This window comes from Emys orbicularis, chromosome 15 (assembly GCF_028017835.1).
Source record: "Emys orbicularis isolate rEmyOrb1 chromosome 15, rEmyOrb1.hap1, whole genome shotgun sequence".
Classification (NCBI taxonomy): Eukaryota; Metazoa; Chordata; order Testudines; family Emydidae; genus Emys; species Emys orbicularis.
The window spans coordinates 3658628-4812060 of record NC_088697.1 but is presented as its reverse complement, the minus strand read 5'-3'; the positions used below and the strand labels follow the sequence as shown (position 1 = coordinate 4812060).

The window sequence follows — 1153433 nt, the reverse complement described above, 5'->3', positions numbered from 1 at the left end:
CAGGGCAACAAGTTCCCTCCAAGGAAGGAGAAGTTGCTGGGATTAGAAACATGGGGAAGAGCCCCAGACCCAAGAGGATTTTTAATTGACATTTGATAATGACATAGAAGGAGGGAAAACCTGAGATTTGAGATCAATGTCCAGAAATGAAAGAAAAAGGGTGGAAATCTGAGGGATTTTGGATCAATTTTTGCAAATTATAGAGAGGAAAGTGGAAATCAGAAGGATTTTGTACCAGTTGTTGATATGAGGTAAAATCTGAGCATATTTCACATCAATATTTGATATATGAATAAAGTGGAAATGGGCAAAATTTGGAAACATTTTATATCCATGTTCAAGAATCTGAGAAAAGGTGTAAATTGAGATTTTCTTTGTATTTTAAAATTAGAAAGACAGGAAAACTCTCAGGACATATTCAACTAGAATTAGACAACTAGAGACAAAGTGGAGCAAATGTTTAGGGTATTTTATATAAGTCTTTGAGATTGGCAGAGAATACGTGTCACAAACTGTGCAATTGATAACATGAGAGAAAAACACCAAGATCTGAGGAGATTTTATATTGCTATTAACTAAATAGTGGAAAAGGGGGACTGTTTATGTATTGGACAGTCATATAAAATCCAGTCAAACACAAAGTGATGGGCTCCCCCCCCACCACCACCATTCACATGGGCAGCAGGGAGCCCTTTGAGGAGTTCCTTTTAGAGGGCAAGGGAGGGGGAGCCAGAAGGCTCCCTGGATGAAGGAAGGGGGCAGCAGAGGGGGATGGGCAGGTGACTGGCAACTGATGGCTGGGGGCAACTGTGTTGGTAGTTAGGGGGCAGTAACTGGGATTGGGAAACCGGTGTCTGGGCAGTCCCCATGGGGAACACGTGCTCCTCCCTTCCCTACCCTGGCAGAGAACAGGTATCCCATCCCATCCTCACTCCAGGGGCAGCCATGTTTTGGGGAATGACTCAGGGCAACAATTTCCCACTGGGACAAGGACAAATCGCTGCAGATAAAATAGGTGGGGAAAACTGCCACATCGGACAGATTTTAAACTGACATTTCAGAATTAAGGAGAGACCAGGGGGAAATCAGGGGAGACCAGAGAGCTGATCATTTGAGGGGAAAGGGGGGGGGGAATCTCCCCAGATTTTATAGCCACGTGTGAGATACTGAGAAAGAAAAGGGGAAGAACTAGAGGGAATTTGTATCAGTGGGTGAGAGGCAAGTGGCACAAACAGGGAAAGGATCCAATTAACTCCCCTCCCCCCCGCCACTTCTCCCCCTGGGATTTCCTGGCTGCACAGAGACACTTCACCCCCCCACACACACCCGGGGCCGCAACTCCGGCTTCTCCCCTCCCTGCCCGACACCCCCACCTCCCCCCATACCACAGTGTTATATCCTTCAGGGCAACAGTTTTAGGAAGAAATCACTGGAGACACAGAGAGCTGTAAACCTTGAAGCAGCCATTTATTGCCACACACAGAACTAACCAAAAACCAGCTAAAACTGTCGGGACTATCCCCTAATAATCTGACTCAGTTGCCATAGCAACACAAGATTCTATTACTATGACAACCAAATACACAACACACAGGGGACCTCCCCGCCGGGCCCCAGTCTCTGCCCCCCCCCCCCCCGTCCCAGCGGTGCCGGGGGCAGATCCTGCTGCAGCTCCACTGGGGCTGAGGCAGCTCCGAGACTTCTTCCAGGTTCCCCAGGGCAGAGAGTCACTTTCCTGCCCAGCCCCAGTGCTCCTCCCGCCTCCGGGGGCTGGTCCCAACCGGAGAAAGCCCCCCCAGCCGGACACGGAGGGGTTAATGCCAGGCTCCCCCAGCACAGACCCCGGAGAACAGCTGCTGCTCAGCCCGGGTCACACGAAGACAACAGCAGCAGCTTTACTCTCCCGGCCCCACGGGGGCTTGCAACCGCTGAAACCCTCCCTTACCTGAGCTGAAAAGGGCGGAAGTACTTCCCGGAGCAGTCTGGGAGATGTAGTTCCTGACTCTGCAGGTAGCAGAAGTGACGTTGGACAGGGAGGAGGAGGAGAACAGCTACTGAAACCCTCCCTTACTTGACCTGAAGAGGGCGGAAGCGACGTCTGGGGCACGCTGGGAGATGTTCCTGCCCCTCCTGGGAACGGAAGTGACGTTAGACCGGGGAGGAAGAGCCGGGCTGTAAACGCGCGCGGGGTGCTGCGGCTCTGCGTGGCTCGTGCAGGGCCGTTGGAGCCTCTCCCGGAGCCGGAGAAGAGTTTGTGTCTCCCGGCTCTGGGCATGCGCAGATCTGGGGTGGGGGCAGTCACGCATGCGCAGAGGCAGCGCTCATCCGCTGCGGAGCTCCAGCCTCCAGGTACCGGAGCGAGCCCCGGGGGCGGGGCCGGGGCCGGGCGGTGACTCTGCCCCAGTGTCCGTGGTGGGGACCCGGCATCTCGCAGCGCCGGGATCTGCTCCCTGGGGGCAGCGCCCGCGGGGGGCTCGGAGCTGCTGTCCCAGCAGGAGCCCAACGCCCCCGGGCCCGGCCAGGCTCTGCCCTGGGGCCCCACGGAGGGTCCTGGGGGGAGGGGACCAGCCCCCACTGGGGTCCCTGCGTGGGGCTGGGCGGGGGCTGCCGGGCGCGGGGGGGGGGGGGAGACCTGGGAAAGGGGCGGATGGAAAATGTCTGTGCAGCCCGGACATGGCCGGGGGAGGAGAAGAGTAGGTGACCCCCGAGGAGCGGGGAGAGAAAGGGGGGGGCTGAGATCCCCTCGGATTTACCGCTGCCCCCTCCCGTGGGGACCCCCCATCCTCTCCAGCCCTGCCCCCCTTCTCTCTAGAGAGCAACGAGCAACATCCAGGGTGACCCTCCCCTTTTCCCTCAAATCCCTGAGAAGGTCTCTGTTCCCCGCCCCCGATTGTGCCCCATTTTCTCTCCACTTCGCCAATGTCCAGTTCAAATCTCAGGTTTCGGGTGTTCCCCCCCATTTTTACCTGCAGTGATTTGTCCTTGTTTAGGTGGGAAATGGTTCCCCTGAGGGATTTCTGAACTGGGAAGAGGGTTAATGGGCAGAGGCTGGGAGAGCCCTGAGACAGGGACACCTCTGGGCTGGGCTGGGGGGCCTCTCTCTGCTGGCAACAGGGCGTGGAAAGGCCCAGGAAGGGAAGGAAGGAGCAAGCGCCCCCCCTGGATACGGCCCAGCCCCAGGTTTTCCAGTCGTCGCCCCCCCCCCCCCCCCCCGCCATCACCTGCTAGTCACATTCCCAGACCCCACTGCTACCAGTGAGAGACACATTCCTAGCCGGGGGGTCCTTTCTCCAGCTGGGACCCCAAGACACTGCCTGCTAGTCACATTTCCAGACCCTACAGCCAGTGACTTTCTGACTCCAGCCCCACTCCTTTCCCCTGTGAAAGCGACATCAACCACGGCTTCCTGCTGGCCATGTGAATGTGAGGGAAGAAGAATTCATCCCATTCTGTTGTTGATTGAATATCACTGTATAATCCCCTCAAATTCCCCCTCTTTTCTCTTGAACTGTTGAATGGTGACATAAAATCTCCTCAGATATTGGTGTTTCTCTCTTATATTGGCAAATATTTAGTTTGTGCCCCATTTTCTCCTCAGTTCTGATCTCATATCAAATTCTTGAAAAGCTTCCCGCTTTTCTCTCCAGGTGTCTGAGTGAGATCAGGGCTCTTATGGTACTGTGCGTGGCTCAGGCCTTGCCTGAGATCATGTCCCCCAGTGTGCCGGGCACTGCACAAACCCTGACCAAGTTTGGGGCACTCGTTGTGCCAGGAACTGCACAGACGCCTACAGAGAGCAGGGACCTTGTTGTGCAGGGCTCTGCACAGACACTGACCAAGATCAGGGTCCCCATTGTGACAGGTGCTGAACAGACACCAAGGGTATCTCTACCCTGCCATTAAAACCCCCCAGCTGGCCCATGCCACCTGACTCAGGCTCACAGGGCTCAGGCAAAGGGGCTGTTTAAGTGCAGTGTAGATGTCTGGGCTCAAGCTGGAGCCAGGCTGTAGGACCCTGCGAGGTGGGAGGGTGACAGACCTTGGGCTGCAGCCCAAGCCGGAACATCTACACCACAATTAAACAGCCCTGCAGTCTGAGCCGTGTGAGCCCAAGTCAGCGGGCACGGGCCAGCCGCCGGTGTCTAACTGCAGTGTTGACATGCCCACAGTGACAGCGTCCTTGCCACAAAAAGCTCAAAGGCTAAATAGGCAAATGGTGGGAGGCTACTCTCCATTTTAGAGATGGGGAAACTGAAGCTCAGAGAGCTGAAGTAATTTGCTCAAGTTTGCATGGAGAATTTGGGGCAAAACTGGAAGCTGAACCCAGATTGTTTGAATTCTTGCCTCTCCCCTTAGCCCCAAGCCCAGCTTGTGGATGTACAGCGTTCTTTTGGTCTGTGTTTGCATTGCATTGGCTTCCACGGGAGGTTCCACCTACATCTTGTAGGTGTTGTGCTGTGTCGTGTTCTATGCTGAGCTGTTTTGCATGATTCCATTTGGAACTGTGATTGCACCATGTTGTGTTGCATAGTTTTATGGTGCATTGTTTTGCCTCAGCATGTTTGGTGCCTCTGTTGTGTTGGTTTGAGTTGAGCTCTTTTTCATTGTGTAATTTTGTCCTAGGGTGTGTTAGTTAGTATTGTGTTGTTTTCTTTTCCTTTCTATTGTCATTTTATGCTGTGGGTTTCCTTTTTTTTTTTATGAATTGCCTGACATTATGTTGTGGTGGGTTTTATTCTGTATGTTGTGGTTTATACGTATATATTTCATAGCATCATAGAAATGTAGTGCTGGACAGGACCGCAAGATGTTATCAAGTCCAGCTCTCTCTAATGAGGCAGGACCAAGTATATGTAGATTATCTCCGACAGAGGTTTGTCCTACCTGTTCTTAAAAACTTCCAGGGAAAGATACTCCACAGCCACTCTTGTAAGACTATTCCAGAGATTAACTACCTTAGCTCTGGTGACACCCACACAGATTTTAGTGGTGAGCAGTTCTGGAGAGAGAGGAGACCCCAATGAGTGGGCAGCTGGGTAAAGAGACTAAAGTTGGGAGGAGAAATATTGAAGTGTCCAAGGTCACCCAGGCTATCCGTGACAGAGCTAGAAATAGATCCCAGTTCTAGTGCCACCGTACTGCTGTTTTGGGCACTGAAGGTCTCTGCCACACTGGTGTTTTAGGGACTGGTGCAAACCCTTAGTATAGACAGAATTTACAGTAGTGCACTCTGGCACCGGTGCACCATGTCCCTGTTTGAAGGCTTGCAAGGGAAGGGGGGGGGGGAGCACAACAGTGACCTCGCTGAGGCGTGGGGCTGGCTGAACAGTGCCGCTGGTAACAGAGGGGCAGCGGTGAGTGCTGGAGGTATGAGCCAGGAGCACAACCCCACAGGACTGGACACTGACTTCTCCTGACCCATGACACACACCCCCAGCTGTGTGCAGGGACGGCAGCTGAGCTGCCCTGCCAAGACAGCCTGTGCATCAATGGACAAAGCACCTCTTTCTGCAGCCTAATACAATGGGGTCTGGGGACCTTTCCAAGCTGCGGGTGACGGGGCTCTGGAGTTACCAGGGTCTGTTCCTGGCTCTGTCACTGACCTGCTTGGTGACCTTGGGGAAGTCCCAGCCCCTCTCTGTTTTCCTCGTACCCATTGTCTACTTGGATTGTGATCTCTTTGGGGCAAGGACTGTCCCTCTCTGTCTGTGCAGTGCCCAGCACAATGGGGGTACTGATCTCAGTCAGGTTCTCTGCCATGTGCAGCACGATGGGGCTCTGATCCCCATTAGTGTCTGTGCAGCATAAAGCAGCATAAAGAAGTACTAATCCTTTCCTGTGTCTACTGGAAATACCTCATCTGATGCATCCTAGGACTGCATTAACCTTATTAATGCATCCTAGGACTGCATTAATCCTAGGTCTTTCTTTTCTGTCACTTCCAACTGATAAGTCCCCAGTTTATTGCAAAAATTCTTGTTGTTAGTGCAAAATTATGCACTTAGGGACTATTAATTTTCATCCCCTTTTTATTACTCCAGCTTTCAAGGTCATGCAGATCTTCTTGTATGATTTTCCTGTCCTCCTCCATATTGGCAATCCCTCCCAGCTTTGTGTCACACTCCCACTTTTTGTGCCAAGGTCACTAATAAAATTGTTGAATAAGATTGGTTCCAAGACTGATCTCTGAGGAACTCCACTAGTAACCTCCCTCCAGCCTGACAACTCACCGTTCAGTATGACCCCTTGTAGACTCCCCTTTAACCAATTCTTTATTGAACTTTTAGTTCTCATATTAATCCCCATCTTCTCCAATTTAACGAATAGTTTCCCATGTGGAACTGTATCAGAGGGGTAGCCGTGTTAGTCTGAATCTGTAAAAAGCAACAGAGGGTCCTGTGGCACCTTTAAGACTAACAGAAGTATTGGGAGCATAAGCTTTCGTGGGTAAGAACCTCACTTCTTCAGATGCAAGTGATGGAAATCTCCAGAGGCAGGTATAAATCAGTATGGAGATAACGAGGTTAGTTCAATCAGGGAGGGTGAGGTGCTCTGCTAGCAGTTGAGGTGTGAACACCAAGGGAGGAGAAACTGCTTCTGTAGTTGGATAGCCATTCACAGTCTTTGTTTAATCCTGATCTGATGGTGTCAAATTTGCAAATGAACTGGAGCTCAGCAGTTTCTCTTTGGAGTCTGGTCCTGAAGTTTTTTTGCTGTAAGTTGGCTACCTTTACATCTGCTATTGTGTGTCCAGGGAGGTTGAAGTGTTCTCCTACAGGTTTTTGTATATTGCCATTCCTGATATCTGACTTGTGTCCATTTATCCTCTTGCGTAGTGACTGTCCAGTTTGGCCAATGTACATAGCAGAGGGGCATTGCTGGCATATGATGGCATATATAACATTGGTGGACATGCAGGTGAATGAGCCGGTGATGTTGTAGCTGATCTGGTTAGGTCCTGTGATGGTGTTGCTGGTGTAGATATGTGGGCAGAGTTGGCATCGAGGTTTGTTGCATGGGTTGGTTCCTGAGTTAGAGTTGTTATGGTGCGGTGCGTGGTTCCTGGTGAGAACATGCTTAAGGTTGGCGGGTTGTCTGTGGGCGAGGACTGGCCTGCCTCCCAAGGTCTGTGAAAGTGAGGGATCGTTGTCCAGGATGGGCTGTAGATCACTGATGATGCGTTGGAGAGGTTTAAGCTGAGGACTGTAGGTGATGGAAAGTGGAGTTCTGTTGGTTTCTTTTTTGGGCCTGTCTTGTAGCAGGAGGCTTCTGGGTACACGTCTGGCTCTGTTGATTTGTTTCTTTATTTCCTTGTGTGGGTATCGTAGTTTTGAGAATGCTTGGTGAAGATCTTGTAGGTGTTGGTCTCTGTCTGAGGGGTTGGAGCAGATGCGATTGTACCTCAGTGCTTGGCTGTAGACGATGGATCGTGTGGTGTGTCTGGGGTGGAAGCTGGAGGCATGAAGGTAGGCGTAGCGGTCGGTGGGTTTTCGGTATAGGGTGGTGGTAACGTGGCCATCGCTTATTTGTACGGTGGTGTCTAGGAAGTGGACCTCCCGTGTAGATTGGTCCAGGCTGAGGTTGATGGTGGGGTGGAAGCTGTTGAAATCATGGTGGAATTCTTCCAGGGTCTCCTTCCCATGGGTCCAGATGATGAAGATGTCATCAATGTAGCGTAGGTAGAGAAGGGGCGTGAGTGGACGAGAGCTGAGGAAGCGTTGTTCCAGGTCAGCCATAAAAATGTTGGCATATTGTGGGGCCATGCGGGTGCCCATAGCGGTGCCACTGGTCTGGAGGTATATATTGTCACCAAATTTGAAATAATTGTGCGTGAGGATAAAGTCACAGAGCTCAGCAATAAGTTGTGCTGTGTCATCATCAGGGATACTGTTCCTGACAGCTTGTATTCCATCTGTGTGTGGGATGTTTGTGTAGAGAGCCTCTACATCCATGGTGGCTAGGATGGTGTTTTCTGGGAGGTCACCAATGCTTTGTAGTTTTCTCAGGAAATCTGTGGTGTCACGGAGATAGCTGGGAGTGCTGGTGGCGTAGGGTCTGAGTAGGGAGTCCACATATCCAGACAGTCCTTCAGTGAGAGTGACAATGCCCGAGATGATGGGGCGTCCAGGATTTCCAGGTTTGTGGATCTTGGGTAGTAGATAGAATAACCCCGGTCGGGGCTCTAAGGGTATGTTGATTTGTTCCTGTGTTAGTGTAGGGAGTGTCCTGAATAGATGGTGCAGTTTCTTAGTGTATTCCTCAGTGGGATCTGAGGAAAGTGGCCTGTAGAATTTGGTATTGGAGAGTTGTCTGGCAGCCTCCTTCTGGTAGTCAGACCTGTTCATGATGACAACAGCACCTCCTTTATCAGCCTCTTTGATGATAATGTCAGGGTGGTTTCTGAGGCTGTGGATGGCATTGCGTTCTGCACGACTTAGGTTATGTGGAACTGTATCAAATGCCTTACTGACATCCAGATCAGGTTTCTCTGGCATGATCTACCTTTAGTAACACCATGTTTTATTTATTTATAGTGCTGAAGGCTGGAAGGGACTATTAGCACAATAGGCTGAGAATGGCCATGTGGAGGTGGGGGAGGGGATGGCACACGGGAGGCGGGGGAGGGGATGAGGCATTGGAGGTGTATCTGGGATTTGGTTTTGTAGGAGTTCATGTCTCTGCTCCCTTTGGCCGTGGTGCATTCTGTACCAAAGCAGCATGTCAGCAGAGCAAACGCACACACCATAGCTCCGTCTGGAACACACAGCATTCACTGCCAGACAGGCTGGGCGATTTTTCAGGGACCCAGCTTAATATGCCTGGCTTGGGTGGATTCAGTTGGACGGGGGTCTGGGGCTCTGATAGTTTGAGATGTTCCTTTTTGAATAGTCAGTTCTTTCCCTTTATTGTTTTACCCCCACCTATGCCACTCTCTTCTTAACTTGACTTTGGTTATTTCACTTCCAGCTTTTAAATAGGATCTAATAATTGCAAAGCTGAATGAAAGATAAAACAAACCATTTGAATTTTGGCACATAGCTGGTAGAACTATACATAGATGGTCTCCTGTAATTACTTCGTTACCTATAGCATTTTCTGGCGGGGCGGATAAAGCAATGTCAAAGAGACAAATGCACGAAAGGGCTCGTCAGGTGTTTGCTCTCTAAGGAACATGTCACCGGCCAGGGCTTGCAGTCTTTCAGGAGGGGTGCGCTGGATTGTATTTAGGAATCTCAAAATAAAAGGTTAAGACTGCTGGTTCACAATATCCAATGAAATCTTGCAAACAATTATACAAATAGACGCTAATGCTATTAAAACAACATGGTATTAATACTGATTCAAAACTGAAATTAAAATTATGAGATAAATGCACTGCAGCCCCGAAGACACCTGCGTTAATCACTGTCTCTCATACTGGGGCTACTTACATTTCAGGGAATGATTTATCAGTTTTACTGACTCTGGGAGGTGGGAGAGAGGAGAGGCTGAGAGGGAGTTTGCTCCCCACATTCTGTAGGGCCATGTTCAACTCTGGTAACCTCCATGTTACCTCATCCTCCACCCTCCCCCGTGTGTCTGTGATCGTGTGTCAGAGTGTCGTCTTCTGATCATAATGGCACTGGCCTCAGCAGAGCTCCCAGACAGGAGCTACATCATGAGGGGGTTACGGTACTGAGAGTCAAATACATCACAGAGAGGGTATAATTATCCTGAAATGAAGCATTACTGTACAGGAAGTGAAAGAATTCAAATACTTCATTACTTAAATTACGCTTGAAAGGATTGGATTTTTATGAATAAATTGCAGTAAATGTTGATTTCACTGTAAACACACACAGATGAAAAAATATTTATATAGGTAATATACAGAAATGCTTCTGGAGAAAGTCGAGTTTGATTTAAGGATATTTACACTATATTTTGCGTGTGACATTGACAATTTCTCTTTGAACAGTTATATGATTTGGCTTTTGGAATCTCAACATTTACTATTGTTAAATAATTGTTGTCTGATGACCCCCATAACGTCCCACAGCTCTGAACATTGAAATTATAAACATTGAAAAAAGGGCTTAAAAAGAAATATTGATACCATCTATTTAAATTAAAAGAAAGAAATAGACAAAATGAATTTTGTCAAACCCACTTAACAGCAATCACAATATGCTAGGGGATGGAAAGTCACAGCTAAGGCACCCAACCTTAATTCGGCCCTGTAGTGACACCAGGCAATTGCCATAGGGCTACGAATTAGGCATTTTAGTGTATCAAGTTCCAGATTAGATCATACCGATCTGTAAAGACACATGAGATCTTTTCCTCAGGATATCACCTTTACTAGATTAGGGTTTTTTTATTGGTAATTCCCAGAAGTCAATAGATAAATAACATTCTATCAGTTATGAAGTTGCTGTTTCATATTTCTGGGGAGTGTCTATTATTTTGCACAAGGGGCCAGGTCCTTGGAGAGACGGAACCTTGGTTTCATTTTAGCTTGTGCATGCTCAGCAGCTTCTGGAATTTGGTTCAAAGTATTTACATGTTTCCCTGTCCTGTTCTTAAAAGTGCTGCTATAGAAAATGGGGAAGGGCAGGAACTGACTGCAGGATCAGTAGCTGAGTCCCTTAGATATTTATAGCTCATCGGAAGAAGGATGGGGATTGGTGGGAGTCTGGGGATTTAATAATAAACACACAAATATCATTGTTCTTAGGAAATTTTCATCTTCTAATTCCCATAACCCACTAATTATCCCTGGCTGCCCCGGGGAGTCTGGGGAGGGAGTACTAGTAAACTCCTGTGGCCAGTGTGGAACCTAAGGCACAAGGACCTTTCAGTTGCCGGCTCAAAGTCACTCAGAGTGAAATTCACTTCACAGGATAAACCCCTAGTTGCTGGGCTCTGCAGAGGGTGGGGAGGTGAATTCCATTCCCCATTCTTGAGCATGGACCCCCCCTCCAATTCTCACGCCGATCTCAGACACTACCCCAACCTTCCCCTGCAGTGCTGGACCCACTTGATGCTTCCAGAGCCATCTGCCATGGGACCTGGAGGGGACAGAGGCCCAGCTCCAGAAATACTACCGGTGCCCACAGGCCCCATGCTGTGCTGGAGTTGCCCTGACTCTCCAGTCTGCAGATCGGCCTAGCTGTACCCAGCCCGTGCACCCACCACACACAAACTTTGTCACAACGCACATCCCAGGATCGGGAAAGACCATCTGGGGCTGGCTGCAGTCTCCCTTTGCTGCTGTGAGAGGAATGGGGTGGTCCCTTATATAGCATACAAACATACCCGGAGCGGAAGGGAAAAGTAGTTTCTTCCAGGGGATTGAAAATGTTTGATTTAGAGTCCTGAGCTCTGTCTTCTTGTTTGTCTCCTTCTGCCACTTTCAGATCTCTTGGAGAGACAAGGTAGGTGAGTTAATTTTTTAGAACCAATTAAAAATACCTCTTTGATATCTTGGGACCAACATGGCTACAACAACTCTTTTCCCTTTGTACCCCCTCCCACTCTCACCCACCCTCAGCTGAGACTGTCCCATGTGATGGGAGAATAAGGGTTCAGTCCTGTAACTGGATTGGGTCTTGCCAGCACTGATGGGAGTGAAAGCCGGGTGTGAGTTACTCATGTGGGAATTCTGTGCCACTGCGTATGCACAGAATTCATGTCCAGCGCCGACTTTTTTTTTTTTTTTTTGCATGAAGAAAATAAATTCTGCCCGAGAAGTGCTGCAGTTCTGCCTTTCATCCACCCTGTCGCACCAGAACAGCCAACAGACAGCTGGGTTGATCTTGGTGGGAAATTGTTGCCCCGAGCTATACCCCAAATAGGAAGAGAGTTACTGGGTGCAACTTGGAAGAGTCCTGAGACATGGCTGCCTCTCGGGGTGGGGAGAGGGTGGTCATTGTCTACTCGCAAGAGGGTGTGGAAAGGGCACAGGAGGAGCAAGTGTCCCCTATGGAGACTGCCCAGCCCCAGGTTATCCAGTCTCAGATACTTCTTCCCCCACACCATACCCCAAACCTCTTCACCTCTCCAACCATCAGTTGCCAGTCTTCCCTCACTGCTCCCCCTTCCTGACTGGCAGAGAACCTCTAAGCCAGTAGTGTGTCAGGGCTCAACCCTTTGGCTGAGTCCTTGGGGCATTTTCTTCCTCTCTCAGGGTAGTACCATGCCAGAGGGGCCCCACAAATCTACATTGCTTAGGCTTTGGCTTCAGCCCCCTGCGCTGGGACTTCAGCTTTCTGCCCTGGGCCTCAGCGAGTCTAATGCTGGCCTTGCTTGGTGGCCCCCCTGAAACCTGCTAGTGGCCTCCCAGCGGGCCCCAGACACCTGGTTGAGAACCACTGCCTTACACCACAAATCACAGCAATGTTCAGGTTACTGCCCGTCATAGAATCATAGAATATCAGGGTTGGAAGGGACCTCAGGAGGTCATCTAGTCCAACCCCCTGCTCAAAGCAGGACCAATCCTCAACTAAATCATCCCAGCCAGGGCTTTGTCAAGCCTGACCTTGTCCCAAAGGACCAGTAACTTACTTGGGTCAATTGAATCTTAGATCTCACATCAAAGACAATGTTTGTAGCCAGTCCTTTAATAACCTGTATTAAGACTTATTTAAGAGGAAAGGAGAGTTGTTTACAAAGTTAAAGCAGGTAATCATATAGCTGCAGAAAAGTTACAGTCTTAAATTTCAAAAGGTAAAAGAAGCTTCTATAATAAGTAAGCTCTGTCTTCCTTAGGACTAACCCAGGCTAATCAGCTGGGGAACTCTTGCTTATGCCTAGAAACTTTGCCCCCTAGAGTCCAAGCAGCATACAGATAATCAGTTCCTTCTGAATGGGGTTTTTTATCGCCTTCCTGCCATGTGCTCTGAGCTGCAAACTCAGCTAATGGGAAGTCAAGAGCACAACAACAGTCTTTTGTCTTCTTTAACATCCCATAATAGTCTATTTGGTGTTGATGGACCTTTCCTGCCAGGTAGCATGCAGTGCATTCTGTTGCCAATCAGCACTTCACATAGGTAAAGCCTCTCTCCTGTCTGGTGATTTACATAGCCAGAGAAGCTCACAATGCAACTAGTCAGATATTAATCCAGGCAGGAATTCACAAGCATTCAATAAAGTCTAAACACTAAACACATTCTTATAATTCTAATACCTGTTTTAACAATAGTAACACAGGTGAGCCAGACTTGATTCCAGCTATGCATTTGTGCATGTTCAATTAAGACATGGGGGCTTTTGCAAGAGCTAACACTTCATCTGCCGGTGTCACAGGCAGGATGGGCAGGGATGGTGTCTCTAGCCTCTGTTTGCCAGAAGCTGGGAATGGGTGACAGGGGATGGATCACTTGATGATTTCCTGTTCTGTTCATTCCCTCTGAAGCACCTGGCATTGGCCACTGAGCTAGATGGACCATTCTTATGCTCTTATGTTCACAGTCTCTCTCAGGAGTATCTACTCATTTGGACTCACTGGGGAGCCACAGAAAGAAACAAGGTGTGCTGAGGCAAGAAGGCCCAGTCTCAGAGCCCCCGGGGTCATGCTTGCCAAAAGCTAAAACTAGGCCCAACCCATGAAAGGAGGCGCTCCCAGGAGAGACTGTATAAAGGCTGGAGCATCAAACAACTTTGTAAACCTGAGACAGCTGCCTTGGGGACAATGAGAGGGAGAATTCCCCAAACTGACTCCTTTGATTCTGCTTTTCTCTGGCCTTTGCTTCATAGAATCATAGAACTGGAAGGGACCTCGAGAGGTCATCTAGTCCAGTCCCCTGCACTCAAGGCAGGACTAAGTATTATCTTCTAAACCATCCCTGACAGGTGTTTGTCCATCTTGCTCTTAAAACTCCCAAATGATGGAGATTCCACAACCTCCCTAGGCAATTTATTCCAATGTTTAACCACTCTGACAGGAAGTTTTTTCTAATATCCAACCTAAACAGTCCTTGCTGCAATTTTAGCCCATTGCTTCTTGTCCTATCCTCAGAGGTTAGGAAGAACAATTTTTCTTCCTCCTCCTTGTTAGAACCTTTTATGTACTTGAAAACTACTATCATGTCTCCTTTCAGTCTTCTCTTCTCCAGACTAAACAAACCCAATATTTTTGATCATCCCTCACAGGTCATGTTTTCTAGACCTTTAATCATTTTTGTTGCTCTTCTCTGGACTTTCTCCAATTTGTCCACATATTTCCTGAAATGTGGCGCCCAGAACTGGACACAGTTCTCCAGTAGAGGCCTAATCAGCTCGGAGTAGAGCAGAAGAATTACTTCTCGTGTCTTGCTTATAATACCCATGTTAATACATCCCAGAATGATTTTTGCTTTTTTTGCAACAGTGTTACACTGTTGACTCATATTTAGCTTGTGATCCACTTTGACCCCCAGATCCCTTTCTGCAGTACTCCTCCCTAAGAAATCATTTCTTATTTTGTATGTGTGCAACTGATTGTTCCTTCCTAAGTGGAGTACTTTGCATTTGTCCTTATTGAATTTCATCCTATTTACTTCAGATCATTTCTTCAGTTTGTCCAGATCATTTTGAATTTTAATCCTACCCTCCAAAGCACTTGCAACTCCTCCCAGCTTGGTATCATCCGCAAACTTTATAAGTGTAACGGAGAGATTCTGTTACTGGGAGGGTTTCACCATGTCTCAGAGGATTACACTCTGGTAGGAGGGGGCTAGGCCTGTACTGGAATAAGGTCACTCTTTGCTTCACAGTGTGGCAGAACCTAGAATGTCCATTAGCAGGGGAAAATCCTGGGGGGAATTGGCATGTAGAATGGACAAAAGCCCCATCTGAATTCTCTCACATTGCCCTTCTCGCCCTGTCAGGCTACAGAATAACGTCCACATTTCGCTCCAGAACATCCCGTCCTCCCAAGAGGAAGGAAATGGCTGCAATGGAGCTGGCTCAGGTAAGGGATTATCAGGGAGCTGGTGGTGGATTCTGCTTGGAGGGAGAGGAGCAGTAAATGCATAGGATGGTGGGAGCTGCTTGAGGTGGTGGGAGGCAGGAAATATCTAGGGTGGAGAAAGGGAGGGGACAGGATGTGACAAACCTGTTGAGACTTGTGTAAAGCTAGAAATCCCTTTACCCTGGGTCCAGCACTTCCCCCAGTTCAGTCTTTGTTCTTCAGGTGCTTTCAGGAGTTCTCTTGTGTGGGGAATGAGGCCAAGAGATGATGTCACACCCCACCTTATGTAGCTTTTCCATATGGCGGAACCCCTTTTTTTCCAAACTGAGTTTGCAGTCCAGTTTGTGCAAAAATACAGGTACCAAAATGAAGTTCAGTGTCACGTGGTCTGGTCACATGTCCTAGCATGCCCTGCTGAGTCATAGTAGCCATGACTCATAGGCTGGCTGAAACATTCACAGGAAGGCTAAGCTCTTCCACGGTCCATTGTCTTTGTTGATGAGCCATCAGCACTGTCTGGCTTCTTCATTGTTGTACCCGAAAGGCTAGTTGTGGGTGTTACCCAGAGTAAGCACATTTGAAATACAGATACATAGTCAATATCCATAACTTCAGATACAAACATGTTCCACGCACACAAATAGGATAATCCTATTCAGCAAATCATAACTTTTCCAATGACACCGAACATGATGCATCTTGCACATAATGCATCATAATTCTGTCCTAATCCTATTATAATCAAACCACTATGCTGAATATGGGGTGTAGTGTCAGATAGGGCCTAATTTCAAGGCACAGGAGTTGGGAATGGAACGTCCCCTCTTTGTGGAACAGGAAATAGCCCTCCAGCCAGGGCTGGGGAAACTTCCTAGACTCCTACTGCTGGAGCCTGAATCTATTGACACTTCATTAGTTACCCCCACCCCCAATCTTTGTGGGAACTGCAAACTTTATCAGTGATGATTTTATATTCTCTCCTAGGTCATTGATAAGAATGTTAATACCACAGGGCCAAGATCCAATCCTTGCGGGAACCCGCTAGAAATAAATCCACTCGACCATGGTTCCCCATTTACAATCCCAGTTTTTAATCTATTTAATGTATGCTGTGTTTATTTTGTATCATTCTAGTGTTTTAGTCAAAATATTGTGCTGTACCAAGTCATATGCCTTACAGAAGTCTAGGTATATTACATCAGTACTATTAGCTGCAACCAAACTTTTGATCTCATCCAATAAGGATATCCAGTTAGTTTGATAGGATCTATTTTTTTTTAACCCTTGGTAATGGGTACTAATTATATTACCCTCTTTTAATTCTTTATTAATGAAATCCAGTATTGACTGCTCCATTATCTTGTGCAGTATCGATGTCAGACTGACACTCCTGTAATTAGCTGGGTCATCTCTTTTACACCTTTTAAATATTGGTACAGCATTAGCTTTATTCCAGTCTTCTGAAATTTCCCCAGTGATCCAAGTCCTAATTAAAATCAACGTTAAGAGTCCACCACGCTCCTCCACCAGGCCTTTTAAATCTCTTGGATATAAGTTATCTGGACCCGCTGATTTAAACATGTCTAACTTTAATTGCTGCTGTTTTACGTCCTCATGAGTTCTTGTTGGAATGGAAAGAGTGTCGTCGTCAACATCTTATGATATGAGTACAACATCTGTTTTTCTCCAAATCAAGGAGAGAAATATTTATTGAACACTTTTACATCTTCTGCATTTTTTTTTTTTTTTATTATTCTGCCATTTCCATCTAGTAATTTCCCACTACCGTTGTTAGGATTAATTTTGTACTTAATATACTTTTAAAAACTTCCTTCTTATTTTCATTGATTGGTCGTTGATTTCTGATAGCTTCCCTTACCAATTTTCTACAATTCTGACCTTCTAACTTCTATTCTTTACTTTTGACTTCCCCTTTCTTCCATATATTTTATTTGGAGAGTGTTGGGATTCCTACCAGGGAGCCACCAGCAGGGTACAGAGACAGCCCCATCTCTTTTATATCAAGCTCTGTGTGACTCTGCACTCTATATGATTTTATGAAAATATGCTAATGTAACTGGAATATGATTCATGCAAAAGGTCCCTTTTAAGGTATCATTACAAAGCTTATAATCTATTGAGTAGAATTCTACTAATCATCCTATTTGTATAAATGTACCACTCTTGTATCTGAAACTAGAAATATGAAATATAACTGAGGGCGTATTGTAATTATGCAAAGTGTGGGCCATTAATGGTGGTTTGGAATCTTGATGACTCCCATTAACCCAGACAATTGACTGCAGATGGCTCTGTTTTACCTGAAATTCCTGTATACATGTGTGCTGGCAAGTGTGTAATGAAGTCTTACAGTGACGTGATCATGTCACCTGAACTGGAATTCATCTTTAACCTGGTGCTTTTCCATTGAGAAGGTGGGGTGGGGGTAACCCAGAGGGACAAAGGATTCCTGCCTTATTCAAAAGATATATTAGTGGGTGGAACAGAGAAAAGTGAGAGCCATCATGAGGAATTCCCTAGCTACCACCTGAGCTGGAGCAAGGGCTGTACCAGGGGAAAGGATTGTGCCCAGACTGTGAAAGAAACGTATTGAAATATCTCTGAGGGTGAGATCTTATCTGTATTCAGTTTCTTACTGTATTAGACATAGACTTGCGTATTTTATTTTACTTGGTAATTCACTTTGTTCTGTCTGTTACTACTTGGAACCACTTACATCCTACTTTCTGTATTTAATAAAATCACTTTTTACTTATTAATTATCCCAGAGTATGTATTAATACTTGGGGGTGGGAGTAGGGGGCAAACAGCTGTGCATATCTCTCTATCAGTGTTATAGAGGGCAAACGATTCATGAGTTTACCCTGTATAAGCTTTATACACGGTAAAACGGATTTATTTGGGTTTAGCCCCCATTGGGAGTTGAGCATCTGAGTGTTAAAGACAAGAACACTTCTGTAAGCTGCTTCCAGTTAAGTCTGCAGCTTTGGGGCAAGTAATTCAGACCCTGGGTCTGTGTTGGAGCAGACGGGCATGTCTGGCTCAGCAAGACAGGGTGCTGGGTTCCCGAGCTGGAAGGGAAAGCAGGGACAGAAGTAGTCTTGGCACATCACTTGGCAGTTGCCAAGGGGGTTTCTGTGATTCAACCCGTCACACTCTGGCTAGTAGGTATGTGATAAATGTGAAGACCCTGCCTCCGTCTGTCAGCTGGGAGACACATACGTTCTCTCTTTCTACCCTCTGATGCCTCCTGGCTGCTTTAAGCAAGATGGGGTGGGACTCTGTTAACATGTGCCTTCCAGAGCTTCCATTTACCTGTTGCTGCTGTTCCGTGAATAGTGGGGTGTGATTGGGGCAGCAGGTACTGAGTGTTGGACTCTTGCTCTTTCAGGGGCCAGTGACTTTTGAGGAGGTGGCTGTGTATTTCACCAGTGGAGAGGGGGCTCTGCTGGACCCCACTCAGAGAGACCTCTACAGGGAAGTCATGCAGGAGAACTATGAGACGGTGGTCTTTCTGGGTAAGGAGTCCTGTCCCCTCAGTTATTAGAAGCTGTGGGGTCTCTAAAGAACCTGAGTAGTAATAACTTTATTCGTCATACAAGTTTTGACAAGTTTCCTCGCCCCCTCCCCCTTTTTTCCCCCTTATCTCCCACTCTCTAGAATAATTTTTGGACATGTGCCTTTTTGGTGCCGTCAGTCATATTAGAATTGCATTTAATATATCCTTATTGGATACATTAATAACTACATTAATAACAAGAGCTTTCATGCCTTTTCCTCATTTTAAGAGGAAAATATGCTGCCTGTAGAATTCTAAATTGAGTAAATAGCTGTATGACATATGCATGACTTGTGTGACAGTAAGATGAACTCTTCTTTTGATAGGAGAGCACATAATGTTGCCATTCAGGACCCCACGGGAGAAGGGAGAACAGAGCTGTGGGAGGGGAGGAGAAGGGATGGAGTAGATAATTCTGGGGTGCCAGGACATGGGGAGGGTGTGTTCAGGATTAGAGCTAAGAAGCAGCAGGGAGGGATGAGGTAGTGAGAGACAAGGAGGAAATAGAATAAGCTCCCAAGGTGCCAGGAGGTGGTGCTGGCTGAGAGTATCGGGAAGAAGGGAAGAGGAGTGTGGAGGAAGGGCACCCAGGAAGTGGACTGGGTGGGTCAGTAGGAGGGAGAAGAGGTTTGGGGATCTAGCGCTGTGGGGGATCCCAGACCTTTAACCCCAAATCCCTACCCAAGCCTTGTTGCTTTAGAGCAGGGGTCTCAAACTCAAATGACCACGAGGGCCACATGAGGACTAGTGCATTGGCCCGAGGGCCGCATCACTGACACCCCCGCTTGCTGGGCCCGGCCCCGCCCCCATTCCACCCCTTCCATGAGGCCCTGACCCTACCCCGTTTCTTCTCCACCTCCTCCCTTGAGCGTGCTCCTCCCCTCTCCCTCCTGGAAAGTGCTAAGCGTTATACAGAGCATACAGATCAGTGCTGCTCCTACAACAAGTCATTTCCAAGTGGTTTTAATAAAATATATACACTCAGTAATGCACCTCACTCAAAGGACAAAACACACACTTAGTTAGATTTACTTCTGTTAAAGCCCCCCCACTGCACTGGGCTGCACCACCACTCCACCCCTGCTCTGCCTCTTCCAGGGGTGGCAGGTTTGTAGAAATTTTGGTGGTGCCCAGAACCTGCCCTCCACCCCTACCTGCCTAAGGCTCTGGGAGGGAGTTTGGGTGGGGGAGGGGGCCTGCGGTGCAGGCTCTGGGATGGAGTTTGGGTGCTGGGTGCAGGCTCCGGGCTGGGGCAGGGGGTGGGGTGTAGACTCTGGGATGGAGTTTAGGGATAGGAGAGGGTGCAGGGGTGAGGGCTGTGGGACTGGGGATGAGGGGCTCGGGGCATTGGAGAGGCTCAGGACTAAGGCAGAAGGGCAGGGGAAGGGCAGCCTGCCCTGGCCCTAGTGGAGGGGGACACTAGGACCCTGCGGCAGCAGGTGATGCTGGAAGCCGGCAGAGTGGAGCGGAGTCAGCATGAGCTGCAGGCTCGGGGGCAGTAAGTGAGCCCGGGGGACACTTGGGGGAGGCGTGTGGGGGCGGCAGGCAGGGCCGGGGCAGAGACACGGCCCCAAACATTGGGGAGCAGCAAGCAGGAAGCTTAGCTGCCACATAAAATAACTCGGGAAGTAACTGGGGGGGGAGGGGCAGGGAGCTTGGCGGGCCACAGGGAAGAGCCGCGTGTTTGAGACCCCTGCTTTAGAGCCTACACTCCAGTTTTATTTCTGTTCAGTTTCACTTCATTATACATTTTTTCCTCAAATATTATTTTATTTATTTTATTATTACCTCTTGACCTCCCTCTCCCACTCATTACCCCCCTCCCCATATAACCTCCCCATCCCTATGCACAGCGACCCGGCCACTGATCCTGAGTCCTTGCTGCATTCCTCCCTCCCATAGCAGGGCCACTACCCAGGCACAAATGGGCACTTTGTTGATGATGTCACAGGGTGGTAGTGTAGCCTGTACAATTTTTACACCTATAAGATTATGTATTGGGGTAAAACTTGCCCTTGCACATGGCTGCTCAAAGTTAATTGAGAAGATGGAATTTGGTGAAACACACAGAAACTTGATTTAATACGGACAGTTAAAATTGAAATCATAGGCAAGGATCAATACACGTAATGATTAGACTAAGGGTATGTCTACACTACAAAATTAGGTCAATTTTATAGAAGTTGATCTTTAGAAAGCGATTTTATACAGTTGATTGTGTATGTCCCCACTAAGCGTGGTAGGTCGGCAGAGTGCATCCTCAATACTGTGGCTAGCATCAACTCACAGAGTGGCGCACTGCGGGTAGCTATCCCACAGTCCCCGCTGCCCATTGGAATTCTGGGTTAAGCTTCCAATGCCTGATGGGGCAAAAACATCATCGTGGATGGTTTTGGGTACATGTCATCAGTCTCCCCTTCCTCCCTCCCTCCCTCCTTGAAAGCAATGGCAAACAATCGTTTTGCACCTTTTTTCCTGGGTTACCCATGCAGACGCCATAGGAAGGCAAGCATGTAGCTCGCTCAGCTTAGCGGTGCTGCTGTTAGCATTGTAAACACCTCACACATTATCCTGCAGTATGTGCAGAACCTGGCTAGGAGACGCCAGCATGAGGATGATTGTGAGGAGGATATGGACACAGACGTTCCTGAAAGCACGGGATGTGGTAATTGGGACATCATGGTGGCAGTGGGCAGGTTGATACAGTGGAACACCGATTCTGGGCCCAGCAAACAATCGCAGACTGGTGGGACCGCATTGTGTTGCAGGTATGGGATGATTCCCAGTGGCTGCAAAACTTTCACATGTGTACGGTCACTTTCATGGAACTTTGTGAGTTGCTTTCCCAAGCCCTAAAGCGCAGGAATATCAAGATGAGACCTGCCCTGACAGTTGAGAAGCGAGTGGCGATAGCTCTGTGGAAGCTTGCAATGCCTGACTGCTACCGGTCAGTCGGGGAATCAATTCGGAGTGGTGAAATCTACCGGGGGGGGCTGCTGTGATCCAAGTAGCCAAAGCAATCAGTGACCTTCTGCTAGCAAGGATAGTGACTCTGGGAAATGTGCAGGTCATAGTGGATGGCTTTGCTGCAATGGGGTTCCCTAACTGTAGTGGGGCGATAGACGGAACGCATATCCCTATCTTGACAACGGACCACCTTGCCAACCAGTACATAAACCACAAGGGGTACTTCTCAATGGTGCTGCAAGCACTGGTGGATCACAAGGGACATTTCACCGACATCAACGTGGGATGGCCGGGAAAGGTGCATGATGCTTGCATCTTTAGGAACTCCAGGCTGCTCGAAGAGCTGCAAGACGGGACTTACTTCCCAGACCAGAAAATTACCGTTGGGGATGTTGAAATACCAATAGTTAGCCTTGGGGACCCAGCCTACCCCTTGCTCCCATGGCTCTTGAAGCCATACACAGGCAGCCTGGACAGTAGTCAGGAGCAGTTCAACTATAGGCTGAGCAAGTGCAGAATGGAGGTAGAATGTGCCTTTGGACTTCTAAAAGCACGCTGGTGCTGTTTACTGACTCGGTTAGACCTCAGCGCAACCAATATTCCCATTGTTATTGCTGCTTGCTGTGTGCTTCATAATATCTGTGAGAGTAAGGGGGAGATGTTTATGGCAGGGTGGGAGGTTGACGTAAATCGTCTGGTGGCCAATTTTGAACAGCCAGACACCAGGGCGATTAGAAGAGCACAGCTAGGCACACTGCGCATCAGAGAAGCTTTGAAAACCAGTTTCATGACTGGCCAGGCTACGGTGTCACAGTTGTGTGCATTTCTCCTTGATGCTAAATCGCCCCCTTTGTTGAATTTACTTCCCTGTAAGCCAATCCCCCTCCCCCCTTCGACCACAGCTGACAAAGGAAATAAAGTCCCTATTGTTTTGAATCCATGCATTCTTTATTTATTTAAAAAAAAAAAAAAGAGAGAGATCATTGACAAAGTAGCCTGGGTGGGGTGGGGGAGGAGGGAAGGACAAGGCCACATTGCTTATTGTAGCCACACTACAAATCAAAACTGTTTGAATGACAGCCTTCTGTTGCTTGGGCCATCCTCTGGAGTGGAGTGGCTGGGTGCCCGGAGCCTCACCCCGCATTCTTGGGTGTCTGGGTGAGGAGGATATGGAACTTGGCGAGGAGGGCAGGCGGTTATACAATGGATGCAGCAGCAGTCTGTGCTTTTGTTGCCTTTCCTGCAGCTCCACCGGACGCCTGATCATGTCCGCTTGCTCCCCCATTAGCCTCAGCATCTCCTCCTGCGTGTTCTGATCACGTTCACTGAATGCTTTCCTGGCCTTTGCCACCGAATGCCTCCCTGCATTCAGCTGGGCCCTATCAGTGCAGGAGGACTGCATGAGCTTGGAAAACATGTCCTTGCGAGTGTGGGTTTTTTCACCTTCTAATCTGCGATAACCTCAGGGATGGAATTGATACAGGGAGCATAGAAACATTTGCACCTGCAGGGGGGATAAAAAGAGAGAGTAAAATTTAAGAAGATACATTTCTGAGAACAAAAGGGGAGACTCTTTCACAGTGAATCAAGCAATTCACAGCAGATAGCACATGTGCTTTAGGTACAAGGTCGCATTTTGTCTTTTATATTGAGCGCCTACCGGTATGGTGACACATCACACATGGTTGGGCAACAGAATTCGGTTTCCAGGCAGCCATGGTAAGCCAAAGGGTACGTGAGGTTGGCTTCTTCCGCCTTCATAACATGTAGGAATGGTTTCAAACTGCAACACCCTCTTTTCCCATAGCAAGCAATGCCGGTTGGATTTGTTGTTTAAAAGGAGGGGCTGCGGTTTTGGGATGGATGTGCAGCACACCCCTCCCCCCACCACTTGGCTATTCTCCGGGATGACCCCTTTTAGCCAAGCGCAAACAGCCCATTATGAACTGGGTCCTTTTACTGTTCCCTTACAAAAATTCGCCTATTTCACCCAAGTGATCATGAATGATATCACTCTCCTGAGGCTGACACAGAAAGATAAAGACTGAACATTGCATGAATATGACCAAAACCCAGGACCATTCACTGCCATGCTTTGTGCTGACTACTTCCAGACTACTTGCTACCGGCTTGGCGTGGTAAAGTGTCCTACCATGGAGGACTAAATAAGGCAGCCCTCCCCAGAAACCTTCTGCAAAGGCTTTCAAAGTACCTCCAGGAGAGCTTCATGGAGATGTCCCTGGAGGATTCCCGCTCCATCCCCAGACACATTAACAGACTTTTCCAGTAGCTGTACTGGCCGCAAATGCATCCCAATTTTTCAGGCCAAATCAAACATTAAACACAATTACTTTTAACCCCTGTAGTGTAGTTACAAATATGCACTCACCAGAGCTGCCTTCTCCATCTTCAGGGTCCGGGAACCTGCCTTGGGAGGGTATTGGCTGCAGGGTGATTAAAAGGTCCTGGCTGCCGGGGAGAACGGATTCACCACTTGCCTGCTGCGCATTCTCCTCCTTCTCCTCTTCCTCATCCACAAAATCCTCCTCCCTGTTGCGTGAGACTCCCCCTTTGCAGGTGTCCACAGACAGTGGTGGGGTACTGGTAGGGTCCCACCCCTAGAATGGCATGCAGCTGATCATAGAAGCTTCATGTATGGGGCTCTGACCCAGAGCGACAGTTTGCCTCCTTTGTCTTGTAGTAGGCTTACCTGAGCTCCTTAATTTTCACACAGCACTGCTGTGTGTCCCTGGTGTAGCCTCTCTCCATCATGCCCTGTGCAATTTTGGCATATAAGCAATTCTTCTTTTTGATCGGAGTTCTGCCTGCACAGATTCTTCTCCGCATACAGCAATCAGATCCAGTGTCTCCCGTTCGCTCCATGCTGGAGCTCGTTTGTGATTCTGGGACTGCATGGTCACCTGTGCTCCTGAGCTTGCCACGCTGACCAAACAGGAAATTAAATTCAAAAGTTCCTGGGGCTTTTTCTGTGTACCTGGCTAGCGCATCGGAGTTGAAAGTGCTGTCCAGAGCAGTCACATTGGAGCACCCTGGGATAGCTCCCGGAGGACAATACCGTCGAATTGCGCAACGCTGCATCTGCACTAACCCAAATTCAACTCAAGAAGGTTGATTTTAGCGCTACTCTCCTTGTCAGGGAGGAGTATAGCAGTCGATTTTAAGAGCCCTTTAGGTTGACGGAATGGGGTTGGTTGTGCATTGCTTATAAAATTGACCTAACACCGCTAAATTCGACCTAACCTAGTAGTGTAGACCAGGGCTAAGATAAGTATAGTAAAGAGAGTCTTGCACTGTGCATACTTACAAGTTATGGACACCATTGGAAATAAAGATCAAGGGGCAAGGGAGACCATCAGAAGGGAGCCCTCCTTCAGTTTACACGGTCTCAGGGAAGCCAACAAAATGAAAAAATGGTAACCAGAAGAGGTATTTCATCCACTTCCTTATGGTAATAGGATGGCTATATACCATATCTGCTCCTTTACTCTGATTACAATAATGTCAATAGCTGCCCCAACCCATATGTGGCCTTTGGGAAGTCCATAATTAAGCATCAAGCATTAATACTCATGATTTACATGACTTATTTATAAATAATTCCAATATATGACTGCGTCCAACTGCTGAGATACTGCATAGCAACCTAATTGTTAAAGCCCCCCCAAACTTCCTTCTTTTAGAATCCTGTGGGTAATGCACCTGTTTATGGTTCCTCGTTAGTCTATCAAAATGAGGGTGCAAAATATCTGACCTGGGATTCTCTCCTTAGGCCTATTCAGGTAAATCCCAGACTTCAGTATAACTACTCCCACAAAGCCTCCACCTAATATAAGGCCCTTAACTGTAGCAAGCTTTAGCTATGTTTACACTACCGTGGTCAGTCGACCTACACTGCGCAACTCCAGCTATGTGAATAACGTAACTGGAGTCAAGGTAGCTTAGGTCGAGTTACTGCAGGGTGTACACTGTGGGAGGGTCAACGGGAGAAAATCTCCCATCAACACTTGATGGGGTAGAGTAAAGGGGTCAACTGGAAAGTGATCTGCAGTTGATTTGGTGGGTCTTTACTAGACCCACTAAATGGACCATGGGTGGATCGATCTCAGAGAGTCGATCTCGGCTGTAGTGTAGACCTGCAATAAATAACCCATTTATTTATGTTCACCTCCTTACCTCTCCATGCATGTTCCAAGCTAATAAGCAATACTCTGATAATGATATTTTACCTCTAGCGAGTATAAAATTACCCACAACACATGAGACTAGGTCATAGATCATAAAATCAGGTTGGGGTCAGCAGGAGTAAGAGTTTGGAGAGTCTTGTCCCCCCTCTCCCCATCTGCAGCAGCCACAAGCTGTCTTCCCTCCAGGCTCCTTGGATTTTGAGCCTGTCCCTCCTGAGGTTGCGTGGCCCAGATCTTGTTTCTTATCTTCTCCTTTTCTGGAAAAATTAGAGGCTGTTGCTCCTGAATTTTAGTGTTTAATTCCCCAGCCTTCTCCACACACTGTGGGAGTTTAATTCTCCCTCTCATTACACCTGAGTCACTAGATTTCCTAATTCCCCAAAATGTCCTTTTATGATTTCACAGTTCTGGGGTAGCTAAGCCTTTGACCTGCCTCCATGGTCTGCTCAAGGTATCAGGCCTCTATCCAGTCCCTCTCTATGGGTAGGGACCCACATACCTCTCCTTTTTGACCAGGGTTTGAGGATTGCAGCTTGTCCTCCACTGTGTTCACTGGACTAACATCCAGTTCCTGTGCTTTGCTTTCTCTCTAAGGTCTGTGACCAGTGTGTGTGTGATGGAGGTGGGAATTTTGGTGATACTTCTATGATGCCAATACACACCTCAGTTTTCCTCTGTGATTGGTATTGCTATGATTAGAAAGAGCAGGAGACATGAGATGTTTTGTGACATAGCTGTCATGGGGTGATATGAATGGGTCATTAAGGACAGGCTGGGACCAACCTACATCAATGGAATACCCGAGAGAGACAAGGGAATAATTGTCACCTGTCCATGGGAGGATCTCAGCTTGGCTGAGTGATGCATACATGGACTCGTTATGTTTTTGGTAGCAGGAAGAACTGGGCTTGCAGACGCAGGGAGCTCTACCGGAGCATAGACAAATGGACAGGCACAGTGAAAGGAAAATAAAATGTTTTCTACAGTATCATGGCTCAAGGGCATTGGCCAGTATGGACTATAGTGTCTTCTTTGCTTCTCCGAGCTAATCTAAGGACTTTCCAATGCTGTGTTTCGGTTCACTAATAAACCCTGCTATGTTTTAAAAGTCTGCCCAGTGTTACAGTAAAAACTTGCTCTGTGCATAGAATGAGGAACAGTCTCTGAACAGGAGTGTCGTTCAGCTGGACCTGCTGGGCAGAGCTCACAGGTTGAAATAGGAGTGTTGAAGCCAGAGGCTCAGTCTCAGGTCTATCCTTGTGGAAGAGTGGGACCCATTGGGGGTCTAATGTACTCAAGTGGCACTTCCCAAGAACTGTTTATAAGCCAGGGCATTGCACAGATCCTGTGGATCCATGACAGTGTCAGTGTGCCTTATGGGGAAAAGATATAAAACAAGAAAAGCATCTAAATGTGTATTTACCATTGCACCCTCATCAGTCCTCTTGGGAATCCCTAATCAGTTCCAAAGTGTATTAAAGCCTTCCTTAAAAGCTTACCTCTTGGTTATCAGGTCATGTCAGTTTGTAGCCCAAAAGACCCCCCTCAGTCAGCTGAAACTCAGCTATTTCTCCCCAAAAAGTCTGTCTGTCTTCTTCAGTCCCCTGAAACAGGTGAAAATCAGTCACTGCCCCTTTGTGCATGGGGCAAAGCTTCAAAAGAGGGAGATCTGCATAACCAGCCTTGAGCTCTGGCATTCATCACCCCTTAGTGACACCAGATTGCACAGGAAACCCATCCCTCAGACCTCCCTGGTATCAGCTGGCCCATCTCAGCATCATAGTCTATGAAGTATTCATGCTTTCAAGGGCTGGCTCAAATATACAGATAACAGTCATAAGTAGGGCCAGGGTTTGCTGGCAATGAAAACAGAGTAATTGACAAATATGAGCAATATATAATCCTTTACCGCATGAAAGTGCATTGGGGGGAGGGGACAGGAGCCAGCTGTGTGGGGGAGGTGGGGCCCAGACACTGGGCATTGAGAGCCTAGAGCCAGCTGTGTGCTGGGGAGACGGGGCATGAACCAGCTGTGTGCAGGGGAGATGAGCAAGGGAGAGGTGCTGTGGACGCAGCCGAGAGCAGGTGCGAGCGCCGTCCGCTCTACAGCATGATGAGGGAGCAATTCCGGATATGAAGGGTGATTCCAGAAATGAAGAGTAATTTCAGGGGGGGGGGGGGGGGGAAATGCAGTAGTAGCAGCAATTTCCGGAAAACACTGGCCCTAGTCATAACATTAAATACAATAGTCTCAAGATGTATGCCTGTGTTCATCAGATCTGTCCCTCTGCCTTCACATAGTTCACTCTGCTGCTGGGTTCTACCCCTTCCCCCATTCTGTGTCTGTTTTGTCTATTTAGATTGTAAATTCTTCAGGGCATGGGCCATCTACTGTTCTGGGTTTGTACTGTGCCTAGCACAATGGGGACCCACTGTTAGTTGGCTCTTAGGCACTAAGGTTATGAATATGATTTATAATAATAATATCTCTCCTGCCACTTTGAGCCAAGGAAGCTGGCCTTGGGATGTTACTACTTAAAAATGAGCTGGGGTTAAAACCATGGAATATTCCTTCTGACAAGTATCCCACAAATTCCAGAGACCTTCCTTATTTTCTTTGCTTTGAGCAGGGTTTCCAGTTTCCAAACCTGATGTGATCTCGCAGCTGGAACGAGGGGAAGAGCCGTGGGTTCCAGACCTCCATGACTCTGAGAAAAAAGTGCTCCCGAGAGCTGCCTGCGCAGGTGAGGAATTGGTTAAACTAAGTAAAAAAACTGTCCGTGAATACAGGAAACATTTGAGGTGCCCTACAAAGACCTTGTGAGCTCTCTAAGTTCAGGATTGTTCCCTACAGATGTGGAATCATTAGGCAGATGTCACTCATGGCTTCCCACCTACCCTGACTGACAACTGGCAGCAGGTCTCTCCCCAATCTTGCTTACCCCGAGAGTTCTGGTGAGATACGGACCCGGAACTGATCCCTTCCTCTCTCCGCTCGGGAAAGGTTTGGGGATAATCAGCTCCTGATAGGTTTGATCTCTCCTGCACATAGTTTGGTTTGTTCATCCCTTTTTCCATTCCTCTCTCTGAGATTTCCTTTCTCTCTGGAGCACGGAGTGACCTGTGTCTGGATTTTCTCTGTCTCCCATCAGGTGTTGGGATGGTGAGTGAGAATGAGGAGAATCCCCAGCAGGAAGATGCTGAGCAAGTAGAACCACATGGGACGTTATCAGAAAGATCCAAAGAGAATGATTCCAGGAGTTGTGCACTCCCAGAAAAAGCAAAAGCCTGTAAGACTCAGCAGAGGCCAGAGGAAAACTTCAGTAGCCACTCAGACCTTATTACACGTGAGAGAATCAACTTGAAAAAGACACGCTACACATGCCATGAGTGTGGGAAAAGCTTCATTGGTAGTTCAGCCCTCATCTTACATCAGCGAATCCACACAGGAGAGATGCCCTACACATGCTCTGAGTGCGGGAAAAGCTTCAATCAGAGCTCTGCCCTGATCACACATCAGATTATCCACACGGATGAGAAACCTTATGGATGTCCTGAGTGTGGGAAACGCTTCAATTGGAGCTCACACCTTATCAGTCATAGGAGAATCCACACGGGTGAGAAACCTTATGGATGCTTTGAGTGCGGGAAACGCTTCAATGCTAGTTCAGCCCTCATCTCACATCAGCGAATCCACACGGGAGAGACGCCCTACACATGCTGTGAGTGCGGGAAAAGCTTCAATCAGAGCTCTGCCCTGATCACACATCAGAGAATCCACACAGGAGAGACGCCCTACACATGCTGTGAGTGCGGGAAAAGCTTCAAACAGAGCTCTACCCTTAGCAGACATCACAGAATCCACACAGGAGAGAGACCCTACACATGCTCTGAGTGCGGGAAAAGCTTCAGTTATAGCTCAGTCCTTACTCGACATCAGAAAATCCACATGGGAGAGAACGTGCCTTGATTAGGGCTGGCCAAAGATTTGTGGTTTTTTTTTAAAATCACATTTGCTAATTCCCACATAGTGATCTTTGCACCATCTTCACCGTGGTCTCTCAGCTCCCCCAGATGAGTTGCCTGCTTCTGCCTTTTGCAGCTCACCCTTCTTTGGGGTCAGTCCTGTGATCTTTTCTATCAGCTCCTTTCCTTTTCAGTCATAGGAGTGTGTGTCCCTCCAGCCAGGAATGTTCATCAGCTCCAGGTGGGGGAGAGAGGTTTAATACCAACAAGCTACACTGAGGCAAAAACTACCTGTGCCTTACATCCACTAGGACTGTACATGGTGTTGGCTGCTCATTTAAATGATCTTGGTGTAAAAAGACAATTATAGTTGTAGAGCAGATGCAGCCCAGGTGCAGTGGTTGCATTAGATTTCCCCTTGACCTGACCTAAACTCCATGACTTTTCCTAGTCTAAACAAACCCTGAGCCTCACGGTTATACTGTCCCCCCATTTCAAAGCAATTGTTAGTCATCAAGTTTCCCCTTCGGGAACAAATTGTTTTATTCCCGGTTGTTCTCATGTTGCTTCAGGTTGTGCTGGAGAGCAGATATTTTTACTACCGTTTTCCTCACTTAAAATATATTGGACTATAACAAAGAGCAGGAAGAGGGCAGAGGGATTCAATTGGTTAGGTCAATATTTTTTCTAAAGGGCTGGGAAGAGTATTCCCTAGTAAATGACTTGTAACTAAGCAAAATACCCATGCATTTGGCCCCCAAAGCAGTTGTGGCCAAGGCCCTGCAGGAGGTCGCTCCTGAAGATATCTCCTTTCTAATCAGGTGCATTTTGCCTGTTATTTGGGAAATGCAATCCCTATCTAGGTAGAGATGGGGAAAATGGAAGTGATGTTTCTGTTCAGCTCACCCCTTGGGAGATGCTGCAAATGTGTAGAAAATGAAATCTGTGTTGAATGTGATAATAGGTATCTTTCTGCACCTATTTCAATAGATACCTGACATTTGGTGTCTTACAGGGATTCTAAGCAGTACCTGAATTTAGTCCCTAATTTAAATCTGTGCCACCAGATTCACGAAATAAAAGGGCATATTTGGGGGAGTTATACCTCACTATTGCTACTGATACGTTGTATGGTTGGTGAAGAATTCTACGCCAGAGAAGTGTAAAATTACTCGAAGTAAGGTCAAAGATTTTACAAGAACTCAGGTAGAAATTGCAGGTACGAATGGTTGAGTTTCACCCAAAAAATGAATGCTATGCTGACCTGTAGCCCAGGTAAACTATTTTTAGAACATTGCTCCCTAGTTAAGTGGCATTTATCCCACTGCTAAAGGATGCCATAGTTAAATTGGGAACAACTGTCTTTTACCATTTGGATCCAAAGTTTCATGAATCACAGAGAGAAACAGCTGATTCCTTCAGAGCCATTCCGCCTATGGGTCCCAATCTGGCTGCCTTGTTGGACAAGAAGCACTTCCATGCTGGGCAAATGATGGTAGCCAATGGGGGAATGTATCAGATTCCAAGTTCAGAATGCAGGAGACATGAATGCTGAGTCTAGAGTCTGTGGTTTGGACTCTTAGGTTTGCTCTTGAGTCTAATACATTTGTATCACTTCTCTGCCTTCTACTACGTTGAAAGATTAGAAAGTGTGAAAATAGAGCACAGGTGGTTTTTCTCATGATGCAATCTTCCCACATAGTGTGAGACCCCTTCCACCCACAGTTATAGGAGAAGACGCAGGGAGAAATGAACTCAAAGAAATGGAAGGGACCTAGGTTATTGTAGAATGTGACTTCACACAAAGCTCACTGGGTGGAAATGGGAATTAAGAGAAAACTGCCCTATCGGTTTATATTTTGTAATCTTTGAATAGGTTGTTACCAGTGACAATGAAATTAAATATGAAGTTAATTAGGCCTGGTCTACACTACGAGTTTAGGTCGACTTTAGCAGCGTTAAATCGAATTAAGCCTGGACACGTTCACAAGACGAAGCCCTTTCTTTCGACTTAAAGGGCCCTTTAAACCGGTTTCTTTACTCCACCTCCGACAAGGGGATTAGCGATAAAATCGGCCTTAGCGGGTCGGAATTGGGGTAGTGTGGACGGAATTCGACGTTATTGGCCTCCGGGAGCTATCCCACAGTGCTTCATTGTGACCGCTCTGGACAGCACTCTCAACTCAGATGCACTGACCAGGTAGACAGGAAAAGCCCCGCGAACGTTTGGATTTCATTTCCTGTTTGCCCAGCGTGGAGAGCACAGGTGACCACGCAGAGCTCATCAGCACAGGTAACCGTGATGGAGTCCCAGGATCGCAAAAGAGCTCCAGCATGGACCGAACAGGAGGTACGGGATCTGCTCGCCATATGGGGAGATGAATAAGTGCTAGCTGAACTCCGTAGCAGTAAACGAAATGGCAAAATATTAGAAAAGGTCTCCAAGGCCATGAAGGACAGAGGCCATGAAGGACAGAGGCCATATCAGGGACGCACAGCAGTGCCGCGTGAAAATTAAGGAGCTAAGGCAAGCCTACCACAAAGCCAGAGAGGCAAACGGAAGGTCCGGGGCAGAGCCGCAAACATGCCGCTTCTACGCGGAGCTGCGTGCCATGCTAGGGGGTGCAGCCACCACTACCCCAACCGTGTGCTATGACTCCTTCACTGGAGAAACACACAGGGAAGCGGGTTCGGGGTACGAGGAAGATGAGGATGAAGATAATGTAGATAGCTCACAGCAGAAAGGAAGCGGAGAAACCAGTTTCCCCAACAGCCAGGATATGTTTATCACCCTGGACCTGGAACCAGTAACCCCCAAACTCACCCAAAGTGTGCTCCCAGACCCTGAGGGCACACAGGGGACCTCTGGTGAGTGTACCTTTGTAAATATTACACATGGTTCATCAAGGAGAAACAAACAGAAGTTTCACATTGTAGCCTGGCCAGTCACAAAACTCGTTTTCAAAGTTTCTCTGATGCGCAACGCGCCCTGCTGTGCTCTTCTAACCGCCCTGGTGTCTGGCTGTGCGTAATCAGCGGCCAGGCGATTTGCCTCAACCTCCCACCCCGTCATAAATGTCTCCCCCTTACTCTCACAGATATGGTGGAGTGCACAGCAAGCAGCAATAACAATGGGGATATTCTTTTCGCTGAGGTCTGAGCGAGTCAGTAAGCTGCGCCAGCACGCTTTTAAACGTCCAAATGCACATTCCACCACCATTCGGCACTTGCTCAGCCTGTAGTTGAACAGGTCCTCACTACTGTCCAGGCTGCCTGTGTACGGCTTCATGAGCCATGGCATTAAGGGGTAGGCTGGGTCCCCAAGGATCACGATAGGCATTTCAACATCCCCAACAGTTATTTTCTGGTCCAGGAAGAAAGTCCCTTCCTCTAGCTTTGAACAGCTAAACGGGACTAAATCGGGCGGACCGGATGATCTTCAGCCGAGAATATTGAATATTGAAGGAACTCGCGCCAGAAATTGCAAGCCCCTTAGCGATAATTTTTAATGAATCTGTAAACTCGGGGGTGGTACCATTGGACTGGAGGATAGCTATTTTCAAGAAAGGGGAAAAAAGTGACCCGGGTAACTACAGGCCTGTTAGTTTAACATCTGTAGTATGCAAGGTCTTGGAAAAAAATTTGAAGGAGAAAGTAGTTAAGGACCTTGAGGTGAATGGCAATTGGGACAAATTACAACATGGGTTTACGAAAGGGAGATCGTGCCAAACCAACCTGATCTCCTTCTTTGAGAAAGTAACAGACTTTCTAGATAAAGGATATGCGGTGGATCTAATATACCTCGATTTTAGTAAAGCGTTTGATACGGTACCGCATGAGGAATTATTGGTTAAATTGGAAAAGATGGGGATCGATATGAAAATCCAGAGGTGGATAAAGAACTGGTTAAAGGGTAGACTGCAGCGGGTAGTACTGAAAGGTGAACTGTCAGGTTGGAGGGAGGTCACTAGTGGGGTTCCGCAAGGTTCGGTTTGGGGTCCGATTTTATTTAATCTATTTATTACTGACCTCGGAACCAAATGTAGGAGTGGGCTGATAAAGTTTGCGGATGACACAAAGTTGGGAGGTATTGCCAATTCGGAGAAGGATCGGGATATCCTGCAGGGAGACTTGGATGACCTTGTAAATTGGAGTAATAGTAATAGGATGAAATTTAATAGTGAGAAGTGTAAGGTGATGCATTTAGGGATGACTAACAAGAATATTATAAGCTGGGGACGCATCGGTTGGAAGTAACGGAGGAGGAGAAGGACCTCGGAGTCCTGGTTGACCGCAGGATGACTATGAGTCGGCAATGCGACGTGGCTGTGAAAAAAGCTAATGCGATCTTGGGATGCATTAGGCGAGGTATTTCTAGTAGGGACAAGGAGGTGCTGCTTCCGTTATACAAGGCGCTGGTGAGAACTCATTTGGAGTACTGTGTGCAGTTCTGGTCTCCTATGTTTAAAAAGGATGAACTCAAACGGGAACAGGTACAGAGAAGGGCCACTAGGATGATCCGAGGAATGGAAAACCTTTCCTATGAAAGGAGACTCGAGGAGCTCGGTTTGTTTAGCCTAACCAAAAGAAGGCTGAGGGGAGATATGATTGCTCTCTTTAAATATATCAGAGGGACAAATACCAGGGAGGGAGAGGAATTATTTCAGCTCAGTACCAATGTGGACACGAGAACAAATGGATATAAACTGGCCGCGGGGAAGTTTAGGCTTGAAATCAGACGAAGGTTTCTAACCGTCAGAGGGGTGAAATTTTGGAACAGCCTTCCGAGGGAAACGGTGGGGGCAAAAGACCTCTCTGGCTTCAAGATTAGGCTAGATAAGTTTATGGAGGGAATGGTTTGATGGGATAACATGATTTTAGTCAATTAGGCAATAACGTGCCATCGCTGGTAAAATGAGGGTCCGGCTGGAGAATCTTGCCTGTATGCTCGGGGTTCTACTGATCGCCATATTTGGGGTCGGGAAGGAATTTTCCTCCAGGGTAGATTGGCAGAGGCCCTGGAGGTTTTTCGCCTTCCTCCGCAGCATGGGGCAGGGGTCGCAAGCTGGAGGATTCTCTGCGACTTGAAGTCTTTAAATCACGATCTGGAGACTTCAACAGCTGAGTTAAGGGAAAGTGGGTGGGTCAGCTTTTGTGGCCTGCATCATGCGGGAGGTCAGACTAGATGACCATAATGGTCCCTTCTGACTTTAAAGTCTATGAGTCTATGAGCTTTCGAAACAGACCAGAGTACCTGAAGACGCGAGCATCATGTACCTTTCCCGGCCATCCCATGTTGATGTTGGTGAAACGTCCCTTGTGATCCACCAGGGCTTGCAGCAGCATTGAAAAGTACCCCTTGCGGTTTATGTACTCGGTGGTTTGGTGCTCCGGTGACAAGATAGGGATATGGGTTCCGTCTATCGCCCCACCACAGTTTGGGAATCCCATTGCAGCAAAGCCATCCACTATGGCCTGCACGTTTCCCAGATTCACTACCCTTGATTGCCCTGGCAACTTGGATCACAGCAGCCCCCACAGTAGATTTGCCCACTCCAAATTGATTCCCGACTGACTGGTAGCTGTCTGGCGTTGCAAGCTTCCACAGGGCTATCGCCACTTGCTTCTCAACTGTGAGGGCTGCTCTCATCCTGGTATTCTGGCGCTTCAGGGCAGGGGAAAGCAAGTCACAAAGTTCCATGAAAGTGCCCTTACGCATGCGAAAGTTTCGCAGCCACTGGGACTCGTCCCACACCTGCAACACGATGCAGTCCCACCAGTCTGTGCTTGTTTCCCGGGCCCAGAATCGGCGTTCCACGGCATGAACCTGCCCCAGTAACACCATGATTTGCACATTGCTGGGGCCTGTGCCTTGTGAGAGGTCTATGTCTATGTCAATTTCCTCATCACTCTCGTCGCCGCGCTGCAATCGCCTCCTCAGCTGGTCTTGGTTTTGCTTTGGCATGTCCTGGTTCTGCATATACTCCAGGACAATGCGCGTGGTGTTCATAGTGCTCATAATTGCCGCGGTGATCTGAGCGGGCTCCATGATCCCAGTGCTATGGCGTCTGGTCTGAAAAAAGGCGCGAAACTAGTATCTGACGGAGGGAGGGAGGGGCGAGTGATGACATGGCTTACAGGTACAGGGAATTAAAATCAACAAAGGTGGCTGTGCATCAGGGAGAAACACAAACAACTGTCACACAGAATGGCCCCCCCCAAAGATTGAACTCAAAACCCTGGGTTTAGCAGGCCGTTGATTTCACGGAGGGAGGGGGAAGCAAATGAATACAGAACAAATCTATTTTTTACATCTTAAGCTGGCAGACGACGGTGCAGCATGACTGATAGCCCTCGGCATCTTCTGGGTGCTTGGCAGAAATAACTGGGCGCTTGGCAGAAAATAGCATACTACGACTGATAGCCATCATCGTCATTGGGAAGGCAGCGACTGGGCGACAGCCACTGCAGTACGATGACGATGGATACCAGTCATAATATACCATCTTCTACCAAAAGGCAAGGGGCTGCTGCTGTGTAGCAATGCAGCCCCACGTCTGCCAGCCCCACGTCTGCCAGCACCCAGATCGCCGATGAAGGCTACCAGTCATACTGCACCGTCTACTGCCAAAAGGCAATTAGCTGCTGCTGTGTAGCAATGCAGTACCACGTCTGCCGGCACCCAGATGACATATGGTGACGGTGAGCTGAGCTGAGTGGGCTCCATGCTTGGCGTGGTATGTTGTCTGCACAGGTAACCCAGGTAAAAAGGCGCGAATCGATTGTCTGCCGTTACTCTGACAGAGGGGGAGGTGCCTGACGACATGTACCCAGAACCCCCCGCAACACTGTTTTGCATCATTCAGGCATTGGGATCTTAACCCAGAATTCCAATGGATGGCGGAGACTGCGGGAACTGTGGGATAGCTACCCATAGTGCAACGCTCCGGAAGTCTACCCTAGCCTCGGTACTGTGGACGCGGTCCGCCGACTAGAGCACTTAGAGCATTTTATGTGGGGACACACACAATCGGCTGTATACAACCGATTTCTATAAATCCGGCTTCTATAAATTCGACCTAATTTCGTAGTGTAGACATACCCTGAGTCTACGTAAAGTCCATCAACGAAAGACTGCTTTGGCTCCACACTTGAAAGACCCTTTCCAAGTCCTGTTAACCACCAACACCACTGTGAAGTGCCAAGGACTACCTGCCTGGACCCATGCTTCTCACTGTAAAAAGACCCCTCCACCTCGGGAGGACTCTCCGACTGATGATAAGCCTATTTCTCCTCCTAGCTCTGCTGTGCCTTCTGGACAGCAGGAAAAAGGAAAAAAAAGACAAGGTGAAGTGCTAGTAACCTCTCCCTTGTCCACTGACAGACCTACTGTGCCTTTGGATTTTTCTAGAAGAAGCAAAACCATTACAGGGTGATGTGCTAGTAACCTCTCCCCTGTATGATGCTGAACCACACTGTTTCAGGAAAAGAGAAGAAGGAACACTTGCTTCATTGAAACCACAAAGTCCAGGGATTCCTGACTACAAAAGACATTAAGAACTGACTCTGGTGAAGAAACAAAGAATTATACACTGGCAGGAAGAAACTTGTGGGACCCATGCTTGGGAATGTGGTATTGATTGGAGTTTGGGGTTTATTCTACAGGCTGCGCCCTGTGTGTTTTGGATAAGTCCTTCAGCATGTATTGCCCTCCCTAATTACAACCGACTTCTATAAAACCGGCTTCTATAAATTCGACCTAATTTCGTAGTGTAGACATACCCTCAGTGTAATGTAAGAGGCTGATTGTGATAACCTGAATTATAGTGTAACACTGAAAGTTTTCTTCTAGTTCTCTCCCTGCCCCCTCCTACTATATAGGAAATGGTGGCTAATCCTGAAGTTTAAACCTCACTCCACAGGAATTAGAGTGGGGGAATATGTAAGAGAAATAGTATGTACGAGAATAGAGACCCAGTATAGACTGTAATTATTTCTATTTCTAATGGAATTTATTTTGATAAATTTTAAAATAAATCTTCCGTTCAGAGGAAAATTACTTGAGACAAGATGTGTAACCTTTTACCCAGGTGGAGGGTAACAGCCACAGATTTCCCCAGGTCTCTTGTTTGCAAAGCAAAGACGTTGCATCAGACAGCGGATGTCAAAATCTAAAATGGTGATGGATGTGTGATGGTAGCTTTTCTGGGTTTTTTTTTGTTTTTTGTTTTGGTTTTTTAATTTAATTTTTCTTTTCTTTTGTTTTTGCAATCAGTTATTTTTACAGGTGCTGAGGCCCCTTTTCCTTTTGAGCACAGCTGTTTAACCCTCAGGCCTGGCTCTGGAAACCTTCTCAGAACTGGCCTTGTGTTTCGTTCATTTTTGATATCTTTGAGGTTCACACATCCACACTACATGCAGTTCACAGCAACAGATACTTTGAGAAACCTGCTGGGTTAAGGGGGCCTTTTACAAACTGAGATTGGCCCAAAGTCTGCCTCAATTCAGCTGGATTGGGACACGTCTGTATCAAAGGAGTGGTTCATACTTGATTTGCCCAGAGACCTCAGGGGAGGTGTGGTAAGATAGCAGAAGTAGGAATTGACAACAATAAAGTTAAAGGTAAGGGTGAAACACCTTCACCTTGCAGGTCATCAAGCCTGTTCTTGTACATTCCCTCTGAAGCATCTGGCACTGGTCACTCTCAGGACTAGATGGACTATCGGTCTGACCCAGTATGACCAGTCTTGCATTCTTATGTTATGTAAGCCATCTATGGCCTTGTCTACACTGGCAAGTTTCTGCACAGTAAAGCAGCTTTCTGCGGTGTAACTTCTGAGGTGTACACACTGCCAAGCCACTTAGTATGCAGAAACTGCGCAGTTGCAGCGTTGTAAAAAAACCACCCCAACGACAGATGTACAGCTTTCTGCACCAGGGCTACAGCGGCGCGGTGCCATGTAGACACCCTGGTCGATTACAGCGCTGCGATTGGCCTCCGGGAGGTGTCCCACAATGCCTGTTCTCACCTCTCTGGTCATTGGTTTGAACTATACTGTAGTGCCCTCAGGTGACCAACCTTGAACCTTGGGAATTTTGAAAGTCCCTTTCCTGTTTGCTCGGCAACGCATGCTGTGGTCTCAGTCCATATTTCTAGGTGACCATGCCTGCTGCATGCACCAGGCAATCCCCTGCTTGGAGCAATGCTGAGCTGCTGAACCTCATCAGCATTTGGGGAGAGGAGGTTATCCAGTCCCAGCTGTGCTCCAGCCGTAGGAATTATGATGCCTAAGGACAGATTTCACGATGCATGAGAAAAAAGGGGCCATGACCTGGACACACTGCATTTCAGGGTCAAAGTGAAGGAGCTGTGGAACGCCTACCACGAGGAGCAGGAGGCAAACAGCCACTCCAGTGCTGCGCTTACGAGCTCCCAGTTCTACAAAGAGCTGGACGCGATACTCGGTGGTGACCCCACCTCCACTGCGAAGGCCACTGTGGATACTTTGGTGGCTCACGTGCCAGTCGAGAGTGGACTGAGCCAGGAGGAGGTCATCTTGGACAAGGATGTGGAGGCAGAGGGGGACCAAGAGGCAGAGGATGTGTCGGAGGTCAGAAATGCATGCAGCCAGGATTTCTTCTCTACCCCGGAGGAGGCTAGCCAGTCACAGCTGTCGGAGCTTGGCGAAGTGCAAACAGGAGAGGAGGCCCCTGGGAAGTGGCTTTGATTTTTGGAATCACTGAAGCAAGTTGTTGGGGGCAGGAGGGTTTCAGAAAGCAGGCTTGTGGCTGTATGATACACGTACCACCATGTGCCTCTTCTGATCAGCAGACCAAGGTGTTTATTGACTCCCTCACTTCATGGGAATCTGCCCCAGAGATCTCCATGAAACTCTCATGGAGATACTGGGCAATCCGCTGCCACAGGTTCTTTGGCAGAGCTGGTTTGTTTCTTGCCCCATTAAGGGTAACTTTCCCATGCCACTCTTCTGTCATGGGGAGGGGGGGGGCGGGGAGACCATTCCTGCACACAGGCGAGCCACGAAAGGGCCAGGGCAGAAGCCGTAGTCTTGGAAAAGTCCCTCCCTTGATTCCCTGCTCACCCTCAGCAGTGAGAGACCTTCTATAATGAACACAGCCTGTGGGAAAGTGTACTGTACGGTGCTGGAACAGTGATTTCCCCTGCCCTGCTGTTACCATTTTGGGGGTCTTGTGGCTCATGTGTGCTTGCCTGGGGTCAGCCAGTTAGTGATAGGTATGTTCTTAGTGGCTGGGTTTTGAATCAATGGTCTGTGTGTTGCAAACAGTAATGCTTTTGTAAAATGTTGCATTTTGGCTTCAACAGATATGACCTTGGGAGCCTAGCCTCCCTCTTTGCTATCGCTGGCTGAATGGCTACGCAGAATTAGAAAGCGGCCATGAAGAACCAAAGAAAACTTTCTGCATAATGTAATGATGCACTCTATGACTGAAAAACAAGAATTGAAGGAGTGGCCGGACAGGAAGAAGAGGGACCGAAAGGAGAACGCGGCACGCCAGAACGAAGCCATGGAGCGGCTCTTAAATGTTATGGAGTGCCAAGCTGACATGCTCCGGGCACTACTAGCACTGCAAACCGAGCAGCTCTGCGCCCGCACTCCCCTGCACCCGCTGTCACAAAACTCCTTCCCATGCACCCCCCAGACACTGCCAACACACTCTTATCAACCTCCTGGCTCCAGTCTGTACCCGCTACATTCCACTCCTGCCCCATCACAGTTCAACCCTGCAGACTCCCACTACCCAGTGCACTCAACACCCATCCCTCTGCAGTTTATTCCTGCTGAAGTACAGTACTCACTGCACTGTACTCTAAAGGATAAGGTTGGGTATGATACCTGGACATAAACAAATCTCTAACCGTCCCAGGACCCCACCTCCTCATGGGACCCTCCCTTCCCCCATCATCCACAGTGCTGATGTGTTTTTTTGTTTGTTTGTCTCTCTCCTCTGGTTGTTCTTTTTTAATAAAAGAATAGTTTTGGTTTGAAAGCAATCTTTATTCCATTAATTGAAAGCAAATAGAGCCCTCCAAAGTAACAGGCAATTTTCTTAAACCTTCATAGTGCATCGTCGGCACCAATCACAGTCACCTCCTAGCATTACAAGCACTGCACTCCCGTGCATAGCAACAAATATTAGTGGCTTTCAGCTTCAAATTGCTGCCCCAAGGCATCCCTGATCCTTATGGCCCTGCACTGTGCCCTGTTCTCTGGCTGTTCAAATTCAGCCTCCAGGCACTGAGCCTCAGCGGTCCAGCCCTGAGCAAAGCTTTCACCCTTCCTGTCACAAATATTATGGAGTGTACAGCACGTGGCTATAAGCATAGGAATATTGTCATTGGCCAGGTCCAGCCTCCCATATAGGCAGCGCCAGCGGGCCTTTAAACGGCCAAAAGCACACTCAAGAGTCATTCTGCACTTGCTCAGCCTATTGTTGAACTGCTCGTTGCTGCTGTCAAAGTGCCCCGTGTATGGCTTCATAAGCCATGGCATTAAGGGGTAGGTAGGGTCTCCTAGGATCACAATGGGCATTTCGACTTCCCCTACGGTGATCTTCTGATCCGAGAAGAGAGTCCCTGCTTCCAGCTTCCTGAACAGGCCAGTGTTCTGAAAGATGCATGCGTCATGCACCTTTTTGGACCAGCTTGCATTAATATCTGTGAAATGTCCACGGTGATTCACAAGCGCCTGGAGAACCATAGAGAAATACCACTTCCGATTAATATACTCGGTGGCTAGGTGGTCTGGTGCCAGAATTGGAATATGCGGGCCATCCATCACTCCTCCACAGTTAGGGAAGCCCATTTTTGCACCTCCACCTTCGCACAACTCTTAGTGGCAGAAGAGGATGAGATGCTCAGTGTTATAGCTGCCCAGAGTGCACGACTCTGAATACTGCTGCAAGTGTGAACACGCTATTACACAGGCAGTTGACAATGTGAACACACAATGGTTTCCCTTCAGCGCTCTCTGAGTGTAACTGTAACTCCTGGCACTGTAACTCTGCCAGTGTAGACATAGCCTAAGAGAGACTGACTGCCAGGGTCCCAGGACTGATCCCTTCTGCGGAATAAAGCACAATGGCGACAGGCTATGCAGCCTTCACTAGTCTCCCTGTACCTAAAAAGCCTGCTAGCCCGAAGTGCTGGACCATCTATGCCATTACCGGGTTCCTAAACTGCAGCTACAGCTCCTACCCCAGGTGAATCCAAAGACTGAGAGGTGCAGAGATCCAACCCCTTATAATCTTAGAAACGTTTTGTTCCTTTTTCTATTTTTCTCTGTTTTTATGAACTTGGAGACCTCCCAGAGTTTCTATTAGATTGAGGTGTAATAGTGTGGCTCAGTGGGTGTCAGTGTGTGAACACTTCTGAAATCTACAAAGGGACGATGCTAAGAAGAATAGTTCCCCAAATCTTAATAGCCTTAAAACTCTGCCCTATGAAATGACTGAATGCATGCTCCTCACCTATGGAAGCATTGCAAAGAGTTAAGCTGACAGATATGTATTGTTCAGCAAGAGCTGTTTGAACTTCTTTTACTAATTTCTCTATTAGGGCTGTATGTGTTTTGGGGCAAGAGGGCGAGGAGAAGTATTAGCTACACAACAGTGAAATCTAAGGAGAAAACTGTAATTAGCTTTCAGGTTGTGGGCTAAATGTAAGTCATAATTTGGTTTTGGTATTTAAATATTCAGCTGGGTAAATCTGGGTTGCACTGCCTGGGTAAAAATCTCTGACTGGGGTTTCGGCCTCACTAAATATGCACCTGTCTTCTTGGGTTGCTCTTTTAGGATTTATAAGGGTTGATTTTCTGAATATTGGGTTTTTTCTTTCAATAAGCAACAGGATCTGGAACTTTTATTTGTATATTTCCCTTTAATTCAATCTCCATTTTCTTCATTTCATCCAATTCTAAGTTAAGGAATGTGCAGCAACAAAAACTGCCACAAACCTTTTGCTGCCGCATTCTGTGCCCATCCAGCAGGAGTAGAGAACGAACACCTCCTGGAGCAGAGATTGTAACACTGGACTTTAAATACAGACACATGTTCCCAAGGTTTGCTGTCTTTCTCAAATCATGGCATAAGGGTGACACCTACAGCTCCTTGTAATCATGCCTGGCAGGAAGAAGATGCCTATATGCATTCCCTTGGGAGGCAGGGGGATCTGGGAGACCCTGGACACTTGGAGATATTTACCTAGCGCTCAGGAGCAATCTACTCAGGGGTGATGCAGTAGAAAACGGATGAGCGCTGCTTTCCCCACTTATTTCTCCTTATCCCCTTTCAGTTGCTCCTCTTTCCCTTTCTTCCGCCTCCCCCCACCCTCTGGCAGGGAGATGTGGTCACTTCCCTGCTCCCAGGGGTGCTCACTCTCCCATAGCTGGATTGGCTCCTGCAAGTGCTAATAGGAGCAAGAGCCTGGGTCTGGGTCAGTCCCTGCAGGGGCTCTGGGACACACAGAGGCAAGAGGAGCAGCAAAGCTGGGGCTAGTTCCCACCAGGGCCGGATTAACTTGTGGGCCCAGCCCCAAACATATTTGTGGGCCCCCCTGGGGAATGAAGAGGATGGGGGCAAGAGCACAGCTGGCAGTGGATTTGATTTAAATCATGATTTAAATCACTAGTTAGGAAGACTCGATTTAATCATGGGTTTCTACATAAAAGTCCATTCTTGTTGGTTGTTATAACCTTAAAACATATTCTTCACAACTCAGAGATAGATTTAGGTTTCATTTTTAGAAGGTACGCACTATACATTTTTAAACCGTGATTTATTTTGAAAACTTTTCAGATGAGTTTTACAGGTATATCAGAAAATGAATGATTGTTTGGTTATTTCATTTACCAAAGATAATTGAAGCAGATATTTAGATATTTATGAAGTCATTGGGAGGTGAACTATCTCCAATTCAAGAGGTTAATCATTAATATTTGGAGGATTTTCTTGCCATGCTGTATTAGGACAGACATTTAAATCGTTTTATTTAACTAAAACAACAACGTTAAATATTCTGGATTTTTTTCCTTCAACAGCAAACATAATATTTTAACAAAAAAAATATATATGTCCCTCACTTCTCACATTTATCTCCAGACTTCTCCTTGTCCAGATCTATTCTGCCCCCAACAATCTTTTATTCATTGAACTTTTTGAAACTTCACTTTTAAAGAGAGGTAAGGGGTTGACCCTGTGTACACAAATTTGCAGAGGGACAATAGAGTTGAGGTCTGTTACTTCTCACCTCTATACATTATTTATTTATTAAAAACCATTTTGCTGTTAACAAGCATGTTACCTCTGGAGACACAAATCCACAGTTTGAGAACTGCAAAACTAAGCATCTCTGATGGCATTTTCTAGACAGAGCACTGAGTCCCATTGGGTAGATAGAAAAATTAACCTAAATAATGTATACAGAAGTCTGTGGAACCCCATAAGATTGGGTCCCTAAGCCTGTAGAACTGATGAATGAAATTGTTTTTAATTGTTCGCTTTATTAATGTAACTTCATAAGTAAAGTTTTATGAATGAAACAACATTCATTCATAAAACCGGTTATCCCAATAACTGGCTAATTGACAATTAAGATGCTTGTTAAGAGCCATAGCTGTTCAGCCAGTTGCCCTTGTAAGTTTCACTGTCAATCCAATTCCTGCTTAAATCACTGAGGCCTGGTCTACACTACGAGTTTAGGTCAAATTTAGCAGCGTTAAATCGAATTAAGCTTGGTCACGTCCACATGATGAAGCCCTTTTTTCCGACTTAAAGGGCCCTTTAAACCGGTTTCTTTACTCCACCTCCAACGAGGGGATTAACGCTAAAATCGGCCTTTGCGGGTCGGATTTGGGGTAGTGTGGACGGAATTCGACGTTATTGGCCTCCGGGAGCTATCCCACAGTGCTTCATTGTGACCGCTCTGGACAGCACTCTCAACTCAGATGCACTGACCAGGTAGACAGGAAAAGCCCCGCGAACTTTTGAATTTCATTTCCTGTTTGCCGAGCATGGAGAGCACAGGTGACCACGCAGAGCTCTTCAGCACAGGTAACCATGATGGAGTCCCAGGATCGCAAAAGAGCTCCAGCATGGACAGAATGGGAGGTACGGGATCTGCTCACCATATGGGGAGACGAATCAGTGCTAGCTGAACTCCGTAGCAGTAAACGAAATGGCAAAATATTAGAAAAAGTCTCAAAGGCCATGAAGGACAGAGGCCATAACAGGGACGCACAGCAGTGCCACGTGAAAATTAAGGAGCTACGGCAAGCCTACCACAAAGCCAGAGAGGCAAACGGAAGGTCCGGGGCAGAGCCGCAAACATGCCGCTTCTACGCGGAGCTGCATGCCATGCTGGGGGTGCAGCCACCACTACCCCAACCGTGTGCTTTGACTCCATCAATGGAGAATCACGCAACAGGGAAGCGGGTTCGGGGTACGAGGAAGATGAGGATGAAGACAATGAAGATAGCTCAGAGCAAGGAAGCAGAGAAACCGGTTTCCCCAACAGCCAGGATATGTTTATCACCCTGGACCTGGAACCAGTAACCCCCGAACTCACACAAGGCGTGCTCCCAGACCCTGAGGGCACACAAGGGACTTCTGGTGAGTGTACCTTTGTAAATATTACACATGGTTTAAAAGCAAGCATGTTTAATAATTAATGATTAATTTGCCCTGGCAATCGCGGCCAGTACAGCTACTGGAAAAGTCTGTTAACGTGTATGGGGATGGAGCGAAAATCCTCCAGGGACATCTCCAGAAAGCTCTCCTTCATGTACTCCCAAAGCCTTTGCAAAAGGTTTCTGGGGAGGGCTGCCTTATCCCGTCCGCCATGGTAGGACACTTTACCGTGCCAGGCTAATAGCACGGAGTCTGGAATCATTGCATAACAAAGCATGGCAGCGTATGGTCCCGGTGTTTGCTGGCATGCAGACAACATCCATTCCTTATCTCTCTTTGTTATCCTCAGGAGAGTGATATCATTCACTGTCACCTGGTTGAAATGGGGTGATTTTATGAAGGGGACATTCAGAGGTGCCCGTTCCTGCTCGGCTGAACAGAAATGTTCCCCGCTGTTAGCCACGCGGTGGGGGGGAGGGGTGAAGTGATCATCCCAGAGAATTGGGTGTGTGGGGGGGTAGTTGGGTTTGTGCTGCATGTTAACCCAGAAACCGCAGCCCCTCCTTTTACATTGCAAACCCATTTTAAATGGCCAACCCAACGGGTGCTTGGTATGGGAAATGAGGGCGCTACTGTTTGAAACCATTTCCACATGTTAAGAAGGTTAAAAAGGCCAAAAGACTGTGGCTTACCATGGCTGCCTGCAAGCCAAAATCTGTTGCCTGGCACTGCGTGAGTGATCTCTCACACCAAACCAGCATGCCCTCAATATAAGAGGAAAAATGCGACCTTGTAACGAAAGCACATGTGCTGTGTAATGTGAACAGCAAAATTTAACGTGAAAGAGTGTACCCATTGTTCTCTAAAATGTGTCTTTTTTAACCACCTCTCCCTTCTCCTCCACCAGCTGCATATGTTTCTCCTTCACAGAGGCTCGTGAAGATTAGAAGGAGAAAACGGCGGACTCGGGATGATATGTTCTCGGCGCTCCAGATGTCCTCCCACGCTGACAGAGCACAGAAGAATGCGTGGAGGCAGTCAATGTCAGAGTGCAAAAAAGCACAATATGAATAAGAGGAGAGGTGGCGGGCTGAATCGCGGGCTGAAGAGGATAGGTGGCGTCAGCTTGCTGACAGAAGGCAAGAGTCAATTTTCCGGCTGCTGGAGCATCAAACTGATATGCTCCAGCGTATGGTTGAGCTGCAGGAAAGGCAGCAGGAGCAGAGACTGCCACTACAGCCCCTGTGTAACCAACAGCCCTCCTCCTCAAGTTCCATAGCCTCCTCACCCAGACGCCCAAGAACGCAGTGGGGGGGCCTCCGGCCACCCAGTCACTCCACCCCAGATGATTGCCCGAGCATCAGAAGGCTGGCCTTCAATAAGTGTTAAAGTTTTAAAGTTTTAAACTGCAGTGTGTCCGTTACCTTCCCTCCTCCCCCACCCCTCCCGGGCTACCTTGGCAGTTATCCCCCTAGTTGTGTGATGAATTAATAAAGAATGCATGAATGTGAAGTAACAATGACTTTATTGCCTCTGCAAGTGGTGCTTGAAGCGGGGAGGGGAGGGTGGTTAGTTTACAGGGAAGTAGAGTGAAGTGGGGGCGGAGGGTTCATCAAGGAGAAACAAACAAATTTCACATCGTAGCCTGGCCAGTCACAAGACTGGTTTTCAAAGCTTCTCTGATGCACACTGCGCCCTGCTGTACTCTTCTAACCGCCCTGGTGTCTGGCTGCGCGTAATCAGTGGCCAGGCGATTTGCCTCAAACTCCCACCCCGCCATAAATGTCTCCCCCTTACTCTCACAGATATTGTGGAGCGCACAGCAAGCAGCAATAACAATTGGAATATTGGCTTCGCTGAGGTCTATCCGAGTCAGTAAACTGCGCCAGCGCACTTTTAAACGTCCAAATGCACATTCCAGCACCATTTGGCACTTGCTCAGCCTATAGTTGAACAGGTCCTGACTACTGTCCAGGCTGCCTGTGTATGGCTTCATGAGCCATGACATTAAGGGGTAGGCTGGGTCCCCAAGGATAACTATAGGCATTTCAACATCCCCAACGGTTATTTTCTGGTCCGGGAAGAAAGTCCCTTCCTCCAGCTTTTGAAACAGACCAGAGTTCCTGAAGACGCGAGCATCATGTACCTTTCCCGGCCATCCCATGTTGATAGTGAAACGTCCCTTGTGATCCACTAGGGCTTGCAGCAGCATTGAAAAGTACCCCTTGCAGTTTATGTACTCGGTGGCTTGGTGCTCTGGTGACAAGATAGGGATATGGGTTCCGTCTATCGCCCCACCACAGTTTGGGAATCCTATTGCAGTAAAGCCATCCACTATGACCTGCACATTTCCCAGAGTCACTACCCTTGATATCAGCAGGTCTTTGATTGCATTGGCTACTTGGATCACAGCAGCCCCCACAGTAGATTTGCCCACTCCAAATTGATTCCCGGCTGACCAGTTGTCTGGCATTGCAAGCTTCCACAGGGCTATTGCCACTCGCTTCTCAACTGTGAGGGCTGCTCTCATCCTGGTATTCTGACGCTTCAGGGCAGGGGAAAGCAAGTCACAAAGTTCCATGAAAGTGCCCTTACGCATGGAGTCTGTGGTTTGGACTCTTAGGTTTGCTCTTGAGTCTAATACATTTGTATCACTTCTCTGCCTTCTACTACGTTGGCCCACTGAGGAATATGACGATGATGGATATCAATCGTAATACACCATCCACTGCCAAAAGGCAAGGAGCTGCTGCTGTATAGCAATGCAGCCCCACGTATACCAGCACCCAGATAGCCGATGATGGCTACCAGTCATACTGCACCGTTTACTGCCAAAAGGCAATTAGCTGCTGCTGTGTAGCAATGCAGTACCACGTCTGCCGGCACCCAGATGACATATGGTGACGGTGAGCTGAGCTGAGCGGGCTCCATGCTTGCCGTGGTATGTTGTCTGCACAGGTAACCCAGGTAAAAAGGCGTGAATCGATTGTCTGCCATTGCTCTGATGGAGGGCAAGGGGCCTGACGAGATGTACCCAGAACCCCCCGTGACACTGTTTTTGCATCATCAGGCATTGGGATCTCAACCCAGAATTCCAATGGGCGGCGGAGACTGCGGGAACTGTGGGATAGCTACCCACAGTTCAACGCTCCGGAAGTCGACGCTAGCCTCGGTACTGTGGACGTGGTCCGCTGACTTAATGCACTTAGAGCATTTTATGTGGGGACACACACAATCGGCTGTATACAACCAATTTCTATAAAACCGGCTTCTATAAATTCGACCTAATTTCGTAGTGTAGACATACCCTGAGACTTGCACTGTTTCAGTATTGTAACTTCTGTTCATTGTTTGCCATTCATTACACTTGCTTACATTGTAACTTCTGTTCACTCTTTGCCATTCACTACACTTGTCTACTTCTGTTCACTCTTTGCCATATTGTAATTCAAACTCCATTTTACAACGCTTACTCCATTTTGTAAAAGCTTGCTGCAACCTTCATTTTTGCAAAACCCTGCTGTAATCTTATTAGTTTAGTTTAGATGTGTGAATGAGGTATGGATGGATGATGGAATCAACCTCCAGCACCAGCCTGTCCTAATGAAACAGAGTTCAAACACCAACAGCTGAAGATACAGACAAGAGCCCTAACAAAGTAAGAAGAGTCCACCCTAAGAAGAAAAGAACAAAGGTACAATAGAAGGAAGATCAAAGCCAGGTCTGAGGCTGAAAGTCACGTCTGCAATTGACAGGTGATCAATCACCAAACCCAGAGGCAGCGTGACACAGCAAGACCTATAGACTCTGGATTCAAACTAAAGCCTACAAAAAGGATGGGTGAGATGGAAGACTTGGAAGGGTAACGTTCTGCTGCCAACATGGGAGGGCAGACCCAGCCCTTTCTTGTGCCCGGTTTTCCTGGCCAGTTAGTCACCACAATCTTCGATCCCAAGCTGCGAACTCAAGCTATGTTCAGGACTGGTAACTATACAGAAGCTGCAGAACATGTGATGTGTGTGTGTATGTATATATATAAGTATTAAGGTATTAGCTAGTGGTTATAGATCAAATTGTTATCATAATAAATGTGGCATCTTTGCCTTGCCCCCTGAAACGATCCTGTGTAGTTTTGTCTGCATAACAAGCCATGAACTATTAGAACTCATTTACAAAACTTTTCTTAAACATTACATGAATATATTGCCTCATACTATAGAATCAGAATTTATAATCCCTATTCCATGATATAATGTATCTTAATTAAAACTATCTTTAGATTGGATTTTTGAGGGGGGAAAACTATTTAAATTTAAAAAAATCTGATTTTTTTTAAGTCATTGATTTTTATCCACCCTGACAGCTGGGCATGGTGTGTGTGGGGGAAGGATTGGTCCCCAGCTGGAGGGAGGGAGGGGGCAGGGGTGAGATGAGCACAGTGGGGCATGGGGGGAGGATTAGTCCCTGCTGACTGGAGCAAGGCAGGGGCTGGGGGCAAAAACACAGTGGGGTGGGAGCTAGGGTTGGTCCTTGGAGCAAGGGAGAGGCCAGGAGCAAACTGCAAGCACAGCAGGGCTGGGGAGGGGGTAAACAGGATCCCCCCCTCACCCCTGCCCACATAGAGTGGGTACCTACCTTCTCCCTGGTTCTAGCCCATTCTCTTCACCTCTCTCTGCACCGAGCTGAGGGTGGGGGTGCAGGGTCTGGGAGGGAGTTAGGGTGCAGGAGCAGGCTGGGGGTTGGGGTCTGGCCAGAAGCTAGAATGAGGGAGGGGGCTCAGGGTTGGGGCAGGAGGTTGGGGTGTGGAGCGCTTACCTGGGGCAGCTCCCATTCGTTGGGAGGGGTGCAGGTGGGTATGTGAGGGGGGAGGGTGCAGGAGCTCCCATTTGGTGCTCAGGGTGGGGGTGGGGATGTGGGGGGGTGCAGGAGTCAGGGCATGGGGTGTGGGGGATGCAGGAGTCAGGACTGGGGGTTGGAAGTGTGCGTGTGGGTTGCAGGAGTCAGGACATGGGGTGGGGGCCTAGGTATGTGTGGAGGCGCAGGAGTCAGGACTGGGGTTGTGGGGGGGTGCAGGAGTCAGGGCGGGGGGCTGGGAGTTTGTGAGGGGGTGCAGGGGTCAGGGCTGGGGAGGTGGACTGGGGTTTTGGGGGTGCTCCCAACCCCCTGCCCTGAGCAGTTCACAGCAGGGGACTGGAGGGGGTATGCCCCGATTCCACCCCCTTTCCCAAGGCCCTGCCCCCACCTCTTCTCCACTTCCTCTTCTCTCTCCTGAAAGTTATTAAATGTTCAACACCAAGGAACAGATGGGGTAGAGGACTGAATTTTCCACGGCCTCCCTCACAAAATATATCACCACTTTGCCTTTAGTAATTATCCTTTTGAGGGGAAAACCGGGCACTTCTCTCTTTTTGCAAAGTCCTCTGACCTCTTTCAGCTAAAGAAAACTTGTGAGTGCTGGTGATGCAATAGCTCTTCACCGCTCTCCCCTTATAGCCGTGGGGGATGAGTAAAGGTGGGGGTGCAGTGTTAAGGCCCCCCCTGACCCTCAATGCCTGCACACTTCAGGGGACAGCAGCTGCTGGAAGGGGCATTTCCCTCACTAGTGTTAAGCCGCCTGATGCTCCCAGGACTTGGAGGGACAGTGTGGCTGCTACTCTAGCCCAGGCTGGAGCTGGGAGCCGTTAGGAGTTGGAGCAAGGATGGGGCACCAGGGGCAAGGAGTGGGAGGGGGAGCTGAGGGGAGGAGGGGGCCCCTGGCCGGGCAAGGGCGCAGCAGGAGGAGGACGGGGAGGAAGATCTGGGAAAAGGGGACAGCCTGTAAAAAAATTGCTTCCTTCCGGAGCAGCAGACTCACCCTGCCCAGGGTCCAGGCTGCGTGGCTGCTGCTCCCTCCCCCCACAAACAGCTGATCAGGAGCAGGGAGAGAGAGTGAGAGGAGGAGGGGCGAGTACACAACACGTCAGGGAAGAGGCGGGGGGAGGGGGAACTTTGCTGCCGGCTGCCGTGCAACAGCAGGACAGAGCCCCGGGCACAGCAGCACCAAGCTTCCTGGAGAAGAGAGGCTGGGCCGGGGCCCCTTTGGAGCGTGGGCCCGGCGCAGTGGCGCCACTGGCGCCATTGTAAATCTGGTATTGGTTCCCACCTCAGAAAGTCCCTGGCCCGGTGAGTGCAGCAGCCCGGGTTGGGCTTGAAGGGGCTGGAGCAGTGAGGAGCTGGTAGGAAGGAAGGCAGGAAAAATAAGGAAAAGAGCTTTCAGAAACTCCTGGAGGCCTCAGGTGTAGTGTGAGAAACTACTATCTGTAGGAATTTCCTACTTAGGGAACTCACATGAACTGAGCATGCTCCGTAACATCTGCTGAAGCTACTTCTCTTCACCCTGCCCTTACTTGGAATCAGAGTCTGTGGACTTCCTTTTACAGGGGTTAAAAAGGGGCAAAGGGGGCAAATAAGAGGAAGGGGTTGGCCAAGGTCTGAGCAGGGAGTGGAAATTGACTGGTCAGGGGGGTCAAGCAGCTGGAGGCAGGGTTAGGATGGGAGCAGAGGGGCAAAATCAGGGATGGGGGGAAAGGAGCTGGAGTTAAGCCCAAGGGAAAGGCGCTGCCAGAGGGTGACACAGGGCAAAACCGTTGCACAGGCAGGGACAGACGGGGTAACAGTTGCCTCGGTGGACGGATACACCAGTATTTGCAAAAATAGGAAAGGGGGCAGAGGGGCTTTTTTATTTCCCCTCCCACAGACAAGTACCTCTCAGCATGGGCTTCCCAGGGCTAGGTTCTTAAAGGCACAGGCCTCTCTGTCTAGACCCAGGCTGAAAGGAGATTAGTCTGTAAAAGAGAGCATTCTGGAACTAGTGAGGATCTTATCTGTATTCAATTTGATTAGACATAGATTTGCGCATTTTATTTTATTTTGCTTTTTGACTTACTTTGTTCTGTCTGTTACTACTTGGAACCACTTAAATCCTATTTTCTCTATTTAATAAATTCACTTTTTACTTATTAACTATCCCAGAGTATGTATTAATACCTGGGGAGGGGGGGACAAACAGCTGTGCATATCTATCAGTGTTATAGAGGGCAAACAATTAATGAGTTTACATTGTATAACCTTTATACACGGTAAAACGGATTTATTTGAGTTTAGCCCCCATTGGGAGTTGGGCATCTGAGTGTTAAAGACAGGAACACTTCTGTCCAGGGCCGGCTTTAGCAAGTGTGGGGCTCGATTCGTGGGGCTTGTACTCACTGGGCGGCGCTCCTAGTCTTCAGCGGCACTTCGGATTGCCGCACTCCGGCCAGGGTTGCGGGGCCACGGGGTTGTTGGGCTCCGGCCAGCGCTCTGACCGGGGAGCGGTGCCGCGGGACTTGCTAGGCTCGGGCCAGTGCTCCGGCCGGGAGAGCGGGGCCGCGGGGCTTGCTGGGCTTGGGCTGGCACTCTGGCTGGGAGAGCGGGGCCGCGGGGCTTGGGCCGGCACTCCGGCCAGGGGAGCGGGGCTGCGGGGCTTGCCGGGCTCGGGACGGTGCTCTGGCCGGGGAGTGGGGTCGCGGGGCTTGGGACGGCGCTACGGCCGGGAGAGCGGGGCCACGGGGCTTGCCGGGCTGGGGCCGGCACTCCGACCGGGGGAGTGGGTCCGCGGGGCTTGCAGGGCTCAGACCGGCACTCCGGCTGGGGGAGCGGGGCTTGCCGGGCTCTGGCTGGCGCTCTGGCTGGGGGAGCGGGGCCATGGGGATTGCCGGGCTTGGGCCAGTGCTCTAGCCAAGGGAGCAGGGTCGCAGGGCTTGCAGGGTTCGGGCCGGCGCTCCGGCCGGGGGAGCAGGGCCGCAGGGCTTGCAGGGCTCAGGCCAGCGCTCCAGCTGGGAGAGCAGGGCCGTGGGGCTTGCCGGGCTTGGCTGGTGCTCTAGCCAAGGGAGAGGGGCTGCGGGACTTGCCGGGCTTGGGCTGGCGCTCCGGCTGGGGGACTGGGGCCACGGGGCTTGACGGGCTTCGGCCGGTGCTCCGGCTGGGGGAGCGGGTCCGCGGGGCTTGCTGGGCTCGGGCCGGTGCTCCTGCCGGGGGGGGGCGGGACCTCGGAGTTTGCCGCGCTCCTGCCGGGGGAGCGGGGCCACAGAGCTTGCAGGGCTCAGGCCGGCACTCCGGCCAGGGAAGGGGGGGCCGCGGGGCTCCCGCCGGGGGAGTGGTACCGCGGGGTTTGCCACGCTCTGGCCGGGGGAGAGAGGCCATGGGGTTCGGGCCAGTGCTCCGTCCGGGACAGCGGGTCCGCAGGGCTTGCAGGACTCGGGCCAGCGCTCCGGCTGTGGGAGTGGGGACACGGGGCTCGGGCCAGCGCTCCGGCTGGGGGAGTGGATCTGCGGGTCTTGCAGGGCTCTAGCTGGCACTCCAGCCGGGGGAACGGGGCCGCGGGGCTTGGGCCGGCGCTCCGGTTGGGAGAGCGGGGCCGCGGGGCTTGCCGGGCTTCGGCCGGTGCTCCGGCTGGGGGAGCGGGACCGCGGGGTTTGCCACGCTCCGGCCGGGGGAGCGTGGCTGCGGGGCTTGCCGGGTTCCGGCTGGGGGAGTGGATCTGTGGGGCTCGAGCCAGCACTCCAGCCGGGGGAGCGGGGCCGCGGGGCTTGCCGGGCTCGGGCCGGCGCTCCTGCAAGGGGAGCGGGACCACGGGGTTTGCCGCACTCCGGCCGGGCCAGCGGGGCCGCGGAGCTTGCAGGGCTCAGGCCGGCGCACCGCCTGGGGGAGCGGGGCCACAGGACTTGCCGGGCTTGGGCCGGTGCTCCGGCCAGGGGAGCGGGGCTTGGGCCGGTGCTCCGGCCAGGGGAGCGGGGCCACGGGGCTTGCAGGGCTTGGGCCAGTGCTCCGGACAGGGGAGTGGGGCTTGGGCCGGCGCTCCGGCTGGGGGACTGGGGCCACGGGACTTGCTGGCCTCGGGCAGGCGCTCCAGCCGGGGGAACGGGGCCGCAGGGCTTGCAGGCCTCGGGCCGGCGCTCCAACTGGGGGAGCGGATCCGCAGGGCTTGAGCCAGCACTCCGTCCTGGGGTGCGGGCCACGGGGCTTGCCGGTCTCGGGCCAGCGCTCCGGCTGGAAGAGCAGGGCCGTGGGTCTTGCTGGGCTCAGGCCGGCACTCCAGCCGGGGGAGTGGGTCCGCGGGGCTTGCCAGGCTCGGGCCGGCACGATAGCCAAGGGAGCAGGGCCGTGGGACTTGCCGGGCTCGGGCCGGCACGCCGGCTGGGGGAGCGTGGCCGCGGGGCTTGCCGAGCTCGGGCCATCACTCGAGCCGAGGGAGCGGGGCTGCGGGGCTTGCCGGGCTCGGGCCAGTGCTCCGGCCGGGGGAGTGGGGCCGATGGGCTTGGGCCGGTGCTCCATCCGGGTGAGCGGGGCTGCGGGATCTTGACACATTGGGTGGCAGCTCCCAAGGGGTTTCTGTGATCTAACCCGTCACAGAGGTCGGAAGTGAGAGGTAAGCGGATTGGTGACCGGATCGACAGGTCCATGAGGGCGGGGTACCAGCGCTGGTGAGGCCAAGCTGGGGCCACCAGAATGACATCTGCCTTGTCCCTGCAGACCTTGAGAAATTACTTGTGGATGAGTGGAAATGGTGGGAATAGTTGATTGGACCATGGAATCAGGAAGGCATCTGCAATGAAGCCAGGGCTGTGACCCCGGAAGGAACAAAAGGTTGGGCACTTCCTGTTGGCCTGTGTGGCAAACAGATTGATTCAGGGAAGACGGAGTGGATAACATCTGGCCGAATCGACCATTCATGTGTAAGGAATCGTCTGCTCAAGCTGTCTGCCAGTACGTTTTGAATGCCCGGCAGGTATGAAGCTTGGAGAAGGATGGAGGGGGCTAGATAGAATTCCCATAGTAGGAGGGCTTCCTGACAGAGAGGAGACGACCAGGCACTGCCTTGCTTGTTTGTATAAAACATGGCCGTGGCATTGTGCGTCAGCACCGCTATATAGTGGCCCTGCAAGTGGGACAGGGACTCTTGGCACGCAAGGTGGATTGCCCTGAGCTCTTTGATGTTGATATGCAGAGCCAGTTCCTCTACTTGCCATAGGCCCTGAGTTGTCAGGCTCCTGAGATGTGCTCCCTAGCCGAGCGCAGACGCATCTGTTACTAGGGTCAGAGTGGGCTGGGGAGGGTGGAACAGGACCCTGGCGCTCACCATTTGGGGATCCAGCCACCAACGTAGGGAATCGAGGGGATGCCACTGGACGGTCAGCACCATGTCCAGACTGTCGCGGCCCAGGCAGTACATGGAAGCAAGCCACGCCTGCAGGGGCCTGAGCCGTAGCCTGGCATGCTGCATGTAAGTGCAGGACACCATGTGGCCCAGCAGCTTGAGACACTACTTCACCGTGGTAGTGGAAAAGCTGCAAAGGCCAGTGATTATGTGTGCAAGGGCTAGATGTCTGGGAGGAATGCTCTCACTTGGTTTGCATCCAGAACTGCCCCAATGAACTCTATTGTTTGAGTTGGGGTGAGAACAGATTTGTTGACATTCAGAATGTTGCCCAAGCCGTCAAACGTGTCTCTGACCATTCATACCTGTGATTTTACCTGCTGGTGAGAACAGCCTCGTATGAGCTAGTTGTCTAGGTACAGGTAGACATGCATGTGATGGTGGTGAAGAAAGACTGCCATGACTGCTGTGCATTTGGTGAAGACGCAGGGAGCCGTGCACAGGCCGAATGGGAGAGCCGTTAACTGATAATGTGTCTTCTTCACCACAAAACAGAGAAAACGTCTGTGAGACGGGGTGATTGAAACATGAAAATAAGTGTCCTTCATATCGAGGGTGGCATACCAGTCTCCCGGATCCAGGGAGGGGATGATCGTGCTCAAGGAGACCATGTGGAACTTTAAGTTGACAATGTACTTGTTGAGTTCCCTGAGGTCCAGAATGGGCTGTAGGCCCCCTTTTGCTTTGGGGACAAGGAAGTAGCGTGAATAGAAACCTTTGCCTCTGAGCTCCTGAGGTACCTCCTCCATGGCTCCTAGGGCGAGGAGGGACTGGACCTCCTGGATAAGGAGTTGCTTGTGAGAAGGGTCCCTGAAGAGGGACGGGCAAGGGGGGTGGGAGGGTGGAAAAGAGCAGAAGTGGATAGAATAGCCCGCCTCTACCGTGTGGAGGACCCACTGGTCCAATGTAATAAGGGACCATGCACGGTAGAAGCGGGATAGATGGTTCAGAAAGGGAGGATACCTGGCTGGGATTTGGACTGGTAATCTGTCCTCACGCGCATCTTCAAAATGGGTGCTTAGGGCCCAGAGGGGGCTTGAACTGTCCCTGGCCCTGCCCTGGAGGAGGATGCGATGGCCTATGCCTAGTTTATCTGCTCCTCCTGCAGGAGAAGTCCTGCCTTGGTCTAGTGGGGAAAGACCACTGCTGAGTGGGCTGGGGCTTAAACGGCTTTCTTTGAGTCACCGGGGTATGCATGCCGAGAGACTTAATGGTGTTTTGTGAATCTTTTAGGCTATGCAACCTAGAGTTGGTTTGTTCAGCGAAGAGCCCCTGACCATCGAGCCCCTGGATCATTTGCTGGACTTTGGGTGGGAGCCCCGTGGACTGAAGCCAGGCGTTACGACATATGGTGATGCCAGATGTAGGAGTACACGCTGCTGCGTCCGTGGCATCCAGGGAACCTTGAAGAGAAGTCCGGGCCACTAGCCTGCCCTCAGCAATGGCTCCTAGCTCCTGCCAAGAATCAGATGGGAGGAGCTCCTTGAACTTTTGAATAGCAGACCATGAATTAAAGCAGTATCTGCTAAGGATCATGAGCTGATTAGTGATCCATAGGGAGAGGCCACCCATAGAATAAACCTTTCTGCCAAAGAGGTCCAGGCATTTCGCATCTCTTGATTTAGGTGCAGGCCCCTGCTGACCCTTTCTTTTTCATTTACCGCCTCCACCACCAGGGAGGATGCAGGGGATGGGTAAAGAGATATTCATAGCCATTAATGGGGACAAAGTACTTTCTTTCGGCCCCTCTGGCCATGGGGGGAATGGAGGCCAGAGTTTGCCAGATTGTTTTGGCACTTGACTGGATGGTCTTAATAATGGGCAGGGCCACCCTAGACACCACATCTGGTGTCAAAATGTCCACCATGGGGTCCTCTTCTTCTACCACCTCCTCCACCTGCAGGTTCATGTTTAGGGTCACCCATCGTAGGAGCTTCTGCGGGGTCCTGTAGTCCATGGGTAGTGGGCTGGATGTGGACGTACTCACCACCGCCTCATCAGCAGAAGACAAGGAGTACGCGACCAGCAGGACCGGATTAATAATATATGGAGATATACCTATCTGATAGAGCTGGAAGGGACCCCGAAAGGTCATCGAGTCCAGCCCCCTGCCTTCACTAGCAGGACCAAGTACTGATTTTGCCCCAGATCCCTAAGTGGCCCCCTCAAGGATTGAACTCACAACCCTGGGTTTAGCAGGCCAATGCTCAAACCACTGAGATCCCTCCCCCATAACAAGCTGCCCTCACCTCCTGTCCCCGCAAAGAGGCACTGTCCCCTGTCGCGTGTAAATCACTGACCTCTCTTCTCTCTCAGCACAGACTGCTCCTCTGTGTCCTTGCCCCTCAGTCTGTGCTGATGGGACTCTTCCTTCCAGTCCTGGAGGATTCTCCCTTCTCCTTCCTCATCAAGCATCCCAGTGGATGGGAATCTAGACAGCCTCTTGTTCTACTGGTTCCTCCTGAGCACCGGTTGTAGCCTCCACCGGGGGTGGGGCTGGGAATGGGGCGGTGCATGGTTCCAGAGAGGGTTCCGTGTCCCCCAACGGGTGGAATGGGTACTGTGAGGAATGGCGAGATCCAGACAGGGATTGGCGGTGCCGTTGTGGAGAGCGGTACTGGGAGATCAACTGGCACCGAGAAGTTGGGCTTCGCTTCGGTGGGGAATGGCAACAGGAGTGTGACCATGACCGGTGCCATGCCGTGGAACGGTGCTGCGACAGGGAATGGTACCACGATCGGTGTCGCAGAGTGGTGCGGTGTCGTGATGAGGAGCAGTGTCACTGGGCAGAATGGTATTGGTCTAAGAGATGCCGGGAGGTCTCAGGTCGTGGTCCTGATCCAGGTCTCACAATCTATCAGCCAATGACCACCTCTAGTGGGAGCGGCTCCGAGACCAGTGCCACGAGTCAGACCGGCGCGGAGCATATGTGTGGTGCCGGGACTCAGAGCAGTGCCGGGACTCAGAGCGGCGCGGTGATGCTGGTCTGGGGGCAGACGGCCCAAAGATTGCCGGTTTGCCTCTTGACAGTACCAGGGCTCGAGATGGTGGAGGCCTCGAGACCGGGGATTTGGGCACCGTCATTTCAATGAGTCCTCTAGCAGCCTCAAAAGTATCAGGCATGGAGGGTAGCGTGAATTCCTCCACCTCCAGCTGCAGGGAGTCCGGCAGTGTGGGGCTTCCCAGGGAGGCGGGGGTCCATGTAGGTTGAAACCTACTGGATGGTTTGTCGGCCTTATGTCCCTGGCCCGCACCGTGCCCAGCCAGGGGTGTGGTGTCCACCTCAAGCATTTGAGGAGGCTTTTCCGTGGCCTGCTTTTTACGGGCGGCCGGGGAGTGGGAGCGGTGCCGGGGAGAGCGCCGGGCCCTAGAAGGTTGTGCCGAGTCCTTTTTTGGTGCTGTAGACGGCACCGCTGGAGAAGCGCTCCGCACTGAGGTGCTTGGGGCCGAGTCTTGTGGCAGACGGAGAGCAGACTCCCATGAGGAGTTGTTTTAGTTTAATGTCCCTCTACTTTCTAGTTCGAGGTTTGAATGCCTTGCAAATCCTGCACTTATCCACCTGATGGGCCTCTCCCAGACACCGAAGACAGGAGTCGTGGCGGTCGCCTGTGGGCATAGGCTTGCAGCAGGAGCTACAAGGCTTGAAGCCCTGGGACGGCATGCCCCGGAGCCCTGTGAGGCACTTGTTGAAGGGAAAACCCCTTCAAGTGCTAAAGACTATACTTAACAACTAAAGATAACAATGAACTAACAATGGGTAACTATATACAGAGATAAGTAGAATAGCTAGGGAGTAGTGGAGCACTTGAGAACAAGAGACCACTGTTCCAACAACCGTCACGGACGGTAAGAAGGAACTGAAGGGGGGTCGGGCTGGCAGGATCATATATAGAGCACCATATCGGTGCCACTCCAGGGGGCTCCACAGCCGGCCCGACGGGTAGCTGCTAGGGAAAAAGTTTCCGACATCCATGCACGCAGTGTGCATGCACACAACTGGAATTGATATGAGCAAGCACTTGAAGAAGAACTGGATGCAGTACTCCAGATGTGGCCTTACCAGTGCCAAATAGAGGGGAATAATCACCTCCCTCGATCTGCTGGCAACACTCCTACTAATGCAGCCCAATATGCCATTAACCTTCTTGGCAACACGGGCACATTGTTGACTCATATCCAGCTTCTCATCCACTGTAATATCCAGGTCCTTTTCTGCAGAACTGCCGCTTAGCCAGTCAGTCCTCAGCCTGTAGCGGTGCATGGGATTCTTATGTCCTAAATTCAGGACTCTGCACTTGTCCTTGTTCAACCTCATCATATTTCTTTTGGCCCAATCCTCAAATTTGTCTAGGGCACTCTGGACCCAATCCCAACCCTCCAGTGCTTGGATTCTTTTCATGCTTTCACAGAGGGAAGAGCACATGTTCCATGATTTCATAGAGCAGAGTTTTAGGATTATTTTGATTCAGGGAACTATGCTATAGGGTGCCTTCCCTGTGTGGATTTGACAGGTGGATCAACATAGATGCACATTGTGACCCTTCTCAGGATGCTGAGGGCTGTGTTGCAACCTGCCACTACTAAGAGGGACTTTTGCATTTAGCAGCTGGATGTTAGTGACCAAACTCACCAGCCTGTCTGGCACTCAAGCACCCTCCTCTGAGCCACAGCAGCCCTGCCAGTTGACAACAGAGGCCCCCTAACCCCTGAGTTCCTTCAATGTGTCCCCCTCTGGCGTCCAGCCCCGATCCCCAGAAACTCAGAGAAATCCCAGATCCTCTCTTCCCGAAGCAATGGTATATCCCAGGTTACCAGCTTTACTATAGACCACTGCTCCTGTATCACACACAGCACTTGAGTACAGTTATTGAACAAACGGAAATGTATTTAACAAGGGATATAGATTTAAACAGAAACAAATGTAAGTGATGGAAACCAACCATTACCAACAAAACAAAATCACAAAAGGCAACCTACACTTTTTAATAGTTACCTTTCCCTATCTAAGTAGGTTCTCACCTCACATTTCAGTCTATTGCAGTGATTGCTAGTCCCTAGGAGCCAGGGCCCTGCCTTTTGTGAGGGATCTCCTTAGTAAATGGACCCAGAGTGTTTTTCTCTATCCTGTTATAAACTGAATCAGTCTTTTGTATTTATTCACAGAAAGGAAGATCTCATTGTCATTTTGTCCTTTTCACTTCCACAGGGTTTCGATGTATACAGTTTGTCTTTAATAGTTTTCCATTAGCTTTTCTGGGTTGGTGCAAAGTTTGACAATTGAGCAATACATTGTGGAATTAGCTAGCAAGGGAGAGGTGACAATTCCCTCCCACTTGAATGGGGCGTCCCCATTAAGACCAATGATTGGAGCGACTCATTTTCATGACAATACTATATGGGCATAATTTTCCATGTACTTTGTGATGGTGCTGCCCATGGGAGCCCGCTGAGGTCACTCAATCAGAGTGAACTACAAACAAAACGGGGCAGACAAACCCCCAAAGCTGGTGGATATTCCAATACTTAGATTTACCAAGCCAGCACAAAACAGCTTCTGTAGTACCTCACTGGTTACTCAGAAGTCCAAACAACGCAGTTCCCTTAAAGTACCCAGCCTGAGGCTTCCATCCAGACACACCTGTCAGATATGATGATGATTACTGAAAATCTTATCTCATCATATAAAAGAATGGGTTCTTCCAATCCCAAAGGATCAGCCACATACCCAGGTTCAATTATAACTCAGATCTTACCCAAAATACACACTATTAGTCAATTCTTATTAACTAAGCTAAAATTTATTTAAAAAGAAAAGAGAGAGAGTATTGGTTAAAAGATCAATAAACATACAGACTTGAATTCAATTCTTGAAGTTCAGATACATAGCAGAGGTGATCCTGTAGTTGCCAAAAGTCCTTTTAGATATAGTCCATAGGTTATAGTCCAATGTCCATATTCGGGGTGGCTCCAGTCAGTGACTGGGGATCTCAATCCTTGTGGCTTAAGGTTTCCCCCTCTTGAAACCCAAAGCAGATCTGAGATGAAATAGGATCATGTCCCAGGGTTCTTATACATTTCCAGCAGCCTTTTGGCCTGAAAAAACAATAGGCTTAACTCTCCTTCTCTCAAACATCCTGGCAATTAGCACAGGGTAATCTATCCATTAAACCAAGCCTGCACAACTCGTAAAGCGGCGAGGGCCATATTACTCCAAAGAAAACAGCTGAGGGCCGAAACCCCCCCAGCGACACCTGCCCCGTGGAAACAAACCCTCCTTCCCCAGCGCCGCCCCACCGAAACAGCAGTATTGAACCTCGGTAATTTGTTATAGCGGGCCCCTAAGATAGTATAACTAAGGTAAAAGAAAAATGTCTTTTTGCTAGAAGTAGAATAAGATCTTCCCCCCACTTTCTAATCAATTGCCCTGTTGAATGAATGAGGTGTGAATGAGGAAGGCGTGGAAGGCAGGGACCTCCAGACAGCTGCAACCCTTGGAGAGGGCAAGGCCGGCTCTAGGATTTTTGCTGCCCCAAGCAAAAAAATTTTTGGCCACCCCCCCTTTTTTTTTCGTGCCCCCGCCCCAACTCCACCTCTTCCAAACCCCTTCCCCAAATCCCCAGCCCCGCCTCCTCCCCCGGCGTGCCGCATTCCCCCCCCCCATTGCTTCCTGTGGGCCCCCCGTGACCTCCCACCCTAGCTCACCTCCGCTCCGCCTGCTCCCCCAGGCGTGCCGCCGCTCCGCTTCTCCCCCTTCCCTCTCAGGCGAGGGAAGAGGGAGAAGCAGAGCAGCGACGCGTTCAGGGGAGCAGGCGGAGCAGAGGTGAGCTAGGGTGGGGGGGTGCAAGAAGTAACGGGGGGCGTAGAGGAACTGCTCCCCGCTCCAGCTCATCTCCGCTCCACCACCACCGCCTCCCCTGAGCGCCCGCCGCTCGGCTTCTCCTCCCTCCCTCCCTCCCTCCCTCCCAGCCAGCCTTGCTGCGCGAAATAGCGGTTTCACGCGCGGCAAGCCTGGGAGGGAGGGAGAAGCGGAGCGGCGGCGGCGCGCTCAAGGGAGCAGGCGGAGGTGGAGCGGAGGCGAGCTGGGGCAGCGGGGGCACTTTTTCCCCATGCCCCGGCATCGCCACCTATGATGGCCGGCGTCAGAATGCCGCCCCTAGAAATGTGCCACCCCAAGCACCTGCTTGTTTTGCTGGTGCCTGGAGCTGGCCCTGGGAGAGGGGATGGGAGCCAGAGCAGATCAGTAGAACAGATCAGCCACCGATTTGCCGCTTGCCTCCTCAGCCCCCCTCCCCCGGCTCACCTACTCACCCCCCCGCCACTGCCCGCCCGCTCGCCTCCTCAGCCCCCCTTCCCCCACCACCGGCTCACCTGCCCCCCCTGCCACTGCCCACCCGCTTGCCTCCTCAGCCCCCCATCCCCCCCGGCTCGCCTACTCACTCCCCGCCACTGCCCGCCCGCTCATTCAGCCCCCCTCCCTCACCCGCCGCTTGCCTACTCACCCCCCCGCGGGCCGCACAGTCAGCCCACGTGGGCCGCATGTTGTGCAGGCCTGCATTAAACAGTTCAGATACATGTTACCACAACCTTCAAAGAGACATATAGACAATAATACTATTTCACTCAAGTATCATCATAAATGTTAATATTCCTTTTTTGAGCTTTGAATTAAAGTTATAGCAATAGACAAGACTTGTTTGCTTACATCACAAGACCTGAGCAAACATCTACCCTTGAGATCTCTAACAATGCAGACTTGCATTTCAAAGCTCTATTCATTTACATATCTTCCTAACCAGTCCTTAAGCTTCACCCATGAGTCAGGTCAGTCTGTGAGTTAATTAACTCTTTCTGGCCCTGTCAACTTTCAATGAGATATTATATTACACTCATAACATCATATACTTAAATTACTCCTTCAGTATGACTCATACACATCTCTTTCAGTGATTAGGAGTATCAATAATTTACACGCTTTCAGTAGAGATCTCACTGCTATGCTTCCTCAATACATATAATAAAACCAGTGTATTAGGTGTGGTGAGTTTCTCAGGTCTGATACAGGAGTTGCTTGTGAACAACAGTGATCACTTTGCCAATTGGCACCAATGAGTTTTTGTCATACATGCCCTGAGCTATACTGTCACACCCTGATATAATAGAAAGGCCAGCACAAAAAACTAGAGAAAGGAACAATAAGATACTAAAATGACAATGGTTGGAACTCTCCATTTCTCTCAGTGTTTGGATTGATGGGTACTAAGAGCGGTAGCTACATCTGAGGAACCAGGCGATCAGATAGCTGGCTCAGCCCTCCATACTAGTAGCTTTCTCACATGCAGGGAGATGAGTCAAAATTGGAATTGATGTCATGACTTGCTTCCAATAGGGGATCAATCTGTCTAAGGCTATGTCTACACTTCAAACACTAAAAGTATTCTTCTGACAACCTAACACTGTCTACACTGCGGCTCAGGTCACATTAACTACTTCTCTCAGTGGAGTGGATTTTTCACACCTCTGAGAAATGTAGCTATGTCAACATAGCTTTTCAGTGTATACCAGCCTTTAGATGGCTTTTTGATATGAAAAGCAATGGACTTCAGCCTTTTCCTTGATACTGATGGTTGATGACTACAGCTTTCCTACCTGCTGGACACATCCTATGACAGATGTAATGCCTTTCCTTTGTAAATTAGAGAAGTGGGGAAGTCAGTGACCCTTACAGGCTAAGTGGGTAAAAAGTTATACAACTTGTCTCCTTGAGTAGTTTTCACTGGGCCAATATTCTCTTATACACTCTTTCTCACACACATTCTCCCACCTCAACCTTTGGAGTGAGGGTTTCTACAAGAACTCCTTACACTACAGGGGGTAAATTAAATCAAACTAACTTTTCAAGATTAGCTGTCATTTCCTGTACGACAAACAAAACAAAAAAACAAGACAACTTTCAGTTTTCCAAAATAATTCAGATTATCACACGAGTGTCTCATGCTTAACCAATAACTTCACCTATAATTTCATTTTCACTGGTAAAACTAACATATTCAAAGATCACAAATTCTTGTCATATTTGTTAGTTTTCTTTTAATCCCCATTGTCAACAACTGAACCTTGGCTCAAGTTGTGGTTTGTCCCAACGTAGGTCCCACCCACATCTGTGAGTTCACATATCTTTGGTTCTTCTGCCATGTGTGTTCGTGGAAGGGGTCTCCTATGTGGGAATGTTTGCATCATGAGGAAAAATACCTCTCTTTTCACACTTTTTAATCTTTCAAGGTCGGAGGAGGTAGAGAAGTGATGGAAATGGATAAAACACAAGAGAAAACTCATCTACATTAAAGACATTTATCGGTATAACTATATTGCTCAGGGGTGTGAAAAATCCACAGAGCTGAGCAATGTAGTTACACAGCCCTAACCCCCTGCATAGATGGTGTTACATCAGCAGGACAGCTTCTCCTGCCAACATAGCCACCGCCGCTTGCAGGGGCTGGACTAATAAAGTCAGACGGGAGAGATCTCTCCCATTGGCTTAGAGCATCAGTGCTACAGCAGCGCAGCTACATTGGTGCAGCTGCGCCAACATCAGCTTTATTGTGTAGCCATAGTGTCAGGCAAAAAAACATAGGATCAGGCGTGTATCCGGAAGTCTGAAATTGGAGCCTGACTCATTAGTTGCCTCATTGGTTACCATCATTTCTACAGCCTGAAAGTTGTTGTTACCCAATCAGGCAGCCAGTTTGGGATCCACGGGGAAGGAATGTCCTATGAAGCACTCTCTCCTTGGATCCAAACGGTGAAGGATGATTGTTCTCATTCTAACCCTGGCATCCTTTGGAAGTGTAATCAGTGACACTGAACTAGTAAGTGCAGTGGTACAAACAATCTTCCTTGGGTCATTGGTCACCATAACTTCCTTTACTGGGGTGGAAAGCAAGAATTGGGTGTGTACTCTTTCAACCCCAGTTCTTTCCAAATCCTTGGCCTTGGTTAGGGTAAATTTACACTTCTCTGAAGTAGAATCCTTTACAAAACCACTCCAAATCTCAGCAGTGGTAGTAAGGAATGGCTTCCAAAAACATGCCCGGTTTTTCTTTAATTTGGTGGCACAGTTCCAGGCAAGGGATTGGATACAGAGCTGGATCAGAATCTCTGTTAGTTACCAGAGCTGGAGTTTCTATTCAAAAATAGCTATTTTTCTGCAGCTATTAGATTTCAAACATTGATTTAATTTTATACACATTTATACCTAAAAAGGATAAATTCAACAAAACCCTCTTCAATTTCCTCAACATCTGCGTTGTGAAGGGCAGCATCTCCCATACCATAGCATTAGCTAGGAGAGCTCTTCTGTAGGGCCTGGGTTACAAATGATTTGGGAATCAAATACATGGGCATTTTGCCTACTTCAAAATCACTTAATGTGGAATTCTCTCCCCAGATCATCTGAGACAATACTGACTTAAACAATTGAACTACATTGTGATCATATGCACTTCTCTCAGTTAGTTGGGGTTCTGCTGTTGTTCACCATTTCTGAGTGGAGATTTTAAATCACTGCTGTTTCTTTGTTAGCATGTCCAGTAAATTGGAGAGTTCTCTCCTGTTGACAGAACTGCACTTGAACTGTCTCCATGTCATCATGGAGGGGTGGGGGAAAATAAAAGTTGAAGTGAGAAATGGTGACTTTAGCAAATGGTCATTTGTCTTAAATTCTCCAATAAATCTGAGCTACATCCTATCAAACTGAACTAATATCCAACTGGGTGAGCAAACAGACTTCAGGAAAGATAGAAACCCACATCACAGAGAGATAGAATACATGACAGTGAAAGTGTCAAGTGAAATTCCAGAGCAGGTTACATCTGAGTTTTCAGAATCAGGATAAGAGATTCTCCCATCACATTCTCCTCTGATCCATTCAAACCAGATTCACTCAGCACTGTCTCAATAGTCAGTTATGTTATTTACAACATTTTTAGTATCCTAACATCCCCATAATGGGGGACAGAACAGCCACATTGCCAGAAGTGGCTTTACCAGTAGATAGAACCTGGGATTTAAACTCCAAATGATCACACTGTGTTTGGGATCCATTTGAATTCCCCTTCCAGGCCTGTGATACTTTCATCTCCAGTCATAGCAACTCTGGTATAGGATTAAAGAAGTCAAAGTATCATCTCCAAGCACAGACAATGGAGAACTCTTCATCACATGACACTTTGAGAAGTGGATGGATAGAATGTGATGAAGATAAACTCTGCATAGCTCAGAGAAAAGGTAACAGTTCTGCAGTGATGGGGAAGGAGGGAATCTCTGAGTCACTCCATCTCCTTCCAGTGTCACAGAGGCTGAAATGACACTTTTCCCCTGCCCCTGCTCCTCTTAATTTAAATATAATTTGAAAAGTTCCCAGCATAACTGCTCTTCAGCACAATCCAGAGCAATGTGAGAACAACTGACAATGATACAATCTGTATCATTGGTTCTTCTTCGAGTGATTGCTCATGTGTATTCCACTATAGGTGTGTGTGCTCGCCACGAGCACCGGTGCCGGAAGTTTTTCCCTTAGCAGTATCCGTAGTGGAGGAGCACCGCTGCGAACTCTGGAGTGGTGCCGGTATATCGCGCCATAAAGGGGGCTGCGTGCTCCCCCACCCTCAGTTCCTTCTTGCTGCCAGTGAAGGTAGTCGGAACTTGCTCCAGCTTAGTGTAGCTGCAGTGTATCTAGCTTAGTGGTATCCGGTTCACTGATCTCTCTCCGTTATTGAACTTTCTTTCGTGAGTGCCTGGCTTGGGGCACACCCCGTGGCCCAGGCTTCAAGTCGTGCGACTCCTGTCGCAATTCTATGCCCAGAAGCGATCCCCACAATCAGTGTCTTCGCTGTCTGGGCGAGTCAAGTGCAAGATCTGCCGCTCCTTCAAGCCACGGACGAAGAAGGAGCATGAGATCTGACTCCTGGCTCTTTTAATGGAGTTGGCACGTGGTGAGGCGCCTCCGGTGCGCTGTTCTGAATCGGCACCCAGCACCGCGTCCTCGGTGCGCAGCGAAGCACCGTCGACGTCACGGCACCGCTGCCCAGCTAAGAAGCCAGGGAAGTCTCAGTAGCACCGGGAGAAGAACAGGGGTGAGGCCAGACCCGAGTTGGGCAGCCCGCGATCCCCACTGGGACAGAGAGCTCCGACTCGCGCTGAGCGGAGTAGTCCAGTCCTGTCCGTGCGAGCCTCACCAGCGGTACACCTGCCTTCGACGCTGGAGGCAGCTCAGGCCACGCGCGATATACTAACGGTTCCGGGAGCGCCGCCACAGTCGGGCTCCCAGTCCAGTGGAAAGCCGCCTTTGGGCGCCCATCAGCACTCCCCGGAGGTGTCGGAGGCCGAGGCACCTTCCCGGGTCGCGGTGCCTATTAGAGCCCCACGTCGACTCCACGTGTGGACTCTTCCAAGAGCAGATCCCACTCCTCCGGCCTTGAGCACCATCGAGGAGAAGGCAAGAGACAGCGCCGTTCCTCTTCCAGCGAGTCCGAGAGGGACAGGTCGCGATGCCGTCGGCACCGACGCTCCTACTCGGGCGCCCGCCGTCACAGACGCCATGCTCGTGGCGCATCCCGAGAGTCCCCGGCACCGAGGCACCATGGCCACAGGTGCCGCAATGAATCCAGGGACAGCTCCTCAGACATATATGTCTCGACCTCCTCTAGGTCAAAGTCTCGGGGAAGGAGTCGTCATGATCGGGACTGCTCCAGCCGCTCTTACGGCACTGTGCGCTCCTCCCGCACCTCGGCGTTGGCGCACAGCCATCTCTCCCAGGGCCGCACCGCACCACAGGACCAGCCTGCCCTACCGGCGCCCGATGCGCCTCTGCTCCAGGCCGTGCCCTGGCAGGGACAGTGGTGCCAGTGGGCACTGTGGCCCCAGGCACCTGCGCAGCCAGGCCCTCGCTCCATGGCTGGAGCTTCTCAGTGCCAACCCGCGTCACCTTCACGGCACTGAGATCAATTCATGGGTGCCGAACCCCCGGCACCGACTCCGGCACTGAACCCAGACGGGGAGCCCATAGTGCCGTTAGCCACTGAAGGCGCTGCGCCGCCCACCCCTTCGGCGCAAGGCGATTCGGTTGTGGTACCGCCTCCTTCTTCCCAGGAGGACTTTAAAGCCCACCAAGAGCTGCTTCAGAGGGTGGCAGCCAACCTCGAGCTCTGGGCCGAGGAGATGGAGGAGGCCTCCAACACCCTCTTCAATGTCCTCGCCTCCTCGGTACCGGGGCGTGTGGCACCCCCTTTCCATCAGGGAGTTGCCAACATCACCACTGGCCTTTGGCAGACCCCGCCCTCTCTTGGGCCTATTTCCAAGAAGGCCGAGAGGAAGTACTTCATCCCCGCGAGGGGTCTCGAGTACCTTTATATCCACCCAGCTCCAAACTCCCTAGTGGTTGAATCGGTCCACCACCGTGAACGGAATGGCCAGCCCGCGCCCACGCCAAAGGACAAGGATGCTTGTAGACTTGATGCCTTTGGTAAAAAGGTTTATTTGTCAATGAGTTTCCAGCTTAGAGTGGCCAACCATCAGGCGCTTCTGAGCCGCTACGAGTTTAACCTGTGGGGATCCCTCCCCAAATTTGAGCCCCTCATTCCTGACAAGGAGGTGAAGGAGTTCAGGGTGTTGGTTGAGGAGGGTGCGACCGCCGCCAAAGCGGCTCTCCAGGCGGCTTCGGACGCTGCAGACACAGCCGCTCATTCGATGGCGACCGCTGTCTCCATGCGATGGGCAGCATGGCTCTCGCTTTCGGGGTTGTCATCAGAATCCCAGTCCATAATGCAGGACCTGCCATTTAATGGCAAGGCCCTTTTCGCGGACCAGACAGACACCCGTCTGCACGGGATGAAGGACTCCCGTACCACCCTGCAGACGCTAGGCCTCTACGTCCCGCCTGCTAAGGACAAACCCAGGCCTCAACCCTCTGCTCCGCAAGCTAGGGGCAGATATGAACCCCCGCCTAAGTGGCAGAGGGATCAAAGACGTCGGTCCCAACGCCAATCCCGCTCGGCCCCATATCCGGGGGCCTCGAAGGCCAAACAGCAGGGAAAATGGCATTTTTGACTTGTTGAGGGGGGTCACCGGGCCAGTTGCCAGTGTACCCCCCACCCAGTTAATAAAGTTACCTTTTCTAAACCGTTTATTGGACTTCCGACTGCAGTGGTCCCATATCACGTCGGACCAATGGGTCCTCAGTACCATCTCCCAAGGGTACAAGCTGCAGTTTGTTTCAGCCCCTCCCACTTGTTCCCTGTCCGGGCGGCCAGATGGGTCCCCGGAGCATGCCTTACTCCTTTACCAGGAAGTAGAGCGCCTCCTCTCTCTGGGAGCGGTGGAACGAGTACCTCGGGAATACCAGGGCAAGGGTTTTTACTCCAGGTATTTCCTTATCCCCAAGGCAAAGGGTGGGCTTCGGCCCATCCTCGACCTGCGGAACCTCAACCAGTTTCTCGTGCGCTGCAAATTCTGCATGGTGTCCCTGGCCTCTATTATTCCATCCCTAGACCAGGGGGATTGGTTTACTGCACTGGACCTCCAGGATGCGTACTTTCACATCCACATTTTCGAGGGTCACAGGTGCTACCTCCGTTTCCTGGTGGGTCAGGACCACTTCCAATTTACGGTCCTCCCCTTTGGCCTTTCTACTGCCCCCAGGGTATTTACAAAGTGTATGGCGGTGGTGGCGGCCCACCTCAGGAGGCAAGGGCTGCAGATCTTCCCCTACCTCAATGACTGGCTGCTCAAGGGTCGGTCTCGCACTCTGGTGCAGCAGCAGATGAAGTTCCTGCTAGACACCTGCGGGGCTCTAGGCCTACTGGTAAACGAGGAGAAATCCACGTTACTTCCAGTCCAGCGCATACAATTCATAGGGGCGCTGCTAGATTCCCGAGTAGCCACAGCCTCCCTCCCACGGGACAGGTTCGAGACGCTCAAGGCTCTCGTCGCCTCCATCACAGCTTTTCCGATAACCACGGCTCGCGTGTGCCTTCAAATACTAGGCCACATGGCAGCATGCACCTACGTGGTGCGACATGCCAGGCTTCGGATGAGGCCCCTCCAGCTTTGGCTGGCCTCCCAGTACTCCCAGGCCAGGGATGGCCTGGACAAGGTTGTCACAGTGCCGACCAGGGTGGTGGCAGACCTCCATTGGTGGTTCCTCCTGAGCAACATGCTCCGCGGTATCCCCTTCTGAGAGTCTCATCCCTCACTAGATCTAGTGTCAGACGCCTTGGACCTGGGCTGGGGAGCCCACGTGGGGGATTTCAGGACCCAGGGTATGTGGTCACCAGAGGAGCTAACCCTGCACATAAATGTCAGGGAGCTCAGGGCCGTACGCCTGGCATGCGTGGCATTTCGCCAGCACATACAAGGGAAGGTGGTCAGAGTCCTCACGGACAACACAACCGCCATGTACTACATCAACGAACAGGGGGGCACGCGTTCCTGGGCCTTATGCCAGGAAGCCCAGCTCCTGTGGGAGTTTTGTATAGCCCACAGTATACTCCTTCGGGCCTTTTACCTGCCTGGCAAGAGCAACACGCTCGCAGACCACCTGAGCAGGGTATTCTCCCAGCAACACGAATGGTCCCTGCACAAGGAGGTGACCAGGTGGATCTTCCTACAGTGGGGTGCTCCCCAGGTAGACCTGTTCACCACCGCCCAGAATTGACAGTGTCCTCGATTCTGCTCCAGTGGGAGAGGGCGAAGGGGCCATATCGGATGTGTTCCTGCTCCCATGGTCGGGGCCCCTCTTGTACGCCTTCCCGCCCTTCCCCTTAATAGACAGGGTCCTACAGAAGGTGAAGTCAGACGGGGCGAGTATGACCCTCATAGCCCCAGATTGGGCCCGTGAGCATTGGTACGGGTCCCTGCTGCAACTCTTAGCGGCCCCTCCTTGCAGGCTCCCGCTACGCCCAGACCTTCTCTCCCAGGAGGAAGGTCACCTCCTCCATCCCAACCTAGCCGCGCTCCATCTGACAGCTTGGCTGCTTCGTGGTTGAATGAGGAGGAGGGGAGGTGTTCTGAGGATGAGAAGGGTCCTGCTGGAAAGTAGGAAACCCTCCACACGGCGAACCTACCTGGCTACGTGGTATAGGTTCTCTATGTGGGCGAGGGATAGAGGTTCCTTTCCCTCTTCCGCCCCTATCCAGCTTGTCCTCGATTACCTCCTGTCCCTTTGGACCCAAGGCCTGGCACCCTCCTCCATCAGTGTGCACCTGGCAGCCATTTCGGCCTTCCATCCCCCGGTGCAGGGCCTGTCTGTGTTCTCCCATCACATGATGTCCCGGTTTCTGAAAGGGTTAGATCGGGCATTCCCTTACGCCAGAACCCCGGTCCCGCTCTGGGATCTAAACCTGGTACTCTCCCACCTCACAGGGCCTCCCTTTGAGCCATTAGCCACGTGTTCGTGGTCCCACCTGTCATGGAAGGTGGCGTTCTTAGTGGCTATCACCTCAGCCTGCCTGGTCTCCGAGCTCAGGGCGCTGACCTCTGAACCGCCCTATACGGTCTTTCATAAAGACAAGGTTCAGCTCCGCCCTCACCCTGCCTTTTTGCCGAAGGTGGTCTCGGCTTTCCATATGGATCAGGATATTTTCCTCCCGATCCTCTGTCCTAAGCCCCATTCCTCCAACGAGGAACGCCACCTGCACATGTTAGACGTGCACAGAGCGCTGGCCTTTTACCTGGACAGAACCAGGCCATTTAGAAGGTCCCCCCAGCTTTTCATTGCTTCTTCTGACCGCATAAGGGGGCAACCGGTCTCCACCCAGCGGCTCTCCCACTGGATCACTTAGTGCATTCGCACCTGTTATGACCTGGCAGGGGTTCCCCCACCTCCTATAGTGAAGGCTCATTCAACGAGAGCCCAGGCCTCGTCCGCGGCCTATGTCGCTCATGTCCCTATTCAGGACATTTGTAGGGCTGCTACGTGGTCCTCTGTCCACACTTTCTCATCGCACTATGTGATTGTCTCCCAGACAAGGGATGACGCCGGGTTTGGTAGGGCGGTGCTCCGCCCAGGTAACCCCTAAAAATTTTTTTACACTTGAAACTCCTACCTGCCTCCATCAGGGATAGCATGGAGTCACCTACAGTGGAATACACATGAGCAATCACTCGAAGAAGAAAGGACAGTTACCTGTTCCATAACTGGCGTTCTTCGAGATGTGTTGCTCAGCTGTATTCCACGTCCCACCCTCCTTCCCCTCTGTCGGAGTTGTCTGGCAAGAAGGAGCTGAGGGTGGGGGGAACACGCAGCCCCCTTTATGGCGCGATATACCGGCGCCACTCCAGGGGTCGCAGCGGTGCTCCCCCACTACCGATACTGCTAAGGGAAAAACTTCCGGCACCGGTGCTCGTGGCGAGCACACACACCTATAGTGGAATACACCTGAGCAACACATCTCGAAGAACGCCAGTTATGGAACAGGTAATTGTCCTTTACTCTAACAATAACTTTGCAATAGGAGGAATGGTATAAATGTGATGCTCCCTGCCTCCTGATAGGAAGGGTACACTGGAATTATTCATGGGACAAGGGAGTTGATAGGACAAATGGGCCCACTTCAAAACTGGGGGAACTGCAAAAGGAAAAATGGGCCACTCATCTGGACAAGCTGAGGGATAAGGGTGCTGCAAATAGTTCAAACAGCTTTGAAAGTTACTATGTGGGAATCAGGAAAAGTATTAAAGAAAAAAAGTATGGCTAGCCCTAGAGGTTTTTATGCTGTTGATCTCCCTTGCAGATTCTCTGATGGCTAACATGGGCTGAGTGCCAAGAGAAGGTTTTCCCACGCTCATGGCATTCATAGGGCCTCTCTCCTGTGTGGATTCTCCGATGTTCAGAAAGGGCTGATCTGCTAGTGAAGCTTTTTCCACTCACTGCCAGGGGCGGCTCTATGTTTTTTGCCACCCCAAGCACAGCAGTCAGGCAGCCTTCGGCGGCACGCCTGCAGACGCTCTGCTGGTCATGCGGATTCGGCAGCGTTTCTGCGGGTGATCTCCCAATCCTGCGCCTTCCGCGTGCCCACTGCCGAAACCACAGGACCGGTGGACCTCCTGCAGGCATGCCGCCGAAGGCCGACTGCTGCCCTCACAGCAACCGGCAGGCTGCCCCCCGTAGCTTGCCGCCCCAGGCACACGCTTGCTGCGCTGGTGCCTGGAGCCACCCCTGCTCACTGCATTCATAGGGCCTCTCTCCTGTGTGAATTCTCTGATGCCTAATAAGGTGCGAGCTGCGAATGAAGGTTTTCCCACACTCACTGCATTCATAGGGCCTCTCCCCTGTGTGAATTCTCTGATGTTTAGAAAGGACTGATCTGCTAGTGAAGCATTTTCCACAGTCACGGCATTCAAAGGGCCTCTCTCCTGTGTGCATTCTCTGATGCTCAGAAAGGCCTGATCTGTGAGTGAAGTTTTTCCCACACTCACTGCATTCATAGGGCCTCTCCCCTGTGTGGATTCTCTGATGTTCAGAAAGGGCTGATCTGCTAGTGAAACTTTTCCCACACTCATTGCATTCATAGGGCCTCTCCCCTGTGTGGATTCTCTGATGTTGAAAAAGGCCTGATCTGCGAGTGAACTTTTTCCCACACTCACTGCATTCATAAGGCCTTTCCCCTCTGTGGATTCTCTGATGTTCAGAAAGGGCTGAGCTGTTAGTGAAGCTTTCCCCACACTCACTGCATTCATAGGGCCTCTCCCCTGTATGGATTCTCTGGTGCCTAATAAGGTGCGAGCTGCGATTGAAGGTTTTCCCACACTCACTACATTCATAGGGCCTCTCCCCTCTGTGACTTATCTGATGGAGAAAAAGGCCTGCTCTCTGAGTGAAGGTTTTCCCACACTCACGGCATTCATAGGGCCTCTCCCCTTTGTGAATTCTCTGATGTTCAGAAAGGGCTGAGCTGCTAGTGAAGCATTTCCCACACTCACAGCATTCATAGGGCCTCTCCCCTGTGTGGATTCTCTGATGGAGAAAAAGGCCTGATCTGTAAGTGAAGTTTTTCCCACACTCACTGCATTCATAGGGCCTCTCCCCTGTGTGGATTCTCTGATGTTCAGAAAGGGCTGAGCTCTTAGTGAAGCATTTTCCACACTCACTGCATTCATAGGGCCTTGCCCCTGTGCGGATTCTCTGATGCTTTATAAGGGCTGAGTAGTCACATAAGTTTTTCCCACACTCAGTGAATGTATTTTTTCTCTTTCCCCTGAGGATTTCCTGCTGTGTTGTGGTTTCTTTGATGTACTTCTGAGTTCTCCAACAGGAAATAAATTTATCCACTTTCTCCCCTGGCTGGTTTCCATGCTCTCTTTCTGGTTTGTGCTGAATCTCACAGGATTGTCCCTGCTCATGACTCCTGGATACATTGCTTTTTGATCTTTGCGATAATTCTCTGTGTTTATCCACTTGATCAACATTTTCCTGCTGAGAATTCTGCTCCTCTTTGTCACATACCATTCCATCACCTGCTGTGATAGAGACAGAAACCTCAAATAGGGATGGAAAGGGGAAGGCCAAACCAAAACAAGTGCTAAAGAGACGTCAAATAAAAATCAGGAACTGAACTCCCGCAAACTCTTCCCCCATATGTAGTAGTAGGATCTTATGTTTGTATTTTATATAATTTAGAATGAAGGATAAAGAACAAGAATGTAGCATGTATTAAAGGTATTGGTGTAGGATTTGATCATATCCTGCCAGCCACCCTTTTTGAACAACAGAAAGGAATGGCCTTATGGGCCAATGGGTAGAGATACAACAGCCAATATCTGTGTCTGGACTGATTTCAAGACAGTAACAGACCTTCGAGGGTCACCAATTTGTTGTAGGTTTAACATTTTTAAATAAGTAAAAGAATGCTGTGATTGTTTTCTTCTGCATTGCAACTTGATGTTCCTGTTCAAAATGTTGTGTGTACATTAATTCTGTTTTGTGTGTGAATGAGGAATGTATGTGTTAAGAGGTAAGTGTGAAGGCCATCGCTGAACCAGATGTATGACGGAGGAACCGAAGACAGACGCAAGGGCACCAGGAGGCTGCAACACACCCCTACTGAAATGTCAAAGGACGACAGATTGATGACTCTAAAGATGAGACACCTATCAATGGGGACAAGATAGCTGTGACCAAAACCAGCATGGGATAACTCCTTGAGGAACTTGATGAAAGAAAAAGATAAAGGATGAGAAGGACAATTTAAGAAAACAAGCACTCATCAAACAACAATTGATTACAGCATGGCGGTGCAAAACTCATTGGTCGCAATGAAGGAAAATCACTATATAAACAAAAATAACAGGAGTACTTGTGGCACCTTAGAGACTAACAAATTTATTAGAGCATAAGCTTTCGTGGGCTACAACCCACTTCTTCGGAAGTGGGTTGTAGCCCACGAAAGCTTATGCTCTAATAAATTTGTTAGTCTCTAAGGTGCCACAAGTACTCCTGTTATTTTTGCGGATACAGACTAACACGGCTGCTACTCTGAAACTATATAAACAGGGGGCCTTGCCATGAAACTTTGGGTTCATCCTGCCAAGACTTCCCCAGAGAATCATGTTGCAACCAACAGAACCCGGCTCCTCCTACATGTGATCAACCTAGCTGGCCACAAGATTGATCTGGATTCTGGACTGGTAACTGTAACATCGACTGGCAGGACAGTGTATGTGTGTGGTGTGATTGAATGCATATACTAATTGTTGTATCTTCAATAAATGCAGCATATTGCCTTTTCCCCTGAAAAAGATCCCGTGTGCTTATTATAAGCATAACACAAATAGGAGAGAGGAGGGGAACAATTTGGCCTTCACATCCCATCCAAATTCACAGGGGGAAGGGCGCAAGCTACTGCTTGGTGTCTGCTAGGAGCTACAGGAAGCCATAAGCGATATTTACCCTGGGGATATTTCCCCTGCTAGGGACAATAATGAACTAAGAGACCTCCCAAGGGCTTTGTAGGGGATCCCAGATGTTTCCTTCAGGCACTTACAGATTCTGAGTTGGTTTAATGTTTCCTCACCTGTGCAGCGAGCTCTCAGGATCTCTCTTTCCACTGAACCCTGGAGGTCTGGGACCCATGACTCTTCCCCTTGTTCCAGCTGGGAGATCACATCAGGTTTGGAAACTGGAAACCCTGCTCAGATGAAAGGAAATAAAGGAGTTCAGTTGATTTCATAAGACTTTGTCATAAAAAAACATTCTATTAATTTAACTTCAGTGCTTAGTGTGAGCTGGTGTGCCTGGGGCAGGCCTCACTGAAAATGACAAGGTCAGGGCAGGCTGAAAAAGGGAGAGCAGATGCTCCTAAATCTGGTGGTTAACAGTCACAAACTGTGCTTCTGATCACCCACACTGGTTATCAAGAAGCTGAAAAAAAGAAATCACACGGCCCCCTTTATTGCATCCCAGTTCTCTGACTCTCAATCAGCACCTAGGTCCAATACAGCGAGAGGTTACTTAAAAACTCTGCTCACAAACAAAATGTTCTTCTGACCCCAAAGGGTCAGCCACATCACCATGTCAGTATTGGTTTGGATCTTACACAAAATACTATGTTGCCCACCAGTCCTTTAGCATCTAAACTAAAGGTTTATTATGAAAGAAAGACAGAAAGACAGAAGTTGGTAAATGGGAAAGCAGTCAGATACATTCCAAAATCTATATCAGGTTCTTAGCAGTATTGGTGAGTTGCTGGCTTGAAAGTCCATCTGGAACACATCCACAGTTTGGATGGGTCATTCAGTCCTTTGTTCAAGGCTTCAGTTTGTAGAAAAGTTGCTCCAGAGGGATTGAAGACAAAATGGATATAATGCAGCTGCCCTTTATATTCCTTTTGCCTTGTAGCTTCTACTTCCTGTGTCCCAAACACAAGGTTCACAGCACATGGCATGGAAAAGCCTTGGAGTTCTCAGTACACAGGCTGTGACGCAGTAGGGAGCGGGGCGGATTGACCTGAGAATGTTGCAGGGGAGTTTTACTGGGACTATCTGCATTACGGATGGGATAGTCTAAGCTCCCTGCCCCCCCCCCCCCCAAGGGACCTGATTGAGGGGTCCTGGTTGTACCTACAAGCTCTGTTTGGGACTGTGTTCCTGTTGGCTAATAGACCTTCCATTTTACTGGCTGGCTGAGAGTCACGGTGAATCAAAGGAAGTGAGGGTGCAGGGCCCTGACTCCCCCACACTCCGTGACAACTGGTGGCAGTGGTGGGATGTACTGCACCCCGTGGATGGCGCTTCCTGCAGTAAGTGACTGGTGAGCAGTAAAATGAAGGGGGATTGACAGGGACCAGGTGTGCTGAAGATTCAGAAAGGAGCGGTTTCGGGGGGGTGGAGGAACTACACTTAGCCCCTGGGAGTGTGTGACCAGCAAGAAGGACTGTTGCAGTAACTGGGTCCCCCTGGGGACTGTGGTGAGCAGGATCAGGGGCGGAGGAGTCTGCAGCTTGACCCTGGGAGAGAGGTGGTGATCTGGAAAAGGGCTGGCACACTATGGGTTCCTCCTGGAAACTGTGGGGAGCTGAGAGCACACAGGCCTGCGAGTGGCCAGCGGGAAGATGTATAAGAAACACCTTAAGAGTGACCTGGTCGAGCTGTGCAAGCAGAGGGGGCTGTGCATTGGGAGGCTCACCAAAGAACAGCTGATTGCCCAGCTGGAGGAGGAGGATTGGTCGGAGGAGCCGGTCCCTGTCAGTCTCCGAGGAAAGCAGCCCAGCAGATGCAGGGTGGACACCAGTGTCTGTCCCAGCTGGGAGGGGTCAGATGGCTGCCGAGGGCATCCCGGGACCCCTCCTACCCATTCCTAGGGAAAGGGCTAGGAGGAACCCAGCAAATACCAAGGGCACTGTGACAGGGGATCCTCCCTGTGGAGCTCCCCATCCCTGGAGCTGTAGTGGCTGGAATGGGAAAGGGAGATAAAACTGAAAGAGATGGAGTTGAAGCAGCAGGAACTGGCAGAGAAAGAGAAGCAGAGACAGCATGAGCTGGAGGAGAAAGAGAAACAGAGACAGCATGAAGAGAGACAGAGACAGCATGAGCTGGAGTCAGCAAGGCTGAGGAGCAGCAAGCCCCCAGCTGCGGTGAGTGATGAGGGACCCAGGACTGCATGGAGATTTGATAAGCGTGTCCTGGCCCGGCGTAAGGAGGATGTAGATGACATGTGTAAGGAGGACATAGATGACTTCCTCAATGCCTTTGAGAACGCCTGTGAGCTGCACAGGGTTGACCCTGCAGACAGGCTCCAGTTTCTCACCCCCTTACTGGACCACAAAGCCATAGGGATGTATAGTCGAATGAGAGGGGCGGAGACAGGGGACTATGAACTGTTCAAAAAAGCCCTGCTACACGAGTTTGGGCTGACTCCCGAGATGTACTGGAAAAGGTTCCGGAGTGAGTGTAAAACTCCTGAAGTCACATATCTAGAACTGGCCCTCCGGATGCGGGGATACACCCACAAGTAGGCAGATGGGACCCAAACTAAGGAGTACCTACTTAACCTGATTGTACTGGAGTAACTGTATGAACAGTGCCCATCCAACCCGATGCTATGGTTGGTGGACGAAAAGCCAGAGGACCCGCGACGTGCAGGGCAGCTGGCTGATGAGTTTGTGAACAGCCGGTCAGGGGGTGGCAGGGAGAAGTCCCAAAAGAACAGGGCCGCCACAATGCCAAGAGAGAGTCACTCTGGGACCTCCCAATGGGGGAATATGGAAAACACCCTCCCAAGGGGAACATCCAGTGTCAGGACCAACCGACCAGCTCGAGGGGACCGAGACATCAGCTGCTATTACTGTGGCCAGAGAGGCCACATACAGACCCAGTGCCCCAGGCTCAAGGACAGACTGAGCAGATTGAACCCGCACAGGGTTAACTGGGTAGGGACCCAGCCCGATGAGGGGCAGGCTTCCCAGGCAAGGGGGGATGGCAGCATACCAACTGCTCAGAAGGGAGGAGTTTCCCAGACCAGCTTCTCTGGGGGGCTGGATGCTCCAGACTCAAGACTCTCAGTTTACAGGGTGGGCTCAGGGCTGTCCCTGTGGAGCGAGTACCTTGTTCCCCTGGAGGTGGATGGGAGGAGAGTCAATGGATACTGGGATACAGGCACTGAGGTGACGCTGGCCCAGCCCGAGGTGGTGGCCCCAGACTGTGTGGTGCCCAACACCTACCTGACCCTGACGGGTGTGGGAAGGACCCCATTCAAGGTGCCCATGGCGAGGGTACATCTGAAATGGGGGGCCAAGGAGGGCCCCAAGGACGTGGAGGTGCACCACCATTTGCCCACTGAGGTGTTGATGGGGGGGGCCTAGAATAGCCAAGCAACTCCCAGAATGCCCTAGTCATGACCCGTAGCCAGAGCCGGTGAAGGGCACTATGACCTTGGGGAGGGTACCTCACCAGAGGCACAGGACCCTACCCCGGTGGGGAGGGAGTGCCCAGGGACAAGGCTCAGACCCAGCTCCCCCAGGGGAAATGAAGTCATGGGGGATCCAGAAGCAGCTGGTGGTCTCACAGAAATATCGCCGCAAGCTACTGTACCTGGCCCATGACATCCCTTGCTCAGGGCACCAGGGAATCCGGCGCACCAGGCAGAGGCTGCTACAGAACTTTTACTGGCCTGGAGTCTTTACCACTGTCCATCAGTATTGCCGATCCTGTGACCTCTGTCAGAGGGTGGGGAACGCCCGGGACAAGGGGAAAGCGGCTTTGAGACCTTTGCCCATCATAGAGGAGCCTTTCCAAAAGGTGGCTATGGACATAGTGGGGCCTCTCAGCAAGACGACCCAGTCAGGAAAGAAATACATTCTGGTGGTGGTAGATTTCACTACTTGCTACCCAAAGGCAGTGCCCTTATCTTCTATTGAAGCAGACACTGTGGCAGATGCACTGCTGACCATTTTCAGCTGAGTGGGGTTCCCCAAGGAAGTCTTGACAGACCAAGGATCCAACTTCATGTCGGCCCTGCTCTGGTGCCTGTGGGAAAAATGTGGGGTCCAGCACAGCTGGGCCTCAGCATATTACCCCCAATGCAACGGGCTGATGGAGAGGTTCAATGGAACGCTAAAGATGATGCTGAAAACCTTTATGAACCAGCACCTGCAGGATTGGGACAAGTACTTACCACACCTGCTGTTCGCTACAGGGAAGTGCCCCAGGAGTCTACTGGGTTTGTGCCTTTCGAACGGTTATATGGAAGGAGGGTAAGGGGGCCCCTGGACCTGATGAGAGATGAATGGGAGGGGAAGGCCACTACCGATGGAGAAACAGTGGTGAAGTATGTCCTGACCTTCCAAGAAAGACTTGCTGAACTCATGGGCCTGGCCAAGGAGAATCTGGCCAGCGCCCAGAGGAAGGAGGAGGTATGACCGCACGGCGAGGGCCCGCTCCTGCGCCACCGGGGATCAGGTGATGGTTCTCATCCCCATGAGAAAAAACAAACTATAGGTCCTTCAAGGTTGTCAAGCAACTAAATGAGGTAAACTATGTGGTGGAACTGTCTAACCGGGAACACCATCGCCAAGTGTACCATGTCAATATGATGAAGCCATATTATGACAGGGGGAATGTGGTGTTGGCCATGTGTGGACATTGGGAGGAGCAGGGAGATGACCCTTAAGTAGATCTATTCCCTGGGACAAGAGCTGGCTCCCCCCTGGAAACAATTCCCCTCTCTGATCGGCTAACCCCTGCCCAGCAAGCTGAGATCCGTAGGTGCTGCATCTGTACCAACAGCTGTTTTCCAACCAGCCTGGATGCACTAATCTGACTTGTTCACTGGGTGGAGACAGGATCGCATCCCCCTACAACAGGGGTAGGCAACCTATGGCATGCGTGCCAAAGGCGGCATGCAAACTGATTTTCAGTGGCTCTCACACTGCCCAGGTCCTGGCCACTGGTCGGGGGGGGGGGGGGGTCTCTGCATTTTAATTTACTTTTAAATGAAGCTTCTTAAACATTTTAAAAACCTTATTTACTTTACATACAACAATGGTTTAGTTATATATTATAGACTCATAGAAAGATACCTTCTAAAAATGTTAAAATGTATTACTGGCACACGAAAACTTAAATCAGAGTGAATAAATGAAGACTCGTTACACCACTTCTGAAAGGTTGCCGACCCCTTCCCTATAAGATGCTTCCCCTTCCAAGTCACGGAAAACTGCTCAGGACCTGGAAAGAGAGGTCAGGGACATGCTGGCTTTGGGGGTGATCCAGCCATCTTCCAGCCTTTGGGCCTCGCTGGTGGTGCTGGTCCCCAAAAAGGACGGGTCGATCCGGTTCTGTGTGGACTATGGGAAGCTCAGTGCCATCACTGTAGCCGATGCCTACCCCATGCCCAAACCTGACAAGCTCCTAGACAAGCTGGGGGGAGCTCACTACCTTACCACTATGGAGCTTACAAAGGGCTACTGGCAAGTGCTGCTGGATGCAGATGCCAGGCTGAAATCCGCCTTTATCACCCTCTGGGGCTCTATGAGTTCCTGACCCTGCCTTTCGGCCTCAAGGGAGCGCCGGCCACCTTCCAGCGCCTGGTGGATCAACTACTGAGAGGGATGGAGAGTTTTGCCGTGGCGTATATTGGTGACATCTGTGTCTTTAGCCAGACATGGGAGGACCATGTGTCCCAGGTTAGACAAATGCTGGACCGACTCCAGGAGGCTGGGCTGATCATAAAAGCTGAGAAGTGCAAGGTGAGGATGGTTGAAGTATCTTACCTGGACCATCGTGTGGGGAGCGGCTGCCTAAAGCTGGAACCAGCCAAAGTGGAGGTGATCAGAGACTGGCCTGCTCCCCAAATCAAAAAGCAGGTCCAAGCCTTTATTGGGATGGCAGGGTACTATCAAAGATTTGTGCCCCACTTTAACGCCATAGCCGCCCCCATCACTGAGCTATGCAAGAAGGGGAAGCCAGATAAAGTGGTCTGGACCAAGGAGTGCCAGACAGTTCTCTGTGAGCTGAAAGAGGCTCTGGTCAGTGGCCCAGTTCTGGCAAACCCAGACTTTGACAAGCCCTTTTTGGTGTTCACCGACGCCTCAGACACGGGACTGAGGGTGGTGTTAATGCAGGATGATGAAAAGGGGGAGAGACACCCCATTGTGTACCTGAGCAAGAAGTTGCTACCCCGGGAGCAAAACTACGCGGCCATCGAGAAGGAATGCCTGGCCATGGTGTGGGCCCTTAAGAATCTAGAGCCATATCTATTTGGGTGACACTTCACCATGTACACCGACCACTCTTCCCTGACCTGGCTCCATCAGATGAAAGGAGCCAACGCCAAGCTCCTGAGGTGGAGCCTGCTCCTGCAAGATTATGATATGGATGTGGTCCATGTGAAGCGGAGTGCCAACATGATAGCGGATGCGTTGTCCCGGAGAGGGGGCAGTGAACTTCCCCAGGTCACTGGTCAGAGTGACCCCACTCAGTTCAGTCTCGAAGGGGGGAGAGATGTGACGCAGTAGGGAGCAGGGCAGATTGACCTGGGAATATCGCAGGGGAGTTTTACTGGGACTGTCTGCATTGGGGATGGGATAGCAGGGGGTGACTTCACTTGAGGGATGATACCTGAGCCTGTAACCTGAGCCAGGAGGGGGGTTGGGGCCAGGTGACACCTTTGCCCGGGAAACTGGACAAAGGCTGGAGGAGGAGCCGGGGGAAGGCTGGGTGAGACTGCTGGACCGAGTTTTCAGTTTGGAGCAGTCTGGGGAAGCAGAGGGAACCTCAAGGCTGGGGTCTAAGCTCCTTGCCCCCCCCCAGAGGGACCTGACTGAGGGGTGCTGGTTGTACCTACAAGCTCTGTTTGGGACTGTGTTCCTGTTGTCTAATAAACCTTCCATTTTACTGGCTGGCTGAGAGTCACGGTGAATCGCAGTAAGTGGGGGTGCAGGGCCCTGACTCCCCCACACTCCGTGACACAAGCATACCCCTGCATGTCTTACTGACTCAATAGGTGTATCCCCTTAGTCCTTTCCATGGGTTCATTGTACAGCTGATGAACCTGGATGGGCCATCAAACAGGCTAGGCAGCGCTGATGCCAATATGTCTGGGGATGTCACCCGGAAACGCTGCACAAGTCTGGAATACAGACATACCCTACATATATATAACTCACAATACAAAGGTGCTAAAAACATAGAAACAAAATTATCATAGTTGGAAAATCATAACATTTTCACTGACACCTTACATGGCATATCTAGCACGATTCATTGCAATTTTATCATATTGGTATTAATAATAAAATAATAGTAACATAAAGTATCTCACAATTCCATACAGTGTCACACTTAGTAAACCAGTGAATTCCCAGGCCCAGGTCCTTGAAGATGCTGAACACTCTGCTTATGAGGGATTGAAATACCCACATATCTGCTGGGAACACACACAGACACACACTGTGTCAGTCTGTACCCCTATGTTCACTCTTCTAGAAAATTATGACCAATTTTGTACATAGTATGGCTTGTGAGGTATCATTTGAAAACACAATTACTGATTATTATCCTCCTGTTAAAAATGTGTAGCAACACTGTGTGTAAAATCATACAGTAAAATCTCATGACATTACTGAAAAAGTTACAATTCTGGGGAACACCCACAGACCAGTTCCTCAGAGACAGCAAGGCAAATAGCTGGTCAAATAGCCATTCTCCGGCAGGGGGTGGGTGTGAAGAAGACATTTCCATTCCATCACAGGGAACACTTGTGACAAAGTGGGGGATTTTTTTTATTTTTTTCGTGGTTTTCCAGTGGTTTGCATGCAGAGGGAGTGGGACTCACTGTCCCTGGGTGTTACTGGTTTAACGAGGTGAAGGGAGAGGGAGTTTGTTGGTACAGAGGACCAGAGAGGGAACTTGGGACCCCAGCTGATGGCCTGGAGGCTAGAGACCCCAGCAACTGGTGACCTGACGGAGACCCAGCTCAGGAGTCGCAGCCGGTTCTGGCTAGTGGGAGGACAATGGCCTGCGAAGAGAGGACCCCATGACCTAACCAGCCAGTTCCAGCCAGAGGGGGCCAGAGGACAGGAGGCCGAGGCGACCCTGTTTACCTGGAGAGAAGACAATGGACAGAGGCGGGGCCTGGGGCCGGTGAGATCAGATGCCCAGCTGGGAAGCAGGGGGGCTCGGGGCTGGAGAGGGGGAGCAGGCAGAGCCCACCTGGATGCAGGGAGAGACTTGGATGTGCTGTGCTGAGAGAGGCCAGGCCTGAGGGTCAGAGAGCTTCCTGTGCTGTGTTCAATGCTCAATAAACCCTCCTGTTTTACGCTGGCTGAGAGTCACTCCGGTCTAGAGAACAGGGTTGCATCAACCCCTTCGGGGGGGTGGAGGCCCCGGGGGGTCCAGAGCGAATGGACTCCCTGAGGGGGCCCACGGCAGAGACAGACGTGCTAAGGCTCAGAGAGGTGCGGCTCCAGGAGGTGGAGGGGCCTGATCCCGAGAGAGTGGACCCCGGAGAAGGGCTGTCTCACTGAAAGGGGCACCCCCCATGGACTGCACGGGGTCAAGAGTGGGTACGATCTGTGAGTCCGTGACAGCACTTGAAGCTCATGTCTACAACAGACAGCCTGTCACCATGACTCAGCTGAGAACTGAAGTTGTTTCTAGCACAAAGGACTGAATTATAAAAAGGTGAGGAAAATACTTGAGACTCTCTCTTTCCCCTTTCCCTCTGCTCATGACAACTCCTGAAGAGCTGAACTAAGGCAACAGGGGTGGGTTAGGGGAGTCCTGGCTGAAAGGAAAGCCAGCCTGTCTCAGCATATGGTGAGAGAAACATTAGCTTTGAATCCATTTTAGCTTGTTAACTTAGACGTTAGTTTTTGTTTTATCTAGCATTTCTTTTGTAACCAATTCTGACTTTTATGCCTCATTCCCCTTAGTCACTTGAAATCTTTTTTTCCCGGTAGTTAACAATCTTGGTTTATTGTTTATCTAACCAGTGTGTTTGGATTAAAGTGGGTTGGAAACTCCATTTGGAATAACAAGGCTGGCGCATGTCATTTTCCACCGACGAAATTACAGACTTCCTATGAGCTTGCGTTGTTCAGTAGTGTGCTGGACAATGCAAGATGCACATTTCTGGGGGAAGTCTGGGACCAGAGAATTTTCTGGAGTTCTCCTGTGGTGTACTGTAATTCGTGAGTCGTTAATTAGAAGGACTCTATACTGTGTAGCTGGGAGCAAGTTACATGCTGGAGACTGTGTGTTAACTGCCCAGGAGTGGCTATTCTCACAGTAAAGCAGTGTAAAAGGCACCCCAGCTTGGGGAACTGAGGGGACACAGCTGTTCAACTGTCCAGATTGTACTGTGGTTAATGTCACAGACACTCAATTTCAAAGAGGCTCATAAAACACAGAGAAAGTAAATCCATGTCCCAGAAATCGAAGACTCCAGACAGAGGGCAAGACGCCCTGGCACTGCTTCTTGCTGACAGAGAAGTCCAGAGACAATGAGGCAGTCCTGCTGAAGCTGGGAACTGCAAGCATGGGCTGGTGGGGTTCAGTGGAGAAAGGGAACAGGAAGGGCAGGGACATCACTGAATGCAGAATCTCAGCAGTGCTAGATGTCAGGATAGCACATATTGCAGCCCATTGGAAAACATAATCCCAGCTATACATATAAAATGATGGAGTCTAAATTAGCTGTTTCCACTCAAGAGCAGGATCTTGGAGTCACTGTGGATAGTTCTCTGAAAACATCCACTCAAGTTGCAGAGGCAGTCAAAAAAAAAAACCCAGAATGTTGGGAATCATTAAGAAAGGGATAGATAATAAGACAGAAAATATCATATTGCATTTATATAAATCCGTGGTACGCCCACTTCTTGAATACTGCGTGCAGATGTGGTCAGCCCATCTCAAAAAAGATATATTGGAATTGGAAGAGGTTCAGAAAAGGGCAAAAAAATGATTAGGAGTATGGAACAGCTTCTGTATGTGGAAAGATTAAAAAGTCTGGGACTTTTCAGCTTGGAAAAGAGATGAAGGGGGCTATGAGAGAGGTCTATAAAATCATGACTGGTTTGGAGAAAGGAAATAAGGAAGTGTTATTTACTCCTTCTCATAACACAAGGACTAGGAATCACCAAATGAAATTAATAGGCAGCAGGTTTAACACAAACAAAAGGAATTATTTCTTCACACAATGCACAGTCAACCTGTGTAACTCTTTAACAAAGGATGTTGTGAAGGCCAAGACAGGGTTCAAAAAAATAACATGATAAATTCATGGAGGACAGGTGCATCAATGTCTATTAGCTAGGATGGGCAGGGATGCTGTCCCTAACCTCTTTTTGCCATAAGCTGGGAATGGGTGACAGGAAATTAATCACTTGATGATTACCTGTTCTGTTCATTCCCTCTGGGACACGTGACATTGGCCACTGTCAGAAGACAGGATATTGGGTTAGATAGACCTTTGGTCTGACCCAGTGTGGCCGTTCTTATGTACTAGAGCAGGGGTAGGCAACCTTTCAGAAGCGGTGTGCCGAGACTTCATTTATTTACTTTAATTTCAGGTTTCGCGTGCCGGTAATACATTTTAACGTTTTTTAGAAGGTCTCTCTCTGTAAGTCTATATATAACTAAACTATTGTTGTATGTAAAGTAAACAAGGTTTTCAAATATCAGAGGGGTAGCCGTGTTAGTCTGAATCTGTAAAAAGGAACAGAGGGTCCTGTGGCACCTTTAAGACTAACAGAAGTATTGGGAGCATAAGCTTTCGTGGGTAAGAACCTCACTTAGGAAGTGAGGCAGTCCTGCTGAAGCTGGGAACTGTAAGCATGGGCTGGTGGGGTTCAGTGGAGAAAGGGAACAGGAAGGGCAGGGACTTAGGAAGTGAGGTTCTTACCCACGAAAGCTTATGCTCCCAATACTTCTGTTAGTCTTAAAGGTGCCACAGGACCCTCTGAAGGTTTTCAAAATATTTAAGAAGCTTCATTTAAAATTAAATTAAAATGCTGATCTTACGCCACCAGCCTGCTCAGCTCGCTGCCAGCCTGGCGTTCTGTTCACCTAGGCAGGCAGCGGGCTGAGTGGGGCCTGACCTCTGAAGCCCCCCACACTCCCAGAAGGGTGGGTGTGGGGGGCTTCAGAGGTCAGGGCAGAGGGCTGGGTGTGTGTGGAGGTGCAGGGCAGAAGGCTGGGGGTGTGGGGGGCTTCAGAGGTCAGGGCAGAGGGCTGGGGGTGTGTGGAGGTGCAGGGCAGAGGGCTGGGGGTGTGGGGGGCTTCAGAGGTCAGGGCAGAGGGATGGGGGTGTGGGGGGTGCAGGGCAGAGGGCTGGAGGGGTGTGGGGGGCTTCAGAGGTCAGGGCAGAGGGATGGAGGGGTGTGGGGGGTGCAGGGCAGAAGGCTGGGAGTGTGGGGGGCTTCAGAGGTCAGGGCAGAGGGTGTGGGGGGGTGCAGGGCAGAAGGCTGGGGGTGTGGGGGGGTTTCAGAGGTCAGAGCAGTGGGCTGGGGGTGTGGGGGGCTTCAGAGGTCAGGGCAGAGGGATGGAGGGGTGTGGGGGGGTGCAGGGCAGAAGGCTGGGGGTGTGGGGGGCTTCAGAGGTCAGGGCAGAGGGCTGGGGGTGTGGGGGGTGCAGGGCAGAGGGCTGGAGGGGTGTGGGGGGCTTCAGAGGTCAGGGCAGAGGGATGGAGGGGTGTGGGGGGTGCAGGGCAGAAGGCTGGGAGTGTGGGGGGCTTCAGAGGTCAGGGCAGAGGGTGTGGGGGGGTGCAGGGCAGAGGGTGTGGGGGGGTGCAGGGCAGAAGGCTGGGGGTGTGGGGGGTTTCAGAGGTCAGAGCAGTGGGCTGGGGGTGTGGGGGGCTTCAGAGGTCAGGGCAGAGGGATGGAGGGGTGTGGGGGGGTGCAGGGCAGAAGGCTGGGGGTGTGGGGGGCTTCAGAGGTCAGGGCAGAGGGCTGGGGGTGTGGGGGGGTGCAGGGCAGAAGGCTGGGGGTGTGGGGGGCTTCAGAGGTCAGGGCAGAGGGCTGGGGGTGTGGGGGGGTGCAGCGCAGAAGGCTGGGGGTGGGGTGGGTCAGGGCAGAGGGGTGGGGTGTGTGTGGAGGTCCAGGGCAGAAGGCTGGGTGTGGGGGGGGGTTTAGGGCAGAGGGCTGGGATGCTCAGCTCGTGGGGGTGCTCCCAGCTCCCTGCCCTCTGCCCTGAGCGGCTCATGGCAGGGGGCTGGAAGGGATATGTCCTGTTCCACCCCCTTCCCCAAGGCCCATCCCTACCTCTTCTCTGCCTCCTTTACCCAGGGCTGGCTTTAGCAAGGGGCCGCGGGGCTGCCGCGCGCCGGCTGGAGCTCCAGCCGGGAGAGCGGAGCCGCAGGGCTTTTGCGGAGCAGCGAGCAAGCTGCCACTCCTCCCCTCTCCCTTTGCAAGGGCCGGTGCAGGGAAGGAGAGGAGGAGGGGCAGGAAAGCAGGCTGCACCACGGCTGTGGGAAGAAGCAGGGGAGGGGGGAGCTTGGCTGCTGCAGGATGAAGCTTCTGCCTCCTGCCCCCGCAGGGGAGAGCAGTGGGCGGGGGGGCTGAGTGTGGCTGGGGGTCGGAACCGCGGCAGGCAGCCGCGTGCCATTCAAAATCGGCTCGTGTGCCGTGTTTGGCACGCATGCCGTAGGTTGCCGACCCCTGTACTAGAGAATCTAGTGAGTCCAGTGTAATGGGAGGGAGTAGGAAAATCCCTGACTGTGGAGAACACTGGGAAATTAGAAGCTATAATTCAGGAGTAACAGACTCTAATTAGTCTGGAAAAGCAGACTGTGAAAAATAAAAATCCGGTCATGTGACTTCAGGAATGAGGGACTCAAAAATCCAAGGAGCCTGCAGAGAAGAGAGATTGTGGCTATTACACATGGTGATAGGGGAGCAAGACTCTCCATGTCTCAGGAAGTTTCACTACCAACGTAAGCCATTTTCACATGCTGGTGTGAAATGCAGAGCAGTGAGGAGTTGTGTCATCTGTAATCCTGGGTGAGATTCAACGTTCTGCTGCTGGAGCTCTCCTGTCTGGATACCCCCAGCCAGCATTCAAGGACACCCTGAGTGTCTGTGTGATAAGTAACCCTGGACCAGCAGCTCTGACTCCTGCAGCCTGTTTCTGCTTTGGGTGAAGACGGCTGAGGGTTTGACAGAAGGTCTGGGGTGGGAAGCTTCTGTTGGTTATGCCAGACCTAACCCCCAGTTTTACTTGTGCAAACAGGAGATATTTGACACTGTGTGATACTGCTCCTGTGCTCTGTCCCCAAAGTGTTCTGAAGCAGGGGAGGGTCAGTGGTAGTGTGTGTATCACTGGCATACTGGGGTTATGCAGAAACAGGACAGAGTAGAGTTGGCATTGTGGGGCTGGCGTGAACCTTATCTCTTCATTTCCCCTTCCAAGAACCGAGGGGACAGGAATCCTTACCCAGCGAGGTCACATTCTCATAGTTCTCCTGCATGACGTCTCTGTAGAGAGTTCTCTGAGTTGGGTCCAGCAGAGCCCACTCTTCCCTGGTGAAATACACAGCCACCTCCTCGAAGGCCCCTGAAAGAGCAAGAGTCCAACACTCAGTACCTGCTGCCCCACTCACAGCCCCACTATTCATGAGGAAGAGAGGAGCCAATCAAAGGGAAGCTCTGGGAGGCTCACAGTCAACAGAGTCCCACCCCCACTCAGAGTATCCAGGACACACCAGGGTGAGGGGATGAAGAGAGAGCCCCTTGTCTCTCCCAGCAGATCCATCATACACCTTTTTTAAAAAAAAAAAAAAATTAATTTAAATTTAAATTTAAAATTTACCTACTAGCCACAGACTGATGCAGGAGATGGAGCCCCTAGCCGGGTCCATGGAGAGCTCCCTGGTAGGAAACCCAACACCCTCCTCATTGTGAGGAGCTGGATATGAAGGGAGGGGAATCTCCCCTAAACCTGACTGGTGGGTGCCCCCTTCATATCTCACAGCAGCCGCTGGTTACTCAGGTCAGGCTCCAGCACTACGAGTCTGGTCAGTTTTCCTAGCTCCATGTAGGTGTGTTATTTTCTGTTAAAAAATTAGGGCATGTCCACCTCCGAACCTCATGGGTCTGTTCCTAGAATCTAGGCCGCTTATTAAACAACTCCCAGCAGGTTTGCCACACCCTGTCCTCCCTTTCTCCACCCTGTGCATTTCCTGCCCTGCTCCAACCTCCAAACCAGACTGTGCAAACCTTCCTATCTCCGGTGTATTTGCTGTCCTTCTCCCTCCTGCAGGAACCCACCAGCAACCCCCCCGATAATCCCTACTTGAACAGGCTCCTCTGCAGCCATTTCTCTCCCCTGTCCCATAGGAGGACGGGGTGAACTGGAGCAAAACAGGGACGTCATTCTGCAACCCGTCTGGGTGAGAAGGACAGTTGTGGAGGTTTCAGAACAGGCTTTAGTTAATTTCACAGCACGATTCCCCCAGGCCCTTTCCCTGCAGACAGACATCCTAGATTCTGCCATGCTGGGAAAATACTTGATCTCTTTATTACAGTGTAGACCTGGCCCCTCCTGCCAGGCTAAGCCCACAGACACATTTTTAACTTCTCTTCTCCCTCCCCCCATCCCGTAACAAAGTCTCTGAACACAAGGTTAGAAAAAAGCAGAACCAAAGCAGTGACTTTCAACGATTCCCTCTGACACTGACCCCATGGCAGCCATACCCCAGCAGGAGTCAGGAACTGGGTTTTCCTCTGTCTGATCCTCATCTTGTGCACAGGAAAGTGACTCTACCCAGGATGCAGTAATGCATCTGTCTGAGCAGGTTAGAGATCTGGAAATCTCTCTCAAAACTCCTCTCCCCCACGGCCACTTTCAGTCTCTCTCCTTCTAGCTCCTTTTCCCTGTCCCCTCTCCCTGCCCATCTGGTAGGAAAGTCCCATTCCTGAGTTGTTTGCTCCCCATGGCTGGATTTGCTGCTGCAATTGCTAATGGGAGAGAAATGACTGGAGGGACCGGGGTTGGGGGCTGTTTGTGTAGAGTCATTTTAATGCCAGACCCCAGCATTTTCCCTTCGTTTCTTTTAGTTACCTGGAGTCTCTGGCTCAGAATTTAGTATTAACAGGGCCCACGGCTGCCCCAGGGGGCTAGTACCAGCTGGAGAAAGTCATCACATGGGCCGGGCAGAGAAGAAGCTTTAGTTAAAAGGTCACTTCCCAGCACAGAACCCCTGTTGGGGGAGCAGCAGCTGCTAAGCCTGGTCTCCCAGATCACAATGGGGGCTGCAGCGTCTGACCCAGGAAGCTGAACCCCAATATCCTGAGCAGAGAGGGACAGAGCGATTGAGTTGCCTTCCCTCCTTTAGCTCTCTGGGGAGAGCAGCTAATGAGAGCCCCTCCTCACAGGGAGAATTGCTGATCTCATTTGCCCCACTGTCCATCTGGAGTCACTCCTTGTCTTTCCATGCAGTGACTCTGGATTAACAGTAGTCTCAGTGAAACCAGATTTCAGAAAGAATGAGTCCAGAATGCTGTGGAAGAGACCATTGTGTGGCAGTGCTAACCCCCTTCCCACCTCCCTCGCCCCTCAGATCTAGGACAAGGACTGGGGGGCAAGAATTTTCCCGATGGAACCGGAAGTTCCTGCCATTTTCAAGAGAGGAGAAAAGCAAAATCTGTGCTTTCACCTCACAGTGTTTGATAAGTGGATAGAAAGTTATCACGGTGACTGGGTGTGGCCGGGGAATGTCGGGCAGTGCTTGGAGCCAGGATTCTGGCACAAGCTGATCAGGGAGAAGGAGTGAAGTCAGGAGCAGCCCGCAAAGCCCCCAGCCAGGGCCCCCCCCAGCACCCAGAGCACAGACCCCCCCAGCTAGGGTCCCACCAGATATGCCCTGGGACCCAGCCCCCAGAGTCCCTGGCCAGGGACCCCAGATACCCCTCAGAGCCCCACCGGCCAGAGAACCCCCACCAGACCGTCACTGCCAGGCTGGGAATCCCAAAGGGTTTTCCCCCACCAAGAGCCCCCAGCAGCCAGGTGTTAGGATATAGATATTCAGGCCTGTCTATAAAGGCCTATACTTTAAGAATTTAGGTGTATTCTTATCACTTAGCTAGTTATCGAGGTATAAAAGAAAGAATCAAAATCACTTTCTGTATGTGTAAGAGCCTTCTCTCACTGTAACAGTCTGAGGCCTGGTTCTTAGGCTAAGGCCTTCGGCTAAGCAACAGAGGCAGCCATAAACTGGGAAATGTATGGTCAAATCCTCACATTCCAAACTAGTCACATGGAAATATGGTGCTATTGGGCTGTTAGGAATACAATCCTGTTCTGATATTCCTATCACCTCCAGAGAAAGGAAAGAGCCTAGAAGATATAAAAGGAAACTTAGGTTGATAGTTTTCTGTCTGGTAAGAACTCACTTATCAATAGACACAGCTGGAAAACGCTTATGTCTGTATAGATGTAGTTGTGAAATCCTCACTTCTGTATTGTTTTGTATGTTTATTTGCATGGTCTCTGTCTGGTTCTGTAATTGTTTCTGTCTGCTGTATAATTAATTTTGCTGGGTGTAAACTAATTAAGGTAGTGGGATATAATTGGTTAGCTAATCATGTTACAATATGTTAGGATTGGTTAGGTAAATTTTAGTAGAATGATTGGTTAAGGTATAGCTAAAAATATTACTATATAAATTAGGGGCAAACAGGAAGTAAGTTGGGATTCGAAAATAAGGAAAAAGGAACTTGGATTTAAACTTGCTGGAAGTTCACTCCAATAAACATCGAATTGTTTGCACCTTCGGACTTCGGGTATTGTTGCTCTCTGTTCATGCGAGAAGGACCAGGGAAGTGTGAGAGTGAAGGAATAAGCTCTCTGAGAGTGAAGGAATAAGCTCACTAACACCAGGGACCCCCCACTGGGAACTCAGTCCCTCACTGCCTGCCTGGGATTCCCCCCACTGCATACCTAGGACCCCGACCTGCGCTCCAGCAGGATCTGCCATGCCATGCCATTTGCCTGGGATCCCCTCCTCCCCCCAGAGGGACCCCCTGATGGTTCACAGCGGGACCCCTCAGTCTGCTTGCCTGGCATCCCCTGACCTAGTGCCAGGAATCCCCCTCCCCAGCTCTGTGCACCGGGCACGGCAACGATCCAAGCAGCCAGTGCGGGAAGCCTAGACAGAGAGCCCCTGGCACAGCACCAGGCACCCTCTAACCCCCTGTCCCGCCTCTCCAAGAGACACCTACCCCAGCTGTTCTGCAGCCCCCAGCAATACCCACCTCCAGGACCCACAGCCTCAGGGCTGGGCACATCACAACCACCCCCTAAGCCCCAAACCTCCAGAACCCACCAACCTGACTAGGGTATCCCCTGCCCAGTCACCCAGAGGCCTCCCCCTACCACAATGCCCCTTCAGCTCCAGCTGCGATCTCCCCACACAAACACCCATCCCCGCTCCAGGGACAGTGTTACCTCACAGTGTCTGAGAAGTGGATAGAAAGTTATCACCGACCCCTGCTGGCCAGTCACACAGGCAGAGGGAGCCCTGGGGGATGCTTCGTTAGCAGGAGAATGGAAGGCAGGGAGGGCCAAAATAGGTAAGAAATTTCCATGCCCTGTCACTAGCAAATAATGGCCATCATGGATCAACAGCAGAGGTGGCTGCATCTTAGCACTGTGGGAAGCAACCCCGCACAGAGACCATTTGTCATGGGGTTTGGGATACTACTTGACCCACGCTGCACTCAGAGTGACCTCCTGATCCTGTGCCAGCTAGAGAAAAGAAAAGGGTCCAGCCAACTCTCCTGTTACCAGCTGGGAACCACTGATCCCCCAAACATGGGGAGGCCTCTGGCTTTGATGGGTATTAAATATGTGGCTGGTCTCTTTGAAATAGCCATTCTCCGGCAGGGGGTGGGTGTGAAGAAGACATTTCCATTCCATCACAGGGAACACTTGTGACAAAGTGGGGGATTTTTTTTATTTTTTTCGTGGTTTTCCAGTGGTTTGCATGCAGAGGGAGTGGGACTCACTGTCCCTGGGTGTTACTGGTTTAACGAGGTGAAGGGAGAGGGAGTTTGTTGGTACAGAGGACCAGAGAGGGAACTTGGGACCCCAGCTGATGGCCTGGAGGCTAGAGACCCCAGCAACTGGTGACCTGACGGAGACCCAGCTCAGGAGTCGCAGCCGGTTCTGGCTAGTGGGAGGACAATGGCCTGCGAAGAGAGGACCCCATGACCTAACCAGCCAGTTCCAGCCAGAGGGGGCCAGAGGACAGGAGGCCGAGGCGACCCTGTTTACCTGGAGAGAAGACAATGGACAGAGGCGGGGCCTGGGGCCGGTGAGATCAGATGCCCAGCTGGGAAGCAGGGGGGCTCGGGGCTGGAGAGGGGGAGCAGGCAGAGCCCACCTGGATGCAGGGAGAGACTTGGATGTGCTGTGCTGAGAGAGGCCAGGCCTGAGGGTCAGAGAGCTTCCTGTGCTGTGTTCAATGCTCAATAAACCCTCCTGTTTTACGCTGGCTGAGAGTCACTCCGGTCTAGAGAACAGGGTTGCATCAACCCCTTCGGGGGGGTGGAGGCCCCGGGGGGTCCAGAGCGAATGGACTCCCTGAGGGGGCCCACGGCAGAGACAGACGTGCTAAGGCTCAGAGAGGTGCGGCTCCAGGAGGTGGAGGGGCCTGATCCCGAGAGAGTGGACCCCGGAGAAGGGCTGTCTCACTGAAAGGGGCACCCCCCATGGACTGCACGGGGTCAAGAGTGGGTACGATCTGTGAGTCCGTGACAGCACTTGAAGCTCATGTCTACAACAGACAGCCTGTCACCATGACTCAGCTGAGAACTGAAGTTGTTTCTAGCACAAAGGACTGAATTATAAAAAGGTGAGGAAAATACTTGAGACTCTCTCTTTCCCCTTTCCCTCTGCTCATGACAACTCCTGAAGAGCTGAACTAAGGCAACAGGGGTGGGTTAGGGGAGTCCTGGCTGAAAGGAAAGCCAGCCTGTCTCAGCATATGGTGAGAGAAACATTAGCTTTGAATCCATTTTAGCTTGTTAACTTAGACGTTAGTTTTTGTTTTATCTAGCATTTCTTTTGTAACCAATTCTGACTTTTATGCCTCATTCCCCTTAGTCACTTGAAATCTTTTTTTCCCGGTAGTTAACAATCTTGGTTTATTGTTTATCTAACCAGTGTGTTTGGATTAAAGTGGGTTGGAAACTCCATTTGGAATAACAAGGCTGGCGCATGTCATTTTCCACCGACGAAATTACAGACTTCCTATGAGCTTGCGTTGTTCAGTAGTGTGCTGGACAATGCAAGATGCACATTTCTGGGGGAAGTCTGGGACCAGAGAATTTTCTGGAGTTCTCCTGTGGTGTACTGTAATTCGTGAGTCGTTAATTAGAAGGACTCTATACTGTGTAGCTGGGAGCAAGTTACATGCTGGAGACTGTGTGTTAACTGCCCAGGAGTGGCTATTCTCACAGTAAAGCAGTGTAAAAGGCACCCCAGCTTGGGGAACTGAGGGGACACAGCTGTTCAACTGTCCAGATTGTACTGTGGTTAATGTCACAGACACTCAATTTCAAAGAGGCTCATAAAACACAGAGAAAGTAAATCCATGTCCCAGAAATCGAAGACTCCAGACAGAGGGCAAGACGCCCTGGCACTGCTTCTTGCTGACAGAGAAGTCCAGAGACAATGAGGCAGTCCTGCTGAAGCTGGGAACTGCAAGCATGGGCTGGTGGGGTTCAGTGGAGAAAGGGAACAGGAAGGGCAGGGACATCACTGAATGCAGAATCTCAGCAGTGCTAGATGTCAGGATAGCACATATTGCAGCCCATTGGAAAACATAATCCCAGCTATACATATAAAATGATGGAGTCTAAATTAGCTGTTTCCACTCAAGAGCAGGATCTTGGAGTCACTGTGGATAGTTCTCTGAAAACATCCACTCAAGTTGCAGAGGCAGTCAAAAAAAAAAACCCAGAATGTTGGGAATCATTAAGAAAGGGATAGATAATAAGACAGAAAATATCATATTGCATTTATATAAATCCGTGGTACGCCCACTTCTTGAATACTGCGTGCAGATGTGGTCAGCCCATCTCAAAAAAGATATATTGGAATTGGAAGAGGTTCAGAAAAGGGCAAAAAAATGATTAGGAGTATGGAACAGCTTCTGTATGTGGAAAGATTAAAAAGTCTGGGACTTTTCAGCTTGGAAAAGAGATGAAGGGGGCTATGAGAGAGGTCTATAAAATCATGACTGGTTTGGAGAAAGGAAATAAGGAAGTGTTATTTACTCCTTCTCATAACACAAGGACTAGGAATCACCAAATGAAATTAATAGGCAGCAGGTTTAACACAAACAAAAGGAATTATTTCTTCACACAATGCACAGTCAACCTGTGTAACTCTTTAACAAAGGATGTTGTGAAGGCCAAGACAGGGTTCAAAAAAATAACATGATAAATTCATGGAGGACAGGTGCATCAATGTCTATTAGCTAGGATGGGCAGGGATGCTGTCCCTAACCTCTTTTTGCCATAAGCTGGGAATGGGTGACAGGAAATTAATCACTTGATGATTACCTGTTCTGTTCATTCCCTCTGGGACACGTGACATTGGCCACTGTCAGAAGACAGGATATTGGGTTAGATAGACCTTTGGTCTGACCCAGTGTGGCCGTTCTTATGTACTAGAGCAGGGGTAGGCAACCTTTCAGAAGCGGTGTGCCGAGACTTCATTTATTTACTTTAATTTCAGGTTTCGCGTGCCGGTAATACATTTTAACGTTTTTTAGAAGGTCTCTCTCTGTAAGTCTATATATAACTAAACTATTGTTGTATGTAAAGTAAACAAGGTTTTCAAATATCAGAGGGGTAGCCGTGTTAGTCTGAATCTGTAAAAAGGAACAGAGGGTCCTGTGGCACCTTTAAGACTAACAGAAGTATTGGGAGCATAAGCTTTCGTGGGTAAGAACCTCACTTAGGAAGTGAGGCAGTCCTGCTGAAGCTGGGAACTGTAAGCATGGGCTGGTGGGGTTCAGTGGAGAAAGGGAACAGGAAGGGCAGGGACTTAGGAAGTGAGGTTCTTACCCACGAAAGCTTATGCTCCCAATACTTCTGTTAGTCTTAAAGGTGCCACAGGACCCTCTGAAGGTTTTCAAAATATTTAAGAAGCTTCATTTAAAATTAAATTAAAATGCTGATCTTACGCCACCAGCCTGCTCAGCTCGCTGCCAGCCTGGCGTTCTGTTCACCTAGGCAGGCAGCGGGCTGAGTGGGGCCTGACCTCTGAAGCCCCCCACACTCCCAGAAGGGTGGGTGTGGGGGGCTTCAGAGGTCAGGGCAGAGGGCTGGGTGTGTGTGGAGGTGCAGGGCAGAAGGCTGGGGGTGTGGGGGGCTTCAGAGGTCAGGGCAGAGGGCTGGGGGTGTGTGGAGGTGCAGGGCAGAGGGCTGGGGGTGTGGGGGGCTTCAGAGGTCAGGGCAGAGGGATGGGGGTGTGGGGGGTGCAGGGCAGAGGGCTGGAGGGGTGTGGGGGGCTTCAGAGGTCAGGGCAGAGGGATGGAGGGGTGTGGGGGGTGCAGGGCAGAAGGCTGGGAGTGTGGGGGGCTTCAGAGGTCAGGGCAGAGGGTGTGGGGGGGTGCAGGGCAGAAGGCTGGGGGTGTGGGGGGGTTTCAGAGGTCAGAGCAGTGGGCTGGGGGTGTGGGGGGCTTCAGAGGTCAGGGCAGAGGGATGGAGGGGTGTGGGGGGGTGCAGGGCAGAAGGCTGGGGGTGTGGGGGGCTTCAGAGGTCAGGGCAGAGGGCTGGGGGTGTGGGGGGTGCAGGGCAGAGGGCTGGAGGGGTGTGGGGGGCTTCAGAGGTCAGGGCAGAGGGATGGAGGGGTGTGGGGGGTGCAGGGCAGAAGGCTGGGAGTGTGGGGGGCTTCAGAGGTCAGGGCAGAGGGTGTGGGGGGGTGCAGGGCAGAGGGTGTGGGGGGGTGCAGGGCAGAAGGCTGGGGGTGTGGGGGGTTTCAGAGGTCAGAGCAGTGGGCTGGGGGTGTGGGGGGCTTCAGAGGTCAGGGCAGAGGGATGGAGGGGTGTGGGGGGGTGCAGGGCAGAAGGCTGGGGGTGTGGGGGGCTTCAGAGGTCAGGGCAGAGGGCTGGGGGTGTGGGGGGGTGCAGGGCAGAAGGCTGGGGGTGTGGGGGGCTTCAGAGGTCAGGGCAGAGGGCTGGGGGTGTGGGGGGGTGCAGCGCAGAAGGCTGGGGGTGGGGTGGGTCAGGGCAGAGGGGTGGGGTGTGTGTGGAGGTCCAGGGCAGAAGGCTGGGTGTGGGGGGGGGTTTAGGGCAGAGGGCTGGGATGCTCAGCTCGTGGGGGTGCTCCCAGCTCCCTGCCCTCTGCCCTGAGCGGCTCATGGCAGGGGGCTGGAAGGGATATGTCCTGTTCCACCCCCTTCCCCAAGGCCCATCCCTACCTCTTCTCTGCCTCCTTTACCCAGGGCTGGCTTTAGCAAGGGGCCGCGGGGCTGCCGCGCGCCGGCTGGAGCTCCAGCCGGGAGAGCGGAGCCGCAGGGCTTTTGCGGAGCAGCGAGCAAGCTGCCACTCCTCCCCTCTCCCTTTGCAAGGGCCGGTGCAGGGAAGGAGAGGAGGAGGGGCAGGAAAGCAGGCTGCACCACGGCTGTGGGAAGAAGCAGGGGAGGGGGGAGCTTGGCTGCTGCAGGATGAAGCTTCTGCCTCCTGCCCCCGCAGGGGAGAGCAGTGGGCGGGGGGGCTGAGTGTGGCTGGGGGTCGGAACCGCGGCAGGCAGCCGCGTGCCATTCAAAATCGGCTCGTGTGCCGTGTTTGGCACGCATGCCGTAGGTTGCCGACCCCTGTACTAGAGAATCTAGTGAGTCCAGTGTAATGGGAGGGAGTAGGAAAATCCCTGACTGTGGAGAACACTGGGAAATTAGAAGCTATAATTCAGGAGTAACAGACTCTAATTAGTCTGGAAAAGCAGACTGTGAAAAATAAAAATCCGGTCATGTGACTTCAGGAATGAGGGACTCAAAAATCCAAGGAGCCTGCAGAGAAGAGAGATTGTGGCTATTACACATGGTGATAGGGGAGCAAGACTCTCCATGTCTCAGGAAGTTTCACTACCAACGTAAGCCATTTTCACATGCTGGTGTGAAATGCAGAGCAGTGAGGAGTTGTGTCATCTGTAATCCTGGGTGAGATTCAACGTTCTGCTGCTGGAGCTCTCCTGTCTGGATACCCCCAGCCAGCATTCAAGGACACCCTGAGTGTCTGTGTGATAAGTAACCCTGGACCAGCAGCTCTGACTCCTGCAGCCTGTTTCTGCTTTGGGTGAAGACGGCTGAGGGTTTGACAGAAGGTCTGGGGTGGGAAGCTTCTGTTGGTTATGCCAGACCTAACCCCCAGTTTTACTTGTGCAAACAGGAGATATTTGACACTGTGTGATACTGCTCCTGTGCTCTGTCCCCAAAGTGTTCTGAAGCAGGGGAGGGTCAGTGGTAGTGTGTGTATCACTGGCATACTGGGGTTATGCAGAAACAGGACAGAGTAGAGTTGGCATTGTGGGGCTGGCGTGAACCTTATCTCTTCATTTCCCCTTCCAAGAACCGAGGGGACAGGAATCCTTACCCAGCGAGGTCACATTCTCATAGTTCTCCTGCATGACGTCTCTGTAGAGAGTTCTCTGAGTTGGGTCCAGCAGAGCCCACTCTTCCCTGGTGAAATACACAGCCACCTCCTCGAAGGCCCCTGAAAGAGCAAGAGTCCAACACTCAGTACCTGCTGCCCCACTCACAGCCCCACTATTCATGAGGAAGAGAGGAGCCAATCAAAGGGAAGCTCTGGGAGGCTCACAGTCAACAGAGTCCCACCCCCACTCAGAGTATCCAGGACACACCAGGGTGAGGGGATGAAGAGAGAGCCCCTTGTCTCTCCCAGCAGATCCATCATACACCTTTTTTAAAAAAAAAAAAAAATTAATTTAAATTTAAATTTAAAATTTACCTACTAGCCACAGACTGATGCAGGAGATGGAGCCCCTAGCCGGGTCCATGGAGAGCTCCCTGGTAGGAAACCCAACACCCTCCTCATTGTGAGGAGCTGGATATGAAGGGAGGGGAATCTCCCCTAAACCTGACTGGTGGGTGCCCCCTTCATATCTCACAGCAGCCGCTGGTTACTCAGGTCAGGCTCCAGCACTACGAGTCTGGTCAGTTTTCCTAGCTCCATGTAGGTGTGTTATTTTCTGTTAAAAAATTAGGGCATGTCCACCTCCGAACCTCATGGGTCTGTTCCTAGAATCTAGGCCGCTTATTAAACAACTCCCAGCAGGTTTGCCACACCCTGTCCTCCCTTTCTCCACCCTGTGCATTTCCTGCCCTGCTCCAACCTCCAAACCAGACTGTGCAAACCTTCCTATCTCCGGTGTATTTGCTGTCCTTCTCCCTCCTGCAGGAACCCACCAGCAACCCCCCCGATAATCCCTACTTGAACAGGCTCCTCTGCAGCCATTTCTCTCCCCTGTCCCATAGGAGGACGGGGTGAACTGGAGCAAAACAGGGACGTCATTCTGCAACCCGTCTGGGTGAGAAGGACAGTTGTGGAGGTTTCAGAACAGGCTTTAGTTAATTTCACAGCACGATTCCCCCAGGCCCTTTCCCTGCAGACAGACATCCTAGATTCTGCCATGCTGGGAAAATACTTGATCTCTTTATTACAGTGTAGACCTGGCCCCTCCTGCCAGGCTAAGCCCACAGACACATTTTTAACTTCTCTTCTCCCTCCCCCCATCCCGTAACAAAGTCTCTGAACACAAGGTTAGAAAAAAGCAGAACCAAAGCAGTGACTTTCAACGATTCCCTCTGACACTGACCCCATGGCAGCCATACCCCAGCAGGAGTCAGGAACTGGGTTTTCCTCTGTCTGATCCTCATCTTGTGCACAGGAAAGTGACTCTACCCAGGATGCAGTAATGCATCTGTCTGAGCAGGTTAGAGATCTGGAAATCTCTCTCAAAACTCCTCTCCCCCACGGCCACTTTCAGTCTCTCTCCTTCTAGCTCCTTTTCCCTGTCCCCTCTCCCTGCCCATCTGGTAGGAAAGTCCCATTCCTGAGTTGTTTGCTCCCCATGGCTGGATTTGCTGCTGCAATTGCTAATGGGAGAGAAATGACTGGAGGGACCGGGGTTGGGGGCTGTTTGTGTAGAGTCATTTTAATGCCAGACCCCAGCATTTTCCCTTCGTTTCTTTTAGTTACCTGGAGTCTCTGGCTCAGAATTTAGTATTAACAGGGCCCACGGCTGCCCCAGGGGGCTAGTACCAGCTGGAGAAAGTCATCACATGGGCCGGGCAGAGAAGAAGCTTTAGTTAAAAGGTCACTTCCCAGCACAGAACCCCTGTTGGGGGAGCAGCAGCTGCTAAGCCTGGTCTCCCAGATCACAATGGGGGCTGCAGCGTCTGACCCAGGAAGCTGAACCCCAATATCCTGAGCAGAGAGGGACAGAGCGATTGAGTTGCCTTCCCTCCTTTAGCTCTCTGGGGAGAGCAGCTAATGAGAGCCCCTCCTCACAGGGAGAATTGCTGATCTCATTTGCCCCACTGTCCATCTGGAGTCACTCCTTGTCTTTCCATGCAGTGACTCTGGATTAACAGTAGTCTCAGTGAAACCAGATTTCAGAAAGAATGAGTCCAGAATGCTGTGGAAGAGACCATTGTGTGGCAGTGCTAACCCCCTTCCCACCTCCCTCGCCCCTCAGATCTAGGACAAGGACTGGGGGGCAAGAATTTTCCCGATGGAACCGGAAGTTCCTGCCATTTTCAAGAGAGGAGAAAAGCAAAATCTGTGCTTTCACCTCACAGTGTTTGATAAGTGGATAGAAAGTTATCACGGTGACTGGGTGTGGCCGGGGAATGTCGGGCAGTGCTTGGAGCCAGGATTCTGGCACAAGCTGATCAGGGAGAAGGAGTGAAGTCAGGAGCAGCCCGCAAAGCCCCCAGCCAGGGCCCCCCCAGCACCCAGAGCACAGACCCCCCCAGCTAGGGTCCCACCAGATATGCCCTGGGACCCAGCCCCCAGAGTCCCTGGCCAGGGACCCCAGATACCCCTCAGAGCCCCACCGGCCAGAGAACCCCCACCAGACCGTCACTGCCAGGCTGGGAATCCCAAAGGGTTTTCCCCCACCAAGAGCCCCCAGCAGCCAGGTGTTAGGATATAGATATTCAGGCCTGTCTATAAAGGCCTATACTTTAAGAATTTAGGTGTATTCTTATCACTTAGCTAGTTATCGAGGTATAAAAGAAAGAATCAAAATCACTTTCTGTATGTGTAAGAGCCTTCTCTCACTGTAACAGTCTGAGGCCTGGTTCTTAGGCTAAGGCCTTCGGCTAAGCAACAGAGGCAGCCATAAACTGGGAAATGTATGGTCAAATCCTCACATTCCAAACTAGTCACATGGAAATATGGTGCTATTGGGCTGTTAGGAATACAATCCTGTTCTGATATTCCTATCACCTCCAGAGAAAGGAAAGAGCCTAGAAGATATAAAAGGAAACTTAGGTTGATAGTTTTCTGTCTGGTAAGAACTCACTTATCAATAGACACAGCTGGAAAACGCTTATGTCTGTATAGATGTAGTTGTGAAATCCTCACTTCTGTATTGTTTTGTATGTTTATTTGCATGGTCTCTGTCTGGTTCTGTAATTGTTTCTGTCTGCTGTATAATTAATTTTGCTGGGTGTAAACTAATTAAGGTAGTGGGATATAATTGGTTAGCTAATCATGTTACAATATGTTAGGATTGGTTAGGTAAATTTTAGTAGAATGATTGGTTAAGGTATAGCTAAAAATATTACTATATAAATTAGGGGCAAACAGGAAGTAAGTTGGGATTCGAAAATAAGGAAAAAGGAACTTGGATTTAAACTTGCTGGAAGTTCACTCCAATAAACATCGAATTGTTTGCACCTTCGGACTTCGGGTATTGTTGCTCTCTGTTCATGCGAGAAGGACCAGGGAAGTGTGAGAGTGAAGGAATAAGCTCTCTGAGAGTGAAGGAATAAGCTCACTAACACCAGGGACCCCCCACTGGGAACTCAGTCCCTCACTGCCTGCCTGGGATTCCCCCCACTGCATACCTAGGACCCCGACCTGCGCTCCAGCAGGATCTGCCATGCCATGCCATTTGCCTGGGATCCCCTCCTCCCCCCAGAGGGACCCCCTGATGGTTCACAGCGGGACCCCTCAGTCTGCTTGCCTGGCATCCCCTGACCTAGTGCCAGGAATCCCCCTCCCCAGCTCTGTGCACCGGGCACGGCAACGATCCAAGCAGCCAGTGCGGGAAGCCTAGACAGAGAGCCCCTGGCACAGCACCAGGCACCCTCTAACCCCCTGTCCCGCCTCTCCAAGAGACACCTACCCCAGCTGTTCTGCAGCCCCCAGCAATACCCACCTCCAGGACCCACAGCCTCAGGGCTGGGCACATCACAACCACCCCCTAAGCCCCAAACCTCCAGAACCCACCAACCTGACTAGGGTATCCCCTGCCCAGTCACCCAGAGGCCTCCCCCTACCACAATGCCCCTTCAGCTCCAGCTGCGATCTCCCCACACAAACACCCATCCCCGCTCCAGGGACAGTGTTACCTCACAGTGTCTGAGAAGTGGATAGAAAGTTATCACCGACCCCTGCTGGCCAGTCACACAGGCAGAGGGAGCCCTGGGGGATGCTTCGTTAGCAGGAGAATGGAAGGCAGGGAGGGCCAAAATAGGTAAGAAATTTCCATGCCCTGTCACTAGCAAATAATGGCCATCATGGATCAACAGCAGAGGTGGCTGCATCTTAGCACTGTGGGAAGCAACCCCGCACAGAGACCATTTGTCATGGGGTTTGGGATACTACTTGACCCACGCTGCACTCAGAGTGACCTCCTGATCCTGTGCCAGCTAGAGAAAAGAAAAGGGTCCAGCCAACTCTCCTGTTACCAGCTGGGAACCACTGATCCCCCAAACATGGGGAGGCCTCTGGCTTTGATGGGTATTAAATATGTGGCTGGTCTCTTTCATCGGCAAACATTTTAACAGAGATTGAAGGAGGGAAGAAATGATTCTCAAAGGAGAGGGGAAAGATGATCACTGGGCAATTTAACCCCCTGCAACATCCAGGATGGAGAATGATTCAGGGCAACAGGTTCCCCCCAAGAAAGGAGAAGTTGCTGGGATTCAGAAACATGGGGAACAGCCCCAAACCCAAGAGGATTTTTAATTGACATTTGATGATGACATAGAAAGAGGGAAAACCTGAGCTTTGAGATCAATGTTCAGAAATGAAAGAGAAAGGGTGGAAATCTGAGAGATTTTGGATCCATTTTGCAAATTACAGAGAGGAAAGTGGAAAATCAGAGGAATTTTATATCAGTTGTTGATATGAGGTAAAATCTGAGTGTTTCACATGAATATTTGATAAATGAATAAAGAGGAAATGGGCAACATTTGCAAACATTTTATATCCATGTTCAAGAATCTGAGAAAAGGTGTAAGTCTGAGATTTTATAATTAGAGAGATGGGAAAATCTCAGGGCATATTCAGTTAGAAATAGATAACTAGAGAGAAGTGAGGCAAATGTTTAGGGTATTTTATATGAATCTTTAAGATTTGCAGAGAAAACGTGTCACAAGCTACGTATTTGATAACATGAGAGAAAAACACCAAGATCTGAGGGGATTTTATATTGCCATTAACCAACTAGTGGAAAAGGAGGACTGTTGGACTGGATTTTATAGGACTGTCCAATACATAAACACAAAGTGATGGTTCCTCCCCACCCCCACCATTCACATGGGCAGCAAGGAGCCCTTTGAAGAGCTGATTTAAGAGGGCAAGGGAGGGGGAACTGGAAGGGTCCCTGGATGAGGGAAGAGGGCATCAGTGGGGGATGGGCAGGTGACTGGCAACTGATTGCTGGGGTAACTGTGTTGGTACGTGCTCCTCCCTTCCCTGGCAGAGAACAGGCATCTCATCCCATCCCCACTCCAGGGGCAGCCATGTTTTGGGGAACGACTCAGGGGAACAATTTCCCACCTAAACAAGGACAAATCGCTGCAGATAAAATGGCTGAGAAAATCCCCCTACAGAAAATTTTAAATTGACATTTGAGACTCATGGAGAGAACAGGGCGAAATCAGGGGAGACGAGAGAGCTGATAATTTGAGGGGAAATAGGGGAATCTCCCTGGATTTTATAGTCACGTGTGAGATACTGAGAGAGAAAAGGGGCAGAACTAGAGAGAATTTGTATCGGGGTGTGAGAGGCAAGTGGCACAAACAGGGAAAGGATCCAATTAACTCCCCACCCCCCTTCCCCCACCCGCCACTTCTCCCCTGGCAATTTCCTGGCTGCACAGAGACAGTTCAAACCCCCTCTTCCACGTCCCACTGACCTTCCCCTTCCTGCAACTCCCGCTTCTCCCCTCCTACCCGACACCCCCATCTCCACCCACACCACAGGAGACCCCCCGCCAGGCCCCAGTCTCCCTCCCCCGCAAATCCCGGTGGAGACTCTTGCTCCTCCCTTCCTGGGCCTTTCCATGCCCTGTTGCCCGCAGAGAGTGGCCCCCGCCCAGCCCAGCGGTATCCGTGTCTCAGGGCTCTCCCAGCCTCTGCCCATTAACCCTCTTCCCATTTCAGAAATCACTCAGGGGAACGACTTCCCACCTAAACAAGGACAATTCAATGCAGGTAAAAATGGGGGGGAACACCCCAAACCTGAGATTTGAACTGGACACTGGCGAAGTGGAGAGAAAATGGGGCACAATCGGGGGAGGGGAACAGAGACCTTCTCAGGGATTTGAGGGAAAAGGGGGGGGGGTCACCCTGGATGTTGCTCGTTGCTCTCTAGAGAGAAGGGGGGGCAGGGCTGGAGAGGATGGGGGGTCCTCACGGGAGGGGGCAACAGTAAATCCGAGGGGATCTCAGCCCCCCCCCTTTCTCTCCCCGCTCCTCGGGGGTCACCTGCTCTTCTCCCCCTCCCCCCATGTCCGGGCTGCACAGACATTTTCCATCCGCCCCTTTCCCAGGTCTCCCCACCCCGCCCGGCCCCACGCAGGGACCCCAGTGGGGGCTGGTCCCCTCCGCCCGGGACCCCCCAGGGCAGAGCCGGGCCGGGCCCGTTGGGCTCCTGTTGGGACAGCAGCTCCGAGCCCCCCGCGGGCGCTGCCCCCAGGGAGCAGATCCCGGCGCTGCGATATGCCGGTGTAACGTGTTTTTGACCAAAAACCCCCGTCCCTCCTGATTCGCAACCCCATGGACCAGGCGGTAGCAAGTCCTGAGCAGTAGCCCGGATGGTCACGTTGCGTGGCGGAAAACGGGAGGGTTGCTATACGTGTCGTCACACCGGGTCCCCCCCACGGACACTGGGGCAGTCACCGCCCGGCCCCGCTCCCGGGGCTCGCTCCGTTACCTGGAGGCTGCAGCTCCGCAGCGGGGCGGGCAGAGCCCGGGCGGCCCCAGCGGGAGCAGGGCCCGGGCCGGGCACGGCACGAGGAGGATTAATGAAGGTCTCCCCGGCTCAGTCGGATCCTCCCTTGTTCTCCGGCCCCGCAGCACGGGGGGGCACGTGCCCGGTGCGCTGGGAAATGCAGCCTCTGCGCATGCGGGGCTCTGCTCCCCCCCCGATCTGCGCATGCCCAGAGCCGGGAGACACGGCGGGGTCCCATCTGTCCCTGAACCAGGCTCTGTGGGCGGGGCAGACAATCGCTCCAACGGCGCAAAACTCTTCTCCGGCTCCGGTAGAGGCTCCAACGGCCCCGCACGAGCCAGGCAGAGCCGCAGCGCCCCACGCGCGTCCGCAGCCCAGCCCGTCCTCCCACCCCCCAGCCTAACGTCATTTCCGCTCCCGGAAGAGTCAGGAACTACATCTCCCAGCCTGCCCCGGGGGGGCGCTTCCGCCCTCTGCAGCCCAGGTAAGGGAGGGCCCCGGGACCAATCTGACCCTTTCCCCATCTTCCCTCCCCTCGTAGAGACCCCGCCCCCAGCCGGCGCCTCTGAGACCCGCCCCGCCTCGGAACAGCGGCCCCGCCCGGAGCCCCGGGCCCCTCCCCGCTTCTCAGGCGAACACTCGTGTCCTCGCGGGGCGGGGGGAGCCTCAGCCCCGGGGTCTCTGGCCCAGCTGCCGGCAATGGGGGGGGGGTCTCTGCCCGAGGGGCGAGTCCCGGGGCCGGTGTCGGGCAGCGGGTCACTTGCTCCCCCCGAGTGTCCGATCCAGAGACACCCGCGTGTCCCCGCGCCCGGGGCCTGAGCCCGGCTGGGGAGTGTCCCCCTCGCACCCAAGCCTGAGACACTCACCCCCGGGGTGTGAGCGCCGCGCGCCCCTGTCCTCCTGGACAATTCAGCTTGTGCCACTATCCTGGGGGCGGGGCTCTGGCACGGACCGGGGGCGGGGCAGCTCCTGGGGGCGGGGCTCTGGCACGGACCGGGGGCGGGGCAGCTCCTGGGGGCGGGGCTCTGGTACAGACCAGATGCTGCTGCTGCTGCCTCTGTGTGATCTGGGGGCCCGGGATCTGTGCTGGGGGAGCCCGGTATTAACCCCTCCGTGCCCGGCCGGGGGGGGCTTTCTCCAGCTGGAACCCGCCCCCTGGGCAGCCCGCACCAGCCCCCGGACCGGAGCCCTCCGGTGAGAGAGAGACCCCCGGGGAGCGCTGGGGCCGGGCAGGAAAGTGACTCTGTGCCCCAGGGATCCTGGGAGAAGCCTCGGAACTGCCTCAGCCCCAGCGGAGCTGCAGCAGGATCTGCCCCCGGCACCGGTGGGATTGGGAGGGGGGAGTAGAGACTGGGCCCGGCGCGGGGGGGTGTCGGGCAGGGAGGGGAGAAGCCGGAGTTGGGGGGGGGGGGGGTTGAACTGTCTCTGTGCAGCCAGGAAATTCCCAGGGGAGAAGTGGGGGGAAGGGGGGAGGGGAGTTCATTGGATCCTGTCCCTGTTTGTGACACTTGCCTCTCACCCCCGATACAAATTCTCTCTAGTTCTTCCCCTTTTCTCTCTCAGTATCTCACACGTGGCTATAAAATCTGGGACAGATCGCCCCCCCCCCCCCCCTTCGACTCAAATAATTAACTCTCTAGTACAGGGGTCGGCAACCTTTCAGAAGTGGTGTGCCGAGTTTTTATTTATTCACTCTAATTTAAGGTTTCGTGTGCCAGTAATACATTTTAATGTTTTTAGAAGGTCTCTTTCTATAAGTCTATAATATATAACTAAACTATTGTTGTATGTAAAGTAAATAAGGTTTTTTAAATGTTTAAGAAGCTTCATTTAAAATTAAATTAAAATGCAGAGCCCCCCCCCGGACCAGTGGCCAGGACCCGGGCAGTGTGAGTGCCACTGAAAATCAGCTCGCATGCCACCTTTGGCACGCGTGCCATAGGTTGCCTACTCCTGCTCTAGTCTCTCCTGATTTTCCCCTGTTCTCTCCATATTTCTCAAATGTCAATTTAAAATCTCCTCCAATGTGGGGGGTTTCCCCACCCATTTTATCTGCAGCGATTTGTCCTTGTTTATGTGGGAAATTGTTGCCCTGAGTCATTCCCCAAAACATGGCTGCCCCTGGAGTGAGGATGGGATGAGATGCCCGTTTTCTGCCAGGATAGGGAAGGGGGGAGCAACTGTCCCCCATGGAGACTGCCCAGACCCCGGTTTCCCAATCCCACTTGCTGCCCCCTAACTACCAACACAGTTGCCCCCAGCCATCAGTTGCCAGTCACCTGCCCATCCCCCACTGCTGCCCCCTTCCTTCATCCAGGGAGCCTTCCAGATCCCCCTCCCCCTCCTTTGCCCTCTTAAATCAGCTCCTCAAAGGGCTCCCTGCTGTCCATGTGAACCAGCACTTTCTGTTTATGTATTGGACAGTCATATACAATCCAGTCAAACTGTCCCCCTTTTCCACTACTTAGTTAATAGCAATATAAAATCCCCTCCGATCTTGGTGTTTGTCTCTCATGTTATCAGTTGCGTAGTTTGTGACACGTATTCTCTGCAAATCTCGAAGATTAATATAAAATACCCTAAACATTTGCCCCACTTTTCTCCAGTTGTCTATTTCTAATTGAATATGCCCTGAGATTTTTCCTGTCTTTCTTATTTTAAAATACTAAGAAAATCTCAGATTTACACCTTTTCTCAGATTCTTGAACATGGATATAAAATGTTTGCAAATGTTGCCCATTTCCTCTTTATTCATTTATCAAATATTCATGTGAAACACTCAGATTTTACCTCATATCAACAACTGATATAAAATTCCTCTGATTTTCCACTTTCCTCTCTGTAATTTGCAAAATGGATCCAAAATCTCTCAGATTTCCACCCTTTCTCTTTCATTTCTGAACATTGGTCTCAAAGCTCAGGTTTTCCCTCTTTCTATGTCATCATCAAATGTCAATTAAAAATCCTCTTGGGTTTGGGGCTGTTCCCCATGTTTCTGAATCCCAGCAACTTCTCCTTTCTTGGAGGGAACCTGTTGCCCTGAATCATTCTCCATCCTGGATGTTGCAGGGGGTTAAATTGCCCAGTGATCATCTTTCCCCTCTCCTTTGAGAATCATTTCTTCCCTCCTTCAATCTCTGTTAAAATGTTTGCCGATGAAAGAGACCAGCCACATATTTAATACCCATCAAAGCCAGAGGCCTCCCCCTGTTTGGGGGATCAGTGGTTCCCAGCTGGTAACAGGAGAGTTGGCTGGACCCTTTTCTTTTCTCTAGCTGGCACAGGATCAGGAGGTCACTCTGAGTGCAGCGTGGGTCAAGTAGTATCCCAAACCCCATGACAAATGGTCTCTGTGCGGGGTTGCTTCCCACAGTGCTAAGATGCAGCCACCTCTGCTGTTGATCCATGATGACCATTATTTGCTAGTGACAGGGCATGGAAATTTCTTACCTATTTTGGCCCTCCCTGCCTTCCATTCTCCTGCTAACGAAGCATCCCCCAGGGCTCCCTCTGCCTGTGTGACTGGCCAGCAGGGGTCGGTGATAACTTTCTATCCACTTCTCAGACACTGTGAGGTAACACTGTCCCTGGAGCGGGGATGGGTGTCTGTGTGGGGAGATCGCAGCTGGAGCTGAAGGGGCATTGTGGTAGGGGGAGGCCTCTGGGTGACTGGGCAGGGGGTACCCTAGTCAGGTTGGTGGGTTCTGGAGGTTTGGGGCTTAGGGGGTGGTTGTGATGTGCCCAGCCCTGAGGCTATGGGTCCTGGAGGTGGGTATCGTCGGGGGCCTGTTGGCTACAGAACAGTGAGGGTGAGCATCTCTTGGGGAGGTGGGGCCGGGGTTTAGAGGGTGCCTGGTGCTGTGCCAGGGGCTCTCTGAGCTTCCTACACTGGCTCCTGGGATCGTTGCTGTGCCCTGTGCACAGAGCTGGGGGCGGGGGGGGGGATCCCTGGCAGTAGGTCAGAGGATGCCAGGCAAGCAGAGTGAAGGGTCCCGCAGTAAAGCATCAGGGGGTCCCAGTCAAATGGCATGGCAGATCCTGCTGGAGGGCAGGCAGGGGTCTTAGGCAGGCAGTGTGGGAATCCCAGGCAGGCAGTGAGGGACCGAGTTCCCAGTAGGGGGTCCCTGGCTGCTGGGGTTCTTGGTGGGGGGAACCCTTTGGGATTCCCAGTCTGGCTGTGATGGTCTGGTGGGGGTTCCCTGGCCGGTGAGGCTCTGAGGGGTATCTGAGGTCCCTGGCCTGGGACGCTGGGGGCTGGGTCCCAGGGAATATCTGGTGGGACCCTGGCTGGGGGGTCTGGGCTCTGGGTACTGGGGGGTGCCTGGGGGCTGCTCCTGACTTCACTCCTTCTCCCTGATCAGCTTGTGCCAGAATCCTGGCTCCAAGCACTGCCCGACATTCCCCGGCCACACCCAGTCACCGTGATAACTTTCTATCCACTTATCAAACACTGTGAGGTGAAAGCACAGATTTTGCTTTTCTCCTCTCTTCAAAATGGCAGGAACTTCCGGTTCCATCGGGAAAATTCTTGCCCCCCAGTCCTTGTCCTAGATCTGAGGGGCGAGGGAGGTGGGAAGGGGGTTAGCACTGCCACACAATGGTCTCTTCCACAGCATTCTGGACTCATTCTTTCTGAAATCTGGTTTCACTGAGACTACTGTTAATCCAGAGTCACTGCATGGAAAGACAAGGAGTGACTCCAGATGGACAGTGGGGCAAATGAGATCAGCAATTCTCCCTGTGAGGAGGGGCTCTCATTAGCTGCTCTCCCCAGAGAGCTAAAGGAGGGAAGGCAACTCAATCGCTCTGTCCCTCTCTGCTCAGGATATTGGGGTTCAGCTTCCTGGGTCAGACGCTGCAGCCCCCATTGTGATCTGGGAGACCAGGCTTAGCAGCTGCTGCTCCCCCAACAGGGGTTCTGTGCTGGGAAGTGACCTTTTAACTAAAGCTTCTTCTCTGCCCGGCCCATGTGATGACTTTCTCCAGCTGGTACTAGCCCCCTGGACCCTGTTAATACTAAATTCTGAGCCAGAGACTCCAGGTAACTAAAAGAAACGAAGGGAAAATGCTGGGGTCTGGCATTAAAATGACTCTACGCAAACATCCTCTCCTCCCCCCCCCCCCATGGTAATTTCTCCTCCCATTAGCAATTGCAGGAGCAAATCCAGCCATGGGGAGCAAACAATCCAGGAATGGGACTTTCCTACCAGATGGGCAGGGAGAGGGGACAGGGAAAAGGAGATAGAAGGAGAAAGAGCGACTGAAAGTGGCCGTGGGAGAGAAGAGTTTTGAGAGAGATTTCCAGTTCTCTGATCTGCCCAGACAGATGTATTACTGCACCCTGGGTAGAGTCACTTTCCTGTGGACAAGATGAGGATCAGACAGAAGAAAACCCAGTTCCTGACCCCATATCCCTCCTGCTGGGGTGTGGCTCCCGTAAGGTCAGCGTCAGAGGGAATTGTCGAAAGTGACTCCTTTGGTTCTGCTTTTTTCTAGCCTTGTGTTCAGAGACTTTGTTACGGGATGGGGGGAGGGAGAAGAAGAAGGGAGGTTAAAAATCTCTCTGTGGGCTTAGCCTGGCAGTAGGGGCTAGTAACACTGTAATAAAGAGATTGAACATTTTCCCAGCATGGTAGAATCTAGGATATCTGTTTGCAGAGAAAGAGCCTGGGGGAATAGTGATGTGAAATTAACTAAAGCCTGTTCTGAAACCTCCACAACTGCCCTTCTCAACCAGACAGGCTGGAGAATGATGTCCATGTTTCGCTCCAGCTCATCCCATCTTCCCATGGGATAGGGAAGAGAAATTGCTGCAGTGGAGCCAGTTCAGGTAGGGATCATTGGGGGGTTCCTGGTGGGTTCCTGTAGGAGGGAGAGGGACAGGGACAGCAAATACACCGGAGATGGGAAGATTTGCACAGTCTGGTCTGGAGGTTGGAGCGGGACAGGAAATGCACAGGGTGGAGAAAGGGAGGAGGACAGGGTATGGCAAACCTGCTGGGAGTTGTTTAATAAGTGGCCTAGATTCTAGGAACAGACCCATGAGGTTCGGAGGTGGAGATGCCCTAATTTGTGAAACAGAAAATAACCCACCTACACAGGGCTAGGAAAACTGACCAGACTCATAGTTCTGGAGCCCGACCCAACTAATCAGCTGCTGTGAGATATGAAGGAGGCACCCACCAGTCAGGCTTAGGGGAGATACCCCTCCCTTCATATCCAGCGCCTCACAAGGAGGAGGGTGTTGGGCTTCCTACCAGGGAGCTCTTCCTGGACCCTGCTAGGGGCTCCATCTCCTGTATCAATCTGTGGCTAGTAAGTGTGTGATGGATCTGCTGGGAGAGACAAGGGGCTCTCTCTTCGTCCCCTCACTCTGGTGTTTCCTGGATGCTCTGAGCTGGGTGGGGGTGGGACTCTGTTGACTGCGATCCACCCAGAGCTTCCATTTGATTGGCTCTTCTCCCCCATGAATAGTGGGGCAGCAGGTACTGAATGTGGGACTCTTGCTCTTTCAGAGGCCGGTGACCTTCGAGGAGGTGGCTGTGTATTTCACCAGGGAAGAGTGGGCTCTGCTGGACCCCACTCAGAGAGCCCTCTACAGAAAAGTCATGCAGAAGAACTATGAGAATGTGACCTCGCTGGGTAAGGATTTCTGTGCCTATGGTTATTAGAAGGGGAAAAGAAGAGATAAGGTTCACGCCAGCCCCACAATGCCATCTCTACTCTGCCCTGTTTCTGCATCACCCCAACATGCCACTGACACATACAATACCACTCTACCCTCTCCTCCTACAGAACACTTTGGGAACAGAGCATAGGAGCAGTATCGCACAGTGTCAAATATCTCCTGTTTGCTCAAGTAAAACTGGGGGTTAGGTTCAGCATAACCAACAGAAGGTTCCTACTCCTGGCTTTCTCTCAAACCCTGAGCCTTCTCCACCCAAACCAGAATGTGCCTGGGGTGTAACAAGCAGGCTGCTGGAGTCAGAGCTGCTGGTCCAGGGTTACTTATCACACAGACACTCAGGGTGTCCTTGAATGCTGGCTGTGGGTATCCAGACAAGGGAGTTCTAGCAGCAGAACACTGAATCTCACCCAGGATTACAGATGACACAACTCCTCACTGATCTGGATTGCACCCCAGCATGTGAAAATGGCCTAGGTTGGTAGTGAGACTTCTTTAGACCTGGAGAGCCTTGCTCCTCCATTAACATGTGTAATAGCTACAATCTTTCTTCTCTGCAGGCTCTTTGGATCTTGGAGTGCAGCATTCCTGAAGTCACATGACATGATTCTTATTTTTCACATTCTGACTTTCCAGACTAATTAGAGCAGGGGTCTCAAACACGCGGCCCGCGGGCCACATGCGGCCTGCGGGGTGATTTTCTGCAGCCCGCGAGCCCCTCGCAGCCCCCCCGTCCTCACCCAGTGTTTACCAGAGCGGCTCCGGCCGGACGTGCACCGGGAGCAGGGCATGCTCCCTGCCTCCCTGCCCTGCGCAGCTCCGGGAAGAGGCTGGAACATGGGGAAGGGGGGGCGGAGGGGCTGTGTGTGGCTGTTGATTCAGGCAGCGCCCCCAGCAGCTCCCATTGGCCGGGAACGGGGAACCACGTCCAATGGGAGCTGCTGGCAGCGGTGCCTCAAGCAACAGAAACACACAGCCCCTCCGCCCCCCCTTCCCCACGTTCCAGCCTCTTGCGGGGGCAGGGCAGACAGGCAGGGAGCCTGCCCTGCCCCCGGTACGCGCCGGGCCAGATCCTGCCCCCCAAATCCCTCCTGCAGCCGAACCCCCTGCCCTGAGCCCCCTGCCGCACCCTGCACCCTGACTCCCTGCCATACCCTGCACCCCGACCCCCTGCCTCACCCCGCACCCCTCCTGCATCCCAACCCACTGCCCTGAGCCCCATGCCGCACCCCTCCTGCACCCCGACCCCCTGCCATACCCTGCACCCCGACCCCCTGCCATACCCTGCACCCCTCCTGCACCCTGAACCCCTGCCCTGAACCCCCTGCTGCACCCCACACTCCTCTTGCACCCTGTCCCCCTGCCCTGAGCCTCCTGCTGCACCCTGCACTCCTCTTGCACCCCAACCCCCTGCCCTGAGCCCCCTGCCGCCCCCTGCACCCTGACCCCTTGCTGTACCCCTTACCCCTCCTGCACCCCACACCCCAACTCCCTGCCCTGAGCCCCCACCACACCGCTCCTGCACCCCCTGGGGGCAGAGTTGGGGTGGGGATTTTGGGGAAGGGGTTGGAATGGGGGCGGGGAAGGGGTGGGAAGAGGCGGGGCAGGGGCGGGGCCTCATGGAAGGGGTGGAGTGGGGGCGGGGCCGAGGGCGGCGGGGGGGGAGGTGTCAGTAATGCGGCCCTCGGGCCAATGTACTAGTCCTCATGTGGCCCTCATGGTCATTTGAGTTTGAGACCCCTGAATTAGAGTCTGTTACTCCTGAATAATAGCTTCTAATTTCCCAGTGGTCTCCACAGCCAGGGATTTTCATACTCCCTCCCATTACACTGGACTCACTAGATTCCCTAGTACGTAAATCCAGCCACACTGGGTCAGATCAAAGGTCCATCTAGCCCAGTATCCTGTCTTCTGACAGTGGCCAATGCCAGGTGTCCCAGAGGTAATGAACAGAACAGGCAATCAACAAGCGATCCATCATCTGTTGTCCATTCCCAGGTTCTGGCAATCAGTGGCTAGGTACATCATCCCTGCCCATCCTGGCTAATGGCCATTCATTGTCCTATCCTCCATGAATTTATCTTGTTCTTTTTTTGAACCCTCTTATAGTCTTGGCCTTCACAACTTCCTCTGGCAAAGAGTTCAACAGGTTGACTGTCTGTTGTGTGAAGAAATACTTCCTTTGGTTTGTTAAAAATCTGCTGCCTAGTACTTTCATTGGGTGACTCCCAGTTCTTCTGTTAGGAGGAGAAGTAAATAACACTTCGTTATTTACTTTCTCCACAGAACTCTTGATTTTATAGACTTCTATCATATCTCCTCTTCGTCGTCTCTTTTCCAAGCTGAAAAGTCCTAGTCTTTTTAATCTCTCCACATATGGAATCTGTTCCATACCCCTAATCGTTTCTGTTGCCCTTTTCTGAACCTTTTCCAATTCCAATATATACTTTTTTTATGGGGTGACAACATCTGCACGCAGTATTCAAGATGTGGGTGTACCATGGATTTATATAGAGGCATATGATATTTTCTCTGTATTATCTATCCCTCTCTTAATGATTCCCAACATTCTGTTTGCTTTTTTGACTGCCGCCACACATTGAGTGGATGTTTTCGGAGAACTATCCACAATGACTCCAAGATCCGTCTCTTGAGTGGAAACAACTAATTTAGACCCCATCATTTTATATGTATAGTTGGGATTATGTTTTCCAATGGGCTGCAATATGTGCTATCCTGACATCTAGTACTGCTGAGATCCTGCATTAAGTGATATGCAGTGATATCCCTTCCTGTTCCCTTTCTCTGCTGAACCCCATCAGCCCATGCTTACTGTTCCCAGCTTCCCCAGGACTCTCCCTTTGTCTCAGGACCTCTCTGTTAGCAAGAAGCAGTGCCAGGGAGACTTGCCCTCTGTCTGGAGTCTTAAATTTCTGGGACATGGATTTATCTTCTCTGTGTTGTAAGAGGCTCTGTCATAATGAGTGTCTGTGACATTAACCCCTCAGTTCTCCAACCTGGGGTGCCTTTTCCACTGTTTTACTGCGAGAACAGCCCCTCTTGGCCAGTAAACACACAGTTTCCAGCATGTAACTCGCTCCCAGCTACACAGTATTGAGTGGTGCTAGTCAGCCCCTCATGAATTACACCTCAGGAGAACACCAGCAAATTGTCAAGTGCCAGACTTTTCCCCCAGAAATGTGCAGCTTGCACTATCCAGCACGCTACTGAACAACGCAAGCTCATATTAAATCTTTCATTTCCTCAGTGGAAAATGACATGCACCAGCCTTGTTATCCCAGATGGAATTTCCCACAGACTTTAATCCAAACATACTGGTGTGATGTTCTCCTCCGGTGTTATCTGGACTGGTGATCTACTAGGCCTCTCCAATCCTTGACTCTGGGAGCCAGCTTTACCCTGCTCTACTGTGAGAACCCCCACTCCTGGGCTGTTCATGCACAGCCTCTGGCATGTAAGCTACTCCCAGCTATTGGCAAGCTAATGACACTAGCCTATATCTCTGGTCCCAGACACAACCCTAGGAACCTCCGTCTTGCAATGTCCAGTAATGCTCGCTGGATGATGCAAGATTATGTAAATTCATCAATTTAACAAAGAAATTCATATGTACCAGGATTGTTATCCCAAGGGGAGCGTCTGACACACTTCAAACCAAACACTGCTTCAGGTAGAATAAACAAAGATTTATTAGCTATAAAGATAGATTTTAAGTGATTATAAGTCAAAGCTTAACAAGTCAGATTTGGTCAAATTAAATAAAAGCAAAATGCATTCTAAGCTGATCTTAACACTTTCAATGTCCGTATAAACTTAGATGCTTCTCACCACAGGCTGGCTGGTTACTTTTCAATCAGGCTCTCCCCTTTGATCAGCACTTCAGTCGCTTGGTGATGTCTGTAGATGTAGGTGGGAGAGAGAGAGTCAGCATGGCAAATGTCTCTCCCTTTTATCATGTCCTTTCTTCCCCCATGGCTTTGCTGCCCCGCCCGCCCCCCTCCCCCCGCCCTGCTTCAGAGTCAGGTGAACATTTCTGAGTCTCTCCAAGCAAGGTTGAGCAATTCCCCTGGTGTGGCCTCATGCAGATAAATCATGGCATTGTAGCTCCCTTGCTGAACAATGACTGTTGATGGGTTGAAACCCCACCTGGGCGTTGGTTACTTTCCTTGCTGTTGCCTCTGGGGAGCCAATATCTGGCTGATTCCCCCAACTTACAGCATGTTTTAGTGACAACCATACTACACAATTCTCATAACTTCATATGCATTAATGATATACATGTATGGATAGAGAAATGACTTTCAGCAGATCATAACCTTTCTCCTGATACCTTACGAGGCATGCTTTATACGTAAGATCACGAATATATGAAAATGAGGAATACAGGGGTTACAGCATGTTCCCACAAGGTATAGAATGTCACACCTCCCCCCTTAGTTTACTGCAAGAGGGTTAGTCACTGACCAGCTCGAAGGCAGTTTCCCCATTCACACACAGCAAACCAGGTTTTTTAGGGTTTCTCTGCTGTGATAAGATTTAAACCTGTTTACAGGTATTAATTGAAAAGTAGCATTATCATAAGGTTTATCATCCATGTCAAAATTCTTATCCCCAAAACTTAACATTAATACCAAAGTTTTTGGGTTTACAAGTATCTTTATGATACGATGCCCTCTGTTCAGATATTCTAGTTTGAGGTTAGTTTATTCATTGCCCATGGTTTCCTTTGACTCTCTCCCATGTAATGAGTCACTGGCTTTTCCTTCCCTCCAGTGTTCCCTTCTGTGTCAGCTCTTAATTTAATCATGTTTCTGGAATTTTGGTGCCTCAGGGTCTGGCAAGACAGGTGTTCAGGGGGATCCTGCACATTGGCTGGCCCTTTGGGGAGCGGTCTCTCAACCCCAGGACTGTACATATGTAGAAAATCCAGCTCTCCTTTTGGGGTTACCCTGTGTTTCCCCCTCCGAGCACTGAGTCCTTCCCTGCCCCTTAGAGGGCTGTGATCTGTGCTCTGTGGGCTAGGTGTGTTTCCCCTTTGATCAGATTCACCTTTTCCCAGCAGCTTTCCCATAACTGCTCTCTGTGTCTCACCAGCCTGGGGGAAAACACCCCCCTCTCTGTCAGTTGGGTCATTTGTGTTCTCACAAACTACCACCTGGCAATTTCCTAGTCTCAACTCCTCTGCTGTGACAGGCGTTGGAGTTCCATCTTGATGTAAAGAAACACAGTTACTTTTCAAAAACTTATCAGAAATAGCATCCTGAAAAATTGGGACCTGCATTGGGGCACCCTCCGCCATCCCTTTCTCAGTCCCTGAGAAGTCAGCTGTGTGACTGCTCCCCTCCAGGAAGTCAGTTACACAGTTCCTTCTCAACAGGCTGAGTGCCTGGGTGCACAGACGCTGACCCAGCCATCCTCCTACTGTCCAGGGCATCCTGCCCCAAGCGACTAGTGAGGAGACATTCCTGTACCCCCACTGTTCCTCCTAAGACCGATTTCTCTGTGCTCTGTAAGAAGAGATCTGTCTCTTCTTCATCTGCAATACTCTGCCAGCTAACAACTGGAACAGTTTCCTTAATTACAGAAAACACCTTTCCTGCCCCTGCGCCTGAGGGCCTGTTGCCTTCTGCTGGAAAGGAGCTAGTCTCAGCCCCTCCCATATGTGGAAGCACCGTGCTTCCCTGTGTTAGAGTCACAGGAATCCTCACCACCTCAGTTGTTTCTGAGATCCCCTGCCCCTTCTCTGGGCTCTCCTCTGGGACACATTGCTCTCTGCTCCCTAGAGCTGGGTTCGTCTCTGGTTCAGCTGTGACCTGCTGGCAGCTGACAACCTGGACAGTTCTCTCCCTGGCCGGCATCACACCCCCGTCCCTTCCTGGTGTGGTGTTGCCTCCAGCTGCAGTGCAGGACTTGGTCTCAACCACCCTCCCCCCTGGAAGCATGTGGCTTCCCCCAGCTGCAGAAGAATCAAGGAGACTCTCCCATTCCCTCAGCAGTTCCTGAGACCTGACCCTTTCCCTTGGGGGTCCCAGCATAACACTCCCTCCTGCTGCAGGCAAATACTTTAACCCGAGCTACATGGAAAAAATCATTACCCAGGAGCAGGTCGACTAGGAGGTGTTCCATTACCCCCACAGTCAAAACACTTCCAAACCTTCCCACACCACATGGATTTTAGCTAGTAGTATGAGAAATTTGCTTTCACCCACCCCCACAATCTCTGCCATTTGGCCAGGCAACATACTGGTCTTTGGGACCACACTCTGCTTAACCAGAGAGATCTGAGCCCCTGTATCCCTCTGCCCCAAGTATTCCCTGCCATCAATTTGGACAGCCTTTACCTGCTCCATATCTGGTTCTGCAGAGGCTAACCTCACAGAGTCAATATGATAGGTTTCAATTGATTGGGGGGTTTCTGTGCTGAGGACAACAGAGCTAACATGAGCTATTGGTTGCCTGCTTCCTCCTAGCATAGGGCATGTATTCCTCAGGTGATCAGTGGAAATGCACTGATAGCACTTTTTGGGCTCTTCTGCTTTTACCGGAGATTTGGGATGAGGGTTATAGGAATGTTTTTGGGTAAGAGAGTGTTTAGGCTCCCAACCCTCTTCTCCCTTCCCACCAGTTTTAAGCCCCTCTTTCTGTGGCCTGCCCTCAATAGACGCCTGATTCTGTTTGAATGCATGAGATAAAAAAGCCATCTCATCCACAGACTTGACATCTTTGTCCCACAGACACTGCTTTACATCAGCTTTACATATGCTTAGGAAATGCTCTTGAGCAACAAGATCCAACATTCCCTCAAAACTTGCCACCTCTCTACCCCTCACTCATTTTCCCAACAAATCTTTCATTTGGTTTACATATTCCCCATTACTCATACCAATATCCCTCTTAAGAGTCCTAAATTTAACTCTATATGTTTCAGGGATAATCTGAAAACTTCGCAAAACAGTATCTTAAAATTTACAATAGCCTAAAGCATCTTCAATAGGCATTCCATTTAATACATTTTGAGCTTTACCAGTTAATTTTGCAATCAGGGTAGGAACTCTCTTATCAGGGATTTCATGTATTACACACAGCCTTTCAAAGGTAGTCAGATATTCTGCGATATCATTGGTCTCACTGTATGCAGGACATGAGTGTTTCCATTTGTGGATTTTTGGAGTGATGGGACTTGTTGGGGTCGGGGGGTTCTGGTTCTGCTTCTGCTTCTCTAGCAGGTCCAGCTGGTGTTTTCGCTCTCTCTCTCTTTTTCTTTTATCTCCAGTTCTTTCAGTTACAATAATGTCTGGTGCTCCCTCTCCTTTTCTGCAGACCGAAGCCTAAAAAGCTCCAACTTCACAATCGTTTCTCTGCTTTCATTCATTTTCCTGCTTTCCTGTTCTTACTTCCCTTTCCCGAAATAAGCAAACAGAAAATAACAAAACTGTGACCTCCTCTTGACTGTCCTTAGCCACTGCACTTAAGACTCACTTAAAATCACAAATATCAGTGCTTAAAGTGTGAACTTCACTTGGAGTAATAAGCCGTACATACACTCTGCTCACTGTGCCACTGTGATGTTCCCCTCTGGTGTTATCTGGACCGGTGATCTGCTAGGCCTCTCCAAACCTTGACTCTGGGAGCCAGCCTTACCCTGCTTTGCTGTGAGAACCCCCTGTGATGGGTTGGATCACAGAAACCCCCTTGGGAGCTGCCACACGATGTGCCAAGACTACCTCTGCTCCTGTTTTCCCTGCCAGCTCAGGATTCCAGCACCCTGTCTTGCTGAGCCAGACACTCCCGTCTGCTCCAACAAAGACCCAGGGTCTGAATTACTTGCCCCAAAGCTGCAGGTTTACCTGAAAACAGCTCAAAGAAGTGTGCTTGTCTTTAGCACTCAGCTGCCCAACTCCCAATGGCGTCTAAACACAAATAAATCCGTTTTACCCTGTATAAAGCTTATGCAGGGTAAACTCATAAATTGTTCACCCTCTATAACACTGATAGAGAGAGATGCACAGTTGTTTGCTCCCCCAGGTATTAATACATACTCTGAGTTAATTAATAAGTAAAAAGTGATTTTATTAAATACAGAAAGTAGGATGTAAGTGTTTCCTAGTAGTAACAGACAGAACAAAGTAAGTCCCCAAGCAAAATAAAATAAAATGCACACATCTATGTCTAATCAAACTGAATACAGATAATCTCACCTCAGAGATGCTTCAGTAAGGTTTTTTTTTTTCCCCCCCTCAGACTGGACACCTTCCAGGCCTGGGCACAATTCTTTCCCCTGGTACAGCTCTTGTTCCAGCTCAGGTGGTAGCTAGGGGATTCTTCATGATGGCTCCTCTCTCCCCTTTGTTCTGTTCCACCCCTTTATATATCTTTTGCATAAGGTGGGAACGCTTTGTCCCTCTGGATTTCCACCCCTCCTCACTGGAAAAGCACCAGGTTAAAGATGGATTCCAGTTCAGGTGACATCATCACATGTCACTGCAAGACTTCATTACCCACTTGCCAGCACACAGGTATACAGGAAGACTCACAGGTAAAACACAGCCATCTACAGACAATGGTCCTGGTTAATGGGAGTCATCAAGATTCCAAACCACCATTAATGGCCCACACTTTGCATAATTATAATAGGCCCTCAGAGTTCTATTTTATATGTCTAGTTTTAGATACAAGAATGGTACATTTATACAAATAGGATGATCACATTCAGTAGATTATAAGCTTTGTAATGATACCTTACAAGAGACCTTTTGCATGAAGCATATTCCAGTTACATTATATTCACTTATCATATTTTAATAAAACCATATAGACTGCACAACATCACACCCCGATTCCTGGGCTGTTCACGCACAGCCTCTGGTATGTAAGCTGCTCCCAGCTACTTGCAAGCGAATGACAATAGCCAGTATCTCCAGTCCCAGACACAACCCTAGCAACCTCTGTCTTGCAGTGTCCAGTAATGCACACTGAACGCTGCAAGTTTATATGTTTGTCAATTTAACAAAATAATTGATATGTACCAGTCTTGATATTCCAAGGGGAGCCTCTGACACACTTCAAACCAAACATACTGCTTCAGGTAGAATAAACGAACAGATTTATTAGCTATAAAGATTATAAATCAAAGCATAACAAGTCTAATTTGGTCAAATGAAATAAAAGCAAAACACATTCTAAGCTGATCTTAACACTTTCATTGCCATTACAAACTTAGATGCTTCTCACCACAGGCTGGCTGGTTACTTTTCAGTCAGGCTCTCCCCTTTGATCAGCGCTTCAGTCGCTTGGTGGTTGGTGGTGTCTGTAGATAAAGGTGGGAGAGAGAGAGCCAACATGGCAAATGTCTCTCCCTTTTATCATGTCCTTTCTTCCCTCATGGCTTTGCTCCCCCCCCCCCCCCCCGCCCTGTTTCAGAGTAAGGTGAGCATTTCTGAGTCTCTCCAAGCAAGGTTGAGCAATTCCCCTGGTGTGGCCTCATGCAGGTGAGGCATTGCATTGTAGCCCCCTTGCTGGACAATGGCTGTTGATGGGTTGACACCCCACCCGGGTGTTGGTTACTTTCCTTGCTGTTGCCTCTGGGGAGCTAATCTCTGGCTGATTTTTACAGCATTTTTTAGTGACAACCATACTACAGAATTCTCATAACTTCATATTGTTATACTTATAAGAAGCACACGGGATCTTTTTCAGGGGAAACGGCAATACGCTGCGTTTATTGAAGATACAACAATTAGCATATGCATTCAATCACACCACACACGCATACACTGTCCTGCCAGTGGATGTTATAGTTACCAGTCCAGAGTCCGGATCAATCTAGTGGCCAGCTAGGTTGATCACGGGTAGGGAGGAGCCGTATTCCGTTGGTTGCGACACGATGCTATGGGGAATCTTGGCGGGATGAACCCAAAGTTTCATGGCAAGGCACCCTATTTATACTGTGATTTTTTTTTTCATTGGGTCCAGTGAGTTTTTTCAAATGCATATTTTTTGCTCCACGTTTTCGTGCATGTGTCCAGGATCCATAGGTTTAATTTACTACCGGGTATTGGACAGAATTCCACAATAACTGCTAGTATTGTTTGTTTTAACAGGCTTATTTTACTGATATGGTAATTGTGGGTAGCTGGAACTCCAGGTGGTATTTTCATAGGGACCCCCTATTTTAACCCCTATTTTTCAGGCATACATATTGGTATTTCCTAAGGGTTTTAAGAGTTGGCTAGTATTTTTATTATACCATTCCATTAGGATTACTGGATCACAGGTAGGAATCCATGATTGGTTGCTGGGGAGTGAATTATTCCTTAAATATTGGCTTATAAGGAGGGCTGCATTTTTTTTTATAATTGCTTTAATTATCTGGGCACTAAAAGTTCCCAGAAGCAGGTAAAGCCAGACCTTACACTGGAGTCTCATTTTTTGTGGATTAAAATTGTGGTGGTGAAGCAGCGCCTTGTGCTCAGGTTCCGGGATGTCCTTTTCTGCAAAGAATTCAAACATTATTTATGTAAACAGTTTAATTTGTGAAACATGTACCCATTTCCGTTTTTTATTTTTTTAATGTGGTATACCAATGGGCTAAGGCGATCCACTATGGAGTAAGGGCCTATCCATTTTGATTCCAGTGAGTGACCCCTTCTTCTCATTTTGAGGGTCCCTTTTTTAATATTTTGTAATAGTGTGGCAGCCAAGGCCATGTTATTGGCTGCCAAACATTCATTTGTTTTTTAACAAAAGGCTGTGATTCATCAGGGAAACACAGGGCTGGGGCTGTGAGAGCCTTCTGTTTTAGCAGGGTTAAAGCGGAGTCCTGTTCTTTTCCCCATTCCCATTTTGGCTTTTTTTAAAATCAGTTTCCACAATGGGGGAGTTATTTCAGCATATTTATAGATGTGTGGTCTAAGAAAATTGAATCCTCCTAGCAGTACTCTTAAAGAGTGGGCATTGGTAGGGGCGGGCATTTCTACTAGTGCCCTTACCCTCCTCTGATCTACCTGTCTCCCGTCTTGTGCTTTGGTTTGACTTCTTTGTGCTGCAATTTATGGGCAGTTCTTTTCTTCCTTTATCAGTTAGGTAATTTGCATTAACACAGATGCTTTGGGGCTTGCTTTTGGATTTAAAGCCATTAGCAGCTTAGAGACTGTGTCTTAAAAGGGACACAATCAACTTCCACCAGAGTTTTGATTATTTTTCACTTTTGACTCCTGCTTCTAAAACACACAGCTATCTGAAAGAGAAAACACAACCTATTGTGGCTCCCTTTGGAGCCCTCATAGGATTTTAATTAAGTAGTATGGTATGTTTTTGCATTTCCTTTACCCCTTCTACAAAATACACTGCCCATATTCTGGGGAAAATGCACATTCCTTCCATAGTTTAACTTGTATAATATTAGCCATATTAATTTTTACATAAAGTGTAACTATTTCTTTTGTGCTCAGAGTTTTTATGTACTCTTATCAAAGCGACAGTTTGATTACACAGGCCACCTTAAGGCTCAGTGTGGGGCACTGTCTATTTTATTTTTAATTTCTTATTTTTTTACTACAGCTCTTATTTGCTATTTTGTTACCAAAAAACAAATCCAGAATTTTTTCCCATTCTCCTGGTTTTGACTGCTCTGCTGCGGCCATGACTTTGGTCTTCTAAAAAGATATTGAACTTATAAAGCATTTAAGGTACCTTAAGGGTTAAACGCTAAATACCAAAACAAACAACATTAATTACCTGTGTCTGGCAAAAAGTGTTTCTCGGTTTTGCAACTTTGAATAAAAGATTCAAATGGATTTTAGTGGTATTAGTTAAAAACAAAACCAATTCATCTTAAACCTACAAACCAGGAGTGTTGCTTTAGGTTCTAAACACTCCAAATATTTACACAATATATTTATGCACACATTTTTTTTCTTAACATTCCTTACTCTGCTTTAATTTTTACACAGCTGTACATAATTACATTTGTATACATTTGGGGGCGGTTAAGTTCCAATAGAAACCCCTTATGTTCTTTTAGCGAATTTGACTAAATTGTTCATAGTCAAATGATTTAAATCAGATTGTCTCTTTGCCTGGCTTATTTACAGACATTCCTTTGGAAAAGGGCCCATTTTCCCTTTGGAATGGCTGCAAAGAATCCAAGAGTTCTCTTTCTATAGTACAGGTGTGTCTCATCTTACGCTGGGGTTTCGTTCCGTGGTCAGCACATAAAGCGAAAACCATGTATAGTCAAAATTACATTGAGTGTAATGGCAGGCGGAATCGCCCGCAATACAGGAACAGTATTTAAATTGTTATTTTTCTCTTTTTCTTTTTTTGTTTGTTTGTTTTTGCCGACCGCGTAAAGCTGAATTCGCGCATGTTAAATGCGCATAAGATGCGACAGACCTGTATTGTTCTATAGTATTGTTCCAGGGATCTGAATTCGCCATGCCTATACTTACTCTTTTTTTTTTCTTTTGCCACTATGCCCTCAGGGCTTCCAACCTGTTTTCCAATTTTTTTATTTGTTGCCTACCTGCTTGTCTGGGCCTGACCCTGCTTTCCTCGCTGGACCATCCCTTTTCATGGATACAGGCTTTGTTCCTCTACCAATTTAGCATAGAGGGTGGGCTCCTCAACTAGCCCCCACCCTTCCTGGTCCCTTCCTTAAACATTTCTTTGAAAATTGTGAAATCACCACAATATCATTCACAAAAAATACTACACTGTCCAAACTCCTATATCTGTTTAAAAGGAGTAATTTCTTGATCAAAGTATCGTCTTTAGATTGCTTCCTTTTAAACATTTCTTACACAGGTGCTACCACTATTTGCCCACACTCCTATATCCTTCCGAGTTGGGTCTTACATAGAAAATACTGCCTGAACATATTTTTTTATTAATTTATTTTACCTTTTCCGTGCCCATGCTCATGCTGGGACTTACAAAACACAAAAGTCTCTACCCACTAAAAAGAACTCTGCCTGACAGAGCAGGAGGGGGAAACGCTAAGCCCCCTACCCTTTGGGCTCTATCCTGCTATGACTGAGGGTATATTCACCTATGCAATTTCCCCCCGACAGACGGGTAGGAGAGAGGACTCTAACCCTCCCCCTTATGGCCCGGCACTTCTACGACCGGGGGTCAGGGATGGCAGGTTTGTAGAAATTTTGGTGGTGCTCAGAACCTGCCCCCCAACTGTGCCCCCCCCAAACTCCACCCCCACCTGTCTATGGCTCTGGGAGGGAGTTTGGGTTGGGGGAGGAGGTCTGGGGTGCAGGAGGGGCTGAGAGGTGCAAGCTCTGGGACAGAGTTTGGGTGCTGGCTCTGGGCTGGGGGTGGGGGTACAGGCTCTGGGAGGGAGTTTGGGTGCAGGAGAGGGTGTGTGGGAAGGAGGTTGGTGTGTAGGCTCTGGGTTGGAGTTTGGATGCTGGGTGCAGGCTCCAGGCTAGGGCAGGGGGTGGGTGTACAGGAGGGGGTGAGGGGTGCAGGCTCCGATAGAGAGCTTGGGGATGGGATGGGAGGGGGTGGAGGGAGGGGTGCAGGCTCTGGGAAGGAGTTTGGGGGCCAGAGGGGGGCGAGAGGGGTTGCAGACTCTGGGAGGGAGTTTGGGGGCAGGAGGAGATGTGTGGGAAGGGGGTAGGGGTGCGGGCTCTGGAACGGAGTTTGGGTGCTGTGTGCAGGCTCTGGGATGGGACAGAGGCTGGGGGTGCAGGAGGGGATGAGGGGTGCAGGCGCTGGGACTGAGTTTGGGTGCAGGCTGGGGGTGGGGATTCAAGCTCTGGGAGGGAGCGTGGGGTGGGAAGGGATGCAGGCTCTGGGAGGGAGTTTGAGGGGAAAGGGGGGGTGCAAGCTCTTGGGGGGGTTGCAGCGCATACCTGGGGCTCCTAGGCAGGGCAGGCCAGGAGTCTCCAAGTGCTGCTACCCCCAGGCACTGCCCCCGCAGCTTCCCATTGGCTGCAGGGGCACTTGGGTCACGACACAGACCCACCCTGCCCAGGGGCTGCAGGGAGGGGCTGGCAGCCATGTGGAGCGAGCATGGAGGAAGCCACTCAGCTCCTCTGTGCTGCCAGTGGCGGGTGGTGGCCCTGGGGCTGTTTTAAATGGCCTGAGGGATGCGCGGGAGGGACCCGGGGGCAGAAGGGGGGGCCGAGGGAGAAAATCAGCCCCAAACATTGCTGGAGCCAGGCCCTGGGCCAGGAATATTCCTGGTGCCCAGGCACCATGGGCCCATAGAACTCACCGCCCATGCTGGGGGTGAATATACCTAGACAGTTTGTATATATCTTATCTGTATAGTTTTCCCTGACAGACGGGTCGGAGCTAGGACTCTAATCCTCCCCCTATTGTCTGGATCTTCTACGACTGGGGGAGTGCACACCTGAGTGATTGATCACTTTATATGTATGGTATACCTTTTTGCAATATTTAGCAGTATATTCAACAATCACAGTCCATGTCTTCACCCTTTCGCAATTCTCCACCAAAAATGTTATGCTTATAAGAAGCATACAGGATCTTTTTCAGGGAAAATGGCAATATGCTGCCTTTATTGAAGATACAACAATTAGTATATGCATTCAGTCCCACCACACACAAACACACTGTCCCGCCAATCGATGTTATAGTTACCAGTCCAGAGTCCGGATCAATCTACCGGCCAGCAAGGTTGATTGCGGGTAGGGAGGAGCCGGGTTCCGTTGGTCGTGACACGATGCTCCGGGGAAGTCTTGGCAGGACAAACCTAAAGTTTCATGACAAGGCACCCTGTTTATATACTGATTTTCCTTCATTGAGACCAATGAGTTTTGCACCGTCTTGCTGTAATCAATTGTTGTTTGATGAGTGCTTATTTTCTTAAATTGTCCTTCTCATCCTTTATCTTGTTCTTTCATCAAGTACCTCAGGGAGTTATCCCATGCTGGTTTTGATCACAGCTATCTTGTCCTCATAGATAGGTGCCTGTCTCATCTTCAGAGTCATCAATCTGCCCTTGTCTGACATTTCACTAGGGGCGTGTTGCAGCCTTCTGGCACCCTTGCGTCTGTCTCCGGTTCCTCCCTCGCACATCTGGTTCAGCTATGGCCTTCACACTTATCTCTTAAAACACACATGCCTCATTCATACACAAAACAGAATTAATTTACACAGAACATTTTGAACAGGAACATCAAATTGAAATGCAAAAGAAAACAATCACGCCATTCTTTTACTTCTTTTAAAATGCTAAGCCTACAACAAATTGATGACCCTCAAAGGTCTGTTACTGCCTTGAAATCAGTCCAGACACAGATCCTGGCTGATGTATCTCTACCCACAAGGCCATTCCTTTCTGTTATTCAGAAAGGGTGGCTGACAGGATATGATCAGATCATACACCAATACATTTAATACATGCTACATTCTTATTCTTTATCCTTCATTCTAAATTATATAAAATACAAACATAAAATCTACTATTACATTTGGGGGAAGAGTTTGGGGGAGTTCAGTTCCTGATTTTTATTTGACGTCTCTTTAGCACTTGTTTAGGTTTGGCCTTCCCCTTTCCATCCCTGTTTGAGGGTTCTGTTTCTGTCACAGCAGGTGATGCAATGGTATGTGAGAAAGAAGAGCAGAATTCTCATCAGGAAAATGTTGAGCAAGTGGATAAAGACAGAGCACTATCGCGAAGATTGAAAAGGAATGTGTCCAGGAGTCATGAGCAGGAAAAATCCTGTGAGATTCAGCACAGACCAGAAACAGAGCAGGGAAACCAGCCAGGGGAGAAAGTGGGTAAATTAATTTCGTGTCCGGGAACTCAGAAGGACCTCAAGGAAATCACAACACAGAAAGAAATCCTCAGGGGAAAGAGAAACAACACATGCACTGAGTATGGGAAAAATTTAAATCACGACTCAGCCCTTATAAAGCATCAGAGAATCCATACAGGTAAGAAACCCTGTGAATGCAGTGAATGTGGGAAAATCTTCAATCACAGTTCACACCTTATTAGGCATCAGAGAATCCACACAGGGGAGAGGCCCTATGAATGCAGTGAATGTGGGAATACCTTCAATCACAGTTCACACCTTATTAGGCATCAGAGAATCCACACAGGTGAGAGGCCCTATAAATGCAGTGAGTGTGGGAAAAGCTTCACTACCAGCTCAGCCCTTTCTGAACATCAGAGAATCCACACAGGAGAGAGGCCCTATGAATGCAGTGAGTGTGGGAAAAGCTTCATTACCAGCTCAGCCCTTTCTGAACATCAAAGAATCCACACAGGGGAGAGGCCCTATGAATGCCTTGAGTGTGGGAAAAGCTTCACTACCAACTCAGCCCTTTTTCAACATCAGAGAATCCACACAGGCGAGAGGCCCTATAAATGCAGTGAGTGTGGGAAAAGCTTCATTACCAGCTCAGCCCTTTCTGAACATCAGAAAATCCATACTGGTGTGAGACCCTATGAATGCACTGAGTGTGGGAAAACCTTCAATCGCAGCTCGACCCTCATTAGGCATTGGAGAATCCACACAGGGGAGAGGCCCTATGAATGCAGTGAGTGTGGGAAAGCCTTCAAACACAGTTCACACCTTATTAGGCATCAGAGAATCCACACTGGAGCGAGGCCCTATGAATGCAGTGAGTGTGGGAAAAGCTTCACTAGCAGTTCAGCCCTTTCTGAACGTTAGAGAAACCACACAGGCGAGAAGCCCTATGAATGCTGCTAGTATGGGAATACCTTCTCTTGGCACACAGCCCATGTTAGGCATCAGAGAATCTGCAAGTGAGATCAACACCATAAAAACCTCTAGGGCTATCAATACTTTTTTTTCTTTAATACTTTTCAGATTCCCACATAGTAACTTTTAAAGCTGTTTGAACTGTTTGCAGCACCGTTATCCCTCAGCTTGTCCAGATGAGGGGCCCATTTTTGCCTTTTGCCATTCACCCTGTTTTGAAGTTGACCTATTTGTCCTTTTTATCAACTCTATTGTCCCATGAGAAATTCAAGTGTACCCTTCCTATCCGGAACCAGAGAGCACCACATTTATACCATTCCTCCTATTGCAAAGTTATTGTTAGAGTCACCAATGATACAGTTTGCATCATTGCCAGTTGTTCTCATGTTGCTCTGGGTTTTGCTAATGAGCAGTTATATTGGGAACTTTTCAAATTATATTTAAATGAAGAGGAGCAGGGGCAGGGAAAATAGTGTCAGTTCAGCCTCTGTGACACTGGAAGGAGATGGGGAGACTCAGAGATTCCCTCCTTCCCCATCACTGCAGCACTGTTACCTTTTGGCTGAGCCATGCACAGTTTATCTTCGTCACATTCTATCCATCCACTTCTCAAAGTGTCTTGTGAGGAAGAGTTCTCAGCTGTCTGTGCTTGGAGATGATGCTTTGACTTCTTTAATCCTATACCAGAGTTGCTATGACTGGAGATGAAAGTATCAAAGACCTGGAAGGGGAATTCAAATGGATCCCAAACACAGTGTGATCATTTGGAGTTTAAATCCCAGGTTCCATCTATTGTTAAAGCCACTTCTGGCAAGGTGGCTGTTTTTCCCTGCATTATTTGGATGCTAGGATAGTAAAAATGTTGTAAATAACATAACTGACTATTGAGACAGCGCTGAGTGAAGCAGGTTTGAATGAATCAGAGGAGAATGTGATGGGAGAATCTCTTGTCCTGATTCTGAATAATCAGATGTAACCTGCTCCGGAATTTCACTTGACACTTTCATTGTCATGTATTCTATCTCTCTGTGATGTGGATTTCTATCTTTCCTGAAGGCTGTTTGGTCACCCAATCGGATATTAGTTCAGTTTGATAGGATATAGCTCAGTTTTATTGGAGACTGTTTTGGGAAGCCATTCCTTACTAACACTGTTGAGATTTTGAGTGGTTTTGTAAAGGATTCTACTTCAGAGAACTGTAAATTTACCCTAACCAAGGCCAAGGATTTGGAAAGAGTAAACACTCAGTTCTTGGTTTCCACCCCAGTAAAGGAAGCTATGGGGGAGGGATAGCTCAGTGGTTTGAGCATTGGCCTGCTAAACCCAGGGTTGTGAGTTCAATCCTTGAGGGGGCCACTTTGGGAACTGGGGTAAAAATCTGTCTGGGGATTGGTCCTGCTTTGAGCAGGGGGTTGGACTAGATGACCTCCTGAGGTCCCTTCCAACCCTGATATTCTATGATTCTATGGTGACCAATGACCCAAGGGAAATTGTTTGTATCACTCCACTTCCTAGTGCAATGTCACTGATTACAGTTCCAGAGGATACCAGGGTTAGACTGAGAACAATCATCCTTCACTGTTGGGATTCAAAGAGAGAGTGCTTCATAGGACATTCCTTCCTGGTGGATCCCAAACTACCTGCCTGATTGGGTAACAAGGACTTTCAGGCTGTAGAAATGATGGTAACCAATGAGGTAACGAATGCATCAGGCTCCTTTCAGACTTCCGGATACACACATGTTGAGTCCTGATTCCATGGTTTTGTGTCTGACGCTATGGCTACATAATAAAGCTGATGTTGGCGCAGTTGCACCAATGTAGCTGTGCTGCTATAGCACTGATGTGTCTTTCGAAGTGGATATACACCCACGAAAGCTTATGCTCCAATACGTCTGTTAGTCTATAAGGTGCCACAGGACTCTTTGTTGCTTTTTACTGCTATTACAGACACTCTAAGCCAATGGAAGAGATCTCTCATGCTGGACTTTATTAGTCCAGCTCCCGCAAGCGGAAGCAGCTATGTTGGCAGGAGCAGCTGTCCTGGTGATGAAGCATTATCTACACAGGTGGTTAGGGCTGTATAACTACGTTGCTCACCTGTGTGGATTTTTCACATCCCTGAGCAATATACGTTTACCGATAAATGTCTTTAGTGTAGACCAGACAGTTTTATCTTGTGTTTTATGCATTTACATCACTTCTCCTCTAGCTTCTCCTACTTTGAAAGATTATAAAGTGTGAAAAGAGAGGTATTTTTCCTCATGATGCAAACACTCCCACATAGGAGACCCCTTCCACCAACACACATGGCAGAAGAACCAGAGATATATGAACTCACAGAAGTGGTTGGGACCTATCTTGGGACAAACCACAACTTGAGCCAAGGTTCAGTTGTTGGCAATGGGGATTAAAAGAAAACTAATATATATGACGACAATTTGTGATCTTTGAATATGGTGTTGTTTCCAATGAAAATGTAATTATAGGTGAAGTTATTGGTTAAAGAGTAAGAGACTAATTGTGTGATAATCTGAATTATTTTGGAAAACTGAAAGTTGTCTTGTTTTTTGTTTTGTTAGTCTTGCAGCAAATGATGGCTAATCTTGAAAAGTTAATTTGGTTTAATTTACCCGTTGTGTAGTGTAAGGAGTTCTGGTAGAAAACCTCACTCCAAAGGTTGGGGTGAGAGAATGTGTGTGAGAAAGAGTGTATAAGAATATTGGCCCAGTATAGATTTTAATTGTTTGTATTTCAAATTGAACTTATTTTGCTTAGCTTCAAAGTCAATTTCTATTAAAAAGAAAACTTTTCGAAGAGACAAGGTTTCTAACTTTTTAGCCACTTAGACTGTAAGGGTCACTGACTTCCCCATTTCTCTAATTTGCAAAGGAAAGGCAGGACATGTCCAGCAGATAGGAAAGCTGCAACTGTCAACCATCAATATCAAGGAAAAGGAAAGTTCCAACCATTGTCATTTTAGTTTCTTATTGTTCCTTTCTCTATTTTTTGTGCTGGCCTTTCTGTTATATCAGGGTGTGACTGTATAGCTCAGTGCATGTGTGACAAAAGCTTATTGGTGCCAATTAGCAAAGGGGTCACTGTTACTCACAAGCAACTCCTGTCTCAGTCCTGACAAACTTGCCACAGCTAATACACTGATTTTATTATATTTATCCAGGAAGCGTAGCAGTGAGATCTCTAATGAAAGCTTGTAAATTATTGTTCCTCCTAATCACTGCGAGGTGTGTATGAGACATATTGAAGGAGTAATGTAAGTACGTGAAAAATTATGCCCATATGGTATTGTCATGAAAGTGAGTCACCCCAGTCATAGGTCTTGGTGGGGACGGCCCATTCCAATGGGAGGGAATTGTCACTTGTCCCTTGCTAATCAGTTATGTATTGCTCCATTATCAACCTTTGCACCAACCCAGAAAAGCTGATAGAAAACCATCAACAACAAACTATAGACATCAAAATCCTGTGGAAGTGAAAAGGACAATATGACAATGAGGAGATCGTCCTTTCTGTGAATAAAGACAAAAGACCGATTCAGTTTATAACGGCGTGGAGAAAAACACTCTGGGTCCATTCACCAAGAAGATCCCTAACGACCAGTGGTGCTTCATGAAAGGCAGGGTCCTGGCTTCTAGAGACTAGCAATCACTGCAATAGACTGAAGTGTGAAGTGAGAATCTACTTAGATAGGAAAGGTAACTATTAAGTGTAGGTTGCATTTTGTGATTTTGTTTAGTTGGTAACGGTTGGTTTCCATCAGTCACATTTGTTTCTGTTTAAATCTCTATCCCTTGTTAAATAAATTTCTGTTTGTTCAATAACTGTACTCAAGTGCTGTGTGTGATACAGGAGCAGTGGTCTACAGTAAAACTGGTAACCTGGGATATACCATTGCTTCAGGAAGAGAGGACCTGGGATTTCTCTGAGTATCTGGTGATCGAGCCTGGATGCCAGAGGGGGACACATTGGAGGAACTCAGGGGTTAGGGTGCCTCTATTGGCAACTGGCAGGGCTGCTGTAGCTCAGAGGAGGGTGCTTGAGTCCCTGATAGGCTGGGTGAGTTTGGTCACTAACATCCAGCTGCCAAATGCAAAAATCCCTCTTACTAGTGGCAGGTGGCAACAAGGAGACTCACAGCCCTCAGCACCCTGAGAAGTGTCACAGTGTGCATCTATGTTGATCCACCTGTCAAATTCACACAGGGAAAGCACCCTATAGCATAGTTCCCTGAATTAAAATAGACCTAAAACTCTGCCCATGAAATCATGGAACATGTGCTCTTCCCTCTGTGAAAGCATGTCAGGAATCCAAGTGCTGGAGGGTAGGGATTGGGTCCAGAGTGACCTAGACAAATTGGAGGATTGGGCCAAAAAAAATATGAGGAAGTTAAAGAAGAAGAGCAGAGCCACGCACTTAGGACGGAAGAATCCCATGCACTGCTACAGGTTGTGGACCGACTGGCTAAGCAGCAGTTCTGCAGAAAAGGACCTGGGGATGAGTGAATGAGCAGCTGGATATGAGTCAGCAGTGTGCCCTTGTTGCCAAAAAGGCTAATGGCATATGGGACTGCATTAGTAGGATGGTTGCTGGCAGCTTGAGAGAAGTGATTTGGCACTGGTGAGGCCACATCTGGAGTACTGCGTCCAGGTTTGGGACCCCCGCTACAGAATAACATTTCTGTGCAAAGTACCCAAAACTTTTAATAGTAAGAAGTGAAATGAAATGGCTGCATGATGGTGCCAGAACTTAAGGAATGAGGAGCCATATGTTTCTTCAAAGTGCATTGTGCTGAAAAGGAACGTGTTTTCGCTTTGAAGGCCTGGCCCCCCTACTCTAACCCACTAGGTTCCATTCATCAAGGAATAGAACCCAGGAGTCCTGGTTCCCAGACCCCCTACTCTAGCCCACTAGACCCCACTCCCTGTGACAAAGAAGGAGCTCAGAGACCCTTGTGCTGTGTCCTCGCCTCCCTGCCTGTGCTGCATTTGAAACCCAATGGGGTTTCCCTGGGCAGTTTTGAATCTTGCTCCCAGGAAGGGTGTAATTTTAGGTGCAGGTTCCAAATAGTGCAATGAATCAGCCAGAAGGGGCAGCAGGTATCAGTGTAGGAGCCATTGAAATTATCATAGCAATGTACTTCAGGGAAACAGTTATTAATGAAGTGTGAATGAAAGGTCAGAATCTGATAGTGTCAGTGTCACACTAGCGGGCGCTGTGATTGTTTTAAATTTGTCATCCAAACTTAGTTAACACCTAGCACATATTTCAAGCTGTTTTCTTACCATTGCTCATTATCAGAGAAGGGGAGAGAGTGTGAGTAATAAAGAAAAACAGAGACCTAGTGACTGAAGCAAACATTTCTTTGTTCCTTGCTTGGTTCTGTCAGTTATTTCGGTATAAACTCACCCACCACCCACTGTCTCTCCTGGGCTCAATGGGGAGGAAGAACTCAGCTATCAGTGGGACTTGGGGAGCTCAGGACCATTACTGTGAGCTGCTCGAAGATTTAGGTGAGAACCACCTAAACATGGAAATGAGGTCAAGGCTGCTGTAACCTATCTTGCATCTGTGGCTGTTGTAGCAATGGGGCAGAGTACTACGCACAACATGACCACGACTGGTCACAGTAGGATCTGTGTGTGACAGGATCCGCGAGTTACAACCTGGAACTGTGGGACCGTTGTGCTCCCTTAACTCTCCAGCCTGGGCTGTCTCTTACAATGCTGTGCTAGTGGCAAGCAGCAAAACCCCTCCTAGTTCTGTGATCACTCAGCCAACAACATGCAGCGACACACCCTACTAAGTTCCATGAATGCTGCATAAGCCTCTCATGAATTCTACAGAGAGCGTCACCAGCAAATCTCCCCAGGCCTTAGCCTTGCACCACAGAAATGTACCATCTTTCACCGCACACGACCTTTTCTTGAACAGTACAAGATCTTTCATTAGTTCACCACTCCATTAAAAGAAAATGGACATGCACCAGCTTTTGTAAAGTGAGCAGCTTTCCCAAGCACTTTGGATAAACTCACTAGTAAGTATAAAACATTAAAATAAGCTTATTAACTACAGAAAGATAATTTTAAGTGATTATAAGTGTTAGGCACAGAGGTCAAAGTTCGTTACAGAACACATAAAAATAGAATCTCAGTCTAAATTCTAACTTGGACAGACTAAGCAAGAATTGGATCGATCAAAGCTTTTCTCACCCTACTTGATGTTCCAGGCAATTTACAGTTTTTAATACACAGGCTGTATTCCGTCTCAGCAGCGATCATGGGGGAGGCTCCAGGGAGCCCCTGAAAAATAGTCCCGGGGGAGCCCTGGGGACTTTCTGAGCAGCAGTGGTCCACGGGGTGGCTGGATCAGTGACCCCAGGGGCTGTCAGGAGAGTGGTGCCCAGGTCCTCAGAGCAGCAGCCCCCGGAGTCAGCACCATGGCAGGAGCAGGGCCTCCTGAGCACTGGGGCCCAGGAGCAGAGATTTAGTAATGGGGATTTATAGGAAAAGTCATGGACAATACACGGGCTGTGAATTTTTGTTTTTTGCCCGTGACCTCTCTCTGACTTTTTACTAAAAATGCCCATGACTAAAGTTTAGCCTTAGCCATGGCACTCAGAGACTCCCAGGCAGCTTTTTAACTTTTCTAATTTTTCCTTGGCCTCATGCAAACATTTTTCCCATCAAAATGATCAAGGTAATTTAAAATGGGAAAAACAAAACAAAACAAAGCCAAAGTAACCCTGACCAGTCTCCCCACCGCACACAGTTTGCGGCTGAATTTATCTCCTGAAATTTTGAGGTAATAAATGAAGTCCTTTATTAGTCAGAAAAGAGACCTAGACCTCCCATGCTGTATGTAAGACTTCTGCTACTAAACCACCAATGCTCTAGCTCAGGGGGTCTCAAACTCAAATGACCATGAGGGCCACATGAGGACTAGTACATTGGCCCGAGGGCCGCATCACTGACACCTCCCCCCCGCCCCCACTCCATCCCTTCCATGAGGCCCCACCCCTGCCCCGCCTCTTCCCACTCCTTCCTGCCCCCATTCCAACCCCTTCCCCAAAATCTCCACCCCAACTCTGCCCCCTCCCTGCCCCCAGGGGGGTGGCAGGAGGGGTGTGGTGGGGGCTCAGGGCAGGGAGTTGGGGTGCAAGAGGGGTGCAGGGTACAGCAGGGGATCAGGGCAGTGGGTTGGGGTGCAAGAGGGGTGCAGGGTACAGCAGGGGATCAGGGCAGGGGGTTGGGGTGCAAGGGGGTGCAGGGTGCAGCAGGGGGCTCAGGGCAGGGGGTCGGGGTGCAGGGTGCGGCAGGGGGCTCAGGGCAGGGGTCAGGTTGCAGGAGGGGTGCAGGGTATGGCAGGGGGTCGGGGTGCAGGGTGCGGCAGGGGGCTCAGGGCAGGGGTCAGAGTGCAGGAGGGGTGCAGGGTACGGCAGGGGGGTCGGGGTGCAGGAGGGGTGCGGCATGGGGGCTCAGGGCAGTGGGTTGGGATGCAGGAGGGGTGCGGGGTGAGGCAGGGGGTCAGGATGCAGGAGGGGTGCAGGGTATGGCAGGGGGTCAGGGTGCGGCAGGGGGCTCAGGGCAGGGAGTTCGGCTGCAGGAGGAGTTCGGGGGGCAGGATCTGGCCCGGCGTGTACCGGGGGCAAGGCAGGCTCCCTGCCTGCCTGCCTGTCTGCCCTGCCCCCGCAAAGAGGCTGAAATGTGGGGAAGGGGGGGCGGAGGGGCTGTGTGTTTCTGTTGCTTGAGGCAGTGCCTCTAGCAGCTCCCATTGGCCCCGGATCCCCGTTCCCGGCCAATAGGAGCTGTTGGGGGTGCTGCCTGAAGCAACAGCCACACACAGCCCCTCCGCCCCCCCTTCCCCCCCTTCCAGCCTCTTCCCGGAGCTGCGCAGGGCAGGGCAGGGCAGGCAGGCAGGAAGCCTGCCCTGCTCCCGGTGCACGTCAGGCCGCCGCTCTGGTAAACACTGGGGGAGGGTGGGGGGGCTGCGAGGGGTTCGCGGGCTGCGTGTTTGAGACCCCTGCTCTAGCTCCTCTTGTGAGACATTTCCAGCTTCAATACTGCTGCTATTCCAGGGGATCAATTATTGACTCTAGCAAACATTTTTCTTACTCTGGGTCCTTGTGTCACTGGTTTCTCTAGCAAAGGCCAGTCCATGGCCCAATGGTCCAGACATCCTCCTTCAAATCAAGCTAGAACCTAAGAATTCTTTCTCTTTCCCGGGTTGTGGGAGGGGAGCCCTTTAAAAGCCCTCTCTGTGCTACTGCACATGGCTAAGCAAAAAGAACAGACCCCAAATTCCCTCTGTGCTTTGGGAGGTAGGTTTGCTGTTTGAATTCTGTATTGCAGATGACTTCAAGCCTGGGCATTATGATTATTTACCAGTTTATCTGGCACTGCACCTTTAATGGGGGTCACAGCTGTGATGGCCAAGTGTTTAAGGTGTTAGACTGGAAGTCCCATGGGATTCTCCTGCTCAGGTTTCAATCCTGCTCCCCACATGGACTGCCTGTTAGCCACAGTTTCTAACCAGAGCATTACATCTGTACACACCCCTGAGCAGGGCCGGCTCCAGGCACCAGCGGAGGAAGCACGTGCCTGGGGCGGCACATGCTAAGGGGCGCCTTTTTTTTTTTTTTTTTTTGCTGCTTCGGCAGTTCGGGCCACAGTCCGAGCGGCTTTTTTTTTTCTTTTCTTTTTTTTGTTGTTGTTGTTGCTTGGGGCGGCAAAAATGGTAGAGCCGGCCCTGCCCCTGAGACACTCTCAATTCCCTTCCCATCGCAAGTAAACCCTGTTCTGCTACTTTCATAGAGATGCCTGGGATCCTACCTCATACTGTGTCCCTGAGGTCTCAGGCAAATTCTCAGCTTCCAAAGCCTCTGCCACTCACCTAGAGCCCCACAACTTAACCTAACCCTGGCTGCTGCTCCTCTCTCGAGAGTGTGAAAGGAGCGGAGGGAGTGCAGGAGCCTTCCCTGGGGCCTGAGGCTTTGGGAGAGACAGATTGTCAGACATCCGAGTGTTGGAAACCATGTGGCTACTGCCTAACTCAGGGCCCTATTCCAGCCCTGAGTCTAAACTGCCGGGATCCCCCCCCACAGAGCAGGGTGCCCCAGATTACACCTTAAAAAAGGCATGTGAAACTAACTCCTGTTCTCTCTGCATCACAGCTGGGGGTGGAATGAACCCTCCATTGCCATAGGTTTGTGGGCAACATGCCATAGCACTATGCAGTCATTCATGGCATCAGCAATTGTACCAGCACCACTGTGCCAGGCACAAAACCCCAAAGGGCCAGGCTGGGCTACTTACACCATCACTGCAGATGCACGGCATGTCCAATTGCAGCTGGGAAACCAGGGTTTGCTACCAGGCAGCTCAGGGTCTCTCTCCATTCTCTGTCCAGCCCGTGGTGCTATTTCTACCACTAAACGCTGCACTGGTGGACAAGTGAAATCAATCCAAAGTCCCCTTTCATCAGCCCTGGAAATTCATTTAAACTTATGTTTGGCCTCAGAGAATTAAACAAACGTGTCTGTGAAAAGAGGGGAGTTGAGTTCAATCCCTTGTCACCATCAATGTGCAAACCAGGAACCTGTTGCTTTGCATTCCTGATGTTGTGTCGCCATCATGTGGCCATTCTGTCTCAGTCCCTTTAACTAAAAAATTGTGTTTTTTTCCCCATAGAAACAATATTTTCCTCAGAGAGACACAGGAGCAGATTAATATACGAAGGGAAGGTGATTCCAAGACAGTTCTGGAGGGAGAAAGGAACATTTTCAGCATCACTAAATTAATGTGTTGTCACACACACACACACACACACACACACACTCTAAACCTATTAATTTGAGCTACCAACACATTTCACAGCATGAAATAAACAATTTTTATGTTCAATGAGTTGTGTTCATTTAAACAATATTAAAAATATGTTTTGGGAAATGCATGAAAACCTCATTGCATTGAACAACCCATTTGATATAATTAATGTACTACATAATATTTAAAGAAGTTCAGAAAAATGTGCTTATAAATTAATGTGTTGTGCCTTTTACACATGCACAAGACACAGAAGAAACTGAATTATTTGAGATACTAAAACTTCCACTTTCTCACAGCATTTTAGTTCTCGAGGTTGTTTTAATTTGCTTATTTTTTTGGAACTAGAAATGGGGAAAGAGTACATTGACGTCAGTGGAATTACCACAATGAGGGATTAGTCTCATTATTTGTCACTAACAAAACCTTTGTTAACACAGAGTTAACTTTGACTGTGAATATCTCTTACCCTTCCAGAACATCGAGTTCAGTAAAACTCAAACTCTGGAAAAACAGGGAATATAGAGCCAATGGTACATGCCCAGATAACCTTAAGTCTGCCCTCTAGAAAAGATTCCCTGATAGCATATGTGAACAAAGAAAGGTTGGGGACAAATTACAACTACTTCCCAAGAGTTTGTTTCTTCTGTAGTTAATTGATCCTGGCCCCATAAATAATAGCTGATTTGATGCACAGTAACTTAAAGTTTCTATTGTGCTCGTGTCTGGTAGTGGAATTTACTATTTACTATTTTTATCCAGCACATTTAAAAGAGAAATTGCTTTACAAAAGCTCCTTTATTTTAGATTATACAAACAGGCCACTTCCCCACCTATTTCAAGGAGATGGTATTATCCTGACCCACAGGGATCTTAAAATAACATGCTCAAGATCACACATTCCTTAGGAGAAAATGAAGGGAGAAAAAAACAAAAAACAAAACCACCAAACCCTTGCTGTTTCTACCCAAGTGATCAATGAGACCAGAAAGTGAGACTAGAGAAGTAAGATTGTGCAATTAACTATCTGGAACTACATCAACTCTGCAATTACTTTGCCCTGGTCTACACTATGAGTTTAGGTCGAATTTAGCAGCGTTAGATCGATTTAACCCTGCATCCGTCCACACGACTAAGCCATTTTTGTTGACTTAAAGGGGTCTTAAAATCGATTTCTGTACTCCTCCCTGACGAGGGGATTAGCGCTGAAATCGACCCTGCTGGGTCAAATTTTGGGTAGTGTGGACGCAATTCAATGGTATTGGCCTCCAGGAGCTATCCCAGAGTGCTCCATTGTGACCGCTCTGGACAGCACTCTCAACTCAGATGCACTGGCCAGGTAGACAGGAAAAGCCCCACGAACTTTTGAATTTCATTTCCTGTTTGGCCACCGTGGTGAGCTGATCAGCAGAGGTGACCATGGAGTCCCAGAATCGCAAAAGAGCTCCAGCATGGACCGGACGGGAGGTACTGGATCTGATCGCTGTATGGGGAGACGAATCCATGGTATCAGAACTCCGTTCCAAAAGACGAAATGATTAAGTGCAGGCAGACACCAGGGAGGTTAGAAGAGCACAGCAGGGCACGCTGTGCATCAGAGAAGCTTTGAAAACCAGTTTCATGACTGGCCAGGCTATGGTGTGAAAGTTCTGTTTGTTTCTCGTTGAAGAAAACCCGCCCCCTTTGTTCACTCTACTTCCCTGTAAGCCAACCACCCTCCCCTCCCCCCTTTGATCTCCGCTTGCAGAGGCAATAAAGTCATTGTTTCAAATTCATGCATTCTTTATTAATTCATCACACAAATGGGGGTATAACTGCCAAGGTAGCGCGGAAGGGGTGGGGGAGGAGGGAAGCAGAGGGGTGGGGTAGTTGTAGGGGCACCCCCTAGAATGGCATGCAGCTCATCATAGAAGCGGGATGTCTGGGGCTCTGCCCTGGAGCGGCCATTTGCCTCTCTGGTTCTTTGGTAGGCTTGCCTGATATTCCAGGCAGGACTGAATCTCCATTAGACGAAACTTAAAGAAGGGAATGACCTGGCGTCACTCCCATTTATGTCCAGGCGCCCCCAACTGACCTCACCGAGGCCGGCCAGGAGTACCCATGTCTGCCCAGGAGGCCCCAACCGACCTCACCGAGGCTGGCCAGGAGGAATCAGGAATCAGGAGACAGCAGCAGATGGTACAATACGGCTGCTAACCGTCTTTGCTAACTTACAAAGGCAAGGAGCTGCTGCTGTATAGTACTGCAGTACTGCGTCTGCCAGCAGCACCCAGGAGACATACGGTGACAGTGAGCTGAGCGGGCTCCGTGCTTGCCGTGGTATGTCAACTGCATAGGTAACCCAGGAAAAAAGGCGAGAAATGATTTTTTGCCGTTGCTTTCACGGAGGGGGGGGCCTGACGACATGTACCCAGAACCACCCGCGACAATGTTTTTGCCCTATCAGGCATTGGGAGCTCAATCCAGAATTCCAATGGGCGGCGGAGACTGCAGGAACTGTGGGATAGCTACCCACAGTGCAAAGCTCCAAAAGTCGACACTAGCCTCGGTACTGTGGACGCACTCCACCGACTTAATGGTCTTAAGTGGGGACACACACAATCGACTGTATCAAATCAATTTCTAAAAAAATAGACATATTAAATCGACCTAATTTCGTAGTGTAGACATACCCTTAGATGCAGGCACAACCAGCTCTATGGATGGTAAACTTACAGAGACTCTGGTGCTGATCATGAACTAGAAGCACATTATCTCTAAACATCTGCCATTTGAATGCATCTGAAAGTTACAAGGAACAACGCTCTGTGTTAAAGGAAGGTTGCCATTTATTAGCGCCCCAATTTATATTGTGTGCACAAAGAGAGGTTTGAATGTGTTACAGGTAGTTTGGTAAATCTTGGCTATTTTATTTTTGTAAGAGGTTCCTGTCCACCTCCAGTAGAGTTTTCAGTCCCAATGACAACTTACTTTCCAAATGTAACACAAACTAGTCCATTCCTCCCAAGTGGATGTGGTTCTTGTTCTTCTGCACATTGTAGCCCATGGAGACCAAAGACCTGCAAATGTGCCTTGATATTATACCTTTGTTTAATTGATGAAAACATAAACAAGACACTTAGCAGATTGAAACTGATTTCAGCTGAGGGACATTTGCTAGGTTTTTATGCATGTGCATAGGAAAACATTGAGTGTTTCCATTTATTTCAAGCATCCCCATTCAGTGGAACTCCTGAACATAATGGAAATGGATATGCAAAAATGTTTGTTAAAGGACCAGCGAAACGGACAGGGGGCTGCAGACAGGGGAGTTTGAGAGGGAGGCCTACGATGGTTAGGAAGACCCGCAACACCTGTGCCAGCACTGCTTCTGTCTCCTTCACCTGCGCCTGTAGCCAGACAGAGCGCCTGAGCATGGATGCTTCTACCCAGATCCTGGTATGGTTTTGCAGAGACTGTGATTTGCAATTCCCACTTACTGACATCCAGGCTGGGGGGACCATCCAATGTGAAAGGTGCCTGCTGGTGGAATCTCTCAGGCAGCAGGTGGGAGAGCTACAGGAGGAGGTGGCTAGGTTGAGGAGCATCCGGATCCATGAGCAATTCCTGGACAGTGTCCATGTGGAGACAGCTGAGGTAGCTGTCCCAGTACACAGGACTGCTGACACACCACTGGTGGAGGAGGAGATGGCTCAGGGTGGACACTGGCAGCTGGTTACTTCTGGCAGCGGGCAGTGCACCACCCCTGCCCTGAACCCTCCCACCGTGGTAATAGGTAACCGTTATGCTCTTCTTGATACAGGAGAAAAGGAATCACCCCCTACAGTAGAGGAGGAGAAGCCTCATACCCTTCGGGCTCGGAGGTCTGCTGCCACCACTGCGAATAGGAAAAGTAGGGTAGGGAGACTCTCTTCTGAGGGGGACAGAGGCACCCATCTTTCACCCTGACATTTCATCTCGGGAGGTATGCTGCCTGCCGGGGGCCCGTATCCGAGATGTTACAGCGGCATTGTCGAGGATTATCCAGCCCTCTGACTACTACCCCATGCTACTCATCCATGTGGGCACAAATGATACTGCGAGGTGTGACACTGAGTGGATCAAGAGTGACTACAGGGCTCTGGGAGTATGGGTGAAGGAGTTTGGAGCGCAGGTGGTATTCTCTTTGATTCTTCCTGTCAAAGGTAGGGGCCCAGGCAGAGACAGGTGCATCGTGGAGGTGAATGCCTGGCTGCGAAGATGGTGTCGCCAGGAGGGCATTGGCTTCCTCGACCACAGGATGCTATTCCAGGAAGGATTGCTAAGCAGAGATGGCGTTCACCTTTCGAGGAGGGGAAAGACCTATTTGGACAGAGACTGGCTAACCTAGTGAGGAGGGCTTTAAACTAGGTTCAACGGGGACAGGTGAGCAAAGCCCACAGGTAAGGGGGGAACATGGAGACCTGGAAGATGGGTCGGAAATAGGAGGGAGCGCAGGCCATAATGGCAGAGAGAAAGGAGGGTTAGGGCAAAACTGGGAGGCAAGATCAAATCAGTATCTTAGATGCCTATATACAGATGCGAGAAGTATGGGTAATAAGCAGGAAGAACTGGAAGTGCTAATAAATAAATACAACTATGACATTGTTGGCATCACCAAAACTTGGTGGGATAATACACATGATTGGAATGTTGGTGTGGATGGGTACAGCTTGCTCAGGAAGGATAGACAGGGGGAAAAGGGAGGAGGTGTTGCCTTATATATTAAAAATGTACACACTTGGACTGAGGTGGAGATGGACATAGGAGACGGAAGTGTTGAGAGTCTCTGGGTTAGGCTAAAAGGGGTAAAAAACAAGGGTGATGTCATGCTAGGAGTCTACTACAGGCCACCTAACCAGGTGGAAGAGGTGGATGAGGCTTTTTTTAAACAATTAACAAAATCATCCAAAGCCCAAGATTTGGTGATGATGGGGGACTTCAACTATCCAGATATATGTTGGGTAAAATAACACAGCGGGGCACAGATCATCCAATAAGTTCTTGGACTGCATTGCAGACAACTTTTTATTTCAGAAGGTTGAAAAAGCTACTAGGGGGAAGCTGTTCTAGACTTGATTTTAACAAATAGGGAGGAACTTGTTGAGAATTTGAAAGTAGAAGGCAGCTTGGGTGAAAGTGATTATGAAATCATAGAGTTCACAATTCTAAGGAAGGGTAGAAGGGAGTACAGCAAAATAGAGACAATGGATTTCAGGAAGGTGGATTTTGGTAAGCTCAGAGAGCTGATAGGTAAGGTCCCATGGGAATCAAAATTGAGGGGAAAAACAACTGAGGAGAGTTGGCAGTTTTTCAAAGGGACACTATTAAGGGCCCAAAAGCAAGCTATTCTGCTGAGTAGGAAAGATAGGAAATGTGGCAAAAGACCTCCTTGGCTTAACCATGAGATCTTGCATTATCTAAAAAATAAAAAGGAGTCATATGAAAAATGGAAACTAGGACAGATTACAAAGCATGAATATAGGCAAACAACACAGGAATGCAGGGGCAAGATTAGAAAGGCAAAGGCACAAAATGAGCTCAAACTGGCTACGGGAATTAAGGGAAACAAGAAGACTTTTTATCAATACATTAGAAGCAAGAGGAAGACCAAGGACAGGGTAGGCCCACTGCTCAGTGAGGAGGGAGATACAGTAACAGGAAACTTGGAAATGGCAGAGATGCTTAATGACTTCTTTGTTTCGGTCTTCACCAAGAAGTCTGAAGGAATGACTAACATAGTGAATGCTAATGGGAAGGGTGTAGGTTTAGAAGATAAAATAAAAAAAAGAACAAGTTAAAAATCACTTAGAAACATTAGATGCCTGCAAGTCACCAGGGCCTGATGAAATGCATCCTAGAATACTCAAGGAGCTAATAGAGGAGGTATCTGAGCTAGTTATTATCTTTGGAAAATCATGGGAGACGGGAGAGATTCCAGAAGACTGGAAAAGGGCAAATATAGTGCCCATCTATAAAAAGGGAAATAAAAACACCCCAAAAAGCAACAGAGGGTCCTGTGGCACCTTTAAGACTAACAGAAGTATTGGAGCATAAGGTTTCGTGGGTGAATGCCCACTTCATCAGACGCAAGTAATAGAAATTTCCAGAGGCAGGTATAAATCAGTATGGAGATAACGAGGTTAGTTCAATCAGGGAGGGTGAGGTGCTCTGCTAGCAGTTGAGGTGTGAACACCAAGGGAGGAGAAACTGCTTCTGTAGTTGGATAGCCATTCACAGTCTTTGTTTAATCCTGATCTGATGGTGTCAAATTTGCAAATGAACTGGAGCTCAGCAGTTTCTCTTTGGAGTCTGGTCCTGAAGTTTTTTTGCTGTAAGATGGCTACCTTTACATCTGCTATTGTGTGGCCAGGGAGGTTGAAGTGTTCTCCTACAGGTTTTTGTATATTGCCATTCCTGATATCTGACTTGTGTCCATTTATCCTCTTGCGTAGTGACTGTCCAGTTTGGCCAATGTACATAGCAGAGGGGCATTGCTGGCACATGATGGCATATATAACATTGGTGGATGTGCAGGTGAATGAGCCGGTGATGTTGTAGCTGATCTGGTTAGGTCCTGGGATGGTGTTGCTGGTGTAGATATGTGGGCAGAGTTGGCATCAAGGTTTGTTGCATGGGTTGGTTCCTGGGTTAGAGTTGTTATGGTGCGGTGCGTGGTTGCTGGTGAGAATATGCTTAAGGTTGGCGGGTTGTCTGTGGGCGAGGACTGGCCTGCCTCCCAAGGTCTGTGAAAGTGAGGGATCATTGTCCAGGATGGGTTGTAGATCACTGATGATGCGTTGGAGAGGTTTAAGCTGAGGACTGTAGGTGATGGCCAGTGGAGTTCTGTTGGTTTCTTTTTTGGGCCTGTCTTGTAGCAGGAGGCTTCTGGGTACACGTCTGGCTCTGTTGATTTGTTTCTTTATTTCCTTGTGTGGGTATCGTAGTTTTGAGAATGCTTGGTGAAGATCTTGTAGGTGTTGGTCTCTGTCTGAGGGGTTGGAGCAGATGCGGTTGTACCTCAGCGCTTGGCTGTAGACGATGGATCGTGTAGTGTGTCCGGGGTGGAAGCTGGAGGCATGAAGGTAGGCGTAGCAGTCGGTGGGTTTTTGGTATAGGGTGGTGTTAATGTGGCCATCACTTATTTGTACTGTGGTGTCTAGGAAGTGGACCTCCCATGTAGATGGTCCAGGCTGAGGTTGATGGTGGGGTGGAAGCTGTTGAAATCATGGTGGAATTCTTCCAGGGTCTCCTTCCCATGTAGCGTAGGTAGAGAAGGGGCGTGAGTGGACGAGAGCTGAGGAAGCGTTGTTCCAGGTCAGCCATAAAAATGTTGGCATATTGTGGGGCCATGCGGACAGATATCATCTTCCTTTCCAAATGCAAACGGATGGACATCATACCAAGTGGACTGAAGGTGAAAAATCCATTGCTATCTACATACTGCACAGACCACAGTGAGAGATTATGCCATACACTATCAAAGAAACTGAGGAACCACCTGATCAGCATCCTATACAGCAAACAGAAAAACATCAAGAAAGAGCTCTCCAACCTGGAGACTTTCATAAATAACTAACCCTCCACATAAATGGACTTTACTAAAATAAGACAGGAGATCTACATTACACACTTCACCTCTCTACAAAGGAAAAAGGACCGTAAGCTGTCTAAAATACTACCTGCCATATGGGGCCACAACAGGGGAACCCCTAACTCACCCAGCAATATCGTCAATTTATCCAGCTACACACTCAACCCAGCAGAAGAGTCTGTCCTATCTCGGGGACTCTCTTTTTGCCCCAGCACCCCCACGAACATGATACAGCTCTGCGGTGATCTGGAAGCCTACTTTCGCCGCCTCCGACTCAAAGAATACTTTCAAGTTAACACTGAACAGCGCACTGATACACAGATACCCTCCCACCAACAACACAGGAAGAAGAACTCCACATGGACTCCTCCTGAGGGTCGAAATGACAGTCTGGACCTATACATAGAATGCTTCCGCCGACGTGCACAGGCAGAAATTGTGGAAAAACAACATCGCTTGCCTCATAACCTAAGGGCACGTCTTCACTACCCGCCGGATCGGCGGGTAGCAATCGGTCTATCCGGGATCGACTTATCGCGTCTAGTGAAGACGCGATAAAATCGATCCCTGATCGCTCTGCCGTCGACTCCGGAAATCCACCGCGGCAAGAGGCGGCAGCGGAGTCGACGGCAGCGCGGCAGCGGTCGACTTGCCGCCGTCCTCCCAGCCAGGTAAGTCGACCTAAAAAACGCCACTTCAGCTACGCTATTCACGTAGCTGAAGTAGCGTATCTTAGGTCGACCCCCCGCTGTAGTGTAGACCTAGCCTAAGTCGTGCAGAACGCAATGCCATCCACAGCCTCAGAAACCACCCTGACATTATCATCAAAAAGGCCGATAAAGGAGGTGCTGTTGTCATCATTAACAGGTCTGACTACCAGAAGGAGGCTGCCAGACAACTCTCCAATACCAAATTCTACAGGCCACTTTCCTCAGATCCCACTGAGGAATATACTAAGAATCTGCACCATCTACTCGGGACACTCCCTACACTAACACAGGAACAAATCAACATTCCCTTAGAGCCCCGACCGGGGTTATTCTATCTACTACCCAAGATCCACAAACCTGGAAATCCTGGACGCCCCATCATCTCGGGCATTGGCACTCTCACTGAAGGACTGTCTGGATATGTGGACTCCCTACTCAGACCCTACGCCACCAGCACTCAGCTATCTCCGTGACACCACTGATTTCCTGAGAAAACTACAATGCATTGGTGACCTCCCAGAAAACACCATCCTAGCCACCATGGATGTAGAGGCTCTCTACACAAACATCCCACACACAGACGGAATACAAGCTGTCAGGAACAGTATCCCTGATGATGACACAGCACAACTTGTTGCTGAGCTCTGTGACTTTATCCTCACGCACAATTATTTCAAATTTGGTGACAATATATACCTCCAGACCAGTGGCACTGCCATGGGCACCCGCATGGCCCCACAATATGTCAACATTTTTATGGCTGACCTGGAACAACGCTTCCTCAGCTCTCGTCCACTCATGCCCCTTCTCTACCTACGCTACATTGATGACATCTTCATCATCTGGACCCATGGGAAGGAGACCCTGGAAGAATTCCACCATGATTTCAACAGCTTCCACCCCACCATCAACCTCAGCCTGGACCATCTACATACACGGGAGGTCCACTTCCTAGACACCACAGTACAAATAAGCGATGGCCACGTTAACACCAGCCTATACCGAAAACCCACCGACCGCTACGCCTACCTTCATGCCTCCAGCTTCCACCCCGGACACACCACACGATCCATCGTCTACAGCCAAGCGCTGAGGTACAACCGCATCTGCTCCAACCCCTCAGACAGAGACCAACACCTACAAGATCTTCACCAAGCATTCTCAAAACTACGATACCCACACAAGGAAATAAAAAAACAAATCAACAGAGCCAGACGTGTACCCAGAAGCCTCCTGCTACAAGACAGGCCCCAAAAAGAAACCAACAGAACTCCACTGGCCATCACCTACAGTCCTCAGCTTAAACCTTTCCAACGCATCATCAGTGATCTACAACCCATCCTGGACAATGATCCCTCACTTTCACAGACCTTGGGAGGCAGGCCATTTCTCGCCCACAGACAACCCGCCAACCTTAAGCATATTCTCACCAGCAACCACGCACCGCACCATAACAACTCTAACTCAGGAACCAACCCATGCAACAAACCTCGATGCCAACTCTGCCCACATATCTACACCAGCAACACCATCCCAGGACCTAACCAGATCAGCTACAACATCACCGGCTCATTCACCTGCACATCCACCAATGTTATATATGCCATCATGTGCCAGCAATGCCCCTCTGCTATGTACATTGGCCAAACTGGACAGTCACTACGCAAGAGGATAAATGGACACAAGTCAGATATCAGGAATGGCAATATACAAAAACCTGTAGGAGAACACTTCAACCTCCCTGGCCACACAATAGCAGATGTAAAGGTAGCCATCTTACAGCAAAAAAACTTCAGGACCAGACTCCAAAGAGAAACTGCTGAGCTCCAGTTCATTTGCAAATTTGACACCATCAGATCAGGATTAAACAAAGACTGTGAATGGCTATTCAACTACAGAAGCAGTTTCTCCTCCCTTGGTGTTCACACCTCAACTGCTAGCAGAGCACCTCACCCTCCCTGATTAAACTAACCTCGTTATCTCCATACTGATTTATACCTGCCTCTGGAAATTTCCATTACTTGCGTCTGATGAAGTGGGCATTCACCCACGAAACCTTATGCTCCAATACTTCTGTTAGTCTTAAAGGTGCCACAGGACCCTCTGTTGCTTTTTACAGATTCAGACTAACACGGCTACCCCTCTGATACTTAAAAACAACCCAGGAAACTACAGACCAGTTAGTTTAACTTCTGTGCCAGGGAAGATAATAGAGCAAGTAATTAAGGAAATCATCTGCAAACACTTGGAAGGTAGTAAGGTGATAGGGAATAGCCAGCATGGATTTGTAAAGAACAAATCATGTCAAACCAATCTGATAGCTTTCTTTGATAGGATAATGAGTCTTGTGGATAAGGGAGAAGCGGTGGATGTGGTATACCTAGACTTTAGTAAGGCATTTGATACGGTCTTGCATGATATTCTTATCGATAAACTAGGCAAATACAATTTAGATGGGGCTACTATAAGGTGGGTGCATAACTGGCTGGATAACCGTACTCAGAGAGTAGTTATTAATGGTTCCCAATCCTGCTGGAAACGTATAACAAGTGGGGTTCCGCAGGGGTCTGTTTTGGGACCGGCTCTGTTCAATATCTTCATCAACGACTTAGATATTGGCATAGAAAGTACGCTTATTAAGTTTGCAGATGATACCAAACTGGGAGGGATTGCAACTGCTTTGGAGGACAGGGTCATAATTCAAAATGATCTGGACAAATTGGAGAAATGGTCTGAGGTAAACAGGATGAAGTTTAACAAAGACAAATGCAAAGTGCTCCACTTAGGAAGGAACAATCAGTTTCACACATACAGAATGGGAAGAGACTGTCTAGGAAGGAGTACGGCAGAAAGGGATCTAGGGGTTATAGTGGACCACAAGCTAAATATGAGTCAACAGTGTGATGCTGTTGCAAAAAAAGCAAACACGATTCTGGAATGCATTAACAGGTGTGTTGTGAGCAAGACACGAGAAGTCATTCTTCCACTCTACTCTGTGCTGGTTAGGCCTCAACTGGAGTATTGTGTCCAGTTCTGGGCACCGCATTTCAAGAAAGATGTGGAGAAATTGGAGAGGATCCAGAGAAGAGCAATAAGAATGATTAAAGGTCTTGAGAACATGACCTGTGAAGGAAGGCTGAAAGAATTGGGTTTGTTTAGTTTGGAAAAGAGAAGACTGAGAGGGGACATGATAGAAGTTTTCAGGTATCTAAAAGGGTGTCATAAGGAGGAGGGAGAAAACTTGTTCACCTTAGCCTCTAAGGATAGAACAAGCAGCAATGGGCTTAAACTGCAGCAAGGGAGGTTTAGGTTGGACATTAGGAAAAAGTTCCTGTCAGGGTGGTTAAACACTGGAATAAACTGCCTAGAGAGGTTGTGGAATTTCTGTCTCTGGAGAAATTTAAGAGTAGGTTAGATAAATGTCTATCTGGGATGGTCTAGACAGTATTTGGTCCTGCCATGAGGGCAGAGGGACTGGATTTGGTGACCTCTTGAGGTCCCTTCCAGTCCTAGAATCTATGAATAAGGTTTCTAAGGGGGTGCTTGGATTTGAACTAAGGACCAATGGAGCTGCAGTCAAACACTCTACCACTGAGTTATATCCCTGTGACAATCATGTTTGATTAAACTTTATATATATACATGTAAACACAACAGCTTACACACCCACAGACATAGCTTCTCCCACTGACATAGCTATCACCTCTCGGGGAGGTGGATTAATTACACGGATGGGAGAGCTGTCTCCCATCAGCTTAAAGCATTTTCAGTAATTATAAATAAGTAGGAAATAACCTGCTGAATGAACAGTAACCTAATTTATCAAATATTGCTGTGTCTGCATTCAATATGGGTAACTGGACAGTGAACAAGACTGTTTTGAATAACATGTACCTCCATTAGGATGCAGTGTCAGTGACCCCAGACTGTGACTGGTCCTAACAGGGAATTTGTTTTAACCGTTTGACACATTGCCAATTCACTATTGTTATATTATACTCTAAGGGAAATGCCAATTAGATGTTTATTACTAATAAGGTTAGGCAATTTTCTCTCTCTTTGTTTTTTAATGTTCTCTAGTGAATTGTTATGGTAGCTTCTATATAACTCTGCGAAGCAGTACAAATAATTTATTTAAGAAATTGTTTTTTCCTTGCCTTCATATCGTCTCCTGAAATTAGTTTACTAATTTTTACGTGTGTTTGGTTAAAAAGCTTAGCAATGCCATGCCCATTTTAAATGGTGTACTGTTTCTTCAGTATCCAGGCCCTTAATACCATGAATAATAGTTCAGAGACAGTTTCTGCTGCCCAGTGGTCAAAATAGTTAATTCCCCTCCCCCAACCGGATGTGCCAGCAGCGCTAATGTGGCTCCCTGCCCACTCTGCCTCCCTCCCTCCATGCCACGCTGCTCCCAGAAGTGGCCAGCATGTCCCTGCATCCCCTGGGGGGGTGCATCTCCACACACTGCCACCATCCCTAGCGCCAACTCTGCAGCTTTCATTGGCCGGGAACTACGGCCAATGGGAGCTGTATGGGCAGAGCCTGCAGGCAGTGGTGCATGGAGACCCCCTGTCCCTAGGGTGACCAGATGAGAGGAAGAAAATATCGGGATGGGGGGGCGCAAAAAAAAAAAAAAAAAAAGCTGAGTGCTGCCGGCAAAGGGGGTGGAGGAAAGCCGAGGAATAAAATATCGGGACTGGGGTGGGGGGGGGTCGCAAAAAAGAAAAGAAAAGCTGAGTGCTGCCGAAGGAGCAGGAGAGAAAAAAATCTCAAACGTCTTTTCTGAGTACCCTCAAGCGGAGCCTGCTGCCTCCCCTGCCAAACGTCCCACCCCAGGAGTAGCAAACCCCCCCCCCCGGGCTGCACAGCTGGGGGTTCTTCAGGGCCACAGGCACTGGCTGGATGCCCAGTTTCCTTCAGCCTCCCCCGCACGTGTCCTAGCAGATTGGCCGGAGGTCTCTCTCTGTTCTGCCTTCGCCGGCTCAGCCCAGCACCTGGCCCTCAGGCAGCCCGTCCGGAGCCGTCCCTGCCGCAAAGCAGACACGTGGTTCCCACAGGGCTTCTCCGGGGTCCACCCCGCAGAGCTCCCCGCGATTCACCGCCCCAGGGCTCTGCCGCAGCCTCATGCCCTGGGGAGCCGGTGACATTACCCCAGGGCTCTGCTATGGTCCCGCGCCAGGCCCGGGAGCCGCTGGAGCCCAGCCAGCCCTGCCCCGCGGCCCCCCCATGGCACGCAAGGCTCTTGGCAAAGTCCTATGAGCGGGGTGGGGGAACCGGCGGCTCCCCACCGGCCACAGCGTCACTTCCAGCCGAGTGGCCAGTAGTAACCCCTTCCGGATCCGGCAGGGGAGGCCGGCTCGTGCCGGCTGAGCAGGAGAGAGGGGAGAAAAAAAAAGCCGAGTGCTGCCGGTGAAGCAAATATCGGGACAAAGTGCGTCCCGACCAAAGATCGGCCGGGACGTGGGACAAACACTTAAATATTGGGACGGTCCCGATTTTATCAGGACGTCTGGTCACCCTACCTGTCCCCCCTCACCTAGGAGTCACTGCCGGAGGGCGGGGTGTGCCAGTCACTTTGGGAGCTGAGCCGCCTGAGATAAGTGCCACCCCCTGACCCCTTCCTGCACCCCAACCCCCTGCCCCAGTGCAGAGCCTGCACACAGCACCCAAACTTCCTCCCAGACCCCACACTCCTCCCCCCCCCATGCCCCAATCCCCATCCCAGCGCAGACCCTGCACCCCGGATGCAAATTTCCTCCCATAGCCCACACCCCAATCCTCTGCCCCAGCCCAGATCCTATACCCCGCACCCAAACTTCCTCCCAGAGCCCACAATCCTCACCCCCTACCACACCCCAACCCCCGGCCCAGTGCAGAGCCTGCACCCCAGACCCAAATTTCCTCCCATAGCCCACAGCCCTCAGCCTTTCCCACACCCCAATCCTCTGCCCCAGCCCAGACCCCGCACCCAAACTTCCACCCAGAGCCCATACTCCTCACCCCCTCCCACACCTCAACCCCCTGTCCCAGCCCAGAGCCCGCACCCACCACCCAAACTCCTTCCCAGAGCCTGACCCCTGCCACCCCTCTTACACCCCAACCCACTGCCCCAATCAAGGTACCCCACTTTATATTCCTTTACTTCCCATTACTTATAATATGGGAGAAGGATGAAGAAAAAAATGAAAAATGGGGGGAGATAGGAGAGAATGTTCTTTTTCTTGGATGGGTCCCAAGGGGGGACCCCCTAAAATGAAGCCACACACAGGGCTCCACTAACTCTATATCTTCCACTGTAGCGGGAACTTAGAAAATCACACCTTGGTCAACGGTAGGACTGGGGTTTGAAAAAGAGATTATTTTTTCCTCCCCTTCATGAGAAAGAAAGTAAGGGCTGGCCACTCAGGTGCAGAATACCACTTTTTCCTCTGGCTGAGGAGCTGGAAACCAGGCACAGACGACTGGTATCTGCTGAAAGAGTGGGGGGGGGCACAATTTCAAGGTTCAGCCCCACCCCCTTATGATCAACAGCCCCTCCCAGGGGTGAAAAATGCAGGGAGAGGAAGCAGCAAAGGCAGCCCCTCTCCACTTACCACTCCAGCACCTACTGTGCAGGGAGAGAGCCTGGCAGCACCACATGATGTAGCAGGGACAGCTAACCCAGGTGGGGCACATGACCCCACATACAAGTGTTGCTTCTGAAATTAGGAAAAGTCATGAGTTCAAGGAACACCCAGAAAAAAGCCCAGCACGACGTGCCCAGGGTGGTAAAGCCTGGCATCAAGCCAGAAACTTTCAGATCATCAGTCTAATGCAGAGGTGGGCAAACTATGGCCCGCGGACCACATCCGGCCCGCGGGACCATCCTGCCTGGCCCCTGAGCTCCTGACTAGGGAGGCTACTCCCGGCCCCTTCCCCGCAGCCACGCCACCGTGCGGGCAGCATTCTGGGCAGCAGGGCTGCACGCTCCTGCAGGGCAGCACAGCAGCGTGTCTTGCTCCGGCTGGGCAGCCCAGCTGCCAGACATGCTGCTCTGAGCATCATGTTAAGGGGGCCAGGGGCAGGGAGTCCCGGGGGACAGTCAGGGGACAGGGAGCAGGGGACAATTGGATGGGGTGGAGGTTCTGGAGGTGGTGGTCGGGGAATGGAGAACAGGGGGGTTGGATAAGCATGGGAGTCCCGGGGGGCCTTTCATGGGGTGGGGGTGTGGATAGGGGTCAGGGAGCAGGGGGGGTTGGATAGGGGGTGGAGTCCTGGGGGAGCGGTTAGGGTCGGGGGTCTCAGGAGGGGGAAGTCAGGGGACAAGGAGCGGGAAGTGGGAGTGGGCAGATAGGGGGCAGGGCCAGGCTGTTTGGGGAGGCACAGCCTTCCCCACCCGGCCCTCCATACAGTTTTGCAACCCCGATGTGGCCCTCGGGCCAAAAAGTTTGTCCACCCCGATCTAATGCAATCCCATCTGAGCTACTTTGACAATGACTGGACCAACCAGGAAGGCTTAATACATGAGCCACAGCTCATGCTAGGAAGATTTAAATCTGGATGTCACAACACAGGAGACAAGCAGTGGATTTGGTCTGGAGGGGCAGGCTGGGGTTTCCTATATCCCATTCACTCAAGGCAGCACCTGCCCCCTGGGAAGCTGCCATTGGCGTCCCCAGGTCAGCCAGAAACAAGCAGTGGTTCTCACTGGAACAACTCCACCCACGGCTCGCAGGCAACTCCCAAGCCCGCCACAGCACACAGTCATGGCCCGAAAGGAACACACTCGGACTCAGCTTTGCTAGTCTTCCTTTCACCCAGAACTATCCTTCTTCTCCTGGACTGCAAATAGCCATCCCTGGGAAGCCAAGAGGCAGGCACAGGATTCTACTTCCCAGCAGCCAACCCAGGCTTTGGCAGAATGAATGGTGGTGCTCTATTAACCCCACTTAGCCACACTGTGGCGCTTAGCTCCTGTCGTGCCTTCCTCAGCATGACTTTCCTCTTTTGCCCCATTCCTGCCTCACTTCCTCCTTTGGCAAGTCATGCAAAGGAGGCCAGCAGGAAGAGCCGGCCTCCGTAGGTCAACCTCCAAGGGCATAGGAGGCTAAGCCACAAGCCTCCAAATGGTGACTGGCCTAGATCATCTAGCTTTCCCCAGCTGATGCTAAGGCACTTTCTCAGCTCATTTCACGTCCTCCAGGGGTTGGAGTTATCCCAGGGACAGGCTAGTGGCAGACAGAGGAGCGCCTTGCTGGACAACTAGGGGAGCTGGGAAAAGTAAGCCATCATGTTTCTGCCCGGTTTTGCACCGTGGGCCTTTTGCGTGTTAAGCAAACATGATCATCACTACACTACAGAAACTCTGTCACAGGGCTCCACCCCTCCCTTCAAATTCCATCCACTTGGCTGGCGCTCGCCCTGGCACAGTGGTGAGCTGGAGCCGGTTCCCACCGGTTCACAAGAACCGGTTGTTAAATTTAGAAGCCGGTGTAGAACCGGCTGTTAAATGGGGGAAGGGGGGGGCAAACAACTCTGGTCCACGGCAGGGCCGCCCGGGGGGGGCAAGTGGGGCAATTTGCCCCAGGCCCCGGGCCCCACAGGGGCCCCCACGAGAATGTCAGGGGCTCCCCCCCACCTCTGCCTTCCCCCATCCCCCGGCACCTCCGCGCACCGTGTCCAGGAGCGGCCCTGGACAGAGCTAAAGCGGCATGAGCTTCTCCTGCTCAGAGCCACGTGGTAAGGGGGCGGGTCTGCGAGTTGCGGCCGAGCGGTGGGAGCTCAGGTCCCGCTGGAGCCATGCTGCTGAAGCGCTGTCCAGGGCTGCTCCTGGACGCGGCACACTGGGGCTGTGGGAGAGGGGGCAATGGGGGTAAGCAGCATGGTAAGGGGCAGGGGCCGGGGGGGTTGGATAAGGGGCAGGGAGTCCCAAGGACAGTCAGGGGACAGGGAGGGGGCAGAGGTTCTGGGGGGGGGCGGTCAGGGGACGGGGAATGGGGGTTGGATCATGGGCATTCCGGGGGTCTGTCAGGACTCGGCAGGGGGGGTGGATAGGGGTCAGGGCAGTCAGGGGACAGGGAGCAGGGGGTGTTCGTGTGAGGTGGGGTCCTGGGGTGATGGTTGGGGTGGGTCTCGGGAGGGCAGTCAGGGGACAAGGAGCAGGATGGGTCAGGGATTCTGAGGGGGGCAGTCGGGGGGCAGGAAGTGGGTGGGTGTCGGATAGGGGGCAGGGCCAGGCTGTTTGGGGAGGCACAGCCTTCCCTACCCTAAAGCTCATTCAGCAATTTGAGGCTTGCAGACAGCTATTTAACACAAAGAGCCAAGCTGTTATCTTTTCCCTTAGGGCTACCACCATCCCTTTCACTTCTCAAATGCCAAATTATAGTCTACATCTAATTTCAGTGCCATAGGGAGATTCATGTCAGGGCAGGACATGGGTGGGGGTCGGATGGGGGGGAACAGGCTGTTTTGGGAGGCACAGCCTTCCCTACCCGGCCCCCGATACAATTTTGCAACCCCGATGTGCAGGGCCAGCTTTAGGAAGTGCGGGGCCCAATTTGAACAGTTTCGACGGAGCCCCGTCAGGGATTACTAAAAAAAAAACCATGTAATAAAACACGTGGGCCTGTACTTACCGGGCGGCGCTCCGAGTCTTCGGCAGCACTTCGGCGGAGGGTCCTTCACTTGCTCCGGGTCTTCGGCGGCACTGAAGGACCCGCCGCCGAAGTGCCGCCGAAGACCCAGAGCGAGTGAAGGACCCGCCATCGAAGTGTCACTAAAGACCCGGTAGGGAACCGGTTGTTAAGATTTTGACAGCTCATCACTGCCCTGGCACACCCCGATGGGTGAACCTTGAGAAAGTGGTGGCGGCCCTTCGATAGGTCAGCTGGTAGAGCAAAGGACTGGAGCCAGTGCTCAGGAAGTCATCCTTACGTTGCCCTTCTGACTCCAGCTTGAAGGAGAGCTTCTTTTTCTTCCCCTTGCTGAGAAAGAGCAAGAGAAGAAAGAAAGCTCAGGGGGCCAACTGGGTGCACAAGCCCACGCTGTCTTTTCCTGCTGGGGAGCCTGAAATGAGGGACTCGCATCGGGTAAAGAAAACGCTTTCAGAAAACAGCGCACCCCGGCACAAAGAGGGATGAAAAAGCACGCCAAATCCTGGGATTGAGCCAGGGAACCTCTAGAGCTTCAGTCTAACACTCTCCCAACTAAGCTATTTCAGCACCTGCAGGGCTCCTTTTTGGCCTGCTGCTTCTCTGTCTGAGATGTTTTTGTCAGCCATGGCACACAAAAAGGACATCATTGCGAGCGGCCCAGGAAGGCAAGATGAATTTTTGCCTGCCTTGCTCACCTTGACTTGCTTCCTTACCCCATTCCTGCCTTAGTTCCTGGGTTACCTGGTGGCTGAAGGTGACTGGGGCCCAGCAGCACAGGGAGGAAGTTAGGCAACTAGATCCCAGCAGCAAGAGTCCTGCCGCCACTTGCCACCCCACCCTGTTGTCCCAGCTTCACCTACTACAGCTCAAATTCTCCAAGACTTCCCACCCAGCTCCCTCTCCTACATTCCCCATCTGGATCCTCAATGCCCCTCACACACTTTTTAAGAACAGAAAAATGGCCATACTGGGTCATACAAAGGGGCTGGGGGGGGGTCAGCCTGCAGCCCAGGACTCCAGGCAGTAGGGGCCAGTACTCATGACGCAGAGTGCTCTGAACTCTGGGGGCCATGCCTCTGGTGGCTGGTGCTCTGGACGCTGGGTTGCCTGCCCGGTGCTCAAGGTGCAGGGGCCCATGCTCTGGGCACTGGAGCAGCTGGGGGCCATGCCACCCACCTGGCAGTCCAGGTGCTGGGACCACTGGAGGCCATGCCACCTGCCTACCTGGCATTTCCTCTAATTTGTGAGAGTGAATCTCAAATTGCTTATATTTGCATCCTTTTCTTTTTAATCATTAAACGCAGCTATCAAATTTTAGATGTTGCAGTTTCCTGTATAATTATCTAAGGCTTGGTCTACACTTGCCCCCCAAGTCGAAGTAAGGTACGCAAATTCAGCTACGTGAATAACATAGCTGAATTCGACATACCTTACTTCGAACTTACCGCGGTTCAGACGCGGTCCACACGCGGCAGGCAGGCTCCCCCGTCGACTCCGCGGTACTCCTCTCGTCTAGCTGGAGTACCGCAGTCGACGGTGAGCACTTCCTGGTTCGATTTATCGCGTCTGGTCTGGACTGATAGGGGCCATGATCACAGTTTTCAAGTACATAAAAGGTTGTTACAAGGAGGAAGGAGACACATTATTCTTAATCTGAGGATAGGACAAGACGCAATGGGCTTAAATTGCAGCAAGGGTGGTTTAGGTTGGACATTAGGAAAAACTTCCTAATTGTCAGGGTGGTTAGGCACTGGAGTAAATTTCCCAAGGAGGTTGTGGAATCTCTGTCAGTGGAGGTTTTTAAGAGCAGGTTAGACAAACACCTGTCAGGGATGGTCTCTAGATTATACTTATGAGTGCAGGGGGCTGGACTAGATGACCTCTCAAGGTCCCTTACAGTCCTATGATTCTATGATTTTGCATATTGGAGGTTGCAGGTGGGGGCGGGGTTAAATCCCCACCCCCCAGCCTCATCTGATCAGATCCATGGTCCCATTAAGCCTTGTATTTCCCCTCCCCCAGCAGATATCCTGTCTGTGGGAGTGGCCAATGCCAGAAATAGTAAAGGAAACTCTAACCCCTTCCCCACTGGCTGCACAATGACCCATTCCATATGTTATTACATGGGAACAGTCCCTCCTGAACCCCCAGCCACAGAGCAGTTTGAGAAATGAAGTGTGATGGTTAGCCCATCCCTTTAATCCCACTGCAGATACCCCATCCAAGAGTGGGTGCCCCAGTTGTGCCAGGCACTGCAGAGACCCCAACCGAAGGTGGGGACCCTGATTCTGCCAGGTGTTGTACAACTCATAGTGAGAGAGAGAGTCCTTGCTGCCAACAGCTCACAAGCGAAATAGACAAAGTGTGGGAGGGTGGTTCCCATTTTACAGATGGGGAAACTGAGGCCCAAAGATGTGATGTAATTTGTCCATGTTTGCACAGAGAATAATGGGGCCAAACTGGGAACTGAATCCAAATTTTCTGAGTCACAGCTTGGCCCTTAATCATAAGCCAAGCATTGTCGATTGCATGGCAGAGGCCTCAATGGGCAGTTGCAGAATCTCCTTCATTGGAGGATTTGAAGAAGGGATTATGCAAGCACCTGTCAGGTATGGTCTAGGGATACTTGGTCCTGAATCTTGGGGTCCCTCCCTGCCCTACCTTTCTATATGATTCTATTGTGTGGTTTTGTGCTGTGTTGTTCCACACTGAGCTGTTTTGCATAGTGTCACTTTGCACTCTGATGCATTGTTTCACGTTCTATCATTTTTGCACTGCCTTGTGTTGCGTTGGTTTGAGCTGAGCTCTTTTGCAGTGCGTCATTTTGCCCTATGGCACGTTCATTTGACCTGTGCTGAACTGTAGGGCTTTGCACTCCTACATATTGTCACTTTGTGCTGGGGAATGTCATTTCATGCTGAATTGTTAGATGTTATATTGCGGTGCTTTCACTTTTGTTGTTTTTATATTCTAGTGCTATGGCATAGAATTATAGAGATGTATGGTTGCAAGGGACCTGGAGAGGTCATCAAGTCCAGCCCTCTCTGCTGAGGCAGGGCCAAGCAGAGGCAGTGCGTCAGGGGGGCATGTGGGGTCAAGTGCCCCAGCAGTCAGCTCAGGCACGGAGCAGTAGGAGAGAGCCAGAGCCAGAGCAGATTGTCTATGGGACCAAGTATATGTAGATTATCCTTGACAGAGATTTGTTCAACCTAGTCTTAAAAACCTCCGAGGACAGAGACTCCTAAGACACCCTTGGGAGCCCATTCCAGAGCTTAACTACCCTTATGGTTATAAAGCTTTTCCCAATATCTAACGTGAATCTCCCTGGCTGCAAATTAAGCCCATTACTTCTTGTCCTACCTTCAGTGGACATGGAGAACAATTGATCATCATCATATTTATAATGATCAAACTTTTCTCTCTGCAATCATCTGTTAAATGGTCATTATCCCCTCTCTTGCCTGGGGTAGAATGGAAGAGGAGAAAATCCTCTCTCAACTCTCATTGGAGGATGCAAATGTCAGTTTGTTCTCTCTTCATGTTTTACTGAAACTCAGGGTGTCATCCAGCGGGTAGCAATCGATCCAGTGGGGATCGATTTATCGCATCTAGTCTAGACATGATAAATCAACCCCCGAGCGCTCTCCCGTACTCCAGTACTCCAGCGCTGCAAGAGGCGCTGGCAGAGTCAACGGGGAAGCGGCAGCAGTTGACTCACTGCGGTGAAGATACCACGGTAAGTCAATCTAAGTTACGCAACTTCAGCTACGTGAATAACGTAGCTGAAGTTGACATACTTAGATTGACCCCCTTCCCCCAGAGTAGACCAGGGCTCAGAGAGAAGAAACATTACCTGCCTAAGATGGTAGAGAGGACAGAGAGTTTAGTTTATTTTGGGCTATGACTATAAGCAGAAGAGTGACACATAAGGGCTGTCGCTACTGCCCAACCTGGGGCTTGAAGTCATGACCATGGGATTAAAAGCATCATGCTCTACTGACTGAACTAAATCCATTCAGCTGTCTAGTCTCACTATACAATCAGCCCTGAGAGCATTTATTTGCAAGCTGAGGTTCCCTTTCTGACATTTGCCTTCTTTCCTGGTTTGTTATGTGTCCAGTGAGCAAACCGGAGCTGTTACAAGGCTGGTTAGATGCTGCTTTCTAGACCAGAGAGCTGGGGTTGATTTAGAATGCTGTTGCCATCAGCTGGTCAGAGAAATCAGGAAGGGAGGATGGAATTTAGGATTCTCCCACCATGGGGAGGTGCTGTTGGACTCATCTAGTGGGGGAGAGTCAGAAAAACGTCTCAGCTCCCAGAGAGGGGGCAGACAAGCCAGTTCCCTGCACACCACACACACATTTTCACAGGGAATCAGGTCCCCCTTGGGAAAAACTCAAAAGAAGCCTGGCCCCAGGAGTGTCAGAGAAGGGAATCACTGTTTGCCTTAAGAGGTGGGTGAGGGAAACCTGCAGGTCCTTAGATCCCTCCAGCATCTGATGAAACCATTTGTGAGGAAGGTCTGAGGAAGCTGAGGAGAGGGGAAAAGGGCTTGCAGCTTTTGTGCAATCACCATGCTCCCAGCAGAAGGATCCGGGGGGTTCAGCACTTGGGCTGCTTGCTGAGGACACAGAACTCACAAGATAGCAAAGCTCAGAGCCCCATTACACGGAGTCAGAATGCTATCAGCTCACACCAAGGGGGAGCAACACCCCTCCCTTGGTCTCTATGCCAGAGCTCCTATCAACTCAGTGTCCTTCCTGGAAAAGCGTCCAGGTCGGCTGCTGAGAGGGTTACAATGGGGTAAATGAGGGCAGAGGAGGATTTTTCATCATGGGTTTTCTTTGTGTTGCTCTGTGATCCTGCTAGAGGAAGCATCATTTGAGTTTATTTCAGTACCTTGGGTTGGACTCTGGTTGTGACCCTGAGCACAGGGGTTCCTGCACTCTCTGCTCTTAGCCCCTGAGGGAATGGACAAAGGAACAGCTTTAGAAATTGGACAGACAGAAAGTAGCCTAAGCAAGTGTAGCATAAGTGAGAAGAAAAGCAATACCATCATCTCCCTGGTGGTTTAGTGGTTAGGATTTGGCACTTTCACTACCATGGCCTGGGTTCAATTCCCAGTCAGGGAAAAGGGGCTTTCCTTCAATTATTCTTCACTTGTAATTTAAACAAATTCATGTTTTTTTCCTGATTCCCCCATCTTCTACATGATGTTGGGAAGGGCTTTGGAGACCATTAAAAAATCAAAGCTTTCCACTGACTAGTAGCAGAATGTGGGCATGTTTCCACTGTGCACCTCGAAGTCCAGGCTGCATGCCCTTTTACACAAATAGATATGTGCAAATTATTTCCCCCCCTTGCTAGCTAGTCTAACCAACATTATAATAACAATAATAGACTTTCAGCTTGACCCAAGATTAATATTTTTTTCCAATTTTCTTGCTGAAACAAAACCAAAAAATAATTTCGGGTCAACCAAAATATTTCAGCAAATAAAATATTAATCCAAAAACGTTCATCCCATTCTATATACCAGTTTTTGGAAGTAACCATCCCAGAGAAACTGAACATTAACCTTTTCCATTCCTGAGGTCTAGCTGCTGAAGTGTTCTAAGCATGGATGACGGGCCTTTCACCTATTGCCCACTGGTTACTACCTTGCTCAGGTATCTTCTGATGAAAGGCAATGTAGTATAGTGGCAGACCTACTTCTATCCCTCTGCCCACATAGGGGTGTTTGTTTCACATTGCATGTAAAAATACAATAAATGCATTTTGTTGGTACCTAAACCTGGGATCAAGATGAAACATTGTGACTGTAAGTCAATGAGAAAATCTCTGCTGAGTTCTACAGAAGGAAGGTTTTCTCATCAGGTTCTAGCACATGATAAAAGTTCTGAAGGTTCTTAGAGCTTCCAGATACATAGGCCAGAATTTTCAGAAGGTCTCACACTCATCTCTAGATCCAGATGTTCAGACGAACTCAGCTCCCATTTAGGCACCAAAAATTTGGCCAGGTTTTCAGAAAGGCTGAACACACTGAGGGCTGAGCTATTTTGAAAACAAAAGGTGGTAGCAGTTGTGGGTGCTGGTTGCTTGGCCATATGGCCCACTATGCAGGAGTTTGAGGTTCAATATTACTTTCTCAGAATGCTAGTAACCATCTTTTATTCACTTAAAAAGTGAGCAGGGAGACTACATATAAAAATCAGCTGTGCTTTAGAAGGTCTCTAGAAGTTGAAAGAGATGTGCCCTCTCCACCTCCCTGAAGAGTTCATAAGAAGTTAAAGAAAACTAAGATTGATAAATAGCTTGCCTAATAGTGTCAGGCTGGCCAAGTGGTTTAATGCCTCAAACTCATAGCTCTGTGTTTCTGTATTCTGGGCTCCATATAGAGATGGGTGTTCAAATTGTGCTCCTGACACAATCCTTGCTTTCTACCTGAAGAAATAGTCTCATTTCAATTTCTCCTGTAACATTATAACACCAACTGCTTAGCATTTCTATGATAGAAGTTGGAGAGAATTCAAACATCTTCAAAAGCAGTGCATTCAGGGCATCTAGTTGGGTAAATTCCAAGCTCCTTATCCAGAAGAGACTTGGCATAAATTGAGGGGAGGCAGGCTTGGCTATTCAATATACAAGGGGAGGGGGAAGGGTGCAATACATTAACAGTGTAGAATATGAGACTCATAATCCATGGTTTTGAGTCATAAATGGGTGCCCTACCTACTCCAATTGTGTGCTCTGAGAGTTATCTCCTTGCTTTTCTTTTAAGGCCAGGGAGGGATATTATAACCAAGTATTCTGGCAAAACTTTCTCCCCATCCTGGTCAGTGAACCCTATGGTGAGAAACTTTCTGTGTATTTGACTGCATTTCGGTTTCTTGCATTGTTGGAGGGGCCCGAGGCGCTGGAAGGGAAATGTCCACGGAAAACTCAGACATTGCTGTTCTCCAAAAAAAGGCAGGTATTAGTTAGACACTATTGCTTCTAGTATTCCTGTGGAATCTGAGTCTAGCTGAAGAAATCCTGTCTATTGTAGAGACAACCATTCCATTGTAAATGCAAACGAAATGAGAGCTGCAGCTCGAGTCAGCGCCTTTTTAAAATATTTGCTGAGAAAAAGGCCATTCTTTGCCTTTGTGATAAGGAAAAGGAGCCCTCTTTTCCTTTCAATTTCAAATGCGGAATTGAACCCAGTCCATGACTGTTAAAACACCAGAGCCCACCATTTAAAGCACCCAGTAGGGCTGTTTCTTTTTGACAGCTAGCTTTGGCTTTCTCAGACTCCTACTTTGCCAATGTCAGATCCTGGTCCAGTCTCTATTGCCCTGAGCCCAAAAAATGGACGGCATGGTGTCACAAACTCAAATTATGCTTCAGGTTCCTCCATCAGCATCACAGGAACAAAACAAAGAAATCACCAGAGGAGCAATTCTCCTCTGCTTTCATTTACCCCAGTGCAATCCTCTCTCCTTCTTCTTCTGTTTATAATCTGGAGGCTCCATCAGGGGAAAAAAATCATTGAGCTGACAGTATTTCTGGGATAGAAACCCAGAGAAGGGGGTTGATGTCAGATGGGATGCTGATTCATTATAACAGGTCTCTTGGCTTTAGTTGCGCCCTAGCGCAGATCTCATTTTGTCAGCTCTGTGCTCTCAGGAAGCTAACAAAGGGCTGAACCCTGCTTCTCTCGGGCCACTGGGAGCATGGTGATTGCACACCAGCTGCAAGCCCTTCTGTCCTCTCTTTGTCCTCCTCAGCTATCCCGGACCTTTTTCCAGAAATGGTTTCATCAGACGCTGGAGGGACCTAAGGACCTGCAGGTTTCCCTCACCCACCTCTTAAGGCAAACAGTGATTCCCTTCTCTGACACTCCTGGGGCCACATTTTCTTTGAGGAGCTTCTCCCCAGGGGGTCTGATGTCTTGCAAAAATGTGTGGTGGCTTGGGGGGGACCGACTTTTCTACCCCCTCTCTGGGAGCTGAGAAGCTTTTTCTGACTGTCCCCCACTATCTGAGTCAAACAGCATCTCCCCCTGGTGGGAGAATACTAAATTTTACCCTCCCGTGCTCGTTTCTCTGACCAGCTGGTAAATCAACCCCAGCTCTCGGGTCTAGAAACCAGCATCTAACCAGCCTTGTAATAGCCCCTGTTTGCTAGCTGGAGAGCGAAAGAACGAAGACAGAAGGCAAATGTCAGAAAAGGAATCTTAGTGTGCAAAGAAGCATCCTTAGGGCTCCTTTTACACTGTGACTGTGCCTTTGAAGAGTTGCTGTAGACAGCCTGGCTAACTCAATTGGTAGAGCATGAGACTCTTACTTTCAGGGCTGTGGGTTCAAGCCCCAGGTGGGGTCCTTGATCTTACTGCCTTAAGTGTCCTTTTTTGTTTATATGGTGAGCCCAAAATGAAATGCACATGTGACAATATAGTGGTTAGACATCTGCATTTCGGTTGCAGCAACCTTGGTTCAACTCTGAGTCACGGCAACCTTTCCATCAGCTCCAGACTTCTCATTTGCCACTTTCCAGGACTTCGCTGCCAGGAGGGCTCTCTCTGTCTTAAACAAGCGCTTACAAGGATTGGCCAGGAACTTCTTTTCTGTTTACAAGAAAGGGATACAAAATAGGGAGCCCACAGACAAGTTTCGTTCAGCAAGGAAAAACTGGCAGGCCAAGAGAGGATCTCTCCATTACTAGGAAGGCTCTTCAGCCAGCTCTTCCAAAAGGCCAGTCTCTAGAGGCTTTTGTAACATGATGTACCTCAAAATAGCCCCTGTAGCCCACATATTCATCATTCATATATGGTTGTGATATTTCATACACAGCATTCCTGTAAGTTATCATATGAAAAGTCATGATCTGCTGAAATCCATCATTCTGTCCAAATATGTACAGCATTAGGGTGTATGAAGTTATGCATTTTGCTGTATGGTTGTTACTGCAATATGCTATAAGTTTGCTAGTGACACACAAAGGACCCCTGCTCAGGAGGGTGTTCAACCTTCAGAACTAACATGCTGTGAGAAAGTGGAAATGTTGATAGCTCAAATAATTCAGTTTCTTCTGTGTCTTGTGTCTATCTGCTTTGTGTGTGTGACCGGTGGGGCTTTTTTTTTTTTTTTTTGCTTGTGGAAGGTTATAAAAAAAAATGGAGATATACCTATCTCATAGAAGTGGAAGGGACCCTGGTAGGTCATTGAGTCCAGCCTCCTGTCTTCACTAGCAGGACCAAGTACTGATTTTGCCCCAGATCCCTAAGTGGCCCCCTCAAGGATTGAACTCATAACCCTAAGGTTTAGCAGGCCAATGCTCAAATCACTAAGCTATCCCTCCCCCCAACCATGTTCAAGTGGTCTGTGGGGAGGGGCCAGACAAAACAGACACCCTGGCCTTCCAAGTTGGTGTTAGGCAAAGGAATAACAACCATGGTCCATAAAAAACAAAATATGTTACAGAAACAGTGGTGGAAACAGTGCTAGAGAAACTGGTAAATAATCACAATGCCTGGGCTTGGTGTCATCTGAAATACAAAATTCAAAAAGCAAAGCTCAGGGGAAATTTGGGGTTTATTCTCTGAGCTTAGCCATGCGCAATAGCAGAGAGCGCACTTTTAAAAGTCTCCCATCCCACAACTGGGGAAAGGAAAAGGATTCTTAGGTTTTAGCTTGAATTGAAGGAGGATGTCTGGACCATAGGGCCATGGACTGGCCTTTGCTAGAGAAACCAGTGATACACAGAACCAGGCTAAGAAAAATGTTTCCTGGAGTCAATAATTTCTCCCCTGGAATAGCAGCCATATCAGGTAGCTGGAAATAGCTCACAAGAAGAAGTAGAGCATTGGTGGTTCAGTAGCAGAAGTCTTAGGCCTGGTCTACACTACGAGGTTAGGTCGACTTTAGCCGCGTTAAATCGATTTAAGCCTGGACACGTTTACACGACGAAGCCCTTTCTTTCGACTTAAAGGGCCCTTTAAACCGGTTTCTTTACACCACCTCCGACGAGGGGATTAGCGATAAAATCGGCCTTAGGGGGTCGGAATTGGGTTAGTGTGGACGGAATTCGACGTTATTGGCCTCCGGGAGCTATCCCACAGTGCTTCATTGTGACCGCTCTGGACAGCACTCTCAACTCAGATGCACTGGCCACGTAGACAGGAAAAGCCCCGCGAACGTTTGAATTTCATTTCCTGTTTGCTCAGCGTGGAGAGCACAGGTGACCATGCAGAGCTCATCAGCACAGGTAACCGTGAAGGAGTCCCAGTCCCAGTCCCAGGATCGCAAAAGAGCTCCAGCATGGACAGAACGGGAGGTACGGGATCTGCTCGCCATCTGGGGAGATGAATCAGTGCTGGCCGAACTCCGAAGCAGTAAAAGAAATGGCAAAATATTAGAAAAGGTCTCCAAGGCCATGAAGGACAGAGGCCATAACAGGGACGCACAGCAGTGCCGCGTGAAAATTAAGGAGCTAAGGCAAGCCTACCACAAAGCCAAAGAAGCAAACGGAAGGTCCGGGGCTGAGCCGCAAACATGCCGCTTCTACGCGGAGCTGCATGCCATTCTAGGGGGTGCAGCCACCACTACCCCAACCGTGTGCTATGAGTCCCTCACTGGAGAAAGACACAGGGAAGCGGGTTCGGCGGACGAGGAAGATGAGGATGGAGAGAACATAGATAGCTCACAGCTGCAAGGAAGCGGAGAAACCGGTTTCCCCAACAGCCAGGATATGTTTATCACCCTGGACCTGGAACCAGTAACCCCCGAACTCACCCAAGACCCTGTGGGCACACAGGGGACCTCTGGTGAGTGTACCTTTGTAAATATTACACATGGTTTAAAAACAAGCGTGTTTAATGATTAATGATTAATTTGCCCTGGCAATCACGGCCAGTACAGCTACTGGAAAAGTCTGTTAACGTGTATGGGGATGGAGCGGAAATCCTCCAGGGACATCTCCAGAAAGCTCTCCTTCATGTACTCCCAAAGCCTTTGCAAAAGGTTTCTGGGGAGGGCTGCCTTATCCCGTCCGCCATGGTAGGACACTTTACCACGCCAGGCCAGTAGCACGTAGTCTGGAATCATTGCATAACAAAGCATGGCAGCGTATGGTCCCGGTGTTTGCTGGCATGCAGACAACATCCATTCCTTATCGCTCTTTGTTATCCTCAGGAGAGTGATATCATTCACGGTCACCTGGTTGAAATGGGGCGATTTTATTAAGGGGACATTCAGAGGTGCCCCTTCCTGCTCTGCTGAACAGAAATATTCCCCGCTGTTAACCACGCGGTGGGGGGGAGGGGTGAAGTGACCATCCCAGAGAATTGGGTGTGTGGGGGAGGGGAGTTAGTTGGGTTTGTGCTGCATGTTAAACCTGAAACCGCAGCCCCTCCTTTTACATTGCAAACCCATTTTAAATGGCCAACCCAACGGGTGCTTGGTATGGTTAATGAGAGCAGTACTGTTTTAAACCATCCCCACTTGTTAACAAGGTTAAAAAAGCCAAAAGACTGTGTCTTACCATGGCTGCCTGCAAGCTGAAATCTGTGGCCTGGCACTGCGTGAGTGATCTCTCACACAAAAGCGGCAGGCCCTCAATATAAGAGGAAAAATGCGACCTTGTAACGAAAGCACATGTGCTGTGTGATGTGAACAGCAAAATCTAACGTGAAAGACTGTACCCATTGTTCTCTAAAATGTATCTTTTTTAACCACCTCTCCCTTCTCCTCCACCAGCTGCAAATGTTTCACCTTCACAGAGGCTAGTGAATATTCGAAAACGGAAGCGAAGGACGCGTGACGAAATGTTCACTGAACTACAGACTGCCTCCCACGCTGACAGAGCACAGCAGAATGCGTGGAGGCAGTCAATGACTGATTTTAAAAAAGCCCAATATGAGCGAGAGGAGAGGTGGCGGGCTGAAGAGCAGAGGTTGCGTGCTGAAACGCGTGCTGAAGAGGAGAAGTGGCGTCAGCTTGTAATCAGAAAGCAAGAGTCGATGCTCCGGCTGCTGGAGCATCAAACTGATATGCTCCTGCGTATGGTTGAGCTGCAGGAAAGGCAGCAGGAGCAGAGACCGCCGCTACAGCCCCTCTGTAACCAACAGCCCTCCTCCCCAAGTCCCATTGCCTCCTCACCAGACGCCCAAGAACACGGTGGGGGGGCCTCCGGCCACCCAATCACTCCACCCTAGATGATTTCCACAGCAATAAGTTTTAAAGTTTTAAAGTTTTAAAGTGCAGTGTGTCCTTTTCCTTCCCTCCTCCCCCACCCATCCCGGGCTACCTTTGCAATTATCCCCCTAGTTGTGTGCTGAATTAATAAAGAATGCATGAATGTGAAGTAACAATGACTTTATTGCCTCTGCAAGTGGTGCTTGAAGAGGGGAGGGTAGGGGAGGGTGGGGTGCTTGGTTTACAGGGAAGTAGAGTTAACCGGGTGGGTGGGGGGTTGGCGATTTCATCAAGGAGAAACAAACAGAAGTTTCACACCGTAGCCTGGCCAGTCACAAAACTAGTTTTCAAAGCTTCTCTGATGCGCACCGCGCCCTGCTGTGCTGCTCTAACCGACCTGGTGTCTGGCTGCGCGTAATCAGCGGCCAGGCGATTTGCCTCTACCTCCCACCCCGCCATAAATGTCTCCCCCTTACTCTCACAGATATTGTGGAGCGCACAGCAAGCAGCAATAACAATGGGGATATTCTTTTCGCTAAGGTCTGAGCGAGTCAGTAAGCTGCGCCAGCGCGCTTTTAAACGCCCAAATGCACATTCCACCACCATTCGGCACTTGCTCAGCCTGTAGTTGAACAGGTCCTGACTCCTGTCCAGGCTGCCTGTGTACGGCTTCATGAGCCATGGCATTAAGTGGTAGGCTGGGTCCCCAAGGATCACGATAGGCATTTCAACATCCCCAACGGTTATTTTCTGGTCCGGGAAGAAAGTCCCTTCCTCCAGCTTTCGAAACAGAACAGAGTGCCTGAAGACGCGAGCATCATGTACCCTTCGCGGCCAGCCCACGTTGATGTTGGTGAAACGTCCCTTGTGATCCACCAGGGCTTGCAGCAGCATTGAAAAGTACCCCTTGCGGTTTATGTACTCGGTGGCTTGGTGCGCCGGTGCCAAGATAGGGATATGGGTTCCGTCTATCGCCCCACCACAGTTTAGGAATCCCATTGCAGCAAAGCCATCCACTATGTCCTGCACGTTTCCCAGAGTCACTACCCTTGATATCACCAGGTCTCTCATTGCCCTGGCAACTTGGATCACAGCAGCCCCCACAGTAGATTTGCCCACTCCAAATTGATTCCCGACTGACCGGTAGCTGTCTGGCGTTGCAAGCTTCCACAGGGCTATCGCCACTCGCTTCTCAACTGTTAGGGCTGCTCTCATCCTGGTATTCTGGCGCTTCAGGGCAGGGGAAAGCAAGTCACAAAGTTCCATGAAAGTGCCCTTACGCATGCGAAAGTTTCGCAGCCACTGGGCATCGTCCCAGACCTGCAACACGATGCGGTCCCACCAGTCGGTGCTTGTTTCCCGGGCCCAGAATCGGCGTTCCACGGCATGAACCTGCCCCAGTAACACCATGATTTCCACATTGCTGGGGCCTGTGAGAGGTCCATGTCAATTTCCTCATCACTATCGTCGCCGCGCTGCAATCGCCTCCTCCCCCTCAGCTGGTCCTGGTTTTGCTTTGGCATGTCCAGGCTCTGCATATACTCCAGGACAATGCGCGTGGTGTTCATAGTGCTCATAATTGCCGCGGTGATCTGAGCGGGATCCATGATCCCAGTGATAGCTATGGCGTCTGGTCTGAAAAAAGGCGCGAAACTAGTATCTAAAGACCAGGGGAAGAATGGAGGGAGGGAGGGAGGGAGGGGCGAGTGACGACATGGCGTACAGGTACAGGGAATTAAAATCAAGAAAGGTGGCTGTGCATCAGGGAGAAATACAAACAACTGTCACACAGAATGCACCCCCCCGAGATTGAACTCCTAAGCCTGGGTTTAGCGGGCCGTTGATTTGACGGAGGAAAGGAAATGAATACAGAACAAATCTATTTTTTACATCTTAAGACGACAGTGCAGCATGACTGATAGCCCTCGGCATTTTCTGGGCGCTTGGCAGCAAATACTGGGCGCGTACGAGTATGATGATGATGGATACCAATCATAATATACTATTTATTGCCAAAAGGCAAGGGGTTGCTGCTGTGTAGCAATGTAACCCTACATGTGCCAGCCACATCTCTGCCAGCACCCAGATCGCCCTCGGCCTTTTCTGGGTGCTTAGCAGACAATACTTGGCAGAAAATAGTATACTATGACTGGTAGCCATCATTATCCAACGAGGACGGTTAAAGGCAAGGGGTTGCTGCTGTGTAGCAATGTAGCCCCACGTGTGCCAGCCATATGTCTGCCAGCACCCAGATCGCCCTCGGCCTCTTCTGGGTGCTCAGCAGACAATACTTGGCAGAAAATAATATACTATGACTGATATCCATGATTGTCCGACGAGGACGGTTACCAGTCGTAATAAACCATCTACTGCCAAAAGGCAAGGGGCTGGTGCAATGCAGCCCTACGGCTGCCAGCCCCACAGCTACCAGCATCCCGATCGCCGATGAAGGCTATCACTCATGCTGCACCGTCTACCGCCAAAAGGCAGTTATCTGCTGCTGCTGTGTAGCAATGCAGTCCCACGTCTGCCGGCACCCGGAAGACATATGGTGACGGTGAGCTGAGCTGAGCGGGCTCCATGCTTGGCGTGGTATGTTGTCTGCACAGGTAACCCAGGTAAAAAGGCGCGAATCTATTGTCTGCCGTTGCTGTGATGGCGGGGGAGGGGCCTGACGCAATGTACCCAGAACCCCCCGCGGCACTGTTTTGCATCATTCGGGCATTGCGATCTCAACCCATAATTCCAATGGGCGCCGGAGACTGCCGGAGACTGCGGGAACTGTGGGATAGGTACCCATAGTGCAATGCGCCGGAAGTCGACGCTAGCCTCGGTACTGTGGACGCGGTCCGCCGACTTCATGCACTTAGAGCATTTTATGTGGGGACACACACAATCGGCTGCATACAACCGGTTTCTATAAAACCGGCTTCTATAAATCTGACCTAATTTTGTAGTGTAGACATAGCCTTAGATACAGCATGGGAGGTCTAGGTTTGTTTTCTGGCTAATAGAGGGCTCAGTTTTATCGCCTCAAAATTTCAATAGAAAAATTCAGACCCAAACTGTGTGGTGGGGAGATTCGTGGGGGTTTCTTTGGTTTTGATTCGGTTTCATTTGTTTTTCTCATTTTAAAAGACCTTGATCACTTTGATGGGAAAAATGTTTGTACGATGCCAAGGAAAAATTAGAAAAGCTAAAAATCTGCCAGGGAGTTTCTTAGGCTATTTTTAGAAAAAGTCATGTTCAGGTCACGGACAATAAACAAAAATTCATGGCCCGTGACCTGTCCCTTTTTTTACTATAAATACCCATTACTAAATCTCTGCTCCTGGGCCCCAGTGGTCTGGGGGCCACTTCTCCAGTGGTGGGAGCTGACTGCCCTCTGTGGCTGCTGCTCTGAGGCTCTGGGGACCACTCTTTCAATGGCCCCAGGGGCCGCTGCTCAGGCCGCCACCTGTACCACTGTTGCTCGGGTGGTTCCCGGGGCCACTTATCTAGCTGCCCCCATGATTGCTACTTGGGTGCTCCCTGGAGCCACCCCCATTATCGCTGCTCGGCCGGTCCCCAGGACCAGCCGCACTGACCGCTGTTCAGGCGCTTCCCAGAGCCAGCCTAATCAGCCAATGTTTGAGTGTTCAGAACAACCCCCATGTAGATGGATCTTCCGGCAGCTACAGATGGCTGAGGATGTGCACTGCCAACACAAGGAGCCAGGTGTGCGCGCACACAAGCGATTTAATGACTGCATTAGGTTGACATAATTCTATAATGTAGACATTGCCTTAGTATTTCACTTTTTGCACTGAGATGAGTGTAAAACATCCACCCACAACACAGTGATTAAATTCCCCAAAATTCAATGTCTCTGCACTTTCTAGAAAGCTGCACAATTCAGTTCATTCTGGCTAGCAGAGTGAAAATTCAGGTGATAGTAATGTTTATGATATATTTAAAAAACCCTAAACATTGTTTAATCTAAGAGTAAAGGTGCAGGCTCTGGGAGGGAGTTTGGGGATTGGAGGGGTGTGGCGGGAGGGGGTGGAGGCTCCGGGCTGAAGCAGGGGGTGGAGGTGCAGGAGGGGGTGAGGGCTGCTGGCTCTGGACTGGGGGTGGAGTCTCTGGGAGAGTTTGGGGATGGGAGCGGGTGTGGAGGGAGGGAGTTTGGGTGCAGGCTCTAGACTGGGGCAGGGGTGCAGGAGGGGGTGAGGGGTGCAGGCTCTGGGAGCGAGTTCAGGGGCAGGAGGGGGTGTGTTGGAAGGGGGTGAGGGTGCAGGCTCTGGGAGGGAGTTTGGGTGCTGGGTGCAGGCTCCTGGCTGGGACAGGGGCTGGGGGTGAGGAGCATGCATTCAGTCATTTCATAGGGCAGAGTTTCAAGGCTATTAAGATTTGGTGAACTATTCTTCCTAGCATCTTCCCTTTGTAGATTTCAGAGGTGTTCACACACTCACCCCCACTGAGCCACACTGTTACACCCCAATCTAATAGAAGGCTGGGAGGTCTCCAAGTTCATAAAAACAGACAAAAACTAGAAAAAGGAACAAAATGTTTCTAAGATTATAAGGGGTTGGATCTCTGCACCTCTCTGTCTTTGGATTCACCTGGAGTGGGAACTGTAGCTGCAGTTTAGGAACCAGGTACTGGCATAGATGGTCCAGCACTTTGGGCTAGCAGGCTTTTCAGGTACAGGGAGACTAGTGAAGGCTGCATAGCCTGTAGACTTTGTGCTTCATTCCCCAGAGGGGATCAGTCCTGGGATCCTGGCAGTCAGTCTCTCTGATGCTATGTCTACATTGGCAGAGTTACAGTGCCACTCAGAGAGCACTGAGTGCTATTGTGTGTTCACACTGTCAGCTGCCTGCACAATAGCATGTTCACACTTGTGGCACTTGCAGCGGTATTCAGAGCAGTGCACTCAGTATCCCATTGAGCATCTCTTCCTCTTATGCTGCTAAGAGTTGTGGGAAGGCAGAGGGGCTCGCGGGGCATCCCGGGTCCTGTCCCAATGCCCCATGATGAATTGCTTCGCACCCCAGAAATCCCCGTGCTTCCGTTAACATTTGGCACCATCTTTCAATGCTTGGTGTACTGCGCACTCTGCCTCTTCGGGCTGCAGGAATGGATCCTGCACTGTTGACCAATATGCTGCTCGCTCTTAATAACACATCACGAGTGGCAGTGGAATTATTCCTTAAACTACAAAGGCAAGAGGAGTTTGACATTGATCTCGCCATGCATAGTAGCTATGACACGAGATTGCTTGTGTCATTCATGGAGGAGCTGACCACAGTAGAACGCCGCTTTTGGGCTCAGGAAACAAACACTGAGTGGTGGGATCACATCATCATGCACATCTGTGATGACGAGCAGTGGCTGCAGAGCTTTTGGATGAGGAAAGCCACATTCAAGGGACTGTGTGATGAGCTCGCCTCAGCCCTGCAGCACAAGGACACGAGAATGAGAGCTGCCCTGTCGTTGGAGAAGCGCATGGCAATTGCACTGTGGAGCTGGCTACTCCAGACTGCTACGAATCAGTCGCTAACCAGTTTGGAGTGGGAAAGTCAACTGTTGTATGCATGTTGACAAAAGTGTGCAGGGCATTAATTGCATCCTGCGCTGAAAGACCCTGATTCTGGGCACCGTCGTTGCCATTGTGGATGGCTTTGCACAAATGGGCTTCCCTAACTGCGGAGTGGGTAGATGGCACGCATATTCCAATTCTGGCACCAGACTACCTAGCCAGCAAGTACATTAATCGCAAGGGGTATTTTTCTATGGTTCTCCAGGCATTTGTGGATCACCGTGAGAATTTCATGGACATTAATGCAGGCTGGTCCAAAAAGGGGCATGACACAAGCACCTTTCAGAACACTAGCCTGTTCAGGAAGCTGCAAGCAGGGACTTTCTTCCCAGACCAGAAGATCACCATAGGGGAAGTTGAAATGCCCATTGTGATCCTGAGAGACCCACAGCAGCAAGGAGCAGTTCAACAGGCTGAACAAGTGCAGAATGACAGTTGAGTGTGCTTTTGGCCATTTAAAGGCCTGCTAGCGCTGCCTAGATGGAAAGCTGGACCTGGCCGATGACAATATTCCTAGGCTTATAGCCTCATGCTGTACGCTCCATAACATTTGTGAAGGGAAGGGTGAAAGCTTCACTCAGGGCTGGACCACTGAGGCTCAGCACCTGGAGGCTGAATTTGAACAGCCAGAGACCAGGGCTCTTAGAGGGGCGCAGAGCAAGGCTATAAGGATCAGGGATGCCTTCAGGCAGCAATTTGAAGCTGAAAGCTACTAATATTTGTTGCTATGCATGGGAGTGCAGTGCTTGTAACACTAGGAGGTGATTGTGATTGGTGCAGACGATGCACTATGAAGCCTTAAGAAAATTGCCTACTGCTTGGCAGGGTTCTGTTTGCTTTCAATTAATGGAATGAAGATTGCTTTCAAACCAAAATTATTCTTTTATTAAAAAGCAACCACCAGAGGAGAGAGAAACAAACAAAAAGGAAAAACACATCAGCACTGTGGGGGATGGGAGGGTCCCATGAGAAGGTGAGGTCCCAGGACGGTTAAAGATTTGTGTATGTCCAGGTATCATATCCAACCTTATCCTTTGGAGTACAGTGCAGCAGGAATAAACTGCAGAGGGACGGGTGTGGAGTGCAGTGGGTACTGGGAGACCACAGTGCTGGACTGTGATGGGGCAGGAGTGCAATGCAGTGGGTACAGACTGGAGCCAGGAGGTTGATAAGAGTGTGTTGGCAGTATCAGGGGGGCGTATGGAAAAGAGTTTTGCGACAGCGGCTGCAGGGGAGGGCGGGTACGGAGCTGCTTGGTTTGCAGTGCTAGTAGCGCCTGGACCGTGTCTGCTTGGCACTCCATAAATGTTTAAGAGCCGCTACGTGGCTTCGTTCTGATGCACTGCATTCTCCTTTCAGTCCCTCTTCTCGCTGTCCCACGACTCCTTCAATTCTTGTCTTTCGGCCATGGAGTGCCTCACGACATCATGCAGAAAGTTCTCTTTAGTTCTTCATGGCCACTTTCTAATTCTGAACAGCCGTTCAGCCACCAATAACAGAGAGGGAGGCTGGGCTCTCAAGGTCATATCTGTGAAGCCAAAATGCAACATTTTACAGAAGCAGTATTGTTTGCAACACATAGACCATTGATGCAGTGGTTTAAAATACAGCCTCTATTCACATACCTATCACTAACCAGATGTCCTCAGCCAAGAACACATGAGCCACCAGACCCCCAAAATGGTAACAGCAGGGGAAGGGGAAATCACTGTCCAGGACTGTACTGTACAGTGGGCACGTGACTCTTGGGGAGACACAGCACTGTAGGGAGGGGCCTTATAATCATTTGTGTGCCCATATTTTCCACAGGCTGTTTTATTATGGAAGATATCTCGCTCCTGAGGGTGAGCAGGGAATCAAGGGAGGGTCTTCTCCAAGACTGCGGTGCCCGCCCTGGCCCTTATGCGGCTCGCCTGTGTGCAGCAATGGTCTCCGCCCCCCATCCCCACTGTGACTCCAGAGTGGCATGGGAAAATTACCCTTAACGAGGCAAGAAAAAAAGCAACTCTGCCAAAGATCCTGCAGCAGCGGATTGCCCAGTATCTCCATGAGAGTTTCATGGAGATCTCTGGGGCAGATTCCCGTGAAGTGAGGGAGTCAATCAACACCCTGTTCTACTGCTCAGACTAGGCATGTGGTGGTACGCACATCATACAGACACAAGCCTGCTTTCTGCAACCCTTCTGCCCCCAACAACTTACTTCAGTGATTCCCCAGATCAAAGCCACTCACCAAGGGCCTCCTCTCCTGTTTGCACTTTGCCAAGCTCCGCCAGCTGTGACTGGCTAACCTCCTCCGGAGTAGATAAGAACTCTGGGCTGCATGCATCTCTGACCTCCGAGTCGTCCTCTGCCTCTCGGTCCTCCTCCACCTCCACATCATCATCCAAGATTTAGTCCTCCTGGCTTGGTCCACTCTTGACTGGCACGTGAGCCACTGAAGTACCCACAGTGGCCTTCGCAGTGGAGGTGGGGTCACCACGGAGTATCGTGTACAGCTCTTTGTAGAAACGGGAGCTTGTGGGTGCAGCACCGGAGTGGCGTTTTACCTCCCGCGCCTTGTGGTAGGCGTTCTGCAGCTCCTTCACTTTGATCCTACACTGCAGCGTGTCCTGGTCATGGCCCCTTTCTCTCATGCATCATGAAATCTGTCTGTAGGTATCATAATTCCTACGGCTGGAGCACAGCTGAGACTGGACAGGCTCCTCTCCCCAAATGCTGATGAGGTTCAGCAGCTTGGCATTGCTCCAAGCGGGGTATCGCCTGGTGAGTGGAGCAGGCATGGTCACCTCGAAAGATGCGCTGAGATCACTGCATGTGTCACCGAGCAAACAGGAAGGGGATTTTCAAAATTCCCAAGTAATTTAAGGGGTGGGGTTCATGGTTGGTCACTTGAGGGTAGTGCAGTAGAGTTCAAACTGATGACCAGAGAAACGAGAACAGGTATTGTGGGACACCTCCCAGAGGCCAATCGCAGCACTGTAATCCACCAGGGTGTCTACACTGGCACCGCGGCGCTGTAGCCCCGGCACAGAAAGATGTACAACTCTTATCGGGGTGGTTTTTTTACAGCCCTACAACTGCGCTGTTTCTGTGCACTAAGTGGCTTGGCAGTGTGTACACCTCAGAAGTTACATGACAGAAAGCTGCTTTCCTGAGCAGAAACGTGTCAGTGTAGACAAGGCTGTAGATGGCTTACGTAACAATTCAAGACTGGTCATACTGGGTCAGAACAATGGTCCATCTAGCCCAGTGTGCTGCCTGAGAGTGACCAGTGCCAGATGCGTCAGAGAGAATGAACAGAATAGGCTTGTTGACCTGCAAGGTGAGGGTCTTTCAACCTTACCTTTAACTTCATTGTTGTCGATTCCTACTTATCCTATCTTACCACACCTCCCCCGAGGTCTCTGGGCAAATCAGGAGTGAACCACTCCTTTGATACAGACGTGTCCCAATCCAGCTGAATTGAAGCAGACTTTGGGCCAATGTCAGTTTGGAAAAGGCCTGCTTAACCCAGAAGGTTTCTCAAAGTATCTGTTGCTGTGAACCGCATTTAGTCTGGATGTGTAAACCCCAAAGATATCAAACATGAAAGAAACACAAGGCTAGTTCTGAGGAGGTTTCCTCACAGATCTTGGGAGACAGACCAGACCTCGCTTACAAACAGCCCCCAACCTGAAGCAAATACTCACCAGCAACCACACACCACACAACAAAAACACTAACCCAGGAACCTTTCCTTGCAACAAAGCCCGATGCCAACTCTGCCCACATATCTATTCAAGTGACACCATCATAGGACCTAATCACATCAGCCACGCCATCAGGGGCTCGTGCACCTGCACATCTACCAATGTGATATATGCCATCATGTGCCAGCAATGTCCCTCTGCCATGTACATTGGCCAAACAGCAATGTCCCTCTGCCATGTACATTGGCCAAACCAGACAGTCTCTACGCAAAAGAATAAATGCAAATCTGACATCAGGAATCATAACATTCAAAAAACATTAGGAGAACACTTCAACCTCTCTAGTCACTCAGTAACAAGAAGTGGGCTGTAGCCCATGAAAGCTTATGCTCAAATAAATTTGTTAGTCTCCAAGGTGCCACAAGTACTCCTGTTCTTAGAGCCAGGCCTGAGGGTTAAACAGGTGTGCTCAAAAGGAAAAGGGGCCTCAGCACCTATAAAAATAACTGGTTGAAAAAACAAAATAAAAATTACATTAAAAAACAAACCAAAACAAAAAACCAACCCAGAAAAGCTACCATCACACATCCATCACCATTTTAGATTTTGACATCTCCTGCCTGATGTGACATCTTTGCTTTGCAAACAAGAGACCTGGCTGTTACCCTCTAACTGGATAAAAGGTTACACCTCTTGTCTCGAATAATTTTCCTCTTAACAGAAGATTTGAAAATTGATCAAAATAAATTCCATTTGAAATAGAAATGATTAATCTATACTGGGTCTCTATTCTCATTCATGCAATTCTCTCACATATTCCCCACTCTAATTCCTTTGGAGTGAGGTTTTAATTTCAGGATTAGCCACCATTTCCAATATAGTAGGAGAGAACTAGAAGAAAACCTGATTATGTTATAACTTTCAGTGTTACAATATAAATCAGTCTCTTAAGTTACACTAATTCATGTTTAGTTTCATTGTTGCTGGTAACAACTTATTCAAAGATTACAAAATATAAACCTATAGGGCAGTTTTGTCTTAATTCCCATTTCCATCCAGTGAGCTTTGTGTAAAGTCACCTTCTACAATAACCTAGGAGCCTTCCATTTCTGTGAGTTCATTTCTCCCTGGGTCTTCTCCCGTAAGTATGGGTGGAAGGGGGTCTCACACTATGTGGGAAGGTTGCATTATGAGAAAAACCCACCTGTGCTCTATTTTCACACTTTCTAATCTTTCAGACTAGCAGGAGGTGGAGAAGTGATACAAATGCATAAGACTAAATAGCAAAACTAAGGGTATGTCTACACTATGAGAGTAGTTCGATTTTACTTAAATCGAATATGTGGAATCGATATTACAAAGTCAAACGTGTGTGTCCACACTAAGGACAGTAATTCGACTTTGTGAGTCCACACTAACGGTGCAAGCGTCGACATTGGAAGCGGTGCACTGTGGGCAGCTATCCCACAGTTCCCGCAGTCCCCGCTGCCCATTGGAATTCTGGGTCGAGCCCCCAATGCCTTCTGGGGGAAAAAAATGTGTCGAGGGTGGTTTTGGGTAACTGTCGTCATCCAACCATCACTCCCGCCCTCCCTCCCTGAAAGCGCCGGCGGGAAATCAGTTCGCGCACTTTTCAGGTCAGTGACAGCGCGGACGCCACAGCACTGCGAGCATGGAGCCCGCTGCGACCATCGCTGCAGTTATGGCCGTTGTCAACACCTCGCACCTTATCATCCACCTTTCCCAGAGGCAGATGCTGAGAAATCGGGCGAGGAGGCTACGGCAGCGCGGTGAGGACCTGAAGTCTGAGAGTGGCACAGACCTGTCACAAAGCACGGGACCCCGCGCCGAGGACATCATGGTGGCAATGGGTCATGTTGATGTTGTGGAACGGCGATTCTGTGCCCGGGAAACAAGCACAGACTGGTGGGACCGCATAATGCTGCAGGTCTGGGATGAATCACAGTGGCTGCGAAACTTTCGCATGCGGAAGGGGACTTTCCTGGAACTTTGTGAGTTGCTGTCCCCTGCCCTGAAGCGCAAGGACACCCGGATGCGAGCAGCCCTGAGTGTCCAGAAGCGAGTGGCCATAGCCCTCTGGAAGCTTGCAACGCCAGACAGCTACCAGTCAGTCGCGAACCACTTTGGCGTGGGCAAATCTACCGTGGGGGTTGTTGTGATGCAAGTAGCCAACGCAATCGTTGAGCTACTGCTCTCAAAGGTAGTGACCCTGGGAAACGTGGAGGTCATCATAGATGGCTTTGCCGCGATGGGATTCCCAAACTGCGGTGGGGCTATAGATGGAACTCACATCCCTATCCTGGGACCGGACCACCAGGCCAGCCAGTACATTAACCGAAAGGGCTACTTTTCAATGGTGCTGCAAGCACTGGTGGACCATAGGGGACGTTTTACAAACATCAACGTCGGATGGCCGGGCAAGGTTCATGACGTTCGTGTTTTCAGGAACTCTCGTCTGTTTAGACGGCTGCAGGAAGGTATTTACTTCCCGGACCACAAAATAACTCTTGGGGATGTGGAGATGCCTATAGTCATCCTCGGGGACCCAGCCTACCCGCTAATGCCCTGGCTCATGAAGCCCTATACAGGCGCCCTGGACAGTGAAAAAGAACTCAACTACCAGCTGAGCAAGTGCAGAATGGTGGTGGAGTGTGCTTTTGGACGTCTCAAGGGGAGATGGAGAAGCTTACTGACTCGCTCTGATCTCAGCGAAACCAATATCCCCATTGTTATTGCAGCTTGCTGTGTGCTCCACAATCTGTGTGAGAGCAAGGGGGAGACCTTTATGGCGGGATGGGAGGTTGAGGCAAATAGCCTGGCTGCTGATTACGCCCAGCCAGACAGCCGTGCGATTAGAAGAGCCCAGCGGGACACGCTGTGCATCCGGAGGCTTTGAAAGCTAGGTTCCTGAGTGAGCAGGGTAACCTGTGACTATTAAGTTTGTTTACAGAGAAGCTGAACCTGCCCCCGTTTCTTTACCCAGTAAATGTTCACTATCCTCTCCAGTTACATACCCCGTTCACCCCATTCCCCCCCTTCCAACACACGTTTAAAAATAAAATCACTTGAAATTTGTTAATGAACACCGTTTTCTTTATTACTGTTTTCGCGGTAAAGTGTTGAACCTGGGACGCAGACTGTGGTGGGGAGCGGGTGTAGTGTAGTGATGCAAAGGACGCTTCTAAACTCCAGGAATGACAGGCTCCGCTCTGGTGGACTGGTTGTTTCAACGGAGCCTGCCACCCCTCCTGTTCGGGACTCTGTGTGCGGGGGCTATGTGACTTTGTGGCAGGGGGAGGACGGTTACAGATCCCCTGCTGCGTGGCTCTGTGATCCAGGATAAGGACCGCTGCATAAGATCTCTAACCGTCCTCCCCCGCCACAAAGTCACATAGCCCCCCCCCCACACAGAACATGAAAACCACCTCCCAGACTGACCAGGGTAACTAGTGACTGCAATGTGTGTGTGCCCTGCTGCTGAACCTGCCCCCGCCTCTGTACCCTGGTAAAGGTGACTGTCCTGTCCAATTACCAACCCCCTTCCCCCCCTTCAAATAGACTCTCCTCTAAAAGAACATGATGGAAACAGTAATTAACAGAAACGTATTTTTTATTAGCAACTACACATGAAACTGGGGGATGAAACTGGGACGGGGGCTTGGGTGAGGGGGGAAGGAAAGGACTTATCAAATTTTGGGGAATGAGAGCCTTCTGGTACTTGAGCAGTCTGCAGGGGTGGAGTGAGAGTTTTCACGGACTCTGCCGCCCCTCCTTCTTGGGACTTTGGGTGAGGGGGGTATGGGACTTTGTGGCGGGGGAGGGCGGTTAGAGATAGACTGCAGCGGGGCTCTGTCCTCCTGCCTCCGGTCCTGCAGAACATCCACAAGGCGCCGGAGCGTGTCCGTTTGCTCCCTCATTAGTCCAAGCAGCGTTTGAGTCGCCTGCTGGTCTTCCTGCCGCCACCTCTCCTCCCGTTCCATGTGTGATCGGTGGATTTGGGACAAGTTCTCCCTCCACTGGGTCTGCTGGGCTGCCTGGGCTCGGGAGCAGCCCATAAGTTCCGAGAACATGTCCTCCCGTGTCCTCTTCTTCCTACGCCTAATCTGCGCTAGCCTCTGGGAGTGTGATGCCAGGGTAGGTCGGGAGACAGTCGCAGCTGTGGGATGGGAAAAAGGGAGTGAATTCCTCAGAAAGATAATTTTTTTTGTGAACAAAGAACATAGTCTTTCTCTGTGAACAAGACCATGCACAGCACCTATCACATGCGCACTCAGGACAAGGTCGAATTTTCGGCCTTCGCATTCAGTGCCTGGGGTCTTGCAGTGCAGATCAGACAAGCGGGACAGGACAGCGGAATTTGGGTAACAAGCTGACATGGTAAGCCGTAGACTTGTGGCTGCTTAAAACTTTAATAGCAGCACTGGCCTCCTTTCACGTTCAAAGCAATGCCAGTCCCTGCTGCCAGCAATCCGGCAAGCATCAACTCTGCCCCTGTCCCACCCCCTCGCGGCTGTCCCAGGGAAAGATCCCTGTATGCTGCTCCTCTCCCGCCTCCACCACGTGGCTGTAAACCGCCGGTTACAGTTCTGTAAAGGAACAGGCAAGCAGTCCCAATACTAACATTCCCCTACCTAATTCAAAGCAGGTCACCATGAACGACATCACTCTGATGAGGATTTCAGAGACGGAGAAAGAAAGGATGCTTCGGGAAAGCCTGCAAAGACCAGGGCCGTATGCCGCCATGCTCTGCAAGGCAATGATACCAGAGTACTTGATTGTCTCCTGGCGCGGAAACGTTTCCTACCACGGAGGACCCAATAAGGCCGCTCTCCCCAGGAACCTGATGCAAAGGCTTTCCAATTACCTCCAAGAGAGCTTCGTGGAGATGTCCCAGGAGGATTTCTGCTCTATCCCTGGACATATAGACCAGATTTTACTGTAGCTGCACTGGCAGGGACTAAACAGTAGAGCGCCTAGGGCAAAACAATCATGCTAAACCGGATATAGTTAGATTTTTTTTCAGTAGTTGCACTGCCAAGGACTGAAACGTTAAGCACCTAGGGCAAACTAATCATGAAAAACCCATTGTTAATATTGTTAATATTCCTGTTCTGTTAAAAATAAATGTTTACATGTTTAACACACTTACTGACTGATCCTTCCCCTGATTCTGGGTCAGGGTTAACGCCTGGGGACGGTTGGTAGGGGATCTCTGTAAGGGTGATGAAGAGATCCTGGCTGTCGGGGAAATCAGCGTTGTAAGCGCTGTCGACTGCCTCGTCCTCCTCATCTCCTTCCTCATCTTCCCCATCCGCTAACATCTCTGAGGAACCGGCCATCGACCATATCCCATCCTCAGAGTCCACGGTCAGTGGTGGGGTAGTGGTGGCGGCCGCACCTAGGATGGAATGCAGTGCCTCGTAGAAACGGGATGTCTGGGGCTGGGATCCGGAGCGTCCATTTGACTCTTTGGTCTTCTGGTAGCCTTGTCTCAGCTCCTTGATTTTCACGCGGCACTGCGTTGCATCCCGGCTGTATCCTCTCTCTGCCATGGCTTTTGAGATCTTCTCGTAGATCTTTGCATTCCGTCTTTTCGATCGCAGCTCGGAAAGCACGGACTCATCGCCCCACACAGCGATCAGATCCAAGACTTCCCGATCAGTCCATGCTGGGGCCCTCTTTCTATTCTGAGATTGCATGGCCATCTCTGCTGGAGAGCTCTGCATCGTTGCCAGTGCTGCTGAGCTCGCCACGATGTCCAAACAGGAAATGAGATTCAAACTGCCCAGACAGGAAAAGGAATTCAAATTTTCCCGGGGCTTTTCCTGTGTGGCTGGTCAGAGCATCCGAGCTCGGACTGCTGTCCAGAGCGTCAACAGAGTGGTGCACTGTGGGATAGCTCCCGGAGCTATTACCGTCGATTTCCATCCACACCTAGCCTAATTTGACATGGCCATGTCGAATTTAGCGCTACTCCCCTCGTTGGGGAGGAGTACAGAAGTCGAATTTAAGAGACCTCTATGTCGAACTAAATAGCTTCGTTGTGTGGACGGGTGCAGAGTTAATTCGATGTAATGGTGCTAAATTCGACATAAACTCCTAGTGTAGACCAGGCCTAAGACACGAAACCACAGAGTCAGGACTCAGCATTCATGTATCCTGCAGTCTGAACTTGGAATCTGATACATTCCCTTGTTGGGATATTTTAGGGTTAAGTAGAACAATAAGCTGCTAATGTGCTGACATGGTATTAGTGGACAAAGGCATATGTAGGCAATAGTTTCGTTTCTAATATATAAGTTGCAAATTTTTCAGTATTTCTTTGTTTAAAATGTAAGTTGCCAGATTCTTCCCTTCTCTGTTGCTCATAAAGATTAATAAAGATGTGGCTGCAGAAAAATGCCCTTTGTGTAGAAGAAAGTATGTGTAATGCTATGAGTAATAGACAGAGGTGGGTTTATTAACAGCGGGTGTTTCTATTACTTAATAAGGGTTTTTGGGGTGTTGTAATGAATGTAGGCATGTACATACTAACCTAAAAAAAAAAAAAAAAGCGTGCTGTAACTAATTCAGTGCTTACTGGACAATTGGGTCCAGGGGAACAAGTACCGCAATAAAGAAGCCCATCTACTCAAATCCGCCTCTGGGTCAGCCTGCTCCTGCTTCTAACATCCCTCATTGGCTACCATCATTTGTCCAGCATGGAAGTGCTTCTTGTCCAACAAGGCAGCCAGATTGGGACCCATAGGCATGGGATGGCTCTGAAGGAATCAGCTGTTTCTCTCTGTGCTTCATCTAACTTTGGATCCAAATGGTAAAAGACAGTTGTTCCCAATTTAATCATGGCATCTTTTAGGACTGTGATCAATGCCACTTAACTAGGGAGCAGTGTTCTAAAAATAGTTTACCTGGGCCACAGGTCACCATAGCTTCCATATCTGGGGTGAAAATCAACCATAGAATCATAGAATATCAGGGTTGGAAGGGACCTCAGGAGGTCATCTAGTCCAACCCCCTGCTCAAAGCAGGACCAATTCCCAACTAAATCATCCCAGCCAGGGCTTTTGTACCTGCAACTTCTACCTGAGTCCTTATCAAATCTTTGACCTTAAGTATAAAATTACTCCAAGTCTCTGGAGTAGAATTCTTCACCAACCACACAACGTATCAGTAGCGATAGTGAAGTATAACTCCCCCAAACATGTCTTTTTATTTCTTTAATCTGGTGGCACAGATTTAAATTAGGGACTAAAATCAGGTGCGGTTTAGAATCCCGGTAAGACAACAAATGTCAGGTATCTATTAAAAATGGTTATCTTGCTGCAGCTATACCACATTCACCACAGATTCCATTTTTTACACATTTGCAGCATCTCCCAGGGGTGAGCTGAACAGAAACGTCACTTCCATTTTTCCCATCTCTATACAGAAAGGGATTGCATTTCCCAAATAATAGGCAACATGCACCTGATTAGGAGGGAGATATCTTCAGGAGCGACCTCCTGCAGGGCCTGAGGCACAACTGCTTTGGGAGCCCAATGCATGGGTATTTTACATGTCATTTACTAAGGAATCCTCTTCCCAGCCCTTTAGAAAAAATATTGACCTAACCAATTGAACAACAGGGGGGTTGGGATGGTGATGGGGAATAAGGGAATCCCTCTGACTTACCCTATCTTCTTCTGTTGTTACAGCCGGTGAAATGACACTTTTCCCTATCCCTGCCCTGTTCCTGCTCTTTGTTATAGTTCAATATATTTTAAGTGAGGAAAACGGTAATAAAAATATCTGCTCTCCAGCACAACCTGAAACAACATCAGAGCAACTGGGAATGAAACAATTTGTTCCCCAAGGGGGAACTTGATGACTAACAATTGCTTTGAACTGGGGGAAACAGTATAACCGTGATGCTCAGGGTTTGTTTAGACTAGGAAAAGTGATGGAGTTTAGGTCAGGTCAAGGGGAAAGCTAATGCCAACCACTGCACCTGGACTGCATCTGCTCTACAACTATAATTGTCTTTTTACACCAAGATCACTAACTTGAGCAGCCAACGCCATGTACAGTCCTGGTGGACGTAAGGCACAGGTAGTTTTTGCTTCAGTGTAGCTTGTTGGGATCAACCCTCTCTCTCCCACCTGGAGCTGATGAACATTCCTGGCTGTAGGGACACACACTCCTATGACTCAAAAGAAAAGGAGTTGATAGAAAAGATCACAGGACTGACCCCAAAGAAGGGTGAGCTGCAAAAGGCAGAAGCAGGCAACTCATCTGGGGGAGCTGAGAGAACTCGGTGAAGATGGTGCAAAGATCACTATATTGGAATTAGCAAATGTGATTTTTAAAAAACAAAAACAAATCTTTGGCCAGCCCTAATCAAGGCATTTCTTACAGTTTGCTCCCATTTGGATTTTCTGATGTCTAATAGGGAATGACCTCTGATTGAAGCTTTTCCCACACGCAGAGTCTCTCTCCACTGTGGATTCTACGATGTCTGACAAGGTCTGAGCGCTCAATGAAGTTTTTTCCGCACTCAGAGCACGTGTAGGGTCTCTCTCCTGTGTGGATTCTCTGATGTCTGCTCAGGCTAGAGCTCTGTTTGAAGCTTTTCCCGCACTCAGAGCATGTGTAGGGCATCTCTCCGGTGTGGATTCTCCGATGTGTGATAAGGTTTGAGCTCTGATTGAAGCTTTTCCCACATTCAGAGCATGTGTAGGGCATCTCTCCTGTGTGGATTCTCCGATGTGTGATAAGGGCTGACGTCCGACTGAAGCATTTCCCGCACTCAGAGCACGTGTAGGGTTTCTCTCCTGTGTGGATTCTACGATGTGTGATAAGCTGTGAGTTCCGATTAAAGCTTTTCCCACACTCAGAGCATGTGTAGGGCGTCTCTCCTGTGTGGATTCTCCGATGTGCGATAAGGGCATAGCTCCAACTGAAGCCTTTCCCACACTCACAGCATCCATAAGGTTTCTCACCCGTGTGGATTCTCCTGTGTGTGTTAAGGTATGAGCTCCGATTGAAGCGTTTCCCACACTCAGAGCATTCATAAGGTTTCTCACCTGTGTGGACTGTCTGATGTGAGATAAGGTGTGAGCTCCGATTGAAGCATTTCCCACACTCAGTGCACATGTAGGGTCTCTCTCCTTTGTGGATTCCCTGATATGTGAAAAGGTCTGAGCTCCCATTGAAGCTTTTCCCATACTCGTGGCATGTGTAGCGTGTCTCTTCCAAGTTGATTCTCTCGCGTGTAATAAGGTCAGAGTGGCTATTTAAGTTTTCCTCTGGCCTCTGCTGAGTCTCACAGGCTTTTGCTTTTTCTGAGAGTTCACAACTCCCGGAAACATTCCCTTTGGATCTTCCTGATAACGTCCCATGTGGTTCTACTTGCTCAGCATCTTCCTGCTGGGGATTCTCCTCATTCTCACTCACTATCCCAACACCTGATGGGAGACGGAGAGAATCCAGACATAGGTCACTCTCTGTGCCTGGGAGAAAGGAAATCTCAGAGACAGGAATGGAAAAAGGGATGAACAAACCAAAATGTGTGTGGGAGAGATCAAACCTATCAGGAGCTGACTTTCCCCAAACCCTTCCCCAGAGGAGAGAGGAAGGGATCAGTTTTAGTCCGCATCTCACCAGAACACTCAAGGGAAAGCGAGATCAGGGAGGGATCTGCTGCCAGTTTTCAGTCAGGATAGGTGGGAAACCATGAGTGACATCTGCCTAATGATTCCACATCTGCAGGGAACAATCCTGAACTTGGAGAGCTCACAAGGTCTTTGTAGGGCATCCCAAATGTTTCCTGTATTCAGGGACAGTTTTTGAGTTGCTTTAACCAATTCCTCACCTGTGCAGGCAGCTCTCAGGTGCACTTTTTTCTCAGAGCCGTAGAGGTCTTGGACCCACGGCTCTTCCCCTTGTTCCAGCTGCAAGATCACATCAGGTTTGGAAACTGGTAACCCTGCTCAAGGCAAAGAAAACAAGGGAGGTCAGTGGAATTTGTGGGATACTTGTCACAAAGAATATTCCATGATTTTAAGCCCAGCTCATTTTTAAGCAGTAACATCCCAAAGCCAACTTCCTTTGCTCAAAGTGCCAGGAGAGTTATTATTATTATGAATCATATTCATTACCTTAGTGCCTAAGGACCAACTAACAGTGGGTCCCCATTGTGCTAGGAGAAGTACAAACACAGAATAGTAGATGGCCCATGCCCTAAACAATTTACAATCTGAATAGACAAGACAGACACTTATCAATGGTTGTGGTACCCTCATTTCTGTATTGTTTTATCTTTATGGCCACCACTTTTCTATTGTTAATCTGTCTGGTTCTCTAATTGTTTCCACCTGCTGTATAATTAATTTTGCTAGGTGTAAGTTAATTAGGGTAGTAGGATATAATTGGTTAGAGAATTATGGTACAATATGTTAGGAATGGTTAGTTAAATTTCAGTAAAATGATTGGTTAAGGTATAGCTGAGAATATGACTATATAAACTGGGGTCAAACAAGAGGGGGAAAGGAAATTGGAATCAGGTTTATTAATGGGGGGAATGGGAACAGGGACACAGGCAACGCTCTGCGGCATCAGAGCTGTGAAGGGGGACGCAGGGTATACGCTCCGCGGCCTCAGAGCTGGGAACGGATCACTGGGGAACAGACTCTCTGGGCGTATAGCGATAAGCCCGACCGGTGTAACGGACTTTGGAATATGCTTGCTTGGAAATGACCCCAATAAACATCACATTATCTTCCCTTCGGACTTCTGGTCTTTTGCTGCTTGCGGTCTGCGTGACAAGAACCAGGGAAGTGGGAGGGTGAAGGGAAAGCCCTTTAACAAAACTGACATGACCTGATAACCAAGAGGTAAGCCTTAGAGGAAGGTTTTAATGCACTTTGTAACTGATGAGGGATTCCCACGAGGACTGTTGAGGGGGCGATGGTAAATACACATTTAGATCCTTTTCTTGTTTTATATCTTTTTCCCATAAGGCTTAACCTCTGGCACACTGTCATCGATACATAGCATCTGTACAATGCCCTGGCTTTTAAACAGTCCTTGGGAGGTGCCCCTTGAGTGCGCTAGATCCCCAAGGGGTCCCACTCTTCCACAAGGATAGGCCATGTAGCTTCAGCACCTGAGACTGAGCCTCTGGCTTCAACACTCCTATTTCAACCTGTGAGCTCTGCCAGCAGGTCCAGCTGAACTACACTCCTGTTCAGAGACTGTTCCTCATTCATGCTTCAGTGCACCTCAGCAAGTTTTTGCTGTGACACTGGGCAGACTGTTAAAACATAGCAGGGTTTATTAGTCAACTGAAACACAGCATTAGAAAGTCTTTAGATTAGGACAGAGAAGCAAAGAAGACACTATAGTCCATATTGGCCAATGCTCTTGAGCCATGCTGCTGTTAAAAACAGTTTGGTTTCCTTTCACTTTGCCTGTCCATTTGTCTTCACTCCGGTAGAGCTCCCTGCGTCTGCGAACCCAATTCTTCCTGCTCCCAAAAACATAACGAGTCCATGTATGCTTCACTCAGCAAAGCTGAGATCCTCCCATGGATAGGTGAGAATTATTCCCTTGTCTCTGTCGGGTATTCCATTGATGTAGGTTGGTCCCAGCCAGTCCTTAATGACCCAGTCATATCACCCAATGACAGCTCCGTGACAAAACACCTCATGTCTCCTGCTCTTTATAATCATAGCAATACCAATCACAGAGGGAAACTGAGGTGTGTATTGGCATCATACAAGTATCTCCAAAATTCCCACCTCTATCACACACACACTGGTCACAGCCCTTGGAGAGAAAGCAAAGCACAGGAACTGGACGTTAGTCCAATGAACACAGTGCAGGACTAGCTGCAATCCTCAAACTCTAGTAAAAAACGAGAGGCATGTGGGTCCCTACCCATAGAGAGGGGCTGGCTAGAGGCCTGATACCTGACAGGGCATTCCTTGAGCAGACCGTGGAGGCAGGTCAAAGGCTTAGCTACCCCAGAACTGTGACACCGCAAAAGCACATTTTGGGGAATTAGGAAATCTAGTGACTCAGGTGTAATGGGAGGGAGAATTAAACTCTGACCTGATTTCATGATCTATGACCTAGTCACATGTCTTGTGGGTAAAATGTGGGTAAAATGTCATTATCAGAGTATTGCTTATTAGTTTGGAACATGCATGGAGGGGAAGGAGGTGAACGTAAGTAAATGGGTTATTAAGCTTGCTACAGTTAAGGGCTTTATATTAGGTGGAGGCTTTGTGGGAGTAGTTATACTGAAGTCTGGGATTTACCTGAATCGGACTAAGGAGAGAATCCCAGATCAGATATTTTGCACCCTGACTTTGAGACACTAATGAGGAACCACAATAGGTGCAATACGCCACAGGATTCTGAAAGGAAGTAAATTTGGGGCGGGCTTTAGCAATTAGGTTGCTATGCAGTATCTCAGCAGCTGGACCACATTCATATATTGGAATTAATAAATAAGTGATGTAAATCATGAGTATTAATGCTTGGTACTTAATTATGGACTTCCCAAAGGCCACATATGGGTTGGAGCAGCTATTGACATTATTTTAATCAGAGTAAAAGAGCAGATATGGTATATAGCCATCCTATTACCATAAGGAAATGGATAAAATACCTCTCCTAGTTACCATTTTTTCATTTTGTCAGGTCCCCAAGTAAAGTGAAGCAGGGCCTCCATTCTGATGGTCTCCCTTGCCCCTTGACCTTTGTTTCCAAAGGTGTCCATAACTTATAAGTATGCATAAGGCAAGACCCTCTTTACTATACTTATCTTAGTCTAATCATTATGTGTATTGATCCTTGCCTATGATTTCAATTATAACTGTCTGTATTAAATCAAGTTTGTGTGTTTCACCAATTCCATCTTCTCAATTAACTTTGAGTAGCCATGTACAAGGGCAAGTTGTACCCCAATATGTAATCTTAGAGCTGTAAAAAGTGCCCATTTGTGCCTAGGTAGTGGCCCTGCTATGGGAGGGAAGAATGCAGCAAGGACTCAGGAACGGTGGCCAGGGTCCCTGTGCATAGAGATGGGGAGGTTATATGGGGAGGGGCGTAATGAGCGAGAGAGGGAGGTTAAGAGTTAAAATAATAATATTGGGGGGAGGGGAATGTAAAAAGAAGTGAAACAAAAGAAATAAAACTGCAGTGTAGGCTCTAAAGCAACAAGACTTGGGTAGGGATTCAGGGTTAAATGTCTGGGATCCCCCACAACTGTAGATCCCCAAACTTCTCGTCCTTCCCACTGACCTACCCAGCCCACTTCCTGGGTGCCCTTCCTCCACACTCCCCTCCCCTTCTTCCCATTACTCTCAGCTGTCACCACCTCCTGGCACCTTGGGGCTTCTTGTGTTCCCTCCTCGTCTCTCACTACCTCCTCCATCCCTGCTGCTTCTTAGCTCTCACCCTGCCCACACCCTCACCATTTCCTGGCACCCCAGAATTATCTACTCCCCCCCCTTCTACGGCTCTGTTCTCCTTTCACCAGTGGGGTCCTGAATGGCAACATTATGCGCTCTCCTCTCAAAAGATGAGCTCATCTGACAGTCACACAAGCCATGCGTCAGTCATCGACCTATTTACTCAATTTAGAATTCTACAGGTGGCATATTTTCCTCTTAAAATGAGGAAAAAGCATGAAAGCTCTAGTTATTAATGTATCCAATAAGGATACATTAAATGCAATTTTAAAATGACTGACGGCACCAAAAAGGCACATGTCCAAAAATTATTCTAGCGGGTGGGAGATAAGGAAAAAAAATGGGGGCGAGGAAACTTGTCAAAACTTCTATGATGAATAAAGATATAAAGTTATTACTACTCAGGTTCTTTAGAGACCCCACAGCTTCTAATAACTGAGGGGACAGGACTCCTTACCCAGAAAGACCACCGTCTCATAGTTCTCCTTCATGACATCCCTGTAGAGGGCTCTCTGAGCGGGGTCCAGCAGAGCCCCCTCTTCCCTGGTGAAATACACAGCCACTTCCTCAAAAGTCACCGGCCCCTGAAAGAGCAAGAGTCCAACACTCAGTACCTGCTGCCCCACTCACAACCCCACTATTCACGGAACAGTAGCACTAGGTAAATGGAAGCTCCTGGAGGCACATGTTAGCAGAGCCCCACCCCACCTTGCTTAGAGCAGCCAGGAGGCATCAGAGGGTAGAAAGAGAGAACGTTTGTGTCTCCCAGCTGACAGACGGAGGCAGGGTCTTCACATTTATCACATACCTATTAGCCAGAGCTTGATATAGGAGATAAGGCTGTCTCTGGACCCTGCTGGTGGCTCCCTGGTAGGAATCCCAACACACTCCAAATAAAATATATGGAAGAAAGGGGAAGTCAATAGTAAAGAATATAAGTGAGAAGGTCAGAATTGTAGAAAATTGGCTATCAGAAATCAATGACCAATCAATGACAATAAGAAGGAAGTTTTTAAAAGTATATTAAGTACAAAATTAATCCTAACAATGGTAGTGGTAAATTACTAGACGGAAATGGCAGAATTATCAAAAATAATGCAGAAGAGGTAAAGTGTTCAATAAATATTTCTCTCCTGTATTTGGAGAAAAACAGATGATGTAACTCATATCATAAGATGCTGACGACGACACTCTTTCCATTCCAACAAGAACTCACAAGGACGTTAAACAGCAGCTATTAAAGTTAGACATGCTTAATCAGTGGGTCCAGATAACTTGTATCCAAGAGTTTTAAAAGACCTGGTGGAGGAGCGTGGTGGACTGTTAATGTTTATTTTAATTAGAACTTGGAACACTGGGGAAATTCCAGAAGACTGGAATAAAGCTAATGCAGTCCCAATATTTTAAAAGTGTAAAAGAGATGACCCAGCTAATTACAAGAGTGTCAGTCTGACATCGATACTGGACAAGATAATGGAGCAGCCAATACTGGATTTTATTAATAAAGAATTAAAGGAGGATAATATAATTAGTACCCATGAACAAAGGTTTAGAGAAAATAGATCCTATCAAACTAACTGGATATCCTTATTGGAGGAGATGAAAAGTTTGGTTGCAGCTAATAGTATTGATGTAATATACCTAGACTTCTGTAAGGCATATGACTTGGTTCAGCACAATATTTTGACTAAAAAACTAGAACGATACAAAATAGACACAGCATACATTAAATAGATTAAAAACTGGGATTGTAAATGGGGAACCATGGTCGAGTGGATTTCTTTCTAGCGGGTTCCCGCAGGGATTGCTTCTTGGCCCTGTGCTATTTCACATTCTTATCAATGACCTAGAAGAGAATATAAAATCATCACTGATAAAGTTTGCAGTTGCCACAAAGATTGGGGGTGGTGGGAACTAATGAAGTGTCAGTAGATTCAGGCTCCAGCACTGGGAGTCTGGGAAGTTTTCCCAGCCCTGGCTGGGGGGTTATTTCCTGTTCCACAAAGAGGGGAAGTTCCATTCCCAACTCCTGTGCCTTGAAATTAGGCTCTATATGGTACTACACCCCATATTCAGTATAGTGGTATGATTATAATAGGATTAGGTCATAATTATGATGCATTATGTGCAAGGTGCCTCATGTGCGGTGTCATTGGAAAAGTTATGATTTGCTGAATAGGATTATCCTATTTGTGTGCATAGATCATGTTGGTATCTAAAGTTATGAATATTGACTATGTATCTGTATTTCAAATGTGCTTACTCTGGGTAACACCCACAACTAGCCTTTCAGGTACAACAATGAAGAAGCCAGACAGTGCTGATGGCTCATCAACAAAGACAATGGACCGTGGAAGAGCTTAGCCTTCCTGTGAAGGTTTCAGCCAGCCTATGAGTCATGGCTACTATGACTCAGCAGTGCATGCTAGGGCATGTGACCAGACCACATGACACTGAACTCCATTTTGTTACCTCTATTTTTCCACAAATTGAACTGGGAACTGAGTTTGGAAGAAAGGGTTCCCGCCATGTGGAAAAGCTACATAAGGTGGGGTGTGACATCATCTCTTGGCCTCATTCCCCACACAAGAGAACTCCTGGAAACACCTAAGGAACAAAAACTGAACTGGGGGAACTGCTGGTCCCAGGGTAAAGGGATTTCTAGCTTGTGTATGGAAACTTGGTGGACTGCTTTTACCATCAGTCAGGGTGAGAAATTGCTAATTCAAATTCTATCCATCTAGTATGTTAGGTTTAGTTTGAGTTTTTGGTTATTTGCTAAGTAATCTGCTTTGATCTGTTTGCTATCACTTATAATTGTTGGCATATGTTAGGGTTAAGTAAAAGAGCTGAGAAGCTGCTAATGTGCTGACATCGCATTAGGGGACAAAGGCAGAGGCAAGGAAAGTGATCAGGAACAGTCAGCATGGATTCACCAAGGGCAAGTCATGCCTGACTAACCTAATTGCCTTCTATGAGGAGATAACTGGGTCTGTGGATGAGGGGAAAGCAGTGGATGTGTTATTCCTTGACTTTAGCAAAGCTTTTGATACGGTCTCCCACAGTATTCTTGCCAGCAAGTTGAAGTATGGGCTGGATGAATGGACTATAAGGTGGATAGAAAGCTGGGTAGATCGTCAGGCTCAACGGGTAGTGATCAATGGCTCCATGTCTAGTTGGCAGCCAGTATCAAGCAGAGTGCCCCAAGGGTCGGTCCTGGGGCCGGTTTTGTTCAATATCTTCATTAATGATCTGGAGGATGGCATGGACTGCACTCTCAGCAAGTTTGCAGATGACACTAAACTGGGAGGAGTGGTAGATACGCTGGAGGGTAGGGATAGGATACAGAGGGACCTAGACAAATTAGAGGATTGGGCCAAAAGAAACCTGATGAGGTTCAACAAGGACAAGTGCAGAGTCCTGCACTTTGGACGGAAGAATCCCATTCACTGTTACAGACTAGGGACCGAATGGCTAGGAAGCAGTTCTGCAGAAAAGGACCTAGGGGTTACAGTGGACGAGAAGCTGGATATGAGTCAACAGTGTGCTCTTGTTGCCAAGAAGGCTAACGGCATTTTGGGCTGTATAAGTAGGGGCATTGCCAGCAGATCGAGGGACGTGATCATTCCCCTCTATTCGACATTGGTGAGGCCTCATCTGGAGTACTGTGTCCAGTTTTGGGCCCCACACTACAAGAAGGATGTGGAAAAATTGGAAAGAGTCCAGCGGAGGGAAACAAAAATGATTAGGGGACTGGAGCACATGACTTATGAGGAGAGGTTGAGGGAACTGGGATTGTTTAGTCTGCAGAAGAGAAGAATGAGGGGGGATTTGATAGCTGCTTTCAACGACCTGAAAGGGGGTTCCAAAGAAGATGGATCTAGACTGTTCTCAGTGGTACCAGATGACAGAACAAGGAGTAATGGTCTCAAGTTGCAGTGGGGGAGATTTAGGTTGGATATTAGGAAAAACTTTTTCACTAGGAGGGTGGTGAAGCACTGGAATGGGTTACCTAGGGAGGTGGTGGAATCTCCTTCCTTAGAGGTTTTTAAGGTCAGGCTTGACAAAGCCCTGGCTGGGATGATTTAGTTGGGAAGTGGTCCTGCTTCGAGCAGGGGGTTGGACTAGATGACCTCCTGAGGTCCCTTCCAACCCTGATATTCTATGATTCTATGAAGTAATTCTTTGCTTAATAAATAAGTTGCCATATTTTTCCATTCTCTGTTGCTTGTAAGAATTGATAAGGATCAATGCATGAGAAATCTAGTTGTTGGAATGAATGTCCTTTGTGTGAAAGAAAGTAAAAGAAATGTTATCTCCCCCTCCCTTCCTTTCGCAGCTACATAAACGAGCCCTGGCTTATGGCCCCTTCCTCCGTCCCCTGAGAACTGCTGATTAGGGAAATTTGTAGCAACACATTAATGCAAAGAACTGTATTTTCAAGGTAAAAATGTCTGTATGACATGCGTAATCCTGTGAATAATAGATGAGGTGGGTATACTAACAGTATGGGTGTTTCTATTACTTAATAAGGGTTTTGGGGGTGTTGTAATGGATGTAGGCGTGTACATACTAACTTAGATAAAAGGAGCGTGATGTAACTAATCCAGTGCTTACTCAACAATTGGGTCGAGGGGAACAGTATCGCAATAAAGAAGCCTGTACTCATATTCGCCTCCGGGTCAACCTGCTCCTTTTTTCTTCTAACAATAATCACTTAAAATCTATCTTTCTGCAGTTAATAAACTTGTTTTATGCTTTATCTTAACCAGTGTAAAGTAATTTGAGTGAAGTGTCCGGGGAAAATCTCAGCTTGGTTAGCACAAGCTTGTTGTGCATATCTTTCCCATATCGAGGGGAAGGCAAATTATATTAATGAGATTACATTATGGAGATCTCTGTAAACTATAAGATGGTATAATTCTGAATTTATACTACAGTAGGTGTGCAAGGTTGGGGCGCTGGGAAATTGGCTGTTGTCTTCTATCTGTCCTTGAGTGGCTCAGGTAAAGCACCCAGGTAGCTTAGTTGGGTGTATGGCGCCACCTGCTGTCGTGTTGGGTGATAACAGGGCCTGGAGAGGCTGACTGAATCTCCAGCAAAGCAGTGTGAGACGGGCCAGCCCAGCTTGAGGGTTAGAGGGCACAGCGGTTCCCAGAAGCCCCCCAGACTGCCCCCTGGGAGTGACAACCCATCACACACTCGATTACACAAGTCTCAGCGGGTTTGTCACATCATGTTATTTCCTGCCTCCCACCACCTGTAGCAGCTACCACCTTCCTATGCCTTTACTGCTCCTCTCCATCCAAGCAGAGCCCACCACCAGTTCCATGATTATCTCTTACCTGAGCCAGCTCCATTGCAGCCATTTCCTTCCCCCTGGGAGGATGGGATGATCTGGAGCAAAATGTGGACATTATTCTGTAGCCTGACAGGACGAGAAGGGCAATGTGAGAAAATTCAGATGGGACTTTTGTCCATTCCACATGCCGATTCCCCCCAGGATTTTTCCCTGCTAATGGACATTCTAGGTTCTGTCACACTGTGAAGCACAGAGTGACCTTCTTCCAGTAGAGGCCTAGCCCCCTCCCACCAGGGTGTAACCCTCTGAGAAATGGTGAAACCCTCCCAGTAACAGTCTCTGTTACACTTATCAAGTTTGCGGACGATAACAAGCTGGGAGGGGTTGCAAGTGCTTTGGAGGATAGGATTAAAATTCAAAATGATCTGGACAAACTGGAGAAAAGGTCTGAAGTAAATAGGATTAGTCCTCAACTGAAGTACTGTGTCCAGTTGTGGGTGCCACATTTCAGGAAAGATGTGGACAAATTGGAGAACATCCAGAGAACAGCAACAAAAATGATTAAAGGTCTAGAAAACATGACCTATGAGGGAAGATTGAAAAAATTGGGTTTGTTTAGTCTGGAGAAGAGAAGACTGAGAGGGGACATGATCACAGTTTTCAAGTATATAAAAGGTTGTTACAAAGATGTGGGAGAAAAATTGTTCTTCTTAACCTCTGAGGATAGGATAAGAAGCAATGAGCTTAAATTGCAGCAAGGGCAGTTTAGGATGGAGATTAGGGAAAAAACTTCCTGTCAGAGTGGTTAAGCACTGGAATAAATTGCCTAGGGAGGTTGTGGAATCTCCATCATTGGGGATTTTTAAGAGCAGGCTAGACAAACACCTGTCAGCGATTGTCTAAGATAATACTTAGTCCTGCCTTGAGTGCAGGGGACTGGACTAGATGACCTCTCAAGGTCCCTTCCAGTTCTAGGATTCTATGAACCAAAGGCCAGAGAAGAGCAGAATCAAAGGAGTCACTTTGGGGATTCTCCCTGTCATTGTCCCCAAGGCAGCTGTCTCAGGTTTACAAAGTTGTTTGATGCTCCAGCCTTTATACAGTCTGTCCTGGGAGTGCCCCTTTTCAAGGGCTGGGCCTAGTTTTAGCTTTTGACAAGCGTGAACGTGGGGGCTCTGAGACTGGACCTTCTTGCCTCAGCACACCTTGTTTGTTTCTGTGGCTCCCCAATGAGTCCAAATTAGTAGATATGCCTCATAGACACTGTGCACATAAGAAGGGCCCACTGTGTGAGACCAATGGTCCATCTAGCTCAGTGGCCAATGCCAGGTGCTTCAGAGGGAAAGAACAGAACAGGTAATCATCAAGTGATCCATCCCCTGTCACCCATTCCCAGTTTCTGGCAAACAGAGGCTAGAGACACCATCCCTGCCCATCCTGCCTGTGACACTGGCAGATGAGGTGTTAGCTCTTGCAAAAGCCCCCATGTCTTAATTGAATATGGACAAACACATAGCTAGAATCAGTCTGACTCACCTGTGTTAGTATTGTTAAAACAGGTATTAGGATTATAAGAATGTGTTTAGACTTCATTGAATGCTCGTGAGTTGCTGCCTGGGTTAATATCTGACTAGTTGCATTGTGAGCCTCTGTGGCCATGTAAATCACCAGACAGGAGAGAGACTTTACCTATGTGAAGTGCTGATTGGCAACAGAATGCATTACATCCTGCCTGGCAGGAAAGGTCCATCAACACCAGATAGACTATTATGGGATGTTAAAGAAGACAAAAGATAGTTGTTGTGCTCTTGACTTCCCATTAGCTGAGTTTGCAGTTCAGATCACATGGCAGGAAGGGGACAAAAACCCCATACAGAACAAACTGATTATCTGTATGCTGCTTGGCCTCTGGGGGGCAAAGTTTCTAGGCATAAGCAAGAGATCCCCCGCTGATTAGCCTGGGTTAGTCCTAAGGAAGATATAGAGCTTGCTATTATAGAAACTTCTATTACCTTCTGAAATTTAAGACTAACTTGACTGCAACTATATGATTACCTGCTTTAACTCTGTAAACAACTCGCATTTCCTTTTAAATAAGTCTAAATACAGGTTATTACAGGACTGGCTACAAGCATTGTCTTTGTTGTGAGATCTAAGATTCAATTGACCTAAGTAAGTGACTGGTCCTTTGGGACAAGGTCAGGCTTGACAAATCATAGAATATCAGGGTTGGAAGGGACCTCAGGTGGTCATCTTGTCCAACCCACTGCTCAAAGCAGGACCAATCCCCAGACAGATTTTTGCCCCAGATCCCTAAATGATCCCCTCAAGGATTGAACTCACAACCCTGGGTTTAGCAGGCCAATGCTCAAATTACTGAGCTATCCCTCCCCCCTGGCTGGGATGATTTAGTTGAGGATTGGTCCTGCTTTGAGCAGGGGGTTGGACTAGATGACCTCCTGAGGTCCTTTCCAATCCTGATATTCTATGACCGGCAGTAACTTGAACATTGCTGTGATTCGTGGTGTAAGGCAGTGGTTCTCAACCAGGGGTCTGGGGCCCGCTGGGGGGCCACTAGCAGGTTTCAGGGGGGCCGCCAAGCAAGGCCAGCATTAGACTCGTTGAGGCCCAGAGCAGAAAGCTGAAGTCCCAGCGCATGGGGCTGAAGTCCAGGGGCCTGAGCCCCACCACCCGAGGCTGAAGCCAAAGCCTAAGCAATGTAGATTTGTGGGGCCCCTGTGGCATGGTACCCCAAGAGAGGAAGAAAGTGTCCCACGGACTCAGCCAGAGGGTTGAGCCCTGACACACTACTGGCTTAGAGGCTCTCTGCCAGTCAGGAAGGGGGAGCAGCGAGGGAAGACTGGCAACTGATGGTTGGAGGGGTGAAGAGGTTTGTGGGAAGAAGCGTCTGGGACTGGATAACCTGGGGCTGGGCAGTCTCCATAGGGGACACTTGCTCCTCCTGTGCCCTTTTCCACACTCTCTTGTGAGTAGACAATGACCACCCTCTCCCCACCCACAGAGGCAGCCATGTCTCAGGACTCTTCCAAGTTGCACCCACTAACTGTCTTCCTATTTGGGGTATAGCTCGGGGTAACAATTTCCCACCAAGATCAACCCAGCTGGCTGTTGGCTGTTCTGGTGCGACAGGGTGGGTGAAAGGCAGAACTGCAGCACTTCTCGGGCAAGAATTTATTTTCTTCATGCAAAAAAAAAAAAAAAAAAAAAAAAAAAAATTCTGCACTGGACATGAATTCTGTGCGTACACAGCGGCACAGAATTCCCACATGAGTAACTCACACCAGGCACAAATATAACCTGCTCACTCCCATCTCTTCTCCCTATGTGTCGAGTCCCAGAGTTGCTGCTGTCATTAATGCACACAGGCTTTCACTCCCGTCAGTGCTGGGAACACCCAGTCCAGTTACAGGACTGAACTCCCATCACAGAGGACAGTCTCAGCTGAGGGAGGGTGAGAGTGGGTGCAAAGGGAAAAGAGTTGTTGTAGCTATGTTGGTCCCAAGATATTAAAGAGAGGTATTTTTAATTGGTTCTAAAAGAAATTAACTCACCTACCTTGTCTCTCCAAGAGATCTGAAAGTGGCAGAAGGAGAAACAGGAAGACAGAGCTCAGGACTCTAAATCAAACATTTTCAATCCCCTGGAAGAAACTACATTTCCCTTCTGCCCCTGGGTATGTTTGTGTCCTATATGAGGGACCACCCCATTCCTCTGACAGCAGCAAAGGGAGACTGCAGCCAGCCCCAGATGGTCTTTCCCGATCCTGGGATGTGTGTTGTGACAAAGTTTGTGTGTGGTGGGTGCACGGGCTAGGTACAGCTAGACCGATCTGCAGAGTGGAAAGTCAGGGCAACTCTAGCACAGCATGGGGGCTGTGGGCACGGGTAGTATTTCTGGAGCTGGGCCTCTGTCCCCTCCAGGTCCTATGGCAGATGGCTTTGGAAGCATCAAGTGGGTCCATCACTGCAGGGGAAGGTTGGGGTAGTGTATGAGATCGGGGTGAGAATTAGAGGGGGATCCATGCTCAAGAATGGGGAATGGAAGTCACCTCCCCACCCCTCTGCAGATCCCAGCAACTAGGGGTTTATCCTGTGAAGTGAATTTCATTCTGGGTGACTTTGAGCCAGCCACTGAAAGATCCTTGTGCCTTAGGTTCCACACTGGCCACAGGAGTTTACTAGTACTCCCTCCCCAGACTCCCCGGGGCAGCCAGGGATAATTAGTGGGTTATGGGAATTAGAAGATGAAAATTCACTAAGAACAATGATATTTGTGTGTTTATTATTAAATCCCCGGACACCCACCAATCCCCGTCCTTCTTCTGATGAGCTATAAATATCTAAGGGACTCAGCTATTGATCCTGCAGTCAGTTCCTGCCCTTCCCCACTTTCTAAAGCAGCACTTAAGAACAGGCCAGGGAAACATGTAAATACTTTGAACCAAATTCCAGAAGCTGCTGAGCATGGAGAAGTTAAAATGAAACCAAGGTTCCGTCTCTCCAAGGACCTGGCCCCTAGTGCAAAATTATACACACTTCATAACCGATAGAATGTTATTTATCTATTGACTTCTGGGAATAACCAATAGAAAAATAAAAAATAAAAAAAACTAGTGAAGGTGATATCCTGAGGGAAAGATCTCATGTGTCTTTACAAATTGGTATGATCTAATCTGGAACTTTATACACTAAAATGCCTAATTCGTAGCCCTATGGCAATTGCCTGGTGTCACTACAGGGCAGAATTAAGGTTGGGTGCCTTAGCTGTGAATTTCCATCCCCTAGCATATTGTGATTGCTGTTAAGGGGGTTTGACAAAATTCATTTTGTCTATTTCTTTCTTTTAATTTCAATAGATGATATTGATATTTATTTTTAAGCCCTTTTTTCAATGTTTATAATTTCAACGATCAGAGCTGTGGGAAGTTATGGGGGTCGTTGGACAACATTTAATTACAGTAAATGTTGAGATTCCAAAAGCCAAATCATATAACTGTTCAAAGAGAAATTGTCAATGTCACACGCAAAATATACAGTGTAAATATCCTTAAATCAAACTCGAATTTCTCCAGAAGCATTTCTGTATATTACCTATATAAATATTTTTTCATCTGTGTGTGTGTGTGTGTGTACAGTGAAATCAACATTTACTGCAATTTATTCATAAAAATCCAATCCTTTCAAGCGTAATTTTAAGTAATGACGTACTTGAATTCTTTCACTTCCTGGACTGTAATGCTTCATTTCAGGACAATTACACCCTCCCTGTGATGTATTTTACTCTCAGTACCGTAACCCCATCGTGATGTAGCTGCTGTCTGGGAGCTCTGCTGAGGCCAGTGGCGTTATGATCAGAAGACGACACTCTGACACGTGAGCAGAGACACATGGGGGAGGGTGGAGGATGAGGTAACATGGAGGCTACCAGAGTTGAACATGGCCCTACAGAATGTGGGGAGCAAACTCCCTCCCAGCCTCTCCTCTGTCCCACCTCCCAGAGTCAGTAACTCTGATAAATCGTTCCCTGAAATGTAAATAGCCCCAGTATGAGAGACAGTGATTAACGCAGGTACCTTAGGGGCTGCAGCGCCAGCCACGTGCCTTGATGAGGGGGGTGAAGAATTGCAGTAGAAATGGGTTAGGCTGGGAGAGGGCACAGCTGATGTGGGACTGGGAGCTGACCAACAGGCGAGAACTCATTGGGGGGTTGGGAGAAGAAGTCAACAGGACTGGGTAGAGGCACTTCAGTATATTTTCCCCATTAACCATTCTGCCATGTATTTAATTTAGAAACTTTTCATTCACATCTAAACAACTTGGAGCTAAACTGGGTTGATGCATTTCCACTTACAATGGTACAGTTTTAATTAGGTTCTTAATCAGATGCTTATGCAACACAAAGCAGTCAATAATCGGTGTGCTTTCATTAATTAACTTGACTGTGTGCTGTGCATCACTTTTAAAAAAAAGATGGTGAGCGAGTGTCAAAATTTTAGGCATTAAGAAATGGTAATTAGGTGTCAGTTCATTTCTCATGCATTTATCTCGTAATTTTAATTTCAGTTTTGAATCAGTATTAACACCGTGTTGTTTTAATAGCATTAGGGTATATTTGTATAATTGTTTGCAAGATTTCATTGGATATTGTGAACCAGCAGTCTTAACCTTTTATTTTAAGATTCCTAAATACAATCCAGCGCACCACTCCTGAAAGGCTGCAAGCCCTGGCTGGTGACATGTTCCTTAGAGACCCAACACCTGACGAGCCCTTTCACCCTAAAAAGCACTTTTGGCTTTTTGACATTGCTTTATCCACCCCCACCAGAAAATGCTATAGGTAACCAGGTAATTACAGCAGACCTTCACTACCAGCTATGTGCCAAAATTCAAATGGTTCTGTTTGTGTCATCTTTCATTCACCTTTACAATTATTAGATGCCATTTAAAAACTGGAACTGAAATAACCAAAGCAAGTTAAGAAGAGAGTGACATCAGGCATAGGTGGGGGCAAAACAATAAAGGGAAAGAACTGACTATGCAAAAAGGAACATCGCAAACTATCAGAGCCCCAGACCCCCGTCCAACTGAATCCACCCCAGCCAGGCATATCAAGCTGGGCCGCTGAAAAATCGCCTATCCCATCTAGCAGTGAAAGCTGCGTGTTCCAGATGGAGCTATGGTTTGTGTGTCTGCTCTGCTGACATGCTGCTTTGTTACAGAATGCACCACGGCCAAAGGGAGCAGAGACATGAACTCCTACAAAACAAAATCCCAGACACACCTCCAACCTCCCATCCCCTCCCCACCTCCACATAGCAATAGGCTGAGAATGGCTAACAGTTCCTTCCAGCCTTCAGCACTATAAATAAAAAAAACATGGTGTTAAAAAGGGTAGATTGTGCCAGAGAAACCTGGCATTTGATACAGGCATTTGATAGTTTCACATGGGAAACTATTCGTTAAATTGGAGAAGATGGGGATTAATATGAGAACTGAAAGGTCAATAAAGAATTGGTTAAAGGGGAGTCTACAAGGGGGTCATACTGAAGGGTGAGTTGTCAGGCTGGAGGGAGGTTACTAGTGGAGTTCCTCAGAGATGGGTCTTGGGACCAATCTTATTCAACATTTTAATTAGTGACCTTGGCACAAAAAGTGGGAGTGGGACACAACGCGGGGAGGGATTGCCACTATGGAGGAGGACAGGAAAATCATACAAGAAGATCTGCATGACCTTGAAAGCTAGAGTAATAGAAATGGGATGAAAATTAATACTGCAAAATTATGCACTTAGGGACTAATGACAAGAATTTTTGCAATGAGCTGGGGACTTATCAGTTGGAAGTGACAGAGGAGGAGAAAGACCTAGGTGTATTGGTTGATCACAGGATAATTATGAGCTGCCAATGTGATGTGGCCGTGAAATAGGTTAATGCAGTCGTAGGATGCATCAGGCGAGGTATTTCCAGTAGACACAGGAAAGGGTTAGTACTTCTGTGAGTCTATAAACTGTGCTTTGTGTTGCACAGACACTAATGGGGATCAGAGCCCCATCGTGCGGCGCATGGCAGAGAACCTGACTGAAATCAGCACCCCCATTGTGCTGGGCACTGCACTGACAGAGAGGGACAGTCCTTGCCCCAAAGAGATCACAATCCAAGATAGAAAGGCTGTGACTTCCCCAATGTCACCAAGCAGGTCAGTGACAGAGCCAGGAACAGACCCCGGTAACGCCAGAGCCCCGTCACCCGCAGCTTGGAAAGGTCCCCAGACCCCATTGTCTTAGACTGCAGGAAGAGGTGGTTTGTCCATGGATGTACAGGCTGTCTTGGCAGGGCAGCTCAGCTGCAGTCCCTGCACACAGCTGGGTCAGGAGAAGTCAGTGTCCAGTCCTTTGGGGCTGTGCTCCTGGCTCATACCTCCAGCACTCACTGCTGCCCCTCCATTACCAGCTGCACTGTTCAGCCAGCCCCAGGCCTCAGAGAGGTCACTGTCGTACTCCCCCATCGCCCTGCAAACCTTCAAACTGGGATATAGTGCACCAGTGCCAATCAGAGTACACTAGTGTAAATTCTGTCTATACTAAGGGTTTGCACCAGTGCCTAAAACACCAGTGCGGCTGAGACCTTGAGTACCCAAAACAGCAGTACGGTGGCACTAGAACTGGGATCTATTTCTAGCTCTGTCATGGATCGCCTGGGTGACCTTGGACACATCAATATTTCTCCTCCCAAATTTAGTCTCTTTACCCAGCTGCGCATTCACTGGGGTCTCCTCTCTCTCCAGAGCTGCTCACCTCTAAAATCTGTGTGGGTGTCACTAGAGCTAAGGTGGTTCAGCTCTGGAATAGTCTTACAAGGGTGGCTGTGGAGTCTCTTTCCCTGGAAGTTTTCAAGAACAGGTAGGACAAACCTCTGTCGGAGACAATCTACGTATACTTGGTCCTGCATCAGTAGAGAGAGCTGGACTTGATAACATCTTGAGGTCCTGTCCAACACTACATTTCTATGATGCTATGAAATATATAAGTATAAAACACAACATACAGAATAAAACCCACCACAACATGTCAGGCAATTCAGGAAGAAAAAAAAAAAAAAACCACCACAGCATAAAATGACAATACAAAGGAAAAGAAAACAACACAATGCTAACTAATACACCCTAGGACAATATTACACAATGAAAAAGAGCTCACCTCAAACCAACACAACACAGGCACCAAACATGCTGAGGCAAAACAATGCACCATAAAACTATGCAACACAACATGGTGCAATCACAGTTCCAAATGGCACCATGCAAAAAAGCTCAGCATAGAACAGGACACAGCACAAAAGAGAATTATTTCAATGTAGACGTGGAAGGGATCTTGAGAGGTCGTCTACTCAAGCCTCCTGTGATGAGTCAGGACCAAGTATCCCTAGACATTCCCAGACTGGTGTACCTCTAACCTGATCTTAAAGACCTCCAGTGAAGGAAATTCCACAACCTCCCTTGGAAGCCAATGCAATGCAAACACTCAGACCAAAACAATGCTGTACACTCACAAGCTTGGCTTGGGATTAAGGGGAGAGGCAAGAACTCAAACAATCTGGGTTCAGTTTCCAGTTTTGCCCCAAATTCTTCATGCAAACTTGAGCAAATTACTTCAGCTCTTTGAGCTTCAGTTTCCCCATCTGTAAAATGGAGAGCAGCCTCCCACCATTTGCCTATTTAGCCTCTGAGCTTTTTGGAGCAAGGACTCTCTGTCACAGTGGGCATGTCTACACTGCAGTTAGACACCGGCGGCTGGCCCGTGCCCGCTGACTTGGGCTCACACGGTTCAGGCTGCAGGGCTGTTTAATTGTGGTGTTGATGTTCCGGCATTGGCTGCAGCCCAAGGTCTGGCACCCTCCCACCTTGCAGGGTCCTAGAGCCTGGCCCCAGCACGAGCCCAGACATCTACACTGCAATTAAACAGCCCCTTCGCCTGAGCCCTGTGAGCCTGAGTCAGCTGGCATCGGCCAGCTGTGGGTTCTTCATGGCAGGGTAGAGATACCCTTGGTGTCTGTTCACCACATGTCACAATGGGGACCCTGATCTTGGTCAGTGTCTGTGCAGAGCCCTGCACAACAAAGTCCCTGTTCTCTGTAGGCATCTGTGCAGTTCCTGGCACAACCAGTGCCCCAAACTCGGTCAGGGTTTGTGCAGTGCCTGGCACACTGGGGGATCTGATCTCAGGCAAGGCCTGAGTCATGCACAGTAAGATAAGAGCCCTGATCTTAGTCAGACACCTGTGGAGAAAAGCAGGAAGATTTTCAAGAATTTGATATCAGTATTTCAGAACTGAGGAGAAAATAGGGCACAAACTAAATATTTGCCAATATAAGGGATAAGCACCAACATGTGGGGAGATTTTTTGTCACCATTCAACCGTTCAAGAGAAAAGATGGGAAATTTGAAGGGATTATACAGAGATATTGAATCAACAATAGAATGGGATGGATTCTTCCTGCCTCACATTCACATGGCCAGGAGGCAGCCCTGGGTGATGTCGCTTTCACAGGGGAAAGGAGTGGGGCTGGAGTCAGAAGGTCACTGGCTGTGGGGAGGGGCTGGCAGTGGGGTCTGGGAATGTGACTAGCAGTTGGTGGGGGGGGGGGGGGGCTGCTGGGTTGGGCAGGGTGGGGGAGGGGAAGTAGCTGGGACTGGGAAACCTGGGGCTGGGCAGTCTCCATGGGGGGCGCTTGCTCCTTCCTTCCCTTCCCTTTCCATGCCCTGTTGCCAGCAGAGAGTGGCCCCCTCCCCCCAGCCCAGAGGTATCCCTGTCTCAGGGCTCTCCCAGCCTCTGCCCATTAACCCTCTTCCCAGTTCAGAAATCACTCAGGGGAACGATTTCCCACCTAAACAAGGACAAATCACTGCAGGTAAAAATGGGGGGAAACAACCGAAACCTGAGATTTGAACTGGACATTGGCAAAGAGGAGAGAAAATAAGGCACAATCGGGGGCGGGGAACAGAGACCTTCTCAGGGATTTGAGGGAAAAGGGGGGGGAATCACCCTGGATGTTGCTCGTTGCTCTCTAGGGAGAAAGGGGGCAGGGCTGGAGAGGATGGGGGGTCCCCACGGGAGGGGGCAGCGGTAAATCCGAGGGGATCTCAGCCCCTTTCTCTCCCCGCTCCTCGGGGGTCACCTGCTCTTCTCCTCCCCCGGCCATGTCCGGGCTGCACAGACATTTTCCATCCGCCCCTTTCCCAGGTCTCCCCCCCCCCCCCCCGCCCGGCAGCCCCCGCCCAGCCCCATGCAGGGACCCCAGTGGGGGCTGGTCCCCTCCCGTGGGGCCCCAGGGCAGAGCCTGGCCGGGGGCGTTCGGCTCCTGCTGCGACAGCAGCTCCGAGCCCCCCGCGGGCACTGCCCCCAGGGAGCAGATGCCGGGTCCCCCCCACGGACACTGGGGTAGAATCACCGCCCGGTCCCGGGCTCGCTCCGGTACCTGGAGGCTGCAGCTCCGCAGCGGGGCGGACAGAGCCCGGGCGGCCACAGCGGGAGCAGGGCCCAGGCCGGGCAGTTAATGAAGGTCTCTCTCCCGCCGCGATCTGCGCATGCCCAGAGCTCCAACGGCACAAAACCCTTCTCCGGCTCCGGGAGAGGCTCCAACGGCCCCGCGCGAGACAGGCAGAGCCGCAGCGCCCCGCGCGCGTTCGCAGCCCGGCTCCGCCTCCCCCGCCTGACGTCACTTCTGTTCTCGAGAGAGTCAGGAACTACATCTCCCAGCCTGCCCCGGGGGCGCTTCCGCCCTCTTCATGTCAGGTAAAAGGGCGGGCCCTGAGGTCAGCCTGATCCTACCCCCGCCTCTCATTCCCTTCCTCGTAGACTCCCCGGTCCCGCGCCCCTCCCCCCGGAGAGACTCCCCGGTCCCGACCCCCGGCGCCTTCCCGCTTCTCAGGCGAACTCTCCTGTCCCCGCCTTCACCCCCCCGGGTCCGACCTGCCACCCCCGAACCCGCGCCCCTCCCCGCCGCCGGCGCCTCTCAGACCCGGTGTCAATTCCCGCTTCTAATTGAGGGGAACTCTCGTGTCCCGGGGCGGGGTCCCCCCGCTCCGACCGCCCCCCCCCCGACTTGTGTCCGCCTCCCCCCTGGGTCCGAGTGGTCTCCCCCCGCCCTGCGTCCCGCCTCCCCCTCCGGACAGAATGGGGATAAAGCCATGGAGCACGAGACATCTATAATATCTATTGATGACACATGATCCATTTCAATGGGTATTCTATTGCTTAACAGTGTGATTAAACCTGTGATTATTCGCAGTTCATTTCTTTCAGGTAACTACCTAAGTTAACGCCGATGAACTGGCAGCCCTAGTTTTAAATGTTTCTGTCCCATGCAGGACAGTCTAGAACAGAGATGGGCAAACCACATCTGGCCCGCGGGACCGTCCTGCCTGGCCCCTGAGCTCCAGGCCGGGGAGGATAGCCCCCAGACCCTCCCCTGCTGTCTCCCCTCCCCTGCCGTGAGGGGGCTGCACGGCGGGGGCAGGGGAGAGCAGGGAGGGAGGCTCACCTGCAGCCTCAGGGGAGCAGGCGGGTGGTGGGAATGCGGCCGGAAGACAGGAGCACCGGGCCGCCACGCAGCCAGCCGGAGAGAAGTGGCGCTTTGAAGGGGAAACCGCCACTTCTCTCCGGCTGCACCTGCTCCTCCTGAGTCCTCCGCCCATGTTAGCAGGGCCGCAATCTGAAAGGGACTTTAGGGGTGGGTCCCAGGGGGTGGGAGGGGTTGGATAGAGGTGGGGTCCGGGGGGGGAGGTTAGGGGCAGGGGGTCCCAGGAGGGGGTGATCAGGAGACAAGGAGTGGGGAGGTTGGATGGGTCGGAGGTTCTGAGGGGGGCAGTCAGGGGGGCAGAAAGTGGGAGGTGGCGGTTAGGGTTTGGGGAGGCACACCCTTCCCTACTCGGCCCTCCATACACTTTCAGAACCCCGATGTGGCCCTCAGGCCAAAAGTTTGCCCATCCCTGGTCTAGAACATCCCTGTGCAGGGAACAAGCCAGGGGGAATCGTGCTGTAAAATTATTTCCTGTTCTAACATGTCCCCAATTGTCCCTTTTGCCCGAACAGGCTGCAGCATTAGATCCATGTTTTCCTCCAGCTCATTCCATCCTTCCAGTGACCCAGGAAGGGAAATGGCTGCAGTGGAGCCGGTTGAGGTAGGGATTATCCGGGAGTTGCTGGTGGGTTCCTCTTGGAGAGAGAAGGGCAGTAAATATACAGGAGGTGGGGATTGGTGGTGGGCGGGGTTAGGAAATACTCACGGTGGAGAAATGGAAGGGGGCAGGGTGATGACAAACCTGTTGGGATTTGTTTACTGTGAGGCCTAGATCCTAGCAACACACCCATGGAGTTTATGGGTGGGAATATCCTAATTTGACAAACAGGAAGCAACCACCCTGGACTGAGCTGAGAAAACTGACCAGACTCCAATACTGGAGCCTGAACCTATTAGCTGGAGGCTGATGTGAGATATAAAGGGGACCCCACCAGTGAGGCCCAGGGAAGATCCCCCATCCCCTCCCATCCGCCTGCTGGCAATGGGGAGGGTGTTCTGATTCCCACCAGGGAGTTGTCCCTGGGCCCTGCTGGAGGCTCCATCTCCTGTATCAGCCTCTGACTAGTAGGTGAGTGATGAATGTGAGGACCCCTGCCCCCTCTGTCTGCTGGGAGGGGTGAGGGTCTCTCTCTTTCTCCCCTCACCCTGATGCCTCCTGGCTGCTCTGATGGGATGGGGTGGGACTATGCTGACAACTGCCTCCCAGAGCTTCCATGTGATTGGCCCTCCTCCCTTGTGAACGATGGGGTTGTCAGCAGGCTCTTGCTTTTTCAGGGGCTGGTGACCTTCGAGGAGGTGGCTGTGTATTTCACCAAGGAAGACTTGGCTCTGCTGGACCCAGGTCAGAGAACCCTCTACAGAGCCATCATGCAGGAGAACGATGAGACTGTGACCTCGCTGGGTAAGGATTCCTGTCCCCTCAGTTATTAGAAGGGCAAATGAAGAGTTAAGGTTCACATCACCCCCACAATGTAACCTTAACTCTGCCCTGTTTCAGCATCACCCTAACAGGCCAATGACAAACACACCCTGCCCGCGACAGAACACTTTGGGAACAGAGCACAAGTGGGGTATAGCACAATGTCGAACACCTTCTCTTTGCTAAGGCAAAACTTGGAGTTAGGTCCAGTGCAGGGAACAGAAGCTACCTACCTCTGGCCTGCACTCAAACACTGAGCCTACTGCACACAATCCAGCTCAGACTTTTACAAGGTTACCACCCTATTAGTCTTGCACTGAGGATTCCTTCTGAGTCATTGCCTTCACTTACCCCACACTGAGTCCTGGAGACCACTAGCATGTATGCCTGTCAGCCTGCTGACAGTTCTCATGGCAAGAACACACCCTTGTGCACCTTTATTGACAAACCTACAACATGCAGCACTGAAATGAGGAATACCGGTTCCTTCAAGTTTCACATGCACCTCTCTTCGTGTCACAATCCCCGCTCCGCCCAGCTGCTCCAACAATTCCCTTCACCGTTCATTTAAAGCTACAGCTGACATGGTGCACATAGCTGGAGTGTGTGCAGATAAATGCTGGTATTCAAATCCGTACAACACAAACAATGGCATGTTCTCTTACTCATTCCTCCTATTGACTATTTACCAATACATTTTAAGGCCAGGAGATACTATTAGGTCATCTAGTCAGATCTCTTCTGTGATACAGGTCATACAGTTTCATCTAGTTACCATTGTAGTGAGCTGAATACTTCCTGTTTTGATGAAAACATCTTCCAGAAAGGCATCCAGTCCTGCTTTGAAGACTTCAGGAGATGGAAAATGTGTAATTCCCTGGGTAGTTGGTTAACCCTTGCACCACCTTTACTGACCTATTCCGAGTGACGTTTGCCAGCTCCAGGGTTAGGGGGTAGGGGCAGAATTAAGGTTGCATTGCAGGTGTGGCGTGTTAGTTTAGTTCTTCATTTCCTGGTTTTCAGAAGTTTTTACTTTCACCACTATACACATGCTGGAAGGGCATGAGGCAGCACTGGGCAACCTTAACTCTGCTTTAATGTAGTTTATGGGCATTTAATTTCCTTGATTTCTTTTTAATGGACTTTTTTTTGCCACTGTAACTGAGCTATTCTTTCCCCAGTTTTCTTCTCTGCCCCCCCCCCCTCTAGGACACACACCTCTGTGCTCTCTACAGCAGTATATGACCCCTGGTCAGCTGCAAAGGGCTCACAGCTAACAGCCTGGACAGTTTTCTCACTGACAGGCACTTTATCCCTCTCCCTTCCTGAGGTAGTGGTCCCTTCAGCTGCAGTGCAGGAACTGGTCTCCACCTCCCACCACACCTGGAAGAATGCTGCTTCCTCCTCCTGCAGAGGAGGAAAAGAGACTCTCTCCCATTCGTTCAGCAGTTCATGGGACTGTACTGCTTCCCTATGGGGTCCCAGCATCATATTTCCTTTTGCTGCGGGTATACACCATAACAGCCTGAGCTACACTGAAAAAATCATTTCCAATAAGCATGTCAATTGCAATAGATTTTAAAACCATCTGTTTCTATGTGCCTTTGGGTCAAAGGCACAAGAATCCTGTAACCTCCTACTAATAAAAGTACTGGCAGTGTTATCTTCTTGAATTACACTCTGCTTAACCACAGAAATTTCTGCACCTGTAGCCTCCCATCGTAAGTATCCCTTGCCATGAATCTTGAAATGTGCTCCATGTCTGGTTCTGCAGAGGGTAATCCCACAAAACCAAGATGATAAGATCCATAAGTGTCCGGCACCTGTGAGATTTCTGCATTGAGGACAGCAGAATTAACATGGGCCATTTGTTGTCTGCTTCCTCTCAGAACAGGGCATTTATTCCTCAGGTGAATTACAGAGATAGCACCTTTTTGGCTCTTCTGTTTTCACAGGAGATTTGGGATGGGGATTAGAGGAATGGTTTGGGGGATGTGATGCTCTGTACCTCAGGGGTACACCCTACACCCCCATCTTCATCTTTATAAAATGATTATGTGGTATCCAATGCAAAGTTTGTCATGTTGGGTATGTTCGGAAGGCTCATAATGCACTGAGCATACTGTAATGTTATATTTCAGAGTAGCAGCCGTGTTAGTCTGTATCCGCAAAAAGAACAGGAGTACTTGTGGCACCTTAGAGGCTAACAAATTTATTAGAGCATAAGCTTTCGTGGGCTACAACCCACTTCTTCGGATGCATCCGAAGAAGTGGGTTGTAGCCCACGAAAGCTTATGCTCTAATAAATTTGTTAGCCTCTAAGGTGCCACAAGTACTCCTGTTCTTTTTGTAATGTTATAGTAAGGTGTAGGTTACAATTTCATGTATATAGTTATGAGGCTGAAAATGTATTCTCGTGGCTTAAAGCAAGCCCATGCAAAAACTCTCCAAGAACAGAGAGGCAGTTCACACCTCGTCAAGGCATGGATGGGACAAACCCAGCCCAGCCTCACAGGAACAATGGACACTGGTTTAGGTAGCAACAAAAGAATCTGTTAGACCAGGGGTCTCAAACCTGCAGCCCGCAGAGTTATTTCCTGCTGCCGCCAAGCTCCCCTCACCTGCCGCCCCCCTTCCCTCCCAGCGTGCTGCATCCCTGCTCCTCTGCCTACCTCCAGGTGCTTCCTGCCACCAAACAGTTTAGCACTTTCCAGGAGGGAGGGGGGAGGAGCAGGGAGCCGTGCACTCAGGGGAGGAGGCAGAGAAGAGGCCGGGTAGGGGCGGGGATTTGGGGAAGGGGTTGGAATGGGGGCGGGGAAGGGGTGGGAAGAGGCAGGGCAGGGCCAGGGCCTCATGGAAGGGGTGGAGTGCAGGTGGGGCCAGGGGCAGGGGGAGCTTTTGTATCTTTTATATGTAAAAGGTGTCAATGATGCGGCCCTCGGGCCAATGTACTAGTCCTCATGTGGCCCTCCTGGTGATTTAAGTTTGAGATCCCTGTGTTAGACCCTGGAGGGAGTCACCGCCTTCCTTTGGGCAGTTTAGGACTGCGATGAGGTAATGCTCACCTGACTCCGAAGGGGGGGGGGGCAAAGCCAAGAGGAAAGAAAGGACATGATAAAAGGAAGAGACATTTTGTCATGCTCTCTCTCTTTCGCCTACATCTTGTGACAGGGTCGGGCTAGAGGAGAGTGATAGAAGGTAGATATATTAGCCCCAGATTAAGCAGGTCCCTTTTCCCTGAGTAAGATAATGCGCTGTTCCAGAACAATCAGGACGTTGCTGGAACAAATTATGGCAGGTAGGCTAATTAGGACACCTGGAGCCAATTAAGAAGCTACTAGAATCAATTAGCACAGGCAGGCTAATCAGAGCACCTGGTTTATAAAGTACCTCATGTCAGTTAGTGAGGTGCGCATGAGAAGCTGGGAGCAAGAGGCGCGCAAGAAGCTGAGAGTGAGTAGGAGGACTGAGGAATACAAGCGTTATCAGACATCAGGAGGAAGGTCCTGCAGTGAGGATAAAGAAGGTGTTGGGAGGAGTCCATGGGGAAGGAGCCCAGGGAGTTGTAGCTGTAACAGGGGACACTAAAGACAGCTGCAATCCACAGGGCCCTGGGCTGGAACCCGGAGTAGAGGGTGGGCCCCCCATCCCTCTAACTCCCTATTGGATACAAGAGGAGTTGACCTGGATTGTGGGTCCCACCAGAGTTAAGGTCCCTGACCTGTCCCCTGACCCACTAGGTGGATCAGCAGAGACTGCGGGGATTGTTCTCTTTCCTTTCCCCATGCTGCCCAGTGATGAGGTTAGCTGAATGAACGGCAGGTTTGAGCCACTAGCAAAAGTGGCCAAACTGAGGGCTGCCGTGAATCTCTGAGGTGAGCAAGTCCACCAATAAGCGCAGGACCCACCAAGGCAGAGGAGGAACTTTGTCACAACTTGTGTCAGGGGTGAGATTTGGTGTGCACAGTGTGGCGGAAGAAGGAGGGTATTATTTAAAAAAAAAAAACCTCTCTCCTCTTTCCCTGCTCCCTCACCACAATGGATGACATAGTGTGGGCGCTGATACAAGCTACAGCTGCCCAGCAGGAGGCTACCTGTGTCCAGGCAGCTGCCCAACAGGAGGCAGTGTGGCTGCAGTAAGAGACCAATCACCTGTTGATGGACCAGGCCACTCAACTGTGCTGTGTTGCAGGAACTGGTAAACCAGGTGAAGGCCCTTACAGAGCTGAACCACAGCCATGATGGGACGCGGATCATACGGGCCAGCAATTGCCTGCAGAAAATGATGCGGGAGGATGATGTAGAGGCATACCTCCTGGCCTTTGAGAGGACAGCCCTACGGGAGGCTTGGCCTCGAGATCAGTGGTCTGGCATCCTCGCCCCATTCCTGTGTGGGGAGGCCCAGAAGGCCTGCTATGATCTGCCTGAAGAGGCTGCAGCAGACTACCCCCAGCTGAAAACAGAGATCATGGCCAGATAGGGGGTAATGACCACAGTGCGTGCCCAGCGATATCATGAGTGGAGGTACCAGGAAAACAAAACCCCGCAGTCCCAATTATATGGCCTCATCCATCTCACACGAAAGTGGTTATGAACTGAATCCCGGAGTCCGGAAGAGATACTAGAGGTTCTTGTCATCGACTGATACATGAGGGGACTACTGCCAGACCTTCGTGCCTGGGTAAGCCAGAATGAACCCTCCACCTATGATGAGGTTGTTGCACTGGTAGAGAGGCGAAGGACAGTGAGGAAACTGACCTGACCACTTAAGGAAGAGGCATCCTGGGTTAAACTAGCAGCACCAATCCCCAGAGCTCAGGTAACTGGACCCCCAGGAGGGCCCAGGTGGAAAAAGATAGAGTCTGAAGGCCCATTGGAGGTCACAAAGAGTCGGAGCACTGAGGGGGAAGAGGATAGTGTCATTAGACTGCCTAAACGGAGAGACCGGGGAATGCCTAGGGCCCCATACAGATGTTACACCTGCGGGGAGTGGGGACACATAGCTGCACAGTGTCCCAATGCCGAGGAGCCTATGCAGTGTAACCTGGGGAACTGGGCAGACCCATGCTCCCTAATCTACCTTGTGGGGGGTCACACTAACCCCGCATATGTACACTAGACCAGTAAAACGAAATGGGGCAGAGACCACAGCACTGGTTGATTCGGGGAGTACAATCACGCTTATTTCAGGGAAGCTTGTGAAGCGTAGTCAGCTGCTGCAGGCAAAGCGCACAGGGGTGACATGCGTCCATGGGACAGTTAGTTTACCCCACCATCCTGGTAAAAACTGAATTCCAGGGAAAGACTACTGAGGTAGCAGCAGGTATAGTCCCTAAACTTCCATACCTGGTGCTCATAGGGAGGGACTTCCCAGGATTTGGAGACTTACTCCCAGTAGGGGAATTGGAGAAAGGGGGAAACCTTGAACTTAGTGAGGCATCCACAGTAGACTTGGGGGCAGCAGGTTTAGGAAGAAATCACTTGAGAGCAGAGAGCTGTAAGCCTTAAAAAGCAACCATTTATTTTCACACACTGAACTAACCAAAACCAGCCAAAGCTGGCTGGGCTATCCCCTAATAATCTAACTCAGTTGCCATAGCAACAACAAGGTGCTATTACCACGACAACCACATACACAACATATTCCTCCCCCCTTAATAAGAACATCCCCTAAATAAACACTAAACTAGAGAATGAGGGTAGACTGCCTCCATTCCCGGCTAAACCCCGGGGATTATTTTGCCCCATAACCGTGGGTTCGCCCTAGCTAAAGATCCAGCCATTGAGGAGATCTTCTGTCTCTAGGTGGATTACGGCGAACTTCTGGTGTTGTTGCACCCTAAAGTACCTTGGGCGCAGGCCCTGACAATGGGCTCAGGGTTCGTAGCATGAACGGATGAGGAGGTGGTATCAGCTTGACAAGGGGGTATCTCAGCTGCTGGCAGTAATGGAGGAGAACAGTCAGGAACAGGTGATTCTTGATTCGGTGTCTCGCCAGAAGAGGTGAAGTCAGACAACTCAACTGAAGATGTGTCCTGAGGACTGGCATGACCTGGCAACAGCTGATCTACATGTCGCCGCCAGGTGAGATTCTCTGCAGTCTGGACTGTGTAGGAAACAGGTCCTGTTTGAGCGATGATCATGGCGGGGACCCATTTAGCTCCAGAAGTATAATTCTGAGCCAAAACCGGCTGTCCTGAGCTAAAGGTTCGATCTTTTGCTCTGGGTGCCCATCTGATTACTTGATATTGCTGCTGACGTCGCACAATTTGTCGGGGTTCAGACAGTTTCAGCAGATCAAAGCAAGTGTGCAGCTGTCGTCCCATCATTAGAAAGGCCGGGGATGCCTTGGTCGTAGCATGAGGTGTGTTTCTGTAGTAAAGTAAGAAGGTGTCCAGACGCTTTTGAATGGAGTGTTGTCCCCTTGCCGATTTCAAAGCTTTTTTCATTGTCCGCACAAATCTTTCAGCTAATCCATTGGCGGATGGATGATATGGTGCCAGTGATTTCCCTACACCCCCCCCTGAATTTCCCCAACCCCCCCCCCCAATTTTGTGAACTAGTTACATGCCAATTTAGTGACTGTTTGGAAATTTGAATTGAAATTGAAACATTAATACACACTTTAAAAGCATATACAGTGTATGATAAAATACGTGTATCTGAAAAAGTATCATAGATTTGATAAGTATGAACATAGACTAGCTTCCTTATATAGCTGTTGTTTTTTATGACAATGTCAGTGCATTCATTTAGGTGATGTTGGCCAACCTAATACACCTCTACCCCGATATAACGCGACCCGATATAACACGAATTCGGATATAACGCGGTAAAGCAGTGCTCCGGGGGGGCGGGGCTGCGCACTCCGGCGGATCAAAGCAATTTCAATATAACACGGTTTCACCTATAACACAGTAAGATTTTTTGGCTCCCGAGGACAGCGTTATATCAGCATAGAGGTGTAATTTCAAATGATGATTTGTAAGCAAAGTCTAAATGAGCTCTCCCTGACAGCTAGTGATGAGCTGGGGCTGGGGGGAAAGGCTTCAGGACCAGATTGTGTTTACATTCACCCCTAATTTACCTAGGTATCCAGCAAACAGAGCTGTGTTGCCCAAGTGATTGATTTAGCTGGGGTTGGGTTACAAATCACTTGAATGCGGGGGGGGGGGGGAATGGATGAAATGTTGTTCTTAGGCTACGTCTTCACTACGGGGGGGGGTCGATTTAAGATACGCAAATTCAGCTACGCGAATAGCGTAGCTGAATTCGACGTATCCGAGCCGACTTACCCCGCTGTGAGGACGGCGGCAAATCGACCTCCGCGGCTCCCCCGTCGACGGCGCTTACTCCTACCTGTGCTGGTGGAGTACAAGCATCGATTCGGGGATCGATTGTTGCGTCCCGACGAGACGCGATAATTTGATCCCCGAGAGATCGATTTCTACCTGCCGATTCAGGTGGGTAGTGAAGACGTAGCCTTAGTGTATGAGTAAAGGCCAGTAGAACTGTACTTAGCCTGTGCTGATTGAGGGCATCAAGAGAGAGGGTGGGGACCTGTCCCTCTCCACTGTTTAAAGACAGAGCTGATTAGGCTCCATAGATAGTCTTTTGTTCTGTTAAGTGACCACTGCAGCTGAAATCACTGATAATCAGGTCTAAGTGCTTAGGCCTGCTGTGGGACAGTGTTTTTGTGTAAGAGACAGCCCAGCCTGCACTAGCAGCGAGATTCCCCCACTGAGAGCTCAGCTGAAATCACTGAGAGCTGGGTGGAACCTCAAGAGACCAACTCGCAGAGGTCACAGTGGCAGCAGAAGGTGACTGCGCAGGGCCATTGGCAACAGAGTGGTGGAGTGAATGGTGGCACAACAAACAGCAAACAGTGAGCAGCTGGAGGAACGAGCAAGGTGCCTTCTTGCCCCCCACCTGGGAGGTGTACTCACGGGAAAGCACCTCTGAACTCTGAGTCTCCACTGACCAAGGACAACACCGGTGAGTGGGGTGCAGTGGGGGGAAAGCGACGGGCACGTTAAATAAATATTTGTTTGTTGGACTATATTTTAGTGACTTTGCTCCAGAATGCTAGATTTGTGACTGGAAATGGAAACTTATATAAATATGTTTCCTAGTAGGCCAAGATTTTTAAAATGCATTATTTGCCAAGTTGTTATCTCACATCGTTGCTATCTTGAGAGGTCATTATGTTGGGGAGTTTCTGTACTAAACATTTTTATTATTATAATTAATTTTTACATAAGAATGGTCATACTGGGTCAGACCAATGGTCCATATAGCCCAGTATCCTGTCTTCCAACAGTGGTCAAGGCCAGGTGCTTCAGAGGGAATGAACAGAACAGGAAATCATCAAATGATCCATCCCCTGTTGCCCATTCCCAGCCAGGTAAGCAGGCTGGCTAACCTAGTGAGGAGGGCTTTAAACTAGGTTCACTGGGGGAAGGAGACCAAAGCCCTGAGGTATATGGGGAAATGGGATACCGGAAGGAAGCACGAGCAGGAGAGTGCAAGAGGGGAGGACTCCTGTCTCAGACTGAGAAAGCGGGACAATCAGCGAGTTATCTTAAGTGCCTATACACAAATGCAAGAAGCCTGGGAAACAAGCAGGGAGAACTGGAAGTCCTGGCACAGTCAAGGAACTATGATGTGATTGGAATAACAGAGACTTGGTGGGATAACTCACACGACTGGAGTACTGTCATGGATGGATATAAACTGTTCAGGAAGGACAGGCAGGGCAGAAAAGGTGGGGGAATTGCATTGTATGTAAGAGAGGAGTATGACTGCTCAGAGCTCCGGTATGAAACTGCAGAAAAACCTGAGAGTCTCTGGATTAAGTTTAGAAGTGTCAGCAACAAGAGTGATGTCATGGTAGGAGTCTGCTATAGACCACCAGACCAGGAGGATGAGGTGGACGAGGCTTTCTTCTGGAAACTAGCAGAAGTTACTAGATCGCAGGCCCTGGTTCTCATGGGAGACTTTAATCACCCTGATATCTGCTGGGAGAGCAATACAGCGGTGCACAGACAATCCAGGAAGTTTTTGGAAAGTGTAGGGAACAATTTCCTGGTGCAAGTGCTGGAGGAACCAACTAGGGGCAGAGCTCTTGTAGACCTGCTGCTCACAAACCGGGAAAAATTAGTAGGGGAAGCAAAAGTGGATGGGAACCTGGGAGGCAGTGACCATGAGATGGTCGAGTTCAGGATCCTGACACAAGGAAGAAAGGAGAGCAGCAGAATACGGACCCTGGACTTCAGAAAAGCAGACTTTGACTCCCTCAGGGAACTGATGGGCAGGATCCCCTGGGAGAATAACATGAGGTGGAAAGGAGTCCAGGAGAGCTGGCTGTATTTTAAAGAATCCTTATTGAGGTTGCAGGAAAAAAACATCCCGATGTGTAGAAAGAATAATAAATATGGCAGGCGACCAGCTTGGCTTAACAGTGAAATCCTTGCTGATCTTAAACGCAAAAAAGAAGCTTACAAGAAGTGGAAGATTGGACAAATGACCAGGGAGGAGTATAAAAATATTGCTCAGGCATGCAGGAGTGCAATCAGAAAGGCCAAATCACACTTGGAGTTGCAGCTAGCAAGAGATGTTAAGAGTAACAAGAAGGGTTTCTTCAGGTATGTTAGCAACAAGAAGAAAGTCAAGGAAAGTGTGGGCCCCTTACTGAATAAGAGAGGCAACTTAGTGACACAGGATGTGGAAAAAGCTAATGTACCCATTGTTTTTTTGCCTCTGTCTTCATGAACAAGGTCAGCTCCCAGACTGCTGGACTGGGCAGCACAGTATGGGGAGGAGGTGACCAGCCCTCTGTGGAGAAAGAAGTGGTTCGGGACTATTTAGAAAAACTGGACAAGCACAAGTCCATGGGGCCGGATGCGCTGCATCCGAGGGTGCTAAAGGAGTTGGCAGATGTGATTGCAGAGCCATTGGCCATTATCTTTGAAAACTCATGGCGATCGGGGGAGGTCCCGGATGACTGGAAAAAGGCTAATGTAGTCCCCATCTTTAAAAAAGGGAAGAAGGAGGATCCAGGGAACTACAGGCCAGTCAGCCTTACCTCAGTCCCTGGAAAAATCATGGAGCAGGTCCTCAAGGAATCAATTCTGAAGCACTTAGAGGAGAGGAGAGGAAAGTGATCAGGAACAGTCAGCATGGATTCACCAAGGGCAAGTCCTACCTGACTGACCTAACTGCCTTCTATGATGAGATAACTGGCTCTGTGGATGAGGGGAAAGCAGTGGATGTGTTATTCCTTGACTTTAGCAAAGCTTTTGATACGGTCTCCCACAGTATTCTTGCCAGCAAGTTAAAGAAGTATAGGCTGGATGAATGGACTATAAGGTGGATAGAAATCTGGCTAGATTGTCAGGTTCAATGGGTAGTGATCAATGGCTCCATGTCTAGTTGGCAGCCAGTATCAAGCGGAGTGCCCCAAGGGTCGGTCCTGGGGCCGGTTTTGTTCAATATCTTCATTAATGATCTGGAGGATGGCATGGACTGCACTCTCAGCAAGTCTGCAAATGACACTAAACTGGGAGGAGTGGTAGATATGCTGGAGGGTAGGGATAGGATACAGAGGGACCTAGACAAATTAGAGGATTGGGCCAAAAGAAACCTGATGAGGTTCAACAAGGACAAGTGCAGAGTCCTGCACTTAGGACGGAAGAATCCCATTCACTGTTACAGACTAGGGACCGAATGGCTAGGAAGCAGTTCTGCAGAAAAGGATCTAGGGGTTACAGTGGACGAGAAGCTGGATATGAGTCAACAGTGTGCCCTTGTTGCCAAGAAGGCTAATGGCATTTTGAGCTGTATAAGTAGGGGCATTGCCATCAGATCGAGGGACGTGATCGTTCCCCTCTATTCAGCATTGGTGAGGCCTCATCTGGAGTACTGTGTCCAGTTTTGAGCCCCACACTACAAGAAGGATGTGGAAAAATTGGAAAGAGTCCAGCGGAGGGCAACAAAAATGATTAGGGGGCTGGAGCACATGACACATGAGGAGAGGCTGAGGGAACTGGGATTATTTAGTCTGCAGAAGAGAAGAATGAGGGGAGATTTGATAGCTGCTTTCAACTACCTGAAAGGGGGTTCCAGAGAGGATGGATCTAGACTGTTCTCAGTGGTAGCAGATGACAGAACAAGGAGTAATGGTCTCAAGTTGCAGTGCGGGAGGTTTAGGTTGGATATTAGGAAAAACTTTTTCACTAGGAGGGTGGTGAAGCACTGGAATGGGTTCCCTAGGGAGGTGGTGGAATCTCCTTCCTTAGAGGTTTTTAAGGTCAGGTTTGACAAAGCCCTGGCTGGGATGAGTTAGTTGGGAAGTGGTCCTGCTTCGAGCAGGGGGTTGGACTGGATGACCTCCTGAGGTCCCTTCCAACCCTGATATTCTATGATTCTATTCTATGATTCTTCTGGCAAACAGGCTAGGGACACTCAGATCATGGTGTTGCATCCCTTCCCATCCTGGCTAATAGCCACTGATGGACCTATTCTCCAGGAATTTATCTAGTTCTTTTTTAATCCTGTTCTAGTTTTGGTCTTCACAGCATCCCCTGGCAAAGAGTTCCACAGGTTGACTTTATGTTGTGTGAAGAAGTACTTCCTTTTGTTTTTTTTAAACTTGCTGCCTATTAATTTCATTGGGTGACTGCTAGTTCTTGTGTTATGTGACAGATTAAATAACATTTCCTTATTCACTTTCTTCACACCAGTCAAGATTTTATAGACCTCTATCATATCCCCCCCTTAGTCATCCCTTTTCTAAGCTGAAAATTCCCAGTCATTTTAATTTCTCCTCCTGTTTCATACCCCTAATCATTTTAGTTGCCCATCTCCGTACCTTTTCCAATTCCAATATATCTTTTTTGGAATGGGGTGACCAGATCTGCACGCAGTATTCAAGGTGTGCACGTACCATGGATTTATATAGAGGCAATATGATATTTCTGTCTTATTATCTATCCCTTTCTTAATGATTCCCAACATTCTGTTCGCTTTTTTGACTGCCGCTGCACATTGAGTGGATGTTTTCAGAGAACTATCCACAATGATTCCAAGATCTTTCTTGAGTGTTAACAGCTAATTCAGACTCCTTCATTTTGTATGTATAGTTGAGATTGTTTTCCAATGTGCATTACTTTACATTTATCAACATTGAATTTCATCTGCCATTTTGTTGCCCAGCCACCCAGTTTTGTGAGATCCCTTTGTAACTCTTCGCAGTCTGCCTGGGACTTAACTATCTTGAATAGTGGTTTCAGCTTTGGCCTGCTAAACCCATAGTTGTGAGTTCAATCCTTGAGGGGGCTATTTGGGGATTTAGTTGGGGATTGGTCCTGCTTTGAGCAGGGGGTTGGACTAGATGACCTCCTGAGGTCCCTTCCAACTCTGATATTCTGTGAAACAGTTCTATCTGCAAATTTTGCCACCTCACTGTTTACCCATTTTTCCAGATCATTTATGAATATGTTGAACAGTAATGGTCCCAGTCAACCCCTCAGGGATACCACTATTTATCTCTCTCCATTCTGAAAACTGATAATTTATTCCTACCCTTTGTTTCCCATCTTTTAACCAGTTACTGATCCATGAGAGGACTTCCCTCTTATCCTATGATGGCTTACTTTTCAAAAGTCAATTTAAATTAAATATTTTTTTTTAATTATATATTTTTTAGAAATCTAGACCTGTTATGTGTTTTGGTGTAACTTGCATTATCCTTATGTTAAATTTGCATTATCCTAACAAAACATTTACTTTATTCATATCTCTTTTATATATCTCATCGGCCCTGACACCCCCCTCCCCCCTGTAAATTTGAACACCCCCTCTAATTTCAATTCCTGGGGAAACCTCTGTATGGTGCTGAAGTGATGTGGTGTATCCCATTTGCCTTCATAAAATTTTGAAACTCCTGAGAGACGAACTGCAGTCCGTTGTCGCTCACAAGTTGTTCTGGCAGACCGAAACGACTAAAGAGTCCCTGTAGTTTTTGGATAGTACTCTCTGCAGTAGTGGACTGCATTATAGAGATTTCTGGCCATTTAGAATGGGCATCTACCACCACCAAGAACATGCTTCCTTCAAGGGGGCCAGCGAAGTCAACGTGAATACATTGCCATGGGTTTTCAGGTCAGTCTCATGGGTGTAGGGGCGCCCACTGGGGTGCATTCCTGACATCCTGACATGACATACAAGCTCTTGCCTTCTCTTCAATAGCACTGTCCAATCCAGGCCACCAAAAATAGCTTTGTGCAATTTCCTTCATGTGCACTATTCCACAGTGACCGGAATGTAGCTGTTCTAACATCTGTGATCTCAGTGGTGGGATAATGACACATCTCCCCCACAACAAACAACCAGATTGGATCGATAACTCCATCCTCCTGGACATGTAGGTAATAAGGTCGGGTGAGACCGGCGAGGTTCATCGAGATTTTCCATGCATCACCAGGTCCATAACTTGGGACAATACTGGGTCAATACGAGTTGCCGCCTTTATCTGAGTAGCAGTGATGGGTGTATTCTCTACCTGTTCAAAGTAGAAGATTTCCTTTTGGGCGGTATCTTGATGTTTGACTGGCAAAGGCAACCTTGAGAGACCAGCTGCATTGCCGTGCAGAGTGGATTTCTAATATTTGATTTCATATGTGTGCGCTGAAAGTATCAATGCCCAACATTGCATACGACTAGCAGCTAGTGGGGGAATGCCTGTGTAGGGTCCAAAAATTGACGTCAGAGGTCAATGGTCTGTGAGAAGAGTAAACTTCCGCCCAAACAGGTACTGATGAAACTTCCGAATTCCAAAAACGATTCCCAATGCCTCACGTTCGATTTGTGCATTGTTAGTTTCTGCTTTGCTTAGAGTGCGTGAAGCAAAAGCAATAGGTCTCTCTTCTCCCGAAGGCATAATGTGTGACACGACTGCTCCCACTCCATAAGGGGAGGCATGGCAGGCCAATTGTAGGGGTAAGGATGGATCAAAGTGCGTTAGAACTTCAGAATTTAGCAATGCATCCTTAGCTTTGTTAAATGCAACATTACAGGCTTCAGTCCACTTCCAGGTCTTGTTCTGCCCAAGGAGTTCGTGAAGTGGTTTTAGCAGTGTGGCTAACTGTGAGATGAACTTTCCATAATAGTTCAATAGTCCTAGAAACGAGCACAGCTGGCTAACATTTCGAGGTGGAGGAGCCTCCACAATAGCCTTAACTTTTGCAGGGGCCTTTTGAAGACCTGCAGCATCAATGATGTGTCCCAAATATACAACAGAGGGCTGGAAGAATTCACACTTGTCTTTGTGGACTCGTAGGCCATACTCTTCCAGTCTTTGTAGGGTAGCCTCTAAATTCTTTAAGTGATCCTCTTCATTCCTTCCAGTGACCAGGATGTCGTCCAGATAGCACTGAACTCCTAGCAAGCCACACAAGATCTGGTCCATAGCCCTCTGGAACAGGGCGGGAGCAGACGTTATTCCGAAGGGTAGGCGACAGTATCGATAAAGCCCCTTATCAGTCACAATAGTCAACAGCTCTTGGGACTTTTCATCGACGTGCATCTATAAATACGCTTGACTCAGATCAATCTTACTGAACTTTTGTCCCCAGCCAGGCCCACAAAGAGGTCATTGATGCAGGGAAGCGGATATTGCTCTGCACACAACACCAGGTTGACAGTGACTTTAAAAACACTGCAAATCCGGAGGGAGCCATCTTTCTTCACTATTGGAACGATAGGAGTGGCCCATGGGCTATGGGTAACTGGTATTAGAACTCCATTGGTGACCAGGTGCTCCAGGTCCGCTTCAACTTTTGGCCTGATGGCATATGGCACAGTTTGGGCTTTCAGATATTTTGGTTGACTGTCAGGTTTAATGTTCAATGTCACAGTGATTCCCTTCATACTTCCCAGATCCTCTCCAAAAACAGCAGCATGTTTCCTTAGTATAGTGGTCAGACTGGTTTCTTCTTTAGTCATTCGGTGCACTTCTGCCCAATTCAGCTGGATCTTCCTAAGCCAAGATCTACCGATTAAGGCTGGGTAATTACCTCTCACCACAAACAGTGGCAATTTAGCAGCCTGTCCATTGAGCTCCACCTTAACATCAATAGTGCCCAACATGGGCACAGCTTCTCCCATATAAGTCTTCAGAACAGTTTTTGTTGCCTTAAGCGGAAGATGCTGTAGCTTTTCTTTATACACAGTCTTGGAGACCAGCGAGATGGCTGCACCAGTGCCCAGTTCCATGCGTATAGGTTTGCCATACAACAACGGGATTACCCAGTATTCATGTGAGCCCACTGCCAAAGACAAAACATGCAGTGGCACTTCTTCTTGCGATGAGGTGTCACCTTGGTCATCCTGGGTCTGCTCAAGGGTATGCAGGGTTCCCCTTTTGGTCGGCCACACCACAGGCCTCTTTTTCTTTTGTTTATGGACACACTTAATGTGTTCCTTTTTGCCACAGTGTCGACACACCAGGTCCTTAAACCAGCATTCTGATGTCTGGTGACCCGGCTTACCACAGCGGTAACATTCCTGACTCTGCACAGTTTTGTGGGTAGGTTCTTGTGACACTTTATGCAAATATGTAAATACGCTTGACTCAGATCAATCTTACTGAACTTTTGTCCCCAGCCAGGCCCACGAAGAGATCATCGATGTGGGGAAGTGGATATTGCTCAGCACACAACACCGGGTTGACAGTGACTTTAAAATCACTGCAAATCCAGAGGGAGCCATCTTTCTTCGCTATTGGAACGATAGGAGTGGCCCATGGGCTATGGGTAACTGGTATTAGGACTCCATTGGTGATCAGGCACTCCAGGTCCGCGCCTGATCACAAATGGGATGCACCGATGTATTGACTGGCAAAGGCAACCTTGAGAGACCATCTGCATTGCCGTGCAGAGTGGATTTCCGATATTTGATTTCATATGTGTGCGCTGAAAGTATCAATGCCCAACGTTGCATACGACTAGCAGCTAGTGGGGGAATGCCTGTGTAGGGTCCAAAAATTGACATCAGAGGTCGATGGTCTGTGAGAAGAGTAAACTTCTGCCCAAATAGTTTACGGAATGCACCGATGTATTGCACCTCCTTTGTAGCTAGTTCCATGGAAACTGCAATATTAACAGCCTTCTGTAAGGTAAGCTGAGCCTCTGTCAATAGGCGCTTCCATGTAGCTTCACTGTAGAGGCCACACACTAACCTGTCACGCAGGGCATCATTTAATATCTTCTTAAATTCACAGTGTTCTGCTAGCTTTTTTAAAGTTGCTACAAATTGTACAACTGTTTCATTTTCTTTTTGGTCTCTTTTGTGGAACCTATGTCTTTCAGCAATTACCAGTGGTTTTGGGGGGAAATGGGACTCCAGGATTTCCACAATGTCACTGTAAGATTTGGTCTCAGGCTTAACAGGGTGTAGTAAGCTGCGTAGCAGGCAGTAGGTTTTAGCCCCTACAACACTTAAGAATATTGGCACCTTCTTCGCTTCTGTAATGTTATTTGCAATAACAAAAAGCTCAAAACGCTCAGTATACACATGCCATTGCACTATATTCTTCTCAAAAGGTTCCAGTGGCCCTGTAAGTGTAGCCATGGTTTTAGTTTCAGGTTTCACAGTCAGTGCCAACAAGTAACAGCTAAAAGCGTTTGGTAGGTTTTTTTTTCTTTTTCCTTGACTTCTACTTCCTTCTGTTGCTGGGGCAGCACAGGTATCCCGTCCTTGTCGCCATTTTGTTGTATCCTTGGTGGCAGCAGGTTTAGGAAGAAATCACTTGAGACCAGAGAACTGCAAGCCTTAAAAAAACACCATTTATTTTCACACACTGAACTAACTAAAACCAGCCAAAGCTGACTGGGCTATCCCCTAATCTAACTCAGTTGCCATAGCAACAACAAGGTGCTATTACCACGACAACCAAATACACAACAGTCAACCCCCAATCTTCTCTGAAATATCCCCAGATTTGTTCTCCATTCCCAGGCAGGGTAGAAAGATGAAAAGGGAAAGAAGGGCAGCTAAGGCCTTGGGGACCCGGATCCTGACCCAGGGACAGAGGGTCGCACTTGTGGGCAGGAGGACCAGGGTAGCTGGAAAGGTTGCTGCCCCGGAAGAGGAAACGCCCGAGCCTGACCTCTACCCTAATGTCTCTGAGCTAGGAGAGGCAACAGAGACTGGCCCCCTAGAGCTTGGGCAGATTAGCCCCGGGAGAGAAAATTTTGGATGGGACCAAGCTGAAGACCCAAGGTATGACAACATTAGGAAGGAGGTGACCAAAATAGATGGGATCCCCGTGGAAGGGAAAACCCAGGGACCAGGACCCTACTTCATATTGAAGAAGGATCTCTTGTACCGGGTTGCACCAGTACAGGGTCAGAAGGCACAGCAGCTTCTAGTACCTCAAAAACACCAAAACGCTGTATTAAGTCTTGCCCATAGTCATCTTTTGGGGGGGGGCATTTGGGGGTAGAAAAAACCCTGGCACGGGTCCTATGATGGTTCTTCTTTGCCCAAGTGCGGCTACCATAGGAGATATTAACAGACCAAGGAACCCCATTTATGTCAAAGCTAATGAAGGACCTCTGTATCCTGCTCCATATAAATACCCTGAGAATTTCAGTCTATCATCCGCAGACCGATGGGCTGGTAGAAAGGTTTAACCAAACCCTCAAGGCTATGATAAGGAATGTTTTAAATCAGGACAGGAAGGATTGGGACACCCTACTACCTTACCTTATGTTTGCCATCGGGGAGGTACCTCAGGCCTCAACTGGGTTTTCCCCCTTTGAATTATTATATGGGCGCCACCCCGTGGCATACTAGATATCACCAAAGAGATCTGGGAAGAGGAGCCCAATGAGGGGAGAAGTATAATTGAACATGTATTGCAGATGCGAGACTGGATCGGCCGGGTCACCCCTATTGTACGGGAACATTTGGAAAAGGCGCAGGAAGCCAGCGAACCCGTTACAATAGCCAGGCAAAAGTCCAAAAATTCCAACCAGGGGATTGGGTGATGGTGTTGGTACCCATGGCAGAAAGCAAGCTTTTGGCCCAATGGCAGGGGCCCTATGAGGTGGTTGAACCCGTGGGGGAAGTAACCTACAAGGAGTGGCAGCCCAGACACCGGAAACAAGAACAGCTGTATCACATTAACCTCTTAAAGCCTTGGCACCCGCGAGAGGCATGTGTAGTGGCCCAAGACACCCCGATCCAGGGAAATAACCTGCATGAACAGATCAGGATATCCACTGATCTGACACCGAACCAGAAGAAGGAGGTAACTGAGATGATCAACCAGTACTAGGATGTGTTTTCAACCAAACCAGGCCGGACCACAGAAGCATATCACCACATTATCACAGACCCTGGGGCAAAGGTAACTTTAAGGCCCTACTGGGTCCCAGCGGCAAAAAGGGAGAAGATCAAGGCAGAGATAAAAAGGATGATGGAGCTGGGAGTCATCGAAGAGTCCCACAGTCAATGATGGAGCTCGATTGTGTTGGTGCCCAAACCCAATGGCACCACTAGGTTTTGTACTGACTTTCGCCGGCTGAACGAGATATCCAAATTCGATGCATACCCCATACCCCGTATTGATGAGTTATTTGACCGCCTGGGCAATGCCCGATTTTTTGACCACCCTTGATTTAACAAAGGGGATACTGGCAGATTCCCCTTGCCAAAGATGCGAAAGAAAAAATGGCATTCTCTACACCAGAAGGTCTGTTTCAATATATGTTCTTCCTTTTGGACTGCATGGGGCACCTGCCACCTTCCAGCATCTTATGGACAAACTCCTGCGGCCCCATACCAGTTATGCAGCTGCATACCTCGACGACGTGATTATTCATACCCCCGACTGGGAGACCCACTTGGAAAAGGTGGAAGCAGTTCTGGACACGCTAAGACGGGCTGGCCTCACAGCCAACCCAGCCAAGTGTGCTATAGGGCCAGCTGAGGCTAAATACCTTGGCTACATTGTAGGAAGGGGCATGGTCAAGCCCTAACTGAACAAACTGGAGGCTATCCAAATTGGCCCCGGACGAATCGGAAAAAGCAAGTCCGGGCATTCCTGGGTGTGGTGGGGTACTACCGGTGATTTATTCCCCATTTTGCCACCAGAGCAAGTCCCCTGATGGACCTGATAAAAGCCTGGGGTCCGGATATGGTGAAGTGGACAGATGCTGCAGAGAAAGCATTCGCGGATCTCTGGACAGCCCTCTGCAGTAACCCCATGCTTATAGCCCCAGTCTTCAACAAAGAGTTCATTTTACAGACAGATGCATCTGAAGTAGGATTGGTGTCACACCCCAATGGCCCCCTCCCTCAGGGGTCTCCTGGGGAGGCAGATCAGCATTGTATGTTGCTAACGCTGTTGCAGGCATTGCAAAGTATTCTGGGAAGGGTTAAATGTATGAATGCGGAACGAAAGGTTTCTTTACAGGCGGCAAAAGGCCGGAGGGGGAGGAAAAAGAAAAAGAATGGGTTAACTTGTTGTTCCAGCTAAACCCGAAGATAAGAAGCTGACTCCAGCCCAAGGCCAGCTGCTACCTGCCAAGACAGAAGGGGGGAAGTCCAACCCGCCTGACCAGCTGTGAGAAAGGAGAGTTGTTGAACAAAATGCAGGGGCCGGGGAAAGGAGTGAGACAGCAAAGGCCAGCCAGGGACAAACAGAACTGTCTCACGGCCCTGAAACTGGTGTGTTTTGGGAAAGCTGAAGAAGCCATGGAAGGCCGGTTTGGACTGGTACACAGAGTATGGGGAACAAAGGTTTCTGAAGGAGACGCCCCCAAAAGACCCTAAGGTTTAAAACCCTCCTGAGAGCTGAAGCAATTCAGAGATCACAGCAGACCCTGGACGACCTGGGCCCAGGACAGAACTCCCGTCCACCCTCCCCCCCCCCCCCTTCTTCTTACATTACACCCAGGCTTGGCCAGCCTCGGGTAGAGCATGTGTGAATATGAAAGTGGGTTAGGGCTTAGGGCACTAACGCTTCCTTCCTTCCTCTGAGTGACGTGGAAAGCACCCATCATTCTCCACTGTTACTTTATTAATAAAGCTTTAAAATTTAGACACTTGGTGTGTTTCATCATCTCCTCCCCAAACGATCCTGCGGCTTCAGCCTGATCACCTGATGCCTCAGGCAGATTCGTAACAAAAATCTGTCACATTGGGAGCTGTCCTATCACAGATGGTCAGAGACGAAGAACACCGAATCCTCTACCTCAGCAGGAAACTCCTCCCGAGAGAGCAGAAGTATGTAGTGGTTGAGATAGTGCCTTGCTGTGAAATGGGCCATGGAAACACTTTATTACCTACTGTGACACTTTACCCTTGTGACCAATCATGCACCCCTCCAGCGGATGCAGTGAAATAAAGAGAACAACGCAAGAGTTCCTGTCCCCACAACCTTTCCAATTCACCATACAACACTGGGCCGGAAGCCACCATGGCAACGCAGATGGCTTGTCGCGGGTACACTGCCTGATATCCCGAGTTGCCCAACCCCGTGGTGTTGGGCGGGGGAAATATGTGACCGGTTTGGGCCAGAGGGCTAGAGGAGAGTGATAGAAGGTAGATATATTAGCCCCAAGTTAAGCAGGCCCCTTTTCCCTGAGTAAGATAATGGGCTGTTCCAGAACAATCAGGAAGTTGCTGGAACCAATTATGGCAGGCTGGCTAATTAGGAAACCTGGAGCCAATTAAGAAGCTACTAGAATCAATTTGGACAGGCAGGCTAATCAGGGCATCTGGTTTATAAAGGACCTCACTTCAGTTAGTGAGATGCGTGCGAGGAGCTGGGAGCAAGAGGTGTGTAAGAAGCTGAGAGGGAGTAGGCATACTGCTGGAGGACTGAGGAGTACAAGCGTCATCAGGAGGAAGGTCCTCCGGTGAAGATACAGAAGGTGTTGGGAGGAGTCCATGGGGAAGTACCCCAGGGAGTTGTAGCTGTCACACAGCTGTTACAGGAAACACTGTAGACAGCTGCGATCCATAGGGCCCTGGGCTGGTAGAGGGCGGGCCCGGGTTCCCCCCATCCTCCTCAACTCCCTATTGGATACAAGAGGAGTTGACCTGGACTGTGGGTCCCACCAGAGGGGAAGGTCCCTGGCCTGTCCCCCGATCCACTAGGTGCGTCAGCAGAGACTGCGGGGATTGTTCTCCTCCCTTTCCCCATGCTGGCCTGTGATGAGGTTAGCTGAGTGAACGGCAGGTTTGAGCCACTAGCAAAAGTGGCCAAACTGAGAGCTGTCGTGAATCTCTGAGGTCAACAAGTCCGCCAATAAGCACAGGACCCACCAAGGCAGAGGAGGAACTTTGTCACAATCTACAGACACCACCACCACCAAGCGACTGAACCACTGATCAAAGGGGAGAGCCTGGCTGAAGAGCCAGCCTGTGGTGAGACGCCTCTAAGTTTGTAAGGACATTGAAAGTCTTAAGGTCATCTTAGAATGTTTTGCTTTTATTTCATTTGACCAAATCTGACTTGTTATGCTTTGACTTATAATCACTTAAATCTACCTTTATCGTTAATAAATCTGTTTGTTTATTCTACCTGAAGCAGTGTGTTTGGTTTGCAGTGTATCAGAGACTCCCCTTGGGAGAACAAGCCTGGTAGATATCAATTTCTTTGTTAAATTGACGAACTTATATAAGCTTGCAGCGTCCAGTGGGTATAACTGGACACTGCAAGACAGAGGTTCCTAGGGTTGTTTCTGGGACCGGAGATATTGGCTAGTGTCATTCGCTTGCAAGTAGCTGGGAGCAGCTTACATGGCAGAGGCTGTGTGTGAACATATTGAATATATTCAGAACTTTACCAGTTAACTTTGCAACCAAAGTGGAGATTTTCTTGTCCTCAGGAATCTCATGAATCACACACAGTCTCTCAAACATAGTGAAATATTCTGTAACATCATCTGTCACTTTGGATGCAAGACACAATTGTTTCCATTTGTGGATTTTTGAAAGGTGGGAATCAGTGACAGGGGAAGGTTCTGGTTCTGCTTTTCTAGCAGTCCAGTTAATGTTTTTGCTCTCTTTCTTTCTCCTTCATGGTGAGTCTTTGGCATTGAGCTTCCTTGGCTTTCAGCTCTAGGGGCAATGCGGAGATGCCAAAGCTCCAGGTCACCCTGACTGACAGGGCGGGCAGTCTGATGAGGGATTTAGCAGGCCAGGGGGTCCCTTCCTCCATGTGAGCTGGAACTACCTGGGCCAGAGTGGGGCCGAGCTAAGGAGAGAGCAGGAGCCCAAGAAGAGCCGGGGAACCGAGCTTCGACAGCCGGAGCCAGAGAAGCAGCCCAGGGAGATGGAGGCAGAGTAGCGGCAGCCTGTGGCTGGAGGAGGGTGCAGTGAGCAGCTTGGGAGAGCGAGGGGGATCCGGGGCAGACGGCCCAGCGCAGGGAGATGCCACCAGTCAAGAGGCCTTGCAGGCCAGACTTGAGGGATCGTAACCCCGACATGGGGGCTGATGCTGGGAAGAAGCATCCTGCCATCTAGAGCCTGAGGGCATGTGGCCACCGCCAGAGCAAGTATCTGACCCATGGCATCTCTGCACCACAGCCAGGACCTGGGAAGGAGGCCTGGGACATGTGAGAGAGAGACTGTGAACTTCCCTGATGTTCCAGAGACTGCTGTTTGTGATATCCCTGTGCCACAGAATAAGGTTACATGTTCTCCTTTAACCTTTCCCATCTTTCCTTATTTTTTAAATTGATTGGTCTTTAATAAATGTTCTCCTTTAACCTTTCCCATCTTTCCTTATTTTTTAAATTGATTGGTCTTTAATAAATTGTATTTGCTTGAAGCATATGCAATGATCAGTGGGTCTGGGAAAAGTCCAGTGTGGAGAGAGTACCCCAGAGTGGGGACACCTAGGCCCTGTTCTAAGTGATGGTCCAGCACTTTGGGCTAGCAGGCTTTTCAGGTACAGGAAGACTAATGAAGGCTGCATAGCCTGTCGACGTTGTGCTTCATTCCCCAGAGGGGATCAGTCATAGAATCATAGAATATCAGGGTTGGAAGGGACCTCAGGAGATCATCTAGTCCAGCCCCCTGCCCAAAGCAGGACCAATTCCCAACTAAATCATCCCAGCCAGGGCTTTGTCAAGCCTGACCTTAAAAATCTCTAAGGAAGGAAATTCCACCACCTCCCTAGGGAACCCATCCCAGTGCTTCACCACCCTCCTAGTGAAAAAGTTTTTCCTAATATCCAACCTAAACCTCCCCCACTGCAACTTGAGACCATTACTCCTTGTTCTGTCATCTGGTACCACTGAGAACAGTCTAGATCCATCCTCTTTGGAACCCCCTTTCAGGTAGTTGAAAGCAGCTATCAAATCCCCCCTCGTTCTTCTCTTCTGCAGACTAAACAATCCCAGTTCCCTCAGCCTCTCCTCATAAGTCATGTGCTCCAGCCCCCTAATCATTTTTGTTGCCCTCTGCTGGACTCTTTCCAATTTTTCCACATCCTTTTTGTAGTGTGGGGCCCAAAACTGGACACAGTACTCCAGATGAGGCCTCACCAATGTCGAATAGAGGGGAACGATCACACCCCTCAATCTGCTGGCAATGCCCCTACTTATACAGCCCAAAATGCCATTAGCCTTCTTGGCAACAAGGGCACACTGTTGACTCATATCCAGCTTCTCGTCCACTGTAACACCTAGGTCCTTTTCTGCAGAACTGCTTCCTAGCCATTCGGTCCCTAGTCTGTAACAGTGAATGGGATTCTTCCGTCCTAAGTGCAGGACTCTGCACTTGTCCTTGTTGAACCTCATCAGGTTTCTTTTGGCCCAATCCTCTAATTTGTCTAGGTCCCATCTGTATCCCTATCCCTTGTTTGTGAAGACAGAGGCAAAAAAAGCATTGAGTACATTAGCTTTTTCCACATCCTCTGTCACTAGGTTGCCTCCCTCGTTCAGTAAGGGGCCCACACTTTCCTTGACTTTCTTCTTGTTCCTAACATACCTGAAGAAACCCTTAACATCTCTTAACATTTCTTGCTAGCTGCAACTTCAAGTGTGATTTGGCCTTCCTGATTTCACTCCTGCATGCCTGAGCAATATTTTTATACTCCTCCTGGGAGGAGTCCTGGGATCCTGGTAGTCAGTCTCTCTGAGGCTATGTCTACACTGACAGAGCTATAGCGCTGGGAGTTAACAATGCTGCTCAGAGAGCAGTTAAGGGAAACTGCTGTTGTGTGTTCACATTGTCAGCTGCCTGCGTAATAGCGTGTTCACACTTGTGGAACTTGCAAAGGTACTCGGAGCAGTGCACTCTGGGCAACTATCCCACTGAGCATCTCTTCCTCGTCTGCCGCTAAGAGTTGTGAGAAGGCAGAGGGGGTTGCGGGGCATCCTGGGTCCTGTCCCAATGCCCCGTGATGCATTGCTTCGCATCCCAGCAATCCCTATGCTTCCATCCACATTTGGCGCCATCTTTCAATGGTTGGTGTACTGCGCATTCTGCCTCTTCATGCTGCAGGAATGGATCCCGCAATGTTGACCAATGTGCTACACGTTACGAGTGGCAGTGAAGTTATTCCTTAAACTACAAAGGCAGACGAGTTCGACATTGATCTCACCACACATAGTAGCTACGACACGAGATTGCTTGTGGCATTCACGGAGGTGCTGACCACAGTGGAACGCTGTTTTGGGGCTCGGGAAACAAGCACTGAGTGGTGGAATCACATTGTCATGCACATCTGGGATGACGAGCAGTGGCTGCACAGTTTTCGGATGAAGAAAGCCACATTCATCCATCTAGCCCAGTATGTTGCCTGAGAGTGACCAGTGCCAGATGCTTCAGAGGCAATGAACAGAACATGCTTGTTGACCTGCAAGGTGAGGGTCTTTCACCCTTATCTTTAACTTTATTGTTGTCAATTCCTACTTCTCCTATCTTACTACCCCTCCCCCGAGGTCTCTGGGCAAATCAGGTGTGAACCACTCCTTTGATACAGACGTGTCCCAATCCAGCTGAATTGAGGCAGACTTTGGGCCAATGTCAGTTTGGAAAAGGCCTGCTTAACCCAGCAGGTTTCTCAAAGTATCGGTTGCTGTGAACCGCATGTAGTGTGGATGTGTTAACGCCAAAGATATCAAACATGAAAGAAACACAAGGCCAGTTCTGAGGAGGTTTCCAGAGCCAGGCCTGAGGGTTAAACAGCTGTGCTCAAAAGGAAAAGGGGCCTCAGCACCTATAAAAATAACTGGTTGCAAAAACAAATAAAAAATTACATTAAAAACCACCCCCCCCCAAAAAAAAAACAACTCAGAAAAGCTACCATCATACATCCATCAGCATTTTAGATATTGACATCTCCTGCCTGATGCGACATCTCTGCTTTGCAAGCAAGAGACCTGGAGAACTCTGTGGCTGTTATCCTCTAACTGGGTAAAAGGTTCCAAATCTTGTCTCAAGTAATTTTCCTCCTAACAGAAGATTTTAAATTGATCAAAATAAATTCCATTTGAAATAGAAATAATTACAGTCTCTACTGGGTCTCTATTCTCACACCTGCTATTTCTCTCACATATTTCCCCACTCTAATTCCTTTGGAGTGAGGTTGTAATTTCAGAATTAGCCACTATTTCCTATATAGTAGGAGGGGGCAGGGAGAGAACTAGAAGAAAACCTGAATTATATTATAACACTGAAAGTTATCACATAATCCGGCTCTTACGTTACACTAATTAACTTCATGATTAATTTCATTGTCGCTGGTAACAACTTATTCAACTATTACAAAATATAAACCTATAGGGCAGTTTTGTTTTAATTCCCATTTCCACCCAGTGAGCTTTGTGTGAAGTCATCTTCTACAATAACCTAGGAGCCTTCCATTTCTGTGAGTTCATTTCTCCCTGGGTCTTCTCCCATAACAGTGGATGGAAGGGGTCTCACACAACGTGGGAAGATTGCATCATGAGAAAAACCACCTGTGCTCTATTTTCACCCTTTCTAATCTTTCAAAGTAGCAGGAGGTGGAGAAGTGATACAAATGCATTAGACTCTAGAGCAAAACTAAGAGACCAAACCACAGACTCTGGACTCAGCAGTCACGTTTCCTGCAGTCTGAACATGGAATCTGATACATTCCCTCACTGGCTACCATAATTTGCCCAGCATGGAAGTGCTTCTTGTCCAACAAGGCAGCCAGATTGGGACCCAGAGGCATGGAATGGCTCTGAAGGAATCAGCTGTTGCCTGGGAGTTTGCCTGGGGGGCATTCCCCCAGAGTGTTTTTGCCTTTCAGGCTTCTGTGAAAAGTAAATACATCATCTGAGGACACTTTTAGAAGGAAGACATGGATACTTCGCGATCAGCTGTTGTGACTTGCACAGGATGTGCCATGTTTGTCTTTCTCCCAGAGGATATAAGTGACTTTGTTTGTAAAAAGTGCAAACTGGTCTCCATATTAGAAGGTTAAAAGACTAGAGACACAAGTATCAACCTTGCATTGCATCAGAGAAAATGAAGACTTTCTGGACAGAAGTCAGCGTTTGGTTCTGGAGGCACAACATGCCGAAGAATCAGAGAGGGCAGGGCAGAACAGGGAAGAAAACTGGCACCATGTGACCTCCAGAAAAAGAATGAGGAGAACCTATGTACCCCCAATGCAGATAGAGGTACGAAACCGTTTTCAGGCTCTCTGCACAGGTTCTACTGCGGAGAATGGTTTGGAAGAGCAATCTAGGGATCAGAAGGAGACCCCATCGACCAGAAGGCATGAGATGCATTGTCCTAGGGATGGGGGTTCCATGACCACCACGCCCAAGAGGAGGAGACAGGTGGTGGTGGTTGGGGACTCCCTCCTAAAGGGGACGGAGTCATCCATCTGCTGACCAGACTGAGAGACTCGAGAAGTGTGCTGCTTGCCTGGAGCTACAATTCAGGATGTGATGGAGTGTCTGCCGAGACTGATCAAGCCCTGGGACCGCTACCCCTTCCTGCTTCTCCGTGTGGGCACCAATGATACTGCGAAGAATGACCTTGAGCGGGTCACTGCAGACTACATGGCTCTGGGAAGAAGAATAAAGGAGTTTGAGGTGCAAGTCATGTTCTCGTCCATCCTCCCTGTTGAAGGAAAAGGCCCAGGTAGGAACCATCGAATTGTGGAGGTAAATGTGTGGTTATGCAGGTGATGTTGGAGACAGGGCTTTGGATTCTTCGACCATGGCATGTTCCGGGAAGGACTGCTAGAAAAAGATGGGATCTACCTAACGAAGAGAGGGAAGAGTATCTTCACAGGCAGGCGTGCTAACCTAGTGAGAAGGGCTTTAAACTAGGTTTGCCGGGGGATGGTGACCTAAGTCCTGAGGTAAGTGGGGAAGTGGGAGACCGGGAGGAAACACAAAGAGGAGGATGCAACAGGGGGGGCCTCCTGATTCATACTGAGAAAGTAGGGCAATTGGCTAGTTATCTTAGGTGCAGGTAAATGAACACAAGAAGCCTGGGAAACAAGCAGGAAGAATTGGAAGTCCTGGCACAGTCAAAGAACTATGATGTGACTGGAATAACAGACTTTATGGGGCAGTTCACATGACTGGAGTACTGTCATGGATGGGTATAAACTGTTTAGGAAGGACAGGCAGGGGAGGAAAGGTGGAGGAGTTGCACTGTATGTAATAGAGTGGTTGTGACATTGCAGTCTATATAATTTTATAAAAATATGCTAATGAGTGAATATAATGTAACTGGAATATGCTTCATGCAAAAGGTCTCTTGTAAGGTATCATTACAAAGCTTATAATTTACTGAGTGTGATCATCCTATTTGTATAAATGTACCACTCTTGTATCTGAAACTAGAAATATTAAATACAACTCTGAGGGCCTATTGTAATTATGCAAAGTGTGGGCCATTAATGGTGGTTTGGAATCTTGATAACTCCCATTAACCAGAACAATTGTCTGCAGATGGGTGTGTTTTACCTGTAAGTCTTCCTGTATACGTGTGTGCCAGCAAGTGGGCAATGTAGTCTTGCAGTGACATGTGATCATGTCACCTGAACTGGAATCCATCTTTAACCTGGTGTCCTTCCATTGAGAAGGATGGGGGGGGGGGGGGAGAACCCACAGAGGAACAAAGGATTCCCACCTTATGCAAAAGATATATAAAGGGGTGGAACAGAACAAAGGGAGGAGACGAGCCATCATGAAGAATCCCCTAGCTACCATCTGAGCTGGAACAAGAGCTGTACCAGGGGAAAGAATTGTGCTCAGGCCTGGAAGGTGTCCAGTCTGAGGAAAAAACTTACTGAAGCATCTCTGAGGGTGAGATTATCTGTATTCAGTTTGATTAGACATAGATTTGCACATTTTATTTTATTTTGCTTGGTGACTTACTTTGTTCTGTCACTACTTGGAACCACTTAAATTCTACTTTCTGTATTTAATAAAATCACTTTTTACTTATTAATTATCCCAGAGTATGTATTAATACCTGAGAGAGCAAACAACTGTGCATATCTATCAGTGTTATAGAGGGCGAACAATTTATGAGTTTACCCTGTATAAGCTTTATACAGGGTAAAACGGATTTATTTGGGTTTAGACCCCATTGGGAGTTGGGCATCTGAGTGTTAAAGAGAGGAACACTTCTGTTAGCTGCTTTCAGGTAAACCTGCAGCTTTGGGGCAAGTAATTCAGACCCTGGGTCTGTGTTGGAGCAGATGGGAGTGTCTGGCTCAGCAAGACAGGGTGCTGGGGCCCCGAGCTGGCAGGGAAAGCAGGGGTAGAGGTAGTCTTGGCACATCGGGTGGCATCTCCCAAGGGGGTTTCTGTGATCTAACCTGTCACAGTGGTATGATTGCTCAGAGCTCCAGTATGAAACTGGAGAAAAGCCTGTTGAGTTAAGTTTAGAAGTGAGAGCAACAAGGGTCATGTCGTGGTGGGTGTGTGCGATGGACCAGGAGCATGAGGTAGACGAGGCTTTCTTCGGACAACTAACAGAAGTTTCTAGATCACAGGCCCTGGTTCTCATGGAGCAATTCAATCACCCTGACATCTGCTGGGAGAGCAATACAGCAGTGCACAGACAATCTAGGCAGTTTTTGGAGAGTGTTGGGGATAACTTCCTGGTGCAAATGCTGGAGAACCCAACCAGGAGCCGTTCTCCTCTTGACCTGCTGCTTACAAACAGGGAAGAATTGGTAGGGGAAGTAGAAGTGGGTGGCAACCTGGGCAGCAGTGACCATGAGATGGTTGAGTTCAGGATCCTCACAAAAGGAAGAAAGGAGAGTAGCAAAATACAGACCCTGGACTTCAGAAAAGCAGACTTTGACTCCATTACGGAACTGATGGGCAGGATCCCCTGGGAGGCTAAGATGAGGGGGAAAGGTGTCCAGGAAAGCTGGCTGTATTTTAAAGAAGATTTATTAAGGGCATAGGAACAAACCATCCCGATGTGCAGAAAGAATAGCAAATATGGCAGGTGACCAGCTTGGCTTAACTATGAAATCTTCGGTGAGCTTAAACACAAAAAGGAAGCTTACAAGAAGTGAAAACTTGGTCAGATGACTAGGGAGGAGTATAAAAATATTGCTCGAGCATGCAGGGGTGTAATGAGGAAGGCCAAAACACAACTGGAGTTGCAGCTAGCAATGGATGTGAAGGGTAACATGAAGGGTTTATATAGGTATGTTAGCAACAAGAAAAAGGTCAGGGAAAAAGTGTGGGACCCTTAATGAATGGGGGAGGCAACCTAGTGACAGATGATGTGGAAAAAGCTGAAGTACTCAATGTTTTTTTTTTGTCTCGGTCTTCACAGACAAAGTCAGCTCCCGCACTGCTGCACTGGGCAGCACAGTATGGGGAGGAGGTGAGCAGCCCTCAGTGGTGAAAGAACAGGTTAAGGACTATTTAGAAAAGCTGGACATACACAGGTCTATGGGTCCAGAACTAATGAATCTGAGGATGCTGAGGGAATTGGCTGATGTGATTGCAGAGCCATTGGCCATTATCTTTGAAAACTTGTGGCAATCAGGGGAGCGCCAGGATGATTGGAAAAAAAGCAAATATAATGCCCATCTTTTAAAAAGGGAAGAACCACCACCCAGGGAACTACAGACCGGTCAGCCTTACCTCAGTCCCTGGAAAAATCATGGAGCAGGTCCTCAAGGAAACCATTTTGAAGCACTTGGAGGAGAGGAAGGTGATCACCAACAGTCAAAACGGATTCACCAAGGGCAAGTCATGCCTGACCAACCTGATTGCCTTCTATGATGAGATAACTGGCTCTGTGGATATGGGGAAAGCGGTGGATGTGATATATCTTGAGCTTAGCGAAGCTTCTGATATGGTCTCCCACAGTATTCTTGTCAGCAAGTTAAAAAAGTATGGATTGGATAAATGGACTATAAGGTTGATAGAAACGTGGCTAGATTGTCAGGCTCAACGGGTACTGATTAACAGCTCAATGTCTAGTTGGCAGCCAGTATTAAGCGGAGTGCCCAAGGGGCCAGTTTTGTTCAACCTATTTCTTAATGATCTGGATGATGGGATAGATTGCACCCTCAGCAAGTTCGCGGATGACACTAAGCTGGGGCAAGAGGCAAATATGCTGGAGGGTAGGGATAGGGTCCAGAGTGACCTAGACAAATTAGTGGATTGGGCCAAAAGAAATCTGATGAGATCCAACAAGGACAAGTGCAGAGTCCTGCACTTAGGACGGAAGAATCCCATGCACTGCTACAGACTAGGGACTGAATGGCTGGGTAGCAGTTCTGCAGAAAAGGACCTAAGGGTCACAGTGGACGAGAAGCTGGATATGAGTCAACAGTGTGCCCTTGTTGCCAAGAAGGCTAATGGCATTTTGGGCTGTATAAGTAGGGGCATTGCCAGCAGATCGAGGAAAGTGATTATTCCCGTCTATTCGGCACTGGTGAAGCCACATCTGGAGTATTGCATCCAGTTTCGGCCCCCCACTACAGAAAGGATGTGGAGAAATTGGAGAGAGTCCAGTAGAGGGCAACAAAAATGATAAGTAAAAAGCAACAGAGAGTCCTGTGGCACCTTTAAGACTAACAGATGTGTTGGAGCATAAGCTTTCGTCTGACGAAGGGGGTATTCACCCACGAAGGCTTATGCTCCAACACATCTGTTAGTCTTAAAGGTGCCATAGGACTCTGTTGCTTTTTACAGATCCTGACTAACACGGCTACCCCTCTGATACTTGACAAAAATGATTAGGGGGCTAGGGCACATGACTGATGAGGAGAGGCTGCAGGAACTGGGCTTCTTTAGTCTGCAGAAGAGAAGAGTGAGGGGGGATTTGATAGCAGCCCTCAACTGCCTGAAAGGGGGTTCCAGAGAGGATGGAGCTCGGCTGTTCTCAGTGGTGGCAGATGACAGAACAAGCAATGGTCTCAAGTTGCAGTGGGGGAGGTCTAGGTTGGATATTAGAAAACACTGTTTCAATAGGAGGATGGTGAAGCACTAGAATGGGTTCCCTAGGAAGGTGGTGGAATCTCCATCCATAGAGGTTTTTAAGGCCCTGCTTGACAAAGCCCTGGCTGGGATGATTTAGTTGGTGTTGGTCCTGCTTTGAGCAGGGGGCTGGACTAGATGACCTCCTGGGGTCTCTTCCAACCCTAATCTTCTATGATTCTCTCTGTGCTTCATGAAACTTTGGATCCAAATGGTAAAAGACTGTTGTGCCCAATTTAATCATAGCATCCTTTAGTAGTGTGATCAATGCCACTTAACAAGGGAGCAGTGTTCTAAAAATAGTTTACCTGGGCCACATCCATCTCTGGGGTGAAAATCAACCACTAGTACTTGCAATTTCTACCTGAGTTCTTGTCAAATCTTTGACCTTACTTGGAGTAATTTTACACTTCTCTGGTGCAGAATTCTTCAACAACCACACAACATATCAGTAGCGATAGTGAGGTATAACTCCCCCAAATATGCCCTTTTATTTCTTTAATCTGGTGGCACAGATTTAAATTAGGAACTAAATTCAGGTGCGGCTTAGAATCCCTGTAAGACACCAAATGTCACGTATCTATTAAAAATAGGCATCTTTCTGCAGCTATATCACATTCAACACGGATTTCATTTTCTACACATTTGCAGCATCTCCCAGGGGTGAGTTGAACAGAAATGTCACTTCCATTTTTTCCATCTCTACCTAGATAGGGATTGCATTTCCCAAATAATAGGCAACATGCACCTGATTAGGAAGGAGTTATCTTCAGGAGCAACCTCCTTTAGAGCCCGTTCCACAACTGCTTTGGGAGCCCAATGCATGGGTATTTTGCTTAGTTACAAGTCATTTACTAGGGAATACTCTTCCCAGCCCTTTAGAAAAAATATTGACCTAACCAATTAAACAACGGAGGATTGGGATGGAGATGGAGAATAAGGGAATCCCTCTGAATTACCCTATCTTCTTTGTTGTTACAGAGGGTGAAATTACATTTTTCCCTATCCCTACCCTGTTCCTACTCTTTCTTATAGTTCAATATATTTTAAGTGAGGAAAATGGTAGTAAAAATATCTGCTCTCCAGCACAACCTGAAGCAATTTGTTCCCCAAGGGGGAACTTGATGACTAACAATTGCTTTGAACTGGGGAAACAGTATAACCGTGATGCTCAGGGTTTGTTTAGACTAGGAAAAGTCATGGAGTTTAGGTCAGGTCAAGGGGAAAGCTAATGCCAACCACTGCACCTGGGCTGCATCTGCACTACAACTATAATTATCTTTTTACACTAAGATCACTAACTTGAGCAGCCAACGCCATGTACAGTCCTAGTGGATGTAAGGCACAGGTAGTTTTTGCCTCAGTGTAGCTTGTTGGGATCAAACCTCTCTCTCCCACCTGGAGCTGATGAACATTCCTGGCAGGAGGGACACACGCTCCTATGACGCAAAAGGAAAGGAGTTGACTGACCCACCCCAAAGAAGGGTGAGCTGCAAAAGGCAGAAGCAGGCAACTCATCTGGTGGAGCTGAGAGACCACGGTGAAGATGGTGCAAAAATCACTATGTGGGAATTTGCAAATGTGATTTAAAAAAAAAAAAATCTTTGGTCAGCCCTAGTCAAGGGATTTATAACAGTGTTCTCTCATGGATTTTGTGATGTGTAATAAGGCTTGAGCTATCACTGAAGCTTTTCCCGCACTCAGAGCATCCATACAGTTTTTCACCTGTGTGGATTTTCCTGTGTGTGTTCAGGGCAGAGCTGTGATTGAAGCTTTTCCCGCACTCAGAGCATCCATACGGTTTCTCACCTGTGTGGATTCTCCTATGTGTGCTCAGGGCAGAGCTCTGATTGAAGCTTTTCCCGCACTCAGAGCATCTATACGGTTTCTCACCTGTGTGGATTCTCCTATGTGTGCTCAGGGCAGAGCTCTGATTGAAGCTTTTCCCGCACTCAGAGCACGTGTAGGGCAGCTCCCCTGTGTGGATTCTCTGATGTCTGATAAGGTGTGAGCTCCAACTGAAGCTTTTCCCACACTCAGAACATGTGTAGGGGTTCTTTCCTTTGTGGATTCTCTGATGTGTGATAAGGGCAGAGCTGTGATTGAAGCTTTTCCCGCACTCAGAGCATCCATACAGTTTCTCATCTGTGTGGATTCTCCTGTGTGCGCTCAGGGCAGAGCTCTGATTGAAGCTTTTCCCGCACTCAGAGCATCCATACGGTTTCTCACCTGTGTGGATTCTCCTATGTGTGCTCAGGGCAGAGCTCTGATTGAAGCTTTTCCCGCACTCAGAGCACGTGTAGGGCGTCTCCCCTGTGTGGATTCTCTGATGTCTGATAAGGTGTGCGCTCCAACTGAAGCTTTTCTCACACTCAGAGCATGTGTAGGGCGGTTCTCCTGTGTGTATTCTACAATGTGTGATAAGGGCAGAGCTGTGATTGAAGCTTTTCCCACATTCAGAGCATGTGTAGGCCGTCTCCCCTGTGTGGATTCTCTGATGTCTGATAAGGTCTGAGCTCTGATTGAAGCTTTTCCCACACTCAGCACATCCATACCGTTTCTCACAGGTGTGGATTCTCTTATGTGCAATAAGGTTTGAGCTCTGATTGAAGCTTTTCCCACACTCAGCACATCCATATGGTTTCTCACCTGTGTGGATTCTCCTATGTGTGCTCAGGGCAGAGCTCTGATTGAAACTTTTCCCACATTCAGAGCATGTGAAGGGTGTCTCCCCTGTGTGGATTCTCTGATGTCTGATAAGGTGTGAGCTCCGATTGAAGCTTTTCCCACACTCATGGCATGTGTAGCGTGTCTCTTCCAAGTTGATTCTGTCGCGGGTTATAAGGTCTGAGAGGCTACTAAAGTTTCCCTCTGGCCTCTGCTGAGTCTCACAGGCGTTTGCTTTTTCTGGGAGTGCACAACTCCCGGAAACATTCCCTTTGGATCTTCCTGATAATGTTCCATGTGGTTCTAGTTGCTCAGCATCTTCCTGCTTGGGTCTCTCCTCCTCATTCTCACTCACCATCCCATCACCTGACGGGAGACAGAGAGAATCCAGACATAGGTCACTCCCTGTGCCAGAAAGAAAGGAAATCTCAGAGAGAGGAATAGAAAAAGGGATGAACAAACCAAAATATGTGTGGGAGAGATCAAATGTATCAGGAGCTGACTTTCCCCAAACTCGTCCACAGAGGAGAGAGGAAGGGATCAGTTTTGGTCCGCATCTCACCAGAACACTCAGGGCAAAGTGAGATCGGGGAGGGATCTGCTGCCAGTTGTCAGTCAGAATAGGAGGGAAACCATGAGTGACATCTGCCATAATGATTCCACATTTGCAGGGAACAATCCTGAACTTGGAGAGCTCACAGGGTCTTTGTAGGGCATCCCAATTGTTTCCTGCATTCCTAAACAGTTGTTGAGTTGGTTTAACCAATTCCTCACCTGTGAAGGCAGCTCTCGGGAACACTTCTTTCTCAGAGCCCTGGAGGTCTGGGACCCACGGCTCTTCCCCTCGTTCCAGCTGCGAGATCACATCAGGTTTGGAAATTGGAAACCCTACTCCAGGCAAAGTAAACAAGGGAGGTCAGTGGAGTTTGTGGGATACTTGTCACAAAAAATATTCCATGGTTTTACCCCCAGCTCATTTTTAAGCAGTAACATCTGTAGCCCTCAGGATTAATCTGCTTGCCTGCATAAATATATCTTTTCTTATAAGTACTGTATTGTAATACGTTTATTAATTCATATTAAAAATAAGTTTGGCTGTAATGCAAGAAACCTACAGGCCAAAAACCTGCATGTTAAGCTAAAGCAAAGTTAGCATAGCTATATCCTGTGCCCTTTTACCCAGAAAAGCAAAGATGACCTTTTTAACTTGTTTTTCCTATACTCAAATAAAGTGCCTACGCTTAGGTCTAAGACCCTTTACCTAGACCAATAGACAATGAAGATGGCATAGGGGATTTTTCAAAGTTGTACCCACAGACTTAGCAAGTACAACACAAGTGCGCACATACCTGTCATCCATACGCACATACATATTAGCCTATGGGGTAAGCGTACCCTAACATTTCTATGGGGGAAAACTGAAATTTGGGCATAAGAGGAAGGATTTCCGGCATTTATTTCTATAAAAAGAGGTAACCTACCTCACTATGATACCCCCACCCCCACTCCCATCTCCTCAGTCTTCACTACACTTCACCATCTTCAACGATTTATTAATTATTATTATTATTAATTAAAATAAAAATTAAATTAAGTTGATAAAACAAATCAACATTACTAACACACCCCAAATCAGGCTACACATCCCAAGGCTATCTTCCTTGGCTCAAAGTGGCAGGAGAGTTATTATTATAATAAATCATACTCATTACCTTAGTGCCTAAGGACCAACTAACAGTGGGTCCCCATTGTGCTAGGCAAAGTGCAAACAGAGAATAGTAGATGGCCCATGCCCTGAAGAATTTACAATCTAAATAGACAAGACAGACACAGAATGGGGGAAGGGGTAGAACCCACTGTTAGAATAGAGATATTCAGGCCTGCCTGTACAGCCTATACTTTAAGAACTTAGGTGTATTTTTATCACTTTGTCTTATACCCCTGTAGCTAGCTAAGAATCAAAATCACAGTCCACTTGTGTATGGGCTGTCTCTCGCTAGGATAGTCTGAGGCCTTGTTCTTAGGCTAAGGCCTTTGGCTAAGCAGCAGGGGGCCCCCATAAGCTGGGAAACGTACGGTAACATCCTCAACTCCGAAACCAGTCACACTGAAATAAGGTGGTATTGGGGTGTTAGGAAGACGATCCTGTCCGGATAGCGCCCATCACCACCAGATACAGAAACAGATCTTAAGATGGTTAAAGAAAACTAAGGGTATGTCTACACTATGGGATTAATCCGAATTTATATAATTCGAATTTGGGAAACAGATTGTATAAAGCCGAATGTATGCAGCCACACTAAGCACATTAATTCGGCGGTGTCCGTCCATGTACCGGGGCTAGCGTCGATTTCTGGAGCATTGCACTGTGGGTAGCTATCCCATAGTTCCCGCAGTCTCCCCCACCCATTGGAATTCTGGGTTGAGATCCCAGTGCCTGATGGGGCAAAAAACATTGTCGCAGGTGGTTCTGGGTACAGCCTCACCCCTCCGTCCATGAAAGCAACGGACGGCAGACAACCATTTCACGCCTTTTTTCCTGGGTGAACACTGCAGACTCCATACCACGGCAAGCATGGAGCCCGCTCAGCTCAAGACAGCAGTCATGAACATTGTATCTGAAGAAGTGAGGTTCTTACCCACGAAAGCTTATGCTCCCAATACTTCTGTTAGTCTTAAAGGTGCCACAGGACCCTCTGTTGCTATGAACATTGTAAACACCTCGCGCGTTCTCATGCAGTTTATGCTGAGCCAGGACCAGAAAAACGAGGCGAGGCGGCGGTGACAGCAGTGCAGCGACAAGCGTGATGAGGACATGGACATGGACACAGAATTCTCTCAAACCGCGGGCCCCGGTGCTTTGGAGATCATGTTGTTAATGGGGCAGGTTCTATCCATGGAACGCCGATTCTGGGCCCGGGAAACAAGCACAGACTGGTGGGACCGCATAGTGTTGCAAGTGTGGGACAATTCCCAGTGGCTGAGAAACTTTCGCATGCGTAAGGGCACTTTCATGGAACTTTGTGACTTGCTGTCCCCTGCCCTGAAACGCCAGAATACCAAGATGAGAGCAGCCCTCACAGTTGAGAAGCGAGTGGCAATAGCCCTGTGGAAGCTTGCAACACCAGACAGCTACCGGTCAGTCGGGAATCAATTTGGAGTGGGCAAATCTACTGTGGGGGCTGCTGTGATGCAAGTAGCCAAAGCAATCACTGAGGTGCTGCTACGAAAGGTAGTGACTCTGGGAAATGTGCAGGTCATAGTGGATGGCTTTGCTGCAATGGGATTCCCTAACTGTGGTGGGGCGATAGATGGAACCCATATCCCTATCTTGGCACCGGAGCACCAGGGTACCCAGTACATAAACCGCAAGGGGTACTTTTCAATGGTACTGCAAGCACTTGTGGATCACAAGGGACGTTTCACCAACATCAACATGGGCTGGCCGGGAAGGGTTCATGATGCTCGCGTCTTCAGGAACACTACTCTGTTTAAACAGCTGCAGCAAGGGACTTACTTCCCGGACCAGAAAATAACCGTTGGGGATGTTGAAATGCCAATAGTTATTCTTGGGGACCCAGCCTACCCCTTAATGCCATGGCTCATGAAGCCATACACAGGCAGCCTGGACAGGAGTCAGGAGCTGTTGAACTACAGGCTGAGCAAGTGCAGAATGGTGGTAGAATGTGCATTTGGCCGTTTAAAAGGTCGCTGGCGATCGTTACTGACTCGCTCAGACCTCAGCCAAACCAATATCCCCATTGTTATTTCTGCTTGCTGTGTGCTCCACAATCTCTGTGAGAGTAAGGGGGAGACATTTATGGCGTGGTGGGAGGCTGAGGCAAATCGCCTGGCTGCTGATTACGCGCAGCCAGACACCAGGGCGATTAGAAGAGCACACCAGGAAGCGCTGTGCATCAGAGAAGCTTTGAAAACCAGTTTCATGACTGGCCAGGCTACAGTGTGAAATTTCTGTTTGTTTCTCCTTCATGAAAACCTGCCCCCTTTATTGACTCATTCTCTGTAAGGAACCCACCCTCCCCCTTCCCCCAGCTTGCTTTCAAAGGAAATAAAGTCACTATCATTTAAAAATCATTTATTCTTTATTAATTGATTATAAAAAGAGGGAGGGAACCCAGGTGGGGTTTGGGAGGAGGATCGGCGGGAAGGAAAAGGCCACTAAAAAAAGGTTAAAAAAATGACAGCCTTTTGCTTGGGCTGTCCACTGGGTGGAATGGGAGGGTGTACGGAGCCTCCCCCCCCCCCCCCCCCCCCGCGTTCTTACACATCTGGGTGAGGAGGCTATGGAACATGGGGAGGGGGGGATTATACAAGGGCTGTAGCGGCACTCTGTTATCCTGCTGCCATTCCTGAAGCTCCACCAGACGCCGGAGCATGTCTGTTTGCTCACACAGCAGCCCCAGCGTTGCATCCTGCCTCCTCTGATCTTCCTGCCGCCACCTCTCATCTCGAGCATCTCTCCTCTCCTCACGTTGGTCCCTCCTGTCCTCACGTTCACTGGCTTCTTTCCTATACTTTGAAACCGTGTCCTTCCACTCATTCAGATGAGCTCTTTCACTGCGGGTGGATTCCATGATTTCTGCGAACATATCGTCTCGCGTCTTCTTTTTCCGACACCTTATCTGAGATAGCCTTCGGGACGGAGGAGGGAGGCTTGAAGAATTTGCAGCTGCTGGAGGGAGGGAAAAAAGGAGAGAATTTTTTTAAAAGATACATTTTGCAGAACAATGCTTATACTCTTTCACGGTGACCAACACTAGTCACATTACATAGCACATGTGATTTCTGTGCAAGGTCGCATTTTGCCTCTCATTATTGAGTGCCTGTGGCTTTGCTGCTAGAGATCACAGACGCAGGTCCGGGCAACAGAATTCGGCTTGCATGCGGCCATGGTAAGCCATTGTCTTTCGGCTTCTGCGCCCTCCTTTCCCACATACCAAGCAAAGCCCGTTGAGTGCTGCGGTTTTCCTGTTAACCTTCAGCAGCAGAAAACAAACTAACCCCCCCCCATCCAATTCTCTGGATGATCGCTTTATCCCTCCCCCCACCACGTGGCTGGTATCAGGGAAGATCCCTGCAGGAACCAAACTAACACCCCCCACCCCACCATGAATTCTCTGGGATGATCACTTTACCCCTCCCCCCACCGCGTGGCTGGTATCAGGGAAGATCCCTGCTAGCCAAACGCGAAAAGCTCTGGGCCAATTCCCCCCCCCCCCCCGCCCGCGCTTGGCTAACTGCAGGGAAGGATTTCTTTTCAGCCACAGGCAAACAGCCCAGTAGGAACGGCCACCTCTGTCCCCTTAATTAAATTCCCATATTTCAACCAGGTTACCATGAGCGATATCACTCTCCTGAGGATTACACAGTGAGATAAAGAACGGATGTTGCTTGAATGCCAGCAAACACCGGGACCATACGCTGCCAGGCTTTGTCATGCAATGATACCAGATTACTTGCTGCAAGCATGGCGCGGTCAAGTGTCCTACCATGGAGGACGGAATAAGGCTGCACTGCCCAGAAACCTTGTGGCAAGGCTTTTGGAGTACCTCCAGGAGAGCTTCATGGAGATGTCCCTGGAGGATTTCCGCTCCATCCCCAGACACGTTAACAGACTTTTCCAGTAGCTGTACTGGCTGCGAATGCATCCCAAGTCCTCAGGGCAAAGTAATCATTAAAAAACACTTGCTTTTAAAACAAGTTTTATATTTTAAAAGGTAAACTCACCTGAGGTCCCTTCCATGGGGTCGTGGTCTTGGATACTGGCTTGGGAGGGTACTTCAGTCAGGCTGAGAAAAAGATCCTGGCTGTTGGGGAGAATGGAGTGCTGGGTGCTCTCCGCAAGCTCGTCCTCCTCCTCCTCCTCTTCCCCGTCCGCAGAATCCTCAGGTGTAGCTGATGAGATTATCCCCGCCTCGGAATCCACGGTCAGAGATGGGATAGTGGTGGCAGCCCCCCCTAGAACTGCATGCAGCTCGGCGTAGAAGCGGCATGTCTGCGGCTCTGACCCGGAGCGACCGTTTGCCTTCTTTTTTTTGATAGACTTGTCTGAGCTCCTTGACTTTCATGCGGCACTGATCTGAGTCCCTATTGTGGCCTCTCTCCATCATGCCCTTGGAGATTTTTTCAAAAGTTTTGGCATTTCGTCTTTTCGAACGAAGTTCTGCTAGCACTGAATCCTCTCCCCATATAGCGATCAGATCCAGTACCTCCCATACGGTCCATGCTGGTGCTCTTTTTCGATTATCAGCCTGCATGGTTACCTGTGCTGATGAGCTATCTGTGGTCACCTGTGCTCTCCACGCTGGGCAAACAGGAAATGAAATTCAAATGTTCGCGGGGCTTTTCCTGTCTACCTGGCCAGTGCATCCGAGTTCAGATTGCTGTCCAGAGCGGTCACAAAGGTACACTGTGGGATAGCTCCCGGAGGCCAATACCATCGAATTGCGGCCACACTAACCCTAATTTGAAATGACAATATCGATTTTGGCGCTACTCCGCTCATTGGGGTGGAGTACAGAAATCGATTTTAAGAGCCCTTTATTTTGAAATAAATGGCTTCGTTGTGTGGACGGGTGCAGGGTTAATTCGATTTAACGCTGCTAAATCCGAATTAAAGTCATAGTGTAGACCAGGCCTTAGTTTGATAGCATCCTGTCTGGCAAGAAATCACTTATCAATGGTTGTGGTTGTGAAACGTTCATTTCTGTATTGTTTTATCTTTGTGGCCACCACTTTTACACTGTTAATCAGTCTGGTTCTCTAATTGTTTCTGTCTGCTATATAATTAATTTTGCTAGGTGTAAGTTAATTAGGGTAGTGGGATATTAGAGAATTATGTTACAATATGTTAGAATTGGTTAGTTAAATTTCAGTACAATGAGTAGTTAAGGTATAGCTGAGAATATTACAATATAAACAGGGTCAAACAGGAGGGGGAAGGGAAATTGGAATCATGTTTGTTAAGGGGGGAATAGGAACAGGGAACGGGGACACAGGCATCAGAGCTGGGAAGGGGGACATGGGGTAAACACTCTGCGGCGTCAGAGCTGGGAAGGGAACACTGGGGAACAGACTCTATCGGCATATAGAGATAAGCCCAACTGGTGTGAAGGGCTTCAGAATATGCTTGCTTGGAAACTAACCCCAATAAACATCACATTATCTGTGCTTTGGACTTCTGGTCTTTTGCTGCTTGCTGTCTGCGTGACAAGAACCAGGGAAGTGGGAGGGTGAAGGGAAAGCCCTCTAACAAAACTGACATGACCTGATAACCAAGAGGTAAGCCTTTAAGGAAGGTTTTAATACACTTTGGAACTGATCAGAGATTCCCATGAGGACCGATGAGGGGATGATGGTAAATACACATTTAGATCCTTTTCTTGTTTTATATCTTTTCCCCAGAAGGCACACTGGCACACTGTCATGGATCCATAGGATCTGTGCAATGTCCTGGCTTTTAAACAGTGCTTCGGAGGTGCCCCTTGAGTGCACTAGACTCCCAAGGGGTCCCACTCTTCCACAAGGATAGACCATGTAGCTTCAGCACCTGAGACTGAGCCTCTGGTTTCAACACTCCTATTTCAACCTGTGAGCTCTGCCAGCAGGTCCAGCTGAACTACACTCCTGTTCAGTGACTGTTCCTCATTCAATGCACGGAGCAAGTTTTTGCTGTGACACTGGGCAGACTGTTAAAACATAGCAGGATTTATTAGTCAACTGAAACACAGCATTGGAAAGTCTTTAGATTAGGACAGAGAAGCAAAGAAGACACTATACTCCATATTGGCCAATGCTCTTGAGCCATGCTGCTGTTAAAAACGCTTTGGTTTCCTTTAACTGCACCTGTCCATTTGTCTTCGCTCTGTCAGAACTCCCTGTGTCTGCGAGCCCAGTTCTTCCTGCTCCCAAAAACATAACGAGTCCATATATGCTTCGCTCAGCCAAGCTGAGATCCTCCCATGGACAGGTGACAATTATTCCCTTGTCTCTCTCATGTATTCCATTGATGTAGGTTGGCCCCAGCCAGTCCTTAATGACCCATTCATATCACCCCATGACAGCTACGTGAGAAAACACCTCATGTCTCTTGCTCTTTATAATCATAGCAATACCAATCACAGAGGGAAACTGAGGTGTGTATTGGTATCATACAAGTATCACCAAAATTCCCACCTCTATCACACACACACTGGTTACAGCCCTTGGAGAGAAAGCAAAGCACAGGAACTGGATGTTAGTCCAGTGAAAACAGTGGAGGACAAGCTGCAATCCTCAAACTCTAGTAAAAAACGAGAGGCATGTGGGTCCCTACCCATACAGAGGGGCTGGCTAGAGGCCTGATACCTGACAGGGCATTCCTTGAGCAGACCGTGGAGGCAGGTCAAAGGCTTAGCTACCCCAGAACTGTGACATCGCAAAAGCACATTTTGGGAAATTAGGAAATCTAGTGACTCAGGTGTAATGGGAGGGAGAATTAAACTCCCCCAGTTTGTGGACAAGGCTGGGGAATTAAACACTAAAATTCAGGAGCAACAGCATCTAATTCTTCCAGAAAAGGAGAATGTAAGAAACAAGAACTGGGTAACGCAACCTCAGGAGGGACAGGCTCAAAGATCCAAGGAGCCTGGAGGGAAGACAGCTTCTGTTGGGGCAGCTATTGACACTATTGTAATCAGAGTAAAGGAGCAGATATGGTATATAGCCATCCTATTACCATAAGAAAGTGGATAAAATACCTCTTCTAATTACCATTTTTTCATTTTGTCAGGTCCCCAAGACAGTGTAAACTGAAGCAGGGCCTCCCTTCTGATGGTTTCCCTTGCCCCTTGATCTTTGTTTTCAATGGTGCCCATAACTTGTAAGTATGCACAGTGCAAGACCCTCTTTACTATACTTATCTTTAGTCTAATTGTTATGTGTATTGATTTTTTACTATAATTTCAATTATAACTGTCTGTATTAAATCAAGTTTGTGTATTTCACCAAATTTCATCTCCTCAATTAACTGAGTAGCCATGTACAAGGGCTAGTTGTACCCCAATACGTAATCTTATAGGTGTAAATATTGTACAGGCTACACTACCACCCTGTGACATCATCAACAAAGTGCCCATTTGTGCCTGGGTGGGGGCCCTGCTATGGGAGGGAGGAATGCAGCAAGGACTCAGGATCGTTGGCCAGGGTCCTTGTGCAGAGAGATGGGGAGGTTATATGGGGAGGAGGGGGTAATGAGTGGGAGAGGGAGGCAGAGAGTTAAAATAATATTTGGGAGAAAAGATGTATAATGAAGTGGAACTAAACAGAAATAAAACTGGAGTGTAGGCTCTAAAGCAACAAGGCTTGGGTAGGGATTCGGGGTTAAAGGTCTGGGATCCCCCACAGCTCTAGATCCCCAAACCTCTCCTCCCGCCCACTGACCCACCCAGCCCACTTTCTGGGTGCCCTTCCTCCACACTCCCCTCCACTTCTTCCCATTACTCTCAGACGGCACCACCTCCCGGTACCTTGGGAGCTTCTTGTGTTGCCTCCTCATCTCTCACTACTTCATCCCTCCCTGCTGCTTCTTAGCTCTAACCCTGTACACACCCTCCCAATGTGCTGGCACCCCAGAATTATCTACTCCCCCCCTTCTCCTCCCCTCCCACAGCTCTGTTCTCCCTTCACCCGTGGGGTCCTGAATGAATCATAGAATCATAGAATATCAGGGTTGGAAGGGACCTCAGGAGGTCATCTAGTCCAACCCCCTGCTCAAAGCAGGACCAATTCCCAACTAAATCATCCCAGCCAGGGCTTTGTCAAGCCGGGCCTTAAAAACCTCCAAGGAAGGAGACTCCACCACCTCCCTAGGTAACGCATTCCAGTGCTTCACCACCCTCCTAGTGAAATAGTGTTTCCTAATATCCAACCTAGACCTCCCCCACTGCAACTTGAAACCATTGCTCCTTGTTCTGTCATTTGCCACCACTGCAAACAACCGAGCTCCATCCTCTTTGGAACCCCCCTTCAGGTAGTTGAAAGCAGCTATCAAATCCCCCCTCATTCTTCTCTTCTGGAGACTAAACAATCCCAGTTCCCTCAGCCTCTCCTCATAAGTCATGCGCTCCAGACCCCTAATCATTTTTGTTGCCCTCCGCTGGACTCTTTCCAATTTTTCCACATCCTTCTTGTAGTGTGGGGCCCAAAACTGGACACAGTACTCCAGATGAGGCCTCACCAATGTCGAATAAGGACATTGGATAGGAGCTCATCTGACTGTCACACAAGCCATGCATGAGTCATACACCTATTTAATTAATTTAGAATTCTACAGGCAATATATTTTCCTCTTAAAATGAGGAAAAGGCATGAAAGCTACAGTTATTAATGTAGTTATTAATGTAGCCAATAAGGATACATTAAATGCAATTTTTAAATGACTGACAGCACCAAAAAGGCACATGTCCAAAAATTACACTGCTCTACAGCCAAAATGCTTCTGAAATAAATGTAGTCAAACTTTACTAATTCTGGGTCACTGAGAACGAAAATGATGCTTAAAATTGTTGATTGGCTCTAGTTTTCAAGATATGCTATTGGGTCAGTATATACGACCCTTGACTTGGGAATGGCGGAGGATAAGTGAGTTATAAAGGGAAGGGATCTCAATTTAAACCAGAAATGACTAAAATACATCTTTGACTGGATCTATGAATAAATCTATGACTGGGTTTGGACAGTACTTGCTTTTTAGGCAAAACAATGAATGATGCAATCTGAAGCTGGTATTGCGTCATACATGATATGAATTGCATCATGTTATTCCTAGAAGTCATGGATGATGCAATCATAACGAAGCTTACATCACTCTGCTGAACAAATTGCCCTATATCAGCTCTAGAAATCATACAGTGTCGTGCTCTCTTATTTGTCAGTGTTTGATTTTGCAAAGGGACACATTTCTGTTTAGCCAAAGTGAGCAGAGATGCCTCGTACTGGTGTGAACAGTGCAGATAACTTCTGCTATGTTTGTGGTGAAGTGACTTTTGCATCACAAAAGCGCAGTATAAGCACTATGGTTAAGAAAGCCTATCACCTTTATTTTGGCTGCAAAATTGGAGATCAGGACAAGAGGTGGGCCCCACACATATGCTGCAACACTTGTGCAACAAATCTTCGCCAGTGGTTGAACAGGAAAAGGAAATCTATGCCTTTTGCAGTGCCAATGATTTGGAGAGAGCCAACAGATCATACCAGCAATTGTTACTTCTGCATGGTGCCTCCAATTGGGAAAGGTGTGTCAAAGAAGAAAAAGTGGACTGTGCATTATCCAAACATTCCATCAGCTATACGCCCAGTACCCCACGGAGTAGGACTGCTGGTTCCTGATGCACCAGAATCATTCTCACTTGAGTCAGACGAGGAAGAGGATGAAACTTCTGGTCCTGAACCATCAATATCACAGGAGCCACATTTTCTCCCATCCTCCTCCTCTGAACCACACCTCATAACACAAGGTGAACTGAATGACCTTGTCAGGGATTTGGAACTACCCAAGAGTAAGGCAGAGCTGTTGGGCTCCAGACTACAGCAGTGGAATCTCCTGGCAGGTGATGTTAGGGTTTCCATGTTCCGTGACCGTCAAAAGGATCTTGTCCCATTCTTCTTCATGGAAGGTGATCTTGTAGCCTGCAACATCATCGATGGTGTGATGGCAGCCCTCAACATCGTTCACGATCCAGATGAGTGGAGACTGTTCATTGATTCATCGAAGACGAGTCTTAAAGCTGTTTTACTGCATAATGGCAATGTTTTGCCATCAATTCCAGTTGGTCATGCAGTCCATATGAAGGAAACCTATGACAACATGAAACAACTTTTGAGGTGCATAAACTATGACCAACATCAGTGGCAGCTTTGTGGCGATTTGAAGGTTGTTGCTCTCTTGCTTGGTCTGCAGACTGGATACACAAAGTACTGCTGTTTTCTCTGCGAATGGGATAGTCGTGCAAGAGATTCCCACTACATCAAGAAAGATTGGCCACTCCGACAGTCATTGGAGCCTGGGAGGAAAAGTGTTCAGCATCCACCACTTGTTGAATCAAGGAAGATTTTGTTACCACCCTTACACATCAAGCTGGGTCTGATGAAGAACTTTGTCAAGGCCATTGACAAAACACAAGCAGCTTTCAAGTACCTCCGTGGAAAATTTCCAAGGTTAAGTGAAGCTAAGATAAAGGAACGTGTCTTTGTTGGTCCTCAGATTCGTGAACTTCTTCGAGATGATGCATTTGACCATGCACTTCGTGGCAAGGAAAAGATGGCATGGAAAGCCTTCCAGTTAGTGGCAATAAATTCTCTCGGAAACAACTAGTCAGACAACTACAGGTTGTTGGTGGAAAACCTCCTCAAGGCATACAAAAGCCTTGGTTGCAACATGTCACTAAAGATACATTTTTTGCACTCTCATCTAGATTTTTTTCCACCGAACTGCGGAGCAGTGAGCAACGAGCACGGCGAGCGATTTCACCAGGACATTGCAACAATGGAGAATGGGCAAATGGAGCCCATCAATGCTTGCAGACTATTGCTTGACAGTGACAAGAGATGCTCAATTGAATGAATACAAGAGACAAGCCAAGAAGCGCCGAGTAGACACTGAATAGGACTAAACTATGTACATAATAGTTTTTTGCCTTTTGTTTCATAATAAATTTTATTTCTATAACCCTCTTGCTGATTTTTAAAGTGTTACATAAACAGGACAGGTGAAATATTATCATGTAAAGCAACCATAAACACATGAAAAGACCTAGGTTTACAATTTATGATTAAAACTCTACTATCTACACAATATACATAGACATAAAATGTAAAAACTTAAATATCTTAGAAACAGTAGCCAATCAGTTGTTTTGTCATATTTGAATTCAGCACATCAAAATACATAATAAATATCACATTTTATCTCTGAAGCAGACGACTTCTCAAAAATTGTAGACCAGTGTTATATTAGTGGGTGGGAGATAAGGAAAAAAAAGGGGGGCAAGGAAACTTGTCAAAACTTGTATGATTAATAAACGTATACAGTTATTACTACTCAGGTTCTTTAGAGACCCCACAGCTTCTAATAACTGGGGGGACAGGACTCCTTACCCAGCAAGACCACCGTCTCATAGTTCTCCTTCATGACATCCCTGTAGAGGGCTCTCTGAGTGGGGTCCAGCAGAGCCCCCTCTTCCCTGGTGAAATACACAGCCACCTCCTCAAAAGTCACCGGCCCCTGAAAGAGCAAGAGTCCAACACTCAGTACCTGCTGCCCCACTCACAACCCCACTATTCACGGAACAGTAGCACTAGGTAAATGGAAGCTCCTGGAGGCACATGTTAGCAGAGTCCCACCCCACCTTGCTTAGAGCAGCCAGGAGGCATCAGAGGGTAGAAAGAGAGAAACTTTGTGTCTCCCAGCTGACAGACGGAGGTAGGGTCTTCACATTTATCACATACCTACTAGCGAGAGCTTGATATAGGAGATGGGGTTGTCTCTGGACCCTGCTGGTGGCTCCCTGATAGGAATCCCAACACTCTCCAAATAAAATATACGGAAGAAAGGGGAAGTCAATAGTAAAGAATATAAGTTAGGTCAGAATTGTAGAAAATTGGTAAGGGAAGCTATCAGAAATCAATGATCAATCAATGAAAATAAGAAGGAAGTTTTTAAAAGTATATTAAGTACAAAATTAATCCTAACAATGGTAGTGGTAAATTACTAACTGGAAATGGCAGAATTATCAAAAATAATGCAGAAGAGGTAAAGTGTTCAATAAATATTCTCTCCTGGATTTGAAGAAAAACAGATGATGTTCTTATATCATAAGATGTTGATGCTGACAGTATTGCCATTCCAACAATAACTCATGAGGACGTTAAACAGCAGCTATTAATGTTAGACGTGTTTAAATCAGCAGATCCAGATAAGAGTTTTGAAAGACCTGGTGGAGGAGCATGGTGGACTGTTAATGTTGATTTTAATTAGGACTTGGAACACTGGGGAAATACCGTAAGACAGGAATAAAGCTAATGCTGTGCCAACATTTAAAAAGTGTAAAAGATGACCCAGCTAATTACAAGAGCGTTAGTCTGAAATCGATTCTGGGCAAGATAATGGAGCAGCCGATACTGGATTTCATTAATAAAAAATTAAAGGAGGGTAATATAATTAGTACCTATTAACAAAGGTTTAAACACAATAGAGCCTATCAAACTAACTGGATATCCTTATTGGATGAGAACAAAAGTTTGGTTGCAGCTAATAGTATTGATGTAATATACCTAGACTTCTGTAAGGCATATGACTTGGTTCAGCACAATATTTTGACTAGAAAACTAGAAAGATACAAAATACACACAGCATACATTAAATAGATTAAAAAACTGGGATTGTAAATGGGGAACCATGGTCGAGTGGATTTCTTTCTAGTGGGTTCCCACAAGGATTGGTTCTTGGCCCTGTGCTATTTCACAGTCTTATCAATGACCTAGAAGAGAATATAAAATCATCACTGATAAAGATTGGGGGTGGGGGTAACTAATGAAGTGTCAGTAGATTCAGGTTCCAGCACTGGGCATCTGGGAAGTTTTCCCAGCCCTGGCTGGAGGGCAATTTCCTGTTCCACAAAGAGGGGAAGTTCCATTCCCAACTCCTGTGCCTTGAAATTAGGCCCTATATGACACTACACCCCACATTCAGCATAGTGGTATGATTATAATATGATTAGGACATAATTATGAGGCATTTTGCGCAAGGTGCATCATGTGCTGTGTCATTGGAAAAGTTATGATTTGCTGAATAAGATTATCCTATTTGTGTGCATGGATCATATTTGTATTTGAAGTTATGGATATTGACTATGTATCTGTATTTCAAATGTGCTTACTCTGGGTAACACCCACAACTAGCCTTTCAGGTACAACAATGAAGAATACAGCACTGATGGCTCATCAGCAAAGTCAATGGACCATGGAAGAGCTTAGCCTTCCTGTGAATGTTTCAGCCAGCCTATGAGTCACAGCTACTATGACTCAGCAGGGCATTGTGACCAGGCCACATGACACTGAACTTCATTTTGGTACCTGTATTTTTCCACAAACTGGACTAGGAACTGAGTTTCAAACAAAGGGTTCCCACCATATGAAAAAGCTACATAAGGTGGGGTGTGACATCATCTCTTGGCCTCATTCCCCACACAAGAGAACTCCTGGAAGCACCTGAGGAACAAAGACTGAACTGGAGGAAAGTGTTGGTCCCAGGGTAAAGGGATTTCTAGCTTGTATATGGAAACTTGGTGGACTGCTTCTATCATCAGTCAGGGTGAGAAATTGCTAATTCAAATTCTGTCCAGCTAGTATGTTAGGCTTAGTTTGAGTTTTTGGTTATTTGCTAAGTAATCTCCTTTGATCTCTTTGCTATCACTTATCGCTGGGAAATTGGCTGTTGTCTTCTCTCTCTCCTTGAGTGGCTTAGGTAAAGAACTCAGGTAGCTTAGCTGGATGCATGGCGCCACCTGCTGTCATTTTTGGTGATAACGGCCTGGAGACATTGGCTGAATCTCCAGGAAAGCAGTGTGATAAGGGCCAGCCCAGCTTGAGGGTTAGAGGGCACAGCAGTTCCCAGAAGCCCCCCAGACTACACCCCAGGGTAACAACCTATCACACCCTAAAGTACACAAGCCTCAGCAGGTTTGTCACATCCTGTCCCCTCCCTTTCTCCACCCTAGATATTTCCTGCCTCCCACCACCTCTAGCAGCTCCCACCCTCCTATGCATTTACTGCTCCTCTCCCTCCAAGCAGAACCCACCACCAGCTCCCTAATAATCCTTTACCTGAGTCAGCTCCATTGCGGCCATTTCCTTCCCCCTGGGAGGATGGGATGATCTGGAGCAAAACGTGGACGTTATTCTGTAGCCTGTCAGGGGAGAAGGGCAATGTGAGAGAATTTAGACGGGGTTTTTGGCCATTCCACATGCCGATTCCCCCCAGGATTTTTCCCTGCTAATGGACATTCTAGGTTCTGCCACACTGTGAAGCAAAGAGTGACTTTATTCCAGTACAGGCCTAGCCCCCTCCCACCAGGGTGTAATCATCTGAGACATGGTAAACCCCTCCCAGTAGCAGAGTCTCTCTGTTACACTTATCAAGTTTGCGGAGGATACCAAGCTGGGAGGAGTTGCAAGTGCTTTGGAGGATAGGATTAAAATTCAAAATGATCTAGACAAACTGGAGAAATAGTCTGAAGTAAATAGGATGAAATTCAATAAGGAGAAATTAAAAGTACTGTACTTAGGAAGGAATAATCAGTTGCACACATACAAAATTGGAAATGACTGCCTAGGAAGGAATACTGCGGAAAGTGATCTGGCGGTTGTAGTGGATCACAAGCTAAATATGAGTCAACAGCAGGGGTTCTCAAACTGGGGGTCAGGACCCCACAGGGGGTCACGAGGTTATTACATGGGGGAGTCACAAGCTGTCAGCCTCCACCCCAAACCCTGCTTCGCCTCCAGCATTTATAACGGTATTAACTATATAAAAAAGGATTTTTAATTTATAAATGGGATAATCCTTAGAGGCTTGTTATGTGAAAGGGGTCACCAGCACAAAAGTTTGAGAATCACTGGTCAACAGTGTAACGCTATTGCAAAAAAGGAAACATCATTCTGGGATGTATTAGCAGGAGTATTGTAAGCAAGACACGAGAAGTAATTCTTCCTCTCTACTCCAGTTGAGGACTAATCAGCGCGGAGTACTGTGTCCAGTTCTCGGTGCCACATTTCAGGAAAGATGTGGACAAATTGGAGAAAGTCCAGAGAAGAGCAACAAAAATGATGAAAGGTCTAGTAAACATGACCTATGAGGGAAAATTGAAAAAATTGCGTTTGTTTAGTCTGGAGAAGAGAAGACTGAGAGGGGACATGATCACAGGTTTAAAGTACATAAAAGGTTGTTACAAGGAGAATTGTTGCTTCTTGTCCGATCCTCAGGTTAAGAAGAACAGGCTTAAATTTCAGTAAGGGCGGTTTCGGTTGGACATTAGGAAAAACTTCCTAACTGTCAGAGTGGTTATGCACTGGAATAAATTACTTAGGGAGGATGTGAAATCTCCATCATCGGGGATTTTTAAGAGCAGGCTGGACAAACACCTGTCAGGGAGAGTCTAAATAATACTTAGACCTGCCTTGAGTGCAGGGGACTGGACTAGATGACCTCTCAAGGTCCCTTTCAGTTCTCATTGTCCGCAAGGCAGCTGTCTCAGATTTACGAAGTTGTTTGATGCTCCAGCCTTTATATAGTCTCTCCTGGGAGTGCCCCTTTCATCGTCTGGGCCCAGTTTTAGCTTTTGGCAAGCGTGACCCCGGGGGGTTCTGAGACTGGTCCTTCTTGCCTCAGCACACCTTGTTTCTTTCTGTGGCTCCCCAGTGAGTCCAAATGAGTAGATATGCCTCATAGAGACTGAACAAAAGAGTGACCCACTGCGCCAGACCAATGGTCCATCTACCTCAGTGGCCAATGCCAGGTGCTTCAGAGGGAATGAACAGAATAGGTAATCATCAAGATATCCATCTCCTGTCACCCATTCCCAGCTTCTGGCAAACAGAGGTTAGAGACACCATCCCTGCCAATCCTGCCTGTGACACTGGCAGACGAGGTGTTAGCTCTTGCAAAAGCGCCCATGTCTTAATTGAACATGGACAAATGCATAGCTGGAATCAGTCTGACTCACCTGTGTTAGTATTGTTAAAACAGGTATTAGAATGACAAGAATGTGTTTAGACTTTATTGAATGCTTTATTGAGTTGCTGCCTGGGTTAATATCTGACTAGTTGCATTGTGAGCCTCTGTGGTTATGTAAATCACCAGACAGGAGAGAGACTTTACCTAGGGGAAGTGCTGATTGGCAACAAAATGCATTACACCCTGCCTGGCAGGAGAGTTCCATCAAAAGCAGATAGATTATTATGGGATGTTAAAGAAGACAAACAACTGCTGTTCTACTCTGGACTTCCCATTAGATGAGTTCCCAGCAGCTCAGAGCACATGGCAGGAAGGGGATAAAAAACCCCACACAGAATGAATTGATTATCTGTATGCTGCTTGGACTCTGGGGGGCAAAGTTTCTAGGCATAATCAAGAGATCCCCAGCTGCTTAGCCTGCATTAGTCCTAAAGGACATGTAGAGCTTGCTTATTAAAGAAGCTTCTATTACCTTTTGAAATTTAAGACTAACTCGTCTGCATCTGATTTAACCTGCTTTAACTTTCTAAACAACTCTCGTTTCCTTTTAAATAAATCTCAGTACAGGTTATTACAGGACTGGCTACAAGTGTTCTTTGTTGTGAGATCTAAGATTCAATTGACCTAAGGAAGTGACTGGTCCTTTGGGACTGGCAGTAACCTGAACATTGCTGTGATTCGTGGTGTAAGGCAGTGGTTCTCAACCAGGGGTCTGAGGCCCCCTGAGGGGGCATGAGCAGGTTTTGGGCGGCTGCCAAGCAAGGCCAATACTAGACTCACCGAGGCCCAGGGCAGAAAGCTCAAGTCCCAGCGTCTGGAGCTAAAGTCCAGGCCCCTGAACCCCACCACCCAGGGCTGAAGCCAAAGCCTAAGCAATGTAGCTTTGTGGGGGCCCCTGTGGCATGGGGCCCCAGGCCATTGCCCTGCTTGATACCTCCTAACACCGGCTTTGGCTTGTATATACAGAAAACCAGTTATCGTGGCCCATGTGAGCTGTGGAGTTTTTATAGCATTTTGGGGGGGGCCTCAGAAAGAAAAAGGTTGAGAACCCCTGGTGTAAGGCAGTGGTCCCCAACCTTTCGAGCCACGGAGGACCGGGCCAGCGGAAGAGCATCCGCCGAAATGCCGCCGACAAGCGGCAACGTCAATACGCATCGCCGCCACAATGCTGCCAATAAGCATCATCATCCAGAGGCGGCGACACCTCTGGATGACGCTGCTTGTCAGCAGCATTTCGGCAGATGCTCATCCGCCGGCCAGTACGTGGGCGCACTTAGATGCCCCGGCGGGCGCCATGGGGCCTGCAGGCACCGGGCTGGGGACCCCTGGTGTAAGGGACCATCTGTCACAAAGGCTGGCTCACCTGCATGGTGAGATATATGGGATGACCCAAAGGGACTGTCTGTGATTCCATGTTAATGCTGTTACAGTCCCTGAAGCATTTACACTGGGTACTTGGTTGGTGAAATCTACATATAGACCTCACAACCAATTTGGGGTTTGTTCCCTGCTTCTTACCAGTCTGCCTCAGGCTGGTGCTCATGCTCTCGAGTCACTGAAGACAGCAAAAACAACGAGGAGTCTTTGTGGCACATTAGAGACTAACAAATTTATTTGGGCATAAACTTCTGTGGGCTAGAACCCACTTTATCAGATGCATGGAGTGAAAAATACAGGAGCAGGTATAAATACATGAAAGGATGGGGGTGCTTTACCAAGTGTGAGGTCAGTCTAACAAGATAAATCAATTAACAGCAGGATACCAAGGGAGGAAAAACTACTATTGAAGTGGTAAGAGTAGTGGTAAAAAAAATGATAATTCAGGATTTAAGGTTGCCCAGAGCTGTCTGGTGCCCCTCCAGAAGAGAGATCAGCAAAACTCAAACTTTTAATAATCAGGAAATGCAGAGATAAGGTATACACCAATGTAATCCTAATACTAACCCACATGAGCAATGACCCTTTATTTACTCCTACAACACACCTGTGTACACCGGCCATTTGAGATAGTGCCTATCACTAAAGTACTAGAGAAAATGACAACTATGGCACACAATAACGCACTTTATCTTTGCTGAGACGGAATTTGGTTTTAGGTGAGCTGCGCTGTACAGGAGCTACTGACACCTGTTCTACACTCAGATGCTGAGCCTGCTCCCCAGGAACAGCCACACATTTGGTTAATTGAACACCTCTTCACCCCTTTTTACAACTCTTTCATCCTTACAGAAGTTCCATCTAACATTCTAAATTCACTTACCCATCATTAAGCACACAGACTGCTCTCGATCCCATCTCAGATGCTGACCATTCCCATGGCAAAGAGTCCCCTGTTTCCTCCTGACAACATGCACAGCTCAGTGCAGAAATGATACAGACTGGAAGCTCAAGATACACATACACTTCTTTCCTTTCATTGCACACATGGGGGGACTCAGACCTTCTCATATCACAATCACACCTTGTCATAAACATAAAGCTAAGGGTAGCATAAAATCCCTCCTTTACCTGTAAGGGATTAAGAAGCTCAAATAACCTGGTTGGCACCTGACCAAAAGGACCAATAAGAAAAGAAGATACTTTCAAACCTTGGGGGGGGGCGGGGGGGAGGCGGAAGAAGGTTTTGTTTGTGCTCTCTGTTTGTTCTCTGTCTGGAAGAGAGAGGGACCAGGCAGAAAAAAAATCTCCTAAAAACCTACCTGAAATGAGCATCTAAGATAACAAAAATTGTAAGTAAAGGCAAGGAAATGTGTTAAATTATCCTTTGTTTTAGCTTGTGAATTTTCCCTATGCTAAGAGGTAATTTCATTCCTGTTTTGTAACTGGAAAGCAGAGTCAGAGGGGAATCCTCTGTGTTTTAAATTTTTTTTATTTACCCTGTAAAGTTACCTTCCATCCTGATTTTGCAGGTGTGATTCTCTTACTTTTTTTCTTTTTTTTTAAATAAAATTCTTCTTTTAAGAACCTGATTGATTTTCAGTGTCCTAAAAACCCAGGGGTTTGGTCTGTGCTCACTTTGTAACCAATTGGTTGGTATATTATTCTCAAGCCTCCCCAGGAAAGGGGGTGAAGTGGCTTGGGGAAATATTTTGGGGAAACAGGAACTCCAAGTGGCCTTTTCCTGGATTCTTATCTAAAATCACTTGGTGGTGGCAGCAATACCGTCCAAGGACAAGAAAAGTATTTGTGCCTTGGGGAAGTTTTAACCTAAGCTGGTAGAAATAAGCTTAGGGAGTCTTTCATGCGGGTCCCCACAACTATACCCCAGAGTTCAGCATGGGGAGGGAACCTTGACATGGTGGCAGCACGGTGGGATCATTATGAACCCGAAGCACAGACCTCAGGATTTTAAAAGGACACATTTTTTCTTTTGGCTGCTTGAAAACCAGGGAGGTTATTATTATTTTTTTTTTTTTTAAAGGACACTTTTTTTAGCTGAGAGCAGCTGGATTTTTTCCCTTTGCCTGAGGGAAGAGTAGTTAAGTTCCTGCAAGGGAATTCACAAGCTTTTTTTTTTTTTTTTTTTTTTCCCCCCCCTTTCTAGCTCTCAGGTTAGGCTAGTCTAAGTGCAGGAAGGCTAGGATGATGGAAAGTGAGGTCCAAAAGAAACTAGAATTAGCCAGATTGGAAGCTGAAGAGAGACAGAAAGAACATGAAAGACATATGGCCTTAAAGCGCTTGAAGTTGGAAGTGGAGGAGAAGAAAAAAGCGAAACGCTTTGAGATGGAAATGGAGGCAAACCGCTTGAAGGCAAAGGCGAAACGCTTAGATACAGAGTTAGAGCTGAAGCACTTAGATCTGGAAAGGGCTAAGCTGGGTCTACCAGATAACCCTAACAGTCCTTCTCCAGGTCCGCTCCACATTCCAAAAAATTCCCCACCTACAACTAGGTGATGATACAGAGGCCTTCTTAGAAAATTTTGAAAGTGCCTACCTTGGGTACAGCATCTCTACAGACCAGTATATGGTGGAGCTGAGGCCACAGCTCAGTGGACCCTTAGCAGAGGTGGCAGCTGAAATGCCTAAAGAACACATGAACAGCTATGAACTTTTTTTTAAAAAGGCCAGCATTAGAATGGGGCTAACACCCGAGTATGCCCATCAGCGGTTCAGATCCCTAAGGTGGAAAACAGATGTGGCATTTTCCCGACACGCCTACCACATTGTAAAAAATTGGGACGGCTGGGTAACAGGAGAAAGCGTTAAATCTCTGAAAGATCTGTCTTTCCTAATGTAAATGGAGCAGTTCTTAGAGGGTGTTCCTGAGGAAATAGAAAGGTACATCCTAGATGGGAAGCCCAAAACTGTAATCGAGGCGGGGGAGATCAGAACCAAATGGGTGGAGTTGGCGGAAAAGAAAAAAGCTAGTAGCAGTTGGAGCGGATATCAGAAGGGGCAACCCGAAACAACACCCTACCACCGGGGGCAGACCCAAGGCCCCACCTACATCCCAAGGAAAACCCCAAACACCTTATTGTCCCACCACACGAATCTCCAGCAACCCACCTCGCCCCAGTGAGCAGTCAGCTGGGCAATGTTTTAAATGTAATGAGCTGGAGCATGTGAAGGCCAACTGCCCCAAGAACAACAACAGATTGCAGCTCATTACACCGGAATCACACTAACGGTCCCCAGGCCCAGATGCCTCCGAGATACCCTCAGAGCGAAGGGAAACTGTGAGTGTGGGCGGGAAGAAGGTTATTGCGTGGAGGGACACTAGAGCACAGGTCTCAGCTATCCACCAATCCTTAGTGCACCCCAAATTCATCAACCCAGAAGCCCAAGTGACGATTCAACCCATCATGTCAAACTCTTTAAACTTGCCTACAGCCAAGTTGCCTGTCGAGTACAAGGGCTGGTCAGAAACGTGGACTGTTGCAGTCTATGATGATTATCCCATCCCCATGCTGCTGGGGAAGACTTGGCCAACCATGTGAAGCTAGCCAGGAGGGTGGGAATGGTCACCCGCAGCCAGGCTAAGCAAGCTTTCACACCTATACCTGTTCTTGAGCCTTCTACCAGGGCCCTGTCTGTGTTACCAGAGCCCCAAACTGAGGTGGTAGAACCGGATCCCCTGCCAACGACTGCAACAACAGTAGTGGGTCCAGTCCCAGAGACGCAACCAGAACCAGTCCCAGAACCGGAATGGGCAGGGCAACCAGTACCAGAACCATTTCCAGCACTGAATCCAGCGCTTGCAATCCCGTCTACAACTCCAACGCCAGGGGGCACCCCCAAGCCTGCCTGGGCAGCAGCAAAACCTATGCAAGAGGCTCAGCAGGAGCCTGAAATACAACATAGTGCACCAGTGGAGAGCGGTTCACAGTCAACGGGAACAGCCCCATCACCTACATTGCTTCCAGAGGGACCAAGCCCAAGTCCCCATTCCAATGAGGAACTGATGTCTCCAGCATCAAGGGAACAGCTCCAGGCTGAGCAGGAAGCAGATAAAAGCCTCCAGGGAGCTTGGACGGAGGCACGGAGCAACCCACCACCTCTCAGCTCTTCTAATCAATCCTGGTTTGTTGTAGAAAGAGGACTTTTATACAAGGAAACTCTTTCTGGTGGGCACCAGGAAGACTGGCATCCTCAAAGACAGTTGGTAGTTCCAACTAAGTACCGGGTAAAGCTCTTGAGCTTAGCCCATGATCTTCCTAGTGGCCATGCTGGGGTGAACAGGACCAAAGACTGTTTGGGGAGATCATTCTACTGGGAGGAAATGGGCAAGGATGTTTCTACCTATGTCCGGTCTTGTGAGGTGTGCCAAGGAATGTGTGCCAGGTCAAAGCCCCTCTCCAGACACTCCCCATAATTGAGGTTCCATTTCAGTGAGTAGCTGTGGATATTCTGGGTCCTTTTCTAAAAAAGACACACAGAGGAAAGCAGTACATATTGACTTTCATGGATTTTGCCACCCGATGGCTGGAAGCAGTAGCTCTAAGCAACACCAGGGCTAGAAGTGTATGCCAGGCATTAACAGACATGGGGAAATACACTTTTGCGCGGACTACCATAAGCTAAATGCTGTGACTCGCCCAGACAACTATCCAATGCCACGCACAGATGAGCTATTGGAGAAACTGGGATGTGCCCAGTTCATCTCTATCTTAGACTTAACCAAGGGGTTCTGGCAAGTACCGCTAGATGAATTCACCAAGGAAAGGTCAGCCTTCATCATCCATGTAGGGCTGTATGAATTTAATGTGCTCCCTTTCAGGCTGCGAAATGCAACCACCACTTTCCAGAAACTTGTAGATAGTCTCCTAGTGGGATTGGGAGAATCTGCAGTCATCTACCTTGATGATGTGACCATCTTTTCTGATTCATGGGCAGAACACCTGGAGCACCTACAGAAAGTCTTCAAGCGCATAAGGGAGGCAAGACTAACCATTAAGGCTAAAAAGTGTCAAATAGGCCTAAACAGAGTGACTTACCTTGGACACCAGGTGGGTCAAGGAACTATCATCCCCCTACAGGCCAAAGTGAATGCTACCCAAAAGTGGCCTGTCCCAAAGTCAAACAGGTCCAATCCTTTTTTAGGCTTGGCTGGATATTACCAAGGCTCCGTCTCTCCAAGGACCTGGACCCCAGTGCAAAATTATAGACACTCCCCAGAAATCTGAAACAGCCACTTCATAACTGATAGGATCTTATTTATCTACTGACTTCTGGGAATTACCTATAAAAGGAAAAAGACACATCTCATGTGTCTTTACAAATCAGTGTAATCTAATCTGGGACTTTATACATTAAAATGCCTTATTTGTAGCCCTATGGCGATTGCCTGGTGTAACTACAGGGCAGAATTGAGGTTGGGTGCCTTAGCTGTGAATTTCCATCCCCTAGCGTATTTCAATTGCTATTTGGTAGGCTTGGCTGAATCCATTTTCTCTATTTTTCATTAATAATTTCAACAGATGATATCAATGTCTATTTTTAAGCCCTTTCTCCAATTTCAGTGTTCAGAGCTGTGGGAGTTATGGGAGTGGTCAGACAATAATTATGTAATTAAATGTTGAGATTCAAAAAAAAGCTAGATCTTTAGAACTGTTCAAACAGAAATTGTCAGTGTCACATGCAAAATATAGTGTAAATACCCGTAAATCAAACTCAACTTACTCCAGCAGCATTTTTGCCATTTTGCCTGTATAAATATTTTTTCGTGTGTGTGTGTGTTTGCATTACTATAACGGGGTTCAAAAGGGAGCTAGATAGATTCTTGGAAGATAGGTCTACCAATGGCTATTAGCCAGGATGGGCAGGAATGGTGTCCCTAGCCTCTGTTTGCCAGAAGCTGGGAATGGATGACAGGGGATGGATCACTTGATAACCTGTCTGTTCATTCCCTTTGGGGCACCTGCCATTGGCCACTGTCAGAAGACAGGATCCTGGGCTTGATGGAGCTTTGGCCTGACCCAGTATGGCTGTTCTTATGCATGTGCAGTGAAATTGACATTTACTGATAAAAATCCAATCCTTTCAAGCATACTTTAAAGTAATGAAGTACTTTAATTTTTCACTTCCTAGATTGTAAGGCTTGCTCTGAGGATAATTACACCCTCCCTGTGATGTATTTCACCCTCAGTCCCTGACACGTGCTTTCCACATTAACCCCATCGTGATGTAGCTCCTATTGTAGATAAATCTCTGATAATTTTCATATGACTTTACATTGTGCCTTTTCATATAACCTTGTAGTGGGTCTACCCACGTGTGACCTCTGTTTTCATGAAACTTTGTATCAAAGCCTCATATAGAAACCTTGTATTGATGAGCCTTGGTATATGGAAACTTTGTATCAAAGCCTCATGTAGAAACTTTGCATTGCCCTTGGTATAATGTTATAGCCCCTAAGGATAGAATAAGATATTTTTCTTCTATCTTTTTGCTAGCAGTAGAACAAGATCTCCCCCCCCCCTCCCCACTCTTAATCAATTGCCCTGTTGAATGAATGAGGTGTGGATGAGCAAGGCATGGAAGGCAGCACCTCCAAACAGCCTCAACCCTTGGAGAGGGGCTGGGAGCCAGACCCAAGGACAATAAAACGTGTCAAGTGGGCTCATTAAAGACAAGCAGACATACTGACGGCCTCAGGGGTTAGAAGCAAGCACCTTTTTTTGGAAACACCCTCTTTGCAGCATTGGAACAACACCCAGAAGAAAGCAGCACAAAGGACCAATGGACACAGACACAGATTTTGAATCTGGTATAGATTTGCATGAGAAGAAAGCTGCTATAGAAGTGAGGTGTCTTGCAGAGGACCCCGGGTCTTGTCTTGTCAACATGGGAGCATCGATCCGGATTGGCAGAAGCCCGGCTCCACCCCCTCCCCCATCTAACTCACCTGGCCAGTGCAGTTAAGGGGAGCAACTATTTGGTAACAACAACAAGATGGAGTGTGCTTGTGTGTGTGTGTGTGTAATATATATATATCATATGCATATGATACAGCGTTAGTGAATACATGTATTACTAATAAATGTGGCGTTTTGCCTTATTCCCCCTGAAAAGATCCTGTGCAGTACTTTAAGTACAACACTGTCTGGGAGCTCTGCTGAGGCCAGTGGCATTATGATCAGAAGGTGACACTCTGACACATGAGCAGAGACACATGGGGGAGGGTGAGGATGAGGTAACATGGAGCCTACCAGGGTTGAACATGGCCCTACAGAATGTGGGGAGCAAACGCCCTCTCAGCCTCTCCTCTCTCCCACCTCCCAGAGTCAGTAACTCTGATAAATCATTCCCTGAAATCTAAATACCCCAATATGTGAGACAGTATCAGCCAGACCAGAGTAACACAGATGCTTTAGGGGCTACAGTGCCAACCCCCTCGCCTAGTTGAGGGGAGTGAAGATCTTCAGTAAAAGCAGGGGTGAGGCTAGGGGAGGGGGGACACAGCTAATGGGGGACTGGGAGCCAAGTGGGCCAAGAGGCCAGAACTCATGAAGGACTGGGAGCAGAAGTCCTCAGGACTGCTTAGAGGAACTTCAGTTTATTTTCCCCATTTACCATCATGCCATGTATTTAACTTAGAAACTTTCCATTCACATTTAAACACACTGGAGCTAAGCTGTGTTGATACATTTCAATTTGAAATGGTAGTTTTAATTAGGGGCTTAATCATATGCTTTTGCGACAGAAAGCAATCAGTAATTGACATGCATTAATTAACTTGACTGGTTGCTGTGCATCAATTTTCAAAAAAACAACAACAACTACTACAGATGGTGTGAGCGAGTGTAAAAATATCAGAAGAAATGGAAGTTAGACATCAGTTCTTATCTCATGTGCTTATCTCGTAATTTTAATTACATAGTTTTAAGGGACTGAATAGTAACATGTTGTTTTAATAGCATTAGAGTCTGTTTGTATAATTATTTGCAAGATTTCATTGGATATTGTGAACCAGCAGTCTTAACCTTTTACTTTGAGATTACTAAATACAATCCAGCGCACCACTCCTGAAAGACTGCAAGCCCTGGCCGGTGGCATGCTTCCTAGAGAGCAAACACCTGATGAGCCCTTTCACCCTAAAAAGCACTTTTGGCTCTCTGACATTGCTTTATCCACCCCACCAGAAAATGCTATAGGTAACCAGGCAATTACAGCATACCTTCACTAGGCATAGTTCTACCAGCTATGTGCCAAAATTCAAATGGTTCTGTTTGTTTTATCTTTCATTCACCTTTGCAATTATTAGATCCCATGTAAAAACTGGAACTGAAATAACCAAAGCAAGTTAAGAAGAGAGTGGCCTCGGGCATAGATGGGGGGAAAACAATAAAGGGAAAGAACTGACTATGCAAAAAGGAACATCCCAAACTATCAGAGCCTCAGACCCCCGTCCAACTGAATCCACCCCAGCCAGGCATATCAAGCTGGGCCCTTGAAAAATCGCCCATCCCGTCTGGCAGTGAATGCTGCGTATTCCAGATGGAGCTTTGGTGTGTGCGTCTGCTCTGCTGACATGCTGCTTTGGTACGGTGAGGTCACTGTCCCCCCGACCACCACAAACCTTCAAACTGGGACATGGTGCACCAGTGCCAATCAGAGAGCACTAGTGTAAATTCTGTCTATACAGGCACTGCAGTGCCAGTGCCTAAAACACCAGTGTGGCAGAGACCTTGAGTACCCAAAACAGCCCTTGAACTGGGATCTATTCTAGCTCTGTCATGGACAGCCTAGGTGACCTTGGACACGTCAATGTTTCTCCTCACAACTTTAATCTATTTACCCAGCTGCCCACTCACTGGGGTCTCCTCTCTCTCTCTCTCTCTGCAGAGCTGCTCACCACTAAAATCTGTGTGGGTCTCACCAGAGCTAAGGTAATTCAGCTCTGAAATAGTCTTACAAGGGTGGTGTGGAGTCTCCTTCCCTGGAAGTTTTTAAGAACAGGTAGGACAAACCTCTGTCAGAAATAATCTACATATACTTGGCCTTGCCTCCACAGAGACAGCTGGACTTGATGACACCTTGAGGTCCTCTCCAGCCCTACATTTCTATGATGCTATGCAATATATATGTATAAAAACACAACATACAGAATAAAACCCACCACAACATAATGTCAGGCAATTCAGAGAAAAAAAAACAACAAAAAACTACTCCACAGCATAAAATGACAATACAAAGGAAAAGAAAGGAACACAATGCAAATTAACACAGCCTAGGGCAAAGTACACAATGGAAAAGAGCTCAACTCAAACCAACACAACACAAGCACCAAACAAGCTGAGGCAAAACAATGCACCATAAAACTATGCAACACAACATGATGCATCACAGTTCCAAATGGCACCATGCAAAACAACTCAGCGTAAAACACAACACAGCACAAAACAGAATTATTTCAATGTAGGCATGGAAGGGATCTTGAGAGGTTGTCTACTGAAGTCTCATGTGATGAGGCAGGACCAAGTATCCCTAGACATTCCCAGACTGGTGTACCTCTAATCTGGTCTTAAAAACCGCCAATGAAGGAATTTCAAAAACCTCCCTTGGAAGCCAGTGCAACACACAAACAGACCAAAACAACACTGTGTACACATATGCCGGGCTTGCGGTTAAGAGGAGAGGCAAGAATTCAAACAATCTGGGTTCAGTTCCCAGTTTTGCCCCAAATTCTCCACGCAAACTTGAGCAAATTACTTCAGCTCTCTGAGCTTCAGTTTCCCCATCTGTAAAATGGAGAGCAGCCTCACATCATTTGCCTATTTAGCCTTTGAGCTTTTCATGGCAAGGACGCTGTCACTATGGGCACGTCTACACTGCAGTTAGACACCAGCAGCTGGCCCGTGCCCACTGACTTGGGCTCACACGGCTCAGGCTGCAGGGCTGTTTAATTGTGGTATCGATGTTCTGGCTTGGGCTGCAGCCCAAGGTCTGGCACCCTCCCACCTCGCAGGGTCCTACAGCCTGGCTCCAGCCCCAGCCCAGACATCAACACTGCAATTAAACAGCCCCTTCGCCTGAGCCAGCTGGCATGGGCCAGTTGTGGGTTTTTAATGGCAGAATAGGCATACGCTTGGTGTCTCTTCAGCACCTGTCACAATGGGGACCTTGGTCAGTGTCTGTGCAGAGCTGTGCATAACAGGGGCCTGACCTCAGTCAGGGGCTCTGCAACTCCCAGCATTACAGGATCCCTGATTTTGTTTGGGATCCCTGCAGCATCTGGCAAAATGTGGGGGCAGGATCTCCGTCAGGGTCTCTGCGGTGCCCAGTACAGTGGTGGAGCATGATCTCGGTCGGGGTCAGTGCAGGGCCAGGCCCGACGGGGACACAGATCTCAGTCGGGGTCTCTGAAGTGCCCAGCACAATGGAGGCAGAAATCTGGGCCAGTCGTGCGCTGCCCGGCACAAGGGGGGCAGTGATCTCGGTCCAGCTCTCAGTTTTACCTGGCACAACAGTGGGGTCTGATCTCACTTGGGGTCTCTGCAGTGCCTGGCAGAACAGGGCTCAGATCTCATTTGGGGTTTTTGCAGCTCCAGGAACAACAAGGTCCCTGATTTTGTTTGCTGTCTCTGCAGCGCCTGGCACAATGGGAGCCTGATTTCACTTTGTGTTGATGCAGGGCCTGGCACAACAGGGGCCCGGAGCTCAGTCAGGGTCACTGTAGCCCCCGGCACAACAAGGTCCCTGCTCTCTGTAGGCGTCTGTGCAGTTCCTGGCAAAACTAGTGCCCCAAACTTGGTCAGGGTTTGTGCAGTGCCCAGCACACTGGGGGACCTGATCTCAGGCAAGGCCTGAGCCACGCTCAGTCCGATAAGAACCCTGATCTCAGTCAGACACCTGGGGAGAAAAGCAGGAAGATTTTTGAGAATTTGATATCAGTATTTCAGAAGTGAGGAGAAAATGGGGCAAAAACTAAATATTTGCTAATATAAGAGAGAAGCACCAGCATCTGGAGAGATTTTCTGTCACCATTCAACAGTTCAAGAGAAAAGAGGGGAAATTTGAGCGGATTATACAACGATATTCAATCAACAACAGAATGGGATGGATTCTTCTTGGCTCACATTCACATGGCCATCAGGGAGCCCTGGTTGATGTCCCTTTCACAGGGGAAAGGAGTGGGTCTGGAGTCCGAATGTCACTGGCTGCGGGGAGGGGCTGGCAGTGGGGTCTGGGAATGTGACTAGCAGGTGATGGCGGGTGTGGGGGGGAGAAGCTGCTGGGTTGGGCGCGGGGGGGGAGGGGGAAGTAGCTGGACTGGGAAACCTGGGGCTGGGCTGTCTCCATGGGGGACGCTTTCTCCTCCCTTCCCTTCCTGGGCATTTCCACGCCCTGTTGCCAGCAGAGAGTGCCCCCGCCCAGCCGTATCCCTGTCTCAGGGCTCTCCCGGTCTCTGCCCATTAACCCTCTTCCCATTTCAGAAATCACTCAGGGGAACCATTTCCCACCTAAACAAGGACAAATCACTGCAGGTAAAAATGGGGGGGACACCCCAAACCTGGGATTTGAACTGGCCATTGGTGAAGTGGAGAGAAAATGGGGCACAATCAGGGGAGGAGAACAGAGACCTTCTCAGGGATTTCAGGGAAAACGGGGGGTCACTCTGGATGTTGCTCGTTGCTCTCTAGAGAGAAGGGGGGCAGGGCTGGAGAGGATGGGGGGTCCCCACGGGAGGGGGCAGCGGTAAATCCAAGGGGATCACAGCCCCCCCCTTCCTCTCCCTGCTCCTCAGGGGTCACCTGCTCTTCTCCTCCCCCGGCCATGTCCGGGCTGCACAGACATTTTCCATCCGCCCCTTTCCCAGGTCTCCCCCCCCCGCGCCCGGCAGCCCCCGCCCAGCCCCACGCAGGGACCCCAGTGGGGGCTGGTCCCCTCCCCCCGGGACCCCCCCGTGGGGCCCCAGGGCAGAGCCTGGACGGGCCGGGGGCGTTGGGCTCCTGCTGGGACAGCAGCTCCGAGCCCCCCGCGGGCGCTGCCCCCAGGGAGCAGATCCCGGCGCTGCGAGATGCCGGGTCCCCCCCACGGACACTGGGGCAGAGTCACCGCCCGGCCCCGCCCCCGGGGCTCGCTCCGGTACCTGGAGACTTCAGCTCCACAGCGGGGCGGGCAGAGCCCGGGGCGGCCCCAGGGCGGCTCCAGCGGGAGCAGGGCCCGGGCCGGGCCCGGGGGGGTTAATGAAGGTCTCCCCGGCACAGACCCTCCTGCTCAGCCCCGCCCCGCAGCGCCAGGGAGCAGCAGCATGCGGCACTCTTCCTCCTCCTCCTCCATCTGTGCATTGGCAGAGCCGAGAGACACAAAACTTTTCTCCGACTGCAGGAGAGCTGCAGCGCCCCGCGCGCGTTCGCAGTCCGTTTTCCCCGCCCGCTGCCCAACGTCACTTCCGCTCCCGGGAGTGTCAGGAACTACATTTCCCAGCCTGCTTGGGGCGGCACTTCCGTCTTCTTCAGCGCAGGTAAAGGAAGGTTTCAGCAACGTTTACTGCGCATGCTCAGTGCGAGCCGCGCTCGTTTCTCTCCCCCCCCCCCCGTTACTTCTGCTGCCTCCGTATGATCCGGGGCCCGGGCTGAGTAGCTGCTGCTCCTGGGGGTCTGTGCGGGGGGAGCCCGGCATTAACCCCTCCGTGCCCGGCCAGGGGGGGCTTTCTCCAGCTGGGACCCGCCCCCTGGGCAGCCCCGGGCCGGAGCCCCCCGGTGAGTGACAGACCCCCGGGGGGGGGGGGCGCTGGGGCCGGGCAGGAAAGTGACTCTCCGCCCCGGGAAACCTGGGAGAAGCCTCGGAGCTGCCTCAGCCCCAGCGGAGCTGCAGCAGGATCTGCCCCCGGCACCGGTGGGACGGGGGGGGGGGGGCAGAGACTGGGGCCCGGCGGGGGGTCCCCTGTGGGGTGTCGGGCAGGGAGGGGAGAAGCCGGAGGGGGGGGGAGGTCAGTGGGACGCGGCGGGGGTTGAGCTGTCTCTGTGCAGCCAGCAAATCGCCGGGGGAGAAGTGGCAGGCGGGGCGTTAATTGATTGGATCCTGTCCCTGTTTGTGCCACTTGCCTCTCACCCACTGATACAAATTCTCTCTAGTTTTCTTTTTTCTCTCAGTATCTCACACGTGGCTATAAAATCCGGGGAGATTCCCCCCTTTCCCATCCAATGATCAGCTCTCTCGTTTCTCCTGATTTCCCCCCTATTCTCTCCATATTTCTCAATTTAAAATCTCCTCCAATGAGGGGGGTTTCCCACCCATTTTATCTGCAGCGATTTGTCCTTGTTTAGGTTGGAAATTGTTGCCCTGAGTCATTCCCAGAAACATGGCTGCCCCTGGAGTGGGGATGGGATGAGATGCCTGTTCTCTGCCAGGGTCGGGAAGGGGGGAGCACGTGTTCCCCATGGGGACTGCCCAGACCCCGGTTTCCCAATCCCAGTTGCTGCCCCCTAACTACCAACACAGTTGCCCCCAGCCATCAGTTGCCAGTCACCTGCCCATCCCCCACTGATACCCTCTTCCCTCATCCAGGGACCTTCCAGCTCCCCCTCCCTTGCCCTCTTAAATCAGCTCCTCAAAGGACTCCCTGCTGCCCATGTAAACACAAACATCACTTTGTGTTTATGTATTGGACGGTCATATAAAATCCAGTCAAACAGTCCCCTTTTCCCTTTAGTTATTTAATAGCAATATAAAATCCTCTCAGATCTTGGTGTTTTTCTCTCATGTTATCAATTGCTTAGCTTGTGACACGTATTCTCTGCAAATCTCAAAGATTTTTATGAAATACCCTAAACATTTTCCCCACTTTCTCTCTACTTGTCTATTTCTAAGTGAATATGCCCTGAGTTTTTCCTTGTCTCTCTAACTATAAAATACTTTAAAAAAAAAAAATCTGATTTACACCTTTTCTCAGATTCTTTAATATGGATATAAAATGTTTGCAAATGTTCCCCATTTCTGCTCTGTTCATTTATCAAATATTGATGTGAAATACACTCAGATTTTACCTCATATCAACAACTGATAAAAAATCACACTGATTTTCCACTTTCCTCTCTATTATTTGCAAAAATGGATCCAAAATCTCTCAGATTTCCACCCTTTCTCTTTCATTTCTGAATATTGATCTCAAATCTCAGGTTTTTCCTCTTTCTATGTCATTATCAAATGTCAATTAAAAATCCTCTGAGTTTTGGGCTGTTCCCCATGTCTCTAAATCCCAGCAACTTCTCCTTCCTTGGAGGGAACGTGTTGCTCTGAGTCATTCTCCATCCTGGTTGTTGCAGAGGCTTAAATTGCCCAGTGATCATCTTTCCCCTCTCCTTTGAGAATCATTTCTTCCCTTCTTTATCTCTGTTGAAATATTTGCCGATGAAAGAGACCAGCCACATATTTAATACACATCAAAGCCAGAGGCCTCCCCCTGTGTCAAGGCTGCTTCCCCACTCCGAACTTTAGGGTACAAATGTGGGGGCCTGCATGAAAACTTTTAAGCTTAACTACCAGCTTAGATCTGGTCCGCTGCCACCATTCCCAAAGCTAATTCCCTTCCCTGGGAAGCCTTGAGAAACTTTTCACCAATTCCTTGGTGAATACAGATCCAAACCCCTTGGATCTTAAAACAAGGAGAAATTAACCATCCCCCCTCCTTCCTCCCACCAACTCCTGGTGGATCAAGATCCAACCCCCTTGGATCTAAAAACAAGGAAAAATCAATCAGGTTCTTAAAAAGAAGGCTTTTAATTAAAGAAAAAGGTAAAAATCATCTCTGTAAAATCAGGATGGAAAATAACTTTACAGGGTAATCAAACTTAAAGAGCTCAGAGGACCCCCCTCTAGCCTTAGGTTCAAAGTACAGCAAACAGAGATAAACACTCTAGTAAAAGGTACATTTACAAGTTGAGAAAACAAAGGTAAACTAACACGCCTTGCCTGGCTGTTTACTTACAAGTTTGAAATATGAGAGACTTGTTCAGAAAGATGTGGAGAACCTGGATTGATGTCTGGTCCCTCTCAGTCCTAAGAGCGAACAACCCCCAAAACAAAGAGCACAAACAAAAGCCTCCCCCCCCCCAGATTTGAAAGTATCTTGTCCCCTTATTGGTCCTTTGGGTCAGGTGTCAGCCAGGTTACCTGAGCTTCTTAACCCTTTACAGGTAAAAGGATTTTGGAGTCTCTGGCCAGGAGGGATTTTATAGTACTGTACACAGGAGAGCTGTTACCCTTCCCTTTATAGTTATGACACGCCCCCCAAATCACAGATAGTGTTGGACAGCCGGTTCCACACTGGCTGTGATTTCTTCCTGGAGCTCTAGGAGAAAACAGAGTTAATAAGACACATGCACCTTTAGACATACTACTGATTATATAAAAACTAACAATATGTTCCACATTCCAAGAACAATTTTTAACCAGTTGATTCTGGAAAACTTTCCCAGGAGAGTGCATCAGCCACTTTGTTAGAAGCCCCTGAAATGTGTTGTATTTCAAAATCAAAATCTTGGAGAGCTAAACTCCACCGAAGAAGTTTTTTGTTATTCCCCTTGGCGGTATGAAGCCACTGTAGCGCAGCATGGTCTGTTTGTAGTTGCAAACGCCGTCCCCAAACATATGGGCGTAGCTTTTCCAGCGCGTACACAATGGCGTAGCATTCCTTTTCGCTGATTGACCAGTGGCTTTCCCTCTCAGACAGCTTCTTGCTGAGAAACACGACAGGATGGAATTCTTGATCCGGTCCTTCCTGCTTTAAAACTGCTCCCACGCCCCGCTCGGATGCATCTGTGGTTACTAGGAACGGTTTGTCAAAGTCTGGGGCCCTTAGCACAGGGTCAGACATGAGTGTCGCCTTAAGCTGGTTAAAGGCCTTTTGACACTCATCTGTCCACTGAACTGCATTTGGCTGTTTCTTTCTGGTTAGGTCTGTCAGCGGGGCGGCAATTTGGCTGTAGTGTGGTACAAATCGCCTATAATATCCGGCCAAGCCTAAGAAGGATTGGACCTGTTTCTTTGACTTTGGAACCAGGCACCTTTGGATAGTATCCACTTTGGCCTGTAGGGGATTTATAGTTCCTTGACCCACCTGGTGCCCCAGGTAAGTCACTCTGTTTTGGCCTATTTGACACTTTTTAGCCTTAACAGTTAGTCCTGCCTGCCGGATGCGCTCAAAGACTTTTTTCAGGTGCTCCAGGTGTTCTGTCCATGAATCAGAAAAAATGGCCACATCATCGAGGTAGGCAACTGCAGATTCTCCCAGTCCCGCTAGGAGACCATCTACAAGTCTTTGGAAGGTGGCGGGTGCATTTCGCAACCCGAAAGGGAGTACATTGAATTCATACACCCCTGCCTGGGTGACGAAGGCTGACCTTTCCTTAGCGGGTTCATCTAGTGGTACTTGCCAGTACCCTTTGGTTAAGTCTAAAGTAGAGATGAATTGGGCATGTCCCAATTTCTCCAATAGCTCATCTGTGCGTGGCATTGGATAGTTGTCAGGACGAGTTACAGCATTTAGCTTACGGTAGTCCACGCAAAAGCGTATTTCCCCATCTGGTTTGGGAACTAGAACCACTGGAGATGCCCATGCACTGTTAGAGGGGCGGATTATACCCATCTGTAGCATGTCCTGGATCTCCCTTTGTATAGCAGTTTGGGCATGAGGTGACTCCCGGTAGGGTGGGGTTCTAATTGGGTGAGCATTACCTGTGTCAATGGAGTGGTATGCCCGTTCGGTCCGTCCTGGAGTGGCTGAGAAAATTGGTGCAAAGCTTGTGCACAGCTCCTTGATCTGCTGTCGCTGCAGATGTCCAAGGGTCGCGGAGAGGTTCACCTCTTCCACGCCACCATCCCTTTTTCCTTCGTAGTAGACACCTTCAGGCCACTCCGCGTCATCTGTTTCCTGGGCTGTAAACTGGCAAACGTTTAATTCTCTGGAATAAAAGGGCTTAAGAGAATTAACATGGTATACCTTAGGCTTTGTGTTGGAGGTGGGGGAGGCTATGAGATAGTTAACAGCTCCTAGGCGCTCCTGGACCGTGAATGGTCCTTCCCACGACGCTTCCATTTTATGGGCCTGGAGCGCCTTTAAGACCATGACTTGGTCTCCTACTTTGAAGGACCGTTCTCTGGAATGTTTATCATACCAGGCCTTTTGCTCTTCCTGAGCATCCTTTAGGTTTTCTTTAGCAAGGGCTAAAGAGTGTCGGAGGGTGCTTTGTAGGTTGCTTACAAAGTCTAGAATAACAGGAGTACTTGTGGCACCTTAGAGACTAACAAATTTATTAGAGCATAAGCTTTCGTGGGCTACAACCCACTTCTTCGGATGCATATAGTCTAGAATGTTAGTTCCTGGAGAAGGCGTAAACCCCTCCCATTGCTGCTTCACCAACTGTAATGGCCCCTTAACCTCGCGGCCATACACAAGTTCAAATGGTGAAAACCCTAAACTGGGATGTGGTACAGCCCTGTAGGCAAAAAGCAACTGCTGCAACACTAGGTCCCAATCATTGGAGTGTTCATTTACGAATTTACGTATCATGGCCCCCAAAGTTCCATTAAACCTCTCCACCAGGCCATTGGTTTGATGGTGATAAGGGGTGGCAACCAAGTGATTCACCCCATGAGCTTCCCACAGGTTTTTCATGGTCCCTGCCAGGAAATTAGTTCCCAAATCTGTAAGGATGTCGGAGGGCCACCCTACCCTGGCAAAAATGTCTGCTAATGCCTGGCACACACTTTTAGCCCTGGTGTTGCTTAAGGGTACTGCTTCCGGCCATCGGGTAGCAAAATCCATGAAAGTCAGTATGTACTGCTTTCCTCTGGGTGTCTTCTTTGGGAAAGGACCCAGAATATCCACAGCTACTCGCTGAAATGGGACCTCAATTATGGGTAGTGGCTGGAGAGGGGCTTTAACCTGGTCTTGGGGCTTTCCCACTCGTTGGCACACCTCACAAGACCGGACATAATTAGCAACGTCCTTGCCCATTCCCTCCCAGTGGAAGGACTTCCCCAACCGGTCTTTGGTTCTGTTCACCCCAGAATGGCCACTGGGATGATCATGGGCTAAGCTCAAGAGCTTTACCCGATAGTTAGTGGGAACTACCAACTGTCTTTGAGGATGCCAGTCTTCCTGGTGCCCACCAGAAAGAGTCTCCTTGTATAAAAGTCCTTGTTCTACAACAAACCAGGATCGGTTAGAAGAGCTGAGAGGCGGTGGGGTGCTCTGTGCCGCCGCCCAAGCTTTCTGAAGGCTGTCACCTGCTTCCTGCTTGGCCTGGAACTGTTCCCTTGATGCTGGAGACATCAGTTCCTCCTTGGACTCTGGACTGGGGCTTGGTCCCTCTGGAAGCGATGCAGGTGCTGGGGCTGTTTCCATTGACTGTGAACCGCTGTCCGCTGGTGCACTATGTGGTATCTCAGGCTCTGGCTGAACCTCTTGGGTAGGGTTATCTGCTGCTTCCGCCAGTTCAGGCTCGCTGGTGCCCTCTGGCGTTGGAGTTGTAGACGGGTTTGCAAGCGCTGGACTCAGTGCTGGCAATGGTTCTGGTGCTGGTTGCGTTGCCAGTTCCGGTTCTGGCTTTGGCTGGGTCTCTGGGATTGGATCCACTACGGCTGTTGCAGTCGTTGGCAGGGGATCCGGTTCCACCACCTTTGTTTGGGTCTCTGGTAACACAGACGGGGCCCTGGGGGACGGCTCAGGAACAGGGATGGGGGTGAAAGCTTGCTTAGCCTGGCTGCGGGTGACTATTCCCACCCTCTTGGCTAGCTTCACATGGTTGGCCAAGTCTTCCCCCAGCAGCATGGGGATGGGATAATTGTCATAGACTGCAAAAGTCCACATTCCTGACCAGCCCTTGTACTGGACATGCAACTTGGCTGTAGGCAAGGTTACAGACTGTGACACGAAGGGTTGAATTGTCACTGGAGCCTCCGGGTTGATGAGTTTGGGGTCCACTAGGGATTGGTGGATAGTTGACACTGGGGCACAAGTGTCCCTCCAAGCGATAACCTTCTTTCCGCCCACTCTCAAGGTTTCCCTTCGCTCCGAGGGTATATGAGAGGTATCTGGGTCTGGGGATCTTTGGTGTGATTGTGGTGTAATGAACTGTAATCAGTTGGGGTTCTTGGGGCAGTGAGCCTTTATATGTCCCAGTTCATTACATTTAAAACATCGCCCTGCTAAGATATCACCGGGGCGATGTTGGTTGGTGGAGACTGTGTGGTGGGGTGAGAAGGCGTCTGGGGTTTCCCTTGGGATGTGGGTGGGGCCTTGGGTTGTCCCCGGTGGTAAGGTTTTGTTTCGGCTTGCCCCTTCTGATATTCGCTCCAACTGCTACTAGTTTTTTTCTTTTCTGCCACCTCCACCCATTTGGCTCCAATCTCCCCCGCCTCGGTTACAGTTTTGGGCTTCCCATCTAGGATGTACCTTTCTATTTCCTCAGGAACACCCTCTAAAAACTGCTCCATTTTTACTAGGGAAAGCAGATCTTCCAGAGATTTAACATTTGCTCCTGATACCCAGGCATCACAATTTTTGTCAATGTGGTAGGCATGGCGGGTAAATGACACGTCTGGTTTCCACCTTAGGGCTCTGAACCGCCGACGGGCATGCTCGGGTGTTAGCCCCATTCTGAGTCTGGCCTTGTTTTTAAAAAGTTCATAACTGTTCATGTGTTCCTTAGGCATTTCAGCCGCCACCTCTGCTAAGGGTCCACTGAGCTGCGGCCTCAGCTCTACCATGTACTGGTCTGTAGTGAGGCTGTATCCTAGGCAGGCCCTTTCAAAATTTTCTAAGAAGGCCTCAGTATCATCGCCTGCCTTGTAGGTGGGGAATTTTCTGGGATGGGAAGTGGTACCTGGAGACGGGTTGCTAGGATTGGCTGGTGTACCCAGCCTAGCCCGTGCTAATTCCAGTTCATGCTCCATTTCTTTTTCTCTCAGCTCCATAGCTCTCTTGTGGGCCTCCTCTTTGGCTTTCTCTTCTCTTTCTCTCTGCTCCATAGCTCTCTCATCAGCTTCTTTCTCGAGTTTTTTAATTGAACCAGTCTCTGATGTTTCCTTTCATTTTCTTCTGCTTCTAGTCTGGCCAGTTCTAGTTTGTTAGCTACATCACTGGTACTCATTTTCCTGTTTTCTTGTGCTGGGTCACACCCCTCTGCAGTTGACTGAAACTGGGATGCACTCAGCTCAGGCTGCTGCTGAGGTAACAGAGACTTTCTAACTGGCTATCCCGGAGTAGAAAGAAAAAAAACAATTCAGCTTGTAAATTCCTTTTACCAGCTGTTTGCTCATTGATTGAACCCTTCTCTTAACAAAGACCCTTGTTAAAAAAAACTTAACACCTCTGCCTTCAGGCAAGGAGAGATAAGATATGCATCTACCTTCAGCTCTGCTTTCCAAGCAGCTAGAAAGGAGGGGAAAAAAAAATCTTACTGGCTTTTGGTTTAAAACGATCCCACCGCTCTGCCACCATGTCAAGGCTGCTTCCCCACTCTGAACTTTAGGGTACAAATGTGGGGGTCTGCATGAAAACTTCTAAGCTTCACTACCAGCTTAGATCTGGTCCGCTGCCACCATTCCCAAAGCTAATTCCCTTCCCTGGGAAGCCTTGAGAAACTTTTCACCAATTCCCTGGTGAATACAGATCCAAACCCCTTGGATCTTAAAACAAGGAGAAATTAACCATCCCCCTCCTTCCTCCCACCAACTCCTGGTGGATCAAGATCCAACCCCCTTGGATCTAAAAACAAGGAAAAATCAATCAGGTTCTTAAAAAGAAGGCTTTTAATTAAAGAAAAAGGTAAAAATCATCTCTGTAAAATCAGGATGGAAAATAACTTTATAGGGTAATCAAACTTAAAGAGCTCAGAGGACCCCCCTCTAGCCTTAGGTTCAAAGTACAGCAAACAGAGATAAACACTCTAGTAAACGGTACATTTACAAGTTGAGAAAACAAAGGTAAACTAACACGCCTTGCCTGGCTGTTTACTTACAAGTTTGAAATATGAGAGACTTGTTCAGAAAGATGTGGAGAACCTGGATTGATGTCTGGTCCCTCTCAGTCCTAAGAGTGAACAACCCCCAAAACAAAGAGCACAAACAAAAGCCTCCCCCCCCCCAAGATTTGAAAGTATCTTGTCCCCTTATTGGTCCTTTGGGTCAGCCAGGTTACCTGAGCTTCTTAACCCTTTACAGTTAAAAGGATTTTGGAGTCTCTGGCCAGGAGGGATTTTATAGTACTGTACACAGGAGAGCTGTTACTCTTCCCTTTATAGTTATGACACCCTGTTTGGGGATCAGTGGGTCCCAGCTGGTTACAGGAGAGTTGGCTGGACCCTTTTCTTTTCTCCAGCTGGCACAGGATGAGGAGGTCACTCTGAGTGCAGTGTGGGTCCAAAAGTATCCCAAACCCCATGACAAATGGTCTCTGTGAGAGGTTGATTCCTTCAGTGCTAAGATGTAGCCACCTCGGGGGTGGATCCATGGTGGCCATTATTTCCTAGTGACCGGTCTTGGACATTTCTTACCTTTTTTGGCCCTCCATGCCTTCCATTCTCCTGTTCAAGAGGCACCCCTCAGGACTCCCTCTGTCTTTGTGACTGGCCAGCAGGGGGCAGTGATAACTTTCTATCCACTTATCAGACACTGTGAGGTAAAATTGTTGCTGGGGGCAAGGGGTGTCTGTGTGGGAAGATTGCAGCTGGAGATGAAGGGGCATTGTGGTAGGGGGAGGTGTTTGGGTGACTGGGCAGGGGGTACCCTAATCAGGTTGGTGGGTTCTGGAGGTTTGGGGCTTCAGGGGGTGGTTCTAATGTGCCCAGCCCTGAGGCTATGGGTCCTGGAGGTGGGTATTACTGGGGGCCTGGTGGCTGCAGAACAATGGGGGTGGGTGTCTCTTGGGGAGGCGGGGCAGGGGGCTAGAGGGTGCCTGGTGCTGTGCCAGGGGATCTGTCTGGGCTTCCCCTGCTGGCTCCTGTTGGGATTCCCAGAACTAGGTCAGGGGATGCCAAGCAAGCAGAGTGAGGGGTCCCGCTGTAAAGCATAAGGGGGTCCCGCTGGGGGGAGGAGGGGGCTCCAGCCGAATGGCATGGCAGATCCTGCTGGAGGGCAGGCGGGGGTCCAAGCAGGCAGTCGGAGAATCCCAGGCGGGCAGTAAGGTCCCTGTCTGCTGGAGGCTCTTGGTGGGGGGGAACACTTTGGGATTCCCAACCTGGCAGTCATGGTCTGGTGGGGATTCTCTGTCCGGTGGGGCTCTGAGGGGTATCTGGGGTCCCTGGGCAGGGACTCTGTGAGCTGTGTCCCCAGGGAATATCTGGTGGGCCCCTGGCTGGGGGGTGTCTGGGGCCCCTGGCTCGGGGGTGTCTGGGGACTGCTACTAACCATGCTCCTTCTTTCTGATCAGCTTGTGCCAGTATCCTGGCTCCAATCACTGCCCGACGTTCCTCGGCTGCGCCCAGTCACCGTGATAACTTTCTATCCACTTATCAAACACTGTGAGGTGAAATCACACATTTTGCTTTTCTTCTCTCTTGAAAACTGCAGGAACTTCCAGTTCCGTTGGGGAAAATTCGTGCCCTTAGTCCTTGTCCTAGATCGGGGGGGCGTGAGGAAGGTGGGAAGAGGGTTAGCACTGCCACACAATGGTCTCTTCCACAGCATTCTGGACTCATTCTTTATGAAATCTGGTTTCATTGAGACCACTGTTAATCCAGAGTCACTGCATGGAAAGACAAGGAGTGACTCCAGATGGACAGTGGGGCAAATGAGATCAGCAATACTCCCTGTGAGGAGGGGCTCTCATTAGCTGCTCTCCCCAGAGAGCTAAAGGAGGGAAGCTGCTCAAACGCTCTGTCCCTCTCTGCTCAGGATATTGGGGTTCAGCTTCCTGGGTCAGATGCTGCAGCCCCATTGCGATCTGGGAGACCAGGCTTGGCAGCTGCTGCTCCCCCACTGGGGGTTCTGTGCTAGGAAGTGACCTTAATTAAAGCTCCTTCTCTGCCCGGCCCAGGTGATGACTTTCTCCAGCTGGAACTAGCCCCCTAGGGCAGCCCTGAGCCCTGTTAATACTAAATTCTGAGCCAGAGATTCCAGGTAACTGAAAGAAACAAAGGTAAAATGCTGTGGTCTGCCCTTAAAATGACTCTACACAAACAGACCCCCCCTCATTTTTCATCCCATTAGCAATTGCAGGAGCAAATCCAGCCATGGGGGAGCAAACAACCCAGGAATGGGTCTTTCCTACCAGACGGACAGGAGAAAGGAAATAGAAGGAGAAAGAGAGACTGAAAGGGGCTGTGGGAGAGAAGAGTTTCAAGAGAGATTTCCCAATCTCTAATCTGCCCAGACAGATGTATTACTGCACCCTTGGTAGAATCACTTTCCTGTGTACAAGAAAGGATCAGACAGAGGAAAACCCAGTTCCTAACTCCATATCCCTCCTGCTGGGGTGTGGCTGCTGTGGGGTCAGTGTCCGAGGGAATCCCCCACAGTGAATCCTTTGGTTCTGCTTTTTCCTAGCATTGTGTTCAGAGACTTTGTTACGGGATGGGAGAAGGGAGGTTAAAAATGCGTCTGTGGGCTTAGCCTTGCAGGAGGGGCCAGGTCTACACTGTAATAAAGAGATCAAGCCTTTTCTCAGCATGGCAGACTCTAGGGTGTCTGTCTGCAGGGAAAGAGCCTGGGGAATCATGCTGTGAAATTAACTAAAGCCTGTTCTGATACCTCCACAACTGCCCTTCTCACCCTCCCAGGCTGCAGAATGACGTCCATGTTTCGCTCTAGTTCATCCCGTCCTCCCATGGGATATGGGAGAGAAATGGCTGCAGAGGAACCAGTTCAGGTAGGTATTATCGGGGGGTTGCTGGTGGGTTCCTGCAGGAGGAGAGGGACAGCAAATGCACCGGAGATGAGAAGGTTTGCACAGTCTTTGTTGGAGATTGGAGTGGGGCAGGAAATGCACAGGGTGTGACAAACCTGCTGGGAGTTGTTTAATAAGCGGCCTAGATTCTAGGAACAGACCCATGAAGTTCAGCGGTGGAAATGCCCTAATTTGTGGAACGGAAAATAACCCAGCTACATGTGGCTAGGAAAACTGACCAGACTCATAGTGCTGGAGCCTGATCTGACTAACCAGTGGCTGCTCTGAGATATGAAGGGGGCACCCACCAGTCAGGCTTAGGGGAGATTCCCCTCCTTTCATATCCAGCTCCTCACAATGAGGAGGGTGTTGGGCTCCCTACCAGAGATCTCTCCCTGGACCCTGCTAGGGGCCCCATCTCCTGTATCAGTCTGTGGCTAGTAGGTGTGTGATGGATCTGCTGGGAGAGAGGAGGAGCTCTCTCTTCATCCCCTCACCCTGGTGTTTCCTGGATGCTCTGAGCAGGGTGGGGGTGGGACTGTGTTGACTGCAATCCACCCAGAGCTTCCCTTTGATTGGCTCCTCTCCCCCACGAATAGTGGGGCTGTGAGTAGTGCAGCAGGTACGGAGTGTTGGACTCTTCCTATTTCAGGGGCTGGTGACCTTCGAGGAGGTGGCTGTGTATTTCACCAGGGAAGAATGGGCTCTGCTGGACCCCGCTCAGAGAGCTCTCTACAGGGACGTCATGCAGACGAACTATAAGAATGTGACTTCACTGGGTAAGGGTTTCTGTCCCCTCGGTTGTTGGAAGGGGAGAAGAAGAGATAGGGTTTATGCCAGCCCCTCAATGCCACCTCTACTCTGTCCTGTTTCAACATCACCCCAATATGCCAGTGACACACACGCTGCCAGAGACCCTCCCCTGCTGCAGAACACTTTGGGAACAGAGCACAGGAGCAGTATCGCACAGTGTCAAATATCTCCTGTTTGGTCAAGTAAAATTGGGGGTTAGGTGCAGCATAACCAACAGAAGCTTCCTACCCCTGGCCTTATCTCAAACCCTGAGCCTTCTCCACCCAAACCAGAATGTGCTTGGGGTGTAACAAGCAGGCTGCTGAAGTCAGAGCTGCTGATCCAGGGTTACTTATCACACAGACACTCCGTGCGTCCTTGAATGCTGGCTGGGGGTATCCAGAGAAGGAAGCTCAGTGGCAGATTTAGCCTTAGTGGGGCCCTGTGCTCAGCTTCATTTTTTGGGCTCCTCCGTAGGTCCCAGCCAAGAAGAAGAACATTCTCTCTTATCCCCCCACCCCCATTTTTCATTCTTTTTTTCTTCATCCTCCTCTGATAAGCAATAGGAAGTACATGAAAATAAAGTGAGGTGCCTTGGTTGTTTTTGTAGTCTAACAGATTTTTCCACAGACCATGTGAAAATCGCTGAGGGTCTCGGTGCACCACTTAAGGATCTTTCCAAATATTGTTTGTACCATTAGCTAACTACTGTAAAGCGCTTTGGATAAGAGCCCTTTATAAAAAAAATTTAAAAAACGTGGTGGTGCGGGGTCTGGCCAGGATTTAGGGTGTGGGAGGGGGTACAGGGTCTGGGAGGAAGTTAGGGTGCAGGAGCAGGCAGGGGGTTGGAGTGTTGGGTCTGGCCAGGAGTTAGGGTGTGGGAGGGGGCTCAGGGCTGGGGTGTGACGATGCGGTTCTGGCGGGACCCAACTGAGAGTGCCAACTCAGGACAAATTGCTCAAACAGGGCAGTTACAGCCCAAGGCTGGGGTTTTTCCACCTCTAAGGCAAACCAAACCAGCCAGACTAAGAGGACTTCGGTCTCACCCCACTGGCTAACCACAAGTCTTACAAGCAATTTCCTTAGACACTCCAGTTTCCCAGTATCACCACCAGTGCCACTCGTTATGGGGACAAATGGTTATGAAAACCAATACCCCAATAAAAGAAAAAAGGTTCTCCCGATCCCAAAGGACCAAGCCTCAGACCCAGGTCAATATACAAATCAGATCTTACCCACAAATCACGCTGTTGCCAATCCTTTAGAATCTAAAATCTAAAGGTTTATTGATAAAAGAAAAAAGATAGAGATGAGAGTTAGAATTGGTTAAATGGAATCAATTACATACAGTAATGGCAAAGTTCTTGGTTCAGGCTTGCAGCAGCGATAGAATAAACTGCAGGTTCAAATCAAGTCTCTGGAATACATCCCCCGCTGGGATGGGTCCTCAGTCCTTTGTTCAAAGCTTCAGCTTGTAGCAAAGTTCCTCCAGAGGTATGAAGCAGGATTGAAGACAAAATGGAGATGAGGCATCAGCCTTATATAGTCTTTTCCAGGTGTAAGAACACCTCTTTGTTCTTACTGTGGAAAATTACAGCAAAATGGAGTCTGGAGTCACATGGGCCAGTCCCTGCATACTTTGCTGAGTCTGAAGGCATATTGGCCTTCTCTCAATGGGTCCATTGTATAGCTGATGGTCCTTAATGGGCCATCAAGCAGGCTAGGCAGAGCTAATCCCAGCTTATCTGGGATGTCACCCAGAAGCATAGCATAAGTTTGCCATACAGACAGTATAGAGCCAATATTCATAACTTCAACTAAAAAACTGATACACACATATAGACAGCATAATCATAACCAGTAAACCATAACCTTGTCTTAGACACCCCATTTGACCCCCTTTATACAAGATTTGGGTGCCACTACAGGACCTTGGTTGCAACAATGATCTATATGGTCCCAGTTTATGTCAATAACGTCACACCCCCAACGCAAAATGGATGCAGGATGGGATGACACAAACATCACTGACTGCATCCCAAGAGCTCCCCATCCTGGGTTCTGTCTCACTACAGCTAGTATTGGGTTAGAAGCCGTACCAGTATATAACAGAAATGGTTTATCAAAGTCATGTTCAACAACATGATTGAACCTCTTTACAAACTCAAGGTAAAACTTAGTTAGAACAATAGTGGATTGGATCTGCTTTTGCAGCATGGTTCCTGTATGTCTCATGTGATCTTGCCAAGAGCTAAAGCAAACAGCTACTTTATCCATACAAGCTCGGGCAAATGTTTGGAACCCAATTAACATCAAATAAATGCAGATATTAATGTTCTTCATAGTACAGGAATCTTGGCATTTAGCCATGAAAGCAATATGGTAGTGTGCCTCAGTCTTCCTTTTCATACACCACATTAGGTCTGGAATGTCTTTTCCCCTGTGAAAAGTTCCAATATTGTTTACAGGCATTAACTGTGAAACATCAGTGTAACAAGGCCTTTTAACATAACATGTGTTCTCATGTATTCCTTTTAACATGTTCAAGGGATTCTCCAAAAGATTAGGCACATTGTACATTTTTACAGTTTGTGGCAATAGCAACACATTTGTTACAAAATTTACCATTAGCAATAACAACAAATTCATTGCAAGTGTCCATTTACAATTATATTTGTCATGCCACACCTTTGGCTCAATACCATTGGAGTTTGGGCATTTTAGGGTTAACCTGTGGCTTCCCTTTGCAAAATTCAGTTTTCTCTTTCCTCCTTGTCCTGCAGGATCAAACCCTGATTTCTCTTGCTTAACAGAATTCACTGGCTGATGAGGTGGGCTCTCTGTGCTAACAGCTATTAGCAAGTCCTTCCTCTCCCAGCCAACCAAGTAATTTGCACTACCCCAGACCAGAGCCAGTCCACCAGTTTTCATATTTGTAACTGCTATCATTTCCAAGGCTGGACTTTGTCTTAAAGAGATACCACACAAATCTAAAGAGTCTGAGGGTGAGAGTTTGCTGGCTCTCCCCTGCATCCTCAAGCATTTAGCCATAAAACTGTTCTGCTCTGACACATCAGTAACCAAATCTGTCCTCAGACCCTGAAGCACAAACTGCTCATTTAAAGAATCAGAATGGAGACATTCCTGTTCCAACACCATTGTCTCCCCAACACGTTGGCCCCACACAGCCACTTGGTCATAGGGCTGCCTCAATTCCTTAACAACTTTTACTTCCTCTGAGACCTTTTCAAAGCTACCCACACTGGATCTTTTAAAAGGAAAGTCAGTGGATCCATTCACAACGGACAATTTTTGGCTGCTAGGAACTGAAACTTCCTTGATTAAATCACTCTCACACCCTTCAGTTGCAGGGAACTGCTTGCACAGATTACCATGAGGATTCCTTTCCCCAGGAGCTTTTCTAAGAAGCAATTCACCCCTCACAGAAATTCTGCCCTTACCCTATTCACCTAGGGCTTGCTCTAAAGGAACACTTTCCTGAGCAACAACAGACTCTGTTTGGGTCTTACTTACATTTAGGATCACCTTTGGCCCATCAGGCAGATTTCTACACAATCCCCTTTCAGGCAAACCCATAGACTCACTTGATGAAAGGTCAGAAGCATTCTCCTTTCCTTTGCCACACACAAGCTTATGAATTTTTTCCTTTTTGCTACAAGTTGTTAAACTGTCAGAAGGTACCACCACCAAATTACCTTTTTGCTCTTCTTGTGCCCTGGCTAGGATATCGCCCTGATTAGACAGAGTTGTTACACCCTTCTCCAACCACACATGAGCAACGGCAAAATACAAGCACCAGAATTGTCTGGTCTCTGGGATTTTGCTAAGACACTAACTGGATGCAACCTAGTTCCAGTGCCATTCTCCCCAGCAGACACAAACTTAGGACCATTCCCTTCCTGGGCTTTGGTTGAATCCAGAACCAACTCTGAGACAACTGAACTACTCTCAACCATCACAGGCTGAAAGGCACCTTCTGTCTGCTCCACAGACAAAGAAGAGTTGGAGACACATTTTCCTTTACTAGACATACAGTTTGGGATTTCATTTCCCTTGTCCCAGCACACAGGGCTGTTCACAGACAACTGCTTGGAGACTGGGGTAGCTTCCTCCATAGGCAAGTCAATACCCCTGACAGACACAGGCACATTTCCTTCACTGTCACTATTCTTCACACAGGAAACAGGTAAGGTATAGGGACACTCATCTTCCACTCTCCTTGCCTTCCCAAACTGCTGACTAGATAAAGCCATCAGCTCACAAGACTGCCTAGGCTTATCCAAAATCTCCTTGTTCTCTCCCTTCACTTGATCTAATTCCAGATTTACTTCTGAGACATTAGATAGACATTCAGAAACTTCATTCACAGCCAAACAGCTACTTCCCAAAGACAAACTTTTGGAGAAACCCTTCATAGACACAACCTTAGGATCAATCCTCTCCTGTGCCTGGTTTGCGTTAACTTGACTGACCATAGCTTTAATATCATTTCCAATCATAATATCCTTAGGGATTGTGTCTTTTACTCCCACAACCATGGTGCCCTCAAATCCCTTCCATTTCAGGTGGATTTTAGCCAAAGGCACCCTGACAAAATACTCAGATAAGGCTACAACAGTTACATCTTCACCTGGCAAATAATCTTCCTTCCTGACAAGACTTGCTTTAACCAGAGTAATATCTGCTGCGATGTCCCTCCATGCCATACACCTTACTCCACTAACTTCTGCACTGCTAATAAACTCTGCGTTATTTTTTCCATATTTAGCTGTAATATGAGTTTTAAAGTCAAATTCTTCAGAGACCACAGAAACAGCATTTGCATACAGGGCAATAGAGCTGGGCTGTGTGTAGCTTGCCTGTGAGTTTACAACAACAGGGTTAGCATTTGCCATGGCGTTTGAGGTTGCTAGTTTTGGGCTGCCCTTCAGTGTCGGGCAGTCTGGTCTCATGTGGCCCAGCATACCACAGTGATAGCATGTAATTTGTTCCGTCCTGGGATGAGAGTTCCTACCCTCCGGGCCCCCTTGAACTCCTTTAGAAGAGTCAGGTTTACTTTTAAATCCTTCCCTCCTCTTGAACTGGGGAGAATGGTGATTAGTTTTCCCCGGGGTTTTACACCCTTCTCAAGCCCTGTTTTGGGTATGGGCATCCGCAATCTCTGCTGCCCGTAGGACTGACTCAGGGTCCCTGTCACACACAGCTGCTCTCACATTGTCAGGCACAATGTCTAAGAACTGTTCCAAAGTTATTAAATCCAGCAGTTTTTCAAAACTCCCATGCGCCTTGGCTCCCATAACCCACTTTTTAACAAAACCCATCAGCTTATGAGCACATTCTACAAAAGTACAATCATTAGACATCTTAAACTTTCTAAACTTAACTCTGTAAGATTCAGGAGTAACCTTGAACTGCCTTAACACAGAATCTTTAAACCACCCATAATCCAAGGCTTCTTGTTCCCCCAATTCATTAAATACCTCCTTGGCTTTTCCAGTCAGTCTGGTCAGCAGGACAGGCATTCGCTGACCCTCGGGAATCTGGTACAGATTGCAGAGGCGTTCAAAGGTAGATAAAAACTCCTCTATATCCTCAGTATCATTGTAAACGGGACACATCCTTTCCCAGTTTTTCTCATGGCAGTGGGGAAGTGGAATACCAGGTGGGGATGACTTTCTCTGCTCTTCCATTACTTGGAGCTGAAGTCTGGCCATCTCCTGTTCCATCTTGCGAGTCTCCTGTTCAGCAGCGAGCAGCTCTAGACGCCCATTATGAGCTCTCTTCTAATTCTGCTATTTCTTGCTTCTCCAGCAATCGAAGATCTGCTAGCTTCTGTTCATGCTCAAGTTGCAGTTTACTTGTTGCCTTTTGCACTCTAATTTTTTCTGCATCTTCTGTAGCCTCAGATAAGGGCTGTGCTCTTGCTCCCTGATCACTGGCTATTAATAGATTTCTCAGTTCTTCCTTTGTAGCTTTCTTTCTAAAGCTTATCCTCTTTTCTGAACACAAATTTTCCAGGGCTTTTTTGCCAAGTCCCTCATATGCTCTTTGCTCAGCCATTGCAGCAGCTCTTTAACCAACAAAACTCTCAATCCCAAAATTCAAATTTGGATAGCGTGGGGTTCTGACCCAAAGCTTAATTGACCTGGTTCTGTGGATCCTGCCGACTACGCCACTGTGATGATGCGGTTCTGACGGGACCTAACTGAGAGTGCCAACTCAGGACAAATTGCTTAAACAGGGCAGTTACAGCCCAAGCCTGGCGTTTCTCCACCTCTAAGGCAAACCAAACCAGCCAGACTAAGAGGACTTCGGTCTCACCCCACTGGCTAACCACAAGTCTCACAAGCAATTTCCTTAGACACTCTAGTTTCCCAGTATCACTACCAGTGCCACTCGTTATGGGGACAAATGGTTATGAAAACCAATACCCCAATAAAAGAAAAAAGGTTCTCCTGATCCCAAAGGACCAAGCCCCAGACCCAGGTCAATATACAAATCAGATCTTACCCACAAATCACGCTGTTGCCAATCCTTTAGAATCTAAAATCTAAAGGTTTATTGATAAAAGAAAAAAGATAGAGATGAGAGTTAGAATTGGTTAAATGGAATCAATTACATCCAGCAATGGCAAAGTTCTTGGTTCAGGCTTGCAGCAGCGATAGAATAAACTGCAGGTTCAAATTAAGTCTCTGGAATACATCCCCCGCTGGGATGGGTCCTCAGTCCTTTGTTCAAAGCTTCAGCTTGTAGCAAAGTCCTTCCAGAGGTATGAAGCAGGATTGAAGACAAAATGGAGATGAGGCATCAGCCTTATATAGTCTTTTCCAGGTGTAAGAACACCTCTTTGTTCTTACTGTGGAAAATTACAGCAAAATGGAGTCTGGAGTCACATGGGCCAGTTCCTGCATACTTTGCTGAGTCTGAAGGCATATTTGCTTTCTCTCAATGGGTCCATTGTATAGCTGATGGTCCTTAATGGGCCATCAAGCAGGCTAGGCAGAGCTAATCCCAGCTTGTCTGGGATGTCACCCAGAAGCATAGCATAAGTTTGCCATACAGACAGTATAGAGTCAATATTCATAACTTCAACTAAAAAACTGATACACACATATAGACAGCATAATCATAACCAGTAAACCATAACCTTGTCTTAGACACCCCATTTGACCCCCTTTATACAAGATTTGGTGCCACTACATGACCTTGGTTGCAACAATGATCTATATGGTCCCAGTTTATGTCAATAACGTCACATGGGGGTTGGGGTGTGGAGCGCTTTACCTGGGGCAGCTCCCGTTTGATGCGAGGGATGCAGGTGAGGATGTGGGGGGGGGCAGGAGTCAGGGTGGGCAGAGGGCTGGGGGTGTGAGGGGGGCAGGAGTCAGAGGGGGCTAGGGGTGCATGGGGGCAGGGGGTATGGAGGGTTTCAGGAATCAGGGAGGGCAGGGGACTGGGGTGTGTGTGAGAGGGGTGAAGGAGTGAGGGCTGGGGTGTGTGAGGGCATGCAGGAGTCAGGGAGGGCAGGGTGTTCAAGGTGCAGGAGTCAGGGCTGGGGGTGCAGGGTCTGGGAGGGAGTTAGGGTGCAGGAGCAGGCTGGAGGTTGGGGTGCAGGGTCTAGCCAGGTGTTAGGATGCAGGAGGGGGCTCAGGGTTTGGGCAGGTGGTTGGGGTGTGGAGTGCTTACCTGGGGCAGCTCCCACTTGATGCAAGGGGTACAGGTGGGAATGTGGGTGGGGGGTGCAGGAGCTCCCATTTGGTGCTCAGGGTGGGGGTGAGGATGTGGGGGGTGCAGGAGTCAGGGCATGGCGTGTGGGAGGGCTGGGTATGTGTGGGGGTGCAGGAGTAAGGGAGGGCCGGGGGCTGGTGGTGTGTGAGGGGGTGCAGGAGTCAGGGCAGGGGGCTGGGGGTCGTGGAGTGGTGTCGTGGGGGTACTCCCTGCCCTCAGTGGCTCACAGCAGGGGATGGGGGATATGTGATAGGGGAATGGAGGGGCTCTGCTCTGATTCCACCCCCTTCCACAAGGCCCTGCCCCCACCTCTTATCCACCTTCTTCCCCCCGAGCGTGCTGCAGTCCTGCTTCTCCCTCTCCCTCCCAGAGTGACCTGAGCGCCGGCAAACAGCTGTTTGGCAGAGGGGGAAGCACTGGGTGGGAAGGGGAGGGGTGGGAACACAGTACGCTCTGGGGATGAAGCGGGGAGAGTGGAGCTTGGCTGCCAGTGGATACGGCGCCTGCAGCAGGAGCCCCAGCAGCCGGCAGGACCAAGCTTCTGACCCCGCAGCTGCCTGGCCCTGGGGCCTCCTGTCGTTGGGGGCCCTGGCACAGATTTACTGTAAATCTGCCTCTGAGGGAGCTCCAGCAACAGAATGTTGAATCTCACCCAGGATTACAGATGACACAACTCCTCACTGGTCTGGATTGCACCGCAGTGTGTGAAAATGGCCTAGGTTGGTAGTGAAACTTCCTGAGACATGGAGAGTCTTGCTCCCCCATCACCATGTGAAATAGCCACAATCTCTATTCTCTGCAGGCTCCTTGGATTTTTGAGTCCCTCGTTGCCAAAGTCACATGACCTCGATTCTTATTTTTCACTTTCTACTTTACCAGACGAATTAGAGTCTGTTGCTCCTGAATTATAGCTTCTAATTTCCCAGTGTTCTCCAAAACGAGGGATTTTCCTACTCCCTCCCATTACACTGAACTCATTAGAGCAGTGGTCCCCAATGTGGTGCCCGTGGGTGCCATGGCGTTTGTGTGCCCGCCTAGTGCCCAGCACGGGAGAGAAGCCACAGCCCCGCACCTGCCGGGGACAGAGAACTCCGGGGCTGCGGGTGCCGGTGTTCTTGGTCCCTGGCAGGTGCGGGGCCGTGGCTTAAGCTGCAGAGAAGCCACGGCCCCGCGCCTGCCAGGGACAGAGAACTCCGGGGCTGCTTGGGGCGGCAAAAAGCTGGGAGCCGGCCCTGGCCAGAGCCCTGCCGCTGGAGAGCCAGAGCATTGTCCCCTGGAGCCGAGCCCGGGCTGCGGCGGTGAGAGGGGCTCCTGGAGTGTGTGAGGAGCCGGGGAGGGAGGGAACCAGGGCCCGGGATGCAGGGAGGGAGGAGGGGTCCTGCTGCCACCTCCGCTACCACCCCTGCTGCTGCTCTGAGTCTCCCCAGGGTGGCGCGGCGTTTCCCCGCCTGAGTGGGCTGTGCAGGGCGCTGCCGGGCTGGGCAGGGGGCGCGGATCCCGGCTCATGCGCTGATGGGGTGAGTGGCTGGGCAGCCCGAGCTGCCCCCTCCTGCCCCCGGACCCAGCCCGCCGCGCACCTCCCCCGCCTCAGCCTCACACTGCTTGCCCCGGGCCCCCACAGTGCCAAGGGCGGGGAGAGGCAGAGCCCAGCTCCGAGCAGGGCAGCGGGGGATACTGCCCCACCGGGGGACCCCCGCGGCTCTGGGACCTGGGGGTCAGTGTCTGTCCTCTCGGCTCTGCCTGCACGGGGCTGGGGAAGCAGCTGTCAGCACCTGCCCCTCTCAGCCCTTGCACCCCCCCCCATCCCACTCGCAGCCTCTTCACTTGTACCTCCCCCCATCACTCCTTCGCCGAACCCCTCCCCCTTGTACTCTCCCTTCACCCGCACCTCTCCCCTTGTACCCTCCCCCAGCCCTCTCCTCCCACACCTCCCCCTGCACCTCTTCTCCCGCAACCCTCCACGAGTACATCACACCCCGCTTCTCTGCCAGTGTAGAGCCCCCAAGCACCCCCACACCCACTCCTCTGCCTGAACCCTCTTTACTAGATCCCCATCCCTTTCCGGGTACAAGGTTTGAGGGTTAGTCCCTATGCCTTCTATGTGCATTTGGGTACAGGTGGGGGAGGGCACTGGTGGGGGGGGGAGAGCCCAGGGCTGGGGTGGGGGGCAGCCAAAAATGTTTTTGCTTGGGGCAGCAAAAAACCTAGAGCTGGCCCTGCCCCAGCAGGCACCGCCTAGTGCCCAGCAGGGGAGAGAAGCTGGGGCCCCGCGCCTGCTGGGGACAGAGTACTCTGGGGCTGCGGGCGCCGGTGTTCTCTGTCCTCGCGGCTTCTCTCCAGCTTCTCTCTTCTCTCTGGATTCATATATTATGTAATATTAAATATGATGTTTTTCGTATTATTTAATGTACAAATACAAAATAAGCCTTGAAAAATTGTTGGCGCCTGCCACACTCTTCTGAAAACATGTATGAGCTACTGGCCTCAAAAAGGTTGGGGACCACTGCCCTAGTACATAAGAACGGCCATACTGGGTCAGACCAAAGGTCCATCTAGCCCAGTATCCTGTCTTCTGACCGTGGCCAATGCCAGATGCTCCAGAGGGAGTGAACAGAACAGGTAATGATCAAGTGATCCATCCCCTGTCGCCCATTCCACAGGTTGAGTGTGCGTTGTGTGAAGAAATATTTCGTTTTGTTTGTTTTAAACCTGCTGTCTATTAATTTCATTGGGTGATTCCTAGTCCTTGTGTTATGAGAAGGAGTAAATAACACTTTCTTATTTACTTTCTCCACACCGGTCATGATTTTATAGACCTCTCTCGTATCCCCTTTCATCTCTTTTCCAAGCTGAAAAGTCCCAGTCTTTTTAATCTCCTCATATGAAAGTTGTTCCATACCCTTAATAATTTTTATTGCCCTTTTCTGAACCGTTTCCCATTGCAATATATCTTTTTTTTGAGATGGGGCGACCACATCTGCATGCAGTATTCAAGATGTGGGCATACCATGGATTTATATAGAGGCAATATAATATTTTCTGTCTTATTATCTATCTCTTTCTTAATGATTCCCAACATTCTGTTTGCTTTTTGATTGCCTCTGCTCCTTGATTGGATGATTTCAGAGAACTATCCACAATGACTCCAAGATCCCTCTCTCTTGATTGGAAACAACTAATTTAGACCCCATCATTTTATATGTATAGTTGGGATTATGTTTTCCAATGGGCTGCAATATGTGCTATCCTGACATCTAGTACTGCTGAGATCCTGCATTTAGTAATATCCCTGCCCTTCCTGTTCTCTTTCTCCACTGAACCCCACCAGCCCATGCTTACTGTTCCAAGCTTCCCTAGGACTCTCTCTTCGTCTCTGGACTTCTCTGTCAGTAAGAAGCAGTGCCAGGGAGACTTGCCCTCTGTCTGGAGTCTTTGATTTCTGGGACATGGATTTACTTTCTCTGTGTTTTAGGAGCCTCTTTGAAATGGAGTGTCTGTGACATTAACCACAGTGCAGTCTGGACTGTTGAAAAGCTGTGTCCCCTCAGTTCCCCAAGCTGGGGTGCCTTTTCCACTGCTTTACTGTGAGAACAGCCACTCCTGGGCAGTTAATACACAGTCTCCAGCATGTAACTCGCTCCGAGCCACACAGTATTGCGTGCTGCTAGTCCGTGACTCATGAATTACAGTACACCACTGGAGAACCCCAGAAAATTCTCTGGTCCCAGACTTCCCCCAGAAATGTGCATCTTGCACTGTCCAGCACACTACTGAACAACGCAAGCTCATAGGAAGTCTGTCATTTCATCAGTGGAAAATCATAGAATATCAGGGTTGGAAGGGACCTCAGGAGGTCATCTAGTCCAACCCCCTGCTCAAAGCAGGGACCAATCCCCAGACAGCTTTTCGCCCCAAATGGCCCCCTCAAGGATTGAACTCATAACCCTGGGTTTAGCAGGCTAAGGCTCAAACCACTGAGCTATCCCTCCCTCCTAAAGTACACTGAAGGAAGCAAGATCAAGTGCCTAACAGGGGGCTTGAACCCACAACCCAGAGATTAAGAGCCTCATACACTACTAACTGAGCTAGCCAGGCTGTCTCAAATGACATGCACCTGCCTTGTTCTCCCAAATGGAGTTTCCAACACACTTTAATCCAAACACACTGGTTTGATAAAAAGAATAAACAAGATTGTTAACTACCGGGGGAAAAAAGATTTTTAGTGACTGCATAAAAGTCAGAATTGTTTACAAAAGAAATGCAAGATAAAACACAAATTAACATCTAACTTAACAAGCTGAAACAGTTTCAAAGCAAATGTTTCTCTCACCACAGGCTGGCTTTCCTTTCAGCCAGGACTCCCCCTAACCCGCCCCTGCCGCCCAAGTTCAGTTCTTCAGGAGTTGTCATGAGCAGAGGGAAAGGGGAGAGAGAGAGTCTCAAGCATTTTCCTCACCTCTTTTTATAATTCAGTCCTTTGTACTACAAACAACTTCAGTTCTCAGCTGAGTCATGGTGACAGGCTGTTTGTTGTAGATCTGAGCTTCAAGTGGTCCCTGTGATGGAATGTAAATGTCTCCTTCACACTTCCCCCTGCCAGAGAATGGCTATTTTAGCAGCTGTTTGCCTTGCTGTCTCTGAGGAACTGCTCTGTGGGTGTTCCCCACAATTGTAACTTTTTCAGTAATATCATACAGTAAAATCTCATAACTTTACATACAGTGTTGCTACACCTTTTAACAGGAGGATAATATTCAGTAGATTATGTTGTGACGTTGTGCAGTCTACATGGTTTTATAAAAACATGATAATAAGTGAATATAATGTAACTGGGATAGTTTTATAAAAATTTTGATAATAAGTGACTATAATGCAAATGGGATATGCTTTGTGCAAAAGGTCTCTTGTAAGGTATCATTACAAAGCTCATAAGCTACTGAGTGTGATCATCCTATTTGTAGAAATGTACCACTCTTGTATCTAAAACTAGAAATATAAAATGTAACTCTGAGGGCCTATTGTAATTATGTAAAGTGTGGGCCATTAATGATGGTTTGGAATCTTGATGACTCCCATTGTCTGCAGATGGCTGTTTACCTGTGAGTCTCCCTGTATATGTGTGTGCTGGCAAGTGAGTAATGAAGTCTTGCAGTGACATGTGATCATGTCACCTGAACTGGAATCCATCTTTAACCTGGTGCTTTTCCAGTGAGGGGAGGGGGTGGAAACCCAGAGGAACAAAGGGTTCCCGCCTTATGCAAAAGATATATAAAGGGGTGGAAGAGAACAGAGAGAGAGAGGAGCCATCATGGAGAATCCCCTAGATAACACCTAAGCTGGAACAAAAGCTGTACCAGGGGAAAGAATTGTGCCCAGGCCTGGAAGGTGTCCAGTCTGAGAAAAACTTACTGAAGCATCTCTGAGGGTGAGATTATCTGTATTTAGTTTGATTAGGCATAGATTTGCGCATTTTATTTTATTTTGCTTGTGACTTACTTTGTTCTGTCTGTTACTACTTTGAACCACTTAAATCCTACTGTCTGTATTTAATAAAATCACTTTTTATTTAGTAATTTACTCAGAGTATGTATTAATACCTGGGGGAGCAAACAACTGTGCATATCTCTCTATCAGTGTTATAGAGGGCGAACAATTTATGAGTTTGCCCTGCATAAACTTTATGCAGGGTAAAACGGATTTATCTGGGTTTAGACCCCATTGGGAGTTGGGCATCTGAGTGCTAAAGACAAGCACACTACTGTATGCTGTTTTTGGGTAAACTTGCAGCTTTGGGACAAGTGATTCAGACCCTGAGTCTTTGTTAGAGCAGACTGGAGTGTCTGGCTCAGCAAAACAGGGTGCTGGAGTCCTGAGCTGGCAGGGAAAACAGAAGCAGGGGTAGTCTTTGCACATTAGGTGGCAGCTCCCAAGGGGGTTTCTGTGATCCAACCCGTCACATATGTGATTTCAAATGGTACCTCACAAGCAATACTATGTACAAAATTTATCATAATTTTGTAGAAGAGTGAACATAAGGGTACAGACTGACACAGTGTCTGTGTCTGGTCCCAGCACATATGTGGGTATTTCAATCCCTCATAAGCAGAGTGTTTTGCATCTTCAAGGACCTGGGGAGCTGGTCCTGGGAATTCACTGGTTTACTAAGTGTGACACTGTATGGAATTGTGGGACACTTGATATTATTATTATTTTATTATTAATACCAATATGATAAAATTGCAATCACTCATGCTAGATATTCCATGTAAGGTGTCAGGGAAAATGTTATTATTTTCCAAGTATGATCGTTTTGTTTCTGTTTGTATCACCTTTGTATTGTGAGATATAGATATGTAGGGTATATCTCTATTTCCAGTCTTGTGTAGTGTTTCTGGGTGACACACCCAGACATATTGGCATCAGCACTGCCTAGCCTGTTTGATGGCCCATCCAGGGTCATCAGCTGTACAATGAGCCCATTGAAAGGAAGAAGGGGATACACCTATTGAGTCAGCAAGACATGCAGGGGTATGCCTGTCTACTGAGAACTCCAAGGCTTTTCCATGCCATGTGCTGTGAACTTTGTGTTTGGGACACAGGAAGTACAAGCCACATGGCAAAAGGAATATAAAGGGCAGCTGCATCATCTCAATTTTCTCTTCAATCCCTCTTCCTACCTCTGGAGCAACTTCTCTACAAACTGAAGCCTTGAACAAAGGACTGAATGACCCATCCAACCTGTGGATGTGTTCCAGATGGACTTTCACACCAGCAACTCACCAATACATCTAAGAACCCTATATGTAGATTATGGAATGTATCTGACTGCTTTCCCATTTAACTTTGTTCTTTCGTTCTTTCTTTCTTCTAAACATTTAGTTTAGATGCTAAAGGATTGGCTGGCAGCATGGTATTTTGGGTAAGATCCAAACCTATAGTGACCCAGTAATCTGTCTGACCCTTTGGCGGTCAGAAGAACATTTTGTTTGTGAGCAGAGTTTTTAAATAACCTCTCACTGTACTGGACCTAGGTGCTGATTGGGAGTCAGAGAACTGGAATGCAATAAAGGGGGCTGTGTGATTTCTTTTTTCAGCTTCTTGATAACCAGTGTGGGTGATCAGAAGCACAGTTTGTGACTGGTCAGTGAGTTTAACTTCAGTGTTAACCACCAGTTTTGGGAGCATCTGCTCTCCCTTTTTCAGCCTGCCCTGACCTTGGCATTTTCAGTGAGGACTGTCCCAGGCACACCAGGTCACACTAAGCACTGAAGTTAAATTAATAGAATATTTTTTATGACAAAGTCTTATGAAATCAATGGCACTCCTTTGTTTTCTTTCATCTGAGCAGGGTTTCCAGTTTCCCAATGTGATGTGATCTCCCAGCTGGAACGAAGGGAAGAGTCATGGGTCTCAGACCTCCAGGATTCAGAGGAAAGAGAGATCCTGAGAGCTCCCTGCACAGGTGAGGAAACATTAAACAACTCAAAATCTGTAAGTGCCTGAAGGAAACATCTGGGATGCCCTACAAAGCCCTTGGGAGCTCTCTTGATTAATTATTGTCCCTAGCAGGGGTCGTATCCTCAGGATAACCATAGCTCATGGCTTCCTATAGATCCTAGCAGACACCAGGCAGTAGGTTCCTCCCTTCCCCCTGTGAAGTTGGATGGGATGTGAAGGCTGAATTCATCCCCTCCTCTCTCCTATTTGGGGGAGTTCAGTTCCTGATTTTTATTTGACGTCTCTCCAGCACTTGTTTTGGTTTGGTCTTCCCCTTTCCATCCCTGTTTGAGGTTTCTGTCTCTATCACAGCAGGTGATGCAATGGTATGTGAGAAAGAGGAGCAGAATTCTCAGCAGGGAAATGTTGAGCAAGTGGATAAACACAGAGCATTATCGCAAACATCGAAAAGGAATATGTCCAGCAGTCATGATCAGGGAAAATCCTGTGAGATTCAGCACAGACGAGAAAGAGAGCTGGGAAACCAGCCAGGGGAGAAAGTGGGTAAATTTATTTCCTGTCGGGGAACTCAGAAGGGCCTCAAGAAAACCAGAACACAGCAGGAAATCCTCAGGGAAAAGTGTAAAAATACATGCACTGAGTGTGGGAAAAACTTCACTCGAAGATCAGAGCTTTCTGAACATCAGAGAATCCACACAGGGGAGAGGCCCTATGAATGCAGTGAGTGTTGGAAAAGCTTCACTCATCGATCAGGCCTTTCTCAACATCAGAGAATCCACACAGGGGAGAGGCCCTATGAATGCAGTGCGTGTGGGAAAACCTTCCGTCACAGCTCACACCTTACTAGGCATCAGAGAATCCACACAGGGGAGAGGCCCTATGAATGCCATGAGTGTGGAAAATGCTTCACTTACAGATCAGCCCTTTCTCAACATGAGAGAATTCACAGAGGGGAGAGGCCCTATGAATGCCCTAAGTGTGGAAAATGCTTCACTAACAGCTCAGACCTTTCTAAACATGAGAGAATCCACACAGGGGAGAAGCCCTATGAATGCAGTGAGTGTGGGAAAACCTTCCGTCACAGCTCACACCTTATTAGGCATCAGAGAATCCACACAGGGGAGAGGCCCTATGAATGCCATGAGTGTGGGAAAAACTTCACTACCACCTCAGGCCTTTTTCACCATCAGAGAATCCACACAGGGGAGAGGCCCTATGAATGTCGTGAGTGTGGGAAAAACTTCACTACCAGCTCAGGCCTTTTTCACCATCAGAGAATCCACACCGGGGAGAGGCCATATAAATGCTGTGAGTGTGGGAAAACCTTCTGTCACAGCTCACACCTTATTAGCCATCAGAGAATCCACACTGGGGAGAGGCCCTACGAATGCAGTGAGTGTGGGAAAACCTTCATTCGCAGCTCGCACCTTATTAGGCATCAGAGAATTCACACAGGAGAGAGGCCCTATGAAAGCAGTGAGTGTGGGAATACCTTCTCTTAGCACTCAGCCCATGTAGCCATCAGAGAATCTGCAAGGGAGATCAACACCATAAAAACCTCTAGGGCTATCAGTACTTTTTTTTCTTTAATACTTTTTCTGATTCCCATGTAGTAACTTTTAAAGCTGTTTGAACTATTTGTAGCACTGTTATCCCTCAGCTTGTCCAGATGAGTGGCCCATATTTCCTTTTGCAGTTCGCCCAGATTTGAAGTGGGCCCATTTGTCCTATCAACTCCCTTGTCCCGTGAGTAATTCGAGTGTACCCTTCCTATCAAGAGCCAGGGAGCATCAAATGTATATCATTCCTCCTATTACAAAGTTATTGTTAGAGTAACCAATTATACAGATTGTATCATTGCCAGTTGTTCTCACGTTGCTCTAGGTTGGGCTGAAGAGCAGTTATATTGGGACCTTTTCAAATTATATTTAAAGGAAGAGGAGCAGGGCAGGAAAAAAAAGTGTCATTTCAGCCTCTGTGACACTGGAAGGAGATGGAGTGACTCAGAGATTCCCTCCTTCCCCATCACTGCAGAACTGTTACCTTTTCTCTGAGCTATGCAGAGTTTATCTTCATCACATTCTATCAATCCACTTCTCAAAGTGTCGTGTAATGAAGCGTTCTCCATTGTCTATGCATGGAGATGATGCTTTGAGTTCTTTAATCCTATACCAGAATTGCTGTGACTGGAGATGAAAGTATCAAAGACCTGGAAGGGGAATTCAAATGGATCCCAAACACAGTGTGATCATTTGGAGTTTAAATCCCAGGTTCCATCTATTGGTAAAGCCACTTCTGGCAAGGTGGCTGTTCTGTCCCCCATTATGGGGATGCTAGGATACTAAACATTTTGTAAATAGCATAACTGACTATTGAGACAGGTGTCAGTGAAGCTGGTTGGAATGGATCACAGGAGAAAGTGATAAGGAGAAATCTGTTGTCCTGATTATAATCAGATGTAAACTGCTCTGGAGTTTCACTCCACACTTTCATTGTCATGTATTCTAGCTCTCTTTGATGTGGGTTTCTATCTTTCCTGAAGGCTCTTTGGTCGCCCAATTGGATATTAATACAGTTTGATAGTATGTAGCTCAGATTTATTGGAGACTTTAGGAGAAATGACCATTTGCTAAGGTCATCATTTTTCACGTCAGCTTTGATTTTTCCCCACCCCTCCATGATGACATGGAGAAAGTTCAAGTGCAGTTCTGTCAACAGGAGAGAAATCTCTAATTTACTGGACATGCTAACAAGAAACAGCAGTGATTTAAAATCTCCACTCAGAAATGGTGAACAACAGCAGAACCCCAACTAACTGAAGGAAGTGCGTATGATCACAGTGTAGTTCAATTGTTTAAGTCAATATTGTCTCTGATGATCTGGGGAGAGAATTCCACTGTAAGTGGTTTTGAACTAGGCAAAATGTCCATGTATTTGGTTCCCAAAGCATTTGTAACCCAGGCCTCACAGAAGATCTCGCTTAGCTAATCCTATGGTATGGGAGATGCTGCCCTTCATGACGCAGATGTTGAGGAAATAGAAGTGGGTTTTTTTGTTGAATTTATCCTTTGTAGTTGCTAAAAATGCATATAAAATTAAATCAGTTTTGGAAATCTAATACCTGCAGATAAATAGCTATTTTTGAATAGAAACTCCAGCTCTGGTAACTAACAGAGATTCTGTTCCAGGCCTCTATCCAGTCCCTTGACTGGAACTGTGCCACCAAATTTAAAAAAGTTGGGCATGTTTTGGGAAGCCATTCCTCACTAACATTGCTGAGATTTTGAGTGGTTTTGTAAAGGATTCTACTTCAGAGAAGTGTAAATTTACCCTAACCAAGGCCAAGGATTTGGAAAGAACTGGGGTTGAAAAAGTACACACTCCGTTCTTGGTTTCCACCCCAATAAAGGAAACTATGTTGACCAATGACCCAAGGAAAATTGTTTGTACAACTCCACTTCCTAGTGCAGTGTCACTGATTACAGTTCCAGAGGATACCAGGGTTAGTCTGAAAACAGTCATCCTTCACTGTTTGGATCCAAAGAGAGAGTGCTTCATAGGATGTTCCTTCCCCGTGGATCCCAAACTGGCTGCCTGATTGGGTAACAAGGACTTTCAGGCTGTAGAAATGATGCTAACCAATGAGGCAACGAATGTGTCAGGCTCCAGTTTCAGACTTCCGGATACTCACATGTTGAGTCCTGATTCCATGGTTATGTGTCTGATGCTATGGCTGCACAATTAAGCTGATGTTGGTAACTGCACTGCTGTAGCACCGCTATTACAGACGCTCCAAGCCAATGGTAGAGATCTCTCCCGTCGGACTTTATTAGTCCAGGTCCCGCAAGCAGTGGCTATGTTGGCAGGAGAAGCTCTCCTGCTGATGTAGCGCTATCTACACGGGGTTAGGGCTGTGTAACTACGTTGCTCAGTGGTGTGGATTTTTCACACCCCTGTGCAATAAACTTTTACCAATAAATGTCTTTAGTGTAGACCAGACAGTTTTATCTTGTGTTTTATGCATTTACATCACTTTTCCTCTACTTTCTCCAACTTTTAAAGATTGAAAAGTGTGAGAAGAGAGGTATTTTCCCTCATGATGCGAACATTCCCACATAGGAGACCCCTTCCACCAACACACATGGCAGAAAAAACAGAGATATATGAACTCACAGAAGTGGATGGGACCTACCTTGGGACAAACCACAACTTGAGCCGAGGTTCAGTTGTTGGCAGTGGGGATTAAAAGAAAACTAACACATGAATAAAACTTCAGGACCAGACTCCAAAGAGAAACTGCTGAGCTCCAGTTCATTTGCAAATTTGACACCATCAGATCAGGATTAAACAAAGACTGTGAATGGCTATCCAACTACAGAAGCAGTTTCTCCTCCCTTGGTGTTCACACCTCAACTGCTAGCAGAGCACCTCACCCTCCCTGATTGAACTAACCTTGTTATCTCCATACTGATTTATACCTGCCTCTGGAGATTTCCATTACTTGCATCTGAAGAAGTGAGGTTCTTACCCACGAAAGCTTATGCTCCCAATACTTCTGTTAGTCTTAAAGGTGCCACAGGACCCTCTGTTGCTTTTTACAGAGTCGGACTAACACGGCTACCCCTCTGATACTTAACACATGACAAGAATTTATGATCTTTGAATATGGTGTTGTTTCCAATGAAAATGAAATTATAGGTGAAGTTATTGGTTAAGGAGTAAGAGACTAATTGTATGATGATCAGAATTATTTTGGGAAACTGAAAGTTGTCTTGTTTTTTGTTTTGTTAGTCATACAGGAAATGATGGCTAATCTTGAAAAGTTAATTTGATTTAATTTACCCCCTGTAGTGTAAGGAGTTCTGGTAGAAAACCTCACTCCAAAGGTTGGGGTGGGAGTATGTGTGTGAGAAAGAGTGAATAAGAGAATATTGGCAAGTGTAGATTTAAATTTTTTGTATTTATTAGCTTCAAAGTCAATTTCTATTAAAAGGAAAACTACTCGAGGTGACAAGTTGTATAATTTTTTACCCACTTAAACTGTAAGGGTCACTGACTTCCCCACTTCTCTAATTTGCAAAGGCAAAACATGACATCTGTCATACGATGTGTCCAGCAGGTAGGAAAGCTGTAATTGTCAACCATCAATATCCAGGAAAAGGAGAGTTCCACCCATTGTCATTTAAGTATCTTATTGTTCCGTTCTCTATTTTTTGTGCTTTCCTTTCTGTTATATCAGGGTGTGTCTGTATAGCTCAGTGCATGTGTGACAAAAGCTCATTGGTGCCAATTAGCAAAGGGGTCACTGTTATTCACAAGCAACTCCCTGTCTCAGTCCTGACAAACTTGCCACAGCTAATACACTGATTTTATGATATTTATCCAGGAAGCATAGCACTGAGATCTCTACTGAAAGCTTGTAAATTATTCAACAAAGAGTACTGTGGCACCTTAAAGACTAACAGATGTATTGGAGCATAAGCTTTCGTGGGTGAATACCCACTGCGTCTGACGAAGTGGGTATTCACCCAGGAAAGCTTATGCTCCAATACATCTGTTAGTCTCTAAGGTGCCACCGGACTCTTTGTTGCTTTTTACAGATCCAGACTAACATGGCTACCCCTCTGATACTTGTAAATTATTGTTACTCCTAATCATTGCGAGGTGTGTATGATTCATATTGTAGGAGTAATGTAAGTACATGGAAAATTATGCCCATATTGTATTGTCATGAAACTGAGTCACTTCAGTCATAAGTCTTGGTGCGGCTGGCCCATTCAAGTGGGAGGGAATTGTCACCCCTCCCTTGCTAGCCAGTTATGTGATGTATTGCTCCATTATCAACCTTTGCACCAACCCAGAAAAGCCAATAGAAAACCATCAAAGACAAACTATAGACATGGAAATCCTGTGGAAGTGAAAAGGACAATATGACAATGAGGAGATTGTCCTTTCTGTGAATAAAGACAAAAGACTGATTCAGTTTAAAACAGGGTGGAGAAAAACACTCTGGGTCCATTTACCAATGACATCCCTAACGACCTGTGGTGCTTCACAAAAGGCAGGGCCCTGGCTCCTAGGGACTAGCAATCACTGCAATAGACTGAAGTGTGAGGTGAGAACCTACATAGATAGGAAAGGTAACTATTAAAAAGTGTAGGTTGCCTTTTGTTATTTTGTTTTATTGGTAACGGTTGGTTTCCATCACTCACATTTGTTTCTGTTTAAATCTCTATCCCTTGTTAAATAAATTTCTGTTTGCTCAATAACTGTACTCAAGTGCTGTGTGTGATACAGGAGCAGTGGTCTACAGTAAAACTGGTAACCTGGGATATACCATTGCTTCGGGAAGAAAGGATCTGGGATTTCTCTGAGTATCTGGTGATTGGGGCTGGACACATTGGAGGAACTCAGGGGTTAGGGTGCCTCTATTGGCAACTGGCAGGGCTGCTGTAGCTCAGAGGAGGGTGCTTGAGTGCCTGACAAACTGAGTGAGTTTGGTCATTAACATCCAGCTGCCAAATGGAAAAAATCCCTCTTACTAGTGGCAGGTGGCAACAAGGAGACTCACAGCCCTCAGCAGCCTGAGAAGAGTCATACTGTGCATCTATGTTGATCCACCTGTCAAATTCACACAGGGAAAGCACCCTATAGCAGTGGTCCCCAATCTTTTTTGTCTGGCGGGGGCCAGACGAAGAGCCATGGAGGACCGTGGCGGCAGATGAGCATCCGCCGAAATGCCGCCGACAAGCGGCGGCATTTAGGCAGCGACGCCTCTGGATGACGCTGCTTGTCAGTGGCAAGTGCCGTCATCCAGAGGCATCACCACCAAAATTCGGCAGCATTTCGGCGGATGCTCGTCCTCCGGCCAGTACGTGGGTGCACTTAGACGCCCTGGCGGGCACCATGGCACCCGCAGGCACCGCGTTGGGGTCCCCTGCCCTATAGCATAGTTCCCTGAATCAAAACAGCCCTTAAAGTCTGCCGTATGAAATCATGAAACGTGCTCTTCCCTCTGTGAAAGCATGTCAAGAATCCAAGCGCTGGAGGGTAGGGATTGGGTCCAGAGTGATCTAGACAAATTGGAGGATTGGGCCAAAAGATATCTGAGGAAGTTCAAGAAGGAGAAGATGGATGGAAGAATCCCATGCACTGCTACAGGCTGGGGACCGACTGGCTAAGCAGCAGTTCTACAGAAAAGGACCTCAGGTTTACAGTGGACGAGAAGCAGGATATCAGTCAACAATGTGCCCTTGTTGCCAAGAAGGCTAATGGCCTATTGGGCTGCATTAATAGGAGAGTTGCCAGCAGATCAAGAGAAGTGATTATTCCTCTCTATTTTGAACTGGTGAGGCCACATCTGGAGTATTGCATCCAGGTTTGGGCCCCCCGCTACAGAAAGGATGTGGACAAATTAGAGAGAGTCCTGCAGACAGCAATGAAAATGATTAGGGGACTGGGGCACATGACTTACAAGGAGAAGCTGAGGGAACTGGACTTTAGTCTGCAGAAGAGAAGAGTAAGGGGGGATTTGATAGCAGCCCTCAACTACCTGAAGGGGGGTTCCAAAGAGGATGGACCTAGGCTGTTCTCAGTGATGGCAAATGACAGAACAAAGAGCAATGGTCTCAAGTTTCATTGGGAGAGGTCTAGGTTGGATAGTAGGAAAAATTATTTCACTAGGAGGCAGCACTGGAATGGGTTACCTAGGGTGGTGGTGGAATCTCCATCCTTAGCGGTTTTTAAGGCCTGGCTTGACAAAGCCCTGGCTGGGACAATTTAGTTGGCTTTGAGCAGGGGGTTGGACTAGATGACTTCCTGAAGTTTCTTCTGACCCTAATCTTCCATGATTCTAAGTAGCTGCAAGTGGTCACAAAATGTTTCTTTATGTTCACATTTGTACAGACGCTGGGAATGGGCGACAGGATGGATCACTTGATGATTACCTGTTCTGTTAATTCCCTCTGATGCATCTGGCATTGACCACTGTTTGAAGACAGGACACTGGGCTAAATGGACCATTGGTCTGAACCAGTCTGGCTGTTCTTATGTTTTATGTACAGGAATAAGGCACATGCAAAGCAGAAATGGGGGGAGGGGCTCTAAATTTAAATCAGTTTTAGAGAGAAATATGTTCAAACACAGTGAGACTCGATGTATGGAAGAAATAACAAGTGATCCCCAGCTCCTTCCCCCACACCTTAGGTGGGGATGAGCTGCCAACAGCTGCTGCTGCCCTGAGGGGAGCAGTATAAGCTATCTGTCTCTGGATGCAGCCCACCAGCTGGTTCACCTGGGGCAGATGGTGAGTTGCTGGGCAGGGATGCTGCACCAGCTGGGGTCTGAACTATGAACAGAGATCTAATGGCTCTTCACTGGCCTTCAGTGGGGGTTGAGGATACTGAGGCAGGGAATCGAAGCATCACAGTCATCAAGATTCAAAGCTGCTTTGGGGTGGAGCGGGGTGTGTGTGATTCTGTTAGATTTTTAGTGAATCCCCTTAACTACTTGCCCACGACAACCTGGCAGCCCCCAACTTTGTCATTGCACTGCAGTTGTGTTCTCTGTGGAAAGGGTCTCCAGGAACTGGTATTTCCAGCTGCAGGAAAGAGTCATAAAAGAGAAGGAAGAGTTAATGTCTTAGAAAAGTGTGTGTGTGTGTGTGTGTGTGTGTGTTAGATGGGTGGGAGGTCGTCCAGAAATCAGTTTGCTCCAGTCTCTTTTCTCTGGGATTTCCTTTAGGAAAAGCTGAAGCAGGGAGCCAACTATCTGCCCTCTCTGAAGCTCAAACTCAGGATGTTTAGATTATGAGACAGTGCAATTGGCAGCATGTCAGAGAAGGCTGTAAAAGGCTTGTGGCTAAGTGCATGTAGGACCAGCAGTTACTGGGACAGGGAAGGAGCCAGGGGTGTGCTAGAAGAAGCAGGGAGACCTGGTGCCCAGATATCTTTCCTGGCAGATTTCTGAGCAGCAAACAAACCAACTCCCCCTGCCACTGAACAATCCACCTGCAATTAAGAGCGGCACTGAGGGGCTTTCTCCTTGCCACTTCTGCTGGGGTGGGCAGGCATCCTGGAGCCCTTGATAGAAGAGAATTGAGAACTTAGTTGGGAAAACCAGTTTGAAAAAGGAAGCTCGGATTTAGACTCATTTATTTATAATATTAAATATTCTTCTTCGAGTGATTGCTCATGTGCATTCCACAATAGGTTTGTGTGTGCTCGCCACGTGCACCGGTGCCAGAAGTTTTTCTCTTAGCAGTACCCATAGGGGAGTGACCCTATCGACTCCTGGAGTGGCACCACCATAGCACGGTATAAGGGGTGCTGCATGCTCCCCCCATCCTCAGTTCCTTCTCGCCGCTAGTGAAGATGCTTCAGAACAGCTTGCTGCAGCTTTCCCTCTTTGGACTTCGTTTAGTTCATAGTTAGTACCTGTAGTTACAAAAAAAAAAAAAAAAAAAAAAAGTAGTAGTAGTACAGGGCATGCCCTGTGCCCCAGGCTCTAAGTCATGCGACACTTGTAAAAGGGCCTAAGCCCATGAGTGATCCGCATGCGGACTGTTTACTCTGTCTGGGGGAAACCCACCTCAGCGACCGCTGCAAAATTTCCAGATCCTTTAAACTTTGGACCAAGAAGGAGCAGGACATACGGCTCCGAGCCATTTTGATGGAGTCGGCCCTGACCCTGATACCGCTGCACCACTCCAAGTCGGCACTGAGCACTGCGGCATCAGTGCGCGGTGACCCAGCGGTGCAAGAAGAGGTCTTCCCTCCCTAGGCACTGGGGCAAGGCTGGGGGAGGGACTAGAACTGCGTTGGGCAGCTCTCAATCCCCATCAGCTTCACAGCCTCCGACTCAAGTTGAGCAGAGTGGCCTGGCCCACTCTGAGCTGACCTCCCCGGACACCAGTGGCTACATTTTGGTGCCATCCATGCCGGAGGCCCTGCAGGCGGCTCGAGATGTTATGTCTCTACTGGTACTGGTTGTACCTACGCCAGCGGCTCCCCGGTCCAGAGGCAAGCCAGCGCTTGGACCTCCACAGTCACCGCCTGGACAGTACCGCTCATAGTCGAGGGAAGGTTCCCGACGTTGTTCGCTGCACAGTGACCGTCCCACTTGCAGCCCGCACCAGTCCCCGTAGACCCCCACCAGATTGTCTGGCTCAGTGCCAACCAGCAGGTGTTCCAGGTACCACTCCGCCTCGAGGGAAGGCAGACCTCGCGATCAGAGCGTACCCCACCAGGGCAGGGACAGGTGGCTCTGGAGGTCACTAACTCCGAGAAGCTATCGTAGCCCCTTGCGGTACGGATGTCGACGCTGCTCCCAGACTTCGTCCCGCCCCACCACAGCACTGCTCCCACAGGCCCAGGCATAGGTCGCCAGCACCCTGCCGTTGTGATCTGCCGTCGGAGCCGTTCGCGGAGCAGCTGCTACAGACAGTACTCCCGCTCCTCCACACCGCGATCTTGATCTCCCTCTTTGATGTCCTTTTGGCTACAGGACCGGCCAGGGTGGCTCTCCCACTCCATGAAGGGTGGCAAAGATCTCAAAAGCCCTGTGGCAGACCCCAGCTTCCTTGCCCCCCATCTCTAAGAGGGCAGAATGGAAGTATTTTGTGCCTGTCAAGGGGCATAAGTATCTATATACCCACCCCACTCCCAACTCGCTAGTGGTTGAGGTTGTCAGCCAGCAGCATCAGGGCCAACCCACTCATGCCCCTAAGAATAAGGACTCGAGGAGACTAGATTTATTTGGTAGAAAGATTTATTCATCCTTGAGCTTCCAACCAAGGGTGGCGAACCACCAAGCCCTGCTGGGCAGATATGACTTCAACTTGTGGGGCTTAATGCCCAAATTGGCAGACTTCCTCCAGGAGCGTGATAAGAAGGAGTTTAAGGCTCTGGTCGAGGAGGTCTCAGCTGCCGCCAGGGCAGCCATTCAGACAGCCTCGGACACTGTGGATACGGCTGCAAGAGTTATGGTCTCCGCGGTGTCCCTGAAGAGAGTGTCGTGGCTCCTGCTATGGGGGTTGTCCAGCAAGGCACAGAACTCCTTGCAGGACCTCCCATTCGACGGCAAGGAATGGCCTGTTCATGGAAAAAACACACATGAAGTTACACAGTCTTAAGGACTCCTGCACGACATTAAAGACTCTTGGTCTCTATGTCCCGGCCCCGGCCAGGACCAAATTCAACGCACAGCAGGACCCCAGTCAGGCCATCCACTCCAGATACAAGCCCCCTTATAAAAATTCAAGGGACTATAAAAAACACCAACAACGTCAATCCCGGCCTCTGCACTAGGGCTCTAAGGGCAAGCGGGCGGGTAAGTGCCAGATTGATAGGACACCTGGGGACGACTTACCAATTTGTACCAGAGATCCACCCAACCTTCCCTTCTCCAACTGCCTATGTACTTTCCTCCTGGAGTGGTCGCTGCTGACCTCGGACCAATGGGTCCTCAACACCGTCTCCCAGGGATATACCCTCCAGTTACTTTCTACTCCACCCACACACCCTCCCTCCCCATCCCTCTTCAGAAAAGCCTCTCATGAGAGCTTACTCGAGCAGGAGGTGAGGCAGCTCCTTTGTTTAGGAGTGGTGGAGGTGGTGACAGCGGAGTTCAGATACAAGGGGTACTACTCCCGCTATTTCCTTATCCCAAAGGCGAAAGGCGGACTCAGGTCCATCCTGGATCTGCAAGACCTGAACTAGTACATGGTAAAGCTCAAGTTTGCATGGTCTCTCTGGTCTCCATCATCCCCTCCCTGGATCCCGGAGACTGGTATGCTGCCCTTGATCTACAGGATGCATACTTCCACATTCATATCTTCGAGGGCCACAGGTGTTTCTTCCACTTTACAGTAGGACAGGAGCACTACCAGTTCACTGTCCTCCCATTTGGCCTATCGACGGCACCCAGAGTCTTCACAAAGTGTATGTCTGTGGTAGCGGCCTACCTCAGGCATCGGGGGGTCCAGATCTTTCCCTACCTTAACGACTGGCTGGGCAAAGGCAGCTCAGGTCACAGGTACAGGGTCACATATCACTCCTCCTGTCCAGGTGTACCACACTGGGGCTGCTGGTAAACAGCACCAAATCCACATTGGTACTGGTGCAACGCATACAGTTCATTGGCGCGATTCTGGACACAACATCGGCCAGAACCTCCCTCCCACCGGACAGGTTCAAAAGCCTGAGGGAGCTAATCAGGGTGGCCATGAGGTTTTCTGTGATGACTGCCAGAGCGTGCCTCCAACTCCTGGGTCATATGTCAGCATGCATATATGTTGTTCATCACGCCAGACGCTGGATGTGGCCCCTTCAGCTCTGGTTGGCCTCAGCTTTTTCCCAGTCCAGAGACAGGATGGACAAAGTCCTCACTGTTCCCGAGCCTGTGTTAGCCTCCCTGCACTGGTGGTCCACCCCAGGGAACATGCTCTAAGGGTTTCGTTCAGGGGCCAGTTCCCGACTGTAGAGTTGGTGTCCGATGCGTCAAACTTGGGGTGGGGAGCCCATGTGGGAAACCTCCAGACCCAAGGTCTGTGGTCCATGCAGGAACTAGCCCTGCACATAAATGTCAAGGAGCTCAAAACAGTCCATCTAGCCCGTGTAGCCTTTTGCTTGTGCCTAGCAGGCAGAGTGGTCAGAGTTCTCACGGACAACACAGCCTTGATGTTCTACACTGACAGGCAAGGCAGGGCCTGCTCCTCAGCCCTCTGCCAGGAAGCCCTTAGGCTGTGGGACTTCTGTATAGCCCACAATAGCAACTTGGAAGCCCACCACTCACCGGGTGTCTGAAACTCTCGGGCAGATCAGCTGAGCCGGGACTTCTCCTCTCAGCACAAATGGTCACTGCACCCAGAGGTGGTGCACAGGATTTTCTGAACATGGGGCACTCCCCAAGGGGACCTCTTCACGACCAGGCAGAACCACCGCTGTCCCTGTTTCTGTTCCAGGGGAGGGCTGGGTGTGGGTGCGATCTTCCTTCTGTCCTGGGCCGGTCAGCTTTTCTATGCCTTTCCCCCAATTCCGCTGATTGGCAAGGTCTTGGAAAAGATAAAGAGGGACAGGGCTCGCGTCCTTCTGATCGCCCCGGCGTAGCCCAGACAGCACTGGTATGGGACTCTCACGAGCTTGGTAGTCACCCCGCTGTGGCTGTTGCCAACCCGCCCAGACCTTCTCGCCCAGAACCAAGGTCACCTCCCCCACCCCAACCTAGCAGCCCTCCACCTCCTGGCATGGCTGCTCAGTGGTTAGGCCAGGAGGAGAGGACTTGCTCGGAGGGAGTCCAGCGCATCCTCCTGGAGAGCAGGACACCCTCCACGCATCAGACCTACCTGGAAAAATGGTCTCTGTTTTCCCAGTGGGCCGCCTATCAGGCATCTCTCCAGTAGCTGCCCCGATCCAGCTTATACTGGATTACCACCTTCATAGACTCATAGACTTTAAGGTCAGAAGGGACCATTATGATCATCTAGTCTGACCTCCTGCACAATGCAGGCCACAGAATCTCACTCACCCACTCCTGTAACAAACCCCTAACCTATGTCTGAGTTATTGAAGTCCTCAAATTGTGGTTTAAAGACCTCAAGGTGCAGAGAATCCTCCAGCAAGTAACCCTTGCCCCACGCTGCAGAGGAAGGTGAAAAACCTCCAGGGCCTCTGCCAATCTGCCCTGGAGGAAAATTCCTTCCCGACCCCAAATATGGTGATCAGTTAAACCCTGAGCATGTGGGCAAGACTCACCAACCAGCACCCAGGAAAGAATTCTCTGTAGTAACTCAAATCCCACCCCATCTAACATCCCATCACAGACCATTGGGGCATATTTACCTGCTAATAATCAAAGATCAATTAATTGCCAAAATTAGGCTATTCCATCATGCCATCCCCTCCATAAACTTATCAAGCTTAGTCTTGAAGCCAGATATGTCTTTTGCCCCCACTACTCCCCTTCAAAGGCTGTTCCAGAACTTCACTCCTCTATTGTTTAGAAATCTTTGTCTAATTTCAAGTCTAAACTTCCTAATGTCCAGTTCATCCTTCTTAAACATGGGAGACCAGAACTGCACACAATATTCCAGATGAGGTCTCACCAGTGCCTTGTATAACGGTACTAACACCTCCTTATCTTTACTGGAAATACCTCGCCTGATGCATCCCAAAACCGCATTAGCTTTTTTAACGACCATATCACATTGGCAGCTCATAGTCATCCTGTGATCAACCAATACTCCGAGGTCCTTCTCCTCCTCTGTTACTTCCAACTGATGTGTCCCCAATTTATAACCAAAATTCTTTTTATTAATCCCTAAATGCATGACCTTGCACTTTTCACTATTAAATTTCATCCTATTACTATTACTCCAGCTTACAAGGTCATCCAGATCTTCCTGTATGATATCCCAGTCCTTCTCTGTATTAGCAATACCTCCCAACTTTGTGTCATCCGCAAACTTTATTAGCACATTCCCACTTTTTGTGCCAAGGTCAGTAATAAAAAGATTAAATAGATTGGTCTCAAAACCGATCCCTGAGGAACTCCACTAGTAACCTCCTTCCAGCCTGACAGTTCGCTTTTCAGTACAACCTGTGGTAGTCTACCCTTTAACCAGTTCCTTATCCACCTTTCAACTTTCATATTGATCCCCATCTTTTCCAATTTAGCTAATAATTCCCCATGTGGAACCGTATCAAATGCCTTACTGAAATTGAGGTAAATTAGATCCACTGCGTTTCCTTTGTCTAAAAAGTCTGTTACCTTCTCAAAGAAGGAGATCAGGTTAGTTTGGCACAATGTACCTTTTGTAAAACCATGTTGTATTTTGTCCCATTTACCATTGACCTCAATGTCCTTAACTACTTTCTCCTTCAAAAATGTTTTCCAAGACCTTGCATACTACAGATGTCAAACTAACAGGCCTATAGTTACTCGGATCACTTTTTTTCCCTTTCTTAAAAATAGGAACTATGTTAGCAATTCTCCAGTCGTACGGTACAATCCCTGAGTTTACTGATTCATTAAAAATTCTTGCTAATGGGCTTGCAATTTCATGTGCCAGTTCCTTTAATATTCTTGAATGAAGATTATCTGGGCCCACCGATTTAGGCCTGGTCCACACTAACCCCCCACTTCGAACTAAGATACGCAACTTCAGCTACGTGAATAATGTAGCTGAAGTCGAAGTACCTTAGTTCGAACTTACCGCGGGTCCAGACGTGGCAGGCAGGCTCCCCCGTCGACTCCGCGTACTCCTCTCACGGAGCAGGAGTACCGGCGTCGACGGCGAGCACTTCCGGGATCGATCCGGGATCGATTTATTGCGTCTAGACAAGACTCAATAAATCGATCCCAGAAGATCGATTGCTTATCGCCGGACCCGGAGGTAAGTATAGACGTACCCACAGTCCCATTAAGCTGTTTGAGTTTGTCTTCTACCTTGGATGTGGTATCTACCTCCATATCCTCATTCCCATTTGTCATCCTACCATTATCCCTAAGCTCCTCATTAGCCTCATTAAAGACTGAGGAAAAGTATTTGTTTAGATATTGGGCCATGCCTAGATTATCCTTAACCTCCACTCCATCCTCAGTGTTCATCTCCGTCAAGGTGCATTTGGCAGCTATATCGGTCTTTCACCCGCCGGTACACAGCCACACCATATTCTCTCATGCCATGACCGGTTGATTCCTTAAGGGCTTGGATCACCTTTTTCCTTACGTTAGACCCCTGGTCCCTCAGTGGGACCTGAACTTGGTTCTAGACAGGCTAACAGGACCTCCATTTGAGCCGCTTGCTACATGCTCCTGGTCCTACCTCTCATGGATGTATCCTTTCTTGTGGCAATCACATCTGCTAGGAGGATCTTGGAGCTGCGGGCCCTGACCTCCAAACCCCTGTACACGGTATTCCATAAGGATAAGGTCCAGCTCCGCCTGCACCCTTCGTTCATCCCTAAGGTGGTCTCTGCCTATCATATGGACCAGGACATTTTCCTGCCGGTGCTCTGTCCCAAGCCCCATGTGTCCAGTGAGGAGTGCTGCCTTCACATGTTAGATGTAAGACGGGCTCTGGCTTTTTACCTATAACATACAAAGCAGTTCAGGAAGTCTTCATCGCCACAGCCGTGTGCATGAAAGGTTGGCCGATATCCACTCAGCGGCTCTCCAATTGGATCACTTCATGTATCCATACTTGTTATGATCTGGTGGGAGTTCCCCCACCGCCGATTGTGAGGGCACACTTGACTAGGGTGCAAGCCTCATCGGCTGCCTTTCTGGCTCACATCCCTATTCAGGACATTTGCAGGGCTGCCACATGGTCTTCAGTCCACACGTTCATCTCGCATTATGCAATCATCTCCCAGACTAGGGAGGACACTCGGTTCGGCAGAGCAGTGCTCCATCCTGAGTGTCTGTGAACTCCTGCCCACCTCCCACAGATATAGCTTGGCATCACCTATTGTGGAATGCACATGAGCAATCACTTGAAGAATAAAAGAAAGTTACCTTTTCTGTAACTCGTGTTCTTCGCGATGTGTTGCTCATGTCCATTCCACATCGCTCCCTCCTTCCCCTCTGTTGGAGTTGTCTGGCAAGAGGGAACTTAGGGTGGAGTGAGTGCTCAGCGCCCTTATACTGTGCCATGGCGGTGCCACTCCATGGGGCGCTGGGGTGCTCCCCTACAGGTACTGCTAAGGGGAAAACTTCTGGCACTGGTGCATGTGGCTAACACGCACATCTATTGTGGAATGAACATGAGCAACACATCTCAAAGAACACCAGTTACAGAAAAGGTAACTGTCTTATCCTTCAATTCTTGTGTCAGAATCAATACAATTGCTTCAGCCTGATAGTTTCCCAAAGGGAAAACTTAACTTCTCTCCAAAGGGAGTTGAGAGACAAGGTGGGTGAGGGTAAGAGCGAGTAGTGGACCAACCTCTGTTGGTGAAAGAGATGAGTGTTAGAGCTAACGGAGAACACTTCTTCAGTTCTGTGTAGCCCGACAGGTTGTCTCTTCAATAAACAGCAGTTAGAACATAAGAACAGCCATACTGAGTCAGACCAGTTCATCTAGCCCACTATCTTGTCTTCCAACAGTGGCCAATGGCAGGTGCCACAGAGGGAATGAAGAGAACAGGTAATCATCAAGTGATCCATCCCCTGTTGCCCATTCCCAGCTTCTGGCAAACAGATGCTAGGGACACCATCCCGGTAAATAGCCATGGATGGACCTATCCTCCATGCACTGATCTAGTTCTTTTTTTAACCTTGTTCTAATCTTGGCCTTCACAACATCCTCTGGCAAAGAGTTCCCCAGGTTAACTGTGCGTTGTGTGAGCACCCATGGCCCCTGTGGAGCTGCCCTTCTCCTTCCCCTTCTATGATCTCATCTTTCATTGACTAGTGTTTTTTCTATTTAGCATCAGAATCATCCCAAACTAGCTGCCCTTCCCTCCTGTCCCCTTAAAGAGACACTGTTCCCTGTCTTGTGTAAATCACTGACTTCTCTCGGCACTGACTGCCCCTCCATGTCCTTGCCCCTCAGTCTGTGCTGATTGGACCCTTCCCTCCACTCCTGGAGGATTCTCCCTTCTCCATCATCAAGCAGCCCAGTGAATGGGAATCTTAAAAGTACACAGGTGATTTAGGAGCAGAAACCCACCCTCAGACCTTCCATGCGGTTGCCAATTCTCCCTCACTGAGCAGGATTGAAACTCGTGCAGGGAGTCTGCTGGGCCACATCCCATCTGAGCATGAGCAAAGCAGCAGGAGAACCTGGAGATTGAATCTAGAACTTCATACATTCAAACCATGTGGTTTTCCACTGAGCTACACAAGCAGCCAAGTTAGGCTTCCTTGGTGCTACACTCAGAGCCCTCCTGTTCCCAGAGCATCCAGTGGCCTATAAGCTTAATGGGAAGCCCATTCCCCTCTCTCAGGGCCAATTGTGCTCTCCTGGAGGTTGCTGGTTCATAGGGGTCACTTTGCAGCAGGGTCAGCTTCTATGTGTGGGGAAGAGAGAGTGTGTGCCCTGGACTCAGGGTGCAGAGATACAATCAGCCCTCTTCCCTGCAGCCTTTTTCTCCAACCGAGACATTACATGAAATAACAGGAGCATACAGGAAGAGAGGAGGGAACATCTCAGTGGCAGGGCTGAATGTTCCCAGGCCCCTCTCTTTGTCCATTGTTTCCATTGCAGAAGAGAAAGTTTCCATGGAATTTGACACCCTGCTTTGCACAAGGGACAGAGAAAGAGCTTGCTGTTCATGCATCTGTGCAAAGAAAATTGTGCTTCTATATGAAAGAGGTGGGAAATTGCCTTATGGTGGGACAATATCCTCAGGATTCAGAGCAAAGGACTCCACCTGAGAACTGATTTAACGCCACTCATCTGGGATTTAAAAAATTCTCTTCCATGGACACACTGTGAATTTGTGACATTGAGCCAGACTCTGGGGGTTCAGGCTGCTTTAACTCTTGGTAAAAACATGAACTTGATTCCAAGCAGAGAGATAGGAGAAGGCTGAAGCTGATTTGAGTCCCAGGCTGGGGTCTCCTGGATGGGTGGAAAACATCCTTTGCTGCTGCCAGGGGACAGCAGACTACTGGTGACATACCAGGTCTGGGATGAAAGGTAATCTTGCATGGACTTTACCATATAGGCTCCACAGGACACAGTCAAGAGAAGAGTGAGTCATTTCTCAGCTGCATTCTCAGGAGAAGCCAGTAGCTGCCCTTGAACAGACACCCAGAAGAGCAACCACGGCAGTTCTGTGGAGAGCTCTGGTTGCCAGGGGATCCAGCTAGGAGAGGGAGTGCTGGGGGATCTGCAGTTTTTGCAGTGGAGAGGAGGGCCAGACCAGTGGGGCTGTCTCAGGAGACACAGGTGGCTTTGCCAGAGGGGAGGCTCTAGGTCAGTGGTCTCCAAACTTTTTTGATCACGCACCCCTATCAGTAAAAAATTTTTGAGCACGCACCCCCTGCCATGCTGAAGCAAAGAAAAAAGTGCCGCTCGGACTCCCGCCCAAAATGCCGAAGCAAAAAAAAAAAAAAGTCGCTCGGACTCCCGCCTGACAAAGCAAAAAAAAAAGCGCTCCTCCTGCCGTACACCCCCAAGGATCCTCTTGCGCACCCCCTGGGGTGCGTGCACCCCACTTTGGAGACCACTGCTCTAGGTGACACCTTGGGGGTGGGGCAGTAGGGACTTCAGAATGTGGGACTAGTTAAAATGAAAGTGCACAAGAAACCTCCCCCTTTTCCTCCAGCTAAAGGCCCTACTTTGGCCTCTCCCCGTTTCATGAAAATCTCCATCTCTACCCCGGCTCTCAGAAACCCCCTCTCTCCCATGGGTATTTTCACGGTTTCTTCTTTTTTTCATGATCTCGTACAAATATTTTTGCCATGGAAATGATCAAGTACATTTAAAATAAAAAAAAATCAAACAACACATCTATACCTCCTTCACCAGACATAATGTTGTGTCTGAATTTTTCTACTGAAAAGTCTAGGCAGGCAGAGTCACCCCTACATTTACTTCTCATCAGACCCAGGACTTGTCTCTAGCAGTTCTTGGGGCTGTGGGAAAGAACTGAGCTTCAGTGGCAGCAGCGAGGGAGGATGGTTGGGAGTGAATGATCTGCAGAATATTTTAATCCTTTTTGTATATTTATTTGTTGAGATTTAAATCAATGCAACTTCCACTCCTCAGACTCTCCCCAGGAAATAACTTTTCTGCAACAAGTACCCAAAACTTTGAAAAATAAGAAGGGAAATGAAATAGCCACACGATGGCGCCAGAACCTAAGGAATGAGAAGCCATATGTTTCTTCAAAGTGCATTGTGCTGAAAAGGGAGGTGTTTTCTCTTTAACCCCCAGCCTCCCCTACTCTAGCCCACTAGACCCCACTTCCTATGACAAAGAAGAAACTCTGAGACCCCTGTGCTGTCCCCTCGCCTCCCTGTCTGTGCTGCACTTGAAACCCAATGGGGTTTCCTTGGGAAGCTTTGAATCTTGCTCCCAGGAAGGGTGTAATTTTAGGTACAGGTTCCAAATAGCACAATGAATGAGCCAGAAGGGGCAGCAGGTATCGGTGTAGGAGCCATTGAAATAATCATAGCAACGTACTTCAGGGAAATATTTATTAATGAAGTGTCACTGAAAGGTCAGAATCTGATAGTGTCAGTGTCACACTAAAGGGCACTCTGATGGTTTTAAATTTGTCATCCAAATGTAGCTAATCATAAACATTAGTGTCACCTGAATTTTCCCTCTACTAGCAAGACCTAACTGAATTTTGCAGCTTTCTGGAAAGTGAGGAGACAGTGAATTTGGGGAATTAAATCACTCTGTTTGTGGGTGGATGTTTTATGCTCACATCTCAGTGCACAAACTAACATACTTAGGCAATGTCTACACTACAGAATTATGTCAACCTAATAGTTATTAAATCACTTGTGTGTGTGCACAAATGCGTGTCCGCAGCCACCTGTGGCTGCTGGAAGATCCAGATACGTGGGGATTGTTCTGCACTCTGTGGGGTGAGGATTCAGCTGGGAGAAGGGGCAGACTAGGTGAGTTTCTTTTTGATTTGCAGGGACATTGTCAGCAGGAGGCTATATGTCTCATGACAGTGGGCCCTGAGCTGGGGTAGCACCAGCAGGGTGTGGGTGTGGTTGCCACTTGGTAAAAATGAAATTGCAAAACCTCTCCCTGTGCTGGAGGAAAAGCCTCTAATTTATCCCCTAAACTCCCCAGCATGAAAATCTCCACCCCTGCCATGGCTAAGGCTGCAATTCTGTCACAGAGGTTGCGCAAGTCACAGATTCTGTGATTTTCCTCAACCTACAAGGGTTCTGCAGCTGCAGCAGCCAGTGTGCCTGACCCCCAGGGTGTCTGAATAGTTGGCCCCAGGCCCAGCAGCAAGGGCACGGTGCGGCCAGCCGCACCAACTGCCAGCCAGCCACAACGGCCGCTGCTCGTGCAGCCCCGGCAGCTGGCCCTAGGCAGTGCCGGAGCAGCAGCCAGTGCAGATGGCCCTGGGGAGTGCCTGAGTAGCGGCCCCAGGAGTGGCCCTGGAAAGCACCCGAGTAGCAGCCGGTGCAGCTGGTTGCAGGGAGCACCCGAGCAGTAATGCGAGGGGCAGTCCCAGGGATCACTGGAGCAGTGATCTCGGGGGCTGCCCCAGGGCCAACCGCACCAGCCACTGCTCGGGGAGCCCCAGGCACCTGGCCCCAGGGAGCACCCAAGCAGTGGCTATTGTGGCTGGCTCCAGGGAGCACCTGAGCAGCAATCATGGGGGTGGCACCAGGGAGCCCCAAAACAATAGTCCTGGGGGTGCCCCAGGGACCTCTTGAGCAGCAGTGGTCCAGGGGGTAGTTGGATCAGTGACCCCAGGGGCCGTTGGGAGAGTGGTGCCCGGGTCATCAGAGCAGCAGTCGCAGGAGTCAGCCCCATGGCAGGAGCAGGCCCCCCCCCAGAGCACTGGGGCCCAGGAGCAGAGATTAGGTAATGGGGATTTATAGTAAAAGCCATTGACATTTCACAGGCTGTGAATTTTTGGTTATTGCCTGTGACCAGTCTATGGCTTTTACTAAAAATACCCAGGACTAAATCTTCGCCTTAGCCATGGCACTCAGAGACTCCCAGGCAGATTTTTATTTTTTCTAATTTTTCCTTGGCCTCATACAAACATTTTCCCCATCAAAATGATCAAGATCATTCAAAAGGAGAAAAACAAAACAAATCAAAGCCAAAGTAACCCCAACCAATCAGCCCCTACACACTTTGGGGCTGAATTTATCTACTGAAATTTTGAGGTGATAAAATGAAGCCCTTTTTAGTCAGAAAACAGACCTAGACCTCCCATGCTGTATGTAAGACTTCTGCTACTGAACCACCAATGCTGTAGCTCCTCTTGTGAGACATTTCCAGCTACTGAATACTGCTGCTATTCCAGGGGATCAATTCACTGGTCTACAATTTTTGAGAAGTCGTCTGCTTCAGAGATAAAATGTGCTATTTATTATGTATTTTGATGTGCTGAATTCAAATATGACAATTAAAACAACTGATTGGCTACTGTTTCTAAGATATTTAAGTTTTTACATTTTATGTCTATGTATATTGTGTAGATAGTAGAGTTTTAATCATAAATTGTAAACCTAGGTCTTTTCATGTGTTTATGGTTGCTTTACATGATAATATTTCACCTGTCCTGTTTATGTAACACTTTAAAAATCAGCAAAAGGGTTATAGAAATAAAATTTATTATGAAACAAAAGGCAAAAAACTATTATGTACATAGTTTAGTCCTATTCAGTGTCTACTCGGCGCTTCTTGGCTTGTCTCTTGTATTCATTCAATGGAGTATCTCTTGTCACTGTCAAGCAATAGTCTGCAAGCATTGATGGGCTCCATTTGCCCTGATAGCGTTTCTCCATTGTTGCAATGTCCTGGTGAAATCGCACGCCGTGCTCGTCGCTCACTGCTCCGCAGTTCGGTGGAAAAAAATCTAGATGAGAGTGCAAAAAATGTATCTTTAGTGACATGTTGCAACCAAGGCTTTTGTATGCCTTGAGGAGGTTTTCCACCAACAACCTGTAGTTGTCTGCCTTGTTGTTTCCGAGAAAATATATTGCCACTAACTGGAAGGCTTTCCATGCCGTCTTTTCCTTGCCACGCAGTGCATGGTCAAATGCATCATCTCGAAGAAGTTCACGAATCTGAGGACCAACAAAAACACCTTCCTTTATCTTAGCTTCACTTAACCTTGGAAATTTTCCACAGAGGTACTTGAAAGCTGCTTGTGTTTTGTCAATGGCCTTGACAAAGTTCTTCATCAGACCCAGCTTGATGTGTAAGGGTGGTAACAAAATCTTCCTTGATTCAACAAGTGGTGGATGCTGAACACTTTTCCTCCCAGGCTCCAATGACTGTCGGAGTGGCCAATCTTTCTTGATGTAGTGGGAATCTCTTGCACGACTATCCCATTCGCAGAGAAAACAGCAGTACTTTGTGTATCCAGTCTGCAGACCAAGCAAGAGAGCAACAACCTTCAAATCGCCACAAAGCTGCCACTGATGTTGGTCATAGTTTATGCACCTCAAAAGTTGTTTCATGTTGTCATAGGTTTCCTTCATATGGACTGCATGACCAACTGGAATTGATGGCAAAACATTGCCATTATGCAGTAAAACAGCTTTAAGACTCGTCTTCGATGAATCAATGAACAGTCTCCACTCATCTGGATCGTGAACGATGTTGAGGGCTGCCATCACACCATCGATGTTGTTGCAGGCTACAAGATCACCTTCCATGAAGAAGAATGGGACAAGATCCTTTTGACGGTCACGGAACATGGAAACCCTAACATCACCTGCCAGGAGATTCCACTGCTGTAGTCTGGAGCCCAACAGCTCTGCCTTACGCTTGGGTAGTTCCAAATCCCTGACAAGGTCATTCAGTTCACCTTGTGTTATGAGGTGTGGTTCAGAGGAGGAGGATGGGAGAAAATGTGGGTCCTGTGACATTGATGGTTCAGGACCAGAAGTTTCATCCTCTTCCTCGTCTGACTCAAGTGAGAATGATTCTGGTGCATCAGGAACCAGCAGTCCTACTCCGTGGGGTACTGGGCGTATAGCTGATGGAATGTTTGGATAATGCACAGTCCACTTTTTCTTCTTTGACACACCTTTCCCAATTGGAGGCACCATGCAGAAGTAACAATTGCTGGTATGATCTGTTGGCTCTCTCCAAATCATTGGCACTGCAAAAGGCATAGATTTCCTTTTCCTGTTCAACCACTGGCAAAGATTTGTTGCACAAGTGTTGCAGCATATGTGTGGGGCCCACCTCTTGTCCTGATCTCCAATTTTGCAGCCAAAATAAAGGTGATAGGCTTTCTTAACCATAGTGGTTATACTGCGCTTTTGTGATGCAAAAGTCACTTCACCACAAACATAGCAGAAGTTATCTGCACTGTTCACACAAGTACGAGGCATCTCTGCTCACTTTGGCTAAACAGAAATGTGTCCCTTTGCAAAATCAAACACTGACAAATAAGAGAGCACGACACTGTATGATTTCTAGAGCTGATATAGGGCAATTTGTTCAGCAGAGTGATGTAAGCTTCGTTATGATTGCATCATCCATGACTTCTAGGAATAACATGATGCAATTCATATCATGTATGACGCAATACCAGCTTCAGATTGCATCATTCATTGTTTTGCCTAAAAAGCAAGTACTGTCCAAACCCAGTCATAGATTTATTCATAGATCCAGTCAAAGATGTATTTTAGTCATTTCTGGTTTAAATTGAGATCCCTTCCCTTTATAACTCACTTATCCTCCGCCATTCCCAAGTCAACGGTCGTATATACTGAGCCAATAGCATATCTTGAAAACTAGAGCCAATCAACAATTTTAAGCATCATTTTCGTTCTCAGTGACCCAGAATTAGTAAAGTTTGACTACATTTATTTCAGAAGCATTTTGGCTGTAGAGCAGTGTTATTGGCTCCAGGAAACATTTTTCTTACTCTGGGTCCATGTGTCACTGGTTTCTCTAGCAAAGGCCAGTCCATGGCCATATGGTCCAGACATCCTCCTTCAAATCAAGCTAGAACCTAAGAATTCTTTTCCTTTCCCCAGTTGTGGGAGGGGGGAGACCTTTAAAAGCCCTCTCTGTACTACTGCACATGGCTAAGCAAAGAGAAGACACTCCAAATTCCCTCTGTGCTTTGGGAGGCAGGTTTGCTGTTTGAATTCTGTATTTCAGATGACTTCAAGCCCTGGCATTGTGATTATTTACAAGTTTCTCTGGAACTGCAGATTCTATGGGGTCACAGCTGTGATGGCCGAGTGATTAAGCTGTTGGACTAGAAATCCCATGGCGTTCTCCTGCTCAGGTTTGAATCCTACTCCCCGTGTGAACTGCCTTTTAGCCACAGTTTCTAACTAGAGCAATACATCTATACCCACCCCGGAGACACTTTCAATTATCTTCCCATCACAAGTAAACCCTGTTCTGCCAGTTTCATAGAGATGCCTGGGATCCTTCCTCACACTGTGTCCCTGAGGTCTCAGGCAAATTCTCAGCTCCTCAGGCAAATTCTCATAGGCTCTGCCACTCACCTAGTGCCCCACAACTTAACCCGAACCCTGGCTGCTGCTCCTCTCTAGAGTGTGAAAGGAGCTGAGGCAGCGCAGGAGCCTTCCCTGGGTCCTGAGGCTTTGGGAGAGACAGATTGTTTAAGACATCCGAGTGTTGGAAACCATGCAGCCACCACCTAAATCAGGGGACTGTTCCAGCCCTAAGTCTAAGCTGCTGGGATCCCCTGCACAGAGCAGGGTGCCCCAGATTACAGCCTGAAAATAGGCATGTGAAACTAAGCCCTGGTCTACACTACAAGTTTAGGTTGAATTTTGCAGCGTTAGATTGATTTAACCCTGCACCCGTCCACACGACGAAGCCATTTTTGTCGACTTAAAGGGCTCTTAAAATTGATTACTGAACTCCTCCCCGACGAGGGGATTAGTGCTGAAATCGACATCACCGGGTCGAATTTGGGGTAGGGTGGATGCAATTTGACGGTATTGGCCTCCGGGAGCTATCCCAGAGTGCTCCATTGTGACCACTCTGGACAGCACTTTCAACTCAGATGCACTAGTCAGGTACACAGGAAAAGCCCTGGGAACTTTTGAATTTCATTTCCTGTTTGGCCAGCATGGCAAACTGATCAGCACAGGTGACCATGCAGAGCTCATCAGCACAGGTGACCATGCAGTCCCAGAATCGCAAAAGAGCTCCAGCATGGACTGAACGGGAGGTACTGGATCTGATCACTGTATGGGGAGATGAATCTGTGCTATCAGAACTCCGTTCCAAAAGACGAAATGCCAAAATATTTGAAAAAATCTCCAAGGGCATGATGGACAGAGCCTACTCCAGGGACCCGCAGCAGTGCCGCGTGAAAATTCAGGAGCTCAGGCAAACCTACTAAAAAACCAAAGAGGCAAACTGCCGCTCCGGGTCACAGCCCCAGACATGCCGCTTCTATGATGAGCTGCATGCCATTCTGGGGGGCCCCCTACCACCAACTGTGGACACCTGCAAGGGGGGAGTCTCATGCAACAGGGATGAGGATTTTGGGGACAAGGAGGAGGATAGCGCACAGCAGGCAAGTGGAGAAACCGTTCTCCCCGACAGCCATGAACTGTTTATCACCCTGGAGCCAATACCCTCCCAACCCTCCCAAGGCGGGCTCCCGGACCATGAAGCCAGAGAAGGCACCTCTGGTGAGTGTAGCTTTGCAAATATAATACATGGTTTAAAAGCAAGCATGTTTAATGATTAATTTGCCCTGAAGATGCATTTGCGGCCAGTACAGGTAATGGAAAAGTCTATTAACGTGTCTGGGGATGGAGCGGAAATCCTCCAGGGACATCTCCATGAAGCTCTCCTGGAGATACTCCCAAAGCCTTTGCAAAAGGTTTCTGGGGAGGGCAGCCTTATTCCATCCTCCATGGTAGGACACTTTACTACGCCAGGCCAATAACACATAGTCTGGAATCATTGCATATCAAAGCATGGCAGCGTATGGTCCCGGTGTTTGCTGGCAATATAAGAGGCAAAATGCAACCTTGTACCGAAAGCACATGTGCTAGGTAATGTTAACAGTTTGGTTCGCCGTGAAAGAGTCTACCCATTGTTCTCTAAAAGGTGTCTCTCCCTTTTTTCCCTCCCGTAGCTGCAAATGTTTCAATGCTCCCCCTATCATCTCCATCCCAGAGCTAGTGCAGATAAGAAGGTGAAAAAAACGCACTCGTGATGAAATGTTCTCTGAGCTCATGCAGTCCTTCCACATTGAAAGAGCTCAGCAGAATGTGTGGAGGCAAACAATGTCAGAGTCCAGGAAAGCAGAATATGAACGCGAGGACAGGAAGGACGAGTGAGATGAAATTGTCACACAGTAGCCTGGCCAGTCATGAAACTGGTTTTCAAAGCTTCTCTGATGCACAGCGTGCCCTGCTGTGCTCTTCTAATCACCCTGGTGTCTGGCTGTGCGTAATCAGCTGCCAGACAATTTGCCTCAACCTCCCACCCCGCCATAAATGTCTCCCCCTTACTCTCACAGATATTGTGGAGCACACAGCAAGCAGCAATAACAATGGGAATATTGGTTTCACTGAGGTCTAACCAGGTCAGTAAACTGCACCAGCGTGCTTTTAAACATCCAAATGCACATTTCTACCACCATTTTGCACTTGCTCAGCCTATAGTTGAACAGCTCCTTACTACTGTCCAGGGTGCCTGTGTATGGCTTCATGAGCCATGGCACTAAGGGGTAGGCTGGGTCCCCAAGGATAACTATAGGCATTTCAACATCCCCAACAGTTATTTTCTGGTCTGGGAAGTAAGTCCCTTTCTTCAGCTGTTCAAACAGACCAGAGTTCCTGAAGATGCGAGCGTCATGTACCTTTTCCGGCCATCCCACATTGATGTCGGTGAAACGTCCCTTGTGATCCACCAGTGCTTGCAGCACCATTTAAAAGTACCCCTTGCAGTTTATGTACTGGCTGCCATGGTGCTCCGGGCCCAAGATAGGGATATGGATTCCGTCTGTCCCCCCAACCACAGATAGGGAATCCCATCAAAGCAAAGCCATCCACTATGACCTGCATAGGAAGGGCTGTGGGTTGGGACTAAGGGGCACTGGGAATAGGGGGGACATGGGTTCTCAGAGGCTGGGCTCAAGCCCAAGCATCTACACTAATTTTATAACCCTGCACCACAAGCCACACAAACCTGAATCAGCTGACCCAGAGCTTGAGAATAGTGACTTGGTGCATTAATGGCAGTGTAGACATAATATTAGGCTATGTCCACACTGCAATGAAACACCAACATCTGTCCCGGTCCAGCTCAGGCTCCCGGGGCTTGGGCCGTAGGGTGGTAAGTTTGCAGTGTAGACATCTCGGCTCAGGCTCAGTACCGGGCTCTGGGACCCCATAAGGTTGGGAGGGAGTTTAGCAAGCGAAAAAGGTAAAATGGCAGTGGAGTATTACCCTGGACTCAATGGCAGTTCTCCATTGGTCTGTCTGCTTTGGGGCAGGGACAATAACACGTCCTGCTGCATTTGTTATTTCAAAAGGTGATTTGTGATTTTCATTCTCAGACACGGTGCACAAAGCAGGACTCAACCCTCGGTGTAAACTAAATGAGTTGCTCACAGATTCTGGAAGCCACAATGAACCATTTGGTATGAGAGCTCAGACCCACCCCTGCCCCTGTCCCAGCTCTTAACTTCCAAACTTTCAGTAACTCTATTATCAGTGCCTGTGAGTTTAATTTAAACCATAAAAACAGGCATACTGGGGTAGACCAAAGGCCCATCTAGCTCTGTATTTTGTTTTCTTACAGTAGCCAATACCAGGTGCCCCAAAAGCCACTCAATAAGGTACCCCTGGGAGTTGAACCCAGGATCTCCTGTTTACTAATCAGGTGCTTTAGCCAGCTAAGCCATGGTGCCTGGCTGTGACTAGTGCATCGTGTCTTCCCACAGCTGACTCCCCGCCAACCCCACCAGGGCCTGACAAGCATTGCTTGTTGCTTGCAAAGCAGAGGAGCAGGTGAAGTTTTCCTTGCAAGCTGTGTGTGTGTGAATCTTTGGCCAGGTCTGCACTACAAAGTGATTTCAGCAGAATAATATTGCTCAGGTGTGTGAAAAACACACTACGCTCCCTCGGTCACCAGCTTTTGGCTGGTGTACACACTGCAAAGCCACGTCTGGTGACAAAACTGCCCTGTTTTGGTGACAAAATAAAACCACCTTGACGAGAGGCCTAGAGCTTAAAGTGATAAAATGTCAGTGTAAATGCTGCTGGTCATTATATCACCATAACTGGCCTCCGCCAGTATCCCACAATGCCCGCCGTAAACTCGCCTGCCCTGCATTCCTGCTACAGAGGCATGGGCCCCTCCCCTTTCATAGCTCCGGGAAGTTCTGACAGCTGAGCCTGCTGCTCTGGCAGCAAGGAGCAAATCACTACCATGGAATGCTGCTCTCTCCCGCACTACGAACACAGAGCAGGGGCGGCGGAAGCTTCTTTACAGTAGAGGGGCCACCGGCGTCTGAACTGTGGAACCTCTATGACGCCTCTTTCTCCAAGGCCCCTCACTCACTCCTCCCCTTCTCCCTGAGGTCCCAACCCCACACCACCCCTTCTCCCTGAAGCCCTGCCCCACCCCTCCCCCCAAGGCCACACCCACAGAACACCTCTTCTCCCCAAGACTCCACCTTGTCCCCACCACCGTCGTTCATCCTTACGGCTGGTAAAAAGTTCTGGGGCCATGGCCCTCTAAACCTCTCTGGTGCCCCTGACACAGAGCTAGGCAGGCAGCATGTGTTTGTGTGTGTGTGTGTGTGCAGTGATGAGCTGCCAAAATATTAACAACAGGTTCCCTCCTCTTCACCCCACGAGGGGGTCATGGCCCCCCCCCCAGGACTCCTGTCCCATCCAAGCCCCCACGTTCCTTGACGCCCCCCCGGGATGCCTGCCCCATCCACCCCCCTTCCCTGTCCCCTGACTCCCCCACCACCCCATCCAACCCCTCCTCTCATTCCTGATGGCCCCCCGGGACCCCTGCCCCATCCAACCACCCCTTCTCTCTGTCCCCGACTGCCCCGGAACCCCTGCCCCTGACTGCCTCCCACTACCCCATCCAACCCCTGCTCCTTCCTGACTGCCCCCCCAGGACCCTTGCCCCCATTCAACCCCCCTGTTCCCTGCCCTCTGACCGCCCCGACCCCTATCCAACCCCCCACAACCTCCCGAACTCCCCTGCCCTCTTCCAACACCCCCTCCCTGCTTCCTGCCCCCTTACTTAGAGCCGCTTGGGCAGGTCCGCTTGGCCAGGTCCGGGTCCGGGCCGGAGCCGCTCGGCCAGGACCGGGGCCAGCGCCGCAGGGCCCAAGCCAAGCTGAGCCGGGCTGGAGCTGCTCAGGCGGGACCGGGACCGCGGGGCCCAAGCCGAGCTGAGCTGGGCCAGAGCCGCTTGGCCGGGACTGGCGCCGCGGGGCCCGAGCGGGGCTGGGACTGGAACCGGCACCATGGGGCCCGAGCCGAGCTGGGCCGGGCCCGGGACTGGCACCGCGGGGCCCGAGCCGAGCTGAGCCAGGACCGGGACTGGTGCCGCAGGGCCCAAGCCGAGCCGGGCCAGGACCGGGACTGGTGCCGCGGGGCCCAAGCCGACCCGGGCCGGGACCGGGACCGGTGCCACGGGGCCAGAGCCGAGCCGGGCCAGGCCCGGGACCGGCGCCGCAGGGCCCGAGCCGGGGGCGCTCGGCCGGGGCTGGGACCGGGCTGGGGCGCTCAATGGGGCCAGGCCGGGGCCGGGGGGCCAGGCCGGAGGGAGCCGCTCGGCCGGAGCCGGACTGCGCTGTGCCTCCCTGGAGCCCTCCTTGCGTGTCCCTGCCCCAGTTTACCTGCCTGCTGCTTGTTTCAGGCTTCCCGCAAACATCTGATTCTCGGGAAGCAGGAGATGGGGAGGAGAAGGGGGCGGAGCATTCAGGGGAGGAGGGGGAAGTGAGCTGGGGCCGGGGGCGGGGTGGACAGCTGCCGAAGCTTTTGTTAAATTTAAAAGCCCTTTTAGAACCAGTTGTCCCGGAACAGCCGGTTCTAAAAGGGCTTCTAAATTTAACAGCTGGTTCCTGCGAACCAGTGGGAACCGGCTCCAGCTCACCACTGTGTGTGTGTGTGTGTGTGTGACAGACAGAGACTACTGTGCTGAGCCAGTGAGGGAAGCAGGGCCTGATGTCTGTGCTGTCCCCCTCACCCTACTGGGGTGTCCCCCTCCCCCAGGACTGGTTGCTTCCAGCAGCTGTCTGAATTTAGAGACAGTGTGCCGACACACTCACTCTTCTCTAACACACACACTCCCCGAACACACACACAGTCTCTACCCCACCATGCACACTGCAGTTGAAAAGCAGCTGACAATCTAGTAGGATGCCCAAGGAACAATGGGATAGAGAAACCTGCATCATGTGATGCTGTACTGGCCCATGAGGCATTACAAACCCTTCCCAAACAACCCTGAGCCCAGTTGCACAGTGGGATAGCTACCCACAGTGCACTGCTCTCTGTGGCAATACAAGAGCTGCTAGCGTGGATGCGCTCTGGTGACAGAAGGAGCATAGTGTTTAATTAAAACGCTTTAACTAAAGCAGCAAAGCTCAGTAGTGTAGACATAGCCTGAGAGGAAGATAAGACCTAGCTCCTATTGACACCAAGGATGTTCAGGCACTGAAACTAAAGAACCGTATGTGACAATGTCATTGACAGGATTCAAACCTGTGCAAGGAGACCCACCCCTCTCTGGAGTTTTAGTCCATTGCCTTAACCACTCAGCCACAACTATTTGGTCTAGCTACTTTTCTCACTACACTGTTCTGTTCTCACTGAGTGATTATTTTCAATTGTTTCCTCAGACCAGCTTCCACCACACAGTCACTGCTGTGCCGTTGTGTAAGTGTGTCCATGGCTGAGCAGCAAGAATTCCTGCTCATTTCCCTTCTGGCTGGAGCATGATGAGAGTGTGTTTGTGGTTAATGACATTGCTGTAGATTGTTGTCCATTTCCTGCCTTTATAATTTGGACAGTCCCTTTCCCATCATAGAATCATAGAATATTAGGGGTGGAAGAGACCTCAGGAAGTCATCTAGTCCAATCCCCTGCTCAAAGCAGGACCAATCCCCAACTTAATCATCCCAGCCAGGGCTTCCTCAAGCCTGACCTTAAAAACCTCTAAGAAAGGAGATTCCGCCACCTCCCTAGGTAACGCATTCCAGTGCTTCACCACCCTTCTAGTGAAAAACTTTTTCCTAATATCCAACCTAAACCTCCCCCACTGCAACTTGAGACCATTACTCCTTGTTCTGCCATCTGTTCTCACTGAGTGATTATTTCCAATAAGAGGAAAAGGGGGGCACTAAATGAGAGGGTCCCAAGATCTGAGGGGATACTTATAGAGAAATGGGAGGAAATGAAAGGAGATTACTACAGCGGACTGCCTAGCTGATTCTAGATAAGGTTCAGACCAACTTTCTGTTTAAAGCTCGACTATTTTAAGTGCTTTAGAACAGACACGTTTGCTTCAATTCCCTTGAAATTTGGTGTGCTTCATGAGGATTCAGGTTAGGGTTGGTGATTCAGATTTTGGGTCAGTTGATCAAGATAGAGCCCCCTTGCAAACCACAGTATTTCACAAATTCTAGCACCATTGACATTTGAAAACCCACCTTGGTGAGACATCTGAGGGTGAACTGAGCTGGGAAAACTCTGCCTCCACCAAGGGCGTTTTCAGAAATATAATCTTAGTATAGCAGAGCAATCAGAAGGGTCTCAAACAAATTTAGAAGTAAATTGTTTCTCACTGGGAGGGGGACAATTAGGGGTGCAAGAGTGGGTGGGAATAGCGAGAGAGGAGTTTGTGTCTGCAGGTAGGGATGGGGGGGGTTATGGGGAAGGCAGAGGACCCGAGGGGTTATGTGTGGGGTAGCAGAGGAATTTGGGGTGAGGGGCAGGAGAGACCTGTCATACCTGCATTCTCCCCTTCTGTATATGTGCTGGGATTTAGAGGGGCAATACGACTCTCCCTGCCCCCTATATATCCTGGGATTTGGAGGCCCCTGGCCTTCCCCCAGTGTGAGCAGAGATCTGGGAGCAGCAGGGGTCCAAGGTAACACAAATGTAATAATCTGAAATCCAGGAAAGGAATAGTTCAGATACATGGGTGTATGTGGCAGGGTGGTCTGGCCAGAGTGTGGGGGGGAGCGGGCTGGTGTGGCGGGGGTGGACTGGGTGGGGATAGGGCACGGCTGAAGCAGGGGCAGGAGACCCAGCTAGAAATGGCAGGGAGAGGTACAGCTCAGTGTGCACTTTGGGCTACATAGTCAAGGTAGAATATGTCCTTCCAATAAGCTGCTAAAATTGTGACGTGTGTACAGCAGCACAGGGCTGGGGCCAGCAAGGGGTAACTTCTGACAGGCTTCTGCAGTAAACACCTTGTGCTGGATCCCACACACAAAGTTCCTGGGTTCGACCTTCCATCTTGGTCAGCTCTGAACCAAATCTGAACCAATCGTGGCACATGCAGACATCTGATGCACAAATGGAAAACCTGGGACTCCCTGGCCTGAGGATGATATATCTGAGTGTCCAGGGTTTAAGTCCCTGGTTAGGTGGGAGTCTTTCCCTATAGTGCATGCCCCAGGGACTTCAAAAGGCTTCTCTTCAGAGTTGTCCTTGATGTTACTTGTGGCACCTTAGAGACTAACAAATTTATTAGAGCATAAGCTTTCGTGGGCTACAGCCCACTTCTTCGGATGCATAGAATGGAACATATATTGAGGAGATATATATACACACACATACAGAGAGCATGAAAAGGTGGGAGTTATCTTACCAACTCTGAGAGGCCAATTAAGTAAGAGAAAAAACCTTTTGAAGTGATAATCAAGATAGCTCAGTACAGACAGTTTGATAAGAAGTGTGAGAATACTTACAAGGGGAGATAGATTCAATGTTTGTAATGGCCATTACATCATGCTCTCTGTATGTGTGTATATATATCTCCTCAATATATGTTCTATTCTATGCATCCGAAGAAGTGGGCTGTAGCCCACGAAAGCTTATGCTCTAATAAATTTGTTAGTCTCTAAGGTGAGAATACTTACAAGGGGAGATAGATTCAATGTTTGTAATGGCTGAGCCATCTATCTCGCCATGTAAGTATTCTCACACTTCTTATTAAACTGTCTGTACTGGGCTATCTTGATTATCACTTCAAAAGTTTTTTTTTCTCTTACTTAATTGGCCTCTTAGAGTTGGTAAGACAACTCCCACCTTTTCATGCTCTCTGTATGTGTGTGTATATATATCTCCTCAATATATGTTCCATTCTATGCATCTAAAGAAGTGGGCTGTAGCCCACGAAAGCTTATGCTCAAATAAATTTGTTAGGCCTGGTCTACACTACGAGTTTAGGTCGACTTTAGCAGCATTAAATCGAATTAAGCCTGGACACGTTCACACGACGAAGCCCTTTCTTTCGACTTAAAGGGCCCTTTAAACCGGTTTCTTTACTACACCTCCGACGAGGGGATTAGCAATAAAATCGGCCTTAGGGGGTCGGAATTGGGGTAGTGTGGATGGAATTCGACGTTATTGGCCTCCAGGAGCTATCCCACAGTGCTTCATTGTGACCGCTCTGGACAGCACTCTCAACTCAGATGCACTGGCCAGGTAGACAGGAAAAGCCCGTGAACGTTTGAATTTCATTTCCTGTTTGCTCAGCGTGGAGAGCACAAGTGACCATGCAGAGCTCATCAGCACAGGTAACCGTGATGGAGTCCCAGGATCGCAAAAGAGCTCCAGCATGGACAGAATGGGAGGTACGGGATCTGCTCGCCATATGGGGAGAAGAATCAGTGCTTGCTGAACTCTGAAGCAGTAAACGAAATGGCAAAATATTAGAAAAGGTCTACAAGGCCATGAAGGACAGAGGCCATAACAGGGACGCACAGCAGTGCCGCGTGAAAATTAAGGAGCTAAGGCAAGCCTACCACAAAGCCAGAGAGGCAAATGGAAGGTCCGGGGCAGAGCCACAAATATGCCGCTTCTACGCGGAGCTGCATGCCATTCTAGGGGGTGCAGCCACCACTACCCCAACCGTGTGCTATGACTCCCTCACTGGAGAAACACACAGGGAAGTGGGTTCGGGGTACGAGGAAGATGAGGATGGAGATAATGTAGATAGCTCACAGCAGCAAGGAAGCGGAGAAACCGGTTTCCCCAACAGCCAGGATATGTTTATCACCCTGGACCTGGAACCAGTAACCCCCGAACTCACCCAAGGCGTGCTCCCAGACCCTGAGGGCACACAGGGGACCTCTGGTGAGTGTACCTTTGTAAATATTACACATGGTTTAAAAGCAAGCGTGTTTAATGATTAATGATTAATTTGCCCTGGCAATCGCGGTCAGTACAGCTACTGGAAAAGTCTGTTAACGTGTATGGGGATGGAACAGAAATCCTCCAGGGACATCTCCAGAAAACTCTCCTGGATGTACTCCCAAAGCCTTTGCAAAAGGTTTCTGGGGAGGGCTGCCTTATCCCGTCCGCCATGGTAGGACACTTTACCACACCAGGCCAGTAGCACGTAGTCTGGAATCATTGCATAACAAAGCATGGCAGCGTATGGTCCCGGTGTTTGCTGGCATGCAGACAACATCCATTCCTTATCGCTCTTTGTTATCCTCAGGAGAGTGATATCATTCATGGTCACCTGGTTGAAATGGGGTGATTTTATTAAGGGGATATTCAGAGGTGCCCGTTCCTGCTCTGCTGAACAGAAATATTCCCTGCTGTTAGCCACGCGGTGGGGGGGAGGGGTGAAGTGATCATCCCAGAGAATTGGGTGTGGGGGGGAGGGGAGTTAGTTGGGTTTGTGCTGCATGTTAACCCTGAAACCGCAGCCCCTCCTTTTACATTGCAAACCCATTTTAAATGGCCAACCCAATGGGTGCTTGGTATGGGAAATGAGAGCACTACTGTTTTAAACCATTCCCACATGTTAAGAAGGTTAAAAAAGCCAAAAGACTGTGTCTTACCATGGCTGCCTGGAAGCCGAAATCTGTGGCCTGGCACTGCGTGAGTGATCTCTCACACCAAACCGGCAGGCCCTCAATATAAGAGGAAAAATGCGACCTTGTAACGAAAGCACATGTGCTGTGTAATGTGAACAGCAAAATTTAACGTGAAAGAGTGTACCCATTGTTCTCTAAAATGTGTCTTTTTTAACCACCTCTCCCTTCTCCTCCACCAGCTGGAAATGTTTCTCCTTCACAGAGGCTAGTGAAGATTAGAAAGAGAAAACGGAGGACGCGGGATGACATGTTCACAGAGCTCCAGATGTCCTCCCACACTGACAGAGCACAGCAGAATGTGTGGAGGCAGTCAATGACTGATTACAGAAAAGCACAATATGAACGAGAGGAGAGGTGGTGTGCTGAATCGCGGGATGAACAGAGCTAGTTGCGGGCTGAAGATGATAGGTGGCGTCAGCTTGCAGGCAGAAGGCAAGAGTCGATGCTCCGGCTGCTGGAGCATCAAACTGATATGCTCCAGCATATGGTTGAGCTGCAGGAAAGGCAGCAGGAGCAGAGACCACCGCTACAGCCCCTGTGTAACCAACAGCCCTCCTCCCCAAGTTCCATAGCCTCCTCACCCAGACGCCCAAGAACATGGTGGTGGGGCCTCCAGCCACCCAGTCACTCCACCCCAGATGATTGCCCTAGCATCAGAAGGCTGGCCTTCAATAAGAGTTAAAGTTTTAAACTGCAGTGTGTCCTTTTCCTTCCCTCCTCCCCCACCCATCCCGGGCTACCTTTGCAATTATCCCCCTAGTTGTGTGATGAATTAATAAAGAATGCATGAATGTGAAGTAACAATGACTTTATTGCCTCTGCAAGCGGTGCTCGAAGGGGGGAGGGGAGGGTGGGGTGGTTGGCTTACAGGGAAGTAGAGTGAACCGGGGGGGGGGGGGCGGAGGGTTCATCAAGGAGAAACAAACAGAAGTTTCACACCGTAGCCTGGCCAGTCACAAAACTCATTTTCAAAGCTTCTCTGATGCGCACCGCGCCCTGCTGTGCTCCTCTAACCGCCCTGGTGTCTGGCTGCGCGTAATCAGCGGCCAGGCCATTTGCCTCAACCTCCCACCCCGCCATAAATGTCTCCCCCTTACTCTCTCAGATATTGTGGAGCGCACAGCAAGCAGCAATAACAATGGGGATATTCTTTTCGCTAAGGTCTGAGCGAGTCAGTAAGCTGCGCCAGCGCACTTTTAAACGTCCAAATGCACATTCCACCACCATTCGGCACTTGCTCAGCCTGTAGTTGAACAGGTCCTGACTCCTGTCCAGGCTGCCTGTGTACGGCTTCATGAGCCATGGCATTAAGGGGTAGGCTGGGTCCCCAAGGATCACGATAGGCATTTCAACATCCCCAATGGTTATTTTCTGGTCCGGGAAGAAAGTCCCTTCCTCCAGCTTTCGAAACAGAGCAGAGTTCCTGAAGACGCGAGCATCATGTAACTTTCCCGGCCATCCCACGTTGATGTTGGTGAAACGTCCCTTGTGATCCACCAGGGCTTGCAGCAGCAATGAAAAGTACCCCTTGTGGTTTATGTACTCGGTGGCTTGGTGCTCTGGTGCCAAGATAGGGATATGGGTTCCGTCTATGGCCCCACCACAGTTTGGGAATCCCATTGCAGCAAAGCCATCCACTATGGCCTGCACGTTTCCCAGAGTCACTACCCTTGATATCATCAGGTCTTTCATTGCCCTGGCAACTTGGATCACAGCAGCCCCCACAGTAGATTTGCCCACTCCAAATTGATTCCCGACTGACCGGTAGCTGTCTGGCGTTGCAAGCTTCCACAGGGCTATTGCCACTCGCTTCTCAACTGTGAGGGCTGCTCTCATCTTGGTATTCTGGCGCTTCAGGGCAGGGGAAAGCAAGTCACAAAGTTCCATGAAAGTGCCCTTACGCATGTGAAAGTTTCGCAGCCACTGGGAATCGTCCCACACCTGCAGCACAATGCGGTCCCACCAGTCTGTGCTTGTTTCCCGGGCCCAGAATCGGCATTCCACGGCATGAACCTGCCCCAGTAACACCATGATTTCCACATTGCTGGGGCCTGTGCCTTGTGAGAGGTCTATGTCCATGTCAATTTCCTCATCACTCTCGTCGCCGCGCTGCAATCGCCTCCTCCTCGGCTGGTCCTGGTTTTGCTTTGGCATGTCCTGGCTCTGTATATACTCCAGGACAACGCGCGTGGTGTTCATAGTGCTCATAATTGCCGCGGTGATCTGAGCGGGCTCCATGATCCCAGTGCTAGCTATGGTGCCTGGTCTGAAAAAAGGCGCGAAACTAGTATCTGACGGACCAGGGGAGGGAGGGAGGGGCGAGTGACGACATGGCGTACAGGTACAGGGAATTAAAATCAACAAAGGTGGCTGTGCATCAGGGAGAAATAAAATAAATAAATTAATGGAGATATCCCATCTCCTAGAACCGGAAGGGACCTTGAAAGGTCATCGAGTCCAGCCCCCTGCCTTCACTAGCAGGACCAAGTACTGATTTTGCCCCAGATCCCCAAGTGGCCCCCTCAAGGATTGAACTCACAACCCTGGGTTTAGTAGGCCAATGCTCAAACCACTGAGCTATCCCTCCCCCCAGACACAAACAACTGTCACACAGAATGCCCCCCCCCCCCAAAGATTGAACTCAAAACCCTCGGTTTAGCAGGCCGTTGATTTGACGGAGGGAGGGGGAAGCAAATGAATACAGAACAAATCTATTTTTTACATCTTAAGCTGGCAGACGACGGTGCAGCATGACTGATAGCCCTCGGCATCTTCTCGGCGCTTGGCAGAAAATAGCATACTACGATTGATAGCCATCATCATCAAGACAGTTCGCTAGGACTGAGCATGTCTGCCCAGGTGCCCATGATTGACAGCCACTGCAATATGACAATGATGGATACCAATCGTAATATACCATCTTCTACCAAAAGGCAAGGGGCTGCTGCTGTGTAGCAATGCAGCCCCACGTCTGCCAGCCCCACGTCTGCCAGCACACAGATCGCCCTCGGCCTCTTCTGGGTGCTTAGCAGAAAATACTGGGCGCTTGGCAGAAAATAGCATACTACAACTGGTAGCCATCATCATCAACACAGTTCAATAGGACTGAGCATGTCTGCCTAGGTGTCTCTGATCGAACCGCAATATGATGACGATGGATACCAGTCATAATATACCTTCTAGTGCCAAAAGGCAAAAGGCTGGTGCAATGCAGCCCTATGGCTGCCAGCCCCACAGCTATCAGTCATGCTGCACTGTCTACCGCCAAAAGGCAGTTAGCTGCTGCTGCTGTGTAGCAATGCAGTCCCACGTCTGCCGGCACCCAGATGACATATGGTGACGGTGAGCAGAGCTGAGCGGGCTCCATGCTTGCCGTGGTATGTTGTCTGCACAGGTAACCCAGGTAAAAAGGCGCGAATCGATTGTCTGCCGTTGCTCTGACGGAGGGGGAGGGGCCTGACGACAGGTACCCAGAACCCCCCGCGACACTGTTTTGCATCATTCAGGCATTGGGATCTCAACCCAGAATTCCAATGGGCGGCGGAGACTGCGGGAACTGTGGGATAGGTACCCATAGTGCAATGCTCCGGAAGTAGACGCTAGCCTCGGTACTGTGGACGCGGTCCGCCGACTAGAGCACTTAGAGCATTTTATGTGGGGACACACACAATCAGCTGTATACAACCAATTTCTATAAAACCGGCTTCTATAAATTCGACCTAATTTCGTAGTGTAGACATACCCTTAGTCTCTAAGGTGCCACAAGTATTCCTGTTCTTTTTGTGGATACAGACTAACACGGCTGCTACTCTGAAACCTTAATTATGCTGGTTCGGGGTTTTTTCACACCCTGAAAGACGTACTTGTTAGAGGGTTTATCCCATCACCCTCCCATTCCCTGGTCCTTCTCGCATGAACAGAGAGCAATACCCGAAGTTCAAAGGTGCAAACAATTTGATGTTTATTGGGGTAAACTTCCAGCAAGCAATGATTCCTATTTCCTTCCTCAGTATCCCCCTTCCCAGCTCTGACACCACAGAGCCTTGCCTGTGTCCCTGTTCCCATTCCCCCCCTTACTTCCTGATTGACTGCAGACTATATAGTAAAACTTGAGTTCTGCTTAGCTATACCTTAACCAATCATTTTAGTGAAATTTAACTAGCCAATCCTAACATATTGTAACATGATTATCTAAGCAATTATATCCCACCACCTTAATTGGTTTACACCCAACAAATTAGTTATACAGCAAACTGAAACAATCACAGAACCCGACAGAGATTATATAGACTCGCAATAGGAAAGTGGGGACTACAGTGATAGAACAACAAAGAAATGAGGATTTCACACCCCAGCTATTGATAAGTGAGTTGTTGCCAGACAGGATGCTATCATGGTAGAGGTTGTGGGTGCTGATTGCTTAACTGTATGGCCCATAGGGCAGGATTTTGAGGTTCACCATTACTTTCTCAGAATGCTAGCAACCATCTTTTGTTCACTTAAAACGTGAGCAGGGAGATTACAACACCGCAGAACTCATGGAGCTCCAGGAAAAGTGTAACTTTAGCTCTGGGTGAGTGTGTCTAAAAATCAGCTGTGCTATAGAAGGTTTCTAGGAGTTGAAAGAGATGTGCCATCTCGACCACCCTAAAGAGTTCATTAAATATTAATGAAAACTAGGGTTGATAAGTTACATTCTTTATAGCAGCAGAATGGTGGACTGGTCTAAAGTGTTAGTTTTAAGACTCTTTTTTCCTATCTCTTGGGTGTTCTGGTCTCTGCATAGAGACGTGGTTTCAAATCCCACTCCTAGCATGACCATTTTCTTCTATCTGGAGAAAATGGCCTTACTTCAATCTCCTTTGCAACAATAGAACACCATTTGCTTAGCATTTCTATTACAGTAGTTGTGAGAGAAGTTCCAAACCAGGGGGAAACACTGCCTTTTCTCTCTACTGATCAATTTTTGTCTTCCTTCATTCCAAGCCATTTTCTCAAATACATCCATATTTCCCACCCTTTTTTGTTTAGTGTTCTTTGCTTTTATGAAACTTTAGGGTCAGCATTTAATTGCCACACAACTGTACTTATGAAGTAAAGTGAAACACAACATTTTTTTGCTATTTTTGCAGAAGAGTTTTGCTTTCTGACCTGGAATTGAACAGGGGCTACCCGAGGGGGACAATGCTACTCCCTTTCCAGAATCATCCAAAAAACATAAGTTCTTGATGCCCTTTGTTTCCCTGTTCTTCAAAGGGAAAGCAGCTGGTGTAGCGGCTACTGAGAAAGCCTTAGAAAAGGGCCCCAAAAGTGACAGTAGCTGGTTTTTGTAGTGTAGTGGTTATCACGTTTACCTAACATGCAAAAGGTCCCTAGTTCAAAACCAGATAGAAACAGTGCTGCTTTTCCTCCTTTGGTCCTTTATCACTCCAAGTCCTTTCTCAACTACATCCATAGCTTCTATGCTTTCGTCCTCGTTATTTTTTTCCTTTCATGGAACTTTAAGTTCAAAAGGAGAGGGTTAGCCTGCATTTTGAGGGAAGGAATAGACCATCATTTGGGAGACTGCCAGCTACATAACAAATCTGAGTGTAGAAGAATCCCAACCCTTTGTCCTGAGTATTTAGCTCCCAGCCAGCAGTTTCCCCCTCACTTTTCTTTATGTTGAGCTAACTACAAACAGCCTCGTGTATCCTTTTCATGTCAGAGAAATCTATTGACTGATGATCACATTTCCGCTACTTTCCTGGCTAGGCAGGGTTGGGGTGTGAGGAATCAGAACATAATAATTGGAACTCTCTAACCCATCCTTTTAACATACAACATCACATTCCCCTTTTTAAATAAAGTTTTTCCCATAATATTTTTGAACACTCAATATCTTGCTTGTCTTCAAATGATGTTAACACAAGCTCTGAGCTACAAATTTCTTTACTGTTCCATTGGTATTTTTAGCACAGTAAATTGATATAAAAGAGAAACAGAAAACAAAACAATTTTCAATATTATAAATTGAGGACACATCTTTTTTTAAAAAAGTTTTATTACCATTTTCTTTTACTCTCAGGCTGGTTTTTATAAATCATCACAAATGCAGTAACGAGGAGTTAGAGAAATATACAAGAAATGAATACAGTGTGATCCAGTCGATAGGCAGAGAGCTGACTCCGTCCACAGCCTGAAACAATCTCCATGACAATAAAGAGGGCTGGGAAGGATATGACACGGAAGTACTTATATGCCCAATGCAGAGCTGGAGCCAATGTAGGAAGAAGTAGAGAAGCTAAAGATTACTGAAGGGGGACAGTCAGCTCCTGAAGGGTTATTTTTCCCTCTCTTAGCTAGGCTAGAATAGAAGAGGAGAAAATTCTCTCTCACTCTGAGAGGATGATGACCTTTCTTCCTGTTCTTCTAAAGCTCAGAGACAGGAAGAGACATTTCCTGCCTAAGAGCCTCAAGAGAGCAAGGCTAGGGAGCAGGCAAAGCTAAGGGCCCCATTACACAGAATTTAACTTCTGTCGGCTCATGTGAGGTGGTATCAAAACCCCTCCCTGGGTTTCTAGGAAAGAGTTAGTATTGGCTCCATGTGTTTTCCTGGAAGAGCCTCTAGTAGGAGGAAGAAGAAGTAGAGAGGGTTGCAATGGGCCTAAATGAAAGCAGAAGAGGATTGTTCTTCTTGGGGTTTGTTTGTGTTACTCTTGTGATCCTTGTGGAGGAAGCTAAAGGGTCATTTGAGTTTGTGTCAAAGCCTTTGGTTGGGCTCAGTTTGTGACCCTGAGCACAGGGGATACTTCACCCTTCGTTCTTGTCCCCTCAGGGCAATGGAGAATGGACCAGGTTCTAAAATTAGACAGAGGAGACAGAGAAAGCCTAGTACAGGTGATAAAAAACACCCTCTCTGGTAGTCTAGTCTATTCATTAGGCTTCGGCGCTTTCACCACTGTGACCCGGGAAAGAAGCTTTTCAACACATGTCTTCACTTGTTGTCTCCTCAACTGATATTTCATCACGCTCAGATGGGTTTTGGAGACCAAGTGAAAATCAAACAGCCTCAGAACAGAGCATAGGTATGTTCCCATTGTGGACCTTTCATACAAGTAGAGCTGGGCAAATCATTTATTTCCTTGCTTGATAGCTAGCCTAACCTAATAATAGTTCAGATTGCCCCAGGATGAATTTTTTTCAGTTTTCTTGTTGAAACAAAACTGAAAAAAATCATTTTTGGCCCACCAAAATATTTCAGTAAATAAAGTATTCATCCAAAAAACATTCACCCAGCTGTATAGACTAGTCTTCAGAATTAACCACCTGGAGAGAAGGATCATTAGCCTCTTCCATTCCTGAAGTCTAGCTGCTGAAGTGTTCTGAGGATGAACCGGATTTCATAGCCTTCCACCTGAATGCCTCTAGTTGCCGCCTTGCTCAAGGTGAAAGAGAATGTGGTTTAGTGACAGATCTACATATAGCCCTCTATTCAAATCTCTACAGAGGAGTATTTGTTTTGCATTGCATATAAAATTAAAATAAATTGTGTTGAAACCTAAACCTGGGATCAAGGTGAAACATGGTGATTTTAATTCAAGGACAAAATCTCTACTGAGTTGAACAGAAGGAAGGCTTTTTCATCAGGTCCTTTCAAATGCTAAAAGTTGAGATGGCTCTTAGAGGTTCCAGGCACATCATCAGCCAGAATTTTCAAAATATCTCACGCCCACCACTAGAGCCAGATTTTCAGAAGAACTCAGCTCCCAGTTAGGTACCTAAATTTTTGCCCAGTTTTTCATCTTGGGTCAACCTGAATGTCTATTATTGTTATTATAATGTTGGTTAGGCTAGCTAGCAAGGGGGGAAATAATTTGCACGTCTATTTGTGTAAAAGAGCATGCAGCCTGGACTTTGAGATGCACAGTGGAAACATGCCCACATTCTGCTATTAAGCAGTGGGAAGCTTTGATCTTCATATGGTTTCCCAAGCCCTTCCCAACATCATGTAGAAGATGAGGGAATCAGGAAAAAAACATGGATTTGTTTACATTGCAAGTGAAGAATAATTGAAAGCTTTTTAATGCAAAGTCACTTTTCCCTCATTGGGAATAGAACCCATACTATGGTAATGAGACTACCAAATCCTAACCACTAGACCACAAGGGAGATAATGATGTTGTTTTTCTTCTCACTTATACTACAATTTTTTAGGCTACTTTCTATCCAATTTCTGAAGCTGCTCCTTTGTTCATTCCCTGAGGGGCTAAGAGCAGAGAGTGCAGGAACCCCTGTGCTCAGGGTCACAACTTGAGCCCAATGCAAGCCACCGAAACAAACTCAAATGGTGCTTCCTCCAGCAGGATCACAGAGCAACACAAAGAAAACCCATGAGGAACAATCCTCCTCTGCCTTCATTTACCCCATCGCAACCCTCTTGGCAGCCTACCTGGACACTCTTCCGGGAAGGACACTGAGTTGATAGGAGCTCTGGCATACAGACCAAGGGAAGGGTGTTGCTCCCCCTTGGTGTGAGCTGATAGCATTCTGACTCCGTGTAATGGGGCTCTGAGCTTTGCCATCTTGTGAGTTCTGTGTTCTCAACAAGCAGCCAAAGTGCTGAACCCCCCGGACCCTTCTGCTGGGAGCATGGTGATTGCACAACAGCTGCAAGCCCTTTTTCCCTCTCCTCAGCTTCCCCAGACCTTCCTCACAAATGGTTTCATCAGATGCTGGAGGGATGTAAGGACCTGCAGGTTTCCCTCACCCACCTCTTAAGGCAAACAGTGATTCCCTTCTCTGACACTCCTGGGGCCAGGCTTCTTTTGAGTTTTTCCCAAGGGGGACCTGATTCCCTGGGGAAATGTGTGTGTGGCGTGTGGGGAACTGGCTTGTCTGCCCCCTGGCTGGGAGCTGAGAAGCTTTTTCTGACTCTCCCCCACTAGATGAGTCCAACAGCACCTCCCCATGGTAGGAGAATCCTAAATTCCATCCTCCCTCCAGGGTTTCTCTGACCAGATGATGGCAACAGCATTCTAAATCAACCCCAGCTCTCTGGTCTAGAATGCTGCATCTAACCAGCCTTGTAACAGCTCCAGTTTGCTTGCTGGAGACAGAATGAACCAGGAAAGAAGGCAAGTGTCTGAAAGGGAACCTCATCTTGCAAATAAATGTTCTCAAGGCTCCTTTTATACAGAGACTGGGCAGTTAAGTGTATTCAAAGCTGGCTAGGTCCATCGGTAGAGCATGGTGCTTTTAATCCAGGGTCGGCTCCAGGCACCAGCTAAGGAAGCAGGTGCTTGGGGTGGCCAATACAAAGGGGCAGCACGTCTGGGACTTCGGCGGAAATTCGGTGGCGGGTCCATCAGTCCCTCTCTTCCTCTTTGAGCTGCCACTGAAGTGCCGCCGAAGAGGAAGAGAGGGAGTAAAGGAACTGCCGTCGAAGAGTGGAGCAGCGCAATTGCGCTGCCGCGGTTTTTTGTTTGTTTTTTTTCGCCGCTTGGGGCGACAGAAAACCTGGAGCTGGCCCTGTTTTAATCCCATGGTCATGAGTTCAAGCCCCACGCTGGATGGTAGTGACAGCCCTTAGGTGTCACTCTTCTGCTTATATTCACAGCCCAAAATAAAATAAACTCTCTGTCCTCTCTACCATCTTAGGCAGGTAATGTTTCTTTCTCTCTCTGAGCTTCAGTAAACAATAAAGAGAGAACAAACTGACATTTCCATCCTCCAATGACAGTTGAGAGAGGATTTTCTCCTCCTCCATCCTACCCTAGGAAAGAGAAGGGATAATAATCAATTAAAGGATGATTGCAGAGAGAAAAGTTTGATCATTATAAATAGGATGATGATCAATTGTTCTCCATGTCTACTGAAGGTAGGACAAGAAGTAATGGGCTTAATCTGCAGCCAGGGAGATTCATGTTAGATATTAAGAAAAGCTTTCCAACTCTAGGGGTAGTTAAGCTCTGGAATAGGCTCCCAAGGGTGTCTGTGGAGTCTCTGTCATCGGAGGCTTTTAAGAACAGGTTAAACAAACTTCTGTCAAGGATAGTCTACATATACTTGGTCCCATAGACAATCTGCTCTGGCTCCCTCCTTCTGCTCCGTGCCTGGGCCGACTGCTGCGGGCACTCGACCCCACATGGCCCCCTGATGCATCATCTCTACTTCGCCCTGCCTCAGCTGAGAGGGCTAGACTTGATGACCTCTCCAGGTCCCTTGCAGCCATACATCTCTATAATTCGATGCCATAGCACTAGAACAGGAGTCTCAAACACGTGGCCTGCGGGGTTCTTTCGTGCGACCCGCCATGCTCCCCGTGCCCCCCAACCCTTTGCCTACCCCGTGGCGCCGCGAGCCCTGCGCTGCTCCCTGGAGCAGTTGGAATTATGTCCCTACAACCCCGGGCGGGGGGAGTAGAGGGCTCTCGCTTCCTGCCCTGGCCACGGTGAACAGTGCTGCCACCCTGGAGCCACTCCAGGCAGGGCCAGCTCCAGGCACCAGCTGAGCAAGCTGGTGCTTGGGGCGGCAGATTGTTGGAGGTGGCATTTTGCCCAAACCTAGGGCGGCACGGTCGCTTTTTGTTTGTTTGTTTGTTTGTTCTTGTTCCGCTCCAGTCGCCCTGTAGGGGGCGGCGGCGTGGAGAACCAGAGCACCCTGCAGGGCAGTCCTCTTCCTTCCCTCCCCGCCGACCGGAGCGGAGCCCTCGCGGCAGGCGGCAGGAGGCGGTGCAGTGGGAGGGGCCGCATGGCAGCGCCCCTGCTGTAGCCCTGGCCGCCCCCTTCTCTCTCTCTCCCGCCCTCCCCCTCCCCCCCCACCCCCCCTCAGCTGGTCTCCCTGTACCCGCGCTCCGGCCGTGCTGCAGGTTTTTTTTTTTTTTTTTGCTTTGCCGTTCTGGCCGCCCCGTTTTTTGTTTTTTGTTTTGCTTGGGGCGGCCAAAAAGCCAGAGCCGTCCCTGACTCCAGGTAAGCGGCGCCAGGCCAAAGCCCGCACCCCTCCTGCACCCCAACCCCCTGCTGAACCCCTCACTCCTGCTGCACCCCAACCCCCTGCCCAGAGTCCCCTGTCACACCCTGTACCCCAACCCCCTGCTGCACCCCTCACCCCTCCTGCACCCCACACCCCAACTCCCTGCCCTGAGCCCCCTGCCATACCCTGCACACCTCCTGCACCTCAACTCCCTGCCCTGAACCCCATCACACCCCGCACCCCTCCTGCACCCCCTGGGGGCAGGGAGGGGGCAGAGTTGGGGTGAGGACTTCGGGGAAGACGTTGGAAGAGGCAGGGCCTCATGGAAGGGGTGGGGTGGAGTCGGGGCGGGTCCGAGGGCAGCAAGGGGTGGGTGTCAGGGATGCAGCCCTCAGGCCAATGCACTAGTCCTCATGCGGCCCTCATGGTCATTTGAGTTTGAGACCCCCTGCACTAGAACATAAAAAACAACAAAAGTGAAAACACCCAAATATAACATCTAACAATTCAGTGTGAAATGACATTCCACAGCACAAAGTGACAATAGGTAGGAGTGCAAAGCCCTACAATTCAGCACAATGCAAATGAATGCACCATAGGGCAAAATGACGAACTGCAAAAGAGCTCAGCTCAAACCAACACAACACAAGGCAGTGCAAAAATGATACAACATGAAACAATGCATCAGAATGCAAAGTGACATTATGCAAAACAGCTCAGCGTGGAACAACGACACAGACCAAAACCACAAAATAGAATCATATAGAAAGGTGGGGCAGGGAGGGACCCCGAGATTCAGGACCAAGTATCCCTAGGCCATCCCTGACAGGTGTTTGTATAACCCCTTCTTAAAATCCTCCAATGAAAGAGATTCTGCAACTTCCCATTGAGGCCTATGCCATGCAACCTACAACACTTGACTTGTGGTTAGGGGCCAGGCTGTGACTCAGAAAATTTGGATTCAGTTCCCAGTTTGGCCCCATTATACTCTGTGAAAACATGGACAAATTACATCACATCTTCAGGCCTCAGTTTCCACATCTGTAAAATGGGAACTGCCCTCCCACACTTCATATATTTTGCCTCTGAGCTCTTGGCAGCAAGGACTCTTTCTCCAGCACCGGCTCCCGACTCTAGGCACCAGCAAAGCAAGCACATACTTGGGGTGGCACAATTCTAGGTGTGGCATTCCAGCCACCCTTTTGCTTGGGCAGTTGCGCTCTCGGAGCTTGGGGCGGCAAATTGTTTGCTTGGGGCAGCAAAAAACCTAGAGCCGGCCCTATCTCTCTCTCACTATGAGTTGTACAACACCTGGCAGAATCAGGGCCCCCACCCTCAGTCAGGGCTGGCTCCAGGGTTTTGGCCGCCCCAAGCAGCCAAAAAAAAAGCCGCGATCGCGATCTGCGGCGGCAATTCGGCGGGAGGTCCTTCGCTCCGAGCAGGAGTGAGGGACCGTCTGCCGAATTGCCGCTGAACAGCTGGACCTGCCGCCCCTCTCCGAAGTGGCCGCCCCAAGCACCTGCTTGGTAAGCTGGTGCCTGGAGCCGGCCCTGCCCTCGGTCAAGGTCTCTGCAGTGCCTGGCACAACTGGGGCACCCACTCTTGGATGGGGTATCTGCAGAGGGATTAAAGGGAAGGGCTAACCATCACACTTCATGTCTCAAACTGCTCTGTGGCTGGGGGTTCAGGAGCGACTGTTCCCATGTAATAATGTATGGAAAGGTCATTGTGCAGTCGGTGGGGAAGGGGTTAGAGTTCCCTTTACTCTTTCTGAAATTGGCCACTCTCACAGACAGGATATCTGCTGGGGGAGGGGAAATACAAGGCTTAATGGGACCACAGATCTGATCAGATGTGGCGGGGGGGGGGGGTATTTAACCACCCCCTGCCCGCAACCTCCAATATGCAAAATCATAGAATCATAGGACTGTAAGGGACCTTGAGAGGTCATCTAGTCCAGCCCCCTGCATTCCATCCAGAAAAGAAGGGCTGCAATTAAAAAACCCAGGGAACACCTCAAACCTGAAAGGAGTTTAAACAAAATCAATATATGATAATTATACAGGAAACAGCAAAATCTGAAATGTTATAGCTGTGTTTAATGATTAAAAAGAAAAGGATGCAAATATGAGCAATTTGAGATCCAGTCTTACAAATTAGAGGAAACACCAGGCAAGCAGGTGGCATGGTCCCCCCACCTAGAGCACTGGGTGGGGAGGTGGCACAGCTGCCAGCGGCCCCAGCATCAGGCAGGTGGGTGGTTCAGCCCCTAGTAGCTCCAGCACCTAGAGTACTACAAAAGTAATCAACTGTTGAGAATAGGCCACTTCCACTTTAATTGAATTGGCCTCATTAGCACTGACTCCCTACTTGGTAAGGCAACTCCAGTCTTTTCATGTGCTGTAATATATATTCTGCTTACTGTATTTTTCACTCCATGCATCTGATGAAGTGGGTTTTAGCCCACAAAAGCTTATGCCCAATTAAATGTTAGTCCCTAAGGTGCCACAAGGACTCCTCATTATTTTTGCAGTCAGCAAAGCTGTACTGTCTGGGGATGTAGCTCAATGGTAGCACACATGCTTTGTATGTATGAGGCCCTGGGTTCAATCCCCAGCATCTACATGCTTGCCTGTTGTTTTCCTGATGCCCAGCAGTCTCCCTGCAGGAGTTTTAACCCTGAGCAGTGAAGGACAAGTGCCAACCTCCTGGAAGCTCTGTGGGGGTTTCTGCCCTTGCTTTTAAGATTCCCATCCACTGGGCTGCTTGATGAGGAAGGAGAAGGGAGAATCCTCCAGGATTGGAGGGAAGGGTCCCTTCAGCACAGACTGAGGGGCAAGGAAACGGAGGGGCAGTCAGTGCCGAGAGGGGAGAGAAGTCAGTGATTTACACGCAACGGGGGACACTGTCTCTTTGCAGGGACAGGAGTCGTGGGCAGCGTGTTTGGGATGATGCTGATGATGAATAGAAAAAAGGCCGGAGTAAATGAAACATGAGAGCATAGAAGGGGAAGGAGAAGGGCAGCTCCACAGAGGGCCATGGGTGATCATACACCCCATTTCATACAAACACAACATAGGAATGACCACACTGGGTCAGACCAAAGGTCCATCTAGCCCAGTGTCCTGTTTTGTGACAGTGGCGAAAGCCAGGTGCCCCAGAGGGAATGGACAGAATAGGTGATCATCAAGTCATCATCTCTTGTTCCCCATTCCCAGCTTTTGGCAAATTCCCAACCATTCATGGACCTAGGGTGACCAGACAGCGAGTGTGAAAAATTGGGATGGGGGTGGGGGTAATAGGAGCCTATATAAGAAAAAGCCCCAAATATCAGGACTGTCCCTATAAAATCAGGACATCTGGTCACCCTACATGGACCTATCCTCCATGAACGTATCTAGTTCTTTTTTGAACCCTGTTATAGTCATGGCCTTCACAACATACTCTGGCAAAGAGTTCCACAAGTTGACTGTGCATTGTGTGAAGAAATACTTCCTTCTGTATGTTTTAAACCTGCTGCCTGTTGATTTCATTTGGTGACCCCCTAATTCTTGTGTCATGAGGAGTAAATAACACTTCCTTTTTTACTTTCTCCACACGAGTCATGATTTTATAGACCTCTATCATATCCCCCTTTAGTTGTCTCTTTTCCAAACTGAAAAGTCCCAGTCTTATTAATCTTTCCTCATATGGAAGCTGTTCCATACCCCTCATCATTTTTGTTGCCCTTTTCTGTACCTTTTCCAATTCCAATCTATCTTTTTTGAGATGGGGTGACCATAGCTGCATGCAGTGTTCAAGATCTGGGTATACCATGGATTTATATCATAGAATCATAGATGATTAAGGTTGGAAGAGACCTCAGAGGGTCATCTAGTCCTACCCCCTGCTCAAAGCACTCTGGCTTGTCCTAGATAGAGAGAAAAGATAAACAGGGACCCAGCCCCCCTACAGTGATCCCATAGAAAAGAACCTGGTTGGGAGTGGGGTGAACATTTCCTCTGGACAAAGGGGAGCTGAAATCCCTTGGTGTCATTGAATTTAAGAAATGCAAGCATCAAACCCTGCATGGCTGGGATTCGGGTGCATCAGCAGGAGGTTGAGATGAAGGAACCTGGAGAGTACATTGGTCCTAATCTATGTTTCTGCTTGTTTATTTTTTGGTAGGAGAAATGAATGCAGCCTCTGTTCCAGTCATGAGGAAGACACTAGAAAGAGAAGTTCCCCAAATCTAAATGTCCCTAAATCGCTGGTCTTTTAGGTCATTAATTGCATGTTCCTCATCTGTGAAAGGGTTCAAAGAAACTAAACTGTTGGATATAATTTGTTCATTGAGACCTTTTAAGCTTCTGCTTATAACAGGCTCAATAAGGTATATATTGGTGTTGTGGTGAGGTGGCGGCTTTAATTGGCTCTGAAGTTGTGGCATAAAAAATAAGCAATAATTTGGTTACAGTCCTGAAATATTCAATTAGCTCAATCTGGATTGCACTGGTTGGTTTCAATTCCCTATTTCAGGCTATATAAGGGTTGATTTTCTGCTGTATTAATCTGATGATTTGCCTAAGATGGTGACCTGGTTCCAGTGTAATATCATTGTTAACTCATGGGTCACCTAGGGAGGTGGTGGAATCTCCTTCCTCAGAGGTTTTTAGGGTCAGGTTTGACAAAGCCCTGGCTGGGATGATTTAGTTGGGGATTGGTCCTGCTTTGTGCAGGGGGTTGGACTAGATGACCTCCTGAGGTACCTTCCAACCTTGATATTCTACGATTCTATTCTATGAGTCTATGATTTGACCTAAACGTGATAACAGTATTGTTTCACCCTTCGTTAGCTGAGTGGTGTTTATAATAGTTTTGCCTTAGTGAGCTGTATTTGTGATTGAATTGGTTCATTTTAATAAATTGTACAAAAGGGATATAGAGTCAAAATTCTTTCAGTGAGCACCATGGGCTGGAACTATAGCAAATCTGGGTGGAGATGAGCCTCTCCATTGCAGAGCCCCATCAGCTCCCTCTCAATTTAACCTTTGATTCTCGCAGGGGAGCAGTTGAGGTGGGAAGCATTTTAAGGGCCAGCTGAATCCTGTAGCACTCAAGACAGTACAAGGGAAAATAAACTCCCCCAGGCAGGCTTTTTGGGAGGTGTGTGTGTGAGGGCCGTGTGGCTGTGGGAGGGATGACTGAAGGTGGGGAGAGGATATTTATGAGTGGGCGGAGCTTGGTAGGTATTTACAGTCCTATCCAGGCATAGCCAGGGCCCTCATCTGGCTCACCCTGATAAGGGCCAGCTGAGGTTGTGGATCTGGTTTGAAGGGATCTAAAGGGAAGGTAAAAGCTCCTTCCCTTGATGGTCTGAGAATTCAGGTCTCAACATTGAGTTTCCCAGGAAATGGCAACACAGAAATACCTTCTGTCTGGGAAAGGCATGGAGTACACCCAGGCACTGCAGAGACATGCTCCTTCAACTCTACTCCAGTAGTGAAACACTAATAGACCCTGGTTATCAGCTGGTGGGATCGAACCTTGGGCCTCTGAAGCTAAATGCATGAGCCTCTGCATGAGCCAAAAGCCACATGACTCAAAGCTAAGACTGTAGAGAAGACTCATTAATCTCTCGCTACGTTTTCTCGGTGCCACTACACAGGACAGAACACCACACCCAGGAGGCACGTGGGTTACAGTAGAACACCTCTCACATGCCTCCAGCCATAGGAACTAGCCCCAACAGTTGCAGCAGTAACCAGAATGGGGGCAGTCTGAGCCTAAGCCTAAAAGCTGCTCCCCCCCAGAAAAGTCAGGCCCTGGGTGAGCACCAAACACTGAAGGTGGATTTCTTTCAGGCTCTGGGTAGAGCGCGCCTTGCACTGCTGCAGCAGAGAGCACTCAAAGAGCAAAAATGCCAAACACTCTACACATCGTGCCTCAGAAAGGAAACCCAAGTCAGCAAATTTACTTAAAGATGGAGGCAGAGACACAGCTCACACTACAATCAACAGTGAATGCACTTATCGGAGAGAGACAGCAAGCCCCCCACCCCGTGCTGTTCATAAGAGCACAAGGTCCTTTTCCCTCCAGATTTGCAAGGCCAGTGGGGATGTCAGTAAACTGCCTACAGAGAGGGCCAGCTTTAGGGCGATTCAGCCAATTCCCCAGAATCGGGCCCCGCAACATCCCAAAGGAGCTGCCGCCGAAGTCCCGCTGCTGTCTTCAGTGGCAGCTCAATCGCTGCCGTGGAGGAAGGACCTCCGCCGAAGTGCCGCCGAAGGCACTGACAGCCAATTGAGCTGCCGCCGAAGTCCCGGCACTGTCATCGTTGGCAGCTCAATCGTTGTCGCTGTCTTCGGCGGCATTTCGGCGGAGGGTCCTTCCTCCGCACCAGCGATTGAGCTGCCATCGAAGACAGCAGCGGGACTTCAGCGGCAGCTCCTTCTAATTGGGCCCCACGGTGCCTAAAGCCGGCCCTGCCTACAGTGACAAGCACTTAAGGGCCCTTCCTCAGGAAGGCCACCTACTGAAGAGAAAGAGTAACATCAAGGACAACTCTGAAGAGTTGCACTATAGGGAAAGACTCCCACCTAACCAGGGACTTAAACCCTGGACACTCAGATATACCATCCTCAGACCAGGGAGTCCCGGGTTTTCCATTTGTGCATCAGATGTCTGCATGTGCCACTATTGGTTCGGATTCGGTTCAGAGCTGACCAAGATGGAAGGTCGAACCCAGGAACTTTGTGTGTGGGATCCAGCACAAGGTGTTTACTGCAGAAGCCTGTCAGAAGTTACCCCTTGCTGGCCCCAGCCCTGTGCTGCTGTACACACGTCTCAATTTTAGCAGCTTATTGGAAGGACATATTCTACCTTGACTATGTAGCCCAAACTGCACACTGAGCTGTACCTCTCCCTCCCATTTCTAGCTGGGTCTCCTGCCCCTGCTTCAGCCGTGCCCTATCCCCACCCAGTCCACCCCCGCCACACCAGCCCGCTCCCCCCCACACTCTGGCCAGACCACCCCACCACATACACCCATGTATCTGAACTATTCCTTTCCTGGATTTCAGATTATTACATTTGTGTTACCTTGGACCCCTGCTGCTCCCAGATCTCTGCTCACACTGGGGGAAGGCCAGGGGCCTCCAAATCCAAGGATATAGGGGGCAGGGAGAGTCGTATTGCCCCTCCAAATCCCAGCACATATACAGAAGGGGAGAGTGCAGGTATGAGAGGTCTCTCCTGCACCTCACCCCAAATTCCTCTGCTACCCCACACATAACCCCTCGGGTCCTCTGCCTTCCCCATAACCCCCCCCCCCATCCCTACCTGCAGACACAAACTCCTCTCTCACTATTCCCACCCACTCTTGCACCCCTAATTGTCCCCCTCCCAGTGAGATACAATTTACTTCTAAATTTGTTTGAGACCCTTCCGATTGCTCTGCTGTACTAAGATTATATTTCTGAAAACGCCCTTGGTGGAGGCAGAGTTTTCCCAGCTCAATTAGCCCTCAGATGTCTCATCAAGATGGGTTTTCAAATGTCAATGGTGGTAGAATTTGTGAACTTTATGAAATACTGTGGTTTGCAAGGGAGCTCTATCTTGGGAAGCCCTTGACTGGAAATCTGAGTCGCCAACCCTAACCTGAATCCTCATGAGGCACACCAAATGTCAAGGGAATCGAAGTGAACATGTCTGTTCTAAAGCACTTAAAATAGTCGAGCTTTAAACAGAAAGCTGGTAAGGTTCACAACCTTACCTAGAATCAGCTAGGCAGTCTGCTGTACTAATCTCCTTTCATTTCCTCCCATTTCTCTATAATTATCCCCTCAGATCTTGGGGCCCTCTCATTTAGTGCCCCCCTTTTCCTCCCCAATTCTCAAATATTGCTATCAAATGCCCTAAAATGCTGCTCGTTTTCTGTCTAGTTATGCATCTGAGTGACAGTCAGCACCCGGAGTGCCGTGCGTGTGTGTGTGCATCACGGGCCTCAGCACCCAGAGTGCTGGGCAAGAAGGTGGCGTGGCTGTGACAAAGTGGGGATTTTCCCTTCTTATGTTGTATGTGAGCCTATGTGAGTTTGACTGTTTTGCATGAATACTGTGTGTGCCTCAGTTTCCCTGTGTGCTGCACCAATGCCTCGGTGGTGGGAATAATGGTGTGTGACTTTGACTGAGACTCTCAGATGCAGGTGAGGCTGTTCCAGCTGCCTGCATGGATGCTATGGCCTGTGCCCTTCATAACCTGAGACCCAGGAGGGGGATGCAACCAGGTGACACTTTGCCTGGGAAGCGAGACAAAGACCAGGAGGAGGAGCTTTGGGCATGTTGGAGGTCAGGTCCTGGGAAGCTGTGCAGTCTGCTTGGGGAACTGGAGGGGTAGCCCCTCTACTGTAAGGAAGCTTCCGCCGCCCTGCTCTGTGTTTGCAGTGTGGGAGATAGCAGCATTCCATGGTAGTGATTTGCTCCTTGATGCCAGAGCAGCAGGCTCAGCTGTCAGAACTTCCTGGAGCTATTAAAGGGGAGGGGCCCATGTCTCTGTAGCAGGAATGCAGGGCAGCTGGGTTCACGGCAGGCATTGTGGGATACTGGTGGAGGCCAGTTATGGTGATATAAAGAACAGCAGCGTCTACACTGACATTCTGTCGCTTTAAGTTTGCTGCAAAAAGCTCTAGGCCTCTCGTCAAGGTGGTTTTATTTTGTCACCAAAACACGGCAGTTTTGTCACCAGACGTGGCATTGCAGTGTGTACACCAGCCAAAAGCTGGTGACTGAGGGAGCGTAGTGTGTTTTTCACATGCCTGAGCAATATAATTCTCCTGAAATAACTTTGTAGTGCAGATCTGGCCAAAGATTCACACACACACAGCTTGCAAGGAAAACTTCACCTGCTCCTCTGCTTTGCAGAATCCAAACACAAGCAACGCTTGTCAGGCCCCGGTGGGGTTGGCGGGGAGTCAGCTGTGGGAAGACATGATGCACTAACCACAGGCAGGCACCATAGCTTAGCTGGCTAAAGCGCCTGTTTAGTAAACAGGAGATCCTGGGTTCAACTCCCAGTGGTGCCTTGTTGAGTGGCTTTTGGGGCACCTAGTATGGCCTACTGTAAGAAAACAAGATACAGAGCTGGATGGGCCTTTGGTCTACCCCAGTATGCCTGTTTTTATGGTTTAAATTAAACTCACAGGCACTGATAATAGAGTTACTGAAAAGTTCGGGAGTTAACAGCTGGGACAGGGGCAGGTCTGAGCTCTCACACCAAATGGTTCTTTGTGGCTTCCAGAATCTGTGGGCATCTCATTTAGTTTACACCGAGGGTTGAGTCCTAGTTTGTGCACCGTGTCTGAGAATGAAAATCATAAATCACCCTTTGAAATAACAAATGCAGCAGGATGTGTTATTGTCCCTGCCCCAAAGCAGACAGACCAATGGAGAACTGCCATTGAGTCCAGGGTAATACTCCACTGCCATTTTACCTTTTTCGCTTGCTAAACTCCCTCCCAACCTTATGGGGTCCCAGAGCCCGGTACTGAGCTTGAGCCGAGATGTCTACACTGCAAACTTGCCACCCTATGGCCCAAGCCCCGGGAGCCTGAGCTGGACCGGGACAGCCCTTGGTGTTTCATTACCGTGTGGACATAGCCTAACATTATGTCTACACTGCCATTAACGCACCCAAGTCACTATTCTCAAACTCTGGGTCAGTTGATTCAGGCTTCTGGAGCTTGTGGTGCAAGGTTATAAAATTACAGTGTAGTTGCTTGGGCTTGAGCCCAGCCTCTGAGAACCCATGTCCCCTCTATTCCCAGTGCCCCTTAGTCCCAACCCACGGCGCTTCCTATACAGGTCATAGTAGATGGCTTTGCTGCGATGGGATTCCCTATCTGTGGTGGGGCGATAGACGGAATGCATATCCCTATCTTGGGACCGGAGCACCTTGGCGGCCAATACATAAACTGCAAGGGGTACTTTTCAATGGTGCTGCAAGCACTCGTGGATCACAAGGGACGTTTCACCGACATCAGTGTGGGATGGCCGGGAAAGGTACATGACGCTCGCATCTTCAGGAACTCTGGTCTGTTTGAACAGCTGCAGAAAGGGACTTACTTCCCAGACCAGAAAATAACTGTTGGGGATGTTGAAATGCCTATAGTTATCCTTGGGGACCCAGCCTACCCCTTAATGCCATGGCTCATGAAGCCATACATAGGCACCCTGGACAGTAGTAAGGAGCTGTTCAACTATAGGCTGAGCAAGTGCAGAATGGTGGTAGAATGTGCATTTGGACGTTTAAAAGCGCACTGGTGCAGTTTACTGACTCGGTTAGACCTCAGCGCAACCAATATTCCCATTGTTATTGCTGATTGCTGTGTGCTCCACAATATCTGTGAAAGTAAGGGGGAGACGTTTATGGCGGGGTGGGAGGTTAAGGCAAATTGCCTGGCAGTCTATTACACGCAGCCAGACACTAGGGTGATTAGAAGAGCACAGCAGGGTACGCTGTGCATCAGAGAAGCTTTGAAAACCAGTTTCTTGACTGGCCAGGCTATGGTGTGACAGTTCTGTTTGTTTCTCCTTGATGAAAACCCGCGCCCTTGGTTCACTGTAAGTCAACCGCCCTCCCCCCTTCGATCACCGCTTGCAGAAGCAATAAAGTCATTGTTGTTTCAAAATCACGCATTCTTTATTAATTCATCACACAAATAGGCAGATAACTGCCAAGGTAGCCCGGGAGGGGTGGGGGAGGAGGGAAGCACCGGGTGGGGTGGTGGATGAGGGGAGGAGGGAAGAACAAGGCCACACTGCACTTCAAAACTTACTGAATGCCAGCCTTCTGTTGCTTGGGCAGTCCTCTGGGACAGAGTGGTTGGGTGTCTGGAGCCACACGTTCTTGGGAGTCTGGGTGAGGAGGCTATGGAACTTCGGGGAGGAGGGCGGGCAGTTATACAGGGACTGCAGCAGCAGTCTGTGCTCCTGCTGCCTTTCTGCAGCTCCACCAGATGCCGGAGCATATCAGTTTGATCCCCCAGTAGCCTCAGCATTGCATCCTGCCTCTTCTCATCGCGCTGCCGTCACCTCTCATCTCACTCGTCCCTCCTGTCCTTGTGTTCATTTTCTGCTTTCCTGGACTCTGACATTGTTTGCCTCCACACATTCCGCTGAGCTCTTTCAATGCGGGAGGACTGCATGAGCTCAGAGAACATTTCATCGTGAGTGCGGTTTTTTTGCCTTATCTGCGCTAGCCTCTGGGATGGAGATGATAGGGGGAGCGTTGAAACATTTGCAGCTGCGGGAGGAAAAAAAGGGAGAGACACCTTTTAGAGAACAATGGGTAGACGCTTTCATGGCAAACCAAGCTGTTAACATTACCTAGCACATGTGCTTTCGGTACAAGGTCGCCATTTTGCCTCTTATATTGCCAGCAAACACTGGGACCATACGCTGCCATGCTTTCATAGAATCATAGAATATCAGGGTTGGAAGGGACCTCAGGAGGTCATCTAGTCCAACCCCCTGCTCAAAGCAGGACCAATTCCCCACTAAATCATCCCAGCCAGGGCTTTGTCAAGCCGGGCCTTAAAAACCTCCAAGGAAGGAGATTCCACCACCTCCCTAGGTAACGCATTCCAGTGCTTCACCACCCTCCTAGTGAAATAGTGTTTCCTAATATCCAACCTAGACCTCCCCCACTGCAACTTGAGACCATTGCTCCCTGTTCTGTCATCTGCCACCACTGAGAACAGCCGAGCTCAATCCTCTTTGGAACCTTCCTTCAGGTAGTTGAAAGCAGCTATCAAATCCCCCCTCATTCTTCTCTTCTGCAGACTAAACAATCCCAGTTCCCTCAGCCTCTCCTCATAAGTCATGTGCTCCAGACCCCTAATCATTTTTGTTGCCCTCCGCTGGACTCTTTCCAATATTTCCACATCCTTCTTGTAGTGTGGGGCCCCAAACTGGACACAGTACTCCAGATGAGGCCTCACCAATGTCGAATAAAGGGGAATGATCACGTTCCTCGATCTGCTGGCAATGCCCCTACTTATACAGCCCAAAATGCCGTTAGCCTTCTTGGCAACAAGAGCAAACTGTTGACTCATATCCAGCTTCTCGTCCACTGTGACCCCTAGGTCCTTTTCTGCAGAACTGCTACCTAGCCATTCGGTCCCTAGTCTGTAGCAGTGCATAGGATTCTTCCATCCTAAGTGCAGGACTCTGCACTTGTCCTTGTTGAACCTCATCAGCTTTTTTTTGGCACAATCCTCTAATTTGTCTAGGTCCCTCTGTATCTGATCCCTACCCTCCAGCGTATCTACCACGCCTCCCAGTTTAGTGTCATCTGCAAACTTGCTGAGAGTGCAGTCCACACCATCCTCCAGATCATTAATAAAGGTATTAAACAAAACTGGCCCCAGGACCGACCCTTGGGGCACTCCGCTTGAAACCGGCTGCCAACTAGACATGGAGCCATTGATCACTACCCGTTGAGCCCGACGATCTAGCCAGCTTTCTATCCACCTTACAGTCCATTCATCCAGCCCATACTTCTTTAACTTGGTGACAAGAATACTGTGGGAGACTGTATCAAAAGCTTTGCTAAAGTCAAGGAATAACACATCCACTACTTTCCCCTCATCCACAGAGCCAGTTATCTCATCGTAGAAGGCAATTAGGTTAGTCAGGCACGACTTCCCCTTGGTGAATCCATGCTGACTGTTCCTGACCACTTTCCTCTCCTCTAAGTGTTTCATAATTGATTCCTTGAGGATCTGCTCCATGATTTTTCCAGGGACTGAGGTGAGGCTGACTGGCCTGTAGTTTCCCGGATCCTCCTTCTTCCATTTTTAAAGATGGGCACTACATAAGCCTTTTTCCAGTCATCCGGGACCTCCCCCGATCGCCATGAGTTTTCAAAGATGATGGCCAATGGCTCCTCAATCACATCCGCCAACTCCTTTAGCACCCTCGGATGCAGCGCATCCAGCCCCATGGATTTGTGCTCATCCAGTTTTTCTAAATAGTCCCAAACCACTTCTTTCTCCACGGAGGGCTGGTCACCTCTTCCCCATACTGTGCTGCCCAGTGCAGCAGTCTGGGAGCTGACCTTGTTTGTGAAGACAGAGGCAAAAAAAGCATTGAGTACATTAGCTTTTTCCACATCCTCTGTCACTAGGTTGCCTCCCTCATTCAGTAAGGGGCCCACACTTTCCTTGACTTTCTTCTTGTTGCTAACATACCTGAAGAAACCCTTCTTGTTACTCTTAACATCTCTTACTAGCTGCAACTCCCAGTGCGATTTGGCCTTCCTGATTTCACTCCTGCATGCCTGAGCGATATTTTTATACTCCTCCCTGGTCATTTGTCCAATCTTCCACTTCTTGTAAGCTTCTTTTTTGCGTTTAAGGTCAGCAAGGATTTCACTGTTAAGCCAAGCTGGTCGCCTGCCATATTTTCTATTCTTTCTACACATCGGGATGGTTTGTTCCTGCAACCACAATAAGGATTCTTTAAAATACAGCCAGCTCTCCTGGACCCCTTTGCCCTTCATGTTATTCTCCCAGGGGATCCTGCCCATCAGTTCCCTGAGGGAGTCAAAGTCTGCTTTTCTGAAGTCCAGGGTCCGTATTCTACTGCTCTCCTTTCTTCCTTGTGTCAGGATCCTGAACTCGACCATCTCATGGTCACTGCCTCCCAGGTTCCCATCCACTTTCGCTTCCCCTACTAATTCTTCCCTGTTTGTGAGCAGCGGGTCAAGAAAAGCTCTGCCCCTAGTTGGTTCCTCCAGCACTTGCACCAGGAAATTGTCCCCTACACTTTCCAAAAACTTCCTTGATTGTTTGTGCACCGCTGTATTGCTCTCCCAGCAGATATCAGGGTGATTAAAGTCTCCCACGAGAACCAGGGCCTGCGATCTAGCAACTTCTGTTAGTTGCCGGAAGAAAGCCTCGTCCACCTCACCCCTCTGGTCTGGTGGTCTATAGCAGACTCCGACCACGACATCACCCTTGTTGCTCACACTTCTCAACTTTATCCAGAGACTCTCAGGTTTTTCTGCAGTTTCATACTTGAGCTCTGAGCAGTCATACTCCTCTCTTACATACAATGCAACTCCCCCACCTTTTCTGCCCTGCCTGTCCTTCCTGAACAGTTTATATCCATCCATGACAGTACTCCAGTCATGTGAGTTATCCCACCAAGTCTCTGTTATTCCAATCGCATCATAGTTCCCTGACTGTGCCAGGACTTCCAGTTCTCCCTGCTTGTTTCCCAGGCTTCTTGCATTTGTGTATAGGCACTTAAGATAACTCATCGATCGTCCCGCTTTCTCAGTATGAGATAGGAGTCCTCCCCTCTTGCGCTCTGCTGCTCGTGCTTCCTCCCAGGATCCCATTTCCCCACTTACCTCAGGGCTTTGGTCTCCTTCCCCCGGTGAACCTAGTTTAAAGCCCTCCTCACTAGGTTAGCCAGCCTGCTTGCGAAGATGCTCTTCCCTCTCTTCGTTAGGTGGAGCCCATCTCTGCCTAGCACTCCTCCTTCTTGGAACACCATCCCATGGTCGAAGAATCCAAAGCCTTCTCTCCGACACCACCTGCGTAGCCATTCGTTGACTTCCACAATTCGACGGTCTCTACCCAGGCCTTTTCCTTGCACAGGGAGGATGGACGAGAACACCACTTGCGCCTCAAACTCCTTTATCCTTCTTCCCAGAGCCACGTAGTCTGCAGTGATCCGCTCAAGGTCATTCTTGGCAGTATCATTGGTTCCCACATGGAGAAGCAGGAAGGGGTAGCGATCCAAGGGCTTGATGAGTCTCAGCAGTCTCTCCGTCACATCGTGTATCCTAGCTCCTGGCAAGCAGCAGACCTCTCGGTTTTCCCGGTCGGGGCGGCAGATGATGACTCAGTCCTCCTGAGGAGGGAGTCCCCGACCACCACCACCCTCCTCCTCCTCTTGGGAGTGGTGGTTGTGGAACCCCCATCCCTAGGACAGTGCATCTTTTGCCTTCCAATCGGTGGAGTCTCCTTCTGCTCCCTTCCCTCAGGTGTGTCATCTAGTCCACTCTCCGCATTAGTACCTGTAGAGAGAACATGGAAACGATTGCTCACCTGTATCTCCATGGCTGGTAAATGGACGCTCATCTTTCTCCTTCTGGAGGTCACATGCTGCCAAACTTCTTCACTATCCTTCTCTCCCTGCTGTGCCTGCTCTGAATCTTCAGAACGTTGTGGCCGTAGAAGCATCTCCTGACGTCTGTCCAGGAAATCTTCATTTTCCCTTATGCAACGCAGAGTCGATACTTGTTTCTCCAGACCTCGAACCTTCTCTTCCAATATGGAGACCAGCTTGCACTTTGTACAGACAAAGTCGCTTCTGTCCTGTGGAAGAAAGACAAACATGGCACAACCTGTGCAGGTTACAACAGCTGATCGCTCACCTCCCATATTACCTTCCTCTTAAGAGCTTCCTCAGCTGTTGCAGTAACTACTCAGAGAAACCCGCAGATGAAAGCCTCAGTGAGCTCTCCGCAGGCGAACTCCCAGGCAAACTCCCTCTGTTAGCCTCTGCTGTTCGCCGCTCAGCTGGTTCGCTGTTGACTGCCCTTATATACCAGTCAGGCCCACTCAAGGCCCACCTGGAACAAAGCACTCCCAATTCACACTTTTCAAACAAACAAGCAAGCAAGCAATCAAGCACACGGTCAAACTGACAAACTGTCCCCGCAACAGACACTCAGATACTCACCAACACAGCCCCCCTAATGCAGCACTTAGCATACCTCCTCTCTTTGTTATGCAATGATTCCAGACTATGTGCTACTTGCCTGGCGTGGTAAAGTGTCCTACCATGGAGGATGGAATAAGGCTGCCCTCCCCAGAAACCTTTTGCAAAGGCTTTGGGAGTATCTCCAGGAGAGCTTCTTGGAGATGTCCCTGGAGGATTTCTGCTCCATCCCCAGACACGTTAACAGACTTTTCCAGTAGCTGTACTGGTCGCGAATGCATCCTAAATCTTCAGGGTAAATTAATTATTAAACATGCTTGCTTTTAAACTATGTATTATATTTACAAAGGTACACTCACCAGAGGTGCCTTCTCTGGCTTCATGGTCCGGGAGCCCACCTTGGGAGGGTTGGGAGGTTATTGGCTCCAGGGTGATAAACAGTTCCTGGCTGTTGGGGAGAACGGTTTCTCCACTTGCCTGCTGTGCGCTATCCTCCTCCTCGTCCCCAAAATCCTCATCCCTGTTGCATGAGACTCCCCCCTTGCAGGTGTCGAAAGATAGGGGTGGGGTAGTGGTAGGGCCCCCCTCAGAATTCCATGCAGCTCATCATAGAAGCGGCATGTCTGGGGCTCTGACCCGGAGCGGCAGTTTGCCTCTTTGGTTTTTTAGTAGGTTTGCCTGAGCTCCTTAATTTTCACGCAGCACTGCTGCGGGTCCCTGGAGTAGGCTCTGTCCATCATGCCCTTGGAGATTTTTTCAAATATTTTGGCATTGTCTTTTGGAACAGAGTTCTGATAGCACAGATTCGTCTCCCCATACAGCGATCAGATCCAGTACCTTCCGTTTGGTCCATGCTGGAGCTCTTTTGCGATTCTGGGACCATGCAGGTCACCTGTGCAGAATCAGTTTGCCATGCTGGCCAAACAGGAAATGAAATTCAAAAGTTCCTGGGGCTTTTCCTGTGTACCTGACTAGTGCATCTGAGTTGAAAGTGCTGTCCAGAGTGGTCACAATGGAGCACTCTGGGATAGCTCCCAGAGGCCAATACCGTCAAATTGTGTTCACACTACCCCAAATTCGACCCAGTGATGTCGATTTCAACACTAATCCCCTCGTCGGGGAGGAGTACAGTAATGGATTTTAAGAGCCCTTTAAGTCGACAAAAATGGCTTTGTTGTGTGGATGGGTGCAGGGTTAAATCTATCTAACGTTGCTAAATTCGACCTAAACTCGTAGTGTAGACCAGGGCTTAGTTTCACATGCCTATTTTCAGGCTGTAATCTGGGGCACCCTGCTCTGTGGGTCCCCTGATTTAGGTGGTGGCTGCATGGTTTCCAACACTCGGATGTCTTAAACAATCTGTCTCTCCCAAAGCCTCAGGCCCCAGGGAAGGCTCCTGCACTGCCTCAGCTCCTTTCACACTCTCTAGAGAGGAGCAGCAGCCAGGGTTAGGGTTAAGTTGTGGGGTACTAGGTGAGTGGCAGAGCCTATGGGAGCTGAGAATTTGCCTGAGACCTCAGGGACACAGTGTGAGGTAGGATCCCAGGCATCTCTATGAAACTGGCAGAACAGGGTTTACTTGCGATGGGAAGTGAATTGAAAGTGTCTCCGGGGTGGGTATAGATGTATTGCTCTAGTTAGAAACTGTGGCTAAAAGGCAGTTCACACGGGGAGTAGGAGTCAAACCTGAGCAGGAGAACCCCATGGGATTTCTAGTCCAACAGCTTAATCACTCGGCCATCACAGCTGTGACCCCATTGAATCTGCAGTGCCAGAGAAACTTGTAAATAATCACAATGCCAGGGCTTGAAGTCATCTGAAATACAGAATTCAAACAGCAAACCTGCCTCCCAAAGCACAGAGGGAATTTGGAGTTTCTTCTCTTTGCTTAGCCATGTGCAGTAGCACAGAGAGGGATTTTAAAGGTCTCCCCTCCCACAACTGGGGAAAGGGAAAGAATTCTTAGGTTCTAGCTTGATTTGAAGGAGGATGTCTGGACCATATGGCCATGGACTGGCCTTTGCTAGAGAAACCAGTGACACATGGACCCAGAGTAAGAAAAATGTTTCCTGGAGCCAATAATTGATCCCCTGGAATAGCAGCAGTATTGAGTAGCTGGAAATGTCTCACAAGAGGAGCTACAGCATTGGTGGTTCAGTAGCAGAAGTCTTACATACAGCATGGGAGGTCTAGGTCTGTTTTCTGACTAAAAAGGGCTTCATTTTATCACCTCAAAATTTCAGTAGATAAATTCAGCCCCAAAGTGTGTAGGGGCTGATTGGTTGGGGTTACTTTGGCTTTGATTTGTTTTGTTTTTCTCCTTTTAAATGATCTTGATCATTTTGATGGGAAAAATGTTTGTATGAGGCCAAGGAAAAATTAGAAAAAATAAAAATCTGCCCGGGAATCTCTGAGTGCCATGGCTAAGGCGAAGATTTAGTCCTGGGTATTTTTAGTAAAAGCCATAGACTGGTCACAGGCAATAACCAAAAATTCACAGCCTGTGAAATGTCAATGGCTTTTACTATAAATCCCCATTACCTAATCTCTGCTCCTGGGCCCCAGTGCTCAAGGGGGGGGGGGCTGCTCCTGCCATAGGGCTGACTCCTGCGACTGCTGCTCTGATGACCCGGGCACCACTCTCCCAACGGCCCCTGGGGTCACTGATCCAACTACCCCCTGGGGCACCCCCAGGACTATTGTTTTGGGGCTCCCTGGGGCTGCCCGCATGACTGCTGCTCAGGCACTCCCTGGGGCCAGCCACAATAGCCACTGCTTGGGCGCTCCCTGGGGCCAGGTGCCTGGTGCGGTTGGCCCTGGGGCAGCCCCCGAGATCACTGCTCCAGTGATCCCTGGGACTGCCCCTGGCATTACTGCTCGGGTGCTCCCTGCAACCAGCTGCACCGGCTGCTACTCGGGTGCTTTCCAGGGCCACTCCTGGGGCCGCTACTCAGGCACTCCCCAGGGCCATCTGCACTGGCTGCTGCTCCGGCACTGCCTAGGGCCAGCTGCCGGGGCTGCACGAGCAGCGGCCGTTGTGGCTGGCTGGCAGTTGGTGCGGCTGGCTGCAGGGTGCCCTAGCTGCTGGCCCTGGGGCCAGCTATTTGGGCACCCTGGGGGTCAGACACACCAGCTGCTGCAGCTGCAGAACCCTTGTAGGTCGAGGAAAATCACAGAATCTGTGACTTGCCCAACCTGTGACAGAATTGCAGCCTTAGCCATGGCAGGGGTGGAGATTTTCATGGTGGGGAGTTTAGGGGATAAATTAGAGGCTTTTCCTCCAGCACAGGGAGAGGTTTTGCAATTTCATTTTTACCAAGTGGCAACCTCCCCCACACCCACACCCTGCTAGTGCTACCCCAGCTCAGATCCCACTGTCATGAGACATACAGCCTCCTGCTGACAACATCCCTGCAAATCAAAAAAAAAAAAAACCTCACCTAGTCTGCCCCTTCTCCCAGCTGAATCCTCACCCCACAGAGTGCAGAACAACCCCCACGTAATCTGGATCTTCCAGCAGCCACAGGTGGCTGAGGATACGCATTTGTGCACACACACAAGTGATTTAATAACTATTATGTTGACATAATTCTTTAGTGTAGACATTGCCTTAGTATGTTAGTTTGTGCACTGAGATGTGAGCATAAAACATCCACCCACAAACAGAATGATTTAAATTCCCCAAATTCACTGTCTCCTCCCATTCCAGAAAGCTGCAAAATTCAGTTAGGTCTTGCTAGTAGAGGGAAAATTCAGGTGACACTAATGTTTATGATTGATTAAATAATATTTAGGGTTTAATTAATATATTCAAAAAATAAATAGTTATTGCTCTAAATAATAGAAAATGGTGAAAAAAGAACTGAGACAAACCTTATCAGTAAAGTCTCTTTTCCCAAAAGATCCTCAAAATATTATTAATTCCCACCCCACCTCCATAGGACTTCTGTGCACATTATGTGCCATTCATACATCTCCCTATCAGAAATGCTTTTTTGGACATTCCCAGATCTGGAAATCTGTGAAATACAGAATTTGAACATCAAACCTGGCTTCCCGCAACAAGAGACACTTCTGTGACCAGCTGTAATCATATTGGGGGCTAACTAACCCCAGCATCACAGCAAGGATCTTTCTAGCACCTGGAGAAAAAATATAAATGAGGGTCGATGACACCATCACTTGGCTTCTCTCTTCCCCCATCTCAACACCTGGAAGATTGTCTGGAAGACAAGACTTTGAACTGGGGAGATTGGTCCCAGGCTGAGAGGGAATTCAGCCTGTGTATTAAGAACTGTAAACTCCCTGGAATGTCCAGTGGGGTGAGAAAAGCTGTTTGATCCAATTCTTGCTTATTGTGTCCAAGTTAGAATTTAGACTGAGATTCTATTCTTATTTGCTCTGTAACAAACTCTGATTTCTGTGCCTAACACTTATAATCACTTAAAATCTATCTTTCTGTAGTTATTAAACTTATTTTAATGTTTTCTACTTACTAGTGAGTTGGTCCAAAGTGCTTGGGAAAGCCTCTGAAATTACAAAAGCTGCTGCATGTCCATTTTCTTTTGATGAAGTGGTGAACTAATTAATGAACTTGTACTGTTCAAGAGGTCTTGTGCAGTGAAAGACGGTACATTTCTGAGGTGCAAGGCTAAGGCCTGGGGAGATTTGCTGGTGACTCTCTCTGTAGAATTCATGAGTAGCTTATAGAGCATTCATGCAACTTAGTTGGGTGTGTCACTGCATGTTGCTGGCCAAGTGATCACCGCACCAAGAGGGCTTTTGCTGCTTGTCACTAACACAGCATTGTAAGGGAGAGCCCAGGCTAGAGAGTTAAGGGGGCACAGTGGTCCCACAGTTCCTGTCACACAAAGATCCTACTGTGACCAGCCGTGGTCATGCTGTGCTTAGTACTCTGCCTTGTAGCTTCAACAACCACAGATGCAAGATGAGTTAGAGCAGCCTTCACCTAGAGCAGTGGTTCTCACCTAAATGCTCGAGCAGCTCACAATAATGTTCTGAGCTCCCCAAGTCCCACTGACAGCTGAGCACTTCCTCCCCATTGAGCTCAGGAGAGACAGTGAGTGGTGGATGAGTTTGTATCCCAAATAACTGACGATGACAAGCAAGGAGCAAAGAAAGGTTTGCTTCAGTCACTAGGTCTCTGTTTCTATTCCTCACTCTCTCTCTCCCCCCTTCTCTGATAATGAGCAAGGGTAAGAAAACAGGTTAAAACATGTCCTAGGTGTTAGCTACATTTGGATGACAAATTAAAACCATCAGAGTGCCCTTTAGTGTGACACTGACCTCTCATTGACACTTCACTAATAAATATTTCCCTGAAGTACGTTGCTATGATTATTTCAATGGGAGGCGAGGGGACAGCACAGGGGTCTCAGAGCTTTTTCTTTGTCACAGGAAGTGGGGTCTAGTGGGCTAGAGTAGGGGAGTCTGGGAACCAGGACTCCTGGGTTCTATTCCTGGCTGAGTGAGCCTAGTGGGTTAGAGTAGGGGAGGCTGGGGGTTAAAGAGAAAACACCTCCCTTTTCAGCACAATGCACTTTGAAGAAACATATGGCTTCTCATTCCTTAGGTTCTGGCGCCATCGTGTGGCTATTTCATTTCCCTTCTTATTTTTCAAAGTTTTGGGTACTTGTTGCAGAAAAGTTATTTCCTGGGGAGAGTCTGAGGAGTGGAAGTTGCATTGATTTAAATCTCAAAAAATAAAAATACAAAAAGGATTAAAATATTCTGCAGATCGATCACTCCCAACCATCCTCCCTCGCTGCTGCCATGAAGCTCAGTTCATAACAATAATAGGGCTCAGATGTTCCTAGACGTGCTAGCAGATGAATTCCTTCATCAAGTAGTAGCTGAACCGACGAGGGGGGATGCCATTTTAGATTTGGTGCTGGTGAGTAGTGAGGACCTCGTTGAGGAAATGGTTGTAGGGGACAACCTTGGCTCGAGTCACCATGAGCTAATTCAGTTTAATCTAAATGGAAGGATTCACAGAATTAAAACTGTGACTAAGGTTTACGATTTCAAAAAGGCCAACTTTAATAAATTAAGGCAACTACTTAGGGAAGTGGATTGGGCTAACATATTTAGGGATCTAAAGGCAGATGGCGCCTGGGATTATTTCAAGTTGAAGTTGCACGAGCTGTCCGAGGCCTGTATCCCAAGAAAGGGAAAACGGTTAGTAGGCAGGAGATTTAGACCTAGCTGGATGAGCGAGCATCTCAAAGGGGCAATTAAGAAAAAACAGAAAGCGTACAAAGAATGGAAGAGGGGAGGGATCAGCAAGGAAACCTACCTTATTGAGGTCAGAGCATGTAGAGATGCAGTGAGAAAGGCCAAAAGCCGTGTAGAGTTGGACCTTGCAAGGGGAATTAAAACCAATAGTAAGAGGTTTTATAGCCATATAAATAGGAAGAAAACAAAGAAAGAGGAAGTGGGACCGCTGAAGAATGTAGATGGAGTGGAGATTAAGGATAATCTAGGCATGGCACAATATCTAAATGAATATTTTGCATCGGTCTTTAATAAGGCTAATGAAGGGTTTAGGAATAGAGGCAGCAGGACAGAGGGGAATAAAGGAGGGGGGATTGACATTACAGTATCAGAGGTGGAAGCCAAACTTGAACAGCTAAACGGGACTAAATCGGGCAGACCGGATGATCTTCATCCTAGAATATTGAAGGAACTGGCGCAAAAAATTGCAAGCCCCTTAGCAATAATTTTTAATAAATCTGTAAACTCGGGGGTGGTACCGTTGGACTGGAAAATAGCTAATGTGGTTCCTATTTTCAAGAAAGGGAAAAAAAGTGACCCGGGTAACTACAGGCCTGTTAGTTTAACATCTATAGTATGCAAGGTCTTGGAAAAAATTTTGAAGGAAAAAGTAGTTAAGGACCTTGAGGTGAATGGCAATTGGGACAAATTACAACATGGGTTTACGAAAGGCAGATCGTGCCAAACCAACCTGATCGCCTTCTTTGAGAAAGTAACAGACTTTCTAGATAAAGGAAATGTGGTGGATCTAATATACCTCGATTTTAGTAAAGCGTTTGATACAGTACCGCATGAGGAATTATTGGTTAAATTGGAAAAGATGGGGATCGATATGAAAATCCAGAGGTGGATAAAGAACTGGTTAAAGGGGAGACTGCAGCGGGTAGTACTGAAAGGTGAACTGTCAGGTTGGAGGGAGGTCACCAGTGGGGTTCCTCAAGGTTCGGTTTTGGGTCCGATTTTATTTAATCTATTTATTACTGACCTCGGAACCGAATGTAGGAGTGGGCTGATAAAGTTTGCGGATGACACAAAGTTGGGAGGTATTGCCAATTCGGAGAAGGATCGGGATATCCTGCAGGGAGACTTGGATGACCTTGTAAATTGGAGTAATAGTAATAGGATGAAATTTAATAGTGAGAAGTGTAAGGTGATGCATTTAGGGATGACTAACAAGAATTTTAGTTATAAGCTGGGGACGCATCAGCTGGAAGTAACGGAGGAGGAGAAGGACCTCGGAGTCCTGGTTGACCGCAGGATGACTATGAGTCGGCAATGTGACGTGGCCGTGAAAAAAGCTAATGCGATCTTGGGATGCATTAGGTGAGGTATTTCTAGTAGGGACAAGGAGGTGCTGCTTCCGTTATACAAGGCACTGGTGAGACCTCATTTGGAGTACTCTGTGCAGTTCTGGTCTCCTATGTTTAAAAAGGATGAACTCAAACTGGAACGGGTACAGAGAAGGGCCACTAGGATGATCCGAGGAATGGAAAACCTTTCGTATGAAAGGAGACTCGAGGAGCTCGGTTTGTTTAGCCTAACCAAAAGAAGGCTGAGGGGGGATATGATTGCTCTCTTTAAATATATCAGAGGGATAAATACCAGGGAGGGAGAGGAATTATTTCAGCTCAGTACTAATGTGGACACGAGAACAAATGGATATAAACTGGCCGTGGGGAAGTTTAGGCTTGAAATTAGACGAAGGTTTCTAACCATCAGAGGGGTGAAATTTTGGAACAGCCTTCCGAGGGAAACAGTGGGGGCAAAAGACCTCTCTGGCTTCAAGATTAGGCTAGATAAGTTTATGGAGGGAATGGTTTGATGGGATAACGTGATTTTAGTCAATTAGGCAATAACGTGCCATCGCTGATAAAATGAGGGTCCGGCTGGAGAATCTTGCCTGTATGCTCGGGGTTCTACTGATCGCCATATTTGGGGTCGGGAAGGAATTTTCCTCCAGGGTAGATTGGCAGAGGCCCTGGAGGTTTTTCGCCTTCCTCCGCAGCATGGGGCAGGGGTCGCAAGCTGGAGGATTCTCTGCGACTTGAAGTCTTTAAATCACGATCTGGAGACTTCAACAGCTGAGTTAAGGGAAAGTGGGTGGGTCAGCTTTTGTGGCCTGCATCATGCGGGAGGTCAGACTAGATGACCATAATGGTCCCTTCTGACCTTAAAGTCTATGAGTCTATGAGTTCTGTCCCACAGCCCCAAGAACTGTCCTGGGCCTGATGTGAAGTAAATGTAGGGGTGACTCTGCCTGCCTAGACTTTTCAGTAGAAAAATTCAGACACAACACTATGTCTGGTGAAGGAGGTATAGATGTGTTGTTCTATTGTTCTCATTTTAAATGTACTTGATCATTTCCATGGCAAAAATATTTGTACGAGACCATGAAAAAAGGAAGAAACTGTGAAAATACCCACGGGAGAGAGGGTGATTTCTGAGAGCCGGGGTAGAGACGGAGATTTTCATGAAACGGGGAGAGGCCAAAGTAGGGCCTTTAGCTGGAGCAAAAGGGAAGGTTACTTGTGCACTTTCATTTTAACCAGTCCCACATTCTGTAGTCCCTACTGCCCCACCCCCAAGGTGTCACCTAGAGCTTCCCCACTGGCAAAGACACCTGTAACTCCTGAGACATCCCACTGGTCTGGCTCTCCTCCCCACTGCTAAAACTGCACATCCCCCAGCACTTCCTCTCCTAGCTGGATCCCCTGGCAGCCAGAGCTCTCCACAGAACTGCCGTGGTTGCTCTCCTGGGTGTCTGTTCAAGGATGGCTACGGGCTTCTCCTGAGAATGCAGCTGAGAAATGACTCACCCTTCTCTAGATTCTCTCCTGTAGAGCCTGTATGGTAAAGTCCATGCAACATTACCTTTCATACCAGACCTGGTATGTCGCCAGTAGCCCGCTGTCCCCTGGCCGCAGCAAAGGATGTTTCCCACCGTCCAGGAGACCCCAGCCTGGGACTCGAGTCAGCTTCAGCCTTCTCTTATCTCTCTGCTTGGAATCAAGTTCATGTTTTCACCAAGAGTTAAAGCAGCCTGAACCCCCAGAGTCTGGCTCAATGTCACAAGTTCACAATGTGTCCATGGAAGAAAATTTTTAAATCCCAGGTGAGTGGAGTTAAATCAGTTCTCAGGCGGAGTCCTTTGCTCTGAATCCTGAGGATATTGTTCCACCATAAGGCAATTTCCCGCATCTTTCTCATACACAAGCACAATTTTCTTTGCACAAATGCATGAACAGCAAGATCTTTCTCTGTCCCTTGTGCAAAGCAGGGTGTCAAATTCCATGGAAACTTTCTCTTCTGCAATGGAAACAATGGACAAAGAGAGGGGCCTGGGAACATTCAGCCCTGCCACTGAGATGTTCCCTCCTCTCTTTCTTTATGTTCCTGTTTTTTCATGTAATGTCTGGGTTGGGGGGAAAAGCTTAGTTCACTTGAGGCTAAGGGAAAAAAAGACCCTGAAAATCTCAGGGCCTCAGGGAAATCCCAACCTCTGCTACCGGGATCACTGAGGTGCTGGGGATTTCAGTAGGAAACGGACCTTCTGAATTGTCAAGGTGGGGAATGAATAACAATCTACAACTACATCCACCTCATTAATCACTGACACGGGCTAATCATGCTGTAGATAGAAGGGAAACGGAGTAATTCTTTGCTGTACAGCCGTGGAAACAGTGATCCAGCTGCGCCGCAGTGAATGTGCTGGGGGAAAGCTGGACTTTACAGGCAGGTGGAAATAGTAGATCCTAGAAACACCTGGAGCTTCCCACACCATTTCTGGCACCAGGGTGAGGTGTTGAGATGCTCACAGCACACCCCACCACCATGACCTTCCAGCAGGGGATTGCAGCACACACACCCCCAAATGCAGGGGAGAGGGCTGATTGTATCTCTACACCCTGAATCCAGGGCACACACTTTCTCTTCCCCACACATAGAAGCTGGCCCTGCTGCAAAGTGACCCCTATGAACCAGCAACCTCCAAGAGAGCACAATTGGCCCTGAGAGAGGGGAATGGGCTTCCCATGAAGCGTATAGGCCACTGGATGCTCTGGGAACAGGAGGGCTCTGAGTGTAGCACTTAGGAAGCCTAATTTGACTGCTGGTGTAGCTCAGTGGAAAACCGCATGGTTTGAATGTATGAAACTCTAGGTTCAATCTCCAGGTTCTCCTGCTGCTTTGCTCATACCCAGATGGGATGTGGCCCAGCAGTCTCCCTGCACAAGTTTCAATTCTGATCAGTGAGGGAGAAGTGCCAACTGCATGGAAGGTCTGAGGGTGGGTTTCTGCTCCTAAATCACCTGCATACTTTTAAGATTCCCATTCACTGGGTTGCTTGATGATGGAGAAGGGAGAATCCTTCAGGAGTGGAGGGAAGGGTCCAATCAGCACAGACTGAGGGGCAAGGACATGGAGGGGCAGTCAGTGCCGAGAGAAGTCAGTGATTTACACAAGACAGGGGACAGTGTCTCTTTAAGGGGACAGGAGGGAAGGGCAGCTAGTTTGGAATGATTCTGATGCTAAATAGAAAAAACGCTAGTCAATGAAAGAGGAGATCATAGCAGGGGAAGAAGGGCAGCTCCACAGGGGCCATGGGTGCTCACACAACACACAGTTAACCTGGGGAACTCTTTGCCAGAGGATGTTGTGAAGGCCAAGATTAGAACAAGGTTAAAAAAAGAACTAGAGCAGTGCATGGAGGATAGGTCCATCCATGGCTATTTACCGGGATGGTGTCCCTAGCATCTGTTTGCCAGGAGCTGGGAATGGGCAACAGGGGATGGATCACTTGATTACCTGTTCTCTTCATTCCCTCTGTGGCGCCTGTTGGAAGACAAGATAGTGGGCTAGATGAACTGGTCTGACTCAGTATGGCTGTTCTTATGTTCTAACTGCTGTTTATTGAAGAGACGACCTGTCGGGCTACACAGAACTGAAGAAGTGTTCTGAGTTAGCTCCAAAGCTCATCTCTTTCACCAACAGAAGTTGGTCCACTACTCGCTCTTACCCTCACCCACCTTGTCTCTCAACTCCCTTTGGAGAGAAGTTAAGTTTTCCCTTTGGGAAACTATCAGGCTGAAGCAATTGTATTGATTCTGACACAAGAATTGAAGGATAAGACAGTTACCTTTTCCGGTAACTGGTGTTCTTCGAGATGTGTTGCTCATGTTCATTCCACAATAGATGTGCACGTTAGCCACGTGCACCAGTGCCGGAAGTTTTTCCCTTAGCAGTACCTGTAGGGGAGCACCCCTAGCGCCCCATGGAGTGGCGCCACCATGGCGCAGTATAAGGGGTGCTGCGCACTCACCCCACCCTCAGTTCCCTCTTGCTAGACAACTCCGACAGAGGGGAAGGAGGGAGCGATGTGGAATGGACATGAGCAACTCATCGTGAAGAACGCCAGTTACGGAAAAGGTAACTTTCTTTTATTCTTCGAGTGATTGCTCATGTGCATTCCACAATAGGTGATGCCAAGCTATATCTGTGGGAGGTGGGCAGGAGTTCAGACACTCAGGATGGAGCACTGCTCTGCCGAACCGAGCGTCCTCCCTAGTCTGGGAGATGATTACATAATGCGAGATGAACGTGTGGACTGAAGACCATGTGGCAGCCCTACAAATGTCCTGAATACGGATGTGAGCCAGAAAGGCAGCCGATGAGGCTTGCGCCCTAGTCAAGTGTGCCCTCACAATCGGCGGTGGGGGAACTCCCACCAGATCCTAACAAGTATCGATACATGAAGTAATCCAATTGGAGAGCTGCTGAGTGGAGATCATGCACGCGGCTGTGGTGGTGAAGACTTCCTGAACTGCTTTGTATGTTATAGGTAAAAAGCCAGAGCCCGTCTTACATCTAACATGTGAAGGCGGCACTCCTCACTGGACACGTGGGCTTGGGACAGAGCACCGTCAGGAAAATGTCCTGGTCCATATGATATGCAGAGACCACCTTAGGGAGGAAAGACGGGTGCAGGCGGAGCTGGACCTTATCCTTATGGAATACCATGTACAGGAGTTCGGGGGTCAGGGCCTGCAGCTTCAAGACCCTCCTAGCAGATGTGATTGCCACAAGGATACTATCCATGACAGGTAGGACCAGGAGCATGTAGCAAATGGCTCATATGGAGGTCCCATTAGCCTGGCTAGAACCAAGTTCAAGTCCCACTGAGGGACTGGGGGTCTAGTGAAAGGAAAAAGGTGATCCAAGCCCTTAAGGAATCAACTGCTCATGGCATGAGAGAATATGGTGTGGCCCTGTACCGGCGGGTGAAAGGCCGATATAGCTGCCAAATGAACCTTGACAGAGATGAAGGAGGTAATCCAGTATAAGCTGGATCGGGGCAGCTACTGGAGAGATGTCCGATAGGCGGCCCACTGGGAAAACCGAGACCATTTTTCCAGGTAGGGCTGATGCGTGGAGGGCATCCTGCTCTCCAGGAGGATGCACTGGACTCCCTCCGAGCAAGTCCTCTACTCCTGGCCTAACCACTGAGCAGCCATGCCAGGAGGTGGAGGGCTGCTAGGTTGGGGTGGGGTGGAGGAGGTGACCTTGGTCCTGGGTGAGAAGGTCCAGGCGGGTTGGCAATGGCCACAGCAGGGCGACTGCCAAGCTCGTGAGAGTCCCGTACCAGTGCTGTCTGGGCCATGCCGGGGTGATCAGAAGGACGCAGGCCCTGTCCATCTTTATCTTTTCCAAGACGTTGCCAATCAGCGGAATTGGGGGAAAGGCATAGAAAAGCTGACCGACCCAGGACAGAAGGAAGATCGCGCCCATGCCCAGCCCTCCCCTGGAACAGAAACGGGGAAAGCGGTGGTTCTGCCCGGTTGCGAAGAGGTCCACTTGGGGAGTGCCCCACATTCAGAAAATCCTGTGCATCACCTCCAGGTGCAGTGACCATTTGTGCTGAGAGAAGTAGTCCTGGCTCAGCCAATCCGCCCGAGAGTTTCGGACACCCGGTAAGTGGTGGGCTTCCAAGTTGCTATTGTGGGCTATATAGAAGTCCCACAGCCTGAGGGCTTCCTGGCAGAGGGCTGAGGAGCAGGCCCTGCCTTGCCTGTCAGTGTAGAACATCAAGGCTGTGTTGTCCGTGAGAACTCTGACCACTCTGCCTGCTAGGCACGAGCGAAAGGCTACACGAGCTAGATGGACCGCTCTGAGCTCCTTGATATTTATGTGCAGGGCTAGTTCCTGCGTGGGCCAAAGACCTTGGGTCTGGAGGTTTCCCACATGGGCTCCCCACCCCAAGTCCGACGCATCGGACACCAACTCTACAGTCAGGAACTGGCCCCTGAACGAAACCCTTAGAGCATGTTCCCTGGGGTGGACCACCAGTGCAGGGAGGCTAACACAGGCTCGGGAACAGTGAGGACTTTGTCCATCCTGTCTCTGGACTGGGAAAATGCTGAGGCCAACCAGAGCTGAAGGGGCCACATCCAGCGTCTGGCGTGATGAACAACATATATGCATGCCGACATATGACCCAGGAGTTGGAGGCACGCTCTGGCAGTCATCACAGAAAACCTCATGGCCACCCTGATTAGCTCCCTCAGGCTTTTGAACCTGTCCGGTGGGAGGGAGGTTCTGGCCCATGTTGTGTCCAGAATCGCGCCAATGAACTGTATGCGTTGCACCAGTACCAATGTGGATTTGGTGCTGTTTACCAGCAGCCCCAGCATGGTACACCTGGACAGGAGGAGTGATATGTGACCCTGTACCTGTGACCTGAGCTGCCTTTGACCAGCCAGTCGTTGAGGTAGGGAAAGATCTGGACCCCCCGACGCCTGAGGTAGGCCGCTACCACAGACATGCACTTTGTGAAGACTGGGTGCTGTCAATAGGCCAAACGGGAGGACAGTGAATTGGTAGTGTTCCTGTCCTACTGTGAAGCAAAGGAAATGCCTGTGGCCCTCGAAGATATGAATGTGGAAGTATGCATCCTATAGATCAAGGGCAGCGTACCAGTCTCCGGCATCCAGGGAGGGGATGATGGAGGCCAGAGAGACCATGCGAAACTTGAGCTTTACCATGTACTTGTTCAGGCCTCACAGATCCAGGATGGACCTGAATCCCCCTTTCACCTTCGGGATAAGGAAATAGCGGGAATACCCCTTGTATCTGTACTCCGCGTCACCACCTCCACAACTCCTAAACAAAGGAGCTGCCTCACCTCCTGCTCAAGTAAGCGCTCATGAGAGGCATTTCTGAAGCCTGAATGGCTGGCCTGGTGGCAGCTGTGACCTCCTCAACCAGAGCCTTAAACTCCTTCTTATCACGCTCCTGGAGGAAGTCTGCCAGGGCACTGAGCCCACAAGTTGAAGTCATATCTGCCCAGAAGGGCTTGGTGGTTCGCTACCCTTGGTTGGAAGCTTGAGGATGAATAAATCTTTCTACCAAATAAATCTAGTCTCCTCAAGTCATTATTTAGTGATCCTGTTGACAGAACTGCACTTGAACTTTCTCCATGTCATCATGGAGGTGTGGGGAAAATCAAAGCTGAAGTGAAAAATGGTGACTTTAGCAAATGGTCATTTCTCTTAATGTCTCCAATAAATCTGAGCTACATCCTATCAAACTGAACTAATATCCAATTGGGTGACCAAACAGCCTTCAGGAAATATAGAAACCCACATCACATGGATAGAATACATGACAATGAAAGTGTCGAGTGAAATTCCAGAGCAGTTTACATCTGATTATTCAGAATCAGGACAACAGATTCTCCCATCACTTTCTCCTCTAATTCATTGAAACCAGCTTCACTCAGCACTGTCTCAATAGTCAGTTATACTATTAGTATCCTTGTATCCCTATAATGGGGGACAGAACAGCTACCTTGCCAGAAGTGGCTTTACCAATAGATGGAACCTGGGATTTAAATTCCAAATGATCACACTGTGTTTGGGATCCATTTGAATTCCCCTTCCAGGTCTTTGATACTTTCATCTCCAGTCATAGCAACTCTGGTATAGGATTAAAGAATTCAAAGCATCATCTCCATGCATAGACAACGGAGAACGCTTCTTTACATGACACTTTGAGAAGTGGATGGATAGAATGTGATGAAGATAAACTCTGCATAGCTCATAGAAAAGGTAACAGTTGTATAGTTACGTGAAGGAAGGAATCTCTGAGTCACCCCGTCTCCTTCCAGTGTCACAGAGGCTGAAATGACACCTTTTTTTCCCTGCCCCTGCTCCTCTTCATTTAAATATAATTTGAAAAGGTCCCAATATAACTGCTCTTCAGCACAACCAAGAGCAACGTGAGAACAACTGGCAATTATACAATCTGTATCATTGGTTACTCTAACAATAACTTTGTAATAGGAGGAATGGTATAAATGTGATGCTCCCTGGCTCCTGATAGGAAGGGCACACTCGAATTACTCATGGGACAATGGAGTTGATAGAAAGAACAAATGGGCCACTTCAAAACAGGGTGAACTGCAAAAGAAAATATGTGCCACTTATCTGGACAAGCTGAGGGATAACGGTGCTGCAAATAGTTCAAACAGCTTTAAAAGTTACTATGTGGGAATCAGAATAAGTATTAAAGAAAAAAAAGTATTGATAGTCCTAGAGATTTTTATGGTCTTGATCTCCCTTTCAGATTCTCTGATGGCTAACATGGGCTGAGTGCTAAGAGAAGGTATTCCCACACTTACTGCTTTCATAGGTTCTCTCACCTGTGTGGATTCTTTGATGGCGAAAAAGGCTTGATCTTTGAGTGAAGCTTTTCCCACACTCACTGCATTCGTAGGGCCTCTCACCTGTGTGGATTCTCTGATGATCAGAAAGGGCTGATCTGTGAGTGAAGTTTTTCCCACACTCACTGCATTCATAGGGCTTCTCTCCTGTGTGGATTCTCTGATGGTGAAAAAGGCCTGATCTTTGAGTGAAGGTTTTCCCGCACTCACTGCATTCATAGGGCCTCTCCCCTGTGTGGATTCTCTGATGCCTAATAAGGTGCGAGCTGCACTTGAAGGTTTTCCCACACTCATGGCATTCATAGGGCCTCTCCCCTATGTGGATTTTCTGATGGTTAAAAAGGCCTGATCTGTAAATGAAGGTTTTCCCACACTCACTGCATTCATAGGGCCTCTCCCCTGTGTGGATTCTCTGATGTTCAGAAAGGGCTGAGCTAGTAGAGAAGCATTTTTCACACTCACGGCATTCATAGGGCCTCTCCCCCGTGTGGATTCTCTGATGGTGAAAAAGGCCTGATATGTGAGTGAAGTTTTTCCCACACTCACGGCATTCATAGGGCCTCTCCCCTGTGTGGATTCTCTGATGGTGAAAAAGGACTGATCTGTAAGTGAAGTTTTTCCCACACTCACTGCATTCATAGGGCCTCTCCCCTGTGTGGGTTCTCTGATGTTTAGAAAGGTCTGAGCTGTTTGTGAAGCATTTTCCACACTCACTGCACTCATAGGGCCTCTCCCCTGTGTGGATTCTCTCATGTTGAGAAAGGGCTGATCTGTGAGTGAAGCATTTTCCACACTCACTGCATTCATAGGGCCTCTCCCCTGTGTGGATTCTCTGATGTTCAGAAAGGGCTGAGCTGTTAGTGAAGCATTTCCCACACTCACGGCATTCATAGGGCCTCTCCCCTGTGTGGATTCTCTGATGTTGAAAAAGGCCTGATCTGTTAGTGAAGCTTTTCCCGCACTCACTGCATTTGTAGGGCCTCTCCCCTGTGTGGATTCTCTGATGATCAGAAAGGTCTGATCTTCGAATGAAGTTTTTCCCACACTCAGTGCATGTATTTTTCCTCTTTCCCCTGAGGATTTCCTGCTGTGTTGTGGTTTCCTTGAGGCCCTTCTGAGTTCCCCGACAGGAAATAAATTTACCCACTTTCTCTCCTGGCTGGTTTCCCTGCTCTCTTTCTTGTCTGTGCTGAATCTCACAGGATTTTCCCTGCTCATGACTGCTGGACACATTCCTTTTCCATGTTTGCGATAATGCTCTATGTTTATCCACTCGCTCAACATTTTCCTGCTGAGAATTCTGCTCCTCTTTCTCACATACCACTGCATCACCTGCTGTGATAGAGACAGAAACCTCAAACAGGGATGGAAAGGGGAAGACCAAACCAAAACAAGTGCTGGAGAGAGGTCAAATAAAAATCAGGAACTGAACTCCCCCAAACTCTTCCCCCAAATAGGAGAGAGGAGGGGATCAATTCACCCTTCACATTCCATCCAACTTCACAGGGGGAAGGGAGGAAGCTACAGCCTGGTGTCTGCTAGGATCTATAGGAAGCCATGAGCTATGGTTATCCTGAGGATATTACCCCTGCTAGGGACAATAATGAACTGAGACACCTCCCAAGGGCTTTGTAGGGCATCCCAGATGTATCCTTCAGGCACTTACAGATTCTGAGTTGGTTTAATGTTTCCTCATCTGTGCAGGGAGCTCTCAGTATCTCTCTTTCCTCTGAACCCTGGAGGTCTGGGACCCATGGCTCTTCTCCTTGTTCCAGCCGGGAGATCACATCAGGTTGGGAAACTGGAAACCCTGCTCAGATGAAAGAAAACAAAAGGAGTTCAGTTGATTTCATAAGACTTCCTCATAAAAGACATTCTATTAATTTATCTTCAGGGCTTAGTGTGACCTGGTGTGCCTGGGGCAGTCCTCACTGAAAATGCCAAAGTCAAGGCAGGCTGAAAAAGGGAGAGCAGATGCTCTCAAAACTGGTGGTTAACACTGATGTTAAACTCACTGACCAGTAACAAACTGTGCTTCTGATCACCCACACTGGTTATCGAGAAGCTGAAAAAAGAAATCACACAGCCCCCTTTATTGCATTCCAGTTCTCTGACTCCCAACCAGCACCTAGGTCCAGTACAGTGATAGGATATTTAAAAACTCTACTCACAAACAAAATATTGGAAGGAAGGAAGGAAGGAAGGAAGGAAGGAAGGAAGGACAGACGGAAGGAAAGAAAGAAGTCAGATACATTCCATAATCTATATATAGGGTTCTTAGATGTACTGGTGAGTTGCTGGCATGAAAGTCCATCTGGAACACATCCACAGCTTGGATGGGTCATTCAGTCCTTTGTTCAAGGCTTCAGTTTGTAGAGAAGTTGCTCCAGAGGTAGGAAGAGGGACTGAAGACAAAATGGAGATGATGCAGCTGCCCTTTATATTCCTTTTGCCACGTGGCTTGTACTTCCTGTGTCCCAAACACAAGCTTCACAGCATATGGCATGGAAAAGCCTTGGAGTTCTCAGTACACAGGCATAGCCCTGCATGTCTTGCTGACTCAATAGGTGTATCCCCTTGGTCCTTTCCATGGGCTCATTGTACAGCTGATGACCCTGGATAGGCCATCAAATGGGCTAGGCAGTGCTGACACCAATATGTCTGGGGGTGTCAACCAGAAACACTGCACAAATCTGGAAATACAGATATACCGTACATATCTGTAACTCAGAATACAAACAGAAACAAAATGATCACACTTGGAAAATCATAACATTTTCCATGACACCTTACATGGCATATCTAGCATGATTCATTGCAATTTTATATTATTATTAATACCAATATGATAAAGTGTCTCACAATTTCATACAATGTCACACTTAGTAAATCAGTGAATTTGCAGGATCAGCTCCCCAGGTCCTTGAAGATGCCGAACACTCGTTATGAGGGATTGAAATACTCACATATCTGCTGGGAACACACACAGACAGCCACTGTGTCAGTCTGTACCCCTATGTTCACTCGTTTAGAAAATTATGATCAATTTTGTACCTAGTATGTTTTGTGAGGTATCACTTGAAATCGCATAATCTACTGAATATTATCCTCCTGTTAAAATGTGTAGCAACACTAGATGTAAAGTTATGAGATTTTACTATTTGATATTACTGAAAAAGTTACAATTCTGGGGAACACCCACAGAACAGTTCCTCAGAGACAGCAAGGCAAACAGTTGGTTAAATCGCCATTCTCTGGAGGGGGAAGGTGTGAAGAAGACATTTACATTCCATCACAGGGACCACTTGAGGCTCCTATCTACAACAGACAGCCTGTCACCATGACTCAGCTGAGAACTGAAGTTGTTTCTAGTACCAAGGACTGAATTATAAAAAGAGGTGAGGAAAATGCTTGAGACTCTCTCTCTCCCCTTTCCCTCTGCTCATGACAATTCCTGAAGAACTGAACTTGGGCGGCAGGGGTGGGTTAGGGGGAGTCCTGGCTTAAAGGAAAGCCAGCATATGGTGAGAGAAACACTTGCTTTGAATCCATTTTAGCTTGTAAACTTAGATGTTAAGATTGTTTTATCTTGCATTTCTTTTGTAAATAATTCTGACTTTTATGCCTCATTACCCGTAGTCACTGAAAATATTTTTTTTCACTAGTTAAAAATCTTGTTTTATTGTTTTATCTAACCAGTGTGTTTGGAAACTCCGTTTGGGAGAACAAGGCTGGTGCATGTTATTTTCCACTGATGAAATAACAGACTTCCTATGACCTTGCGTTGTTCAGTAGTGTGCTGGACAGTGCAAGATGCACATTTCGGGGGGAAGTCTGGGACCAGAGAATTTTCTGGGTTTCTCTGGTGGTGTACTGTAATTCATGAGTCGCTGACTAGCAGTACTCAATACTGTGTAGCTGGGAGCGAGTTACATTCTGGAGACTGTGTGTTAACTGTCCAGGAGTGGCTGTTCTCACAGTAAAGCAGTGTAAAAGGCACCGCAGCCTGGGGAACTGAGGGGACACAGCTGTTCAACAGTCCAGATTGCACTGTGGTTAATGTCACAGACACTCAATTTCAAAGAGTCTCCTAAAACACCGAGAAACTAAATCCATGTCCCAGAAATCGAAGTCTCCAGAGAGAGGGCAAGTTCTCCCTGGAACTGCTTCTTGCTGACAGAGGTCCAGAGACAAAGAGAGAATCCTGGGGAAGCTGGGAACAGTAAGCATGGGCTGGTGGAGTTCAGTGGAGAAAGGGAACAGAAAGGGCAGGGATATTACTGAATGCAGGATCTCAGCAGTTCTAGATGTGAGGATAGCGCATATTGCAGCCCATTGGAAAACATAATCCCACCTATACATATACAGTAACTCCTCACTTAAAGATGTTCTGGTTAACGTTGTTTCATTGTTACGTTGCTGATCAATTAGGGAACATGCTTGTTTAAAGTTGTGTAATACTCCCTTCTAACATCATTTGGCAGCCACCTGCTTTGTCTACTGCTTGCAGGAAGAGCAGCCCGTTGCAGCTAGCTGGTGGGGGCTTGGAACCAGGGTGGACCAGCAGCCCCCTATCAGATCCCCCAAGGTCCCTGTGCAGCAGCTGCCTGCAGTTCAGCTGTGTCCCTCCCCCACTGCCATGTGCTGCTCCTGCCCTCTGCCTTGGAGCTGCTCCCCGAGACTCCTGCTTGCTGTGCAGGGGGGAGGGAAGGAAGAGGGGGGGCTAATGTCAGGGTGTCCCCCTCCTTCCTGCACCCCACTTAGCCCATCTTCCATAGAGCAGGGGGGGACACACCAGGGCTCAAGATGGAGGGAACTTGCAGCAGCTGCGGTCTCAGCAAGCTGATCTAATTAACAAGGCAGTGTACTTAAGAGAAATGTGCATAGCTCCCTCCATTCCTGCTGCCTTGTGTAGAGAGACAGAGTTAACCCTTGAGGGCTCAGCCAGTTGCTAGTTCATCATTTAGCAGTAAGGGAAATATCCCACCCTCTGACTCCTCCACCTCAACCAAGCTCCACAATCATCATCACTGTGTACCAGTATTAAATTGTTTGTTTTAAACTTATACTGTGTGTGTATATATTTATATATAATATAGTGTTTTGTCTGGTGAAAAAAATTTCCCTGGAACCTAACCCCCCTCATTTACATTAATTCTTATGGGGAAATTGGATTCATTTAATATCGTTTTGCTTAAAGTCGCATTTTTCAGGAACATAACTACAACGTTAAGTGAGGAGTTACTATAAAATGATGGGGTCTAAATTAGCTGTTTCCACTGAAGAGAGAGATCTTGGAGTCATTGTGGATAGTTCTCTGAAAACATCCACTCAATGTGCAGCAGCAGTCAAAAAGCGAACAGAAAGTTGGGAATCATTAAGAAAGGGATAGATAATAAGACAGAAAATATCATATTGCCTCTATATAAATCCATGGTACACCCACATCTTGAATACTGCATGCAGAGGTGGTCGCACCACCTCCAAAAAGATATACTGGAAATCAAAAAGGTTCAGAAAAGGGCAAAAAAATGATTAAGGGTATGGAACAATTTCTGTATGAGAAGAGATTAAAAAGACTGGGACTTTTCAGCTTGGAAAAGAGACGACAAGGGGAATATGATAGAAGTCTATAAAATCATGACTGGTGTGGAGAAAGTAAATAAGGAAGTGTTATTTACTCCTTCTCATAACACAAGGACTAGGAATCACCAAATGAAATTAATAGGCAGCAGGTTTAAAACAAACAAAAGGAAGTATTTCTTCACACAACACACTGTCAACCCGTGGAACTCTTTACCAATGGATGTTCTGAAGGCCAAGACTATAATAGGGTTCAAAAAAAGAACATGATAAATTCATGCCCATCAATGGCTATTAGCCAGGATGGGTAGGGATGGTGTCCCTAAACTCTATTTGCCATAAACTGTGAATGGGCGACAGGAGATGACTCACTTGATGATTACCTATTCTGTTCATTCTCTCTGGGACACCTGGCATTGGTCACTCTTGAAAGACAGGATACTGGTCTAGATGGACCTATGCTCTGACCCAGTGTGGCCATTCTTATGTACTAGGGAATCTAGTGAGTCCAGTGTAATGGGAGGGAGTAGGAAAATCCCTGGCTGTGGAGAACACTGGGAAATTAGAAGCTATAATTCAGGAGTAACAGACTCTAATTAGTCTGGTAAAGCAGATTGTGAAAAAGAAGCATCGGAGTCATGTGAGTTTGGGAATGAGGGACTCAAAAATCCAAGGAGCCTGAAGAGAAGAGGGATTGTGGCTATTACACATGGTGATAGGGGAGCAAGACTCTCCATGTCTCAAGAATTTTCACTACCAACCTAAACCATTTTCACATGCTGGGGTGCAATCCAGATGAGTGAGGAATTGTGTCATCTGTAATGCTGTGTGAGATTCAATGTTCTGCTTATCATAGAATATCAGGGTTGGAAGGGACCTCAGGAGGTCATCTAGTCCAACCCCCTACTCAATGCAGGACCAATCCTCAGACAGATTTTTGCCCCAGATCCCTAAATGGCCCCCTCAAGGATTGAACTCACAACCCTGGGTTTAGCAGGCCAATGCTCAAACCACTGAGCTATCCCTCCCTTATGGAGCTCCCTTGTCTGGATACTCCCAGCCAGCATTCAAGGACGCATGGAGTGTCTGTGTGATAAGTAACCCTGAACCAGCAGCTCTGACTCCAGCAGCCTGCTTGTTACACCCAAAGCACATTCTGGTCTGGGTGGAGAAGGGCAGGGGTAGGAAGCTTCTATTCGTTATGCTGGACCTAAGCCCCAGTTTTACTTGAGCAAACCGGAGATATTTGACACTGTGCGATACTGCTCCTGTGCTCTGTTCCAGAGACCCTCCCCTGCTGCAGAACACTTTTGGTAGTGTGTGTGTCACTGGCACATTGGGGTGAAGCTGAAACAGGACAGAGTAGAGGTGGCATTGTGGGGCTGGTGTGAACCTTAGCTCTTCATTTCCCCTTCCAAGAACCGAGGGGACAGTAACCCTTACCCAATGAGGTCACATTCTCATAGTTCTCCTGCAAGACGTCTCTGTAGAGAGCTCTCTGAGTGGGGTCCAGCAGAGCCCACTCTTCCCTGGTGAAATACACAGCAACCTCCTCGAAAGTCACCGGCCCCTGAAAGAGCAAGAGTCCAACACTCAGTACCTGCTGCCCCACTCACAGCCCCCCTATACGTGGGGGACAGGAGCCAAACAAAAGCTCTGGGTGGCTCGCAATCAACATATTCCCACCCCCACCCCACTCAGAGCATCCAGAAAACACCAGGGTGAGGGGATGAAGAGACAGCCCCTTGTCTCTCCCAGCAGATGCATCACACACCTACTAGCCACAGACTGATACAGGAGATGGAACCACTAGCAGGGTCCAGGAAGAGCTCCTTGGTAGGAAGCCCAACACCCTCCTCATTGTGAGGAGCTGGATATGAAGGGAGGGGCAACACCCCTAAGCCTGACTAGTGGGTGCCCCCTTCATATCTCACAGCAGCCGCTGGTTGGGTCAGGCTCCAGCACTAGGAGTCTGGTCAGTTTTCCTAGCTCCATGTTGGTGGGTTATTTTCTGTTCAACAAATTAGAGCATTTCCACCTCTGAACCTCATGGATCTGTTCCTAGTTTCTAGGCTGCTTGTTAAACAACTCCCAGCAGGTTTGCACACCCTGTCCTCCTCCCTTTCTCCACCCTGTGCATTTCCTGCCCTGCTCCAACCTCCAAACCAGACTGTGCAAACCTTCCCATCTCCGGTGTATTCGCTGTCCCTCTCCCTCCTGCAGGAACCCACCAGCAACCCCCCAATAATCCCTACCTGAGCTGGCTCCTCTGCAGCCATTTCTCTCCCCTGTCCCATGGGAGGACAGGATGAACTGGAGCAAAACATGGACGTCATTCTGCAGCCTGTCTGGGTGAGAAGGGCAGTTGTGGAGGTTTCAGAAAAGGCTTTAGTTAATTTCACATTATGCTTCCCCCAGGCCCTTTCCCTGCAGAGAGACATCCTACATTCTGCCATGCTGAGAAAATGCTTGATCTCTTTATTACACTGCAGACCTGGCCCCTCCTGCCAGGCTAAGCCCACAGACACATTTTTAACTTCCCTTCTGCCTCCCCGCATCCTGTAACTAAGTCTCTGAACACAAGGCTAGAAAAAAAGCAGAACCAAAGGAGTCACTTTCGATGATTCCCTCTAACACTGACCCCATGGGAGCCACACCCCAGCAGGAGGGATATGGAGTCAGGAACTGGGTTTTCCTCTGTCTGATCCTCATCTTGTCCACAGGAAAGTGACTCTACCCAGGGTGCAGTAATCCATCTGTCTGGGCAGGTTAGAGATCTGGAAATCTCTCTTGAAACTCTTCTCTCCCATGGCCCCTTTCAGTCTCTCTTTCTCCTTCTATCTCCTTTTCCCTGTCCCTTCTCCCTGCCCACCTGATAGCGGAGTCCCATTCCTGGGTTGTTTGCTCCCCCATGGCTGGATTTGCTCCTGAAATTGCTAATGGGAGGAGAAATGGGGTGTGGGGGAGGGGCTGTTTGTGTAGAGTCATTTTAATGCCAGACCCCAGCATTTTCCCTTGGCTTCTTTTAGTTACCTGGAGTCTCTGGCTCAGAATTTAGTATTAACAGGGCTCAGGGCTGCCCTAGGGGGCTAGTACCAGCTGGAGAAAGTCATCACCTGGGCCAGGCAGAGAAGAAGCTTTAATTAAGGTCACTTCCCAGCACAGAACCTCCACTGGGGGAGCAGCAGCTGCTAAGCCAGATCACAATGGAGGCTGCAGCGTCTGACCCAGGAAGCTGAACCCCAATATCATGAGCAGAGAGGGACAGAGCATTTGAGCAGCTTCCCTCCTTCAGCTCTCTGGGGAGAGCAGCTAATGAGAGCCCCTCCTCACAGGGAGAATTGCGCATCTCATTTGCCCCACTGTCCATCTGGAGTCACTCCTTGTCTTTCCATGCAGTGACTCTGGATTAACAATGGTCTCAATGAAACCAGATTTCAGAAAGAACGAGTCCAGAATGCTGTGGAAGAGACCATTGTGTGGCAGTGCTAACCCCCTTCCCACCTCCCTCACCCCCAAGATCTAGGACAAGGACTGGGGGGCAGGAAATTTCCCAATGGAACCACAAGTTCTTGCAGTTTTCAAGAGGGGAGAAAAGCAAAATGTGTGATTTCACCTCACAGTGTTTGATAAGCGGATAGAAAGTTATCACAGTGACTGGGTGTGGCCGGGGAATGTCGGGCAGTGCTTGGAGCCAGGATTCTGGCACAAGCCAATCAGGGAGAAGAAGCATGGTTAGTAGCAGCCCCCAGAGCCCCCAGCCAGGGTCCCCCAGAACCCAGACCGCCAAGCCAAGGTCCCACCAGATATTCCCTGGGACCCAGCCCCCAGAGTCCCTGGCCAGGGACCCCAAATACCCCTCAGAGCCCCACCAGCCAGACCTTCACTGCCAGCCTGGGAATCCCAAAGAGTTCCCCCCACCAAGAGCCCCCAGCAGCCATGGACCCCCCAAAAGGACCCCCCACTGGGAACTCTCACTGCCTGCCTGGATTCCCCCACTGCCTGCCTAGGACCCCTGCTTGCCCTCCACCAGGATCTGCCCTGCGGTTTGCCTGGGACTCCCTCCTCCCCCTAGTGGGACCCCCTGATACTTTTCCGTGGGACCCTTCACTCTGCTTGCCCAGCATCCCCTGACCTAGTGTCAGGGATGCCCCTCCACAGCTCTGTGCACTGGGCATGGCAACGATCCCAGGAGTCTGCGGGGGAATCCCATACAGAGAGCCCGTGGCACAGCACCAGGCACCCTCTAACCCCACGCCACGCCTCCCCAAGAGACACCCACCCCCACTGTTCCCCAGCCAACAGACCCTCAGCTGGGCACATCAGACCCACCTCCAGGACCCATAGCCTCAGGGCTTGGCACATCAGAACCACCCCTCAAAACCCCAAACCTCCAGAATCCACCAACCTGACTAGGGTACCCCCTGCCCAGCCACCCAGAGGCCTCCGCCTACCACAATGCCCCTTCAGCTCCAATCTCCACACACAGACCCTCCTCCACCCACCCAGCAACAGTGTTACCTCACAGTGTCTGATAAGTGGATCGAAAGTTATCACCGCCCCTTGCTGGCCAGTCGCACAGGCAGAGGGAGCCCTGGGGGATGCTTCGTTAGCAGGAGAACGGAAGGCACGGAGAGCCAAAATAGGTAAGAAATTTCCATGCCCTGTCACTAGCAAATCACTGCTCTACAGCCAAAATGCTTCTGAAATAAATGTAGTCAAACTTTACTAATTCTGGGTCACTGAGAACGAAAATGATGCTTAAAATTGTTGATTGGCTCTAGTTTTCAAGATATGCTATTGGCTCAGTATAGACGACCGTTGACTTGGGAATGGCGGAGGATAAGTGAGTTATAAAGGGAAGGGATCTCAATTTAAACCAGAAATGACTAAAATACATCTTTGACTGGATCTATGAATAAATCTATGACTGGGTTTGGACAGTACTTGCTTTTTAGGCAAAACAATGAATGATGCAATCTGAAGCTGGTATTGCGTCATACATTATATGAATTGCATCATGTTCTTCCTAGAAGTCATGGATGATGCAATCATAACGAAGCTTACATCACTCTGCTGAACAAATTGCCCTATATCAGCTCTAGAAATCATACAGTGTCGTGCTCTCTTATTTGTCAGTGTTTGATTTTGCAAAGGGACACATTTCTGTTTAGCCAAAGTGAGCAGAGATGCCTCGTACTTGTGTGAACAGTGCAGATAACTTCTGCTATGTTTGTGGTGAAGTGACTTTTGCATCACAAAAGCACAGTATAAGCACTATGGTTAAGAAAGCCTATCACCTTTATTTTGGCTGCAAAATTGGAGATCAGGACAAGAGGTGGGCCCCACACATATGCTGCAACACTTGTGCAACAAATCTTCGCCAGTGGTTGAACAGGAAAAGGAAATCTATGCCTTTTGCAGTGCCATTGATTTGGAGAGAGCCAACAGATCATACCAGCAATTGTTACTTCTGCATGGTGCCTCCAATTGGGAAAGGTGTGTCAAAGAAGAAAAAGTGGACTGTGCATTATCCAAACATTCCATCAGCTATACGCCCAGTACCCCACGGAGTAGGACTGCTGGTTCCTGATGCACCAGAATCATTCTCACTTGAGTCAGACGAGGAAGAGGATGAAACTTCTGGTCCTGAACCATCAATGTCACAGGACCCACATTTTCTCCCATCCTCCTCCTCTGAACCACACCTCATAACACAAGGTGAACTGAATGACCTTGTCAGGGATTTGGAACTACCCAAGAGTAAGGCAGAGCTGTTGGGCTCCAGACTACAGCAGTGGAATCTCCTGGCAGGTGATGTTAGGGTTTCCATGTTCCGTGACCGTCAAAAGGATCTTGTCCCATTCTTCTTCATGGAAGGTGATCTTGTAGCCTGCAACAACATCGATAGTGTGATGGCAGCCCTCAACATCGTTCACGATCCAGATGAGTGGAGACTGTTCATTGATTCATCGAAGACGAGTCTTAAAGCTGTTTTACTGCATAATGGCAATGTTTTGCCATCAATTCCAGTTGGTCATGCAGTCCATATGAAGGAAACCTATGACAACATGAAACAACTTTTGAGGTGCATAAACTATGACCAACATCAGTGGCAGCTTTGTGGCGATTTGAAGGTTGTTGCTCTCTTGCTTGGTCTGCAGACTGGATACACAAAGTACTGCTGTTTTCTCTGCGAATGGGATAGTCGTGCAAGAGATTCCCACTACATCAAGAAAGATTGGCCACTCCGGCAGTCATTGGAGTCTGGGAGGAAAAGTGTTCAGCATCCACCACTTGTTGAATCAAGGAAGATTTTGTTACCACCCTTACACATCAAGCTGGGTCTGATGAAGAACTTTGTCAAGGCCATTGACAAAACACAAGCAGCTTTCAAGTACCTCCGTGGAAAATTTCCAAGGTTAAGTGAAGCTAAGATAAAGGAAGGTGTCTTTGTTGGTCCTCAGATTCGTGAACTTCTTCAAGATGATGCATTTGACCATGCACTGCGTGGCAAGGAAAAGACGGCATGGAAAGCCTTCCAGTTAGTGGCAATAAATTTTCTCGGAAACAACAAGGCAGACAACTACAGGTTGTTGGTGGAAAACCTCCTCAAGGCATACAAAAGCCTTGGTTGCAACATGTCACTAAAGATACATTTTTTGCACTCTCATCTAGATTTTTTTCCACCGAACTGCGGAGCAGTGAGCGACGAGCACGGCGAGCGATTTCACCAGGACATTGCAACAATGGAGAAACGCTATCAGGGAAAATGGAGCCCATCAATGCTTGCAGACTATTGCTGGACAGTGACAAGAGATGCTCCATTTAATGAATACAAGAGACAAGCGAAGAAGCGCCGAGTAGACACTGAAATGGACTAAACTATGTACATAATAGTTTTTTGTCTTTTGTTTCATAATAAATTTTATTGATATAATCCTTTTGCTGATTTTTAAAGTGTTACATAAACAGGACAGGTGAAATATTATCATGTAAAGCAACCATAAACATGTGAAAAGACCTAGGTTTACAATTTATGATTAAAACTCTATCTACACAATATATATAGACATAAAATGTAAAAACTTAAATATCTTAGAAACAGTAGCCAATCAGTTGTTTTAATTGTCATATTGGAATTCAGCACATCAAAATACATAATAAATAGCACATTTTATCTCTGAAGCAGACGACTTCTCAAAAATTGTAGACCAGTGTAATGGATCCACCCCAGAGGTGGCTACATCTTAGCACTGTGGGAAGCAGCCCCTCACAGAGACAATTTGTCATTGGGTTTGGGATACTTCTGGACCCACGGTGCACTCAGGGCTGGTCCACACTAACCCCCCACTTCGAACTGAGATACGCAACTTCAGCTACGTTATTCACGTAGCTGAAGTCGAACTATCTTAGTTCAAACTTACCGCGGGTCCACACGCGGCAGGCAGGCTCCCCCGTCGACTCCGCGTACGCCTCTCGCGGAGCAGGAGTACCGGCGTTGACGGCGAGCACTTCCGGGATCAATTTATCGCGTCTAGAGAAGACGTGATAAATCGATCCCAGAAGATCGATTGCTTACCACCGGACCGGGAGGTAAGTATAGATGTACCCTCAGAGTGACCAGCTAGAGAAAAGAAAAGGATCCAGCCAACTCTCCCGTTACCAGCTGGGAACCACTGATCCCCCAGACAGGAGGAGGCCTCTGGCTTTGATGGGTATTAAATATACAGCTGGTCTCTTTCATCGGCAAACATTTTTAAACAGAGATAAAGGAGGGAACAAATGATTCTCAAAGGGGAGCGGAAAGATGATCACTGGGAAATTGACCCCCCAGCAACAACCAGGATGGAGAACGACTGAGGACAGCAAATAAAATGGGTGGAAAAAATCCCCCGCCCCATTGGAGGAGATTTTAAGAAATATGAAGAGAACAGGAAGAAAGCAGGAGAGACGAGAGAGCTGATCAGAGATAATTTGAGTAGAAAAAGGGGGGGCGCGATCTGTCCCAGATTTTATAGCCACGTGTGAGATACTGAGAGAGAAAAGGGGAAGAACTAGAGAGAATTTGTATCGGGGGTGAGAGGCAAGTGGCACAAACAGGGACAGGATCCAATTAACTCCCCCCCAACTCCGGCTTCTCCTCTCCCTGCCCGACACCCCCTCCCCCCACACCACAGGGGACCCCCCGCCGGGCCCCAGTCTCTGCCCCCCCCATCCCAGCGGTGCCGGGGGCAGATCCTGCTGCAGCTCCGCTGGGGCTGAGGCAGCTCCGAGGCTTCTCCCAGGTTCCCCGGGGCGGAGAGTCACTTTCCTGCCCGGCCCCAGCGCCCCCCACCCGGGGTCTCTCACTCACCGGGGGCTCCGGCCCGGGGCTGCCCAGGGGGCGGGTCCCAGCTGGAGAAAGCCCCCCCCGGCCGGGCACGGAGGGGTTAATGCCGGGCTCCCCCACACAGACCCCCGGGAGCAGCAGCTGCTCAGCCCGGGCCCCAAGACCACACGGAGGCAGCAGCGGAAGTGACGTTGGGCGGGGGGGGTAGGATGAGCGGGGCTGGCACAGAGTAGTAACCGCTGCTGAAACCCTCCCTTACCTGGGCGGAGAGGGCAGAAGCGCTCCCCGGTGCAGGCTGGGAGATGTAGTCCCTGACTCTCCCTGGAGCGGAAGTGACGTTAGACCGGAAGGCCGAGCCGGGCTGTGTACGCGCGCGGCGCGCTGCGACTCTGCCTGGCTCGTGCGGGGCCGTTGGAGGCTTTCCCGGAGCCGGAGAAGGGTTTTGTGCCGTTCAAGCTCTGGGCATGCGCAGAGGCAGCGCTCACCCGCTGCTGCTCCCTGGCGCTGCGGGGCCGGGCGGAGCAGGAGGGTCTGTGCCGGGGAGACCTTCATTAACCCCCCCGGGCCCGGCCCGGGCCCTGCTCCCGCTGGAGCCGCCCTGGGCTCTGCCCGCAGCGGAGCTCCAGCCTCCAGGTACCGGAGCGAGAACTCTGCCCCAGTGTCCGTGGGGGGGACCCGGCATCTCGCAGCGCCGGGATCTGCTCCCTGGGGGCAGCGCCCGCGGGGGGCTCGGAGCTGCTGTCCCCGCAGGAGCCCAACGCCCCCGGCCCGGCCAGGCTCTGCCCTGGGGGCCCACGGGGGGAGGGGACCGGCCCCCACTGGGGTCCCTGCGGGGGGCTGGGCGGGGGCTGCCAGACACTAAGTAGCACATTCCTACGGCGAGTACTTTAATACACTACATCTGGCCGCTGCGCCTGGGTCTCTGGGCACCGGCTGCTCCCCGGGGTCTGGCTAGTGCCCCCCCGCCATGTCCTGCCTCCCTGCGGCCAGCTGGCAGTTGGGGCGGGGGGTCTCCTGCCCGAGGGATATGTCCGGGGCCGGTGTCGGGTAGCGGGTCACGTGCGTCCCCGAGTGTCCGATCCAGAGACACCCGCGTCTCCCCGCGCCCGGGGCCTGAGCCCGGCTGGGGAGTGTCCCCCTCGCACCCGAGCCTGAGACAATAAATCACCAGGGATGTCAACGCTGCAGGCACCTGCCCGTTCCTGGTGTGTGGAGCCCTGTGTGCGAGTCAGTGTCTGTGGGGGCATTTAATTTGTACGGACGTCGTCGCTGGTGCTTTTTCTGTAGCCTCTTGTAAAACTAGAGAAATATCTAGCTGAGTTGATAGACCCCTGTGTACCCCCAGGTGTACATGTACCCCTGGTTGAGAACCACTGATGTAGGGGAACCCTGGTATGGCTTTGCTCACCTCGCAGCAGCCTCAAGTCAGCTACACTGGGTCACCATGTCCTACCATGGCCCCATGAGCAGGAGTCATGGCCTTGGCTACACTGGCGCTGTACAGCGCTGCAACTTGCTGCGCTCAGGGGTGTGAAAACGCCCCCCCCCCCCGAGTGCAGCAAGTGCAGCGCTGTAAAGCGCCAGTGTAATCAGCGCCTGCAGCGCTGCAAGCTATTCCCCTCGGAGAGGTGGAGTACATACAGCGCTGCGAGAGAGCTCTTGCAGCGCTGGCAGCGCGACTACACTCGCGCTTCACAGCGCTGCCGCGGTAGCGCTGTGAATTCTCAAGTGTGGCCAAAGAGAGGAAGCCTCCTTTCAAATGTAAAAGCAGCAACTGCTCCATGAAGGGTCGGTTCTGATGGAGCAATTTTTGATACTTTCTTGTCTCCTTTTCAGATTTTGCCCCATTTTCTCTCTAATTCTCCGTTGTTTTTCCCATCCGTTTGAGCTGCAGCAAATTTTCTTTCTTTCTTTCTTTGGGAAATTGTCCTGAATCATTCCCCAAATGAGAAGGGGCTTAATGGCTGCAGCTTGGGGTGGGATGGGGTGGCCATTCTCTGCCAGCAATAAGGCAAGGAAGGGGACAGCAGGAAAAAGTCCCCACTGGAGACTGTCCAGCCCAAGTTTACACAGTCCTGGCTACTGCTACCCGCAAGTGCCCAACACAGCTCTCCCCTGCTGCCAGTCACCTGCCCGCCCCTGCTGCTGCCTCCTCCCCACTGCCAGGGAGTTTTCCTGCTCCATACTCCCCTCACGTACCCTCTTAAAGCACCTCCCCAAAGGTCTCCCTGCTGCCATGTGAATGGTGTGGGTGTGGGGGGGGAATTATTACTGTCTATTTATTCAACTTCCATATACAATCCCATCAAACTGTCCAACTACTCTCTCTCACTTAATATAAAATCTCTTCAAATCCGGGTGCTTTTCTCTCATTCTCAAATATTTCTTTTTAGACCTATTTCTTCCCCAATTCTCAAAGATAGATATAAAATATCCTGTGTGCAGTGCTGTAGTAGCCATAGTGGTCCCAGGATATTGGAGGCTGCCCCCTTGATTTATACACTAATGTTCGGTGTTATTCTCCATCCCATTCCTTATGAATCTGAACATGTTCGCTTTTTTGCTGGCAGCTGTGCATTGAGTGCAGCTTTTCATTGATCTGTCTATAGCAACGTGCAGATCCCTTTCTTGGGTTGTGCAGCCGATAATATGTTCTGCTGATGCCGCTAGGTGTAATGCATGTTCAGTAGGGGTTTCTCCCCTCTTCCTTATTTGTATTTCCTCTCCCTACTAATGTTGGGGTGTCCTTCTCCTATAGGTTAGTGTATTAATGATCTCATCTTGGTGTCATAAGTGTCAATTCATTGCCATGGCACTCCTGTGGTCAGACATCTGAGGATGTTCTACCGAAAAGCCGATGTTAGCTCATGTTCCTCTGGTTGGCTGGTGTCTTTACGAATAAAATTCCCCCTTAGACACTCTGTTTCCAGTTCTCCAAACCTTAGGGGTGACTGTTTATCTATGCCAGAGTTCATAGGCCTCAAGCCTTATGCTAACTGCTCAAGCCAATATCATACAGGATACAGGCCAGTAGGTTCCTGGCATTACTGCTGCATAAAATAAATGCTAAAGCTGGATTTATGGGCTACATTTGATAGTTAATTTACCCCCCAGTATATAAGTAGCTGCAGTTTTTCTCTCAGGCTTTGCTTCTCTCCCCATTTTCAAAACGGAGGAACTTCAGGTTTTGGAGGGAAAACTGTTGCTGTGAATCCTCAGAAGAAGGGGGAGAGGGAGTGAGGGAGGAGGAAAGGACTCTGGTCTCCTCCCTCCTGAGCCATGTTTCTGGTCTCACTGAGACCAGTGTTAATCAAGAGACACTTCAAGAAAGAACATGAAGTGACTCCAGATTAACATGGGGGCAAACAAAATCAGGATATGTCCCTGTGGGGAGGGGAAAAAAATGAGGAGTCCTTGTGGCACCGTAGAGACGAACACATTTATTTGGGCATAAGCTTTTGTGGGCAAAAACCCACTTCATCAGATGAATGGAGTGAAAAATACAGTAGCAGGTGTATATACATAGTACATGAAAAGATGGGAGTTGCCTTACCAAGTGGGGGGTCAGTGCTAATGAGACAATTCAATTAAAGTGGAAGTGGGCTATTCTCAACAGTAGAATACCAAGGGAGGAAAAATCACTTTTGTAGTGGTAATGAGGGTGGCCCATTTCAAACCGTTGACAAGAAGGTGTGAGTAACAGTACGGGGAAATTATTATGGGGAAATTAGTTTTTCTAATGACCCATCCACTCCCAGGCTTTATTCAGGCCTAATTTGATGGTATCCAGTTTGCAAATTAATTCCAGTTGTGCAGTTTCTCGTTGGAGTCTGTTTTTGAGACTTGCCACTTTTAAGTCTGTTATTGAGTGAACAGGAAGATTGAAGTGTTTTCCTACTGGTTTTTGAATGTTATAATTCCTGATGTTAGATTTGTGTCCATTTATTCTTTTGCGTAGAGAGTGTCTGGTTTGGCCAATGTACATGGCAGAGGGGCATTGCTGGCACATAATGGCATATATCACATTGGTAAATGTGCATGTGAACGAGGGGAGGGAGTTTTAGTTGTTGCTAAAGCTGGGGGAAACCCTCAGTCTCTGTCTGACTGTCTCTCTCTCCTCAGGATATTGGGATTGAGCTTCCTAGGTGAGATGCTGCTGCCTGCATTGTGATCTGGGAGCCCAGATTGAGCAGCTGCTGCTCCCCCGGTGGGGTCTGGGCGTGGGAGTGACTTGGAGTGAAGCTTCCTCTGTGCCCAGGCAAGGTGAGGACTTTCTCCAGCTGCAATTTGCTCCATGGGCCAGCCCTAGGCTCTGTCCACACCAGCATCTGAGCCAGAGACTCCAGGTGATTGATAGAGCCCTCAGGGAACATGCTGGGGATGGGCATGAAACTGACTCTGCACAAATAGCCCCTCCTCACCCCACATCTCTCCTCCCCTTAGCAATTGCAGGAGCCAATCCAGCCACAGGAGAGCGAACACCCAGGAATGGCTGTCTGTCTGCCAGAGGGGGAGGGACAGGAGATGGGAAACACAAGGAGAAAGGGAGAGAGAGATTGATATGGGCAGTGGGAGAAATAATTGGGGGGGGAGAGATTCCCAGATCTCTAACCTGCCCCCACACACTTACTGCAGCATCCCTGGGCAGATTCACTTTCCAGTGAACAAGGTGAGGTGCAGGGCGAGGAAAAGCCGATTCCTAACTCTCCCTGTGCCCCCGGCTGTGGGAGTGTGCTGCCCTGGGGACAGTGTCAGGGAAAATCCCCCAAGTCACTCCTTTTGTTCTGCTCTTGTCTCGTATTTGGTTCCCAGACTTTGTTACTGGGAGGGTTTCAAAATGTCTTGGTTTAGTGCTAGTGGGGTGGTCCGGGTCAGTGATGTAATAAAATGACCAAACATTTCCTCAGAATAGAATCATAGAACTGTAGGGCTGGAATGAACTATGAGAGGTCACCTAGTCCAGCCCCCCAACACTGAGGTGTTTGTCCAACCTGTCCTTAAAAACCTCCAATGATGATGCTTCCACAACCTCCCTTGGTAACCTATTCCAGTACTGAACTAGCCTTCATCACAACTGAATCACATGGCTGGCTCAGATTCAATTTGTGATCCACTATAACCCCCAGATCCTTTTGACTAGTACTGCCCCCTAGCCAGTTAGTCCCCAGTTTGTAGTTGTAGGCTAATGTAGTGCCCATCTTTAAAAAAGGGAAGAAGGAGGATCCGGGGAACTACAGGCCAGTCAGCCTCACCTCAGTCCCTGGAAAAATCATGGAGCAGGTCCTCAAGGAATCAATTATGAAACACTTAGAGGAGAGGAAAGTGATCAGGAACAGTCAGCATGGATTCACCAAGGGGAAGTCGTGCCTGACTAACCTAATTGCCTTCTATGATGAGATAACTGGCTCTGTGGATGAGGGGAAAGCAGTGAATGTGTTATTCCTTGACTTTAGCAAAGCTTTTGATACGGTCTCCCACAGTATTCTTGCTGCCAAGTTAAAGAAGTATGGGCTGGATGAATGGACTGTAAGGTGGATAGAAAGCTGGCTAGATCGTCGGGCTCAACGGGTAGTGATCAATGGCTCCATGTCTAGTTGGCAGCCGGTTTCAAGCGGAGTGCCCCAAGGGTCGGTCCTGGGGCCGGTTTTGTTTAATATCTTTATTAATGATCTGGAGGATGGTGTGTACTGCACTCTCAGCAAGTTTGCCGATGACACTAAACTAGGGAGGCGTGGTAGATACACTAGAGGGTAGGGATCGGATACAGAGGGACCTAGACAAATTAGAGGATTGGGCCAAAAGAAACCTGATGAGGTTCAACAAGGACAAGTGCAGAGTCCTGCACTTAGGACGGAAGAATCCCATGCACAGCTACAGACTAGGGACCGAATGGCTAGGTAGCAGTTCTGCAGAAAAGGACCTAGGGGTCACAGTGGACGAGAAGCTGGATATGAGTCAACAGTGTGCTCTTGTTGCCAAGAAGGCTAACGGCATTTTGGGCTGTATAAGTAGGGGCATTGCCAGCAGATCGAGGAACGTGATCGTTCCCCTTTATTCGACATTGGTGAGGCCTCATCTGGAGTACTGTGTCCAGTTTTGGGCCCCACACTACAAGAAGGATGTGGAAAAATTGGAAAGAGTCCAGCGGAGGGCAATGAAAATGTTTAGGGGTCTGGAGCGCATGACTTATGAGGAGAGGCTGAGGGAACTGGGATTGTTTAGTCTCCAGAAGAGAAGAATGAGGGGGGATTTGATAGCAGCCTTCAACTACCTGAAGGGGGGTTCCAAAGAGGATGGAACTTGGCTGTTCTCAATGGTGGCAGATGACAGAACAAGGAGCAATGGTCTCAAGTTGCAGTGGGGGAGGTCTAGGTTGGATATTAGGAAACACTATTTCACTAGGAGGGTGGTGAAGCACTGGAATGCGTTACCTAGGGAGGTGGTGGAGTCTCCTTCCTTGGAGGTTTTTAAGGCCCGGCTTGACAAAGCCCTGGCTGGGATGATTTAGTTGGGAATTGGTCCTGCTTTGAGCAGGGGGTTGGACTAGATGACCTCCTGAGGTCCCTTCCAACCCTGATATTCTATGATTGTGCATTGGCTTTTCCGTCCCTAAAATGTAGTACTTTGCACTTGTCTTTATTGAATTTCATCTTGTTCGTTCAGCTCAATTCTCTAATTTATAAAGGTCATTTTGAATTCTAATCCTGTTCTCCAATGTGTTTGCAACTCTTCCCAGCTTGGTGTCATCTGCACATTTAATAAGCACGGTCTCCACTCCGTTATCCAAGTCATTAATGAAAATATTGAGTAGTACCAGATCGAGGATTGGCTCCTGTGGGACCGCATTAGGTACATCCTCCCATTTTGTCAGCATGCCATTAATAATTACTCTTTGAGTACAGACTTTCAAGTACACCACATTTCCCTAATTTGCTGATGAGAATGTCATGGGGTCTTCTGTCAAAAGTCTTCCTAAAATCAAGATATGTCATGTCTACAGTATCCCCCAGATCCGTAAGGCCAGTACCCCTGTTAAAGTAGGAAATTAGATTGGTTTGGCATGATTCGTATTTGATGATCTATCTGGCTATAACTTATCACTTTACTATCCTCTAGGTGCTTATACATTGATTATTTAATACATTTTTCTTTCTGGGTATCTAAACTAGGCTTGACTGGCCTCTGTTCCCCAGGTCTTCGTTGTTCCCCTTTTTGAAGACAGGTTTTATGTTTGCCCTTCTCCAGTCTTGTGGGACCTCACCATCCTCCCGGAGCTGTCAAAGATAATTGTTAACTGTTCCAAGATTGCTTCAGCTAATTCCTTCAGTAGCCCAAGATGAATTTCATTAGGCCCTGCTGACTTAAATTAAATTAAATTTATGTAAATATTTTTTTCAACCTCTTATTTCCCCATTGTGGTTTCTGTTCCTTCCCCCTCTTGGTTAAGAATAATTAAGTATCTGATCACAATTACATTTTTTTAGGGAATGCAAAAAGGCATTAAAAACCTTCGTCTTGTTGATGTCATCTATTATTAGCTCCTTTTCTTCTCTGGCAAGTAACACTTTCCTTCCCCTGTCTCTTGCTCCTAATATATTTATAGAACCCTTCGCATAACACAAGAACCAGGGGTCACGTGATGAAATTAATAGGCAGCAGATTTATAACAAACAAAAGGAAGTATTTCTTCACACAATGCACAGTCATCCTGTGGAACTCATTGCCGGGGGTTGTTGTGAAGGCTGTAATTATAACTGGGTTAAAAGAAGAGTTAGATAAATTCATGGAGGATGAGTCCATCACCTGTTACTAGCCAAGATGGTCAGAGATGCAACCCCATGCTCTGGGTGTCCCTAAGCCTCTAACTGCCATGTGCTGTGAGTGGACGGCAGGAGATGGATCACTCGAATAGCTCCTTCTGAAGCATCTGGCATTGGCTACTACCAGAAGACAGGATACTGCACTAGATGGACCATTGTTTTGACCCAATGTGGCCATTCTTTGGCTTTTGTTGATCTGAAGTTCCAAGCACTATAGTTATTAACTTGTTTGGTGCTGCTTCCCCAAATGCACCGTACACCAGCTGAGATAGATGCCAAGTGACTAGCAGTCAGGGGATAATCAGAACCACAATTTGAGGTTGTGTGCAAGAGAATGTTATCAGAGCAAGGTGATTTTGGTCAAAAGCTTGTTTTTGGAGGGCTGTAGCTCAGGAACCTCTGGAGCAATTAACCCCATCTTTGGATCACTAACCCTGTCCTGCACCCACATAATGAGCAGTGTATTTCAGGACAATATGAGTAAGCATGTACATTTTAGAGAAATTAAAATAGTTGGCCTTTAAAGAGAAAGCTGAACCTTAAATCTAGTGCTGAACATTAAATCTAGTGCAGCTGGTGGTCTGCTATAACTTTCTAAATGTAATGAGAATGTGGCAATCAGGTGCACCCATATGTGGACAGGAGAGAGTGTGAGGGTCTCATTCAGGAGTCCTTGAGACAAGGTATTAGGGGGCTTATTCCTTCACCCTCTCACTTCCCTGGTCCTTCTCGCATGAACAGAGAGCAACAATACCCGAAGTCCAAAGGTGAAAACAATTCGATGTTTATTGGGGTGAACTTCCAGCAAGCATGATTCCAGTTTCCTTCCTCAGTGTCCCCCTTCCCAGCTCTGACACCACAGAGCCATCCCTGTTCCCATTCCCCCTTTAGCAAAACATGATTCCAATTTCCCCACCCCCATTCCCTGTTCCCATCCCCCCCCTTACTTCCTGATTGACTGCAGACTATATAGTAAAACGTGAGTTCTGCTTAGCTATACCTTAACCAATCATTTTACTGAAATTTAACTAACCAATCCTAACATACTGTAACATGGTTATTTAACCAATTATATTCCACCACCTTAATTAGTTTACACCCAGCAAAATTAATTATACAGCAGACCGAAACAATTACAGAACCAGACAGAGACCATGCAAATAAACATACAAAACAATACAGAAGTGAGGATTTCACAACTACATCTATACAGACATAAGGGTTTTCCAGCTGTGTCTATTGATAAGTGAGTTCTTACCAGACAGAAAACTATTAAACTAAATTTCCTTTTACATGTTCTAGGCTTTTCCCTTTATCTGGAGGTGATAGATCGGATCACCTTCCTAACAGCCCCAGATTGCCTTATTTTAATGTGACTAGTTTGGAATGTGAGGATGTGACCGTTCACTTCTCAGCTTATGGCTGCCTCTGCTGCTTAGCCAAAGGCCTTATTTAGCCTAAGAACAGAGCCTCAGACTGTCACAGTACGAGAAGGCCCTTTCACAGACAGACAGTGATTTTGATTCTTTCTTTTATACCTCTATAACTAGCTAAGTGATGATAAGAATACACGTAAATTCTTAAAGTATAGGCCTTTACAGACAGGCCTGAATATCTATATCCTAACACAAGGGAGAGGATGAGGAGGGGAGAAAGGTGATGGGGAGCTGGTGTTCGTGGGGTGACACATAGGTGGGAGGGCTGAGAGCAGAGGGGATGAAGGGGAGTGGGGTGTAGAGGACTAACATTAGAGAGAATCAGGGATGTTTGGGTACAATGGAAGGAGGAGGATGGAGGGCGTCAGGCAGAGGAGCTCGCATGAGCTGGTAATGGTGTGAGCTGGGCGAGTTCAGGACTGGGAATGGGGAAAACGGGGTGGAGGGCCCGGCAGTGGCGCTGTTGTTGAGGGAGGGTGTTGGGTAGGTGATGTGGGTTAGCTGGGAATGGGGAACACTGTGGTTAGAGGGACAGTTGGAGTGACGGGGTTGGAGAGTGGTTGCTCGAGGAAGTAGGAGGGTCTGGTGGGGGTAGGAAGGGAAGGTTTCAGGGAGTCAGAGATTGTAGCACTTCACTGAGGCTGCTTTTGCCAAAGTCTCTAATGACCTGTCCTTAGGCAAGTACTCAGAGCCAGTACTCCATCCTCCTCCTCCTTGACCTGTCAGCTGTCTTTGACACCACTGACCATGGTCGTCATCTTGAAATCTGATCTTCCCTTATCCTCTCCTGCTTCTCCTCCTACTTCTCTGATCTCTCCTTCAGTGTGTCCTTGGACAGTCCTCCTCATCCCCACTCTAGCTTTCTACAGGCCTTACACAAGCTCTGTCCTTGGTCCGCTTCTCTTCTTCCTCTGTACCTTATCTCTGGTAATCTCATCCACAAACACAAATTCGGCTACCGTCTCTATGCTGACAACTCACAGATCTAACTCTCTGCTCCAGACCTGTCTTTCTCCCTAAACTGAAATCTCAGCCTCTCTCTCTAACATTTCCTCATAGATGTCTGGCCATCGGCTCAAGTTCAAAACCTAAAATGGCCAGAACACAGCTCTTAATAGTCCCCCAAGCCACCCCCCACCTCCTTTCTGTATCACTGCAGAAACCACCACTATCCCTTCTGTCACTCACGTCTGTGCGCTGCACATATGCTGCAACACACGCCTCTTTCTAGGTCCTTCCATGCAGCCTATTTCTACATCTTGCATTTTCTTTCTACAATCACGTCCCACAGGCTTTCCTATCCATCCACACAGCTAAAACTCTTATCCAGGCTCTCATCGTCTCTTGTCTCCATTATTGCACCATTCTTATTGCAATCATGCCCTGCTCATATCCATTGAGAATTAAACAGCCACAAAGCTAGCTCACTATTCTAAAATGTGACCTGTGAGGAAAGGTAAAGAATTGGTCATGTTTAGTCTTGAGAAAAGATGGCTGGGGGGAGGGAGGAGGGCAGGACCTGATAACAGTCTTCAGCTATGTTAAGGGCTGCTATACAGAGGATGGTGATCAATTTTTCTCCATGTGCGCTACTCCCAGCACCGCTCATCCTCTCGTCGGTCATCCTCCAGATGTTGGTCCCGATCGCTGGCGCAGTGGGAGCATTCCCTGTCTCAGCCCTGTTCTCCCTGGCTCTGGTACCATTCTCCCCAGTACTGACACCAGTCTCCCACATCTGGTCAGCGATCGCCGGTAGCCATGACGAGCAAACAGTCGCAGGCCTCAAGGGCCCCTCCCTGGTCCCCGGAAGGTGATTCCTCCGGCATGGAGGGCCAGTTCAGCCCATTGCCCAGATCCCATTGGTGAGATTGGGCACCGGAACCCGTACTGTCATCTGCGGCACCGCAGTTGCAGTGTGGGCAATGGCCTTATTGGAGCATGTGGGGTGTACCGGATATGACGATGCCCCCTTCGCAGCGCTCCTCGGTTGCCGTATCGGTGCCACCAATCAATGCTCTGTGCTTGGTGCCGGGGGCTCGTTCGGAGACCGGAGTGGAGGAACCCATGCTCACCCCTTTGCCTCCATCCGCGGCAGCAGTTGACACCCCAGGACCTCCCCCAGCGGTCCAATCTTCCTCATTGTGCCCCCTCAAGGGCTAGCCCACCGGATGACTTTAGGGAGCATCAAGCCCTACTTTGGCACGTGGCCGAGAACTTGGGGCTGGAGGTGCAGGAGATGGTGGAGCAGGAGGGGACACCCTTTCAATGTCTTCTTGACCTCTACGCCCACCCTGGTCGCCCTGCCTGTGCATGAAGGGGTTCTCAAGATAGCCAAGACCCTTTGGCAAACCCCTTCCTCCATTCCTCCCACCTCGAAATGGGCCGAGAAGAAGTATTTTGTTCTGGCCAAAGGTTTCAAATACCTTTATACCCACCCACCCCTGGGCTCGCTGGTTGTGTCTGCGGCCAACAACAAGGACAAACAAGGTCACACCTCCTCAATTCCCAAGACCAAAGAGGCCAAAAGGCTCAACCTATTTGGGAGAAAAGTTTATTCTACCACCTGCTTACAATTTTGGGTGGCAAACCATCAGGCCCTGTTGGGCAGATATAACTTTAACCTCTGGGACGGTCTCAAAAAGTTTCAGGTCTCAAAAAGTTCCCGCAAGGTCTAGCCCAAGAGTTCGGCACCCTAGTGGAGGAGGGTACCACGGCGGCCAGATGCTCCCTGTAGATGGCATGGCATGCAGCGGACTCGGCGGCTTGGGTGGTCACATTGGCGGTTGTTATGTGGCGCCAAATGGCAGGCTTCTCCCAGAAGATTCAGACTTCAATTCAAGACCTCCCCTTCGACGGGGTTGGTCTTTTCTCTGAGCAGATGGACACCAGGCTGCGCGGGTTGAAGGACACTAGAGCTACCCTTCGCTCGTTGGGCATGCACACGCCACAGTCTGCTAGAAAGCCACCCCAGCCGACAAGACTGGCAACCCCATCATGGCTCTGCATTAAGAAGGGATGCTAGTTTTAGTCATGGATGCCCTTCTTCCTCCCACTCACCTGTGCAACCTGAACCCGCCAAACATCTAGTGGGCCAAAAATGCTCATTTTGAGGGTGCGCCCGAGAGCGAAGCCCCAGACAGCCATCCGGATCCTTCCCGCCTTTTCCTTAACCGCCTCTCTCCCTACCATTCGACCTGGTCGCAGGTTACATTGGACTGCTGGGTCCTGGACATAATAGCTCGGGGCTATACCCTGCAATTTTTCACTGCCCCTCCCTCCCACTTCCCTGTCCCTTCTCAGGGACCCTTTTCATGAGCAACTCCTCATTCAGGAGGTCGAAAAGCTCATGGACTTGGGGGCTGTGCAGAAGGTTCCTTGGGACATGTAAGGAAGAGGATTCTACTCCCGCTACTTCCTAATCCTGAAGGCCAAAGGGGGCCTAAGACCCATCCTGGACCTGCATCGCCTCAACACATCTCTCAAGAAGTTGAAATTTCGCTTGGTCTCTCTGGCCTCCATCATCCCTTCCCTGGGTCTGGGAAACTGGTATGTCACTCTCAACTTCAAGGATGCTTACTTTCATGTCTACATATTCCTGGGACACAGGAGTTTCCTGCGTTTCATGGTGGCTGGGCGCCACTTCCAGTTCACAGCGCTTCCCTTTAGCCTGTCCTCTGCTCCCAGAGTGTTCACAAAATGCATGATGCCAGTGGCAGCTTACCCGACACGTCAAGGGATCCAGATCTTCCCATATCTCAATGACTGGCTCATCAAGGGCAGGTCTCCGGGGCAGGTGCAAAGGAGCCTTGATCTGGTGCACTCCACCTGCAGTGACCTGGGCCTGCTAATAAACACAGATAAGTCCACGTTGACTCCAGTCCAACGCATAGAATTTATTAGAGCGGTTCTCGACGACTCGCGGGCCAGGGCCTGCTTTCCGGAGGTGCATTTTTGGGCCATATTGGACCTGATTTCCCACGTAAAGAGCTACCTGCTCACCATGGCCCACACGTGCCTGCGACTGATGGGCCACATGGCCGCGTGCACGTACATGGTCAGACTTAATCTGCGGCCTCTGCAAGCATGGCTGGCACGCCCTGGACCGAGTCGTCACGGTGCTGAGCCACCTCCTCTCGTCCCTGGACTGGGGGCTGGATCCCAAGTTGGTGCTGCAAGGAGTTCCCTTCATGACCCCATCTCCGCCGCTCACCCTGGTCTTGGACATGCAGGTCCTGACAGACAATACCGCCGCAATGTATTACATCAACAGACAGGGCAGTGCCAGGTCTTCAGCCCTTTGTTGGGAGGTGCTCAGCCTCTGGGACTTTTGTGTGCAGCATGCCATTGATCTGGTAGCCGCCCACCTGCCTGGAACCAAGAACGTCCTGGCAGATCACCTCAGCAGGACCTTCTCGTCTCGCCATGAATGGTCACTCCATCCGGAGGTGGACAACCTAATCCCCCATAGGTTGGGGACACCACAGGTGGACCTGTTTGCATCTAGGCAGAACAGAAAATGCCACATGTTCTGTTCTCTGCAGGGAAGGGACAAAGTCTCCCTGTGAGACTCCTTGATTCAGTGGTCGGGAGCGCTGATATATGCCTTTGCGCCGGTGCCTTTAATCCACAAGGTCCTGCTAAAGATGATACAAAGCAAATGTCATCCTCATAGCCCCCGCATGGCCTCGCCATGGTTTGGCAGGCTGTTGAGTCTTTCAGTGGCCACCCCGCTGCAGCTGCCTCTTTGGCCGGATCTGCTGTTCCAGAACTACGGCAATCTGCTGCATCTGTGTCTGGCGATGGTGCACCTGACAGCTTGGCTTCTGCATGGATAAGTATGGACGAATGGCAGTGCTCCGATGGTGTCCAGCAGGTCCTGCTGGGCAGCAGGAAACCCTCCACCATGGCTACCTATGTGGCAAAGTGGAAGCAGTTCACGCGTTGGGCCTCTGATTGACACATTTGCGCTGAAGAGGGCCCACTGCAGCACATCCTGGACCTTTGCTGCACCTTAAGCTCCTGGGCCTGTTGCTGTCTTTCTTCAGGGTACACCTGGCAGCCATTTTGTCGTTCCACACTCCGTTTCAAGGCAGGACCTGGGGATTACAGTGGATGAGAAGCTGGATATGAGTCAGCAGTGTGCCCTTGTTGCCAAGAAGGCTAACGGCATATTGGGCTTCATTAGTAGGAGCATTGCCAGCAGATCAAGGGAACTAATTATTCCCCTCTATTCGGCACTGGTGAGGCCACATCTGGAGTATTGCGTCCAGTTTTGGGCACCCCACTACAGAAAGGATGTGGACAGATTGGAGAGAGTCCAGCAGAGGGCAATGAAAATGATTAGGGGGCTGGGACACATGACTTACGAGAAGAGGCTGAGGGAATTGGGATTGTTTAGTCTGCAGAAGAGAAGAGTGAGGGGGGATTTGATAGCAGCCTTTAACTACCTGAATGGGGGGGGTTCAAAGAGGATGGAGCTCGGCTGTTCTCAGTGGTGGCAGATGACAGAACAAGGAGCAATGGTCTCTAGTTGCAGTGAGGGAGGTCTATGTTGAACTACAAGGGTGGTGAAGCACTGAAATGGGTTACCTATGGAGGTGGTGGAATGTCCATCCTTAGAGGTTTTTAAGGCCCGGCTTGACAAAGCCCTGGCTGGGATGATTTAGTTGATGTTGGACTAGATGACTTCCTAAAGTCTCTTCCAACCCTTAAAAAAAAAAAAAAAAAGACTGTCTTCACCCATTCCATGATGGCGCACGGTTCTTGAAAGATCTGGAGTATCTCTACCCTCATGTCTGGGACCTGGTCTCCCCTTGGGACCTGAATCTTGTGCTGTCAAGGCTCATGGGTTCCCGCTTTGAACCCTTTGCTTCCTGCTCCCTCCTGCTTCTCTCCTGGAAGGTCTCCTTCTTGGTCGCTATATTTTTGGCCCATAGGGTTTCCGACATCGGGACACTCACATCGGAGCCGCCTTATATGGTCTTCTATAAGGACAAGATCCAGCTGCATCTGCACCCGGCTTCTCTGCCCAAGCTCGTCTCCCAGTTTCATACTGGTCAAGATATATATTTACTGGTCTTTTGTCCAAAGCCTCATGTGATGGATGAGGCATGCAGGCTGCATACCCTGGACGTCAGACGGGTGCTGGCCTTCTACATAGATAGAATGAAGCTGTTCTGAATGTCAACGCAGTTGTTCATTGCTGTCGCAGACAGGATGAAGGGTTGCCCAGTGTCCGCCCAGAGAATCTCGTCTTGGATCACGGCCTGCATCCACTACTCTTATGAACTGGCGAAGGTGCCCCTGCCGACTATCATGATGGCTCACTCCACTAGGGTGCAGGCATCATCATCAGCCTTCCTGGTGCAGGTACCGATCCAAGAAATCTGTCTGGCTGCAACCTGGTGAGATAATGCAATGTTTATTAGGGTTAGTTTCCAAGCAAGCATTTTCCGAAGCTCTTCACACCAGTCGGGCTTATCTCTATACGCCGATAGTCTGTTCCCCAGTGTTCCCTTCCCAGCTCTGACACTGCAGAACCTTGCCTGTGTCCCTATTCCCGTTCCCCCCCTTAACAAACATGATTCCAATTTCCTTTCCCCCCGCTTAACACCAGTTTATATAATAATATTCTCAGCTATACCTTAACCAATCATTTTACTGACATTTAACTAACCAATCCTAACATACTGTAACATGGTTATTTAACCAATTATATCCCACTACCCTAATTAACTTACACCTAGCAAAATTAATTATACATCAGACAGAAACAATTAGAGAATCAGACAGGTTAACAATAGAAAAGTGGGGGACATAAAGATAAAACAATACAGAAATGAGGGTTTCACAACCACAACCATTGATAAGTGATTTCTTGCCAGACAGGATGCTATCAAACTAAGTTTTCTTTAACCATCTTAAGATCTGTTTCTTTATCTGGTGGTGATGGGCACTATCAGGACAGGATCATCTTTCTAACAGCCCAATACCACCTTATTTCAGTGTAACTGGTTTGGGATGTGACCGTTCGCTTCCCGGCTTATGGCTGCCCCTACAGCTTAGCCAAAGGCCTTAGCCTAAGAACAAGGCCTCAGACTATCCTAGTGAGAGGAGGCCCATACACAGGCCGACTGTGATTTAGATTCTTTGTTTTTATACCCCTGTAACTAGCTAAGTGATAAAAATACACCTAAGTTCTTAAAGTATAGGCTTTACAGGCAGGCCTGAATATCTATATTCTAACAGTGGGTTCTACCCCTTCCCCCATTTTGTGTCTGTCTTGTCTATTTAGATTGTAAATTCTTCAGGGCATGGGTCATCTACTATTCCGTGTTTGTACTTTGCCTAGCACAATGGGGACCCACTCTTAGTTGGTCCTTAAGCACTAAGGTAATGAATATGATTTATAATAATAATAACTCTCATGCCACTTTGAGCCAAGGAAGCTGGCTTGGGATGTTACTGAGCTGGGGTTAAAACCATGGAATATTCTTTGTGACAAGTATCCCACAAATTCCACTGACCTCCCTTCTTTTCTTTGCCTTGAGTAGGGTTTCCAGTTTCCAAACCTGATGTGATGTCGCATCTGGAACGAGGGAAAGAGCCGTGGGTCCCAAACCTCCAGGGCTCTGAGAAAGAAGTGCTCCCAAGAGCTGCCTGCACAGGTGAGAAATTGATTAAACCAACTCAAAAACTGTCTGTGAATACAGGAAACATTTGGGATGCCTTACAAAGACCTTGTGAGTTTTCCAAGTTCAGGATTGTTCTCTGCAGATGTCACTCATGGCTTCCCACCTATTCTTCTTCGAGTGCTTGCTCATGTGTATTCCACAGTAGGTGTGCATGCTCGCCACGAGCACTGGTGCCGGAAGTTTTCCCCTCAGCAATACCCGTAGGGAGAGCGCTGCTGCGACCCCTGGAGTGGCGCCTCTATAACGTGCTATAAGGGGAGCCGCGCGCTCCCCTCACCCTCAGTTCCTTCTTGCCGCCAGTGATGGTGCATCGGAACTACTTGCTCCAGCTTTGCTGCAGCTCGTCCCAGAACTCGTTTCGTTGTTAGTTGTACCTGTGTTAGTTCAATAAAGTTTTCAGCTTAGTTAATTAGTTAGTGTTTGGGCCAGAGCATGCTCCGGGCCCCAGGGTTTAAATCGTGAGAGTCTTGCAGGCATTCGATGCCTAGAAGTGACCCGCACGCCAACTGTCTCTGCTGCTTGGGCGAATCTCACATCAGTGACCGCTGTAAGATCTGCAGGTCCTTTAAACCCAGAACTAAAAAAGAGAGACTCTGGGCCCTTCTCATGGAGTTGGCGCTGGCCCTAACCCCGGTGCGCCGAGCAGAATCTGCACCGGGCACTTCATCTTCAGTGTGCAGCGATCTCCCGGCACCTTCCGGTGGCCGGCACCACTCCCCGTCCAAGAAGCAGAGAAAGGCCCCGTCCTCTCAGAGGCGTCGAGAGAAAGCAAGGGGTGAGGCTAGACCCGCGTCGGGCAGCCCCAGTTCCCCCCTGGGCTCCAGAGCTCCAACTCAGGTTGAGCGGAGCAGCCCGGTTGCGTCGACTCAGGCCTCTCCAAACGTCCGCATGCCTTCGACGCTGGAGGCCCTGCAGGCGGCCAAAGACATTATGACTCTGCAGGTGCCCGGGGCACTGCTCTAGAGGCAAGCCGCCGCTGGGCTCTCATCAGTCGACACCAACCCGACGCAGATCCCGGTCGGGATCGCTCTTGGGCCCGCTCGCCAATCAGTGTCCTGTCAGGACACAGCCTCCAGCCTCCGCTTTCGTCGCCCAACAGATTGTCTGGTCGGGTGCTGTCGGAGCAGAGTTCCAGGCACTGCTCCACGCCGAGTACAGAGTGTCGGCGGGACAGGGGCAGACGCCGTAGACGTTCCCATTCCCGGCGGAGCTACCGAAGCCGCTCCCGACCTGGGCACCGTCGCCGGTCACGCTCCAGCTGTCTCGTGCCCACGGCTTCCGGCGGGGATCGCCAGCTCCCCGTCGTCGCGGATCCAGGCGTTGAAGCGTCTCGAGGAGTAGCAGCTCGAGGTGGCACTGTTCATCAACGTCGGAGTCCCGGTCCCGTGGCAGACGTCGCTCTCAGTACCACAGCTCGTACCGCTCCCACGGCACCTAGAGGTCATTGGTAACCCCGACCTCAACCTCCACGTGGCGCCCTACAACTCAGCCGGGCCAACCCGACCAGCTGGTGCCGCCAGTGCTGCACCAGAGTCAATGGCAAGGGCCCCCGTGGCAAGGCCAGTGGTGCCAGTGGACCCCCTGGCCCCCCGTACACGCCCAGCAAGGCCCTCGGTCAATAGCAGGGGCATCAGAGGCTCCTTCAGCCGCACTATCCAGACCTCCAATGGATAGATCGGCAGGTCATGGATCCTCGGCACCGCACAAGGAGTCCGACCAAGGGGTGGATCCCGTGGCACCGGCCGACATGCAGAGCCCCGTACCGGCCCCCTCCCCCGCACCGGATGACAAAATTGCAGCCTCTCCCCCCTCCGCACCGCAGGAGGATTTCAGAGCTCATCAGGAGCTACTAAAGCGAGTAGCATCCAGTCTCCAACTCCAAGCTGAGGAGATGGAGGGGACCCTCAGATTCACTGTTTAACGTGCTCTCGTCCTCGGTACCGGGCAGAGAGCCACCCCTTCGTGCAGCAGGAGGGCCAAACATCTCCAATGCCCTCTGGTGAATGCCGGCCTCCCTTGCGCCGATATCGAAAAAGGCAGAGCGCAAATACTTTGTACCCACGAAAGGGCATGAATACCTTTATACCTACCTGGCCCCCAACTCCCTAGTGGTGGAGTCCGTAAATCATAGGGAAAGACAGGGTCAACTGGGACCCACACCCAAAAATAAAGACTCTAAAAGACTGGACTTGTTTGGCAGGAAGCTTTATTCGTCGGCCAGCTTCCAGCTCCGGGTGGCCAACCACCAGGCCCTCCTCAGTCGTTATGAGTTTAACTTGTGGGGGTCACTGCCGAAATTCGAGCCCTCCCTCCCAGAATGCAAAAGGAAGGATTTTAAGGTGCTGGTGGAGGAGGGCGCCGCCGCGAAGGCTGCTCTGCAGGCGGCGGCGGATGCAGCTGACACGGCTGCTCGGTCCATGGCCTCGGCCGGGTCCATGCGCAGGGCATCGTGGCTACTGCTGTCCGGGCTCTCCGCGGAGGCGCAGTCTGTGCTGCAGGATCTTCCCTTTGACGGCAAGGACCCGTTCGCAGAACAAACAGACGTGAGGCTCCATAGCATGAAGGACTCACGTACTACCCTACAAACCCTCGGGCTCTATGTCCTGCCCAAGGAAAAGCCTAAGACGCGGCCTCCGTCCCTGCGCCCCAGCCGAGATTCGAGCCCGCCTACAAGAGGTCCAAGACCCAAAAGAGGTGACCTCAGAGGCAGTCTCACTCTGCCCCACAGCCTGGGCCCTCCAGGGGCAAGCAGCAGGGCAAGAGGCATTTTTGACTGGTTGCAGGAGGGTACCCCGGTGACCCCCGAGAGAACCCTCTTACCAATAAAGTTTGTCTTCAGCAACCGCTTGTGTGCGTTCCTTACGGAATGGTCCCGAATAACATCGGACCGATGGGTCCTCAACACCATTTCCCAGGGTTACACGCTACAATTTGTCTCACCCCCGCCCTCCCACCCCCCTCCCTCGGACGGCAAGGGGGATCCGTCGCATTTACCCCGCTACAGCAGGAAGTGGGTCGGCTCCTCAGCTTGGGAGCTGTGGAGAAGGTTCCGGGGGAGTTCCGGGGGAAAGGGTTTTACTCACATTACTTCCTGATCCCCAAGGCGAAAGGGGGGCTCAGGCCCATCCTGGATCTGCGAGACCTCAATCGGTTCATGGCAAAATGCCGGCTCCGCGTGGTCTCTCTGGCATGTATCATACCCGCTCTGGACCCTGGTGATTGGTATGCAGCTCTGGACCTTCAGGACGCATACTTCCATATCCATATATTCGAGGGGCACAGACGCTTCCTCCATTTCCTAGTGGGACAGGACCACTACCAATTTACGGTCCTCCCGTTTGGCCTGTCTACCATGCCCAGGGTATTCACAAAGTGTATGGCGGTAGTGGCAGCCTACCTCAGATGCCGAGGGGTACAGATATTCCCCTACCTTGACGACTGGCTGCTCAAGGGCAGCTCGCGGTCCCAGGTACAGAACCACGTGGACCTGCTCTTGGCTACGTGTTCCAACCTAGGCCTCCTAGTAAATGAGGCCAAGTCAACATTGGCTCTGGTGCAGCACATAGAATTCATAGGCGCTCTCCTGGATGCCTCCAAGGCCACAGCCTCCCTTCCCCTGGACAGGTTCCAGACCCTGAAGGGGCTCATAGCCTCAGTCACAGAGTTCCCCGTCACCACGGCCAAGGCATGCGTGCAGCTCCTGGGCCACATGGCTGCGTGCATGTACATGGTCCGCCATGCCAGGCTTCGGATGAGGCCCCTCCAACTCTGGCTGGCCTCAGAGTTCTCCCAAGCCCGGGACAAACTGGACACGGTCCTCTCGTACTGGCGCAGATGATCGCCACGCTACAATGGTGGTCTTGCCCGGCCAATATGCTCCAGGGAGTTCCCTTCCAGGACCCAACCCCATCACTAGACCTAGTGTCTGACGCGTCGGACTTGAGCTGGGGGGCCCACATAGGGAACTCACAGACCCAAGGGATGTGGTCAGCTGCGGAGCTGTCCCTTCACATAAACGTCAGGGAACTTAGGGCGATACGCTTAGCCTGTATGGCGTTCAGCTCACTGCTGCACGGCAAGGTGGTCAGAGTACTCACGGACAACACCGCCATGATGTTTTACATCAACAGGCAAGGTGGGATGAGGTCCTCGGCCCTCTGCCTGGAAGCCCTCAGCCTATGGGAGGTCTGTATAGCCCATGACATCTGCCTAAAGGCTTTCCACCTGCCGGGCATCAACAACACACAGGCCGATCGCTTGAGCAGGGTTTTCTCCTCCCAACACGAGTGGTCGCTCACCAGCTCTTCTGAGTGTGGGGCACTCCCCAAGTAGACCTGTTTGCGACCCAACAGAACTGCCATTGCCACAGGTTCTGTTCCGGGGGAAGGGCGGGAGGAACGCGATCTCAGATGCCTTCCTCCTATCCTGGTCGGGTCAACTCCTCTACGCCTTTCCCCCCATTTCCCCTCATTGGCAAGGTCCTGGAGAAAGTGAAAACGGACAAGGCGTGCGTCGTCCTGATCGCCCCAGCAACATTGGTACATGACCCTCCTGGGCTTGCTCGTGGCCCCTCCGCGGCCGTTGCCACTCCACCTGGACCTACTCTCCCAGGACCAGGGCCGCCTCCTCCACCCCAATCTGTCCAACCTCCATTTGACAGCGTGGCTGATCAATGGCTAGATGCGGAGGAGAGAAGGTGTTCGGAAGGGGTCAGGCATATCCTCCTCGAAAGTAGAAAGCCATCCACGCGCCGAGCCTACCTGGTGAAGTGGTCCAGGTTCTCCAGGTGGGCGGGCGAGCGGGGTACTTCCCCAATGTCTGCCCCGCTCCAACTTATCCTCGAGTACCTTCTTCACCTTAGAACTCAAGGCCTGACCCCTTCCTCCATCAGGGTGCACCTGGCGGCTATTTCGGCGTTCCATCCGCTGGTCCAGGGCTGCTCGGTTTTCTCCCATGCCATGACCAGGCATTTCCTCAAAGGGCTAGACAGGTCCTTTCCTTATGCTAGAGCCCCATTCCTAAGTGGGATCTAAATTTGGTGTTATCCCGCCTCACGGGGCCCCTGTTCGAACCCCTGGCCACATGCTCATGGTCTCACCTTTCATGGAAGGTAGCCTTCCTCGTGGCCATCACGTCAGCCCGGCGGGTCTCGGAGCTTAGGGCCCTGACCTGCGACCCCCCTTACACAGTCTTTCACAAGGACAAGGTTCAGCTCCGCCCACAACCAGCATTCCTCTCTAAGGTGGTCTCCGCTTTTCACATGGGCCTGGACAGCTTCCTGCCTATCCTCTGCCCCAAACCTCATGCCTCTAACGAGGAACGTCGCCTCCATACGCTCGATGTGCGCAGAGCACTGGCTTTTTATCTGGATCGGACTAAGCCATTCCACAGGTCTCAGCAACTCTTTGTTGCTTCAGCTGAGCGCATGAAGGGTCAACCGATCTCCACCCAGAGGCTTTCCCGGTGGGTTACATTGTGCCTCCACACATGCTACAGCCTAGCAGGGGTTCCCGCACCACCTATCGTAAGGGTTTATTCGACAAGGGCTCAGGCCTCGGCGGCAGCCTTTGTGGCCCATGTCCATATCCAGGACATCTGTAGAGCCGCTACCTGGTCCTCAGTGCACACGTTCACCTTGCGCTACGTGATTGTCTCCCACGCCAGGGATGATGCTGGTTTCGGTAGAGCTGTGCTTCAGCCAGAGAATCTGTGAACTCCTACCCACCTCCATCAGACATAGCTTGCAGTCACCTACTGTGGAATACACATGAGCAAGCACTCGAAGAAGAAAGGACAGTTACCTGTTCCGTAACTGGCGTTCTTCGAGATGTGTTGCTCATGTCTATTCCACATCCCGCCCTCTTTCCCCTCTGTCGGAGTTGGTCCGGCAAGAAGGAACTGAGGGTGGGGGGAGCGCACGGCTCCCCTTATAGCGCGCTATAGAGGCACCACTCCAGGGGTCGCAGCAGCGCTCCCCCCACGGGTACTGCTGAGGGAAAAACTTCTGGCACCGGTGCACGTGGCGAGCACACACACCTACTGTGGAATAGACATGAGCAACACATCTCGAATGCCAGTTACGGAACAGGTAACTGTCCTTTCTGACTGACAACTGGCAGCACGTCCCTCCCCGATCTCGCTTTCCCCTGAGTGTCCTGGTGAGATGCGGACCAAAACTGATCCCTTCCTCTGTCCTCTGGGGAAGGGTTTGGAGAAAATCTGCTCCTGATACATTTGATCTCTCTCACACATATTTTGGTTTGTTCATCCCTTTTACCATTCCTGTCTCTGAGATTTCCTTTCTCTCCGGCACAGGGAGTGACCTACATCTGGATTCTCTCTGTCACCCATCAGGTGATGGGATGGTGAGTGAGAATGAGGAAGAGAAACCCTGGCAGGAGGATGCTGAGCAAGTAGAACCACATGGGACGTTATCAGGAAGATCCAAAGGGAATGTTTCCGGGAGTTGTGCACTCCCAGGAAAAGCAAAAGCCTGTGAGACTCAGCAGAGGCCAGAGGAAAACTTGAGTAGCCACACAGACCTTATTACACGTGAGAGAATCAACTTGGAAGAGAAACGCTACACATGCCATGAGTGTGGGAAAAGCTTCAGTCGGAGCTCAGCCCTTATCACACATTGTAGAATCCACACAGGAGAGAAACCCTACACATGCTCTGAGTGCGGGAAACGCTTCAGTTGGAGCTCAAACCTTTTCAAACATCAGAGAATTCACACGGGTGAGAAACCTTATGGATGCTCTGAGTGTGGGAAACGCTTCACTGATAGTTCAACCCTCATCTCACATCAGCGACTCCACATAGGAGCGACGCCCTACACATGCTCCGAGTGTGGGAAAACCTTCAATCAGCGCTCAAACCTTAATAGACATCAGAAAATCCACACGGGAGAGACACCCTACACATGCTCTGAGTGCGGGAAAAGCTTCCATTATAGCTCAAACCTTATCACACATCAGAGAATCCATACAGGAGAGACACCCTACACATGCTCTGAATGTGGGAAAAGGTTCAATCGGAACTCAAACCTTATCACACATTGTAGAATCCACACAGGAGAGACGCCCTACACATGCTCTGAGTGTGGGAAAAGCTTTAATCAGCATTCACACCTTATCAGACATTGTGGAATCCACAGAGGAGAGATGCCCTACACATGCTCTGAGTGTGGGAAATGCTTCAGTCGGAGCTCACACCTTATCACACATCGGAGAATCCATACAGGAGAGATGCCCTACACATGCTCTGAATGTGGGAAAAGCTTCAATCACAGCTCAAACCTTATCAGGCATCAGAAAATCCATATGAGAGAGAACTGTAATAAATGCCTTGACTAGGGCTGGCCAAAGATTTTTTTTTTTTTATTAAATCACATTTGCTAATTTGCACATAGTGATCTTTGCACCATCTTCACCGTAGTCTCTCAGCTCCCTCAAATGAGTTGCCTGCTTCTGCCTTTTGCAGCTCACCCTTCTTTGGGGTCAGTCCTGTGATCATTTCTATCAACTCCTTTCCTTTTGAGTCATAGGAGTGTGTGTCCCTCCAGCCAGGAATGTTGAGGGAGAGGTTTGATCCCAACAAGCTACACTGAGGCAAAAACTACCTGTGCCTTACATCCACTAGGACTGTACATGTCGTTCGCTGCTTAAGTTAGTGATCTTGGTGTAAAAAGACAATTATAGTTGTAGTGCAGATGCAGCCCAGGTGCAGTGGTTGGCATTAGCTTTCCCCTTGACCTGACCTAAACTCCATCACTTTTCCTAGTCTAAACAAACCCTGAGCATCACAGTTATACTGTTCCCCCATTTCAAAGCAATTGTTAGTCATCAAGTTCCCCCTTGGGGAACAAATTGTTTCATTCCCAGTTGTTCTCATGTTGCTTCAGGTTGTGCTGGAGAGCAGATATTTTTACTACCATTTTCCTCACTTAAAATATATTGAACTATAACAAATGGCAGGGATAGGGGAAAATGTTATTTCGCCTCTGTAACAACAGAAGAAGATAGGGTAAGGCAGAGGGATTCCATTATTCCCCATCACCATCCCAATCCCCCTGTTGTTCAATTGGTTAGGTCAATATTTTTTCTGAAGGGCTCAGAAGAGGATTCCCTAGTTCTTGGTAGTTCATCGATCCGATGATGACAAATCTGTGCAAATCATCAGTTGTTGGTCACTTGTAACTAAGCAAAATACCCATGCATTGGTCTCCCAAAGCAGTTGTGGCCCAAGCCCTGCAGGAGGTCGCTCCTGAAGATATCTCCTTCCTAATCAGGTGCGTGTTGCCTATTATTTGGGAAATGCAATCTCTAGCTAGGTAGGGATGGGAAAAATGGAAGTGACATTGCTGTTCAACTCACCCCTGGGAGATGCTGCTGCAAATGTGTAGAAAATGAAATCTGTGTTGAATGTGATATAGCTGCAGAAAGAAACCTATTTTTAATGGATACCTGACATTTGGCTTCTTACAGGGATTCTAAAACGCACCTGAATTTAGTCCCTAATTTAAATCTGTGCCACCAGATTAAAGATATAAAAGGGCATATTTGGGGGAGTTATACCTCATTATCACTACTGATATGTTGGGTGGTTAGGGAAGAATTCTATGCCAGAGAAGTGTAAAATTACTCCAAGTAAGGTCAAAGATTTGACAAGACCTCAGGTAGACCTTGCAGATACTAGTGGTTGATTTTCACCCCAGAGATGGACGCTATGGTGACCTGTGGCCCAGGTAAACTATTTTTAGAATGCTGCTCCCTAGTTAAGTGGCAGTGATCACGCTCCTAAAGGATGCCATGATTAAATTGGATCCAAATGGTAAAAGACAGTTGTTCCCAATGTTTGATGAATCAGAGAGAGACAGCTGGTTCCATGCGTATGGGTCCCAATCTGGCTGCCTTGTTGGACAAGAAGCACTTCCATGCTGGGCAAATGATGGTGCCAATGGGGGAGTATATCAGATTCCAAATTCAGACTGCAGGATATATGAACGCTGAGTCCAGAGTCTGTGGTTTGGTCTCTTAATTTTGCTCTTAATCTAATGCATTTCTATCACTTCTCCACCTCCTGCTACTTTGAAAGATTAGAAGTGTGAAAATAGAGCACAGGTGGTTTTTCTCATGATGCAACCTTCCCACGTAGTGTGAGACCCCTTCAACCCACACTTATGGGAGAAGACCCAGGGAGACATGAACTCACAGAAATGGAAGGCTCCTCGGTTATTGTAGAATGTGACTTCACACAAAGCTCACTGGTGGAATTAAGAGAAAACTGCCCTATAGGTTTATATTTTGTAATCTTTGAAAAAGTTGTTACCAGCAACAATGAAATTAAACGTGAAGTTAATTAGTGTAACATAAGAGTCTGATTATGTGATAACTTTCAGTGTTACAATATAATTCAGGTTTTTTTCTAGTTCTCTCCCTGCCCCCTCCTACTATATCAGAAATGGTGGCTAATCCTGAAATTAAAACCTCACTCCAAAGGAATTAGAGTGGGGGAATATGTGAGAGAAACAGCATTTACGAGAATAGAGACCCAGTATAGACTGTAATTATTTCTATGTGAAATGGAATTTATTTTGATAAATTTTAAAATAAATCTTCCATGAAGAGGAAAATTACTTGAGACAAGATGTGTAATCTTTTACCCAGATAGAGGGTAACAGCCCAGAGTTCCCCAGGTCTCTGGTTTGCAAAGCGAAGATGTCACATCAGGCAGGAGATGTCAAAATCTAAAATGGTGATGGATGTGTGATGATAGCTTTTCTGGGTTGTTTTTTTGGTTTGGTTTTTTAATTTAATTTTTGTTTTGTTTTTTTGCAGCCAGTTATTTTTATAGGTGCTGAGGCCCCTTTTCCTTTTGAGCACAGCTATTTAACCCTCAGGCCTGGCTCTGGAAACCGCCTCAGAACTGGCCTTGTGTTTCTTTCATTCATGGGTTAAGCGGGCCTTTCCCAAACTGACATTGGCCCAAAGTCTGGCTCAGTTGAGCTGGATTGGGACACGTCTGTATCAAAGGAGTGGTTCACACCTGATTTGCCCAGAGACTTCAGGGGAGGTATGGTAAGATAGGATAATTAGGAATTGACAACAGTGAAGTTAAAGGTAAGGGGGAAAGACCCTCATCTTGCAGGTCAACAAGCCTGTTCTGTTCATTCCCTCTGGCACTGGTCACTCTTAGGCAGCACATTGGGCTAGATGGACGATTGGTCTGACCCAGTATGACCAGGCTTCCATTCTTATGTTATATAAGCCATCTATGGCCTTGTGTACACTGGCAAGTTTCTGCACAGTAAAGCAGCTTTCTGCCATGTAACTTCTGAGGTCTACACACTGCCAAGTCACTTAGTGTGCAGAAACTGTGCAGTTGCAGCGCTATTTAAAAAAAACTCCACCCCGACGAGAGGCTTTCTGTGTCAGGGCTACAGCGCCGCGGTGCCAGTGTAGACATCCTGGTCGATTACAGCGCTGTGACTGGCCTCCAGGAGGTGTCCCACAATGCCTGTTCTCACCTCTCTGGTCATTGGTTTGAACTCTACTGCACTGCCCTCAGGTGACCAACAGTGAACACCACCCGTTAAATTCCTTGGGAATTTTGAAAGTCCCACTTCCCACAGAGACTGATTATGGTTACAGACCCATCCTGAAATTAGACCAGGATATTTTAAAGCTTTATCTCGTAGTAAAGTAACACAATTCAAACGTGTCATCACAGAGGAGAAAGCACTCCTTCATTTCATACTTATTGCTACTGCTCTCACTAACAAATTTCCTTTTCTTGGTGCTACTCCCAATACTTTAGGGAGTTTTTCCTCTTCTCCCTTCCAGCTTTGGTTATGGGACTGCAGCAGCTCCCCAGATGGCCAGCTTTGCTCTTTCACTTACATCCTTCACTTTTGTGGATGAAGCTGTGTCTGTCTCCAGTTTAATTCATATCTGAGACCTCAGGTACCAGCAGCTAGTTACAAAGACTAAATTCTCATTGCCATCAGTGGGAGGTTATCCTGGGCTGCCAGGGCTGCAGGATTTGGCCCAGGATTGGTCAAGGTGCTACAGCAGCTACACTCTTACACGGTGAGTCCAGCAGCCTAATACCAAACTGTTCTGCCATAGTTTGCAGGGTGGCCTGGCTTGCTGAGAATCTGGCAGAAGAGAGACCTTGGAGTAGAGAAGGAAAATGTCCTCAGCAGTCACAGCTGGCAGGAGCAAGAAAGGTTGGGTTTGTTTTTAAACTTCTCTCCCTGCTCAAGACTTTAATCATTCCTACAGCTCTTCTCTGAACCCTCTGCAATTTATCAGGGAAAACAACCAATGAACCAAACAAACAAACTAAACCAGGCTCTTTTGACTGATGTAACAATCTATTACCTTCCAAGGTTGAATATAAATCAGATCATTTTATTCACCCAAGAGTTCAACTTTAAGGGCTTTTTGTTTTCTAGTTCCAATCAAATCCTGTGCAACAGCATTATTGTTAACTCATCACTTGGTCACTTAACATTCACAGGTTCAAAAAGTTGGCAGGGCTAAGTCTTTCCTCCCACACCAACATGAAAAGAAATCAGTGACAGAAAATGCCCTAAAGCACCTCTGCTGCCTTGCACAACAGACCCTAAGCACCTCTGCTGCCTTGCACAACAGACTGGGGAAATACATGAGGGAAAGTGCTTTCCTCTCTCCTCCTGACACTGAGTAACATTTCTGGCTGTCCTTGAGATCCTTTCACAGGGACAAGGCTTAAGGATGCAAATGACATGTTAAGGCTTCATTGGTTTGTACATTCCTTTACTCCTTCATTAGTGATAAGGGTGCATGAGCTAGAAATAATCCAGCTCTGACTTTTACACTATAGGCTATTTCCAGGCTCGCAATAAAAAAAATATCTTTCTTTCTAATCTGAGCAAATTGAATCTGGAGTTATTGCAAGATGATCAATACAGCGCCCCAGGATGCCTTTCTTTCATCAAATATATTTTTATCACATTAACTGGGTGCATCTCCTGCTAGGAAGTGTCTGTCCAGTGGCAGCACCCAGTGTACATTCCCCATTTACGAACTCATCTTCAGTATATAGGCCACTGAACCTAGCAAGGGGAGGATCCCAGTAGCCGGGCTCCAGCCTGAGCAAGCCCCAGGACCCCAAGCCTGGCAAGCCCAAGTCAGCTGGACTGGGCCAGCTGTGGGTTTTTAATTGTATTGTAGACATACACTTGGTGTCAAAATCACAGCTTTCTCCTCAGGAAATCAAGCCCTAGTCCCCCACGTGACAGTTAGGGATAGTCACTGCTATACTCATGAGGTCAGAACTGACAACTGCCCCTGCACAGGGACCTAGGGGAAGAACTTGGCCAGCTCCTTGGACAGTTGTGGCTGTCAGGAGATCGAGCTAGGCAGAAGTTGCTCTGGGTTCTATGCAGGGGGAGATTAACTGGGAGAAGTGGGGACTTTGGGTATGTCTACACTACGGGATTACTCCGATTTTACGGAATTTGATTTTTGGCAACAGATTGTATAAAGTCGAGTGCCTGCAGCCACAATAAGCACATTAATTCAGCGGTGTGCGTCCATAGTACTGAGGCTAGCGTCGACTTCTGGAGCGTTGCACTGTGGGTAGCTATCCCATAGTCTCCCCCACCCATTGGAATTCTGGGTTGAGATCCCAATGCCTGATGGGGCAAAAAACATTGTCGCGGGTGGTTCTGAGTACATGTCATCAGGCCCCCCTCTCCCTCCCTCCGTGAAAGCAATGGCAGACAACCATTTCACGCCTTTTTTCCTGGGTTACCTGTGCAGACGCCATACCACGGCAAGCATGGAGCCCGCTCAGCTCAATGCAGTAGTCATGAACATTGTAAACACCTCGCACATTATCGTGCAGTTTATGCTGAACCAGAACCTGCAAAACCAGGCGAGGAGGAGGCGGCGACGGCAGCGTGGTGACAAGAGTGATGAGGACATGGACACAGAATTCTCTCAAACCGCGGGCCCCAGCGCTTTGGAGATCATGGTGTTAATGGGGCAAGTTCATGCCGTAGAACGCCGATTCTGGGCCCGGGAAACAAGCACAGACTGGTGGGACCACATAGTGTTCCAGGTGTGGGACGATTCCCAGTGGCTGCGAAACTTTTGCATGCGTAAGGGCACTTTCATGGAACTTTGTGACTTGCTTTCCCCTGCCCTGAAGCACCAGAATACCAAGATGAGAGCAGCCCTCACAGTTGAGAAGCGAGTTGCGATAGCCCTGTGGAAGCTTCCAATGCCAGACAGCTACCGGTCAGTCAGGAATCAATTTGGAGTGGGCAAATCTACTGTGGGGGCTGCTGTGATGCAAGTAGCCAAAGCAATCACTGAGCTGCTGCTACCAAAGATAGTGACTCTGGGAAATGTGCAGGTCATAGTAGATGGCTTTGCTGCAATGGGATTCCCTAACTGGTGGGGCGATAGATGGAACCCATATCCCTATCTTGGCACCGGACCACCAGGGCAGCCAGTACATAAACCGCAAGGGGTACTTTTCAATGGTGCTGCAAGCACTGGTGGACCACAAGGGACGTTTCACCAACATCAACGTGGGATGGCCGGGAAGGGTTCATGACGCTCGTGTCTTCAGGAACACTAGTCTGTTTAAACGGCTGCAGCTAGGGATTTACTTCCCAGACTAGAAAATAACTGTTGGGGATGTTGACATGCCTATAGTTATCCTTGGGGACCCAGCCTACCCCTTAATGCCATGGCTCATGAAGCCATACACAGGCAGCCTGGACAGTAGTCAGGAGCTGTTCAACTATAGGCTGAGCAAGTGCAGAATGGTGGTAGAATGTGCATTTGGACATTTAAAAGGCTTTTGGAGTACCTCCAGGAGAGCTTCATGGAGATGTCCCTGGAGGACTTCCGCTCCATCGCCAGACACATTAACAGATTTTTCCAGTAGCTGTACTGGCCGCGAATGCATCCCAAGTCCTCAGGGTAAATTAATCATTAAAAAACACTTGCTTTTAAACCATGTTTTATATTTACAAAGGTACACTGACCAGAGGTCCCTTCTACGGCTTCATGGTCCGGGATACCACCTTGGGAGGGTTGGGAGGCTACTTCAGTCAGGGTGAGAAAAAGATCCTGGCTGTTGGGGAGAACGGTGTGCTGTGTGCTCTCCGCAAGCTCATCCTCCTCCTCCTCCCCGTCCGCAAAATCCTCAGGCATGGCTGAGATTACCCCCGCCTCGGAATCCACGGTCAGAGGTGGGGTAGTGGTGGCGGGCCCCCCCTAGAATTGCATGCAGCTCAGCATAGAAGCGGCATGTCTGCGGCTCTGCCCCGGACCGTCCGTTTGCTTCTTTGGTTTTCTGGTACGCTTGTCTGAGCTCCTTAAGTTTTATGCGGCACTGTAGTGAGTCCCTATTGTGGCCTCTCTATAACATGCCCGTGGAGATTTTTTCAAATGTTTTGGCATTTTGTCTTTTGGAACGTAGTTCTGCTTGCACAGAATCGTCTCCCCATACAGCGATCAGATCCAGTACCTCCAGTACGGTCCATGCTGGTGCTCTTTTTCGATTCTCGGACTGCATGGTCACCTGTGCTGATCAGCTCTCCACGCTGGGCAAACAGGAAATGAAATTCAAAAGTTCGCAGGGCTTTTCCTGTCTACCTGGCCAGTGCATCCGAGTTCAGATTGCTGTCCACAGAGGTCACAATGGTGCACTGTGGGATAGCTCCCGGAGGCGAATTGCATCCACACTAACCCTAATTCGAACCGGCAATGTCGATTTCAGCGCTACTCCCCTCATCGGGGAGGAGTACAGAAATAGATTTTAAGAGCCCTTTATTTCGAAGTAAATGGCTTCGTTGTGTGGATGGGTGCAGGGTTAATTCAATTTAATGCTGCTAAATTCGACCTAAACTCGTAGTGTAGACCAGGCCTTTGTCTCTCATTTACAGGGCGCTTTGCCAGAGTGGAGCCTGTAGGTCACATGCTGGGGGGCTGTCACGGGCACACAGGCTGTGCTCTGGAACAGCTCTGAATCAAACCCAGGCAGGACCCTTGTCAGTGTGACACCCCTCAGGGCGCGCTCTCACTAGGGGAAGCCCCCTTGCCTTCAGCACCTCCTGGGACTAACCTTGGATCTTTCAGCACCCCTGTTCCACACTGAGAGCTTCCTGTAAGCTCAGTAGGACACCTGGGAAAGCCTTACACCCCACCCCCAAAGGGGAGACATGCACCCCCAACTTCCACAATCACCAGTGACTCTCAGCCAGCCTTGTAAAGCAGAAGGTTTAGTAGTGGTCTGGAATAAATCGTGGGAAAGTTCTTCGTTAGCACAGGAAGTAGGAAGATTCAGCAAAGTCGATCTTGGGGAGACCCAGAACTCACAGCCTGGGCTCTCCCCTCGAGTCCCCAAAACAGCAGACTCCTTGCTTCCAACAGCCCAACCTCAGCCATGCCCTTTGCCCCTCTTCTGTCCTTCATTCTGTTTCCCTGGCAAACTGGTCACCTGGCCTCCACCTCTTTCTTTGTTCTCCAACTCATCCCAACCAGCTGGCTTCTTCCAGCAGGTACGCCCCAGCCATCAGTTGCTAGGATACAGAATTTGTGGCCATTGTCTGGGTCAAAGCAGCTAGACAGCAGTCACACCTGCCCTTTAGGGATCTCTGCAAAGATCAAACACCCTTGTCCCACCACCTAGATCAGTGGTCCCAAAACTTTTGAGTCCCAAAACGTGCCCCCCCCCGATCCACATCTGGGAGTGGGGCCACAGCTACGGGGGAAGCGATGTGGACAGGGGTAAAGAGGCTGAGGCAGGGGCCAGAGCTGGGGGTGGGGGCTGAGACCAGCAGCGGAGCCCCAGCTGTAGGGCTGGGAGTGGAGTCCTGGGAGCGGTGCCCGCAGCGAGGGCCAGTAGCTGGGTCTGGGGCCAGGAGCGGAGCTGCATGGTGATCCCTCCCCACCCCCTGTAGGGACTGGCCCAGGCCCCAGTTGCAATCCCCTGAATGTTATTCCATTCTGCCTGGTGGGATGCACCCCACATTTTGGACCTCTGACCTAGATATTTGTGCAACAAATAGGGGAAATGTCCAGAAAATTCCCACTTCATCACAGGGGTGTTACTGGAGTCTGAGCTAGGCAGCAGCACAAGGAAAGTGGGGAGGTTTCTCTTTGGAAAAATTAAACTGCAAAACATCTCCCTGTGTTCCAGGAAAAGCCTCTCATTTATCCCTTAACCCCTTCCCCATGAAAATCTCCACCCCTGCCCTGGCACACAGAGAACCCCTCACTCCAATGTAGATTTTTAACTTTTCTTACTTTTCCTTTGCCTTGTACAAACATTTTTCCCATCAAAATGATCAAGGGCTTTTAAAATGAGAATAAGAGAACAAACTAAATCAAAACCAAAGAAACCGCTATCAGTCTCCCCACCACATATAGTTTGGGTCTGAATTTTTCTACTGAAATTTTGAGGCAATAAAACTCACACTGCTATTGTCCAGAAAAAAAACCTAGACCTCCCATGCAGTACCTAGGACATCTATTTCTGAACCACCAATGCTTCAGCTCCTTTTGTGGAATTTCCAGTTGCCCAATACTGCTGGTATTCCAGGGGAGCAATTCTTGACTCCTGTAAGCACTTATCTCAACCTCGTTCTGTATATCACAAGTTTCTTTAGAAAAGGACAGTGAGTAGTTCTAGGGTCCAGTCATCCTCATTGAAATCAAGCTAGAACCAGGGAATCCTTTCCCTTTCCCAGGTTGTGGGAGGGGAGGCATTTAAAAGAGTGCCCAGAGATTACAGCCTGAAAATAGGTATGTGAAACTAACTCCTGCTTTCCCTGACAGGGCTTCCCCTAGACCAGTGGTCCCCAACCTTTTTCATCTGGCGGGCGCCAGATGACGAGCCACGGAGGACCGTGGCGGCGGATGAGCATCCGCTGAAATGCCGCCGACAAACGGCAACGTCATTAAGCGTGGCATCGCGGCTGAAATGCTGCTGATTTTAGGCGGCATTTCGGCGGCGACGCCTCTGGATGCTGCTGCTTCTCGGCATTTTGGCAGATGCTCATCCGCCGGCCAGTACACAGGTGCACTTACACGCCCCGGTGGGTGCCATAGCACCCACGGGCACCACGTTGGGGACCCCTGCCCTAGACCAAATGGCATCCCAGGCGAGAAGCATCTTCGGTGCCCCCCCCCCCATCCCCTCCTCGCTCCATATGTTAAACCATTGAATACCTTATTTTTTTTATTGCATTTATAGCTCATTTCATGATTTTGTTGCACAATTTGCATGCATGATTTTCTGTGTCATATAAGACGATAAATTTGCATTCTAGAATCTTAAATCTGTATTTATTCATGCCATATATAAGCAAATAAAAAAATTCATTTCCTTTAAGTATATAGAAACTTTTTAATTTTAAGAGTAACTGAAATGTACTAATATCTAGAAATCAAACTGTCACCAATACAGGGTGGACCAGTATTAAATAGAGTTACAGTAAGAGACAGCGTTAGAATGTTAATCCTAGTCCTTTAGTTCAAAGGTCGCTTAACTCACCTTTCCCCTCTTCAACTGAAGCGCAGCATTAGAGCGAGCCAAAGCCTGGCCACTGACATTTTCAAGTGATAAAATAGCAAGTGATGTGAGTCTTGCATTGGCCATCATTGATTGGAGATACAGGTCTGTCGCATCTTACGCTGGGGTTACGTTCCGCAGTCAGCGCGTAAAGCGAAAATCGCGTATAGTCAAAATTACATTGAGTGTAATGGCGAGCGGAATAGCCCGCATTACAGGTACAGTATTAAAATTGTTATTTTTTCTCTTTTTTTTGTTTTTGTTTTGTTTTTGCCGACCGGGTAAAGCTGAAATCGCGCATGTTAAATGCGCGTAAGATGCATCAGACCTGTATGTTTTATTGAGACTAAGCTTCAAGGTAAGAAGCAGCAGGCCAAAAGCCATTCCTGTAGTTGCTGAAGTAGCTGAGTTGGGAGAGTGTTAGACTGAAGATTTAGAGGTTCACTGCCAAGTTTTGGCATGCTCTTTCATCCCTCTTTGTTCCGGGGTGGGCTGTTTTCTTGAAGTGCAGTGGCACCTTTACCCAATACGAGTTCCTCATTTCAGGCTCCGCTGCAGGAAAAAACAGCATGGGCTTCTGCACCCCGTTGGCCCACTTGAGCTTTCTTTCTCTTGCTCTTTCTCAGCAAGGGGAGGAAAAAGAAGCTCTTGTTCAAGCTGGCGTCACAAGGGCGATGTAAGGATGACTTCCTGAGTGCAGGCTACTGTCCTCTTCTCTTCCAGCTGACCCATCGAAGGGCTGATGCCACTTTCTCCAGTTTTGCCCATCAGTGTGTCAGGGCGAGCACCACCCAAATGGATGGAATTTGAGGACTGGAGTTTCTGTAGTGTAGTGGTTATCACATTTACCTAACATGCAAAGGTCCCTGGTTCAAAACTGGGCAGAAACATAGTGGCTTCCTTTACCCAGCTGCCTTAGCTGTCCAGGAAGGCGCTCCTCCTTCTGCCACTGGCCTGTTCCTGAGATAACCCCAACCCCCGCATGATGGAGGGTGGTGAAATAAGCTGAGAAAACTCCCCAGCATCAGCCTGATAAACCTAGAGGAGTTAGGTGTGTCACCTTTTGGAGGCTTTTTGCTTGGCCTCCTCTGCACTTGGAGGTTGGCCTTCGGAGGCCGTCACTTCCTGCAGCCTCCTTTGCGTGACTTGCCAAAGGAGGAAGTAAGGCAGGAATGGGGCAAAAGAGGACAGTCAAGCTGAGGAAGGCAGGGAAGAAGCGATGCAGCTAAGAGGGGTTAGTAGAGCGCCACCATTCGTTCTGCTAAAGCCTGGGGAGGTGTGGTTGGCTGCCAGGAGGTAGAATCCTGTGCCTGCCTCTTGGCTTCCCAGGGATGGCTACTTGCAGTCCAGGAGAAGAGGGGTTCTGGGTGGAAGGAAAACAAGCAAAGCTGAGTCTGAGTGGGTGTGCGCCAGCACTCCTTTCTGGCCAAGCTGGGTGTGTGGTGATGGTCTTGAGAGCCTTCCTGCCACCTGTGAGGCAGCGAGAATGGCTACTCCTTTGTGGCCAACCCAGGGGCATGATTGATGGCTTTGGAGGCAGGGGTTGGGCTGGCTGTGAGCTACTGGGATCCAGGAAGCCCCAGCCTGCCCCTCCGGGGGCCATGTCTTCTCTCCTGCCTTGGGGAGCCAAGCTTTAAGGCTGCCCAGCATGTGTTGCAGCTCAAGCATTAAGCCTTCCTGTGTGGCCTGTACTGGAGATGACCCTGATCCCCTGTGGGGTACTGTTGGGGGGAAATCCTTACTGTAAAAAATTCTGGCCACCAGATCAACAACTTGCATCCAATGGGGGCAAGCTGGAGGCCTGGTGACTTAGTCCGTGGGGCTAGCAGGTCAAGCCAAGTCCCTGCATGTGGGGTAGGCGGCCGCAGAGTTTCGCCTTTCCCACTCCCTGCACTCCTGCAGCCTAAAATCCCTGTCAGCCAATAAGATGAGCTGGGAACCTAGCGAGAGGGGGTAAAGGAGTGGCCCGAGCCCCCTCTGGCACTGCCCCCGCCCCAGGCAGCCCACGGAGACCCGCTGCCCCCCTAAGCGACATGTGGAGACGTGCCAGCAGTGCTAAGGCAGCTCCCTGCCCCCTCTGCCCCCTCCCTCCATGCCGCACCACTCCTGGAAGTGGCCTGCGGGAGGAGGGCATCTCCACGTGCTGCCCCCGCCCTGAGTGCAAACTCCACAGCGGGCCCCCACCGATCCCCCCATCTAGGAGCCACTGCTGGAGCAGAGCTTGTGCTGGGCACTTTGGGAGGCACACTGCCTCAGGTAAGCACCACCCCCCTGACCTCCTCCCACACCCCAACCTCCTGCCCCAGTGCAGAGGCTCTCTGTGTCTTCAACAAGCACTTACAAGTGTTGGCCAAGAACTTCTTTTCTATTTATGAGAAAGAAATACAAAAAAGGGAGCCCAACAGACAAGGTTCATTCAGCAAGGACAAACTGGCAGGCCAAGCCAGGATCTCTCAGTTACTAGGAAGGCTCTTCAGCCAGCTCTTCCCAAAGGCCAGTCTCTAGAGGCTTTTGTGACATGATGTACCTCAAAATAGCCCCCTGTAGCCTCCATATTCATCATTCGTATATGGTTGTGATATTTCATACAAAGCATTCCATGTAAGTTATCATATGAAAAGTCATGATCTGCTGAAATCCGTCATTCTGTCCAAATATGTATAGCATTAGGGTGTATGAAGTTATTATGCATTCTGCTGTATGGTTGTTACTGCAATATGCTATTAGTTTGCTAGTGACACACAAAGGACCCCTGCTGAGGAGGGTGTTCAACAACCATGAGTCAGCAGAGAAGTTGTAATTAAGGGATTTGCAATTCAATGACAGATGCCCAAACACAACACTATGGGGACTGCTCAAGTCTATGACTCAGTTACACAAGACCACAGCAGGAGGATTCCCCAACCTAGTGACTCAGCAAAGCCCCCCAGACATGTCTGGGTAAGTGTCTTCTAGACACTTGAACTAAGAATATAAAATAGGAGACTGTGGCATCATGTTTTTGCCTTTCTCCTCCTGCACCTACACTGGAAGCAGCAGGAATCCCGAGAAAATGAAGGTCATCTGAGGACAGTAATCCAGGTTTCAGGGGGAATTCTATGTATTAAGGAGGGTAACATCCAGTGGGGTGAGAAAATTGCTTGACCTAACTACTGCCTAGTGTAATAAGGTGTAAAGTTTAGATTGTGCATTTATCTTTTATTTCTATGGTAACTTACTCTGATCTTTTATGGCTACCACTTATAATCCTTAAAAATCCATCTTTCTGTAGTTAATAAATCTATTTTATGCTGTACTTAAACTAGTGTATTTTGCTTGAAGTTCTTGGGAAATCTCAGCTCCATTACAAGGCTGGTTCATGTACTATTCACAACGAGGGAGGGGTGGACTCTGCATAATAAACTCACACTGGTCAGGCTTCTGACTAGGGCAAGATGGTATAATCCAGGGGGGCAAGGCTGCAGAGCTGGGGGGAATTGGCGGGAGGCTCTCTATCATTAGTTTTATGAGTGGCTGGGAGAAGCATTCATGTAACTCAGTAGGATGTGTCCCTACCTGTGGATGTCTGTGTAAGTGCTATATGTGCCAGAGATTCTCAGCTTGTCACAACATCACAGTGTGAGAGGGAGTCCAGGCGGTGGGACAAAGGGCTCAGGGGTCCCACTGTTCAGGTTGCATCCCGTAGATCCCATCACAGACTTTCAACAACCACAGCGGATGTTCACTGAGACAGAGAGAGAGAGATGCCAAAATAGTGATCTCCAGTGCCTGCAGACATCAAACTGTGAGGAATTCTGTGCACAGAGAGGACCCTGCTAGTGGAAAATGCCTTTGGAAAAGACCCTTCTGTCAGCAGCTGTGGTCATACAGTGCTTAGTGCGCTGCGTTGTAGCCTCATAGAATATAAGGGTTGGAAGGGACCTCAGGAGGTCATCTAGTCCAACCCCCTGCTCAAAGCAGGACCAACCCCAACTAAATCATCCCAGCCAGGGCTTCCTCAAGCCTGACCTTAAAAACCTCTAAGGAACCCATTCCAGTGCTTCACCACCCTCCTAGTGAAAAAGTTTTTCCTAATTTCAACCTAACCCTCCCCCACTGCAACTTGAGACCATTACTCCTTGTTCTGTCATCTGCTACCACTAAGAACAGTCTAGATCCATCCTCTTTGGAACCCCCTTTCAGGGAGTTGAAAGCAGCTATTAAATCCCTCCTCATTCTTCTCTTCTGCAGACTAAACAATCCCAGTTCCCTCAGCCTCTCCTCATAAGTCATGTGCTCCAGACCCCTAATCATTTTTGTTGCCCTCCGCTGGACTCTTTCCAATTTTTCCACATCCTTCTTGTAGTGTGGGGCCCAAAACTGGACACAGTATTCCAGATGAGGCCTCACCAATGTCGAATAGAGGGGAATGATCACGTCCCTCAATCTGCTGGCAATGCCCCTACTTATACAGCCCAAAATGCTGTTAGCCTTCTTGGCAACAAGGGCACACTGCTGACTCATATCCAGCTTCTCATCCACTGTCATCCCTAGGTCCTTTTCTGCAGAACTGCTGCCTAGCCAGTCGGTCCCTAGTCTGTAGCGGTGCATGGGATTCTTCCATCCTAAGTGCAGTACTCTGCACTTGTCCTTGCTGAACCTCATCAGGTTTCTTTTGGCCCAATCCTCTAATTTGTCTAGGTCCCTCTGTGTCCTATCCCTACTCTCCAGCGTATCTACCACTCCTCCCACTTTAGTGTCATCTGCAAACTTGCTGAGGGTGCAGTCCATGCCATCCTCCAGATCATTAATGAAGATATTGAACAAAACCGGCCCCAGGACTGACCCTTGGGGCACTCCACTTGATACCAGCTGCCAACTAGACATGGAGCTATTGATCACTACCCATTGAGCCCACCGATCTAGCCAGCTTTCTATCCACCTTATAGTCCATTCATCCAGCCCATAGTTCTTTAACTTGCTGGCAAGAATACTGTGGGAGACCGTATCAAAAGCTTTGCTAAAGTCAAGGAATAATACATCCACTGCTTTCCCCTCATCCACAGACCCAGTTATCTCCTCATAGAAGGCAATTAGGTTAGTCAGGCATGACTTGCCCTTGGTGAATCCATGCTGACTGTTTCTGATCACTTTCCTCTCCTCTAAGTGCTTCAGAATTGATTCCTTGAGGACCTGCTCCATGATTTTTCCAGGGACTGAGGTGAGGCTGGCCTATAGTTTCCCAGATCCTCCTTCTTCCCTTTTTTAAAGATGGGCACTACATTAGCCTTTTTCCAGTCATCCAGGACCTCCCCTGATCGCCATGAGTTTTCAAAGATAATGGCCAATGGCTCTGCATCCGCCAACTCCTTTAGCACCCTTGGATGTAGCGCATCCTGCCCAATGGATTTGTGCTCATCCAGCTTTTCTAAATAGTCCCGAACCACTTCTTGCTCCACAGAGGGCTGGTCACCTCCTCCCCATGCTCTGCTGCCCAGTGCAGTAGTCTGCAAGCTGACCTTGTTTGTGAAGACAGAGGCAAAAAAAGCATTGAGGACATTAGCTTTTTCCACATCCTCTGTCGCAAGAGCCATGGATGCAAGTTGAGTTACGGTGACCTTTTCCTTGTCTCCACCTTTCTTAGGTGCCTCGTTCCGACACTTGTCAGAAAAAATGACCGGTTTCTTTTGCAAGCATTTGCATTGCTAGGCAAAGGCAGTCTTCTCTGTTTCCTCAAAAGATTGACCAAAAGGTGGGAAGAGCAGACACATTTGGAAAGGCACCACTGGATGCTGCATCCCTAACTCCACTTTACGTGGCAGGTTCCTTGGCCAGCTTAGCCACAGTGCCACTCTCTGGGACTTTTCTCCCAATTGGTCCATTTTTCATTAATGACAATCAAAAGGAAGGTGACAGAAGAGTATTGCCTATAAGGATCTCTGTGCATAGACATCCCCAGCGAATCACAAGGATGTGTGGCACAGGCTCTTGTGTTGCAGCAATTGCAGTCAAAGCAGCCGCCTGGCCAATGCCAGTCACAGCAGCGTTTTCATCAACTCCAGGCTTGTGATTTGATTCTTTTCAACGCTTCTCTCTAAAGAAGCCTTTTCCTTAGCAAGCAATTACTTGGATTGCCAAGGGAGGTCTCTTCTGTTTCCTAGAAAGGCATAGGAAAATGTGAGCGGAGGAGACCAAAAGCCATAAGGAGACCAAGGCACCACTGGGAGTTGAACCCAGTATCTCCTGTTTACTAGACAAGTGCTTTAGCCAGCTAAGCCATAGTGCCTGCCTCAAGAAACTGCTTTCAACTGTTCCACTTGATGGTCCAGGACAATGCCTGCAAATTCCAAAGTACAGACATTCCCCATTTCCCTCAAGGCTTGCAGACCTTGAGGTGTCTGGCTCTGTGTGCACAGAAAACCATAGCTGAGTTGACAGAGGGCTTCTAACATGTGCTTCTCCCACCAGTCACTGTGATCGTATAGTGGTTAGTGCTCTGCATTTCAGTTGCAGTAACCTCGGCTCAATTCTGAGTCATGGTAACCTTTCCATCAGCTCCAGACTTCTGATTTGCCACTTTCCAAGTGTGGTGGGGTGGCTGCCCCACACAGGCAGGAGAAAGGATAAGGCAGCCTTGAAGAGGCTGTGCAGAACCCAGCCAATCAGGAAAGGACTTATTGGGAGAACCGATCAGGAGAAGGCTTGCTGGAGTAGCCCATATAATTCCCAGGATGGCCAGCAGGAGGTGCCGCAGTGGTGAGACATGCTCCATTACACCAAGACTTAGCTGCAAGGAAAGCTCTCTCTGTCTAGAACAAGCACTTAGAAGGATTGTGCTGACAGGTCTTTTCTTTTTATGAAAAGAGATACAAAAAAGGAGCCAACAGAGACATTAGGTTCAGTAAGGAAGAACTGGCAGGCCAAGCCAGGATCTCCTGGTTAGTAGGAAGGCTTTTCAGCCAGCTGTTTCCAAAGATCATTGTCTAGCGGCCTATTAACAGCCACTGCAGATGTTCACCACAAAAGAGACAAAGAGAAGCCAAAATAAAGTTCTCCACTGCCTGCAGACATCAAGCTACCAGGAGTTCTGTGCATAGAGAGGCCTCTGCTGGTGGAAAGACGCTTTGGTAGAGACTCTTCTGACACCAGCCGTGGTCATATAGTGCTTAGCACTTTGTGTTGTGGCTTCAACATCCACAGATGCAAGTTCAGTTATGGGGATATTTTTCTTGTCTCCACATTTGTCTAGTGTCTCCTTTCAACACTTGTCACCAAAAAGACCTGTTTCTTTTGCAAGCAATATATAGCTAGGCAAAGGCAGTCTTCTCCATTTCCTGAAAAGATCAACCAAGCTGTGGGGAGAGGAGACGCATTCAGCCAGGGACCAGTGGGTACTGGATCCTGAATTGCCTCTTTACTCAGCAGGGGGCTCTGTTTGGGGGCTTTCCCTTCACTCCCTCCCCTGGTTCTTGTCACGCAGGCAGAAATCAAGAGACCAGAAATCCGAAGTGCAGGCAACGGGATGTTTATTGGGGTTAGTTTCAAGCAAGCATATCCATAGTTCCACATGCCAGCAGAGTCTGTTTTCCAGTGTTCTGTTCACAGCTCTGACACCGCAGAGCCTTTAGCCATGTCCCCTTTCCCCCTCCTCTTTCTTAGCAGCCCCAAATATACCTGCAGTGCATGCCGGTAGTCATGAGTCTAGGGGCTCAGTGCCACCTCTTTTGTATCCCATGGGAGGGGTAAGAAGTGAGATTGTGTACTGGTCAAGGCCAGGCTTTTCTTTGGCTTTTAGTGTGTCTTATTCCTCCCCCCATCCCCGTCCTTGCCCCTCCCAACTGGTTGCTTTACCTTGGTTTGAGAGAGGAGCCAGGCAGCCTTTCAGTGTATGCTCGTATATTACACTCCCATCATACCTAGTAACACTTTAGCTCTATCCCTTAACTTTTCCATTATACTAACAAGCCCATCTGGCTGGGCAGAAGCAACATACAGTGTCTTTGTTCTTTGTTCACACATATTAGTACGGATATAAGAGCAGGGGTTGGCAACTTATGGCATGCGTGCCAAAGGTGGCATGCAAGCCGATTTTTGATGGCATGCGGGGCGGGCTGAGCCACTCAGCCTGCCGCCACTCTGGGGGTTCCCGCTGCTGGCCCCTTGCCAGCCGGGGTCCCGCCGCCGATCCCACTCAGCACCCGCTGCTAGCCTGGGGGAAGGAACCCCAGGCTGGCAGCGGGCTGACACCCCAGCTGGCAGGAGCCAGCAGCCAAAACCCCAGAGCGGCGACAGGCTGAGCTGCTCAGCCCGTCGCTGCTCTGGGGTTCCTGCTGCTGGCCCCTTGTCAGCCAGGGTCCCACTCAGCACCCACTGCTGGCCTGGGGGAAGGAACCCCTGGCTGGCAGGAGCCGGCGGCTGAAACCCCAGAGGGGGGCTGGCGGAGACGCTCAGCCCACCCCTGAAACCCCAGAGCTAGGTGGGCTGACCTGCTCAGCCCGCTGCCGCTCTGGGGTTCTGGCTGCTGGCCCCTTGCCAGTCGGGGTCCCCACTGCAGCCCCATTCACTTGCTTCAGGTTGGAGTTCCAGCGCAGGCCCCCTGTCAGACAGGGTCCAGGCTTCCAGCCCTGCTCAGCCCTACCAGCCACCAGCTCCACTCACCTCAGTTGCCAATCTGGGGTTCCAGCCGCTGACCTCCTGCCAGCCGGTTATCAACTGATAACTCAGAAGCCTGTGTGCAGCTTAAAGTATCCAAATACGTGCCAGACATTGGAAAACTCAGCAAGGAAAAGAAAGGGCAAGGATCACACTAAACTAATACGTTCTGCATTTTAATGTAATTTTAAATAAAGCTTCTGAAACATTTTGAAAACCTCATTTACTTTACATATAACAGTAGTTTGGTTATATATTATAGACTTATAGAGAGACCTTCTAAAAAACGTTAAAATGTATTACCGGCACGCGAAGCCTTAAATTAGAATGTATACATGAAGACTCGGCACACCACTGCTGAAAGGCTGCCGACCCCTAGTATAAGAGTATCAAAAATCAAACACAAAATTCTATCTTGGGCTAACAAACAGGCCTATATACTAACAGGGTCTTGGCCAGATTAGCCACATTGCCGCTCTTTGGGACTTTTCTTCTAACTTCTCCATTTTTCATCTATTTAAAGGATGAAACAATTAAAGGAAGGTGAAAGGAGAGTAACTCCATTTCCTGCAAAACCTTCAGAGATTACAGGGTCTCTGTGTGCAGACATCCCCAGCGAATCACAAGGACATGCGGCACAGGCTTTTGTGCTGCAGCAATTGCAGTCCAAGCAACCGCCTTGCCAATGCCATTCACAGCAGCCTTTTCATCAACTCCAGGCTCGTGGTTTGATTTTTTTCCAATGCTCCTCTGGAAAGAAGCCTTTCCCTTAACAATGTATTAATTAGATTACTGATGGAGGTCTCATGCGTTTTCTAGAAAGATATAGTAAAATGTGAGCAGAGGTGGTCATAGAATGATAGAATCATAGGGTTAGAAGGGACCACAAAAGTCATCCAGTCTAACCTCCTCTTCTCGGCCTGAAGTTGTTTAACATCTTCATTAATTACCTGGATGTAGGAATAGAGAGAACACTGATCAAATTTGCAGACAACTTTGCCTACTATTTCTCTGAGTTGGTTGAAATCCATCTGTCTGAAATCCAGTGCTCTTGTTTTGCTGTTCTCATGTCCTCCTTTCCACAGGATCTTGAATTCTATCAGATCATGATCACTTCTCTCCCAAGTTCCCCACCACCCTCACATTCCCAACTAATTTATCCCGTTAGTCAAAACCAGATCCAAAATGGATAACCCCCTGGTTGTTTCCTCAACTTTATGAATCAGAAAGTTGTCCTCTATGCATGCTAAGAATTTTCAGGCCATATTACATTTTGTTGTAATAATCTTCCAACAGATATGTATCCCAGTATATTCCGATATTCTTGTCCCACATACTCATAAAAACTTTGCAGTGTTTCCACACAAACAGTGAATATATGAAAATATCCAAAATTGTTAATTAGAATGCTCTCAGTGTCTACCAGGATAGTATCCCCTGTAATTCAGTATATTTGTGCACGATGTGAGCAGGACATCCAAGGCCTATCGCTTCCTTTTTTAAGCTCAACTTTACTTTGGTGTGCAAATGTTTTCTTCCATGTCTGTGTCGACCACCAAAATTTGTCTTTGTATTATCTGCTTCCATACTTATTCAGAACATTTATTATCTCAGCTGCAATAAGTTCTGATGTTTCTTCTTTAAGTTTGACAAAATCCACAGGTTTAGTTTGCAAAGACAAACTGCCTTCATAAGCCTTGAAATTGCGGTTCAAGAGAGGAAGCAATTTCACATATCTGTGATTCAATGCACTGACAGTGACATACATTCAGTATTTTTCAGGTTGTCAATTAGTTCATCATTGCCCATGGAGCAAAAGCATTTGCAACTATTCCTTCACACTTTGTCTGTGCACATCAGCATGAGCACTAAAGGCATTTACTATTCATTTCTGCTTTGTAGTCCCTCTGTCTATACCAAAAGCTTGATCTGAAGTCTTGATATGAGTGTTCTTCTCATTTGACACTAAGGGTATGTCTACACTATGAAATTAGGTTGAATTTATAGAAGTCGGTTTTTTAGAAATCATTTTTATACAGCCGATTGTGTGTGTCCCCACAGAAAATGCTCTAAGTGCATTAAGTCGGCGGACTGCATCCACAGTACCGAGGCTAGCATCGACTTCCGGAGTGTTGCACTGTGGGTAGCTATCCCACAGTTCCCGCAGTCTCCGCCGCCCATTGGAATTCTGGGTTGAGATCCCAATGCCTGATGGGGCAAAAACAGTGTCGCGGGTGATTCTGGGTATGTCGTCAGGCCCCCCCTCCATGAAAGCAACAGCAGACAATTGTTTCATGCCTTTTTTTCCTGGGTTACCTGTGCATACCACGGCAAGCATGGAGCCCGCTCAGCTCACCGTCACTGTACGTCTTCTGGGTGCTGGAAGACGTGGGACTGCATTGCTACACAGCAGCAGCTCATTGCTTTTTGGCAGCAGACGGTGCATTACGATTGGTAGCCATCGTCGTCGTATTCCTGGGTGCTCTTTTAGCCGACCTCGGTGAGGTCGGTCAGGGGCACCTGGGCAGACATGGGAGTGACTCAGCCAGGTCATTCCCATCTTCTGCCGATCACCCAGGAGATGACGATGGCTAGCAGTCCAACTGCACCATCTTCTGGTGAGCAGCCAGGAGATGATGATGGCTAGCAATCGTAATCAGGGCCGGCACTTCCACTAGGTGAGCCTAGGTGGTCGCCAAGGGAGGCAGGATTTGGGGGGCGGCATTTTGCCACCTCGGCGGAAATTCGGTGGCGGGGGGTTCTTCCGCTCCGGGTCTTTGGCGGAAATTCGGCGGCAGGTTCTTCACTCGCTCCGGGACCCGCCGCCGAAGTGTCCCGAAGACGTGGAGCAGAAGGAACCCCGCCACTGAATGCTCAGAGGAGGAGCGCTGCCGCCTAGGGCGGCAAAAACCCTGATGCCGCTCCTGATCGTAATGCAGCATCTTCTGCCGAGCACCCAGGAGATGATGATGGCTAGCAGTCTTACTGCACCGTCTGCTGCCAGCCTAAGATGTAAAAGATAGATGGAGTGGATCAAAACAAGAAATAGACCTGATTTGTTTTGTATTCATTTGCTTCCTCCCTCCCTCCGTGAAATCAACGGCCTGCTAAACGCAGGGTTTTGAGTTCAATCCTTGAGGGGGCCATTCTGTGTGACAGTTGTGTGTGTTTCTCCTTGATGCAAAGCCACCCCCTTTGTTGATTTTAATTCCCTGTAAGCCATGTCGTCAGTCGCCCCTCCCTCCAGCAGAGCAATGGCAGACAATCATTTCACGCCTTTTTTCAGCCCAGACGCCATAGCACTGGGATCATGGAGCCTGCTCAGATCACTGCAGCAATTATGAGCACTTTCAACACCACGCGCATTATCCTGGAGTATATGCAGAACCAGAACCTGCCAAAGCAAAACCAGGCGAGGAGGCGACGGCAGCGCGGTGATGAGAGCGATGAGGACATAGACATGGACATATACTTCTCACAAAGTACGGGCCCTAGCAATGTGCACATCATGGTGTTAATGGGGCAGGTTCATGCCGTGGAATGCCGATTCTGGGCCTAGGAAACAAGCACAGACTGGTGGGACCGCATAGAGTTGCAGGTCTGGGATGATTCCCAGTGGCTGTGAAACTTTCACATGCGTAAGGAACTTTGTGACTTGCTTTCCCCTGCCCTGAAGCACCAGAATACCAAGATGAGAGCAGCCCTCACAGTTGAGAAGCGAGTGGCGATAGCCCTGTGGAAGCTTGCAATGCCAGACAGCTACCGGTCAGTCAGGAATCAATTTGGAGTGGGCAAATCTACTGTGGGGGCTGCTGTGATCCAAGTAGCCAACGCAATCAGAGCTGCTGCTATCAAGGGTAGTGACTCTGGGAAATGTGCAGGTCATAGTGGATGGCTTTGCTGCAATGGGATTCCCAAACTGTGGTGGGGCAATAGATGGAACCCATATCCCTATCTTGGCACCAGAGCACCAAGCCAGCGAGTACATAAACAGAAAGGGGTACTTTTCAATGCTGCTGCAAGCACCGGTGGATCACAAGGGACATTTCACCAACATCAACGTGGGATGGCCGGGAAAGGTACATGACGCTCGCATCTTCAGGAACTCTGGTCTGTTTCAAAAGCTGCAGGAAGGGACTTTCTTCCCAGAACAGAAAATAACCATTGGGGATGTTGAAATGCCTATAGTTATCCTTGGGGACCCAGCCTACCCCTCAATGCCATGGCTCACGAAGGCATACACAGGCAGCCTGGACAGTAGTCAGGAGCTGTTCAACTATAGGCCGAGCAAGTGCAGAATGGTGGTAGAATGTGCATTTGGACAGTTAAAAGCACGCTGGCACAGTTTACTGACTCGGATAGACCTCAGCGAAACCAATATTCCCATTGTTATTACTGCTTGCTGTGTGCTCCACAATATCTGTGAGAGTAAGGGGGAGATGTTTATGGTGGGGTGGGAGGTTGAGGCAAATCGTCTGGCTGCTGATTACACGCAGCCAGACACCAGGGCGGTTAGAAGAGTACAGGAGGGCACGGTGCGCATCAGAGAAGCTTTGAAAACCAGTTTCGTGACTGGCCAGGCTACGGTGTGACAGTTCTGTTTGTTTCTCCTTGATGAACCTCCCCCACCCATTACAGGGAGTGGTTCACTCTACTTCCCTGTAAGCTAGCCACCCTCCCCTCCCCCCTTCGATCACCGCTTGCAGAGGCAATAAAGACACTGTTGCTTCACATTCATGCATTCTTTATTAATTCATCACACAAATAGGGGGATAACTGCCAAGGTAGCCCGGGAGGGGTAGGGGAGGAGGGAAGGACAAGAATCATAGAATATCAGGGTTGGAAGGGACCTCAGGAGGTCATCTAGTCCAACCCCCTGCTCAAAGCAGGACCAATTCCCAACTAAATCATCCCAGCCAGGGCTTTGTCAAGCCGGGCCTTAAAAACCTCCAAAGAAGGAGACTCCACCACCTCCCTAGGTAACACATTCCAGTGCTTCACCACCCTCCTAGTGAAAAAGTTTTTCCTAATATCCATCCTAGACCTCCCCCACTGCAACTTGAGACCATTGCTCCTTGTTCTGTCATCTGCCACCACTGAGAACAGCCAAGCTCCATCCTCTTTGGAACCCCCCCTCAGGTAGTTGAAAGCAGCTATCAAATCCCCCCCTCATTCTTCTCTTCTGGAGACTAAACAATCCCAGTTCCCTCAGCCTCTCCTCATAAGTCATGTGCTCCAGACCCCTAATCATTTTTGTTGCCCTCCGCTGGACTCTTTCCAATTTTTCCACATCCTTCTTGTAGTGTGGGGCCCAAAACTGGACACAGTATTCCAGATGAGGCCTCACCAATGTTGAATAAAGGGGAACGATCACGTTCCTCGATCTGCTGGCAATGCCCCTACTTATACAGCCCAAAATGCTGTTAGCCTTCTTGGCAACAAGAGCACACTGTTGACTCATATCCAGCTTCTCATCCACTGTGACCCCTAGGTCCTTTTCTGCAGAACTGCTACCCAGCCATTCGGTCCCTAGTGTGTAACAGTGCATGGGATTCTTCCGTCCTAAGTGCAGGACTCTGCACTTGTCCCTGTTGAACCTCATCAGGTTTTTTTTGGCCCAATCCTCTAATTTGTCTAGGTCCCTCTGTATCCGATCCCTACCCTCTAGTGTATCTACCATGCCTCCCAGTTTAGTGTCATCTGCAAACTTGCTGAGAGTGCAGTCCACACCATCCTCCAGATCATTAATAAAGATATTAAACAAAACCGGCCCCAGGACCGACCCTTGGGGCACTCCGCTTGAAACCGGCTGCCAACTAGACATGGAGCCATTGATCACTACCTGTTGAGCCCGACGATCTAGCCAGCTTTCTATCCACCTTACAGTCCATTCATCCAGCCCATACTTCTTTAACTTGGCGGCAAGAATACTGTGGGAGACCATATCAAAAGCTTTGCTAAAGTCAAGGAATAACACATCCACTGCTTTCCCCTCATCCACAGAGCCAGTTATCTCATCATAGAAGGCAATTAGGTTAGTCAGGCATGACTTGCCCTTGGTGAATCCATGCTGACTGTTCCTGATCACTTTCCTCTCCTCTAAGTGTTTCATAATTGATTCCTTGAGGACCTGCTCCATGATTTTTCCAGGGACTGAGGTGAGGCTGACTGGCCTGTAGTTCCCCGGATCCTCCTTCTTCCCTTTTTTAAAGATGGGCACTACATTAGCCTTTTTCCAGTCATCCGGGACCTTGAGTTTTCAAAAATAATGGCTAATGGCTCTGCAATCTCATCCGCCAACTCCTTTAGCACCCTCGGATGCAGCGCATCCGGCCCCATGGATTTGTGCACGTCCAGTTTTTCTAAATAGTCCCGAACCACTTATTTCTCCACAAAGGGCTGGTCACCTTCTCCCCATACTGTGCTGCTCAGTGCAGTAGTCTGGGAGCTGACCTTGTTCGTGAAGACAGAGGGAAAAAAATCATTGAGTACATTAGCTTTTTCCACATCCTCGGTCACTAGGTTGCCTCCCTCATTCAGTAAGGGGCCCACACATTCCTTGACTTTCTTCTTGTTGCTAACATACCTGAAGAAACCCTTCTTGTTACTCTTAACATCTCTTGCTAGCTGCAACTCCAAGTGTGATTTGGCCTTCCTGATTTCACTCCTGCATGCCTGAGCAATATTTTTATACTCCTCCCTGGTCATTTGTCCAATCTTCCACTTCTTGTAAGCTTCTTTTTTGCGTTTAAGATCAGCAAGGATTTCACTGTTTAGCCAAGCTGGTCGCCTGCCATATTTACTATTTTTTCTACACATCGGGATGGTTTGTTCCTGCAACCGCAATAAGGATTCTTTAAAATACAGCCAGCTCTCCTGGACCCCTTTGCCCTTCATGTTATTCTCCCAGGGGATCTTGCTCATCTGTTCCCTGAGGGAGTCAAAGTCCGCTTTTCTGAAGTCCAGGGTCCATATTCTGCTGCTCTCCTTTCTTCCTTGTGTCAGGATCCTGAACTCGACCATCTCATGGTCACTGCCTCCCAGGTTCCCATCCACTTTTGCTTCCCCTACTAATTCTTCCCTGTTTGTGAGCAGCAGGTCAAGAAAAGCTCTGCCCCTAGTTGGTTCCTCCAGCACTTGCACCAGGAAATTGTCCCCTACACTTTCCAAAAACTTCCTGGATTGTCTGTGCACCGCTGTATTGCTCTCCCAGCAGATATCAGGGTGATTAAAGTCTCCCATGAGAACCAGGGCCTGCGATCTAGCAACTTCTGCTAGTTGCCAGAAGAAAGCCTCGTCCACCTCATTCCCCTGGTCTGGTGGTCTATAGCAGACTCCCACCACGACATCACCCTTGTTGCTCACACTTCTAAACTTAATCCAGAGACTCTCAGGTTTTTCTGCAGTTTCATACCGGAGCTCTGAGCAGTCATACTCCTCTCTTACATAAAACGCAACTCCCCCACCTTTTCTGCCCTGCCTGTCCTTCCTGAACAGTTTATATCCATCCATGACAGTACTCCAGTCATGTGAGTTATCCCACCAAGTCTCTGTTATTCCAATCGCATCATAGTTCCTTGACTGTGCCAGGACTTCCAGTTCTCCCTGCTTGTTTCCCAGGCTTCTTGCATTTGTGTATAGGCACTTAAGATAACTCATCGATCGTCCCTCTTTCTCAGTATGAGACAGGAGTCCTCCCCTCTTGCTCTCTCCTGCTTGTGCTTCCTCCCAGGATCCCATTTCCCCACTTACCTCAGGGCTTTGGTCTCCTTCCCCCGGTGAACCTAGTTTAAAGCCCTCCTCACTAGGTTAGCCAGCCTGCTGGCGAAGATGCTCTTCCCTCTCTTCGTTAGGTGGAGCCCGTCTCTGCCTAGCACTCCTCCTCCTTGGAACACCATCACAAGGCCACACTGCACTTTAAAACTTAAAAACTTTAAAACTTATTGAAGGCCAGCCTTCTGTTGCTTGGGCAATTCTCTGGGGTGGAGTGGCTGGGTGGTCGAAGCCCCCCCCCACCGCATTCTTGGGCGTCTGGGTGAGGAGGCTATGGAACTTGGGGAGGAGGGCTGTTAGTTACACAGGGGCTGTAGCGGCGGTCTGTGCTCCTGCTGCCTTTCCTGCAGCTCAACCATACGCTGGAGCATATGAGTTTGATGCTCCAGCAGCCTGAGCATTTACTCTTACCTTCTGTCAGCAAGCTGACGCCACCTATCATCTTCAGCCCGCCACTTACTCTCTTCAGCCTGCCACCTCTCCTCGCGTTCATATTGTGCTTTCCTGCACTCTGACACTGTCTGCCTCCATGCATTCCGCTGTGCTTTGTCAGTGTGGGAGGACAGCAGGAGCTCAGAGAACATTTCATCCCGAGTGCATTTTTTTCGCCTTCTAATCTTCGCTAGCCTCTGCAAAGGGGAAACATTTGCAGCTGGTGGAGGAAAAGAGAGAGTGGTAGTTAAAAAGACGCATTTTAGAGAACAGTGGGTACACTCTTTCATGTTAAACCTTGCTGTTCACATTACATAACACATGTGCTTTCGTTACAAGGTTGCATTTTGCCTCTTATATTGAGGGCCTGCCAGTTTGGTGTGAGAGATCACTCACGCAGTGCCAAGCAACAGAATTCGGCTTGCAGGCAGCCATGGTAAGCCACAGTCTTTTGGCTTCTTTAACCTTCATAGCATGTGGGAATGGTTTCAAACAGCAGCGCCCTCATTTCCCATACCAAGCGGCCATTGGGTTGGCCATTTAAAATGCATTGGCAATTTAAAAGGAGGAGCTGCGGTTTGCGGGTTCGTGTGCAGCACAAACCCAAATAACCCCCCCCCCCCACACACACACACAATTCTCTGGGATGATCGCTTCACCCCTCCCCCTACTGCGTGGCTAACAGCAGGGAACATTTCTGTTCAGCCACAGCCAAACAGCCGAGCAGGAACGGACACCTCTGAATGTCCCCTTAATAAAATCACCCTATTTCAACCAGGTGACCATGAATGATATCACTCTCCAGAGGATAACACAGAGAGATAAGGAATGGATGTTGTTTGAATGTGAGCAAACACCGGGACCATACGCTGCCATGCTTTTGTTATGCAATGATTCCAGACTACGTGCTACTGGCCTGGCATGGTAAAGTGTCCTACCATGGCGGCCAGAATAAAGCCGCCCTCCCCAGAAACCTTTTGCAAAGGCTTTGGGAGTACATGAAGGAGAGCTTTCTGGAGATGTCCCTGGAGGATTTCCGCTCCATCCCCAGATACGTTAACAGACTTTTCCAGTAGCTGTACTGGCCGCGAATGCCAGGGCAAATTAATCATTAAACACGCTTGCTTTTAAACCATGTGTAATATTTACAAAGGTACACTCACCAGAGGTCCCTTCTCCACCTTCAGAGTCCGGGAGCACGCCTTTGGTGGGTTACTGGCTCCAGGTCTAGGGTGAAAGACATATCCTGGCTGTTGGGGAAACCGGTTTCTCCGCTTCCTTGCTGTGAGCTATCTTCAATCTCTTCATCATCATCTTCCTCGTCCCCAAAACCCACTTCTATGTTGCGTGCTTCTCCATTGATGGAGTCAAAGCACAGGGTTGGGGTAGTGGTGGCGGCACCCCCTAGCATGGAATGCAGCTCATCATAGAAGCGGCATGTTTGGGGCTCTGACCCAGAGCGGCCGTTTGCCTCTCTGGTTCTTTGGTAGGCTTGCCTTAGCGCCTTAATTTTCATGCGGCACTGCTGTGCGTCCCTGTTATAGCCTCTGTCCTTCATGCCCTTGGAGACTTTTTCAAATGTTTTGGCATTTCATTTACTGGAACGGAGTTCAGCTAGCACGGATTCGTCTCCCCATACAGCGATGAGATCCCGTACCTCCCGTTCGGTCCATGCTGGAGCTCTTTTGCAATCCTGGGACTCCATCATGGTCACCTCTGCTGATGAAATCTGCACTCACCTGCACCTTGCCACGCTGGCCAAACAGGAAATGAGATTCAAAAGTTCGCGGGCCTTTTCCTGTCTACCTGGCCAGTGCATCTGAGTTGAGAGCGCTGTTCAGAGCGGTCACAATGGAGCACCCTGGGATAGCTCCCAGAGGCCAATACCGTCGAATTGCGTCCATACTACCCCAAATCCGACCCGGAAAGGCCGATTTCAGCGCTAATACCCTCGTCAGAGGTGGAGTAAAGAAATCGATTTTAAGAGCCCTTTAAGTCGAAAAAAAGGGCTTCATCGTGTGGATGGGTCCAGGCTTAAATTGAGGTAACGCTGCTAAATTCGACCTAAAATCATAGTGTAGACCAGGCTTAAGAGACTTAAGGAGTTTGTTTCATAGGTTCCAAGACCAGAAGAGACAGTTATAATCATGCAGTCTGACCTCCTGTATAACACTGGCCATTGAACATCCCCAGAATAACTCTTTGAGCAGATCTTTTAGCAAAACATCCAACCTCAATTTAAGAATGGTCAGAGACAGAGAATCCACCATGACCCTTGTAAGTTATTCCAATGGTTAGTTACTCTCATGGTTAAAAATATACACCTGATCTCCAGTCTGAATTGGTATAGCTTCAACTTCCAGCCATTGGATCATGTTAAACCTTTCTCTACTACATTGAGGAGCCCAGTATTAAATATTTGTTCCCCACTTAGATATTTATAGATTGGGATCAAGTCACCCCTTAACCTTCTCTGTCTTAAGCTAAATAGATTGAGCTCCTTTAGTCTATCCCTATAAATTGTGTTTTCTAATCCTTTTATAGTTCAGCTAGATCATATCACTACAACTGCCCCTGCTCTAGGTGGGCAACTATTCTCCACACTTCTAGTGAGGTCTCTTCTGACAAGAGAGGGTGTGTGTGTGTTAGGACCATCAAGCATTACTGCTGGCTACGCAGGGAGAGGAGAAGACCCCCATATGAAGAAAACAAACTCTCCAGGCTATAGAATCTATGATCTGACTGGGCTGTGAGTGTGAGTCTACAAATGCATGTCTCGTTGCTCTGCCGGGGTTTTGGACAGAAGCCAGAGAAGGATGATAGGCAAATAGCCTGGAGGCCCTGCATTGCAACCTTTAGTATACTAGTTTAGCATCCCATTAATCAGCCACAAGGTGGCGCTGTGTGTGTAAAATACCTCATGTAAATGAACTCCTGGTAGAGCATTAAAAGATCTAAGGCTGAACGCATCTGGTGTGTGTGTAAGCAAGCTCTGTAGCCAGTCCCTATCTAGTACAGAGAAACGTCATTACCTTCAACTCAGTGGCATTTCTCTGTCAGTGGGCGGGGCAATCACATGTGCTGATGCATTTTTTCTTGCATATTGTAGTCTATAATTTTCATTCACAAGCACAGTGAACAAAACCGAGATCAAACCTCACAGAGCATAAATGAAGGTACCTCTCACGTTCGGCAGAATGTGCCATATTAGAGATGAGATTGGCACCTCTCGTAGACAGACGTCAGCTGGGAGGGGAGTGTAACATGGACCAACCAGCTTTACACTCCCACACATTCTGGAACTTTGTCAGTAGTGCCTGTCTGTGTAATTGAAACCATCCCACACCCAACTCCCTGCCAGCCCTGACCTAGGTCTGACAAGTTCAGCTTGTGTTCGGATTCTATCAAGCAGAGCAGTGAGATCCAGCAAGCATTTTTGACTTCTTGCAAGGGTTTTCTTGAAAAGTGTGTGTGTGTGTGAGAATGTTTGTGAGTAGCATGTTTGGCCACTAATATTACAGCACTAAAAACAAAAGAGACAGGAAGTTTCATAGTCAGCAGCATTTCCACCTCTGTGGGGACACCCAAATGAATTTCTGATCCATCGCATTAAGCACTCAGCCAAAATGACCTAACATCCAGCTTCTTCACAACCTTTCAGTTGAGTTCTCTATAGGAGGGAGCTTCTAGGAATTGGTATTCCTGGCTGCAGGTTGTCTCACTTCCCCCAGACTTTGGATCCATGTAATACATGATCCCAAGGGGAGCCATCTCCTAGAGCTTCCCCATGTCCTGTGGAACTCAGGACAGTGAGAAACATGTAGGTTATCTGTAAGGTGAAAATTTATGTAAAACATGACAACATTTCTCCTTTATTTGCGGTAGAGGGAAGCCTCATAGTTCCTATACGGCCAAATATTGATATTTCTATGGATGTCTGCTTATACAGGGAAATTGACAGTTGATATTGATATCAGCAATTTCTGGGTATTATTTATATAAAGATGTGCTCTTTAATCGTCTATCAAATGTATCATATTCAGCAGCATAATATCTGCTCACTTTTATCAATATGTATGTAGAATGGATATCAACTACTCTCTGAATTCACACATGGGCATGGTCCTCCCCTCCTCTTGCCCTGCCCTCGGTTGCTCTGTGGCATTTAAGCATTCCCTTAGAGCAGTCAGCAACAGCTGCCTCTGCTCTAGGGCCCAGAGGAGGAAAGGTGTGCTGGGCTCCAGCCGGGGATTCTCTCCCTCCTGCCTTTTCCTGACTATTAAGAATGGCCCTGGTACTGGTTCTCTTAAGTGCCATGTGGGCAAGAGGAAGAGCGTGGCAGCTGCAGGTACAAGGACCAAACCTGTGGGCATCAGGTGAAGTAGCAAGAAACACAACCATCAGGTCAACCCTCAAGAATCTCTCTCCAGACTGTTAAATTCTAGGGCCCCAACCTATTGCAGCCAGCCTGTTGAACCAGCTGGACCAAAGCCCTAGCTCTAGCGAGCATCAGTGACCAAGCAGGAAGGAAAAAACTCACCCTGGTGCACCTAGGAACAAGGAAATCAGGCACATTGAGCTCCAAGGCTTTACAGCAAACCATCAGAGGAGTGAAGTTCTGGAACAGCCTTCCAAGGGGAGTAGCGGGGGCAAAAGACCTATCCGGCTTCAAGACTAAGCTTGATTAGTTTATGGAGGGGATGGTATAATGGGATAGCCTAAATTTGGCAATTAATTGGTCTTTGACTAGTAGCAGTAAATATGCCCAATGGCTTGTGATGGGATGTTAGATGGGGTGGGATCTGAGTTACTACAGAGAATTCTTTTCTGGGAGTCTGGCTGGTGAATCTTGCTCACATGCTCAGGGTTTAGCTGATTGCCATATTTGGGATCGGGAAGGAATTTTCCTCCAGGGCAGATTGGCAGAGGCCCTGGGGGTTTTTCACCTTCCTCTGCAGCATGGGGCACGGGTCACTTGCTGGAAGATTCTCTGCATCTTGAAGTCTTTAAACCATGATTTGAGGACTTCAATGGCTCAGACACAGGTCTGATACAGGAGTGGGTGGGTGAGATTCTGTGGCCTGCGTTGTGCAGGAGGTCAGACGAGATGATCATAATGGTCCCTTCTGACCTTAAAGTCTATGATTCTATTTTAAGCACCACGAGGAAGCTTCACTCAGGGCTGAACCACTGAGGCTCAGCACCAGGAGGCTGAATTTGAACAGCCAGAGACCAGGGCTATTAGAGGGGGAGAGTGCGGGGCCATATGGATCAGGGATACCTTGAGGCAGCAATTTGAAGCTGAAAGCCACTAATTTGTTGCTCTGTACAGCATTGCAGTGCTTGTAATGCTAGGAGGGGATTGTGATTGGTGCAGACGATGCACTATGAAGGTTTAAGAAAATTTCCTGTTGCTTCGTAGGGATCTGTTTGCTTTCAGTTAATGGAATAAAGATTGCTTTCAAACCAAAACTATTCTTTTATTAAAAAGCAACCACCGGAGGAGAGAGAAACAAACAAACAAAAACACATCAGCACTGTGGGGAATGGGTAAAAGGTTACACATCTTGTCTCAAGTAATTTTCCTCCTAACAGAAGATTTATTTTAAAATTTATCAAAATAAATTCCATTAGAAATAGAAATAATTACAGTCCATACTGGGTCTCTCTTCTCGTACATGCTATTTCTCTCACATATTCCCCCACTCTAATTCCTTTGGAGTGAGGTTTTAATTTCAGGATTAACCACCATTTCCGATATAGTAAGAGGGGGCAGGGAGAGAACTAGAAGAAAACCCGAATCATATTGTAACACTGAAAGTTATCACAGAAGCAGCCTCTTACACTAATTAACTTCATGTTTAATTTCATTGCTGCTGGTAACAACTTATTCAACTATTACAAAATATAAACCTATAGGGCAGTTTTCTCTTAATTCCCATTTCCACCCAGTGAGCTTTGTGTGAAGTCACATTCTACAATAACCTAGAAGCCTTCCATTTCTGTGAGTTCATTTCTCCCTGGGTCTTCTCCCAGAAGTGTGGGTGGAAGGGGTCTCTCACTATGTGGGAAGGCTGCATCATGAGAAAAACCACCTGTGCTTCTTTTTCACACTTTCTAATCTTTCAAAGTAGCAGGAGGTGGAGAAGTGATACAAATGCATTAGATTCAAGAGTAAACTAAGAGACCAAACCACAGACGTTGGACTCAGTATTCATATATCCCGCAGTCTGAACTTGGAATCTGATACATTCCCTCATTGGCTACAAATCATTTGCCCAGCATGGAATTGCTTCTTGTCCAACAAGGCAGCCAGACTGGAACCCATAGGCATGGAATGGCTCTGAAGGAATCAGCTGAAAAAGACAGTTGTTCCCAATTTAATCATGGCATCCTTTAGGAGCATGATCAATGCCACTTAACTAGTGAGCAGCGTTCTAAAAATAGTTTACCTGGGCCACAGGTCACCATAGCTTCCATCTCTGGGGTGAAAATCAACCACTTGTACCTGCAATTTCTACCTGAGTTCTTGTCAAATCTTTGACCTTACTTCGAGTAATTTTACACTTCTCTGGCATAGAATTCTTCACCAACCACACAACATATCAGTAGCGATAGTGAGGATAACTCCCCCCAAAATGCCCTTTTATTTCTTTAATCTGGTGGCACAGGTTTAAATTAGGGACTAAATTCAGGTGCGGCTTAGATTCCCTGTAAAACACCAAATGTCAGGTATCTATTAAAAATAGGTTTCTTTCTGCAGCTATATCACACTCAACACGGATTTCATTTTCTATACATTTGCAGCAGCATCTCCCAGGGCTGAGCTGAACAGAAATGTCACTTCCATTTTTCCCATCTCTACCTAGATAGGGATTGCATTTCCCAAATAATAGGCAATACGCACCTGATTAGGAAGGAGATATCTTCAGGAGCAACCTCCTGTAGAGCCCATGCCACAACTGCTTTGGGAGCCCAATGCATGCGTATTTTGCTTAGTTTCAAGTCATTCACTAGCGAATCCTCTTCCCCGCCCTTTAGAAAAAATATTGACCTAACCAACTGAACAAGAGAGGGATTGCGATGGTGATGAGGAATAAGGGAATCCCTCTGATTTACCCTATCTGCTTCTGTTACAGAGGGTGAAATGACATTTTTCCCTATCCCTGCCCTGTTCCTGCTCTTTGTTATAGTTCAATATATTTTAAGTGAGGAAAATGGTAGTAAAAATATCAGCTCTGCAGCACAACCTGAAGCAACATCAGAGCAACTGGGAATGAAACAATTTGTTCCCGAAGGGGGAACTTGATGATTAACAATCGCTTTGAAATGGGGGAACAGTATAACCGTGATGCTCAGGGTTTGTTTAGACTAGGAAAAGTGATGGAGTTGAGGTCAGGTCAAGGGGAAAGCTAATGCCAACCACTGCACCTGGGCTGCATCTGCACTACAACTATAATTGTCTTTTTACACCAAGATCACTAACTCGGGCAGCCAACGCCATGTACAGTCCTAGTGGATGTAAGGCACAGGTAGTTTTTGCCTCAGTGTAGCTTGTTGGGATCAAACCTCTCTCCCCCACCTGGAGCTGATGAACATTCCTGGCTGGAGGGACGCACACTCCTACGACTCAAAAGGAAAGGAGTTGATAGAAAAGATCACAGGACGGATCCCAAAGAAGGTGAGCTGCAAAAGGCAGAAGCAGGCAACTCATCTGGGGGAGCTGAGAGAACTCGGTGAAGATGGTGCAAAGATCACTCTGTGGGAATTAGCAAATGTGATTTTTTTTAAAAGAAAAATCTTTGGCTAGCCCTAGTCAAGGCATTTATTACAGTTCTCTCTCATGTGGATCTTCTGATGTCTAATAAGGATTGAGCTCTGATTGAAGCTTTTCCTGCACTCAGAACACATGTAGGGTTTCTCTCCTGTGTGGATTCTACGATGTTTGATGAGGTCAGAGCTATTATTGAAACTTTTCCCACACTCAGAACATGTGTAGGGCGTCTCTCCTGTGTGGATTTTCTGATGTGAGATGAGGGCTGAACTATCAATGAAGCGTTTCCCACACTCGGAGCACCCATAAGGTTTCTCACCTGTGTGGATTTTCCTATGTCTGATAAGGTTTGAGCTCTGATTGAAGCTTTTCCCACACTCAGAACACGTGTAGGGTTTCTCTCCAGTGTGGGTTCTCCAATGTCTGATAAGGGTATAGCTCTGATTGAAGCTTTTCCCGCACTCAGAACACGTGTACGGTCTCTCTCCTCTGTGGATTCTCTGATGTGTGAAAAGGTCTGAGCTCCCACTGAAGCTTTTCCCACACTCATGGCATGTGTAGCATGTCTCTTCCAAGTTGATTCTCTCGCGTGTAATAAGGTCTGAGTGGCTCCTCAAGTTTTCCTCTGGCATCTGCTCAGTCTCACAGGCTTTTGCTTTTTCTGGGAGTGCACAACTCCCGGAAACATTCCCTTTGGAACTTCCTGATAATGTCCCATGTGGTTCTACTTGCTCAGCATCTTCCTGCTGGGGATTCTCCTCATTCTCACTCACCATCCCAACACCTGATGGGTGACAGAGAGAATCCAGACATAGGTCACTCTCTGTGCCGGAGAGAAAGGAAATCTCAGAGACAGGAATCGAAAAAGGGATGAACAAACCAAAAGATGTGCGGGAGAGATCAAACCTATCAGGAGCTGATTTTCCCCAAACCCTTCCCCAGAGGAAGAAGGGATCAGTTTTGGTCCGCATCTCACCAGAACACTCAGGGGAAAGTGAGATTGGGGAGGGACCTGCTGCCAGTTTTCAGTCAGGATAGGTGGGAAGCCATGAGTGACATCTGCCTAATGATTCCACATCTGCAGGGAACAATCCTGAACTTGGAGAGCTCACAAGGTCTTTGTAGGGCATCCCAAATGTTTCCTGCATTCACAGACAGTTTTTGAGTTGGTTTAACCCAGGGGTAAGCAACCTATGGCACGCGTGAGAGCTGATTTTCAGTGGCACTCACGCTGCCTGGGTCCTGGCCACCGGTCCGGGGAACTCTGCATTTTAATTTAATTTTAAATGAAGCTTCTTAAACATTTTAAAAACCTTATTTACTTTACATACAATAGTTTAGTTATATATTATAGACTTATAGAAAGAGACCTTCTAAAGATGTTAAAATGTATTACTGGCACGCGAAACCTTAAATTAGGGTAAATAAATGAAGACTCGGCACACCACTTCTGAAAGGTTGCCGACCCCTGGTTTAACCAATTCCTCACCTGTGCAGGGAGCTCTTGGGAGCACTTCTTTCTCAGAGCCCTGGAGGTCTGGGACCCACGGCTCTTCCCCTCGTTCCAACTGCGAGATCACATCAGGTTTGGAAACTGGAAACCCTACTCCAGGCAAAGAAAACAAGGGAGAACAGTGGAATTTGTGGGATACTTGTCACAAAGAATATTGCATGGTTTTACCCCCAGCTCATTTTTAGTCAGTAACATCCGAAGACCAGCTTCCTTGGCTCAAAGTGGCAGGAGAGTTGTTATTGTAAATCATATTCATTACCTTAGTGCCTAAGGACCAACTAACAGTGGGTCCCCATTGTGCTAGGCAAAGTCCAAACACAGAAGAGTAGATGGCCCACGCCCTGAAGAATTTACAATCTAAATAGACAAGACAGACACAGAATGGGGGAAGGGGTAGAACCCACTGTTAGAATATAGCTATTCAGGCCTGCCTGTAAAGCCTATACTTTAAGAACTTAGGTGTATTTTTATCACTTAGCTAGTTACAGGGGTATAAAAACAAAGAATCAAAATCACAGTCCGCCTGTGTATGGGTCTTCTCTCACTAGGAGAGTCTGAGGCCTTGTTCGTAGGCTAAGGCCTTTGGCTAAGCAACAGGGGCAGCCATAAGCCGGGAAGTGTATGGTCACATCCCAAACCAGTCACACTGAAATAAGGTGGTATTGAGTTGTTAGAAAGATGATCCTGTCCGGATAGTGCCCATCACCAGCAGATAAAGAAACAGATCTTAAGATGGTTAAAGAAAACTTAGTTTGATAGCATCCTGTCTGGCAAGAAATCACTTATCAATGGTTGTGGTTTTGAAACTCTCATTTCTGTATTGTTTTATCTTTATGGCCACCATTTTTCTATTGTTAATCTGTCTAGTTCTCTAATTTTTTCTGTCTGCTGTATAATTAATTTTCCTAGGTGTAAGTTAATTAGGGTAGTGGGATATAATTGGTTAGAGAATTAGGTTACAATATGTTAGGATTGGTTAGTTAAATTTCAGTTAAGGTATAGCTGAGAATATTACTATATAAAATAGAGGGGGAAGGGAAATTGGAATCATGTTTTTTAAGGGGTGGGGGGAACAGGAACAGGGAACGGAGAACAAGGCTCTGGAGCATCAGAGCTGGGAAGGGAACACTGGGGAACAGACTCTATCGGAGTATAGATATAAGCCCGAATGGTGTGAAGGTCTTTGGAATATGCTTGCTTGGAAACTAACCCCAATAAACATCGCATTATCTGCACTTCAGACTTCTGGTCTTTTGCTGCTTGCTGTCTGCGTGACAAGAACCAGGGAAGCAGGAGGCCCTCTAACAAAACTGACATGACCTGATAACTAAGAGGTAAGCCTTTAAGGAAAGTTTTAATACACTTGGGAACTGATCAGGGATTCCCACGAGGACTGATGAGGGGGCCACGGTAAATACACATTTAGATCCTTTTCTTGTTTTATATCCTTTCCCCATCAGGCACATTGTCATGGATCCATAGGATCTGTGCAATGCCTGGGCTTTTAAACAGTCCTTGGGAAGCCTCTGGCTTCAACACTCCTATTTCAACCTGTGAACTCTGCCAGCAGGTCCAGCTGAACTACACTCCTCTTCAGAGACTGTTCCTCATTCAATGCACACAGCAATTTTTTGCTGTGACACTGGGCAGACTTTTAAAACATAGCAGGGTTTATTAGTCAATTGAAACACAGCATTGGAAATTCCTTAGATTAGGACAGAGAAGCAAAGAAGATAATGTATTCCATACTGGGCAATGCCCTTGCGCCATTCTGCTGTAGAAAACAGTTTAGTTTCCTTTCACTGTGCCTGTCCATTTGTCTTCGCTCCGGTAGAGCTCCCTGCATCTGCGAGCCCAGTTCTTCCTGCTCCCAAAAACATAACGAGTCCATGTATGCTTCACTCAGCCAAGCTGAGATCCTCCCATGGAACAATTATTCCCTTGTCTCTGTCGGGTATTCCACTGATGTAGGTTGGTCCCAGCTAGTCCTTAATGACCCATTCATATCACCCCATGACAGCTCCGTGACAAAACACCTCATGTCTCCTGCTCCACAATCACAGATGGAAACTGAGGTGTGTATTGGCATCATAGAAGTATCACCAAAATTCCCACCTCTATATCACACACACACACACTGCTCACAGCCCTTGGAGAGAAAGCAAAGCACAGGAACTGGATGTTAGTTCAGTGAACACAGTGGAGGACAAGCTGCAATCCTCAAACCCTGGTCAAAAAGGAGAGACATGTGGGTCCCTACCCATAGAGAGGTGCTGGCTAGAGACCTGATACCTGACAGGGCATTCCTTGAGCAGACCATGGAGGCAGGTCAAAGGCTTAGCTACCCCAGAACTGTGACATCGCAAAAGTACATTTTGGGGAATTAGGAAATCTAATGACTCAGGTGTAATGGGAGGGAGAATTAAACTCCCCCAGTGTGTGGAGAAGTCTGGGGAATTAAACACTAAAAATTCAGGAGCAACAGCCTCTAATTCTTCCAGAAAAGGAGAATGTAAGAAACAAGAACTGGGCCATGCAACCTCAGGAGGGACAGGCTCAGAGATCCAAGGAGCCTGGTGGGAAGACAGATTGTGGCTGCTGCAGATGGGGAGAGGGGGGAAAAAGACTCTCTCCAAATTCTAACTCCTGTTGACCCTGATCTGATTTTATGACCTAGTCTCATGTCTTGTGGGCAATTTTATATTCGCTAGAGGTTACATGTCATTATCAGAGTATTGCTTATTAGCTTGGAACGTGCATGGAGGTGAACATAAATAAATGGGTTATTAAGTTTGCTACAGTTAAGGGCCTTATATTTGGTTGAGGCTTTGTGGGAGTAGTTATGCTGAAGTCTGGGATTTACCGGAATAGGTCTAAGGAGAGAATCCCAGGTCAGATATTTTGCACCCTGATTTTGAGAGACTAACGAGGAACCACAAACAGGTGCAATACGCCACAGGATTCTGAAAGAAGGAAGTTTGGGGCGGGCTTTAGCAATTAGGTTGCTATGCAGTATCTCAGCAGTTGGATCACATTCATATATTGGAATTATTAATAAATAAGTGATGTAAATCATTAGTATTAATGCTTGATGCTTAATTATGGACTTCCCAAAGGCCACATATGGGTTGGGGCAGCTATTGATATTATTGTAATCAGAGTAAAGGAGCAGATATGGTATATAGCCATCCTATTACCATAAGGAAGCGGATAAAATACCTCTCCTAGTTACCATTTTTTCATTTTGTCGGGTCCCCGAGACAGTGTAAACTGAAGCAGGGCCTCCCTTCTGATGGGCTCCCTTGTCCCTTGATCTTTGTTTCCAATGGTGTCCATAACTTGTAAGTATGCACAGTGCAAGACCCTCTTTACTATACTTATCTTAGTCTCATCGTTATGTGTATTGATCCTTGCCTATGATTTAAATTATAACAGTCTGTATTAAATCGAGTTTCTGTGTGTTTCACTAAATTTCATTTTCTTAATTAACTGAGTAGCCATGTATAAGGGCAAGTTGTACCACTAATACATTTGTGCTCATTTGTGCCTGGGTAGTGGCCCTGCTATGGGAGGTAGGAATGCAGCAAGGACTCAGGATCGGTGGCTGGAGTCGCTGTGCATAGGGATGGGGAGGTTATATTGGGAGGGGGGTAATGAGTGGGAGAGGGAGGTCAAGAGTTAAAATAATAACATTTGAGGAAAAAAGGTATAATGAAGTGGAATTGAACAGAAATAAAACTGGAGTGTAGGCTCTAAAGCAACAAGGCTTGGGCAGGGATTCGGGATTAAAGGTCTGGCATCTCCCACAGCTCTAGATCCCCAAACCACTCCTCCCTCCCACTGACCCACCCAGCCCACTTCCTGGGTGCCCTTCCTCCACACTCCCCTCCCCACCTTCCCACTACTCTCAGCCATCACCACCTGCCAGCACCTTGGGAGCTTCTTGTGTTCCCTCCTCGTCTCTCACTACCTCATCCCTCCCTGCTGCTTCTTAGCTCTTAGCCTGCACACACCTTCCCCATGTCCTGGCACCCCAGAATTATCTACTCCATCCCTTCTCCTCCCCTCCCACGGCTCTGTTCTCTCTTCACCCATGGGGTCCTGAATGGCAACATTATACGCTCTCCTATCAAAAGAGCTCATCTGATTGTCACACAAGCCATGCATCAGTCATCGACCTATTTACTCAATTTAGAATTCTACAGGTGGCATATTTTCCTCTTAAAATGAGGAAAAGGCATGAAAGCTCTAGTTATTAATGTATCCAATAAGGATACATTAAATGCAATTTTAAAATGACTGACGGCACCAAAAAGGCACATGTCCAAATATTATTCTAGTGGCTGGGAGATAAACTAAATAAAGGGGGACAAGGAAACTTGTCAAAACTTGTATGACGAATGAAGGTATAAAGTTATTACTACTCAGGTTCTTTAGAGACCCCACAGCTTCTAATAACCGAGGGGACAGGACTCCTTACCCAGCAAGACCACCGTCTCATAGTTCTCCTGCATGACATCCCTGTAGAGGTCTCTCTGAGTGAGGTCCAGCAGAGCCCGCTCTTCCCTGGTGATATACACAGCCACTTCCTCGAAAGTCACCGGCCCCTGAAAGAGCAAGTGTCCAACACTAAGTACCTGCTGCCCCAGTCACAACCCCACTATTCATGGAACAGCAGCACTAGGTAAATGGAAGCTTTGGGAGGCACATGTTAACAGAGTCCCACCCCACCTTGCTTCGAGCAGCCAGGAGGCATCAGAGGGTAGAAAGAGAGAAACTTGTGTCTCCCAGCTGACAGACGGAGGCAGGGTCTTCACATTTATCACATACCTACTAGCCAGAGCTTGATATAGGAGATGAGGCTGTCTCTGGACCCTGCTGGTGGCTCCCTGGTAGGAATCCCAACACTCTCCAAATAAAATATATGGAAGAAAGGGGAAGTCAATAGTAAAGAATATAAGTTAGAAGGTCAGAACTGTAGAAAATTGGTAAGGGAAGCTATCAGAAATCAATGACCAATCAATGAAAATAAGAAGAAAGTTTTTAAAAGTATATTAATCCTAACAATGGTAGTGGTAAATTACTATACAGGAATGGCAGAATTATCAAAAGTAATACAGAAGAGGTAAAAGTCTTCAATAAATATTTCTCTCCTGGATTTGGAGAAAAACAGATGATGTACTCATATCATAAGATGTTGACAACGACACACTTTCCATTCCAACAGGACTTCATGAGCTATTAAAGTTAGACATGTTTAAATCAGCGGGTCCAGATAACTTATATCCAAGACTTTTAAAAGACCTAGTGGAGGAGCGTGGTGGACTATTAATGTTGATTTTAATTAGGACTTGGAACACTGGGGAAATTCCAGAAGACTGGAATAAAGCTAATGCTGTACCAATACTAAAAAGTGTAAAAGAGATGACCCAACTAATTACAAGAGTGTCAGTCTGACATCGATACTGGGCAAGATAATGGAGCAGCCGATACTGGATTTCATTAATAAAGAATTAAAGGAGGGTAATATAATTAGTACCCATTAACAAAGGTTTAGTGAAAATAGATCCTATCAAACTAACTGGATATCCATATTGGAAGAGATGAAAAGTTTGGTTGCAGCTAATAGTATTGATGTAATATAGCTAGACTTCTGTAAGGCATACGACTTGGTTCAGCACAATATTTTGACTAAAAAACTAGAATGATACAAAATAAACATGGCATACATTAAATAGATTAAAAACTGATTGTAAATGGGGAACCATGGTCGAGTGGATTTATTTCTAGCAGGTTCCCGCAAGGACTGGTTCTTGGCCCTGTGGTATTAACATTCTTATCAATAACCTAGAAGAGAATATAAAATCATCACTGATAAAGTTTGCAGTTCCCACAAAGATTGGGGGTGGTGGTAACTAATGAAGTGTCAGATTCAGGCTCCAGCACTGGGAGTCTGGGAAGTTTTCTCAGCCCTGGCTGGAGGGTTATTTCCTGTTCCATAAAGAGGGCAAGTTCCAGTCCCAATTCCTGTGCCTTGAAATTAGGCCCTATCTGACACTACACCCCATATTCATCATAGTGGTATGATAATAATATTATTAGGACATAATTATGATTCATTTTGTGCAAGATACGTCATGTGTGGTGTCATTGGAAAAGTTATGATTTGCTCAATATGATTATCCTATTTGTGTGCGTGGATCATGTTTGTAGCTGAAGTTATGGATATTGACTATGTATCTGTATTTCAAATGTGCTTACTCTGGGTAACACCCACAACTAGTCTTTCAGGTACAACAATGAAGAAGCCAGACTGTGCTGATGGCTCATCAACAAAGACAATGGACCATGCAAGAGCTTAGCACTCAATGGGGCATGCTACGGCATGTGACCAGACCACATGACACTGAACGCCATTTTGGTACCTGTATTTTTCCACAAACTGGACTGGGAATTCAGTTTGAAACAAAGGGGTCCCACCATATGGAAAAGGTACATAAGGTGGGGTGTGACATCATCTCTTGGCCTCATTCCCCACACAAGAGAACTTCTGGAAACACCTGAGGAACAAAGACTGAACTGGGGGAAGTGCTGGTCCCAGGGTACAGGGATTTCTAGCTTGTGTATGGAAACTTGGTGGACTGCTTCTATCATCAGTTAGGGTGAGAAATTGCTAATTCAAATTCTATCCATCTAGTATGTTAGGCTTAGTTTGAGTTTTTGGTTATTTGCTAAGTAATCTGCTTTGATCTGTTTGCTATCACTTATAATCTATCTTTCTGTAGTTAATAAACTTGTTTTATGCTTTATCTTAACCAGTGTATTTTGAGTGAAGTGTCTGGGGAAAATCTCAGTTTGGTTAGCGCACAAGCTTGTTGTGCATATCTTTCCCATATCGAGGGGAAGGCAAATTATATTAACGAGCCTACATTATACAGATCCCTGTGCACTATAAGATGGTATAATTCTGGATTTATACTACAGCAGGTGTGCAAAGTTGGGGAGCTGGGAAATTGGCTGTTGTCTTCTATCTGTCCTTGAGTGGCTTAGGTAAAACACTCAGGTAGCTTAGTTGGGTGTATGGCACCAGCTGCTATCGTGTTGGGTGATAACAGGGCCTGGAGAGGCTGGCTGAATCTCCAGCAAAGCAGTGTGAGAAGGGCCAGCCCAGCTTGAGGGTTAGAGGACACAGCGATTCCCAGAAGCCCCCCAGACTGCACCCCGCGGGTGACAACCCATCACGCCCTAGATTACACATCTCAGCAGGTTTGTCACATCCTGTCCCCTCCCTTTCTCCACCCTAGATATTTCCTACCTCCCACCACCTCCAGCAGCTCCCCCCTCCTTTACTCCTCTTCCTCCAAGCAGAACCCATCACCAGCTCCCTGATAATCCCTTACCTGAGCCAGCTCCATTGCAGCCATTTCCTTCCCCCTGGGTGGGTCTGGAGTGAAACCTGGATGTTATTCTGTAGCCTGCCAGGGCGAGAAGGGCAACGTGAGAGAATTCAGATGGGGCTTTCGTCCATTCCACATGCCGATTCCCCCCAGGATTTTTCCCTGCTAATGGACATTCTAGGTTCTGCCACACTGTGAAGCAAAGAGTGACCTTATTCCAGTACAGGCCTAGCCCCCTCCCACCAGGGTGTAACCCTCTGAGACATGGTGAAAACCTCCCAGTAACAGAGTCTCTCTGTTACCCTTATCAAGTTTGACGATGATACCAAGCTGGGAGGGTTGCAAGTGCTTTGGAAAATAATCTGGACAAACGGTCTGAAGTAGATAGGATGAAATTCAATAAGGACAAATGCAAAGTACACCGCTTAGGAAGGAACAATCAGTTGCACACATACAAAATGGGAAATGACTGCCTAGGAAGGAGTACTGCGGAAAGGGATCTGGGGGTCATAGTGGATCACAAGCTAAATATGAGTCAACAGTGTAAAACTGTTGCAAAAAAAGCAAACGTCATTCTGGGACGTATTAGCAGGAGGATTGCAAGCAAGGCACGAGAAGAAATTCTTCCGCTCTACTCCATGCTGATTAGGCCTCAACTGGAGTATTGTGTCCAGTTCTGGGTGCCACATTTCAGGAAAGACAAATTGGTGAACAAATTGGTGAAAGTCCAAAGAAGAGCAACAAAAATGATTGAAGGTCTAGAAAACATGACCTATGAGGGAAGATTGAAAAAATTAGGTTTGTTTAGTCTGGAGAAGAGAAGACTGAGAGGGGACAAGATAACAGTTTTCAAGTACATAAAAGGTTGTTACGTGGAGGGAGAAAAATTGTTCTTTTTAACCTCTGAGGATAGGACAAGAAGTAATAGGCTTAAATTGCAGCAAGGGCGGTTTAGGTTGGACATTAGGAAAAACTTCCTGTCAGAGTGGTTAAGCACTGGAATAAATTGCCTAGGGAGGTTGTGGAATCTCCATCATTAGGGATATTTAAGAGCAAGATGTACAAACACCTGTCAGGGATGGTCTAGATAATACTTAGTCCTGCCTTGAGTGCAGGGGACTGGACTAGATGACCTCTCGAGGTCCCTTCCAGTTTTATGATTCTATGAACCAAAGGCCAGAGAAGAGCAGAATCAAAGGAGGCACTTTGGGGGATTCTCCCTGTCATTGTCCCCAGGGCAGCTGTCTCAGGTTTACAAAGTTGTTTGATGCTCCAGCCTTTATACAGTCTCTCCTGCGAGTGCCCCCTTTCATGGGCTGGGCCTAGTTTTAGCTTTTGGCAAGTGTGACCCTGGGGGCTCGGAGACTGGGCCTTCTTGCCTCAGCACACCTTGTTTCTTTCCGTGGCTCCCCAGTGAGTCCAAATGAGTAGATACTCCTGATAGAGACTGTGAACGTAAGAACGGCCCACTGCGGCAGACCAATGGTCCATCTAGCTCAGTGGCCAATACCAGGTGCTTCAGAGAGAATGAACAGAACAGGTAATCATCAAGTGATCCATCCCGTCACCCATTCCCAGCTTCTGGCAAACAGAGGCTAGAGACACCATCCCTGCCCATCCTGCCTGTGACACTGGCAGACGAGGTGTTAGCTCTTGCAAAAGCCCCCATGTCTTAATTGAACATGGACAAACGCATAGCTGGAATCAGTCTGGCTCACCTGTGTTAGTATTGTTAAAACAGGTATTAGAATTATAAGAATGTGTTTAGACTTTATTGAATGGGGGGAGGGATAGCTCAGTGGTTTGAGCATTAGCCTGCTAAACCCAGGGTTGTGAGTATTAGCCTGCTAAACCCAGGGTTGAGAGTTCAATCCTTGAGGGGGCCACTTAGGGATCTGGGGCAAAATCAGTACTTGGTCCTGCTAGTGAAGGCAGGGGGCTGGACTCGATGACCTTTCAAGGTCCCTTCCAGTTCTAGGAGATAAGATATCTCCATTTAAAAAAAAAAAAAAAAAAAATGCTTGTGAGTTGCTGCCTGGGTTATATCTGACTAGCTGCATTGTGAGTCTCTGTGGCTCTGTAAATCACCAGACAGGAGAGACACTATACCTATGTGAAGTGCTGATTGGCAACAGAATGCATTATACCCTGCCTGGCAGGAAAGGTCCATCAACACCAGATAGACTACTATGGGTGTAGTAAGATGAGTCCCTGAGACATAAACCCTTGGTATCAGAGGCCCAGTATGAGGCCTAAACTGAAGTAATGGTCAAGACATTGCGAACATAAAGCAAAGTTAGGCTGTGAGCCAGAGGCAGGCCTTGCTCACAGAAGTTGGCAAGAGCGTATACACATGTAAGTACTAATAAGATGAACGTATACCAGGACGGCACCCACACAGATAACAAGGAACAGGCAGACCCAGTCTAAAGACAGTATAAAAGGACAATATGATGAATAGACAATATCATGGATAGACTTATTTGTTCGAACCAATCTGCACCATGAGAAAGGCAACATCGTAATACATAGAGGGGCTGTACCTCAGTGCGTTCAACCATGTGAAACCTGTTTGTCCCTGTGTATAAGAATGCATCCCAGAGTGGACGTCTTTGTCTGCCCTAGGGGGCAGTGGAGAGTCCAGCCACTAACTGAGCCGGTCCATTGTCAGGGGCACATATTCATAGTACGTCCTGTCGAGTCTGCGGGAAACTATTACTGTGCTTCGTTTGACAATAAACCTGGCCGGGTGCCTTCGTACCTTATTGGAGTCTGTGGTCACTGGGGGTTCTCCGGGGTCTGCTGTGTCAGCGATCTGCAGAGCTGGGGCAGCACACAGAGGGAACACACGCACGCAGCCGACTGATATCAACATTGAACAGAGCAGAGCACCACCACACTAGTAGCATCTGATGACACTGGTGACCCCGACCGCTGATCTGGTGAATAAGTGAGCTGTCCGCTGTAGAAATTGTGATCTAACATGACAGAAAACCATGAGCTAGGGAACCCCCTTAACCCCTCCCTGCAAATCCCCACAGAGTTTAAAAAATATAATGGGGAAGAAACATGTAATGTAATTTGTAAAGGGGCAGAGACTGTAGCCTTAAAATGTAAAATATTGCAAACTATAACCATGGCTGATAAGTGGTTAAAACAGCACGACACAAAATTGGCAGGGCAAGTATCAGTAACAAAGAAAGAGTTAAAAGACTCAAAAGAAGCTACACAGCCCTGGGACAACCCCTTGCAGGGTGGGGAGCAGCCCAGAGACAACCAGCATGGAAACAGAATAAAACATTGGAAACAGCTGCAAGGAACCTACAAAAAATACATGTGCCATCCCCTGTTATAAATATTTGTGGTCAACAGCAGGCTTCAGGTAGCTCCCCGTGCCTGAAGAATGGGGACAGAAATGGAAAAAGGTGGCCCTAGCAAAATTAAAAGATTAAACGGGGTCCACTGCAGTGCAACCACCACCTTATGATAAAAGCCAGGTTCTGGTAAAACCTAGACTGGTGCCTGTCAGAACAGGACAAGTAAGTGCCCAGATGGAAAAAGTAGCACACAATACTTTCACTGAATTGGTAAATCGAATGAAGGAAAAAATGGAACAGTTCACAGAGCACATTAGGAGACAAGAACGGCGACTCGATCGCAGGGGAGTGAATAAAAAAGAATTTCAAAGTAAAAAAATGAAATTAAGTGGGTTAAACACCTAGGATTGATGCATTAACACGTGGAGTTGCCCCAAAACAGTTAACTGCAGCAAAAAAGGGCACTCCTGCCATCCATTTGGCATGCACACAAAAGCAACGGACACTGGGGGAACAAATTCAGGTTTTACAAGAGCAGGTAACTACCCCCACTCTCTTCTCAGAGCCAGGATAAAAACCAGGGGCACAGTTCCCAACTGTGTAGGTTCCCAACTGCTTTGACCCACGGAACCACGCTCATATCTAAAAATACAACCACCTTTCTCAAGTATTTTTACATACTGGTTAAGTTTTTTCCGTTATATGCTTTCTCAGTTTGCTAAACTGGCTGCTGCTGCCTCTACTTTCAAATACCTTGATACAGTTAATCTCTCTTGGCTCAGGTCTCGCTACCTTCCTAGGTTGCTCTTCACCCCCCCCTCCCTCCTTTCCCCCGCCTCTCCTCACTTCGGCTCTCTCTCTTTATTTAAAAGTTAAAAGTTATAGTTTTTACAGAAACCTCCAAAAAATAACGCAATTGAAAACAGAACAAAACAACAAAAAGAAAACAATGTAAAAACTTTACTTTAAATACATCCAGTACATTAATTATTTTAACCCTTCGGGAATGCAACAGCTGAAATTATTCCTAATTTTCTTGAAGGTAGGGTTGCCAAGCAACCGAAATGCACACTCTGCTTCTAATCCTGATCACTCACTAATATTTGGAACATGGGCTTTTCTTATTTCCATATAGCAGAGTTTTAAAATAATGTTAAATATAAAGTAATGCAAAATTCCTGGTTACCAAATTAATATAATAAATTTGGCAAATATTAATATATTTTTATCATTTGTTGTTAAAAGTTTTCAATAAGGTAATAACTTGTTTATTCAAATGTTTAACCCTTTTAATTTTTTGTTTTTGTTTGCCTTATTTTGTGTAGTTATGAATAGAATTCTGGTGCCATTTGTTTTTAATTATAAGCTTGTCCTGTATGTCGTGTGCATTGTCCAGTGTTGTATTTTGTGTGTGTCACGTGATTATTTTTTATTATTTTTATTTTGTTACAACAAAAGTCAATTTTATACTCTTTTAAAAATATATGTATGTGTGGTACCACACTATTTTAATATTATGGTTGGGGTATAACCATCATAATATTATTCATACCATTTTTTTCCCCCAAAGTTCAACAAGGTCTCAGTTATAAAAATATGTACATATATTTCTGTCTCAACAAATAATGAAATTGCAAACAAAAATAATTCTTTTTATTAATCACACTTTTGTTTTGTTTTTTACGTTTTTTTATTTTTTTATTAAAAAAAATGTAAGGGAAAACCTCAACATTAAGGTATAGATAATATTAACAAAATGTCAATTTCTTGTTAGGGTTTTTATAAACTTGTTTGGGGTTTTTTTTAAACTTGTTTGCACTTTTAAATATAGTTATAAGACTGTGACAGCAAAATGTTTAAAAATAACAATTTATGCATCAAGCTAGCCAAACAATTTCAACAGGTTTCCACCTTTGGCTCCCAAACATAACAAAGCATCATGAAAGTTTAATACCCTCAAAGTATTTGCATGGACCTGTATTTAAAATTTATTTTGGTTTAATTTTATAGTTGGTTTAATTTTATACACTTTTCTTTTATGTTATGTTAATGGGAAGCAGTGGTTGTTAAAGTTTGTGCTTCTAAACAGTTAACAAGAGTGAAGTTGGTGTCACAAGCAACGCAACTCTAAAAAGCTTGTTAAAATTATGTTACTAACTCTTTTGCTGAAACAAAGAGAAGGGAGGGACAGCAATACACCTTCTAATGGAAGATTGTGAGCATCTATTTTAGCCGTTAAGCATTACATTTAGTATAAAAGACTAGTAATGCACCTCAAGTGAAAATGAATGTCTATACAACAATTGCAAAAGTATAGCTTGTGTATAAAAGACTTGTTCCCTATTACATTGTAAACACTAAATTAATCTGTGTATTAAATTTGGGTTACTAAAAACAAGAGAAATGTAAAAACAAAACAAAAACAAACTATTATATTAACTAACTTAAGAACAAAGACACCAGAAGATATCTGTATACTGTGAAGAAACCCCCAAGCATCAAGAAAATAAAAATGAAGTGCTTTATAAATAAGAGACTGGTCAAATACACCTCTATCTACCATATATGGACAATTAATTTAACAATCAGCTAAAAACCACTAGATGGACCAGGATAAACTGTCATTTAATTTCAACTTGGTTACTGGGTAAAAACAACTGTATTATTGCTGTACTACTGTATTATCTTTGTACAACATTTACAATGTGCATAACTTTGCTAAACTGTTTAACCAACACACAGGTAAAAATCAACAAATGAATGGCAACAAACAACATGAAGACAAGGAAAAAACAAATTGGTAAAGAAATTAAGTTACACAGTAACTACAATTGGGTAAACAAATTCCGTGTTAGTACCCGTCATAATTTGTTAGACAATAAACCTGGCTAGGTGCCTTCATACCTTATCGGAATCTGTGGTCACTGGGGGTTCTCTCGGGGTATGCTGTGTCAGCAATCTGCAGGGCTGGGGCAGCACACAGAGGGAACACACGCATGCAGCCGACTGATATCAACATTGAACAGAGCAGAGCACCACACCGGTGGCGTCTGACGACAATGGGATGTTAAAGAAGACAAAAGGCTGTTGTTGTGCTCTTGACTTCCCATTAGCTGAGTTTGCAGCTCAGAGCACATGGCAGGAAGGGGATAAAAAAATCCCATACAGAGGGAACTGATTATCTGTATGCTGCAAAGTTTCTAGGCATTAGCAAGAGATCCCCAGCTGCTTAGCCTGCGTTAGTCCTAAAGAATATGTAGAGCTTGCTTATTATAGAAGTTTCTATTACCTTTTGAAATTTAAGACTGTAACTCGTCTGCATCTATATGATTACCTGCTTTAACTTTGTAAACAACTCTCGTTTCCTTTTAAATAAATCATAATACAGGTTATTACAGGACTGGCTACAAGCGTGTCTTTGTTGTGAGATTCAGTTGACCTAAGTAAGTGACTGATCCTTTGGGACTGGCAGTAACCTGAACATTGCTGTGATTCGAGGTGTAAGGCAGTGGTTCTCAACCAGGGGACTGGGGACCACGAGCAGGTTTCAGCAGGGCTGCCAAGCAAGGCCAGCATTAGACTCGCCGAGGCCCACGGCAGAAAGCTGAAGTCCCAGTGCATGGGGCTGAAGTCTGGGGCACTGAGCCCCACCACCCAGGGCTGAAGCCAAAGCCTAAGCAATGTATGGGGCATGGGGCCCCAGGCAGTTGCCCTGCTTCCTACCCCCTAACACCAGCCCTGGCTTTTATATGCAGAAAACCAGTTATCGTGGTCCACATGGGCTGTGGAGTTTTTATAGCATCTTGGGGGGGTGGGTGGAGGGGGCTCAGAAAGAAAAAGGTTGAGAACCCCTGGTGTAAGGTACCATCTGTCACAAAGGTGAGCTCACCTCCATAGTGAGATATATGGGATGACCCAAGGGGACTGTCTGTGATTCCATGTTAATGCTGTTACAGTGCCTGAAGCGTTTACACTTCGTATTTGGTTGGTGAAATCTACATATAGACCTCACAACCAATTTGGGGTTTGTGCCCTGCTTCTTCCCAGTCTGCCTGAGGCTGGTGCTCATGCTCTCGAGTCACTGAAGACGGCGTTACAGAGACTTACGGGCGCAACACCACCAGCAGCAATTGGCAGCAATGCAGAGCAGGCTTTACAGTGACACCGTGTGGGCCAAATGGTCCATGGACTCAGTCAAGCCCAGTTCTCCGCCAGTGCACATCAGCATCCCGGCAACCTTCTAGGAGTGTCAAGGCTGCAACTCCTTCCGTGATGATGGATCTCCAGGAAAGCATCACCCGCGCCCCATAACCTGCCTTATCTCCTGAGACAGAAGTGAGTGACGGAGGGTGCACAACGGATCCTTGGGGGGGGGGGGGGGCGGCGGCAGGGAAAGGGATAACAAAACACACCTTTTGGGGGTCACCCCTCATGAAGTGAAGGTGACAGGCATTGTGGTGGCAGTAAAGGGGAAGGGGAGGGAGTGGGAGCAGCACCCTCAAAGACAATGCTGCCAGTGAGTCACCTCAGCACATCAGGCATGGGGCTGACAGGTGGCCATTCCCTGTGCCTGGGTGCCTGTGAAGGGCTATATAAACCCCACGCTAGCATAGAAAGGGTTAAATTGCTGCTTTAGTCCGGACTGGCCCAGCCCCTGCACACCTGCAAACCATGCCAGGACTGGAGCAGGAGTTGAATTTTGAATCAGTATTAATACCATGTTGTTTTAATAGCATTAGGGCAGGGGCAGGCAAACTTTTTGGCCTGAGGGCCGCATCAGGTTTTGGAAATTGTATGGAGAGCTGGTTAGAGGAGGGGGGTGTGGCCCATCCACCACCCCGCTTCTTGCCCCCTGACTGCCCCCCCGCTGCCCCATCAACCCCCCATCTCCTTCCTGACTGCCCCCTGGGAACCCCTGCCCCATCCAACCGCCCCTTCTCCCTGTCTCGTGACTGCCCCTGGAACCCCTGTCCCCTGACTGCCCCCCGCTGCCCCATCCAACCCCCACTCTCCTTCCTGACTGCTCCCCCGGAATCCCTGCCCCCATTCAACCCCCGTTCCCCGCCCTCTGCCTGCCCCGCCCCCTGACCACCACCCCGAACTCCCCTGCCCTCTATCCACCCCCCCCCCTGCCTCCTTACCGCGCTGCCTGGAGCACAGGTGGCTGGTGCCGCTACAGCCGCACCGCTGGCTGGAGCCGGGCCACGCCGCCGCCACCACGCAGCTCAGAGCACCGTCTCAGGCCGGGCTCTTCAGCTGCGCTGCCCCAGGAGCTCCCAGCCCCGCCGCCCAGAGCCTTGCACCAGCAGCGCGGCGCATGCTGAGGCTGCAGGGGCAGAGGGAACAACAGGGGAGGGGCCGTAGTTTGCCCACCTCTGCATTAGGGTCTATTTGTATAATTGTTTGCAAGATTTCATTGGATATTGTGAACCAGCAGTCTTCTATTTTGAGATTACTAAATACAATCCAGCGCACCACTCCTAAAAGACTGCAAGTCCCGGCTGGTGACATGCTTCCTAGAGAGCAAACAGCTGATGAGCCTTTTGCCCTAAAAAGTGCTTTTGGGTCTTTGACATTGCTTTATCCACCCTACCAGAAAACGCTATAGGTAACCAGGTAATTACAGCAGACCTTCACTAGGTATAGTTCTACCAGCTATGTGCCAACATTCAAATGGTTCTGTTTGTTTTATCTTTCATTCAGCTTTGCAATTATTAGATCCCATTTAAAAACTAAGACTGAAATAACCAAAACAAGTTAAGAAGAGAGTGGCATCAGGCATAGGTGGGGGTAAAACAATAAAGGGAAAGAACTGACTACGCAAAAAAGAACATCCCAAACTATCAAAGCCCCAGACCCCCGTCCAAGTGAATCCACCCCAGCCAGGCATATCAAGCTGGGTCCCTGAAAAATCACCCATCCCGTCTGGCAGTGAATGCTGCGTGTTCCAGATGGAGCTATGGGGTGTGTGTCTGCTCTGCTGATGTGCTGCTTTGGTACGGAATGCACCAGGGCCACAGGGAGCAGAGACATGGACTCCTACAAAACAAAATCCCAGATACACCTCCAACACCGCACACACACCCCCGCCACCTCCACACTATCTGCCAGCCCCTCCCCAACCTCCACATGGCCATTCTCAGCCTATTGCTAACAGTTCCTTCCAGCCTTCAGCACTATAAATAAATAAAACATGGTGTTACAAAAGATAGATCGTGCCAAGGAAATATGTTCTCCTTCTGTGAGAAGGTAACTAATTTTTTGGACAAAGGAAATGCAGTAGCTCTCATCTATCTGGATGTCAGTAAGGCATTTGATACAGTTCCATATGGGAAACTATTCGTTAAATTGGAGAAGATGGGGATTAATATGAGAACTGAAAGGTTGATAACGAATTGGTTACAGGGGAGACTACAAGGGGTCATACTGAACGGCGAGTTGTCAGGCTGGAGGGAAGCTATTAGTGGAGTTCCTCAGAGATCAGTCTTGGGACCGATCTTATTCAACATTTTTATTAGTGACCTTGGCACAAAAAGTGGGAGTGGGACACAAAGTTGGGAAGGATTGCCAACATGGAGGAGGACAGGAATATCATCCAAGAAGATCTGCATGACCTTGAGAGCTAGAGTATTAGAAATGGGATGAAAATTAATAGTGCAAAGTTATGCACTTAGGGACAAACAACAAGAATTTTTGCACTGAGCTGGGGACTTATCAGTTGGAAGTGACAGAGGAGGAGAAAGACCTGTGTGTATTGGTTGATCACAGGATAATTATGAGCTACCAATGTGATGCGGCCATGAAATAGATTAATGCAGTCCTAGGATGCATCAGGCGAGGTATTTCCAGTAGACACAGGGAAGGGTTAGTACTGTTATACAAAGCACTGATGAGACCTCATCTGAAATACTGTGGCCCATTCTGGTCTCCCATGTTTAAGAAGGATGAATTCAAAGTGGAACAGGTGCAGAGGTGGTCTACTAGGATGATCTGAGGAATGGAAAATCTGTCTTATGAGAGGAGACTCAAAGAGTTTGGCTTGTTTAGCCTAACCAAAAGAAGGCTGAGGGGAGACATGATTGCTCTCTATACATGCATCAGAAGGATAAATACCAGGGAAGGAGAGGAGGTATTTAAGTTAAGCACCAATTTTGGCACTAGAACAAATGGATAATGGCCATCAATAAGTTTTGGCTTGAAATTAGGCAAAGGTTTCTAACCATCAGAATGAAGTTTTGGAACAGTCTCCTAAGGGAATCACTGGGGGCAAAAAACCTACCTGGCTTCAAGACTGAGCTCGATACCTTTATGGAGGGGATGGTATGATGGGACTACCTACAATGGAATGTAGTTGATCTGCAACTGCTATCAGCAATATCTCCAAAGGCCGGTGATGGGACACTACATGGGGAGGGCTCTGAGATACTAGATAATTATTTCCCAGGTGTCTGGCTGCTGGGTCTTGCCCACATGCTCAGGATCTAATTGACTGCCATATTTGGGGATGGGAAGGAATTTTGCCCAGACTCAGATTGGCAGAGACCCTGGGGTATTGGTTTTTTTTGCCTTCCTCTGCAACATGGGGCATGGCATGGGTCATTTGCAGGTTTAAACTAGTGTGAATGGTGGATTTTTTTGTAATTTGAAGTCTTTAAATAATGATTTGAGGACTTCGTTAACTCAGCCAGTGGTAGGGGTCTATTACAGGAGTGGGTGGGTGAGGTTCTGTGGCCTGCGATGTGCGGGAGGTCAGACTAGATGATCATGATGGTCCCTTCTGGCTGTAAAGTCTGTGAGTCTATAAACTGTGCTTTGCGTTGCACAGGCACTGATGGAGATCAGAGCCCCATCATGTTGCACATGGTAGAGAACCTGACTGAGATCAGCACCCCCATTGTGCTGGGCACTGCACAGACAGAGAGGGACAGTCCTTGCCCCAAAGAGATCACAATCCAAGTAGACAATGGGTAGGAGGAAAACAGAGAGGGGCTGTAACTTCCCCAAGGTCACCAAGCAGGTCAGTGACAGAGCCAGGAACAGACCCCAGTAATGCCAGAGCCCCGTCACCCGCAGCTTGGAAAGGTCCCCAGACCCCATTGTCTTAGGCTGCAGGAAGAGGTGGTTTGTCCATGGATGCACAGGCTGTCTTGGCAGGGCAGCTCAGCTGCAGTCCCTGCACACAGCTGGGGGTGTGTCCCCTGGGTCAGGAGAAGTCAGTGTCCAGTCCTGTGGGGCTGTGCTCCTGGCTCATACCTCCAGCACTCACTGCTGCCCCTCCATTACCAGCTGCACTGTTCAGCCAGCCCCAGGCCTCAGTGAGGTCACTGTCCCCCTCCCCCGATCACCACCATCGCCCAAACCTTCAAACTGGGACATGGTGCACCAGCGCCAATCAGAGTGCACTAGTGTAAATTCGGTCTATACTAAAGGTTTGCACCAGTGCCTAAAACAAATGTGATATATGCCATCATATGCCAGCAATGCCTCTCTGCCATGTACATTGGACAGTCTATATGCAAAAGAATAAATGGACACAAATCAGACGTCAAGAATTATAACATTCAAAAACCAATCGGAGAACACTTCAATCTCCCTGGACACTCAATAACAGACTTAAAAGTGGCAATTCTTCATCAAAAAAACTTCAAAGACAGACTCCAACGAGAAACTGCAGAACTAGAGTTAATTTACAAACTGGACACCATCATATTAGGCCTGAATAAAGACTGGGAGTGGATGGGTCACTACAAAAACTAATTTCCACATGCTAATTTCCCCCTACTGTTACTCACACCTTCTTGTCAACTGTTTGAAATGGGCCACCCTGATCACCGCTACAAAAAGATTTTTTCTCCTGTTGATAAGAGCTCACTTCCACTTTAATTGAATTGTCTCGTTAGAACTGACCCCTCACTTGGTAAGGCAACTCCCATCTTTTCATGTACTGTGTATATATATTCTGCCTACTGTATTTTCCACTCCATGCATCTGATGAAGTGGGTTTTAGCCCACGAAAGCTTATGCCCAAACACATTTCTTAGTCTCTAAGGTGCCATGTCTCTAAGGTCTCCTCGTTGTTTTTGCTGATACAGACTAACATGGCTACCACTCAAACACCAGTGTGGCAGAGACTTTCAGTACCCAAAACAGCAGTACGGTGGCACTAGAACTGGGATCTATTTCTCGTTCGCTCATGGACAGCCTGGGTGACCTTGGACACGTCAATGTTTCTCCTCCCAATTTTAGTCTGTTTACCCAGCTGCCCACTCACTGGGGTCTCCTTTCTGCAGAGCTGCTTACCACTAAAATCTGTGTGTATGTCACCAGAGCTAAGGTGGTTCAGCTCTGGAATAGTCTTACCAGGGTGGCTGTGAAGTCTCTTTCCCTGGAAGTTTTTAAGAAGAGGTAGGACAAACCTCTATCAGAGATAATATCTACATATACTTGGTCCTGCCTTGTCAGAGAGAGCTGGACTTGATGACACCTTGAGGTCCTATCCAGCCCTACATGTCTATGATGCTATGCAATATATAGGTATAAAACGCAACATACAGAATAAAACCCACCACAACATAATGTCAGGCAATTAAAAAAAAAAAAAACAACAACACACACACAACCTATACTCTACAGCATAAAATGACATTATACAAAGGAGAAGAAAGCAACACAATGCAAACTAACACATCCTAGGACAAAAGTACACAATGCAAAATAGCTCAACTCAAACCAACACAGCACAGGCACCAAACAAGCTGAGGCAAAACAATGCACCATAAAACTATGCAACACAACATGGTGCATTAGAGTTCCAAATGGCACCATGCAAAACAGCTCAGCATAGAACAGGACACAGCACAAAACAGAATTATTTCAGTGTAGGCATGGAAGGGATCTTGAGAGGCGTCTACTCAAGGCTCCTGTGATGAGGCAGGAGCAGACTGGCATACCTCTAACCTGGTCTTAAAAACCCCAATGAAGGAAATTCCACAACCTCCCTTGGAAGCCAATGCAATGCAAACACTCAGACCAAAACAATGCTGTAAACTCACAAGCTGGGCTTGGGGTTAAGGGGAGAGGCACGAATTCAAACAATCTGGGTTCGGTTTCCAGTTTTGCCCCAAATTCTCCATGCAAACTTGAGCAAATTACTTCAGCTCTCTGAGCTTCAGTTTCCCCACCTGTAAAATGGAGAGCAGCCTCCCACCATTTGCCTATTTAGCCTTTGAGCTTTTTGTGGCAAGGACTCTCTGTCACTGTGGGAATGTCTACACTGCAGTTAGACACCGGTGGCTGGCCTGTGCCCGCTGACTTGGGCTCACACGGCTCAGGCTCCAGGGCTGTTTAATTGTGGTGTCAATGTTCCGGCTTGGGCTGCAGACCAAGGTCTGGCACCCTCCCACCTCGCAGGGTCCTACAGCCTGGCTCCAGCCCGAGCCCAGACATCTACACTGCAATTAAACAGCCCCTTCGCCTGAGCCCTGTGAGCCTGAGTCAGCTGGCATCGGCCAGCTGTGGGTTTTTAATGGCAGGGTAGACATACCCTTGGGGCTGGTCTACATTGGGGACGGGGATCGATCCAAGATACGCAACTTCAGCTATGCGAATAGCGTAGCTGAAGTCGAAGTATCTTGGATCGAATTACCTGGGGTCCAGACGGCGCGGGATCGATGGCCGCGGCTCCCCCGTCGACTGCGCTACCGCCGCTCGCTCTGGTGGAGTTCCGGAGTCGACTGTGAGTGCATTCGGGGATCGATATAACGTGTCTTAACTAATCGATTGCTACCCGCCGATACGGCGGGTAGTGAAGACGTACCCTCGGTCTCTGTTCAGCACCTGTCATAATGGGGACCCTGAGCTTGGTCAGGGTCTGTGCAGAGCCTTGCACAACAGGGGGCCTGATCTGACTCAGGGGCTCTGCAACTCCCGGCATTACAGGATCCCTAATTTTGTTTGGGGTCCCTGCAGTATCTGGCAAAGTGTGGGGGCAGGATCTCTGTCAGGGTCTGTGCAGTGCCCAATACAGTGGGGTGTGATCTTGGTTGGGGTCAGTGCGGTGCCAGGCCTAACGGGGACACAGATCTCAGTCGAGGTCTCTGAAGTGCCCAACATAATGGAGGCAGCAATCTGGTTCGCACTCGTGCGCTGCCTGGCACAAGGGGGGCCATGATCTCAGTCCAGGTCTCAGTTTTACCTGGCACAATGTGGAGCCTGATGTCAGTTGCGGTCTCTACAGTGCCCAGCACAACAGGGGCGCAGATCTCTGTTGGGGTCTCTGCAGTTCCTGGCACAACGAGTTCCCCAAACTCGGTCAGGGTTTGTGCAGTGTCCGGCACACTGGGGAACCTGATCTCAGGCAAGGCCTGTGCCACGCTCAGTACAATAAGAACCCTGATCTCAGTCAGACACCTGGAGAGAAAAGCATAAAGATTTTCAAGAATTTCAGTATTTCAGAACTGAGGAGAAAATGGGGCACAAACTAAATATTTGCCAATATAAGAGAGAAGCACCGATACCTGGGGAGATTTTATGTCACCATTCAACAGTTCAATAGAAAAGAGGGGAAATTTGAGGGGATTATACAGCGATATTCCCAGTTCAGAAATCACTCAGGGGAACGATTTCCCACCTAAACAAGGACAAATCACTACAGGTAAAAATGGGGGGATGGGATGCCAAAGACCTGAGATTTGAACTGGCCATTGGTGAAGTGGAGAGAAAATGGGGCACAATCAGGGGAGGAGAACAGAGACATTCTCAGGGATTTCAGGGAAAAGGGGGGTCACCCTGGATGATGCTCGTTGCTCTCTAGAGAGAAGGGGGGCAGGGCTGGAGAGGATGGTGGGTCCCCACGGGAGGGGGCAGCGGTAAATCCGAGGGGATCTCAGCCCCCCCCCCCCTTTCTCTCCTCGCGGGGTCACCTGCTCTTCTCCTCCCCGGCCATGTCCGGGGTGCACATTTTCCATCCGCCCCTTTCCCAGGTCTCACCCCCCCCCCCCGCCCGGCAGCCCCACGCAGAGACCCCGGCCCGGCCAGGCTCTGCCCTGGGTCCCCTCCCCCCAGGCCCTCCGTGGGGCCCCAGGGCAGAGCCTGGCCGGGCCCGGGGGCGTTGGGCTCCTGCGGGGACAGCAGCTCCGAGCCCCCCGCGGGCGCTGCCCCCAGGGAGCAGATCCCGGCGCTGCGAGATGCCGAGTCCCCCCCACGGACACTGGGGCAGAGTCACCGCCCGGCCCCGCCCCCGGGGCTCGCTCCGGTACCTGGAGGCTGCAGCGCCGCAGCGGGGCGGGCAGAGCCCGGGGCGGCCCCAGGGCGACTCCAGCGGGAGCAGGGCCCGGGCCGGGCACGGGGGGTTAATGGGTCTCCCCGGCACAGACCCTCCTGCTCCGCCCGGCCCCGCAGCGCCAGGGAGCAGCAGCGAGTGAGCGCTGCCTCTGCGCATGCGGGACACCCCCCCCCCCCCATCTGCGCATGCCCAGAGCTCGAGCGGCACAAAACCCTTCTCCGGCTCCCGGAGACGCTCCAACGGCCCCGCACGAGCCAGGCAGAGGCGCAGTGCCCCACGCGCGTTCGCAGCTCGGCTCGTCCTCCGCAGTGCCCAACGTCACTTCTGCTCCGGGGAGAGTCAGGAACTACATCTCCCAGCCTGCTCCGGGGGTGCTTCCGCCTTCTGCAGCCCAGGTAAGGGAGGGTTTCAGCAGCTGTTACTGCGCATGCTCAGTGCGAGCCCCAGCGGGGTTTGCAGTAGGGGCTGGAGTAGCTGGGGGCGGGGCCGGGAGGCAGGAGCTGGGAGAACAAAGCCCAGAGCCCGGGGGCGGGGCAGCTCCTGGGGGCGGGGCTCTGGCACGGACCAGACGCTGCTGCTTCCTCCGTGTGGTCTGGGGTCCTGGGCTGAGCAACTGCTGCTCCTCGGGGTTTGTGCGGGGGGAGCCCGGCATTAATCCCTCCGTGCTTTCTCCAGCTCGGACCCGCCCCCTGGGCAGCCCCGGGCCGGAGGCTGCAGGTGATTAACAAAGGGCTCGGGGGATGCTCTGGGCGCAGGGACAGGCGGGGAAGCGCCTCTGCACAAGGGGGCCCAGATCCCCCCGCCCCTGGTTGTTACCGCACCTGGGGCAGGCTCCGAGCTGCGTTCACAGAGTGACCCCTCTGCCCCCAGCTCCAGCCAGGGGCTGCCCCAGAGGCGCGCGCGGGGGGGGGGATAGGTTAGGAAGGGAGGGGTGAAAAATGAGCCAGAGATGGAGGGAGGGCACAGACCGTGTGAACTGGGGGAGATGGACCTGTCTCTGGGCAGGCAGGAGATCGCAGGGGGAGAAGTGCGGGGGAGGGGTTAATGACATTCTCTCTGATTTATTTCTCCTGAATTCTTCCCCTTTTTCTCTAATGATCAAATAGGGGTATCAAATCCAAGTAGATTCTTCCTCCACCCCACCCTTTTCTCTCCAATGATTGTCCATGTCTTTATTCTCCTCCTTGGATTTTGCCCCATTTTCTAATTCTCAAAGGTCAGTTTAAAATCTCCTCAGCTCTGGGAAGTTTTCCCACCCGTTTTATCTGCAGCAAATTGCCCTTGTTTAGGTGGGAAATTGTTGCCCTGAGCCCTTCCCCAAACTGGAAGGGGATTAGTGGGTGCAGCTTATGGGGAGCCTGGAGACATGGCTGGCTCTGGGGTGGGACAGGGCAGCCATTTTCTGCCAGTAACAGGGCATGGAAAGGACACAGGAGGGGAAGGGAGAAGTGAGTGTTCTCAGTGGAGTAACCAGGCCCAGTTGTTGCCCCCCCCCAGCTTTCTAGTGCAGCTCCCCACAGCCACCAGTTGCCTGTCCTCTCCCCATCCCATACTGCTGCCCCTCCCCACTGTCAGGGAGCTTTCCTGCTCCAGACCCCCTCCCTGGCCTTCTTAAAACACCTTCACAAAGGGCTTCCTGCTGCCCATGGGAATGGTGGTGGTGAAGGGGGAACCATTACTGTCTGCATGTGTATATTGAACTTCTATAGACAATCCCATCAAACTGTCCCAATTTTCTCACGTATTAAGTATCAATATAAAATCCCTTCAGATCTTGGTTATTTTCTGTCATATTATCAAATATTTCTTTTTTGACCTATTTCCTCATCAGTTCTCAAAGATGGATATAAAATATCCTATGTGCAGTGCTGTAGTAACCATGGTGGTCCCAGGATATTAGAGGCTGCCCCTTGATTTATATACAAATGTTTGATGTTATTCTGCATCCCATTCCTTATGAATCCTACCATGTTGTTAGCTTTTTTGGTGGCAGCTGTGAGAGTGGACTTTTTAATTGAGCTGTCTACAGCAACATGCAGGTCCTTTTCTTGAGTTGTGTAGCCTGCTCTTTGGCTTATGTATTAATTATATTGATTACTAAGAATTCCCAGTTATCACTTTGAGGGTTGACAGGTTCTTGTCCCAAGATCAGGCCCAGTATTATTAAAATTACTCTATAGTTGGGAACCCCGTTGTGCACAGTTGCAACACTCACTATAGGGACCCTTTTATATTTACAATAGTTTAATAATACATTTAGCAAAGTCACAAACACTGTAACTCAGTAAGATAGACAGAGATAATACAGAATGTACATCTGAACATCCATATACTCTCATCATTCCTTGCAGAACAACCTGAAATGTTCATCTCATCCCCATCACCTTCCTCATCATCACCTGTAGCCATCATCTTGGCACCTTCCAAGGGCTAAATCTCTCTCTTCTCCTGCACACAGGCTGGGATACAACTTTTATAATATGTTACGTTGTGCCACTCAGTCTAATTCATATTCAGTAGGGGTTTCTTCTCTGTTTCTTATTTGTATTTCCTCACCCTACCAATGTTGGGGTGTCCTTCTCCTAGGTTAGTGAGACCATTAATACAACTTATCATATTTGTCGCCATGGTACTCCTGTGGTGAGGCATCTGCGGATGTTGTATCCAAAAGCCAGCGTTAGCTCATGTTCCTGTGGTTGGCTGGTGTCATCATGGACCAAATTCCCCCTTAGACACTCTATTTCCAGTTCCCCAAAACTTAGGGATGACCCTTAGGCGGTTTTATCTGTGCCAGAGTTCATAGACCTCAAGCCTTATGCTAACTGCTGAAGCAAGGAATCTACAGGCTTGTATCCGGTAAGATATTGGCATTACTGCTGCATAAAATAAATGTTAAAGCTGGATCTATGGGCTACAATTGATAGTTAATTTACCCCCCAATGTATAAGTAGCTGCAGTTTTTCTCTCCAATGTGCGTTGCTTTGCATTTAGAAAGGCAAGGTGGGTGAGGTAATACCTTTTATTGGACTCACTTCAGTTGATCAGAGAGACAAATCTCTGAGCTACACAGAGCTCTTCTTCAGGAGAATACTCTAAAATATCGCAAACTTTTGCCTGGCTTTCTCTCTAGTTATGTGTTACTAATTTAATATTCTCTAAGATTTTTTTCACTGTCTTTCTAATTATAAAACATTAACATAAAATATCCTCTGATTTTAACCTTTGCTGAAATTCTTGAATATTGATAGAAATTTTTTGCAGGTTTTCCATTTTCTTTTGATTTGTCAAGTAACAATATGAAATTCACTCAAATTCTACCTCTTTACCTACTATTGACTATCAATGTAAAATCCCTCACATTTTTCCACTTTCCTTTCTATTTTGTGAAAATTCATCAAAAATTCCCCGGATTTCCACCCTTGTCTTTTTAAGGACTGAACATTGATGTCAGGCTGTTCAGATTTTGCCTTTTTCCATGTAATTATCAAATGTCTATTAAAAAGCATCTCAGGTTTGGAGATGTTACCATGTTTAGTTGCAGCAACTTCTCCTGTTTTGGAGGGAATTTGTTGTCTTGAATCATTCATCATCCTGGCAGTTACAGGGTTTGAAATGATCAACTTTCCCCTCTGATTTGAGACTCATTTCTCTCCCCCTTTATCTCCATTAAAATGTTTGCTGATGAAAGTGCCCCATATTTAATACACATCAAAGCCAGAGGTCTCCCTCTGTTTGGGGGAAGGGTGTCTCCATGGGTGGCTGGTGATCCGGCCATTGGGGGAGGTTCTCCTTCTTCAGCCTTTCCCAGGAGCCCAGAGCACCCCCACCACAGGCCCTGGTGTGCCGGGTAACTGTGCTCCTGGCCCGGTATGCCAGGTGGCAGTGCTCCCTGTGTGCTGGGGGTCTCTGGGCGGCCAGGTGGGGTGGCTACCCTGGGGCTCCAGGTGATGCGGCCCCAGCACCAGCTGCCCTGACTCCCTGTGGGAGGCAGGCCAGCCAGCCTGGGCCAGCCAAGGCAGAGCACTCTGGGAAGGGAACCAGAGGGGGCCTGGCCTGGGGATGGAGTGTGGGCGGGGCCATGCTAGGTTGTTTGGGAAGGCACGGCCTACCCTTGCCTAGGATACCTGCTGCCCATGGGTGTCTCTAATCTGCTCATAGGACAGTTGGCTGGACCCTTTTCTTTTCTTCAGGGGGCACAGGAAGGGGGCTCACTCTGTGACTGGCTCCTTGCTGCCCAGGCTGTACCCAGAGTGGTTGAGAATCTCCATGCTACTTTATTAGCCCCTCACTTTCCCCTCACTATGTTCACCAGCAGTATCCCAAACCCCCATGATGAATGGTCTCCATGAGGGGTTGCTTCGCCCAGTGCTGAGATGTCGTCTCTGGGATGGGTCCCTATTGGCCATTATCTGCCAGTCACCGGGCATGGAAATTTCTTAAAAATTTTGGCTCCTCCATGCCATCCATTCTCCTGTTAAAGAAGCATCGCCCAGGGCTGCCCTCACCTGTGTGAATGGCTGGCAGGGGCTGCTGATAACTTTCTGTCCATTTATCAATTACTGATACACCTCTACCCCGATATAACGCTGTCCTCGGGAGCCAAAAAATCTTACCGCATTATAGGTGAAACCACGTTATATCGAACTTGCTTTGATCTGCCGGAGTGTGCAGCCCCGCCCCCCCGAAGCACTGCTTTACCGCGTTCTATCCGAATTCGTGTCATATCGGGGTAGAGGTGTATGAAATCATGACAGGCTTTGCTTCTCTCCCCGTTTTCAGAACTGCTGGAACTTCAGGTTTTGGAGGGAAAACTGTTGCTATGAATCCTTCTCAGAAGAAGGGGCAGAGGGGCTGAGGGAGGAGGAAAGGACTCTGGCCTCCTCCCGAGCCATGTTTCTGGTCTCACTGAGACCAGTGTTACTCAAGAGACACTTCAAGGAAGAACATGAAGTGACTCCAGATTAACATGGGGGCAAATAAAATCAGGACATGTCCCTGTAGGGAGGGGGTTTCAGTTGTTGCTAAAGGGGGGAAGGGGAAAGCTCTCAGTCTCTGTCTGACTGTGTGTGTGTCTGTCTTTCTCAGGATATTGGGGTTGAGCTTCCTGGGTGAGACACTGCAGCCTGCATTGTGATCTGGGAGCCCAGACTGAGCAGCTGCTGCTCCCCTGGTGGGGTGTGGGCTTGGGAGTGACTTGGAGTGAAGCTTCCCCTGTGCCCGGGCAAGGTGAGGACTTTCTCCAGCTGTAATTAGCTCCATGGGCCAGCCCTAGGCTCTGCCCACACCAACATCTGAGTCAAATACTCCAGGTGATTGATAGAGACCTCAGGGAACGTGCTGGGGATAGGCATGAAAGTGACTCTGCACAAATAGTCCCTCCTCACCCCACATCTCTCCTCCCCTTAGCAATTGTAGGAGACGATCCGGCCATAGGAGAGCGAACACCCAGGAATGGCTGTCTGTCTGCCAGAGGGGGAGGGACAGGAGATGGGGAAACACAAGGAGAAAAGGGAGAGAGAAATTGATACGGGCAGTGGGAGAAATAATTAGGAAGAGAGAGTCCCAAATCTCTAACCTGCCCCCACACACTTACTGCAGCATCCCTGGACAGATTCCCTTTGCAGTGAACAAGGTGAGGTGCAGGGAGAGGAAAAGTCAATTCCTGACTCTCCCTGTGCTCTGGACTGTGGGAGTGTGCTGCCCTGGGGACAGTGTCAGGGAAAATCCCCCAAGTCACTCCTTTTGTTCTGCTCTAGTCTCGTATTTGGTTCCCAGACTTTGTTACTGGGAGGGTTTCAAAATGTCTCGGTTTAGTGCTAGTGGGGTAGTCCGAGTCAGTGATGTAATAAAATGACCAAACATTTCCTCAGAATAGAATCATTGAACTGTAGGGCTGGAATAAACCATGAGAGGTCACCTAGTCCAGCCCCCCAACACTGAGGTGTTTGTCCAGCCTCTCCTTAAAAACCTCCAAATATGATTCCACAACCTCCCTTGGTAACCTATTCCAGTACTGAACTAGCCTTCGTCACAACTGAGTCACATGGCTGGCTCAGATTCAATTTGTGATCCACTATAACCCCCAGATCCTTTTGAGTAGTACTGCCCCCTACCCAGTTAGTCTCCAGTTTGTAGTTGTGCATTGGATTTTCCTTCCCTAAAATGTAGTACTTTGCACTTGTCTTTATTGAATTTCATCTTGTTCATTCAGATCAATTCTCTAATTTATAAATCCTGTTCTCCAACGTGTTTGCAACTCTTCCCAGCTTGGTGTCATCCTCAAATTTAATAAGCACACTCTCCACTCCATTATCCAAGTCATTAATGAAAATATTGAGTAGTACCAGATTGAGGATTGGCTCCTGTGGGACCGCATTAGATACATCCTCCCAGTTTGTCAGCGAGCCATTAATAATTACTCTTTGAGTACAGACTTTCAAGTACACAACATTTCCCTAGATTGCTGATGAGAATGTAATGGGGTCTTCTGTCAAAAGTCTTCCTAAAATTAAGATATGTCATGTCTACAGTGTCATAAGGCCAGTACCCCTGTTAAAGTAGGAATTAGATTGGTTTGGCATTGTTTGTATTCGATAATCTATGCTGGCTATAACATCACTTTGCTATCCTCTAGGTGCTTATACATTGATTGTTTAATACATTTTTCTTTCTGGGTATCTAAATTAGGCTTGACTGGCCTCTATTCCCCAGGTCTTCGTTGTTCCCTTTTTTGATGACAGGTTTTATGTTTGCCCTTCTCCAGTCTTGTGGGACCTCACAATCCTCCCGGAGTTGTCAGAGATCATTGTTAACTGTTCCAAGATTGCTTCAGCTAATTTCTTGAGTAGCCCAGGATGAATTTCATTAGGCCCTGCTGACTTAAATTAAATTTAACTTATGTAAATATTTTTTTCAACCTCTTATTTCCCCGTTGTGGTTTCTGTACTTTCTCCCTCTTGGTTAAGAATAATGAAGTATCTGATCACAATTACATTTTTTTAGTGAATGTAGAAAGGCATTAAACACCTTCGTCTTGTTGATGTCATCTATTATTAGCTCTTCTTCTTCTCTGGTAAGTAGAGGACCTACACTTTCCTTCCCCTGGCTCTTGCTCCTAATATATTTTTAGAACCCTTATCTTATTGCCTTTTTTGTGTCACTTCCAAGGGTGTTTTATGAGTTAACCTTTCTGATTTTGTCCCCACATGCTTGTGCAATTCTTTTGTACTCATCCATAGAAATTTATCCATGATTCCACTTTTTATAGGATTCCTTTTTATTTTCTGGTCATGAAGGAGCTTATGGTAGAGCCATATTGGCCACTTACTCTGTCTGTCTTTCCTTCACATTGTGATCCTTTGCTGCTGCTCCTTTAATATTGTCTCTGAGGAACAGCCAGTGAGCTCTCCTGAACTCTTTTCTCCCTCTGAGGTTTTATTCCTGTGGGACCTCACCTACCAGTTCTCCGCATTGGTTGAAGTCTGCCTTTTGGACATCCATTGTCCTTATTCTGCTGATCTCATGCCTTCCTTCTCATAGAACTGTGACATCGATCATTTTCTCATCACTTTTGCCCATATTGCTCTCCGCCTTCAGTTTCCTAACTCATTCCTTCCTCTTCCAGTTACTGCTTCCATCCTCTCAAAGAAAACAGGTGTCCCCTGTACATTCCAAGAACTTATTGGACACTGTGTTTGATTGAATTCCTTTTCTAATAGATGTCTGGTAGATAACACCCCCCCAGCTCCCCAAATTTTTGTGTTTTGAATTTTTCGATTTGCATGACAGTCTAGACCATCCGTGTGCAGGGAAAGAGTCGGGGGGGAATTGTGCTGTAAAATTATTTCCCGTTCTGACATGTCCCCAATTGTCCTTTTTGCCCTAACAGGCTGCAGCGCAACATCCACATTTTCCGCCAGATGTTTTCATCCTCCCAGGGACCAGGGAAGGGAAATGGCTGCAGTGGAGCCATTTGAGGTAGGGATTATCAGGGACTTGCTGGTGGGTTCTTTTTGGAGGGAGAAGGGCAGTAAATACAGAGGAGGTGAGCACTTCTGAGGGAGCTGGTCTGGAGGTGGGAGAGGGCAGGAAAGCCACAGGGTGGAGAAAGGGAGGGGGACAGGGTGTGATAAACCTGCTGAGATTTGTTTACTGTGATGCCTAGATCCCAGCACCAGACCCCTATGGTTTGTGGGTGGGAATTCCCTAATTAGACAAGCAGGAAACACCCCCCATGAACTGGGCTAGGAAAACTTACCAGACTTCAATACTGGAGCCTGAACCTACTGGCCAGAGGCTACTGTGAGATATAAAGGGGCACCCACCAGTGAAACTCAGGGAAGACACCCCATCCCCTCCTATCCGGCTGCTGGCAGTGAGGAGGGTGTTGCGATTCGCACCAGGGAGTTGTCCCTGAACCCTGCTGGGGGCTCCATCTCCTGTATCAGCCTCTGGCTAGTAGGTGAGTGATGAATGTGAAGACTCCTGCCCCCTCACTCTGCTGGGAGGAGTGGGGGTGCTTTTTTTTCTCCCCTCACTCTGATGCTTCTTGGCTGCTCTCGTGTGATGGGGTGTGGGTGGAACTATGCTGCCTGCCTGCCTCCCAGAGCTTCCAAGTTTCAAGGCAGGACGGTCTTTGCCTGTCCCATGATGGCGCACGGTTCTTAAAAGGTCTGGAGCGCCTCTACCCTCATGTCTGGGACCCGGTCTCCCCTTGGGACCTGAATCTTGTGCTGTCAAGGCTCATGGGTCCCCGCTTTGAACTCTTTGCTTCCTGCTCCCTCCTGCTTCTCTCCTGGAAGGTCTCCTTCTTGGTCGCTATAACTTTGGCACATAGGGTGTCCGACATCAGGGTGCTCACGTCGGACCCACTTTATACGGTCTTCTGTAAGGACAAGGTCCAGTTGTGTCTGTACCTGGCTTTTCTGCCCAAGGTCGTCTCCCAGTTTCATACTGGTCAAGGAATCTACTTACCCGTCTTTTGTCCAAAGCCTCATGCGATGGTTGAGGCATGCAGGCTGCATACCCTGGATGTCAGAGGGGCGCTGGCCTTCTACATGGATAGAACAAAGCAGTTCTGAACATCAACGCAGTAGTTTGTTGCTGTTGCAAACAGGATGAAGGGTTGCCCAGTGTCTGCCCAGAGAATCTTGTCTTGGATCACGGCCTGCATCCACTACTCTTATGAGCTGGCAAAGGTGCCCCTGCCGACTATCATGATGGCTCACTCCACTAGGGTGCAGGCTCATCAGCAGCCTTCCTGGCGCAGGTGCCAATCCAAGAAATCTGTCTGGCTGCAACCTGGTCGTCCATCCACGCATTTGCATCTCATTACGCTCTTTCAAGCTTGCTGGGTGATGACGCTGCCTTTGGCAGGGCAATGCTGCAAGACTGTTGTCGGAGAAAAACACAGTTCTCACTCTTTTGGTTGGGTACAGCAAAGTCAGATGCTTTATTTTCTCAAGCAATTGCGTAGAGGGAGAGAGTGCACTAGGACACAGGGTCTCCCCCTCTTAGGCAGGTCTCTCAGCAGGTAAACAATTACAGCAAGCATTTATACCTTTTTTTACAGACAATAATGAGCAACAGCTGCATTTTGTTTATACATAGGTCATCCTGAACTTATTTTTCTCACTTATTTAGACTCTAGTCTACATTCCATATTGTCTACACATTATCTACACAAGGTCGCAACAACTTCTCACACAGTTCTTTCCCACTCGCCTCACACAATCCTCACTTCTACAAATCTCGCGTTATATGGGTTACAGTTAGCTTGACTCTTGCTAACAAAGACTGTTTGCATTTGAAATTCCCTTCCAATCCCTGTCAGGCCTTGCTCTGCTTCCACACTGTGAACTCTGAGCCCACCTCCAAGGACACTTCTCGTGAGTCACCTAGAATGGAATTGACCTGAGTAAGCACTCAAAGAAGAAAAACGGTTACCTACCTTTTGTAACTGCTGTTCTTCGAGATGTATAGCTCATGTCCATTCCATTACCCGGAGTTGTCAGCAAGAAGGAACTGAGAGGGCGTAGGGCCAGCGGCACCTGATATGCCGCTGCATGAGCGTGGCACTCCAGAGGGCGCCACAGCCCACCCCACGGGTACCATTCAGGCAAAAGTCTCCCATGACCGCGCATGTGGGTGCATGCACACCTAGAAGGGAATGGACATGAGCAACCCATCTCGAAGAACAACAGTTACGAAAGTTAGGTAACCGTTTTTTATGGCTGCAGCATCCCAAAAGAGATGGTGTTTAGGAGGAGTCTCAAATCATTCGGACTCACTGAAGTGCCATCATGACACAAAGGGGTACTGCTTCCAGAAGGGCCTGTCTCAGAGTAGTGGAGCTGTGGGGATCAGCCTTGCAAAAAGCAAAGGCTAGGAAGTAGCACATAATGGGTATGTCTACACTGCCTCTGGGAGAGATCCTCCCAGCCTGGGTCCACACACTTGCACTGGTGGGCTGTGTGTAACTGTGTAGATGTTGGCGGTTGGGCTGGAGCTCGGTCTCTCAAGCCAGGGGTAGGCTTGGGAGCCTGAGCTACAGCCTGAGCTGCAATGTCTACACAGCTATTTTTAATGTGCTAGCCTGAGCATCAGTAACGCAAGTCTGTGGACCCAGGCTGAAAGCCCCACTCCCTGGTGTACTGCAGACATCCCCTAATGGGAGTGGAGCCAGGAGAGCCTGTCTCCCGCATCTCCATCATATCCGCACTTCACCTAGGTAAAGTCTCTCTCCTGTCTGGTGATTTACATAGCCACAGAGGCTCACAATGCAACTAGTCAGATACTAACCCAGGCAGCAACTCACAAGCATTCCATAAAGTCTAAACACTAAACACATTCTTATAATCCTAATACCTGTGTGATAAAGGAAGGGAGTGGGTAGCTTCCTTTTATGGACAACCAGCCAACCAGTTAGACATAAAGTCCCTCTTGGTAGCTGTTCTCTACGTGCTTTACCTGTAAAGGGTTAAAATGTCCCCCAGGTAAAGGGGAAAAAGTGGGCACCTGACCAAAAGAGCCAATGGGAAGGCTAGAACTTTCTTAAATGGGGAAAAAAACTTTCCCTTTGTCTGTTGCTCTCCGGGAAAGAGGGGAACAGAGGGCAGCAGGAATGCTGTGTAAAGCTTAAGCCAGGTATGATCATAAATCATCAGATCATGCCTAGAACTACTTATTTGAACTTCAAATGTGTAAGTAGCTCAGAATGTTTAGCTAGACATGATCAGGTTTATTTCTTATTTTGGCTTGTGGATCTCCTCTGTGCTAACCCCAGATGCTTTTGTTGCTTGTAACCTTTAAGCTGAATACCCAAGAAAGCTATTTTGGGTGCTTAATTTTTGTAATTGTTTCTTTTAAGATCTAGTAAAAAGCCTACGTTCCAGATGTATTTTTTCCCTTTTTGTTTTTAATAAAATTTACCTTTTTAAAGATTTTTGCTGTCCTAAAAGGTTTGTGCATGTTGTTTGATTAGCTGAAAGGAAATTGGTTGTGGCCGTTTTCTTTCTCAGCTCTTCCCCGGAGGGGTATGTGTGAGAAAGGGCTTGAAGGTACCCCACAGGGAGGAATTCCCAAGTGCTTCTTCCTGGGTTCAAAGGGGTTTTTTTGCATTTGGGTGGTGGCAGCGTTTACAAAGCCAAGGTCAGAGAGAAGCTGTAACCTTGGGAGTTTAATACAAGCTTGGAGTGGCCAGTATTATTTTTTAAAATCCTTGTGGGCCCCCATCTTCTGCACTCCAAGTGACAGAGTGGGGATTCAGCCTTCACAACCTGTTTTAACAATCCTAACACAGGATGAGCCAGACTGATTCCAGCTATGCGTTTGTCCATGTTCAATTAAGATATGGGGGCATTTGCAAGAGCTAACTCCTCATCTGTCAGTGTCACAGGTAGGATGGGCAGTGATGGTGTCCCTAGCCTCTGTTTGCCAGAAGCTGGGAATGGGTGACAGGGGATGGATCACTTGATGATTACCTGTTCTGTTCATTCTCTCTGAAGCACCTGGTATTGGCCATTGGGCTAGATGGACCATTGGTCTGATGCAGTGGGCCGTTCTGTATCAGGAGTATCTACTCATTTGGACTCACTGGGGAGCCACAGAAAGAAACAAGGTGTGCTGAGGCAAGAAGGCCAGGTCTCAGAGCCCCCGGGGTCATGCTTGCCAAAAGCTAAAACTAGGCCCAGCCCATGAAAGGGGGCACTCGCAGGAGAGATTGTATAAAGGCTGGAGCATCAAACAACTTTGTAAACCTGAGACAGTTGCCTTGGGGACAATGACAGGGAGAATCTCCCAAAGTGACTCCTTTGATTCTGCTCTTCTCTAGCCTTTGGTTCAGAGACTCTGTAACTGGGAGGGTTTCACCATGTCTCAGAGGGTTACACCCTGGTGGGAGGGGGCTAGGCCTGTACTGGAGTAAGGTCACTCTGTGCTTCACAGTGTGGCAGAACCTAGAATGTCCATTAGCAGGGAAAAATCCTGGGGGGAATCGGCTTGTGGAATGAACAAAAGCCCCATCTGAATTCTCTCAAATTGCCCTTCTCACCCTGGCAGGCTACAGAATAACGTCCACGTTTCACTCCAGATCATCCCATCCTCCCAGGGGGAAGGAAATAGCTGCAATGGAACTGGCTCAGGTAAGAGATTATCAGGGAGCTGGTGGTGGGTTCTGCTTGGAGGGAGAGGAGCAGTCAAGGCATAGAAGGGGGGGAGCTGCTCGAGGTGGTGGGAGGCAGGAAATATCTAGGGTGGAGAAAGGGAGGGGACAGGATGTAACAAACCTGCTGAGACTTGTGTAATCTAGGGTTGATAGGTTGTCACTCCTGGGGTGCAGTCTGGGGGGCTTCTGGGAATTGCTGTGTCCTCTAACCCTCAAGTTGGGCTGGCCCTTCTCACACTGCTTTGCTGGAGATTCAGCCAGTCTCTCCAGGCCCTGTTATCACCCAACACGACGGCAGGTGGCGCCATACACCCAACTAAGCTACCTGAGTGTTTTACCTAAGCCACTCAAGGACAGATAGAAGACAACAGCCAATTTCCCAGCTATAAATAAATAAATAAATAAATAAATCCCCAACCTTGCACACCTGCTGTAGTATAAATCCAGAATTATACCATTTTATAGTGCATAGTAACATGCTAGATAGATTGGATTTGAATTAGCAATTTCTCACCCTGACTGATGATAGAAGCAGTCCACCAAGTTTCCATACACAGGCTAGAAATCCCTTTAGCCTGGGACTAGCACTTCCCCCAGTTCAGTCTTTTGTTCCTCAGGTGTTCTCTTGTGTGGGGAGTGAGGCCAAGAGATGATGTCACACCCCACATTATGTAGCTTTTCCATATGGTGGGAACCCTTTGTTCCAAAGTCAGTTCCCTGTGCAGTTTGTGGAAAAATACAGGTACCAAAATGGAGTCCAGTGTCATGTGGTCTGGTCACATGCCCTATCATGCCCTGCTGAGTCATAGTAGCCATGACTCATAGGCTGGCTGAAACATTCACAAGAAGGCTAAGATATTCTATAGTCCATTGTCTTTGTTGATGAGCCATCAGCACTTGTCTAGCTTCTTCATTGTTGTACCTGAAAGGCTAGCTCTGGGTGTTACCCAGAGTAAGCACATTTGAAATACAGATACATAGTCAATATCCATAACTACAGATACAAACATGATACATGTACACAAATAGGATAATCGTATTCAGCAAATCATAACTTTTCCAATAACATCTCACATGACACATCTTGGACAAAATGCATCATAATTATGTCCTAATCATATTTTAATCATACCACTATGATGAATATGGGGTGTAGTGTCAGATAAGGCCTAGTTTCAAGGCACAGGAGTTGGCAATGGAACTTTCCCTCTTTGTGGAACAGGCAATAACCCCCCAGCCAGGGCTGGGAAAATTTCTCAGACTCCCAGTGCTGGATCCTGAATCTACTGACACTTCATTAGTTACCCCCACCCCCAATCTTTGTGGGAACTGCAAACTTTATCAGTGATGATTTTATATTCTCTTCTAGGTCATTGATAAGAATATAAATGGGGAACCATGGTCGAGTGGATTTATTTCTAGTGGGTTCCCACAGGGATTGGTTCTTGGCCCTGTGCTATTTAACAATCACAGTTTTTAATCTATTTCATGTATGCCGTGTTTATTTTGTATCATTCTAGTTTTTTAGTCAAAATATTATGCTGAACCAAGTCATATGCCTTACAGAAGTCTAGGTATATTACATCAATACTATTAGCTGCAACCAAACTTTTCATCTCCTCCAATAAGGATATCCAGTTAGTTTGATAGGATCTATTTTCTCTAAATCTTTGTTAATGGGCACTAATTATATTACCCTCCTTTAATTCTTTATTAATAAAATCGAGTATCTGCTGCTCCATTATCTTGCCCAGTATCGATGTCAGACTGACACTCTTGTAATTAGCTGGGTCATCTCTTTTACACTTTTTAAATATTGGCACAGCATTAGCTTGATTCCAGTCTTCTGGAATTTCCCCAGTGTTCAAAGTACTAATTAAAATCAACATTAACAGTCCACCACGCTCCTCCACTGGGTCTTTTAAAACTCTGGGATATAAGTTGTCTGGACCTGCTGATTTAAACATGTCTAACTTTAATAGCTGCTATTTAACGTCCTCGTGAGCTATTGTTGGAATGGAAAAAGTGTCATCGTCAAATATCTTATGATATGAGTACATCATCTGTTTTTCCCCAAACCCAGGAGAGAAATATTTATTGAACACTTTTACCTCTTCTGCATAATTTTTGATAATTCCGCCATTTCCATCTAGTGATTTCCCACTACCGTTGTTAGGATTCATTTTGTACTTAATATACTTTTTAAAAACTTCCTTCTTATTTTCCTTGATTGGTTGTTGATTTCTGATAGCTTCCCTTACCAATTTTCTACAGTTCTGACCTTCTAACTTATATTCTTTACTATAGATGTCCCCTTTCTTCCATATATTTTATTTGGAGAGTGTTGAGATTCCTACCAGCAGGGTCCAGAGACAGCCCCAGCCCCTATATCAAGCTCTGGCTAGTAGGTATGTGATAAATGTGAAGACCCTGCCTCCGTCTGTCAGCTGGGAGACACAAAGATTCTCTCTTTCTACCCTCTGATCCCTCCAGGCTGCTCTAAGCAAGGTGGGGTGGGACTCTGTTAACATGTGCCTCCCGGAGCTTCCATTTACCTGGTGGTGCTGTTCCGTGAATATTGGGGTTGGTACTGAGTGTTGGACTCTTGCTTTTTCAGGGGCCAGTGACTTTCGAGGAGGTGGCTGTGTATTTCACCAAGGGGGAATGGGCTCTGCTGGATCCCACTCAGAGAGCCCTCTACAGAGACGTAATGCAGAAGAACTATGAGACGGTGGTCTTGCTGGGTAAGGAGTCCTGTCCCTTATTAGAAGCTGTGGGGTCTCTAAAGAACCTGAGTAGTAATAACTTTATACCTTTATTCATCATACAAGTTTTGACAAGTTTCCTTGCCCCCCTTTTTATGCCTTATCTCCCACCCACTAGTATAGTTTTTGGACATGTGCCTTTTTGGTGCCGTCAGTCATTTTAAAATTGCATTTAATGTATCCTTATTGGATGCATTAACAATTGCATTAATAACTGTAGCTTTCATGCCTTTTCCTCATTTTAAGAGGAAAATATGCCGCCTGTAGAATTCTAAATTAAATATGACTCATGCATGACTTGTGTGACAGTCAGATGAGCTCCTCTTTTGATAGGAGAGCGTATAATGTTACCATTCAGGAGCCCATGGGTGAAGGGAGAACAGAGCCATGGGAGGGGAGGAGAAGGGGTGGAGTAGATAATTCTGGGGTGCCAGGACATGGCGATGGTGTGTGCAGGATTAGAGCTAAGAAGCAGCAGGGGGGGATGAAGTAGTGAGAGACTAGAAGGGAACAGAAGAAGCTCCCAAGGTGCTGGGAGGTGGTGATAGCCGAGTGTAATGGGAAGAAGGGGAGGGGAGTCTGGAGGAAGGGCACCCGGGAGGTGGGCTGGGTGGGTCAGTGGGAAGGAGGAGAGCTTTGGGGAATCTAGAGCTATGGGGGATCCCAGACCTTTAACCCCGAATCCCTGCCCAAGCCTTGTTGCTTTAGAGCCTACACTCCAGTTTTATTTCTGTTCCGTTTCACTTCGTTATAAAAAATTTCCCCCCAAATATTATTATTTTAACTCTTGACCTCCCTCTCCCACTCATTACCTCCCTCCCCATCTGTATGCACAGCGACCCCGGCCACCGATCCTGAGTCTACCCAGGCACAAATGGGCACTTTGTTGATGATGTCACAGGGTGGTAGTGTAGCCTGTACAATTTTTACACCTATAAGATTACGTATTGGGGTACAACTTGCCCTTGTACATGGCTACTCAAAGTTAATTGAGAAGATGGAATTTGGTGAAACACACAAACTTGATTTAATACAGACAGTTATAATTGGAATCATAGGCAAGCATCAATACACATAACAATTAGACTAATAAGTATAGTAAAGAGGGTATTGCACTGTGCATACTTACAAGTTATGGACACCATTGGAAACAAAGATCAAGGGACAAGGGAGACCATCAGAAGGGAGGTCCTGCTTCAGTTCGCGCTGTCTCGGGGACCCGACAAAAAATGGTAACTAGGAGAGGTATTTTATCCGTTTCCTTATGGTAATAGGATGGCTATATACCATATCTGCTCCTTTACTCGTATTACAATAATATCAATAGCTGCCCCAACCCATATGTGGCCTTTGGGAAGTCCATAATTAAGCATCAGGCATTAATACTCATGATTTACATCACTTATTTATTAATAATTCCAGTATATGAATGCGTCCAACTGCTGAGATACTGCATAGCAACCTAATGGCTAAACCCGCCCCTTCTTTCAGAATCCTGTGGCGTATTGCACCTGGTTGTGGTTACTTGTTAGTCTCTCAAAATCAGGGTGCAAAATATCTGACCTGGGATTCTCTCCTTAGGCCTATTCAGGTAAATTCCAGACTTTGGCATAACTACTCCCACAAAGCCTCAACCTAATATAAGGCCCTTAACTGTAGCAAGCTTAATAACCCACTGTGAGGGTTTACGCCCCTCGTTACAGAGCAGCACGGTCTAGTGACCAGAGTCCATAGAACAAGCCCTTGTCACAGGGCAGCACAGCCTAGTGGCCAGAGTCCACAGGATTGCCCCTGGTTGCAGGGCAGCACGGCCTAACAGCCAGAGTCCCTAGAGCAAGCCCTTGTCACAGGGCAGTAGGACCTTACTGTTGGCTCAGCGTGGGGGGTCCTACCGACACATGCTGAGGCTTACCGGGGGCAAGGTACCAGTCCATTACCCCCCCCCCCCCCCGGGTCCCTTCCTACTGGCTTGGGAGTTGGGGTCTCCCATGAATCCCAGGGTTCTCCACGGGTCTCCGGGTCCATCGCCTTCCCTGGTTCCTCCCCCGGTAGGGGTTCGTGCCGGCCTGTAGAAGCCTCCCTTCCCAGCAGCTTCGAGAGCGTCGGCTGGTCCTCTGCAGGAGCTTCCCAGTTAGGTCCTTCCCCTGCGGCCGCCAGCCCAGACTGAGCTGAATTCCCTCCCTTTATACTCCCTGTGCACTTGGAGCATGCCCAGTACGCATGGGGCGGGACTTCCTCCGTCAGAGCTACTGGTCTGACGTCGCTGGGTCTAGTGCGGGGCGGGATTGCCCCATCACACACCCTCCCCCTCAAGAGGGATCCCCCAGGTTGGGCTGCCTCTTCCTCCCCCTGTCTGGAAAAGAAATCTGTGTTAGCGTCGGCTTTACCTGGGCGATGAAACACGCGGAAGTCGTAGGGTTGGAGTGAGAGGTACCAACGTAGTATCCGCGGGTTCACGTCCTTCATATTATGTATCCAATGTAAGGGGGCATGGTCTGTGATCAGCCTGAAGTTATTCCCCAACAGATAATAACGTAAGGCGTTGATGGCCCATCTCACCGCCAGGGCCTCTTTCTCTATTGTGGAGTAACGTTGTTCCCGGGGGAACAGTTTATGGCTTAAATACAGTATCGGGTGTTCTTCCCCGTCCAATTCCTGGGAGAGTACGGCCCCCAGGCCTACTTCTGAGGCATCTGTCTGAAGTATAAATTCTTTTGAAAAGTCGGGGTGTCGCAGGACTGGTTCATGCGTGAGTTGTTCTTTCAGAGCTTTGAAAGCTTCGTTGCACTCTTCCGACCACTGCACTTGTCGAGGCTGCGCGTTCTTTGTCAGGTCCGACAGAGGGGCGGCTATGGATGCAAAGTCTGGCACGAAGCGGCGGTAATATCCAGCTAGGCCCAAAAACTGGCGCATTTGCTTCTTTGTCTTGGGGACGGGTATGTCTCTGAGGGCTTGCACTTTGCTGATTAGGGGCGTCAGTTTCCCACCCCCTACCGTATATCCAAGGTAGGTTACCTCCTCTTGCCCGAGGTGGCCCTTTGCCGGGTTGGCTGTAAGGCTGGCTGCTCTAAGGGCCTGCAACACTCCAGCCAGATGGCGTAGGTGGTCCTCCCAGTTGTCGCTATAGACTACGATGTCGTCTGTATACACCGCCGCATACTGGTCATGGGGTTGTAAGACCTTATTCATCAACCGCTGGAACGTAGCCGCGGCTCCGTGTAGCCCGAACGGCATCGTTATAAATTGGAAGAGGCCGAACGATGTTGAGAAGGCAGTCTTCTCCCGGGAGTTTGGTGTGAGGGGGTGTCAAGGCTGTATCCCCACTTTGAACTTTATGTTGGAGGTGGGGGAGGCTATGAGATAGTTAACAGCTCCTAGGCGCTCCTGGACCGTGAATGGTCCTTCCCACGACGCTTCCATTTTATGGGCCTGGAGCGCCTTTAAGACCATGACTTGGTCTCCTACTTTGAAGGACCGTTCTCTGGAATGTTTATCATACCAGGCCTTTTGCTCTTCCTGAGCATCCTTTAGGTTTTCTTTAGCAAGGGCTAAAGAGTGTCGGAGGGTGTTTTGTAGGTTGCTTACAAAGTCTAGAATGTTAGTTCCTGGAGAAGGCGTAAACCCCTCCCATTGCTGCTTCACCAACTGTAATGGCCCCTTAACCTCACGGCCATACACAAGTTCAAATGGTGAAAACCCTAAACTGGGATGTGGTACAGCCCTGTAGGCAAAAAGCAACTGCTGCAACACTAGGTCCCAATCATTGGAGTGTTCATTTACGAATTTACGTGTCATGGCCCCCAAAGTTCCATTAAACCTCTCCACCAGACCATTGGTTTGATGGTGATGAGGGGTGGCAACCAAGTGATTCACCCCATGAGCTTCCCACAGGTTTTTCATGGTCCCTGCCAGGAAATTAGTTCCCAAATCTGTAAGGATGTCGGAGGGCCAACCTACCCTGGCAAAAATGTCTGCTAATGCCTGGCACACACTTTTAGCCTTGGTGTTGCTTAAGGGTACAGCTTCCGGCCATCGGGTAGCAAAATCCATGAAAGTCAGTACGTACTGCTTTCCTCTGGGTGTCTTCTTTGGGAAAGGACCCAGAATATCCACAGCTACTCGCTGAAATGGGACCTCAATTATGGGTAGTGGCTGGAGAGGGGCTTTAACCTGGTCTTGGGGCTTTCCCACTCGTTGGCACACCTCACAAGACCGGACATAATTAGCAACGTCCTTGCCCATTCCCTCCCAGTGGAAGGACTTCCCCAACCGGTCTTTGGTTCTGTTCACCCCAGAATGGCCACTGGGATGATCATGGGCTAAGCTCAAGAGCTTTACCCGATACTTAGTGGGAACTACCAACTGTCTTTGAGGATGCCAGTCTTCCTGGTGCCCACCAGAAAGAGTCTCCTTGTATAAAAGCCCTTGTTCTACAACAAACCGGGATCGGTTAGAAGAGCTGAGAGGCGGTGGGGTGCGCCGCGCCGCCTCCCAAGCTTTTTGAAGGCTGTCATCTGCTTCCTGCTCGGCCTGGAACTGTTCCCTTGATGCTGGAGACATCAGTTCCTCCTTGGACTGTGGACTGGGGCTTGGTCCCTCTGGAAGCGATGTAGGGGCTGGGGTTTTTTCCATTGACTGTGAACCGCTGCCCGCTGGTGCACTATATGGTATCTCAGGCTCTGGCTGAGCCTCTTGGGTAGGGTTATCTGCTGCTTCCGCCAGTTCAGGCTCGCTGGTGTCCTCTGGCATTGGAGTTGTAGACGGGGTTGCAAGCGCTGGACTCAGTGCTGGCAATGGTTCTGGTGCTGGTTGCGTTGCCAGTTCCGGTTCCGGGACTGGCTTTGGCTGGGTCTCTGGGATTGGATCCACTACGGCTGTTGCAGTCGTTGGCAGGGGATCCGGTTCCACCACCTGTGTTTGGGTCTCCGGTAACACAGACGGGGCCCTGGTGGACGGCTCAGGAACAGGGATGGGGGTAAAAGCTTGCTTAGCCTGGCTGCGGGTGACTATTCCCACCCTCTTGGCTAGCTTCACATGGTTGGCCAAGTCTTCCCCCAGCAGCATGGGGATGGGATAATTGTCATAGACTGCAAAAGTCCACATTCCTGACCAGCCCTTGTACTGGACATGCAACTGGGCTGTAGGCAAGGTTACAGACTGTGACACGAAGGGTTGAATTATCACTGGAGCCTCCGGGTTGATGAGTTTGGGGTCCACTAGGGATTGGTGAATAGTTGACACTTGTGCCCCAGTGTCCCTCCAAGCGATAACCTTCTTTCCGCCCACTCTCAAGGTTTCCCTTCACTCCGAGGGTATGAGAGAGGCATCTGGGTCTGGGGTTCTTTGGTGTGATTGGGGTGTAATGAACTGTAATCGGTTGGGGTTCTTGGGGCAGTGAGCCTTTATATGCCCCAGTTCATTACATTTAAAACATCGCCCTGCTAAGGTATCACCGGGGCGATGTTGGTTGATGGAGACTGGTGTGGTGGGGTGAGAAGGCGTCTGGGGTTTCCCTTGGGATGTGGGTGGGGCCTTGGGTTGTCCCCGGTGATAAGGTATTGTTTCGGCTTGCCCCTTTTGATATTCACTCCAACTGCTACTAGCTTTTTTCTTTTCTGTCACCTCCACCCATTTGGCTCCAATCTCCCCCGCCTCGGTTACAGTTTTGGGCTTCCCATCTAGGATGTACCTTTCTATTTCCTCAGGAACACCCTCTAAAAACTGCTCCATTTTCAATAGGAAGGGCAACTCTTCCGTAGATTTAACATTTGCTCCTGATATCCAGGCATCCCAATTTTTCCCAATGTGGTAGGCATGTCGGGTAAATGACACATCAGGTTTCCACCTTAGGGCTCTGAACCGCCGACGGGCATGCTCAGGTGTTAGCCCCATTCTGATTCTGGCCTTGTTTTTAAAAAGTTCATAACTGTTCATGTGTTCCTTAGGCATTTCAGCCGCCACCTCTGCTAAGGGTCCACTGAGCTGCGGCCTCAGCTCTACCATGTACTGGGTTGGAGGGATGTCGTATCCAAGGCAGGCCCTTTCAAAATTTTCTAAGAAGGCCTCAGTATCATCGCCTGCCTTGTAGGTGGGGAATTTTCTGGGATGGGAAGTGGTACCTGGAGAGGAGTTGTTAGGATGGTCTGATGCACCCTGCCTAGTCCTTGCTGCTTCCAGTTCCATCTCTTTTTCTTTCAGCTCCATCTCTCTTTTATGGGCCTCCTGTTTGGCTTTTTCTTCTCTTTCATGGGCCTCCTGTTTGGCTTTTTCCAGCTCCATTTCTCTCTTGTGGGCCTCCTCTTTGGCTTTCTCTTCTCTGTCTCTCAGCTCCATCTCTCTCTTGTGGGCCCCCTCTTTGGCTTTCTCCAGCTCCATCTCTCTTTTGTGGGCCCCCTCTTTGGCTTTCTCTTCTCTGTCTCTCAGCTCTATCTCTTTTTCTTTCAGCTCCTTAGCTCTCTTGTGGGCCTCCTCTTTAGCTTTTTCTTCTTTGGTAGTCATTTTCCTGGTTTTCTTGTGCTGGGTCTCACCCTCTGCAGTTGACTGAAACTGGGATGTATTTAGCTTAGGCTCCTGCTGAGTGCTGCTGAGTTAACAGAGACTTTCTAACTAGCTACTTCTGAGGATGTAAAAAGAAAAAAAAACAATTCAGCTTGTAAATTACCTTTACCAGATCAAAGTTTGCTTGCTTATTTGAACACTTCTCTTAACAAAGGACCTTGTTAAAAAAACTTAACACCTCTGCCTTCAGGCAAGGAGAGATAAGATATGCATCTACCTTCAGCTCTGCTCTCCAAGCAGCTAGAAGGAAAAAAAATCTCTTACTGGCTTTTGGGTTTAAAACGATCCCACCGCTACCACCATGTCAAGGCTGTATCCCCACTTTGAACTTTAGGGTACAAATGTAGGGGCCTGCATGAAAACTTCTAAGCTTAACTACCAGCTTAGTTCTGGTCCGCTGCCACCATCCCAAAGCTAATTCCCTTTCCTGGGTAGCCTTGAGAGACCTTCACCAATTCCCTGGTGAATACAGATCCAAACTCCTTGGATCTTAAATAAGGAGAAATTGACCCTTCCCCCCTCCTTCCTTTCACCAACTCCTGGTGAATACAGATCCAAACCCCCTTTGGATCTTAAAACAAGGAGAAATCAATCAGGTTCTTAAAAAGAAGGCTTTTAATTAAAGAAAAAGGTAAAAATTATCTCTGTAAAATCAGTATGGAAAATAACTTTACAGGGTAATCAAACTTAAAGAGCTCAGAGGACTCCCCTCTGTCTTAGGTTCAGAGTGTAGCAAACAAAGATAACCACTCTAGTAAAAGGTACATTTACAAGTTGAGAAAACAAAGTAAATCTAAGACGCCTTGCCTGGCTTTTACTTACAATTTTGAAATAAGAGAGACTTGTTTAGAAAGATGGGGAGAACCTGGATTGATGTCTGGTCCCTCTCAGTCCCAAGAGCGAACAACCCCTTAAAACAAAGAGCACACACAAAAGCCTTTCCCCCCCCCAAGATTTGAAAGTATCTTGTCCCCTTATTGGTCCTCTGGGTCAGGTGTCAGCCAGGTTACCCGAGCTTCTTAACCCTTTACAGGTAAAAGGATTTTGGAATCTCTGGCCAGGAGGGATTTTAGTACTGTATACAGGAGAGCTGTTACCCTTCCCTTTATAGTTATGACAGGGGGATCTGCCAGTATCCCTTGGTTAGGTCTAAGGTTGACAAGTACCTCGCTCCCCCGAGCCGTTCCAACAATTCGTCCACCCGCGGCATCGGCTATGCATCGAAGCGGGAGATGGCATTGACCTTTCGGAAGTCAATACAAAAACGGGTAGTCCCATCAGGCTTTGGGACTAAGACGATGGGGCTGTGCCACTCGCTCTTTGATTCCTCCACCACCCCCATCTCCAGCATTGTCTCCAGCTCCTTTCGGACTGTGTCCCACATTTTCCAGGGTAATGGCCGGTGGTGATCTCTTACCTTCTGACTGGGAGTGGTTGCGATATGATGACTCGTCAGGGCAGTTCGTCCTGGGTGGGCAGATAAGACGTCGGGAAACTCCCCTATCAATTGCTGTATTTGCTCTCGCTGTATGGGGGCGAGGCCCGCCCCTAACGTCACCGGCCTTGGGTCTGGGGGGTCCCCTACTAGGGGTCCGAGTTCTGATTCTGGGGTGGACGGGACGATGAGCAGGGCTTCCCTGGTCTTCCAGGCCTTCAGAAGATTTACATGGTATCTGCGCGTCTCCCTCCGTCGCCTCGGTAGCCGGACCTCGTAGTCTACTGGTCCAATCCTCCGGATTACCTCGTAGGGTCCCTGCCATTTGGCTAGCAGTTTCGATTCGGCCGATGGCAACAAAAGCAACACCCAATCCCTGGGGCCGAAACTCCGTCCCCTAGTTCCTCGGTTATAGAGGCGTTCTTGGTTCGCTTGTGCCTGTATCAAGTTCTCCCAGGCGAAAGCACCTAGCGTTCGTAGCCGTTCTCGAAGTTGCAACACATATTGGGTGGTCCCGAGGACTCGGGTCTCCTGGGCTTCCCACTCCTCCTTCAGGAGGTCCAGGATTCCCCGGGGCTGCCTGCCGTACAGGAGTTCAAAGGGTGAAAACCCCGTCGATGCCTGGGGTACCTCCCTGATGGCGAACAGCAGGGCTGGCAACAGGGTGTCCCAATGCGTAGGGTCCTCCTCCACGAACTTCCTTAACATGGATTTGAGTGTACCATTGAAACGTTCTACCAGGCCGTCTGTCTGGGGATGATAGACTGACGTCCGGAGGGTTCGTATATGGAGGAGGCGGCACAATTCCGCTATCAGCTTAGAGGACATGTTTGTGCCCTGATCTTTCAGGATTTCCGCCGGTATCCCGACTCTAGCAAAAATCTTCATTAGTTCTGTAGCGATCACCGGCGCTGTGGCCATCCGCAGGGGTACGGCTTCAGGGTAATGCGTCGCGTAGTCCACTACCACTAGGATGAAGCGGTTTCCTGTCTTACTTCTTTCAAGGGGTCCAACCAGGTCCATCCCAGTCCTTTCAAAGGGTATGCCGACGACTGGCATAGGGATCGGGGTACCCGGGACACACCTTTTGGTCCCGCCAGTTGGCATTCCGGGCAAGACGCGCAGTAGTCCCGCACCTCCTGGTGTATGCCAGGCCAGAAGAACCGACGAGCTATCCTCTGGAGGGTCTTCTCCCGCCCCAGGTGCCCAGCCCAGGGGTTAGCGTGGGCTAGTCAGAGGAGGCTTTGTTGCAGCCTCCGAGGGACCAATAGCTGATGGAATGTCTCCTGGGCCTGCGGTTCCTGCACTACCCGATACAGGCGATCTTGCCATATCTCAAAGCGTGGACCCTGTGAGGGCCCAGGGGTCGAGCCTTCGTCGGGACTCAGGCTGGTGGCCTGTTGCCAGGCCCTACTTAGGGTTGGGTCCTCTCTCTGTTCTTGCACAAAGTCGACATCCCATTCCAGTTACATTTGAGCATCCTCAACTGACCGGGGCCTTCAGGGGGGTTGTTCGTGGGGGTCTCTCCCAGTGCCGATGTCCCTTCTCCGGGGTCATCCCGTGGCGTGCGTCCGAGCAGCCCCACTCATGGGGGCCTCAACCCATCGGTCCCCTCGGCGGACAAGTAGTCTTCCATCAAGGTCACTGCCGCTGAGAGGGTTGCCGGTCGATGTCAGCGTACCCAGGCCCTTCCTCCCGGGGGCAGGACCTAGGTGAACTGCTCCAGTGCCACCATCTCTGCTACCTGGGGTCCGGTTAAGCCTTCCGGGTTCAACCACCTCCAACAATGGTCCCGTATCCGTTGGGCCACAGCCCGTGGCCGGGCCCCAGGAGAGTACTGTTCTTTGCGGAGGCATTGGCGATAGGTCTCTGTGGGGATGTAAAGTTCCATGAGAGGGTAAGGGTCACGATGGGACACTTGCCTGGCAATAAATCATGGCCTTATGTAAGGCCCCCTGGTGGTTATATAAGATGAGGCCTTATGTAAGGCCCCCTGGTGGTTATATAAGATGAGGCCTTATGTAAGGCCCCCTGGTGGTTATATAAGATGAGGCCTTATGTAAGGAACAATTGAACCAATCGGTGTGGGGCTATACATGTGAAACACATGATTCTCCTTCTCGTCCAATCAGTAGATGTGTAATTATAGCCTAATTGTGTTATGTAATGTTAAGAAAGACTATAAAAGAAAGCTTGTAATAAACAGAGTTTGTCAGCTTGAGTCAGCTTGCAACCACATTGGTCGTGTGCTTTATCCGCTCCCGCATGGGACCCCACAAATGGTGACCCCGACGTGATTCGGCTTGGACATCGAGGCAGCCGATTAAAGCCTAAAAAAGAAAAGGAAGGTACTGAAGATGAAAATGAGGAAACTTCCAAAAGCAATAATGCAGAGAGGAAGAAGAAGAAGAAAAAGCATGAGAGGGATAATACAGCTCGGGTGGAAATAAATGGAAATGGTAATCATAATGAAGAAGAAAAACAAACACATATAAAGAAACAAAAACTTAAACATGCAGAAGAACCTTACACCAGAACAAAAAGAATGAAATATATAAAAACATCTGCAGCCACAGAAACTGAAAAAAGTGAGGATGCAGCCATGGAAACTGAAGAAATTGGGGATGCAGATAAAGACTGTCCAAATTCTCCTATCACGTGTGCAAACACAGCCGACTGAAGTGTTCTTTGAGAAAAGGCGGAGGTGGCAGCCGCAGCAGGAGGTACCGGAGGATACCGGCTCCTGGTCGTCCGAGAGAGGCGTTCGTGAGCTCACAGGTGAGCGGCTGCATTCGATGGCAGCCGCAGCAGGAGGTACCGGAGGATACCGGCTCCTGGTCGTCCGAGAGAGGCGTTCGTGAGCTCACAGGTGAGCGGCTGCATTCCATAAAATGGGCTCTGCTTTGTCTGCAGAGGAGGAGACGGTGCATGATTTTTTATTATGCATCGCTGAAAAAAAAAGGGAGAGAAGCTTCCCTCTGACGCGTTGTCCCGTTTGCTGAAATGGGGACAAAGACGCGGGGTTTTTGTTATACCAGCAACTTCAATAGAAATTTTTAATGAAGTGTATCTTGTGACAAATTTAATGGGTGCTAACTTGAATAACATTGTAAAGTGCCAGAAGCAAACAGATGACCATATACAGTTCCATCCGATGTTTCCACCCTGCGACATGCTTCGAACAATATCCCGGGTGGCTCGGGCCCCCCGGACCCCATAAGGCGTTGGCACGGACTTATTAGGGAAGCCCATATAGATGGGGAATTTGCGCCCGAGGCTTATCCAGTAGTGACACCGGACCTGCACTTATTGTTTGTCACAGCCTAGACACCTGATAATGCTGTACTTCTTTATTTAAGAAAAAGGGGGGAGGTGTGGGGATGTAAAGTTCCATGAGAGGGTAAGGGTCACGATGGGACACTTGCCTGGCAATAAATCATGGCCTTATGTAAGGCCCCCTGGTGGTTACATAAGATGAGGCCTTATGTAAGGCCCCATGGTGGTTATATAAGATGAGGCCTTATGTAAGGAACAATTGAACCAATCGGTGTGGGGCTATACATGTGATAAACACATGATTCTCCTTCTCGTCCAATCAGTAGATGTGTAATTATAGCCTAATTGTGTTATGTAATGTTAAGAAAGACTATAAAAGAAAGCTTGTAATAAACAGAGTTTGAGTCAGCTTGAGTCAGCTTGCAACCACATTGGTCGTGTGCTTTATCCGCTCCCGCATGGGACCCCACAGGTCTCCGGGCTAATGCCGGTGTGGTCCAATATGGCCGCGTTCACCTGGGGGTATTCCAGGGCCTCCCGAGGGTCGAGGCTACGGTAGGCGGCCTGGGCCTGTCCCGTCAGATAGGGGGCTAGTAAGGTGGCCCAGTGCTCGGGGGGCCACCTGGCGGTGGTCGCCACCCGTTCGAAAGTCACCAGGAACGCCTCCGGGTCGTCCTCTGGCCCCATCTTAGTGAGGCCTACCGGCAACTCCCCTACATTCTCCCTGAGTCCGGCCCCAGCAGGTACGGTGGCTGCAGCTCCTGCCGGGTGTAATAGTGTGGCCATCTGCTGCACCAGGCGTTCTTGTTGCACCTGCTGTTGGATCGCCGAGTCCCGGAGGAGCTGCTGCTGGTGCGCTTGATGCTGGGATATCAGTAGCTGCTGCTGGCTGGCCATCTTCTGCATCAACTGCACCTGTTGCTGCTGCTGTTGGGCCGCCTGCTCTTGCTGCTGTTCCAGCATCCACTTGAGGAGCTTCTCCGTCTCCATCTTGGGGTTTAATGGTGTTCCCACGGGTCAATCCTGTTCCCACGGACCTTTCAGCAGGCCCGGATTGCTGTCCACATTCTCGCCCCTCGTTACAGGGCAGCACGGCCTAGTGGCCAGAGTCCATAGAACAAGCCCTTGTCACAGGGCAGTAGGACCTTACTGCTGGCTCAGCGGGGGTGGGGGGTGTCCTACCAACACACGCTGAGGCTTACTGGGGGCAAGGTACCAGTCTGTCACCCCCCCGCCCGGGTCGCTTCCTACCGGCTTCGGAGTTGGGGTCTCCCACGAATCCCAGGGTTCTCCGCAGGTCTCCGGATCCGTCGCCTCCCCTGGTTCCTCCCCCGGTAGGGGTTCGTGCCGGCCTGTAGAAGCCTCCCTTCCCAGCAGCTTCGAGAGCGTCGGCTGGTCCTCTGCAGGAGCTTCCTGGTTAGGTCCTTCCCCTGCGGCCGCCAGCCCAGACTGAGCTGAATTCCCTCCCTTTATACTCCCTGTGCACTTGGAGCATGCCCAGTACGCATGGGGCAGGACTTCCTCCGTCAGAGCTACTGGTCTGACGTCGCTGGGTCTAGTGCAGGGCGGGATTGCCCCGTCACACCCATTTATTTATGTTCACCTCCTTGCCCCTCCATGCATGTTCCAAGCTAATAAGCAATACTCTGATAATGACATTTTACTTCTAGTGAGTATAAAATTACCCACAAAACCTGAGACTGGGTCATAGGCAAAATCAGGTCTGGGTCAACAGGAGTGAGAGTTTGAACATAAGAACGGCCGTACTGGGTCAGACCAAAGGTCCATCTAGCCCAGTATTCTGTCTACCGACAGTGGCCAATGCCAGGTGCCCCAGAGGGAGTGGACCTAACAGGCAATGATCAAGTGATCTCTCTCCTGCCATCCATCTCCATCCTCTGACAAACAGGGGCTAGGGACACCATTCCTTACCCATCCTGGCTAATAGCCATTAATGGACTTAACCACCATGAATTCATCCAGTTCTCTTTTAAACTATAAGCTGTTATAGTCCTAGCCTTCACAACCTCCTCAGGTAAGGCGTTCCACAAGTTGACTGTGCGCTGCATGAAAAAGAACTTCCTTGTATTTGTTGTAAACCTGCTGCCTATTAATTTCATTTGATGACCCCTAGTTCTTGTATTATGGGAATAAGTAAATAACTTTTCCTTATCCACTTTCTCCACATCACCCATGATTTTATATACCTCTATCATGTGCCCCCTTAGGCCAGGTCTACACTACCGCGGTAGTTCGACAGCTGGCAATCGAACTTCCGGGTTAGATTTATCGCGTCTGGTCTGGACGCGATAAATCGATCCCGGAAGCGCTCGCCGTCGACTGCGGTACTCCAGCTCGGCGAGAGGAGTACCGCGGAGTCGACGGGGAGCCTGCCTGCCGCGTGTGGACCGCGGTAAGTTCGAACTAAGGTATGTCGACTTCAGCTACGTTATTCACGTAGCTGAAGTTGCGTACCTTAGTTCGAATTTGGGGGTTAGTGTAGACCAGGCCTTAATCTCCTCTTTTCCAAGCTGAAGAGTCCTAGCCTCTTTAATCTCTCCTCAAATGGGACCCGTTCCAAACCCCTAATCATTTTAGTTGCCCTTTTCTGAACCTTTTCTAGTGCCAGTATATATTTTTTGAGATAAGGAGACCACATCTGTACGCAGTATTCGAGATGTGGGCGTACCATCGATTTATGTAAGGGCAATAATATATTCTCTGTCTTATTCTCTATCCCCTTTTTAATGAGTCCTAACATCCTGTTTGCTTTTTTGACCACCTCTGCACACTGCGTGGACATCTTTAGAGAACTATCCACGATGACTCCAAGATCTTTTTCCTGACTTGTTGTAGCTAAATTAGCCCCCATCATATTGTATGTATAGTTGGGGTTATTTTTTCCACTGTGCATTACTTTACATTTATCCACATTAAATTTCATTTGCCATTTTGTTGCCCAATCACTTAGTTTTGTGAGGTCTTTTTGAAGTTCGTCACAGTCTGCTTTGGTCTTAACTATCTTGAGCAGTTTAGTATCATCTGCAAACTTTGCCACCTCACTATTTACCCCTTTCTCCAGATCATTAATAAATAAGTTGAATAGGTTTGGTCCGAAGACTGATCCTTGGGGAACATCATTAGTTACCCCTCTCCATTCTGAGAATTTACCATTAATTCCTACCCTTTGTTCCCTGTCGTTTAACCAGTTCTCAATCCATGAAAGGACCTTCCCTTTTATCCCATGACAGCTTAATTTACTTAAGAGCCTTTGGTGAGGGACCTTGTCAAAGGCTTTCTGGAAATCTAAGTACACTATGTCCACCGGATCCCCCTTGTCCACATGTTTGTTGACCCCTTCAAAGAACTCTAATAGATTAGTAAGACACGATTTCCCTTTACAGAAACCATGTTGACTATTGCTCAACAGTTTATGATTTTCATAGAATCATAGAATATTAGGGTTGGAAGGGACCTCAGGAGGTCATCTAGTCCAACCCCCTGCTCAAAGCAGGACCAATTCCCAACTAAATCATCCCAGCCAGGGCTTTGTCAAGCTGGGCCTTAAAAACCTCCAAGGAAGGAGATTCCACCACCTCCCTAGGTAACGCATTCCAGTGCTTCACCACCCTCCTAGTGAAATAGTGTTTCCTAATATCCAACATAGACCTCCCCCATTGCAACTTGAGACCATTGCTCCTTGTTCTGTCATCTGCCACCACTGAGAACAGCCGAGCTCCATCCTCTTTGGAACCCCCATTCAGGTAGTTGAAAGCAGCTATCAAATCCCCCCTCATTCTTCTCTTCTGCAGACTAAACAATCCCAGTTCCCTCAGCCTCTCCTCATAAGTCATGTGCTCCAGACCCCTAATGATTTTTGTTGCCCTCCGCTGGACTCTTTCCAATATTTCCGCATCCTTCTTGTAGTGTGGGGCCCAAAACTGGACACAGTACTCCAGATGAGGCCTCACCAATGTCGAATAAAGGGGAATGATCAAGTTCCTCGATCTGCTGGCAATGCCCCTACTTATACAGCCCAAAATGCCGTTAGCCTTCTTGGCAACAAGAGCACACTGTTGACTCATATCTAGCTTCTCATCCACTGTGACCCCTAGGTCCTTTTCTGCAGAACTGCTACCTAGCCATTCGGTCCCTAGTCTGTAGCAGTGCATAGGATTCTTCCGTCCTAAGTGCAGGACTCTGCACTTGTCCTTGTTGAACCTCATCAGGTTTTTTCTGGCCCAATCCTCTAATTTGTCTAGGTCCCTCTGTATCTGATCCCTACCCTCCAGCGTATCTACCACGCCTCCCAGTTTAGTGTCATCTGCAAACTTGCTGGGAGTGCAGTCCACACCATCCTCCAGATCATTAATAAAGATATTAAACAAAACTGGCCCCAGGACCAACCCTTGGGGCACTCCGCTTGAAACCGGCTGCCAACTAGACATGGAGCCATTGATCACTACCCGTTGAGCCCGACGATCTAGCCAGCTTTCTTTCCACCTTACAGTCCATTCATCCAGCCCATACTTCTTTAACTTGGCGGCAAGAATACTGTGGGAGACCGTATCAAAAGCTTTGCTAAAATCAAGGAATAACACATCCACTGCTTTCCCCTCATCCACAGAGCCAGTTATCTCATCATAGAAGGCAATTAGGTTAGTCAGGCATGACTTCCCCTTGGTGAATCCATGCTGACTGTTCCTGATCACTTTCCTCTCCTCTAAGTGTTTCATAATTGATTCCTTGAGGACCTGCTCCATGATTTTTCCAGGGACTGAGGTGAGGCTGACTGGCCTGTAGTTCCCCAGATCCTCCTCCTTCCCTTTTTTAAAGATGGGCACTACATTAGCCTTTTTTCAGTCATCCGGGACCTCCCCCGATCGCCATGAGTTTTCAAAGATGATGGCCAATGGCTCCGCAATCACATCCGCCAACTCCTTTAGCACCCTCGGATGCAGCGCATCCGGCCCCATGGATTTGTGCTCATCCAGTTTTTCTAAATAGTCCCGAACCACTTCTTTCTCCACGGAGGGCTGGTCACCTCCTCCCCATACTGTGCTGCCCAGTCCAGCAGTCTGGGAGCTGACCTTGTTTGTGAAGACAGAGGCAAAAAAAGCATTGAGTACATTAGCTTTTTCCACATCCTCGGTCACTAGGTTGCCTCCCTCATTCAGTGAGGGGCCCACACTTTCCTTGACTTTCTTCTTATTGCTAATATACCTGAAGAAACCCTTCTTGTTACTCTTAACATTTCTTGCTAGCTGCAACTCCAAGTGCGATTTGGCCTTCCTGATTTCACTCTTGCATGCCTGAGCAATATTTTTATACTCCTCCCTGGTCATTTGTCCAATCTTCCACTTCTTGTAAGCTTCTTTTGTGTTTAAGGTCAGCAAGGATTTAACTGTTAAGCCAAGCTGGTCACCTGCCATATTTAGTATTCTTTCTACACATCGGGATGGTTTGTTCCTGCAACCGCAATAAGGATTCTTTAAAATACAGCCAGCTCTCCTGGACCCCTTTGCCCTTCATGTTATTCTCCCAGGGGATCCTGCCCACCAGTTCCCTGAGGGAGTCAAAGTCTGCTTTTCTGAAGTCCAGGGTCCATATTCTGCTGCTCTCCTTTCTTCCTTGTGTCAGGATCCTGAACTCGACCATCTCATGGTCACTGCCTCCCAGGTTCCCATCCACTTTTGCTTCCCCTACTAATTCTTCCCTGTTTGTGAGCAGCAGGTCAAGAAAAGCTCTGCCCCTAGTTGGTTCCTCCAGCACTTGCACCAGGAAATTGTCCCCTACACTTTCCAAAAACTTCCTGGATTGTCTGTGCACCGCTGTATTGCTCTCCCAGCGGATATCAGGGTGATTAAAGTCTCCCATGAGAACCAGGGCCTGCGATCTAGCAGCTTCTGTTAGTTGCCGGAAGAAAGCCTCGTCCACCTCATCCCCCTGGTCTGGTGGTCTATAGCAGACTCCGGCCACGACATCACCCTTGTTGCTCACACTTCTCAACTTTAACCAGAGACTCTCAGGTTTTTCTGCAGTTTCATACCAGAGCTCTGAGCAGTCATACTCCTCTCTTACAGCGCAACTCCCCCACCTTTTCTGCCCTGCCTGTCCTTCCTGAACAGTTTATATCCATCCATGACAGTACTCTAGTCATGTGAGTTATCCCGCCAAGTCTCTGTTATTCCAATCGCATCATAGTTCCCTGACTGTGCCAGGACTTCCAGTTCTCCCTGCTTGTTTCCCAGGCTTCTTGCATTTGTGTATAGGCACTTAAGATAACTCATCGATCGTCCCGCTTTCTCAGTATGAGACAGGAGTCCTCCCCTCTTACGCTCTCCTGCTCGTGCTTCCTCCCAGGATCCCATTTCCCCACTTACCTCAGGGCTTTGGTCTCCTTCCCCCGGTGAACCTAGTTTAAAGCCCTCCTCACTAGGTTAGCCAGCCTGCTTGCGAAGATGCTCTTCCCTCTCTTCGTTAGGTGGAGCCCGTCTCTGCCTAGCACTCCTCCTTCTTGGAACACCATCCCATGGTCGAAGAATCCAAAGCCTTCTCTCCGACACCACCTGCGTAGCCATTCGTTGAATTCCACGATTCGACGGTCTCTACCCAGGCCTTTTCCTTGCACAGGGAGGATGGACAAGAACACCACTTGCGCCTCAAACTCCTTTTATCCTTCTTCCCAGAGCCACGTAGTCTGCAGTGATCCGCTCAAGGTCATTCTTGGCAGTATCATTGGTTCCCATGTGGAGAAGCAGGAACGGGTAGCGATCCGAGGGCTTGATGAGTCTCAGCAGTCTCTCCGTCACATCGTGTATCCTAGCTCCTGGCAAGCAGCAGACCTCTCTGTTTTCGCCGTCGGGGCGGCAGATAGATGACTCAGTCCCCCTGAGGAGGGAGTCCCCGACCACCACCACCCTCCTCCTCCTCTTGGGAGTGGTGGTTGTGGAACCCTCATCCCTAGGACAGTGCATCTTTTGCCTTCCAATCGGTGGAGTCTCCTTCTGCTCCCTTCCTTCAGATGGGACATCTAGTCCACTCTCCGCATTAGTACCTGTAGAGAGAACATGGAAACGATTGCTCACCTGTATCTCCATTGCTGGTACATGGATGCTCCTCTTTTCTCCTTCTGGAGGTCACATGCTGCCAAACTTCTTCACCATCCTTCTGTCCCTGCTGTGCCTGCTCTGAATCTTCAGAACATTGTGGCCGTAGAAGCATCTCCTGACGTCTGTCCAGGAAATCTTCATTTTCCCTTATGCAACGCAGAGTCGATACTCGTTTCTCCAGACCTCGAACCTTCTCTTCCAATATGGAGACCAGCTTGCACTTTGTACAGACAAAGTCGCTTCTGTCCTGTGGAAGAAAGACAAACATGGCACAACCTGTGCAGGTTACAACAGCTGATCGCTCGCCTTCCATATTACCTTCCTCTTAAGAGCTTCCTCAGCTGTTGCAGTAACTACTCAGAGAAACCCGCAGATGAAAGCCTCAGTGAGTTCTCCCCAGGCGAACTCCCTCTGTTAGCCTCTGCTGTTCGCCGCTCAGCTGGTTCGCTGCTGACTGCCCTTATATACCAGTCAGGCCCACTCAAGGCCCACCTGGAACAAAGCACTCCCAATTCACACTTTTTTCAAACAAACAAGCAAGCAATCAAGCACATGGTCAAACTGACAAACTGTCCCAGCAACAGACACTCACCAACACAGCCCCCCTAATGCAGCACTTAGCGTACCTCCTCTCGGACAGATCCCAGGCAAACTCCCTCTGTTAGCCTCTGCTGTTCGCCACTGTTCTATGTGTCTGACAATTTTATTCTTAACTATTGTTTCGACTAATTTGCCCGGTACCGACGTTAGACTTACCGGTCTGTAATTGCCGGGATCACCTCTAGAGCCCTTTTTAAATATTGGTGTTACATTAGCTAACTTCCAGTCATTGGGCACAGAAGCCGATTTAAAGGACAGGTTACAAACTTTAGTTAATAGTTCCGCAACTTCACATTTGAGTTCTTTCAGAACTCTTGGGTGAATGCCATCTGGTCCCGGTGACTTGTTAATATTAAGTTTATCAATTAATTGCAAAACCTCCTCTAGTGACACTTCAATCTGTGACAGTTCCTCAGATTTGTCACCTACAAAAGCCGGCTCAGGTTTGGGAATCTCCCTAACATCCTCAGCCGTGAAGACTGAAGCAAATAATCCATTTAGTTTCTCCGCAATGACTTTATCGTCTTTAAGCGCTCCTTTTCTATCTCTATCATCAAGGGGCCCACTGGTTGTTTAGCAGGCTTCCTGCTTCTGATGTACTTAAAAAACATTTTGTTATTACCTTTGGAGTTTTTGGCTAGCCGTTCTTCAAACTCCTCTTTGGTTTTTCTTATTACATTCTTGCACTTAATTTGGCAGTGTTTATGCTCCTTTCTATTTGCCTCACTAGGATTTGACTTCCACTTTTTAAAAGAAGTCTTTTTATCTCTCACTGCTTATTTTACATGGTTGTTAAGCCACGGTGGCTCTTTTTTAGTTCTTTTACTGTGTTTCTTAATTTGGGGTATACATTGAAGTTGGGCCTCTATTATGGTGTCTACAAAAAGCACCCATGCAGCTTGTCCCCCCTCTCCCCATCTGCAGCAGCCACAAGCTGTCTTTCCTCCAGGCTCCTTGGATCTCTGAGCCTGTCCCTCCTGAGGTTGCGTGGCCCAGTTCTTTGTTTCTTACATTCTCCTTTTCCAGAAGAATTAGAGACTGTTGCTCCTGAATTTTACTGTTTAATTCCCCAGCTTTCTCCACACACTGGGGGAGTTTAATTCTCCTTCCCATTACACCTGAGTCACTAGATTTCCTAATTCCCCAAAATGTGCTTTTGCGATGTCACAGTTCTGGGGTAGCTAAGCCTTTGACCTGCCTCCATGGTCTGCTCAAGGAATGCCCTGTCAGGTATCAGGCCTCTAGCCAGCCCCTCTCTATGGGTAGGGACCCACATGCCTCTCTTTTTTGACCAGGGTTTGAGGATTGTAGCTTGTCCTCCACTGTGTTCACTGGATTAACGTCCAGTTCCTGTGCTTTGCTTTCTCTCCAAGGGCTGTGAGCAGTGTGTGTGCGATAGAGGTGGGAATTTTTGTGAAACTTCTAAGATGCCAATACACACCTCAGTTTCCCTCTGTGACTGGTATTGCTATGTATCAGAGGGGTAGCCGTGTTAGTCTGGATCTGTAAAAAGTGACAAAGAGTCCTGTGGCACCTTATAAGCTTTCGTGGGTGAATACCCACTTCGTCAGATGAAACGAAGTGGGTCATCTGACGAAGTGGGTATTCACCCACGAAAGCTTATGCTCCAATACGTCTGTTAGTCTACAAGGTGCCACAGGACTCTTTGTCGCTTGGTATTGCTATGATCATAAAGAGCAGTAGGTATTTTGTCACATAGCTGTCATGGGGTGATATGAATGGGTTATTAAGGACTGGCTGGGACCAAACTACATCATTGGTATACCCGACAGAGACAAGGGAATAATTGTCACCTGTCCATGGGAGGATCTCAGCTTGGCTGAGTGAAGCATACATGGACTCGTTATGTTTTTGGGAGCAGGAAGAACTGGGCTTGCAGACACAGGGACCTCTACCAGAGCGAAGACAAATGGACAGTGAAAGGAAACCAAACTTTTTCCTACAGCAGCATGGCTTAAGGGCATTGGCCAGTATGGACTACATTGTCTTCTTTGCTTCTCTGTCCTAATCCAAGGACTTTCCAATGCTGTGTTTCGGTTGACTAATAAACCCTGCTATGTTTTAAAAGTCTGCCCAGTGTCACAGCAAAAACTTGCTCTGTGCATTGAATGAGGAACAGTCACTGAAGAGGAGTGTAGTTCAGCTGGACCTGCTGGCAGAGCTCACAGGTTGAAATAAGCGTGTTGAAGCCAGAGGCTCAGTCTCAGGTATTGAAGCTACATGGCCTATCCTGGAAGAGATAGGGACCCCTTGGGGGTCTAGTGCACTCAAGGGGCACCTCCCAAGGACTGTTTAAAAGCCCGGGTATTGCACAGATCCTATAGATCCATGACAGTGTGCCAGAGGTTAAGCTTTATGGGGGAAAGGTATAAAACCAGCAATCGATGTAAATGCATATTTACCATTGCCTCCTCATCAGTCCTCATGGGAATCCCTGCTCAGTTCCAAAGGGTATTAAAACCTTCCTTAAGGGGTTACCTCTTGGTTAATTTGTAGCCCAAAGAGATCCTCCTCAGTCAACTCAAACTCAGCTGTTTCTCCCCAAAAAGTCTGTCTGTTTTCTTCCGTCCCCTGAAAGAGGTATAATCAGTCACTGCCCCATTTTGCAAAGGGCAAAGCTTCAAAAGCTGGAGATCTGCATAACTAGCCTTCAGAACTGGCATTCATCACCCCTTAGTGATACTAGATTGCACAGGAAACCCATCCCTCAGCCCTCCACAGTATCATCTGGCCCATCTCAGCATCGTAGTCTGTGAAGTATTCATGCTTTCAAGGGCTGGCTCAAATATACAGATAACAGTCATAACTAGGGCCAGTGTTGCTGGCAATGAAAATAGAGAAATTTCAGATTTTCAAAGCTGTATGTTTTGGAAATTTCAGATATGCATTGTATTAATACAAGAAATACATATTGACAAACGAGCAATATGTAATCCTTTACAGCATGAAAATGTATTGGGGGGAGGGGACAGGAGCATAGCTGCCGACTCGGTGGGTTCTTCAGGGCTGGAGCACCCACGGGGAAAAATTGGTGGGTGCTCTGCACCCACCGGCAGCCAAGCTCCCTGCCCCACCCCCCGCCCCAGCTCGCCTCTGCCTCCTCCCCTGAGCGCACCATGTCCCCACTTCTTCTCCAGGCTGTGGGAGGGTGGGGGAGGAGCAGAAACGTGGCGCCCTCGGGGGAGGAGGCGGGGCCGGGGCAGGGATTTGGGGAAGGAGTCCAATGGGGCAGTGAGGGGACGGAGTTGGGGCGGGGACTTTGGGGAAGGGGTTGGAATGGGGCGGGGCAGGGGCAGGAGGGGGTGGGGCAAGGGTAGAGTCGGTGTGGGGCCGGGAACAGGCGGAGGGGGGGCAAGCACCCCCCGGCACCAGGTGAAGTTGGCGCTTATGGACGAGAGCCAGCTCTCTGGGGGAGGTGGGGCCCACACACTGGGCATTGAGAGCCTAGAGCCAGCTGTGTATGGGGGAGAGGTGCTGTGGACACAGCCAAGAGCAGGTGTGAGCACCGTCCGCTGTGCAGCATGATGAGGGAGATGGGCATCCCACTGCTAAGTGTCCTCCCTGCCCAGGGGAAGCTCCACAGTGGTTTTGCTGAGCCCAAACTTGTATGAGGAGGGAAGAAATTGGCAGCAAGTCTCAACAGCAGCCAGCCTCTACCCTGCACCCTGGGGATGAGTCAGGTGTCTCTGGGCAGAAATCTGGGGGGTTATGACCCTGCATGCCCCACCCACCCTCTGATCAGCAATTCTGGATATGAAGGGTGATTCCAGAAATGAAGAGTAATTTTGGGGGGGGGATGCAGTAATAGCGGCAATTTCTGGAAAACACTGGTCCTAGTCATAACATTAAATACGATAGTCTCAAGATGTATGCCTGTGTTCATCAGATCTGTCACTCTGCCCTCACGTAGTTCACTCTGCTGGTGGGTTCTACCCCTTCCCCCATTCTGTGTCTGTCTTATCTATTTAGATTGTAAATTCTTCAGGGCATGGGTCATCTAATATTGTATGTTTGTATGGTGCCTTCCACAACGGGGACCCACTCTTAGTTGGCCCTTATGCACTAAGATAATGAATATGATTTATAATAACAATAACCCTCCTTCCACTTTGAGCCACGGAAGCCGACCTTGGGATGTTACAGCTTAAAAATGGTCTGGGTTAAAACCATGGAATATTCTTTGTGACAAGTATCCCACAAATTCCACGGACCTCCCTTGTTTTCTTTGCCTTGAGCAGGGTTTCCAGTTTCCAAACCTGATGTGATCTCACAGCTGGAACGAGGGGAAGAGCCGTGGGTCCCAGACCTCCAGGGCTCTGAGAAAGAAGTGCTCCCAAGAGTTGCCTGCACAGGTGAGGAATGGGTTAAACCAACTCAAAAACTGTCTGTGAATACAGGAAACATTTGGGATGCCCTACAAAGACCTTGTGAGCTCTCCAAGTTTAGGATTGTTCTCAGCAGGTGTGGAATCATTATGGCAGATGTCATTCATGGATTCCCACCTATCCTGACTGACAACTGGCAGCAGGTCCCTCCCCGATCTCGCGTTCCCCTGAGTGTTCTGGTGAGATGTGGACCAAAACTGATCCCTTCCTCTCTCCTCTGGGGAAGGGTTTTGGGAAAATCAGCTCCTGATAGGCTTGATCTCTCCTGCACATATTTTGGTTTGTTCATCCCTTTTTCCATTCCTCTCTCTGAGATTTCCTTTCTCTCCGGCGCAGGAAGTGACCTATGTCTGGATCCTCTCTCTCTCCCATCGGGTGATGGGAGGGTGAGTGAGAACGAGGAGAAACCCCAGCAGGAAGATGCTGAGCAAATAGAAGCACATGGGATGTTATCAGGAAGATCCAAAGGGAATGATTCCGGGAGTTGTGCACTTCCAGAAAAAGCAAAAGCCTCTGAGAGTCAGCACAGGCCAGAGGAAAACTTCAGTAGCCACTCAGACCTTATTAAATGTGAAAGAATTAACTTGGAAGAGACATGCTACACATGCCATGAGTGTGGGAAAAGCTTCAATGTGAGCTCTGACCTTCTCACACATCAGCGAATCCACAGAGGAGAGACGCCCTACACATGCTCTGAGTGTGGGAAAAGCTTCAGTTATAGCTCACACCTTATTATACATCAGAGAATCCACACTGGAGAGACACCCTACACGTGCTCTGAGTGCGGGAAAAGCTTCAGTCAGAGCTCAAACCTTATCACACATTACAGAATCCACACTGGCATGTCACCCTACAGATGTTCTGAGTGTGGGAAAAGCTTCAGTCATAGATCAGCCCTTATTAGACACCAGGGAATCCACACTGGAGAGACACCCTACACGTGCTCTGAGTGTGGGAAAACCTTCAGGCTTAGCTCAGCCCTTACCATACATTGGAAAATCCACAGTGGAGAGACACCCTACACATGCAATAGCTGCGGGAAAAGCTTCAGTCATAGCTCAGCCCTTATTAGACACCGGAGAATCCACACGGGTGAGATGCCCTACATGTGCTCTGAGTGTAGGAAACCCTTCAGGCATAGCTCAGCCCTTACCATACATTGGAGAATCCACAGTGGAGAGAGACCCTACACATGCAATAACTGCGGGAAAAGCTTCAGGCATAGCTCAGCCCTTATTAGACATCAGAAAATCCACATGGGCGAGAACTGTAACAAATGCCTTGACTAGGGCTGGCCAAAGATTTTTTTTTTTTAAATCACATTTGCTAATGCCCACATAGTGATCTCTGCACCATCTTCACCGTAGTCTCTCAGCTGAGTTGCCTGCTTCTGCCTTTTGCAGCTCACCCTTCTTTGGGATCAGTCCTGTGATCTTTTCTATCAACTCCTTTCCTTTTGAGTCATAGGAGTGTGTGTTCCTCCAGCCAGGAATGTTCATCAGCTCCAGGTGGGGAAGAGAGGTTTGATCCCAACAAGCTACACTGAGGCAAAAACTACCTGTGCCTTACAGCCACTAGGACTGTACATGGCGTTGGCTGCCCGAGTTAGTGATCTTGGTGTAAAACCACAACTAGAGTTGCAGTGCAGATGCAGCCCAGGTGCAGTGGTTGGCAGTAGCTTTCCCCTTGACCTGACCTAAACTCTATCACTTCTCCTAGTCTAAAAACAAACCCTGAGCATCACGGTTATACTGTTCCCCCATTTCAAAGCAATTGTTAGTCATCAAGTTTCCCCTTCAGGAACAAATTATCTCATTCCCAGTTGCTCTGATATTGCTTCAGGTTGGGCTGGAGAGCAGATATTTCTACTACCATTTTCCTCACTTAAAATATATTGAACTATAAGAAAGAGCAGGAACAGGGCAGGGATAGGAAAAAATGTCATTTCACCCTCTGTAACAACAGAAGAAGATAGGGTACGTCAGAGGGATTTCCTTATTCCCCATCACCATCCCGATCCCCCTGTTGTTCAATTGGTTAGGTCAATATTTTTTCTAAATGGCTGGGAAGAGGATTCCCTAGTAAATGACTTGCAACTAAGCAAAATACCCATGCATTTGCCTCCCAAAGCAGTTGTGGCCCAGGCTCTACAGGAGGTCGCTCCTGAAGATATCTCCTTCCTAATCAGGTGCGTGTTGCCTATTATTTGGGAAATGCAATCTCTAGCTAGGTAGGGATGGGAAAAATGGAAGTGACATTTCTGTTCAGCTCAGCCCTGGGAGGAGATGCTGCAAATGTGTAGAAAATGAAATCCGTGTTGAATGTGATACAGCTGCAGAAAGAACCCTATTTTTAATAGATACCTGACATTTGGTGTCTTACAGGGTTTCTAAACCGCACCTGAATTTAGTCCCTAATTTAAATCTGTGCCACCAGATTAAAGAAATAAAAGGGCATATTTGGGGGAGTTATACCTCACTATAGCTACTGATATGTTGGGTGGTTGGTGAAGAATTCTACGCCAGAGAAGTGTAAAATTACTCCAAGTAAGGTCAAAGATTTGACAAGAACTCAGGTAGAAATTGCAGGTACGAGTGGTTGATTTTTCACCCCAGAGATGGAAACTATGGTGACTGTGGCCCAGGTAAACTATTTTTAGAATGCTGCTCCTTAGTTAAGTGGCATTGCTCACGGCCCTAAAGGATGCCACGATTAAATTATAAACAATTGTCCTTTACCATTTGGATCCAAAGTTTCATGAAGCACAGAGAGAAACAGCTGATTCCTTCAGAGCCATTCCATGCCTATGGGTCCCAATCTGGCTGCCTTGTTGGACAAGAAGCAGTTCCATGCTGCGCAAATGAGGGAATGTATCAGATTCCAAGTTCAGACTGCAGGATACATGAATGCTGAGTCCTGACTCTGTGGTTGGTCTCTTAGACTACATTTACACTACAACCGGGGTCGACACTTTGAGATCCATCCACCAGCAGTCTATTTAGCAGGTCTAGTGAAGACCCACCAGATCAACAGCAGATCGCTCTCCAGTTGACCCCTGTACTCTGCCCCCAACGAGAAGAGTAAGGTAAGTCGACAGGAGAGTTTCTCCCGTCGACTCCCTGCGGTGTAGACCCCACGGTAACTCGACCTAAGGTACGTCGACTGCAGCTACGTTATTCATGTAGCTGGAGTTGCGTAGCATAGGTCGACTTTTGCGATAGTGTGGACATAGCCTTAGTTTTGCTCTTCAATCTAACGCATTTGTATCACTTCTCCACCTTCTGCTACTTTGAAAGATTAGAAAGTGTGAAAATAGAGCACAGGTGGTTTTTCTCATGATGCAACCTTCCCAAGTAGTGTGAGACCCCTTCCACCCACTCTTCTGGGAGAAGACCCAGGGAGAAATGAACTCACAGAAATGGAAGGCTCCTAGTTTATTGTAGAATATGACTTCACGTAAAGCTGACGGGTGGAAATGGGAATTAAGAGAAAACTGCCCTATAGGTTTATATTTTGTAATCTTTGAATAAATTGTTATCAGTAACAATGAAATTAAACATGAAGTTAACTAGTGTAACGTAAGAGGCTGATTCTGTGATAACTTTCAGTGTTACAATGTAATTCAGGTTTTCTTCTAGGTCTCTCCCTGCCCTTTCCTACTATATAGGAAATGGTGGCCAATCCTGAAAAGTAAAACCTCATTCCAAAGGAATTAGAGTGGGGGAACATGTGAGAGAAATAGCATGTACGAGAATAGAGACCCAATATAGACTGTTATTATTTCTATTTCAAATGGAATTTATTTTGATAAACTTTAAAATAAATTTTCTGTTAAGAGGAAAATTGCTTGAGATAAGATGTGTAACCTTTTACTCAGTTAGAGGGTAACAGCCACAGAGTTCCCCAATTTGCTTTTTTGCTAAGCAAAGACACATCAGGCAGGAGATGTCAGTATTTAAAATGGTGATGGATGCATGATGATTTATTTTTGCAGCCAGTTATTTTTATGGGTGCTGAGGCCCCTTTTCCTTTGGAGGAGGCCAGCTGTTAGAGCCCAGCCATTTAACCCTCAGGCCTGGCCATGGAAACCTCCCCATAAATGGCCTTATGTTTCTTTCATGTTTGATACCTTTGGGGTTCGCACGTCCACACTACATGCGGTTTATGACACCAGATATTTTGAGAAAACTGCTGGGTTAAGCGGGGCTATTCCAAACTGACGTTGGCCCAAACTCTGCCTCATTTCAATTGGAGTGGAACACGTCTGTATCGAAGGATTAGTTCACACCTGATTTGCCCAGAGACCTCGGGGGAGGTGTAGTAAGGTGGGGTAAGCTGGAATCTACAACAATTAAAGTTAAAGGTAAGGGTGGAAGTCCTTCAGCTTTCAGATCAACAAGCCTGTTCTGTTCATTCCCTCTGAAGCATCTGGCACTGGTCACTCTCAGGCAGCATACTGGGCTAGATGGACCATTGGTCTGACCTAGTATGACCATTCTTGCGTTCTATGTTATGTAAGTTATCTAAGAGAGACTGACTTAGGGCCCCTTACTGAATGAGGGAGGCAACCTAGTGACCGAGGATGTGGAAAAAGCTAATGTGCTCAATGATTTTTTTGCCTCTGTCTTCACAAACAAGGTCAGCTCCCAGACTGCTGCACTGGGCAGCACAATATGGGGAGAAGGTGACCAGCCCTTTGTGGAGAAAGAAATGGTTCGGGACTATTTAGAAAAACTGGACGTGCACAAGTCCATGGGGCCGGATGCGCTGCATCCGAGGGTGCTAAAGGAGTTGGCGGATGAGATTGCAGAGCCATTAGCCATTATTTTTGAAAACTCATGGCGATCGGGGGAGGTCCCGGATGACTGGAAAAAGGCTAATGTAGTGCCCATCTTTAAAAAAGGGAAGAAGGAGGATCCGGGGAACTACAGGCCAGTCAGCCTCACCTCAGTCCCTGGAAAAATCATGGAGCAGGTCCTCAAGGAATCAATTATGAAACACTTAGAGGAGAGGAAAGTGATCAGGAACAGTCAGCATGGATTCACCAAGGGGAAGTCGTGCCTGACTAACCTAATTGCCTTCTATGATGAGATAACTGGCTCTGTGGATGAGGGGAAAGCAGTGGATGTGTTATTCCTTGACTTTAGCAAAGCTTTTGATGCAGTCTCCCACAGTATTCTTGCTGCCAAGTTAAAGAAGTATGGGCTGGAAGAATGGACTGTAAGGTGGATAGAAAGCTGGCTAGATCGTCGGGCTCAACGGGTAGTGATCAATGGCTCCATGTCTAGTTGGCAGCTGGTTTCAAGCGGAGTGCCCCAAGGGTCAGTCCTGGGGCCGGTTTTGTTTAATATCTTTATTAATGATCTGGAGGATGGTGTGGACTGCACTCTCAGCAAGTTTGCGATGACACTAAACTAGGAGGCGTGGTAGATACACTAGAGGGTAGGGATCGGATACAGAGGGACCTAGACAAATTAGAGGATTGGGCCAAAAGAAACCTGATGAGGTTCAACAAGGACAAGTGCAGAGTCCTGCACTTAGGACGGAAGAATCCCATGCACAGCTACAGACTAGGGACCGAATGGCTAGGTAGCAGTTCTGCAGAAAAGGATCTAGGGGTCACAGTGGACGAGAAGCTGGATATGAGTCAACAGTGTGCTCTTGTTGCCAAGAAGGCTAACGGCATTTTGGGCTGTATAAGTAGGGGCATTGCCAGCAGATCGAGGGACGTGATTGTTCCCCTTCATTCGACAATGGTGAGGCCTCATCTGGAGTACTGTGTCCAGTTTTGGGCCCCACACTACAAGAAGGATGTGGAAAAATTGGAAAGAGTCCAGCGGAGGGCAACAAAAATGATTAGGGGTCTGGAGCGCATGACTTATGAGGAGAGGCTGAGGGAACTGGGATTGTTTAGTCTCCAGAAGAGAAGAATGAGGGGGGATTTGATAGCAGCCTTCAACTACCTGAATGGGGGTTCCAAAGAGGATGGAACTCGGCTGTTCTCAATGGTGGCAGATGACAGAACAAGGAGCAATGGTCTCAAGTTGCAGTGGGGGAGGTCTAGGTTGGATATTAGGAAACTATTTCACTAGGAGGGTAGTGAAGCACTGGAATGCGTTACCTAGGGAGGTGGTGGAGTCTCCTTCCTTGGAGGTTTTTAAGGCCCGGCTTGACAAAGCCCTGGCTGGGATGATTTAGTTGGGAATTGGTCCTGCTTTGAGCAGGGGGTTGGACTAGATGACCTCCTGAGGTTCCTTCCAACCCTGATATTCTATGATTCTATGACTGCCAGGATCCCAGGACTGATCCCCTCTGGGGAATGAAGCACAACAGCGACAGGCTATGCAGCCTTCACTAGTCTCCCTGTACCTGAAAAGCCTGCAACCGGAAGTGCTGGACCATCTATGCCATTACCTGGTTCCTAAACTGCAGCTACAGTTCCTACTCCATGCGAATCCAAAGACAAAGAGCTGCAGAGATCCAACCCCTCGTAATCTTTGAAATGTATTTTCCTTTTTCTATTTTTATCTGTTTTTTTATGAAGGTGGAGCCTTCCCAGCCTTTCTACTAGATTGGGGTGTAACAGTGTGGCTCAGTGGGGGTGAGTGTGTGAATACCTTTGAAATCTACACAGGGAAGATGTTAGGACAAATAGTTCCCCAAATCTTAATAGCCTTAAAACTCTTCCCTATGAAATGACTGAATGCATGCTCCTTTACCTATGGAAGCATTGCAAGGAATTGAGCTGTCTGATATAAATTGTTCAGTGAGAGCTATTTGAACATTTTACTAATGTCTCAATAAGGTCTGTATCTGTGTTTTGGGGTGAGAGGGTGATGAGAAGTATTAGCTACACAATAGTGAAATCTAAGGAGAAAACTAATTAGCTTTGAGGTTGTAGGCTAAATGTAAGCAATAATTTGGATTCGATATTGAAATATTCAGCTGGCTAAATCTGGAATGCACTGCCTGGGTGAAAATCTCTGATTGGGGTTTCAGCATCACTAAATACGCACCTGCCTCCATGGGTTGCTGTTTTAGGATTTATAAGGGTTGATTTTCTGCTGTATTAGATGGTTTGACTAAATTGACGACTTGATTCCAATGCAATATCCTTGTTAACTGACTGATTTACTGATTTGCCCTGAACTTTGTCACTGTATTGTTTAACCGTTAGTTAGCTGAGTAGTATTTATAGTCATTTAGCCTTACTGATGTGTGTTCTTGGTTTTATTTGTTCATGTTAATAAAACATGTGTGACGCTCTGTACCTCGGGGAAACACCCAGCACCCCCTTGTTCATCCTTGTAAAATGATTGTGTGGTATCCAATGCAAAGTTTGTCACGTTGGGTGTCTTCGGAAGGCTCATGATGCACTGAGCATGGTTGTTAGTGATGTTATAGTAATTGTTACAGTAATGTTACAGTAAGGTTATAGGTTATAATTTCATGTATATAGTTATGAGGCTGAAAATGTATCCTCATGGGTTAAAGCAAGCCCAGGCAAAACTCTCCAAGAACAGAGAGGCAGTTCAGACCTCGTCAGGGCATGGATGGGACGAACCCAGCCCAGCCTCACAGGAACAATGGACACTTGTTTAGGCAGCAACAAAAGAATCTGTTAGACCCTTGAGGGAGTCACCCCCTTCCTTTGGGCAGTTTGGGACTGCGATGAGGTAATGCTCACCTGACTCTGAAAGGTGGGGGCAAAGCCAAGAGGAAAGAAAGGACATGATAAAAGGGAGAGACATTTGCCATGCTGGCTCGCTCTCTTCCACCTACATCTACAGATGCCACCACCATCAAGGGACTGAAACGCTGATCAAAGGGGAGAGCCTGACTGAAAAGTAACCAGCCAGCCTGTGGTGAGAAGCATCTAAGTTTTTAAGGACATTGAAAGTGTTAAGATCAGCTTAGAATGCGTTTTGCTTTTATTTCATTTGGCCAAATCTGACTTGTGCTTTGACTTATAATCACTTTAAATCTATCTTTATAGTTAATAAATTTGTTTTGTTTTTTTTATTCTACCTGAAGCAGTGCATTTGGTTTGAAGCGTGTCAGAGACTCCCCTTGGGATAACAAGCCTGGTACATATCAATTTCTTTGTTAAATTGACAAACTCATATAAGCTTGCAGCATCCAGTGGGCATAACTGGACACTGCAAGACGGAGGTTCTTAGGGTTGTGTCATTCACTTGCAAGTAGCTGGGAGCAGTTTACATACCAGAGGCTATGCATGAACAGCCCAGGAGTGGGGGTTCTCACAGCAGAGCAGGGTAAGGCTGGCTCCCAGAGTCAAGTATTGGAGTGGACTAGCAGATCACCGGTTCAGATAACACCAGAGGGGAACGTCACAACATGTAACTGGGATATTGAGTCATTTCTTTCAATAAGCAACAGGAGCTGGAACAGTGGAGAATCTGAGTGGAGATCAACAACTCCACATCTGAGCCTTATCAGATTCCTCTAAATTAATACTTTGTTTCCCAAAGTAGAACATCTATCTTAGCTCCAGCTGTGGCCAGGTGGGGAGGGACAGCTCAGACCATCACAAGGGAAATAAGCTCCCCTACCCAGGCTTTCAGGAATTTGGGGAGGGGGTGCAGTGTGTCTGAGTGAGGAGAGATCAGTAAGGTGGGGGTGATCTGAGTAGGGATCAGGGGTCTTGCTCTGCAGTCACGGTCATGGCCATGCCCAATCCTTACCACAGTCTGGTTTGCTCAGGGGTTGTGCCTCGTCAGGCCAAGACGGGGTTGCAGGTCTGGTTGGAAGGGCTGGAAAAGGTAGTGAACAGCTTGTAGATTTCAGCCAGCAGGGTGTTGGCAGAGTAAATGTGTGTGTGTGTTAATGGGACCTTGCTGAAAGAGGACAGGATGAAGGTGGTGCGGGCAACTGTAACTGCATTTCCTGCTTTTCAGAAGTTTGAGTTTTGCCGATATAGAGGTTCTGCAAGGGGCTGATATTGCACAGCAAACCTTAACTCTGCATAAGGAAGTGTTTTGCCCTTTAATTAATACTGCCCCCTCAGTATTAACTGGGCTGTTATGCTGACTCCAGAGCTAAATGCTTAGAAAGAAAACAATGAAAATATCCACTGTTCGTGACTCATTTAAAACAAATCATGTCCCTCCTGTCTGCACGGGCAATGGTGAGGGGAAACAAAGCCAAGTGACTGAGGGCCATTCCTTCAGGGGAGAAATGTAACCACTTCCATTCTCTGTATCTTTACTATAAAGGAAAGGAACAAGAAAACTGAGTTCACAGAGAAAAAGTGGCAGATTTCTTTTCTCTCCAAGAGCCTGAGAGCAAACCCTGTTCGCCACATGACCCTTTTCTTTATATTTAACTCCTCCCCGTTGGGCTGGATTACTGCTAGTAACAACCCCTCGCTCTACTCCCTTCAGCGTCTCAATGTGGTTACGATTAGATGAGTAATGTCTGTCCTTTCCCCTTCAACCTGCCTCAGCTAGAGATAAGGAAGTTCTCCCTCACCAGGTGCCCTAGCCATTTGTCTGTGTGTCCACCACCATCTGTCCTTCCACTGGCAATCTTCTCAGATCACTGCACAGGGAAGAGAGCTGAGTGCCTGTGTCATAACTATAAAGGGAAGGGTAACAGCTCTCCTGTGTACAGTACTAAAATCCCTCCTGGTCAGAGACTCCAAAATCCTTTTACCTGTAAAGGGTTAAGAAGCTCGGGTAACCTGGCTGACACCTGACCCAAAGGACCAATAAGGGAACAAGATACTTTCAAATCTTGGGGGGGGGGGGAAGGCTTTTGTGTGTGCTTTTGTTTGGAGGGGTTGTTCGCTCTTGGGACTGAGAGGGACCAGACATCAATCCAGGTTCTCCCCATCTTTCTAAACAAGTCTCTCTTATTTCAAAATTGTAAGTAAAAGCCAGGCAAGGCGTCTTAGATTTACTTTGTTTTCTCAACTTGTAAATGTACCTTTTACTAGAGTGTTTATCTTTGTTTGCTATACTTTGAACCTAAGACAGAGGGGGGTCCTCTGAGCTCTTTAAGTTTGATTACCCTGTAAAGTTATTTTCCATACTGATTTTACAGAGATGATTTTTACCTTTTTTCTTTAATTAAAAGCCTTCTTTTTAAGAACCTGATTGATTTCTCCTTGTCTTAAGATCCAAGGGGGTTTGGATCTGTATTCACCAGGAGTTGGTGAAAAGGAAGGAGGGGGGAAGGGTCAATTTCTCCTTATTTAAGATCCAAGGAGTTTGGATCTGTATTCACCAGGGAATTGGTGAGAGGTTTTCTAAAAGCTTCCCAGGGTAGGGAATGGTGGCAGCGGACCAGAACTAAGCTGGTAGTTAAGCTTAGAAGTCCTCATGCAGGCCCCTACATTTGTACCCTAAAGTTCAAAGTGGGGATACAACCTTGACATGGTGGCACAGCGGTGGAGATCGTTTTAAACCCAAAAGCCAGTAAGAGATTTTTTTTTTCCTTCTAGCTGCTTGGAAAGCAGAGCTGAAGGTAGATGCATATCTTATCTCTCCTTGCCTGAAGGCAGAGGTGTTAAGTTTTTTTTAACGAGGGCCTTTGTTAAGAGAAGGGTTCAAAGCGAGCAAACTTTGACTGGTAAAGGCAATTTACAAGCTGAATTGTTTTTTTTTCTTTTTACATCCTCGGGAGTAGCTTGTTAAAAAGTCTCTGTTAACTCAGCAGCAGCCAGAGCTAAGTACATCCCAGTTTCAGTCAACTGCAGAGGGGTGTGACCCAGCACAAGAAAACAGGAAAATGACTACCAAAGAAGTAGCTAACAAAATAGAACTGGCCAAACTAGAAGCAGAAGAAAATGAAAGAAAACATCAGAGACTGCTTCAAATTAAAAAACTTGAAGAGGAGGCCCATGAAAGAGAAGAGAAAGCCAAAGAGGAGGCCCACAAGAGAGAGATGGAGCTGGAAAAAGCCAAAGAGGAGGCGAGAGAAAAAGAAAGGAAGCATGAACTGGAAGCAGCAAGGGCTAAGCAGGATGCATCAGACCATCCTAGCAACTCCTCTCCAGGTACCACTTCCCATCCCAGAAAATTCCCCACCTACAAGGCAGGCGATGATACTGAGGCCTTCTTAGAAAATTTTGAAAGGGCCTGCCTTGGATACAGCCTCACTACAGACCAGTACATGGTAGAGCTGAGGCCGCAGCTCAGTGGACCCTTAGCAGAGGTGGCGGCTGAAATGCCTAAGGAACACATGAACAGTTATGAACTTTTTAAAAACAAGGCCAGAATCAGAATGGGGCTAACACCCGAGCATGCCCGTCGGCGGTTCAGAGCCCTAAGGTGGAAACCAGATGTGTCATTTACCCGGCATGCCTACCACATTGACAAAAATTGTGATGCCTGGGTATCAGGAGCAAATGTTAAATCTCTGGAAGATCTGCTTTCCCTAGTAAAAATGGAGCATTTTTTAGAGGGTGTTCCTGAGGAAATAGAAAGGTACATCCTAGATAGGAAGCCCAAAACTGTAACCGAGGCGGGGGAGATTGGAGCCAAATGGGTGGAGGTGACAGAAAAGAAAAAAGCTAGTAGCAGTTGGAGCGAATATCAGAAGGGGCAAGCCGAAACAAAACCTTATCACCGGGGACAACCCAAGGCCCCACCCACATCCCAAGGGAAACCCCAGACGCCTTCTCACCCCACCACACCAGTCTCCATCAACCAACATCGCCCCGGTGATACCTTAGCAGGGCGATGTTTTAAATGTAATGAACTGGGGCATATAAAGGCTCACTGCCCCAAGAACCCCAACCGATTACAGTTCATTACACCCCAATCACACCAAAGATCCCCAGACCCAGATGCCTCTCTCATACCCTCGGAGCGAAGGGAAACCTTGAGAGTGGGCGGAAAGAAGGTTATCGCTTGGAGGGACACTGGGGCACAAGTGTCAACTATCCACCAATCCCTAGTGGACCCCAAACTCATCAACCCGGAGGCTCCAGTGACAATTCCTCCAGAGTCCAAGGAGGAACTGATGTCTCCAGCATCAAGGGAACAGTTCCAGGCCGAGCAGGAAGCAGATGACAGCCTTCAGAAAGCTTGGGCGGCGGCACGGAGCACCCCACCGCCTCTCAGCTCTTCTAACCGATCCCGGTTTGTTGTAGAACAAGGACTTTTATACAAGGAGACTCTTTCTGGTGGGCACCAGGAAGACTGGCATCCTCAAAGACAGTTGGTAGTTCCCACTAAGTATCGGGTAAAGCTCTTGAGCTTAGCCCATGATCATCCCAGTGGCCATTCTGGGGTGAACAGAACCAAAGACCGGTTGGGGAAGTCCTTCCACTGGGAGGGAATGGGCAAGGACGTTGCTAATTATGTCCGGTCTTGTGAGGTGTGCCAACGAGTGGGAAAGCCCCAAGACCAGGTTAAAGCCCCTCTCCAGCCACTACCCATAATTGAGGTCCCATTTCAGCGAGTAGCTGTGGATATTCTGGGTCCTTTCCCAAAGAAGACACCCAGAGGAAAGCAGTACGTACTGACTTTCATGGATTTTGCTACCCGATGGCCGGAAGCTGTACCCTTAAGCAACACCAGGGCTAACAGTGTGTGCCAGGCATTAGCAGACATTTTTGCCAGGGTAGGGTGGCCCTCCGACATACTTACAGATTCGGGAACTAATTTCCTGGCAGGGAACATGAAAAACCTGTGGGAAGCTCATGGGGTGAATCACTTGGTTGCCACCCCTCATCACCATCAAACCAATGGTCTGGTGGAGAGGTTTAATGGAACTTTGGGGGCCATGATACATAAATTCGTAAATGAACACTCCAATGATTGGGACCTAGTGTTGCAGCAGTTGCTTTTTGCCTACAGGGCTGTACCACATCCCAGTTTAGGGTTTTCACCATTTGAACTTGTGTATGGCCGCGAGGTTAAGGGGCCATTACAGTTGGTGAAGCAGCAATGGGAGGGGTTTACGCCTTCTCCAGGAACTAACATTCTAGACTTTGTAAGCAACCTACAAAGCATCCTCCGACACTCTTTAGCCCTTGCTAAAGAAAACCTAAAGGATGCTCAGGAAGAGCAAAAGGCCTGGTATGATAAACATTCCAGAGAACGGTCCTTCAAAGTAGGAGACCAAGTCATGGTCTTAAAGGCGCTCCAGGCCCATAAAATGGAAGCGTCGTGGGAAGGACCATTCACGGTCCAGGAGCGCCTAGGAGCTGTTAACTATCTCATAGCCTCCCCCACCTCCAACATAAAGCCTAAGGTATACCATGTTAATTCTCTTAAGCCCTTTTATTCCAGAGAATTAAACGTTTGCCAGTTTACAGCCCAGGAAATAGATGACGCTGAGTGGCCTGCAGGTGTCTACTACGAAGGAAAAAGGAATGGTGGCGTGGAAGAGGTGAACCTCTCCACGACCCTGGGACGTCTGCAGCGACAGCAGATCAAGGAGCTGTGCACAAGCTTTGCACCGATTTTCTCAGCCACTCCAGGACGGACCGATCGGGCATACCACTCCATTGACACAGGTAATGCTCACCCAATTAGAACCCCATCCTACCGGGAGTCACCTCATGCCCAAGCTGCTATACAAAGGGAGATCCAGGACATGCTACAGATGGGTATAATCCGCCCCTCTAGCAGTGCATGGGCATCTCCAGTGGTTCTAGTTCCCAAACCAGATGGGGAAATACGCTTTTGCGTGGACTACCGTAAGCTAAATGCTGTAACTCGTCCTGACAACTATCCAATGCCATGCACAGATGAGCTATTGGAAAAATTGGGACATGCCCAATTCATCTCTACTTTAGACTTAACCAAAGGGTACTGGCAAGTACCACTAGATGAACCCGCTAAGGAAAGTTCAGCCTTCGTCACCCAGGCAGGGGTGTATGAATTCAATGTACTTCCTTTCGGGTTGCGAAATGCACCCGCCACCTTCCAAAGACTTGTAGATGGTCTCCTAGTGGGATTGGGAGAATCTGCAGTTGCCTACCTCGATGATGTGGCCATTTTTTCTGATTCATGGACAGAACACCTGGAGCACCTGGAAAAAGTCTTCGAGCACATCCGGCAGGCAGAACTAACTGTTAAGGCTAAAAAGTGTCAAATAGGCCAAAACAGAGTGACGTACCTGGGGCACCAGGTGGGTCAAGGAACTATAAACCCCCTACAGGCCAAAGTGGATGCTATCCAAAAGTGGTCGGTTCCAAAGTCAAAGAAACAGGTCCAATCCTTCTTAGGCTTGGCCGGATATTATAGGCGATTTGTACCACACTACAGCCAAATCGCCGCCCCGCTGACAGACCTAACCAGAAATAAACAGCCAAATGCAGTTCAGTGGACTGATGAGTGTCAAAAGGCCTTTAACCAGCTTAAGGCAACACTCATGTCTGACCCTGTGCTAAGGGCCCCAGACTTTGACAAACCGTTCCTAGTAACCACAGATGCGTCCGAGCGAGGCGTGGGAGCAGTTTTAATGCAGGAAGGACCGGATCAAGAATTCCATCCTGTCGTGTTTCTCAGCAAGAAACTGTCTGAGAGGGAAAGCCACTGGTCAATCAGCGAAAAGGAATGCTACGCCATTGTGTACGCGCTGGAAAAGCTACGCCCATATGTTTGGGGACGGCGTTTCCAACTACAAACAGACCATGCTGCGCTACAGTGGCTTCATACCGCCAAGGGGAATAACAAAAAACTTCTTCGGTGGAGTTTAGCTCTCCAAGATTTTGATTTTGAAATACAACACATTTCGGGAGCTTCTAACAAAGTGGCTGATGCACTCTCCCGGGAAAGTTTCCCAGAGTTAACTGGTTAACAATTGTTCTTGGAATAAAACATATTGTTAGTTTTTATATAATCAGTAGTATGTCTAAAGGTACATGTGTTTTATTAACTGTGTTTTCTCCTAGAACTCCAGGAAGAAATCACAGCCAGTGTGGAACCGAACGTCCAACACTATCTGTGATTTGGGGGGCGTGTCATAACTATAAAGGGAAGGGTAACAGCTCTCCTGTGTACAGTACTAAAATCCCTCCTGGTCAGAGACTCCAAAATCCTTTTACCTGTAAACGGTTAAGAAGCTCGGGTAACCTGGCTGACACCTGACCCAAAGGACCAATAAGGGGACAAGATACTTTCAAATCTTGGGGGGGGGGAAGGCTTTTGTGTGTGCTTTTGTTTGGAGGGGTTGTTTGCTCTTGGGACTGAGAGGGACCAGACATCAATCCAGGTTCTCCCCATCTTTCTAAACAAGTCTCTCTTATTTCAAAATTGTAAGTAAAAGCCAGGCAAGGCGTCTTAGATTTACTTTGTTTTCTCAACTTGTAAATGTACCTTTTACTAGAGTGTTTATCTTTGTTTGCTATACTTTGAACCTAAGACAGAGGGGGGTCCTCTGAGCTCTTTAAGTTTGATTACCCTGTAAAGTTATTTTCCATACTGATTTTACAGAGATGATTTTTACCTTTTTTCTTTAATTAAAAGCCTTCTTTTTAAGAACCTGATTGATTTCTCCTTGTCTTAAGATCCAAGGGGGTTTGGATCTGTATTCACCAGGAGTTGGTGAAAAGGAAGGAGGGGGGAAGGGTCAATTTCTCCTTATTTAAGATCCAAGGAGTTTGGATCTGTATTCACCAGGGAATTGGTGAGAGGTTTTCTAAAAGCTTCCCAGGGTAGGGAATGGTGGCAGCGGACCAGAACTAAGCTGGTAGTTAAGCTTAGAAGTCCTCATGCAGGCCCCTACATTTGTACCCTAAAGTTCAAAGTGGGGATACAGCCTTGACAGCCTGTAACCATGCCTCAGTGGGCCACAGCTGAGAAGCCAAATTCAGGACAAACTGCTGAGAAATAGAGCAGCTACACCCCAAGACTGGCGCCTAATCCCTCATAGAATATACCAAACCAGCAACAAAAGGAAACTTCTGCTTCACCACGCTGGCTAACAAGAAGTCATAAAAGCAGTTTCCTTAGGCATTCCAGTCCTTGTATTACCACCGAAAACACTAGACTTAGGAATGAGTGGTTCTTTAAAACCAATCTCTTCAAATAAGAGGTTCTTCTGATCCCAAAGGACCAGCTACACACTCAGGTCAATATATAACTTAGATATTTCCCAAAAATCACGCTGATGCCAATCCTTTAGTATCTAATTTCTAAAGGTTTATTTATAAAAAGAGAAAGAAAGAAAGAAAAGAAAGCATTAAAATTGGTTAAAGGAATCAAATACATACAGTAATTGCAAAGTTCTTGGTTCAGGCTTATAGCAGTGATGGAATAAACTGCTGGTTTGATAAGTTTCTGGTTGCTTCCAAACCACTGGAAGGTCCTCAGTCTCTTAGTTAGAATGCTCCCATTAGTATAAGTCCATAGTCCAGAGGTTTGAGCAGGAAAGAGGCTGGAGCAGGATAGAGACACAGTGGAGATGTTTCCAGGCCTCTTATAGCGTCTGCTATGTGGAGGGAAACCCATTGTTTCAAAGTCCTCAGCACAGCTAGTGGAAAATCACAGGTGAAAGATGGGATCTTGGAGTCACATGGGCAAGTTCCCTGTCCATGCCCGATTTCGTTCAGTCATTGCAAGAAGCCATTACCTATACTTCAGATGGAACGTTCACATAAAAGTCTGTTCAGTTTAGATGAGGTCTCCCATGGGCCATTGTGAGTTGTGTCCTTTTGATGGGGCCACTCAATTTGAATAGTCCCTCCAAGATGTGCTGGATAACTACCTTGTGGGTGTTACCCCAGAAGCAAACATTTGAAATCCAGGTATAGAGCCAATACTCATAACTTCAAATACAAAAATGATACATGCATGCAGATAGCATAATCAATCATAACCTTTTCATAGATATCTTACATGCCACATTTTGTACAAGATTTGTTGGAAATATATAACAGTGATTGCAACAATGGTCTATATGGTCACATTTTAATCAGATAACGTCACAAGAATATTGTTGTGATTTTTAGTGTAAAGGACCATCTATCACAGTGCTTGAGGAGTACATGTCGGTTGGTGACATCTAATTATAGAACATAAAAAGATAATAATGGCAATAATTGGTCAGACCAAAGATCCATCTAGCCCAGTATTCTGTTTTCCGACAGTGGCCAATGCCAGGTGCTTAAGAGGGAATGAACAGAACAGGTAATCATCAAGCGATCCATTCCCTGTCACACACTCCCAGCCTCTTGCAAACAAAAGCTAGGGACACCATCCCTGCCCATCCTGGCTAATAGCCATTGATGGACCTATCCTCCCTGAACTTATTGAGTTCTTTTTGAACCCGTTATAGTTTTCGTCTTCTCAACATCCTCCGGCAAAGAGTTGACTGTGCATTGTGTGAAGAAATACTTCCTTTTATTTGTTTTAAACCTGCTGCCTCTATCATGTCCCCCCACAGACAACCTGTTTGGGGTTTGTGCATTGGTTTGTAACACCACATCTGTGAGCCACTCCAGACAGCTTGACAACAGACTTTCCTATGCATCCACACAGCTAAAACTCTTCCCTTGGCGCTCATCATCTCCTTTCTCAGTTACTGCAAAAGCCTTTTCTCTGACCTTGACAAATGCAACCTTGCCCTGCTCATCTGCATTCAGAAGTAAAAAGCTACCTCCTTATCCTCTGTCATGCATAGGTTCCGACTCCGTGGGTTCTCCGGGGCTGGAGCACCCATGGGGGAAAATTGGTGGGTGCTCTGCACCCACCGGCAGCCAAGCTCCCCGCCCTGCCCCCCTGCCTCTGCTCAACTCACCTCACCTCCGCCTCCCCCCCTGAGTGCGCCATGTCCCCACTTCTCCTCACAGCGCTTGCTGCCTCAAAACAGCTGTTTTGTGGTGTAACAAGCTGTGGGAGGGAGGGAGGAGGAGCGGGAACGTGGTGCGCTCAGGGGAAGAGGTGGGGCCGGGGTGGGGCTTTGGGGAAGGAGTCCAATAGGGGCAGGGAGGGGGCAGAGTTGGGGCAGGGACTTTCGGGAAGGGGTTGGAATGGGGGTGGGGCAGGGGCGGGCAGGGCAGGGCTGGAGTCAGGGCGGGGCCATGGTGGGGTGGGTTGAGCACCCACCGGCGCCGGGAGAAGTTGGCACCGATGCTGTCATGACTTTTGAGGAAAGGTTGAAGGAACTGTGCATGTTTAGTGTTGAGAAAAGACTGAGTGGGGGACCTAATAGTCTTCAAACATGGAAAGGGCTGTTACAAAGAGGGTGGAGATCAATTGTTTTCCATGTTCACTGACGGTCGGAGAAGAAGTGATTGGCTTGATCTGCAGCAAGGGAAATTTAGGTTGGATATTAGGAAACAGTTGCTAACTATCAGAATAGGTAAGTACTGGAATAGGTTACTAAGAGAGGTTGTGGAATCCCCTTCATTGGAGGTTTTTAACAACACATTAGATAAATGCCTGTCACGAATGGTATACTTATGTTTGATCCTGTCTCAGGGCAGGGGGATGGACTTGATAACCTCTTGAGGTCCTTTCCAGTCCTAGATTTTATGATTTTATGATCCATTATCTTAGCCCTTTGCTTTGACCATATCTCCCGTCTTTCTTTCTTTCTTTCTTTCTTTCTTTCTTAAAAAATATGTATGACTCAGCTTCCCATCACATTTTGCTTTGTTACCCACTGAGTGTGAAGGAGTTAATTCCTTCTGTGGGACAGGGGAAGGAATGGCTATTGGAGAAAGGTAGGCCTCTCCAGGTTGGCATAGATACACTATAAAGAACTGTCCATATAGGAATGGAGCACCCTGGAGAGACAATGGAATACCTAACTGCAGGGCATCGCTTTGTAATGACTGTGAGCCAAGAGAAACAGAACATATGAACACAGCAGGACTGCAACTTGGGACATAGGGACCTGGCTATAAACAGGCTGTGGTTTAAGTTTGCTACTGCCCAGGGAGAAAGAAACAGAGATGAAATTGAGGCGTTTTTGGAAAAGCTGGGCAGATGACTTTGCCAACATGAACTCTAAGTTAAGTTTTGCTTTATCAGGCTAACCTGAGGATCCTTCAATCCTGTATTCTAGTTGTCTAATAAATGCAGGCTTGTTTTGAAAAAAGTGTCAGGCTTTGCTGCAAATGCCTGCTGGTTTCATCACCTTCTGAAGAGATAAAGTCACTACCAGGAGTCTGAAATCATTTGGACTCACTGGAGAGCCATGATGAGGAAAAAAGGTGCTGCTACCTGAAGGCCTGGAACTGTTGGGCTTGCCCTGGTAGGACTTTAAGCCTACATGAAAGGGGACGATCTCAGAGAGACTGTTTTATTTCTCTTCAGCAGGATTTACAATTTCCAAACCTGACATAATGTCCCAGCTGGAATGAGGAAAAGAGCCATGGGTCCCAGATCTCCAGGGATCTGAGGAAAGGGAGATCCTGAGAAGTGCCTTCACAGGTGAGCAATTATTAAACTAATTCAAATACTGTCAGTGCCCAAAGCTTTGATACTCTACAAAAACCTTAGGAGTTCTCTGAGTTCAGGGTTGTCCCCAGCAGGTGCCAGAACCTCAGGGCAGATATTGCTCATGGCTTCCTACCCACCCTGACTGACAACAGGGAGTAGCTTCCCCCCCCCCCCCCCCCCCCATGATCCCACTGAGTGTTTGGATGGAATGTGGAGGCAGAATTGATCCCCTCCTCTCCGCTCTGGGGAAAGTGTTTGGGGGGAAATTCAGCTCCTGATTTTTATTTTCCATCTCTCCAATACTTACTTTGGTTTGCTGTCCCCTTCTCCATCTCTCTTTCTGAGGTTTCTCTCTTTATGTCAGCAGGTGAGAACGCGGAGCAGAAGCCTCACCAGAAAGTTGCTGAGAAAGTGGAAGCACATGGACCATCATCACGAAGATCCAAAGGGAATGTGTCCAGGAGTCATGAGCAGGGTAAAGCCTGTGACAGGCAGCACAGGCCAGAGAGGCATCAGGGAAACAAACCACAGGAGAAAGTTGGTAAATCCATTAATTGTCAGGGAACTCAAAACACTGAAAAATTACTCTTAGAGTCACCAAGTTCCCCTCCGGGGACAGATTGTCTCAGTTGCAGTTAGGGTGACCAGATGAGAGAAAGAAAATATCGGGACACATGGGGCGGCGGGGGGAGGGGGGGAAACGAGTGCTGCCGGCGGAGCGAAATATTGGGACGTGGGACAAACACCTAAATATCGGAACAGTCCCGATTTTATGGGGACGTCTGGTCACCCTAGTTGCAGTTGTTCTCAATTGGGCTTGTGTTGTGCAAAACAGTAGTTATTCTTTGTACCATTATCCTCATCTAAAATACATTTGAATATAATGAGCAGGAACATGGGCACTCACACATGTGTCATTTCAGCCTCTGCAACAGTGGAAGGATAAGAGGTGACTCAGAGAGAGTCCCTGCTTCCCCATCACCCCAGAACTGTTACCTTCAGTCTGAGCCATGAAGATTTTATCTTCTTCATATTCTACCCCTCCACCTCCCAAAAAATCAGGTAATGCAGTATTTTCAGCTTGAGAATGCTGCTTTGATTTCAATCAGACTCATGGGGGCAGGAGATGAAAGTGTCACAGATACGGAAGGGAATTCAAATGGGTCCCAAATACAGTGTGATCATTTGGAGTTAAAATCCCAGTTTCCATCTATTGGTAAAGCCACTTATGGGAAGGTTGGCTGTGGGTTTTTTCCCCTCCCCCCCATTATGATGATGCTAAAACTTTTGTAAGTAACACAGCTCAAGAATGAGACAGCGCTGAGTGAAGCAGGTTTAAATGGATCAGTGGAGAACAGTATGGGAGAATCTCTTGTCCCCGATTCTCAGTCATCAGAAGTAACCTGCTTTGGAATTTCCCTTCACCTGAATATTAAAGTGTCTTGTATCTCTCTCTGATCTCGGTTTTCTATCTTTCCTGAAGGCTGTTTGGTCATAGAACTGGATATTAATTTTGTTTCACAGAATGTACCTCAGATTTATTGGGGACTTTGAGACAAATGACCATTTGCTAATGTCATCATGTCTTAATTGCATTTTGCTTGCTCCTTGCCTTTCTTCTTGACATGGAGAAAGTTCAAATGCAGTTCAGTCAACAGGAGAGGACTTTCCGATCTACTGGACATGCTAACAAAGAAAAGTAGTGTTTTTAAATCTCCACTCAGAAATGACCAACGGCATGTCCCAAACTGTGCTACTAACTGAAGTAACTGCCTGCGATCACAGCATTGTTGAGTTGTTTAGGTCAATATTGTCTCAGATGATCCACAGTAAGTGACTTGTGATGAGGCAAAATGCCCATGTTTTTGTTTCTGTGATCCTGGCCCTACAGGAAATTACTCCTGAAGCTATCCCCTAGCTAATCCTATAATCTGTGAAATGCTACTCTTAATGATACAGATGTGGAGAAATATATATGACATTTTTTGTAGGTGCATTAAATGTGTTTAAAATAAGTTCAGTATCAAATGTGAAATAGCCGCAGGAAATAACTATTTTCAAATAGAAACCCCATCTCCAGTAGCTTACAGAGAGTCTGACCCTCTGAATCTACTTCCTAACTTAGACTTGTGCCACCAAATTAAAGAAATAAACAGGGTATGTTTGGGGAACCCATTCCTCACTTACACTGCTGACATTCTGCAAGGTTTGGTAAAGGATTCTCCACTGGAGAAGTGCAAATTTACCCTAACCAAGGCCAAGGATTTGGCAAGAACTTGAGTAGAAATAGTAGGCACATAGTAGTTGGTTTTCACCCCTGAAAAGGAAGCTGTGGTGAACTCTGGCCCAGGTAAAACTGTTTTTGGAACACCGCTCCCTAGTTCAGTAGCACGGATTTCAATCCCAAAAGATGCCACGGTTAGATTGGAAAGAATTGTCCTTTGCTATTTCGATCCAAAGTTTCATGAGGCAAAGAGAGAGAGTTTTTCATAGGACATTCCTTCCCCATGGATCCCAAACTGGTTGCCTGAGTGGGTAAGAAGGACTTTCAAGCTGTAGAAATGATGGTGACCAGTCAGGCAATGAATGTGTTGGGCTCCAATTTCAGACCTCAGGATAGATGCATGTTGAGCCCTGATTCTATGGTTTTGTGTCTGATGCTATGGCTACACAATAAAGCTGATGTTGGCACAAATGCACCAATGTATCTGCGCTACTGTAGCACTGCTATTACAAATGCTCTAAGCCAATGGGCGAGATCTCTCCCATCGATTTTATTAGTCCAGCCCCTGCAAGCGGCGGTGGCTATGTTGGCAGGAGAAGCTGTCCTGCTGATGTAGCGATATCTACATAGGGTGGTGTACCTATGTTGCTCAGCGGTGTGGATTTTTCACACCCCTGAGTAATGTAGTTATACCGATAAATGTCTTAAGTGTAGACCAGACATTAGTTTTCTCTTGTGTTTTATGAGTTAATATCATTTCTCCTCTACCTCCTCCTACTTTGAAAGATTAAAAAGTGTGAAAAGAAGAGAGAGGTGTTTTTCCTCATGATGCAAACATTCCCACGTAGGAGACCCCTTCCACCAACACACATGGCAGAAGATCCAGAGATATATGAACTCATAGATGTGGGAGGCACCTACACTGGTACAAACCACAACTTGATCCAAGGGTTCAATTGTTGGCAATGGGGATTAAAAGAAAACTACCATATATGACAAGATTTTATGATCTTTGAATATGTAATTGTTACCAATGAAAATAAAATTATAGGTGAAGTTATTGGTTAAAGAGTAAGAGACTAATTATGTGATCATCTGAATGAGAAGCAGATAGTGAAATAATCAGTGGAGGTATAGTGGCTAACTCTTGTAACACAAATAAAAAAACAGTAAATGAGATGTGTCCATGCAATACCAATGCAAACTGCATACTTACCAGAGGTTCCTTGCCCCGCATCATGCTCGCCCATGCTGGAGTGTTGCAACTGGATGGACTGCTCCGGGGTTACAAACAGCTCCTGGCTCGCCACAACAATGGATTCCCCCACTCGCCTGTCCCCCATTCTCATCCTCCTCTTCCTTGTCCAAAACTTCCTCCCCAGGGTTGCCTGCAGTGGCCTGTGATTCTGACTCCTCCGATATATCCCCGGGGCTCTTGGGGAAGGCGGTGTCACTGCAGAGGATAGCATGCAGCTCCTTGTAAAAGCAGCATGTCTGCAATGACTGCTTGCCTCCCTTGCATTCTGGTATGCCTGTCGCAACTCCTTGATGTTCACGCAGCACTGCTGCGGGTCCCCCTTGTAGCCCTTCTCCCCCATGCCCCAAGCAATCTGCTTGTAGATGTCCACAGTTCTATGGCTTGATCAGAGCTATGCCTGTACAGCCTCTTCTCCCACGGACCCAGGAGATCCACCACCTTCTCTGTACTACAGGTTGGACATGTTTGGAGCAAGTAGCCAGCATGCTCAGCTGGGCAGTTGCCAGGTGAGCGCTCCACCTGAGCAAACAGGAAATGGAAATTCAAAACAATTACAGTCCTTCAACAGGGGAGGGGCTTATTCCTGTGTACCCGGCTGCTGGGCAACGGAGTTCAAAATGGTGACCAGAGCAGTCACAGTGGGGCATTGTGGGACACCTCCTGGAGGCCACTTCAGTTGATATAAGCAACGCAGTGTCTGCAGTGGTGCTGCGTCGACCTAACTACATCGACTTAAGCACTACGCCTCTCATGTAGGTGGCGTTTTAAGTCAAAGTAGTCGGCAAGTGACATCAGCGGGAAAAACACTGCAGTGTAGATGCGACATTCCTAGGTTAATGTAAGCTGCCTTATGTCAACTTAACTCTGTAGACTAAGCCTGAGTGTCCCAGTTCTTTGGTTTGCAAAGCAAAGATGTCACATTGTTCAGCAGATGTCTCAATTTAAGATGGTGATGCATGAATAATGGTAGCTTTTCTGTGAATTTGTTTCAAATAACTATTTGTATGGCTGCTGAGGCCCCTTTTCTTTTTGAGGAGGCCTGCTGTTAGAGCACAACTGTTTAACCCTAAAGGCTGGTTATGGAAACTTCCTCAAAACTGGCCTTGTTCTTCTTTCATTTCTGAGATCTTTGGGGTTCACCCATACACAGTGCGAGTGGTTTGCAACAACAGATATTTTAAGAAAGCTGCTGGGTTAAGCAGCACTTTTCCAAACAGATATTGGCCAAAAGGCGGCCACACGTCAACTGGATCGGGATGTGTTGTCTGTGTCCAAGGTGTACTTCACATTTGATTTACCAGGAGACCTTCCAGAAGGCATGGTAAGGCAGAACTTACAACCATAAAGATCATGGTAAAGGTGAACGTCTTTTGCCTTTCAGGGCATCAAGCCTTCCAAGAGAGACTGATCCCCCTGGGGAAGGAAGTCATGACATCTACGTCAGCCTTGACTAGTTTCTGTGCACCTGATAAAACACACTATCCTGACGCACCAGGCCAGCTATACAATCACCTGTTTCCTTCGGTGCAGCTACAGCTCCTATTCCACTTGAATCCAAAAAATGAGAGAGCTGTAGAAATCTAACCCCTTGTCAATTTAGTAAATTATGGTTCCTTTTTCTATTTTTTGTCTTCAATAATATCCCAGACTTTCTAGTTGTGTGTCTGTGTGTGCGCGCGCGCACACACTCCTCATCTGTGAAAGGGTTCAAAGAAACTAAGGGCAGGTCTTCACTACGGGGGGGGGGGGGTCGATTTAAGATACGCAAATTCAGCTACGCGAATAGCGTAGCTGAATTCGACGTATCGGAGCCGACTTACCCCGCTGTGAGGACGGCGGCAAAATCGACCTCCGCGGCTCCCAGTCGACGGCGCTTACTCCCACCTCTGCTGGTGGAGTAAGAACGTCGATTTGGGGATCGATTGTCGCGTCCCGACGAGACGCGATAATTCAATCCCCGAGAGATCGATTTCTACCCGCCGATTCAGGTGGGTAGTGTAGACCTAGCCTAAGCTGTCGAACATAAATTGTTCATTAAGACCTTTAAAACTTCTACTTATAACACTGCTCTACAGCCAAAATGCTTCTGAAATAAATGTAGTCAAACTTTACTAATTCTGGGTCACTGAGAACGAAAATGATGCTTAAAATTGTTGACTGGCTCTAGTTTTCAAGATATGCTATTGGGTCAGTATATACGACCCTTGACTTGGGAATGGCAGAGGATAAGTGAGTTATAAAGGGAAGGGATCTCAATTTAAACCAGAAATGATTAAAATACATCTTTGACTGGATCTATAAATAAATCTATGACTGGGTTTGGACAGTACTTGCTTTTTAGGCAAAACAATGAATGATGCAATCTGAAGCTGGTATTGCGTCATACATGATATGAATTGCATCATGTTATTCCTAGAAGTCATGGATGATGCAATCATAATGAAGCTTACATCACTCTGCTGAACAAATTGCCCTATATTAGCTCTAGAAATCATACAGTGTCGAGCTCTCTTATTTGTCAGTGTTTGATTTTGCAAAGGGACACATTTCTGTTTAGCCAAAGTGAGCAGAGATGCCTCGTACTTGTGTGAACAGTGCAGATAACTTCTGCTATGTTTGTGGTGAAGTGACTTTTGCATCACAAAAGCGCAGTATAAGCACTATGGTTAAGAAAGCCTATCACCTTTATTTTGACTGCAAAATTGGAGATCAGGACAAGAGGTGGGCCCCACACATATGCTGCAATACTTGTGCAACAAATCTTCGCCAGTGGTTGAACAGGAAAAGGAAATCTATGCCTTTTGCAGTGCCAATGATTTGGAGAGAGCCAACAGATCATACCAGCAATTGTTACTTCTGCATGGTGCCTCCAGTTGGGAAAGGTGTGTCAAAGAAGAAAAAGTGGACTGTGCATTATCCAAACATTCCATCAGCTATACGCCCAGTACCCCCACGGAGAAGGACTGCCGGTTCCTGATGCACCAGAATCATTCTCACTTGAGTCAGACGAGGAAGAGGAAGAAGATGAAACTTCTGGTCCTGAACCATCAATGTCACAGGACCCACATTTTCTCCCATCCTCCTCCTCTGAACCACACCTCATAACACAAGGTGAACTGAATGACCTTGTCAGGGATTTGGAACTACCCAAGAGTAAGGCAGAGCTGTTGGACTCCAGACTACAGCAGTGGAATCTCCTGGCAGGTGATGTTAGGGTTTCCATGTTCCATGACCGTCAAAAGGATCTTGTCCCATTCTTCTTCATGGAAGGTGATCTTGTAGCCTGCAACAACATCGATGGTGTGATGGCAGCCCTCAACATCGTTCACGATCCAGATGAGTGGAGACTGTTCATTGATTCATCGAAGATGAGTCTTAAAGCTGTTTTACTGCATAATGGCAATGTTTTGCCATCAATTCCAGTTGGTCATGCAGTCCATATGAAGGAAACCTATGACAACATGAAACAACTTTTGAGGTGCATAAACTATGACCAACATCAGTGGCAGCTTTGTGGCGATTTGAAGGTTGTTGCTCTCTTGCTTGGTCTGCAGACTGGATACACAAAGTACTGCTGTTTTCTCTGTGAATGGGATAGTCGTGCAAGGGATTCCCACTACATCAAGAAAGATTGGCCACTCCGACAGTCATTGGAGCCTGGGAGGAAAAGTGTTCAGCATCCACCACTTGTTGAATCAAGGAAGATTTTGTTACCACCTTTACACATCAAGCTGGGTCTGATGAAGAACTTTGTCAAGGCCATTGACAAAACACAAGCAGCTTTCAAGTACCTCCGTGGAAAATTTCCAAGGTTAAGTGAAGCTAAGATAAAGGAAGGTGTCTTTGTTGGTCCTCAGATTCGTGAACTTCTTCGAGATGATGCATTTGACCATGCAGTGCGTGGCAAGGAAAAGACGGCATGGAAAGCCTTCCAGTTAGTGGCAATAAATTTTCTCGGAAACATCAAGGCAGACAACTACAGGTTGTTGGTGGAAAACCTCCTCAAGGCATACAAAAGCCTTGGTTGCAACATGTCACTAAAGATACATTTTTTGCACTCTCATCTAGATTTTTTTCCACCGAACTGCGGAGCAGTGAGCGACGAGCACGGAGAGCGATTTCACCAGGACATTGCAACAATGGAGAAACGCTATCAGGGCAAATGGAGCCCATATCAATGCTTGCAGACTATTGCTGGACAGTGACAAGAGATGCTCCATTTAATGAATACAAGAGACAAGCCAAGAAGCGCCGAGTAGACACTGAATAGGACTAAACTATGTACATAATAGTTTTTTGCCTTTTGTTTCATAATAAATTTTATTTATATAACCCTTTTGCTGATTTTTGAAGTGTTACATAAACAGGACAGGTGAAATATTATCATGTAAAGCAACCTTAAACACATGAAAAGACCTAGGTTTACAATTTATGATTAAAACTCTACTATCTACACAATATACATAGACATAAAATGTAAAAACTTAAATATCTTAGAAACAGTAGCCAATCAATTGTTTTAATTGTCATATTTGAATTCAGCACATCAAAATACATAATAAATAGCACATTTTATCTCTGAAGCAGACGACTTCTCAAAAATTGTAGACCAGTGTAACAGGCTCAATAAGGTATATATCGGTGTTGTGGTGAGGTGGCAGCTTTAATTGGCTCTGAGGTTGTGGCTTAAAAGTAAGCAATAATTTGGTTTCAGTGATATTCAGAAATATATTAATATTCAGAAATATCCAATTAGCTCAAGCTGGATTGCACTGGTTGGTTTACATTCTGCATTTTAGGATTTATAAGCGTGGATTTTCTGCTGTATTAATCTGATGATTTTACTAAACTGCTGACCTGGTTCCAATGCAATATCATTGTTAACTCATTGATTTGACCCAAACTTGGTAACATTGTTGTTTAACCCTTAGTTAGCTGAGTGGTGTTTATAGTAGTTTTACCTTAGGGAGGTGTGTTCGTGATTGTATTGGTTCGGTGTATGAAAGGGATATACACTCAAAAATCTTCCAATGAGCACCATGGGCTGCCACTCCTCTGCAGACCCCCATTGAGTCACTCTCAATTTAACCTCTGGTTCTCACAGGGGCGCAGTTGAGGTGGGCAGGAATCTAAGGGCCAGCTGAATCCTGTAGCACTCAAGGCAGTACAAGGTAAAATAAACTCCCCCAGGCAGGCTTTTTGGGAGTGTGTGTGAAAGCCGTGTGGCTGCGGGAGGAATCACTGAACTGGGGGGTGTTTATGAGTGGGTGGCAGGACCGGCTCTAGCTTTTTTGCCACCCCAAGCAAAAACAAAACCAAAAACGGGTGTCTGGACTGCCGAAGCAAAAAAAATAAATACGGCAGCCACAGGGAGCGCGTGGAAGGCGGTCAAGGCAGCTCGCAGGGGGGTGAACGGCGGCGCCCGTCCGCTCCCTCTACCCGTGGGCAGCCAGGAGCTGCAGCCCGCTCGCAGCCTGGCAAGAGGGGCTCCCCCCTCTGGCCTTGGGGTGCCTCTCCCGGCCAGGCAGGCGGAGCCCCCGGGGGCTGCAGGAGGTGCTGGCTCAGCCGCTCCTTTAAAGGCAGCTCAGCCGGGCCGGGCTCAGAGCAGCGCGGGAGGCGGAGGCCAGTGCAGGCGGTGGGGAGTGACGTGTCCCAGGGAGCCCGGCGGCACAGTGAGCAGCGGGGATCGCTAGTTCCTGCCCCCCCAGGCTGGGGTCCGTGCCCCTGCAGGGCTGGGCTGGGACTGGCGGAGCGCGGGAAGCCAGTCAGGGGCTCCGGAGCTGTGGACCGGGCTGCCAAAGCAAACAAAAAAAAAAGAACCACAGCAGGGCGGCCGGACAGTGCCGCCCCAAGATTGGCCGGAATGCCGCCCCTTACAATGTGCCGCCCCAGGCACGTGCTTTCTCTTCTGGTGCCTGGAGCCGGCCCTGGTGGGTGGAGCTTGCTAGGCATTTACTGTCCTTTCCAGGCATAGCCAGGGCCCCCATCTGGCTCGCCCTGGTAAGGGCCAGCTGAGGTTGTGGATCTGGTTTGAAAGGCTCTAAAGGGAAGGGAAAAACTTCTCCTCTTGGTGGCCTGAGAATTCAGGCTGCAATACTGAGCTTCACCCTAGCTTCTGGGAAAGGCCTGGAGTACCCCCAGGCACTGCAGAAACATGCTCCAACTCCACCGCAGTTGGACACCACTTATGCTCCTCCAGCTCCAGGAACTAGTCCCAACAGCTGCAGCAGTAACCAGATTGGGGGGGAGGGGCAGTCTGAGCCCAAGCCTAAAAGCTGCTCCCTCCAAGAAAAGTCAGGCGCTGGGTGAGCAGCAAACACTGAAGGTGGATTTCTTTCAGGCTCTGGGTAGAGCGCGCCTTGTACTGCTGCAGGAGAGAGCACTCAATAAGGAGCAAAAGCTTCAAACGTTCCCCAAATCCTGCATCCAAGTCAGCAAATTCACTTAAAGGCAAAAGCAGAGGCAGTGAGACACAGCTCCCACTTCCATGAACAGCTATCTAGGAGAAATAGCAACTCCCTAAGGTTTAGGGCCCGCATGCTTTGCATAAGGACATTAGGCCTTTCTTCCTCCAGACTGCGAGGCTAGTAGGCAGGTCAGGAAGTTGCCCCTTCAGTCCCACACACTTAAAGGGCCCTTCCTAGGAAAGGCCAAAGCCTGAAGAAAATAAGTAATGTCAAGAAGGGTTCTAACGAGAGAACTTTGGAAGTTTGTGGGGCAGGCAACAGGGGGAAAGGATCCCTACTTGAGCAGGGACGTGTACCCTGGATCCTCAGATTAAAAGCCTGGTGCTCTACCGACTGAGCTTGCCAGGTTCACAAGGAAAAGCAACACGTTGGTGCAGAAGAGAAACTAGTTAAGAAAAGGAGAGTCGGAAACAAGACAGAAAACCTGCTGCTCCCTCTATCTTCGCAGCTCAGTCTGCTTCTCCTTCCAGCCCCCTGAGGCATTTTTGTTTTCTGTTTATTAAAATATCAGATCCAGTAGAAAACACAGTTATACAAAGCAAAATGAAATCACAGACAGAAATGCTGATGTAAATACCAAAAAAAAAAAAAAAAAAAAAGGACAATGTAATCTCTAGCAATGCATGGTATCCGGGCCAACCCGCTAAGGTCCCTGTGTGCTTACCAGAAACCTTAAGGAACCAATACCAATCCCTGAACACGATACCAATGCCTTAATTATTCACACTTATCCCTCAGGAAAGCTCAACTGTCCTCCGAAATTCACCCATCCATACCCCAGATTTGTCATACACCCTATCCGGGACCTGGAGCACCTGAGCATAACGCTTCAGCCAGGTGCAAACATCCTCCTCCCGTACCACAGCTGTGTGGAAAAATATGGTCACTGTCTTCACCGCAGGCTTGAAAAGGGGGATGGTAACTAATCCCACCCACACCCTGGTCTACGGGGGCTTTCTCCCCAAACTTCTCCCAGAACTGCTCGGACTCGCTGACTGAATGGAAACTAACATAAAATTCCCTACTGTCTGGCAGGTGAATCACTGACCCCAGCTGCCAAGGGATAAAGCCCAAGGAGTGGAGCAGCAAAATGCCCACTACAAAGTCCCACGTGGGACACCCACTTGAAACCCCTGTGTACCATAGTCCAGCTACGTGATGCTGCTGCTGCAAGGAGACAGATGGCTGCAGTCCTGCAATCGCCACTGTGGTTAATGAAAGAGAGGCTGCTAAACACACTGTGGTTACTGAAACAGAGGCTGCCGCTATGTAGGATTTCCTCTTGGCTGGCAAGGGACCCTCTGGTCGGAACCCCACCACTGGCACCAGTCTGGAACTCTGCTCTGTTCTCCTGCCTTCCAGTTCAGCCGTCTCAGGCCCTGACCTCTGACACTCGAGCAGCTCACCCTGCTCGGTCACCTGCAAGTGGCCCCAGTCTCATGTCAGGTCCAAGGACACTGTGGGGCTGACCAACAGGTATGGTGCTCACCACTAGGTCAGTGCTCCCCCCATAAGGGGAGCTGGGTGAATGAGCCCAGACTGTTGCTCCCCATCCTCTGGGGTCCCAAAACTACCTGTACCCAAAAAGAGCTCAGTCCCCACAAGTGTCCCCAAGGTGGGGTGAGCGGCTCCTGGTGCTCCACTCCCCAGCTTCACTAATTCCGCTCTCTCCTCTCCCCGGTCCCCAACGCTGGGCTGGACCCAAGCCTCCCAGGAACTGGCAATGCACAAATACCTTCTGCCTGGGAGAGGCACAGGCCTCCCCCAGGCACTGCAGACACGTACTCCTCCTCCAACTCCACTCCTCTCGCAGACCTGTCACACTCCTCCGGATCCCGGCCAGCAGCCCCAACACCTGCACCCCTCTCCAAGTGGGGGGGGCTAAGCCCCGCCCTTCTCACGGCTCCCTCAAAGGAAAGCCAAGCGCTGGGTGAGCACCAAACGCTGATAGTGAAATAATTTCAGGTCCAGAGGCCTTTCTTCCTCCAGCCTGCAGAGCCAGTGGGCATGTCAGGAAGTTGCCTCTTCAGTCCCATGCACTACAGGGCCCTTCTTAACAAAGGCCATGTACTGAAGAGAAAAAAGGGATATCAAGGCGCACTCTGAAAAGACCCCTTTCGAAACTCCTGGAGCATAGTTTGCTGTCTGACCAGGAACTCGAACCCTAGACCCTCAGATGAAAGGTCTTAGGCTCAATGAGCTAGCCAGGCTCACAAGCAAGAGCAGCAAGATGGTGCAGAAGAGAAAGTAGTCAAGAAAAAGAGAGCGGGAAACAATACACTAAACATGCTGCTTTCTCTCTCTTCGCAGCCCTAGACCCGGCTTCCTTTCTTTCTGCTTTTTGTTTATTAAAATATCAGATCCAATAGAAAACAAATTATACAAAGCAAAATGAAATCACAGACAGTAATGAGATTGAACCACCCACCAAGGATAGGTGGCAAGCAAGGGATGCCAAGGTCCCACCGAGACTTGAATTTGAATTGCAAGATTCAAAGCCCTAAATGCTGGCCCTTACACCATGGAACTGACAGGAAACCCCTCAAACTCTTCCGTCGGGGAGGACATTCTCAGGACAATTTTTTGCATCTCTCCTTCAAGGGCTCTCTGGCCAGCCCTGCATTTGGTCAACAAGTCAGCACTAAGCGCTTTGCTCCAGGCCCAGATGCCTTTCTTCCTCCAGACAGCAAGGCCAGTGGACATGTGAGGAGGATGCCCCTTCAGTCCCAGGCAGTAAAGGGCCCTTCTTAGGAAAGGCCAAGTCCTGAAAAGAAGAGTAACATGAAGCAGGACATGCCTTCTGAAGATCTTGGAGAATACCACACAGGAAGAAGCTCTATCTGCCTGACCAGGGACTTGACCTCGTTCATCCAGAAACAAGCCTAAGGCTAGCTGTAAATGATCCTGTCCAACCAAGTCTGGAACCGCCATCGTGGAGCCAGGAGTCCCAACATCTGCCGGGTAAAAAACCAAGCCACCAGAAAGTGGTCCATAGTGTCAAGGGGTGCCAGAGCCTGACACAGTGCCCCAGGGCAATCTTTGCTCTGCACATGCCGACCCTGCGCATTTGCATGGATGGAAGTTTCCCATTAAAGAGGTGCCACCACACATGTCAGTACTTAAAGGGCACCCATGCCATTTGCAAATACTTTAAAGCTCCTGTCAGTAAGTTCTGGGGACAGTTGGTCAGCTTCACAGGAAGCTCCCTAAAATTGGCCTGTATCACCCAGTGGTACATTGACCTCCGTATGGACGGGGCTAAAGGGGGGGTCTCACTGCTGTGGCCACCGCTGTTGTGAGGGCGGCCATTGTTGTGGCTGAAACCATCCTGCAAGCACCTTCCACCTAGCCACCCACAGAAAAGCCCATAGGACGTAAGGTGGGAGTGGATGAACACTAGAGAGAGAGCAGGGGGGCCCCTCCTATTCTCCTCCCAGTTCCGCCACCATCAGCCGGCCCAGACCCGGTGCTGCACCCAGTGGGCTCAAAACAAATATGGCCCGATCTGAAGAGTCAGTTGCGTTCTTTATGGTTGCCCCGTGTAGTGAGGCTGAGTGGCCTCCCTCTGACCAGGAGAGTGAGGGAGCATTACACGCCCCTTGGAGGGTGGAGCCTAGATCACCTCGCCCCCTTCGCCGGAAGTACCGGGGCATGGCTGGAAGTATGAGAGGCCGGCCCTGCAGCCCAGTTGGGGGAGAGCCTGCAACGGAGGACGACGCTTGGCCTGTTCTCCAGAGGCCCCGAGAGTAGCCGGCGCCTGGCTGTTCCCGATCCCCAGACGTGGACGATGACTGGCCCGGAGTACCCGCTGAAGTTTACCCCAAAGAGCCGGAAGAGGCCTGGAGGCCGCAGGTACCAAACCCCGGGGAGGAAGGAAGTAGCCTGGGACAGCCACGGAGCAGCCAGCTGCAGAGCCTGGCGTGGCTCAGTTGGCGTCTTGCAGCTGGATCCCCGCCGACACAGAGCTGGGACGCGGTGGAGTAGGGTGGGCCCACATCCCCCTGCCACCTCACCCCGGGTGACTGACCCCCTACATGGTGCAAGGAGGCTTTAGCCCAAGACAGGAGCTCCCTGACAACTCACCTTTAGAGACTGTGTGTTGGCTGGCTGCCTGAGCCCCGCCCAGGCCAAAGCCAGCCCTGAAAGACTGTTTGCTTGCTGGCACCCTGAGCCTACACAAGCCCAGGCCCAACTCACCTGGAGACTGTTTTGTTTACTGGCTGCCTGCGCTCTGCCCAGGACAAAGCCAGCCCTGAGAGACTGTGTGTTTGCTGGTTGCCTGAGTTCTGCCCAGGCCCCAGTCAGCCCTGATAGACTGTAGTTAAGGGCTGACTACCTGAGCTACCCCAGTCCAGGCTAAAGCCTAGTATTGACTATTTACTGCAAAAGCCCTATGGGGGAGGGGGGGCTTTTGCCTGTCTTACAGACTCTGGTCCTGACCCCACAGGACTAGCCTGAGTGAGGGAGCATTACACGTGGTAACAGAAGTGGGGAGTTGACCCCACCCCTGAGATAAGGGGTCACGCCGACCTCCAAACCATATAGCACCCCTCCATCCTCCACCGCTATACAGAGGATGGAGGTTGAAAAGTTAATTAAGTGGCTAGCCGAGAGCAAGCAGCAGCAGCAACAACAGCTGCTGGAACAACTCGGCAGTCAGTAGCAACAGCTGATCCGGGAGTTGGGGGCCCAAAACCACGAACAACAACAGCAATGCCTGCAGCAGCTCGCGGCCCTTTGGCCTACTCCAGGAACACCCAACCCCAGCGGGGCTACAGGACCCCCTGACCCTGTGGTGCCTGTACGCCTAACCAAGATGGGGCCTGACGATGACCCCGAGGCCTTTTTAATGACTTTTGAGAGAGTCACCTCCGCTGCGAAGTGCCAGTGGCCCAATGGGCCCTTTGGTTGGCACTGTACCTAACGGGCCCGGCCCAAGCCACCTATAGGGTGCTTCCGGTGCCCGAAGCCCATGACTACGCACATCTGAAGGCCGCAATTCTCAGCGCCCTGGAGATCACCCCCGAGACGTTCCAAAGGCAACATACCTGCCGGGAGCCCGACCCAGGGTGGTAGTTCAGCAGGTGAGAGAGGCCTGCTGGCGGTGGCTACAACCTGAGCAACATACAGGGGTGGAGGTAGCAGAACAAGTGGCGCTCAAACACTTTTTGCATATCCTTCCAGCACACGGGAGGACTTGGGTCATGCGCCACGGACCGGCTATGCTAAGCAAGGCTGATGGAGGAGTTTCTGGTGGCTGAGACCCCTGTAGAGCCAGGGCCCCATCCTCCGACTGCCGTCCCGGTCCAGTCTTGTGAAGAGAAGACCCAGGGCCAGAGGAGTGAGCCCTGACCTGGCCTAAGATGCTCGGATGGACGGAAAGAGCTGCAGGAGTAGCAGGAGAGCGCAAGAGGGGAGGACTCCTGTCTCATACTGAGAAAAAGGGACGATGGATGAGTTATCTTAAGTGCCTATACACAAATGCAAGAAGCCTGGGAAACAAGCAGGGAGAACTGGAAGTCCTGGCACAGTCAGAGAACTATGATGCGATTGGAATAACAGAGACTTGGTGGGATAACTCACATGACTGGAGTACTGTCATGGATGGATATAAACTGTTCAGGAAGGACAGGCAGGGCAGAAAAGGTGGGGGAGTTGCGTTGTATGTAAGAGAGGAGTATGACTGCTCAGAGCTCAAGTATGAAACTGCAGAAAAACCTGAGAGTCTCTGGATAAAGTTGAGAAGTGTGAGCAACAAGGGTGATGTCATGGTCGGAGTCTGCTATAGAACACCAGACCAGGGGGATGAGGTGGACGAGGCTTTCTTCCGGCAACTAACAGAAGTTGCTAGATCGCAGGCCCTGGTTCTCATGGGAGACTTTAATCACCCTGATATCTGCTGGGAGAGCAATACAGTGGTGCACAGACAATCCAGGAAGTTTTTGGAAAGTGTAGGGGACAATTTCCTGGTGCAAGTGCTGGAGGAACCAACTAGGGGCAGAGCTTTTCTTGACCTGCTGCTCACAAACAGGGAAGAATTAGTAGGGGAAGCAAAAGTGGATGGGAACCTGGGAGGCAGTGACCATGAGATAGTCGAGTTCAGGATGCTGACAGAAGGAAGAAAGGAGAGCAGCAGAATACGGACGCTGGACTTCAGAAAAGCAGACTTTGACTCCCTCAGGGAACAGATGGGCAGGATCCCCTGGCAGAATAACATGAAGGGCAAAGGGGTCCAGGAGAGCTGGCTGTATTTTAAAGAATCCTTATTGAGGTTGCAGGAACAAACCATCCCGATGTGTAGAAAGAATACTAAATATGGCAGGCGACCAGCTTGGCTTAACAGTGAAATCCTTGCTGACCTTAAACGCAAAAAAGAAGCTTACAAGAAGTGGAAGATTGGACAAATGACCAGGGAGGAGTATAAAAATATTGCTCAGGCATGCAAGAGTGAAATCAGGAAGGCCAAATCGCACTTGGAGTTGCAGCTAGCAAGAGATGTTAAGAGTAACAAGAAGGGTTTCTTCAGGTATGTTAGCAACAAGAAGAAAGTTAAGGAAAGTGTGGGCCCCTTACTGAATGAGGGAGGCAACCTAGTGACCGAGGATGTGGAAAAAGCTAATGTACTCAATGCTTTTTTTGCCTCTGTCTTCACAAACAAGGTCAGCTCCCAGACTGCTGGACTGGGCAGCACAGTATGGGGAGGAGGTGACCAGCCCTCCGTGGAGAAAGAAGTGGTTCGGGACTATTTAGAAAAACTGGATGAGCACAAATCCATGGGGTCGGATGCACTGCATCCGAGGGTGCTAAAGGAGTTGGCGGATGTGATTGCGGAGCCATTGGCCATCATCTTTGAAAACTCATGGCGATTGGGGGAGGTCCCGGATGACTGGAAAAAGGCTAATGTAGTGCCCATCTTTAAAAAAGGGAAGAAGGAGGATCCGGGGAACTACAGGCCAGTCAGCCTCACCTCAGTCCCTGGAAAAATCATGGAGCAGGTCCTCAAGGAATCAATTATGAAACACTTAGAGGAGAGGAAAGTGATCAGGAACAGTCAGCATGGATTCACCAAGGGGAAGTCATGCCTGACTAACCTAATTGCCTTCTATGATGAGATAACTGGCTCTGTGGATGAGAGGAAAGCAGTGGATGTGTTATTCCTTGACTTTAGCAAAGCTTTTGATACGGTCTCCCACAGTATTCTTGCCGCCAAGTTAAAGAAGTATGGGCTGGATGAATGGACTGTAAGGTTGATAGAAAGCTGGCTAGATCGTTGGGCTCAACGGGTAGTGATCAATGGCTCCATGTCTAGTTGACAGCCGGTTTCAAGCGGAGTGCCCCAAGGGTTGGTCCTGAGGCCGGTTTTGTTTAATATCTTTATTAATAATCTGGAGGATGGTGTGGACTGCACTCTCAGCAAGTTTGCAGATGACACTAAACTGGGAGGAGTGGTAGATACACTAGAGGGTAGGGATCGGATACAGAGGGACCTAGACAAATTAGAGGATTGGGCCAAAAAAAACCTGATGAGGTTCAACAAGGACAAGTGCAGAGTCCTGCACTTAGGACGGAAGAATCCTATGCACTGCTACAGACTAGGGACCGAATGGCTAGGTAGCAGTTCTGCAGAAAAGGATCTAGGGGTCACAGTGGACGAGAAGCTGGATATGAGTCAACAGTGTGCTCTTGTTGCCAAGAAGGCTAACGGCGTTTTGGGCTGTATAAGTAGGGGCATTGCCAGCAGATCGAGGGACGTGATTGTTCCCCTTCATTCGACATTGGTGAGGCCTCATCTGGAGTACTGTGTCCAGTTTTGGGCCCCACACTACAAGAAGGATGTGGAAAAATTGGAAAGAGTCCAGCGGAGGGCAACAAAAATGATTAGGGGTCTGGAGCACATGACTTATGAGGTAGGGTGACCAGATGTCCCAATTTTATAGGGACGGTCCCGATTTTGGGGTCTTTTTCTTATATAGGCTCCTATTACCCCCCACCCCCTGTCCCGATTTTTCACACTTGCTGTCTGGTCACCCTACTTATGAGGAGAGGCTGAGGGAACTGGGATTGTTTAGTCTCCAGAAGAGAAGAATGAGGGGGGATTTGATAGCTGCTTTCAACTACCTGAAGGGGGGTTCCAAAGAGGATGGAGCTCGGTTGTTCGCAGTGGTGGCAAATGACAGAATAAGGAGCAATGGTCTCAAGTTGCAGTGGGGGCGGTCTAGGTTGGATATTAGGAAACACTATTTCACTAGGAGGGTGGTGAAGCACTGGAATGCGTTACCTAGGGAGGTGGTGGAATCTCCTTCCTTGGAGGTTTTTAAGGCCCGGCTTGACAAAGCCCTGGCTGGGATGATTTAGTTGGGAATTGGTCCTGCTTTGAGCAGGGGGTTGGACTAGATGACCTCCTGAGGTCCCTTCCAACCCTGATATTCTTTGATTCTATGATTCTATGAAAGTCGGTCTGGCCTGACAAAGGCCCCAGAGAGAGCGGGGCCTACTACTAGATACCCCCACTGAAAAGAGACCCCAGGTTGCAGAGGCGCCAGCCCCAGCACCTCCTGCGCTGGATCTGCCCTGACACCCTGGACTCGGCCCCTGCTTCACTTGTGGCCACCTCAGACACCTCCGTCGAGAGTGTAGTTTCGGGCAGGTCTGTTCAGGGGAGGCCCGGGCCCGTAAGCACCCCTCGGGTAAGCTGACTGTCCCCGTTACAGTGAATGGAGCAACCATTTCTGCGCTCATTGACTCGGGGTGTGGGCAGACGCTTGTCCGCCAGGGTCTCGCCCCCCTGCCCGAACCACCCCTAGAGGTCATTCAGCTCCAGTGTATCCATGGGGATGTGCACTTGTACCCCAAGACCCCGGTGACCCTGACTGTAAGAGGGGAAACCCGGACCCCGATGGTTGGGCTAGCCCCGAAGTTGGTGTACCCAGTCATCTTGGGCTGAGACTGGAAGGGCTTTGTGGGGCTCCTGCGAACAATGGCCGATAGGGCCTCGCTGGCTGAGGCCGCCCTTGAAGGTAAACCTTTAGAAGAAGCTGACCAAGCCCTGGAGGACCCCAACGAGGTGGACCAACCTGCTGGGCCCTCGAAATCTGGCATCCGGGAAGGAAGGGAACCCGGACTGAAAGAGACCCCCACATTGGGCACGGATTTCAGTCATGACCAACGGGAGGACCCCTCCCTGAGGTGGGCATATGAACAACTAGCGAGTGTTAATGGGACCCTGAACCTGCCCCACCAGGCCACCAAATAGCCCCATTTTGAGTTGGTGGGGGATCGCCTGTACTGGATCAACCGCGAGACCCAGACTGATGAAATTCGGATGCAGCTTGTGGTTCCTCGATGCCACCGACGGGTGGTTCTACAGCTGGCCCATGATGTCCCTGCTGCGGGCCACCCGGGCCATGAGAAAACACTAGCCCGGATCCTGGCCTGCTTCAATTGGCCAGGAGTACATAGGGAAGTCCGAGACTTTTGCGACTCTTGCCCAGACTGCCAACGAGCAGCCCCAAAGGGCAAACTGAAAGCGCCTCTCGTCCCCTTGCCCGTCGTGGGCACCCCATTTGAGAGGATCGCCATGGACCTCATGGGAGTGTCGCGGGATTCCAGTATATCTTGGTGGTCCTGGACTATGCAACCCCTGCCTAAGAGTGTCACGGGATTCCAGTATATCTTGGTGGTCCTGGACTATGCAACCCAGTTCACAGAAGCCATTCCCCTGCGAAGTGTTATGGCTTGGACGATCGCCGCCGAGCTCATGAAAATCTTCACCCGGGTTGGCCTCCCACAGGAACTCCTGACTGATCAAGGCACCTACTTTACTTCGAAGCTTCTACACGTCTGCGACCTCTTGGGGATAAAGAAATTACAAACGTCCGTCTATCACCCTCAGATGGATGGACTGGTGAAGCGCTTTAATCATACATTGAAGGACATGTTATGAAGGTTTTCCCCCAAAGAGATGCACCAGTGGGACCAGCTGATTCCACCCCTGTTACTGGCCCTCCAGGAAGTCCCTCAATCTTCGACTAAGTTCTCCCCCTTCAAGCTACTGTATGGCCGACAGCCGAAGGGGCTACTCGACCTCATGCGGGAGAACTGGGAGCAGACCCCATCCCCATCGCACAACCTCCTCCAGTATGTCCTTCAGCTGCAGGAATGACTAACCCGGGTGGGCGACCTGGCAAGAGAAAATTTACAGAGAGCACAGAAAGACCAAGAATGAACCTACAATAAGGGGTCCCGTGGAAGGACCTTTGCCCCAGGCGAGAGGGTATTGCTACTCCTCCCGTCAGAGGAGTGGAAGCTGCTAGCCCGGTGGCAGGGACCTTATGAGGTTATTCATCAAGTCGGGCCAGTCACCTATGAAGTGTCCCAACCCGACCGAAAGAAGAAAAAACAAATATATCACGTTAACTTGTTGAAGGCCTGGCGGGAGCAAGAGGCGCTCTTGATCACGCCATAACCCCCTGAGCCCGACCTCGGACCTGAACTACCAGTTCCCACTGACCCAGAATTGCTGCAATTGGGGGATACCTTGACCGAGGAACAACTGAAGCAGGCCAAGGGACTGGTAAAGTCCTTCCCTAAGATGTTCACGGCGAGACCTGGACAAACCACCCTGGTGCAGCATAAGGTATTAACCAACCCAGGGGAGGTCATACGAGAGACAACCAGGCCATTGCCACGCCGCATGCAGGAAATCATTGAAAAGGAGGTCCAAACCATGCTGGAGTTGGAGGTAATTGAAAGGTCACAAAGTGACTGGCACAGCCCCCCATCATCTTGGTCCCAAAACCAGATGGGACAGTCCGCTTCTGCATTGATTTTAGGAGAGTCAATAACATTTCAAAATTTGACGCTTATCCCATGCCGCAGATTGACGAGCTGCTGGACCACCTGGGAGACGCTCAGTACATCAATACCTGGACCTTACAAAAGGGTACTGGCAAATCCCCTTAAGCCCGAGCGCTCGGGAGAAGACCGCTTTTGCTACCCCCACCGGGTTATATCAGTTTACCCGAATGCCTTTTGGCCTTCATGGGGCACCTGCTACCTTCCAGAGGCTGATGGATCGGGTCCTGCAGCCACACAAAGCCTATGCGGCGGCATACCTTGATGTTGTGGTGATCTACAGCCGCTGATGGGAGGACCACCTCAACCAGGTTGCCGCCATCCTACAGGCCCTGGGGGATGCCGGGCTGACTGCCAACCCCAAGAAATGCAAAATTGGCTGGCAAGAGACCACCTACTTGGGATATACCCTCGGGCGAGGGCAAGTATGACCTTTGGTGGGGAAGGTCCAGGCATTACAGGCTTATGAAGCCCCCACCACGAAGAGACAGGTTCGGCAATTCCTGGGGCTAGTGGGCTACTACCGCCGCTTTGTTCCCGGGTTCGCCTCAATCGTGGCCCCACTGACAGAGCTCCTAAGGAAGGACAGCCCTCGGCATGTATGGTGTACAAACGAATGCCAACAGGCCTTCCAAACCCTCAAGGACCGTCTATGCGAGGAGCCGGTGCTCTTCAGCCCTGATTTTGACAGGGAGTTCCTGCTGCAGACTGACGCATCGGAGGTGGGCCTGGGGGCAGTCCTGCCACAAGAGGTCAATGGGGAAGAACACCCTATATTATATATCAGCCGTAAACTGTTCCCCCAAGAGCGAAATTATGTGGTGGTCAAGAAGGAAGCACTAGCTGTCAAGTGGGCAGTGGACGCCTTAAGATATTATCTGGTAGGCGGCTCCTTCGTACTAGTGACTGACCACGCACCTCTGAAGTGGCTACAAAAGGCAAAGGAAACAACCCCCCCCCGGATTAGACATTCGTACCTAACTCTACAACCGTATGCCTTCATGGTTCGGCATCGAGCTGGTAAGGACCACGTCAATGCAGACTTTTTCTCCCGGCTGGGGGAGAAGGAGGGTGCCATCTCCACGTTCCCGGAGATGGACTTGAGGGTGTGTGTGTGTAGTGAGGCTGAGTGGCCTCCCTCCTGTGATTAATGTGCATAAGTCTTGTCAAGTAGTGTCAGGCTAAGCACTGTTAGGCCTCAACCTTCCGGAAGTTGTAAGAAGCGAGTACAGTTGAATCCTGCAAGCATAAGCATAATCTAGCTAGGAAGCTTTATAGACTAAAAAGGAAACTCTGTAAAGATAGATACAGACTTGTGGTTACTATGCTCTGCAACCAAATACCTCTTTAAGCTAACTCGAGCATTTTTGAGTCTAGCAAATTGACCACAATTAGCCGCATAGAGAAGAGATGAGCTGAGCACAGGTGCACAGTTCATAAGTTCAAAACAACTGCAAATACCACACTGAAACATTTGGCCACCTTCATTGGTTGACCTATTTTGAAACACGGCCAGCAAATACCGTATAAAAAAGGTGCAAAGATATGTGTGTGTGTGTGTGTGTGTGTGTGTGCGTGCGTGCGTGCCTAAAAGAGATCACTCTTTGTCAGGCTCACATACACCCCCTGAACCAAAGGGACTTGCGCTTCACTGACTATCTGTGCCTGGCCAGTGCAGGAAATGGTCAACTGAAGGTAATGTATCTTTGGAAGAACGCAGGGTAAGGTTTTGGAGTGAAGAGGTCTGGTTGTGCTCGAGCTGGTTAATCTTAAGTCTGTATTAATACTATAGTTTAATTATATTAGTAAATTGTTTAAGTTGTTTAAAAATAGTAGTAGTCAATGGTTAATCAATATATAGTAACTGTATATGTTTTGTGCCTTGCTGGAAGCAGGTACAGCGCTGGTGAAGTTAGTAGTTGATAAATCATAATAGCTTTACAAGTCGCTGTGCCTGTCTTCAGTATATGTTACCATCAAGTTTATCATAAAAGTCAATAAAAGTTTATAAGTTGTTATATAAGGTTATAGGTAGGTTAAGGTTAGTAAAATATAGTTGATCAATGTATTAGTATTGCATATAGAATTGTATTTGTTGGGGGTGGTTACAGTACATGTGAAGTTGCTAGGCAATCAGTAATAGTAGCGTTGCATGTATTTGTGACTATCTTCAATATTATTTACCTTTTATATGTGCACTTATAGGAATAGGTAGTTAATGCATAATATTACTCGTACTTGTGCTTGTCTCCAGTATAACTTGCCATTTGTATTAATCCTCACTCAGTGCTGGTCTTTAATTCTGTTTTTCTTATTCTGTCTGTGTTGCCTTTATAGTCGTAAGTCATTAAAAACCTATCTTGAGGAATAATTAGTTGTTTAGTTTCTCTTTTGCGGACACTACTCAACCTCATTACATCTGTGTTGGGTGGTGGGAAGTAGCGATCACCCAGAGCCCCCCTAGGGCTCTGACGTGTGCCTCCTCCTTCCATTAATCTCCACACCTCCGACCGGGAGAGTGAGGGAGCATTACACGCCCCTTGGAGGGCGGAACTTAGATCGCCCCGCTCCCCTCACCGGAAGTACCAGGGTGTGGCTGGAAGTATAAGAGGCCGGCCCTGCAGCCCAGTTGGGGGAGAGCCTGCAACGGAGGAGATGCTCGGCCTGTTCTCCAGAGGCCCTGAGAGGAGCCGGCACCTGGCTGCTCCCGATCCCCAGACGTGGACGATGACTGGCCCGGAGTACCCACTGCAGTTTACCCCAAAGAGCCGGAAGAGGCCTGGAGGCTGCAGGTACCAAACCCCGGGGAGGCAGGAAGTAGCCCAGGGGCAGCCATGGAGCAGCCGGCTGCAGAGCCCGGCGTGGCTCAGTCGGTGTGTTGCGGCTGGATCCCCGCTGACGCAGGGGCAGCCAATCCTGCCCCTACCAGGACCCTGGGCTGGGACATGGTGGAGTAGGGTGGGCCTGCGTCCCCCTGCCCACCCCACCCCGGGTGGCTGACCCCCTATACGGTGCAAGGAGGCTCTAGCCCAGGACAGGATCTCCCTGACCACTCACCTTTAGAGACTGTGTGTTTGCTGGCCGCCTGAGCTCCGCCCAGGCCAAAGCCAGCCCTGAAAGACTGTTTGCTTGCTAGCACCCTGAACCTACACAAGCCCAGGCCCATCTCACCTGGAGACTGTTTTGTTTACTAGCTGCCTGTGCTCTGCCCAGGCCAAAGCCAGCTCTGAGAGACTGTGTGTTTGCTGGCTGCCTGAGTTCTGCCCAGACCCTAGCCAACCCTGATAGACTGTAGTTAAGGGCTGACTACCAGAGCTACCCCAGTACAGGCTAAAGCCTGGTATTGACTATTTACCGCAAAAGCCCTAGGGGGGAGAGGGGGCTTTTGCCTGTCTTACAGACTCTGGTCCTGACCTCACAGGACTAGCCTGAGTGGCCTCCCCTGACCGAGAGAGTGAGGGAGCATTACACCCCGCCATTCCCCTCGAGCCTGACCTGCCCTCCAACTCAGCCACCCACTGAAAATTGAAAAACAAAAAAGTAGAGCCGTAAAAGGCTTCAAAGCCCATCAGGCCCAACCCCCCTTCAGTTCCAGGTACTAAAGGGTCCTTCCTAGGAAAGGACAAGTCCTGAAAAGAAAAAAGTAATGTCAAGGAGGGTCCTGAAGAAATTATTTTTGAAGTTTTTGGTGGTGCTATTACAGGAAAGGTTTGCTATTACCTGTCCAGGGATTTGCATTCTGGACTCTCAGATTAAAAGCCTGGTGGTTTACCCAGAGCTAGCCCAGCTAACATTGAAGTGGAGTAAGTTGGTGCAGAAGAGAAAGTAGTGAAGAAAAAGAGCGGGAAATAGGAAAAAACCCCTGCTATTCTTGCTCTTTTTGCAGCCCTATCCCTGGTTGCTCCTCCCTCCAGTGCCCTGAGACATTTTCCCACCACCATGCACAAGTCAACTCCATCCTCCCCAAACTCTAGAACATCCAGTTCATCAACCTGCCCACTCTTTCAGCTCTCCTCTTCAGCCTGGACTCATAGGGAGGCATATTAAGCGTCCCTCCCTCAGGCCTGCCCTTCAGCATTTCTGGCAAAAGAAGAACCCTGCAAAAGTGACTTTGGGCCAGTAGGTCAACCAATACGGCTGTCTGAAAGGCCAGGCTGCAACCCAGCTGCAGGACTCAGAAGAAATTGCACTGGCATCCCTTCCTACAGGGCTCTAGGAACATCCAGCTTTCTGGATCAAATGTCCCCCTGTCGCTCAAATCACAACCGCTAGCGTAGAAAAGGCAGGCTCCCATGTCATTTTCGAGAGTAAGACAATGCTACTGAGTTCCCAGTTTTTCAATGCGGGATGGTGCTGCAACGTCCCAGACTTGATCTCAGATTGGAAGATTTAAAGTCCCGAGTGTTCACTTTTACACCATAGGATAAGGGTCTGCTTATATCTGAGGCTTTTGATGGTGAGGACTTTGTTGAGATAATTTTGTGTTTGATTATCTCACTCCCTCTAGCTCCTAGCTCCCTATCTCTACATTGCAGAGGTCAGAACACAGAAGGTTCTGCTGTTCTTAAAATCCTGCTGTGACATTACATCCCATATTCTTCATGGAAATATGGTTATGATATGGATATGACATAACTAAGATATACTTTATGCAAGATGGCTCATGTGAGGTATCATGGGAAAGGTTATGATTTACTGAATGTGTTTATCCAATTTGTAAGCATGTATCATTTTTGTATCTGAAGCTAGGAATATTGACCATGTCTCTGTATTTTGAATGTGCTACGTTGGATGGGGCCAAACAATGTTAGTGGCTTATTGAAGAAATGCATACAAGCATAAGGATCACCCTAGGAACTGTGTGTAATAGAAACTTCTCAGAGATAGCTCTACACAATGGGAACTGTTTGACCCAGGTCACAACAAAAAAGCTTTCCAGCAAGTGAGGGGAAGATATAAAAGAGGGACAATGACAACATGATGGGGCCTCACTCTCCCTACAACAACACACCTGAAAACACCCGAGGAACAAAGACTGAACTGTGAGAAGTGATGATCTCAGGCTAAGATCTTTAGCCTGTGTATGAAAACCTGGAAAAGCCAAGGCAACCTGTGTCTTAAGAATCTGTCAGCCTGTTTATCACTCAGGGTGAGAATTTGCTAATTTGTATCCTACCTATCTAGTGTGTTAAGCTCAGTTTGCGGCTTTTGTTTATTTTCTTCGATAATCTGCTTTGTTTTGTTTGCTATCTCTTGAACTACTTAAAATCTACCTTTTGTAGTTAATAAATTTATTTTTGATTATTAAACCCAGTTTATGTAATTTCTAACTGCGGGGGGCAAGAAATTGTGCACAGCTCTCTTAACATTGAGGAAGAGGGCGAATTTTTATGAGCTTGCGCTGTGCAGATTTTTCTATACAGTGCAAGACAGTATTATTTTGGGTTTATCTCCCTAAAGGGGTGTGAACGTGAGTGCTGTGGGAGTCCTCTCACACAGAGGACTCCCTGAAATTTCAAAAGCACCAGAGCCTCTGTAACTCCCTCTAACTGCAAAAGCTCCAGAAACATCAAAAATACCCCAAATCCCAAAAGCTCTAGGGATTCTGAAGGCTTTGCACCTGGCTTTATTCCTCCATACCCCTAGTGTAATGGGAAGGTAAGGAAGTTTTCCTTTCACTCCAATGGACCAAATGGCCATTCTTGGGAAACTGCAAGCCTTGAGGAGTAACCTAAAGTCAAAGAGGTTCCTACTGGGATGGCTCAAGCTCCTTGTGAATGAAGCATATTAAAATACTAACTGTATGAACTGTATGTATCCCAGAGCTTGAATCCCAGACCTTCAGATTAATGTTTTGGGTTCAACCAACTGAACTGCCCAGATTTATGAAGAAGGGAAACAAATGGGTGTGGAATAGAAGCTAGGCATGCAAAAGTGCAGGAAAATCCGCAGGACGCGCGCATCTTTCTTGACACAGCCCTAGCCCACATGTTGTCCTCCCTTTTCCCTCCAGCACCCTGAGGCCTTTTTGCAGCCATACACACAAGTGAAGTCTTCCCCCACTAACCTCTAGCAGCCCCAAGTCATCAATATGGGTAGTCTTGCAGTCCTGCTCTTTACCCCTGCCAAATTGGTCTGTGCAGTAAGTCTCCCTCTCTGATGGCCCCACTGAAGCATTTTAGCTCAAAGCATAAAACTGCAGGTGGGAACACATAGTTGGGCCTGGAGATCAACCAATAGGGCTGCATACACTGCAGGCAGCCAGTCCAGCTGCAGGCCTCCACTCAAATGCAGCTCTCCCATTCTGATTCTGGTATCAAACAGATAATGAACAATGTATGCATCATGGGGGGGGAGGGGGATTGTGAATGATGAAGGAATGGGTCCTGAATGTGGGGTTTCAGAAGTGTTTAATGGAAAACTAGGATTATGCAGAGGCAATGGGGTAAGTTGAATTCAAAGGTGACTGGGTGAATTTGCCAGCTTACTTGGTAGGGCCCAAAGAACTGGTAATCCAATGTACGAGTTGGCCTGTTCCTGTGTAGGTTTTTCATGAGGAGCCATTCCTTCTGGCCTAGCATAATGGCAGGGCCCTCTTCTCTTCAATGGGTTGCATATTGTTTGTAGATCTTCTTCGTGTCCTCCAGGTGAACTTTTATGCCATCTCAGGTTTGATGTTTGTGTTGAATCCAGTCCAGGGCTGCTGCATTTTGGGAAGTTGCAGGTAATTCCAGGTAGAACCAAGGGTGGAACTCATTGTTTGAAATAAAAGGGCTTTGCCACGTAGAACTGTGCTCTGCATTACTGTACACAAGCTCTCCCTGAGGTTGCAGCAAAGACTAGTTGTTCTGGTGGAAGTTTATGTAGCATCGAACATACTGTTCCAGGATCTTGTTGGTTCTCACTACTTAAGTATTCATCTAAGCGTGGTAGGCGGAGGAGAGGGAGAATTAGATATCCAAAATCCAGACAGCTTCTCACCAAAAGTGGCAGATAAACTGCACCCCTTGGTTGGAGATGATGTGTTCTGGGAGGTCATGGAGGTGGACAACTTATACCACCCAGAGCCAGGCAATTTCCTGGGAGTATGGTAAACCAGTTCAGGGGATGAACTATCCAATCTTTATGCGGTGGTTCACTACTGTCAGAATGGTCATGAACCCATTGGACTTGGATAATTCTACTACAAAATCTAAGGTGATGGCTGTCCAGGGACCCGGTAGAGTCTTAAGTGGTTGCAGGAGTCCAAAGGGTTTATTGGGCTGTGCCTTGCAGCAAGCACATACACTGCAAGAGACCACATAGGCTTGCATTGTGGCCAGCATGTGAGGCCACCAGAGGACATGGGAGACAAAGGTGCTGAGTTGAAATTTTGGAAATAAAAAGAAGTCATCAAGTCGTTGGGTGTTAAATTTAAACCCCCTGGGAGATCTCAGCAATGGGCCGTGTTTGTAAATGAAAGGGTGCATGGCTAATCATTAATGAATTCCAAAGTAAAGCCTAGAGCTCTGTCTTTCAGACAGAGAAAAAATTCGTATGCATTTTTCAATGTCCCCTTCCAAGCTTTGATTGGGGCTTGATTGGTTTAAAGGAGTGGTGGCCCCCGGGGATGATCATTATTTTATTCCTAAGCATTTAGTCCTGGTGTTGACTTTGCACGCTCATTAATATCTAGGGGGCAGCCAGGGCCTCTGCCCCTGGTATTAATTAAAGGGCAAAAACCTTCATCAACACAGTTATGGTTGTCTGGGAGGATGTCAACCCCTTGCAGAACCTCAACTTCAGCAAAACTCAAACATGTGAAAACAAGGAAAGGCACAATTAAGGTTGCACATACACATTAACTCTGCCCTCTTTCAGCAATGCCTTAACATGGCCCATTAACACATAGAATCATAGAAGATTAGGATTGGAAGAGACCTCAGGAGGTCATCTAGTCCAATCCCCTGCTCAAAGCAGGACCAACACCAACTAAATCATTCCAGCCAAGGCTTTGTCAACCAGGCCTTAAAAACTTCTGAGGATGGAGATTCCACCACCTCCCGAGTCCAAGAGAATATATGACGAAATTGCTAAATAGCTATCCTCTTTTTTTGGCACTTCTCTTGCTTATGTAGTTGATATCAAAGTTTTCCACTACAAGAACAGTCTATATTTTTATATACTCCATGCCATAGGAGAAAGCGGGTCACATTTTTCCAAGAATATTCAATACAGTGAAACTGCTAGCAATAAAGATGAATTCATCTGGCATTCTGTTTAAAAGGCAGATCCTTTACTGCAGAACTAAGTGAACAGGTGAGGGTATCTCTAGGAAGCCAGCATTTTGTTATAAGAGGAATCGCTTTAATAATTTCCCAAACCATCTTGTGTTTGGACATAACTTCCACAGAAAGTCATGGATTTGTAGGAAAGGAAGGGACCTCGAGAGGCAAAAAGAGGCCCAAGCCAGAAGCTCACTGGGTAGATTGGAGAGACCATGGTAATGTAAATGATTCAAACAGCCTGAAAGGCCCCTATGTGGGAATCAGCAAAAGTATTAAAGAAATTTTTTTTTGGTCAGCTCTAGATAAGGTTTTTATGGTGTTTATCTCCCATGTGGATTCTCTGATGATAAATAAAGGCTGAGCTCTGATGGAAGCTTTTCCCACAAGAAACATCTCTAGGGAATCTCTCCTGTGTGGATTCTCTGATGTGCAGTAAGGGCTGAGCTCTGAGAGAAGTTTTTCCCACACTCACAGCATCCATAGGGTCTCTCTCCTGTGTGAATTCTTTGATGTCTAATAAGGGCTGAGATCTGAGAGAAGTTTTTCCCACACTCACAGCATTCATATGGGCGCTCTCCTGTGTGGATTCTCTGATGTGTAATAAGGTGTGAGCTCCGAGTGAAGGTTTTCCCACACTCCCAGCATTCATAAGGTCTCTCCCCTCTGTGGATTCTCTTATGGTCAAAAAGCCCTGAGCGGCTACTGAAGTTTTTCCTACACTCACGGCATTCATAGGGTCTCTCTCCTGTGTGGATCCTCTGATGTGCAATAAGGGATGAACTCTGACTGAAGGTTTTCCCACACTCACAGCATTCATAGGGTCTCTCTCCTGTGTGGGTGCTCTGATGCATAACAAGAGTTGAGATCCGAGCAAAGCTTTTCCTGCACTCATGGCATTCGTAGGGTCTCTCTCCCGTATGGGTCCTCTGATGTGTAATAAGGGATGAACTCTGACTGAAGGTTTTCCCACAGTCACAACATTCATAGGGTCTCTCTCCTGTGTGGACCCTCTCATGCCTAAGAAGGGTTGAGCTCCGAGTGAAGCTTTTTCCGCACTCACAGCACTTGTAGGGTCGCTCCCCTGTGTGAATTCTCTGATGTTCTATAAGGTGTGAGTGGCTACTGAAATTTTTCCCACACTCAGCGCATGTGTTGTTCCGCTCTCCTGTGAGGATTCTCTTCTGAGCTGTGGTTTCCTTCTGAGTTTCCTGATAATTAATGGATTTACTCATTTTCTCCCCTGTCTTGTTTCCCTGCTCTCTCTCTGGCCTGTGGTCACTCTCACAGGCTTTTCCCTTGACATGATGCCTGGACACATTCTCTTTGGATCTTTGTGATAATCCCGCATGTGCTTCCACTTGCTCAGCATCTTGCTGCTGAGGATTCTGCTCCTCGTTCTCATTCAACATCCCATCACCTGCTGGGATAGAGGGAGAAACCTCAGAAACAGGGCTGGGAAAGGGGAGAGCAAACCAAAATAAATGCTACAGAGTCAGAAAAAAATCAGGATCAGAATCCCACCAAATTCTTCCCCACACAGGAGAGAAGAGGGCATAAAATCTGTTTCTACAACCCATCTGGGGTGGGAGGTCAAGTTGGGAAGTACGACCAGAGGTCTGTTGTTATGGGATGGAAGCCATGAGTGATATCGGCTATGAGGATATGACTCCTGAACTCAGAGAGCTAACAAGGGTCTTTGTAGGGAATCCCAGCTGTTTCCTTCATCTTTTGAGCTAATTTAAGGATTCCTCACCTGGGCAGGCATCCCTCCAGATCTCTCTTTCATCTGAGCCCTGGACATCTGGCACCCCTGGCTTTTCTCCTCGTTCCAGCTGGGAGATCACATCAAATTTGGAAACTGGAAACTCTGCTCAGAGAAAAGAAAACAAGTAAGATCAGGTGAGTTCATAGGACATTTGTCACAATAACATGTTCTATTATTTTAACTCCAGACTATTTTAAAGCAGAAAATAGCCTGGGGCCACCTATCTCGGTTCTCAAATGTGTAGGATACTCTGCTTAATGAGGGATTTAACTATCCCCATGTCTGCTGGGAACACACACAGCCAGATACTGGCCATTATTTTTAGTAAAAGTTACAGACAGGTCACAACTCCCATGAATTTTTGTTTATTGCCTGCGACCTGTCTGTGACTTTCACTAAAAATAATCATGACAAAATCTTAACCTTAATCACATCTAAGGATTCTATCAAGTTCTGTCAAAAATTTAGGCACTCACTGAAGAGTGAGTTTGCTCTATTGAAGGTGAAGCGATGTTGGAATGGAACAATGATGGGAATGACGGCATCGATTACCTCAATTCAAATAGGGTGGTGTTGTGATCTTAGAACTGAGTCTAACATCAATTTGCTACATATATCAACTCATGTAGCACTAGATCAGGGTTATTATACCGATGCTTCAACCGGCCACTGTTAAAAGGAGTAAGTACCTTTGGGTCATGAATTAGGCTCAGCTAATGAACAACTGTCCACGTCTCAACCAAGATTCCATCAGCAGTGTTCTCTGTACAGTCCCACTGAATGCTATGGCATTTGAAATCACCAGTTACGATGCATGGCAAAATTCATCATTGTACGCATGTGTGACAGGGTGGACTAAGTCCGGAGGCCCGTGCTGGAAGCCTTGCAGCCCTGCCTCATCCCACCCCAGAAAAGAGAAGAGGAAAAGTCCTCCAGGCAGCCTAGAGTGGCTGTAGGAGAAGCAGTCAATCAGAGGGGCTGCAAGAGCAGCCAACCAGGGGCCAGGAGGGCCATATAAAAAGCAAGCAGCAGACACAGAGCAGTCAGCTGTTGCCTGGAGCTGGAAGAGGAAGGACTTTTGATACGGTCTCCCACAGTATTATTGCCAGCAAGTTAAAAAAGTATGGATTGGATGAATGGACTATAAGGTGGATAGAAAGCTGGCTAGATCATTGGGCTCAACAGGTAGTGATCAACGGCTCGATGTCTAGTTGGCAGCTGGTATCAAGTGGAGTGCCCCAGGGGTCAGTGCTGGGGCTGGTTTTGTTCAACATCTTCATTAATGATCTGGATGATGGGATGGATTGCACCCTCAGCAAGTTTGCAGATGACACTAAGCAGGGGGGAGAGGTAGATACTCTGGATGGGAGGGATAGGGTCCTAGACAAATTGGAGGATTGGGCCAAAAGAAATCTGATGAGTTTCAACAAGGACAAGTGCACTTAGGATGGAATAATCTCATTTACTGCTATAGGCTGGGAACTGACTGGCTAAGCGGCAGTTCTGCTGAAAAGGACCTGGGGATTACAGTGGTAGAGAAGCTGGATATGAGTCGACAGTGTGCCCTTGTTGCCAAGAAGGTGAACAGCATATTGGGCTGCATTAGTAGGAGCACTGCCAGCAGATCGAGGGAAGTGATTATTCCCCTCTATTCGGCACTGGTGAGGTCACATCTGGAGTACTGCATACAGTTTTGGGCCCCCCACTACAGAAAGGATGTGGACAAATTGAAGAGAGTCCAGCAGAGGGCAACAAAAATTATTAGGGGGCTGGGGCACATGACTTACGAGGAGAGGCTGAGGGAACTGGGCTTATTTAGTCTGCAGAAGAGAAGAATGAGGGGGGGGATTTGATAGCAGCCTTCAACTACCTGAAGGGGGATTCCAAAAAGGATGGAACTAGGCTGTTCTCAGTGGTGGCAGATGACAGAAGAAGGAACAATGGTCTCAAGTTGCAGTGGGGGAGGTCTAGGTTGGATATTAGGAAACACTATTTCACTAGGGCAGGGTGGTGAAGGGTTACCTAGGGAGGTGGTGGAATCTCCATCCTTAGAGGTTTTTAATGCCCGGCTTGACAAAGCCCTGGCTGGGATGATTTAGTTGGTGTTGGTCCTGCTTTGAGCAGGGGGTTGGACTAGATACCTCCTGAGGTCTCTTTCAACCCTAATCTTCGATGATTCTATGACTGGGTTTCTGGCTGGCTGGAAGAGCAGCAGGACCATGAACAGCTCAGTGTGTGCTGGACTGAGCCCAGGGAAGGCTGGTGAAGACCGGGGGAGCTAAGAAATTGCTCCTGGCTGGCTGAGGAGAGTAAGAACTGGGTCCAGAACCTAGCCAGACCAAGCAAGAGTACTGTGATGGGCCCTGTTGGTCTGTTTAGAGACCGAGACCAAGGAGTGCTTCCGAAAAGGACACACCAACCGAGGGTACCGTGATGGGCCCCTGTCGGACTGTTATAGAAGGCAGTGTGTCTGGGAAGGAAGCCTTAGTGGTACGGCCTCATACCAGGGCCTTGAGAAAGAAGGTAGAGACTCTATTCCCTGGAAGGGGTTTGTTTGTTTGCTCCACTTACAGATAGTGTGGGTGACTGAAGACCCACCATCGGCCTGGGGGGGAGGGGGGGTGCTTGTAAGAAGTAGGTGCCATCCGTATTCCAAACAAAAACAGCAGGCTCACACCCGACCAGAAGGGGGCTCTCGCAAGAGGCGGGTGCCGACCCCATTATAGGGCTTGGCTGGCAGCGTGGTATTTTGGGTAAGATCCAAACTAGTATTGATCTGTGTAGCGAGGCAGAGTGGCCTCCCTCTGGACTGGAGAGCAAAGGATCACTACGCTCCCCCTGGTAGGCGGAGCCAAACCCGCCCCACCCCCCTCACCGGAAGTACCAGGGCTGGACAGGATGTATAAAGTGAGGGCTCTGCAGCTCAGCTGAGTAGGAGCCAGGGAAGGAGACGGATGCCTCTGCGCTGCTGCAGGATCCGGGAGTTGAATCTGTGCTCTGCAGCACCTTGCCCCTGGAGGAGACAGACCCAGAAGGGGAGTTGTTGGGACTACTATCCACTGTGTACCCAGAGGACCTGTGGATCTTAGAGGTACCAAACCACAGGGGGGCAGCCAACGACTATCCGGCTACGTGGCTGACTGCTTCTAGGTCAGCATGTTGCGGCTGGATCCCCACTGACCCAGTGGCAGACCACTCCGCCACTGTTAGGGCCCTGGGCTTGGACGCAGTAGAGTCAGGCGGGCCCACGTCCACCTACCCCTGCCTCCCCACCCCTGGGGTGGCCGATGCCCCACCATAGGCCAGAAGGCCTGTGTGAATCTACCATCCACCAAGCTAGGACGCTCTCACTCCTTCCAAAGCCCCAAGATTGTGTGGGTGCTCACCCCTTCTGGATCCCTTAGACCGTGTGGGAGCTCATCCCTACTGGAACTCAGAACTGAGGGTTTGCTGGCTGCCTTAGCCAGGAGTCTTAGGCCATAACCTGCTCCCTGCTCTGCCTCACCCAAAGGGCTAGAGCTCCAGATCGTTAAACTGAAGGGCTGCAAGCTAAGGACTACGCAGTGCTCTGCCGCACCCGAGGCTGGGGACAAGAGCACCAGACTATTGTTGCTTGTTTGCCTCTGTCAGACAGGCCCAGAACTATAGATTACTTATGGCTCAGGGCCACTGGTGTGACCTGAGCCCGAGGGTTACCGCCCAATATGACGAGGCAGAGTGGTCTCCCTCCCCGCTGGAGGGCGAGGGATCACAGCAATCTGGTAATGTGGCTGGTGCTTTGGGGATCAGAAGAACATTTTGTATAGTGAGTCGAGTTTTAAGTAACTTCTCACTTTACCGGATCTATTTCCTGACTGGGAGCCAGAGCCTGGAATGCAATAAGGGGGCTGTGTGATTTCTTTTTTTCAGCTTCTTGACAGTTTGTGGCTGGTTGGTGGATCTAACCACAGTGTTAACCACCAGTTCTGGGAGAATCTGTTCTTCTTTTTGCAGCCTGCACTGACCTTGGCATTTGCAGTGTAGGCTACCCTAAGCACCTCGGATCACAACTTTCTAGAGCAGGGTTTCTCAAACTGGAGTCCGCGGACTAGTACTCCAGGAGGTCCACGAGTCATATCTGGGGCTGCCGGTCCCACTGATCAACTCCTCCCTCTCCCTCCCAGGGCCTCCTGCACACTGCGGAACAGCTGTTCAGCGGCGTGCAGGAGGTGTTGGGAGGGAGGGAGAGGATGGGGATGGGGTGCACTTGGGGGAAGGGGCGGAAAGAGGTGAGGAAGAGGAGGGGCACAGGTGGAGTGCAGATGGGAAGAGGTGGGGCAGGGGTGGGCCCTCGGGGGAAGGGGTGGAGTGGGGGCGGGGCCTGGAGCTGAGCGGGTGGCTTGGGGGTCCATGAAAATTTTTAAATCAAAATGGGGGTCCTTGGGTTGCTAAAGTTTGACAACTGCTGTTTTAGAGGATGATTTAGTTGTATACAAGCTATTCAGCTCATTACAGCAGTCAGACAAGGTGGCCTAATACTCCCTTCTGGCCATAAAATGGATGACTTTATAATTGATACGAGGAAGAACTAAGGGAAGATGCTATTGTTTGTGTTTTGTTCCACAGACGGGAATCCCAGCATTTATCTGCATGCCCTCCAGCTGTGTGCACTGTGCCAGCTGTTGCTGTAACTGGACAGGAGAGGGATTAGTTGGAATAGCGTGGCAGAGCTGTGACTGTCATATGAAGCGAGGTGCATGTGGACCATGTATGCCTCCTTTCAGGGGTCAGTGTTGTAGGCTGTGTTAGTAAAGGCGCACAGAGTGCATTCTTGCTACGGGTCTGTCAGTAATTTGTTGGCATACATGCTAGTGGTCTGCAGGGCCTACTGAGGTTAAAGGGCTGGTCACATTTTGCAATTCTGCGATATTAGACTTTGTGCTATACTGCCCCTGTGCTCCGTTCCCAAGGTGTTCTGTAGCAGGGGAGGGGAGAGTGCTAATCTGTGTGTCGTTAGCATGTTAGGGTGTTGCTGAAACAGGGAAGAGTTCAGGTTGCATTGTGGGTGTGGCATGAACCTTCACTTTTCATTTACACTTTTAATCATAGAATATCAGGGTTGGAAGGGACCTCAGGAGGTCATCTAGTACAATCCCCTGTTCAAAGCAGGACCAATCCCCAGACTAATTTTTGCCCCAGATCCCTAAATGGCCCCCTCAAGGATTGAACTAACAACCCTGGGTTTAGCAGGCCAATGCTCAAACCACTGAGCTATTCCTCACAAAGGGGACAGGAATCCTTACCCAGCGAGGTCACATTCTCACAGTTCTCCTGCATGACGTCCCTGTAGAGGGCTCTCTGAGCAGGGTCCAGCAGAGCCCACTCTTCTTCGGTGAAATACACAGCAACCTCCTCGAAGGTCACCGGCCCCTGAAAGAGCAAGAGTCCAACACTCAGTACCTGCTGCCCCACTCACAGCCCCACTATTCATGACACAGCAGGGCCAATTAATTGGAAGCCTAAGGAGGCACAGAGTCCCACCCTGCTCAGAGCATCCAGGAGGCATCAGAGCGAGGGGAGAAAAAGAGTCCCACTTCCCTCCTAGCAGACAGAGGCTGGCAGGGTCTTCACACTCATTACACACCTAGCCAGAGGCTGATGCAGGAGATGGGCCCCTAGAAGGCTCCAGGCCCCCTGGTACGAATCCCAACCTCCTCTCCATTGCCAGCAGCTAGATGTGAGGGGATGGGGCATCTCCCCTAAGCCCCTCTGGTCAGTAACTTCTTCGTATCTCAGAGCAGCCTCCACTTAGTAGGTTTATGCTCCAGCACTGGCAGTTTGGTAAGTTATCCCAGCCAAGTCCAGGGCATCTGTTTCCTGTTCCATGAAGAAGGAATTTCCACCATAACCCCCAGGGGTCTGTTCCTATAATCTAGTCCCCAAGTAAAAACAAGTTCCAGCAGGTTTGTCACCTACTGTTCCCCTCCCTTTCTCCACCCTGTGCACAGGCGCTGACTTTTCCTTTTCTTCTTCCCGCCCACCTGCCGCTCTCCGCCCTCCCCCAAGCCCTTCCCAGCTGTTTGGCTGTCAGCGCTTATGATCCTGTGTATTTCCTGCCCCCTCCCACCTCCAGATTGAACTTCCCACCTATGTATTTTCTGCCCCCCCTCTCTCCAGCAGGAACCCACCAGCAACTCCCTTGGTATCCCTACCTGAGCCTGCTCTTCTGCAGCCATTTCCCTTCCCCGTCTCCTTGGAGGATGGGACAATCTGGAGCTAAATGGGGGTGTTATTCTGCAGCCTGTCAGGGTGAGAGGGAGAACTAGTGAGAGTCCAGAAGGGACTTTAGTTCATTCCACATCTTGATTCCCCCTAGCGCTTTCCCTGCAGACAGACGTTCCAGACACTCATGCTGGGAACATCATCAGTCATTCTATGACTTTATTACAGCACATACACAAACCCGTCCCCATCAGGATTGAACCCGCTGAGACATTTTCCAACCCTGAGGGCAGCGCGTTCCCCCTGCAGCACGGGAACTAGGCAGCGGCAGGTACTGGACAAAGCCTATTCAGTGCGGGTGCAGTACATGAAATGAAATTTGCCGGCGATGCGAAGGATCAGAACATCGTACGGCTGTGAATGGCCTCCAAGGCTGGAGTGACAGAAACGGGATGAAATTCAATAGTACAAAGTGAAAGGTCTCACACACACAGCGTCTGATCATAAGAATTTCCGCTACAAGCCGTGGCTGGAAGAGACAGAGAAGGAAGAGACCTGGGTGTGTGGGTGGATCACAGGTGACTATGAGTAAGGCTCCATGTTTGTCACTCACCTCTGTGACTTCTGCAGCGGCCCGTGTGGTTGGCCCGGGAACCGCCTGAGCAGCTTGGGCAGCCCCTGTGCTAGTCACACTGGCTACTGCTGGAGCAGTCTTGCCCCCCCCCCCCCTGCACCTCCCAGCAGCAGGAGGTTTTTTGGGGGGGGGAGGCTCAGGGCTGGTGCTTGGGTGTGTGGCAGTGCTTACTGGGGGGGGGGCTCCCCAGAAGGGTGACAAGAACTCCTCTCCCACAGCTCCTAGCGTCATGTGCTGCCTCCGCCGCAGGCATCGGCCCCGCAGCGCCCATTAGACATGGTTCCCAGCCAATCGGAGCTGCAGAACTGGGCTTGGGGGCAGAGCAGAGGCAGCACATGGAGCTAGGAGCTGGAGGGCGCTGGTGGGGAACCTGCCCCAGCCCTGCCAACCCTCACCCCCAAGCACCTGTGTTGCCCCCTGGGCTGCAACCCCCCACCAAGCACTGGCAGTGCCCCCCTGGACCGTGCCCTCCTGAGCACTGGCAGTGCCCCCACAGGCTGTCCCCCCCGAGTACCCGTGGCGCCCCCAGCCCACCCCTTCCCAGCACCTGCAGTGCCCCCAGGGCCCCATGACCTACTAACAATACTCGTGACTAAAATGTAGCCTTAACTATGAGCCACCAATGTCATGTGGCTGTGAAAAAGGCAAATGCATCTCTAGGACGCATCAGGCGAGGAGTTTCCAGTAGAGATAGAGAAGCATTAATGCATTTACACAAGGCACTGGTATGACCTCATTTAAGCTAGACAAGGCAGGTCACCCATGTTCAAGAAAGTTGAATTTAAACTGGAACATGTGCAGAGAAGAGCGGCTAGGATGAGCAGGGGAATGGAGGGCCTGCCTGATGAGAGGAGACTGGAAGATCTTGGTTTATTTACTCTAGCAAAGAGAAGCCTAAGGAGGCCTATGATTGCTCTCTGTAAATATATTAGGGGGTAAATATTAGGGAGGGTGTAGAACTATTTAAGCTAAAGGACAAGCCTGGCACAAAACCAAGTGGCTCTCACCTGGCCATGAACAAAGTCAGGCTGGAAATTAGATGAAGTTTTCTCACCATCAGAGGGGTGAGGGGCTGGGACAGCCTCCCAACAGCAGTTGTGGGGGCAAACAACTTCCGTAGCTTTAAGGAAGTGCTGGGCAAATGTATGAATGTGTGTGATGGGGCGGCTGCCCCTCACTGGTAGGTAAGAGGTTAAAGCCACCTTGAGGAGGCTGCGTGGGAGGCAGCCAATGAGGAAAAGACTTATAGTGCCAGCCCATCAGGAGAAGCTTTATTGGAACAGCCAATCAGGGCCATATAAGAAGGGGCTGCTGAGTAGAGGAGGGGCAGTCACTCCTTGAAGGGCGAGGGAGGAGGGCTGGCTGCTTAGAAGGCTGGAGCACCATGGACAGAGCAGTGCTGGGCAGGGTCAGGGGAGCATGAGTGAGCTCCCGGCTGACCGCTGCCAGACTGAGCCCTGATACAACGGTGGTGGAGGTGCTAGGGCTGCAGGCGAGTGGCCCAGGGAAGGAGACACCAGAGTTGGAGGAGAGGCAGTACGTGTCTGCTGGCTATAGGGTCCCCCCCACAGACACCTTGCCCCACTTGCCATTGAGAGGAGAGGCCAGTCAATGGACTGCAGTTTGCCACTGAGGCAAGCGGCTAGAATTGGGACTGCAGTTTGCCACTGAGGCAAGCGGCTAGAATTGGGACTGCAGTTTGCCACTGAGGCAAGTGGTTGGACTAAGGACTGTCAGTCCCCCGGAAGGGGGGGAAGGAACAGACTGGGACACCACCAGAAGGCTGTGTCCAGAAGAGGACGACCCGGTCTGGGGAGTGACGTGGGTCATGGAGACAGACGAGACGATGGGTGAGACATGGGCGTACTGGCAAACCCCAAGCTAATTCCCAGGACAGCCAGGAGGAGGTGCTGCGGTGGTGAGTCGCCCCCCGTTACAATGTGATTGTATGATGGGGTTATTTGTGATGATGGGTGGCAGGGCTCAGCAGCCCTGGGGCTCACTTCCGGTTTAGATCTTATGTTCCTAAACCTCATGCTTCAGGGGTTTAGCTGGCCACTGGCAGAGGTCAGGAAGGGACATTTTTCCCTCAAGGAGCTGAGTGAGGAGATATCTGAGCCATTAGTGATTATCTTCAAGAACTCATGGAAGATGGGAGAGAGTCCAGAGAACTGGAAGAGGGCAAATATAGTGCACATCTGTAAAAGGGGGAATAAGGACAACCCAGGGAATTACAGACCAGTCCTCTTAGCTTCAGTATCTGGAAAAATAATAGAGCAAATCATTAAGCAATCAATTTGCAAACACCTAGAAGATAATAATGTGATAAGTAACACTCAGCATGGATTTGTCAAGAATAAATCATGTCAAACCAACACAACAGCTTTCTTTGACAAGGTAACAAGCCTTGTGGATAAGGGGGAGCATTGGGACTGTGGTATATCTTGACTTCAGAAAGACTTTTGATATTGTCTCACATCACCTTCTCATAAACAAATACAGCCTTGGTGGAGCTACTATAAGGCACATGAATAACTGGTTGGAAAACCATTCCCAGACAGTAGTTATCAGTTATCACAGTCAAGCTGGAAGGGCATATCGATTGGGGTCCCACAGAAATAAGTGGTTTTTCCCATACACCATTTCCTTCCTCCCCCTTCTGCATTTCTTCCCTACCCCTCTTTGTCTAACCCTTTCTCTGTTCCACCTCTTTCCCTCCTCTCCCTTGACAAATCTACTCTCCCAACTGACCTTTGTCCTTCCACCATTTCTCCCCCCCTTCTTCTTATAGCCTATTTAAAGACAGGTCTGTGCAAACTAACAACAATATATATAACCTGCCATTTGTGTGTTCTTTAACCAAAAACAATTCCAAACTCTTTTTACTAATCAAAAAAAGTGTCTTCATGCATGTCTTCCCTTCTTTTAAAAAAGTCTTTGAAAAGTTAATTATACACATAAACAGCTACACAGATGCAACCCAATATGCCATCCAGTTAAAAAAAGAATTTTCTTTCACAAACCTATTTGGAAAGGCTCAAAATGTTCAGGTTTTGAGAGGTATTTGCTTCCCCAATTCAAGTAGGGAATATGAAATTCATCCCTTGCCTAAGTGTAGTTCAAGACCTACCATACCCAGCGTGACTAGGAACAACTGCACTGGTACAAAAGGCAACAGGTTTAGATTTTGAACACAATCCAGTTTTTACTTATTTAGAGGACGACTGTGTCCCTAAAAATCAAAGCCCCTGTTAAAATCGGATCCAGTTCCAAAAGGAGCAATGTAATTAGTGAATTTTCTGTGGAAATTCCAAACTTTGCAGAGAATTTCCCTGTAAAACGTGGTAATTCAGAAAGGACAAATAACCTTAGCGGTTATTTCCAGAACACTCAGCTTTTCCAGGAAATTAGCCTTATATCAGCTAAAAAATTGTACATCTCTTAAATTCTAAGGAGGGAAATACTTTTTTTTAGGGCATAATCCATTGTAAACTTCCTGCAAAATTTAATTTAGATATTGTGTTTTCTTCCACATGGAAAAGACAAAACTTCGTCCCATCAGTCACCACGACTGGTAAAACCCCAAAACTAAACCCGGAAAATTTTATCAGAGAGGGTATGTGTTATCTTGTACCTTATTTTCAGTTTAAGATCTATTCAAAAAATTATCAAATTCTCCCTGTCCCTTGCTAATTAAAGGGCAAAACTTTGTGTTAAATTAAACACCCCCCCCCAAAAAAAACCTGATTAAATCCTTCTTTAATTCTAGTACAATATCTGTGCAACGATCTAAAACAGTGGGTAAAGTTCAAAAAAAAATTCCTCCCCCAAAAGCTGCACATAATTTCCTACAAGTGAAAATAATTAACGAAACTTGCTAATAGTTTAACCTTAAAAAAAGAATGAAAAGATATTCAAAAATAGTTGCTTTCTAAAACCAGCCTGAAGTGTGTGTGTGTGTGTGTGTGTGTGTGTGTGAGAGAGAGAGAGAGAGAGAGACACATAACTGTTTATGTTAACATTGTTTAAATTTTTAGTACAGCTTTAAAAGATCATGTGAAAGCCAACAATTATGTGCTAAAATACTTTAAATTATGTACTTGGAGTCTTAGACCCTTAACAAATTTTAAACCCTAAATAGTTTGCCCCTTTTTGGCTCATTGACCTTTTCAATAAAGACAATTTTTGCCCCAACATTTTAAAGCCCCTCTCCAATGTATCAGAAGTATGCAGTTTTCTGGAAATTTGCAGTTACTGCAGGCAATTCATCCCAGCATATGCCAAATTACTAGACCCCTCAGCAAAGTACTACAAGTACATAAGGATTGGGACTGGGGACCTGCAAAAAAATCAGGCCATACAAAAATTAAAAACAAAATTGATTTAAGTCCCTTGCTTAATTTACCTTGAACAAGGCAAAAAAAGTTTCTTAGCAATTGCATGTTTAGAACATAGTATAAGTACTATGTTGTATCAAAAAATAAACTTGAAACCTCAAGCTATTGCTTATGCAAACAAACGATTAAGTAGTGCAAGAAAGAAAGGGCTTGCAAGCCTTCACTACTGCGCTACATCAGCGCCGCTGCGATCGAGTCATTGATTTAGCAGGTCTAGTGAAGACATGATAAATCGATGGGAGAGCGCTCTCCCATTGATGTAATTAATCCACCTCAACAAGAGGCAGAAACTATGTAGACACTGTGTTAAATTGATGTCACTTGGGGGGTGGTCTTTTTACACCCTTGAGCGATGTAGCTTATGTCGACTTAAGCAGTAGTATAGACAAGGCCAAAGAAAGAAAGATCCTCAAACTATAAAAAACAATTTAAGATCTACAACATTTTTTTATTAACGTCATTAAAAGTCATTATTAAAGTTAACCGCCATTCTTTCAAATACCTATAATCTAAACAAATAAAAAAAGTAAAGTGTCAAGTGCCAACTAACCTCCCAAATTCTAGCAATAAAATAAAAAAAATTTAAAATAAGTATGTTAAAAATAAACAGTTCTTAAAAGCAAAAATATTAACCCAACTACATCAATGTCAGGACACTAATCTTAAGACACTAATTAAAGAAAGAGGTACCATTATTTGTCCACAAAATTTGCAATATCAGTCTTATAAAAGAAATGTTTGTGCCAGTTTACGCATTGCATATATAAATAGCTATTCATTCCACCAAAATAGGGGCCAATATGCTGGTGCAAAAAAAAATTTTTTTTTAAACCTCAAACATTTAAACTAATTTTTGTCACCAGTCAGTATCCTGACATTGTTGCTTGTATTGTTCGCCTTAAAATCAGCTGTAAAAAACGAATTGTCAACTTTCGTATTATGTACAAATTCAAACTATGTGACAAGTAGCTTCCTGTTTTATCTTCATACCTGGCATAACAAATTCTAAAGTGCTAAAAGAAAAGAAAACAAACACTTTAAACTAATTAAAATAATAAATTAATTAATTCAAAAATAAATGAACCATTTATTTTAAAGACAGGGGGGAAAAAATCACCCATATGCAAATAAGCAAACTCGTCTAAACAATAAGAAAGCTAACACACTTGCCAAAAAATGTGCATAAACAGCATGGCAAGTGAAAATATTAACTCATGCTCAACCAATCAACTTTCAATTAAACTAAATGTTTTAAGTGTTTGCCAAAAGAAAAGTAAAACCAAAGCCTGTTTGAAAGAAAGAAAGAGCACTGTTTTAATATTAAACAGTAAAAAAAAAAAGTTAGTAAACACTTTAAGGTTTTAAAATCAATACAACAGCTCACCAATGGGAAAAGTGTGAGAAACACAGATATACCCTACAGCAGGCTCCATCCTCATTCAAGATTAGACCATATTCAACCCAGGGACCTCTTCCCATTCATAGCCAGTCTGTATCCACTGTCCCATCTCTCATTCGGATCGGCGGGTAGTAATCGATCTATCGGGGATCGATTTATCGCGTCTCGTTTAGACGCGATAAATCGATCCCCGAACGCGCTCCCCGTTGACTCCGGAACTCCACCAGAGCGAGAGGCGGAAGCGGAGTCGATGGGGGAGCCGCGGCCGTCGATCCTGCACCGTGAGGACACGAGGTAAATCGATCTAAGATACGTCGACTTCAGCTACGTTATTCTCGTAGCTGAAGTTGCGTATCTTAGATCGATTTCCCCCCCCCCCCCCCCTCGCCCCAGTGTAGACCAGCCCTTTGTCTCATCCTGTTTCACATCTTTCAGGTGCTTGTTCCTTGCCACAAAGGGAAACACACCAGTGAGATCAGGATTCGCTCTGAATCCACATCAGATGTCACAGCAGGAGTGAATTGGGCAGTCACGGGGCTCACCCGGCTTCACATTGTTCCACAGCTTCCAGGTGCACATCGGAGCTGGAGGCCGTGATACCCTTTCGCTAACATGGTTATTGGTCTGAAATCTCCCCATGACCCATCAGAGACAGACACATACCTGTGTCGCTCCCCAGCTCCTGTTGCAGCATCTCTAGGGAAGGAGAAGATGGGAGAGATGAGAAGTCAGGCCTTTGCATTCATGGAGAAATCCCCATTGGTTAATTAATGTAACTGCTGTTAACTACGAGATGGTGACCGAGATCAGAGGCCGATAGTGCAGCCGCTGCAGACAGAGCCAGCTCCATAGGGCTACTCCATGGGGAAGGGTGTCTCGCTGAGCTGGGCTGTGAGATGTAGCCTGGGGTCAGTGACATCACTAGAGTCCCCGACTCCTTCCCGGGGTCAGGGTCGCTATAACCAGACACACTCCCATTCACCTTTGAATCCCAGCAGCACCTGCTGCAGGTGGGCACTTTTCAGAGAGAAATGGCTGAGTCTCTTCTCCAGCTCCACAAACCCCAGCTCCGGCTTCCGAAACATCCCGTCCTCCCTGCTGGGGAAAGGAGGAGGGGTGAGAAATGAGCCCGATCCCCATGCCAACAATTAGTTACTGTTCTCTATTAAGTCCTTTATTGTCACGATCAGTATCATTCAATGGGACAACACCCATCCTTGGGGGGGAGGGGGTTACACACTGCTGCAAACGGCCTCACAACTGCCAGTTTTCAAGGCCCATCCTGCCCTGCAGATGCCCGAGCAGAGTCCCTGCCACTCAGACTTTTATCCCAAGTCTTCTTCAACCTCAGCCAGGAAGATCTGAGAGAGGCTGGTGAAAGGGGCACCAGGTTTCCCAGAGAAAACACAGGACCCCTGGCTGAAGTTACAGGGGTGCAGCCCAACCCCCCCAGCTGCAAACATCCCAGGCCCTGCTCACAGCCAAGTAACCAACTTCAGACATTGCACCAATTTCCCCAGTCCCCCTCCCCCCCACTCCCCAAGTGCAGTATCTGAACACGGACACACACATCCAACCTCAGCTCTGCCCCCCACCCTGACACCCCCCAAACTCCCAGCTCCAAACAGTCCCCCCCATCCTACACACGATTAGGGCCCCTGCTATTTCTACCTTTAGTTCCCTTCCTTTCCCCATCCTCCTTTCTCCATTTTTCTCTCTCTCTCCTCACTGTCTGTGTCTCTCCTCTCCTCCCTACAGCAGCTCCCTAGTCCCACCCCTCAAAGGCTTCACTCCCGCCCCTTCCCCGTTCCACCAGTGACCAGCCATGGAATATTGAATGTTGACATTAAAGTGTCCTCATGTCAGCTGACCCGCCAATTAAATTAACAGGGGACAGAGGAGTTCACACCTCCCTGAGCCATGGCGTCAGCAGACCCTGAAAGGCAACCTTGTCTCCGTTCGCAGTTGGGAGGGTTTCTTTGTAACCAGGAGGGCTTGACACTTACTTAAAAAAACCTGAAAGCTGAGATTCTGCACACGGTGAATATGTGATGCGGCCACATAAACCTGTCAGACAGGCCGGGTCTGGCCCATATGTCTGACAGCCCTGGTGGGACCTCATTAGCTGTCAGAGTAACAGGTTCTGCCCCTTGCTGAGGCAGCCACTGGGTGGGGGAGACAGAATCAGAGGCACCAAACCGGCGTGTCACACTGCAGGGGCAGGGGGGAGCTCCGTATTTAGTGCAGATTCCAAACGTAACTGAACATGATGGGGAGTGAAATGAAACCGGGGACTCACCTGCCCCCAGTGCTCCCAGCACCCTGGAGAAGGGGAGAAAGAAGAGGCAATCAGGGGGGTTGTCCCAGCCTGGGGAGCTCTCCTGCTGTGCAGGGGAATCACCACTAGAATCCTGGGTATTTAGGGAATTTCAGACCCTCAGGTTCATGTTCCCAGACCAGCTGCGGTCCCCCAAGCAGGGACTTCTGCTCTCAGCAGCCCCAACAATCCCTGCTGGGGGGTTGCCATTACAGAACAATTCTCCCCAGGCACTTCACAGGAAGAAAATGTTTCTCTGCCTCGAGAGTCAAATTCCCCCCAGTGCTGAAAGACCCACAAGTCCCCTGACCCCAGTAACCCATTAACCTGGAGTGAGCAGGGCCTCAGGCCTGGCTCAGGACCTCTGCATGGGGGAGGGGATTTCACCCTCCAAGTGCAAATGCAGACAGACTTTTCCAGGGCAGGAGAGAAGGTCTTGGGGTTGTAGCTTCCAGGACTCATCTCTGGCACCGCTGCCACAGCCTCATGATGTGAACTTGGGCAGGGCTCTGGCCCTCCCTCTGCCTCACTTTCCCCCTTTGTATCACAGGGATAATGCCCCTGACCCCCCCTTTGTAAAGTACTTTGGGGTCTAGGGCTCAGAAGCGCCTATAGAAATGCTGCGTATGATCATTGCAATGACAGCCTGACCTGCAGGGGTTGGCTCAGCGGCTGCTGCCCCTTCTCTCCTCCCCTCTCCCTGAGCAGGGAAATCTCCCAGGACAGGCTGCAGATGCCCTCATCCCTTCTCTGGACAATGGCTCTCTCTAGCTCTTCCAGCCGGGACAGCAGCCGCTGCTCCTGCTCCTCCAGAAACCCTCGCAGCTCCTGCCACTCCCAGATGATCTTCCGCCTCTCGGCTTCCGTCTGTTTCTGCAATCACAGGGAGAGGGTGGGTCAGTAATAGGGGAGAACCATAAATGCACCTCCCGGCGGGTGGAGGAGTTATTTACCAGAGCACAGGATCTCTTGTGGTGGCTCATGGAAAGCGCATTTAGGCCAGGAAGGGTGGACGGATCATGGCAGGGGTGAACAGTACAATGCTAACAGGAGGGCCTGTTCCCGCCCAAACCTCATCAACTTGCACTGAGCCAAACCCTCCATCTCTGCAGCCCACATTTCATCTCCTTCCTCCCCATCCCCCCCAGGAGCTAAAATGGATCCCTGGTCACTGTAACATGCAGACAGCCCATGGGCAGGTCTCTGGCTGACTGACCCTCTCCTGCCCAGCAGCCTCTTGCACCCTAAGGGCATCATGTCACCCACGTGTCTGACCCTGCCTCTCCCTGGGCTCCAGTGGGGATGGGTCCCCGGCTGAGGCTGGCAGGCCGGGCCCGTCATTCACTGTCACTCAGGGCACTGTGTGCCCTGGGCACCTACCAGCAGCTCCTCGCTTTGCTGCTGCTCCTTGGCTTTGGCTGCTTCTCTCTCTTTTCTCAGAGGGGCCAGACGCTCTCGTGGGGGCTCCTGGAAGAAGCGGGGGAGGGGGTTACACACTGCTGCAAACGGCCTCACAACTGCCAGTTTTCAAGGCCCATCCTGCCCTGCAGATGCCCGAGCAGAGTCCCTGCCACTCAGACTTTTATCCCAAGTCTTCTTCAACCTCAGCCAGGAAGATCTGAGAGAGGCTGGTGAAAGGGGCACCAGGTTTCCCAGAGAAAACACAGGACCCCTGGCTGAAGTTACAGGGGTGCAGCCCAAACCCCCAGCTGCAAACATCCCAGGCCCTGCTCACAGCCAAGTAACCAACTTCAGACATTACACCAATTTCCCCAGTCCCCCTCCCCCCCACTCCCCAAGTGCAGTATCTGAACACGGACACACACATCCAACCTCAGCTCTGCCCCCCACCCTGACACCCCCCAAACTCCCAGCTCCAAACAGTCCCCCCCCCAGCCGGGCTCCGACCCCCGATACACCCCCAGCTCCCCCATCCCCTCGCTCCCCGGCCCAGCCTGGGCTCCGGGCCCCTCCTGCAGCTCCCGGCCCAGCCGCTCCCAGACCCCGCAGCAGGGGCTGCTCCGCTCCGCTCCGCCCCGACCGGGACACTCGCCCCCCGCAGCCCCTCTCCGGCCGCGGGGAGCTCGGGGACCCACCCGGGCAGGGGGCGAACCAGGCAGCCGGGCCCGGCCCCTCCCGGCAGGAGCGTGTCCGCCCCACGCGTGTCTCCGCCGCCCGCCCGGGCCCTGCCCGCTCCCCGCTGCCCCTGGACCCACCGCGCTGCCCCGCGGGCTGCAGGGCTGGAGCAGCCTCCGCGCTGCGCTCCCGGCCCCGGCCATGGCCCCGCTGCAAACACCAAGGGCTCCTGCCCGGGCCGCTGCACACGGAGGGGCGTCTCCCCGTGCCCGGCTCGGAGACGCCCCTCCGTGTGCAGCGGCCCGGGCAGGAGCCCTTGGTGCGGGCCCCGCGCAGGGTGTTTGTGACACGCGGGGAATCCAGCTCTGGCCCGGAAAACCCGCCTCCAGCTGGGGGAAGCCCCCGAGCCCCGCAGCGAGCTGGTGATGATCGTGTCTCTGCCAGGGGAGGATGCTCAGTAGCCGGCTGCTGCCCTCGCTCTGCCTCCCGGAGGGGGGGGAGGCAATCTGCTCCCTGCTGCTCATGCGGAGGGGTTAAAGGGGGCAGATCAGAGGGGAGGGGGGCACAGGAGAGTGAAACAGGGGAAGGAGAGGAGACAAGCGGCAAAATCAGGGGCAAGGAGCATCGTTAAGGACTGGGCGATGCAGGGCCAGACAGTGGCAGAAGGGGCCAAAGTCACCACCAAGGGGGTGAGCCTGAGCCATCTGCATTGTTTGCAAAAGTTCAGGTTGGGGGGAGGGGCTTTGGGGTCCCCCTCCCTCTCTGCAGGACAGTAGCTTCCGAGCCGCTTCCCGGGGCTCTTCTCTTAAAGGCACCTTGCATCCCATTTGCTAGATAAAGCCGCTTCTTCCCTGTCGGAAATATAAATAAATTAATTAATGGAGATATCCCATCTCCTAGAACTGGAAGGGACCTTGAAAGGTCATTGAGTCCAGCCCCCGGCCTTCACTAGCAGGACCAACGAGCATTGAGCTGCTAAAGGAGACTGGACCCACGCCTCTCCAAACATTATCATTGTCATACGTGGTTTTAGTGTTTCAAGGGATCCCTTATCAGTGTATATGTCTGCATAGAGCCTCATAGCCGTAGGCTGTACTGGCCTAGCAGCTGTTCTGGTTGCAATCCGCTAGAAATGCTGTTTAAATTATTTACTTTGCAAAATGTTATTTTTGTTCCTTTTAGCACTTCATCGTTTATCTTCATTATCATGGTGCGGAGGGATGTCATTCTGCATCCTTGTGCATATCTTTAATAGCAAATAAGCATTGAGAATATCATGTTGCTGGGAATTTCAGCCATCACATCTCACAGTATTTCTGGTAGAGCACTTCCTGTTTGTATTGTAGTTTTAATGTTTAAAAATAATTTTTAATAACAAGTTTATTCTTTGGGAGCCTGCAAGGTCAAGGCCGACCGATTTCCTGGGTTGGTGTCAAAACATCTACTCTTTCCTTTAATCCACCAGTGGGGACTGCCTTTATCCACTGTTGTTTTTCCTCTCAATTCAGCACTTTTTCACATCACCATTTGTGCATAGAACTTGGTTCCCAAATACTACAGATCAAATTTTTAAAGGTTGAAAGCACCTAGATGCTTTTGAAAATCCCACTAATTCCCTAAAAACCTTTAAAAATCTGTAAAAAGCAACAGAGGGTCCTGTGGCACCTTTAAGACTAACAGAAGTATTGGGAGCATAAGCTTTCGTGGGTAAGAACCTCACTTCTTCAGATGCAAGTAATGGAAATCTCCAGAGGCAGGTATAAATCAGTGTGGAGATAACGAGACTAACACGGCTACCCCTCTGATATTTAAAAATCTGGTCACACGGGCACGATAATATCTTGTATGAAATCCTTCTGTAATTTTTACTAAATATAGGCATATAAGCCCAAGGTAAATTGAGTAGTCAAGTATTCAAGAATCATGAGTTATGCACCCAAAAGACATTAAATTAAAATAAATAAATACATATTGGATTCTTTTTTATTTGCCTTTAGGGAGCGCTAGCTTCATACTTTTGCTGTTCTCGCTCCCAAAGAATCCATATACCTAAAACAGTTATAGGTTCCTATAACATTCAATACCATTTTGGACTTTCAGTAACATGTGACCCCCCCCCGCCCCAATTCTTTTGTAATTGATAACTTATTACAAATATTTATTTTTGTAAATAATTCCCTAACCTGCACACACCAAATGGCACACTTTCCTCTTCTATTCCTTCATTTTTTAAGAACATAAGAACAGCCATACAGGGTCAGACCAAAGGTCCATCTAGCCCAGTGTCCTGTCTTCTGACAGTGGCCAATGCCAGGTGCTTCAGAGGGAATGAACAGAACAGGTAATCATCAAGTGATCCATCTCCTGTCACCCATTCATATACAGTATGAGCTGTGATGGCTTAAGTACAAAAGGGGGTGGAATTGTACTATAGGGTTTTAATTAGACGGAATAAAAAAAACCTAGAAATCATTGCTCAGTGAAAATATATGGGCTGGTATTGCTGTTTGTGGATGTGATGTGGGCAGATCAGGTGACAGCTCATGCCAAAGCCCCAGGCCTCACCAAAAACTTACAGATTCATAGCTGGAAGCCAGGCCAATCCACTTGCGTATTAGTAGAGATCAAAGTGATTGTTAAATGTATACGAGTGTATTTGGTGAAAACGTAGGGGATGCTGCATGCATTGAACATTCACTTTTATCTCTATTCTGTTACAATGTAATAGCAAAGATTTACATTGTATATACCCCTGTAACTAACTAATCCATCAAACTAGAAAGAAGCCTTGTGTAATGCAAAGGAAGAACTTTAACAGAAAAGTGCTAATTTCAAAGCCAGTAGTCACTGTGTGATGATCGGAGATCAAAGACACTAAATGCATTCCTTGTTCTCCCTCATCGAAGAAACACCTAGTGTGGATAGTGAGCCTGTCAGCTTGTTTTCTGTGAGAAGCAGCTATACGTATGGATGCAAGGAAAAATTCTTCATCTCTGGACTGTTTGGACTCTTACAGGACAGAATAATCAAATGAGAAGACAGAGATCCCCAGTGTTACTCTGGGTAGCCCTAAAAGACTTTTGGGAAACTGGCAGATGACTACATCTCTGCTACCAGTTGGAATTATAGACTGTGACTCACCTGTACATACAGGTGCTGACTTTCCAATGTGCCCCAGGCCACACCCTCACCCACCTCTTCCCACCCCTGCGCGTGCTTCATTCTTGCTCCTCCCCCTCACTCCCCTCCCCCTGAGTCTCCCATGCCCCACAAAGCAGCTGATTGCAGTGGGTGGAAGGTGCAGGGAGGGAGGGGCAGACGTTGGTCAGTGGGGCCCGCTGGCAGGCAGATGGTGCTGGGGGGAGGGGGAGCTTCTAATAGGGGGGCTGCCAGTGGGTGCTCAGCACTCACCATTTTTTCCCCATGGGTGCTCCAGCCCCAGAGCACCCACAGAGTTGACACCTATGCAGCTGTACATATATTTTACTAGGGTTAACTGCTCAATAACTCTCATATCTTTTCCCTAGCTAATAAACCTTTAGTTAGTTTACTATAGAATTGTCTACCAGCATTGTCTTTGGTTTGAGATCTAGGATGCAAATCGACCTGGGGGACTGACAGTCTCTTGGTACTAGGTATCAGAGGGGTAGCCGTGTTAGTCTGTATCCACAAAAACAACAAGGAGGTCGGTGGCACCTTAAAGACTAACAGATGTATTAGGGCATAAGCTTTTGTAGGTAAAAAACCCACTTCTTCAGATGCATGGAGTGAAAATTACAGATACAGGCATAAATATACAGGCAGTATTGACACGGCTAATTCAGTCAGGGGGGGATGTGGTCCACTCCCAATAATTGAGGAGGAAGTGTCAATACCAGGAGAGGGAACATTGCTTTTGTAAAAATTGCTCACTACAATTTTTGGGTATCTGCCTCGCATCTGACAGTCTGCCCTGAGGTAGGCACTCATGGCCGTCAGCATGACCATGGATACCTAGGATAACATAACTGAGAAATAAAGTTAAATTATAGCATGGGGCAGTGGTAATATTTTAAATTTATACTTATTTTTCATGTAACTGCTCTCTCATCAGCATAACACAGTCTGCAGTAAGGGTTAAGTCAGTACAAATTTTCCACAGCCCTGACTGACGTCGTTATACTGACATCAGTTTGTAGTGTGGACCAGAGCTTGGGCTCCTATTTTGGTGGCTCTGGGCCTACTGCACCCTAAAGAACAAAAAAACAAATAAAAACAAACCAAAATTCTTAGGTTTTTTTTATATATCTAAAGAAAGAGTCATGCCTTGTTGGTGTAACTCATGTTGTTTGAATTCTTGTGGTTGTCAATCTATTTTGGAGTTGGAGATGTATGTTCAGCAAAAATTACAGCAGACGTTTGCTTTTGAGAAGGATTTCATAGGAAATAGTGTACTGCCTTTAGTGAATATTTACGAGCCAAGTCCTACGCACAAGCAGTGACATGAAAAAGCACTGAGGGCTGGATTGAGAGGCAAAGGAACCATTGAGAAAGGCAATCCCCTTGGTGGATCAAATGAAAATGAAGAAAAGCTTTGAGACCAGTCAAGGAAATCCATCAGCCTGGAAGTCACATGATGCAAATTTGTGGTGTAGAAATAAAAATAAAAATTAAAAATCACAGTAAAAACATAGGCAGTGTGTAGGCCTGGCTTGACGTAACTAACTTGTCTCATGTCTTAGTGGGAATAACTGGGAGGGTGAATGGAAGGTTAAGTTGTAAATAGGGGCTTAACAAACAGTATGCTGGAGTCAGAATGTCTGTGCGAGCTAAGGCCTGGTCTACACTACGAGTTTAGGTCGACTTTAGCCGCGTTAAATCGAATTAAGCCTGGACACATTCACATGACGAAGCCCTTTCTTTCGACTTAAAGGGCCCTTTAAACCGGTTTCTTTACTCCACCTCCGACGAGGGGATCAGCAATAAAATCGGCCTTAGTGGGTCGGAATTGGGTTAGTGTGGATGGAATTCGACGTTATTGGCCTCCGGGAGCTATCCCACAGTGCTTCATTGTGACCGCTCTGGACAGCACTCTCAACTCAGATGCACTGGCCAGGTAGACAGGAAAAGCCCCGCGAACGTTTGAATTTCATTTCCTGTTTGCTGAGCGTGGAGAGCACAGGTGACCACGCAGAGCTCATCAGCACAGTTAACCGTGATGGAGTCCCAGGATCGCAAAAGAGCTCCAGCATGGACAGAACGGGAGGTACGGGATCTGCTCGCCATATGGGGAGATGAATCAGTGCTGGCCGAACTCCGAAGCAGTAAACGAAATGGCAAAATATTAGAACAGGTCTCCAAGGCCATGAAGGACAGAGGCCATAACAGGGATGCACAGCAGTGCCGCGTGAAAATTAAGGAGCTAAGGCAAGCCTACCACAAAGCCAGAGAAGCAAACGGAAGGTCCGGGGCTGAGCCGCAAACATGCCGCTTCTACGCCGAGCTGCATGCCATTCTAGGGGGTGCAGCCACCACTACCCCAACCGTGTGCTATGACTCCCTCACTGGAGAAACACACAGGGAAGCAGGTTCGGGGTACGAGGAAGATGAGGATGAAGATAATGTAAATAGCTCACAGCAGCAAGGAAGCGGAGAAACCGGTTTCCCCAACAGCCAGGATATGTTTATCACCCTGGACCTGGAACCAGTAACCCCTGAACTCACCCAAGACCCTGGGGGCACACAGGGGACCTCTGGTGAGTGTACCTTTGTAAATATTACACATGGTTTAAAAGCAAGCGTGTTTAATGATTAATGATTAATTTGCCCTGGCAATCGCGGCCAGTACAGCTGCTGGAAAAGTCTGTTAACGTGTATTGGGATGGAGCGGAAATCCTCCAGGGACATCTCCAGAAAGCTCTCCTTCATGTACTCCCAAAGCCTTTGCAAAAGGTTTCTGGGGAGGGCTGCCTTATCCCGTCCGCCATGGTAGGACACTTTACCACGCCAGGCCAGTAGCACATAGTCTGGAATCATTGCATAACAAAGCATGGCAGCGTATGGTCCCGGTGTTTGCTGGCATGCAGACAACATCCATTCCTTATCGCTCTTTGTTATCCTCAGGAGAGTGATATCATTCACGGTCACCTGGTTGAAATGGGGCAATTTTATTAAGGGGACATTCAGAGGTGCCCCTTCCTGCTCTGCTGAACAGAAATATTCCCCGCTGTTAGCCACGCGGTGGGGGGGAGGGGTGAAGTGATCATCCCAGAGAATTGGGTGTGTGGGGGAGGGGAATTAGTTGGGTTTGTGCTGCATGTTAACCCTGAAACCGCAGCCCCTCCTTTTACATTGCAAACCCATTTTAAATGGCCAACCCAACGGGTGCTTGGTATGGTTAATGAGAGCAGTACTGTTTGAAACCATCCCCACATGTTAAGAAGGTTAAAAAAGTCAAAAGACTGTGTCTTACCATGGCTGCCTGCAAGCTGAAATCTGTGGCCTGGCAGTGCGTGAGTTATCTCTCACACCAAATGGGCAGGCCCTCAATATAAGAGGAAAAATGCGACCTTGTAACGAAAGCACATGTGCTGTGTAATGTGAACAGCAAAATTTAACGTGAAAGAGTGTACCCATTGTTCTCTAAAATGTGTCTTTTTTAACCGCCTCTCCCTTCTCCTCCACCAGCTGCAAATCTTTCTCCTTCTCAGAGGCTAGTGAATATTCGAAAGTGAAAGCGAAGGACGCGTGATGAAATGTTTACAGAACTACAGACTGCCTCCCACGCTGACAGAGCACAGCAGACTGCGTGGAGGCAGTCAATGACTGATTATAGAAAAGCCCAATATGAGCGAGAGGAGAGGTGGCGTGCTGAATCGCAGGCTGAAGATGAGAGGTGGCGTCAGCTTGCACACAGAAGGCAAGAGTCGATGCTCCGGCTGCTGGAGCATCAAACTGATATGCTCCAGCGTATGGTTGAGCTGCAGGAAAGGCAGCAGGAGCAGAGACCGCCGCTACAGCCCCTGTGTAACCAACAGCCCTCCTCCCCAAGTCCCATTGCCTCCTCCCCCAGACGCCCAAGAACACGGTGGGGGGGCCTCCGGCCACCCAGTCACTCCACCCCAGATGATTTCCCGAGCAATAAGTGTTAAAGTTTTAAACTGCAGTGTGTCCTTTTCCTTCCCTCCTCCCCCACCCATCCCGGGCTACCTTTGCAATTATCCCCCTCGTTGTGTGATGAATTAATAAAAATGCATGAATGTGAAGTAACAATGACTTTATTGCCTCTGCACGTGGTGCTTGAAGGGGGGAGGGTAGGGGAGGGTGGGGTGGTTGGTTTACAGGGAAGTAGAGTTAACCGGGTGGGTGGGGGGGGCGGAGATTTCATCAAGGAGAAACAAACAGAAATTTCACACCGTAGCCTGGCCAGTCACAAAACTCGTTTTCAAAGCTTCTCTGATGCGCACCGCGCCATGCTGTGCTCCTCTAACCGCCCTGGTGTCTGGCTGCGTGTAATCAGCGGCTAGGCGATTTGCCTCAACCTCCCACCCCGCCATAAATGTCTCCCCCTTACTCTCACAGATATTATGGAGCGCACAGCAAGCAGCAATAACAATGGGGATATTCTTTTCGCTAAGGTCTGAGCGAGTCAGTAAGCTGCGCCAGCGCGCTTTTAAACGTCCAAATGCACATTCTACCACCTTTCGGCACTTGCTCAGCCTGTAGTTGAACAGGTCCTGACTCCTGTCCAGGCTGCCTGTGTACGGCTTCACGAGCCATGGCATTAAGGGGTAGGCTGGGTCCCCAAGGATCACGATAGGCATTTCAACATCCCCAACAGTTATTTTCTGGTCCGGGAAGAAAATCCCTTCCTCCAGCTTTCGAAACAGAACAGAGTGCCTGAAGACGCGAGCATCATGTACCCTTCCCGGCCAGCCCACGTTGATGTTGGTGAAACGTCCCTTGTGATCCACCAGGGCTTGCAGCAGCATTGAAAAGTACCCCTTGCGGTTTATGTACTCGGTGGCTTGGTGCTCCGGTGCCAAGATAGGGATATGGGTTCCGTCTATCGCCCCACCACAGTTTGGGAATCCCATTGCAGCAAAGCCATCCACTATGTCCTGCACGTTTCCCAGAGTCACTACCCTTGATATCACCAGGTCTCTCATTGCCCTGGCAACTTGGATCACAGCAGCCCCACAGTAGATTTGCCCACTCCAAATTGATTCCCGACTGACCGGTAGCTGTCTGGCGTTGCAAGCTTCGACAGGGCTATCGCCACTCGCTTCTCAACTGTGAGGGCTGCTCTCATCCTGGTATTCTGGCGCTTCAGGGCAGAGGAAAGCAAGTCGCAAAGTTCCATGAAAGTGCCCTTACGCATGCGAAAGTTTCGCAGCCACTGGGAATCGTCCCACACCTGCAGCACGATGCGGTCCCACCAGTCTGTGCTTGTTTCCCGGGCCCAGAATCGGCGTTCCACGGCATCAACCTGCCCCAGGAACACCATGATTTCCACATTGCTGGGGCCTGTGCCTTGTGAGAGGTCTAGGTCCATGTCCATTTCCTCATCACTCTCGTCGCCGCGCTGCAATCGCCTCCTCCTCGGCTGGTCCTGGTTTTGCTTTGGCATGTCCTGGCTCTGCATATACTCCAGGACAATGCGCGTGGTGTTCATAGTACTCATAATTGCCGCGGTGATCTGAGCGGGCTCCATGATCCCAGTGCTAGCTATGGCGTCTGGTCTGAAAAAAGGCGCGAAACTAGTATCTGACGGACCAGGGGAAGGAGGGAGGGAGGGAGGGAGGGAGGGGCAAGTGACGACATGGCATACAGGTACAGGGAATTAAAATCAATAAAGGTGGCTATGCATCAGGGAGAAACACAAACAACTGTCACACAGAATGGCCCCCCCCAGAGATTTAACTCAAAAGCCTGGGTTTAGCAGGCCGTTGATTTGACGGAGGGAGGGGGGAAGGAAATGAATACAGAACAAATCTAGTTTTTACATCTTAAGACGACGGTGCAGCATGACTGATAGCCCTCGGCATTTTCTGGGTGTTTGGCAGCAAATACTGGGCGCTTGGCAGTTAGCCTTCAGGCCTATTGCACGATCTACTGCTCAGGGAAGACTCTGCTAACGTGCGATGAGCCAACAGGGCGCTTGGCAGAAAATGGCATACTACGACTGATAACCATCATCATCAAGACAGTTCCATAGGACTGAGCATGTCTGCCCAGGTGCCCATGATAGACAGCTACTGCTGTACGACGAGGACGGTTACCAGTTGTAATAAACCATCTACTGCCAAAAGGCAAAAGGCTGGTGCAATGCAGCCCCACGGCTGCCAGCCCCACGGCTGCCGGCACCCAGATCGCCAATGAAGGCTACCAGTCATGCTGCACCGTCTACCGCCAAAAGGCAGTTAGCTGCTGCTGCTGTGTAGCAATGCAGTCCCACGTCTGCCGGCACCCAGATGACATATGGTGACGGTGAGCTGAGCTGAGCGGGCTCCATGCTTGCCGTGGTATGTTGTCTGCACAGGTAACCCAGGTAAAAAGGCGAGAATCTATTGTCTGACGTTGCTCTGACGGAGGGGGAGGGGCCTGACGACATGTACCCAGAACCCCCCGCGACACTGTTTTGCATCATTCGGGCATTGGGATCTCAACCCAGAATTCCAATGGGCGGTGGAGACTGCGGGAACTGTGGGATAGCTACCCATAGTGCAATGCTCCGGAAGTCGACGCTAGCCTCGGTACTGTGGACGCGGTCCGCCGACTAGAGCACTTATAGCATTTTATGTGGGGACACACAAAATCGGCTGTATACAACTGATTTCTATAAAACCGGCTTCTATTAATTCGATCTAATTTCGTAGTGTAGACATACCCCAAGATAAGCAGCAACACCTTGATGGTTGGGGCTATGGACAAGATAAACCTGGAATGTAAAGTTCTGATTTCACATGGACAGAGCATGCTGTACAGAGATTGGTTCCTGCAAAGTAACTAAGCCAATCCAAAAATGTGTGATTTAACCGTATAGCAAATGTAATGTAACATGTAAACGTACACAGAGGAAGAGGTCATCCATGTAACTTTGGATGTTTGGTACACCCTATCCCCACCCTCTACGCTTGAGTCTGATCAACTCAGCAGTGTGCAAACAGCAGGAACCTGAATGACAAAATCCAGAGCCATACTGAGTGTTTGGGAAGCAGGTGCTGGGATACACCATCCTGTGGGAGGTGAAATAAAAAAGCCCCTCTGCCCACTCACCAGAGTTTTGCAAACACAGCAGGTGGCTCATCCCATCTGGGGTAACTTATCCCTTCCGCCACTCCCTGGGCCAGGGTTTTCCCCTCTGCTACTATCGGGTGGTGCCTCGATCCTGTTCTTGATCCCGGCTCCTACCCCCAACTCTGTCCCTGATTTTGCACTTCAACCCCTCTCCTTCCCCTGCTTCCAGCTGTGCAGCCAGTTTGGCCTCTCCCCACCCCTCCCCTCTGATTGTTGCCCCCCCCTCTTGCCCCATAAGCAACAGGGAGCACATTGCTACACCAAGGGAGGCAGGACAAGGGCAGCAGCTGCAACTGAGCATTCTCAGTTCCAGTGATGCAGGGGTGCTGGAACAATTTGTATAGCCTATCACTCTCCTTCAATTTGTATCTATGGCCTTTCACATAAAAATACATATTCCCAAAGCCACCATATAAGAGGGAGATACTTGAACCATAATGGCCTTAGTTTATTGACCACTGGGGCAGGCTGCACGACTCTTTTTCCCTACCTAGAAGAAGTTTTAGGACTGTTTTCAGAGTTCCAACCTTCTTAACATTTGTTTTTGCCACTGCCTAGCAAAGGAACACCTGAAAGCAGGAGAGAAATTGATTTTAGTTCACTGAGCTCCTCCTAGCTGTAGTCTAGTGCACAGCACCAAAATTTGTCTGACAAAGCTAGTGTTAAATGCCAAGATCTTCTGCAGAAGTAGCTCTGTGGCATCTTGCCTTGCCAGTTCACACCCTAACAGGAAGTGAGGGTAGGGGAAGGACCGCAGCCGTAGCTGAGGCCATAGCACTGATCTCAGCTCTGATCAGTGGGGATCTCCTTCCTCTGACAGCGATCCCCCAGGAGTCTGGCTAAGCAGAATTGAGTCAACTTCTGACACGTTACAAAAATCCCTCTACAGTAGTAAAGATACTTATCTGCAAGAGGAAAGGAAAGAACTTCTTTCTGTTCTGTAAGCAGCTAGTGATTAGATGAGAGCACAGAGTTAGGTCTCAACATCACTTTTAAATAGTTAATGAGACCGTTTCTATTGACAGGTATGGAAAAAATATTAGGATGCTAGAGTCTTTAGTCAGTATCCCTTTTATTTAAGAAAAAGGCCTATTCCAAATAAATAACCGGTATCTTCAATTATAGTTTCAGACAGCTGCAGCGGCATAGGAGCCAGCAAACAGAGCTGTAAACAGGGGAGTTGGCTTCTTTCTGTACTATTACTTTAAAGAAAGAAATCTGTAAATGGAGAGTAAATTTGAAGAAAGGTCACATGAAACCAAAACTATAATTGAATTCCAAAAAGAATGAGAAGTTCATGGACGATAGCTAGGGATACAACCCCATGCTCCGAGTGTCCCTACTCTCTGATTGCCAGAAGCTGGGCCTGGCTGACAGGGGTTGATGGATCACTCGATAACTGCCCTGTTCATTCCCTTTGAAGCACCTGGCTAGATGGACCATTGGTCTGCCCCAGTATGGATGTTTTTATGAAGAATTTACAACATTCCACCTAGTGTCTGGCATCTTTAAATTTGTGTTTAAAGAGTAATACGCACTCTATGATGGCAGCTTGTAGGTAGGGATCTGAACAGTCTCTCTTGCTGTCTGCAGTTAAAGCCACAACTCACAATCCAAACCATACCACGCTTTGATGGTGACTATGTTCTTTAAGGGGAAACATTTAGCACTATGGAGAGGCTGAATAAGGAACCAGCTGCATATTCAGAAGAGCAAGTAATTTTGATGCTGCCAACTGCCTTGCCCTTGAAAATGGCTTCTGAAGCAAGCAAGAGCAATAATCCACCTCCTGTCTTTCTGCTTTACTCAAATGCAGTGGATTCCTACTACAAGTCCAGCTCAACAGAGGAAAGAAGTTGTAGTGAAAGTAACACCAGTTGCCTGAGAGGGGTCTATTTTCACTACAGAAATTTCAGTACAAACGTATGACATTTATCTCCTAACTTTTCCATGTTTTTCTTCCAATGTCTGTTAATTTGTAAACCATAGCCATCAGCCAGCATCAGTCATGTATCCTGCAAAAGGAAGATAAACAATTAAAATCAAAATAGTTATATACACCTCTACCCCTATATAATGCTGTCCTCGGGAGCCAAAAAAAATAATAAAAAAAAAAAAATCTTACTTATAGGTGAAACCGCGTTATATCGAACTTGCTTTGATCTGCCGGAGTGCACAGCCCCGCCTCCCCCGGAGCACTGCTTTACTGCATTATATCCGAATTCGTGTTCTATCGGGTCGCGTTATATCAGGGTAGAGGTGTACTTCAGTCTTACACACATCTTTCTTTAGACTTCAAAGTACTCATTTAAACTAAACTTTTCATCGGATGTATTGTCAGGAACAAATACTAGTTTTTGTATTATGTGAAACTGCATAGAACAAACATTTTAAACTCATTTCAGGTTAAAGCAGAGGCTATGGCATTTTCTTAGTGGCAAAATCTTAGAAAAAGCAGGAGAAAACATGCATTATGGATGTGTCAAGGCTAGGGTTAATTTGTCAGTAGAGTTCGTAATTGCAAGGGACAAACAACAAAAAAGTGACTGATGATGACGACAAGTGTTGATAATTATACAAGCTAACTAACGGAGAACTAGGCTATCCAGGAATCTGCTCTTCTCCCCACTATAAAAAAAAAGCTGAGTGGAAAAAACATTCCTCTAGAAGTTCCGCTCTGCACCAGGAATGGACACCTCTGTATATTTACATAAACAACATTTTTATAGCGCGATATTAGTTTCTTCAGTATCTAGTCACATTGAATATTGTTATTTAACAATGGACCATGTGAATGTTATGTAAGATACTGTATAGTCCTTATGAAGTCCACGTGAGCTTCTTTATGATACATACCAGTGGTCCCCAACCTTTTCTGTGGGGCAGGTGCCAGATGACTAGCCGCTGAGGACTGTGGCCGCCAGACAAGCAGCTACCGAAATGTCGCCATGAAGTGGCAACGTCAAGAGGTGTCGCCGCCGAAATGCCACCGTGAAGCAGCGTCATCAAGAGGCGTTGCCGCTGAAATTCGGCGGCATTTCGGCAGTAGCGCTTCTTGACGTTGCCGCTTCTCAGCGGCTGCTTTTTCGGCGGCCAGTAGGCAGGCGCACATGGATGCCATGGCGCCGGCAGGTACCGCGTTGGGGACCCCTATATATACTAAACACAATTAAGCTCTTCATGAAATATACTAAACGCAATTACTTTAGTTTACATACCTGTTTTAAAGCACCATGTACTGTAACTACACACTCAGAGCGCCGTATAATCCATCTGACGAACTAGCACATGCAATGCTGCCTCCTTATAAATGAAATCTTGTATTTGCTTATAATCTGGATTTATTTATTTATTTATTCACCCAAAGAACAACATATGATTTTCTCCTTCATTCTTAATAAGGGAATATGGAAGGCTACTGGGAGCACATCAAACCTGTCCTCTGCTCTCCACACTGGCTCAAAAGCAGCAGAAACTTGACTTGAAAAGGTGGGGGGCTGAGGTTTGGGCTCAGAGGGTACATCTACACAGGGTAAAGGGCTTGTAGCATGGCCGTGGCTGGCCCAAGTAGCTGACTCAGGCTTGGGGGGCTCAGGCTGCAGCCCAAGCTCTAGGACCTTCCCCCTTCGCAGGGCCCCAGCCCGAGCCCAAACATCAACACAGCAATTTTTCAGCTCCAGATCCCGAGCCCTGCGAACCCCGGTCAGCTGACCCAGGCCAGTCACCAGGTTTTTTTATTCCTGTGTGGACAATCCCAGAGAGAGCCTGGGCAGCAGGGCAGGAACTTACCTTAGCATGGCAGATTAAGGAAATGGTCAGGGCAGTGCCACTGGTCCTGCTTCCCTACCCTGGGCACCCTGAGCAACTGCTCGCCCAGCTCCCAGTCTTCTGCTCCAGAGAGGAAATGCCTGCCCCCCTGAAAGTGATGTGGCTTCGCCCAGCCCAGTTCCATTCCCTGCCTCCAGGTACGCCCTCTCCCCAGTGCCCAGGGTGCTGGGACACTGGAAGAGCAAAGCCTGGGCTGCCCTATTTCACACTCTCCCCAGGCCTAGGGAGATAAAAATCCCCAATGATGGAGATTGCACAAAGAGCAGATTGGACAAACTCCTGTCAGGGATGGTCTAGATAATATTTAGTCCTGCCTTGAGTGCAGGGGACTGGACTAGATGACCTCTCGAGGTCCCTTCCAGTTCTATGATTCTATGTACAGACACTTTTCCCAACCTATGTATTATATACTTTTTTTTTTTTAAACATTAGCTTGAATAAAAATTTGTGTGTGTGTTATGCCTATTACAAACAGGGGACACCGACATTCAAACTTTATATCATTCTAACATGGCTACTCAAAAGCAATAAACATTAAAACATTTAGCATATAAAAGGTTCAACACAATTGCTTATACTTACGTAGACAGGTGGGCAAAGATGGAACCCATGAATTGTTAGCTTCACATTTAACTGAACTGCTACCATTCAGAGTGTAGCCAGAATCACATTCAAATATTACGGTGTTTCCATTTGAATAGTCAGATCCAAACCCAGCCTGCTTTTTTCCATTTTTGACTTCTGGCTCTGGACACTTAACCACTGAAAATTAAAAGTGCCAGCATAAGAACGTTTTGCACAGGAAGCATTTAGTTGGGGGGCGGGTAAAGGAAAGAAGAAAAAGCCCTGATACACTTGACTACAGCAGGTATCAAAACATATTTTAAAATAAAGTTATACAACTTTGGATCTTTCCCTTTAATAAGATGTTCATCTACATATAGCACAGCACCCAACTTGTATGGCTATCAGGCCCCTTCCCCGCCCCCCCCAGTAAACTGCACGAGTTAAACATCATTGTATGAAGCCATCAGGAATTTGGGTCAAGCTATAAGAGATCTACATACAATGACATTCTGGAACTGAACTTCCCTGCTTTTGGGGGAGTTAATATTAAGTAGTGAGGTGACCAACCTGCCTAATGCCTCTGAAAAAGCCTCACTCCCAGGTGTTAGGCTGGGTAACTCAGCAAGAATAAAACCCAAGTTGTTGCAGCTGCTTGAATACCAAGTACATAAATGCATTGTTAGCTAAATGCAATAGTGTGCGTGAGCACTGCAGTCACCAAAATGAGGATTGTATAATGACCTTTATTTCCCCCTCCTAAGAACTTTATGGCTGCGATATGAACTCACAAAAGCAGGAGCCTTCACTGCCAAGGAGCCCTCCCAGAGAGTTCTGAAAAATATGGTTTCCAAACAATCCTGCTTGTAATCTCTCCTTTAGCACTTGAATAGTAGGGTACTGGCATAAAAGCAAAACCTTAGTTTAAGAGTTTATCTCCACCTAAAAAAAATCAACTGTTTGTGACATGAGAATTAACTGCAATCTTAGAACACTGAAGGGAGACAAAAAATACAGGATGTATTAGGGGCAAAATGGTTTCCAGGAATGATTTATGAAGTGTCCGTCATTCTTTAGTTTTCCAACAGTAACTAGTTTTCATGATACGAATTTAAGGGGACTAAGCATTAACTGAATTTCCTCAGGTTTATGGGTTTACTTAGCAATGAAAATATAGTTTTTCCTAGGAGGAGATAGTAGAATAAGAAGGGGATAAAAAACAGATGCTACTAACCTTTGCATTCAGGGGCAGGCCCACTCCATTCTCCATTGACATTATCTTTTGTTATACAATAAATGGAGGCCTCTCCAACAAGAGAGAAGCCCTGGTTACATCTGTAAGTTACTGCTGAGCCAAAGGAAAACTCTTGTCCACTCTGACCATTATGGGCTCCATGGGTAATATCAGGAGGTGGAAGACAAGGTATTGCTGAAGCAAAATATGTCAACATGAAAATTAAAGTTTACATTGAAGGTGAACTGAAGAGAGTTTTCACTAAGAAAGTCGTCTCAAATCCCCCCAAAAAGCTATTTAGCCATTTGGAAGTGTACTTAACATTGCATTTTAACATTTGAAGCAATACCCCTTTCAGATTCTGAAGGTTTTTCTACTTTTAGGCTCAACCCAACTCAGTACGTCCATTGCTCAAAGAGGATGCTCTATAAAACACCAGCTCTGGATGATGACCTTAACAGAGCATGCTCAGGGAGCCAGAACCTCTTGCCAGGCATCTCTAGAGGTAGTATTGTTCCACAACAGAAAACTAAGCTAGGACATTTCTTGTAGCAGCAGCTGATTCTAGACTGGACATCAGCAGCATGATTGACAGACCAAGCCCAGAAAGCATTCAAGAGATCAAATTAAGGTAGAGGCAAATTAATTGTGATTCACTCCAAAAGAGCCTCAGATTTTAAGTGGATAATCAGATTTGGGAAGGGTCAAAACTTCTTGAAGTCATTATCATGCCTTTTATTTAGTGAACAGCAGGATTACACAGATGCAATAGCAAAGAGGAACCATGAGGCCTGTTGGATTATGAATATTAAACAGTGCCAGGTGAACAATCTAAAAGGTACTTTTTAAAAAAAAATTGATTCCGTAGGAGTCATCCAAACACCATTGTGAACCACAGTATGATTTCATTCCTCCCCCCAACAAAACTGGCATTTGGATTAAATGTCAAAGTAAGAATAGACTGACTCCTCTGAAGCACCAGCTATGCTGCATCATCGCCAGACATGAACTGTTCCTAAAACCATTAAATTAGTTTACCTTGGCAAAAGTGGAACCTCCTTATCCCGGTCAACTCCATTTCCCAGAAGCACACATTGGCCTAATGTTAACTTGGGTTGCAAACCACAGCACAAGTTGGCAAACAGGTCTGTCTCAAAGGAATGTGTGCTCTGCTTAATTTGCTTTTAAGCAGTAAGCAGTCATCAAGCAGGAAGAAAAAAACCTCAAAAAGTGAGGAAAAGCAGCAGGGAAGAGCTTTCCCTACAGACTTTTTGTCAACTGGGAATGGTTTTCAAAGGGGCAGGACTGAAACTATAAAAAAGGAGGGTGTAACGATGCTGACTTTTGTGGGACCCAACTGAGAGTGCCAATTAGGGACAAATTGCTTAGAGCAGGGCAGTTACAGCCCAAGGCTAGGGTTCCTTTGCACACCAAGGCAAACCAAACCAGCCAAACTGAGAAGACTTCGGCTTTACCCCACTGGCTAACCATAAGTCACACAAGCAATTCCCTTAGACACTCCAGTTTCCCAATTTCCCCACCAGTGCCACTCGTTATGGGGACGAATGGTTATGAAAACCAAGACCCCAGTAAAAGAAAAGAGGCTCTCTGGATCCCGAAGGACCAAGCCCCAGACCCAGGTCAATATACAAATCAGATCTTACCCACGAATCAGGCCTTGCCCCTGGGCAGAAGCGCTCTGGGGGCACAAGGCTAGGAGAGATGCCGTGCAGCCAGTAAGGAGGCGCTACGCCCCAGGGGCCGGGCGGGGGGTACCTGTGGCTGCCGCGGGAGCACACCTCGCCCCTCCCGCAGCCCGGGCTGAGGGGCTGGATGGGGGCGGGGCCAGGCCCTAGGGAGACTGAAGGGGCGGCCCCGCTTGAGCAAGAGGACGGGGAGAGCCCGGGGGAGCCGCTGAGGCTCCGCTCCCCGCCCGGCAGACTTGGGGGGAGACCGAGGGGACTCTGTGCCCGGCCCCCCCTCGCCGCGAGCCCCGCGCAGGGGCAGCAGGAGCCCCCGGGCACCCGGCGGGCAGCGCGGACCCGACCCCATGGCGGCGCCGGCGGAAGGAATCGCGAGGCGAAGGCCACCTGGGCAACGGAACCGCGGCCCCTGATTCAGCAACCGGCGCCCACCTGTGACTGCTTAGGGCGCCAAGTGAGCCAGCGGGGGCGGGGCCAGCAGCAGAAGGGGCGGGTCTGAAGGCTGCGGGGCGGGGCCTGTGTCGCTGCTGGGCGCTCGCGCGCTGTCCGGGCAGCAGGTGCTGCCTGAGCCGGGGGAGGGGCTGCGGGTTCAGCCCAGCGATCGGCGCTCGCTCCACCCCTTCCGGGCGCGGGCTGCGGCGGCGCGAGCGCAGGGGCCTTCTCGCGGTAGCAGCGCGGAGCGCTCATGCTCGGGTTCGCTGCGGGCTAGTGTCCTTGTTTCAGTCGGTGCAACCCCGCTCGGCCGCCGGGAGCAGCCCCTGGAGTGGGGAAGGGTCAGGCTGACCCCAGAGCCCACCCTTACCTGGGCTGGAGAGGGCGGAAGCGCCCCCCGGCGCAGGCTGGGAGATGTAGTTCCTGACTCTCCCGGGAGAGGAAGTGACGTTGGGCAGGGGGATCTGACGAACCGGGCTGCGAACGCGCCTGGGGCGCTGCGGCTCTGCCTGGCTCGTGCGGGGCCGTTGGAGTCTCTCCCGGGGCCGGAGAAGAGTTTTGTGTCTCCCGGATCTGGGCATGCGCAGATCCGGGGGGAGGGGGGAAGAGTCCCGCATGCGCAGAGGCAGCGCTCACCCGGTGCTGCTCGCTGGCGCTAGATAGCACGTTTCTCCACGTAGCAATTTCACATATATTATAGTTCAAGAAGCTGCTACCTGTCGGCATTTGCTACATCAGGTAGCAGTTTAATACAATAGCAGCTTCTAACATCTATAAGTATCGGAATGTGCTGCCGGTAGCACATTCCTAGAGGAGCAGTATCCTTCACTACAGCCCCAGTGTCCGTGGGGAGGGACCCGGCATCTCGCAGCGCCGGGATCTGCTCCCTGGGGGCAGCGCCCGCGGGGGGCTTGGAGCTGCTGTCCCCGCAGGAGCCCAACGCCCCCGGGCCCGGCCAGGCTCTGCCCTGGGGCCCCACGGGGGATCCCGGGGGGAGGGGACCAGCCCACTGGGGTCCCTGAGTGGGGCTGGGCGGGGGCTGTCGGGCGGGGGTGGGGGGGGGGGAAGACCTGGGAAAGGGGCGGATGGAAAATGTCTGTGCAGCCCGGACATGGCCGGGGGAGGAGAAGAGCAGGTGACCCCCGAGGAGCGGGGGGAGAAAGGGGGGGAAGGGCTGAGATCCCCTCGGATTTACCGCTGCCCCCTCCCGTGGGGACCCCCCATCCTCTCCAGCCCTGCCCCCTTTCTCCCTAGAGAGCAACGAGCAACATCCAGGGTGACCCCCCCCCCTTTTCCCTCAAATCCCTGAGAAGGTCTCTGTTCCCCTCCCCCGATTGTGCCCCATTTTCTCTCCAGTTAGCCAATGGCCAGTTCAAATCTCAGGTTTCGGCTGTTTCCCCCCATTTTTACCTGCAGTGATTTGTCCTTGTTTAGGTGGGAAATCGTTCCCCTGAGTGATTTCTGAACTGGGAAGAGGGTTAATGGGCAGAGGCTGGGAGAGTCCTGAGACAGGGATACCTCTGGGCTGGGGGGCCACTCTCTGCTGGCAACAGGGCATGGAAAGGCCCAGGAAGGGAAGGGAGGAGCAAGCGCCCCCCATGGAGACGGCCCAGCCCCAGGTTTCCCAGTTCCAGCTACTTCCCCCTCCCCCACCCTGCCCAACCCAGCAGCTTCCCCCCCCCCCCGATAGTCACATTCCCAGACCCCACTGCCAGCCCCTACCCACAGCTAGTGACCTTCTGACTCCAGCTCCACTCCTTTCTCCTGTGAAAGTGACATCAACCAGGGCTCCCTGTGGGCCATGTGAATGTGAGGCAAGAAGAATTCATCCCATTCTGTTGTTGATTGAATATCACTGTTTAATCCCCTCAAATTTCTCCTCTTTTCTCTTGAACTGTTGAATGGTGACATAAAAACTACCACAATGTTGGTGCTTCTCTCTTATGTTGGCAAATATTTAGTTTGCGCCCCATTTTCTCCTCAGTTCTGAAATACTGATATCAAGTTCTTGACAATCTTCCTGCTTTTCTCTCCAGGTGTCTGACTGAGATCAGGTTTCAAAGTAGCAGCCATGTTAGTTTGTATCCGCAAAAAGAACAGGAGTACTTGTGGCACCTTAGAGACTAACAAATTTATTTCAGCATAAGCTTTCGTGGGCTACAGCTCACTTCTTCAGATGCATAGAGTGAAACACACAGACAGAAGATATTTATACATACAGAGAACATGAACAAAAAAACTTCAAAAACAGATTTCAAAGAGAGACTGCTGAACTCGAATTAATATGCAAATTAGACACAATTAACTTAGGTCTAAACAGAGACTGGGAATGGTTGGGTCATTACACTAATTGAATTTTTTCCCCCCCATGTTAAATTCTCCTCACACCTTCTATGGGTCATCTCGATTATCACTTCAAAGTTTTTTCTTCTGCTGCTACTGATAGCTCATCTCAATTGATTGGCCTCTTACAATTGGTATGCGTATTTCCACCTTTTCATGTTCTCTGTATGTATAAATATCTTCTGTCTGTGTGTTTCACTCTATGCATCTGAAGAAGTGAGCTGTAGCCCACGAAAGCTTATGCTGAAATAAATTTGTTAGTCTCTAAGGTGCCACAAGTACTCCTGTTCTTTTTGACTGAGATCAGGGATCTTATCATACTGAGCATGGCTCAGGCCTTGCCTGAGATCAGGTTCCCCCAGTGTGCCAGGCACTGCACAACCCCTGACCGAGTTTGGGGTAATCGTTGTGCCAGGAAGTGCAGAGACCCCTACAGAGAGCAGGGACCTTGTTGTGCCGGGTGCTACAGTGACCCTGACTGAGCTCCGGGCCCCTGTTGTGCCAGGCCCTGCAAAGAAACCAAGTGAAATCAGGCTCCCATTGTGCCAGGTGCTGCAGAGACGGGAAACAAAATCAGGGACCTTGTTGTTCCTGGAGCTGCAGAGACCCCAACTGAGATCTGGACCCTATTCTGCCAGGTAAAACTGAGACCTGGACTGAGATCACAGTCCCCCTTATGCCAGGCAGCGCACGACTGCTGCCCAGATCGCTGCCTCCATTTTGCTGGGCACTTCAGAGACCCCGACTGAGATCTGTGTCCCCGTTGGGCCTGGCCCTGCACTGACCCCGACCAAGAACATGCCCCATCACTATTGGGCACTGCACAGACCGTGACAGAGATCCTGCCCCCACATTTTGCCAGGTACTGCAGGGATCCCAACCAAAATCAGGGATCCTGTAATGCCGGGCGTTGCAGTGCCCCGGACTGAGGTCAGGCCCCCTGTTGTGCAGGGCACTGCACAGACATTGATCAAGATCAGGGTCCTCATTGTGACTGGTGCTGAATAGACACCAAGAGTATCTCTACCCTGCCATTAAAAACCCACAGCTGGCCCATGCCAGCTGACTCAGGCTCACAGGGCTCAGGCGAAGGGGCTGTTTAATTGCAGTGTAGATGTCTGGGCTCGGGCTGGGGCCAGGCTGTAGGACCCTGCGAGGTGGGAGGGTGCCAGATCTTGAGCTGCAGCCCAAGCCAGAACATCGATACCACAATTAAACAGCCCTGCAGCCTGAGCTGTGAGCCCAAGTCAGTGGGCACGGGCCAGCCACCGGTGTCTCACTGCAGTGTAGACATGCCCACAGTGACAGAGAGACCTTGCCACAAAAAGCTCAAAGGCTAAATAGGCAAATGGTGGGAGGCTACTCTCCATTTTACAGATGGGGAAACTGAGGCTCAGAGAACTGAAGTAATTTGCTCAAGTTTGCACGGAGAATTTGGGTCAAAACTGGGAACTGAATCCAGATTGTTTGAATTCTTGCCTCTCCCCTTAACCCCAAGCCCAGCATGTGTGTGTACAGCATTGTTTTGGTCTGTGTTTGCATTGCATTGGTTTCCAAGGGAGGTTGTGGAATTTCGTTCATTGGAGGCTTTTAAGACCAGGTTAGAGATACACCAGTCTGGGAATATCTAGGCATACTTGGTCCTGCCTCATCACAGGAGGCTTAAGTAGACGACCTCTCAAGGTCCCTTCCATGCCTACATTGAAATAATTCTCTTTTGTGCTGTGTCCTTGTGACGGGTTGGATCAGAGAAACCCCTTTGGGACTGCCACCTGATGTGCTGGGACTACCTCTGAGCCTGTTTTCCCTGGCAGCTTGGGACTTCAGAACCTTGCCTTGTTTGAGCCAGACACGCTTGCCTGCTGCAAACACAGATCCAAGTCTAAACCACATCCCCCACAAGCTGCAGGCTTAACTGAAAATGGCTTAAGAAGTATTCCTGTCTCCCGCACTCAGATACCCAACTCCCAATGGGGTCCAAACCCCAAATAAATCTTTTACCCTGTATAAAGCTTATACAGGGTAAACTCAAATTGTTCGCCCTCTATAACACTGATAGAGATGCACAGCTGTTCGTCCCCCCAGGTATTAATACATACTCGGGGTTAATTGATAAGTAAAAAGTGATTTTATTAAATACAGAAAGTAGGATTTAAGTGGTTCCAAGTAGTAACAGACAGAACAAAGTGAATTACCAAGCAAAATAAAATGAAACATGCAAGTCTATGCCTAATACAGTAGAAATTAAATGCAGGTAAATCTCACCCTCAGAGATGTTCCAATGAGCTTCTTTGACAGACTAGCCTACTTCTAGTCTGGGTTCAGCAATCACTCACACCCCTGTAGTTACATAATTGATTCCTTGAGGGCCTGCTCCATGATTTTTCCAGGGACTGAGGTGAGGCTGACTGGCCTGTAGTTCCCTGGATCCTCCTCCTTCCCTTTTTTAAAGATGGGCACTACATTAGCCTTTTTCCAGTCATCCGGGACCTCCCCCGATCGCCATGAGTTTTCAAAGGTAATGGCCAATGGCTCTGCAATCACATTCGCCAACTCCTTTAGCACCCTCGGATGCAGCGCATCCAGCCCCATGGACTTGTACTCATCCAGCTTTTCTAAATAGTCCTGAACCACTTCTTTCTCCACAGAGAGCTGGTCACCTCCTCCCCATACTGTGCTGTTCAGTGCAGTAGTCTGGGAGCTGACCTTGTCTGTGAAGACAGAGGCAAAAAAAGCATTGAGTACATTAGCTTTTTCCACATCCTCTGTCACTAGGTTGCCTCTCACATTCAGCAAGGGGCCCACGCTTTCCTTGACCACCTTCTTGTTGCTAACATACCCGAAGAAACCCTTCTTGTTACTCTTAACATCTCTTGCTAGCTGCAACTCCAAGTGTGATTTGGCCTTCCTGATTTCACTCCTGCATGCCTGAGCAATATTTTTATACTCCTCCCTGGTCATTTGTCCAATCTTCCACTTCTTGTAAGCTTCTTTTTTGTGTTTAAGATCAGCAAGGATTTCACTGTTAAGCCAAGCCGGTCGCCTGCCACATTTACTATTCTTTCTACACATCGGGATGATTTGTTCCTGCAACCTCAATAAGGATTCTTTAAAATACAGCCAGCTCTCCTGGACTCCTTTCCCCCTCATGTTATTCTCCCAGGGGATCCTGCCCATCAGTTCCCTGAGGGAGTCAAAGTCTGCTTTTCTGAAGTCCAGGGTCTGTATTCTGCTGCTCTCCTTTCTTCCTTGTATCAGGATCCTGAACTCGACCATCTCATGGTCACTGCCTCCCAGGTTCCTATCCACTTTTGCTTCCCCTACTAATTCTTCCCAGTTTGTGAGCAGCAGGTCAAGAAGAGCTCTGCCCCTAGTTGGTTCCTCCAGCACTTGCACTAGGAAATTGTCCCCTACACTTTCCAAAAACTTCCTGGCTTGTCTGTGCACTGCTGTATTGCTCTCCCAGCAGATATCGGGGTGATTGAAGTCCCCCATGAGAACCAGGGCCTGCGATCTAGTAACTTCTGTTAGTTGCCTGAAGAAAGTCTCGTCCACCTCATCCCCCTGGTCTGGGGGACAAATGAAATGCATACACTCAGCGAATTCATCGGAGAGAGTTTAGGGCTATAAAAATGTGGGCAACTATTCTATCTAATGCCTTCCTTTGTGGATTTTAGGCGTGATCAACACAGGGGCATGCACTGAGCCACAGTGTCATACCCTAATGTTATAGAAAGGTCAGGACATCTCCCACTTAATGCAAAGGAAAGAGAAAAAACAGAAAAAGGAAAAATAAGATACTAAAATGAGAAGGGGTTGGAACTCTCTAGCTCCTTCAGCCTTTGGACTTGTGTGGTAGGAGCAGTAGCTGTAGTCAAGGAACCAAGTGATGGGGTAGCTGGCCCAGTACTCCCCACTAGCAGGTTTTATTGGGCAGAGAATACAGGCATACCCTGTCATTGATGATGTGAGCTCCTTCCCAGGGGGGACCAGTCTCTCTTAGACCCCCTGGTGACCTGAAAGGAGAAGGACTTAAGCCTTTCCCTTGGTGTTTGTGGATGACGATTCCAGCTTATCCCAATTTATGGTGACTCCTCTGAGATCTTCCAGGTAAATCTGATATGAACTATGCCTTGGATACAGACAACATGACCAGTTGAGGTGTGTCTGAGTTAACGACTTGAGACTGTCAAAATAGGCTCAATTGAAATGATTTAATCTAAAATTATTAATCCGAGATTAATACAGCACTATACAGAATACAGAAATAAATAGCTCCATTACTGCCCTTTGTTATCAGATTAAGAGTTGGATCTGTGTCTCTCCTGCACCTGCGCAGTTTTCATCCCCCCAACTAAGTTCCCACATTGGTATCATAGTATAGGGTTTCAGACAAAGGAAACCTAGTTGCCAAGAATATTCTCCCAGAAACATATGTTCTGGTGTCATTTCTGTCCATTCTCAGTTTACCCGACTCATGGGAGAAGGCATGATTATTTACAGCTGAGAGGACTAACAATTCTTCAAGTTAATATCTCTCAGTGGGTCTTTCTTCCATGTTGATTTCCCCAACAGAAAACATCTGCTATAATAATAATCTCTTATTAGTGTCCCTAATCTATATATGCCTATGTTAGTATTTTATATATATGTTAAGGAGATGGTTTCCAAGAATATCAAGAGTTTTACAGACATGAAGGCACCCTAGAGTTATTAAATACAGCATGATGAATAAATTCCTGAATAGGGTTACACATTGATCAAGACCTGTATTCTGGGGCTTCGAATTCAGACATACTCTTTGTTGAAGAGAAAATATATATATAAAATACAGAACTAATGGTATGACTATCACTAACAAGAACTAACACCAGTCCTGTTGGAATGAGGCAGACTTTGGGCTGTCAGTTTGGAAAAGTCTCCTTTAACTCAGCAGTTTTCCTAAAATAGCAGTTGTTGGAAAAACATCAATTGTGGATGTGCGAACCCCAAAGATACATCAAACAAAAAAAGAAAGAAAAAAAGTAAAAGAAAAACAATGTGTGTTTTGAGTTGATTCCATAACCTGGTCTGAGGGTTAAATACCCTTCCTCTAAGAGCTATCATCCTCAAAAGGAAAAGGAATCTCAGCACCAAAAAAAAAAAAAAAAATGGGTTGCAGGAATTTTTAAAAGATAAAATACTCACTGTGTCATGCATCCATCACAATCCTTATTAATAAGTGTGTGTATCTCATGACACATCTCACGTCTTTCCTTTGCAAACAAGAGAAGGTGGGAACTCCATGATCCTTAAAATCTAACTAGGGAAAAGGTCACATAAATTGTGTCCTTAAGTTGTTTTCCTCTTTACAGATATTTACTTTAGCACTTATCCAAATGAATTCCATCTGAAATACAAATAATTAAATTCTCTATGGAGTTTGTGTTCTCAGTTCCATTACTTCATTAACATATTTCCCCACCCCAAGCTTTGGAGTAAGGTTTGATGTCAGAACTCCTTTGTCCAAGGGGGATAAATTATCGCAAATAAACTTTTCAGCATTAACCACCATTGCCTATTTTGGTAACAAAGGAAAAAACAACAACATATACTTCAGTTTTCCAATATAATTCAGGCTATCACATCATTAGCGTCTTACTCTTTAACAAATAAATTCATGTATAATTTCTTTTTCATTGGTACCAGTGACACACCTAAAGATTGCAAAATCTTATACGATGAGATAACTGGCTCTGTGGATATGAGGAAAGCGGTGGATGTGATATACCTTGACTTTAGCAAAGCTTTTGATACGCTCTCCCACAGTATTCTTGCCAGCAAGTTAAAAAAGTATGGATTGGATGAATGGACTATAAGGTGGATAGAAAGCTGGCTAGATAGTCAGGTTCAATGGGTAGTGATCAATGGCTCCACGTCTAGTTGGCAGGTGGTATCAAGCAAAGTGCCCCAGAGGTCAGTCCTTGGGCCGGTTTTGTTCAACATCTTCATTAATGATCTGGATGATGGGATGGCACCAGTAGCAAGTTCACGGATGATACTAAACTGGGGGGAGAGGTAGATACGCTAGAGGGGAGGGATAGGGTCCAGAGTGACCTAGACAAATTGGAGGATTGGGCCAAAAGTAATCTGATGAAGTTCAATATAGACAAGTGCAGAGTCCTGCACTTAGGACGGAAGAATCCCATGAACTGCTACAGGCTGGGAACCAACTCGCTAAGCAGCAGTTCTGCAGAAAAGGACCTGGGGATTACAGTGGTAGAGAAGCTGGATATGAGTCAACAGTGTGCCCTTGTTGCCAAGAAGGCTAACAGCATATTGGGCTGCATGAGTAGGAGCGTTGCCAGCAGATCAAGGGAAGTGATTAGTCCCCTCTATTCAGCACTGGTGAGGCCACATCTGGAGTATTGCGTCCAGTGGAGGGCAATGAAAATGATGAGGGGACTGGAGCACATGACTTATGAGGAGAGGCTGAAGGAACTGGGCTTATTTAGTCTGCAGAAGAGAAGAGTGAGGGGGGATTTGATAGCAGCCTGCAACTACCTGAAGGGAGATTCCAAAGAGGATGGAGCTCGGCTGTTCTCAGTGGTGGCAGATGACAGAACAAGGAGCAAGGGTTTTAAGTTGCAGTGGGGGAGGTCTAGGCTGGACATTAGGAAACACTATTTCACTAGGAGGGTGGTGAAGCACTGGAATGGGTTACCTAGGGAGGTGGTGGAATCTTCATCCTTAGCGGTTTTTGAGGCCTAGCTTGACAAAGCCCTGGCTGGGATGATTTAGTTGGGGTTAGTCCTGCTTTGAGCAGGGGGTTGGATTAGATGACCTCCTGAGATCTCTTCAAACCCTAATCTTCTATGATTCTATGATATGTGTTGGTCTCAACTGGGATTTCAAAGGAAACTAAGTGAGCCATTACGGTTTACCCCAATATAGGTGCATTCCACTTCTGATAGTTCATTTATCTCTGGGTCTTCTGCCATAAGTGTTAGTAGAAAGGGTCTCCTAGGAGGGCAGGTTTGCATAATGATAAAAAACACCTGTACTTTTTTTCCACACTTTGTAATCTTCCGAAGTAGCAGGAGGTGGAGGAGAAGTGGTCCAAATGCATAGGACACAAGAGCAAAACTAAGAGACAAAAGCATAGAATCAGGGGACAAGATCTGTAAATACTACAGTCTGAACTCTGGGCCAGACCCATTCATTCCTTCATTGGTTACCATCCCTTCCACAGCACGAAAGTCCTTGGTGTCCGACAAGGCAGCCAGACTGGGATCCATGGGGAAGGAATGTCCTTTGAAGGCATCAACTTTCTCACTTTGCCTCGTGGAACTTTGGATCCAAATGTTAGAGGACAATTGTTCCCAATCTAACCCTAGCATCCTTTGGGGCGGTAATCAGTGCCACTGTACTAGGCAGTGGTGTTCCAAAAACAGTTTTACCTGGGTCCTAGTGCACCAAAACTTCTTCTCTGGGATGAAAATGAACAAGTGCATGCCTGTTATTTCTACCTGAGTCTTGCAAATCCTTCACCTGGGTCAGGGTAAATTTACACTTCTCTGTGGTAGAATCCTTTACCAGACCACCCAAAATCTGAATACTTTTAGTGAAGAATGGCCTCTCAAACATGCCCAGTTAATTTCTTTAAGATGGTGTCATAGATTTAAATTAGGAACTAGATTACAGGCCTGGATCCAAGTCTCACTAAGTTACCAGAGGTGGGTTTCTATTAGAAAATAGTTATTTTTCTGCAACTGTCTCACATTCAACACTGATTTCATTTTATACACAATTGCAGCAACTACAAAGGGTGAGTTCAGCAAAGCACTACTTCTCTTTCCTCCACACCTGCGTAGTTCGGGACAGCATGTCCTAATTCACAAGATTAGCCAGGTGAGATCTTCAGGAGTAACCTCCTGTAGGGCCTGGGACACAACCAGTTTGAGAACCAAATACAAGGGGATTTGGCACAGTTCCATGTCGCTTACGCTCCATGGATCGTTTGAGACAATATTGACCTAAACAATTGAACACCCCTGTGATGATCTGCACTTGCTTCAGTTAGTTGCACAGTTTGGAGTCTGCTGTAGATCATGATTTCAGAGCAGAGAATTAAACACACTGCTATGTCTTTGTTAGCATGTCCAATAACTTGGAGTATTCTCTCCTGTTGACTGAACTGCATTTGGACTTTCTCCATGTCATCATGACAGGGTGGGAAAATAGCAAAAACAAAAGAAAAAAAATAAAGTCTTTTTTACCATTTGGCTCAAAGTCCCCAGGAAATCTGTTGCATTCAGTCAAACAAAACTGATATCCAGTTATGTAACCAAACGGCCTTCTGGAAGGAGAGAAAAACCCACCTCTCACCTAGGGGAAAGAATCTTTTGGTTCCACAGAAAGTTAAATTCCAGAGCAGGACACCCCTGATGACTCAGAATCAGGACAACAGATACTCCCATCATCTTCTCCTCTCATCCTTTAAAACCTGCTTCGAGATAATATGGAGATATACCTATCTCATAGAACTGGAAGGGACCTTGAAAAGTCATCGAGTCCAGCCCCCTGCCTTTACTAGCAGGACCAAGTACTGATTTTTTGCTCCAGATCCCTAGGTGGCCCCCTCAAGGATTGAACTCACAACCCTGGGTTTAGCAGGCCAATGCTCAAACCACTGAGCTATTCCTCCCACTCCATGCTCTCTCACAGTTACTGAGTCATGTGATTTAGGAATGTTTTAGCATCATAATGGGAAAAAACAACCAGCCTTCCCATCCAAAAACAATCCCAACTCAGAAGGAAAAAGACAAGAAGTGGCTTTGCCTATAGATGAAAAATGGTGTTTAAACTAAGAATGATCACATGGTTTTAGATCCATTAAAAAATCTCCTTCCGGGACTCTTTCACCTCCAAACCTAATGAGTCTGATTTAGGATCAAAGAAATTGAACCATGATTCCCAAGCATGGAGAGCTCAGAACACTGTGTCTTGGGAAACGATGGAAGGTGGAGGGATAGAATGTGAAGAAGATAAACTCTATACAGCTGAGACAGAAGGAAACACTGCTGGGATGATGGGAAGTCTGCAGAAGAATAAGGGGGGATTTGATAGCTGCTTTCAACTACCTGAAAGGGGGTTCCAAAGAGGATGGATCTAGACTGTTCTCAGTGATACCTAATGACAGAACAAGGAGTAATGGTCTCATGTTGCAGTGGGGGAGGTTTAGGTTGGATATTAGGAAAAACTGTCCCTCCGCCACACCTGATTGTCTTTGGGTGCCACAGACTTTGTTATAATTAAATATATTTTAAGTGAGAAAATGGTACAAAAAATAACTGATGTTCAGCACACTCCATGGCAATGTGAGAAAAATGGGAATGAGAGAATTGGTGCCCAAAGGGGAACTTGGTGACTCTAACGATCCCTTTACAGTGGGAGGAACAGTAGAAATGAGACGCTCCAGGGTTGTTTAGACAAGGAAAACTGATGGAGCACTGGTGAAGTTCTGAGTAAACCTGCTAGACACCCCAACCACTATACACAGGCTATGTCTTTACTGCAGGAATAGTTGTGGTTTTACATTAAGCTAGCTAAGGCCATGGGAAACCGAGTGGAGATGAGGGCCAGGTAATTTTCTCTTGATGGAGCTAGTTTAGGTCACGCCTGTCCCCTGGAGCTAATAGGGAGACATGTTCCCATGACTCATAGAACAAAGGAGTTGATAGATTGGAGCAGAGGATTAATCCCAAAGAATGTTGAGCTACAAAAGAGAAAAATGGGAAACCTACCTAGTTCAAAGAGCTTTTAAGAGGGAATTAGCAAAAACTAGTAAAGAAAAAAATAAATAAACCCTGTTGTCAGCCCTTGATAAAGTTCTTGTGGTCTTTATTTCCCTTGCAAATTCTCTGATGATAAGTAAGGGCTGAGTTCTGAGACAAGCTTTCCCACACTCAGAGCATCTACAGTGTCTCTAGGCTGTGTGGACCCTCTGATGCCTAATCAGGTCTGAGCTCCGAGCGAAGTTTTTCCCGCACTCACAGCACTCATAAGGTCTGGCTCCCATGTGAATCCTCTGATGTCTCATAAGGTCTGAGGTCCGAGCAAAGCTTTTCCCGCATTCACAGCACTCATAGGGTCTCTCTCCTGTGTGGATCCTCTGATGTGCAATGAGGTCTGAGCTCTGAATGAAGTTTTTCCTGCACTCGCAGCATTCAAAGGGGCTGTCTTCCATGTGGATTCGCTGATGTTTCCTAAGCTTTGAGCTCTCAATGAATTTTTTCCCGCACTCGCAGCACCCATAAGGTCTCTCCCCTGTGTGGATTCTCTCATGAGTAATAAGGCTTGAGCGCCAAATGAAGCTTTTCCCACACTGGCAGCATTCATAGGGTCTCTCTCCTGTGTGAATCCTCTGATGTGCAATGAGGTTTGAGCTGCGAGTGAAGGTTTTCCTGCATTCCCAGCACTCATAAGGTCTCTCCCCTGTGTGGATTCTCTGATGTTTAATAAGGTCAGAGCGTCTATTGAAGTTTTTCCCACACTCACTGCATGGGTTATTTCTCTCTGCTGTGTGGATTTTGTGCTGGGCTATGGTTTCCTCAAGGTACTCATGAGGTCCCCAATAATTAATGGAGCTATTTGTTTTCTCCCTTGGCTTGTTTCCCTGCTTCCTCTCTGGCCTGTGCTGACTCTCACAACCTTCTCTCTGCTCATGACTCCTGGACACGTCCTCCTGAGATATTTGCAGCAAGGCCCTGCGTGGTTCCACTTGCTCAGCATCTTCCTGCAGAGGTTTCTTCTCCTCGTTCTCACTCACCATCCCATCACCTGCTGGAATAGAGAGAGACGCCTCAGAAACAGAGGAGAGCAAACCAAAATAAGTGCTGGAGAGATGGGAATTAATCAGGAATTGAATTTCCCCAAAGTCTTTCCCACGGGGGTGAGGGAGATCAATTCTTCCTGTAAATCCCATCCAAACACTCAGGGGGAAGGGAAGTCAAGGAGGGAGCTACTGCCAGGTGTCACTCAGGATGGGTAGGACGTCATGAGCGACATCTGCCCTGAGAATACAAACCTGCTGGGGACAATCCTGAACTCGGAGAACTCACAAGGTCTCTGTCGGGAATCCAAGCTGTGTCCTTCGGACACGGACAGGTTTTGAATTAGTTTAACGATTTCTCACCTATGCAGGCACCTCTCAGGATCTCTCTTTCCTCTGAATCATGGAGATCTGGGACCCCTGGCTCATCCTCTTGTTTCAGATGGGAGATCGCATCAGTTTTGAAAAGCGGAAACTCTGCAGAGGGAAAGGAAATCCGGTGGGTTCGTAGGAGATTTGTCACACAACAAAATTCTATTATTTTAACCCCAGCCCATTTGGAAGTTGCAATATGCTGGTGTGAGCTCCCTAGATCGGGGTGGCAAAACTGAGCCTGAAAAGGAGCCAGAATTTACCAAAGTGTCACCGTAATACATCAGCAGCCCCCCATAAGCTCCCCCCACCTCCGCTCCCAGCACCTCCCGTCCACTGGTAGCCCTGCCTGTGATGGGTTGGATCACAGAAACCCCCTTGGGGCTGCCAACTGATGCGCCAAGACTACTTCTGCCCCCGCTTTCCCTGCCAGCTTGGGACTCCAGCACCCTGTCTAGTTGAGCCAGACATACCAGTCTGCTCCAACACAGACCCAGGGTCTGAACCACGTGCCCCAAAGCTGCAGACTTAACTGAAAGCAACTTAAGAAGTGTTTCTGTCTTTAACACTCAGATGCCCAACTCCCAATGGGGTCCAAACCCCAAATAAATCCATAAACTCAAATTGTTCACCCTCTATAACACTGAGAGAGAGATATGCACAGCTGTTTGCCCCCCCAAGTATTAATACGTACTCTGAGTTAATTAATAAGCAAAAAGTGATTTTATTAAATACAGAAAGTAGGATTTAAGTGGTTCCAAGTAGTAACAGACAGAACAAAGTGAATTACTAAGTAAAATAAAATAAAACACGCAAGTCTGAGTCTAATACAGTAAGAATCATAGAATATGAGGGTTGGAAGGGACCTCAGGAGGTCATCTAGTCCAACCCCCTGCTCAAAGCAGGACCAATTCCCAACTAAATCAAACCAGCCAGGGTTTTGTCAAGCCGGGCATTATAAACCTCTAAGGAAGGAGATTCCACCACCTCCCTAGGGAACCCATTCCAGTGCTTCACCACCCTCCTAGTGAAATAGTTTTTCCTAATTTCCAACCTAAACCTCCTCCACTGCAACTTGAGACCATTACTCCTTGTTCTGTCATCTGCTACCACTGAGAACAGTCTAGATGCATCCTCTTTGGAACCCCCTTTCAGGTAGTTGAAAGCAGCTATTAAATCCCCCCTCATTCTTCTCTTCTGCAGACTAAACAATCCCAGTTCCCTCAGCCTCTCCTCATAAGTCATGTGCTCCAGACCCCTAATCATTTTTGTTGCCCTTCGCTGGACTCTTTCCAATTTTTCCACATCCTTTTTGTAGTGTGGGGCCCAACACTGGACACAGTACTCCAGATGAGGCCTCACCAATGTCCAATAGAGGGGAATGATCACGTCCCTCGATCTGCTGGCAATGCCCCTACTTATACAGCCCAAAATGCCGTTAGCCTTCTTGGTAACAAGGGCACACTGTCAACTCATATCCAGCTTCTCGTCCACTGTAACCCCTAGGTCCTTTTCTGCAGAACTGCTGCCTAGCCATTCGGTCCCTAGTCTGTAGCAGTGCATGGGATTCTTCCGTCCTAAGTGCAGGACTCTGCACTTGTCCTTGTTGAACCTCATCAGATTTCTTTTGGCCCAATCCTCCAATTTGTCTAGGTCCCTCTGTATCCTATCCTTATCCTCCAGCGTATCTACCTCTCCCCCCATCTTAGTGTCATCCGCAAACTTGCTGAGGGTGTAATCCATCCCATCATCCAAATCATTAATGAAGATATTGAACAAAACCGGACCCAGGACCGACCCTTGGGGCACTCCGCTTGATATCGGCTGCCAACTAGACATGGAGCCATTGATCACTACCCGTTGAGCCCAACGATCTAGCCAGCTTTCTATCCACCTTATGGTCCATTCATCCAGCCCATACTTCTTTAACTTGCCGGCAAGAATACTGTGGGAGACCGTATCAAAAGCTTTGCTAAAGTCAAGGAATAACACATCCACTGCTTTCCCCTCATCCACAGACCCAGTTATCTCCTCATAGAAGGCAATTAGGTTAGTCAGGCTTCCTTTTACAGACTAGTCTGGGTCCAGCAATCACTCACACCCCCTGTAGTTACTGTCCTTTGTTCCAGTTTCTTTCAGGTATCCTTGGAGGTGGAGAGGCTATCTCTTAAGCCAGCTGAAGACAAAATGGAGGGGGTTCCCAAGGATTTAAATAGACTTTCTCTTGTGGGTGGAGACCCCCTCCTCTCTTCTATGCAAAGTCCAGCTCCAAGATGGAGTTTTGGAGTCACATGGGCAAGCCACATGTCCATGCATGACTCAGTTTTTACAGGCAGCAGCCACTGTTTACATCCTACCCTGAACATCCTCAGGTAGACTTCTTATGTTTGATTGGAGCCTTCCAAGATTCATTGTCCTTTAAGTGTTTCTTGACTGGGCACTTAATTTGCACATTCCTTTCTCAAATGCCCTTGTTGCCAAGAAGGCTAACAGCATATTGGGCTGTATTAGTAGGAGCATTGCCAGCAGATCGAGGGAAGTGATTATTCCCCTCTATTCAGCACTGGTGAGACCACATCTGGACTATTGTGTCCAGTTTTGGGCCCCTCACTACAGAAAGGATGTGGACAAATTGAAGAGAGTCCAGCAGAGGGCAATGAAAATGATTAGGGGGCTGGGGCACATGACTTCGGAGGAGATGCTGAGGGAACTGGACTTATTTAGTCTGCAGAAGAGAAGAGTGAAGGGGGATTTGATAGGAGCCTTCAACTACCTGAAGGGGGGTTCCAAAGAGGATGGAGCTCGGCTGTTCTCAGTGGTGGCAGATGACAGAACAAGGAGCAATGGTCTCAAATTGAAGTGGGGGAGGTCTAGGTTGGATATTAGGAAAAACTATGTCACTAGGAGGGTGGTGAAACACTGGAATGCGTTACCTAGGGAGGTGGTGGAATCTCCATCCTTAGAGGTTTTTAAAGCCCGGCTTGACAAAGCCCTGGCTGGGATGATTTAGTTGGTGTTGGTTCTGCTTTGAGCAGGGGGTTGGACTAGATGACCTCCTGAGGTCTCTTCCGACCCTGATATTCTATGATTCTAATAGGAATTGGGCCATGTGACATCAGGCGGGTCTGACTCAAAGAGCCAAGAGAAATTGGGGCTGCTACAGATAGGGAGGAGGAAGGACAATCTTCTGCATCCCCAGAGTCACTCCCAACCTAGGACACAGCCAAGAAAGACTGCTTTTCACCAGGGAAGGGGTCATCTTGTTGCTGGGAGGAATGGAAGAGGTGAGTGTGGTGTGGGGGTGGGCACTCAGTAATGGAGAAAGAAGAGTGAAAACGATATTTGAAAATGTAGATAAAAAAGTGAAACTGGGCAGCAATAGGAATGGGGTGCAGCTCCTAAATCAGCGAGGGGTCTGTAGGGACTCTGTGTTACTGGGGTAGGATCCCAGCAGCTCCAGCTCCCCCCAAACCTTCCCTCCGCTCCCTCTCAATGAACACATCCTCCCCCTTTCCCAAGTGTCCCTTAGTCCTATATCTAGGGCCCTACCAAATTCAAGGTTCATTTTGGTCAATTTCAGTCTGAGCATTTAAAAAATCTTGAATTTCACTGATTCAGATGTTGAAATCTTAAATTTCACGGTGTTGTAACCATGGGGGTCCTGACCCAAACGAGGGTCATGGGGGGGAGGTCACAAGGCTAGTGTAGTGGGCCCATGGTATTGCCACCCTTACTTCTGTGCTGCCTTCAGAGCTGGGCGGCCAGAGAGCAGCAGCTGCTGGCCAGGAACCAAGCTTTGAAGGCAGCACCACCACCAGCAGAAATGGAGAAGAAAGGGTGGCAATCCCATGCCATACCACCCTTACTTCTGCGTGGCTGCTGGCGACGGCACTGCCTTCAGAGCTGGGTGCCTGGCCAGCAGCCACCTCTCTCCAGCCACCCAGCTCAGAAGGCAGCACAGAAGTAAGGGTGGCAATACCACAGCCCCCCTACAATATACAGATTTCACGGGGGAGACGGGATTTCACGGTCCATGACATATTTTTCATGGCCGTGAATTTGGTAGGGCCCTCACCTGTAGCTCTAAACCCCTGAGATGGAAGTTGGAGCTGCTCCGTAATATTGTTGAATACTGTATTACTGTATGCTGACCTGGCTACTGGGACCTTTACAGTTGTTGGTTCAGTTTAATGCGGGGGAGGGGGGTATGGAAAACAGGCAGGAAGGGAAGAAGAATGGCTCAAAATTAGCCACCCTTTGGCAAACACTTGAAAATTGTTATGAGACAATGCAGGAACTATCAGCATTTCCTGTTCTATCTGCCAGCTCCAGCTAACTTGCAGAACTGGGTTAGATGAGCAGGGCCAAAGTCTGGGCCAAACTGGAGCAGTGGAAAAAGGAAGTCCATTTCAAGTAACTGGAAAGGGGAAAGAGACGGAGACATAGGGGGCCCAATGGGGTGTCTGAAGAAGTTAGATCTGCTCTCTCGGATCCACAGGGTCTGGTCTACGTTCCAGCCTAGAGCAGCAAAAGTTAAGGCAGACCAGTGCAAGTAGCCAGCCAAGTTGGTTTGGAATCCATGTCAGTCTCTCGGTCAGTCCCAGGAGAGAGCCCAGTTGCCTGCCACCTTTCCCCTTCCTTCTCCAGCTCAGCCCATTGCTCTGCTTCCCTGCCGAGAGGAGGAGGCGGGGGATTCTCTTTCCTTGCACTTGTTTGTTGCCATGTGGAAATGTCCTGGCCATAGGGAGTGACTTTGTCTCTTTGGATTCTGCATTGATCTGGGTCAGCTTCACTACGAGAGTAGTTCGATTTCACTTAAATCGAATATGTGGAATTGATATTACAAAGTCGAACGTGTGTGTCCACACTAAGGACAGTAATTCGACTTTGTGAGACTTTGTGAGTCCACACTAACGGGGCAAGCGTCGACATTGGAAGCGGTGCACTGTGGGCAGCTATCCCACAGTTCCCGCTGCCCATTGGAATTCTGGGTCGAGCCCCAAATGCCTTCTGGGTAAAAAAATGTGTCGAGGGTGCTTTTGGGTACCTGTCGTCATCCGTCCATCACTCCCGCCCTCCCTCCCTCCCTGAAAGCGCCGGCGGGAAATCAGTTCGCGCACTTTTCTGATCAGTGACAGCGCGGACGCCACAGCAGTGCGAGCATGGATCCCGCTGCGACCATCGCTGCAGTTGTGGCCGTTCTCAACGCCTCGCAGCTTATCATCCACCTTTACCAGAGGCAGATGCAGAGAAATCAGGAGAGGAGGCTACGGCACCACCGTGAGGGCCTGAAGTCGGAGAGTAGCACAGAGCTGTCAGAAACCACGAGACCCTGCGCCCAGGACATCATGGTGGCAATGGGTCTTGTGGATATGTGGAATGGCGATTCTGGGCCCTGGAAACAAGCACGGACTGGTGGGACCGCATAGTGCTTCAGGTCTGGGATGAATCCCAGTGGCTGCGAAACTTTCGCATGCGGAAGGGGACTTTCCTCGAACTTTGTGAGTTGCTGTCCCCTGCCCTGAAGCGCAAGGACACCCGGATGCGAGCAGCCCTGACTGTCCAGAAGCGAGTGGCCATAGCCCTCTGGAAGCTTGCAACGCCGGACAGCTACCGGTCAGTCGCGAACCACTTTGGTGTGGGCAAGTCTACCGTGGGGGTTGTTGTCATGCAAGTAGCCAAGGCAATCGTCAAGGTACTGCTCTCAAAGGTAGTGACCCTGGGAAACGTGGAGGTCATCATAGATGGCTTCGCCGCGATGGGATTCCCAAACTGCGGTGGGGCTATAGATCGGACTCACATCCCTATCCTGGGACCGGACCACCAGGCCAGCCAGTACATTAACAGAAAGGGCTACTTTTCAATGGTGCTGCAAGCACTGGTGGACCACAGGGGACGTTTTACAAACATCAACGTCGGGTGGCCGGGCAAGGTTCATGACGCTCGCGTGTTCAGGAACTCTGGTCTGTTTAGACGGCTGCAGGAAGGTATTTACTTCCCGGACCACAAAATAAGTCTTGGGGATGTGGAGATGCCTACAGTGATCCTCGGGAACCCTGCATACCCGCTAATGCCCTGGCTCATGAAGCCCTATACTGGCGCCCTGGACTCAGAAAAAGAACTGTTCAACTACCATTTGAGCAAGTGCAGAATGGTGGTGGAGTGTGCTTTTGGCCGTCTCAAGGGGAGATGGAGAAGCTTACTGATTCGCTGTGATCTCAGCGAAACCAATATCCCCATTGTGATAGCAGCTTGCTGTGTGCTCCACAATCTGTGTGAGAGCAAGGGGGAGACCTTTATGGCGGGGTGGGAGGTTGAGGCAAATAGCCTGGCTGCTGATTACGCCCAGCCAGACAGCCGGGCGATTAGAAGATCCCAGCGGGACGCGCTGTGCATCCGGGAGGCTTTGAAAGCTAGGTTCCAGACTGAGCAGGGTAACCACTGACTGTTAAGTTTGTGGACACAGAAGCTGAACCTGCCCCCGTTTCTTTACCCAGTTACTGTTGACTATCCTTCCAAGTTACATACCCCCTTCACCACCTTCCCAAAAAATAAAATCTGTTCCGTTTTGTTAATGAACACCGTTGTCTTTATTACTGTTTTCGCGGGAATGTTTTAAACCGGGGACGCAGACTGTGGCGGGGGGCGGGTTTAGTGTTCTGATGCAAATGATGCTTCTAAACTCCGGGAATGACAGGCTCCGCAGTGGTGGACTGGTTGTTTCAACGGAGCCTGCCAGCACTCCTGGGCGGGACTGCGTGTATGTGTCGGCCAAGTGACTTTCTGGCAGGGGGAGGAGGGTTACAGATCCCCTGCTGCGTGGCTCTGTGATCCAGGATAAGGACCGCGGCATAAGATCTCTAACTGCCCTCCCCCGCCACAAAGTCACAGATCAACCCCCCCCCCCGCCAGAACATGAAAACCACTTCCCAGACTGACCAGGGTAACTGGTGACTGCACTGTGTATGTGTCCTGATGCTGGACCTGCCCCCGCCTCTGTACCCTGCTAAAGGTGACGGTCCTGTCCAATTACCAACCCCCTTCCCCCCCTTCAGACAGAGTCTCCTCTAAAAGAAAATCTTGGAAACAGTAATTAACAGAAACGAATATTTTATTATGAACCACACATGAAACGGGGGGGGGGGGGTGAAACTTGGACGGGGGCTTGTGAGAGGTGGGTAGGAAAGGACTTTTCAAACTTTGGGGAACGAGAGCCTTCTAGTGCTAGAGCAGTCTGCAGGGGTTGGCTGAAAGTTTTAACGGCCCTTGCCGCCCCTCCTTCTTTGGACTTTGGGTGAGGGGGGGTGTGGGACTTTGTGGCGGGGGAGGGCGGTTAGAGATAGACTGCAGCGGGGCTCTGTCCTCCTGCCTCCGGTCTTGCAGAACATCCACAAGGCGCCGGAGCGTGTCCGTTTGCTCCCTCATTAGTCCAAGCAGCGTTTGAGTCGCCTGCTGGTCTTCCTGACGCCACCTCTCCTCCTGTTCCATGATTGCTCGGTGCATTTGGGACATGTTCTCCCTCCACCGTGTCTGCTGGGCTGCCTGGGCTCTGGAGCAGTCCATTAGTTCTGAGAACATGTCCTCACGCGTCTTCTTCTTCCTCCGCCTAATCTGCGCTAGCCTCTGGGAGTGTGATGCCAGGCTGGGTTGGGAGACAGTCGCAGATGTGTCTGTGGGAATGGGAAAAAGGGAGTGAATTCCTGAGACAGATAAATGAAGTTGTGAACAAAGAACATAGTCTTTCTCTGTGAACAAGACCATGCACTGCACCTCTCACATGCGCACTCAGGACAAGGTCGAATTTTCGGCCCTCGCCTTCAGTGCCTGGGGTCTTGCAGTTGTGGTCTGAGAAGCGGGGCAGGACACCTGAACTTTTGTAGCAGGCAAACATGGTAAGCCGTAGACTTGTGGCTGCTTAAAACTTTAATAGTAGCACTGGGCTCCTTTCGCATTGAAAGCAATGCCAGTCTCTGCTGGCAGCAATCAGGGAAGCATGAGCTCTGCCCCTGTCCCACCACCTCGCGGCTGTCCCAGGGAAAGATCCCTGTATGCTGCCCCTCTGCCGCCTCCACCGCGTGGCTGTAAAGCAGTCCCAATACTAACATTCCCCTCCCTAATTCAAAGCAGGGCGTCATGAGCGACATCACGCTGATGAGGATCTCGGAGAGCGACAGGGAACGGATGCTTCGGGAGAGCATGCAGAAACCAGGGCCTTATGCCGCCATGCTCTGCCGTGCTATGATCCCAGAGTACTTGATAGAGTCATGGCGTGGAAACGTGTCGTACCATGGTGGACCTAATAAGATCGCCTTGCCAAGGAACCTGATGCACAGGCTTGAGCACTACCTCCAGGAGAGCTATGCTGAGATCTCCCATGAGGATTTCGTGTCAATTCCCGGACATATAGACCGTATTTTGGTCTAGCTGTACTGGCAGGGACTACAGAGTGGAGCGTCTTGGGCAGCCTAATCATGAAAATCCAGACATTATTTGATTTTTTTTAAATAGTTGGGACTAAGTAGTTAAGCGCCTAAGGCAAAGAAATCATGAACAACCAATTGTTGATATTATAAATATTCCTGTTGTGTTACAAATAAAAGTTTATATGTTTAAATGACTTAATGAAAAACCCATTGTTAATATTATAAATATTCCAGTTATGTTAAAAATAAATGTTTAGATGTTTAAAGCACTTACTGCTTGATCCTTCCCCTGATTCGGTGTCCGGGGTAACGGATGGGGACGGTTGGTAGGGGATCTCGGTAAGGGTGATGAAGAGCTCCTGGCTGTCGGGGAAATCAGCGGTGCAAGCGCTGTCGACTGCCTCGTCCTCCTCATCTTCCCCGTCCGCTAACATTTCCGACGAGGAACCGGCCACAGACAATATCCCATCCTCAGAGTCCACGGTCAGTGGTGGGGTAGTGGTGGCGGCCGCACCTAGGATGGAATGCAGTGCCTCGTAGAAACGGGATGTGTGGGGCTGGGATCCGGAGCGTCCGTTTGCCTCTTTGGTCTTCTGGTAGCCTTGTCTCAGCTCCTTGATTTTCACGCGGCACTGCGTTGCATCCCGGCTGTATCCTCTCTCTGCCATGGCTTTAGAGATCTTCTCGTAGATCTTTGCATTCCTTCTTTTGGAGCGCAGCTCGGAAAGCACGGACTCATCGCCCCACACAGCGATGAGATCCAAGACTTCCCGATCAGTCCATGCTGGGGCCCTCTTTCTATTCTGGGATTGCACGGCCATCTCTGCTGGAGAGCTCTGCATCGTTGCCAGTGCTGCTGAGCTCGCCACGCTGTCCAAACAGGAAATGAGATTCAAACTGCCCAGACAGGAAAAGGAATTCAAATTTTCCCGGGCCTTTTCCTGTGTGGCTGGTCAGAGCATCCGAGCTCGGACTGCTGTCCAGAGCGTCAACAGAGTGGTGCACTGTGGGATAGCTCCCGGAGCTATTAGCGTCGATTTCCATCCACACCTAGCCTAATTCGATATGGCCATTTCGAATTTAGCGCTACTCCTCTCGTTGGGGAGGAGTACAGAAGTCGAATTTAAGAGAGCTCTATGTCGAACTAAATAGCTTCGTGGTGTGGACGGGTGCAGGGTTAATTCGATGTAACGGCGCTAAATTCAACATAAAAGCCTAGTGTAGACCAGTGTGTCCTTTAATGACCCATTCGGTGCACCCAGCCGGCTACCTGACGCAAACAACTCAAATCTCCGGTCCTGCCCCAATGCGAGAAGCCTAGGTAACAAAATGGAGGAATTGGAGCTCCTGGTCCGAGAAATGAGACTGGATATCGTAGGAATAACCGAAACGTGGTGGAACGGTAGTCATGACTGGAGTACAGGTATGGAAGGGTATGTGCTGTTTAGGAACGACCGGAACAAAGGTAAAGGTGGGGGAGTAGCATTGTATGTCAATAATGAGGTAAACTGTAAAGAAATAATAAGTGATGGAATGGATAAGACTGAGTCTGTCTGGGCAATACTCACATTGGGTAAAAAAACTACTAGAGCCTCCCCTGGGATAGTGCTTGGGGTGTGCTATAGACCGCCGGGATCTACCCTGGATATGGACAGGGAACTCTTTAATGTTTTTAGGGAAGTAAATACTAATAGGAACTGTGTAATCATGGGAGACTTTAACTTCCCGGATATAGATTGGGGAACAAATGCTAGTAACAATAATAGGGCTCAGATTTTCCTAGATGTGATAGCTGATGAATTCCTTCATCAAGTAGTTGCTGAACCGACGAGGGGGGATGCCATTTTAGATTTGGTTTTGGTGAGTAGTGAGGACCTCGTTGAGGAAATGGTTGTAGGAGATAGCTCATGATCACTCGAGCCAAGGTTAATTCGGTTTAAACTAAATGGAAGGATTAACAGAATTAAATCGGAGACTAGGGTTTACGATTTCAAAAGGGCTAACTTTAATAAATTAAGGCAACTAATTAGGGAAGTGGATTGGACGAACATATTTATGGATCTAAAGGCGGAAGGCGCCTGGGATTATTTCAAGTTGAAGTTGCAGGAGCTGTCGGAAGCCTGTATCCCGAGAAAGGGAAAACGGATCGTAGGCAGGAGATTTAGACCGAGCTGGATGAACGAGCGTCTCAGAGGGGTGATTAAGAAAAAACAGAAAGCGTACAAGGAGTGGAAGAGGGGAGGGATCAGCAAAGAAACCTACCTTATTGAGGTCAGAGCATGTAGAGATGCAGTGAGAAAGGCCAAAAGCCGTGTAGAGTTGGACCTTGCGAGGGGAATTAAAACCAATACTAAGAGGTTTTATAGCCATATAAATAGGAAGAAAACAAAGAAAGAAGAAGTGGGACCGCTGAAGACTGTAGATGGAGTGGAGATTAAGGATAATCTAGGCATGGCACAATGTCTAAACGAATATTTTGCATCGGTCTTTAATGAGGCTAATGAAGGGTTTAGGAATAGAGGCAGCGTGACAGAGGGGAATAAAGGAGGGGGGATTGACATTACCGTATCCGACGTAGAAGCCAAACTCGAACAGCTTAACGGGACTAAATCGGGCGGACCGGATGATCTTCATCCGAGAATATTAAAGGAACTGGTGCGAGAAATTGCAAACCCGTTAGCGATAATTTTTAATGAATCTGTAAATTCGGGGGTGGAACCGTTGGACTGGAGAATAGCTAATGTGGTTCCTATTTTCAAGAAGGGGAAAAAAAGTGACCCGGGTAACTACAGGCCTGTTAGTTTAACATCTGTAATATGCAAGGTCTTGGAAAAAAATTTGAAGGAGAAAGTAGTTAAGGACCTTGAGGTCAATAGCAATTGGGACAAATTACAACATGGTTTTACGAAAGGCAGGTCGTGCCAAACCAACCTGATCTCCTTCTTTGAGAAAGTAACAGATTTTTTAGATAAAGGAAATGCAGTGGATCTAATATACCTCGATTTCAGTAAAGCGTTTGATATGGTACCGCCTGAGGAATTATTGGTTAAATTGGAAAAGATGGGGATCGATATGAAAATCCAGAGGTGGATAAAGAACTGGTTAAAGGGGAGACTGCAGCGGGTCATACTGAAAGGTGAACTGTCAGGTTGGAGGGAGGTTACCAGTGGAGTTCCTCAAGGTTCGGTTTTAGGTCCGATTTTATTTAATCTATTTATTACTGACCTTGGAACCGAATGTAGAAGTGGGCTGATAAAGTTTGCGGATGACACAAAGTTGGGAGGTATTGCCAATTCGGAGAAGGATCGGGATATCCTGCAAGGGGACTTGGATGACCTTGTAAACTGGAGTAATAGTAATAGGATGAAATTTAATAGTGAGAAGTGTAAGGTGATGCATTTAGGGATGACTAACAAGAATTTTAGTTATAAGCTGGGGACGCATCGGTTGGAAATAACGGAGGAGGAGAAGGACCTCGGAGTCCTGGTAGATCACAGGATGACTATGAGTCGGCAATGTGACGTGGCCGTGAAAAAAGCTAATGCGGTCTTGGGATGCATTAGGCGAGGTATTTCTAGTAGGGATAAGGAGGTGCTGCTTCCGTTACACAAGGCACTGGTGAGACCTCATTTAGAGTACTGTGTGCAGTTCTGGTCTCCCATGTTTAAAAAGGATGAACTCAAACTGGAACGGGTACAGAGAAGGGCCACTAGGATGATCCGAGGAATGGATAACCTGTCGTATGAAAGGAGACTCGAGGAGCTCGGTTTGTTTACCATAACCAAAAGGAGGCTGAGGGGGGATATGATTGCTCTCTTTAAATATATCAGAGGGATAAATACCAGGGAGGGAGAGGAATTATTTCAGCTTAGTACTAATGTGGACACGAGAACAAATGGATATAAACTGGCCGTCGGGAAGTTTAGGCTTGAAATTAGACGACGGTTTCTAACCGTCAGAGGGGTGAAATTCTGGAACAGCCTTCCGAGGGAAACGGTGGGGGCGAAAGACCTCTCTGGCTTTAAGATTAAGCTTGATAAGTTTATGGAGGGGATGGTTTGATGGGATAACATGATTTTAGTCAATAAGTCAATAACATGCCATCGCTGATAATTAGTATCAATGGTCAATGTGGGTCTGGCTGGAGAATCTTGCCCGCATGCTCGGGGTTCTGCTGATCGCCATATTTGGGGTCGGGAAGGAATTTTCCTCCAGGGTAGATTGGCAGAGGCCCTGGAGGTTTTTCGCCTTCCTCCGCAGCATGGGGCAGGGGTCGCTTGCTGGAGGATTCTCTGCAACCTGAAGTCTTTAAATCATGATTTGGGGACTTCAACAGCTGAGTCAAGGGAGAGAATTATTCCAGGAGTGGGTGGGTCAGCTTTTGTGGCCTGCGTCATGCGGGAGGTCAGACTAGATGATCATAATGGTCCCTTCTGACCTTAAAGTCTATGAGTCTATGAGTAAGAGCAGATCAGTCCTTTTTTCACCCCGGGTAGCAATGCAAAGGACACAGGGAAACTGAGGCAGGCATCGGCATCATAAAACTATCACCACAATTCCCCCTGGGTCACACCTGCCTAGCTGACAAGCAGTAAGACAAGCAAGCATGAAGATTGTTATTTTAAAATCCTTTTTTCTCTTACCCTTGATTCCTACTGCAAAATAGACACAACTTTGGCGTGAAGAGGGCTGTTTTATGAACGTACACAAATGAGGCCCTGCTCTCACCCCGCCTCTTCCCCCACCTCAGCCCCATCCCCCAAGGTCTCCCTGCCCACCACTGGCTCCTCTCCACCCGCTCCTGAGCGCCTCCCACCAGCTGCCGAAAAGCTGATCAGCAGCCAGCCCTAGGGCCGTCCAACAGCTGTGGCTGGCATGTGCAGAGCACCCCCTATTTTTTTTTCCGTGGGTGCTTGAGCCCCAGAGCACCCAGGCAGTCGGCACCTATGCCCCCAACCATTTTGCATCCCTCTCCCCCAAGCAGTCCTTGCTCCCACCTCCCAGAAGCTCCTGCCAAAAAGTGTCCCTTCCCTCCCACACCGCTAGCACCCCCATTTCCTGGAGCACCCGCCCTGCCTTTACTTCCATCACCACCAGCACACCTTGGCCTCCCTCTCCACCGCCATGTGCAATTCAAACTGGAGACTGGGAAGCACAAACACTGAAACAAGCATTAAAAATAAAACGTTACTAGAAACTCATATTCTTGCTAAGGAGTTAACAATAAAAACCTGATATTGCCTTTGCTGTCAGTATGCTGCTCTGTCCCAACCCCGCTGTGTAGAGAGCCACCTGTAAACAGGGAACTGTACAGAGTGGGGAGCTGAAATGGAGTCCATGGGTGACAAAACCATGGGGGGGGGGGGGGCGTTATGCAGAGTTCCTTGTGGATCCCTCATAGCTTATGTGTTTGCATGTAGCCATAAAAGCCTGTATTCAAAGCCATCGGGAGGCCATAAGGCATGCAGATGTTAACACAGTATCCTGCTGATTCCCGCATGAATTTTGCCCCAGTCCCAGGTGCTACAAACTTTTCCCGTATCAGACACTCAAGATAGAGAGTCACATTTCCGGGAAGGGTATATTTTCCAGGGTGTCCTCAGTAGCGGATCAGCCCACTTCCCTTACAGATGTGATGTTCAGTCACCATACGTTGGCATACTTTGATGGCATACATGGTTGGCTTGCCACCAAAGGCATGGAATAAAATCTCTCTTTGCCATTCAGGAACCACAAGAACTGTTGTGTCCTCCCAAATGCGGAATGCTTGAAATGACAGAGAAGGCCTATGGAGTAGGTCATGGCTATGTCGCTTCCCCCAGAGCCCAAAATGTTCTGTAATTTTAAGCAAAATTGTGATTTTCAAGTTACCATTTTCTGTATGGATTTTTCACTGCAATTAATGCAGTAGTGTCCATGGAGCTTCTGGGATCTGCAGCATTCTTCTCACAATATACTGAAGGTCAGTTTCACAAAATATCCAATTTTTCTTTCAGATTCCACCAGTATTTTTTTTCCTGCGCTTTTGCACTGAGCTCTGTTATGGTCTTGGCCTTCACAACATCCTCAGGCAAGGAGTTCCACAGGTTGACTGGGCGTTGTGTGAAGAAATACTTCCTTTTGTTTGTTTTAAACCTGCTGCCTATTCATTTCATTTGGTGACCCCTAGTTCTCGTGTTATGAAAGGGGTAAACAACACTTCCTTATTTACTTTCTCCACACCCATCATGATTTTATAGACTTCTATCATATCCCCCTTTAGTCACCTCTTTTCCCAGCTGAAAATTCCCAGTCTTTTTAATCTCTCCTCATACAGAAGCTGTTCCCTGCCCCTCATCATTTTGTTGCCCTTTTCTGTACCTTTTCCAATTCCAATATATCTTTTTTGAGATGGGGCGACCACATCTGCACACAGTATTCAAGACATGGGTGCACCCTGGATTTATACAGAGGCAATATGATATTTTATGTCTTACTATCTATCCCTTTCCTAATGATTCCCAACAATTGCATCGCTGTTCCTGGAACAGGAACATTGGTTGAGGAAGGAAGTCAGAGTGCAGCAAAAAGACCTGTCTGAGTGGCTGCTTTCATTAGTCACCACAAGAGGGCAGGCTCCTGCTGCACCCCCACCATGGCCCAAGTCCCCTCCATGGTACCATGCAATGCATCCCAGCAACACTTTGGCCAACATCATGGTTGGGTGGCCCATGTAACCAGAGCTTAAAAGTAGCTGGACAGGACAAATCTGCCTCTTGCATACATTCCATGGCAACCCCCTGCCCCCTTCTGGACTGGTAGGGCTGCTGTCATGTGTGTGCCATGATCCTGGAGGGTCAAGCCAAGCTGCTCAGAAAGCTCCAGAAATGTAGCTTTCTTCACGCAAAAGTTCTGCACCCATCGTTGGTCATCCCAAGTCTGCATGACGATGTGATCCCACCAACGTGCTCCAGAAGTGCCGGAGGGAGAGGATATCAGCAGCTACACCGAGAGCCATGGGTAGCAGCAGCCAATTTGAGCATCCCATGTCCGTATCCTCCTCCTCCTGCACCATCATTAGCTCTATCAGGTGCGTTCAGTGGGTCAGAAAATACTGCCAGAATGTCCACCAGCATTTCCCAGAAGTTCTGCCCATTTTGTGAGACAGGAGCATTTTTCTTGCATTCTCCAGGAGTTCCTCTTGGGAGCTTTGCCCAGGTGTGAAGAATCACACCAAAAACATTTTAAAAGCAAAATCTCAAGTGTAGGCACAGTTAATTAACTTCTGTAATACAGAGTTAAGGTTGCCAAGTGCTGCCGTGAGCCCTTGCAGAACCTGGATGGTGACTAAACTTAGAGCTCTGAAAACCGGGGAATGAAGCGTGAAAGTTCATACCACACCTGCAACACAACCTTAACTCTACCCCGTCCCGAGCTGGCATTAGCCACGGACTATGGTGCAGTAAGGGTGGTGCAAAGGTTAATAAACTACCAAGCAAATGGGGAATTCTCCTTCTCTTGGAGTCTTCAAGTCAAGAATGGATGCCCTTCTGGAAGATGATTTAGTCCAGTGGTTCTCAATGTTGTACTGGTGACCCCCCCCCCTTCACACAGCAAAGCTCTGAGTGTGACCCCCCCCAATAAATTAAAAAAGCTTTTTTATATATTTAACACCATTATAAATGCTGGAGGCAAAGCAGGGTTTGGGGTGGAGGCTGACAGCTCGCGACCCCCCAGATAATAACCTGGCGACCCCCTGAGGGGTCCCAACCTCTGAACCTCTGATTTAGTCAAACACAAGGTATTCAGCGCAATACAGCAGTAACTGGGTGAAATTCAACGGTCTGTGTGATACAGGAGATCAGACTAGAGGACCTCATCATCCCTTCTGGCCTTAAAATCTATGAATCTACAATAGATAGGAGAAAGGACTAAGAACATGCCATTGTTTGCGTTGTGTTCACAGATGGGAATACATTTATCTGCATGCCCTCTAGCTGTAGCTGTAATTGGATGATGGAGCGATTAGTTGGAGCAGTTTGGCAGAGCTGTCACTGTGATATAAAGGGAGGTGCACGTGAACCTTGAAGGACCAAGAGTGCCTCATTTCAGTGTTGAAGGTTGCAACAATAAATGTGCACGGGGTGGGCACTTTCCATAAGCATTGTCAGCACTCTGGTAGTATACATGCTTAGTGGTCTCCAGGGCTTAGAGAGGCGTAAGTGAAGGTAATGACTCAGACGGAATCCTCAGGAGGCGGGCAAATGCATGTTAATATTCTGAAAGTCTGTGATGGTTAGTGTGGTGTAGGCTCAATCTCTGAGTGCAGGCCAGGGATTGGAAAATTGTTTGTTTGCTATGCCAGACCTAAATCCAAGCTTTCCCTTAGCAAAGAGAAGTTGTTAGACTTTGTGCTGTTCTGCTCCTGTTCCCAGAGTGTTCTGTAGCAGGGGAGGGCAGAGTGCTAGTGTGCGTGTCACTAGCATGTTGGGGTGATGCTGAAACAGGGCAGAGAAGAGGTTGCATTGTGGGGTGATGTCACAGAGTCACCGGGCGATGCTCTGGAACTACACCATACAAAGCCAGTCAGGACTCTGGGGGAGCCTTCTCTCTGTGAGCAAACTGTCTCCAGGGCAAGAAGCTTACACAGCTTTGGCCTTCCTGGGTCTGACCTCAGAGCATTCAGCATCCCCTGCCCCACCATGCGCTTCCCACAGAGGGCCCTGCACCCAACTCCGCAGTCAGACGTGACTCTCAGCTAGTAAAACAGAAGGTTTATTAGACATGGTGTGATGGGATTTTCTTGTTTTTCCAATGGTTTGCGTGTAGCGGGGGGTGGGACTCAGTTTCCCTGGGTCCCAAAAACAGACAAGGTTTTCATCTCAAGGCCAAAAGACCAAAAACATCAAGACACTTGATCACAGCCTTGAGTAGACCACAAGACTAGATCTTAGCCAAAAGGCCAAGAAGCAAATTTCAGTTTCCCTGGGTGTTACTGGTTTAACAAGGTGAGGGGAGAGGGAGTTTGTTGTTACAGAGGACTGGAGAGGGAACTTGGGACCCTAGCCAATGGCCTGGAGGATGGATACCTCAGCGACTGGTGACCTGATGACCTGGTGACCCGGAGGCCCAGCTCAGGAGTCGCAGCCGGTTCTGGCCAGGGGAGACTGGTATATGCTTTGCTAAGGGAGGCCAGGCCTGAGGCCCTGAGAGTTTCCTGTGCTGTGTTCAACGCTCAATAAACCCTCCTGTTTTACGCTGGCTGAGAGTCACTCCGGTCTAGAGAACAGGGTTGATTCATCTCCTTCAGGGGGTGGAGGCCCCGGGGGTCCAGAGTGAGTGGACTCCCTGAGGGGGCCCACGCCGAGAGACAGGCGTGCTAAGGCTCAGAGAGGTGAGGCGCCTAACCCCGAGAGAGAGTGGACCCCCGAGAAGGGCTGTCTCACTGAAAGGGGCACCCCCCCCCCCCATGGACCGCACTGGGCCAAGAATGGGCACGATCTGTGAGTCCGTGGCACATGGTCTAAAACAGAGCTTGTAGGTACAGAAAACAGGACCCCTAAGTCAGGTCCATCTTGGGGCAGGGAGGCCAGAGCCCCATCTGGGCCTCCCTCCATTTCCCCAGCCAGCTCCAAACTAAAACTCTCCAGCCCCTCCGCTGGCCTTTGTCTCTTTCCCGGGCCAGGAGGCCACCTGATCTCTTTGCTCTCCAACACCTTCAGTTGGCACCTTTGCAGAGGAGTGGCCCAGGCCATCAGTTGCCAGGAGACAGGGTGTCGGCCATTCTCTTTGCAGACAGCATCACACTGGCCCTCTAGGGCTCTGCAACAATCACACACCCATATCCCCCCACCTAGATACTTAAGAAATGCATAGGGGAAACTGAGGCACCTCTCAGTATTCAGAGAAAACATTAAGAACATTCCCACTTCGTCACAGGTGACGTAAACCTTAACTCTGCATTTCTGCTTCTAAGAACCGAGGGGATGGGAATCCTTACCCAGCGAGGTCACATTCTGATGATTCTCCTGCATGACGTCTCTGCAGAGGGCTCTCTGAGCGGGGTCCAGCAGAGCCCACTCTTCCCTGGTGAAATACACAGCCACCTCTTCGAAGGTCACCAGCCCCTGAAAGAAGAAGGATCTCCCACTCAGTACCTGCTGCCCCAATCACAACCCTGCTATTCATGGAGTAGCAAATGGATACACAGTCAGCAGAGCCCACCCACAACCTGCTCAGAGCACCCAGGAAGCATTAGGGTGAGGGGAGATAGAGAGAGCCCCTCGTCCTTCCCAGCAGATAGAGGGAACAAGGTCTTCACTTGCATCAGACACAGACTTACCAGAAGTTGATACAAGAGATGGAGCCCCCAGCAGGGTCCAAGGAGGTTCCCTGATAGGAAGCCCAACACCCTCCCCATTTCCAGCAGCTGGATGTCAGGGGATGGGGCATCTTCCCTAAGCCCCTCTGCTGGGTGTCCCTTCATATGTCATAACCACCTCTGATTAGTGGGTTCACCCTCCAGCACGGAGAGTCTGGGAAGTTTTCCCAGCCTAGGCTGGCTTGTTCCCTCTTCCACAAATAGGGGAATTTCCACACCCAACCCCCATGGCTCTATTTCTAGAATCTAGACTCCAGATTTATCAAGTCCCAGCAGGTTTATCACACCTTGTCCCCCTCCCTTTCTCCACCCTGTGCACTGTCTGCACCCTCCCACCCTTAGATCAAACTCCCACTTCCTGTGTATTGTGACAGACCCAGATCAGTGGAGTACAGGAGTCTGGTAGAGGGCAAATATACTGGTCACTGGATGAGTAGTTTTCGGTTCCCTGAGTGACCAGAGAAGGGGCTGCACTAGAGTAATCAGGAACCTGCTAGAATCAATTAAGGCAGGCTAATCAGGGCACCTGGTTTTTAAAAAGGAGCTCACTTCAGTTTGTGGTGCGAGTGTGAGGAGCTGGGAGCAAGAGGTGCAAGGAGCTGAGAGTGAGAGGGTGTGCTGCTGGAGGACTGAGGAGCACAAGCATTATCAGACACCAGGAGGGAGGTCCTGTGGTGAGAATAAGGAAGGTGTTTGGAGGAGGCCATGGGGAAGTAGCCCAGGGAGTTGTAGCTGTCATGCAGCTGTTACAGGAGGCACTATAGACAGCTGCAGTCCACAGGGCCCTGGGCTGGAACCCGGAGTAGAGGGCGGGCCCGGGTTCCCCCCAAACCTCCCAATTGACCTGGACTGTGGGTTCTTCCAGAGGGGAAGGTCTCTGGGCTGTTCCCCAACCCACATGGTGAATCTCTGAGGCAACAAAATACGCCAATAAGTGCAGGACCCACCAAGATAGAGGAGGAACTTTGTCACAGTATTCACTGTCCCTCTGGCTCCTGCAGGAATGCCCCCAGCAATTTCCTCAGCATCCCTACCTGAGACAGCTCTGCTGCACCCACTTCCCTTCCCCGGGCAGGCTGGGAGAATCTGGAGGGACCTGGGGATGTTATTCTGCAGCCTGTCGGGAGGAGAAGGGTTATTGGGGGGAGGGGGAGGAGGATTTCAGAATAGACCTTAGGTTATTTCACATCCCGAGTCTCATTGGCTCTTTTAGACTCTCACATTGGGAAAGTGCTCCGGTACTGTGCAGTGCAGACCCATCCCCTCCCACCAGGACTAAACCCACCGAGACCCTTTAAACCTGACATTCCCCCGGATGGCACATTCCCCCAGCAGAGGGGGAACTACGCAGAGCTAGGGACCAGGCAAAATCTGACCAGTGCTGAGGCAGGAACTGGATCTGAGCAGGTTTCGGAGCCCGTGGCCTCTCGCCCCACTTATTTCTCCTCAGTTTTTCTCTTCCCTCCTGGCTCAGAGACTTGGTTATTGTCTATTCCTGGAGGCCTTTTCTATCTTGCAAGAGCTAATGCCATTTCGGCTCGACACGCTGCCTCATCGCCATCTCTCCTAAACACGGGTGGAGTGTCAGTCTCTCTGGTTGCGATACAGACACAGCAGTGAAAGGGTTGCTGTGCACAGCTTCAGGCTGCCTAATATCTAAACCCCTTCATTTTCAGTTTAAACTGATTTTTCTTGAAAAATAAAGTATTATTCACTTTTTTCTGATTTTCACCCTACATTTGTATCAAACATACAAAAAATAACTTGTTAGAAAAATACAATCCATTACATGTATCAGAGGGGTAGCCGTGTTAGTCTGAATCTGTAAAAAGCAACAGAGGGTCCTGTGGCACCTTTAAGACTAACAGAAGTAGTGGGAGCATAAGCTTTCGTGGGTAAGAACCTCACTTCTTCAGATGCAAGTAATGGAAATCTCCAGAGGCAGGTATAAATCAGTATGGAGATAACGAGGTTAGTTCAATCAGGGAGGGTGAGGTGCTCTCCATTACATTACATGAGATTAATGTATTCTTGTAATGCATCAATCTATGTGTATACGCAATGCTGCCTGTTGAAGAAAGGCTCTGTATTACTCTAGAAGATACACACAATAAACAAACAGGCACGCATGCAAGCACTGAAGTGCGTGCGCATCTGAACGTACTGATGAATCTATGTACCCATCATGTGCACATTTCAAGCTGTTAGCAGATAATGGTTTAAAGATCTGATACACTAAAATGGGAAGAAAACGAAAATCTGTCTCAGAATATGTTTCAGAACACAAGGAAGTATTCGAAAGTTTTAAAGAAACAAAACCGGGAGAAAAGGATGAAGTTGAGTGTGTGCACTGCAAATGGTGCAGCCCAGTTATTAAATAGCTAATAGTTGAAAGTCTGCAACGGAAACCTGTTCATTCAAATGAAAAGTTTCATTTGGGGATTAGATTGTTTTCTTAAACTCAGACGTGGCCTTGTGTTTTGAGTTCTGTTTTAGTTCTGCAGCAAACCACATTGATCCTTTGAATTCCGTTCATCAATCTACTGAATGCTTTCCTTCCCCCCCCCCTTCTTTCCATCCACCAAAATAAACCCCCATATTTACCCAGAAAACCAAATCAATTTTTTGCACTGATTTTCACCTGTTTTTGTTGTTGGGGTAATACTGATCAATTCCCCAGAAAAATTAAATCAAATACAAACTGAAAATGAACGGCCCTACTAATATCACAGCTGGGATTCCGAATGATTATGAATGTGGCTTGCATTGAAATCAATATTTCCCAGGGTTGGGCCATATCTGCTCTAGCCACTAGCTGCTCAATTCAGACTTCCTTTATTCAGACAATGTAACACTCTCTTCCCATTCATAGGCAACAGGGATACAAAATCATGAAGGATCCAGTGCAGCGTTTCTCAGCTGGTGGGTTGCAATACCCAGGGGTTCATGACAGGCAGTCAGATGGGCCGTGAGATACTGACAGATTTACTATGACCTTAAGCAAAGAAAATCTCACTCCCCCACTTTCTGCACTTTTAGCCCTCACACATGGAAGTTATATAGGATCAGGCTTGATACATGTTTTATTCTCATGTCATAGTAAATGTCAGGGGATCCCAAAGGGGGTGGGTGGGGGGGGAGGATTTAAAATAAGGGGTCACCAATGTGAAAAGGGTGGAAAACACCAACATGCGCTACAGCAGCTCCATCTTTGTTCCAAATGAACATTCAAAGCCAGTCTGTATGCTGCAAACCAGCCTGTGATAGGGCCTTCAGTGGCCGGGCGGCCTAGTGGCTAGATCGTTGGTCAGCGGGGGTGCAGGGGGACCTGGGCCCTCCCTCTCCTTCAGGTCCCAGCCCAGAGCCCTGTGTAGTTGAACCCCTAAACAGGGGAGATGGGTGTCCCTCCCAGCAGAGGGGGTCAAGATCTGTTTTCCTGGGCTACTTCCTACTAAAGTCTCCATTGGCTGTCACGTCACTGATCCATCCCTTCAGGCAGGCAAACAGAGCTCCTCCCTCTGCAACGGAGCCAGGCTCCCTTCTTTTCTCCCCTGCTCCAGGCCTGGCATTGACTGCTGGGATAGCAGGACGGGGCTAGCTGAACCCACAGGTTTTCTTTAACCCCTGCTGTGCCAGCTGGCAGTTTCTCTGCCCCTTCACACAGCCCCATTGCTCAGCCAGAGTCAGTCCATACAAGGTACAGCTGGGCTCCGCCCCTCCTCGCTCCTGAGACTGCTGCCCACATCTGACCATTTTCAGTCACACATTGAAGATTTCAGACTCCTCAGGTCTGGATATTTTGTCCTTGTTTCATCCTATTTCAACCATTCGGGTTGTTGTTCCTTTCCCCAAAGGAAAACACACCCGAGATCTGGATTCGCTCTGAATCCCCATCAGACGTCACAGCAGGAGTGAATCAGTCTCAGGGCTCACCCTACTTTGCATTGTGTAGCTGGAAGCTGTGGAATATCGGGACTGGAGGCCGTGATGGCATGTGGCTAACCTGTTTATTGGTCTGAAACGTCCCCATGGCCCATCAGAGACAGACACGTACCTGCGTCGCTCCCCAGCTCCCGTCGCAGCATCTCTAGGGGAAGGAGAGGACGGGAGAGATGAGAATTCAAGTCCCCACATTCACGAGGAGGTTTCCCCTTAGTTATTAATGTATCCAGTGTTAACTATGAGCTGGTGACACAGACCGAGGCCGATAATGCAGCCGCTGCAGACAGAGCCAGCCCCACAGGGCTACTCCCATGGGGAAGGGCGATTCATGGAGTTGGGGCTGAGAGATGGAGTGTGGGGTCAGTGACATCACTAGAGTCCCCGACTCCTCCCCAGGGTGGGGGTCTCTCTAACCAGAGGAGACGCCACCCCCAGACGCCCATTCACCTTTGAATCCCAGCAGCATCTCCTGCAGGTGGGCACTTTTCAGAGAGAAATCACTGAGTCTCTTCTCCAGCTCCACATACCCCAGCTCCGGCCTCTGAAATCTCCCATCCTCCCTGCTAGGGAAAGGAGAAGGGGTGAGAAATGGGCCCAGTCCCCAATCCCTGAGCCCAGGAACCCTTAACTTCCAGCAAACCTGGATCTGAGCTTTGTAGCCTGAGGTAGTCACTGTCATGGTAAGTCACCCGCCCTCAGCCCTGTGCTCACCATGGGCCCAGAGAGATGGTACACTGGGAAACATTGGGGCAAGGAACAGAGACAGGTTCAGGAGCTTTCTCCGGGATGCTCTAGTTCTGTGGGGAGCAGAGCCACCTCCCACACTGGGATATTCCAGCAACAAGGGATGCCAGCACTAGGATTACGTGGAAAGGGAGGAGACACAGATCAAAGAGTGGATGTGTCCCACATGCTCAATGTGGACACAGGCAGAGCCCAGATCTTCAGCAGGGAATGAACGTGGGCCCTTAAACACCAAAAGCCCCGAGCCCTTCAGCTAAACCAGTAACCCTGAGTTGTCCAACTCATTTGGTGGTGAGGGCTGTATTGCACTGTCTGTTATGGTCAGTGACCCAGGGCATCAATTTAGGACTCCATACCCCACCTCCATTCACAGCAGGACACCCACTGCTCTCAGTGGGACCTGCATGCACAAAGAATGAGCAGAGACTCTGCCCTTTGTATAGGAAATACAATTTTAGTTACTGTTATTTATTAAGTCCTTTACTGTCACAATCTGTATCACTGCCTGGAGAAACAGCCTCCCTCCCACACATCACCTTATGGCCCCTGCTATTTCTACCCTTCCTTTCCCACCCTCCTTTCTCTATTTATCTCTTTCTTCCTTATCCTGTCTGTCTCTCTTCTGTTTTTATTTCCCTACAGCAACCCCCTATACCCACCCTTCAAAGGCTTCACTCCCACCCCCTTCCCCTTCCACCCGCTCAAGTGATCAGCCATGGAATACTGAATGTTGATATTAAAGTGTTGTCATTTCAGTTGACACGCCAAAGAGATGGACAGAGGACAAGGGCAGTCACACCTCCCGGAGCCGCTGTTTCAGGCTGTGTGCACAATCCAAAAGGCAACACTGTCTCTGTGTCCATTTAGGAGGGTTGCTTTGTAACCAGGAGGGCTAGAAAAGTACTTTTAAAACAATGCAAACTGAGATTCTGCACACTCTGAATACGTGATGCGGCCACATAAATACACCAGACAGGCTGGGTCTGGCCCAGGGGCCATATGTCTGATACTCTCTGGCAGCTAATGAGGTCACACCAGGGCAAACAGACTCTGCCCCTTGCTGAGGCAGCCCCTAGAGAGATACAATCACAGGCACCAAGCCAGTGTGTTACACTGCGGGGGCGGGGGCAGCTCCGAATTCAGTGCAGTTACCAGACCTAACAGACCATGAGGGGAGTGAGACAGAGCCCAGGACTTACCTTCCCCCAGTGCTCCCAGCACCCTAGAGAGGGAGAGAAAGAAGAGGCCGTCAGAGGACTTGTACCAGGCTGGGGAAGCCTCCTGTTCTGCAGGGGAATCACAATTGGAGCCTCTGATATTTAGGGAATTTTAGACACTCATGTGCCATCTCCCCCTCCCTACCAGCAGGGACAGTTGCTCTCAGCAGCCCCAGAAACCCCTGCTGGGAGGTGGCCGCAGAGGAAAGTTTCTCCCCAGGAAGAAAATGTTTCTCTGTCTTGAGAGTCAAATTCCCCCAGTGCTGAGAGCCCCACAAGCCCCCTGGTGGGAGTGGGGCTTTAGGCTGGCTCGGGACCTCTGCATGGGGGAGGGGATTTCACCCTCCAAGTGCAAATGCAGACAGACATTTACAGGAGAGGAGAGAAAATCTTGGAGTTGCAGCACCAGAACTCCCAGGTCCCATCCCTGGTGCTGCTACAGATTTACTATGTGATTTGGGCAGGGCTTTGCCCCTCCCTCTGCCTCGCTTTCCCCATTTATGCCACAGGGATAATGCCCCCGACCCCGCTTTGTACAGTGCTTTGAGGTCTAGAGCGGAGAAGTGCCCACAGCAGTGGTTCTCAACTTATTACACAATGTGTTACCTGGGCCACAGGGCAGCAGCAGCCTGGACCCCGATGCCAAACCCCCGCTGCGTGGGGCCGTCTGGCTGCCCACCCCAGACTCCTGCCACATGGCTGCCCCAGATCCCGGGGGACCTGCCAGCTGCCCCAACCCCAGACCCTCACCACACGTGGTGGGCCAGCTGCCTGCCCCAGAACCCTGTCACAGGGCTGCCCTGGGGCCGGCCGGCACCTCCGGACCCCGCCACGCACGGCGGGCGAGTTGCCCCAGACCCGGCGCTTGCGGGGCAGGCCGGTTGCCCTGTAGCTAGCGGGGCTGGCCAGATGTCCCAGACCTCTGACCTCGTGGAGCCGGCGGGCAGCCCCGACACCAGACTCCCGCCACCTGGGGAGGGCCAGCAGCCCCTTTAGCACACAGCTGAGCTGGGCTGCGGTTGTGCTAATTGGGCTGCATGCGGCCCACAGGTTGAGAATCGCTGGCCTATAGGAACAGCGCGTATGATCATTGCAATAACAGCCTGACCTGCAGGGGTTGGCTCAGCGGCTGCTGCCCCTTCTCTCCTCCCCTCTCCCTGAGCAGGGAAATCTCCCGGGACAGTCTGCAGATGCCCTCATCCCTTCTCTGGACAATGGCTCTCTCTAGCTCTTCCAGCCGGGACAGCAGCCGCTGCTCCTGCTCCTCCAGAAACCCTCGCAGCTCCTGCCACTCCCAGATGACCTTCTGCCTCTCGGCTTCCGTCTGTTTCTGCAATCACAGGGAGAGGGCGGCTCGGTAACAGGGGAGAACCATAAATGCACCTCCCGGCGGGTGGGGGAGTTATTTACCAGAGCACAGGATCTCTTGTGGTGGGGGATGAGACATATATTTAGGCCAGGAAGGGAGGAGGGCTCAGGTGAGCTGTACATCACTAACAGGAGGGCCTGTTCCCCCCTAAACCTCATCAACTTGCACTGAGCCAAACTCTCCATCTCTGCAGTCCACATTTCATCTCCTTCCTCCCCATCCCCTCCCCCCGTCGCAGCTATGAAGGATCCCCGGTCACTGTAACATGCAGACAGCCCGTGGGCAGGTCTCTGGGCTAACACACAGACTGACCCTCTCCTGCCCAGCAGCCTCTTGCACCCTAAGGGCATCATGTCACCCACGTGTCTGACCCTGCCTCTCCCTGGGCTCCAGTGGGGATGGGTCCCCGGCTGAGGCTGGCAGGCCGGGCCCTGCATTCACTTCTCACTCAGGGCACTGTGATCCCAGGCAAACCTGAGGGGCAGCGGGCCCTGGGCACCTACCAGCAGCTCCTCGCTTTGCTGCTGCTCCTTGGCTTTGGCTGCTTCTCTCTCTTTTCTCAGAGGGGCCAGACGCTCTCGTGGGGGTTCCTGGAAGAAGCAGGTGAGGGGGTTACACACTGCTGCAAACAGCCTCACAACTGCCAGATTTCAAGGCCCATCCTGCCCTGCAGATGCCCGAACAGAGTCCCTGGGACGCACTTCGACTTTTTCCCCCCAGGCCTAGTTCAACCTTAGCCAGGAAGCTCTGAGGGGCTGGTGAAACGGGGACCAGGTTTCCCAGGGAAAACACAGGACCCCTTGGAGAAGTGACCGGGGTGCAGCCCAACCCCCGAGCTCCCAATGTCCCCTGTGCCCGCCCACCCACCTCCCCAACAACCCCAATCCCCAGCAGCTCCACGATCCCCAACACCAGCCGTTCCCCCGCACCCAGCCCGGCTCTGACCCCCGATACACCCCCCCTCAGCTGCCCCCAGCCCCTCGCTCCTGGGCTCCGAGCCCCTCCTGCAGCTCCCGGGCTCCGTCGCACCGGCCCCCGCAGCCCCTCTCCGGCCGCGGGGAGCTCGGGGACCCACCCGGGCAGGGGGCGAACCAGATAGCCGGGCCCAGCCCCTCCCGGCAGGAGCGTGTCCGCCCCACCCGTGTCTCCGCCCACCCAGGCCCTGCCCGCTCTGCGCTGCCCCCGGATCCACCGCGCTGCCCCGCGGGCTGCAGGACTGGAGCAGCCTCCGCGCTGCGCCCCCAGCCCCGGCCATGGCCCCACTGCCGACACACTCAAAGGGCCCCTCTGTTTGTAGCACACAGACGGGGGCTGGAACAGCTAGGCTGGGAGGCAGGAGCCGGGAAAACAAAGCCCGGGGGCGGGGCAGCTGCTGGGGGCGGGGCCCTCGCAGGGACCAGACGCTGCTGCTGCCTCCGTGTGATCCGGGGCCCGGGCTGAGTAGCTGCTGCTCCTGGGGGTCTGTGCGGGGGGAGCCCGGCATCAACCCCCCCGTGCCCGGCCGGAGGGGGGCTTTCTGCAGCTGGGACCCGCCCCCTGGGCAGCCCCGGGCCGGAGCCCCCGGTGAGTGACAGACCCTGGGAGGGGCGCTGGGGCCGGGCAGGAAAGTGACTCTCTGCCCCGGGGAACCTGGGAGAAGCCTCGGAGCTGCCTCAGCCCCAGTGGAGCTGCAGCAGGATCTGCCCCCGGCACCGCTGGGATCGGGGTGAGGGGGGGTTCCCCTTTCGTGTGGAGGGAGGTGTCGGGAAGGGAAGGGGGAAGCCGGAGTTGCAGGGAGGGGGAAGTTCAGTGGGACGGGGGGAGGGGTAGTTGAACTGTTTCTGTGCAGCCAGGAAATTCCCGGGGGGAGGTGAGTTAATCGGATCCTTTCCCTCTTCCTCCCACATACGGATACAAATTCTCTCAAGTTTTCCCCCTTTTCTCTCTCAGTATCATACGTGGCTATAAGATCCAGGGTGATTCCCCCCAAATGATCAGCTCTCTAGTCTCCCCCGATTTCCCCCTGTTCTCTCCATGCTTCTCAAATGTCAATTTAAAATCTTCTCAGCTGTGGGGGGCTACCCCACCCATTTTATCTTCAGCGATTTGTCCTTATTTAGGTGGGAAATTATTCCCCAAAACATGGCTGCCCCTGGAATGGGGATGGGATGAGATACAGGGAAGGGAGGAGCAAGTGTCCCCCATGGGGACTGCCCAGACCTTGGTTTCCCAATCCCACTTGCTGCCCCCAAACTATCAACACAGTTGCCCACGGCCATCAGTTGCCAGTCACCTGCCCATCCCCCACTGCTGCCCCCTTCCCTCACCCAGGGAGCCTTCTGGCTCCCCCTCCCTTGCCCTCTTAAATCAGCTCCTCAAAGGGCTCCCTGCTGCCCATGTGAATGGTGGCAGTGGGGGGAACCATCACTTTCTGTTTATGTTTTGGACAGTCATATAAAATCCAGTCAAGCAATCCCCTCAGATATCATAATAATATCTAATAATAACAGCAATATAAAATCCTCTCAGATCTTGGTGCTTTTCTCTCATGTTATCAATTGCGTAGTTTGTGACATGTTTTCTCTGCAAATCTCAAAGATTGATATAAAATACCCTAAACCAGGGGTCAGCAACCTTTTAGAAGTGGTGTGCCAAGTCTTCATTTATTTACTATAATTTAAGGTTTGGCGTGCCAGTCATACATTTTACATTTACAGGGGCCAGCGGACGGAACCCTAGACTGGCAGCAGGCTGAGCGGGGCCGGGGACCGGGACTCCGGCTGGCAGGGGCCGGCGGATGGAACCCGAGACCGGCAGTGGGGGCAGCAGACGGAACCCCAGACCGGCAGTGGGCTGAGCGGCTCAGCCCACTGCCGCTCTGGAGTTCCATCCACCAGCCCCTGCCAGGCGGGGTCCCGGCCGCTGGCCCGCTCAGCCCGCTGCTGGTCTGGGGTTCCGTCCATCCTGGAGGTTGCAGGGGGTTAAATTGCCCAGTAATCATCTTGCAATCCCGCTTTATTTTACTTAACCTACTTCCTATCACGTTTACATTTTATTACCTATATATTCTTTAACATAACCATTCTCAAATCATTGGGGCATGACAGACTCCAGTGAATCTATCCATGCCACTTGTTATACATGAAGAGAAAACAAGCGAGATAGGAATGCAAAAGTGGAGGATTAACAAATCTTGTTCCTGACTTCAGGGAGACTGCTGTTCTCTTATCACCTTTAGAACAAACTTTTTGTCTCTGGATGTTTTTCTACAATTATCACAGACCTTGCAAACTAACAGGCCTACTTCACTTAGCACAAACTCAGCAGGCTGAGAGCAGGGGCAGCTCCAGGCACCAGCGCAGGAAGCAGGTGCTTGGGGCAGCCCATGGAAAGGGGCGGCACGTCCAGGTCTTCGGTGGCAATCCGGCGGTGGGTCCCTCAGTCCCTCTCGGAGGGAAGGACCGGCCGCCGAATTGCCACCAAAGAATGAAGCGGCGTGGCAGAGCTGCCGCCAATCGCGGCTTTATCTTTTTTTTTTTTCCTCTTCGCTGCTTGGGGCAGCAAAAAAGCTGGAGCCGGCCCTGGCTGAGAGACATATTTCTTTCTAATAATACAAGCCAAATCCGGGGCCTGTACTGGACCATATTTTCCCAAAAATAATTAATGTATTAATTATTACTTTTAATCCAACACAGAGGGGAGGGAGAGAGGACAGGGGAAGGAGAGACTGAAAGGGGCAGTGGTAGAAATGAGTGGGGAGAGAGATTTCCAGCTCTCTAATCCACCCAGACACGTATTGCAGCATCCCTGGGCAGAATCACTTTCCAGTGAACAACAAAAGGATCAGACAGAGGAAAAGCCAGTTCCTGACTCCATATTCCCCCTGCTGGGATGTGGCTGCTGTGGGGTCAGTGTCCGAGGGAATCCCCCACAGTGACTCCTTTGGATCTGCTATTTTCGAGCCCTGTGTTCAGAGACTTTGGCCTTGGCTACACTCGGGAATTCACAGCGCTGTGAAGCGCAAGTGTAGTCGCGCCACGAGAGCTCTCTCGCAGCGCTGTAAGTACTCCATCTCTCTGAGGGGAGTAGCTGGCAGCGCTGCGAGCAAGCGTGCAGTGCTGCAGGCTCTGATTACGCTGGCGCTTTACAGCACTGCACTCGCTGCGCTCGGGGGGGTCGTTTTCACACCCCTGAGCGCAGCAAGTTGCAGCGCTGTACAGCGCCAGTGTAGCCAAGGCCTTTGTTACAGGGTAAGGGGAGGGAGAAGGGAGGTTAAAAATCTCTCTGTGGGCTTAGCCTGGCAGGAGGGGCCAGGTCTACACTGTAATAAAGAGATCAAGCATTTTCCCAGCATGGCAGAATCTAGGGTGTCTGTCTGCAGGGAAAGGGCCTGGGGGAATTCTGATGTGAAATTAACTAAAGCCTGTTCTGAAACCTCCACAACTGCCCTTCTCGCCCTGCCAGGCTGCAGAATGACGTCCATGTTTCGCTCTAGCTCATCCCGTCCTCCCATGGGACAGGGGAGAGAAATGGCTGCAGAGGAGCCAGTTCAGGTAGGGATCATTGGGGGGATGCTGGTGGGTTCCTGCAGGAGGGAGAGGGACAGCAAATACACCGGAGATAGGAAGGTTTGCACAGTCTGGTTTGGAGGTTTGAGCGGGGCAGGAAATGCACAGGGTGGAGAAAGGGAGGAGGACAGGGTTTGGCAACTCCACTGGGAGTTGTTTAATAAGCAGCCTAGATTCTAGGAACAGACCCATGAGGTTCAGAGGTGGAAATGCCCTAATTTGTGAAACAGAAAATAACCCACCTACGTGGGGCTAGGAAAACTGACCAGACTCCCAGTGCTGGAGCCTGACCCGACTAACCAGTGGCTGCTGTGAGATATGAAAGGGGCACCCACCAGTGAGGTGTAGGGGAGCTGCCCCTCCCTTCATATCCAGCTCCTCACAATGAGGAGGGTGTTGGGCTTCCTACCAGGGAGCTCTCCCTGGACCCTGCTAGTGGCTCCATCTCCTGCGTGTCTGTGGCTAGTAGGTGTGTGATGGATCTGCTGGGAGAGACAAGGGGTTCTGTCTTCATCCCCTCACCCTGGTGTTTCCTGGATGCTCTGAGCGGGATGGGGGTGGGACTCTGTGACTGCGATCCACCCAGAGCTTCCATTTGATTGGCTCCTCTCCCCCATGAATAGTGGTGCTGTGAGTGGGGCAGCAGGTACTGAGTGTTGGACTCTTGCTCTTTCAGGGGCCGGTGACCTTCGAGGAGGTGGCTGTGTATTTCACGAACCAAGAGTGGGCTCTGCTGGACCCCACTCAGAGAGCTCTCTACAGAGACGTCATGCAGGAGAACTATGAGAATGTGACCTCGCTGGGTAAGGATTCCTGTCCCGTCGGTTATTAGAAAGGGAAATGAAGAGATAAGGTTCATGTCAGTCCCTCAATGCCACCTCTACTCTGTCCTCTTTCAGCATCACCCCAACATGCCACTGACACACACACTACCAGAGACCCTCCCCTGCTGCAGAACACTTTGGGAACAGAGCAAAGGAGCAGTATCGCACAGTGTCAAGATCTCCTGTTTGCTCAAGTAAAACTGGGAGTTAGGTCCAGCATAACCAACCGAAGGTTCCTACCCCTGACCTTCTCTCAAACCCTGAGCCTTCTCCACCCAGATCAGAATGTGCTTGGGGTGTAACAGGCAGGCTGCTGGAGTCAGAGCTGCTGGTCCAGGGTTACTTATCACACAGACACTCAGTGCACCCTTGTATGCTGGCTGGGGGTATCCAGACAACGGAGCTCCAGCAGCAGAACATTGAAACTCACCCAGGATTACAGATGACAGAACTCCTCACTGGTCTGGATTGCACCCATGCATGTGAAAATGGCCTAGGTTGGTAGTGAAACTTCCTGAGACATGGAGAGTCTTGCTCCCCCTTCACCATGTGTAATAGCCACAATCTCTCTTCTCTACAGGCTCCTTGGATCTTGGAGTGCATCAGTCCTGAAGTCACATGACCTGATTCTTATTTTTCACATTCTGCTTTTCCAGACTAATTAGAGTCTGTTACTCCTGAATTATTGCTTCTAATTTCCCAGTGTTCTCCACACCCAGGGATTTTCATACTCCCTCCCTTTACACTGGACTCCCTAGATTCCCTAGTACATAAAACCGGCCATAATGGGTCAGACCAAAGGTCCATCTAGCCCAGTATCCTGTCTTCTGACAGTGGCCAATGCCAGGTGTCCCAGAGGGAATGAACAGAACAGGCAATCAACAAGTGATCCATCACCTGTCGTCTATTCCCAGGTTCTGGCAGTCAGTTACTAGGGACACCATCCCTGCCCATCCTGGCTAATGGGCATTCATGGACCTATCCTCCATGAATTTATCTTGTTCTTTTTTTGAACCCTGTTCAAGTCTTGGCCTTCATAACATCCTCTGGCAAAGAGTTCAACAGGTTGACTGTGCGTTGTGTGAAGAAATACTTCCTTTGGTTTGTTTTAAATCTGCTGCCTATTACTTTCATTGGGTAACTCCTAGTTCTTGTGTTAGGAGGAGGAGTAAATAACACTTCCTTATTTACTTTCTCCACAGCAGTCTTGATTTTATAGACCTCTATCATATCTCCCCTTCGTCGTCTCTTTTCCAAGCTGAAAAGTCCCTGTCTTTTTAATCTCTCCACATATGGAATCTGTTCCATACCCCTAATCATTTTTGTTGCCCTTTTCTGAATCTTTTCGAATTCCAATATATCTTTTTGGAGATGGTGCGACCACATCTGCACACAGTAATCAAGATGTGGGTGTACCATGGATTTATATAGCGGCAATATGATATTTTCTGTCTTCTTATCTATCCCTTTCTTCATGATTCCCAACATTCTGTTCACTTTTTTTTTTTTTACTGCTGCTGCATGTTGAGTGGATGTTTTCAGAGAACTATCCACAGTGACTCCAAGATCCCTCTCTTGAGTGGAAGCAGCTAATTTAGACCCCATCATTTTATATGTATAGTTGGTATTCACTTTTCCAATGGGCTGCAGTATGTGCTATCCTGACATCTAGCACTGCTGAGATCCTGCATTAAGTGATATCCCTGCCCTTCCTGTTCCCTTTCTCCACTGAACCCCACCAGCCCATACTTACTGTTCCCAGCTTCCCCAGGACTCTCTCATTGTCTCTGGACCTCTCTGTCAGCAAGAAGCAGTTCCAGGGAGACTTGCCCTCTGTCTGGAGTCTTCAATTTATGGGACATGGATTTACCCTCTCTGTGTTGTAAAAGGCTCTGTCATAATGAGTGTCTGTGACATTAACCACAGTACAATCTGGACTGTTGAACAGCTGTGTCCCCTCAGTTCCCCAAGCTGGGGTGCCTTTTACACTGCTTTACTGTGAGAACAGCCACTCCTGGGCAGTTAACACACAGTCTCCAGCATGTAACTCGCTCCCAGCTACACAGTATTGAGTTCTGCTAGTCAGAATTACACCTCAGGAGAACATCAGCAAATTGTCAAGTGCCAGATTTCCCCCCCGAAATGTGCCTCTTGCACTGTCCAGCATGCTACTGAACAACGCAAGCTCATAGGAAGTCTGTTATTTCATCAGTGGAAAATAACATGCACCAGCCTTGTTCTCCCAAACGGAGTTTCCAAACACACTGGTTAGATAAAACAATAAAACAAGATTTTTAACTAGTGAAAAAAAATATTTTCAGTGACTATGGGTAATGAGGCATAAAAGTCAGAATTATTTACAAAAGAAATGCAAGATAAAACACAAGCTAATGTCTAACTTAACAAGCTAAAGTGGATTCAGATCAAATGTTTCTCTCACCATGTGCTGGCTTTCCTTTCAGCCAGGACTCCCCCTAACCCACCCCTGCTGCCCAAGTTCAGTTCTTCAGGAATTGTCATGAGGAGAGGGAAAAGTGGGGGGAGAGAGTCTCAAGCGTTTTCCCCACCTCTTTTTATAATTCAGTCCTTTGTACTAGAAACATCTTCAATTTTTACCTGAGTTATGGTGACAGGCTGTCTGTTGTGGATGTGAGCTTCAAGTCTTCCCTGTGATGCAATGTAAATGAGTCATAGAATATAGAATCATAGACTATCAGGGTTGGAAGGGACCTCAGGAAGTCATCTAGTCCAATCCCCTGCTCAAAGCAGGACCAATCCCCAACTAAATCATCCCAGCCAGGGCTTTGTCAAGACTGACCTAAAAAACATCTAAGGAAGAAGATTCCACCACCTCCCTAGGTGGTAACCCATTCCAGTGCTTCACCACTCTCCTAGTGAAATAGTTTTTCCTAATATCCAACCTAAGCCTCTCCCACTGCAACTTGAGACCATTACTCCTTGTTCTGTCATCTGGTACCACTGAGAACAGTCTAGATCCATCCTCTTTGGAACCCCCTTTCAGGTAGTTGAAAGCAGCTATCAAATCCCCCCTCATTCTTCTCTTCTGCAGACTAAACAATCCCAGTTCCCTCAGCCTCTCCTCATAAGTCATGTGCTCCAGCCCCCTAATCATTTTTGTTGCCCTCCGCTGGACTCTCTCCAATTTTTCCACATCCTTCTTGTAGTGTGGGGCCCAAAACTGGACACAGTACTCCAGATGAGGACTCACCAATGTCGAATAGAGGGGAACGATTACGTACCTCAATCTGCTGGCAATGCCCCTACTTATACAGCCCAAAATCCTGTTAGCCTTCTTGGCAACAAGGGCACACTGCTGACTCATATCCAGCTTCTCGTCCACTGTAACTCCTAGGTCCTTTCCTGCAGAACTGCTGCCTAGCCACTCGATCCCTAGTCTGTAGCAGTTCATGGGATTCTTCCGTCCTAAGTGCAGGACTCTGCACTTGTCCTTGTTGAACCTCATCAGGTTTCTTTTGGCCCAATCCTCCAATTTTTCTAGGTCCCGCTGTATCCTATCCCTACCCTCCAGCGTATCTACCACTCCTCCCAGTTTGGTGTCATCTGCAAACTTGCTGAGGGTGCAGTCCATGCCATCCTCCAGATCATTAATGAAGATATTGAACAAAACCGGCCCCAGGACCAACCCTTGGGGCACTCTGCTTGAAACCGGCTGCCAACTAGACATGGAGCCATTGATCACTACCCGTTGAACCCGACAATCTAGCCAGCTTTCTATCCACCTTATAGTCCATTCATCCAGCCCATACTTCTTTAACTTGCTGGCAAGAATACTGTGGGAGACCGTATTAAAAGCTTTGCTAAAGTCAAGGAATAACACATCCACTGCTTTCCCCTCATCCACAGAGCCAGTTATCTTCTCATAGAAGGCAATTAGGTTAGTCAGGCATGACTTGCCCTTGGTGAATCCATGCTGACTGTTCCTGATCACTTTCCTCTCCTCTAAGTGCTTCAGAACTGATTCCTTGAGGACCTGCTCCATGATTTTTCCTGGGATCGAGGTGAGGCTGACTGGCCTGTAGTTCCCTGGATCCTCCTCCTTCCCTTTTTTAAAGAGTCGTCAGACACTGTGCGGACAAATACCAATAATAAGGTTTATCCTGTGCATGGCATGACGCATCCAAAGCGATGCTCAAATACTCACACTGCTGAATTTGCGAGTGCAGTTGCGATTCGATGTCACTGTTCAGGTTGGAGATGCTGCATTCTGTTGTGTGGTGTGAAAGCTGCAGGCCAGAAATTTTCTTCTGTAGGTTCTCGTTCTCTGGTGACAGGATTGAAATCACATCAATGAGGCAATTTTTTATAAGCCCTCCTTCAGAGTAGGGCTTTTTCACATGGGCTGTGTACCAGGCCACATAATAGGAGGCTAACGTTACAGTCTGTGATCGGTTGGCACATCTGTTGGAAAAACTGGGCTTCTACATCTGTTTTTTCAAAATTTTCAGTTTTAAAGTGCAGAGTTCAGAACCTTGGCCTTACCGTTACGTTCAACGAAAAAGTACTTATTCTCCCACTCCTGTTGGAAGCCTCGATTTTCATCTCTGTATTTTCTTTCCTGTTTGCGCATTGTTAGATGGTGTAAGAAAAAATTTGATTAAAAATTTCCACACCAGCTAATCACTGTATGCTTTATTCAAGGAGACACTGGTGCCGGCCAGGGGGTGCTGCACCCCTGGCTTTGTCCCAGGCCCTGTCCCTGACTCCACCCCTTTCCCTAAGTTCCCCCCGCCTCTTCCTGCCCCCTCCCCTGACTCTAGCTGTGTCCTTGCTCCTCCCCCGCCCCCCGAGGCTCCTGCGCATTGCAAAACAGCTGATCACGGTGGGTGGGAGGCACTGGGGGAGGGAGGGGAGAGGCTGCACACCGTGTCCTTGCTCCTCCTCCCCACCCCCCCAGTGCTAGGGGAAGAAGGGGGCTGCATGCCACATCCTCACTTCTCCACCCTTCCCCCCCAGAGTCTCCTGAACATTACAAAGCAACTGATCGCAGCGGGCAAGAGGCACAGGGGAGGGAGGAGGAGGCGCTGATCGGGGAGGCCGCCTGTGGGTGGGAGGCGCTGGGGGAGGGAAGGGGGGCTGATAGGGCTGCTGGTGGGTGCTGAGCAGCCACCATTCTTTCCCCAGAGTCAGCTCCTAGCAGGAGCCACATATTATCTTCTGAAGATATTTTCCAGAGCCACAGGTTGGCCACCCCTGAGCTGTACAATGAACCCATGGAAAAGACCAAGGGGATACACCTATTGAGTCCACCTGCCCTGACCTTGGCATTTTCAGTGAGGACTGCCCCAGGCACACTGGGTCACACTAAGTACTGAAGTTAAATTAATAGAATGTTTTTTTATGAAATCACCTGAACTCCTTTGTTTTCTTTCATCTGAGCAGGGTTTCCAGTTTCCCAACCTGATGTGATCTCCCAGCTGGAACAAGGGGAAGAGTCATGGGTCCCAGACCTCCAGGGTTCAGAGGAAAGAGAGATCCTGAGAGCTCCCTGCACAGGTGAGGAAACATTAAACCAACTCAGAATCTCTAAGTGCCTGAAGGAAACATCTGGGATGCCCTACAAAGCCCTTGGGAGGTCTCTCAGTTCATTATTGTCCCTAGCAGGGGTCATATCCTCAGGATAACCATAGCTCATGGCTTCCTGTAGATCCTAGCAGACACCAGGAAGTAGCTTCCTCCCTTCCCCCTGCGTATTTGGATGGGATGTGAAGGCTGAATTGACCCCCTCCTCTCTCCTATTTGGGGGAAGAGTTTGGGGGAGTTCAGTTCCTGATTTTTATTTGACCTCTCTCCAGCACTTGTTTTGGTTTGGTCTTCCCCTTTCCATCCCTATTTGAGGTTTCTGTCTCTATCACAGCAGGTAATGCAATTCTTTGTGAGAATGAGCAGAATTCTCAGCAGGAAGATGCTGAGCAAGTGGCTAAATATGGAGCATTATCACAGAGATCGAAAAGGAATGTATCCAGGAGTCATGAGCAGGGAAAATCCTGTGAGATTCAGCACAGACCAGAGAGAGAACAGGGAAACCAGCCAGGAGAGAAAGTGGGTAAATATATTTATTCACAGGGAACTCAGGAGAACCTCAAGGAAACCACAATCCAGCAGGAAATCCTCATGGGAAAGAGAAAAAATACATGCACTGAGGGTGGGAAAAACTTAAGTGACTACTCAGCCCTTATTAAACATCAGAGAATCCACACAAGAGAGAGGCCCTATGAATGCAGGGAGTGTGGGAAAAACTTCACTCACAGATCAGGCCTTTTTCAACATCAGAGAATCCACACAGGGGAGAGGCCCTATGAATGCAGTGAGTGTGGGAAAACCTTCATTCGGCGCGCACATCTTATTACACATCAGAGAATCCACACAGGAGAGAAACCCAATGAATGCAGTGAGTGTGGGGAAACCTTCAGTCAACGCTCAAGCCTTGTTAGTCATCAGAGAGTCCACACAGGGGAGAGGCCCTATGAATGCAGTGAGTGTGGGAAAACCTTCAGTCAACGCTCAAGCCTTGTTAGTCATCAGAGAATCCACACAGGGGAGAGGCCCTATGAATGCAGTGAGTGTGGAAAAACCTTCAATCACAGCTCACACCTTATTACCCATCAGAGAATCCACACAGGAGAGAGGCCCTGTGAATGCAGTGAGTGTGGGAAAACCTTCAATTGCAGCTCACATCTTATTACCCATCAGAGAATTCACACAGGAGAGAGGCCGTATGAATGCAGTGAGTGTGGGAAAACCTTCAATTGCAGCTCACACCTTATTACCCATCAGAGAATCCACACGGGAGAGAGGCCATATGAATGCAGTGAGTGTGGGAAAACCTTCAATCGCAGCTCAAACCTTATTACCCATCAGAGAATCCACACAAGGGAGCGGCCCTATGAATGCAGTGAGTGTGGGAAAAGCTTCACTAACAGAGCAGCCCATCTTAATCATCAGAGAATCCACACAGGGGAGAGGCCCTATGAATGCAGTGTGTGTGGGAAAAACTTCACTCATAGATCAGGCCTTTTTCAACATCAGAGAATCCACACAGGGGAGAGGCCCTATGAATGCAGTGAGTGTGGGAAAACCTTCATTCGGCGCTCACATCTTATTACACATCAGAGAATCCACACAGGAGAGAAACCCAATGAATGCAGTGAGTGTGGGGAAACCTTCAGGCAACGCTCCAGCCTTGTTAGTCATCAGAGAATCCACACAGGGGAGAAACCCTATGAATGCAGGGACTGTGGGAAAACCTTTTTTTGGAGTTCAGCCCATGTTAGGCATCAGAGAATCTGCAAGGGAGATCAACACCATAAAAGCCTCTAGGACTATCAAGACTTTTTTTTCTTTAATACTTTGGCTGATTCCCACATAGTGACCTTTAAAGCTGTTTGATCTGTTTACAGCACCGTTATCCCTCAGCTTGTCCAGATGAGTGGCCCATTTTTGCCTTTTGCAGTTCACCCTGTTTCGAGGTAGACCCATTTGTCCTTTCTATCACCTCCATTGTCTCATGAGTAATTCGAATGTGCCCTTCCTACAGGGAACCAGGGAGCATCACATTTATACCATTCCTCCTATTGCAGACTTATTGTTAGTCACCAATGATGCAGATTGTATCGTTGCTAGTTGTTCTCACGTTGCTCTGGGTTGTGCTGAAGAGCAGTTATATTGGGAACTTTTAAAATTATATTTAAATGAAGAGGAGCAGCGGCAGGAAAAAAGGTGTCATTTCAGCCTCTGTGACACTGGAAGGAGATGGGGTGACTCAGAGATTCCCTCCTTCCCCATCACTCCAGAACTGTTACCTCCTATCTGATCCATGCAGAGTTTGTCTTCATCACATTCTATCCATCCACTTCTCAAAGTGTCTTGTGATGAAGTGTTATGAGCTGTCTGTGCTTGGAGATGATGCTTTGACTTCTTTAATCCTATATCAGAGTCGCTATGACTGGAGATGAAAGTGTCAAAGACCTGGAAGGGGAATTCAAATGGATCCCAAACACAGTGTGATCATTTGGAGTTTAAATCCCAGGTTCCATCTATTGGTAAAGCCACTTCTGTCAAGGTCGCTGTTTTGTCCCCCATTATGGGGATGCTAGGATACTAAAAAAAAATTAAATAACATAACTGACTATTGAGACAGTGCTGAGTGAAGCATGTTTGAATGGATCAGAGAAGAATGTGATGGGAGAATCTCTTGTCCTGATTCTGAATAATCAGATGTAACCTACTCTGGAATTTCACTTGACACTTTCATTGTCATGTATTCTGTCTCTCTGTGATGTGGGTTTCTATCTTTCCTGAAGGCTGTTTCGTCACCCAATTGGATATTAGTTCAGTTTGATAGGCTGTAGCTCAGATTTATTGGAGAATTTAAGACAAATGACCATTTGCTAAAGTCATCATTTCTCAGCTCATCATTTCTTCAGCTTTGCGTTTCCCCCATCCCTCCATGATGACATGGAGAAAGTTCAAGTGCAGTTCTGTCAACAGGAGAGAACTCTCCAATTTACTCGGCATACTAACAAAGAAACAACAGTGATTTAAAATCTCAACTTGGAAATGGTGAACAACAGCAGAATCCCAACTAACTGAAGGAAGTGCATATGATCACAGTGTAGTTCAGTTGTTGAAGTCAATCTTGTCACAGATGATGTGGGGAGAGCATTCCACGGTAAGTGATTTTGAACTAGGCAAAATGCCCATGTATTTGGTTCCCAAAAGCATTTGTAACCCAGGCTCCACAGAAGATCTCTCCTAGATAATCCTATGCTATGGGATGCAGACGTTGAAGAAATAGAAGTGGAAGTTTTGTTGAATTTATCCTTTGTAGGTGCTAAAAATGGGTATAAAATGAAATCAGTGTTGGAAATCTAATAGCTGCAGAAAAATAGCTATTTTTGAATAGAAACTCCAGCTCTGATAACCAACAGAGATTCTGATCCAGGCCTGTATCCAGTCCCTTGCCTGGACCTGTGCCACCAAATTAAAGAAAAACTGGGCATGTTTCAGGAAGCCATTCCTCACTAACACTGCTGATATTTTGAGTGGTTTTGTAAAGGATTCTACTTCAGAGAAGTGTAAATTTACCCTAACTAAGGCCAAGGATTTGGAAAGAACTGGGGTTGAAAGAGTCCACACCCAGTTCTTGGTTTCCATCCCAGTAAAGAAAGCTATGGTGACCAATGACCCAAGGAAAATTGTTTGTACAACTCCACTTACTAGTGCAGTGTCACTGATAACACTTCCAAAGGATACCAGGGTTAGACTGAGAACAATCATCCTTCACCGTTTGGATCCAAAGAGAGAGTGCTTCATAGGACATTCCTTCCCCGTGGATCCCAAACTAGCTGCTTGATTGGGTAACAAGGACTTTCAGGCTGTAGAAATGATGATAACCAATGAGGCAACAAATGTGTCAGGCTCCAATTTCAGTCTTCCAGATACTCGCATGTTGAGTCCTGATTCTATGGTTTTGTGTCTGACGCTATGGCTACACAATAAAGCTGATGTTGGCGCAGCTGCACCAATGTAGCTGCGCTGATGTAGCACTGCTATTACAGACGCTCTCAGCCAATGGGAGAGATCTCTCCCATTGGACTTTATTAGTCCAGCCCCCGCAAGCGGTGGTGGCTATGTTGGCAGGAGGAGCTCTCCTGCTCATGTAGCACTATCTACACAGGGGGTTAGGGCTGTGTAACTACGTTGCTCAGCAGTGTGGATTTTTCACACCCCTGAGCGATATAGTTATACCGATAAATGTCTTTAGTGTAGACCAGACAGTTTTCTCTTGTGTTTTATGCATTTACATCACTTCTCCTCTACCTCCTTCTACTTTGAAAGATTAAAAAGTGTGAAAAGAGAGGTATTTTTCCTCATGATGCAAACACTGCCACATAGGAGACCCCTTCCAACAACACACATGGCAGAAGAACCAGAGAGATATGAACTCACAGAAGTGGCTGGGACCTACGTTGGGACAAACCACAACTTGAGCCAAGGTTCAGTTGTTGGCAATGGGGAGAAAAGAAAACTAACATATATGACAAGAATTTGTGATCTTTGAATATGTTGTTGTTACCAATGAAAATGAAATTATAGGTGAAGTTATTGGTTAAAGAGTAAGAGACTAATTGTGTGATAATCTGAATTATTTTGGAAAACTGAAAGTTGTCTTGGTTTTTATTTTGTTAGTCGTACAGGAAATGATGGCTAATCTTGAAAAGTTACTTTGATTTAATTTACCCCCTGTTGTGTAAGGAGTTCTGGTAGAAAACCTTACTTCAATGGTTGGGGTGGAAGAATATGTGTGAGAGAGAGTGTATAAGAGAATATTGGCCCAGTATAGATTTTAAAATTTTTGTATTTCAAATAGAACTTACTTTGCTTAGCTTCAAAATCAATTTCTATGAAAAGGAAAAACTACTCAAGGAGACAAGTGTATGACCCTGACAGTGGGTAAAAAGTTACTGACTTCCCCACTTCTCTAATTTGCAAAGGAAAGGCATGACATCTGTCATAGGATGTGTCCAGCTGGTAGGAAAGCTGCCATCGTCAACCATCAATATCAAGGAAAAGGCTGAAGTCCATTGCCTTTCAGGTCAATAAGCCATATAAAGGCTGGTCTACGCTGAAAAGCTATGTTGACAAAGCTACATCTCTTGGGTGTGTGAAAAATCTGCTCCACTGAGAGAAGTAGTTAATGTGACCTGAGCCCCAGTGTAGACAGTCAGAAGAATACTTCCAGTATTTGAAGTGTAGACATAGCCTTGGACAGATTGATTCCCTATGGGAAGCAAGTCATGACATCAATTCCAATTTTGACTCATTTCCCTGCATGTGAGAAGGCTACTAGTATGGAGGGCTGAGCCAGCTGTCCGATCACCTGGTTCCTCAACTGTAGCTACAGCTCTTAGTACCCATCAATCCAAAGACCAAGAGAAATGGAGAGTTCCAACCGTTGTCATTTTAGTATCTTATTATTCGTTTCTCTGTTTTTCGTGCTGGCCTTTCTATTATATCAGGGTGTGACTGTATATCTCCGTATAGCTCAGTGCAAGTGTGACAAAAGCTCATATCTGCCAATTGGCAAAGGGGTCACTGTTAAGCACAAGGAACTCCTGTCTCAGACTTGAGAAACTCACGACACCTAATACACTGATTTTATGGTATTTATCTAGGAAGCATAGCAGTGAGATCTCTACTGAAAGCTTGTAAATTATTGTTACTCCTAATCACTGTGAGAGGTGTGTACGAGTCATACTGAAGGAGTAATGTAAGTACATGGAAAATTATGCCCATATGGTATTGTCATGAAAGTGAGTCACCCCAATCATAGGTCTTGGTGGGGACGGCCCATTCCAGTGGGAGGGAATGGTCACCCCTCCCTTGCTAGCCACTTATGCGATGTATTGCTCCATTGTCAACCTTTGCACCAACCCAGAAAAGTCAACGGAAAACTATCAAAGACAAACTATAAACATCGAAACCCTGTGGAAGTGAAAAGAACAATATGACAATGAGGAGATCGTCCTTTCTGTGAATAAAGACAAAAGATCGATTCAGTTTATAACAGGGTGGAGAAAAATATTCTGGGTCCATTCACCAAGGAGATCCCTAATGACCAGTGGTGCTTCATGAAAGGCAGGGCCATGGCTCCTTAGGCACTATCAATCACTGCACTAGACTGAAGTGTGAGGTGAGAATCTACTTAGTTAGGGAAAGGTAACTATTAAATAGTGTAGGTTGCATTTTGTTGTTTTGTTTTGTTTGTAACTGTTTCCATCACTCACATTTGTTTCTGTTTAAATCTCTATCCCTTGTTGAATAAATTTCCGTTTGTTCAATAACTACTCAAGTGCTGTGTATGATACAGGAGCAGTGGTCTACAGTAAAACTGGTAACCTGGGATATACCATTGCTTCGGGAAGAAAGGATCTGGGATTTCTCTGAGTATCTAGTGATCGGTGCTAGACCTCAGAGGGGGACTCAGAGGTTAGGGTGCCTCTATTGTCAACTGGCAGGGCTGCAGCTCAGAGGAGGGTGCTTGAGTGCCTGACAGGCTGGGTGAGTTTGGTCACAAACATCCAGCTGCCAAATGCAAAAATCCTTCTTACTAGTGGCTGGTGGCAATAAGGAGACTCACAGCCCTCAGCACCCTGAGAAGGGTCACAGTGTGCATCTATGTTGATCCACCTGTCAAATTCACACAGGGAAGGCACTGTCAGAGAAAAACCACAGTTCTCACTCTTTTGGTTGGGTGCAGCAAAGTCAGATACTTTATTTTCTCAAGCAATTGCGTAGAGGGAGAGAGTGCACTAGGACACAGGGTCTCCCCTTCCTAGGCAGGTCTCTCTACAGGTAAACAATTACAGCAAGCATTTATACCTTTTGTTACAGGCAATAATAAGCAACAGCTGCATTTTGTTTATACATAGATCATCCTGATATCTTATTTTTCTCACTTATTTAGACTCTAGTCTACATTCCATATTATCTACACATTATGTACACAAGGTCGCAACAACTTCTCACACAGTTCTTTCCCACTCGCCTCACACAATCCTCGCTTCTACAAATCTCGCATTATTAGGGTTACAGTTAGCCTGACTCTTGCTAACAAACTGTCATGCATTGCAGTCCCCTTCCTGTCAGTTCTTTCTCTACTTCCACAGCACCCACTAGCATAGTTCCCTGAATCAAAATAGCCCTAAAACTCGTTCCATGATTTCATATGGCAATGTGCTTTTCCTTCTGTGACAACACGTAAAGAATCCAAGCACTGGAGGGTAGGGATTGGGTCCAGAGTGACCTAGACAAATTGGAGGATTGGGCCAAAAGAAATCTGATGAGGTTCAACAAGGACAAGTGCAGAGTCCTGCACTTAGGACGGAAGAATCCCATGCTCTGCTACAGGCTGGGGACCGAGCTGGCTTGCTGCGTTCCTCCTAGTCAGTCCCCCACCCACCACTCGCCTCCTTTCACCTCCTCCCTCCCCTGCCAGAAACCCCCATGCCCGCCCCTAGAACCCCTACTGGCTCACTGCTCGCCTCTTTGCCCACCTGCCGCTTGCCCACCCGCTCGACTCCGACTCGCCGCCCCCCCAAGTATAAAGCCTCACTATATTACTGCACACAGCAGTCAATCAATGCAGTTGTAGATAAATCTCTGCATTATGCATTTTTGTATGACTTTTATATGACTTTGTATTGAACCTTGGTAATATGTTATAGCGGGCCCCTGAGGTAGTATAATTAAGATAAAAGAAAAATGTCTTTTTGGTAGAAGTAAAATAAGATCTTCCCCCCACTTTGTAATTGATTGCCCTGTTGAATGAATGAGGAAGGCGTGGAAGGCAGCACCTCCAGACAGCTGCCACCTTTGGAGAGAGGATGGGAGCCAGACCAGATCAGGCCCAATGCTGCTCGCTCACCAGGATGTAATGGGCCAGTGGTAGCCACTCCATAGTTCAGACTGATCCTAACATACAACTAAGATCCATTTTTAACTTCCGTGTAACTTCTCCAAAAAATTACCAGATCCCCTGAGCTCTCCTAGGCCAGGTAGGATTTGTCTGGGAGGTTTGGTAACCTTCAGAAAAGGGGGTTTGCAATTAAGGTATTTCACAAATATCCATCATTCCCTTTCTGAACATTTTACTAGCTTCCTACCCCCAAAATGGCTTGGCCCCAAACACCAGGTGTCTGGCTGAGTCAGACGGGGGCCTCTGGGTGTTGCTGGGGGATCACAAAGACCTGTGTCATGTTTATAACATTAACTCTGTAAATTATTTAAACTGCCCTTCTGCTGAATCCTGGCTCTGCGGCAAGGGCTGCTCTGCAGAGGAAGAGGTGGGGCCCTGGATCGGGTGGGATGTGGCTAGGATTCTTGGGGGCAGGGCAGGGGGGATGGTGAGGAACAGGGAAGAATGATATGGCTGTGGGGTTGGATCCCTGAACTGTTCATTTCTAGACTGTCCTGCCTTTGGGGTTCTAGGGAAGCTGTTGAGTATTTTTGTTGATGGGCTAACTGGTCTCCTCTAAAATTTACAGCTTAACTCTTCAGCTAACGAAGTGGTTCGGATTTATGTGCAGTATGTCATAGTTCTCTCTTCTGTAACGCGGGGATGGACATTTGATTTGATCCTGTCCTCACTTTACCTTTGCACTGCTGGGGACAGACTCGCCTGCACAGGTTCCCAAAGTGTGGTGGGATTGAGTCCACAGAGCTGGGTGTGTGCACATGGGGCCAGCTTCTTCTGACTGTGAGATAGAAAGAAGCTAAATATACATTTAAGGGTCCTCCTAAGGTGGCTTTTCTATGGAAGCAGTTCCTGCAGTGACCACAGCCACATGAACCCCTGATCCAAACACAGCAGCCTGTCTGGTCCTGGGATTAGCAGTGATTCCCCCCAGAGGCTGTCAAGCCTTAATGGCCCAGTTTTCTTTATCACCCTGGGGCAGTTATTTGAACATGTGGGACCGGCAGGGGCATTCTGCCATTTCCCTCTCCCAATTGCCCCCCAACCTGCTTGCCTCCTCAGCCACCCCTCCCCCGCCGCTGGCTCACCTGCCCCCCCCCCCGCACGCCTGCCCGCCTCCTCAGCCCCCCCCTCCGGCTCACCTGCCCCCCCGCTCGCCTCCTCAGCCCCCCTCCCCCGCCGCCAACTCACCTGCCCCCCCTGCTCGCCTTCTCAGCCCCCCCTTCCGGTTCACCTGTCCCCCCGCTTGCCTCCTCAGCCCCCCCCCTCCGGCTCACCTGTCCCCCTCCCCCACCGCCAGCTCACTTGCCTGGCCTCTTACCTTCTGCCGCTGCCCCCGCCTCCTGCCACTGGCTCACCCTCACTCTCCAGAGTCCAGCCTGACACTGGCCCCTTCATCACCCCGCCCACCCACCAGCTTGCCTATTCACCCCATGCGGGCCACACAGTGAGTCCACGTGGGCCGTATGTTGTGCAGGCCTGACCTACAGGTTACAGTGGATGAGACGCTGGATATGAGTTGACAGTGTGCCCTTGTTGCCAAGAAGGCTAACGGCATTTTGGGCTGTATAAGTAGGGGCATTGCCAGCAGATTGAGGTATGTGATCATACCCCTCTATTCAGCCTTGGTGAGGCCTCATCTGGAGTACTGTAATAATCATGGAATATCAAGGTTGGAAGGGACCTCAGGAGGTCACCTAGTCCAACCCCCTGCTCAAAGCAGGGCTAATCCCCAGACAGATTTTTATCCCAGTTCCCTAAATGGCCCCCTCAAGGATTAAACTCATAACCCTGGGTTTAGCAGGCCAATGCTCAAACCACTGAGCTATCCCCCCCAGTCCAGGGTATGGAAAAATTGGAAAGAGTCCAGCGCAGGGCAACAAAAATGATTAGGGGGCTGGAGCACTTGACTTATGAGGAGAGGCTGAGGGAACTGGAATTGTTTAGTCTGCAAAAGAGAAGAATGAGGGGGGATTTGATAGCTTCTTTTAACTACCTGAAAGGAGTTCCAAAGAGGATGGATCTAGACTGTTCTCAGAACAAGGAGTAACAGTCTCAAGTTGCAGTGGGGGAGGTTTAGGTTGGATATTAGGAAAATCTTTTTCACTAGGAGAGTGGTGAACCACTGGAATGGGTTACCTACGGAGGTGGTGGAATCTCCTTCCTTAGAGGTTTTTAAGGTCAGGCTTGACAAAGCCCTGGCTGGGATGATTTAGTTGGGGATTGGTCCTGCTTTGAGCAGGGGGGTTGGACTAGATTCCCTCCTGAGGTCCCGTCCAGCCCTGATATTCTATGATTCTAGCCCACTATCCTGTCTTCCAGTGGTGGCCAATGCCAGGCGCCCCAGAGGGAATGAACAGAGCAGGTAATCATCAAGTGATCCATCCCCTGTCGCCCATTACCAGCTTCTGGCAAACCGAGGCTAGGGACACTATCCCTGCCAATCCTGGCTAATAGCCATTGATGGACCTATCCTCCATGCACTTCTCTAGTTCTTTTTTGAACCCTGTTCTAGTCTTGGCCTTCACAACATCCTCTGGCAGAGATTTCCCCGTGTTAACTGTGCGTTGTGTGAGCACCCATGGCCCTCTATGGGGCTTCCCTTCTCTTTCCTCTTCTATGATCTCATCTTTCATTGACTCCAGCATTTTTTCTATTCATCATCAGCATCATCCCAAACAATCTGCCCTCACCTCCTGTCCCCGCAAAGAGACAGTGTCCCCTGTCTTGTGTAAATCACTGACCTCTCTCCTCTCTCGGCACTGACTGCCCCTCCGTTTCCTTGCCCCTCAGTCTGTGCCAGTGGGACCCTTGATTCTCCCTTCTCCTTCCTCATCAAGCAGCCCAGTGAATGGGAATCTTAAAAGCATGCAGGTGATTTAGGAGCAGAAACACCCTCCCACAAACAGACCTGCCATATGATTGGCACTTGACCCTCACTGCTCAGGATTGAAACTTGTGCAGGGAGACTGCTCGGCCACATCCCCGCTGGCCATGAGCAAAGCAGCATGGCAAAAGGAGAACCTGGAGATGATGGGGATTGAATCCAGAGCTTTATACATGAAAAACATGTGCTCTATCACAAAGCTACAACCCCAGACAGGCCATGCTTATCAGGTGTTACATTCAGAGCCCTCCTGTTTCCAGAGCATCCAGTGGCCTATAATCATAGAAGATTAGGGTTGGAAGACACCTCGGGAGGTCATCTAGTCCAAGCCCCTGCTCAAAGCAGGACCAACACCAACTAAATCATCCCAGCCAGGGCTTTGTTAAGCGGGGCCTTAAAAACCTCTAAGGATGGAAATTCCACCACCTCCCTAGGGAACCCATTCCAGTGCTTCACCACCCTCCTAGTGAAATAGTGTTTCCTAATATCCAACCTAGACCTCCCCCACTGCAACTTGAGACCATTACTCCTTGTTCTGAGAACAGCCGAGCTACATCCTCTTTGGAACCTCCCTTCAGGTAGTTGAAGGCTGCTATCAAATCCCCCCTCATTCTTCTCTTCTGCAGACTAAACAAGCCCAGTTCTCTCAGCCTCTCCTCGTAAGTCATGTGCCCCAGCTCCCCGATCATTTTCATTACTAATACAGCCTAATATGCCATTAACCTTCTGGGCAACAAGGGCACACTGCTGACTCAGGCTACATCTTCACTACAGGGGGGGGTCGATTTAAGATACGCAAATTCAGCTACGCGAATAGCGTAGCTGAATTCGACGTATCGCAGCCGACTTACCCCGCTGTAGGGATGGTGGCAAAATCCACCTCTGTGGCTTCCCGTCGACGGCGCTTACTCCCACCTTCGCTGGTGGAGTAAGAGTGTCGATTCGGGGATCGATTGTCGCGTCCCAACGGGACGCGATAAATCGATCCCCGAGAGGTCGATTTCTACGCGCCGATTCAGGCGGGTAGTGTAGACCTAGCCTCATATCCAGCTTCTCATCCACTTTAATCCCCAGGTCCTTTTCTTCAGAATTTAGCGAGTCAGTCTCCAGCCTGTAGCGGTGCATGGGATTCTTCCATCCTAAGTGCAGGACTCTGCACTTGTCCTTGTTGAACCTCATCAGATTTCTTTAAGCTTCATGAGAAGCTCTGAGGGCCAATCATGCTCTCCTGGATTAAAATGTCTAATGGGCCGGATGCGGCCCCCGGGGCATAGTTTTCCCACCCCTGAAATAGCCCCATGGTGGGACAACATCCTCAGGATTAAGAGCAAAGGACTCAGGCTGAGAACCGATTTAACTCCCCTCATCTGGGATTTAACAAATTGTCTTCCATGGAGACACTGGGAACTTGTGACATTATTTTGTGGAGGAGGGATAGCTCAGTGGTTTGAGCATTGGCTTGCTAAACCCAACGTTGTAAGCTCAATCCTTGAGGGGGCCATTTAGGGATCTGGGGCAAAAATGTGTCTGGGGATTATTGGTCCTGCTTTGAGCAGTGGGTTGGGCTAGATGACCTCCTAAGGTCCCTTCCAACTCTGATATTCTATTACATTGATCAAGACTCAGGGGGGGCTGCTTTAATCTTGGTAAAAATGTGAACTTGATTCCAAGAAGGGAGAGAGGAGAAGCCTGAAGCTGACTTTAGTCCCAGACTGGGGTCTCCTGTCTCCTGGATGGTGGGAAACATCCTTTGCTGCTGCCAGGGGACAGCAGGATACTGGCGACATACCAGGGCTGGGTTGAAAGGGGAATGTTGCAGGGACTTTATCATACAGGCCCCATCCTGCTTCTCAGAGCCCACAGGAGAGAATCTAGGGAAGGGCGAGTCATTTCTCAGCTGCATTCTCAGGAGAAGCTGGTAGCTGCCCTTGACCAGACACCCAGGAGAGCAACCGTGGCAGTTCTGCGGCGAGCTCTCGCTGCCAGGGGATCCAGCTAGGAGATGGAGTGCTGGGGGCGCTGCAGTTTTGCAGTGGGGAGGAGAGCCAGACCAGTAGGGCTGTCACAGGTGGCTTTGCCAGGGGGGAGGCTCTAGGTCACATGGGGGGGGCAGTAGGAACTACAGGATGGGGGGGGACGGTTAAAATGAAACTGTACAAAAAACCTTCCCCTTTGCTCCAGCTAAAGGTCCTACTTTGGCCTCTCCCCCTTTCATGAAAATCTCCATCTCTACCTTGGCTCTCAGAAACCCCCCTCTCTCCCATGGGTATTTTCACGGTTTCTTCCTTTTTTCATGGTCTCGTACAAATATTTTTGCCATGGAAATGATCAAGTACATTTAAAATGAGAAAAACAATCAAATAGCACATCTGAACCTCCTTCACCAGCCATGGTGTTGTGTCTGAATTTTTCTACTGAAAAGTCTAGGCAGGCAGAATCACCCCTACATTTACTGTAAATCAGCCCCAGGACTTGCACCCCGCAGTTCTTGGGGCTGTGGGACAGAACTGAGCTTTACTGGCAGCAGTGAGGGAAGACGGGTGGGAGAGAGCTGTCTGGGGAATATTTTAATCCTTTATGTATATATTTTTTATAGAATTAAATCAATGTAGCTTCCACTCCTTGGACTCTTACCAGGAAATAACGTTTCTGTGCAAAGTACCCGAAACTTTTAACAATTAGACGTGAAAAGAAAGTGGCCACACGGTGGCGCCAGAACCTAAGACATGAGAAGCCATGTGCTTCTTCAATGTGCATTGATGCTGAAAAGGGAGGTGTTTTCTCTTTAACTCCCAGGCCCCCAATGCACTAGGCCCCACTCTCCTCCCACTGCCAGGAATAAAACCCAGGAGTCCTGAATCCCAGCTCCCCTGCTCTAGCCCACTAGACCCCACTCCCTGTGACAAAGGAGGAGCTCAGAGACTCCTGTGCTGTCTCCTTGCCTTCCTGCCTGTGTTGCACTTGAAACCCAATTGGGTTTCCTTGGGCAGTTTTGACTCTTGCTCCCAGGAAGAGGGTAATTTTAGGTGCAGGTTCCAAATAGTGCAATGAACCAGCCAGAAGGGGCAGCAGGTATCGGTGTAGGGGCCATTGAAATAATCATAGCAACGTACTTCAGGGAAACATTTATTAATGAAACGTCAATAAAAGGTCAGAATCTGCTAGTGTCAGTGTCACACTAGAGGGCGCTGCGATGGTTTTAAATTTGTCATCCAAAGCTAGCCACCACCTAGCACATGTTTCAACCTCTTCTTCTCTTACCGTTGCTCATTATCAGAGAAGGGGAGAGAGAGAGTGAGCAATAGAAACAGAGACCTGGTGACTGAAGCAAACATTTCTTTGCTCCTTGCTTGGCTCTGTCAGTTATTCGGCTACAAACTCACCCCCCACCCACTGTCTCTCCAGGCTTCAATGGGCAGGAAGAGCTTAGCTCTCAATGGGACTTGGGGAGCTCAGGACATTACTGTGAGCTGGGACCCCAGACTCACTCCCCATCCAGCTGCATCCTGTCCTGTGCACCCCAAACCCTTCCCCTGTGTGATTCCTATTGCAGCTCAGATTCCCCAAGACCTCCAGTTCAGTTGAAGATGAGCCGCTGGAGGGTAAGGACATCTCCCATCCGTGGCTGGAGCTTGGACCTGACAGTGCCCGAGACCAGGAGGGACTGCCAGAGCTGCCGGTCACACCAGGGCCGGCTCCAGGCACCAGCGAAGGAAGCAGGTGCCTGGGGCAGCCAATAGAAAGGGGCGGCACTCCATCCGCTGTTGGGGCGGCACGTCCGGGACTGTGGCGGCAATTCAGCGGCAGGTCCGTCAGTCCTTCGCTTCCTCTTCGGCGGCACTTCGGCGGCCGCTCAATCGGGGGTTTTTTTCTTCGCCGCTGCTTGGGACGGCAAAAAAGCTGGAGCTGGCCCTGGGTCACACCAAAGAGTTGCTGGGGCTGCCCTTGACTGTTTACACCGGCAAGACAAACAACGACCCTGGGACCCAGGTAACCCACTCCCCCCAAACGGGAGAGTAGGAAGTAGCCCAGGGGAGCCGAATAAAGCTCAGCTGAGTTGGTGACTGATGGCCGGCCGGCATGTTGCGGCCGAATTTCCCCACTGACCCAGTGGTGGAATACTCCACTACTGTTAAGGCCCTGGGCTGGGATGTGGTGCAGTCGGGTGGCCCTGCATCCCCTGCCATCCCACCCCTGGGGTGACAACCTCCCCAGCCTCAGCCAAGAGAGCTGTGTTTGTCCGCAGTTCGCCAGAGCCAGGTCCCCCATCTGTTTGCTGCTCTGCCCTGTTTGAGTGTCTGGGCGTATAGACCCATTACTGCACTGTCCTGAATGCATCAGAACCTCCTAACTGCTTGTTTCCCTGCCTGCTTATGAACTCTGCTGCTCTACCCTGATTGTAGGCCAGAGCTCTGTAACTGTTTGGTGCCCCACCCTGTCAGAGGGCCAGGGGCCCCTACCCTCAGTACTGTGCTACCCTGCAGAGTGGAAGAGACCCCAGGTGTGACGGGTTAGATCACAGAAACCCCCTTGGGAACTGCCACCTGATGTGCTTTGACTACCTCTGAGCCTGTTTTCCCTGCCAGCTTAGGACTTCAGTGCCCTGCCTGGTCTGAGCCAGACACGCTAGCCTGTTACAAACCCAGACCCAGGTCTGAACCACATCCCCTAAAAGCTGCAGGCTTAACTGAAAACAGTGTAAGAAGTGTTCCTGTCTCCAACACACCGATGCCCAACTCCCAATGGCGTCCAAACCCCAAATAAATCCGTTTTACCCTGTATAAAGCTGTCCCGTCCCCCCCACGTATTAATACATATTCTGGGTTAATTAATAAATAAAAAGTGATTTTATTAACTACAAAAGTAGGATTTAAGTGGTTCCAAGTAATAACAGACAGAACAAAGTGAATTACCAAGTAAAATAAAATAAAACATGCAAGTCTAAACCTAATACAGTAAGAAAATTGAATACAAATAAAATCTCACCCTCAGAGATGTTTCAGTAAGTTTCTTTCACAGACTGGACGCCTTCCTAGTCTGGGCACAATCCTTTCCCCTGCTCCAGTCTTTGTTCCAGCTCAGGTGGTAGCTAGGGGATTTCTCATGACTCCAGCCCCCTTTGTTCTGTACCACCCCCTTATATATCTTTTGCATAAGGCGGGAATCCTTTGCCCCTCTCTGGGCTCCCACCCCTCCTTCTAAATGGAAAAGCACCAGGTTAAAGATGGCTTCCAGGTCAGGTGACATGATCACATGTCATTGTAAGACTCCAATCCCTCATTCCTCCCAGCATGACTCACAGGAAGGCCTGCAAGCAAACAGAGCCATCTACAGACAATTGTCCTGGTTGATGGGAGCCATCAAGATTCCAAACCACCATTAATGGCCCACACTTTGCATAACTACAATAGGACCTCAGAGTTTTATTTCATATTTCTAGTTTCAGATACAAGCGTGATACATTTATACAAATAGGATGACCACACTCAGTAGATTATAAGCTTTGTAATGATACCTTACAAGAGACCTTTTGCAAGAAGCATATTCCAGTTACATTATATTCACACTCATTAGCATATTTTCATAAAATCATATAGAGGGCAATGTCACACCCGGGCTAATTCCCCCCTGAACTGTGCCCTTCCAGAGGACTTGTAGCAAGGGGGCATGGCCTCTTTCCAAGACGGACGGAGGGACAGCTGCAAACGCCTTCCAGCGTACCATGGATTGATATAGGGGCAATTGGATCTTTTCTGTCTTCTTATCTATCCTTTTCCTGATGGGGTCAGCATCCTGTTATCTTCCTAGCAACCTGACCTGTCTCCCCAGGTCCATCTCCCCAGGCTCCTGAAATCATCAGATTCTCTGCTGCATCTTTGTGAGCAAGAAATTTTTTCTGTTATGAGAACCCCCCCCTGAGCTGCTGGGGGGTCCCTCCTCCACTCTACAGTGTTGACCTAAGTAGACAAGCCCTCACACATAGAGGACAAGACAGTTAGCTTTTCCCAGTTGGTAGTGTGGTTGAGCAGTCTAAGGTGCTGGTTTAAGGTACTGGTCTCTTTGGAGGCGTGGGTTTGAATCCCACCACTGCTAACTCTTTAGTCACTCTGTACCTGCCATGGAAACAGAATGGAGCTTCAGTCCCTATTTTCAGGGCTCACCATTCCCACATGCCTCTTTCGCCCCTCCTCATGCCCCCCCCCGCCTGCCTATCAGCCATCCCCTCACCACTCCCATGTGCCTCTTTGCCCCCTCCTCATGGCCCCACCGCCTGCCCCTCCTCATGGCCCCACCGCCTGCTAGCCAGCCCCTCACCGCTCCCATGTGCCTCTTTGCCCCCTCCTCATGGCCCCACCGCCTGCCTGCCAGCCAGCCACTCACCACTCCCACACGCCTCTTTGCCCCCTCCCCAAGGTCCCCCCGCCAGCCAGCCAGCCACTCACCACTCCCACGTGCCTCTTTGCCCCCTCCTCATGGCCCCACCATGCCCACCTACCAGCCCCTCACCACTCCTGTGCACCTCTTCACCCCCTCCCCCAGGGCCCTCCACCCGCCTGCCGGCCAGCCAGCCTCCCACCTGACTTTACCTCCTCCTCCTGGCCCCACCCCGCCTGTTGGCCAGCCAGCCCCTCACCACTCCCACCTGCATCTTCGCCTCCTCCTCCTGACCCCATCCCGCCTGCCAGCCAGCCAGCCACTCACCACTCCCACCTGCATCTTCGCCTCCTCCTCCTGACCCCATCCCGCCTGCCAGCCAGCCACTCACCACTCCCACGCGCCTTTTTGCCCCCTCCCCAAGGTCCCCCTGCCAGCCAGCCAGCCCTGCACCACTCCCACGTGCCTCTTTGCACCCTCCTCATGGCCCCACCGCGCCCGCCTACCAGCCCCTCACTACTTCCAAGCGCCTCTTTGCCCCCTCCCCAAGGTTCCTCCACCTGCCAGCCAGCCAGCCTTTCACCATACCCACGTACCTCTTCGCCCCCTCCCCCAGACCCCGTCGCCCACCTGCCCACCGCTTTCCACTCCCAGGCTAATCCTGGCTAATACACATGTATGTACCTATCCGCCGTGCATGTGTCTAATTTTTTTTTTAACCCTGTAGCATCGTAGCTATGAAAACTGCAACAGTGCCGCATCATCTATGTGTAACCCTTCTGCCAGGTTCAATAGCTAGGGGTTCCGTTTGACAATACAACACAGAACCAGTTTGAACCCCACCCAGTCATCTGGGGAAATTACACACCACCCCTGGGCGTATCCAAGAAGCAATATTTTCCCCTCATATGACCATGAAATTGCCCAGGGAGGTTGTGGAATCTCCATCACTGGAGGTTTTTAAGAGCAGGTTAGGCCAACACCTGTCAGGGATGGTCTAGTGAATACTCAATCCTGCCATGAGTGCAGGGGACTGGACTAGATGCCCTCTCGAGGTTCCTTCCAGTCCTACGATTGTATGATTTTAACAGGGTGCAAAAGTGTGCAAGTTTCCCACCTCTGCTCCCAGATAAATGATGCAGCCCCTGCCTCCTACAGTAGAGAAACTAATGACAGACAAGTCCTTCTGAAAGTAGCAGGGGAGAGGAGCACCGATGACTGATAAGTCCATCAATTGCTTAGCCAGGATGGGCAGGGATGGTGTCCCTAGTCTCTGTTTGCCAGCAGCTGGGAATGGGAGACGGGATGGATCACTTGATGATTACCTGTTCTATTCTTTTCCTGTGGGACACCTGGCATTGGCCACTGTCAGAATACAGGATAGAATCATAGAATATCAGGGTTGGAAGGGACCTCAGGAGGTCATCTAGTCCAACCCCCTGCTCAAAGCAGGACCAATCCCCAACTAAATCATCCCAGCCAGGGCTTCCTCAAGCCTGACCTTAAAAACCTCTAAGGATGGAGATTCCACCACCTCCCTAGGGAACCCATTCTAGTGTTTCACCACCCTCCTAGTGAAAAAGTTTTTCCTAATATCCAACCTAAACCTCTCCCACTGCAACTTGAGACCATTACTCCTTGTTCTGTCATCTGCTACCACTGAGAACAGTCTAGATCCATCCTCTTTGGAACACCCTTTCAGGTAGTTGAAAGCAGCTATCAAATCCCCCCTCATTCTTCTCTTCTGCAGACTAAACAATCCCAGTTCCCTCAGCCTCTCCTCATAAGTCATGTGCTCCAGACCCCTAATCATTTTTGTTGCCCTCCGCTGGACTCTTTCCAATTTTTCCACATCCTTCTTGTAGTATGGGGCCCAAAACTGGACACAGTACTCCAGATGAGGCCTCACCAATGTCGAATAAAGGGGAACGATCACGTTCCTCGATCTGCTGGCAATGCCCCTACTTATACAGCCCAAAATGCCGTTAGCCTTCTTGGCAACAAGAGCACACTGTTGACTCATATCCAGCTTCTCGTCCACTGTGACCCCTAGGTCCTTTTTTGCAGAACTGCTACCTAGCCATTCGGTCCCTAGTCTGTAGCGGTGCATGGGATTCTTCCGTCCTAAGTGCAGGACTCTGCACTTATCCTTGTTGAACCTCATCAGATTTCTTTTGGCCCAATCCTCTAATTTGTCTAGGTCCCTCTGTATCTGATCCCTACCCTCTAGTGTATCTACCACGCCTCCCAGTTGAGTGTCATCTGCAAACTTGCTGAGAGTGCAGTCCACACCATCCTCCAGATCATTAATAAAGACATTAAACAAAACCGGCCCCAGGACCGACCCCTGGGGCACTCCGCTCGAAACCGGCTGCCAACTAGACATGGAGCCATTGATCACTACCCATTGAGCCCAACGATCTAGCCAGCTTTCTATCCACCTTACAGTCCATTCATCCATACTTCTTTAACTTGGCAGCAAGAATACTGTGGGAGACCGTATCAAAAGCTTTGCTAAAGTCAAGGAATAACACATCCACTGCTTTCCCCTCATCCACAGAGCCAGTTATCTCCTCATAGAAGGCAATTAGGTTAGTCAGGCATGACTTGCCCTTGGTGAATCCATGCTGACTGTTCCTGATCACTTTCCTCTCCTCTAAGTGTTTCATAATTGATTCCTTGAGGACATGCTCCATGATTTTTCCAGGGACTGAGTTGAGGATGACTGGCCTGTAGTTCCCCGGATCCTCCTCCTTCCCTTTTTTAAAGATGGGCACTACATTAGCCTTTTTCCAGTCATCCGGGACCTCCCCCGATCGCCATGAGTTTTAAAAAATAATGGCTAATGGCTCTGCAATCTCATCCGCCATCTCCTTTAGCACCCTCGGATGCAGCGCATCCGGCCCCATGGACTTGTGCACATCCAGTTTTTCTAAATAGTCCCGAACCACTTCTTTCTCCACAGAGGGCTGGTCACCTTCTCCCCATACTGTGCTGCCCAGTGCAGCAGTCTGGGAGCTGACCTTGTTCGTGAAGACAGAGGCAAAAAAAATCATTGAGTACATTAGCTTTTTCCACATCCTCGGTCACTAGGTTGCCTCCCTCATTTAGTAAGGGGCCCACACTTTCCTTGACTTTCTTCTTGTTGCTAACATACCTGAAGAAACCCTTCTTGTTACTCTTAACATCTCTTGCTAGCTGCAACTCCAAGTGTGATTTGGCCTTCCTGATTTCACTCCTGCATGCCTGAGCAATATTTTTATACTCCTCCCTGGTCAATTGTCCAATCTTCCACTTCTTGTAAGCTTCTTTTTTGCGTTTAAGATCAGCAAGGATTTCACTGTTTAGCCAAGCTGGTCGCCTGCCATATTTACTATTCTTTCTACACATCGGGATGGTTTGTTCCTGCAACCGCAATAAGGATTCTTTAAAATACAGCCAGCTCTCCTGGACCCCTTTGCCCTTTATGTTATTCTCCCAGGGGATCCTGCCCATCTGTTCCCCGAGGGAGTCAAAGTCTGCTTTTCTGAAGTCCAGGGTCCATATTCTGCTGCTCTCCTTTCTTTCTTGTGTCAGGATCCTGAACTCGACCATCTCATGGTCACTGCCTCCCAGGTTCCCATCCACTTTTGCTTCCCCTACTAATTCTTCCCTGTTTGTGAGCAGCAGGTCAAGAAGAGCTCTGCCCCTAGTTGGTTCCTCCAGCACTTGCACCAGGAAATTGTCCCCTACACTTTCCAAAAACTTCCTGGATTGTCTGTGCACCGCTGTATTGCTCTCCCAGCAGATATCAGGGTGATTAAAGTCTCCCATGAGAACCAGGGCCTGCGATCTAGCAACTTCTGCTAGTTGCCAGAAGAAAGCCTCGTCCACCTCATCCCCCTGGTCTGGTGGTCTATAGCAGACTCCGACCACGACATCACCCTTGTTGCTCACACTTCTCAACTTTATCCAGAGACTCTCAGGTTTTTCTGCAGTTTCATACCGGAGCTCTGAGCAGTCATACTCCTCTCTTACATACAACGCAACTCCCCCACCTTTTCTGCCCTGCCTGTCCTTCCTGAACAGTTTATATCCATCCATGACAGTACTCCAGTCATGTGAGTTATCCCACCAAGTCTCTGTTATTCCAATCGCATCATAGTTCCCTGACTGTGCCAGGACTTCCAGTTCTCCCTGCTTGTTTCCCAGGCTTCTTGCATTTGTGTATGGGCACTTAAGATAACACATCGATCGTCCCTCTTTCTCAGTATGAGACAGGAGTCCTCCCCTCTTGCGCTCTCCTGCTTGTGCTTCCTCCCAGGATCCCATTTCCCCACTTACCTCAGGGCTTTGGTCTCCTTAACCCGGTGAACCTAGTTTAAAGCCGTCCTCACTAGGTTAGCCAGCCTGCTTGCGAAGATGCTCTTCCCTCTCTTCGTTAGGTGGAGCCTGTCTCTGCCTAACACTCCTCCTTCTTGGAACACCATCCCATGGTCGAAGAATCCAAAGCCTTCTCTCCGACACCACCTGCGTAGCCATTCGTTGACTTCCACGATTCGACAGTCTCTACCCAGGCCTTTTCCTTGCACAGGGAGGATGGACGAGAACACCACTTGCGCCTCAAACTCCTTTATCATTCTTCCCAGAGCCACGTAGTCTGCAGTGATCCGCTCAAGGTCGTTCTTAGCAGTATCATTGGTGCCCACGTGGAGAAGCAGGAAGGGGTAGCGATCCGAGGGCTTGATGAATCTTGGCAGTCTCTCCGTCAGATTGTGTATCCTAGCTCCTGGCAAGCAGCAGACCTCTCGGTTTTCCCGGTCGGGGCGGCAGACAGATGATTCAGTACCCCTGAGGAGGGAGTCCCCAATCACCACCACCCTCCTCCTCCTCTTGGGAGTGGTGGTCGTGGAACCCCCATCCCTAGGACAGTGCATCTTTTGCCTGCCAATCGGTGGAGTCTCCTTCTGCTCCCTTCCCTCAGATGGGTCATCTAGTCCACTCTCCGCATTAGTACCTGTAGAGAGAACATGGAAACGATTGCTCACCTGTATCTCCATTGCTGGTACATGGACGCTGCAGCTGGCAGCAGTGGGTGCTGGGAGGATGGAGGCAGGAGCCGGGGAGAAGAACCGAGATCATCAGACCTCACCTCGGGCAGCTCCTAGGCTGGAAAAGAGCAGACACTGCTGCCTCCATTCTGAACTGGGAGCTCAGCAGCTGCTGCTGCTTCCCCAGTGGGGTCTGTGCTGGGGAGAGCCCTTCCTTAAAGCCCCCTGCCCCGTGCAAAGCAGACAGGGGGATTCAGGTGGGGAAAGAGATCGGGCCCCAGTGTGTGTGTGTGGGGGGGGTTCCCCTTTGTGTGTCCCCTTTGTGTGTCTGATGGTGGAGGTGTCAGGGAGGGAAGAGATGAAAAAATAAGATAGAGATGGGGGAGGGGCCGTGTGAATTGCAGTCTTTGGAAATTAGGGCGAGGAGCAGGGAGAGAAATGGGGGGCAGTGAATTTCCCTCAGATCTTGCCCTTTCGGTCTCAAATATTGATAAAATTCCCCCCCTGCCCAGTTTTGCCCCTTTTCTCCACTATTGCAGAATGTCGGTAATACAATCTGTCGATTTCTCCCCTTTGCTCTCAAGCCATCCGCCTTTTCTCTATTCTCCTTTTCAGATTGTGTCCCATTTCCTCTCCAGGTCTCAAATGTCAATTTCAGGTCTCCTCAGATTTGGGGATTTGTGCAGCGCTTTGTCCTTGGTTAGGTGGGAAATTGTTGCCCTGAGTCATTCCCTAACTGGGATCGGGAGTTAGCAGGTGCTGTTTGGGGGACCCCTGAGACATGGCTGCCTCTGGGGTGGGGATGGAGTGGCTGTTCTCTGCCAGCTACAGGGCATGGCAGGGGCGCAGGAAGGGAAGGGAGGAGCCAGTGACCCCTATGGAGACTGCCCAGCCCCAGGTTAGCCAGTTTAGGCTGCTACCCAATGCAGCTCCCACCAGTTGCCAGTCACCTGCCCAACCCTGCTGCTATTGCCACCCTGCTGCAAAGTAAACTTGGGGCTTCTTCAGCCCTCCTTTCCCAGGGCTCCCTGCTGCCCATGTGAATGGCAGGGCAGCAGGGAAACCATTCCTTTCTGTCTAATTACTGATCATCCCTATACAGCCTCCTCAAACGTTCTGATTTTTCCCTCTGATTATTGGCTATCCCTACACAATCCCCACAGATATTGGTGGGTTTCTGTCAGATATTTAGCGTGACCCCTTTCCTTCCCCATTCTCACAGACTGATGTAAAATACCCTAAAAAATCACCCCATTGTTCTCTCTCGTTATCTATTACTGATTTAATATCCCCTGCGATTTCCCCATCTCTCTGACTATCTGGCATCAACAAAATCGCCTTCGATTTCAATCTTCTGGCAAATTCCAATAATGATAGAAAATTCTGGCCAATTTTGTCCCGCTCTAATGCTCGAATACTGCTATGAACGCCACTCCAAGTTGATCACTTTACCTATTTATTGATATAAATTCCTTCTGATATTTCCACTTTCCTCTCTTTCAAACTGCAGGAAGTTCAGGTTTTGGGGCGGAGAACATTGGTGGGAGGTGGTTTCATTAGCTACCTGCCATCATTTTTAAGGGAATGGAGACGTCTCAATCTCTCTGCCTCTGTCTATATGTTTAAGATATCTGGATTGAGCTTCCAATGTCATAATGATAAATTGCATAGCTGCTGCTTGACCACGTTTTGGTTCATTATGAAATATACGCAAGAGACCAAATAGCCAATGTCAGTCATGTGGATTAATATGGTACAGGACAAATGGTTCTGTATGATACCAGTGTCTGAAGACCCATCCCGTACCGTGATGTTACACAGGGCGGCACATGAACTGCCCGTTCGGGGAGCCTAGCCCCCGGCCCCGCCCCTTCTGCCCAATGCCCCTACCCCGCCAGAGCCCAGAGCAGCCCCAGGTGGTCCCAGTGTCCCCAGCCCCAGAGCACCAGGCAGTGCGAGCACTGGCCCCAGCCATCCTGAGTCCCGGGCCGCAGGCCGACCCACCCCATCCCCAGCCTGGGCCATGGGAGAAGAGTGGGATGCCTCTGGGGTGGGGATGGGGGAGGGAGTCTGGGGGCGGAACATTGGCAGGGCCACATCTGGCTGTTTGGGGAGGCTCAACCTCCGCTGGCCTGTGATACCCACCGCCTATAATGTTACAGTCACCTTATGCCAACGTTACATCCCTAAAGCGATCTTTTTATACCCTACTGGTTTACCAGTAAAAGGTCCCACATAAGTCATTTCAAACTAGATTCAACTAATTATGTTTTATCTTAATTATCTGGTACCATGGTGTACCCCTTCTCTTTTTTCTGAACCCACCATGCATCCCAGGTCCTGGTGCACCCTTATCTGAGCTCTGGGCACATGCATTCCAGACACTAAGGGGTACGAAAACCCCTCTTGGGCTGTACCTGGATAAATAGGTTTGTGAGGATAACTGCCTGCCTGTTGCTATAAGGCAGGGGTGGCCAAACTGTGGTTCTTTTACAGTTAAAGTCTGGCTTGTAGAGCCCCCACGCCCTCCCCCCATCCTCGGCCTACCAGAATTGGGGTGGGGGGAGGCTCAGAGTTTCTGCCCTGCAGTGGGGTGGTGGGGCTAGAGGCTTTTGCCAGAGATGACTGGTGCATGCTGAGAGTGCAGAGGCACAATTTAAAGGTTCAGCCCCCCTAACAGCTTGAATCACACCTTCCCCCCCCCAGGCACACCCCTCTCCTAACCTCAGCAGCCCCTCCCTGCAGCTCCCAGGTGTTTGCTCCGCTTGGAGAGGCAGTGAAAGGAGCTGGGAGCTGCAGGGAGGGGCTGCTGCTTTAGCTCCGCAGGAGAGGCAGCAGCAAGAGCTGCGGCTTTCCCTGCAGCTCCCAGCTGTTTGTCGCTGCCTTTCCCCAGGGCTGCAGCCCCCAGCTTGCTGGCTCCAGCACCGACTGTCCAGGGAGGGGGCCTGGTGGTACCATGTGACCAAGCGGGGCCAGAAAACCGTGGCAAAAATATGGGGGGAGCACATGACCCCTCGTGCCCCCTTCCGCCTGTTGTCTCTGGCTTCTGCCCAGGGGGAGGGGGCGTCTTGGGGCTTGAGACCCATGGGAGGGCCTGCGGGGGCTCAGGGCTTCTACAGGAGCAGGGCTGAAGCCCCAAGCCCTGGCAGGTGCACCCTGGCTCTCGAACTTCTGAAGATTGTCATATGTGGCTTGGACAGTCGGCCCTGCTAGAAGGAAACAATTATATGTCCTGATGCTAAGAGTTTTCCCAGCTACTTAAGCCAAAGTTTACCTCAGCTAATGCCAGATGTTACAGGCTACTGGCCATGAATGAACAGGATTATAACAAAGGTACAGGCTAATCTGGGCTATATAACTGCTTAATATGTGTACTTAATGCTTAATATATCTGTAGGCTAGCCAGCGTATATTAGTCAACAGTCAGATGCTGCTTCCATTGAGATGTGGGATCTGGGACCGAACAGCTGCTGGTCCCCCAGTGGGAATACTGGGAGGGACCTTCATTAAAGCTCCCTCTGTGCCTAGCCAAGGTGGGGGCTTTCTCCAGCAAGGACTAGCCCCTAGTGCAGCCCCGGGCTCTGCTGACACCAGCTCCGGAGCCAGACACTCCAGGTGATTGAGGGACACCTTGGGGAAAGTGCTGGGGACAGTGACTCTCTGCACAGACAGCCCCTCTTTGCCCCTTCTCTGCTCCTCGTGTGTCTTCAGCTCCCAGAGCTGCTGCTGTCATTGACGCCCACAGGATCTCGCTCCCGTTAGAACTTGCAGGAGCCAATCTAGTTGCAGATCGAATACCCCTGGAAATGGACCAGTGATCAAGTCTCCCAGCCAGAGTGGAGAGAGGGAAAGAGGTAGAAAGGGGAAAGAGGAGAGAGACACTGAAAGAGGCAGCAGGAGAAATAAGTGGGGAGAGAGATCCCAGCTCTCAAATGAGCCTAGACACACACATTGCAGCATCATGTTCCTGGGAACAAGGTGAGGAGCAGATGGAGGAAAAGCCAGTTCCTGCCGCTGCGGGAGAGTGCTATCCCAAGGACTACGGCTGAGGGAGCCACCTCAAAGCAGCTCCTTTGGTTCTGCTCCTATCTAACGTTTGGTTCACACTCTGTTCCTGGGAGGGTTTAAAAAAGTCTCAGTGGGTTTAGCCCATGTGCAAAGGGTTGGGTCCACGCTGCAAAAAAGCGACTGTGCATTTGCCCAGCAAGGTGGAGTCTAGAAGGTCCGTCGGCCAGGAAAGAGACTGGGGGGAAATTGGGTGTCAAAAGCTCCTGCTGAAATCTCTTTAGTCACCCCTTTGCCCTTGAGGGGCTGCAGAACAACACCCACGTTTTGGGTGAGATTGTCCCATCCTCCCCACTACCGGCAGGGCCGCCGAGAGCGGGTTTGGGTCCCCCAGCAAGGACGGACCGGCTAAACAGGGCCGACGAAGCTGGGCCCCAGGCCCCCTTCCGGATCGCCGGGCCCCAGTAATTTGTACCTGCTTCCCCGCCTCTCTCGTCGGCCCTGAGTACCAGGGATGAGAATCCCTGCCTGAAGTAGCTCCACTGTTATCAGGAAGTTGTTGGGGGGGCTCCTGCTGCAGGGAGTAAATAGATAGGAGGTGAGAGCTGGTGGAGAGGGGGCAGAAAATACACAGGCTAGAGAAAGGGAGGGGGATAAAGTATAACAAACATGCTGAGACTTGTTTAACCTGGCGGCTAGATTCTAGTAAAAGACTCAGGGGGGTGGGAGGTGGAAATTCCTCTCTCTTTATGGAACAGGAAACAACCCACCTAGGTAGGAAAACGGACCAGATTCCCAGTGCTGGAGCCTGACCCGACTAACCAACAGCTGCTGTGAGATATGAAGGGGGCACCCATTAGTCAGGCTTAGGGGAGATGCCCCTCCCTTCATATCCAGCTCCTCACAATGAGGAGGGTGTTGGGCTTCCTACCTCGGAACTCTCCCTGGACCTTGCCAGGGGCCCCATCTCCTGTATCAGTCTGTGGCTAGTAGGTGTGTGATGAATATGAAGACCCTGCCCCCACAATCTGCTGGGAAGGACAATGGGCTCTCTCCTTATCCCCTCACCCTCATGCCTCCTGGATGCTCTTTCTCGCCTCACTCTGAGGCCTGCTGGCTCCTCTGAGCAGGGTGGAGGAGGGACCTGCTGATTGTGAGCCTCCCAGAGCTTCCATCTGCTAGGTCCCTCTCCCCCATGAATAGTGGGGTTGTGAGTGGTGAAGCAGGTACTGAGTGTTGGACTCTTGCTCTTTCAGGGGCCGGTGATCTTCGAGGAGGTGGCTGTGTATTTCACCAGGGAAGAGTGGGCTCTGCTGGACCCCACTCAGAGAGCCCTCTAGAGAGACGTCATGCAGGAGAACTATGAGAATGTGACCTCGCTGGGTAAGGATTCCCATCCCCTCTGTTATTAGCTGCTGTGAGGTCTCTAAAGGACTCAGCTTGGCTTCAGCTCAGGGTTCGTCCCTCGTTCGTTAGAGAACTCTCCTGAAATAACTCCTGCCTGCAATAGACTAGATCACTTGGGAGGGGCGGGGGGAATTAAATCTTGAGTTTAAAATACTCTATTATCATGTCCTTTTAACTGCTTTTTAAAACAGCAACAACATCTGAAAATTTTGACCCTGCTCTGTTTCCTCTTCCCACCCTCACACCTCTAAAGCAAACTCAGATGATTTTGCACGGAAGCTCGGATGTTTGCCTGGAGATGTGGTGGGGTGTTCACCCCACTCCAACCCTGAAAGGGTTAAGGGGGCTCAGAAAGGGCCAATTAGTGTGATAGGGCCCCACATGAGGGGATTAGGTAGGAGGAGCAACCCCTGACTAGAGGGTGGAGCTGAACTGAGCAGGTATGGGCTGGGCTTGGATAAAGCCAGGAAGCTGGCAGCAGAAAGGGCTGCAGCGAGCAAGTCTGCAGCCATCCTCTGTGCATTAGAGAGGGAAGGAGGGAACCTAGGAGCCTGGCCATGAGGGAAAGGCATACCCTGAAGTGAGACGGGTGGCGAAGAAAGTGTGAGGCAATGATTTAGCTAGCACAGTGGATTTAAGGACTGCCTGGGATGCTGTGGAGGACTTTGACAGAACCCCAGAAGGGGAGGGGTATTGTGACCTGGCCGGAACGCCAAGCCATGAAGTGACAGCAGATGAGTCCCGAGAGAGGGGCTGCAGAGCGAGACGATGGGCCAAGAAACCACAAGACAAGGGCATCGGGCTGAAAAGAGCTAATCCCCGGAGTGGCCAGGAGGAGGCACCGGTGGCAGTGAGTAGTCAACCCCGTGATGGAGAGCAAAGGAATTTCTGGGGAGCTGTTTGCTAAGGGAAAGAAGATTATTAAGGGCCTGGATGCTAGTATAAAGACACCCCCATCCCCGCCACAACCCTGCTCAGTAATACGCAGCACAATATTGCAGGGTAATAATGAATAAGGATGACCGGCACAGCACCAATGAATACACTTTCCCAGAGCACCTTCCTGGGTAATATTCTGCAGCTCCCTCTGTGACTAGGGTCTGGGGGGGGGGCACTGCATTGAGATTGCTCAGTCAGGGCAAACTGCAACAAATGGGGCAGACGGTCCCCGGAACTGGTGGTTATTTCTAATACTTAAATTCACAAATCCAGCAACAAAACAGCTTCTACAATACCTTCCTGGCTACCCAGAAACCAGTAACACAGCTCCCTTAAAGCAACCCAGTCTTGGCCTCCCACCCAAACAGCCAAGTTAAATATGGTGAGGATTACTGAAAATCTTGTTCATCCTATAAAAAGTTCTACCAATCCCAAAGGATTGGATTCATTACCCACCAGGTCAGTGAATAGATCAGATCTTACCCAAATCCACGCTTACTGCCAATTCTTATTAACTAGACTAAGATTTATGAAAAAGAAAAGAGAGACAGTATAGGTTAAAAGATCTTTATACATACAGATATGAGTCGAGTTCTTAGGTCAGTCTGATAGAGATGGTGAGCTTTAGAGTTGCAAATAGTTATTCCAGGATTAGTTTAATAGGTTATAGTCCAATGTCCAATATCGGGGTGACCCATACAGGAGCAGGGAACCTCAGCCTTGTGACTCAAACTTCCCCGATGAAGCTTAAGCAGACCTGAGGTAACAGGATCAGGGCCCAGGAGTTCTTTTTATAGCTCTCTGGCAGCCTCTTGACAGCCGGCATTCCTTGGGTGCAGCATTGTGGCTTTGGCATAAAACCTCCTATTTCCTATGTATTCACAGTTGCATTCATCAGCATAAGGTAATTCTCCATTGAGCAGTTCATAGACCATTTACTACAAATTTCAAAGAGAAATGCAGACGGTGACATTACACCCAAGTTTCATCTAAATGTGAATATTCCCTTTTTGATCTCTGAATCAATAGAATATAGTGACAGACAGGAACCGTCTGTTTACATGGCTAACATCTAACAAGATATAAGTAAACACATACAGTTAGTATTACCTCCAATTCTGCATTTCAAAACTCTAGTCTATGGCACATGGCTACGTTAGCTATTGATAAGGAATAGACCTAATTACCATTTACATACTTTTCTAATGTGACTTTAAAGGTTGAATTTGGGTAATTTAGCCTGCTAGTTGCTTAACCCTTTCTGGCTCAGTGTCACACCCTCCCTGCAGGGCCACCCTCTCACAGGGCCATATGGCAACTGGCAGCTGTTGCTTTGGTCCCTCCCTCCCCAGCGGGCAAGGGCCTGGTGTGTTTCCCCTTTCTCATTGCTGAGGGGATGGCACATCAGCACAGGGCCCTGCATCCCAGTGGGAGAGACTGGCCCCTCCATGCATCCTCCCATGGGGCAGGGACTCGGTGTCTCTGCTGTGTGCCTAATATCCCCAACCTCAGAGCTGCCAGGGGACTGAAGGGTTGGATTACCTGTCTACATAACAACATAAGAACGGCCATGCTGGGTCAGACCAACGGTCCATCTAGCCAAGTATCCTGTGTTCCGAGAGTGGCTGTTGCCAGATGCTCCAGTAGGAATGAATTATTGAGCGATCTACCCCCTATTGTCCAGGCCTGGCTTCTGGCAGTCAGAGTTTTAGGAACACCCAGTGCATGGGGTTGTGTCCCAGAGCATCTTTTATACTTTTGGCCTTCCCAACAAGTGTAAAACAAACAGAAGGAAGTATTTCTTCACACAACTCACAGTCAACCTGTGGAATGGGCTACCAGGGGATGTTGTGAAGGCCAAAAGTATAAGTGGGTTGAAAAAAGAATTAGATAAGTTCCTGGAGAACAAGTCTATCAATGGCTATTAGCCAAGATGGTCAGTGAGGCAACCCCATGCCCTGGGTGTCTCTAAGCCTCCAACTGCCAGAAGCTGCAACTGGATGGATCCCTCGCTAATTGCCCTGTTCTGTCCATTCCCTCTAAAGCATCTGGCATTCTCCACTGTTGGAGAACAGGTCGCTGGGCTAGATGGACCATTGGTCTGACCCAACATGGCTGTTCTTATGAGCTTTACCTGCATTATGCAGATTTTCACTGTACCAGAGGGGCACATCTGTCAACCAAACATCCTTCAGAAGCTTTAGGTGATATTTTACTTTGAAGATGAGGAACAATAGAATCACAGGACTGGAAGGGACCTCAAGAGGTCATCTAGTCCAGTCCCCTGCACTCATGGCAGGACTAAGTATTATCTAGAACTTGAACTTGACTTGAAATTCTATGGGAAGCCAGTCTAGAGGGCAGAGGACAGGTTTCACGTTCTCACAGTATAGCAGGTGTCATCAGATGTTTGGCTGCATGTGTGTTCTCCCCATGTGCTGTGCCAGCTCTGCGCAGATAGCTGGCACAGCAGATCCCATGCGAACTGCCCAATGACCACAAGATCCGTTAAGGTGTGAAGGCGCCAGGCCAGGTTTATTGCTGACGAAGCATGGTAATAGCACCTGGCAGACTCTACGAGGATACTAAAACATGTACGCGCATGACAATGGATGCAACTCAGTCAGTGGCAGGACTTTCCACTGCCCCCTCGGCTGGCCAAAGACACTCCCTCTGAGATACATCTTTATACACCAATACAAACAAATTACCTATTGCCCCTGACGTATCTGGGTGCCACCCTCTGACGTATTAGGGCGCCACCCATTGCCTTGTACCTGTAGGTTTGATCAAACCATCGCTATCCATCATGCCGTCATCCTGACCTTATCCTTAAGATGGGTCAGCATGTTCCTGTTCTCTTTGGGGAATGTGTCCATTGGGGTATTCGGGTACCACCTTTCTGGAATGTGTTTGCGTATATATTCTTATGCCTAGCACTACTTAGGAATGTGTGTTTCTGCAATATCAGCCCTGATCTTGCCAGATTCTGTGAGCAGGGCCTGCCTCTTGCTCACAACTTAACTTTGCTTTATATTAACAAGTTATGACCATTACTTTAGCCCAGGCCTCAGGCCTCATACCAAGCCTCTAATACAAGTCCTTATGTTTCAGGCCCTCTTCTTATTACATTGACCACATCTCCCATCTAGAGGTGGGAAGGAGATAGGGGAGAGAGACACCGAAGAAGGCATTAAGACAAATAAGTGTGGAGAATTTCCAGTTCTCTGACCCACTCAGACACACTCACTGCAGCACCCCTGGGCAGAATCACTTTCCTGTGAACAAGGTGAGTAGCTGACAGTGGAAAAAGCCAGCTACTGGCTCCCTGTTCCCCCTGCTGCAGGAGCGTGCTGCTCTCGGGACAAAGTCAGGGGGAATCCTTCAAAGTGCCTCCTTTGACTCTGCTCTTTTCCAGTGTTTGGTTCTTACTCTGTTTCTGGGGGCTCTAAAAATGTCTTGGTGGGTTTAGTGCTGGTGGGAGGGGCTGGGTCTGCACTGTAATAAAGTGACTGAGCATTTTCCCAGCATGGCAGAGCCCAGAACATCCATCTACAGGGAAAGCGCCTGGGGGAAATCCAGGTGTGAAATTAACTAAAGCCCGGTCTGAAATCTCCCCAATTGCCCTTTTCGCCCTGCCAGGCTGCAGAATGACACCCACATTTCGCTCCAGCTCATCCCGTCCTCCCACGGGACAGGGGAGAGAAATGGCTGCAGAGGAGCAGCAGAGGTAAGGATTATCAGGGGGTTGCCGGTGGGTTCCTGCTAGAGGGAGAGGGACCGCAAATACACAGCTTCTGGGGAGTTTGGTCTGGAGGTGGCAGGAAATAGACAAGGTTGAGGAAGGGAGACAGACAGGGTGTGACAACCCTGCTGGGACTTGTTTAACCTGGGGCCTAGATTCCAGGAACAGACCCACAGGGGTTGGGGGAGGAAATTCCCTCATTTGTGAAAATCTGGGAAAATTTACCAGACTCCCAGTCTTGAATCGACCAGCTAGAGGCTGGTGTGACATGTAAAAGGGGCATCCACAATGAGGCTTAGGGAAGATGCCCCGGCCCCTCATATCCAGCTGCTGACAATGAGGAGGGTGTTGGGCTTCCTACCAGGGAACTCTCCTTGGACCTAGCTAGGGGCTCCATCTCCTGTATCAGTCTGTGGTTAGTAGGTGTGTGATGGATCTGCTGGGAGAGACAAGGAGCTCTCTCTTCATCTCCTCACCCTGCTGTTTCCTAGATACTCTGAGCAGGATGACAGTGGAACTCTGTTGACTGTGAGCCACCCAGAGCTTCCATTTGATTGGTTCCTCTCCCCCACGAATAGTGGCTGTGAGTGGGGCAGCAGGTACTGACTGTTGAACTCTTGCTCTTTCAGGGGCCGGTGACCTTCGAGGAGGTGGCTGTGTATTTCACCAGGGAAGAGTGGGCTCTGCTGGACCCCGCTCAGAGAGCCCTCTACAGAGACGTCATGCAGGAGAGCTATGAGACTGTGACCTCACTGGGTAAGGATTCCTGTGCCCTTGGTTCTTGGAAGGGGAAATGCAGAGTTAAGGTTCACACCACCCCATCAATGCCTCCTCTACTCTGCCCTGTTTCAGCATCACCCTGACAAGCCAGTGACACGCACACTAGCTCTCTGCCCTCCCCTGCTACAGAACACTCTGGGAACAGGGCACAGGAGCAGTACAGTACAAAGTCTAACGTCTTCTCTTTGCTAAGGGAAAACTTGGATTTAGGGCCAGCGTAATGAACAGAAGTTGCCTACCCCTGGCTGACGCTCAAACACTGAACCACACAAACCTCCTGAGGCTTGTACAATGTTACCACCCTTGTACCCTTGCACTGAATTTTCCTTCTGAGTCATTGCCTTCACTTGCCCCTCAGTAAGCCCAGCAGACCACTAGCATGTATCCCACCAGCCTGCTGACAATCCTCATGGCAAGAGCATAATCTTTTGCACCATTACTGACAACACTCAGCACTGAAACGAGGCATAGTTGCTCCTTCACATTTCACATGCACCTGTCTTCATATCACAGTCACAGTTCTGTCAAACTATTCCCTCCCCCATTCAGTGACAGCTACACCTGACCCAGTGCACACAGGAGGGCATGTGGACATATGTTGGTATTCCGATCTGTGAACACAACACAATGGCATATTCTCTTAGTCCGTCCTCATATCTATTATGGATTCATTGTTTGTTTGTTTTTTGGGGGGGAGGGTGAAAGGGCAGGAGGGAATAGTCTGACTTCTTGTACAACAGAGGCCACAGAATTTCATGCAGTTAGTGCTTTACTGAGCTGAATACCCTGTGTTTGACTAAATCCTCCTCCAGAAAGGCATCCAGTCTTGACCTGAAGACTTCAAGAGATGGAGACTCCTCCACTTCCTTTGGTAGTTTTAAACCTTTGCTCCACCCGTACTGACACATTCCCAGTGGCTCCTGCCAGCTCCAGGATTAGGGAGTGGGGGTAAAGTTAAAGTTGCATTGAAGAGGTGTTGTGTACCTTCACTCTTCATTTCCTGGCTTTCAGAGATTTAAGCTAAGCCACCGTCCATGTGGTGTAAGACTGTGGTTCTCACCCAGGGGTATGCAAAGGTCTTCCGGGGGTACATCAACTCATCTAGAGATTTGCCTAGTTTTACAACCGGATACATAAAAAGCACTTGCAAAGTCAGTGCAATCTAAAATTTCACACAGACAATGACTTGTTTAGACGCTGTATATACTATACCAGGGGTGGCCAACCTGTGGCTCCGGAGCCACATGCGGCTCTTCAGGAATTAATATGCGGCTCCTTGTATAGGCACCGACTCCAGGGCTGGAGCTACAGGCACCAACTTTCCAATGTGCCGGGAGGTACCCACTGCTCAACCCCTGGCTCTGCCATGGGCCCTGCCCCCCCTCCATCCCTTCCCGCCCCCTCCTGAGCCTGCTGTGCCCTTGCTCCTCCCCTCCCCCCAGCCTCCTGCATGCCACAAAACAGCTGATCGGGAGGGGAAGGCGCTGATCGGTGGGGCTGCCAGTGGGTGGAAGGTGCTGGGAGCGGGGTGGGGAGCTGAAGGGGGCTGCTGACATATTACTGTGGCTCTTTGGCAATGTACATTGGTAAATTCTGGCTCCTTCTCAGGCTCAGGTTGGCCACCCCTGTACTATACTATAGACTGCTCTAACTATACACTGAAATGTAAGTACAAGATTTATATCCAATTGGTTTATTTTATAATTATATGGTAAAAATGAGAAAGTCAGACATTTTTTTCAGTACTAATGTGCTGTGACACTTTTGTATCACTGAAACAAAAACAACTTTAGGAAGACAATTCCTTTGTACCGAGGCTACCTTACCTAGCCAAGAAAGTTCCTATTTGTTCCATTGTCCTGGGTCGTCTTATTTTATTCCACATTGGAGGGTAATTTGCCTTAGAATGATTTGTATGTTTCTCCACCATATTTATTCATAAACGTTTTAAAGATTTCTTTACCCATTTAAATTTATGAAGCTGATGACAGTTTGGTTTTGATCATTTGGGGAATATTAATTCCTAACATTTTGGATTTATCATAGTTTATTTTGAAGCCTGATAGTGACCTAAATTCCAAAATCCATTGTTCTATAACATTTAATGAGGCTTCTGGCTCCTCCCACTATAACAAGATATTATCAGCATTCAACTCTATTTTGACTTCTAGCCCAGAAGGCATTTTGATGCCCTTTACCAACTGGCTCGTTCTCATCTTTTACTGCAGATGGTTCCATTGCCAAAGCAAAGGGGGGGGGGGGAGGAGCAAACTATAAAAAACAGGGCACAAACCACAAACTGGTTGTGAGTTCTAAACTTATTGCACCAAGTGCAAAGTCCTCAGGCATATTACCTGCCTTAACCCGGAGTCACAGAGAGTCCCCTTGGGTATTCCAGTCTGTCTTGCCACCCTGGTGAGCATCTCTCTGCGATAAATGGCCCCAGAGATGACCCGTGCCTGCTAATAGTGGGGGTCAGAATTAGGGCAGGCAGCTTCAGCAGTGCTACTGAGCATGCTCAGTCTGTGAGAGGATCCTCAGTACAAGCCAAGCAGCAAATCTGGGGAGGGGGCACATGACCCCACATGCTCGCTCCCCCCCCCCCCCCCCCGCATCTCCTCTGAGTGGTCTCTTACACCAAGAATCACAGCACTATTCAGATTAGCCCTGATCCTAAACGACCAGTCTCTTATCCCAGGTCAATTACACTTTAGGTCTTATACCAAAGTCAACTCTTGTAGCTAATCCTATAGTAAACTATATGAAGGTTTATTAACTAGGAAAAAGAAGTCAGAGAGTTACTTACAAGGTTAAAGCAAGCAAACACAGATGCACGAATGAGTTACACAGTCTTATGCCATATTTCTCCTTTAGGACTAACCCAGACTAAGCAACTGGGGATCTCTTACTTATGTCTAGAAACACCTTGCTCCCCCCAAGAATCCAAACATCATCGAGATCCATAGTTCCTTTTGTTTGGGGTATTTATCCCCCTCCTGCCATGTGTTCTGAGCTTTAAACTCAGCTGATGGGATAAGTCCATGCGCAGAACTCATCTTCATGGGGATGAGAGTGGAACAACAAGTCTTTTGTCCTTTCGTTGATGGCTTCTCAATTCAGATGTAGAGTTTCCAGTTGTAAGATCCAACCATAGCCCTTCTGGCTATAGGGGGGCTGGGGAAGGGGGAACAACTTCTGTAGAAGAGCAGCCCTTCACACTAATTAATATCCCTCTCCTGTATTGTGATTCGTACAGTCACAGAGGCTCACACGATGCACACTCAACATATTACAACATGGAACACAGATAGAACAACTAAGATTAATGCATGGCACTCAACAGAGTCTACACATTACACACTTTCTTAGCATTCTAATACCTATTTTATCAAAAGTAGCCCACAAGACAGATTCCAGTATCTCTTAGTGTCCAGTTCAGACATGGGGGACTTACCATAAGCTGGCCCCTGGCCTGCCATGATCATACCTGCCTCATATCCCTATACAAATTCAAAGGAGGGAATTGATTACTATTAACCAAAGTCGACACTCAAGGAGGAATATACAGGGCAGATGAACAACAAATAAAACCAAGAACACTTAGCACTAAGGCTAAACTATTATATATTACTATAAAAATACTAAACTGTATTAAACAATATAGTTAAGATCAAATCACAAAAATCAAAGAGCTAATGCTACTGCATTGGACTCAAGTCATCAATTGAGCCAAATCATCAGATTAATACAGCAGATAATCAACTCTTATAAATGCTAAAACTCGAATCCAAGGAGCTGGCTGAAAATCGGGGGTGAAATATGCCTTGGCTACAGACAACATGGCCTGACCCAGTTAGCATGAGACAGACTTTGGGCTAATGTCAACTAGGAAAAGTCTCCCTTAACCAAGCAGTTTTCTTGTAATATCTATTGTTACAAACCAAATTTTGTGGGAATGTGTGAACCCCAAAGGTATCAAATGTGAAAGAAAAACAAAAGGAAAAGGGGGCTCAGCACCCGTTAAAATAACTAGCTGCAAAGGTTTTAGCAGAAAAACTACCCACTGCATCACTACTCTTACAAATAAATGTGGACATCTCATGACAGATGTCACATCCTTTGCAAATAAGAGAAGAGGGATACTCCGTGACTCTTGCAGTCTGACTGGGTAAAAGGTTACATAAGAGAAAAAACTACCTAAAGACAAGTTAACAGAAATTTGCTTTGATGTGTATCAAAATAAATTCCATTCAAAATAGAAATAATTGACATCTATACTGGGTCTGTATTCTCATATACGGTATTTTTCTTACATATTCCACCACCCCAATACTTGGAGTGACTTTTTACTTCAGAACTCTTTAGTCTGAAGGGGGTAAATTACATCGCATAAACTTTTCAGGATTATCCATCATTTACTTTATTACTCACAAAACAAAAAATATATATACACAACTCTCAGTTTTCCAATGATCACATAATTAGTCTCTTACTCTTTAACCACCATCTTTGTGTTTAATTTCATTTTCGCTGCTTATGAATCTTATCATACGTCAGTTTTCTTTTAATTCCCACTTCCACCAAGTGAACTTTTGTGTTAATTTGTTGTTTACCCCAACATAGGTTCTTCCACATCTACAAGTTCATTTAACTTTGGGACTTCTGTCATAAGTTTTGGAGAAGAGAGCCTCGCACTATGTAGCAAGATTTACATCACGAGCAAACAACACCTGTATGCTATTTCCACACTTTCTAATCTTTCAAAGTAGCAGGAGTGGAAGAGAAGTGATACCAATGCTTGAGACACAAGAACAAAACTATGAGACAAAAGACTCAACATCAGGACTCAACATTTGTGGATCCTGAAGTCTCAACTCGGAATCGGACACATTCATTCCCTCACTGTAGCCATCACTTGCTCAAAAGGAAAGAATCCTTTGGATCCTTGAGGAAAGAATGTCCTCTGAAGACATCAGCTGTTTCTCTTGTTACCTCATGAAATGTTGGATCCAAATGGAAAAGGACAATTGTTCACGATCTAACCCTGGCATCCTTTGGCACTAATCAGTGACACTGAACTAGGAAATGGTGTTCCAAAACAATTTGACTTGTGCACTGTTCACCATAGCTTGCTTACTTTGTGATGCAAGCCAACAACTGGCTGCCTCCTATTTCTACCTGAGCTCTTGCCAAATCCTTGGTCTTGGTCAAGGTTAATTTACACCCCAAATCTCAAGAGTGTTAGTGAGGAATGGCTTCTCCCCAGCATGCTCAATTTCTTTCTTTAATCTGGTGGCACGGGTCTAAATTAGGGACTGGATACAAACCTGGATCTGAATTTCTGTAAGATAGTAGAGGTGGGATTTCTATTTGAAAACAGTTGTTTTTCCTGCAGCTACATCACATTCAACACTTAATTCGTTTTATACACATTTACAGCACATACAAGGGGTAAGTTAAACAAAAACACCACGTCTATTTCTCCACATCTGCATAGTTAGGGACAGTATTTCCCAAATCACAGGAGATATCTTCAGGAGTAACCTCCTGTCGGGCCTGGGTCACACATGCTTGGGGGGGGGGGGGGGGGGGGAATACATGGGCATTTTTGCCCAGTTGAAAGTCACATACTATGAAATTGTCTCCCTGGATCATCTGAGATAATATTAACCCAAAGAACTGAATGGCACTGTGATCGTAGGCAGTTACTTCAGTTAGTTGCACAGTTTGGGGTCTGCTGTTGCTCACCATTTCAGACTGGAGACTTAAAAACATCCTATTGCTCTGTTAGCATGCCAAATAGCTTGGAGTATTCTCTCCTGTTGACTGAATTGCACTTGAATTTCCTCTGTGTCATAATGGAGTGGTGGGAGGAAAGCAAAAATATACTAAGAAATGGCTATTTTAGCAAATGGTCATTTATCTCAAAGTCCCCAATAAATCTGAGCTATGTCCTGTCAAACTAAACTAATATCCAGTTGTGTGACCAAAGGGCCTCCAGACATGAGAGAAAAACCCACCTCACAAGAGAGGTCATGAGACACATTCAGGGTCATGTAACATGAAATTCCACAGCAGGTTACATCTGATAACTCAGAGGCAGGACCACTGATTCTCCCATCATATTCGCATAGTCATTCAAACCTCCTTCATTCACCACAGTCTCATTAGTGAGTTGTGTTATTTACAAAAGCTTTAGCATCATCAGAAAGGGGGGGGGGGAAGGGGCGCAAAACCAGCCAACTTTCCCATCTGTGAACAATCCCAACTCAGTAGGAAAAAGACCAAAAGTGGCTTTGCCAATAGATGAAAACTGGGACTGAAACTCAGTATGATCACAGTGTTTGGGATCCATTGAATTCCCCTTCCAGTCCCATGGCACTTTCGTCTCCAGCCCTAATGAGTCTGATTTAGGATCAAAGAAATCAAAGCACCATTCTGAAGCACAGAAAACTGAGGCAGCCGCATCACATGACTCTCTAGGATGTGGAGGGGTAGAATGTGAAGACGAGACCTTCTATCTTAACCGTGCGGAGAGTAATGCTGCTGGGGTGATGGGGAAGGAGGGAATCTCTCTGACTCTCCCCATCTTCTTCAGGCATCACAGTGGCAGAAAAACACTTTTTCCCACCTGGCCTCCTGCTTTTTATTATATTGAAATACATTTTAAATGAGAAAAATGGTAAAAAAAAAAAAAAAAAAAGGATATAACTGCTCTTCAGCACATCCTAGGGCAATGTGAGAACAAAAGAGAATGAGACAATTTATCCTCAAAGCGGAACTTGATGACTCTCACAACTGCTTTGCAAAGGGAGGAACAATATAAATGTGATGCTCTGGGCTTTTTTAGACTATGAAAAGCAATAAAAGATGAGGTCAACTCATGAGGAAATAGGCTAGCTAACCACACCCACTCCTGAAAGCGTAGCTGTCTTTTTCCATTGGGATAGCTAACATGAGCTAGCTAACTGCATGGGAAAAACCTAGTGGAGATGAGGCCCACATAGATTGTGCTTCAATGTAGCTAATCAAGGTCATCTTTATCTCCCTCACCTTGGCTGATGGACATTCCCGGCAAGAGAGACACACTCTCCCATGACTCATAGGAGTTGATAGAGAGGACCACGGTGTTCATCCCAAGGAAGGGCGAGCAGCAAAACAGAAAAGTGGACAACTCACCTGAGGAGGTGAGAGACCACAGTAAAGATAATTCTGCCAATATCCTTAAAGATCATTAGGTGGGAATTAACAAAAGCATTAATGCAAAAACAAAACAAACAAACAAACAAAAAACCCCAACAACTTTTGTCAGGCTTTGAAAAGGTTTTTAAGGTGTTTCTCTCATGTGTAATAAGGTGTGAGCTCAGTGTGGAGGTTTTCCCATATAAAGCATTCATAGGGTCTTGCATCTTTGTGGATTCTCTGATGTGCATTAAGGTTTGATCTCCGCGTGAAGGTCTTCCTGCACTCACAGCACTCATAGGGTCTCTCTCCAGTGTGGATCCTCTGGTGTTTAATAAGGTTCGAGCTCTGACTGAAGTTTTTCCCGCACTCACAGCACTCATAGGGTCTCTCCCCCGTGTGGATTCTCTGATGCGTGATAAGGTCTGAGCGGTACCGGAAGGTCTTCCCGCACTCACAGCATTCATAGGGTCTTTCTCCGGTGTGCATTCTCTGATGTCTAGTTAGGTGTGAGCTGTGAGTGAAGGTTTTCCCGCACTCTCCGCATTCATAGGGGCGCTCTCCTGTATGGATCCTCTGATGTTTAATAAGGTTTGAACTCAAACTGAAGGTCTTTCCGCACTCAGCGCATTTATAGGGTCTCTCTCCTGTTGGGATTCTCTGCTGGGCTGTGCTTTCCTTGAAGTTGTTGTGAGTTTCCTGACAATTAGGGGATTTACCCACTTTCTCCCCTGGTTGGCTTTCCTGCTGTCTCTCTGGCCTATGCCGACTCTCACAGGCTTTTCCCTGCACATGATGCCTGGATACATTCCCTTGGGAGCCTTGTAGTAATCCCCCATGTGGTTCCACTTGCTCAGCATGTTCCTGGTGAGGATTCTGCTCCATATTCTCACTCAGCATCCCATCACCTGCTGGGATAGAGAAAGAAACCTCAAGACGAGTCTACGCTACAAAATTAAGTCAACCTAAGTTCTGTCAACGTACACCCACCGCAGTAATTAAATTGCTTTTGCATGTCCACGCTACACTCCTTGCGTCAGCAGTGCGCGTCCTCACCAGGAGCGCTTGCACTGACTTAACAGCCAGCGTGGGGCATTGTGGGATGGCTTCTAAAAAGCAGCAACAGTCGATGCAAGCAATGCAGTGTCTACACTGGCACTGCATCGACATAATTACATCGACTTAAGCACCACGCCTCTCGCGAAGGGGGAATTATTACAACATAAGAAAGGCCACACTGGGTCAGACCAAAGGTCCATCTAGCCCAGTATCCTGTCTTCCGACAGTGGCCAATGCCAGGTGCCCCAGAGGGAATGAACAGAACAGGTAAACATCAAGTGATCCATCCCCTGTTGCCCATTCCCAGCTTTTGGCAAACAGAGGCTAGGGACACCATTCCTGCCCATCCTGACTAATAGCCATTGATGGACCTATCCTCCATGCACTTATCTTGTTCTTTTTTGAACCCTGTTATAGTCTTGGCCTCCTCAACATGCTTTGGCAAAGAGTTCCCCAGGTTGACTGTGCGTTGCGTGAAGAAATACTTCCTTCGTTTGTTTTAAACCTGCTGCCCATTAATTTCATTTGGTGACTCCTAGGTCTTGTGTTATGAGAAGGAGTAAACAACATTTCTTATCTACTTTCTCCACACCAGTCATGATTTTATAGGCCTCTCTCATATCCCCCCTTAGTCATCTCTTTTCCAAGCTGAAAAGTTCCAGTCTTTTTAAGCTCTCCTCATACAGAAGCCGTTCCATATCCATCATCATTTTTGTTGCCCTTTTCTGTACCTTTTCCAATCCAACATAACTTTTTTGAGATGGAGCGACTACTTCTGCATGCAGTGTTCAAGATGTGGACGTACCATGGATTTATATAGAGGCAATAGGATATTTTAGCTATCCCTTTCTTAATGATGCCGAACATTCTGTTCGCTTTTTTGACGCCGCTGCACATTGAGTGGATGTTTTCAGAGAACTCTCCACTATGACTCCAAGATCTCTCTTGAGTGGTAACAGCTAATTTAGATGCCATCATTTTATATGTACAGTTGGGATTATTTAAGTCATTTAAGTTGGCTCAGTGGGGTGAGAGCTGCATTTTAGCACAGACACTTTCAGAGTTAGGTTGACAAGAGGCAGCTTACACCAACCTAACTCTGTTGTGTAGACCAGGGCACAGAAACAGGGATGGAAAAGGAGAGAGCTAAGCAAAATAAGCTGGAGAGACAGAAAAAAAAATAACCAGGAACTGAATTTCCCCAAACTCTTCCCCATAGGAGAAAGAGAAGGGGATGAAGTCTGCCTCCATCCCATCCAAACATTCAGGGGAGGGGAGACCAGGGAGGGAGCTACTGCCAGGTGAGAGTCAGGATGGGTAGGAAGACATGAGCAATAACTGCCCTGAGGATCTGGCACCTGCTGGGGACAATCCTGAACTCAGAGCACTCACAAGGCCTTTGTAGGGAATCCCAGCTCTTTCCTTCAGGCGCTGACAGCTTTTGAGTGGATTTCATTATTCCTCACCTGAACAGGTGGCCATCAGAATCTCTCTTTCCTCTAAGCCCTGGAGAGCTGGGGCCCCTGGCTCTTCCGTTTGTTTCACCTGGGAGATCACATCGGATTTGAACACAGGAAACCCTGCTCAGGGGAAGGAAAAGAAGCGAGATCAGGTGAATTAATTTCATTCATTCCGAAAAAAAAGTTGTATTATTTTAACAGCCTATTGTAACGCAGCTCCCCAAATGCTCAAAGGTGCTTAGGAGGGGTTTAACTATCCCCATATCTGCTGGGAACACACAGCCAGACACTCATCATGAAAGGATCCTGAAAACACAGAGAAGGCAACTCCATGTCCCGGAAAGGGAAGACTCAGAGGGGAGCTCACTGACAGACATCCAGAGAGAGTCATAGGGAAGATGGAATGGGCGAGCAAGCTGTGACACGGAGGCCCAATTGTGGCTCACTCCTCCGTGTCCGGAACACCTATAAGGTCTGACAAACCCACTCTGGTTTAATAGAATTTATTCAAAAAGTTTCTCGTAAGGCATCAAATGAAAGCCGGCAAAGAGCAACAAAAATGATGAAAGGTCTAGAAAACATGACCGATGAGGGAAGATTGAAAAAATTGGGTTTGTTTAGTCTGGAAAAGAGAAGATCAAGAGGGGACATGAAAACAGTTTTCAAGTATATACAAAGTTGTTACAAGGAGGAGGGAGAAAAATTGTTCTTAACCACTGAGGATAGGACAAGAAGCAATGGGCTTAAACTGCAGCAAGGGAGGTTTAGGTTGAACATTAGGAAAAACTTCCTGTTAAGCACTGGAATAAATTGCCTAGGGAGGTTGTGGAATCTCCATCATTGGAGATTTTTAAGAGCAGGCAGGACAAACACCTGTCAGGGATGGGTTAGATAATACTTGGTCCTGCCATGAGTGGAGGGGACTGGACTAGATGACCTCTCGAGGTCCCTTCCAGTCCTACGATTCAGATAATTGTGAAATGTGTGCACTGATGCTATATGAGGAATAATGTGTACCTAGTGATATTATGCTTTAAAGCAGTGGTCCCCAAACTTTTGAGGGTCACCCCCCCCTTTCCCCTGTCTGCCCCCGCACCCCAGGCCGGGAGCAGGTGGGTGGGAATGTGGACAGGGGGCCAAGGCTGGGGCCAAGGCTGGGGGTGGGTCTGAGGCCAAGGCTGGAGCTGTGACCAGGGGCCAAGGCTGGGGGTGGGAGCAGAGCCATGGCGGGGGCTGGCAGCTGGGCTCATGGCTGGGTATGACTCTGCTCCGCTCCCAGCCTTGGCCCCAGGCCAGGAATGGAGCCACGGACAGGGGCCCAGGTGCAGGGCTAGGTGCGGGGCTGGGTAGCACTCCCTCCCTGCCCCCCATGGGGACTGGCCCAGGCCACCACCCCCAAACATTCCTCTGAGCCCCACAATTTGGGGACCTCTGCTTTAATATCTAACCAAACAAAGGGAGAAACAGGTTTCTTCCAGACAGGAGGGAAGGTGTTTCTGTCCTACATGTCTACTCTAGAACTTATGTTGGCAAAACTTTGGTCGCTCAGGGATGTGAAAAAAAACCCCACACACCCTGAGCAACAGAAGTTTTGTTGGCAGGAGACATAGCCACTGCCGCTCCTTGAGCTGGTTTTATTACATCAGCGGGAAAGCTCTCTCCCATTGGCCTAACGCAGCTACACAAGCCTTCTCGCCGCAGTACAGCTATGCCACTGGAAGGGTACGTCCACACTACCCGGCGGGTAGTGATCGATTGATTGATCGCGTCTTGTCTAGATGCGATAAATCAATCCCCGAACGCGCTCCCTGTCGACTCCAGACCTCCACCAGGGCGAGAGGCGGAAGCGGAGTCGACAGGGGAGCCGCGGCCATCGATCCCGCGCCGTGAGGACAGGAGGTAAGTCGTTCTCAGATACGTCAACTTCAGCTATGAGAATAGCGTAGCTGAAGTTGTGTATCTTAAATCGATCCCCCCCCCAGTGTAGACCAGCCCTTAGTGTAGATGTGGCTTAAGTTCAGCATTGCGAGCTAAATACAATGGGACCTACATGTGCAAGTTAAGTAAAGAGGAGAAACAAGTTAACATGGGGATGCGAAGGCAGCATGGCACCAGCACACCGGAGAAGAAGTGATGTGGGAGAGGCGTCTTATCTGATAGCCCTCTTCAAAAGGATACATTTCAGAGGTTTACTGGACTATAAAAGGCAGGAAAAAGAATCTCCTTTGTTATCCATTTCACCGAAGAACACCCTTAGCGGAAGTGGATGGTCTGTGAATATTCTGGATCCTGGTTTGACCGGAAACCAGCATTTGAGGCCAAGATAAAGCAGTGGACAAGGACTGTATCTTGATAAGTTTAAGTCTTGGTCTCTAGAAAGCACAATACAGGAGAACCTCCAAATTTCAAACCCCTCGGGAATGGAGGGGGGTTCGTAACTCTGAAATGTTCGTAACTCTGGACAAAACATTCTGGTTGTCCTTTCAAAAGTTTACAATTGAACATTGACTGAATACAGCTTTGAAACTTTACTATGCAGAAGAAAAATGCTGCTTTTAACCATCTTAACTGAAATGAAACAAGCACAGAAACAGTTTCCTTACCGTGTCAGATCTTTTTTAAAACTTTTTTTTAACTTTTATTTTTTCAGTAAGCTTACGTTTAACACAGCACGGTACTGTATTTGCGTTTTGTTTTTTGTCTCTGCTGTTGCTTGATTGCGTACATCCAGTTCCAAATGAGGTGTGTGCTTGACCGGTCAGTTCGTAATTCTGGTGTTCGGAACTCTGAGGTTTTACTGCATACTTTTGTTTTATTTATAACTACTTCAGTTCTTATTACCCTTGCTCACTGCATATTTGAATCTGCCCATTTGAATCTGCGAGTCTGTTTTTTGTGAATAAACTTATATCTGTTTTCCCCATGAAGAGATTACAGTGCTGCCTTGTTATAAAGGACCCGCTCCAGAGTTGTAACCTTCCAAGCTGCAGGTGCTGCCCCTTTGGGGGCACCAGACCTGGTAATTTCTGTGAGTGTCCAGTGACAGGAGCTGGACACTACAGGGGGTGCTTCAGGGGAGTTGGAGGAAAGGTGTACACCAAGGGTTAACCTGCCAGGCAAAGTGAGAGCTGGCAGAACCCTGAGGAGTTTCTTTGTGGGGGCTAAAGACTGGGAGCGGATACACAGATTAACTCCAGCACATCTCTCTCGCTGTGGCAGGAGGAGAAGACAATGACCTACAGTTCTGGACACCCCGAGAAGATGTCACACATGGGCTGGTGGGGTTCAGAGTAGTAAGGAATAGGAGGGAGCAGGGAAAGCACATAGAATCATAGAACTGGAAGGGCCCTTGAGAGGTCATCTAGTCCAGTCCCCTGCACTCATGGCAGAACTAAATATTAGCTAGACCAGGGTTCTCAAACTGGGGATTGCAAAGTTATTACATGGGGGGCCGCGAGCTGTCAGCCTCCGCCCCAAACCCCTCTTTGCCTCCAGCATTTATAATGGTGTTAAATATATAAAACAGTGTTTTTCATTTATAAGCCGGGGGGAGGGAGGTGTCGCACTCAGAGGCTTGCTTTGCGAAAGGGATCACCAGTACAAAAGTTTGAGAACCACTGATCTAGACCATCCCTGACAGGTGTGTGTCTAACAGGCTCTTAAAAATCTCCACTGGTGGAGATTCCACGACCTCCCTCGGCAATTTATTCCAGTGCTTAACCACCCTGACAGTTATGAAATGAAGTGGTGAATCAATTAATAAATTTGCACTGCTCGTCTTGAGCAGTACAGGAGGGTATATTCCTGAGGTACAGTGCTGGGGGGATTTGGCTCTGGTGCCTTTCTCTGTGTGATTCATGAGTGGCTCTGGGAGCATTCATGCAATCTAGCTGGGTGTGGGGCTCCACATGCTGTTGTGCTGAGTGATAGCAGGGCCTGGAGGGGTTTGCTGCTTGTCACTAGCAAAGCATTGCGAGAGACAGCCCAGATTGGAGAGTTAAGGGGGTACAGCGGTCCCACGCTGCACCCCGGGGATCCCGTCACAGGTGGGATAGCCAGTTCAGGTAATTGTTTGCAGGAAAGAGACAAAGAAATGACCCTGATGGGATGTCTGAAGAAGTTAGACCTGCCTAGGTGTCCATCAGGGGATGATCAGCCAGGCAGGCATGAAGACCATTTTCAAATCTTTTTTTCCCCACTGCATAATCAAACCAAAGAAGTATTTAAGAAGACTCTTTTGTCACTGATCTCAGACTCCCGAAGGGAAGTACTAAAGGTGTCCGCACTCAGCCTGACCTGCTGGGTAAGCACAGAGGGTACTGTAGCCCAGGGCCTGGTTTAGGAGAAGAAGAATTGCTGAATTCCACTCCAGGAGACAGAAAGGCACGAGACCTGACCTCAGAGGAGAGGAACTCAAAGAGATGAGGAAGGGGACAGAGATGCAGCTAGCCCATCACTCACCATGGCATTGTGACAACCCCAGGGGGAAAACAGGGGGGGGGGGGACTGAACCCCAAAGCAAGGGTAGCATCTGATGGTATGCAATATTACTGTACTATAAAAGTGCTCAATAGAGCAAGGTCTTGTCTGAAAGACTGCAATATGCTGGTCATTACTATCATTGTGAAATGTCCGTCTGAACACCACATGAGGAATTATGGATACTCGCCTCTCGATGCTTTCGAGTTTGTGACCAGACAAATGGAGAAACAAGTTGTCTCTGGGACAGGAGCGGAGGCAGCTGGCTACCTGTCTGCAACAGCATTCCCGTCACACTCCCCGCCAGTACCTGGCCCGAGCCGGGGAAGCTAATGACCCGACCAGCAGAACAAATTCAGTGATGATTGCTAGGAGCATTAGTGATCTTAATGTAGTATTCAGGCCTGTATATTTGCTTGAGATAGAAGTTTGGGTCTTGTTTGGATAATTTGATATTTTTTTTCTTATTAATTTTGTATTCTTATTAATATGTGTGAATGAAGAACAAAGACACCACAAGCAGATGGGGTGATAAGAGATAGAGCTAAAGTGTTGCTGGGCAGAGTGGGAGTGTAATATATGGGTGTACACTTGAAGGACAGTCCTAGAATCATAGAATATCAGGGTTGGAAGGGACCTCAGGAGGTCATCTAGTCCAACCCCCTGCTCAAAGCAGGACCAATCCTCAACTAAATCCCCAAGGATTGAACTCACTGCTATCCCTCCCCCCATCCTGCTTCAACTCCTCTCCCAAGATAAGGTCAAGCAACCAGTTGGGCGGGGCGAGGGGAGATTGGGGGTGTAAGGTATAAAAAACACTGAAAGACAAAGAAATGCCTGTCTCTGACCAAAGCACAACCTCACTCCTTACCTTTCCCATGGGATACAGAAGAGGTGGTACCAAAGCCCCCAGACTCACGACCCTCCAAAACAGAACATGACCATACATTGTAAGCAGTGGGACCAAGGGCGTGCACTGCAGGTATAATTATGCCTTCTAAGAAAGAGGAAACTGGGACACTGGGAAAAAGACTCTGCCGGCGTGTAGAACTATGGATATGCTTGATTAATGCCAATAAACATCGCATTGCCTGCATTTCGGACTGCTGATCTTCTGCTTTCTGTCTGCGTGCCAAGAAGCAGGGGAGGGTGAAGGGAAAGCCAGCCCCTAACAATGATGTAAATTAACCAGGGTGGAATCAAAACAACGGAAAAGCCATTTACATGCAAACGACTAGGGAGATGGGAAGCGCACAGAAAGGGAAGAACAGGAGGAAGCAATACTGGCTCTTAAAACAGAGACATTTCGGGGGGAGTTAAGGTGGGTAAAAAGACAATTGAGCAGGAGACACAGGAACCAAGTGTTCTGGGTTTTGCGGTGTTGGATCCTGGCTAAGCACTGGCCGGCCACACTGGAAGGAGGGGCGTGGGGAGCAAACGACTTTGAACAAAAAAACCTAGTTAGTGAAGTTAGGTTTTAGTCTCAGAAGCGTATTTTAACTTGGGTTTGTTAGTAACTATTTCTATCCCAATTCCCTCTCCTGGGTGTTACCTAAAGAACCGTTCTTTGATAAACGTAGTCTTGTTTTATTGCACAAGCCTCCCGGTGCAGAGCTGCACCCTGAGGAGTGAAATCAGCCAGACGAAGTCCATGTCTATACTAGAGAGCAGCTGCGCTGCTGTAAGATCTCCTGTGTAGCCACTCTGCATAATTAAACCACCCCAATGAGCGGCGGTAGCTATGTGGGCGGGAGAAGCCCTCCCACTTTCACAGCACGATGCACATTGGTGCTTATGCTGGTAAAGAGGTGATCTCACTTGGCTCGTGTGTGCTGGTGTGTGTGGAGTAGGCTCAGTGTTGGAGTGCAGGCCAGTGGCAGGCAGCTTCTCTTCACTCTGCCAGACTTAAACCCCAGTTTTGCCTTCACAAAGAGAAGTTGTTAGACTTTGTGCGATACTGCATCTGCTCTGTTCCCAGAGCATTCTGTAGCAGGGGAGGGCAGGGTGATAGTTTGTGTGTCACTGGCATATTGGGGTGATACTGAAACAGGACAGAGTAGGGATGGCATTGGGGGGTGACATGACCCTTAACTCTTCATTTCCCCTTCCAAGAACCGAGGGGACGGGAATCCTTACCCAGTGAGGTCACATTCTCATAGTTCTCCTGCATGACATCCCTGTAGAGGCCTCTCTGAGCGGGGTCCAGCAGAGCCCACTCTTCCCTGGTGAAATACACAGCCACCTCCTCGAAGGTCACCGGCCCCTGAAAGAGCAAGAGTCCAACACTCAGTACCTGCTGCCCCACTCACAACCCCACTATTCACGGGGGAGAGGGACCTAGCAGATGGAAGCTCTGGGAGGCTCACAATCAGCAGGTCCCTTCTCCACCCTGCTCAGAGCAGCCAGCAGGCCTCAGAGTGAGGCGAGAAAGAGAGAATCTCTCGCACTTCCCAGTAGACAGCAGGGGCAGGGTCTTCACATTCATCACACACCTACTAGCCAGAGCCTGATACAGGAGATGGGGCCCTAGCAGGCTCCAGGCCCCCTGGTAGGAATCCCAACCCCCTCCCCATTGCCAGCAGCTGGATGTCAGGGGATGGGGCATCTCCCCTAAGCCCCTCTGCTGGGTGTCCCCTTCATGTTGCTCAGAAGCCTTTGGTTAGTAGGTTGAGGCTCCAGCACTAGTAATCTGGTAAATTTCCCCAGCTCAGGCCAAGGGGTTTGTTTCCTGTTCCACTAATACGGGGATTTGAACCCCAACCTCCCATGGGTCTGTTCCTAGAATCCAGGCCCCAGGTTGAACAAGTCCCAGCAGGTTTGCCACATCCTGTCCCCATCCCCTTCTCCACCCTGTGGATTTCCTGCCCCCTCCCACCTCTTGACCGAATTCCCAAGCAATCCCCACCTCCTTTGTATTTTCTGCCCCCCCCCACCCCCGCAGCACGAACCCACCAGCAACTCCCTCAGAAAACTTACCTGGACTGGCTCCATTGCAGCCATTGTCCTTCCTCGTCCCCGGGGAGGATGGGAGCATCGGGAGCCAAAGGCAGGTGTTACTCTGCAGCCTGTCAGGGTGAGAAGGGGGACTGGGGAGATTTCAGAAGGGGCTTTAATGCATTTCAAATCACGATTGCTCCTGGCTCTTTCCCTACCGACAGTTTTTTCTTAAGAGCAGGTTGGACAAACACCTGTCAGGGATGGTCTAGATAATACTTAGTCCTGACATGAGTGCAGGGGACTGGACTAGATGACCTCTCGAGGGCACTTCCAGTTCTATGATTCTATGGAATTGCATCAGCCCCATTGGTTGACCTGCTGCCCAGAATTCTTTTGGGCTGCATTCCCCTCTCCAGTTTTATTCTGGTCTACATGATTCTGGTCTACGTCTCATGTTCCTAAAGCTCAGGCTTCCAGCCAGCCAATGGCAGGGGTCAGGAAGGGATGTCGTCCCCCCCCCCCCCAATTCTGGGAGGTTTTTTGTTTTTATCTCCTTCCTCTGAAGCATCAGGGACAGCCACGGCTGGAGATGGGACACTGGGTGGGGGTAATCGTTTCCCTGTCAGGGGCCTCAATCATCTCACTCCCCACCCCCCATTCTCTGCCTCTGGCACATAACAGTCTAGTCTGCTGTGATACTTTGAGCTCACTCCGGCTGTTGGGTTTAGTAGGCAGGTGGTGGGTCGGGTTGGTGGCCTGTGACACAGGAGGTCAGACCAGATGATCCAGTGGACCCATCTGGCTTGAAACTCTATGACTCTATAACTGGACCAGTTTGGGACCTTGTCACCGCTCTCCCCACTTACTTCTCCTTCAGTTTCTCTATTTCCTTCCCCCTCTCCTCTCCCTCCGGCTGCGAGACTTGGCCCACACCTATGTCTGGGTTCCCTCCCACCCCTGCAATCGCTAACAGCAGCGAATGCCATTTGGGATCCCAACTTGCTGCCCCATCCCCAGCTCTGCTAATCACCAAAGGGGGTTCCTGCGATACAGACACAGCAGTGAAAGAGTTACTGTGCACAGCTCCAAGGTCCCTATTTCCACAGTTGGAATTGTGAAGTAAGGGGAAAGATTTCGAAATGTGGGTTTTATCAGAATGAATAGTTCCCAGGGTCGGTCCATATACTATAGCAGCTCATTCATACTCGTACCATGTTCTCTTCCCATTCATAATTAATGGTGACACAAAATAATGATCTAGTCTGGTGTTTCTACCGCCTGTAGGCTCAGGAAAGGCAATGCGGCATTGAGGAGGGGGGCTGTAAGATCTTGGAAGTTTTATTATGCTCTAAAGCAAAGAAAATCTCATTCCCCCACATCCAGTACCCCCTTATCCGTTATGGTCAAATATTCTCTGTCAACTGCTTGAAACACACACATACAATTTATATACAGGCTCGGCACTGATACGTGTTTTATTCTTACTTTTATAGGTATAAGAGGGGGTGTCAGAAAAAACTGACTTCAAATAAGCATTCTGTTGCAATAATTGGGCCTAACATTTGTAATCTTCACTGTAAAAAGTATATGAAAGTTCTTAAGAGGTTACAATAACCTATAACAAAAGTGGGTCAAATTCTTTTCAAGAATGAATGCTATGCATGGGTGCAAGAAGACCAGATGGAGACAATTAAATTAGTCCAAACAAAAGGGAGCTACTGATATAGTTCAAGGATAGTACTATAGAATCATAGAATATCAGGGTTGGAAGGGACCTCAGGAGGTCATCTAGTCCAACCCCCTGCTCAAAGCAGGACCAATTCCCAACTAAATCATCCCAGCCAGGGCTTTGTCAAGCCTGACCTTAAAAACCTCTAAAGAAGGAGATTCCACCACCTCCCTAGGGAACCCATTCCAGTGCTTCACCACCCTCCTAGTGAAAAAGTTTTTCCTAATATCCAACCTAAACCTCCCCCACTGCAACTTGAGACCATTGCTCCTTGTTCTGTCATCTGCGACCACTGAGAACAGTCTAGATCCATCTTCTTTGGAACCCCCTTTCAGGTAATTGAAAGCAGCTATCAAATCCCCCCTCATTCTTCTCTTCTGCAGACTAAACAATCCCAGTTCCCTCAGCCTCTCCTCATAAGTCATGTGCTCCAGTCCCCTAATCATTTTTGTTGCCCTCCGCTGGACTCTTTCCAATTTTTCCCACATACTATGGATAAGCAAGAAAACATGGGAACAAGGCTACCTATGCCAAGTCTGTCCTGATGGAAATAGATTTATTTAGGAAACAAAATAAATTATGCCTCTCTCTTTTACTACTTTTGGAGGTTCTTAAAAAGAGACTTGGGGGGACAAGTCATCTCCCAGTGCACCCCAATCTGCCATCATTGCATCTCATCTTGAATCATCTCACTTTCTCAACCCCAAGTCAGAAGAAACAAAGCAAACTGAAAGACTGTCTTCCTGAGAGGCCTTGTTTTGACCTATATTCCCTCTTTCCCTTCTTCTCCTGCGATGAGTGACTGTAATTTGCATTTTTTATTTTTGGCTGTAGACATATCCCGTTTGTTTTTCTTAAAGTCTAAGTGTTGTAAGTTACATTATTTTCTAAAAAGACCCCATAAAAAAGCAAGGCTAATAACGAAACGTATCCCGTTACCCCAGAAGCCACTGACGCTGTGCCTTTACCCTCCGGTGCAACTCCTTTAAATAATTCTAGCAGTTTTAGCTCTGCTGAAGCTGTTTCCCATAAATTAACGATCATAACGGATGAATAGGAATGTCTTAGAAAAAACTTTAAGATTCTATCTTAAATGTATAAAATCATTCCAAGAAATATAAATTCTTTTCAGGTATAATTTAAGCATAAAAAATAAGTTTAGAGTAAAAAATGTAATTAAAAAAAATCTATATCTATTTTAAAAAGAATAATGTAAAAACATAAAAATATCTAAATTTGTGTTTTAACAAAATTAGCTACTAATAACTGTTTTATTAATTTAAAGTGTAAAAAATCAGCTACTGTCTGTGTCGCAAGAGTTAAATAGTGTGCTAAAAACAGTCAATTAAAAATGTACATACATTACTAACAAATTTAAAAAATTCACAAATAAAAAATAACTTCTCTCCATTTAAAAAAAAGTCAAAAACCCTCTAAATACATTAACTTAAACTCTCAAATAAGTGTTAAAAAAGCTCAGCCTTTTTTTTTAAATTTATACCAGCCATTCACAAATGTAACCAGCTGTTACAAAATGTAGCAGTCTTAAAAAAAGAAGCACCAAAAACAGACTATATAAACTTAATAAAAAGAAAAACAACAATTCGCGTTACTACAATTAAAAGTGCAAAATAGTTACTAAAATTAGTTTAATGTAATCATTCAAATAAAATGTAATAATTTTAAAAAAGCAAAAAAAGATTGGTACTAAAAAATTACATATAATTTAAATCTTCAAGTGACATTGAAAGAAAAGCTAAAAAACTTAAGAGAAAAGTTAATTTAAAAAATACAGTGGTGCTAGGACAATGTAACATTGTTAAAAATCAGCAAAAAAGCAAACTTGTGTCACCTTTGTGTCCTCTGAAAACTGTTAAAAAATATTTAAAATAATTAGCAATAATAATAATAATAATAATAATGATAATAATAATGCAAGCACGCCGGTAATAACAATACAAACAGTAAACAAAAGCAACTCCAAAGTAGTTAGTAAAAATATTTCATATTTAAACCAAACAACGACAAAAATTAATCCATATAATCCAAAATGCTAATGTTTACATTTGCTTAACTGTTAAGAAAGAAAGAAAGACCACAGTACACACCTGGCAAAAAAAAGTTAGTTTTCACAGACTTAAATAAAATACAGTTACAGTATTAAAACAAATGTCTACTAAAAAGGTTACAAAATAAATCTTTATCAACAAAGTGTCAGCAGAGTTTTACACAAATATGGCTTGGTTTAAGGAGAGAATGGCATATTTAAGAACTCCCTCACAGCTTATAATATTGAAACAAAAAAGACAGGTATTTCTACATCTTATAAAAAGTTAAGGCAAACCTACTTTGGAGATCAAAAACATCCCCAATGTAAAGACCATAGTTTTAAGGAACTTTTTATCGGGAAATTAAATTCTCAAATACAAAGCTACCTACCATGCCCAGCTTACCTAGGAACAAATTCACTGGTATAAATGGTGACAGTTTGAGATTTTTGAATACAAAGTTTTACCTATTTAAAGGACAACCCTAAAACCTACCAAAGGCCTGTTAAAATCTGGTGAAACAATTCCAGAAGTAGCACATGTAGTTGGTGAATTTTTGCAGAAAAATTTCCCTGTAAACACACTAACTCAGAAAGGACAAGCGTGGAGTTATCCTACAGCTAATTACATTCCACTCCATGTTTCTAGGAAACTAGCCTAATATTAGCATTACCCCACCCCCGCAAAAAACCAGAAACTCATCTCTTAAATTTTAAGGAGGGTAATGCCTTTATTTTAGTGAATAATCCATTGTCTAAAACTATTAAAATTCCTCTCCACAATTTAATTTAGGTATTGTGTCATCTTCCACATGGGACAAGCTTTTTGCCTTTCTATCAGTCACCATGATTGGTAAAGTTAAAAACTAACCCCCCAAAATGTTATCAAGGAGGGTATGTGTTATGCAGTATCTTTCTTTCAATTTAGGATTTATTTTAAAAAATTCTCCCTACACCTAGCTAATTAATGGGCAAACATGAGTTACATTTAAAAAATAAAAAATCAATAAAGTCCTGTTTAATGTAAAATATCAGTTCAACAATCTAATGTACTAGGTAAAGTTTTAAAAAAAACAAATTCATCCTCCAAAAGCAGCATATAATTTTCGAAAGCGAGTGAATAAATTAACAAAACTGGCAATAGTTTAGCCTAAAAAGAAAACACAGAATTAAAAAAATAATTCCAAAATGTCTGTTTTGTAAAACCTGCCTGAATTGTTTAAAAAAAAAATCAAACATCTCCACAAAGTAAAATTAAAAACCACTTCAAAATCAAATCTAGTGTATATAGAACAATATTGTATTGTTAGCTGCTGAAAAATCCATGCAAAGTTTTTTATTTTTTGATAGATATGGAGAAAGATATCTTATCTATCTATCTATAATACACCCTTGTGGCCAGTTTTTCTTAATCTAATCAAATTTTAACAATTCATTATAAGCAAATGCTCCTAAACTGGTAGCAAATTCCATTTATAAATCAAAACGTAGCCAAGCTAAGTAAAAAAAAAAGTATTTTACCACCTCTTAAATGTAGTGAACACTTTTTAAACCCTAAAAGTAGTTCCAAAAAAACAGCATAAGCTAGCTTTTGCTTTAAAAAAAATCAATATACCTGGGGGGGAAAAATGTCCTGGGAATAAAAATGTCGCCAAATTTAATTGTTTCATTCACAAAGCTTTACCTAAAGTCAAATATAATAATAAATAATAATAATAATAATAATAATGTTTTAATTTTTAGTAAAACTAAAAATCATGTAAAAACCCAACCAATATATGTGCTAAAACAACTTAAAAATGATTGTCAAAACTGTCTTTTTTTTTTTTTTGTCTTTTTACCAAAGAGTAAATTATTTGGGTTTTAAAATTTCCTCTAATGGTCTACGACCCCCAAGTTCATAAAGTGCAAATTCTAATGAATTTTTAAAAATATCAGAAGTACATAGTTTTCTGTGACCCTGCAATTACTGCAATTCATCCCAGAATATGCCGGAGTACACTTTGGTAAACTACTATGAGTACATCAGGATTGGAACTAGGAACCTGCACAAAATCAGGCTAAAAAAATAAATAAAAAACAATTAATTCAAGACCCTGGCTTAATTTACCCTCAAAGAAGCAAAAAGTGTTACTTAAAGATTGCATGTATAGAACACAGTATAATTGCTGTGTATTATAAAAAAAACCCCTCAAAACCCCAAGCTATTAATTATGCAAGCAAAAAGTTAATTGCCATAAAAAAATACTCTCACTATAAAAAAGAAATAATAAAAAAGTCACTATTAACATTAACTACCAGTCTTTAAAATAACTAAAATCCAATCAAACTTTTAAAGTAAAGTGTCGAGTGCCAAACTAATCTCCTAAATTCTAGGCGGGGGGCGGGGGAGGAAAGAGTAAAAATGATGTATGTTAAAAATAGTTTGCAAAAGCACAAAATTAATCCAACTACATCAACATCAGGACAGTAATCTTAAAACAATACTTAAAGAAAAGTAACTTATTTGCCCACAAAGTTTGCAGTATCCATCTTATAATGAAAATAATTTGTGCCAATTTACCCATTGCATACATAAATAGTTATTCATTTAATCAAAAGAGGGTTCAGCGTACTAGCGCAAAAATATATTATCAAACCCCCCAAAAAATCTTACAACACTTTAAACTAATTCCTGGCACAAGTCATTATGCTGAAATTGCTGCTGTATTGGCCTTAAAGTCAGCTGTAAAAACTAATGTATCGACTTTCATTTTAGGTACAAATCAAAACTATGTGACAAGTAACTTCCTGTTATATCTTTGTACCTGGCGTACCTACACATTCCAAAATGCTAAAAGAAAACAAAACAAATGCTGTGAACTACTTGCACTAACAAACCAATTAGGTCAAACCCATAAATTAACCATTCATTAAAACATAGTACAAAATTATTCACATGCAAATAAGTAAAAGCATCTAAACAAGTGGTCCTCAGCAGGGGTACATGTACCCCTGGGGGTACGCAGAGATCATCCAGGGGGTACATCAACTCATCTAGAGATTTGCCTAGTTTTACAACACGCTACAAAAGAAGCACTAGCAAAGTCAGTACAAACTAAAATTTCATACAGACAATGACTTGTTTAGACTGCTGTATATACTACACACTGAAATGTAAGTCCAATATTTATATTCCAATTGATTTTTGTTACAATTATATGGTAAAAATGAAAAGGTAAGCAATTTTTCAGTAATAGTGCGCTGTGACACTTTGGTATTTTTATGTCTGATTTTGTAAGCAAGTACTTTTTAAGAGAGGTGAAATTTGGGGGTACGCAAGACAAATCAGACTCCTGAAAGGGGTACAGTAGTCTGGAAAGGCTGAGAGCCACTAACCAATAATAAAACTAACACACTTGCCCCAAAAAAGTGCACTAAACGGAACACCTGGGAATTTACATCACCTGACAAAATCCCAGGTGAAAACACTAACTCGGGTTTAAACAATAAGCTGTTGACTTAAACGCTTTTAAGTATTTATCAAAAAAGGGGGGGGGGGGCAAAGCCAATGTGAAAAGAGTTTGAGACACAGATTATACACACAGATACTTTGCAGTTCCCTCCTACATTCAACATAGGCCTATATACAATGTAGCACTTTCCTCCCATTCATAGTCACTCTGTGCACAATAGAGCAGCTTGATTTCCCATTCAGGGTCAGTCAATACAGGATACAGCTGGGCTCCAGCCCCTGCTCCTGAGACTTTGCTGCCCCCACCCCTCCAGTACCATTTTCGGTTGCTCCATGCAGCAGTCAGACTGTTCAGTGTATGGATGTTTTATTCTTGTCTCATCCTATTTTACACCATTCAGGGTGTTGTTCCTGTCCCCAAAGGGAAACACCCCCCTGAGATCTGGATTCACTCTGAATCCATATCAGATGTCACAGCACGAGCGAATTAGTCAAGGGGCTCATACTGCTTTGCATTTCTCCACAGCTTCCAGGTGCACAACAGGGCTGGAGGTCGTGATGCCGTCGCTAACATGGTTATTGGTCTGAAATTTCCCTATGGGCCGTCAGAGACAGAAACGTACCTGTGTCGCTCCCCAGCTCCAGTCGCAGCATCTCTAGGGGAAGGAGAGGATGGGGAGAGGTCAGAATTGAGGCCCTTGCATTCGGGGGAGGTTCCCAATAGTTATTAATAAGGCCCTACCAAATTCACGGCTGTGAAAAATGCGTCACGGACCGTTAAATTTGGTCTCCTCTGTGAAATCTGGTCTTTTGTGCACTTTTACTCTATACACCTCTACCCCGATATAACGCGACCCGATATAACACGAGTTCGGATATAACACGGTAAAGCAGCGCTCCGGGGGGGCCGGGGGGGGGCTGCACACTCCGGTGGATCAAACCAAGTTCGATATAACGCGGTTTCACCTATAGCACGGTAAGAATTTTTGGCTCCCGAGGACAGCGTTATATCGGGGTAGAGGTGTACTATAAAGGTATCCTAAACTATAGGGTAAACGTATACAAAAATACACAGTATTTCTCAAACTGGGGTTCCCTACCCCAAAAGGAAGTCACAAGGCTATTGTGTGGGGGGGGGGCCACAGTATTGTCACCCTTACTTCTATTCTGCTGGCGACAGCGCTGACTTCAGAGCTGGGTACCTGGCCAACAGCCGCTGCTCTCCGGCCACCCAGGTCTGAAGGCAGCGCAGAAGTAAGGGTGGCAATACCGTGAACCCCCTACAATAGCCTTGGGTCGGTTTGAGAAATGCTGAGTCTTAAGGCCTTTACATGTTTATATTTTACCATTTTTAAATACATACTCACGTTTTGTTACAACACCGTGAAATTTAAATATCTGAAACCGTGAAATTCAAGATTTTTTAAATGCTATAATCGTGAAATTTACAAAAATGGACCATGAATTTGGTAGGGCCCTAGTTATTAATGTAACTGCTGTTAGCTACAAGATGGTGACACAGACTAAGGTCGATAATGCAGCCGCTGCAGACAGAGCCAGCCCCACAGGGCTACTCCCATGGGGAAGGGCGACTTGCTGAGCTGGGGCTGTGAGATGAAGCCCAGGATCAGTGACATCACTAGAGTCCCCGACTCCTCCCCAGGGCGAGGGTCACTCTAACCAGAGGAGACACCAGCCCCGGACTCCCATTCACCTTTGAATCCCAGCAGCACCTCCCGCAAGTGGGCGCTTTTCTGAGAGAAATCGCTGAGTTTCTTCTCCAGCTCTGCAAACCCCAGCTTAGGCTTCTGAAACATCCCATCCTCCCTGCTGGGGAAAGGAGGAGGGGTGAGAAATGGGCCCGATCCCCATACCAACAATTTGTTACTGTTCTTTATTAAGTCCTTTATTTTCACGATCAGTATCACTCAGCCCCTGTCCACACACAATTAGGGCCCCTGCTATTTCTACTGTTTGGTTTGTTTCCTTTCCACTCCCACCCTCCTTTTTCCATTTCTCTCTCTCTCCTCACTGTCTTTGTGTTTCTCCTCTGTTCTTCCCTCTCTACATCAGTTTCCTATTCCCACCCCTCAAAGGCTTCTCTCCTGCCCCCTCCCACCTGCTCAAGTGATCAGCCATGGAATATTGAATGTTGATGTTAAACTGTCACTGCAATGAGATTAAGAGAGGACAAGGGCATTCACGCCTCTCTGAACTGGTGTTTCAGGCTGTTTGCAGACTCAGGAAGGCAACATTGTCTCCGTGTCCATTTGGGAGGCTTTCTTTGTTACCAGGAGGGCTAGAAACTTACTTTTAAAAAAAACTGAAAGCTGAGATTCTGCACACTCTGAATACATGATGTGGCCACATAAATACGTCAGACAGGCCAGGTCTGGCCTATATGTCTGACAGCCTTGGTGTGACCTCATTAACTGTCAGAGTAACAGGCTCTGCCCCTTGCTGAGGCAGCCAGTAGGGGACACAGAATCCCAGGCTCTAAGCCAGCGTGTCACACTCCAAGGGCAGGGAGAAGCGCCGTATCCAGTGCAGTTTCCAAGCGTAACTGAACATGAGGAGGAGGGAAATGGAGCTGGGGACTCACCTGCTCCCAGTGCTCCCGGCACCCTGCAGAAGGAGAGAAAAAAGAGGACGTCAGAGGACTTGCAGGGGAATTACCATTGGAGTCTAACTTCAGACACTCGGGTTCATGTTCCCAGAGCAGCTGCCATCCCCCAAGCAGGAACTTCTGCCCTCAGCAGCCCCACGAATCCCTGCTGAGAGATCGCCACAGGGGGAAGTTTCTCCCCAGGCATTTTACAGGAAGAAAATATTTGCTGCATTGAAAGTGAAATTCCCGCTAGTGCTGAGAGCCCCACAAGCCCCCTGACCCCACTAAACCCATTAATCTGGTGGCAGTGGGGCCTTAGGCCTGGCTCAAGACCACGGCATGGAGGGGGGTGGGGATGTCAGCCGTGAAGTGCAAATGCAGACAGACATTTACAGGCAGGAGAGAAGGTCTTGTGGTTGCAGCACCAGGACTCCCAGGACCCATCCCTTGCGCCACTGCCAAACTCACTGTGTGACCTTGGGCAGGGCTCTGCCTCTCCCCCTGCCTCACTTTCCCCATTTCTCCCATAGGGATAATGCCCCTGACCCCTCTGTAAAGTGCTTTGGGGTCTAGGGCTCAGAAGCGCCTATAGAAATGCTGCATAGGATCACTGCAATGACAGTCTGACCTGCAGGGGTTGGCTCAGCGGCTGCTGCCCCTTCTCTCCTCCCCTCTCGCTGAGCAGGGAAATCTCCCAGGACAGGCTGCAGATGCCCTCATCCCTTCTCTGGACAATAGCTCTCTCTAGCTCTTCCAGCCGGGACAGCAGCTGCTGCTCCTGGTCCTCCAGAAACCCTTGCAGCTCCTTCCACTCCCAAACGATCTTCTGCCTCTCGGCTTCCGTCTGTTTCTGCAACCACAGGGAGAGGACGGCTCGGTAACAGGGGAACACAGAACATAAGAATGGCCAGACTGGGTCTGACCAAAGGTCCATCTAGCCCAGTGTCCTGTCCTCCAACAGTGGCCAATGCCAGGTGCCCCAGAGGGAATGAACGGAACAGGTAAACATCAAGTGATACATTCCCAGCTTCTGGCAAACAGAGGCTAGGGACACCATCCCTGCCCATCCTAGCTAATGGCCATTGATGGACCTAGCCTCCATCAACTTATCTAGTTCTTTTTTGAACCCTGTTATAGTCTTGGCCTTCACAACATCCTCTGGCAAAGAATTCCATAGGTTGACTGTGTGTTGTGTAAAGAAATACTTCCTTTTGTTTGTTTTAAACCTGCTGCCTATTTATTTCATTGGGTAACCCGTAGTTCTTGTGTTATGAGAAGGAGTAAATAACACTTCCTTATTTACTTTCTCCACACTAGTCATGGTTTTATAGACCTCTAGCATATCCCCCCTTAGTCATCTCTTTTCCAAGCTGAAAAGTCCCAGTCTTATTAATCTCTCCTCATATGGAAGCTGTTCCATACCCCTAATCATTTTTGTTGCCCTTTTCTGCATCTTTTCTAATTCCAATATATCTTTTTTGAGATGGGGCAAACAGATCTGCACACAGTATTCAAGATGTGGGCGTACCATGAATTTATATAGAGGCAAAACGGATATTTTCTGTCTTATTCTCTACCCCTTTCCTAATGATTTCCAACATTCTGTTTGCTTTTTTGACTGCCGCTGCACATTGAGTGGATGTTTTTAGAGAACTATCCACAATGATTCCAAGATCTCCTTCTTCAGTGGTAACAGCTAATTTAGACCCCATCATTTTATATGTATAGTTGGGATTATGTTTTCCAAAGTGCATTACTTTGCATTTATCAACACTGAATTGCATCTGCCATTTCATTGCCCAGTCACCCAGTTTTGTGAGATCCCTTTGTAGCTCTTCGCAGTCTGCTTTGGGCTTAACTTTCTGGAGTAATTTTGTACCATCTGCAAATTTTGCCACCTCACTGTTTATCCCTTTCCCCATATCATTTAGGAATATGTTGAACAGCACTGGTCCCAGTACAGACCCCTGGGGGACACCACTATTTACCTCTCTCCGTTCTGAAAACTGACCATTTATTCCTACCCGTTGTTGCCTATCTTTTAACCAGTTACTGATTGAGGAGAGGACCTTCCTTCTTATCCCAGGACTGCTCACTTTGCTTAAGAGCCTTTGATTAATCATAAATGTGCCTCCCAGCACATGGTTTTATTTACAAGAACACAGGATTTCTTGCAGTGGGTGATGGGGTGGAAGGATTGGGGCAGGCGTGAGCTGTACATCACTAGAATCACAGACTTGGAAGGGACCTCAGGAGGTCATCTAGTCCAACCCCCTGCTCAAAGCAGGACCAACCCCCAGACAGATTTTTGCCCCAAATCCCTAAATGGGCCCCTCAAGGATTGAACTCACAACCCTGGGTTTAGCAGACCAAGGCTCAAAGCACTGAGCTATCCCTCCCCCCATCAACTTGAACTGAGCCAAACTCTCCAGCCCACATTTCATCTCCTTGCCCCCCTTCTCCTCTAGGTGCAATAAAGGATCCCCGGTCACTGTAACATACAGACAGCCAGTGGGCAGGTCTCTGGACTAACACAGAGACTGACCCTCTCTTGCACCCTAAGGGCATCATGTCACCCATGTGTCTGACCCTGCCCTCTCCCTGGGCTCAGGCTGGAAGGATGGGCCCTGCATTCACCATGTCACTCAGGGCAGTGGTTCTCAACTAGGGGTACCCATACTCCTGGGCATACCCGGAGGTCTTCCAGGGGGTACATCAACTCACCTAGAGATTTGCCTAGTTTTACAACAGCCTACATAAAAAGCACTAGCGAAGTCAGTACTAACTAACATTTCATACAGACAATGACTTGTTTAGACTGCTGTATAGTCGATACACTGAAATGTAAGCACGAGATTTACATTCAGATGGATTTATTTTATAATTATACGGTAAGAATGAGAAAGTCAGCCATTTTTCAGTACTAGTGGCTGTGACACTTTTGCATTTGTATGTCTGATTTTGTAAACAAGTTGTTTTTAAGAGAGGTAAACTTGGGGCTACTCAAGACCAATCAGATTCCTGAGATGGGGACAGTAGTTTGGAAAGGTTGAGAGCCACTGACGCAGGGCACTGTGATCCCAGGCAAACCTGAGGCCAGGGGGCTCCCGGGTACCTACCAGCAGCTCCTCGCTATGCTGCTGCTCCTCGGCTTTGGCTGCTTCTCTCTCTTTTCCCAGAGGGGCCAGACGCTCTTGCGGTGCCTCCTGGAAGAAGCGGGGGGGGGAGGGGGGGAGATAGAAATTGCTGCAAACGGCCTCCCAGCTGCCAAATTTCAGGGCCTGTCCTGCCCTGCAGACGGTCGTGCAGAGTCTCTGGGACTCAGACTTTCATCCCAGGTCTTGTTCAGCCTCAGCGAAGCTGGTGAAAGGGGCAGCAGGTTTGCCAGAGAAAACTCAGGACCCCAGCTGCAAACATCCCCAGGCCCTGCCCACATCTCAAGCAGCCAACTTCAGAGATTACCCCCAACTTCCCCAGCTCCAGCCCCCAATGCTCCCGCAGGGCCAGATCTGAACATGGACTCCGCCCCCCAACCAAATATCCCCCAAACCCCAGCTCCAAGCAGCCCCCAAACTCCAGCAGCCCCACGATCCCCAACACCAACTGCCTCCATCCCCTCGCTCTCGGGGCTCAGCCTGGGCTCCGAGCTCTGCAGCCGAGCCGAGCCGGGCTCCGAGCCCTTCCCGGCAGGAGCGTGTCCGCCCCACGCGTGTCTCCAGCCCACGCCCCTCACCCAGCACCTGCCCGCTCCGCGCTGCCCCCGACCCACCGCGCTGCCCCGCGGGCTGCAGGGCTGGAGCAGCCTCCACACTGGGCTCCCGGCCCCGGCCATGGCTCCTTTCTGCAAACACAAAGGGCTCCTGGGTTGGGGGGGCAGGAAGGGGCGGCTCCTACCCGGGCCTGGCCCTGCCCCGGGCGGGCCCCTCGCAGGGTGTTTGTGACACTCGGGAAATCCAGCTCTGGCCGAGAAAAACCTGGGCGGCAGAGCAGATCCCAAACCCAGGCAGAGAGGGGGGGGGGGGACGGGGGGGATTGGGGGACATGTACCCATGGGAGGGAGGAAAAACATTGTTGACATTGAAAGAGCAGTGAAAGCTAATGGGACATGGCTAAACCTACCAGCATTAAACTACTCCTTTGAGAGAAATCCTTGAGAGGGTACCACATATCATCTAAAATATGAGCCCTGCCCCAAGAGAAAAAATATTTGCAAATCATTCATTAAATGCCCGAACTAAACTGCATTCATGAATGAGTCAAGATTTCTGTTTATAATTTTGGTCATCAAGCAAGCAGACTTTGCCTTAAATGACATTGATTTTTGTGGAGAATATGGAAAACAACTTCCATATGAGGAGAGATTAATAAGACTGGGACTGTTCAGCTTGGAAACCAGATGACTAAGGGGGGTATTTACTCCTTCACATAACACAAGAACTAGGAGTCAGCCAATACAATTAATAGGCAGCAGGTTTAAAACAAACAAATGCAAGTATTTCTTCATACAACAACACACAGTCAACCTGTGCAACTCTTTGCCAGAGGATGTTGTGAAGGTCAAGATTATAACAGGGTTCAAAAAAGAACTAGAGAAGTTCATGGAGGACAGGTCCATCAATGGCTATTAGCCAGGATGGGCAGGGATGGAGTTCCTAGCCTGTTTGCCAGAAGCTGGGAATGGGTGACAGGGGATGGATCACTTGATGATTACCAGTTCTGTTCAATCCCTCTGAAGCACCTGGCATTGGCCACTGTCGGAAGACAGGATACTGGGCTAGATGGACGTTTGGTCTGACCCAGTGTGGCCAGGGCCGGCTCCAGGCACCAGCCCAGCAAGCAGGTGCTTGGGCGGCCAAGGGGAAGGGGCGGCACGTCGGGCTGTTCGGCGGCAATTTGGCGGCGGATCCCTCTCGGAGGGAAGCACCTGCCGCCGAATTCCCGCCGAAGAAGAAAGCAGCGCGGTGGAGCTGCCACCGGAGTGCCGCCGATTGCAATTGCGATCGCGGCTTCTTCTTTTTTTTCCCGCCGCTTGGGGCGGCAAAAACCCTGGAGCCGGTCCTGAGTGTGGCCGTTCTTATGTTCTATGTTCCCTCTACTGCAACCTTGTCAGCTATGGAAAAAAAAACAAGGATAGCAGGATGGGAAGAAACACAAAAGCAAGTCAAAAACACACACCATATCTTTGAGCAGATGAGTAAAGTGAATCTGGTTGTTCGTCACACAAGAACAAAAGTTATCCTCTGGCAAAGAGTTCCACCAGCTATTTTTGTTTTTATTCCTTGTCACAATGGTGAAATTGCCCAAATTAGAAAAATGCCTCTCTTTATTTGTGTCCAGATTTAAAATAGAGACGTCATCATGGTAGCAAATGGTGATGGGAGAGGCCCCAATAGGTCTGAATGTATGGAGATCATCCACAAGAGAACCCTTCCATTTGTGGGGTGGGGGGAGAAGCAATCTGTTTTACAAGGGAGTACCTAGATCAGCGGTTCTCAACCTGCGGCCTGCATGTGGCCCAATTAGCACACAGCTGCGGCCCAGCTGTGTGCTAAAAATAATTCAAAATTTGCCACTCTGGTCTGGCAGGGGGTGGGGCTGGCTGAGGGGGAGACAGCATCTTGCAGTCTGCACCAGCATTCCTGCCAGCAGGGGGCTGGTGAGTGGGTCTGTGGGTAGGTTGGAGGGGGGGCTCTGGGAACTAGTGGTTTGCCCCAGGTTTTAGGTGGAGCTTCTCTCTTGGGCACTCCGCTCCTGGCTGGGGTTCAGGTCCAGGTCCTGGTCCTGGCTCCTGCCTGAACCCATCTGGTGGAGTCCGGGTTTGGGTCCCAGCTCCTGCCCAGCCCACGTGGTGGGGTCCGTGTCTGAGTCCTGGCTCCTGCCCGGGCCTGTGCGGCAAGGCCCGCGCAGCGGGGTCTAGGTCCCAGATCCTGGCTGGGCCCGCACGGCGGGGTCCGGGTCTGGGGTTTGGCTCCTGCATACAGCAGGGTCTGGGTCCAGGGTCCCAGCTCCTGTCCGGCCCCGTGTGGTGGGGTCCAGGTTTGGGTGCGGGGTCCTAATCTGGGGTCTGGCTCATCTCTCGCCCCATGCGGGGAGGTCTGGGGTCCAGCTCCTGCATGTGGCGGGGTCTGGGGTCCGGCTCTTATCCAGCTCTGCACAGCGGGATTTAGGGTCTGGCTGCCTGGCCTGCGCCCAGGTCTCCACTCCTGGCCCCACTCTGGCCAGGGGCACTGGGCATAGGGGACTGTGGGCAGTTTTAGGGTGGGGGGGGTGCTGTGGTTCTCAACTCAACACAGCCTCTCCCCCAAAGCTGGCTGGGGTTGGGCTAGGGCGGGTGGGCTGGTGCTTGGGCTGCACTTAACACATTGGGTAGGTAAAACACTGACCTAGATATAAAGTTAAACCAGGGGCTAGATCCTTAAACACATACACCACAAGTTATTGTCATCCAATACTTGTGCATACGTCAGTGGAGGGGCATTCTGAAGGCAGTTCTTGCTGGGTTTGTTGAAACACTGGAGATGAAACTAGAAGCTGAGCATGGGCGGCGCATGAGCCCCCAGTTTGGGAAGGTTAGCTCCCAGCCCCGATCCTTCTGCCCCACTCCCCTGCCAGCCCCCCATCACGGCCGGAGGAGCCCTGACCCAGACACCCTGAGTCCCAGCCCACAGGCCCGCCAGCCAGCTTTGGGGGAGAGGCTGAGTGAGGGTGGGAAGAGGAGCTGTGTGTGGGGGGGGGGGACATGGGGAAAGAGCAGGACACGGGAGAGGGGCCTCGGGGTGGAGCATGGATGGGGCCACACCTCAGCTTCATGGGCGGCGGGTAAGATTCTGAAAAGAAACCCTTCTGGATAATTCAGAACTGCCCCCACTGTCTTGCTCCTGAGCATCACTTACCCTCTCTGGTTTTTTTTCCTTTTAATTTTTTTAGCGCACTGTAGTCCTAGGCATTTGGGGGGGGGGCTTCAGCCTTGCGGGGTGTGTCAGGGCTGGGGGTTTCTGCGCCATGCGGGGCGCTGGGGCCAGGGGCTTCAGCCTCAGCGGGTGCGCCGGGGCTCCTGTAGGTCTGAAAATATTTACGGGAGCGACACTCCACATGGCTCCAGCTGAATTTAAGCCCTGCTCTCATGATTTCAAAGCCAATCTCACGATTTTTGGCCACTTGGGGTTGGCAGTGCTGCCCCGGGAACAGCCAGAAGCAGACGGTAACCCCAAGGAAAGGCAGGGTCAGGCCAGTGGCTTCAGCAGATGTTGCTAATGCTAAACATCTTTATCATAGAAGATTGGAAAAGATCTCAGGAGGTATCTAGTCCAACCCCCTGCTCAAAGCAGGACCAACACCAACTAACTCATCCCAGCCAGGGGTTTATCAAGCCGGGCCTTAAAAACCTCCAAGGAAGGAGATTCCACCACCTCCCTCGGTAACCCATCCCAGTGCTTCACCACCCTCCTAGTGAAATAGTGTTTCCTAATATCCAACCTAAACCTCCCCAACTGCAACTTGAGACCATTGCTCCTTGTTCTGTCATCTGCCACCACTGAGAACAGCCGAGCTCCACCCCTTTCAAAGCTGAGCAAATTCTGACTGGGGGCAGCAGCTTTTAACCTTGCAGTGTGTGTGTGTCAGCCAGGCATCAGCTCTGGGGCGTGCGGAGCAGAGGAAACCCCTGTCCCAGTGAGCGCTGCTGCCCGGGTTGCTATTGAGGGACACAGGAAGGGGCTGGAGCAGGAGCGATCAGGAGGCAGGAAGAAAACAAAGTACACAGATAATACCGGCCACTCACTGCAAAATGCAAAACGCTGCCTCCTCCATTGTGTCCTGGGAGCTGAGCAGCTGCTGCTTCCCCAGCGGGGTCTGTGCTGGAGAGAGACCTTCCTTCATGCTCCTCCTGTACCCAGCCAAGTGGGGGGGACTTTCTCCAGCTGGATCTAGCCCCCTAGGGCAGCCCTGGGCTCCACCAGCATCAACTCCTGAGCCGGAGACTCCAGGTGACTAGAGACCCAGGGGAAAGTGCTGGGGACGGGCAGGAAAGTGAGGGATCCTCAGATGTTGCAACCCTAGACAATGAAGCCTCTGTCCTCCCTCTGTCTCCAGCTCCGGTCAGGAGCTGCCCCAGAGGGCAAAACTGGTGGGGGTGTGGTCAGGAAGGGAAAGGGATGAAAAATAAGCCAGAGTTGCAGGGAGGGGAAAGACAGATTGTGTGAACTCTGTGCAGGCAGGAGATTGAAGGGGGAGGAAAGCAGCTGATCTGGGGAGGGGGGTGTTTAAGGACATCTTCTCTGATTTTGCCACTTCTCTCAACTCTTGACAAAATTCTCTCCCCAATTGTCACATAGGGATATAAAATCTGTGTCGATCCCCCCGCTTTTCTCTCAGATTATCCACTCTTTATCTAGGCTCAGATTTTGTCTCCATTTTTCTCTCTCCTTCTCCGATGTCAGTTTAAAATCGCCTCAGATTGGCGGGGGGTGGGGGGTTCCCCACCCATTTGGCCCTCTGAAAGCTGCTTCCCAAAAGGCTGCCTGCTTCTCGATTGCTGTCTGCTGAACATTCATATACCATCCTTTCAAACTTTTCCCACTTAATTTAATATCAACATAAAATCCCTTCAGATTTTGGCAGTTTTCTCTCCTAGTATCAAATATTTCCATTTTCTCCCCAATTTTTCAAAGATTGACATTGAATATCCTAAAATTTTGTCCCACTTTCTCTCTAGTTATCTGTTACCAAGACTGTCTTTTGTCGGTAAAACTTTTGTCGCTCGGGTGTGGAAAAAAAAAACACACCCCTTGACTGACATAAATTACACCTACAGAAGCACAGGGGTGCACAGCACTATGTCAGTGGGAGACACTTTCCTGCCTGCATAGCTACCGCCGCTCGTTAGGGGTGGTTTAATTATGCCTGCAGGAGAGCTGTGGTGCTGTAAGGTTACTAGTGTAGACAAGTGGCTCTCAACCTTTCCACACTACTGTACCCCTTTCAGGAGGCTGACTTGTTGTGCATATCTCCACGTTACACCTCACTTGAAAACTGCTTGCTTCCAAAATCAGACATAAAAATACAAATGTGTCATAGCACACTGTTACTGGAAAGATTGCTTGTTTTCTAATTTTTACCATATAAGTATAAAATAAATCAATTGGAATATAAATATTGTACTTACATTTCAGTCTATAGAGCAGTATAAACAAATAATTGTCTGTATGAAATTTTAGTTTGCACTGACTTTAATAGTGCTTTTTATGTAGCCTGTAGTAAAACTAGGCAAATATCTAGATGAGTTGATGGACCCCCCGGAAGACCCCTGTGTACCCCCAGGAGTAAGTGTACTCCTGGTTGAGACCCACTGGGGTAGACATAGCCTAATTTAATATGCCCTGAGATTCTTCCCTGGGTCTCTAATTATAAAATAATATCTCCTCAGATTTGCCCTTGTCTCAAATTCTTGAAGATTGATAGCAAACCCTCGCAAAGGTTGCCCCTTCTCTCTCTCTTTTTGAAATTCACTCAAATTTTGCCTCTTTGCCTATAACTGAGTATTGATATAAAATCCCTCACATTTTTCCACTTTCCTCTCTAATTGTTAAAACTGATCCAACATTCCTCAGATTTCCCTTTAATTTCTGAACACTGCTATCAGCTGCCATGTTTTGCCTTTTTTTTATGTGATTGTGGTTTCTGTTCTTTCCCTCACATTGTTAGTAATAATTGTGTCAAGTGTCTGGTCACAATTAAGCTTTTTAGTGCAGACTGAAGGTGAAAGGCATTAAACAGTTCAGTCTTGTTGTCATCTGTCATTAGCTCTCCTCTGTTCACTGGTGGACCTATGCTTTCCTTCACCTTTCTCTTGCTCTGAACGTATTTATACGACCCATATCTTTTGGCCTTTTATGTGCCTTGCTTTTATGCTTTAATCTTTCTGATTTTCTCCCTACATGCTTGTGCTACACTTTTACACTCCTCCTTAGCAATTTGTTTCCACTGTTTGTAGGATTCCTTTTTATTTTCAGGTCATTAAAGAGCTCCTAATGGAGCCAGATTAGCCTCTATTTTTCCCTCTCTTTCCTTCACATCAGGAAAGTTTGCTGTTACCTCTTTAATACTAACTCTGAGAAACTGCTGGCTGTCCTAAGCAATTTTTTCCCTTTAATTTAATTTTCTTCCCTACCAGTTCTCTGACTTTCTTGAAGTCTGCTTTTTTTTTTTTTTAAATGTCCACCACCATCTTTATTCTGCTGCTCACATTCCTTCCTTTCCTCACATCGTGAAATCTATCATATATTGGTGACATTTATGCAACCTGCCTTCCACGGTCAGATCATAACCAATTCCTCCCTCGTAGTCAGAATCAATTCTAAAACGGCTGCCCCCCTCTTTACTTCTGCCATCTTCTGAAACAAAACGCTGTCCCCAAAAGACTCCAGGAACTTGCTGGATGTTTTGTGTTTGGCCGTATTACTTTTCCAACAGATGTCTGGGCAGTTCAACTCTGCCCCCTTATCAAGGCCGGATTAAGGCAGGGGCTTTAGGGGCTGCAGCCCGGGGCCCTGAAAAAATAAATCACAGGCACATAGGTGCTGACTTCTGCTGGTGCTGGTGGGTGCTTGACCCCACCTTTGCCCCCAGCCCTGTCCCCATTCCAGCCCCTTCCCCAAAGTCCCTGCCCCAACTCCGCCCCCTCCCTGCCCCTTTTCGACTCCTTCCCAAAATCCCTGCCCCAGCCCTGCCTCTTCTCCTGAGCGCGCCGTGTTCCCACTCCTCCCCCCTCCCTCCCGGAGCTTGTTACACCGCGAAACAGCTGGTTTGTGGCGGCAAGTGCTTGGAGGTAGGCGGAGGAGCGGGCACATGGCGCGCTCAGGGGAGGAGGCAGAGGTGAGGTGAGGTGGGGTGGGGGAAGGGCGGGGTGCTTGGCTGCCGGTTGGTGCAGAGCACCCACTAATTTTTCCCCGTGGGTGCTCCAGCCCTGGAGCACCCACGGAGTCGGCGCCTATGCACAGGCAGCGATCTCCAACACTGGGCCACTAAAAGTCCCCCGTCCCCAGGGGCGGCGCTTGTGGGCGCGGGCAGCGCACGGAGACACGCTGTCCCCCTCCCCTCAGGGGCCACAGGGACGGGCTAGCAGCCAGCTGCTTCCGGGAGCAGCGTGGGGCCACGGCATGCAGGCAGCCTGCCTGAGCCTGCTGCGCCGCCGGCCGGGAGCCGCCTGTGGTAAGCACCTCCTGGCCAGAGCCTGCACCTCACACCCCCAACCCCCTGCCCCATGTCAGAACCCCCTCCTGCACCCAAACTCCCTCCCCGGCCCTGCACCCCAACCCCCTGCCCCCTCCTGCATCCAAACACCCTCCCAGGAAAAAGACTTGTCTACAGGGTCCCCACAAAATCTAATAGCCTCGGGCCCACAGGAGAGTTAATCTGTCCCTGCCCATTATTACTTGTGTTTTGGCTCTTTCTGTTGTTTGCGTGGTAGCGTCTGGAATGTCCGCCTGCAGCAAAAGAGCCTGCAGCAAAAGAGCCTGGGAGAAATTGTAATGTGAAATTTCTAAATCCTGTTCTGAAAAACTGGGCCTCGATTGCCTTTCTTTCCCTCGCAGGCTTCAGAATGACGTCCATGTTTCACTCCAGCTCATCCCATCCTCCCATGGGACAGGGACGAGAAATGGCTGCATTAGAGCCTATCGAGGATTTGCTGGTGGGTTCCTGCTGGAGGAAGAGGGGCAGTAAATACTGAGGAGGTGGGAACTTTGGGGGTGGGTGGTCTGGAGAGGGAAGGGGGCAGGAAATACACAGGGTGGAGAAAGGGAGGGAGATAGGATGTGGCAAACCTGCGGGGACTTGTTTAACCTGGGGCCTGGATTCTAGGAACAAAATGGAAAAGGAAAATGGAAAAGGAAAGAGCCCCCCTGGACTGGGCTGGGAAAACTTCCCAGACTCCAAATACTGGAGCCTGAGCACTATGAGCCAGCGGCTGCTGTGAGATATGAAGGGGGCACCCGCCAGTCAGGTTTAAGGGAGCTGTCCCTCCGCTCATATCCAGCTCCTCACAATGAGGAGGGTGTTGGGCTTCCTACCAGGCAGCTGGCCCTGGACCCTGCTAGGGGCTTCATCTTCTGTATCAGTCTCTGGCTAGTAGGAGTGTGATGGATCTGCTGGGAGAGACAAGGGGCTCTCTCTTTGTCCCCCCACCCTGGTGTTTCCAGGATACTCTGAGTGGTGTGCGGGTAGGACTCTGTTGACTGTGATCCTCACAGCGCTCCCATTTGATTGGTTCCTTTCTCCCATGAATAATGGGGCTGTGAGTGGGGCAGCAGGCACTGAGTGTTGGACTCTTGCGCTTTCAGGGGCCGGTGACCTTCGAGGAGGTGGCTGTGTATTTCACCAGGGAAGAGTGGGCTCTGCTGGACCCCGCTCAGAGAGCCCTCTACAGAGATGTCATGCAGGAGAACTATGAGAATGTGACCTCGCTGGGTAAGGATTCCCATCCCCTCGGTTGTTAGAAGGGGAAATGCAGAGTTAAGGTTCACGCCACCCCCACAAAGCACCCTCCTGTCTTTTTCAGCATCACCCCAACATGCCAGTGACCCACACACTACCAGAGACCCTCCCCTGCTACAGAACACTTTGGGAACAGGCCACAGGGGCAGTTCACCACAAAGTCTAACAACTTCTCTTTGCTAAGGCAAAACTTGGGGTTAGGTCCAGCATAACAAACAGAAGCTTCCAACCCCTGGCTGGCACTTAAACACTGAGCCTACACCACACACACCAGCTCAGACTAGCAAAATGATACCACTCCCTTACCCTCACCTTGAGGACTCCTTCTGAGTCATTGCCTTTACTTAGCTCTCACTAAGCCCTGGAGATTACTAGCATGTATCCCACTTGACTGCTGACAACCCCGGTGGCAAGAACACACCTTTGTGCACCTTTATTGACACAAACTACAATACTCAGCACTGAAATGGGGCAGACTAGGCCCCTCAACTTTCACATGTACCTCTCTTCATACCACAGTCACAGCTCTCCAAAGCTGCTCCAACTAATCCCTCCACCTTTCCGTTACAGCTACACCTGATAGAGTGCACACAGCTGGAGGGCATGCAGATAAATGCTACAAGGAGTCTGGTGGCACCTTAAAGACTAACAGATTTATTTGGGCATATAAGGTGCCACCAGACTCCTTGTTGTTTTTGTAGATACAGACTAACACGGCTACCCCCTGATACTTGACACCATGCAAGACAGATAAATGCTGGCATTCCAGTCTGTAGAACATAACACAAATAATGGCATGTTCTCGTAGTTCTTCCTCGTATCTGTTATAGTTTCATAGATTTTATGGCCATAAAGGACTACTAGGTCATCTAGTCCATCCTCCTGTATAGCACAGGGCATAGAATTTCTTCCAGTTACTGCTGAACTGAGCTGAAGAGCTTGTGTTTCACTAAATCATCTTCCTGAAAGTCTTGACCTAAAGACTTCCTGAGATGGAGAAACCTCCAGGTCCCTTGTTAGTTTGTTAACATTTGCACCACTCCCAGTGACTAGTGCCAGGTCCAGGGTTAAGGGGTGGAGGGCAGAGTTAAGGTGACATTTCAGGGGTGACGTATATTTTAACTCTTCATTTCCTAGTTTTCAGAGGTTTAAGTTCATATTCTGTGAAGGGACGTTGGAACATTGAGCAACCTTAATTCTGAATTAAGGTAGTTTATGGGCATTTAATTTCCTTTTTTTATGGATTTTTTGTCATTAGAACTGCATCTACCCTACAGATTTGGCTGGCATAGCTATGTCGGTTAGGATGTGATTTTTACACCCCTAACCGGACATATATATGTTGGCAAATCTTTTCAGCAGATACCAAACCAGAGTCTGCCTTTGCACTTGAGAGCACTTTAAAATGTTGCTCTTAACCCAGAAATTTTGGTATCGGGGCAAAACTGCCCAAGGAAACTCCTGCAGAAAGCAGGAGAAATATACAACATGCGTTGGTTGAAAACTACCCATGGTAGGGCTCAAACTCAAAAGCACAGGCATAGTTCAGGTTCAGTGACCACAGCATGTCCCCTGGAGCCAACCAGTGCTTAATTTGTTATGAAAGAGGTGCCAGGGCTCAAGTAATCAGGTGCTGGGGCTCAAGCAATATTTTTACTTTCATAACTGATGTGGCAAGTCCAGAGGTGCCGGGGCTATGAACTGCCTAGTGGTGCCGGGGCTCAGCCCTGGCACAAATTAAGTCCTGGAGCCAAGCAATCACTGTGACAGCTGAGTCCTGGAACTCTACTGGCTCTTAAAGGGTCTCGGTTTTGTGGCACATGTGAATTTCAATGTCTTTGACTCGTCTGTTCGGCTTGTGCTGAACTGGAATTCCAGACTCTACAGTTATTAACTTTTTTTCAATATTGCTTCCACAAAGGGGCTGTGGGTGCCTTGTAGATGAGAAATGCCAAGTGACAGAGATCAGTCAGGGGACAATTAAAACCATAGTTTGAGCCCCAGGTGTGCACACAAAAAATAAGAACAAGGTGATTCTTGTATACAGCTGCTTTTTAGGGGGGCAGGTCTGTATCTCATGAACCTCATGACCGAATCACCCCAAATTTGGACCTCTGATCCTGCCCAGCACCCCCATAAAGAACTGCAAATTACAATACAATTTGAGGGTCCTGTGGCACCTTTAAGACTAACAGAAGTATTGGAGCATAAGCTTTCGTGGGTGAATGCCCACTTCATCAGACTTTACTTGCGTCTGATGAAGTGGGCATTCACTCACGAAAGCTTATGCTCCAATACTTCTGTTAGTCTTAAAGGTGCCACAGGACCCTCTGTTGCTTTTTACAGATTCAGACTAACGTGGCTACCCCTCTGATACTTAATACAATTTGAGTAAACCTGTGGATTTTAGAGCAGTTACAATAGTCAATCTTTAAAGAGAAAATAATGCCAAACCTTAACTATACCAGACCTGGTGTTCTACTATAGAATAACTTCCCAAAGGCCTGGAGGGTGTGACAGTCAGATGTGTCCATGTGTTGACAGAAGACAGTTTGAGGTTCCTCCTATTCATAAGTCCTTGGGAGAAGGGAGAGCGGGGAGCAGTGGGAGGGGAGCAGATGAGCTGGTGATTGTGGGGTGCCACAAAGCAAGGGGGGCTGAGATGAGTGAAGAGGTCTGTGAAGGATTAGAGGGAATCAGAGAGGGCTGGATACAGTGGAAGGGAAAGGTGCGAGAGAGGAGGTCAGGGACAGGAGCTTCTGAGAATTGGTAGCATATTGGGGTGGGCTGGGGGAAAGGGGGTGCTGTGGTGGGGGAGGATTGGGTGGGAGATTTAGGTAACATGGGAGTGGGGAACACTGGGAATAACAGGACGGGGAGGGAAGGGGTTGCTCTAAGAAGCGGGGTGGGTCTAGAGGGAGGGGGAAGGGAAGGTTTCAGAGAGGCAGAGTTTTGGGGCAAAAACAGTCTCAGTGGAGTGCCACGGTCTCTGATGCCCTCTCCCTAGGCAAAGCTCATCAACACTACTCCACCTAGGGATGTAAACAGCGGGTAAAAAAAGGAACTGTTTAACCTATTGAAATTAAATCGGTTAAACGGGAACTAGAGGTGCGGGGACGCTGCAGCCCCCCCATGCTTTACATGGGGGACCCCCTCCACCCCACGCACTCAGGGTCCCGGCTGCCACCAACCCCCGCACCTGGGGCTCTGCTGCTGCCGGCATCTGGGGGTGGCAGCAGAGCCCCATGCGCAGGGCCGACAGCTGGGACCCCGGGTATGCGGGGAGAGCAGCCGGGACCCCGGCGCGCAGGGGGAGCAGCCGGGACCCGGGCACGTGTGTGTGTGGGGGGGAGCAGAGTTTAATCGTTAACTGGAACCGATAAGCATCAAGCTTCTTGGTTAACCGGTTAAACTTTTACACCCCTAACTCCGTCCTCATCCTCCTTGACCTTGTTAGCTGTCTTTGCCACCGCTGACCCTGCTCTCCTTCTTGAACCCTTGTCTTCCCTTGTCCTCTTCCTGGCTCCCTTCCTACCTCTGTAATCACTCCTTCAGCGTGTCCTCCGGAGGATCCTCCTCACGCCACCGCAACTCTCCATGGGGGTTCCACAGGGCTGTGTTCTCAGTCCCCCTTTTCTTCTTCCTCTGCACCTTACATCTGGGTAATCTCATCCGCACACACCGTATTCAGACACCTTCTCTGTGCTGCTCCAGACCCGCCTCCTTCTGTCCCAACTAAAACCTCATCTCCTGCTGAATGGCGAGTCACTAGCTCAAGCGCAACAGCTGAAATGGTAAATGCAGAGCTCTCAATGTGTCCCCCAAGCCATCCCCCGCCTCTTTTCTCTCTCACTGCGGACAGCCCCCCCCCCACCTGTCACACATCTCCGACACGGACCTCCCGCTAGGGCCTCACACCCAGGCTACAGGGCGAACTCTTGCATTTTCGTTCTGTGTAACGTCCCAAAGATATGGCCTGAGCTAGCGTCTTTTCTGCCCATCCACACTGCTAAAACTCATGTCCAGGCTCTCCTCCACGCAACACCCTTCCCCTGCCGCGGGGAACTAGCTCAGTGGTTCTCAACTGGGGGCACACGTACGCCTGGGAGTACGCCGAGCTCTGCCAGGGAGTCCATCAACTCACCTAGAGATTTGCCTAGTTTTACAACAGGCTACATACAAAGCACTAGTGAAGTCAGTGCAAACTTAAATTGCATATAGACAATGACTTGTTTATACTGCTCTATAGACTATACACTGAAATGTAAGTACAAGATTTGTATTCCAATGGATTTGTTTTATAATTGTATGGTAAAATGAGAAAGCCAGCCATTTTTTAGTACTAGTGGCTGTGACACTTTTGTATTTTTATGTCTGATTGTGTAAGCAAGTGGTTTTTAAGTGGGGCTACGCAAGACAAATCAGACTCCTGAAAGGGGGACAGTCTACTGGAAAGTTTGAGAGCCACTGCCCCACATGATTACCCGATTAGCCATCCCTCTGTTGTGAGGGGGTCTCTTTTTAAACTGCTCCAGACCTTTGATCTTCCGGGTCCCAGGTCCTGCTCATCTCACCCAGTTCTGTAAATTGGTTGGAACGAGGAGGGAGAATATTCAAAGCAAACAGTTTGGGCGTTGTCTCTAGACAGCCCTTAAGTGTTTACTAAGGAGTGGCTCGTCTTCAACCCTTCTCCTTGCCTTCCTGTTTCTTTTCCTTTCAGGCCCCCAATTAAACTAAACTAAGACAGGAAACATCCCAATCACCAGGTCAACGTACAGTCTCCATCAATATGAGAGAGCAGCTCCAATCCTGTCAAAAAGGGGGTTGAAAAATAGGACCAAGGGACAGCTGAGAAGTGGTAGGTCGGGGAGGAGAGGTTGGGGGGGATCTGGAGCTGCAGGGGATCTCAGTGCATTAACCTGGCCCTATTGATTTAGACCCTGCGTTCCCTTTGTATTAGTCCAGTTTCCCTTTATTTTATGTACTTTTTACAAATATTATTTTCACTTATAAAAATGGCCATACTGGGTCAGCCCAAAGGTCCACCTAGCCCGGTATCCTGTCTTTCACAGTGGCCAATGCCAGGTGCCTCAGAGGGAATGAACAGAACAGGCGATCACCAAGTGATCCATCCCCTGCTGCCCACTCCCAGCCTCTGGCAAACAGAGGCTAGGGACACCATCCCTGCCCATCAATGGCTAGCCTCCATTAACTTATTTAGTTCTTTTTTGAACCCTGTTATAGTCTTGGCCTTCACAACATCCTCTGGCAAAGAGTTCCACAGGTTCACTGTGTGTTGTGTGAAGAAATACATCCTTTTGTTTGTTTTAAACCTGCTGCCTATTAATTTCATTTGGTGACCCCTAGGTCTTGTGTTATGAGGAGTAAACAACAATTCCTTATCTACTTTCTCTATACCAGTCATGATTTTATAGACCTCTAGCATATCCCCCCCTTAGTCATCTCTTTTCCAAGCTGAAAAAGTAACAGTGTTATTAATCTCTCCTTATATCGAAGCCATTCCTTATCCCTCATCATTTTTATTGCCCTTTTCTGTACCTTTTCCAATTCCAATATATCTTTTTTGAGATGGGGCGACCACATCTGCACGCAGTATTCAAGATGTGGGAGTACCATGGATTTATATAGAGGCAATATGGTATTTTCTGTCTTATCTATCCTTTTCTTAATGATGCCGAACATTCTGTTCGCTTTTTTGATGCCACTGCACATTGAGTGGATGTTTTCACAGAACTATCCACAATGACTCCAAGATCTCTTTCTTCAGTGGTAACGGCTAATTTAGACCCCTTCTCTCTTCTCCATTGCATAGTGCCTAACCGTGCCCCCCCCCCCATCTCTTCCCCCCAGCCACTCCCCCTGAATCCATATATTCCTCCCAGCCACAGTGTGACCCCTTCCCTGCCACAGATGGGAGCTTTCTTGATGATGTCATCAGTTGGCAGTGAAACTTCTGGGGGCTTGGAGGGCCTCACTTCCCTCTCCCCTGCCTGAAGCAGCCACAGTCTCACTTCCACGCAGGCTTCTCGAGTCTTGGAGTCCGTCCATCCCTGCTGAACTCACGTGGCCCGATCCTGATTTTTTCATGTTCTCCTTTTCTAGAGAAATGTAGTCTGTTACTCCTGGAATAGAGCATCTAATTCCCCAGCTGTCTCCACACCCTGGGGGATTTTCATATCCTCTCCCGTTACACCTGACTTGCTATATTCCTTAATTCCTCAAATGGAACAGGGAGAGGCCATTGCCCCATCACTTTAACAAACTTTGTACTGGCCACAAAGAGGGGGAAGGGAGAGGGTGGAGAGGAGTGAGTGGGGTTTTGGGGGGAAGAGGCGGTGCAAGGGCAGGGCCTTGGGGGAAGACACAGTGCAGCAACAGGGCCTCGGGGAAGGGGCAGGGCGGGGGGCAGGGAGAAGGGATGGTACGAGGGGGGGGGCCTCGGGGAGAAGGGGTGGGGCCACGGTTCAAGCATCCGTGGCCCCCTCATTTTTAGGGACCTTCCGTCGCTCCTGCTTCCCTATCACTCTCATTATCTTTGTTTCTCTCTGTCATTAGAAGCAGGCCCACGGTCACTTCCCCTCTGGCTGGAGTCTTTACTTTCTGGGACATGGAGTTTCTGTCTCTGTGTTTTAGGAGCCCCTTTGCTGAGGAGTGTCTGGCTGTGTGTGTTCCCAGCAGAGATGGGGGGGGGGATAGTTAAATGCCTCATATGCAGATTGTCCTGCACTTTTGAGTACCTGGGGAGCTGGCTGTGGGATTGTACTGCTTTAAAGTGGGCTGGGGTTAAAGTAATAGAATGTTTTTTTATAACAAACGGCCTATGAATTCACCTGGTCTTCCTTGTTTTCTTTCCCCTCAGCAGGGTTTTCAGTTTCCAAACCTGACCTGATCTCCCAGCTGGAACGAGGGGAGGAGCCGTGGGTCCTGCATCTCCAGGGTTTAGAGGAAAGAGAGATCCTGAGAGGTGCCTGCGCAGGTGAGGGATCATTAAACCAACACAATCAGTGCCTGAAGGAAACAGCTGGGATTCCCTACACAGACATTGTGCATTCTCTGAGTTCAGGATTGTCCTCAGCAGGTGTCATATCTTCAGGGCAGCTATCGCTCATGGCTTCCTGCCCACCCTGACTGACACCTGGCAATAGATCCGTCCCTGATCTCCCTTCCCCCAAGTGTTTGGATGGGATGTGAAGGGAGAATTGATCCCCCTCTACTCTCCCCTATGGGGGAATTCAGTCCCTGATTTATTTTCCCCGTCTTTCTGGTATTTATTTTGGTTTGCTCGCCCTTTTTCCAGCCCTGTTTCTGAGGCTTCTCCCTCTATCCCAGCAGGTGCTGGGATGGTGAGTGAGAACAAGGAGCAGAATCCTCAGCAGGAAGATGCTGAGCAAGTGGAAGCACATGTGGCATTATTGCAAAGACCCAGAGGGAACCTGTTCAGAAGCCATGAGCAGGGAAAAGCCAGTGAGAGTCAGCGCAGGCCAGAGAGGCTGGAGGGAAAACAGCCAGAGGAAAACGTGAATAAATCCATTAATTGTCAGGGAATTCACAATGATCTCAAGGAAACCACAGCCCAGCAGAGACTCCCCACAGGAGAGAGAAACAACACATGCACTGAGTGTGGGAAAAACTTCAGTTGCCGCTCTGGCCTTATTAAGCATCAGAGAATTCACACAGGGGAGAGACCCTACGAATGCGGTGAGTGTGGGAAAACCTTTGTTCGGAACTCACACCTTGTTACGCATCAGAGAATCCACACCGGGGAGCGACCCTATGAATGCTGCGAGTGCGGGAAAAGCTTCAGCGACAGTTCAGCCCTTGTTACGCATCGAAGAACCCACACTGGAGAGACGCCCTACGAGTGCCAGGAGTGCGGGAAAAACTTCACTCGGAGCTCCAACCTTATTATGCACCAGCGAATCCATACGGGAGAGAGACCCTACGAATGCATTCAGTGCGGGAAAACCTTCGCTCGGCGGTCAAACCTGATTAGACATCAGAGGATCTATACAGGCGAGGGTCCCTATATATGCGCCGAGTGTGGGAAAATATTCCATCAGAGCTCGGCCCTTGTTTATCATCAGAGAATCTGCAAAGGAGATAAACATTGCGAAAACCCTGTCTAGGGCTGGCAAAAGAGTTTTTTTCTTTTGTCCTCTAAGACTTTTGTTAATTCCCACATATTGACCTTTAAGCTATTTGGCCCCTTTGCTTCACCATGTTCTCTCAGCTCCCCTAGGCAAGTTGCCTGCTTTTGCAGTTTGCCCTTTTCTGGGTGAATCCTGTGGACCTGTCTATCAATTCCATTGTCCTTTGAGTCTTGGAAGTGTGTGTATGTTCCATCTGCCAGAGGTGTCCATCAGCCCCCGATGGGAGAGAGAGGGGTGACCTCAACTAGCTAAATCTACCTGGGCCTCATGTCCCCTAGGCCAGTGGTTCTCAAACTTTCCCCCCCCCCCCCCCCCACGGACCACTTGAAAATTGCTGAGGTTCTCAACAGACCACTTAATGGTCTTTCCAAATGTTGTTTTTACCATTAGCTAACTATTGGAAAGCGCTTTGGATAAAAGTGCTATATAAAAAAAACAATAATAATTAACGTTTTTTTGTTCTACAAATAAAAGCACACAACTCACATTTTAGTATCAGTAGTCTTACCTTTCTAATGCGATGGATGTGCCCTCTCTCCCCCGCTGCGGCAGCCCCTGAGTGGAGCTGGGAAGGAGGGGGGTCTCTCCCTCTCTCCCCCACCACAGCAGCCCCCGAGCTGGAGCTGGGAAGGAGGGCTGTCTCTCCTCAGCAGCCGCAGCCCTGGAGCTGGGAAAAGTCGCCTCTTTCTCCGGCCACCACAGCCCTGCACATCCCAAATTCCCCCCATCCCCTCTTCTCACCCCACTTCCCCCTCCCACCTCCCCCCATTCTCCCCAAGGCCACCACCTCTTCTTACATGTGCGTCTTCTCCAGGGTCCAGGCACCTAATTCGTGGAGCCACGCCTGTCCACTGATTAGGTGGGTGGCCCTTCATTCTCTTGTGTGTGGCCGCTCAGGCGCTCACGTGAGAGGGAACTATCCATGGACCACCTGAATGGAGCTCACGCACCACAGTTTGAGCACCTCTGCCCTAGAATTTTCCTTGGACTTAGCTAGCTGGAGTTAACTATCGTGACGTAAAAAACACAACTATTCTTGCTGGCAGGACCCCTGGCCTGATTTTATGACCTATGACCTGCCTTGTGTCTCCTGGGTGATTTTATGCTTGCTAGGGGTAAAATGACATTATGGGAGTGTAAGATTGGTAGGGGTGCATCGCTCATTAGCTTGGCACTTGTGGGGTGGGGAGGGCAAATAGGTGAACATAAGTGAATGGGTTATTAAGCTTGCTACAGTTAAGGACCTATTCTATTAGTTTAAGGTTTTGTGGGAGTAGTTATGCTAAAGGCTGGGATTTAGCAAAATAGGGTAGGCCGAAGGAGATAATCCCAGGTCAGATATTTTGAACACTCATATTTGGAAGCAAACGAGTGACTGCAACCAGGGATAGCACCCCACAGGATTCTGCAAGAGGGGAGGGGGCATTAGCAACTCAGTTGCTATGCAGCAGCTAAGCAGTTAGACCGCATTGATCAATAGGAGTTATTAAGAAATAAGTGATGCAAATCATGAATATTAATACTTGATACTTAATTCTGGACACCCACAAAGGCCACATAAAGCAATTATGGACCTTGTTATAACCAGGGTAAAGGATCGAATATGGTATAAAGCCATACACTTACCACAAGGAAGGGTATAAAATGCCATACCCAGTTCCCATTTTTCTCAGTTCGTTGGGTCCCTGAGACAGTGTAAATGGAATCAGGACCTCCCTTCTGGTGGGCTCCACCTCTGTTGCTAATAGACTCTTTATTTGCAAGAGTGTGAGTACTGTATGTACAATGAAATATAAGAATAAGGTCAATACAGATGCTCCCCGAGTTACATAGACCCAACGTACGCAAATCCGAGCTTACGGAAAAAGTTCCATAACCTAGAAATAGGAGTTATTTATTTATTTATTTTGCATAATGGTCCGAGATACATTTCCGACTTACGTAAAATTCAAATTATGCGAGGCGTTCCAGAATGGAATGCTTGCGTAAGTCGGGGAGCGTATGTATGTTGAGCCTGTCTTGTGATTTCAGTGATAGTTGTCTATATGACAAAGTTTCTGTGTGTGTGTGTGACGGGGTTGGGACTCACCACCTGGCGCCTCCTACTGGTTGTTTCTGGAATTAGCTCAGTCCAGTGGAGCGCCCCCTCCTGGTGGTGTCCCGACCGTCGTCTCGCCCTCAGTTGGCGTGTCTGAGCCCACGTCGCTCACCAACTCGCGGCGTCCTCTTCAGGACCACTGCCCTCCGGCAGTGCCCCTCAATCCTTCCACACCCCCTTCTGGGGGGGGGGGGGGGGTGTCAATCGGCAGTCTCTATGTTCCCACCACCGTTGGCTGGGTGTATTGCAAGAGGGGTAGGGGGGGACCCAGGCCTGCCCTCTACTCTGGGTCCCGACCCAGGGACCCTCTGGCGGCAGCCTCGCTGTCCTCCTTCTCTCCCCTCATCTGTACGCTTCCCTGGGCCGCTTCCCCTACGGCCCCTTGCACTTGCTAGGCCCTTCCACTCAGGGCCTGCAGCCTGGCAGGCCTTAGTCTAGAGCTCCCCTCTGCTCCCTGAGCCTGTCCAGCACTGCGCTGTCCTTAGTGCTAGTCTCCCAGCTTGGAGATAGACCTTCCCCTCTCAAAGGCCTGGGACAGACTGACTGCTCTCTCCCTGTGCAGCCTTTTATAGGGCTGAGCCTGACCCTGATTGGCTGTCTCCAACCTGGGCCCGGATTGGCTCCCAGTAAGCCCTTTTCTCATTGGCTGTGTGTCTGCGCAGGCCCACTGGCCTGCCGCAGCCCATAATCTCAGGGAGTGGGGCAGCTGCCCCACTACAGTGTGTTTCACCAAACTCCATCTTCTCAATTAACTTGACAGAGCAGCCTAGGAAAAGAACCTGTTATCTGTGACAATTGCACACTGCACCCCAATACATTAAGTGTAATATGATGTTTCCTCATCACCGGACCTAGCCTCCATCACTTTTCCTAGTCTAAACAAACCTGGAGCATCACATTTATACTTCTCCTCCCTCTGCAAAGAAATTTTTAGAGTCATCAGCTTCTCCCTTTGGAAACAGATTGCCTCATTCTTCTTCGAGTGATTGCACTTGTCAATTGGACTTCAAGTGGTGCTATAATTTATCAGGCAGATGAGAGCTGGGGGGGGAGGAATTACCCAGTGATAAAAGATTATTTAATTGTAGCCGAGATGATATAACTGGTTGTCAAAAAACAACAACAAGCTATAACAGAGGTTTTATTTAAATCGGAACAAACAGAACCAGATTCCACCAGCCTATAATACTGTTAAATGGAAGAAGAAAGTAAATCATAAAAAAATAAGTTTGAACTAGGGCTGTCAATTAATTGCAGTTAACTCACGCGATTAACTCAAAAATTAACTGTGATTTTAAAAGTTTATCGTGATTAATCGCACTATTAATAGGGGGGGAGGGATAGCTAAGTGGTTTGAGCATTGGCCTGCTAAACCCAGGGTTGAGAGTTCAATCCTTGAGGGGGCCATTTAGGGATCTGGGGTAAAAATTAATCATGATTTTAAAAGTTTATCACAATTAATCACACTATTAAACAATAGAATATCAATTGAAATTTATTAAATATTTTTGGATGTTTTTCTACATTTTCAAATATATTGATTTCTATTACAACACAGAATATTAGTTTTTATTACAAATATTTGCACTGTAAAAATGATAAACAAAAGAAATAGTATTTTTCAATTCATCTCATACAAGTACTGTAGTGCAATCTCTATTGTGAAAGTGTAACTTACAAATGTAGATTTTTTTTGTTACATAACTGCACTCAAAAACAAAACAATATAAAACTTTAGAGCCTACAAATCCACTCAGTCCTACTTCTTGTTCAGCCAATTGCTAAGACAAACAAGTTTGTTTACATTGACGGGAGATACTGCTGCCTGCTTATTTACAATGTCACCTGAACATTTACAATGTTTTTAAGGCCCGGCTTGACAAAGCCCTGGCTGGGATGATTTAGTTGGGGTTGGTCCTGCTTTGAGCAGGGGGTTGGACTAGATGACCTCCTGAGGTCTCTTCCAACCTTAATCTTCTATGATTCTATGAAAGTGAGAACAGGCATTCACATGACACTTTTGTAGCCAGCATTGCAAGGTATTTACGTGCCAGATATGCTAAACATTCGTATGCCCCTTCATGCTTCAGCCACAATTCCGGAGGACATGCTTCCATGCTGGTGATGTTCGTTAAAAAAAATAGTGTGTTAATTAAATTTGTGACTGAACTCCTTGGGGGAGAATTGTATGTCTCCTGTTCTATTTTACCTGCATTCTGCCATATATTTCATGTCATAGCAGTGTCAGATGATGACCCAGCACATGTTTGATTTACAAACACTGTCACTGCAGATTTGACAAAATGCAAATAAGGTACCAATGTGAGATTTCTAAAGATAGCTACAGCACTCGACCCAAGGTTTAAGAATCCGAAGTGCCTTCCAAAATCTGAGAGGGACGAGGTGTGGAGCATGCTTTCAGTCGTCTTAAAAGAGCAACATTTTGATGTGGAAAATACAGAACCCAAACAACCAAAAAAGAAAATCCATCCTCCTGCTGGTGGCATCTGACTCAGATGATGAAAATGAACATGTATCGGTACACTCTGCTTTGGATCGTTATCGAGCAGAACCCATCAGCAGCATGGACAGATGTCCTCTGGAATGATGGTTGAAGCATGAAGGGACATATGAATCTTTAGCTCATCTGGCATGTAAATATTTTGCGACACTGGTTATAAGAGAGCCATGCGAATGCCTGTTCTCACTTTCAGGTAACGTTGTAAACAAGAAGCGGGCAGCATTGTCTCCTGCAAACGTAACCAAACTTGTTTGTCTGAACGATTAGCTGAAGTAGGACCGAGTGGACTTGTAGGCTCTAAAGTTTTACATTGTTTTATTTTTGAATGCAGTTATTTTTTTGTACATAATTCTACATTTGTAAGTTCAACTTTCATGATCAAGAGATTGCACTATAGTACTTATATTAGGTGAACTGAAATATACTATTTCTTTTGATTTTTACAGTGCAAATATTTGTAATAAAAATAAATATAAAGTGAGCACTGTACACTTTGTATTCTGTGTTGTAATTGAAATCAATATACTTGAAAATGTAAAAAACATCCAAAAGTATTTAAATAAATGGTATTCTATTATTTGAACAGAACAAAGTAAGTCACCAAGCAAAATAAAGCAAAAACACACAAATCTAAGCCTAATACAGGGGTGGCCAACCTGTGGCTCCGGAGCCGCATGCAGCTCTTCAGAAGTTAATATGCGGCTCCTTGCATAGGTGCTGACTCCAGGACTGGAGCTACAGGTGCCAACTTTCCACTGCTCAACCCCAGGCCCTGCCCCCACTCCACCCCTTACCCCAAAGCCCCCGCCCATTCCTCCTCCTCCCATGAGCCTGCTGCACCCCTGCTCCTCCCCCCTCCATCCCAGAGCTTCCTGTACACTGTGAAACAGCTGACCACGGTGGGCAGGAGGCACGAGGAGGGAGGGGGAGGTGCTGGGGTGGCGGGGGGACTGATGGGGGCTGCTGACGTATTACTGTGGCTCTTTAGGAATGTACATTGGTAAATTCTGGCTCCTTCTCAGGCTCAGGTTGGCCACCCCGGCCAATACATTAAGAAACTGATTATAGGTAAAATCTCACCCTCAGAGATGTTCCAATAAGCTTCTTTCACAGACTAGACTCCTTCCTAGTCTGGGCCCAATCCTTTCCCCTGGTACAGTCTTTGTTAGATCCAGCAGATATCTCAGGTGGTACCCAGTGGCTTTCTCATGACTGGCAGCCCCCCCTCCACCCTTTATAGCTTTGGCACAAGGCGGGAATCTTTTGTCTCTCTGGATCCCCACCCCTCCTTCTAAATGGAAAAGTACCAGATTCAGATGGATTCCAGTATCAGGTGACATGATCACATGTCCTGTGAGACCCCAGCCTCCATTCTTCCTGGGCTGGCCCAAACATACACAGGAAGGTTTGCAAGTAAACAGAGCCATTAACAGTTCATTGATTCTGAAGCATGCTTAATGGCTTCTACTTGATATTCAATAGGAGGGTGGTCAAGCACTGGAAAGGGTTACCTAGGGAGGTGGTGGAATCTCCTTCCTTAGACATTTTTAAGGTCAGGCTTGACAAAGCCCTGGCTGGGATGATTTAGTTGAGGATTGGTCCTGCTTTGAGCAGGGGGTTGGACTCGATGACCTCCTGAGGTCCCTTCCAACCCTGAGATTCTATGATTCTATGTTTACATCAGTAATACAAGTTTATATCTTATTCTCCTAACTCCAGATGTAGAAATAATACATGCAAACAAATAGGATGAACACACTCAGTAGATTATAAGCTTTGTAATGATACCTTACAAGATACCTGAGGAGTGTCTGGCTGTGTGTGTTCCCAGCGGAGATGGGGATAGTTAAATCCCTCATAAGCAGAGTGCCCTGCACCTTGGAAGCTTCCCCAAGCATTTTACTGCTTTACAGTGGGCTGGGTTAAAACCAATAGACTCTTCTTTGTGAGAAATGTGCCATGAACTCCCCTGATCTCCTTTGTTTTCTATCCCCTGAGCAGGGTTTCCTGTTCCCAAACCTGATGTGATCTCCCAACCAGAACGAGGGGAGGAGCCGTGGGTCCTGGATCTCCAGGGCTCTGAGGAAGGAGAGATCCTGAGAGCTGCCTGCGCAGGTGAGGGATCATTAAACCAATTCAAAAACTCTCCGTGCCTGAAGGAAGGAGCTGGGACTCCCTGAAAAGGCCTTGGGAGCTCTCGGAGTTCAGGAGTATCCCCAGGAGACCTTGTACCCTATGGGCAGCTATCGCTCATGGCTTCCTACCCATCCTCACTGACACCTGGCAGCAGCTCCCTACCTGATGGGATGTGGAGGCAGAATTGTTCCCCTCCTCTCTCCCCTAAGGAGAAGAGTTTTGGAGAATTCAGCTACTAGATTTTTTCTGTCTCTCCAGCTCTAATTTTGGTTTGTTTCCTTGTTTTCTGCCCCTGTTTCTAAGGTTTCTCTCTCTGTCCTAGCAGGTGCTGGGATGGTGAGTGAGAATGAGGAGCTGAATCCTCAGCAGGAAGATGCTGAGCAAGTGGAAGCACATGGGGAATTATCGCAAGGATCCCAAGGGAATGTGTCCAGGTGTTGTGTGCAGGGAAAAACCTGTGAGAGTCAGCACAGGCCAGAGAGGCAGCAGGGAAACCAGCCCAGGGAGAAAGTGGGCAAATCCATTAATTGTCAGGGGACTCACCAGAACTCCAAGGAAATCACAGCCCAGCAGAGAATACCTACAGAAGAGAGGAAAAAACACCTTAATATACATCAGAGAATCCACACAGGAGAGCGCCCCTATGAATGCTGTGAGTGCGGGCAAACGTTCCCTCAGAGCTCAGCCCTTCTTAAACATCAGAGAATCCATACAAGAGACAGACCCTATAAGTGCTGTGAGTGTGGCAAAAGTTTCACTCGGAGCTCTACCCTTACTAGACATCAGAGGATTCACACAGGAGAGAGACCGTATAAATGCTGTGAGTGCGGGAAAAGCTTCGCTTTCAAATCAGACATTAATATACATCAGAGGATTCACGTGGGAGAACGCCCCTGCAAATGCTGCGAATGCAGGAACGAGTTCAGTCAGAAATCACACCTTATCACACATCAAACAGGCCACAAAGGAGTGCTGTGAGTGCGGGAAAAAGTTCACTCAGAGCTCAAGTCTCATCAGTCATCAGAGGATCCACCCACGAGAGCAGCCCATGAATGCGGGAAAAGTTTCATCCGGAGCTCACACCTTAATAGACATCAGCGATGTCACAGGATAGAGACACACCATAAACACTTTGTGCAGGGCAGAGAAAAGATTGTTTTAAAGGCATTTGCTAATTCCCACACAGGGACTTTTTAGGGCTGTTTTCACCATTTGCATCACCCTGTTCTCTCAGCTCACCCAGGTGAGTTGCCTGCTTTTCGTTTGCAGGTCGCCCTTCTCTGGGGTGAATCCCATGGTCCTTTCTACCAACTCCCTTCTCCTGCGAGTCATCATGGGAGTGTGTCTCTCTCCTGCCAGGAGTGTCCATCAGCCCCACGGGTGGGAAATAGGGGTGACCTCAAGTAGCTAAACTGAGCAAAAATGAACCTGGGCTTTGCCCCCTCTAGGATTTTCCATGAAGTCGGCTTGCTGGAGGTAGCTACCCTAATGTAAACACCCCGCTAGATGTGCCGTGCTGACATAGCTCAGGCACAGGGGTTGGGGTTAGCTAGCACCTTCCCCTTTGACCTGTGTTAATCAACACCCATTTTCATACTCAAGACAAGCCCTGAGCACTAGCAGAGCGATTGTTAGAGTCACCAAGTTCCCCCTTTGGCGACAGATTGTTTTATCCCCAGTTGTTCTCACGCTGGTCCAGGTTGTGCTGGGCAGCAGGTATTTTTCTTTTTACCACTTTCCTTATTGAAAATCTATTTCAATATAACAAAGAGGAGGCGCAGGAGTGGGACAAATGTATCATTTCAGCCTCTGCGACACCGGAAGGAAATGGGGTGAGTCGGCGGGATTCCCTCCTTCCCCATCGCCATCACTAGGCCCGCTCACTCCAGCAGCGCTGGCGTCTGTCTGAGCCACAATGGAGTTTATCCACCTCTGTTTTACCCCTCCACCTCCCAAAGAGTCTCTGCACTTCATAGCAAATTGATCCTAAATCCGTTAGGACTGAGATGAAAGTGTCCCAGACCTGGATGGGAAATTTCAGTGGATCCCAAACACAGTGTGATCATTCCGAGATTAAATCCCACTTTCCGTCTATTGACAAAGTCACTTCTGGTCTTTTTCCTGCTGAGCTGAGATTGTTTGCAGATGAGAAGGTCGGCAGTTTTTCCCTATTACTATGAAGCTTTTTTTTTTTTTTGTAAATAACACGATTCCATAATAATGAAGTGCTGTGGAGTGAAGCAGGTTTGAATGGATCAGAGGAGAAGGCGACAGGGGAATCTGCTGTCCTGATTTTTGAGTCATCAGATGTAACCTGTTCTGGAATTTCATTTTATATGAAAGAGAAAGTGACTTATACCGCTTTGTTGCGGGTTTTTCTCTCTCTCCTGAAGGCCATTTGGTCACATAATTGAATATTAGTTTTGTTCTCCAGGATGTAGCTCAGATTTATCGGGGACTTTGGGAGAAATGACTGTTTCCTAAAATAATGCTTTCTCATTTTATTTTTGTCTTTCCCGCACCGCTGCATGATGACATGGAAGAAGCTCGAGTGCAGTTCGAGCCATCGGGCGTGCTACCAAGAAAACAGTAGTGGGTTTAGGTCTCCACTCTAAAATGGTGAACAACAGCACACCCCAAATTGTGCAACTAACTGAAGTAACTGGGTGCGTGTGGCCTCTGATTTGGGAAACGCTGTCCCTGTCTGTGTTGATGTGGAGAAATCAGAAGTGGCATTTTTGATGAACTTGCCCTTGGTAGATGCTGCAAATGTGCATTGAAATGAAATCAGTGTTGTATGTGGGAGAGCTGCAGAATATCTATTCTTAATAAATTCCCCTCCTTTGGTGACTTACAGGGATTCTGATGCAGGAGTGTTTCTAGTCCCTAATTTTGACCTGTGCCACCAGATTAAAGAAATAAATTGGGCGTGTTTGGGGAAGTCATTCCTCACTAACACTGCTCAGAATTTGGTTGGTTTTGTAAAGGATTCTATTCCAGAGGAGTGTAAATGTACCCTGACAAAGGCCAAGGATTTGGCAAGAACTGATTTTCGCCCCAGAGAAGGAAGCTGTGTGGAACTATCGTCCAGATAAAACTGTTTGATTGTTTTTAACACCACTCCCTAATTCAGTGTCACTGATTAGAGTCCCAAAGTCTGCCCTGGCTCGAGTGGAAGGTCCTTCACTATTTGGATCCAAGGTTCCATGAGGCAAAGTGGGAAATAGTTGATGCCTTCAGAGGAGATTCCTGCCCGAGCCTGATTGAGCACCAAGGACTTCCATGCTGTTTGATTCCCTCATCCATTACTGTCATTCTATGTGTCAGGTTCCAATTTCAGACTGCTGGATAGACAAATGTTGAATCCTGATTCTATGCTGTTGTCACTTAGTTTTGCTCTTGTGTCTGATTCAGTTGTACCACGTTGCATGCACCTCCTGATACTTTGAAAGATTGGAAGGTGTGAATATAGAGCTGAGGTCCTTTTTCTCCTGATGCAAACCTTCCCACGTAGCGTGAGATCCCTTCCACCAACACTTACATCAGAAGGACCAGAGATAAATGAACTCACAGATGTGAAAAGCTACTATGCTGGTGTAGACCACATTTACACAGTGCTCACTTGGTGGAAATGGGGCTTAAAATGAAACAAACCTGTATGATAAGATTTCATAATCTTTGACTATGTTCTTTTTACCAGTGAAAATGATGTTAATTATTGGTTAAAGCCTGTGATAATCTGAATTATACTGGAACACTGTGACTTACATTGGTATGTTTTTTGTTAGCACCACTTCCTATATTACTAACCTTAAAAAGTGTATTTGATGTAAAACACCCTTTGGACTAAGGTGCTCTGAAGTACAATATCCCTCCAAGGCTGAGGTGTGAGAGAAATATTGTATAGGAGAACACAGACCCAGACTTCAGTTATTTCTGTTTCAACTGGAATTTGTTTTGACAAGCTCTAAAGTAAAATTACTTAAGGAGACAAGTTGTGTAACCTTTTACCCAATTAGACTGTATGGGTCACTGAGTTCCCCTCTTTTCTGCAAAGCGAAGATATATAACGTCTGTCAGGAGATGTCCACAGTTCTTTTTATGAATGGTAATGGATGCATGCGGCAAGAGGTAGTTTGTTTGTTGGGGAGGAGGGAGTTGACTACCCGTTATTTTTATGGGAGCTGAGACCCCTTTTCTTTTTTTTAGGAAGCCCATTGTCACAGTTCAGCCTTTTAACCCCAAGCCAGGCTATGGAAACCTCCCCAAAACTGTCCTTAGATTTCATTCATTTTTGATATCTTTGGGATTCAGCCCTCCACAGTGCATGTGGTTCACAGCAACCAATATTTTAACAAAACTTGTGTGTTTAATGGGACTTTTCCAAACTGACGATAGCCCGAAGTCACCTCACTTGAAATGGATCAGGCCACATTGTCTGTACCCAATGTGTAATTCACACCTGATTTGCCTGGAAACTTCAGGGGAGTGACCGCAATATGGGGTGATCTGGAATCGTCAACCATGAAGACCAAGGTAAAGGTGGAAGCCCTTTTGCCCCAGCAACCTGTCTAAGAAAAATGGACATTCCAGGACTCCCAGACTGATCCCCTCTGGGGAAGGAAGTTGTAACATCAACACCAGGCTGTGCCAGCCTTGACCTGTCTCCTCGTACCTGAGAGAGCTTGGGAATGTGGAGTATGGAGCTGGCAACCCCATCGCCTGGCTCCTTGACTGCAGCTCTAGCTCCTACTCCACAGGAGTCCAAAGAGCTGCAGCGGTGGATTCATTTGTCAGTTTCAATATCTGATTGTTACTTGTTCTGGTTTTTATCAACTGGGAGTCATCCCAGCCTTCCTGTTCTACTCCAGTGGTACAGTGGGGCTCAGTGCGTGCACATGTGTGTATGAAACCTGTCACATCCATGCAAGAAAGGAGCTAAAAAGAATAATTCCCAAACCTAAATAACCCTAAAATGCTGCCCTACAAAGTGATTGAACATGTGCTCCTCGTTCTCTGAAAGTGTTCAAAGAACCTGAACTGTTGGATACATACCGTTAACATTCTGTGTATTAAGGTCTGTGTCTGTATTAAAGTTTTTATCTGTGGAAGCCACCGGCAGAAGGTTAGCCACATACTGGTGAGATCTAAGGTGGAAGCTCTGAAGTTGTGGCTTAAATGTGAACAATAATTTGGTGTTAGAATTGAAATATTCAAGCATCTGAGTGTGGATCACATGGCCTGGATGAAGTTCTGTGACTGGGATTAATAACTAAATGGACAGCTGCCTCCTCGGTTCCTGTTTCAGGATTTAACAAGGGTTCATTTTCTGCTGTATTGTTGTGATAATCTGGCTAAAGTGATGACTTGATTCCAAAGCAAGATCGTTGTTTACTGACTGATTTTCTGATCTGACCTGAATGTGATCACTGTATTGTGTACGCGAGAGCTAGCTGGGTGGCGTTACAAATAGATTAGGTTTAGTGAGGTGTGTTCTTCATTTTATTTGTTTCTTCATTTTAATGAAATGAATAAAAGGGATATTGAGTCATGTCTTTCAATAAGCTACATGGGCGAGAATCGTGGAGTATCTGGGTGGAGATCAGCTGGTGTAACTCGGAGCCTTATCAGCTCCCTCTACATTAACCCTTTGGTTCTCATATGGGAGCAGCTGGGGGAGGGGGCACCCATCTCAGCTCTGGCTACATCCTAGGGGGCTCAGAGCATCACAAAGGAAAATGAGCTCCCCTGTGCAGGCTTTCAGGAGCATGGAGTGGGGGTAGGGGAGGTGGGCCAGGGCAGTGCGTCTCCCTGATGAGAGATTGATGGAAGGGTGGGGTATCTCTAAATATGTAGTGGTGGTGGATTTCTCTGCTGTCACTATCATAGCCAGACCCTGCCGCCACACCGGTCTGACTTGCCCTGGGCTTGTGTCTGATCAGGCCGAGGTGAGGTTGGGGGTCTGGTTTGAAAGGTTATAAATGGAGGTGAAAGGGGCCAAGCAAGCCAGAAATGTACTGGGATGGTTCCGGCTTTCTTGGCCCCTGTCCCCAGCATCCGGCCTGGTTGGGGAGCGGAGGGGGCGGACTGCCACTGCCTCCTCCCATCTGGGCTCTCTCGCAAGCAGCTTCTGCTGTGCGACCCGGAGTTAGGGTTGCCAGGCGTTCGGTTTTTCACTGGAACGCTTGGTCAAAAAGGAACCCTGGTGGCTCCGGTCAGCACCGCTGACTGAGCTGTTAAAAGTCCGGTCAACGGTGCAGCCGGGCTAAAGCAGGCTCCCTGCCTGCCCTGGCTCTGCACGGATCCCGGTAGCGGCCAGCATGTTCCACCTGGCCGTGCCTCTGCCTAGGGGCCGGACATGCCGGCTACTTCTGGGAGCTGCGCTGCCACCCAGGAGCTGCCTGAGGTAAGCGCCGACCGGCTGCAGCCAAACCCTGAACTTCCTGTCACAGATCGAAACCCCCTCCCACACCCAAACTCCCTCCCAGAGCCTGCACCCCAACACCCTGCCCCTTCCCTGAGTCCCCTCCCAGAGCCCACACCTCATCCCACACCCCAACCCCCTACCCCAGGCCTGAGCCCCCTCCCACACCCCAATCCCCTACCCCAACCCGGAGCCACCTTCCACAGCCCCTCCCGCATTCCGAATCCCTCGGCTCCAGCCCAGAGTCCCCTCCTGTACCCCAAACACCTCATCCCTGGCCCCACCCCAGAGCCCTCACTCCCAGCTGGAGTCCTCACCCCCTCCTGCACCCCAACATCCGGCTCCAGCCCAGAGCCCCCTCCCACACCCACAACCCCTCATTTCTGGCCACATCCCGGAGCCCGTACCCCCAGCCCAGTGAAAGTGAGTTAGGGTGGGGGAGAGCGAGTGACTGAAGGAGGGGGGGCTAGAGTGAGTGGGCGCGGGGCCTCAGGGAAGGGGGCGGGGTGGGGTGGGCCAAGGGTGTTCAGTTTTGTGCAATTAGAAAGTTGGCAACCCTACGCCGAGTGGCCACCCTCAGCCGGCGTGAGAAGCGGCTCTGTCTTGCCCCCTTCCCCTGCTGAGGTGCCTGTGAGGCTGCTGGAGCTCCGAGCAGACACTTTGGTGCTCTGAGTCTCCCGGGGGCAGGGCCAGCCCAGAGACGTGTTCCCAGCTCCTGTGGTCCCAGCCCCCCAGGAGCCAGCAGGATTGGCTGCCCTGGCCAGGGACGTGGGGCTGGAAGGTTCCTTCCAGAGGCGACATGTGGGGCAGTCATGTGTCGTCATCCCCACACACGTTTACATTGTGCCCCTCCAGTATCAGGAGGTACGAGTCGTCTCTGCTGGGAGGGGTAGCTTGTACCCCACTGTAACATTATTTGGAAGGGGGTGTCCTGACTCCATGGCAGACGACCGCTCTCCCTCCCCCGCCACTGGAGGAAGGGGAAACCCTTTACCCATGTCTCCAGCTCCCTTCCTTCCTCAGCTGCAGGAGATCTCTAGGCTGTGTTAAAAACACTGCGTGGCAGTTCTGGCCAGAGGGTGGTTGGAGCTGGCCGTGCTGGCTGCAGGGTCCCGCTGTAACCTCACTGTCACCGTTCAGGGCAACTGCACCTGGATTCCCCCTCCATGGTCACCCAGTGACACCCTCCCTTAGGCTTCCCAGCCATCACCTCTTGGGCAGACACACGTGTCTCTCCCTCTCCTGAACAGCGTATTTCCAGGCTACACCAACCCTGTTTACACTGTAATATCCCTCAGCAAGTCCTAAACAGCCAGCGCCTGTCCTTTGCTGTTTCTGCAGTGACTAAGAGCAGAGTCACTGCCAACAGTGATACCCACCCTGCTCTTTGGTGCAATCACGTTTATTCTTCAGGGGAAAGCATTGCCCGGAAACATTAAAAATAAGGAAAGAACCAGAGATCACCCGAACTCCAGCAAGGGCTCTGGTTGGGGATTTGTCCTTCAAACCCCACCACAGCTTTTACTGTCGTCACAACAGCCTTCGCTCAGCACAAGCCCCCACCCCGTTAATCTGTAAATCTCTCCTTTATGGGGTTTGGGTTCTGTGATCTGGGAATGGAATCACAGGGTCACCAAAGCACAAACCTGTCTGGGGGAGGGGGGGTCAAACGGAACATTCTGCCCCAGCCTGACTCTGGTTCCCCCAATCCCATGAGGTTTGCCTGCACAGGTTCAAATCCTGCTCACAGCAAAGGGCCAAGCACCAGTCCCATGGACGGGCAGTGGGGGTTTGTGCTCCTAGTTCACCTTGGTGCTTCTCAGGATCCAACCTCCTGAGCTTCTCCGGATGATGCTCAATGACAAAGGAGAACGGGGGAGGGGGATCCCAGAGAGAAAGAGCCACATCAGTACAGACTGAACGGTGAGGAAATGGGGTGGAGGAAGCAGGCAGAGGTTACAGAGAAGCTTATTTAACCACAACAGGGACACTGTCTCTTAAAGGAGGGAGGAGGCAAGTGCAGCATGTTTAGGATGATGATGGTGGAGAGAAAAAAGGCTGGATTCAATGCAAGATGAGACCAAAGGAGGGGAAGGTGAATGGCAGCTTCACACAGGACCACGGTGCTCTGACACCCCAGTTCTGGGCACCCTGGACAGTCCTAGCTAGAGAGAACAGGCAAACAGGGACCCATCCCCCTGCAATGAACCTCTCCTGGCAGAAGGCCCCACGAGCACTATGAGCTGTATTGGGAATGGGGGGCCCTCGGGACAGAGGGCAGCTGAAGTCCCTCAGATGTAGGTGAACTAGGCACTGCAGAATGAAAGAGCTTCACCCCCCTCACAGCTGGGACCGAGGGGCAGCAACAGCTGTTAGGGTCTGCGACCAGGATTGGGGAAAAGACAAGCAGATGGACCAGATTCCCAGCTGATGTTAATCATCCTGTCTCCATTGGAGTAAATGGGCCAGAACCTCAGCCAGTGTAAACTTCTTTTACTCCACTGGCGACAACTTCTCTATTTTTGTCATGTCCCATTTAACCAGTGAATTTTCCTTTTTGTCATCTCGGTGGTATTGACTCCCTAGCGTCCTCTATCTCACCCCTCCTACACAGCAAAGGGTCGTGCAGAGAAAAGGGGCCTGGGAGGGGGAAGAAATCTGCTCACTTCTTCCTGGGACTTCATTGGATTTTCTTGTCTTTCTCCCTTTTATAAAGACACCCAGCTCGCAGTAAGCAGAGCGCCCAGTCTGGCAGGGCTGGAGGCTGCACGCTCTGCCTGATCCTCATGCTCCTGGAGGCGGGAGAGGGCCTGGGAGACCCTGCCAGCTCTGGCAAAGAGTGGGGAAGGGCAGGGCTGCAGCACACCACGTCCCCCACCAGGACAGTAAAGAAATTGGGGGGAGTAAAGCCCCTGGGGTGTTGGTGTCTGGGCCGGGGGCTGCCCCATGGCTGAGCTCTGTGGGGAGAACGGCGCTGGTGTCTGGCAGCTGTCCTGCAGCTGGACTCTGCGGGGAAGGGGGCTGGTGTCTGGGGGCTGCCCTGAAGCTGGGCTCTGGGGGGATGGGAGTGCAGGTGTCTAGGCTCTGGGGGCCCCACACAGCCCCCTCCAGCATCCCCCATCTGGAATTGGGTTGTTGTAGGGGTTTCGTTAACTCTCTTCTCCTCGGGGAATCATTTTTGCTGTTGTCTGTATTGTTGACATATTTGTTGACAGGTATTTTGAATAATTGAAACTGGAGTTATATTATGTTACTTTGACAAATTAAAACATACAAAATTTTAAAATATTGTGTGCAGAATTTTTAATTTTTTGGTGCAGAATTCCCCAAGAAGTAATTAAAGGGCAAAAACCATCATTAATGAGGAGCTAAGTGCCTGGTGGGATGTTGTCTGCCTGGAGAACCTCAACTTCAGCAAAACTCACAAGCCTGAAAAATAGGAAACTAAGAGTTAAGGTTGCCCACACAACCTTAACTCTGCCCTCTTTCAGTCATTCCCCAATGTTCCCCCAAAACACAAACACATCTTCAGTCTGCCAACACCACAATGGCTGAAAGGCACAATCTCTTCCCCTCCATTTACAACCCTTCGACCCAGACCCCCAACTTCAGCTGATCCTGACCAGACACAATCCCAGGGCAAACCAGACGGGTGTGCTGGCTGGTCCTGGTCATGACAGTGACAGCAGAGAAATCCACCGCCATCCCACCCCTACTTAGAGATACCCCACCCTTCCACCAACTCCGTACTCTTAAAAGCCTGCGTAGGGGAGCTCATTTTCCCTTGCGATGCTCTGAGCTCCCTAGGATGCAGTGGGAGCTGAGATGGGTTCCCACCCCCCTCTCCCCACAGCTGCTCTCATGTGAGAACCAAAGGGTTACTACAGAGGGAGCTGATAAGGCTCCAACTTGGACTGGCTGATCTCCACCCAGATGCTCCACGGTTCTGACCCATGTAGCTTATTGAAAGACATGACTCGCTAGCTCTTTGTTCATTTTAATGAAATGTATAAAACAAATAAAATGAAGAACACAGCTCACTAAATCTAAACTATTCTTAACACCACTCAACTAGCTCTGTACAAGTCACTTTCAGTTTCATATAAAATTAAATTCCAGAGCGGGTTCCTATCAGATGAATCAAAATCCAGGAGAGCAAATTCCCCCGTCACTTTCTCCTCTGATCCATTCAAACCGGCTTCACTCAACAGCACTTCATTATTATGGAATCGTGTTATTTACAAAAAAAGAAAATTAGCATCATCGTAATAGGAGAAAATTGCCGAGTTTCTCATGTGCAAACGATCCCAGCTCAGCAAGAAAATGTCCAGAAGTGGCTTTGTCAATAGACAGAAACTGGGATTTAAACTCGGAATGATTGCACTGTGTTTGGGATCCATGGAAATTCCCCATCCAGGTCTGGGACACTTTCATCTCCAGCCCTAAAGAGTCGGATTTAGGATCTATTTGCTATGAAGTGCAGAGACTCTTTGGGAGGTGGAGGGGTAAAACAGAGGTGGATAAACTCCATTGTGGCTCAGACAGACGTCTGCGCTGCTGGAGTGAGCGGGCCTAGTGATGGTGATGGGGAAGGAGGGAATCCCACCGACTCACCCCATTTCCTTCTGGTGTCGCAGAGGCTGAAATGATTCATTTGTCCCACTCCTGCTCCTCCTCTTTGTTATATTGAAATAGATTTTCAATAAGGGAAATGATAAAAAGAAAAATACCTGCTGCCCAGCACAACCTGGACCAGCGTGAGAACTTCTGGGAATGAGACAATCTGTCACCAAAGGGGGAAACTTGGCGACTCTAACAATCGCTCTGCTAGTGTGATGAGAGTATAAATGTGATGCTCAGGGCTTGTCTCGAGTATGAAAGTGTTGATTAGGACAGGTCAAAGGGGAAGGTGCTAGCTAACCCCAACCCCTGTGCCCGTCAGCACTGCACATCTAGCAGGGTGTTTACATTAGGGTAGATACCTCCAGCAGGCTGGAAAATCCTAGAGGAGGCAAAGCCCAGGTCAATTTTAGATTTCCCCTACCTGAGGTCACCCTTATTAACCCCACTTGAGGCTGATGGACACTCCTGGCCGTAGGGACACACACTCCCATGACCCACAGGACAAAGGAGTTGGTAGAAAGGACCACAGGATTCACTCCAGAGAAGGGCGACCTGCAAACGAAAAGCAGGCAACTCACCTGGGGGAGCTGAGAGAACAGGGTGATGCAAATGGTGCAAACAGCCCTAAAAACTCCCTGTGTGGGAATTAGCAAATGGCTTTAAAACAATCTTTTCTCTGCCCTGCACAAAGTGTTTATGGTGTGTCTCTATCCTGTGACATCGCTGATGTCTATTAAGGTGTGAGCTCCGGATGAAACTTTTCCCGCATTCACAGGCTGCTCTCGTGGGTGGATCCTCTGATGATTAATAAGGTCCGATTTAAAAGTGAAGCTTTTCCCACACTCAAAGCATTCATATGGTCTCTCTCCCGTGTGGATCCCCTGATGTCTAATAAGGGATGAACTCTCAGTGAAGTTTTTCCCGCACTCACAGCACTCATAGGGTTTCTCTCCTGTGTGGATCCTCTGATGTTTAATAAGGCCTGAGCTCTGAGTGAACTTTTTCCCGCACTCAGAGCACGTATAGGGTCGCTCTCCTGTGTGGATTCTCTGGTGATTAATAAGGCCTGAGCGCTGAGTGAACCTTTTCCCGCACTCATAGCACTCATAGGGTCTCTCTCCTGTGTGGCCTGTCTGATGTTTAATAACGTTTGATTTCTCACTGAACTGTTTCCCCCACTCAGAGCATGTATAGGGTCGCTCTCCCGTGTGGATTCTCTGGTGATTAATAAGGCCTGAGCTCTGAGTGAACTTTTTCCCACACTCACAGCATTCGTAGGGACTCTGCTCTGCGTGGCCTCTCTGATGTGTGCTGAGGTTTGATTTCTGACTGAACTGTCTCCCGCACTCACAGCATTCATAGGGGCGCTCTCCTGTGTGGACCCTCTGATGTTTATTAACGTCTGATTTGAAAGCGAAGCTTTTCCCACACTCACAGCATTTATACGGTCTCTCTCCTGTGTGAATCCTCTGATGTCTAATAAGGGATGAGCTCCGAGTGAAGCTTTTCCCGCACTCACAGCACTCATAGGGTCTTTCTCTTGTGTGGCTTGTCTGATGTGTAATAAGGTTTGATTTCTCACTGAACTGTTTCCCGCACTCACAACATTCATAGGGTTTCTCTCCCGTGTGGCTTGCCTGATGTTTGATAAATTTTGATTTCTCAATGAATTGTTTCCCGCACTCAGAGCATTCGTAGGGTCGCTCTCCTGTGTGGATCTTCTCATGTTTAAATAGGGCTGAGCTCTGAGCGAACGTTTGCCCGCACTCACAGCATGTATAGGGGCGCTCTCCTGTGTGCTTTCTCTGATGATTAATAAGGACTGAGCTCTGAGTGAACTTTTTCCCGCACTCACAGCACTCATAGGGTCTGTCTCCTGTATGGATTCTCTGATGTCTAGTAAGGGTAGAGCTCCGAGTGAAGCTTTTCCCGCACTCACAGCACTCATAGGGTCTTTCTCTTGTGTGGCTTGTCTGATGTGTAATAAGGTTTGATTTCTCACTGAACTGTTTCCCACACTCACAGCATTTGTAGGGTCGCTCTCCCGTGTGGATCCGCTGATGTCTAATGAGGGTGGAGTTCAGAGTGAAGTGTTTCCCACACTCAGTGCATGTGTTTTTTCTCTCTTCTGTGGGTATTCTCTGCTGGGCTGTGATTTCCTTGGAGTCCTGGTGAGTCCCCTGACAATTAATGGATTTGCCCACTTTCTCCCTGGGCTGGTTTCCCTGCTGCCTCTCTGGCCTGTGCTGGCTCTCACAGGCTTTCCCCTTCACATGACGCCTGGACACATTCCCTTGGGATCCTTGTGATAATCCCCCATGTGCTTCCACTTGCTCAGCAACTTCCTGCTCAGGGTTCTGCTCCTTGTTCTCACTCACCATCCCAGCACCTGCTAGGACAGAGAGAGAAACGTCAGAAACAGGGGTGGAAAAGAAGGAAACAAACTGAAATTAGAGCTGGAGAGACAGGAAAAAAACCCTGGTAGTGAATTCTCCTAAACTTTTCTCCACAGCAGTGAGAAGAGGGGATGTGGAGGCAGAATTGTATCCGTCAGGTAGGGAGCTGCTGCCAGGTGTCAGTGAGGATGGGTTGGAAGCCATGAGCGATAGCTGCCCATAGGGTACAAGGTCTCCTGGGGATCCTCCTGAACTCAGAGAGCTCCCAAGGCCTTTTTAGGGAGTCCCAGCTCCTTCCTTCAGGCACGGAGCGTTTTTGGAATAGGTTTAAGGATCCTTCACCTGTGTAGGCAGCTCTCGGGATGTCTCCTTCCTCAGAGCCCTGGAGATCCAGGACCCACGGCTCCTCCCCTCGTTCCAGCTGGGAGATCACATCAGGTTTGGGAACAGGAAACCCTGCTCAGGGGATAGAAAACAAAGGAGATCAGGGGAGTTCATGGCACATTTCTCACAAAGAAGCGTCTATTGGTTTTAACCCAGCCTATTGTAAAGCAGTAAAACACTTGGGGCAGCTTCCCAGGTGCTCCAAGGTGCAGGACACTCTGCGTATGAGGCATTTAACTATCCCCATCTCTGCTGGGAACACACACAGCCAGACACTCCCATGACATTGAGACAGAAAGGTTTAGCAACTAGCAGGCTAAATTACCCAAATTCAACCTTTAAAGTCATATTAGAAAAGTATGTAATTAGGTAATTAGGGCTATTCCTTATAAATAGCTAACGTAGCCATGTCCCATAGATGGGAGCTCTGAAATGCAAACCGGTATTTTGAGAAGGCCACAGGTTGCCCACCGCTGGTCTTTGAACTGCTCAATGGAGAATTACCTTAGGCTGATGAATGCAATTAGTTACCTGTGTATGCATAGGAAATAGGGGTTTTTATTTCAAGCCACAATGCTGCACCCAAGGAATGCTGGCTGTCAAGAGGCTGCCAGAGAGCTATAAAAAGAACTCCTGGGCCCTGATCCTGTTATCTCAGATCTGCTTAAGCTTTGCCAGTGGAAGTTCGAGTCGCAAGGCTGAGGTTCCCTGCTCCAGTCGGGGTCACCCCAATATTGGGCATTGGACTATGACCAATGCCACTAATTCTGAAAGAACTATTTGCACCATGCATCTGACGAAGTGAGTATTCACCCACGAAAGCTTATGCTCCAATACATTTGTTAGTCTATAACAGGGGTCTCAAACACGCGGCCCGCGCAGCTCTTCCCTGTGGCCCGCCAAGCTCTCCGTGCCCCTCCCGCCGAGATATTTTATGTGGCAGCTAAGCTCCCTGCTCGCTGCTCCCCAATGTTTGGGGCCGGGTCTCTCCCCCGGCCCCGCCTGCCAGCCCCACGCACCTCCCCCAAGTGTCCCCCGGGCTCACTTGCTGCCCCTTCACTGCCCCGGAGCCTGCAGCTCATGCTGACTCCACTCCGCTCTGCCGACTTCTGGCATCACCTGCTGCCGCAGGGTCCTAGTGCCCCCCTCCACTAGGGCCAGGGCAGGCTGCCCTTCCCCTGCCCTTCTGCCCTAGTCCTGAGCCTCTCCAATGCCCCGGGCCTCTCCAATGCCCCAAACCCCTCATCCCCAGCCCCACAGCCCTCACCCCCTCCTATCCCCAAACTCCATCCCAGAGCCTGCACCCCCCACCCCCTGCCCCAGCCCGGAGCCTGCACCCAGCACCCAAACTCCATCCCAGAGCCTGCACCGCAGACCCCCTCCCCCACCCAAACTCCCTCCCAGAGCCTTAGGCAGGTAGGGGTGGAGGGCAGGTTCTGGGCACCACCAAAATTTCTACAAACCTGCCACCCCTGGAAGAGGCAGAGCAGGGGTGGAATGGTGGTGCAGCCCAGTGCAGTGGGGGGGCTTTAACAGAAGTAAATCTAAGTGCGTGTTTTGTCCTTTGAGTGAGGTGCATTACTGTTGGTGGCGCTTAGCACTTTCCGGGAGGGAGGAGGAGCAGGGAGCCGCGCACTCAGGGGAGGAGGTGGAGAAGAGATGGGGTAGGGGCGGGGCCTCATGGAAGGGGTGGAGTGGGGGCGGGGCCGGGGGTAGCGAAGGGGGGTGTCAGTGATGCGGCCCTCGGGCCAATGCACTAGTCCTCATGTGGCCCTTGTGTTCATTTGAGTTTGAGACCCCTGGTCTATAAGGTGCCACAGGACTCTTTGTTGCTATTTACACCTTTGAAGCTCACCATCTCTACTATGAAACTGACTTAAGAACTCAACTCATATCTGCATGGATCACGGTCTTTTAACCAATACTCACTCTCTTTTCTTTTTCATAAATCTTAGTTTAGTTAATAAGAATTGGCAGTAAGCGTGGATTTGGGTAAGATCTGAACTATTCACTGACCTGGTGGGTAATGTGTCTGAACCTTTGGGATTAGTAGAACTTTTTATATGATGAACAAGTTTTTCAGTAATCCTAATCATATTTAACTTGGCTGTCTGGGTGGGAGCCCAAGGCTGCATTGTTCCAAGGGAACTGTGTTACTAAATACTGGATAAGCAGGAAGGTATTGTAGAAGCTATTTTGTTGCTGAATTGGTGAATCTCATTATTAGAAATAACCACCAGTTTTGGGGATCGTCTGCCCCATTCGTTGCAGTTTGCCCTGATTGAGCAATGTCAGCGTGACCCCACTCCACCCCCCCAGTCACAGCTCCTCATCAAAGGGGCTCCCAAAACACAGACACAGTAACGCCATGCCCCAGAAAGTTAAGGCTCCGGCCAGAGGGGAAGTCACCTTGGACCTGCTCCTTAACCACAGAGAGACACCCAGACACAATGAGAGTTGTAGGAAGGCTGGGACCGGTGAGCATGGACTGGTGGGAATCAGCGCAGTAAGGGATAGGACGGACCGGGGATGTAGACATTACTACAGCAATGGAAAGGGGTCTCCCATTGGCATAGGTCATCCACCTCCCCGAGTGGCAGTAGCTAGGTTGATGGAAGCATTATTTTCTGTTTAAAGATCAATTTTTCTAACTACACTAAAAGCCACATTTATTCAAATTGTCTTGATATTTTCTGGGATTTATGGGCATTCAGGGAAGGGTTATTGGTCCAAATATGGAGTGATTTGATCATGAGCTTCCTGAGAAACAGCCCTGCCACCAGAGGCAGCTTTTTACAAAATCATCTTGCTCATTTAACATTGAGCTGGGGTTGAAACTATGGTTCTTCTTGTTCCCTGACAGATCTCAGTCACTTGACTTTTTCAGTCCTGGTTTCCTAAAGAGGCAGTGGGTGCTACGTACTAACTGAGATAAATGCCAATACCTGTAGAATTTGGAATTTCAGAGCAGCACAAGCCAAACTGGTGAGTCCCGGACACTGAAATGCAGACGTGCTGCAAGATTAAGTTCCTGTTAACTGCTAGAGGGTTTCCCGCAATCTGCTGTCACAGTAAAGGGTTGGCTCAATGGGATGTGCTGTGGCCATTGAATCTGAACCACACCTGAGCCCTCCCTCTGGTAGCTTTCAGTCAATGTGTGTTGTGCATTTTTCTTCTATTCTGCTGAAATTCCTCTTGGAAGCTTTGCCCTCTGATTCCAACATGTTTGCATCAAGCGTAGTATTTTAAAATGCCCTAATATCCACATACAGACTTTTGCTTGGTCTGCACTTAAAAGTTTTTCCACGTAGCTCTGTAAGTTTGGGGTGTGAAAAATCACACCACTAACGAACATAGCTAGGAGAGCAAAAGCTCTAGGGTAGAATCATAGAATATCAGGGTTGGAAGGGACCTCAGGAGGTCATCTAGTCCAACCCCCTGCTCCAAGCAGGACCAATCCCAAGACAGATTTTTGCCTCACAACCCTGGGTTTAGCAGGCCAATGCTCAAATCACTGAGCTATCCCTCTCTCCCTCCCCCCGTGTTATAGTGGCAAAACAAAAACAAAAACCAACAACTATTGAATAAAATCAAGGTAATTAAAAACCCATAAACTACATTAATGTAGAGTTACGGTGGCCCAGTGCTGCCTCCTGCCCTCCCAGCATGTGATGGGAACTAAAGTTAAACCTCTGAAAAGTAGGAAATGAAGAGCTAAAGTACATGTCACAACCACAACACAACCTTAACTCTGCCCCTTCCCTATCCCTGGAGTTGGAACTCACCTCTGGGTGTGGAAGGCTGGTGCAAAGGTTTATAAATTACCAGGGAAGTGGCAGCTTCAACATCTCACGAAGTCTTTGAATCAAGACTAGATGCCTTTCGAGAAGATGATTTAATCCAACACAAGGTATTCAGCTCAATTTGGCAGGAAATGGATGAAATTATCTGGCCTGTGTTATATAAGAGGTCAGACTAGATGACCTAATAGTCACATCTGGCCATAAAAACCTATAAATCTACAAGAGATACAAGGAAGGACTAAGAGAGCATGCCACTGTTTGTGTTGTCAAGTATCAGAGGGGTAGCCGTGTTAGTCTGAATCTGTAAAAAGCAACAGAGGGTCCTGTGGCACCTTTAAGACTAACAGAAGTATTGGGAGCATAAGCTTTCGTGGGTAAGAACCTCACTTCTTCAGATGCAAGTACATCTTGCATCTGAAGAAGTGAGGTTCTTACCCACGAAAGCTTATGCTCCCAATACTTCTGTTAGTCTTAAAGGTGCCACAGGACCCTCTGTTGCTGTTTGTGTTGTGTTGCACAGATCAGAATACTGGCATTTACTGGCATCCCCTCCAGCTACGTGCACTCATCTCTAGCTAGAATATGATGCTAGATGGATTACTGGGAGCAGCTTGGCAGAGCTGTGACTCTGATAGGAAGGGAGGTGCATGTGAAATTTGGGGGAACCAAGTCTGCCCCATTTCCGTGCTGAGTGTTGTAGGTTGTGTCAGTGAAGGTGCACAAGGGTGTGTTCTTGTCATGGAGATTGTCAGCAGCCTGGTGGCATATGTGTAAAGAGAAGTTGTTAAGACTTTGTGTTGTTCTGCTCCTGTTCCCAGAGTGTTCTGTAGCAGGGGAGGGCAGAGAGCTAGTGTGTGTGTCACTGGCATGCTCTGGTGATGCTGAAACAAGGCAGAGTAGAGGTTGCATTGTGGGGGTGACATGAACCTTAACTCTGCATTTCCCCTTCTAAGAACCGAGGGGACGGGAATCCTTACCCAGCGAGGTCACATTCTCATAGTTCTCCTGCATGACGTCTCTGCAGAGGGCTCTTTGAGCGGGGTCCAGCAGAGCCCAATCTTCCCTGGTGAAATACACAGCCACCTCCTCAAAGGTCACCGGCCCCTGAAAGAGCAAGAGTCCAACACTCAGTACCTGCTGCCCCACTCACAGTACCACTATTCATGAGGGAGAGGAGCCAAACAGAAGCTCTGGGTGGCTCGCAGTCAACAAAGCCCCACTCCCACCCCACTCAGAGCATCCAGGAAACACCAGGGTGAGGGGACAAAGAGAGAGCCCTTTGTCTCTCCCAGCAGATCCATCACACACTAGCCACAGACACGCAGGAGAAGGAGCCCCTAGCAGGGGCCAGGGAGAGCTGCCTGGTAGGAAGCGAATGGAGAGTCAATAATTTGAGGAGAAATGGGGGAAGGAGCTCCTTGGAAATGATGATCCATATGTGATACTGAGAGAGAAAGGGAAGAACTAGGGAGAATTTGCATCAATATGTGAGAGGGAAGTGGCACAAACAGGGAAATGATGCAAAGAATTCACCCCTGCCCCCCGGAATTTCCTGGCTGCACAGAAACAGTTCAAACCTCCCCTCCCCCACATCCCAAGGGACCCCCCCCCCCCGCCGGGCCCCAGTCTCTGCCCCCCGTGGCAGACCCTGGCTGCAGCGGAGAACAGCGGCTCCGCTCTGGCTCAGGCGGCCCCAGGCTGCTGGCAGCACATGTACAACCAGGGAGCAGATCCCCGGGGGCTGCAGCGTCTGAGGCTCCCTGGGGCAGAGAGTCACTTTCCTGCCCGGCCCCAGCACGTCCCCCGGGGGCTCTCGGTCACCTGGAGTCTCTGACTCCGGAGCTGACGTGGGCAGAGCCCGGGGCTGGTTCCCCCGGGAGAACGGCCCCTCCCCGGCTGCCCCGTGCCCGATCTCCGGGCTTTGTTCTCCCCAAGTCCTGCCTCCTCCAGCCCGCCCCGCTCCCAGCTGCTCCTGCCCCTTCCTGTGTGTCCTGCAGATACCAACCCGGGCTGCAGCGCTCCTGGCCGGGGCTGCGTGTGCAGGGGCCGGGCCACCCCCGGCGTGTGTGAGTCGCGGAGGAGCTGCGGCTGGAGGCGGCGGTGCGGGGGGGTCGGTGCAGGCGGGACATTGCTGGGGGGGGGGGGGTTGGTGCATCCGTCGCTTTATTTCGGGCTGTGGGGCGGGCGGTGCTCCCCTTCCCCCTCCAGCCCCGCGAGCTTTGTATGCGGGGGGGGGGGCAGATCCGCTGCTCCAAGCGCCTCAGCCATTCCCCCCCGCAGTTGTGGGGCTCTGAGCTTCCGGCCCTGGCACCAGACTGGGGGGGGGGGCGGCTGGTCCCGGTCACTTGGTGGTAGGGTGACCAGACAGCAAATGTGAAAAATTGGGACGGGGGTGGGGGGTAATAGGAGCCTATATGAGAAAAAGACCAAAAAATCAGGACTGTCCCTATAAAATCAGGACATCTGGTCACCCTACTGGGTGGCTGTGAGGGGCACAGCCCCAGCCCCGCCCCAGCGGGATGCTGCAGCAGGGAAATAGTGCGCAGAACACCCCCCCAGCTCCTTGCAGTGGGGGAAGGTGCTGCAGGGCAAGTCCCACTCTCCATCCACCAGCTCCTGGGGGAGGGGGAGGGGGACACGGGGAGAGTGTGTGTCTATTTTAGATGCTTAAGCTGCACTGAGCATGCTCAGTAACATCTGCTGAAGCCACTGCCCTTCTCCCTGCCCTTACCTGGCATCAGAGTCTGCTGACTGCTTTTTACCTGGGTTAAAAAGGGGCAAAGGGTGTAAATCGGAGCAGGGGGGTGGCCAGGGTCTGAGCAGGGGGTGGAAATTGACTGGTCGGGGAGGGGGGCGGTCAAGCAGTTGGTGGCAGGGTTAGGATAGGGACTGAAGGACAAAATCAGGGTTGGGGGGGAGGAAGGAACCGGGGGTAAGCTCCCCGGGTGAGGCGCTGCCTGAGGATGACAGAGGCAAAACCCCGGCACAGGCAGAGGGGGGAACAGTTGTACTCCAGTGCGACACCGGTGTTTGCAATAATAGGGTGGGGGCAGGACCGGCGCTTCCATTTAGGCGACCTAGGCGGTTGCCTAGGGCACCAGGATTTGGGGGGGGCGGCAATTCGGCGGCGGGGGGTCCTTCCGCGCTCCGGGTCTTCGGTGGCAATTCTGCGGTGGGTCCTTCACTCGCTCCAGGACCCGCCGCCGAAGTGCCCCAAAGACCGGGAGCGCGGAAGGACCCCCGCCTAGGGCGCCAAAAACCCTGGCGCCACTCCTGGGTGGGGGCGGAGCAGAGGAGCTTTTTTATTTCCCCTCCCACAGGACAGCACCTCTCAGCATGGGCTTCCCAGGGCTGGCTTCTTAAAGGCACAGGCATCCCAATGCCTAGTCACTGCAGCTCCTCTCTGTCTGATGTCACCTACTGAGGTGCTGCAGGAGACTTGATGCAGTGAAATGTTTTACATACACCCCCTCACGCTACCTTACACATCAGTTACTGCTCCTGTTAGCCCATTGAGACAGAGAGAGATTTTCACACTACAGGGGACTGAACTGTCTCTGTGCAGCCAGGAAATTCCAGGGGGAGAAGTGTGTGTGTGTGTGTGGTGGGGGGCAGGGGGGGGGGAGGAGGTAATTGCTTCCTTTCTCTGTTTGTGCCACTTGCCTCTCAAATACTGATACAAATTATCTCTACTTCTTCCCCTTTTCTCTCTCATTATCACATATAGATATAAAATCCAAGGAGATCCTTCCCCCATTTATCCTAAAATTAATGACTTTCCATTCTCTTCCTACCAGGCAGCTCTCCCTGGGCCCTGCTAGGGATTCCATCTCCTGTATCAGTCTCTGGCTAGTAGCTGTGCGATGGATCTGCTGGGAGAGACAAGGGGCTCTCTCTTCGTCCCCTCACCCTGGTGTTTCCTGGATGCTCTGAGCGGGGCGGGGGTGGGACTCTGTTGACTGTGGCAGGGCCGGCTCTAGGTTTTTTTGCCGCCCCAAGCAAAAAAAAAACCACAAAAAACCTCCGGGAGTGCAAATGCCTGTCGGAGAAAAACACAGTTCTCACTTTTTGTTTGGGTACAGCAAGTCAGATGCTTTATTTTCTCTCTATCAATTGCATAGAGGGAGAGAGCTAAACAGGTCTCTCAACAGGTAAACAATTACTGCAAGCATTTATACCTTTTGTTACGGACAATAATGAGCAACAGCTGCATTTTGTTTATACATAGGTCATTCTGATATCTTTTTTTGCTTACTAATGTAGACTCTTAGTCTACATTCCATATTATCTACACAAGGTCGCAACAACTTCTTACACAGTTCTTTTCCACTCGCCTCACACATTCCTCGCTTCTACAAATCTCGCATTATTAGGGTTACAGTTAGCCTGACTCTTGCTAACAAACTGTCATGCATTGCAATCTCCTTCCTGTCAGTTTTTTTTTTTGCTTCCACATGCCGAAGCAAAAAAAAAAAAAATAAGGTGGCCAGAATGCTGCCCCTGAAATTGTGCTGCCCCAAGCACATGCTTGGTTTGCTGGTGCCTAGAGCTGGCCTTGACTGCGATCCACCCAGAGCTTCCATTTGATTGGCTCCTCTCCCCTGTGAATGGTGGGGCTGTGAGTGGGGCAGCAGGTACTGAGTGTTGGACTCTTGCTCTTTCAGGGGCCGGTGACCTTCGAGGAGATGGCTGTGTATTTCACCAGGGAAGAGTGGGCTCTGCTGGACCCCGCTCAGAGAGCCCTCTGCAGAGACGTCATGCAGGAGAACTATGAGAATGTGACCTCGCTGGGTAAGGATTCCCATCCCCTCGGTTCTTAGAAGGGGAAATGCAGGGTTAAGGTTCATGTCACCCCCACAATGCAACCTCTACTCTGCTCTGTGTCAGCATCACCAGAGCATGCCAGTGACACGCACACTAGCTCTCTGCCCTCCCCTGCTACAGAACACTCTGGGAACAGGAGCAGAACAGCACAAAGTCTTAACAACTTCTCTTTACACATATGCCACCAGGCTGCTGACAATCTCCATGACAAGAACACGCCCTTGTGCACCTTCACTGACACAACCTACAACACTCAGCACGGAAATGGGGCAGACTTGGTTCCCCCAAGTTTCACAGGCACCTCCCTTCTTATCAGAGTCACAGCTCTGCCAAGCTGCTCCCAGTAATCCATCCAGCATTATATTCTAGCTAGAGATGATGGAGTGCACACAGCTGGAGGACATGCCGATAAATGCCGGTATTCCCATCTGTGCAACACAACACAAACACTGACAGGTTCTTTTAGTCCTTCTTCATATCTCTTGTAGATGTATAGGTTTTTATGGCCAAATGTGATTATTAGGTCATCTAGTCTGACCTCTTCTGTAACACAGGCCACAGAATTTCATCCATTTCCTGCCAAATTGAGCTGAGTACCTTGTGTTTGACTAAATCATCTTCCCGAGAGGCATCTAGTCTTGACCTGAAGACTTCCTGAGATTGAGAAGATACCACTGACCTTTGTAGTTTGTAAACCTTTGCACCAGCCTTACTGAACCGTTTCCAGTGGCGAGTGCCAACCCCAGGCTTAGGGAAGGGGCAGAGTTAAGGTTGTGTTGTGGTTATGGCTGTACTTTAACTCTACATTTCCTAGCATTCAGACGTTTAACTTTAGCTCCCACCACATGAGGGCAGGAGGCAGCACTGGGCCACCATAACGCTGCATTAATGTAGTTTATGGGCATTTAATTATCTTGATTTTATTTACTGGATTTTTTTTGCCACTATGACTGTGTGTAATCTAGAGCTTTTCCCGGCATAGCTATGACGGTTAGCAGTGTGATTTTTCATACCTAAATTTATAGAGCTAAACTGGCAAAACTTTTAAGTGCAGACAGAGCAAGAGTCTGCATGTGGATTTCAGAGCACTTTAAACCAGTTGTTCTCAAACTTTTATATTGGTGACCCCTTTCACACAGCAAGCCTCTGAGTGCGACCCCCCTTATGAATTAAAAACTCTCTTTTTTATATTTAACACTATTATAAATGCTGGAGTGAAGCGTGGTTTGGGGTGGAGGCTGACAGCTCACGACCCCCCATGTAATAACCTTGTGACCCCCTGAGGGGTCACGACCCCCAGTTTGAGAACCCCTGCTTTAAACTATTACTCTTAACCCAAACATTTTGGAATCAGAAGGCAAAACTTCCAAGAGGAACTTCTGCAGACTGCAATAAAAATGTACAGCACACATTGTCTGAAAGGTATCAGAGGTAGGGCTCAATCTCAAATTCATGGGTGTAGTTTAGGTTCAATGGCCACAGCACATCCCCTTGAGCCAACCCTTTACTGTGACAGCAGAGTGCAGGAAACCCTCTAGCAGTTAACAGGGACTTGGTCTTACAGCACATGTGCATTTCAATGTCAGTGACTCATCAGTTTCGCTTATGCTGTTCTGAAATTCCAAATTCTACAGGTATTGACTTTTCGGTCCTGGTTTCCCAAAGAGGCAGTGGGTGCTACGTACTAACTGAGATCATGTCTACACTTACCTCTGGAGCGATCGATCCAGCGGGCGTCGATTTATCGCATCTAATGAAGACGCAATAAATCGACCACTGAGTGCTCTCCCGTTGACTCTGGTACTCCACCGGAGCAAGAAGCGTAGGTGGAGTCGACGGGGGAGTGTCAGACGTCAACCTACCGCAGTGAAGACACCGCGTAAGTAGTTCTAAGTACGTCGACTTCAGCTACACTATTTTCGTAGCTGAAGTTGCGTAATTTAGACCGACTTAGCTTGCCCCCAACCCTCCCGCTAGTGTAGACCAGGCCTGAGATAAATGCCAAGTGACAGAGATCCATCAGGGAACAAAGAGAACCACAGTTTCAGCCCCTGCTATGTGTAGTAAAATGTTAAAAGAACAAGATATTATACAGCAGAAAATCAGCCCGTATAAATCCTGAAACAGGAACCCAAGGAGGCAGCTGTCCATTTAGTTATTAATCCCAATCACAGAACTTCATCCAGGCCATGCGATCCACACTCAGCCGCTTGAATATTTCAATTCTAACACCAAATTATTGTTCACATTTAAGCCACAACTTCAGAGCTTCTGCCTTAGATCTCACCAGCATGTAGCTAACCTTCTGCCGGTGGCTTCTACAGATACCTTAATACAGGCACAGACATTAATACACAGAATGTTAATGGTATGTATCCAACAGCTCAGGTTCTTTGAACACTTTCACAGAACTAGGAGCACATGATCAATCATTTGGTAGGGCAGCATTTTAGGGTTATTTAGATTTGGGCCTTATTCTTTTTAGCTCCTTCCCTGCATGGATGTGACAGGTTTCATACACACATGCACACACTGAGCCCCACTGTACCACCAGAGTAAAATAGAAAGGCTGGGATGTCTCCCACTTGATAAAAAATAAAGTGTGATGTTGCACTCCATATGTTTTATGGAAATATGCTAATGAGTGTAAATATAATGTAATTGGAATATGCTTTATGCAAAAGGTCTCTTGTAAGGTATCATTACAAAGTTTATGATCTACTGAGTGTGTTCATCCTATTTGTTTGCATGTATTATTTCTATGTCTGGAGTTAGGAGAATAAGATATAAACTTGTATTACTGATGTAAACATGTTAAGTGGAAGCCATTAAGGGTGCTTCAGAATCAATCACCTGTAAATGGCTCTGTTTACTTGCAAACCTTCCGGGGGTACGTGCCAGGCAACCTTGGAAGAATGGAGACTAGGGGTCTCACAAGACATGTGAACATGTCACATGATTCTGGAATCCATCTTAAACCTGGTGCTTTTCCATTTAGAAGGAGGGGTGGGAACCCAGAGAGAGACAAAGGATTCCTGCCTTGTGCCAAAGATATAAAAGGGGGTGGAACAGAACAAAGGAGGCTGCCAGTCATGAGAAATCCCCTAGTTACCACCTGAGCTGCAACTAAGGATTGTACCAGGGGAAAGGATTGGGCCCAGACTAGGAAGAAGTCTAGTCTGTGAAAGAAGCTTATTGGAACATCTCTGAGGGTGAGATTTACCTATATTCAGTTTCTTAGGGCAGGTCTTCACTACAGGGGGGGGTGTCGATTTAAGATACGCAAATTCAGCTCGCGAATAGCGTAGCTGAATTCGACGTATCGGAGCCGACTTACCCCGCTGTAAGGACGGCGGCAAAATCGACCTCCGCGGCTTCCCGTCGACGGCGCTTACTCCCACCTCCGCTGGTGGAGTAAGAGCGTCGATTCGGGGATAGATTGTCGCGTCCCGACGAGACGCGATAATTCGATCCCCGAGAGGTCGATTTCTACCCGCCGTTCAGGCGGGTAGTGTAGACCTAGCCTTAATGTATTAGGCTTAGACTTGCATGTTTTGCTTTATTTTGCTTGGTAACTTACTTTGTTCTGTCTGTTATTACTTGAAACCACTTAAATCCTACTTTTTATACTTAATAAAATCACTTTTGTTTATTAATTAACCCAGAGTAAGTGATTAATACTTGGGGGAGCAAACAGCTGTGCATATCTCTCTATCAGTGTTATAGAGGGCGGACAATTTATGAGTTTACCCTCTATAAGCTTTATACAGAGTAAAACAGATTTATTTGGGGTTTGGATCCCATTGGGAGCTGGGTGTCTGGGTGCTGGAGACAGGAGCACTTGCTGAGCTGTTTTCAGTTAAGTCTGCAGCTTTGGGGGGTGTTTCAGACCCTGGGTCTGTGTTGCAGCAGGCTAGCATGTCTGGCTCAACAACACAGGGTTCTGGAGGCCCAAACTGGCAGAGAAAATGGGCTCAGAGGTAAATTCAGCATGTCAGGTGACAGTCCCAAGGGGGTCTCTGTGACCAAACCCATCACACAAAGTCGGAAAAATAGAAAACGTAACAATCAGATATTGAAACTGATGAGTGATTCCAACTCTGCAGCTCTTTGGACTCCCATGGAGTAGGCGGTGGAGCTGCAGTCAAGGAGCCAGGCAATGGGGTCGCCGGCTCAGTACTTCACATTCGCAAGCTGTGTCAGGTACGAGGAGATGGGTCAAGGCTGGCACAGCCTGATGTTGATGTTACAACTTCCTTCCCCAGAGGGGATCAGTCTGGGAGTCCTGGAATGTCCATCTTTCTTAGACAGGTTCCTGGTGCAAAAGGGCTTCCACCTTTACCTTGGTCTTCATGGTTGAAGATTCCAGCTCAGCCCACATGGCAGTCACTTGTCTGAAGTCTACAGGCAAATGAGGAGTGAAGGACACCTTGGTTACAGACACCGTGGCCTGATCCATTTCATGTGAGGCAGACTTTGGGCTATCGTCAGTTTGGAAGAGTCCGAATTAACCCAGCAGTTTTCTTAAAATATCGGTTGCTGTGAACCACATGCACTGTGGAAGTTTGAACCCCAAAGATCTCAAAAATAAAAGAAATTCAAGGACAGTTTTGGGGAGGTTTCCATACATAAAAGGCTGAACTTTGACAATGAGCTTCCTCAAAAAAGGAAAAGGGGTCTCAGCTCCCATAAAAATAACAGGTGAAACAAAAAATAACAGAAAAACTACCTATTAGCTCGTGCATCCATTGCCACTTGTATTGGTGGGTTTTTGTTTGTTTGTTTGTTTGTTTTTTATTGTAAAGCATTTAGGCTGCTTTTGTAGATAAGTGCTAATAATCGATCTTCTTCCTAGAGTTCTAAGGAGGTTATATGAGTATTTTTAAATAGTGCAGGTTGCAGCGAGGTCTTAATAAGCTCAGGATCGGGCTCTAAACTGCTGTCAAGTCCACACAGTGAATAAACTGAAAAAACACTTTGATCTTTCGGTTGTAGTGATCTTATGGGTAAATTACAGCAATCCAAGGTTAAAAGAAATAGATCTGTGATTTTATTTTGATTGGTGTTGCTTTAAGAAGCTGCTTTCATGCTATTTACTCTCTCTTAGATACTGACCCTGCAAACAGTTATGCAGGTGGAGGGCTCCCATGTATAGGTGTTGGCAGGATTGGGGCTTTAGTGAATGAATACTGGAGCAAAAGCATGTGGCTAGGCCTAGCTCATGACATTTGCATGATTACTTTTCAAACCAAGTTTACATAGGTGTAAGAAAGAAAAGGATTCTTTTAACAACATAATTCTTTTGGAGTGTTGTAGGTATCTGAAAACTGTGATCTTAATGATTTTTTAAAAAAATCCTGTGTTATTAATTAATACATGGTCAATTGTTAAAACTGGAAGAACTTTACCATGGATCCTGTTTGTTTGTTTGGCCTTTCAATTAGAGTTGGATTACAGACAAGTGATTTCCATGAAGTTTTAGAATTTGTTTGGGGAGAGGTATTGGAAACCATTAAGGCCAGATCTTTGCTATCTGGTATAGTTCTGGCTCTTCAGAGTACTCCCATTGACTTAGAGTATGTCTACACTTGCCATTTAAAGCGGAAAAAGTCCCTTTTTTGCGCAAAAACCATGGGAGCGTCTACATTTGCCAACTCAGAAGTTTCACTGCAAAACAAAAACCACCTCCATGAGAGGCGTACAGCTCTTACCAGTGATGCTTTTGTGGTGATGTGCAAGTGAAGACACGTTCTTCCTGCTTACACAGCTTTTAGCCTCCACAGGATATCCCACAGTGCCTAGGTGACCCTTCTGGCCAGCAACTCTGCTGCTTTGTTGCCAGGTAAACAGACATCCACCCCTCCCCCTGTAAAACCCCAGGAACTTTGAAACTCCCCTTCCTGTTTTCTTGGCAAGTGCTCACTTATCTGGCCAGGTGACAATGCCTGCTCCATGGAGCAAACGATCCCCTGCTTGGAGCAATGCTGAGCTACTGGAGCTGATTAGTGTTTGGGGAGAGGAGGCTGTGCAGGGACCCAGGATGCCCCGTGATCACCCTCCCTCCCCCTTCCCACAAGACCCATCCTCAAACTGGAGAGAGCTGCACTGTGGGATAGCTGCCCTAGAGCGCCGCTCTCATTGGTGATGGAAGTGCTGCAAATGTAAACACTTTCTGATGCCTGTGGAAGTAAGTGAGTACCCAAACCAGCGCTTTACTTTCACCTATCACCAGTGAAACTTACAGCTCAAAAACTCTGCAAGTGTAGACATAGACTCAGAAGTAGCAAGCACTAGGTGTGGTGCTGGGTGTTTTGTAAGATAAAGACCTTATTTGCAAGCTCTTTGAAGCAGGGATCTGTTTGCAAAGTCCGAAGCCATGTGTCAATGTGCTCCAGGGCTTCTACTCTTTGAGTTGGTCACACACACACACAATGTGAGAGTTTCAGACCAGGAGAACTTTGTCTGTTTCTACAGGGCTCTGTTGCACTTGCACAGCGTGAGTCCTAAACACTCATTTAAAATACCCATAACCAACCACCTGACGTTTTACTTCCCTTCGTATTTTCAGTGTTGTCACTTGTTTGTTTGGGGTTTTCTTTGCTGTCTGTGTTGATTTATTACTTATTTTTACTGTTCTATGTGTGGGAAGTATTCATCAAATTAAGAGTTGACATCCCATAGAAATGGTATAAGCCTGAGTGAATACCCTTTACTTGCCTTTCCAGTATCAGAAAATATTGTATTAATATTTGCGATGAGAGCATGACTCTTTCTAGTTGACTCATAGATCTGTTTAGCATCTTAAAGCTGAGCTGTGTGTGCAGATAATATGCATGCAAGAGGGATAGTTTTGTGAACTGCAAAAGTCCGTAGCATGCTAGTGTTTTGGCAGATGCTTCATTTTTTGAGATTTAGTGGTCAGACTCTATGGTAGGAGTAGGTTATTAAATTGGGCCTCTGGTGCATATTTTTTATGCTTTTACTTAATGGCCATGGCTTTGTTTTATTTCTATAGCTGTGTTCAGTATGCCACATTTTGGTGTGTTTACTAGCTTGCGTTGTTAGAAAGGATGATAAAATACATGTACTCCGAGGGCAGTGTCAATTTTCTTTGTATTTGATTTCATATTAAATAAACATCTTAGGCAGTGCAACTTGTTAATTATGAGGAGGTTACTCACCCTGTGCAGTAACTGACGTTCTTCGAGATGAGTGTCCCTGTGGGTGCTCCACTCCAGGTGTTGGTGCGTCCCTGCGCCTTCTCTCGGAGATTTTTCGTAGCAGTACTCGTACTGGCCACGCATGCGCAGAGGCTGCCCCCCGCTGTGAGTCTAGGATAATAGTACGCATGCGTGGCCAATCTCCTCAGTTCCTTCTCTACAACGGAGGCTACCCCAACTCCAAAGTAGAGGGTAGGAGGGTAGGTAGTGGAGCACCCACAGGGACACTCATCTCGAAGAACGTCAGTTACTGCACAGGGTGAGTAACCTCCTCTTCTTCTTCGAGAGATGTCCCTGTGGGTGCTCCACTCCAGGTGACTTAAAAGCCATGTATCTTAAGGAGGTAGGGACTTCGGATTTGATAGGAACGCCGTAGATAGTACAGCCCTGCCCAAACGTATATCAGATAGAGGGCCTTGAGTAAGGGCATAGTGTTTAACAAATGTGTGTTCAGAGGACCAGGTGGCTGCTTTACAGATATCAGCCAGGGGAACTTTGCGTAAGAATGCTACAGAGGCAGCCATAGATCTAGTGGAGTGTGTTCTGATGCCGTCTGGAGGTGTAACTTTCTTCATCTGATAGCACAACCGGATGCACTGAGAAATCCAGTTCGAAAGTGTCTGGGTAGAAATAGGCGTACCTTTGGAGCGCTCCGCGATGGAGACAAAAAGTCTGGAAGAATTTCTAAAAGGTTTGGTTCTATCCAAATAGAAGGACAAGGCCCTGCGTACCTCTAGTGTATGCATTGAGGCTTCGAACGAGTTCGCATGTGGCTTCGGGAAAAAGGTCGGTAAGTGTATCGGCTCATTAATGTGGAATGACGAGTGTACCTTAGGAAGAAAATTGGGGTGTAACCTGAGGGTAACCTTGTCTTTGAAAAATAGCGTATATGGTGGGTCTGCCATAAGAGCTGCTATTTCTCCTGCCCGTCTGGCAGAGGTAATTGCCACTAAAAATGCTGTTTTCATCGAGAGGTGTAAAAGGGAGCACGTGGCTAGGGGTTCAAATGGTTGTTGAGTTAGGCAAGATAGTACTAGATGAAGGTCCCACGGGGTGGTAGGTGGTTTAATGTCTGGGTATAGGGTTTGGAGTCCCTTGAGGAAGCGCTTGGTGATAGGATGAGCAAATACAGAAGCATCATCAATTTTGTCATGAAAAGTTGTAATAGCAGCTAAATGGACCCTGATGGAGCTGAAAGAAAGGCCGGATTGCTTAAGGTCCAATAGGTAGTCAAGTATGAGCGGAAGAGATGCTGACGTGGGACCAAGTTGTTTAGCTGAACACCAGTGTGTGAATCGTTTCCACTTGCGTAGATAGGTGGTGCGAGTAGATTGTGTTCTGCTATGTAGGAGCACTCTTTGAACTTGTTCAGAGCAATCTAGTTCGCTTTGGGAGAACCATGTAGGAACCATGCTTTGAGGTGAAGCATGGACAGGTTGGGGTGGAGAAATTGGCCGTGTTGTTGTGATAGGAGGTTCGGGATGAGGGGCAGGGGGATTGGTGGTCGAATCGACATTTTGGTGAGAAACGGAAACCACGGCTGTCTGGGCCACGACGGGGCAATTAGGATCACCTTGGCCCGATCTGTTCGTATTTTTATCAGGACCCTGTTGAGAACCGGTATCGGGGGAAACGCATAGAGTAAGTTTTGGTGCCATGGGATCATGAATGCGTCTCCCAGGGAATGTTTGCCCAGTCCTGCTCTGGAGCAAAAATTGGGACATTTCTTGTTTTTTGCAGTTGCAAAAAGGTCTATTGCTGGGTAGCCCCAAATGCGGAATACGTTGTGAATGATGTGCTCGTTTATTTCCCATTCGTGATCCCAAGGGAAACGTCTGCTTATTTCGTCCGCTGTGGTATTCATCACTCCGGGAAGATAGGCCGCTGATACCCGGATGTTGTTCGCAATGCACCAGTTCCAGAGTTTCATAACCTCTGTGCACAGCGAATGGGATCGAGCCCCTCCCTGCCTGTTCACATAGAACATGCATGCAATATTGTCTGTCATTATGCGTACGTGTTGATTCTTGATTAGTGGCAGGAACTGACGGCACGCATTGCGAATGGCTCGAAGTTCTAGGACATTTATATGGAGAGCGGTCTCGGTTGAAGACCAAAGTCCCTGGACTGTGTGGTGAGACATGTGTGCACCCCAGCCTGTCAGAGATGCATCGGTCGTCAGTATGAGGGATGGAGCCTGCTGAAGAAAGGGGACTCCAGAGCAGAGGTTGGAGTGAATTGTCCACCACTGTAGGGAATCTTTGACTCGGACAGGTATGGAGAGAGTCTTGTTTAGAGGGTGCACATTCGGTCTGTACACCGTGGCCAACCACGCTTGGAAGCACCTCATGTATAGGCGTGCATTTTGGACGACAGAGGTGCACGAGGCCATGTGACCTAGTATTTGTAGGCAGTCTCGGACAGTCACCTGGGGACTGTTGCGAATCCTTGTGGCCAGTCGGCTTATAGAGTTGAAGCAGTCTGGTGGGAGAGATGCCAACCCCGTCCGGGAGTCGAGGTATGCCCCTATGAACTCCAGATGTTGGGTGGGGTATAATGTGGATTTGTTTTTGTTTATTTGCAGGCCTAAAGATAGGAAACAATCGATGGTAAGTCGTATGGATCGGAGCTTCGTCGAACGTTGAAGCTTTGAGGAGGCAATCGTCTAGGTAAGGAAATATTACGACCCCTTGTTTTCTGAGGTAGGCTGTAACTACGGCTAGGATCTTGGAAAAAACACGGGGGGCCGTGGACAGTCCGAAGGGGAGAACCCTGTATTGGAAATGTGTGGAGCCGAGAGTAAAACGTAGGAACCGTCTGTGGGACGGGTGTATAGTCACATGAAAATAGGCGTCCTGTAGGTTGAGGGCTGAAAACCAGTCGCCCTGCTCCAGCGCTGGGATTATAGTGGTGAGAGTGACCATCTTGAACTTTTGCTTTTTGACAAATTTGTTGAGCCGCCTGAGGTCGAGGATTGATCGCCATCCCCCATTTTTCTTCTCTGTTAAGAAATAATGGGAGTAAAAACCCTTCCCTCTGTGTCGTTCTGGCACAGTTTCTACTGCTCCCAGTTGAAGGAGATGCTGCACTTCTTGGAAGAGTAGTCGCTCGTGAGATGGGTCCCTGAAGAGGGACGGGGAGGGTGGGAGAGGAAGGGGATGGCGTATCCAATTGTAACTACCTCTATGACCCACTTGTCGGATGTAATTTTCTGCCATTGATGAGAGAATGGTCGTAGGCGGTGTCCAAAGATAGGTGTGCCGGCTGAAGTGGGAACACTGTTTTCTAAACCCTCGACCAATGCTTCAAATCTGCCTATTAGCTGGGGGGGGGGGGGGTTGCGGCGCCCCTGTAGAGTTAGGACGACGACGCTGGAATCTTGGTCTTTGGCGTTGTTGTTGCTGTTGTTGCTCCTGTGGTCTATAGGAGTGTTGTGTAAATGCGGGGTAGCGTGGACGTTGATAAAGTTGGTATCTAAATTGTCGTCTTCCGGTCGCAGGTGGCTGGAGACCTAGGGACCGGAGGGTTGCCCTTGCGTCCTTCATCAGATGAAGCACGTCGTTCGTGGTGGAGGCAAAAAGTTTTTCCCCGTCAAAGGGAAGGTCTTCAATGGTGCTCTGGACCTCTCAAGAAAGAGGAGGAGAGCCATGAACCCCGTTGCATGACCACTGCTGTGGCGGTCGACCTTGCTGCAGTGTTAGCTACATCGAGGGCTGCTTGGAGAGCGGTACGTGATATGGTTTGTCCCTCGGAAACCAGAGCTGTGAATTGTTGTTTCTTCTGCTCTGGGATGTGATCAATAAAATCCATGAATTTATTATAGTTTTTGTGGTCATATTTTGCAAGGACTGCAGTATAATTAGCTATGCGAAATTGTAGCGTCGAGGATGCATATACTTTATGGCCAAAAAGGTCCAGGCGTTTACTGTCCTTGTTGGCTGGAGTGGAGCGGGCGTACTGTTGTTTGGCCCTCTGGTTCGCTGCATCCACTACCAAGGAGTTTGGCGCCGGATGGGTAAAAAGGAATTCAGAGCCCTTTGAAGGGATGAAGTACTTCCTGTCCACTTGTTTACAGGTAGGTAGGCTTGTGGCTGGAGTCTGCCAGATGGATTTAGCGGGTTCTAAAAGGGCTACGTTGATTGGTAATGCCACTCTAGAGGAAGAAGAGGGCTGCAAGTTGTCTGTTACCTCATGCTGTTGTTCAGTGACTTCCTCCAAGTTAATTCTCAAGTCACCGGCAGCTCTTTTAAAGAATTTTGCATAGTCATCCGATGGTGTTGGAGGAAGGGGAAGTAAGGCTTCCTCAGGCGTTACGTCGGGCTCTGCTGGAATAGGAGCAGGACTCAGTTGCTCCTGGGAGTGTGACGGTGCTGCCTGGTATCTTGTGTCACTGGCAGGTCCGTCACGTGGCGGTGCTAGACCGGTGTTGCGCCTGGTCGAGGTGCCGTAGCGCACGTGTTCTCGAGGGTACGATGCCCATGGTGCCCAACATTGCCACGGTGGTGGGTAGGGCATGGGTGGTGCCATCCAGGGGTTCACTCCCCATGGGGCAGGATCCTGAGAATAGGCTGAGGTAGTTTTTTTGTAACCTCTGTTGATTGGGATCTGGGAGTCTTGATATGGAGAAAAAACTGCCTGTGGATCAGCTTCCTCCTCACTGGAGGAAGGTTGTTCTGATCCTGACTCAGGCATTGGAGAAAAACAGGCATGTATCAGGGGAGACTGCAGAATAGGTGATACCAATAGATCTGCTGTCTGAGTGAATTGAAAAGGTGAGGCTCCTGCGTGAGGTGAAAACTGTGGAGGAGGTTGCCGTGAGGGAACATTCCTCTGAGCAGGGGTTTTTCCTTTGCTCTACCTGTCAGCCTGTGCCGCGGTTGCCGGTGCCGTGGTAGGTACCGGGGGGGCAACATCAGCCTGCAGAGGGTCAGGCAGGGCGGGAAATGTCGGCACCGCGTCCGTCGCAGTGCCGAACGGTGCCATAAATGAGGCAGGCAACTGAAAGCCTGAAGCCTCGGCACCGGAGCTTCGCGCCGCCGCCGCAGCCTGAGGCGGCTTTCGTGCGGTGCCTGAGGAGTCCGGCTTTTCAAAAGTGCTGAGGCGAGGAAACACAGGCAGGGAAACTGTTGACCTGCCTGAATCATAGAATCATAGAATCATAGAATATCAGGGTTGGAAGGGACCTCAGGAGGTCATCTAGTCCAACCCCCTGCTCAAAGCAGGACCAATTCCCAACTAAATCATCCCAGCCAGGGCTTTGTCAAGCCGGGCCTTAAAAACCTCCAAGGAAGGAGACTCCACCACCTCCCTAGGTAACGCATTCCAGTGCTTCACTACCCTCCTAGTGAAATAGTGTTTCCTAATATCCAACCTAGACCTCCCCCACTGCAACTTGAGACCATTGCTCCTTGTTCTGTCATCTGCCACCATTGAGAACAGCCGAGTTCCATCCTCTTTGGAACCCCCCTTCAGGTAGTTGAAGGCTGCTATCAAATCCCCCCTCATTCTTCTCTTCTGGAGACTGAACAATCCCAGTTCCCTCAGCCTCTCCTCATAAGTCATGCGCTCCAGACCCCTAATCATTTTTGTTGCCCTCCGCTGGACTCTTTCCAATTTTTCCACATCCTTCTTGTAGTGTGGGGCCCAAAACTGGACACAGTACTCCAGATGAGACCTCACCAATGTCGAATAAAGGGGAACAATCACGTCCCTCAATCTGCTGGCAATGCCCCTACTTATACAGCCCAAAATGCCGTTAGCCTTCTTGGCAACAAGAGCACACTGTTGACTCATATCCAGCTTCTCGTCCACTGTGACCCCTAGGTCCTTTTCTGCAGAACTGCTACCTAGCCATTCGGTCCCTAGTCTGTAGCTGTGCATGGGATTCTTCCGTCCTAAGTGCAGGACTCTGCACTTGTCCTTGTTGAACCTCATCAGGTTTCTTTTGGCCCAATCCTCTAATTTGTCTAGGTCCCTCTGTATCCGATCCCTACCCTCTAGTGTATCTACCACGCCTCCTAGTTTAGTGTCATCGGCAAACTTGCTGAGAGTGCAGTCCACACCATCCTCCAGATCATTAATAAAGATATTAAACAAAACCGGCCCCAGGACCGACCCTTGGGGCACTCCACTTGAAACCGGCTGCCAACTAGACATGGAGCCATTGATCACTACCCGTTGAGCCCGACGATCTAGCCAGCTTTCTATCCACCTTACAGTCCATTCATCCAGCCCATACTTCTTTAACTTGGCAGCAAGAATACTGTGGGAGACCGTATCAAAAGCTTTGCTAAAGTCAAGGAATAACACATCCACTGCTTTCCCCTCATCCACAGAGCCAGTTATCTCATCATAGAAGGCAATTAGGTTAGTCAGGCACGACTTCCCCTTGGTGAATCCATGCTGACTGTTCCTGATCACTTTCCTCTCCTCTAAGTGTTTCATAATTGATTCCTTGAGGACCTGCTCCATGATTTTTCCAGGGACTGAGGTGAGGCTGACTGGCCTGTAGTTCCCCGGATCCTCCTTCTTCCCTTTTTTAAAGATGGGCACTACATTAGCCTTTTTCCAGTCATCCGGGACCTCCCCCGATCGCCATGATTTTTCAAAAATAATGGCTAATGGCTCTGCAATCTCATCCGCCAACTCCTTTAGCACCCTCGGATGCAGCGCATCCGGCCCCATGGACTTGTGCACGTCCAGTTTTTCTAAATAGTCCCGAACCACTTCTTTCTGCACAAAGGGCTGGTCACCTTCTCCCCATATTGTGCTGCCCAGTGCAGTAGTCTGGGAGCTGACCTTGTTTGTGAAGATAGAGGCAAAAAAATCATTGAGCACATTAGCTTTTTCCACATCCTCGGTCACTAGGTTGCCTCCCTCATTCAGTAAGGGGCCCACACTTTCCTTGACTTTCTTCTTGTTGCTAACATACCTGAAGAAACCCTTCTTGTTACTCTTAACATCTCTTGCTAGCTGCAACTCCAAGTGTGATTTGGCCTTCCTGATTTCACTCCTGCATGCCTGAGCAATATTTTTATACTCCTCCCTGGTCATTTGTCCAATCTTCCACTTCTTGTAAGCTTCTTTTTTGCATTTAAGATCAGCAAGGATTTCACTGTTTAGCCAAGCTGGTCGCCTGCCATATTTACTATTCTTTCTACACATCAGGATGGTTTGTTCCTGCAACCGCAATAAGGATTCTTTAAAATACAGCCAGCTCTCCTGGACCCCTTTGCCCTTCATGTTATTCTCCCAGGGGATCCTGCCCATCTGTTCCCTGAGGGAGTCAAAGTCTGCTTTTCTGAAGTCCAGGGTCCGTATTCTGCTGCTCTCCTTTCTTCCTTGTGTCAGGATCCTGAACTCGACCATCTCATGGTCACTGCCTCCCAGGTTCCCATCCACTTTTGCTTCCCCTACTAATTCTTCCCTGTTTGTGAGCAGCAGGTCAAGAAAAGCTCTGCCCCTAGTTGGTTCCTCCAGCACTTGCACCAGGAAATTGTCCCCTACACTTTCCAAAAACTTCCTGGATTGTCTGTGCACCGCTGTATTGCTCTCCCAGCAGATATCAGGGTGATTAAAGTCTCCCATGAGAACCAGGGCCTGCGATCTAGCAACTTCTGCTAGTTGCCAGAAGAAAGCCTCGTCCACCTCATCCCCCTGGTCTGGTGGTCTATAGCAGACTCCGACCACGACATCACCCTTGTTGCTCACACTTCTCAACTTTATCCAGAGACACTCAGGTTTTTCTGCAGTTTCATACCGGAGCTCTGAGCAGTCATACTCCTCTCTTACATACAACGCAACTCCCCCACCTTTTCTGCCCTGCCTGTCCTTCCTGAACAGTTTATATCCATCCATGATAGTACTCCAGTCAGGTGAGTTATCCCACCAAGTCTCTGTTATTCCAATTGCATCATAGTTCCCTGACTGTGCCAGGACTTCCAGTTCTCCCTGCTTGTTTCCCAGGCTTCTTGCATTTGTGTATAGGCACTTAAGATAACTCACTGATCGTCCCTCTTTCTCAGTATGAGACAGGAGTCCTCCCCTCTTGCGCTCTCCTGCTCGTGCTTCCTCCCAGGATCCCATTTCCCCACTTACCTCAGGGCTTTGGTCTCCTTCCCCCGGTGAACCTAGTTTAAAGCCCTCCTCACTAGGTTAGCCAGCCTGCTGGCGAAGATGCTCTTCCCTCTCTTCGTTAGGTGGAGCCCGTCCCTGCCCAGCACTCCTCCTTCTTGGAACACCATCCCATGGTCAAAGAATCCAAAGCCTTCTCTCCGACACCACCTGCGTAGCCATTCGTTGACTTCCACGATTCGACGGTCTCTACCCAGGCCTTTTCCTTCCACAGGGAGGATGGACGAGAACACCACTTGCGCCTCAAACTCCTTTATCCTTCTTCCCAGAGCCACGTAGTCTGCAGTGATCCGCTCAAGGTCATTCTTGGCAGTATCATTGGTGCCCACGTGGAGAAGCAGGAAGGGGTAGCGATCCGAGGGCTTGATGAGTATCGACAGTCTCTCCGTCACATCGTGTATCCTAGCTCCTGGCAAGCAGCAGACCTCTCGGTTTTCCCGGTCGGGGCGGCAAATAGATGACTCAGTCCCCCTGAGGAGGGAGTCCCCGACCACCACCACCCTCCTCCTCCTCTTGGGAGTGGTGGTCGTGGAACCCCCATCCCTAGGACAGTGCATCTTTTGCCTTCCAATCGGTGGAGTCTCCTTCTGCTCCCTTCCCTCAGATGGGTCATCTACTCCACTCTCCGCATTAGTACCTGTAGAGAGAACATGGAAACGATTGCTCACCTGTATCTCCATTGCTGGTACATGGATGCTCCTCTTTCTCCTTCTGGAGGTCACATGCTGCCAAACTTCTTCATCATCCGTCTGTCCCTGCTGTGCCTGCTCTGAATCTTCAGAACATTGTGGCCGTAGAAGCATCTCCTGACGTCTGTCCAGGAAATCTTCATTTTCCCTTATGCAACGCAGAGTCGATACTCGTTTCTCCAGACCTCGAACCTTCTCTTCCAATATGGAGACCAGCTTGCACTTTGTACAGACAAAGTCGCTTCTGTCCTGTGGAAGAAAGACAAACATGGCACAACCTGTGCAGGTTACAACAGCTGATCGCTCACCTTCCATATCACCTTCCTCTTAAGAGCTTCCTCAGCTGTTGCAAGAACTACTCAGAGAAACCTGCAGATGAAAGCCTCAGTGAGCTCTCTCCAGGCAAACTCCCTCTGTTAGCCTCTGCTGTTCGCCGCTCAGCTGGTTCGCTGCTGACTGCCCTTATATACCAGTCAGGCCCACCTGGAACAAAGCACTCCCAATTCACACTTTTCAAACAAACAAACAAGCAATCAAGCACATGGTCAAACTGACAAACTGTCCCAGCAACAGACACTCAGATACTCACCAACACAGCCCCCCTAATGCAGCACTTAGCGTACCTCCTCTTGTGCCTCACCAACTTCTTTGTTGGAGAGGGCTGCCCCTTTTTTGTAGGTTTCTTCAGTTTTTTTGAAGCAGGGGGGCTGTGGCGGGCAGTAGAGCCGGAGTCGGCACCTGGGTCTGAATCTGACCCGATAGACTTTTGCAGGAGGAGCAGTTTCAGTTTAAGCTCCCTGTCCTTCCGTGCCCTGGAACTGAGTTTGCTACAGTGGGCACATTTTTGGGGAATGTGTGTTTCCCCCAAGCACTTTATACATTGAGAGTGGCCATCAGAGAGCGGGATAGCGTCCTTACACATAGAGCAGCGCTTAAAGCCTGTGGAGCCAGGCATGGTAGAAGCGGCTGTGGCTGAGAGAATTTTTTTTTTTTTTTAACAGATAAAAGAACTAATTAACTACACTAACAAGAACTGACAACAAACTAACTACTAGGATAGGTAATTGTAACAAGAGTGAGGGATTTCCTAACGAGTCTGCTGAGCTCCGTCTCAGGCTGGGGACGGTAGAGAAGGAACTGAGGAGATTGGCCACGCATGCATACTATTATCCTAGACTCACAGCGGGGGGCAGCCTCTGCACATGCGTGGCCAGTACGAGTACTGCTACGAAAAATCTCCGAGCGAAGGCGCAGGGACGCACCAACACCTGGAGTGGAGCACCCACAGGGACATCTCTCGAAGAAGAACCCTTGTTTTAATATATTTTCTTCTTCCTCCATACCTATGAACTGTTTAAGAATATATATTATATCTAGGGTTTTTGTTTGCACTTGTGGTGCACATCCGCACATACCTCGAGATTGGTGCTGCACATAACAAAATTGAATCTGCACATGGATGGAAAATATTCGAGGGAACATTGGTTAGTGGTGTGACTGTGTGTCTCAGTTCATGATGGCTGAAAAACGGCGGGGAATTGTTACCTTCTGTAGCTTCCACGGGAGCCCAGGACCGACAACATGGAACACCCGTAACTGACACAGCTCCGCTGGCAAAACTTTTAAGAAGAGACCGGGCAAGGGTCTGCATGTGGATTTCAGAGCACTTAAAACTATTACTCTTAACCCAAACATTTTGGAATCAGAGGGCAAAACTTCCAAGAGGAACTTCTACAAAATGCAATAAAAATGCACAGCACACATTGTCTAAAAGAATGTGCTTTTGAACGTTTGAAAGCACGCTGGCGCAGTTTACTGACTCGGTTAGATCTCAGCACAACCAATATTCCAATTGTAATTGTTGCTTGTTGTGTGCTCCACAATATCTGTGAGAGTAAGGGGGAGACGTTTATGGCAGGGTGGGAGGTTGAGGCAACTCACCTGGTGGCCAATTTCACACAGCCAGACAACAGGGCAATTAGAAGAGTGCAGCAGGGCGCGCTGCGCATCATAGAAGCTTTGAAAGCCAGTTTCATGACTGGCCAGGGTACGGTGTGACAGTTGTGTTTGTTTCTCTTGAAGTTACCCACCCCCTATATATATGAAAGGAAATAAAGTCAAAATTGTTTAAAAACTGTTCTTTATTATTTGTTGCACAACACATTGAGAGAAATCAGAAGGTAGACGGGGAGGAGGGGGGTATTGGGTTAGGGGGTGGAGGAGGAGGGAAGGACAAGTCCAGAAACCAAATCAAAAGTTCGCATATGCCAGCTTTCTGAGTGTGTGGGTCCCCGTAGCCTCCCCGCTTATGTTCTTGGGCATCTGGGTGAGGAGGCTATGGAACTTGGGGAGGAGGGAGGGCGGTTATACAGGGGCTGCTGCGGCAGTCTGTGGTCTTGCTGCCTTTCCCGCATTAGATCCACCATACAGCAGAGCATGTCAGTTTGCTCCCCCATGACCTTGACCATAGCATCCTGCCTGCTCTCATCGCACGCGTCCCTCCTCTCTTCGTGTTCCTGTAATGCTTTACCGGACTCCGCAATTGTTTGCCTCCACGCATTCAGCTGGGCCCTATCAGTGCGGGAGGACTGCATGAGCTCGGCAAACATGTCGTCCCAAGTTCGTTTTTTCCACCTTCTAATCTGGACCAGCCTCTGAGATGGAGTAGATAGGGGCCGCGTTGAAACATTTGCACCTGCGGGAGGAGAAAAAGGGAGGGTAGTATTTTAAAAGATACATTTCAGAGAACAAAGGGGACACTCCTTCTCAGTGAAACAGGCAATTCATAGTACACAGCACATGTTCTTTCTGTACAAGTTAGCATTTTGCCTCTTATACTGAAGTGCCTGCCACTTTGGTGTGAGTAAGCCATCACACATGGCCGGGCAACAGAATTCAGCTTGCAGGCAGCCTAGGGGCACGCGGGGTTCTGCTTCTTCTAAATTCATTTCAATGCTTTCAAACTGCTGGGCCCCCTTTCCCATAGCAAGCAATGCCTGGTGGGTTTGCCATATAAAAGGAGGGCCTGCAGGCTCTCTGGGATGATCGCTTTACACAACACCCCCTCCTCCCCCCACACCCACCACGTGGCTCCGATGAGGCTCTGAGCAGGGATGAGCCCTTTAAACTAAACTCAAACAGCCCAGCGCGGCTGGGTTTCCCCCCCGCCCCCCACCATGTGGCTCTGATCAGGCTCTCACTCACCAGAAGTACCTTCTCCAGGGTCATGGTCTGGGAGCCCACCTTGGGAGTGGGGGGAGGCTATTGGCTCCAGCGTTAAGAATAGTTCCTGGCTAGGGGGGAAAAGAGATTCCCCACTTGCTGCCTGTGTACTGTCCTCCTCCTCTTCATCCTCCAATGACTCTTCCTCCTCGCTCCGTGCAACTCCTCCCTTGCAGGTGTCCACGGACAGTGGTGGAGTAGTGGTGGCGTCACCCCCCATAATTGCATGCAGCTCATGGTAGAAGTGGAATGTATGGGGCTGTGACCCAGAGCTCCCGTTCGCCTCCCTGGCTTTTTGGTATGCTTGCCTGAGCTCCTTGATTTTTGTACGACACTGCTCTGTGTCCCTGGAGTAGCCTCTTTCCGTCATGGCCCTGGAGACTTTAGCGTACGTATTTGCGTTCCTTTTTTTGGAACGTAGTTCTGCCATAACAGATTCATCTCCCCAACATGCAATGAGATCCAGTACCTCCCGTTTGGACCATGCTGGAGCTCGTCTGCGAATCCGGGACTGCGTGATCTCCTGTGATGGTGGACTCTGCATGGTCGCCTGTGATGGTGGACTGTGCTGATGGTCACTTGCACTGATAGTGACCAAACAGGAAATGAAATCCAAAAGTTCCCGGGGCCTTTCCTGCCCACCTGGCTAGTGCATTGGAGTTGAGAGTATTGTCCATAGCGGTCACAAGGGAGCATTCTGGGATAGCTCCCGGAGGCCAATAACATCGAATTGCGTCCACAATACCTTTAACCCGGGATTGCGATCTCGATTTAAGCACTACTCCACTCGCCGAGGTGGAGTACAGAAATTGGATTAAAGAGCCCTTTAAATCGAAAAAACTGGTTTGGTCGTGTGGATGGAATCTCTTTTTTTTTTTTTTTTTTAAATTAATGGGCTAATTCCGAAATAACAGACTAGTGTAGACCAGGCCTTAGTATGTCAGCACGTCTGCATTTCAGTGTCCGTGACTCACCAGTTTGGCTTGTGCTGCTCTGAAATTCCAAATTCTACAGGTATTGACTTTTTCAGTCCTAGTTTCCCAAAGCGGCAGTGGGTGCTATGTACTAACTGAGATAAATGCCAAGTGACTGAGATCTGTCAGGGAACAAGGAGAACAATAATAGTTTCAGCCCCAGCTGTGTGCAGTAAAATGTTAAAAGAGCAAGATGACTTTGTAAAAAGCTGCCTCTGGTGGCAGAGCTGTATCTCAGGGACCTCGTGATCAAACAGACCCATATTTGGACCAATAACCCTTCCCTGAATGCCCATAAATCCCAGAAAATATCAAGACAATTTGAATAAATGTGGCTTTTAGTGTAGTTAGAAAAATTGATCTTTAAACATAAAATAATGCTTCCATCAACCTAGCTACTGCCACTCGGGGAGGTGGATGACCTATGCCAATGGGAGACCCCTTTCCATTGCTGTAGTAATGTCTACATCCCCGGTCCGTCCTATCCCTTACTGCGCTGAATCCCACCAGTCCATGCTCACCGGTCCCAGCCTTCCTACAACTTTCATTGTGTCTGCGTGTCTCTCTGTGGTTAAGGAGCAGGTCCAAGGTGACTTCCCCTCTGGCTGGAGCCTTTACTTTCTGGGGCATGGGGTTACTGTGTCTGTGTTTTGGGAGCCCCTTTGATGAGGAGCTGTGACTGGGCTCCTGGGGGGGGGGGTCATCAGCAGCACAGGGCCATTTGAGCCACCGCATACAGACCTCTGTCCCTTGAGCTAGTAGCGTAACTGAGAGCAGTAGGCTGTTCTGCATGTGGGCCAGCCACTAGAGGGGGTGAGATAGAGGATGCTGCGAAGTCAATACCACTGTGATGCTCTGTACCTCGGGGGGACACCCTACACCCCCATCTTCATCTTTATAAAATGATTGTGTGGTATCCAATGCAAAGTTTGTCATGTTGAGTGTCTTTGGAAGACTCATAATGCACTGAGCATGGTTGTTATAGTGATGTTCTAGTAATTGTTACACTAATGTTACAGTAAGGTTATAGGTTATAATTTCATGTATGTAGTTATGAGGTTGAAAATGTATCCTCAATGTATCCAAAGCAAGCCCATGCAAAAACTTTCCAAGAACAGAGAGGCAGTTCACACCTCGTCAAGGCATGGATGGGACAAACCCAGCCCAGCCTCACAGGAACAATGATACACTGGCTTAGGCAACAACAAAAGAATCTGTTAGACCCTTGAGGGAGTCACCCCCTTCCTTTGGGCAGTTTGGGACTGCGATGAGATAATGCTCACCTGATTCTGAAAGGGGGGGGGGGCAAAGCCGAAAGGACATGATAAAAGGGAGAGACATTTTGCTCTCTCTCTCTCTCTTCCACCTACATCTACAGACACCACCACCACCAAGCGACTGAAGCTCTGATCAAATGGGAGAGCCTGGCTGTGGTGAGAAACATCTAAGTTTGTAAGGACATTGAAAGTGTTAAGATCAGCTTAGAATGTGTTTTGCTGGGAGACGCACTGCCCTGGCCCACCTCCCCTACCCCCACTCCATGCTCCTGAAAGCCTGCACAGGGGAGCTCATTTTCCTTTGTGATGCTCTGAGCCCCCGAGGATGCAGCCAGAGCTGAGATGGGTGCCCCCTCCCCCAGCTGCTCCCATATGAGAACCAAAGGGTTAATGTAGAGGGAACTGATAAGGCTCTGAGTTACACCAGCTGATCTCCACCCAGATACTCCACGATTCTCGCCCATGTAGCTTATTGAAAGACATGACTCAATATCCCTTTTATACATTTCATTAAAATGAAGAAACAAATAAAATGAAGAACACACCTCACTAAACCTAATCTATTTGTAACGCCACCCAGCTAGCTCTCGAGTACACAATACAGTGATCATGTTCAGGTCAGATCAGAAAATCAGTCAGTAAACAACGATCTTGCTTTGGAATCAAGTCATCACTTTAGCCAGATTATCACAACAATACAGCAGAAAATGAACCCTTGTTAAATCCTGAAACAGGAACCGAGGAGGCAGCTGTCCATTTAGTTATTAATCCCAGTCAGAGAACTTCACCCAGGCCGTGCGATCCACACTCAGCCACTTGAATATATCAACACTAAGACCAATATATTGTTCACATTTAAGCCACAACTTCAGAGCTTCTACCTTAGATCTCACCAGTATGTGGCTAACCTTCTCCCAGTGGCTTCCATAGACAAATACCTTAATACAGATACAGATCTTAATACACAGAATTTTAATGGTATGGATCTGACCGCTTAGGTTCTTTGAACACTTTCAGAGAACGAGGAGCACATGTTCAATCATTTTGTAGGGCAGCATTTTAGGGTTATTTAGGTTTGGGAATATTCTTTTTAGCTCCTTTCCTGCATGGATGTTACAGGTTTCATACACACGTGCACGCACTGAGCCCCACTGTACCACCGGAGTAGAACAGGAAGGCTGGGATGACTCCCAGTAGATAAGAACTAGAACAAGTAACAATCATATATTGAAACTGACAAATGAATCCACCGCTGCAGCTCTTTGGACTCCTGTGGAGTAGGAACTAGAGCTGCAGTCAAGGAGCCAGGCGATGGAGTTCACATTCGCAAGCTCTCTCAGGTACGAGGAGACAGGTCAAGGCTGGCACAGCCTGGTGTTGTTACAACTTCCTTCCCCAGAGGGGATCAGTCTGGGAGTCCTGGAATGTCCGTCTTTCTTAGGCAGGTTGCTGGGGCAAAAGGGCTTCCACCTTTACCTTGGTCTTCATAGTTGACGATTCTAGCTCACCCCACATTAAGGTCACTCCCCTGAAGTTTCCAGGCAAATCAGGTGTGAATTACACGTTGGGTACAGACAATGTGGCCTGTGCCAAGTGAGGCAGACTTTGGGCTATCATCAGTTGGAAAAGTCCCATTAAACACACAAGTTTTGTTAAAATATTGGTTGCTGTGAGCCACATGCACTGTGGAGGGCTGAATCCCAAAGATCTCAAAAATGAACAAAATATAAAGACAGTTTTGGGGAGGTTTCCATAACCTGGCTTGAGGGTTAAAAGGCTGAACTGTGACAATGGGCTTCCTTAAAAAAAGAAAAGGGGTCTCAGCTCCCATAAAAATAAAGGGTAGCCAACTCCCTCCTCCCCAACAAACAAACTACCTCTTGCCGCATGCATCCATTACCATTCATAAAAAGAACCGTGGACATCTCCTGGCGGACGTTATATATCTTCGCTTTGCAGAGAAGAGGGGAACTCAGTGACCCATACAGTCTAATTGAGTAAAAGGTTACACAACTTGTCTCCTTAAGTAATGTTACTTTAGAGCTTGTCAAAACAAATTCCAAGTGAAATAGAAATAACTGAAGTCTGGGTCTGTGTTCTCCTATACAATATTTCTCTCACACCTCAGCCTTGGAGGGATATTGTACTTCAGAGCACCTTAGTCCAAAGGGGGTGTTTTACATCAAATAAACTTTTTAAGGTTGGCCACCACTTCCTATATTACTAACAAAAAGCAAACCAATGTAAGTCACAGTGTTCCAGTATAATTCAGGTTATCACTAAGTTAGGCTTTAACCAATAATTAACATAATTTTCACTGGTAAAAAGAACATAGTCAAAGATTATGAAATCTTATCATACAGGTTTGTTTCATTTTAAGCCCCATTTCCACCAAGTGAGCACTGTGTAAATGTGGTCTACACCAGCATAGTAGCTTTTCACATCTGTGAGTTCATTTATCTCTGGTCCTTCTGATGTAAGTGTTGGTGGAAGGGATCTCATGCTACGTGGGAAGGTTTGCATCATGAGAAAGGATGTCAGCGCCATATTCACACCTTCCAATCTTTCAAAGTATCAGGAGGTGCATGCAAAGTGGTACAACTGAATCAGACACAAGAGCAAAACTAAGTGACAACAGCATAGAATCAGGATTCAACATTTGTCTATCCAGCAGTCTGAAATTGGAGCCTGACACATAGAATGACAGTAATGGATGAGGGAATCAAACAGCATGGAAGTCCTTGGTGCTCAATCAGGCTCGGGCAGGAATCTCCTCTGAAGGCATCAACTATTTCCCACTTTGCCTCATGGAACTTGGATCCAAATAGTGAAGGACCTTCCACTCGAGCCAGGGCAGCCTTTGGGACTCTAATCAGTGACACTGAATTAGGGAGTGGTGTTAAAAACAATCAAACAGTTTTACCTGGACCATAGTTCCACACAGCTTCCTCTCTGGGGCGAAAATCAACTACTGGGAGTCTGCTATATCAAACTGAGTTCTTGCCAAATCCTTGGCCTCGTCAGGGTACATTTACACTCCTCTGGAATAGAATCCTTTACAAAACTAACCAAATTCTGAGCAGTGTTAATGAGGAATGACTTCCCCAAACACGCCCAATTTATTTCTTTAATCTGGTGGCACAGGTCAAAATTAGGGACTAGAAACTCTCCTGCATCAGAATTCCTGTAAGTCACCAAAGGAGGGAAATTTATTAAAAATAGGTATTCTGCAGCTCTCCCACATTCAACACTGATTTCATTTCAATGCACAGTTGCAGCATCTACGAAGGGCAAGTTCATCAAAAATGCCACTTCTGTTTTCTCCACATCAACACAGACAGGGACAGCGTTTCCCAAATCATTGGCCACACGCACCCAGTTACTTCAGTTAGTTGCACAATCTCGGGTGTGCTGTTGTTCACCATTTTAGAGTGGAGACCTAAACCCACTACTGTTTTCTTGGTAGCACGCCCGATGGCTCGAACTGCACTCGAGCTTCTTCCATGTCATCATGCAGCGGTGCAGGAAAGAGAAAAATAAAATGAGAAAGCATTATTTTAGGAAACAGTCATTTCTCCCAAAGTCCCCGATAAATCTGAGCTACATCCTGGAGAACAAAACTAATATTCAATTATGTGACCAAATGGCCTTCAGGAGAGAGAGAAAAACCCGCAACAAAGTGGTATAAGTCACTTTCTCTTTCATATAAAATGAAATTCCAGAACAGGTTACATCTGATGATGCAAAAATCAGGAGAGCAAATTCCCCCGTCGCCTTCTCCTCTGATCCATTCAAACCTGCTTCACTCAACAGCACTTCATTATTATGGAGTCGTGTTATTTAAAAAAAAAAAAAAAAAAGCTTCATCGTAATAGGGAAAAACTGCCAACCTTCTCATCTGCAAACAATCTCAGCTCCGTAGGGAAAAGTCCAGAAGTGGCTCTATCAATAGACAGAAACTGGGATTTAATCTCGGAATGATCACACTGTGTTTGGGATCCACTGAAATTTCCCATCCAGGTCTGGGACACTTTCATCTCAGTCCTAACGGATTTAGGATCAATTTGCTATGAAGTGCAGATACTCTTTGGGAGGTGGAGGCGTAGAACAGAGGTGGATAAACTCCATTGTGGCTCAGACAGACACCAGCGCTGCTGGAGTGAGCGGGCCTAGTGACGGCGATGGGGAAGGAGGTAATCCCGCCGACTCAACCCATTTCCTTCCGGTGTCGCAGAGGCTGAAATGATACATTTGTCCCACTCCTGCTCCTCCTCTTTGTTATATTGAAATAGATTTTCAATAAGGGAAGTGGTAAAAAGAAAAATACCTGCTGCCCAGCACAACCTGGACCAGCGTGAGAACATCTGGGAATGAGACAATCTGTCGCCAAAGGGGGAACTTGGTGACTCTAACAATCGCTCTGCTAGTACAGTGACAGTATAAATGTGCTGCTCAGGGCTTGGCTAGAGCAGGAAAATGGGTGTGAATTAGGACAGTTCAAAGGGGAAGGTGCTAGCTAACCCCAACCCCTGTGCCTGGGCTATGTCAGCACGGCACATCTAGCAGGGTGTTTACATTAGGATAGCTACCTCCAGCAGGCTGACTCCATGGAAAATCCTAGAGGGGGCAAACCCCAGAATGATTTTTGCTCAGTTTAGCTACTTGAGATCACCCCTATTTCCCACCCCTGGGGCTGATGGACACTCCTGGCAGGAGAGACACACTCCCGGCAGGAGAGACACACTCCCATGATGACTCACATTAGAAAGGAGTTGGTAGAAAGGACCAAAGGATTCACTCCAGAGAAGGGCGACCTGCTAAAGGAAAAGCAAGCAACTCACCTGGGGGAGCTGAGAGAACAGGGTGACGCAAATGGTACAAACAGCCCTAAAAAGTCACTATGTGGGAATTAGCAAATGTCTTTTAAAAAAATCTTTTCTCTGCCCTACACAAAGTTTTTATGGTGTGTATCTATCCTGTGAAATCGTTGATGCCCACAGTAACTCCTCACTTAACGTCCTGGTTAAGTTGTTTCGTTGTTATGTTAATGATCAACTAGCGAACATGCTTGTTTAAAGTTGCCCAATACTCCATTATAAGGTTGTTTGGCAGCCCGCCTCTTTTGTCCACTGCTTACAGAAAGAGCAGCCATTGGAGCTGGTGGGGGCCTGGAACCAGAGTGGGCCGGCAGCCCCCCCTTCAGATCCCCTAAGTTCCTTGTGCGGGAGCCGCCCAGCTGGCTATCAATTGCCGGGCAGTTCAGCTGTCCTTCCCCACACTGCCGTGTGCTGCTCCTGCCCTCTGCCTTGGAGCTGCTCCCAGAGACTCCTGCTTGCTGTGCAGAGGTGGGGGGGGAGAGGAGTGCTAATGTCAGCGTGTTCCCCTCCCCCCGCTCCTGTACCCCATCTCCACAGAGCGGGGGGGGGGGGGGGGGGGACACACATGACAGGGCTCAGGACGGAGGGAGCTGGCAGCAGCTGCTATCAACTTGCTGAACTACTTAAAAAGGCAGTGTACTTAGAGTTGGGTCAGCATACTTAAAGGGGCAATGTGCTTCTCTCTCTCTCTCTCTCACACACACACACACACACACACACACACACACACACACACACACACACACACACACACACAGAGTGTGTGTCTCTGTTTCTCTCTGCCATGCTGTGTGTCCTCCCTCCATTCAAGCTGCCTTGTAGGGCATGAGGCTACATTAATAACAATGTGCTAACCCTTGAGGGCTCACCTGAGTGCTAGTTCATCATTTAGCAAGGCATTCCCTGGGAAATATCCCACCCTCTGACTTCACCACCTCAACCAAGCTTCACAATCGTCACTGCTATGTACAATATTAAATTGTTTGTTTAAAACTTATACTATGTATATATATATATGTATGTATAAAAATATAGTCTTTTGTGTGGCGAAAAAAATTTCCCTGGAACCTAGCCCCCCTCATTTACAATAATTCTTATGGGGAAATTGGATTCACTTAATATCGTTTCACTTAAAGTAGCATTTTCCAGAAACATAACTACAACATTAAGTGAGGAGTTACTGTATTAAGGTGTGAGCTCCAGATGAAACTTTTCCCACACTCACAGCATTCACAGGCTGCTCTCGTCTGTGGATCCTCTGATGATTAATGAGACTTGAGCTCTGAGTGAACTGTTTCCCACACTCACAGCATGTATAGGGTCGCTCTCCTGTGTGGATTCTCCGATGAATAGTAAGCCCTGTGCTCCAAGTGAACTGTTTCCCGCACTCACCGCACTCATAGGGGCGCTCTCCTGTGTGGATCCTCTGATGGTTATTAAGGTCTGATTTGAAAGTGAACCTTTTCCCACACTCACAGCATTCATATGGTCTCTCTCCTGTGTGGATCCTCTGATGTCTAGTAAGGGATGAGTTCTCAGTGAAACTTTTCCCGCACTCACTGCACTCATAAGGTCTCTCTCCTGTGTGGATCCTCTGATGTTTAATAAGGCCTGAGTTATGAGGGAACGATTTCCCGCACTCAGAGCATGTGTAGGGGCGCTCTCCTGTGTGGATTCTCTGATGATTAATAAGGCCTGAGCTCTGAGTGAACTTTTTCCCACACTCAGAGCACTCATAGGGTCGCTCTCCGGTGTGGATTCTCTGATGATTAATAAGGCCTGATCTCTGAGTGAACTTTTTCCCGCACTCACAGCATGTATAGGGGCGCTCTCCTGTGTGCATTCTCTGATGATGAAAGAGGCCTGAGCTCTGAGTGAACTTTTTCCCACACTCACAGCACTCATAAGGTCTCTCTCCTGTGTGGCCTGTCTGATGTGTGATAAGGTTTGATTTCTCACTGAACTGTTTCCCGCACTCACAGCATTTGTAGGGGCGCTCTCCTGTATGGATCCTCTGATGTTTATTAAGGTTTGATTTGAAAGTGAAGCTTTTCCCACACTCACATTTATACGGTCTCTCTCCTGTGTGAATCCTCTGATGTCTAATAAAGGATGAGCGCCGAGTAAAGCTTTTCCCACACTCACAGCACACATAAAGTCTCTCACTTGTGTGGATTTTCTGATGTTTAAGAAGGGCTGAGCTCTGAGGGAACGTTTGCCCGCACTCACAGCATTCATAGGGCTGCTCTCCTGTGTGGATTCTCTGATGTTTAAGAAAGGCTGTGCTCCAAGTGAACTGTTTCCCGCACTCACAACATTCATAGGGGCGCTCTCCTGTGTGGATCCTCTTATGTATATTAAGGTTTGATTTGAATGTGAAACTTTTCCCACACTCGCAGCATTTATACGGTCTCTCTCCTGTGTGAATCCTCTGATGTCTAATAAGGGATGAGCTCCGAGTGAAGCTTTTCCCGCACTCACAGCACTCATAGGGTCTCTCGTCTGTGTGGCTTGTCTGATGTTTAGTAAGGCTTGATTTCTCACTGAACTGTTTCCCGCACTCACAACATCCATAGGGTCTCTCCCCCATGTGGCTATTCTGATGTTTAATAAATGTTGATTTCTCAATGAATTGTTTCCCGCACTCAGAGCATTCGTAGGGGCGCTCTCCTGTGTGGATCTTCTCATGTTTAAATAGGGCTGAGCTCTGAGCGAACGTTTGCCCACACTCACAGCATGTATAGGGTCGCTCTCCTGTGTGCATTCTCTGATGATTAATAAGGAATGAGCTCAGAGTGAACTTTTTCCCACACTCACAGCACTCATACGGTCTCTCTCCTGTGTGGATCCTCTGATGTCTAGTAAGGGTAGAGCTCCGAGTGAAGCTTTTCCCGCACTCACAGCACTCATAGGGTCTTTCTCTTGTGTGGCTTATCTGATGTGTAATAAGGTTTGATTTCTCACTGAACTGTTTCCCGCACTCACAGCATTTGTAGGGGCGCTCTCCCGTGTGGATCCGCTGATGTCTAATGAGGGTGGAGATCAGAGTGAAGTGTTTCCCACACTCAGTGCATGTGCTTTTTCTCTCTTCTGTGGGTATTCTCTGCTGGGCTGTGATTTCCTTGGAGTTCTGGTGAGTCCCCTGACAATTAATGGATTTGCCCACTTTCTCCCTGGGCTGGATTCCCTGCTGCCTCTCTGGCCTCTCTGGCCTGTGCTGCCTCTCACAGGCTTTCCCCTTCACATGACGCCTGGACACATTCCCTTGGGATCCTTGCAATAATCCCCCGTGTGCTTCCACTTGCTCAGCATCTTCCTGCTGAGGATTCAGCTCCTTGTTCTCACTCACCATCCCAGCACCTCCTAGGACAGAGAGAGAAACGTCATAAACAGGGATAGAAAAGGGGAAATCAAACCAAAATTATAGCTGGAGAGACAGAAAAAACTCCTCTCCTTAGGGGACAGAGGAGGGGAACAATTCTGCCTCCACATCCCATCAGGTAGGGAGCTGCTGCCAGTTGTCAGTGAGGATGGGTAAGGAAGCTGGGAGGGATAGCTGCCCATAGGGTACAAACCCTCCTGGGGATACTCCTGAACTCAGAGAGCTCCCAAGGCCTTTTTAGGGAGTCCCAGCTCCTTCCTTCAGGCACTGAGAGTTTTTGAATTGGTTTAATGATCCCTCACCTGCGTAGACAGCTCTCAGGATCTCTCCTTCCTCAGAGCCCTGGAGATCCAGGACCCACGGCTCCTCCCCTTGTTCCAGTTGGGATATCACATCAGGTTTGGAAACAGGAAACCCTGCTGAGGGGACAGAAAATAAGGGAGATCAGGGGAGTTCATGGCACATTTCTCACAAAGAAGAGTCTATCCGTTTTAACCCAGCCCATTGTAAAGCAGTAAAACGCTTGGGGAAGCTTCCAAGGTGCAGGGCACTCTGCATATGAGGGATTTAACTATCCCCATCTCTGCTGGGAACACACACAGCCAGACACTCCTCAGCAAGGGGCTCCTAAAACACAGAGTCAGTAACTCCGTGTTCCAGGAAGTAAAGACTCCAGCCAGAGGGGAAGTCACCCTGGATCTGCTTCTTAATCACAGAGAGAAACCCAGAGACAATAGGAGGGGTGTAGGAAAGCCGGGACTGGTGAGCACGGGCTGGTGGGATTCAGCGCAGTAAGGAAAAGGAGGGACAGGGGTGTCACTGAATGTCGTATCTCAGGGCTTGTCTACACTTGAGACACTGTGACTGTCCTGCTGTAGTGCGTCAGGGTAGACACTCACTACAGCAATGGGAAAGGTTCTCCCATGAGCATAGGTCATCTACCGCCGTGAGATGCAGTAGCTAGCTCGACGGAAGCATTATTTTCTGTTTAAAGACCAACTACTCTAACTACCCTAAATGCTACATGTTTATTCGGATTGTCTTGAAATTTGCTGGGCAAATTTTTCATGGGCAATCAGGGAAGGGTTAGTGGTCCAAACATAGGGTGATTTGTTAAAGAGGTTCCTAAGACATAGCCCTCACCCCCACCCCCACCCCCACATGCAGCTTTTTACAAAATCATCTTGCTCTTGAAACTTTTTTTGCACACAGCTGGGGCTGAAACTATGGTTCTCATTGTCCCCCGACCGATCTCAGTCACTTGGCATTTATCGCAGTTAGTACATAGCACCCACTGCCTCTTTGGGAAACCATTATTGAAAAAGTTAATAACGGTAGGATTTGGAATTTCAGAGCAGCACAAGCCAAACTGGGAAATACACATGTGCTGCAAGTCTTAGTCATTGTTAACTGCTAGAGGGTTTCCCGCAATCTGCTGTCACAGTAAAGTGTTGGCTCAAGGGGATGTGCTGTGGCCATTGAACCTGAATTCATCATCACATCATGTTTCCATGACGCCTCTGGCGTTTAGGCAGTGACAAAGCTCCTCCACTCCTGTCTGTTTCTGGCAAGTCTTTCAATGGTTCCCCAGCTGTGCCCCAGGTTTCTCAGCTCGGCTTCCACAGCTCTTCGCCATGTTGTTTTCAGGCAGCCTTAAAAATAACAGGAGTACTTGTGGCACCTTAGAGACTAACAAATTTATTAGAGCATAAGCTTTCGTGGGCTACAACCCACTTCTTCGGATGCATATAGAGTGAAACATATATTGAGGAGATATATATACACACATACAGAGAGCATGAACAGGTGGGAGTTGTCTTACCAAGTCTGAGAGGCCAATTAAGTAAGACAACTCCCACCTGTTCATGCTCTCTGTATGTGTGTATATATATCTCCTCAATATATGTTTCACTCTATATGCATCCGAAGAAGTGGGTTGTAGCCCACGAAAGCTTATGCTCTAATAAATTTGTTAGTCTCTAAGGTGCCACAAGTACTCCTGTTATTTTTGCGGATACAGACTAACACGGCTGCTACTCTGAAATCAGGCAGCCTTGTTTTCTCTTGTTTTCAGGTGTCCATCTTAATGCTATTCTGGTGATGGAAGCAGTTTCCATCCGAAGCACATGGCTAATCCATCTCCAACGTGTCCTGGCAATGATGGTGCTCATATCCTCTTGGCTGTACTGTGTGAATAGGTCTTGGTTTGAGATTGTTGTGGGACAAAAGATATGGAGGATTTTTCTGAGGCAGGTTGTATGGAATGAAGACAGTTTGGACATGTCATACTTTGTCATTCCCCACCATTCTGCACTATAAAGTAGTGTTGGAAGTACACAGCTCTGATAAATCTTAAGTTTGGTTTTGGTGTTGTATTTTGATAATTTCCAGACTGTATTTAAGCTCCTGAAGGTGTTCCTGGCTTTACTGATTCTGTTCCGGACATCCTGGCTGTTTCCACCATCCTGGCATATGGTGCTACCCAAGTATGTGAATGTTTCTACATTGGTGAGGCCATGATCCTCTATCCATAATGGTGATGGTGAGGCAATATTAAAGGCATAATATCTGTCTTATTGCAGTTGATTTTCAATCCAATTTGCTGGCTGACTGTGTTGAGTCGAGTTGTTTTTTCTTGTATATGGTGCTGGGTATGTGATAGGAGAGCGAGAGAATCTGCAAAGTCCAGGTCTTCAAGGGATGAGAAGGGTGTCCAGTTAATGCCTCTTGGCATGTCTTCTGTTGTACGCCGATGGCAATGCTGAACAGGGTTGCAGACATGACACACCCCGACGTACTCCTGTTCTGACTTCAAAACTGAGCTCACTGTGATCAACACTGCATGTGAAGTTGGAATAGATGCTTTTGATAATGTTGACTATACAAAATGTGCCATAGGCCGGTCCTGTGAATGCTATCAAAAGCCTTCTCAAAGTCTAAGAAGTTTATGTAGAGTTGCCATTGCCAAGCACTGTTCTATTACGTTTCGTAGAATGAAGATCTGGTCTGTGCATGTACGCCCTTTCCAAAAACCGTCTTGCTCTTTTCTGAGAACGCTATCAACTGCCTCTGATACATCCTGGACTATGATCTTACACAATACCTTGCTTGGCACAGCTAAAAGTGTGATACCACGCCAGCTATTACAATCACTGAGAGTTCCTTTCTTTGGTATCTTCACTATAACCCCATTGGTCCACTCCTCTGGCACGTTTTCCCTTTCCCAGACTGATGTGAATAGAGGGGCCAGGATAGATGTGGCTAACTCAGGATTTACCTTGACCAATTCTGCATTCAAGTTATCCCTGCCAGGAGCTTTCCCATTTTTTAAGGATTTGATGGCTTGAATGAGCTCTTGCTTTGTTGGGGTGTCTGTGTTGATATCAAGATCTTCTTCTGCCTCCTGGAGGTTTGCTTCCTCTATAGGTGGCTCCTGCTCAGCAATTCTTTGAAATGCTCTCTCCAGCGCATTTCTTGTTCTTTTTCGGTTGGCAGTAGGTGGCCTTGTGTGTCCCTGATGAGAGTGTTTGTTGGTGTCTGCCGGTTACCACTGATAAGATTTTGTAGACGGAACCTTGTTCACCATGAGCAGATGCCTCCCCTGCTTGTGTTGCCAGATTATCAATATAATGTCGTTTGTCCGCTCTCACAGGGCGTTTGATCTCCCAGTGTTCCTTGCTATACTGCTCGTGGTATTTGTCCTTTAGCTTCTGGGATTTTATGTCTAAAACTTTTTTCTTCGGGGCTCGTCTGGTTTCTATGGTGTTCCATGTGCTGGGTGCAATCCACTCCTTCCTTCTCTTCTGCCTCTGGCTTAGACAGGCTTCGCTGTGCTGTTCATAGATTGTTGTTACTTTGTCCCACTTCTTGTTGATCTCCTCCTCTTCATCAATGTCTGCAAGTGCCTGAAACCTGTTCTTTCACTGCAGAACGAAGGCTTTCTATAATTCAGGGGACTTTAGCTTGTCAACATCATAATGTCTATGTCCCTTGCTTGGTGGCCACACACTTCTCAGTTTTAGCATGATGGAGGCTGTCACAAGGTGGTGGTCACTGCCAACATCTGCTCCTCTTCTCACTTTCACATCTGTCAGTGAGCGTCGCCATTTGACATTGATCATCATATGGTCAATCTGATTCTTATCTCTGCCATTTGGAAAACACCATGTCAGCCTGTGAATTTCACAATGTTGAAATAGGGTTCCGCCGATGACTAGATCATTCATATTGCAGAAATCAACAAGCCTCTCTCCGTTTTCATTCATCATGCCACACCCATGTCTTCCCATTGCTCTGGCACTGTTTGTGTTGTCCTTACTGACCTTGGCATTCAGGTCTCCCATGAGGATAGTTAGGTCGTGGCATGGTACTCTCTCTAACTCCACCTGTAGTATAAGGTAGATCCTTTGCTTCTTCATCACAGTCATTTGTCGGTGTGTAGCACTGAATCAGGGGGATGTTATTGTGTTTCCCTTTCAGTCTGGCTCATAATTCTGCTGCTGATGGACTTCCACTCAAGCAGGGACTGCTTCACTCCCTTCTTCAAAAGGATGGCAATACTGTCATGGTGTTGTCCATCATCCTGTCCAGAATACAGCAAAGTTTCTACTGCGGCTGTTGTTAATCTTCCTGATCCCATCCATCTGCTCTCGCTGACACCCAGGATATGTAAGCTGTAGCGTCTCATCTCTGCTGGGACCTGAGCTAGCTTCTGTATTTCATACATTGTCCGTACATTTGAAAAAACAAGTTTGGTTTTTGTCTTGGTGTTGAACACTTCAGTCTTCATGCCAGTGGCTTCCTTTCGGCTTTCACCACTGGAAGTCATACGGGTGTTTGACTCCTGAAGGACATTGCACACAGTAAAGCAGGAATTCTCAAACTTCATTGCAACATGATCCCCTTCTGACAATAAAAATTACTACATGGCCCCAGGAAGAGGGACTGAAGCCTGAGCCCACCGGTGCCCAGCCGCCCTGGGCAGGGGGAGGGAGGGAGCAAAGTCCAAGTCCCACTGTCCTGGGTGGGTGGATGGGACAAAACCCAAGCCCAAGGGCTTCAGCCCCGTGTGGTGGCCTGTAATCTGAGCCCTGCCGCCAGGGCTGAAGCCAAAGCCCAAGCCCCATTCCCCAGGGTTGAAGTCTTTGGGCTTTAGCCCCGGGGTGTGTGGCTCGGGCTTCGGCCCCAGGTGGCAGGCTCAGGCTTCAGCCCCGGACCCCAGCAAGTCTAAATACCAGCCCTGGCGACCCCATTAAAACCGGGTCGCAACCTACTTTGGGGTCCCGCCCCACAGTTTGAGAACCGCTGCAGTGAAGGTCGATTTCTCAGGTGCTGCTTCTGTAACATATTTTATTTTTTACGGGACAGGGTTGTTCGCCATGTGCCTAACCCCCAGCTTGGAGGGCCAGAATGTCAGTTTTATCTGACCAGGTTCACTCTGCATTGTGGGCTGTGGAAGCCACGCCCACCAAGCCCTACTGGGCATGCTCCAAATGTAGCAGGCGTATAAATAGGAGCAGCTCAGCTCAGTCTGGGCTGACAGCTGAAGAGGAAGGACAGTTGCTGCAGGCTCCAGACCAGGAAGCACCAGAGGCTCTGACAACAGGAGCAAGGGCCACCGAGACCCAGACACCAGCAGACATAGTAGGAAGTAGCCCAGGGGGATGCCGGCTGCAGGGCTGAGAACAGTCAGCGTGTTGCACTCGGCTCCCCGCTGACTCAGTGGCAGAGACCCTTGCCACAGACAGGGCCCTGGGCTGGGACCTGGTGGAGCACGGAGGGCCTGGGTCCCCCTACCCTGGCCACCACCCACCCCTAGGTGGCAGTCCATTGTCCTTGACTTTGGCCACTAGGCCGTTCCGCCCTGCAGATAAGGGTAATCTAATTTATCCTAGCCACTACGCCATACCACTGTGAGGATCAGGGCAACCCAAATGACTTTGGCCATTAGGCCTTATTGCCCTACGAATAAGGGCAATCCTATAGACTCTGACCATTAGGACTTCTAACTCTGGGACATAGAACAGTGCAGTGAACCTATTCGTGGACTGGGAACAGCCCCTTGCATGAAAAGAGGATGGGGTGAACCTGCCCCGTCACAGGATGTGAAAAATCACACTGCTCACCAGCATAGCTATGTTGGGGAAAGCTTTAGGGTAGACAGTTATAGTGGCAAAAAAATAAAAAAATAAAAAAAACCCACATTCCAAAAATCAATGTAATTAAATACCCATAAACTACATTCATGCAGAGTACATGCCACATCTAAAACACAACCTCATCTCTGCCCCTTCCCTAACCCTGGGGTTGGCACTAGTCACTGGGAGTGGTTCAGTAAGACTGGTGCAAAGGTTTACAAACTACCAAGGGAAGTGGAGAGTTCTTCATTTTAGGAAGTCTTCCAGTCAAGACTGGATGCCCTTCTGGAAGATGATTTAGTCAAACACAAGGTATTCAGCTCAATTCGGCAGTAACTGGATGAAATTCTGTGGCCTGTGTTACAGAAGAGGTCAGACTAGATGACCTAATAGTCACATCTGGTCATAAAAACCTAGAATAGTTACAAAGAAGGACTAAGAGAACGTGCCATTGTTTGTGTTGTGTTCCACAGATGGGAATACCAGCATTTATCGGCATCCCCTCCAGCTGTGTGCACTGGGTCAGCGTAGCTGTAATTTGTTGCTGGATGGATTACGGGGAGCAGCTTGGCAGAGCTGTGACTGTGATAGGAAGGGAGGTGCGTGTGGAACTTGGGGGACCTAGTCTGCCCCATTTCCGTGCTAAGGGCTGTAGGTTGTGTCAGTGAAGGAGCACAAGGGCGTGTTCTTGTCACGGAGATCGTCTGCAGTTTGGTGTGCTAGTTGTTTCCAGGGTTCAGCGAGGGCTAAGTGAAGTCAGTGACTCAGAAGGAATCCTGAGGGAAAGGGGTGATCTCACTTTGCAAGTCTGAGCTGGTTTGTGTGGAATAGGTTCAGTGTTTGATTGCCAGCCAGGGGTTGGAGGCTTCTGTTCTTTACGCTGGACCTAATTTCAAGTTTTGCCTTAGCAAAGTGAAGTTGTTAGACTTTGTGCTGAACTGACCCGTGCCCTGTTCCCAGAGTGTTCTGTAGCGGGGAGGGCAGAGTGTTAGTATGTGGGTCACTGGCTTGTCGGGGTGATGCTGAAACAGGGCAGAGTAGAGGCTGCATTGTGGGGATGCCATGAAACTTAACTCTGCATTTTCCCTTCTAAGAACCAAGGGGATAGGAATCCTTACCCAGCGAGGTCACATTCTCATAGTTCTCCTGCATGACATCTCTGTAGAGGGCTCTCTGAGTGGGGTCCAGCAGAGCCCACTCGTCCCTGGTGAAATACACAGCCACCTCCTCAAAGGTCACCGGCCCCTGAAAGAGCAAGAGTTCAACAGTCAGTACCTGCTGCCCCACTCACAGCCCCACTATTCAATGGGAAAAGGAGTCAATCAAATGGAAGCTCTGGGTGGCTTGCAGTCAACAGAGTCCTACCCGCACACCGCTCATAAGAGCAGCCATACTGGGTCAGACCAAATGTCCATCTAGCCCAGTATACTGTCTTTCGACAGTGGCCAATACCAGGTGCTGCAGAGGGACTGAACAGAGCATGTAATCATCAAGTAATCCATCCCCTGTCGCCCATTCCCAGCTTCTGTCAAACAAAGGCGAGGGACACGATCCCTGCCCATCCTAGTCAATAGCCATTGAGGGACCTAGCCTGCACGAACTTATCGAGTATTAGAGCATCCAGAAAATATGAGGGTGAGGGCACAAAGAGAAAGCCCCTTCTGTCCCAGCAGATCCATCACACTCCTACTAGTCTGAGACTGATACAGGTGATGGAGTCCCTAGCAGGGTCCAGCGAGAGCTCCCTGGTAGAATCATAGAAGATTGGGGTTGGAAGAGACCTCAGGAGGTCAACTAGTCCAACCCCCTGCTCAAAGCAGGACCAATCCCAACTAAATCATCCCAGCCAGGGCTTTGTCAAGCTGGGCCTTAAAAACCTCTAAGGATGGAAATTTCACCACCTCCCTAGGTAACCCATTCCAGTGCTTTACCACCCTCCTGGTGAAATAGTTTTTCCTAATATCCAACCTAGACCTCCCCTACTGCAACTTGAGACCATTGCTCCTTGTTCTGTCATCTGCCATCACTGAAAACAGCCGAGCTCCATCCTCTTTGGAACCCCCCTTGAGGTAGTTGAAGGCTGCTATCAAATCCCCACTCATTCTTCTCTTCTGCAGACTAAATAAGCCAAGTTCCCTCAGCCTCTCCTCATAAGTCATGTGCCCCAGCCCCCTAATCATTTTCGTTTCCCTCTGCTGGACTCTCTCCAATTTCTCCACATCCCTTCTGTAGTGGGGGGACCAAAAGTGGATGCAATACTCCAGATGTGGCCTCACCAGTGCCGAATAGAGGGGAATAATCACTTCCCTCGATCTGCTGGCAACGCTCCTACTAATGCAGACCAATATGCCATTAGCCTTCTTGGCAACAAGGTCACACTGTTGACTCATATCCAGCTTCTTGTCCACTGTAATCCCCAGGCCCTTTTCTGCAAAACTACCGCTTAGCCAGTTGGTCCCCAGCCTGTAGCAGTGCATGGGATTCTTCCGTCCTAAGAGCTTGGACTCTGCACTTGTCCTTGTTGAACCTCATGTGATTTCTTTTGGCCCAATCCTCCAATTTGTCTAGATCACTCTGGACCCAACAGCACTTGCACCAGGAAGTTGTCCTCTACACTCTCCAAAAACTTCCTGGATTGTCTGTGCACTGCTGTATTGCTCTCCCAGCAGATGTCAGGGTGATTGAAGTCCTCCATGAGAACCAGGGCCTGTGATCTGGAAACTTCTGTTAGTTGTCCGAAGAAAGCCTCATCTATCTCATCCTCCTGGTCTGGTGGTCTACAGCAGACACCCACCACGACATCACCATGACATGGGTAGGAAGCCCAACACCCTCCTCATTGTGAGGAAGTAGATATGAGGGGAGGGGCATCTCCCCTACGCCTGACTTGTGGGTGCCCCCTTCATATCTCACAGCAGCTGCTGGTTAGTCGGGTCAGGCTCCAGCACTGGGAGTCTGGTCTATTTTCCTAGCCCAATCTAGGTGGGTTGTTTCCTCTTCCACAAATTAGGGCATTTCAACCTCCGAACCTCATGGGTCTGTTCCTAGAATCTAGGCCACTTATTAAACAACTCCCAGCAGGTTTGCCACACCCTGTCCTCCTCCCTTTCTCCACCCTGTGCATTTTCTGTCCCGCTCCAACCTCCAGACCAGACTGTGCAAACCTTCCCACCTCCTGTGTATTTGCTGTCCCTCTCCCTCCTGCAGGAACCCACCAGCAACCCCCCAATAATCCCTACCTGAACTGGCTCCTCTGCAGCCATTTCTCTTTCCTGTCCCATGGGAGGACGGGATGAGCTGGAGCGAGATGCGGACGTCATTCTGCAGCCTGGCAGGGCAAGAAGGGCAGTTGTGGAGGTTTCAGAACAGGCTTTAGTTAATTTTACATCATAATTCCCCCAGGCCCTTTCCCTGCAGACAGACACCCTAGATTCTGCCACGCTAGGAAAATACTTGATAGATAATAATGAGAGAGACAAGGGAAGCACTAGAGGGAATTTCTATCAGCATTTGAGAGGGAAGTGGCACAGACAGGGAAAGCGTGGGTGGAGGATGAAGCTTCCCCTAAGGGAGGCTAGCTCCCTGCTTCGCCTCTCCAGCCCCAGGCCCCACCCCCTCCCCTTCACCCCATCTCTCCTCTCCTCGGAGGGGCACAGTGGGCAGGGAGTCTCGTGGGGGAGGGTGAATGAGGAGGGACCCAGTAGGCGGGCGAGAAGTGCCCGGGAGGGAGGTCTGGGGGGGGGGATGGGCAGTGAGGAGGGACCTGGAAGGAGGGGGCCTCTGGTGGGAGAGGGGGGATGAGGAGGGACTCGGTAGGTGGGGGCAGGTCTGGCCCGGGAGGGGGAGGCGAGGCAGGACTCAGCGGGAGGGGAGGGGTCTTGCAGGGAAGGGGGGTGAGGAGGGACCCGCCGTGCGGGTGGGCGAGGAGTACCCGGGCAGGAGGGGGCATCTGGCGGGGGAGAGGAGGGACCTGGAGTGGGAGGTGGGGTGAGGAGGAACCAGGCAGTCTGGGAAAGGGGGATCTAGCAGGGGAGGGGGGATGCGGAGGGACCCGGCAGGCGGGGAGGGGGTCTCGCAGGGAAGGGAGGTGAGGAGGAACCTGGGAGGTGGGGGAGCTTACGGGGGGGGGGTGCGAGGCGGGACCTGGCTCGTGTGGAAGGGGTCTCGCCAGGAAAGGGGGGTGAGGAGGGACCCGGCAGGTGGGGAGGGGTCTGCCGGGGGAGGAGGAGCGAGCCAGCACCTGGCGGGCGGGAGGCGGTGTCTCTCAGGGAAGGGGGGGGTGAGGAGCGACCAAGCGGCCATCGGCGGGGGGGGGTCTCTCAGGGAAGGGTGGATGAGGGGGGACCCGGCAAGTGGGGGGGTCTGGCGGGGGAGGCAGGCGAAGAGGGACCTGGTGGCCGGGGGAGGAGTCTGGTGGGGGAGAGGGGACCCGGCAGGCGAGGGGGGGTCTGGCGGGGGAGGGAGCGAGGCGGGGCGAGGGGGGCAGGGGACCTCCCAGGGAAGGGGGGCGAGGAGAAACCCAGCTGAGGGGGGGGTCTGGCGGGGGAGCGGAGACCCGGCGGGCGGGGGGAGTCTGGTGAGGGAGGGGGGAAGAGGGGAGAGCCAGCAGGCGGGGGAGGGGGGAAGTCTCGCAGGGGAGAAGGATGAGAGGGGACCCGGCAGGTGGGGGAGGCGAGGCGGGACTGGGGGGAAGGGGACCTTCCAGAGAAGGGGGGCGAGGAGAAACCCGGCTGAGGGGGGGTCTGGCGGGGGAGGGGAGACCCGGCGGGCGGGGGGAGTCTGGTGAGGGAGGGGGGAAGAGGGGAGAGCCAGCAGGCGGAGGGGGGGGGGAAGTCTCGCAGGGGAGAAGGATGAGAGGGGACCCGGCAGGTGGGGGGGGGCGAGGCGGGACTGGGGGGAAGGGGACTTCGCAGGGGAGGGGGGCGAGGAGGAACCCGGCCGGGGGGGGGGTCTGGCGGAGGCAGCGGACGGGGGAGACCCCCGCAGAGGGGGTGCAGTGGGCCCGGAGGGTCTCACCAGGCCGCGGCGGGGCCTCGGGGAAGGGGCGGAGCAGGGACGGGAAGAGGCGTATCCAGCGCCCCAGGGCGAAACGGAGTTTCCCGCGTGTGGGGAATCGCAGGGGTAAGACCCCCGAGTGCAACGGCGGAACCTCCCCCGGGAAACCTCCTGCGTGATCGGGGAATCTCCCTGGCCAGGTCAGTCCCTGCCTTGAATTCCCCTCCTGCCCCTTCCCCCCGGGCATTTCCTGCCTGCACAGAGACAGTTCAACCCCCCTTCCCCTCCCTGCAACTCAGGCTGCTCCCCCCCGCCCGACACCTCCCCCCACATCCCAGGGGACCCCCCGCCGGGCCCCAGTCTCTGCCCCCCCCCAATCCCAGCGGGGTCAGACCCTGGCTGCAGCGGCTCCGCTCTGGCTCAGGCGGCCCCAGGCTGCTGGCAGCACATGTACAACCAGGGAGCAGATCCCCGGGGGCTGCAGCGTCTGAGGCTCCCTGGGGCAGAGAGTCACTTTCCTGCCCGGCCCCAGCACGTCCCCCGGGGGCTCTCGGTCACCTGGAGTCTCTGACTCCGGAGCTGACGTGGGCAGAGCCCGGGGCTGGTTCCCCCGGGAGAACGGCCCCTCCCCGGCTGCCCCGTGCCCGATCTCCGGGCTTTGTTCTCCCCAAGTCCTGCCTCCTCCAGCCCGCCCCGCTCCCAGCTGCTCCTGTCCCTTCCTGTGTGTCCTGCAGATACCAACCCGGGCTGCCGCCATCTCCCTGCCAGAGGGGAGAGAAGGGGGAGGGGTTTTAACCAAAGCAGCCTGTATTCACACCCTGCACCCTATTGTAATAATCTCTCTGCAGACAGGCCTTGTGAGGTAGCCTTTGAAAACTAATAACTCTCTGGTTAATAATATCCTGGGAATATGTATGGAGCAACATTATGCAGAAAGTTATGGAAGCCCCTTATACTTATTACTTCTGGTGACTGTCTTACAACAGTCCTGGCTAATACATCCCAGAATGATGTTGGCTTTTTTCCCTTGTATGCTGTTACTTGTTCAAAACCAGGCAGTCCTGCCTAGGCAAAAGTTATTAAGCAGGCTTGTCCTAATCAAAGAATGTGCATCTGTCTCAGTTTACATGTAAGTAGCAAACAGACCCATCCAGTCAACAGTGGGAGGAGATTGCAGGAGACTGAACAATTTGGGTTTCTTGCCAGATCCTGGGCCTTATTCAGGGTTATCTTACACTTCTGTGGGAACTGAGAAAAATGGGAACTGGGTATGGCATTTATACCCTTCCTTGTTAAGAGTATGGCTTTATACCATATTTGATCCTTTATCCTGGTTATAATAAGTTCCATAACTGCTTTATGTGGCCTTTCTGGCTGTCCAAAATTAAGTGTCAAATATTAATATTCATGATTTGCATCACTTATTTCTTAATAATTCCTATTGATCAATGTGGTCTAACTGCTTAGCTGCTGCATGGCAACTGAGTTGCTAATGCCCCCTCCCCTCACCCGCTCCCTTCTTGCAGAATTCTGTGGGGTGCTATCCCTGGCTGCAGTCACTCGTTTGCTACCAAAAATGAGCATGCAAAATATCTCCTTCAGCCTACCCTATTTTGCTAAATCCCAGCCTTTAGCATAACTACTCCCACAAAGCCTTAAACTAATAGAATAGGCCCTTAACTGTAGCAAGCTTAATAACCCATTCACTTATGTTCACCTATTTGCCCTCCCCACCCCGCAAGTTCCAAGCTAATGAGCGATGTACCCCTACCAATCTTACACTCCCATAATGTCATTTTACCCCTAGCAAGCATAAAATCACCCAGGAGACATGAGGCACGTCATAGGTCGTAAAATCAGGCCAGGGGTCAACCCCTGGCCCCTATACATGGGCTGTGTCTTTACAGCAAGAATAGTTGTGTTTTTTACATCATGATAGCTAGCTCAAGCTAGCTAAGTCCAAGGAAAATTCTAGGGCAGAGGTGCTCAAACTGTGGTCTGTGAGCTCCTTTCAGGTGGTCCGCGGATCGTTCCCTCTCAGATGCGCGCCTGGGCGGCCGAACAGAACAGAATGAAGGGCCACCCACCTAATTAGTGGACAGGCGTGGCTCCACGAATTAGGTGCCTGGACCCTGGAGAAGATGCACATGTAAGAAGAGGTGGTGGCCTTGGGGAGAATGGGGGGTAAGTGGGAGGGGGCAGTGGGGTGAGAAGAGAGGATGGGGGTAATTTGGGACGTGCAGAGCTGCGGCAGCCAGAGAAAGGCGACTTACCCCAGCTCCAGGGCTGCGGCTGATGGGGAGAGACCCTCCTCCTTCCCAGCCCCAGCTCAGGGGCTGCCGTGGCAGGGGAGAGAGGGAGAGATCCCCCTCCTTCCCAGCCCCAGCTCGGGGGCTGCCACAGCGGGGGAGAGAGGGCACATCCATCGCATTAGAAAGGTAAGACTACTGATAGTAAAATATGAGTTGTGTGCTTTTATTTGTAGAACAAAAAAGCATTAATTATTATTGTTTTTTTTATATAGCACTTTTATCCAAAGCGCTTTCCAATAGTTAGCTAACGGTAAAAACAACATTTGGAAAGATCATTAAGTGGTCCGTTGAGACCCTCAGCAATTTTCAAGTGGTCCGCGAAAAAAAAAGTTTGAGAACCACTGGCCTAGGGGACATGAGGCCCAGGTAGATTTAGCTAGTTGAGGTCACCCCTCTCTCTCCCATCGGGGGCTGATGGACACCTCTGGCAGATGGAACATACACACACTTCCAAGACTCAAAGGACAATGGAATTGATAGACAGGACCACAGGATTCACCCAGAAAAGGGCAAACTGCAAAAGCAGGCAACTTGCCTAGGGGAGCTGAGAGAACACGGTGAAGCAAAGGGGCCAAATAGCTTAAAGGTCAATATGTGGGAATTAACAAAAGTCTTAGAGGACAAAAGAAAAAAACTCTTGCCAGCCCTAGACAGGGTTTTCGCAATCTTTATCTCCTTTGCAGATTCTCTGATGATAAACAAGGGCTGAGCTCTGATGGAATGTTTTCCCTCTCTCGGCGCATATGTAGGGACCCTCGCCTGTATAGATCCTCTGATGTCTAATCAGGTTCAACCGCCGAGCGAAGGTTTTCCCGCACTGAATGCATTCATAGGGTATCTCTCCCGTATGGATTCGCTGGTGAATAATAAGGTTGGAGCTCCGAGTGAAGTTTTTCCCGCACTCCTGGCACTCCTAGGGCGTCTTTCCTGTGTGGGTTCTCCGATGCGTAACAAAGGCTGAACTGTCGCTGAAGCTTTTCCCGCACTCGCAGCATTCATAGGGTCGCTCCCTAGTGTGGATTCTCTGATGCGTAACAAGGTGTGAGTTCCAAACAAAGGTTTTCCCACACTCACCGCATTCGTAGGGTCTCTCCCCTGTGTGAATTCTCTGATGCTTAATAAGGCCAGAGCGGCAACTGAAGTTTTCCCCACACTCAGTGCATGTGTTGTTTCTCTTTCCTGTGGGGCTGTGGTTTCCTTGAGGTCGTTGTGAATTCCCTGACAATTAATGGATTTATCCACTTTTTCCTCTGGCTGTTTTCCCTCCAGCCTCTCTGGCCTGCGCTGACTCTCACTGGCTTTTCCCTGCTCATGGCTTCTGAACAGGTTCCCTCTGGGTCTTTGCAATAATGCCACATGTGCTTCCACTTGCTCAGCATCTTCCTGCTGAGGATTCTGCTCCTTGTTCTCACTCACCATCCCAGCACCTGCTGGGATAGAGGGAGAAGCCTCAGAAACAGGGCTGGAAAAAGGGCGAGCAAACCAAAATAAATACCAGAAAGACGGGGAAAATAAATCAGGGACTGAATTCCCCCATAGGGGAGAGTAGAGGGGGATCAATTCTCCCTTCACATCCCATCCAAACACTTGGGGGAAGGGAGATCAGGGACGGATCTATTGCCAGGTGTCAGTCAGGGTGGGCAGGAAGCCATGAGCGATAGCTGCCCTGAAGATATGACACCTGCTGAGGACAATCCTGAACTCGGAGAACGCACAATGTCTGTGTAGGGAATCCCAGCTGTTTCCTTCAGGCACTGATTGTGTTGGTTTAATGATCCCTCACCTGCGCAGGCACCTCTCGGGATCTCTCTTTCCTCTAAACCCTGGAGATGCAGGCTCCTCCCCTGGTTCCAACTGGGAGATCAGGTCAGGTTTGGAAACTGAAAGCCCTGCTGAGGGGAAAGAAAACAAGGAAGACCAGGTGAATTCATAGGCCATTTGTTATAAAAAACATTCTATTACTTTAACCCCAGCCCACTTTGAAGCAGTACAATCCCACAGCCAGCTCCCCAGGTACTCAAAAGTGCAGGACAATCTGCATATGAGGCATTTAACTATCCCCATCTCTGCTGGGAACACACCCAGCCAGACACTCCTCAGCAAAGGGGTTCTTAAAATACAGAGACAGAAACTCCGTGTCCCAGAAACTAAAGACTCCAGCCAGAGGGGAAGTGACCCTGGACCTGCTTCTAATGATAGAGAGAAACAAAGATAATGAGAGTGATAGGGAAGCAGGAGTGACGGAAGGTCCCTAAAAGTGAGGTGGCCATGGATGTCTGAACCGTGGCCCCGCCCTCGTGCTATCCCTTCTCCCTGACCCACGCCCTGCCCCTTCCCCAAGGCCCTGCTGCTACTCTGCGTCTTCCCCCAAGGCCCCGCCCTTGCACCGCCTCTTCCCCCCAAAACCCAACTCCCTCCTCTCTGCCCTCTCCCTTCCCCCCCTTGTGGCCAGTACAAAGTTTGTTAAAGTGAAGGGGCCATTGCCCCTCCCTGTTCTGTCGCCCCCATAGGGAAGGTGAGGCTAGTGAGCGTGAGTTCAGTGTAATAAGGAATGGGAGGGAGCAGGGCTGGCACTGAATGCAGAATCTCAGAGGACTTAGATGTCAGGGAAGCGCATTTTGAGGAATTAGGGAATGTAGCAAGTCAGGTGTGACAGGAGGGGGTATGAAAATCCCCTAGGGCGTGGAGACGGCTGGGGAATTAGATGCTCTATTCCAGGAGTAACAGACTACATTTCTCTGGAAAAGGAGAATGTGAAAAAATCAGGATCAGGCCACGTGACCTCGGCAGGGACGGACTTCAAGACCTGAGAAGCCTGCATAGAAATGAGACAGTGGGGAGGAAAGAGATGGGAGTGGGGGCACGGTTAGGCATTGAGCAGTGGTGAAGAGAGGAGTGGTCTAAATTAGCTATTACCACTGAAGAAAGAGATCTTGGAGTCATTGTGGATAGTTCTCTGAAAATATCCACTCAGTGTGCAGCACCATCAAAAAAGCGAACAGAACGTTCAGCATCATTAAGAAAGGGATAGATAATAAGACAGAAAATATCATATTGCCTCTATATAAATCCATGGTACGTCCACATCTTGAATACTGCGAGCAGGTGTGGTCACCCATCTCAAAAAAGATATATTGGAATTGGAAAAGGTACAGAAAAGGGCAACAAAAATGATGAGGGGTATGGAATAGCTTCGTTATAAGGCGAGATTAATAACACTGTTACTTTTCAGCTTGGAAAAGAGACGACTAAGGGGGGATAAGCTAGATAAAATCATGACTGGTATAGAGAAAGTAGATAAGGAATTGTTATTTACTCTTCATAACTCAAGACCTAGGGGTCACCAAATGAAATTAATAGGCAGCAGGTTTAAAACAAACAAAAGGATGTAGTTCTTCACACAACACACAGTCCACCGGTGGAAATCTTTGCCAGAGGATGTTGTGAAGGCCAAAACTATAACAGGGTTCAAAAAAGAACTAGAGAAGTTAATGGAGGATAGGTCCATCAATGGCTATTAGCCAGGATGGGCAGGGATGGTGTCCCTAGCCTCTGTTTGCCACAAGCTGGGAGTGGGCAGCAGGGGATGGATCACTTGGCGATTGCCTGTTCTATTCATTCCCTCTGAGGCACCTGGCATTGGCCACTGTGGAAGACAGGATATCGGGCTAGGTGGACCTTTGGTCTGACCCAGTATGGCCGTTCTTATAAGTGAAAATAATATTTGTAAAAACTACATAAAATAAAGGGAAACTGGACTAATACAAAGGGAACGCAGGGTCTAAATCAATAGGGCCAGGTTAATGCACTGAGATCCCCTGCAGCTCCAGATCCCCCCAACCTCTACTCCCCTACCTACCACTTCCCAGCTGTCCCTTGGTCCTATTTTTCAACCCCCTTTCTGACAGGATTGGAGCTGCTCTCTCATATTGGTGGAGACTATACGTTGACCTGGTGATTGGGATGTTTCCTGTCTTAGTTTAGTTTAATTGGGGGCCTGTAAGGAAAAGGAACAGGAAGGCAAGGAGAAGGGTTGAAGATGAGCCACTCCTTGGTAAACACTTAAGGGCTGTTGAGAGACAACGCCCAAACTATTCGCTTTGAATATTCTCCCTCCTCGTTCCAACCAATTTACAGAACTGGGTGAGATGAGCAGGACCTGGGACCCAGAAGATCAAAGGTCTGGAGCAGTTTAAAAAGAGACCCCCTCACAACAGAGGGATGGCTAATCGGGTAATCATGTGGGGCAGTGGCTCTCAACCTTTCCAGTAGACTGTCCCCCTTTCAGGAGTCTGATTTGTCTTGCGTAGCCCCACTTAAAAACCACTTGCTTACACAATCAGACATAAAAATACAAAAGTGTCACAGCCACTAGTACTAAAAAATGGCTGGCTTTCTCATTTTACCATACAATTATAAAACAAATCCATTGGAATACAAATCTTGTACTTACATTTCAGTGTATAGTCTATAGAGCAGTATAAACAAGTCATTGTCTATATGCAATTTAAGTTTGCACTGACTTCACTAGTGCTTTGTATGTAGCCTGTTGTAAAACTAGGCAAATCTCTAGGTGAGTTGATGGACTCCCTGGCAGAGCTCGGCGTACTCCCAGGCGTACGTGTGCCCCCAGTTGAGAACCACTGAGCTAGTTCCCCGCGGCAGGGGAAGGGTGTTGCGTGGAGGAGAGCCTGGACATGAGTTTTAGCAGTGTGGATGGGCAGAAAAGACGCTAGCTCAGGCCATATCTTTGGGACGTTACACAGAACGAAAATGCAAGAGTTCGCCCTGTAGCCTGGGTGCGAGGCCCGAGAGGGAGGTCCGTGTCGGAGATGTGTGACAGGTGGGGGGGGGGGGGGCTGTCCGCAGTGAGTGAGAAAAGAGGCGGGGGATGGCTTGGGGGACACATTGAGAGCTCTGCGTTTACCATTTCAGCTGTTGCACTTGAGCTAGTGACTCGCCATTCAGCAGGAGATGAGGTTTTAGTTGGGACAGAAGGAGGCGGGTCTGGAGCAGCACAGAGAAGGTGTCTGAATACGGTGTGTGCGGATGAGATTACCCAGATGTAAGGTGCAGAGGAAGAAGAAAAGGGGGACCAAGGACACAGCCCTGTGGAACCCCCATGGAGAGTTAGGATGGGTGTGAGGAGGATCCTCCGGAGGACACACTGAAGGAGTGATTACAGAGGTAGGAAGGGAGCCAGGAAGAGGACAAGGGAAGACAAAGTTTCAAGAAGGAGAGCAGGGTCAGCGGTGGCAAAGGCAGCTGACCAGGTCAAGGAGGATGAGGACGGAGTTAGGGGTGTACACGTTTAACCGGTTAACCAAGAAGCTTGATGCTTATCGGTTCCAGTTAACGATTAAACTCCGCTCCCCCTCCGTGCCTGGGGTCCTGGCTGCTCCCCCTGCGTGCCTGGGGTCCCGGCTGCTCCCCCTGCGCGCCGGGGTCCCGGCTGCTCTCCCCGCATGCCCGGGGTCCCGGCTGTCGGCCCTGCGCATGGGGCTCTGCTGGCATCCCCAGATGCCGGCAGCAGCAGAGCCCCAGGTGCGGAGTTAGGGGGCAGCCGGGACCCTGAGTGCGTGGGGCAGAGGGGGTCCCCCATGTAAAGCATGGGGGGGCTGCAGTGTCCCCGCACCTCTAGTTCCCCTTTAACCGTTTAACCGATTTAATTTCAATAGGTTAAACGGTTACTTTTTTTACCCGCTGTTTACATCCCTAGGTGGAGTAGTGTTGATGAGCTTTGCCTAGGGAGAGGGCATCAGAGACCTTGGCACTCCACTGAGACTGTTTTTGCCCCAAATCTCTGCCTCTCTGAAACCTTCCCTTCCCCCTCCCTCTAGACCCACCCCGCTTCTTAGAGCAACCCCTTCCCTCCCCCTCCTGTTATTCCCAGTGTTCCCCACTCCCATGTTACCTAAATCTCCCACCCAATCCTCCCCCACCACAGCACCCCCTTTTCCCCCAGCCCACCCCAATATGCTACCAATTCTCAGAAGCTCCTGTCCCTGACCTCCTCTCTCACACCTTTCCCTTCCACTGTATCCAGCCCTCTCTGATTCCCTCTAATCCTTCACAGACCTCTCCCCTCTTCACTCGTCTCAGCCCCCCTTGCTTTGTGGCACCCCACAATCACCAGCTCATCTGCTCCCCTCCCACTGCTCCCCGCTCTCCCTTTTCCCAAGGACTTATGAATAGGAGGAACCTCAAACTGTCTTCTGTCAACACATGGACACATCTGACTGTCACACCCTCCAGACCTTTGGGAAGTTATTCTATAGTAGAACACCAGGTCTGGTATAGTTAAGGTTTGGCATTATTTTCTCTTTAAAGATTGACTATTGTAACTGCTCTAAAATCCACAGGTTTACTCAAATTGTATTAAGTATCAGAGGGGTAGCCATGTTAGTCTGAATCTGTAAAAAGCAACAGAGGGTCCTGTGGCACCTTTAAGACTAACAGAAGTATTGGAGCATAAGCTTTCGTGGGTGAATGCCCACTTCATCAGATGCAAGTAAAGTCTGATGAAGTGGGCATTCACCCACGAAAGCTTATGCTCCAATACTTCTGTTAGTCTTAAAGGTGCCACAGGACCCTCAAATTGTATTGTAATTTGCAGTTCTTTATGGGGGTGCTGGGCAGGATCAGAGGTCCAAATTTGGGGTGATTCGGTCATGAGGTTCATGAGATACAGACCTGCCCCCCTAAAAAGCAGCTGTATACAAGAATCACCTTGTTCTTATTTTTTATGTGCACACCTGGGGCTCAAACTATGGTTTTAATTGTCCCCTGACTGATCTCTGTCACTTGGCATTTCTCATCTATAAGGCACCCACAGCCCCTTTGTGGAAGCAATATTGAAAAAAAGTTAATAACTGTAGAGTCTGGAATTCCAGTTCAGCACAAGCCGAACAGACGAGTCAAAGACATTGAAATTCACATGTGCCACAAAACCGAGACCCTTTAAGAGCCAGTAGAGTTCCAGGACTCAGCTGTCACAGTGATTGCTTGGCTCCAGGACTTAATTTGTGCCAGGGCTGAGCCCCGGCACCACTAGGCAGTTCATAGCCCCGGCACCTCTGGACTTGCCACATCAGTTATGAAAGTAAAAATATTGCTTGAGCCCCAGCACCTGATTACTTGAGCCCTGGCACCTCTTTCATAACAAATTAAGCACTGGTTGGCTCCAGGGGACATGCTGTGGTCACTGAACCTGAACTACACCTATGCATTTGAGTTTGAGCCCTACCATGGGTAGCTTTCAACTCATGCATGTTGTATATTTCTCCTGCTTTCTGCAGGAGTTTCCTTGGGCAGTTTTGCTCCGATACCAAAATTTCTGGGTTAAGAACAACATTTTAAAGTGCTCTCAAGTCCAAAGGCAGACTCTGGTTTGGTATCTGCTGAAAAGATTTGCCAACATGGCTATGTCCGGTTAGGGGTGTAAAAATCACATCCTAAACGACATAGCTATGCCAGCCAAATCTGTAGGGTAGATACAGTTCTAATGACAAAAAATCCATAAAAAAAGGAAATTAAATGCCCATAAACTACCTTAATTCAGAATTAAGATTGCCCAGTGTTGCCGCGTCCCTTCACAGAATATGAACTTAAACCTCTGAAAACTAGGAAATGAAGACTTAAAATATATGCCACCCCTGAAATGTCACCTTAACTCTCCCCTCCACCCCTTAACCCTGGACCTGGCAGTAGCCACTGGGAATCCCATGCACTGCTACAGGCTGGGGACCGACTGGCTAAGTGGCAGTTCTGCAGAAAAGAACCTGAGGATTACAGTGGACAAGGAGCTGGATATGAGTCAACAGTGTGCCCTTGTTGCCAAGAAGACTAACGGCTTATTGGGCTGCATTAGTAGGAGTGTTGCCAGCAGATCGAGGGAAGTGATTATTCCCCTCTATATGGCACTGGTGAGGCCACACTTGGAGTATTGCATCCAGTTTTGGGCCCCCCACTACAGAAGGGATGTGGACAAACTGGAGAGAGTCCAGCGGAGGACAACAAAAATGATCAGGGGGCTGGGGCACATGACTTACGAGGAGATGCTGAGGGAACTGGGGTGCGTGTGTGTGTACACCTCTACCCCAATATAACGCGGGTTCGCATGCAACGCGGTAAAGCTCTGACATAGCTATGCCAGCCAAATCTGTGTTAAGGGGGCTGGGCCGGGCCGAGGCCGAGGGGTTGGATAAGGGGCAGAGGGTCTCGGGGGCGGTCAGGGGCTTCCCCCCCCCAGGGTCTAGGAGGCAGGAGCTGTGGGGGGGGCAATTTTGGGGGCCCCGCAGTCCCAGAGTGGCTCGGGGGATTAGCGTGGGGCTGGGAGCAGACCGCTCCGCTTCCCTCGCCCTGGCCCCAGCCATGTCGCTTGGGGGAGGGGGCTTGGGGGAAGGGATCCCCCCCTGCACGCAGTGGCAGAAACGGAGCAGCCTGGCCTGGGGCTGGGACAAAGAAAGTGGAGCAGGCTGGGGCCACATTGCTCCGCTTCCCACCACCAGTGAGTGCAGAGGGCGTCCTTTCCCCAACCTCCCCACATGAGTCGGCAGTGGGAAGCGGAGCAGCCTGGCCCCAGCCTGCTCCACTCCGCCAGCTCCCAGCCATGGCGCTCCGCTTCCCGCCGCAGGTGAGTGCGGGACCTTTCCCCAACCCCCCCTCCTACTCCCTCCCCCCAGTGACACGGCTGGGGCCAGGGCAAGGAAAGTGGAGCGGTCTGGGGCCGCGTCGCTCCGCATCCCACCGTAGGTGAGTGCGGGGGGTGTCCTTTACCCAACCTCCCCGCACTCACCGGCGGCGGGAAGCGGAGTGCCGCGGCTTGGAGGTGGCGGAGTGGAGCATGCTGGGGCTGGGATGCTCCGCTTCCCGCCGCTGCCAGTGAGTGCCTGTCAGAGGGTGGGGGGTGTGGATAGGGGTCGGAGCAGTCAGGGGACAGGGAGCAGGGGGGTTGGGTAGGGGGTGGGGTCCTGGGGGTGATTAGGGACGGGGTCTCTGGATGGGGCGGTCAGGGAACAAGGAACAGGGGGGACCAAAGCAAGTTCGATATAACATGGTCTCACCTATAACGCGGTGAGATTTTTTGTCTCCCGAGGACCGCGGTGTATCGGGGTAGAGGTGGTGTGTGTGTGTGTGTATATATATATATATACTGTTTCACTAGGAGTGTGGTAAAGCACTGGAATGGGTTTCCTAGGGAGGTGGTGGAATCTCCATCCTTAGACGTTTTTAAGGCCCGGCTTGATAAAGAGAACATGCCACTGTTTGTGTTGTGTTGCACAGATAGGAATACTGGCATTTATCTGCATGCCCTCCAGCTGTGTGCATTGTGTCATAGAATCATAGAAGATGAGGATTGGAGGAGACCTCAGGAGGTCATCTAGTCCAATCCCCTGCTCAAAGCAGGACCAACACCCAACTAAATTATCCCAGCCAGGGCTTTGTCAAGCTGGGTCTTAAAAACCTCTAAGGATGGAGATTCCACCACCTCCCTAGGTAACCCATTCCAGTGCTTCACCACCCTCCTAGTGAAATAGTGTTTCCAAATATCCAATCTAGACCTCCCCCACTGCAACTTGAGACCATTGCTCCTTGTTCTGTCATCTGCCACCACTGAGAACAGCTGAACTCCATCCTCTTTGGAACCCCCCTTGAGGTAGTTGAAGTCTACTATCAAATCCCCCCTCACTCTTCTCTTCTGCAGATTAAATAAGCCCAGTTCCCTCAGCCTCTCCTCGTAAGTCATGTGCCCCAGTCCCCTGATCATTTTCGTTGCCCTCCGCTGGACTCTCTCCAATTTGTCCACATCCCTTCTGAAGTGGGGGAACCATAACTGGACGCATTACTCCAAGTGTGGCCTCATCAGTGCTAAATAGAGGGGAATAATCACTTCCCTTGATCTGCTGGCAATGCTCCTACTAATACAGCCCATGGGATTGTGGGAACTAGAGTCAGGCTGGGTCAGAATGTACCATTTGACACCCACTCCCACAGACAAGTTTGTGCTTTGGTGACCCTGTGATTCCTTTCCCAGATCACAGAACTCCAAACCCCATAAAGGAGAGATTTACAGATTAACGGGATGGGGGCTTGTGCTGAGCGAAGGCTGTTGTGATGACAGAAAAAGCCGTGGGTGGGGTTTGAAGGACAAATCCCCAACCAGAGCCCTTACGGGAGTTGGGGCGATCTCTGGTTCTTTCCTTGTTTTCAATGTTTTCTGGGCAATGCTTTCCCCTGAAGAATAAACGTGATTGCACCAAAGAGCTGGGTAGGTATCACTGTTGGCAGTGACTCTGCTCTTAGTCACTGCAGAAACAGCAAAGGACAGGCGCTGGCTGTTTAGGACTTGCTGAGGGATATTACATTGTAAACGGGGCTGGTGCAGCCTGAAAATACGCTATTCAGGAGAGGGAGAGATAAGTCTCCACCCAAGAGAGGTGACGGCTGGGAAGCTTAAAGGTGGGTGTCACTGGTGGACCATGGAGGGGGAATCCAGGTGCAGTTGCCCTGAACGGTGACAGCGAGGTTACAGCGGGACCCTGCAGCCAGCACGGCCAGCTCCAACCACCCACTGGGCAGAACTGCCACGCAGTGTTTTTAACACAACCTATAGATCTGCAGCGGAGGAAGGAAGGGAGCTGGAGACATGGGTAAAGGGTTTCCCCTCCCTCCAGGGGCAGGGGCAGGGGCAGGAGAGGGAGAGCAGTCGTCTGCCGGGGAGTCAGGACCTCCCCCATCAATAATGTGACAGTGGGGATCTTTGACAGGGCGTACACACCCCACACTGGGGTTAACCCCACACTGTGGGTGAAGGAATTCCCACACCTCAGACCATACTGGGCATGCTCCAAGTGCTGTGCTAATATAAAAAGGGAGCAGCCTGGCTCAGTCTGGGCTGACCACTGGAGAAGAAGGACCTTTGGGGGAAAAGCTCCAGCTGAGGTGTCATCTAGCTGGAGATCCTGAGACCCAGACTGGAGATCTGTTGCCATCAGGGTCCAAGGGAGTTACCTGCTCCGAGGAGCCTGGAGATCCCGATGCCTCATGGACTGCAGCTTCAGGAAGCTCAGTAGGAGGTGACGCTTGGCGGGTGAGCAAGTGGTATCTCCCACCGTGTGAGGCCAGCATGTTTTGGTGGGATTCCCCGCTGACCCAGTGGCAGACCACTCCATCACAGTTAGGGCCCTGGGTCGGGACCTGGTGGAGTTGGGTGGGCCCAGGCCCCCATACCTAGGCCACTGTCCACCCCTCCCCCCCCAGTGATGGCCTCCTGAGTATTGGCTGCTAGGCCACGCTGCCCTGTGTCTGAAGGCTACTATATGGACTCTGGTCGCTAGGCCGCGCTGCCCTGAATGCAAGGGCTGCAGTATTGACTCTGGCCTCTAGACTGCGCTACCCTGTATCTGAGGGCTGCCATGCGACCCTGACCCCTGAATCTCATCGTGGCGAGACCCAGTAGAATCAGGCTGTAACTGCAGTAACAGCACGCTCCCTGCCCACCACGATGGGCCGGGGTGCACATATACACCGCGCCAGAGGACGGGGTGCACATATACACCGTGACAGGTTCAGTCTGCCCCTCCCAGCAGATACGATTTGTACCTGTGATACTGGAAGGGCACAATGTAAAGGGGGGGGACATGGCTCTGGGCCAGCCGTGGCCCGGGGAGACTCTCTGCATCAGTGTCTCCCTGGAGCTCCTGTGCCCTCACGGCACCTCAGCAGGGAGAGGGATGCGGGAAATGCCCCTAACTTGGGCTGAGCAGAGGGACCCTGCTCCGGGCACCTATGGGGAGTGGAGGGGGTGGGACAGAGCCACTTCTGAGGGCGGCTGATCTGGGTTACTGCCCCTGTGCAGAATGGCTGCTGCCTGTGATACAGCCCAGCCCCCTCCGCTCCCCACCCAGCTCCCCACCCAGGCCCGGCTGCTGGTGCGGGGCAAGCGAGCTGGAGTCCGTCCCCCCCGCCCACACACACACACCCTGCCCTGTACATTTCCAACTTGTTCGGTCTCTGTCACCTCCATATACAATCCTTCAAAACAGACCCCCTTCCCCGGCCCACGCCTACCCCCACTACTCCTGAAAGCCTGCGAAGAGGAGCTCATTTTCCCTTGTGGGGGAAAATTTATTGTTCACATTTAAGCCACAACTTCAGGGCTCCCTTAGATTTCACCAAGGTGTGTCTAACCTTTTCCCAGTGGCTCAGGACCTAGTGGAGTTACATCATTGAGCCAGGGGGTTGAATGGGAGTGGGGGTGCAAGGCCACATGGGGATGGGGGTGGGTGGCTGCAGGAACACATGGGGATGGGGAGAAGACTGCAGAGACCCATGGAGATGGGGGTGCAGAGACATGGGGAGAGGTGCCTGACTGAATTGGAGAGGGTCTGCATGGGGAAGGCTCCCCAATTCCCTAACAATCACACCTCCCCTGCAAAATAACCTGTTCCATACTTCTCCCACCCACACCCCACAACCCGAGAGGTTCACTCCAATCTCTCTCCCTCAGCTCCTCCATTACCCCTGACTCCCCAAAGCCTTTGCACTGCTTCTGACAGGTGCAGGAAAAACAATTCTGTATTGTAATATAAATGAATTACTCAAAGTCCGCAAAAAAGAAGCTTACAAGAAGTGGAAGATTGGACAAATGACCAGGGAGGAGTATAAAAATATTGCTCAGGCATGCAGGAGTGAAATCAGGAAGGCCAAATCACACTTGGAGTTGCAGCTAGCAAGAGATGTTAAGAGTAACAAGAAGGGTTTCTTCAGGTATGTTAGCAACAAGAAGAAAGTCAAGGAAAGTGTGGGCCCCTTACTGAATGAGGGAGGCAACCTAGTGACCGAGGATGTGGAAAAAGCTAATGTACTCAATGATTTTTTTGCCTCTGTCTTCACAAACAAGGTCAGCTCCCAGACTGCTGCACTGGACAGCACAATATGGGGAGAAGGTGACCAGCCCTCTGTGGAGAAAGAAGTGGTTCGGGACTTTAGAAAAACTGGACGTGCACAAGTCCATGGGGCCGGATGCGCTGCATCCGAGGGTGCTAAAGGAGTTGGCGGATGAGATTGCAGAGCCATTAGCCATTATTTTTGAAAACTCATGGCGATCGGGGGAGGTCCCGGATGACTGGAAAAAGGCTAATGTAGTGCCCATCTTTAAAAAAGGGAAGAAGGAGGATCCGGGGAACTACAGGCCAGTCAGCCTCACCTCAGTCCCTGGAAAAATCATGGAGCAGGTCCTCAAGGAATCAATTATGAAACACTTAGAGGAGAGGAAAGTGGTCAGGAACAGTCAGCATGGATTCACCAAGGGGAAGTTGTGCTTGACTAACCTAATTGCCTTCTATTATGAGATAACTGGCTCTGTGGATGAGGGGAAAGCAGTGGATGTGTTATTCCTTGACTTTAGCAAAGCTTTTGATACAGTCTCCCACAGTATTCTTGCTGCCAAGTTAAAGAAGTATGGGCTGGATGAATGGACTGTAAGGTGGATAGAAAGCTGGCTAGATCGTCGGGCTCAACGGGTAGTGATCAATGGCTCCATGTCTAGTTGGCAGCCGGTTTCAAGCGGAGTGCCCCAAGGGTCGGTCCTGGGGCCGGTTTTGTTTAATATCTTTATTAATGATCTGGAGGATGGTGTGGACTGCACTCTCAGCAAGTTTGCCGATGACACTAAACTAGGAGGCGTGGTAGATACACTAGAGGGTAGGGATCGGATACAGAGGGACCTAGACAAATTAGAGGATTGGGCCAAAAGAAACCTGATGAGGTTCAACAAGGACAAGTGCAGAGTCCTGCACTTAGGACGGAAGAATCCCATGCACAGCTACAGACTAGGGACCGAATGGCTAGGTAGCAGTTCTGCAGAAAAGGACCTAGGGGTCACAGGGGACGAGAAGCTGGATATGAGTCAACAGTGTGCTCTTGTTGCCAAGAAGGCTAACGGCATTTTGGGCTGTATAAGTAGGGGCATTGCCAGCAGATCGAGGGATGTGATCGTTCCCCTTTATTCGACATTGGTGAGGCCTCATCTGGAGTACTGTGTCCAGTTTTGGGCCCCACACTACAAGAAGGATGTGGAAAAATTGGAAAGAGTCCAGCGGAGGGCAACAAAAATGATTAGGGGTCTGGAGCGCATGACTTATGAGGAGAGGCTGAGGGAACTGGGATTGTTTAGTCTCCAGAAGAGAAGAATGAGGGGAGATTTGATAGCAGCCTTCAACTACCTGAAGGGGGGTTCCAAAGAGGATGGAACTCGGCTGTTCTCAATGGTGGCAGATGACAGAACCAGGAGCAATGGTCTCAAGTTGCAGTGGGGGAGGTCTAGGTTGGATATTAGGAAACACTATTTCACTAGGAGGGTGGTGAAGCACTGGAATGCGTTACCTAGGGAGGTGGTGGAGTTTCCTTCCTTGGAGGTTTTTAAGGCCCGGCTTGACAAAGCCCTGGCTGGGATAATTTAGTTGGGAATTGGTCCTGCTTTGAGCAGGGGGGTGGACTAGATGACCTCCTGAGGTCCCTTCCAACCCTGATATTCTATGATTCTATGATTCTATGATTCTATTCTCCCGACTGAGCGAAAAAGAGGCGTCTGGCACTAGAGCTGGAATAGATTTGGCAATGCAGGGGCTGTGGAGGGCCATGAAAAGTGCTGGGCGGGGCACAGATCCCAGGGGCTCCCTCAACTGCATCCTGAGCTCCCCCACCACACCCTGGAGGGAGCCCCTCCACCCACCCCCTTCCAACAGCTGCCACCCTCCAGGAATCCACTGGTCCAGCAACGGGGGGGGGGGGGGGAAGGCAAATTATGTCTCTCGGCTGGGAACAAACAGGAGACCAGAAAAACTGGCCAGGCCAGTCAAAAACCGGCCCCTGTTTTCCATGTACCTTCTTAAAAGTGATGGGACCGTGGTCTGGTGGCCCTGATCCAAGGGGTTAGGCTGACGTTCTAATAGTCTTGTGGGTTGGTCCTGAGCCCAAGAAAGTTATTGCAGTGGTCAAATCTATTGTCAAATCTCAATGCAACCTGTCTGCAATTTGGGGCTATTTTCCAGCCAATAGTTCTGCTTCTTTCTACCCTATGTCATTTCAGCTGGTTGCCTGGATAATCAGCCGAAAACAAGCTCCCCATGCAATGCTGCAGCCAAAAGGGTTCATGTGATCCTGGTGTGTATAAATGGGGGAATCTGGAGTAGGAGCAGAGAGGTGATTTTTACCTCTGGATTTGGCCTTGGTGCGACCACTGCTGGGATCCTGGGTCCAGTTCTGGTGGTCGCAATTCAAACAGGATGCTGATAAATTGGAGATGGGTCAGAGAAGAGCCATGAGAACAATTCTCAAATGTGTTGTGTTGCCAAGCCCTTTCACACGGCAAGCCTGTGAGTGCGACCCCCCCGCACACGCACTTGTAAATTCAAAACACATTTTTTATATTTAACATTATTTCCCATGCTAACTTTCTAACCCTGTTGTTTAAAATGAATGGACCTTTTCTCACCACTTTTAAATTAAGACTAAACCACATTTTTATTGAATTCTTGTTATAAGCAGAAAAGGTTGTTTTAATAGTTACTGTTACTGGGGGTGCGAAGAAACTTTGCCAATATCACTTTTCACAGCAGACTTTGCACCCTATTGCCACCCTTACTTCTGTGCTGCTGCTGGCGGTAGCGCTGCCTTCAGACCTGAGTGGCTCGTGATCCCCACATAATAATCCCTGAGGGGCAGTGGTGAGCTGGAGCCGGTTCCCACCGGTTTGCAGGAACCGGTTGTTAAATTTAGAAGCCCTTTTAGAACCAGTTGTTCCGGGACAACCGGTTCTAAAAGGGCTTTTAAATTTAACAAAAGATTGGGCAGCTGTCCCCGGCCCCAGCTCACTTCCCCCTCCTCCCCTGAACCCTCTGCCCCCCTTCTCCTCCCCCTCCCCTGCTTCCCGCGAATCAGATGTTCGCGGGAAGCCTGAAACAAGAAGCAGGCAGGTAAACTGGGGCGGGGGGGGGGAGCGCGAGGAGGGCTCCAGGGAGGCACGGCGCGGCCCAGTCTGGCTCCGGCCGAGCAGCTCCCTCCGGCCCGGCCTCCTGGCCCTGGCCTGGCCCCCGTCGAGCGCCGCAGCCCAGTCCTGGCCCGGTTCGGGCCCCGTGGTGCTGCTCCCGGTCTTGGCCGAGCGGCTCCGGCCCGGCTCGGGCTGAGCGGCTCTGGCCCCGGTTCCGGCCGAGCGGCTCCAGCCGGCTCGGGCCCAGCCGAGCGGCCCCGGCCCGGCTCGGGCCCCGCAGCGCCGGTCCCGGCCGAGCGGCTCCGGCCCGGTCCGGCCCAGCCCGGGCCCCGCGGCGCCGGTCCCGGCCGAGCGGCTCCGGCCCGGCCCGGCCCAGCCCGGGCCCCGCGGCGCCGGCCCCGGTCCCGGTCCCGGCCGAGCGGCTCCGGCCTGGCCCAGCCTGGCTTGGGCCCCGCGGCGCCGGCCCCGGTCCCGGTCCCGGCCGAGCGGCTCCAGCCTGGGCCCCGCAGCGCCGGTCCCGGACGAGTGGCTCCGGCCCGGCCCAGCTTGAGTCCCGTGGCACCGGTCCCGGTCCACCGGACCCAGCCCCGGACCTGGCCGATCGGACCCGGCTGAGCGGACCCAGACCCAGACCCGGCCGAGCGGCTCCAGGCAGCGCGGTAAGGGAGCAGGGAGGGGGTGTTGGAAGAGGGCAGGGGTGTTTGGGGGCTTGTGGGGGGGTGGATAGGGGTCGGGGCGGTCAGAGGGCATGGAACAGGGGGATTGAATGGGGGTAAGGGTCCCAGGGGGCAGTCAGGAAGGAGCAGGGGTTGGATGGGGCAGTGGGGGGCAGTCAGGGGCAGTCGGGGACAGAGAGAAGGGGTGGTTGGATGGGGCAGGGGTCCTGGGGGGGCCATCAGGAATGCGAGGAGGGGTTGGATGGGGCGGCAGGAGTCCCGGGAGGGGCCTCAAGGAACATGGGGGGTTGGATGGGGCAGGAGTCCGGGTGGGGCACGACCCCCTCATGGGGTGAGGAGGTGGGAACCTGTTGTTAATATTTTGGCAGCTTATCACTGCTGAGGGGTCATGACCCCCGGTTTAAGAACTCCTGGATTAAAGGGTTAGAAAACTGGCCCTGTAGTGATAGACTCCGTTTCCAGTTACATTTTTCAAACTTTCATTGGAGGGGGTGAAAAGCCAATAACTTCGGGAGAGGGGTGTTGTTTTTTGGTTCAGAGGGGGGCTTTTTTGTTTGTCCATTGATGGATTTTTCCGTGTGCATTTTTGTTTTGTTTTGTTATTGGACACCCCAAAAAAAAGTGGTTTTCCTGCTAAGAAAACCAGACTGCATTTGTTAATTTATTTATTTGGTTGGTGGGGGCAGGGAAGGGGTTGTTCTAAAAAAAGGACCAACTACAAAACAAGAGTTTTAGTGTAAGATTTTGATGAACACTTTGAGTATTCTGTATTTAGGGCTGAGGGGGGGTTGAATATTTTTTGTCGATGATTTGGGGGCTTTCACTGAAGAATTGAAAATGTTTTGTTTTAATTTTTTCTTTTCTTTTTTTTGGGGGGGGGCAGAGGCAGGGGAGGTGAATTGTTTATTTATTTATTTCCATCCAGCCCTAATGACCAGCTCTGCAGTTCTGCGCACGGAACTGCTTCTATGTGAGCCATATTTGGGGATACAGGTAACATCTCCCCCAATTTCTGGGATCCACAACTCTCCCTCCAGGATCTGTGGATTTCTAAATAATTCAGAAAAATAAATGGATTGGATTTTGGGGCGGAGGAGGTGGGTTTAAGATAAACTTAGAGGGAAAAAATGGAATATAAGAAATGTTCAGGGGGGAAAAAATCCCCGATGTATTGAAATTGGCTACAAAAATATCATCAGAGTTAGGTTAATCAAGTCCAGAAAAAAGAAAAAAGATCTAGATGAGAGCTAGAATTGGTTAAATGGAATCAATTACATCCAGTAATGGCAAAGTTCTTGGTTCAGGCTTGTAGCAGTGATGGAATAAACTTCAGGTTCAAATCAAGTCTCTGGAGTCCATCCACAGCTGGGGTGGGTCATTCAGTCCTTTGTTCAGAGCTTCAGTTTGTAGCAAAGTCCCTCCAGAGGCAAGAAGCAGGATTGAAGACAAGACGGAGGAGATGCAGCAACCTTTTATAGTCTCTTGCTCGTGGAAAGACACCTTTTGTTCTCAAAGTGCCCAATCTCGAGGTCCTCGAGAGAGAGCCCAGATGACAAGCATTGAAATGATGATCATGAAGTCACAGCTACATTGGACCAGTCATGTCAGCCGCATGGATGCCAACAGAATCCCCCGCCAACTTCTGTATGGTGAGCTCTCCCAGGGCATCCGGCATATAGGTCGTCCACAGAAACATTACAAGGACACAATCAAACCCAATCTGCACTACAGCAGTATCAAACCTAGGGACCTTGAGGATGCTGCCAGCGACAGAACACAGTGGTGTGCAACAGTCAGAAATACCTGCATCGCCTTTGAGGAAGACCGTTGCCGGCGTCTACAAGAGGCACGCGAACGACGTCACAGAGCATCAGCAGCGCACAATCCACTGACCGCGAACTTCCCATGCACCATCTGCAGCAAAATGTGCACCTCTAGAATTGGCTTGTACAGTCACCAGAGGGCACACCATAAGACCAACAACTGATGATCTGCACAGATTTGTCATCATCGGATTCGATGGACTACCAAGAAAGGAAAATCAGAGTAGCAAGATGGAGTCTGGAGTCACCTGGGCAAGTCACATGTCCAAGCATGACTCAGTTTGCAGGCCGACGCCATTGCTTACATGTTAGTTTGAACGTTCCCAGGAAAGCTCAGATGTGGATCGGCGTCTCCCAAAGTCCATTGTCAGTTAAGTGTTTCTTGACTGGGCACTTACTGAGAATAGTCCTTTCTCAAGAAGCTGACCAAATGCTTCACTGAGGCTACTTAGAATCAAAACACATTGAGATACAAGAACAGAGCCAATATTCATAACTTCAACTACAAAAACAACACACACACACAGATAGCATAATCATACCCAGCAAACCATAACCTTTCCATAGACACCTTACACAACAACCTTTGTACAACATTTGCTGCAAATATATAACAGTGGTTCAACAATGATCTATACGGTCACAGGTTATGTGACACCCCACTAGACGGAATCAGCCATTCAGAGTGGAGCCAGGCTGTGATTTATTGCTCCCAGGACAGGATCTCAGGGACAGAGTTGCCAGCGGCCGCATGGTGCCCATCCCTGGGGCTTGCCGGTCGGGCTCAGATGGATGTGCTGTTCTCGATATGGTGGGGATCCAGGTAGCGGTAGGAGATGGGCAGGGATTTGTTCCTCTCTTGGATCTCCTGGGAGATCTGGGCCAGGCGCCCCTGGAAGACTGCAATCAGCTGCTTGGGCTCCTCCTCCGTGAAGTGCTCGTCAGGGTACGTGCCCAGGGATCTCTGCAAGGGAACGGGAGAGGGGTGAGTGACAGCACAGAAGGGCTCCCTCGCCCGGCGCTGAGATGAAGCCACCTCTGGGGCTGGGGCAACTGGTTATACAGGTACCCCTCGCCCAGCACTGAGATGCAGCCACCTCTGGAGCGGGGCAACTGTTTACACATGGATCCCTCACATGCCCTGGAGCATGGGGCAGGTGTTTAACAGCTGCATAGCAACACTGGGAAGAGTTCAGGCCAGGGAGAGAAGGAGAATCCTGCGGCCGGTTGAAACAACGCGGTGGAATTTCTGGGCATTTGAACGGAATCCCCCAAAGTGCAGCCAACAAGGGGGGGGGGGAGAACTCAGCTGAACGACTCATTAAAGAGACACCCCCAGCTGCAGCCCAGTGCCCCCTAGCACCACCCTGGGGCCAGCCCTGCCTGCCAGGGGAGAGCACCCCCTGCTGAGCCCCCGCCCCACTCCCTGCCCCACAGCGCCCCCTAGTGCCACCCTGGGGTCAGCCCTGCCTGCCAGGGGAGAGCACCCCCTGCTGAGCCCCTGCCCCACAGCGCCCCCTATCTCCCGTGTCCTCACCGAGTCCCCCGGCTCGCAGCAGATGACCCAGAGGGTGAAGACGATGAGGCTGGTGCTGTTGACCTCCGGGATGGTGTCCAGGTAGCTCTCCAGGGAGGTGGTGCCCTGGGCCTGGGGTGGGGGGTGTCTCATGGTGGCCGGGAAGTTGGGCATCCAAGCTCCGAGCTCATACTGCGGCCCAGAGAGACCCCCGCAGTCAGAGCAGCTGGAGACACCCCCCCCCCAGCCCAGCCAGGGATTCCCCAGCCCCAGTGGGGACCGGCCTATCCCAGCTGGGGACCCCCCCAGTCCAGCCAGGGATCCCCTCCTCACCCCACCCAGGGGGCACCAGCACAGGGAAGGTCTGGCTCAGCCAAGGGATCTGGGCACCCAGGGCTTGGTCACAGTCTCACCCAGAGGCAACAGGTGGGAGAATCAAGGGTCGGGGTCGGGGTGCTGAGTGCGACAGTGGGGGAGGGGCCTGGGGCCTGGGGCAGGGTCCTGAGGTGTCCGGAGTCTCACTGGGGTTGGGTGCTGGGTGGGGGATTGGGGGCTAGAGCAGGGTCCTGGGGATTGAGGTGTCAGTGGGGTGGGGAGCAGGGTGGGGGTGTCAGTGGCAAGACCCTATGGCCCCATAGGGAGGGTGAAGGGGGGGTGTCAGTGGCTGGACCCCAGGGCCCCGTGTGGGGGGTGCAGGGTGGGGGTGTCGGTGGCTGGACCCCAGGGCCCCGTGTGGGGGGGTGCAGGGTGGGGGTGTCGGTGGCTGGACCCCAGGGCCCCATGTGGGGGGTGCAGGGTGGGGGTGTCGGTGGCTGGACCCCAGGGCGCTGTGTGGGGCAGGGTGGGGGTGTCTGTGGCAGGACCCTATGGCCCCATGGGGAGGGTGAAGGGGGGGTGTCAGTGGCTGGACCCCAGGGCCCCGTGGGGGGGTGCAGGGTGGGGGTGTCGGTGGCTGGACCCCAGGGCCCCGTGGGGGGGTGCAGGGTGGGGGTGTCGGTGGCTGGACCCCAGGGCCCCATGGGGGGGGTGCAGGGTGGGGGTGTCGGTGGCTGGACTCCAGGGCGCTGTGTGGGGCAGGGTGGGGGTGTCTGTGGCTGGACCCCAGGGCCCCATGTGGGGGGGGGCAGGGGGAGGTGTCTGTGGCTGGACCCCGGGGCGCTGTGTGGGGCAGGGTGGGGGTGGCGGTGGCGGGACCCCAGGGCCCTGTGGGGAGCAGGGAATGGGGCCCCAAGCGCCGAGGCTGGCCTCTCCCTACCTGCCCGTTGTTGAGGGTGGCGTGCCGGGCCGAGCAGCAGTAGATCCACATGGTTAGGTACTTGATGAGCTCAGGGATGCTCTGCAGGGACGAGGGGAAGGCTGCGGGATGGAGAACAGGCATCACGGACCCAGCCCAGCCCTGCCCCCTCCACGGCCTTGGTGCTGGGACCCCTAGAGCTGGGTTCGATGCTTCCCTCTGCCAGAGCCTCCCCCGGTGAGTCGCTCCCTTGCTCCGGGCCTAAGCTCCACCCCGCACCAGCTCCCCGCCCTGCCCGTTCCCATGGTGGGGCCATTCCCAGTCACCCCATGGCCCTGTCCCACCACCGTGACCCAGCCCACCCTGTCCCTATGGGGTTGGACACCTTGCTCCCCATCCGGGGGTCATGACCCCTCCCACAGGGCCAATTGATATGAGCTGGAGTCTGCCCTGATTGACTCCAATAGAGAGACGCCCATTGACACCAGCTGAGATCCGTCCCCATTGACTCCAATGGAGAGACGCCCATTGACACCGGCTGGGTTCTGGCCCCATTGACTCCAATGGAGAGACGCCCATTGACACCAGCCGGGTTCTGGCCCCATTGACTCCAATGGAGAGATGCCCATTGACACCAGCCGGGATCTGGCCCCATTGACTCCAATGGAGAGACGCCCATTGACACCAGCTGGGATCTGGCCCCATTGACTCCAATGGAGAGACGCCCATTGACACCAGCTGGGGATCTGGCCCCTTTGACTCCAATGGAGAGATGCCCATTGACACCAGCTGGGGATCTGGCCCCTTTGACTCCAATGGAGAGACGCCCATTGACATCAGCTGGGGTCTGGCCCCATTGACTCCAATGGTGAGATGCCCATTGACAACAGCTGGGATCTGGCTGACAGACACGCAGTCCGGAGACGCCCCCCAGCCACCCCCGAATGGAGCCCGGTGACTAGCGGCTGCAGAGCTCTGGGTTCACATGGCCCCTACCGGATGCCTGGTTCCCCAGGAAGCCTTCATGGAAGATCTCATCTGCCCAGGCCTGCAGCTCGCAGTCGGCCAGGACGTGGGCATCGCTGTGGTAATAGTGTCCGATGATGCCGGAGACGAAGCTGGGAAGAGCAGAGATGTGTCAGCCCGGATGGGTCAATACCCCCGGAGTCTGCAATCAGCCCCACCCCAGGAGCTGGGCCACATCAGGAGATCACCCCATGGCCCGGACGCACCCGCCGCCTTTGGGCATTTCTCAGTAAAACCCTTTTGCACCCACAAATGTCACAGCTGAACCACGTGTCAGGGAGGGACAGCTTCAACGGATTTCCCGACTTGGAAAATTTGTGGGGGAGGCCCAAAAGCCGTGGGAATTCCCCCCCACCCCCACTGCTGGATTTTCTCCTTCCATGTCTGCCCCCGCCGCCCCGCTCTGGTCCTTACCTCTCGATGGCCAACCAGATCTTGAGTCCGTCGTCCCGGTAGAAGTAGTTGGCGATGGAGCCGACCCCGCGGGCCTCTACATCGTCCGGGAAGCACAGGGAGTCGTAGGTCAGGCATTTCATGGCCTTGGCTATCAGTGTGCTGACCCCTTTGCGTCCCATGCTCATGCCCTGGGAAAGGGACCATGGACAACGCCTTAAACAGACCTGCGAGCAGGAGGGGGCTGCAAGGGGAAACTGTCCCGGACAGGCAGGAGGTTTGCTAGAGATGACGGGAAGAAGCCAAAGGGGGAAGTAGCCCTGGGGAGTGGAGGAAGCTCGGATGGGTGGTAAACCCAGAGGGGCTAGAATAGGACAGAGCCCAGGGAAGTAGCGCCCGGGTCTGGGAGCGTTTAGACTGGAGTCATGGAGCAGAGGATTCATGGGCTGGAAGCCCGAATAGACGGTGGATCTGCAGAGTCTTGGACAGAGGATGGCCTGGAATGGCCAAGAGAGACATTGACGGACCCCCCCTTCCCCAGAAGGGGAGAGCTAAACTCATCGGGCCGCAGGGCCGAGCCCCAGAGAAGAAGGCTACCTGAGTCCCAGAGGGTGAGATCGAGACAACGGGCTGAGGAGCCGTGGGAAGGGGTATCCGATCAGTGTCAAGCTAAACCCCAGAGGAGCCCCTGCAGTGAGCAGTGAACCCCGTTACACAGCATAAGGTGCCACACAATACAGGCCTGGGGGAGGGGGGCTGTGAGCCAAGCAGGAAGTGGGGTCTAGTGGTTACAGCAAGGCGGGGCTGGGAGCCAGGACTCCTGGATTCTCTCCCCAGCTCTGGGAGGGGAGTAGGGTCCAGTGGTTAGAGCAGGGGGAGCTGGGAGCCAGGACTCCTGGGTTCTCTCCCCGGCTCTGGGAGGGGAGTGGGGTGTTATGCCCCTCACCGTGGTGTAGGCCAGAGACCTGATCAAACCCCCCACCCATATTAAACCAGCCTGGGGTGAAACTCAGCACCCCCACCCACCTCAGGAATGTCCCTAAGGAGAGTTATAAGCACCCAGGTTGTAAAGACCCTGGGAAATTAGAAGGATACAGAAAGAGACTCAACAAATTGGAAGCTAAGCTCTGACCTGCGTTTTATGCTGACCATCTGCACCAACAGAGAAGGTCACAACTCAGTGACAATTTGGGCATGAAAGATCAAATGTCTGCGGAGGCAGGAGCTAGTTTGACCAATATCATGTACATGAAAACCAGGGCTCTTGGGGAACCGTTTTCCGGACTTCAGGGCAACATCAAGCTGCTGGAACTCTGACCCCTCTGCACGACCGGGCATGGCTGGGAAACCCCAGATGAATGACTCCTGACCGGCCGCCGGGTGAAACTTGGCTGGATACAGGGAGTGGTGAGCATAAGGGCTTTGCTTGGTATACGTATTCGGTGTGTGTTGCTAATAAATAGATGTGTGTAAGGTTCTTTCGCTGGGAAAAGGGTCCGCAGACCCGTAGAGCCCTGAGCCCCGAGGGAAAGGGCGGGTACTTAAATTGACTAGGTTTCTTCCTGAGCCCTCGGTGGGGTGTAGGCGGGGTGCCCTGAATTGAGCAGGTAGCAAGTGGCGTCATCTTACCCTGTCAAAAATCCCTTCCCGTTTGAGTAGCAGGTTCCTGGCCAGGATGTTGATGTGCAGCATGTAGCGGCTCTTCCTCCCCCCATCAGCAGCTGGGGGGAGGAAGAGACACGGGGGGAGGATAAGCAGACAGCCATGACCCCCCCACACACACACATCGCTGCAGATGCCCCAGGGCCAGAGACCAGGCACCTTCTGCTAAACCAGTGGTGGCTCCTTTTCCAGGGAAACACAACCTAGATGGAGCTACTATAAGGTGGGTGCACAACTGGTTGGAAAACCGTTCCCAGAGAGTAGTTATCAGCGGTTCACAGTCGTGGTGCAAGGGCATAACGAATGGGGTCCTGCAGGGATCGGTTCTGGGTCCAGTTCTGTTCAATATCTTCATCCATGATTTAGATAATGGCATAGAGAGTACACTTAAAGTTTGTGAATGATATCAAGCTGGGAGGGGTTGCAAGTGCTTTGGAGGATAGGATTAAAATTCAAAATGCTCTGGCCAAACTGGAGAAATGGTCTGAAGTAAATAGGATGAAATTCAATAAGGACAAAAGCAAAGTAGTCCACTTAGGAAGGAACTATCAGTTGCACACATACAAAATGGGAAATGACTGTCTAGGAAGGAATAGTGTGGAAAGGGATCTGGGGGTCATAGTGGACCACAAGCTAAATATGAGTCAACAGTGTAGAACACTTGCAAAAAAAGCAAACATCATTCTGGGATGTATTAGCAGGAGCGTTGTACGCAAGACACAAGAAGTAATTCTTCCGCTCTACTCCGCACTGCTTAGGCCTGGAGTATTGTGTCCAGTTCTGGGCACCACATTTCAGGAATGATGTGGACAAACTGGAGAAAGTCCAGAGAAGAGTAACAAAAATGATGAAAGGTCTAGAAAACATGACCTATGAGGGAAGATTGAAAAAATTGGGTTTGTTTAGTTTGGAAAAGAGAAGACTGAGAGGGGACGATCACAGTTTTGAAGTACATGAAAGGTTTTTACAAGGAGGAGGGAGAAAAATTGTTCTTCTTAACCTCTGAGGACAGGACAAGAAGCAATGGGCTTAAATTGCAGCAAGGGAGGTTTAGGTTGGACAATAGGAAAAAATTCCTAAGTGTCAGGGTGGTTAAGCGCTGGAATAAATTGCCTAGGGAGGTTGTGGAATCTCCATCATTGGAGATTTTTAAGAGCAGGTTGGACAAACACCTGTCAGGGATGGTCTAGAGAATACTTAGTCCTGCCATGAGTGCAGGGGACCGGACTAGATGACCTCTCGAGGTCCCTTCCAGTTCTATGATTCTATGAAACGCTGGGCTGCGGGGCCCATCTGGCCTACCCACATACACCCATATGCACATCTGGGCACATCCGCTATGCATGGACACATCTGGGCACAACTGGCCCCCGGGGCGCCTGTTGGCCCTGCCCCCTCTGGGGGGGTGGCTCGGCCCCTCTCTCACCTTGAAGAGCGGGTGGCACATGGGCAGCTGGCGCAGGGTGGCCAGGGAGAAGGCCTCGTTGATCAGGTGGGTGAGCAGCAGGTGGCTGACAGCCTTGAGCATCTGGAAGTCGGCGTTGCGCACCCAGGTCTTGGCCAGGATCCAGTCCCACTCGGAGTCGCTGGGCAGGAAGATGGGGCTGGCGGGGCCTGGGCACTGGCTGAGCTGTGGGGTGGGAGGGGGGAGAGACACAGGAGGGCTGGGGGGGCGGGTTGGCGCAGGCCGGGGGTGTGAATCCTGCTGCTTCCCCTGGGGAACCCAGGGGCTGGGACCCGGCTGCCAGGATGAGGGGACATGACGGTGCAGCAAATCCATTGTTAGGAAGAGGAGACATACAGAGCTGGGGTGTGCATACATGCACAACTGGGCACACGCATAGCTGGGGTGTGCATACACACAACTGGGCACACACACAGAGTTTGGGAGTGCATACACACAACCGGGTACACGCACACAGCTGGGGTGTGCATACACACACAACTGGGCACATGCACACAGCTGGGGTGTGCAACTATACACAACTGGGGTGTGCATACCCTACCCCTAACCCTACTCTATACTCTACCACTAATCGTGTTCTTTACCCTAATCTTAATTCCTTACCCCAACCCTACTCTATACCCCAACCCTAACTCCTTACCCCTAACCCTACTCTATACCCTAACCCTACTCTATACCCTAACCCCTTACCCCAACCCTACTCTATACCCTAACCCCTAACCCTACTCTGTACCCTAACCCTAACCCCTTACCCCTAAACCTACTCTGTACCCTTGTGACGTTGCACCCATAATGCTTTATAGAAATATGCTTATGAATATAAATATGACATAACTGGAATATGTTTTATGCTACATATGCCATGTAACATATCTTTGCGAAGGTTATGTTCTGCTGAATGTATCCATCCTATTCGTATGCATGTATCATTTTTATATCTGAAGTTATGAGCATTGTCTCTATGCTTGTATTTAAATATTTGCTGGAGAAAGCACCTAAGGCAGATTTGGTCAACATAGTTTGAAAGGATTATTCAAGTAAATGGGAGTACTTGGCTAACAATGGACTTTGATAGATGCCAATCCACATCTGAGCTTTCCTGGGAACGTTCGGGCTAACATATGGGCAATGGCATTGGCCTGTAAAGAACTGAGTCATGCATGGACATGTGACATACCCATGTGACTCCAAAACTCCATCTTGTAACTGTGATCATAGAATCAAAGAACATCAGGGTTGGAAGGGACCTCAGGAGGTCATCTAGTCCAACCCTCTGCTCAAAGCAGGACCAACCCCAACTAAATCATCCCAGCCAGGGCTTTGTCAAGCCTGACCTTAAAAACCTGTGATTCTACACAGGGTAAGAGAGGCGTTTCCATCCACAAGAGAGAGACTATATAAGCCCCTAAAAAACAACAAGACTAATCATTAATAATGATAATCATTGACACCTCATCTATTATTGGGAGTGGACTACAACTACCCTGATTGAATTGGCCCTGGGGGGGCGGGTTGGCGCAGGCCGGGGTATGAATCCTGCTGCTTCCCCTGGGGAACCCAGGGGCTGGGACCCGGGCTTCCAGGATGAGGGGACATGATGGTAAAAATCACTTTTTACTTATTAATTAACCCAGAGCAAGTATTAATACCTGGGGAAGCAAACAGCTGTGCATCTCTCTCTATCAGTGTTATAGAGGGTGAACATTTTGTGAGTTTACCCTGTGTAACCGCCAAATAGATTACCAATATTCCTGGGGCTCTGTCTGCTGGCAACTCAGGGAGAGGTGCACTGTCCCTGTTAGTCTTTAAGGTGCCACCAGACTCCTTGTTGTTTTGGTAGGGAGTGGGAGCCAAGGCAAACTCAGAGTCCGCCTGGCAACCAATAGGGAGTGAGATGCCCCTCCCAGGGAGTTCGGGAAAGGGGAGAAGCCTCTTTGGAGTCAGTCTGGAGCCAGCCAGGGCAAGGGCAGGCCTGGCTTCGTGGGGAGCTGGTGAGTCTCAGGCCTGCATGCAGGGTTCCCCATGAGAACTGGCCTCTACGGACCTGAAATAATAAAATTTTATTTATTTATTTAAAGCCAGATCCCTCAGCTGGGCTTTTCCCTTCTCCACTGATGACTCCCAGTTTGTAGAGTTTTGCTGGGAAACTTCCCCAACCAGGCTGAGTTTGCCCTCCGGCTCCCTAGGTGAGACCAGTCACCACATGGTCAGCTCTGCTCTGTCTGCTAGTCCAGGGCTTCTGCCTGCTGTGTGTGTGTCTGGATGCTGGGCTAGGAGACGACAGTTTGGATCTTAGAACAGTTGTGTAACCTGCACCTTGAGCCCTGCACCCCTTTGTGGTGAGGGGAAATCCTGGGACCGAAGCAGCCTGATTCCTGCCTGAGGAGGATCCCTGCCAGCAGAGATCAGCCCCTCTGCAGTGACCGAGGAGTACAGAGTCATCTCTGAACCTGAGGATCATTCATGGATTTTGTGAGTGCTCCATCTTTTAGTTAGTCAGTCAGGGAATTTGTTTTGGGGACCCCCTACTCCCTGAACTGTGTCCTCAAGCCAGGGAGTGAGGGGGTCCCCAAACTATACATTTGGGGATTTTACAACCTGCTGCATATTAAACCTATGGAGGGATTTGCCACCTTCTCCCACTTGTGAGTCCATTGGGCTGTAACCCAGTCAGCCACACAGCTAAACCACTGCAGAGAAGAACTTTGTGGTCATAGGTCATCAAGGGCCCCAACAAAGTGCACGTACCAACGGGACACTAATTTTACATTCACTACATCAAGTCACATAACTGGGGAAAGTCACAGGTATTAGCAGCGTGGGCACCGGTGACCCTAATAACAGTGTTTTACCCTGTGTGACAGACCCAGACCAGTGGGGTACAGGAGTCTGGTAGAGGGCAAATATACTGGTCACTGGATGAGTAGTTTTCTGTTCCCTGAGTGACCAGAGAAGGGGCTGCACTAGAGTAATCAGGAACCTGCTAGAACCAGTTAAGGCAGGCAGGCTAATTAGGACACCTGGAGCCAATTAAGAAGCTGCTAGAATCAATTAAGGCAGGCTAATCAGGGCACCTGGGTTTTAAAAGGAGCTCACTTCAGTTTGTGGTGTGAGTGTGAGAAGCTGGGAGCAAGAGGTGCAAGGAGCTGAGAGTGAGAAGGTGTGCTGCTGGAGGACTGAGGAGCACAAGCGTTATCAGACACCAGGAGGAAGGTGTTTGGAGGAGGCCATGGGGAAGTAGCACAGGGAGTTGTAGCTATCATGCAGCTGTTATAGGAGGCACTATAGACAGCTGCAGTCCACAGGGCCCTGGGCTGGAACCCAGAGTAGAGGGTGGGCCCGGGTTCCCCCAAATCTCCCAATTGACCTGGACTGTGGGTTTTTCCAGAGGGGAAGGTCTCTGGGCTGTTCCCCAACCCACATGGTGAATCTCTGAGGCAAGAAAATCTGCCAATAAGCGCAGGACCCACCAAGATAGAGGAGGAACTTTGTCACACCTGTTATGTTATATTTGTCTCCTGTTTAATATAGTTATTGTGTTAAATATATTGCATGTGTTTGTGTTATTTCTTGGAAGTCTCCAACTATCTGGCAAATAAGTGGGGGTTATCCTGTGGTTAGAATTTCCCTCCCAAGCTGCCCTGGTGACCATGCCAGGAAGGAGCGAGGGAGGTGGAGGCACTGCCAAATAAATTCATAGGAAAAAATAAAAAAGATACACTCTGCTGAGTGGGTGGTGGGATCCAGAAGAACCCAGACCTGTCCATCAAAACCTGTAAGCAGATTGGCATTAAAGGTAACTGGGTGGAGAGGGGGCGCTACACCTGCATAAGATTTATACAGAGTAAAACTGATTTATTTGGGGTTTGGATCCCATTGGGAACTGGGTGTTGGAGACAGGAGCACTTCTTAAACTGTTTTCAGATAAGCCTGCAGCTTTGGGGGACATGGTTCAGACCTGGGTCTATGTTTGTAGCAGGCTGGTGTGTCTGGCACAACCAGGCAGGGTTCTGGAGTCCCAAGCTGGCAGGGAAAACAGGCTCAGAGGTAGTCCCAGCACATCAGGTGGCAGTCCCAAGGGGGTTTCTGTGACTCAACCTGTCACACCCCTAACCCTACTCTATATCCTACCCCTAACCTTACTCTAAACCCTAACCCCTAATCCTACTCTGTACCCTTACCCTAACCTTACCTGGCCCCGCTGTGGAAGGGACAGACAGTGCAGGCACCTGCATCGGGATTCAGCTCCGGGGACAAAGGGCTGGAGTTCAGAGCCAGGTGCCAGAGAGTCTGCAGAGACCCACTCGCTGCCAGCGGAGATGGGGGTGGCCCAGAGTAGTGTCTGTCGGGAGTGCTGGGAGCGAGGACTCCTGGGTTCTCTCCCCAGCTCTGGGAGGGCAGTGGGGTCTAGTGTGTTAAAGCAGGGGGGGCTGGGAGCCAGGACTCCTGGGTTCTCTCCCTGGCTCTGGGAGAGGATTGGGGGCTGATGGTTAGAGCGGGGGGGGGGGGGGGTTGGGAGCCAGGACTCCTGGGTTCTCTCCCTGGCTCTGGGAGAGGAGTGGGGGCTGATGTTTAGAGCGGGGGGGTGGGAGCCAGGACTCCTGGGTTCTCTTCCTGGGCCAGTCCCTTAGATGGCAATGCCCAGCCCTGGGACTGTGTAGGGGTGGGGGCTGCATGGAGGTCCCACTAGGCAGCATGTGGGGGCACCAGGGGCTGTTACCTGGATGGCCACAGGGATTAGCTCCTCAGAGGGCTGCAGGTGCAGCAGGCAGAGGGGCGCGGCGATGTACTGCTGGTAGCCGTTGATCGTGTTGGCCGGGACGCCCTCCAGGATTTTATAGTCAGCAAGGAAGATGTTCCCCTTCTGCAAGGCACAGTGAGAGCAGAGCAGAGTGTGGGGGCTGCTGGGGGCCAGCGCAACTGGGGGTGCAAAGCAGGGACCCCAGGGTGTGGGGGAAAGCCAAGACGCCAGCGCTGTGAGCTTCCCCGCAGCAGTGCCCTGGGACTAGCCCCTGGAGCTGAGTGGCTAGTACGAGCACAGCCCCTGGCTCTGGAGTTGGGCCAGGTGGACACCTCTGACCCGTGGCTGCTTGTGCCCAGAGCGACACTGGGGAGGGAGCCGGAGTGCAGCCAAGTCCCCCCAGGGGTGTCCCTGGCGCCCCACTTACCTCCAGCTCGTCCTGCAGGCTGGTGCTCTCCCCCAGGGAGGAGGCCACCATGGCCGATGTGACAGGGAAGTTGCAGGGGAGCTCCGTGCAGCACCGGATCACCACCGGGTGGACCCCGTTCAGGAACTGGTACCCAAAGAACGTGTCCTCTCGCCAGTGCGCCCGCACGTATTCTAGGGGGACATGGGCAGGGCAGCCGCGGGGTTAACGCACCGGGCCGGGACTCAGGGGAGCCGGGTTCAAGTCCTACCCTGGGTGCCCGGGGCAGCTTTCGGTGTCTCTCGGAGCCACGACCTCCCCCTGCTGGAGAATGGGGCTAATGGTCCAGCATGAGGATTTCACTCTCAGCAAGTTTGCAGATGACACTAAACTGGGAGGAGTGGTAGATACACTGGAGGGTAGAGATAGGATACAGAGGGACCTAGACAAATTAGAGAATTGGGCCAAAAGAAATGTGGTGAGGTTCAGCAAGGACAACTGCAGAGCATAGGCACCTGGAGAACCCATGGGGAAAAATTGGTGGGTGCTCTGCACCCCTTCCCCCTCCCCTGCCTCTGCTGACCCCATGGTTTCCCCGTTGCCCCCCCCTGCCCCAGGGGCTGGCCCCTCGGCTATCCCTGGCCCAGACTCTGCCACTGCCACGGCTGCCCCCTCCACCGGCAGGAAGGGCCAAGGCAATAAGAAGGGCAAGGGCCCCGCCCGAAAAGCCAAGCCTCCTGCGGGCGGGGCTGCCCTCCCCGCCGCGGCCCCGCCACCTGCCGCGGCCCCTCCCTCTCCTGCCGTCCCTTCCACCAGCTCTAGGGGCGCTCCGTCTCAGGCCCCCAGAGCATACGCCCAGGTGGCCGCCGCACCCCCGCGTGCCGCTGCACCATCCGCCCCAACTGCCGCCTCCGGACCCATCCCTGGCGGCCGGGGCCCCTTCCCCTCGCTGACCAGGAGGAACGGCGTCCGCTGCCACCTGGTGCCCGCCTCGCCCCACATCGAGACCTACGTGCGGGCATTGGCGAGGGTGGTGGGGCCCATGGCCATCGTGGCGGCCTCCAAAACGTACGGGAAGGCCGTGTTCTTCCTGGCGTCGGAGGCTGCCGCGCAGGAGGCGGTGGAAAGGGGCCTGGCGGTGGGGGGCGTGTTTGTGCCCTTAGAACCCCTGGAGGATCTGGGCGTACGGGTGGTTTTGACCTCCGTCCCGCCCTCCCTCCCCAACGCCGCCCTGTTGCCTGCCCTCTCCACCCTGGGGAAGCCCATCTCTGTTCTCAGCCCTCTCTCGCTGAGCTGTAAGGACCCCGCCCTCCGTCACATCCTGTCCTTCCGCCGGCAGGTCCAGCTCCAGCTACCGCCGGCGGCGCGTGACGGAGTGGCACTCGAAGGGTCCTTCCTGGTGTCCTACCAGGGGGCCCACCACCGGGTCCATTATTCAATGGGGGAGGCCCGGTGCTTCCTCTGCCGGGCGACGGGGCATGTCCGGAGGGACTGTCCCCTGGCCCAGCACGGAGGGGCATCCGGGACCCCCGGGACCCGGGAGGGCGCCGGCCCTGTCACCGCCGGCGACCCTGGCAGCCCGGCTACCGCTGTTGCCGCCGCCCCTCCTCCTTCTACCGTAGCTCCCGCTCGGGCCGCCAGGGATGGGTCCGGAGGCGGCGGTCGGGGCGGATGGTTCGGTGGCACGCGGGGGGGGCGGCGGCCACCTGGGCGTATGCTCTGGGGGCCTGAGACGGAGCGCCCCTAGAGCTGGTGGAAGGGACGGCAGGAGAGGGAGGGGCCGCGGCAGGTGGCGGGGCCGCGGCGGGGAGGGCAGCCCCACCCGCAGGAGGCTTGGCTTTTCGGGCGGGGCCCTTGCCCTTCTTATTGCCTTGGCCCTTCCTGCCGGTGGAGGGGGCAGCCGTGGCAGCGGCAGAGTCTGGGCCAGGGATAGCCGAGGGGCCAGCCCCTGGGGCAGGCGGGGGCAATGGGGAAACCATGGGGTCAGCAAAGGCAGGGGAGGGGGAAGGGGTCGAGGCAGAGGCAGAGGCAGAGGCAGGGGCAGGGGCAGGGGGAGGGACAGGGTCCTCTGCCATGATGGTGCGGAGAGGCCCTTCTATGGGGAGGGGTGTAACAGACAGCCACTCCTCCCCGCTAGGCAAAACGCAGGGGAGGAGGGTCCAGCAGGAGGGGCGGGGGAATATGGGGAAGGGGCTAACCTCTCCTCCCTGTTAGGCTGTGGTAAGGGAGGGAGGGTGCCCCTGGGGCAGGGGGAGGGGAACAAGGAAAAAGCAACCACTCCTCCCTGCTAGGCTGCAGGCAGGGGAGGAGGGCGCCAGCGGTGGGGCACACAGGGGCAAAAAGAGGGGGCACAGGTACTAAGGAGGGATACCGGCTCCTCCGGCTGCACTGGGAAGGGAAGGGACTATAGCAACATCAGGGGGGCAGTGAACAGTGTACGTTGGGGGAACAACTGAAAAGGGGGGGGCACAAGCGCCTACAAAGGGGACAGGGACGCACCTGGGGAATGGACTCAACCGGGGCACACTAGGGAGGGCAGAAGGACAAAGGGGCCAAGGACTACAAGCGGAAGGGCGGGGCAGGCCAACAAAACTAAAGTTTGGGGCGGGGCAGGTAGCACACAGGCAATGGCTAGGGCGGGGCAGGCAAACCAAACTGAGAGGTATCAGAGGGGTAGCCATGTTAGTCTGAATCTGTAAAAAGCAACAGAGGGTCCTGTGGCACCTTTAAGACTAACAGAAGTATTGGGAGCATAAGCTTTCGTGGGTAAGAACCTCACTTCTTCAGATGCAAGCCTTCTGCATCTGAAGAAGTGAGGTTCTTACCCACGAAAGCTTATGCTCCCAATACTTCTGTTAGTCTTAAAGGTGCCTCAGGACCCTCTGTTGCTTCAAACTGAGAGGGAAACCCGAAGGGGTCAAAGCAAACACCGGGCGGGGCAGGCTACAGGGGGGGGAAGGGAGGGCCAACTAATACAGCAGGGGCAACAGGGAGGGAACCCCACCAGCCAAACGCAGCTGGGGGGACAGGCAAAGTCCAAGTTGGGGAGGCAGGTGCGCCCACGGGCGCTTGTACAACTCAGTCCTCGCTGCTCACTGCTGCAAATAAACAGTCCCGGATGGTAAATGCAGCGGGGGGAGCAAACAGCCCCGTCGAGGGGCGAAGAGCAGGTCCAGGCGGTACGTGGGGCGGTGGAGGGGGCAGTGGCGGGGGCGGTGGCAGAGGGGGAGCAGATGGACGAGGGGGAGGGCTCCGGCGCCTCTCCCCCTCACTCCCCTCAACGGCAACAGGAGTCACCACCACCCCAGGAGCGGAGATGGTCAAAGTCACTCAGTCCACAAACAAACCCCCCCACACAACGTCTCGCAACAGGAATCCTCTCTTCTTACTCCTCGACGGCGGCAGCAGCTCCAACGCAGCAGCAGCAAGCAGCCGGGCAGGCAGGCAGGGAGGACCCCTGGGTGGTGTTGGGGCCCGTGCCACTCCCTCCAGAGGCGGGAGGCAGGCCCCCAAGCCCCCCCCCCTCACTCAACAGCAGCAGTGGCAGTCCAGGAAGGGAAACTCCAGCCAGCAGCAGCGGTGAGCCAGGCAGGGAGACACCAGCCAGCAGCAGCCCAGGAAGGAAGGGAGAGCACCAGCCAGCAGCAGCCAAGGAAGGGGGAGGGAGGCTCCAGCCAGCAGCAGCCCAGGAGCAGAGGGGAAAGAGCTCCAGCCACAGCGGACTGATCCCTCCCTGTAGGGAGTCCCTATTGGAAACAACTGGGAGGTGGGCGGGCTCACCCGCCCACTTCTAAAGGCCCCTCCCCCAGCCTAGCGGGAGGGACCACTGGACCCAGGAACCAACTAATCTCTGGGGACAACTAATGAAAAAACAGGGAGTGGAGAGACAGTCAAAGGTTCAAAATCAGGGTACCGGATGGGGACACCGAGCAGAGAACCCCGGACAGCGCCCACTGCTCCTCAAAGGTGGCAAAGGAGCCAGCGGACGCTGCCCAGTGGAACTCTGCCCGGAGACGTGAGACTAGGGAGGTACGGAAATAGGCCCCACAGTCGCAGAGCACCCCCTCGTCCAACATCCTCTCCCTGGTATTATAGATGGTGAGTTTGGCTAAAGCCAGGAGGAGGTTGACGAGGAGGTCTCGTGACTTGGTGGGGCCACGGATAGGGTGTGCGTAAATGAACAGGTGTGGGGAAAAGTGCAGCCAGAACCTCAGCAAGAGGTTCTGGAGGAGCCGGAACAGGGGCTGTAACCTGGCGCACTCGAGGTAGGCGTGCGCCAGGGTCTCCCTCACGCCGCAGAATGGGCAGGCCTCGGGAATAGGGGTGAACCGCGCCAGGTACACGCCCGTGCTCACGGCTCCGTGAAGGAGCCGCCAACCAATGTCCCCGGCGGGCCTTGGGACTAAGGTGGAATAAAGGCTGGCCCACTGGGGCTCCTCACCCTCCACAGGCGTTAGATAGTCCCGCCATTTGGTGTCAGGGCGGGACGCGAGGGTGAGGAGATGCAACGTGTGGAGCACGAGCGTGTACAGGTGGTCCCTGGGCGCGGTTCGAAACCGGACCGGCTGCAAAGCGTGCAGCCGGCTCGGAGTATGGGAGCGGGGAAGCCGGGGGTCTCACGGAACAGGGGCCCGATAAAAAGGTCCGGAGGGCCCGGGGTGAGGGGTGGGCGGGGGATGCCCTCTCGCAGGGCCCGCCACAGGAAGCTGAGAGAAGGGGGCGACAAGGCAGTGCCCACCTCCTGGAGTACACGCAGAGGGGTCGAAAGGGTGGAGACCCCCATGCGCTGGCCGAGCGTGCGGGGATCCACCCAGTCCCCCCTGGCGTAGTCCAGGAGGTCTCCGACCCTGGTGGTTTCTGCCAGGACCAACCTCCGGCGCACCGAGGGAGACTCCGCCACCTGCACCCGGAGATCGGGGTTGTACAGCAGGGGCTCCGCGAGGAGATCCGCGCCCTCGGTGGCCACAAGGGACCTGGTCACCGAAAAAAGCTTCCAGGTCCGGAGGAGGTCCTGGTAGAAGACCGGCAGCTCCGAGAGGTCTCGCGGAAGGCCTCTCGGGTGAAGAAAAAGGAGCTGCCGGTCGTATCGGAGCCCTCGGAGGCGGCGGAGGAAGGCGTGCGCTAACATGCTCCACGCCGGACTACCTGCACCATAAAGGAGCCTCTGCAGGCGGAAGACATGGACCTGGCTATGAAGGCAGACCAGGCCCTGGCCTCCCTCCTCCAGGGGAAGACTCAGAACCCCTGCAGAGACCCAGTGCAGTCCTGGCCAGAAAAACTCCAGGGCCGTCCTCTGGAGCCTGGCCAGGATCCCCGGGGCCGGGCTCAGGGTGTTGAGCTGGTGCCAGAGCATGGACAGGACGAGCTGGTTCAGCACCAGCGCCCTCCCTCGCAGGGAGAGACACCGGAGCAGTCCAGTCCATCTCCGCAGCCGCTCACCCACCCTGCCCTCCAAATCCTGCCAGTTCTCCGGCGGAGAAGGATGCATGGCGAAAGGTAAACGCCGAGATAGAGCAGCGGACCCGCGCTCCACCGAATGGCTTGAAGCGCGGGTGGGAGGGAGCTCGCCTGCCACCCGTCCCCGACCACCAGGCCAGAGCTCTTGACCCAGTTGACCCGGGCGGAGGAGGCCGCCGAGTACACGGCCTGGCAAGCCTCCACCCGCACCAGATCGCCCGGGTCCTGGACCACGAGGAGCACGTCGTCGGCATACGCCGACAGGACCAGCCGCAGCTCCGGCTCCCGAAGCACCAACCCCGCCAGCCTCCGACGGAGGAGGCAGAGGAAGGGCTCGATCGCCAGAGCGTACAGCTGGCCCGAGAGGGGGCACCCCTGCCGCACTCCCCGCCCGAAGCTGACCGGCTCGGTCAGGGTCCAGTTGAGCCTGACCAGACACTCCGCCTTGGCGTACAGCACCTGGAGAAAACCCACAAACTGGGGCCCGAAGCCGAACGCCCGCAGAGTGCCCAGGAGATACCCGTGGTCCATCCTGTCGAACGCCATCTCCTGGTCCAGGGACAGGAGGGCGAACGACAGACCATCCCTACGCCCCAGCTCTAACAGGTCCCGGACTAAGTACAGATTATTAAAGATGGTCCGGCCCGGGACGGTGTAGGTCTGGTTGGGATGGACCACGTCCGCCAGCACAGACCCCAGCCGCAGCGAGATGGCCTTCGCTACGACCTTATAGTCCGTGCTGAGGAGCAAGACGGGACGCCAGTTCCGTAAATCGCGGAGGTCCCCCTTCTTCGGCAACAGGGCCTCGCCTCCATCGAGTCGGTGCCCAGTAGGAGGTGCCGGCCATGGATGCCGTGGCAGCGGACGGAGAAACTCCTGGCCCCCTTGTCAAGCCGCCCTCTGAGGAGGCCCCGGTGGAAGCCCCCCCGACCGATAATGGGGCGGTTGTTGTCTCTGTGGCCGGCAGGGAGGTAGCTGGGGCCGAGGGGACTGAGTTTACCTCAATATTTGATGAGATCGAGGCCCTGGGTCTGACCCCGGTCACTCAGGGGGAGGACGACCCTCCATCAGCGGGCCTCGATCTGGGCGGCGGCTTAGTACCGCAGCCCCCTCCTCCTCCCTGCCCCTCGCCCCACTCTGCCGCCCCTGATCTTGTCCTTGGGGCACCCCTGGCCCTACCTGTCAGCCCGGCCGCTGCTACCACCCCGTGCGAGGCCGCCGAGCCCCTAGGGGCGACGGCCGACGTCGAGCGGCCGGTTCCTGCCCTTGATCCCACGCCTTCCCCCGTTCCTGCCCCCGATGCTCCCTCTGTCCCTGCTGCCTCCGTCCCCTCGGCCCAAGATCCTGGCCGAGAGGAGCCGCACCCCGGAGGCGTGGCTGCGGGAGATCGAGAGCCCGTTCCCATCCCTGCCCCTGTCCCTGACCCTCTCCCCTCTCCTGCCCCATTCCCAGTTCCCATTTCGAGCCCTGTCCCTGATCCGCCCCTGCCCATGCCCCCGTTCCTGCCCCTGAAGCCTCACCTGTCTCTCTCCCTCCCACTTCCAGTTCTACTGCCGCCCCCGGGGTTGTCGTGTTCCCGTTACCTACTGACGACCCTCAGGGGGCGGGGATTTCAATACCACCCTCGAGGACCGGGACCGCTCAGGACTTGAGACTTCCCAGGCAGCCGCGGGCGTCCTCAGGGAGATCGTAGACCATCACTCCCTGGTGGACGTCTGGCGCGACCACCACCCGGATGACGACACCACCTTCACCTATGTCCGGGTGGAGGACGACCGGTCGCGCCACTCCCGGTTGGACCATATCTATTTGTCACGCTTTCATCTGGCCCGGGCCCATGCCTCCGGCGTCCGGCCAGCCCCGTTCTCGGATCACCATCTGGTGACCGTGACGGCCTCTCTCAGTTCTGAGAGGCCGGGGCCGGCCTATTGGCATTTTAATAATAGTTTGCTGGAGGACGTGGGCTTCGTGGCGTCCTTCCGGGAGTTCTGGCTGGCCTGGCGGGGGCAGCGGCGCGCCTTTCCCTCGGCACGGCGGTGGTGGGACGTGGGGAAGGTCCGCGCGCGGCTCTTCTGCCGAGACTACACCCGAGGCGCCAGCCGGCGGAGGGATGCGTTGATAGGGCAGTTGGAGCGGGAGGTCTTAGAGCTAGAGAGGCGTCTGGCCTCCGGCCCCGAGGATCCACCCCTCTGCCCGGCGTACCGGGAGAAGCGGGAGGAGCTCCGGCCCCTGGAAGACCACCGGGCCCGGGGCGCGTTCGTTCGATCCCGCATCCGTCTCCTGCGGGAGATGGATCGTGGCTTCCGCTTCTTCTACGCCCTGGAGAAAAAGAGGGGGGCCAAAAAGCATGTCACCTGCCTCCTGGCGGAGGACGGCGCCCCCCCCCCACGGATCCGGAGGAGATGCGGGGAAGGGCCAGGGCCTTCTACGCCGATCTTTTCTCCCCGGATCCGACCGAAGCCGAGGCGCGCAGGGTGCTCTGGACCGAGCTCCCGACGGTCAGCGTGGGCGACCGGGACCGGCTGGAGCTGCCTCTCTCTCTGGCCGAGTTCTCGGAAGCCCTCCGGCTCATGCCCACCAACAAATCTCCGGGCATGGACGGGCTGACCGTGGAGTTCTACCGCGTGTTCTGGGACGTCCTCGGCCCAGACCTCGTCACCGTCTGGGCCGAGTCCTTGCAAAGCGGGGTCCTCCCTCTCTCGTGCAGGTGAGCCGTGCTCGCCCTCTTGCCGAAGAAGGGGGACCTCCGCGATTTACGGAACTGGCGTCCCTTCTCGCTCCTCAGCACGGACTATAAGGTCGTAGCGAAGGCCATCTCGCTGCGGCTGGGGTCCGTGCTGGCGGACGTGGTCCATCCCGACCAGACTTACACCGTCCCGGGCCGGACCATCTTTAATAATCTGTACTTGGTCCGGGACCTGTTAGAGCTGGGGCGTAGGGATGGTCTGTTGTTCGCCCTCCTGTCCCTGGACCAGGAGAAGGCGTTCGACAGGATGGACCACAGGTATCTCCTGGGCACTCTGCGGGCGTTCAGCTTCGGGCCCCAGTTTGTGGGTTTTCTCCAGGTGCTGTACGCCGAGGCGGAGTGTCTGGTCAGGCTCAACTGGACCCTGACCGAGCCGGTCAGCTTCGGGCGGGGAGTGCGGCAGGGGTGCCCCCTCTCGGGCCAGCTGTACGCTCTGGCGATCGAGCCCTTCCTCTGCCTCCTCCGTCGGAGGTTGGCGGGGTTGGCGCTTCGGGAGCCGGAGCTGCGGCTGGTCCTGTCGGCGTACGCCGACGACGTGCTCCTCGTGGTCCAGGACCCGGGCGACCTGGTGCGGGTGGAGGCTTGCCAGGCCGTGTACTCGGCGGCCTCCTCCGCCCGGGTCAACTGGGTCAAGAGCTCTGGCCTGGTGGTCGGGGACGGGTGGCAGGCGAGCTCCCTCCCACCCGCGCTTCAAGCCATTCGGTGGAGCGCGGGTCCGCTGCTCTATCTCAGCGTTTACCTTTCCGCCACGCATCCTTCTCCGCCGGAGAACTGGCAGGATTTAGAGGTCAGGGTGGGTGAGTGGCTGCGGAGATGGACAGGACTGCTCCGGTGTCTCTCCCTGCGAGGGAGGGCACTGGTGCTGAACCAGCTCGTCCTGTCCATGCTCTGGCACCGGCTCAACACCCTGAGCCCGGCCCCGGGGTTCCTGGCCAGGCTCCAGAGGACAGCCCTGGAGTTTTTCTGGCCGGGACTGCACTGGGTCTCTGCAGGGGTTCTGAGTCTTCCCCTGGAGGAGGGAGGACAGGGCCTGGTCTGCCTTCGTAGCCAGGTCCATGTCTTCCGCCTCCAGGCCCTGCAGAGGCTCCTTTATGGTGCAGGTAGTCCGGCGTGGAGCACGTTAGCGCACGCCTTCCTCCGCCGCCTCCGAGGGCTCCGATACGACCGGCAGCTCCTTTTTCTTCACCCGAGAGGTCTTCCGCGAGACCTCTCGGAGCTGCCGGTCTTCTACCAGGACCTCCTCCGGACCTGGAAGCTTTTTTCAGCGACCAGGTCCATTGTGGCCACCGAGGGCGCGGACCTCCTCGCGGAGCCCCTGCTGCACAACCCCGATCTCCGTGTGCAGGTGGCGGAGTCTTCCTCGGTGAGCCGGAGGTTGGTCCTGGCAGAAACCACTAGGGTCGGAGACCTCCTGGACTACACCAGGGGGGACTGGGTGGATCCCCGCGTGCTTGGCCGGCGCATGGGGCTCTCCACCCTTGCGACCCCTCTGCGTGTACTCCAGGAGGTGGGCGCTGCCTTGTCGCCCCCTTCTCTCAGCTTCCTGTGGCGGGCCCTGCGAGAGGGCGCTCCCCGCCCACCCCTCACCCCGGGCCCTCCGGACCTTTTTATCGGGCCCCTGTTCCACGAGCCCCCCCGGCTCCCCCGCTCCCATACTCCAAGCCGGCTGCGCGCTTTGCAGCCGGTCTGGTTTCGATCCGCGCCCAGGGACCACCTGTACACGCTCGTGCTCCACACGTTGCATCTCCTCACCCTCGCGTCCCGCCCTGACACCAAATGGCGGGACTACTTATTACCTGTGGAGGGTGAGGAGCCCCGGTGTGCCAGCCTTTATTCCACCTTAGTCCCACGGCCCGCCGGGGACATCGGGTGGCGGCTCCTTCACGGAGCCGTGAGCACGGTCGTGTACCTGGCGCGGTTCACCCCTATTCCCGAGGCCTGCCCATTCTGCGGCATGAGGGAGACCCTGGCGCACGCCTACCTTGAGTGCGCCAGGTTGCAGCCCCTGTTCCGGCTCCTCCAGAACCTCCTGTTGAGGTTCTGGCTGCACTTTTCCCCACACCTGTTCATTTATGCACACCCTATCCGTGGCCCCATGAAGTCACGAGACCTCCTCGTCAACCTCCTCCTGGCCATAGCCAAACTCACCATCTACAATACCAGGGAGAGGCTGTTGGACGAGGGGGTGCTCTGCGACTGTGGGGCCTATTTCCGTACCTCCCTGGTCTCACGTCTCCGGGCAGAGTTCCACTGGGCAGCGTCCGCTGGCTCCTTTGCCACCTTTGAGGAGCAGTGGGCGCTGTCCGGGGTTCTCTGCTCGGTGTCCCCATCCAGTACCCTGATTTTGAACCTTTGACTGTCTCTCCACTCCCTGTTTTTTCATTAGTTGTCCCCCGAGATTAGTTGGTTCCTGGGTCCAGTGGTCCCTCCCGCTAGGCTGGGGGAGGGGCCTTTAGAAGTGGGTGGGCTTGTGCCCGCCCGCCTCCCAGTTGTTTCCAATAGGGACTCACTACAGGCTGTGTCTAGGTTATGGTTAGTGTATATGGTTAGGGTTACTGTGTAGAGTTGTGTATAGGGTTAGGGTTAGTGTATAGCAGGGGTCGGCAACCTCTGAGAAGTGGTATGCCAAGTCTTCATTAATTTAAGGTTTCACGTGCCAGTAAAAGGTTTTGCGTGCCAGACCAGCAGTGTGGGCGGCAGTTGGAACCCCAGACCGGCAGTGGGATGAGCTGTTCAGCCCCCTGCCGGTCTGGTGTTCCATCCGCCGGCCCCTGCCAGCCGGGGTCCCGGCCACCGGCCAGGTTCCATCCATCGAGGCCGGCAGCAGGCTGAGCGGGACCGGAGGTGGGGACCCCAGCGGGCAAGGGGCTGGTGACCGGGACCCCAGACCGGGAGCAGGCTGAGTGGCTCATCCCGCTGCTGGTCTGGGGTTCTGTAATCCAGGCCGGCAGTGGGCTGAGTGGGGCTGGCGGCCGGGACCCTGGCTGGCAGCAGCGTGCCACTAAAAATCAGCCTGCATGCCACCTTTGACACGCGTGCCGCAGGTTGCCGACCCCTGGTGTATAGGGTTAATGTACAGGGTTAGGGTTAATGTACAGGGTTAGGGTTACTGTATAGGGTTGTGTACATGGTTAGGGTTACTGTACAGGGTTAGGGGTAAAGATTGTACCAGGGGAAAGGATTGGGCCCAGACTAGGAAGGAGTCTAGTCTGTGAAAGAAGCTTATTGGAACATCTCCGAGGGTGAGATTTACCTGTATTCAGTTTCTTAATGTATTAGGCTTAGACTTGTGTGTTTTGTTTTGTTTTATTTTACTTGGTAACTTACTTTGTTCTGTCTGTTATTACTTGAAACCACTTAAATCCTCCTTTTTATACTTAATAAAATCACTTTCGTTTATTAATTAACCCAGAGTAAGTAATTAATATCTGGGGGAGCAAACAGCTGTGCATATCTCTCTATCAGTGTTACAGAGGGCGGACAATTTATGAGTTTACACTGCATAAGCTTTATACAGAGTAAAGCGGATTTATTTGGGGTTTGGATCCCATTGGGAGCTAGATGTCTGGGTGCTGGAGACAGGAGCACTTGCTGAGTTGTTTTCAGTTAAGTCTGCAGCTTTCGGGGTCGTGGTTCAGACCTGGGTCTGTGTTTGCCCCAGGCTAGCGTGTCTGGCTCAACAAGGCAGGGTTCTGGAGTCCCAAGCTGGCAGGGAAAACGGGCTCAGAGGTAATTTCAGCACGTCAGGTGACCGTCTCATGGGGGTCTCTGTGGAAAAAACACCCCACTCCCCAGGGCTCCGCCAGGGCCCCAGTATTGAACTGCCAGGTCCTCGGGTGCCCTCCTGTGCTGCTGCCAAGCTCTCTGTGGGTACCTGGACTACATTAAGACCCCAAGAACCAGAGGAAGCTGGCTGAGTGACAGACTGATGCCTGTTGCCTCACCCAGCCCTGCCCCACGGCTTCGCCTGGTCCTGCCCCACTGCCTCACCTGATCTCCACCCAACTTGCTGACCCAGCCCCATGCACCCGATCTTTGGGCCCTCCATGAAAACTCCAAGCATCACCCCGGATGTCTCCAATACTGATTGACCTCCCGGCTGTCCGACCCCTTGAGTCTTGCTCTAGACTGGTGCCCCTTAGCCTACCCTGTCCCCCAGTCCCTGCAAACTGTTCTCCTGTGATCTCCAGCCCCTGGCGCTGGCTACTTACCAAAACACCAGGCCTGCCATCCCAAAGGAGCAGCAGCTCGGGGCTGGGGATTGGTCCTGCTTTGAGCAGGGGGTTGGACTAGATACCTCCTGAGGTCCCTTCCAACCCTGCTATTCTATGATTCTGATTCTATGATTAACACCGCTGCAGTGATATCTAGTACCTAGCGAAAAGGAGACGGAGTTCATTTTCCGAGTAGATGCAGATCGTGAGTCAGGGTGTTGGCCTCTAGGCCCTACCGTGAAACATATCAATGCCAGTTTGGCAGCTTCTCTTCTGACTCCACAAAGGAATACAGCAACTTCTGCACTTGGATGGGTCCAATGGGCCACCGCTCACCATGTTGCAGAAAGCTGCTCGGTTTGAGTGAGAGAACCTGCAGAGAAACATTTTGCAATAACCTTCCCACGCGTGAGGCATCTCCCTCGCTCAATGCACTTGGGGACTGGCTGGGGACCAGGAACCACAGGGCAGACAACCCTTGTTTATTGCAGGAGGTGGAAATCTGGATGATATTACAATGATTTATTGAATTATTTAATCCCTCTTGCTCAACCCTGCTAAGGTCTTCCAATTAGTAGCAGTGAATCCTGGGATGAATGTAAAGCCCTTTAATCCGATTACATTTTTGCTGCTTTTGTTCAATGTCCCGTTATTTATTTATCTATCATTATTATACCTCTACCCCGATATAACACGACCCAATATAACATGAATTCGGATATAACGTGGTAAATCAGTGCTCCGGGGGGGCAGGGCTGCGCACTCCAGTGGATCAAAGCAAGTTCGATATAATGCGGTTTCACCTATCACGTGGTAAGATTTTTTGGCTCCCGAGGACAGCATTATATCGGGATAGAGGTGTATTAATAATATTAATATAAGAGGTCACATTTTCCAGATTTGTTCTGCCCCACAAATGGAAGAAAATGGAGGGTTTTTTTAAAACAAAAAACAAAACCTAGATTCTCACAGATTCACACGACTCCAGGTGCTTGGGGCTTTAAGATATACCCCAAAGATCACATGCTGCACAAAAAAGTCAAGCAAGTTAGCAATGCTGTAGAAATCCCAGCGCTGTTAACTATTTCAGTGCCATCTGGAAGTGTTCACACACGGTCAGTGTATAGGCTTGTTTGTCAGCCTGAGATAGAATTTGGGGTGTGACTTTTTGATACTCTTATATCTTATACTAATATGTGTAAACAAAAGACAAAGATTAGGGTGTGCACAGCAGGTATATTTGGGCCTGCTAAGGAGGAGGAGGGGGAATGGGGAACAGGGACATAGGCTGGGCTTTGAAGCATCAGAGCTGGGAATGGAGACATGGGGTAAAGGCTCTGCAGGGTCAGAGCTGGACAGGGGGACACTGGGGAACAGACACTGCCGGCGTGTAGAGCGATGGATGTTTGCTTGCAATTAACCCCAATAAACATTGCATTGCCTGCACTTTGGACTTCTGCTCTTCTGCTTTCTGTCTGCATGACAAGAGCCAGGGGAGAGGGTGAAGGGAAAGCCCTCTAGCATCTTGGTGCTGTGACTCGGATGCATCACGCTGGACAGGTAAATAGCAAACAGGTAAGTCTCTCTCGCCAACTGTCCAACTCTCATGATGGTAGTTGCGGGTCCTTGCAAGCCAAGGTAACAGTCTTTTTGGATAAGTGGATACAGAAGAATCAGGTCCCATTCCAGGCACAGGGTCAACTTGGGATGAGATTAAGAAGGAAATGGGAGCAATGTTAGGGGACCCAGAGGAATGAGGGCTGGCTGAAGAGCCCACCCTCCTTGGCAAATGGGTAGCGGACGGAGGCCCGTGCCCATGAGGACAGGATGCCTTCCAGGGAAAGGAGGCACTTAAGTCCACTTGTAAGAGGTTTGAAGTAAAGGCAGCATAATGGGAGGCTGCCAGTAATTTTTCTACTCCAGCAAAGGCAACCATGGAGCTGCTTGGAAACAGTTAACTGCAAGGGAGAAGGGCACTCCTGCAATTCACTTGGGGTGCAAACAAAAGCAACAGACACCGGAGGAACAAATTCAGGGTTCGGAGGAGCCAGGATTTTTCACACCCCTGAGCCAGCAAGTTAGAGCGCTTTAACTTGCCAGTGTAGATAAGCCCTGAGACTTAATTCAGTGAAACATTTTATATCTGTCCCCTCAGAAACAAAGAATCCCTTATCACTGTATCTGATTGCAGTTTCCCAAGTTGTCTTATCTGCTGCTGGGATTCTCTGAATTCCCTGAATTTTTAATTGTATTATTTTCTTCTCATTTTTAGAGCAGATGTTTAATTTGTTGGATCATCTGACTTCCACTCTGACTGAATTTCTGGCCTAGTGTCAAAACGTTGTTTTGAGTCAATCCACCGTTATTTTGCCTCTCAGTCTAGCCCTTAGTGTTTTTCCGCATGCCATTGTGTACAATTTGATTCTCAAATATTCAATAAAGGCAGGATACTGTCTCCTATAAGTCTTTCTCCATGGAAAAAAATCGATTGTCATTTTTGCAGAAAATTAGAACTGTCATCGTGGGTCAGACCAATAGTCCGCCTAATCTAGTATCCTGTCTTGTGACAGTAGCCAATGCCAGGTGCTTCTAAGGGAATGATCAGACCAGGCAATGACTCAGTGAACCATTGTCCACTCCCAGCATCTGGCAGTCAAAGGACGGTTTAGGGACATGCAGAGCATGGGCCTGCATCCCTCATTATCTTGGCTAATAGCCAATGTACTTATCCTGAGGGACTGATCTAATTCTTTGTTCAACCCATTCATAGTTTTGCCTTTCAAAATATAATGAACACACACCTACAACCCCAAGATACCTTTACAACCCCAAGAATTCTAAAATCATGAGTTATACACCCTCAAGTCAAGACATTTAATAAATAAATGATATCTTTTTTTGTGTGTGCCTCTTTGTTCCTGAGCCTGTAGGGTGCAGTAAGGCCAGTTCCAATGCCTTGAGCCTAAACACCTGAATGAATCTTAGTCTACCCTCATACTGTTCCTGTTACTTCTCCCAAACATTTCATAGACCTAAGGCCATATCTACACTTTAAGTGTGGGTTAACTCAAGTTATGTCAACATGGAGTCACTACGGTTACTATCAGAGAGTCCTGTGGCACCTTTAAGACTAACAGAAGTAGTGGAGCATAAGCTTTCGTGGGTGAATACCCACTTCGTCAGACGCATGTGGTGGAAATTTCCAGAGGCAGGTATAAATATGCAGGCAAGAATCAGTCTGGAGATAACGAGGTTAGTTCAATCAGGGAGGGTGAGGTCCTCTGCTAGCAATTGAGGTGTGAACATCAAGGGAGGAGAAACTACTTTTGTAGTTGGCTAGCCATTCACAGTCTTTGTTACTACGATTACTATGTCACTTGTGTGCATGCCTCCTGGACTCCTTGCCTTAGCAGTCAGGGTACTCACCAGAACCACTTGTATAGATTCAGAGTGAGGTGCACCATGAATAGATATACCACTGTCCACCCACTGTATTTTGGGATGCTTTGGTTTGACAGTGTATGCTGGGTACCAAACAGGTCAGACAGGGTGTTTGTGGCCATGGGATCCAACTTCCTATAACGCATTGTTAACCATCCACTAATTTTATATGTATCCCATACATAAACGTATACATAATGTTTACACCTTTTTTCTAAACCCACAAACCTGCCTGGCCCATCTCACTGTCTGCGATCTCACTCAGAATCATGGAGCTTGCATGGCTCTGCACTATTGTCATGAGCGTTTGCACCCAAAGGTGCATGCTACTTTATTATTTGCAGATCAGCAAACATACATGTGGGGTGTGACATACTCTATATTCTTTACAAAAATATGCTTGATATGGATACGACATAGCTAATATATACTTCATGCAAGATGGCTGATGTGGGGTATCATTGCAAAACTTAAGACCTATTGACTGTATTTATCCAATCTGTATGCATGTAACGTTTGTATCTGAGGCTAGAAATATTGACCATGTCTCTGTATTTCAAATGTGCTCTGTTGGATGAGGTCAGACAATGTTAGTGGCTTATTGGAGGAATGCACAAACACATAAAGATTACCCCAGGAACTGTGTGCAATAGTGCTATACAATGGGGACTACTTGACCAAGATCAGATATCTCTACCCAGTTTGACCCAGGTCACAGCACAAGAGCCTTCCAGAAAGTGGGGGGAAGAAAGAAAAGGTGGACAATGACAGCCTACAAGAACAACCGGAAACACCTGAGGTACAAAGACTGAACAGTGAGAAGTGATTGTCCCAGCAATCTGGATGATGGGAAGACAGACACTTCAGCTCAGCTCAGCATACTGAGAACGAGAAGGATCTGACATTATCAACCACTGAAGAATAATCCAGGTGTGTCTAATATATCTTGTGTCCCCAGTATGCAGACATAGGCCTTTTTCTCACTGCTAATAAAACTAATGAAAACAACAGAAGACAAGTTAAGTTTTAACAGTGAAGACAAAGGCTAAAGAAAATGTCTCAAATTAAATGAGAGAGCAATGAGGTGACATGTGAATACCACAGTTTTGAGTGTAATTTTTGTGGTGATACCTCTTTGCTCCTTATGTGTGTGTAACAGTGACAGAAGTGGAAGTCTGTATAAAGCACAATGGTAGATTTTCTGCCTATGAGCTTGCTTTCCAAAGGAATTAAGTATTTCACATACTATTTATAATGCTTTTCACTACTCTCAATGTTTTATGTGCATTCAATTTTTTTTTATTAATAGACTGTATGACCTACTATGCAGTGGAAAGGGACTAACAAAGATTTCTTTTTAAATGTTCAGACTTTCATTAAGGGGTTTTCATGCAATGGCCACGAAATTCCACTTGCAAAATGTTTTTTAAACAGTCCTGAAAAGATAGGAATGTGGGGTTGGGTCTCTCTACTCCAAAAATGTGTTTGGTATCAAGTGTTTGTCTAATGGGTATTTTGAGGATGGCGACTAAGCATCTTGTCATACAGTGAAAGTGTCACTTAAGATTTCTTGAGTAATAAACATGTACATAAGGCTGTAACACTGGCCCTAAACCATGGTGGATTTAATTTAAATCACTAGTCAGGAAGACTCGATTTAATCATGGGTTTTCTAAATAAAAGTGCATTCTTGTTGGTTGTTATAGCCTTAATACATATTCTTCACAACTCAGAGTTAGATATAAGTTTCATTTCTAGAAGGTACACACTATACATTTTTAAACAGTGATTTATTTAGGAAACTTTAAAAGTAGTTTTACAGCTATATCAGAAAATGCATGTATGACATTCTGTACCTTGGGGGAGTGTACCCCATATGCCTCATTTTCATATAATCATGATCTTACATATAAAGCATGCCTTGTAAGGTATCAGGGGAAAGGGTTAGGGTTAGGGTTACACACCAAACCTGTCCAAAGGAAAGTTTATGGCATACGTTTATTCCTTTCAGTTTAACCTAGAGATATGCAAAAAGTTGGGAAGACAACGTAGCTTCACCAGCCCATACCATCCACAAACCAATGGACTAGCTGAAAACACAAACAAATCCATCAAAAGGTAATTTTAGGGCAGGGAAAATTACAGTATTAATAGAAAGGAAAATGCACTATGACAGAAGCTACAAATTGCTTCAAATGTTTAGTACATTGAAACTCAACTTGTCTTTTATTTCAAGTAAAAGGAATTATCCCACTGCACTAGGATGGCCTCTTTATGCCTTTTCGATTGCATACAATTTCTCTCAGTAAAGACAGTCCTTTTCCCTTCCCCTACAAATAATCCATCACCATTTTTTACAGAGCATTGCGCAAGTTGGTTGATGACAGTGCGACTAATTGGTATGAATTTCTTGGTGACATTGTATTTTCTTTGTGAACAAAACCAAACATGACAACCAAATTGTCACCCTATCGACGACTGTATGGCATTGAGGCAAGTTTCCCAGACAACTACACGGTACGTGTCCTTCAGCTTTCAGGTGCATATGTTATTCTGTGATTGTTCATTTTACAAACAACTCCTTCTCCATTTGTTTCCAAAGCCAACAGATTTTGAGGAACTTGATGAAGAATACCACAAAGAGTACATCATGAAAATTGAAGCTAGACGTGATGCTGAAACTAAACTGGCTATTAGTAATATTTCAAAAGCACAAGAAAAGCAACAACTACAGTATGCCAAAACTAAGACTCATAAACATGGGGAAATAACATTCAAGGTTGGTAACACTGTCATGTTACTGAATGCGAGAAGGAAAACAAGAAAGGGAGGGCAGCTACAACCTACCTACGTGGGACCATACAAAATTGCCGCTGTAGAGGGCAAAATAATTAAATTATAAAACAAGTTAGGGAAAGGTTTAGCAACATTGTACAGCAGGGATCGGCAAGCTTTGGCACGCGGCTTGCCAGGGTAAGCACCCTGGCGGGCTGAGCCATTTGTTTATCTGCCGCGTCCGCAGGTTCGGCCAATCACGGCTCCCACTGGCTGTGGTTCGCCGTTCCAGGCCAATGGGGGCTGCGGGAAATGACGCCGGCCGAGGGATGTGCTGGCCGCCGCTTCCCGTAGCCTCCATTGTCCTGCCAGGGTGCTTACCAAGCCGCGTGCCAAAGGTTGCCGATCCCTGTTGTACAGTATCTCCCAACTAAAAGTATTTAAAGATCCTCCAAAATTAGGTGAGGAAAACATATCACAGAGAAACATGGAAAAGGAAACTGCTGTGGATGACACAGCAGAGGTAGGAGAAATGGGAGGCAATGTATCCAACAAGCCTCACAACAGCCAAGTGGAGGTCACACACACGGAAGAGGAGGAGTGTGTAGTGTCAGGAGTTTCAAGCAGTCATCCAGGTGATTTTGATGACATGGTTACAGAGGCTGATGAAGACAGAGAATGGTTTCTCAAAGGTGTTGCTTACCACACAGTTGTTTTTAAAGCATTTGTTGACACACTTCCATTTATCAAGTATCTCAATAGTTTCCATGTAGGAATGAAATGTTTGTTTGCAAAAATCATTTCTCTATCTCTTTTGTACACTACATCACACAAGAGAGGTGGGAGGCTTCTATCTAACACCTGGTGATAGACCCAGAGGGGTGAAAAGATCTGCTGCTGAAATCAGAATTGTAGCTGGCCTATTTACTCTTGAGTTAACAGGGCAGGGGAAAGTTGAGAGGACAAACTGGAGATACACAAGGTGATGTAACTTGCCAAAGGTTACACAGCAAGTCAGTGGAAATCCTGGCTCTGATTTCCCTGTACTTTTCTTCAGAATCCCAAATTATAAAATTTCTGGATTTCCCTGGTAAATTCTCCAAAGGCCTGATGAGTGTAATCTCGCTGGTATATTCCCCCACTATATTTCCAACAGCGGCAGATGTTATCTGGCAGGTTCATCAACTGAAACTCTCATCTTTCCAAATGTCAGCTTGTGTGTATTTTGTTTTGTGCTGAGTGAGAGAAGCCAGATGAAGGTAGGGAGTGTGATTAGGCTGGGCATGTGCAGAGTTTAGCAGAAAGCTCTTCTAACAAGAGAGAGATCTGTGTGATACTTGTTTACATCACATTCTGTCAGCTGCAGTATTCAGCATTAGTTTCTTTTGCTCCTAATGAAAATAGCAGGGTAGGTTTGCTTATTGTGCTAGGCCAGGGGTTTTCAAACTATGCATTAAAAGCAACAGAGGGTCCTGTGGCACCTTTAAGACTAACAGAAGTATTGGAGCATAAGCTTTCATGGGTGAATGCCCACTTCATTCACCCACGAAAGCTTATGCTCCAATACTTCTGTTAGTCTTAAAGGTGCTACAGGACCCTCTGTTGCTTTTTACAGATTCAGACTAACATGGCTACCCCTCTGATACTTGAAACTATGCGTTGCGGCTTGTAAGGGAAAGCCACTAGCTGGCCGCGAGACACTGTTTACCTGAGCGTCCACTGTTTACCTGAGCGGCCCTTTGCAGCTCTCAGGAACTGCTAATGGTAAGAATTCACTATCTCTGCTACAGGTTGCAAATTGCTACAGATAGCCGTCTCACATACCTATGGTGTGAGAAACTGCTATCTGTAGGAATTAGCGTCATCACATATATAGTAGTGTTACAGGTAGCACATGCCTACAGGTTGCAGTTTCTTACACGTGTGTGTTTGTGAAAATGCTATCTGTAGGACCATGCTACCTGCAGCAGCGACAGGTCCTACTTTGCTAAAAAAAAGGCCATCTGATGTAGCGAATTCAAGCAGTCTCACATATAAAACCAACCTGATAGCTTTCTTTAACAGGGTAACAAGCCTTGTGGATGGGGGGAAGTGGTCAACATGGTCTATTTTGCCTTTAGTAAGGCTTTTGATACGGTCTCCCATGACCTTCTCATAAACAAACAATGGAAATGCAACCTAGATGGAACTAAAATAAGATGGGTTCAAAAGTAGTTGGAAAACAGTTCTGACAGTAGTTATCAGTGGTTCACAGTCAGGCTGAAAGGGCATAATGAGTGGGGTTCTGCAGGGATCAGTTCTGGATACGTTTCTATTCAAAATCTTAATGATTGAGATAATGGCATAAGAGCACACTTATAAAGTTTGTGAATGATTCCAAGCTGGGAGGGGTTGCAAGTGCTTCGGAGGATAGGATTAAAATTCAAAATGCTCTGGACAAACTGGAGAAATGGTCTGAAGTAAATAGGATGAAATTCAAGGAGAAATGCAAAGTACTCCATTTAGGAAGGAACAATCAGCTGCACGCATACAAAATGGGAAATGACAGCCTAGGAAGCAGTCCTGCGGAAAGGGATCTGGGGGTCATAGTGGACCACAAGCTGAATACGAGTACTGTGGAAAGGGATCTAGGGGTCCTAGTGGACCACACGCCGAATATGAGTGAACAGTGTAACGCTACTGCAAAAAACCAGAACATCACTTTGGGGTGTCCGCTCTACTCTGCACTGATTAGGCCTCAACTGGAGTATTGTGTACAGTTCTGGGCGCCACATTTCAGGAAAGCTGTGGACAAATTGGAGAAAGTCCAGAGAAGAGGGGGGGAAATGAAAGGTCTAGAAAACATGACCTATGAGGGAAGATTGAAACATAACAGTTTTCAAGTATGTAAAAATCAAGTAGCATTTTTTTACAAAAGCTGTTTCTTACAATCTATACGTATCACTAACTGCTACAGCTGGCACATTTCTACACGTAGCAATTTCACATATTCTATAGTGCAAGAAACTGCTACCGGTAGGCATTTGCTACATCAGGCAGCAGTTTAAACAAGAGCAGTTTCTTACAATGTAATATATCAGTAACTGCTATTGGTAGCACATTAAAAGGGGTGGAGTGTTAGGATATAGCAGGGATGGGCAAACTTTTTTGGCCGAGGGCCACATCTGGGTGGGGAAATCGTATGCAGGGCCGGGGCAGGGGGTTGGGATGCAGGAGGGAGTGCGGGGTGCGGGAGGGGGTGCAGGAAGGGGCTCAGGGCAAGGGATTGGGGCAGAGGAGGGGTGTGGGGTGTACAAGGGGGCTCAGGGCAGGGAGCTGGGGTGCAGACAACATACCACGGCAAGCATGGAGCCCGCTCAGCTCAACTCAGCTCACTGTCACCATATGTCATCTGGGTGCCAGCAGACGTGGTACTGCATTGCTACACAGCAGCAGCTAATTGCCTTTTGGCAGTAGACGGTGCAGTATGACTGGTAGCCGTCATCGGCTATCTGGGTGCTGGCAGACGTGGGGCTGCATTGCTACACAGCAGCAGCTCCTTGCCTTTTGGCAGTGGATGGTGTATTACGACTGGTATCCGTCATCGTCGTATTCCTCAGTGAGTTCGGTCAGAGGCACCTAGGCAGACATGTTTTGTCTCCTGGAGACTCAGTCCTGCCGGCAGTCCTATTGAACCGTCTTGACGATGATGGCTAGCAGTCGTAATACAGCATTTTCTGCCAAGCACCCAGAAGATGCGGATGGCTATCAGTCATGCTGCACCGTCTGCTGCCAGCTTAAGATGTAAAAAATATATGGACCAGATTTCTTCTGTATTCATTTGCTTCCCCCTCCCTCCGTGAAATCAACGGCCTGCTAAACCCAGGGTTTTGAGTTCAATCTTTGGGGGGGCCATTCTGTGTGACTGTTGTTTGTGTTTCTCCCTGATGCACAGCCACCTTTGTTGATTTTAATTCCCTGTACCTGTAAGCCATGTTGTCACTCGCCCCTCCCTCCCTCCATCAGACAATAGTTTTGTGCCTTTTTTCAGCCCAGACGCCATAGCACTGGGATCATGGAGCCCGCTCAGATCACCACGGCAATTATGAGCACTATGAATACCACGCGCATTGTCCTGGAGTATATGCAGAGCCAGAACATGCCAAAGCAAAACCAGGCGAGGAGGCGATTGCAGCGATTGCAGCACGGCGACGAGAGTGATGAGGAAATTGACATGGACATAGACCTTTCACAAAGTACAGGCCCCAGCAATGTGCAAATCATGGTGTTACTGGGGCAGGTTCATGGCGTGGAACGCCGATTCTGGGCCCGGGAAACAAGCACAGACTGGTGGGACCGCATCGTGTTGCAGGTCTGGGACGATTCCCAGTGGCTGTGAAACCTTTGCATGCGTAAGGGCACTTTCATGGAACTTTGTGACTTGCTTTCCCCTGCCCTGAAGTGCCAGAATACCAAGATGAGAGCAGCCCTCACAGTTGAGAAGCGAGTGGCGATAGCCCTGTGGAAGCTTGCAACGCCAGACAGCTACCAGTCAGTCGGGAATCAATTTGGAGTGGGCAAATCTACTGTGGGGGCTGCTGTGATCCAAGTAGGCAACGCAATCAAAGACCTGCTGATATCAAGGGTAGTGACTCTGGGAAACGTGCAGGTCATAGTGGATGGCTTTGCTGCAATGGGATTCCCAAACTGTGGTGGGGCGATAGACGGAACCCATATCCCTATCTTGTCACCGGAGCACCAAGCCACCGAGTACATAAACCGCAAGGGGTACTTTTCAATGCTGCTGCAAGCCCTGGTGGATCACAAGGGACGTTTCACTAACATCAACGTGGGATGGCCGGGAAAGGTACATGATGCTCGCATCTTCAGGAACTCTGGTCTGTTTCAAAAGCTGGAGGAAGGGACTTTCTTCCCGGACCAGAAAATAACCGTTGTGGATGTTGAAATGCCTATCGTTATCCTTGGGGACCCAGCCTACCCCTTAATGCCATGGCTCATGAAGCCGTACACAGGCAGCCTGGACAGTAGTCAGGACCTGTTCAACTATAGGCTGAGCAAGTGCCGAATGGTGCTGGAATGTGCATTTGGACGTTTAAAAGCGCGCTGGCGCAGTTTACTGACTCGGATAGACCTCAGCGAAGCCAATATTCCAATTGTTATTGCTGCTTGCTGTGCGCTCCACAATATCTGTGAGAGTAAGGGGGAGACATTTATGGCGGGGTGGGAGGTTGTGGCAAATCACCTGGCCGCTGATTATGCGCAGCCAGACACCAGGGCGGTTAGAAGAGTACAGCAGGGCGCGGGGCTTTGAAGCTTTGAAGCATCAGAGAAGCTTTGAAAACGAGTTTTGTGACTGGCCAGGCTACGGTGTGAAACTTCTGTTTGTTTCTCCTTGATGAACCCTCTGCCCCCCGCCCCCCGGTTCACTCTACTTCCCTGTAAACTAACCACCCTCCCCTCCCCCCTTCGAGCACCGCTTGCAGAGGCAATAAAGTCATTGTTACTTCACATTCATGCATTCTTTATTAATTCATCACACAACTAGGGGGATAACTGCCAAGGTAGCCCGGGAGGGGTAGGGGAGGAGGGAAGGAAAAGGACACACTGCAGTTTAAAACTTTAAAACTTTAACACTTATTGAAGGCCAGCCTTCTGATGCTCAGGCAATCATCTGGGGTGGAGTGACTGGGTGGCCAGAGGCCCCCCCACCACGTTCTTGGGCGTCTGGGTGAGGAGGCTATGGAACTTGGGGAGGAGGGCTGTTGGTTACACAGGGGCTGTAGCAGCGGTCTCTGCTCCTGCTGCCTTTCCTGCAGCTCAACCATATGCTGGAGCATATCAGTTTGATGCTCCAGCAGCCGGAGCATCGACTGTTGCCTTCTGTCAGCAAGCTGACGCCACCTATCCTCTTCAGCCCGCGATTCAGCCCGCCACCTCTCCTCTTGTTCATATTGTGCTTTTTTGAACTCTGACATTGACTGCCTCCACGAATTCTGCTGTGCTCTGTCAGCGTGGGAGGACATCTGGAGCTCCGAGAACATATCATCCCGAGTCCGCCGTTTTCTCCTTCTAATCTTCACTAGCCTCTGTGAAGGAGAAACATTTGCAGCTGGTGGAGGAGAAGGGAGAGGTGGTTAAAAAAGACACATTTTAGAGAACAATGGGTACACTCTTTCACGTTAAATTTTGCTGTTCACATTTCCTCTTATATTGAGGGCCTGCCGGTTTGGTGTGAGAGATCACTCACGCAGTGCCAGGCAACAGATTTCGGCTTGCAGGCAGCCATGGTAAGCCACAGTCTTTTGGCTTTTTTAACCTTCTTAATACGTGGGAATGGTTTCAAACAGTAGCGTCCTCATTTCCCATACCAAGCACCCGTTGGGTTGGCCATTTAAAATGGGTTTGCAATGTAAAAGGAGGGGCTGCGGTTTCCGGGTTAACATGCAGCACAAACCCAACTACCCCCACACACACACCCAATTCTCGGGGATGATCACTTCACCCCTCCCCCCCACCACGTGGCTAACAGCGGGGAACATTTCTGTTCAGCCAAGCAGAAACGGGCACCTCTGAATGTCCCCTTAATAAAATCACCCCATTTCAACCAGGTGACCGTGAATGATATCACTCTCCTGAGGATAACAAAGGGAGATAAGGAATGGATGTTGTCTGCATGCCAGCAAACACTGGGACCATACGCTGCCATGCTTTGTTATGCAATGATTCCAGACTACGTGCTACTGGCCTGGCGTGGTAAAGTGTCCTACCATGGCGGATGGGATAAGGCAGCCCTCCCCAGAAACCTTTTGCAAAGGCTTTGGGACTACATGAAGGAGAGCTTCCTGGAGATGTCCCTGGAGGATTTCCGCTCCATCCCCATACACGTTAACAGACTTTTCCAGTAGCTGTACTGGCCGCGATTGCCAGGGCAAATTAATCATTAATCATTAAACACGCTTGCTTTTAAACCATGTGTAATATTTACAAAGGTACACTCACCAGAGGTCCCTTGTGTGCCCTCAGGGTCTGGGAGCATGCCTTGGGTGAGTTCAGGGGTTACTGGTTCCAGGTCCAGGGTGATAAACATATCCTGGCTGTTGGGGAAACCGGTTTGTCCGCTTCCTTGCTGTGAGCTATCTACATTATCTTCATCCTCTTCATCATCATCTTCCTCATACCCCAAACCCGGTTCCCTGTTGCGTGATTATCCATTGATGGAGTCAAAGCACATGGTTGGGGTAGTGGTGGCTGCACCCCCTAGCATGACATGCAGCTCCGCGTAGAAGCGGCATGTTTGCGGCTCTGCTCCGGACCTTCCGTTTGCCTCTCTGGCTTTGTGGTAGGCTTGCCTTAGCTCCTTAATTTTCACGCGGCACTGTTGTGCGTCCCTGTTATGGCCTCTGTCCTTCATGGCCTTTGAGACTTTTTCTAATATTTTGCCATTTCGTTTACTGCTTCGGAGTTCAGCTAGCACTGATTCATCTCCCCATATGGCAAGCAGATCCCGTACCTCCCGTTCTGTCCATGATGGAGCTCTTTTGCGATCCTGGGACTCGATCATGGTTACCTGTGCTGATGAGCTCTGTGTGGTCACCTGTGCTCTCCACGCTGGGCAAACAGGAAATGAAATTCAAAAGTTCGCAGGCTTTTCCTGTCTACCTGGTCAGTGCATCTGAGTTGAGAGTGCTGTCCAGAGCGGTCACAATGAAGCACTGTGGGATAGCTCCCGGAGGCCAATAACGTCGAATTGCGTCCACACTACCCCAAATCCGACCCGCAAAGGCTGATTTTAGCACTAATCCCCTCATCGGAGGTGGAGTAAAGAAACCGGTTTAAAGGGCCCTTTAAGTAAAAAAAAAGGGCTTCATCGTGTGGACGTGTCCATGCTTAATTCGATTTAACGCTGCTAAATTCGACCTAAACTCGTAGTGTAGACCAGGCCTATTTCTACTTTCACCCCTGAGCAGGGCCGATACAGACTGCAACTTGGCCCTGAAGTGAGGGGCCAGACTTTGGGTTGTGGTTGGCCCCTGCGGCGGGTGCAAGCCACAGGACTGCCGTGACCCCCGGAAGGGAGATGAGGAAGAGGTAGTGGGCACTGCCAGAGGACAGTGTCCTGAAGATAACCCCGCCGAGCGGGGAAGCAACGTGGGTCTGAAATAGCGGAGTAGGGTAGACAACGGGCAGGATACCCCCGCAGAGGGCGTGCCGGAGCTGGACTGAGCTAATCCCTGGAGCAACCCAGCAGGAGGTGCCACAGTGGTGAGTTGTGCTCCATTACACCCTCCCGTAGGGTATAAAAGTGGTGGGACGAAGACCCCAGACCCACACCCCTCCAAAACGGAACATGACCATAAGCTGTAAGGCAGGAGTCTCAAACACGCGGGCCGCATGCGGCCCATGGGGCTCTTGTGTGTGGCCCGCCAAGCTCCCCACGCTGCTCCCCGCACACCCCCACCCCTCTGCCTACCCGTGGGATTGCCTCCTGATGCTGCAAGCGCCGCGCTGCTCTCTGAAGCAGCCGGCAGCACGCCCCTTCGGGCGGGGGGAGGGGGAAGGAGGCAGAGGGCTCTGGCATTGCCTCCTTCCAGGCACCGCCCCCCACAGCTCCCATTGGCCGGAAACAGGGAACCGCGGCCAATGGGAGCTTTGTGGGAGGTACCTAGAAGAGCAGCAAGAGCCGCACAAGCAGGGAAGCCTGAGCCCCTCCCCCTCCCCCAGGGGCTGCAGGACACGGTTCCAGCTGCTTCCTGGAATGCAGCAGCATGGAGCCGGGGCAAGGCAGGCAGGGAGCCTGCCCTGGCCCCAGTGAGCGCCGCTGCCATCCCGGAGCCGCTCTAGGTAAGCGGCACCAGGCTGCAGCTCACACCCTGAACCCCTCCTGGACCCCCAACTCCCTGCCCTGAGCCCCCTGCCACATCCCACACCTCAACTCCCTGCCCTGAACCCCCTGCCACATCTTGCACCCCCAACTCCCTACCCTGAGCCTCCTGCCATATCCCGCACTCCTCCTGCACCCCCAACTCCCTGCCCTGAGCCCCCACCACATCCCGCACCCCAACTCCCTGCCCTGAGCCCCCTGCCACATCCCACACCCCTCCTGCACCCCCAACTCCCTGCCCTGAGCCCCCTGCCGCATCCCGCACCCCTCCTGCACTCCCTGCCCTGAGCCACCTGCTGCACCCTGCACCCCGACCCCCTGCCACACCCCTCTTGTACCCCACACACCAACTCCCTGCCCTGAGCACCCTGCACATCTCCTGCACCTCAACTCCCTGCCCTCAGCCCCTGCTGCACCCTGCACCCTTTATGCATCCCCTGGGGGCAGCGTTGGGGTGGGGACTTCAGGGAAGGGGTTGGAATGGGGCAGGGAAGGGGTGCGAAGAGGTGGGGCAGGGGCGGGGCCTAATTGGAAGGGGTGGAGTGGGGGCGGGGCCAGAGGCAGCAGGGGGGTTCAGTGATGCAGCCTTCGGGCCAATGCACTAGTCCTCATGCGGCCCTCGGGGTCATCTGAGTTTGAGACCCCTGCTGTAAGGCCTGGGACCAGGGGCATGCACGGCTGGTATATTGGGGCTGCTAGGGAGGAGTGGGGGGGAAATGGGGAACAGGGACACAAGCTGGGCTCTGTAGCATCAGAGCTGGGAACAGAGCCCTGGGAAATAGACTCTGCCGGCATGTAGAGTGATGGATGTTTGCTTGGAACTAACCCCAATAAACATCACATTGCCTGCACTTGGGACTTCTGGACCTCTGCTTTCTGTCTGTTTGGCAAGAACCAGGGGAGGGGATGAAGGGAAAGCCCCCTAACACGCACCATCCCTTAGCGTCCCTCCCAAACCATCATGAGTTTGATTTACAAATCATGAGATTAAAGTAGTAACCCGTGTGTTTTGTATTTTTGAGGCATTTCTACATCTAGTCTATTTTAGGTACTTATCTGGCACCCATCACTGCTGTCTTGAGGCACCTTAAATCTTTAACGCATTTAACCTCACAGCACTTTTGTGAAGTAGTACAGTGCTGTTATCCCCATTATATAAATGGGTAAACTGAGTCACAGGTTTTCACACAGTGAGACTGCGGTAGCACAGGGAATAGGACCAGGATCTATCATAGCCCTGGCAACTACTCTAACCACTGGACCATCCTCCCCACATAGTATAATGAGGACATAGAATGGATTTTTTACTTCTAGCAATTCCAACAAAGTTTGGGGGGGGGAATTCACTTCTGGTCAAACCGAAAAAATGAAATTTTTGGCAAATCAAAAAGTCAGGGGACATCATTTCAGGTCAAACAAAATATTTCATTCGACCTGAAACAAAATGTTTTGTTTTGATCTCAAGCATTTTTTAACGTTTTAAACAAAATGAAACATAAAAGAAATGCTCATTGCCTAGAAAAATTGAACACTTTCATTTTGAAAATGAGAAGACCGAAACATTCTGATTTTTTTATTTTGGAACTCAAACAGTTCAGCAGAATCAGTGCAAATTTGTGAAAGGTCATGCCAAATACCCATTTTTCACCACAAAAAAATTACAGTTGAAAATTTGCACCCCTTTCTCCTCTCTAGCATAAGCAGTAACATTCTCACAATAAAAGCTGCCAGTCTCCTGTCATAATCATGGGACTCCAGGCACTGGAGATTTAAGAAAAAAATGCCAACTATTTGGAGATCTTTTAAGCTGCACTTAGTTCAGGTTTTCTAAGCAACCACAAGGACTAGAAACTTCAATATTTTTTTCAAATGAATGCAGAGTCGCCCAGAGTAACCCCATGACTCCAGAAGCTGGGGATTGATGATCAAACATCCCCAAGTCATGAGCGTTGGCGACCCCCCCACACTTTCTACTGGGAGGTTCTGTCCACAGACCCTGGCCCCGTTCAATTAGTACTCACCGCCCCGGGGTTGAAGTAGTTCCCGCAGTTGTCGAGGGGCTTCTTGTTGCTCTCCTCATGGGTCCCCACCAGGGTGATGGAGATGGAGCTGAACGTCCCAGCTAGCAGGAAGTTCCCGGTGGCAACACGGACTTTGTAGGTGCCCATCGTAGTTGGTGAGGCAGGGAGGAGCGTATCTGACGGGATCCCTTGTCTGACTGGCTGTCCTTGCCGGAGATCCGGTGTTATCTCCTAGTCCTGTCCTGCTGTTGTTTTTTATATTGCCCTCATTAAGCAGCTGGTGATGTGAGTGGTGAGTTCTTCCATGGATCAGCCACTCCCAGCACTGGGGGTTGGACACAGGCAAAGGGCGGTGAGGCTGACTTGGCTAATTTTCATTTCCAATGAATGCTTAAGGAGGCCACTGCACACACAGGGTGATAAAACAAAGCGGTGACAGCCCAGGGACTCTCAGGGGGCCCCTAAAGTGGAGAAATCCCATGCCACAATTTTGGGGGGCACATTATGGGTTCTTCTTGCTGCTTCACAAAATTCAGCAGGTGATCACGGGTCTTCTTATAGGAGAGCTGGTAGCTGGGGATGATTTTTAGGAAGTCGACCTGTAGTCAATAGAGAGATACCAGCAGAAGACTCTGGAGTAGGGAGAAGGAAGAACTCAAAAAAGATATATTGGAATTGGAAAAAGTACAGAAAAGGGCAACCAAAATGATGAGGGGTATGGAACAGCTTCCATATGAGGAGAGATTAATAATACTGGGACTTTTCAGCTTGGAAAAGAAATGACTAAGGGGGGATATGATAGAGGTCTATAAAATCATGGCTCGTGTGGAGAAAGTAAATAAGGAAGTGTTATTTACTCCTTCTCACAACACAAGAACTAGGAAATTAATAGGCAGCCAGTTTAAAACGAACAAAAGGAAGTATTTCTTCACACAACACACAGTCAACCAGTGGAACTCCTTGCCAGATGTTGTGAAGGCCAAGGCTTAATCTGCAGCGAAGAAGATTTAGGTTAGATATTCAGAAAAACTTTCTAACACTAACAATAATTAAGCTCTGGAATATCTGGTTGGTCCTGCTTTGAGCAGGGGGTTGGACTAGATGATCTCCTGAGGTCCCTTCCAACCCTAATCTTCTATGATTCTAGGTGGCCAAGAAAGGTTGTGGAATCAGCATCACTGGAGGATTTTAAGAAGAGGTTGGACAAATACCGGTCAGGCACGGTCTAGGTTTACTTGGTCCTGCCAATCTGCCATTTCTATGATTTTGATGCCTGCTTTTGATGCCAAACATCATGGGTTCAAATCCCCCACACAGCCGTGAAAGGGGCAGCGAAAATGGCTATTCCTTCCTGTGAAATCTCATGCCCTGCGATAGGAGGGAAGACTAGATTATCACTGAGGTCCCTTTTGGCCTGGGAAATCTCTGAATGTCCCCCCCTCATTTTTACACATGCGTGGGAAGCTAAACCTCTGTTCCATAGCATTGTAGGGTGGTCCAAGGGCCCGACAGACAGCTGACCTGGTTTCTATTCCCAGCTCTGGCCTGCCAGCTGATTGCAGGTGACTGCCTTCCGCCTTTATGTGACTCAGTTTCCCCATCTATAAAATGAGGTTAAGGATACTGGCCTCCATTGTGATCTCTAGGTGAAACGTGCCAGGGATTATCCTGAAAGCCCCACAATGCCAGAGGCCACCTAGAAAGGAAAGCTAATCCCAGCCCACTCCAAGGAGTTTACAACGCGTGAGATGGGGGCGGGCGAGCAGTGAGATCCGACTCAGCTGAGTGGGCTAAACAGCATGCCAGCTGCTGCTGAGGGTCTGCCAGGTGCTGCGAATCCACTCCAGCCCTTGGTAAATTGTCCCCAGGGTTAATTGCTCTCACCACTAGTTCCAGTCTGTTTGCCTAGTTTCTGGATCGTGTTATACTTTGTCAGCTGGACTGAGGAGCCCATGATCCAGTATTTGTTCCCGTGTCAGTATCTACAGACTGGGATCAAGTCACACCTTAACCTCCCCTTTGTTAAGCTAAATAGATCTAAATAGTCTCTCACTCCAAGGCCGGTTTTCTCACTCTTTCATCATTCCCGTGGTTCTTCTCTGAATTCCCCTGCACTCTTATTTGGATCCACACCTCCCTTGCAGCCTCCTACCCAGCTCCCCACACCCGTTCCCCACCTGACGCACTGTCCCGTGGCTGCGCTTGTGTCTTGCCTGCAAGCTATTCCAGCCAGGAAGTGCTTGCCGGAATCACATTGCAAAAGGTCCCAGCCTCATCAGAATGCTCATTAACTTGTGCTTTATAGCCGGTATGAACGTTGCTGCTAGATCAAAGGGCATACCCATGCAGTTCACACTGATTCCATGACAAGGAGTCCACCGGAGTGGAGGTTCCTTTTGTTGCCAGGATATGACTCATGGGCTTGCATGAAGGTGGGGTTAAAGCTAGTTTGGGTTCTTTGGAAAGTGACATATGATGAGGGAAAAAATTTGACCAGCGCGCTGAGGCTACGTGAGCTTTTGGACTTCAATTATTTCCTGCAGCAAGGAGTTCCACAAGTGAGTTATCCATCACCGGAAATTTATTTCCTTTTCTATTGGACATCAGTTCATTGCGCTATTGATATTGTTTCCATAGTGCCTAGAGTCTCCAGCTGAGACCACAACCCCCGGGAGCTCCACAGACCCTGATACAGATCAGGGCCCCTCCCCCATTGTGCCATGCCACCTTGGTCTCATGTTATGGAAAGGGGTAAATAGCAACATACTAACCCTAATCACCTCTCTAACCCTAAGCCCCTAAACTTCACTCCAAGTATTAAAATTAACCCCTACCCATAACTGTAACCCTATACCCCATCCCTAACCCTAACTAACCCCTACCCATAACTGTAACCGTATACCCCATCCCTAACCCTAAAGCTAACCTCCAACCATAACTGTAACCCTATACCCCATCCCTAATCCACCAAAAGTGATTTGAGGGCTGCAGAAATTGCCTGACAGGGAGACATGGTTTAACTTATGAAAGAGGATTGTCATGTTGTGTAACAGCCAGAAAATCCTGGGAACTAAAGGGCTTCGAAGCCTTGTGGTGAAAGTCAGAACAAGAACCAATGGCTGGCAGCTTAAACCAAACAAATTCCAATTGGAAATATGACACTTTAGAGATTAGCTAAATTCCTGGAGGATAGGTCTGTACATGGTCGTTAGCCAAGATTGTCTGGGACACAACCCCATTATGCTCTGGGTTCCACCAGCCTCTGTTGCCAGACACTGGGACTGGACGACAGGGGATGGATCACCCAATAATTGCCCTGTTCTGTTCATTCCCTCTGGGGCACCTGGCTGTGACATTCTATACCTTGGGGGAGCGTAGTACTCTAACCCCCATATTCCTCATTTTCATATGATCGTGATCTTACATATAAAGCAGGCCTTGTAAAGTATCAGGGGAAAGGTTATGAAGTGGCCAGCAGCAGGTTCGTTTTCTAGGCAGAGGGGCCACGAGGCTCCGCGTACTGCCCCTGCCCCGAGCACCGGCTCTGCACTGGAGGGGGGACTGTACCTGCGGGCGAGAGTCCTCCGCCTAGGAGCCGGACCTACTGCTGGCTACTTCTGGGGCGCAGCACAGTCCGCAGTGCCAGGACAGGTGAGAAGCCTGCCTTAGCACCCCCGCTGCGCCGCTGACTGGGAGCCGCCGGAGGTAACCCCATTCCCAACCCTGTGCCCCAATCCCCTGCCCCAGCCCTGAGCCCCCCCAAACCCAGAACCCCTTCCTGCACCCCAAGCCCTTCATCTCTGGTTCCACCCCAGAGCCTGCACCCCCAGCCCAGAGCCCTGACCACCTCCTGCACCCCAACCCCCTGCCCCAGCCCTGAGCCCCCCAAACCCTGAACCCCTCAATCCCAGCCCCACCCCTCATCCCTCACCCCCCACCCCAACCCTCTGCCCCAACCCTGAGCCCCTCCCACACCTCAAACCCTCATCCCCAGCTCCGTTGGGTCACGGGCATCAACAATTTTCTTCAACTGGGTCCCCAGGAAAAAAGTTTGCAAACCACTGCTCTAGAAGATCCAGTACAATGACAATTTCTGGGCCCTGTACAGAAATAACTCCCTGGCCCATGCTATGCCACAGTTCAGTCTGGAAGCTCCTGGTGGTCGCTTGTGAGTCATCTTGAAAGGTGACCTGCCAAATGAAAGTCCAGCTGGGCTTTGTTTCATGGGCCACATGCCGGGTAATGACAGGAGAGGATGCCGTGTTTGTATAACTACATCGGCTCTTTATTAAGAGAGCTATTTCTATAGACACTCCTCTGGCAGTGGCGTAGCCAGTTTCTAAGAGGAGGGGGAGCAAACATAAAAAAGGCGCCCCCCTTGGCTCCTCCTGTGGCCACGCCCCTTGGCTCCTCCTCCGGCCGCTCCGTGCCCCCCCCCCCCTTGGCTCCTGCTCCGGCCGCACCACCCCTCCCCTCCATGGCTCCTCCGGCCCTGTCGTGCCACCCCCGTGGTCCCCCCTCGTTCCTCCAGCTGTGGCTGCCGGCCGCCATGCTGCGCCCCTCCCCACTCCTCTGGCCACGCCCGCCGCCCCCCCCATGGCTGTCGGCTGCGCTGCGGGCCGCCAGCCTGCGCCCCCCCTCACTCCTCTGGCCACGGCTGCCGGGCCGCGCTGTGGGCTGCATGCCGCGCCCCCCCCCCCACTCCTCCAGCCACTTTTGAAAAGGCGGGGGAAGCGGCTGCTTCCCCTGCAACCCGCTAGCTACGCTACTGTCCTCTGGCAGTGCCATTCCAGCCACGGGCACACAGACGGACTTCCAGATGCCTCCTCCAAATGCTTCCCTCCTGCAGCCTGTGCTCTTCCCTCCGAGTTCCACGCAGATGGATGCAGGGTTTGTGCCATTTTAAGAGGCCTGGAGAGAAAATTTCCAAAAGCAATTTATTTCCTGCCTGTCAAATGGGAATTATGGCTCAGTGGATGCAGCACTGGGGACCAGGGGGTTGTGATTCCCAGCTTTGCTGCTGCCTTTGCTGCTCACCTCTAAAAAAAATTCAAAACCTCTTGCTCCCAATCCACTTCCATAGCTCCTCCAAGGAGAGCACTGTGACGTTATTGACATAAACTGTGACCGTATAGATCATTGTTGCAACCACTGTTATATATTTGCAGCAAATATTGTAGAAAGGTTGTCGTGCAAGGTGTCTATGGAAAACATAATCATAATCAGCAAATCGTAACCTATCTGTATGTGTGTATCATTTTTGTAGTTCAAGTTATGAATATTGGCTATGTACTTGTATCTTAATATGTTTTGATTCTAAGTAGCCTCAGTGAAGCATTTGGTCAGCTTCTTGAGAAGGGACTATTCTCAGTAAGTGCCCAATCAAGAAACACTTAACAGACAATGGACTTTGGGAGACGCCGATCCACATCTGAGCTTTCCTGGGAACATTCAAACTAACAGGTAAACAGTGGCGTCGGCCTGTAAAGAACTGAGTCACGCATGGACATGTGACTTGCTCATGTGACTCCAAACTCCATCTTGCTGTGATCTTGCACAGGAGAACCAAGGGGTTTCTACCCACAAGAGAGAGAATATAAAAGGCAGCTGCATCTCCTCCATCTTGTCTTCAGTTCTGCTTCTTGCCTCTGGAGGAACTTTGCTACAAACTGAAGCTCCGAACAAAGGACTGAATGACCCATCCCAGCTGTGGATGGACTCCAGAGACTTGATTTGAACCTGCAGCTTATTCCATCACTGCTACAAGCCTGAACCAAGAACTTTGCCATTACTGTATGTAATTGATTCCATTTAACCAGTTTTAGCTCTCATCCATATCTTTTTCCTTTTATGAATAAACCTTTAGATTCTAAAGGATTGGCAACAGCGTGATTTGTGGGTAAGATCTAACTTTTATATTGACCTGGGTCTGGGGCTTGGTCCTTTGGTATTGAGGGGACCTTTTTTCTTTTACTGGGGTATTGGTTTTCATAACCATTCGTCCCCATAACAAGTGGCACTGGGAAACTGGAGTGTCTAAGGGAATTGCTTGTGTGACTTATGGTCAGCCAGTGGGGTAAACCGAAGTCATCTCTGTTTGGCTGGTTTGGTTTGCCTTGGTGTGCAAAGGAACCCCAGCCTTGAGCTGTAACTGCCCATCTTTAAGCAATTTGTCCTGAATTGGTTCAGAGAAGGGCAACTAAAATGATTAGGGGTTTGGAACGGGTTCCATATGAGGAGAGATTAAAGAGGCTAGGACTTTTCAGCTTGGAAAAGAGGAGACTAAGGGGGGATATGATAGAGGTATATAAAATCATGAGTGATGTGGAGAAAGTGAATAAGGAAAAGTTATTTACTTGTTCCCATAATATAAGAACTAGGGGCCACCAAATGAAATTAATGGGCAGCAGGTTTAAAACAAATAAAAGGAAGTTCTTCTTCACACAGCACATGGTCAATGTGTGGAACTCCTTGCCTGAGGAGGTTGTGAAGGCTAGGACTATACCAGGGTTTAAAAGAGAACTGGAAAAATTCATGGAGGTTAAGTCCATTAATGGCTATTAGCCAGGATGGGTAAGGAATGGTGACCCTAGCCTCTGTTTGTCAGAGGGCGATGATAAACGGCAGGAGAAAGATCACTTGATCATTACCTGTTAGGTTCACTCCCTCTGGGGCACCTGGCATTGGCCACTGTTGGCAGACAGGATACTGGGCTGGATGGACCTTTGGTCTGACCCAGTACTGCCATTCTTATGTTCCTATGATACTCTCAGTTGGGTCCCACCAAAGCCAGCATCATCACAAGCACCAAGAAAATCAGGAGAGTAATTATAACAATAACTTCAAGCTCTTATTTAGTGCTGGCTGATGTTAGGGAAGTCACCGCCCCTCCCAGTGCCTCAGTTTCTCCAGTCATAAAATGCTGATTATGATGCTGACTTCTGTTGCAAAGCGCTGTGAGATGTGCTGACAAAAAGCACCCGAGAAGCGCTCGAAATTATTATTATTATTATTCTGCTGATTTTCTTGGTGCTCTCCTTGGAGGAGCTAAGAAAGTGGATTAGCACCAAGAGGTTCTGAATTTTTTTAGAGGCAATCTGCAAAGGATGTGTGTGTGTGTGTGTGTGTGTGTGTGTGTGTGTGTTTACCCCTTTTGCTTCTTTACCATGGAGACAGACGTTTTCGATATATTTTAAAGTTATTTTGGGGGAAGGTTTTGTGGAAATATGAAGGATATAAAATAAGTTTTCCCCTGGTGCTTGGGTTTTCAAACTGTGGGGTTGTAGGGAGTTTTGGCCGGGGCTCGTCCCCCTCCGGGGCGGCGGGGAACCAGACCACCTCACTACTTTGGTCAGGTGTATCGGGGAACTAGCAGTGGCTCAGGCCCTCAAGCAGGGGCTGAGCAAACAGTTCAATGTTAGCAGGCCCAGGCCCTGGATCAGGGCGGGGCAACAAACAGTCATTAGTGCAGGGCTGAGCAATCAGTTCAATGTTAGCAGGTCCTGGGTCAGGGCAGGGCAACAAACAGTCAGTAGCTCAGGGCCTCAGGCAGGGGCTGAGCAAACAGTTGAACAGCGAACCCAGGCTCCTGGCTCTGAGCAGCCAGGGAGAGGGGGACATGGCCACCCGTGAGGTGGGTGGCAGGGGGGATGCAGGCCCACCCACTCCACTGCATTCCAGCCTGGGGCCCTAGCAGTGACACAAGATCTGCTGCTGTGTCAGTGGGGATCCTGGCTGCAACACACTGACATTGGCTCTGGCAGTGCTGCAGCCAGACTAGGGTCGTCTGCCCCCGGGATACTTCCTACCTCCCCCTCTAGAGGTACCTGGGTCCGGACGGCATCCTCCAAGGGGTCACACACCATGGGCTCCTCGGGGTAACTGGTGAGCGGCAGGCTTGGCAGCATCTCTGGGCTCGGGCTAGCATCAGGCATTGGCTGGTCTGGCCAGTCCTTGGGCCGGCCACCGATTGCCGTGGTCTCCCAACTGGGAGCTACGCCACAGGTGTCTGGCCTCTCCGGTGGCTGTGTTCCAAGTGAGCTCTGGGGTTGGGCTTTTATACTTCCTGTCCTGTGCCTTGACCTCTGAGGGGCGGGCGCAGGATTTGCTGGCTCCGCCCACTTTGGTGTCCATAGAGGTTCGTCCCTCTCCGGGGTGGCGGGAAACCAGACCGCCTCGCTACACACACACACACCCTTAAGTCTGGCTCCCGGCAGCAGGGATGTCGTGGGCGAGTTTCATTACTGCCCGCGGGTGACATCGAGGTACGAGTAGTCGGCTCTGGGGTTCTCCAGTGTGCGGGTCCCGTTCTACCCGATAGAGCCGATCCTGTTGCAGTTCGAAGTGTGGCCACTGCTTCGCCTGGTGCGGGTCAATTACGGCCCCATCGACCGTGGCTAGTAGCTTGTAAGCATGACTGAGGGTGGGATCTGCCCTTTGGTCATGACAAAAGTCAGTGTGAAGCAGGGGTTCAGCAGCAGCTTCTAGAGGGGAGTCCTCAGATTCTTCTTCCGGTCTGTTGGGGTCTGGTGCCTCCTCCCCCTCTGACTGGGTCGCAGCGAGGCTCCCTTCCAGTACTGGGGTAACTGCGGGCCTCTCATCGGCATTTGAATGGTGGACTTCCGGGAAGTCTGGCCAGTCCTGCCCCAGGTAGGCAAGCCGAGGAGCCAGGCCAACCACCATCGATCACGTGACCCCATCCACGGTCAGCCGGACATGGGCACTGGGGTAGGCTCGTACGTCTCCGTGAATGCACTGTAGACGAATCGTCCCCAGGCATGGGTCAGCCTGGAGGCCTAGACTTTGATGAACCAGCGTTGGCCGCAGCCTGAATCAATTAGGGCCAAGGTTGGGCAATCCCTGACAACCACTGGCACCATAATCTTGGCGGTCTGCGGGTGTCTGGCACGGGCTTCTCCCGTGCAGACCTGGCCGAAGCTGCAATCCATCTCGGTGTAGTCCCGCTGTAAACAGCCATATTTCCCACAGGAAAAACAGGGTCCGAGGTCCGAGCACCCAGGCCGAGACAGTGTTCCTGCCTGGCCCCTGGGAGGGCTTCAGTTGGTCCCTCGGGCATCTGGTTGAGGTGCCGGGGCTTGTCGAACCGGGGCCTCGGCAGGTCGAGGTCAGGGCTCCGGGCCCCGTGACGGATTTCGTGGTTCGATCCGGGTGGCCCCCTTTTCTCTGGGTAAGGGCGCTCCTGTCCTGGCGGGGCAGCTCAAATGATAGGTCCCATTGGTGCTTCGGCGGTGAGGAAAGCCTCCATCAGTGTGATGGCAGCAGTTAACGTCGTAGGCCAATGGCGGAGGACCCAGGCCCTCCCTCGTGATGGGAGTATATGGACGAATTGCTCCAGAATAATTTGTTCAACGAGATCATCTGGGGTTCGCCTTTCGGGCTGTAGCCACCGCTTGCATGCTTCCCTCAACTCTTGGGTGACCATCCAGGGTCGGGCCCCCGTAGGGTAGACCAAGTTCCGGAACCGCTGTCGGAAGGTCTCCGGACTAACGTCCAAGGCATCTAAGATTGCCGCCTTTACCCGGGTGTAGTCCCGTGCCGCATCCATGGACAGGCCCCGAGATACGGTTTGGGCGGTCCCAGTCAGGTACAGGGCCAAGATGGTAGCCCATTGGTCTTGGGCCCAGCCTGCGACTGATGCCACCCTTTCAAAAGTCACAAGAAAGGTTTCTGGATCATCGTTGGGGCCCATCTTTGTCAACCGGATGGGAGGAGCTAGGCTGGGTGGTCCAGTGGCACCCGCAGTCTGGGGATCCACAGGACAGGGCAGCAAGGTCGCCAACTGCTGTAGGCATTGCTGCTGGTGGTCCCAGTTCTGGCGTCCCAGCTCCAAAATCAGCTGTTGCTGTTGGGTCCCGAGCTGCTGGACCAGCTGCTGCTGGAGCTGGGCGGCTGCCTGCTGCTGTTGTTGGCTTTCGGCTAAGAACTTGATAAGCTTATCCATATCCATGGTTGCTTGGGCATGCTCCTCCGCAGATCCCTTCTCACAAGGATCGGGAGATCGCTGCCCGCATTCTCCACCACGTGTAGGGAGGTTCGGCCAGGGCTCATCCCCCTCCGGGACGGTGGGGAACCAGACCGCTTTGCTACTTCGGTCAGGTGTGTCGGGGAACTAGCCTGGCTGTGCGGCAAACAGTCAGCAGCTCAGGCCCTCAGGCAGGCGTTGAGCAAACAGTTCAATATTAGCAGGCCCAGGCCCTGGATCAGGGCAGGGCAACAAACAGTCAGTAGCTCAGGCCCTCAGGCAGGGGCTGAGCAAACAGTTGAACAGCAAACCCCAGGCTCCTGGCTCCGAGTGGCCTGGGAGAGGGGGAGACTGCCACCCACCCGCTCTACTGCGTCTCCCTGCCACCCACAAGGTGGGTGGCGGTCTCCCCCTCTCCCAGGCCGCTCAGACCCAGGAGCCTGGGGTTTGCTGTTCAACTGTTTGCTCGGCCCCTGTCTGAGGGCCTGAGCTACTGACTGTTTGCTGCACAGCCAGGCTAGTTCCCCGATACACCTGACCAAAGTAGTGAGGCGGTCTGATTCCCCGCCGCCCCGGAGGGGGACGAGCCCCGGCCAAACCTCCCTACAGGGGTGCTTCCCCCTTGGAGGGTGGGGGGCGTGCAACCAGGTCCTTTTCCGGGGAGCAGGAGCTGGCAGAGATGTCATGCCTCTGGGGGCGGGAGCGGTAGCATCAGACGGTATGTGCTGGAGGAGATCCGGGGAGGGGGGAGGGAGCCCCTTGCTCTGTATCAGTGACCCATCCTCTTCCTTATTTATCATTCCCCAAATGTTTGGTGTTCTCTGCACACCGTATCAGGGCTGGTTTTATGCTTCCTTCCAGATCATGGATTAAAAACATGAAATAGCATAAGGCCAAGAACTGAGCCCTGTGGGACCCGCCCGGCAGCGCCCTCACTCGATGATGGTTCCCCGTTGACAATTTTTAATCCATAGAATGCGCCCCATCTTACTTTCTAGTTTGTTCATCGGGATGTTGGGTGGTACCACACCAAACAGTGCACAGAAGTCCAGGTCGATTACATCAACTCCCTGACCTTTATCAAAAGAACATAAGAACGGCCAGACTGGGTCAGATCAAAGGTCCATCTAGCCCAGTGTCCTGTCTTCCGATGCCAGGTGCCCCAGAGGGAATTAACAGAACAGGTGATCACCAAGTGATCCATCCCCTGTCACTCATTCCCAGCTTCTGGCAAACAGAACTTGTAATCTCATTAAAAAATAAAAAGGTATCAAGTTAGTTTGACGGGATCTAGTTTCCATAAACCTTAGTTAATTGGCATTACAGATATTACCTATGTCAGCTGCTCCATTATCTTGCCTGGGAGTAGCATCAGGCAGACGGGTCTATAATTACCCGACTTGTGGTTTTTGTACGGTTTGCCGCACCTTCACTCAGACTCAAACACATTGCGATCTTCTAGTCTGATATCTTGCATGTTGCTGGCTGCAGAACCACGCCCACTCATTCTCCGCCATTCACTCTAGCTTAAAACTGCAACTGATGCATGCCCTATGCTGCAGAGGAAGGCAAAACCCCCACCCCCAGGTCTCTACCAATCTGACCCAGGGGAAAATTCCTTCCCGATCCCTAATCTGGTGATCAGTTAGACCAGTGGTCCCCAACCTTTTTCATCTGATGCCTCTGAATGACGCTGCTTGTCGGCAGCATTTTGGCAGATGCTCATCCGCCGGCCAGTACGTGGGCACACATAGATGCCCCGGCGGGCGCCATGGCACCCGTGGGCACCGCGTTGGGGAGCACTGAGTTAGACTCTGTGGGTATGTCTACACTACAAAATTAGGTCGAATTTATAGAAGCCGGTTTTATAGAAATCGGTTGTATACAGCCGATTGTGTGTGTCCCCACATAAAATGCTCTAAGTGCATTAAGTCGGCGGACCGCGTCCACAGTACCGAGGCTAGCGTTGATTTCCGGAGCGTTGCATTATGGGTAGCTATCCCACAGTTCCCGCAGTCTCCGCCGCCCACTGGAATTCTGGGTTGAGATCCCAATGCCTGAATGATGCAAAACAGTGTCACGGGGGGTTCTGGGTACATGTCGTCAGGCACCTCCCCCTCCGTCAGAGCAACGGCAGACAATTGATTCGCGCCCTTTTACCTGGGTTACCTGTGCAGACAACATACCACGCCAAGCATGGAGCCCGCTCAGCTCAGCTCACCGTCACCATATGTCATCTGGGTGCCGGCAGACGTGGTACTGCATTGCTACACAGCAGCAGCTAATTGCCTTTTGGCAGTAGACGGTGCAGTATGACAGGTAGCCTTCATCGGCGATCTGGGTGCTGGCAGACGTGGGGCTGACAGACGTGGGGCTGCATTGCTACACAGCAGCAGCCCCTTGCCTTTTGGTAGAAGACGGTGTATTACGACTGGTATCCGTCGTCGTCGTACTGCAGTGGCTGAAACTCCGTATGTCCCCCAGTCGCTGCCTTCCCAATGACGATGATGGCTATCAGTCGTAGTATGCTATTTTCTGACAAGTGCCCAGTATTTTCTGCTAAGCACCCAGAAGATGCCGAGGGCTATCAGTCATGCTGCACCATCGTCTGCCAGCTTAAGATGTAAAAAATAGATTTGTTCTGTATTCATTTGCTTCCCCCTCCCTCCGTGAAATCAACGGCCTGCTAAACCCAGGGTTTTGAGTTCAATCTTTGGGGGGGCCATTCTGGATGACAGTTGTTTGTGTTTCTCCCTGATGCACAGCCACCTTTGTTGATTTTAATTCCCTGTACGTGTAGGCCATGTCGTCACTCGCCCCTCCCTCCCTCCGTCCGTCAGATACTAGTTTCGCGCCTTTTTTCAGACCAGACGCCATAGCACTGGGATCATGGAGCCCACTCAGATCACCACGGCAATTATGAGCACTATGAACACCACGCGCATTGTCCTGAAGTATATGCAGAGCCGGGACGTGCCAAAGCAAAACCAGGACCAGCCAAGGAGGCGATTGCAGCGCGGCGACGAGAGTGATGAGGAAATTGACATGGACATAGACCTCTCACAAGGCACAGGCCCCAGCAATGTGCAAATCATGGTGTTAACTGGGGCAGGTTCATGCCGTGGAACGTCAATTCTGGGCCCGGGAAACAAGCACAGACTGGTGGGACCGCATCGTGTTGCAGGTGTGGGACGATTCCCAGTGGCTGCAAAACTTTCGCATGCGTAAGGGCACTTTCATGGAACTTTGTGACTTGCTTGCCCCTGCCCTAAAGCGCCAGAATACCAGGATGAGAGCAGCCCTCACAGTTGAGAAGCGAGTGGCGATAGCCCTGTGGAAGCTTGCAACGCCAGACAGCTACCGGTCAGTCAGGAATCAATTTGGAGTGGGCAAATCTACTGTGGGGGCTGCTGTGATCCAAGTTGCCAGGGCAATCAAAGACCTGCTGATATCAAGGGTAGTGACTCTGGGAAACGTGCAGGCCATAGTGGATGGCTTTGCTGCAATGGGATTCCCAGACTGTGGTGGGGCGATAGACGGAACCCATATTCCTATCTTGTCACTGGAGCACCAAGCCACCGAGTACATAAACCACAAGGGGTACTTTTCAATGCTGCTGCAAGCCCTGGTGGATCACAAGGGACGTTTCACCAACATCAACGTGGGATGGCCGGGAAAGGTACATGATGCTCGCGTCTTCAGGCATCTGGTCTGTTTCGAAAGCTGGAATAAGGGACTTTCTTCTCGGACCATAAACTAACCATTGGGGATGTTGAAATGCCTATCGTGATCCTTGGGGACCCAGCCTACCCCTTAATGCCATGGCTCATGAAGCCGTACACAGGCAGCCTGGACAGTAGTCAGGACCTGTTCAACTACAGGCTGAGCAAGTGCCGAATGGTGGTGGAATGTGCATTTGGATGTTTAAAAGCGCGCTGGTGCAGCTTACTGACTCGCTCAGACCTCAGCGAAAAGAATATCCCCATTGTTATTGCTGCTTGCTGTGCGCTCCACAATATCTGTGAGAGTAAAGGGGAGACATTTATGGCGGGGTGGGAGGTTGAGGCAAATCGCCTGGCCGCTGATTACGCGCAGCCAGACACCAGGGCGGTTAGAAGAGCACAGCAGGGTGCGGTGCGCATCAGAGAAGCTTTGAAAATGAGTTTTGTGACTGGCCAGGCTACGGTGTGAAACTTCTATTTGTTTCTCCTTGATGAACCCTCCGCCCCCTCCACCCGGTTCACTCTACTTCCCTGTAAACCAACCCCCCCCCCTCGAGCACCGCTTGCAGAGGCAATAAAGTCATTGTTACTTCACATTCATGCATTCTTTATTAATTCATCACACAACTAGGGGGATAATTGCCAAGGTAGCCCGGGATGGGTGGGGGGAGGAGGGAAGGAAAAGGACACACTGCAGTTTAAACAGCCTTCTGATGCTCAGGCAATCATCTGGGGTGGAGTGACTGGATGGCCGGAGGCCCCCCCACCGTGTTCTTGGGCGTCTGGGTGAGGAGGCTATGGAACTTGGGGAGGAGGGCTGTTGGTTACACAGGGGCTGTAGCGGCGGTCTCTGCTCCTGCTGCCTTTCCTGCAGCTCAACCATACGCTGGAGCATATCAGTTTGATGCTCCAGCAGCCGGAGCATTGACTCTTGCCTTCTGTCTGCAAGCTGACGCCACATATCATCTTCAGCCCGCCACTTGCTCAGTTCATCCCGCGATTCAGCCCGCCACCTCTCCTCTCGTTCATATTGTGCTTTTCTGTAGTCTGACATTGACTGCCTCCACGCATTCTGCTGTGCTCTGTCAGCATGGGAGGACATCTGGAGCTCCGAGAACATATCATTCCGAGTCCGCCGTTTTCTCCTTCTAATCTTCACTAGCCTCTGTGAAGGAGAAACATTTGCAGCTGGTGGAGGAGAAGGGAGAGGTGGTTAAAAAAGACACATTTTAGAGAACAATGGGTACACTCTTTCACGTTAAATTTTGCTGTTCACATTACACAGCACATGTGCTTTCGTTACAAGGTCGCATTTTTCCTCTTATATTGAGGGCCTGCCGGTTTGGTGTGAGAGATCACTCACGCAGTGCCAGGCAACAGATTTCGGCTTGCAGGCAGCCATGGTAAGCCACAGTCTTTTGGCTTTTTTAACCTTCTTAACATGTGGGAATGGTTTCAAACAGTAGCGCCCTCATTTCCCATACCAAGCATCCGTTGGGTTGGCCATTTAAAATGGGTTTGCAATGTAAAAGGAGGGGCTGCGGTTTCCAGGTTAACATGCAGCACAAACCCAACTAACCCCTCTCCCCCGCCACACCCAATTCTCGGGGATGATCACTTCACCCCTCCGCCCCACCGCATGGCTAACAGCGGGGAACATTTCTGTTCAGCAGAGCAGAAACGGGCACCTCTGAATGTCCCCTTAATAAAATCACCCCATTTCAACCAGGTGACCGTGAATGATATCACTCTCCTGAGGATAACAAAGAGCGATAAGGAATGGATGTTGTCTGCATGCCAGCAAACACCGGGACCATACGCTGCCATGCTTTGTTATGCAATGATTCCAGACTATGTGCTACTGGCCTGGTGTGGTAAAGTGTCCTACCATGGCGGATGGGATAAGGCAGCCCTCCCCAGAAACCTTTTGCAAAGGCTTTGGGAGTACATGAAGGAGAGCTTTCTGGAGATGTCCCTGGAGGATTTCCGCTCCATCCCCATACACGTTAACAGACTTTTCCAGTAGCTGTACTGGCCGCGATTGCCAGGGCAAATTAATCATTAATCATTAAACACGCTTGCTTTTAAACCATGTGTAATATTTACAAAGGTACACTCACCAGAGGTCCCCTGTGTGCCCTCAGGGTCTGGGAGCACGCCTTGGGTGAGTTTGGGGGTTACTGGTTCCAGGTCCAGGGTGATAAACATATCCTGGCTGTTGGGGAAACCGGTCTCTCCGCTTCCTTGCTGCTGTGAGCTATCTACATTATCTTCATCCTCATCTTCCTCGTACCCTGAACCCGGTTCCCTGAGTGTTTCTCCATTGAAGGAGTCAAAGCACACAGTTGGGGTAGTGGTGGCTGCACCCCCTAGCATGACATGCAGCTCCGCGTAGAAGCGGCATGTTTGCGGCTCTGCCCCGGACCTTCCGTTTGCCTCTCTGGCTTTGTGGTTGGCTTGCCTTAGCTCCTTAATTTTCACGCGGCACTGCTGTGCATCCCTGTTATGGCCTTCTGTCCTTCATGGCCTTGGAGACCTTTTCTAATATTTTGCCATTTCGTTTACTGCTGCGGAATTCAGCTAGCACTGATTCATCTCCCCATATGGTGAGCAGATCCCGTACCTCCCGTTCGGTCCATGATGGAGCTCTTTTGCGATCCTGGGACGCCATCACGGTTACCTGTGCTGATGAGCTCTGCGTGGTCACCTGTGCTCTCCACGCTGGGCAAACAGGAAATGAAATTCAAACGTTCGCGGGGCTTTTCCTGTCTACCTGGTCAGTGCATCTGAGTTGAGAGTGCTGTCCAGAGTGCTCACAATGAAGCACTGTGGGATAGCTCCCGGAGGCCAATAACGTCGAATTCCATTCACACTACCCCAATTCTGACCCGCTAAGGCCGATTTTATCGCTAATCCCCTCGTCGGAGGTGGAGTAAAGAAACCGGTTTAAAGGGCCCTTTAAGTTGAAAAAAGGGACTTATCCGTGTGAACGTGTTCAGGCTTAATTCGATTTAACGCTGCTAAATTCGACCTAAACTCGTAGTGTAGACCAGGCCTGAGTGTGTGGGCAAGACTCACCAGGCGGACACCTGGGAAAGAATTCTCTGTAGTAACTCAGAGCCCTCGCCATCTAGTGACCCATCTCCAGCCATTGGAGATATTTGCTGCTAGTCAACCTGTGATCAACTAATACACCCAGACCTTTCTGCTCCTCTGTCATTTCCAACTGATACATCCCCAGCTTATAGCAAAAATTCTTGATGTTAGTCTCTAAATGCATGACCTTGCACTTTGCACTATTAAATCTCATCCCATTTCTATGAATCCACTTTACAAGGTCACCCAGATCTTCTTGTATGATATTCTGGTCCTCCTCCGTACTGGCAATACCTCCCAGCCTGACACTTCAGCCTGATTCCACCAGCCTGACACTTCACCTTTCAGTATGACCCATTGTAGAATCATAGAAGATTAGGGTTGGAAGAGACCTCAGGAGGTATCTAGTCCAACCCCTTGCTCAAGGCAGGACCAACCTATCACGGAGTCCCCAGGCGATGCACTGGAACTACTCCATACGAAGCCAGTCAGGACTCTGGGGGCGCCTCCTCTCTCTGAGCAGACTGTCTCCAGGGCAAGAAGCTTACACAGCTCCCACCTTCCTGGGTCTGACCTCGGAGCATTCAGCATCCCCTTCCACACCGTGCACTTCCCGCAGCAAGTCCGCACAGGCGAGGTCCTGGGGAAGCCAGAGGGCCCTGCACCCCAACTCCACAGTCAGATGTGACTCTCAGTCAGCCAGTAAAACAGAAGGTTTATTAGACAACAGGAACATGGTCTAAAACAGAGCTTGTAGGTACAGATAACAGGACCCCTCAGTCAGGTCCATCTTGGGGGATAGGGAGCCCAGACCCAGGTTCTGGGCCTCCCTCCGTTTCCCCAGCCAGCTCCAAACTGAAACTCCCTCCAGCCCCTCATCTGGCCTTGGTCTCTTTCCCAGGCCAGGAGGTCACATGATCTCTTTGTTCTCCAACACCTTCAGCTGGCACCTTGCAGGGGAGGGGCCCAGGCCATCAGTTGCCAGGAGACAGGGTGTCGGCCATTCTCTGTGCAGACAGCATCACACTGGGCCTCTGCAACAATCACACACCCTTATCTCAGCACCTAGATACTTAAGAAAGGCATAGGGGAAACTGAGGCACCCACACAGTATTCAGAGAGCATAAGAACAAACACTAAGAACATTCCCACTTTGTACACAACCCCAACTAAATCATCCCAGCCAGGGCTTTGTCCAGCCGGGCCTTAAAAACCTCTAAGGATGGAGACTCCACCACCTCCCTAGGTAACCCATTCCAGTGCTTCACCACCTTCCTAGTGAAATAGTGTTTCCTAATATCCAACCTACACCTCCCTCACTGCAAATTGAGACCATTGCTCCTTGTACTGTCATCTGCCACCACTGAGAACAGCCGAGCTCCATCCTCTTTGGAACCCCCCTTCAGGTAGCTGAAGACTGCTATCAAATCCCCCCTCACTTTTCTCTTCCGTAGACTAAATAACCCCAGTTCCCTCAGCCTCTCCGCATAAGTCATGTGCCGCAGGCCCCTAATCATTTTCGTTGCCCTCCGCTGGACTCTCTCCAATTTGTCCACATCCCTTCTGTAGTGGGGGGACCAAAACTGGATGCAGTACTCCAGATGTGACCTCACCAGTGCCGAATAGAGGGGAATAGTCACTTCTCTCCATCTGCTGGCAACCATAGGTGCTGACTTCCCCTCTTTTCCCTGGGTGCTCGACCCCCCCCTTCTGCCCCTGGCCACACCCCACTCCACCCCTTCCATTAGGCCCCGCCCCTGCCCCGCCTCTTCCTACCCCTTCCCCACCCCCATTCCAACCCCTTCCCCAAAGTCCCCACCCCAACTCCACCTCCTCCCTGCCCCTATTCCAACCACTTTCCCAAATCCCTGCCCCAGCCCTGCCTCATCCCCTGAGCGAGCCACGTTCCTGCTCCCCCTGGAGCATGCTAACACTGCCAAACATCTGGTACCACTGAGAACTGTCTAGATCCATCCTCTTTGGAACCCCTTTCAGGTAGTTGAAATCAGCTATCAAATCCCCCACTCATTCTTCTCTTCTGCAGACTAAACAATCCCAGTTCCCTCAGCCTCTCCTCATAAGTCATGTGTTCCAGCCCCCTAATCATTTTTGTTGCCCTCTGCTGGACTGTCTCCAATTTGTCCACATCCTTCTTGTAGTGTGGGGCCCAAAACTGGACACAGTACTCCAGATGAGGCCTCACCAATGTCGAATAAAGGGGAACGATCACGTCCCTCGATCTGCTGGCAATGCCCCTACTTATTCAGCCCAAAATGCTGTTAGCCTTCTTTGCAACAAGGGCACACTGTTGACTCATATCCAGCTTCTCATCCACTGTAACCCCTAGGTCCTTTTGAGCAGAACTGCTGCCTAGCCATTCGGTCCCTAGTCTGTATCAGTGCATGGGATTCTTCCGTCCTAAGTGCAGGACTCTGCACTTGTCCTTGTTGAATCTCATCAGTATCCTATCCCTACCCTCTGTATCCTATCCCTCTGTATCCTATCCCTACCCTCCAGCATATCTACCACTCCTCACAGTTTAGTGTCATCTGCAAATTTGCTGAGAGTCTAGTCCACGCCATCCTCCACATCATTAATGAAGATATTGAACAAAACCGGCCCCAGGACCGACCCCTAGCTTGATACCGGCTGCCAACTAGACATGGAGCAATTGATCACTACCCGTTGAGCCCGACGATGTAGCCAGCTTTCTATCCACCTTATAGTCCATTCATCCAGCCCATACTTCTTTAACTTGCCAGCAAGAATACTGTGGGAGACAGTTTCAAAAGCTTTGCTAAAGTCAAGGAATAACACATCCACTGCTTTCCCCTCATCCACAGACCCAGTTATCTCCTCATAGAAGGCAATTAGATGAGTCAGGCATGACTTGCCCTTGGTGAATCGATGCTGACTGTTCCTGATCACTTTCCTCTCCTCTAAGTTCTTCAGAATTGATTCCTTGAGGACCTTCTCTGTGATTTTTCCAGGGACTGACTTGAGGCTGACTGGCCTGTAGTTCCTCGGATCCTTCTTCTTCCCTTTTTTAAAGATGGGCACTACATTAGTCTTTTTCCAGTCACCTCCCCCTTCCCCAGTGACATCATCTGTCACTAGGTTGCCTCCCCCATTCAGTAAGGGTCCCACACTTTCCCTGACCACCTTTGTCATAAACATACAGCTAAGGGTAGCATAAAATCCCTCCTTTACCTGTAAGGGGTTAAGAAGCTCAAACAACCTGGTTGGCACCTGACCAAAAGGACCAATAAGGAAAGAAGATACTTTCAAATCTGTGGGGGAAGGTTTTGTTTGTGCTCTCTTTTGTTGTTCTCTCTCGGACAGAGAGGGACCAGGGCAGAAAAAAAACATCTCCTAAAACCATACCTGAAATAAACATCTAAGATTACAAAAATTGTAAGTAATAGCAAGGAAATGTGTTAGATTATCTTTTGTTTTAGCTTGTGAATTTTCCCTATGCTAAGAGGTGATTTTTATTCCTGTTTTGTAACTGGGAAGCAGACTCAGAGGGGAATCCTCTGGGTTTTAAATCTTTTTATTTACCCTATAAATTTATCTTCCATCCTGATTTTGCAGGTGTGATTCTTTTACTTTCTTTTTAATAAAATTCTTCTTTTGAGAACCTGATTGATTTTCAGTGTCCTAAAAACCAGGGATTTGGTCTGTCCTCACTTTGTTAACCTAACGGTTGGTATATTATTCTCAAGCCCCTCCCCCCCCCCAGGAAAGGGGGTGAAAAGGCTTGGGGGGATTTTTTGGGGGGGATATGGCTCCAAGTGGCCCCATCCCTGAACGTTTGTTTAAATCACTTGGAGGTGGCAGCAAGACCATCCAAGGACAAGGAAAGGAATTTGTGCCTTGGGGAAGTTTTAACCTAAACTGGTGGAATATAAAATGGATTTAGTTGGTGTTGATCCTGCTTTGAGTAGGGGGTTGGACTAGATGACCTCCTGAGGTCCCTTCCAACCCTGATATTCTATGATTCTATGATAAGCTTAGGGGGTCTTTCATGCGGGTCCCCACATCTGTACCCCAGAGTTCAGAGTGGGGAGGGAACCATGACATGGTAGCAGTGCGGTGGGATAATTTTGAACCAGAACCACAGACCTCAGGATTTTAAACACATTTTTTCTTTTGGCCGATTGAAAACCAGGGAGGGTTTTTTTTAAAGGATACTTTTTTTTTTTTTTTTTTTTTTAAGCTGAGAGCAGCTGGAGTTTCTTTTCTTTGCCTGGAGGCAGAGGAGTTAAGTTACAGCAAGATAATTCAGAAGCTGGGTTTTTTCTTTCTTTCTAGCTCTCGGGTTAGGCTAGGCTAAGCGCAGGAAGGCTAGGATGATGAAAACTGAGGTCCAAAAGAAACTAGAATTAGCCAGATTGGAAGCTGAAGAGAGACAGAAAGACAGATGGTCTTAAAGCGCTTGGAGTTGGAAGTGGAAGAGAGGAAACAGGCAAAATGCTTGGAGAAGGAAATGGAGGTGAAACGCCTGGAGGCAGAGGTGAAACGCTTCATTCCGGAGTTAGAGCTGAAGTGCTTAGATCTGGAAAGGGCTAAGCTGGGTCTACCAGATAACCCTAACAATCCTTCTCCAGGTACTGCTCCCCATTCCAAAAAATTCCCCACCTATATGGTAGGTGATGATACAGAGGCCTTCTTAGAAAATTTTGAAAGGGCCTGCCTTGGGTACAGCATCTCTACAGACCAGTATATGGTGGAACTGAGGCCGCAGCTCAGTGGCCCCTTAGCAGAGGTGGCAGCTGAAATGCCTAAGGAACACATGAACAGCTACGAACTTTTTAAAATAAAGGCCAGAATTAGAATGGGGCTAACACCCGAGCATGCCCGTCAGCAGTTCAGAGCCCTAAGGTGGAAACCAGATGTGGCATTTTCCCGACACGCCTACCACATTGTAAAAAATTGGGATGCCTGGATATCAGGAGCAAGCGTTAAATCTCTGGAAGATCTGTCTTTCCTAATGCAAACAGAGCAGTTCTTAGAGGGTGTTACTGAGGAAATAGAAAGGTACATCCTAGATGGGAAGCCCCAAACTGTAACCGAGGCAGGGGAGATCGGAACCAAATGGGTGGAGGTGGCAGAAAAGAAAAAAGCTAGTAGCAGTTGGAGCGGATATCAGAAGGGGCAACCCGAAACAACACCCTACCACCGGGGGCAGCCCAAGGCCCCACCTACATCCCAAGGAAAACCCCAAACACCTTATTGTCCCACCACACCAGTCTCCAGCAACCCACCTCGCCCCAGTGACCAGTCAGCTGGGCGATGTTTTAAATGTAATGAGCTGGGGCACGTGAAGGCCAACTGCCCCAAGAACCCAAACAGATTGCAGTTCATTACACCGGAATCACACCAAAGGTCCCCAGGCCCAGATGCCGCATGGAGGGACACTGGAGCACAAGTGTCAGCTATCCACCAATCCTTAGTGGACCCCAAATTGATCAACCCAGAGGCCCAAGTGACGATTCAACCCTTCATGTCCAACTCTTTAAACTTGCCTACAGCCAAGTTGCCTGTCGAGTACAAGGGCTGGTCAGGAATGTGGACTTTTTCAGTCTATGATGATTATCCCATCCCCATGCTGCTGGGGGAAGACTTGGCCAACCATGTGAAGCTAGCCAAGAGGGTGGGAATGGTCACCCGCAGCCAGGCTAAGCAAGCCTTCACACCAGCTCCGTTCCTGAACCTTCTACAAGGGCCCAGTCTGTCTTACCAGAGCCCCAAACTGAGGTGGTAAAACCAGATCCCCTGCCAACAACTGCAACAGCTATAGTGGATTCAGTCCCAGAGACCCAACCAGAAGCAGTCCTAGAACCGGAATGGGCAGAGCAGCCAGCACCAGATCCATTTCCAGGACTGAATCCACTGCTTGCAACCCTGTCTACAACTCCAACGCCAGAGGGCACCAGCGAGCCTGCACTGGCAGCAGTAGATAAACCTACACAAGAGTCTCAGCCGGAGCCTGAAATACAACGTAGTGCACCAGTGGAGAGCGGTTCACAGTCAACAGAAACAGCCCCATCACCTACATTGCTTCCAGAGGGACCAAGTCTAAGTCCACAATCCAGTGAGGAACTGATGTATCAAGGGAACAGTTCCAGGCTGAGCAGGAAGCAGATGAAAGCATCCTGGGAGCTTGGATGGCAGCACAGAGCAACCCACCACCTCTCAGCTCTTCTAATCGATCCTGGTTTGTTGTAGAACAAGGACTTCTATACAAGGAAACTCTTTCTGGTGGGCACCAGGAAGACTGGCATCCTCAAAGACAGTTGATAGTTCCAACTAAGTACTGGGTAAAGTTCTTGAACTCAGCCCACGATCATCCTAGTGGCCATGCTGGGGTGAACAGGACCAAAGACAGTTTAGGGAAGTCCTTCCACTGGGAGGGAATGGGCAAGGACGTTTCTACTTATGTCCGGTCTTGTAAGGTGTGCCAAAGAACGGGAAAACCCCAAGACCAGGTCAAAGCCCTGCTCCAGCCACTCCCCATAATTGAGGTTCTATTTCAGCGAATAGCTGTGGATATTCTGGGTCCTTTTCTGAAAAAGACACCCAGAGGAAAGCAGTACATACTGACTTTCATGGATTTTGCCACCCGATGGCTGGAAGCAGTAGCTCTAAGGGCTCCAGGGCTAAAAGTGTGTGCCAGGCACTAACAAACATTTTTGCCAGGGTAGGTTGGCCCTCCAACATCCTTACGGATTCGGGAACTAATTTCCTGGCAGGAAACATGAAAAGCCTTTGGGAAGTTCATGGGGTGAACCACTTGGTTGCCACCCCTTACCACCATCAAACCAATGGCCTGGTGGAGAAGTTTAATGGAACTTTGGGGGCCATGATACGTAAATTTGTAAATGAACACTCCAATGATTGGGACCTAGTGTTGCAGCAGTTGCTCTTTGCCTACAGGGCTGTACCACATCCCAGTTTAGGGTTTTCACCATTTGAACTTGTGTATGGCCGTGAGGTTAAGGGGCCATTACAGTTGGAGAAGCAGCAATGGGAGGGGTTTACGCCTTCTCCAGGAACTAACATTCTGGACTTTGTAAACAACCTTCAAAACACCCTCCGAAACTCTTTAACCCTTGCTAGAGAAAACCTAAAAGATGCTCAGAAAGAGCAAAAGGCCTGGTACGATAAACATGCCAGAGAGCATTCCTTCAAAGTAGGGGACCAGGTCATAGTCTTGAAGGTGCTCCAGGCCCATAAGATGGAAGCGTCATGGGACGGGCCATTTACGGTCCAAGAGCGCCTGGGAACTGTTAACTATCTCATAGCATCCCCCACCTCAACCCTAAAGCCTGAGGTGTACCATGTTAATTCTCTAAAACCCTTTTATTCCACAGAATTAAAGGTTTGTCAATTTACAGCCCAGGGAGGAGATGACGCTGAGTGGCCTGAAGGTGTCTACTCTGAAGGAAAAAGTGACGGTGGCATGGAAGAGGTGAACCTCCAATCAGGGGGGGGGCATTGTGCATCTGGCAACTGGGCTGGGCGGAGCCATGCCACGCCCCCTTGCCCCTGGCTGGCCCCTCGCTCTGGGGACCGACCCCCCCCCCGTGCCATGCTCAATTGCCCCCATGTTTGGCACCAGGCCCACAAAAGGTTCATCCAGCCCTGCCTGGGCTGACGGGATTTTGCAAGGGGCTGCCCGGCGAGGCATTGGTGGAAAAGACGCCCCCCCACCCCCACCCCGCCGGTTGCACAAAGCAGACACAAGATATCCGGGGCCTTCGCCTGAGCATGGGGTGTGAGTGTGTGTGTCTGTGATGAAGATCTTTGCGAGATCTTGGCTCAGGTGAGTCTCTTCACAGGTGTGTGGGCACTGGGAGGGGCAGCACTGGGGCCAGCTGGCACCTGGCCCACATCTGGATGCAATCATCCGGGAGTGAGTCAAAAAGCCAGACGTGGTCTGCAGGGTGGAGCTGCCGAAGAATGATCTTCTTCGCCCACTGGGAGCTGCTCTTAATGCCCCGACTCACCGGCTGGAGGGAGCATGAGCAAACCACCTCCTGACATTGCCCCATGGCCACCTACACTGTCTGGGTGACCACCGGGCAGGGCCTGGCAGCCAGCACCTGCAGCGCTATCTCCATCACCCTGGTGGGAGCTCACGGAGAGACCCCCAAGCACCGGCTGGATCACGAAGGCAAGGACTTCGCTCCCAGAGCTGTGAGTATGAGTCCTCCCTCCCCCACAGCAGCTGTCCCCTGAGGATCTCCCAAGGGGGGAATTTCCCAGCAGAACGCCTGCAGCTCTGCATTCAGGCAATCTCATGCTTCAGGGCTTCAGATGGTTTTCTGTAGGGGTCAGGAACGCCCTCCCCCCCTTCCCTCCTCAACAACTGGTCTGGTGCATTCTGCTTTTTTTGCCTCCCCCCCCTTCCTCTGAAGCATTAATGCTTGGACAGCCGGCAGGGCGGCCGGCACTCTGAGCTGGCCAGAGAATCCTCTTCCTGCTGCCTGGCTGGTGTGTCTTGCTCACATGCTTGGGGTCCAACCAATCACCAGATTTGGGGTCAGGAAGGAAATTCTCCCCCAGGTCAGGTTCCTTGAGGGTGTTTCCATCCTCTGCGGCATGGTTCATCTGCTGGCATCATCTAGGCACACCAACCTAATCAATCCCCTGCCATCGCAGGGGCCGGCCAGAGCAGCGGATCCAACCGGGCCACTATCCAACAGTGGCCGAGATCCAGCTGCTTCATGAGAAATTGCAAGAGACCCCTCAGTGAAGGGCTAAACTGCCCCCCATTTGCCTCCTGATCCCTGTTGTTCAGAGCTCTGAAGCCCTGAAGGATGATGATTTCTAACCCATCTGAAACTCTTAGAAACTAATGAACGAGGGTTGTCCTTATGTGTTGAGTGTGATGATGGTGTGTCTGGTGGCAAAGCCCCTGAACTGGGACTCAGGACACCTGGTTTGTTCTGGCTCCTTGATCAGGTCACGTCCCCACTCCGTTCCTCAGTTTCCCCATTGGAAAGGGAGGATAATAATTTGCCTGTTTAGATTGTGGCTTTTTGTGGGTTTTTGGTATGTGTCTGTGCAGCACGGGACGCAAAGGGGGCCCTGCTCTCAGTCGAGATTTGTGCAGCACCTGGCACAACGGGGGCCCCGATCTCAGTCAGGGTCCGTGCAGAGCCTGGTACAATGGGGTCCTGACTCCTGATTGGATCTTGCCATGCTACTGCACTACCTACAATAGTGCTTCCCTAGATCTCTTGTTCTCTGGAGGGGCCACTCACCCCTCCCCTCTGGGAGCAGAGACGTGGGGCTCTGGACCTTTTGCAGGCCGTTGGCTGGGTTAGATCTGGCAATATTTCTGTATTGACCCCGAATCTCCAAGCTCGGTGTGAGTGGTGAGTCACGTCAGGCAGAGCCCCCATGAGCCAGGGCGGTTCCCCTTTTGCCACAGAAGCCGGAGCGGAAGTGCAATGAGCAGCGTGCAGGAATTAGGGGGAATCCCTGGTGTCCCCCAACTCTGCAGGGGGTCTAACCCTGCTCTCCCTCCCCATGCCCTAGGTGGACGAATACCAGGTGCCCAGTGCACAATGCCTGAGGCCGATCGTGCTGATCCGACTGCACAAGGAGCCCTATTCCTTCTTCCCCTCGGACAGCTGGCTCTGCAACTGCGTCCAGGTGACGTCACCCGAGGGGGACACCTACCGCTTCCCCTGCTACCAATGGATCGAGGGGTACCGCACTGTGGAGCTGCGAGAAGGGGCAGATAGGTTCCCAAAGCCAATTCCCCCACTTCACACAAGGGATCACAGGCCCTGCCTGCCCACCGCTCCCTCCTCTCCGTGCCCACTAACCCGAGCGCCTCCCGCCCACCCAACAGCTGGGCAGCGGCGAGTCCTGGGGCCCCCACGAACATGGTGATTCCGAGGGGGACAAATTTCCCTGTTGACTTGATTGGCAGGATGTCGCCATGTCTTCTATGAGCGTTCATGGATCCTCCCATGGATCAGTAAGTGGTTAACAGCTAGACAACGGAGTAGGAATGAATGGGCAGTTTTCACAGTGGGGAGAGGTAAATAGCAGGGTCCTGGGACCAGTGCGGTGCAACATATTCATAAACGATTTGGAAAGGGGGGGGGGAGGAACAGAGAGGGGGCGAAGTTTGCAGCCTCTGTCAGGGAGGTCACGGGCTCGGTGCTCTGGAGCCGCTCTGAATCAAACCCAGGAAGGACCCTCATCAGTGTGACACCCCTCAGGGCGCGCTCTGCTAGGGGAAGCCTCCTTGGCTTTGACGCCTCCTGGGACCGACCTCGGAGCATTCAGCCCCCCTGGTCTCGCCGGGAGCTCCCGAAGGGCCCTGCACCCCAAACTCGCAGTTAGCAGCGACTCTCAGCCAGCGTTGTAAAACAGAAGGTTTATTAGTCAACAGGAGCATAGCGTAGAACAGAACTTGTTAGCACAGGAATCAGGGACTTTCAGCAAAGTCCATCTTGGGGGAGGGCATCCAGAGCCCAGGGCCCTGGGGCCCTTTCCTCCCGAGTGGCCAACCGGCGACTGACTCGTTTCCACCAGCCAAGTGTCAGTCACCCTTTAGCCCCTCCTCTGGCCTTTGTCTCTTTCCCGGGCCAGGAGGCCACCTGATCTCTTTGTTCACCAACACCTTCAGTTGGCACCTTGCAGGGGAGGGGCCCAAGTCATCAGTTGCCAGGAGACATGGTGCCGGCAATTCTCTTGTACAGATGGCATCACACCTGCCCCCTAGGGCTCTGCAACAATCACACACCTTTATCCAAGCACCTAGATACTTAATAACTGCATAGGGGAAACTGAGGCACCCACACAGTATTCAGAGAAAACATTAAGAACATTCCTACTTCATCACAGCCTCCGCTAAATTACTCAAGATAGTTAAGTCCAAAGCAGACCATGAAGAGTTACAAAGGGATCGCCCAAACCTGGGTGACGAAATGGCAGCTGAAATGTCAGTGTTGATAAATGCACATTGGAAAACATAATCCCAGCTCTACATACAGAATGGTGGGGTCTAAAGTAGCTGTCAGCTCTCAAGAGAGAGATCTTGGGGTCATTGTGGAGAGTTCTCTGAAAACATCCACTCAATGTGCAGCGGCATCAAAAAAGTGAACAGAATGTTGGAAACCATTAGGAAAGGGACAGATAATAAGACTGAAAATATCATATTGCTTCTCTATAAATCCATGGTACGCCCACATCTTTGTTCAATATTTGCTGCAAATATATAACAGTGGTTGCAACAATGATCTATATGGTCACAGTTCATGTCAATAATGTCACACCCCCAATGCAAAATTGATGCAGGAAGAGATGACACAAACATCACTGACTGCATCCCAAGAGCTCCTCGTCCTTGGTTCTGCCTTACTACAGCTAGTATTGAGTTAGAAGCCGTATTGGTGTATAACAGAAATGGTTTATCAAAGTCATGTTCAATAACATGATTGAATCTCTTTACAAACTCAAGGTAAAACTTGGTTAGAACAATAATGGATTGGATCTGCTCTGCTCTTGCACCATGGTTCCTGTATGTCTCATGGGATCCTGCCAAGAGCTAAGGAAAATAACTATTTTATCCATACAAGCTCTGGCAAATGTTTGGAACCCAATTAACATCATGTTGATGTAGATATTAATGTTGTCCATAGTATAGGAATCTTGGCATTTAGCCATGAAAGCAATATGGTAGTGTGCCCCAGTTTCCCTTTTCATACAGCACATCCAGTTTGGAATGTCTTTCTCCTGTGAAAAGTTCCAAGACTGTTTACAGGCACTAACTGTGAAACATCAGCAGTACAAGGCCTTTTAACATAAAGTGTGTTCTTATGTATTCCTTTTAACATGTTCAAGGGTTTTTCCAAAAGATTAGGCACATCGTACATTTTTACAATTCTTGGTAATAGCAACACATTAGTCACAAAAATCACCATTAGCAATAACAACAAATCCATTGCAAGTGTCCATTTACAATCATTTTTGTCATGCCACACCTTTGGCTCAATACCATTGGGGTTTGGGCATTTTAGGGTTCCCCTGTGGCTTCCCTTTGCAAAATTAAGTTCTTTTTTTCCTCCTTGTCCTGAAGGATCAAACCCTGATTTCTCTTGCTTAACAGCATCCATTGGCTGACTGGGTGTGCTCTCTTTGCTAACAGCTATTGGCAAGTTTCAGAGTGGTAGCCTTGCTAATCTGTATCAGCGAAAGAAGGAGGAGTCCTTGTGGCACCTAAGGCTTTGTCTTCACTACCCGCCGATCCGGCGGGTAGCAATCGGTCTATCGGGGATCGACTTACCGCGTTTAGTGAAGATGCGGTAAAATCGATCCCTGATCGCTCTGCCGTCGACTCCGGAAATCCACCTCGGCAGGAGGCGGCAGCGGAGTCGGCGGCAGCGCGGCAGCGGTCGACTTTCCCGCGTCCTCACCGCCAGGTAAGCCGACCTAAAATACGCAACTTCAGCTACGGTATTCACGTAGCTGAAGTTGCGTATCTTAGGTCGGACCCCCGCTGCAGTGTAGACCTAGCCTTAGAGACTAACAAAGCACAAATAAATTTGTTAGTCTCTAAGGCAGGTTTAACTCACAGCGCTGTACATCTGCAAGTGTAGCCATACCCTAAGGTGCCACAAGTACTCCGTTCTTTTAGCTATTAGCAAGTCTTTCTTTTCCTTGCCAGCCAGGTAATTTGCATCAACAGAAACAGGAGCCTGCTCACCAGTATTCAGATCCTTAACTGCTACCACTTCCAAGGTTGGACTCTTTCTTAAAGAGATACCGTCCATTTTCACCAGCAAGTTAGACTCAAAGTTCTGTGGGCCTTCCCTTACCAACCTCTGCTTCCACATGGAATCAGATGTTAATTCCACTGAGAGACGACGAGTCATATCCAAAGTATCTAGAGATGAGTGTATACCTGCCCTCCCCTGCATTCTCCAGAGATTAACTGCCCAGCTGTTCTGCTCCGCAGACTCAGCTACCCAGTCTTCCCTCTGAACCCGAGACACAGACTGTTCACTCCCAGAATTAGCATGGAGACATTCCTCTCTCAACAACCTTGTTTTCCCAGCAAACTGATCGAGCACAGCCACTTGGTTATAGGGCTGTTCAACTTTCTTAACAGCTCTTAGTTCATCTGAGACCTTTCTCAAAGTGATCCCCACTGGATCGTTCAAAAGGAAAGTCAGTAGAACTGGAAGGGACCCCAAAAGGTCATCAAGTCCAGCCTCCTGCAGCAGGACCAAGTACTGATTTTTGCCCCAGATCCCTAAGTGGTCCCCTAAACCCAGGATTGAACTCACAACCCTGGGTTTAGGGGGCCAATGCTCAAACCACTGAGCTATGATCCATTCATAACAGAAAATTTCTGGCTGGTAGGAACTGAAACTTCCTTGATCAAATCACTTCCACACCCTTCAGTTGCAGCAAACTGCTTGCACAGATTACCATGAGGGTTCCTTTCCCTAGGAGCTCCTCTAAGCACCAATTCACCCTCAGATTGGGACTGTTCATCTTAGAAAAGAGATGACTAAGGGGGGATATGATAGAGGTTTAAAAAATCATGAGTGGGGTGGAGAAAGTGACTAAGGAAGTGTTATTTACCCCTTAACATAACGCAAGAACCAGGGGGTCACCCAATGAAATTAACAGACAGCAGGTTTAAAACCAACTTAAAGAAGTATTTCTTTACACAGCGCACAGTCAACCTGGGGAACTACTTGCCAGAGGATGTTGTGAAGGCCAAGACTATAACAGGGCTCAGAAAAGAACTAGATAAGTTCATGGAGGATAGGTCCATCAATGGCTATTAGCCAAGATGGTCAGGGGACAGCCCCATGCTCTGGTGTCCCTAAACCTCTGACTGCCAGAAGCTGGGACTGGATGGCAGGGGATGGATCACTCAATAAATTGTCCTGTTCTGGTCTCTCTGTCTGAATCACCTGCCACCGACCACTATCAGAAGACAGGATATTGGGCTAGATAGGCCATTGGTCTGACCCAGTCTGGCCATTCTTATGTTCCTATGGAATGGCTCTTGATTGTCTTCTCCTGGGCCAGCTAATGGATGGTTACTTGGAACTGGTTTCATGTAAACACCTGACTTGGGAGGTGGCCCCCCCTCCCCCAGCCTGTTTTGCTTCCCCGCCCTCACATGAGGTGATGCTAAAGTTGCATCATGGTTACAATTGACACTTCTCGCTGTAGACGCATACACACATTCATAACCACAGCCTGGATGCGTAGCTCACAAGGGCCAGTCAGTTCAGAACATCACATGCTTGCATAAAAGGCCTTACTCAGGATATTTTTATGGTAAAATAACACTGTATACAAACAGTTGATTGAACTTCTTATTTGTGGGGGGGTGTTCAAACCTTCTGTTCTCCCTGGGGTGGGGGGGGGGATCTGGACCCTGATTTTTAGATCCCATCTCAGATTTGCCACATGCCCATCTGTCATGTATGCACGTCTGTCCTCAGGTTTGCCCTGTGCACATCTGTCTGCATCTGTCCTTCATAAGGTCTGTCACCTGCACATCTGTCCCTCAAGAGGTTCGCCACATGCAATATCTGTCCACACATACCGTGGGGCTAGCCTGCCCCATCCACATCTGTCCACATCTATATTTCATGAAGTTTGCCATGGGCACATCTGTCCACATCTGTCCTGGGCCTGGTTTGCCACATGTCCTCCATGAGGTTAGCCGCATCTATATCTGTCTATTTTCAGGTTGGCCACATGCACATCTGTCCTTCATAAGGTTGGCACCCTGCACATCTGGCCAGGGCAGGTTTGCCCCATGCACAGCTGTCCACATCTGCCCTGCCAGCATCTGACACTGCCCCTGCACCCCTGCTCCCTTCTCAGTACCCTCCCCCCATCAGTGAAGATGTAACGATTCTGGCTTTGGTGGGACCCAACTGAGAGTGCCAATTCAGGACAAATTGCTTAGAGCAGGGCAGTTACAGCCCAAGGCTGGGGTTCCTTTGCACACCAAGGCAAACCAAACCAGCCAAACAGAGATAACTTTGGTTTACCCCACTGGCTAACCATAAGTCACACAAGCAATTCCCTTAGACACTCCAGTTTTCCAGTATCCCCACCAGTGCCACTCGTTATGGGGATGAATGGTTATGAAAACCAAGACCCCAGTAAAAGAAAAAGGTTCTCCCAATCCCAAAGGACCCAAGCCCCAGACCCAGGTCAATATACAAGTTAGGTCTTACCCACAAATCACGCCGTTGCCAATCCTTTAGAATCTAAAAGCTAAACGTTTATTTATAAAAGGAAAAAGATATAGATGAGAGCTAGAAGTGGTTAAATGGAATCAATTACATACAGTAATGGCAAAGTTCTTGGTTCAGGCTTGTAGCAGTGATGGAATAAGATGCAGGTTCAAATCAAGTCTCTGGAGTCCATCTACAGCTGGGATGGGTCATTCAGACCTTTGTTCAGAGCTTCAGTTTATAGCAAAGTCCCTCCAGAGGTATGAAGCAGGATTGAAGACAAGATGGAGGTGAGGCATCAGCCTTTTATAGTCTCTTCCAGGTGTAAGGACACCTGTTTGTTGGTACTGTGGAAAATTACAGCAAAATGGAGTTTGGAGTCACATGGGCAAGTCATATGTCCATGCATGACTCCGTTCTTTACAGAGGGCAGCCATTGCCCACATGCTGTCTTAAATGTACCCAGGAAGACTTCTTCAGTGGTTTGAGCATTGGTCTGCTAAACCCAGGGCTGTGAGTTCAATCCTTAAGGGGGCCACTTAGGGATCTGGGACAAAATCAGTACTTGGTCCTGCTAGTGAAGGCAGGGGGCTAGACTCAATGACCTTTCAAGGTCCCTTCCAGTTCTAGGAGATAGGATATCTCCTATAATTTATTTATGTGGATTGGAGTCTCCCAAGGTCCATTGTTCGTTAAGTGTTTCTTGATTGGGCACTTACTGAGAACAGTCCCTTCTCAAGAAACTGACCAAATGCTTCACTGAGGCTTCTTAGAATCAAACACATTGAGATACAAGTACAGAGCCAATATTCATAACTTTAACTACAAAATTGATACACCCATCCAGACAGCATAATCCTAACCAGCAAACCATTACCTTGTCTTAGACACCTTATTTGACCCCCTTTATACAAGATTTGGTGCCACTACAGGACCTTGGTTGCAACAATGATCTATACGGTCCCAGTTCATGTCAATAACATCACAGAAGAGAACCTTTTTTGGGGAGGCAGCCTGGTACACCCCCATTAGAGAAAGCAAGCGTCCTCCCTGATTCCCTGAGGGAGCAGCAGGAGGTACTGTTTCTCACTCTGTTTGGGACCAGCCATCCTCCCCCCCCACACACACACACAAATACAGCAGGATGGGCCCGTGACGTGGCTAATGCTCGGGTGTCCCATCAACTTTCAAACTCCCCCTTCTCCCTCCAGCCAAAACCGCGGCTGAGGACGCCCAGCACCCGCTGCTGCTGCAGCACCGGCAAGAGGAGCTGAAGGCGCGGCAGGAAGCCTATCGGTGAGCCGGGCGGGGGCAGCTGGTGAAGGAGGGTGGGATGCACCCAGGCAGGGATGGGGGATGGGGGGGGTCAGGCTGGTAAAGCCATAAGCGCTGTCCGGGGGAGGACAATAATTAGCACCAGTTCTGCTTTCACTCCCTTCCCCTGCCTCCCCCTTTGGGCTCTCAACTCCCCAGCTTTAACCACTAGACCCCACTCCCCTCCACAACCGGGGAGACATCCCAGAGGCTCATGGGGACCCTGATTCAATCCTACACCCTCCCCTCCCAAATGTCAGGATAAGCCAGGCTGTGCCGCATCCAGTCCCTCTTCTCAGCTGCCTCAGTGCCTCCTATCACTGACCTCTGGAAGGGCAGGGTGTTTTCCTTTGGTCTCCACCTGGGAGGGTGGGCAGACTCCAGCCACTGGCAGAAGGCTGGTCAAGAGCTTATGCTGGGTGAGACTCATCTAAAACCATACCTCTGCCCCGTCTTACCCCCCCCCCCCCCGGTAGGCCTTACCACCCCCCACTCCCCATCAGTCTCCCACACCTGCTGTGGGGAGACAATGGAAGAGTTAACCCTGTGGCATCGGCAGCTCAGGGCTTCTCTGCAAGCCCCAGCTCCTGGAGTCACGGGGTTATGCCGGGAAAAAACTCAGCTTCCATTTAAAAAGCCAAGTCACTCTCTGGACATTGTGTGTGGGGAGAGCAGCTCAGAACTGTGACCCCACCTACAGAGCCTGAGGCCATAGAGTAAGTAAGACCCCAAAGGGTGACTTCCAAATCCTGAGATTTCAGTAAATAAATCTTGTGATTTTGGGGGGGGGGGTCTGGTGCATGATCTATGAACCCCTGGGGTTTGCAACACTATTTAAACTAGCCTCTTAGGGCATTTGAAGGGAATAGAGGCAGTTCTTGGAGCAATGGGCTCAGGATCTCTGCAGACCCAGGCAGCATCACTGCATTGGCCACACTGGTGGCAGATCTCCCCCTCTCACAGCAATGGGCTCAGGCTCTCTGCAGACTCAGGCAGCGCCGCTGAGTCGGTCACACTGGCTGCCCATTTTGGATGGTTCCTCTGCAAACGGTCTTATTTTTGCTTGGAAGCTGAGCAGGAGAGGGATTTCTTCACCCTTGTGAAGCCTCCAGCCATGCCTGGGTGAGGCAGAGGAGGTCTCTGATGGGGCCCGTGCCTGCGCTCTCTCGGGCGTGGGATGGTGAGCCCACGTGCGTCTCCCGGCAGCTGGAAGGTATACAACCCCCAGTGGCCAAGGTGCCTGGACGTGGCGAGCGTGGACGAGCTGGACTTCAACTACAAGTACAGCCAGACCAAGACCACCATCTTCATGCTGCGTGCCATTAAAACGTGAGTGTGGGAGGGACGCTACCCTGGGGCTGGCCCCGAGGGGAGCAGCCTGGGGCACTGGGGCACTGGGGATTTGGGGAGGGCTCAAAAGGGATCAACCCCCTCCCCAGGTACCCCAGCGGGGATGGGTTGATCTGAGAGTCACTCCAAAGAGGCCATCTTCTATCTCAGATCCTGCCCACAGAGCAGGGCTCATGCCTGCCATCCCCAGCCATTCCTCTCGGTCGCTATGTTATGCCAGGCCCTGGCGACCCACAGTGAGAGACAGCTCATGCCCCAAAGTCCTCCTGGTCTAAACAGAGGGTCGGAGGGGAAACTAAGTCAGAGAGGAGGGAAGAGACTCACCTCAGGGCACCAGCTGCACAGTGGTAGGAGTAGAAATCATGGCTCCCAAGTGACCAACCAACTGAAAACCACTCTATCTATCTATCTATCTATCTATCTATCTATCTATCTATCTAGCAGACTGGGGGCATGGTCAGATACCTCTAGTCTGCTCTATTCCCTGCCCCCCAGTGCCCACAGGGGGTGGATCGGGGCCATGGTTGGCACACACAGTGGTTATGGGGCCCTGGCAATGCCCTCCCTTCAGTTGGGTATTTGGCCGTGCCTCTTTCGCCTTGACTGTCCGGATCTATTGGTCTCACCTCCAAGCGTATCTCTTGTCCCCAGGGAGCTGGAGCTGAAGCTGAAGGGTTTCTCCTTATGCACGGGCTCCTGGGAGAAGCTGGAAGACATCCGGAAGATATTCTGGTGTAACAAGAACCTCACTTCAGGTACCGTCCCACGGTGCATGGGCATGTCCTGTGCCGGGCTCCCTACACAATCTGACCCTGTGCCTACAGATATGGGGTGAGATGGCCCTGCTGGCCCCACCACGCCCGCTGGGCAGGTCTAAGGACAAACGGGCTTTGTGAGCTTTGTGAGCTCTCTGCAGCCTCCCTGGTTCCATCCACATGTGAGACTGGAGGGCAGCTCTGGCTTGAATCAGGATCTGCCCCCCAGCAGCTAGTTCCCACCACATCTCCCATAGCTAGAGGGGGCTCATGCTCCCCCATCTATTGACTCCAGTGGAGAGACGCCCATTGACACCAGCTGGGATCTGGCCCCATTGACTCCCACGGAGAGATGCCCATTGACACCAGCTGGGATCTGGCCCCATTGACTCCCACGGAGAGATGCCCATTGACACCAGCTGGGATCTGGCCCCATTTACTCCAGTGGAGAGACGCCCGTGGACACCAGCTGGGATCTGGCCCCATTGACTCCAATGGAGAGATGCCCATTGTCACCAGCTGGGATCTGGTCCCATTGACTACAATGGAGAGATGCCCATTGACAGCAGCTGGGGGTCTGGCTCCATTGACTTGCATGTTGTTATCTGTGTCCCCAGAGTACGTCTCCGAGCACTGGCAGGAAGATTCGTTCTTCGGGTACCAGTTCCTGAACGGGGTCAACCCGGTGGTGATCCGGAAATGCACGGTGCTCCCGGAGAACTTCCCCTTGACGGAGGAGATGGTGGTCGGCTCCCTGGGGGAGGGCACCACCCTGCGGGACGAGCTCAAGGTAAGACAATCCTGCCGTCCTCCCGAAAGCCATCTGCGGGGCTGAGTTCTGTGGGTCCCTTTCCCTGGAACAAAACCCAGCAGCCTGCTTCATGTGAGAGATGAACCCCTCTCTCCGCCTTGCAGAAAGGGAACATCTTCCTGACGGATTACAAGATCCTGGAGGGGATCCCCACCATCCAGCTGAACGGGGAACAACAGTACCTGGCCGTGCCTCTCTGCCTGCTGCATCTGACACCTGGCGGGCAGGTCGTGCCCTTGGCCATCCAGGTAATGAGCATGCCTGGCCTCTGCCTGGTGCTCACAACAGCCCAGGGAGCCCTTTGGCCCTGACAGATTAATCCAGAACAAAAGAATTGCCCCCCAGTCCAGATGAATGGGCTCATCTAACCTGGTAGCCCACCTCCTCAGCACCAGCTGTATCAGAGGAAGGGACAGGCCCCTTCCTAGTGAGCAGTTCTGCAACAGCCAATCCACTAAGCCACCTCAAAATTTTGGGGATGAAATTTTCCCATCAGAACCCTCCCGACATGGATCCTCCCATGCAGGGTAATTTTGACAGAGCGTTTCTGTTACTGGATCCAAACAGGAAGTGTGATTGAACTGAAAAGGTTGGTGGGGGGGTTCAGAAAGTGAAAAATGTTGGATGGGGGGGTTGCTCCCCCATTTCCTTTCCTCTTTATTCTCTTTTTTTCTCATTTCCCTTCTTTTGCATGTTTCACCACTGAAACGTTAAAAAAAAGAAAAAGAAAGACAGAAAGCCTCTGAAAGTGGGGCCTGGAAAGGAGAAAATCCACTTTTCACCCTTAAAAAAAATTATTTTACAACTGGGCAGGAAGGCCAGACAGACGGACATCAGGATGGATGGGCCGAGTAGACCAGAAGGATGGGAGGACAGACGGGAGGGTGAATGGGCCGAGTAGACCAAAAGGACGGGAGGACGGATGGGAAGGTGGATGGGACGAGGAGACCAGAGGAACAGGAGGATGGATGGGAGGATGAATGAGCTGAGGAGACCAGAGGGACGGGAGGACGGACGGGAGGGTGGATGGGCCGAGGAGACCAGAGGGACGGAAGGACGGATGGGAGGGTGGATGGGCCGAGGAGACCAGAGGGACGGAAGGACGGATGAGAGGGTGGACAGGAGGATGGATGGGCTGAACAGACCAGAGGGATGGGAGGACGGAAGGGAGGGTGGATGGGACGAGAAGACCAGAGGGACGGGAGGACAGACAGGAGGATGGATGGGTCGAGCAGACCAGAGGGACGGTAGGACGGACGGCAGGGATGGACAGATGGGTGGGACGGATGGAGGGGTGGGACTGATGGATGCACAGTCAGTCACTGACTTCTATTTTTCCCAGTGGCTGCTCCACCCCTGTTCTGCACTGAGCCCCCCCACACACACTCTGCCCCTTCTTATGAGGCCCCGCCCTTGCTCCACCTCTTCCCACCCCTACTCCGCCCCCTCCCCCGAGGTCCCCCACCTGCCTGCCACTCGCTGCTCTCCGCTCTCCCCAAGTGCCTCCCACCAGCCGCCAACAGCTGATCTGCTGCCCCGCTGTGGCTGGTGGGTGCTGAGCACCCCCTATTTTTTTCCGTGAGTACTCGAGTTCCGCAGCACCCGCAGAGTCTGCACTTATGGATGGATGGACGGATGGACCAGAAGTCTCATAGGAGGGCTCTGATTCCCCCTTTCCAGCTCCAAGTATTCATTCAGGAGTGGGGCCCTCCTGGGTGGGGCAGCCCCCCTCCAATTCCCACCCACTGGGTGTCTCAGGATGTCAGAGCTCACAAGCCTTAGCCCCACCTCCAGCTGCAGGGCTCTCTGTCCAGTCCTGCGCTGTCCCCTGCTGGCAACTCCCAGCACGTTGGCCATGCAGGAGGCTGTTTTCTTCTCCTCTCCTCTCCCTGCCCTCGCAGCTCAGCCAGCACCCGGGCCCCAACAGCCCCATCTTCCTGCCCAGTGACCCCGAGTGGGACTGGACCCTGGCCAAGATCTGGGTGCGCCTGGCCAACTTCCATGTCCATGAGGTCAACACCCACCTGCTGGAGGCGCATTTCCTCTGCGAGGTCTATTGCATGGCCACACTGCGCCAGCTGCCCATGTGCCATCCTGTCTACAAGGTGAGGGGGGCAAGGGACCGAGCAGGGGGAGGGGTTAACCCCTCACATCCTTCTTGTGCATTCGGCCAGCAGCATCCGTGCCCCAGATGTGCCCAGCTGTGTGCCCCAGATGTGTCCAGCAACATCTGTGCCTCAGATGTGCCCAGTGACATCTGTGCTCCAGATGTGCCCAGCTGCATCCATGCCGCAGATGTGCCCAGCTGTGTTTGGGCCGGTGCCAGATGCATCCGATAGTGCTTCAAAATGTGCCCAGCTGTCTGTGCCATGGCCCATCCGTGTCTGCACGGTCCAAGGGCACCCAGGTGTGTGCCCAGCTGCAGCCCGTGCCCCAGATGTGCCCCGCTCTGCCTGTTCCCCAGCTGGGGGCGAAGGTGCCATCTGCAGCCAAAGGTGCCCACTCCCCACCTGGATCCATGCCCCAGCTATGCCCAGCTGCTTCTGCAGGTGCCATCTGCACCCAGCTGTGCCAAGATGTGTGGGCCGTGCCCCAGACAGACCCAGATGTGCTCTGTCCCAGCCATGTCCGGCTGTGTGTGGGCATGTTTCTGTTTCACGCAGCCGTGTGGGGCCCAGTCACCCCTCGATGTGCCCTGTATCCCACAGGGGCTGTGTCACTGGGTGGGGGGGATTGGACTTAGCCCCACGTCTCTCTGCTCCTCACAGCTCCTGATCCCCCACACTAGCTACACCCTGCACATCAACACCCTGGTCAGGACCAACCTCATCCAGCCAGGAGGGCTCTTCGACAAGATGAGAGGTGACTTGCCCTCCACTCCTGTCCCCTGGTTAGAGCAGTGGGGGCTGGGAGCCAGGACTCCTGGGTTCTATCACTAGCTCTGGGAGGGGAGTAGGGGCTAGTGGGTAGAGCAGGGGTCTGCTGGGTTTTAGGGCGCTTGGTATCTGTTTGCAGCTCTGCCACTCACTAGCCATGTGACTGTAGTCACACACATTTCCTTCTCTGGGTGTCTCTGTTCCCCCATCTATATAACTGGTGCTATCGTGAGTCTGCTCCAGGCATTCTTACAGCACAGCTGGCGGATACATTATGCTACCATTGGCCTTTCTAGGATGGGCTAACCCAGAACAGCTGTAGGGTGATGGCAGTTAGCGCTGGGTGGGGCTTTTTCTGTTTTTTCATGAAAATAAATGCAGATCTGCTGACGCCGAAACGTTTAGTGAATTAGCGTCCATTTGGCTGAGTTGTTTCGGTTAAAATAAACCCACAACTTTCTGTTTCAACCTGTTTTTAAAAAGATTGAGATCCAAATGAAACGGTTGGATTGTGTTGAAGTGAAACCATTTGACTGAGGGGAACCATTATCCAGTTTGTCCAAACAAAAGGTTTCATTTGACCCAGAACAAATATAGATTATAGTTTTACATTTTCCATTCACCAAACATTTCAAACACCTTCGTTTTCACCTCAATCTGGAATGAATTTTTTTTCCATTTTTTTTTTAATTTTTAGTGAGCCGAAAAATAAATAAAAATGTCTTCTTCGTCCCACTGTACCGGCACTAGGTCTGGACACGGCCCTAGGGAGATTGTGACTGGAACAGGGTACCCCGTTGTGGTGTCTACACCTTAGCGGATGAGTTCTTGTCCGGAAAACCTGCCTCCCAGTGAGCCACTAAACCAAGAGACTCTGTATCAGAGGATCTCAGACTTTTTTTCCTGGGACCCCCTTTGAAAATATTTCATGCTGTGATGACACCCCGAAAAAGTGACGACCCCCCCCCAAACACACACACACACACACACACATGCCACCCTTACTTCTGTGCTGCTGCTGACGACGGTCAGAGCTGGGTGCCTTGCCAGATATGCTCCCCTCATGGCGCCCCCTTGCAACCACTTTTAGATCAGGCCCCCCAGTTTGAGAAATGCTGCTGTATATAGCAGACGAGGGAAGGATAAAAGGAGATCTGATCACACTCTATGAGTACCTGCCTAGGGAGATTTCGGAGAGCAGAAGGCTCCTTATTCAGCAGAGCAAGATCTAGTGGCTGGGAGTTGAAGTTAGATCTCTTCAGCTTGGAAGTGAGTGGCAGCTGGGTCCCAGGCTGGAGAGGAAGCATTAGAAGCAGCTTCCCAAGGGGTGGTGGAGGGCTCATTACCGGAAACGTTAGCTCCAGATTGGAGGTTTCTTTCTAAAAGATCTGCTCTCGCTCAGGCATAATTTATTAACCCAGCTGCTATCAATCAGCACTGAGCCAATGGAGCTACAGCCGATTAACATTGGATCTGCCCCAATGACGCCAACGGAGAGACGCCCATTGACACCAGCTGGGATCTGGCCCTATTTACTCCAATGGAGAGACGCCCATTGACACCAGTTTGGGATCTACCCCAATGACTCCTGACATCAGGTGGGATCTGGCCCCATTGACTCCAACGGAGAGACACCCATTGACACCAGCTGGGATCTGGCCCTATTTACTCCAATGGAGAGATGCCCATTGACACCAGTTTGGGATCTGTCCTCTCAAGATTTCTAGATTCTTGCCTCTCTTCCAGGCCTCTTCGACAGGTCGGGACGGGATGCTGAAGCTGCTGGCCAAGAGTGTGGAGAATGTGAGCTACGAGGTGCTCTGTCTGCCGGACGACCTGGAAGCTCGTGGTGTCAGTTCGCTCCCCAATTACTACTACCGGAATGATGGCATGAGGATCTGGATGGCGGTGGAGAGGTGAATCCAGGGGGCGGGGGCTAGTGATGCCGCGGAGGTGGGGGTGGAGAAACCACAGTTGAGCTGGGGAGGAACAGTGAATTTCTAGGGGAAAACAGACGTAGTGCTCTCTCAAGCCCTGTCCACAGAGCAAGCCCCGCCCACTCATTCCCCTCCAATGACATGCTGCTCCTAGTAGCACATCACAATATGGGTCATCTCTTTGCTCTGTGATGTGCTTTCATCAGCAATGATAGAGTCATTGGGAGCTGGAAATTGTTGTCCTCATGTGTCAGAGTTAATGGGCCTGTTGAGAGGTATGGGGAGCAAGTCACCACCCTCCTCTCAAAGCAATGGGTTCAGGCTCTCTGCAAACTCAGGCAGTGTCGCTGCATTAGGTTACATTCAGGTCACATTCTGAAGGTTTTCTTCACATCCATGAGGCTGGAAAATTTGGGCTCACTCCAAAGCTGATGTGAATCTGTGAGACTTCAATACACCTGTGCTTATTCACACCCACTGAGGCTCTGGTCCTATCATTTTTATTCATAGATTCTAAGGCCACAAGGGACCATTGTGATCATCTACTCTGATCTGCTGTCTCACGTAGACCAGAATACCTCCCTAAAATAATTCCTAGGGCTGATCTTTCAGAAAAAAACAGCCAATCTTGATTTAAAAATTGCCAGTGAGGGAGAATCCTCCATGACCCTTGGTAAATCGTTCCAGTGGTTAATTACTCTCGCCTTTAAAAAATGACACCTTATTTCCTGTCGGAGTTTGTCTAGCTTCACATTCCAGCCATTGTCTCTTCTTAGACATTCTCTGATTGACCGAAGAGCCCATTTTATATATTTGTTCCCCATGTAGATACTTATGGGCTGCGATCAAGTGATTATAGTTTGCTGCAGTCAAGATTAGAACCCCACTGTGCCAGGCGCTGCACAGACCCCGACAAAGATCAGAGCCCGCGTTGTGCCAGGCGCTGCACAGACCCTGACCGAGATCGGTACCGTCAGGGTGCTAGTGCTGCAGAGAGAGACACCCACGGACAGAAGGTTCCTGCCCCAACCTGCTCACAATCTAAATAGACAAAGGGTGGGAGAGAGAACCAATCAAAATCGTTTCTGTGAAACTTTTGATTCTCTCAAAAAACAGCTGTTTGCTCAGCTTTTGGCTGAAAAATTTCGTGGTTCAAAATTGAGCATTTTTCACGAAACACCAGAAACCCCAAAAAACCCTTTCAATAATATATTAGGTTTGGGGTAAAAATACACCAGCTGGGATCTGGCCCCGTTGATTTCAGTGGAGTGATGCTAATTTGCATCTGGCCCTGTGGAGCTACATCAGTTTACACCAGCTCATGATTTGGCCCCCGTGACTCCAACAAAGCAACAGCCAGTTACCCCCACTGGGGCTCAGTCAGGACCATTGACCCCAATAAAGAAATGCCCCTTGATAATAGCTGGGAAACTGGTCTCACTGAATCCAATGGAGTGACACCCATTTACACCAGCTGGGGATCTGACCTACTCCTCTGTCTTTCCTAGTCCCTAGTGCATGGGTAGGTTACGGGGCAGGACAGGGGATTAGAGAAGGGTTCAGGCCTTTTCCTCAAGCTGCTGAGACACAGACACGTTCCCGCGGGCAGCTGGGAAAATGCAAACAGCCTGGGCTAAATATCACTGGGCGTGACGGAGGCTTTCCGAAGCTAGTTGATCCACCAATGCTGAACGTGGCTTTGGAAAGAGATTTTTGCCAACAGAATTGGGGGTTTGTCTCAGGGACGCAGGGGAGGGAGCACAGAAAATGCTGCCCGGGTGAAATTCACCTTGGCTGAAAGCTTCTAAAAGAGTTGGGTGCTTTCTGGGACGTCGCCCTTCTGGCTGGGCAGGAGCGTGGGAACGTCCGGCAGCGATCGATATTAATCGTTGCCCCTCGCGCCGATCCTTGTCAGATCTCAAAGGGCTTTGCAAAGGCAAGCCAGTAGGGTGAAGCCCCTTTGAGAGAAACTGAGGCAGGCCAGATTCGCAAGGGTGCTTTGGCATCCGCCTGACAGGGCACATCTCAGCACTGACAGGCTCCCCAAAAACCACACGGGGAGAGTTCGGCATCAAAGAAGCTACAGGCCAGTAGGCAGAGCTTTGGGTGCCTAATTGAAGGCTAGAGGGCGGTGCCTGATTCATAGCCACAAATCTTCCCCTGGAATGAGGCCCTTAAAACAGGCCAGTCCTTTCCTCACAGGGAACCTCTCCTGCCACGCAGTTATTGCACAGGGGTTGGGGCACATCCCTGTGTTCAGATTAACAGGCTGCAGAGTGGGGCTTCAGACCTGGGTCTACCACATTGCAGATTACTGCACTAACTACTAGGCCATCAGGGGACACAGGCCTTTCAGAGCTGGTTGCTGTTTTTAATGTGAGGCCTGATCCCGTGGGTCTTCTTATGCCCATCAGATCCCCAGCTGGCATCAATGGGCGTCTCTGCATTAGTGTCAATGGGGCCAGATCCCAGCTGGTGTCAATGGGCGTCTCTCTGTTGGAGTCAATGGGCCAGATCCCCAGCAGGTGTAAATCAGCATTGTTCTATTGGCAGCAGTGCAGGTCTGACATCTTGATCAGGACACCCAGAATTGTGAGATACCCTGTTACCCCTCAGCCTCAGCAAGGACTTCCCGGGTGAGATTTTGATGTCTGGGCTGGGCGGGAGGTCAGTACAGGTGACCGGAGTGGGATTAACTTCCAGGAATCACTGAAATCACATTGGTGCTGTTAGCAGCATCCTGCCACCGAAACAAATATCTCTGTGTGGAATAAACGTGTGTGGCAAACCGCTTACAACTGAAACTCTGTTAGGAAATTTACACTATGTATTCCTAGTCCTGTGGCGCCATCTAGTAACTTTCCCATAACATTTCATTCTCTGTAATTTATTATCTCATTAGGGTTTCAGAGTAGCAGCCGTGTTAGTCTGTATCCGCAAAAAGAACAGGAGTACTTGTGGCACCTTAGAGACTAACAAATTTATTAGAGCATAAGCTTTCGTGGGCTACAACCCACTTCTTCGGATGCATATAGAGTGAAACATATATTGAGGAGATATATATACATATATAAGTGTTTTAGGGGTGGCCCCTTGATTGCCTCTGAAACGACGGGGGCGTTTCCACGGCAGTTTGACAGGCTTTCGCCCGGCTCCTAGCAATGCCATTCCTCTGAGCACGGCTCAGCCACTCAACACGCTGCCCTGGCGCTTCGGTGGCACCTCTGCCCGTGGCTCACAGCAGTTTAGCCTCCGGAGGATAGAAATGCTTTAGCCTAACAAAACACCCCAGGGGGAAGTGGTGAAATGGACGGGCCTGTGCTAGCCAGGAGGTCAGAGGAGATGATCCAATGTCCCCTTCTGGCCTTAAACTCTATGACGCGGTGAAATTTCCCCCCACCACCCCCAGGACAGTCCCGAGACAGAGACTGGGGGAGGGAAGGCGCAGCACTGGGCTGAGAGGGCTCTGCCCCTCGGTAGCTGCGGCGCATCCTCTGAATGGAGGATCTGCTCGAAAGGGGCCACTGAGGGTCAAGCAGGGGGAGAGAATGAGGGAGACGCTGTCTGCAGGGTGGGAACCAGTTTGCAGCTTCTGGGCCTGAAGTGGTGCACAGGAAAGTGTCTGGACCCAACCTGGCAGGCAGGGGCCTGCCCCTTTTCCTTCCCCCGCTCTCTGCTGAGGGAAAATAACCAGACTCAAGGACGGGGCTGGGAAAAGCTCATATGGCTGAGTGAGTGCCTGAGGCTGATTGGGAGCTCTCCGTTGAAGGGGGCTGCACCCACTCCCCAAACCAGGGAGATAGGAGACTAGTCACACACATCACTAAGAGGTGAGCAAGACATTTCACACCTCTCCCTCTTGGGCCCTGGTCCCAGACCCAGTGGAGCAGGAGGGCCCTGGTCCCCCTACCCCTCTCCACCACCCGTTTGGGAGAACTCTAGGGCTTGACCGTCTGCTACTTGCCTGCTAGGCCTGCTGGCTACCAGGCTGGCCCGTTCCCGTGATACACCAGGTATGGTCTGTTCCCTGTCCTCACATTGCGAGTCAGCTACCGCCCCTCGAGGCGTTTTGGGGTGTATGGACTGTCGAGCCATGGCCTGCTGGCCTCTGAGTGAAACCCGCTATAGATAGGGTGAGTACTCCCACAATGCACTGCATGAGCGTTCACACAGGGGCTCAGCTTGCTGTGGTGCTACAGTCCATGAGACGTGCCCCCCTGAAGCCTCAGCCTCCCCGTCGCACAGGGCAATATGGCAACTATGCCAATTCTGCAGCACAGCACCTGCCGCGGTGCCGCCTGACACGAGGGAGGTGGTAAGTCCATCAATGGCTGTTAACCAAGCTGGGCAGGGTGTCCCCAGCCTCGGAGTGCCAGAAGCTGGGAGTGGACGGCAGCGTATGGCTCACTCAATGATTGCCTGTTCTGTTCATTCCCTCTGAAGCACCTGGCATTGGCCACTGTCATCAGACAGGGTACTGGGCTAGACGGACCATTGGTCTGCCCCAGTATGGCCGTTCTTATGGGGAAGTCGAGGTTGGTTGGCTTGTGTTAAATCTGTTGCTGCTAAATTGTATAGTCAATTGCTTGACCACACTTTGGTTCATTATGAAATATACTCAAGAGATCAAATAGCCAGTGTCAGTCAGGTTTGTGAATATGGTACAGGAAAAAGGCTCTGTACACTACCAACCTCTGAGGAGCCAGCCCGTGCAGTGATCTTACGGTCACCTCATGCGGACGGTGCGCTCCCCAATTTACACATTTCAGCTGGTATCATTGCTATGATTTTACAAGTTACACATGTCACAAAAACCCAACCCATCAGTTCGTTCCAGTTCTCTAACTTCTTGTTCTGTTCGTATCTTTGTTCTGGAGGCTAATATTCCCGGCATTGATCCATGAAGGTTATTCCCTGGCTTGTAGTAAGACAGAGAACAAATGCATCTTGATTTTTGACAAGTTTCCTATCTGTGACAAACGTTTATTTCACCAGATGCAAGCTGTTATGGGACACTTAGCATCAGTGAACAGGATTATGGTATTAGGCCAGTTTGAGTTAGATCACTGTTAAAATAGTTGTGCTTAATGTCATTGGTGCTTAATAGACACTAATACATGGGGTAGATAATACATACTATTAATATGAGTTATATTTGTATGCTAGCCACCATATTCTAGTCAGCATTGCCATGCCTTGCTTGCAGTTTCCTGGGGTGATTGGCACTCTGTTTAGCTTGGGTGCGAGACTCAGGTTACCGGTGCTGTCCCCTCCCGTTTGTGTCTCTAGGGCATATGGGGGTCTGTCCCCCAGTTCTCTGTGCTGCGCCGTGGAGTGAGTCCATCTCAGTGAACTGCGGGAGAACTTGTCTCTCCCTGCCAGGCATGATGGGCTGGAAATGGTGTGAACCAAGCTTTAGGGGCACAGCACCGCTAATGGGGGAGGAAAAGGAGGCTGCGGTGATGAGGGTGCAGGGGGAGTCGTGGGAAGATGCTTGGGAGGCAGAGAACACCCGAGTGGTTAAGCCTGTGTCCTCATTGCGAAAGTGTGTGTGTATGTTGGGGGAGGGGGCAGGGGGGTTACCAGCACCTGGATTCTCACCCCTGAGCCAGGCCAGTCAGCTGGATTTAAAGCCCCACCAAGCCCAGCTGGGAGCATTTTATCTGTGGACAGGAGGGGGGTCAGGAGGGTGGTGAAGCACTGGAATGGGTTCCCTAGGGAGGTGGTAGAATCTCCATCCTTAGAGATTTTTAAGGCCTGGCTTGACAAAGCCCTGGCTGGGATGATTTAGTTGATGTTGGTCCTGCTTTGAGCAGGGAGTTGGACTAGATAACTCCTGAGGTCTCTTCCAACCCTGATCTTCTATGATTCTATGATTCTGGAGGCAACACCCAGGTGAGAACCTGGGCTAAGTCTGCTGTGTAGATATAGTACCACCTAAATGCTGTGTCTTTAAGGTCTAATCAGGATCCACAGCCTGGCTTTGTAGCCACTAGGGTCCCTTTCTCAGGACTCCTGGGTGCTCTGGGGTAGCTTTCCCTCCCGCAAGGTGAGGCTCTGACCCACCAGGGTGTGTCTGTACCACAGTACGATTTCGCTGCCTGGATGCCCAACACACCAGCAACCTTGAGAGCTCCCCCGCCCACCACCAAGGGCACTGTGACCTTGCGCAGCATCCTGGACACCCTGCCCGCGGTGAATGCCACCTGTGCCCTCCTCTCCCTCCTCGCCGTTGTGAGCTACGAGCCAGGAGACCTAGTGAGTGGGGCGGCCCCATGGATGCTGGCTGAGAGCTGTGGGCATGGCTGGGGGAGACAGAGGGACAGATGTGGGGGGGGAGACAATGGCTGGGGAATGCTGGGAGAAAGAGGGTATTTATGGAAATAAGTCCATGCATATTCATCAGCCCTGCAAATTAGGGTGGTTGCGAGGGACCCATTCCCCAACTCAGCCTTCCTAGTAGAGCTGGGTCCCACGGAGAATTTCTGCCATTTTGAAATTGCTTCCTTCTGTGCTTCAGAGCTGGGCGCTCAGCCAGCAGCTGCCACTCTCTGGCCGCCCAGCTCTGAAGGTGGAGTGGAGAGATAGGGAAGCGCAGAAGGAAGGGCGGCACGGTATGGCATTGCCACCCTCCCTTCTCTTTAATCCATTCATTGTATGCCATGTTCAGTTAATATTGGTCTAGCTTTTTCATCAAAATGCCGGGTGGTACCAAGTCAAATGCCTTACAGAAGTCTAAGTCTATTACATCAATACTATTACCGTTATCAGCCACGCTTGTAATCTCATCCAAAAAAGATATATCAAGTTAGTGTGACAGGATCTATTTTCCATAAACCCATGCTGAGTGGCATTCATTATATTACACTCCTTTCATTCTTTATTAAGTCCCTTATCAGCTGCTCCATTATATTGCTCAGGATCGACGTCAGGCTGACCAGCCTGGGAAATCACATTTACTCTTTTTAAATATTGGCACAATGTTAGCTTCCTTCAAGTCCTCTGGAACTTCCCTAGTGCTCCAAGACCTATTGAAAATTGGCGTTAGCAGCCCAGTGAGCTCCTCAGCCAGCTCTTCTAAAACTCTTGGTTGCAAGTTATCTGGATCTGCTGATTTAAAAAATGTCTATCTTTAGTGGCTGAGGTTTAAATTCCTCCTGAGATACTAGTGGAAAGGAAAGAGTGTTATCATCATTGGATGATATGACTGCAACGTCTGTTTTTTTCCCCAGTTACAGAACAGAAACATTTATTGAACACTTCTGCATTACAGCATGTTAAATGTTAAATATAATATATATTGTGATGGGGCAAGGCCAGATGGCTACAGTAAAGTAGTGAGGAACAGGTATGTTAGCACCAGGCTAAACAAATCCCTGGTACCATGGTAACCAAATGGCAGTTGCTCCAGGTTAATCAAAACACCTGGGGCCAATTAAGATCCTTCTAGAAGGCAGTGGAGATAGCTAGATTGCTTGGGACACCTGAAGCCAATCAAGGACTGGCTGGAACTAGTTAAAAGCCTCCCAGTTAGTCAGTGAGGGGTGGGTGTCAGGAGCTATATGAGGGAGCCATGCTGTTGGAGGAACAAAGCAGTACAAATCTATATCAGGTGCAAGGAAGGAGGCCCTGAGGTAATGGTGAAGAAGATATTGAGTGGGGGCTGGTGTGGGGAAGTGGCCCAGGGAATTGTACAAGTCCTATTTCCAAAAAGTCAGCTTCCATAGCTGCTAATTTTAGGGTCCCTGGGCTGGAGCCCGGAGTAGAGGGGCGGGCCCGGGCTCCCCCCTCCCCTCCCTGATTAATCACTGATACTGGGAGACTACAGAGACTGTGCGAGGGAGAGTTGCTTCTCCTCACCTCCCTTGCTGTCTTATGATGAAAATGGCTCAGTAGACTGTGACCCTTGCCTCTAGAGAGAGAAGGGCTATGTGGAGGGTCACAGTGAGCCTCTGAGGCTAGCAAAATCCGTCAGGAAATGCAGGACCCACGGAGTCAAGGACAGAACTCTGTCACAATATACACTATAATATTTCAAAGTTTTGTTTCTCTAATGGCATGACACTGTAATTTAGTATTAAATAGACTATACAAATATAGTAAAATATTTTGATCACATCAAAACACTACAGGATAATATAAAATATATAGAATATTAAATATAATAGAATATTAAAAGATTATAATAGAATATACAAGTTTAAATGAGGTGAGAAAGTCAAAACAAAACATTTTCACCGGATCAAAGTTCAACGAGAAAGTCTAAACAATTTCCACTTTTTTCCCAGTGGAATTGATGCGCTCCTGTGAAAAATTTGCATTGTGACAAAACTCCATGTTCGGATGGAAAACAATTCCTTGGAAATTTCCCTAGTGACACCCCTCCCCAGGGTAAAAACCCAAATCAGGCGAGGTTCAACGCGCACGGCAGGACAATCTCACCAGACTGCATTTGGGGTTATATGGGAAACTCAACGCCACAGGATGGGCAGCAGGAGTAAAACAAACACAGGGAAGTCGTTCGTCACACAACGCATCCTAGGTGCTGACTCCCTGGGTGCTCTGGGGCTCAAGCACCCCTGGGAAAAAATAGGGATGCTCAGCACTCATGGACCATGGCCCTGCCCATGCTCCGCCCTGAGCCCCACCCCTGCTCCGCCTTTTCCTCCGCGGCCCTGCCCATACTGTGCCTCTTCCCTCTCCGGCTCTGCCTCTTTCTCTGAGCACCTCCCGCAGCTCCCTCCTCTCCGCTCCCTCCCCCCATCATGCGCCCTTAAGGCAGTAGGGGGCAGAAAGGAGGGAGCGGTGGGTGGAAGACACTTGGGGGGGGTCAGAGAAGAGTGAGCAGCGGGCAGGCAGGGGGAGCCTTGGGGAGGAGGCGGAGAGAAGTGGGCATCAGGCACCTGGGGATGGATCACTTGATAATTGCCCTGTTCTGTTCATTCCCGCTACAGCACCTGGCACTGGCCACTGTTGGAAGACAGGACACTGGGCTAAATGGACCATTGGTCTGACCCAGTGTGGCCGTTCTTATGTTCTGTTGGAAGCAGATATTGGAGTTGTTCTCATGGGTGGCTAGTGAGAGATTCCCTGGTACCCAAAGGGCAGGAGAAAGCATCAGTTGCACCTGATTGTCCATTACCCAGGAGAATCAGAAGGGATCCAAGAAGAAGTACATTCGAGCCAGCTTGGAATGGACTCTGGTTCTTCCCCTTTGCCAAGCGGGATCAGTGAGTGAGCCTCCATAGTCACTTCTCTCTTCGCTCCTTTCCAGAGATCCCTGGGCTACTACCCTGAGGAGCACTTCACTGAGACAGAGCCCAAACGGCTTATTGCAGCCTTCCAGGAACGTCTGGCGGAGATCTCCAAGGAAATCCAGCAGAGGAACAAGTCACTGCCCATTAGCTACCCCTACCTGGACCCCACGGAGGTTCAGAACAGTGTGTCCATATAACCCTGCAGGGCATCACCTTCCGGCCCTCAGAGCACTTTCCACCTGACCTGAGAATGTCTCGACAGAGCCAGCGGGAGGTTTCAGGGAGATTTGGCTGGCAGTGCTCAAAATGTGACCCCTAGGGGCACCAATACCAGAAGGCAAATAAATAGAACCTCACATACGTTATGATTAATCTAATTATTTTTCAGCCATTCTCGTGATTTTGGAGGCCCTGGCTCATGGGATTTGAACACGTGGTGTTGGCAAGACTTGCATTTAAAGTGTGCTCACTGGACAGCTGAATTAGATGACAGAACAAGGAGCAATGGTCTCAAGTTGCAGTGAGGGAGGTCTAGGTTGGATATTAGGAAACACTGTTTCTCTAGGAGGGTGGTAAAGCACTGGAATGGGTTCCCTAGGGAGGTGGTGGAATCTCCATCCTTAGAGGTTTTTAAGGCCCGGCTTGACAAAGCCCTGACTGGGATGACTTAGTTGGGGATTGGTCCTGCCTTGAGCAGGGTGTTGGACTAGATACCTCCTGAGGTCTCTTCCAACCCTAATCTTCTATGATTCTATTATTAGCACCCACTGCTGTGAATCTGGGAAGTAGCCCATCCTCAGGGTAATGGACTCAGGCTCTCAGCAGATTCAGGCAGCATTGCTGTGTCAGTTACACTCGGGGCAGCTCCCCCCCTCTCAGAGCAATCGGCTCAGGCTCTCTGCTGACTCAGGCAGGCATCTCTGCGTCCATTACACTTGGGGCAGTTCCCCTTCTCAGAACTATTAGCACAGGCTTCCTGCAGACTCAAGCAGATGTTGCTGCATCGGTTACACTTGGGGGAGTTCCCCCCCTTCACATTAATTGGTTCAGGCTCTCTGCAGACTCAAGCAGACATCACTGTGTCAGTTCCATTCAGGGCAGTTTCCTCTTCTCCGAGCTATCATCTCAGGCTGGCTGAAGATTCAGGTAAGCACCTCTGCATCGCTTACTGTGCTTGGGCAGTTTCTCCCCAACTATATCAATTTAATTCTCATGGTTATCAAGCCAATCTTATGATTTTTGCAGAGGCGGGCTCATTACTTTTGAACACTGGTTGCTGGCAAACTCGGAAACCCTCAAACCATATCGTGTCCCAATGCCAACGCTCCCTCCCTGGCAAAGGACCCCCAGAGATTATCAGTGTTACACAAGACCAAAAATACCCTTTGCCAAGTAAGTGTTTAAGCAACTTTATGATTATGGAATCAGTAGATTTATTAATACTGAGCATCACGAGTGAGGTGCAAAATTATCACAAAATTGGCTTCCCAATCATAAGAATTTAATAATTAACACATAATTATGGGTTCTTTATAGTGGGCTTGTGGTTCGTAAGCCTGGAGGAGTAACATTTTCACGCTGTGGTCCCCAACTGGGCAGTCAAGAAATGTATATTTTAGTTTTAAAGGAAAGATGAGATTCTCCAGCAAAAATCACATGACTCCTGGAACTGGGGCATTAAGGAAAAGACCAGACATTACATGGATCATGACAGAATCAGGAGAATTAAAATTGCAGTGTTGTTAACTATTTCATTGCCTTCCAATCTCACTAGGCAGGTCCTCCCTTAGAACTCATGATACTGAATTGAAAATCATGAGATTAAAAAATAAATAAAAATTCTGTGATCTTTTTATCTGTCGTCTGCCTTTTGGAGATTTTAGGGGTCATATTTTCCACCTAGAGCTAGAAAGTTGAGCTGGATGAAATTCAGAATTTCTATTCCACAAGAAATTCTGAGAGTTTTACCCATGGAGAAAAAACGGTGGGTGCTGAGCACCCACCCGCAGGCCCCCTATAAGCATCTTCCCCTCCCCCCAGTGCCTCCTGCCCACCGGCGGGCTCCACTGATCAGCGCCTCTGCCTCCCTCCCTGCGCCTCCCACCCATCACAATCAGCTGTTCGCAGGGTGCAAGAGGTTCTGGGGGGGGAAGGGGAAGGAGTGAGGACTGGGCACGCTCGGGGGAGGGGATGGAATGGAACGGGGCAGAAAGAGACGGGGTGGGATTAGAGCGAGGGGGTGGGAAGACGTGGGGCAGGGGTGCGGTGGGGCCATGGGGGAAGGGGGGCAAGGGGGCGGGGCCTGGGGCAGAGCCGGGCGTTGAGCACCCCCCGGCACATTGGAAAGTCAGTGCCTGTGCGTTCGTCTAATTTGTCCTGCTGTATAACACAGGCTACAGAATTTCATCCAGATACTGCCATATTGAGCTGAATACCTTGTGTTTGACTAAATCATCGTCCGGAAAGACATCCAGTCTTGACCTGAAGACTTCCTGAGATGGAGAAGATGCCACTGACCTTCATAGTTTGTAAACCTTTGCACCAGCCTTCCTGAACCGTTTCCAGTGGCTAGTGCCAACTCAAGGATTAGAGAAGGGCAGAGTTAAGGTTGTGTTGCAGGTATGGCATCGTTTTCTAGTTTTCAGAGGTTTAGGTTTAGCTCCCATCCACATGCTGGGAGTACATGAGGCCGCACTGGGCAACCTTAACTCTGCATTAATGTACTTTATGGGTATTTTACCCTGATTTTTTTTTTTTAATGGACTTTTTGCCACTATAACTGTGTCTACCTTACAGCTTTTCCCGGCACAGCTGTGATGGTTAGCAGTGTGATTTTTACACCTCTAACTGCCAGTGCTATGCTGGCAAAACTTGTAAGTACAGACCGGGCAAGACTCTGCATGTGGACTTTAGAGCACTTTAAAATAGGTCTCTGAACCCACATATTTTGTAATCAGAGGGGAAAACTTCCAAGAGGAACTTCTGCAGAATGCAAGAAAAAGGCACAACACACGTTGCCTGAAACTATCAGCAGTTGGGCTCCATCTCAAATTCATGGGTGTGGTTTAGGTTCAATGGCCGCAGCATAGACCCTCTTGACCCAACCCAAAGAGGCAGTGGGGGCTACGTACTACCTGAGAGAAATGCCAAGTGATGGAGATCAGTCCGGGGACAATGAGAACCGGAGTTTCAGCCCCAGCTGTGTGTAAGAAAATATGACAAGAGGAAGATGATTTTGTAAAAAGCTGCCAAAGGGGGTTGGTGGGAGGGCTGTATCTTAGGAACCTCTTTAACAAATCTCCCCATATTTGACCCACTAACCCTTCCCTGAATGCCCATGAAAAATGTGCCCTGCTAATTTCAGGAGAATCCAAATAAATATGTGGAATTTAGGGTAGTTGGAATAGGTGTTTTTTAAACAGAAAATAATGCTTCGTTGAGCTAGCTACTGCGTCTCGCAGAGGTGGATGACTTACACTGATGGGAGAACCTGTCCCGTTGCTGTAGCGAGTGTCTACACTGACGCACCACAGCAGTAGAATCATAGAATATCAGGGTTGGAAGGGACCTCAGGAGGTATCTAGTCCAACCCCCTGCTCAAAGCAGGTCCAATTCCCAACTAAATCATCCCAGCCACAGCTTTGTAAAGCCTGACCTTAAAAACCTCTAAGGAGATTCCACCACTTCCCTAGGTAACCCATTCCAGTGCTTCACCACCCACCTAGTGAAAAAGTTTTTCCTAATATCCAACCTAAACCTCCCCCACTGCAACTTGAGACCATTACTCCTTATTCTGTCATCTGCTACCACTGAGAACAGTCCAGATCCATCCTCTTTGGAACCCCCTTTCAGGGAGTTGAAAGCAATTATCAAATCCCCCCTCATTCTTCTCTTCTGCAGACTAAACAATCCCAGTTCCCTCAGCCTCTCCTCGTAAGTCATGTGTTCCAGTCCCCTAATCATTTTTGTTGCCCTCCGCTGGACTCTTTCCAATATTTCCGCATCCTTCTTGTAGTGTGGGGCCCAAAACTGGACACAGTACTCCAGATGAGGCCTCACCAATGTCAAATTGAGGGGAACGATCACGTTCCTCGATCTGCTGGCAATGCCCCTACTTATACAGCCCAAAATGCCATTAGCCTTTTTGGCAACAAGGGCACACTGTTGACTCATATCCAGCTTCTCGTCCACTGTAACCCCTAGGTCTTTTTCTGCAGAACTGCTGCCTAGCCATTCGGTCCCTAGACTGTAGCAGTGCATGGGATTCTTCCATCAGTGTCTCAAGAGTAGACAAGCCCTGAGTTACGACATTCAGTGACACCCCCCGTCCCTCCTTTTCCTTACTGCACTGAATCCCACCATCCCGTGCTCACCAGTCCCGGCTTTCCTACTCCTCTCCCATTGTCTTTGGGATTTTCCCTCTGTGATTAAAAAGCAGATCCAGGGTGACTTCCCCTCTGGCTGGAGTCTTTCCTTCTGGGAACAGGGAGTTACTGACTCTGTGTTTTAGGAGCCACATTGCCAGGGAGTTGGACTGGATACCTCCTGAGGTCTCTTCCAACCCTAATATTCTATGTTTCTACGAGCAGTGTCTGGCTGTGTGTGTTCCCAGCAGAGATGGGGATAGTTAAATCCCTCATACGCAGAGTGTCCTGCACCTTTGAGCACCTGAGGAGCTGCCCCCGGGATTTGACTGCTTTAAAATGGGCTGGGGTTAAAGTAATAGACTCTTCTTTGTGAGAAATGTCCCATGAACTCCCCTGATCTCCCTTGTTTTCTGTCCCCTCAACAGGGTTTCCTGTTTCCAAACCTGATGTGATCTCCCAGCTGGAACGAGGGGAGGAGCCGTGGGTCCTGGATCTCCAGGGCTCTGAGGAAGGAGAGATCCTGAGAGCTGGCTGCACAGGTGAGGGATCATGAAACCAATTCAAAAACTCTCAGTGTTTGAAGTAAGGATCTGGGACTCGTTAAAAAGGCCTTGTGAGCTCTTGGAGTTCAGGAGTATCCCCAGGACGGCTTGTACCCTATTGTCAGCTATCGCTCATGGCTTCCAACCCATCCTCATAGACTCATAGACTTTAAGGTCAGAAGGGACCATTATGATCATCTAGTCTGACCTCCTGCACAATGCAGGCCACAGAATCTCACCCACCCACTCCTGTAACAAACCCCTAACCTATGCCTGAGTTATTGAAGTCCTCAAGTCCTCAAAGACCACAAGTTGCAGAGAATCCTCCAGCAAGTGACCCGTGCCCCACACTGCAGAGGAAGGCGAAAAACCTCCAGGGCCTCTGCCAATATGACCTGGAGGAAAATTCCTTCCCGACCCCAAATATGGTGATCAGTTAAACCCTGAGCATGTGGGCAAGACTCACCAGCCAGCACCCAGGAGAGAATTCTCTGTAGTAACTCAGATCCCACCCCATCTAACATCCCATCACAGACCATTGGGCATATTTACCTGCTAATAATCAAAGATCAATTAATTGCCAAAATTAGGCTATCCAATCATACCATCCCCTCCATAAACTTATCAAGCTTAGTCTTGAAGCCAGATATGTCTTTTGCCCCCACTACTCCTCTGGGAAGGCTGTTCCAGAACTTCACTCCTCTAATGGTTAGAAAGCTTCATCTAATTTCAGCTCTAAACTTCCTAGTGTCTCACTGACACCTGGCAGCAGCTCCCTCCCTGATGGGATGTGGAGGCAGAATTGTTCCCCTCCTCTGTCCCCTAAGGAGAGGAGTTTTGCAGAATCCATCTACTAATTGAATAAAGACTGGGAGTGGATGGGCCATTACACAAAGTAAAACTATTTCCCCATGCTTATTTCCCCTCTCCCCCCCCCCCCCCACACACACAGTTCCTCACATCTCCTTGTCAATTGCTGGAAATGGGCCATTTTCATTACCACTACAAACAGTTCTTTTTCTCTCCTGCTGATAATGGCAGATAACTGATCACTCTCCTTATAGTGTGTATGGTAACACCCATTGTTTCATGTTCTCTGTGTGTATATATATATCTTCCTACTGTATTTTCCACTACATGCATCCAATGAAGTGGGCTGTAGCCCACGAAAGCTTATGCTCAAATAAATTTGTTAGTCGCTAAGGTGCCACAAGTACTCCTGTTCTTTTTTCAGTCATTTCAGTGTCAGAGAGAATGTTCCCAGGTGTTGCTTCAAAATTTGCCATTGATGAGTTGATGCAGAGAAAAATACATAGATGCTTTGAATTACATTAAAAAATTCAGCAGCCTCACTAGAAGCTGATGCTGCATCACTGACCACCAAGTTCAATGAAGGAGAACTGCATGGGACAAAATAAGCTTGAGGGTTTAACTCTCGGATCTGAGTCTGCACTCCTCTGTTCTTTCCTCTCACATTGGCACCATTATTGTAGCCCTGACCTCTCATGTCCGCTATCGCAATTCCCGTGTCTTCCAGCTTTGTAAGCAGCACATTTGTCATACCAGTTCCTGTACCATCAATGTCAATAAATTCTAGAAAATGCTCTGACAGTCACCATTGCAGGGACATTTTCACTAGGTTCTGTTGTTGTTACAAAACACACCATTAAAGTCATTTGTTCCGTATGGCTGATGTCAGGTGTGCAGTACAGAATAACAGAGTAATATTTTGCTGACTTCAGATCTATCACAATCTTCTGTTTGACTTTTGTTGCCAATAACTGTATGATCTCATTTTGAATTGTTTTTCCAAGGTAGTGTTGTGTGTACATTTCTTGGGTGGTGACTCTTCTTAGATGCTCCTGGAGTACAGCATCAAACTCAGCCATCAGCTCCACAATTTTAAGGAAGTTTCCATTGTTTGGCACATACAGCTGATCTGAAGTGCCACGCGGTGCTAGGTTTTGGGTAGCAAGCATTCTCACAATGGCAATGAGCCTTTTCAGAACATTTTGCCAGTAAAGAGACTCTGATGCAATCTTCTCTTGATGCTGATCATCTGTGGTGGCCTTTAACCTTAGTCTCATCTCAAGCTCTTTCTGCCTATGGAATTCTCTCTGGTTATTTGCTGCCTTCTCATGGCATGGCAGATTTCTAGCCAGATTTTTCCAGTCCTTTGTTCCTGTAGAACCGAATGTGGCTGGAACATTAGACTGTAAGAGTTTGCAACAAAAACAGTATGCAGCATTCTGGGTTTTTGAGTACATAAGCCATGGCCTCTCCACTTTGTCACCATTGGGGATTTCACGCCAGTAATGTGTTGGATGGAAACTTCTATTTTCATTGTCTTTGGGGAACATGAAGTTTTTCACTTGCTGTGGCCTATGCAGTACAAGGAAGTCCCTCAGGCTACTGCTCAAGTGGGTCCACAGTCCTGGATCATCTAGACTTAAGGAACTAAACTCAGCAGTAGCTGTTTCTTGCGTCTCCACCACACTCTTCTCTGATCTACACTTTTCTTCAGGAATGTGCATGGTTATATCCATTTGAGATGGAGATATGGATGCTGCAGTAGCTGCCAGGTCACCTGCACTCTGACTAACTGGAAGATCAGGCATCTCACCACTCACATCCTGACTGGGGCTGGAAGGCTCACCGTGAACACTTGTGTCTATGCATCTCAGGAGAGCTCCTTCCTGCTTAGATAGAAAAGCTTCCTTTGCTTTCTTTCTTTTTCTGAATGCTGCGCCAGAGGGGCGTTTTCTTCTTTCACTCATGACTGTTGTTCTGTGCCAGCTATAGTGGCTGTCCATACTCAATTGAAGGGGACAAATAAGCAGGCTGGTAGCAGGGCCTGAGTGAGGGAAGATATCAGCGTCTTAAGGGCCTAACTGGTTCCTACTACTTCAGTTGACTGCCTGGTCTCCTCAAGTGAGTTCAGGGAAGCAGCAGGAAACAGGAAGCTCCGCCCCGCCCCCCCCCCACACCGTCCATCTGGGCTTCCCTCTCTGGGCTCCCCTCTGCGTCAGACACTCCTGTGTCCCCCAAAAGGGAAGGTGACCCACTGATTCCACTGAAACTCTGCTTTCCTGCTCTCCTTCAGATGCCATACCACGGCAAGCATGGAGCCTGCTCAGCTCACCGCTGCTGTTGTCAGCATTGTAAACACCTCGCACATTATCCTGCAGTATGTGCAGAACCATCACCTGCAAAACCAGGCGAGGAGGCGACAGCAGCGCGGTGACGAGACTTAGGCTTGGTCTACACTTACCCCCCAAGTCGAAGTAAGGTACGCAAATTCAGCTACGTGAATAACGTAGCTGAATTCGACATACCTTACTTCGAACTTACCGCGGTTCAGACGCGGTCCACACGCGGCAGGCAGGCTCCCCCGTCGACTCCGCGGTACTCCTCTCGTCTAGCTGGAGTACCGCAGTCGACGGCGAGCACTTCCTGGTTCGATTTATTGCGTCCACACCAGACGCGATAAATCGAACCCGGAACTTCGATCCCCAGCCGCCGAACTAGCGCGGCAGTGTAGACATACCCATAGACACAGCATGCGCGGTGACGAGACATGAGGTCATGGACACAGACTTCTCACAAAGTACGGGCCCCGGCAATATGCACATCATGGTGTTAATGGGGCAGGTTGATGCTGTGGAATGCCAATTCTGGGCCCGGGAAACAAGCACAGACTGGTGGGACCGCATAGTGTTGCAGGTCTGGGACGATTCCCAGTGGCTGCGAAACTTTCGCATGCGTAAGGGCACTTTCATGGAACTTTGTGACTTGCTTTCCCCTGCCCTGAAGCGCAAGAATACCAAGATGAGAGCAACCCTCACAGTTCACAAGCGAGTGGTGATAGCCCTCTGGAAGCTGGCAACGCCAGACAGCTACAGGTCTATCAGTAATCAATTTGGAGTGGGCAAATCTACTGTGGGGGCTGCTGTGATCCAAGTAGCCAATGCAATCACTGAGCTGATGCTATCAAGGATAGTGACTCTGGGAAATGTGAAGCTAATAGTGGATGGCTTTGCTGCAATGGGATTCCCTATCTGTGGTTGGGGGGATAGACGGAACGCATATCCCCATCTTGGGACCGGAGCACCTTGGCAGCCAGTACATAAACCACAAGGGGTACTTTTCAATGGTGCTGCAAGCACTGGTGGATCACAAGGGACGTTTCACCGACATCAATGTAGGATGGCCGGGAAAGGTACATGATGCTCGATCTTCAGGAACTCTGGTCTGTTTGAACAGCTGCAGGAAGGAACTTACTTCCCAGACCAGAAAATTACCGTTGGGGATGTTAAAATGCCTATCGTTGTCCTTGGGGACCGAGCCTACCCCTTAATGACATGGCTCATGAAACCATACGCAGGCACCCTGGACAGTAGTAAGGAGCTGTTCAACTATAGGCTGAGCAAGTGCAGAATGGTGGTAGAATGTGCATTTGGATGTTTAAAAGTGCACTGGCACAGTTTACTGACTCGGTTAGACCTCAGTGAAACCAATATTCCAATTGCTATTGCCACTTGCTGTGTGCTCCACAATATCTGTGAGAGTAAGAGGGAGACGTTTATGGCGGGGTGGGAGGTTGAGGCAAATCACCTGGCCACTGATTACATGCAGCCAGACACCAGGGCAATTAGAAGAGCACACCAGGGTGCACTGTGCATCAGAGAAGCTTTGAAAACCAGTTTCATGACTGGCCAGGCTATGGTGTGACAGTTCTGTTTGTTTCTCCTTGATGAAAACCCGCCTTCTTGGTTCACTGTACTTCCCTATAAGCCAACCCCCCTCCCCCCTTTGATCACCTCTTGCAGAGGCAATAAAATCATTGTTTCAAAATCATGCATTCTTTATTAATTCATCACACAAATAGGGGGATAACTGCCAAGGTAGCCCGGGAGGGGTGGGTGAGGAGGGAAGCACCAGGTGGGGTGGTGGATGAGGGTAGGAGGGAAGGACAAGGCCACACTGCACTTCAAAACTTATTGAATGCCAGCCTTCTGTTGCTTGGGCAGTCCTCTAGGGTGGAGTGGTTGGATGCCCGGAGTCTCCCCCCCCGCCCCCCCGTGTTCTTGGGCGTCTGGGTGAGGAAGCCATGGAACTTGGGGAGGAGGCAAGCGGTTACACAGGGGCTGCAGTGGCGGTCTGTGCTCCTGCTGCATTTCCACCAGCTGCTGGAGCATATCGGTTTGATCCTGCAGTAGCCTCTGCATTGCATCCTGTCTCCTCTCATTGCGCTGCCGCCACCTCTCCTCTTCCTCCCGCCACCTCATCTCGCTCATCGCTCCTGTCCTCACATTCATTTTCTGCTTTCCTGGACTCTGACATTGTTTGCTGAGCTCTTTCAGTGCGGGAGAACAATGGGTGTTTCTTGATTGGGCACTTAACTTGCAAATTCTGGTCTCAAGAAGCTGACCAAATGATTTACCAAGGGTACTTCAGAATTTAAAACACACTGATATACAAGTACATAATCAATAGTCATAACTTCAACCAGAAAAATGATGCATGCATCCAGATAGCATAATCAGCAAACCATAACCTTTTCATCGACACCTTACTGGACAACATTTGTACAATATTTGCTGCAAATATATAACAGTAGTTGCAACAATGATCTATACAGTTACAGGTTATGTCAGTAACATCACACCCCCTCTGCTCTAACCACCAGTTCCCTCACCCCTCCCAGAGCTGGGGATAGAACACAGGAGTCCTGGCTCCCAGCCCCCCTGCTCTAACCACTAGACCCCCCCCTCCCCGAGCCAGAGAGAGAACCCAGGAGTCCTGGCTCCCAGCCCCCTGTGCTGTACCCCACTAGACAGAATCAGCCATTCCGAGTGGAACCAGTGTGTGGTTTATTGCTCCTGGGACAGGATCTCGGGGACAGAGTTGCCAGCGGCCGCAGGGGGCCTGTCCCTGGGGCTCGCAGGTTGGGCTCAGATGGACGTGCTGTTCTCAATTTGGTGGGGATCCAGGTAGTGGTAGGGGATGGGCAGGGATTTGTTCCTCTCTTGGATCTCCCAGGAGATCTGGGCCAGGCGCCCCTGGAAGGCTGTGATCAGCCACTTGGGCTCCTCCTCCACGAAGTGCTCATCGGGGTACATGCCCAGGGATCTCTGCAAGGGAAAGGGAGAGTGGTGAGGGACAGCACGGAAGGGCTCCCTCGCCCGGCACTGAGATGCAGCCACCTCTGGGGTGGGGTGGCTGTTTACACATGGATCCCTCACATGCCCTGGAGCATGGGGCAGGTGTTTAACAGTTGTGTAGCAACACTGGGAAGAGTTCAGGCCAGGGAGGGAAGGAGAATCCTGCGGCCGGTTGAAACAACACAGTGGAATTTATGGGTGTTTGAATGGAATCCCCCAAAGTGCAGCTGGGCCGGGACACCTGGGTTCATGCCCCAGCTTGTGTGAAACATCAGCGGGTCCTTTATTGTTACCACAAGGGGTGGGGGGGGAGAACTCAGATGAATGGCTCATTAAAGAGACACCCCCAGCCGCAGCCCAGTGCCCCCTAGTGCCACCTTAGGGCCAGCCCTGCCTACCAGGGGAGAACACCCCCTGCTGAGCCCCCTGCCCTGCTCCCTACCCGACAGTGCCCCCAGTGCTGCCCCGCGCCCAGCCCTGCCTACCAGGGGAGAGCACCCCCTGCTGAGCCCCCTGCCCTGCTCCCTACCCCACAGTGCCCCCTAGTACTGCCCCGCGCCCAGCCCTGCCTGCCAGGGGAGAGTGCCCCATACTGAGCCCCAGCCCCACAGTGCCCCCATCTCCTGTGTCCTCACCGAGTCCCCTGGCTTGGAGCAGATGACCCAGAGGCTGTAGATGGTGAAGCTGGTGCTGTTGACCTCCGGGATAGTGTCCAGGTAGCTCTCCAGGGAGGTGGTGCCCTTGGCCTGGGGTGGAGGGTTCCTCATGGAGCCAGGGAAGTTGGGCATCCAAGCTCCGAGCTCGTACTGCGGCCCAGAGAGACCCCCGCAGTCAGAGCAGCAGGGGACCCCCCCAGCCCAGCCAGGGATCCCCCAGCCAGGGATCCCCTCCTCACCCCGCCCAGGGGGCACAAGCATAAGGAAGGTCTGGCTCAACCAAGAGACCTGGGCACTCAGGGCTTGGTCAGAGTCTCACCCATGGCTAACGGTTAGGAAAGTCAAAGTGGGGGTCGGGGTGCTAAGCGCAGCAGTGAGGGAGGGTATTGGGGGGCTGGGGCAGGGTCCTGAGGTGTCCAGGGTCTCACTGGGGTTGGGTTCTGGGTGGGGGATTGCTTGCTAGAGCAGGGTCCTGGGGATTGAGGTGTCAGTGGGGTGGGGTGCAGGATGGGGGTTTTGGTGGCTGAACCCCAGGGCCCCTTGTGGGGGGCAGGGTGGGGATGTCGGTGGCTGGACTCCAGGGCCCCATGTGGGGGGTGCAGGGTGGGGGTGTCGGTGGCTGGACCCCAGGGCCCCATGTGGGGGGTGCAGGGTGGGGGTGTCGGTGGCTGGACCCCAGGGCCCCGTGGGCCCACGCTGGCCTCTCCCTACCTGCCCGTTATTGAGGGCAGCGTGCCGGGCTGAGCAGCAGTAAATCCACATGGTGAGGTACTTGATGAGCTCAAGGATGCTCTGCAGGGACGAGGGGAAGCCTGCGGGATGGAGAACGGGCATCACTGACCCAGCCCAGCCTTGCCCTGCTCTGTGGCCTTGGGCTGGGACCCCTAGAGCCGGGTTCAATACCTTCCTCTGCCGGAGCCTCCCCCGGTGAGTCACTCTCCTGCTCCGGGCCTCAGCTCCACCACACACCTGCTCCCCGCCCTGCCCGTTCCCACAGCGGGGCTGTTCCCAGTCACCCCATGGGTCCATCCCACCACTGTGATGCAGGCCACCCTGTCCCTGTGGAGTCAGACACCTTGCTCCCCGTCCGGGGGTCAGGACCCCTGCCTGCAGGGCCACTTGATACGACCTAGGGTCTGGCCCCATTGACTCCAATAGAGACACGCCCATTGATACCAGCTATGGGGGGTCTGGCCCCATTGACTCCATTGGAGAGACGCCCATTGACACCAGCTGGGATCTGGCCCATTGACTCCAATGGAGAGACGCCCGTTGACACCAGCCAGGATCTGGCTGACAGTCGTTTGGCCTCCTGAGACACACAGTCCAGAAACGCCCCCCAGCCACCCCTGCATGGAGCCCGGTGACCAGTGGCTGCAGAGCTCTGGGTTTACATGGCCCCTACCGGACTCCTCGTTCCCCAGGAAGCCTTCACGGAAGATCTCGTCTGCCCAGGCCTGCAGCTCGCAGTCGGCCAGAACATGGGCGTCGCTGCGGTAATAGTGTCTGACGATGCCGGAGACGAAGCTGGAAAGAGCAAAGATGTGTCAGCTTGGTGGGTCAATGCAGGCCTCATCACTCCCCAGTGCACCAGCGTCACTCAGCCAGCGTCTGCAAACAGCCCAATGCTACCATGCACCCTTGCCGGTACCTAGGGTCCCCTCCACTTTGCCCTTTCCTAGCTGTGGGAGCATGGCCTGGTGGCTAAGCCGCTGGCCTGAACCCCAGGTGATCCTGCATCTCGTCTATGGCAGAGTTGAACTTTTCATTTCAAATTGGACTTGCTCTTGTGGAAGTTAACACGTTAAACAAGTCGCCATTGACACAAAATGTCTTGGCTTGACTGAAACCAAGTGTTTCCATTCACCCCCAATGAGACCTTTTCCTGGAATTTGGTTTTGGGGAAAATTCCCAAAAGTTGACTTTTCCTCTCCATTTTTGTATATTTACAAGTTTTCATTCATTTTTCCAATCTACCACACAAAGTAAGTAATGGGGGTTAGGATAAAGGCAGGGGAGGGGATGTGACATATCTATCTTCAGTGTCTACATTGATCATAGACCTCTAATAAATCAGCCCAAATTGCTTTGAATTTTTCAGGCATTCCCTGCCAGCAATTCGTTAGCTGTGTGATCAGCCAGATCACCAAGCCAGGCATCAATATTTGATGGGGGTTGACTTTTCCATGGTGGTAGGATTAATTTTTTTAGTGCCCAAAGCTGCCCATTGGCACCACACTGCCTTGTTACCAGGGAACCTCCAGGTATCAGGAATAGAATCTGTGACACAATGTATCTCAAAATAGCTCCCTGTAAAACCCATATGCGTCATTCATATATAGTTGTGATATTTCATACAACGCATGCCATGTAAGATATCATATGAAAGGTCATGATCTGCTGAAACCCATTGTTCTTTCCAAATATATATATAATTAGTGTGCATTGTGACAAAGCTCTGTCCTTGTCTCAGTGGGTCCCGCGCTTCCTGGTGGATTTCGCTAGTCTCAGAGGCTCACTGTGACCCTCCATGTAGCCCTTCTCTCCCTAGAGGCAAGGGTCACAGTCTACTGAACCATTTTCATCATAAACCAACAAGAGAGATGAGGAGAAGCAACCCTCCCTCGCACAGTCTCTGTTGTCCCCCAGTCTCAGTGATTAATCGGGGAGGAGAGGGAGAAGCCCAGGCCCACCCTCTACTCCAGGCTCCAGCCCAGGGACCCTAATAGTAGAACTATGGTAGCTGACTTTTTGGAAATAGGACATGTACAATTCTCTGGGACACTTCCCCACAGCAGCCCCCCATTCCTTCACCATTACCTCAGGGCCTCCTTCCTTGCGCCTGATATGGATTTGTACTGCTTAGTTCCTCCAACAGCATGGCTTCCTCCTACAGCTCCTGACACTTACACCTCACTGACTAACTGGGAGGCTTTTAACTAGTTCAAGCCAGCCCTTGATTGGCCTCAGGTGTCCCAATCAACCTAGCTATCTCCGCTGCTTTCTAGAAGGATCTTAATTTGCCCCAGGTGTCTTGATTAACCTGGAGCAACTGCCATTTGGTTACCATGGTACCAGGGATTTGTTTAGTCTGGGGCTAACATACCTGTTCCTCACTACTTTACTATAGCCATCTGGCCTTGCCCTGTCACAGTATGAAGTTATGAGATTTTGCTGTGTGGTCGTTACTGAAATATGCTGTAAATTTGATAATGACATAAAAAGAACTTGTCCCCACCCAGGAGGGTGTTCAACGACCAATAAAAAGCAGGGGAGTTGTAATCAAGGGATTTACTATTTAATGAGGGCTGCCCAACCACCACCAAATGGAGACTGCTCCACTCTTAGTTGCACAAGACCCACCGGGGGATTGCTTAACCCAGTGACTCAGAAAAGCCCACCAGAACATGTCTGGGCAATTATCTTCTAGGCACATGGAGTAAGGGTATAAAATAAGGGACAGTGGCATCATTCCTTGGCCTGTCTCCTCCCTCACCTACGCTGGAAGCTACAAGAATGCTGGGAAGACAAAAACTTTAACTGAGGGAGAAACCTGTGTATTAAGAATTGTAACATCCAGTGGGATGAGAAAATTGCTTGATCTAAATGCTGCCTAATGTAATAAGGTTTGAAATTTAGACTGTGTGCTTACCTTTTATTTTCTTTGGTAACTATCTCTAACCTCTTATGCCTACCATGTATAATCACTTTCTGTAGTTAATAAACCTGTTTTATATTTTACCTAAAACAATTTGGTTTGGTTGGAAATCTCAGCTCAGGTACAAAGACTGGTGTATGTCCTCTCCACAGTGAGGGAGGGGCGGACTGGGTAATAAACTTAAACTGGCCAAGCTTCTGACCAGGGCAAGATGGTATAGTTCTGGTGTGCAAGGCTGGGGAGAATTGGCTGGTGCCCTTCTCTGTGTGATTCATGAGTGGCTCAAGGAGTATTCATGCAATCTAGCTGGGGGGGGCTGGTGTCTTTGAAAAAGTGCCTTTTGGGGAATTCCAGTTTTTTTTAAACTCAGAATTCTATATGTGGCAGGAAAGCCGTGTTTCTAAGCAACTCTGAGCTGGTGGGAATTTTCCATATGCCATCTGCTTCCTCGCCACCCTCTGCTCTGGCTCCTGCTCCTTACCTCTCAATGGCCAACCAGATCTTCAGCCCATCATCCCTGTAGTAGTATCTGGGGATGCAGTCAACCCCGCGCTCTTGGATGTCATCAGGGAAGCAGAGGGAGGTGTAGGTCAGGCAGGACATGCCCTTGGCCATCAGCACCTTGGTCCCCTCAATCCCCGAACCCATGCCCTGGAAAGGGACCAGAGACAGAGCCTTCAACCTCTGAGCCACTGGACCAGGGAGCGGGTTAGAATTAAATACCGCCACCATCTATTTCAGTGCAACCGGATGACCGACAATACGCCCTGTGACAAATTTGCCTCCCCGATGTTTCACTTTGCGTTGTACACCAAAAATGACCGATCACTCGCAACTCCTGGTGTTTGTCCAACCAGTTCTTAGAAACCTCCAATGCTGGAGATTCCACAACCTCTATACTTGCTCCAGAGTTAACTATCTTGAGAGAGAGAAAGCTTTTCCAAATATCTAACCTAAATGTCCCTTGTTGCAGCCTAAGCCCATTACTTCTTGTCCTGCCTTCAGCAGGACCAGAGAACAATTGATCGTCCTCTTTGTAACATATTTGAAGACTATCAGGTCCCCCCTCTTGGTCTTCTTCTCTCAGGACTAAATGTGCCCAGTTTTTTTTTTTTTTAAAAACCTGGCCTCATAGATCAGGGTTTCTAAGCCTTTTATCATGTTTGTTGCTCTTTTCCGGACTCTCTCCAATTTGATCACATCTTTCCTAAAAAGTGTGACATCTCCCCCCCAACCCACCATTCTCCAGCTGAGGTCTCACCAGGGCCAGACAATGACCTCCTGGGTTTTACACATGACACTCCCGTTAATACAGCCTAGAATGATATTAGCCTTTTTTCCAACTGTGTTGCATTGTTGTCTTATATTCTACCATAACTCCCAGATCCTTTTGAGCAGTACGACCCCCCCGGCAGCCAGTTATGTCCCATTGTACAGTTGGGCATTGGATTTTTCCTTCCTCAGTGGCGCACTTTATACTTGTCTTCATTGAATTTCAGCTTGTCGATTTCAGCCCAATTTTCCGAGCTGTCGCAATCACTTTGAGTTCTAATCCTGCCTGTTGAAGTGCTTGAAACCCCTCCTGGCTTGGTGTCAGCTGCAAATTTATCAACAAACTCTCCACTCTGTTATCCAAGTCATTCATGACAATATTGAATAGTGCCGAACCAGGCCTGACCTCTTGTGGGACCCCACTAGATTCCCTGTTTGACAGTGGACCATTGAGAACCCACTCTTTGCGTCTGGTTTTTCAACCACCCATAGTAATTCCGTCCAGCCCAAATTTCCCTACTTTGCACGTGGGATGTGTCAAAAGACTAAAATCTAGAAATATCACGTCTACTGCTTCTCCCCAGCCACTAGGCCAGCAACACTATCCAAGAAGGAAATTAGGTTGGCTTGGCATGATTTGTTCTTGACAAATCCATGCAGGCCATTCCTTCTAACCCTATGATCCTCTGGGTACATATTGATTGTTTAATAATTTGTTCCAGTATCTTCCAGTTAGACTGACTGGTTTGTAATTCCCTGGGTCCTCTTTGTTTTTCTTTTCAAAGACAGATGCGGTGTTTGCCCTTCTCCAGCCCGCTGGTATCTCACCCGTCTTCCAGGTGTTCTCGAAGTTAATTGCTAACAGTACTGACGAGCTGAAAGCAGAGGCTGCATCTGCAGAGCCGTACGGTGCAAACACCAGGACTAACTGAGATGGAGGCTGGCCTGAAGGATCTGCTCTCCAGGAGGTTCCCAATGCGGTTTTCATGGCAAGACAATACAGGAAGAGAGCTTCAGGGGTTCCAGGTGAGGCCGGTACCTCAGGTGACAGGCACATTTTACTCCCAAGTACGTGGCTCTGGGGGGGGAGTGGGGGCTGGTTGTTAGAGCTGGTGGAGCAGGGAGCCAGGACTCCTGGGTTCTGTCCCCAGCTATGGGAGGCAAGTGCGGTCTAGAGAAGAAGAGGCTGGGAGCCAGGACTCCTGGGTTTTCTCCCCGGTTCTGGGATGGGAGTGGGGGCCTAGTGGTTAGAGAAGGAGAAGCTGGGTGCCAGGACTCCTGGGTTCTCTCCCCAGCTCTGGGAGGGGAACGGGGTCCAATGCCCCTGACTGTGGCATCCTCTCACTCTTTCGATGTTCCCTCCACGTCCGAGTAGCAGGGTCCTTGCCAGGATGTTGATGTGCAGCGTGTAGCGGGTGTGGGGCAGCAGCAGCTAGGGAAGGGAAGAGACACAGGGGTGGGTGAGGGCAAGCAGGGAGCCACCCCCACCCCCGCATGTATCCGGGGGGGGCAAGGCCCCGGCCCCTCTGAGAAGCCAGCAGCGGCTCCTTCTCTCCCTTCATCCATGAGGTCGGGAAGGTGCTGGACCGCGATGGGTAGAACATGGCCAGCGTGGGGCACGCCCAGCCTGGCACAAGCACCCCGCCGGGCACATGCATGTGTGGCTGGGCACAGCTGGATGCCAGCAGCGAGGCCCATCTGGCACGCTTCCCCTGCTGGGCTCTTCTCTGCCGCACATCTGAGCACAGCTGGCCCCCGGGGTGCCTGTTGGCCCTGCCCCTTCCAGGGGGGCCACCTGGCCCCTCTCTCACCTTGAAGAGCGGGTGGCACATGGGCAGCTGGCGCAGGGTGGCCAGGGTGAAGGCCTCATTGATCAAGTGGGTGAGCAGCAGGTGGCTGATGGCCTCGTGCACCAGGAACTCGGCGTAGCGCACCCAGGTCTTGGCCAGGATCCAGTCCCACTCGGAGTCGCTGGGCAGGAAGATGGGGCTGTTGGGGCCTGGGCACTGGCTGAGCTGTGGGGGGAGAGACACAGGAGGGATGGGGGGGCAGGTTGGTGCAGGCCGGGGGTGTGAATCCTGCTGCTTCTCCTGGGGAGCCCAGGGGCTGGGACCTGGCTGCCAGGATGAGGGGACATGATGGTGCAGCAAATGCAGTGTTAGGAAGAGGAGACACAGAGCTGGGGTATGTGTACACACACAACTGGGCACACACAGCTGGGGTGTGCATACACACTAGGGTGACCAAATGTCCCGATTTTATAGGGATCGTCCTGATATTTGGGACTTTTTCTTATATGGGCTTCTATTACCCCAAACCCCCATCCTGATTTTTCACACTTGCTATCTGGTCACCCTAATACACACACAACTGGGCACACACACAGCTGGGATGTGTGTACACACACAACTGGTCACATGCATGCACACACACACAAGGGTGTGGGGGGATTAGGGAGCCAGGACTTCTGGGTTCTCTCCCTGGCTCTGGAAGGGAAGGGGAGCGGAGATCTAGTGGTTACAGCAGGGGGGGCTGGGAGCCAGGACTCCTCTCCCCAGCTCTGGGAGGGCAGTGGGGTCTGGCGGTTAGAGCAGGGGGACTAGGAGCCAGGACTCCTGGGTTCTCTCCCTGGGCCAGTCCTTTAGACAGCAATGCCCAGCCCTGGGACTGTGTAGGGGTGGGGGCTGCGTGGGGGTCCCAATGGGCAGTGTGTGGGGGCGCCGGGGGCTGTTACCTGGATGGCCACGGGGATGAGCTCCCCGGAGGGCTGCAGGTGCAGCAGGCAGAGGGGCGCGGCGATGTACTGCTGGTAGCCGTTGATCGTGTTGGCCGGGACGCCCTCCAGGATTTTATAGTCAGCGAGGAAGATGTTCCCCTTCTGCAAGGCACAGGGGAGCAGAGCAGACTGTGTGGGCCAGCGCATCCAGGGATGCAGGGCAGGGACCCCAGGGTATGGGGGAAAGTTGGGATGCCAGTGCTGTGAGCTTCCCTGCAGCAGTGCCCTCTCCCAGCACTGTGAGCTTCACAACAGCAGTGCCTTCTCCCAGTGCTGTGATCTTCCCTGCAGCAGTGCCCTCTCTCCGTGCTGTGAGCTTCCCCACAGCAGTACCCTGGGACTAGCCCCTGGAGGCGAGTGGCCAGTGCAAGCACGGCCATTGGCTCTGGAGTTGGGCCAGCTGGACACCTCTGACCCATGGTTGCTCATGCCTGGAGCGATGCTGGGGAGGGAGCCGGAGCAAGAGCTCAGATCGCGGCCGAGTCCCATGGGGGGCCCCAGCGCCCCACTTACCTCCAGCTCATCCTGCAGGCTGGTGCTCTCCCCCAGGGAGGAGGCCACCATGGCCGGTGTGACAGGGAAGTTGTAGGGGAGCTCCGTGCAGCGCCGGATCACCATCGGGTGGACCCCGTTCAGGAACTGGGACCCAAAGAACTTGTCCTCTCGCCAATGCGCCCGCACGTACTCTGGGGGGACACGGGCAGGGCAGCTGCGGGGTTAACGTGCCGGGCCAGGACTCAGGGGAGCCGGGTTCGAGTCCTGCCCGGGGCTCCTGGGGCAGCTTGTGGCGTCTCTCGGGGCCAACGGCCTCCCCCTGCTGGAGAACGGAGCTAACGATCCAGCATGAGGGGGCCTGATCTCAGTGGGGGTCTGGGCAGCACTTGGCACAAGGGGCTCCCCGGTCAGGGGATGGGGGGCCTGGGCACTGCCTGGCACAAGGGGGTCCCTGAGCATGGGGGGAGGGGTCTGGGCAGTGCCTGGCACAAGCAGCACTGGGGTCTCTAGCCTCTTGCATCACACCCATCCCTATCACCCTGCTCTGTGCATGGGGGCTCCCGTGGGCCCAGGCAAGCGGGGCTTGGGTGGGGAGGGGGGGGTCACCTACCTGTGATCGGGGTCTTGTTGAAGCAGAAAACCTTGTTGATGTCAGCCAGCTTTGCCCAGGAGTTGGTGCAGCTCAGGAAACCCTTCAACCACAGCTCCACCTGCCTGGGGGGGGGGGGGGCAGAGAGACATGTGAGAGCCCCCTGGGGGATGGCCCTTTCTCCCCCCGAGAATAACAAATAGGGTCCCCCATTTCTTCCCCCCAGAGATGCACTGGTGGCAAAGTGGAGCCATGCTCAGGGAAGCTGCCCCCTGATGGAGTGATGGGCTCAGGCTCTCAGCAGACTCAGGCAGCATCGCTGCATTGGTTACACCTGGGTTTTCAAGCTCTTCTCCCCTACTACAAGGACTAGAGTGAGTAATATGGAATGAGGGGGTGTTTGGGGATGGATAGATGGACAGCTAGATTAATGGGTGGGGATGGAGAGAATGAGAGAGAGAGAGAGAGAATGGATGTGTATGGGAATAGATAGAGTTAGGGTATAGAGTAGGGCTAGGAATAAGGGTTAGGGTATAGAGCAGGGTTATGGGGTTAGTCCCTGGGGCTGGGCCTTGGGGGCTGGGCTGCACACACACATCCCTCCCACACTGCAGGAAGGTGGATGTCTTGCTGAAGGGTCAGAAGGTTAGGGAAAGGCGCTAGGCTACACGGTCAGGTTAGGGCTAGGGAAGGACTATAGGGCATAGGCAGAGTGAGAGAAAGAGTATAGGACATGGGTTAGGGTAGGATTAGGGAAAGGAGATAGTATAGGGTTAGGGTTGTGGCTAGGGTTTGGGTTTAGTCTCTGGGAATGACCTGGGCTGTGGGAGCCAGCAGTCACACATTGACCCCATGCTCAAGGAAGGGGGCGGTCTTGATGAAGGGTTAGGGTTACTGTGTAGGGTTAATGTATAGGGTTAGGGTTAGTATACAGGATTCTGTGGGTTAGTATCCTCCCTACCAGCACTACAAAAAAAGGATTCTGCGTGGACTCCTCCTGAAGGTCGAAACAATAGACTGAACTTCTACATAGATTGCTTCCGTCAACGTGCACGGGCTGAAATTGTGGAAAAGCAACATCACTTGCCCCATAACCTCAGCCGTGCTGAACACAATGCTATGAACAGCCTCAGGAGCAACTCTGACATCATAATCAAAAAGGCTGACAAAGGAGGTGCTGTCATCATCATGATGAACTTGAAATATGAACAAGAGGCTGCTAGGCAGCTCTCTAACACCACATTCTACAGGTCATTACCCTCTGATCCCACTGAGGGTTACCAAAATAAACTACACCATCTGCTCAAGAAACTCCCTGAAAAAGCACAGGAACAGATCTGTACAGACACATGTCTAGAACCCCGACCAGGGATATTCTATTTGCTACCCAAGATCTATAAACCTGGAAATCCTGGACGCCCCATCATCTCAGGCATTGGCACCCTAACAGCAGGATTGTCTGGCTATATGGACTCTCTCCTCAGGCCCTACACTACCAGCACTCCTAGCTATCTTCGAGACACCACTGACTTCCTGAGGAAACTACAATCCATCGGTGATCTTCCAGAAAACACCATCCTGGCCACTATGGATGTAGAAGCCCTCTACACCAACATTCCACACAAAGATGGACTACAAAGCCATCAGGAACAGTATCCCCGATAATGCCACGGCAAACCTGGTGGCTGAACTTTGTGACTTTGTCCTCACCCACAACTATTTCACATTTGGGGACAATATATACCTTCAAGTCAGCGGCACTGCTATGGGTACCCGCATGGCCCCACAGTATGCTAACATTTTTATGGCTGACTTAGAACAATGCTTCCTTAGCTCTTGTCCCCTAATGCCCCTACTCTACTTGCACAACACTGATGACATCTTCATCATCTGGACCCATGGAAAAGAAGCCCTTGAGGAATTCCATCATGATTTCAACAATTTCCATCCCACCATCAACCTCAGCCTAGACCAATCCGCACAAGTAGTCCATTTCCTGGACAACACTGTCCTAATAAGCGATGGTCACATAAATACCACCCTATACCGGAAACCTGCTGACTGCTATACTTACCTACATGCCTCCAGCTTCCATCCAGGAAACACCACACGATCCATTGTCTACAGCCAAGCTCTAAGATACAACCGCATTTGCTCCAATCCCTCAGACAGAGACAAGCACCTACAAGATCTCTATCAAGCATTCTTAAAACTACAATACCCACCTGCTGAAGTGAAGAAACAGATTGACAGAGCCAGAAGTGTATCCAGAAGTCACCAACTACAGGACAGGCCCAACAAAGAAAATAACAGAACACTACTAGCTGTTACCTTCAGCCCCCAACTAAAACCTCTCCAGCGCATCATCAAAGATCTACAACCTATCCTGAAAGATGATCCCTCACTCACAGATCTTGGGAGACAGACCTGTCCTCGCTTACAGACAGCCCCCCAACCTGAAGCAAATACTCATCAGCAACCACACACCACAGAACAAAAACACTAACCCAGGAACCTATCCTTGCAACAAAGCCCAATGCCAACTCTGTCCACATATCTATTCAAGTGACATCAGCCACACCATCAGGGGCTCGTTCACCTGCACATCTACCAATGTGAAATATGCCATCATGTGCCAGCAATGCCCCTCTGCCATGTACATTGGCCAAATCGGACAGTCTCTATGCAAAAGAATAAATGGACACAAATCTGACATCAGGAATCATAACATTCAAAAACCAGTAGAACACTTCAACCTCTCTGGTCACTCAGTAACAGACTTAAAGGTGGCAATTTTGCAACAGAAAAGCTTCAAAAACAGACTCCAATGAGAAACTGCTGAACTTGAATTGATATGCAAAATAGATACCATCAATTTGGGTTTGAATAGAGACTGGGAATGGCTGAGCCATTCCACACATTGAATCTATTTCCCCATGTTAAGTATCCTCACACCTTCTTGTCAAGCTGTCTGTAATGGGCTATCTTGATTATCACTACAAAAGTTTTTTTCTCTTAATTAATTAGCCTCTTAGAGTTGGTTGGGCAACTCCCATCTTTTCATGTTCTCTGTATGTGTATATATATCTCCTTACTATATGTTCCATTCTATGCATCCGATGAAGTAGGCTGTAGCCCACGAAAGCTTATGCTCAAATAAATTTGTTAGTCTCTAAGGTGCCACAAGTACTCCTGTTCTTTTTGCGGATACAGACTAACACAGCAGCTACTCTGAAACCTGTACAGGGTTAGGCTTAGTGTTCAGGGTTGTGTATAGGGCTAGGGTTAGTGTACAAGGTTTGGGTTACTGTACAGGGTTGTCTATAGGTTTAGGGTTACTCTACAGGGTTGTGTACAGGGTTAGGGTTAATTTATAGTGTTGTTGTGGCAGGGTCAGACCACCCCGCCTTAACCCGGAAGGAGTTAAGCCCCAGGGACTGGCAGCGGAAGTCCTGCCTCCCTGGGAAGACTGGGCATGCTCCAAGTGCTACAGGAGTATAAAGGGAGGGAGACCAGCTCATTCTGGGCTGGAGTCCGTAGGCGAAGGACCTGCTGGGGGAGCTCCTGCGGAAGACCAGCCACAGCCACTGACCGCACTGGGAAGTGATGCCGTCCATGGCCCGCCTGCACCTCAGTGAGTGGAAGAGACTTGGGAGACGACCGGATCCGCAGAGTACCGAGGACCCGACAACTCCTGGGAGACCCCAACAGAGAGCCTGGTAGGAAGTGACCCCGGGAGGGTGACTGAGTGGTACCTTCCCCCCGCCCCCGGGGAAACTCAGCGTGTTTTGGTCGGAACCCCCCACTGAGTTGGTGGCAAGCCACTACGCCACTGTAAGGGCCCTAGGTCGGGACCCGCCTACTGGGGCTGTCACACCCCAATGATAAAGACTCTGGCCGTGAGGCCACGCTACCCTCCACCAAGGGCTGCTTTATGGACTCTGGCCGGTAGGCCCCACTGCCCTGTAGCCAAGGGCCGTATTATAGACTCCGGCCGTGAGGCCATGCCACCCTGCATTAAAGGGGACGCCATAGACTCTGGCCGTTAGGCCACCCTGCCCTGAACGAAAGGGCTATTTTATGGACGGTGGCGGATAGTCCATGCCGCTCATACCCTTGGGGGCGTGGACCACCACAGTTGTGTACAGGGCTAGGGTTACTGTACAGGGCTAGGGTTACTGTACAGGGCTAGGGTTACTGTACACAGTTCTGTATAGGACTGGGTTAGTGTACTGCAGGGGTCCCCAATGCGGCGCCCGCTGGAGCGTCTAAGTGTGCCAGCGTACTGGCCGGTGGACGAGCATCCGCTGAAATGCCGCCGAGAAGCAGCAGCATCCAGAGGTGTCGCCGCTGAAATGCCGCCAATTTTCGGTGCCGAAGCCTCTGGATGATGCTGCTTCTCGGAGGCATTTCGGCGGCGATGCCTATTGACGTTGCCACTTGTCGGCAGCATTTTGGCGGATGCTCGTCCGCTGCCAGGGTCCTCTGTGGCTCGTCGTCTGGTGCCTGCCAGACAAAAAAGGTTGGGAACCACTGGTGTACAGGGTTAGGGTCAGTGTACTGCATTGTGTACAGGGTTAGGGTTACTGTACAGGGTTGTGCACAGGGTTAGAGTTAGTGTACAAGTTTACATTTACTGTACAGGGTTAGGGTTAGGGTAGAGGCTTAGGGTTAGTGTACGGGGTTGTGTCCAGGGTTTGGATTGGTGTATAGGGTTGTGCACAGGGTTACGGTTACTGTACAAGGTTGGGGTTAGTTTCTAGGGGCAGGTGCTGGGAACCAGTCTGGGCCATGGGGAAGCAGCACTCACGCGCTCGCCCCGCGCAGCAGGAAGTTGGTGCTCTTGGTGAAGGAGTACATGCTGTTACAGTCCAGTTCACTAATGTTGTCCACGTCCAGGCACCGAGGCAGTCCGGGGGCGAACTCCTTCCAACTGGGCAGGGAGAGACGGCAGGGAACGTTAGCCCTGGCCTGCCGCTGCCCCGACAATCCCTCAGCTGCAGTCACAGGCCGACCTGTCCTGCGGTTCCTACCACCCCCTCCATCCCCGGGACACCGCGCAGCCCTGAGCCTTGGGGAGCTCCCCCAACCCTCACCGGGTCTCACTCACCCATAGCACTCGTGTCGGTGCTTCAGCTCAGCCTGCCGCTGCTCCAGCAGCAACGGGGAATCAGCATCATTACAAATTGTCTGGCCTGGATGAGAGAAAGAACGTGAGGGGGGGGGGGTGATTAGATAAAGTGGTGGATGAGAACGGATATATAGAGGGGTGTGTAAAAGTGCAGGACTCACCGCTGCGGCACCGCCTTCTGGTTGTCTCAGGAATTAGCTCTCCAGCCATTGGAGCGCCCTCTGCAGGCCGATGTCCCGCTACCACTTGGCCCCCCGTGTCCCTCCCGGACCCCGTGTCCTGTTGTCTGGGGTGCTGCCCCCTGGAAGTACCCCCACAGTTCTGGGTCTCCCCTCCCAGGGGAACCCCCACCCATTATCCCCACTTTGCCTCAGTCTTGGCTACTGCCCAGTCTCCATCTAGCCCCCGTTCACTGGGGCAGACTGCAGTATCAGCCACTCATCACAGGCAAAGGGGTTCAGACCTGCTGCCTCTGCCTACCCATGGGCTGCCCCCTGCAACCCAGTACCTAATAGGCCTTACCAGGCCTGCAGCCTGGGGCTTTCCTAGGCCGGAGCTCCCTGGCTCCCTTGGCCTTTCCCCAGCCCTGCTCCACTCCAGGTACTTGGTTAAGCTCCCTGCAGCCAGGCCCTTCTCTCTCTGAACACTGAGAGAGACTATGTGAGCTTCTGGCTCCCCGCCTTTTTATATAGGCCTGCTGTGGCCCGATTGGGGCGTGGCCCCAGCTGAGCCTGCTTCCTCCCAATCAGCCCAGGCATCTTGCCCTTCCACAGCCCTCCTCCAGGGCTGTTTTAAACCCCTCAGGGCAGGAGCGGGTAACCACCCCACTACAATGGGGATCGATGGATAGAGGGGTGTGTACGGGGATGGATAGACTGAGCAGGTGTACGGGGATGGAGGGACAGAGGGGTGTGGATGGGGATCGATGGATAGAGAGGTGTGTATGGGGATGGATAGACAGAACGATTGTATGGGGATGGACAGATAGAGGGGGTATACAGTGATGGATAGATAGAGGGGTGGATGGGGAGGGATGTATAGACAGAGGGGTGTGTGTACGGGGATGGATAGCTAGAGGGGGTGTACTGGGATGGATAGACAGTGGTGGTGTACGGGGATGGATAGATAGAGGGGTGTGTACGGGGATGGATAGGTAGAGGGGGTGTACTGGGATGGATAGACAGTGGTGGTGTATGGGGATGGATGGATACAGGGGTGTATGGGGATTTTTAGATACAGGGGTGTCTGGGGATGGATAGATGGAAGGTTATGTATGGGGATGTCTAGATACAGGGGGTGTGGATGGGGATGGATGGATAGAGGGGTGTGGATGTGGATGGATAGATGGAGGGGTGTGTAAAAGGATGGAGGAAAGAGGGGTGTACGGGGATGGATAGATAAAGGGGATATATGGGGATTGATACATATCAGGGTGTGGACTGGGATGGATAGATAGAGGAGTGTTTATGGGGTTGGATAGCTAGAGGGGGTGTACAAGGATGGATAGATAGAGCCGGTGTACATGGTTGGATAGACAGAAGGGTGTGTATGGGGATGGATCGATAGAGGGGTGTGGACGTGGATGGATAAACAGACAGGTGTGGACAGAGATGGATAGCTAGAGGGGTGTTTATGGGGTTGGATAGCTAGAGGGGGTGTACAAGGATGGATAAATAGAGTGGTGTGGACAGGGATGTATAGGTAGTGGGGGTGTATGGGGATGTATGGATAGACAGGGGGTGTATGGCGTTGGATAGGTAGAGGGGGTGTATGGGGTTGGATAGGTAGAGGGGGTGTACTGGGATTGATAGAGGGGTGGATGGGGATTGATAGAGGGGTTATGTATGTGGATGGATAGACAGAGGGGTGAATGAGGATGGAGGCGTATGTACGGGGATGGATAGATAGAAGGGTGTGGATGGAGATGGATGGATAGATAGAGGGATGTGTACGGGGATGGATAGATAGAGGGGTGTGTATGGGGATGGATAGGTAAAGGGGGTGTTCTGGGATGGATAGATGGATGGGGGTACGGGGATGGATAGATGGATGGGGGTACGGGAATGGATAGACAGAAGGTGATGTACGGGGATGGATAGATAGAGGTGTGTGTACCGGGATAACTAGCTCGCTCTGATTCCAAGAGGCACCAGGCCAGCCCCCATGCCCTGCCCCCAGCCCGCAGCCCCCTACCTTTGCCCTCCCGCAGCTCCAGTGTGCGGTAACCATCAATCCACTGGTAGCAGGGGAAGCGGTAGCGCTGGCCGTGGGGGGAGATGACCTCCACGAAGCTGCAGTACCAGTTGTCGGTGGGGTAGAAGGAGTAGGGCTCCTTGTGGAGCCGCACCAGGACGATGTCCCCCAGCCAGTGCTGGCAGCACAGCTGGAACTCCTCCACCTGCAGGGGGGGGGACCAGAGCGTGAGGGTGTGACTCAGGGATTAATCCAGCAACTCAGGGGTTAACCATCAGCATCTTTCTCCCCCCACCCCAAATAAAATACTTGTTGGCCTCTGTGCCCCGATTATGTAGAAGTCTCCATAAAAGACAGATCTGCCAGGTCACTGTTGCATCTACTGTTCTACTCAGCACCTGCCTTTCATTAGCCTGGAGGTAGAGGTCAAGGTTTACCTGTTTGGCTAGAGCTTGAGGTACCTCAGCATAGCCTAGCAGTGTATAAGAGAAGGGCACAATCCCTTTAAATCCCTCTAGCGGTACCCACCATGTTTTAGAAGCTGCCAGAAATGGGTCAGAGCAGCCATGTGCATCTAAGCTTGGCCTCAGTTAAAGCGGAGGCTGATGTCCTGCCCCCTGCCCATCCAAGCCCTCTACCGTGGGCTCAGCCCACGCCATCCAGGCCTTGCGGTTTAATGAGAGGCGCACCCCACGTGACGTTGCACTCCATATGTTTTATTAAAATATGTTTATAAGTGTGGATGTGATGGAACTGGAATATGCTTTATGCAAAAGTTCTCTTGTAAGGTATCATTACAAAGCTTATAATCTACTGAGTGTGGTCATCCTATTTGTATGAATATAACATTCTTGTCTCTGAAACTAGGAATATGAAATATAACTCTGAGGTCCTATTGTAATTATGCAAAGTGTGGGCCATTAATAATAATAATAATAATTAATGGAGATATCCCATCTCCTAGAACTGACCTTGAAAGGTCATCGAGTCAAGCCCCCTGCCTCCACTAGCAGGACCAAGTACTGATTTTTGCCCCAGATCCCTAAGTGGCCCCCTCAAGGATTAAACTCACAACCCTGGGTTTAGCAGGCCAATGCTCAAACCACTGAGCTATCCCTCCCCCCCATTAATGGTGGTTTGGAATCTTGATGGCTCCCATTAACCAGGACAATTGGTTGTAAATGGCTCTGTTTACTGGCAAGCCTTCCTGTATAGTGTATGCCAGCAAGTGGGTAATGAAGTCTTACAATGACATGTGATCATGTTCTTTTCCATTTAGAAGGAGGGGTGGGGACGCAGAGAGACAAAGGATTCCCACCTGGGCCAAAGCTATAAAAGGGGGTGGAAGAGAACAAAAGGGGCTGCCAGTCATGAGAAATCCTGGAGTTACCACCTGAGCTGGAACAAACAAGGGCTGTACCAGGGGAAAGGATTGGGCCCAGACTAGGAAGGAGTCTAATCTGTGAAAGAAGCTTATTGGAACATCTCTGAGGGTGAGATTTACCTGTATTCAGTTTCTTAATGTATTAGGCTTAGACTTGCGTGTTTTGTTTTATTTTACTTGGTAACTTACTTTGTTCTGTCTGTTATTACTTGGAACCACTTAAATCCTCCTTTTTATACTTAGTTAATACACAAAAGTGATTTTATTAACTCAGAGTAAGTGAATAATACCTGGGGGAGAAAACATCTGTGCATATCTCTCTATCAGTGTTATAGAGGGTGGACAATTTATGAGTTTACCCTGCATAAGCTTTATACAGAGTAAAACAGATTTATTTGGGTTTGGATCCCATTGGGAGCTGGGTGCTGGAGACAGGAGCACTTGCTGAGCTGTTTTCAGTTAAGTCTGCAGCTTTGGGGGACATGGTTCAGACCTGGGTCTGTGTTTGCCCCAGGCTAGTGTGTCTGTCTCAACAAGGCAGGGTTCTGGAGTCCCAAGCTGGCAGGGAAAACGGGCTCAGAGGTAATTTCAGCATGTCAGGTGACCGTCTCAAGGGGGTCTCTGTGACCAAACCAGTCACACCCCACTCCTCATGGCCATGCCAGGGCCCCAGTATTGAACCCCAGCCTTCCAGGTCCTCAGGCACCCTCCTGAGCCGCTGCCCCTCCTTGAACCTGCAGCCCCGGGGCTAGGCTGGTCACGCTCTCCGTGGGTACCCAGACCATATGAAGACCCCAAGAGCCAGAGGAAGCTGGCTGAGTGACAGACCGATGCCTGTTGCCTCACCCAGCCCTGCCCCACAGCTTCACCTGGCCCTGTCCCACTGCCTCACCTGATCTCCACCCAACCTGCTGACCCGGCCCCATGCACCAGATCTTCCGGCCCTCCATGAAAACTCCAAGCATCGCCCCGGAAGTCTCCAATACTGATCAACATCCTGGCTATCCCTGCGAACTGTTCCCCTGTGCTCTCCAGCCCCTGACACTTGTTAATCACCAAAACACCAGGCCTGCCATCCCAAAGGAGCAGCAGTTCGGGGCTGGCATGGCACTTAATGCCGCTGCAGTGAGATCTAATACTAGCGAAAAGGAGACTGAGTTCATTTTCCGAGTAGATGAAGATCGTGAGTCAGGGTGTTCGCCTCTAGGGTCTACTGTGAAACATATCAATGGCAGTTTGTCAGCTTCTCTTCTGTCTCTTTAGACACCAGGCTGTGATTCCACAAAGGAATACAGCAACTTCAGCACTTGGATGGGACCAATGGGACCATCTAGCCTAGTATCCCATCTTCCACCGTGTTGCGGAAAGCCGCTCAGTTTGAGTGAGAACCCACAAAGAAACATTTTGCAATAACCTTCCCACGAGTGAGGGTCTCCCTCGCTTAAGGCACTTGGGAACTGGCTGGGGAGCAGGAACCGCAGGGCAGACAACCCTTGTTTATTGCAGGAGGTGGAAATCTGGATGATATTACAATGACATATTGAATGATTTAATCCCTCTGCTCAACCCTGCTCAACTGCTCCAATTAGTAGCAGTGAATCCTGGGGTGAATGTAAAGCCCTTTAATCTGATTACATTTTCACTGCTTTTGTTGAATGTCCCATTATTTATTTATCTATTATTATTAATAATAATATTAATATAAGAGGTCACATTTTCCAGATTTTTTTCTGCCCCACAAACGGAAGAAATGGAGTTTCTTTTTAAAAAAAAAAAAATCAAAACCTAGATTCTCACAGATTCACATGACTCCAGGTGCTTGGGGCTTTATTATATATCCCAAAGATCAAATGATGCGCAAAAAAGTCAGGTGAGTTAACAATGCTGTAGAAATGCCAGTGCTGTTAACTATTTCAGTACTATCCGCAAGTGTTCACACACTGTCAGTGTATAGGCTTTTTTGTCAGCCTGAGATAGAATAAGCGTATCAAAAAGTCACACCCCAAATATCTTATACTAATATGTGTAAACAAAAGACAAAGACTAGGGGCATGCACGGCAGGTATATGTGGGCCTGCTAAGGAGGAAGACGGGGGAATAGGGAAGGGGGACACAGGCTGGGCTCTGCAGCGTCAGAGCTGGGAAGGGGAACATGGGGGAACAGACACTGCCGGTGTGTAGAGCTCTGGATATGCTTGCTTGGAACTAACCCCAATAAACATCTCATTGCCTGCACTTCGGCCTGCTGCCCGCCTGCTTTCTGTCCGTGTGACAAGAACCGGGGACAGGGTGAAGGGTTGGCAGGCACATCTACATGCTCCCGTCGGAACTAGGGTGCACGAATGGATCTGTGGAACTCATTGCTGTGTGCAATTGAACCAGCGAACACTACCCCGGTTCCATACCAAGTGCTCAAGCTGGTGTGGACAATACCCCGTTTGCCTGTGAATATCCCGTGGACTCATAATATGGACAACAGCATGCGAAACCTGCAGGAGCAGCTCGCTGCCACTGCCAACAACCGGACAGATTTAAAATATACACTCCAGAATGGTGTTAAAAGACCTTGACCCTGTCAGAGGAGGAGAAGCAGTTCTGGTGGTGGCCTGGATGTTGGACTACATTACAATAATCAGGGCTCCCGATGTTACTGTGGATTATTATGGCTATTGGCCTGTTGTTAAGTATGCTAATTTTGCAATATCTACTGCGGTGGTTAAGGGGAGCACAGACCCACAAGGTACAACCACTAATTGTCATGGAAGAGGCCCTCCACCACAGTGTGACACATAACCCAGACCCGACCTTCTTAGGCACACCATTATGGGGCACACCTTCTTAGGCACACTCATTGGAATATGGATGTCCGTACAAGGGAAGGTGCAGGGCCAAGGCGGCAGTGGGGCAAATGGAGCATTAACACATTCCACCTTGATGCCTGGCCCTATCAGGAAATGTGTCGCCATATGTCCTAGGCTTTTCCCGGGATACCTGGGCCAGCGGATCCCAGAAGAAAAGAAAAAGGAGATGGAGTGTTAGGATATAAGCTTGTTTATCAGCCTGAAATAGAATTTGGGGTGTGACTTTTTGATCCTTATACTAATATGTGGGAAGGAAAGACAAAGACACAGCAAGTTACATCTGCCCACAGCCAGATGGGGTGGTAAGAGATGAAACTAAATGTTACAGGGCATGGTGCGAGTGTAATCTATGAGCATGCACTGGGAGGCTGCCTGGCTCCTCTTTCCAGCCAAGATCAAGCAACCAGTTAGGAGGGACAATGGGGGCTGGGGCCGGGGAGGCATACAACACACTAAAAGCCAGAGAAGAGCCTGGCCTTGCCCAGGACACAACCTCACTCCTTACCCCTCTGTAGTGGTGCAAGTGGCCCACTCCAGCCGGGGGTGGGGCAGAAGCAGCCAGGGAAGCTGTGGAAACCTGCAGTTAATTAGGGCGAGGCTTGTTAGGAGCCGGACGGGAGGCAGCTGCTGGGGCAGCAGCACAGATATAAGGAGCGGCCCAGCAGAGCCAAGGGGAGTCTCTCCTCGACAAGCAAGGGAGGAGGACTGGCTCCTAGGGATAGCACCGGAGATAGAGCAGTGCTGGGCAGGCTCAGGGGAGCGGAGCGGGAGCTCTGGCCTGTTACCTGCTAGGCTGGGCAGGGAGGCTGCTGCTAGAGGGTCCCCGGGTCAGGACCCAGAGTAGCAGGCGGGCCTGGGTCCCCCCCTTGCACCGCACCTGGCCGCGGAGGAGCAGGACCGATACAGACTGCAACTTGCCCCTGCAGTGAGAGGCCAGACTTTGGGTTGTGGTTGGCCACTGTGGCGGGTGCAAGCCACAGGACTGCCGTGACCCCCAAAAGGGGGCTGAGGAAGAAGTAGTGGGCACTGCTGAAGAGAACCCCACTGAGCAGGGGAGCAACGTGGGTCTGAAACAGTGGTGTAGACCAGACAACGGGTAGGACACTGCCTGCTGAGGGCGTGCTGGAGCTGGACTGAGCTAATCCCTGGAGCAACCAGCAGGTGGTGAGTCCTCCATGCCATTACGGCCTCCCATGGGGTACAAAAGCGGTGGGACAAAGACCCCAGACCCACGCCCCCTCAAAAACTGAATATGACCATAAGCTGTAAGGGGTGGGACCAGGGGCGTGCACGGCTGGTATATTTGGGGCTGTTAAGGGGGGTGGGGAAATGGAGAAAAGGGACACAGACTGGGCTCTGCAGCATCAGAGCTGGGAACAGAGCCCTGGGAAATAGACTCTGTGATGGGCGTTTGCTTGGAACTAACCCCAATAAACATCACATTGCCTGCACTTTGGACTTCTGGTCTTCTGCTTTCTGTCCATGTGGCAAGAACCAGGGGAGGGGGGTGAAGGGAAAGCCCCCTAACACGCACCAACCCTCAGCGTCCCTCTCAAACCATCATGAGTTTGGTTTACAAATCATGAGATTAAAGGGGAAAAAAAGCAGTAATGCATATGCTTTGTATTTTTGAGGCATTGCTACAGCTAGTCTATTTTAGGTACTTATCTAGCACCTATCACTGCTATATGGAGGCACCTTGAATCTTTAACACATTTACCCTCACAGCACTTTTGTGAAGTAGTACAGTGCTGTTATCCCCATTATATAAATGGGGAAAGTGAGTCACAGGCTTTCACACAGTGAGACTGCGGTAGCACAGGGAATAGAACCAGGATCTATCATAGCCCTGGCAACTACTCTAGTCTAGCCACTGGACCATCCTCCCCACGTAGTATAATGAGGACATTGTTGGAATTGCCAGAACTCAAAAATCCATTCTAAGTTGGGGGGGGGGGGGGATTCACTTCTGGTCAAACTGAAAAAATGAAATTTTTGGCGAATCAAAAGGTCAGGGGACATCATTTCAGGTTGAACAAAATATTTCATTTGACCTGAAACAAAATGTTTTGTTTTGATCTCAAGCATTTTTTAAAGTTTTAAACAAAATGAAACAAAAGAAATGCTCATTGCCTAGAAAACTTGAACACTTTCATTTTGAAAATGAGAAGACCGAAGCATTGATTTTTTTTTTTATTATTATTTTGGAACTGAAACAGTTCAGTGGAATCAGTGCAAATTTGTGAAAGGTCGTGCCAAATAGCCATTTTTCACCACACAAAAAATTACAGTTGAAAATTTGCACCCCTTTCTCCTCTATAGCATAAGAAATAACATTCTCACAATAAAAGCTGCCAGTCTCCTGTCATAATCACGTGACTCCAGGCACTGGAGATTTAAGAAAAAACACCAACTATTTGGAGATCTTTTAGGCTGCACTTAGTTCAGGTTTTCTACGCAACCACAGGGACTAGAAATTCAATATTTTTTCAAATGAATGCAGAGTCGTCCAGCGTAACCCCATGACTCCAGAAGCTGGGGATTGATGATCAAACAGCCCCAAGTCATGAGCATTGCAACCCCCCCACTTTCTACTGGGTGGTTCTGTCCACAGAGCCTGGCCCTATTCTACAAGTACTCACCGCCCCGGGAATGAAGCCCTTCCCCCAGTTGTCAAGGGGCTTCTTGTCGCTCTCCTCATGGGTCCCCACCAGGGTGATGGAGATGGAGCTGAACGTCCCAGCTAGCAGGAAGTTCCCGGTGGCAACACAGACTTTGTAGGTGCCCATCGTAGTTGGTGAGGCAGGGAGGAGCATATCTGGCGGGATCCCTTGTCTGGCTGCCCGTCCTTGCCGGAGATCCATTGTTATCTCCCAGTCCTGCCCCGCTGCTGGTTTTTATATTGCCCTCATTAAGCAGCTAGCGATGTGAGTGGTGAGTTCTTCCATGGATCAGCCACTCCCAGCACTGGGTGTTGGACACAGGGAAAGGGCGGTGAGGCTGACTTGGCTAATTTTAATTTCCAATGAATGCTTAAGGACTCCGATGCCCGCACAGGGTAATAAAACAAAGCGGTGACAGCCCAGGTGTTGGACTAGATTGATAACTGGTATATTTCTGATATGGGAAATGTAAGAAAGTGACTCCACAGCAGACCCCAGGATTTGGACTGACCATTAGAAAGAAATATGTCTCTCAGCCGGCTCTCTCAACCTGCTGAGTTTGTGCTAATTGAAACAGGCCTGCCAGTTTGCAAGGTCTGTGCTAATTGTAGAAAAACATCCAGAGACAAAGAGTTTGCTGGTACTGTACAACTTTGTTTTCCTGAACTCTGGAATAAGATGTGTGAAGCCCCCAGTCTTCCATGCTTCTCTTGTTCGTTTCCTTTAGATATACATATAACAAGTGGTATGAATAGACTTATGAAGTCTGCCATTTCCCACTGATTTTAGAATGGTTTTGTTAAAGGATGGGTAGGTGATTAAAATGCAGATGTGACAGGATATATGTTGGAGTATGAGTGTGACTGTATGTATGTATGATTGAATGAGCAATAAAAGATTAAAGGTTGAGGTGCCAGCCTTAAAATCAGATCATCTGGCTGAAGAAAGCAGTGGACGAGAGAGCCCGATAACCCTGAGGGCATACTTGCCGCAAGGACAGGAGGGCCGAAGAACATAACATACTGTCATTTTGTCATTGCTGTGCCATCTGCATGATTGACTATCACCTCAAATGTGAGAACAGCATGATGAAGCAAACCCTATAAACTTGTCTGAGGATAAATCCCTATAAGAACAGACCCTGAAGACTATGGTGACCAGATAGCAAGGATGAAAAATTGATGTGGTGGGGGGGGGGGTGGCAATTGGCACCTATATAAGACAAAGCCCCAAATATGAGGACTGTCCCTATAAAATCAGGACATCTGGTCACCCTACTGAAGACTGAGGACTTTGGGTTTGATTCTGCAAACCAACCTCCAGGAGCACCCAATGCGCATCTGGTGAGACCCTGCTCCACCCTCGTGTCCAGGCCACCTGGCCAGTGACTTGGCATGAGCAACTCCGAGGCTGGAAACTATGACAACTTTGCAGAACTTGTGTGTGTGAGTGAATGAGATGTTACAGCTATAACTGATTGCTTTCTCTGATTCTTTCTGTATTCACAATAAACGTGGCATTTTGCCTTATCCCCTTTAATAAGATCCTGCTGTTTTTTATTTTCTTGGTATAACATTTTGGTGGAGAATTGCAAAAGGGGAAATATTGGCATATGTCTTGGCTATTGTGAAAATTGGTGTGCACACCACCAGCTCTAGAGAGCTTGGCACTTCTATCTTGCCAATCAGACAAACTCTGAAGTGTATAGGAGTTTGTCCACCCCCTAGGTCTTGAAGGATCTAGATATAGACAGGGGGAAACCAACCTCCTTGCCTTGAAGAATTTTTAAGGCCTGGCTTGACAAAGCCCTGGCTGGGATGACTTATTTGGGGATTGGTCCTGCTTTGAGCAGGGGGTTGGACTAGATGACCTCCTGAGGTCCCTTCCAACCCTGATATTCTATGAAAATGTTAAAAAGGAAAAGTGTTAGAGAAAAAGAATTCTTGGTTTCTTTGCAGCCGTTCTGAAGGGGAAATGGGCCCTTTTCCAAAGGAATCTTTGTAAATAAGCCAGGCAATCTGATTGAAATCATTTGATTATGGACAATTTAGTCAAATTTGTTAAAAGAACATATGGGGTTTCTATTGAAACTTAACTGCCCCCAAATGTATACAAATGTAATCTATGGACAGCTGTGTAAAAATTAAAGCAGTGTAAGGGATGTTAAAAAAATAAAAAATAATATGTGGGTGTATTGATATATTGAGTAAAATATGTAAGCTTCTAAGGACCAATTGGTTTTGTTTTATTTTTAATAATGCCACTAAAAATCCATTTGACTCTTTTTAATTCAAAGTTGCAAAACTGACAGACCTTTTTGCCAGACACAGGTAATTGGTGTTGTTTGGCTTTGGAATTTGGCGTTTAACCCTTAAGGGGTAACTCGATGCTTTACCAAATTTAAAATGTTTTTAAATGAAGACCAAAGTCGCGACTGCAGCAGAGCAGTCAAAATCCGGAGACTAGGGAGAGATTCTGGATTCTTTGTTTGTTTAGTTGGTTGGTTGTTTTTTGTAACAAAATAGCAGATGAGAGCTGTAGTAAAAGAATAAGAAAAAAAGACAATGCCCCTCTGAAGCAACAGAAGGGGTGAGGTGCACAAAACAAAAAGAAGCAATGTTAGGAATACTGAACCTAAAGTAGCTCTGAGTAATCAGACTGTCACTTTAATAAAGGTCCTTGAAAACTCTGAGCACAAAAGAAACCGTTACACCTTAGGCAAAAATTGATATGGATAATGTTATAGAAGTTAAACTATGGAAGGAACTTGCATTTCCCTCACAACATGTGCAGTGTATATTGTAAAAGGGGTAAAAGAAATGCAACATACCATGCTACAGTAACTCCTCAGAATCTAGGCTGTGTCACTCGCTGACCTGTCTCAGGGGTGACGGGAAAGTTTGAACAAACTTTTAAAAAATGTTCAAGAAAAGGCAGGGTAAGCTTTTGCCTGAAGGGGAAGTAGAACTGGAGGTGGCCCCGACCTCACCTTTTGTTAAGGAAATCACTCCTTTTAAACTAGGGTGACCAGATGCCAAAGATGAAATATCGGGACGCCGGGGGGCGGAGCAAAAAAAAAAAAAAAGCCACCAGAGGCCGCCCCCTGCAGCCGCTGGCTGGGCCCCTGGCTCTGCAATCAGAGATGCAGCGCTCAGCTGCTCCTCTGCCCTAAAACCAGCCTCCCTCCTGGCACGGGCTTGTCCCTCCTCCGCACACAAAGGCTGGTGCAGGAGGCAAAGTCCCGGGGGGTGGGGCCGGGAAGGCCGTAGGAACAGGGGGCAGCGAGAACCCACCTGGGGCCGGGAGAGCCCCGCAAAGGAGGCACAGACCCCCCCCCTTCCCCACCCTGTAGCTGCCATAAGCTCCAGTGAACAAACCGGAGCGCTCCCCCCTTGGTGTGTGTGGGACTGCAGAGCCGCTTCCTTCTTCCCCCACCGCCTCCGCTCCACTCACAGGCGGGAGGTTTCAGGTTACAGCGCCTGCACCCCGGACCCCCCACAGCCGCCACGCCAAGAGAGAGGCGCGGACTCGGAGCAACTGACCGACCCTCCTCCCTCCATCCCTCCTCCGCTGGCCTCCTGGCGCAGCTGCTGCACCGCACCACCCTCTTAAGCTTCATGGCGGCCGCGCCACACACGCTGGTGTCCGACCTCCCTCCAGCGCTTGCGCCGCCGCCACACAGCTGATCAGCGCGCAAAGGGCGTGCGTGGGGAAGAGGCGGGGCCAGGGCGGGGATTTGGGGAGCTATCCAATGGGGGAAGGAGGAGGACGCGAGCAGGAGCGGAGGGCAAAAATTGCTTCTTTGTCCAGTGTCCCGACCCGCGGGACAAACAAGTAAATATCGGGACAGTCCCGATAAAATCGGGACGTCTGGTCACCCTATTTTAAACAGACCTTGTTCTGTTAACCCAAACTCTGAATCATATAGGAGTTTGGGCAGTGTAGTATTTTTTGTGAGTGACATTGTGGTGATTTCACAATTTTGGAAAGAAATGTTTAAGGAGGGATGGGGGCTAGTTAAGGAGCCCACTCTCCTTGCTAAATTGGTAGTGGAACAAAGCCTGTGCCTATGGTGGGGAGAAAGTAAATCAGGAAGTGTTATTTACTCCTTCTCATAACACAAGAACTAGGCGTCTCCAAATGAAATGAATAGGCAGCCAGTTTAAAACAAACAAAAGGAAGTATTTCTTCACACAACGCACAGTCAACCTGTCGAACTCCTTGCCAGATGTTGTGAAGGCCAAGGCTTAATCTGCAGCGAGGAAGATTTAGGTTAGATACTCAGAAAAACTTTCTAACACTAACAATAGTTAAGCTCTGGAATAGCTGGTTGGTCCTGTTTTGAGCAGGGCGTTGGACTAGATGATCTCCTGAGGTCTCTTCCAACCCTAATCTTCTATGATTCTAGGTGGCCAAGAAAGGTTGTGGAATCCACATCACTGGAGGGTTTTAAGAAGAGGTTGTCCAAATACCAGTCAGGGCTGGTCTAGATTTACTTGGTCCTGCCAATCTGCCATTTCTATGATTTTGATGCCTGCTTTTGATGCCAAACGTCATGGGTTCAAATCCCCCATGCAGCCGTGAAAGGGGCAGCGAAAATGGCTAACGATAGGAGGGCAGACTCGATTATCACTGAGGTCCCTTTTGTCCTGGGAAATCTCTGAATGCCCCACCCCCCTCGTTTTTACAGATGTGTGGGGAAGTTAAACCTCTGTCCCATAGCATTGTAGGGTGGCCCAAGGGCTCAACAGTCAGCTGACCTGCTTTATATTCCCAGATCTTGCCTGCTGGCTGATCTCAGGCAACTCCCTTCTGCCTTTGCGTGACTCACTTTCCGCACCAACAAAATGAGGTTAAGGATACTGGACTCCATTGCGATCTCTGGGTGAAACCTGCCAGGGATTGTCCTGAAAGCCCGAGGATGCCAGGGGCCAGCTAGAAAGGAAAGCTAATCCCAGCCCACCCCCAGGAGATTACAATGCGTGAGATTGGGGCGGGCGAGCAGCGAGATCCGACTCAGCTGAGTGGGTCTGCCAGGTGCCGAGAATCCACTCCAGTCCTTGGTAAATTGTCCCAGCAGATAATTGCTCTCACCACTACTTCCAGTCTCAGTTTGCCTAGTTTCTGGATCGTGTTATACTTTGTCAGCTGGACTGATTGGGATCAAGTCACACTTTAACCTCCCCTTTGTTAAGTGAAATAGATCGAGCTCTTTTGGTCTCTCACTTCAAGGCCAGTTTTCTAACCCTTTCATCATTCCCGTGGTTCTTCTCTGAATTCTCCTGCACTCTTCTTTGGATCCACACCTCCCTCGCAGCCTCCTACCCAGCTCTCCAGACCCATTCTCCACCTGACGCACTGTCCCGTGGCTGTGCTGGTGTCTTGACTGCAAGCTGTTCCAGCCAGGAAGTGCTTGCCCAAATCATGTTGCAAAAGGTCCCAGCCTCGTCAGAATCCTCATTAACTTGTGATTTATAGCTGGAATGAATGTTCCCGCTAGATCAAAGGGCATACAGGGCAGGCCACCCAGACAAGAATTCCGCTGGAGTGGAGGGTCCTTTTGTTGCCAGGATATGACTCATGGGCTTGCATGAAGGTGCAGTTAAAGCTGGTTTGGGTTCTTTGGAAAGTGATATATGACGAGGGGGAAAAATTCGACCAGCGCGCTGAGGCTACGTGCGCTTTGGACTTCAATTATTTCCTGCAGCAGAGAGTTCCACAAGTGAGTTATCCATCATTGGAAATGTATTTCCTTTTCTATTAGACGTCAGTTTATTGCGCTATTGATATAGTTCCCATAGTGCCTAGAAGTCCCAGCTGAGACACGGCCCCCAGGTGCTGCACAGACCCAAATCCATATCAGAGCCCCTCCCACATTGTGCCTGCAGAGGGTGCTCCAAGGCTGGCAGAGCTAATTCCCATGGATGACCAGCAGGAGGCGCCACAGGGGTAAGTCCACACTCTTACAATGCAGATCGTGAGTCAGGGTGTTGGCCTCTAGGGCCTACCGTGAAACATATCAACACCAGTTTGGCAGCTTCTCTTCTGTCTCTTTAGAAACCAGGCTGTGACTCCACCAAGGAATACAGCAACTTCTGCACTTGGATGGGTCCAATGGGCCCATCCAGCCCAGTATCCCATCTCCCACCGTGTTGCGGAAAGCCGCTCAGTTTGAGTGAGAAAACCCACAGAGAAACATTTTGCAATAACCTTCCCACGAGTGAGGGTCTCCCTCGCTTAAGGCACTTGGGAACTGGCTGGGGACCAGGAACCACAAGGCAGACAACCCTTGTTTATTGCAGGAGGTGGAAATCTGGATGATATTATAATGATTTATTGAATTATTTAATCCCTCTGCTCAACCCTGCTAAACTCTTCCAATTAGGAGCAGTGAATGCCAAGTGCTCAAGCCAGTGTGGGCAATACCCCATTTGCCTGTGAATATCCAGTGGACTCATAATACAGACAACAGCATGTGATACCTGCAGGAGCAGCTCGCTGCCACTGCCAACAACTGGACAGATTTAAAATATACACCCCAGAATGGTGTTAAAAGACCTTGACCCTGTCAAAGGAGAAGAAGCAATTCTGGTGGTGGCCTGGATGTTGGACTATATTACAATGATCAGGTATCCAGATGTTACTGTGGATTATTATGGCTATTGGCCTGTTAAGTACAGTAACTCCTCACTTAATGTTGTAGTTATGTTCCTGAAAAATGCGACTTTAGGTGAAACGATGTTAAGCGAATCCAATTTCCCCATAAGAATTAATGTAAATGAGGGGGATAGGTTCCAGGGAAATTTTTTTCACCAGACAAAAGACTATATATATACATACACACACATACAAACAATTTAATACTGGTACACAGTGATGATGATTGTGAAGCTTGGTTCAGGTGGAGGAGTCAGAGGGTGGGATATTTCCCTTACTGCTAAATGATGAACTAGCAATTGGCTGAGCCCTCAAACTCTCTCACTCTGCAAGGCAGCAGGAATGGAGGGAGATATGTGTATTTCCCTTAAGTACACTGCCTTGTTAATTAGATCAGTTTGCTGAGACCGCAGCTGCTGCAATCTCCCTCCGTCCTGATCCCTGCTCTATGGAAGATGGGGTAAGCGGGGTGCAGGAGCAGGGGAGAGAGGTTCACCCTGACATTAGCCCCCCTCCTCTCACTCTCCCCCCACACAGCAAGCAGGAGTCTTGGGGAGCAGCTCCAAGGCAGAGGGCAGGAGCCGCACATGGCAGTGGGGGGAGGGACACAGCTGAACTGCAGGCAGCTCCTGCACAGGGAACTTAAGGGAGCGGGGAGCTGATTGATAGGTGGCTGCCGGTCCGCCCTGATTCCAAGCCCCCACCATCTAGCTGCAATGGGCTGCTCTTCCTGCAAGCAGTAGACAAAGCAGGCGGTTGCCAAACGACGTTAGAAGGGAGCATTACACAACTTTAAAAGAGCATGTTCCCTAATTGATCAGCAACCATAACAATGAAACAACGTTAACCGGGACGTCTTTAAGTGAGGAGTTACTGTGTGCTAATTTTGCAATGTCTACTGCAGTGGTTAAGGGGGGCACAGACCCACAAGGTACAACCACTAATTGTCATCAAAGAGGCCCTCCACCTCCACACCATTATGGGGCGTCTGGCACACTCACTGGAATATGGATGTCCGTACGAGGGAAGGTGCAGGGCAAAGGGGGCAGTGGGGCAAATGGAACATCAACACATTCCACATTGATGCCTGGCCCTATCAGGAAATGTGTTGCCATATGTCCTAGGCTTTTCCCAGGATACCTGGGCCAGCGGATCCCAGAAGAAAAGAAGGAGAAGGGGCTGGAGTGCTAGGATATAGGCTTGTTTGTCAGCCTGAAATAGAATTTTGGGTGTGACTTTTTGATCCTTGTACTAATACGTGGGAATGAAAGACAAAGACGCGGTGTGTTACATCTGCCCACAACCAGATGGGGTGATAAGAGATGGAACTAAAATGTTACAGGGCATGGTGGGAGTGTAATCTACGAGCATACACTGGGAGGCTGCCTGGCTCCTCTTTCCAGCCAAGATAAAGCAACAAATTAGGAGGGATAAGGGGGGATGGGGGGCGAAGGCATACAACACACTAAAAGCCGGAGAAGAGCCTGTCTGTGCCCAGGGCACAACCTCACTCCTTACCCCTCTGTAGTGGTGCAGGTGGCCCACTCCAGCAGGGGGTGGGGCAGAAGCAGCCAGGGAGGCTGTGGAAACCTGCAGCTAATTAGGGTAAGCCTTGTTAGGAGCCAGACAGGAGGCAGCTGCTGGGGCAGCACAGATATAAGCAGAGCGGAGGGGAGTCTCTCCCCAACAAGCAAGGGAGGAGGACTGGCTCCCAGGGATAGCACTGGAGATAGAGCAGTGCTGGGCAGGCCCAGGGGAGGAGAGTGGGAGCTCTGGCCTGTTACCTGCTAGGCTGGGCAGGGAGGCTGCCGCTAGAGGGTCCCTGGGTCGGGACCCAGAGTAGCAGGTGGGCCTGGGTCCCCCCCTTGCACTGCACTGGACCGCGGAGGAGCAGGGCCGATACAGACTGCAACTTGCCCCTGCAGTGAGGGGCTACGCTTTGGATTGTGGTTGGGTGCAAGCCACAGGACTGCCGTGACACCCGGAAGGGGGGTGAGGAAGAAGTAGTGGGCACTGCCGGAAGGCAGCGTCCTGAAGAGAACCCCACTGAGCGGGGGAGCAACGCGGGTCTGAAACAGTGGAGTAGAGCAGACAACAGGCAGGACACCCCCTGCAGAGGGTGCTCCGGAGCTGGACTGAGCTAATCCCTGGAGCAACCAGCAGGTGGTGAGTCCTCCCCAACATTGCACCCTCCCGTCGGGTACAAAAGCGGTGGGACGACGACTCCAGACCCACGCCCCTCCAAAACGGAACATGACCATAAGCTGTAAGGGTTGGGACCAGAGGCGTGCACGGCTGGTATATTTGGGGCTGGTAAAGAGGAGTGGGGTGGAAAGGCCAGGAGACAGGTGGACACAGGCTAGGCTCTGCAACATCAGAGCTGGGAACAGAACCCTGGGAAATAGACTCTGCCAGCGTGTAGAGCGAAGGATGTTTACTTGGAACTAACCCCAATAAACATCACATTGAGTGCCCTTTGACTTCTGGTCTTTTGCTTTCTGTTCGCGTGGCAAGAACCAGGGGAGGGGGGTGAAGGGAAAGCCCCCTAACACACACCATCCCTCAGCATCCCTCGCAAACCACCATGAGTTTGGTTTACAAATCATGAGATTAAAAAAAAAACGGTAACCAGTGAGCTTTGTATTTTTGAGGCATTGCTACAGCTAGTCTATTTTAGGTACTTATCTGGCACCCATCACTGCTGTATGGCGGCACCTTGAATCTTTAACACATTTACCCTCACAGCACTTGTAGAGTGCTGTTATCCCCATTATATAAAGGGGAAACTGAGTCACAGGCTTTCACACAGTGAGACTGCAGTAGCACAGGGAATAGAACCAGGATCTATCATAGCCCTGGCAACTACTCTAACCACTGGACCATCCTCCCCCCATAGTATAATGAGGACATAGAATGGATTTTTTAGTTCTAGCAATTCCAACAAAGTTGGGGGGGGGGGAATTCACTTCTGGTCAAACCGAAAAAATGAAATTTTTGGTGAATCAAAAAGTCAGGAGACATCATTTCAGGTTGAACAAAATATTTCATTTGACCTGAAACAAAATGTTTTGTTTTGATCTCAAGCATTTTTTAACATTTTAAACAAAATGAAACAAAAGAAATGCTCATTGCCTAGAAAACATGAACACTTTCATTTTGAAAATGAGAAGACCGAAGCATTGATTTTTTTTTATTATTTTGGAACTGAAACAGTTCAGTGGAATCAGTGCAAATTTGTGAAAGGTCATGCCAAATAGCCATTTTTCACCACACAAAAAATTACAGTTGAAAATTTGCACCCCTTTCTCCTCTATAGCATAAGAAATAACATTCTCACAATAAAAGCTGCCAGTCTCCTGTCATAATCACGTGACTCCAGGCACTGGAGATTTAAGAAAAAACACCAACTATTTGGAGATCTTTTAGGCTGCACTTAGTTCAGGTTTTCTACGCAACCACAGGGACTAGAAATTCAATATTTTTTCAAATGAATGCAGAGTCGTCCAGCGTAACCCCATGACTCCAGAAGCTGGGGATTGATGATCAAACAGCCCCAAGTCATGATCATTGCAACCCCCCCCCCACTTTCTACTGGGTGGTTCTGTCCACAGAGCCTGGCCCTATTCTACAAGTACTCACCGCCCCGGGAATGAAGCCCTTCCCGCAGTTGTCAAGGGGCTTCTTGTCGCTCTCCTCATGGGTCCCCACCAGGGTGATGGAGATGGAGCTGAACGTCCCAGCTAGCAGGAAGTTCCCGGTGGCAACACAGACTTTGTAGGTGCCCATCGTAGTTGGTGAGGCAGGGAGGAGCATATCTGGCGGGATCCCTTGTCTGGCTGCCCGTCCTTGCCGGAGATCCGTTGTTATCTCCCAGTCCTGCCCCGCTGCTGGTTTTTATATTGCCCTCATTAAGCAGCTGGTGATGTGAGTGGTGAGTTCTTCCATGGATCAGCCACCCCCAGCACTGGGGGTTGGACGCAGGCAAAGGGTGGTGAGGCTGACTTGGCTAATTTTCATTTCCAATGAATGCTTAAGGATGCCTCTGCCGGCTGCCCACATAGGGTGATAAAACAAAGCAATGACAGCCCAAGTGTTGTACTAGATTGATAACTGGTATATTTCTGATATGGGAAATGTAAGAAAGTGATTCCACAGTAGACCCCGGGATTTGGACTGACCATTAGAAAGAAATATGTCTCTCAGCCGGCTCTCTCAACCTGCTGAGTTTGTGCTAATTGAAACAGGCCTGCCAGTTTGCAAGGTCTGTGCTAATTGTAGAAAAACATCCAGAGACAAAGAGTTTGCTGGTACTGTACAACTTTGTTTTCCTGAACTCTGGAATAAGACGTGTGAAGCCCCCACTCTTCCATGCTTCTCTTGTTCGTTTCCTTTAGATATAACAAGTGGTATGAATAGACTTATTGAAGTCTGCCATGTCCCACTGATTTTAGAATGGTTTTGTTAAAGGATGGGTAGGTGATTAAAATGCAGATGTGACAGGATATATGTTGGAGTGTGAGTGCGATTGTATGTATGCATGTATGATTGAATGAGGAATGAAAGATTAAAGGTTGAGGTGCCAGCCTTAAAATCAGATCGTCTGGCTGAAGAAAGCAGTGGACGAGATAGCCCAATAACCCTGAGGGCATACTTGCCGCAAGGACAGGAGGGCCGAAGAACATGATAACAACATACTGTCATTTTGTCATTGCTGTGCCATCTGAATGATTGACTATCACCTCAAATGTGAGAACAGCATGATGAAGGAAACCCTATAAACTTGTCTGAGGATAAATCCCTATAAGAACAGACCCTGAAGACTACCGTGACCAGATAGCAAGGGTGAAAAATTGAGACGGGGTGGGGGGTAATTGGCACCTATATAAGACAAAGCCCCAAATATGAGGACTGTCCCTATAAAATCGGGACATCTGGTCACCCTACTCAAGACTGAGGACTTTGGGTCTGATTCTGCAAACCAACCTCCAGGAGCACCCAATGCGCATCTGACAAGATCCTGCTCCACCCTCGTGTCCAGGCCACCTGGCCAGTGACTTGACACAAGCAGCTCCTAGGCTGGGAACTATAACAACTTTGCAGGACTTGTGTGTGTGAGTGAATGAGATGTTATAGCTATAACGGATTGCTTACTCTGATTCTTTCTATACTCACAATAAACGTGGCATTTTGCCTTATCCCCTTTAATAAGATCCTGCTGGTTTTTATTTTCTTGGTATAACATGTTGGTAGAGAATTGCAAAAGGGGGAATATTGGCATATGTCTTGGCTATTGTGAAAATTGGTGTGCACGCCACCAGCTCTAGAGAGCTTGGCACTTCTATCTTGCCAACCAGACAAACTCTGAAGGATATAGGAGTTTGTCCATCCTTTAGGTCTTGAAGGAGATATATATACAGATGGGGGAAACCAACCTCCTTGCCTTGAAGGATATATATATAGGCAGAGGTAAATATTATTCAGCTATGATTTCAGAATCCAGGCTGTGTCACTCGCTGACCTGTGTCAGGGGTGATGAGAGTTTTCCAGAATCCAGGCAGTGTCACTCGCTGACCGGTTTCAGGTGTGACTAGGCTGCATCACAGTGTCGAGCCCAGATTCTAGGCTGTGTTCCTCGCTGACCTGTGTCAGGGGTGACGGGAAAGTTTGAACAACATTTTAAAAATGTTCAAGAAAAGGCAGGGTAAGCTTTTGCCTGAAGGGGAAGTAGAACTGGAGGTGGCCCCGACCTCACCTTTTGTTAAGGAAATCGCTCCTTTTAAACAGATCTTGTTCTGTTAATCCAAACTCTGAATCATATAGGAGTTTGGGCAGTGTAGTATTTTTTGTGAGTGATATTGTGGTGATTTCACAATTTGGAAAGAAATGTTTAAGGAAAGGCAGCAGGAGGGGTGGGGGCTAGTTAAGGAGCCCACCCTCCTTGCTAAATTGGTAGTGGAACAAAGCCTGTTCCCATAGGCGGCAGGTTTGTATAATTTTTGGTGGTGCCCAAAATGGTGGTGCCCCCCCCCGCCCCGCTCCCGCCCTGTAAGCCGATATATATATTTTATTAAATAGTGTAAACACGGACTGGAAGCTGTAAGCATTTAAGTGCAATGTTTCTCTTTATTGCACAATATCACTATCAGAAAAATCCATTGTTGATTATTAGTGATCCTACAAATCAAGAATTTGTTGCTGGGATAAAATGAAGCTACAACGCATCGGCGCCACAAGATTACAAGGGTCAATTAAAAGTGGAAAGTCAGAAGCAGCACTTGCCTGCTTCAATACACAGTATTATATTTTGTTGCACCTGTTGTGACGAAGTGGGAATGTTTTTAATGTTTTCTCTGAATACTGTGTGGGTGCCTCAGTTTCCCCTGCAAGGTGCCAACTGAAGGTGTTGGGGACAAAGAGATCAGGTGGCCTCCTTGTCCAGAAGAGACACAAAGGCCAGAGGAGGGAGTGTCAGTTTGGAGCTGGCTCAGGAAATGTGGAGAGGCCCAGAACTTGGGTCTGGGCTCCCCACCCCCCAAGATGGACCTGACTGAGGGGTCCTGTTTTCTGTACCTACAAGCTCTGTTTTAGACTGTGTTCCTGTCGTCTAATAAACCTTCTGTTTTCCCGGCTGGCTGAGAGTCATGTCTGACTGCAGAGTTGGGGTGCAGGGACCTCTGGCTGCCCCAGGACTCCACCTAGGCGGACTCACTGCGGGAAGCACACGGTGTGGAAGGGCATGCTGAATGATCCGAGGTCAGACCCAGGAAGGTGGAAGCTGTGGAAGCTTCTTGCCCTGGAGACAGTATGCTCAGAGAGAGGAGGCTCCCCCAGAGTCCTGACTGGCTTTGAAGGAGTGGTTCCAGAGCATCCCAGCATCCCCTTCCACACCATGCGCTTCCCAGAAGTCTGCACAGGCACTAACACTCCCTCCTCTGGCCTTTGTCTCTTTTCCAGGCATTAGGAGGCCACCTGATCTCTTTGTTCTCCAACACCTTCAGTTGGCACCTTGCAGGAGAGCGGCCCAGGCCATCAGTTGTCCAGAGACAGGGTTTCGGCCATTCTCTGTGCAGACACCATCACACTGGCCCTCTAGGGCTCTACAACAATCACATCCCCTTATCCCACCATCTAGATCCTTAAGAACTGCATAGGGGAAACTGAGGCACCCACACAGTATTCAGAGAAAACATTAAGAACATTCCCACTTTGTAACACCTGTATACGACTAGTTATATACTTTAAAGGGTGTAAAATAATCAAGTATTGTGCTAAATACAATGATACTCCAAACTGACCACCAACTTTAAGTTGTGTGTTTTTCCCCTCAGGTGAGGGCTCTGGGGTGGGGCTGGGGATGCGGGGTTCACAGTGCAGGAGGGTGCTCAGGGTTGGGGTGCTGGGGGCGCAGGCTCTGGGGTGGGGCAGGGCTGGGGATGAGGAACTTGAGGTGCAGACAGGCTGCCCCAGGGCTAGGGCCAGAGAGGACTCAGCCCCCACTGGCAGCAGCAAGCTCCAGGGGAAGGACCCCTCCTCTTCCCCCACAGCACACTCACTCTGCACGACGGTCACTGCACATGCTCCTAGGGCCTCTCTCAGGTCCAGAAAGCCCACTCGCCTCCCCTATGGTGGGTACCGGGGGGGGGGGGTTTGCCATCACGTGTGGCCTCCCCTGCTGCTGCCCCTCACCATAGCCTCACTGGGGATGGGGCTGCCCCTTGCCCAGCGTGGGGCAGGAGTAGGGACTGCAGGGTGGTGGCTGGGGGGGGGCAGGGTGTCACAAAATTCACCCAAGCCCCAGCTGCTCAGGTCTAGGAAGCCCCCCTCCCCAGTGGCGTAGCCAGGTTCTAACATCAGGGGGAGTGAACACATAAAAAAAAGGTGCCCCCGCAATGTCAAATTACTAATCAGGTAGTAGGGTTTACAGTGTTATAACAAGAGATTATGCTATTACCATTATCCAGTCAACTTGCACACTACTATTTTGAATTAGTGATAATTCAGAGAGAGAGAAAGAAGAAAGCTGAATTTAGAGAACAATTATTAACCAGATTCCTGGTTATTCTCCAGCCACTTTGCTCCTGTCCATAGCACAAAGCACCATAAACCCAGTAGAATCTGGCCAAGAGAATATTCACCTCAAATTGGCATCCGCTACACCCCCCCCCCCTTCCCAGTCACCACTATTCAGGAGCTAGCGAAGTGAAAAGGTGGCATGGCTGAAGCATTGAGCAGGCAGTTGAAAACTAGTCTAGAGTCTGTACAGTCCCTGAGAACACTGCTTCATTCTGAGCACTGGGGCTGCAGCTAGTCAGCAGTGAGACTGAGGAGACATAACTGGCACCTTAAAGCACAGACTTTGGGTGTACTGAGCATGCTCACCTGAACTGAGCATGCCCAGTAACCTTCGCTGTAGCCACTGCCCTCTCTCTGCCCTTACTTCTGCTTACGATTTGCTGCCTCCTCTTTGGGGGGGGGTTAAAAGGATTAAGGGGGGCAAATCGCCGCGGGGGGCTGTCAGGGTCTGAGCAGGGGACAGAAATTTACTGGCCAGGGGGGCTCAAGCTACTGTAGCTAGCGGCAGAAGAGGGGCTGAAGGGGAAAACTCGGGGGTGGGGGGTGGGAGCCGGGGGGGAGACGCGCGTGCAGGGACAAAACCCCCGTTTAGGGAGGGGGAGGGGGGAACCCACTGTGCTTGCTAATCTAGGGGTGTAGGGGGTGCAGAGGAGGTTTTCGTTCTGCTCATAGGACGCTGCATGTCAGCCCCGGAGCAGAGGGCGGGTTCCTGGGACTGGGGTCTTAAAGGCACAGGCCTCCAATTCCTAGCCTGTCAAAGCTTAATCACCGCAGCTCCTCTCTATCCTATACAAGTGTTGCAGGGGCAGGGCCAGGGCCAGGGCTGCCCAGAGGGGGGGCAAGTGGGGCAATTTTCCACAGGGGCCCCCACAAGTATATCGGAGGCTGCCCCCGCCTCCGTCTTCCCCCAAGCCCCTGTGTCTCAGCACGCTGCGTCCGGAAGCGGGCCTGGCGCACTGCAGTGCCGTGGCTCCAACGCTGTCCAACGCCACTCCTGGACGCTGAATCCTCTGGGCAGCCCTGTGCAGGGCTACGTTACTGCTCCAGCCAGGAGACTGAATGCGGTGAAATATTGTACAGACACCCCCTCCCCGCTTCCTCCCTCAAACTCTGCCTCTCATTTTGAATATGTAAAAGTGTCTTCTATCAGTTTCTATGTCTATATGAAATCACTCACTGCAGCTCATTTCTCTTATATAACGTGCTGAGTTGCTAACTCCCTCCCAGAGCCCACATATCCACACCCCCTCCTGTACCCCAATCCCCTGCCCCAGGTCAGAGCCTGCACCCCTCACTCAAACTCCCCATAGCCTGCAACCCTCCTGCATCCCAGAGCCTGCACCCCAAAAAGGGCTGGATTAATCTTTTGTGGGCCTGGTGCTAACCATATTTGTGAGCCCCCATGGGGGAAATGGGGACATGGGGCAGGGGGGCAGAGTCCTCAGAGCGATGGGCTGGCCGGGGGCAATGAGAGATGAGATGGGTCATGGCACGGTAGGGACAGCCCCGTTCCACCCAGCACAGTACAAGGGCACTGTTTACAAACCGGAAGCTGCCAGACGCACACTGGCCAGCCCGGCCCTGCGCTCCCATCGTGCTTCTTCCCCTTCGGGGCAGTCCCATGCTGCACCATGCTACCCCCCTGCCCAGCACCCCTCTGACTCCCTACGCCCAGTGCCACACCACCCAGAGACCCCCACAAACCCCCATGCCCAGGGCCCTCCCACAGACCACTCCCCCACCCACTCAGAACCCCCCCATAGATCCTCTCACTGCCCAGTGCCACCTAGCTGGAGACCCCCCACAGCCCTCCCACAACTGCACAGTGCCCTGCACCTCCCTGCCCAGAGCCCCCCCCCCACAGATTCCCTCACTGCCCAGTGCCCCCCACCGCCCCATGCCACAACTGCACAGTGCCCGCACAGACCCCCCACACTTCCCAGCACCCCGACACACACAGATCTCCCCCACTGCACAGCCCCCAACCCCCACAGATCTCCCCAACCCCCACTGCACAGCACCTCCCCCCAGACCCACTAGAGACCTACTCTCCCACACCCTAACCCCCAGCCACAATAGCCGACCCTGATGGGAGGTGACTGTGTCTGCCAGGCTGAGCCGGCAGCGCAGCCAGAGCTGGTTCTGGGGCAGGATAACTCCGGCCCCTTGGGGGTGCAATCAGCCAGGCTGGAGCAGGAGCAGAGCCCACCCGGGCCAGGCTCCCTCAGGACCCACATGCCTGGCAGGACCCAGCTGAGCCTTCTCCCCCTCCCCCCCCCCAGCCATCCCCTGTGACTGGCCCAGCCTCTGCACCAGTCCCAGGTGGCTCTTTCCCTGGGGAGGCAGGTGGGGCCCCACAGGTCCCAGGCAGTGGAGACAGCTCAGAGCTGGAGCAGTGCTGGGGAGTGGGGCAGATCCCTGGGACATGACTCCCGAGATCCCACCCACACCCATTGGCCCCATGGCCAGCAGCCCTGCCAAGCCCACATGGTGGCCCCCAGCTGCTGGGTGATGAGCCCCCTACAGCAGCGGCATAGCCAGGTTCTAACATCAGGGATTTATTGTATTATGTATAGTAAGTGTTTAATATAAAAATCAGGTAGTAGGGTTTACAATGTTATAACAAGAGATTATGCTATTACCATTATCCAGTCAACTTGCACACTACTATTTTGAATTAGTGATAATTCACAGAGAGAGAAAGAAAAAAGCTGAATTTAGAGAATAATTATTAACCAGATTCTTAGTTATTCACCAGCCACTTTGTTCCAGTCCATAGCACAAAGCACCATAAACCCAGTAGAATCTGGCCAAGAGAATATTCACCTCAAATTGGCATCTGCTACACTCCCCCCCCCCCCATTCTCAGTCACCACTATTCAGCAGGGCTGCCCAGAGGGGGGGGCAAGTGGGGCAATTTGCGCCAGGCCCCAGGGGCCCCACAGGCCCCAAGTATGTCGGAGGTTCCCCCCGCCTCCGTCTTCCCCCATCCCATCCCCCGGCGTCCTGGATGCGGCACGCTGAGGCTCTGGGAGAGGGGGTAAGAGGCATGTAAGGGAGGGGCCGGGCACCCCCCCGACCCCATCCCAACCATCACCATCACCCAGCAACAGCCCATTATGTAATTACAAATGTATACATACCATTAAAGCATTTAATGTTTTTAAATAATGTATTTAGTGTTTTTTCAAATTATTACAAATCAATTTTTGAATGTATTTCACTGGTTATTTTTTACATTTCCAAATACATGTTACTGTAGTATTGCAACTTTTATTTATGGAAGGGGCCCCCGAAATTGCTTTGCCCCAGGCCCCCTGAACCCTCTGGGCGGCCCTGCTATTCAGGATATAGCTAAGTGAAAAGGTGGCATGTCTGAAGCATTTAGCAGGCCATTGAAAACTAGTATAGCGTTATGTAGCTAGCCCTGAGAACATTCCTTAATTCTGAGCACTAGGTCTGCAGCTAGTCAGCAGTGAGACGCAGGAGACATAACTCGAACCTTAAAGCACCTTTACTCCGCTTTCCTTCACAAACTGCACTAAGCACAGTTTAGATACTGTATCTCAGGGGTAGGGTAGGCAACCTATGGCACGCCTGCCGAAGGCGGCACGCAAGCTGATTTTCAGAGGCACTAACACTGCCTTGCTCCTGGCGACCGGTCCGGGGGGGGGGCTCTGCATTTTAATTTAATTTTAAATGAAGCTTCTTAAACATTTAAAAAACCTTATTTACTTTACATACAACAATAGTTTAGTTATATATTATAGACTTATAGAAAGAGACCTTCTAAAAACGTTAAAATGTATTGCTGGCATGCGAAACCTTAAATTAGAGTGAATAAATGAAGACTCGGCACACCACTTCTGAAAGGTTGCCGACCCCTGCTGTATCTGATCCACAGTATCTGTCACACTTCTGGGTCTCATGGAAATGAGTACACTTTGTGTATAAAAGAGTGCACTAAAGTATTTCTCTCTTTAAAAAAAAAAGTCTTTAACATTCTATCCTAAATTTTTGCACAAAACCAGTGATGTCCATGAGAGGTCTGCACATAGATCAGGGGTCGGCAACGTTCGGCACGCGGCTCGCCAGGGTAAGCACCCTGGCGGGCTGGGCCAGTTTTATTTAGCTGCTGACGCGGCAGGTTCGGCCGATCGCGGCCCCCACTGGCCGCGGTTTGCCATCCCGGGCCAATGGGGGCGGCGAGAAGCGGCGCGGGCGAGCGATGTGCTGGCAGGTAAATAAAACTGGCCCGGCCCGCTAGGGTGCTTACCCTGGCGAGCCGCATGCCGAACATTGCCGACCCCTGACATAGATCAATGCCAGTATATAGTAGCCTCCAACTTTTTTACAGCTTTCCAGTGTTTTATAGTGAGACATTCCAGGGCCGCCCAGAGGATTCAGGGGGCCTGGGGCAGGCCAGGTCTGAGATGATGCACATACATTGCTTAAGCAGGTACAGTTTCAGCTGCATGGCCCTCAATTTGTGAATCCCTGAAGAGGATTTAGAAATTGAACACTTATTAAGGATCTGACCCTCCCCCAGACAGAACAGGCATCAGCTCTGCCCATTGACCAGGGAGGATGAGTCTCTCACAGGTCAGGCAGGTTTCAAACCCTGAAGGTTTAGAGTCTGTTTGTCATGAAGCATCTTGTCCCCCCTCTATCGGGGGGGGGAGGGGTTGTATTTTTTTTTGAACATCCAAATTAAAGAAATTAAAGGGATAAGGAGGGTGAAAAGAGATTTTTTCCCCCAGCAAACTAGTTGAGAATAGGCCTTTGAAGATTAGAGAAAGCAGTGGGTCAGACATTCGCCAGGTTTTGTCTCACTATCATGGTTGATAAGAGGGAACTGCAAGGGGAGAAATAAATTTCACACACTCTACCCGTTATGTCCTCACGCGGGAGCCTAAGGAGATACAGGGTGCATGTGCACCCCCAGACAATGCTGTTCAAAAAAAACCTGACCTCACTCACAAGGCACATATGCACCTACAGTGGGATTCATACAGACACATGCCCGAAGAAGAAACTAAAGTTCATTTTTAACTTTAATCATTATACTTTTTATAGATTGTGTCAGAAATAAAGCAAGTGTCCCTCAACTACGCATCAAAATATATGTGCAATATGATTTAACTGAACTATGCCTTGCCACGACCAGACATGCCACACTCAGTAAAGAAATAAACTCTATCACCCAGCACAGTGGCACTCAACCTTTCCAGACTATTTTATCCCTTTCAGGAGTCTGATTTGTCTTGCATACCCCCAAGTTTTGCCTCACTTAAAGACTACTTGCTAACAAAATCAGACATAAAAATACAAAAGTGTCACAGCACACTATTATTGAAAAATTGCTTACTTTCTCATTTTACCATATAATTCTAAAGTAAATCAATTGGAATATAAATATTGTACTTATTTTTCAGTGTATAGCATATAAATAAGTATAAGCAAGTCACTATCTGTATGAAATTTTAGTTTGTACTGACTTTGCTACTGCTTTCTGTAGCCTGTTTTAAAACTAGGCAAATATCTAGATGATTTAATGTGCCCCCTGGAAGACCTCTGCGTACCCCCAGTGGTACGTGCACTCCTGGTTGAGAGCAATGCCCTAATACACCACAAATATTGTATGTCTTTCTACCACTATATGAAGAGACCATCATAATATGGCAAATTTTAGCACCACCCAAAGTTGAAAGCTCGCAGAAGAATAAACTTTCCTGCCAAAAGAATCAAGTCTCTTGGCGTCTTTGTCCTTGGGGGTGGGTGCAGGCTGGCCATGGCGTTCCCAATGGTTGACTGACTCCACCACCAGGGAGTTAGGTGCCATGTGGGAGTACAGGTACTCATGTCCCTTAGCCGGAACAAAGTACTTTTTTTCTGCTTTCTTGGAGATGGGCACCAAGGAAGCTGGGGTCTGCCACAGGGCAGTCGATATGTTGGCCACACCTTGGTGAAGGGGTATGGCCACACGGCCCGGTGCCAAGGAGGACAGAACATTGAAAAGGGTGTCCGACGGCTCCTCCATCTCCTCAGCCTAGAGTTGGAGATTCGAGGCTACCCTTTTGAGGAGCTCCTGGTGAGCTTTAAAGACCTCTTGTACAACGGACGGAGGTGCTGCTATGGTCTCCTCCGGTGCCGGCGAGGGGGCCTGTCCGGCTACCAGGGCATCGGGAGGTGCCGCTGGTTCGACTCCCAAGACCGAGTCTGGGCCCGGTGCCACTGGTTCGGTGCCCGTCGACTTCTGACTCTGTCGAGGGGGGGACACCGAATGGGTCTGGGACGCCCTGGCTACCGAGCGGGGTCTCGCCTGGGCAGGCAATTGTGGCCACGGTGCCCATTGACACCATTGGCCCTGCCACGGTGCCCCTTGCCACTGACTGGCTTGGGTGCCGAGCGGTGCAGGCTGCTCTTGGGGCCTGGAGCGGCTCAGGGACAGGTGGCTGGGTGCCGAGGCCGAGGTCGCCATTGACCGCACGGTGCCGTAGGAGCGACTGGAGTGTCTACGGTCGTGCCGGTGCCAACCTCGAGATCTGGACCTCGACGACGATGAGGAGCGGTACTCAAATAAAGTGCTGCTCTCATAGTCGTCCCGGCGATCGTAGCTTCGACGCTTCGGTGCTGGTAACGCCCGAGGAGAGCTCCGTCTATGGTGTCTAGTGGAGCGGGCACTCGAGCCCGAGCATCCATAACGATGGCGTCGGAATCTGCTCCTGTAGCTCCTATCCAAAGAGGAGCGTCGACGCCGCTTGTCTTGGTGCCTGCGCTCCCGATGGGGAGTGGAGGACCTTCGAGGTTCCCGTGCAGGCGAATCAGCCAGTCTGATCGGAGTGGAGGACTGACGCGAGCTATGTGAGGACCTCGGCGAACGGGGCGCACGGTCCTCGGAGCGCGGGCTGACTCTTGCTGGGGAGGGCTGGTGTGCTCCCAATGGCCACTTCCCTCAGGACCGGGGGCCTGTCTCGGGTGGCGCACCCGGCACCGGGAAGGAAAGGATGTCATGCGCGGCCTGTGCAGCCTCCAGCATCGACGGCATTCTCACCGCGGGAGAGGCACGCATGGACGGGACCGGACTACTCCACTCGGCATGAGTCAGAGGTCTGGGTCCCGGGGGGGGGATCATGGGCTGCCCAGCGCAAGTCCGGCCTCAGCCCTGTCCTTTTGTCGGCGCCGCTGAGTCTTCCCTTGCTTCATAGCAGGTGAGCGGTGCCGACTGGTGGAGGGCGCCTCGCTCCGCACCGAGGATGAGGCACCCGGTGCCAAGTCCGATCAGCGTGCCGGTGCCGTGGCCAACGCAGATTCCATCAGCAGGGCCCGGAGCCGGATCTCTCTCTCACATTTCGTTCGAGGCTTGAACGACCGACAGATCTTACAGCGATCGGTTACGTGAGTCTCGCCCAAGCAGCGAAGACATTGAGTGTGCGGGTCGCTTCTTGGCATAGAACTGTGACAGGAGTCACACGACTTGAAGCCTGGGGCACGGGGCGTGCCCCGCACCAGGCAACAAACTAAAGACGTTATCCAACTAAGGGGAAGATGAGTACTACTAAGGCTACTGGAAGGGCTACAGCAAGGCTGGAGCACAAAGTTCCGACTACCTTCACTGGCGGCAAGAAGGAACTGAGGGTGGGGGGAGTGCACAGCTCCCCTTATAGCGCGCTATAGAGGCGCCACTCCAGGGGTCGCAGCGGTGCACCCCAACTACGGGTACTGCTAAGGGAAAAACTTCTGGCACCGGTGCACGTGGCGAGCATGCACACCTACTGTGGAATACACAGGAGCAATCACTCGAAGAAGAATAGCTAGTTCCACATTGTTCTTCAAACCTCAGATCATTGAAATGCAGCTGTGCATTTGAGATACTATATGACTGTAGTACATTTTGCACTGCCTGCATCTACACTGACATCAGGAGAGGAGAAGAGGACAAGACTGTCCCTAGCATATATGATTAAAAAAAAAAGGCGACACACACACACCAACTATCAATGCAACAAGGAGGGAGAACAGTAGCTGGGGCCAAGAGAGAAGATGCAATGAAACCCTTCTGTACCCACAACTGATGTCTGAAAAGCATCAGTCATTCTGCAGATCAAAGAAAGAAAGAGCAGCCAGTATTCAGACAGATAGGATCCTTATGATCTATATAGGAGAAGTGCACTTTCCTAGTAAACTGTAGCAGTTTCCCAATAGAGTTTTCTTATGGATTTATTTATTAAGCAAAAATTAAGATTAGGAGTCTGATTTAAATTATGCAAATTTTCAGTTTTAGTTAACTGTGGAACTATTGCAGCTACTTTTATTTTACTCCTGCCTTCAAAAAAAGCTACAGAGTTATAACAGATAATTACAGAGACTAAAGTACATGTTTTAATATAAGTAGGACCAGGCCACCCAAGATGAAAACTACACCATGGAAGAGTTCTACAACCAGGTATTTGAGGCCAATCCCTTTATCAATAAGAAGACCAAGAAGACCAGCACCATTCATATTCTGGTTTTGGATAAAACACCTGATATTGCCTACATCATAGAAACCTTCCTCCCTCCAAGCCTACACCCCACTACCCCCTTTGGCAATAACGTAACCATTAAACAAGTTCTGAATCAGTCGTCTTTCTTCCCAATTTAGTTTTAACAAAAAAAGCTGCAATGTAAGTAGCTATGGGAGATAACAGTGCAACTACTAGGTATCGGTGGGGGAAAAGTGTGCTAGTAATGTCCTGCTGTTAAGTGTTATTGCTTTTAATATGCTAATGCAAACACTGTAATAGAGTATTAATGTCCCAATGTACTGTAGCTTGTTTTAACTTACCGTAATACTAGAAGTGGTGCATGTGAAGCTCTCTTAAAAGCTGACACTACAGCAGTGATATTCCCAAGCCAGCATGCGTAGGGCTGGGGGTGGGGAAGGGTAGTGCATCTAGGTATAAGTAACATCTCTCACACCAAACAGGAACTTTTCCACAGTTCATTGCAATTTGGATGAGTGATTATTATACCTTGTCTTACAAACACCAAACACCATTACATATGCACAAGGTCAATAATTCCCCCCATATATACAGAGTTGTGCTTCTGCATATAGTATCTGAGATGAATATTGAGGTCCCAGCTCTTCAGGAAGCAGTAAAGAGTCAGCAGGCAAGCCACAGGTTGACTCCTATTGCAAACAGTATGGGTGACGCATGAGGCATTCTGAAGCAAGAGGAGATTCCTGGAAAACTTTAAATAAGACACAGAAAACAAACTTTCCTAGGTTTTGTTTCTGTCGGATTTATTGTATTATGTATAGTAAGTGTTTAATATAAAAATCAGGTAGTAGGGTTTACAATGCTTTAACAAGAGATTATGCTATTACCATTATCCAGTCAACTTGCACACTACTATTTTGAATTAGTGATAATTCAGAGAGAGAGAAAGAAAAAAGCTGAATTTAGAGAATAATTATTAACCAGATTCTTGGTTATTCACCAGCCACTTTGCTCCAGTCCATAGCACAAAGCACCATAAACCCAGTAGAATCTGGCCAAGAGAATATTCACCTCAAATTGGCATCTGCTACACTCCCCCCCCCCCCATTCCCAGTCACCACTATTCAGGATATAGCAATCGAACAATAGATCAATTTGTCACATTAGCCAGGAGGAAGCAGGTCGTGAGTGTTTTTGACCACAAACCCCATCCCTCCTGATTCGCAACTCCATGGACCAGTGACATGTGCATGAGCAGCCAAGTCATTGGAAATAAGCAAGGAGGAAGCCAGTGAAAAAAGTGAAAGTGGCCATTCTGGTATCACCTTGGGCTCAGGGGCATGCTAGCCAGGAGGAAGCAGATCAATCAAAGGGGACACTGGTATCCCCTTGGGCTCAGGGGCATGCTCCGTACCCCAACCACATTAGCCAGGAGGAAGCAGATCATGAGTGTTTTTTACCACAAACCCCATCCCTCCTGATTCGCAACCCCATGGACCAGTGACAGGTGCATGAGCAGCCATGTCATTGGAAATAAGCAAGGAGGAAGCCAGTGAAAAAAATGAAAGTGGCCATTCTGGTATCACCCTTGGGCTCAGGGGCATGCTAGCAAGGAGGAAGCAGATCAATCAAAGGGGCCACTCTGGCATCACCTCGGGCTCAGGGGCATGCTCCGTACCCCCAAACTTTACCTCTCTTTTCATGGATTCACACACAAAAAAGTGAAACAGCGTGCCTCAATTGTCCACTAGATCAATTTGGCACATTAGCCAAGAGGAAGCAGATCGATCAAAGGGGCCACTCTGGTATCACCTTGGGCTCAGGGGCATGCTCTGTACCCCCAAACTTTACCTCCCTTTTCACGGATTCACACACAAAAAAGTGAAACAGCATGCCTCAATCATCCAATAGGTCATTTTGGCACATTAGCCAGGAGGAAGCAGATTTTGAGTGTTTTTGACCACAAACCCCATCCCTCCTGGTTCACAACCATATCCCTGGTCCAGTGACAGGTTCATTGGCAGCCAAGTCACTGGAAATAAGCAAGGAAGAAGCCAAGGGGAAAAAATCAAAGGGGCCACTCTGCTATCACCTTGGGCTCAGGGGCATGCTCTGTACCCCCAAACCTTACCTCGCTTTTCACGGATTCACACACAAAAAAGTGAAACAGCGTGCCTCAATCATCCAATAGATCAATTTGGCACATTAGCCAGGAGGAAGCAGATCGTGAGTGTTTTCGACCACAAACCCCATCCCTCCTGATTCGCAACCATATCCCTGGACCAGTGACAGGTGCATGGGCAGCCAAGTCATTGGAAATAAGCAAAGAGGGAGCCAGTGAAAAAAATGAAAGTGGCCATTCTGGTATCACCTTGGGCTCAGGGGCATGCTAGCCAGGAGGAAGCAGATCGATCAAAGGGGCCACTCTGGTATCACCTTGGGCTCAGGGGCATGCTCCGTACCCCCAAACTTTACCTCTCTTTCCACGGATTCACACACACAAAAGTGAAACAGCGTGCCTCAATTGTCCAATTGATCAATTTGGCACATTAGCCAAGAGGAAGCAGATCGATCAAAGGGGCCACTCTGGTATCACCTTGGGCTCAGGGGTATGCTCCGTACCCCCAAACTTTACCTCCCTTTTTACAGATTCACACACAAAAAAGTGAAACAGCGCACCTCAATCATCCAATAGGTCAATTTGGCACATTAGCCAGCAGAAAGCAGATCGATCAAAGGGGCCACTCTGGTATCACCTTGGGCTCAGGAGTATGCTCCGTACCCCCAAACTTTACCTCCCTTTTCACGGATTCACACACAAAGAAGTGAAACAGCGTGCCTCAATCATCCAATAGGTCAATTTGGCACATTAGCCAGGAGGAAGCAGATTGTGAGTGTTTTTGACCACAAACCCCATCCCTCCTGATTCGCAACCCCATGGACCAGGCGGTAGCAAGTAGCCCAGATGGTCACGTTGCTGGCGGAAACCGCACCCAGTTGCAAAACGGGAGGGTTTCTATACGTGTCGTCACACCGGCAACCAGCCGACGCTGCCTGCAGCCCCGGAGCTAGCGAGCAGGGCTGGGAATGCGGGGGAGGGGGGGCGGTGCGGAGCCCAGAGCCAGCCAGCGGCCACACACAAAACCCGGCTCCAGACTTCGAGTCCAGAGCCCAGTGCTGGCTGCCTGGAAACTGGAAAGGCGCCGCATTTGGAAAATGTGCACAGAGGGGAGCGGCCGCTCCCCCCCAGCTACGCTACTGGGCGGGGGGGGACGCTCTGGGGCGGGGGGGTGTGGTGGCAGGGGCCGGTGCCCGCTCCAGGCAGGTCCAGGGGAGAAACCCAGCTCCAGTTATTGGTGGAGCACAGCCCCCAGCCTTGAATATTCCTGGTGCTCGGGCACCATGAGCCCATATAACCTGCCGCCCCTGCCTGTGCCCATGGAAAGGGACGGTTCAGTGAGGAAAGCAGGATCAGGCCCAGACAAGCAGGCAGGCAACAGATAAAGAAATTGGAAAGTAGGTTGGAAGCCCTGAGGGCATAGTGGCAGGAGTAAGGAAAGGAGTAAGTGAGTCCAGGCCTGGGGAATTCAGATCCCTGGGACAATACTTGAAATGGTAAAATCTGAGTTGATGAAAGTGTCATTTTGGGAGATAAGCAAGTGATTTAAGGAAAGAGAGTGAGAAGTTAACTCTGTAGAGGCTGGAGGGAATTAAGCAGTTAAACTTTGTGAAAATGTTAAAAAGGAAAAGTGTTAGAGAAAAAGAATTCTTGGTTTCTTTGCAGCCGTTCTGAAGGGGAAATGGGCCCTTTTCCAAAGGAATGTCTGTAAATAAGCCAGGCAAAGAGACAATCGGATTGAAATCATTTGACTATGGACAATTTAGTCAAATTCGCTAAAAGAACATATGGGGTTTCTATTGGAATTTAACTGCCCCCAAATGTATACAAATGTAATCTATGGACAGCTGTGTAAAAATTAAAGCAGTGTAAGGGACGTTAAAATAATATATGTCGGTGTATTGATATATTGAGTAAAATATGTCAGCTTCTAAGGACCAATTGGTTTTGTTTTGTTTTTAATAATGCCACTAAAAATCCATTTGACTCTTTAATTCAAAGTTGCAAAACTGACAGACCTTTTTGCCAGACACAGGTAATTGGTGTTGTTTGGCTTTGGGATTTGGCGTTTAACCCTTAAGGGGTAACTCGATGCTTTACCAAATTTAAAATGTTTTTAAATAAAGACCAAAGTCGCGGCTGCAGCAGAGCAGTCAAAATCCGGAGACTAGGGAGAGATTCTGGATTCTTTGTTTGTTTAGTTGGTTGGTTGTTTTTTGTAACAAAATAGCAGATGAGAGCTGTAGTAAAAGAATAAGAAATTAAGGGAGGGAAGACAATGCCCCTCTGAAGCAAGAGAAGGGGTGAGGTGCACAAAACAAAAAGAAGCAATATTAGGAACACTGAACCTAAGGTGGCTCTGAGTAAGCAGACTGTCACTTTAATAAAGGTCCTTGAAAACTCTGAGCACAAAAGAAACAGTTACACCTTATGTAAAAATTGATATGGATAATGTTATGGAAGTTAAACTATGGAAGGAACATGCATTTTCCCCAGAACATGTGCAGTGTATATTGTAGAAGGTGTAAAAGAAATGCAAACATACCATGATACTTAATTAAAATCCTATGAGGGCTCCAAAGGGAGCCACAATAGGTTGTGTTTTCTCTTTCAGATGGCTGTGTGGTTTGGAAGCAGGAGTTAAAAGTAAAAAGTAATCAGAACTCTGGTGAAAGTTGATTGTGTCCCTTTTAAGATAGAGTCTCTGAGCTGCTGATGGCTTTGGATCCAAAAGCAAGCCAGAAAGCATCTGTGTTAATGCAAATTACCTAACTAATAAAGATAGAAGCCATTGAAACCTGGCCTGCCTATAGAACAAACACAGGAAAATATGGGGGTAATTCCTCTGTTTTGCCTGCAATCAGCAAGGGTATTTGTAAAAGAAAGGAATATTTTAAGCAATAATCTGCCACCCCAAAAGGGGTAGAAACAAGTTCTTTTTGGCTTTCAGAAAATCAGGAAAAACTGATACCAGCTGAAGAGCAACCCAAAATACCATGAATTTGCTGTCACAATCGAAATTGTGTTTTGTGTTCTATGTTTTGTCTTGTGGTGTTTGTCTTGTTGCTAGCACTGTTGTGTATGAAAAACTACTGCATTAGGCAGAAAAGAATTAATAAGCATTTTAACTGTATTTACAGAAGCCAATGTTGCAGAAGGGTGGAGGTCAAGGGATGCCAGTCCGTTAACAGGGAAACATCCTCAGGTAGCAGACACCATATTAGGAGGAATTGGTTTTGGAGCGGGAATTCTAAATACTGTAGACCTGAAGGTAACTAAGAATACCTTAAGCTCTCTGTCCCAGCTACAGGACAGCCTAATACAGAAACAAATGGAAATGAAAAACCATACTGCTATAACTATGGGATGTACTGAAATGCAGATACTTGCTTTGTCCACCTTAGAACACAAAATGTTTTGGGTAATATCAGGAAATACCAAGGTTTTGTTACACTTGCTAAAGCAAAGAAAAAGGTCACTGTTTGATACTTATCAGTATGAATAGATGCAGTATGTTTCTAGCATAGTAAGGCCAGACCTTTAAGATTAGATTATAATGGAGATATCCTATCTCCTAGAACTGGAAGGGACCTTGAAAGGTCATTGAGTCCAGCCCCCTGCCTTCACTAGCAGGACCAAATACTGATTTTGCCCCAGATCCCTAAGTGGCCCCCTCATGGATTGAGCTCACAACCCTGGGTTTAGCAGGCCAATGCTCAAACCACTGAGCTATCCCTCCCCCCAGGGAAATTATTGTTAAAATCGCACACCAACAGGCTCTGGAAGCAAAGCTATGGAAAGTTAGCCCACTCCTCATATTGCACATGGGATCCTTCTGGCTACCCCGGACCTCGAGCCAGCGGGCTGGGGAGGGAGGGAAGCTATTGGACACCAGAGGTTGTACCGAGTGGACTCCTCAAAAGGTGGGTGCGCTTGTCCTTGCCTGTTGCTCCAGAGCCCTGTAGTAAAGACATATCACTAGGGCCTGGTCTACACTACCCCCCAAATTCGAACTAAGGTACGCAACTTCAGCTACGTGAATAACGTAGCTGAAGTCGACATACCTTAGTTCGAACTTACCGCGGTTCAGATGCGGTCCACACGCGGCAGGCAGGCTCCCCGTCGACTCCGCGGTACTCCTCTCGCCGAGCTGGAGTACCGCAGTCGACGGCGAGCGCTTCCGGGATCGATTTATCGCATCCAGACCAGACGCGATAAATCGAACCCAGAACTTCGATTCCCAGCCGCCGAACTAGCGGCTGGGTGTAGACCTGGCCTAGGATCATGTATGTGGGATGAGTTAGATAATGAGCCCAAAGTATTGTATAATGGGCAATGTGTATATGTTAATTCTTGGGGAAAACGTGTTTTGGGAAGATGGAAGTGTTAGCAAACCACCAGTAGTCAAATGTAAATGCAATGTGAGTACTGTGTTTACCAATAACCACACTTATTATTTGCCACAGCCAGAAAAGTCCCAGCTTACTGTGGGCACTGATCTGACCAAGTTTTCTGTCAATCTTGGTATTGAGTGGCAGGAACTCACAATTACCTACTAAAAGGTAAAAAAGTAACACGGTTCTTAAAACAGACAAAAGGCAATATAGGAAACCGAACCATCCATATTATACATGTAAATGGGGACATACTAATGTGACAAGATGGCCGATGTTCATCTGGTGGGTCCTGCGCTTTTCTTGGTGGGGGGGCTAAGATGCCACCCCTTGCCCCTGTTCTTGGATACCGAGGGCTCCGCTAATGGCCAGGGAAGGTGGTAGAGGAGGGAAGTGGGGGAGGGGTCTGGGTTTGCTCCTCGATCTGAGTCCCAGCCCCTCTCAACCCCTGCAGGTTTCTTACCCTCTTCCCCCTTGGGTGGGGTTACCCTTAGTCCTTAGATGCTGGGCGGGGGGAAGTCTCCCTGCCCTGCTGGGGCAGGGTTTCCCTTACTTCAGTTCTCTGGTCTTTCCAATCTCACAACACACCTCCAAGCACCAGTCCTCTCTCCTTCCTCCTTCTCCTCTGACTGCCTGAAGCAGGAGGTTTTATTAGGTTCCTGGAAGGGCCTTAATTGACTCCACGTGCTCCAATTAACCTGTAGCAACCCTCCCTAGTCAGGGAACCACGTCTTAATTAGCCTAGGGCTTATATATTTCCCATCTACCATTCTCCAACTGCTCCCTGGCCCTCCTGTATCACATATCCCCACCCCTGCTCAACACCACGGGGTTGGGCTACTTGGGACGAGAGACAGTGCTGTTGTGACAGGCTATCCACGTTGCCGTGTTGGCTTCCGGCTCTATGCTGTATCCGGAAGTGGAAAGGTTGTAGGGATAGGAACTATCGAGTCACTCGTGCATTCCTCTCCTTGTTCATCTGCATCCATTGGAGTGGGGCGTGGTCTGTCACAAGTGTGAACTGCCGCCCAAGCAGGTAGTACCGTAGAATCTCCATGGCCCATTTAATCGCTAGGCATTCCTTTTCTGCTACGGTGTACTGTTGCTCCTTGGGCAGGAGCTTTCAGCTGAGGTAAAGGATCGGGTGCTCCTCATCCCCCACCATCTGTGAAAGGACGGCCCCAAGTCCTACCTCCGAGGTGTCTGTCTGTAGGATGAATTCCTTTGTGAAATCTGGGGCTATGAGCACTGGATGGCTGCAAAGGGCCGTCCTTAGGTCTGTGAAAGCTTCTTCTGTCACCTTGGTCCACTTAACTATCTCTGGGCCCCAAGCTCTTATCAGGTCCATCAGAGGCGCTGCCCTTGTGGCGAAGTGAGGGATGAACCGGCGATAGTACCCCACTATCCCTAAGAATGCTCTGACTTGCTTCTTGGAGATCGGGCGGGGCCATTCCTGTATTGCCTTTACTTTGTTCCATTGGGGCTTCACCAGGCCCCTTCCGACTACATACCCGAGGTATCTGGCCTCGGCTAGCCCTATTGCACATTTGGATGGGTTAGCGGTGAGGCCAGCCTGTCTGAGAGTATCTAGTACTGCTTCCACTTTCCCCAGGAGCATCTCCTAGTCAGGGCTATGGATTACCACATCATCTAAATAGGCAGAAGCATACTTGGCATGGGGTCGAAGTAATCTGTCCATCAATCGTTGGAAAGTTGCGAGGGCCCCATGGAGCCCAAAAGGGAGGACGGTATATTGGAAGAGGCTGTCGGGTGTAGAGAAAGCGTTTTTTTCCTTGGCATCCTCTGCCAGTAGCCTTTTGTCAAGTCCAAGGTGGTCAAGTATCGGGCCTTGCCTAACTGATCCACCAGCTCATCAACACGTTGTATCGGGTAGGCATCAAATTGGGATACCTTGTTTAACTTCCGGAAGTCATTACAAAACCTCAGGTTGCCAGCAGGCTTGGGGACCAAGACAAGAGGGCTGGACCACTGGCTGCGTGATTCCTCAATCACCCCAAGTTCCAGCATCTTCCTTACTTCTGCCCTAATTTCTTCTCTTTTTGCCTCTGGTATGCAATATGGTTTTATCCGCAAAAAGAACAGGAGTACTTGTGGCACCTTAGAGACTAACAAATTTATTAGAGCATAAGCTTTCGTGGGCTACAGCCCACTTCTTCGGATGCATATAGAATGGAACATATATTGAGGAGATATATATACACACATACAGAGAGCATGAACAGGTGGGAGTTGTCTTACCAACTCTGAGAGGCCAATTAAGTAAGAGAAAAAAACAAAAAACTTTTGAAGTGATAATCAAGATAGCCCAGTACAGACAGTTTGATAAGAAGTGTGAGAATACTTACAAGGGGAGATAGATTCAATGTTTGTAATGGCTCAGCCATTCCCAGTCCTTATTCAATCCTAAATTGATTGTATCTAGTTTGCATATCAATTCCAGCTCAGCAGTCTCTCGTTGGAATCTGTTTTTGAAGTTTTTCTGTTGTAAAATAGCCACCCGCAGGTCTGTCATTGAATGACCAGACAGGTTAAAGTGTTCTCCCACTGGTTTTTGACTATTATGATTCCTGATGTCAGATTTGTGTTCATTAATTCTTTTGCGTAGAGACTGTCCGGTTTGGCCAATGTACATGGCAGAGGGGCATTGCTGGCACATGATGGCATATATCACATTGGTAGATGTGCATGTGAACGAGCCCCTGATGGTATGGCTGATGTGATTAGGTCCTATGATGATGTAAATTGAATAGATATGTGGACAGAGTTGGCATCGGGCTTTGTTACAAGGATAGGTTCCTGGGTCAGTGTTTTTGTTCAGTGATGTGTGGTTGCTGGTGAGTATTTGCTTTAGGTTGGGGGGTTGTCTGTAAGCGAGGACAGGTCTGTCTCCCAAGATCTGTGAGAGTGAGGGATCATCTTTCAGGATAGGTTGTAGATCTTTGATGATGCGCTGGAGAGGTTTTAGTTGGGGGCTGAAGGTGACAGCTAGTAGTGTTCTGTTATTTTCTTTGTTGGGCCTGTCTTGTAGGAGGTGACATCTGGGTACTCGTCTGGCTCTGTCAATCTGTTTTTTCACTTCAGCAGGTGGGTATTGTAGTTTTAAGAATGCTTGATAGAGATCTTGTAGGTGCTTGTCTCTGTCTGAGGGATTGGAGCAAATGCGGTTGTATCTTAGAGCTTGGCTGTAGACAATGGATCGTGTGGTGTGTCCTGGATGGAAGCTGGAGGCATGTAGGTAAGTGTAGCGGTCAGTAGGTTTCCGGTATAGGGTGGTATTTATGTGACTTCAAAAACACACTCCAACGAGAGACTGCTGAGCTGGAATTGATATGCAAACTTGATACAATCAATTTAGGATTGAATAAGGACTGGGAATGGCTGAGCCATTACAAACATTGAATCTATCTCCCCTTGTAAGTATTCTCACACTTCTTATCAAACTGTCTGTACTGGGCTATCTTGATTATCACTTCAAACGTTTTTTTTCCCCTCTTACTTAATTGGCCTCTCAGAGTTGGTAAGACAACTCCCACCTGTTCATGCTCTCTGTATGTGTGTATATATATCTCCTCAATATATGTTCCACTCTATATGCATCCGAAGAAGTGGGCTGTAGCCCACGAAAGCTTATGCTCTAATAAATTTGTTAGTCTCTAAGGTGCCACAAGTACTCCTGTTCTTTTTGCGGATACAGACTAACACGGCTGCTAATCTGAAACCTATGGTTTTATCGTCACCCTTGCTCCGGGACAGGTGACAATGTGGTGTTGGATCAGCGTTGTACATCCTGGTTGTGTGGAGAACACGTCTTGGTTCCGCTGGATCATTTTGACGACCTCTGTTCATTGTTCTGGGGCCATCTGCCTGGGATGGAGCCGGCAGGACGGCCAGGCACGTCTCCCGATCGATTCAGGGTTTAAGTAAGTTGAAGTGGTATATCTGCTCTGGCCTTCGGCGGTCTGGCTGCTTCACCTTATAATTCACCTCCCCAACAGCTGCCATGATCTCATAGGGTCCACGCCAACTGGCCAGGAGCTTGCTTTTTGTTGTTGGTACCAGCACCAGCACCCATTCTCCTGGTTGAAATTTCCGTGTTTTTGCCTGATGATTGTAGTAGGTTTGTTGGGCCTCTTGTGCTTTCTCCAAACACTCTCGGACTATGGGGGTCACTTGGGCTATTCATTCTCTCATCTGGGCCATGTGTGCAATGATGTTCTTCCCCGGGTTGGGTTGTTCCTCCCATTCCTCCTTCGTGATGTCTAATATGCCACGTGGGTGGCGTCCATACAGTAGCTCGAAGGGGGAGAATCCAGTAGATGCTTGGAGAACTTCTCGTATTGCAAACATCAGGTATGGTAGGAGGGTATCCCAGTCTTTTCCATCTTGGGCCACCACCTTTCGGATCATACTCTTGAGAGTGCGGTTAAATTGCTCAACCAGACCATCTGTTTGGGGATGATAGACCTAGGTCTGCAAGGCTTGGATGCAGAGCAGGGTACATAAGTCTGTCATTACTCTTTACATGAAGGGAGTCCCTTGATCTGTCAGGATCTCCTTAGGGATGCCTACCCTAGCAAAAACTTGCACCAGTTCTTTTGCGATTGCCTTGGATGTGGGGTTTCTTAAAGGAATGGCTTCAGGGTACTGTGTAGCGTAGTCCAGGATGACAAGTATGCTTTGGTGGCCCCGGGCTGTTCTTTCTAGTGGGCCCACTAGATCCATTGCTATCCTTTCAAATGGAACTTCAATTATAGACAAGGGTACCAATGGGGCCCTTAACTGAGGTCGGGGGCTATGCAGCTGGCACTCTAGGCAGGAAGTGCAATAGTGCTGGACTTCTGCCCATACTCCCAGCCAGTAGAACCTCCTGGACTCTATCCAGGGTCTTGTCTGCTCCTAAATGTCCCCCAAACAGATGACTGTGAGCTAACTCTAATACAGCCCTTGCGTGCTTCCGTGGCACCAAGAGCTATTCTACTACTTCCATCTGAATTGGCACTACCCATTTCATAAGCATACAGCTAAGGGTAGCATAAAATCCCTCCTTACCTGTAAAGGGTTAAGAAGCTCAGATAACCTGGTTGGCACCTGACCAGAAGGATCAATGGGGAAAGAAGATACTTTCAAATCTGGGGGTAGGGGGGAAAGGCTTTGTTTTGGTGCTCTGTGTGTGTTCTCCCCGGAGACAAAGGGAGAGACCAAGCAAGTAATCCAGCTCCCACTGAAATGATACATCTAATATTACAAAAATAGTAAGTAATAGCAAGGAAATGCGTTAGAGTATCTTTTGTTTTAGCTTGTGAATTTTCCCTGTGCTAAGAGGGAGGTTTATCCCTGTTTTTGTAACTTTAAAATTTTGCCTGGAGGGGAAATCCTCTGTGTTTTGAATCTTTTTGTTACCCTGTAAAGTTATCATCCATCCTGATTTTACAGAGGTGATTCTTTTATCTTTTCTTAAAAGAAGAATTTATTTTAAAACCTGATTGATTTTTCATTGTTCTTAAGATCCAAGGGTTTGGGTCTGTGTTCACCTGTACCAATTGGTGAGGTTATTATTCTCAAGCCTTCCCCAGGAAAGGGTGTAGGGCTTGGGGGAATATTTTGGGGGAATAGGACTCCAAGTGGTCCTTTTCCTGATTCTTTGTCTAAATCACTTGGTGGTGCCAGTATACTGTTCAAGGACAAGGTGGAATTTGTGCCTTGGGAATGTTTTTAACCTAAGCTGGTAAAAATAAGCTTAGGGGGTCTTTCATGTGGGTCCCCACATCTGTATCCCAGAGTTCAGAGTGGGGAAGGAACCCTGACAACCCGGTACAACAGATCCTGCTTGATTATATAGTATGACCCTGGGCCTTTGGTTTTCCCTTCTACTGGCACGCCATTTACCTCTACTACCTCCTCCCTCACATTCACATACAGGGGATCATTGGCTTGGTCCTGCCCAAAACATTTGCGTGCAGGACCGATCTGGCCTGATTCTATTGGATTGGGCTCCCCTCCTCCTCTAGGGGGGGGTTCCGCTCTTGCTGGGGGCCATCTCTGGGTCTGCAGAGGGCCTCCTCCCAACCAGGGCAGCTCTCTGGTTTGCCACCAAAATCCTGGTTCCTAATCTTTTGTCTGCCTTCCTTTCACGTCTGGATTTCCGGGACTTCCCGGGGGGTGAAAATAACTCTGGGGGAACCCAGCAAAAATTGTGGTAGGGCCATCCATGGGCACCTCAAACTCTGCTCAGGGTTTACTTCCCTCCCCTAACTTGGGAGTAGGCTCTCGAACCCAGGAAAGTCCCTGCCAATTAAGACTGGGTAGGGGAGCTTGGGGTCCACCCCTACAGTCAACTTGGTAGTGATTCCCTGGCTCTCAATCCATATTGGAATTGTGGGGTAGAAATTTACTGTGCCATGGACACATGTCATTCCGGTGCTCTTGGCCCGGCTCAGTTGGTCTTGCCCCACTAACTTCCCTGAGACCAATGTGACAGCACTTCCAGAGTCCACCAAAGCTATGGTCTGGATGCCGTTCATCTTTACGGGCCTGGTTTACTCATGTGGGGCTATTGTGACCCCCACCAGGCTGATTAGGCCTCATTGGTCTCCAGGATTCCTCCAACCACCAGGAGCATCGGATGCGCATCTGACAAGATCCTGCTCCACCCTCGTGTCCAGGCCACCTGGCCAGTGACTTGGCATGAGCAACTCCTAGGCTGGGAACTATAACAACTTTGTAGAACTTGTGTGTGTAAGTGAATGAGATGTTACAGCTATAACGGATTGCTTACTCACAATAAACGTGGCATTTTGCCTTATCCCCTTTAATAAGATCCTGCTGGTTTTTATTTTCTTGGTATAACATTTTGGTGGAGAATTGCGAAAGAGGGAATATTGGCATATGTCTTGGTTATTGTGAAAATTGGTGTGCACACCACCAGCTCTAGAGAGCTTGGCACTTCTATCTTGCCAACCAGACAAACTCTGAAGGATATAGGAGTTTGTCCACCCCCTAAGGCTTGAAGGATAGATAGATAGATAGATAGATAGATAGATAGATAGATAGATAGATAGATAGATAGATAGATAGATAGATAGATAGATAGATAGATAGATAGATAGATGTAAGCAGAGTCAGGATAAGCTCTACCCTGACATCTGGTGGTGAATTATGGCGAGGGTGGAAAAGAACTTCAGGGGCTGATCTTGTTTGCATAGGCACACCCACCCGCCTAGCCTGGGACAACAACAACTGAAAGTGGTTACTTTGGCTGGTGTGGATCCCCAGTTTTTCTGTTATTGGGGCAGGAAGAATAAAGTGTTGTTACCCTGATTCTGTGAATCAAGGCCAGTGGAACTGTTGTATGACAGAGGGACTCACCAGTAACTAAGTAGCATTCGCTAGACAAGGGGCATGGGTTACAAAACCCAGTGAATTGAGAGAGGTTGGGGACAGGTATATGTACCTGATGGTATGGGCCCCTTTTGAGGGCCTGGAACACCAATTGCACTATCCCCTCTCTCTACTGTTGAATAGCAGAGCTAAGTTTGCTTCCATTACGAGTCTAGCTAGAAGTTGCTGAACTGAATTCACTTTGGGCCAATGGTATACCAGTACTGGGGCTCCCCTACTACAAGCTGAAACCACTAAAATTGCTGAGCTGAGATCACTGAGTACTGTGTTAACCAGTGGGGGAGCCTGAAGATATATTGCTAAGCAGCTGGCAGAGCCGAGCAGTTTGTGGGATGATTGGAGCGGCCCATGGAACAGCGAGCGGAGCTGAGCCATTTGCGGGGGCAGCTGGAGCGGTTCATGGGATGGCTGGTGGAGTGGAGCGGCTGGCAGAGCTGAGCAGTTTGTGGGACGGTTGGAGCGGCCCACGGAACGGGGAGCAGAGTGGAGCAGTTTGCGGGGACGGCTGGAGGAGCGGAGCGGAGCGGCGCGGCTGGTAGAGCGGAGCCATTCATGGTAAAGGCTGCAGCAGAACTCCACAGAGAGGTGGGGCAGTCGGCCTCAGACCACGTAAGGTGCCCCTTAACATCCCGTGTGCCCCCCCCATTTCCACCCAGGCTGGGGGTGTAAAACTCTGCAGATAAACTTTTGAATTCTGGGGCGGCACTGACCAGGGACAGAGACTTTGGGGTTGTTGGACTTTGGGGTGATTGGACTTAAGACCCTGAGGGGAAAAGGACACTGCCAAACTTACTTGGAGGTGGGTCTTTTGCTCATGGTTTGTGTTCTGAATCCTGTTTGTGGTGTTTCCCCAACATAATGCTGCATTGTTTCCCTCCTTTATTAAAAGGCTTTTGCTACACTCAGACTCCGTGCTTGCGAGAGGGGAAGTATTGCCTCCTAGAGGTGCCCAGGGGGTGGTATGTAATTGTCCCAGGTCACTGGGTGGGGGCTTGAGCCGGTTTTGCATTGCGTTATTGAAACGGAACCCCTAGATACTGAACCCGGCCCTTGTTCCTGCCAACTCAGAGGGGCAGAAGGGTTTTATATATATATATATATAGGGGTCAATCAACCTCCTTGCCTTGAAGGTGTATATTGACACACAGGTATGTAATCAGTTTGGGCTTAGTAAGGCATACTTTATATTGCCCAGAGCACTGACTAATATCACTGCTGGGATTTATGTAGTGTGATACTCAATTAACATTCAGAGAGGGAAAAACAAAACAGATTTGCAAAAATACCCAGCTTTTAGATTTAAAAGCTGACCCTGTCAAATAATGTTTACCTAAAAATAAGATTTAAAAATTTAAGAATACTGTAAATATATAAAAACAGTTTTAATGACTCAACTCCATTTAATTTAAATTTTGAATGACTGAGAATTTTAATAAAGCTGATGTGTTGTCTACCTGTTGCATGCTGCTGTTCCACAACTGTAGAGACATCATCTTTTCATTCTTGGGCTTTTTTGTGTTCCTTTTTGGCTCAGGAATAGTTGCTGTGATTAAAATATTGCAAAGTCTGATATTGGAACTAGGAAAAATAAAATACGCTTTATTTTAAAATAGAATATCAGTAAAATAACATAGGTTGTGTTTTAGTTGACAGGGAGACTTTTTTGTTGTTGTTAGTTTCTTTAACACTGTTTTGAGATTTTTACTGATACACCCATAGGAAAGGAGATATATGCTTGTTTAATGTGTGGGACTCCAATTCACTTTGAGTTCCATGAGCAGAGCAAGTGTAAAATATGCCCCAAAGTGATTTCTTTAAATTTGTCAGGTTAGCAATAATCTTCTTAAACTGTGATGTGGGTTGAGGCAGAGTATGGCATTCTTGGTGTAAAATTCTCAGTGTTTGTGAATTGCAAAGCAATACATTTTACAAAGCCATATTTTGTAGGGAGCTTGGGAGTAAAATTTATATCAGCAAAGGTAAATATTATTCACCTACGATTTCAGAATCCAGGCTGTGTCACTCACTGACCTCTGTGGAGAAAGTTTTCCAGAACCTAGGCAGTGTCACTCGTTGACCAGCCTATTCAGGTGTGAATAGGCTGCATCACAGTGACGAGCCCAGATTCTAGGCTGTGTCCCTCGCTGACCTGTGTCAGGTGTGACAGGAAAGTTTGAACAAGCTTTTAAAAAATGTTCAAGAAAAGGCAGGATAAGCTTTTGCCTGAAGGAGAAGTAGAACTGGAGGTGGCCCCGACCTCACCTTTTGTTAAGGAAATCACTCCTTTTAAACAGATCTTGTTCTGTTAATCCAAACTCTGAATCATATAGGAGTTTGGGCAGTGTAGTATTTTCTGTGAGTGATATTGTGGTGATTTCACAATTTGGAAAGAAATGTTTAAGGAAAGGCAGCAGGAGAGGTGGGGGCTAGTTAAGGAGCCCACTCTCCTTGCTAAATTGGTAGTGGCACAAAGCCTGTGCCTATGGTGGGGAGAAAGTAAATAAGGAAGTGTTATTTACTCCTTCTCATAACACAAGAACTAGGGGTCACCAAATGAAATTAATAGGCAGACGGTTTAAAACAAACAAAAGGAAGTATTTCTTTACACAATGCTGTGATGAAGTGGGGGATTTTCTGGTTGTTTCCTTGTTTTTCCAATGGTTTGCATGCAGAGGCGGTGGGACTCTGTGTCCCTGGGTGTTACTGGTTTAACGAGGTGAGGGGAGAGGGAGTTACAGAGGACCCGAGAGGGAACTTGGGACCCCAGCCAATGGCCTGGAGGATGGACACCCCAGCGACTGGTGACCTGACAACCCGGAGACCCAGCTCAGGAGTCGCAGACAGTTCTGGCCAGTGGGAGGACAATGGGCTGTAAAGAGAGGACCCTGGAGACCTAACCAGCCGGTTCCAGCCAGAGGGGGCCAGAGGACAGAAGAGAGGAGAGGAGGCCCAGGTGACCTGGTTTATGACCCTGTTTACCTGGATAGAAGACAATGGACAGAGGCGGGGCTTGGGGCCGGTGATATCAGATGCCCAGCTGGGAAGCAGGGGGGCTCTGGGCTGGAGGGAGGGAGCAGGCAGAGCCCACCTGGATGCAGGGGAGACTGGGATGTGCTAGGCTGAGGGAGGCCAGACCTGAGGCCCTGAGAGTTTCCTGTGCTGTGTTCAATGCTCAATAAACCCTCCTGTTTTACACTGGCTGAGAGTCACTCCGGTCTAGAGAACAGGGTTGCAACCCCTTTGGGGGGTGGAGGCCCCGGGGGTCCAGAGCGAGTGGATTCCCTGAGGGGGCCCATGGCGAGAAACAGGTGTGCTAAGGCTCAGAGAGGTGAGGCTCCAGGAGGTGGAGGGACCTAACTCCGAGAGAGAGTGGACCCCCGAGAAGGGCTGTCTCACTCATGGGGGTTCCACCCACGGATCACATGGGGCCAAGAGTGGGCACGATCTGTGAGTTCGTGACAAATGCACAGTCAACCTGTCAAACTCCTTGCCAGATGTTGTGAAGGCCAAGGCTTAATCTGCAGCGAGGAAGATTTAGGTTAGATACTCAGAAAAACTTTCTAACACTAACAATAGTTAAGCTCTGGAATAGCTGGTTGGTCCTGTTTTGAGCAGGGCGTTGGACTAGATGATCTCCTGAGGTCTCTTCCAACCCTAATCTTCTATGATTCTAGGTGGCCAAGAAAGGTTGTGGAATCCGCATCACTGGAGGGTTTTAAGAAGAGGTTGGCCAAATACCGGTCTGGGATGGTCTAGGTTTACTTGGTCCTGCCAATCTGCTGTTTCTATGATTTTTTTATGCCTGCTTTTGATGCCAAACGTCATGGGTTCAAATCCCCCATGCAGCCGTGAAAGGGGCAGCGAAAATGGCTATTCTGTCCCGTGAAATCCCATGCCCTGCAATAGGAGGGCAGACTCGATTATCACCGAGGTTCCTTTTGGCCTGGGAAATCTCTGAATGGCCCCCACCCTTGTTTTTACAGATGCGTGGGAAAGCTAAACCTCTGTCCCATAGCATTGTAGGGTGGCCCAAGGGCCCGACAGACAGCTGACCTGGTTTCTATTCCCAGCTCTTGCCTGCTGGCTGATCTCAGGCAACTCCCTTCTGCCTTTGCGTGACTCAGTTTCCTCACCGATTAAAATGAGGTTAAGGATACTGGGCTCCACTGTGATCTCTGGGTGAAACCTGCCAGAGATTATCCTGAAAGCCCGAGGATGCCAGGGGCCACCTAGAAAGGAAAGCTAATCCCAGCCCACCCCCTGGAGTTTACAATGTGTGAGATGGGGGCAGGCAAGCAGCGAGATCCGACTCTGCTGAGAGGGTCTGCCAGGTGCCGAGAATCCACTCCAGCCCTTGGTAAATTGTCCCCATGGTTAATTGCTCTCACCACTAGTTCCAGTCTCAGTTTGCCTAGTTTCTGGATCACGTTATACTTTGTCAGCTGGACTGAGGAGCCCATGATCCAGTATTTGTTCCCGTGTCGGTATCTATAGATTGGGATCAAGTCACACCTTAACCTCCCCTTTGTTAAGCGAAATAGATCGAGCTCTTTCAGTCTCTCACTCCAAGGCCAGTTTTCTAACCTTTTCATCATTCCCGTGGTTCTTCTCTGAATTCCCCTGCACTCTTATTTGGATCCACGCCTCCCTCGCAGCCTCCTACCCAGCTCCCCAGACCCATTCCCCACCTGACACACTGTCAGAGGAGATGATCCAATGTCCCCTTCTGGCCTTAAACTCTATGATGTGGTGAAATTTCCCCTCACCACCCCCAGGACAGTCCCGAGACAGAGACTGGGGGAGGGAAGGCGCAGCACTGGGCTGAGAGGGCTCTGCCCCTCGGTAGCTGCGGCGCATCCTCTGAATGGAGGATCTGCTCGAAAGGGGCCACTGAGGGTCAAGCAGGGGGAGAGAATGAGGGAGACGCTGTCTGCAGGGTGGGAACCAGTTTGCAGCTTCTGGGCCTGAAGTGGTGCACAGGAAAGTGTCTGGACCCAACCTGGCAGGCAGGGGCCTGCCCCTTTTCCCTCCCCTGCTCTCTGCTGAGGGAAAATAACCAGACCCAAGGACAGGGGCTGGGAAAAGCTCATAAGGCTGAGTGAGTGTCTGAGGCTGATTGGGAGCGATCTGTTGCTGTGCCCACGCCCCAAACCAAAGACGGAGCAGGGAGATAGGAGATAGGTGGATAAGTCCATCAATGGCTAGTAGCCAAGCTGGGCAGGCACGCAACCCCATGTTCTGGGTGTCCCCAGCCTCGGAGTGCCAGAAGCTGGGAGTGGACAGCAGCGTATGGCTCACTCGATGATTGCCGGTTCTGTTCATTCCCTCTGAAGCACCTGGCATTGGCCACTGTTGGCAGACAGGATACTGGGCTAGACGCACCATTGATCTGCCCCAGTGTGGCCGTTCTTATGAGGAAGTCAAGGTTGCTTGGCTTGTTTTAAATCTGTTGCTGCTAAATTGTATAGTCAATTGCTTGACCACACGTTGGTTCATTATGAAATATACTCCAGAGACCAAATAGCCAGTGTCAGTCAGGTTTGTGAATATGGTAAAGGAAAAAGGTTCTGTACACTACCAACCTCCGAGGAGCCAGCCCGTGCTTGTCTCTCCCTGCCGGGCATTGTCACGGAGTCCCCAGGCGATGCTCTGGAACTGCTCCCCACAAAGCCAGGCAGGACCTTGGGGAGCCTCCTATCCCTCGGAGCAGACCGACTTCAGGGCAAGAAGCTCACACGGCTTCACCTCCTGGATCTCTCCTGGGAGCATTCAGCATATGCCCCTCCGTGCGCTTCCCACAGCGAGTCCGCCCAGGCGGGGTCCTGGGGAAGCCAAAGGGTTCTGCACCCCCCACTTCGCAGTCAGACGTGACTCTCAGCCAGCCAGTAAAACAGAGGTTTATTAGACGACAGGATCACGGTCTAAAACAGAGCTTGTCGGTCCAGCGAACGGGACCCCTCGGCCGGGTCCATTCTGGGGCCCAGCGAGGCAGACCCCCGTCTGCCCTCCCTTCCCGTCCCCAGCTAGCTCCAAACCCCCGTCCAGCCCCTCCTTCTCTGGGCTTTGTCTCTTTCCCAGGCCAGGAGGTCACCTGATCCCTTTGTCTCCAACACCTTCACTTGGCACCTTTGCAGAGGAGGGGCCCAGGCCATCAGTTGCTAGGAGACAGAGTGTCGGGCATTTATGTACCCTGGCCCTTTGCTCTGCAGCAACCATACACCCTTATCCCACCCCCTAGATACTTAAGAACTGCATAGGGGAAACTGAGGAAAACATTAAGAACAGTCCCACTTCTTCACAGGCATGATGGGCTGGAAATGGTGTGAACCCAGCATTAGGGGCACAGCGCACCAGAGGGGGAGGAAAAGGAGGCTGCGGTGATGAGGGTACAGGGGGAATCGTGGGAAGATGCTGGAGGGCTCATTGCTGTGTCCTCATTGCAAAGTGTGAGTGTTGGGTGGGGGAGCTACCAGCACCTGGATTCTCACCCGAGCCAGGCCAGCCAGCTGGGTTTAAAGCCCCCCCAAGTCCAGCTGGGAGCTTTTTGTCTGCGGACAGGACGGGGGTCAGAGGCAACACCCAGGTGAGAACCTGGGCTAAGTCTGCTGTGTAGATATACTACCACCTGAATGCTGTGTCTTTAAGGTCTAATCAGGATCCACAGCCCGGCTTTGTAGCCACTAGGGTCCCTTTCTCAGGACTCCTGGGTGCTCTGGGGTAGCTTTCCCTCCCGCAAGGCGAGGCTCTGACCCACCAGGGTGTGTCTGTACCACAGTACGATTTCGCCGCCTGGATGCCCAACACACCAGCAACCTTGAGAGCTCCCCCACCCACCACCAAGGGCACCACAACCTTGCGCAGCATCCTGGACACCCTGCCCGCAGTGAACGCCACTTGCGCCCTCCTCTCCCTCCTTGCCGTTGTGAGCTACGAGCCAGGAGACCTGGTGAGTGGGGCGGCCCCATGGATGCTGGCTGAGAGCTCTGGGCATGGCTGGGGGAGACAGAGGGACAGATGTGTGTGTGGGGGGAGACAATGGCTGGGGAATGCTGGGAGAAAGAGGGCATTTATGGAACTAAGTCCATGCATATTCATCAGCCCTGCAAATTAGGGTGGTTGCGAGGGACCCATCCCCCAACTCAGCCTTCCTAGTGGAGCTGGGTCCCATGGAGAATTTCTGCCATTTTGAAATTGCTTCCTTCTGTGCTTCAGAGCTGGGCGCTCAGCCAGCAGCTGCCACTCTCTGGCCGCCCAGCTCTGAAGGCGGAGTGGAGAGATAGGGAAGCGCAGAAGGAAGGGCAGCATGGTATGGTATTGCCACCCTCCCTTCTCTTTAATCCATTCATTGTATGCCATGTTCAGTTAATATTGGTCTAGCTTTTTCATCAAAATGCCGGGTGGTACCAAGTCAAATGCCTTACAGAAGTCTAAGTCTATTACATCAATACTATTACCGTTATCAGCCACGCTTGTAATCTCATCCAAAAAAGATATATCAAGTTAGTGTGACAGGATCTATTTTCCATAAACCCATGCTGAGTGGCATTCATTATATTACACTCCTTTCATTCTTTATTAAGTCCCTTATTAGCTGCTCCATTATATTGCTCAGGATCGACATCAGGCTGACCAGCCTGGGAAATCACATTTACTCTTTTTAAATACTGGCACAATGTTAGCTTCCTTCAAGTCCTCTGGAACTTCCCTAGTGCTCCAAGACCTATTGAAAATCGGCGTTAGCAGCCCAGTGAGCTCCTCAGCCAGCTCTTCTAAAACTCTTGGTTGCAAGTTATCTGGATCTGCTGATTTAAAAAATGTCTATCTTTAGTGGCTGAGATTTAAATTCCTCCTGAGATACTAGTGGAAAGGAAAGAGTGTTATCATCATTGGATGATATGACTGCAACGTCTGTTTTTTTCCCCAGTTACAGAACAGAAACATTTATTGAACACTTCTGCATTACAGCATGTTAAATATAATATATATACACTATAATATTTCAAAGTTTTGTTTCTCTAATGGCATAACACTGTACTTTAGTATTAAATATACTCTATACAAATATATTAAAATATTTTGATCACATCAAAACACTACAGGATAATATAAAATATATAGAATATTAAATATAATAGAATATTAAAAGATTATAATAGAATATACAAGTTTAAATGAGGTGAGAAAGTCAAAACAAAACATTTTCACCGGATCAAAATTAAATGAGAAAGTCTAAATGATTTCCACTTTTTTCCCATTGAAATTGACGCGTTCCTGTGAAACATTTACATTGTGACAAAACTCCATGTTCGGATGGAAAACAATTCCTTGGAAATTTCCCTAGTGACTCCCCTCCCAAGGGTAAAAATCCAAATCAGGCGAGGTTCAATGCGCACGGCAGGACAATCTCACCAGACTGCATTTGGGCTTATATGGGAAACTCAACGCCGCAGGATGGGCAGCTGGAGTAAAACAAACACAGGGAAGTCGTTCATCACACAACACATCCTAGGTGCTGACTCCCTGGGTGCTCTGGGGCTCAAGCACCCCTGGGAAAAAAATAGGGATGCTCAGCACTCACGGACCATGGCCCTGCCCATGCTCCGCCCTGAGCCCCACCCCTGCTCCGCCTTTTCCTCCGTGACCCCGCCCATGCTGTGCCTCTTCCCGCTCCGGCTCTGCCTCTTTCTCTGAGCACCTCCCGCAGCTCTCTCCTCTCCGCTCCCTCACCCATCACACGCCCTTAAGGCAGGAGGGGGCAGAAAGGAGGGAGCGGTGGGTGGGAGACACTTGGGGGGTCAGAGAAGAGCGAGCAGCGGGCAGGCAGGGGGAGCCTCGGGGGAGGAGGCGGAGAGAAGCAGGCACCTGGGGATGGATCACTTGATAATTGCCCTGTTCTGTTCATTCCCTCTACAGCACCTGGCACTGGCCACTGTTGGAAGACAGGACACTGGGCTAAATGGACCATTGGTCTGACCCAGTGTGGCCGTTCTTATGTTCTGTTGGAAGCAGATATTGGAGTTGTTCTCATGGGTGGCTAGTGAGAGATTCCCTGGTACCCAAAGGGCAGGAGAAAGCATCAGTTGTGCCTGATTGTCCATTACCCAGGAGCATCAGAAGGGATCCAAGAAGTAGTACATTTGGGCCAGCTTGGAATGGACCCTGGTTCTTCCCCTTTGCCGAGCAGGAAATGTGAGTTCAGTACCTCCATAGTCACTTCTCTCTTCGCTCCTTTCCAGAGACCCCTGGGCTACTACCCTGAGGAGCACTCACTGAGGCAGAGCCCAAACGGCTTAATGCAGCCTTCCAGGAAAGTCTGGCGGAGATCTCCAAGGAAATCCAGCAGAGGAACAAGTCACTGCCCATTAGCTACCCCTACCTGGACCCTGCAGAGGCTCAGAACAGCGTGTCCATATAACCCTGCAGGGCATCACCTCCCGGCCCTCAGAGCACTTTCCACCTGGCCTGAGAATGGCTCGACAGAGCCAGCGGGAGGTTTCAGGGAGATTTGGCTGGCAGTGCTCGAAATGTGACCCCTAGGGGCACCAATACCAGAAGGCAAATAAAGAAAACCTCACATATGTTATGATTAATCTAATTATTTTTCAGCCATTCTCGTGATTTTGGAGGGCCTGGCTCATGAGATTTGAACACATGCTGTTGGCAAGACTTGCATTTAAAATGTGATCACTGGGCAGCTGAATTAGATGACAGAACAAGGAGCAATGGTCTCAAGTTGCAGTGGGGGAGGTCTAGGTTGGATATTAGGAAAAAGTATTTCCCTAGGAGGGTGGTGAAGCACTGGAATGGGTTCCCTAGGGAGGTGGTGGAATCTCCATCCTTAGAGGTTTTTAAGGCCTGGCTTGACAAAGCCCTGACTGAGATGATTTAGTTGGGGATTGGTCCTGCCTTGAGCAGGGAGTTGGACTAGATGACCTCCTGAAGTCTCTTCCAACCCTAATCTTCTATGATTCTATGATTAGCACCCACTGCTGTGAATCTGGGAAGTAGCCCATCCTCAGGGTAATGGACTCAGGCTCTCAGCAGATTCAGGCAGCATTGCTGTGTCAGTTACACTCCGGGCAGCTCCCCCCTCTCAGACCGATTGGCTCAGGCTCTCTGCTGACTCAGGCAGGCATCTCTGCGTCCATTACACTTGAGGCAGTTTCCCTTCTCAGAACAATTAGCACAGGCTTCCTGCAGACTCAAGCAGATGTTGCTGCATTGGTTACACTTGGGGGAGTCCCCCCCCCCTTCACATTAATTGGTTCAGGCTCTCTGCAGACTCAAGCAGACATCACTGTGTCAGTTCCATTCAGGGCAGTTTCCCCTTCTCTGAGCTATCATCTCAGGCTGGCTGAAGACTCAGGTAAGCACCTCTGCATCGCTTACACTGCTTGGGCAGTTTCTCCCCAACTATATCAATTTAATTCTCATGGTTATCAAGCCGATCTTATGATTTTTGCAGAGGCGGGCTCATTACTTTTGAACACTGGTTGCTGGCAAACTCGGAAACCCTCAAACCATTTTGTGTCCCAATGCCAACGCTCCCTTCCTGGCAAAGGACCCCCAGAGATTATCAGTGTTACAGAAGACCAAAAATACCCTTTGCCAAGTAAGTGTTTAAGCAACTTTACGATTATGGAATCAGTAGAGTTACCAATCCTGAGCATCACGAGTGAGGTGCAAAATTATCACAAAATTGGCTTCCCAATCATAAGAATTTAATAATTAACACATAATTATGGGTTCTTTATAGTGGGCTTGTGGTTTGTAAGCCTGGAGGAGTAACATTTTCACGCTGTGGTCCACAACTGGGCAGTCAAGAAATTTATTTTTTATTTTTAAATGAAAGATCAGATTCTCCAGCAAAAATCATGTGACTCCTGGAACTGGGGCATTAAGGAAAAGAGCAGACATTACATGGATCATGACAGAATCAGGAGAATTAAAACTGCAGTGTCGTTAACTATTTCATTGCCTTCCAACCTCACTAGGCAGGTCCTCCCTTAGAACTCATGATACTGAATTGAAAATCATGAGATTAAAAAATAAATAAAAATTCTGTGATCTTTTTATCTGTCGTCTGCCTTTTGGAGATTTTAGGGGTCATATTTTCCACCTAGAGCTAGAAAGTTGAGCTGGATGAAATTCAGAATTTCTATTCCACAAGAAATTCTGAGAGTTTAAAATTCGGTTTCATACCAAATCAGGAGAATATGTCAAACCCTCAGCCTTTGTCCCAAAATGAAATATTCAGAAACTAGTTTCGCCGTTACTGAAATATTGTGTTACGCAATCCAGACGTCCAAATGAGACCGTCAAAACAAAACATTCTGTCCTTATGCAAATGGAACGTTTTGATCATTGCCGATTAAAATTCCAGTAGGAAGAAGAGAAGAAGGCTACTACCCCTCTAGGACTTTGGAGCTACCGGTTCAGTTCTCCGCTCCGTCACAGATGTCCTTTGTACATGTTTTTGTACCTGAACACCCAGTTAAGTGAAACTCCACAGGCATTACAGGGTCCAGTTACTGATGAAAAGGTGACAGAAAATACACAACCACTGCAATGAATTTGTGAGGCCAGGTCGACACTGGAATTAGCTCGACCCGGCACTTTCACTCAGGGATGTGAAAAATCCACACCCACGAGTGACATAGTTACGCTCACTTGCACCGACTCCGAGGGTGCTCCAGGTCTGGAGACCCACAGGGAAAAAATGGTGGGTGCTGAGCATCCACCCACAGGCCCTCTATAAGCATCTCCCCCTCCCCCCAGTGCCTCCTGCCAGGGCCGGCTTTAAGCCGATTCGGCCGATTCCCCGGAATCGGGCCCCGTGCCTAAGAGGGCCCCGCAACGTCCGGGGCTGCCGGCGGAGCGGGGGAAAAAAAAAAGCTGCGTCCTGCTTCTCCCCCCTCCCTCCAGCGCTTGCGTCGCCATACAGCTGATCAGCGCAAGCCTGGGAGGGTGGGGTGAGGAGGAGGAATGCGGCGTGCTTCGGGAAGACGTGGGGCCAGGGTGGGGATTTGGGGAGGGATCCAATGGGGCAGGGAGGGGGCGGAGTCGGGGCGGGGCCAGGCCCGAGTTGGGGCGGGGGGGGGGCGCGAGACAATTTGCATCCCGGCGTGGGGCCCCGCACCTGCTAAAGCTGGCCCTGCCTCCTGCCCATCAGCGGGCCCCACTGATCAGCGCCTCTGCCTCCCTCCCCGCGCCTCCCACCCGTCACGATCAGCTGTTTCACAGGGTGCAAGAGGCTCTGGGGGGGAAGGGGGAGGAGTGAGGACTGGACGCGCTTGGGGGAGGCGACGGAACGGGGCAGAAAGAGGCAGGGTGGGGTTAGAGTGAGGGGGTGGGAAGAGGTGGGGCGGGGGAGGGGTGGGGCCTTGGGGGAAGAGGTGGAGGGGGCGGGCCTGGGGCAGAGCCAGGGGTCAAGCACGCCCCGGCACATTGGAAAGTCGGCACCTGTTGTTACACTAACCTAATTCTGCAGCCACTCGGATCAAAAATGTGCAACAGTGTGAACCTAGCACTAGTGGTGCAGCACCAATGTCTTCGTGGGCCCAGAGCAGGAGAACCCACCTAGCCCTGAGGTGGCTTGGGCTCGATGCACAGGGACTTCCTGTGTGACCCGGGGGAAATCACTCAGCCGGGGGCTGGGTAGGTCTGTTCCCCGGAGGGGTCACCCCACGCAGATTGGGCTGGTAGGTTTTTAAGGCCAGAAGGAACAATTATGAGCCCCTAGTCTGACCTGCCTAGTACAGTGATCCCTGAATGGAGGCCAACAACCTCTGGAGGGGCTAGAACCAGATGCACAATCCCGGGTAAAGGTCTTCAGGGTCCATTAGTGAATTATCCACCCAAATTGCTAAACAAAAAGTCATTTCAAATGGAAAAATCCAAACGTTTAATTTTAAAAATGTCAAAGCAATTTGGGATTTATTTTTTCTAGTGAAATAATTCGGTGAAATTTATACAGATCGTGCAATATTTTGGTGTCACCAGATCTGCATTTTTTTGGCAAAAAAAGGTGCGGTCAGACAAAAATTCATGCAGCTCCATGCCCACAACTCAGCAGAGAGCAGTGGGGTCGCTAGGACAGTAAAACTGGGTGGCCCCAGCTTTCGGGTGGGTGGGCAATGAGGTGGGTAGGGGGTGAGGGGCAGGAGGGAGGGGGAGGGGGTCTCTGGGGACGGGGGCAAGAAGGATCAGGGGTGCAGAAGGGAGCCAGTGCTCTGAGGAGGGGGCAGGAGGGATGGGGATTCTGGGGAGGGGGGCAAGAAGGATCGGGGGTGCAGAAGGGAGCCGGTGCCCTGAGGAGGAGGATAGGGAGGGGGGCTCTGGGGAGCGGGGCAGGAAAGCTTGGGGGTGCAGGAGGGATCTGGTGCCCTGAGAAGAGGGAGAGGGGGGGCTCTGGGGAGGGGGGCAGGAAGGCTCGGGGGTGCAGGAGGGATCCAGTGCCCTGAGGAGGGGGGCAGGAGGGCTGGGGTCTCTGGGGAGGGAACAGGAAGGCTCGGGGGTGCAGGAGGGATCCGGTGCCCTGAGGAGGGGGAGAGGGAGGGGGGGCAGGAAGGATCGGGGGTGCAGAAGGGATCCAGTGCCCTGAGGAGGGGGAGAGGGAGGGGGGGCAGGAAGGATCGGGGGTGCAGAAGGGAGCCGGTGCTCTGAGGAGGGGCAGGAGGGCTGGGGTCTCTGGGGAGGGAACAGGAAGGCTCGGGGGTGCAGGAGGGATCCGGTGCCCTGAGGAGGGGGAGAGGGAGGGGGGCAGGAAGGATTGGGGGTGCAGAAGGGATCCAGTGCCCTGAGGAGAGGGGCAGGAAGGATGGGGTCTCTGGGGAGGGGACAGGAAGGCTCGGGGGTGCAGGAAGTATCCATTGCCCTGAGGAGGGAAGCAGAAGGGATAGGGGGCCCAACTCTTCCCACCCCCTCCATCTGGCCCTTTCTGCTCAGCAGGCACCTGAAGATGAGGCTGCCCGGGGCACCCATGGGGCTGCGGGGGACCCTGCTGGGGATCAAGCTCCACCCGTCCGGACCCCGGCCTGGGTGTCTGTCCGACCGGCCACGTGGCGTGTCCCTCTCCTGCCGGCCCAGTGCACTGCTCCCCCCCCAGTCTCCGGCCCCAGTGCTAGCCCCACCCAGGCCCACTCCCATGGGGCACAGCCCCCGGGGGGCTAGCGCTGGGGCCAGAGACCGGGGCAGCAGCATGCGGCGTCAGGAGAGGGACATGCGTGTGGCTGGGCTGACAGGCACTGAGCCGGGGTCGGGAGTTCCAGCCTGTGGATTTGGGAGTCTCCGTTCCCAATTTGGCTGGGCCTGGATGCTAAGTGGTTGGGCCGCAGCCCACCCATGGCTACGCCTCTGGGAGAGAGTCCGAGTCCTGATCTGCATGCAGAGTGGCTTCGGCGTAACGAAAGGTGAGACTTTTACACTGATTTTAGTTCAGAGATTCATAGAGTTCAAGGCCAGAAGGGACCACTCTGACCTTCTAGGCCGATGTGCTGTGACACACAGGCCAAGAACTCCCCCAGAATAACTCCTACCGGAACTAGGGGACATCTAGCACTTCCTCCAGCGAGGCCTCCAGCCTGGATGTGAAGCCATCAGGAGATGGACAATCCACATTAGGGTTGCCAGGTGTCCGGTTTTCGACCGGAACGCCCAGTCACAAAGGGACCCTGGCAGCTTCGATCAGCACCGCTGACCGGGCTGCTAAAAGTCTGGTTGGCCATAGCAGGGCCAAGGCAGCTCTCTGCCCGGCTCCGTGCGGCTCCTGGGAAGCAGCGGCATGTCCCTCAGGCTCCTAGGTGGAGGGGTGGCCAGGGGGGCTCCGTGCACTGCCCCCGCCTGCAGGCGCCGCCCTGAGCATCAGCTCTGCAGCTCCCATTGGCCGGGAATCCGCGGTGGGTGCAAATCGAGGGTGCCCCGGCCAATGGGAGCTGCAGAGCCGGCACTCAGGGCAGCGCCTGTGGGTGGGGACAGTGCGCGGAGCCCCCCTGACCACCCCTCTGCCTAGGAGCCAGACATGCCGCCGCTTCCCAGGAGCTGCGCCGACTTCCTCTGTCCCTGGGAAATGCCAGCACAGTGCTGGTGCAGCTGCTATTTAAGAGGCCTCCGGAGGTCAGCGCCTCCTGGAGCCCCCATGAACCGCACTAGCCAGAGCCACCCAGTGCCCACACCCCGAACCCCCTCCCATGCCCCAACCCCCTGCCCCAGCTTGAAACCCCCTCCTGCACCCAAACTCCCTCCTGAAGTCTGCACCCCGCACCCCCTCCCACATCCCAACCCCCTGCCCCAGCGCTGAACCCCCTCCCACACTCTGAATTCCTCGGCCCCAGCCCAGAGCCCCCTCCTGCACCCCCAACCCCCTGATCCCCAGCCCCACCCCAGAGCCCGCACCCCCTCTCACACCCCAACCCTCTGCCCCAGCCCGCAGCCCCCTCCTGCACCCTGAACCCCTCATTTCTGGCCCCATGCCAGAGCCTGCACCCCCGAGCCTGCACCCAGCCTGTACCCCCTCCCACACCCCAACCCTCTGCCCCAGCCTGGAGCCTCCTCCCACACTCTGAACCCCTCGATCCCACTCCCCAGCGCAGAGCCTCCGCCTGGACCCCAATCCCCGGCCCCACCCCAGAGCCCACACCCCCAGCTGGAGCCCTCAACCCCTCCCACACCCCAGTCCCCTACACCCCAACCTGTACTTTGCTCCCGCAGCCCTTACTCCCTCCCACACCCCCAGCCCCAGGGACCCTCCTGCTGTTCCTAGCAGCTGCCCCAGCTAGATGGCTCTGCACCCCACAAGTGGCTGCTTGGGGAGGAGGGGGGTCAGGTGGAGATGCTCCCAATTTGCGGCTCCCTTCCCCAGTAGCCCCTACCTGGGAGCCTCCACGTCAGCCCCGCTGAGCTCTTGGGGGTACGTCCACACTGCAGTTAAACACCCTGCTGGCCTGGCTCAGCGGCCTGGGGCTGTAACATTGCTGTGGAGACATTTGGGGTCTCTGAGTCCCTCCCCCCTTGGGGCTCTCAGAACTTGGGGTTCAGCTGGCCCAGACACAAGCCCTACAGCAAGCCTGTCAGCGGATAGGGGCAGCCAGCTTTAATTGTTGTGTAGACACACCCACCCACACCCCCTCCCAGCATGAAGGACACAGCAGCTGCTAGCCTAGGTGGGAGTGCAGGCCAGGCCCTCCCTGCAGGAGGGGCATGTCGGCTAGTGTGGTTTGGGGTGTGTCTCTGTCAGTGCAGCCAGGGGGAGTGCACTCCGGGGACCACTGCAACCCACCAAGTCAGCAGGTCACATCAGGAGCCAGCAGCCAGACATCACTGCGCAAAGCCCGGCACTTCACACTGGTGGGTGCCTGCCAGAGTCTGCAAAAAGGTCATATGGTGTGATGGTGCCAGCAGCACAGGCAGCACAAAAGGGGCCCGGCAGCAGGGAACGCACAGCTTCACTAGCACTGATGTGCGTGGATCGGATGCAGATAAAAACTTTGTATCTAGAGCCCTGCAAATCTGCGGATATCCACTTTGTATCTACGGACCATTTCTGTGGATCGGATGTGGATACAAATTTTGCATCCACATAAATCTCTAACCATTACAATCCTCTAGTCCAGGGGTGGGCCACATCTGGGTATGGAAATTGTATGGCAGGCCATACATGCTCACGAAATTGGGGGTTGGAGTGCGGGAGGGGGTGAAGGCTCCGGCTGGGTGGGTGCGGGCTCTGGGGTGGGGCCAGAAATGAGGAGTTCAGGGTGCAGTAGAGGGCTCCGGGCTGGAGCAGGGGGTTGGGGTGCGGATGGGGGGTGAGAGCTCCAGCTTGCGGTGTGGGCTCTGGGGTCCAGGAGGGTGGGACCGAGGGGTTCAGAGGGTGGGAGGGGGATCAGGGCTGGGGCAGGGGATTGGGGCACTGGGGAGGGTCAGGGCTGCAGGCTATCAGCGGCGCTTACCTCAAGCAGCTCCCAGAAGTAGCGGCATGTCCCGCCTCTGGCTCCTACGCGGTTGCCGGCCAATGGGAGCTGTGGGGGCGGAGCTTGGGACGGTGGCAGCATCCAGAGCCCGCTGGCTTCCTCTACATGTAGGAGCCGGAAGGGGGACATGCTGCTGCTTCCGGGAGCTGCGCGGAGCCATGTCACATGCGGACCGGGGCAAGCCCTGGACCCCGCTCCCCAGAGGAGCTCGAGGGCCGGATTAAAACGTCTGAAGGGCTGGATGCGGCCCCCGGGCCGTAGTTTGCCCACCCCAATCTAGTCTGACCTGCTGTATAACAAGGGCCGTAGTACCACACCCAATAATAGCGACGTTAGGGTTACCATATTTTGAGTGTCCAAAAAGAGGACACTCCACGGGGCCCCGCCCCAACTCCACCCCTTCCCCAAAGTCCCCGCCCCAACTCCGCCCCCTCCCCTTCTTCCCGCGAACATTTGATTCGCGGGAAGCCTGAAGCAGGCAGCAGGTAAGCTGGGGGTGGGGTGGGGGGAGGAGGCGCAGCCCAGTCTGGCCCCCCCAACCGAGCGGCTCCCTCCGGCGGCCGGCCCCGGCCCCGGCCCCAGCGTCTCCAGCCTGGCTCGGCTCGGGCCCTGGGGTGCCGGCCCCGGGCCAGCCCCCGGCCGAGCACCCCCGGGCCAGCACCACCGGCCCCCGGCCCGGCCCCAGCCCCTGGCCCAGCACCCCCGGCCCCGGGCCCTGGCCCAGCACTGCCGGCCCCGGCCTGGCCCCGGCGTCTGGCCTGGCCCCGGCCCCCGGCCCAGCACCCCCGGCCCCCGGCCCAGCACCCCCGGCCCCGGCCCAGCACTGCCAGGCCCCAGCCCCCGGCCCAGCACTGCCGGCCCTGGCCCCCGGCCCCGGCCCAGCCCCCGACCGAGCACCCCCGGCCCAGCACCCAGCGGCGCCGGCCCCTCCCTATTTTCCCGGACATGTTCGGCTTTTTGGGATTTCCCCCCGGACGGGGATTTGAGGCCCAAAAAGCCGGACATGTCCGGGAAAATCCGGACGTATGGTAACCCTAAGCGACGTCGAACCCAGAACGTCGGCTTAGGCTATGCGATCACTTTTAGAAGATATCCAGGCTGCACTTATTAAGGCGGCGAGGGGTGGGGAATACAGCCGCCCTGCAGAACGGCCCAAAGTGAAAAGTTAGGACCTGACCAATTATTTCTCATGTTAGAAAAAAGCCAGAGGTTGTCACAGAAAGCAGCAGGGAAACGTCAAAGAAAGACAGAGCTGCGTGAGCCTCCGGCGCACGGCTTCACGGGAGGGCCAGTAACAAAGGCAGGGGCAGCGATTGGTTGGATAATTCATCCAGCTGGCTCCACCCAGGCTAAACCTGGGTTCAGAGGAGCCTCTGGCGGAAAGTCCCCCACAGACTGCAAGCAGCACGGCCTGGTTCTCCCGGCTCCAGGTGGGGAACAAGCCAGACCCTCCTGCGCACTGGGTCCGCTGGAATTCACTGGGGGGGGGGGTGAACAGATTTTAATCCTCCCCAGTGAGGGCAGCTCCTGCAGCTTCAGCAGATGTGAATGAGCATGTGTGTGAGCCTGACCCTGCTCCGGCTGGAGTCCCTGGGCCCGATCCTGCTGGGAAGGGGCTGGAGTCAGTGGGCCCGATCCTGCGGGGAAGGGGCTGGAGTCACTGGGCCCGATCCTGCGCCGCCCCATTGTTCCGACTCGGCTGTGGATACAAATTTTGTATCTGGAGCCCGGCAAATCTGCAGTTCCGACCCGATTGCCTGGCTCCGCTCGCCTCGCCCCAGTCACAGGCCGGGGCTGGAGCAGCTACGGGGGCGGGGCCGGGAGGCAGGAGCCGGGAGAACAAAGCCCAGAGCCCGGGGGCGGGGCAGCTCCTGGGGGCGGGGCTCTGGCACAGACCGGGGGCGGGGCAGCTCCTGGGGGCGGGGCTCTGGCACAGACCGGGGGCAGGGCAGCTCCTGGGGGCGGGGCTCTGGCACGGGCCGTGGGCGGGGCAGCTCCTAGGGGCGGGGCTCTGGCACGCACCAGACGCTGCTGCTGCCTCCATGTGATCCGTGGGCCCGGGCGGAGCAGCTGCTGCTCCCCCGGGTCTGTGCGGGGGGAGCCCGGCATTAACCCCTCCGTGCCCGGCCGGAGGGGGGCTTTCTCCAGCTGGGACCCGCCCCCTGGGCAGCCCCGGGGTCTGCCCGCACCAGCCCCCGGACCAGAGCCCCCTGGTAAGTGAGAGACCCCGGAGGGGAGCGCTGAGGCCGGGCAGGAAAGTGACTCTCTGCCCCGGGGAACCTGGGAGAAGCCTCGGAGCTGCCTCAGCCCCAGTGGAGCTGCAGCAGGATCTGCTCCCGGCACCGCTGGGATGGGCGGGGGCAGAGACTGGGGCCCGGCGGGGGGGTCCCCTGTGGTGTGGGGGTGTCGGGCAGGGAGGGGAGAAGCCGGAGTTGGGGGGGGTTGAGCTGTCTCTGTGCAGCCAGGAAATCCCTGGGGGAGAAGTGGCTGGCGGGCGGGCGGGGGGAGGGGAGTTAATTGGATCCTGTCCCTGTTTGTGCCACTTGCCTCTCACCCCCTGATACAAATTCTCTCCAGTTCTGCCCCTTTTCTCTCTCAGTATCTCACACGTGGCTATAAAATCTGGGGAGATTCCCCCCCCTTTCCCCTCGAATGATCAGCTCTCTCCTGATTTCCATCGTTCTCTCCATACTTCTCAAATGTCCATTGAAAATCTACCATTTCGGGGGGTTTCCCCGCCCATTTTATCTTCACTAATTTGTGTTTGTTTAGTGGGAAATTGTTGCCCTGAGTCAGGGATCGGGGGCTGTTCGGGGAGCCCTGAGACACGGCTGACTCTGGGGTGGGAATGTGGTGTCCTTTCTCTGCCAGCAACAGGGTGGGGGAAGGGAGGAGCCAGTGTCCCCCCTGGAGTCTGCCCACCCCCTTCGGTTCTGCTCCTTTCTAGCATTTTGTTCAGATAATTTGTTACTGGGGAGGCTGAAAAATCTCCCTGTGGGGTTAGCCTGGCAGGAGGGGCCAGGTCTACACCGGAATAAAGAGATCAGCATTTTCCCAGCATGGCAAAATCTAGGATTCTGTCCCCAGGGAAAGGACCTGGGGGAATTCTGATGTGAAATTAACTAAAGCCTGTTCTGGAACCTCCAGAACTGCCCTTCTCGCCCTGCCAGGCTGCAGAATGACGTCCCTGTTTTGCTCCAGTTCATCCCGTCCTCCCATGGGACAGGGGAGAGAAATGGCTGCAGAGGAGCCCGTTCAGGTAGGGATTATTGGGGGGTTGCTGGTGGGTTCCTGCAGGAGGGAGAGGGATAGGAAATACACCGGAGATGGGAAGGTTTGCACAGTCTGGTTTGGAGGTTTGAGTAGGGTTACCATACGTCCGGATTTTCTCGGACATGTCCGGCTTTTTGGGCCTCAAATCCCCGTCCGGGGGAAATCCCAAAAAGCCAAACTTGTCCGGGAAAATCCGGCGCCGCTGGGTGCCGGGCCGGGGGCCGGGCCGGCGGGGCCGGGCCGGAGGCTGGGCCGGCGGGGCCGGGCCGGAGGCGGGGCCGGGCCGGAGGCTGGGCCGGCGGGGCCGGGCCGGAGGCGGGGCCGGGCCGGAGGCTGGGCCGGCGGGGCCGGGCCGGAGGCGGGGCCGGGCCGGAGGCTGGGCTGGCGGGGCCGGGCCGGAGGCGGGGCCGGGCCGGAGGCTGGGCTGGCGGGGCCGGGGGCCGGCGGGGCCGGAGGCGCGCTGGGCCGGGGGTGCGCTGGGCTGCGGGCTGGGGCCGGCGGTGCTGGGCCGGGGGCCGGCGGTGCTGGGCCGGGGGCCGGCGGTGCTGGCCTGGAAGTGCTCGGCCGGGGGCTGGCCCGGGGCCAGCACCCCAGGGCCCGAGCCGAGCCAGGCTGGAGACGCTGGGGCCGGGGCCGGCCGCCGGAGGGGGCCAGACTGGGCCGCGCCTCCCCCCCCACACACACACCCTCCCCAGCTTACCTGCTGCCTGCTTCAGGCTTCCCGCGAATCAAATGTTTGCGGGAAGCAGGGGAGGGGGCGGAGGTGGGGCGGGGACTTTGGGGAAGGGGTGGAGTTGGGGCGGGGGTGGGGGCGGGGCCCCGTGGAGTGTCCTCTTTTTGGACACTCAAAATATGGTAACCCTAGGTTTGAGCGGGGCAGGAAATGCACAGGGTGGAGAAAGGGAGGAGGACAGGGTGTGGCAAACCTTTGGGAGTTGTTTAATAAGCAGCCTAGATTCTAGGAACAGACCCATGAGGTTCAGAGGTGGAAATGACCTAATTCGTTGAACAGAAAATAACCCTCCTACATGGAGCTAGGAAAACTGACCAGACTCGTAGTGCTGGAACCTGACCCGACTAACCAGTGGCTGCTGAGAGACATGAAGGGGGCACCCACCAGTCAGGCTTAGGGGAGATACCCCTCCCTTCATATCCAGCTCCTCACAATGAGGAGGGTGTTGGGCTTCCTACCAGGCAGCTCTCCCTGAGCCCTGCTAGGGGCTCCATCTCCTGCGTGTCTGTGGCTAGTGTGTGATGGATCTGCTGGGAGAGACAAGGGGTTCTCTCTTCAACCCCTCACCCTGGTGTTTCCTGGATGCTCTGAGCGGGGTGGGACTCTGTTGACTGCGATGCTCCTATTTGATTGGCTCGCAGTTAAAAAGGTCGTAGAGCAGTTTTTAAACTAAGGGTTGGGGGAAAGCCACCAGGTGCGGAGGAGCATGTGGTTCGGACAAAGGGGAGGAGCTATTAATGGAGATTCTCTATGTCCTAGTAAGGCTACATCTACACTACAGGGGGGGGTCGATTTAAGATACGCAAATTCAGCTACGCAAATAGCGTAGCTGAATTCGACGTATCGCAGCCGACTTACCCCGCTGTGAGGACGGCGGCAAAATCGACCTCTGCGGCTTCCCGTCGACGGCTCTTGCTCCCACCTTCGCTGGTGGAGTAAGAGCGTCGATTCGGGGATCGATTGTCGCGTCCTGACGGGACGCGATAAATCGATCCCCGAGAGGTCGATTTCTACCCGCCGATTCAGGCGGGTAGTGTAGACCAGGCCTAAGGAGGAGGGGATGGAAGAGGATAAACTACAGGTAGGATCTGATGAGAGAGAGTCAAATGAAAAAAAGTCCCATTTAATTACAGCATGTAATGATAGACAGCTAAAAAGTGACAAGTTTTTAAAGTGCTACCATGCTAGAAGTCTAAATAATAAGATGGGTGAACTAGAGAGCCTCTTATTAAATGAGGATATTGATATAATAGGCATCACAGAAATTTGGTGGAATTAGGATAATCAATGGGACATACTAATACCAGGGTACAAAATATATCAGAAGGACAGAACAGGTCATGCTGGTGGGGGAGTGGCACTATATGTGAAAGAAAGCGTCAAATCAAATGAAGTAAAAATCTTAAGTGAACCAAACTGTACCATAGAATCTCTATGGATAGTAATTCCATGCTCAAACAGTAAGACTATAGCAGTAGGGATATATTACCGGCCACCTGACCGGTATGGTGTTAGTGACTGAAATGCTCAGGGAGATTAGAGAGGCTCTTAAAATAAAAAACAATAATAATAATAATAATAATGGGGGATTTCAACTATCCCCATATTGACTGGGAACATGTCACCTCAGGATGGGATGCAGAGAAAGTTTCTTGACTCCTTAAATGACTGCTTCTTGGAGCAGCTGGTCCTGGAACCCACCAGAGGAGAGGCAATTCTTGATTTAGTCCTAAGTGGAGCACAGGATCTGGTGCAAGAGGTGAATATAGCAGGACTCTTTGGTAATAGTGACCATAATATAATTACATTTAACATCCCTGTGGAGGGGGAAACACCACAGTAGCCCAACACTATAGCATTTAATTTCAGAAAAGGAAACTACACAAAACTGAGGAGGTTAGTTAAACAGAAATTAAAAGGTGCAGCGCCAAAAGTGAAATGCCTGCAAGTTGCATGGAAACTTTTTAAAGACACCGTAATAGAGGCTCAACTTAAATGTATACCCCACATTAAAAAACATAATAAAAGAACCAAAAAAGTGCCACCGTGGCTAAACAACAAAGTAAAAGAAGCAGTGAGAGGCAAAAAGGCACCCTTTACAAAGTGGAAGTTAAATCCTAGTGAAGAAAATAGAAAGGAGCATAAACACTAGCAAGTGAAGTGTACAAATATAATTAGGAAGGCCAAAAAAGAATGAAGAACAGCTAGACAAAAGACTCAAAGAGTAATAGTAAAAAAATGTTTAAGTACATCAGAAGCAGGAAGCCTGCTAAATAACCAGTGGGGGCTATTTTTAAGAAAGGGGGGGGGGGAAGTGATCCAGGTAACTACAGGCCTGTCAGTTTGACATCTGTAGTATGCAAGGTTATGGAAAAAAAATTTGAAGGAGAAAGTAGTTAAGGACATTGAGGTCAATGGTAATTGAGACAAAATACAACATGGTTTTACAAAAGGTAGATCATGCCAAACCAACCTGATCTCCTTCTTTGAGAAGGTAACAGATTTTTTAGACAAAGGAAACGCAGTGGATCTAATGTACCTCGATTTCAGTAAGGCATTTGATACGGTTCCACATGGGGAATTATTAGTTAAATTGGAAAAGATGGGGATCAATATGAAAATTAAAAGGTGGATAAGGAACTGGTTAAAGGGGTCATACTGAAAGGTGAACTGTCAGGCTGGAGGGAGGTTACTAGTGGAGTTCCTCAGGGATCGGTTTTGGGACCAATCTTATTTAATCTTTTTATTACTGACCTTGGCACAAAAAGTGGGAGTCTGCTAATAAAGTTTGCGGATGACACAAAGCTGGGAGGTATTGCCAATACAGAGAGGGACCGGGATATCCTACAGGAAGATCTGGATGACCTTGTAAACTGGAGTAATAGTAATAGGATGAAATTTAATAGTGAAAAGTGCATTTAGGGATTAACAACAAGAATTTTTGTTATAAGCTGGGGATGCATCAGTTGGAAGTAACAGAGGAGGAGAAGGACCTCGGAGTATTGGTTGATCACAGGATGAGTATGAGCCGCCAATGTGATATGGCCATGAAAAAAGCTAATGCGGTCTTGGGATGCATCAGGCGAGGTATTTCCAGTAGAGATAAGGTGTTAGTACCGTTATACAAGGCACTGGTGAGACCTCATCTGGAATACTGTGTGCAGTTCTGGTCTCCCATGTTTAAGAAGGATGAATTCAAACTGGAACAGGTACAGAGAAGGGCTACTAGGATGATCTGAGGAATGGAAAACCTGTCTTATGAAAGGAGACTCAGGGAGATCGGCTTGTTTAGCCTAACCAAGAGAAGGCTGAGGGGAGATATGATTGTTCTCTATAAATATATCCGAGGGATAAATACCAGGGAGGAAGAGGAATTATTTAAGATCAGTACCAACGTGGACACAAGAACAAATGGATATAAACTGGCCATCAGGAAGTTTAGACTTGAAATTAGATGAAGGGATAGCTCAGTGGTTTGAGCATTGGTCTGCTAAACCCAGGGTTGTGAGTTCAATCCTTGAGGGGGCCATTTAGGGATCTGGGGCAAAAATCTGTCTGGGGATTGGTCCTGCTTTGAGCAGGGGGTTGGACTAGATGACCTCCTGAGGTCCCTTCCAACCCTGATATTCTATGATTCTATGAAGGTTTCTGACCATCAGAGGAGTGAAGTTCTGAAACAGCTTTCCAAGGGGAGCAGTGGGGGCAAAAGACATATCTGGCTTCAAGCCTAAGCTTGATAAGTTTATGGAGGGGATGGTATGATGGGATAGCCTAATTTTGGCATTTAATTGATCTTTGACTATTAGCGGTAAATATACCCATTGGCCTGTGATGGGATATTAGATGGGGTGGGATCTGAGTTATTACAGAGAATTCTTTCCTGGGTGTCTGGCTGGTGAGTCTTGCCCACATGCTCAGGGTTTAGCTGATTACCATATTTGGGGTAGGGAAGGAATTTTCCTCCAGGGCAGATTGGCAGAGGCCCTGGGTGGTTTTTTGCCTTCCTCTGCAGCGTGGGGCACGGGTCACTTCCTGGTGGATTCTCTGCACCTTGAAGTCTTTAAACCATGATTTGAGGACTTCAATAGCTCAGACATAGGTTAGGGGTTTGTTGCGGGAGTGGGTGGGTGAGATTCTGTGCCCTGCGTTGTGCAGGAGGTCAGACTAGACAATCATATTAGTCCCTTCTGACCTTAAAGTCTATGACTCTAAGGCCTGGTCCCCACTAAGCCCCCACTTCGGACTAAGGTACGCAAATTCAGCTAGAGGCAGGCAGGCTCCCCCGTCGATGCCGCGTACTCCTCTCGCCGAGCTGGAGTACCGGCGTCGACGGCGAGCACTTCCGGGATCGATTTATCGCGTCTAAACCAGACGCGATAAATCGATCCCAGAACATCGATTGCCTGCCGCCGGACCCTCCGGTAAGTGTAGACGTACCCTAAGATTGGACGATTGAGATGATAAAGGAGCACTCAAGGACAATAAGGCCATTGCAGAGAAACTAAATGAATTCTTTGCATTGGTCTTCACGGCTGAGGATGTGAGGGAGATTCCCAAACCAGAGCCATTCTTTTTAGGTGACAAATCTGAGGAACTGTCCCAGATTGAGGTGTTGTTAGGGGAGGTTTTGGAACAAATTGATAAACTAAACAGTAATAAATCTCCAGGACAAGATGGTTTTCACCCAAGAGTTCCGAAGGAACTCAAATGTGAAATTGCAGAACTACTAATTGTAGTCTGTGACCTATCACTTAAATCAGCTTCTGTACCAGATAACTGGAGGATAGCTAATGTGAGGCCAATTTTTAAAAAGGGCTCCAGAGGTGATCCCAGCAATTACAGGCCAGTAAGCCTGACTTCAGGCAAATTGGTTGACAATTTTGTTCTTTACTAGAGTTCCAAACACATAGATGAACATAATTTGTTGGGGAAGAATCAACATGGTTTTTGTAAAGGGAAATCATGCCTCACCAATCTGCTAGAATTCTTTGAGGGGGTCAACAAGCATGTGGACAAGGAGCACCCTCAGCAAGTTTGCAGATGACACTAAACTGGGACGAGTGGTAGATACGCTGGAGGGTAGGGATAGGATACAGAGGGACCTAAACAAATTAGAGGATTGGGCCAAAAGAAATCTGATGAGGTTCAACAAGGACAAATGCAGAGCCCTGCACTTAGGACAGAAGAATCCCATGCACTGCTACAGACTAGGGACCGAATGGCTAGGCAGCAGTTCTGCAGAAAAGGACCTAGGGGTTACAGTGGACGAGAACCTGGATATGAGTCAATAGTGTGCCCTTGTTGCCAAGAAGGCTAACGGCATTTTGGGCCGTATAAGTAGGGGCATTGCCAGCAGATCGAGGGACGTGATCATTCCCCTCTATTCGACATTGGTGAGACCTCATCTGGAGTACTGTGTCCAGTTTTGGGCCCCACACTACAAGAAGGATGTGGAAAAATTGGAAAGAGTCCAGCGGAGGGCAACAAAAATAATTAGGGGACTGGAGCACATGACTTATGAGGAGAGGCTGAGGGAACTGGGATTGTTTAGTCTGCAGAAAAGAAGAATGAGGGGGGATTTGATAGGTGCTTTCAACTACCTGAAAGGGGGTTCCAAAGAGGATTGATCTAGACTGTTCTCAGTGGTAGCAGATGACAGAACAAGGAGTAATGGTCTCAAGTTGCAGTGGGGGAGGTTTAGGTTGGATATTAGGAAAAACTTTTTCACTAGGAGAGTGGTGAAGCACTGGAATGGGTTCCCTAGGGAGGTGGTGGAATCTCCATCCTTAGAGGTTTTTAAGGTCATGCTTGGCAAAGCCCTGGCTGGGATGATTTAGTTGGGGATTGGTCCTGCTTTGAGCAGGGGGTTGGACTAGATAACCTCCTGAGGTCCCTTCCAACCCTGATATTCTATGATTCTAAGGGGAATCCAGTGGATATGGTGTACTTAAATTTTCAGAAAGCCGTTGACAAGGTCCCTCAGCAAAGGCTCTTAAGCAAAGTAAGCTGTCATGGGATAAGAGGATAGGTCCTCTCATGAATTGGCAACTGGTTAAAATATAGGAAAAGGGTAGGAATAAATGGTCAGTTTTCAGAATGGGGAGAGGTAAATAGTGGTGTCCCTCAGAGGTCTGTACTGGGACCAGTCCTATTCAACATATTCATAAATGATCTGGAAAAAGGGGTAAACAGTGAGGTGGCAAAATTTGCAGATGATACAAAACTACTCAAGATAGTGTGACAAAGTTCCTCCTCTATCTTGGTGAGTCCTGCGCTTATTGGCGGATTTTCTTGCCTCAGAGATTCACCATGTGGGTTGGGGAACAGCCCAGAGACCTTCCCCTCTGGAAGAACCCACAGTCCAGGTCAATTGGGAGGTTTGGGGGGAACCTGGGCCTGCCCTCTACTCCGGGTTCCAGCCCAGGGCCCTGTGGATTGCAGCTGTCCATAGTGCCTCCTGTAACAGCTGCATGATAGCTACAATTCCCTGGGCTACTTCCCCATGGCCTCCTCCAAACACCTTCCTTATTCTCACCACAGGACCTTCCTCCTGGTGTCTGATAACGCTTGTGCTCCTCAGTCCTCCAGCAGCACACCCTCTCACTCTCAGCTCCTTGCACCTCTTGCTCCCAGCTCCTCACACTCGCACCACAAACTGAAGTGAGCTCCTTTTAAAAACCCAGGTGCCCCGATTAGCCTGCCTTAATTGATTCTAGCAGCTTCTTCTTAATTGGCTCCAGGTGTCCTAATTAGCCTGCCTGCCTTAACTGGTTCTAGCAGGTTCCTGATTACTCTAGTGCAGCCCCTTCTCTGGTCACTCAGGGAACCGAAAACTACTCATCCAGTGACCAGTATATTTGCCCCCTATCAGACTCCTGTACCCCACGGGTCTGGGTCTGTCACATATCCCTTCCCCCTGCTCAACGCCAAGGGGTTGGGCAGCTTGGGACGCCAGACAGTGCACATGTGACAAGCCATCGGCGTTGCCGTGACGGCTCCTTGCTCTGTGTTGCACACGGAACTGGAAAGGTTGGAGGGATAAGAACCATCTGGTCACCCTTGTGTTCTTCTCCTTGTTATGCTGCATCCATTGAAGAGGAGCATGGTCGGTCATGAGGACAAATCTGTGCCCGAGCAGGTAGTAGCGCAATGTTTCCATGGCCCATTTTACAGCGAGGCATTCTCTCTCCACCACTGCATATTTTTGTTCCCTTGGAAGGAGTTTCCGACTGAGGTAGAGAATTGGGTGTTCCTCCTCCCCGACCATCTGTGATAGAACGGCCCCCAACTCTACTTCCGATGCATCCGTCTGCAGGATAAACTCCTTGGTGAAATCAGGGGCTATCAGTACGGGGTTACTGCAGAGGGCAGTCTGTAGGTCTGTGAATGCTTCCTCTGCTGCGTCAGACCATCTCACCAGATCAGGTCCACGGGCTTTCACTAGGTCTGTCAGGGGGCTTGCCCTTGTGGCAAAATGAGGGATAAATCGTCGGTAATACCCCACCACACCTAGGAACGCCCAGACTTGGTTTTTGCGACTTGGTCGGGGCCAATTTTGGATGGCCTCTAACTTGTTCACTTGGGGTTTTACCAGACCTTTTCCCACAATGTAGCCAAGATATTTGGCCTCCGTAAACCCTACAGCGCACTTGGCAGGGTTTGCTGTAAGGCCAGCTCGCCTGAAGGTATCAAGGACTGCCTCCACCTTCTCCAGGTGGGTTTCCCAGTCTGGGGTATGAATGACCACATCGTCCAAGTAGGCAGCAGCATAACTGTTATGCGGGCGTAACAGCTTGTCCATGAGGTGCTGGAAGGTAGCTGGGGCCCCATGTAGTCTAAAAGGGAGGACAGTATATTGAAAAAGACACTCTGGTGTAGAGAACGCAGTCTTTTCCTTTGCGTCTTCTGCAAGGGGAATCTGCCAGTACCCCTTTGTCAAGTCTAGGGTAGTAAAGTACCGGGCATTACCTAGATGGTACACTAGCTCATCTATGCGAGGTATGGGGTACGCGTCGAACTGGGATACTTCGTTTAGTCGTTGGAAGTCGTTGCAAAATCTTGTGGTGCCATCAGGTTTGGGCACCAGCACGACTGGGCTGGACCACTGACTGTGGGATTCTTCGATGATCCCCAACTCCAGCATTTTTTTTTACTTCTGCTTTTATTTCCTCCCTTTTTGCCGCTGGCACCCGATAAGGCCTCATTGTTACTCTGGCCCCAGGGTTCGTGACGATGTGGTGATATGTCTCGGTTGTTCGACCTGGTTTTGTCGAGAACACATCTTGGTTCCGGAAGATCATCTCAGACATCTCATTCTTCTGGTCTGGTGTTAAATCGGGAGACACTCTCACCTGTTTGGAAGGCTTGTTTTCCTGGGTTAGGTCTTTTTGGACCGTAGTGCATGCCTCTTGTGCATGCCAGGGTTTCAGAAGGTTGACATGATAAATCTGTTCTTGTTTTCGGCGTCCTGGCTGCCGCACCTTGTAGGTTACTTCCCCCACGGGTTCAACCACCTCATAGGCCATTGGGCCAGAAGCTTGCTTTCTGCCGTGGGTACCAACACCATAACCCGATCCCCTGGTTGGAACTGTCGCACTTTTGCCTGGCGATTGTAATGGGTTCGCTGGGCCTCCTGTGCCTTCTCCAAATGTTCCCGTACAATAGGGGTGACCTGGGCTATCCAGTCTCGCATCTGCATTACATGCTCTATTATATTTCTCCCCTCATTGGGTTCCTCTTCCCAGATCTCTTTGGCGATATCTAGTATGCCACGGGGGTGACTCCCGTATAATAACTCGAAGGGGGAAAACCCTGTTGAGGCCTGAGGTACCTCCTGGATAGCGAGCATAAGGTTGGGTAGTAGCGTCTCCCAATCCTTCCCGTCCCGACTTACCACCTTCCTTATCATAGCCTTGAGGGTTCGGTTAAACCTTTCTACCAACCCATCAGTCTGCGGATGGTAGACTGAAGTTCTCAGGGTATGTATATGGAGCAGCGTACAGAGGTCCTTCATTAGCTTCGACATAAATGGGGTTCCTTGGTCTGTTAATATCTCCTTCGGTAGCCCCATTCGGGCAAAGATCCCCACCAGCTCTTTGGCTATAGTTTTAGAGGCCGTGTTCTGCAGGGGGGTGGCTTCTGGGTAGCGAGTAGCATACGTGGCCTCCTTTTCAGCTGCGCGGGTCCGCCTACCTACAAGAGCGACCCTCTGGCTTTGGGTCAGTATTCGGGTTCCCAAGGCCTTAGCTGCCCTTCTTTCCCTTTTTGTCTTTCTACCCTGTCTGGGAGTGGAGAACAAATCTGGGGATATTTCAGAGAAGATTGGGGGTTGACAGTCTGCTGTGGATGCCTCACCAATTTTAGGGTCCCCATCTTTCTTCAATCACCCTACTGGGAGTAAGTTTCCAAACCCTGGGAAGTCCCTCCCTATGAGCACCGGGTATGGGAGTTTAGGGACTACACCTGCTGCTACCTCAGTAGTGTTCCCTTGGATCTTGATTTTTACTGGGATGATGGGGTAGTAACTAACTGTCCCATGGACACATTTTATCCCCGTACGTTTAGCCTGCAGCAGCTGACTACGCTTCATGAGTTTCCCTGAGATAAGTGTGATAGCACTCCCCGAATCAACCAATGCCGTGGTCTCTACCCCATTTAGTTTCACTGGTCTGGTATACATATGTGGGGTTAGTGAGACCCGCACAAGGTGGATTAAGGAACATGGGTCTGCCCAGTTCCCCAGGTTACACTGCATAGGCTCCTCAGCACTGGGACACTGTGCAGCTATGTGTCCCCACTCCCCGCAGGCATAACATCTGTATGGAGTCCTAGGCGTTCCCTGGTCTCTTGGTTTGGGCAGTCTAACATCACGATCCTCTTCTCCCTCAGTGCTCCGACTCTGTGTGGCCTCTGATGGGCCTTCAGCTTCTCTCTTTTTCCACCTGGGCCCTCCTGGTGGCCCAGTCACCCGAACTTTAGGGCTTGGTGCTGCTAGTTTAACCCGGGGTGCCTCTTCCTTAACTGGTCGGGTCAGCTCCCTCGCTGTCCTTCGCCTCTCTACCAGGGCGACAACCTCGTCATAGGTGGAGGGTTCGTTCTGGCTTACCCAGGCACGAAGGTCTGGTGGTAGTCCCCTCATGTATCGGTCGATGACCAGAACCGCTAGTATCTCTTCCGGACTCCGGGACTCTGTTTGCAACCACTTTCGTGCGAGATGGATGAGGTCATACAATTGGGACCGTGGGGTTTTGTCTTCCTGGTACCTCCAACCGTAATACTGCTGGGCCCGCACTGCTGTCGTTACCCCAGATCTGGCCAGGATCTCTGCTTTCAGCTGTGGGTAGTCTGCCACAGCCTCTTCAGGAAGATCATGGTAGGCCTTCTGGGCCTCCCCAAACAAGAATGGGGCAAGGATGCCAGACCACTGATCTCGAGGCCAGGCCTCCCGTAGGGTTGTCCTCTCAAAGGCCAGAAGGTATGCTTCTACATCATCCTCCCGTGTCATTTTCTGCAGTCAATGGCTGGCCCGTATGAGCCGCGTCCCGTCATGGCCGCGATTCAGCTCTGTAAGGGACTTTACCTGGTTTACCAGTTCCCGCAACATAGCTCGGTCTTGAGCAGCCTGGTCCATCAGCAGGCGATTAGTCTCTTGCTGCAGCCGCACTGCCTCCTGTTGGGCGGCTGCCTGGACACGGGTAGCCTCCTGCTGGGCCGCCGTAGCTTGTATCAGTGCCCGTACTACGTCATCCATTGTGGTGGGGGGGAAAAATAAACCCTCTCCTTTTTTTTCTTTTTAAATCACCCTCCTTCTTCCGCCGCGCTGTGTACACCACATCCCACTCTTGACACCAGTGTGACAAAGTTCCTCCTCTATCTGGGTGAGTCCTGCACTTATTGGCAGATTTTCTGGCCTCAGAGATTCACCATGTGGGTTAGGGAACAGCCCAGAGACCTTCCCCTCTGGAAGAACCCACAGTCTAGGTCAATTGGGAGGTTTGGGGGGAACCCGGGCCCGCCTTCTACTCCAAGTTCCAGCCCAGGGCCCTGTGGATTGCAGCTGTCTATAGTGCCTCCTGTAACAGCTGCATGATAGCTACAACTCCCTGGGCTACTTCCCCATGGCCTCCTCCAAACACCTTCCTTATTCTCACCACAGGACCTTCCTCCTGGTGTCTGATAACGCTTGTATTCCTCAGTCCTCCAGCAGCACACCCTCTCACTCTCAGCTCCTTGCGCCTCTTGCTCCCAGCTCCTCACACTCGCACCACAAACTGAAGTGAGCTCCTTTTAAAAACCCAGGTGCCCTGATTAGCCTGCCTTAATTGATTCTAGCAGCTTCTTAATTGGCTCCAGGTGTCCTAATTAGCCTGCCTGCCTTAACTGGTTCTAGCAGGTTCCTGATTACTCTAGTGCAGCCCCTGCTCTGGTCACTCAGGGAACAAAAAACTACTCATCCAGTGACCAGTATATTTGCCCTCTACCAGACTCCTGTACCCCACTGGTCTGGGTCTGTCTCAATAGTTAAGACCAAGGCAGACTGCGAAGAGCTACAAAGGGATCTCTCAAAACTGGGTGACTGGGCAACAAAATGGCAGATTAAATTCAATGTTGATAAATGCAAAGTAATGCACATTGGAAAACATAATCCCAACTGTACATATAAAATGATGGGGTCTAAATTGGCTGTTACCACTCAAGAAAGAGATCTTGGAGTTATTGTGGATAGTTCGCTGAAAACATCCACTCAATGTGCAGCGGCGTCAAAAAAACGAACAGAATGTTGGGAATAATTAAGAATGGGATATATAATAAGGCAGAAAATATGTTGCTTCTATATAAATCCATGGGACGCCCACATCTTGAATACTGTGTGTAGAAAAGGTTCAGAAAAGGGCAACAAAAATGATTAGGGGCATGGAATGGCTTCCGTATGAGGAGAGATTAATAAGACTGTTACTTTTCAGCTTGGAAAAGAGACGACTAAAGGAGGATATGATAGAGGTATATGATCATGATTGGTGGGCAGAAAGTAAATAAGAAAGTGTTATTTAATCCTTCTCATAACACAAGAACTAGGAGTCACCAAATGAAATGAATAGGCAGCAGGTTTAAAACAAACAAAAGGAAGTAGTTCTTCACACAATGCACAGTCAACGTGTGGAACTCCTTGCCAGAAGATGTTGTGAAGGCCAAGACTATAACAAGGATCAAAAAAAAAAAAAAAACTAGAGAGTTCATGGAGGATTGGTCCATCAATGGCTATTAGCAAGGATGGGCAGGAATGGTGTCCCTAGTCTCTGTTTGCCAGAAGCTGGGAATGAGCAACAGGGGATGGATCACTTGATGTTTAACTGTTCTGTTCATTCCCTCTGGGCACCTGGCACTGGCCACTGTCGGAAGACAGGATACTGGGCTAGATGGACTTTTGGTCTGACCCAGTATGACCGTTCTTATGTTCCTCTCCCCCACGAATAGTGGGGCAGCAGGTATTGAGTGTTGGGCCCTTGCTCTTTCAGGGGCCGGTGACCTTCGAGGAGGTGGCTGTGTATTTCACCAGGGAACAGTGGGCTCTGCTGGACCCCATTCAGAGAGCTCTCTACAGAGACGTCATGCAGGAGAACTATGAGAATGTGACCTCGCTGGGTAAGGATTCCTGTCCCTTCGGTTATTAGAAGGGGAAAGGAAGAGTTAATGTTCACAACACCCCACAATGCCACCTCTGCTCTGCCCTGTTTCAGCATCACCCCAACATACCAGTGGCACACACACTACCAGAGACCCTCCCCTGCTGCAGAACACTCTGGGAACAGAGCACAGGCGCAGTATAGCACAAAGTCTAACACAGTCCCTTTGCTAAGGCCAAATTTGGATATAGGTCCAGCGTAACAAACAGAAGCTTCCGACCCCTGGCCGGCACTCAAACAGTGAGCCTACTGCACACGCACCAGCTCAGCCTTGCAAAGCAATACCACTCTGCAAGCCTGCGTGGCCGTCTCTCTGGGTCTAGCCCTGGGGGAGGCCATGTTTCCTCGCTGTCCAGCCCTTAGCACTGCAATCAATTAGTGGGGAATTAACAGTCTTTAGACTGCTCAGTCCACTTGATCCTGGCTGAGCAATAGTGAGTCTATGAACCCCTGCCCTCAGGCAGGACAGGGCAGCAAGTAGTCAGGGTCCCTGGCAAGGCCTTCTGGCCTAATGTGGGGAGGCTGCCATCCCAGGGGTTGGGGGGACCCGGGCCTACCCTGCTCCACCGGGTCCCAACTCAGGGCCCTAACAGTGGCAGAGTGTTGCACCACTGGGTAAGCGGGGATCCACCTGCAACACGCTAAGCTATCAGGCCAAAGCCCAACCAGAGGGTTGTCTAGTTTCCCTGGGCTACTTCCTACCGCCCCCGAGTTTGGTACCTCCATGCTGTAGGTGTCCTGTGTCTCCCTGGGATGGGTGGTCAGCGGTAGCCCCAGGCGTTTGTTGGCACCGAACTCTGGCCAGGCATCCAGCGGCAGTCCTGGGAGCTCCTCCTCGATGTCCTGCCCCGGCAACAGGGGGGAAGTGTCCAGCTCCCTCGGTAGCTCCAGCGCAAATAAGGGCCAGCCTTTTGTACTTCTGCTTCTGTCCGGTGGGATGGGCATGGTTCTGAAGCCAAGGGGTGGGTTACGGCCCTCCGGGTCTAGCTCTGAGGGAGGCCATGCCTCCTCACTACCCACTCCCCTCTCCTCCCCGTGAGGTTTCCTTCGGAGTCGTTGTCTTCACTTTGCCATTGATCGACCTTGGAGTCCACTAGCACGTATGCCCCCAGGCTGCTGGCAATCTCCGTGACAAGAACACGCCCATGTGCACCTTCGCTGACACAACCTGCAACACACAGCACGGAAATGAGGCAGGCTGGGTCCCTCAGGGTTCACATGTACCTCTCTTCATCCCACAGTCTCCGCTCTGCCAAGCTGCTCCAGCTAATTCATCCTCCTTTCAATTACAGCTGACACACTGCACACAGCTGGAGGGCATGTGGATAAATGCCAATGTTCCGATCTGTGGAACACAACACAAACAATGGCATGTTCTCTTAGTCCTTCCTTGTGTCTATTGAAGATTCATAGATTTTATGGCCAGAAAGGACTATTCGTTCATCTAATTTGGCCTGCTGTATAACACAGGCTACAGAATTTCATCTAGATACTGCCTTGTGTTTGACTAAATCATCTTCCGGAAAGACATCCTGTCTTGACCTGAAGACTTCCTGAGATGGAGAAGATGCCACTGACCTTCGTAGTTTGTAAACCTTTGCACCAGCCTTCCTGAACCGTTTCCAGTGGCTAGTGCCAACTCAAGGATTAGAGAAGGGCAGAGTTAAGGTTGTGTTGCAGGTATGGCATCATTTTCTAGTTTTCAGAGGTTTAGGTTTAGCTCCCATCCACATGCTGGGAGGACATGAGGCCGCACTGGGCAACCTTAACTCTGCATTAATGTACTTTATGGGTATTTTACTCTGATTTTTTTTTAATGGATTTTTTGCCACTATAACTGTGTCTACCTTACAGCTTTTCCCGGCACAGCTGTGATGGTTAGCAGTGTGATTTTTACACCTCTAACTGCCAGTGCTATGCTGGCAAAACTTGTAAGTACAGACCGGGCAAGACTCTGCATGTGGACTTTAGAGCACTTTAAAATAGGTCTCTGAACCCACATATTTTGTAATCAGAGGGGAAAATTTCCAAGAGGAACTTCTGCAGAATGCAAGAAAAAGGCACAACACACGTTGCCTGAAACTATCAGCAGTTGGGCTCCATCTCAAATTCATGGGTGTGGTTTAGGTTCAATGGCCGCAGCATAGACCCTCTTGAGCCAACCCAAAGAGGCAGTGGGGGCTACATACTACCTGAGAGAAATGCCAAGTGACGGAGATCAGTCTGGGGACAATGAGAATTGGAATTTCAGCCCCAGCTGTGTGTAAGAAAATATGACAAAAGGAAGATGATTTTTGTATAAAGCTGCCAAAGGGGGGGTGGGGGGGGTCTGTATCTTAGGAACCTCTTTAACAAATCTCCCCATATTTGACCCACTAACCCTTCCCTGAATGCCCATGAAAAATTTGCCCTGCTAATTTCAAGAGAATCCAAATAAACGTGGAATTTAGGGGAGTTAGAATAGGTGTTTTTTAAACAGAAAATAATGCTTCCGTAGAGCTAGCTACTGCCTCCCGCGGAGGTGGATGACCTACGCTGATGGGAGAACCTTTCTCGTTGCTGTAGTGAGTGTCTACACTGACGCACTACAGCAGGACAGTCGCAGTGTCTCCAAGTGTAGACAAGCCCTGAGATATGACATTCAGTGACACCCCTGTCCCTCCTTTTCCTTACTGCGCTGAATCCCACCAGCCCGTGCTCACCAGTCCCGGCTTTCCTACACCTCTCCCATTGTCTCAGTGTTTCTCTCTGATTAAGAAGCAGATCCAGGGTGACTTCCCCTCTGGCTGGAGTCTTTACTTCATGGAACACGGAGTTACTGACTGTGTTTTAGGAGCCGCATTTCCAAGAAGGCCAACGGCATATTGGGCTGCATTAGTAGGAGCATTGCCAGCAGATCGAGGGAAGTGATTATTCCCCTCTATTCAGCACTGGTGAGGCCACATCTGGAGTATTGTCCAGTTTTGGTCCCCCCCTCTACAGAAGGGATGTGGACAAATTGGAGAGAGTCCAGCGGAGGGCAACGAAAATTATCAGGGGACTGGGGCACATGACTTACGAGGAGAGGCTGAGGGAACTGGGGTTATTTAGTCTGCAGAAGAGAAGAGTGAGGGGGGATTGGATAGCAGCCTTCAGCTACCTGAAGTGGGGTTCCAAAGAGGATGGAGCTTGGCTGTTCTCAGTGATGGCAGATGACAGAACAAGGAACAAGTTGCAGTGGGGGAGGTCTAGGTTGGATATTAGGAAACACTATTTCACTAGGAGGGTGGTGAAGCACTGGAATGGGTTCCCTAGGGAGGTGGTGGAATCTCCTTCCTTAGAGGTTTTTAAGGCCTGGCTTGACAAAGCCCTGGCTGGGATGATTTACTTGGGGTTGGTCCTCTTTGAGCAGGGCGTTGGACTAGATACCTCCTGAGGTCTCTTCCAACCCTAATCTTCTATGATTCTATGAGCAGTGTCTGGCTGTGTGTGTTCTCAGCAGAGATGGGGATAGTTAATTCCCTCATACACAGAGTGTTCTGCACCTTTGAGCACCTGAGGAGCTGCCCCCGGGATTTGACAGCTTTAAAATGGGCTGCGGTTAAACCAATAGACTCTTCTTTGTGAGAAATGTCCCATGAACTCCCCTGATCTCCCTTGTTTTCTATCCCCTCAGCAGGGTTTCCTGTTTCCAAACCAGATGTGATCTCCCAGCTGGAACGAGGGGCAGAGCCGTGGCTCCTGGATCTCCAGGGCTCTGAGGAAGGCGAGATCCTGAGAGCTGCCTGTGCAGGTGAGGGATCATTAAACCAATTCAAAAACGCTCCGTGCCTGAAGGAAGGAGCTGGGATTCCTTAAAAAGGCCTTGGGAGCTCTCGGAGTTCAGGAGTATCCCCAGGAGGGCTTGTACCCTATGGGCAGCTATCGCTCCTGGCAGCAGCTCCCTACCTGATGGGATGTGGAGGCAGAATTGTTCCCCTCCTCTGTCCCCTAAGGAGAGGAGTTTTTTCTGTCTCTCCAGCTATAATTTTGTTTTTTCCCCTTTTCCACCTGTCAGTCAGATTCAGGACTCACAATTTGTTAGACCACTCTGTTTATTAGCAAAGCGCTCTGCTAATACACCCAGATAATGTGAGCACCATGCAAGACTCAAATTACCTTATTTATACAGATAAAAGGGAACTTAACAAGATAACAAAAGGAAGCAGAACTGATAAGTTTACCTGGGGCTAGATATACATATCTTATTTCCTTACTAACTATTACCGATCTCCTGTTAATGTCCCATCATTAGCTTAAGTGGACCCATTGTTTCATACCTTAATGTTTCTCTTCCTGACAACTATATTTCAACATTCCTTATTCCTGCTTAAAGGAACATACAGCATTTCTTTAATCCATTCTATTTTTACAATATAATTCATTCTACTTTCACACACCCTGTTTCTGACATTTCTCCCTGTGTCCCAGCAGGTACTGGGATGGTGAGTGAGAACAAGGAGCAGAATCCTCAGCAGGAAGATGCTGAGCACGTGGAAGCACACGGGGGATTATCGCAAGGATCCCAAGGGAATGTGTCCAGGCGTCGTGTGCAGGGAAAAGCCTCTGATTGCCAGCACAGGCCAGAGCGGCAGCAGGGAAACCAGCCAGGTGAGAAACTTGGTAAATCCATTAATTGTCAGGAGACTCACACAGACCTCAAGGAAATCACAGCCCAGCAGAGAACACCCACAGGAGAGAGAAAAAACACATGCACCGAGTGTGGGAAACACTTCAGTAGCCGCTCAGACCTTATGAAACATGAGCGAATCCACACTGGAGAGAGGCCCTATGGATGCGGGGTGTGCGGGAAAACCTTCAGCCAGAGCTCCCACCTTGTTCGGCATCACAGGATCCACTCAGGGGAGAGACCCCATGAGTGCGGCAAGTGCGGGAAACACTTCACTCTGAGCTCCGCCCTGATTAGACACCAGAGGATCCACACAGGAGAGCGACCCTATGAGTGCAGTGAGTGCGGGAAAACCTTCACTGACAGCTCCGCCCTTATTAATCACCAGAGGACCCACACGGGAGAGCGACCCTATACATGCTGTGAGTGCGGGAAACAGTTCACTCGGAGCTCAGGGCTTATTATACATCAGAGGATCCACACAGGAGAGAGGCCCTATGAGTGCTGCGAGTGCGGGAAAAGCTTCACTGTCAACTCAGACCTAATTAATCATCAGAGGATCCACACAGGAGAGAGGCCCCATGAATGCTGCGAGTGCGGGAAAAGCTTCACTCAGAGCTCGGCCCTTATTAGACATCAGACAATCCACACAGGGGAGCGACCGTATAAATGTTGTGAGTGCGGGAAAAGCTTCACTGTCAAGTCAGATCTTATTGGACATCAGAGAATCCACACGGGAAAGATCCCCTATAAATGCTCTGAGTGCGGGAAATCTTTCACGCAGAACTCAGCCCTTATTACGCATCAGAGGATCCACACAGGAGAGAGACCCTATGAATGCCGTGAATGCGGGAAAAAATTCACTGTCAAGTCAGACCTTAATAGGCATCAGAGGGTCCACACGGGAGAGCGCCCCTATGAGTGCTCTGAGTGCGGGAAACAGTTCAGTCAGAAATCAAACCTTAGTGCACATCAGACAAGCCACACAGGAGAGACACCTTATCAGTGCTGTGAGTGCGGGAAAGGCTTCAGTGTGAGCTCAGCCCTTATAATACATCAGAGAATTCACACGGGAGAGAGACCCTATCGATGCTCAGTGTGCGGGAAAAGTTTCATCCGCAGCTCACACCTGAATAGACATCAGAGTCTCCACCGGAGAGAGAGACAGCATCAAAACTTTGCGTAGGGCAGAGAAAAGATCATTTTTTAAAACACATTTGCTAATTCCCACACAGTGACCTTTTGGTTTGTTTGCACCGTTTGTGTCACCCTGTTCTCTCAGCTCCCTCATGTGAGTTGCCCACTTTTGCCTTTTTGCAGGTCGCCTTCTCTGGGGTGAATCCCATGGTCCTTTCTACCAACTCCCTTCTCCAGCGAGTCTTGGGAGTGTGTGTCCCTCCTGCCAGGAGTTTCCATCAGCCCCAGGGGTGGGAAATAGGGGTGACCTCAAGTAGCTAAACTGAGCTAAAATTGATCTGGGCTTTGTCTCCTCCAGGATTTTCCAGCCTGATGTAAGCGCAACACTATATGTGCAGTGCTGACAGAGCCCAGGCACAGGGGTTGGGATTACCTAGCACCCTTCCCCTTTGACCTGTCCTAATCAACAACAATTTTCCTGGTCTGGATGAGCCCTGAGCATCACATTTGTACTGTCACTGCACTAGCAGGGCGATTGTTAGTCACCAAGTTCCCCCTTTTGGCAACAGATTGTCTCATCCCCTGTTGTTCTCACGCTGGTCCATGTTGTGCTGGGCAGCAGGTTGTTTTCTTTTTACCAGTTTCCTTATTGAAAATCTATTTCAATATAACCAAGAGGAGGAGCAGGAGTGGGACAAATGTATCATTTCAGCCTCTGCGACACCAGAAGGAAATGGGGTGAGTTGGCGGGATTCCCTCCTTCCCCATCACCGTCATTAGGCCCGCTCACTCCAGCAGCTCTGGTGTCTGTCTGAGCCACAGTGGAGTTTATCCACCTGTATTCTACCCTTCCACCTCCCAAACATCATAATAGCAATTTGATCCTAAACCCAACTCGTTAGGGCTGGAGATGAAGGTGTCCCAGACCTGGATGGGGAATTCCAATGAATCCCAAACACAGTGTGATCATTCCCAGTTTAAATCCCAGTTCCTGTCTATTGACAGAACCACTTCTGGGCTTTTCCCTGCTGAGCTGGGCTCGTTTGCAGATGAGAAGGTCGGCAGTTTTTCCCTATTACAATGTTGTTTTTTTCGGGGCTGGCTCTACGCACCAGCAAAACAAGCAGGTGCTTGGGGCAGCACATTTGTAGGGAGCGGCATTCCGGCCATCCTTTTTTTTTTTTTTTTTTTTTTTAACTCGCTTCCTCCCTTCTCGCAATGCTGCAGAAGCGGAGAACCCATGGGACCCTGGGAGCTGTAGTTCCTTGCCTAGCTCCCTGCTTATAGAGCCAGCCCTGGAGCAGGGAAAGAACTACATTTCCCAGCATTCCCTTGGCAGCTATCAACAGGAAAGGGAGGGGGAGGGAGTGAGGTAGCTGAGCCATTCTGCAGCTTGCTGTGAATAGAGAGCTGGCTGCTAGAAGGGGGTGGCACTGTGAGTGGGGGACAAGTGTGCCCAGCCCAAGGAGTAGAAGGCTTTGCCCCAGATATCCCCTTCAGAAGACTTCCCCAGACCGGCTTAGGGATACTGGTGTGACCTCACCTTGCAGCCCGCAAAGAAGGAATTGGCTGGACTAAATGGACAGTGCACCTCTCTATCTGAAGCCTAGCAAGGGAGGTACGTGGATCCCACTAGAATTTAAAATGAAAAGTAAGGGAGGGGAGGCTCTGCTAGAGGACTTGGGCAGCTTTAGATACAGTACCAGGCACATAGGAGGATTTCCACTTCCGAGCCATGGAAGCAGAAATTGACTTTTCCTTTCCAGATTTAGCTAATATTCAGAAAGGGAATCTAGCCCTCAAAATTCAGGAGTGCTCAAGCTCAATTTGGGCAGCTGTTACTTCATTTCTCCCAAATCAAATATACTGATCCACTGTAACTTGCTGTAGAAAAAGTAGGATAAAATTGAGCAAGAAATGTTTCCCAGTGATTTTTAGGACTGGAATTGCTATTTTCAACAGCCATTGCCTTTTTAGTTTTATTTGTTTAAAAGGAAGACGGTGATATTGCCATTGGCAAATTCCCCATAGAAACAAAGAGTGGAACAAAAGAATAATAAAGGCACCTCAACTTTTCCTCATTTATGTAGGACAGTCTTATAATATGCATCCAGATATCCTCCAATCACACAAGCTGAAAATTGTTCAACTTTACTGCAGTTCTGTAACCATATGGGAACCAATCCTGTCTGTGTTCTGTTCACATCCAAAATTCCTGCTTAATGACCCGCCCTGGGAGCGAGTTACCAGTGACCCAGGGCTGCGACAGCAGGAGGGTGCAGGTTGTGGGGAGAGCCCACGGCTGGGGTGGCAGGGGGGTGGGGGGAGGGCACTGGTGTTGGTGGGGGGAGAACCCAGGGCTGGGGCGGCAAGGGGGTGCAAGGTGGGGGAGCCCAGGGCTGGGGTGGGGGGCAGCCAAAAATTTTTTTGCTTGGGGCGGCAAAAAACCTAGAGCCAGCCCTGGTTTTTTTTCTAAATAACACGACTCCATAATAATGAAGTGCTGTGGAGTGAAGCAGGTTTGAATGGATCAGAGGAGAAGGCGACGGGGGAATCTGCTCTCTTGATTTCTGAGTAATCAAATGTAACCTGCTCTGGAATTTCATTTTGTATGAACAAGAAAGTGACTTATAACGCTCTGTGTTGCGGGTTTTTCCCTCTCTCCTGGAGGCCATTTGGTCACAACTGAATATTAGTTTTGTTTTCCTGGATGTAGCTCAGATTTTTCAGGGACTTTGGGACAAATGACTGTTTGCTAAACAAGTACTGTCTTATTTTATTTTTGTCTTTCCCACACCGCTGCATGATGACACGGAAGAAGCTCAAGTGCAGTTCACTCACCAGGAGAGGATGCTCCGAGCCATCGGGCGTGCTACCAAGGCAACAGTAGTGGGTTTAGGGCTCTGTTCTGAAATAGTGAACAGCACACCCCAAATTGTGCAACTAACTGAAGTAACTGGGTGTGTGTGGCCTATGATTTGGGAAACAATCTCCCTGTCTGTGTTGATGTGGAGAAACCAGAAGTGGCATTTTTGGTCAACTTGCGTTTGGTAGATGCTGCAAATATTCACTACAATGAAATCAGTAGCTGCACACTATCTAATTTTTAATATATTCTGCTCCTTTGACTTACAAGGATTCTGCTGCAGGCGTGTATTACTGCTGGGGGAATTCTGCACCAAAAATTAAAAATTCTGCACACACTATTTTAAAATTCGGCATATTTTATTTGTCAAAATAACACAATGTAATCATGCCAGCTTCAATTATTTTGGTAATTTATTTCATATTATCTGTCAGCAAGTATGTCTCTAACAATACAGGCCCAAAAAAAAAAAAAAAGATTCTGGTGATTTTTTTGTTTTTTTGACAAATAGATTCTGAAGTACACCATAACTCCAAGGCTGAGGTGGGAAAAAGTGTGAGAGAAATAGTGTACAGGAGAACACAGACCCAGACGTCAGTTATTTCAAATGGAATTTGTTTTGACAAGCTCTAAAGTAAAATTACTTAAGGAGACAAGCTGTGTAACCTTGTACCCAATTAGACTGAATGGATCACTGAGTTCCCCTCATCTCTGCAAAGCGAAGATGTACAAGGTCTGTCAGGAGAGGCCCATGGTTCTTTTTATGAATGGCAATGGATGCATGAGCTAATAGGTAGTTTTTCTGTTATTTTTTATGGGAGCTGAAACCCCTTTTCCTTTTTTGAGGAAGCTCATGGTCACAGTTCAGCCTTTTAACCCTCAAGCCAGGGTATGGAAACCTCCCCACAATGGTCCTTGGATTTCTTTTATTTTGGAGATCTTTGGGCTTCAAACCTCCACAGTGCATGTGGTTCGCAGCAATCGATAGTTTAAGAAAACTGCTGGGTGAAGTGGGACTCTTCCAAACTGACGATAGCCCAAAGTCTGCCTCGTGTGAAATGGATCAGGCTACGGTGTCTGTAACCAAGGCATCCTTCACTCCTCATTTGCCTGTAGACTTCAGGCAAGTGACTGCAATGCGTAATGAGCTGGAATCCTCAACCGTGAAGACCAAGGTAAAGGTGGAAGCCCTTTTGCACCAGGAACCTGTCTAAGAAAGATGGACATTCCAGGACTCCCAGACTGATCCCCTCTGAGGAAGGAAGTTATAACATCAGTACCAGGCTTTGCCAGCCTTGACCTGTCTCCTTGTACCTGAGAGCTTGCGAACGTGGAGTACTGAGCCGGCGACCCCATCGCCTGGCTCCTTGACTGCAGCTCTACCTCCTACTCCATGGGAGTCCAAAGAGCTGCAGCGTTGGAATCACATGTCAATTTCAATATCTGACTGGTACTTATTCTATTTTTCAGACTTTGTTTTTGTCAACTGGGAGCCATCCCAGCCTTCCTATTCTACTCCGGTGGTACAGTGGGGCTCAGTGCGTGCACGTGTGCATGAAACCTGTCACATCCACACAACGAAGGAGCTAAAAGGAATAATTCCCAAGTCTAAATAACCCTAAAATGCTGCCCTACCAAGTGATTGAACATGTGCTCCTCGTTCTGTGAAAGTGGTCAAAGAACCTGAGCTGTCGGATACATACCGTTAACATTCTGCGTATTAAGGTTTTTATCTGTGGAAGCCACTGGGAGAAGGTTAGCCACACACTGGGGAGATCTAAGGCGGAAGCTCTGAAGTTGTGGCTTAAATATGAACAATAAATTGGTGTTAGTGTTAATATATTCAAGCGGCTGAGTGTGATTTCCTGATCTGACCTGAACGAGCTCATTGTACTGTGTGCCCCAGAGCTAGCTGGGTGGTGTTACTAATAGTTTAGGTTTAGTTAGATGTGGTGTTCATTTTATTTGTTTGTTCATTTTAATGAAATGTATACAAGGGCTATTGAATCATTTCTTCCAATAAGCTACATGGGCCAGAACCGTAGAGATCAGCCGGCCCTACTCGGAGCCTTATTAACTCCCTCAATATTAATTCTTAGGTTCTCATATGGGACCAGCTTGGGGGGGGGGGCACACCCATCTCAGCTCTTGCTACATCCTAGGGGGCTCACACAAGGGAAAATGAGCTCCCCAGTGCAGGCTTTCAGGAGTAGTGGGGTTGGGCGTGGGCCAGGGGCAGTGTGTCTGTCTGCCTGATGAGGGGTTGGTGGAAGGGGGTATCTCAGCCAGTGGCAGAAGTGGCTCCATCCCACCCCCTCCACTCCACATAGGTGCCCAGAGCAGGGTCCCTCTGCTCAGCCCAAGTTAGGGGCATCTCCCATGCCCCTCTCCCTGCTGAGGTGCCTGTGAGGGCACAGGAGCTCCAGGGTGACACTGATGCTGAGAATCTCCCTGGGCCAGGGCTGGCCCAGAGCCCTGTGATCCCCACTCCTGTGGCCCCAGCCCCCCAGGAGCTGGTGAGATGGGCTGCCCTGGCCTGGGACATGGGGCTGGAAGGTTCCTCCCAGAGGTGACACGTGGGGAGCTCATGTTCCCCATCCCCTTTACATTGTGCCCCTCCAGTATCAGCAGGTACAAATTGTCTCTGCTGGGAGGGGCAGACTGTCCCTGGTGCAGTGTATATGTGCACCCCGGCCTGTCGCAGTGGGCAGGAAGCGTGCTGTTACCACAGTTACAGCCTACCAGATTCTACTGGGTCTTGCCACGATGAGATTCAGGGGTCAGGGTCGCATGGCAGCCCTCAGGTACAGGGCAGCGCAGTCTAGAGGCCAAAGTCAGTACTGTGGCCCTTGCATTCAGGACAGCGTGGCCTAGCGACCAGAGTTCATATAGCAGCCCTCAGACACAGGGCAGCGCAGCCTAGCAGCCAATACTTGGGGGCTGTCACTGGGGGGGGAGAGACAGTGGCCCAGGTATGGGGGCCTGGGCCCACCCGACTCCACCAGGCCCTGATCAAGGGCTCTAACTGTGATGGAGTGGTCTGCCATTGGGTAGCGGGGAATCCCACCAAAACATGCTGACCTCACACGGTGGGAGATACCACTTGCTCACCCGCCTAGCGTCACCTCCTACTGAGCTTCCTGAAGCTACAGTCCATGAGGCATCCAGGTAACTCCCTGGGACCCCGATGGCAACAGAGCTCCAGTCTGGATCTCAGGATCTCCAGCTAGATGACACCTCAAGCTGGAGCTTTTCCCCCAAAGGTCCTTCCCCTCCAGTGGTCATCCCAGACTGAGCCAGGCTGCTCCCTTTTTATATTAGCACAGCACTTGGAGCATGCCCAGTACAGTCTGAGGTGCAGGAATTCCTTTGCCTGCAGTGTGGGGTGTGTACACTCCGTCACAGATCCCCACGGTCACATTATTGGGGGGAGGTCCTGACTCCCCAGCAGACGACCGCTCTCCCTCTCCTGCCCCTGGAGGGAGGGGAAACCCTTTACCCATGTCTCCAGCTCCCTTCCTTCCTCAGCTGCAGGAGGTTTCCATATTGTGTTAAAAACACTGCGTGGCAGTTCTGGCCAGCGGGGGGTTGGAGCTGGCCGTGCTGGCTGCAGGGTCCTGCTGTAACCTCATTGTCGCCATTCAGGGCAACTGCACCTGGATTCCCCCTCCGTGGTCACCCAGTGACACCCACCCTTAGGCTTCCCAGCCGTCGCCTCTCCTGGGTGGAGACGTATCTCTCCCTCTCCTGAACAGCGTATTTCCAGGCTACACCAACCCTGTTTACACTGTAATATCCCTCAGCAAGTCCTAAACGGCCAGTGCCCGCCCTTTGCTGTCTCTGCAGTGACTAAGAGCAGTGTCACTGCCAACAGTGATACCCACCCTGCTCTTTGGTGCAAGCACGTTTATTCTTCAGGGGAAAGCATTGCCCAGAAACCATTAAAAACAAGGAAAGAACCAGAGATCACCCGAACTCCAGCAAGGGCTCTGGTTGGGGATTTGTCCTTCAAACCCCACCACAGCTTTTTCTGTCGTCACAACAGCCTTCGCTCAGCACAAGCCCCCACCCCGTTAATCTGTAAATCTCTCCTTTATGGGGTTTGGGGTTCTGTGATCTGGGAATGGAATCACAGGGTCACCAAAGCACAAACCTGTCTGGGGGTCAAATAGCACATTCTGCCCCAGCCTGACTCTGGTTCCCCCAATCCCATGAGGCTTGCCTGCACAGGTTCAAATCCTGCTCACAGCAAAGGGCCAAGCACCAGTCCCATGGATGGGCAGTGGGGGGTTGTGCTCCTAGGTCACCTTGGTGCGTCTCAAAATCCCACCTCCTGAGCTTCTCCGGATGATGCTCAACGATGAAGGAGAAGGGGGGGGGGGGATCCCGGAGAGAAAGATCCACATCAACAGAGATGCACTGTCCTAGGGCTGGGGGTTCCACGACCACCGCTCCCAAGAGAAGGAGGCGGGTGGTGGTGGTTGGGGACTCCCTCTTCAGGGGGACTGAGTCATCTATCTGCTGTCCCGACCGGGAAAACCGAGAAGTGTGCTGCTTGCCAGGAGCTAGGATTCATGATGTGACGGAGAGACTGCTGAGACTCATCAAGCCCTCGGATCGCTACCCCTTCCTGCTTCTTCACATGGGCACCAATGATACTGCCAAGAATGACCTTGAGCAGATCACTGCAGACTATGTGGCTCTGGGAAGAAGGATAAAGGAGTTTGAGGCGCAAGTGGTGTTCTTGTCCATCCTCCCTGTGGAAGGAAAAGGCCTGGGTAGAGACCGTTGAATCGTGGAAGTCAGCGAATGGCTACGCAGGTGGTGTCAGAGAGAAGGCTTTGGATTCTTTGACCATGAGATGGTGTTCCAAGAAGAAGGATTCCTAGGAAGAGAAAGGCTCCACCTAACAAAGAGAGGGAAGAGCATCTTCACAAGCAGGCTGGCTAACCTAGTGAGGAGGGCTTTAAACTAGGTTCACCGGGGGAAGGAGACCAAAGCCCTGAGGTAAGTGGGGAAATGGGATACCGGGAAGAAGCACGAGCAGGAGAGCACAAGAGGGGAGGACTCCTGCCTCAGACTGAGAAAGCGGGACGATCAGCGAGTTATCTTAAGTGCCTATACACAAATGCAAGAAGCCTGGAAAAGAAGCAGGGAGAACTGGAAGTCCTGGCACAGTCAAGGAACTATGATGTGATTGGAATAACAGAGACTTGGTGGGATAACTCACATGACTGGAGTACTGTCATGGATGGATATAAACTGTTCAGGAAGGACTGGCAGGGCAGAAAAGGTGGGGGAGTTGCATTGTATGTAAGAGAGCAGTATGACTGCTCAGAGTTCCAGTATGAAACTGCAGAAAAACCTGAAAGTCTCTGGATTAAGTTTAGAAGTGTGAGCAACAAGGATGATGTCATAGTGGGAGTCTGCTATAGACCACCAGACCAGGGGGATGAGGTGGACAAGGTTTTCTTCAGGCAACTAACGAAAGTTACTAGATCGCAGGCCCTGGTTCTCATGGGGGACTTCAATCACCCTGATATCCGCTGGGAGAGCAATACAGTGGTGCACAGACAATCCAGGAAGTTTTTGGAAAGTGTAGGGGACAATTTCCTGGTGCAAGTGCTGGAGGAACCAACTAGGGACAGAGCTCTTCTTGACCTGCTGCTCACAAACAGAGAAGAATTAGTAGGGGAAGCAAAAGTGGATGGGAATCTGGGAGGCAGTGACCATGAGATGGTCGAGTTCAGGATCCTGACACAAGGAAGAAAGGAGAGCAGCAGTATATGGATCCTGGACTTCAGAAAAGCAGACTTTGACTCCCTGAGGGAACTTATGGGCAGGATCCCCTGGGAGAATAACATGAGGGGGAAAGGAGTCTAGGAGAGCAGGCTGTATTTTAAAGAATCCTTATTGAGGTGGCAGGAACAAACCATCCTGATGTGTAGAAAGAATAGTAAATATGGCAGGCGACCAGCTTGGCTTACCAGTGAAATCCTTGCTGATCTTAAACACAAAAATGAAGCTTACAAGAAGTGGAAGATTGGACAAATGACCAGGGAGGAGTATAAAAATATTGCTCAGGCATGCAGGAGTGAAATCAGGAAGGCCAAATCACACTTGGAGTTGCAGCTAGCAAGGGATGTTAAGCGTAACAAGAAGGGTTTCTACAGGTATGTTAGCAACAGGAAGAAGGTCAGGGAAAGTGTGGGGAAGGCAACCTAGTGACAGAGGATGTGGAAAAAGCTAATGTACTCAATGCTTTTTTTGCCTCTGTCTTCACAAACAAGGTCAGCTCCCAGACTACTGCACTGAGCAGCACAGCATGGGGAGGAGGTGACCAGCCCTCTGTGGAGAAAGAAGTGGTTCAGGACTATTTAGAAAAGCTGGACGAGCACAAGTCCATGAGGCCGGATGCACTGCACCTGAGGGTGCTAAAGGAGTTGGCGGATGTGATTGCAGAGCCATTGGCCATTATCTTTGAAACCTCATGGTGATCCGGGGAGGTCCCGGATGACTGGAAAAAGGCTAATGTAGTGCCCATCTTTTAAAAAGGAAAGAAGAAGGAGCCAGGGAACTACAGGCCAGTCAGCCTCACCTCAGTCCCTGGAAAAATCATGGAGCAGTTCCTCAAGGAATCAATTATGAAGCACTTAGAGGAGAGGAAAGTGATCAGGAACAGTCAGCATGGATTCACCAAGGGCAAGTCATGCCTGACTAACCTAATTGCCTTCTATGATGAGATAACTGGCTCTGTGGATGAGGGGAAAGCAGTGGACATGTTATTCCTTGACTTTAGCAAAGCTTTTGATACGGTCTCCCACAGTATTCTTGCCAGCAAGTTAAAGACATATACTATAAGGTGGACTATAAGGTGGATAGAAAGCTGGCTAGATCATCGGGCTCAATGGGTAGTGATAAATGGCTCCATGTCTAGTTGGCAGCCGGTATCAAGCGGAGTGCCCCAAGGGTCGGTCCTGGGGCGGGTTTTGTTCAATATCTTCATTAATGATCTGGAGGATGGCGTGGACTGCACTCTCAGCAAGTTTGCATATGACACTAAACTGGGACGAGTGGTAGATACGCTGGAGGGTAGGGATAGGATACAGAGGGACCTAGGCAAATTAGAGTATTGGGCCAAAAGAAATGTGCTAAGGTTCAACAAGGACAAGTGCAGAGTCCTGCACTTAGGACGGAAGATTCCCATGCACTGCTACAGGCTGGGGACCAAATGGCTAGGCAGCAGTTCTGCAGAAAAGGACCTAGGGGTTACAGTGGACGAGAAGCTGGATATGAGTCAACAGTGTGCCTTGTTGCCAAGAAGGTTAACGGCATTTTGGGCTGTATAAGTAGGAGTGTTGCCAGCAGATCGAGGGACGTGATCATTCCCCTCTATTCGACATTGGTGAGGCCTCATCTGGAGTACTGTGTCCAGTTTTGGGCCCCACACTACAAGAAGGATGTGGAAAAATTGGAAAGAGTCCAATGGAGGGCAACAAAAATGATTAGGGGGCTGGAGCACATGATTTATGAAGGGAGGCTGAGGGAACTGGGATTATTTAGTCTGCAGAAGAGAAGAATGAGGTGGGATTTGATAACTGCTTTCAACTGCCTGAAGGGGGGTTCCAAAGAGGATGGATCTAGACTGTTCTCAGTAATAGCAGATGACAGAACAAGGAGTAATGGTCTCAAGTTGCAGTAGGGGAGGTTTAGGTTGGATATTAGGTAAAACTTTTTTACTAGGAGGGTGGTGAAGCACTGGAATGGGTTCCCTAGGGAGGTGGTGGAATCTCCTTCCTTAGAGGTTTTTAAGGTCATGCTTGACAAAGCCCTGGCTGGGATGATTTAGTTGGGGATTGGTCCTGCTTTGAGCAGGGGGTTGGACTAGATGACCTCCTGAGGTCCCTTTCAACCCTGATATTCTATGATTCTATGAATGGTGAGGAAATGGGGTGGGGGAAGCAGGCAGAGGTTACAGAGAAGCCTATTTATACACAACAGGGACACTGTCTCTTACAGGGGGCAGGAGGCAAGTGCGGCATGTTTAGGATGATGGTGGTGGAGAGAAAAAAGGCTGGATTCAAGATGAGACCAAAGGAGGGGAAGGTGAATGGCAGCTCCACACAGGACCACGGTGCTCTGACACCCCAGTTCTGGGCACCCTGGACAGTCCTAGCTAGAGAGAACAGGCAAACAGGGACCCATCACCCTGCAATGAACCTCTCCTGGCAGAAGGCCCCATGAGCACTATGAGCTGTATTGGGAGTGGGGGGCCCTGGGGACAGAGGGCAGCTGAAGTCCCTCAGATGTAGGCGAACTAGGCACTGCAGAATGGAAGGGCTTCACACCCCTCACAGCTGGGACCGAGGGGCAGCAACAGCTGTTAGGGTCTGCGACAGGATTGGGGAAAAGACAAGCAGATGGGCCAGATCCCCAGCTGATGTTAATCATCCTACCTCCATTGGAGTAAATGGGCCAGATCCTCAGACAATGTGAACTTCTTTTACTCCAATGGTGATAACTTCTCTATTTTCCTCATGTCCCATTTAACCAGCTAATTTCCCTGTTCGGGCTAAACTTTTTGTGATCTAGGTGGTATTGACTCCACAGCATCCTCTATCTCACCCCCTCTAGTGGCTGGCCCACATGCAGGAGAACAGCCTACTGCTCTCAGTTACGCTACTACCTCAAGGGGCAGAGCTCTGTACGTGGTGCAGCGAATGGCCCTGTTCGGCTGATGACCCGTGGGGAGGTAAGAACGGCTCCACATGGTGCAATTCCTCTTTGTTCAGGTTGTGAGCTTTAAAACTCTAGGAAATGACACAAAAAATGTCCTGGTGCCTTTTCTGTGCAGGATTCTTTGGGCAGGAGGAAAAGGCCGCTGTCTCACCAAGAACCAGCCGCGCGATGGGTCGGTGCTGGATGTGCAGTGAGCACAAACACTCCTCACTCAGCTTCTCTTCTGCAGTCATCCCTCTGCATTGCTCCTTCCTCAGCCAGCCCCAGCCAGCCAGCCCCAGAGACACAGGCTGTTCGGTCCCCTGACAGCTCCCTAGTGCTGGTGACCCTTAGATTCAGGACACCCAGCAGGATCTGGGGGTGGCTCCTCTCTCAAAGGGCTGGCAGGCTCAGGCCAGGCCCCTGGAGTGGGGTTCACTGTCTACTTACCTAGGTGGCAGGGAATCCCACAGTCCCTTTGTGATGTCAGGTGAGGGAGGGGTCTGGGCCCAGCTGAGCTGCCAGGGAGAGGGGGCAGGAGGGGCTGGGGGCTGCCTGGCTCTTCTTGGGTTTTTGAAGCTGAAGGGAGACTTTGAAAACGTGTAAACCACAGATCTGGGCATTAAATCCTCCTCCCTGTGAAGGGATCTGAGGAGACAGACAGTGGAAGAATGGACAGAGCACGGGTGGACAGACCGATGGGCAGGGAAAAGCTCTAGGGTACACACAGTCATAGTGGCAAAAAAAACCATTGAATAAAATCAAGGTAAATAAATGCCCATAAACTACATTAATGCAGAGTTAAGGAGGCCCAGTGCTGCCTCCTGCCCTCCCAGCATGTGATGGGAGCTAAGTACATGCCATAAAGTACACAACCTTAACTCTGCCCCTTCCCTGTCCCTGGAGTTGGCACTCGCCACTGGAAACAGTTCAGTAAGGCTGGTGCAAAGGTTTACAAACTACGAAGGTCAGTGGTATCTTCTCCATCTCAGGAAGTCTTCAGGTCAAGACTGGATGCCTTTCTGGAAGATGATTTAGTCAAAGGTATCCAGCTCAACACAGCAGTAACTGGATGAAATTCTGTGGCCTGTGTTACAGAAGAGGTCAGACTAGATGACCTAATAGTCACATCTGGCCATAAAAACCTATACATCTACAAGAGATATGAAGAAGGACTAAAAGAACCTGTCAGTGTTTGTGTTGTGTTGCACAGATGGGAATACTGGCATTTATCTGCATGTCCTCCAGCTGTGTGCACGCCGTCATCTCTAGCTAGAATATGATGCTGGATGGATTACTTGGAGCAGCTTGGCAGAGCTGTGACTGATATGAAGAGAGGTGCGCGTGGAACTTGGGGGAACCAAGTCTGCCTCATTTTCGTGCTGAGTGTTGTAGGTTGTGTCAGTGAAGGTTCACAAGGGTGTGTTCTTGTCATGGAGATTGTCTGCAGCCTGGTGGCATATGTGTAAAGAGAAGTTGTTAGACTTTGTGCTGTTCTGCTCCTGTTCCCAGAGTGTTCTGTAGCAGGGGAGGGCAGAGAGCTAGTGTGCGTGTCACTGGCTTGTCGGGGTGATGCTGAAACAGGGCCGAGCAGAGGTGGCATTGTGGGGTGATGTGAACCTTAAGTCTGCATTTCCCCTTCTAAGAACCGAGGGGACGGGAATCCTTACCCAGCGAGGTCACATTCTCATAGTTTTCCTGCATGACGTCTCTGTACAGGGCTCTCTGAGCGGTGTCCAGCAGAACCCACTCTTCCCTGGTGAAATACACAGCCATCTCCTCGAAGGTCACCGGCCCCTGAAAGAGCAAGAGTCCAACACTCAGTACCTGCTGCCCCACTCACAGCCCCACACTATTCATGGGGAAGAGGAGCCAATCAAATGGAACTCTGGGAGGCTCACAGTCAACAGAGTCCCACCCCCTACCCTGCTCAGAGTGTCCAGGAAACACCAGGTTGAGGGGACAAAGAGAGAGCCCCTTGTCTCTCCCCTAGGGTGACCAGACATCCCGATTTTATTGGGACTGTCCCGATATTTGCTTGTTTGTCCTGCGTCCCGACCGATGTTCCCGACAATTTTGCCCTCCGCTCCGGTGCACAGGTGGAGCCCAGAGGGGCTCTTGCCCGCCCTGCCCCAACTCCGCCCCCTCCTTCCCCCATTGGATCCCTCCCCAAATCCCCGCCCCCAGCCCTGCCCCCTCACTGCCCCATTGGATCCCGAGCCAGGCCTGGGGAGGAGACGCCCCTGTGCAGCAGCCTGGGCACACGGGCCATGGCCGGCCGAGGCCGGGAGCGCTGCAGTGCAGCGCGGAGGCTGCTCCAGCCCTGCAGCCCACGGGGCAGCGTGGTGGGTCCGGGGGCAGCGCGGAGCGCACAGGGCCTGGGTGGGCGGCGCGGCCCGCAGGTGTGGGCCGCCCGCTGGAGACACGCGGCGGAGAGGGGCTGCGGGGGCGAGACTTGTCCCAGGCAGGGCGGCCGGCAGACAGGGGCGAGGAGCCGGCCGGGGTCCCCCGAACCGATAAACTTCCCCACCGCTGCCGGGGAGCCCCGTGCCTCTCCCGCTCGGCTGCGCTCCAGCGGCTCGCCCCGCCAGGAAGGAGCCATTGGCCTGTTGGAGCGCAGCCGAGCGGGAGAGGCGGGACGCGCCGCATGTACCCGGGGCGGGCCGGGGGGTGGGATGCTCCGTGGGGAAGGCAGCGTGCGCGGCTGGGGCGCTGTGTGTGATCCGGCGCTGCGGCTGGGGCCTGCTAATGCCCCCGGCCCCTGCAAAACTGCTTTTTTTTTGCTCTGCCGCCGGGTTTTTTTTTTTTTTTTTTTTTGCTCCCCCCGCGTCCCGATATTTTATCCCTGTGATCTGGTCACCCTAGTCTCCCAGCAGATCCATCACACACCTACTAGCCAGAGACATGCAGGAGATGGAGCCCCTAACAGGGTCCTGGGAAAGCTGCCTGGTAGGAAGAGAATGGAGAATCAATAATTTTAGGAGAAATGGGGGAAGGATCTTGTGATACTGAGAGAGAAAAGGGGAAGAAGTAGAGAGAATTTGTATCAGTATTTGAGAGGCAAGTGGCACAAACAGGGAAAGGAAGCAATTACCTCCCCCTCCCCCCCCACACACACACTTCTCCCCCTGGAATTTTCTGGCTGCACAGAGACAGTTCAGTCCCCTGTAGTGTGAAAATCTCTCTCTGTCTCAATGGGCTAACAGGAGCAGTAACTGATGTGTAAGGTAGCGTGACGGGGTGTATGTAAAACATTTCACTGCATCAAGTCTCCTGCAGCACCTCAGTAGGTGACATCAGACAGAGAGGAGCTGCAGTGACTAGGCATTGGGATGCCTGTGCCTTTAAGAACCCAGCCCTGGGAAGCCCTTGCTGAGAGGTGCTGTCCTGTGGGAGGGGAAATAAAAAAGCCCCTCTGCCCCCCCAACACCCTATTTTTGCAAACGCTGGTGTCACACTGGAGTACAACTGTTCCCCCCTCTGCCTGTGCCGGGGTTTTCCCTCTGTCACCCTCAGGCAGCGCCTCACCCCAGAGCTTACCCCCGGTTCCTTCCCCCCTCCAACCCCAGGGTTACCATATTTCCACAATCAAAAAAGAGGACACTGGGGGGGAAGCCCCACCCTAGCCCCGCCCCATCCATTCCCTCCCACTTCCCACCCCCTGACTGCCCCCCTCAGAACCCCAACCCCCCCTGCTTCTTGTCCCCTGACTGCCCCCTATTGAGAACCCCCCACCCTAACTGCCCCCCACTGTCTGTAGTGTGTGTTTGTTTGTGTTTGGGGGTTACTTGCTGTGTGCTGAGCTTGTGTTTGTCACTCTGTTTGTTTGGTTGGTTGTTTGAAGGACCGTGTGCTGTGGCTGGCAGTTGGAAGCTGTGAGCTTCAAAGGAAGGTTTGAAAGCTAGAAGCCTCTGGTAAGTGGCTGAGCCTTAATCAGTGGGCGGGGCATTCATACAGGCCAGGGCTTTATAAAGCAGCGCACAAGCGACCAGGGAGCTTTTGCGACCAGGGGCTGCTAACAGGGAGTTTCGCAAGGGAGTTGGGAAGGGGGCGAGGGTCCCTTGCCGGTTCTATCTGTTTTCCCTTTATTCCCCTTAAAACCTAAACTTCTTGCTTAAACAACCCTTTCAGCGGACAGGGGGCTGCAGATGGCAGTTTGACAGATGGAGGCTTACGATGGTTAGGAAGACCCGCAACACCTGTGCCAGCACGGCTTCTGTCTCCGCCACCTGCGCCTGTAGCCAGACAGAGCGCCTGAGCATGGATGCTTCTACCCAGATCCTGGTGTGGTTTTGCAGAGACTGTAACTTGCAATTTCCACTTACTGATATCCAGGCTGGGGGGACCATCCAATGTGAAAGGTGCCTGCTGGTGGAATCTCTCAGGCAGCAGGTGGGAGAGCTACAGGAGGAGGTGGCTAGGTTGAGGAGCATCCGAATCCATGAGCAATTCCTGGACAGTGTCCATGTGGAGACAGCTGAGGTAGCTGTCCCAGTACACAGGACTGCTGATACACCACTGGTGGAGGAGGAGATGGCTCAGGGTGGACACTGGCAGCTGGTTACTTCTGGCAGCAGGCAGTGCTCCACCCCTGCTCCGAACCCTCCCGCTGTGGTAATAGGTAACCGTTATGCTCTTCTTGATACAGGAAAGAAGGAATCACCCCCTACAGTAAAGGAGGAGAAGCCTCGTACCCCTAAGGCTGGGAGGTCTGCTGCCACCACTGCAAATAGGAAACGTATGGTAGTGGTGGTCAGAGACTCTCTGCTGAGGGGGACGGAGGCGCCCATCTGTCGCCCTGACATTTCATCTCAGGAGGTATGCTGCCTGCCGGGAGCCCATATCCGAAATGTTACCGAGGCATTGTCGAGGATTATCCAGCCCTCTGACTACTACCCCATGCTACTCATCCATGTGGGCACAAATGATACTGCGAGGTGTGACACTGAGCGGATCAAGAGTGACTACAGGGTTCTGGGAGTACGGGTGAAGGAATTTGAAGCGCAGGTGGTATTCTCTTCAATTCTTCCTGTCAAAGGTAGGGGCCCGGGCAGAGACAGATGGATCATGGAGGTGAATGCCTGGCTGCGAAGATGGTGTCGCCAGGAGGGCTTTGGCTTCCTAGACCACGGGATGCTATTCGAGGAAGGACTGCTAGGCAGAGATGGCATTCACCTTTCGAGGAGGGGAAAGACCCTATTTGGACACAGACTGGCTAACCTAGTGAGGAGGGCTTTAAACTAGGTTCGACGGGGACAGGTGAGCAAAGCCCACAGGTAAGTGGGGAACATGGAGACCTGGGAGATGGGTCAGAAACGAGAGGGAGTGTGGGCTATATTGGCAGAGAGAAAGGAGGGTCAGGACAAAACTGGGAGGAAAGACCAAACCAGTATCTTAGATGCCTATATACAAATGCGAGAAGTTTGGGTAATAAGCAGGAAGAACTGGAAGTGCTAATAAATAAATACAACTATGACATTGTTGGCATCACTGAAACTTGGTGGGATAATACACATGATTGGAATGTTGGTGTGGATGGGTACAGCTTGCTCAGGAAGGATAGACGGGGAAAAAGGGAGGAGGTGTTGCCTTATATATTAAAAATGTACACACTTGGACTGAGGTAGAGATGGACATAGGAGATGGAAGTGTTGAGAGTCTCTGGGTTAGGTAAAAGGGGTAAAAAACAAGGGTGATGTCATGCTAGGAGTCTACTACAGGCCACCTAACCAGGTGGAAGAGGTGGATGAGGCTTTTTTTTAAACAACTAACAAAATCATCCAAAGCCCAAGATTTGGTGGTGATGGGGGACTTCAACTATCCGGATATATGTTGGGAAAACAACACAGCGGGGCACAGACTATCCAACAAATTCTTGAACTGCATTGCAGACAACTTTTTATTTCAGAAGGTTGAAAAAGCTACTGGGGGGAAGCTGTTCTAGACTTGATTTTAACAAATAGGGAGGAACTCATTGAGAATTTGAAAGTAGAAGGCAGATTGGGTGAAAGTGATCATGAAATCATAGAGTTTGCAATTCTAAGGAAGGGTAGAAGGGAGAACAGCAAAATAGAGACAATGGATTTCAGGAAGGCAGATTTTGGTAAGCTCAGAGAGCTGATAGGTAAGGTCCCATGGGAATCAAGACTGAGGGGAAAAACAACTGAGGAGAGTTGGCAGTTTTTCAAAGGGACACTATTAAGGGCCCAAAAGCAAGCTATTCTGCTGGTTAGGAAAGATAGAAAATGTGGCAAAAGACCACCTTGGCTTAACCACGAGATCTTGCATGATCTAAAAAATAAAAAGGAGTCATATAAAAAATGGAAACTAGGACAGATTACAAAGGAGGAATATAGGCAAACAACACAGGAATGCAGGGGAAGATTAGAAAGGCAAAGGTACAAAATGAGCTCAAACTAGCTACAGGAATAAAGGGAAACAAGAAGACTTTTTATCAATACATTAGAAGCAAGAGGAAGACCAAAGACAGGGTAGGCCCACTGCTTAGTGAAGAGGGAGAAACAGTAACAGGAAACTTGGAAATGGCAGAGATGCTTAATGACTTCTTTGTTTTGGGGTACGTCTTCACTTACATCCGGGTCCGGATGTAAGCAATCGATTTTCTGAGTTCGATTTATCGCGTCTGGTTAAGACGCGATAAATCGATCCCGGATCGATCCCGGAAGTGCTCGCCTTCGACGCTGGTACTCCAGCTCGGCGAGCGGAGTACGCAGCATCGACGGGGGAGCCTTCCTGCCGCGTCTGGACCGCGGTAACGTCGGACTAAGGTACTTCGAATTCAGCTACGTTATTAACGTAGCTGAATTTGCGTACCTTAGTCCGAAGTGGGGGGGTTAGTGTAGACCAGCCCTTGGTCTTCACCGAGAAGTCTGAAGGAATGCCTAACATAGTGAATGCTAATGGGAAGGGGGTAGGTTTAGCAGATAAAATAAAAAAAGAACAAGTTAAAAATCACTTAGAAAAGTTAGATGCCTGCAAGTTACCAGGGCCTGATGAAATGCATCCTAGAATACTCAAGGAGCTAATAGAGGAGGTATCTGAGCCTCTAGCTATTATCTTTGGAAAATCATGGGAGACGGGAGAGATTCCAGAAGACTGGAAAAGGGCAAATATAGTGCCCATCTATAAAAAGGGAAATAAAAACAACCCAGGAAACTACAGACCAGTTAGTTTAACTTCTGTGCCAGGGAAGATAATGGAGCAAGTAATTAAGGAAATCATCTGCAAACACTTGGAAGGTGGTAAGGTGATAGGGAACAGCCAGTATGGATTTGTAAAGAACAAATCATGTCAAACCAATCTGATAGCTTTCTTTGATAGGATAACGAGTCTTGTGGATAAGGGAGAAGCTGTGGATGTGGTATACCTAGACTTTAGTAAGGCATTTGATACGGTCTCGCATGATATTCTTATCGATAAACTAGGCAAATACAATTTAGATGGGGCTACTATAAGGTGGGTGCATAACTGGCTGGATAACCATACCCAGAGAGTTGTTATTAATGGTTCCCAATCCTGCTGGAAAGGCATAACGAGTGGGGTTCCGCAGGGGTCTGTTTTGGGACCGGCTCTGTTCAATATCTTCATTAACGACTTAGATATTGGCATAGAAAGTACGCTTATTAAGTTTGCGGATGATACCAAACTGGGAGGGATTGCAACTGCTTTGGAGGACAGGGTCATAATTCAAAATGATCTGGACAAATTGGAGAAATGGTCTGAGTTAAACAGGATGAAGTTTAACAAAGACAAATGCAAAGTGCTCCAGGAAGAAAAAATCAGTTTCACACATACAGAATGGGAAGAGACTGTCTAGGAAGGAGTACGGCAGAAAGGGATCTAGGGGTTATAGTGGACCACAAGCTAAATATGAGTCAACAGTGTGATGTTGTTGCAAAAAAAGCAAACATGATTCTGGGATGTATTAACAGGTGTGTTGTGAGCAAGACATGAGAAGTCATTCTGCCGCTCTACTCTGCTCTGGTTAGGCCTCAGCTGGAGTATTGTGTCCAATTCTGGGCACCGCATTTCAAGAAAGATGTGGAGAAATTGGAAAGGGTCCAGAGAAGAGCAACAAGAATGATTAAAGGTCTTGAGAACATGACCTATGAAGGAAGGCTGAAAGAATTGGGTTTGTTTAGTTTGGAAAAGAGAAAACTGAGAGGGGACATGATAGCAGTTTTCAGGTATCTAAAAGGGTGTCATAAGGAGGAGGGAGACAACTTGTTCACATTATCCTCTAAGGATAGAACAAGAAGCAATGGGCTTAAACTGCAGCAAGGGAGGTCTAGGTTGGACATTAGGAAAAAGTTCCTAACTGTCAGGGTGGTTAAACACTGGAATAAATTGCCTAGGGAGGTTGTGGAATCTCCATCTCTGGAGATATTTAAGAGTAGGTTAGATAAATGTCTATCAGGGATGGTCTAGACAGTATTTGGTCCTGCCATGCGGGCAGGGGACTGGACTCGATGACCTCTCGAGGTCCCTTCCAGTCCTAGAATCTATGAATCTAGGACCCTGCCTGTCCCCTGACTGTCCCGACCCTTATCCACTCACATGGGTGGCAGGGTTGTAGAAATTTTGGTGGTGCCCAGAACCCACCCCGCCCACCTGCCTACCCTGATTTTGCCATTCAGTCCCTATCCTAACCCTGCCTCCAGCTGCTTGACCGCCCCCCTCTCCGACCAGTCAATTTCCACCCCCTGCTCAGACCCTGGCCACCCCCCTGCTCCGATTTACACCCTTTGCCCCTTTTTAACCCAGGTAAAAAGCAGTCAGCAGAATCTGATGCCAAGTAAGGGCAGGGAGAAGGGCAGTGGCTTCAGCAGATGTTACTGAGCATGCTCCGTGCACTCCCGTAGCTAAGCGAGACCAGTTTTTCACACTAACCCCCCCCCCCCCCCCCCCAAGGAGCTGGGGGATGGGGAGTGACTTGTCCTGCAGCATCTGCCCCCAGCAGGGGCGGAGGCGGCTTGGCCCCTGCACACGCAGCCCCGGCCAGGAGCGCTGCAGCCCGGGTTGGTATCTGCAGGACACACAGGAAGGGGCAGGAGCAGCTGGGAGCGGGGCGGGCTGGAGGAAGCAGGCGGCAGGACTTGGGGAGAACAAAGCCCGGAGATCGGGCACGGGGCAGCCGGGGAGGGGCCGTTCTCCCGGGGGAACCAGCCCCGGGCTCTGCCCACGTCAGCTCCGGAGTCAGAGACTCCAGGTGACCGAGAGCCCCCGGGGGACGTGCTGGGGCCGGGCAGGAAAGTGACTCTCTGCCCCAGGGAGCCTCAGACGCTGCAGCCCCCGGGGATCTGCTCCCTGGTTGTACATGTGCTGCCAGCAGCCTGGGGCCGCCTGAGCCAGAGCGGAGCCGCTGCAGCCAGGGTCTGACCCCGCTGGGATTGGGGGGGCAGAGACTGGGGCCCGGCGGGGGGGGGGGGGTCCCTTGGGATGTGGGGGAGGAGAGGTTTGAACTGTTTCTGTGCAGCCAGGAAATTCCGGGGGGGGGGCAGGGGTGAATTCTTTGCATCATTTCCCTGTTTGTGCCACTTCCCTCTCACATATTGATACAAATTCTCCCTAGTTCTTCCCTTTCTCTCTCAGTATCACATATGGATCATCAGTTCCAAGGAGCTCCTTCCCCCATTTCTCCTCAAATTATTGACTCTCCATTTGCTTCCTACCAGGCAGCTCTCCCTGGCCCCTGCTAGGGGCTCCATCTCCTGCGTGTCTGTGGCTAGTGTGTGATGGATCTGCTGGGAGAGACAAGGGGCTCTCTCTTTGTCCCCTCACCCTGGTGTTTCCTGGATGCTCTGAGTGGGGTGGGGGTGGGACTCTGTTGAGTGGGATCCACCCAGAGCTCCCATTTGATTGTTTCCTCTCCCCCGTGAATGGTGGGGCTGTGAGTGAGACAGCAGGCACTGAGTGTGGGACTCTTGCTCTTTCAGGGGCCGGTGACCTTCGAGGAGGTGGCTGTGTATTTCACCAGGGACGAGTGGGCTCTGCTGGACCCCACTCAGAGAGCTCTCTACAGGGATGTCATGCAGGAGAACTATGAGAATGGGACCTCACTGGGTAAGGATTCCTGTCCCCTTGGTTCTTAGAAGGGGAAATGAAGAGATAAGGTTCATGTCACCCCACAATGCCAGCTCTGCTCTGCCCTGTTTCAGCATCACCCCGACAAGCCAGTGACACGCACACAAGCTCTCTGCCCTCCCCTGCTACAGAACACTGTGGGAACAGGAGCAGAATAGCACAAAGTCTAACAACTTCTCTTTACACATATGCCACCAGGCTGCTGACAATCTCCATGACAAGTACACATCCTTGTGCACCTTCACTGACACAACCTACAACACTCAGCACAGAAATGGGGCAGACTTGGTTCCCCCAAGTTCCACACGCACCTCTCTTCATAGCACAGTTACTGCTCTGCCAAACTGCTCCCAGTAATCCATCCAGCAACATATTCTAACTAGAGATGATGGAGTGCACACAGCTGGAGGGCATGCAGATAAATGCCAGTATTCCCATCTGTGCAACACAACACAAACACTGACAGGTTCTTTTAGTCTTTCTTCATATCTCTTGTAGATTTATAGGTTTTTATGGCCAGATGTGACTATTAGGTCATCTAGTCTGACCTCTTCTGTAACACAGGCCACAGAATTTCATCCATTTACTGCCGAGTTGAGCTGAATACCTTGTGTTTGACTAAATCATCTTCCAGTCTTGACCTGAAGACTTCCTGAGATGGAGAAGATACTACTGACCTTTGTAGTTTGTAAACCTTTGCACCAGCCTTCCTGAACCACTCCCAGTGGCGAGTGCCAGCTTCAGGGTTAGGGAAGGGCAGAGTTAAGGCTGTGTTGGGGTTATGGCTGTACTTTAACTTTAGCTCCCATCACATGCTGGGAGGGCAGGAGGCAGCACTGGGCCACCGTAACTCTGCCTTAATGTAGTTTATGGGCATTTAATTACCTTGATTTTATTCAGTGGGGTTTTTGTCACTATGACTGTGTGTACCCTAGATAGGGTGACCAGATGACAGAGGTCAAATATCGGGACGCGGAGGGGGGGCGGAATAAAAAAAAACAACAAGCCGGTGGTGGAGCAAAACAAAAAAAACCGCCGGAGCACAGGAAAAATTGGTGGGGGCTGAGAACCCACCGGCAGCTCCACGCCCCCCCCCCCCCACCAGCTTGCCTCCGCTCCGTCTCCAGTCCACCTCCCCCTTCGGGGAGGGAGGGGGACAGCACGCAGAGACCCCCCCAGCCAGAGGGACCTGCCAGGGGGCCAGGTGAGTGCCAGCAGTGCTAGCCTTACCTGGAGCGGCTCCCAGGAAGCATCCAGCAGGCAGGTCCCGTCCATCTGGCTCCTAAGGTCGCGCGGGTCGGGTCTGGTCGAGGAGGGTGGGGGTGGGGGGCTCGCTGCCGGCGCCTACAAGCCCCGCCCCTGCAGCACGCAGCGGAGACCTCCTTGCCGCCTCTGTGCGTGCCTGGGGAGTGGGGCTGCAGCACTCTGCAGGCTCCTGCCGGCGGGCGGGTGGGCGCCAGGAGTTCAGCTGCGCTGCCCCAGGGCCCAGGAAGAAGAGGTGAGCGGTGCCGGCAGTACCGGCTTGCGTCCTCCACCGGACGGTCCCCCGATATCGGGACAAAGTGCGTCCCGACCGATGTAAGGTCGGGACGTGGGACAAGTCCCCTAAAATCGGGACTGTCCCAATAATATCGGGACGTCTGGTCACCCTAACCCTAGAGCTTTTGCCGTCCTAGCTATGATGGTTAGCGGCATAGTTCCCTCTAAGGTGCGCCCCTGGGTGGCAGCCCACAAGAGACTGAAGGGCCACCCACCTAATTAGAGGAGCTGCACAGATGTGGCTCCACTAATTAGGTGTCTCCTGCACCCTGGAGAGGATGTGGAAGAAGGTGAGGTGATGGGGGAAATAGGGGGTAGGTGGGGGGGAATAGGGAAATAGGGGGTAAGTGGGGGGGAATAGGGGGTGAGTGAGGTGGGTGGGGGTGGGGCGTTTGGGGCGTCCCAACTTCCAGCTGGGCTGCAGCGGCAGGGAGAGGAGAGAGTTGGACTCTCTCAGCAGCCCCAGCTGGGCTGCAGCTGCCGGGGAGAGACAGAACTCTCTCCCAGGCTGGGCTGGGGGAGCAGGCGGCACGGGGTGGGGTGGAGGGGCAGGTGGGAGCAGGCTGCACAGGGGATGGGGTGCCAAGGTTTGGGGAGGGTTGCTGGCATTCTGGGACATGGAGGGGATGTGGCTACATGGGAGATGGGGCGCTGGGGAAACTCCATTGTTTGATTAATGCAGTGGCTTTCAAACTTTTTTACTGCTGACCCCTTTCACATAGCAAGTCTCTTGAGTGCGACCCCCCCCCCCCCTTATAAATTAAAAACACTTTTAACACCATTATAAATGCTGGAGGGAAAGCGGGGTTTGGGGTGGAGATTGACAGCTCGTGACCCCCCATGTAATAACCTCACGACCCCGTGAGGGGTCCCAACCCCCAGTTTGAGAACTCCTGGATTAATGCATCAGAGCACGGTCAGTCCAAGCACATGTTGCCTTTTCTTGTTGTTGAGGTAACTCTGAGGCTGGGGTGAGGAGCTGGTATTAATTACCAACTGATGGTTGATATAATTACGAGATCTGAAATCGGCCAGGAATAATCTGATGGGGAAGGAATAATGTGGCACCCCCGCTATTTTCCACTGTTAGAATTATAGCGCAAACACAAAACAGTGAATCCTCTGCAGTTCTAAACCAAAATAGCTTCCACCTAGTATCAGCAGGGAAAGATGAAGAGCTTGGTTTGGGCCATGTTGAGTTTCAGTTAACAGCTGGTGGACGTCTGCCGGAGGTACACCTCTACCTCGATATAACGCTGTCCTCGGGAGCCAAAAAATCTTACCGCGTTATAGGTGAAACCGCGTTATATCGAACTTGCTTTGATCCACCAGAGTGCGCAGCCCCGCCCCCCCCCCGGAGCACTGCTTTACCGCGTTCTATCCGAATTCATGTTATATCGGGTCGCGATATATCGAGGTAGAGGTGTATTAGAAAGACTGGGCTAAGATTTAGTTTGATTGGTGGGAGACAGATCCAGAGCAGAGAGGTAAAGAGGGCTGAGGGATTCTGCATTCGCAGATTTTAATGCAGGATCTGACTTCACTTGTATTAGTGTTTTCTTTATTGTAAAGCATTTAGCTGCTTTTGTAGAGAAGTGTTCATCTGTCATAGACTTTAATCGCAGACTTTAAGGTCAGAAGGGACCTTTGTGATCGTCTAGTCCAGGGGCGGGCAAACTTTTTGGCCTGAGGGCCGCCCCCCCGGAGCACTGCTTTACCGCGTTCTATCCGAATTCATGTTATATCGGGTCGCGATATATCGAGGTAGAGGTGTATTAGAAAGACTGGGCTAAGATTTAGTTTGATTGGTGGGAGACAGATCCAGAGCAGAGAGGTAAAGAGGGCTGAGGGATTCTGCATTCGCAGATTTTAATGCAGGATCTGACTTCACTTGTATTAGTGTTTTCTTTATTGTAAAGCATTTAGCTGCTTTTGTAGAGAAGTGTTCATCTGTCATAGACTTTAATCGCAGACTTTAAGGTCAGAAGGGACCTTTGTGATCGTCTAGTCCAGGGGCGGGCAAACTTTTTGGCCTGAGGGCCGCATCGGGTTTCGGAAATTGTATGGAGGGCCACTTAGGGGAGGGGGTCGTGGCCCAGCCCCCATCTCCTATCTGCCCCCCCCCCCCCCCGGATTCCTGCCCCATCCAACTCCCCCTGTTCCCTGATGGCCCCCGCCCTGGGACCCCTGCCCCATCCACACACCCCTACTCCCTGTCCCCTGACTGCCCCTGGACCCCCGCCACCCCATCCAACCCCTCCTCTCATTCCTGACGGCTCCCCCGGGACCCCTGCCCCATCCAACCACCCCTTCTCCCTGTCCCCTGACTGCCCCTGGAACCCCTGCCCCTGACTGCCCCCTGCTGCCCCATCCAACCCCCCCTTCCTGACTGCCCCCCTGGGACCCCTGCCCCCATTCAGCCCTCTATTCCCCTGCCCCGACCCCTATCCACACCCCCGCCCCCTGACCACCACCCTGAACTCCCCTGCCCTCTATCCAACCCCCCCTGCTCCCTGCCCCCTTACCGCGCTGCCTGGAGCACAGGTGGCTGGCAGCGCTACAGCCACACTGCCCGGCTGGAGCCGGGCCACGCTGTGGCCGCCGCCACACAGCTCAGAGCACCGGCTCAGGCCGGGCTCTGCAGCTGCGCTGCCCCACGAGCTCCCAGCCCCACCGCCCAGAGCCTTGCCCCGGCGGTGGAGCGAGCTGAGGCTGCAGGGGAGGGGGGAACAACAGGGGAGGGGCCAGGAGTTCAGGGGCCGGGCTGGACGGTCCCCGCGGGCCGGATGTGGCCCGTGGGCCGTAGTTTGCCCTATTGTGGTCTAGTCTGACCTCCTGCACAACACAGGCCACAGAATCTCACCCACCCACTGTCCTCTTCCTAGAGTGCTGAGGAGGTTATATGAGTATTTTTAAAGAGTGCAGACTGCAGATTAGGTTGCAGTGAGGTCTTAATAAGCGCAGGATCAGGCTCTAAACTGCTGTCAAGTCCACACAGTGAACAAACTGAAAAAACACTTTGATCTTTCTGTTGTAGTGATCTTATGGGTAAATTACAGCAATCCAAGGTTAAAAGAAATAGATCTGTGATTTTATTTTGATTGGTGTGGCTTTAAGAAGCTGCTTTCATGTTATTTACTCTCTCTTAGATACTGACCCTGCAAACAGTTATGCATGTGGAGGGCTCCCATGCATAGGCGTTTGCAGGATTGGGGCTTTAGTGAATGAATACTGGAGCAAAAGCATGTGGCTAGGCCGACCTCATGATATTTGCATGATTGTTGTCAATGTGCTCCAGGGCTTCTACTCTTTGAGTTGGTGACACACACACACACAATGTGAAAGTTTCAAACCAGGAGAACTTTGCCCGTTTCTACAGGGCTCTGTTGCACTTGCATAGCGTGGGTCCTAAACACTCATTTAAAATACCCATAACCAACCACCTGATGTTTTACTTCCCTTCGTATTTTCAGTGTTGTCACTTGTTTGTTTGGGGTTTTCTTTGCTGTCTGTGTTGCTTTATTACTTATTTTTACTGTTCTATGTGTGTGAAGTATTCATCAAATTAAGAGTTGACATCCCAGAGAAATTGTATAAGCCTGAGGCCTGGTCTACACTAGGAGTTTATGTCGAATTTAGCACCGTTACATCGGATTAACTCTGCACCCGTCCACACCACGAAGCTATTTAGTTCGACATAGAGGTCTCTTAAATTCGACTTCTGTACTCCTCCCCAACGAGGGGAGTAGCGCTAAATTCGACATGGCCATGTCGAATTAGGCTAGGTGTGGATGGAAATCGATGGTAATAGCTCCGGGAGCTATCCCACAGTGCACCACTCTGTTGACGCTCTGGACAGCAGTCCGAGCTCGGATGCTCTGACCAGCCACACAGGAAAAGCCCTGGGAAAATTTGAATTCCTTTTCCTGTCTGGGCAGTTTGAATCTCATTTCCTGTTTGGACATCGTGGCGAGCTCAGCAGCACTGGCAACGATGCAGAGCTCTCCAGCAGAGATGGCCATGCCATCTCAGAATAGAAAGAGGGCCCCAGCATGGACTGATCGGGAAGTCTTGGATCTCATCGCTGTGTGGGGCGATGAGTCCGTGCTTTCCGAGCTGCGATCGAAAAGACGGAATGCAAAGATCTACGAGAAGATCTCAAAAGCCATGGCAGAGAGAGGATACAGCCGGGATGCAACGCAGTGCCGCGTGAAAATCAAGGAGCTGAGACAAGGCTACCAGAAGACCAAAGAGGCAAACAGACGCTCCGGATCCCAGCCCCAGACATCCCGTTTCTACGAGGCACTGCATTCCATCCTAGATGCGGCCGCCACCACTACCCCACCACTGACCGTGGACTCTGAGGATGGGATATTGTCGACGGCCAGTTCCTCGGACATGTTAGCGGACGGGGAAGATGAGGAAGGAGATGAGGAGGACGAGGCAGTCGACAGCGCTTACAACGCTGATTTCCCCGACAGCCAGGATCTCTTCATCACCCTTACAGGGATCCCCTACCAACCGTCCCCAGGCGTTAACCCGGACACAGAATCAGGGGAAGGATCAGTCAGTAAGTGTTTTAAACATGTAAACATTTATTTTTAACAGAACAGGAATATTAACAATATTAACAATGGGTTTTTCATGATTACTTTGCCCTAGGCGCTTAACGTTTCAGTCCTTGGCAGTGCAACTACTGAAAAAAAATCTAACTATGTCCGGTTTAGCATGATTGTTTTGCCCTAGCCGCTCTACTGTTTAGTCCCTGCCAGTGCAGCTACAGTAAAATGCGGTCTATATGTCCGGGGATAGAGCAGAAATCCTCCTGGGACATCTCCACGAAGCTCTCCTGGAGGTAATTGGAAAGCCTTTGCATCAGGTTCCTGGGGAGAGCGGCCTTATTGGGTCCTCCGTGGTAGGAAACGTTTCCGCGCCAGGAGACAATCAAGTACTCGGGTATCATTGCCTTGCAGAGCATGGCGGCATATGGCCCTGGTCTTTGCAGGCTTTCCCGAAGCATCCGTTCTTTCTCCGTCTCTGAAATCCTCATCAGAGTGATGTCGCTCATGGTGACCTGCTTTGAATTAGGTAGGGGAATGTTAGTATTGGGACTGCTTGCCTGTTCCTTTACAGAACTGTAACCGACGGTTTAGAGCCACGCGGTAGAGGCGGGAGAGGAGCAGCATACAGGGATCTTTCCCTGGGACAGCCACGAGGGGGTGGGACAGGGGCAGAGTTCATGCTTCCCGGATTGCTGGCAGCAGGGACTGGCATTGCTTTGAACGTGAAAGGAGGCCAGTGCTATTATTAAAGTTTTAAGCAGCCACAAGTCTACGGCTTACCATGTCAGCCTGTTACCCAAATTCCGCTGTCCTGTCCCGCTTGTCTGATCTGCACTGCAAGACCCCAGGCACTGAATGCGAAGGCCGAAAATTCGACCTTGTCCTGAGTGCGCATGTGATAGGTGCTGTGCATGGTCTTGTTCACAGAGAAAGACTATGTTCTTTGTTCACCCAAAAATTTATCTTTCTGAGGAATTCACTCCCTTTTTCCCATCCCACAGCTGCGACTGTCTCCCGACCTAGCCTGGCATTACACTCCCAGAGGCTAGCGCAGATTAGGCGTAGGAAGAAGAGGACACGGGAGGACATGTTCTCGGAACTTATGGGCTGTTCCCGAGCCCAGGCAGCCCAGCAGACCCAGTGGAGGGAGAACTTGTCCCAAATGCACCGATCACACATGGAACGGGAGGAGAGGTGGCGGCAGGAAGACCAGCAGGCGACTCAAACGCTGCTTGGACTAATGAGGGAGCAAACGGACACGCTCCGGCGCCTTGTGGATGTTCTGCAGGACCGGAGGCAGGAGGACAGAGCCCCGCTGCAGTCTATCTCTAACCGCCCTCCCCCGCCACCAAGTCCCATACCCCCCTCACCCAAAGTCCCAAGAAGGAGGGGCGGCAGAGTCCGTGAAAACTCTCACTCCACCCCTGCAGACTGCTCAAGTACCAGAAGGCTCTCATTCCCCAAAATTTGATAAGTCCTTTCCTTCCCGCCTCACCCAAGCCCCCGTCCCAGTTTCATCCCCCAGTTTCATGTGTAGTTGCTAATAAAAAATACGTTTCTGTTAATTACTGTTTCCATCATGTTCTTTTAGAGGAGAGTCTGTTTGAAGGGGGGGAAGGGGGTTGGTAATTGGACAGGACAGTCACCTTTACCAGGGTACAGACACGGGGGCAGGTTCAACAGCAGGGCACACACACATTGCATTCACTAGTTACCCTGGTCACTCTGGGAGGTGGTTTTCATGTTCGGGGGGGGGGCGGCTATGTGACTTTGTGGCAGGGGAGGGCGGTTAGAGATCTTATGCAGCGGTCCTTATCCTGGATGACAGAGCCACACAGCAGGGGATCTGTAACCGTCCTCCCCCTGCCACAAAGTCACATAGCCCCCGCACACAGAGTCCCGAACAGGAGGGGTGGCAGGCTCCGTTGAAACAACCAGTCCACCAGTGCGGAGCCTGTCATTCCTCGAGTTTAGAAGCGTCCTTTGCATCACTACACTACACCCGCTCCCCACCACAGTCTGCGTCCCAGGTTCAACACTTTCCCGCGAAAACAGTAATTTCAAGTGATTTTATTTTTAAACGTGTGTTGGAAGGGGGGGGAACGGGGGGAACGGGGTATGTAAGTGGAGAGGATAGTGAACATTTACTGGGTAAAGAAACGGGGGCAGGTTCAGCTTCTCTGTAAACAAACTTAATAGTCACAGGTTACCCTGCTCACTCAGGAACCTAGCTTTCAAAGCCTCCCGGATGCACAGCGCGTCCCGCTGGGCTCTTCTAATCGCACGGCTGTCTGGCTGGGCGTAATCAGCAGCCAGGCTATTTGCCTCAACCTCCCACCCCGCCATAAAGGTCTCCCCATTGCTCTCACACAGATTGTGGAGCACACAGCAAGCTGCAATAACAATGGGGATATTGGTTTCGCTGAGATCAGAGCGAGTCAGTAAGGTTCTCCATCTCCCCTTGAGACGTCCAAAAGCACACTCCACCACCATTCTGCACTTGCTCAGCCGGTAGTTGAAGAGTTCTTTTTCACTGTCCAGGGCGCCTGTATAGGGCTTCATGAGCCAGGGCATTAGCGGGTAGGCTGGGTCCCCAAGGATGACTATAGGCATCTCCACATCCCCAAGAGTTATTTTGTGGTCCGGGAAGTAAATACCTTCCTGCAGCCGTCTAAACAGACCAGAGTTCCTGAAAACACGAGCGTCATGAACCTTGCCCGGCCATCCGACGTTGATGTTTGTAAAACGTCCCCTATGGTCCACCAGTGCTTGCAGCACCATTGAAAAGTAGCCCTTTCGGTTAATGTACTGGCTGGCCTGGTGGTCCGGTCCCAGGATAGGGATGTGAGTTCCATCTATAGCCCCACCGCAGTTTGGGAATCCCATCGCGGCGAAGCCATCTATGATGACCTCCACGTTTCCCAGGGTCACTACCTTTGAGAGCAGTAGCTCAACGATTGCGTTGGCTACTTGCATCACAACAACCCCCACGGTAGATTTGCCCACGCCAAAGTGGTTCGCGACTGACCGGTAGCTGTCCGGCGTTGCAAGCTTCCAGAGGGCTATGGCCACTCGCTTCTGGACAGTCAGGGCTGCTCGCATCCAGGTGTCCTTGCGCTTCAGGGCAGGGGACAGCAACTCACAAAGTTCCAGGAAAGTCCCCTTCCGCATGCGAAAGTTTCGCAGCCACTGGGATTCATCCCAGACCTGCAGCACTATGCGGTCCCACCAGTCCGTGCTTGTTTCCCGGGCCCAGAATCGCCGTTCCACAACATCAACATGACCCATTGCCACCATGATGTCCTCGGCGTGGGGTCCTGTGCTTTGTGACAGGTCTGTGCCACTCTCAGACTTCAGGTCCTCACCGCGCTGCCGTAGCCTCCTCGCCCGATTTCTCAGCATCTGCCTCTGGGAAAGGTGGATGATAAGGTGCGAGGTGTTGATAACGGCCATAACTGCAGCGATGGTCGCAGCGGGCTCCATGCTCGCAGTGCTGTGGCGTCCGCACTGTCACTGACCAGAAAAGTGCGCGAACTGATTTCCCGCCGGCGCTTTCAGGGAGGGAGGGCGGGAGTGACGGTTCGATGACGACAGTTACCCAAAACCACCCTCGACACATTTTTTCCCCAGAAGGCATTGGGGGCTCGACCCAGAATTCCAATGGGCAGCGGGGACTGCGGGAACTGTGGGATAGCTGCCCACAGTGCACCGCTTCCAATGTCGACGCTTGCCCCGTTAGTGTGGACTCACAAAGTCGAATTACTGTCCTTAGTGTGGACACACACGTTCGACTTTGTAATATCGATTCCACATATTCGATTTAAGTAAAATCGAACTACTCTCGTAGTGTAGACATACCCTGAGTGAATGCCTTTTACTCTCCTTTCCAGCATCAGAAAATATTGTATTAACTATTTCTAATTGACTCATAGAGTTGTTTAGCATCCTAAAGCTGAGCTGTGTGCGCAGATAATATGCATGCAAGAGGGATAGTTTTGTGAACTGCAAAAGTCCATAGCATGCTAGTGTTTTGGCAGATGCTTCATTTTTTGAGAGCAGCTTTCCCTGAAGATTTAGTGGTCTATGGTAGGAGTAGGTTATTAAATTGGGCCTCTGGTGCATATTTTTTATGCTTTTGCTTAATGGCCATGGCTTTGTTTTATTTCTATAGCTGTTTTCAGTATGCCACATTTTGGTGTGTTTACTAACTTGCGTTGTTAGAAAGGATGATAAAATGCATGTACTCCGAGAACAGTGTTAATTTTCTTTGTATTTGATTTCATATTAAATAAACATCTTAGGCAGTGCAACTTGTTAATTATCCCTTGTTTTCATATTTTTTCTTCTTCCTCCATACCTATGAACTGTTTAAGAATATATATTATATCTAGGGTTTTTGTTTGCACTGGTGGTGCACATCCGCACATACCTCAAGATTGGTGCTGCACATAACAAAATTCAACCTGCACATGGATGGAAAATATTCAAGGGAACATTGGTTAGCGGTGTGATTTTTTCACACCCATAACTGACACAACTAAGCTGGCAAAACTTTTAAGTGCAGACCGGGCAAGGGTCTGCATGTGGATTTCAGAGCACTTTAAACTATTACTTTTAACCCAAACATGTTGGTATCAGAGGGCAAAACTTCCAAGAGGAACTTCTGCAGAATGCAAGAAAAATGCACAGCACACATTGTCTGAAAGGTATCAGAGGTAGGGCTCAATCTCAAATTCATGAGTGTAGTTTAGGTTCAGTGGCCACAGCACATCCCCTTGAGCCAACCCTTTACCGTGACAGCAGATTGCGGGAAACCCTCTAGCAGTTAACAGGGACTTAGTCTTGCAGCACGTCTGCATTTCAGTGTCCGTGACTCACCAGTTTGGCTTGTGCTGCTCTGAAATTCCAAATTCTACAGGTATTGACTTTTTCAGTCCTAGTTTCCCAAAGCGGCAGTGGGTGCTATGTACTAACTGAGATAAATGCCAAGTGACTGAGATCTGTCAGGGAACAAGGAGAACAATAATAGTTTCAGCCCCAGCTGTGTGCAGTAAAATGTTAAAAGAGCAAGATGACTTTGTAAAAAGCTGCCTCTGGTGGCAGAGCTGTATCTCAGGGACCTCGTGATCAAACAGACCCATATTTGGACCAATAACCCTTCCCTGAATGCCCATAAATCCCAGAAAATATCAAGACAATTCGAATAAATGTGGCTTTTAGTGTAGTTAGAAAAATTGATCTTTAAACAGAAAATAATGCTTCCATCAACCTAGCTACTGCCACTCGGGGAGGTGGATGACCTATGCCAATGGGAGACCCCTTTCCATTGCTGTAGTAATGTCTACATCCCCGGTCCGTCCTATCCCTTACTGCGCTGAATCCCACCAGTCCATGCTCACCGGTCCCAGCCTTCCTACAACTTTCATTGTGTCTGCGTGTCTCTCTGTGGTTAAGGAGCAGGTCCAAGGTGACTTCCCCTCTGGCTGGAGCCTTAACTTTCTGGGGCATGGGGTTACTGTGTCTGTGTTTTGGGAGCCCCTTTGATGAGGAGCTGTGACTGGGGGGGTGGAGTGGGGTCACGCTGACATTGCTCACTCAGGGCAAACTGCAATAAATGGGGCAGACAATTCCCAAAACTGGTGGTTATTTCTAATAATGAGATTCACCGATTCAGCAACAAAACAGCTTCTACAATACCTTCCTGCTTACCCAGAATTCAGTAACACAGTTCCCTTGGAACAATGCAGCCTTGGGCTCCCACCCAGACAGCCAAGTTAAATATGATGAGGATTACTGAAAATCTTGTTCATCCTAAAAAGTTCTACCAATCCCAAAGGATCGGAGACATTACCCACCAGGTCAGTGAATAGTTCAGATCTTTCCCAAATCCACGCTTACTGCCAATTCTTATTAACTAAACTAAGATTTATGAAAAAGAAGAGAGAGAGAGTATTGGTTAAAAGACCATGATCCATGCAGATATGAGTTGAGTTCTTAGGTCAGTTTCATAGTAGAGATGGTGAGCGTCAAAGTTGTAAATAGTTCTTCCAGAATTAGTTCCATAGGTCACAGTCCAATGCCGAATATCGGGGTGACCCATACAGGAGCAGGGAACCTCAGCCTTGAGACTCAAACTTCCCCTGACGAAGCTTAAGCAGATCTGAGATAACAGGATCAGGGCCAAAAGTTCTTTTTATAGCTCTCTGGCAGCCTCTTGACAGCCGGCATTCCATTGTGGCTTGAAATAAACCCCCCTATTTCCTATGGATACACAGGTAACTAGTTGCATTCATCAGCATAAGGTAATTCTCCATTGAGCAGTTCATAGACCATTTACTACAAACTTAAAAGAGAAATATAGACGATGACATTATTACACCCAAGTTTCTTCTAAATGTTAATATTCCCTTTTGATCTCTGAATCAGTAGATATAGTGACAGACAGGAACCGTCTGTTTACCTGGCTAACATCTAACAAGTTATAAGTAAACACATAGAATTAGTATTACCTCTAATTCTCTCACAATACCGGTTTGCATTTCAGAACTCTCATCTATGGGACATGGCTATATTAACTATTTATAAGGAATAGCCCTAATTACTATTTACATACTTTTCTAGCATGTCTCTAAAGGTTGAATTTGGGACATTTAGCCTGCGAGCTGCTTGACCCTTTCTGTCTCAATGTCACGGGAGTGTCTGGCTGTGTGTGTTCCCAGCAGAGATGGGGATAGTTAAATCCCTCATACGCAGAGTGTCCTGCACCTTTGAGCACCTGGGGAGCTGCCCTCAGGATTTGACTACTTTAAAATGGGCTGGGCTTAAACCAATAGACTCTTCTTTGTGAGAAATGTCCCATGAACTCCCCTGATCTCCCTTGTTTTCTATCCACTCAGCAGGGTTTCCCTTTTCAAAACCTGACGTGATCTCCCAGCTGGAACGAGGGGAGGAGCCGTGGGTCCTGGATCTCCAGGGCTCTGAGGAAGGAGAGATCCTGAGAGCTGCCTGCACAGGTGAGGGATCATTAAACCAATTCAAAAATGCTCCGTGCCTGAAGGAAGGAGCTGGGACTCCCTAAAAAGGCCTTGGGAGCTCTCTGAGTTCAGGAGGATCCCCAGGAGGCCTTGTACCCTATGGGCAGCTATCGCTCCTGGCTTCCTACTCATCCTCACTGACACCTGGCAGCAGCTCCCTACCTGACGGATACAATTCTGCCTCCACATCCCCTCTTCTTGCCCCTGTGGAGAAAAGTTTAAGAGAATTCGCTACCAGGGTTTTTTTTTTCTGTCTCTCCAGCTCTAATTTTGCTTTGTTTCCCCGTTTTCTGCCCCTGTTTCTGAGGTTTCTCTCTCTGTCCCAGCAGGTGCTGGGATGGTGAGTGAGAACGAGGAGCTGAATCCTCAGCAGGAAGATGCTAAGCAAGTGGAAGCACACGGGGGATTATTGCAAGGATCCCAAGGGAATGTGTCCAGGTGTCGTGTGCAGGGAAAAGCCTGTGAGAGTCAGGACAGGCCAGAGAGGCAGCAGGGAAACCAGCCCAGGGAGAAAGTGGGCAAATCCATTAATTGTCAGGGGACTCACCAGAACTCCAAGGAAATCACAGCCCAGCAGAGAATACCCACAGAAGAGAGAAAAAACACATGCACTGAGTGTGGGAAACACTTCACTCTGAACTCCACCCTCGTTAGACATCAGCGGATCCACACGGGAGAGCGCCCCTACAAATGCTGTGAGTGTGGGAAACAGTTCAGTGAGAAATCAAACTTTGTTACACATCAGACAAGCCACACAAGAGAGAGACCCTATGAGTGCTGTGAGTGCAGGAAAAGCTTCACTCGGAGCTCTACCCTTATTAGACATCAAAGAATTCATACAGGAGACAGACCCTATGAGTGCTGTGAGTGCGGGAAAAGCTTCACTCGGAGCTCTACCCTTACTAGACATCAGAGGATCCACACAGGAGAGAGACCGTATGAATGCTGTGAGTGCGGGAAAAAGTTCACTCAGAGCTCAGTCCTTATTAATCATCAGAGAATGCACACAGGAGAGCGACCCTACACATGCTGTGAGTGCGGACAAATGTTCGCTCAGAGCTCAGCCCTATTTAAACATGAGAAGCTCCACACAGGAGAGCGCCCCTACGAATGCTCTGAGTGCGGGAAACAATTCATTGAGAAATCAAAATTTATCAAACATCAGACAAGCCACACGGGAGAGAGACCCTATGAATGTTGTGAGTGTGGGAAACAGTTCAGTGAGAAATCAAACCTTACTAAACATCAGACAAGCCACACAGACCGTAGACCCTATGAGTGCTGTGAGTGCGGGAAAAGCTTCACTCGGAGCTCATCCCTTATCAGACATCAGAGGATTCACACAGGAGAGAGACCGTATAAATGCTGTGAGTGTGGGAAAAGCTTCGCTTTCAAATCAGATGTTAATAAACATCAGAGGGTCCACACAGGAGAGCGCCCCTATGAATGCTGTGAGTGCGGGAGACAGTTCAGTCAGAAATCAAACCTTAGCGCACATCAGAGAGGCCACGCAGAGCAGAGTCCCTATGAGTGCTGTGAGTGTGGGAAAAAATTCACTCAGCGCTCAGGCCTTATTAATCACCAGAGAATCCACACGGGAGAGCGACCCTATACATGCTCTGAGTGGGGGAAACAGTTCAGTGAGAAATCAAACGTTATTAAACATCAGACAGGCCACACAGGAGAGAGACCCTATGAGTGCTGTGAGTGTGGGAAAAGGTTCACTCAGCGCTCAGGCCTTATTAATCACCAGAGAATCCACACAGGAGAGCGCCCCTATACATGCTCTGAGTGCGGGCAAACGTTCACTCAGAGCTCAGGCCTTATTAAACATCGGAGGATCCACACAGGAGAGAAACCCTATGAGTGCTGTGAGTGCGGGAAAAACTTCACTGAGAGTTCATCCCTTATTAGACATCAGGGGATCCACACGGGAGAGAGACCCTATGAATGCTTTGAGTGCGGGAAAAGCTTCACTTTTAAATCAGACCTTATTAATCATCAGAGAATGCACACGGGAGAGCGACCCTATGAGTGCTGTGAGTGCGGGAAAAAGTTCACTCAGAGCTCAAGTCTCATCAGTCATCAGAGGATCCACCCACGAGAGCAGCCTGTGAATGCGGGAAAAGTTTCATCCGGAGCTCACACCATAATAGACATCAGCAATGTCACAGGATAGAGACACACCATAAACACTTTGTGCAGGGCAGAGAAAAGATTGTTTTAAAGCCATTTGCTAATTCCCACACAGGGACTTTTTAGGGCTGTTTGCACCATTTGTGTCACCCTATTCTCTCAGCTCCCCCAGGTGAGTTGCCTGCTTTTCATTTTGCAGGTCGCCCTTCTCTGGAGTGAATCCTGTGGTCCTTTCTACCAACTCCTTTCTAATGTGAGTCATCATGGGAGTGTCTCTCTCCTGCCAGGAGTGTCCATCAGCCCCAGGGGTGGGAAATAGGAGTGACCTCAAGTAGCTAAACTGAGCAAAAATCGACCTGGGCTTTGCCTCCTCTAGGATTTTCCATGGAGTCGGCCTGCTGGAGGTAGCTACCCTAATGTAAACACCCTGCTAGATGTGCTGTGCTGACATAGCCCAGGCACAGGGGTTGGGGTTAGCTAGCACCTTCCCCTTTGACCTGTCCTAATCAACAACAATTTTCATACTCGAGACAAGCCCTGAGCATCACATTTATACTCTCACCGCACTAGCAGAGCGATTGTTAGAGTCACTAAATTCCCCCTTTGGTGACAGATTGTCTCATTCCCAGTTGTTCTCACGCTGGTCCAGGTTGTGCTGGGCAGCGGGTTGTTTGTTTTTTCCCCCATTTTCCTCATTTAAAATCTATTTCAATATAACAAAGAGGAGGAGCAGGAGTGGGACAAATGTATCATTTCAGCCTCTGCGACACCGGAAGGAAATGGGGTGAGTCGGCGGGATTACCTCCTTCCCCATCGCCGTCACTAGGCCCGCTCACTCCAGCAGCGCTGGCGTCTGTCTGAGCCACAATGGAGTTTATCCACCTCTGTTCTACCCCTCCACCTCCCACAAAGTCTCTGCACTTCATAGCAAATTGATCCTAAATCTGACTCGTTAGGGCTGGAGATGAAAGTGTCCCAGACCTGGATGGGGAATTTCCGTGGATCCCAAACACAGTGCAATCATTCCGAGTTTAAATCCCAGTTTCTGTCTATTGACAAAGCCACCTCTGGACATTTCCCTGCTGAGCTGGGATCGTTTGCACACGAGAAACTCGGCAGTTTTTCCTTATTACGACAATGCTAATTTTTGTTGTTGTCAATAACACGACTCCATAATAATGTGGAGCGAAGCCGGTTTGAATGGATCAGAGGAGAAAGTGACGGGGGAATCTGCTCTCCTGATTTTTGATTCATCCGATGGAACCTGCTCTGGAATTTAATTTTATATGAAATTGAACGTGACTTATACAGAGCTAGTTGAGTGGTGTTAAGGATAGTTTAGATTTAGTGAGCTGTGTTCTTCATTTTATTTGTTTTATACATTTCATTAAAATTAACAAAGAGCTAGCGAGTCATGTCTTTCAATAAGCTACATGGGTCAGAACTGTGGAGCATCTGGGTGGAGATCAGCCAGTCCAAGTCGGAGCCTTATCAGCTCCCTCTGTATTAACCCTTTGGTTCTCACATGAGAGCAGCTGTGGGGAGAGGGGGGTGGGAACCCATCTCAGCTCCCACTGCAACCTAGTGTCATGCGTCTGACGAAGTGGGCATTCACCCACGAAAGCTTATGCTCCAATACATGTTAGTCTTAAAGGTGCCACAGGACCCTCTGTTACTGCATCCTAGGGGGCTCAGGGCATCACAAGGGAAAATGAGCTCCCCTACGCAGGCTTTCAGGAATAGGGAGTTGGGAGGGGAGAGGTGGGCTGGGGCAGTGTCTGCCTCATGAGGGGTTGGTGGAATGGGGGTTTATCTGTAAGTACAAATGGATTGGTTGTGGATTTCTCTGCTTTCACTGTAATGGTCAGGGCCAGTCACCACTCCCGTCTGGCTTGCCCTGGCTTGGGGTTGTGTCTGCTCAGGCTCAGCTGAAGTTGGGGGTCTAGTTTGAAGGGTTGTACATGGAGGTGAAGAGATTGTGCCTTTCAGCCACTGTGGTGTTGGCAGAGTGAAGATGTTTGTGTTTTGAGGGAACATTGGGGAATGACTGAAAGAGGGCGGAGTTAAGGTTGTGTGGGCAACCTTAACTTTGAATTTCCTAGTTTTCAAACATGTGAGTTTTGTAGAAGCTGAGGTTCTGAAGGCAGACAACATTCCACTGGGTAACCTTAACTCTGCCCTTTAATTACTCTTAGGGGAATTCTGTGCCAAAAAAATTAAAAACTCTGTGCACAATATTTTAAAATTCTGCATATTTTATTTGTCAAAATAACACAATATAATCACTCCAGTTTCAATTATTTTGGTAATTTATTTCAAAATACCTGTCAACAACACAGACAACAGCAAAAATGATTCCCCCAGGAGTGAAGAGTTAAAGAAATCCCTACAACAACCCAGTTCCAGTTGGGGGGTTTTGGAGGATAGTCATCGTGGATAGTTCTCTAAAGATGTCCACGCAGTGTGCAGAGGCGGTCAAAAAAGCAAACAGGATGTTAGGAATCATTAAAAAGGGGATAGAGAATAAGACTGAGAATATATTATTGCCCTTATATAAATCCATGGTTCGCCCACATCTCGAATACTGTGTACAGATGTGGTCTCCTCACCTCAAAAAAGATATTCTAGCACTAGAAAAGGTTCAGAAAAGAGCAACTAAAATGATTAAGGGTTTAGAGAGGGTCCCATATGAGGAAAGATTAAAGAGGCTAGGACTCTTCAGTTTGGAAAAGAGAAGACTAAGGGGGGACATGATAGAGGTATATAAAATCATGAGTGATGTTGAGAAAGTGGATAAGGAAAAGTTATTTACTTATTCCCATAATACAAGAACTAGGGGTCACCAAATGAAATTAATAGGCAGCAGGTTTAAAACAAATAAAAGGAAGTTCTTCTTCACGCAGCGCACAGTCAACTTGTGGAACTCCTTACCTGAGGAGGTTGTGAAGGCTAGGACTATAACAATGTTTAAAAGGGGACTGGATAAATTCATGGTGGCTAAGTCCATAAATGGCTATTAGCCAGGATGGGTAAGAATGGTGTCCCTAGCCTCTGTTCGTCAGAGGATGGAGATGGATGGCAGGAGAGAGATCACTTGATCATTGCCTGTTAGGTTCACTCCCTCTGGGGCACCTGGCATTGGCCACTGTCGGTAGACAGATACTGGGCTAGATGGACCTTTGGTCTGACCCAGTACGGCCTTTCTTATGTTCTTATGAGGGGGATGTGTCGGGCCCCCAGATCCCAGATACCTGCACTCCCATCCCCCCAGAGCCCAGCTGTGGGATAGCCCCTGGCCCAGACACCAGCACCCGCTCCCTGCAGAGTCCAGCTGCAGGCCAGACACCAGCACCCCCCTCCCGGCAGAGCCTGGCCATGGAGCAGCTCCCGGCCCAAACACCAGCACCCCCAGAGTCTTTACTCTCCCCAACTTCTTTACTGCCCTGTCAGGGGACGTGGTGTGGTGCAGCCCTGCCCTTCCCCACTCTTTGCCAGAGCTGGCAGGGTCTCCCAGGCCCTACGAGCCGGGCTCTGCAGAGTCCAGCGGCCCCTAGTGGTGGTCAGAAATTCTGTGGGGAAGACTGGGAATTCTGCAAAATTCTGCATGGCGCAGTGGCGCAGAATTCCCCCAGGAGTATTTAATTAATATAAAGAGGATAGGCCCTGGCTGCCAGCTAGATATTAGCCAGCTAGCAAAGCCAATTCCAGGCTTAAACTCTTCGAAAGAGAACAATGAAAATTCCCTTTGGCCAGGCATCCTTTAAACCTATCAAACCCCAAACGCAGCTTGGAAGGGGACATTAAACGCACAACAAACCTGCCTGTGTCTGAAGCAGGGACCTCCAGGCTGTTTTGGGGGCTCCTTTCCCCATAATCCACATACCATGTCCTACTGCCCAGTGCTGAGATTTTAACTTTACACCCTGAGGGCCTAATGGGCTGTTCCTTCATTCCAAAATTTTAGCAGCAGAATCATTGGGCAGAATAATGTGTCTCAGGAACCTTTTCCCTTTTCGGGAGAGAAGCTGTCTTTCTCTCAAACAGAGCCAAGCTGGGAAGCTTGGATCCCAACACAATTTGGCCAGAGTTCAGGGGGCTGGCTCGGGGGTTTCGCTTTGGGGCATGTCCTTCCTGTCTGCACTGGCAAAGGTGGGAAGAAACAAAGGAAAAAGATTCAAAGTAATTCTCCTGGGGGTGAGTTTTTGCCACCTCCCTCCTGGGTGTCTTTCTTAAAGGCAGAAGGACAAGAAAATCGCATGAATTCCCAGGAAGAAGTTAGCAGATTTCTTCCCCGTCCCAGGCCCCTTTTCTCTGCACAACCCTTTGCTGTGTGTTTAATTGCTTCCCATTGATCTGAATTTCTACTAATAACAAACCCTAGTTCTGCTCCCTCCAGAGTCTTGCTCTGGCTACACATCTCCTGTCAGTTTCAAAACCCAAGAAGAGCCAGGCAGGCCCCAGCCCCTCCTGCCCCCTCTCCCTGGGCAGCTCAGCTGGGCCCAGACCCCTCCCTCACCTGACATCACAAAGGGACTGTGGGATTCCCTGGCACCTGGGTAAGTAGACAGTGAACCCCACTCCAGGGGCCTGGCCTGAGCCTGCCAGCCCTTTGAGAGAGGAGCCACCCCCAGGTCCTGCATCTAAGGGGCACCGGCACCAGGGAGCTGTCAGGGGACCGAATGGCCTGTGTCTCTGGGGCTGGCTGAGGAAGGAGCAATGCAGAGGAATGACTGCAGAAGAGAGGCTGAGTGAGGAGTGTTTGTGCTCACTGCACATCCAGCACCGACCCATCGCGCGGCTGGTTCTTGGTGAGACAGCGGCCTTTTCCTCCAGCCCACAGAATCCCGCACAGAAAAGGCGCCAGGACATTTTTTGTGTCATTTCCTAGAGTTCCTATAGCACGGCCAGCTCCAACCATCCGCTGGCCGGAACTGCCATGCAGTGTTTTTAACACAACCTAGAGATCTGCTGCTGAGGAAGGAAGGGAGCTGGAGACATGGGTAAAGGGTTTCCCCTCCCTCCAGGGGCAGGGGAGGGAGAGTGGTCATCTGCCGGAGAGTCAGGACAATAATGTGACAGTGGCGGACAAGCTGCCCCTCCCAGCAGAGATGACTTGTACCTCCTGATACCGGAGGGGCAGGGCACGTGACAGCCCCATGTGTCGCCTCTGAACAGTGAACGAACCTGATTCCCGTATCATGAAAAGCCAAAAAGCTGTTTCTTTCTACGGGCGGCAACACTAGGAGAAAAGAGTTCCAATAATTGCTGCCCGGTTACCTATGAATTCTTTTATATTATAAAGAAAATTGTAACAAAATTAGTCTGAACTTGAGCTGCTTGTTATTAAAAGCTGGTTCCCCAATTCACTTCCAACTGCTCTGCGAGAAACACCCCCAGGTCCCTGCTCACCCCAGTAAGAGCAAAAAGAGACCCCACCTCCACCACTACTGGGCACTGCCCTTAGCTCCAGGCTGCTGTCGCAGGGGGGGGGACTGATTGTTTGGTGCTGAGGAGGGAGCCAGTAGAGACCTCTGGTGCTCTGTTCCGAGCATCTGCCCAGCCCAGGCTGTCCACTGGCCTCAGCTGCTGCCCCCTGCACGCTCTAGAGTCAAACATGCTGGGCCCCCTGGGGGACAGAGGCAGGAGCCTGGGTGGGGCTGGGAAGATGGGGGGAGTTCTCGTCGTTCTGCCAGAACTGGCCTGGCTCCCTTCTCAACAGACAAGTCAATTCCACCCCCTCCCCTGGAAAATCTGCCCGGAGCTAAGGGCAGCACTGGACGATTCCCTTTAGTTCCCACCAAGGCATGAGGGAACCCAGGGCGTTTCTAGAAGAACTTTTGGAACTGACCTGGGGAAACCAGCCTTTAATAACAGGCAGCTCAAGTTTAAACTAACTGGGTTTGATTTTTTTTACAATTAATTGTAGCATTAAAAAATCCTTCAATCCTAGTGACCCATAAAATTGCTTCAGCCTTGTAGTTTTCCAAGGGTAAAACTAAACATCTCTTCAAATACAAGGGAGTGGAGATCAGTCAGTGTTCAGAGGCCTTGGCTACACTTGGGACTTCCCAGAGCTGTATGTACTCCACCTCTCTGAGGGGAATAGCTTGCAGTGCTGCGAGCGAGCGTGCAGCACTGCAGGCTCTGATTACACTGGCGCTTTACAGCGCTGTACTCGCTGCGCTCGGGGGGGGGGGCGTTTTCACACCCCTGAGCGCAGCAAGTTGCAGCGCTGTACAGCGCCAGTGTAGCCAAGGCCAGAGTCATCCCACATAACATGTTGTGGTTCATGCTGGCCCCATCATGTGGCCATCGCCTTTCCCTCTTCGCCCTTAAAAGTGTTGGTATTTTACATAGAAACTTTCTTCCCTCAGGAGAGACCTGGGAACCAGGGCTGCCTGCCAGACAAACACCTTTAAGAGAGGGGTGCCTCCCAGTCAGAAAATCATCTCCCTCCTTCAGTTCAGTGACAGCCTGAATTGTTCCTTATCCCAGCAGAGCCGGAGGATTGAAAGCAGCAACATCAAACCCCTGTGTAGCTGGCAGGAATGAACACAAACACTCCCTTGTATCTGAAGAGAGGTTTAGTTTTACCCTTGGTAAACGACAAGACTAAAGGGAAAGGCAGTGGTGCCAGATACAAGGAATGAAACAGACCACAATCATAGTTATGCCCATAGTGACTGCAAAATCTTTTTATATACTTCTTATTATCATCAGTGTATTATTTTCTCTGGAGTCTAGACCTTAGAAACATAGACTCAGAGAAAATCAGGGTTGGAAGAGATCTCAGGAGGTATTTAGTCCAAGCCCCTGCTCAAAGCAGGACCAACCCCAACTAAATCATCCCAGCCAGGGCTTTGTCAAGCTGGGCCTTAAAAACCACCATCTCCCTAGGGAACCCAGTGCTTCATCACCCTCCTAGTGAAATAGTGTTTCCTAATACCCAATCTAGACCTTCCCCACTGCAACTTGACTATACCGTGACCAGGGCCATTCTTACCCATACGCAAACGACGCAGCTGTGTGGCCAGCCCGATCCCCCAGCCAGCTGAGCCAGCCACAAAAGCTGCCCCCAAAGCCCCCACTCCAGCTCCGCCCCCACCCCGCCTCTTCCCCAAAGCCCCCACCCCCACTCCACTCCTTCCCCTGAGCTGCATCCCAGGGGACTGCAGCAGGGGTCGGACGCACCCCGCACTCACCGGGTGGTGGGAAGTGGAGCGACCCAGACCCAGCCCACTCTGCGCCACCGGCTCCCAGCCATGCCGCCAGTGAATGCTGGGGGGCGGTCCCTCCCTGCCCCCCAAGTCCCAAGGCTGGGAGCCAGGGGAGCAGAGCAGAGCAGGCTGGGGCCGGGTCACTCCACTTCCCGCCGCTCCGTGAGTGTGGGGTCGGCCCGCCCTGAAATCACCGGGCGGCAGGAAGTGAAGCAACCCAGCCCAACCTGCTCTGGTCTGCCGGCTTGTGCTGGGGGGCAGTTTTCTCCCTACCCCCCAAGCCTGCTCGTGCCGCCCTGCGGGGGGAGGGGGTTGCATAGGGCACCAAAATGTCTAGGGACAGCCCTGACCGTGACCAACAATTTTGGATGTTGATAAAAATAATCGCCTACCCCTGGTTCAGACAATGGACTTGACACCCACTGGGGTGTCCCTACACAAGTACAAGTACTAACAACAATGGCTGCCCTTTAGCCATAGTTTTTAATCAGGGCAATACATTGATACAAACCTCTGTTAAATCATTTCTCAGCCTGAGCCCTTCACCCACATTCCTTAGGATAGGGGTGGGCAAACTACGGCCCACGGACCGGATCCAGCCCACCAGCCATTTTAATCTGGCCTACGAGCTCCCACTGGGGAGCGGGGCCTGGGGTTTGCCTCACTCCAGTGCTCCTGCCAGGAGCAGGGTCGGGGGCTCTCGGAAGCAGCGGGATGGACCCCTCCAGCTCCTACGTGTAGGGGTAGCCAGGGGACTCCGCTCTGCATGCTCCCCCCACCCTAAGCGCTGCCTCTGCAGCTCCCATTGGCAGATGGGGCAGTGTAGGAGCCAGAGATGGGACATGCCGCTGCTTCCGGGAACCGCTTGAGATAAGCACTGCTCAGAGCCTGCACCCCTGAGCCACCCCCCTGATCCTCCCCTTCTGCCCTCCAAACCTCTCGATCCCAGCCTGGAGCATCCTTCTGCACCCCAAATCCCTCATCCCTACCCCAGAGCCCGCACCCCCAGCCAGAGCCTGCACCCCTTCCCCCACCCCAATCCCCCTCCTGCCCTCCAAACCCCTCGATCCCAGCCCAGAGCACCGTCCTGAACCTCAAACCCTCATCCCCAGCCCCACCCCAGAGCCAGCACCCCCAGCTGGAGCGCTCAGCCCCACACACCTCGAACCCCTGCCCCAGCCCTGATCTCCCTCCTGCCCTCCAAACCCCTTGATCCCAGCCCGGAGCATCCTCCTGCACCTCAAACCACTCATCCCCAACCCCACCCCAGAGCCAGCACCCCCAGCTGGAGCCCTCACCCCCCTCCCACGCCCCAACCCTAATTTTGTGAGTATTTAAGGCCCGCCATACAGTTTCTATTCCCAGATGTGGCCCTCAGGCCAAAAAGATTGTCCACCCCTGCCTGAGGACATTGGGCCATGTGGATATTTCATTTCCCACCTCACTTTCACACAGAGACACAATTTCCTTTGCACAGATCCATGAACAGCAAAACCTCCCTGTGTCCCTTGTCTGAGCCAGGGCATTCAATTCGATTGAAACCTTCTCTCCTGCAATGGCAATGGTCAGACAGATGGGGCGTGACCACCTTCAGCCCTGACAGTGCCCCAGAGAAATCCTGACCCCGGCTCTTGGAATGATTTGCTGGAGATTTGAACAGGAAAGGGACTGTCTGAATTGTCAAAGTGGGGAATGAACAACAATCGACAGCAATGTGATTAACACAAACACAGTGTAATCACGCTCCAGCCAGAAGGGAAATGGGCAGGAATTCTTGCTGTTCAGCCACGGACACACTTACACTAATGCACAGCTGTGAGTGTGCTGGGGCAGTTGGTCTGAGCAATTTGAAGTGATAATTCAGTGAGAACAGGGTCATAGCAACATGAGACAGCTATACATTGAGTAGTTGTGGCTGAGTGGTTAAGGCAATGGACTACAAATCCATTAGGGGGTTTCTCCCCACAGGTTTGAATCCTGCTCCTGCCAGCTACGGAAGCACTTGTGTGTTGCTGTTGTCTTAGTGCCTGAACATCCACAGTGTAACTGGAGCCAGATCTGGTCTCACTCTTAAGTGCCTACACTTAAAGCGCTGCTGTGACATTGCTACAGCACTTTGTAGTAGACAGGGGTGGGGGAACTTTTTGGCTTGAGGGCCACATCTGGAAATAGAAATTGTGTGGCAGGCCATGAATGCTCACAAAATTGGGGTTGGGATGCAGGAGGGGGTGCGGGATCTGGGGTGGGGCTGAGAGGTTTGGGGTGCAGGAAGCTGCTCTGGGCTGGGATTGAGGGGTTTGGAGGGCGGGGGGGTGGATCAGGGCGGGGGGTGGGGCACAGGGAGAGGCTCAGGGGGTGCAGGCTCCAGGCAGTGCTTACCTCAAGTGACTCCTGGAAGCACCTGCATGTCCCTTCTCTGGCTCCTACGCACAGGTGCGGCCAGGTGGCTCTGCACACTACCCTGTCCTCAGGCACCGCTGCCACAGCTCCCATTGGCTGCAGGTCACAGCCAATGGGAGCTGCGGGGGCGGCGGCAGCATGCAGAGTGGTGCAGGGCAAGCCCCAGACCCTGCGGGAGCTCAAGGGCCAGATCTGGCCTGCAGGCTGTAGTTTGCCCACCCCTGCTGTAGAGGAAGGGGAACTAGGTGTCTTTTGAGCTGGAATTGTATTTTCCTCAGGGCAAGATGAATGGCAGAAACCATTTGCTTAAAGAAAACTGGTGCAGTAGGTGAGGCTTGAAGTCACAACCTCAGCATCACACCATGCAGCACTGCTCATTAAGCCACTGGAGCCCACATATATGCCTTTGTCTCATGGATAGATTTGGGGGGAGGGGTTGCACGAGTTACAAGAAATCCATGTTCAAGTCTGCAGGAAGAGAGAAACAGTAACATCCTTCTGTGATAAAACTGGTTCCTGCCACCAACTGTTGGTGGTTTGAGCTGGAACTTTTCAAGGGTGAGATTAAGGTGTCTTTTAAGAAGAGGAGGTGGAAGTGTCTCTTCCATTCCTGTCTAGCCCCACCTGTGTCCTGTGGTCCTTCAGCCTCTCTCCTGCCTGGCTGAGGAGATGCAGAGATGAGTCACCGAGAGGCTGTATCCAGTGCAGTGTGTGGGGGAGAGGGGTAGGGCTAGGGCTAGGGCTGGATTAGGCGCAAGGGAATAAGGTTGTGTGTGACAGTGTGGGGGGGAGGGTCTCTTAGGGTATAAGTGATGGAAAACACAGGGGAAGTGACAATGAGACCCCATGTCTCATCTTTCATTGAATCCAGCATTTTGTAACCTATCATCCTCACAGAGGTGTCCCACCTGCCTCAAATATAGAGTGTCCCTCTTAGACAGCGGAAGCAGATCACAAACTCATGCAGGAGCTATGGGCAGCTATCCTGTCAGTGCTTCACTCATCTGGAAAGTGTTTCACAAAACACAGCACTTCCCCTCTGTAAGAGAAACACCTGCCCCTCACCTCTCTCCCAGATTGCCACCTTTACTCTCCATGGGGTGGTTTGTCCTGGGGGATCTGGCTCTTTCTAGGAGGTTCATGGTAATTCTTAAAAAAGCATTTGGGGAGCAGGAGTCTTCCCCATGGAAATCTCTTCACTTCTTTCTCAGAGCCACTTTCTGAGCCCTGGCTTTAGGACAGTGGTTTCCCCAGGAATTGAAATTAGGGGGGGTGTTCGAATTTACAGGGCCGATGAGGGGTGAGACTGTGAGGGTGAAGGTGGGCTGTATGGCACCATAAAAACTGAAAAATGTTTCATTACCATTTTATTAGATTTAACTCATGTTTTAAAATCATCACACAAATTAAAGTTGGCTACTCAAGCCTTCTATGAAGCACTATGTCTACATCCTTCTTGGTTTCTTGTTATAATTTTGCACAACTCTGTTAATGAACTTCTTGAATGCATTGCGTTCATCTTCGGTGGCTTCTCGTATGTCCGGTACTTCCATTCCTTCAATTGATATGCTCATTAGTTCATTCACATGATCAGGCAGAAGGCGACTTCTTTCAGAACCCAAATTCTATTCAATGATGAAAAAGAACGCTCAACTGTAGCTGTTGTGACTGGGAGTAGCAAGAGATGAATTCCTACTTCTTTCATCCCAGGAAACAGAACACAAAGATTGGGTCGAGCCACTAGTGATGGTAAAAAAGAAGTTGAAGTCAAATCTTCATTCATTCGTCGTATGATATTCCACTCTGTGTTCAAATTCTCTATTCTGTCCTGATCACATGGCAGCCCCATTTCTGGTAGTGCCTCATTCCACTCAACTGTTGGTGTTTTATAGGACAGGGATCTGTAAAAGCCACGTAGAGGTTGAGTAGAATCTAGAAGTCGCTGTTGTAGATTTTTAAGAATCAAGTCTGTGTACTTTTTCAGTTCTCTTAACAAACACTTCTTGTCTTCTTCACTTAAGGATTCAATATAAATGCCTTCATTAGTCAACTTCTGGACTGAAGTCTTTGCTTCTTCCAGTACTTTTTCAATGGATAGCTCTCTGATTGATCCAAATGTAGCTTCTATTGCTGGACAATGATCTACTATTCTTTGTAGCAGATGCCTGGATGGCATTGTTTAATGACCCAAGGGGTTTCAACAGTGGACTTACGAGAGAGAGAATGGCAATAGTCTTCTCTGAACGTACTAGCAAAAGTAATACACCAGCCTCACTACTTAGAATCATAGAATCATAGAATATCAGGGTTGGAAGGGACCTCAGGAGGTCATCTAGTCCAACCCCCTGCTCAAAGCAGGACCTAATCCCAACTAAATCATCCCAGCCAGGGCTTTGTCAAGCCTGACCTTAAAAACCTCTAAGGAAGGAGATTCCACCACCTCCCTAGGTAACCCATTCCAGTGCTTCACCACCCTCCTAGTGAAAAAGTTTTTCCTAATATCCAATCTAAACCTCCCCCACTGCAACTTGAGACCATTACTCCTTGTTCTGTCATCTGGTACCACTGAGGACAGTCTAGATCCATCCTCTTTGGAACCCCCTTTCAGGTAGTTGAAAGCACCTATCAAATCCCCCCTCATTCTTCTCTTCTGCAGACTAAACAATCCCAGTTCCCTCAGCCTTTCCGCATAAGTCATGTGCTCCAGCCCCGTAATCATTTTTGTTGCCCTCCGCTGGACTCTTTCCAATTTTTCCACATCCTTCTTGTAGTGTGGGGCCCAAAACTGGACACAGTACTCCAGGTGAGGCCTCACCACTGTCGAATAGAGGGGAACGATCACGTCCCTCGATCTGCTGGCAATGCCCCTACTTATACAGCCCAAAATGCTGTTAGCCTTCTTGGCAACAAGGGCACACTGTTGACTCATATCCAGCTTCTCGTCCACTGTAACCCCTAGGTCCTTTTCTGCAGAACTGCTGCCTAGCCACTCGGTCCCTAGTCTGTAACAGTGAATGGGATTCTTCCGTCCTAAGTGCAGGACTCTGCACTTGTCCTTGCTGAACCTCATGAGGTTTCTTTTGGCCCAATCCTCTAATTTGTCTAGGTCCTTCTGTATCCTATCCCTACCCTCCAGCGTATCTACCACTCGTCCCAGTTTAGTGTCATCTGCAAACTTGCTGACAGTGCAGTCCACGCCATCCTCCAGATCATTAATGAAGATATTGAACAAAACCGGCCCCAGGACCGACCCTTGGGGCACTCTCCTTGAAACGGGTTGCCAACTAGACATGGAGCCGTTGATCACTACCCGTTGAGCCCGACGATCTAGCCAGCTTTCTATCCACCTTATAGTCCATTCATCCAGCCCATACTTCTTTAACTTGGCGGCAAGAATACTGTGGGAGACTGTATCAAAAGCTTTGCTAAAGTCAAGGAATAACACATCCACTGCTTTCCCATCATCCACACACCCAGTTATCTCCTCATAGAAGGCAATTAGGTTAGTCAGGCATGACTTGCCCTTGGTGAATCCATGCTGACTGTTCCTGATCACTTTCCTCTCCTCTAAGTGCTTCAGAATTGATTCCTTGAGGACCTGCTCCATGATTTTTCCAGGGACTGAGGTGAGGCTGACTGGCCTGTAGTTCCCCGGATCCTCCTTTTTCCCTTTTTTAAAGATGGGCACTACATTAGCCTTTTTCCAGTCATCCGGGACCTCCCCCGATCGCCATGAGTTTTCAAAGATAATGGCCAAAGGCTCTGCAATCACATCCGCCAACTCCTTTAGCACCCTCGGATGCAGCGCATGGACTTGTGCTCGTCCAGTTTTTCTAAATAGTCCCGAACCACTTCTTTCTCCACAGAGGGTTGTTCACCTTCTCCCCATAATGTGCTGCCCAGTGCAGCAGTCTGGGAGCTGACCTTGTTCGTGAAGACAGAGGCAAAAAAATCATTGAGTACATTAGCTTTTTCCACATCCTTGGTCACTAGGTTGCCTCCCTCATTCAGTAAGGGGCCCACACTTTCCTTGACTTTCTTCTTGTTGCTAACATACCTGAAGATGGCCTTCCTGATTTCACTCCTGCATGCCTGAGCAATATTTTTATACTCCTCCCTGGTCATTTGTCCAATCTTCCACTTCTTGTAAGCTTCTTTTTTGCGTTTAAAATCAGCAAGGATTTCACTGTTTAGCCAAGCTGGTCGCCTGCCATATTTACTATTCTTTCTACACATTGGGATGTTTTTTTCCTGCAACCTCAATAAGTATTCTTTAAAATACAGCCAGCTCTCCTGGACTCCTTTCCCCCTCATGTTATTCTCCCAGGGGATCCTGCCCATCAGTTTCCTTAGATCCATCCCATCTTGGTAGATACTTTCCAAAGCCAGTAATAACGGCTGGAGTAATTTTAAGACAACAGCCAAGGATCGCTCATGAGAAAGCCAGCGGGTTTTCCCAAGTTGGACTAATTTGAACTTCAGTCCTAGTATATCTTCTATATTTTCCAAGATATTCAGTCTTTTTGGACTCTTGCTGAAAAAAGAATATAACGAAGACATTAAATTTATAGCTTTTTTAATGTCTTTTGAAGATTCTGCAGCTCGTACTAGTGCTAGTTGGAGTAGATAGATGGCCTCTGCAGTGTATATAGGAGAGATTAGGGTTACACTTTTCTCTGAGCAAAGCTTGTACTCCACCATGTCTTCCAGAGAAGTTTGTAGCTCCATCAAATGCACAAGCAGCCATCTGTTTGGGGTCCAATTGACAAGCATTTAACTCTTCTAAGATGTGGATTGTCACAGATGCAGCCGATGTGTCTTCTATCTAGAAATGCATCTACTGGCCTACCCCTGACATCAAGATAACATACACAATGACTTAATACTTGATGCCCATTTGCATCGGTGCATTCATCAGCCATGTATGCAAATGTTTTGAATGTGGTGAGAGAGTTCTTCACTTTTTCAACTGTTGAGTCTTTCACTGTTGCACCGCATGCTTCTAACCAGTCAGTTGAGTTTCTTGCAGAAAGATAGTGAGCATTTGCTGGTCTTGTTCAGAACCAGTGTTCCACTTCAGGATGAACAAGTGACAATGCACTTAACATTGGCCTCCAGTTTGTAGTGTGTGGTATCTCTTGCTTAAATAGAAAGTATGATGCCACAGCCATGTTTGTTCGCATGAACTGTGTTGTGTCTCCAGCATTCTTAACAGTCTCATTAAGTACTTCTAAAATTGGCTTTGAAAGTGGGCTTATAAGGCTTTCTGCATGTTGATGCACTCCAGAGGCCTGGTGTTTTGCAGCCTTTTCACACAGTTTGTCAGCATTGGCTTTGCTGATTGGTTTGACACCTCACTCACTGTCCTTGGTCAGTGGAGAGAGTTCAGAGGTGCTTTCCCGTGAGTACACCTCCCAGGTGGGGGTCAAGAAGGCACCTTGCTCGTTCCTCCAGCTGCTCACTGTTCGTTGTGCCACCATTCACTCCACCACTCTGTTGCCAATGGCCCTGCGCAGTCACCTTCTGCTGCCACCTGCCACTGTGACCTCTGCGAGTTGGTCTCTTGAGGTTCCACCCAGCTCTCAGTGATTTCAGCTGAGCTCTCAGTGGGGGAACCTCGCTGCTAGTGCAGACTGGGCTGTCTCTTACACAAAAACACTGTCCCACAGCAGGCCTAAGCACTTAGACCTGATTATCAGTGATTTCAGCTGCAGTGGTCACTTAACAGAACAAAAGACTATCTATGGAGCCTAATCAGCTCTGTCTTTAAACAGTGGAGAGGGGCAGGTCCCCACCCTCTCTCTTGATGCCCTCAATCAGCACAGGCTAAGTACAGTCCTACTGGCCTTTACTCATACAATAAGAACAACAACATTTTTCATTACACTCCCCCCTCCCCCCCCCCCCGGGAATTCAAGTAATTTGTAACCCAACCCCAGCCAAAATCTATCACTTGGGCAACACAGCTCTGTTTGCTGGATACCTAGGTAGATTAGGGGTGAATGTAAATACAATCTGGTCCTGAAGCCTTTCCCCCCAGCTCCCAGTTCATCACTAGCTGTCAGGGAGAGCTCATTTAGACTTTGCTTACAAATCATCATTTGAAATTATTAGGTTGGTCAACATCACCGAAATGAATGCACTGACATTGTCATAAAAAACAACAGCTGTATAAGGAAGCTAGTCTATGTTCATACTTTTCAAATCTATTATACTTTTTCAGATACATGTATTTTATCATACACTTTATATGCTTTTAAAGTGTGTATTAATGTTTCAATTTCAATTCAAATTTCCAAACAGTCACTAAATTGGCATGTAACTAGTTCACAAAACTGGGGGGGGTGTTGAGGAAATTCAGCGGGGGGGGGGGGGGGGTGTAGGGAAATCACTGCTTTGGAATTGGTTTTAGCCTTGCTCTCTCCTGTCTTGCTTTTAGGTGGGCTCTTGACCACCTTCTGGGGCTTGGCAGCTTTGACCTTTTGGGAGCTTTTATCTGCCTTTATTTGTCCCTGCTGCAGCCACCACTTTCTTAGGACTATTCCTAGCCCTGGGCATGGTGGCCTTTCTGGGGATCCTGGCAGTTTCTTGGTGGCTATTTTCCTGCTCAGAGCCACTGGCTTGTACTTGTGCCTTGTCCTGGGGGCCCAGCTGCTCCCAACTGGCTGAGTGTGAAGGAGCCAGGGCCGGCTCCAGGGTTTTTGCCACCCCAAGCGGCGCGGGGGGGAGCCGCAATCACGATCGGCAGCACTTTGGCAGCAGCCCCACCGTGCCGCTTCATTCTTGGGCAGCAATTCAGTGGCAGGTCCTTCCCTCCGAGAAGGACCGAGGGACCCGCCGCCGAAGAGCCAGATGTGCCGCCCCTTCCCATTGGCCGCCCCAAGCACCTGCTTGGTGCGCTGGTCCCTGGAAGGAGCCAAGGTGCTGGTGACCTCGGCCTGCACCAAAGTGCCTTTGCTTGTCAGACTCCTGAGCCCCAGCTGATGTGGTTCTTGTTCTTCTGCACAGCACAGCCCATGGTGACCAAAGACCTGCCAAATGTACATTCATATTATACCTTTGTTTAATCAATGAAAACATAAACTAGAGCCTTGGAGGACTGGAACTGATTTCAGCTGATGGACAGGTTTGCTAAGTTTTTATACATTTGCATAGGGAAATGTTAAGTGTTCAAATTCATTTCGAGCATCCCCATTCAGTGGAATTCCTGAACATACTGGAAATGGATATGAAAATATATTTCCATTAAAAAAAAAAAAACCTCTCTCAGAGAGCACCTGGATTTGAACCAGGGACCTCTTGATCTGCAGTCAAATGCTCTACCACTAAACTATACTCCCTATGACAATGCATTGTTGGACATAGTCATCTTGTGGATTATGAAGGATACACTCAATTTCAAAAGGTTTTTCTTCTATTCTGAGACATGGGTGGTTTTAAAAATGGCAGTTCATTAAATTATATATATGCACATAAACACCACACCTTGCACAATCCCCACACCTGCTCCGGCTCACCAGAGCACAACAACTTTTGAGGGACCACACCCAGCTACCCAGCTCTGTGCCCTTTAACCTCCTCACCATTGCGCCAATCTCTTAAAGGCACAGGGCACATGTAACTTCAACCCATTAATCTCTATATCATTCCCAAAGAATTCCAGTCTGACCAGAAGCAGAGAGCTCCCAGGAGTATCAGCCACACCCCTGTGCCCTGTAGCAGAGAGGGGCTCTGGCAATGGGTAGGGCCCATAGTGCACAGGTCATTTTTTATATTTTGCACACTTGTGGTTCAGTGGGAGAATTCTTGTCTCTCATCCAGCAGGCCTGGGCTTAATTCATGGCCAGGGCAGACCTGAGTTTTATGCTTAGATGTAGAAATTGCAGAATTTAAGCTTGAAATATGGGCCAGTTTTCCCCCGTAGCATTTCACATCTTTACATCCAAACACAATGACTTTCTGCATGATCTGTCCTCGTTGAACCTTAAGATGTTGGGGTCCATGTAGGACTCACTGGGTAAAATTCTCTGGACTGTTAGGCAGCAGGTCAGATCAGATGTTCACAGAGATTTAACCTGCCTTTAAAATCAATGAATAAACACAAAATATGGTGTTAAATTAATCCTCAGAAGCTGCTTTTCCCATAGCCAGATCCCCAGCAAGGTGCAATCCAATGACTGCAGGGCCTGGGCACTTCTTGATCCTAAGGTGATTACATGCACCCAGGGTGGTATGGAACGCCACACCCAGCATGTCATCAGTTATAGAGGGGAAAAGGAAAAAAAACTGGGGGTTGTTAATTGGCTTATAGCTTGTTTAACACTTCTTTAACACAGGTACTTTGTACACTAAATAAAAATAAATAGAATCTGCTTAAAATCTGCTTGCTTTCTCTAACAGGCACACCCTGTGTTACTGCCATTATCTCCTCTATTTTAGTCAATTGTTTTTCACTCCACTAAAAATGTATTTACTTAATTTTAACATACGTGATTAAGGTTTTTTTCTCTTTTATTAAGAACAGGAATTTATTTTTCTAATTATTTTGGCATTTATGTTTGTCGATCACAATCATGTACGTGACTCACTAACATTTGACTCCATCATTGCTATTAGTATATTTGGAACTACATTTATTTTCATAGGAATTAAGTTATTTTACAGATATAACTAAAAATACAATTTTCACCCTAACCCTAAGCTATTATAAGAGACCATTGCATGTTAAGTGGCCTGTTAATGCCTCTCCAGTCAAAGGGGCGTTAGTGGGTTACAGACTATTGTCTCTTAGAACTCCGGGTAAAGGGAACTGGAGCGAGGACTCCGATCCTTTCCCTATCCAATTCCACCGGGGTCGTGCAGAAGCCAGGAAAGTTCCCCACAATAGCAGGACCATTCCCCCATTTACATAATTGGCATCATGAACAGGATACTGTCTGTAGGCTCCACCCCATTAGTTGACTGGTTGCGTTCTGGTAGCACTGTCCAGGTCTGGTTGATAACCCTACAATGGTGGAATAGAAGAACTACAGACCCAGTTTGCTGAACTTCAATGCAAATTATCGGACAAGGCTGGGGCATTACGACAAGCTAGATCTGAGCAGAGAGAAGTTTTATTGTCAGCCAGTGCGGTAACAGACCTCAGCTTGCCCCCTCCCAGCCCCTGAAAACTAAGGGCAGGGCTGAGGATTTCTCCTTTCACTCCCACTGCCATGTGTAGGGATCCCGGGGGGGTTTCTAGACCAGCATTTCGAACTGAATTGGGGAAACCAGCCTTTCATAATAGAAAGCTCAAGTTCAGATTGTTTTTTAAACATTTGTTTCATAATATGATTTAATCCTTCAACCCTAGTGTCACAATCGATACAATTGTATCAGCCTTGTAGGTTACCAAGGGTAAAACTAAACAGCTCTTCAAATATAAGTGAGGGGAGATCAATCATTCGTCAGAGTCATGCCTAGAGGAATCCTGGTGTTACATTCCTTATGTCCTGGCGCTTTCGTGGGGCCATTTCCTTTCCCTCCTTTCGGTGAAAAGTTTTGTTATTTTGCACAAAAACTTTATTTCTCCAGGAGCGGGGGTTGCCGCATGTACCACACACCCAGAGAAGGTGACAGACAACCTGACTGACAACCCCACAGACTGGAATCAGCAGCAGCAACAAACCCTGCTGTATGCAGCAGGAACTCACACAAACGTTTACTTTCAAAGGAGCTGTCTCCACTAAGGTTTGTCATTCTGGTGATTTATCTTCATTTCCCTTCTTGGAGGGGAGGAATGGGTGACCCCTCACCCTGGGATGTAGCACCTCCCTCTCCACATTTCAGCCACTCTGGGAGCCTCTCTCTCTGCTTAGAGCTGACAGGTTGCTGCCTTCCCATCCATCCTGCTCACTAGCTTTGCAGAAGTGAGTCATTTTGCTAGTACATGTGACACCTGGGAGAATGCATTTTGTCAGATGCATTGGTGGTATAGTGGTGAGCATAGGTGCTTTCCAAGCAGTTGACCTGGGTTCGATTCCCAGCCAATACAGTGATGTGTTTTTTCCTTGTCTGGAATTGGTTTAATTTCAGTCACATTGTGCTCTAATCACATTGTCAACACAAGTGTCAGAGGATTTATGTCCCATATTCCAGCAGGTCATTAAAGACACAGTGAGGGGATGCAAGGAACAGGGCTAGAAAGTGAGCTGTAGGAGTCGTCCTTGTGTCTAGAGCCCTGCGCAGATACACAATTTGTATCCACAATCTGCAAAAATTGTCCGCAGATTTGCAGGGCTTCACCATGCACCAGTGACGTGGGGTTGTCCCAAACCCCTGACCACCAACCATCCTCCACTTCTCCCCAGAGACTTCCTGCCCCATCGCCCGCTCCGCCCCAGATAGCCGCAGATTTACAGGGCTCTACGTGTGCCATTTGAGAAAATCAGAAACCGTGGGGACATGCATCTGTATCTCCTTCTCTTCAGTCACGAGGAGTCTGGTGGCACCTTAAAGACTAACAGATAGATCGTGGGTAAAAAGCCATGACTGCATGCATCTTCAGGTGACTCCATGCATATGAAGAAGTGGGATTTTTACCCACGAAAGCTTATGCCCAAATAAAACTGTTAGTCTTTAAGGTGCCACCAGACTCCTTGTTGTTTTTGTGGCTACAGACTAACACGGCTACCCCCTGATACTTGTCTTCAGTGTTATAATTCCAGCTGTCAGAGGTGTTTTGTATCCTGCGCATGCATGATGGGGAGAAAGTGGAAATATAAAGGTAAGCAGAAGATCACGGTTAAGCCAAACATTTCAAAATAATAATAGAAAGGGGGGAGAGCAAAGGCTCAGGTATATTGAGATCCCACTGCTAGTTGAACTCAGATTGCTAGAAGCAAAGTTCAGACTGTTACGCTGTAGCCTATAGTTTAATCTTTATTATATTGAACAGGAACAGGGGGCACTTACAGGCCTGTATCAGCTGTAAGACGTTAGCTTCAGCAAGTTAGCATAAGTGTGGTAGGCCTGTGACTCTTGGCACAGATACATGGCCTGACAGCTACCCTCAGATTTAGGGGAACTAGGAATAGCTTGCTCCATAGCAGGTGTTGGGAACTGTCAGTACCAGACAGGAACATTGACGTGACCCTGGGCTTGGACATTTTAGGATAGAATCGTTGGCAGATGTCAAACCACCAACTTGTCTGAGCAATAGGTGGTGTGGGTGATAATGAGTTAAACGGTATCAATATGTTAACCTATCGGCTAGGTGCACCCCAGTATTGTGAGGGGGAGGAAGTTAGATTTGGACGTGGAAGGCTGGGCACGAGAATGAATATTCATGGCCGCGCTCAGGCCCTATAACAGGGCAAACCACCGTGTTGAGGGCGTTTGCTTTGCATCCTCTGACCTTTCAGCTCTATTGTTAGCTACCATCAATCTTGGGCATTGAGGAACCTGGACCGTTGGGCAGGCCTTTGTCTCTCACCACCAAGTCCTCAAGGAAGGGTGTGAGTATGTAAGTCCAAGTTCATATGCAAACAATGACACCACCGATATCCCCAATCCTGGATTCTTGCTGTCTATGCCTGTGGTTTGGAGCTTTTCTGTCTCTTATACTGATTCTAATAAAAATCACTATGGCTTTGCTTTGCCTTCAGTGTGAGCATCCTCGCCGTACCCCTGGAAGATCCTGACAAGATAGCGAGCTGTGTAGCCTGAACCCGAGACAAGAATCCTACTACCCTCAGCTTATTAGTTAGGATCAATTGGCAATCAGTGCAAGAATTAACCATTCAAATGGGTCAGGCAGAAATGCCATAGGAAATCTGCTACTTCCCTTCTTGCTGAACACCTGTGATGAGCAGGATTGAGTTGGGTCAACCTCCTGGCTTCAGCCACTGAGTGTTTCTTTGTGCTCCCAGTCCCTTTCTCTCCCCTTCCCCTGTATTTCTCGCCTTCACTCTCTCTGCTGTTCCCCTCCTGCTCTCTCGTCCCCTGCACTCTCTCAGGAACTCGCCCCTAGCATTTGGAAAAGCCAGAGACTCTATAATCTGCACAAGTAGGAGGGGATGTGACCCAGTTCATAACCACTCACCAGGAGAAAATGAGCCTTTATGTGAATCTATTTCACACAATGCACACTCAACCTGTGGAACTCCTTGCCAGGGGATGTTGTGAAGGTCAAAACTATAACTGGGTTCAGAAAACAATTGGATAATTTCCTATGGGATAGGTCCATCGATGGCTATTAGCCAGTGATGATCAGGGCTGCAACCCCATGCTCTGAGTGGCCTCAGCCTCTAGCTGCCAGAAGCTGGGAGCGGATGACAAGGGAAATGGTTTTGTCTGGATATGTTACTGGCCACAGCAATAAAGTGAGTGGCTGCAAATCCCTTTTCAGAGCCCAGGCACACAGAGGAATCATGGGGCTCTTCGTTCCTTAGGTCCTGGCATCAGCAAGTGGCTGTTTTGGTTCATAAAGCTTTAGCAAAGACGTGTTATCTCCCTGGGAGGGAGCCGCGAGCGAAACCAAACCAACCAACCAACCAAAAAGATCAAGATTGAAATGTTCTCCAGGTTCCTCAGTCCCAACCTGCCTCTCATTCGGCCGCCGATGCAGCTCCATCCCTCCGCCCCCAGTAGATGCTGATTCCCTCAGCCCCAGCTGGGCAGGATGTGAAGCCCTGTCACTCTGCATTGCCTAGTTCCCCTAACTCTGAGGGACTTCAGCTCCTCTGTGTCCCCAGGGACCCTCCACCCCACTCCCAACCAAACTCCTACATTGCAGGGGGCTGGGTCCCTGTTTGCCTTTGCTCTCTGTCTAGCCCGGTCCAGGCCAAGGGTCATGGATTCTTCCTAAAAGTGTGGGGGGGGGGCACTACGCCCCTGCCCCTCCTCTTCCCCCTGAGGCCCCGCACCCAGCCAAGCCGGAAGCCAGAGCCAGGCCGGGGAGCCTGGCTTGCTCCATCTGCCCAGGTTGGCGGGGGGGGGGGGGGCAGAGCAGCCCTGGCCTATGTCCCCTTCCCCTGGGCCCCCTGCTCCTCACAGCTGCTCGTGTGGCTCTTACCCTGACCTGGAACCAGGGTGCGGGCTGGGGCAGGGGGTTGGGGTGCAGGAGGAGGTGTGGGGGTCAGGATCTGGGAGGAAGTTAGGGTGCAGGGGGCGGGCTCTGGGCTGGGGCAGGAGGTTGAGGTGCAGGAGGAGGTGCGGGGGTCGGGCTCTGGGAGGGAGTTAGGGTGTGGGCTAGGGCAGGGGGTTGGGGTGCAGGAGGGGGTGCAGGCATCAGGCTCTGGGAAAGAGTTAGGGTGTGGGCTGGGGCAGGGGGCTGGGGTGCAGGAGGAGGTGTGGGGGTCAGGCTCTGGGAGGAAGTTAGGGTGCAGGGGGCAGGCTCTGGGCTGGGGCAGGAGGTTGGGGTGCAGGAGGGGTGCGGGGGTCGGGTTCTGGGAGGGAGTTAGGGTGTAGGCTGGGGCAGGGGGTTGGGGTGCAGGAGGGGGCGCGGGGGTTGGGCTCTGGGAGGGAGTTTGGGTGCAGGGGGCAGGGTCTGGGCTGGGGCAGGGGGTTGGGGTGTGGGAGAGGGTGAGGGGTGCAGCACTTTCCTCGGGCAGCTCCCAAAAGTGACCTGCACCCTCCTCTAGCAGCAGCTCCTAGGCGGGGGGCCGGAGGGGTCTCCACACGCCGCTGCCTGCAGGCACAGCCTCCACAGCTCCCATTGGCCGCAGCTCCAGGTGTGGGCAGAACGCAGAGAAACACACACACACACGGGGCTGCAGGGACATGCTGGAGGCTTCCGGAAGTGGAGTGGACAGGCAGGAAGCTGCCTTAGCCCCATTGCGCTGCCTATGGTGGTGGCGGGGACACTGGGCCCTTTTAAATTGCCTGGGGGCAGCAGCCAGGGGGGATGCTCTGGGGGAGGCATGCAGGGGCAGCAGGTGGGGCCGGGGAGACGCTCTGGGGGAAGCACGCAGGGGCAGCGGGGAGGGCGCGGGGGGGACTGAGGGGATGCTCCAGGGGAGGCGTGCGGGGTGGCGGGGGGGGACGCTCCAGGGGAGGTGCATGGGGGCAGCGGGGGGACGCTCTGGGGGAGGCATGCAGGGGAGCAGGTGGGGCCGGGGAGACGCTCTGGGGGAAGCACGCGGGGGCAGCGGGGAGGGCGCGGGGGGGGACTGAGGGGATGCTCCAGGGGAGGCGTGCGGGGTGGCGGGGGGGACGCTCCAGGGGAGGTGCATGGGGGCAGCGGGGGGACGCTCTGGGGGAGGCATGTGGGGGCAGCGGGGGCAGCAGCGGGGAGGGCACAGGGGCAGCACACGGGGCCGGGGCAGAGAACCGGCTCCAAACTTTGGTGGAGCCAGCCCCGGCCCCCCCCCCCCCGCTCTCCTATTGGTGGAGCACGGGCACCATGGGCCCATACAACTCGCCGCCCCAGCATTTCTTCTCTCCAGCAGCAGCAGCATCCCAAACCCTTGCCTCCCATCTCCTCACAGAGGCAGTGTCTCTGCGGTGTGAAAATCACTGGCAGCTTTGCTCTCTAAGCACCAAACAACTCCCATCAGCATGGGAACTAGGGGTGCAGTGGGTGCACCCCCGGCCACCGGCTCCGCTCCTGGCTCCGCCCCCAGCTCTGGCGCCAGCCTTGGCTGCCTTACCCCTGTCCATGCCCCCCCCCCCAGCCACAGCCCTGCTGCCAGCCCCAGCTGTAGGGGGCGGTGAGGGGTGAGGGCAGGGGTATGGGGGGGTGCAGCTCAGCACCCCCATGCTAAAAACTGTTCCAGCTCCACTGACTACTCCCCTTTTTCTTGCCATTCAGTCTGTGCTTTTGCAACCTTTCCCTTCAGGACTCCCTTCTTCATCATCAACCGTCATCCCAAGAGGCACAGGGGACAGGAATCTCCATAGAGCCAAGGGGATTTAGGAGCATAAACCCCACAGACCTTCCATGAGACTGCGCATCCCTCCTGCAGTGAACAGGAACTGAGCTTGTGCAAAGCCGTAACTAGTAGATCATCGCAGCTGGGCAGGACAAAAGACACTGAGGATTAAATCCAGGGCCTAATGTAGGCAAAGCACGCACCCTACCACCGAGCTACGCAGCCCTCCCGGTAGGTTACACCCAGAGCAGCACCCCATGAACTTTCCCCATCCCAGCATCTCAACCCCCTTCCCCAGCCTGGGCAGCGCTTTAATGCCACTACTTCGATACAGGCCATGGCAAAGCGAGAGGCCCCTCCTGATTGTTTAATAACAACTGGCGACCCTGGGGATGTTTTATTGTGCAGATTAGAAACGGCAGCTAAAACAGCCAACTCCCCAACCCAGGATTCAACCCAGTACAGGAAACCCTCTTTGCAGTCTAATTACTCACGTCATCATTCAGTCACATACAGACAACATACAAAAGCCTGCTGCCAGGAGTGTCACACACATTCACATGCTAGGCTCCCCAGCTACACCGCTCTGTTGCTATCCCAATGGTGAGAATACCAGCATGGTTTCTCTGGCCTTGGCTACACTCGGGACTTCCCAGCGCTGCCGCGGCAGCGCTGTGAAGCGTGAGTGTAGTCGTGCCGCCAGTGCTGCGAGAGCTCTCTCGCAGCGCTGTATGTACTCCACCTCTCTGAGGGGAATAGCTTGCAGCGCTGCGAGGGAGCGTGCAGTGCTGCAGGCACTGATTACACTGGCGCTTTACAGCGCTGTACTCGCTGCGCTCGGGGGGGGGCGTTTTCACACCCCTGAGCACAGCAAGTTGCAGCGCTGTACAGCGCCAGTGTAGCCAAGGCCTCTGTGTTCTGATTTCACCTGCTGCTGTTGTTCACAGCAATGAGTGATGCATTGTTCCAAAGACTAAACAACCCCCTAAACCTGCTTTGATCAATCAGAATAAGTTACTGTCACCTGATTTTTGTCTGTCCTAGTAAGAATTGACTTTTGTAGCTTTTAAATTTGTGGACTTCAAGCTCTGTGTTTGTGGTGTGTTTCCTAGCACACACCAAAATACTCACGGGTCCGGTGGGGGGGGTCGCGGATGGTCAACCACTAAACCACAGCAACAATAACATGGATGCTCTATAGTCAGCAGGATTCAAACCTGTGTCGGGAGACCTAAATGGATTTTTTAACAGAGGGGGTGTGTCATAACTATAAAGGGAAGGGTAACAGCTCTCCTGTGTACAGTACTATAAAATCCCTCCTGGCCAGAGACTCCAAAATCCTTTTACCTGTAAAGGGTTAAGAAGCTCGGGTAACCTGGCTGACACCTGACCCAAAGGACCAATAAGGGGACAAGATACTTTCAAATCTTGGGGGGGGGGGAAGGTTTTGGTGTGCTCTTTGTTTAAGGGGTTGTTCGCTCTTGGGACTGAGAGGGACCAGACATCAATCCAGGTTCTCCCCATCTTTCTAAACAAGTCTCTCATATTTCAAACTTGTAAGTAAAAAGCCAGGCAAGGCGTCTTAGTTTTACTTTGTTTTCTCAACTTGTAAATGTACCTTTTACTAGAGTGTTTATCTTTGTTTGCTATACTTTGAACCTAAGACAGAGGGGGGTCCTCTGAGCTCTTTAAGTTTGATTACCCTGTAAAGTTATTTTCCATACTGATTTTACAGAGATGATTTTTACCTTTTTCTTTAATTAAAAGCCTTCTTTTTAAGAACCTGATTGATTTTTCCTTGTTTTTAGATCCAAGGAGTTTGGATCTGTATTCACCAGGAGTTGGTGAAAGGAAGGAGGGGGGAAGGGTCAATTTCTCCTTGTTTTAAGATCCAAGGAGTTTGGATCTGTATTCACCAGGGAATTGGTGAAAAGTTTCTCAAAGCTTCCCAGGGAAGGGAATGGTGGCAGCGGACCAAAACTAAGCTGGTAATTAAGCTTAGAAGTCCTCATGCAGGCCCCCACACTTGTACCCTAAAGTTCAAAGTGGGGATACAGCCTTGACATGGTGGCAGAGCGGTGGGATCGTTTTAAACCAAAAGCCAGTAAGATTTTTTTTTCTCCTTCTAGCTGCTTGGAAAGCAGAGTGAAGGTAGATGCATATCTTATCTCTCCTTGCCTGAAGGCAGAGGTTTTACGTTTTTTTAACAAGAGCCTTTGTTAAGAGAAGGGTTCAATTAATGAGCAAACTTTGACTGGTAAAAGGAATTTACAAGTTGAATTGTTTTTTTTTCTTTTTACATCCTCGGAAGTAGCTAGTTAGAAAGTCTCTGTTAACTCAGCAGCACTCAGCAGCAGCCTGAGCTAAGTGCATCCCAGTTTCAGTCAACTGCAGAGGGGTGTGACCCAGCACAAGAAAACAGAAAAATGACTACCAAAGAAGTAGCTAACAAAATAGAACTGGCCAAACTAGAAGCAGAAGAAAATGAAAGAAAACATCAGAGACTGCTTCAAATTAAAAAACTTGAGACAGAGCAGAAAGAAAGAGAACAGAAAGCCAAAGAGGAGGCCCATGAAAGAGAAGAGAAAGCCAAAGAGGAGGCCCACAAGAGAGAGATGGAGCTGGAAAAAGCCAAAGAGGAGGCGAGAGAAAAAGAAAGGAAGCATGAACTGGAAGTAGCAAGGGCTAGGCAGGATGCATCAGACCATCCTAGCAACTCCTCTCCAGGTACCACTTCCCATCCCAGGGAATTCCCCACCTACAAGGCAGGCGATGATACTGAGGCCTCCTTAGAAAATTTTGAAAGGGCCTGCCTTGGATACAGCATCACTCCAACCCAGTACATGGTAGAGCTGAGGCCGCAGCTCAGTGGACCCTTAGCAGAGGTGGCGGCTGAAATGCCTAAGGAACACATGAACAGTTATGAACTTTTTAAAAACAAGGCCAGACTCAGAATGGGGCTAACACCCAAGCATGCCCGTCGGCGGTTCAGAGCTCTAAGGTGGAAACCAGATGTGTCATTTACCCGGCATGCCTACCACATTGACAAAAATTGTGATGCCTGGGTATCAGGAGCAAATGTTAAATCTCTGGAAGATCTGCTTTCCCTAGTAAAAATGGAGCAGTTTTTAGAGGGTGTTCCTGAGGAAATAGAAAGGTACATCCTAGATAGGAAGCCCAAAACTGTAACCGAGGCAGGGGAGATTGGAGCCAAATGGGTGGAGGTGGCAGAAAAGAAAAAAACCAGTAGCAGTTGGAGCGAATACCAGAAGGGGCAAGCCGAAACAAAACCTTACCACCGGGGACAACCCAAGGCCCCACCCACATCCCAAGGGAAACCCCAGAAGCCTTCTTACCCCACCCCACCAGTCTCCACCAACCAACATCGCCCCGGTGATACCTTAGCAGGGCGATGTTTTAAATGTAATGAACTGGGACATATAAAGGCTCACTGCCCCAAGAACCCCAACCGATTACAGTTCATTACACCACAATCACACCAAAGATCCCCAGACCCAGATGCCTCTCTCATACCCTCGGAGCGAAGGGAAACCTTGAGAGTGGGCGGAAAGAAGGTTATCGCTTGGAGGGACACTGGGGCACAAGTGTCAACTATCCACCAATCCCTAGTGGACCCCAAACTCATCAACCCGGAGGCTACAGTGACAATTCAACCCTTCGTGTCACAGTCTGTAACCTTGCCTACAGCCAAGTTGCATGTCCAGTACAAGGGCTGGTCAGGAATGTGGACTTTTGCAGTCTATGACAATTATCCCATCCCCATGCTGCTGGGGGAAGACTTGGCCAACCATGTGAAGCTAGCCAAGAGGGTGGGAATAGTCACCCGCAGCCAGGCTAATCAAGCTTTCACCCCTATCCCTGTTCCTGAGCCGTCCACCAGGGCCCCGTCTGTGATACCAGAGACCCAAACAAAGGCGGTGGAACCGGATCCCCTGCCAACGACTGCAACAGCCGTAGTGGATCCAATCCCAGAGACCCAGCCAAAGCCAGTCCCAGAACCGGAACTGGCAACGCAACCAGCACCAGAACCATTGCCAGCACTGAGTCCAGCGCTTGCAAACCCGTCTACAACTCCAACGCCAGAGGGCACCAGCGAGTCTGAACTGGCGGAAGCAGCAGATAACCCTACCCAAGAGGCTCAGCCAGAGCCTGAAATACCACATAGTGCACCAGCGGACAGCGGTTCACAGTCAATGGAAACAGCCCCAGCACCTGCATCGCTTCCAGAGGGACCAAGCCCCAGTCCACCGTCCAAGGAGGAACTGATGTCTCCAGCATCAAGGGAACAGTTCCAGGCCGAGCAGGAAGCAGATGACAGCCTTCAGAAAGCTTGGGCGGCGGCATGGAGCACCCCACCGCCTCTCAGCTCTTCTAACCGATCCCGGTTTGTTGTAGAACAAGGACTTTTATACAAGGAGACTCTTTCTGGTGGGCACCAGGAAGACTGGTATCCTCAAAGACAGTTGGTAGTTCCCACTAAGTATCGGGTAAAGCTCTTGAGCTTAGCCCATGATCATCCCAGTGGCCATTCTGGGGTGAACAGAACCAAAGACCGGTTGGGGAAGTCCTTCCACTGGGAGGGAATGGGCAAGGACGTTGCTAATTATGTCCGGTCTTGTGAGGTGTGCCAATGAGTGGGAAAGCCCGAAGACCAGGTTAAAGCCCCTCTCCAGCCACTACCCGTAATTGAGGTCCCATTTCAGCGAGTAGCTGTGGATATTCTGGGTCCTTTCCCAAAGAAGACACCCAGAGGAAAGCAGTACGTACTGACTTTCATGGATTTTGCTACCCGATGGCCGGAAGCTGTACCCTTAAGCAACACCAGGGCTAAAAGTGTGTGCCAGGCATTAGCAAACATTTTTGCCAGGGTAGGTTGGCCCTCCGACATCCTTACAGATTTGGGAACTAATTTCCTGGCAGGGACCATGAAAAACCTGTGGGAAGCTCATGGGGTAAATCACTTGGTTGCCACCCCTCATCACCATCAAACCAATGGTCTGGTGGAGAGGTTTAATGGAACTTTGGGGGCCATGATACGTAAATTCGTAAATGAACACTCCAATGATTGGGACCTAGTGTTGCAGCAGTTGCTTTTTGCCTACAGGGCTGTACCACATCCCAGTTTAGGGTTTTCACCATTTGAACTTGTGTATGGCCGCGAGGTTAAGGGGCCATTACAGTTGGTGAAGCAGCAATGGGAGGGGTTTACGCCTTCTCCAGGAACTAACATTCTAGACTTTGTAAGCAACCTACAAAGCACCCTCCGACACTCTTTAGCCCTTGCTAAAGAAAACCTAAAGGATGCTCAGGAAGAGCAAAAGGCCTGGTATGATAAACATTCCAGAGAACGGTCCTTCAAAGTAGGAGACCAAGTCATGGTCTTAAAAGCGCTCCAGGCCCATAAAATGGAAGCGTCGTGGGAAGGACCATTCACGGTCCAGGAGCGCCTAGGAGCTGTTAACTATCTCATAGCCTCCCCCACCTCCAACATAAAGCCTAAGGTATACCATGTTAATTCTCTTAAGCCCTTTTATTCCAGAGAATTAAACGTTTGCCAGTTTACAGCCCAGGAAACAGATAACGCGGAGTGGCCTGAAGGTGTCTACTACGAAGGAAAAAGGAATGGTGGCGTGGAAGAGGTGAACCTCTCCACGACCCTGGGACGTCTGCAGCGACAGCAGATCAAGGAGCTGTGCACAAGCTTTGCACCGATTTTCTCAGCCACTCCAGGACGGACCGAACGGGCATACCACTCCATTGACACAGGTAATGCTCACCCAATTAGAACCCCACCCTACCGGGAGTCACCTCATGCCCAAACTGCTATACAAAGGGAGATCCAGGACATGCTACAGATGGGTATAATCCACCCCTCTAATAGTGCATGGGCATCTCCAGTGGTTCTAGTTCCCAAACCAGATGGGGAAATACGCTTTTGCGTGGACTACCGTAAGCTAAATGCTGTAACTCGTCCTGACAACTATCCAATGCCACGCACAGATGAGCTATTGGAGAAATTGGAACATGCCCAATTCATCTCTACTTTAGTCTTAACCAAGGGGTACTGGCAAGTACTACTAGATAAACCCGCTAAGGAAAGTTCAGCCTTCGTCACCCAGGCAGGGGTGTATAAATTCAATGTACTCCCTTTCGGGTTGCAAAATGCACCCGCCACCTTCCAAAGACTTGTAGATGGTCTCCTAGCGGGATTGGGAGAATCTGCAGTTGCCTACCTCGATGATGTGGCCATTTTTTCTGATTCATGGACAGAACACCTGGAACACCTGGAAAAAGTCTTCGAGCGCATCCGACAGGCAGGACTAACTGTTAAGGCTAAAAAGTGTCAAATAGGCCAAAACACAGTGACGTACCTGGGGCACCAGGTGGGTCAAGGAACTATAAATCCCCTACAGGCCAAAGTGGATGCTATCCAAAAGTGGCCGGTTCCAAAGTCAAAGAAACAGGTCCAATCCTTCTTAGGCTTGGCCGTATATTATAGGTGATTTGTACCACACTACAGCCAAATCGCCGCCCCGCTGACAGACCTAACCAGAAAGAAACAGCCAAATGCAGTTCAGTGGACTGATAAGTGTCAAAAGGCCTTTAACCAGCTTAAGGCAACACTCATGTCTGACCCTGTGCTAAGGGCCCCAGACTTTAACAAACCGTTCCTAGTAACCACAGATGCGTCCGAGCGAGGCGTGGGAGCAGTTTTAATGCAGGAAGGACCGGATCAAGAATTCCATCCTGTCGTGTTTCTCAGCAAGAAACTGTCTGAGAGGAAAAGCCACTGGTCAATCAGCGAAAAGGAATGCTACGCCATTGTGTACGCGCTGAAAAAGCTACGCCCATATGTTTGGGGACGGCGTTTCCAACTACAAACAGACCATGCTGCGCTACAGTGGCTTCATACCGCCAAGGGAAATAACAAAAAACTTCTTCGGTGAAGTTTAGCTCTCCAAGATTTTGATTTTGAAATACAACACATTTCGGGAGCTTCTAACAAAGTGGCTGATGCACTCTCCCGGGAAAGTTTCCCAGAGTTAACTGGTTAACAATTGTTCTTGGAATAAAACATATTGTTAGTTTTTATATAATCAGTAGTATGTCTAAAGGTACATGTGTCTTATTAACTCTGTTTTCTCCTAGAGCTCCAGGAAAAAATCACAGCCAGTGTGGAACCGGACGTCCAACACTATCTGTGATTTGGGGGGCGTGTCATAACTATAAAGGGAAGGGTAACAGCTCTCCTGTGTACAGTACTATAAAATCCCTCCTGGCCAGAGACTCCAAAATCCTTTTACCTGTAAAGGGTTAAGAAGCTCGGGTAACCTGGCTGACACCTGACCCAAAGGACCAATAAGGGGACAAGATACTTTCAAATCTTGGGGGGGGGGAAAGGTTTTGGTGTGCTCTTTGTTTAAGGGGTTGTTCGCTCTTGGGACTGAGAGGGACCAGACATCAATCCAGGTTCTCCCCATCTTTCTAAACAAGTCTCTCATATTTCAAACTTGTAAGTAAAAAGCCAGGCAAGGCGTCTTAGTTTTACTTTGTTTTCTCAACTTGTAAATGTATCTTTTACTAGAGTGTTTATCTTTGTTTGCTGTACTTTGAACCTAAGACAGAGGGGGGTCCTCTGAGCTCTTTAAGTTTGATTACCCTGTAAAGTTATTTTCCATACTGATTTTACAGAGATGATTTTTACCTTTTTCTTTAATTAAAAGCCTTCTTTTTAAGAACCTGATTGATTTTTCCTTGTTTTTAGATCCAAGGAGTTTGGATCTGTATTCACCAGGAGTTGGTGAAAGGAAGGAGGGGGGAAGGGTCAATTTCTCCTTGTTTTAAGATCCAAGGAGTTTGGATCTGTATTACCAGGGAATTGGTGAAAAGTTTCTCAAAGCTTCCCAGGGAAGGGAATGGTGGCAGCGGACCAAAACTAAGCTGGTAATTAAGCTTAGAAGTCCTCATGCAGGCCCCCACACTTGTACCCTAAAGTTCAAAGTGAGGATACAGCCTTGACAGGGTGGCTTAACAACTTGGCCACAAGCACCTAACACCCAGTTTTCTCACTCCACTGCAGTTGTGTTCTCTTGGGAAGTCACTTCTAGCATCACTGTGTCTATTAGTTGATGTTGGTCCTGCTTTGAGCAGGGGGTTGGACTAGATTATCTCCTGAGGTCTCTTCCAACCCTGATATTCTATGATTCTATGATATATTCCATGAAATAACAACAGCAGCAGAAAGAAAGAGGAGAGTCATTATCCCACTTTCAGGGCAGAAGGTAGCCATGTCCCATCTGCTATTTGCATTGTAGGAGAAAAAGTGTCAATGGAATTTAATGCCCCTGGTCAGAGAAGTGACACAGAGATTTTGCTATACAATCACTTGTGCAAAGAAAATTGTGTTTCGGTGTGAAATTGAGGAGGGAACTGAAACAGCCCCACGGTGGCACCGTAAGCTAAGGAATGAGCGTGAAGGACTCAGAACCGCTCCCCCGGAGAACTGAATTCTTCCATTCACCTGGGACTAAAGAGACATTTGGTTGTTCCAAGGAGACATTGGGAAATCGTGACATTAAGTCAGACCTGGGGGGCTCAGGCTTCCTTATCTCTCTTAACAAAGTGACCTTGATTCCTAGGAAGGGAGAAAAGGCCTGGAGCTGCCTTTAGTCGCATGCAGGGGTCTCCTGGATAGGGTTATCATACGTCCGGGTTTTCCCAGACAATGCCTCTTTCTTGAGCCTCTGCCTGGGTGGATTTTTCAAATAAGAGTCAATGTCTGGATTTTCACAAAGCAGATGCTGCAGCTCAGAAAGAGCCTTGATTGGTCCAGTTCCTGATTGGCCTTCCCCCATCTGCAGCTGATTGGTCCATTCCCCTGCATATGCAGCTGTCCTATCGCACCCTGCTCCCAGCCCTGAGGAAGGGTGGGGGGTCCTGCAGGGAGTCACTGACTAGTGGCTGTTGCTGCATCCTCTGCTTGCACCAGCCGTCCCGCCACCGTGACAGGGAGTGACACCTCCAGTGAGTACCCCTGCAGCAGGTACCACCTCCAGCAGCCCCAGCTCCTCCTCCAGCGCCCTGAACTGTGATTCACCCACTTTTCTCTTAAGTGTGATAATGGGGAAAGAGTCATTTCTTTGCTAGTCTCCGTTTTGTATTTTTCTTGTATCAGGCTTTTTTTTTTTTTTTTTAAACTCTATCTAGTTAATTGAACGTTTGGTTAATTGGTTAGCTGACTAGCTAACTAGTGATTTCGGAGGAGGAAGAGTTTGCATAAATTCCAACTGAAGATTTCTCCAAGCAAGGGGAAATTGGGAGGGAAGAGATTGCTGTTGACTGTATAGATTTGGTGATCAAAGACTCTGAGACTCACATGAACTAGTCTCCGCCTAAGGTTTGCGGGAACTCTGAGTTTCTTCTCACTGTGTTTCTGTGGGGACTGACCTGTTTAGCTTGATGTTTTCTGTACTGATGTTTCCGTATAACTGTGAAGATCATGTAGGTGGATTATAAAGTAGCCATATCATGTTGTAGAAATTACATTGCAGTGATTTATTATTCATGTTTCTTTATCATAAGATTTTATAAAGCTCGCACTTAAGAATTACGTTTATTCCTTTTGTTCTTTTGGTGACTTGAATGTGGGGAGGTTGACCCTGTGCAATCCTTGCTGAAAAAACGTAGAGACTAAATTCTGGGTCTCCAGGTGTTTTTCTCTGGGTTTTCTTTACGCACCGGAGAAGAGCAATGCCATAAACTCTAGCCCACCCAAAGGTGACACTGGCTCAGAGCTGATCAGCAGGAGGCTCTGAGTTAGTGTCAAAATCACAGCGTTCCGATCAGGGACTGAAGCCCAGTCCCGCATGTGACAGCTGGGGATAGTCACCGCTGTACTCACGAGGTAGGAACTGACAGCTGCCTCTGCACAGGGATGTCGGGGCGCTGTGGCTGCCAGGAGCTCCAGCTGGGCGGGGGTTGCGCTGGGCTCTGCAGGGTGGGTTTAGCTGGGAGAAGGGTGAGACTAGGGAAGTTTATATCTCATTGATCGGAGGCTTTGCCAGCAGGAAGGCTGTGGGTCCCATGTTGGGGGGTATCAGTGAGGTCTGAGCTGGGGCAGCAGCAGGGGGCAAGATGGGGAGTTTGTCACTTGATCACAATGAAACTGGAAAACCTCTCCCTGTGCTCCAGCAAAAGACTCTCCTCTATCCCTTAACACTCCCCCTCCATGAAAATCTCCATCCCTGCCCTGACACTCAGAGACCCCCTCACTCCCAGGCAGATTTTTAGCTTTTCTTATTTTCATTTGGCCTTCTACAAACATTTTATCCACCAAGATGATCAAGGACATTTACAGTGTGAGAAAGAAACAAATCAAAACCAAAGAACCCCCCATCCTCACCCCACCCCCACACATTGATCTCCCCACCACACAGTTTGGATCTGACATTCTAGGCAATAAAATGCAGCCCTCTGTTGGCCAGAGAACAAAGCCCGGCCTCCCATGCTGCAGGGAAGATGCCTGCTCCTGACCCACCAATGCCCTAGCTGCTTCTGTCTGACATTTCCAGCTGTCCAATACTGCTACTACCCCAGGGGAGCCATTGTTGACTGCAGTAAACGTTTGTCTTACTCTGGATCCTGGGATTCTATAGCAAAGGGCAGTGCACAGTTCTGTGATCCAGTGATCCTCATTCTAATCAAACTCCAGCCCGAGCATCCTTTCCCTTTCCCACCCTGTAGGGGGGAGACTTTTAAACGTGCTCTCTGTGCTATTGTACACAAGTAAGGAATGAGAACAAACCCTGACATTCACTCTCTGCTTTGGGAGCCAGGTTTGCAGTTTGAATTCTGTATTTCAGACCATTTCAAGTGCGGGCATTGTGATTCTTTTCCTGTTTCTCTGGGGTTGGGGTTTCCATTTGCTTCTAGCTGTGATGGCTGATGCATTGAACTCGAAATCCACCAGGGCTTCCTACTCAGGTCAAATCCCGCTCCCAGTGAGGACTGCCTTTTAGCTGAAGTTCCTAATCAGGGCAATAAATCATTCCGAACTCCTGAGACAGTCTCAATTCACTCCCCATCAGTAAGGAGAGGAAGGGCCAAGGGTGAGGGGAATTGTCAAAACCCTAACCCTAACCTCACCCACCCACTCCTGTAATAGACCCCTAATCTCTGGCTGAGTTCCCGAAGCCCTCAAATCATGGTTTAAAGACTTCATGTTACAGAGAATCCACCATTTGCACTAGTTTAAACTTGCAAGTGACCCATGCTCCAGAGGAAGGCGAAAAAATCCAGGATCTCTGCCAATCTGACCCAGGGAAAAATTCCTTCCCGACTCCAAATATGGCGATCAGTTAGACCCTGAGCCTGTGGGCAAGACCCAGCAGCCAGACACCTGGGAAAGAATTCTCTGTAGTAAATCAGAGCCCTCCCCATCCAGTGTCCCATCCAGGGCCATTGGGGATATTTGCTGTTAGCTGTCGCAGATTGGCTACATGCCATTGTAGGCAAGTCCCATCACACCATCCCCGCCATAAACTCATCCAGCTCAGCCTTGAAGCCAGTTTGGTATTTTGCCCCCACTGCTCCACTTGGGAGGCTGTTCCAGAATTTCACGCTTCTGATGGTTAGAAAACTTTGTCTAATTTCAAGGCTAAACTTGTTGATGGCCAGTTTATATCCATGTGTTCTTGTGTCCACGTTGGTGCTTAATTGTTGTTTATGTGATTATTATTGTAGCATAAAAAGAATCGGCAGTGGCAAAAACTGAGCCAAAACTTTATTATTCTAGATTGTCCCCATCCTGCGGGTGCATAGTACAAACACCTCATACAGCTGGAATTATAACACTGTGTAGTAGGAAGAGAGCCCGAGACATACGCCCTTGTATCAGAGGCCTGGTATGAGGCCTGAGGCCTGGGCTAAAGTAGTAGTCAAAGCTTTACTGATATAAAGCAAAGACAAGCTATGAGCAAGAGGCAGGCCCTACTCACAGAATCTGGCAAGAACAGGGCTGATATTGCAGAAATTCAGATTCCTAAGAAGTGCTAGGCACAGAGTACTCACGCAAACACGTCCCGATATGAAGTGGTACCAGAACATCCCGATATCAAGGACGGTACAAAAACCTTCCCCAACGATAACAGGACCACACTGACCCCTCCTCAAAGATAAGGTCAGGATGATAGTACGTAACAGAGATGTTTTGATCGACCCAACATGTACAAGGTGATGGGTGATAACTAGCCACGTCAGGGGACAGTAACTATATCAGAGGGGCTGTACTAACTTGTTTGCATTGGGGTATAAAGAGTGTCTTTGTCTACCCTATGGAGGAATGGAAAGTCCCACTGAGCTGGTCCATTGTTACGGGCATACATGTCTTAGTGGTCCGGTAGGGTCTGCGGGATACTAGTACCGTGCTTTGTCAACAATAAATATGGCCTGGAGCCTTCGTACCTTGATGTCATTGGGTGAACTCGAGGTCTGCTGTGCCAGCTGTCTGCGCAGAGCTGGGGCAGCATACAGGGAGAACACACACACGCACACACAGCCGAACATCTAACCACACCGGGGACCCTGACGTGACATTTACCTACACACTGAAGACAAGGAGATACAGATGCATGTTTCCACCGTTTCTGACTTTCTCATATTACACAATGGTGATTCCTACAGATCACTGTATAGTCCTGCCCCCTGCAGGCCCCCTGTGTTTAATGACCTGCTGGGATTTGGGACATAAATCCTCTGACACTTGTGTTGACAATGTGATTAGAGCACAATGTGACTGAAATTAAACTAATTCCAAACAAGGAAAAAACACATCACTGCATTGGCCGGGAATTGAACCCGGGTCAACTGCTTGGAAGGCAGCTATACTCACCACTATACCACCAATGGCTTTTGCTGAGAGTAGAGCTCCTAGGTTCTACTTGTGCAACTAAAATGACTCATTGCCACACAGCAGGATGGATGGGCAGGAGGCAGCCTGTCAGCTCTGAGCACAGACAGGTTCCCTGACCCAGGGTGGCTGAAAGATGGAAAAGGGGCTGCAGGCTGGAGTGGAGCCGCATCACCCACAGCATAGGCGGCAGGCTGTGACAGAGGTCCCTGAAAAATACTAGGATCATGTCTACACGACAGAGCCTGTATAGCTGTGGCACTGTAGCTATGTTGGCATAACTCCATAGTACAGACACACCCGACAGTGATGGGAGGGGCTGGACACTGGCTCAGAGCCAGGGGACTAGTCCCTGTCCCCCGCTCAGAGCCAGGCTCCTCCTCCTGAACCAGGCAGGGGCAGCTATAGGAATGGGCTGCAGCCGCCATGGACTCCCTGCACTGTGGCAGCTGCTGTGGGGCTGGGATTGTCACAGACAGAGCAGGACTGCTGGGGCAACTGAGATATGACCAGCCCCTGCCCAGGGCTCTGCCTCACTGCCCTACCCCAAGTCTGTGCCTCTCCCTGCAGCAGTGGTGACTCTGGACCCAGATGGGACAGATCCCCTACTACCATCTGGGAGGGCCAAAGGAGAAGGTTCTTGCCTCCACTCCAGCCGTCTAACTGCTCCCCTGCATGCTGGGCTGGAAGGGAGTTATCACTGGTAGTTGGGACAGGGGCAGTTACTGGGCCTGCGGTGACACCAGGGAGTGTGTGTGACAGTCTATTCATCCTTTTGACAATGTCAAAGTTTGTGCAAACTATGCCTTGTAAGATATCATTTAAAAGCTCATAATTTGCTGATCATTATTGTCCTGGAAAATATGTCCGGCAACGTTATATGTGCCGTTTTGGTCCCTGCTGCAGCCACCACTTTCTTAGGGCTATTCCTGGCCCTGGGCATGGTGGCCTTTCTGGGGATCCTGGCAGCTCTGACCAGCTTCTTGGTGGCTATTTTCCTGCTCAGAGCCACTGGATTCTTCTCATGCCTTGTCCTGGGGGCCCAGCTGCTGCTGGCTGAATGTGAAGGGGTGAAGGTGCTGGTGACCTCGTCCTGCACCAAGGTGCCTTTGCTCATCAGACTCCTGAGCCCCAGCTGGATGTGGTTCTTGTTTTTCTGCACAGCACAGCCCCTGGAGAAAAAGGACCTGCAAGTATGCATCATATTATACCTTTGTTTAATCCATGAAAACAGGAATGTTTAAATTCATTTCACAGCCGCATTCAGTGGAACTCCTAAACATACTGGAGATGGAAATATATGTTCATTAAAAGCTGCAGGCACTTAGGGAGCACCTGGATTTGAACCAGGGAACCTCTTGATCTGCAGGCAAATACTCTACCACTGAGCTATACTCCCAGTACCAATGTTTTACTGGATCTAGTATCTTGAGGATTATAAAGGACATGCCCTATTTCAAAGAGTTCCTGTTACATTCTCAGATATGGATGGTTTTAAAAATGGGGTTTTATTAAACATTATAGGTGCATGTAAACACCACACCTTGCACTACCCTGACCCCCTGATCATTACATACAGTTCAAGCAAACATAATGTATTAACCAGCAATCAATTTAAAAAATAAGGACAAAATGGGAAAGGTTACAGGAAAACCTGTTACCCCGCTCCATGGCACAGGGACACCACAACCAGCGTCTCTGGACTGCAAGGGCAGTTCACAGTCTGTTCCTCACATGTCCCGGCCCCTGCCCAGGCCCTGGCCGTGCTGCAGGGATGCCACGGGTCGGACACTTGCTCTGGCTCTAGGTGGCAGGACCCTTCTTCCCAGCATCAGCCCCCATGTCAGGATTATGATCCCTCCCCAAGCCTGGCCTGCAAGGCCTTTGGCTGGAGTCATCTGCCTGCGCTGGGCCCTCGGCCCAGGGTCCCCCTCATTCTCCCCAGCTGCTCACTGCACTCGGCTCCAGACTGCTCTAGGCCCAGCTCCTGCTCCAGCCCTGCTGCTGCTCTGCCTCCAGCGTAGCTCCCTGGGCTGCTCCTCTAGCCCTGCTCCCCAGCTCAGCTCGGGCTCCTGCTCTCTCCTTCGCTCAGCCCTACTCCGGCCCAGGAAGCTCCAGCTCACGTGGAGGATGGGACCCCCCTGACCGCCTGACTCCCTCATTAGCCTGCCCGCCCTGTCAATCAGGCTGACCTGGGGCATTGACCTCTCCCCATTGCCCCTGGGGACTGTCAGTCTCAGGGTCCTGGTTTCCCATCAACTCTTCCCCTTTCTTTTGGTGCTGGGAGAGGGTGAACCAAATACCCCACTAAGTTTTAGTAAGGGGCCAACAGTCCCCTTAAATTGAGAGGTAGAAGTGACTGAATTTAAACTTTAAATAAGGGCCAGTTTTCCCAGTATCATTTCAAGTAATTTCATCCCAACGTGACGTCTTTCTGAATGAACCATCCTAGTTCAACCATAAGATGTTGGGGTGGATGTAGGACTCCCTGGGTAAATTTTTCAGGATTCTCTTATGCAGCAGCTCAGACCAGCTGTTCATAGCGATCTCGTCTGCCTTTGAAATCTAGGACTAAACACAAAATATGGTAGTAAATGAATCCTCAGAAACTGCTTTTCCCCTCTCCTGATCCCAGCAAAGGGTAATCCAAGGAAGGGGGCTGTTCAAGAAGGATAGATGAAGGATGTGCTCCCCGGGGAGGAATCAGATTCCAGACTTGTTATGCACCGAGATGGCCTCCTTTCGCCTAGTTCTCAAGATGGTTGAGCAGTGTGTTCAAGTTAAAGACGTCCTTGGGAGAAATGGGTTTGAATTGGGTCACAGTGGGTGGGGGAGAGGTGCTTGTGTGTGGTAGGGCTGGGCGCAGGCACTGAGTCACAGAGAGAAAAGAGGAGTGAAAATAATAGTATTTGGGGAAAGTCTGTAGAATCAAGTGAAAGTGGAATGTAATACCAACGGAGTGCCGGCTCCAAACCAGCAGGGCCTCAGCAAGGACCGTGTGTTAACTGGGTGGGATTCCTCCACCAATCCTGATTCCCCCCCCCCCAACTCCCCTCTCCTATGTCCCACTGACCCCACCCCCCACCTCCACTTAGTCCCGTTTCTCCAGACCCCCTGAGATGGAGTTGCGGCTGCTCTGCAATACTGATGAATGCTGCATGTTGTCTGGGCCGTTGGGGTGGTGACGGTATGATTGATTTGGTTTAGTTTAATAGGGGGCTGTATGGAAAATAAGAAAAGGAAGAAGACTGGCTCAGGAGGAGCCACCACTTGATAAACATTAAAGGGCTGAAAGGAGACAATACCCAAACTCTGAGCTTCACATATTCTTCCGCCTCGCTCCAGCCTCCTTACAGCATCCAGTTTGATGAGCCGGGCCACGGCCTGGGCAAAAGAACTGGGCAGTTTAAAAAGGGACTCCCTCTAGAGAGGGAGCTGGCTGTTCAGGTAATTGTTTGGGGGAAAGATACGGAAACACGGGGACCCCACTGGGGTGTCTGAAGAAGTTCTGCCTGCCTAGCTGACTGTCAGCGGATGGGCCTTTAGGTAAGACAGGCATGCGTGAAGGCGGTGTGCAATTTTAAAATCATTTTTCTCTTACCCTTTTTTTCCTACAGCAAAATAAACATGACTTCAATTAGCAGAAGGCTGCTCTGTCATTGTGCACCACTGATCCCAGACAGCCAAAGGTGTCTGTGTAATGCTGACAGACTGTTGGTGGGCAGGATCGAACCAGGGACCTTCTCAAGCTTAGTGCATGAGCCTCTACAGCATAAGCTAAAAACCAACTGCCTGTTAGGTAAGGGTAGAGCAGACTCATTAATTGCTCTCTCTAAGTGGTCTTGGTGCCACTAGATGGGACAGACCACCACACCCAGAAGGTGTGTGGGTTACATCTGCACACTTCCTGTAGTTTTGAGAGGGGGAAGAGAAGGAAAATCGGTGGTGTGTTTGTTTCTGTATTTAATAAATGGATAGGAAGTTATCAGCACCCCCTGCCGGGGTATTCACACAGGCAGAGGGAGCTCTGGGGGATGCTTCTTTAACAGAATGAAAGGGATGGAGGGGCCAATTTCCATGCCCTGTCACTGGCAAATAGCGGCCACCATGGACCCACCCCAGAGGTGGCTACGTCTCAGCACTGGATGACGCAACCCCTCCTGGAAAGCGTCTGTCATGCGGTGTTTGACTCCTGGTGAAATCGGGGATGGGAATGTGAGGGGTTAATACAGTAGTATGGTGATTCTCAGACCTCCTTAGACATTGAGCACTGAGGGGAGTGAGCCCCTCCTCCCCTGTCCCATGGGGAAAAGAAAATTGTTCAGCCAGCTATCTTGTTAGCAGCAGGAAGCCACTGATGCCCCAAAGAGGGGGAGGGCTCTGGCTTTGATGTCTATTAAATATGGGGCAAGTCTCTTTTTTCAGCAAACATTTTAATGGTGATAAAGGGGGGAAGGAATGAGTCCCCACCAACAGGGGAAAGTTGATCATTTGGGAATTTAACTCCCTGTAACCTCCACTATGGAGACTGACTCCGGGCAACCGGTTACCCCCCAAAAAAGAGAAGTTGCTGTAATTAAAAGACATAGGGAATAGCCCTTGAGCTGAAAGGATTTGTAATTGACATTTTATCATTACACAGAAAAGGCAAACTCTGAGACTTGATACCAAAGTTCAGTCATTAAAGAGAGAAGGGTGGAAATCTGAAGAACGTTGGATCAATTTTTGCAAGTTAGAGAGGAAAATGGAGAAAGTGGGAGAGATTTTATACCAATAGTCAATAATGTTTCTCAATATTTAATAAAGAGACAGACAAGGGACACAGTTTGCAAGGATGTTCTCTCCATATTCCAGAATTTGAAGAAAAGAGCAAAATGGGAGGAGTTTTTATGTTAATACACCTCTACCCCGATATAACGCGACCCGATATAACACGAATTCGGATATAACGCGGTAAAGCAGTGCTCCAGGAGGGCGGGGCTGCGCACTCCGGAGGATCAAAGCAAGTTAGATATAACGCGGTTTCACCTATAACGCGGTAAGATTTTTTGGCTCCCGAGGACAGCGTTATATCGGGGTAGAGTTGTATTTTATAACTAGAGACAGCAAAAATCTCAGGGTATATTAAAATAGTAATCGATAACTCAGGAGAAAAAGGGGCAAAATTTGAGGGTATTTTATATCAATCTTTGAAAAATTTGTGAGAAAATGGGTCAAGACTATTTGATAATGAGAGAGAGAGTGAAAAGCAAGAGCTGTGGGATTTTATATCCATATGAAACAACTAGAGGGAAAAGTGGGAAAGTTTGAAAGGATTGTACACTTGCTTCTCTCGTCCCCTCCTGTATCCAGGACTTGCTAGGGCTGAGCTTCTCGGAGCCCCTCTGGGCCTGGCAGCTCAGAGCTACGGCCGCTCTGGGCTTGGTGCGTCAGTTATGAAAGTAAAAAAAAAAAAATTGCGTGAGCCCCGGCACCTCTTTCATTACAAATTAAGCCCTGCCTGTGCCTGTCCCAGGCCCTGTTGGTGGCAGGGAATGAACACCTCATTCCCATGCAGAGGCAGCCACCCACTGTCGATACAAGGTGAGTGAGGTAATAGCTTTTATTGGACCAACTTCTGTTGGGGAGAGAGAAAATTTGGTCCAATAAAAGATATTCCCTCACCCCCCTTGTCTCTCCAATATCCCGGGACTGACATGGCCCCAACTCCCACCCCAGAGGCAGCCGTGTCTCAGAGTTCCCCCAAGCTGCACCCACTAACCTCCTGCCCAGTTAGGGGCTGACTCCAGGCAACGATTTCCCACCTAATCAAGGACAATTTCCCACAGATAAAGTGGGTGGGAAAATATCCCCAGTGTGAGATTTTTAATTGAGACTTGAAAATCAGAGGGAAATGGGGTAATGTGTGAGGAGGAGAATGGGGAAAGGGCCAGTAACGTGAGAGAAAGGGGGAATCTAGGGGCATTTTACATCCCTATGTGAGAGTTATGCAGTAAAGGGAAGAACTGGGGAGAATTTGATCGGGGATTTGACAGGGAAGCGGCAAACCAGAGAGAATTTCATCACCCCCTGGTATCTCCTGTTCCCCCCCTGCCCCCACAGCCACTTCCTTCACACTGTCTTTCCCTCCCTCCTTTTCTGGCTCATTTTTCATCCCTCCCTTCCTGACTTCATCACCCCAGACACACCCAGGGGACACCTGCTCTCGACCCCCCCGACACCCCTCCCCAGTTGTGCCCCTGGAGCAGACCCTGGCAGGGGCTTTGAGCAGTGACTGCACTATAGTTAGCTAGCTCCAATCGCTTTTAACAACCAGGGAGCAGGTTCCCAAGGGCTGCAGATCTGAGCCCCCAGGGCCCCCGGTGCAGAGAGTCATTTCCTGCCCCTCCCCAGCATTTCCCTAGGTCCCTCTCGTTTGCCTGGAGTCTCTGGCCCAGGGGCTGGAGTGGGCAGAGCCTGGGGCTGCCCCAGGGGGCTAGTTGCAGCTGGAGAAAGTCTAGGATTGCCAATTTTCTAATAGCACAAAACCGAACACCGTTGCCCCGCCCTTCCCTGAGGCCCCACCCCCACTCACTCCATCCCCCTCCCTCCGTCGCTCATTTTCACTAGGCTGGGGCAGGAAGATGGGGTGCAGGAGGGGGTGAGGGCACCGGCTGTGGGCTCTGGGCGGGGCCAGAAATGAGGGGTTCAGGGTGTGGGAGGTGGTGAGGGCTCCGGCTGGGGGGGGTCAGGGTGGGGCAGGGGATGAGGAGTTTGGGGCGGAGGAGGGGGCTGGGGATGAGGGGTTCAGGGTGTGGAAGAGGGCTCAGAGCTGGGAGTTGCGGTCAGTGGCATAGCCAGCTTCTAAGAGGAGGGGGAGCAAACATAAAAAAGGCGCCCCCCTTGGCTCCTCCTCTGGCCACGCTCCCCTTGGCTCCTTCTCCGGCTGCTCCATGCCCCCCCCCCGGCTCCTCCTCCGGCCGCACCGCCCCTCTCCCCCCCATGGCTCCTCCAGCCCTGCCATGCCACCCCCGTGCCCCCGCCTCGCTCCTCCAGCCGTGCTGCAGGCCGCCAGTCTGCGCCCCCCCTCGCTCCTCCGGACGGGGCTGCCGGCCGCGCTGTGGGCCGCATGCTGTGCTCCCCGCTTCTCCGGTCGCGCCCCCCCCCCGCTCCTCTGGCCGCACCCACCGCCCCCCCCATGGCTGCCAGCCGCGCTGCGGGCTGCCAGTCTGCGCCCCCCCTCGCTCCTCCGGACGGGGCTGCCGGCCGCGCTGTGGGCCGCATGCTGTGCTCCCCGCTTCTCCGGTCGCGCCCCCCCCCGCTCCTCTGGCCGCACCCACCGCCCCCCCATGGCTGCCAGCCGCGCTGCGGGCTGCCAGTCTGCGCCCCCCCTCGCTCCTCCGGACGGGGCTGCCGGCCGCGCTGTGGGCCGCATGCTGTGCTCCCCGCTTCTCCGGTCGCGCCCCCCCCCCGCTCCTCTGGCCGCCCCCACCGCCCCCCCATGGCTGCCAGCCGCGCTGCGGGCTGCCAGCCTGCGCCCCCCCTCGCTCCTCCAGCCGCTTTTGGAAATGTGGGGGAAGTGGCTGCTTCCCCTGCACCCAGCTGGCTACGCTACTGGTTGCGGTGCAGGAAGAGGTGAGGGGCGATTACCTCAGGCAGCTCCCGGGAAGCAGCCAACATGTCCATCCAGCTCCTAGGCATAGGGGTGGCTGGGGGCTCCACACACTGCTCCCGCCCCAAGCGCCAGCTCCGCACGCTGCTCCCGCCCCACGCACCGGCTCCGCAGCTCCCATTGGCCAGGAATTGTGGAGCCGGTGCTCAGGGCAGGGCCAGTGCGTGAGGCCCCCACGGCTGCCCCTACGCCTAGGAGCCGGACGGACATGCTGGTCCTGCCCATGGGCTGGTGTCGGCAGAGCCTGGGACTGCCCTAGTGGGGCTAGTTCCATGTGGAAAAAATCCCCCTTGCATGGCACGGAGTGGTTAATGAAGGTCTCCCCCCTGCACAGACTCCATGGGGGGAGCAGCAGCTACCCAGCCCAGCTCCCAGTCAGAGCCCAGCCCACTGAGGCAGCAGCCCCTTGTATTCACAGAGCCCAGGAGTTGGGCAGCATCTGACTCATTTTTGTTCTCCCTGCTTCCCATCCCACCTGCCAGTCCCAGCCCATCCTGTGCCCACAACACCCTGGCAGCGCTCACTGGGCAGGGGCTGCCCCTCCCACTCCCTGCGAGTCCCGCAGCCCTGCGCAGACTGAGCCAGGCGGCTGGGCCCTGGGGGCACGTGCCGGGCCTGATCCAGCTGCGGGAGCGAATGGGCACAGGCCTTAATTTGTACGAAAGAGGTGCAACGTTTGTACATTCCTGACTAACGCAGAAGCCCAGAGGTGCTCCAGGGGCTCTGAGCTGCCAAGCCCAGAGCATAGGTGCTGGAACTAGGGGTGCTGGGCAGGGAAGGCGAGTTGTATGGGCCTATGGTGCCCGTTCTCCACCAATATGAGAGCAGGGGGTCCCCGGCTCCACCAAAGTTCGGAGCCCGGTCTCTCCCCCAGCCCCGCCTGCTGCCCCCGCCTCCCCCGGAGTGTCCCCCCGCAGCCCAGCCCGCCGCCCCCGGCGAGTCCCCCGGCGCGTCCCCCCCGGACGTGGTTTCCATCATACACAGGGGTTATAGTTTGGTTCGCTGGCTCTTAGCCCCGCCCCCCGGCTCAGAGGAGCGGGGGCAGGAATTACACCCCCCGCACGGAGCAGGGGGAGCGAGGTGGGTGTCCCCGGCAGAGCTCGAGTCCCCGCGTGTCACAAACACCCCGCGAGGGGCCGGGCCGGGCCCGCCCCTTCCTGTCGCGGCCCCGCGCACTCCCGGAGCTTTGCAGCAGGGCCATGGCCGGGGCCGGGAGCGCAGCGCGGAGGCTGCTCCAGCCCTGCAGCCCGCGGGGCAGCGCGGTGGGTCCGGGGGCAGCCCGGAGCGGGCAGGGGGCAGAGACACGCGTAGGGCGGACACGCTCCTGCCGGGAGGGCCGGGCCCGGCTGCCTGGTTCGCCCCCTGCCCGGGTGGGTCCCCGAGCTCCCCGCGGCCGGAGAGGGGCTGGGGGGGGCGAGTGTCCCGGGCGGGGCGGATCAGAGCGGCCCCTGCTGCGGGGCCGGGGCGACGGAGCCCGGGAGCGGCTGGGCCCGGAGCGCGGCTCGGCTGCATAGCTCGGAGCCCAGGCTGGGCCCCAGAGCAAGGGGATGGGGGTATCAGAGCCGGGCTGGGGGTCGTGGGTTGTTTGGAGCTGGGAGTTTGGGGGTGTCAGTGTTGGGGGGCAGAGCTGGCAGTTTGGGGGTGTCAGTGTTGGGGGGCAGAGCTGGCAGTTTGGGGGGTGTCTGTGAGGGGGGCAGAGCTGGGGATTGGGGCTATTTGGCTGCGGGGGTCCATGTTCGGATCCGGCACTGATGTTAATGGTAAGGGCTGTGGGTGGGGCCAGAGGACGGTTGGAGAGGGGGAAGTTGGGGGCAATGCTGGAAGTTGGTTGCTTGGGAGGTGGGTGGGCACAGGGGACATTGGGAGCTGGGGGGGTTGGGCTGCACCCCCGTCACTTCTCCAAGGGGTCCTGTGTTTTCCCTGGGAAACCTGGTCCCCGTTTCACCAGCCCCTCAGAGCTTCCTGGCTAAGGTTGAACTAGGCCTGGGGAAAAAAAGTCAAAGTGCACTCGGGCATCTGCAGGGCAGAATGGGCCTTGAAATCTAGCAGTTGTGAGGCCGTTTGCAGCAGCGTGTAACCCCCTCCCCTGCTTCTTCCAGGAGCCCCCACGAGAGCGTCTGGCCCCTCTGAGAAAAGAGAGAGAAGCAGCCAAAGCCGAGGAGCAGCAGCAAAGCGAGGAGCTGCTGGTAGGTGCCCAGGGCCCGCTGCCCCTCAGGTTTGCCTGGGATCACAGTGCCCTGAGTGAGAAGTGAATGCAGGGCCCGGCCTGCCAGCCTCAGCCGGGGACCCATCCCCACTGGAGCCCAGGGGGAGGGCAGGGTCAGACACGTGGGTGACATGATGCCCTTAAGGGTGCAAGAGGCTGCTGGGCAGGAGAGGGTCAGTCTGTGTGTTAGCCCAGAGACCTGCCCACGGGCTGTCTGCATGTTACAGTGACCGGGGATCCTTTATAGCTACGACGGGGGGGGGGGGGGGGGGGAAGGAGAGGAACTCTGGGCTGCAGAGATGGAGGGTTTGGCCCAGGGCAATCTGATGAGGTTTTGGGGAGAAAAATCCCCCCTGTGAGCGATGTACAGCTCACCCCAGCCCTGATCCCTCTTCCCTTCCTGGGGTAAATAACCTTCCCATCCCCCAGTGCAAGAGATCCTGTGCTCTGGTAAATAACTCCCCCACCCACTGAGAGGTGCATTTATGGTTCTCCCCTGTTACCGAGCCGTCCTCTCCCTGTGATTGCAGAAACAGACGGAAGCCGAGAGGCAGATGATCATCTGGGAGTGGCAGGAGCTGCGAGGGTTTCTGGAGGAGCAGGAGCAGCGGCTGCTGTCCCGGCTGGAAGAGCTAGAGAGAGCTATTGTCCAGAGAAGGGATGAGGGCATCTGCAGACTGTCCTGGGAGGTTTCCTTGCTCAGTGAGAGGGGAGGAGAGAAGGGACAGCAGCCACTGAGCCAACCCCTGCAGGTCAGACTGTCATTGCAATCATAATGTGCAGCGTTTCAATAGGAGCTTCTGAGCCGGGGTGGGCAAAATACGGCCCGCGGGCCAGATCCGGCCCGTCTCTCATTTCTCTCTGACCCGCCAGGCCCTTTGGCTGCCCCCTCACGATTTCTGGGCCGCTAAAAGTCCCACGGCACAGCGGGGCACTCAGGCAGGCTGCCTGCCTGCCGTGGCCTCATGCTGCTCCCAGAAGTGGCCGGCTGCTGCTGGCATGTCTCTGTGTGCTGCCCCCACCCCCAGCACCGGCCAATGGGAGCTGCGGGGGCAGTGCTTCTGGGAGCGGCGTGGGGCCATGGCAGGCAGGCAGGCAGCCTGCACCTCGCACCTTCTCCTGCACCCCAACCCCCTGCCCCAGGTCAGAACCCCCTGCCCCAAGTCAGAACCCCCTCCTGCACCCAAACTCCCTCCCAGACCCCGCACCCCCTCCTGCACCCTAATCCCCTGCCCCAGCCCAGAGCCCCCTCGTGCACCAAACTCCATCCCAGAGCCCACACCCCTCACCCTCTCCTGCACCCTAATCCCCTGCCCCAGCCCAGAGCCCCCTCCTGCACCCAAACTCCCTCCCACACCCCTCACCCTCTCCTGCACCCCAACACTCTGTACCAGCCCGGAGCTCCCTCCTGCACCAAACTCCCAGGCCCCACACCCCCTCCATTAATACAGTAGAAATGTGCGGCCCATGACAACTTACCAAAATTCATGGAGTGGCCCCACTGCGAAAATTATTGCCCACCCCTGTTCTGAGCCCTAGTCCCCAAAGCACTTTACGAAGCGGGGTCAGGGCACTGTCCCTATGTTACAAATAGGGAAAGTGACACACAGGGAGGGGCAGAGCCCTGACCAAGTCTAACTGCACAGGAAATGCCCTGCCAATGTCTAACTGCATTTGGGCTGGAGGGTGACATCCCCTCCCTGCCATGCCGAGGCCCCGAGCCAGGCCTAAGGCCCCTCGTCACCCCAGCGAATGGGTTTAATGGGGTAGGGGCTTGCGGGGCTCTCGGCACTAGTGGGCATTTCACTCTCAAGGCAGATGAATATTTTCTTCCTGTAAAGTGCCTGGGCAGAAACTTTCCCCCAATGGCGACGTCCCAGCAGGGATTCCTGGGGGGCGGCAGCTGCTCTCTGAACATGACCCCAAGTGTCTGAAATGCCCCAAACGCCAATGGTGGCTCCCCTGCCTGGGACACTCCCCCGACTGCCTCTTCTTTCTCTCCCTCTCCAGGGTGCCAGGAGCACTGGGAGCAGGTGAGTCCCCAGCTCCATTTCACTCCCCCTCATGCTCAGTTGTGCTTGGAAACTGCACTAAATACGGTGCTTTCCCCTGCCCCTGCAGTGTGACACGCTGGCTTGGTGCCTGTGATCACGTCTCCCCTGGCGGCTGTCTCACAAGGGGGAAAAGCCTGTTACTCTGACAGCTAATGAGGTCCCACCAGGGCTGTCAGACATATGGGCCAGACCCGGCCTGTCTGACGTATTTATGTGGCCACCTCACGTATTCACACTGTGCAGAATCTCAGCTTTCAGTTTTTTCGTAAGTTTCTAGGCCTCATGGTTGCAAAGAAACCTCCCAAATGCAGATGTGGACGCTGTTGTCTTTGTGTGTCTGCCAGCAGCCTGAAGCCACGGCTCAGCCAGGTGTGAACTCCCCTGTCCTCCGTTCATCTCATTGGAGGGTCAGCTGAAGTGACGACATTTTAATGTCAACATTCAATATTCCATGGCTGGTCACTGGTGGAACGGGGAGGGGGTCGGAGTGAAGCCTTTGAGGGGTGGGAATAGGGAGTTTCTGTAGGGAGGGGAGAACAGCGGGGAGACTAAACAACAAGGAAGAGCTGGAGAAAGGAGGGTGGAAAGGAAAGAATGAGCAAAAATAGCAGGAGCCCTAGCAGGTTTGGGAGGGGGCTATTTTCCCACGGAGTGACACTGATTGTGACCATGAAGGACTTAATAAAAATGAAAAGCTTATTTCCTCTCCAAAGGGCAGACTCTTCCCTTGACATCTGTGCCTGGGTGTTCCACTGAGAGCATTGAGTGCCCTGCTCTGAATGGAGCCATGTACGGAGTCCGAAATTGATGCCCTGGCCCACTGACCGTCACAGACAGTGGAATACGTCCCTCTCTGCCAAATGAGTTGGACACCCCAGAGTTACAGATTCAGCTGAAGGGCTATGGGCTTTTGGCATTAAAGGGCCCAGGCTCATTCCCTGCTGAACACCTGGGCTCTGTCTGGGGCCACAGTGAGCATGTGAGACATGCCCACTCTTTGGTCCATGACTCCTTCCTTTCCCCGTAATCCCAGTGCTGATGCCCCTTGTTACCGGAGTAACCCAGCGCAGGGGGTGGCTCAGCACCCTACAGAACCAGTGTCCCAGAGAAAGCTCCAGAACCTGTCTCCATTCCTCATGTCCCATCTCTGTGGATCTGTGGAGAGCACAGGGCTGAGGGCAGGTGACTCACCATAACCATGATCACCTCATGCTACAAAGCTCAGGTCCAGGTTTCCTGGAGTTTGGGGGTTGCTGGGCTCAGGGATTGGGGATCGTGCCCATTTCTCACCCCTCCTCCTTTCCCCAGCAGGGCGGACGGGATGTTTCAGAAGCCAGATCCGGGGTTTGCAGAGCTGGAGAAGAGACTCAGCAATTTCTCTCTGAAAAGCGCCATGCTGCAGCAGATGCTGCTGGAATTCAAAGGTGAATTGGAATCTGGGGGTTGTCTCCCCACTAGCTAGAGCAGCCCTGGACCTAGGGAGGAGTCGGGGACTCTGGTGATGTTACTGACCCCGGGCTCAATCCTCCCCTGAATTCTCACCTCTCCCGTCCTCTCCTTCCCCTAGAGATGCTGCGACTGGAGCTGGGGAGCGACACAGGTACGTGTCTGTCTTTGGGTATGTCTACACTACAGGATTAATCCGAATTTATATAATTCGAATTTAGGAAACCGATTTTATAAATTCGAATGTATTCGGCCACACTAGGCACCATTAATTCGGTGGTGTGCGTCCAAGCTACCGTAGTAGCATCGATTTCCAGAGCGTTGCATTGTGGGTAGCCAATAACATCTAATTGCCAATAACATCGAATTGCGGCCACACTAACCTTAATTCGGATTAACAATACTGATTTTGACGCTACTCCTCTCGTCGAGGAGGAGTACAGAAATCGAATTAAAGGGCTCTTTAATTCGAATTAAATGGCTTCGTTGTGTGGACGGGTCAAGCGTTAATTCGAATTAAAGCAGCTAAATCCGAATTAAAGTCGTAGTGTAGACCAGGCCTTTGACGGATCCTGGGGAGATTTCAGACCAATAACCATTTTAGCAACAGGGGGGCGCTGCCTCCAGTCCCAATGTGCACCTGGAAATGGTGGAACAATGTGAAGCCGGGTGAGCCCCATGACTGATTCACTCCTGCTGTGACATCAGATGGGGAGTGAATCCTGATCTCAGGGGGGTGTTTCCCTTTGGGAAAAGGAACAACCACATCTGACAGGTGTGATATAGGTGAGACAAGAATAACACATCCATACCCTGAACAGTCTGACCGCTTTAATGAGTGACTGAACATGGCCACCTGGGGGCAGCAGAGTCTCAAGAGTGAGGAGGGGGTGGAGCCCAGCTGTATCCTGAATAGGCCCTGACCCTGAATGAGAGATGGGACTGGTCTCCTGTGTCCAGACTGGCTGTAAAGGGGAGGAGAGCCGTAGATTGTATTTGGGATCATTGTGAGTGAGAAGGGAGCTGCTAGAGTGCATGTCAGTGTGTCTCACACTTTTCACATTGGTGACCCCTTATTTGAAGTCAGGTTTTTTGGGGGGATCCCCTTACATTTACTGTGAAAGGAAGAATAAAATGTGTCTCAAGGCTGAGCCTCTATAACTTGGATGGGTGTTTCAAGAGGCTGACAGAACTGTTGACCTTGAAAGATAAAAGTGGGAGAGTGAGACTTGCTTTGCTTTAGCTCATAACAAAACTGGTCATATCTCACGACCCCTCTTATTGCCTGTCATGAGTCACCTGGGTTAGCAAACCACCACTTGAGAAACGCGGACTAGATGGCTCATTGTCTTATATCCCTGTTGGCTCTGACAGGGAAGAGGGCATTTCTTTGTATATGGACCTTCTAGATATCGACTGAGCCAAGGAACGATTCATTCCCATAAAACTCCCATTTCTAAAATCTCTCCGTATTCAGAATCCCAGCTTACAGCTGTGCCCAGTGACCCTTTCCCTGCTGTGTCTGTCACAGCCAGAGAGACTGAAACCCCTTCAGTGGTTAGCAGAGTTGAGGATGCAGCACAAAGATTGGCTCCAAAATGGCATTGGCACTAGTAGGATAGCGAAGGCCTCCATGAATAAACAGTAACCAAGTCCCCCAGCCGGAGGGAGGGGAGAGAGAAACTGAGGAGAAATAAGTGGGGAGAGAGGTCACAAGCTCCCAGACCTGCTCAGCTCCAGTTCCTGTCTCAGCCCTGGACAGATTTTATCCAGTCCCTACCTCTGCCTAGATCCCACCCTGCCGGGGGATGTGCTGCCCTCGGGGATCATGTCGGGTGTTAAAGGGTCTCAGTGGGTTTAGCCCTGGTGGGAAGTGTCGGGTCTGCACTGCAATAAAGCGACTGCGTGTTTTGCCAGTAGGAGAGTCTAGAACATTTCTCTGCAGGGAAAGAGCCTGGGGGATGTGCTGTGAAATTCACTAAAGCTGGTTATGAAATCTCTCCAATCCCCTTCCTCACCCTGATATATTGCTTAATGCACTACTGGAAGGTGCTCAGATACTACCGTGGTGAACGCAATATAAGAACCTGTATAGAACAGTTTTTTTTTAAATGAGCACCAGCATGGTTCCCTGAGACTGTTATCCGCACAAACTGACAGGCTGCAGAACGACATCCACCTTTCCCTCCGGATGGGCCCAGCCTCCCACGGCCGAGGAGCTGACTCAGGTAGGGATTATCAGGGAGTTGCTGGTGGGTTCCCTCTGCACTGACAGGGGCAGTAAACACAGAGGAGATGGGAGCTTCTGGGGAGTTTAGTCTGGAGGTGGGAGGGGGCAGGAAATCCACAGGGTGGAGGAAAGGAGGGGGACAGGGTGTGACAGACCTGCTGGGACTTGTGTGCTGGGGTTTAGATTCTAGGAACAGACCCATGGAGGTTGGGAGAGGAAACTGCCCTATTTATGTGACAGGAAACACCCCCTCGGACAGAGCTGGAGAAATGACCAGACTGCCAGTGCTGCAGCCAGAACCCACTAACCAGGGACTGCTGCGAGATACAAAGGGGCTTAGGGGAGATGCCCCATCCCTTCACACCAGCTGCTGGCAATGAGGAGGGTGTTTGGATTCCCACCAGGGAGCTGTCCCTGGACACTGCTGGGGGCTCCATGTCCTATATCATCAGCCTATGAGTCATGAGAATGTCCTACCCCAGCAGGGAGAGGCGAGGGACAAGGGTCTCTCTCTTCTCTCACCCTGATGCCTCCTGGCTGCTCTGTGAGGGGTGCGGATGGGACTCTGCTGACTGTGAACCTCCCAGAGCTTCCATTTGATTGGCCCTGCGTCTCTGTGAATCATGGGGCTGTGAGTGGGACAGCAGGTACTGAGTGTTGGCCTCTTGCTCTTTCAGGGGCCCGTGACCTTCGAGGAGGTGGCTGTGTATTTCACCAGGGAAGAGTGGGCTCTGCTGGACCCCATTCAGAGAGTTCTCTGCTGGGATGTCATGCAGGAGAACTATGAGAATGTGACCTCGCTGGGTAAGGATTCCCGTCCCCTCGGTTCTTAGAAGGGGAAATGCAGGGTGAAGGTTCACATCACCCCACAATGCCACCTCTGCTCTTCCCTGTTTCAGCATCACCCTGACGTGGCAGTGACACAAACACTAGCACTCTGCCCTCCCATGCTAGAGAACACTTTGGGAGCAGAGCACAGGAGCAACACAGCACGAAGTCTAACGTCTTCTCTTGGCTAAGGCAAAACGTGGGTTTAGGTCTGGCATAAAGAACAGAAGTTGCCGACCCCTGGCAAACACTCAAACACTGAGCCTACCGCACACAAACCAGCTCAGTCTTGCAAAATGTTGCCACCCCTTTATCCCCCTCCCTCCCCCAAGGATGACTTCTGAGTCATTGCCTTCACTTACCCCTCACTGAACCCTATAAACAACTGACATGTACAGCACCAGAGTGCTGACAATCCCCCAGCAAGAACACACCCTTGTGCACAGTCACTGACACAACCTACAACACTGAGCACTGAGATGAGGCATACACGGTTCTTCAAGGTTCACATGCACGTCTCTTCATACCACAGTCAGATCTCTGCCCAGCTGCTCCAACTAATCCCTCCCCCATCCAGTTACAGCTACAGCTGACACTGTGCCCACAGCTGGAGTGCATTTCGATAAATGCTGGAATTCCAGTCTGTGGAACAGAACGCAAACAGTGACAGGTTCTCTTAGTCCTTCCTCTTAGATATTATTAATTCATAGATTAAAAGGCCAGGAGGGACTATTAGGTCATCTAATCAGACCTCCTGTACAACAGGCCATAGAATTTCATCCAGTTACTGCTGTACAGAGCTGAATATCTTGTGCTGAACTAAATCATCTTCCAGAAAGGCATCCAGTCTGGACTTGAAGACTTCAGGAGATGGAGAATCCTCCACTTCCCTTGATAGTTTGTTTACCTTTGCACCAGCCTGACTGAACTGTTCCCAGCTTCAGGGTAGGGGCTTGGGGCAAAGTTAAGATTGTTGCAGAGGTGTTGTGGGCTTCAGCTTTTCATTTCCTGGTTTTCAGACGTTGGTTTAGCCCCTGTCCATGTGGTGAAAGGCATGAGGCAGCTGCTGCGTTAATGACTCAAGATTGTCGAAATAACAGGCTCAATTGGAATGACTTAATCTTAGTCAGAGATCAGTACAGCACTATACAGAGCACAGACAGAAATAGGTACATTACCACCCTTTGTTGTCATGCTAAGAGTGTGGATCTGTGGGTACGTCTACACTTATCTCCGGGTCCGACGGCAGGCAATCGATGTTCTGGGATCGATTTATCGCGTCTTGTCTAGACGCGATAAATCGATCCCGGATCGATCCCGGAAGTGCTCACCGTCGACGCCGGTACTCCAGCTCAGCGAGAGGAGTACGCGGCATCGACGGAGGAGCCTTCCTGCCACATCTGGACCCGCAGTAAGTTCGGACTAAGGTACTTCGAATTCAGCTACGTTATTAACGTAGCTGAATTTGCGTACCTTAGTCCGAAGTGGGGGGGTAGTGTGGACCAGGCCTGTGTCTCTCCTGCATCTGGAGGGGATGAGCAGTTTTCATTCCCTCCCAACTAAGTTCCCATATCAGTATCATTAGATAGGGTTTCAGACAATGGAAACCTCATTGCCAAGAATATTCTCCCAGAAACATATGTTCTGGTGTCATTTCTCAGTTTATCTGATTTATGTGTGACGGCATGATTATTTACAGCTGGTCGGACTAACAGTTCTTCAAGCTAATCTCTCTCAGTGGGTCCTTCTTATCCCCACAGTCATTCTTCCCTGTTGATTTCTCAACAGGAAACATCTGCTGTAACACTCATCCCTTATTAGTGTCCCAACTCTATACGTGCTTATGTCAGCATTGTAGATATATGTTAAGGAGATGGTTTCCACGAACATCTGGACTTGTGTAGACACGAAGGCGCCCGAGATGGTTAAAATACAGCATAATAGATACAATTCCTGAATAGTGTTCTGGGCCTTCGAATTCAGACACACTCTTTGCTGAAGGTAAAGATTCTAAAGAATAGTTAATATATAAATGAATCAAATATACAGAAAGAACTAAAAGCGTTCATATTCAATAACAGGTATGAACACAGCACTGGCCAACCTGAACTGCATTAATGTGGCTTATGAACATTTCATTACCTTGGTTTTTTTTAAATGGACTTTTTTTGCCACCGTAACCATGCGTACCCTAGGGCTTTTGCTGGCGTAGCTATTTCAGTTATAGATCGTTGTCTTCTTCAGTATGGCACCTTTGTGTTGCTGACAGGCTTTTTCAGGACATTCGGTCGCCAATTTAATACCATTCATTGTGCTTACATATGTAGCAGGGGAGAGCGCAAGCAGGGTGTCATCTCCTCCTGCACTTCCATTACTGACGTGATTTTTCACGTAGGTAACTGACACAGCTGTGATAGCAAAACTTCCAAGTGTAGGCCAAGTGAAAACCTGTGTTTGGATTGGAGTACTTTAAATATTATTTTTCCCCAGAAATTTTGGCCTCGGGGCAAATCTTCCAAAGGGAACCCCTATAAAATGCAAAAAAAAAAAAAGCTCAACACACATGGTCTGAAAGCTGTCAATGGTGGGGCTCACATTCAAATGTAGCTCAGATTCAGCAATGGCCCCAGCCATCCCCTAGAGACAACCAAACACCGTGAGAGCTGATTGCAAGACACCCTCTGCTGTTAACAGAGCCTTAGTCTTCCTGCACATGCGCATTTCAATCTCTTTGATTCATCAGTTTGGCTCCCGCTGATCTGAAATTCCAACTTTTACAGTTCACTTTTTCAAGACTGCTTCCCCAGAGAGGCAGTGGGTGCCCTGTACCAGCTGAGATAAATGCCAAGTGACTGAGATCCTTCGGGGGCAATTAGAAGCTCACGTCCATCCTAGGTGTGTGCAAAAGTTGTAACAAGGTTCACACCCACACACACCCCTCTTCCCTACAAACTGTGACCCCAGCCACCGTTTCCAATTCCATACACTCCTCCCAGTCACAAGGTGACTTCTTCCCTCTTGGTGATGTCCTAGGTTGGTAATGAAACTTCTGGGGACTTGAAGGGTCTCGCTCCCCCATCCCTCTCTGCAGCAGCCACAATCTCTCTTCCCTGCAGGCTCCTTGGATCTTTGAGGCAGTCCCTCCTGAGATCACACGGTCTTATTCTTACTTTTCATTTTCTCCTTTTCCAGAGGAATTAGTTTGTTGCTACTGAATTATAATATCTAATCCCCAAGCGTGTCCTGTCTACTTCAGGAACTATCTGAGGCAATCTCAGCACCAATAGCAATTGTCTTTGAGAACTCTTGCAGGACAGGTGAGATCCCAGAGGACTGGTGGAGGACAAATACAGTACCTGTCTTTAAAAGGAGAACAAAGAGGACCAGAGGAATTATAGATCAGTCAGCCTAACTTTGAGAGCTGGAAAGATACTGGAACGTATTGTTAAACAATCAGTTTGTCAGCACCTGGAGGATAAGAGCGTCATGAGGAATAGGCAGCATGGATTTGTCAAGAACAAATCATGCCACACCAACCTAATTTCCTTCTTTGTCAGCGTTATTGGCCTAGGGTATTACAGGGAGGCGGCAGATTTGCTATAGCTTAATTTTAGTACATCATAGAATCATAGAATATCAGGGTTGGAAGGGACCTCAGGAGGTCATCTAGTCCAACCCCCTGCTCAAAGCAGGACCAATTCCCAACTAAATCATCCCAGCCAGGGCTTTGTCAAGCTGGGCCTTAAAAACCTCCAAAGAAGGAGACTCCACCACCTCCCTAGGTAACGCATTCCAGTGCTTCACCACCCTCCTAGTAAAAAAGTTTTTCCTAATATCCAACCTAGACCTCCCCCACTGCAACTTGAGACCATTGCTCCTTGTTCTGTCATCTGCCACCACTGAGAACAGCCGAGCTCATCCTCTTTGGAACCCCCCCTCAGGTAGTTGAAAGCAGCTATCAAATCCCCCCTCATTCTTCTCTTCTGGAGACTAAACAATCCCAGTTCCCTCAGCCTCTCCTCATAAGTCTTGTGCTCCAGACCCCTAATCATTTTTGTTGCCCTCCGCTGGACTCTTTCCAATTTTTCCACATCCTTCTTGTAGTGTGGGGCCCAAAACTGGACACAGTATTCCAGATGAGGCCTCACCAATGTTGATTAAAGGGGAACGATCACGTCCCTCGATCTGCTGGCAATGCCCCTACTTATACAGCCCAAAATGCCGTTAGCCTTCTTGGCAACAAGAGCACACTGTTGACTCATATCCAGCTTCTCGTCCACTGTGACCCCTAGGTCCTTTTCTGCAGAACTGCTACCCAGCCATTTGGTCCCTAGTCTGTAGCAGTGCATGGGATTCTTCCGTCCTAAGTGCAGGACTCTGCACTTGTCCTTGTTGAACCTCATCAGGTTTTTTTTGGCCCAATCCTCTAATTTGTCTAGGTCCCTCTGTATCCGATCCCTACCCTCTAGTGTATCTACCACGTCTCCCAGTTTAGTGTCATCTGCAAACTTGCTGACAGTGCAGTCCACACCATTCTCCAGATCATTAATAAAGATATTAAACAAAACCGGCCCCAGGACCGACCCTTGGGGCACTCCGCTTGAAACCGGCTGCCAACTAGACATGGAGCCATTGATCACTACCCGTTGAGCCCGACGATCTAGCCAGCTTTCTATCCACCTTACAGTCCATTCATCCAGCCCATACTTCTTTAACTTGGCGGCAAGAATACTGTGGGAGACCGTATCAAAAGCTTTGCTAAAGTCAAGGAATAACACATCCACTGCTTTCCCCTCATCCACAGAGCCAGTTATCTCATCATAGAAGGCAATTAGGTTAGTCAGGCATGACTTGCCCTTGGTGAATCCATGCTGACTGTTCCTGATCACTTTCCTCTCCTCTAAGTGTTTCATAATTGATTCCTTGAGGACATGCTCCATGATTTTTCCAGGGACTGAGGTGAGGCTGACTGGCCTGTAGTTCCCCGGATCCTCCTCCTTCCCTTTTTTAAAGATGGGCACTACATTAGCCTTTTTCCAGTCATCCGGGACCTCCCCTGATCGCCATGAGTTTTCAAAAATAATGGCTAATGGCTCTGCAATCTCATCCGCCATCTCCTTTAGCACCCTCGGATGCAGCGCATCCGGCCCCATGGACTTGTGCACGTCCAGTTTTTCTAAATAGTCCCGAACCACTTCTTTCTCCACAGAGGGCTGGTCACCTTCTCCCCATACTGTGCTGCTCAGTGCAGTAGTCTGGGAGCTGACCTTGTTCGTGAAGACAGAGGCAAAAAAATCATTGAGTACATTAGCTTTTTCCACATCCTCGGTCACTAGGTTGCCTCCCTCATTCAGTAAGGGGCCCACACTTTCCTTGACTTTCTTCTTGTTGCTAACATACCTGAAGAAACCCTTCTTGTTACTCTTAACATCTCTTGCTAGCTGCAACTCCAAGTGTGATTTGGCCTTCCTGATTTCACTCCTCCATGCCTGAGCAATATTTTTATACTCCTCCCTGGTCATTTGTCCAATCTTCCACTTCTTGTAAGCTTCTTTTTTGCGTTTAAGATCAGCAAGGATTTCACTGTTTAGCCAAGCTGGTCGCCTGCCATATTTACTATTCTTTCTACACATCGGGATGGTTTGTTCCTGCAACCGCAATAAGGATTCTTTAAAATACAGCCAGCTCTCCTGGACCCCTTTGCCCTTCATGTTATTCTCCCAGGGGATCCTGCCCATCTGTTCCCTGAGGGAGTCAAAGTCTGCTTTTCTGAAGTCCAGGGTCCGTATTCTACTGCTCTCCTTTCTTTCTTGTGTCAGGATCCTGAACTCGACCATCTCATGGTCACTGCCTCCCAGGTTCCCATCCACTTTTGCTTCCCCTACTAATTCTTCCCTGTTTGTGAGCAGCAGGTCAAGAAAAGCTCTGCCCCTAGTTGGTTCCTCCAGCACTTGCACCAGGAAATTGTCCCCTACACTTTCCAAAAACTTCCTGGATTGTCTGTGCACCGCTGTATTGCTCTCCCAGCAGATATCAGGGTGATTAAAGTCTCCCATGAGAACCAGGGCCTGCGATCTAGCAACTTCTGCTAGTTGCCAGAAGAAAGCCTCGTCCACCTCATCCCCCTGGTCTGGTGGTCTATAGCAGACTCCGACCACGACATCACCCTTGTTGCTCACGCTTCTCAACTTTATCCAGAGACTCTCAGGTTTTTCTGCAGTTTCATACCGGAGCTCTGAGCTCTTACATACAATGCAACTCCCCCACCTTTTCTGCCCTGTCTGTCCTTCCTGAACAGTTTATATCCATCCATGACAGTACTCCAGTCATGTGAGTTATCCCACCAAGTCTCTGTTGTTCCAATCGCATCATAGTTCCCTGACTGTGCCAGGACTTCCAGTTCTCCCTGCTTGTTTCCCAGGCTTCTTTCATTTGTGTATAGGCACTTAAGATAACTCATTGATCGTCCCTCTTTCTCAGTATGAGACAGGAGTCCTCCCCTCTTGCTCTCTCCTGCTTGTGCTTCCTCCCAGGATCCCATTTCCCCACTTACCTCAGGGCTTTGGTCTCCTTCCCCCGGTGAACCTAGTTTAAAGCCCTCCTCACTAGGTTAGCCAGCCTGCTGGCGAAGATGCTCTTCCCTCTCTTCGTTAGGTGGAGCCCGTCTCTGCCTAGCACTCCTCCTCCTTGGAACACCATCCCATGGTCGAAGAATCCAAAGCCTTCTCTCCGACACCACCTGCGTAGCCATTCGTTGACTTCCACGATTCGACGGTCTCTACCCAGGCCTTTTCCTTGCACAGGGAGGATGGACGAGAACACCACTTGCGCCTCAAACTCCTTTATCCTTCTTCCCAGAGCCACGTAGTCTGCAGTGATCCGCTCAAGGTCATTCTTGGCAGTATCATTGGTGCCCACGTGGAGAAGCAGGAAGGGGTAGCGATCCGAGGGCTTGATGAGTCTCGGCAGTCTCTCCGTCACATCGTGTATCCTAGCTCCTGGCAAGCAGCAGACCTCTCGGTTTTCCCGGTCGGGGCGGCAGATAGATGACTCAGTCCCCCTGAGGAGGGAGTCCCCGACCATCACCACCCTCCTCCTCCTCTTGGGAATGGTGGTCGTGGAACCCCCATCCCTAAGACAGTGCATCTTTTGCCTTCCAATCGGTGGAGTCTCCTTCTGCTCCCTTCCCTCAGATGGGTCATCTAGTCCATTCTCCGCATTAGTACCTGTAGAGAGAACATGGAAACGATTGCTCACCTGGATCTCCATTGCTGGTACATGGACGCTCCTCTTTCTCCTTCTGGAGGTCACATGCTGCCAAACTTCTTCACCGTCCTTCTGTCCCTGCTGCGCCTGCTCTGAATCTTCAGAACATTGTGGCCGTAGAAGCATCTCCTGACGTCTGTCCAGGAAATCTTCATTTTCCCTTATGCAACGCAGTGTCGATACTCGTTTCTCCAGACCTCGAACCTTCTCTTCCAATATGGAGACCAGCTTGCACTTTGTACAGTCAAAGTCGCTTCTGTCCTGTGGAAGAAAGACAAACATGGCACAACCTGTGCAGGTTACAACAGCTGATTGCTCACCTTCCATATCACCTTCCTCTTAAGAGCTTCCTCAGCTGTTGCAAGAACTACTCAGAGAAACCTGCAGATGAAAGCCTCAGTGAGCTCTCCCCAGGCAAACTCCCTCTGTTAGCCTCTGCTGTTCGCCGCTCAGCTGGTTCGCTGCTGACTGCCCTTATATACCAGTCAGGCCCACTCAAGGCCCACCTGGAACAAAGCACTCCCAATTCACACTTTTCAAACAAGCAAGCAATCAAGCACACGGTCAAACTGACAAACTGTCCCAGCAACAGATACTCAGATACTCACCAACACAGCCCCCCTAATGCAGCATCCTTTGACACAGGCCCAGATGCCATTCTCATAGGGAAACTAGGGAAATGGGGTCTAGATTAATTTATTATAAAGTGGGTACAAAACTGGTTGAAAGACAGTGCTCAATTTTAATCTGCAGCAAGGGTGATTTTAGGTTAGATATGAGGGGAAAATGTAACTACACAAGTAGTTAAGGTCTGGAATAAGATTCAAAGGGAAGTTGTGGAATCCCCATCACTGGAAGCTTTTAAGAACAGCTTAGACGAATACCTACCAGGGATGGTCCAGATTTCCTTGTTCCTGCCTCAGTTCATGGGCTGGATTAAATGACCTCTTGAAGTCCTGTCAGCCCTACGTTTCTGTGATTCTATCATTCTAAAACCTTCACCATACACTGGGGGATTTTCATGCTCCTTTCCAATATACCTGACTCGCTATATTCCCCAACTTCTCAAAATGTGCTTTCCTGATCCCTAACACCCCTGACATACAGTAACTCCTCACTTAAAGTTGTCCCAGTTAACGTTGTTTCGTTGTTACGTTGCTGATCAATTAGGGAACATGCCCATTTAAAGTTGCCAGTGCTCCCTTCTAATGTCATTTGGCAGCTGCCTGCTTTGTCCACTGCTTGCAGGAAGAGCAGCCCGTTGCAGCTAGCTGGTGGGGGCTTGGAACCAGGTTGGACCGGCAGCCCCCCTATCAGCTCCCCGCTCCCCTAAGTTCCCTGTGCAGCAGCTGCCCAGCAGGCTATCAATTGCTGGGCAGTTCAGCTGTCCCTCCCCCCACTGCCATGTGCTGCCCTCTGCCTTGGAGCTGCTCCCCGAGACTCCTGCTTGCTGTGGAGAGGGGGAGGGGAGGAAGAGGGGGGCTAATGTCAGGGTGTCCCCCTCCCCCCTGCACCCCACTTACCGCATCTTCCATAGAGCAGGGGGGACACACGACAGGGCTCAGGATGGAGGGAGCTTGCTGGCAGCAGCTGCGGTCTCAGCAAGCTGATCTAATTAACAAGGCAGTGTACTTAAGAGCAGGGTCAGCATACTTAAAGGGGAAATGTGCATCTCTCTCTCCCCCCCCCACAGGTTGTGTGTCTCTGTCTGTGATGCAGTCTCCCCTCCCTCCATTCCTGCTGCCTTGTAGCGTGTGAGAGTTAACCCTTGAGGGCTCAGCCAATTGCTAGTTCATCATTTAGCAGTAAAGCATTCCCTGGGAAATATCCCACCCTCTGACTCCTCCACCTCAACCAAGCTTCACAATCATCATCACTGTGTACCAGTATTAAATTGTTTGTTTAAAACTTATACCTTCTGTGTGTGTGTGTGTGTGTGTGTATATATATATATATATATATATATATATAGTCTTTTGTCTGGTGAAAATTTTTTTGCTGGAACCTAACCCCCCCTATTTACATTAATTCTTATCGGGAAATTGGATTCGCTTAAAGTTGCATTTTTCAGGAACATAACTACAACGTTAAGTGAGGAGTTACTGTACTGCACTCAGTGATATCCCCTCTCCTTCCTATTCCTTACTATGCTGAGCCCCACAAACCCATGCTCCCCAATCCCAGTTCCCCCTATGACTGTCTCATTCCCTTTTGGTCTCGGTAAGAAGCAGTTCCAAGGTGACTTCCCCTTGGAGTTCCTTTCTCTGGGTTTTAGGAGCCCCTTTGATGAGGAGTGTCTGGCTGTGTGTTTGCCAGCAGAATTAATCTCCTTATAGGCAGAGTGCCTGAGACCGCTGAGCACCTGGAGAGCTAGCTCCAGAATTTCAATGCTTTAAAATGAGCTGGGGTTAAAAAAAAAAAAAAAAAAAAGGCCATGTTCTTTGTGACAAAGGTCTCATGAATTCACCTGATTTCACTTGTTTTCCTTCATCTGAGCAGGGTCTCCAGTTTCCAAACCTGAGGTGATGTCCCAGCTGGAACAAAGAGAAGAGTTGTGGGTCTCACATCTTCAGGGCTTGGAGGAAAGAGAGCTCCTGAGAGGAACCTGCACAGGTGAGGAATTATTAGACCAATTCAAATACTGTATGTGCCTGAAGGACACAGCTGGGATTCCCTACCAGGACCTTGAGAGCTCTTTGAGTTCAGGATTGTCCCCCAGCAGGTGTCATATCCTCAGAGCAGATATTGTTTATGGCTTCCTACCCATCCTTATCAACACGTTGCAATAGCTCAGTTCCCAACCTCCTTTCATCCTGAGCGCTGGGATGGGATGTGGAGACAGAGTTGATCCCCTTCTCTGTCCTCTCTGGGAAAGAGTTTGGGGGATTCATTTCCTGATCTTTTCCCCCTCTCTCCAGCACTTACTTTGGTTTCCTCTCCCCTTTTCCCTCCCTGCCGCTGAGGCGTCTCTCTCTGTCCCAGCAGGTGCTGGGATGGTGAGTGAGAACGAGGAGCAGAATCCAGAGCAGGAAGATGCTGAGCACGTGGAACTGTGCGGGGGATTATCACAAAGAACTCAAGGAAACATGTCCTGGAGTCGTGAGGAGAGGCAGCCAAAGGAGGAAGTGGGTAAATCCATCAGTTGTGAGGAAAATCACAAGGACCTCAAGGAAACCACTGCCCAGCAGAGAATCCTGATGGGAGAGAGAAAAAACATGTGCCCTGAGTGTGGGAAAACCTTCCCTCGGCGCTCACACGTTATTGAACATCAGAGAATCCACACAGGAGAGAGACCCTATGAGTGCTGTGAGTGCGGGAAAACCTTCAGTCGTCACTCACACCTAATCAGACATCAGAGAATCCACACAGGAGAGCGACCCTATGGGTGCTGTGAGTGCGGGAAAACCTTCACTCGACACTCAACCCTTATCAAACATCAGAGAAGCCACAGAGGCGCGCCCCCCTATGAATGCTGTGAGTGCGGGAAAACCTTCCCTCGGCGCTCACACGTTATTGAACATCAGAGAATCCACACAGGAGAGAGACCCTATGAGTGCTGTGAATGCGGGAAAACCTTCAATCGTCACTCACACCTAATCAGACATCAGAGAATGCACACAGGCGCAAGCCCCTATGGGTGCTGTGAGTGCGGGAAAACCTTCACTCGACACTCAACCCTTATCAGACATCAGAGAAGCCACAGAGGGGCACCCCCCTATGAATGCTGTGAGTGCGGGAAAACCTTCACTCAGCGCTCAGAGTTTATTATACATCAGAGAATCCACACAGGAGAGAAACCTGTGAGTGCGGGAAAACCTTTGCTCGACAGTCACACCTTATTAGGCATCAGAGAACCCACACAGGCGCCAGCCCCTAGGAATGCTGATAGATCAGCCCTTATTAATCATCAGAGAATCTAACAAGGAGAGAGACCCTACGAATATTGTGAGTGTGGGAAAACCTTCATTTTTCACTCAGACCTTGGGAGACATCTGAAGATCCACATGGGATAGACACCGTAGACAGTGGTCACCAACTTGTCGATTGCGCGGCTCCGGGGTGGGGAAGGGGTCTCCGTGCCCTGCTCCTGCCTGCAAGCTCCCATTGGCCGGGAACAGGGAACTGTGGCCAGTGGGCACTTTGGGGGCAGTGCCTGCAGAGAGGGGCAGCATGCAGAGCCACGTGCCCCCCACACTCCCCCAGGGGCCGCAGAGACGCGTTGGCCCCTTCTGGAAGCAGCGTAGGGCCAGGGCAGGCAGGGAGCCTGCCTTAGCCTCCCTGTGCCACTAACCTCAGTAAGTGCCGCCCAGCGGGAGGCTGCACCCCAGCCCCGGGCCCTGTCCCAGACCCAACACCCCATACCCCTCCTACATCCCATACCCCCTCCTACACCCCAAGCCCCGGCTCTGAGCCCCCTGCCAGAGCCAGTACCCCGTACTCCCTCCTACACTCCAACCCCCTGCCTCAGCCCTGAGCCCCCTCCCAGAGCCAGTACCCCGTACTCCCTCCTGCACCCCAACACGCTGCCCTAGCCTGGAGCCCCCTCCTGCACCCAACCCCCCTGCCCCAGGCTCAGCCCAGAGCCTGAACCCTCTCCCGAACCTCAACCCCCTGCCCCAGCCTGGTGAAAGTGAGTGAGGGTGGGGGAGAGCGAGCGATGGGGGGGAGGGGAGATGGAGTGGGTGGGGCTTTGGGGAAGGGGCAGGGCCTAGGGGAAGGGACGGGGTAGATCCTGGGTTTCTCTTAAATTCAAAAAGTGATCTTGGGCGTATAAAGGTTGGAGACCACTGCCGTAGATGCTCCGAGTGTGGGAAACGCTTCCATCAGAGTTTACACCTTATTTATCATCAGGGAATCCACCAGTTAGATAAACAGCATAAAAACCTAAATATTATTGCTAATTCCCACATGTGGCCTTTAAGGCTGTCAGTGCGATTTCCTTCATTGTGGTCTCAGCTCCCCCAGGTGACTGGTCCGGTTTTGCTTTTTGCAGCTCTTGAATCCCCAAAGAGCCTTTCTATCAACTGCTTTGTTCCATGAGTCATGGGAGTATGAGTCCCTCTTACTAGGAATGCGCATCAGTCCCAGGTGAGGGGAACAGAAACCTGCATGGGCCTGGTGTCATTAGCATTTTTTGTAGTTAGCCAGCTCCAGTGAGCTATCAGATGTAAAATCACAGCTGTGTTTTCTATACTGACATGGCCCAAGTACAATATGTTTCCTAGTCTAGAATCCTGTTGCTAATTTATCATGATGCTAAAACTTTTGCAAATAACACAACTGAATAACAATGAGACAGCACCGAGTGAAGCAGGTTTCAGTGGATCAGAGGACAACGCAATGGGAAAATCTGTGGTCCTGATTCTGAGTCATCAGACGTAACCTACCCTAGAATCTCATTCTATCTGAAACGGAAAATGTCTTACACCCCTCTGAGATGTAGATTTTTTTTCTCTTTCCTGAAGGCTGGTTGGTCACACAACTGGATATTAGTTTTCTTTGGCAGAATGTAGTTCAGATTTATTGAGGACTTTGAGACAAATTCCCATTTGCTTTAATAGTCATTTCTTCTTTTGTTTTTGCTTTTCTCCTACGCCTCCGTGATGTCATGGGGAAAGTTCAAATGCAACTCAGTCAGCTGGAGCGAATAGTCCCAGTTATGGGATACGCTACCAAAGAAATGGTAGTGGTTTGAAATCTCCAGTCTGAAATGGTGAAGAACAGCACACCGCAAACTGTACAACTAACTTAAGTAACTGGATATAATCACAGGGTTGTTCAGTTATTTAGGTCAATATTATTTCAGATCATCCGGGGAGAGAGTTTCACAGTAAGTGACTTGGAACTATGCAGAATGCCCATGTACTTGTTTCTTAAAACAGTTGTGACCCAGGCCCTCGAGGTGGTTACTCCTGAAGATATCTCCCAGCTAATCCTAATATTTGGAAAATACTGTCTCTAGCAATGTAGATGTGCAGGAAATAGAAGTGGTTTTTGTTGTTGTTGTTTTTGAATTTACCCTTTGCAATGCTTCAAATATGTATACAATGAAATCAGTGTTTAATGTGAGACAGCTGCAGAAAAAATACTCGTTTTGAATAGAAACCCCATCTCTGGTCCTGTATAGTGATTCTCATCCAGGCTTGTGTCTAGTTTCTGATTTAAACATGTGCAATCGAATGAAGGAAATAAACTTGGCATGTTTGGAGAAGCCATTCCTCACTAACACTGCTGAGACTTTGGGTGGTTTGGTAAAGGATTCTTCTCCAGAGAAATGTAAATTTGCCCTCATCAAGACCAAAGATTGGCAAGAACTGCTCAAGTAGAAACAGCAGGCCTCAGGTCGTTGGTTTTCACCGCAGAGATGAAAGCTGTGGTGAGCTACAGTCCAAGTAAAACTGTGTTTAGAACAAAGCTCCCGAGCTCAGTGGCATTGATTAGAGTCCCAAAGGATGCCCTAGTAACCAGGTTGGGCTCAGAGGGGGATGTTGGATGGAATTTATCACACACGCCCCCCTGCTCTCCAGCGGGAGAATCTAGAGAAGGGGGAGCATTTCTCATCTGTATTCCCAGAAGAGCTGCTAGGACTCCTCCCTGACTGCAATTCACTGCCTGGATTGAGCCCTTGCTCTGTCACCAGATTGTCCCCGAACAGATCGCAGCTGGGATGGAGTTCGGGAGGGGAAGGGGTTTTTCCTGAGAGTGATTTTTCTGCTCGGAGGGGATCACTGCACAATCTGAAATGACCAACTTGGCTGCATCCCATCCCCGTGCAACTAAAAAGTCACTATTGCTGCAACCGTGGCTACTGTGGTTGTGTTCCCGGAGGTTGGGATAGTTTGCAGAATTTAGACGTGGCTCAGAGGTGAGCAGCAGGAGGGTCTGAGTTACTCTCAAAATCACAGCTCTCCAATCAGGGACTCATGACCCAGTCTCCCATGTGACAGGTGGCGACAGTGCGAATGTTCCCTCTAATTTTTCCATCCATGTGCAGAATGGATTTTGTTATGGGCACCAATAGCAAGGTGATGTGTGGCTGTGCGCCACCAATAGAAACCAAAAGCCTAGATATGATATATATATATACACCTCTACCTCGCTATCAGGCTGTCCTCGGGAGCCAACAAATCAAACCGCGTTATATCGAACTTGTTTTGATCCGCCGGAGTGCGCAGCCCCGCCCCGCCCCCCTGGAGCACTGATTTACTGTGTTATATCAGAATTCGTGTTATATCGGGTAGCGTTATATCGAGGTAGAGGTGTATTTAAAAGTTACCATAGGGATAATTACTCCAGCCAGGACAGGTTAGGGCATTTTAGAACTCACTACTCAAAGAATTTAATGTAAGCATAAGAGAGAAATAAAATTATGAAATGCACAGACCAGTCAAAAACTAAACCAACAGCACTTTGAAAGAATAAAATGACAGAGAATATCTGTGTATTGCAGGAAGCGGGGAGGGGCACCTGAACACAAGTCACCAGATGTGCGAGGCACTTGACTGACTCTTGAGCAGCTGTGCAGGCACGCAGCTGAGAGGGAACACGGGTCACCACTATACTTATGAGGTTGGAACTGGCAGCTTCCCCTGCACAGGGATGTAGGGGAACAGCCTGGCAGCTCCTCTGACCGCTGTGGCTGCCAGGAGTTCCAGCTGGGAGGGGGTTGCTCTGGGCTCTGCAGGGTGGTTTCAGTGTGAGACTATGGGAGTTTCTCTGATTTACAGGGGGGTTTGCCAGAGGGGAGACTGTAGGTCACCTATTGTGGGGTCTGAGCTGGGGCAGCAGCAAGGGGCAAGATGAGTTGTTTGTCACGTGATTAAAATGAAGCTGGAAAACCTCTCCCTGTGCTCCAGCAAAAGACTCTCCTCTATTCCTTAACTTCCCCCTCCATGAAAATCTCCATCCCTGCCCTGACACTCAGAGACCCCCTCACTCCCAGGCAGTTTTTTAGCTTTTCTTTACCTTGAATTGGCCTTCTACAAACATTTTTGCCATTAAAGTCGTCCAGAACATTTACAGTGAAAGAAAGAAACAAAACAAATCAAAACCAAAGAAACACACACACACACACACGATCTCCCCACCACACACAGTTTGAGTCTGACTTTTCGACTGAAATTTCTAAGCAATAAAACACAGCCCTCTATTGGCCAGAAAACAAACCCCGGCCTCCCCTACTTCAAGCAAAACACCAGCCACGGACCCACCAATGCTCTAGCTGCTCCTGTGTGACATTTCCAGCTGCCCAATACTGCTACTACCCCAGGGGAGCCATTGTTGACTTCAGTAAGTGTTTTTCTTAGCCTGGTTCTGTGTTTTTCTAGCAACAGCCTGAGCATCCTTTTCCTTTCCCACCCTGCAGGTGGGGAGATTTTAAAAGCGCTGTGTTACTGCATCTAACTAAGTAACTAGCTGGTACTACACTAACCCTGCAAAAGATGCAGACACACCCAGCTCTATGGTTGGCAAACTTAGGGAGACTCTGCTGCGAATCATGAAATAGGAGAAGCACATTAACTTTAAACACCTGCCCTTGCAATGCATCTGAAAGTTACAAAAGAACAGTGATCTGCGTTAAAGGAAGACTGCCATTTATTATAGCCCCAATTTATATTGCGTGCACAAAGAGAGGTTTGAATGTGTATCAGATAGTTTGATAAAACTTGGCTATTTTATTTTTTTAACATGCTTGTGCCCACCTCCAGTAGAGTTTTCAGTCACACATTATGGCAATTTTTGTACCAAATGTAACATAAACTAGTCCATTCCTCCCTTTATTCGACCTCTGACCAGAAAGTTAGAATGAGGCAGAGTGTTGTGCAATTATCACAATAGGAATAAATTAAAAACTGGGATGAATCATAGTGGAGATGCCAACACAGCCTGTTCTGTAGCTGGTGGAGTCACACACTCTCTCTAGTGCTGGTTCTAAACAGCAGAAGCTGATCAAAGACAACAAGCTCCTGTGGGAGCCATGGGCAGCTGCCCTGTCAGTGCATCACTCACCTGGGAGGTGTTTCACAAAACAGCATTTCACCTCTGGGAGAGAAACACGTCCCTCCTACCTCGCTGGATTCTCCGTGGGGCTGCCTAGCCTGAGGGACCTGGCTCTCTCTGGGAGGTCCATGGGGATTCTTAAAAGAGCCGTTGGGGGGCAGGAGTCAATGCCATGGAAATCTCTTCACTTCTTTCTCAGGGCCACCTGCTTAGCCCTGGCTTTGGGGTTGGCTTTAGCCTGGCTCTCTCCTGTCTGGGTTTTAGGTGGGCTCAGGACCACTGCCTGCGGCTTGGCAGCATCAACCTTTTGGGGGCTTTTCTCTGCCTTTTTGGTCCCTGCTGCAGCCACCACTTTCTTAGGGCTATTCCTGGCCCTGGGCGTGGTGGCCTTTCTGGGGATCCTGGCAGCTCTGACCAGCTTCTTGGTGGCTATTTTCCTGCTCAGAGCCACTGGATTCTTCTCATGCCTTGTCCTGGGGGCCCAGCTGCTGCTGGCTGAATGTGAAGGGGTGAAGGTGCTGGTGACCTCGTCCTGCACCAAGGTGCCTTTGCTCATCAGACTCCTGAGCCCCAGCTGGATGTGTTTCTTGTTCTTCTGCACATCACAGCCGTGGTGACCAAGGACCTGCCAAATGTGCATTCATATTATACCTTTGTTAAATCGATGAAAACATAAACTAGAGACTTAGTGAGACATTCCCCAGGGTACAACCTGGACCACTGAACTGCTGTGTTCCCCTAACACTCCAGCCCACTGCTTGCTGGTGAACAACAAACCCCTCCAGGCTCTTCTCACACAGCCACAAGCATGCAAAGTCACTTCCAGCTGAGTTACATGAATGCTGTCCCAGCCACTCATGACGTATAGAAAGGACGACATCCCCAAGTTCTTAGTCCCAGCCTTGCACCCCAGAAATGTGCATCTTGCTCTGTCCAGCATACTACTGACCAAAGCAAGCTCGTTAATAGTCCATCAGTTCATCCAAGGAAATGATCGTGCCCCAGCCTTTGTTAATCTGAGTAGCGATTCCCCACACACGTCAACCAAAGCACACTGCTTTAGACAGAACAATAAAAACAACTTTATTAACTGGGGAAAGATATAATCACTTCAAATCTAAGTAATAAAGGCATAAAAGTTGGAACTGGTTACAAAGAAGTAAAAAGATAAAACCCGAATCTGATTCCTAAGCTGTACCAAGCTAAATAAGGTTTTAAAGCAAAAAGGTTTCTCTCACCCATAAACGTTCATCAGTTCATACTAACAGAAAAGCCTTCCAACTAGCACCCCCCACCAGGTCAATGATGCTCCTGTTGTCTTTCAAGCAATCCTGTTGCCCTGAGTAGAGACGGGGGAGGAGAGTTCATGTGGAGGTCACTGTCTCTTATTTTATACCCTCCCCCTCTCTTTGAAGATTACCCCCCACGCCGCAGTCCCCCTGTGTCTGTGAGAGCTGAAGCATCTTTCGGGTGAATTCTTAATTTCTTGTTCACACCTTATGTGTATGTGAATTTTGAGACGTCTTCAGGGATGATATGCAAATCCTTTGTGTACAGTCCCCCCTCCCCCCCCCCCAATGGCGAATGGTTGCTTCAGTAGCTAATAGATTTTTAACACCTGTGGTCAGTCCTTTGTGGACACTGATGAGTCATTCCCCAGAATTACAACATACTTCAGTAACAAGCATATTAGAAAATCTTGTAGCTCCACATACAATGTTGATGCACTCATTCTAACAGGACAATGAGCTTCAGTACATCACGAGTTTTTAAATGATACCTCACAAGGCATACTTTGTACAAAATGTAACCATATGACAGTGATGAATATGGGGGTACAGGGTGTTACATGGGGGTACAGAGTGTCACACTGAGAGCTCTGATTTCAGCTGATGGACAGGTTTCCTAGGTTTTTATACAGTTGCAGAGGAAAAATATTGAGTGTTTAAATTCATTTCAAGCATCCACATTCAGTGGCACGCCTCATAATTGAACCTCAGAGCTACGAACACCTGGGTAATCAGATTGTTCATAACTCTGAAACATTCGTAACTTTGAACAAAACATCATGGTGGTTCTTTCAAAAGTTTACAACTGAACATTGACAATGCAGCTTTGAAACTTAACTATGCAGAAGAAAAATGCTGCTTTGAAGCATCTTAATTTAAATGAAACAAGCACAAAACCAGTTTCCTTACCTTGTCAAATCTTTTTTTAGCTTTCCCTTTTTTTCTTTCTTTTTTTTTTTTTTTTTTTTTTTTTTGTACTTTACATTTAACATGGTACTGTATTTGTCTTTTTTTGTTTGTTTTTTGTCTGCTGCTGCTGCCTGATTGCGTACTTCTGTTTCCTAAGGAGGTGCATGGTTGATCCATCCATTTGTTACTTTCTTGAGTACTGGAGATGGCTCCGGAAATATATTTTCTTTAAAATAAAAAAGCTCATTAAGGGGGCACCTGGATTTAAAGCAGGGAGCTCTTGATCTGTAGTGAAATACTCTACCTCTGAGCTATACTCCCTATTCCAATACTCTGTTGGAGGGAGTGAGCTTAAGGATTCTAAGGGACAGATTCTGTTTCAAACAGTTCTTGTTACGTTCTCAGACATGGGTGGTTTTAAAAATGGGGGTTTGTTATACATTCTATGTGCATGTAAACACCACACTTTGCACAATCCCCAACACCTGCTCAGTCCCACCAGAGCAAAACTACTACTTATCTGGGACCATACCCTGCTCCCCAGCTCTGTGCCCTTTAACCTCCCCAGCATTGCTCCAAACCCTTAAAGGCACAGGGCATATGTAAATAGAACCCATTAATCCCCATACCATTAATTAATTAATTTCCAAATAATGGCATTCTGACCAGGGACATAGAATTCCCAGACTCTGATTTAGAAACACAGAGCTCCCAGGAGTGTCAGTCACACCCCTGTGCCCTGCAGCAGAGTGGGGCCCATAGTGCACAGGTCACTTTTTTATATTTTGCACACTTGTGGTTCAGTGGGAAAATTTTTGTCTCCCATCCAGCAGGCCTGGGCTTAATTCACAGCCAATGCCAAGCTGAGTTTTATGAGCAAAGGCTGAAGGAACTGAGTATATTTAGTTTGAAAAAGAGGCGATGAAGTGGGGACATGATAGCCGTCTTCAAATACTTGAAAGGCTGCCCTAGAAAAGATGGAGAAAAGTTATTCTCTCTTGTCACCAAGGGCAGGACAAGAGGCAATGGGTTCAAACTACAGCACAGCAGATTTAGATTAAATCTCAGGCAGAACTTTCGAACTGTAAGAACAGTAGGACAATGGAACAGACTGCCTAGTTCATGGAAGCTCCTTCACTGAAGGTTTTCTAAAGGAGGGTGGAGAGCCATCTGTCTGGGATGGTTTAGACACAACAAATCCTGCTTCTTGGTCAGGGGTTAGACTAGATGAAGCACTTGGAGGAGAGAAAGGTGTTCAGGAACAGTCAACATGGATTCACCAAGGGCAAGTCATGCCTGACCAACCTGATTGCCTTCTATGATGAGATAACTGGCTCTGTGGATATGGGAAAAGCGGTGGACTTCAGCAAAGCTTTTGATACAGTCTCCCACAGTATTCTTGCCAGCAAGTTAAAGAAGCATGGATTGGATGAGTGGACTATAAGGTGGATAGAAAGCTGGCTAGATTGTCAAGCTCAATGGGTAGTGATCAACAGCTTAATATCTAGTTGGCAGCTGGTATCAAGCGGAGTGCCCCAGGGGTCGGTCCTGGGGCCGGTTTTGTTTAAAATCTTTATTAATGATCTGGATGATGGGATGGATTGCACCCTCAGCAAGTTCACCGATGGCACTGGGGGGAGAGGTAGATATGCTGGAGGGTAGGGATATGGTCCAGAGTGACCTAGACTAATTGTAGGATGGGGCCAAAAGAAATCTGATGAGGTTCAACAAGGACAAGTGCAGAGTCCTGCACTTAGAACGGAAGACTCCCGTGCACCACTACAGGCTGGGGACCGACTAGCTAAGCAGCAGTTGTGCAGAAAAGGACCTGGGGATTACAGTGGACGAGAAGCTGGATATGAGTCAGCAGTGTGCCCTTGTTGCCAAGAAGGCCAACGGCATATTGGGCTGTATTAGTAGGAGTATTGCCAGCAGATAGTATTCCCCTCTATTCGGCACTGGTGAGGCCACACCTGGAGTATTGCGTCTAGTTTTGGGCGCCCCACTACAGAAGGGATGTGGACAAATTGGAAAGAGTCCAGTGGAGGGCAACGAAAATGATCACGGGGTTGGGGCACATGACTTACGAGGAGAGGCTAAGGGAATTGGGATTATTTAGTGTGCAGAAGAGAAGAGTAAGGGGGGATTTAATAGCAGCCTTCAACTACCTGAAGGAGGGTTCCAAAGAGGATGGATCTAGACTGTTCTCAGTAGTAGCAGGTGACAGAACAAGAAGCAATGGTCTCAAGTTGCAGTGGGGGAGGTGTAGGTTGGATATTAGGAAACACTGTTTCACTAGGAGGGTGGTGAAGTACTGGAATGGGTTCCCTAGGGAGGTGGTGGAATCTCCATCCTTAGAGGTTTTTAAGGCCCAGCTTGACAAAGCCCTGGCTGAGATGATTTCATTGGGGTGGTCTTGCTTTGAGCAGGGGGTTGGACTAGATGACCTCCTGAGATCTCTTCCAACACTAATCTTCTATGATTCTATGACCCTTGCAGTCCCTTCTAACCCTATGGTTCTATGCTTAGATGTAGAAATTACAGGATTTAAACTTGAAATAAGGGCCAGTTTCCCCCCTAACATGTAAAGTCTTTACATCCAAACACAATGACTTTCTGAATGATCTGTCCTAGTTCAACCTTAAGATGTTGGGGTGGATGTAAGACTCACTGGGTAAAATTCTCTGGACTCCGTTATGCAGCAGGTCAGACCAGATGTCCATAGCGATCTTGTCTGCCTTTGAAATCAAAATATGGTATTCAATTAATCCTCAGACACTGGTTTTCCCCTATCCTGATCCCCAGCAGAGGGAAATCCAAGGAAGAGGGCTGTTTAGCAAGGATGACCGTCTCCCCATGGAGGAATCAGATTCCAGACTGGTTAGCTGCCATGCTGCCCTCCTTTCTCCTAGCTTTCAAGATGGTTGAGCAGCATGTGGTAGTGTGTCTAAATTAGAGATTTCCTGTGGAGAAGTGGGTTTGAATCGTGTTTCTGACAACTGGCTGAGTTTGTCTTGAATTTGTTCCTCCCCACCCCCAAATATTACCTAGTAATTTTAACATATCTTCAATGAGGTGTCACATTCTGCTCCTCATTTCACCCTGAAGGTTCCTGTCCTCACAGCTCACTGAGAGGGATTGATTTTGGGAAGGGGTTTTCACTTTGAAGTTTCCATAACAAGACAGTTCCAAGTCAGGCCCAGGAGTGCAGAATCCCAGATCTGTGTGAATGAAGAGAGAAAATAGGAACCGTTCACACACAAACTGCCCACCCCCACGCTCTGCTCCGGGCAGCGTGAAAAGATCCTGCAGAGCAGATTGAGTGCACGGTGTTCAACTTGACATGCAGGTAATTGAAAATGATGAATCAGGGGCCAGAAAACTTTAACACTAGTTGACTCTAATTGGGTTCCTCAGGTTGTGGTGACTCTGCAGGTGGAGAAGCTGCTGTACAGCAATGTTTATGGGTACAGGAAGGAGAGCAGCTCCACTATTCTAATTCTACATTTGACAATTTTCCAAACTGGAAATAACCCAAAACATTTCTAATGGGAAGGTGGATGCAGAGCAGGAAAACTGAAGATGCCCAGACCTCCTGCGGGGGTGGAGTGGAAATTAATCCTCACCCCCAGGGAGAGGATCATTTGGGAAATTAGCCTTTACTGACAAGGTTGATCTGCATCTTATTTCAAGTTTAAAGTATTATTTAGAGGAATCAGTCATTATTTTTTACTATATTAATTAAACCCTAAACTTTATTTAATGAAACCAAGAGATATGGCTAGATGAATACCCACTCTTTATAGCCAGCCAACTTCTTTGATGGAAGAGATAGTGAGTCCTAGTGTACAATAGACAAATAGGTCAGCATCATTACCTCACTCAGGGGTGTGAAAAATCTACACCCCTGAGCAGCGTGGTTCAATTTACCTAAGTCATGTAGACAGCATGGGGTCAATGGTGTTTTAAGTGCAGAGCAGACCTGAGTAGCATGAGAAGTGGATATCAAATCAAATAATTAGCAAGGAATCACTGCAGTTCTGCTTCCAAGAAATTAACACTTCTTTTCGTTCAGCCTGCGGGACTGAGTTAGAGTCATTGTCAGTCTTAGTCCTTAGAGGTTTTTAAGGTCAGGCTTGACAAAGCCCTGGCTGGGATGAGTTAGTTGGTGTTGGTCCTGCTTTGAGCAGGGGGGTTGGACTAGATGACCTCCTGAGGTCCCTTCCAACCCTGATATTCTATGATTCTATAATTCAACATATTCATAAATGATCTGGAAAAAGGGGTAAATAGTGAAGTGGCAAAATTTGCAGATGATACAAAACTACCCAAGATAGTTAAGTCCAAAGCAGACTGCGAAGAGCTACGAAGGGATCTCACAAAACTGGGTGACTGGGCAACAAAATGGCAGATGAAATTCAATGGTGATAAATGCAAAGTAATGCACATTGAAAAACATAATCCCAGCTATACATTCAAAATGATGGGGTCTAAATTAGCTGTTACCACTCAAGAAAGATCTTGGAGTCATTGTGGATAGTTCTCTGAAAATCTCCACTCTGTTAGTAAGAAATGTTGTGTTGGTACTGTTTAAATGTGTTCAATTCGCTGTTTTAATAGTGTGTATAAGGTAAAGGTTATGTAAATCACTGGCTTTAATGAAATCCAATATGTGGATATCATCTGTGACCCTCGGACTCCATCTTTGTAAGCAGACTTGTTACTGTTAAAGACACTGGATTTCCCTGGCTCAAACCGGACTGAACCAGTTTTTCCCGCCAAAACCAACCCCCAACACTCTATTCCCTCAGAACTTTTCCCACCTCAAAGTCTATATAAGGACTTGCTCCGCGCCTGTGCGGGGCCGTCCATTCCAGCAGCAGCACATGCACGGTCGGGTCTTCCTAACGCTCCAGAGCTAGAGAGAAGCATACCACCTATCCCACAGCGAGGTTGAGGAAGGAGAGGCCTGACATCACTATCCCCGCCACAGCGAACTGAATCCATCTTACTGGTGGAAGTTCCTGCTTTCCTGGTGTCCATCATCCCAGAGGGTCTCCCCGCCTGCGACGAAATCCAACAGTCGTCGGGACTCCCCAGTAGTCCTCCTCGAAGGCTCTAAATCACCTGGAGAGTAGAAGGTCCTGGGCTTGGCACCTGTATGCTGTGTCCACTGCGCCTAAATTGTAGGAAAGGTTTCTGTATTGGGGTTTCATTTATTGTTTTTCTAAATGCCACGGGAGGTTTTGTGGGTCTGAGCTTCAAGCTCCTAAAGCCAGTCACTGAATCACTGTATGGTTAAGTTTGTGTTTCTTCCCCCCATTTTTTCCCCAGTTTTCTGTACCTTTACCCTTAATACACTTACCTTTGTTTGCACCATATTACCTTGTCTTTTCTTCATTTTTATTACATCACACAGGGAGGGAGGGACACCCTTATTGTAAGCTAAATCCACCAGTGACAGACATAGAAGGGAGTCGAGTCTGCTCTTCTGAGAAAAGGGGTTTTCCTTTTCTATTTCCCCCCCTACCATTTCTCGAGTATTTTCTCTCTAAAGCGACCGCGGCAGGACTCTCTTGGGATTAGCTACCCCATTTGAGTCCAGTTAGGCTTTTATTTGTTTGTGACAGTGACTGGAACGGTCCAACTGACTCGGGGAGGGAATCCTTTTGGAGTTGGAACTGTGCCTACACCACCACCCCCCGCCCCCGGAATTACGGTCCGAGGGAAGGTGCAGTGTCCGGGTGAGAGCCTTCCCAACCCCAAATATGGCGATCAGCTAAACCCTGAGCATGTGGGCAAGACTCACCAGCCACACACCCAGGAAAGAATTCTCAGTAGTAACTCAGATCCCACCCCATCTAACATCCCATCACAGACCACTGGGCATATTTACAGCTAGTAGCCTAATTTTGGCAATTAATTGATCTTTGACTATCTCATCATACAATTCCCTCCATAAACTTATCAAGCTTAGTCTTGAAGATATGTATTTTGCCTCCACTGCTCCCCTTGGAAGGCTGTTCCAGAATTTCACTCCTCTGATGGTTAGAAACCTTCGTCTAATTTCAAGTCTAAACTTCCTGATGGCCCGTTTATGTCCATTTGTTCTTGTGTCCACATCGGTACTGAGCTTAAATAATTCCTCTCCCTCCCTGGTATTTATCCCTCGGATATATTTATAGGGAGCAATCATATCTCCCCTCAGCCTTTTTTGGTTAGGCTAAACAAGCCAAGCTCTTTCAGTCTCCTTTCATAAGACAGGTTTTCCATTCCGCGGATCATCCTAGTAGCCCTTCTCTGTACCTGTTCCAGTTTGAATTCATCCCTCTTAAACATGGGAGACCAGAACTGCACACAGTATTCCGGATGAGGTCTCACCAGTGCTTTGTATAATGGTACTAACACCTCCTTATCTCTACTGGAAATACCTCGCCTGATGCATCCCAAGACAGCATTAGCTTTTTTCACGGCCATATCACATTGGCGGCTCATAGTCATCCTGTGATCAACCAATACTCCGAGGTCCTTCTCCTCCTCTGTTACTTCCAACTGATGCGTTCCCAGCTCATAACAAAAATTATTTTTATTAATCCCTAAATGCATGACCTTGCACTTTTCACTATTACATTTCATCCTATTACTATTACTCCAGTTTACAAGATCACCCAGATCTTCCTGTATGATATCCTGGTCCCTCTCTGTATTGGCAATACCTCCCAGCTTCGTGTCATCCGCAAACTTTATTAGCACATTCCCACTTTTTGTGCCAAGGTCAGTAATAAAAAGATTAAATAAGATTGGTCCCAAAACCGATCCCTGAGGAACTCCACTAGCAACGTCCCTCCAGCCTGACAGTTCACCTTTTGTTGTAGTCTCCCCTTTAATCAGTTCCTTATCCACCTTTCAGTTTTCATATTGATCCCCATCTTTTCCAATTTAGCTAATAATTCCCCATGTGGAACCGTATCAAATGCCTTACTGAAATCGAGGTACATTAGATCCACTGCGTTTCCTTTGTCTAAAAAATCTGTTACCTTCTCAAAGAAGGAGATCAGGTTGGTTTGGCACGATCTATCTTTTGTAAAACCATGTTGTATTTTGTCCCAATTATCACTGACCTCAATGTCCTTAACTACTTTCTCCTTGAAATTTTTTTCCAAGACCTTGCATACTACAGATGTCAAACTAACAGGCCTGTAGTTACCCAGATCACTTTTTTCCCCTTTCTTAAAAATAGGAACTATGTTAGCAATTCTCCAGTCACACAGTACAACCCCTGAGTTTACAGATTCATGAAATTGCAAGCCCATTAGCAAGAATTTTTCATGTGCCAGTTCCTTTAATATTCTTGGATGAAGATTATCTGGGCCCCCGATTTAGTCGCATTAAGCTGTTCGAGTTTGGCTCAAATGTGGTAATATCTACCTCCATATCCTCATTCCCATTTGTCATCCTACCATTATCCCTGAGCTCCTCAAGTTTACAATTTACAATGGGAACAGGAGTACTTGTGGCACCTTAGAGACTAACAAATTTATTAGAGCATAAGCTTTCGTGGGCTACAACCCACTTCTTCGGATGCATATAGAGTGAAACATATATTGAGGAGATATATATACACACATACAGAGAGCATGAACAGGTGGGAGTTGTCTTACCAACTCTGAGAGGCCAATTAAGTAAGAGAAAAAAAACTTTTGAAGTGATAATCAAGATATCAAACTGTCTGTACTGAGCTAAGAAGCAAGTGTGAAAATACTTACAAGGGGAGATAGATTCAATGTTTGTAATGGCTCAGCCATTCCCAATCTTTATTTAATCCTGAGTTGATTGTGTCTAGTTTGCTTATCAATTCCAGCTCAGCAAGAGACTTTTCCAGAGTGTTGCATTGTGGGTAGCCAATAACATTGAATTGCCAATAACTTCGAATTGCGGCCACACTAACCTTAATTCGGATTAACAATACCGATTTTGACGCTACTCCTCTCGTCGAGGAGGAGTACAGAAATCGAATTAAAGGGCTCTTTAATTCGAATTAAATGGCTTCGTTGTGTGGACGGGTCAAGCGTTAATTCGAATTAAAGCAGCTAAATCCAAATTAAAGTCGTAGTGTAGACGGGTGCCACAAGTACTCCTGTTCTTTTTGCGGATACAGACTAACACGGCTGCTACTCTGAAACCTCGATTTACAATGGGTGTTTCTATTTTTATTTCTTAAAATAATTCCCAGCTCTGCCCCCCCACTAACACCCCCCAAACTCCCAGCTCTGTCCCCCCTCACGACACACCCCAAAATCCCAGCTCTGCCACCCCTCACTAACACCCCCAAATCCCCAGCTCTGCCCCCTACATACTGACACCCCCAAACTCCCAGCTCTGCCCCCTCTCACTGACACCCCCCAAACTCCCAGCTCTGCCCCCAAACCGACACCGGCCAAACTCCCAGCTCTGCCCCCCACATACTGACACCCCCAAAACTCCCAGGTCTGCCCCCCCACTGACACCCCCAAAAACTCCCAGCTCTGCCCCCTCCCACTGACACCCCCAAACCCCCAGCTCTGCCCCCTCTCACTAACACCCCCCAAACCTCCAGCTCTGCCCCCACATACTGACACCCCCCAAACTCCCAACTCTGACCCCTCTCACTGACACCCCCAAACTCCCAGCTCTACCCCCTCACTGACACCCCCCAAACTCCTAGCTCTGCCCCCAACACCCCCAAACTCCCAGCTCTGCCTCCTCACTGACACCCCCAAACTCCTCACTCTTCCCCCTCCCACTGACACCCCCAAACCCCCAGCTCTGCCCCCTCACTAACACCACCCAAACCCCCAGCTCTGCACCCCACATATTGATACTCCCCAAATTCCTAGCTCTGCCCCCCTCACTGACACCCCCCAAACCACCAGCTCTGCCCCCTCTCACTGACACCCCCCCAACTCCCAGCTCTGCCCCCCTCACTGACACCCCCCAAACTCCCAGCTCATCCCCCCCGTCACGGAGTTTGGGGGAGACAAGGGCCTGCACCCCCGGCTTCCTGCGATTCACCGTGACTCTCAGCCAGCCAGTAAAGCAGAAGGTTTATTTAGACGACAGGAACACAGTCCAAGACAGGTCTTGCAGGTACAGACAACAGGAACCCCTCAGTCAGGTCCATCTTGGGGGACCCCAGGGAGGCCAGAGCCCTGTCTGGGCTCCCCTCCATTTTCCCAGCCAGCTCCAAACTGAGACTCTCCACCCCTCCTCCTCTGGGCTTTGTCCCTTTCCCGGGGCTGGGAGGTCACCTGATTCCTTTGTTCTCCAACACCTTTAGCTATCACCTTGCAGGGGGGAAGGGCCCAGGCCATCAGTTGCCAGGAGACAGAGTGTCGGCCATTTATGTGTAAGCGGGGGAATGGTCCCGCTATTGTGGGGAACTTTCCTGGCTTCTGCACTACCCCGGTGAAGTGGGCTAGCAAAAGGATCTGAGTCCTCGCTCCCACTCCCTTTACCCAGAGGCCCCCCTGCCCTTGAGGGCTCCCCTTCCACTCTCCTGTCTGGCAGAGTCCTCGTAACCCCAACAAGGCTGGGCCCAGGATTCCTGGGGGGCTCAACCCCCAACCCTGCTGTGGTCACCTAGGACAGGGGCTAGGGTGTCCCCACTCCAGAGTACTCTTTCTGCACTGGGCACCTCCCTGACCCACTGATTATTCCATACAATTTAAAACAAATACAAGTTGTTTAATTAACAATTAATTTAAAGAAAAGAATAAGGAAAAATGGGAAAGGTTAAAGGAAAACACATCACCCTGCTTTGTGGCAGGGAACATCACAAACAGTGTTTCTGGACATCAGGGCACTTCACAGTCTGTTCCTTGTAGGTCCCAGATTTCCGTCTCAGGCCCTAGCTGTGCTGCAGGTATGCTGCGGGTTGGACACTTGCAATGGTGGTGGCCACACACCTCCGGGCTTTGAGTGGTGGGACCCTTCTTCCCAGCGTCAGCCCCCCGTCAGGTTAAGGTCCCCCTCCCGGTCTGGCCTGCAAGGGCCCTTGTCTGGGGGTGTCTTTCTGTGCTGGGCCCTTTGCCCAAGGTCCCCCCTTGGCTGGCCCCACTTGCTCACCACACCTGGCTCTGTGGCTGCAGCTCTGCTCCCAGCACATGATCTGCTCTCCCTGGGCTGCGTCTCTGGCTCTGTGGCTGCGTCTCTGCTCCCAGCACAGGATCTGCTCTCCCTGGGCTGCGTCTCTGGCTCTGTGGCTGCAGCTCTGCTCCCAGCACAGGATCTGCTCTCCCTGGGCTGCGTCTCTGGCTCTGTGGCTGCGCCTCTGCTCCCAGCACAGGATCTGCTCTCCCTGGGCTGCGTCTCTGGCTCTGTGGCTGCGTCTCTGCTCCCAGCACAGGATCTGCTCTCCCTGGGCCGTGTCTCTGGCTCTGTGGCTGCGGCTCTGGCCCCTCTGGATCTGGCACGGTTCTGCTCTCCAGCTCAGCTTGGGCCCCTGCTTTTTCCTTAGCTTGGCCCCACTTAGTCTGACCCAGGCAATTCCAGCTCACACGGAGGACGGGACCTCCCTGGCCTCCTGACCCTCTGATTAGCCTGCCCGCCCTGTCAATCAGGCTGATCTGGAGCATTGGCCTCTCCCCATTGTTCCTGGGGACTGTCAGTCTCAGGCTCCTGATTTGCCATCGACCCTTCCCCTTTTAGTACTGGGAGCAAGCCAATTAAAACACCCCCACTGAATGTTAGTAAGGGGGCAACAGTCCCCTTACATATGTACACTGGCCCTCCGCTCTGCAACAATCACACCCCCTTATCCCACCACCTAGAGACTTAAGAAATGCATAGGGGAAACTGAGGCACCCCTACAGTATTCAGAGGAAACATTAAGAATAGTCCCACTTTGTCACATCTGTCCCCCCTTCGAGACCGAACTGAGCGAGGTCACTTTAGCCGGTGACCTGGGGAAGTTCGACCCCACCAACGTTCCCATGGATGCCCCATCATCTCTCCTATTCTTTGGTGGGAGTTACACCAGGCCCTTCCAGTTTTATACCCTTCCTTGGGTCGGGTGTGCTTGATGGCACTTGCTGGCGGCATGTGGGAAGGTTTATGCGGCCCGTGCCCTTTTTCCACCCCAAAACCCTTGGGGTTCAAACTGAGATCGGGTCTTCTCCCAGCGCTCCAGTTTGGAGGGCTGTGATTTGAGCTCTCTTGGTTAAGAACCCCCATCTTGACCTTGGCCACCCTCTGACCATGTGTCTCTGTCACCCCCCGCTCGGCATCAGCCCCTTTCATTGGATGCAGCCACGTCAGGGCAGAGGGGTCAGTATACACCGCAAAGCACAGCCCAAATAGATACAGCTGCAGCTTTTTAAGGGTCTGCCCCATGGCCAGGCATTTCTTCTTTATGGCCACGTAGTTCTGCTCCCAGGGCAGCAGCTTCTTGCTTGGGCACCCAATGGGGTGTCTCTCCCCCTTAGCATCGACCTGCATCAGCACCGCACCCAGCCCTGCATCTGAGGCATCGGTGAACACTATAAAGGGCTTGGCACTGTCTGGGTTTATCAGATTTACCAGGCCCTGGATTAGAGCCTCCTTCAGCGCACAGAGAGCCCTCTGGGTAGTGGTTGGCGAAATCCATCACCACCAGGATGCATTTCTTCCCCAACCGGATCGCCTTGCTATATCCAGAGCCCCCCATCCCTGCCATAGAATCACTTCCATGGTTGGCAGCCGTCCTGCCCTGCCTGTGTGTCCCCCCACTCAGCTGGGGTCTCTTCTCCCCCCTTGCTCAACGCTGTCCTTGCTGTCCCAGTGGGAGCAGGCAGCGAGTTCTCTGCTCTGGTCACAGCATCAGAGCCAGCGTGAGCCCCCTCTTCGGTGTGCAGGGGGGCAGGGAACATCTCTTTGTCCCCCCCAGCCCCAGGGGTCTGGTTAGAGACAGGCAGGTATCCTAAGCCTAGCAGCTCCTCCCCCCTGCCAGCCAGGTCATTTGCATTTTCACTGACCATTTCCATCTCAGCCGATTGGTTCCCGGGATTCAAATTCAAACCCTCGGCCGTTACAGGAGCAGGGCCTGGATCCTGTCCCAAAGAGACACCCCCCCCAACAGGGTCTCACAGCTGATATCCTGGAGAACCCCAACGACCAGCCAGCCCAACACCTCCTGTGTCTGCACAGGAATCTGGGCCATAGGCAGGGCAATGGGCTTCATACCTGAGACCTTCACGCAGGTCACACAGCCCCTCAGCATCTGCGACTGCACCACCCGGGACCTGACAACAGTTCCCTCTGTCCCAGGGTCTCGCCATCCCAGGAATGTCTCCCCATTGACCACCACCTTCCGCTCCCACTGGGAATCCGAGGGGCCTGAGCCCAGGAGACTCCACACAGACATATAGGTTGGGGTCAGGAGTGGGAGCCTGTCCACTACCCCACCCATCTGGCTGATGGCGTCTATGGCCTTGGGACCCAGCAAGGGAGCTAGACACCGGGGCTTTTCCGCAGGATCCCCCTGGTTCAAATCGCCAGCCTGCTCGAAGGCAGTGTGGTGGGCATTCACATCCCCGCCTCCTTAACCAGGGGCAGCAATTTAGTATCGAGGTTCCCTGCAGAACTGGCACCCCGGGGTCTATCCCCACTCACCCCTGGGAAGTCCCCTATGCCTCTCCGCTCCACCATCACCAGTCCATGCTGCTGCTGCTTCTCCTGCAGCTTTTTCTCAGGCTCTCACTGTCTCTCACAGTCCTCTTGCTCTCTCGAACCCAGCTCCAGTCCCATCTGTGTCCGACCCCCCAATGGGGAACCCGATCATGAAGACCCCCATCTGGTCGGGGACAGGAGTTTTGGGGATGCCTGGCTACTGGTCCAGCTGCTCCCAGATCCTCCCCCATCTGGGTCAGGAATCTGCTCCTTAGAGCAGTCATCATCCTCCAGCTGCACGATTTAACTGTGCTTTGGTGAACTTTCCAATGTGCAACCCTCTCTTTTTGCACAGGGTTATAATGTCTTTCTTAAGGAGATGTGATAGGCCATCACTTCACTGTTCCCAAGTTGTTGTGGCCTCACAGGCCTGTGTGCTCTCAGCTCCGCACGGTTTCCAGGGAGAACCCCTAGTGTGCCAGCCCTTCTCGAGGTCACCACCTCTTTGCCAGGGTCAAGCTGCAGACTCCTCTGCCCTGGGACCACTCGCTGC

At 49.6% G+C, this 1153433-nt stretch overlaps 7 protein-coding genes, 1 long non-coding RNA gene, 8 other non-coding genes and 2 pseudogenes across 16 annotated transcripts; 8 read left to right on the top strand and 10 right to left on the bottom strand.

Moving 5' to 3' along the window:
- Positions 1 to 2161: 2161 nt before the first annotated feature.
- LOC135889361 (zinc finger protein 93-like) lies at positions 2162 to 421795 on the top strand. The gene is made up of 8 exons (XM_065417225.1): positions 2162 to 2349; positions 11400 to 11417; positions 14850 to 14932; positions 18345 to 18471; positions 28315 to 28428; positions 28837 to 29490; positions 414263 to 414376; positions 420719 to 421795. The coding sequence occupies exons 1-8, from the start codon at positions 2274 to 2276 to the stop codon at positions 421756 to 421758; spliced, it is 2226 nt and encodes a 741-aa protein (XP_065273297.1). The 5' UTR covers positions 2162 to 2273; the 3' UTR covers positions 421759 to 421795.
- On the top strand, positions 163254 to 163325 carry TRNAE-UUC (transfer RNA glutamic acid (anticodon UUC)). Its single transcript has one exon. It is a non-coding gene; the product is annotated as a tRNA-Glu (tRNA).
- On the top strand, positions 360804 to 360877 carry TRNAT-AGU (transfer RNA threonine (anticodon AGU)). Its single transcript has one exon. It is a non-coding gene; the product is annotated as a tRNA-Thr (tRNA).
- On the bottom strand, positions 383408 to 391457 carry LOC135889451 (zinc finger protein 773-like; annotated as a pseudogene).
- An 11006-nt stretch (positions 421796 to 432801) lies between the features above and the next one.
- TRNAV-AAC (transfer RNA valine (anticodon AAC)) lies at positions 432802 to 432873 on the top strand. Its single transcript has one exon. It is a non-coding gene; the product is annotated as a tRNA-Val (tRNA).
- A 5301-nt stretch (positions 432874 to 438174) lies between these two features.
- On the bottom strand, positions 438175 to 438248 carry TRNAT-AGU (transfer RNA threonine (anticodon AGU)). The gene has a single exon. It is a non-coding gene; the product is annotated as a tRNA-Thr (tRNA).
- Positions 438249 to 520761: 82513 nt separating this feature from the next.
- On the top strand, positions 520762 to 1031104 carry LOC135889362 (zinc finger protein 208-like). Its single transcript, XM_065417226.1, has 8 exons — positions 520762 to 521018; positions 656387 to 657446; positions 666830 to 666835; positions 735949 to 736369; positions 743809 to 744164; positions 785838 to 785848; positions 993364 to 993407; positions 1029929 to 1031104. Exons 1-8 carry the CDS (start codon positions 520762 to 520764, stop codon positions 1031068 to 1031070), a joined length of 3297 nt encoding a protein of 1098 aa, XP_065273298.1. The 3' UTR covers positions 1031071 to 1031104.
- On the bottom strand, positions 598479 to 605248 carry LOC135889402 (uncharacterized). The gene is made up of 4 exons (XR_010561926.1): positions 605185 to 605248; positions 603050 to 603244; positions 601834 to 602013; positions 598479 to 599438 (listed from the first exon to the last, which is right to left on the bottom strand). It is a non-coding gene; the product is annotated as an uncharacterized LOC135889402 (long non-coding RNA).
- On the bottom strand, positions 754950 to 761990 carry LOC135889450 (zinc finger protein 436-like). Its single transcript, XM_065417322.1, has 5 exons — positions 761976 to 761990; positions 761803 to 761929; positions 756981 to 757094; positions 755678 to 756631; positions 754950 to 755371 (listed from the first exon to the last, which is right to left on the bottom strand). Exons 1-5 carry the CDS (start codon positions 761988 to 761990, stop codon positions 754950 to 754952), a joined length of 1632 nt encoding a protein of 543 aa, XP_065273394.1.
- LOC135889449 (zinc finger protein 271-like) lies at positions 785884 to 810286 on the bottom strand (annotated as a pseudogene).
- On the bottom strand, positions 828146 to 840332 carry LOC135889448 (hydroperoxide isomerase ALOXE3-like). Its single transcript, XM_065417321.1, has 9 exons — positions 840320 to 840332; positions 839826 to 839998; positions 839378 to 839521; positions 834619 to 834822; positions 831552 to 831721; positions 831108 to 831229; positions 830133 to 830233; positions 828899 to 829069; positions 828146 to 828325 (listed from the first exon to the last, which is right to left on the bottom strand). Exons 1-9 carry the CDS (start codon positions 840330 to 840332, stop codon positions 828146 to 828148), a joined length of 1278 nt encoding a protein of 425 aa, XP_065273393.1.
- Positions 894195 to 910407, top strand: LOC135889447 (hydroperoxide isomerase ALOXE3-like). The gene is made up of 11 exons (XM_065417319.1): positions 894195 to 894341; positions 895689 to 895897; positions 898834 to 898907; positions 902593 to 902677; positions 903902 to 904024; positions 904697 to 904800; positions 905418 to 905590; positions 905716 to 905859; positions 907513 to 907716; positions 908380 to 908473; positions 910247 to 910407. The coding sequence occupies exons 1-11, from the start codon at positions 894195 to 894197 to the stop codon at positions 910405 to 910407; spliced, it is 1518 nt and encodes a 505-aa protein (XP_065273391.1).
- LOC135889368 (arachidonate 12-lipoxygenase, 12R-type-like) lies at positions 930545 to 954558 on the bottom strand. Its single transcript, XM_065417232.1, has 14 exons — positions 954412 to 954558; positions 947525 to 947729; positions 945311 to 945395; positions 945011 to 945133; positions 940222 to 940325; positions 939630 to 939802; positions 939075 to 939218; positions 938152 to 938355; positions 937686 to 937772; positions 935550 to 935719; positions 932816 to 932937; positions 932122 to 932222; positions 931390 to 931560; positions 930545 to 930724 (listed from the first exon to the last, which is right to left on the bottom strand). The coding sequence occupies exons 1-14, from the start codon at positions 954556 to 954558 to the stop codon at positions 930545 to 930547; spliced, it is 2016 nt and encodes a 671-aa protein (XP_065273304.1).
- A 15677-nt stretch (positions 1031105 to 1046781) lies between the features above and the next one.
- On the top strand, positions 1046782 to 1138675 carry LOC135889509 (zinc finger protein 436-like). The gene is made up of 10 exons (XM_065417377.1): positions 1046782 to 1046889; positions 1052562 to 1052688; positions 1065707 to 1065823; positions 1066174 to 1066560; positions 1066939 to 1067088; positions 1067173 to 1067957; positions 1103314 to 1103323; positions 1131558 to 1131671; positions 1132041 to 1132700; positions 1138404 to 1138675. Exons 1-10 carry the CDS (start codon positions 1046782 to 1046784, stop codon positions 1138673 to 1138675), a joined length of 2730 nt encoding a protein of 909 aa, XP_065273449.1.
- On the bottom strand, positions 1084866 to 1084937 carry TRNAC-GCA (transfer RNA cysteine (anticodon GCA)). Its single transcript has one exon. It is a non-coding gene; the product is annotated as a tRNA-Cys (tRNA).
- Positions 1087559 to 1087630, top strand: TRNAG-UCC (transfer RNA glycine (anticodon UCC)). The gene has a single exon. It is a non-coding gene; the product is annotated as a tRNA-Gly (tRNA).
- TRNAG-UCC (transfer RNA glycine (anticodon UCC)) lies at positions 1105305 to 1105377 on the bottom strand. Its single transcript has one exon. It is a non-coding gene; the product is annotated as a tRNA-Gly (tRNA).
- TRNAC-GCA (transfer RNA cysteine (anticodon GCA)) lies at positions 1106704 to 1106776 on the bottom strand. Its single transcript has one exon. It is a non-coding gene; the product is annotated as a tRNA-Cys (tRNA).
- Positions 1138676 to 1153433: the final 14758 nt, after the last annotated feature.

What these genes read in the sequence shown, in the direction of transcription:
- LOC135889361 (XM_065417225.1), top strand. Translation starts at nt 2,274, where the DNA reads ATGCGCAGATCTGGGGTGGGGGCAGTCACGCATGCGCAGAGGCAGCGC. An exon ending in TGAGACGGTGGTCTTTCTGG is followed by an intron (nt 18,472 to 28,314) that starts GTAAGGAGTCCT and finishes TGCTTTGAGCAG; the next exon opens with GGTTTCCAGTTTCCAAACCT. An exon ending in CCCGAGAGCTGCCTGCGCAG is followed by an intron (nt 28,429 to 28,836) that starts GTGAGGAATTGG and finishes GTCTCCCATCAG; the next exon opens with GTGTTGGGATGGTGAGTGAG.
- LOC135889362 (XM_065417226.1), top strand. Translation starts at nt 520,762, where the DNA reads ATGTCACCCTACAGATGTTCTGAGTGTGGGAAAAGCTTCAGTCATAGA. An exon ending in AGAATCCACACGGGTGAGAT is followed by an intron (nt 521,019 to 656,386) that starts GCCCTACATGTG and finishes CACAAGAGAGAG; the next exon opens with GCCCTATGAATGCAGGGAGT. An exon ending in GATTTCTTTAAATTTGTCAG is followed by an intron (nt 993,408 to 1,029,928) that starts GTTAGCAATAAT and finishes AGGAAATCACAG; the next exon opens with CCCAGCAGAGAACACCCACA.
- LOC135889450 (XM_065417322.1), bottom strand. An exon ending in TGAGAATGTGACCTCGCTGG is followed by an intron (nt 757,095 to 761,802) that starts GTAAGGATTCCC and finishes TCCCCTGAGCAG; the next exon opens with GGTTTCCTGTTCCCAAACCT. An exon ending in AGAGAGACCGTATAAATGCT is followed by an intron (nt 755,372 to 755,677) that starts GTGAGTGTGGGA and finishes AACATCAGACAG; the next exon opens with GCCACACAGGAGAGAGACCC.
- LOC135889448 (XM_065417321.1), bottom strand. An exon ending in CCTGGGGAACCAGGCATCCG is followed by an intron (nt 830,234 to 831,107) that starts GTAGGGGCCATG and finishes TCCATCCCGCAG; the next exon opens with CCTTCCCCTCGTCCCTGCAG. An exon ending in GCTGCGAGCCGGGGGACTCG is followed by an intron (nt 828,326 to 828,898) that starts GTGAGGACACGG and finishes GTTCCCTTGCAG; the next exon opens with AGATCCCTGGGCACGTACCC.
- LOC135889447 (XM_065417319.1), top strand. Translation starts at nt 894,195, where the DNA reads ATGGCCACCTACACTGTCTGGGTGACCACCGGGCAGGGCCTGGCAGCC. An exon ending in TAACAAGAACCTCACTTCAG is followed by an intron (nt 904,801 to 905,417) that starts GTACCGTCCCAC and finishes CTGTGTCCCCAG; the next exon opens with AGTACGTCTCCGAGCACTGG. An exon ending in CCCTGCGGGACGAGCTCAAG is followed by an intron (nt 905,591 to 905,715) that starts GTAAGACAATCC and finishes TCCGCCTTGCAG; the next exon opens with AAAGGGAACATCTTCCTGAC.
- LOC135889368 (XM_065417232.1), bottom strand. Translation starts at nt 954,558, where the DNA reads ATGGGCACCTACAAAGTCTGTGTTGCCACCGGGAACTTCCTGCTAGCT. An exon ending in GGAGCTGCGGGAGGGCAAAG is followed by an intron (nt 945,396 to 947,524) that starts GTAGGGGGCTGC and finishes TCTCTCATCCAG; the next exon opens with GCCAGACAATTTGTAATGAT. An exon ending in CAACAAGACCCCGATCACAG is followed by an intron (nt 939,803 to 940,221) that starts GTAGGTGACCCC and finishes GTGTCCCCCCAG; the next exon opens with AGTACGTGCGGGCGCATTGG.
- LOC135889509 (XM_065417377.1), top strand. Translation starts at nt 1,046,782, where the DNA reads ATGGTTAGGAAGACCCGCAACACCTGTGCCAGCACGGCTTCTGTCTCC. An exon ending in ATGCTTCTACCCAGATCCTG is followed by an intron (nt 1,046,890 to 1,052,561) that starts GTGTGGTTTTGC and finishes TTGCTCTTTCAG; the next exon opens with GGGCCGGTGACCTTCGAGGA. An exon ending in TGAGAATGGGACCTCACTGG is followed by an intron (nt 1,052,689 to 1,065,706) that starts GTAAGGATTCCT and finishes CTATCCACTCAG; the next exon opens with CAGGGTTTCCCTTTTCAAAA.